Source organism: Falco peregrinus, chromosome 3, assembly GCF_023634155.1.
Source record: "Falco peregrinus isolate bFalPer1 chromosome 3, bFalPer1.pri, whole genome shotgun sequence".
Lineage (NCBI taxonomy): Eukaryota > Metazoa > Chordata > Aves > Falconiformes > Falconidae > Falco > Falco peregrinus.
The window spans coordinates 84,257,193-85,410,625 of NC_073723.1; the positions used below are offsets into that span (position 1 = coordinate 84,257,193).

Below are 1,153,433 nucleotides of genomic sequence, written 5' to 3' on the forward strand. Positions count from 1 at the left end.
CAAATAAAAGGATAGTAAGAGCCAAACAAGGACTTTGGGTGGTTTGACCATGAGAACAGTAATGCAGTTTGACTGCAGTAATACTCTTCAGTGTTGTAGACTATCTCAGCTCTGTCAACTACAATTAACTGCAGTATTGTAAATTGACCGTAGTATTGTGTTGAGATTTTCCAATTGCAGATAAGTGAGTAGCCATTTGGATGGTCACTGAAGCAGTAGTATGTGCTTAAACCTGGTTCCTCTGATATGTCTGTTCATGATGATACAAAATATTGATATATGTAATTATCTTTGCCTTCCCTCCTTTCATCCAAATCTCCCACATTACTCAACAAAGTCCTCACAGTACGTCATGTTAACCTCTGAGGTGCACTGAGGTCCCAGGTGGGCTTCACACTATTAGCTACAGGACAACACTATGAAGTGGAACCACTCCTGAAACTGGAGGTTCATTGTAGAGCAATCTGTTGTTGTGGCTCAACCCCAGCCATCATTTCAGTACCACACAGCCATTTGCTCACTCCCCTCTTCCCCCACAGTGGTATGGGGAGGAGAGTTGGAAAAAGGTAAAACCCGTGGGCTGAGATAAGAATAGTTTAATAATTGAATTAAATTATAATAATGATTATAACAACAACAACAATAATAATAATGAAAAGGAAAAAGAGAGAAAGGAATAAAACACAAGAGAGACAAGTGATGCACAATACAATCGCTCATCACCCACTGACCAACGCCCAGTCAGTTCCCAAGCAGCAATCAGCAGTTCCCAGCCAGCTTCCCCCAGTTTATATACTGAGCATGATGTTCTGTGGTGTGGAACATCCCTTTGGCTAGTTCAGGTCAGCTTCATGGAGAAATGCTGCAAAGACAGCCCTGCTGGAAGCCTACCACTGCCACCACCCAGAGCTCCTTGGGGAATGAGCCCACTGGGATCCATGGAAAGTGGGATGGCACCCCTGCTGGTAAACAAAACAGGGGAAGAACAGAGGGTCACAGGTCACTGCCTGGTGGCTATCTGGACTGTTTAATTGCTAGCATGTTCCCCCACCCAGCCTTGGCCCATGCTGGCTGGTATTCCCTGAGATGCTGCTGGGACACAGTTCAGAGTTAGCAAGGGTCAGGGTCAGGAACTGTTCTAAAGTGGCATTATGGGTCAGGACACACTGTTTTGGGAAGGAAATGTTCAGTTGTATGTGTACCAGTTGTGCCATGACATTTGCCCTCAGGGCCAGAGCAGAGGGGATCTAGGTGATGCTGAGATTCAGGAATGAGAGAGTCATTACTGCACTTCAGTGGACAGCATGCTGACACTGTAGTGAGGGGTATGTCTATCCTTCATCTCGAGATCTGGTCTTACTTCTGGCCACCAGGTATAAGACAAGAGTTGAAAGGGACCTTACCAGTTGATTTCCAGGCAGGGAATGGTCTTGCAGCAGGGGAGAGTGCCTTCTAGCCCAAATCATGCTTCAAGGAGCCAGCCTCCCTGCTGTTTGTCCCACAACCCCTCACAATCTCTGTGTCCATCTAATGCAGCCCCAGGACATGATCCAACATGTAGCAGGGAGCAAGGACACCAGGAGATCTGTAGCAGTAGGAAAATATGTTGCAGTTACAGACTGGCTTACTGTCTTGAAAGCTGGCACCTTCAAACTGAGCTTCAACAGCAGTCATTTCTGAGGTTAACTTTTTAATGCTCTGATTTGCTACCTCTCCTGAAGTTGACGGACTAGCTTCAGATTGGCTTTCTAGTTTAAAAGAAAAAGTTTCTGTATAGCAACTCTGGACAGAGTTTCTGCAAATGAGAGTTGTTTGGCGACATGACTGTCTTTGTGAAGGGAATTTTTGACACTATTATTACTCCAGCAGAGAGATCTGGACTGTAAATTGTTTAGCATTGGTTGGTTGATCATCAGCTGATACGTTTTTCATTCTGCTCCCATTGTAAAACTTGGCAGCTTTGCAGTTTAAATGCCCTCTGCTAGATTTCTAATCTATGCTTTAATAGACCACAAAGTCTGGTTTTGGCCTCAGAGTATGGGTTAGGCAACTGTGGTTAGGTAACCAATGGTCAGGTGTCAGCGGACTACGTCTATCAGAAATCAAAGCTATCCAACACTGAGTTCATTTTTATTGCTTTTTTTCAAATGTGAGCAAACCTTCTTTGTACTCAGAGGCAATTTTATCATATTTTCAGTCCCTCACTGCACAAAAAAAATCCCTTTGAAAATAAGAAGAAAAGATTCCATAGTAGTTTTTTCTCTGAGATTAAAGATTAACAGTTCTACTACAGGAACTGTACCAGTTCCTACTTTTCTACCCTTAAACTGGGTGACATGGCTTTTACAGTTCAGAGGCAGTTTTGGCATCATGGAGGAAATTCCTTATGTATTTAATGAAAATTTATATTTTTAATTAGTAGTATTTTATGTTTTATATATCATTATTCTAGACCACTTCAGGAAATCCAAGTAAAATATAAGCATGTAAATATCTTTATTTTTGCAGGTAATATTATCAGAATGATAACAGGGTATGCAAATCACAATAATGTATTGGTGTTATAATGTCTATGCCTATTTCAGATGATGAGTTTAAAGTTTTTAATAAGTTGACCTGATGATCTTTTTAATCTGGAGAAAGCTGAATAGCAAACATACAGTGCTAACTTAAGAATATTAAATGGAGTTACAGTCTTGCCAGAAGCAAAATTCTACCAGAGTGACAAGAGGTTTTTACTACTGTACGTGTCCTACATTTTGTAAACAGTGAGAAAAAAATGCTATAATGACACTTGGTAAACTTAGCACCACTATACAAATGAAAATATAAAAGATAATGTATTGTTCTCTACAATTCTATGCAGTCTAATATATGCATGTTACCTTTTTGTTTTGAATCTGTCTGGTGATTAGCTCATCAATCCTCTTATAATTATTGCAAGAATTATCCCCTAATGGTGGTAAATTTGATGGCTGTTATGTGTGGATGTTATTTTCAGTCTTCTCAATGAAAACACAAGATGTTGTCCTAAGGATTTTGCAAACAGTAATTCAGATAAAAAAATCTTTTTAAATAAACACTGTGGATTGTTTAAATTTTAAAATTATTTAAATACTGTAGGTTTACCTGCTACAGTATCACAAATACTAGATCCTACAGAATATTTTTGTAATTAAAGGCTGAGTCTTTATGAAATAGTTAGCAACGTTTGACAGAAGTTGACAAAACCTGCAGACTCTTGATTTTGTATTCATCAGGTACTACTAAATCATGTTTCTGCTTTTAGAAGTCCTTTGAAATAAGCTTAGCTTTTACACTTTGGCTTATTTTTGCTAGATAAGGAGGACCAGAGCTTCAGCTTGTTAAAATTGTTGAAGAACTGCAAAAGCCAGTAAAGAACTGATGTTTTATCTCAGTTGAACCTGTCCAAGATTTGTATCAGAAGTTTTCAAAGTACTGCTCTATACTACTTCTGGTTTTCATGTATGTCCTCTCCATGTAAAGTCATCATCATATATACACAATGTAGCCTAATTTTACACCTAGTTTTTACTATTTTGGAGAACACACTGAAACTACAAGTTGGTTTTTCTCCAGTATTTTGTTGTAATTTAATGGGAAGTCTTGCCTTCTGCTATAGGACAGCTTCAGGTGACAAGCAAGTCCAACTAGCCTGGGCACAACACCCTGCTAGTATAGGCTTCATTGCAGCTGGCATGGCAGCGGGCAGTAAGGTGCCAAGCCAAACACTGACATTCTCAAAACTGCTAATCTGTCTCCTGTTCATGGAACTATATCAGTTCCTCAGACCTGGAAGTTTCTTGAACTTCTCATGGTGTGTAAGTTTCTGTGGATGAGAACTCACACAGCTGCTCAGATACAGCTTGTTAGTCTTGTTGTGATGGACTGATAAAGACTCTTCAGGAAGGACTGGGTGGGAAGGCAAGAAGGAAGAGCTTCCCTTTATGTGAAAGGGCAGCTGGAGTGCATGGAGCTATGCCAATGGCTGGGTGATAAGCCAGTGACAGCTTATGGGTAAGGGTTAGTGGGCAGACCAACATGGGTGACATTACTGTGGGTGTCTCCTGTGGACTACCTGATCACGAAGAATAAGATGATGAGTCTTTCTTCAAACAACTGGAAGAAGCCTTGCATTCACAGGCCTTTGCCCTCTTGGGGTCTTTAACCACTCTGATTTCTGCTGGAGGGACAACCCAGCAGGCCACAAGCATTTCAGGAGGTTTTTGGACTTCATCGGTGACAACTTCCTGACACGGAAGATTGAGGAATCAACAAGAAGAGACACTCTGCTGGTCCTGATACTTATAAAAAAGGAAGGATTTGTAGAGGATATGAAGGTAAAGGGCAGCCTTGGTTGCAGTGACAAGCGAAGGAGGAGTTCAGGATCTTGTGAAGCAGGAGCAAGGCTGAAAGGCAGATTACAGCCCTGGGCTTCAGAAGAGCAGACTTCAGAAGAATCTCATGGATTACAGCCCCAGGGAGGAGTCCAAGACTGTTGATCACTGTTCAAGTATCACCTCCTCCAAGCTCAAGAATGATTTGCTTTGATGAGTAGGAAATCAAGCAAAAATAACAGGAGGTCCACAGATGCAATAGACAGACTAGGGAAAATGTAGGTCTGCTGCTGAACAGGGCTGGTGATCTAGTGACAGAGGGCATGTAAGAGTCCAAGGTACTCAATGCCATCTTTGCTTCAGACTTTACTGGTAAGATTTCTTTTCAGAAATCCCAGGCACCTGAGACCCATGGGAAAATCTGGAGCAAGAAAGACTTACGTTCAGTGGAGGAGGATCAGGTTAGGAAACATTTAAACAAACTGGACATACGTAAGTCCATGGGACCTGATAGAATGCAACTGTGAAGGCCGAGGGAGATGGACAATACCACTGGGAGGCCACTTTTGATTTTCTTTGAAAGGTCATGATGATAAGAAGAGGTTCCTAAGGACTGGAAGAAAGTAAATGTCTCTGCTGTCTTCGGGAAGGGTAAGACTTTTGATCCAGGGAACTACAGACCTGTCAGCCTCACCTCAATCCCTAGGAAGATAATAGAACAACTAATTCCCCAAAATATTTCTGGATGCCTGTAGGACAAGAAGCTTAAACAACCAGATAGCCTTCTGTGATGAGATGACCAGCTTGGTTTACCTCAGCCTTAGTAAGGCCTTTGGTAATGTATCCCCCAATATCCTTATAGACAAGCTCATGAAGTACAAATCAGGTGAGTAGACAGTGAGGTGTATTGAAAACTGACTGAACTCCTGAGCTGAAAGGGTTGTGATCAGTGGCACAAAGTCCTGCAGGAGGCCAGGCACTAGTGGTGTGTCCCAGAGGTCAGTACTGTTTAACCTCTTCATTACTGACCTGGATGATGGGACCGAGTGCACACTTGGCAAGTTTGCAGATAACATAAAATTGGGATGCATGGTTAATATTACAGAGGCCTGAACTGCCATTTAGAAGCACCTTGTCAGGCTACAAAAATAGGAAGAGACAAGTCTTATGGAGTCCAGCAAAGGAAAATCTCATGTCCTACACCTGGGGAGGGATAATCTCATGCACTAGTACAGACTAGGGGCCAACCATCTGGAAAGCAGCTTGGCAGGGAAGGACCTGGGTGTCCTGGTGGACAAGAAGTTGAACACAAACCAGCAATGTTCCTTTGAAGCAAAAAAAAAAAAAAAAATCCAATAGAACCTTGGGCTGCATTTGGAAGAACATTGCCAGCAGGTTGATGGAGGTGATCCTTTCCCTCTGCTCAGCACTGGTGACGCTACATCTGGGGTGCTGGGTGCACTTTTGGGCTCCCCAGTACAAGAAAGACACGAACTTACTGGGGCAAGAGTGAAGAGCCACAGAGATGACTAAGGGACTGGGGCATCTCTCCTATGAGGAGAGGGTGAGAGTACTGTTCAACCTAAAGAAGAGAAGGCTCAAGGGGGAATCTCATCAATGTTTATAAGATACCTGAAAGGAGGATGTAGACAAGATGGAGCCAAACTTTTCTCCATAGTGCTCAGTGACAGGGCAAGATGCAATGAGCCCAAACCAACACGCAGGAAATTCTACTTAAACCTAAGAAAAACACTTCTTTACTTTGAGGTTGAGTGAGCACTGGAGCAGGTAGTCCAGAGAGGTTGTGGAGTCTCCATCCATGGAGCTACCAAAAACTGACTGGACATGACCCTGAGCAACCTACTCTAGGTGACTCTGTTTTGAGCAGGGAATTTGGACTAAGCAATCTTCAGAGGTCCTTCCAGACTCGGTTGTTATCTGATTCTGTGGTTCTGCTTTATCTGTTTCCAAGGTGTGTTTTTCTATCTCACAGGGACACTACAAAAGATGATGAAGGCTATGAGGTGCTTAAACACACCAATAGTATGAGAAATTACCTGTAAACCCTAGTTTTGAAAATATAGTTTTCCCTGTAGTATGTTGAAGAAAGAAGAGGCTGGTGATGTCCTCCTTCATGCCTGAATACATTGCTCACTGAACCCTGTGCAGTTTCAGGTGTTTTAAGTACAGTCATTTGCTATTTGCTCAGTAACAGAGATACAGTTCAGGCTGTCCAGGCACATTTAAGAACTGTATCAGGAACTTCAAATGACATGGAGTCAGTGCAGTGAGTGCTATACTAAGTTTTCTATCCTTGTTGTCTGTCATGTTTTAGCAATCATTTCATAGACTGCACTGGCAAGATTAAATTCTTGCACAAATGGAATTTATTTATTTATTCAGTTATTTGATTAATTATTGTAAGATGAAAGAGACTTTGGTGTATATTCTAAGCAACACAATAGAAATATTCCATAATTTGAAAAAACTAATGTTAAGTTACGTTGTGTTATTGTTTTCCTGTCATGGCATATTTCATTATTGCCAAGCAGCATACATTTCTGTAATGCTGTGGCAGATTCTCAGTGGAATGGAGTTTTTATCTATCATGTTAATGAATGGTTTAATAATACAGTGAGAAAGACTACTCACATAAAATGCTTTAATGATGGATGTCAGAGCTGTTTCTAAATGGATTTGTTTTAACAAAGGCAACTGTGCTTCCTCAGGCATCTGTGGGATTGCAACTAATAAAGGAATGAACGTCATTAAATTGGTAATATCATGTGCCTACAGTTTTATTATCCTAACTTATTACGTTTTGCTAGATATTTTTGAAACATGAATTGTAAAAGACTCTGTTGCTTTTATCATTAGAGTTGAGGAACCTGCATTCATTGCAGTGTTCCCCACAGTGTATTCCCCTTGTAGCATGTATTTAAATATATCTAAGCCACACACATACAGAGGTTAGAAGACTGTCACTCTGTTTATTAGACTGATGTTCCCTGGGAATAATCAATAGCAAATGATGACACTATAAAAAATGCAATCACTGTTCTGTATTTGAGAGAGAGTGTTATAAGCTTTTGTTTTGCTCTGTTTGACTGGCAAGTCGTGGCTGCATTTTGAACCGAAGCTGGAAAAAGGGTCTACCAGGCAATTCAGATTATTATACTAAAGTACTAAGCACCAAACCTCTCAGTGTTTCTGTGAAGATATTATTAGAAAAGTTATGTGCATTTTTTTCTGATACTACCCACAGAAACAGGACAGGTGTGGAAAGGAGAAGTCATGAGTAAAAGTAGAAAAACAAGAACAGATTTAAGCATAGTACAGATTTCTTTACAATACTGAAACTCCTTAGGATTATAAAACAGCAATTCTTGTTGAATGTTTCCTGCTGTAGTGTTATACTAGTCTTTAAAATCATGTACAAACCAATTTTATATACAGTCAATACCTGAAAAATATCTAGCCTCTTAATTTGCTGGCTGAAGTAGAAAAAAAAGTTGTGAATTACGTTTATCTTGTATAAAAACATATTTACGTTTTGTATGTCCTGTGTGCATCCCAGGTAATGCACCTGGGAGCCAGTCTTTCCTCTATGCATGAAACTCTCGAGTATTTGAGCATAGCAAGCCTCAGATTAAATTATTCAGTCTCCCATTACTGTGGTTTTGCTGCATAGGAATGAAGCAGTTGCAAGATTGTATGAAATATATTTCAATTCAAGTCTGAAATCCTACTTCTGGCAGTGGCCACCACTTGACACATCAGAGGAGGGCAGCAAACAAACCAAAATCTAAACATGTAGGGGAGAAATTTAATCTTCACTTTTGCTAAGATCATTATTAGACCTGGAACAAGAGACATGAATGCCCATGTTCCTAACATTTATGTCCTGATTTTGTCCAAAGTGGGTCTTTGGAAACCTACTGCTGGTAGAAGAAATATCTAATGTAATATATACATACAATATATGTACACATATCAGGTAAAATACATATATATATGTATGTAAGTATATCAGGTAAAACACAACACCAACAAAATACTATACAATTTTAGTCAAGCATATTCTGAGAAATCTTCCACATTGTTAGCTTCATTGATTAAAATAACATTTAAAGGTCAATTGCAAATTGTTTTTAACGTATTCTTTTTCTGCAGTTTTTGCTGTGACAGCTGTACTCTAAGGCTACAAGTATCCAGGGGAACTAATGGCTACAAAAGTGACTGATAATATAATAATACAGTTTTATTTCCTAATGGTACTACTAAATTTAATTGTCACAATGTGCTTCCTGAAATCTTTGTGTCTTTAAGAAGTGGCTCTTCTTTCTTCACTTCTATAAGAAATACATAATTAGTCCTCATTATTACACAGAAGTATGATTTATCCTTTCTCCTACCACTCTAGAGAGCTGGAAAAATATGTTTACAAGCAGACCCACATAACTACTTGGACAGGGTTTAGGTATCTATGAGCAGCATTGCAGTCCTCAAAAACCTGTGCTCTGCTCATGCCAAATTCCCTCAAAGATTTTGTTTTTTTGTTTTTGTTTTTTAATATTGCTATTACACATGCACTTCTGCTTGTGAGCAAACTTAGAGGTGTCTCAGTCTTGACAGGGCAAAGCCTTTTGGAATCTGTTCGTGCATAAGCCCCATTAGCAGCCATTAGACAGGTACTTGGCCACGTATTTTCCAGAAGGATCCTGTCAGCAAGGCACTAAGTGCATTTAAGACTGGTTATCTGCTTGGAGGGCGGTGGTGGCTGCCCTTCTCCTCCATTTCCACTTGCTTCTCCTCAGCGGCTCTATGGCCAGTGCGCTAGCTCAGGCAATATAAATTTAAGTCCCTGCTTTTGCTTTGCAGAAGCTGGTTTTTATTATAATCCAGCTTTGGCAAGACATGCATTATACAATTTGTACCTTTTCTGTATTTAAAGCTTCTCAAAAAATGTCTAGTAATTGATTGAATAAATTGAGCCCTTCATCTTGGAAAATGGCAATTTTTAACAGATTTTATGACTTGCTAAGTTTGTTATTTCATGTATCCAGAAACCCTGAGGCTTCTGTCATCCAAACAAGTTCCCCGAAAGCAGGAATTATTCCCACTTTACTATGCTAATCTACAAATGCGTTTTTTCTTGGGAAGGCCATTTTCCTTGACATTTCAAGCCTTGAGCTCCCAGCTAAAAATAACAACAGGCATTCCAAATGTGCCAGTCGTTTTTGCAAGGCAGCTTCTTAATAACAGACCAGCTGCAGGAGGTACAGATACATTCAGAGCAAGCCTTCCTGCATCTTCTATGGAAGAATGGGAATGGAAGCCAAGAGGAATGTGCAAAGCATGAGGAAGGAGCAAGGCCCTAAAACAGGCCTGTAGGGGAGAGATGTGGTATAAACCAAAAGCCCCTGGAGACAAAGGAAAGGAGGTCAGCTGGTGGCAGACAAAGAAGGAACCAGTACTAGCATAATGGTTGCTGCTTGCTGACTGGGAGGTCATCAGACAAAGTGGTCTGGTGGCAAGTTCATAAGAAACACATGGAGGCAATTTCTCATACATCATATAGCTCACCTTCCAAGCACCTTTCCTTCAGATGGTGTGAATGCTGGAAGCTTCTGTGAGTTATGGGTCAATGGGACAATTCTGGGGGGAAAAAATTTATTAACTGAAAGTTATTGAGTATAAGTCACCACATCTGGCTCAGGTGGTCCTTGAGTCATAAGCTGTGGAATGCTGGGAGAGAATTTGGGGAAACAGAGCACATTGTTGCAATCATTTGTAATAGGCGTATATGTGGAACCAAGAATTTATTGTTAGCCTAGTTAATGTTTTAACAGTCTACTTGTAAAAATTATGTAGTTAATATGAGAAAGCCTCATTAATAATGGAGTTAAAATTGTTCTACAAGAAAACTTATTGATACCTACCCCTTTTCTCTGGTGTTGTGTTCACCATTCTGATGTCCCTCTGGGTGCCAAAACAAAGACTTGAGTCTTCATTGAGATGAATGGTGGGAGTCAGAACAAGTCATCAGCATCCTCAGGTCTCAGCTGGGCACAGTGCAATGTCCATGTTGGGCGTGCCCATGTCTCCTCAGTCTTTGGGTCTGCTCTGGCTATTTTCATAAGTGTTCCTATCACAGCCTGCCTCCTTCTTCCTGCTTCCCAAGCAAAGTTTGAGAGCTGCACACTGCCCTCCGGCAGGGCATCCTCCCTGCAGGGCTGGGTGGGGTTTTTTTTGGCAGTGGCTATGTAAGGGTGCCAGCCCCTTGACCCAGGCACTCCCAGAGTGAAGCCAGTGTGAGGGGGAGGCCACAAGCATGTGGCCACCAGGCGATCGTTGCCATGGCTAAAACCAGCTCCTACCAAGTCAGAGCCAGACATGTCCTGAGAGCCTGCGCTGCCAGCTCTCCAGCAAGCCTCTGGCCTTGTGCCACTGATGGCAATTTACTGGGCTGCAATATGGTTGCCCTGTTTTCTCTTCTTCCTAAGTTTTGGTCAGTTTTTCCTAGTTTTGGTCATTGTCACAAAAATGTTACCGATTGTTGGACTTTGGGATCAACCTAGTACAACTGCTCATGTGCCAATGCAAGGCTTCTTCTGTTTAGGGCTGATTAGCTGAGGGAAGGGGTCATGAAGGGGAATTAGATTTCCAAAATTCACACTGGATCTTTCTGTTCCTCCATCCATAGCCAACAGTTGTTCTACAGGTCACTTCCAGAGTAATTTTTCTGTGGAATAATTATTTTGTTGCCTCAGAATGAAAACAAAATAAGTTTTCACTTCCTCTTTGGACAGAAAAGTTCAGAGATGCCTGTGCTACTAGATTTAAGCCCCCATAATCCAAGGGAAATGATTAGCGACCATAGGACACAAGTCTATGGGCCTAGATGGGATCCACCCAAGGGTACTGAGGGAGCTGGTGGAAGAGCTTGTCAAGCCACTCTCCATCATATATCAGCAGTCCTGGCTAACCTAGGAGGTCCCAGTTGGCTGGAGATCAGCAAATGTGACGCCCATCTACAAGAAGGGCAGGAAGGAAGATCCAGGGAACTACAGGCCTGTCAGCCTGACCCTGGTGCCAGGGAAGGGTATGGAGCAGATCATCCCAAGCACTGTCATGTGGCATGTGCAGGACAACCAGGTGATCAAGCTTAGCCAGCATGGGTTTATGAAAGGCAGGTCCTGCTTGACGAACCTGATCTCCTTCTGTGGCAAGATGACCCACCTAGTGGATGAGGGAAAGGCTGTGGATGTTGTCTACCTGGACCTTAGTAAAGCCTTTGACACCATCTCCCACAGCATTCTCCTGGAGAAACTGGTTGCTCATGGCTTGGACAGGTGTATTCATCACTGGGTAAGAAGCTGGTTGGACAGCCAAGCCCAAGGAGTGGTGGTGAATGGAGATACATGCAGCTGGCAGCCGGTCACAAGTGGTGTTCCCCAGGGCTCAGAACTGGGGCTCACTCTGTTTAATATCTTTATCAATGATCTGGATGAGGGGATGGAGTGACTGCACCCTCAGGAAGTTTTCAGATGACACTGAGTTGGTGGGAGTGTTGACTGCTTGAGGGCAGGAGGCTCTGCAGAGGGATCTGGACAGGCTGGACCGATGGGCTGAGAACAATGGTATGAGGTTCAACAAGGAGAAGTGCCGGGTCCTGCACCTGGATCACAACAACCCCATGCAATGCTACAGGCTTGGGGAAGGGAGGCTGGAAAGCTGCCTGGGGGAAAAGACCCTGGGGGTGCTGGCTGACAGCTGGCTGAACATGAGCCAGCAGTGTGCCCAGGTGGCCAAGAAGGCCAACAGTGTCCTGGCTTGTATCAGAAATAGCGTGGCAAGGAGGACTAGAGAAGAGATTGTCCCCCTGTGCTTGGCACTGCTGAGGCTGCACCTCAAATACTGTGTTTGGTTTTGGGACCCTCACTACAAGAGGGACATTGAGGTTCTGGAGTGTGTCCAGGGAAGGGCAATGAAGCTGGTGAAGGGTCTAGAGAAAAGTCTTATGAGGAGCAGCTGAGGGAACTGGGGTTGTTTAGCCTGGAGAAGAGGAGGCTCAGGGGGGACCATATTGCACTCTGCAACTACCTGAAAGGAGGTGAGGTTGTAGTGAGGTGGGTGTTGGTCTCTTCTCCCACGTAACAAGGATAGGACAAGAGGAAAGGGCCTCCAGCTGTGCTAGGGGTGATTTAGATTGGATATTAGAAGAAACTTCTTCACTGAAAGGGTTGTCAAGCTTTGGAACAGGCTGCCCAGGGAGGTGGTTGTCACTGTCCCTGGAGGTATTTAAAAGACAAGTAGATGTAGCACTTAGGGACATGGTTTACTGGTGGACTTGGAAGTGCTAGGTTAACGGTTGGACTTGATGAACTTAAAAGTCTTTTCCAATCTAAATGATTCTATGATTCTTCTGCAAAGCCTTGAGCCAGCTCTGTCTCAGGGTAGAAATGTGGGATTCATATTATATCTTTACTCAATTTTCATCTTACTCAAGCAAATTCCCTCAGAAATCAATGGAGTAAAAGCTTTTGAGCTTGAAATAGTTGCAATAAAAATACTGGTTAATAAATAAGCCTCCAGGACATCCACAGTGCTTTCAAAAAAGATGAGTCTTTCCTCATTATATTAAACTTGCAGAAATATTATCTCTAATGCAGAAGGCCATATGTCAAAACAAGACTACAACCTGACACTAAGCCAAGGTACAAAACTTTACAAATAAAACTTTCAGAACACACAATTTTGATTGTGCAAGAATTGACAAAAGTAGAGAAGATAGGAAAGGGCCATCAGCCTCCTCCAATATGCAGGGCGAGTCACCAGACCATGGTGAAAGATGCTCCTGCCAGAGTTCATTTAGAATTGGCAGCGCTCCAATTTTGCTCCAGTTTTGCTGTCTTTTGTCTTTACACAATCAGCACACTATGTCAAACACTCCAAGTGTGAAGAGGTCTATAGCCACATGTACACTGCTCTTCCAGGAGGGCTCCCAGGCTTCTGAGCCATGAAAACATGATTCTGCCTTGATAATATGATTTAACCTCAGTAGTTTGCTACATTTTCCTCCATTTTTTGCTAGTTTTCTTTCAAATCAATTTTAAATTAAAAACAAGAAAAAGGAAAGACTCAACTTTTTAGTTATTCCTGGACTGTTTGGCTAGAGTTATGCTGTCTGACCCAGATCAGTAATCACATCTGACAACTTCAAGTGAAGGTTTATGCTTGACTAAGGGAAAATAAAATAAAAGTATAGAAAGGATTTATTTGCAAAATGGTCATTATTCTTCATTACCTTACATAGAGGTGTCACAGAGATAGACTGCATACAAGACACTGAAGGGTACTAAAAAGACCACAAAGTGTTTATTTATAGACAGCTGAAATATTTCCCAGAGGCCTAACTTCACTGCAGCACCCTTTTTATCACAGTGTAAATGGACTCTGATTTTAAAGGCAGAAGCTAGCCCCCAATATACATTTAAGTGATCTTCATCGCTTCTCACAGCAGAAAATTCCTCTTCTTTTTTTTTTTTTTTAACCTCTTTTTTTTAACAGGATGCAAATATCTTTCTATTTCAGCACACAGCATGGACAGAAAAAAGGCTCAGGGGCAGGTGTGTGCCTGGCAGAAAGGACAGAGAATTGCTTTAGTGTTTGAAATTGTGCCCTATATTTAACAGTACTGAGTGAACCTCAGCAGTGAATTTTCTTAAGAGTGAAACTCACAATCTGTCTAGATAATTTCCCAGCCTGTAAAGGATGGAGAGAAATCAAAGTACAATTCCAAGGGGTCTTTAATTTTTTTTTCTTACAGTTAATGTGTAAACTTTGCACAAAAGCACTCCAACAAGCGTGCATTTCACTAACTACAGGACACGGGAATACTACTGTTGCTATTGCTACTACTATTCCAAGTGCTTTTAACTGTAGACAAATGAAAATAGTAATCCATACCTCCCATTGGGTTAGTTTTGCACTAAGGTGTAGTGTTCAGGTTAAGGATAAGTTTGATACATATCTCTGAATAAATGTCTTCCTTACTGTTTTGAAACAACAAACACATTTGTTTTTCTTATAATGTGACCTTTACAATTGCTGAAGGCTGCATATATTTTTTATTTTTCTTTAAAGCCATTTTAAGGTTTTCCAGTAATTATTTGTTGTTTATATAAACAATAAAGTTCAAAACCCATTCCTTAATTCCAATACATCTGCATACAACTGGTTTTAGAGCTAGTCTGAAACTTTGTGAAATTTCTTGCTCTGCCTATTCAACATGGCAAGAACCAGCTACTTTTACCAGGCACTCTGCTAGCTAACTGGAAAAGCAGTTCCTACATTAAAAAGCAGTCAAGATTTTTTTCTTCTTTTGAGGTTATTTATAAAATCATTTATTTTTCAATCACATGCAGGCACTCAGGTTAGAGTGAGGCTTTACTTTGTGGGAAGGCTTATGAAGCAGAAGTACATCCTATATACTAAAAATATTTCTAGCCCAATGCTCCAGCCACATTGGGATTTATGTTTCTACTTTGACAGGGTCCTAATGTCAAGCACATGGAGTGCTTGAAGGACCGGACCAAACTAAGGTAAGAGCCAAGAATAAGCACAAAGATCAATAGAGAAGTGGGGAAGACAGGCAGTACAAAAATATAAGCATGTGGTAAGAGAAAACATCTGTGAGAAGTGAGATGGTTGCTTTTTTGTTTTAGTTTAATTGAAAAGTACCAGATGAAACCTATGGAAAATGTTACAACTAGCAGAAATAAAAAATTACTAATGGAAGGCATATTTCTGTTATGGGTTTCATCAAAAGTTGCTACAAATACTTGGCCTTCCTCTAACATAATTCATACTTTTAGGTTCTAGGGTCTTGACAGACACACAAAGCAAATCACAAGCACACTGAAGCTTTACTCTTTCAGGAGACATTTTGCAAAACAGACAACATTGGAGATGCCCCAGCTAAACAACGTCCAATTCAATAAATGCAGCATGCTCCATTATTTGATGTAGTCTAGCTTGAAATAAACGACGTCCAGATTCTCAATTGTTAAAAAAAAAAATAAAATAAACCCAGAACAATTCCAGCAGGAGAAGAAGACTGTGTTGATAATGCCACAATTCTGCTTACCTATGTTAGAGAAAAATGAATTCAAGCTGGAACTGATGCTGGAAAGCAGGTCTATTAAAATGACAAAGAGAGGTTAAAATACAGAAGACTATTCAAAGAGCCTTGTTAGGAAAAAGAGTGTGGATGTTGCCTAAAAATCATCAGGTGCAGGATATGATACCAGGAGGGAAGAACTATTTAAATTATAGGACACGTAGGAGAGGTATTCACTGGAGCACTCAACCAGGATTCAAAAGACTCGGCTTCAAGTGCATCCCCATTGACATGTGGATATTGACCTGCAGTTTCTTTCTACCCAAGCAGGTAGCAAAATCAGTAGGTTAGAGGCATGTTTATTCTCTCTGTCGTAGTTTCACATGAAGTGGAAGTAAGAGAAGAAATGGAGTGTGCCCCAGAGTCCTTTACACCAGAATGCTGCAGCCTGGTGTCTTCCAAATTATTGCACTCCCCAATATATGAATGCTCCAGCTTCTTCCCAAGAACAAGGTGGGGAAAGGTTGCTGTAGCAAAATATATCCTTTTACAGAGACTTCATCTCCAATGCAATACAACACACTTTGCTTTGGTAAGGCTTGCACTTTTGGGATTTCTGGAGCCAGATGGTTAAAACATTTTCCTTCATAGGAGTTATATCAAGAGAGAGCTGAACCAGAAGCTCCCACTTCAGTAACTGAGCTGTCACATGCAATATATGTCAGTCCTCTTTTTTTCTGTGAGATGCTGCCTTTGGCACCTGACCCTGGGAGAGGATGCAGGAGCCTGAAGGGAGCCAGGCACCTTCCTTTTCATTAGGGTAAGGCATCCAGGCTCTAAAGAGGGCAAAATGTAAGACAGACATCTCAGCTATTTTTTCCTTTTTGGTTAGGTAAGCTAGCTGCCTGGCAGAGCCAGCCAGCTGGCTTGTGTGGATCCCTTAGGCATGTATCCCTCTGTCTCCAAGGATTATACAGAGAACCTAAGCCTGAAGAAACTTCTGTATTCTAGTTCATTGGTGACTTCATGACACCAAATTAAGAGTATTGAGGAGACAAACTTGTGACAGATGTTAGTCAAATTGCTTCATGCTCTACTGGAAGGTCGTCAGTTGACAAAGAGTGTAGGCTGGTTTAAAAATTTCTGGATGCTGATGGTAGAGATCCTGTAAGACTACTTTGGTTTAACGGAGGTTCTTGCTTACATAAATCTAGCTAGAAACCTTGCAGTCCAGTTGATGTTGTACAGAACACATCTTCATTCTCTTTTACAAACTATCTTATACTTTCATACATATATACATACCCTGTAAATTCAATGCATGATTTTTAGCGCACCAGGGTTCAGATGACTAAAGGCCAAGATCTTCTGATCTCAGTATAAGCTTTTCATTGTTTTGTCACAACAAACTTGTTAGTCTAAAAAGCAGACACTGAAGACAGTGCCACTAGCTTTGCCTTGATGCTTTTTTCCTCATGTCCCATTTTCCCAAAACACACAGCAAAGTTATAAAAAATTGAAAACTAGAACTGTTAATGAGTCTCAGCCAACATGACAGTTTTTTCTTTTTATTCTGTGCATCAAAGAACCATGCTGCTTTTTTTTTTTTTTTCCCCAGTGTAGCACAGTTCCTTAAGGCATCTAATCATAACAATGTTGTCTGCAGTCAAGGAAAGAAAGTGAAATGTTTAGCTCAATCTAAGTCAAAACCTATTGAAAAACCCCTGTCAAGAATATAATCTATGCTGCACTCCTTGACCATGCTTGCTTTCTGAGTAGCCTGCCTGTAGCTTGCAGCTAGATCTCAGAATTCCCAGAAGATGGCTACTGGAACTGGTGAGCAGCTGAAAAGAGCATCAAAGGTAAAATTACTAAAACTGTAGTTTAAATGATGTGTGAAAAACTGAAATAAAAAAAGGTAATTAACTTTGAGACTGTTGCCAGAGCAAAGGCAGCATGAGTGCTACAGATTATTCAAAATTGGGGGATTTAGTTTTGTTCCTAAAATAGTATGCAGATTACCTTTTGAATGTCTTCTTTTTACAGTCTTGTTTGTGAGTAATCCCATGAACAGCTGTTTAGCCCAACACTTTGAGCAAAAAGCCCAAATGACTGACCTGATGTAACCTCTTTCCAACCACTGCCCCTCATCTAGACTGCGTTCAGAGACTGACACTACTCTACAAGGGCTGGAGTTAATTAATAGACTATTTTCCCTCCCAGTTTTTAGGATTCGACTGAAAAAATACCAGTGAACAGCCAAGCTGCAGGCAAAAGTAATAAAGGCCTGGCTACATAAAAACACAAATAGGAAGTAATTTGTTATGCCGAGATGTGCAAGACTGCATCACAAATTAAACACAAAGGATTTTATTATGTCATATTTCACATGTGTTTGATTCTTACTGTCATAAACATGCTTAAAACCACTGGATGTTCCAATTTTGTCCTTACGGATAAGCCCATCTTCTGAACGTTGGATTCTTTTAGCACATTGGCTGTTTGTAGCTGCAAGTGTACCCTTCAGTCTGCACCTTTACACAGACAACTCTCTAAATTAGAACTGGGCATGGGTTTTACAAGTGGTTTCTAGGAAAAGGAGAACATTGCCTAATTTGAATTTTGGTTTCCCATGAGTTGATGTTCTTGGTGTTATTACAATTGAGGCTTCACAAATGTACAACACAAAATTTTACTTCAGCATTTCAGAGCACAGCCTCATGTCTGGCTCCTCTTGTGCACTGTTGCTTAATTGCCAAATCTGTAGTAACCTTTTTTTGCTATGGTCAGACATATGTGCCTTATTTCTATGCACTAATGACAGAGTTACAATAAATTAGGTTCTAGTATTTTGGGGGGAAAGTAGGCATTTTTTATCTCATAAAATCTTGAAGTATTCAGGAAAAGGCTCACAGGACACTGGAAGGAAACCTTTCTCCTTTGTGGAGCCTCATGTGGAAATCAACATCTTTCTTAGTCAATGTGTTTAACCCCTGCATTTTGGATCACAAAGGCCGACTAAGAGAACGGTTTGGTGCAATTTTGAAGCAAATCCCATTTCCATTTATCAGCTTTTGGTAATTTCTCAGTATGTATAGAAACTAGATCTACTTGAAGAAAACTCAAACTCTTCTCAAAACTCTTCTTCAAAAATCACTTTAACATTTAAATGGGGCATTAAGTTCTGAACTACTGGGTGGGATGCATCCAATTTTCCAGCATAACATTTTTTCTTTACAAAGTTTTGAACAACATATATATTAAAAGCACTTGGGCCAGGGGATGAGGCTAAATTTAATCTGAATTAGATTTCCTGTCAGGGAGCAGCAAGAGCAGGCTGCTCCACAAGGGAAGGTGAGTGAGGGCTGAGGATGATGGTGGGGCAAGCAGGGGAAGCATCCTCAAGGATCGGGGGGTAGAGCAATGCACCTGAGCAAGAAGAGCAGAGCAGTAACCAGGCTTAGCTGACAGTGATCATCAAATGTTGGCAGTGGTGAAGCAAATCTGAGGTCACATCAGCAAGGTAGGATCAGGATCAGCAGGATACACAGCTGGGCACAGGCACACCTACCGTGTAGCTCAGGCAAGGAGCAAGGGCCTAAACTGAAATACAGGTCCTGAGCACAGGGTGCAGGCTCCAGACAAGGCTTCTCGCAGCATAGCTGTTTTCATAGATGAATAATGCAAGGTTTTGTTGCTGCACTGTGTTAGAGGTGATCCTGAACACAAGACACTAAACACTGTTTTGTGAGGGAAGATGTTGCAGATCTTGTTGGTGCGCTCATGGCCAGTTTAACCCTGGACCTGCAGGTTCCTCCAAACAGGAGGAGACTCTATAAGCTTTGCAAACTGAGCAAGAGCTGGAGTTAGTGAGCTGTGAGATAGTGAAGCAAAGAAGATTTACAGGTAATTTTATATTCTGTCCTTTATTCTTCTGTCACATTTGAGGAACTCTCTCCTGAATCTTCCTCTCTGTTGCTGTTTTGCTCTCTGACCATCCAGATGTTTGTTGCATCTTGCCAGAAACCTATAGGTGTTTCATTAAGTAGGTCATGTCTGGGGGTTTAACCTTTTCTCATGTGGGGAAAGACCCCATGTAGGTTCAGGGAGCTTTTCCCAAGCAGTCTAGGTTGCTGCTTTGGGCCAACAGGAGTGAAGACTTTCCAAAGAAATGGAAGGACATGCTTGGTATTGTCTGCAGAAAAAGAGAGAGCCCTTGCTGAGTCTTCTGTGCCATGAAAAGAATTTCTGCATCAGCCAGGATTTGCCTGAGCATCAGTCTGAGATTAGCTGAGGCTCAAGTTAACTTTGTTCAAAACTTGGCCTGTCCCACAGAAATTCAACCGTTGTTTCCCAGAATCTTTTACAGGACATAGACCCATGTTAAATACTCCCATCACGGTCGCAGGACCAGACTGATTTTGCCCTATTATTTATTTTGTTGTGAAATATCACATAATTCCAATCCAAGCAGTGTATTTATGCTAATAAACTGAAATCAAGAGGTGTTTTTTCTTTTTCTTTTTTTAAATCATCATGTAGAATCATTAGCAGGTAAGATCATTCTGCTGTATGTCACCAACATTTGAGCTGATTTGATCTTTTCCTTTCCACCATGGTAAAGTTGGCGTTCCGGGTGCATGCCACCACACTCTTCTCACAAAACGCCGGTGAAGTTAATTCCAAAGCAACTCCACCGACTCCAGTGGAACTGGGAAGCGTCCAGTGCCTTTGAAAATCAAGCTTCTTATTTAAAGACTTAACTCCAGGCATGCAAGTCTCAGTAAAGCTTATCTTTCAGTGCTGAAATCAGAGGATGATAAAGGGGTACAGAAGAGAAGCACAGAATGATACAGTGTGGAGGCCTGGCAGCTTTTAGGCACACAAAGAAAAAAGAGGAAAGAACTATGAATCAGGCTTTGAAAAAGGTTTGGGGGAATTATTTGAAAGCCACAGCCTCTCTTTCAGACAAGATGTCCCAGCTAGATTTCAAAATACAAATACCCTAAATTCTTAAGGTTTGAAGTCCTTGTTATAAGGAAGTGTTCCCAGTATTCTAAGTCAATCTGAATGTCTTGGGCAAGGGAGCGCCAAGCAATTTGATTTGAATTTCCAGTTCTCACTTAGGATAAAGCTAGTTGTACAAAACCCAACAGTGTCAGAGGTGTTTAAATGAGGCAATCTGATGAACAAAAATATAAAATCTTTTAATATGGGTGAAATTTTCAACTTAAAGGCTGCTGTGTATATATGTAGTAAAGAACAGAGAGGATGATGAATAAGAGCAGAATTAATTCTGGTTTTACTGTCCAAGTCAAGCTGGTGAATTTGAGAGCTGTTCTACTGTTTGTATTATTACCACATGCCATCATTAGATTCACTGATGTCAGATCTAACATCAAATCCAGGCTTCTAAAAAGAAGCAAGTTTAACTTTTAGTTTATTTATGATACAGTTAATGGCTTTTGAAGTGTGTCAATCCTGCCATGAAGGTAAACGGAGTACGAATACACAGACTGAGACAGATGCTCCCTGGTAAGTAGACCCTTTTGAGATGGACCTGCCAAATGTTGATCATCTTAGCAGTGGAAGGTGTATGTGGTCACTCAGTAGACTTCAACAAGTATTTTGTAAAGTGACAGCTCCCTCAGAATCTCCCTCACCTTCTGCATATGATTGTACTCGGGTCTTAGTCCTTGCTGCATGATCTGGTTTTTATATCTGGGAAGTCAATTCACTTCTGTCCCGTGGCAGGTGTAGGCTGCCAGTAGTGTAGTGTGATTTCCCCTGATGTGCAAAGGCTGACACACTAATGACATCCCACTTACTAATGCTGCAAGGACTGGGAAATAATTATTCTGGGTTTGCAGTGATTTGACCTTCTGTCCTACTCTTCTCTCTGAGCGAGTGTGTGATTTCAAGGAACAGCTCCATTTGTGCTGAAGGCTCAATCCATGAAACAGGTTCCTGAATTAGCCAGGCTAAGAAAGAGCAGATGAAAGGTGAGTGAATGGAACAGAACAGTTGTGAAATCCTTCTTTTCCTCCATTGATCTAATGACAGGTAATGACTTCCCAGTCTGTTCCATAGCCATTTGGCAGAGCTAATATGATGGCATATTTTTAGTTAATCAGTAATTATTCTATTAATATAAACTGCAGTTTGTGAAATGTAGGGAAAAAGCTCAATGTGTTAATGTGTTAAACAAATCTGCTAAAGCATTCCATGTGTTTGAAGCATCAATTATTTCCTTGTTTACTAGACATAGTAGTCTCAGGCTAGTCCTGAAAACCAAAAGTAATAGCATAGACTGATGTGGTTTACATAGGGTAGCAATGCACATGATATAACTAAATCCTTACGCTAAATACACAATGTCCTAGTAACATCCATGACTAGTGCAAAAAAACCACCCAAAAAGTGTCTTACCAGAGAAGGAACTACAGAATAATTACTAAAAAGTTTTGTCCCCAGCATCTAAATGTTTTTTTTGTTTTCAGCCCTGCTTGATTATTAAGAAAATCTAAGTAGATGTTTGTTAATTCATTAATATGTAAATTATATTATTTTGTGACATATCATTAGTTTAGATATTTAATACAGTGTACATGCATGAGGTTGAAGGCAAAGACACATTTACACCAGAAGAAGAAATCAGATATTAAAAGTTTCCAGAATCATTCCCATGCATCAAAATCATAAAAGGGTGAAGCTGAAGTGCTCTGTAATCTAGAGGAATTTATTTTATACCTAAAGTCATACCTTAAAAGAGTATTATTTTATAGTGACAAACTTTTCTGGTAAGAATTCTTCTGTGTCAATAGTTTGACATAGGAGATAACGGCTAGTTCAACAGCACTGGTGCTGACTCTGCTTGCCTTATTTGAGATGAAATAAGTCACTGAGGCCTGACCAAGCCTGCCTGTGCTCTCAGGACTCCAAAGGACGAAAGATGCTATTTGGCTGGAGTAGCCCCTGGCATTTAAAATTTTTGCAATCAACAAAGGCTGCTGCTGCTGCCAAAAAGATTACTTTCCATAGCCTCGCTAATGCCTGGGAGCCTGTGTAGAACAATCTCCATCCTGCAGCACACACACAAGTCGTGACTACAATAACCCAGAGAAACCCTCTAGCACCCATGACTTAGTGAAATCTTGTTTCAAGCTAATCTGCAACCAGAATGTGATCATCATCTTCGCTCTCAGCTGCCCTGTTTCTGATAGAGAGTGCCAGGGACCAGAAGTGCACATCTGAGGCAGCTTCAGGCCAATGTGCAAAATTCTCTCCTACAGAAAATCCCTGTAATGAGAATTTAGTGACTTGCTGAACTTTCTGCTTGGAGGGATATTATCCATGTTTCCTCTTGTAAGAATTAAATCCTCCCTTTTGAAACTCTAAAGCCTCTATAATGCAGTAATCATCACGGCTGTAAGTGATAGTGACAGATGGCCTCAGATTCTATGACCCTAAAAAGTAATATATTCAAGGGTACCAGTGAGCAGGTCTTCTTAAATGTAAGGCTTAGAAAGCAATAGTTTGCCATTGAGTTTGTTGGTCTATTTGCTGTAGTTTCCAGAGGTCTCAAAATGGAAATTCCCATTTAAAAATGTCTTCTTAAAGAGTAAATTCTACCTGATCATAATTGAAGATTTGTCTTGCTGTTGCAGAAACTGCAGTATTTGAGGAGGCTGTGCACAGCACAGGGTCTTCTAAGCATATCAGTCTGCAGGACTGAAGCTTTTCTGAGCTACCACTGAAGGGAAAGATTTGAACAGCTGTGCAAATAGTATCAGCAAGATCTGGTGTGCTGTGCTAAGGTACTGAAGTTTTAATCTTGTGCTCATTGCTTAGGGGCCACATTTTTAGACAATCACTGAGCTGCCTGGATTTTGCCTTGCTGCACAAATCTTTGCTCACAGACTCCTGGGAGTCCTCTTGGAGAAAAACCTTGCCCAGCAAAAAGCTGTCTTGTTGCAATTTAACAGTGACTTTATGTCCTTGTGGCTACGGCTTTATTTAGTATACATTCATAGCTAAAGATCTCAAAGTAGCTTAAAAGTAAAAAAATAAATAAACCTAACAGAATGTGAGGATCATGAAATTAGAAAAACCCTGTGAAAACAAAGGAAATTTTTAAAACTCTTCTGCGACTAAACTCCCACCTCCCCCTTTTTGTGTGTGTGTCAAGCTATCAAGCACAAAAAAGATTTACATGTGGTTTGTCATCTTCCTAACCCCTCTCCTCTCCTAACTTCTCAAAAATCAACAGCACAGAAGATATGCAAGTATATCGCACCCATGTTCCTAACACACCCTTTTGGGGTATGACAGGTTCCATAAAGATGCTGTAAAATCAGCCTTAATTAGATAAAGTCCCATGGTGTGTATGGCCCTAGGCAGTCATCTGCCTTCTGATTGAAGCTGTGGGGAAGCTGAATGGTCACTGGACTGGGAGGGGAGGAGAAGGCTGCCTATTTTGCCTATGCTTAGCCCTAAAATGCCATGCTGGTTGCTGCTGCCATGCCAGGGATAGCAGGCTCTCCATGAGATGGGGACCCTGGCTCCTCCCAGCAGTCATGGTTGCAACACCCCTGCTTCCTGCTCCCAGGCAGCCCTATGAGTAGCGAGTTCAGCTCTGCAGGACTTTTTTTTTTAATGACAAGGGATTGGTGTTGGTCTGTCATCCTTGGGTGAGAAAATTTTGATTTTGCATAAATTTCCTGTGCCTTGAGCCAGCTTTGCTTATGCACGTCACAGCTGGAGTGTGATGATGCAGATATTTAGGATTCAGAAGATATCTAATTCATAAATAAAATATCAGCTATACAGATCAAGTAATGCTTCTCTATGAAGTATTTCAGATTGCCTGAAACAAGCTCAAAGGAAATTTATGTCACCTGTGGTGCATGCCATAATCCCCTTCAACTACAGGGGTGTATATCCTCATGATCAGAGTTTTCTGGAGGGAACTTCAGCTTGCTGAGGGTTGTGAGCCTTCCAGAGCTTCATTAACCAACCTCCCTGCAATTCATACTCATATGCCAGCCATCACCAGCAGTAGCATTGTGAAATGGAGAAATCAGACAGGGGACATTGGAAAGTAGAGTGTTGCCCAAAATACTTAAAGGGGATTGGTTGGTATGGGGCGATGAAAATATAGGAGTTGAGGTGTCATGACTACTACAATGACACCTTATATCACACAGAGCACAGAGATGGCACTGTTGGACCTCTCCTTGTGGTCAGGACATCAAAAGGACAGTTAAAAGCTGAAGTCAGGTTGTACCATAAACTAAAAGACCAAACATTTTCAAACAAAGAAAATTCAGGATGAGAATGAACAGAACTAAAAGGACTTTTTAACAATTTTTCGTTATACCACCATGCTGTTGCATGGCAAGTCCCTTCTTACAGGCTTACTACTTGCTAACTTCTAGTTGTAACAAGACCAATGCCATCTCCTCTGGCTCTGTAGCAAACATCCTCTTGCTGTTACCTGTCCACCTGCTGCTTGCTTTTCTCAGCAGTTTCCTTGGCTGTTCTGCAGGCTCCTTGCTGCCTGGCTGCCTGCTCCCTGCCTCCCTTCAACTGGGCCCATCCTGATCACTGATGCTTCCCTTGGCCTCGCTTAGTGGCTCCCAGGGAAAAGAGTCTTCTGCTCCATCCACAGGTTTCTCCTGACTCAAGATTGCACAGCTGGGGCAAGGCTGTGGGATAAGATAATGTGCGTTACATAGTAAACCACAAACACAGCAGGAGTCAACTGCCAAAGCTACTTACTTCTTTCAGTTATCATCTCTCCATTGTTTTTGTGGGTCTGTGTGCAAGAAACAGCACACATTTATAATCACAGTGTCTGTTAGAAATACTGGTTCTACAAAAAAAAGCTATGGAGACTTCACTCACAGAATAATCGTGTAACAAATAAACAAGCATACTGTACATGAGCACCTAGAAGATACTGAGGTGAGGTGGCACATCCAACATCGACTTCTCAATCTGTTTTTGCCAGATTTACTGATCTTGTGTACATGTAGAAAGCATCAAATTTCATATACCTTGACTTTAGAAAGACATTGCCTTCCTTTACAGTCTCTAAGAAAGTTAAAGAAACATGGACTGCTATATGAATTGATTTGATATAGGGGAAACACTGACTAGAAAATGAGACACTGTTGTAACAACAATTCGCTGTTAAAATGGGAGATATGTCAAGCACCAACCCACTAAGGGGTGATCTGCATACGGTGTTTTTATAACATTTTAATGAATAATCTGGATCAGGAAGTTTGGGAACAGAAAGCGGGACAGTGGAAGCAATGGAAGAGAAAGTATGACTACTGATTCTGCAGGTAAGTGTCAAACTCGGAAGGACTTCAGAGAGCAAGCTTAGGATTCCAGATACTTTTGATGAATTGAAGGAATAATCTGGAAAAAAGACAGATTACCAATCAGTAATGATGAGTAACACACTTAGGCGGGAACAGTCCTTTATGTAAACAGATGAGCAGCAAGAAAACATTCTGCAGGGAAAAAAGTTAGATTTTGTAGTGAAGAACCTAACTCAGCAGTGTCATGTTATTGCTAAAAAAAAAAAAAAAAAAAAGCACTAAAAAAGCACTAAACCCACTATACTGAAAGATATTTTCTATTTTATATATATCTATATATAGGTAGAGAAATAAGGGATTATAGCTTAAAAGACTAAATTCCACTGCAGTCAGCATTGCCAGGGTCTCAGCAGGAGGAGTATGCCCACTTTTGGTGACATGTTTTAAAAAGGGTGTGCAAAAAAGCATTGCAAACAAAACAATGAGAGCACTATAAAACACCACCTACAGGGAAAAGTTAAGTCAGTTGAGGTTATTTAATCTAGAGAGGAAAATGTCAAGGAGAGGTGTAATAACAGTCTTCAGATGTGTAAAGGTGTCGCTTCTAAAAGCAAGTGAATAAGCTCTTCTCTGTGTCCGTAATAGGCAGGGGATAAAGTAATAGGTTTAAAGTCAGGAGGAAAGATTCAGGTTAGACATCTGGATATCAGACATACTACATGTTCCCACAGAAAGAAGAAAATTTAAGTCAATCGAGGGTGATTTATCTCAGCAAGGGGACTGCACATAATGGGGACTCAGGGAATGATCAAAACTTTCCTGACAATTACTGAATTTGATGCTACTCTAATGATGCCAGGGAATGAAAGAAATGGAGGAAATAATACAAGTTGTGATGTGGAGAGCCAAAAGGTTTTGGAGTACAGTGTAAATAACATTGCAAAAGAAAGATTAAAGAGAAGAAGTAGGAGGCAGTAGGTAAGAGGAAGCAGTGGGGAATAAATTAAAGTGGTGACAGGAAAGTAAGGACGCACCTGGAAGATAAAAAGGTGAGGATGGGGGTGAGAAAGAGAGGACCTGTCCTGGAAGATCCAGTCCTAGTTGGACCCCTTTAGAAGTCTAGATGTTTCCAGACCACACTGCTTTCCAGATACTTCCACAAAGTTCTCTGCATGGTTCTGTGTTCAGGAAATGACCATGAAACCAATTGGCATCTTCTTCCTTGTTTTCTCACAGCAGTTCGCTGCACAGCCCCAAGATTACTCAGTCACTGTTCTCAGAGATCAACACTTTGGCAAACCCAGCTTTTTCTGTACTTGGATTTTAGTACCAATATACTAATTACTCTGGGAAGTTTAATAATGAGCATCATATAGGAATTCTCCAGCAGGAAGTTAGGGGATAAAGTACGTTTCTCCATGGCACTGTTCCACTGGCTCATCCCTTCTTTTATTCCTGCAGGCTCTGTCTTTACTCATCCTATACTTCCCAAAAGCTTCATCAGGGGAATCAAGGATGCTATAGGAAACAGTGCAGTTTGATGCATCCCACCTACACACCACCTTCTCCTCTTGCTTTGGGCACTGCATAGCAATTAGGAGCTGGACAGCCAAATAATACTTCTGAGGGTCTGGCAGTAACATGCTGTTATCTTTTACTGCTACTGTAGTATGAATACAAAATAATAACCATAAACTGGCAGAGTACAGTTAACACTTGAAGCAAGAATCTATATAAATAGCACAGAGATGGTAGCCCCTTTTGCACAGGCAGTTACATGCTCCCACTTTTTCTGTGGGAACAGAAGAGAATCACCAACCATGATGATTTATTTGTGCAATGCTATTGTCAGTGGCAAAATGACAGGGAGGAGAACAATCAAACAGCATGCAAGAGGGAAAAATGTCTGAGCAATTTGCTTCCCATGGTACAAAGTGTAGTGTTGCATCTTTGGACTGCCAAATATTTTAACTGCTGAGATCACACAGAGGAGGCATTTAGAGTTTATTGCAAAAAAACCCAAGTTCTTAAAAATATGTTTCCCCATTAATGTTTTCAGGCACATGTCTGCTACTCATTGATCAGCTAATTCTCTGCAGGTGCATTGTCTTGGAAGTAAAACTTTTCCCCTCCTCAGCAACACTGTTTAATGTGATGAACAGTGTTGTCATGATGAGCTTCAATAATTTTCCCCTCGCCAATAATTCATTAAATTACAGAGAGACTAGAGGAACTTTATGGAGTTAGAAAGAGGCCCCAGCAAATCCTTCCATGAGAAAAGGAACCAAGCACTCTGGTGCTTTATTGCCAAGGAAAGGGGTAAGATGACTGTGACACCAATTTCAAGAAGTCACGAGTCCAGACCTGCTAAGGTTATTGAGAGTGGGAGAATGTTACTATAAGCCAACTTTTTTCACTATCAGGAAAAAATGTATACATAAAAAATACAGGTTTTATGAAGCCCTGTTCCTCATGCATTTTTTTGCTTTTAGGGAATGTTTTCTAGCTGTATGATCATTAACATGAGTATACTTTTTCAGTACAGGTTGTTTACCTTGGTAGCAAAATTCAGAGAAAAAGACCCTGGTAATGGACATTAAGATCTGTCAGGCTGAAGAGAAAGTCATGAACACAAGCAAAGCAAAGTAAAAAGGTCAAACTAATAGCAAACAAATAGTCTCCAAATCTTGTATGCAATAACGCTCTCAGAAGCTGAACACAGAGCTTCTGTCATTCTGCCCTTCTTGGCCCGTTGTATCGTCACTTTTAAGACTACCTCCTAATCACAAGGGAAGGAAAAATGAAACTGGACAACCCTGAAGTCCCAGTAACCATACAGTGCCTCTCCTCACATCCTGGACTGACACAGTAGAGCATTCTTAGTGTACAAAGATGTGCTAATGAGCTTATTTTCTCCCCCGCCTCAGAGATTAAAGACAGCTTTCCTGAAAGGGAGTTGCTGTTAGAAGCTACTATTGAAGTAAAGCAGCAGCAGGCAGCAGGTTGGCATCATTTCTGGATTTCTCCAAGACCAGAGGAAATTGTTTTCTTCTTTTGAACTGTAGATAAAGTTCTGCATTTGAAAACAAAATTAAGAAGTCTTACAATACAAATCTACCCTCCTGCTTTCCCTTCATTTAACAGGTTCTCTCCCCTTTCTTTTCCCTGCTAGCGAAAATACACTGCTTCATAAGATTTTCTGACACAGGGATCATGAAATCTCAGCTCTCAGTCTTCCTCCACTTTTTCAGTGGGAATTTTCGAAAAAAGATGAAAGCACTAGAAATCATTTGTTAGATGTCCCAGGGTATTTCCTCCATGTCAGAAACTGGACAGACAGGAGAACAAAATGTATCTTGGTTTCAACAGTGTCTTCATTAACAGAAAGACTACCTAACACTGTTTTTTCTTCTTTCTTGTTGTCTTAGTGATGGTTGTGTTTACTTTATACAAATTTAGCAATCCTTAAAAAGAAAGCTAGTTTTCTACCCTTCTCAGAAATGGAGAACCATGTTTCACAACTGGAGGAAACCAAGCTACTCAAGGATCATTGCCATCGCTAGAAAAAGCAGCTTTTGAAATCCCCCAGCACACTACTTTTCATTTAATCAGGTTTTTATTGAGAAGACTGTTCATGGAGGAATACATTTGAAATAACAGTCCATCAGGCACAATATTCTTGCAAGGGTAGCTAAAGTGAGCTACCCTGCATACCTAGCTATTTAAAGATTGGAAGCTGTGCAGTATTGCAGGATTGGTACTGGACAAGAGTGCAGTGCTTCTATGTGCCAACGTGAAGAGAAAAACAGGGGACGGACACGGTGACCTCGGGTGCTGTGCTGTCGTTTGTGGTAGTACTGAGCTAGACCTTAGGAGAATAGCATTTATCTAATAGCTCATCTTTCCTGGGCAGACAGCTTCCAAGGACTCCTCTCCTTCATTTCTCCTGGGTATAATACAAGCTGGTGACAAGGATGTGCCCTCAGTCTGGCTTCACCATCTGTGTGGTGCACACTGGGGCCTGCAGTTCCTGTGACTGGATCAGGATGTTTGAAATTATATACTTGCAGTTGATGACAAAGAGCTTTCTGAAGCATGAAGGTATGCATTACTTATGTACTGCCTTGGAGCAGCTTGCACTCTCCATGCTCCTCTTTAGGGAAGAAAAATGGCACATTGACCCCATGGTGTTAAAGATCTAAACCAAATGGTCTACCTAATTGAATACCTTTGGCCACCCCAGGCAAAGATCAGTCAGTCAAAAGAACAGAGCGCAGATTTTTTCAGGGAACTGATCATCATGTGCCTGTCTGGAAACAGAGCAGATGCCATGTGACAAGAATACCTTGGAATAAAAACAGCGGCAAACACAGGTCGGAGGGCAACCTGTGAAAATTTGCAAAGGTAACACATGTGGAGCTGAAAGACAGCAAATCTAAAACACACCCAAAAAATAGTTTTACAACTGCAGTACATCTTCATTTACTGCAACATCTGGCAAAAACCCCTGGAAATACTGCGGAAACAGCAGGTGTTGTGCTCAGGTTTGCTGCAGAGTCCAACCTGGAGTACATGAAGTTACTGCAGTAGATGTGCTTGTGCTGAGCAGGACTAGGCTGCTACAGATGGAAGGAGGTGTATTGTTAAGGTATGTCAGGGTGGCTCCAGATCACTAAACTAATGTTGGAGTTGACTCAGTCATTTCTGTATGTATTTGAATCCATTATCCCACAGTACTTCTTGAGTTTATCACTTTTTTAACCTATATTATGTGGTTGGTTGCCTGCATGCAAATATGTCTTTTGATACATGCTATGTAGATGCTGAATCCTGTATAATGCATAGTTGTACTGCTGTGCTAGGCAGATATTTGCTTGTTGCAATTAACATGCAAATAGCAATGGGTGCACTGTTTAATACTACCAAAAACCATTAAAATGCAAACTGTGGTTTCAGTTATTACAGGAGACAGTACTGTGAAAGTGCTTGATTGTGCAGTTTGCTAAAAAGGTTAAAATTCAACATAATGTGGCTTTCATATGAAAAAAAATAATCCTGATTTTGTGTAGGAGAGATTATTCCACAAAAGCTAAAAAGAAATCACTCAAGTTGTTTTCTGGTTGGGTGGGTTTGTTTAGTTTTTCCTACTTAGGTTTCACTAGGAAGTCTTTTCATTAATTTAGGAGAATCAAATAAAGCCGTGGTGCTGACAGCCTTTCACTATCCAGGATGGTCAGGGGCCTTCAGTTAGAGTGAGTTGGGCTTATGTAGTCTGGAAGGGAGGAAAGTGAGGGGTCATGCAATATCTGCCAACTTCAGGGGAAGTCACGAAGGTGGAGGAGCCAAACTGTCCATAACATTTGCAGATGATACAGTGATGTGCAAAGGACACCAGCTGTGTCTTGGGAGGTTCAGGTGGGACTTGAGGAAAAGCTTCTTTATTAAGAGGTCGGTGCAGCACAGGAGCAGCTTACCTGGGAACGTGGAAAATGTTGAAGGTTTTCAAGAACTGGCCTGCCAAAGCTGTGGCTGACCTGATATTGTACTGGTGATACTTTTTCTTTGAGTGGCTTGTTAGACTAGATAGCCTTTAGTGGTCATTTCCCACCAGCATGACTATGATTCTTTAATCTGCTCACAAGCTTGCAGTACTAATGAGAGTTTTGGTACCATCAGCAATCACAAAGCCATTCCAGATCATCTATCCACATGAGCTATAATGACAATATTAATTTCCCAGAAGAACTGTATTACATTTTTCCTGATGAGGAACAGCTCAAGCAGTTAACTTTTCAATTTTACCTTCTACTTTATGTACTTTAGGCATAGGATCTCCAAAATAAGGGTACTTTCCTGAAATAAGTATGTATACAGCAACATTTCTGCATTCCCCAAACAGAAAAGTTAATATAGGCCTCCTGAGGATTGTTGTTACATTGAACAAGATTGCCTAAACACTGTTTTTTTTTGCATAATGATAACATTCAGCAGTGCCAAAACATCTTTCACTACTGTATCTGTTGCTACGCATAGTAAGAGTGAGTCATTGCCATAATGAGTGGGCAGCCAAAGAATAGAAGAAAGGGAGTATATATAGGGGAAAACAGATAGGGAGATGTGTTGTGATTCACCAAACATTGCTTAGGATGGGGAAAGATGAGCCATTAAATAAATGCTATTCTCCTAAGGTCTAGCTCAGTACTACCACAAAATAACTGTTAAAAATGGTGGGGTTTTTTTCTCCCAATAATGAATAGAGTGGAGTTTTCAGAAAATCATATCCTTCAGGCTCCTAGGGAAAACAGACACTTTCATAATGCTTTTGATGAAGTATCCTGGGTGTCTGCCCCTGCTGCTTGCTGCACAGGCAGAGAAGTTCTAACAGATTGTTTCAGAAAAAACTGGAGGCAAGTTTTTGTGATAATTTTATTTCATTCACTGCCTTTGAGAGTATATACATATTGCCCAAGGCAGAGGCACAACTCAGTGGCAAGTTACTGAAGTCACAATTCATGTTTGTGTATTCTAACAGCAGAGTCATGCCTGACTCATTCATAAGGGAGGGAGAAACAATATCACCAGCAAACAAACTTATGGATGTAAAGCTATGGCTTGCAAGTGTACAAACTCAGGAAAGAGTCCCCAGTGAGTCCTGAGCTGGTTTGTTTCTTGGGTTTGGCTGATCCGACAGATTTTTCTTGTGCTGTTCTGTAGTTTCTGTAAGCCAAGGGTGAACACCAAGGCAAGACATCTCAAATATTTTCTTCTTTAGTAATTCCAGATTCTGTTCAAAGCCCACCTCTGCTTCTGCATATCAAGATGAAGTGCTGCCTACAAGGCACTTAAGTAAGTGCACTTCAGCTACCAGTAGCAGGTACATTACAAAAACAAAACCAACCATTCCACACAGCTGGAAAACAGCATAGCCAAAGCTTTTTGGAAAGTAGGAAGATGTTGGTGTGGATACTGTAATAATATGCAGAATCATATGTTCTCACATCTTCACAGTTACAGAGAAGTTTCTGCAAAGCTTAATGAGAGTATGGGAATTTCTGTTTTTCTGTAATGTGAAGCAGAGCAGGTTTATAAAATGCATGTGCCCTGAAGCCCTTGTTGAGCTCATTAATTCCTCTGAGATAACATACTATGTATGCCTAACCTTGCAAAAGGAGTGATCTAGGGGGGTTTCAAAAGTGACTGGACAAAATCATGGTAGAAACAGCCTGTTCACAGCTACTAGCTATAGAGATACCAGTTCTGGTTCAGGAAGTCCCTAGAGGGATGGCAATTTACTGGAGGCTATTTACACCCAGAATCTTGTTATTGGCAAAAGGGAACAGAATTTATCAGGAGCCCTATTAATGTTTTAGCAGTCTAACAATCCAAATTACTACTGCATTTACAGTAACATGCACTCTGAATCAAAACAGAGAAACCTCATTAGTAATAGTTAAAATTGTTTTACAAGATTTATTGATATCTCCTCCTTTTCTGTGATGCTTTGAAGGACCTTCCAAGGTCCTTCTCAGTCCTAAGGTCAAGGACCTAAGTCTCCCTCATGAAAAAAGGAGTGGCATGGCAACAAGTCATCGGTGTCCCAAAGTCTTCCCTGTGGGCAGTGTGATGACTATGGCAGAGGTCCCATTCTCCTCAGCTATGAGTCTCTTTGGGGACATTTTTATATAACCTTTTATCACAGCCTACCTCTTTCTCCCTGCTTGCCAGGCAAAGTTTGGGAGGTGTACGGCTCCCATACCCTGGAGAGGCTGTTTGTCCTACAGTGACTACACGGAGATGCCAGCCTCCTGCTCTGGGCACTCCCAGAGCAAAGAACATGCAAAGGTTCAACAGGCACGTGGCCACAAGGTAATTGCTGCCACAGCTGAAGTGTGTGATCTTTTACTTGTTATTGTCAAAGGTTGTATTTACAGGGCTACAGTGAGGAGAAAACTAAGAGAATATTGCCCTTGTTGGATGTTACCTCACCTTATGGACTATGTACATTTGTTCTTGGCAGCTGCTGAACTAAGGATTCGGGACTAGGCAAGTGACCCAAGGCAGTCCTCTTTACGTCTCTCTAAATACAGATGGAGCCAAGAGCCAGTGTCCTGTGATCTATACATGATGCCAGTGCCTCTTGGGTTTCTGTACATATAAAACAACCACATAAACCCCACATCTTTAACAGGGAAGAATTCTGGTTTCTGCTTCCTTTTGTCTGAGGGTCTGACAAAAATGCTAGTGGTGGATCTGAAGGAAGAAGGACAATATTAGTGAGATGTGTGAGAGTTTGCAGAGCTGAAGGCGTTTTGTGACAGGGCAAGGAGTAGGAGCATGATATGATGCTGAACATGCAATAAGAGGCCAAGGAGGGTGAGGTTAGCACAGGAGCACTGGATAGGGAATATGGAATTGCTGAGATTGTAATGATTCCTCATGTAACCATATCAAGAGGAAATCCACTACAGATTTTAGTAAAGTCATTCATGTATGCCTGATTGACTTATCATAGAGATCCTGTTTGGATACCCAACAGTTTACCTCTCTCAGCTGAAGCTATAAATGCAAACTCTAAACAAGCTATGAAATTTATAACCTGAAAAAATAGGTTACACTGTATCCAGAGTCATCCTTTTGCACCTACTGAAGCCTAGGTTTTATATAGCAGGATAAAGCATTTCAGTGTGGACATAAAAGTGATGGCTTTTCTTCATTATTTTCATCTTTCCTGTACTAATTGTAGTGCACTTTTAAAGTATACATTTTAGAAGGTGATGACAATGCTTGTTGGGAAACTCAAATCTTCTTAACATCTGTCTCCTTTCTCTTGCTATGACGATGCTACGGTTGTGGCAGAATGCCTTTGTCCTGCTCCTTAAACAAGTGCAATCCTTTCCTTCTGAAGTTCGGGCACTGAGTAGTTACTACTCATAACTTTTCTTACCAAGTCTTTTCTCCATAGAGCATGATTTTCACGTTGCACTTTTCCTATTCTACAATGCATCCATATGTCCAGGGATACCCCATCATGGGAATGAACTGGAGTAGCTCCGGTGACATCAGTGATTCAAATTTTGTAAATCTGTATTAATCTGACCCATACTGACTTTTTGATACATTGTGTATTAAAATTGTGTGTTGAATCCAAACATTTATTTTCACAAATCAAAATAAGAAACTTCAGTCTGAATGCTTTTTTAGAATATGCTTTTTCGGAACATGTTATTAGGAACTTGTTGAAGCTATTGATCTAAAAAAAGGGTAGGGTGATAGGTCTGCAGTTTTATATACTGCATGTTGGCTTCATAAACCAATTGATCTAAACAATCTGCTTCACGCTGAAGCATAACTCTTTCAGTGTTAACTCTTACTTTACCTTTGTTATTAAATTACTTTCTAAATGAGATATGCCTGATTAAATTATTTTAAAGACCAAACAAACAGCTCAAAATTTGATTAATTTGCTATTCATGAGTCACACTGTAGTCAGAAGAGGCTTTGTTTAGCAGTAAATTGATATTAAACAATGCAAATTCAGGTTCAGTCAGTACCACCAAGAACCCAATAGAGAATATGCCTTCCTTAAATACTTTGACTGACAAAGAATAAACGATCATGTTTATTAGTTTCATCTGGCTTGTACTTTAAAAAAGTTTGGAATATTTACTCTGAATTCATTTTGGTTGCCGAGGTGCAAAACTTGTAATCAATAGAAGGAGGCACATACACCTGGTCATGTAAACTGTCCCCTCATTCTTTTTTGCAGAAAGAAGATTACTACAGTGAAATTACATTGATGTATATTATCATGAGAGAAGGGTCAGGCCTTGACATTCATGAGGTTAATGAGACACAGCAGTTAAGACTGTCATCTGTCATGGGTTTTTTCTTGCCCCCCCCCCCGCCCCCAAATCTTAGTTTTAAAGCCTCAGCTCCTGGAATCATGAGACTATACTGAGGTTTTACCTTTTTTTTTTTTTAAGAGAAGTTTAAAAGTCTTGGAGACTGCTGGACATCAAGGGTTACCTGTTGTGTGACATGTTTGTAGCTGACACTATAAACAATGACCCAGACAAACAACCTCTTGACCCTTCCTGATAGAGGAAAGGAGAACCAGCTCACACATCTGCCTCCACTCAGTGATGCTTTCCAAGCTCATTTGGATGCCTTCTTTGTCAGGTGTTTGCCATAAATTTGTCCTTTTCTTCCTATGTGAATTTAGCAATTTTGGGTTTTAAATGTCTATATCTAGCATAAGTATTGTCCTTTATTTTATTAACTCCATAGGGTGAGATAGAAGGTCATTATTAACGACTACACCGACACTGGATATTACTGAACATAGTAAAGCAATTTATACTTTATTGGCCTAAAAGACAGATCCTTTAAGGACAGCTCCCTTCATAGTTAACAGAAAAGAAAATAGGCACCTCCAGAAGTCAATTAATCCAATACTAAAATGAATCCCTCTTTATTACAGAGGAAGCCTAAATAGCTAGCTTAAACTAGATGCCTCTTAAATGGCTACAGTTTGATGGGATGTGTCTCACCCTTGTGTCTGAGGAAGAAAAAAGAGCTGCAGCCTCCACAGACTGAAATTCAATGTGGTGCATAATATTCTTAATGGGGAATACTTGAAAATTTGTCACTGATAACTCATCCAGAATTGCAACAACAGGTCGCTGAATTGCTATTTATAGCAAAGCTTATTACCATTTATCCTACTCAGGTTGAGTGACCTTGGAATTTTTGCTCATCAGACCCTTGAAATTTCATTTATTGCCTAGTCTCTGGCAAGGAAAGGAGTGCAGCTACATGCTCTGATTGTTAATGTGAACAGCAGAAGCACTATTTTCTACAGCTCTCTAGCTTTTCACTTTGGCTTTTTTAATGGCAAGGTGTTAACTGACAGTCCCACTTCCTAAAGAATGGAGGATCTACCGAGTTTCAACCTAGCACAGCTCCTGTTCCCTGGCCCCCGCCCCCTTTTTTAATTCTTTTTGTCTCTTTCCATTGCAGGCACCATGAACATAGCTTTCAAGGCAGGGTGTCACAACCCAGATTACAGGTATGAAGATCCAGAAAACAAACCCATGTACGGTACAGAAAGCTCCCTTCATTCTGATCAGATAAGCATAACTTCTCCTCTATTCCAGGGAGACCAACTTTTGTTGTTGTTTTCTGCCCAGTGCAGAAGACACTTTTTTTGTAAAATGATGTATAAAATTTCCTCACATGGTGGAAAATTGGGTTCCCAGGCAGATGCACATGTAGATAAACAGGTCGACACAGTGGTACAAGCTAAGGTGACAGGGCATTCTGGCTCTTGTTGGCTGTGACTGGCATGACCTTGCAGCTGCAATGACACCCTTCCTGTGAATGCGTTCTGTGCACAACTGCCTGTAGTTTTTAAACTAGAAACACACATATGAGTAGCCCTGCCAGTGAACCACCAGTAACATCAGTGGGCTAGAAATTTTTTAGCTTGAAGTTTCCCTATTTTGAGGCAGGTTTTCAATTGAAGAAATTTAGCATTCTTTGGTCATAAATGGCTATATTGTCAACACCTCAGTGCACGGGACAAAGTTCTTCAAGCTGATTTCCTATTTATAGCTGATATCCAAGTGGTCCTATCATTTTTCTCCAGAACTGCAGCACGCAGCTGCAGAATATCCCATTTGTTCTTTTCAGACTGCAACCACTTTGCAAGGGGCCACTCAATGTCCCAGCTTAGCTCTTTCACCCACAGCCTTGGGTGGAAGTGCAAGTTGACACTAACTTCAAGTAGATATTCAACTCCTTTCTGTATGTAGACAACAATGACTATTCAAGCCAAGATTGCTGCTTGAAGTGAGGCAAGGCTATTAAGCCAGCAAGCACATAGCTGCCCCACACCAATGTGGTAAATCCTCCAGTCTGTCCCAGACCCACTTCCTATTTTCTGCAAATTGTCTTTGTCATTGGCTACTGGTTGCCTGCAACTATCAATGCCTTTTGCTGGAGGAGGTAAATCTAAGAGAGAAAGTTCTCTTTATGTGCTCTTAGGTAATTCATGATGAAACCCAGTAAAGCAGACGTGAAGGTTATCCCAAAAAACCTCCACTTCATTTAGTTGCCACAGCTTGCAATGGCACTGGAGATGTAGAAGGATTTGATTGCAACTGCTGCCAGGAAGGATTTAGTGCTTGTGATTAACACTTGGGTCTGAAAGCTAGGCTTTACATCCAAAGAAGCAGCCTCAGTTCCTAGAAGTGACTACACTTGCCAGCAGCCTGTGAAGCTTCCTTGAGGAAGCACTAAAAAAGCAGGACACAAAAAAGCATTGTTTGTTCCCTGAGTTCAATGATCCATTTTAAATGTACGTGTCTTGACTGCTGAGCAAAGCAGTCACTTCTGGGAACAAAACTGAAGAGGCTGCATTTGGCTATTGTTTTTCACAAAGCTTTCTCCAGGACCCTCAGCAGAAGACCCAGATGTTCAGCAAAATAAGAAGGAACCCTCAATATGCTTCCCACCTGGCTCTTGGGCATGTCAGCCTGAATCCTCTCAAATACTCTAGAGAGGTTATCTGAAACCCATGCTTGCTGTGAAAGGCCACCATGGTCTTACTGCTCTGTGCTACAGCTCTGATGTCAGGGTACCTGAAAGGACAGCCCTGCACAGGCTCCCTGCAGGCAGGCCACGCACCACATTGTCCCCCACTCAGAGAAGAGGAATCTTTCCATCTTCTGGTGTCTCCCATCTCTGAAGTCAGTCCTGTTAATACCACCAAAATGTATTTCCCTTCCCAGGACTACTAGTGGCATGGAAGTGGTGTTAATATGTAAATTTGCTCTCTTCTCTGTCTTCACGCAAGACTACAGGTTAGCACACCAGAGGCTTACAAGCAATACTGAGATTTTAATTTTACAGAGCATTTAGTCTTTTTCAGCTCACACATCACTCATTTAATTCCTCAAAATTTTCACTTTGCTTCTTCCCTCTTCTGCCATTTGGAATAGGTAGTGTTAAAGCAAGATAAATTCCTGTTATTTTCAGATCAGCTCTCTACACTTTCCTTCAATGTTTTAAATGGTATCCATTGCTTTGTCTTAAGCACTTTGTAATATGCAGTCTCTGTGGGCTCCGCAAATTTTCTGTAACATCTACTGAAAGGTAAACTACTCAAAGTGCAGCATAATCTTTCCAAGCCCAACTCCTTCATTTTTATAAATCATATATAAAGATAATCAAATGGCATGCCACATGGGGTCTATTCTTAACCTAATCAGGCAGTTTCAAATTTGAAGCACGTTATTCCAACAGCAGCTTATAGGTAGTTTCTCATCATTAAAATAGATATTCTGGTTGCTGTGGCACATTATGCTGTCCACATTCTCTGTTTTGTGGCTCAATGGAGAAATCCTGACTCCAGGCACTTCTTTCCTCTCCTGTACAGTTTAAGAAGGTGTCTGTCAGCTGCTTGTAGGCTGTATTCAGAGAATCAAATCTTCAGATGTTTGAGCTGCTCTGTGTTCAGAGGGAAGTCCTCCTGCTTACCAGCTCTCAGGAGATCCATCCAGGACCTGGGTAGGTTACTTCATACTTACAAGTGTAATCAACCAGGTAAAAAAGATTTCTGTACCTCTGGATGTTATTCAGATATGTCTATTTCATTCCTTTGATCATTATTTTGAAGAATTAGATTGTTTCCAAAACCCTGCAGTTATCTTCTGCATCTGCGAATGTGTTTCACAACAACTTCAAACACCCAGTCATGTTGGGAAAAAATTGTAACCTCACACTGCTCTGTTTTCCAATGTACTGTATTGAATGACAGCTTTTAATTTTTGAGTGAGAGCCCAGATTCTTGATCTTTAAAGAGTCAGGACTCATGATTTGATATGAAAGAAAACCCCTACTGTAGGGCGATTTTATAAACCTACTAGGCAATTTGTATTCTGTCTACTGTAGCAGAGGTGCACAGTATACCCTTGTCCCTCTTGCATGACAGAAAACATGCACCAAGTTACTTAAATATGTGAATACATAAAAACATTTATTTGCTTTTCTCCCTACTCCTTTCAAAGTACACTTCGAGTGTACTGTTTGTACACAGCTCCTAGTAAATCATTCTAATCAGAAAAGGTCTATGCATCATTTGGTGTTCACCAGCCCAGCATGACACTGGAGTTGTAAATGTATAAACACGCGCAGCTTCTTGACTGCTGCCGCTGCATGTAAGAGCCACTTGACAGCAGCAGTGGGAGACGTACAGGTCCTCTTTTGCAGATGCACAGGACTCTCACCTGGACGTAAGGGGAATAACCTTTACATTTACAGCAGTACAGAACTTACTGTGGGTCCATGGCACATATATATGCACATGAGACAGTACATTACAGCATCTTCTAGATCATGTCTAATTTCCCTTTCTCACTAGCCAGGTTATTTGCTTGGTCACTGAAGCTACAGACCAGTATGTGGTTATAGTTTTGAAATTCAATTTCCAAACAAGATAATCATGCTACAAGCAGATATGGAAGACAAAAAAACAAAAGTATATAAAAGGAAACCCAAGGGGTGGGACTAGGTTGGTTTTTTTTCTTAATGATTACCTGTGTTCTGTTCTTTTCTACTTTGCATTAGTGATAAAAGATAGGTATTTTCTTGCAAAACTGAAGTTATTCAGAAAGCGTTATTCATTTGGTTTAACTGCATGTTTGACACTATTATAGCTGGATGTTTAGGACTGTGTATCAAGCAGTAAAATTTACTATGAAGAACAGTATAGGCATAACTCAAACATTAACAAGCAAAAGGGGATACGCTTGAGAGCCATATTAGTCACATCTTGAATCTACATTGCCAAATCTTGCTCTTGGCTTTGGTCTCCTTCACAGCATTATGGGGCTAAATATTATGTGCACTGCTGAAAGCCATTTTTTATTTTTTATTCATTTGTTTTTCTCAGGAGCAGAGAAAGGTGATGTCTTTCTAACAAGTAGGTCTGCAACCACAGAGAACTTTAAAGAGAAAATATGCTGAATGTCACCCATGCAGAATTCTTAACAGTAATGACATTAGGTTACTAGTACCCTGCACAAACATTCCCATATAAGCAATCTGTCCAGAGACCACAAAACAATGACACTTCACTTGAAAGTATATCTGAAGCTGTACCCTTTCAACTGCAAATATGTTAATCATTATTCAGGAAGACAGATTAGACTTAATGTCAGTAAACTTACAGACTAACTTAACTAGTTTCCCTGTCTACCAATCTGTTGCTCCATATGTCCAAATGTACAGCAAAGTGCCTCAAGAGACAGCAACATATTTTGTGCTCCGAGACATCCATCACACCTGGGGCTGGGCTCTGCCTCCTGAAACACTTGCAACTGCATTCCCCATAGGTGACATCCAAAACCTGCTTACCAGAGTTATTCACCTACTTTGGCTGACAGGAAAACGTGGAGTGGTAGCCCAAGGTCTTACAAATTGCAAGCCTTCCCTTGAAGCCAGTTGTAGAGGAATGAAGGCAGTGGGTTGATTAGTATTGTTAATATAGGGTTTATTTCTCTGTCCACATCTGATTGTTCTAGCAAATCTATGATCAATCTCCATGCTGTTAATGAAGCTGTGGCAATTTTGTCTCTCCGAGGCAGCCTCAAAAAGTACCTTTCCAATACTTTGCCATGTCTGAACGCTGAAAACCTTTTTCACTGTAACTGGAAAATCATACTTTTTACACCACACTAGTAGAATTCTCACTGCCATTTTGTCATATTTTACACCTCTTTTTTCAAATATATCCATAAGCATTGCAAATATAGAATTTACCTCCCTGTCCACATTTAATGGTTCTAGTAGGTCTAAAGACTAATCTCCATGTTGTTAGTGATGTTGTTACAGTTTTATCACCCCTCAAGGCAGCCTCAAAAAGAAATTTTCCAGCATTTTGCCATATCTGAACACTGGGGACATTTTTCAGCATAACTAGCACATTATTTACTTTGCACCATCCTAGCAAAGTTCTTATTGCCTTCTTGTTATACTTTACACTTCTTTTTTCAAATAGATCTATAAGCATTGTTAAAGTGGAATTTTTTTCTTCTGTACCCATATCAATTAGTCCCATCTACATTGGGTACCAAAAGTTGCAATTTGAGTCAAGATGGACAACAAATACTGCAATAAACCCATATAAATTAGTTATTCAGCTCACCTCTCAGTGTCCATTATGGGTCACAGGTTCTCCCACTTGTCTCAGCTACAATGGGCACCAGTTGTTGTAGTCAGAGCCCAACTCAGCCAGTCTCACACAGGGCACCAATTGTTGCAGCACAAACAAACTAGTAGGCTGCAACAAGGCTTTTACCATTGGTCAGATTCTACTGTCTGTGCTGTTTCTCCTTCCTCCAGAGACCAGACCAGACCAGACCAGACCAGACCAGACCAGACCAGACCAGACCAGACCAGACCAGACCAGACCAGACCAGACCAGACCAGACCAGACCAGACCAGACCAGACCAGACCAGACCAGACCAGACCAGACCAGACCAGACCAGACCAGACCAGACCAGACCAGACCAGACCAGACCAGACCAGACCAGACCAGACCAGACCAGACCAGACCAGACCACCTCTCCTACAATCCTCAGGGCTATTTAACCACTTAGCAGGAACGAGCTACAGCTGCACATCATCCATGTCAATCAACCCACTGCTGTCGAGGCAAGGACATAGCTGCATGTTATCAGTTCTGATCAACCCACGGCCTTCATTCCTCTACAGCCAGGCCGTTACCAGACAGGTGATGGAAGGTACACAGCCCAGTATCTAGCCTAGGCAAGCTATTAGAAAGCTGGAGAGGGACTTTTTACAAGGGCATGTAGCAATAGGGCAAGGGCTTTAATCTGAAAGAGGGTAGATTTAGATTATATACAAGGAAGAAATTTTTCACTGTGAGGGTGGTGAGGCACTGAAACAGTTTGCCAAGAGAAGCTGTGGATGCCCCATCCCTGGAAGTGTTCAAGGCCAGGCTGGACGGGGCTTTGAGCAACCTGGTCTAGTGGAAGGTGTCCCTGCCTATGGCAGGGGGGGTGGAACTAGATGATCTTTAAGGTCCCTTCCAACCCAAACCATTCTATGGTTCTATTATCTAATGGTACAGGAGCTGTTGCACTGTCAACAACCATCATATGCAATGCCTTGGTTTATTCTCTAAGAATGAAAATTGATAAATGTGCAGAAGAGCACTGAGACACAGCAGTGCCATTTCCCTTGCTTTTTCATGGCACTGAATGAAAGTCTAGAAGAGTAACTTCCTTGGAAGCAAATAGAAGAGATGTGGTTACATGCCTCCACAGAGCTGCTGGTTTGTGCGTCTGTTTGGTCTATGGCTGGGAGGCCTATCCTTGACTCGATACAGATCATGTTTTGCTTCTTCCCCAGAAAACTGATTAAACCACAAAAAAACCCCAGCTTCCTAAAATCATCTAAAGTATCAATGAGCACACCTTTTGTCCCTGTAATAGGGCAGGCAGCCTTTCTTCTTTAAGAAATAGTAGGGCTTAAGGCCAATCCTCAGTATGCTCCATGATGTGACCCCTTTAATGCAACAGGTATTTAAAGGTGCCACAGGCAAGCTGGGGAAGGAAGACCAACTCCTAATCAAAGAGCAGCCCCAAATCAAAAGAAAAGTCAAGCTGGTAACTCATTTTAGAGGGCTGTTTTTTTGGTAGTTGCTGTTTAGGGGGAGCGAGGCTATCAGTTTTGTCTCCACTTAGAGAATCTGTGCAAAAGAGCAGCTGATAAAAGGAAATCAAGTTTTGGAAAAAATCTTGTGATGTAGGGACACTATCAGAGAAAGGCTTTTCCTCACTAGAGTTTGTAAGATGACTCAAACTAGAAAGTTGTGTTGATATTCTGGATGCTGTTTCAGTATTAGCAAGAAATGGATGTCAGGGAGCCTGCAAATGGATGAAGTTCGACCATTGTCCAGATATCTTCAGGACTGTATTTGGCTAAATATGATGTGTGGGGCATGAACCTAATCCTCTTGAATAAAACAGCCTTTGGTCTTTTCATCTGTGTACTTGGCTGAACTGCCCTCCTCACAGCTTTTTCTACGGAGGTAGACGGAAAATATCTCTTGCTCAGCACCTATTGCAAGATTGTAATCGAAAAGAAAACTTTGCATATATTTTTTAATATTTTATAAGATGTATATCATTAATATATAGTTAGACAATATTATATATATGAATGCCAAGTAATATTCATGTAGATATGTAATATACAATATGCAATACACATATATGTGATATTATATATATATATATATAAAAGGAATTACAAAGCTTTACAGAAGAACAAAAAACCCAGACACCTTTGATTTGCTTTTCAGGTAATCTTTTATCTGTGCTTTCAGTGCTTTCAACCAACTTTGGAAAACAATAATTAAAGTTCACTGCAGATCATGATTGCCAAGACTGAAATGAATTCTTCCTTTGTCCTGACAATATTCTCTGTGCTCTTGTAATGCCTTTTCACTTCGATCTTCCAAAAATGGCTGTGACTCTTTAGGCCTTCACAATGTTTCTCACTTGTTTAGATAAAAAATTGTTGCTAGGCACACTTTTTATTATTTTTTTGAGTCACTCTTGCATAGTCCTATTCTCTCTTGATATACACAGTATAGCTGGGACAGGCAGGAGCTTCTTTGGGGCAATATTTATTGAAACATACTCATAGTCTTCATGCATCTGTTCCAGCACCTGAGTGTTTGAAAGGGTAAGTGCTGTGATAAGTGGCACAGTGTTTGTAAGAAGATCTAGCATGTACATAAACACTTCTCTGGACAAAGAACAAGGTAGAAATACATGGACATGTATGCAGCTGGTCCCCAGAGACCTGGTCGAGGTCTTGATTTGTTTGGAAGAGAAATGGAAATGAGTAAGACAGTACAGTATATTGTTCCATGTTTTAGAAATGCTTGTGAAGAACTTCAAACTCTACAAAGAAATGTCATTTGGTAACACCCAAAGAATACAATACTCCATTTTTTCTGGATATGCTGAAGTTTCTTCAAAGACTGGGAATAATTTTGAACTATAAAATGAAGAAGCTACTTAAGGCATACTTGGTATGTCAAACCACGTAGTTTCTGTACCAAATGAAATTTCTGATTGGGAAGTTAGACTATACAAAGAAAAATCAAGAGTGCAATATAAAAAATATTTCTGAAATGCCACATGTCTTGCTCTCCTTACCTTGAGCAGCCCAATCAGACTTTATTACTTCGCTTCAAAAGGAACAGAAGTAAAACAGAAGCAGTTGGCTTGAGAAGGGCAACAGGAGGTCAGAATGCTGGAGCTGCTACTGTGTGAAGGGAACTGCAAATGACCTGGTTATTAGCAGAAAGATTATTAACAGAAGATATGGTAAGGGATCATAATATGTTGTTGCAACTCAGAACAGACAGCTACACATGAGGAAAGAGATCTTGGAGCCATTGGTGACTGTTTTCCAAAATAACTGACCTGCTGTGCAAAAGCAGCCAGAAAAGCCGATGAGGCTCTGGGCATCATTGGGAACACCACATGTCAAGAACATGGTGATACAAGAGAAGATACTGAGAAGAGAAACTGCAGCTATCAAAAGGATGCAGGGGTTGCTTCATAAGGGGTGACTAAAGAGGCTGTGGCTCTTCAGTGAGTAGAGGAGGAGACAGATGGGGAATACAACTGGGGTTTACAAAATCACAAAGGCAGCAGATGAAGCAAGTGCAGAACTGGGTTGTTAACCAGATCCCATGAGGTGCTGGTGCTGGGGATGCTCAAAGAAACTAGTAGGATGTTGGTTTAAAACAGAGAAATGAAAGCACCTCTCTGGGCTGTGGGTGGTGAACATCTGGGGTTTGCTGCTGTGGGATGTTGTGGAGGCAGACACTGTCAGCAGGTCCAAAGGGAAGAGGAGAACAGTCAAATTCAGAGTCTGCAGGTCCACCCACATGTGTTAAAGGGAACATGCAAGGCTGTGTACCCTCTAAGATCTCTTACAGAGTCCCAAATGCTGGAGGAGTGTGAGGAGGGTAGGCTGCAGACAGTAGCAGTCATGCCACCTCTAAGTAGACTGTTATTCTGAACCCATCAGGCATTTCATACATTGTTAATACAAAATATAGTAAAAGGGTAATTGGGACATCTCATTACCAGCAGCCTAAAAAGTATAGGCAAGTGGACACTTTATTTATTCCATAATCAGCGAAATTTAAAAAAAAATAGACATTGTTTTGCATATTCCAAATTCATGGAAATCATTGTGAATGATATGGAGTTAAGAAGGTCATCCAGCCCAGACATGAGCCTATCCACTGATTAGGGTAACACCAAGAGGAGTATTTGTCAGCTAATCCCTGAAGACAGGGAGAGATTCTTTCTGTGTATAATTTTATTTGTTAATCACAGTATGACTTGGGTTGGTCTGTTTGTTTTCTGGCACAGTTGTTCTCTTGCCCATGTGGAAGAAGGGAATTAATTCACAGTGTATTGCTGCCACTTTCTACAAGGGCAACAACTTTAAAGGGCAGGTGGTGGAAGGTAACTTCCATAAATGCAAATGTATTTACTTCTGCTTCCTTAACTGTGGCAATTATGAATTCAGGAAAAGTTGCTGTGTTCAGTTCCTTCAATACACAGAATTTGGCTCACAAAAGAAAGCTGATGGAATTCATTAAGCAGGTATATTTTTAAGCTTCCTTCATATAAATGTTCTCTTGAATCTGTATCTTGGCAATGGTCACGTCTGCCAACTTTCGTTCTTTCTTGTTATTGTCTGCCACTGTATGGAGTTGGTTTTCTTTTGCTTTTATGTTAGAGCAGCTTGAGGACTCATACTGCCAGAGCTGAGCTCCATGCTACTGAGAGAAAATGAGCCATGAGCAGTAAAATCTCCAGTGGCACAAGAGAAGTTCTCAGTCTAATGGTTGGAAAACATTTTATATTTGCAAAACAGGAGTGAAACCCCAGGTTGTGAAAATGTGCATGGTTTTATATGAATACACTAATTTTTACAACTTTTTACCCTGAAGGAAACCCCAGGCTTTTGACAGTGAAAATAATAGAAGTTATAGAGGGTTATTGCTATTTCCTCTCTGATTCTAGGTTGCATCTACTCTCATATTTAACAAGATAAAGTAAGTTCTAAGATGACATTTCTAACCACTACATTAAAGAGACTTTTTCTTTTAAACTTTCAGTTTCTAGTTTAATAAAGTTTTGAAGATTTAGACATGTTTTGCTGTTCTGATTTTCCTCCACTCCATGACCCTCTTATTAAACATGGATATTATATTATGAGAGGCTCTTGATGTGGGGCTTTAGTTGCAAAGAGCCACTCCTAGTGCTGAATATCTAAAAACAAATGACTGAAAACTCACCTACAGTATTACTTCCATGTGAAGTCACAATGATAAGAAATGTTTTACTGGAACTTTATGTTACAATCCTACTTTCCTACCCTAGTCAACACTCAAAATTCCTGGGCAATCTGACATGGTTTTGTGTCAGTTCATACGTAGATAATGGAAGAAGAGAGTCCGAACCTCCTTCTGGCTTTTTATAAATGAAGGTACTTTAGATTACAGGATATACCAAGCCTGCAACACTTGTTTTGTGGTGTCATGTCAGCGTGCATCCCCTTTGCAGGACGTGGCTGACAGGAGTAAGGGCCCAGTTCAAATTTCAGAAGTCACTAATAAAACATTGGTTTGCATTCCTATCCAGAAACTGGGGAAATGAAATTAAACCAGCAGTTCCTCAATGACCTACCTAATCTTCCTCACTTGTGACAAATGAATTAACTGGCATAAAAAAAAAAAGAACACAGCATAAAGGAAGGATAGGAAAAATATGCCCACAGATAGATCCATGGAGCATGTCTAATTTTAATGTATCTGCTTTATTAATCTCTTCTCTCCATCAGATGTCAAGAGGAGAGGCCGTTCTACTTTTTTAGGCATCAGCCACTTCAAGATCCCATGCTACCACAGAATCCATCTGCTTTGACAAGAAAGGGGACTGTAGCTGCAAATGTAGAGAAGAGCAGCTGTAGCACCTTTTTTTAAATGGCAACAAATGGGGTTTCTCTGGGAGGGGTGCAGCAGTGCAGCATTTTTATTTGTGACATACTGCAAAAAGTTTGTCCTGCTGGGAAATAAAAGGGGACAAAAACTAAATAAAAAGCTCATGTTTTTAAAATAAAGAGACAGGAATTTTTCCTGCAAGTCCTTCTGTATATTTGCAGCAGCAAAGAAATTATGTAGCAGTGATAGTAGTGGCCCCAGCAGCACAGGAGCAAGTGCTAAACACATCTGGCCCTGGTAGTGGTGGGTCACTCCTCTGTGTAATAGGTACAACTGAAACACTTCAGGCAGTTCTGTCACAGCTCTTCTCTGTCAAACCTCTCCAGTGATTACTGAACTTGGTGCACAGCTGGCGGGGGTAACCCATGGCAAAAAGCCCATCTAGAGAAACAGCCTGGAAAACATAAAGAAGCACTTTAAATCTCCAGGAAAGCTGGATCTCTCCAGAAGCCTGGAGGACACCTGTGAGACTGAAAGCAGACCCTTGTCTGCAGACAGCAGGTGCCAACATGGATGACATAGAAGGTGCCTTAAATTTTTAATTTTGATGTTTTTACTAGTTTTCCGTTAACTGCAAATCTGTTCTACAGATATGTGAATGGTATTGTCTGTGTTTACAGGGAGCACCGAAGACAGTAAAAACAAAATAATTTGTGACTGACTTAAGGATGAGGAACATATTCTGCAATGTTGGCAATAAAACCAAACAGCAAAAAAAGAAGTTTATCTTGGCATCCTAGTTACTGTCATCACCCAAGAAAAGCAAGAGATCATACTGGTAGCATAGGTGGTTAGGGGTTCAGCCCACATGCAGATGAGAGAGTCAAGTCAGACAAATCCATTCTGCAAAGTCACAAGCAATGTCACCTCCAAATTCCAGAAAAGGGGAGCAAAGGTGGCTGGTTTTGCCTTGATGAGATCTTAGCAACAGCTGCAGTTTTGAAATTAGAAGTCCAGGACCCACTGATGTCAGAGCAGAGACCATGCAGTTCACAAGAGGTGACTGCACAGATTGGTCATCCAGCTCCAGGTAATGCAAACTATGTAAGGATTTTTATTTTACAGTGTGACAATTTTTTATCTTTAACTGCTGTGACTGGATTTGTTTCTGAGACAAAAGGAGAAGGTTTTGTCATGAGCCAGTTGGAATAGGTCACTGAGTTCTGGAGATGCTCACGATCTGAGTGCAATGCTGTGAAAGAGAGCTAGTGCACTCCTTAGTTACCCTTCAATGACAGCACAAGGGCGGGGGTGGAGGATGGGCTGAATGTGCACGAAAGAAAGGCTGGAGACCACCAGATATGTTTCTTGGAAGCAGTGCTGATCAGAGACACTTAGCAAGGACATGTAAATTGAAGTCTAATAGGACAAAGGCCCTTCAGCATTTCCCACCTTATGCTCAGAACCGCATGTGACAGGGCTCCAGATGGTGTACAAATGTGAAGAGGATTTGCCTGGACCTTTTCCTGCAGTGAATTCCCCAAGCAGCTTTTAAACTCAGAAAAGCCCAGGCTCATTACAATACAAAACTCCACTGCTGACGTCTGTGGATGGCGACAGCATAAAGGTGTTGATGGGGTGCAGCACCAGAAAGGGTGGAGCCAAGGAGGTAGAGAAAAGTAAAGATCCATCAGGAACAGTGAGTATTCAACCAAATTTGTGTTGTTTTTTTTCAAGCACCTATAAGATTTCATTAACTGTCATTAAATTGAGTTGGAAATATTCCCCCAACTACTTCTCAATGTCTCAATAGTAGGGTTGATTTTTAATTTTTTTTTTTAAGAGAAAAGTTTCTTGTTTTAATTAAGCTCAAAATGTTGGCTTCATGGCTGGTCTTCAACTCCTCCCTTCCTGCCATACTGCCTTTCTAAAGAGAACTTCCTCTAAGCAGCCTTCATTTCCACATTGTAAGACTGTGGTAATTATAGTTGGAGCTTTGCTGATTTTGTGGAAATCTTATGAGTGAAGTCATAATAATAGAGCTTAGTGTTTCAGCCTCTTGCTTTTATTTGCACAATTACTGGCTTGATAAAAGAAACAGATTTTGAATATGTGATGGCTGTAGATACTTAAAAAATTCTCTCCAAGTTATTTCCTTAGTCAAGTGCCCAGCACAGTCCCTTATTTAAGGATCACAGTGACATCGTGAGTAGGAAGTCCAGGGATATGGTGACAAGTAGGTACCATTGAGCTTGCATGATAAAGCACATGCTGTCATCAATTTAGTTATTAGGCCCCAGCTGTGGCTAAACTCATGCATTTGCATATTGTTATCACTTTTTGTGAGTTCAAATTTGCCTTTAGTGGTTTTTTTTTAAAGGATCTGCCTTCTCTATTCTATTCAGTAGTGATTCAGACAAGGTGACGTAAGTTGTGAATTTCAAAACTATAAAATTCAGTGTTATTAATAAAAGCACAGACTTAAAGGTCTTTAGAAACAATGTCTTCAGCTTCTATGAGAAGTGCAATCTCAGAAAGAGAAATCCCTCCCAGGCAAATTAGGCATCTGTCAATGCAGCTGTCTGCATAGGCTGTTTAAAGCAAAATGCTTTGATGGTGTAGGTAATAAACTGGTGCTGGAAGTGGTACAGTGAGAGCAAAAGAAAAGGTGGATATGTTTGCAATAAAAGCCAGATGATGGGAGAGCCAAACAAGCGTGGAGCGAGTTGAAGTCTGGCTGAGCGGTGTACCAGGTGTTAATGGGCTCCAGCGATCAAAGTGACTTTTGAACAAAAAGGCATGGAAAAGTCAGGCCAGGATAGGGATGGCCGCCTGCTTAACTTCCACCTTAAACATCAGCTGATGTGGAAAGGAAGACAATGAGAGATCGGCTTGGGTTCGGTATGGGAACAGGAATTCAAAATTAATATGTTTTAATTTCCAGTAATGATATCCAAGGATATATAATGGTGTTTAAATACGAGAGTCTGTAGACTAGACTTGTTCGTCTGGGTTGATAAGAGGGTTAATGGTGGGAGGCAAAGGCAATTTATCAGCGTATCTTCTAAAACCTGTTTATTTCACATAGGAATTCATTTCAGACTTGAAAGTCTTAGAGTCCTTATGGCTAAATAAAATAACTCAGCGCAACAAGTGAAGTATGCAAATGATTTTATGACAATTGTAGCGCTTTCCCTTTCAGCAAGTTATTTGCCAACAGGCTATGAATTTTGAATTTGTTCCAAAACCAATTTCAACATAATTTTAGCATAATTTTCGTCAGCTTGCCATGATGAGTATTAATTGTTTATTTTCACCATATGAATATTCATTCAGATTTGCAATGATATTATCTCTACTTATTTGGCAACAATCATATAAGCAAATAGTTCATTGAATACATGTAATTTTTAAATACATCTTTGGTCTGAAGTCTACCAAGAACGTTGCAGCACTGAGAAAGTTTTCCATCCAGACGCTCTCAAAAATATTTGTGTTAGTGCATTTGATGTTTGGGTTTTGATAAATCTTCACAAAACCATTACCCTCAGCTTGCCCCTCAGTGCTACGGCACAGACTTCACTCACAGCTTTGCATAGCTGCTGAAATTTGAACTACTGATTTAATAATTTATTCATAGACTGAATAACCTATGCTATACATAATTTAAGATTTGGTAAACCATCTTGTGTTGCCTATAGGCATGGCTGTGTTAAATCTTACATGCTTATGCAAGATGCAAGTTTTTAACTAAAGCTCTTAAAGGCAAGGTTGGCAAGGGGATTTCAAGATAATATAGCATAATGAGGATTATGTGTTGATTGTATTTAATGCTAATGATTTTGATTTAATGATAGAAAAAACCAAAAATTAAAATGGATTTTCAAATGGAAATGCATTTCAGAAACAAGAACTTTTCAGTTTTCCATTGCCTGCTCTTTTCTTACTATACTTACATATTTCGTTATATATTTTAAACAAGGGAAAAACGAACTTAAAGTACACTTGTGTGTAATACTTTTTCTGCTACCTTCACAATTTTTTTTTTATGTCTCCCAAGCCCACAATGTAATCATAAGGTAATGGTGAGGCTTTTCTTCTGACTTTGAACTAATAATGACACAAAGAGACTGAGTCTCATGGTAGGCTTTTCAAGAAGATTTTCTATCTGAAAATAGTCTTGATAAAAAGATAGTAAAAGTGATCCACAGATACAGTAGGGGGCTACTTGGTTTCAAGCATTTCTTTGATAAAATTTTCAGACAGTATATTGTGGTTCATTCTAGAACTATTTTCCAGTTTACAGTTCCCACAATTGTTTCAGTAGAATAAAACCTGGGAACCAAATAAAAATATAAGGAACAGTAAAACTTTTTCATCTTGGGTTATATTCAGTGTTTGGCAGACTGAGAAATTTATCATGCAACTGGAATAACAATTTTCTATTTTCATAAAAGTTCCATGTGTGATAAGGTATTTCTAAACCCGATCATTTTGGATGTGAAACAAATGCATACAATTACTGTTTTATATATCTTTGGTTCACTTTGTTGACCATTTGGTAAAAGGAAAAATCATTAAGCCTTATGGCCATGTTCATTGTTATACTCTGCAGATAAAAAGGGGCAATAAGCATGGCTTGACTACCTGTTTAACATGATTCACCTTTTACTTGGATTAATGGAGCATATTGCTTAATCTCCTGCTCAGTATCCCACTTTATTCTGAAAGCAGGTGCTCAAAGTATGCAATGGGTCTGGAAATGACAATCAGACATCTGCTATGTGTGGAAATGAATGTGTGTGTTTGTGTCTAAATATTGCATATATAAACATGCACATGTACATATACAAATGTGTATGCATATATGCATGTATCTGTGTGCACACGCATGTAGAAACAAATATGCATGTATATTCTAGATCTTCCAAATTAACAGTCTGCTTAAGAGTTTTCTCTGATTTCACTAATATTTCCATGTGGTTTTTTTGTTTTGAAAATAAGCAAGCAATTTCCCATCTGAACCTCTCCCAATCACATTATCTTGCCAGACAAAACACAATTTCTCTTCTTTATTTTCCATTTCATGGTTTTTCTCAAAGAAACATCTCCATCTCCTTCTCCAAAATCATAGGGCTCTGACAGCTGTCTCCTCTGAACTGATTTTTTAATTTTTTTTTTCCCTTCTGGAAATAACAGCACTCCTGGCAGCTCAACACCCTGTACTGCAGCTGCTTTGTAGTTTTAAATTCTTCTCCACTCTCCACCTCCATTAGTCACATTCTCTTCCCTGTGGTGGATCTCTCTAAGTTTATCTTGAGCACCATGATGAATTGACCCTTTGCTGGTTAATGATGTACTCACAGAGTCAATTCATAAAACTAAGTTAGGTATTTATTAAGAGCAATGATGGAGAGGTGCAATTGGACCTGCCTTCTAGCAATGTGTACACAGACTTCAAATCATGCCCTCCTCAGACTTGGACTCTCCAATTCCCAAGAAGCTCAGTAGTTGATTTGAAAAATAGCTTGTAAGGGCTTGGATTTCTCATAGTTATTGTACTGCCAGTATATCACTGTCATATCTGTATGGCGCTATTATAAAGCCACTTGTGTAGCAATATGTATTTAATATTTTGCAACAGGGCAATTGGCCTTAGGATAGCATCTCAAAAGCATTATTTTGACCTGTGCAATTAGCATGGCACTTGCAATATGATCTTCTAGCTAATTAGCTTTGCTAGAAATCCCATCAATGCTACTCCTTCCAATAAAGAAAATGCCTTGGAGGGAAATATTTTGTCGGCTTTGCAACAGCATTAGTGAACATTTGGACAATATTTAATGTATTGTTGTATGTGAAAGAAATATGTCTTGGAGAAATTGATTGTAAAACCTGTGGCCTCCCACTTCTCTACTGACAGGTGCAAGCTCAATAACGAAAAGCACAACTGCATTGCTGAACTTAATTTAGCCAACAACGTCTGGGCTTGTGTATGGAGCAGTAGCAATGCCCAAATTCTTCCCTTCAAAGATAAAAGGAAAAACCCCATCCATTTGAAGAGGCCAGAGGCAATTCACTCAGGGTGGTCAGCAAGTGACTTCTCCCAGCTCTCCCACATGATTGTACCAAAAGAGGCAGGAAGCTGACAGCCAGCTCAGATGGGTATGTCAATTACAAACCACAGTTGTTTTTTTCTGGAAATACAAATTGTTCTCTTTTACATAGTAGTTAATTCTTCAAAGCTCAGAGGGGTTAGTGAGATCTATTTCTGTGCAAATCATATGAGACTTTTGCAATGTGCTGAAAAATATTTAACTACAAAAGATAGCTGAGGGCTCTATCTTCTCACAATGATCCCAGATTCTCCAGAACTTCATTGACTTATTTACTGTCAAGAAGTGTTTGAACAGTTTTGAGTGTAGGGTTGAAACTACAGATGGTAATTGCTGTGGTTTGAGTGTGATACCTTGCCATAATCAGGATTTTTAAATTGTGGAGCGTAACCGAGCAAGAGAAACCGAGGCTGGGTACCTTGTCAGGCAAAGGCATTTCCTGATGTGCCTTGCTTCCCAGCTCTTCTTATTGCTCCCCACATGGGTTGTTCAGCAACTCATTGTGGATTTCCCCTGCCTTTGTGTATGGTTCTTGTTTTGGAAGGGCACCAGGATGCTGAAGCATCTTCCTGCTGTTAAACAGGGATGTGACCCTGGGGAGCTGGACTGGGGCATACCACAGGGTTGGCAGGTTAGACTGAGTGCTGTGACAATCGTTTTCTCATTCTAGTATTGATCTTTGCAATCTTGATGATCCAAATTTCTGTCTGTGATGTTATTATGAATCTGTAGATAATATGCATTAAGATCTAATTGGATTAAATCATTAACAACATCAGAAGCGTGCTAAGCCAGCTGCTGAAATAAATATTTATGTACCAAATATGCATACAAGCACACACAAATTATGAATACGTATAATGTAACAATATGAATGACAATTAAAACAATGTAATAGCACTTTTAAAAGTTCTATTCTTAATTTTATTTTCCCTTTATCTCTGAATGTCAGCTTTAGCTTGGGCTTTCAATGTTTTGGCTTTGCTTATTTCAAAAAACCTGTGACTTTGTTGTAATGTTAAGAGTTGGGTCTGTTTTGATTTGGGGTTGGTTTTTTTCATTAGAAAGAAAACTTTGCTTTGAAAGTGATGTTATTATTTGCAGATTCCAAGCCAGGTGCTGTAAATAAACATCAAGGTGATATGATAGAAAATGGAAATAAAAACTGAGAAAGCATGAACTGTTCTCAGAACTAGAAAATAAGTCTTTTAAATATTTGAAAGTGGGGTGGTTTTTTTGTGAGGAACAGTAAACAAAGTTGTACATCTGTATGTTGGTTGTATAGCCAAGTTTAGGACTGACATTATGAGGAACTTGCCTATTGGTTTGAAATGTAAAAGCCTAATAACTGAAAGTCAGAAATTCATGTGTTTGTGTTCATATTATAACCAAAAAGCATCAGGTTTAAGTCATCATTTATCCCTTATAAAACTCTGAAATGGTTAAGTGTCACCCAGTCAGGCGTCAAGATGCAATGAACCCTCAGGCTGCACAAGAGACCAGACCACAACCTCTCTGCTGAGGCAGAGATTCCTGTAATGGAACACGTTGAGTGGTGCTATACAACACTTACCCAAATCTTACCAGGAAACAACCATCTTTGGGTGGCTGGGGAGAATCAGTTTCCTTTCCTGCAAGTTCCTTATGGCTTTGGTTCAGGTTGTTGCCAAGTTTTCTGGTTTTCAGTTGGGAGAGAATTTTTTTTCCTGTCCTAGCCAGCAAAAGCAACATTCACCATGTCCCTGTTTAATGTGTCTGTGACTTCTCTGCAAGTGTTTTCAGAACTGAAGGTACTTCTGATTTTGGCTGTCACTCATAACAGGTGGACCAAAGGTCAGACCTACGCAAAGCACATCATCTGTAGGAGATGGGGACGGGCAGTGTGTAGGTGCAACATATCTCCTCGGCGATGAAACAAGAAGTGAAGGTTCAGTCAGATGGACCTCTCCTGATAGCCTGAAAACAGTGTCAGTTGCTAGACCCAGAAGGGGCCACTTCCCTGGAAATGGAGGTCTTAGCAGGATGCATTGCACGGCTCTCTCAACGCCTTTTGATTATCAAAAAGAGAAAAAGAAAAGCCTGAAATGGAGACCAGGCTACAATGCAATGTTTCCATACTGAAATAGTATCCTCCATGAGAAGACATTGCTCGCCTTATCAGATGTTTTATGTCAGAGGTGCTGATCTCTAAGCATGGTGGGCTCTCTTGGAAAAGTCAGCAGACCCTTACCTGAGCAAGGTCATCTCTGTAAGACGCAGAAAACAGGAATGTCCCTTGGCCCAGACTAGACTAGACTCAGTGAATAATTTGAAGTGAAATATTTTCTTAATCTCAGCATAAAATATTCTCATCCTGTGGTCAAATGTGTGAGATGCTCGAAATGTCAAATGAGAACTACTTGCACCAAGAGGATGTCAGAGAAAGGACTGCTTGGTAGACCTGAGAGCTATGAAAGTCCCATGGAGAAATTACAAGCTGCTTTACTGAGCAGTGTCTAATATTACAAACGAAGTAACATAAAAGCAACACAGGACAACCCCACCACCCTGACACACACCCAGCTGAGCTGCAGCGTCTGGGTTGTCCCACGCCAGGTTTCCGTTGCCATCTCACCTCATGCTCGCTGGCAGTTGGAACAACATTGTGAAACAGGAATGTCAGGCAAAGGTTCTCGAGGTTTTAAATATCATGCCTGGCATTTGGGCTCCAGGGAGTGAATATAATCAGATCAACTTAAGGGGGAAAAAATAGTTTTAAGCAGAAATTCCACTGAATTTCCTGGAAGTGATGGAGGAAAGGAAACTGTGGGCTGTGTTCACCTTCAGGGTACAGAGGCACATTTTGCATCTCAAAAGCCAAGCCAGAAGTTAGGACTCTGAACCTTGAAAGAGCATACAGCCCTGTGCAGCTTAACACCTACAAACAGTCCCACTGGGCCGTGGGTCTCTTCAGGTGGGCAGTGGTACTCACAGGCAGAAATACCTGCAGGATCAGTGATCAGTGGCAGTCTCAGATGTGGCATCCATAATCCCATTTCTCAGGCCTCATTCTAACCACCAGAAGGCAGGCTGAAAGTGAGCAAGCCTGCTGTCCTTATACAGTGAATTGTGCTCTTAGTCACTGTGAAAATATTTAAATCATAATAAAAATAAAAACATATTTACACAGCTTTTTTTTTTTTTTTTTTCTCTCTGAAATGCGTCTTCTTTCATTTTTTCCTCACTGACCCTGAAAGCTATTTCATTTTCATATTTCACCAGGCCACCTCACCCTTTTGGAGAGAAATAAGTGTTCTCAATTGGGAAGGCCTGGGAAGTTCCTATTCACTGACTAAAGCTGGAAAAGGTCAGCCTTGACTTTGGTTCTTTAAAAATTAAGTTCTTACACATTTCTGTTGTTGTTAAAATATTCTAAGGATGCCTCCAAAATCTCCTAAAAGTGAAACTAACATCTGGTGCAGGAACATCCATGCCAACATTTAGCCTCATGGCAATGCATAATTTAGCCTGAATTTCACCTCAAAATGAAAAGGCAGAGGGGACAGCAGTGATTCAAGACCTTTCAGGTTATGCTTACCTGTCAGGTTTCTTTCTATCATCTGCCAACTAATTAAGGTAACCTTGTCAAAGAATTAAATTAACACTCAAGTGAAATGACAGAGCTTTAGATGTCCTGGTTAGAGGTTATCCAGTTTCTCTGTTCTTGGCTGCAAGTGGCCATTGCACACATGCTTTCTGCTGCCCCACTGAAATTATTTTCCATTGCAACATGAGACATTGCAAAGATGATTAATCTTTCCTCTTCTGCAGAAAGCCATTTTTTTTCTCTGCTTTCTTGGTGAATTTTGTGCACAGTAGCCAGAAAAACAAGGGTTGCACAGTCAAAGGATTTTGGGTAGTAAAAACACAACATAGTGAGTCAGGATATGTTGCCCAGTTTCTCTGGCTTTACTACAAACATACTGTGCAGCCATCAGCTGCTTGGTAGAAGATATATTTCATGAAAAAAGATCAGGGACAAATTTTTAAAAAGGAACTCATGTTTGCTAATGAGATCTGAGAAAAAAATCTGCCCATGAAAATTATATTCGAAGCTTTAAAGTGATAAGCATTTTATAATTGTTAGGTTTACCTTTTTGCTTTGCATTGCCTTGATTCTTCATCCATGTAATAGTGTTTTGCTGCTTACAGACGTCTGGGGTAAAGGAATTCATTGCCGTCTAGAGTACCAGCACAACCTCAGTAAAACCATGGAGACAAACCCACCGGGTGGGCAAGAACGTATCCTATTGCGTAGATGTAACCTTCATTTTCCAGTTGATACTAACACCAACTCTGAGATCTGTGATCTATTAAATGTAAATGGGATAGGCTAGGTACTATATGTAAGTTTTCTGCAAAAAGCCCCCCATACTAATACAGGAGCTGAATTGGATAATAAAGTAGACTTGTTTATGAAAAACTCAAGTAAAAAAGTCTGTTGAGTTGAAAATACAGGGACAATCAATTGAACAGTGAAAATATGACAAGCGAAAGAGGAAGCCAAAGAAGCAGTGTCAGCTAAAAGTGGAGTTTGCAGTGAATTTTATAGCTCTTCAAGGAGGGGAAGACTCAAGACACAGGAAAAAAAAAATCATTTGCAAGCTTATCCAGGCAAGATACAAATTATAAGGAATATGAACACACACTTGCTTATGTTAGAGGTGAATAAGGTATATTGGAAATGAATGCTGAATTAATTAGCAGTGCTTGAAGTGATTATTTTGCAAGAGTACCACATGAAGAGAATGCAAGAGAGGAATTAAATCATGTAAATCCAACTGGGATGAGATTGGCTGTATTTAAAGGAGCAAGTCATAAAAGCAGGTAGCAATATGAAAGTGAGGAAAGACTCTTGAAGAAGTGACTTGTTATGGAAGGCATGTTTGATTGCTTTCCTAAGTCTGAGGAAGTACTAAACCAATGTTGTAAAAGCTTTGCAGAGTATATGCTTAAATGTGAAGAAGTATTAGGACCAGCATAAATAATCCAAGTGAAATGGTGTTGCAGAATATGAAGCCTTGGCATAGATTACTGGAAGCATCTGTAGAGAGACAGATGTTTAGATGTGTTAGACGGTTTCATGGTAGGAAAGAGTGAAAAACTTGCTGTATGTATTTTCTTGGAAACTTAGAGGAAAAAAAACCCCAAAGCTACAGGAATGGCCTTTGTAGAAATGGAAAAGGCACACGCTTATGTCATGAGAACAAGCAAGTTGGTTTGGAGAACTTTGTATGTGCCACCTCTGCCGATAAAGGTGCTCAAAAGTGAGAAAATATGCAGACAGCTACCACAGAACATGCTGTTACTTAATCAGGTGCAAAAGCTTGTGATGGCATATTAGCTAAAGGTTATCGATGGCAACATTTTATGTGGGCATGAGTTAGGCTGATTGTTGGTAAGACTTACTGAGGTGTAAGTACAGCTCAGATTGACTCTATTCTTTAAAGATAGTCTCAGCATGCGAAATCAGTATGGTTCAGTTTCTGAAAATGATGCTGTTTAGTTGATCAGATGGTTGGCTGCTCTGTGAAAGAAAAAAAAGGAAGGGATAGGGGCTTTTGTTCAGGTTGTTCCAGTGAAAAGCAAAGGGAAGGAAAAAACCCAGTCTGAACTTTGGGTGGCATATATGCACCTCAGGGCTGTATTAATAGGATAGTCCTAAAACAACAGTGGAAGAGACAATTGTGGGAGAGGCCACAGCCCTCGCCTTCAGACAGGATTTAGCTGCAAGTAAATTTGTAGGAGATAGCTGGCTACAGACATGGTAAAGAAACCTGCAAATGTTGCTAACTCCAACTAAGGAAAACTGTATGACAGAAGAGCTTTCATGATTTTTACCTCTTCTCTAAAATGCCTGTCATTATCAAAAAATTACTGTACCCTTCGGGAATACAAAACACAGGAGAAAATTATCTGGCTTCTCAAACACAGGCAAATAACCTGTATTATAGATGTGTTCAGTTTCCTCATCTTTTTTATAGGAAAAACACAGTCTGTACATATGCAAAGCCTATGTATAGACAGACAGTACAGCTTCTCTTTCGTTTTCACACCAACCTTTGGCAGCAGCCAAAGAGCTTTGTTCCAACACCTTCAACGGTCAAGTTTACCACCACAGCAATCTGATTATGACCCTCCGTCAGGCTGCATGTTAAAGCCTTTGTAAAGGGTGTCATATTGTCCACTTTAGCACTTTTGCTGCTAGGCAAAGGGGGCTGAAAGCTGGGTGTAAAAGCTGGACTTTCCAAATGTGGAGTCCACAGCATTTACGGAATCCTTGACTCATCCTGCATACTGCCACCAAATAGTGGCTTTGGGATGCTCATTTCTTTGTGATGTGGTTTTGTGTGTGTGTAATCTATGCCCTCCCAGCTCAGCTCTAGAGATACAGCATGGTATTTAAGTGTTAGGTATTCTCTTGGTGATTTTCTTTTACAGACATCTGTTGGAAGATAAAAGCCTTTCAAACAGAACTCCCTCTTCAAGCTGTTAACCCTGTGACTAGCTACTGCCTTGTTAGTCTCTAGTAAGTTATATATTATTTTGGTTTCTGTAATTATTTTCTCTAACATTAATCTAGCTTACAGTTATCATCAAAAGCCATGGATTTTGCTCACATGTTTTTTCTGCAAGAAGAAACAATTCTTTAATATGCAAATCAGAGCAGCAACATTGGATGAATTTAGTCAGCATGCCCCTGAAGGAAAGAAAGGCTTTTATGAAAAACTCAAGGTTACAGTTATGCGATGAAAAAGCTACTTAAGTCTTTAGAACAGATAAGGGGGAAGATCGTTTCTTCATGAAAAAAAAAATATTCTTGTGGAAGATATTTACAAAAACTGGGAGCTAAATTAGTAGGAGGGTTGATATGCAGAAACTGAACTAACTGTAATTTTGAAAAATAATGATGCAGCCTTATCTTTCTTACTTTGTTGGACAAATTGCACATTCAAACTTTAGTCAACATAGTAAAACAACCTGTCTTCATAGACCCATTGCAGGAATCCATCTGGAAAATACCTTGACTAAAGAAGTCTTCCTTGCTAACAGGAGGTAGAATCAGTGAATACAACTTACTTCATTTACATTGCTATAAAGGGATTGTGGACCGTAAGCTTTGAAGCCTGACCTAGGATACTGCTATACAGGATCTTCATACTCTGAGATGCAGAGCCAGGCAAGGAAGATTTTTCTGAGTGTGGTTTCTCTTCGGGACTGAAGAGCAATATTGACTTACTGAAATTTATACAAACTCTCTTTAACAAGTCCTTGTGCATGTCCTTTTCAAAAAGCACATACCTAGCTGAAACACTCAATTAAAATGGATGTTCGTCCTAATTCAGACCCTATTCTTCCAGCCCACATCACGTCTGGGGAGTTCAAAACAAGAGATGCTCCCTGCAACACAAAATGTTTATTGACTGTGATTGATTGGATGAGCAAGTGAATACTGGAACCAGGCTTTAACCAGGAATGAAGAGCTCTAAACACCCTCTGATGTAAATCCAGTGTTAGGATCTCATTTTCACTTTTATAAAGACAATTAAGACAGTTTTAGAAAGAACAGAGCTCCAGTGTTTATTGAACTTTATGAATTGATCATGCTTCATCCTTGATGCTTCCTGAAAGCAATAAAAAGCCAGTTATGCATTATTTGATTATCACTGTAAGGCATAAATGTCTTCAGTGAATTAATAGAAAATGCAGATAAATATTTTGTTTCCTGAAAGGTCAATACAATTTGTATCGTACTACTTAGCTCTATCAACATTAAGGAAATCAAGTAAGTAAATAACGCAAATCAGTTATGAAACACATAAAAATAACATTCATCATCCTTTCAGGTGACAATAACAACAGCATAAAGAGCACAAAGAAGAAAATTAGTATTTGGTCTCATCTATCAACACTGAATTCTGTCTATATTTTAAAGCATCTGTCCTAATCAGAGTCAGCTTCAGCAGGGGTCCTCTTACTCTGCTTTTAGAAGACTGAGGTCAAGAAGAAGGGCTGAATATAGCAAAATATCCACCTGATCAGATACGATACCTTCAATTGTCTTGCGGAGATGCCCTCATCTGGACAGAGCCTTCAACAGGGCTTCTGCTCCACAGGGTACTGAGTCCTTTCCAATCATATTCCAGCATGAAGGAATGCCTTGTGGCATTTTCGTCTCCTGAAAGCTTTGGATTTTAATGAAGTTTGACCCTGCATTATTGGATGTGCCCAAGGAATTTTTGATTTCCAGCAAAGTAAGCCGAAAACAAAGCTGAGCAGCTCTGTGGCTCTGGCAGCTGAGAACTGACTGAAACAATATCTTATTAAAATAATCTTTGAAGTCCTTACCTATAAGCACACAGCCACCGGTGTATTGGGGGAAACAGGTCCCCTTCTGGTGAGGTTTCATGCTGGGATGGGCACAGATGCTCTGCTGTTTTACAGGTGTTGGGTACTGTCTGTGCTGCACAGCAACCACTTGACAATTCTTGACATAAATTTAGCAAGATCTTACACATATGAGGAACAGGCACACGTTGAGAGCTAAGCTAATTTTCCTTCTCTGAGCTTGCCAGGCCTGAGAAATGTTGGACAGGAGCTGCTTCTGTCCAGGGCATCCCTCCAGTGGGGGAAAAAAACATATCCCCCTGACATATCTGCTGTTAACCAGGTTAACATGCAGTCCCTGTTAGTCCCCTCAGGCTGATGGGGCTGTGGGTGCATCCATGCTCTGTAATGCCTGTCCGCTTGGCCTTGGATGCAGGTCATGCCCTCCCTTCTTTGCTTATCACATGTTGTTCATGCCTTAATCCACAACTGTGTAATTTGTTATAGTTTATCCCTCACATATCTGGATGAATATTTTTGCTTGTGCTGACTGCTGACACCACACGAATGTGCAAGGCTAAGCAAAACCTCAGCTAAGACATATAAATATTAAGATGGCCGAAGAGATAGGTAACAAAGCTGCTGTTACAATAGTTTCTAGGATGATTTTTGCAAATACTGCTAAAATGGGTTCAAGAACAGACAAATCCAGACAAGGCCTGACGCTTAATACATTCTGTTATTGTTATAAAGCTGAAAACTTATCATTGATACAAACGCGTAATTTCAGTTGTTGTGGTTGTTGTTGTTGTTGTTCTTCTTCTTCTTCTTCTTCTTCTTATTATTATTCCTAGTCAGCCTTGCTGACCTTGGCCTGTCTCTGTCCGGGTGTCTGAGCTCAGTGAAGCCTTGGTTCCCCCACAGCTCTCTTTAGGTCTTTTGCTTCTGCCAGGGCCACCCACTTGCACGATGGGACATGTTTCTGTCCTGCCACCACCCAGATGTGGCCACTCACTGGGACCGCACCAGAGGACAAACTGATACAAAGCCCTTGTCAGTCCCGTCTCCTCCAGGGCAGAAAGAGTGGCTGGTGCCCCCCATCCTGAGCAAAGGCACCAAAACCATGCAGAGACCTGCACGTCCAGCTGAGCAGGTGGCTGTACAGAGCTGTGCAAAGACCTGACAGACTCAGTGCACCTCTGCCTCTCCTGTAGGCATGCTGCCTTTCATCCCTTTCTGTGATTCGGGGAGCTGTCTTTCCAAAGAGCACTTTAAATGCTCTCAGGACCTTTGCCTTGCAAGTCTCTTCCATTATGTCAAACTGGTTTGACTTCATTGAGCCTCAGTTAACTTCAGTTCCTGGTGGCAGTATTTCTTACTTTGCGTATTGACCCAGGTACATAGCTGGCCAAGTCTGCAAAGGACTTGGTTGCCAGTAACAGGAGCAGTGGGTACAAAAAAGGGAGGTTGCTAATGAAACACTAGCTTCAGCACCCTTCAGATGCATGTGAAAAAAATTAAGCTGAAAACGTTTGCATTCAATAAGCTAAATTTCTCTCATTGCCTCAAAATATTTTACTGAAAGGGAGAAAAATGAGAACCTAACAAGGAGATGAACACAGCATCTAACTGTGCCCCACTGTGCTCTGCCGGCTGCTCCAGCCAGCCCTGCCAGCTGTGTCTGTTACTCCACCTTGCCACAAAACTGATACATTGCTTAATTCCTACAGAGTCCTTTTGCATAGAAGACGGTCCTAGAACAGCTTCTTCACTTCACAGTTGATGCCAGAAGTCACAAGCAAAAAAAAAGACGTGATCAGTGTTTTCCTGGTTTTGGACTATAACTTCGGCACCACGGGACTGGCTGCTGTTTTATCTTACAGCAATTCCTCACCCCTGGCACCTAACTGGCCTGGCCATCCATGCACCTACAGCTACAAACCCTTCTCTGCTTTATAGCCTGCTCTTTTTCAGCAGAAACACCCCCCAGGCACAGTGAAATGACAAGTGCCAGCAGTCCCTGTTACAGGCCAGCCCGTTGATCACTCCACATATTTTTTTCTCCTCTCCACCAGATCTTCATGGAGTATTTCTCTCTTTTTTAGCTCCTTTTCATCTCTGGAATAATTTTGCAGAGAAGATTGCTCACTTTTAGGCATCAGCCACTAGATCTGTCCAAATGGCACAGAAGAGCAAGGAGTACCTGGTACATCGTAGTTAGTAGTGTCTGAATTACCCGGTGCTTCCAGTGAATTTTTCTATGCTGAAATTGAGCCAGTGTTCCTGCTGTACAAAAAATTCCTCCTCTATTACCTTTTAGCCAAAACCACCTAAGGAAACTACACTGGAGCCAGCACACAAGAAAACGAGAGCTAAGACATCATTAAACAGTTTTAGATGTTGCTAGTTCCAGGCAGCAACCTATTTCAAATGGTGGGCTGGGGGGGTCACATCCCCTTTTTGCTCTGCCAGCCCTCCCTGTGTGGGGAGGATGGAGGTCTTGGAGGAAGGATCAGGAGTTTGGTTGTGGCAAGACACACACCTGCTGTTATGCTCTCCAAATATATCTGTCCGCTGAGATTCCATGAAAACAGTCGGCCCCACTGTGGGGCTCCGTCGGTGCCGTGACAGATGGCCTCGTGAGAGCTGGTGAGTAAGTGCCATCAGCAAGGCACAGAGTAAATACCTGGAAGTAAAAGAGTCCCAGTCTTTCTGCAATAATTCATGATTTCTGGACATGGTATTGGAAACACAATAAAAGAGTATACAGTTAATTTCCCACTTTTTACCTCCCTTAGCAGGTCAGGCTTACCTGTGACTGACATTGTTCTGGTTTATAAAACTGCTTTTATTTTTAAAATCAAAGTTAATACAGCAGACAAACATCACACTTAAAATGTGGCGTGGCAGAGACAAGATGAACGACAGCCATTATTTGTCAAGAAAGAAGCTCCAAAATCTTCCTGTCTTTTTAAGAACAGTTTAATCTTAATTTAGCTGATTTGCAGTGTCATTAATTAACTACATATGATATACACAGCTACCCTGATAGATCTGGAATTTCACAGTCTGTTAGAGTACATAATTTACATTTACATCACAGTGTTGTTAAACAAAATCATTATCCTAACACATATGCATCAAATTTTAGGAAGTCAAAACAACTTCTCTCCAACTGCATTTTTCAATTATATATATTAACATAACTTTTTTTTTTTACTTAGTCAAAATATATTCCACAGATAGTTACAGCAAAATGTCATTGCCCTAAACCCTAATTATCGAAGGTAAAAAAAAAAACAGTGGAAAAAGCCCAAACCACAGACCTGAGCTGTGGGAAGCGTAGTTTTCACTTTCCCCTGTGTTAACAACTGTGGCTTTACATTCCCTTCTTACTAAGTTAAAAGACATTATAGATGCCTGTATGCTGGCAGGGAGCCGTCCTCCTTGGTGGGGACTGTGCAGCCAGCTGTGGGCAGTGCCCCCCCACCCAGGGGTCTGCGCCCCCTGCTCAGGCACCTCTTCGCCCAGACCTGAGCCTGGCTCAGTGGTGCGAGCTGCTGCCCGTGCTTTAATGCATCAGCAAACCAGGCATATTTAACGTTTCCATTTTTTTTATTATTATTATTATTTTAAAACGAGAAAAACACAAATTTTGTTCAGGACACACAATTTTCAGTTTCCACTAACTGAGATTTCTTTTGTCTCCATCACAGATAACCTGTGACTGCAAGAGCAGAATGAGTGGCTGACATGCAAGTGGTGGCTCTGCACCTGGGTTTTGATAATCGGAGTGGACCATAACAACTGCTTTACATTATTAAAAAGGAATCAGAGGGGAAAAAACCCCAACCAAACAGGAAGCCTCTTACTGAATGTAAAGCAGAAAACTGACGTGGAAGGCCCCTGGCTGAGCTGCAGCAGGGACGTCAGGCAGCGGTGCCCAGTTGGTGCTGAGCTCCCCGAACCTGCAGCACCTGCAGCGCTCCCCCCGCCAGCGCTCGCACCTCAGCTTCAGCACTTGTACCCCACCAGGGACAAAGACAGCTCCACCTGCATGTGCCCACTCTTGCTGTCCCACAGCCCCCAGCCCGTGGTGGCCCCCCAGGCTGCCCCACACGCTGGCACAGTTTGCCTTGCTTGTCCCCACAGCTGAGGGCACCCCGAAGCCGGTGGGTCTTTTCTGAGCAGCTTTTGCACTGTTCACTCTCGGCTGAGTGCTGGTGTGTATGTGTAACAGGAGGCTGTTACTTCAAAAGGACCAGATGCTTTTTTTGTTTTCTTTGCTGTGATGGTGAGCCTGTCGTGGTAGCCAGGTTATAAGAAGTGATGTTTGTCCCATTTTGTAATGTGGCTGTAATTTTGCGTATTTCGATTTGCTTAATGCTGCTACATTAATAGTGGCTACATGCCACTACATGAGCGGCTGCCTTGTTCACATCCAAGACTTTAGGCAGAAACAACACAAAAACATTGTTCAAATACTACATATAATGCAAATTCTCCTCCCCTCCTGCCACCCCTACAAAAAGCAAACCCCAGGGTAGCTTAGAGGAAAAGGTTGTGTTTGATTTTGGGTTTTTTTTTGAGGGAAAGGGCGCAAGTGTTTTTTTAAAGGGACATATATTTGCTATGGGAGATATTAGGCTTAATACAGTAGATGCTTTTTTTTTTTTTTTTCTCCTTTTCTGTCAGTTGATGTCAAACAGAGGTAACAACGGATTGTCTGTGTACACAGTAGCCCCAATCCTCTGCCATACATTTTCTCTTCAGTCTTGATGTGCTATTGTTTTGACATGTTTAGTCATCAACATTTACTGGCTATGTAACATTCATGTAGAATAAGTACATTATGTAAAAAGCAACCCCATAGACACTGGTCTATGTATAAATGAGAAGGTTGATGTGAATTAATTTTAATTAGATTTGCAAAAGAAAAAAAAAGTAAATGAGCAAACCACTGCTATTTTGCTTTCCTAGATTTAGTGGCAAGCTTCAGATTCTGCCTGTCTGGAAAGGCAAGGTATTTCAGTGTCTGAAACTACTCATCTGGCTACTGAAATTAACTGCAAGAATCAGCCACTGCAAGTACTTCCTACCTATGTCTGTACTGGGTCTGGCTGAGCCCCACAGCAGCCCCCATAGCACTGTGCTGGTATGGGTAGGGAGAAGGGTGTTGGTAACACACCAGCGCTTTGGCTGCTGCTGAGCAGCGCTGGCACAGCGCCAAGGCTGTTGTAGTCAGAGTCTGACTCAGCCTCACACAGGGCACCAATTGTTGCAGAACAAACAAACTAGTCAGCTGCAACAAGGCTTTGCCATTGATCAGACTCTACTGTCCATGCTGTTTCTCCTTCCTCCCAATGCCAGACCACACTGCCGCTCCTCAGGGCTATTTAACCACTTAGCAGGAACGAGCTACAGCTGCACATCATCCATGTCAATCAACCCACTGCTGTCGAGGCAAGGCCACAGCTGCATGTTATCAGTGCTGATCAACCCACGGCCTTCACTCCTCTACACAAGGCTGTGTCCATTCTCCCCCCACCTCAGTAGGCTGCGGGTGGGTGAGATCTTGGGAGGGGACAGAGCCAGGACAGCTGACCCAAAGTGACCAAAGGGATATTCCATACCGTAGGATGTCTGCTCAGATACAAAAGCTAAGAGAAAGGAGGGGTGGGGGGGACCATTCATTATTTTCATTTGTCTTCCAGAGCAACCACTATGCAATACTGAAGCCCTGCTTCCCAGGAAGTGGCCAAACATCGCCTGCTGATGGGAAGTAGAGAATAACATCTTCTGCTTTCCTTTGCTTCCACACAAGCAACTTTTGCTGTTGCTTCGTTCAACTGCCTTTATCTTGACCCGCAAGGTTTTTTTTTCTATCTTATTTTCTCCCCTCCTCCACCCCATCCTGCTGAAGAGGGGAGTGATCGAGCGGCTTGGTGGGCACCTGGCATTCAGCCAAAGTCAACCCACTACAATGTCACTCTCCTAAAGCAGTAAAAATAAAATTTCAGAGAGCCAAAGGCTATATAGTATATTTTCACAGACAGATACTAGCAAATAACTTCGTTTTTTTCCCCACCTTTTAGCTATCAGGTTGCAGCCTTTGGCGTGGTAGCAAGAGTGGCCTCGGTGTGCCCATCCTGTGAGGAGGCGGCACCTATTCTTCACCTGTTCTCGGTTTAGGCTTGACCTATAACTTGGTGAAGCTGATGGAAGTCTTTCCAGGGACTTCTGTGGGCTTTAAAACCAGGTGTAAGCTAAAGGTTTATACTTTGCAAGAGTTTAGCATATGCTTTCTTCAGGAAAAGAAGTACCAATGCCTACAGAGGAAGAAAACTGCTTTTACAATTGTATTAAAAATACCAAAGTGAGTTCTATTGGGAAATAGGTTTAAGAATAATGCATTGGCATGGTGTGTGGCTGGAGCACTGCGCCTGGCTAGCACCAGGACACGTGCATGTGCCTTGCCGGGCTTGCCGAGGATTGTGGTGTGCTGATCTTTTGAATGATGTGGCCCAGTCAAGATGGTGTAAAACCCAGGGTGGGTGTTGGGGAAAAAGAACTTGACGTGCTTGTGTTAGATGGAGCTGTTTGGCTTGGCCATCAGAAGACTGGAGCAAGAATTAGGAGCAAGTGCTGCAAGAATTAGGAGCAAGAATTAGGATCAAGATGTGATTGATAGTCACTGCTTCTCTCACTTGTTTTTTAGCATAGCCTGGAAGGTGGAGATGCCCCCCTCTCTACAGCTATCAGCCACAGGCTTCAGTCCCCGTGCCTGGGAATGAAAGTCAGATCTCCAACTTTCAGCCTAAATGTCTACAACTGGCTTTAGGCCACTATTTATAAACTGGGTGGTCCCCTGGAGAAGAGCAGGACTGCATATTTCTTCAGCAGATGATGGTGCGCATCTGGCCACCAGGGAATATGTTGGGCTTCAAGTTGCAAGTGGCTGGAGCTGCTTCTCAGCAAGCCCAGCCCAGGCCCCGGCAGCGTGCAGTGTGAGTGGCTGCTCACACACACCTGCACGGGGTATTGCCCAGCTGACAGCAAAGGGTCTTTGCCAGCCTCTGTAAATGAGGGTCTGTAAATGAGTCCTCGATGGGGCTGTCCCTGCCCGTACCATACCCACGTACCTGCTGGGGAGAACACACTCTGCTGTTGATAGTGGTGGGGCAAGGGGGGAGGTTAGCAAAATGTTGCCTCTGCTTTAGCTGCCTAATTAATGTCTTTTCGACCTAAAATCTTAGACCTAGTCTTAAAAGTCTTTGATCAAGAGCCTTATTCCTCTCCTCTCTCCTTCAGAGCAGTAAGCAGTTACTGTCCTCATGCCCAGCATCTGCTGGCTGAATCTGCAAGTGCTCAACGGTGACCTGTCATTTCCCCCTGCTGCTCCCCCCACACACCTCTAGCATCGTGCTTTGTGTACATCATGTTGCTGCCATTAAATATCCAGCACGTTAGCTCATTATTAATATTTGATGATCTTAGTGCTTAAAATCTCTCATTGGGTCCATTCCACTGCTAGTAATTATGGGTGTGTATCTGTCTTCACTCACAGGCTCCAAGTTTCTGTATTTTTAGGGCCCTTGTTTGTTGTTCCCCCCTCCCCTTTGGACTGCTGTCTCCATCCTCCCACTCTCACCACTCCCTGTGATACATACAAGCACTAACACTAAACTCAGAGCTCTTTCTGCCAGCTGGGAGGAGAGGATGAGTAACGGGAACGGAGGAGTTGAGAAAGCCTCCCTTGCAGCGCACTGGCTTGCGCAGCCTGTGCTGTGCCAAGGTATAAAAAAAGTAAGTCAGCATTTCTGATTCGACTTGCAAGTCTCCCTGGCAAGATGCTCCTGCAGGCTAACGCAGCCCAGCCCCAGGAAACAATCACTCCCGAGCCCTTACGTGCACTGCGCATCGGGGCTCCCAGCAACACACCAGTAAATTAATGGCTCGCTCTTTGTTTCTTGGCCGTGGTCTACGTAACATTGGGGCCAAGACTGTGTTTTTTTACAGCAGTTTCCTATCCAGTGGCACCAGCCTTGAGCTTTTTAGTTTATTGTACAGGTGTAGATAAACTATCTCTCTGCAAGCCGCGGCAGCAGAGCTCTTGCAGCCATCATTAGGGGTGAACCGGGTGGTCTCAAAAATACGTTCCCCCTTTGCTTGCTGTTGCAGAGCAGGTTGCACTGCTAAACCTGGTGGAGCGGGAGGGGGGAGTGAATGACTCGAGAGCTGAAAATTTGCTATCTAATATTTAAAATCAAGGGTTTGTTTGCTGTGAGAAGCTAGGCATCGATCTATGGAGTCAGCTTCTGAGTTTAAACATATTGCACTATGACCAGCGATTCTCCACAATACAGTAGGATTTATTAATAGAAAATATGTCAATATGAGTTTGTCTTTGTACATGTCGGCAACATGTACAGTGAAACACATTTTTTTCTCAATCTATATTGTTATAGTTCTTTTGTGTTATCTGACATAACCATTTATATTTTGGGCTTAAATATGTTATTTGTCAAAATGTACTTTCAGTGTTAATACACCTTTAAAATCATAGTTTATCTTTTAAATATTGAATTAATATTATTTTTTTCTCAAATCAATATTGCTCATGTTAGTGCAAATTTGTTAATCTTGAGATAGGTTAACCATTCCTTCCAGACCATAAACAGCATTTAATAAAACAGTGAAATTTATATAGCTCTACACAGCTGAACAAGATTCTAATACGAAGCTTGTTAAAAAAAATCCGACATTTTACAGTACATCAATTGCATTTTATACATTTTTTCGAACAGTTTTGTTTCTTCTCTATTTCTGTGTGTGATCTAGTACAAGAATGGAGGGAACAGCAATAGGTAACGATACTTTCCTCAATATTAAAAAGAATGCATCATGTATATCTTGCTCAGTATGGCAGCAGTGTTGGATTCCCAAGCCTGGAAAAGAAGCCAGGTAATTCAACACCTTCCCAAAACTCAGTACAGCAAAAGTGAACGTTATCAGTCGGAGCACTTGCCACTACAGAAGAACGGAAACAAAACACAAAGTATAGACAAAAGGTATTTTATGCCACTTCATCGATCCAGAATCTCTCAGTTGCGCAATGGTCAACATTTGACTCCAAGTAATTCCTAAGAGGAGCTGAAAGGGGGCAACGTGGGCATTTCAGTGGTTTGAAGAATGGAAATAAATCCAAATTACAATAACCTCCTGTCCTAAGAACTTCAAACACAATGACGGATCCCCTCGGCCTGTTGGCAATCCTGCGCTTGGAGAACTGCACCAGCCTGGTGGTTATCAGGCAGTCAGGAAGAACTTCAAGTTGAGAGTGACATTCTTCATTAAAAAAAAGTTTTTATACTGAAAATGTGCTTTGTTCAAAAGAGCACTGCAAATGTCACTTATCTTATTAAAATCAATGTAATAAATAAAATATAAACAACCTGTGTCCAAAACTATGAATAATATTTTTATCTACCTCACTATACATCTGGCCCACTGTGCCCCTCCCACCCACCCTTTCTTAAATTTTTTAAAAATTTTTTTGCATGCGATTTTTTTCCCCGTTTACTACAAAGAGCAGATAAGGTTACATATCGTACACTGGGAAAAGCTGCCAAAAAGATTAGACTATAGTCCTAGATTACCAATAAACCAATTCTACATCACAATACCTGCCTGCATGAACTACTTGGGCTGTGTCCTATAGAGCAGGTGATGACTTGCGAGAGACTTCTCCCTCTGCGAACAGCCAAAAGTGTGCCAGGTGATGTCAAGACTATTACAATGACTAATCACAGAAATGTTTGCAACCTAAACCAAATTCCTTAATTGTAATTTAAGCAATTTACAACTACTCCATTTGTGGTGGGTCTTATGCTGTGAAAACCGTATGCTGAACTGTTGCCTGAATCAAAGAAATGAAGAAATAGCAGATTCTTTTTTTGACTTCCAGAATCCCAAGAGCTAAGATGAATATGCCAGCTCTTCTGGCCTCCTAGCCTAACGTCCTTTTCTTTTTTTTTTTTTTTTTAATTAAAAATAAATTATCTGTCCCTTACATTTTTTTTTTTTTTTTTTAGGTTTTACTTTAAATGCACAGAAATGGTCAGTATCATTCATATTTGAGGAATGTGTCCTGGGTTTTCTTTTTGGTATGCGTTAAAATAAATGATTGTCCTAATGGTTCAGGAGTTGGACCCTTCTGTAGCCTGAAGAGTTTGGAGACTCCAGACTTAAGTCTGTTGGGTCTTTGTTTTCCATTCCCTCAGGGAGATGGCAAGATCAGACTCTGCCTTCCTTGAGCAGCTGCTGGTTGGTGGCTGGAGAGTAATGGAATTTCCTCAAGAGAAGATCAAGAGATGCTATTTTCAAGGAAATGGCACCTAAGGGTGAAGGAGTCAATGAAAAATCCAATAACCCCTTCCTTTGTGAGTATGTGGCCTAACAATTTTGAATTGCTATCAGTGGTTAAAAAAGTGAGTAAGAGAAAGCACATACTGGAGTTTCCACTGTTGAAAAAAAAACTTAAAATGAAACAAAAATTGAAGCCTTAACAAAGAAAACATTGGATGAAAAGAAGTCTTACGCCACACAAACACACACACTCAAACACACGCACACAGAATACTATGCATACATGGACACACACAAGTAAGAATGTGTATTTGTATGGTAGGTTCTTGGAAATAGACATTCTTAGCAAATATGGATGACAGATCAATTGTAATTTATTTTCTTTTAACACTGTATCATCATAAAGAAAACTGGTATAAATGAAAAAAATCTATTTCAAATATCTACATCTAAAATTTTAGGCAGTGAAAAAGCACTTTGTTGACAAGGAGTGTGGAATGATGAATGTTAATTGTCAGAAACTGCTGAATGCCTTTTTTTTTTTTAGTTGCCACAAACAAATTCACATATCAGAACAAACAATACTGCTAAATATTCCTTTTTGTGGTATTTTTTTGGGTTTTTTTTTTTGTTAAAACGCACCGGGGAAAAGAAAACAAAAAACTGGAAATTCATACATCTTTCAAAATTTGAAATTGAAGCAATATTTAGAACCATAGATGAAGAAACACTGTGGCATTGGTGTAATATACACAATGCACTTTTTTTTTTTTTATCTGTAATGTACATCAAATACTTTACAACAATGCATTAACAAAAGGCAAGAAACATCTTGCTGTACAGAGGAAACCCCAAATGCAACTTGAAGCCTAGATTCACAATGAATGAGGATATTAAACAAACTGTGAGACGCTGTTCCCCATAAAGTATGTACGTTGCTCAGTTACTTGTGCTTAACTCTTAACCCACATCCACTCATATTCTCCCTCCTTCCTTCAGCCACATTCAATATACAGCACTGAACTTTAGACTCTACAGGCCAACAGTAAAGTTGCCCCACACTGTAAAATATATATATGTATATATATTTCTTTCTAATTACTCCCAGGTTTAGCTTTCATATCTTTCAGCCTTCTAAAAAAAATCTCTTTAATTTTTTCCACACTGGTTATCTGGGCCTTCCTATGGAACAGGCTTTAACAAACTAAATTTGCAGGAAAAAAAATGTCTTGTGGTATGCATGCACATGCACAGTTCCTGGAGCTTTTGTATCTGCCCAAGTCTCAAACCCAGGAGTCGGGAGAGGCTGGATAGTGGCTTGTTTCATAGTTAAGTTCACTATAGGGACGAGCAGCTGAATAGAAGTCGACGTAGTTGCCAGTTGACTTTAGTCCCAGGTGCATGTTGTATTCACTTGCAGGTGGACGATGATGCACTTGGTCCTCAAAGAAGGACTCATCATAGTTTCTTGTTGAATTCTGAAATGGCTGATATGGTTCATAATCTTTTCTGCTGGGCTCCTGTGGAACTGGCTGTGTTGAAACCTGAAAGACAGTAATAACCACAGCTTGTTAGATACCGTTCGTTGTGGGCAAGAGGATGGAAGAAGGAGTAAATCTGACTTGTATTTATGTTGCTGGAAATATAATGTTGTGCATTACCTTAACATATGCTCAAGATATTGCTCGGTGGTGAATTAATTCTGCAGGTTTGCCTTGTCATTCTATTTCTTTAAATTTATTTATTCAATATTATTATTAAATATATTTATTATTTAATATTACTGCTGCTAAAGATGCTGGTTTACTTCAAAAGTAGGTCAAGCAGTGTAGTTTACAGTTCCTTTCATTAACTATAATCTGTGTATAACTTTCTGACTATTTTGCAGATATATAATGCAAACATTGGTGGCCAAAACTCAGCCTTGAAGAATTTGAACGGAAGCGATACACACTCCAAGGACACTAAATATTTTGCAGCTGCCTTTGACACAAGCGAGATTTAGGGTGACACCACATCCTTAAGAATCATTTATAGTCTTCAAGGCCCTGACATGAAAAATTTTCAAGCTAAGTGCCCTGAAATGTGTCCTTCTGGTACTGTTAAGCAGAATCATCTTCTTAACCACCTCCTCGACACTTCATGCTGGCAATCTTGTGTCGTTGCTACATTCCAGCAAGCTGCCTTGAAGCTGAAATACTTATGATATACAGAAAAAAAATCTCGGTGGTCCCCGAGTTTAATGTTGCCACAAAGTCTTTTTTCAGGCAGCCCAAGCAAGTCTCTGTTTTTATAGTTGGGACTTAATTAAAATCTGAAATTTATAAACAAGTGCTAAGTATCTTAGTGGAACACTGCCTTTCACTTCATGCCACCTCAGTAAGTTTGGGCAGACTTTGTGACTGCAAAATGATACAGCCTTTCAGTGGTCAAATGGTCATCACTGGGAATCCTGATGGTCAGACACCAGTGTCAGAAAACTTTGCAGATCCTGCTGACTCTACCAGAGCTAGTACGGCTCCTTTAAGAAGAGGACAGTTGCACTGCTATGGCCTAAACTCTGGTATTCTTTCAAAGCATGTCCGTACTAAGACTCTATGCATAGAGTGAAAAAGGCTGTCTATGCCTACCTACTGCCTTTAAAAATCCCACAAATGATGTTGCAAGACTGTGCCCAATATTAGAACTGCACAAGGGAGCATAACTACTCTAGTTTTTATTCCTAGTGCTGCTACCAACGTGTACAGGACATTCAGCCCCTCATTTCCTTCCACATATTCAAACACAAGTGTTTAATTTTGGACACAGGAGAAAAATTTTATATGAAATGACCTATTCATATGCCCAAAAGGTGGAGATGGTAATTTTTTTAGTAGAAAATACGAGAATGAAGTACCATTTCTGGGTTCTTTTTAGCTAAAACGAGTCTTTCTGATATGTCAATCACAAACCTGGCATTTAATTGAGAAAGCAAGTGGGAAAAGGTGGAAAATTGGTTTTGTTTTGCTCCCCTCCCCATTTGTTTTCTTTTTGCTCAAACTCTCAGCCACAAAATCAAATTAGTTGATTCATGACTGCAGTTAGAGTGCACCTGCTATTACACCACCTCATACCCTTATCTTCTTTAAATACTGTATTAATTAAAAAAAGCTTAATCTCTCTAAATGCAATAAAAGCAGAAACACCTTCATGCACTGAACTGGCTCACACAAAGAAAGAATATGGAGCACCACAGGAAATACTGGATACTTAAAAAAACAATAAAGAGAAATGTTGGCACAGAATATCAGAAACTCTTTTCACCTTAAGTCTGTGGATTAAAACTGAAATATCAGTCTCTTAAGATTGAAATTCCAGGTAATCTAGTGAAAATTTTCAGAGAAAAAATATTTTTTATCAATTTTATTAAACATTCATTTACCTGTCTGATACTAGTGGTACTTCTCAAAGCTCTCTTTAAATGTTTTTGGCCTCATTTCTCTAGTTGAAAAAAGCTGCCACTTTGGCGTATTACATAGGGAAGTTTAAATATTAAGGAGTTGTGGTAATTAAGGATAAAGTAGCATTACACATAATGATGAAACAAAAGTCTATGGCTGCAGAAAAATGTCCGTTTCCTGGGAGCCGAAGAAATACCTTGGCAGTACCAGCCATGTGAATGCCATACACGTCAGTAATGCAACCGCCCTTTTTCTGAGTGCATTAGCTTGGCACACAAGCTGCCAGTTCCATTTTTGTAATGCTCACCTTATCCAGGTGCACTTACTGCTTCTGGCTTTCAGAAACAGGACATTTTACAAATCCCAAAGCTCCAGACTGAATGGCTTGGATGTACATGCATGGGAAGTGGCCTTGCCAGTGAAATGCTAGCTTTTGTCTTGCCCATGCCCCAGTGCATACTTTAAAAACCAAACAAAAAGTCTTGTTGCAGTCATGCTAAATGGCAAATCAGAGAGCTTTAGCTACACGTAAGTACGGAGTGCACATCCCTGCAAGAGATACAGGAGGTTCTTTCTCCAGGCCTGTTCCAATCTTGAGTTTTTGCTAGGATGCCTTAGCACGTGAGCCATGTGGTATCAGCAGTAGCGCTGAATTTTATGATGGCTATACTCAAGTAATGAGATGTGCCTGCCCTGCACCAAATTCACTGACATGGGATATCATGAGATACCAGAGCCAGCAGAATTGAACATCAGCTTGGCTTTTGTAGCCTGTGCCACACGTATCTAGAATTTCAAAGGCATTCAAGTCTCAAGCCCCTCTTGATTTCAGTGTGAGTTAGTGGCTTAAAAACCTTGGATAATTATTGCTCATATGCTGTCATAACCTGTTGGACATTTTTGAAACTTGGGCTGAAATTAGCATAAAGATTATAGCTTGTTTGAAGCCAGTACTAGCATTTGTGCAAGCGGGTGACTCAGTTCCTCTGATGTAGATTTATCAATCGGTACTTTGCTTTATTTCCATATAAGATGTTACAGTGGTCTTTTGCCACCTGAAACAGTAACATTTTAGCCTCTGTACTTACCTGGTTATGTTTGATTTCTTCAGCAGGTGCACCATACGAATTCCTGTACAAAGTTGAGATTCCAGTGTTCTGAGCTGGAGAGAGATAAAAAGGAAGGAAAAAGCAGATTTACCAAACACACCTCTTTGGCCTCAAAGTGAATTAAGTCATTAAATATATTATACAACATCTCTTTCCCACACAGAAAAATCCTTAAAAGCATCTGCAGACTTCTGTTTTCTCTTCCTCCCGCTAAACAGTCACAATCTTTGCTTTGCTGTACATGCATGTACATGGTATACACTTACTAATTGTAACAGACACTGTGTCATGTTTATACCGATCTTGTGCACTTCACGTATAAATCAACAAAGTAATTTCATATACAGCTAGCATTCAGTAATGTATTTCAGGTTATATATGTGATTTATGTCACACATACACTAAAAGGTAACAGTTGAGATTAAGAAACATTTCAGTCTTTTCACTTCAGTTGTATATGTGGCTTATTTATACTACAGTGCTTTTGCTATATCGTGAATTATTCATGGGAAAAGTGATTAAATGCAACTGAAAAATGAGTTATGCAGAAAATTAATATGTAGTTATACCGAAGAGGTCTGGCCAAGATGGTCTCAAATCCATGAACTGCTGTTACATTCCTCTTGGATGTCCTGCTACTAATATGCATGGACAAAACTGAGCTATGAGTTCAAAACCAGAAGTAATTCCAAAGACAAGGATAACATCACACAGTTTTGCAAAAATTTATTTCCCACCCTCCCCCAGAAAACCACATAAAAAGCTAGGATTCTCCCTACAAAGCTGACTTCACTGATCACTTTGATCTGACTATCTAGCTAAGCTTAGTTTGTTGGTAGAACTCAAAAGACTCATATTTCAGAGAATATGAGGGTAGTATTTTGTGTGGCTGCTGCACACTGTTCTTACTGGGTATGCATTATTAACTTTCCAGGCGTTATAACCAATGAATTGATGCTGTCATGAGGACTCTCATTATAAAAGCATGTGCCTGAAAATAAAATTTGAGTAGCTGTTAATCACAGACAGCAGTGGAATTGAAACATGTTGCTAATGTGACTTCTCTCAGGTCTCTGTGTAATGGTATAAAACCTGGAGGCACCAAGAGTTGCTTTTAAATACCTTCACAACTCAGAACCTTTGAGGGTGAGGACTGACCATCACAGCTGAAACCCAACATGGGATCCATGTTAGTCACCTCACTAAGAAGAACCACAGTTACTTTAGAAGTAACCACTTTTTCTTCCTTTGGCAACCTGCTAGCATGGACCCCAGCATGTACAACTGCCTCTGTCTTTCCCCCTGCCAGCACACCCTCTCTGGAGAAAGGAATGGTATCGTCTTCAGTCGAAGTTGACTGTAATATGCCACTTCTGATTCATATCTGTCATGGGTTCCATGGTTAGGGTATAGTTTTTGTCAGTTTGGTGCACTGCTCCTTGTTGCTGATTTACAGATCTCCAGCGGGTTCTTGAAACAGGATAAAGACAGGACCTTTATAGTGGGGTGATGAGCCCTAACCGCTGGAAGATTTTTCACTTCATAACCATTAGAGCATAAGGGTGAAAAAAACTCTTGTTTTTTTGAAAAGCTGGATGCAGTTACATTATGCAGTGCATAATCCTGTGTAGGAAATGGGGAAGAGCTCTGGAGGCCTCCAAGGAGTACAGCAGGATCCTTTTCTTGAAGGTGGGAAGAACATAAAATCCAGTAACAGATGCTGGTTGGTCTTCTCCAGTGGTAGGTATTCTTAATTCCACCTGTGTGCTAATAGGTGGTAACAGATGGAAATGATGACTGCTTGAATAGTTAGTTCCTCTTTGGTCATAGATGGTGGTGCTAAAGGGTTGATCTGCCGAAGTTCTCTGTTCAGGCTGCGTTTTGCCACCTAACTTGAGTGACGTCTGAGACAACTGTTATTTCAGCATTTTTTGTATTCCAGCTGCATCCTCTGTTACAGTGTTTGCAAATCTCCCTCCTGATAACAGCCTTTGGTATTAGAGGAGTCCGCATCAGCATTGCTATTTATGGTGCATCTTATGATGGCATGACTCTCAGTAGTACAACTGCCAGATCTTTCCTTGACACCATCTTTTTTATGCTGCTTTTCTGAGTTTTTGCTTGTCCCACGAAGTGCTAGAAGAAGTTGGGTTATACAACTTCCTCTTCGCAAGATCTAAAGATACCCAGAGTTAGTGTTTCAGCCACCCATTTTGTGAAGTGCTACTTCTTGAAAAAAATGAAACTGACATTCAATGTGTTGGACTCTCATAAACAGAGGAAGAACTTCTTGTAACCATTTTGTTTTCATGTACATAAACGGCAAGATAAGCAGGGTTGAAGTTTCATGCATGCAAGCTATTAGTCAGATATGACTGAACATATTCAGTCCAGACAGGACAATAATGTTCATGGTTACTTGACATCAAGAATAGAAGACTGGTATAAGGTGCGACATCTGAGAGTTTTATGAAGAATCTGATGAAAAACAGCAAACTGGGCACGTGCTAATTTGTATGTTGTTCCTTCAGGCGACTGGAGAGACTTCAGGAAGGGTCAAGGCCTTTCCATCTTTTTACAGGTATATAAAAAGGTGCAGTATATATGTGCTACTAATAGCCACGACTATTCTAAAACCAGAAATAGTCCAGAGCTGGTGCGTGGCTGTCCAATGCACTAATGTGGCATTTGCCCTGATGTTCTCAGAATTGTCACATGGCAGATTGAAGACTTGCAGTCTCCCAGATCACATATTCTGTGATAGAAAATGGATAATACCAGCTTATGAAAACAGCTGCAAGGTCTGCATTGCTGATTTCACTGCAGTGAGATGGATACAAATTCACAAGTTTAAAATGAAAAAAAAAAAAAAGTACTATTCTTTTCTTAATGTAATAAAAATGATGACACATCAAATGCTTGGAAATGGATGCCAGGAGTTCAAGAACAAGAATTCTTGGCTTAGTTGCTGGTAGGCCGAGGTAATTCTGTCACTGAAGGAAACGTAAGTCAAGCGATGTAGCTGCTAGCCTGCAGCCCTGCTCCAGTATCTGCTTCTGAGCACACAGGCAGCATCCCTGGGAACTCCATTCCCGCTCTGCCGTGCTTCAGTGAGCAGTTGACTCTTGCTGTCCAAAAGCAGAGGGTAAATATAAATGAAAGAAGGGAGAGAATGAGCTAGATGAACAGACAGATATTGTGTGGTTTGTATCTGATTCTTCCTCCTCATATTGTACACGTACAATCATGGTAAAATTATCGAACAGAGAGAGAGAGGTTAATGAAACAATTTTCTTTTTTAAAACATGGCAAGATGAGGGAAAGGGGTAGAAGAAGTAAGAGATGGGAGATTTTCCAGGAGCTACACTTCCTTACAGAAATGTAAGAAATGTAGCTGCAGATGAAATGATTTGAGGAGTGATAGGTGTGGTTGTGTTGTGTGTATTTTATGCTGTATCTAAACACTAGTACATTAGTACTGAAGAGGTACTTTTTACTAGGCAAGATTGTGAAGGTTCCAAAATGAACACTATGATCAACCTGCAGTGCTTTGTGGTTGCATTGCATAAAGAACATTACAGAAAAAATACCTTCCTTTCTCCCCTGTTTGGTTTTCAAGGTGATACTGGTTTAAAAAAAAATACAAAAAACATAGTTTCTCATAGCAGTTTTCTGCAAAGCTGACAACAGCTTTGAAAATTATGTCACTCAGTGGTTTATGTGACAAAGGTATCACCCACCAAAGCTGTTCCCATATATCCCAGTCGCTTGATTCATGGTTTAATATTCAGCTTCACTTCTTGTAAGTACTTATTCTGAACACATTTACAGACACTTTGAAATAACAAGGTGCTACCCTTTTGCCCCCAGAAACACAGACTGATAGTAAGAAAGGAAAGCTCAGCCGGACAGGTAGTCATCCTCAACCAGTATTGCATAACCTGCCTGTTCTTGCTATGAGCAGCAGGACTCCATTTCCTACATTTTACTTCAAGACAGTAAAGGCAAATGCTTCTGTGCCTCACAAATCTCAGCTAGCAGAGATCATTACCTGTCCCTATCACTGCCACCTTCCGCATGGTGAAAGATGAGGTAAGGGCATGAGAAGAGATTACAGCCTGTTATGGTTTCTTAAAGTAATAACAATTCAAGTAGCGTGAGCATCTGCAGCTATTGTAACAGATGATGGTGGCTGTTTGTGTTCTGAATGCGCAGAGACTTGCAAGTAAGTTTAAGTAAAAAAAGTATAGACGATTGACTCTTTACAACCAAAAGAAAATAAATTAATCAGAAGGTGTTTCTGCTGGTGGAAGTGAAGATACAGGCTGCAGACTGTGATGCGCATATTAGTTCAGTGAGGGAACTAACAAAGCAAAAAAACACTTCAGAGCAGGAGTTCCACGATAGTATACAGTAACCTTAACTTTCCTGTTCTGAAGGAAAACACCATGGCATAAATAATGTTATCACATGCACTTATAGGTCCTGGGTTTTTTTAAACAAATATAACAAAATTTAATCTTAAATATATACTTTAGGTGGTAAAATTTTATTATTGGTTATTATTTTCTACAAAGAAGATGGACAGTAAATATAAAAAGCATCATAAACCTGTGAAGAGGGCAATGAGAACTTTGATATTGTTCCTCTATTTTTTAGCTGTCCTTGCAAAATCAATATCAGTTATCATGCTGTTTACTTCATAGTTTCTCTATTTTTCCCAGAGGTTGCCTGACAACTCCCCACAACAGCAAGAAGCCAACACTTCTACTTGGAAAATCCATCACAAAACCTTCATTTCAGTCCCAGCCAAGAGGTCATAAAATTTTGGAACTATAAGCTGAGAAGAGTTTTGGAGAAGAGCATGGAGACAGTCATGGATAAATTAGGACTACAGCTGTGGCTCTACATTCTGTGTAAATCCGTAAATCAGAGAAAGCTTTGTGTAATACATCAGCTTGGCACAAAATACAAGAGCAGCTCAAAATATGTATACGCCAGGTGGAACCTGAAAAAACATTTATCTGAGTCCTGTAGGCTCTGTGGATGTATTAGCTGCAATGCACTGTCTGATGCAGAAAATGAAATACAGGCATTGCCATGAACTTGCTACACAAACTTGTATTAGACCATCCAGATAAAGCCCAAACTTCTCACAATTAAAATCACAAATACTGATTTTATATTGTTCTTTAATGGAATGTTTATTATTTAATGAGAACAAATATGTTACAAAAATTTCATGTTGAATGTTGACAAGCAAGACTCCTTCAGTCACTTTCTTTTGCTCTGAAAATAGTGCTTATTTTGAGCTTAGACCAAATGAGCAGAGATTTGGTGATCTGTAAGAAAGAGAAAGTGATTTATTAATTCCACATTCATTTGTACAATGGTTGTGTAACATTGTAAAATATTATTACAATTTTCAACTTGGTTTTCATTTTGATTGTTTTCACTGAGCTCAGTAGGTGGAAAAACAATCAATAGCTGACCACAATGCTGCGAGTTTCAAGTTTCCTTGCTAAAAGCCCACCCAAAAGATCAGTAAGAACAGACAAAATACAAGCAGATATTAAAGGAAAACATGATGCAATAATCAAAGTGGAGCAAAGGTTCCTGGGGAAGTAAAAATCTCACCCCCCAAACATTATATTGAAAGGGAAATAGGAATAGCAGAAGAAAAACACTACAGTAAAAGACAAAATGAAAATGGTTGTGGAAATGAAACCCCCAATTTTTTAACATGTGGAGAGAGACAAGACTATCTGCAAGGAGACATAGATTTTCCACATGGAAACACTTTTTTTGGGGTGAAACTTCTGATATAATCTGGTAGCCTAAATTTGCAGACACAACTAGAACAAAATACTAATGTTTCTGCTTTTCCAGCCCACTGCTTTTACTCCCGAGATTCCCTCTTCATGGATCCTTGACAAAGTGCTGAAAACAATGCAGTCCTGTCCCTCACAATTACACAAGTAAGGACTACTGAAGTGTTTCAGAGAAACACCTTGGGCAGTGACTATGAAACATTCAAAATATTACAGATAGATAAAATGCAGTACCTTAACTGAATCTGCTGCAATCTCACGTAGTACACTGCAGATGACATTCAGGACACTCCTCATTTCTGTGGTTTCCAAACGTTCTTGACTTTATTCCTCTTCTTCAGATTTTCACTTTCAGACTAATTAATGTTCAATATTCCATTTCCACACAAATTCAAAGTCTGGCCTTTAGGTTTTGATTACACAATAGTGTATAACACAGTAGGTGCTGCATGAGAATCACCATATCCTGAATACAGTCTTGAAAGCTAGTATGGATGCCCTGATGCTGAGTCAGCATGTTCCTGGTGTCCCCAGTGAGCTGAGGGCCACAAAGACAACCCATTCTGGCATCCTCTGAGCAAGACATCTACAGAGGGCCTGCGAGAAGGTAACAGGCATTCAGAAAGTGCAGATTGACTGCTCACTTGTGATTTTTTGCTTGCCCTGAGGCAGCATTTGGAGAAGAGGACACCATGGTGCTCAGCACTATATAAATGCAACAAAAAGTTCAATAAGGTTTATATAAGCCTGTGCAATGGTGATGGAGGCCAACATGTATTTTGCAACACAATTAATGAAGAGGTGCAGTACTGGGCAAAGCACTCAACATTTTGTAATTACTGAAATGCTAACAGGTTAATGAGCTCACCAGGGGCCTTCAGTAAAGCCTGCAATAGATGCTATAACATACACAGTGAAAACTGTTGCATTTAAATCAGCTCAGCTGAGAAAGCAACATGGATAGACTTCACAACCAGGTAAAAAATGTTCTAGGAATGGCTGATGTGCAAAATAAGCTAACCAGTCCTGGAAAGCCATTCCCTGCAAAAAACAGATGTTAGAGATCACTGCACATGCTCAACCATTGATATGCTTGCAGAAACACCACTAGTTATTTCCAAGTGATCTATCAGCTTTGCTCTGAAATGAACACAAATGTAAAATTAAAAATAAATGTCCAATTGGTTTTAGAGCCTTTCTTCTGTGAAGAAACATGGCCTTCACAAATCATTTTCACATAGCATTGTATTCATTAAGTATTTCTTCAGCTGTATTTCTCAATTTGGCTAAGACTTTGGCATCAACCAAAGCAGGTCGACTCTTTCCTATAATAAAGTAAACCCAGGCAAGCTTATAAAATCAGCAGTCTATCACAGCTGATTTTTACATATGCTATGCACGCATAATCTCACCTGTCATGGTGTCTTTCCTAGAAGTATGTTCTCCCTTATTTCCATGGTAAGTGGCATTTGTTCCAGTTGATTCATAGTCTGTTTTTCTTTCTTTTAGGCTGATCATTTCCCGAGGTGAGGCTGGGGCACTTGCTAGATCACAAAAATGGATTTATTTTTTCTCGCCACATATGACTGAATGTAGTGCTTAACTCTAGAGTAGACATTTTAGTAAAGTTTACATTTGTAAGCATACTAACATTAAGCTGTTTGATGAAACTACCACATTAGGGAGGGAAAGAAAAGGTGCTTTTTTTTCAGGTACAGGACAAATGTATTCATGGGACAATCAACTCTAAACAGAATTTTCTCTCTGAACGCTTTACTTTTCTCACTCCCACCCAACATCTAAGATGATCACTATGAAAAGGTACAATAATAATAAATCTTTTTCCCCTTTGGCATTTCAATTTCTTTAACTTGTCAAAACTTTCTGGTATAGGCACTTCCATTTTTTTTCTCAAAAGGGTTCATTTATTTCTGTTGTAAAGATCATTAACTTTCAATGTGTGGAAAACCCCCTATGAAATGGTTTCTTACTTCCCCTGTTGAAAATAAACAATTCAATTAAATGATTCTACTGGAGATGGAAAGAAAAGAAAGGTCTTTTTCACAGAAAACATAGCAAAGAATGCCTAACACTTAAAGGTAACTCAAATAATTTCTCTGTCTTTAAATGAACAACTGCCATTAAAACAACAGCTGCTACTTTAAGGTATTATTAAAAGTAAATCCTTCATCACCTATACTTGTGATATGGCTAAAAGGAAGAAAGTGCGAGGTGACTAGGAGGAGAACTCCGTTTGCACTTGATTCTCACGCACTGGAGAATGTGAAGGTGATCACTGGCACTGATCATGAAGACTTAGAGCTTGTGATGCTTAGGAAAAGGAGAAAAACAGAGGTAAAAATAATGGCTTTCACATAAACTGGCTTCAATATATTTAGGTGTTGGTAGATACGATGCATTTTTCCTGTTGTGGAGGGTAGGGGAAGGAGCACAAGGTGAGTGGTAGAACACCCCACAACCTTGTGAAGCCACAGTGGTACAAAAATAACTAAAGTGCTGGTGCTTACTTCCACACCCTCCCCTGCCTCCACCTCAATATCTGATATGTCAAAAGAGCCTCAAAAGCAGCAACGTCCTTGCTTAAAAAGAAGAAAAAAGATTTTAAAAACTGTAACACAAGCTCACTTATGAAGCTTTATCATAAGTTATATATTTCAACATCTCTAAACTATGTTACATTTTTTTAGTTAAGAAGTAGAGAAGTCCTTGTACTTAACTAATGAGTAAGGAATCACAAGTGATGTTGAATTCTGCTTAGATTGGTTCTGCCAGCCCTGGTCTCTGAATTTACAGAGAAAATGTGGGACAGATGGTTTTTCTTTTGAAGCCATTAGAATTGGTGATTGCTTTTAAATTGCTTGTCAATAGTGACGTAATTCTAAAGCTGATAATCCAGCAGATATAAGGAAACATGACATTAAATTACCAAATCAGCTAATGGCAAATTGAGTATAATAGGGAAGAAAACAGAATACAAACCCTGAAAAAGTTGCTAACACAAGGATGCATGTTGTTTCACATACTCTGGTAATGCTTTTAAGCACTCTGGTGTTTTGAACAGAATTGACTGATAAAGACAAAACTATCTCTCTGTTCCCTGTGGGAATTCTCTCTCTTCCCATGTGAGAACAACTGCTCTCCAATAAGTGTTAAAATCCAGAAGCATCTTCTTTCAGAGTTTTTACTGGAGGCAGACATAAAATCATTGGTTGACATTAGGCTGGAAATTGCCATCAAGATTTTCTGCTCTTATCCTTAAAGGACACTGAAAAGGCGGCAGAGCTTTCTACGCTAGTTTAAGCATCTTATCACCAAGTCCTAGGGATGGATGGGACACTGAAGTTCATTTACTTCAACTCTTTACCTCAAGGTAGGATCTCGTATACCAAAATAATTTGTGACAGATTTTAATCTAAAACTAAAGATCTCTAATGACACAGATCACATAACTGCTTCTAGCAGTCTGTTCCAGTGCTTTGTTTCCCTACTGTTAGAAAATGTTCCCTGATGTCTAGCCTGACTCCTTGCTGCTCATTATTTCCATTTGTCTGCTATGAAAGTAGAGAAACTTCATGCCACTCCTCTTTACAGCTGGCTGTTAGGTGCTTCAATACTGGGTGCATACTTTCTCCCACTGCCCCCATCTTGTGTCTCTCTTATTTGACTTCAACAATTACAGCCCTTTCAGTGTGTCCTCATATCCTGATTTCTCCATCTCCCGATTCATGTGTGCAACTGACAAAAAAAAATAAATCCCTAAATCATTTCTAAAGAACTATTGTCTAGCTAGATATTCTCATTATAATTTATTTGTAAAGGATTGGATCTTTTTTTCCCTTTGGACAGTATCTCAAATTTCTCAGGATCGCTCTGACTTCCAATAATGCCCTTCAAGGTACATGAGTTTCTCTGAGCTTTATGTCGCCCGCAAAGTAATAGGCATCCTTTGTATATTCAACTGGGTCATTAATAAAACCACTGAAGAGTACCGGGTTGAAGGCAAACCTCCAAGCAAAGCATTCTTCCATTTTGGCAATAAGCAATACCCCTTCTTTGTGAATGTTTTGCAGTCAGTTTTGTATGTACTACATGACATCTCCTGTACTGTTTGCTAGTTTGCCCTATCTTGCATATAATGATCTTCTGTGAAAGTCTTACTGATTACAGCAGATTTTATTTACTGACTGTTCTTTCCACAGAGCACTTTAACTATGTTGTAGCAGGAATTCAGGTGGATTTTGTAAGAAAAAATCATATCAAACCAACATTTAGATTTGATATGGATACTACCAGACAGACAGTAATTTATACGACTATGCAGAAATAGACACTCCTAGACTTACGCAGTATCTTGTCTTCCTACTATCTTTGAGGTCCTCAGATTGTATTTATTTGTTCCAACAATTTTCTGGAATGAGGTTGAGCTGACTAGTCTGTAATTATATGGGCTTCTCTTCCTTCAGAAACAGCAACTGTTATTTGTCCTTTTTCAGTCTAGTGCTAACTCGTTATGACAGTAAGATTTAATCCAACATTTCTTTAAGTATCTTCTTTAAACAACAGAGTAACAGAGGTGAGGAGATAGTTCTGGCAAGAGACAGAACTAAGATCTCAGGGCCAGACATTTCAAGTGCCTTGCACTTACAGTCAAAATGAGCATTTGGGGAACAAAAAAAAGAAAGGTAGAAGAGCCCTTCATGGACTTGTGCAGTGACACGTTTGAAAACTGAATAGCAGCTCTCACTGCAGTTCTGGCTACATTTTAAAATTTCCTCAGTGGTTGTTCTGCAGGACTAAGATTCATCATCTATATAATTAACAAAATTTATTAAAAAAAATACAACTGTGGCACAACACTGATTGCAATAATCAGTTGGCAATTTCAATCCTAAACTCTTGGTGTACCTATGGAATGACAACGTTTGACTGAACAAGTAGTAAAAAATACATTGAAAGGCTGACTGATTTACTCTGTTTATCTTAGAAGACTTTCACTGGGAATGGTTTTATCTAACCAAGGCACGTTCTACCTTAGAATAAGCTGAGGGGGAAAATATCCAGATTTCTGAACAGAAAAATTAATTAACACTGTGGCATAAGTTGTGATACTTACATAAATTCATTGTAGGGACCATACAGAATTAATGATAACTGGTGTAAATATGTCATCAATGTTACATGAAGACCTGTAGTCAATCTTTTGTGAAACTTACATATGCATGTGTATGCACACATATAGCATCGGAATAAAAGCTGACAAAAAATGATGTGGATCCTTCAGCTTCTGCTAAGTGCGCAGAGTAGTCATAAACAACATAGCTGTTTTCAAGACTAGCAAAGTGAGTAACAGAATTTCCTTGTGCTATTAATGGACGCCACTGCCCTAAGACCTAGTCAGGTAATTCCAATCAGGAAAACACTGCATGAGAATTCATAACAAAGAGTTATGGAATATTCTTTTTGCTGTAAAACTTCACAAGGTCTTAATAAAAAAATAATTCCTTTTTTGAACAGGTAATTCATAGAAGAGTAAATAATGTATTTTTTGCCCTTCCACCATTGTTAACAACAAGTTCAGATGTCAGTGATATTGTTTAAAGAAGGAAAATAACACTGATGGGTTATCTCTGTCTTTACTTCAGTCCTGAAAACCTGGTCTTACCTGAGCGGTTGTTAGGAGACATGCGCACGGGAGAGATGGAGGGCGTGCGTGATGAAGAGTATGGTCTTTGCCGATCCCTTTCTATTGTTGAAGATGAGGCTACAAAGTGATACTGTGACCATCCATCCTGCAACATCAGACATTATGACAGCAGTCAGTGAAAATGCCATACAGTTCCTCATTTTAAGTACCAAGTTTTTTCCTCTTTTCACTACATATACAAAAATAGGCTACTAGCTTTTTCCTGCCACTGGGTGGCAAATACTCTTAGCAGTGCAGGGTACCATGTGGTGAGTGCAGTGACACACCAGGAGAAAAATTAAAATGCAGAAGTTCTTTATGGTAACACATTCCAGAAAGACTCAAGTTACGAAAACACTGAATGACTTTTTAGTCTATTTGTTTAACAGTTCTATCTTTTCCCATGCCTCTGTTTTTACACTGCCAATGGCATTCTGGCTATGAAAATATTCCAAATCACAAGACTGCCTGTTTTCATGGTGCAAATCAGTTTTTTTCTTTAAGTCATTTCTATCTTACAAGGAAATTTTGGATTAAGTAGACGGTGAAGCTCCAAGATTATCAAAGTTATTGCTACTATTTGGGTATCTATCATCTAATTATATTAACTGCCCACTTGTTCACATGTAAGGGAAAAGAATCAATGCATTTTCCTTGTTGCATTTTTCTCCAAGATGTATAGAAAATAATTCTGTTCCTTCTACTTAAACATGTGGCCATGGTGATGTACTTTTAAAAAAAGAAACTAAGTAGTACAAACACTAGGAACAGTTGGTTCAGCAATAAAACCCATCAGTTTAAATCATTCATGTTTTGTGCCTGTACCGTAATATAATGCAATAAAAAAAAATTAATGTACTTTACATATCTAAAAGGATATTAAAAATAGTTTGAAAGTATCATGACAGAATAAATTTGCTTTTGCTAGTGCTCTTATTAAATGACAGTACTTCAAATGTCTTCAAGCATTGATAGCTTTTATCTGTCTTTATCACTGCTTATGTTAAATCTAAACCAGTAACACTGAGTTTTCCAAATCTTGCACTGAAGGCATAAGATTTCTGTTGAGCTCAGTGGAAATCAAGTCAAGCACCTGACATGTGCTAAACAAAATTTTTGAAATGAAAGGCTGAATAAAAATAAAGACAATAAAATATTACCAAAAAGCAGCTGGAATTTTCCTCTTGCTTACACAAAAATAATACTCCATTGGAGTAGTAAAGAATATTCCCACCCCTACCTCAGGCTGCTCCAGACATCCAACCCCGAATACCTTCCCCCGCCCCATCCTCTGCCTTTGCCCAAGGCATCTCTGTGACTGTTCCCTCCACAGAGACCATGGGCACCTGGGTCTCGGAACTGCAAGAGAAAATGGCTTGAAAATCCCCCTTCCACTAAACTTTTAGGAAAGAGAACTCAGCGAGAGTGTGGCACAGCATGAGGAAAGAAGATACTCATACCTGATATAGAGGGAAATGTTGTAAGTAAATCAAGACAGACAAAGGTGACACCTAAGTACAGACTCTGAATGCCTGTACTCCTTACATAACGTGTTTGTATAAACATGCGTGTATCTCAGTTGTAATGTCAAAGGGAAAAAAAAAAAGGAAGAGTGAAGCCTGGGCCATGGCTTTCACAGCAGTCATGCCCTTCCCTGGAGGCTATAGTGAGTGTTTGTCCACAGAGGTCACTCCTGTTTAGGGCACTGAACTGCACCTCGTATTTCATGACAGTCATATAAGAAAATATAAGGAAGAAACCCAGTTAATTAATAAAAAATACTAAGGGTAACTTGAAAAAAGAAACAGTTAATCTTTAATACTACTTGCTTAAAGCAAAATTTTCTATATCCAATCTTTCATTTCCCACAAGCAGCTTCTACACGAGTTGTGTCCTCCAACCTAGCGCAAGGAACAATGAGAATGCAAACAAAAACATCTGTAAGGCCCTAAATTCTTAAATCAAATTTGAAATTATTAGAAAATTTCAATAAATATACATATATATAATACGTCTATCTATAAAAATGCATACATATTTTGAAGAACAAATAATTTATAGCTTTAATTATAATGAATAGCTTAAGTAAAATAATCTTATCCAAGCATCAAGATTATAAATAACATAATTAGCATTGTTTTCACATGTTCTGTTAAGAATAACTTTCATGGTGGTTTCATACAAAAATGAAGCAGCATACATGTGAGAAGCCCAAGCCTTTATCCTCCTAAGAAAAATGGTTCCCTTCTTCCTTCTTCCCTGGGGTCAGAAGTTCTTACCAGAAAGGTGATTCTATAATTCACTCTGTTATAGTTTCCTGATCATTTATTTTCTTCTAAACAGACCAATGAAGAGAAAGATACCAAGACTCTAGATCTGATAACAGGAGAAGGAACAGACTATTACTGTCTTCCTGCAAAAGAAGGAGACATCAGCCACACTCACATAGTGCAAGGCAGAAATGCTTCCAGCTTTGTGGATCTCGATACATCCATGCCAGATGCACTCTCCTTTTGCACTCTTGCTTTCCTCAATCCCTGGCAAGTGGGTCAGAACAAAGTGACCTGAATCTTTCCCCAAACTCTTCTTCCTGTTGTCTGTTCCATCTGTATTGTTTACATTAACACCTGGACCCTGGTTCTGATGGGAAGCGGAGGAAATAAATACCTGTTATCTGCACAGTCCCATGGACTCTACAGGAACAGCATGTGGCACCAACTTTGTTTTTCAGAATATCAACAGGTACTTTGACAACGTTGCTTCCTCAGAAAAAGTACTGCAAGGCGGTTCAACAGTGAGGGAGCAAAATCCAGCTGTAGTTGGGATGCTGGCAATAGCACTCCTCTGTGCGGCAGATGTTCCTCCTCCTCCTCCCTGCAAATCCTCATTTTTCTCTCTGCCAAGAGTGCCTATAATGAGGTCTTCAAATGAGGCTCAAGTTTGCAAGCCCAATCAGCTCAATAAAACAAGTCAGGCAAACAACAAACTCTAACAGAAGTATCGCGGTGACTTGGTATTGCTTTTGACTAAACAAGGTGCATTGCTATCACTGTACAACAACCATCATGGTGTTTTTAACAGCATTATGGGAAACTCCCAGACATCATAGTATCTCAAAACCCTAAAACTTTTAAGTCATCTATTTTTAGATCTCTTCTGCCACAAGGAAGAAGCTTCTTTCCTTGGAAAGGTAAACAGTTTGTAACAAATTTATTAAAACTATCCCCATCAACAATTCCAAAAGCTATTAGCGTTAAATATTGAAACTAATTTTTAAGAGCCTAAAGGGAGCATTTTCAATTTAATGCCGAGATAAATACCACCTGACGTGATGGCTGCTTTCATTAGTTTGTTTCAGCTCTAGTGCCTGTAATGAAATTTAATTAAATTGATTTTGGTACTTAAAGGTACAGTATATGCAGTGTCCTGCAGAGAATAAAGCTAACTCAAAAGCAAAGTATGTGAGACTGCATTTCAGAAACAAATTTACCAGCCACAAACGTGACCTAGGAGAGGAAGAGTAAGACAAAAAGATCTGACAAATTGGAAAGAAATTCAATGCAGTTCGGTAATAGAATGGATGCATTTGTTAAATGGCAGCAATTAATTAATAGGTAGCAACTGCACACTACAGGAAGGCAACCAGAGTACAGAACCAGTATGTCCTTACTGTTTCTTCCTGGGTATCTTCTGCTGGACATTTCTCTACATTTTGACTATAAATGAATATATATATATATATATATTTTTCTTTCTCAATTATATTCCATGAAATTCAAATGTTAACGTTTGATTGGCACTGCCATGTTTCTGATGGTACGTCCTTGGGAAAGCTGCAGGGATTACATTTGGGGCGCGAGTTGGATAACCACTGTAGAAAACAAAAGTGATACTGTAGTCTCATTGGCCACCTTTTACTGGGCTAAAGGAGCAAACAGGTCCTTTGTCTCCCTGCTCAACTTTGAAGTAGTTTTGAAAATAAAGCATTTTCTTCAAGCCCATGGGAAATCTTTTCAGGGTGAATAAATTTACTGTGCCAAACACACACTGCATAGGTACCTTATGAAAAAATACTTTGGGTTTTCCACCATATTCTTTTTGTGTTTAAAATGTAGGGAAAATGAGAAAGGAGTTTTCTATTGCGTTTTAAGATTTTCAAATTCTCAGAATTCTAGAATTCTCTGGTAGCTGAGTTCTTGACGATAGGAGATGATTTGTGGAGGTGGGTGACATCAGACACGCTGTTTTCTCACTTGTAGTACAGTAACACTATGAAAACTGAATGAAATTAAGCCCTGACGGGAACTGACACCATGATGACACAACGGGGAAGAGCACCTGCCTGAAGAATGCACAGATGAGAGAGGAAAGAGAGGGGAACAAGGAATGGGTGGTGGTCAGGGATGGACCACCAGCATCGCCAGCCTTGATGCCGTGCCTAGCCTGGATGACCTCATGGCATCCACTCAGAAAAAAAACATCAGCTCATGTGCCAATAGCCATGCAGCAAAAATAAAAACAAGCCCTATCCTCTGACTGATTATGCTGATCAGCTGCTAAATAGCCAATGACTTAAAAAAGCACTGAGTGGTTTAGAAAAAGTATACATTGGCTGCATGCAGATCAGTATCTTTCTGATGCCCTAATATTGTTAGGAAGAAAGAGAGCAACTTCTTGGAAGCAGAGAAATCCCCTTAGGGAAAAGAAACAAGAATGATGCAATAAATCCAATAATGAAATAGCTAAAACCTCAGAAGCGACAGGGAATGTTTTGTCCTGTCTTCCCCAGGTTTACAAACTCTCCAGCATGCTACTTGCTTTAGGCTTGATCCTCTTGTGACTATTATTAATAGACATTTTTCCAAATGATTTGAGGAATACAGGACCAGACTTGTTTTGTCATCCCACTTCCTTATCTATAAGCCAGCATTTTACTGGTTCCAGGATATTAACTGCAGTAATAACTGCTCCTGTAATGGTAATAAGCTGTAGAAACGTGAAGTTTTGATAGGCAACCGCTTGCAGGAAATCAGTAACTAGACCCACCACGGTGTTAGAGGTAGGTGATACAGCAACAAGGCCAAGTGCCTGTAAGTATGTAATGCTGCATCTACTTGCTTTGAAACTCAGCCAGACATTGCTCTGAGTTGCTGGTGTTGCTTCTTTCGCAAGCAAAGCACTGCTGTCAGGTTAAATGAAACATTCTGACTGGTGTGCACCAGTGTGACACTGCCTAGAGTAAAAGATAAATCTGATGTGAATTAAGTCAAGGCTCATCAGACTTACACAGGTCTAAGCAATTCTTCACTGGGAATTTGTTGTCACGACACTAATAAGACATAACAGAAATTAGAACTGGATCAAATTATCTACATACATTGACATATGAAAGTTATGTGCATGACTCGACTGTGGTGAGAAATCTAAAATGATAACAAGGTTGGGGTGATCCCCATATTTATTTCAAAATGTTCCTAAACGGGATTTTTGAAATAATGTGGATTAAATGTTCACCAATCACCACACTTATTACACTTTACAACCTGGCTTCATATTAGTTTATTTTAATAAAAGAGAAAGAATAAATACACTTCCCAGTGCTTCTCAACAGAGATAACCAAGACTGACTTCTCTCCTCCTGCCATCCCCATTGCAGCGGAGGGTAACCACCCCCCCCCATCACACCTGAATACTGAGTGTGCTAGCAGGACTGCTCCCTGCATGCCGCTGAAGGAGCTGACAAGGAAATGTCAGCTGCTGAAGAAGAGACGGAGACACGGCTGTTCTCTAAAACAGCCCCTGCCTTTGTACTTGAGGTGTGTTTACTTTGGAAAGGGATTTCAACTAAATTCTTGCAACTGTGGCAACTCTAGAAATAATTTTTGAAAACCAAACCAACCAGTTTTAGATAAGTAATCTAATTTAAACATAAAGGCGTTCTTTCATTTTTTCACTGAATTGACAGTGCCAAATCCTTTTATCAGTAAATGATTCCTAAAAGGATTGTTCTTTCTGGATTTGCTTGCGTTGTTTCCAGGAAAACTCAAAACCGGCAGAGAATTCCTGGGCATTGATCTGCTTTATGATGTATTCTGAATAAATCTACTTCACTGACGGTTTCTTCTCTCCCATCAGCTAAGCTACAAACAATTATAAGCAGTATATTGACATTTTTACTCCTAGAATTTTGTCTTTTGCTTCCAAAGTGATAACTCAAGATCTGCTGTTGAAGAGAAGAGATTGAGCCTGTAAGACTGGCGTTCTCCCAGTTTACACATTAGTGGCTGCTATTTCAGCTAAATCCTTCAACTAATTCTGCGTTAAGTCTGCTAGTGGAAATCTGGAGTAATTTCAGTGGCTTCAGAAGATGAAGGCCTGCTGACTCCAACTGTTCTGTTTCCCCTCCTCTCCCAAAGATTTCTGAGCCAGGCCCTCAAAATCAACAGATACAAAGTGAAGACATGGAGCATTGAAGCTCATCTTAATTTGAGGATTTTAGTATTCATGTTTATCGTTTTATTTCTACAGCTTATGAAAGCCAGAATATCACTTAAAACAGAGAAATTATTCAGGTTTGGGCGATTTAAAAATAGTATTATGATTTGGATAAAAGTGCAGGAGTTGCTTACAGCACAACCACTTAGCTGAAGTGGTTAAAGAAAAATACAGTTTGCTTCCCAAGCCTTATGATGGTGATGGCAGTTACTGTTTACAGGTTATGTCGGGAGTATGACATACTGCTGCTGTGCAAGCCTGGGAGGAAGGTCACTCGCTCCTCCTTTGCACAGACATAACAGAGGGAAGAGGACGGAGACCCTGCTGAGAGCACCACGGTAGCAGTGCCATCACTTGAGCCAAGGCAAAGAGCAGTGGTGGCTGGCCGGGGCAGGGAAGGACGAAGCCAGCAGGGCAGCAGAGCTGACACTGGAGCAGCCGCCTCTCCCAGGGGCTCTTGGCTCCCTGCCCCAGTGCCTGATGCTGGAGGCTTCCCTTGCTGCTCCCTGGCCAGCACAGCTGTGTAATACACACACGCACTGCTTTAGCCTCCTTTCTTATGATGCACAGTGGGCTTGATCTCAGTACTTCTCCCCTTTTTACTCTCAATTTCCATGTACAAATGGCTTTTAAGTGACCACTTCTGCATCCCGGACACAGCAGAAGTTCACTTGCTTAAGAAGCTGAAAGAGAAATATGTATTTAGGGCAGCATGAGGCTTAAAGAAGGGCTCCTAGTTATTAACTGCAGCAAAACTGTCTGGCAGTGGATGAGGATTATTAAATTCTCTGCAGGGTCTTTAAAGTGACATTTTCAGAATCAGTGGTTAAACTCATTCTTTTTGAAATTAGACGCATATCTCCCAGCTTCCATCTCAGCTTCTGTGAAAGCAAAGCCATTATTCTCCTATTGTCAGTGTTCCACCTCAAAATCATTTGGAATATTTTCTACCCCTATTTTTTTCTTGTCATTGCAGAGCCTGAGGTTCTATATTCTCCTGAGAGTTTCACCCAATTTTTTTCTTTCAAAATACCACAGACGGCCTTGGCTAGTTTTCTCTTTTTCAAATGCTTTTTTTTGGGTCTAGTGTTATCTTCTAATAACGTATCTTCTACCGTAATTTTACATCTCATCCCTTGATTTTAGCTATGAAGAGACACATGAAAAGTGAGAGATATGTTAATTACTTGCCAAATCTACTCAAGTAAGAAAAAGTTAGGTAACTATCCCTGGTTGTTTTATACAGTGCAACTCTGGGACGTTTCAGGAAATCACTGAGGCATTGCTTTACCTATCCATAATTAATTATTGATTTTCTGTTGTGCAAGTTGCAAAGATGACAAGACCTAATCTGATGAATAAAACAGCTATAGGAAAAGGGAATTGTATGTGAGGCAAAGCATGAAGGACAAGACTTCAGATACGGCAGAGTTCATTATTCATTTTGCTGAGGTTATATGCAGCTAAATAATAAACCTTTCAAAACACTGCAATAAAATGAAATAAATTCATTTTTCAAAGCATCACTTTGCCTCTTAAACAGTAATAAAATAGTTTTAATATATTTTAGAGGAACTGAAGGCAGTATTTGGCCCTTCAGCTAGAATTTCTGTTCTCCTGTTTTTCCCTGCATAAGGTATATAAGCTATAACTTAAATTGTTAGAATCCCACAGAACTATTTTTGCTTGTATCTTGTATGCACAAACCCCCTTGGATCCAAGAAAGTGTTTACAGTATTTTTTTACTTCTATTGTAATTTTAATTCCAGTAATGCAATTTTACCTATCTGAACGTGTTATACCCTAGAAATGGAAACTCCCATTCTTGGCCACAAAATCTCAGGGGCAGGACAAACACTACTTTATGCTCAGGAGCAGTTTCTTAAGCCTACTGTCCTTACAAAGACTAGAAGCTAATCAACACCTCATTCTTAATTTTCATGCATTAACCTGTAAAACCAACCAACTACAACTCTTCTATTATACCTGTGAACATGAAATATGAAAAAAATCATTATCAGAATAAAATCTGCACCATTATTTCTTATGTTGAAGAACCTGGCAGGACGGATGATAATGACTGTGATCAAGAGCTATTTGGACTGTGCTTCCTGAAGAGTGGCACTGTGGCTGAAAACTGGGGATTGTTTTATTCAAATGTGTAGCTGCCTGACAACAAGGAATCAGCACCCCTTTGGAAAAATCACTAGACACACTACCGGTGTCCTTGGTTTTAGGTCAAAAGATCTTGCATAAATAGACTTAAAACTACAGAGTCAGAGATCCAACTGATTATGGCTAAGCTGCATGAGTTTGAAAGATACACTGCTTTGAACACGTAGTTTACCAACACACTGAGGCATTAATAATGAGAAATGCATATTCTTTTTTCCTGAAATACCTTAAAGAGTTTTTGATTTGGTAAAGAAATACTTTAGTATTGTTAACTCAAACAGAAAGACGCTATTGGACCGAAACCGACAACTCCCATTTTAGAGAAATTACAACTTTCTCTAAAAGCACTTGGCAAAATTAAAAGTAACAAAACCAACTTAGGAACTGCCAGAGAAACTTTTCATTTCTACTTACTGCAGGAAGAAGAAGCCATAGCTCTTTTATCAAGACGAACTGTATCAGCTAATAAATGAAGTAAAAAAATTCAAACAAAGCCCACATGCTGCAAAAGAGACTCCTTTCAAAATACAAGGTTTCTTTCTTTGAGTCTGAAACAGCAGATTTCAGGCCATTTTTTAATTCTGTTAGCAGTTTCACGAAGAGAAGATGGAAGAATTGAGGAGGACTTCCCATCATTTTCCCCCCACCCATTTATTAGATCATGTAGAACATCAAAGATCCGAAAGTAAGATATTGATGCACCAGCTTAATATTTCATTGAACTTCGATGGATTTTACATGTACTGGCCATGTTAAACAAACACTTTTAACCTTCTTATAGGACCCAGAAGAACAAGGATGATGATAGCATAAATACAGCAACACAGAGGACCATCAGCAGAAGATGCCCAGTATTACCATCAGACCATCATAGCTACACTATTTACCTCTGAAAAGAAAATATGCTTTGATTGCTATAGTAATAAATTTAATATGATTTCCATCCCCTCTGGGCTGCTTGCATATGCTATTACTACTAGTAAAATTTCTGCTGACCTATTAATTTGCAAAACCATAAGCAGCCATCCAAGGCACCCATTCAAGTTTGTCGGGAGAAACTGAGTTTCTCACCAATACTACATATGTGCTTTTATCTGTGTCTGAACCTAGATATGCAAACACCAGGCATAGAAGTTTATTAAAAATGACATTTTGTTCTGAGGGGTAGAAATAATGTCCCTTTAATGAATTTTGGAGAAAAGGACTGAAATGAATTAAAAATGGTTTCTCCTAGCACTCATCTTTAAAAGACTTTGGCAAGTCTTTAGAAAGACTTTCGGATTCTTTTCAGTATTGTATATCTGAATCCACCTAAACTTTGTTTGCCATTAATTAATGTTATTTATATTTGTTTTAAAATATTTAATACATTATTTAAGTGGACTAAAAATGTTCCCAGTCCCAAAACACATGCAGATAATTTTCTTAGATATTTACTTTGTATCCAGGTATTAAAATCCAATCTTATTCTGAGGAACTGTATATTTAAGAAGAAAAATTCTGTAGGTATGACCTTCCACTTACGCATAACCCTCCATATTCTGCATGCCTACTCGTACCTCTACCCTAAGGGTATTTCAGAAACTTCAGTTATACAATTCCCTTCAGAAAGAAGGCTCTAAGTCAAAGATACTGACTCCTGGGCTGCATTTTAAATTTTCTTTTCTTCAGAGAAGTTCAAAGGGTGGAGAACTTTAGAGACAGACTTTACACAACTATGAGATTAAATTTCTCTCTTCTAAATCTGTACTAAGTAACCTTAAAATGGGCTTGGGTTTTCAAGTAAAAAATACCTAGTCGTTCCCACATAAGTCAGCTGGAGCTTACCATGAAACTTGCCATCAGTGCTGAGGATGCTTTAGCATCACATATTTGTATGCCTCATTCTAGAGAATTGTTTGGACAAACTCTGATATTTCATGTAATTGTTTAGCACCTCTTGGGTCTACTAGGTTTTGGACGAGAATGGTGCAGCTTCCACGCACTTCTTAGTGAAAATTTAGAAGAATTACTGCTGACTTGTACAACACTGAATGTTAAAGGACAGCACTGTTATGCCTTTAAGGCCCTCAAGGGGAAAGCAACAGGCATAGCTGCAGATACTTTCTAAGCTCATAGCTAAAACCATTAAGGTTTATCCCTTTACATATTGCCAAGCTTTCTTTGTTCAGAAATGAAGCTTCAAGGCAGCATCTTCTACATCCATGCTGTGTTGTAAGTTTTACATACACACATCTCTATTTGTGTATACATATACGCACATATAGATATTTGCCAGCAAAAATGCAAATATGTTGTCACACAGACATATAAATATTTGCAAGGGTGCATATTTATACAATGGACAAGCTAGGAAAATCGGAACATGATCTACCCGACTGCACAAGTAAAATGATAAGCATTAAAATAAAATCAAAATAACATTGTTTGACTCTAGTATTTTTTAACAGTTTAGATATAAATTTTGTCTATTTTCTAAATTGTTCTTTTTAAAAACTAGGCAAATTGTTTAGAATGATGATACAGCTAGGTGAAGACACAATATATTTGTGTTATGCCAAATGCTGAGATTTTTTTTGTTTCTCCCTCTCTTACTCTTTTCAGTTTATACCCCATTTATTCCATGTGTGAATACTTCTGAAAACTTCTGCATATGCCGAAGTTTTTACCTATATAGTTCAGCTCAATTTATTAGCACAATTTCCTCTTTAGGCTTCATGATTTTGCTTATGATATGTAAATTCCTACTGTACAGACAAACAGGGTATTATTTAAGCAGGCAACCGGCAATAAGAAAGCCACAAATGTTAAAATTTACTTGATAAAGTTTTGAATATTATTAAAAATACAACAGCTGGGAAGGCATACACGATCAAAAGAGGAAGTAAGGTAAATGACAAGTTTATACTATACAATCATGCTACCTAGCACTAATTATGTTGAAAAATGTAGCACCAATGTAAAAAGAAAAGAAAATTCCAGTCTAATGTATCATTCCTCACTGAAGAGGTTTTGTGTCTCTAAGAAAGGATGTGAAAAGATCAACAGATTATTCTTTGGTCTGCAGCTACTACCTGTTATTTCCTGCAGAACAGAAAATATGCCTTTGATTTAATGAAGAAATACTTCATATTTGCATGTCCACTGGGAAAGGCAAACCTATTTTACATGAACACCAGAAACTAATATACAGCATAAAATGTAGAATTAATAATAATACAAAACACACAGAAAAATCTGTAACACCAACTTTTTCTCCAGTACTGAAACCAATGACAAATTCATGATTAAGTATTTAAAAAGATTGCCATTTGATAAAAAGCCACATTTAAAATGCTCATTTAAATGTGAATAACATGTTTTTAGGCAAGAAAGACTGAAATAGGGAAAAAAAAAAGGAAGTATATATTTGAAGACTATAATTTTTTTGCTATATTGGTTATGGAATCTGTATCTTCTAAAATTAGTCAGATGATGCTTTAAAAAGGCTTGAGTATGTTAATTCCACAGAAAACTTGCACATTTCCTTTATTTAAAATCAATTTAGGAATTTGGTTAATTCCTGATTAACAGAAAGTAATGTCATATATCAGACGATGAAATGCTGGGCATTTTAAATATCATGCTCCTGTCAGCTAAAGATTAAAAGGATTTACCCTAACCTTGAAAGATATTCATGTCTAAAGTATTTAAATGAGATCTTCTCTGATGTCTTCTTTCTTCTGGGCAAACTTAGTAGAAAAAAAAAACAAAACAAAAGAAAGAAACAGCATAGCTACTATGACCTGTGTGATCAGCAAAAACACATTCTTAGTTTCTCTAAATATTTTATCAGAAAAATAGACAAACATATGTATACATAAAGGTTTCTCCATGGACTTACTTGAATGTTGTGCCTATATAGAAGGTATTTTGTTTTTCCAGTAGTGCCATGGAGTCACATTTTATTATGAAAAAAATATTAAGAGGAAAACAAAAGACTATGCTTGCTTAAGGAAACTGAATTTGAGTACCTAAAATCAAATAGTGCCTCTAATAAATCATGCCCAGTTGTGCTAATTCTCATCAACTCTACTTATGTATGAGAGAAATCTTTGTTGTTCTTAGTAATAGATTTTGAAAATTAGCATTTTAAGAATTTAATTGACTCATGGAAAAACTGATTATTCAATAGGTATTCTAGTTTACCTGGGATCCTATTACTGAAATACACAGCTATTGCTTTTATCTTAGAGATGCCATCAGGCCAGAAAAGAAAGCAAAGAGCTTGATAAATTTAATCTGCCTTTCAACACAGTGCTTATCAATAACTGCCTTTCTGTTTAAAAGGTTGAGACAACAAAAAAAGAGATTACAGAAATGGTAAAAAGCTTTTCAGGGAACTGAGTGTAATGCACTTGCTTCCCTCCCTGATATATGCTGTCCTCAGAGCAAAACTTTGCACACCTTCCTCACGTGGCTGAAATGCGTAAGGCTGCTTTCCTAAGTGAAGCAAGATGCTTTCCACCTAGAACCAACAGGCTTTAGGAAATTATATTGTGTAATTTAAAGATATATTCTCTAGTAAGGTTTTGTTACTTTTGATTTGAACACCTCCTGTAGAACTCTTTTGGGTACAAATCTCATATGCATGAAACAACAATTCAACACTGGTCAGCTGACAGCCAGAATACCTGGGTTGGGGAATAGATTCTGGTTTCTTGGCTCTGGGAGAGAGTATGCTGAGCGTGCCATGACCCAGAGTGGTGGGTTGGTGAAAATCCTCTGTCATCAGTCACACTGAAGCTTGGGGCCGCCCACTGCCACAAATCAATCAATCAGTCAATTATTTATTAATCAGGTATTTGCAGTTTCATAGCTAATATAAAAATGGGCCCTAGACAATGCCTTCTCTATAATGATAATCTAGCTTTATATTACAGTGGTGGGGTTTACCTTAAATGAATCCATCCTTTTTCTAAAAGGGTGACATACTAACCTGAAAAAGACCTTGGCAATTGTACAGAAATAAATTAAGCCCTGATGAAAGATCAGCACTGCAAAAGACATATGCTCATTAATGATCTGAGCACATGATTAGTTCCTTCAAGTCAAGCCACTTTTTTGAGGAACTATTATGTTCTGGATTTGGAATTCAGATCCTTAATGTAGGGTTTAAAGTTCTGCACGGACCTTTTCACTCGATAAATTTAACCTAAACCAGCATCTTTTTGGGGGACATCTGACTGATGATCACCTTACCAGACGAAAACCAAGTTAGGTGTTCCAAGTCTACATGACAGCATGATGTAATTAACATTTCTAAAGGGTGAGTAAGTGTATTTTACTTTAGGAAGCACTTTAGATTCTGAAACTCCTTGACTAGGGTTTGGAAGTTTACTGCTGGCAATTTTCATGGAACATTTAGCCATAAAGGACTTTCTCATAGGGTCATCACTTTATTATTCTGTAAGTCAGATGAAAATAGAGTCCTCTTCTAGATCCAGACTGGCTTAACTGCTTCTAAGGCTTTGGGCAATTCTAAATATCTTTTCCAGCCAATGACAGACAAGGCCATCTTCAGAGTGACTACCCTGAATTCATTAAATGCCTATCACAATAGTATCCCTATTGTAAATGGCACACTACACACTGAAGGATGACTGACTTTAACAGCCTGCCTGCTTTCAAATAATTGGGTTGTATTTTTACTCATATAGTAGGTGAATAGGATTAACATTTCTATTACTCCATGCAGAACAGAAATGTATTATAATAAATGGGAGAGAAAAATAATTTCTACAAATTCATTGCGATCTCTACTTACATCCTAGAAGACAGAATAAGTGTAAACATAATCATAGACTGTAAACAGATTTCACTGGAGCCTAAGTGGTTAGGCAAAGCAAGGCAATTAATAGAAAACATATTCTTTCTGACAGTTCCTCCAGCTCTTTGATATTACACACATTTAATGCTAATTGAAGCTTGTTTTTAGCTAATAAATTTTCTTTCTGTTAAGCTCATTTAGGACAACCCTTTTGCTCAAATTTCCTCATGTAATTTAACAAGCTATGTGTGTTTAAGAGTAGTTGGTTATTTTCTTGAATATTGAGATAGATAGGAGTTTACCAGGTAACAGAAATCTCTCTTACAGAACATCTGTATTTTCCAAGGTGTCCCCAAATCTTCAACCACTTAATACCCTAGACACTGGACTGGCGCCCAGTGTTCCTGACATGGAAGAAGGTGTCTTTAAAGAATCACCATATTAGAACCTTTCATCTTGCTTGGGTGGCTAAACATAAATGGGACAGGACCTCTTTCTGGAGACTGCAAGCAGCACTTAATTCTCCTTCTGACAGTACAGATTACCAAGATATTTGAAGATGAGGGGTGCACCATGAGTCTGAAGCACACGGACAAGAGGAATAGCTCCTCTACCTGGTTTTTCATAAGTGCTGGGCCACTGACCCACCCATGGAGCTATGGATCATGTGACCATTAAGCACTTTTGAAAATCAGATTTCAAGTATTTTGGAACAGACTTATGAAAACAGAGGCGGTTAAATGACCATTTATGAAAATGTACGTCTTATTTGTAGAGAAAAAAAGTTTGAAAATGACATGACATTAAAGTCACTCTTTAGGAAACTATTTAATCTAATGATGAAAAACTGAGAAGATAACTCCTTTTTTACTTGCTAAGCTTTAGCAGTATTTAGAAATCAATCACACTAAGTAACCTAAACACTGTTTATATGGGACTGAACATAATGTTGTTTTCCTTTTGTGGGATTTTTTTTTTTCCAGATTAGATTTCTGTTTCACTGAGCAGTATTTTCTGTGAAGCATTCTGTGATGAAGGACCTGCCAGTTAAACTTCTGGGATGGCTGGCAACTCCTTCAACTCAAGACTAAATTAATTGCTTCCTCTTGGCCCATCGAGGTGTTTTTGGGGTTGTTCCCCCCCCCCCCCCCCCCCCCTATAATTTTAGGACTGGAAACATTTATGCGTTTTAGAACTTTGTCCTGTTGGACCATGTTAGGATAGTGCCAGACTAACCATAGCAGGGAGTGACATCCTCTTTTTACCCCCAAAGCACAAGCCCAACAGGGATGGTAAACACTGTCACCTCACTCACAGATCTGAATGCTGACTATTTACTTCCTGTGCCTTTTCCATGCCAGCCCAGTCTATCAAGTCTATGTGTCCCACTGAAGCCACAACACAGCTATGAACTGGAAATCCTAGTACACTGGACAGAACCTGTCAGTGGAGCATACAGGGTGTGACATAGCTCTGCAAACACAATGCATAAGGTATTGTGGACTTACAGAGCTTTCCAAGTGGAAATTGAGACAACAAAGCCAATGTCTCCTTCTCCTTGAGCTTGCAGCTCAGGCTGTGGGAAGTTAGAAACCTATCCATCATTCTCCTGAGCCAGAAAAGCTACAGTCTCCACCTCAGCATGCTTTTCAGAGAATAAAATCCTATTTGAGAAGAGAGACCAACAGTTCAAAGAGTGCAACTCCTCTTGTATCAGCTATCAATAAATGGGCACAATGCTCCTGCTCCAGCAAACTGAACAAAAGTAACACAGAAACCTTTATCCTTATTTTTGACAGGACCTTAGGATTCCTAGGACGCATTGGATGCTGCAGATTAGTTAGCCTGTGTCTCCAGTAAAGTTCAACAGGCTGCAAAAGTTCCAGCTCTTGCTTTTGGGGCCTTACAGAAAAGACCTATGAAATCAATAGGGCCTTCTCATTGCTTTCATTGGGAGCAGGATCAGCCCACTGCAGAGAAGTCCCCGGGCAGCACAACTCTAAGCTCTGGACTGGCTCAGCTACATTGCTGGCAGAGCTTGTTCTGTCCACTTGCTCTGCCTTTCTGTTTAAACAGCATACGGGCTAGCTTGAAACTCTTTTTTCCAGAAACCTATCTCTAGCTTAACCTGGTTTACTAGATTTAATCTTCCATGCCTCCTATCTCACTGACTTGTGGAATAATTTTGCATTTTGTCAGGATAAAAAAGATGGATAAGACTTGAAAATTTTGTGTTGTCAAAAGATACTGTTTGTATTCTTAGCCAGATACACTATGACCTTGACACAGGGTATATTACTTGATTTGGTCAATGAAATTAACAGAGTTGTTGCAGTTGCTGCTGCAGTTTTTGGCTTTGAATGGCCCAGAGAAAGAGGCAACGTCTGTCAGACACTGAGCGGCACAACGAAATTTGTGTACGCTACTATCCTTCTTAACATGCTGAAGCTGACACCCTGAAATCTGTTAAATTTGGGCTATTTTTTATGCAACAGCTGATTTTGACAGTGTCCTTGGAGGCTCCTTCATTTAGTTTTCACTATGTAGGCATATTAATGTTACAGCTTTGGTTAAAGCTGAGAAGCTTGCTCACCCATGATGGGATTGGAGCTTGCACGAAGCAATGCACATACCCTGCTTGGGGCAGCCCTGCTACTGGCAGCCAGTGGAGGACTAGTTTCTGACTCCTGCACTTCACAGCCAGGAGTTTATCAGGGAGTGCTGCAAGTGGGAAATTGGTGCCTGTGCACTTCTTGGCTTTTGGTCCTTCACAGGTGAGACAAGTCATTAGGTGACCACATCAATCCCTAACTCTGGATGGGCTTTCTGTCAGTGCAGCTGATACTCTGCCAGCGATGGGATGATTCCTGTAATATTGAGCAAAATCAGAAAAGTTAAAGAGGTTTTCATGTTTTTGCTGATGCAGTCATATTTGGACTAAATATATGACTACTGCTGTATCAGCACTAAACGTATGTTGCCTTCTTTCCCCATTAATACAAAGAAAAATTATTCTATTCTTTGTACCTCTCCTTCCTGTACTGCACGCATATGGCTCTAAAATATACCACAATTCAAACTATTTGGTTATACTGTTTGTCAAACAGTAAGAAAAGTGCTGCTGCTTTTCCTTAAATGTGATGTGATGCTTGTAATTTCTTTGTATTACAATACAAAATCGTGCCTCTCTGTAGGCCACCGATTCTTTGAAAGTAATTGTATAGATATTTCTGTACATAGGAAGAAATTGCTGATGATAATACAATGGGATTTACCTGCACTTCAAAAAAGGCTGTGCAAGTGCGAGATCCTGCAAAGTGCTGATCATACTATATTGTCAACTGTATGTTCACTCATTTTTACTAGCATGTGTGTTTTAATGGAACAAAATAAAGATTGCATTGAGTATTAGTATAATGAAAACTGTTCTAATTTTCCTATCACAAAAACATTATTTTCCCAACAGTAGTGAAACTCAGGCAGCCAGCATAAGTCTGCTATTACAGGCAAGTTTAATAAATACTATGACTTTATAAAGATAACTGTATGTCTTTTAACAAACGGGAGTATTTTAAATTCATTATCTGAACATTTTGATTAAAAGAAACCATATTTATACAAGGTTTAACACCATATGTAATGGCATGTAATGAGTACACAAATACATAGCTGAGACTGACCTTAATGTTAACATTTTGTGAAGTCTGTAGGAATTAGCCAATACAGAGATTAATGAAATGCTTCTTGAGAATACAGACAATCTGTCTGCTGTGAGTGTCCTGGAAGCTACCTCAGAGGCTAGCCTGCCCTATTTTCCACACCACATCTATTGGTGGCAGCAGAAAATGTTCTTGTAAGCATGCAAGGTACTTAGTACCTAAGTATGCTTAATATGTAAGTATGTTACCAGGCATTCACATTGGCAGCCAACAGAATGCCCTTTAAGTAACAGTATAATCAGAAGCCATACAGCATATAGATTACCTCATGCATGAAGCAACCCCAGAAACTGCTCTTCTATCACAGCATATATATACAGACAGAAGGTTGAAAATGAGCCAGACATTGTAAGAACCTCTACATGATTATGGTGCAATAAATTTCAGCCTCTACAGTGCAGCCACCCACATGTACAGAAGTCAGGCTATGCACACTTCCAGTGCATTACTGCCTTGTGTCAAGAAAAGCCTGCTCTACCTCATGTTTGTTCCCACCTCTTAATGGGGCAGTTGAGTACCAGGTCATTACTTGGAACATCTTTGCACATGGCATCCCTAGGCCTGCCAAGGATGACTGAAAATACTGGAAGTGAACAATGGGAGAGACTCAATAATCATCTTCCTTATTCCTCACACTTTACACAAGCAGGGCTGAGGCATGCAAAAGAACAACAGCATTTCAAACAGAAGCTTCTGCCAGTTTGAGATTTGCTGCGTAATTTCATGTAACTAAGTTCTTTTCTTGTGCAAAATGCATACAACACAGACTATGCCACTGTGAACTTTCCCTACTTCACTGTTCTTGTGCCTCAGCCTTAACTAGGACCTGAACTTTTGTGCCACATGAAGTCTTAGCTCTCTTTGCTAAGGTTACAAATACAAGTATCAATTAGATAAGCTGTCAAATCCCATGTAACAAGAAGACCTTTGAGAACTAATTTGCAGGCTGATACTCAAATGGGATGTAATTCAGTTTGGAAATATTCAACAAGAATTACTTTAAATGCTGTAATTTACTAATTAGACACTTTAGAAGATATATAGGATGTTGTTTCACAGGATCGTATTACAGTATTGCAATTCATTTTTAAGAGGCCCGTGGGATTGGTATGGTACTACAGATTCCATACACTCTGAAAACCAAGTATATGATGCTACTGTCTTCCAGCTCATCGGAAGTGAAGCTATCAAGTTTCAGCCCAGCTCCACATGTAATTGGTCACTAAGCACCACTACTTCAGACACTCTTGTTCACAATCTCATGAGGAAATTTGGGAGGGCTGAAGGGCTGGAAATCTGATAATCTTGTCAGGACAGGGTGGGGTGGTCTAAAAAGGAAAGGTGCAGTGGGAGAGCTTGCATAGGTATCTTTATGGACAGAGGACTTCACTCTCCAGGGCTGTCGGATCCAGCACTTTTTGTATTAATTATTTTGAAAATCAAATGCACATACCCTTTTCACCACCACATGTATTTTCAAAAGATGAGGGAAAAAACTCAAAGCTCCAAATATCTGAAACTTTAACCTCTATGTAAACTTCCAATCACATAAATGTTTTGGTCTAAAATCTCTCAGCCCCCAGATTCGGATAACTGTATGAAAGATGATAAATCTAGAAAAAAAACAAGCCTTACCTTCTTGTAGAGACTTCTCAGGTCTCTGTACTGCCACATGCTATTGAGGACCTGAGATGCCGCTTTCACCACTTTTGGCGAATGCCTGTTACATACATATATTCAAAAAGGAGAGAGAGAGAGAGAGAAAGAGTGAGAAAGAGACTGTTAAGTACAAGACTTCATTCATCCCAAGTTTCAAATGCATTGCTATGGATTTAAACCCAAAATTAGTGTGTTTCAAATGTACCATAAGATCTTTGGTTGGCATCTTGGAGACCAATCTGTTTTTCAGCAAGGGCAATACATGTTACTCCTATAGTAGTAATTATTCAGTGAATGGCAAAACGTGCGTTCCTCAGCACACTGACAGTAAGGACGCACGGCAAGAGCACAGTAAGAGGAATGGGAGAGGTAGCAGTTGGCAAAATTGTTGCAGACCCTCTTCTTACTCTATAAGCTGCCAACCTTCAACTCTTGATGGTGTGCTCAATGTATTAAGTTCCTCTTAGCAGTGGCCAAAAGAAACACTCTAGATGGGTGATGAGCACTGTTTTTGAAGTGCAGAGCCAAGATGCAGAAATACAACTGATTATAAAAAGTCATGACAAATTTCATCAGGAATCCAAATTAGGACCTGTATCTTGTTCACACCATTACCCTTTAATGATGGCAATACAATGTTATGTTGAAAACCATATGTAACTTCACATGGACTTTCTCTTCAGAAAGGTTTTGAAAGAAGCTCTAAACTACTGTTAGAATTAGTTGGAGTCACATACTCCTCTTGGCATAGGTAACTTACAAAAAAGTCTAAAAAAAAAGATATTAGAGTATTCAGCTCAGTCATGAAGGGTCAAATAAAAAAGGACTGGGAAAATAACCCAGCCCGCTGAAGAAGCATACGCTGTGCTGTACCAAATAAAGCAGTAGAGCGCTAGAAAACCTTGCAACGGCCAAAGTCTGGGGTGAGGATTGATGGAGTTCAGGGCAGTCACTGAGGTGATTCATGTTTTACTCAGAAAAGGCACATGCATTGCAAAACCAAGGAGAAACCAGAAAACCAGCAGCATATGCTACTGGTTTGGGCAAGAAGTCTCAGGGGTCAGGCTTTGGTGCATCCTGTGACTTCTGTGAAGGAATGCTGGTAGGCTGACACTCAAGCTGGTAAAGCGATGTTCATGACACTACTGATTGAAATAAAATACAGTATTTTCCTAGTAAGTTATTTGGTGGGGTTTTTCCCTCTCTTCCATTTCTTACCCAGACTACAGCAGTAGGGGGGTAATTAGTGAATAAATCAGAATTTGTTAAACCCTTTCAACTATAATTGTTTTTATTATACTCCCAGCTGTACTGGCTAGTGGGGTGCTGGCAGCGTGGAGTAACCAGGAAAATAACTGCCAAACATACTATGAGTACTAAGGAGAAACAGGAACTATATGAAACTATGAAACCAATATGGGCTTGGCCAATATGACCTTCTGAACACCAGTTCTCTCATGCTGTCATACAGGGAAAGCGCTCAAGCCCTGGGAATGTTCCAAAGGCTAGCAGGGCCAGCCCCACACTCCTGGCACTGATACATACCAGGATGTACAGTCAGCCTAGTATCCTGCACTTGTAGAAGCAGTCGCTTCATACTGGACAAGATAAATTCATACTGAAGTGGTTTACTGTATTAAAGTGAGCGTGCCAGAATTTCCTATCAGTCCAATAACCAGCAATTCAGATTTTTAAACAATGGATTGCCTGTAAGAAACCAAACCAAGTAATAGTGCACAGTACTAAAATTCCTGAAAGCTTTAAAACGGAATTTTCACTTAAGGTGGGCACTTGTAGCACTGTGAGTCGACAGGTTTTCTTGTTCTAGAACTGTGTAACCTGTAACAATTAATAGCACAGGACAACTCAAAGTACTTGAGAGGAGGGATATGCATCATGATTTGGGAGGGCAATTTGGAATTACTCAATACTATCTAGCCTAAATACTTTCATTCAATATAGATAGGTCTTTCACAGTTACGAGGGTTACATAGACAGTGAAATATACCCTCAGATCCTCATAAAACTGCCCATGAAACTCTGAAAATTCTAAACTCAACAGGTATTAAAAATCTCTACCAGATAATGAAAAGGTAGACAAATGCATTATTCTGAGGAAAGACACATTCAACTTAAAGAGAAATGGATATGAATCTGCTTGCAATATCAGTACATTTGACCTAGAAAATACAAATGAAATTTTTAAATAGATTTAATAATAATAAAATGCAAATGTAAATAAATTAGCAGAGTATGGGGAGCTCCCACAACTGGAATCACATACTTTGTTACGCTACTACTTTTTATCCCTTACAATTAGAATGTGAGAATGTTTCAATAATGAATTTGGTATGAAAAATAAAAGGGTGATAATAGAGGAAAGGAAATGTGATTAAATTATATTGGCAACGCTCCGATCACATAGGCGAGCATAAGTTCTCATACCAAATGTAGGGTGCATAAATCTTTCCTTCAAGTTGTGGCCTGGCTTTGTGGGGCTCTTTTAGAGCTCTGGTGCTGCAGTAGGCTGTGTGATGACAGCTTCGAGCAGGTGGACTGATGGGTTTTGTACACTACAGTGAAGGCTTTTTGTTTTCAAACTGCCATAGTCCCATTGCACTATACTTCTGCAGGTTGACAAATATGAGAACCAGGCTATCTGTTTTAGGCAAAAGAAGGATAAAGAGTGAACTCTTCATGAAGAGTGTGTACATAGGAAAACAGACAAGTTGAAACCATAGCTGCTCTGAAAATGTCAACAGTTGTGTGTAAGATTTCTGCATGTTTCTGTGCCTCAGAAAGTAGTCTGCAGGTATCCTAACGCTCTCTGAGAAACAAGGTGATAGGAAAATCCATGGATTTACTTTTCTACTATGCCCCACCTTACCAGCAAGCTGGCGGCAGGGAAAAGGGTGCTGTGAAGAGGGACAATGACTTTACATTCTTCATTCCCAGAGCAAGCGGACCAGTATCAGAACTGTGGTGATGTCCCTTTCTTTCACAGGATCCTTCCACCCGCATGTCACCCTTTCTGCAGGGTGCAATCCAACAACTCTGCTCCCTAATGTTTATCAGGATCTTTTGGAAGCGCTTAGAGGTAAGCAGTTACTGTAGATAATTACTCTCCCTTTAACTGCACATGCAGTGCACTCCACGCACTGCTGATGGAATGTCAAAAATAAACACAGCAGAGACTTTTGCTATCAGTATTGTCTTGTTTCTTGTCACCTTTCACACCGGGCATATGATTTCTGATGAAACTAAAGAATTCAACTCATGATTGCACAGAGGAGGCAAACACATTCAGGACTAGTAATAACTACTGGAGATGTTAAAAAGGTGCAAGGTGATTTGCAAAACATACTTGTCTCCTTTACTCTTAGATATGCCAACCAGTTTCTCAATGCCGCCTGCGTCTCGTAAGGCCTTGGCATTCTCCATGTTTTTAGTGATGACTTCATGCAGAGTGCAGCAAATGGCAGTAACGGTGTCATCTGACATGGCCTTGCTTGCTGAGCTGTTGCTGTTGTTAGCGCCTGGCAGTCGGTGGACCAGATCCCTCATGGCATACTTGCCTTTGTTGGAAGAAAATGAAGGGAGAATTCAGAAGATATAGCAATAAAGGGTGATGGAGAAGTACAGGGAAAACATGCAAGACTATTAGCACCATTCGCATCATCGCATGTAATCTAATTGGCTACTGATAGTATCCTGGAGCAAGCCACATTTATACGATTGCACTTCAAGCCTTTCACACATTAGGGACTCTGATATCTTTCCATGCTACATCAGTTGGAGACTTTGGATAAGGTTACATCATGCCATTAGGTGAATGAAACGATGACAGTAAAGGCCAAGTATATGTGTAAAGATAACCTGAATACCACAACTTACAGAACGTGGCAAGTCCTCATCTCCCACCACACAACTCATAACTTGTTACAATAAATAGAATGTGCATCAGTTGTTAAAAACACTACAGTGAATGCAAAGCCAATGACGCTGTTATTTGTGAAGAAGTCTTCTCTGAAGGACCAGTTTCACTGTACGAGGTTAATTCCATAATACATGCAGTAATTTAATTGGGTCTGTTAGTGTTTCTTAAATTTTATTGCTCTGAGGGGACACCATCTTTTCCACACATCCTCAGTTATATGTGTAGTACTAAGGAGAAAGGGAGCCTTCTTGACATCTATTCCTGTCTGATGTTTAGTAAAGAATTACTTTATACAACACTAACCTCCAGAACTTAAAATATACTAAAAGGAAAGGGGCTATGAATTTTTAAAATGGTCACATTGAACTGAAGACATAAAAAAGAAATTCTGTTGATTATGGTTGGACTTTATTATCTTAAAGGTGTTTTTTAACCTAAATCTCTGAGTATTTGGATGTGTGTGTGTGTATATATATATATGTATATATAATAAATGTAAATGTAAATATATATATATGCAGGGCAGGGTTAGCACCGGCACAGATAAACAAGAAGCCTCACACCAGTTCTAGAGGGTCATTATTATGGCAAAGTGGCTGTTCAGACCTTCAATGCAATAAAGACAAGATCAGAGGGGACAAGGGCCTAATGAAGTTCTTGCTGAGGTCAGTGAAACAACTCTGAACCACCTTCAGTGCAGCTGTGCTAGCAATTTGCATACAGCAATCACCGTAAGTGTATCATGCAGGATGAAAAGGACAGGAAAATTGGGAAAAGTAAATATAATTAGTAAACTAATCTACATCACATTTTATGAATGAAATAATCAGGTATGATTATTGTATATAATATGATAATTTAATCAGTTTTTTGATAACTTACTAAAGTTCTGATCAATTTGTATTTACAAGTACTTGTTAAAAATCTTATTTCTGAACTCATAAATTCAGTTGCGTGTGTCGACATTTGAAAGCAGAGGTAAAAGGAAAACCACATATTTTAAGTATCAGATGTTAAACTATTTTTATTTTCCACAATTTTGCCTGCTGTGGTAGAAACACAGACAGTCATTTGGAACAGAATATTCATAATACAGATAAAATTAAAATTGTTGTACAGAAATGTTAAAGGTTATCAAACAGATTTTGTGGTAATGTGAGTCTTAGAAACTACCCACTCTGTATCATATAAAAACATTCCTGATTATATAAAAAGCACAACATTACCAAAAAAATGTGTGCAGCAGGATTTGAATCTTACCACTGTGCTGCAGTACAAATACAAATCTTGTTCTCAAACATTTTTATTTCATTGCACTTAATATTTCATTGGTCATTTCCGTTATTAACTTTTCAGCAATATTAATATCCGATATCATACAGATGTTAACACCACTTTCTTTTTCAGAAATGGTTGGTTTGAGCGAACTGAAAATCTTTTTTTCCCCTGCACATCTATGAAACACTGTTCAAGAACAGCCTGAAATGCTATTTACATCTGGATCTGTTTGTTTTACGTAACATGAACACATTAAAAGTTGCTTATCACTTACAGTGACTCTACTTCAGTCTGTAGCATATAGCAAATTAGGCTTGTGTATCAATAAAATACAATAAGCCATGATTTGCTGTAGCTTTTACTCTTCCAATGTCATGTCTGCCACTGGTCAGGAGTAAGTACAAGTAGATAAATCAGATCAATGAGTCCTTCTGATTTACTCTGTACACACATCCAGAACAGACCAGTATTCCTTTTTCCTTTTGTACCTCACTTAAAAGTGCAATGGAGCATCTCACCATCTCAGCCCTCTGGAAGAACCAGAAGACAGTGATCATTCCATCAGCTGCCAAAGACTCTGTCACTTAGCACCGGGTATAAGGCAATCTGGATGGCTGCCCCAGGCAGATTTCTTTCCTGGAACTAGCCTAGTATTCCAGACAATAGTATTTGTAGCAGTACACACCCCCAGACACACAAGATGCTTCTTACAATAAAGAAAGGCTTTGGAACTATCAGGAAAAGCTCAGTAGGAGAACGAAACTAAACACAACTGACCATGGTATAAGCATTCTGGACATGTTAATGCTCAACAATTCTAACATTTCTGCTGTGCATACCCTTAAGTTAGGCATGAGAAAATCAAACTAGTATTAGATACTTCCAAACAATAAACCAGACTTTCGATAGATAATGTGTAACAGTGGGACAGTACAGCATCCCTTATTCTGAGCAGCTGTAGTAATTCCAGCTCAATACTACTACACCATTCTTAATCAGTTGCATATTTAAATTAAATATTCTGAGCGGTTTTGGTGTTTTTTTTATTTTTTTTTTTTTTTTTCCCCAAAGAATTGCATCAGACTTAGCCTTTGGATAGAAACTGTCAGAAGACTCACAGTGCACATTTTGTAGACCTAAAATCTAGTCAGCATATTGCAGCTGTGGCAACTGTGCAAACTGGTGTCCAGTTTGGAGACCCTCCCTAGCAGAACCTGTCATGACAATGCCAGGCCCCTAGTCCTACCAAGTGCTGCCTGTGGGGGACACAGGCTTCCTCCTCCCTGCCATCAGCAAAAGTCAGAACTGCCACCTCCAACAAAGCTCATCACACATGCAGGTAAAGCAGCTGACTGCAGACGGGGATCACGACTCAATGTGTCCTTCTGGATGGCACACCAGCAGGATGAAGAGGGGAGTGGCTGGGCTCTAATGTTGATCTAAGCCACTGTTTACACGGTTTTAAAATCTATTAACAAGTGAACTGTTAACATATTTTGTGTAGCTTTAGTACTTTGAACACTTTGTTAGCTATTTTAAAATATATTTGGGATGAGAAACCCCACTGCTTTAGCCATAAAAAATGTATCATTAATTTAATTTAATTCAAAATGTATTGACTTATATCAAAAAAGCAGTAAACTTGCTTTAATACAGAGTTAAGTCATGAAGTTAGAAGTTAAGGACTATTATTTATACTGCAGAAAACATTCCACAGTAACTTGACTGCATTCTAAATGTGTTTCCTAAACCTATACATATAGTTAGTTAATAACTGTACTACATTATTAGCAAAAAAAAATTAGTTCTCAGTTAACTTCTCTTATCTCAGTTATGTTCCTGCTGTGTTACAAGACATGAAGGACAGAAGAGTTACGATTTCTAGCATTACCTATAGAAGAAACCTTGCTCTGGTTTAGAGTGGTGTAAGTGTCGAGTAATACCAATAAAAGCACAAGTACTGCTACATCTGCCCAACACAGCTGACAACATATATAATCCTTGACTTCTGCATTGGTGTATCTTACAATCTACAGAGTGCTTGCATTTACAATTATTTTTCAACATTAAGAACCTCTTCTGAAAGCAGACTGAAACGTATAATGGAAACTAGTCTTGTAATGTCAGCAAAGTTTTATCTAGCACTACTAGTAGGAAGGCTGGGGAACTCAACTTGCAGCTCAAGAAGTGAGAACTGATGCGGGTCCTGGGAAGAGAGAGGGATGTGTGTGAGAATTATATTAAAAATAAATAGCAGTGTTAATTTTCATTAGGGTTCATACAGAACTGCTTTGATCTACAAAGAAATTTATTTTTTTATTTGAGCAACATTACACACTGTAAGACCCAAAATCGATTTGATGCTTTTAAAGGTGATTTACATAATATAACATAATAAACGTAACCACCAGCTTGACAAAGAAAAAAGGAATCATATTTATTTGTTCTATTTTGCTCATCAAGGAAGAAAGACATTACCTAGCCATAATTTGGGGGCAGTGTCAAAAGAAAGGGCTTGTCCTGTAGGTGTTCGGGACAGCATTTTTCTGACACTCTACATTTATAAGTTATTTTTCTAAGATAGGACTGCCATGTCTCTTATATTGAGAGCAGGATTTGCCTATCACCGTACACTAAATCCTTGACTGTAAGGTGATAACATTAGCTTACTAAACATTTCAGCAATGCAGATTTAATATCCTTTCCTTTGCACGGTAAGGTGTTGTTAGCACCTTAGTACGTGCCTCTGTTACTGAATTCAGGAAGCTTTTTCCTTCATAGGATCAAACTGATAGCTGTCCTAAGATTCTGCCTTCAGACCAAAACAGCAAATTACTCTTCTGGTAGATTTAACAGAAGCAAAATCATCACAGATAAGGTTCCACTTCCAGAAATACTTCTCTACTACTGCCTTGAGATAAATTCACGGCTGTTGTAACTCCATTGACTTCATTTCCATTTTCACTCATCTCTAAAAAATTACTTTGACACATTGGCACATTTATTAAATAGTTGTGACATGGTTCCTAGTTTGAGAGAACCAGACTAGGAAAATTAACCTACTGAAAACATGAGAAACTTCACACAGTAGAGCTTGCTCTAGTAAAAGTAATACATCACCATTTTTCCACCCTCAAAGACACCCATTAATTCACATTGTGTAGTTAGATTTTACAAAAATAGCAAAATGCCATCATGTTTTGCTTAAATGCTAGAGATATCCTATTCCAGAACAACTGGTGTCTGTATGTCACAATATATGTAATTTCTGTTCTAACATGTGCACTCCACTTAAATTTCCAGACATAGGTGGTTTTGTGCATATTCATCATCCTTGTGTTTTTAATACCATTCAACTTCAGTATTTCACAGTCTTTATGGAAAGAATATTTCTGGGACAGCTTTTATTATTTCTTTCAATCATTACTTAATAAATGTGCCAAAACTGTGTACTTAAATCAGATGTAAGAAATTTTGATCATGAGTCAGTATATTCAACTGATAGTCTAATAAATTAGAGTGTAATCATCACATGACAGCAGCGGAAAAAATACTACTATTGTATTTGATAAATAGTTCATTTGCGCACCCTGCCTTCTCTTGTCAGATAAATGTTGTTTTAAAGTGATAATCACTATTGGCACTAGTATAGCATCTGAAAGTGCCCCTCATGGTCCAGCCGTTTCTGTTCCAGAGGAACCTTGTCCCTTCTCTGAACAGTGGAAATCTAGTACGTACTGAGGCGCAATAGGGGGTACAACAGCCCACAAAAAAATGACTGTGCTTAGGATGTGGACTCGGACTGCCTAGACAGTACAAGGTATTTTGTAAGCATCAGAGCAGCAGTGAATCCCATGTGATTTAAGAGGGTAAAGCTTTGCTAGTTTCCATAGTGAGATTTTCTCCTGCCACCGAAACACCTGAAGGAGAAAAACTACCCTGAATTTTAAAGGCGAAATAGGTTAAGATGTAAGAAATGCTGTCAGACCGGGTCATAGAGCCAAATGTGTATTTTTTTATGGGACAGAGGAGGAAGCAAACTCAAGATGAAGCAGGGTAACATCACAACTACTGGGCCAGCAGCAAAGGCAGTGGATGGAAGGAGACAAAATGTGTTTTTGAAAGCAAGAAAGGCTGCAGTACTGAGGTTGAGAGACACTTGTCCCTGTGAATAGATGATTACTCCACAGACTTCAGGGAGCACCAGGAAAGGTGTGACTCAAGAAAAGAAAAAATCTGCCTGATGTGGCAATGTTTGCTTATAAAGAAGGAGCCCTATTTCAGAAGACAGAGCAGCACAAACTGAAATAAGGGTCATTAGCCACAACGTGTAATGCCTTCTCAGCTGAGCACTGAACGTCATGATGCTTCCAGACAGACTTTCCACCACAACCACAGAGCCAGTGACTTTGCTATCCACCTCGCTCCGTAATATAGTCCCTAGCATTGCTGACTGCAGCATACATTGCATATGAAGGAACTGTAAGTCACAACAGTTTGTATACAGCAACCCCCTGTCCCCTTTGGTCACTTCTGGTTTGACATGACTTAAGCTGTTGACTGAGCAAATTTATGAAGCTCAAAGGCAGTGGCTACTGTCAAACCCACATGGTCTGCCCAGTCCTAGCTAATGGTCTGTGATGTTGCTCATCACAACAGATCACCTCCTTGTTGCTAAGACCACCCTGCATAAAGTATTACTCTAAGAGTAACGTGGGAAAAATCCAGAGCTTTAGCACTGAAAAGCATGGGCCCCACCACTTCTAGCAAGCTAGAGAACAAATGATTTTGGATTAGGTTGGGATTTAGGTGTAAAAGGAAAGACAAAACCATTTTTAGGCGTAGGGGGCATTTCATGTGTCCACATATGGGGGCTAATGCAGTTTCAAATTCCCTTAAATACCTGAGGTATCTGCACAGAGTTAGTAGACCTATGGAAGATGCACAGCCTTCTGGAAAGGCAGATGGAGACAACGTAGCACACCCTATGGTCTTTAATGTTTAATGCTTATCTTTAGTTTCATGGGGAGGAGAACTGGGAAAAAGGTAAAACTCAAGGGCTGATATAAGCACAATTTAGTAATTGAAATAATAACAACAACAACTGTCATGAAGAGGAGGGAGTAGAAGGAGGGAGAAGGGGAGAGGAATAATATCTAAAGGAAGGGAAAAAGAAGGGAAACCCCTCCCGCCAAGTGATGCACAATACAATTGCTCACCCCCTGCTGACTGATGCCCATCCAGTCCTCGAGCAGCAATTGCTAGGCCCTGGCCAGCTCCCCCCAGTTTATATATTCAGCATGACGTCATATGGTATGGAATATCCCTTTGGCTTGTTCGGGTCACCTGTTCTGGCTGTGTCCCCTCCCAATTTCTTGTGCCCCTCCTGCCCTCTCGCTGGCAGGGCTTGAGAAACTGAAAAGTTCTTGACTTAGTAGAAACACGACCTAGCAACAACTAAAAATCATATGTTATCAGCATTATTCTCACACCAAATCCAAAACACACTGCTGCACCAGCTACTAAGAAGAACATTAAATCTATCCCAGCTGAAACTAGGACAGCACCTGAATCTCATTCTCAATGATTGGCCAAAATCGTTTTTTAGGTCCCCAAGTCCTTTTACTTCTTATGTTAGGGATGCACACAAACATTTGTAATCTCTGGAACTTCTGAGTAAATGCATATGAAGACATTCAGTACATAATGTTAATTGACTATAGTACTGCAATTATCCCTATCCAAAGAATTATCATTTCAGTTCAATCATTTGTAAGTGAATGAGTGATGAGTTAAGTTAGACTGGTCTGAGTGAGCACTTCAAAACTCGTGGGCTGGAGCCACTACTTTCGTTGCTGCCAATTAAGTTGGGATAATGAGCGCTTTGAGCTAGAGAGTAATGCCAGACTTCACCTCCTTGCAGGTTTATGTGAATTTAAATGTTAAGACTCTGTGGAGATAAATGATTTTTGGAGAAGACAAAGTATAAAAACCGTTACACACACATGCCCTCCTATGCCCCCAAGCACCCAAGTGCACATTGCTCATGGCTGCTGAAACAGAACAAAAGACCAGGTGGAGGTCTCAGATTCCCTCTTACTCTCAGAAACCTGATGCACACTTTTCATTTTTCCACCACCTTTGATGGCAGGCAGCAAGATTTCAAGATAGCAGATTGGTATTCAGTATGGACCATGGCAAAGAAGAACAGTATCTTCCCTGATGCATTGTATGTGATGTTCCATTCATTGGTTTTCTTTTTTTTAAAGTCTTCTTTATCAAGAATAAATTCAGGTCTAGGTAGTGTAGCATATAAAGCCCTACAGGGAGCAGGAATAGTCATCTTTTGCAGTTTCAGGGAAAAAACCTCAAACTTTCATAGAAGGATGAAAATACCTGAACCATCAATATCTGTGTTGGTGACGTCAATTGAGATTTGCTTGTAAAAGAATCAAATATCTAAAAGAGTAACCAATATAGAAGCTTTTATATTTTTAAAAGGATTAAAGATGCTGGTTCTATATTTTGCAAGAGAAAGGTATAGCATAAGGAGAACCAGGAATGGCAAAGGGCACAGCCACAACAGGGAGGGAAGAGCATGCCTGTATGCTTCTATAGTAGGTACAGAAGCTAGCAGCATTGGGCAAAGACAAAAGAGAAATATTTTGGTATTTTCACCCTGAATATGCCATGGGAAATCACAACAGGCTGCAATGCAGTCACCACTTTTCAGCAAATTGCTTTCTCATATCCATGATCCCTCAGTTTTTCTTTCCTGCAGCAGCATTTTAACCCAGCCACCTTCCTCCTTCAGCTTCTCTGCTTCCAGAAACAGATATCCATTTCACTATTTCCTGCCTCCCTCTGGCTTTTCTTGCTTTCACCTCACCTTCTCAGGGCTGCCTCCTCTCCCCTCTATTATATGACTAGTTATTTTTGCTTCCTTGAGCCGTACCCCCTCAGTCCTTTGGGTCTTAACAGCTAAGATTTCATGTGCATTCGCCACCTCTTGTATATCTGATATTTAAGTGTGTATCTCTGCATCTGCCTTTCCTGCCAAGCTTTTCCACTCTCTCCTCATGTTGGTTTAAACACCTTCAGTTTGATGCTCAGATAGATCCTTCTTGTCACACCCCTGCATGCCCATGCCCCCCCTGCCCCAGGCTTCTGCTCTTTAATGTTCTGAACTAAAGTACATTTTAGCTAGCTTACAAGCATAGATTTTAGACTTGAAAACACCAGTGTGTTTAAAAGCTGTTGCTCTTGTACTACTCTTGTTATTTATCTTGTATACCTCAATTCCATAGACAACTATCTATTTAATCTACTGTTACTCCCAATACTGATTTTACTCCTCTCTCAATGGAATACCTTCATATTCTGCATTTCTCTTACACAGCAAGACTGCAGATATTCAGGGTTTATATTAGCAGTTGTCTTAAAACCTAGAGATTAAAGGACTTCCAGGGCTCTCTAACTGGCCATAACCTGGTAATTCATACAGCATATCTGTCCCAATGTGCTTTAGAGGCTAAATCCATGACTACATTTTGCATGCAGAAGCACTTCAGCTGGCTCCATTGGTGCTAATGCCAAGACTAGAGCAACATATTGAGACCCTGCTGTTCATCTCTACCTCTTCCATCTTTGTTGCTGTCTTTTTGGCAATGGTCATGGGATGCATGCTGCCACTGAAAAATGGATTTCTGGAGAAACTAGCTGTCCTTTGGGCGTATAGATTTTTGCAGCAAAACAGCCAGAAAATTAGTACAGAAATGGATTTATGGGTACCATGGCCAAATGGAATTTCTGTTTACTAACCGCATGTCTAACCCAGCATAGTGGATGGCTTCTATTTTGAATGTTAATCCATGTATCAGCTGAGCAATCTCTATCCCTTCTCTCTCATGCTGGACAGTCAAACCAACCATCAAACACAGGCAGCCCAACTCAGAGTGCCTTTTCTGGCCTGCAAACTGGTTTTGGAAGCTGAATTTGGTAGGAGGTGTAAGCATTAATTTGTTCACTGTCTCACCCACACTGGACTATAAAAATAAGTCAATAAAAGTCCAGCTTGACCTGCCTAATTATCTGTTGACCTGATATACCAAACAACTACTGGCTCCACAGAAGCGAAAAATATCCACCATTAATCTTCCATTTGTCAAAGGTAAACTGTCACAAACCCACAGATATTACTGCTCTTCTGTTGTTCCCCCTCCCCTGGCCAGAGAAAAGGATTTGCGTGGTGGCTTTGGCTGTCTCCCTTGCAGTCTGAGCTTTGGTAGGTTGGTTGGGAACAAAAAAAGATTCAGGCTTGATTGTTCTTGAATCCAAGGAAGCTGATCTTGCATGCTTGGGTTTTATATCCATAATGGATGGAGTCCATGTGGGCAAACAATCAAATAATTTCCTTTTTAATTCATTTTGTTTACATTTCCTGCCAGGTATACAAACTGGAAAAGGCATAGAAAGGAGTTGTTAGCCTACCTATTGACCCAGGTAGTGCAAATATATCTAATTAATCAGCTCCTTTACACACCAACAGATTTATTTCTCATTTAGACTGCACTGTCATCTTTCCTTTCATCTTTCCATTAGCCCAAGGTAAGAAAGATTCTGCAAAGGGAAGAGATTCCTCAGTTTAATTGCTGCAGGCTAAATTTTCTGATTACTTGAGCTGGTTTTAGTCCCTTGCTATCCTTTTCCCTGCTCCCTGCAGAGAACAGAGCTTTTGGAAAGCTGAATTTTTTAAAAAAACATAGTCGTTTAATTAATGTTATGATTAATCAGTGTTTCTAAAGTGCTTTGAAGAGGAAAAGTGCTATGTGAGAGTTGAGTGGGATTTTAGTTTTATCTGTATTATTTTCTGAGATAGGATAATATTTTGTTAATAGTCTGATTCAAGGGACTTTAAATTAGGCCATAATGAAGAAATAAGAATGTAATCTATTTTTTGAAAAATAAGTTTAGGCTTCAAGATCTATGCCCTGATCCAACATGCAATGAAATTAAAGAGCCTGTCTACTAGTGTCAAAAGGTATTAAATTGGATGCATAAAGAAGTAGCTTTTTTTTTCTCCTTTGGTTTTCACTTTGTGTCCAAAACAGAATGAGATCCTGAGGAGACCGATGTAGCGAGTGAATTCCAACTAGACATTACCCTGCTTTAACTGTCCATGAAGTAATTACTATTTATTTGCTATTATTTTTCTTCTTCATTTGTGCTATGCTATTGCTGCAAATGAAGCAATAATAAACAAATTTGTCCCTATTGTATGGTCTGAAAGACTGATTATTTTTGCATGCTTTTACAAAAAGTTACGAGAACATCATGGTGAAACATACAAAAATTTTTATGTTTGGAGATGTACATGAAAATATTAAGAGAAATAAAACAAAAATGGATCCTCATGGTATATTCTGCTATTAAAGATTAAATACAATGCCTTGATGTAAATGTGTTAATAAATATAAATCTTGGTAAAGTGACAGTGTCTTTTGAAAAAAACTCTTCCAACAAATATCAAAACTACTCCAAGTCATACTGTGATGTTCATATATTCTTTAATTACTGCAATGGTGAAACATTTCTTAAGTCATTACCATGAAAACTCTACATGGAGCAGTTAAGATAATTAATTTGTACATGATGGCAAAACAACAATACTGAGGATACGTATCAGTATTTCAATTGCTTTATGGTGCACCATACAATTAAATCATTTATATCTGGTAACAAAATCCTGGTTAGTATCTAAGGCTCATTGAAACCATACAATACCTTTACAGATGTCAATGGGAGAAGGACAGAAGGGAAAAGAAAAAGAACAGGTAAAAGAACAGCAACAGAAAAAGTGCTGTTTAAAAATATTTTTAAAAACTTCAAAGACAATTTATCCTAGAAAGGGTAAAAGCGTAATACAGTATTTGCTTTTTTTCCTGCAATTTAGAATTGTTAGTAAAGACCTCATAAAGACACAGTATCTATCTGCTGAATTGCTAATGCATCCGTGTAACTAAGACCATACAAAGGTCTGCCATAGTAATGAAGCCATAGGTACATGTACTAGAAATGGGGTCTCTCACAATGGTCATGCAGAAAGTGCACACGTAGTCAGTTTTACTAGATATTTTTTACAAGCCAATCCATTTTGCAAATACTAATGTGACTCAGTTTAATTCCTGTTCATGACAGAGTGCTTTGTGTTCTTAGCAACACAGTCATTGGAAAAGAGCAAATTATATTGTAATTTTATATTTTACTTCACCTGAAGCTACCACAATTTAAGGTCTGAATACAGCAGGTATGCCAGCAAGAATATGGTGCAGAGTGAAAATAAGCTTTGTGTTCTCATGGGAAGGGCAGAAATGCATCCGATAACCTTCCTTAATTAATGTATACTGTATGCTTTGACTACAACATGACTAGCTTTTACATTTCTCATAAAAATCTTCCTCAGTTCTTCTTAGCTGTCATTGTTAGCTGTGTTTAAAGAAATTGTGAAAAATGAATCCTGGATCAAGAGTACAGATCTGCTAGGGCATAGTTCTGTTTGTGCTTCCTCGGGAGGTGGGAGTCAAAGGATTTACAATGTGACTTGGTTTTGGGTTGTGTTACTGTTGTTCCTTTCAAGGTAACAGCTGCAGGTGGCATCTTCAGGCTAGTAGCTAATCAGGTCTTTTCTCTGGTGGTCCTCAAAGAAACCTTGCCTCCAGACATCCATTTGAGCTTGCTCAGTGCCACTAAATCATTGTTTTTTTAAACTGAGTCACAGCTGCCTACCTACATCTGAGTAACATACAGAGGGAGGCTTCTCAGGACTGCACACTCACTGAATTTCCTTCTCCTACCTCCATGGGCATGTAGTTGCCCACATGGCAAGAGTCAGAAAGTCTACATATTAGATATACTAGCCTTGATTTCCTTCCTAGAGATCAAGTTGGACAGAGATATTTCTAAGGCAACATCCATAACTTCTTAGATCCTTTGAGTTCATCACTCTCAGACCTCTGCAAGTGTTGGCTGATCTCTGCTACTACCAAAGAGAGGGTGAGAATTGGGCAAGTCTTCTGAAAGTCTTGAGGAAAAGAATAATCTGCCAGAGCAGCTGGCTCCCTGGTTCCACATGCCCTATTCTAAATGGTTGGAGTGCTCTGAAAGAATAGGGTGGAACCAAGAGTGGAAATTTTACATCTACTCAGCAGTTTTGCTACTTCCTCGTGACAGGGTGGAATATAAACCGCACTCTGCATTGCAGGGTAAAGATGGGAGATCAGGTTTTAAGTGCTAGAAAGGATTTCACTTAACAACAAGAAAACAACAAAGCTGAAAAATAAATGCTCTCAGTCAAACAGAACAGCTGAACGGTCAGATACAATGCTGACCTCCTAACCAGAGGAGATTCACAGAACAATATTCCCAAAGGTAAACTATTTCTTGATAGACTGCTCCACTGAATTTGAAGAATATCATGTTTCTTTTGTGAGAGCAACCATTGTTGTCAGTGTCACCTTGAAAATTTTTGCACACAAATATATGACTTTGCATATACTCATGCTAATAGAAGCATTTTCCTCTAATTAAAATTAGTACTCTGATTATTTGCTAGAATAATCCTGAGTTATGAAATCCAAATAATGTATAAAACATATCACATTAAGAGCATCCTGAGTAGCACACAATCTAAGATTCTGTAACTTTTCTCCTGAGAGTAGTAAGTAATGAGGCAATTTATTTTCCTCATGTTGCACATTAGATCTACCAAACAGCAGGTGAACTCTGAACACCACCACTGCAAATTCTTTTGGTACACAGAGCTGAATTTACTGCCTGATGCTGCAAAATCTGTAAACTTGGACTAGGAGCTTTTTTATCTTAGGGCTGCAGCGAATTTCTCAGAATTTTGAGAAGAAAAGGAAATTCAGAGCCTGTGTCTTCAATAAAATGCAGGACAGCCATAAACTCATAGGGTCATTCACTGATAAATTAAAAGACTAAGTTCTCTATGTTAGAAAGATTAGCTCACCTCTCCTCCTGTTTTCCAAAGGGCTAAGTGTATAAAACTGATGTGGAAACATGCATGAATAAGGTGCCTAGCTTAGGCATGCTTGACCATCAACACTGGTATTTCTGGTAGCAAAAATGAAACAAAAAATGATGCAGATAACTTCCTTATGAATCACTGAACACTTGAGGTTGTCAGGATCCTCTAGAGATCATCTAATCCAATGCTTCTGCTCGAAGTAGGGTCAGCTTGGTATCTTCTTATATTTGGATGGAATTTCCTGTATTACAATTAGTGCCCATGACTCCCTGTCCTGACACTGGGCATCGCTAAGAAGAGTCTGGCTCTGTCCTCTTTACACCCTCCCATCAGGCATTTAGATACATGGAAAAGATCCCCCTGAGCCTCCTCTCCTCTAGGCTGAACAGCCCCTGCTCTCTCAGCCTCTCCTCACAGGAGGTATAACCCAGTCCCACAATCATCCTTGAGGCCCTTCACTGGACTTGCTCCAATATGTCCATGTCTCTCTTGTATGAGGGAGCCCAGAACTGGACCCAGTACTCCAGGAGCAGCCTCACCATTGGTAAGTAGAGAGGGATGTTCACCTCCATCGATCTGCTGGCAACACTCACAATGCAGCCCTGTCAGGGCTACTCGCTCATTTTGCTGCTGTGGCATGCTGCTGACTCATGGATTTTTAAAAATTTTCTTGGCAATTGAAATGATGGCGAAGCAGTTAGTGCAGTGAATGTGAGACCACATTTTTTAAGCCCTTACTCTAACTCTGACCACTAACCCTAAGCCCTTGTAACGTGACCCCTAACCATTATCCCACCACCCTTCTCTCATCCTTTAACAGCAAGCCCTAGCACAAAGCCAAAGACAACCCGCCCACCTCTTTATTTTATCCCCACCCTAAACCCTTGCTCTGGTTGGCAGCCTTAAATTACTGTCCCTAACGCCAGCCCTGGCCCTCACTGCCACTCCCAACTCAGCCACCAACCCACACCCTAACTGCTTACCATGAAGCCTTCAGAGAACACCCAGTCCTCACCCAAAGCCCTTCCCCAACTCCCAACCCTAATCCCTCCTCCTGGAAGGCGAGCTCAGCCCCCTCGCCCTCACCCTGTGCAGATGCTCAAAACCTAAGCCCCATCCCACCTTCCTGGCCCTGCGCGTTCTCCCCCTCTCCCAACCCAGCCCTCAGCCTGTGCCCAGGAGGGGCCGAGGCCACTGAGGCAGAGAGGGGGCGCCAGGGCAGCAGGCAGGCATTTGTGAGGTGGCAGCTGATTGGCCAGGGCAGCAGGCAGGCATTTGTGAGGTGGCAGCTGATTGGCCAGGGCAGCGGGCCAGCACTGCAGGGTGCTGGAGCGCCTTGGCAGGCAGCTGGGGGAGGCACATGGCGGGGGCCTGGGGTGCAGGAGGCCGGCCTGCTTCAGCATGTGAATAGGCAGGAGCTAGAGCCTGGCACATGAGGGCACAAAGGCTTGTGAGAGAACTGGGCCAACCAAGGAAGAGTGATTTTGCAGCTGTAAGGGGGATTCAGATGATGGAGTATCAATTGTGAGACCACATTTGTTAAGGCTTTGCACTAACTGAGCACTAACCCTCAGCCTGGCTCCTCAGTCCTGCCTCCGCCTCCAGCCCCCAGCCCCGACCCCAACCCCACACAAATACCTGACCCCAGTATCACAAACACAAAGTCCGAGCCCATAACAAAACCCAATAATGAATAATCTGGTAAAAGAAAAAAATAAATCGCCACAAGAAGTATCTATGATTGTCAAAAAAGAAACCACCTTTTTTTGGCATGATCTTGCTCTCATAAAGCCAAGCTGAGGCACTGAGGTAAGGCTTAATTTATCACTGTCTCAAGCAAACGTTAGTCTTCACTTTGTCAAAAAATTACAGATTTTGCTCCCGTTAGCCACAGTGTTTCTGCAGCACAAGCTGGTTCCCAGCTCATTTGACTTAGCAGAAACACCCAATTAAAATTCCTGCCTATGAATCAAATCCAGTGTCAAGCAGCTGGATGGATCTGATGCAATGCAATAGCAAATGCCACTGGTCTTCCCTTTGACTGTTATATTAAACACTCTTTATAAATGGCATCACTAAACTCAATAGATCTTAAAGATCATAGCCCTACCCTTAAAAAAAAACAACAACATTCCACTCAGATAAATGAAACTTTTGTGAAAAAAAATAAGGGAAGGAGACAGAATATTAGTATTGGCGCATCTGCTTTTCAGTGAGATGCAGTTCCTTTCAACACAAGCTTCTTATGCAATATAATCAGCAATAGAGAAATATTTGCAGTCATGTTGTATGACATTTATAGGAGACAAACCATACCAAAAAGGTTCTTCAAAAATCATTAATATAAAGCATGCTCTTATCAATTGATATTCTACTGGATATTTCTTAGCTTCCAGATATATTGACATGCATATTTTTATCTTTGCAAATGTCTGAAATATATCCTCAGCACATATTTATTTCAAATATTAAAAGTAAACATCCTGCAGAATATCTTGGAACCTGGCCCACTTCTGAGTTGTGAAATCCTCTTCTGAAAACAAATTAAAGAAGATAAATCTGTCATTTATGTGCAAGTTCTCTTTGTCCTGGAATTATTTTTCCTTTCACAGACTGAGTCAGATAATGCTCTCCTTATAATTCATAGAAGTATTTGGATTTAGATACACATGAAGAAATGTTTGTATTAATATCAACTAAATTTCATAATTACATGAATATAGACGCAGGATAACTGAGATTGGAAAGGATGTCTGGAGTCTGTCTAGACCAACCTCCCTGCCCAAAGCAAATGGAAAAACATCACAAGAAACTGTTTTAAAACATATATGTATTATATCTGATCAACTAGTAACGGATGGCACATACAGTCCCTTTGCTGCTCTCCTACCAAAAAGGCTACTGTTCATAATGAAATAAATATTTAAATGACATTAATATGTCTTTTCATGTTTGCACATGCATGTTTAGTCTCTTCTTCCAGTACAATTTTTAAACAGAATTTTACCTGCATACAGACCACAACAGACTATCATTTATACCATTAATAACACAATGGACTATCACTCTGTGATACGAATATATTCTGGGATATGAAGGCAGCAAGAGTATCCAAGTGGAAAAATGAGCTAACATAGCAGAAAATATGTATTCATTGATAGAACAGGAATGGAAATTAAGATGGTTTCTATGTATTGGTACATGCATATACTACTATGCAGCTGCACATGCCTTTAAACCCCACATCTTTCTTCAACATGAACCACTAGTCCGTTAGGATTTTACATCATTCCATGCTTTAGCTACCCCAAACCCCTATGCTGCTTTTGTTGTTGTTGTTGTTGTTGCAGCAGTTGAAACTTGATGCTACTTTTCAGACATTTTGTAATTTGGGAGAAAAATGGGCATAAGTGTACGTCCCTGGGAGGAATACAGTGCTAGAGCAGCTGCAGTTTACTCTCACGATGTTAGCCTTTATCCTTGCAGACACGCAGCCTGCAGGGAGGAAGAACAATACAGAAAGAACTCAGAAATGAAAAGCAGGCTATTCAAAATCATGACAGCAGTAGCATGGAGTCACTTACAAGGTTTCAAGAGGAGGTTGTTTTTTTTTTTGGTAACCTATTGATACTTTGTACCTATTAAAATGCAAATGTGCCAGTAAAATATGGCATATTTGTGCATTTTATGGTTAAAAGAAAACACCCTGTAGCAGAAGGTCTATAGAGGAAAGCTTGTGAATCTCTCTTATCCTGACATCAGTAAAGGCTACAAGACTAGTCTCACATAACACTCATGAGAAAGCTAACAGGAACTGCTGCAAATAGGGTGAAAAATGTTTGGATGGTGCTACTCAGAACAGTTACCAATGGTTCATCATTGAAACAGAAGCATGTATCAAATGAATTCTGTAGAAAATTTTTGATATAAGTTCTGCAGACAATCTTCTATCCTGGTCTATATTCATCCAGTGTCATGGTCAGTGGTATGGATGGTGAAAACTGGAAGGACAGGGGCTGAATTTGAGGACTGGTTTAGAATTCAGTTTTCTTGATTTAGGAGGGTTGAATTCATTAAAGGCAAATGGATAATATCCCAGGCAGGAGATGATTATCTGCAGAAACACAGAATGAAGAACAACCTATTGAGCAATAATTCTGCAGACAAGGATCAGGAAGCCCGAGTGGATCACAAGAAGGGATGTGTTACAGGATGGGTTGCTGTGAGGAAGACAGTTATACAGGAGTATATTAACTATTATTCCTGGCAGAACATATAGATAATATGTTCCTCTGTGTAAAGCTTATGGAGGAATACCACAACAAGTCTGACTGCTGAACTTCAGGAAAGATAAGGACCAAACAGAGTAAGTCCAAATGAAACTAAAAAGAATAACTAGGAAGACAGAGTAAACAGACTGCTATCTCAGCTTCAATGACATATTCAACTTCTCCAACTATACCACTTCAATCTGCAAGCAAGGTATACTGCTTTCTTCTTTGTGGTACTGTACTGCAGTAGCATCATTCTTACTGACTGTCTTCATGAATAACTAGATATATGGCAGAGAAGGCATCTATTGGAGGCTGCAGATCATCACAACGAGACAGAAAAAGCAGGGTCTCTGAACATATGAGGTCTTCATATGGTCTACTTAAAGAACTGCAATAAAGAAAATTGGGAGTCAAGCACCCAAAATCAGTAGAACTTAAAGAAATGGTCCAGCTGGTATTTTTTATGGTTTGTGATTCTATACTTGCAAGATTCTCTATTGGACTTTGAAATTGAGTGGTTCAATTTATTAGTAAGGTCCATCTTAGTTTCACATAATTTATTCAGCCAGCTAACAATATTTGTATGTGGTCAATTAGGACTAAGACTTGGGTTGCTCCAACGATATAGTTTGGATCCTCAGGAAGAAACTTGTTCTGTCAGGTTTTGGGATCACTATATGGCAGGCGCAGCTCTAGGGGCTTCAGGAATTTTAGTCCATGAGGCCCACACATCACCAAGGGGCTAAGAAGCCTTTCACCTTTTTCTTTGTCCAAAGACAGAAGTATACTGTTGTCTCTGCAGACTCTGAAATAGATTTGCTCTGTCCTTCTGGAATGTCCCCTTGTGGTATAAAAATATTAACTACAGTTTCTATGGAGTTCAATACACCACCTTTGCTGTTAATTACACTTCTTGTTGTGGCTGCAACAGTGTGTCCATCATCTTCCTTCTCATCCTTGAGTGCTGAAGGTCTTACAGGAATAGCATTAGGCACATTATTAACATTATTTGGTTGATATTTGGCTCATTGAACCTGTGCTCTGAAGGTATCCATTCCACTGTTGAACTCAGGTGACTGCCATGAGCTGTGTGCTTTCAAAATTGGTCGGCAAGAATTGGGTGATTTTGATGGCCATTCCAATATCTGTTGAACTTGATTTTTCAGGACTTGTTTGGGTTTAGGACTTTCAAACTTACACTTAAAGGGCTTGCAGCACTCGTGTAAGGTTTTATTGTAAAACAGCTGTTAAGACAGAGTGACTGTTGTCTGAATCTGTTCCTTTAATGGAGCCTTTGTCAGGGAAGCTTTTCTGAGGATAAAAAGTGGACTGCATAGTGTCCTCTTGAGATGATCTGTAAATTGCTGGCTTATTGTGAGGTGGAGGGTCGGACACTGAGTTAACTTAAGAAAGTGCAGGCTTGTGATGGGCTGGGATAGACAGGACAGGACTATTTACTGAGGTTGTGTATACTGTATTGAAGGAGTAGGAGGAGTTGTAACTTGAGGGATTAGCTCATAGCACTTTTCACCAACAGGCCTATCCATTGATTCAGCATCAGTTGTTTTCCCCTTAGATTAATTGGTAAAATTCAGATAATTCTGCAAATGTCTTGGTTTCATGGGCTCAGAATGATGGCTAGCAGGAACTTGCGTAGAGAGCTTATTTTCAGATCTCCTGCAATCGAAGTATGACAGCTGCTTTTGATAGTACTCTTCATCTTCTTCAGGATCATGATCATTTGAGACCTTCACTTGAGGTCTCTGTGGTTCAGGGGCCCTGCAAATACACTTCTTAGATGAAGTACCCTTTAAGCTTGTGAATGAGTGTAACACACTGGTTGGAAGATAAGGTAACATGATCTTGCAAAAGCAATAAACCACTTAACTTCCTGGTATTTGGAAAAAAGGAAAAAAAAAAGACATTCAAGAAAGAAGTGAGATGAGAGAAATGGCAGCTTCAGCAACCTGAGTCACCAGATCCAGGTCTCTAAATCTGTCTTCCTCACATTTAAAACTGCACAATTCCCCAAGTCCATATGACTATCATCTTTCTTTTCTTACTCTCCCTGTTGTCTGTTCCTTTTCTTTCAGAATCTGGAGAAGCAGAAAGCAGAGACACCTGAGCTCCTTCTACTCCTCTTCATAATCCAGGAAATATTCTTCCTCTTTGTTATCAGCCTTCAGGTGATTTAGCAATCCTGGCTTCTGGGTCAGCTGCTGCCATTGCCAGATGGAGCCACAGGGCTCCTCCTAATTGCAGTGTCTTACTGCCAGGATAATACGTACTGATCTCTTAAGTTTTAAGTAGATTTTAAAATAAAAAGGGTAAAAAAAAGACAGCATTTGATATCCATAAGAATGTGAAATAGTTATAACAAAGCTAATCTTTGACTCTTAATCAATTTTTGTCTTGTTTGAAGCTTAAACTAAAGGTGCAGGGTTGGTTTTTTTTTTTTTTCTTTTTCTCTTTTTAATAACTTTGCCTCAGCTTTGAAGTTTTTGTAAGCTGAGGACAGCTTATCAGAAACATCCCTGTAAATGAAAGATGCTTAAATAGGGCTACAAGTGAAGGAGATGAATTTCAGTCTCCCAAGGAAGAGGCTGAGCTCTTCAGTATAAGGCATATACATATTCAGTCCCAAGGCAGAAGAATGGATTTAACTACAGTGGATAATTCATAAAAATCCATCCTCAGAGCCCCTTTTCAAAGGCTTTGCTTGTAATGTACTCGGTATCTTGGATTGTTCGTGGCTGACAACAGAGGAGAAGACATGTTCTTTTCTTTGTGGCTTGATTTAGACATTGCAGTATAATACTGTACAACAGAGGATAACACCTTTAAATGCTGAAGATTTAATACCTATATAGGGAAATCATACACACTGGTATCATCATATTCCAAAGAAGCCTGCTTTTGTCTGGCTGAAGAATGCAGCTTACCTGTTTTGTTTTTCTAATTTTCTAGTAAAGATGTGAAGGAATTAAAACACTTTTTTGGGGTATTTTGGTTTTTTTTTGGGGGGGGGGAAGAAATGGGAAGAGAGGGTTTGTAGTTAAGTAATAATTTACAGTGGTGCAATAATACTATGGTAGGACTCACAGTGGCTGAATTCCAACAAAATAAAACAACTTTCAGGGTGCAGGCAGACACCCAGTATGCAAATGTGGAAATTTACCAGATAATGACATTTTGAGCTCACAAGCACTACTGGGCCAAGTCAGAGATTGCCACCCCTCCATTCAGCGCATTGTGTGGCTTGAGTTCATTCTGTTTAACAGAAGTTCATCTGTAAAAGGAAAAGAGTAATATTTTGCTCACCCAGCTCATTTTGACCGGTAAGTCAGGCAGTGGTGACTCACATAAGTGGTTTGACTGTAGAAGTGATGTGTTAATGAGAGGCTGGAGGGAGCCTGGCAGCAGGAATATCTTCTGCCATGGACTGCCTCAGGGTGAGTTACCATGTGAGGGAACTGTAATTTCCTAAAGATGCTAACTCTATCCACTGAGAAGCTACAATTTTAGAGTGAAAATAGAAATTCCACTATTAAAAAAGGAACCGTTTTATATAATATGTTTAAAAAAGAATTTATTTCTGTTAAATAGATGTAGTGGGGGAAGTGCAACATTTTCAAAGGACCAAAGTGACTTCATTGGCATCCAACTCTATTTTTCAGAATAAACTATTCATCCATATAAAACAGTCTACTTAAAGACTATGTAATGACCAAAAATAGAAATTCAGTTCTTAAATCACCATCAAGCACCTAAAGATTCTACCCAGATGTTATTAGCATGGTAAAAAACAGCTGTACTTTCACTTTCCCTGCTCTCAAACTTAACTAATCGATTTAAAGTAGACTTCACCTGTGTTTGACAGTGTTATGATGATTAGCAACTATGCAGCCTATGCACTCCACCTTAATACTGCTTTGTTACTCTGAGTTGAACCTTGCTTCTCAGGTATTTGATGGAAAAATTCCTTTTAGCTTTCATGAGAATAAGCTGATTAATTAAGGAAGATATTATTCTAGTTTTCACAACTGTATGCCATAACATGCATTTTTAAAATGAATGCAGTACCTTTCTATATGCATGTGTACTCCCCAACACAGCTTCACTTCCTCTGTGGTGCAGATAAAAGGTCGGATTAAATCCTACATACATACATACATACATACATATCTATTTCTTGTGCATTTTTTGATATATATATGTAAAGATTAAGTTAAAGAGACTCAATGTCAATTTGATATGGGGATAATTTTGCAGATGATATACAGAGGTGAAGAAAGTTAGAAAAAAGGAGAGAACGGAAATGCATGTGGACACCAGATGTTTGTGATTACATTTCTTACAGTGACAAATTTTTTCCATGTATCTGCAATACTTTAAAATTCATGTTACTGCTTTATAATTGAATTATATATCAGATCAGGTCAGAATCAATTAGTCTACATGTGATTACTAAGATTAGTTTAATAACAGGCATCACAACTGAACACTAGGGAAACTACATGTATACGTTTCCACTGATTTTAAAGTAACTGATTCTAAAGAAAAAGTTAAAGATATTCCACAGTATTTCCCTTTTAAAAACTGCAAGTACAGTGCTTTAGTAAAAATGCAACATTTTGAGCTATTACTTTAATTCCCTCTCTGGTAAATAAAGCAAACTTCTATGTCTAAGTGAATTTAGTGGCAATTATCCTCTTACGGTCGTGATTGCACAATAAGATGATTTGACCCTGGTTCTTATATATTGTCACACTGAAACTGTGCTTTAAAATTTAGTGAAACCTGTCCTGAAGTAACTTAAGTATATGCAATGATGTCACTGAGATTAAACACATTTAAAAAATGTTTATCCACTTCTAATTACTGAGTTTACTCTGCATGGCTTGAAACAACAAACATGTCAGCTTACCCACTTCTTACTCACCATAAACTTACTGAGATCTTGGCTAGATAAGTGGATGATATGGTGGGTGGAAAACTGGCTGTACTGCTGGGCTCAAAAGGTGGTGATCGCTGGTACAAAATCCAACTGGCAAATGGTTACCAGTGGTGTCCCACAGGTGTTTAACATCTTTATTAACAATCTCAATAATAGGATAGAAAGCATTCTCACAAAGACTGTGGACAATATGATGTTGAAAAGAGAAGTCAGTACACTGGAGGGTAGGACTGCTATTCAGATGGACAGCTGCACAGGAACTTCAAGTTCAACAAAGGCAAATGTAAAGTGCCGCAATTAAGATGAAATAACCCCCTGCCCCAGCACAAGGCTGGAGGACAACCAGTTGGAAAGCAGGTGTTCAAAACCACTCCAAAACCTGGCAGTGCTGATAGACAAGTCGGTCATGAATCCACAATGTGTCCTTGCAGCAACGGCAGCCAACCACATCCTGGGCTGTACTGGGGTAAGGGTCCAGCCAATGAATCACAGAAATGATTCTTCCTCTAGACTCAAATGATTCTGCCTCCAGACTGCATCTGGAGTATCACGCCCAGCTTTGCTCTCCCTAAGGTCAAAGACATAGCAAGTCTTTGTGCAAGAAGTACAAGAAAGACACTGCAATACTGGAACAATCCCAGTGGACGGGGGCTTGGAACACATGGCCATATATGAATTGCATTTTCTGGGCCTTAAGAGAAGGTTAAGGAGAGATCTTACTGTTGTCTACAACTACTTAATGGGATGGTGTAGAGAAGATGGAGTCAGACTCATCTTAAAGAGCTCCACAGCCTAAGAAAAAGAAGAGACACAAGTTGGGACATAGGAAATTCCAACTGATAAAAGGAAGAGAATTTTTACTATGAGGGTAGACAAACAGTACAACAGGTTGCCCAGGGAGGTTAAGGAACCTCCATCCCTTCATCAACTGCACAAGGTCCTGAGCAACCTGCTCTTACTGGACCTCCCTTGAGCAGGATGTTTGACTAGCTGACCTCTAGAGATCCCTTCCAAGCCCAACGGATTCAGTAAGACCAAATTCTGTCTTTTGTTGAACTGGCAGACTGAAGCTTTCCCTACAAACTTCAAAAGTGAGTTTAATTTTCAAATGCATTTTAAGTTACCCAGCTAACTTCATTTTCTAGCCTTACATGGACTAAAAGTAGGCAAACTGGCACAAGATCATCTAGTACCCACATTAATTTCTTAGTATATGTATCCCAGACTGTCAGCAATTACTTAACAGCTAAGACTACCCACAACGACAAGTAACTTTTGAATTTTATTGGTGATTCCTTCCCTGTGCATTCATTGGGGTTTATAAAGCACTAGCACCAAGGTAGATTTTATTTCCATTTCTTTCTGTAGGGTAGGGCTCCACAATATACTGAAAATTCTCAAATGATCGCTTTGGGGGTGGTTTTCTGATTAAGTTTGTTCAAAATCTTCATTCTGGAGTACAGGAGGGATAGTATCTAAAATACCAATTATCTAGTTCCTTTGAGAAAAAGAAATACCTTCAATTGTAAGTTTTAATAAAATGCTGTATTCTTTAGTCTTAACCTGATCTTTCAATCTGCACTAGGCATATTACATTTTTACACAAAAAACATGGGTTTAAGCAGTAATGCATATAAATACTTTCTTAGATCAATTCCCGAAGTCTGATCTATCATTATAATGTATTATACATTATGCATCTATAAAATTGCTAACTCTAGGGGGTAGTCATTATATCTTTTTCATGTTAGCACAATCTCTTGTATAATGCAGCCACAAGAGGAAGCAAAAGGAAAATGAAAAACATAATAATACTAAAGATTGTATCAGTAATACCAGATTTCAAATCATTTCATAGAGATGCCATGGAGAGATCAATGGGGCTTTGATCTGATTCCAAGGGTTCTCTAGGCTTTCCTTGGGAGGAAAACTAAATTTCTTTATTTTTGTTTAATTGAGCCCATTGAGATACTAAGTACCAGAATCACATTCTTACTGTATGGAATTATGATAATAAGGCCCCTCAGCAAATTGATTATTTCTTCACTTATCTCAGATGATAAGAATTTGTTACCCTTTTAATATTTTGTAACTGCATATTACAAAACTGCTGCTATTCAATCCCAGCAGTTATAAGCATGAAACAGCCGATATGGATTTTTTTTTTAAAATTGCTTGTTAAGTAGGGGTGCAAAAGAAGAACCATAGAAATGAGCAGAAAGCTAACACATAGTGACAGTGCTTCCAGTCAGTCCCAGATAGTGCCTTTTTGGAGACAATATATGCTTGTAAAGTTACAATATTCATGAGGAAACACAAGAATTCATTTGTAAAGGGTGCAGCAGAAGGGTATTTGAAGTTTTAATAACGTTGTCTGAAACAAGAGCCTTTAACAATAAAACCCATAATAAATGATGGAAACAACTAGTGTATGTAAAAACTTAGTTTTTACAAGCAAGCAAATGCTACATCAAAGTACTTCATGAAGAACAACTATTCTGTAAGAAAACGCATCTGAAGATGCCAATGCAGAAACCAACAAGTATGAGACTGAGTTCCCTTTTTATAACTGTCAAAGACTAAATTAACACTAGTATCACCCGTATTTTGGCATAGAATGCATTTAACTAAATAAAGAAATGAAATCACCATCTGTGTATACTGGGGCAACTGCTAAAAATGAGAGATGTTGTATAAGCACCTGATGGTCAGGAATGGAAAGAAAAACTAAATTCAACTTAACTGCAATGAGCTAGAATGTCAGTTGTAAGAATCCAGACATTCGTACCATTTCCTATTCCTGCATTCTTTGTACACTGAATCTGTATCTTTTACCTTTGTCATATTTTTATCCTGGAAAATGAGACATTTTATGGTGCAAGTATTTATCTAATGGATGATGACAAACATCAGTATTACCTATCTACAGGTATTTTACTTCTGTGTTAGCCTACATCTTGTCAGTACAGTCCTCCCATGCAGGGGCACAGAAATCTTTTATGTTCCTGCAATCTGAGTTTCCTACCAGTGTCACCTTTGTGAAGAGTGTTTGGGTTTTGTCCTTAACATTCTTCCTTTTTAAGCAACAACCACTCTGAAACATGCAGAAGACATGTTTAGGGACGCTGAAATAGAAATCCGTCTCAAAAGCCACATGTGGGGAGAGGGACATTGTGTATCACCACTTCACCTGTGAATATCTAACTTGGGAACTAGGATTGCACAAGATTTTGCAAAAACTGCTACACTAATTTAGAGAGTGCAAGGATGTAGATGCACAGAGAAAATTACTATTAATGACTGGAAGCAATCCATAAATAGCTTAGATGTAATTGACACCCATTCATCCTTTTTTTTTTAATTAAAAAAAAAAAATTAAAATAAAATTGCCATTTCTTAGCTCCACCTCCAAAATCCTTTGCAACTACAGTGCCCCAGCACCACTCCAGGCTCTTCACATGCGAGAAGAAAAGGATGTTACTTTATCAAATGCTAATTCACCTGCCATGTTCTACTCTCTTTCACTGACATGTGTCATGTATAGGATAGGAGTTCTAGTTTCTTCAAAGAGAAGTGCTTTCAGTAAAAAATGCCATATATGTAATTTCTGTCATTTGAAAATCACTTAAGTTGATAAGGATTTCAGGAGAAAAGGTAATTTTGCATCTTACATAGAATAAAACTAGCTCACTGTTACATGAATTGAAGCAGATACAGAACAGGCTGGAAACATCTGTTTTGATACACTTATCTGTTAATGTAAGGCTGTCACAAAACTTGGATTTTCAGAACTGCTTTGCAGATTTAGGATAATTCCTCCTGGATTTAAAAGTACTTTTAAAATTACTTTGGCAGTTTGTGACATCTAAATTTCTACCTTTGTATGTTTTATGGAATATATGACTGAATTATATGCACTTTTTAGATCAGAACTCTGAATTTTTCAAAAGAAAAGTAGCATTTCTCAGCATGAACAAACTGAGAAACAGAGATGAAAATTAATAATGAATTGTTTGAAATGTCAATCTTTGGAGTGAGAAAAGTGGATATGGTTACAGTTTAATTGCTTTCTACCTTGTGCAGAACAACAGAACCAAACAAATTGTTTGTCTCAAACAAAATGTAAGGTGCAACTTGGAGCACCTTCTTATGTGCAAAATGCACATCAATGAAGTGAAAACACGCATCTGTTGGCTGCTTGTTGCTTTTTGGTGGTATTGTTTTTGGCAGTCACACTGAATCTAGGCTTTCCTGGGCAACCGCCACAAGATTTTGTTACTTTTATGACTTGCACTCAGAATTTAATCTTCAGTAATACTGAATTTGAATACAAACTTATAAAACCTATAATAAAGACTTTAAGGATTACAAACCTTAAAATATTATACGTCATCATTTAAAATTATCATTTTCATCTAGATAAGCTGTAATGTTGCAATACTGAAGATGATTCTCTTGGAACTCTGGCATTTAAATAGAAATACAGGCACTTTCCAGGCACTTCTCCATTGACTATTCTGCTATGAGGAATACCTGCCTGAGGTCTGGGTTATGGTTAGTATTTGTGAGGTATCTTGATCTCATTTTATGGAGATGAAATGCTGTGTGACTCTTTGAATTGGCATTACTATGAAAAATAGATCTGTGAAAGTGGTATACTTCATTGTCCTAGATCTGAGCCTGTACACAGTTATTTCTGTTGGTTTTAGTAACAATGAAAAATTGTAGTGCTTTTTCACTAATTGCCTTTGCAAAGTTTACCAAATTATTAAAGAGGAGCAGGACGGTGCTTATTCTGCATTACCAGAACAACTTCTGATGTGGTATTACTTGCTTATCTTCAGTCACCCAAAAGTTAGCCTTTGAGTCTCTGCTACTTCTCTAGGTTCTCACAGGACCCTTTCCACCACACGATGATATCACCTTTAGGTGATAGAGGTTAAGTGGGTCGAACATATAGAGTTGCCATTTTTTCTCTACTGTCCACAGCCTACCCAACTAGCTGAAACACCATTTTTTTAGATAGTTCACAGTAGAGAAAAATCCCTTCAAATCCAGACATACTTAGGCAACAGGGAAGTTCAGATGTAATAGACTTATCTAGTCTTGTAAATGCTTGATCTTGACTTTGATACTAAAAATGAGAATTCAGTTTTACCACCCTGTTTTTCCCCCTAAATCCCTTCACTTGAGAATGTTATTTAATAAGAAATGACTGAGGAAAGAAGCCTTCCCTAACCTCTGTAACTACCAGGTCTTCTTGTCAGAAATATAGTTGAAATTAACTGGAGCAAAAGTCAATGCACAAGTGGCTGAAAGAACATGAAAAGTCAAAATCTCCTTGACACACAGCTTTTACACTATAGTGGGAAAAATATTTAACATTTAAACTACTACCAGATTGAATTCTCAGCTCATTTATGTATACAACACTAGAAACCAGGGATTCTGGACTTTGCTGTATAGGTGTTATAAAACATCAAAATTTAATTAGGCATTCACCACCTTAAACTAACATCTTTCTCTTCACTGATACAGCGTAAGGAGCACCAGCTATTAATGCATAACCATACCTTCCATTTCATAAATCAACTTCTTGATGACAGCCTCTTCTTATTCATGTATCTGTTTATTGTAATATAGGTTTTGCACAGCTCAACTATTAAATACTAAAAATGAAGTGCAATAAAAACTGACACAAATTAAAGAAACTGCAGCATCTAATCTGTCTTCACCTTCTTCTGAACAAATGTCTATAATTCCTGATTAATGCTTTCTGACATCTTGTGCATTGCAAATTTATGTCAATTTAACATTTCAGTGACTAAGATAGTTTATAAGTCAATTAAACATTCAATAAAAAAAATACTATCTCTCAGATCCTTGCAGATGTTACATGTGAGAAATTCAGGGGTGCTCACAGTTAAAAAGATAAAACTGCATGTAGACATTCTAAGTGGAATGAAAGTTGCACATTTGATTTAACAATCTCCCAACCCATCCCCATATTCTCTATCAATGTACATTACTAGGAGTTAGATTTTCTTACTGCTGCTGTTCTTGTAACTACAAAACTGAACAGTGTTTTTACTTGGATTTATTACTAATACTGAAACAAAGTTACAGTCTTACGATATGGCCATCTTCTAAGACAGGAGAACCCCATGTAGTTAGTTATGCTCCAGAAGAATGACATTCTACTGTGAGAATACAAATACTTGTTTTGATGTATTTTCAACCTAACAGCTGAAATAAAATCTTTCCAAATGAGAATCAGTATCACACTTTGAAATGACATACCTGACCCTGCTTTGAGTGCAAGGCTGGGCAAGATGACCTCCTGAGCTTCCTTACAACCTCAATTATTCTCATGTTTATCAATTCATTAGAGTTGTGAACTCCTGATACATAATTCAATCAAACTTTCTCAAGTTTAGCAATAAAACTTTGAAACAAACACCAGTTATTTCAAGCACTCGAATCGACTCCCATTGCTCATGAGATGGCAAGGCATACACTCAGTGGCAGTTTACACATTGCCAAGAATTTTTTCACTCAACAATGGTGAGACAATAATACAGGGTGAGATCCATTTTATCATGTTAGATAAAACACATCACTTTCTGGGAGTCTCTCTCTCTCCCAGCCAACTATAAGGGAGTCTAATACAAGTATTTTATATTGGACAATGAACTTTGAGACACCCAGCAGGATTAAGCAGGTTCCAACGCACATTAACAAACAATTGAATTGATACGCTATCCTTGAATTTTGTGCATATTTTCTAGCTGCATTACCAACAGATGAGTAGTGAATTGAGAATAATTCAGTACTGACACCCTGCAGCCCCCAACTCAGGAACAATTATTAAAAAATGACCCTGTTTCAGCACTTTACTCAAAACCTTGTGAAGGTAGCAGAAATTGTACCACTAACTTCACTGATCTGAATCATGCTTTTACAGTAATGGCCACAAAAAAGGATGTCTGAGGTATTGCAACACTTCAGGTTATGCCATCAAACTCCCTAGAATCTAGAGCCCTGAACAGACACATGGATCCTCTACACATTTTATGGGAAGGAATACTTAAGGACATATCTTCTATACAGGACAGGAAGTCAACAAAAACCTTCAGGTGGAATTGTCATTTTCTTTTTTCAAGGGTGAATGATGTAAATACTTCCAGTCTCTAAGAATATCTTTCATTTGAGCACAGAAGTACAGGCCAAAAGAAAAAATGATGCTCTTGTATTACCAGTACAATACTTCTCTAAATCAACACTGACCCAGAACAGCATTAGAAACCACTGTCAGGGTAAGAGAAAACTGACAGAAACACCTGAAGCACAAAACTGCATTGAAATTTTACAAATTTTACCTCCAGCTCTGCATTCACTCCAAAGCCTGTACCGTGTGGACTTATCACTAAGTGGTATGAGAAGGCAAATCCTATATTGTACATATTCTGCTGTATGTGAATAGTGAGAAATTTCTCATCTGGGGCAGCCTGAAAAATCAGCTTAATTCTTCTGAAAGACCACCTATTGCACTTCAAAAAGCCACAATAATTGTCTTTTAAAATCAAAGGTAAACACTGTGCATACACAAGAACAATGCAAATGCAAATTTTGGGGACAGAAATTCGTCTTTTAAAAATTTCACTGACAAAGTCTGTATCTGCTTGTGTAGGTAGAATAACAAGTCACATAGTTTTTTTCAATTAACTGTACATTTAATATTCTTTTTTTGTTAAAGAGGTCATGGATGGCAGCAGAGAGGAAAACTGCTGGCTGTGTTTCAGATAAAAGAAAGATGAAGCTGATTTGTTTCCAGGACTGAATGGGGAATCTTGGTTTAAAAAGCCTTCTCTCATGTAGTTTGGGGAGAGGAATAGCAAGAAGGGAGGCTGCTGCACTGGTGCTGGCTGGGAGACTCTACGGAGGAAAAGAGAGTTTGTCTAAAGTAGGACACAGGGTCCATAGTGCAGGCTCAGGTGACCCACAGAAAGCTTCCTAGAAGCCCAGAGGACTGTGTGGAAGGTGTCTGAATCAGAAAGCCACTGAAGGTTGCTGGAGCATACTGCAAGGAAAGAATTCATCTTGCAGAGATGGTGTTTACAGGACACAGGTTTATTTTTAAGCATTTCTGCCATGCCCAGCTGATCCAAGTTTCTGCTATTTAAAGAAAATAAAGCTTATTCTAAGTTGGCAATTTTCTGACATCATTCCAATGAAGTATGGCTTTAAAGAATAAAAGTCTGCAGGTGCGCTTACTGTAGGGAAGGTGGTGGGACAGCTCTGGCGTGAGGCACCAGTCTGACTGGCATCCTGCCGTGGCACTGCCAGAAGCAGCAGGTCTGCAAGGTAATGCTTAAGTTAAAAATTACATTCCTGGAGGAGGAAGAATAATGCCATATCCTCAGATTAAGTCCTCTATGTAGTGCTGAGGGATGCAGAAGGGTGGGTTTGTTATTCTCCTTCCCCTTCCTCCCCTCCCTTTTTTTTTCATGAGATGGAAAGATGAAGGAATATGAGGATGACATAACTGCACAGAGGTCATCAGCAAAGCTCTTGGAGGACCTGTGGGACAAATGTGATTTTCTTCTATCTAGTGAACCATCAAAAGTAAAAAATATGTGCTTTTTGGCTAACTCAGAAGCATCTAGTGGGGTTGCAGGGAGAAGCTAATGGCCCCAAGGAGAAGCTTAGCAGAGACAGAACCTGCTTCAAGGAATAAAATGCAGACTTCCAAAATGCTTACAGAGCATGTGACAAGAAGCAGGAAGATGCTGGGGTACCAGAGGGACACAGGGGCAATATGCAGACTGCTGGAACCAAAGAAGAACGAAACAGGCAATATCAGTAGTAGGTCTTTTCCAGACACACAGCACCACTTCCCCCAGCTGTGGCAGTACTGGGAGAGAGAAAAGGCTGATAAACCTTCCCATGGGGTGCACTGTTGGGAAGCAACGTAGAGTGGGTGCTATTACATGCAGACGAGGGTTCTGAAAGGCAAGTGGAACATGAATGTGGTCTGACCATGACCAGGAACACATCTGGGTGGCATGCCTGAGGAGGGAAAACCACGTGCTGGTGACAGTACTACGTAGGCCAGGTTCACCATTTCTTTGAGTGCAGTTTAGTTTTGAGATGGAGAAAGATGAGCATGCCTGCTGTTTCAGCCTGGGGACACAGGGCACAATGCAAAAGTGATGGAGAAGAAGAAAAAAGAGGGTCCTTTTAAGGACATGGACCATGCCTGAAATCAAATCCAGGAAGAAGACCTCCCTATAAATAAAGAAAATGCTGTTATGGGGATGGCTCAGATAAATTGTAAGAGAAGCTTGGCACCAGCCTTTAGCAATATATCAACACACTTGATTTGTGTGAAAAACAAAACATATTGGTCAACCCAATGAAGTCTAGAAAGAAACCTCTGGCCATTTAGGAACGGAGTCTTTTTGTTTGTTTTGTAGTTCGGTACAGGTGAGTGGATTTTAGCAAGCTTTCTGATATATTTGCCAGATGCCTCAACACTGATTTATGGGCTGCTTGGCAGCAGCAGTAAGAAATACTTCATTCTCTGGCACATATCAGTAAAATTTTTGTCAGCCAGGAATGGAATCACAGCACCACTGAAAAGAAAGCTTTATAGATGCATTAAAAAAATCCAACCAACTCAATTCTACTTACGTAATTTTACTATACACACAATTGGAAAATTCACCTTTAAAAAAGGTTATATTAAGGGGGAAATTCCAGTTTGTGAGATAGAGTTTGTCACCACAAGAATATGATGCACCAACAAAAACTGCAAAGAGGAAAGATAAACAGAATGTTGATTCCGCTTAGGCCGAAAGATGTTTGAGTGACTAACCTGAAGAAGCCCCTTTTGAGTCCTCCTTTCCGTGACAAGAGCTAAGACATCACAGAATGTATGGAACAGCAGCGTTCACAAAAATAGACAACCTACAACATGAGTTGAACTTCTTCACTAACTCAAGTGTTTAGCATTTCTGAAAATCAGCTCTATATGCCCTGTTCACTAATAAATACTCAGGAACAAGTGAAATAATGACCATTGTTATGTTTCTTTGAAGTTCAATAATGAAAGCTGAAGAAATGAACATATAAAGATCACAGCTAAAATGGCTCAGGAATTATAGTCATAACTTCCCTGTCATATTGGCATGTTTAGACTGTTTTTAAACTGCAGCAAATGTGTATTGCAGTTATGAAGTACAATTCCCCAGATTCACCCCATGAATAACTTAAATCTGAGCAGCACTGTACAGCTATTACAAGTTGGCTACATAAATACATTTATTAGGTAATTATTTTCAATAGATTTTTTCCACCTTTTTATACCACATGTTCTTCAATAATTTAATAAAATATTAAAATGCTGGGGTTGTGCAAGCTTATTATCTATAATTGGCCCAGTATTTTGAACGGCACATCACAGTAAGACAGCTCCATTTCACAAGTATAGTCTTACTTTCCTAAATGAAATGTGCAGATATGAGAAGGAAAAAAACCTTTCAATTAAAAAATAATAATCAGAGCACAGAAAATGCAACCATATATAGTCTAATTCATGGCATTACAAACAATGTTTATATTCTGTAAATTCAACTGTACGGAGTTTTTTGTGATGTCAATAAATAGAGAGAAGAGATTATAGAAGATAACTCAGTATGAATGTGGTCTGTGAACCCTGTAGAGGAAGTTCTACAAATAAAGGAATAAGATAGACTATGACATGCTGTAGACAGAATGTGGGGGTGGAATCATGAGTGGAAAAAAAAAGGTGTTATTAATCCAGATTTGATGGCCTGATACACTTGTTTCAGCAGTAATTTCTACTTTAAAATTCCTAGAAAACAACAAAAAAACCCCACTAAGAACACATATGCAGCATCGTGCTTCCTGAAAGCTGAATGCAGTACATAGAACAAAATTAATTTCATGCCAATTTCACCAACTATAACACAAGCCAAAGCTGCAAGAAGCACACTAGTCTTGCAGGTAAAGCATCAGTCTTGTGTTCAATCCCTGGGCAATCACAGTAGGTTTACACTATTCACCAACCTCTACCTCTATTTGCTTTACAACATTTTGTTAATGAAGTCTCTTTAGTTCATAAAATACATGAGACGAGCAATTGTCTTGTTTTAAGGACTTGCAGAGCATTCCTGCAATGAAGCACTAACCCTGAGATAGCACTGGATACAAATAATCAAATACGACCAAGGTATCTACCTGTGGAATTCTGTAATTAAAAGCAGAGAAGTATGCTGTGATGCTAACAAATTAACAAGTAAGCAAAAATGAATAAAAAATATGCTCTTAATGTACAGCAGAAGCAGAAATAATTTTGTCATGACTGTTGAAATAGTTCAAAATCAAGGAAATGATTGTTTTAAAAGGTAGAAGATGCAAGATTTTCATGATCCACAGTGTCTGGATAAACGTCAACTAAAACAACTACAAACCCCAAGATGTGTGCTTACCATACCATCAGAATTAAGGGGCAACACTGATTCATGTAAACTATTGTCCTCTTCCTTAACTGCATACGTTTGTGAATCAAGCATCTCCCAGTTCTCTTTCTGGAGCTACCAATCTGCCCAGTAAATTCCTGGAACCATCTTAAAGTCCTTATGATTTGTCCCTTCATGACCCCAAGATTACTTGCAATAGATAACCTGAGGATCTGGAGTGGCTGCTCTTAGATCCTCGATCTGGAAGACGCAAGTGTTCCTGCTGGCCTAGGAATGAAGTGCTAAAGCAGACCAAAGCCATTGCTTTTCTTTTGGAGATTACAGTATGACAGATATGAAACACTGCATGATATTTAATTAATTTAACAATTCCTTGCAATAAAGCATTAAGCTGTCACATAAAATCTGAATATGACACATCAGAGAAAGAATTAAAGAAATTGTGCTAGAAATGTAAGAATAATTGTTTTCATTGTGCTCATTCTGCTGCAAACTGGAAAAAAAACCCAAACCCACACAACAGATAGATTGTTTGGAAAGAACATACCTATTAACTCCTTATTTCTGACATCTAAGGCCATGTTTCGTAAAGCTGTAGCAACTGCACATACCACCCGGTCATTGTCTATTCGAAGCAATTCCACCAGGATTGGCAATCCTTTTTCTTTGCGGACAGCAGCACGGATGTACACTGACCACTGTAAAAACACAAGGGAGACCATGAAGAAGAAAGTGAGAAATCCTCTACAGAAAACAAGGCATCTGAGGTTATAACAGATACAGAGTAAGGGATAACAGAAGTGAGAGGATGCAAACTCAAATAAGGGGAAATAATTGCATTTATAATGCTAGGCAACCAATTGATTTGGAAATCTGCACTCATTTTTTATGGTGGCAGAGAAATTAGATGATGAATTGCCTTTACTCTTAGGACACCTGGTTACATTTTTACAGCCCAAGTCTGCAGATGACTTTTTTGCATCAGCATTTCCTATGCAACATCTAATAATACTTGTTCACTGCTAAAACAACTAAAATTATATTACAAAATATGTATTACAAAACATGTTCAATAGGTCTAAGTATTTCTTTGTTATTACCTTAAGAACTATTCAGTCTAAAGACATGAAAATGCTGTTACAACTTCTCTTCTGAATGTCAACTTGTTCAGAAGGAAAAATGAGGACAATTATATATCTGTTTTTGACAACTGCAGAGGTCCTAACCAGACAACTATTGTACATCGAGGAGTTAGAGATTCACATAGGAACTGACCTGAGGGAGGTGCTGGCCTGCACTGCTGTGCTGCATGTACCATGTGGCTGCAGGATAAACCCAGCTGCTGACTGTACTGGAGAAGCCTGTAGGCATCTCCCACTTGGCAGCTGGGCATGACACTACTGGCATGCCCTTGTCTTTATCTCAAAGTGAAACAGCATGTTCTCATGTGAACAAAGTAGAAATGATGAATAGGGTTGTTTACTTCTAAGAAAATACTCTAAGACTATCATTCCAGTGAACCTCTCCATGGATGAGATCTGCGCAGCATGCCATGACTAGGAGGTCCATCCAATGCTGCACAGCTTGGGCTTCCCTGAAGGAATGAAAGATTAACTATACTATCCTCTTCCATTCCACTGTCAGCTCCAGAAGTTGGAAAAAATGTAAACAAAACTGAACTGTGACCTTGTGATTTTAAAATCTATGAGTATTGCCAAATTCGAGATGTTTGGACACCTGCAGGATGTGCAGGTCTTCTCAGGACAGCCCATTTCAAAACAAGCCATCCACTATCCTTACTACATCCCGAACTCTTCTCTGGATCTTTCATAAAGTTCATATTCATGCTCCTCATACTGACAGCTGAAATAAATTTATTGAACCAGAGCTGCTCTCTTCTTTCAGTGCTATGGCATGGATGCTTATCCTGCCATTGTACCTGGAAGGTGAAGACAAAGTTCTGGAAGCCCTTAGCCTTTGAAATATTTCAAATATTTCAGAAACTAGGACGATAAGCCTTAGGATTTTCAGATCAGGATGACCCTTCTCTTTTGAAAAATCTTCCTTACAGAATAGTTCTATCATGCCTTAAAGAACAGTTACATTGCAATAGTGTTCCTCCACAAACAGAGAGTAAAAAAAAATCCCATGAAAATAAAGCATTAGAAAAAGGTAAGCACATTCACTGTCAGCAGACCATGCTCAACCTCTGTGTACCACTTGTACTTACCACAGCTGAAGCACTCACTTTAAAAGCCAGCATCTGTTTATACTATAGACAGGTGCCCCGAATGGCAAAAGCCAGAATGGAGACAGTCAAGGGCTGAAATGTTGCAATATCTGAAGTGCAAATACATTCCAGGTGATGTCGTTCAGGGGAAATTGGCCAAAAGGAAAAGAAATCGGCATTTAAAGAATATTATTTTACTATTTTCCCTCTGTAGTAACTATGCTAACAAAAGCCAGCTGGCTGGACTTTGCTGTAGATGAAACTGGTAACACGATAAGCTTTCAAGTCAGGTAAATGGGTCACGGGGTTCTCAGAATCACTGAGCACAGTAACGTAGCATGTCTAAAACACAGATGTGCCATGATTTTCTGCAGCAAAGCAAATAGCTCTTAGGTGAGAGAAGTGGTAGCAGGATTCTTGACAGATCTTAATTCTATACTTTGCCCTCCAGTCTCTTCTCCAGAAGCAGCGTATAGGATGATCATCAGATAAAAAAACTGAAATACATCTTAAGGATCAGTAAGTTTGCTGAAAAAATACTTTCTTTCCCATACCTTGACTTCAGTGCTATGAAAGTACTAAATTAATCATTCTAAGCTTCCTGTTTTAATAACGTGTATTTACCCGCTAGTGAAACACGCTCTCACCTGCAGCTGGGTGTACCCAAAGCAATAGCTCTTTGCACATAAAAACTCCCATTGATGTATTTTCTACACGTCCCCCAGGGGAGGCCTCCACTGTGTCTGCTGTGATTATAAGGTGACTGCCGGAGTTCATGGTAAGCACTGAGACCACTTTGAGAAAGGGGTGAGCCTGTCTGGTTGAGGTGAGAGTTCAAGCTAGCACACAGTATATGGAAAGATGCTGATGTTCATTGCAAAAGTACATCATAGATGTAGTGCCTCCAATATGGATTGCATGGGGAATCAGTGGGGGTGTTTATTTAAAAAAAAACCCAACACCTTATGTGCATCTATTCAATATCAGAAAGAATCTAAAATGATCTTGTAGATTATTCATTCTGTTATAAAACACTCCATATTAGAACCTCAGTAAACAGTTTGCCTTTCATTTTTTTTAGTCAGCTAACAAGGGAAAACACAAGCACTTGTTTTAAGAAACCCAGGTTTAGAAAAGACTTCTTGGGTGTAGTGTTTCCATCATCCATTCAAAAAAAAAAAAGTTTGAAAGAAACAAATTAAAAAATGTTCTTTTTTTGATCCTGGGGAGAGTAGAAGATGATGTAGGAGAAACACTGAACGAATTCAGCATGAAAAAAAGAGAAAATATAAAACTCCTTACTGAATATATGACACGCGAGCTTTCAGCATCTGTAACGAAGAAATTAATTTTCACTGCATATAAAAAATACAGCTCCAAAGTTTTCATAGGGGAAGAATACAGATATAATGTTTTACAGATACACATATGCACACACATACATAAAACAATGGGAGAAAGGCAGAAAACTGGGTATGAAACTGCTCCTCTCCCCAGTGCATTCCTCCCCTCACAGCTCTCTTTTTCCAGAGGATGGCATCTGCTTTGGGAAAAGTTCACAGACTCCTCAATGTGTGATTTGCTATCATTTCATCTGCGTTTTCAAGTCATGCACCTTAGGCAGAAACACAGAAATGTCTATTAATTGTTTCAACAGTCTCTGGAGAACTTTTCATGTGGCAAGGGGTAAGAACTGTATACGTCTCTTTCCTTAAGCTGCCAATTAGAAAAAGTCTCTGCAAGCAATTACGCTGTGTGGATTTCAGGAACGCTGAAATTGAGATGCTTCAAAATGTCTATTTTATTCTTGAAGAGAATGGAAAAATTGATTTGCTCTTGCGTATACCGATGATCCTTTTGTTTGCCTAAAGCCATTGTGAAACGCGCCTGCATTTCCACATTGCAGGTCAATTGCTAATATGAGCTCACTGAAGTATAAAAGAGAAGAGATGAAAAATCATAAAAAAAGAAGAGACAAAGGGTTTGCTGCCTATCAGTAGGTAAATGAGGCACTCTGCCAATATACTTAATCATCCTGTTACTCCACAACTCTGTGGTAGTGTCAACGATCAAATAACTGTTCAGTTTGTAAAGAGCAAGGGCTCCTATGGGAACAGCAAATACTTTAGAGGGAATAAGGAGAAAAAAAATACAATAAAATCATTACTATTGTATCAGATTGCGGCTAAATTATCAGAGACAAACCTAGGAGCCACAATCTGTCATGAATACTTTTTACAGATAATTGAATTTGGGGGGCATAACTACTATACCTCACTTTGAAGGTACCTAGTGCATCTCTGTGTCCACTTTCATTAGTAGCTCCCTTTTTATTTTTGTCATAGTAATTAAGCAGAAAAATAGAGTAAACTGGAAAATTATTTTTTAGTTTGTCATGGTTATTGTTATGAAGGACCCTTTCCAGAGCTGAATGCCTCTAGGGATTAAGATTACATTAGGCTGAAACCCAACAAAAGAGTAATTAATCTAGATGAAACCTTTTTTTTTCCCAAAAAAATAAAAAGCCTTTAAGGCAGCTAAGTCCTTTTAATGTTTCATATTGTTTTCTTTATTCTTCTATGAAGCAGCATCACATGAAACAAAAACAAAGAAAGAAGACATTTCCAGCACAAAATGAAAAAGTAAAAACCCTATCAAAATAAACCCATAAAAAAATCACCATGAAATACCAACAATTGTATTCACTTGGTATTTTGAATGCATTCACTTTTCTGCCATTGACAACACTGTTATTAGAGTACCTCCAAAATATTTCACCATCACATACTTCAGTTTTGACTAGAATTTGCTTTGTATTGGTACAGTTCAAGACTGTGACTCAAAGACTATTGAGATACTGAATAGTAAAAGAAATTGCTGAGATATAAACTACAAAATGAAAGCCAAATCAGGGCAGCAAGCATGACAAAGCAAACTAACTTATGAACAGAACCAGGAAGATCAGAGACTTGGAATTTCCAAAGGGAAGCTTAGAAAGGGGCTGTCTGCCAGCAGCAGTGGAACAATAGACCATGGAAGAGAACTGCATGTTGAGTAATCAAGGATCAATGAGTAATCAAAGATCACTCTTCCTCTTTGATCATACTCAATGTGATACATGTGTCAGGAAAAAAAGAGAGTATTTTTACATTTTTACATTTCACTTGGAAAATTACAGGTCTATTTTACTCAAGTAACGCTGCTGGGATCCCTGAGAACTCACCACCTGACTGAGAGAAAGGCTCTGAAATCTTTATTAATTTTTTGCAGTTTCTGAAGAGAGTGAGCACTTCCCGGGGACTTTCTGCTCCCTAACTGCAGTGTGTTGTTCTCAGAAATGATCCCATCTGGTAGGCCACCAGTAAGTTCTCCACATCTTTGTGCTTGGACAAGAGAAAAGTGTTAATAGGTTACTGTTCTCTTGCTCCATGACCTTAGCCAAGCTTGAAGAGACAAGAAAAAATCTGGTGGGCAAAGATATACAGGTAAATAAATAAGTAAGAAAAAACTAAAATGGTGTTGACAGAAGGTATCTTAAATGTTTGCGAAAGGTAATGTTTGGAAGGAACTGCCCTTGCACCTCATCATTCTTGGTTCTGCAGTACAAGTATATACTGTGTATTCAAAATGATCTGAGAGCCGTTATAATGACTTTTCCGAATACTGTACCTAGTATCATTAAAGGCAGGCTTTGAGACCAAAGTGACACATCTCATGAGAAGCAAACTCATTTAGTAGGAGATCACTTTGAGCATGAATACACCATGAGCTACCATGCTCCCATTCCACAAATGGATGTCCACTCTAACCTCCTCAAGATGTCTGTGATATGGGTGTCTGCAGCAGCAGGTGTCACTTCTTGAATGTTGTCCTGTCCCTTTAATGTTGTCTTCCTTCCTATCAAGTCAATATGTTTCCCTGTATTAATTGATCTTGACTCATCTATGGGGGGTGGGGGGTGAGTGGAGGAGGAGAGGGAATCCCACCCAGGTAAGAATATCTGACAGAAGAAAGCATTGGTTATTTAAAAAGTTTGCCTTTGTTGATTATGTGAGGTGTTACAAACAGACTTCTCCATTTTATCACATAAGGATTCATAATATTAACATTTTGGAGAAAATGAATATAAACCTTTTCACTGTAATCCAAAAAACTTTGTCCTGGAACAGATTGATGAAACTCCAAAGTGTTAATATGGAAATAACTAGAGTCATCAGAAAGTCTGGCAAGGAACCCACAATATGTCCTTGCCTGATAAATTGAGGAAGATTGATAACATAGATGTCTGCTGCATTAAACAATAATTACTCATTATCTGCAAGTATCTGGATGGTAAGGCGCTTGAAACTCTTTTCATACTACTCTTTGAAGTTGCTGCACTGACCTTGTGACTGAATCAGTCCCTTTTATGTTTTCAGTTTCCTTATCTAGTAAGTTACTTAATGAAGCTCTTGCTCCCATGAGAGTCAGATTTCTTTAGGATGGAATTAAGAAAATAAATGTAGTTGCTTGCCTCAGGACAAAGACTGAGATTGCATCTAGCTACCTCAAGAGATCAGGCCATGACCCATAAACCCCATTCACATGGGTAATGTACCTGTTGGGGATTGAAGGCAGGGACATTCAGTTGTCTAACTAAAGAGCCTTATCATCCCCTGCTGAATATGATCAAACATTGAAGGAAAAGGAAAGGAGGTAGAAAGAGCTAGCCAAGGAATGCTATGGCCTCACGTGATTGCAGGCCTTAAATAGAGCAGCACTTGTTCCTGATGGAAAGGAGCCCAAGGAGAAGTAAGGAGGGGGGTCAGCAGAACTGCTACCTTGGACATCCAGAGGGCTGACTTTGGCTTGTTCAGGAAACTGGCTGACAGAGCCCCTTGGGAGGCAGCCCTGTAGGGCAAAGGAGTCCATGAAGGCTGGACATTCTTCAACAAGGAAATCTTAAAGGCACTGGAACAGGTCAACCCCATAAGCCAAAAGATAAGCTGGCATGCAAGAAGATCAGCCTGGCTGAACAGAGAGCTATGGCTGGAACTGGGGGGGGGGGGGGGGGGGGGGGAAGAGAGTTTATGACCTTTGGGCAGGCAACTCAGGGGAACTACAAGGGTGTTGTGAGGTTATGCAGGAGGAGGAAAATTAGAAGGGGCAAAGCCCAACTAGAAATTAGTCCGGCTACTGCCATAAAAGACTATAAAAAAATGTTTCTTTTAAATACATTGTCAATGAAAGGAGAGCTAAAGAGAATCCCCATATTGTATTGGATGCAGGAGAAACATACCGACAAAGGATTAAAAAAGGCTGAAGTACTTAATGCCTTCTTTGTCTCAAAGTTAGTAGTAACACCAGTTGTTCTCATGGCACCCAGGCCCCTGAGCGCGAAGATGAGGACAGGGAGCAGCATGAAGCTCCCATAATTCAAGGGGAAATGGTGAGCGACCTGCTACACCACTTAAGCACACACAAGTCTATGGGGCCAGATGGGATCCACCCAAGGGTACTGAGGGAGCTGGCAGAGCAGCTCACCAAGCCACTCTCCATCATTTATCAGCAGTCCTGGCTAACCTAGGAGGTCCCAGTTGGCTGGAGGTCAGCAAATGTGATGCCCATCTACAAGAAGGGCAGGAAGGAGGATCCAGGGAACTACAGGCCTGTCAGCCTGACCCTGGTGCCAGGGAAGGGTATGGAGCAGATCAACCTGAGCACTGTCATGTGGCATGTGCAGGACAACCAGGTGATCAAGCTCAGCCAGCATGGGTTTATGAAAGGCAGGTCCTGCTTGATGAACCTGATCTCCTTCTGTGGCAAGATGACCCACCTTGTGGATGAGGGAAAGGCTGTGGATGTTGTCTACCTGGACCTTAGTAAAGCCTTTGACACCATCTCCCACAGCATTCTCCTGGAGAAAGTGGCTGCTCATGGCTTGGACGTGGTATGTTGTTCAATCGGTAAAAGTACAGCTTCATGGCCGGACCTAAAGAGTGGTGGTGAATGGAGTAACATGCAGCCAGTGACTCGTCACAAGTGGTGTTCCCCAGGGCTCAGTATTGGGGCCAGTTTTGTTTAATATCTTAATCAATGATCTGGATGAGGGGATGGAGTGCACCCTCACTAACTTTGCAGATGACACCAAGTTGTGGGGGGAGTGTTGATCTGCTGGAGGGCAGGAGGCTCTGCAGAGGGATCTGGACAGGCTGGACTGATGGGCTGAGAACAATGGTATGAGGTTCAACAAGGAGAAGTGCCAGGTCCTGCCCCTGGGTCACAACAACCCCATGCAATGCTACAGGCTTGGGGCAGAGTGGCTGCAAAGCTGCCTGGAGGCAAAGGCCCTGGGGGTGCTGGCTGACAGCTGGCTGAACATGAGCCAGCAGTGTGCCCAGGTGGCCAAGAAGGCCAACAGTGTCCTGGCTTGTATCAGAAATAGCGTGGCAAGGAGGACTAGAGAAGAGATTGTCCCCCTGTACTGGGCACTGGTGAGGCTGCACCTCAAATACTGTGTTTGGTTTTGGGCCCCTCACTGCAAGAGGGACGTAGAGGTGCTGGAGTGTGTCCAGAGATGGGCAATGAAGCTGGTGAAGGGTCTGGGGCACAAGTCTTGTGAGGAGCGGCTGAGGGAACTGGGGTTGTTTAGCCTGGAGAAGAGGAGGCTCAGGGGGGACCTTAATGCTCTCCAGAGCTCCCTGAAAGGAGGCTGTGGGCAGGTGGAGGTTGGCCTCTTCTCCCAGGTAATGACAGGATGAGAGCAAATGGCCTCAAGTTGTGCCAGGGGAGGTTTAGATTGGATATTATGAAAAATTTCTTCATATAAATGGTTGTCAAGCATTGGAGCAGGCTGCCCAGGGAGGTGGTTGAGTGACCATCCCTGGAGGTATTTAAAAAATGACTAGATGTGCACTTAGGGACATGGTTTAGTGGTGGACTTGGCAGTGTCAGGTTAACAGCTGGACTTGATCTTAAGGGTCTTTTGTAACTTAAACAATTCTATGATTCCATGAACAGACACCTGGGAAAATTAAGCTGGCCATCCTGTCATTAAAGCAGATGAGGTAAGTTTGTAAAGCCTGAAAACTATCTGTGACAGAAGACTGGGCACCCAGAAGGGAGCAACCAAGGCCCAGAGACCCCGTGCTACCTGTTCTAATGTAAGCCATTGAGTTGCCAACAGAAACATAGTAAGGTTTTGTTTCTTGGTTTTAAAAGGTATGTACCAGCTATATAAGTTATGATAGTATTTTAAAACAAAACAGGGCCATATGAATGAAGAAATTATTTTTAAGGGTTTGAGAAAACTAAGGAAATCCTACTTGTGGTGCCAACACTATGTTTTTAACTGCATGTAATAGCAAAGACAATACTGGAGGACCAGAGGCAATGGGAACAAACACACACAGGAGGTTTGCAGAACATCAGGAAATGCTTTTTCACTGCGAGGGTGACCAAGCACTGGCACAGTTCGCCCAGAGAGGTTCTGGAGTCTCCATCCTTGGAGACAGTCAAAAAAACATCTAGACATGGTTCTGGGCAACTGGCATTACAGAAATGTCTCTGGCAGATAAACAGACATCAGCCTAAACTTAGCTGTTAGAGACATAAAGACAGACAGTAATATACAGATACCACAGTATCTCCTTTCTTCCTGAGAGGCAAATTTTGTTCAGAAGGGACATAACCTTGGATTCTTGACATCATTAACTCTAGGACATTTTGCATATAACTTTTTACATGCTCAGTATATTTGATGTATTAATAGCCTATTGAACAAGGTGAAAACTAAAAAGAACTCACCACTTTTATTCCCACCATCTAAGGAAAAATACTGATGCCAGACTACATATAAAAAGGTCTGTGCAGATTTCCTTTTACACTATGAGTCCTGTAATTTTATACCTTGTAATTTTTTTATTCCAAGGTATTAAAGTAAATAATGGTATGAGGTTGCAGAAAAGACTTCAGGTTTGACGTGTTACAGTGAAAGAAATTTCTTAATAAGCAGGGAAATATCTTTGGAATACAGCTGAGTGAGTCAGTAGACCTATTTTTATTTGTGCATTTTGGACAAACTTGATTAAACCCAAATTAAGTGGCAAAGAAAACCTAACAGGGCTCCCAGTGAAAGCTGATACCTAATGGTAAGCAAAGAGTCTCCACTGCTTCCAAAGGCATGTCTCAAGGCTTATTCCCTCAGGGAAAACTCCAGGTAAGCTTGATGAGGAATGTATTTGCCTAGATTTTTATTTGATATTACTAAGTAGCTTTAAAATAGAAGTTAATAATAAGTATAATTAGAAAAAGTCTACTTTTGAGAAAAAAATGTATCTCAGAGTGGCAATGAAAGAAAGCAAAACCAAAATCAATAGCCATTGTTTTTTACACATTGCTTCTTCTGCCTGTAGGCAGTTTTGGATATGGTGAAATAACCCACGTTACGATTTGATGGGAGAAAATATTTTGGGAAGCAATGACTCCACTGAAACAGAAACCCACCCAGCCCCAGGTAGCAGCTGAATTCTGCAGAATGGGGCAGGTGTGTGCACATACAGTGCTGACAACCCGACCTGCAGGCTGTCAGGCTGCATGTGTACTTGGAGTGCATACTGCCAATGGCCAGCAGCCCCGTCAGGAGGGGGACGTGCAGTGACCAACTGCTAGCATCACAGGCCACTGTGTAGAGCAGCCGTCAGACCTCAAACAAGGTGGTATCCTGGAAGCAACGTGGAAAACTGTCACATCTCCCCCAAAGGCTTACATATTACATACATTATATATAATGCTGTCTCCATATATATTGTTCCAGAAAGGCCATTCATATTTTCCACTGCATTGCATGCATCAAGTAAGGACATGAATAAAAATGAGAAAACCGAAGACACATGTACTTTTCCATGAAAGAAACAGGCCTGCTTCCTTCAGATTCCAATACCACTGTCCTCCCTATGTAACATCTTAGCGCAGAAGAGCGACATGAATGAACCTCCATATAAACCTGAAACAGCCTCTTCCAAAATGAGTTCTGCTTTGTAGATAAGCTGTCAATCTTTTCTTCAGAACCAGAATATACAGCAAATACAGAATATACAGCAAAGTCATAGATCACATAGACATGATCTATCCCGGCTTAAAGTTTTGCACTGAAAATCCCCTTCCACATTTCTCAGATCAGAATCCTGTTTTAATGGTAAACTTTCACTTGGACCTGTTAATGTGTTTGTCACCAATACACTCCATTTTTGATTTGTTATAGATTGTCTTGGTTCTAATAATAATTGCACAGACCAAATGTTGTATTAGTCATTGTAAAAAAAAAAAAAAAAAAAGGTTTATTTTGCAGATGGGTAATTGGGTAATATATGGTAAGACTTTGGTCCAGACTGTTTTATCTTGACGTAGCAAATAGATATGTATGACAAACTTTTTACTTTTTTGTTAGTATCTGGCTTTAGAAGGAATTCCTGCAACTGAAACAGTGCTAAAAATGTCCTACAGATTAAGATTTATTATATGCATGTGTTGATTTTATGTGTGTTTATCAATGAGAAACTATATTCCCTGAAATAATTAAAACTTTCAGCCTCTCACAGCTGTTAATCCTTAAAGCTATGTCCTGCTGCTTTCTTTTTGTGTTTGGAATTTTCAAAAGCAGTCTAGAGAATTTAGACACATATCATCTGTTAATTCTAGTGGCAGACATTTATCTAAATCCCCTAGACTATTTTTTATTTTTTTTAAAATTATTCAGGGTTCCTTTTATCTGCTCACTTTCTGTTCATAATGGCACTGGCTAAGCACTGCCTGTGTTAAAAGTGTTACCTCATGGTCATCAAAGAGGATTAAAAGGCTTTATATCAGAGGAACCAAAAGGATGAAACAGCTAGGAAAGAATTACTCTGAACTTCACCATATTTTTTTTTTCCAGCAGGGGCCGTACCTTTGAAAGTAGGTGAGCATGCCTGGTGCCTTGGCTGCCTCATATATTCTGGGATTTTTCTGGCAGTAAAATAATGCTAATTGGGGAAAACCCCCACAATTGCTTTTGTTATTAATAGCAATATTATTTATTTTCATGTAGTTTGTTCTTTTTCTTTTTCAGTCCATCATAGAAGTTCTTCTTGAAATACTTTAAGTGGAAAAAAAAAATAAATTCCCATTCTTTATACTATTTCTTGGAGGAGCTAAAAAAATGAACATGTCTTTTAGGAACAGCCTCTTCTTTTAAGAGTTTTCTACCTTTTATTTCAGTCATTTTATATCCAGAAGACTGCAGCAGTGGAAAAGAGGTCAAAAGGTGGAAACATCAATGCTTATGTAATCCCCAAAGAGGATTATTCCCCTCACAAAAATGGCTAGTATGACATGTGAAATTAAGGATATTCATTCCGTGTCTGCACATCACTTGTAATGAAATTGGTGAATCTTTAGAAAAATAGAGGAACACAAGAACAACTGAGCTTTTCCAGTGGTATCAGCACAGAAAGTATTAAAGTTCAAATCAGTTTTTCTAATGTGGCACTTGCCAAAGAGCTCTGCGGAGCCTTCCTGCCCCTCCCTGTATACTTCTGCCAACTAAAAAATGACAGGTATACAGCTTTATTAGAAATGGGAGAAGGGGCATCACTTGGATTTTAGCACTCTATTGGTCCTGGCAAATATGCACACATTGTTTTCTCATTTGGACCAGGGCTACACCAATTCCCAGAGGCACAAAATACATTTATCATGTTTCTGTGCCAGGATTACACAATCTGATGTGGTCCGCAATACAAGAACAAAAGAAGTATAATGATTTTCGAGCACAGCGTATACATAGCACTTTGCAGGAAAAAAAATCACTGGACAGATACTTGGTTACTCATTTCATATGTCACTCTGAGCGTAACAGTCAAAGGCTAGTAAGTCTGGAGGAACACAGGGTTGAAAAAACCCCATGTGTCTCTGAAGATCTAGTGAATGTGCCAACTCAACTTCCACTAAAACTTTACAAGGGAAAATACCAAATTTATTAGCATCAGGGCTAACATTTCAAAATTAATGTCTAATTAAATTGGTATATACATATCATATACCAATGCCCAGCTGCTTCAAAGCAAACAGGATACCTTCTGAGACATAACTTTGGTAACTGCATTTTGCCATACGTGTGTGTTTTCATAGTAAATGAGAAGAATTCCCACTGAAAGTTAACTTAAAATCAATGCATTACATTTATACAATAGGGTTAGAGAGTTAGTACTTTCACCCCATCAAACTAGTTTAACATCAGGAAAGCAAAGAAGGAATTGCCCTAAAAAGTATACCAGGGTCAACTGTTATCTTGGATTTTACTGATTTGTTCTAAATATAGGAATATTTTCAAAATCTAATAAATGAGTTCTTAATTTTTTCCTCAGTTCACTGCAAATGATACAAGAGAGAAAAATGGATCTTTTGTATATAATTGAAAAGCAGGATTAGCTGGAATAAAGTGCCTTGATTGAGCATTTCCTTGCTCATTGTACACATTTAATCATATCATTGTCTTATTTTAATAATGTCTTATTTAAAAAAAAAAAAAAGTAGATGGTAAGATTACTGGTGTTGGTGTCACATCATTTATATTTTGCTCTACTCTTGCCTGGCACTCTTAAAAGACAGAATGCCAACCAGTTTCTGCAGTGACAAAACAATATGGTTTCATTTGATTGTCACCGGTGGTATTCTTGGCTTATTTTTCATAGCTCTGTCACCCAGATTCACAAAGAAGCTGCTTCTCCTCATTTGGATATTGGTTTTCAGTGGCAATTTTTCATACTTGACTTGACCATGTGATTTTCTCTGTTGTATGCTGACTTTTGCTACGATATCACTATCTGTATCAATTCAGTGGACTTAAAATACCACCTTCAATTTGTCTGCCAATAATTGTGTGAAAACAGAAGGTTATTCCGCTACCAGGAGCATTCAGATACATTTATATCACCAATTTACTGTCATCTGTAGGGGGGGTTCTGAACTGAAAAAGGAAGACGGTATCAGGTTAATACTCCTACCTTCCAACTCCCAGCAGCCAAGTTCTGCAGTGCCCCTGCTGCCCCCTCCAGCGTGTCTGGATTTGAGCACTCAGAAAGAAGTGTGAGGTAGGGTTTGACTATTGAAGGGTGCCACAGCATCTGGATTCCTTTGGGTGGTTCTGCACAGTCTGGGAGAGGTCCTACGCCATCCCACTGTTGGAAAGAGCAAATCAGATTGTTAGCAAGGAACAGTGAAATACTTAAGAATTGCCTCAGCTGAAGCTGTAACATCTATGTGTGTGTGTGCGCGAAGGCATCTGCCCACAAGCAGCCATTCTCAATTTTAGCTTATCATGTGATTCTTCATAGAGAAACCAAATTTCCTACTCAACACTCCTTATAAAAGAGCTAGAGCACTGGCAGATATCACAGGGTTTTAGCTAGTTGACATAAAAACACTTTTCACTGCATTTATTTTTTTGGGTGGGAACAGAAGCCCAGTGATGTGAACGTATCTTAAAGAGGCAAATCTAGAACTTGCACGGGAAGAAGAGATTTTCCTTTTTCACATCCTACTCACTTCTCTGCATTCTCTCTCTTCTCATAAGGGAAAAATGAACAACATGAAACACTGTTGTGGAAAACTAAATCATTCAATGCCATGAGCCCTCCAGCCCCTGAAAGGCCCAAGTGTGACAAGTCTTCCTCAACTGCACAACTTCTGGCTTCTCACCATGAGAGTGCTGGAGGCCTCGGCCATATACCAGCCAGCTGTACGGTCTGAGACTCTGATGTAGTTGGTAGAAACACCTGTCACAAAACAGACTCTTGCTCTCATCACGTAAAGAGTTTTGCCATGAAAATAACCATAGTCTGATATCCAAAATGGGCAATATTAAAACCTGGACAACAAGCAGGTTATTGCACAAAATCATTTTTACCAGAAAGAGAAACTTTATGCCAGGAAAATAGGGATCCACCTCTCCAGTGGCATGCACAATGCTCACACTCAAGCATGAAACATATTAAAAGAAGAAAATTCCAGGACATTTTTTTTTCTTATTTAAACAAAAGTGAGATGCGGAATGCACTTTTAATGACATCTTAAATGTGATTTCTATCTATGTATGTAATGTATATTTTGGTTTGCTTTGAACAGATAAAGGGATTTAGAAAATTCATAGCCTTCATACCACTGTTAGGAAGAAGCCCTGGCTTTTTAAGAAAATCTCTTTTCTAACACCTCTGACATGTCCCGACTGCATGACATGGTACAAAGTAAAACTTTTAACGCCTTGGGTTAGAGCTTACTGTGATTATATAGATAAAAAATATGTATCAAAACATTAAACATCTACTAGAAATAAAAAGATAGTGCAAGTCAAATTAACTCCTTGTTTAGATCTGCAACAGTTAATTCAATTAGTTATGAGTCAAACACAACAATACCTGCACTGGAAAAGACCTTTTCAGGAAATGTCAATCATAATTTTATTTAAGCTAACTCTAAAAATTTACATGCAGTTTAAGGGACAATCAATCAAGTCTTATCTAATAACAACTAACAGAACTTTAGGTTTTGCTAGATTACTACCATTGAGAACTCAAACCAACATTTTTTTGTAAATAAAAGCAGAACAAACACCAAAGTGGAACGATAGTGGGACCATTTAATACACATGAACAGTTACTGAAAACCAGAAAGCTGCTCGGATGTGAAATTTACTGCATTGGACAAAAGTTACCATAGTTTAAAAGAACTGGCACAGCAATACCCAGTGGTGGTTAAGAAACTACAGGAAAATTGCCTTCTGGAGAAACAAACTCTTTACATGACACCATTACAGGGCTGTGCCTTTGAATGTTTTAATACATTTCTGCCTTTAAACCAATAGGTTGATGTCACTATATGCGACTCAGTTCTCCTTTTTTCTCCATATAAATCACCATCCTTGTCAGAAATGCCTTCTTGTCAGCTCATAAAATATACATTAACACCTGCTTCTTATTTTAACTCTTGGAATCCAATCATTCGTGCTTTTGGAATTTTTTGGAAAACAAATCAGAAACACATCTGACAGGTCAAACCTAACCTCACACCAGATTTAGGCTCTGTATCTTACTTAATGAACAACCTGTGATGTCCAAGGGTATAAATTCAGGTCTTCACTCATCTTGTTCCAGTTTGCATGAATTATGGATGCATTATGCAACTGCGTAGTGTCTGCACAAGGTATTCACTGTATTATTTCAGGGATAAAGTACATATAATGTATCAAATGTATCAGATCTACCCAATACTTTTTCTGTCATATAACTTTTTTTTTTTTTTTAAATTTCAGTATCTAACACTCTTCGAAGCCCAAGGACTACTGAAAATCAGCTGATACAAATAGAGCCATATATATGTTCATGCTGTGCTGGTACATATAAAGCACTACAAATGACACTTGCAGATAAATTAATATTTAATGTGGTTTTGCCTTTCTGTCCAGTAAGGAGAAAACATTTTTTAAAATTGTGAGACAAATTACTGCCTTTCCCTGCCATTCTTGCAACTCACTTTTAGCACAACTGCATTAATTTATCACCAACTCTGCAGGAAGACCTTTTTCTCAAGACACAGCGATGCCTCAGGGTCCTTGTAAGCGTGATGGAAGTCTTTGGTACCGCAAATGCATATGCAGTGAAGGCACAATAAATCCAGTGACATTGGATAATGACCTGCACTATTCTTCAGACGTGGTGTGTGTGTCCAGGGCACCTGAGCAGCATGCACAGGGAGAGTGTCACCACCAACTATACGTAACATACGTGCTGTCTCTATGGTAGCCTCTTCAATGTTGTGCGATAGTGACAGAACTGTAGCCAGTTTCTAGGAGGTAGAGGGCGCAAGCAACCATGCCCTGTCACATACTCCTTGTTTCAGTTCCTCTCTGGTCCTGCATGCCTGACCTCAGCTAACCCTTCACTGTAGGACTTAATGGCTTCTGGCGTCTTCTGCATAGTTGAAACCAATGCCTGCAGCTGTACAGTCCAACTGCTGCAGGGCACGCAGGATTGATACAGGTCAGAAAAGATGCTCTTGCAAAGGAGCTGATCTTCACCTATTGATTTTATATTTCATAAATATAAACATCAATTACCTGAGCAAAAAAAGTACTTTCCCCCACACAATATGTCCATTTTCTCAAATGGTGGCTGAGGCATGACAGAAGCTGCTTTGCAGTTCACATTGCTCAATATCAATGAACCAAGGCAGCATGCTAAACAACTCTACCCAGGGAATTACTGGAAAGATTACTGTATTGTTGCAGACCATGGAGAATGATCAGTAAGGTCTATTTGAGACAGGCTGTGGAGGTAGTAGGAGCCTCTGAAAAAGAGGATGACTCCATGCAATTACTCTTCCTAGCTTATGCTAAGGAGGATAAAAAAGTCGCAAACAAATACTCCTTCCAGGCTTGCCTCCTTCAGCTGAAATTACCCACATATATTATGGTTGAAGCTGACAAACTGTTATGTGGGTGAGATACAAATCTCTCATTTCCTGAAACTGGTGCAAAAAACAGGGATGAAAGTCAAGAAGAATAAAAAGCCAAATATAAAGATCCTTAAGAACAACAGACTTTTGAGAGTAAGAATACTCTTACAAAGTTTCCAAAGTTCTCACATTACTAAGGAACTCAGAGGAGAAAAATGCCACCCATCAAGATGCTCCCCTGTGCCACACAACAGATATCTACTGCCTTCTTTCTCATTTCTTCACTTCTTATAGTGTGACTGTACTGAATAGCAGGGAAAGCTTCAACTCAGTAAGAGGTATTTTAGTTTTTGTACTAACAACCTCAGGTTGGTGGGGTTTGTTATAAGGAGTATCATATGACAATGGGCTTTCCTGTGGTAACAAAACAACAGTGTTTTCTTTTTATTTATTAAATACGAGTACTTCCCTTTCTCTAGGATGTGCAAAATACCACTACCATAAAAAAAGAAAAATCAGGAAAAAACTCAAACAAAACCCAGCAATGACTAAAACCTTCTTGATCTCTCTCCAATGACCCTAGACATTTGAGGTAGTCTGATAATGCTGTAGCGATGCTCTTTACAGCAGCACTGACAAAATTTGTATCAGCAACTAAACAGGGATCACCAAAAGCACTTTTGAAATGCTGAAGACTTTTAAACTAACAGACCCTTAAGAGGACAACGATTTCTCAGCCTGCATATCTTAGTGGCTGTGGCAGTCTATGGCAGCTGTCCCTAGGCATGTCAGTCCAACAACCTCTTTTGGAAGCCTTTGTGCAAGAGGTGCATTGGCAATGTTGTCAAGAGCAGAAATCTAACATTAAGCAACAACAACAAAAAAAATCATCAAAATCACAGAGCTTGCTTTAAGGGGTGATGGGAAGACATGCAGCCGATACATTGGAGGCAGGAATGCCACTGTTTACATCAAGTCAAATTTCAGTTTAGACATCCAGACCTAAAGAAAGCTGGTGAATATAGTGAAGGTGTCTACTGACACAGCGACTAGAGGAGTAGGGTGGGAGAGGGCAGAGCTGCTGTGGTCCAGCACATGGAGTCCCAACAAAACTGGGCAATTACTGGATATAGTTTATTGCATAAGTAACAGTAACCTCCCCAGTTTGTTGCAACAACGTTTACCATTTGGGGAAATATGTTTGGAATGCTTTCAGAATGTTCCAAGGTTTTGAATCTTTATTATTAATCTGAGTTATGAACCTAAATTATACTTCAGATTATATATTACATTCTGAAAATACTTATCAATGGCTTTATGCAAATTTTTACTATTATTATACTTAGTTAAGAAAAATAATTTCATTTTATTTATGCATTTTGCCTTCACTTTAAACCACACCTCTCCCAAATAAAACAGGATTAATTCAATCCAGGGCAAGGGTCCTTGGCATCTAACTATATCTGCTTCTCTACACTCCTCTCTACTCCACAGGAAACTGAAGCTAACGGGCTTTGCACTACATTCCACAAATCAACAAATACAAATTATATTTAATAACCCTGTAGTTTTGACTTTGAAAACAACTTGGTCATACATGATACTGTGCAAGACAAGAAAGCAACAAGTGGAAGTAATATCCTTCCTGTGCCAAATGTACTGGCAACACAGCCTTTCAACCCTAATCTCAGTTAGGATTATTAGCTAAATGAGGAGCAACCTCAATTTCTCTGTTTCTGTGCTTATTAATTTGGTATCACTCGGTACTGATAAAATAGTGGTCTTGCCACATGAAAAAGCATATCTGACAGATTATTTTTTTATTCTTTTTGAAATATTACTGCCTTAAACCTGCTATTTTACCTGGATAGAACAATTTGCAGCCCATTTAGCAAGCATGCTAAAGAGGTGTGCCAGTCAATTCATAATGATATATAACTTGAAACGTTGCTGTTATACCTTAAAGGTCCTGACAGAAAGTGAAAGGAAAGGTCAGGCTCATTTCAAAAGTGTCACTTCCAACCAAAAATCAGATTTTGGGCTAGATTCTGGGTTGACAAGAATGATCACAGATGGGGAACTCACGAGGACTGCAAAGCCTAAAAGTCAGCTCATTTCTTCTCAGTGAAGAAAGGAAAATAAACTAAATATTGCCATGTGTATATAACAGGCTGCATAGCAAGAAATAAAATAAGGATTAATGACAACTCCCTGATTCTTTCACTGAAATTGGACCATACACCTTATTTACTCTAACTGCTTTTTGTCATAAGCTTTGTTTCTTGTACAGCTCAAAGAATAAATCTGTTGGCAGCAGTGAACATGCCAACATCAGGGATAAAATTTTCAGCAATGGAAAAAAATAGTTTCCATCTGAAGAGTGGCATGATACAAGGCAGAGAGGTCAATGTTAACAATGTCCTAGTTGGAGACAAAGACCTCACCAGCTGGAGGGCTTTGTGGGGTGAGGGCTCAGTAGCAGCTGATCACAGGTAAGCAGCAGATCACAGGTGAGCAGCAGATCACAGGTAAGCAGCAGAGAGGATATAACAATGGTGACAGCAGGGAATTACAGCCCTTGGGGTCTCGGAAATAGTCAGGCGAGTCTCACTTTTCTCGAGGCCTTCACAGAAGTTTTGTTTTCTGTTTTTCCATAGGTAATACCAATGCTATACCTAGCTTTTATTGCACATCTTTGGAAGTTTTGAGTCTCTTCCAGCATTACACTTGTATGACAAAGCATACACCTCAGGAACCTGTCTGAGCTCTGGTAAACTGCCGAAGAGAAGAATGACCGTGGGTTCTTTTAACACCAACCACCTTTATTCTGAAATGAGAAGAACACTTGTTTCCTGTGATCCTAAGGGAACTCTTTAAGTAAAGTCATTTGAAAAATGTCATTAGACTTAACTATGACCTGAACAGAGAAATGTCTCTTATTTGACTTCAAGATGTAGAGAAATTGCCATTGGTATAGACAACTGACGTCATTAATGAAAAAATATATTCCAATTGGTTCTTAAAAGGCCTTTCAAAGGAAACCACATTTTATATTACCACTCAGGTCTCTTCTCCTCCTCAAGTAACTTATGTGTAACTACAACTGAAATATAATGTACAGAAATAGGGATAATTGTTTCCTAAATCATCAACCAATGAAAATAATTACTACTTTCTTTACAGAGAAAACCAATGAGAAAGTGACTTTAATGTTATAGAAGGTTTCTCCTGTTTTACAGTTTAAGAAAAAAACCTCCCTTAGCTCCGTATGGGATTTTTTTTTTTAAAATACAAAACTGCAACTTCATCAACATCCACCATCTAAAATGCTACATCTGGTATTACCTGTCCAATTACAGTAGTTTTGCTACTGTAATTAGCTTTTAGATAAGTAGAAAACTTAATTTTTTTTAAACTTTATTTAAAGATTAAAGACAACCCCATAAATGCCCACAGTGGTCACTTCAGAAGGAGTTCAAGAAAATACATACCTGAGAAACTGAGTAAAGGACTGAAGAAGTATTTTCCTTTTAAAAGGAAAATTTCGTAACTGCATTCACTAAAATCTGAATGTTTTTTTCCCTGACACTGTTTGGTAAACCTTATCTTCTGAGGAAGACTGAAACAGTCCATTTTATTATATGAGAACTCCATGCACTGTCAAAAGAAGAACAATACCTATGCCCTCAACACATATTTCCTGGGTACATAAAACCAGCAGGCTGCAGAAATGGGAATTACTCCCCCGTAGTGAGGAGTTGCAGCTCCAGGGATGTGTCTGTGCCCTGCGCTTCACATGACCGGCAAGGCATAACTCTCCAAATATTAAAGGAATCACACAGGTTAATGACTGGAGTTTTAATACGGGGCTGAACTCCACTTTGTGTATATGTAAGTGACAGTAATAATGAGCCCAAAGAAATATTTGTTTTTACATTTGTGAAGAACTTTTCTGACAGAAAACTAGGTTTGTATGGTCTAGCGTGAACGATCTGTTAAAAGCAGCCTGAAGCTTAATGCCCTCTTCATGGGCATCTGGGTAACTGAATACTCCTGTTTCTTTCTCTTCTTCCATTTCTTTGAGGTTTCCTTCCACAGGTTCCAAATCCATGGTGTGCAGCGCTTTCAGTGTTTTAGATGCTGTACATCACTGCATCTTTTGAAGACTGCATAGGTATGCCCTCGTTATTTACATCTAAAACACTGTCCATCATGAGTGTGATCTTCAGAATGATATTACAAGATATTTCAAAGCATAAAAGCTTTGCTGCTGAGGCACATAAAGGAATGAGCACTTTAAAAATAGCATCCTGAAGAGAGCACAAGATCTGTTCTGAGGGGCAGAACAAGCAGCAGGTAACAGCTTAAGCATTGCAATTGAAAAGAGATTATGAAAGAAAGTCATTACTTGGAAAAATTTAAAATTCTTGCAGAAAAACAATGGGATTACTGTAAAAGAATATGTATATGTGCAATAGGGCAGCAGTCAGCACATAGGGAGACAACGTATAGTGAAACGACATGTGAAAGTGTTCTGTAGAAAGTGTTGATGAGCATAGTTTAGCTGGGTCAACTCTTAACTTGAGGAACACAAGGTGATCCTCTTGTTAGAGATTCTTGCCTGGAAAAAAACAATCTCAACAAACCACAAAAGAATTTAGATTTTTCTTGATGCCCACAGGAACAGTAACCTGAGCATTCTGGACTGCAACACAGACTAGAAGAAGAAAATCATCTGGGTTCCCAGTTACTCCTGCTTTTCAGAGATGCGAATCTACTGGGGTCCTGAAAAACAGGACAATGACAAAGTCAAAGAAGGAATAAGTGTTATTTTTTTCATTTTACATAATTGGACTGGGTGGTTTCCAGAAAGCCAACTGAAAATACTTGCATAGTAATTTTTGCAAAATAACTCGACAAAAAATTACCTTTATCTTTACCCCAGTTTGAGCCAGGGATCAAGCTCTACGCTATTAATAAAAAGGCACAGTTACATGAAAAATATTCTGGTTTTCTTTTCCATTTATGAGGGTAACTTAGGAGACCTGTTTCCAGCATGGTGATCTTGATGACAGATCTCAGATACATTTTTTAGTAGCACTCTAGTTAACTTGGTAACATATTTTACAAAGTTAAGTATGTTCAACCATAGTCAAGGATCATGGGGTGAGATTAGCATAGTCTGCAGAAGGCTCACAAGGCTCCCTTAAACTGCTCAACTGAATAATAGCCACAGGTGAGAACTGGTATATGGCAAGATGGGGAAGGCTGTCCAGATTTAAAGGAAATGAGATGAAAGAAGAAAAAAATAATTAGAAAAAATATATTTCTAACGTTTATAAGGCAAAATGGTCCAGTGCACCACAAAATTAGTTCTGGAAAGAGTAAATTTATTCCTTTGCCACAGAACAGCCCACTGAACATAAACCTGAAAATATGTGCATAGTTTTACTTTTCTTTGTATTTTAAAAATTACATTAAAATCTTCCATTAAACAAACACAAGTGGATCTGAAAAGACTTTTCATGCTGCATGCTGATAATGAACGCTCACAGAATCAGACAAAAGGCTATCTAGAGCAGGCAGAAACAAGTATATTGTAAAGGAAATCAGCCAAAAGAGATTAGTCCTTTGGCCTGGAGGAAGAGAAAAATCTTTTATAGGGAACCTTTAAAAAGTACAAAGAAGTCTAACAGGAACTTTGAAACACTCAGTGGTACAGAGTTACAAGTATGAACCTGAGATCCAGAAATCACAGAAGGCATATAAAGGGAAGAGTTAAAAAAGACTTTATATAGTGTGTGTGCATGCACGTGTTGGTAAACAGAGCACCAGAAGGGAAAGGTTAGTTGCAGTATGACCCATTCATATCCAGACATGCTATTTTTGTTCCTGCACTTTGAGTAACTGCAAGTGCAATGTGTGGGAACTGTTAATTCAGGAACAGGGATGATGACTGCTTTTTGGGGTAAAATCAGTTTGCTTTGGCACTTTTTATCTCACTGTAGCCTAATAAAGGAAACCAAACAAGAGGCCATAATAAATTCAAGTTATCTGATGACTAGCGTTTAACTAGAAGAGTATGTGAAATGAAAATCTTACTAGTCATGAGCACTGTGTTTTTCAGCACCGGAATGTTAGCTTGTTAATATTCCTGTAACTTTTCCACATCAATACAACCTACCTTTATGAATTCAGGAATACTTTCAATAGTGGTTTACACAATTTACTCAAATACCCTGTGCATCTAATTGCTTACTTAAATGCATATTTTCTTTGAGCAATCCAAAACAGAAATAAATGGCAAAAGAAAAGCCAAGTCTAGAAAGAGCTGGAGAACTACCTACAGCCAGCACAGGTCATTTGAACAAGTTCATGAATCAGTAGCCATTCTCATTGCTATTTAGCATATGTACTGATACAACATCATCTTTCCCATAATATCATTATCAGCGTTCCAGAAATTTTAAGTTGTTAATGGGAAAACAAGGAGATAAATACACTTTGAAAGTCAACCCACTTAAACAAAAACCTGTAGCACCTCAAATAACTCGAGGAAACTTTTTTTTTGTACTTCTTGTAAAAATTAAGCATTGTACTTCTCAATCTTTACTTGGTAATGATGTTAAATATATCAAAACATGCATGCTTTTTTAAAAATTCACTCATATTGCTTGATTCAGACCTGTATGGTTTTCTCTTACCATGCAGAGCCAGAGAACAAGACTAACTTTGAAAAAGTAAGTATACAAATAGAGGTCTGATGTTTGCTTCCAGCAAGGCCTCTCTACACACACGTGGCTGTGTGGGAGTACAGTGTAAACTACACGCAGGATTACATCTGAATGTTGACCTACACTTTTCATTACAAATGGCTTCATTTAATAGCCTGAGCATTTTACAGTTTTTATGGCGTTCACAGTGTACCCATGACTAGTTTCCTGGTGCACCACAGGATGTGCAACTTTTGTTACTCCACAGCTATATTCAGTTTTAAGTTCTCAGCTAATTAACAAAGGCAACTGTTGTATATTATGCATCATGCACTTTATTTCTAATACATTGCATTAATTATTAATATTTTAAATGATGGGCACTTCAACTATTTGCAATGCAGCTGCAAGTAACTTTCATTACCTGATCTTGTGATTTCTTTTTCTTCTTCTTCTTCCCCCAGCACCCTGAACTCTCTGCGTCTTTTCCATTGGCATCACCACAGAGTAATCCATCAAGTTCATCTGTTCCCATCTGCTGTCCCTGAGATGTTTCTGCAGCTAGCCTGTACGAGAGGTTCCTCAGAATGCACACACAGTTTTCAACGGTCTGAAAAGCATGAAAAAAAAAAAAAAAACCAACAAAAAAACCCCCCAAAACCCCAGAAAAAAGTTAAATTCTTCCCTTGCTTAGTCTGTATACAAAGCAGAAAAAGTATCATTGATCTTCGCACACACATTTTCTCAGCACATACATTTTCTCAGCACAGTTCTTATCTGCTCATTTCTGAGTACTCCCCAAGTAATTGTAGCTTAAGAGATTTAGAAATTGTTATGGAAAGAAATCAGTAGTCTGGACAGTATTTTTCTGGGTGTTTTCTTATTGTAATTTTTAATTTAATCCTGGAGCCCCATGTAAAACAGAAGCTGTGGTAAAAAGTGATCAAGAGAACATGAACACACAGAGAATGTCAGCGAACTCCCACCTCAGTGAATAGAAAATGCTACAAACAGAAAATGGCAATAGGTTCCGGGTCTGATTTGTATTTTCTTTTTTAAACCAGAAATAAGCTTTTTCTGGCATAAGGTCTATGTAAATTACCAGAAAAAATGGGATCCAAGTTCCATTTCCCAAGTATTTGTACCATGAACAGATGATGTTTCTCAAGTCCCAGAAGTAAGACTAGAAATCTTAAGAGTCTTGCTGCTTTTACTGCTTCTAGCCAGGCTGCAGATACCTTGTGGGCAGCCTTTCCCTTTCATCTGTTCCCCTAAATAGGTTGTGCCTTCTGTAGAAGATGCTGGAAGGAATCCAGAAATGGAGTGAGACCCAGTGGAGGAAAATTCACTGGTAATTCAACATAATTTCTGCAAGTCTAAAAGAAGTTCAGTTTAGACTTACTTGAAGCCTACTCATTTAGCTGGTTCAATTTGGTTTGACTGTCCCTAATAAGAAGGATATGAGCTTAATCTTCTGGAGGCAGGGAAAGCACAGTTAAAAAAGCCAGTCTGTATCTATCTGTATTTATTTCAACTGTTCCTAATGCTCCATGGAGATGAAAAGTGATAGTCACCACATCCCAGCTCTGCTGCTCCATTAACCCAGAATGGAATGACTGTGAGGCTTTCGGCTCTATCTTACTCTGACATATTCACCAGTGAGGCAAACAGATGGGGCTTCATTTACTTTCATATACCACATGAGTTTACGCCAGGTATGCAGTTGGCACACAGTTTTTGCGATGACATTAAGTTTCAGAGATGATACTGAACTCAGACTCATCTACACAGGAATATTTATTTATCTTTTAACATAGATGAAATTTCACAATACACTTGTACTAATTTGACATCTCCAGCTAATTACATACACACATGTACAGTAATATATATCTGGGTGTGCAGAAAGTGTCCGTAGTGCACCTTTCATATCTGAAAGCTTTACAGACTTCATAGTGGCCATCAATTTTTTAAGAAGTTTGTCTCCTATTTTACTTTTCTTTAACATTTCCATATGTGAATTCTATTCAGTCTCACTAATAGTTACTTCTGCACAGCCATAGCAAGCTGAAATTGAAGCTTGCGTTTGTGGATTGGGGTTTTACATTTTAACTCCCCTTTTTACATATAATTGTTTTTGGACTTGAAAGTCTCATGTTGAAAACAGCTAAGCAGAGCCCATTGTGAGGATGTTACTTCACACTAAAAACTGTTAAGCAAACTTCCAAGGCTCAAATGCAACTGACACCTTCTTCACTAAGGTGAACTCTCACAAGCCAAGAAAGCTGGCTCTAGTCATGCATCTGGATAGACTTCACTCCTTCTTGACTTGTACCTTTGAACTTCAGGGGTCCTTCTATTCCTCAATTCTTTTTCAGTTTCATCGTAAGAGAGCTAAATATGACTTCACTAGCCTTTCTACTTTAATAGATCAAATTAAAACTGTGAACAGAAATTTCATCAGGTAACTATGTTTAAGTCACTCATTTTTAACATTTTAACTTGAATTAGCATAGCTTTTTATCACACATTTATAAGAAACATTGCTGTTAAAATGCTTGTAATGCTGCTAAGATTTATGCACTCAACTTCACCAACACAAAATGACTACTAACAACTCTGCAGGTCCCCATCGTCTTTCCGAGTCTGCAAAAGCAGGGACATGTTTTTCAGTACTTCAGTTTTTAGTCACTAGCATTATTACAAAATTATCTAATAGGAAAATTGTCATGGCATTTGGAAAACAACACTTGTAACATCAAAAAAGAAAATCAATTTTTTGTTATCATAGCACTATTTTTTGAAACTAGATTAAGAAATGATGTAGTTATTTAAATATTAAATGTTATTAAAATTATACTCTACTTTCAGGTAAAGATGCAAGGCAAGAGGCTACACCATGGTGTTTTGTATATAGCTGCACAACTGCTTTGTCATACAGTTAGAAATCTGTTAGACAGGAGCTTCAGACTATTAAGGTACAAAGAAGATTTCTTCTCATTTCTTCAGTTTTTCCTTCATTTATGACTTAGCCTGCATTTTTTCCAACTCATACCAGCTACAAATTAGAGTATAAACAGAAGAGTCTACATTAAAAGAATAGGCAAAACAGGGATCATAACTATGCTCCTTATTTAGCCTTTTCAACAGTAAAACAATCCTGAAACAAGTTGGATCATCTACAAAGAGACTGCTGAAAAAGCAGCAGCTGAGCTCAGATTGGCTATAAACTGACTACCTTCCTCATCCTCCTCTATCCATCTCCTGGTCTGCTCCAAAGAGGCCCAACTTCTCCTTTCTGGTAGGCAAGCTGAATCAGGGAGCTTTTAAACAGTCCCCTGTTCAGCTCTTCCGAAGCTAATGAAGCTAAAAATGCTCCCGTATTTGGGGGCTGCTCTGCAGGAGGTGGCAGAGAGGGGTGGGAGTTAGCTGGCTGCAGACATCAGCTGAGTTTTGCCCTGAACCCTGCTGCAAGTGTGGTGTTTAGTGTGTGGGCAGGCCTCCTCTAATCCTTCTATTAATGAAAAACTGATCATAGACTAATGGGTTGTGAGCTTTGCTGGGCATTTTGCCCCCCCCCCCCTTTTTTTTTTTCTCCTTTAAAAAGGCAAAACATGCTGCTAGCTCAGCACCCCATGCTACAAACCTCTCATAATTCCTCTCTCCTCTCCCGAATTCATAGGCAAATTTCACATATTTGGTTCAGGCTAACGACCGGAGAGTTCTTGAGATTATCCCTCTCCAATCTATAAACCCACAGAGGTCCACAGACAACCACCTGTGAGGGATCATCTGGAAATATAAACCCAGGGGGCTTTAAAACTTGACGTAAAAGGTTGTTCTCCTGTGATTCTTAGGGGTTTGCAAATGGACCAAGGTTGCCCTAGAGCAGCAACTAATTAATTTAGCACCATATACTGAAAGCAAAAGGTATTTGAAACTAGCCTTATTCTTCTTTGGTATACGGTGAAGTATTACAAACCTTCAATTTCTAAATGCGGGACGTCTTTTTAATTAGGCAGTGCCTTTCACCTTTGCAGAAGCATGTTCATATCCTAGTACTTTAGAGGAGTGAAGCTGAGAAAGAAGTGCACCTTAAAACAGTTATTATTGAAAGTATTCATTGATCCTTTTCAATGAGCAAACACTGTTGGTTGTATTGCAAACCTGCCGATTAATCGCCCAGAATTTTTGCTTGTTTGTCTGTTTGCCTTGTAAGCCTACCTCGCTGTTATGAGCTCAGTCTCATACTGGGTACTGACAATCAATTTCAAGGTAAATCTGGCAGAGCAAGGTAAGGAACTTGACATGGAATATGACATATTTGCTCTTCTTAAACCAGTATCATATTTTCTCCTTTAGTAATTCAAATGAGAGGATGACATGCTTACCTGTGCAGACTACATAGGCCAACACAAGTGCAATACTTAATGCACAAAAATACACAGCTCAACAGAAGGAAAAGAAAAAGGAAGAGATGGGCTGAATTATGTTTTGCTAAGGCATCCCTCACAACACATTTTTTAAAAACTCCTGTCACTTTACAGTCCTGATGCACCCTGAATACCTGGATTTCTTGATCCTGAAAAGACAAAAACGACAAACCTTACTATCAATTTCACTGCTCCCCAGAGCAGACTGGATCACGTACAGCAATGCGTCTGTCAGGCCATCACACTCCCTCATTCTTCTGCGGGCCTCCTCTCCAGCAGAGCTGACATTCCTGCAAGGCAACAGCAAGAGTCACCACCTCCCCTCCAGAAACCTTCTCGCAATTAACATACAGATAAAACAACGGTTTTCTTTTCTCCTTTCATCAGTTCAGAGCTGTGAATAATGAAGACAGCTGTGAGTGAGCTCAGGAAATGTAACACAGAGTGGAACAAATGGAAGTCATCAGGTCCACCGCAGGAAGGGGCTGAGAGGCCAAGCAGCATGTGCCCGCCGGAGCTGGGAGACTCTCAGCCTACTAAAATTTGGAGCAGCTGATCATTTCTCCATTTTTATTTTTTTTTTAAGTAGGTTTTATAGCAGTGAGCAAGCGTTTTTAAAATGTGCATATGTACCTATAAATCAGACTTTAAAAAGTCTAGAGGTTCTGCCAAAGAAATCTCCTACGATTTAAAGAGCCCAGTAGTTAGGGCTCTTAACCTGAGGAAAAAATATTATCAAAGCATAACATAAAAAACAGGGTTTCCCTTTCTCTCTCATTTTTGAGAGAACATTAATGCCGCAATCTTCTCTTTATGTTGTTACTCACAAGTTGTTTTGCATTGCAAAATTTAAAACCTTAGCTTTTTACAATTGTGTTCCTCAGACAGGGCCAGAGGGCCTTCTTAATGCATTTATAAAACCGGAATTAAAACAAAATCTACTGCATAACATTGTATGTCATAAAGTTCAAAATATTGATATATGAAGAAACTAATATGTATGAATGAGCATACATAAATAGAACCTATACTTGCTAACATCAAGTCTCCCTGAGAAAAACTGCATTCAAATTTGCATAGCATTTTTGATTTGGAAATGGGTGAATTAGCAATCTCAGGATAAGGGCAAAACTTTTCACATAGTTTTCCTTGGTAGGGGAAGACAATCCTCTGCTGAGATGGCTCATTTGTAGCTCCTCTCTCCCCACTACTAAAGTTTATACAAAGGAAGAACAGAAGAGAGCACACAGCCCTGCATACTTAATGCTGATGTATGGAAATGAAAGCGAGAGCATTAGCCCTTTGGTTTGGAAAGGAGGCAAGGCACTTTCTTCCTCTTCCACCATTTTCAATTGTCTTTGCATTAAAGATGGAAAAAGAATGAGAATCCTGGAGGGGTGGGGGTGGGGAATGAATTTTAGATGGAGGAAGGTGAGACGATTTAAGGATAGTTTTCCTTTCAGTTCTGTCTTTGCTTCTACCTACTTCATCCTGTTCAGCCTCCCCATCATCTAGGGGGGGCGGAAAAAAACAACAAAACATTTTCCTTCTCCTAAAGCACCGAAGAGTTTTCCTCATCAAACAATCTTGAAACTGGACAATCTCCCAGCCCCTACAGTGCAGGTTCCTAATTGATTCTGCTCCCTAAACACACACGACTTTCCATCTATACTCTGTATACTACAGTTGTGCTCTCTCGCCCACAAGCTGCCCCAATTAATTCAATATTGTTCCCTTCACCTCTGCAGACATCCCTACAAAAAAACCATGCAGCTCAGGAGCACTAGAATGAATTCCTGTATCTCCCTAGCACACAAATTCATGCTTTCCGTCTCCTTGGGACTCGCCAGTTCACCCCACAGTACACATCAGAAGTGTGCCCTTCACAACGGCTTGCAAGTTTTGTGTTGTCTTGCTCTTCTGGCCCCCGAACTCCATACCTCTTCCCCCTCTCTCTGCTGCTGTAAGAGCAACACATGAGGAGGTCTCCTCCAGTTCATGGGGAAACCTTCTTCTGTCATCTAGGAACTGGGGTCTGGAGCGCATCAACTGGAAAAAGTCTTCCACTGTCTCTCCCTCTGAAGTAATGGAAAACTTTTGACTTCCCTTTGGGTGACAGAAATTAGAAGGTAAAATTATAGAGCATGGTCTTCCCAAAACAGTGCCTGTGCCCTGTATTTACAGGGCTGGGGACCCTGCCTAAAGTGTATTTTGAGTAGACTGCCCCCTTATTGAAGGCAACAGCTCCACCTGAAATTCCAGAAGGGCAGCACACCTAGGAAAAGCAGAGTCATGGATCTGAAAAGTGCATTGCAGGGTGGGCTGTGAGGGCAAGTGGGATTAATGGACTTCTTTTATCTGAAATTCTACTCTTCTACCCTCCAGAAAGATAGAGAGAGAGCTGCATCTAGCCCTAAAAGAATAACTGCACAAATTTCAATAGAAGGATGCTGTGGAAGTGTTCTCCCTTTTAAACAGAACTAGATTTAACAGTCTGTACTAACATAATGTGTCCAGGCTTCTTCATTTTCTGCAGTTACATGTACTGAGTGCAAGGTTTCAAAATATATAGACTTAGACACTGGTAGAAACAGAGATGTATATTCTCCCTGATTTTTTATTTAAGGTGATTTCTCCGTCTCTCTAGCATGGCTAAATGCACGTCACCTTGACTCTCCAGAGCCTGCAGACTGGCAGACTCTCAGCTCCTCTCCAAGTTCACCAGAAACTCCTGCTCACCAAGACAGCAATGCAGACAACCTTACAGTCCCTGAGCTGTGAGCTGTCTGCCTCACGCATTTCCAGCCAAAGAATATGAGGCCTTTATACAAAGTAATACAGACACACTAGGGGCACATCTTGCACAGACAATGCATTCTTTGCCCTGTGTGGAGGAGCTGTCAAGTTCAGTTCTTCTGTTCATCATCCTTCCCCATTATGCTCCAGTTGCTTTTGTAATCAAGAAGTGGATATACTGAATTCCCATGACTGCTTTTCCCGTTCTTTTAAAAGTCTCTGTAGTTTCTGCACTGACTCATAGCTACTGCAGCCCTCCCCAGCTTCGGTGTATTTATTTACATGGGAAATAGCTTCAAAACCAAAACAAATCCAAACCTTGCAGCAACATTTCAGCTGAAATAATAATTTGATTATTTAAAAAGAAATGCATCCCATTTCACCTCTGTTGAGGAGATCATTGTTAACTGAGATCTTTCACAGAAGATCTCTAATATCACCATGTTCAGGCTATGTAATTCTGTGAAAGAGAAGCAAATTCCAAAGTTATGTGATGAGCTGTTAAAGAAAACATGCTGTCATCTTAATTTTGTTACTTCTCATTGTCAACTTGAACATGCTGTAGCTGTCAGTGTGACAGAAGTAAGGCACAGTTTGTCACTTGTGAATGTACAGGTCAGTGTGCAAACCTTAAACTCGAGCATTAGTATTATCTACTGTTGGCAAAACGTCCCACTAAGTAAGTATGTATTTCTCCACTGTCAGTCTCCAAACAGATGAAACCACATTTTATGAAATGTGGAGATACAATCCACAGGTTTTCAGGAAAAAAACCAAAACCAAAACAACTTTTCTGTTGTAAAGGCAGCCCAGCAAAACTTTGAATCATCTGGTAAATTTTAATTCTTTGTGGAAGCTCTACTCACAGGGTGTATGTGAGGTGTAGGCTGACATTTTGAATCTAATTAACTTCAGAGGGAATCCAGTCCACACACGGATACCAAGAATACAGAGTGCTGAAGAATAACTCTCAGTTTAGTCAGAAGATCCCACTCAGACCTCCAAAAACCAGCTAACGTAAACAGCTTCTTCTCAAGAGAGGAACACGAAGGGCAGATGGGCATAACAAGAGCTCAGACCACGGCTCATCAAACTGCTATTTTATGAACAAATGGCAGGCTGATTTTGCTAATAATCTAGGAATGGAAAGAGAACTACAATAATCCAGCTTCAGTTTTATGGGAAGATGTATCACAGCTATCATGTCATCACCTGGTAACTAACAGGAGGCATGCTCCTCCAAACACACATAAGAAATGTCAATCCCTTGCTCTATGGATATGAAGCATGTGGCATAAAGGAATGTGCTGTGCAACACATACCTGACTCCTGTCAGCTCTGGCACTTACCTTACTTACTCAGTATAATTGGTGGGATCTGAGGTAGAAGAAGATGGGTGGTGCCACGTAATTTCTTACTCCTTTAGGGTCATTTTCCATGTGCTCATACAAACAGTGGTAGATTTTGAGCAATATCCTTATGACTATAGGATAACTAAGTTTACCTGCCTTATCCAGGGGAGAAACATTGAATTCTAGGGAAAGATCATCTAGAAAGCCAGTGTGCTGACAGACATGCCCTCTGGATGTGGGAATATTTAGCAAACTATTAATGTTACTCCCAGTGGCAGTTCTACAAGTCTCAAAGACAGAATTACAGTATCTACAGAAGCAAGTGCCCTCCTTGGGAGTGCTGAGGTCACATCAAGCAGTATGGCCATTCCTGTACCAACTACAGGTCTGCCTGCAGAGTGCAGTTCTCTCTGTAGTCACCTAGGATAATTATCGAGAACAAATAATCTGTATTTAGCAAAGATGAAACTGAGATGAGTCTTTCTCAAAACCCCATGACACAAAGAGAAAGCATGTTTAATTATCTAGTATAAGTAACATTTTTGCTAGGGACTGATGTGATATAAGAAAGGACAGACACAGGAAGGACAATATCCTAGACCAGGTAGTATGCAGAAGTTATCTTTGGTATGAAACTTCTGATGTGTCCAAAGCATACCTTTATTTCAAAACGTTTGTGTAAGAGGGACTAATCCCAACAGCCTCTATCTTCTTCATCCCTCTGCTTGTTATAATGGCCACAAAAAAAGAGAGATTTTTCACAGACAGCAGGTACAGTTTATATAAACCAAGAATTCAAAAAACTCCATTAAAGTTGTAGGACTTACGTTTACATTTCCCTGAGGATACCTAGCAAGGGAAAAGCCCTCAGGAGAATAATGAATAACTGAATTGCAACTGATGCACTGAACACTCATCTTCAAAACACACACATATATATGAAAAACCCAAATCCTTGCCATTGGCCTCCTCTATATGTGCTCTCTTATATGCTGCCTATTATTATTTGTCCGACTGACTAGGCCTTCTCCTTCAGGGACAGGGCCTTGTCTCAGTGGCAAGCTGGCATCCACAGTCCCATCACAGGCTGCAGACAATGGTGATGGTACTGTAAGCTGGTGTGCAATGTAGCAGATGATCATGTAAGATTATCTACTACATTTTCTGTGTACTTCCAGCTGTTTCTATAAGCATTCAAGCTCACTGCTGCAAGGGTCTAATACAGTAACACAGACAGCAAAAAGAAGCAACCAGCACCATGCACATACCCAGCAAGTGTGCTCACAGTCATCAGCAGTCCTTTGGCAACTATACAATTTTAAGGTCTTTTTATAATGGAGTGGACCGTGAGTCACATTGGCTTATCTGGAAGTATTCAGTGCAGCCATTGGACGTACAGAAAATAGACGAGCTGTAGTAGTTATGGTTGCTACTGTAACTTTTAGACAAATCCTAATTTTTTTATCATTATTTGTACACTAAGACTTTTTATAATCATCCCTTAGTGTTGAAAACTAAACGAGCGGATAAGAGTAGGTATTTGCCTGACAACATAAAAGTTGAAACAAAGCAGTGAGACAAAAAATAAACAAACATGAGATGTTTCATATTCATTGTCAGGAGTTTCTAAGTGTTAGACTTTTAGTGACTACAAACTCAGCTTGTTGTTTGGAAGTAATCATAAATTAAACCAGATTTTTCAGCAACTGCTGCAGATCCTCTTTGCAATTTTGCCTGATTTGAATGACAGTTCAATGCAGTATTAGCAAGATTTGCAAGATTTCTTCTTGATATATGTTCTTAGTACCAGTTATTGCCTTCTTTATGTATAAATTGGTCTTCACAGGAGTAATAATTTATCAGTCCTGCATGTGGATTAAGAATAACACAGCTTTTGGGGCAAATTCTATCTTATTAACTAGAACAGCTCAACTGTAAAGAAGCAAGACTATTTTATATCAACAAGGAATTTGGTGGCAAATCTTTATCTCTCAGGTATTCATTTAACTTTAAAAGCATACTTTGTACTTAGAGAAACATCTGACAGTGTAATGTGGATAGAGTCTTGGTTATTAACCTTTCCATCAAATGCTATGACAATGTGATTTAGCTTTCATTATTCAGCCATACCTTTCATTTTCAAAACATCAGAGCAATTAGCCTACCAAGTCAAGCACTCAACAGGTAGCTTTTACTGCTGTGCTTCTGCATGTCCAATCCTTAGGGTAAATACACTATTTTTAATGACTGCTCTGTGTGATCTGTGAAGCAATTGACTTCTAACATAATTTTTAGCTATTGTGATCTATTTTGAGGCGATAAGTGGTTGAAAAGAACATAAGCTGCAATAAATATCATAAAAGAAACTGTCTCCCTAAAAAAACAAATGAAACCAAACAAAATTTTATGGCATAAAGTATTTTTAGTAAGGGTTCATGGTATAATCAACCATTGTCTTATATAAAAGACACAAAAATAATTCTAACGCCACTCCTCCCCTTTTGCTATGCGTTTTAATTTGAACTGCAACTTCCATTTAAATACAGTGCACAGAACCATATACAGTGTGTTCAGAAAATGTTTTCTTCCCTTGAGAAGAAGCTGCTATGGTGCAGACTCTGAAGGTCATAATGGGAACAGTTTAAAGATGTCAATGTGAAGACATTTTTCTCACCTTAGAGTTGTACCATTGCCAAATGGAGCTCTATGTACGCTGAAGACCTGCTGCAGACAAGTGAGGTGTGGTGTGATACGGTCACCTCCGCCAGCAGCCACGTACCGTACTGCTGCTCACTCTTGCTCAGGGACCGAAGCAAACCCAGAGATGAGGCAAAGCAAACTTCTATTTTCAGCAGTCTTTCCTTTTTCCCCCTTATCTGAGGGAGCACAGTAAACTGGGCAATCCTAAGGCATTCGAACGGCTGCCTTTTCCACTAAAAAGCACAAGGTTGTATGAATTTAAATAAGAAGTATCAAGTATACTTCAACCATGAATCCTGCTTCAACATACACTGTACTCAGTCAATAGCACTTTGCACATCTTAGGAGGCCAACATTTGAATCTCTAATGGCAGCATCTGAACTGTTCACTGTTACCTAACTGTGCCATAACCATGGTATACAGCCTCTCACTTTAAACTCCTTTGGTCCTTTAGGACTGGAAGAATGTAAAACCAACAGCATGTTGAAAAATGTGATAAACTATAAATAATAGCAATAAAATACAGAAATAGTGGACATAGGATATGGTAGGGGGGTTCAAAAGGGCTGATTCACAATGCTGCTTTTGTACTTTGAAGATGAAATGCATAAGCAATAAGCACATTAGATAAGGGACAGATTGATTTGTAGTATTTATTTCACTTTTCAAAAGACTTTTGACAAGATCTCTAACAAACGTACTTTAATAAGAATAAGCAACCATGGGAAGATGCACGAGTAATTGTTAACATATAGGACATAAATGGCTAGTTCCTACAGTGGAGAGTAGTCACCAGTGGAGTGATTTATTCATAACCTATCAGAAACAGCTGATGAACAATGAAATGAAAAGTTTACTGAAGATTCTACGTTATTCAGAGTAGTAAGTTAAGTGGTAACAGGGAAGTACTGCAGGAGTTTAAAATTAATGTACATAAATGTAGTGACGTACATGAAAAAAAATATCTCATCTATTCCTGATTGTATTTACAGTATGTTGGGCTCAGAACTGATCACTGAAACCTTGGAATCATCACAGCCATCCATTAAGAGATAGCTTGATACTCAACAGCAGCCAGATGAGCAAAATGGACATAAGGCATATAACGCAAAAATATAAAGTAAACTAAAACAGAGTATGCCACTGTACGCACTGTCCTTATTGTGGTGTGCAATTCTGACCAACTTAACACAAACGCTGGTACAACCACATTGTTCCCTGCACCTGAACTGACTGTTCCAGCATTGGCTCAGGCACTTCTGACCTACAGATTTGCTTGCCCCAGGATACTGCAGCTTTTAACGTTTTCATGGACGCAAGAGCAACAGAACAAATCCATGGCGAAGGATGCCACTGAGGCTGGTAAATGCAGGTATCGTGCCAGCACCCAGAGGACTGCATGGCCTGCAGGAGCGTACCCTGAGGAAGCATTACTGATCTAACTTCTTCCCTGGTTACCCACGCTGGTCACTGTGTGAACTCAAAAATAATGTATCAGAAGCTTCTGCATTGTAAAGTTGCCTCTCCTCTTTTCTGCGTTTTCCTGCTCAGATTGTTATCTCATTTAGAACAAAGTCATTGATCAGACATAAATGGTTATCAATTAACCTCATTCTACCTCTTATTTATCAGATTATTTTCTTCAAATGCTTACAAACTGCTCTGTTTCGATGTTCTTAATTGCCTTCCTCTACATTACCTGTTCAAGCAGTTTCTAAAGTATTAAAATTCAGGTTATTTGTTCAACATTTCTATGTATACTTTTCTCCTCTACTAAAAGATGAAGTCTGTACTTGTCCTGTCTAGCACTGTGGGAAAGCCTCTGTCTTCCAAGAGCTGCATTAGCCAAAATATTTCCACAAGAAAAAAAAAAAAAAACACTCCACTTTTCATTTTTTGTAGGCTATATTCTCAGGAAAAACTCGGCATTACAACTGCATTCATAAGCACACCTAAAAAGAAGCAGGCAAAATGCTTTAGAGTTCAGAATAAGCACCAACGGAATATAGACTGCCTGTAAAAGACAGTAATTTACTAAGTGTTTACAAATATTATTTTGACTGTATTTATCAGCACGTTTTACACTACTGAGAGCACATTATGAAATCCTCTGAATGTAATTTCTCTAATACGATTTTCATTTTGTAAAGAAAAATCACTCTCGTTCAGCCAAAATTTTAACACACACAAGAGCTGGGGAAGAAGATTTTCTTTCATACCTGAAGCTTTGGAAAAGTAATTTAGCCAACTTCATGTTGTGTGTGAAATTTCTTGCCATCCTCTGGTATATATGACCTTGTTTTAGCTTAAGAAAAACTAGTGTTAACAAATGAGAACAGAAACTCTTGGTTTTGACAGTACTTTCCCCTGTGACTTATTCCCAATGTAGCTCATGTGCTTTTCAGATGAGCCTCTTTTCTATACGCTCAGAAATATTTTGAATGACTGAGCTGATTATGATAAAAGTTCAACTTCAGAATCCAACATGGGGCCAAAATGCATTCCTGACCTAGTTCGATGTTCTACCTGAAATTGTTTAGTCCTAGCAGGAACATCCTAGCTACAGAAGATATAGTTGTCCCTGGAGTAACAGAAAAGGACTAAACAGTTAAAAATAAGCATGATGCTTTTCGCAAACTGAGCAGTTTGCTTATTTAATAAAATTCCCAAAATATAAAATCTGTGGAAAAGTTTCACAAGTATAGTTTTTGGAATCAGGAAAAAACTGCCATCAAAACCCGCAGAAAACAGACTTTGGGTTATGCTTTTTTGAAGTTTATTTGTTAAGTATCTTGCTTTCTTAAAGGACCAGTTTGTGATCTTTTCTTCCCTCTGACAAGAAATTATGAACCCAAGAAGTTCTGAGAGTTTGTACTCTCTGGAGTCATTGTCTGCTCCATTTTAATAAGGCACTTAGAAATGGGTCTCCAACACGCTCAGAAGTCTTTGCTGAAAGAATACGGCTGTGCTACCCTACAGAAGGAAAAGGGAAAGTGACCTGAAGCTCAGTGTCTGTATTTAAACTTTCTCAGTCAATTGACTGTCTTGTATTCCAGTGAGTCTCAACTGTTGTCCATTCATTCTCTTAACTGTTCATTATAAAAGAAAAGTGTGTTTTAATTAGTAAATTATAGCTCCCTATCTTGCTGATGTTATTACTTGGGTCTCCTTTTTGGTTCATATGTACAAATGAAACATGAAGGAGTCAATCTCCCACACAAAACAGGCAGCTTAAATATCCACTGAATAGTCTGTTACGTAGGAAGAAAGTCCATATGCCAAATAGATGCATTGGCTGTGTATTTGAAGGACCTCCTAAAGTTTTAGTCACATGAATTCAGTTGAGGACAACCAAGCCTGTGCAGTAAAAAGCCCTGTGGCACCACTGTCAAATTCCTTCTAAAAGATGATGCAAAAAGACGTATCTGAGACTTAGGTATAAAACCAGTTATCTTACAGTAAACTGGGTGGACAATTACATTCCCAAATAAGTAGACGCTTTGAAATGATGACAAGATAAAATGATACCTCCTCCTAGCTTGAGGATATACCAATGTGAGCGCGTGCCTATGCAAACATGAAAGCTGTGTCTTAAGAAAAAAGAAAAATAGAACTTATTTCATAGATATTAACTCAGAATAGCATTTGTTTGTGAAAGCAAACTACTTTAAAACTTGGGACAGGATTTCACGACACTGTCGCTTTGGTTTCTTACTCTGTGTTAGACAAGCATTCTACTTGGGCTAAGTGACAATTCAGATGTGACTTTCCAGCTGTACAAGTATGAAAATAAATAATTGCGTTCTGGGTTCCATTTTGACAAAAAAAAATATCTATTTTTTATGTTCTAATTTTCACTTTTGCATTTGTTATGCTGATTTTTAAATTTACATTGTTCTCACTAAGCCAAAACAAAGAGTTTTGATTCAGGTATTATAATATATTGCATATTCCTCTCACACACTTCAGTAGGCACCTAAGCTCAGTAAGTCTGTTTGCATGTGCCCTTGAGTTTGAAACATTTACAAGTATTACTAGTAATGCACTTTCTCTCAGGTCTTATTAAATCAAAATACTGGAAAGTTATACAGTTCTTTTGCTTTGGTTTTAGAATCAAGTGAAAAAAGATAATCACCCAAATCAGACCATAAACAATGTAAATAGTTATATTGAGCAGAGTTAACAGTCTGAAAATCCTATGAATAAAGATGAGGTTCCAGAAAAAAATATATGACTTGTAATAAGCAATCTTATCAACGTGGAGGAACAAACAAACAGGATCATGATTGTTTAAGTCAAATGATTCCCCTAACCTACAAAGCAATCTCCCTGTCACATCTGAGTTCCAAGTGCCTTCCTGCATCTAATTTACAGTCTTGAAAAAACATTATCAGTGCAGAGCCTTGAGAAGAAGGGATGGTAAAACAGCTTTGGTTGTTGACTAATCAAATGAGCACAATTAATTATAACACCAATCGGTTCATTACATTATTAGGTTCATCTCATTCATCAGCTACTTACAAATTTTTATACCGAGGGTAAGAAGTCACAAAGCAGAACACTCATTAGAATATCAGAAAGTATTAAACACTACTCTTGAATGAAATAAATTAAGTTGCAGCATATCATAGAGAAGTAGTCAAATGCTTTTCAACTGTGTGTATACTGGTACTCTCAGTGAACTGACTGCTATGGACATTTGTGTGGCTAGAGTCTCTCTCCAAACTTGAGAGGCCTCTTTCTTGTCTACCAAACTGAAAATCCTTAGAAATGCTGTCTTATCTCTCATTTCTCCCCGTTCCTAATCTAGACTAGTTACTAGTGTATTAGTTTTATCTTTTGTTTTATGGTCTATATTACCGGCACTTCACAGTTTTCAGTTAGGCATCTCAAAATTCATTTATTATTTGCTTATGTTATTTCTTTCTAGTCACATAATTCATTATACGACACTGTTCCTGTGAAATTGCATTTTACTATTTCTAGAACAATCTCTCCCCTCAATTTTCTTCTTATTATGCTTTAGCTCCATTAAAAACATCAAGGTATCTATGCTGCTTCCCACTCACAATGTTATGATTTTTAAAGCTAAATACCTGTAAAAAAATCTCATTATCATAAATTGCCTAATTGTAAAAAAAACCCAAACCAACAACATAATGTGATGCATAATAAATTATAATTCGTATGCTTTGGCTAAATGTGCCTTCAGCATAAGAAATAAATATTTATGTTCACGTCCTATTTTCATGACCGTTAACCTGAAATTGCCAGAGTGTGTATCCTACCTCATATTATGTCACTTCATCATATCTCCAAGCGGCTTTATGTGCATACTGAGAGATGATGAAAGAACTGACCCTCTAGCGTGCCCTTCAGCCTAATGAGTCATTGTGCATCATTGCTGCTTGAAATAACCTGTAAAAAAAGAAGGGAATCACTCTACTACAACCCTACTTATCTCCACCTAGTCCATGCCATATAAAACGATGAACAAACACTCTCTGCTACTAGCACTATTGTCAATGCTCTCTGCCCCTTTAGTGTATACCCCAGGGGTGGTGTCTGACAACTCGGCTCTCCTGCCGAAACGAACGTCTTGCAAAACCCTACGCTGCCCTGTCTCAGTGCCTGACTCTGCTGTATGTCACAGTGATTGCTTAGGGGACAGAGACTGTTTACTGTCCAAGATTTCATTTTTCCCTTTTCATTTTAAGACATACCCTTTGAGTCAATTCACTTGTTCCTGTTAAACTAAACACCAAATTCAAACTTCCCATTGGTGCCTCAAGATGCTCATGAAACTCTTGCATGAATAGCAGGCTCTCTTCTTCTACTTTGTCATTTATTTTGCCAAGAAATGCACTATTATGCTTCCCATCTGCAAATGTATACATTATGTTACTGTATTTACTTCATCCTGATTCTTTGTATAAATTGAACTAAAGCACTTGTATGCAGTGAAAGAAGAGGACAAACAACGCCCCCACCCCTGCCCCTTTCCTCCCTGCAGAAAACTGACTTTGCAGGAGCTGTGGGTATCTGAGTAAAGGCTTCTGCAGAATCATTGTGTTCTTTATCCCATAATAATTTTTATGCATCCTGTTTCTATCAAATCTCACCTTACATAAGGGTTTTACTATACATTCTTTGGGCCAAGGGGCAAAGTGCATTTGTTTTAAAAACCCGTATCAAAGAAAGAGTTGGGGAAGAATTATGGAAACTGAACAACCGAAGTTGAGAACTGGTTTCAAGTATAAAGTTACTGATGCTGTGGCAACCTTCACTCCCAATCTCTTGATAATTATTCCTAAATTAAGGTATTTCTGCAGCTGTGATTATTCATTAGTTGACAAATAAGCATCCCCTGAGTGACAGATACTCAGCACCATCCAACCTGCTCCCTTGTGAACTGCTGTTACAACACACCCAGGGTACAAACTTCACCTCAACACAGTGCTTTGACTGCAGCGGTGTTATGCCTGGCAAGTTTAATACTTTGTATGCTTTGTGCGCCAGTCAGAGACCAAATTAGCTAAAAGATAATTACGGCTTATGAAGGTGTCTGTTCTTTTATGAATAAACACTCATTGTAATTTTTTAATTATTATTTTACCATTCTCAGTTAATTGTCAGTTACTCAACAACATAGCTTCCTCTGGTATAGTGCAAACCCAGTTCCCAGAACTACAGTAAAATTTCCTGTATTAGGTATAAAAGTGAAAATTATTTAACACAGCTTTTGGAGGTTCAGTGCTTATTTCCCAGCACAAAGATTATTTCCATTGCCAAATCTTGCTGAAATAAATATGCTAATATCAAATACTAGTGGATTATTATTTTTTCTTCCTGAACAGGTGGCTCTGGTAAAACGACACTCCATCAAGATGGTAACTGCATGAATCAAGTATCGTAACGTTCCAGTTCCTTGTGCTTGAGTTATCTTTCTGCTTAGAGCAGGGGGGATACAGAAGGCTCATGTGACTGTAACGATAAACTACCTGTCTGTTTTGTATGAGATGATTCATTTACAGACACTGCACTAAGAAAGTCAGAATGACCCTGCAATTTATTAATTATGATTAAAGTTGTTCCTACCACTTCTGTATTTTTTTATTTACCTATTTTTTTACATACCTACCTACTCACCTGCCAGCTTTACATACCAGGCTATGGCCCAGGACCCCTCAGCAGCAGAGCCTCGAGCCCTGTCCCTGTGCCAGTGATGCTGCAGCAGTGCTGGACCCCAGCCCAGTTTCTGGCTTGTTGTTTAGATTTCCTGCCTCGGCCTTGGACCTGGCTTGATCCCCTGCTGTCATCTGATGCTCCCTGGAGTGCCAACAGGACCCACGGATTTCCCTCCAGCTCTGCTCCCCTGGACTGAGCCCCCTGTGAAGTCATTGCCTGTCCATGTCGCAGCCACCCTCACCTTCCATCTTGCGGAGCCTGGGGAGCAGCCCTGCTCCTATTGCTCCCTGACCCAATTCGTTAGTTAGCTGACTCTCAGGTTTGCAACACTGGTCTCGATATTCCTTCTCTTTCCACCCCTAAAGCCACTGAAGACTGAGCAGCACTTTTGGTTAAAGGTCTATTATTCTGAATGCCCTAATACTTGTGTACTTAACTGGACTAGGCTCAACTTCATTGACCTCCACAACTGTGAAGTATATGGTCTCCATCTGAGATCCCCTGAATCTCAGCTCCTCAATAAACCTAAAGCTATAACTATGTCATGTTTAAAATCAGCTGTTCATGTAATTTTATGTATGCACAGACTGGAAGGTCACATCAGTTTCCTGTTTTCCTCTTCATCCTGTGGATTTTGTCATATGGGATCTTACAACACTGAGGGCCCTACACCCTCTCATACCATGTGGACTACAGGTACTGGAGGGGCCTCAGCCGAGGCTCAGCCTCTCTTCTCTACTGGCATCAGGATCAGATGATGACTTGGGCTTTGCTGGGTACAAGCACCTCTCCCTGCATCCTCAGAGACTGGCAGCAGGTAAATGTCCCTCTGAGCACAGTCCTGGGAGCAGACTTCTTCGCTGTGTGAAACCACACCAATGTTTAGATGAAGACAAGAGCCATACACCTGCCTCCAGAAACACCCACTGGCACCAATGGGTGCTGCCTAACACCCCAGGAATACGCAGGCATTGTATGGAAACCTCTACTGGAGGAAGTTTATAGAAAAGTTATTTGCATTTCATATGCAGTATTTATCCTACACTAACCTCCTCTGGGAACACATGGTGTACTCTGACCAGTGTTCACAGGGAGAACTACTGAGAAACAACTGTTCTGCAGTTCTTTGCTTTCTGCCCTTCCATTCGTAGGCAAGTGTCTCTAAGACAAAACTCTTGGTTACAACACTCAAGCTGTAACGCAGATTCAGCTTCAATTTAATCTTTAAGCCTACTTCTCACCAGCCTTATCTGCACTCTTACCATTTTACCTAAATGTTGCCCTCAACGTCATGGCATTAAGCCATGCAACACCACTGTCATGAATGTCATCTGCTTTCTGAGAATCTCCATGGATAGCAGCACCCTGGCAGAGGGAAAACACGAACCTCAGTGTTGTTTACCCACACCTCTGCCAGCCAGTAGTCCTGCTGTGACGGCTGCAGCCAAAGCCACTTGAATACATGCAGGTGAATTCTGGAATCTCAGTCCACACAGGAAATGTTTTCTCAGAACATGCTGAATTACACCAAGCTGTTTAACATTTATAACTCAGACAGCAAAACGTCATACACCTGCCTTTACTATTTGCTATAGCCTCTTGCAGTAATAATTTTGTGACGTTCAGTATGCCTCCCTCCCACTTCCCCCAAATTAAAGTGGTTTAGACTACTTAGGTCTTCACTTTACACATTTATAACCCAAACTCCACTTCAGGAGTGGCATTACAACCTGCCCCAGAAGACAGGCAGCCTGTCATACTGTAAACTTATTTTAGAAATCTACTCTGTTAACTGAACAAAGCATGACAGCCAAAAAACACCGTGGTGCTGGAAAAGTTGATTGCTACTATTAATAACCAGAAAGAACAGCAGTAACAAGCATAAACCATAAAACTACTTCAAAGATCAAGTGCAACCATCTTTGTTTATTTAGCCCAATGATGAAATCACTCTGAAATAAAAAGCAAAGAGTTCTGGAATTATTGCAGTATACAAGTTCAGAGATCTCCAGAAATATATGGAGGCATCAATGAGATTGAAAAATAACACCTAAATGTTCCAAAGTTATATTATTAGTTAGGAAAGTTAATTAATGAAAAATCCACTGGCTTTCCCCTATCTCCATTCCTTCAAAAACTATATTATTAATATTTTGCATAGAATGTTGAAGTTTGACCCCAATTTTGAGGGGATTTGACTGAATTTACAGACTTTCAAGTGGCACTTTAGACACTGTGCATGTAATGGTCAATATTTTTTATCTGAATACAATTTCATCTTGAAGTAAAAAATTATGCACAGCAGCTTACTACTGCAATTCTGAGATTGCTTATTTAAATAAACATCGTGTTATGTATGTCCAATATTGTAACTATGCATTTCAATTTAAAATCCCATCAAAATCCCACTTACTAATTCACAGAACTTTATTTACTTCATAAGCTATTGTATGACTTAGTTTTAACGAAAAGTAATACAAACCAAATGAACACATTAACCTACACTACTGTAATACAAAAAAAATATTTCAAATACAAATCTTTCTCTAGCTATTTGGCTGATGTTTGAAGGTAATCACACTTGCAATTGCTAATCAGTTCATCATTATGAATTATAAAATACTTCACAGAACAGTATGATTAGAAACTCAAGCACTGAAAACTTAAGTTAATACCCAAATTAAGATGGCCTCTGCAACTGCAATTCAGTCTTCTTTTACAGAATGATCATCATGCATTGTCTACACCATCACTTTTCACCCCCGCAGGACTCATGCCACATCCACTGCACAGGATGGACTTAGCTGGTGGGAATCAGTTACCCTGCAGAAGGGGCTGTTCCCCTTTACACTGCTTGCCTCTGTCCACAAGTACTCCACGACCAGAGCAGGGGAAGAGAAATAATGGCCCTGAGACAGGGAAGGAGGCAATAAAATTTTGTTCTTCTTGAGATTTTGTTTCAGAGCTTGCAATTCCTGTATTCCTTGCTTTCCAGGGACATGAAACTCTGGAGTTACTGACAGAATCTCAGAAATACTGGTTGGAAAGAACGCATGGGAAGTCAACCAGATCCAGGCTGCTGCCTGAGGAATGACTATCATCAACACAAGACCAGGTCAGTGTTTTGTTAGAGAGCCCTGAAGACATCAAAGGATGAACATCCCACCACCTCTCTGCTCCAGTGTTGCACTACCTCCCTGATAAAGCATAACTCCTAATTTGAACCTTTTAAGCTGAAACTTGTGACCTCTTCCCTACACCCTCTCCAGATTCTGAGCATCTCTGTTGAACTGGGTGGGCCCAAAAACAGACACAGTATTGCAGAGGTGGCCCAACCAGTACCAAATAAAGTGAGAAAATCTTCCATGGACCTGCTGGCCACAGATGTATCCCAGTCTACCACACGCATGATGAGAACATGTTGTTGTCTCATGTTTGGCTTTGTGTAATCTATAAACTCCAGCTCCTTTTCAAAAGGAATGCTGCTCAGCCAGAGAGTTGCTAGCCTGTACTGACAAAACGCTCAATAAAGTGACAGTATATTGCATCAGTGCTCTCCCTTCATGCACATGGCCAAAGACTTTATCACAGAAGGCAACTGTACTCATTAAGCATGATTTACCACTGGTAAATCTATGCTGACTGTTCCTCCTTCACATGTTTGGCAATGCATTCCAAAACCTCATGCTCCGTGGTTTTTCCAGGTGTTCTCGTTTCAGCTGGGATACAGTTAATTTTCTTCTTAGCAGCTGGTGCAGTGCTGTGGTTTGGATTTGGTGTGAGAACAGCCTTGGTAGCACACTGATGGTTTTGGTTGTTGCTGGGTGATGTTTATACTAAGTCAAGGACTTTTCTGTTCCTTGGGCCCTGCCAGCGAGAGGGCTGGAGGGGCACGAGAAATTGGGAGGGGACACAGATGGGACAGGTGACCTCAACCAGCCAAAGACATATTCCATACCATGTGATGTTGGTATGTGATGAAGAAGAAGGAAGTTGGGGACATTTGGCATTATGGTGTTTGTATGCCCAAGGAACCATTAGGCATGATGGAGCCCTGCTCTCCTGGGGGTGGCTGAACGCCTGCCTGCTGATGGGGAGTGGTGAATGAATTCCTTGTTTTGTTTTGCTTGCATGTGTGGATTTTGCTTTACGTATTAAACTGTCTTTATCTCAAACCACAAGTTTTCTAACTTTTACTCTTCCAATTCGCCTCCCCATCCCACTCTGGGGAGAGTAAGTGAGCAGCTGTGTGGTGGTTAGTTGCTGGCCAGGGTTAAACCACATCAAACTCTGGGTTTGAGGTAAAGATGGTCCCCAGACTGTCCTTTTTGTTCTCCTCAACGACAGATTAATTTTTAGCTTTCCTCTAGCTCTCAGACACTTCCCCCAAACACCAGCATGATAGGTGATTCACAACTGTATTGACCAGCTTCTCTTGCAGCACCTTTGGGTAAATCCCATCCAGTTTCATGGATCTGAATATATAAGTTTTCTCCAGATAGTCCTTAATCTACTGCTTGCCCATTGCTGGTTTCTCCTTCCCCTTCCTAAAACATGCTTAAAGGTACACGAGTCTAGAAGTTGGATTTGCCTGGTAAGACTGAGGTACAAAAGGTGTTGAGTTCTTCAGTTTTTTTCCCATTTGTCCATCACTAATTTGTCTTCTCCATACATCAAGGGACTTGCATTCCCCTCAACTAACTTTGGCTTTGAGAAGAATCCCCTGCTGTGATCCTTTATGTCTCTAGTTAGCTCCAGCTGGGCTTTGATCCTCTTCATTTCATCCCCAAGTGCAGAACCAAGGCTTTTCATACTCCATTGTTCTGGTCTCCTCTCCCTGGTGCTTCATGAAGCTTTCTGTTTACTTGAATGAGCCTTCTGCCATAATGTTCTATAGAACAGCGTGGTTTGTTCCTATGTTCTCAGTGATTTATTTTTTTTTACATGCAGTGAGCACCCTTACCCTGTGAAGCAGCTCCACAGAGGATTCAAAATCCATTGAATTTGTGACTGCCATGGGTACACTGGTGCTGCTATCAGGAGGAATGATCAAAGCATAGGCAGGTATGGTGAACAACCAAATTTAAAAAGGAAAGTATGACACTACACTTGAGAATAACGATCTAAATGTATAGTCCAGGCCCACAGGAGGTTTATATCAAATGCAACAGTCCATACTGCTGGCTGAACATGCTGATGCAAAGCTGCTGCAGGTACATCTACCCAGTGCTGCAAGTCAGCCTTCCAGTTTGTACTGGATCTGGCTGAGGTCTATATGAACCCTCGTAGTGCTTTGTACTGGTAGCTAGAAAGGTGGTGATAACACACCAGTGTTTTGGCTACTGCTGAGCAGCGCTCACAGCACCAGGGCTGTCTCTTGAACCTTCCCCCCTGCACTTGTAGGCTGGGGGTGGGCAAGATCTTGTGAGGGGACACAGCCAGGACCAAAGAGGTACTCCATACCATATGATGTCTGCTCAGATACAAAAGCTAAGCTTTCTGGAGAAGGAAGGCTGGGGGACGACGACACTCATTATTTACGATGTTTGTCTTCTGGAGCAAGCACTACTTGTTGACTTCCAACAAGTGAAGAAGCACACCTGCTTCCTGGGAGGTGGCCTAACATTGAATGCTAATGGGAAACAGAAAATAAAATCTTTTGCCTTCCTTTGCTTCCACACACATGGCTTTTGCTTCATTCAACTGCCTTTATCTTGACCCACAAGGGTTTTTTTCCATCTTATCCCCCCACCCTTCTGCCGAGGAGGGGAGCGATAGAGCGGTTTGGTGGGCACCTGGTGTCCAGCCAAGGTCAACCCACCACACAGTTTGACCGCTGACATCATTCCTGTTTCCTGCCCGAGTATCACGGACTGACAACAGCAGTATTACTTTGACTGAGACTGAGTTGTGCTGAGGCCATAAAATTCATTTCACACAAACTATGAAAAGAGCAGAGCAAACTCCAAACTGGCATCTGCTGGAAACCCTTCTGATTCTCACTGCAGATTCTGAGGATGAAAAAGTATTTATTGTTGATAAGATCTGTTAAACATTTATTTTTTACTGCACACACGAACTTCACAAAATAAACAGCACAAGGACAGACCTCCAACAGAGAGGAGTAAATGTGAAATGACTAAGCAGGAAAGGAATGAATAAGCTTAGATGCCTGCCAGGAGTCACATTCCCAAAACCGCTCCATGTCTGCACCAAGGAAAACTCCAGCTGTTCAGAAGTCATTGTAAACATGATCAATCTCCTTCTTTCTTTCTTTCCACAAGAACAAAAAAGAAGGAAAGAAAATGTACTGTTGGTATTACTGGGAACCACGAAGAAAACTGTTGATAGTTTCACTATTACCTTCATAATACATTCCTGCACTTGATTTAAGAAGGGGAGCCATTAGGTTAGCAGGGCTTATAAGGAGCAATGGTAGTCAATTATTTTTAATGTGTGGCAGCTACCTCTAAGGTTTTTGGTAGATGAAGGCCAGTACATGACAGTTATCAAAGTATTAAATATATTACAGTTCCTGCATATTTGATTTTACCTATTATGTCTGATAATACCAGACATGGTTTGCATCAGCATCCCCCAAACTCTCTGTGTACTAACTCTAAAATAACGTGAATGCCCTTATACAAAGTATGAGATATTTACTTTGCTAAAGCATGATCAATTAAAATTCTCACATACTTGTAGAAGAGGAAACAAAAATCCTATCTAGGGATTACAATAGTTTAACTTTGTAAACTCTAAATCTTTATAGAGTTTACAGTATAAAGATAATTTACAATAACGATCTACCCAAGCCCCTGAAAAATGGCTTACTACATAACACATCTACCAGCAATAAAACATAATGATAGGGCTCATGCTATGAAAAACTAACATTTGTTTACATAAATTAGCCCCCATTTAGTAATTACACTGTATGTCTGCCATAAGGTCAAGAAAAATGTAACCCTGGCAGAAGCAATACTGTATGCATTATAGTCTAGACAGAGATATGTTGGAAAATTATGCGGGATAATAAATCAGGTTACGCATTCCATGTGTTTCATGATATGTGGAGCCACGATTCTAGAATAAAATGTTTGTCCTAATTCAGTCACTTTCCACTTTCTTAAAAGAAATACTACCAACTGCTGTTAATCAGGCCAAGGAGTACCGAATAAAGGAAGTGTATAGCTGTATAAACAGAGAGAAACACCCACACAAATGCACACACGTCTTTCTTTGCGGCTTATTAGCAAGAAATTATATATTTTCATGATAGATAATAATTATATCAAAGTATTTAAAGTACCTATATATTTGGAGGAGTAAATGGTAAAAGAAACTGATTATTTACAGGTCATTTGTGTATACACAAATGTGACATACAGCAGTAGTATGCCTCTAAACAACCACTACTTCATTTAGGTGCCTAGCAAAACAAGCAAGCTAGGACAAGTAATAAATTGCTTTTATAACCAAAGGAAGCTGACTGATTTCCCTAAACTCCTACAAGGTGGAGATGCTGCCTACTTAACTTTGGATACCTCAGTTTTCTTGATCAAAACCCACACAAAAACCCCCTCTCAATAATAGCAATTAAAAAAAAATATTCTGAGAAATCTGATGTTAATTTTGTGCTCAAAGACACAGTTAACTTTTCTACAATCTCATTGAAGGCAAAACCAAAATTACCAGGCCTCTCAAAAGTAAAGCCAAAACAAAACAAAAAAAACCTGAACACATTGTTCCTGTAAAAGCAATTAAAAATTCCCACATTATTCCTGTAAATCACGTAAAATTTCAGTTCAGTAAAAGGCATCATTCATGTGAATTTCTCTCTCTCTCTCTCATTTCAGCATTCCAGTGCAGCTACGCTCCAGCTGATATTGCTGGTGGACCTGTTGTCCTCAGTAACCTCTGCAACCTAGTGACAGGGAAGAGTGACATGATGTGAGCGAAGGAGGACTATACTGTGTTAAAGACAGATAATGTCTAGCACAGAAGACATCATCCTAGTTACATCACTGTCCTTCATGTGACGTTAAATGAAGCTGCACCTTCCTTCATAAATTTGTCCCATTTGATCCTTTTCTTGTTCACAGCAAATATTCATACAAACTCGGAAATGTTTGTTTCCGCCACTTGGTCATGCTTGTAGGTGAATGTAAACAGAACCATTACTCTCTGCTGTGCTCCCTTTATCACATGATCTATAAAAAGGATGACCTCCCACCCCATCCATCCAGTTTGTTAACTAAATACAAGATCTCCATTGTTTCTGTGAGGTTATGAAACTTAAAACACTTCTGAGGCACAAGCTGTGCCCACAGCCGGGCAGCCTTAGCTCTACTCGTTGACTGCAAGTGCTCACCTGAGCAGCCTGGAATGTAACCAGACTGTGAGCACAAGCAGCTAACTGTAACACATAAGTAACTAGCTAAAGTACAAACAATATTGTGCATTTTCTTGTATTTGCACAGATTAGAAGACACTCCTTTGCATAAAGTCTGGCAACCAAAGACAGCAGGTATCAATCAAAATCAATTTGACCAGTCTACTGAAAAATGTCCTCAACATGGATTAATTACAGAAAGTGAACATAGGGAATTAAATGGTATCATTTAAAAAATAAAATATTTTATTTTCTATTTTATTATGTAATTTTACTTCATTAGGGAATAATTATAATAAAAAAACAACCAACACAAAACACCCACATTTGTATATGGACATTATTTACATGGTCCCCTTTCATGACCACCTCCTTTGAAACACTCTCCAAGTAGTGTACTTCTGTGCATAGTAAATCAGACATTAAGATGGATGAATGACAGCAGGGGAAGAGGAGGAGTTATTTCACAATGTTACTGTCCTTCAAGAGAAAGCGCTGAAGCTGTAACCAACTAACTATAATAAATGAGTACCTGTCAAAAAGAAATGAGCTGTGAAAGTAAAAAAGCTACACTAGGACGAACACTTCAGAAGTACTTTGTCACGGAAATCCTCTGTATGCAGTGTGCAATCCTAGATAAAATACTATCAGGCAGATGTTAAATGTTTTCATAACAGTACATGCAGATGCATTTAAAATACAGGACTATTACTGTATTTTTTAAAAAAGAATGTGTTCTTTCTTTCCAAAGGAAACTTTCTCAACAGTAGTAACTTGAAAATACAAAGCTAATTTAGGGAAGGAAACAGAAAAATACTCCAAAGCCCACAAGCCCCTATCATCTTTGTTTAACTAATTTTTAAAGAGGAAAGCCTTCCATCCTGCCTGCCATATCACAGAGAAACCTAGCCCAGACTTTGCTGGCAGAAAACAGGAAAATCGTCTCATCCAGTTCTGTTGTTGCCTTGCTGAGGCAGTGTCCACAAGGCTGTGTGCGTATCAGTGAGAAGCTATAGCTGGAAATCAGCATCACCTTGCCCTAGCTTTGAACCCTCTCATTCCAATGTGTGAGTGTCTGCATAACGTCCAGAGATATATTCAAACTGGATAAACCTGATGAAACTTAATTAGTGATGTGCATCACATGCCTTTTACTTTAGTATTTACAAAAGTCTCAATTTACCCCCAAATTAGGTGTCCACTTTGCTATTCCTCTCAAGAACGGGGGAAATCCATTTGATTGCAAGTGATGGGGTTCATCTTTCTTTCTCAAAGTATTCTTACTAGATTGTCCTCTCCACTCAAGGAAGAATCTTAAAAAGCAATAAAACTCTTCTGTGGAAATGTTTAGTGACAATAAGAACACAAGCTCAACACTCACTGGGCAAAGTTTCACAAAAGATGATATCCAGAAATACCTGCTGCTTTTCAGTCTTCAGCTCAGACATTGTGAATGGACTGTAAACTACGGAGGCTTGGCAGTCTGCAGTCTGTTTCATCACACCTCCAAGAGCTGTATTTTTATTTATTTACTTACTTCATCAGGAGGCTTCCTGGGAAAATATTTCCAAAACAGATAAAAGTAACAAACTTTGTAAGTGTGGTTCCTGGGGACTTGCAGATCTTAGGGCTTCGACGCTGAGGGTATTACTGAAGACCGCCTCTTATGAGCTATCAGTAGCTCACCAACTTGCAGGAATGTGGAATGCCATCAAAGCCTTCCTGCAGGAAGACTTGAGCATGGGCTCAACTTGAGCTGCTGGCATTAATTTCTCTTGTGTTTGAAATGATCTGGTTCACATGCACAAAACTTTCTGAAAGAGGGTGATAAAATGTTTTACTCTGTGATGTTGGCTGGCTTATCCAGAAGGATGAAGCAAGCTCAGCGTACTTCAAACAGATATCCCTGCTGAAAATCCTTAGACTGAGCAAAAAGACCAAATGATCTTCTCCCTCCTAGTGGAAGTTTCTTCAGATTTGAAGCAGTCTATCATAAGATAATGAGGGAAAGCTGCAGAAGTATGCCTTGGCTTTCCTTCACTGTGCAGAGCTGTGAGTTTTCACATGTTCCTTTTTCATATTGCCTGGTGATGCTAACAGTTTTAAGAGGAGAAGAGCTAGTTAATATAAGAATCATGCAATGAGCACCACAGAAGCTGAACCTTACTGAGTATTATTTTATTATCTGTGATGGAATTGAGTGGGCATACAGACCCTGGATGATTACGTCTCTCATCTTCCTTGGGTAAATAAAACATCATCCTCTATCATCAGTCACCATGACCATGAGAAGTGCTACAGAACTGTCACAATCAGTTTTCCTCTCATGCTGAGACAAATAATATTATCTGTGGAGCCGGAGTATACCAGCTTTTCTAAGTACCCATTCAAAAAGGACTATCCAGGATTTTGGATAGTCAGCAAAGCAACAGCAGACATACACTCCGGTTCCCACCGACACCTGTGGCCCTTGTGATTCCTCCCAATGGGCCCAGACAGTTGAGACAGAATTGGCTCCATCTCGTCAGCTTCCCATGCAGTAACAGCACGGACATGCTGACACCTTCTAAAATACATGTGGTGCCACTTAGGCTTTGAGACTCTTCCCAGAAAGAAAATAGCTGTGTCACTGTGATACCCAGCTCTGTAGCTGGCCAGCAAGAAGGAGGCCTGTTATAGTCAGCTGGACTGGGAGTCAGCTCAAATCAAGTCAGCAGGACACCAAGATTCAGATCATACTTTATTACAGTGTCTGCCAAGCTAACACTCACTACTGCATAAATGAAAACTGTTCTGAGATGAATAAAACTCCAAAGAATCTAAGCCCTTTCACAAAGCAAACAATTTCACTTTCTTCAGAGCATCCACATCCACGCAGCTTAACGCTCTGACAGAAGGAAATGTAAATTAACACTACCTAACCATGCAAATATGAGCAGACTTTAATTTTCACATTAGGCACTAGTTAACAGCAGGCATTCAACCTGAAAGGAATTAAAACCACCAAAAGTTGGGAACAGTCAGTCATTCAAAACATACCTGAGATATTCAACACATCCCTAATCCAAGGGTAGGGAACACCATAAGCCATTAAGCCTAAGAGGCAGCAGTTGATGGTTTTGTCATTGTTGCTGAGCCTAAGAATACCGTAAGATGAAAGCATAGGTACCGAGGCACATTCATTCTTTTCATATGTGTGTGCATAATTTCCAGCAACAGTAAATTAGTAAACTACAGGAAGAACACACTTCTGCCATTGCAACAAGTAAATATTTGTAACTGTATGACACCCAGTTAAGTTGCTTTTTTGTTCCCTAAAAACTCACATATAATCATGTTAAAAAGAATAAAAGATCCTAGTTGAAGAATAGAAACTAAATGTCACCTAGGTCCTAAATTACCAGACTCTGACATACAGGTCCAATATTTCTAATTTGTATGCAAACATGAAGCCCCACTGAAATATGAATGAGTTTCCTTGTTTGCCCAGGGATCATTTAAATAATATTTTCAAGATGGATGTTGACAGATCATTTTTTGGCTATCTCAGGGAAAAATCAATACAGTGGGAGTTCCTTCTGCATTTGAAAGCAGATTTAGGCAGAGCAGCCCAGTGTCTCTCATCAGATAAAATGATGGAGGAGAGCGGTATGCCACCGAGGCTTTTTATATGTTTTTAAGTATATAACAGCAAAAAGTGTCTGGAATTATGCTGCACTATTTTTCAGACTAAAGAAGAATACAAAAGGCATTCCATAACTTCACTTTAAAACAAAATTTCTGCTGGAGATTTTTATCAACTTGAGCGCAGAATGAGTTTCCAGAGCCATGTGGAATTTGTAGCATCAATTTGATAGGCTTAAGTAATGCTTTTACCAGAAATGCTGAAAAAGCATTAAGCTTCAGAGAGCTATTTGAATACCACTGCTATAATTAATACAGTATGACCTTGTATAAACCTTATAAATTTGTTCATGAATATGCAAAGTGGGAGTAACTGCACTGTGAAGAGAAAGTGGGGTGGTTAAGTATCTGACACAGCTACACGTTTAATTCTGTTGGTACTTTTCCCTTGAGTATCTTCTGAATAAAAACATTACAGCAGCAATCAGAGGACACTGATCTAGTCACACTAAAGTCTCCCTCTCCCCCAGAACCTTTACATTAATTTTTATTTCAGATAAATTTCTGAATGATCACAGCATTCAGTAAAAAACTCTCTCATATCTTGCAGAATATCACCTCCAAAACCTTATGCTTAACTAGGATGCAATCCTTGTGGCATCTAAGATTGGTTTGTGACTTTTTTCTAGACTTTCAGGTCTTTTTTCTAGGTCGTTTCATGTACTTGAAAAGGCGCAAAATACATTTTGCACAGCCTACTGACTCTTACTCATGTTCTGTGATTTTTTCCATTTTTGTTTGTGGTTAGAAGACTAGGAACATGGCTGTGAACATTTACACATGAGATAATGAAAGTTTTAGGCCTTTTAAAAATACATTTTGCACAGTTCGGGGCCATGAAAGCAGCCTGTCTGAAAGTTTTGAATTGGGGTGCCTGAAATTTGATGCTTAAACTCATTATTAACAACATCAAAACTACAAATCATTTTCAGAGCTGGTAAGTCATCTATAGTCTAGAAATAAGGAAAGCCTCTAAAACCCAGGCTCTTACACAGACATCTACTCATTGATTAAAATGCCTGCCATTAGATAAATGCACCTTAGAGCTTACTCCTTTCTATATTGTTTTAAAAGACAAGAAACAGCAGTTCAGCTCATTTTCGCTCTCGTGAACTATGCTCCTGCCTGGTACTCTAAGAAGAATTATCTAACTTATTAAAGAGTTTTTCAAAATTCATTGTGTACAAGTAATAAAGAACCTCTAAGCTAATACATATAAAAGTAAGCAATATGCCATTCAGCTTTAACCTGGAAAGACAAGATGTAGAAGTTGTGATCAAGATACCTTCATTTATATAAAACCGGAAATTATCTGGTAGTCATTTGTACAGTAGATGTCAGGAATCCTTCTCAGTTTCTTCAAAATAATGGAGAGTTGGCATTAGCCCCTCAGTTCCTCTACAGCTTGTCATTCTTGAGACCCAGGTGCATAAATGATATAATTTCAGTAAGAGTTTAAGTTTTAATGAAAAGGGATTGAACTTCACAATCAGTCATTAAAACTAAACTTTTCCTTAGCTTCTTGACAAGGCTTACCTCTGCACTTACTTCAAACTCCAGGTCCATGAGAAAAATCCAAGCTGAGGAAAGCTCTCAGGAGAGCATGCATTTGTTTAACAATGGACACAGTATAGCCAGTATAACCTTGGAGTTTAGGAACTCTGGTTCGACATCCTATTTGTGACCAAATGAGGTTTAACACATGGAGGGCAACTCTACAGACTACATAAAATATAACGTGTTTCACCACAATGCCTTCACAGAATGTAGCTAGATAATTGGCATCGAGTCTGCGAATCTGATGGTCCTTCAATGTTAATTACACCAGCTTTGTAATTCTAATAGCTCAAAATGTATTAAAAACACAAGAACAGGGGTGATTACCCCTTTACCCAGGATAAGACTGTATTTAAACAGGCTAAGGGAAAGAAAAATTGCACGCTTGGATGGGGACAGCTTCCTCTCTATAAGTGGATAACCCTGCCTCAGTATCCCTCTAGGTAGTTGTCTCTCTCCCACACCTCTTGTTTGCTGGAACCACTTGTACTAAAAGTCCCTCCCTTGAGCAGGCTGCCAGTGGAAATACAAAATTAACAGGAGTTTTAAGTTTGGATTCTGACAGGCTTCTTAATGGAGCATGGGCCTTCTGTTATCTAATGCACAATATTGCAAGGTCAGCCTGAGAAGTGCTCCTGTGCTCTAAAAACAGCAAGGGAAATACTGAGATGGTTAGCAAGTCCCCATATCCACTACAGCATACCCAGGGATGGAGAAAATGTGACTGTTCTATTGACTGGAGCAGAATCATAAAGTCAGCAGCAAAGGTCCTGGTCCTTCTGTAAGGAGTCAGCTCTGTTTATACCCAACAGAAGATATTCAGAGCTTGCACCAGTCAGTAAAGACAGAAACATATTTTTAGCTTCAATTATCAGCCTTGTCAGATCTGTATGTATATACATACACACACATATACACATGCACATATGTACATGTAGCAGTTCAGTTTCTTAAAAAAAAACGTTTTGCATATATCTAAGATGTTTCTACATACAGATGTATGTTTCTTTAGAAACTAAACAGATGATGAATAATACAGTCTGTGCTATTTATTTTATGTTGCTCCCAGATCTTCTTTTGTCAGTATGCAGCAGAATATTATATTCAAAACAGATTATAGATATTCCTAAGAACAGGAATCAACAGACTGGGTACTTAGAAGAGAACTGGAAGAGAAATAAAATGGTGGGATAAATGCATTAGCTGTAAACGTCTGTGAAACAATCAATCATTCAGAAAACAGTTAAAAGCATTTGATATTCAGGCTTCACAGTTAACTCGAATTGTTTTAACAAGGTGATTTGATCCTGCCAAATGTTGATCTGTCCAGTAAATACTACTGGGTCAGTTACATTTAATTCATGTTTTAAAAGAATGAATTTTCCTCTTTGCTTTTCTGCTCTGAGAGCTTGCTACATAATTTTTAAAGTTGAAAAATTATGCATGGTATTGTGTGAAGGTTTTGACAAGTATGAAAGTATAAAGTATGAAAATTTGAAATGTATGGGACTTTATAAACAAAAACTACTTGAATTACTCTCCCATACAATTTCTAATCCACTAATGGGGGGAAGATAAATATTTTAATACATCTTTGATTCTTACAATTGCCCCTGTATCTTCAGCGTTCGATGAAAAATTAAATAGAACATGGAAGAAGGAAAAAGACAGCATTTTATGATTTTGCATCTAAACCCAGATTAGAATCTTAAAAGAGTAAATTTTTAAAATTCTTTCAAGTCTTCAGATTAAATTCTATTAACTTAAATTCATCAGAAATTCATAGAAAAAAACAAGTTTCCAGACTGTACATCAGGACAAAAACTCTTGGAAAGATTTTTTTTTCTGGTATTTTTTCACATCGTCTTTGGACAGAGATCTAGTTTTCTGAAACATAAGATTGACACTTCAGGTTAAGGCAACATTATGCAGTATGTGTCTCCCGCTGACTTTAAAATTTCAGATTAGGGATTGTAAACCCTCTACCCCTCCCCCAAGCAACTGTGATTCCAAATTCAGTTTTCATCTGACTTTTGCTAGTAAGACTAACCGAAACTATAAACCAAAGATACAGTATTTCCTTATCAAAAATAAAGCAGTCACAGCTGAAATCCAAAAGGAAAAAAAGAAGTAAAACCTTCACAGATCTTAATGAGGTAAGGTACTAGCATCTCAGTGGGGCGGCAAGTAAATTGGGTGATTGCTCCAACACATCACAGTGAGGTCTGGCAATTTATGAAAGATGAATATTAAGAATAAATTTTTAAGTGATAGGTATAATGCTGTATTTAGCACTTTGAATTATCCAAACCATTTCAAAGTATTCAAGTTATGTAAAATTAATTAGTACAATATTGTATTAAAGCTAATTTCTTTTTTCAAATCAGAAAAGTATGCAAAGTGTACTTTGTAAACAACATCTTTAAGGGAAAAAGAAAATAACAGGAAAAGAAGGTCTGGTATTGCTGCTGTCTTTCATATGTATGGTTTCATACTGATTTCAGCTGGATTACTGTGTGACTGGAATTGCAGCCTTAAGAATGTGGTTAAGCACGATAATGAATAAGCAGTTAAATGTACTAAAAATTGTAGTTAATAAGCAACTTTTTAATTGAAAAAGCATAAGAAAGTCTCATCTAGAAACTGAAAATTTATTTAAAGTTTTCTGCGGTGAATGCACCAGAAAACCAAAGGCACAGAAGTCTGAAAGGAAACCCGCAAATCCTCCTGGCATATTTGCTAGCATTAAACTTTATGTAATAGAAACTACGTCTCCAAAATCTGTCAGCAGTACAGGTTCAGAAACATTTGTCAAGTATTCTGAACACCACTTCTTTTCCTATAATACAGAGTATTGTCACTGATAATCCTGATGCGACTGAATTTTAACCAGTGCCTCTTCAAAAACCAGCTCTAGCAAAACGAGAAAAAGAAAACAGCAGAGGACAATCAAACCAGAACCTTCAAAGAAATTCTATGATGGACCTTCCATTTGCCAGATAAACACAGCACTAGCTCAGCCAGAAACCACGTAACATCTTGATTTAAATTACCTCCCTTGCCCAATGAGATCTTGAAATGGAAATATGAGGCTTGTAACTAGTTACAAGTGGAAAGCATGAAAGCTTTTTAGTTTACTGGGGGTGGTGGGTATTTAAGGAATGCTAGCTGAAGTACTGCTTGCACAGAGCATGCACTACTCCATCCATCTCCAGAGCTTTCTAATCTTTTCTTTCTGACATTTGCTGTTCCCTCCAGCCTACAGCCCCATTACCTGACATGAATTCAATGCAATAATCCAGTTACCATCTCAGAGGTCAACTGACACTTTTCTCTCTTCCACAAACTTAAAACTTGACATTTTGTTCAGAGAGAGATACTTTCAACAGCAACTGGGGAAAGGTAAACAAGAAAGTTCTGGGTGGTGTGAAGCAAGAGTAAGTTCAACCCCCTCCAACATTCTGGCTCTGCCAAAGAGCATCCAGACTACGTGGGATGAAATTATTTAAAGAAGATGGGTGAAAGCCAAATAAATACCTGAAATTGTTAGAGAGGACAGAAAGATGCATCTGGGATATAGGGAGGGTCTGATATCAGAAAGATATTAAAAAGCTGTACTATGGCTGAAGGGCCTGGGTTTAGAAGGAAGACCAACCTGCTCAGGACACCTGTTTGAGCTGCTGTCACAGCTACCTGGGAAGCATTCAGGAGTTACAATATGCACAGTCTTTTGCAGGCAGATATGAGCTTATTTTGCACAAGCTGACCAGAAGCCATTCTGCTATGACAGCATCCCATCAAGCAGTTTGGTAGTAAGCCTTGCTGCAAAGCAACAGATCAGGCAACATACCATTTTCATGTGGCCCCAAGTCCTCAGGCTGACCCAAAGTGCAGGCTACAGTAAGCTCACAATCAGTTTGCAAATGGGTGCGTGCGCGCACGCGCGCGTGCACACACACACACACACGCAAAAAAAAAAAAAAGGAAAGGTTAAAAAAAAAAAAAGAAAGATTTCAAGACCAATGTGCAATGAATCCATCAACTACGAGAACTGAGGTTTGCAGGATCAGGGATGGATATCATTCCCTGAGAAGCAGTTTGGAACAATTAACAGGAAGATAAAGCTTAAAATGTGGGGAGACTAGCACTGGACATGCCCATTCAGAGAAGGGGCACCATAAAGCCCCACATTTATAATGGACACTTCTTCCAGAGGCAGCTCTTTAACTAAGACAGGTTAAACACTGGAAGTGTGAGACGTATAACATGGTACAGGTCTTTATGAAATGACTTCTGTCACAGTGATTTCAGCAACTTCTTTTCTAGTGATTTGAATGCAATGCAACATAATTATACTACCAAACTCTTCAAAAATCAATCCAGCTCTGGTACAAACACCTAGCTTCAGTCACATATCCCAAAATAGCTGGTGTTCACATATACATACCTGCATTTAAGCTCGATACAAGTATATTTGCAATACGGAAGTTATTAACTTCTTTCTTTCTCTTCCAATTACATATAAACCATCAATAGTAATTAATACTTTTTCACTTAAACTTTTCAAATATTAGTTCTGAAAGTCAGACATTCCATTTGATGAAATAGCACAAAGACAGAAAGGTGCTTGCTATGGATATGTAAAAAATATTTGTTTTACTTTGCTTCCTATCGAAGTTTTTTTTTATTTTGCTCTTTGATGGATATCTGCTTTGGATGCAGCAAATAACACAGATTGTATTACTGATACATACTATTCACCTAACAAATTTCCTATGATGTATGTATGTAAAAATATTAACTAACCAATTTTCATGTCTCTTGAGAAAGACTACAGAATCTCCAATATACAAGAAAAAAAGAAAAAAATGCAATGCTTGAAAAAACTTGCCTAATATGTTAAAATATTTCAAAAACATGATATGCGTTGGAATTCAGAAATTGCTGTGACTCAATCCTTTTGTAAGGTTTTGTCAGAACTGAAACTTCTTACTCATCCTATTTTCATTCTTACATCTACAGTGATTTTTAGAAACAGGCATATCATATTGGACATATTTATATAAGTGCACTTTGGTGTTTCATATGCAAGTTTGGCATACAAATATAAACATAAATAAATACCATACTTGTCAAGTATCTATTTAAGTATCCTAGTTGAATAATGTTAAATTGGTTGGTCTCTTATTGAAATCCGTTTCTCATCTTCACGGAGCAGAAAAAAAACCTACTTTATATATTTATTGTAACTCCAGCAATGGCATCTGGAACCTGTAAGGCATGTTACTTTTTGTGAGCATCTTCATTACTTTTTGTGCTGATTAAATTGGGTGTAATAGCGAGAACATACTGACTTCACTAAGCAACTGGGAGATGGGACAAATCTACAAGGAGAAGAATATCTGTAATATACAAGCTTGGATGAAAAGACTGATCAAAGCTGCTAAGAGAAGAAAATATAGAAAAGCCACGGCAGCGCTTCCAGACATTGTTTTTTGAATGGCCTTGTTTTCTAATTAGTTTCCAAGTTTACAGCACTGAAAGTCATCATCTTTGCTGACAAACAAACCAATTATTTACTTCACAGAAGCCTAAGAATGAGAAATATCAATTCAAGCCAAAGCAAGATGATTAAGACAAAACAAATGTGTTGCAGTACTCACCTTAGGCACCCAGTGGCATTGCGCAGCACCTGTGATGAATGGAGTTGTATTTTATGATCATCCTGGAGTGGAGAGTTTTCCCATCCAGAGTGAGGGATGATCACTGCATTGGTCAACACTGCAAGGGCATCCTGGATGATTGGCATTTTCAGTGCATCACAGGAGGATAGATTCCAGAGAACTCCTACAAAAAAAGCGAAGGACTAATTATTAACACTCCTGCAATGAAGACTGAATAGTTTTTATTTAAAAAAAAAAAACCAACACATTTCACAGCGTTGGTGTTCTTAATAAAGGTGTTTCTGTCAAGAAAAAAACCCACTGTGTTGTAAATGGGGCTAAACAATACCTGCATGCTTTTGCAGTGGGAATACAGCTCTGAATACACAACAAGTTGTCACAGGAACACTGGAAATTTCTCAGAGCTAAGCCTAAAAACTGAGCAGCTGGTTATGACCTAGGCCTATTTAGGCTATGAAGCACACATGGAATGATGAAGTATTACATGCATATTTTTAGGGCTTAAGACTTCAGATTTCTTACTTCTAAATAATAATAATAATAATAAAAAACAATAGCAGAAAATAGTTTCTCATTTATGCTAAGACTATCACTGTTGATAGATATGCACTGAGAGTACAAAACATCAACTCTGTGATCTTCAATGTAATGAAAGTAACTGTCTAGGCTCGTTTATACTACAAGGAAAAAGACTTCCCTCGCAACCTGATACAGTAGTATGGTATTATCCTGGACTCCAGCAAGTAATTTTCTATTTTGTCAATACTTTACTACACAGAGTTACAGAATACTACTGGTTTTGCACAGAAACAACCAGCTTAATGGTGCAACTCACAAGAAGATTTACTAGAATTAAAAAAACCCCAACCCTTCTGTGAAAATTCCCAATGTGCCAAAGAAATGGAATAGCAATCAAGAGCCTAAGCTTTCTGAGCACAGCTGCAAGGATCAGGGCCACTAGAGACGTGCCACACAGAACACAGGCAAGAAGTTGCTGGGGGCAAGAGACTCTGCTTTTCATTCCCTTGTATATATTTACATATTTGTTGGAAAAACACATTTGATTTTTGTGCTGTGCCAAAAGCCTGGTGCTGCCGGGCAGCTACTAGTGCTGGAGGAAGCCAAAGGGCAATACGCTGGTTTGAAGCAGCAGTGGTTTTTATTTTAGCCCAGTGTCCTCCCAGGAGCAGCTGGAAGAGCAAGCCTGCCTCGTCCTCGTCCTCCCCTTGCCAACATACACCCAACCCTACTCCTTCCTACTTTCCTTCCCATAGTGACAGTAGCCCAGCGGACCCACACCTAACCTTGAGTGGCAAAACTGAGTTTTGCCTTTACGGCTATCATGCCTTGAATCAACACAGAGAAAGATTATCATCATTGTATACGCGAGGTTACAAATAGGAACATTACACTATGAAATTCCAAAGTGAGTGGTGGTGGGAGGAAACTGCTAAAGACCTTACAAACAGACTCAGACATTTATAAACGTAAGCAGCAAGAACACCACTTGCTCAAGGCTTTCTTTAGCGTTCTGTGTTTTGAAGGACAGGTGTAATGAACAGGAATTAACGTACATCTTTGGGTTTCCCTTCAAAATTAATTACCTCTATAGGGAGACTGTTTCAGTCATCCAATTTCATGTTTTAATTATTTTATATGGAAGTGTATGCGAAGACAGTTATGCAGCTTAATGTAAAAGATTTTCTTAGCATACTAATAAAAACCCCCAACAAAATCTTAAAATATTCTGTATGTAGTAAACAGGCAGAAACTGACAGACTTCAGCTACAGACAAAAAAAAAAAAAGGCCGAAATAAGAATACTCTTCATTTTTTCATTTAAGAATTGCTGCTTGAAAGGGGAAAAACTGTTTGAATTCTGTTCCGAATGCCTTTATGTAAAGCAATAGCATATTTAAAGGAATAAGGGCCATAAAGATATTTATACTTGCTTTTCTATGACCTATTCTCAATAAGCTTTATTGGCACATTTACTTTTCCTGAAATACCTAGTATTTTGCTGGTTTCAGTCAGTACAAACAATGTGGTTGCCACTGTTTTAACATTTATCTAGACAGGTGTAAATTATGTGTGTGGTATAGAAATAGAGAATCAGAATGCCAGCCTTTCCCCCTTCAAGGTCGGATTTAGTTCTTATGCACCACAATGTGTTGCTTCTTTGTGAAGAAGTCCTGTTTTAGAAATGAAGCAGAAAAGAGTGCTTTGATGGCAACAAAACAGTACTTTGGGCCTCAAGAACTAGTCATAAACCGGAAAAGCAGAAAAAAATTCAAAAGAAGCAAACACAAGAAACCTGCCTAAGCAACATGCTTAAAAATGTGTGTCTACACTATTTTCTATTTACTCTAGGTCCTTGCTAATTAAGAGTAAATTCACATAAATATCACAATAACTTGGTGTTCAGCAATAGTTGAGAGACCCAGAAATAATCTTTTAGCCCTTTTTCTCTATTTAAAATCCACTTGACACTGTACATGAGCTTTTGCTCTATGAACTGCCATAGTAACAGGCAAGCTCCAAATCCAAATAAAAACCTACGCATTTACCCAAAAGCCAAGAAGTGTGATCTAGTTTCACTAACTGGAAATTAAATTTTCATAGTAAGAGGATGAAGGGATTACTGGACTACATTAGCTGCTCTACATTCTCCTAAAATGACTATAAGTCAAGGCAGAATCAAGCAAAAGAGCACTGCTCAGTAGGCCTGACACAGCCTTCAAATTTTTTGCAACTCGCATACAGTTTAAGATGTAAGATAATCTTCTTCTGTGCTAGAACAATGTATTTTATATAATTGTAAGTCTTTGAGTACTAGCAACCACCTTAATGAAAAAAAAAACATTCTGAAAAATTATAATTTATTCTCACAAGTAGTGGGAGTCTGCTACTTGCTGAGGTTGGTATTTTAAGTGCCTCCTTGTACCCTTCCTTAATTAAGGATTTGCAATCATGAAAGGGCATTGGCAATTCACTTTCCATTACTTTCACTAAATGACGACCCAGAGCTAGATTTATGTGGGGTCTAAGAAGATGATCCATTGCCTTGACTTTGCAAGAGAAAGTGATAAGAAAATAAATCTTTTACTTGAGGCACCTTCCATTATGGGGCATCTTCTTCTCCATATGACTCTGAACATACTTTTCAAGCACATATGCATTACATGCCCTTTAAGATTATCGTAAGGATCTTGTCACTGAGATCATCTGCCACCTTACTCTGAAAGCCCTGACTGTACTGGGTCTCTGAGCACAATAAACAAGTCTGGAATAGCCTCAAGAGGTGCTTTGGCTGCCCCCTAAATCACTTGTGTGTCATCAGCTGCCCACAGGAAGGGGAGGGACCTGACTCGGCATACCAGTGATTCCTCACAAACAGTAGGACCCATGCTGTTGTGTACGTACTAGAATAGAGCTGTTAACCCAACAAATAAAATAGTCCAACTCAACAGTTCAGCATCCACAGACTGACCATTAGATCAGTGCTGAACATCTCATATCCAGTCACTAGCGCTCATAGTATCTTATCTCCTCCTTGCTTTTAAGGTTGTAAGGCATTCAGAGTAGGCGTTCTGTCTTCCCATTTGCAGATCACTTTAGATTGTGTTGGATGCTTCATAGAAAGAGAAAAATAGCTATGCCAGACTGATCATGTCTATTTGCAGGTTGAAGTTTTTCATCCTTACATATAACGAACTGAAGCAAACAGAAGAAAGCATCTTGCAATCCCATTCTGCATTCAAAACTAAGGAGAAACTGGTACTGAAAGCATTCAGCTGGTTCCAGTTGGAAGATGGATTTTGTGTCTGAGTACCAACTAGCAGTCTTGCAGACATCAGACAAAGGACTGGGGAGTCTACAGGAGTGCTCACTATGGAGATATTGCTGTATCAAGCTACATCTTCTGGAGTAATTTATCAGAGGGCATGCATCTACTATGTTCAAAATGTTATTTAACACACCAAATGAAAATCATCTATTATAAGAAGGCCTTTCACAAGCAAAGACAATCAGATTTAAAAACTGGCTATAAATTTTGAAAAAGGTTATAATCAACCTTTTCAAAGACATAACTGTACAGATACAGTTCATAAGGAAAACTACACACAGATCTTAATTAAGGCAACTTAAATTTGTTGCCACTGGAGGAGGGAACTGAGAGAACCAAGAACCAGGAAAACTTTATCTTTCTCTTAGCCAAAGTCCAGAAGACTGAAGACAAGACCAAGTCTTTTAAAAACACAGTCCAGGCTGATGAGAAGTTACTGCAGACAGAGCTTGTCCACAATACTTTCAGCTTAGAAACAGCACTCCGTTTTACATAAATTAATTTAAGCTATTGCAATAGGTTCTGTACCACTTACCCTAAAGAAGCAAAGTATTTAAAAATTTGGAGGGACTCAATTTAATGGAGCAGTCTGAGACAAAAACCCATCATCTCTGAATCAGGCTGGAGCTGAAACTCATCCTGATTAAACTCTTCAGTGCATTTTTTAACCAGTGTTTTACTTAGAACTAGTACTCACATATGTGCATCTATAGCCATATATAACTAAAGACCAGATGAGCCACATGCTATCCTTACTCCATTCCAAGTTAAGAAAATAGAGATCAAACACTTCCATGCAAAAATATCACCCTAGCAAGAGAGCGTGTGCAAAATCAGGAAAGTGTTAACAATTATTCAGTGCATGACTTTAATGCTACCACAAAATATTACTTTATACATATAAACAAGCCCCTCTGTGATCTAAGAATTATTTACTTTAAAGACAAAAAAGAGAGGGGGGGAAAAGTAAACATCTGTAGTGAAGAACAAGAAAGAATTTGAAAAACGGAGGATGTTAGCTAAATGCTTACAAACAGGTAACAAAACATGGCCTTGGGAGAAGGAACAGATACCATAAATATGTCAAGCTGGGCCACAACAAGATAAGCTCAAGGAGAACCAAATAATTAATGAGACTAAATAAAAAAATACTGGAAGTATGTGCGAACTATCCTAAGATCCACCACCACTCAAAGATGCACCTTTGAGTAAAGAGAACCCCCTACTAACAAAGCCCCCTCCCCACATAACATGCCTAGTGAAAAAACCCACACTGTACCTTTAAATGGAGATGAGGCTTGTATCAACAAATGAGAATTAATTGTGATTAAACGTAATTGTAAATAATTGTTACAAGTGTATAGAAATTTTTACTAGGTGTGCTAGCTTTGTGGATTTAGCACCCGGCACCCATTTCTGCACAGACATGCCATAAACAAATACCTCCACTTTGTGCATGGATCGGCTCTTGCGCACTGGGTGAAGAACCCAGATTCGGGATAACATTAGAACAACTTAAGACTACAAATATAAAAGGAAAACAAGAAACTGGAAAAGGCAGCTTTGCTAAAAAGCACTGCCCCTGCCACACTACCACTGTGTATTTTATCTTTTCATTTTGCTGCAAAAGATGTACTTTGCGAAATAAATTATACGTTAAAAAGGATTGTAAGTAAAGAAGTATTATTGGGAGAAGCAAGACTTTGGTTTTTCTGAATTTGGTATGTTTAAGTCGACCTTAAAGTTATACTAAGATTTTTCTCATTTAATATTCTTTATAAAAATTTAAAAGCCTTCCAACTCATCTAGGCTTTTAATTTCCATCTTAATTTAATAGTTTGGTCATGGACTGATGCAGAATGTCATTTGGTAGTGCTGGGAGACCGCATCCAAGGAAGAGCTAACAGCGTTGGCAGGTTGTTTGGTTTATACACTGAAGGTGCACACATGGGTACTAGAGGGAGTTTCCCTCATGAACATGACAATTAAGAATGCAATCTGAGAGCTAAATACCCTGCACAGAAGACAAACACAAGGGATCTTTTGCTGGAGTCTGCAGGAAAAGCATCTTCTACCCCACGCTGTCAAGTGCTAGAAAAGTGATTTCTGGCTCTTCCTTCGGCTTTGCCCCCTGGCGCCCCCGTCGGTGCAGCGCCGCCCTGCAGGGCTGGACCCGCGCCCTGGCAGCAGGGTCTGCGCTCCCCACGCGCTGCAGCAGCTCTGCTGGAAAGATGCTGGATACCAACCCCAACACGCCTTAATACAAAGCACGGTAAGATTTCACAGCCCGCTCACCGTCAAGGGGAGGAACTGGTCCTGGTAACAGACTTCCTATAGGAAACAACCAGTGGCTGATTCGAATTCTGGCACCTGAGCAATTCGCAGTTCATAAGACAGCTCCTTAAAAGTACACTATAAAAATAAGTTTAAAATTGGCATAACAGAGGAAGAAGTTTCACCAGTTTTCTTGAAATAATTTTATCTGGTTACTGAATGAATACTTATGTGCACCTTTCTTGTAATTCACTTATTTACATGCACAGAGGTGGTTTTCTATCTGTGTGTAAGATGACCCATGAAAAGTTCAAATTGAGAAAGACTGGGTTTCAGTAAATGTCTTAAGCAGCCAGGGGCTTCGGGAACAGTACGTGAAGTTGTAGCCAGATGGTTTTTTTTCCCTTTGCAACCACTCATAGCCTTACAGAGCAAAAACTTCCATAGAAAATAAAGATTATTGGGTTTTGTGTTTTTGTTTTTTTTTAAAATTAAAAACAAACACAGCTTGATCATGATACATACAAGCACAAGACTATATAGAAGTAATATAAACATTTCCTATGAAAAACTAACTTTCTTTCTCAATTACTGCTCTTTTCATTCCAAAATTACATCTAGGATTTTATTAAAACAAAATGGAGGGACGAATTTTAATATTGTTTGCAAATAAATTCTGTCCAAATGCTATTGCTTTAATTGAAATGTCTGTATTCTTCTCACAGGACTGAATTTTGACCTAACATTGCTGCTCTCTTTCTGCTGTACAGTTTAAAATAACATGTAACTGTGGAAGGGAAGAACTGTCGGACAAGAAGTTTAGACATTTATTAACTTTAATGTTAGACAGTAGAGGAATTAGTAGAAGGAATTACTGGGGAAAGAACAGTGGTTCCTGCTTAACTTGTTTTCCTAACTGATCCTAAGTGATGAAACTGGTCCCATCAAACACAGAAGCCAAACTAAAAGCAATTAATTCTAAGTGAAACACAGAAAAAAAAATCAACTGCTTTCAAACAAAATTTCATCCCAACATGTGACTAATGACAATACCATTCCCAATTAAATACTTTGTTAGAAAACAAGGAAATCAAACAAGGATGCATATATAAATGCAAAGATTATTATTTTTTTTTAATGCTTACACATCTGTTTTACTGAAGAATTTCTTCTCACACGCAAGACCAAAATATATGTTTGGTAAGACACCCTAATACAGAGAACAAAAATGTTATATTTAAAACTGAACATCAAGTTACAGGTTTAAGTACCAAACACCTTTCTCACAAGAACCAGTTAGGAAGTTAGTCCTGTCTATTGTTGCATATACCTACATGATGAAAGGCTCATTGTACAGTTGGGGGGGGGGGGGGGGGGGGGGGAAAGAGGATACACTTATTTACCAACCAAATCTTAAAACTGTTATCTAAGATAGAGACAGCACTGAAAGTAAGATTATTGTGGAAGGAAGAAGGGAGGTTGGCCTCTGAACCTAAAAATAAGAAAAAAATAGTGGCCAAAGTGAAAAAAATAATTTCATCACAAAACAAAAAGCTTTCAGCATATCCTCAAACTTTCATTTTGCAATCAAAATAGCGAAACATTTAGATGTTTCTAAACAGAAACTATTTTCAAAATAAATGTTGACGATTTTGTTTTGCAAGAGGCAAACATTTCAAACTATAAAGTGGTTTTAAACTGCAAGTGTTTTAATACTCCATTTTTCAGTCAGAGGCATTAAAATCACATGTCCAGCTGAATTTTTCCAAAGGACTACTACTTGCTGAAAAAGTTCAATACAGTTGTTATGTCAAGCCACATGCTGCAACAGATGTCCTCTATTTATCCCTCTAGACTGCATTGTTTGATATTTCCTCTTAAACTTAGATTTGACCAAAGTAAAAAAAAAAAAAAATATAAGAATAATTTCTGTAGCATATTAACAAGCAAACTAGGAAATTGGTTTCATTGCCATATGAATCAAAGCAACTGGAATTAATTTTCCACAGAAGAAGTATGTCGCTGGCTGTACAAGGGAAAAAACAGTTATTTCTCATTTAGACTTGGAAGTTGATGTGGTTCATACATGGGAGTGATTCCACTGCCAGAGAGAAAAAGAGAGCAAAAAGGGACTACCTTGAGTTTTGTGCTGGCACTGAGTGTGGTAAATTCAGGACAAGTGAATGGGAATTTGCCTGGGAAGCAGGGAGGAGGCAGGCTGTGATGGGAAAATTGATGAAAACTTCCTCAAGCAGCCCCTAAGAGAAAAGAGGGACGTCCCTGCCACAAGCATCGCTCTGCTCCAGCTAAGACCTCAACTCCCCAGTGACTTGTTCAGGCTTTCCCCTAGTCACCTCCAGGGAAAGAGGCACTGTGAACACGAGGAAGGTTTTGTATTGCTATTTTACCAGTATGTTCCCTTTTACCTGTAACAATTCTTGGAATGTAACAACCTTACACAATAAATCAGTGCCCCAGCCAGTTGTTACCATAGCAGGCAGAAGATTTTAGAAAGCATCTATTTAAAAACCTCTCCTTATCTAACCGGGAGCTTCAGGGGGTGAAGTAGTTAATCTGGTAATTCACAAAAAAGTTAGAATGTATCTTCATGAACACAGCAAATCCTATTAGTGAGTTTTCCCATTTTCAGAGCCAAAATAGTGACAGCATATTGAAAAAGGGGACAAAGACTGTTCTGTAATTAGACAGTAAATTGTAATACATTTTGTGTAAAATAATTCAGTTGAACTGTCAATATTGTCTGCGTAAGTGTTATTTGGTAAGACAGTATAATTTCTGAAGCAAAATTACACAATTTATTAAATTACTTCTAGATTTGCCGTGACATATGAGCTATAAATAGGACGTGTTTTGAATGGCTCCAGAATTCCCTGAAGACACTGTAGCCTACAGGCTGGAAATCAGTTTCCCAACAACGTGTAGGTATAAGCTGTACAGCCTTTTACCTTCCCGATTTGCAAGGAAAATGGGTACGAAGATTTGGTGTCTCAGTAAGTGACTGCACAATGGGTTCATTGGAAGAGTTTATAAAATGCTAATTAATTTCTGCTCTGAATTTGTTTGGAAATCACTTCCACATTTCAAGAAATGATGACGATGTTTTTTGTAGGTGATGATAAAACCTAAAATTTAATTTTACCAGACTGTAGTATCATACTGTAATGTCCAATGGTGTTCCTCCTTACATGGCTGTGCCTTGTTATAACACATCCACTGACTGTGAAATGTCAGCTTATTAGTCTGGAGAAGGACAAATAGGTTTTTTTATTATTTTTTTTTTAATTTAAAGTATTTTCTAAAAATTATGATGATGCAATAATGATTTTGAAGACTCTCTATAAAACCTTACATTAACTGATTACTGGGGTCGAAAAGCAGAGCAGCCCTGTAGCTCACTAACCATGCCACTGCCATTGCTAGTAACAGGCCAGAGGGTTTATACGACTTCAGTGAGACCTCCAAAGCTGAGTTGCTTGAAGTTGTTTTGGGGCACTTGGACCTTTAGCTTGATTAACTCTAGCAACTGCTTCTGCAGACCAGGTGGCTTCATTTGCTTTTGTTTAGCTTTGCATAATGGTGTGCCATAAGCCTAATTTTATTAAGGCAGCAGTAACAGGTAGTTTTTCTGCATTACATGAATCCTTGGACTCCTTTTTTCCCTCTAACATGATCTTAACTGTAACAGCAAGGAACCATAAACTATTCTGTGCAAAGTTTGAGGTGTGAGACGCAAAGCATGTTTCTACTGCCATCTGAAACGTGCAGTAGATTTGACAGAGAGTCTGGCATTTTGTATGAAATTCTCACTGGTTCACAAAACTCGGGGCAGAGGTTGAAGAATCCTTGCTTGAAAGTATCTGAAGTAATGGGAGGGAGTCAAACTTACGCAACTTCTAGGAAATATAAAGGCTTTTGTACTTGAAGAAAGAAATACTAAAGAAATCCTAATATGTAATCCCGCATTCAGTCATTGGCTTCAATCCAGGGTAAACAGATACAAATTTCCAGCACACAAATAATTTTGTTGGTGTTGAAAGTAGTGTTATTTCAAAAAAATAATTAGAAGTAAATTAGTCCAAAAGATTGAATCAACTCTTAAAACTGATCATGTTTGGATATTGTATTTGCAATTACATCCATATAAAGAATGTGTAGGAAAGATTTATTACAGCTGGTACCCTTCACACCTCCCTTTTGAATGAAAAGCGTTTAAAACATACAAGCAAATCTTAGTGCCTAAGCAAGCAGATTTGAAAGCTGTGAATCTTATCCTATTTTTAAATAATAGCATTTAAAAAATAATTAAGCTTAAAGTCTTTAAGTCACCTGTCTCTGTGCTTGGGAAGTTCCTCAAAGCATTTGTTTAAAGTTACTGCAGAAAATCTGCCTATCTGCAGAGGAGAAACTAAGCAAGAACGTCTTTTCTTGCCAAAATAAAAACAAGCCCTTCTGAAAGCTGTGTTTTGTTCTAGCAGCTATCTCCACACTTAACCTCCCTAATTTCCTTAACTTGACAGGACATTGCGATTGGGTGTTGGAGGCAGAGGAGAAACTAATTCACAGAGCTGCATCTTAAGAGGCGTTTGTACACTTTCTGCATTTATCCCATGCCTCCATTTTCTTTAACTAGATGAGAGTTACGAGCCTCAAATGATACTTGGCAGTCTTACTCTCTTAGTTAAGCTTATACTGAACCAAATGTATGTCAACCTTGTCGCAGCAGTTACACCATCATGAGAATTTAAGCACATAGATGGCTCTTCACATTGTCTGTTTGAAAAATTTGTGATATCCAGGATATGCCAAAAAAAAAAAAAAAAAAAAAAAAAAAAGGATATAGTAGAGATTTTAAGAATTACATCTAGGTGAAATACTGTAAGAATGCAACTCATGGGAGAGTTTGATTCTTTACTTAAGTCTGTGTGAAGTAACCTCAGAGTGCGATAAACCATCCTTTACTCATTTTCAAATCAAATTTCTGAAGAGCAATAGGGTTACAAATAGTTGCCACCTCTAAATGAATGTTTATATCACAATAAAATTTCACATCTGTGTTTACACACTCCAGTAACTAAGCTAATGTCAAGGGCACTTTCGCAGAAAATTATTAAATTGATAAATTGCTTCAAGATCCAAAGCACTAGTCAGTCTTCTGCCATAATATTGTTAAATATGATTTACTATACAAAAGAGTCACAAGTGTAATACTTAACAAAGTCCATTTAGAAAATAACATCACAAATAGGAAACAACTTCACGTGTGTGGTGTTGACTTTGGGAAGCCCCAACAGAAGAATTGCCATTGTACTAGGAAGTTAAAAATTCTAAAGAAGTGGTCAGAATTACTTTAATAAAAATAGAGCATAATAAATCTTCCACTGAAGTAAGCCAAAAGGTCCATTTAAATAGAATACTCCCTTAAACCTGCTTTACACATCACTGCAGGGTTGCTCACTTGCAATTATGCTGATTAGCAAAGACATATGCAAGGCTCAAAGGGACCTTCTATAGTGTCTTGACCAACCTGCCAACAATTTATGCACATACTAATAAGGAGTATGCAATCAAAAGGAGGTTTAAACTGCAGCCATTACCTCAAACCAGATAGATACAAGGGCTACAACATATAATTGCTTTCAGTAACACTGACAGACTATCAATAAGGTTATAAATACTGCATTATATATGTGAAATCTACTAAAAACAGAACACAACATAACAATGTTGCATAACATGGGGTGACAACAGAGGACCAACCAAGCCAAAACACAAACTGGCCACAGCTCAAATTAAAGACAACAGTAATTAATATTGGAATCCAAAATCTGGAAAGTAAATGAAAAATTTTTCCTGCCCAACCTGACAATGGGCCAAATACACTTGGAAAACTAGTGCCTCTTTGAAAGGAACCTACATACAAAACATCTTACAATTTTTTTTTTCAGGAATGGAACAGATGCTTTTTGATTCAGTGAATAGAAAAGTGAATTAAATATACAAAGTCCATGTCTATCTATCTAAATATAGTGTATATGTATAGCATTAGACTGTTTATGCTTTTGAAACTATTTTGTTTTGTAAATGTGGTAATTTCCATAATTTATTTATTTTCAGTAGACAATAGTTAAATCTCTGACACCTTAATGTCAACTAAAATAAGCAGCAGGCTGGTTGCCAGCACAGGAAGAAACAATTTCCCATGTCATTATTTATAGCTATATTTTTTTATCATCATGTGCCTTCTGAAAGTGGATCATCCCCTTTTACCTTTCAATCAAATATGGTATATACAGTTTGAAAACGGGTGATACAGTCATATAAGGGGCCTCTTTAAACAGAGTTATTTCTAATTCAGCTAGGTTATTGTTCACAGGTAGAAACTGTGCTTTTAGCTGTAATGGATTTTGTTTGTCAAAATGAGAAGAACAGCAGTTCAAATCATTTTGTCTGAGACAGGTACCGAGGTACCAGATGGAGCTGATAGCACAGGGAGCAAGCACAGGTTGGAGCTAGCAACAGCTGCTTATCTCACCTTCTTCACAAGGCATCAACAGGATTCCTGTGTTATCTTTGCTAACACTACACATTTTTCATGCCTCTCTTTTTTTTTATTATTTATTTTTCCCAATAGCAAAACAAATAGAAAGAATGCTAAAATAGAATTTTGTGGAAGAGTTCATAATTAACTTGGGAAAGGCAAGAGAATCACAAATCAGCTACTCATTGTCATTATTAACAAGGGAAAACATTTTTTTCTACCATCTGCAGGATCTGTGCTAATTTTGTACTGTGTTCTGGTCTATTTATATTTATTAGGAAAGTGTTAACATTTAATTATTTTAAAATAGAAGGCTTTTATTTTTTTCCCATTAACAGGAGCTACTGTGGAAATTAGTGGCACAGCGCTGGGGTGAAGATGGCTACATTAAGTACAGTGCATCCAGCTCATGCCAATTTCTTTTCATTTACAGACCTACATGAAACCAGGTATCGTAATACAGGTTCTCCTTGAGTTTCTGGAAATTACCAGAGGTTGTTGGCCATGCTAAAATCTGTATTTCTATCAGAGTATTCCACTTCTGCATAAATGTATACATTCATTGCTATACCTCTGTTTATCCAGCTTCTTCTAGTAAGAAACAGCGACTGTGGAAGTGTTTCTGGAAGAGTACACTTTCAGTACATTACGAAGTATTTCCTGGACATTAACACTATCTAATTTTGCAACAGCCAGGCAGCAGACTTCCCTCATGGCTTCTACATGGAAACCTGCACTGAAATCATTTGCTCCAAGTGAGAAAGCCTTGAAGCACTATCACTTTGCAACGAGGTTCAGTTTGCTCAATAAAAAAATTGAGCATGTTAAGGTTTTCCAGCATTAGGCCAAGACCTCTGCTGCTGAGGAGAAAGACAAGATAATGAAGAAGTGAAAAACTCCATTTTGGAGAGATTATGGCAGAAAGAAATCTCTGAAAAGAGGAAAACCCACAAATGCATCGAAGGCAATCCTGACAAGCAAGGAGCTATAGACAGGGCTAGAAAGCTGGTCTGCAGGTAAAAAAAAACTTCCAAAACCAGTCTTGAGATATTTCCTTAGAGAGAAGCAACAAGAAGGAAGAAAATGTGTGTGTTTTGAGGAAGAAACTAACATCGTAACTTCCACTCTGGCAGGCAGCGCTTCACGGTACTTGGGGCAGGTGACGCTAAGGTTCAGACATATTGAGCTGCTAAAAACCTGCCCTGCCCATATTTCTTCCCTCACAGCCAAGTGCCTACTCAAGAGTGATTTCACACCTTCATCTTGCCAGATTTCTGGACAGGTTGTTTAGACTTGATAGGCTCAGTTCCCCATCTTTACAACCATGATAATGACACTTTCCCACCTAAGAGAAGCACTCTGAGGACAAATGCTGGAGGAGTATTTAGAGGCAGTGATGACACAGCCTGTATGACTTCCTAAGGCAGGAACTTTGTTCCTTCTCTGAAAGTAACAAACAAGAACAGCTCTTATGTAAACAGGCTGCACAATGAACAGGAGATGGAAAGGCTCAAGGCTAAAACACACACTTGCTATTACTTTCTCTGTACTTCCTTGAGGCTACAGTGGCACTACTGAAACAATTATCTTTCTGCCACCTGAAAACAGGAAGGCTAGCAGAAAGCAGGAGGAACTTCATTTATTTTCCCTTGTGCCCACCACCAAGCCAAATTTTCATCACTGAGGCAGCTGCTGCAGGAGCCATCTTTCCTTCCCCAGAAAGGACAGAGGGAAGGAATTTAGCTGGGAAAGCTGTCACACTATAACACTTTACAAAAAAACAAACGAGAACTGATTCAGAAGCATGATTCCAGCCTGTTTTCTAAGAGATACAAGATGAGAGAAGCAGCAATGAGCCTTGCTTTGGAAAGGAGCTTAGCATTTTCAAAGCAAAGGCCTATGATTTCATTCCAAAAGGCTCAAACCCTGGGCAGGGCAAGCAGTGGCCTTCCGGGATCTACTGGCTATTAAAAAACCCAAAACAACAATACAAAACCAGGCCTAGGAATAAAATCTTGAAATACCACCGACTTTGACTCCATTCCTCAGGGTCACCATGTTGCGCTGCTCCCCCTTCACAGATGTCCAGCATTCCTGATGCTCACCATTCCTGGGAGGTGCACCTACCCATACAAAGGCTGGCTACTGCCTGCCATCGCTGGTCAGGACCTGCTCATCTCAGCAGTAACAGCTTGAAGGCATGCTAGCATCCTCCCCCTTTCTTTCTGTTGGGATTCAGGAAAATTTAACAACATACTGTGCAATGGAAGGAATGTAAACTGTAGCCTAGTATCTTTTATTTAAATGACCTAATGACATTATGTGCCCTGTCTACAGACAGCAAGAGAAGTGCCACTGTGACTGCTGAGGTATACTGCTGATGTTCATTAGCAGTTTGCCACTTACTACTCAGAATAAATAGGCAGAATGTTCCCTGGAGCCAGGACACAAGACAACATAACCGAGAGACAAACAAGTATGTTGAATCTGAAGCGGTGGTTACACTTTATTAGATCTGTCAGTAATTCTGTCACTCTGCAGGAGGCACCATCCGAGCTCATGTAACGCAGTATCTCCGCCCCATTAATCCTGACTAACAAGTATGAGATGATAGGTGTTGTAACTAAGAAACAAAATTAAATATAAATATCTACATTTAATAAACACCGTGTAGTTTATTCAGACACCCTCAAGGAAGGAACCTGGAGTCAACCAAAGGACAATAATCTTATAAACTGCATCCTAAATGAGGCCTGACCCACAAGGGTAAGTAATTTCTGCAGAAGCATAGATGTAACGTGTACTCTGATGCTTCTATGACAGAAATGAGAAATTTTCTTACATAATTTAGTAGGAAAATCATAATGGAAATACAGGCATTGTAAAACAGGATAATGAAAAGATCGTAAGTTTTTTTTATTTGTAGCAATAAATTAATCACCACATTGATATTAGAAATCAAATAAAATTGAAATCAGAAAGTGAAAAATTTGGAAAAAATATCTAGCTTCTGTTTTGCATTTTAAACAGGATAGCTTAGGGGAAACACGGGAGAAAAAAATCTCCAAACATTCCAAGCTGGCGTTGTTTGACAGCAATTCTGTATTTCTGAACATCTTTCCCCACCTTGGATTTCATTACGAAAAAGTCCAAACAATCTCAAAAAGATCAGATTATACTATATAAAGAAATACTCTACCACTACATGCATATCTAACATACATCACACAGCATGCTACCAAATTTAAAAAAAAAGGCTTCAGAAGATGACATTGTCCATCTTTTCCATTTTCCTATCAGAACCACAAGAAAGGTACAAAACCCCTCAAACAAATTCTCCCTGTCAATATACCAGATATAAAAGAAATGAGTAACAGTTTCTAAGAAAATTGAGTAAAACCTGACTTCTGCAGGTGCAGCCCTACAACAGACAGGAGGGAGAGCAGTGGATTCCCCCCACAACTTATCTGTGTATGGAGCACATCTCCTGCAAGAATATTCACAGCTAACCAAGAACAAAGTGACCAGCAACTGTCAGTGGAAACCATGCCTACATCTGTAAACTGCCTGCATGATACTGATAAAAGCTATTCATACATTACATATATCCAAAGGGCTTGAAAATGTTTTGTTATGGCGAAGAAGATGGTAATAAGTTACTGATGAAGCAAGTGGCATGCAGCACAGAACTGTGCTTGCAGGGCCTATACAGAGTTTGAACAAAAAACAGCGAAAGATTCAAACCTGTGACCAGTTCTCTAATTTCCAAATCTGTAGTCTTGCGGAGTAACCGTACTAATGCTGGGATACCACCACAGTTTTTCAGAGCGATTTTGTTGTCATCATTTGCCTTCCCATATACCAAGTTTCTCAAAGCTCCACAGGCACTACGGTGGACTTCTGTCATCCGATGGTCCAATAGGTCCACCAGTAATTGTATTCCGCCTTGTCGTCTTATCTGAAACAAGCCAAAGTGATAATCATAAAATTAGGGAATGAACACTGGTACTATAGATGCTATGCAATGCAATTAAGTTGTGGTTTATGTAAGCTATGCACTAGCAAAGGTATGCTGATAGCTCCACAAAGGTGTTATATTACACTACTTTGATGCCTTGTTTTATTTTTTTCAGTGTCAACATAACTGAATAATGACAAACCTGAACCTCTGTAAGAACAGCCAGAAGTTAGTCAAGAATGTTGCCTCATCAAGGTTTCTCAAGGTTTAGCAAGGTTTGCCTTGGCAAGGATTTCTCCTGCACTGGAGAAACATCACCTGCTTTGGAGTGTAACATATCACAAGGTAGAGGAAAAACCACAAGACTACGGCAAACAAGCAAAAAAACCCCATGTAATGTAACAAAAATTGTAGGAGTCCCACCTTTTAAATTTAATTACTGGGAATATGGGCAGCTACTGTAGTCTTTGCAAGGATGTTATATCAAAAAAAAAAAAAAAAAAGAAATGGGAAAAGCAAAGATGAAAAGGAGGAAGTCAGCACAAACATAAAGACAAGGATAATGGATAAATAATGAAAAGCTTGTTCTGTTATGACTGAGGGAGACCCTTAAGTGATGCAGAACAGAAGTCTTACTCATTCCTAAGGCAGCCTGCAAAATAAATTTCTAATGCAGTATCTTACATTAAATATCATTCTAGAAAAAGCACAAAAATCTTTGAGCCAAATGATCAAGAAGTTCAAGAATGCCAAGAACAACTTATAAAATTTGTTTGCAAATACCCACCTTTGTTGTTCTCTGGCACTATTTGCTCCTCAAACAGTAAACAGTAATCAGTAACTATACTGATTCATGCCTAACATCCAAAGAGCACAATGCTTCAGCTTCAAGTAAGTTATATAGACATTTCTGTCAAAAAGTTTCTCCATGTGTGTTATCAGCTAAGGTGCTAAGACATTTGGCTAAGGTTGACCAGACATTTTAGCTGGCCACTTTACCAACTATTGTAAAATTTTGCATAAGACAATAAAACAGATACAAATAGAGTGTTTTCAAAACTGAAGGGAAAGGAGAAAAACTAATCTTAGAATAAACATTTATGATGAAAAAGTTTCCAATTCTTTGTGAAGCTGTTCTTGCATAGGCATTCATTCTTAAGGCTCTTTGCAGAGAAGAGGCTTGGGACTAGGAAATGGTTAAACAAAGCATACTTAAATTTATTAGAAATTCATGCTTATTAACTTCAAATATTTAGGAACAATCAATGTATGGCATTTCACGAACCTAACATAAGCTTCAATAAGGCTAAGTGCCGGGTCCTGCCCCTGGGTCACAACAACCCCATGCAATGCTACAGGCCTGGGGAAGAGCAGCTGGAAAGCTGCCTGGAGGCAAAGGCCCTGGGGGTGCTGGCTGACAGCCGGCTGAACATGAGCCAGCAGTGTGTCCAGGTGGCCAAGAAGGCCAACAGAGTCCTGGCTGGTATCAGCAACAGTGTGGCCAGCAGGACAGGGGAAGGGATCATCCCCCTGTATTCAGTGCTGCTGAGGCTGCACCTCAAATACTGTGTTCAGTTTTGGGCCCCTCACTGCAAGAGGGGTGTAGAGGTGCTGGAGCGTGTCCAGAGATGGGCAATGAAGCTGGTGAAGGGTCTGGGGCACAAGTCTTGTGAGGAGCGGCTGAGGGAACTGGGGTTGTTCAGCCTGGAGAAGAGGAGGCTGAGGGGGGACCTTACTGCTCTCCAGAGCTACCTGAAAGGAGGCTGTCGGCAGGTGGGGGTAGGCCTCTTCTCCCAGACAACAAGCCATAAGACAAGAGGAAACGGCCTCAAGTTATGCCAGGGGAGGTTTAGATTGGATATTAGTAAAAAATTCTTTACTGAAAGGGTGGTCAAGCATTGGAACAGGCTGCCCAGGGAGGTGGTGGAATCACCATCCCTGGAGGTGTTTAAAAGATGTGCAGATGTGGTGCTCAGGGACATGCTTTAGTAGGCCCTGGTAGTGTTACGTTTGCAGTTGGACTTGATGATCTTAAAGGTCTTTTCCAACCTAAATGATTCTATGATTCACTGCAAATAAAGACTGAGAAAGGATTCAGCCTTTAAGGTTCCAAAACCAAGCTATACAAAATTACTCACTGATAAAACAAAAATTCTCTCTTTCTTCTGCTGGTTTATCTGGCATATTCCTGTTTTTGTAATAACAGCAAGAACCAGCAATAGAGCATTTCTGTAATTAAAAAGTGTACATGCCGAGATGTTACAGTATTAAAGTTTTCATGTTACACAGTTACAACACAGCTTTGGGCTAAATGCAGAGTGGTAGTGTTTAAAGATAAACTATTTTCCCTGAAATAGGCATTATATCAGTATATCACATCCAACTTTCTAAGCAATATGCAGGTCACCTGGAAGACTACAGCAACCAACACCACATGGAGTGTGCAGAGAGATAAATGGACATTAGTAAAACATATCAACTTCAGACAGAAAAGTTCATTAATCTTTTTGAGAGTCCATGCTTCTGCTGCTTAAAGAAACTGTGACATTCTTCAGTTTAAAAACCAGAAAAACAGACCAAAGAGAAAAGGTGTTGCAATACATCTCCCTGGTCAAAACTTCATCCGTGTGAACAAGGTGACTTGCAACGAAATCATTTGCTCCTTTCCAAGCCTGGAAAAAAATTTACCAAGTTTATCTGGAAGGGGTGGGGGTGGGGTGGGGGTGTGAGGTTTGTCTGCTTGCTTGTTTTTATAATCCATCACCATTTAATCTTCAAATTAAAATACGTTTGTTTCCCCTTACAACCAGATATTCAAGACTAAGCATACTACATGAAGAGCCACCTACGCGACAAAATAGATGACATTTACTGAAACAAGACTAGGAACAAAAACTTGCCCATCATTTCTACAAAAGGTGAATCAACCAGTGAGCTTCACACTTCAACCTCTGAAAAGAAACAAGATCCGACAGAAGAAAGAACATGTTTAAAAAATACACAAATTGTTCTGGTGTGATGAGTAATATCAGGAACAACAGAATGAAAACATGCCTGCTGATCTTTGTGAATTATATTTTTAAAGCACAATATGCTGAATGAATATTTTAATTGCTTCACTGCTAAAAAAAGATTGAGAAAAAATATTAACTTTGTAGCAAAAATCATTCTGTGTACTACAATTAACATGAAGACTCAAAGGGCCCTGCCTCTATTCAGAGTTCAGGGGCACACTGTGCCTGTGCTGTTTTCTCCACTCTCCCTCTAGGACACAGCCAACAGGCATCTCATACTCCTCAGAAGTTTTTCTTGTGGATGCTCTCAGGTGACAGTGTTTGCTATCTTCCACTCATGTCTAAGAGAAAATGTGTGGTATTGCCACATTCAGCCTGTCCTGAATTAGTCCTGAGCTGCACCTTCCCTTTTCAGTCACGGTATCTGACAGCACAGTAGTATTCAGCTCATGCAGCTCCTCCTCCCCCAGGAGCCCAAAGTCAGCAGGCAGACTGAAGTGATTCAAAGATACTAAAAGCAAGAACATTAAAAATTAATCTAAAATGCATTTCTGACAGAAAAAAATGGGTAATACAGCAGAAATGAAATGGATGTTACATAACACTTTACCTAATTTGACAAAATTTTTTAACTTCTACCGAAGAAAGTACCTATCCTTACCTGGGAAAGGCAAGACTTATTTTGCAATCTTTCTTTGAATTTCCAGGCTCAGATACTTGGCAAACTGTCATGCAGGCAGAGGTGAAGCTGATTCTTCACAACTGGGAGCTCAGTTTCTGATGCTGTTCTTTTTCTGGACTGCTGTCTTGCTTTGTTTTTGTTTTTCTAACATCCCATTATCCACCAGAAGTCTCACTCCACCTTTGTGTTTCCATCACATATCTATATAGCTGTTTAATACTATATTCTCCAGCAGGTTTAACTATGCCTGACAAATGGTGAGACTGTGATGGATCTTAGCAGAATCTATTTACATTTATGGAAACTGAGGCAAAGGAAAGAAAACTGTTTGTTCAAGTCCTTTATGGAGTTAATAGCCGCAGCCTGGAGGTCAATTCTGACCTAGTAAGTCTCCTGGGGCAGATCTCAGCTGAGCTAAGTTGTCACAGCTCCAGTGAGTTCAGCAGCACTATTGCCAAACATCTTTGCCAAGAATACTGGGATGGGCGCATAAGCAGCAATTTGCACCAATGGGGCATCAAATCCCACTCTCCCAAAGGACTTTCAACAGATACTTCTGTCTCTCTTCTGACTATGAAGAGAACATTTCTTAATGTAATATTTATTGGCAGCTCAGTGGCTGCTGCCTTGCTGCTTCTAGGAGAAAAAGAAAACAATACACTGGAGTCTGCATGCCTACTACAAGGAAACAAACAGCATAGTACCAAGTTGTCAGGACATAAAGGAGACCAACTCTATTCTCACACAGACCAGTCCCAGAGTAGCCACTTCTGAAGTCAAAAGAATGACCTTCAACTCTGCAGCACAACAGTTAGCCCAGTCATAACATAAAAGTTTATTCTTCCTGTCTTGAACATTCCTTTTTTACTCCATCTCTTCTAAAAATAAAATAAATAGAAATTAATAATAATAAAAAAGGATCAGACTAGAAGTATAAAAATGCTGGGTGTGTTGCGATGTTTCTCATGACTAATCCATGGACATGTTAATTTCTGAATGTTCTTTCCTTTTTTTCCCTCACTAGAAATATTTTGTTGACGTCTTCAGAAGATGCTGTTAGAGAGCTGTTAACTAAATAAAACAGGCTGCATTCTTTCACACATGGCATTATGGAGTGTACAGCAAATCCCATCAGGACCAGGAATCCCAGCATGCATCAGCCTGAATTCATTTGTTTGAGCCTTCCTAATGAATTAGGAATCTATGCTGTGTAAACCTACGCCAATCAAAGTAAAAACTGAAAGAACAGAGATTACATGAATTTTGCCATGAATTTTTTTCCATCAAAGTATGCACAGAGCTGCTTTTGTCTGATGAACCCTCTTTTCTTCTTCCATGAAATTTTTAAGCTGTTTTTTTTAATGTTGGCCCTCCACCGTTAATATTGCAGCCTACTTGCTGGTCAGAAGCACTTGCTCTGGTTAAGTCCCATGATGCCATGACGCAGACAGACAGGACAGGAAAAGGCACTGGACTTTCTGGTCCACAGACCTGCAACAGTGTCTTCGTGTCAGCTTGATGCCAGAGTCTTCTCCTCTGCCACTGTTAGGATGTTAGGTCTTGCATGACATCTGGGAATGTATCTGTATCCACACGATGCAGATAGAAGGTGAATTTGGACTCGAGAAGGGGTTCAGACCAGCGCTGGAGGCAGCGAAGATGTTAAGTATGTTCCTAATAAGGACAGCCTGGATGTCTCATGCCAACAGCCTTTGAGAGATGTAATTTATCAGTTTAAAGGCTGACCTTTGATTCGATGGTGTTTACCAGAACAAATTTTCCGTATCAGTGGACTGTTACTACCAGGAGTTACACGTGACCAGCCTGAACCATACGCATTGGTAAAACAAGTCAATAATACATTGATGGTGTCTGAAAGAATATATATATACACTTGATTAATGAATGATTTTAGCACATGAATTATTTGACAGCTTGCTTTTCTGATCTGATACAAGAGATTGGATGGATGTGTGGAAGGAAAAGAAATATAGGATATTAAGGGTATGTAGATACGTGAAATGTAAGGACACCTTTGTTGTAAGGACATCTGATCATTGGCTGTCCCATATAAAGAGACGAGACAGGAAAAGTAATAAACCACACTTAGGTATGCAAACCCTACAGAACAAGAGACAATACCAAAGACAAGGTCTGTGAAGTCACTGGTTGATGGGCTACTGGAGGGAGCCACTCACAGGGTTGCAGATGTTCAGCCTGAGCTTTGTTAAGTGGTAAGGAGGGTGGGGCATGACAAAGTTCTCACAGGTCCTATGGGGAACAGCATGTTTATAGGATGCTTTCAAGGGATTGTGGCAATGTGCAGAGCTTATGGGATGTTTAGAAGGGCAACGGTAGGAAAAGGGAGACAACCAAATGTTTGGGGAAGGAATAACATGAGAAAACACAGGGAAGGGTGTGATGAAAGGGGCTGGTCATGTATAAGTAAGTTGCACATCAGCATGGCTCTCCGGCCAAACCTTGTGCTTAATCACTGCAGTCTGTTTTATCTTTTTATTAAACCTAATACCTAACAATTTTCCTGGATGAAGATGGTCTACATTCTGGATTGGCATATTGCTAGTGAACCTTGAGCTAGAACACCTGATGAGCAGGACAGGAGATCTGCGAAAGAGCTGTCAGAGACACTGTAGATCTAGGGGACAGAGATAGGTGAGACCAGGGTCTGAGGATGTGCTACTAGGCAGACCAAAGGTCTGAGCCAGCTACCAGAGAGACTTCTTTGTGTCTGTGTGTATGTGAGATGAGACCTGCCAGCAAGCTTTGAGCCTGATTAGCTAGAGATTAAGGACCACGTATTGTTCTTTGTGTTTGCATGAGCGCTGCTTTGTGTGCATGGGGTGCCTGTGCAGGCACTATCCTCATGGTTGTGTTGATCTGTTGCGTGACCTAAGCTTCTTCAACATACATACCTAACAAAATGAATAGGGACGCTTTTATTTCCAGGATGTTCTGTATCTGATTAATTTCTTGTCCATTTATTTCATTGGTTTTGTAGATACGTAATTTAAGTTAGTATACGCTACACTAGAAATTTTAACTGGGTTGTATGTTCAGCCTTATCTCATGTTTACTGAAGGATAGAGAACAAGAGAAATCACCAGCTGCCTTGTTAAGCTAGTCTAACGGAGAAGTGCCCACCTTCTGATGCAATGCCATAACATGTCCTGCTCCATTTCCAAGCAGCAGTTAAGAGCTTGGTCCCAATCACTATGAAGACTACCGACACTAATCCCACAGATGGGAGGAGATGGTTCATGCAACATTAAAGCACCACTCTTATACAAAGGGTATCTGGAGTCAGAGGATCGGATACAGAGCACCATAAAAAAAAAACCAACAAACAATCCAGAGACCTCTCCCAGGGTATATTTAGCTCCCTTTGGGAAAGATGTCTGGATCTACAGCTCTTGGTATATTCTCCCTGCTTTGTTTTACACCGGTTAAATACAACCTTTACTATTTTTGAGACCACTCTGGTCAAAGGATACCTTCTGTGCTCTGAAAAGAACCAACAGAAGGAAAATTTATGAACATGGGATTTCTTAGGAAGGGGAAAAAAAAATTGTAAGTATTGTAGCAAAGACTGCAGCCTTCTTAATTTACCTTTTACTTTTCATGACAAATGCATGCCCAAGCTTGCACAAATCGTAACACAGCTTGAAACCAAATTATTGTCAGATGTAAGCAGTAACAGCATCACAGTCCATGACCTTAATTGACAAAGCATGCTACCTGTCACCGATTCAGCACAGACGCCACACTGTTCCTCCAGGCTCTGTTTAAAGTCTAACAATTGTATGTGAAAACCCAACTGACCTGGTTCCCTGGGGATGGGGAAGGTTTGCCTGAAAAGTGAGGATAACCAGAACTGTCAGACTGACCAGAATTCATGCTTTGACTTACAATCAAAAGTATTTTGTCACACTTAGAAGGACAGATAACTTTTCAAATGTGAACAAAATACAGGTGAGTGATCTTTTTTCATATCAAGGTATAAGTAAACTGGGCCTGGAATTTGGCTGTTGCTTACGGCTTTGCAACAGCAGAAGCAAAGTCAAAGCAAAGAGATGTTAGCTGTTGTGACTATTACTATATTTTTCAACTCAATTTTAAACAAAAATTATACTATTCCTCCCAGCAGCAAAGAAGAAAAGCAAAACCCTTTCTCTCAATCACTGCATAATGGAAATTGCCTCTTACATTCCTTGGAAAGCTGTAAAAATCTGAGCTAGAGCTACAAAAAGGAAGAAAAGTGAAGCTTGAAGTTTTAAACAGTTTAGCCAAAGACTGTTAGGTAATGAAGTATTCCAACACAGCCTAAAAATACTGCTGTGATAGAAACCAAAACACCCTCCCCTCTTCTATTTATACTCAGCAAGTGGGTATCCGAGATATTGTTCAAATTTTGCCAGTAGGTATAACTGGAACATCCTCTTCTGCATTTAATTCTGACTACCCTGCTGTACAAAGTAAAATATAATGGAAATAGAGAGGATGAAGAATAGGTGACAAAAACTGTTAGACTGACAGAGTGATAAAGTGTGTTTCTAAAATAACACAATCTCCTCTTCCCAATAAGACATTAATGCGTTCCACCATTAACAGCTCTCCAGTCCTAACTCAAAGGTTAATTCATTGTTAAATGCTGGCTTTCCAAATTTTTCTTAATAACCACTTTTGAGTAACTCTTCATCCAGAACACATAAAGGAACTCTAACAACAATCAAACCATTTTAGGCAACAGGGATATTAATTGTCATCTTAATTGACATAACACACTGCATCATCCACCACTTACTCTGTGGCATTTCCATTATTCAGAAAGCATGTTTCAATATATCAAAACACATGGAATTTTTTTAATGCCACTGTGTTACATATGGAAGAGAACAACTGACTTCTAGCACAGGTGATGGTATATATCCAATAAACCTCAAATTAAAATGGCAATTCAATTTTAATCTGCTTCTGGAAATTTTTAGTAATAATGAGTTTTAATTCTTGTAGATGCCAGCTTTCTAACTAGCAGAATAAGTGCTTATTATTTCACACACTAATGGATTCTGAACAATTCTGTTTCATGGGTTCAGGAAGGAGAAGCCGCAAGTGAGCAGAACCAAATGTCAAAAGCATTTTTAAACAGAGGCAGACAGCACAGTGTTTCTGAAACACTCTGGCTACAGCCACCCTGCTCCTCTCAGGCTCACTTTTTGGGCAGACCGGTGTGCCCATACAGACCAAGGACTACAGGAAAGTCCAAGAGGCCACTGCCCACACACAACTTGACCACACTGATTGGTTATACTCAGTATATATGAAATGGTTAAATTTCTGTATTTTTTCACTGCAATTTCAAATCCTCTCCATGAGACTTTTCTTATCCTTACCTTGTTTGCATTATTAAAATGACTTTCATCTAAGAGGAAAAAAATGAGTCTTTTTCAGAGAAGGGTTTGGAAGATGGGCAGTCTCATTGCTAACTGCTTTCAGAGGGCTGATTCCTAAAACTTAAAATAGATGTGAAGGGAAGAAGACAAATCTCTATCAAAACAGAATATGGGAATAGTATTCATTAGAATATGTCTCTTAATATAAATGTGCTGTTTCGAACTTTAATTCCTCTCCACTATTTCTTCTGACCTGTCTATGGAGCAGCAGGTAGACAATACAAAACTGTAAATTGCAAACATCGTGAGATTTATTACAGACAAATTTACCTGTAACATCATAGGGTAATTTAGTCTCATTAGCAAAGTAATTTGCTACAAGTTAAAAAAAGCTCTGAGAAATTTTAGCTTAAAATAAGAGTGGAATGTTATGCAAATTGCTGCATTAGCTCTGAAGTCTAATTTGTTTAAGGAAGTTAAATTGGGGTTTGGATATAGGTCCTGTTTAAGAATGGTTTTGTCATTAGGGCATACTAGATCAGACACAAAGGCAACAGAAAGCTGTGAACAGACATAATATAAGTAACTTAAGCCACTGGTACATATACAATGTTCTGGTTGAAGTTAAATAAAAATTGTCCCCTTTGTGCTACACTGCAGCACTTGCAGAAGGAGGCCGATCTTCTTTCTCCCTGTAGAAATCAGGCAGGTGGTCGGAGGAATGGTCTGTGACACGTGAGGATGCACAACACGGGGTCAGCACCCAGAAGCTTTTCTTCTGGGAGTGGATATTCTATTTTTGTTACTGAGTATACATTTGTTTCTCCTGCACCTCTTAAGTGACCTCTTTAGATCCTGGGATCTATGCGTGGGGTTAACAGAGACTTGAAAACATGTTCTGAACAGGAGGAGACTCAAAATCATGCTCTAAAATTGCCTTGAAAACATACAAATAAACGTGCCGCCTTCTCAGCCAGTAAGCCTTAATGTATTCTGAACTGTGATACATTTTGGTTTTCATGCTTGGAAGGAAGGGTATGTCCATTATAAATCAAGGTTTTAGCATGATTTTATTTTTTACTAAAAAAGTCTCTGGCTAGGTATGTGTTACCTATAATAGTACAGCAGTTTAACCTAACACTCTTAAAAAACATTACATTCATAGGCTGACACAAGCATTCTACTCTAAACATCAGGCATTAATGGGATCATCCAAATAACACTTCCAACTGCAGGCACAGAGCTGACCTAAAGTGCTTGTCTGACTGTGAAGGTATCAGAAAAGCGATTTTCAATCCCACTGTTAAAAGAGTATCTCCTAAAATGAACAGATCGGCATTGACCTGCATTAATCAAGCTTCTCAGCTTTTGAATCACTGGAGGTATAAACTAACACCGAGGAACACACACAAATCAGGAAAAATACACATAAGACAAAGCCCTTAGAAGGTATTGTAATTACTTAATCTCAATTCATAGTCTTTCCTTTTTGAAACAGTCAACAGAGGCCCAGTACTGAAGAACGTTCAGCAGTGTGCACTTCATAGGTAATGCCATGGCAATATTAATTTAGGATGCAAAAGACATCAGCATACTCAAGCACTGATCTAGTACTGTCTGAAGTTAAATTAAAAATTATGATGATTGAATAATTATGATTAAGGCCAAGGGTTTGGATCATTTACTTTCTGGTATTTAAAAAGAATTACGCATCTATGTGAGAATGAAGGATTACATTTATTAATGGGGGTGGGGGGAACAATCAACATATATACTATACCTAAGAACAGCCTGCTACTCCTATAACTAGGTTCCTAGTGAGGATAAACAAGGTGAAGAAAATTTTAAACAAAATTAATGTAAATAGAAAAAAGTTTTTTACACAAATGCAATAGGTAAGTACTTCAAATATTCTAGCAATAGCAGAAGACATCAACTTCTTGTTAGATGAAAATTTCTGAAGCTGTAGTTAACTATACTCAGTTAAGTGTATTATTAGTGGGATTTAGTCCATGTAAACACAAACATCATCTTGCAACAAGGTGGTCACCACAGAAAATTCCTTTTTTTAAAGTCATTTAAGCCCAAACAACAGAACAACTCTATCTGATGTTTCAGTTCTAATTCAATAAGACTGTTTTGATGCTTGCTGTAGCTGTCTCAGATAGTTGCCCCATAGAATAAACAACACATCATTCTCAGATTAAAAATACATTTATAATTTATTAGATCAAGCATCACACTGATGACCCTCTGTTCCCATGACATTCTCTACTGCAATTTAAAGAAGAGGTATTCTCTCCTTATAACTGATGTATTATCTTCCAAAGAATCTTTCAGTCACATAATAATTTTCTGTATTAAAGCTGAAGTATTTGGGCAGCCAGTTATTGCCTCAAAAGCTAATGAATGCATTCTCACAACATCCCTCTCTGGTAGTAAGATTTGCTAATAGAAACTAAGGCACATAAAATTAAATTATTTGCCTAACATCACAAAGGCAAGCTGTGACAAAGCTACAACTATGACCTGTAATTTGAGCTCCAGTGCAAAACTGCAGTGCAGGATCTTTCCTCCAACTCTCCATTTACATGAGTATTATAAATGGAGTAAAAGTCAGCACAAATAAGCCTGCCTCGTATCTAATGTACTTTGAAATACCCACAGTTCAATATACAAAATTAAATATATATCTGTAAAAGAGTATGTATTATAGTAAGTGTGTGCATACATATATATACTTTTCCTGGTTTGAATATTATTTTTTCCCCTTTGTGTAGCTCATGTTTGCTTTCTTCATCTTCTAAAATCCATTACTTTCTTCTGTTTTGTTTTTTTTCTAAATCACCTACATCTTTGAAATAGATGAGGACCAAAATCTCACGTGGTATCTAGGACACGTGGAACACAGACTTGCAGAAGGCCCCAGCAACCTTCTCCATTTCATTGCCTATTGCTTTCCTGACACTTAACCTTCCATTTGTTTGTTGACTGCCAATAAGCTTCAGATGACACTTTCCAAAAGCTCTACAGCATAAAACAAGAATTCTCTTTTTTCAATTAGCAGAATACAGAAAAAGCATACAGAAATTAGGAACAAGCAAAATGACCATAAAAAATAGTGCCACCTCACTGCTAATGGACTAACTTCTTACTACTTTATAAAGCTTGTGAGTCGCAGCAATTTTTCAGTTGCTCCTCAATACAAGACTAGCAAAGTAGCAGTTTAAAAAAACACCCAAACCCTCATCCAAAACCCCGTCATACCTTTGTGTGTGGGGTAAGGAGCGTGTCCCTTTCTTCAGGGCCTTGCTTGGTTAACCATGTGCATGCAATATGTCTAGTCAGGCAAACAGACAGATCCAGCAGTGCTGCTGACACCGGTGGGCTGCGTTCCCACCTGCTCTTCAGCAACCGTGGCAGCAGCAACAGCTGAAATGTAGGGGCTGATTTGGACCTATTGTATATATCATTTGCCATCTTGCATCAACTATTTCTTTATATATGTTAAATGAACCTTCTAGTGGGCATTACCATATCCCTACTTTTTATACAGGTGAGTACGCAGGCACAAATCAAATCTCTTTGCCAAACTAAAAACCGTGATTATATTCCAAGTAACTTTTCAAGCCGTATCTCACAGATCCATATCTGCCCAAACCAAGGTCTCAACAAGATACCAACCTTAGAAATGTCAGCTATTTATCAGGAAGCAGTACTTTCCCGGGATGAGGATAAAGACAGAATCTGGCCCACAACCAGTAAAAAACGTGCTAAACTTCAGATTTGCAAAATGGATTAATTTTTGTATCTTGTTTCTAATTGTCTTGTTTTTTATTTTATTCCTTCTGTGGTATGAGTCATACTCTTGGGTTACACCAGTGTAAACCCTAGAGAGCAGGTCTGACTTCAGTAGCATTGCTATAAGTTTACTCTGAGATTACATTTAGGACTCTGGTTCAAGTGACTTCTAATAGTTTTATGCAGTGGCTGGATAGACAGGTATGTATTTTAATTTTAGAGCCCCAGTTGTCCTTATGCCTCTACAAATCTGTGCCTTATGCTGGAACCATTCTCGGTAGCTTAGTAACAGCCACCTCTTTGTATTTTTAAACACATTTTGGAGATCATCTGATGGTCTTTACCTTAGAATTTTCGTTTGGCTTTGCCTTTTTATCAGGACTTCAATACACCGTATTGAAATAATTTTGCTGCCAACCTTTTTAGTTCAGATATGTTGAGAAAGCATCAAATTACAGTTATTGCTATCGATCTTAGGCTATTTTATTTCTATATATAGTGTGCAAAGTCTTATTGTGGCTTGCTGGATGATGAGAAAGGTAATAAAAAAATACGCTTTACAATAGGAAAGTAATCCTCTGCATTCACACATCAGCCGAATAAATCAGAGAAGCAATTGGCAGAAGAGTTATGAATAGGAAAAAAATCCATGGTACATACAGTAGAACATTATATTACTTGAAAAAGTTGCAAATATGTTTATTGCCCATTAAAATGTGGGAACATCGTATTAGTTCATGTCAAATGACGCTGTCTTTCAGTGTGTATTACCTTTCCTTCCCTAACATCTAATTTTTGTCAAATACAAAAGGTAAAGCTTTTACTAATGTTTTAATACAACCCTGTCATTTTGTCCTCAGACCAGCAAAGAGATACTCATGACACAGTGCGATGTTCTTCCTGCATCTGCTGCATGCCACAGGAAGTAGCAAGAAGGCATTCCTCTTGCACACATAATTCTATTTTTTTTCTCTCCTCCTAACTGCATGAAGCATTATCACCAGATGTTCACATCCGAATTTTCTGGCTAATTGAATTTATTGCCTGAAAGCCTCTTCTACGCAGTTACCCACTCACAGGCAAGCTCTGCCTGCCCAGAGCTGAAAAAGAAACCTTTAGCCAGTATTCTCATTTCCTGCGAGGTATGCTGTAGGAGCAAGTGCTAAACCCCGATAAACAGGAGGTCTAGACAGGCTTTGTTCAAGACCTCACTCACTCCCTTCAGCCCACAAGAAGACCAGTGCCAGGCCCCTAAATGGCAGCAGAACAGAGGTCAAACTCTGTATCCCAAAGGTGTTTGCAGACACTGCTAACAGTTTGCAGCAAGAGGATAGTCCAGGCAACAACAGCAAAGCTGCAATTATCCATATGAAGCACGGACAGTAGTTAGTAATTTTAAAAAAATTATTTTGGCTTGTTTTGGCTCTAAGTCATTGTTGCTGACTACTTATTAGTATCACAGAAAAATGTATCTTAAAGAGGAACTTCTGCAAAGAGCAGGCAAAACTTTTTCCATCTGGCTATTCCCTGGAGAGGGAGTAACTGGGCAGTGGGGAACGGATGGACATCAAATCAGTGTAAAGCGGTGTTTGGGGTAAAAATACCAATACACATTCCCAATATTAAGCCCACTATTCTGTAAAATAATCATGTTTTCAGTCACTTGTAAATTAATTCTGTTCAGTCTCTTTGCAAGATGAGGCACCCAGAATGAAAGTAATGAGGGACAGCCCTTACAAATGTTTTCAACCTGAAACTGCATGGGTGTTGATATTGATGGCTTGTTGCCATCTTATCACCCTTAAGAAGAATAAAAGAAAACAATCAAAGCAGAATAAAATTATAATCCCTGTTTTACAGTAGAGCCCATAGTCACGGAGGGCTAAAAATGGACCCAGGGCTTGAAACTTAGTCAAGTGATTTCAGTATAAACCCATTTTATTTCAGGTATATTCAGGTATCCAGCTTTTACTTAATCTGTTCATGAATTATGACATCTTCACATATTTACCCCATCTTTCTCTTCTCTCTCTGGCTATAATGAAACATAAATATGTAAATTTTTTTGTGTTGCTGCGTAAGAGTAGATTTTAGCTATAGGTGTGCTAGAGAAAGCTAAAATAAAAGATACTCAAAATTAATCAAATGAACTGTTCTTGTCATGGTTTGATTTTGTAATTATTATCATTTCCACAGCTGATCATGTCTCATTTAATAATTATAGGTCAGTTATTCTACACTTTGCAGTTATAGATATTACTTCTCATGTAAGATATATAGAGTACAACACAAATACTGCAACGATGTAGCCTGTGTTGGTTGAAAAACATTCTTCAAGTACCTCCAGTTCAAAAGTTCTTTGCAAAAAAAACCATTAGAAGTTAAATAACCTTTGAGAAGGAATTAAAAATCGGCATTCAACATGCTAAAGAATAAAAATATTGAACGTAATGGGAAAGAAGTAATCATAAAGCTATTTGCAGACTCTGTCTTACTGTGAAGAGTAAGACTCTGTGGTGCTCTTGACAATCGTGCATGAAGTTACAACTAACTTTCAGTGTAAAATCATACTCTTGAATGACAAGATACAAGGAATGGAATGTCTTCTTTGATGAAAAAGTATTCTCCAATGCAAACTAAGACAACTTACGAAAGAAAAAACAAAGGGTCACTTCCAAAATTATTTTGAGAATGAAATAAATTAAAAAAAAAAGAAGAAAGCATTTTGTATATGAATAAGTGACAGTAAAAACCCCCAACCTATACTGCAAAACAACACACTATTTGTTGTTTGACTTCTTAGAAAACAGACTAGATGCCTGTGAGAACTTGAAAGATTAAGTCCTGTAAAATCATCATTAATAAGGCTCTATAAAAATAAAACCCGTAAATTCTTACATAAAGACTTGTTTTTGGGTATGTCACTGGGTCCTGCTTCACTTCATTAAAATAATTTCTACCAGTAAAAACTACACAGAAAGAGTAGGGAAAGGGACTGTTTGACATTTACTTGTAAAGGCAATGGGGTGACAGCGTGATGCCCGGGGTGATGGGGTGATAAACCGAACCTTCCTGCGTGCAGTAATCTATGAAATCATAGGTAAGCAAATGTATGAACATCTAGGGGCTCATTTTGGGAATAAGGTGCAATCATCATTAAAGTTGTAAATTCCTTGTGAAACCATTCAGGCAAACATTTCTCAAAATGTGTGCTTTTCCCCATACAGATGTTTAGCCTAAGAAAACTATAGTTATCAACATACTAATAAAATGTTTATAACTGAACAGGGGAGTATACTTAGAAAGTATGTAGCTGCTGTTTGCATTAAAATGCACTCAGCAAATATTTTAGAGTCTCTGCAATTTTTACATTGCTTCTCAGTATCGCCTATGAGATACCTCTTTCATTCAAACTAAATACCATGACTATATCATGCTGCATACAGAGATTAAAGGAGTTTACATGAAGCCTTTAATGGAAAACTAACAGTATCATCACTGGACAAGCCAAATGCCAGGCTTTAACTGAAGAGATTTCAGAGGAAAAAGAGAGAAGAGGAAGGCTATGGGAAGGTGAATGCAAAATTATGATTCTTCTTCAAACACATAGGAAAAGAAGGATACTCTTGTTTTCTCTGGGACCCCTTATGAAAACGGGGGAACCTTGCATAACACTGAAGAAACAAAATCAAGATATTCTTCAAGGAAGATGAGAGCACCTTCAATCACCTTCTGGATCCTTCAAATGTTATAAACCAAAGAATTCTGTCAGTATTAGCCAGCAGGTCTAAAACAATATGGACTGTTTCTCCACCACCCCATACTAAGTGTAAGTATTCCCTGGGAGAAAGCCATGCTAGAAACAGGTACGCATGTACCCTTGACCATCATGCACGTGCCAGTACAACGGATGACATCAGAGTTACTACAACACTATAATGAAGGTAAACAAGAGGTTAATGTAGTCTATGCCTGCTGCCTAACAGGTGAAAGAGTGGTGGTACTGTGTTGAAAAGGTTATGGGCACACTTTGAAGAACTCAGAGAAGACGATGCAGAAACACCTTAAGTTTAATGACAAAATGAATGTGAATGATGGTTCCGAGCAAGTTGGGAAAATGTTTTCAGTGTGCAATCGGTCAGTTTTTAGAACTCCAGCAATAATGCCTGGACTGACACTTCTGAAGGCAGTGTATATATATATAGGAATGCTCTCCAAGATAAAGAGGAAACTGTCCGATGCACCAGTGTTTATTAAGGATGCCAGGGAAAGCTTCAGGCAGGACAGTTCAGGTTGCTGTTCTTTTGTTTAGCATCTTTGCATGATTTTCCTGCAAGGAGAACCTAAGTGTTGTGGCTTTGATGGTAAAAATTAATTTCCTAGATTGCAGCAAGGAGTCACTGGTGCAGAAAACCCCAAGTGACCTGTTGTACCTTTGCAGCTGATGGCAGGCTGCCATCTTCCATGAGCACAAAATGGTGTTGGCGTGTGAAACTGCACAACTCAACCCTTTTATATGGTGACCTCATACAATGGAGTAAGATGTCATTACAGGAAGAAAAATTGCTGTGGCAGAATGAATCCTGTGTTTAATAGAATGTGCTCTTTTAAAGAAATGTTCTCTGCTGTGTATTTTAAAATACTTCTCTTTTCCTATATCCCCTGTCTGTTCCTCCTTGGCATCCAGGACCGGCTGCTCTGGCTCTGCTGACAATCTCACCATTGTTAGTGTAAGAGCCCTCTCCCAAGGAGAAAATGCCATCTGAAAGGGCCTTCTTGTGCTCTTCTGCCTGATCAACTCTTCATTTGCCTTCAAATACCAGATCAAAACTTCTTCCCCCCTTTCCTTTTGCCTTTCAGTTGCATTCTCCACTGTCATCAATGAAAGAATAATTTATATTATGAATTGCTAATGTATTCTGAGGTTCTGAATTACAGAATTATTATGCCTAACTGTAATGGGCTGCCTGGCAATTTTTACCTTTAGCCTTCTGCCTCCCTGTGTCCCCTTTCAGATATATGAGATTTTCAGTGAGGATTGGTCACTGCTCAACAGGAGTCAAAAAATCTAACTATCAAACATTAGCAAAGATAATCCAATTTCTCCAACTCCATTCCAATGTCTGCTGTACCACCTACGCACCAAGCACAGGGACTAAAGGTAGAGAATGAGAAGCACTACTAACAGCAGATGTAGTGCATGCCTTGCAGTCAACAATACTTAAGGGGACTCAGAAGTAGCACTTGCAGAAAACTTTCAGGTAAGAGCAGTAGTTACAATTATACTTTTAAATAAAGACTAGCACTGAACAGCTTTTAGCAGCATACAAGCGGCAGTCAGTGTTTATCTCATTTACCTGTCACTGTACTGGTATGTTCAGGAGTGGAAAGAGCAAAAGAAAAATTTTATCAGAAATATAAAAGCTAACTCAGTCCAGAAGTTGGGGGTTTTTTTTGTGAAAAAGTAAATGACTTGTGATGTTTTAGTACCTGGCCTGGGACATCTTCACATAAACAGTTACTAACTTTGAAGGTCCTTTAAGTTAGAGAAGGGCATTTGCAGATCTCATTGCTACATAAAAGACTGCACAGGGCATTTATGCTCATGTAGCAATAAAGGTACATTTTGAGAGAAATTATCAAATTCAGAAGTGTGCATGTGATCAACACACGTTTTAGAAATAACACCTACCATAAAGAACATAGTCATGAAGGGAAAAAGATCTCTTGTTTCCCTAGCCATACATCAAACGTTTTTGACTGCACTTCTTTTTCATAGTTGTCTTCTGTAGAGTATTTCCACTTTATTTTCATGGGGGGAGCACAGGAAGCAAGGGGTAGCTTTCCACACTTCAGCCACAGACATTTAAAGCATTTTAGAAGAGAAAAATGTAATGGTAAAACCATAAAAGGTGTTAGGAAAATCAGAAGTGTATGATCATAGCTGCTATTTTCTATTTCTGTCTAAATTTTAGTTGACACTGTTCTATGCAAACCTTTGTCCTGCCAAGCAGATGAGGATAAATTTATTCAAATCCCACTAAACTCTTATGAAAGTAGGACAAGTTTACCGCTATACAACAACAAAACTCGAAGACTGAAAGCATGGTCAGGTTCAGAGGACAGATAATTCATCGACTTTTTGGTAGGCAATACAGCGCAAATAATGCTTAAAAGAATCAAAACATTATTTCAGGACAACTACTTCCAGAAGCTCTTGATAAAACAGCCATTAAATGCAGTGTGACAATTTGATGCTCACTAATGATAAAGGTAAATGAACATTATTTTTTTTCCTGTCAGGCAACTCCAGAGTTGAAACTTTAACAACTGCATTACTTTTCAAATTCAATGCAACCAGTAAATTAAATTGTTGCATAATATTATTACCTCTGTGTGTGTGTATGTTCAAGTGCATGTTGTACATAAACACTTAACCAATTATTTAGTGAATTCAATCTGCTTTTTCCTCTGTGCCTGACTGCTGTACAAAATTCCAGCAGTTTTCTTAACTTGCACATTCCTATGTTTGTCTTCCTCCAGGGTTTGAAAGACCACTATGTTTTCTTTCTTTAGTCCAAATCATTTGCTATGTTGAATCTAAGTATCTGGTAAAAGAGGAATCTTCTGTGCTTCAAAAGAATTGGAATTTTTCAGCTTTGTAATCTCAAACTTACACCTGGATGTGTCCTGGTGCTTCTTTTGCCTGCACCTTGTGTCCAAGCTGGAGTGTTTCCCTGCAAGTGAATGAAGCAGGACTATTGTGCTACTTTCCATGAAGAAGGAATTGGATATTAAATGTGGTCATTCTCAGATAGAGGAGAACCTGGCCACAGCACACAACTGCAACACAAATACTTTGCAGAAGAGTGAATTTTGGTATCAGTTCTTATTATTTAGGTGTTAGTTCAATTCATAATTCACACACACCCTTAACAGTCGCCATGTGAGTTGTCCCAGGCAGGTTTAACAGCACCACTCAAGTTCCTGTGGCTAGGCTCAACCCTAGGAGGAACCTCAGATATCTGCTGCAATATCCCCTTATCAAGAGGATTTTGAACTCCTCACACAAAAGGTTCCTCAAGAAATTCTTATTCAGTGGAAAGCTCAAGCAGACCCTAAGCACACTATCGAGCCCTTTGGGTGGATACTGATTCTAATGAACACAGAAACTGTTTAAGTGCTCTGCTGAATCATGGCCTAAACACAACAGGACTTACTAAATATTATAGGTTCATAGATAGATAGATAGATACAGAAAGAGATAAAACAGTTTGCTAATGTTGGATGCTTTAGTCTAAAAAGCTCCACAAAGCATTAGAAAAATGAACAATACATACCATTTTTTGCCTTTAGAAAAATCCACAGTACCAGAAGTTTGAAAGATGTTTAAAAGCAAATTCTCTGGTGGACTGTTTAAAAAAAATGTATTTTGGCTTGTTTCCAAACACAGTTTATGTATTATGGAGTGAGGAATATATCAAAGCCCTGAATAATAACACCTGAAGGGGAGAAATCCTCATGTTATCTGTTATCTTTTTTCAGAGAAGCTCAGAGCTGCCTAGTGCTCTACTGTTTTATACAGCTTCATCCTTCCAGCTTGTGAGTCTGAAGCTTACAAAGGCTGGTATCATACTGGGATGGGTTACATCAACAACAATCAGTCTTCTTTTCCCTAAATGGTTAGCAATAAAAATCAAACCATATTCTTCCCTCAAATGTGATAGCTACCTAAGGGCTCTCAATCTATGGCTAACAGGAGGCAGCACAGATTGTGCAACGAATAAATTGCTCTAATAATTTAACTGACTTTCTCAGAGATAAATCAATTCCTTTACTGAAAAACTAATTTGTGAATAAGGATGAGAAAAGAGTATGGGGAAAGCGTGCAGTTAAAATTTTCAGCGATACCTGTAACAGAGTTCTCTTTTCCAGTGCATGAACATTCTTCATTTTAACACTTCTGTAAGGATTTATTTTATTATTATTATTTCTAAGATGTTTGAGGTGATGTATTCAACTAGTGCAGTTCTGCCAGCGCCAGCAGACCAGATACTTATTTACTCACTGGGGGATTTCTTCTGCATGAAAAAGCCTAGAAGGGAAAGCTACAGCCAGACAGACCCACGAGAGGTATGTGCTGAGGGTGAAGAAAATGAAGCACTAGCAAGTGAGCATCACTGCACAGTTCTGACAAATAAGCAATAGCAGATCTTGATCTCAGTTTACCTTTACACGCCAGGCTAAAAGATGCCAGTACAGGCACAGATTTATGTACACACCACATGTCCCTGATTAGCAGTATCTCTGAGAGGGCCAGGGGAGGCAGCTGGGGCTGGTGACTGCTTCATGCATTCAGATTTAATTGACTCCTGTGTGTTTGTCACATCCTTCAGAGCTGCCTTCCTTCTGTTTCAACTTGTGCCAAAAGCTGAACTGGTCCCATTAACCACAGGGATCAAGCAAGCAAGAAGTACCGATCAGCTACAGGTACAGAACAGTCTATAGTGCTGCCTGAATTACATTTTAGATACAATTTGCACTGTATTTCAAGATCACAGACAAATGATCATAGTTCAAGCTGAAAACCCGGTGAAATTAAACTCTATTCACACAATTATACATTAAAGCAGGCTTTGATTCAGAATCTGTTTGCTTAATTTTCATCTTCTGAGATTGCACTTAGCATCCAAACGTCACTCTTTGAAAATCCTATAGAAATGCTCATACGTTTCAGTGAGATTAAGACTATGCCGCTATCTGTTTACTGAACTACTGTTACAGTGTTTAAATGGTATCCAATCAATAAAAATTCAAAACCAAACAAAAAATGAGTGATAATGTTATTTTATGCATTTTTAAAATTTCTCCAATGATAACAAATTACTTAAGTGAAAGCTTGAATAAAATGGATCCAGACATACACATGTGACTTCTCTTGTAACTCTTTTTCAAGTACATATTAATAATTGGTGTTGATAAATGGTAGACAGCATCAGTGCTGAGAAAGGGTTTGTAAATCTTACCTCCGCTTTTATTTTATTGTCTCCAAAACAGAGGTGTTGTAAGTAGGCTGCAGCATTGGACTGTACTGAGGGAAACTGATGCTGTAACATCTGTATAACTTCTGGAAGCTCTGGATCTCGCCATCCAAACTCTCTGTGTGAAAATAAGAAAGATTCATCAAAAATTCTGCTGTTAGTGGATAAATGTGGCAACAGCTGGGTCAAAAAGGATGACAGACATGTCCAAGTAAAATCTTGATTCTTTCCCCCCATTATTTTCACTGCAAACATCAAATAAAATAAAAAGCTATTTTTCATTTTAAACTGTACTTCTCTGAAAAAAAAGAAAAGAAAAGGTTATATCAAATGTAATTAGAGTACATAACTTTATGGAACTAGGTCTCTAACCGCTAAAGCTTCTTAAATTAAAATGGTTGTATGAAATCTTACTATAAGAAAGAAAATACATGCTCATATCATTATATTTTCCTATTAAAATATGGAGGTTAGAAGCAGAACCACAAATGGTTTGCTATGAAATGCTGGTTTGTCAAAAAGTCCTTTCTACTTACTGCAAGTTTGGTATAAATTGCTATCTTATTTAGAAAGTAATGGCTTATTTTGTCTTTTTGTTTACTTTTTTCCAGATAAGGTCTATGCTCAATGTAAAACTGTTACACAGTTCAGGCTCTGTTTGAGCAGGGGGTTGGACCAGGTGATCTCCAGAGGTCCCTTCCAACCTCAGCCCTTCTGTGATTTTGTAATGTTACAATTATACAGTAAACGCTTATATGTCAGGTTGCTTTTAAATATTCATTCACACTACTCAATCTAAAGCAGCTAGGCAAATACAAAACCTCAAACTTTGTACTTTAATCCTACAAAGCATGAAACACTATTAGCATCAAATGAAACAACTGAATACAAGTGTGTTGAACAAGTCCCAGCAGGTATTCCACAGCTTCCAGAACTGAACCTAAAATCAATCTGTCACTTCAGGTAATTTTTCCCTTTTGTGTTTAAGGGTAAAATCATTCATGAAAATGGCTTTGGACTTTGTGTCTCAAGCACCAGAGTTGCACACAGCCACTCTGCATGAGATATTTAATTCTCACATGCCTTTTCACTAAGAGCTATTTTTTTGTGCCATATAAATATTTTTCTCATTTTCCCTCTAATGCTACATGTACAAGGTAAGAAAGTCAAATTAGGGGAAAGAGGCGACTTGTGAAAAAGTCTATAGGTTCTCTGTTGCCGTTCACCTGGGAGTTCATCACCAAAAAAAAAACAACCCACAAGAGCTGTGGCAGAGTCCAGCTGTAATATTTGAAAAAATATTCCTGATCATTAGTTTCCATCTCAGATTACAGGGATTCTGCTGCACTGAGGCTGAGCATACATCACTGGGGGAATTCACAGTAGCTCTTCAGTCTGTCTCAAGTAAAATCAGGCATCTCACACTTTAAATACAATAGTTCTCCCAAGACATTTTGTTGAAACAACTCTCATCTGACAATAATAGTGAATTACTACAGAACAGAGGTACTGTCTGTTCTCTTCTCATATGAGATGTTTACCAGATTGAAAGTTGTCATTACAGTTGTATTTTTATGAAGATCAGAACATAAACAGGAGATATAAAAAAAAATACACTCAGAATTTAATCTATTTCTCTTCTGACAAAACAGATGTTAACTCATGAATATTACATTTCACATTAAGTGTTTAATACAAAGAAACCAGGAAGATGCAATAATAAACTATATATGGACTATTCCATTGAACCTTTAGATGATACAGACTATTGGGAAGCTTCTACAAGAGACCTTTTGCATATGTTTAGAAAGATCTTAACATTGAATTGATATTTTGAAAAGTCAGACAACATTGTAAGGGGTATCAGGGAAGACTAGAAACTTCAGCAGCTGAAGATGGCTAACACCACATTTTCTGTGTGTATCAGCTTACTATGACACTGTTAAAAGAAGCGATTCTTTGGTTAAGCACTTATTTCTATTTAAAAATGGGTAGTACAAACCCAGAAGCAAATCATAAATTGACACAGGCGACAGAAACAATGTTATTTGACATGTTAGCTTCCTCTTATATTTGATTTCTTACTGTTAACCATGGTAACACTTGTTAACAGGTTCTTCGAACATATTAGATCTGCCTCTCATATACATGGCTCTCAGCCACTCAAAGACATCTTCCAGAAAATTTTTAAAGATAAAATATGAAAACCCCAAACCCACCAACCTTATTGAGGAAAAATTAATTAGCCTACCTCCACTTCTAATTTATTCTTATTTTCAATCCTAGGTGCCAAGTGGAGGTGTTGGTATTTTGAAGAGGTTACAAAATACCAGAAGAAAACAGCTTGTATGACAAGACAATGAGGGGGAACATCTGAATGAGTTGTTTTATACTGAATAACTATACTTCAAAGTGTTGGCACTTCTACCACCAAATTCGCTGCCAAAGGAAATTTCCTCCTTCATAATATATGTATGGCTTGAACAGAAAACAAACAACCAAAAAGCCTGTTATGTGCAATAGTATACCATGGACCATGACGACCAGCTCAGGTTCTTCTTCCTCTTGCCCTGGAATACAGGCCAGAAGAAGTAGTGAAGGGGTAAAAAGAAAAGGTCCCTTCATCAAAGGTATGGTTAATTGTTCTGATGAACCTGCAGTCTTGACATGGTATTTACACATGAAAAAAAGGCTGTGCCTACTTTTCCCTTCTGATCTCCCAAAAGAAAAGTCAGCAAATAAGTGAGTACGAATACCTGTTGGAAATGGCTTTGTGCACTTTGGACTTTCAGTAGAAAATCGATTCAGAAAAGAAACCCTTAGCACCATATACTGAGTTGATGTCACCAGTTTTAGGAGAGATAATGAACAAAGCAGGAAAAAAAAAAGTTTAAAAATCTACTTCCAGTATGCACTGTCATTTCAAGCAGATGGTCTCTAAAATGATTATATTTTTAGTAGTTTCTAAATCAAATAGGGTAGCTATATAAAACAAACAAAAACTTCTGTCAACAGTTAAGGCTGCTTGAATAATTGTGATAATTTTAGTAGCCTTCATGACAAGAAGGACCAGTTTCCAGGGGTTTAAATTTTTCATTTATTTTATACAAGTCTCTTCTAGGTGGAAAAAAATAAGTGAGCTAGAGAAAAGAGAGGATTTTATTTGTTTTTAAAGAACTGCAAGCTTGCCACTCTATTAACATTTACTTGAAAAAAATATTTTTTTAAATTTGGTTTAACTATGAAAAGTTAGGAAGGCTGCTTAACAAAGACAACTGGCAAAGGTCTTGAGAAGAAAAAAAAATAATTCCTGAAGACAATGGTACAAAACTGTCTGGAACATTTTGCATAGATGTGGGGGAACTTTCAGGCCATGGCTCCAGGCATACCTGTATGACAAAAAATACATATTAAAATAGAGAGCCAAACAAAAAGTATGAGAAAAAACCACGAGTATGGATAGAGAATATGTTGCAGAAGTCAAGAGCTGGAATAAACTGGGTTGTACCCTGGAAAGGTAATTGAAATCAGATAGCAAAGTATCTTTTACTGCCTACCAGCAAAAAGCAGTAGTAGGGTCCGTACTTGATGAAGACATGGGTCAGATTAAAGGAAGAGAGAGGGATGATGGAAACCCAATCTACCTCCATTTCTGTGAAACTTCTGATATTGTGCTCCACGGAAATTAGGTAAACTGTCAACATACGAGGGTCCAACCCCTAGTGAAATTATAAAGTAGAATTGAGCAAAATTTGAAACTGTAGTGAATATCCTAAACAAATATAGCTAAGCCTGTGCTCTTTATTAACATCCCCCATGCTTACAAGATCCAAGCGAGGCAATATCCACACAGATGGTGAAACAAGTCGGAAGGCTGGAGTAAATCTGAGGAGGTGTGTGGCATGCAATTTTTGAGAATGCTAACAATGTATCTGTGTAGTTGATCCAAAAATGAAGAGTAAGCTAGATCTGTACATGCAGTATCTTCTGCTATTGTCTAAGTTTCCCTTGGAGTACTGACACTAAGCTGTTCAGGTCAGCTAAAGGCTTCTGGTGGTGGTGTGAGTTTTTCCACAAGACAATCACAGCTGTGCAAGAACACAGCTCTGGCTGGAAAGCATCATTTGCTGTGCACTTCAAGTATTTTGGCACGTTGTGAAAGTGCATTGTTTCTAGGAAGCACCCTCATCTGAGGAGACTGACCAAAGCATGCCAAGGCCTTCCACCTTCTTTCTTTGACGGTGCTCTAGGAATGTAGGTTTGATCTCATTTTGAAACCTGCAGATGGTTTTAGGTTGAAGTGGTGACTAAGGCAGATGTTCCATGGATTATAGCAGGCTACTGAGTTATATGTAAGTTAGCAATATGCATGCCTAGACTATCACAATAAGCTACATTTTATCTGTGAGCAACTTAAAAGAATCAACAAGGAGCCAGACATGAGACACAAATCTGAAGTGGAGCAGCAAAAGCAGTAACACCAAGAAATCCATGCTGACTGGAGTATAGCAAGTATGGCAACTCCTACTCCTGTCTCGTATCATGTACATCTCAGAAAGTAAAGGACATACAGACTTAAAAGCGATTGTTAATAACACAACTGAGTGCAGTGGCTATGAGGCTTAAAAGTGCTGCTGGATACAGTGTACTGCATCTAAATGTTTGCTTGAATTATGACTGAATTTTCTTCTGCTACTGCAAATACTGATGACATACAGAAAAAAAATTCCAAAGTTCCTCTATATCTGCACTGATTTTAAAAAGGCTACAGAGTAAGTTTTGAAAGCACAGGTCTCCAGTTGGTGACTAAGCATGACCACTTCTACAGAGCATTGGAGAAGCAGGTGTGATGGCTTTGGTCTACTCTCCATCCATTGGTCACAGTGAATCTCACGAGAGCTTGGGTTCTTAATTCTGAATCACATTATTAGAGCAGAACATTCACATCTGATCAAGCAGTTGGCACAGGAAAGCGCTGACACCCAGAGCTATTCCCGTCTCAGCAGCATTCCCCAAAGGCAGCACTGTGAAGACGCCCGCTGTAAAGAACCATATGCTTGACAAACACTGAACTACCACCAAGCATTTATCAAAGAAAAAGAATACAAATTTTTAGGTGTATTTATTACAAAACTGTATGTTTAAACCAGACTGGTCCATATGTGCCTACCTGTCTTCATACACATGCATATATAAGAGACAGTTTTAAGACTGGCAAAGGAGAGATTTTTGTATATGAAGTGGTATTCAAAGGCAAAGAAAATATAATCAGAGGTAAGCACAACCTTTCTTATAATTCTAACTCATAAGCATTGTCCGTTGCTAATGCCAATCTACCAGACTTTCTGCTGAACTTACGCCTACAGAGATATACCCTTCTGTTTGCGCTGCACTCCCCCACCCCAATTCAATAAACAAAGCCTGAAAATTCTCTTTTGTCTAGTTTCTGAAAGGAGAGCTGTGAGAATAGTTTTCTGGTAGTACTAGGAAAAAACAAACTACATGTAGCTCAGGATCAAACACAAGAACTATCAAAAGCCAAGAGAAGATCAAAGAAGGAACTACCTCCCATGTTGAAAGGGAGAAATTTACTTCTTTTACAAACATTTGGAAGGGAATATACCAGTACTACAGGAATATCTCTCCGAGGACTTTATCTTAGTACATTTAAAAAGAGCAAAGACAAGATGTTAAACTTAACTGGGGGGGGGGAAGAAAAAAACCCAAACCTTAAAGATAATCCAGACAAGTACTGTGATATAAAGAAGCCATCTAACAGCTTGTTCCTCATTTCCTTTCTGTGATTCTATGACAGCTGGTCAAACAAAATTGAACATACACTTATTACACTTAATTTATTGGGAGTTAAATTTGAAGTATTTGCAGAAAGTATTCCCCTTTTTCAAACATACTTCACCTGTCTGAATGATTTGCTGCAGTTTAAGAGAGGCAGAACTACTGTATTTGCTTTAAAATGTAACATATGAATATTGGGTACCTGTAAGCACACAATTTTAGGAAACAAAACAGATGTCAATCTCTGTTCCACTCACCTTGAAAAACAGACAAAACCCTTCACCACATTGTCCTCTCTAGTCAAACTTGGCCAAAGAAGTGTACAACAAAAAGCAACTGATCGTGTTCATCCTCAACCCCACAGTGATTTTGAACCACTTGCATCCACAATATAGTGCTTAAAACAAACCCCTTAAGGCAGCAATGAACCCTCATTAGCAGAGAGCTCCCTGTACTTCTGTTTTGTCATTTCAGGAAAGATAAACCAAACCAAGACTACTGGAAAAGTCAGGAACAAAATAATCTGTCATAGTTTAGGCTAAATTTGAAAACACCAGAAATAAGAACAGAGAAAAGGTGCCATACATGTTTCTTCTACAAATAAAAATGTAAGTTGTAATGAAAGAAAGAAATCCATCTATGTTACTGTTCATTCCAACCTGAAAACTGCATCCTGTGTGGGGTTGGATTGCTCTGTATGACTGATGCAAATGCGTCCAGGGTCACACAATCAAAGTAAATGTAAACATCTCACTAAACCTGCAGTTCTTGAATCTCACAAATCTTCACCGTTTCTTTCTCTAATGGAGTTCTTAACACCTTCTGAACAGCTGCTGTTGTTAGAGCAGCATGCTTGACTAAGGGCTTTGTAACATCAAAAAATGATTGCAACAAAGTCCTCACTGCGGGGTTGCTTAATTTTTAATACATGCACAACTGTAAACTTGATTCACAGGCAAAAAATTCTACAAGTCGTACAAATGGAACTGAAGAGGAAGCATTTCACTACAGAGTCGAATGACACTTGAGGTATGAGTGAAGTTTATTTCAGAGCTTGTCAGCACTTGAGCAGGCAAACATTACAGGCGTGTTTGGCCAATAGTTACAGATTTTCACTTGAGTAACATGCTGGATCTACTTACACAGGTATACTGTGACCTGCTAGTATACTCTGTGTTATGATATTATGTACCATTCCTGGACCCACTTTACCGGATCAATAATTTCACTGATGGAAATGGGCAACACTCTGTAATCTGGCAACGTATCATTTAAATATTTAAGTGTTTAATAAATGAGCAAACATTTGACTCCAATATGTAGTTTATTTTTAGTTAAGCATGTATATTACAGCTTCCCTAGATTTCAAATTTAGCACAACTGAACGTAAAACAGCTGTGCAAACACTTGGCAATCCTGCCAAAAACCTGGATGCTGCTCTTGGGTTATGAAATTTTCCTTGGTTTATGCTTCCATGTGGCCTAAACTAGAACCACCATGCAGTAGTGCTTACACAGATTCATAAAAAATGTGGTCTCTACAATGTATTTGTATCTGCTAATGTGGTGCAGAGGAGGATGTGCTGTGGCAGGTGCAGGGGATTCCTGCCCGGCTCTGCCAAGCAGCAATGGAGATGCTCTGTGTCCCAGGTCTAACGGAACCATAAACCTGAGCTCTCAGAGCTAATGCAGCACTTGAAAGGATTACCTCTTTGATACAGCAAAAGGCTAAAACCAACTTGTACAATGGCAAATCTAACCTCCTGAAGTTCTGCCTTTGTATCCTTCAAATATTCTCTCATAAGGTATATTTTTCCTGTTTTTACATTACTACCTGTGATCTAGCTTTTAAAAGAAGAAAACCATATGAAGTAAGCTTGTGAAGAGGCAAGTTGAGAACTACTTCAACATAATGAAAATGGTCTGGAGTTAAACCATCTGTAGATTTCTTGAACATTTTCATCTTAAGAGGAAAAGATTTTGAAGATGATACAGTTGAGAAAAGATTATCTAATGACACTGTCCCATGTGGTACTATTTACAGCTCTAGGCTACTGCTTCCAATACAGCATGATTATATTGGCAGGTATAAGCATCATCTGCTCAAGGTTACCATGAATTCATTTACAAATGTCTTTTTAATAGAGATATATTTATGAACCTTTATGAAATAATCTTTCACACTATTGGTACTGATCTATAAATATTTGATTCGGTTAATCCCAGTCAGGGAGCTTTTAAGAAAAAAGTTGCCTGTGCCCTGAGGTAGCTGGTATAATGTTATCTCCCCTCTAGACTGTGGGGTCGGGAGCAAAGAAAAATTAAGGTCTTTGGTGCTTTAGGATGTCTTTTGCCATTTATACTATAAAGTTTGTTTAGTGTTTTGCCATTTGGTGGGTTGTTTTTTTTTTTTTTGTTAGAAAGTGGTATTTCTCTTTCGGGGTGGTTGAGCTCAAACTGCCTTGAAAATCTTGTTTTATCTCTTCTTCTGCAGGCATTTGCATATACAGGGACTGCTTCTGCAAAGGTGAGTAAGAGGCAAATTAGGTAAGCTATCAAGATGTCTTTAAGCTGCCTAATTTATCTTCTTTCTCCCTGCAATGCATAACATTTTTTGACCCCCTACTACAAAAGGGCCTTACAGTAGCATAATACATTGCAGCTGTGAAAATATGCCAAGTTAACCCTTCCCTGAGGGACCAGCTTACACTTGCTTCTCTCCATCTACAGCAGTTCACACTTCACAGGGAAGATTTCAGAAGATTGTGAAATGTTGTTCACTGGCAGAACAGCTGCTGCAGATGTGGATGAGCTTTCCTCATAGATCAGAAAGGTGGAAATGTAGACAGGAGATTAACACAGTAGACGGACCCAAGGGATTCCAGCCTTAGCTTTGTCATTGACTTACTTTGTCAGACATAGTCATTTACTTTATTGCCTTTCTCCAAGGCTTGATAGATTCTTTGTCTTTGGAGACCTGTAAATCAAAACTGTCTCTTTTTCTAGAACTTGTGTTCCCATTCAGAGGTTCTTAAACCTTTCTGTATTTCAACAAAATAAAAAACAAAAAAAGAAAAAAAAGCTTCTGAGGTCCTGCTCCCATCTGGCCATGTAGAAATGTATGCTGTCTAAAGAACAAATGCTACTCCACAAAACCCTGATTTTCCTAGGAAAATGGAAGGGGCACTTTAGAGAGGAAGATATTTTATTCCCCCACATGCATCGTAACACCTAACCATTGCAGCCATAAAAAGAGAGAGCAAAAAAGCAGCAGGAACAATTTAGCGTTAGCCTAACAGCACCAATGTTAACAATTCAAACCACGCTCATCTGCAGGAGAGGAAGCTGGCACACACAATATGCCCTGGAAGTCTCAGAGCACCCATGTTATTTTTTGAAATAACCACCAGCACAAGAGCTCCTAAAAGGTTTTGGGGCACTCTGCCTCTCTCCAGTTGAAACTTTTAATGTCATGTTATTAAGCACAATGAATGTCATGATTAACGACATGACAACACATAGACTGTCTCTCCCCACTGCTCTCTTTGCTTGATCAAACTTCTGGCCCCAGCACATCTCCTGAGCTCCATGGCAGTCAGTAACAGGAGAACAGCTTCTACCCTTTTCCAGCAGAGATGACTGAAAGTCAAGCTTTTTCAGGTTTGGGAAAATAAAAAAGAAATTAAACTGCATATCTCCCTCCTATCTGCAAATAAAACGTCTGGGCATATTGCCACCTGGGTAACCTGCAGGCTGCCATGGCAAAGTAGGGACCACTACAACCTGTAGAAAACTGGGGATTTTCTGTGTGTGCAAACAGCAGACAATAGAAAATGCCAACAGTGCATACAGTTATCACAAGCTGCAGAAATACTTTTTACAGCTGGGGTAGGGCAAGGAAATGGTGCCCCTCAGAAAGTATTAGAATGCATTAACCCCAAATGTCTTGTGCTATTTTATTGCTTAGTGATTCCTCCATCAAGTGCACTATTGGCTTGCTTTTTGCTGCATAGCAGCAACTCTCATCCTCACACCTACATGCCCAGGGCATGGTTCTTACATATATAACACTTTGCAGCACTCCCTGTCTTCCTCAGCACAGTAAACCCTTCAGAGCAGACATTCTTTTGATATTTAAGCAGTGCATATTAAACAATAAAACTTAAAGTTGACTCAAAATATCATACACATTGATAAGCCACAGAAACTGGCCTGAAACACCACGTCTGGAAAGCCAAGAGAAAAACCCATATATATTTCAAACACTGCACTAAAAAACAACAAACTGTTCTCATCTTTTTTTTACAGCTAGACTTCTATTTAATGTTTTAGAGAAATAGATGAACTAATTCTGTTCATTAAAGTTGCAAGCTGTACAATGCTATAAATGCACTTGATCTTCTTGTCAAAGGGAAATACAGACTAATGGCTTTTCTTTGCTGCCTTTGAGTTTTCATTAAGCATGAAAAAAAAATGATCTCCTGCATGCTAGCTTCATGTGTCTCAATGTACAACCACTAAACCAATGTAGTAATGCAAGACATACTTGACATTCAGGAGACAGAAAGTTCATGGGATCAATAACGAAACAGTCAAATTGTTAAAAAATTGCTCAAATGGAAAGCTGTTGGATGGAAGGAAAAATATCCACCGGTAATGAGTGGTGACACTCAAATACTATTACTACTTTCCATCACATGCTTTTCATCTACGTCAAAGCACAGCAGAAATTCTAGAGAACTCTCCTAATGCAATACATAGATACCATCTTCTTCATGTCAGGCATGGGTAAAGTGAGACAGCGCTTACATGCCTCTCTCACAGGGGAAAAATAAAAAAAAATATGGCAAAAGTTGTAAGAGCCAATATTAAATCCTCAGCCTTAGCTTTTAACTCTCTGAACTAATACACTGATTCACTGTTAGCTAACTGCTAAAGGTCTTCAAGAATATAAAAGTGCACCAGATCTGGACAGTATTTCAGGGGAGCGCAGGACAAGAAGAGACCTTCAGGGCCATCAAAGCCAACTTCTGACTGCAAGTCTGCTATTTGGGATGTATGCTGCAGCATACGCTGCTCAAGCTGAAGATGGCCTTGTGTAGGGAAATGTTAATCAATCTCAGATTTTGTTGACCCTAACAACAGTTTCAGTTTATAAATGAGAAAAAAAAACCCCACCAAAACGTTTGTCCACATATCCATTCAGAAGGGGTGCTTTTTTGTTGTTTCTAACCTGGTATTTCAATCTTGTCCTATTCTACTCAAAGCACCAACAAACATAATACATCTCCCAGAGTACTAAAGCAGAAAAGAAGGCTGTACTTCTGCACTTGTAGGGTGACGTAAATGGAGAAAGGATGGTTTCTAGCTGGGTATCTAGCACGGTAACATCTCTGTTCTCTGTTTAGGCCACAGAATAACCCAGCCTCTCCACAATGACTCAAAAGTCAGCAGAAGCGTAACAAGCTCGTCAATAGACAGATACAACTAACAGAAAGTACCACCAGTATTCTACAACACCAGGGAAATCGACAACCCTCAAACTGCTGTGTCAGCAACAAAACCAGACCTAGAACAGCTTGTCTTACCTAAGAAAATACTGCAGAAGCTGAACCTGGGGAAAATTATCTTACATGGACTATACTCAAGAGTCTAGTGCAGAAGTAGGCTGTAGAGTTTATATAAATGGAAAATAGACATCTCATATGTATATTTGATAGTTTTACCTTAGTAAAATACAACTCTCAGAAAAACATCCTTTGAACATGGAAAACCAGGTCCTCACTTAGTTGCCATCCCATCAGGGTACAACTGGGATGTGACTTTTATATCCTTGACAAGAAGAATGAGGCTGCGAACTGTTCTGCACAGCACTTTTACAGAAATGTTTCCAGCTGAACTGTGAAACACTGTACATATCTAATAAATCCACTGCAGAAAATAATCACACTATTGATTCAGGCCAATTGCCCTTATTAATGAAAGAAAGAAATACTGCCAAGGATCTGTCATTTAGAAATCAGGATCAGTATCTTAAAGAGCTCTTTGAAACTTGAATATATTAAAGGAAAATTTATGCTTCAATCTATCAACAATATTTCCTCAGCCTGTGGAAGTACAGCTACCTACAGAAGAAAGATGAGTTACTGGTATAGTACCAAGTTGTTATTGTATGGTACTTATTTCCATGCAACATATTCTGGGTGGGATTTTTCACCTGATATACTGAATTCCAGTGCCCACTACCTTTGCTGATCCAAAAATTTAGCTGGCGTGTGACACCTTGCAACATATTCTGCTAACTGGAAGAAGTACAGACTGTGAACTCCACCTTTCCCTTTTTCACCTCAGAGCCAATTCCTTTTCAGACTCTGGGTAACCTTCCCCCCCCCTAGATTTCCTTACTTAAGTTGAAAGGACAACGCCACTCCTTCAGACTTTGAAACTGTCCTCGTATGTGCTCAGCTGACAGCACTGACTCCAGCTATAAAAACCTCCAATATTTACATCCTGTAGCTCTAAATGGAATAATTGCCTCAGACTTCAGCGACAGAGCTGAGATCATGGTTACATACAACCAAGGAACTGGTATCATAATTGTTCATAAAACAGATTTCTGATATGTCTGATACATTTCTGAATTCTGATACATTAAAATTAGTTTAAACTGTGATTAAAGACTTAAGTATTTATTCTGCAGCATGCACAAGTCAGGTAAGCATGTACCCTATGAGTATTTGAACTTTTGAGTAGACTATCTCTTAAGAAATTAGATTTTGCTCTAAAATGCTCCCCCAAATGAATAGCAGGTTCATTTGCTAGATTGATGAAAACTGTAATGACAAGTCGTTCCAGTCATCTCTATCAACCCTCATTCACAGACACTGAACCCATTCTGATAACTGTTTATTTCCTTCCCTCTTCTCCCCTGCGATACACTCAGATCAAGGGCTGGACAGCATAACCTGCTTTACAGAAGACATGAGCATGCTTGCACAGAGCAGACAAGAGCTCTCTGTCTAGGCTGGCAATCAACCATCTCTCACACAAGACACAGAAGCAACCCTTGATTCCCCCCTCCCCCTGCCCCCTTCCCTTTCCTTTTTCAATAGCCACCGATGTCTGCAAGCAGAAAAAAATGTTTTTTTACACATCCTTAATTTTATATTTTTGGTTATTTTAGAAAAATCTGTATGGTTTTGAAATTTGTATTTCAAATTGCTGCTGCAAATTTCAAAGTCAAGTTCAAACACAACAAAGTCCATAGATTTTCAGTATGTTGTTCTCACAAGAGCAGGCTGGGAGTGAGAAGTCTTGAGATTTTTTTAGGTCTGTGTCAATACTTGTTGTTCATAAGTTTTTTTCTAATGGCAAATACAAATTCACATAAGAGCCAGTGTTCTTGATACAACTTGATAAAAATGAAACTGATATCCAGTTTCATTAAAACTGTGGAAAAGCCATGGAACTGTTCTGCAAGATAGGATATTGTATCTGGTGTTATTTATTTATTTATTAGTGGAGAAATCACTATATAAGCCATTGAAATGGTTTTTCTCCATTTAATAATAATATCTCCCTCTCTACACGTTTTCATTTGAGCGTAAAGAAAGGTGATCCATGAGCAAAGCTCTGTAGGCAACACTGCAGATGAAGTTCAGAGCACACCACACTTTCAGGCTGAGACTGCACTTTTTAACCACTGCTTTATACTGGAGTCTCTTTCGCTCCAAAAGCAATGGAAGAAATACTAAGCTCAGAGATGGCTTATGAAGAATTTCTATATATCAATTTACATGCACAAATCAAATGACTATATTAGCTTTTCCCAGAAGCGGATACTAATTTACATTGAGGAGAATATACTGCAGCCTTCTTTTCACACTCATGAATATCTGAGATGTACAGCAAACATGGATATTTTTGTAACATACAAAATTATATGTTTGTTGGCAAACTCCTCAAGGCTTTCAGTCTATCAGATGGGGGTCACGTAATTCTGCGTTCTTTGGTTTTCAGTACGGTACTGCTGCTATGCACCTGCAATGTTCTAAGTGGTATTTAGTGTATGTGTCTGGTGTGTAAGTACTTAGTTCTTTCCTCCCCTAAAACAAACTAAACATTAATTTAAACTTGCTGATGAACATAAAAAATAAAGTTAGATATGAACAGCAAATAGCCTCTACCTTCTTCTACTACATAATGAGAATTGAAAATATTTTACCCTTTGTAGAGAGCAGAGGACACCCTGATGTTGTAATCACTCTACCATGAACTATAGATACGTAACTGTCAAATTGGCAACCATACATTTTACTTGTACAATATATATTTTAAGTAGAAATAAAGGTAAGTGCGTTAATTAGCTAATTGGGCCCATTGTAATTTCAGAATAGGAAAACTGAGAAAAAAATCAGCAAAACAACAATTACAGAGTTTCAGAGTATGTTTCCCATTGGCTTTGCAATACACACATTTCTCAAGCTTTTGTGTAACTGATTATATCCTTTTTTTTAACTTCTACGAGTAAACAGCAAAACTAATTAGCTGCACACTATTAAGTTAATGCACATTTATCTACAACAATTCAATTCTGACTGTGAAATAATCTTTCTAGCCCATAATTACACTCCAGCTTAATTAGCTTAATTTCCGCAGCACATTCTTTAATAAAGAAGCTGACATAAGGGTTGGTCTTAAATACCAAGGATATTCTAGACAAGTAGAAAAAGGGAGACAGGCAGAGCTGCATTAAACACCTATTACATTATGAAGATAGTACATGTAAAACAGAATACAAACTCAATACTGTCTGAACTATGACAAGCATCTGAAGATGCTTTCACAGAAGATAAGCAAAACACTTAAAGGGCTTGAGAGGTCCCTCTGCCACTTCACTAGAAGTGGTCCCACATCCTTCGCAGCTCCTTCATCCCAGCATCACATCTCATCCCCCTCACCAAGGGAAGCCAGCAGATTACTCATTATCCTATTCAGTGTATTAGTTTCCTTCAAAAACAAAACGTGTTTGGTCTTGCATCTCTTACATTAATTTAAGTGCGAGCAGTCAGTTCCTACTGAAGAGAGCCACTGTAGGTGAAAAGACAGATTGGTCTACAGGCTCATTTAGTCTTCAGTTTGCTGGTGAGAATTTAGCAATGACAATCCCAGTCAGTAGCAACTGGGCCTCTTACGGACACTATTCCTCAGTACTCAGGCTGACAACACCAAACCAGTTTTCTATGGGCCAATGTGGACAACATGTATGTGGAGGTATTGGACAACGGCACCTGAGTGCTGCTGTGCTTGATGTGAACAAGGAGTTTTGCAGGAAAGGCTCTGCTTCCCCTCACTAACCCTCTGGCTCATCTTGCTCTTCTGCTGCCTAAGCCCGCAATGCGCTGGGTGTCAGCATACATCAGATTTATATGTCTGGGCTATGAAATGTAACCTCCACCGTAACACAAACAGCCACAAGTCTCTCCGGAGAGTGAAGAGCTAAAATGAAAAAAAAATACTTACTTGTGTCTTCCTCTAACTGTTTCTAAATAATGGTAGTTTAAAATGAACTGTTACCTGAAGTGCTCTTGAGTTCTGTGAAGGATTCTGCCTAAATATATGCTGTTGGTGATGATGTCCTTGCACTCTTGCACAGTTACGAATGGTGTAAGTACAATTTGACCTATGTAGGATTACCATTTATTGTTTGAGACAATGAAAGACACTGAGCAAGTTTTTCAAAATCACCAGGGTGATTTAAAGCTGGAGTCCTATTTTCATGTAACCTCATAAAGGATTTTAATTTAATCAGGTTTCCAAAATGCCTAAGACTCTCCTGAAAATGTAGAGTTCAGCTTTTAAATCACACAGACACTTTTAATAACTTTACTTGCTGTAATTAACTTTTTATTTTGAGGTTAGTGCTATTAAGCAAGACCAGGACCAAAACGATCTTTGCATACTAATCAGTCACTGACTCCTGGCTGCTGAAACGTAACATGTGAGATGTCCTAAAAATTGAACATAAATTCAGAGGAATAGGACTTGATAAATCAGTTCTTGGAGAAAAATAAATGGGCAATACCTATTCCAACTTACTGCTTTCTCAGGAATATGTACAACTAGGCAAACTCTGCTTGATTAGAAATTAAGATAAGGAAATACATCATAAATGAGGTTATAAAATAACTTTTATTTTTATTCAGACATATGAATGATGCATCGACTACTGTCTCCAGACTATATAAACACAGCCAGTTCAAGATGTTTCAAAAGCACAAGGAAAACTGAAGAAGATGCCCCAGGAAGCTGTTCTACTGCTCATTCTGCTCATTCATTACATCAGAAATGATGTAATCCCATTTTGAGGCAGCCCTTGCTTGGCAGAAGTGAAGAAAGAGGCAGCAAGGCTGTGGCTAACTAGTTCTGCACCTGCAAAACCTGCTTGGCCTTCCAGCCCAGCCCAGGGTGCCTAGGAGGATGCTCCTGGGACAGGCATCTTACTGCCTATTCTGAACCAGCACCAGCCAGGTCTGCTTAGGACCACAGTTTTGCAGCTCCCATCAGTTTGCAACACAAAGCCAACAGCAGCTGAGCCCTTTGTTTAAAGCCACCCCTTCGAACTGCAGTTAAACCATCGCACAGAATTACAAGTCAGCTTGTCGGAAGTCAAGTAATAAACTTTTCTAGAAGGTTAACTTTTCGTGTTATAGTTCAGACCAGAATCCACAGGCAATAAAAACAATCATCATTTCCAACAGACTTTTAATTACCTCTGCTAATAAAATTTCACTTTATCTACCTGTTTAAAATTAGGTTATCTAAAAAGATACTAAGGTAGCTGAGATTATCAAAAGATGATAATGATTTTGGCTGCTGAACTACAGCTGCCTGCCTGTGAGTCTGTCTTTGTCAAACTGTACACCCAAAATTAGTGGACCTAACACTACTAGCCAATTTTGAAAGTCTTGGCCTGCTATGCTTGTCTTGTTCTTTCTCCTTGACAGTTATTTAGCTCTGCCAATTTTTCTTTCCAGAGAATCAGAGCACTGAGAAGAAAAGAAAGAAATTCAGCTTCAGCCTTCAGTCCTGCAGCTTTGAGTCAGAAGATAAAGAGTTATGGCTTGAAGACATGAGATAAAAGCAAAGCAATATACCCACAGCCACAAACTCAATGAATTAAACTAAGAAAAAAACCCCTGTAGGTCAGGCAGAGATCATGCAGAGTAAGCACAGCAAGAGACAAGGCAATGGGAGACATAAATGTAGTTATCTTTTCCATGTCATTTCATCTCTCTATACATCTGTTTTGGTACGTATTAAAAAAGGCCCTTCTGAAAGGCTCTTTGGAAAGATTTTTGAGAGCTTGCTGCAAAAATCACTAACTCCAGGGCAAAATGTTATTACCAGCATTGCCACAGAGGTGCAGAGTAGTCACCAAGACTTGGATCATTTTAAAGAGGGTGAAGATCTAAGACAAAAAGAACCATCAGGAGGCAGATTATTGACCACAATTTGTCAAGCAAGCATTGCGCAAAGGAAAATGAGAGAAGCTTTGTAAAAGGCAGTTTGTTTCACTTGCCTAAAGAGCGTTTTTCATTTACATTGTCAGGTGTTTTTCTCTGGCCTAAAAATTGAATTTCCTTGGAATAGGTTCCTTGTATCCCAGTACTGAGGACTGATGCTGACTGGAGAATATACACACAATACGTATCTAAAGAAAGAAAGAGAGGCTTAAAAAAATTCCCCAGCTTATTAAAAATAAACCCAGAGTATGCAGCTGCAAGAATGGTCAGTCACAAGTAGTCACTGAGGATAGTACTTAATAGCATGACATCTTAAGTCAGCATTTTACCTGTTCTGTTACCAAGTTGTTAATAAAACACGCGAATGCCCCTCACAGCTGAACAGTTGGGGAGGTTTCACGACTGTTTTAGCAAGTAGACTTGCTCTAGTTTTCTGGTGTGATAATGAAATGACTCATCAATACTGAGATGTCAAAAGGAAGACTCATCTGCCTAAAAAGTGGGTTTTACTTTACATACTCTCAACAGCAATTTTATGACAAATCTGGAATGGGTCCGGGATGTGCAAACAGTATATCTGAGTATTTCTGTGACACCACTCACCACCAGACTTGCCAGTACCTATCAGCCTTTATCACCATCTATTTAGCTGTCTCAATTGTTTACCAACTGGTAAATGTCTAAAACTACTCCTACCATCTTCCACAAAAACAGTTTCACCATCCAGTATAACCAGGTAAGAAGCTTACATTTCTGGAGAACGCTGCTAGCCTTGCCTTGGCACTGATTTCTTTCTGGGTCAACAAGGGCTAACATTTAAACTGTCAAAATTTTAGTTATCAACATGATGGCTCAGCACTAGATTTACTTTTCAGACATTTTAATTTTTATATTGAAGCCACATACTTATATGTCATGTTTTATTCTATTCTAAATGATAACAAAATTACATTATCAAAATTCTTTTTAATAGAAATTAATTGCTACATTTTTTATTAATTGCAGTTTATGTGTTAAAAGTTTGACACTGCATTTTGTCCAATGTACTTTTTTTCATAAATGGTATCTACAACTGTAGAAGGCACAGCATCACACTCTCAGGGGCCTGCTTCATGAGGAAAGTACAATGTAAATGAGGGAAAACCAGGAACATGGTATGTACTTTTCTGTTATCGTGGAGAAGACTTTTGAGAGCTGGAGATCAAATACGCTGCGTGACTATTTCATGAGTAATTAACTGATGCTGGAAGGAGGACACCAGTTTGGCAGAAGTGCTCTGGGGTATCGATCTAGAGGTAACACTAAACCAGAAAATAGGTAACTGAACTAATCAAGCCATTTTCGATCTTCTTTTATTCACAGTTCTGGTAAGTAATCATTAGGAAGGCATTTATTACCACATTAAACCTGCTCCTATGTCTTCCCAAGACTATATTTGGTTGACTGTAAAACTCATGAGCCAAACAACGCTTTCCTAACTTTTAAAGAGTTTATTGACATACTGCAGGCTTACATTCTCTGCCTTCTATGCATTTTAGAGGAAGGGTTTTAAAGGAAGAACTGCTCAAAAAGGCATGTTGTGAGTGAGGTAAAGTCATGAGCCCCGCACATTTAAAACTTGCCCACTGCCTGTTTCTTTGGTGGGTAGCCAAAAGCCCATGGATCTCCAGGTACGACTGGACTAATTGACAGGCAGTTCCCTACGCATCGAAGTGTTAAATCAAAGAATTATACCATAGTTTACTGTGATGATTTGGCATAAACAGTCCAAAGCCCTGTTTGAACTCAGGAGAAGGCAACACTCAAATTACCTTTCATGACTACCTCATGCCATGTGAACCCCAGAGAAGAGAAGTCAGCCAGGAGCCTGTCCAAGCTGATGAATGTTCCTCTGGAAGGAAACCTGCATCTGCCCACCCAGACCGTGACTGGATCAGGGATGTCCAGCCCTTAGGGACGCACTGACTGAAGCAGCTGCTGAAATGATCAGAGCAGTTTTAGGCAATCCCACTTTGTAGAGATAACAGCTCATGAAATTTTAAAGAGTAATGAAGTTACTCATTAAAAAAAAAAATAAAATAAGGCATGGCATCCACCACTATATAACACCAAAGCTGCAGAATGTCACATTCCTCCCTCTATTCTAAAACCTTCAGAGGTTTTCTACAGTCATGTAAAAATCTTGAGGCATTTTTAATGTTTGTAATGAAATCCCAGAAGTTAAAAATGCATGAGAATTCAAACACTTACCAGAGCTGTAATGGAGGTAGAGTACTAAGCAGTAATTAGGAATATTTTCATGTGATCTGTTTTGAATCAGATTGCATAAGGATGTAAAGGCTCACTATTGCTGAAACTCAGATGGAGCACCAGAAGTGAGTAAGACCATCCAGCACACAACTGAGTGACAATGACAATGATACAGCTTAAAAACCTTTGTGCTTCTCTGTGAGATATGAAATTCATTTGGCAGTGCTGGAAGCTAAGGACTAGTCAAAGGACTACACAGAAAAATTATTTGCTTTCTGTGAATACTTGTTTAAGGCATATTCAGTGCAAGCTGGCCTTCAAGGATCTGTTGATAACTGAATTCCAGTTTCAAAGGTGGACATAGACATGGTAAGCAGACAAAAACCCCCAGCTATTCTCCTTTCCCCAAAAGAAAACAGAACAAAACCCCCTATATAAATATCTGTTCTGTGAAAGTTGTCCTACCACTCGTAGATGAAAAAACATGGAAAAGGTAACAATACATTTATGCAAAGTGTTACCAGATTTTAACTCTGTAAGATCCAATGAGAGAAGTAGCCATTAGCTGTAGAACACCGCAGTCCTGGGACAGCTTTCTGAACCATACAGGCAGAGAATGTCAGGGCTGTACCAGCAGCTTCTAAGACACAAGAAAGTGGTGCCATAAAACATCCCCAGGGAGGACTGAAATGTGCAGTCAGGCTGGAAAATGTGTGCTACACTAAGTTTTCTTCAGTTAAGCACCAGGATTTCTGCATTTCCCCATGACCTTCCACTCCAGTTTTTAGTCTTTAAACAGAATACTCACTTTCTAGATCGATGTTCTGCTCCTTTAAATAGTGATCGAACTTAGTAACATATACAGAAAACCTTACAAGTTACAGATACTTTATTACTTTCTTTCTAAAATCTTTCCACGCACATTGAAACTGACAATTAATAGTGCTAAAATTTGTGGAAATATCAGTATACTAGAAGATAATGAGGTGCAACTGTCTAGTCAGGCACAGAAATAGGGAAAAAAATACCGCACCACACGCTTTAGCACTAATTAGCTTTAGAAAAGCACAAACCTGTACACTGGAGTTTAAGCAAAGGAAGAACAAAACCAAAACATGTCTTTCTGCACCATTCAACTGGACCCTGAAGATCTAAAGTTTTTCTAACATATATTTAACATGCCTTTTCTAGTTTATGGGGAAAATAGTTTTGAAAACATTTATTTTAGTTTATATATGACACCGACATTCAGACACTTCTCATATTTTTAAGCTAATTCAAGGACAGAGAGTTCACTGAAGTGGATAAAAAACTAGCATCTAATAAAACAACCTTTCAGTTTTCAAACACAGTAGTTAAAAATACATCTTTACAACAGGAAGGAGGTCAAGATGACACTACCATTGCATGGAGGAGCCATGTCCTTACAAAGCACTCTAACATGGGCTGTTGACAGCGAGGAACAAGAGAGCTGTGTCCTTCTTCACAGAACAACTGAGTTAATGAGAGCCAGTTTTTGGAAGGATATCACAGCTTTGCATTTGCAGTATTTATTAGAGAGTATTCTGAATCTGGAATTATATCAACTATCTGTCATTGATATAGCATGTCCTTATATTAGATTTCGTTTTTCATTGATAAAACAGGAGAGTAAGTATATGCCATTAACACCTCCATATCCATATTTTTCTTTCCGACTGTACATACGTGGCTGTGTCCACAAATTCAAATCAGGTTTAAGACACTTGCATAGGCAACTATTTAGCTCAAATGTTTTTTACCCCTGACTATATACGAAACAAAACTGCAAACATTTACAGTTCCTGGTAATAGAAGTCTGCCCGTTAAATTTTTGTTTTCTTTCTCATTTAATAGAACTAATATATAAAATCATACAATTAATGCTTTAGTTCTTAAGAAAAAAAAAGTAAGATTTTAAACCCCATTGTTTTTATTTGAATCTGTGCAATACAGATAGCATCAGTCAGTCACAGTATGGTGACCACTGAACTCGGCAGATTTTAACCTTCTGACATTTTACCGTGTATTTTTATTAATGGAACTTCAGTCCAACTGTCTGGCTATACAGCTCTTCCACCACCCAGTGCCAAGGAAAATTTGGGATAAACGTATCACACTAAACCCCACAGTAGAGTAGCTACTGGCATTTTGGCTCAATGGGGAAACACTTGTATTTTAACTGCCAGAGATACTCAACTCTGAGCACACACCATTTGTGTGCAATGACATTCTGTTAGCAAACTGCACTACTGAGCAATCCCAACTTTATTAGATTCTTAAATCCTAATTTGTTTCAGGTTGACATGACATAGTATGTTTCGGCTCCTGCTGTTAATGATACTGTTGCAATGAAGAAAAAACGCCCATCTGCATCTTCCCACACAGTCAATGACACTGAGAATCTGTGTGCTAATGGATTTTTTTGCTTCTCCAGAGTATGAAGACATTAAAATTTATCTATACCACAAACAGCATGAAAGAGTATTTAGATTTTCTAGTAGGTTTTTTTTTTTGGTAGTGTTTTATTGTACAAATAGACACTTTACCTAGACAATTACGTTTTTCTAAAATCTTCAGTCTTATCCTACATTTTCAAATGCTGAACAGTGCTGTGGATCACGTAACTGGGTCACTGTATTTGTTTATAAATCCAATGTTTTAAGTTAGAGTGGTACTGTTGAGTCAGTATGGAAAATGGCATTGGTCATGGAGAACCATCAGATGACCATGGAGATGTCATCTGACAGGCTATTTGGGGCACACTTAACATCATTTAGGACTCAAAAAGCAAAAGCTCAGATCACAGATGTAAGGACTAACACTCCCATGGAAAAAGGATAGCGTGTGGTGAATCTGGATAATTCAATAAAATAGGTCTATCTTAAGAGTGGAACAAATCTCTAGTAAGAAAATATGGCTTACTGGTGGGTTAGATTTTAAGAAGACTTTGTCTAGTATTGCATAGGGACTAAAACCTTTTACTCCACCAGAAATTAAGCCCCATAGTTTTGACAAGAGCAGCAGCAGAAGAACGGGCACCCTCTGATTCTCTTGATGTATGACATAAAAATACCTTTTGTCTTTTGTATCTAAAAATAATACGGAATCTATACATTAATCCACTGCTTATTCTACTCATAAATGGAAATATTAACCTATATTATGTTCAGAACGATGAAATGATTGTCATCAAGGTTTTTGGCCAGAAGATCTCTGTTATTTCAACAAAACCAAGACCTCTGACAACTTATTTATTGGGAGTTTTCAGCAGGGAGGTCTGATGAAGAGAAACAGACCTGCAACAGGGAGATGGTACTGACAAACTCAGGAGGCAATTCAGGCCTTACTCTCTGAAATGCTAAGGAATTTACTAAGCTAAATCAAAGCAGTCAAAAATGCCATGTTGAGTAATATGTTACAAACTTGGGGTCTGGCTAATGGTTCATCTCAGCCACTCTGTCCAAGTACCCCCTCCTTTTTGTTGTTGTTGTTATTGATCACTGAACAGCCATTTGAACAGAGCGACCTTTTACCACCACAAGAACCCTCGTTCATGCCTGGTATCCACTTAAAATGCACCACTGTGAATAGGAAGTCATGTTTTTTTCCACATACATCACTTCATTTTTACCCAAAACAAATTTCCTCTGAATATGGTGTGACATCACAATATTTTTCTTCACAAGCACATTTATCCTCTCATATTACATTATAGTAATACGTGAGCTCATCAGTTCTGTTCTTGATTGCCATCTCTACTAGTTTGATACAAACGTGATACAGCTCTGAGCTGCCTAGACCTAGTTTGAAGCCTATTTAGGAAACAGCCATCCCCTGAGACATTTTATGGGGGCCAAAAGAGGAATGCTACAGCCTTCAGTTTGGCTATTTTGTTTCTGAGTGCTCTTAGTACTCTTAGATGAACATTATTCTAGTCCTGGCAATCTGTCATTCCTAGTTTAGTACTTGTTCCCCCAGTTTTGTCACCGATACCACACTGAGATAGATCCTATGATAAGTTCATTTCCCCTTCCCTCAAAAAGGAGAAGGATGGGAAGTGAAAACTTTTCACTTGCTTTTCAGATGTTTTAATGGAAATTGCTGTGTTGGCAGGGAAATTCTGAAGAAAGAAATGTTCTTCTAGTGTAACAAACACTGTGATTCACAGGTTGAATTGACTGTTGGCACAGTCCGCGTAAGCAATTCAATATTGAGGGCATTTTCACTGAATCACTTTATCACACTCTTCTCCATCCTATGACCTTGCCATTTCTAAACTTGCCTACCTTTATTTCAGGATGACAGACTCTAGAAACTTGTATAATCTTAACTGATGACAAGTGATGTTTTCCCAGGTAAAGAGCTGGCCATGGATTGAGAACTGGCATATACGTCTATGCCATTAAGAACTGGGGGAGTCAGACCTGATGCAGTGCAGGCTAAGGGAGCAACTAAATTAACAGCTAGCACTGACACTGCTTAATGTTTCTCAAAGCTGCATGGCCACATGGCAAATCATCTCTTAAGCACCAAAGGAAAGCTGGAAATTTTCTTTGTAAATCTGATCATATGAATGAATGGGAAACCCAGAAGCTTTATGGACCAAGATCATCCTCTCAGTCTTTGTCATGAGAATAGGAGTAAACCAAGAGACTGAGACAGATGCTACAGGTAGACTTGGAAATGTTTATCCTGTATTAGGGATAATATGATGTAAAACATCGTACCAGGCTCACTGAATCTAGCAGGTTTAGTGCATTACGTGGTGGACAACCCCTAAAACCTGTTTGTTATTAAAAAATAAAAATGTATTTTAGTAAAGGTTAGGACTTCCTATTATGTCAGAATTACAAGTTATCTTTCATAAAAATACATTTATTACGGATTTTAAGTTTTACAAATAAAAATTCTCATTTCCTATTATGTTCTATCTCCTCCACAAATGACAAACCACTTTGACATATGAATCAGTCTCACATTTACTCACTAGACAGATTCACTTTGTGATTAATGATGTTTAAATGTTACACTCACATTCTTCCTACTTCTAAAAATTTCCTAATTGTTGCAGTTGCAGAAAATCTTTAAAAAAAAATCAGCATCAGAGAAGACATCTCTGGTTGGAATTTCATTGACAATTTGAGAAATACTTTGTATCCACTGGATGATGGGCTCAGATTAGGGAACTGATTTCCAGATTTGTGAACACTGGTTTCATTTATGGCTCAGTGCATATCAAGGGAAGAAAGATCAAGTCTAAAGTGATGTTTCAAGAATAAAATTTATCAAAATTTTTAGATGCAAAATTTGAAATCAAATCCAAGGTTAATGGTCGGACATTAATAACTTTTTAGTTCTAAACACTGTGAATCAGAAATTCCTTACTAGTCCTATTTTGTGCTTCTTCACATAAAATTTGTAAATTTTATAGGGGAGCGGAAAAAATATGTGTGTGATTGAAGCACTCTCAGCATTCCAAGTTCTGTCTCCTCAAGGAATTATGCAGATGAAGATCACGTTCAGCCTATAAGTCTTGGCAAACCTTGCTGTCTTAATAAGAAGCAGATTCTTTCTGGACAGCAGGTATAATTCATATTAACAACACAATGATAAAAAAAGAGCTAGCTAAAAGAACACAAGCAAAAGACTAAACATTATGGTAGTTTCTGGAACAACTTATTAAAAGAAAAAAGAAAAGTATCTGATTTTTAGAGGAGCTACACTCTCAGTATTGAACTGCGCAAGCATGCAGCACTACTGGAATGTAATTCCCTTCTAACGTATTGCTCATCTCTGTTCACTAATAGCTCACTTCTAATACATTGAACTTTGGCTTTGTTTTTCCTCCTTTGTTTTCTTCCTTGAAAAAATGTCATAAACTGCTTTGTGGAAGTAAAATTATGGAAGTAATTCCAATTATATATATTAATATTAATTTTAAGTTAATGAGAAACTTCATAAATTTCTTTTTAACAGTAACAAAGGTTTATGCAATCTGCTTCTCCATTATTTTCAGATTTTGCAATTTGCTTCTTCAATGAAGAGTAAAAATTTGATTTAGATAAACACAATTATTTACATTCTTTCCGCAAATGTTTCTCAGATGAACTGGAAAATAATTACACTCTGGATACCCAAAGGAATAACAAAATTCTTGCAAACAGCAATCCACACAAAAGATTTTAATTAGCTTTTGCTTTCCTGTGTTAAATTTAATGCACAGAGGGTGCCTGTCCATCTTCTAATTCTGAAGAATATTTTCTTGCATTTTACCCTGTTCAGCTTTGAAGTAATACATTTTTTTGCACTTGACCACAGAAGTCTTGCAAATTCCTGTAGCTCATACCTCTAAAAATACATGATTTGCAATCCACTATCATTCTTCATCATTACTTCACATTCTTCTTCAAACACATCAATTTCTATGTAAAAATAAGTATTTCATGTACTGACTCTACCATTTCTTTTATATTTATCTTTCCTTCTCCTGAGGTACTGCAAGGAAGGCTTCCAAACAAGAATAGTGTATGGCTTTCATTGCCATGCTTCCTTACTCCCTCTTCCACTTTGTTAATAAGGACCTCTCGTTTAAAATGATCAGATATAGATATTTTTTTCAAAAAAGTATTTTACCACAACCTATAACAAAAGCTTTAATAATCATGTCTAAATTAAAGCCTTTCAACAAGCTCTTGGAGTAGATGACAACACTCAAACTGAGAATATGTGAATTAATTTGAGTCACATTTCATGAGGCGCAGTATGAAATGCAAAACTAAACCCTAACAGATTTCATATAAATATATAAAACCTCCAGCATACTACTAAAATATTAAAATTGCCAGACAGAGAATTTGGAGTCTAGGAAACACCAAAATTGCAGATCTGCAATCAGCTTTCTGTAGTACAAACAAACATCAAGACAATCGCAATGAAACTGGTCACAGAAGATTTATGATTTCTGGAAATTTATAATTGAGTTCTGAGATAGTTCTTTAGGAAAATATCCTGGCTACAAATGAATAAATATAGCAAGATAAAATAGGGGTAAGTAAATGAATCAATGCTTTAAGTCTTGTATATTGGAAAAACTCATGTCATTTACACATCTATATGTCAAAGTCTGTTCTGCTGGAACACTGTTGAATCATTCAGTGTTCAGCAGCTACGTATCCTTCCTCACGCAAAACTCATTCTGACGTGAAATATCTTTGAAAACACAAGTAATCTATTCTGAGTAGAAGAAAACTGCATAATGTACTATTATAATATAACCAAACACAGATACATAGTCACGGTAATGGAAAACAAAATATGGCAGTGAAAGCTCAGGAAGAGTTTCTTTGAAATACCTGAAGGACCATAACAGCTACTCACAGCTCAGGATGCTTCAAACCAATTATAGAATTAACCCACAGAGGAGGGAATAATTTAGTTATAGTATACTATTCCTGGTGTAACAGGGTAAGAACGCACATGCATTTTGCTTATGTGTGTAGAGGATGATGGTCTTTTGCTCCATTAGTTCTAAGTGGTTAAAGCTATTCAGTCCAGCAAGGACAAGGTCACAGCTTCTGAGAGTAATAAACTGTCCACACAAAAAGCTAATACGGTCCAGTAAACAACCTGGTGCTGTTAACACCTTCTTTAAGAATCCTGGTCTCAGAGTTCAGGGAAGATCATGAAAAGTTCCTAGGGAGAAAATTCAATGTCCCAAAGTAGGTGGACCCACCCAAACCTTTCCAACTCCAAGAATACCCTCAAAAATGGGATAACTGTCCATCAATGCACATATTATGGATGAGGGCTGCAAGACTGCCTCAGGTTGTGACCTGACTCTCCCTTAAGTGCGACTGATTCCTGATCAGACGACATAGCTGGTTTTGGTGTGATTTTCTTAAACTAGAGAGGATGTGATCTAGCTGGGTTTTTTACTTTGTGTATTTTATTATTGATGCTTAAAGACAAGAAAGTCCCCAATACAATTCCCTCCAGCAAACTGCTTGTTTAAATGGAATCATAATTCTGTTTTGACCACAGCATATTGTTTAGTACTCCTCCTATTTTCAAAAAACAGAATCTAGGTATTTTCCCAGAAATTTAAAATACGTTAGGTGAATATATTACGTAGTGCAACATAAAATATTTACATATTTTTCATTTGTCCCTCTTGCATCAACAAAAATTCAGTCTTATCTCAGAATTTTGTGAGTAAGATCAAGGACACAAACTCACTCAGGAAAGCACTGGGGGTGGCAGGAAGGAGGGAGGGAAGGAAGATGCAGCTGAAAATACAAAACTAGAAGCAGGGCAAGAAGCCCTTGCTGGAGGCAAGGCTAGTCCTAGCATAGAGTGAGAAGAGCTGTTGGAAATAAAAGATAAATGGAAGTTTCGATCCAGGGGGAATTTGGCAACATCTGGAAGTTTGCCAGTCAAGTGAGTCGCTGCGATACAGAAACCATCTTAAAGCACAAAATACACATCCAGATAGAAAAACAAAGGCAGAGCTCCAGTAAGAAGGCATCTGTTGCACATCCCATGTACAAGCACCCACCCCCTAGTAAAGCTGCCTGGATGCACCATGATGCAGACAGTCTCTGGGAGCTTTTCTGAGGGGCCTGGACTGAAGGAACTCAAAGAAACACAGTCCATGGTTCATGGGTAGCACTTTTAGAGACACTGATGAGCAGTCTGGTCTCTACAAGTAGAAACCAAGTCCTCGGAGAAAGAGGGTGATCAGACTGGTAGAGGAGACATTCAAGAACATCGTAAAACAGTATCAAGTCCAGACTAGCATCCATGACATTATGTGGCAGGAGGGCATAGTACTAACCACTGATGGGGAAATGACTGCAGTACTGAAGCCTTTCTATCCAAAGATGGCCATGCACCCTTCTGTTCTGGGAACAGGGCCCATGAGGAAGGGAAGAGGTGGGCTGTAACAGTGGGATTGGCACCTAGGAACCAGAGGCTGGGTGAATTTGCAAGACCACACATTCGCTTGCTGGATGCAAAGGTCATATGAAGGTGTTCTGGTTTCAGCTGGGTTGGACTTAATTATTTTCTTAGGAGCTAGTGCAGTGCTGTGTTTTGGCTTTGATGTGAGACTTCTCAGTTCCTCAGGCCTTGCTAGCAAAGAGGCTGGAGAGACACAAGGAATTGGGAGGGGACACAGCCAGGACAGTTGACCCAAACTGGCCAAAGAGGTATTCTATACCATGGGACATCATGCTTGGTATATATAGCTGGAGGGTTGGCCAGGGTGGGCAGGTCATTGCTCAGGGACTGGCTGGGCATTGGTCAGCGGGTGCTGAGCAGTTGCATTGTGCACCACCTGTTCCTTTCTTCCTTTCCCTCTGGATTTTGTTCTTTCCCTTCCCCTTTTCATTGTAACTGTTATTGTCATCATTGTTACTATTGTTCTTTCATTTTCATTCTGTTTCAACTATTAAATTGTTCTTATCTCAACCCTTGAGTTTTACATTCTTTTCCAACTCTCCTCCCCATCCCTTTGGGTGAGGGGGAGTGAGTGAGCGGCTGCGTGGCACTTATTAGGGTTAAACCATGACAGAAGGGCACAAAGTTTCTGGATCACTAGGTAAGAAGCACTGGGTTTGAGAAGTCTGCAACTCTGCTCTCCATGGATACCAGTAGTACAGGGAAAAGGCAAGAGAAAGGTTCAGAGAGAAAATCTAGGACCCTGTAAGAGAAGCTGAAGACAAGGTCTTCCATGTATTAATGTACTTGTATACCACACAGGACTGTTATCAGACAGAAAATCAAAGATGCTTGGCTAAAAAGTGAAGTTTCATATTCATTATGGAGTGGAGACTTTTGTATGAATGATTAGATGCTGGGAACAAGAAGCCTGTACTGGAGGGATGGAGCTCATTTGAACGTTAATGGAATCAACCTGTTGTACTTCAAATCCAGAAGGTCATGAATGAGCTTCTTATTGATATGTGGGGGCTGGGGTGAGGAGGGGTAGAAGATGGTGGCTGCGGAATAGCACATGGTGTAGGATGAATCTTCTACTATGGATAAAGACAAAGAAACAGTAAAATTTCTGCTTAAGGAGTCCATAATAGAAGGTGCAACTGTTGATTCTTATGGCATGCAAGCTCTTATTTGAACTCTTGCAACAAGACCCATTCCATAAGTGACCAGAATGTAGTATGCTTCAACATCCCCATATAAAAAAAGAAGGCCAGAATATCCTCCATAGTTTTGCTCAACTTCAGAGAATGGAACTACAGAATGAAAAGACTGTCTTATAAAAGAAGGGTAGATAAGATACTTAACACAGTGTGAATGCTCCCTTAGGACACCATAAAGAAAGCACTATGGTACTGTGAATCACCTATCAAAAGGAGCCTGAAGAAAGAAGCTAAAAAAGATGAGAAAAGTTAATTTTCAAGTAGTGCTTCCGAGGTCTTTGAAACTAGTTCATCTAAAAAGCACACTAGAGAAGTTGGAGAATGAAGGAAAATTCAAGAGTGAGCTTACACCATCAGCTCCAGATAGGCACAGTGAAATGATGTAATTCTACCTACAGGCAGATGAAACAGTAAAATCTGTCCCAAGTATGGTGTAGTGAAGGGGAATTCAGAAGGCATCTAAAGCACTGATTGCATCACATCCATGAGATGACTCATAATGGAAGAACCATTTAAATAGAGCTGAAGGATAACAGCAATATAGTATTTAAATTGTTTTGCAGTGTGCAAAGTCAATTGGAATCTATGAATGGAAAGCTTTAGCAATTTTTGTGCATTTCTCCTTTTGTTCCAAGAGCTGAAAGTACTTTATAAACATCAATTTACTGAGATGGATGAAATGTTATGGTTTTAAGAATGAAGTGACGTCTGAACTGCGACTCAACAGTTACCTAACACAGTTCCCAAAGGCTCAGAAACAGCACAACGTTATTTCAGTGTAAGGCTAGAACAGACTTTGGACCCAGCTAACAATCTCACAGAAGGAACAAATAAAGCCAGAGACCAGTAATGGCTAAAAAGAGTTAGGGCTTTGGATTTTCTCTCTCTCTGCTGGTATCCCCATACCACCACGCTGGGCTCAGAAGCTGACTCAAAAGGCAAAGCTACCTTCACCTATTGCATTCCCAGCACCATTCTTAGAAGGATTGTATATGAACATGCATCTGGCACATGTCTGCAAAAGTGGTAAAATCTGAAGAGATGGAAGCACAAGGTGGTAGGAAGAGAAAGCAAGACTACAAGTTGAAGGGACAGTCACATTAAGAACTCTTTGTTGAACTAATCACCATTTTCTAATGTTTGTTGCTTAAAGATATACAAAGAACAATAACAAATACCAGACAGTGATTAATGAATACTTGGGGATTTGCTACCACAGCAGCACTTGTCAAATCTTTACAAACAAATTATTTGCAAAAGCTAAAGATTATGAAACCTTCAGAAGAAAGTACTGCTGAAAAAAAAAAAAAAAAAAAAAAAAACAACACAAGGGGAAAAGGACAAATGGGAGAAAAGAATTGCAAGAAACTCTAAATAAGCTAGCTAAGGAGTTAGCCTCTTGGTGCTTTTCCCGTTAAGAGATTTTGCATGAGATGCATGATCCTTAACAGTTCAGTAGTCAAAATGTCTCATTACTCAACAGTCTTATGGCCAAAAATCAGTACCTAAATCCATCTGAAACTGTTTAAAAAAAGAGTTTGAGATAAACTAGTGACTGCAAGCAGTAAAATGAGATCACTGGCACACATTAACCACTGAATACAATTTAGAAATAGGGAGGCTGAAATAAATGTCTGCTGGCCAACATGCACAACTATGAACAATTGCAGTATTTTAGCTACCTTTTCACCCCTATAGTAACTACTTTTTATTGAAATCATAACCATGTACTTTGTGAAACTCAAACTGATGCTTCCAAAATACAGGTTATACATTAATCCCATCTGAATGCCTTTTCTGTAACTTCTATTCAAAAGAGGCCCCAAATCCTCTTAATTACTGAACAAGTCATTTAACTTTTATGATTACAACTGGGTGACCAGTTGAAATGCCAGACAAACTACTGAGTCATTTTTGTGGATTTCCAGCACTGATGCTACCTTTATCAAGCTGATATTCACGAACATGAATTCAAAATGAGAGAAAAGAGATCAAGATCATTAAATGCCATGTTGAAACGTGAAATCTCATGTACTGCAGCTGAGTTAATTTGCCTAATATCTGGAACCCTCAATATGGAGCTGGCACACATTTCTGAAGTACATAAGCTTATTTGATTTAAATTATTTTGACCTATTTGATACGGTTGCCCTTGATCTTCTGTTTTTAGTCTACTTTAATGAAGTATGTAGAAATAAACTATACATATCTAAACAACTAAATCCAAGCTCTATTTTCAAGACTTTCTACATATATTGTATCTTAATACGTTTTTGTTTTCACCCTAAGTGAATCACAACACAGAAATCTGGGAAGGAATTTTAACTTGGGTCATTGCTTGAACTCTCATTATTTCTTTCCAGCTGAATCAAGACTGGTGTGATACTATGTCCAACTACTGCAAATGTGGAGAGGAGAGACTCTCCCTGGAGAGTAACTTCAGGGAAAATAACAAGACACAAAAATTCACTCATAACAATACTAGAGAGAACACTGGGTCCTGATATTCCTTGGATTGTTTCGAATTTTTCATCCTAAAAGGCAAAAATCTTACCTATACTTTAACATTTTCATAGTGACTGAGCAGTTTTGGCTTGAGGTATCATTGCATTTTGAGAGACAACTACGGAGATTACAGAAAAAATCAAAATATGAAACAGAAAACTAGCACATATCAGTCAAATTTCATAATCTGACTGGAGAAAAGGAATTTTTTAAAGCTAACCTCAAAAACTGTAAAACCAACCAAGAGAAATCCCAAGATTATCTGGATTATATTTCAGAATAAAGAGGATTACCCTCATTAACAAATGCCCATGAAGCTTACCTTTTAAATAATTATTTGCCTATTGTTATACCTATATCAATTTCTTTCACTGCTTTACTATGGTGCTGGATTCTTTAAGTACATTTTCCATTTTGTTAATATATTACCCCACTCAAATAAAACACAGCAAGGTGTTTTAAAATGCCGAGCAACAATTCCTCCACAGCAGTTCCATGATTCCAAGTCTTACAAAAATCATGTGCAGTGAAAATGAAAACATATTTATTATTAAATCTGTAATCCAAAGGTGTAGGTATCCGCTCCTGAATCTGTAATTGTATACATTGTGAATTAAACTAATTCAAGTGTATGACTGTTATTTTAGAGCAATTCCTATAGGAAGTAACTCATAGAAATGCTATGTTACATATGCTATGTAAAAAGCTGTCCAGCTTACTGTTCAATGACTGTTTCTTTAAAAAAAAAAATTCAGAAGAAATTGCAGCAGGAACACAGCATGCAATGACTGTTAAACTTTCCTGCAGGATTCATTTAAAATAGAAAAACAATCTGGTACCAACAATAGCATTATATCTTAATTTTCTGAATTTGTATTTATTATTACTATTAATTTAACATTTAATGAATAAATACTTATTAAATATTAAGCTAACAGTTGCTAAATGCTAAGAAGCACTTTTTCAATAGATATTAGAGAAGCAAAGTTTTAAGATGCTACAGGGAATAAACCAGCCAGATATACTAGCAAATATCAAGCAAATGTCAAGCATAACCCCAAATGCAGCAGAGAGGTCACTCTTAAATTATTCTCCATTTTTTATATCTACTGACTGTTTGAGCAGAAGTTTTAAAAGAAATAGATGAAAACACAGGTGAGTAACACAGATCACAGAGCTTAAGGTCTGCACATATTCTGCTGGGTCAATGATTTATTTTTCTTTTTGTTTATTTTTTGGAAAGATAAAAACTTAAACCACTATTCCACAAATAATGGAAATAGTAAGGAAAAAAGGCATATTATTAGGAAGAAAGATACCTGTTGCTGAAATACAGAATTTCCCAGGCAGCAGACATAAGGGAAATTTTGGTCTCTGTCTATCCCCCAGATTCACTCCCCACAGTGTTGGCAGGCAAGTACTTGATGCCTGAGACTATCACTGCAAGAAACACACTTGGCATTTTGTGCTGCTGTAAAACAACTTCAGTTACACTGCTAGCTAGCTTGGTGCGGATGAGCTGCTGCATGACTTATCTTTCTGTTTTGCTGTTAACTGCTGTTAAGGTTTTTAAACATGTTCAGATGCCATTTTCACAACGAAAAATAGCCAAATTCAATACTGCCTGTAACTTCTGTTCTGCTTAAGATTTCAAGATACTTTAACCATGTCCCTAACTTTCCAAAGTGTCCTTACAGCGGTGGCAGATTAAGCCATATGCTGGTTTTCTTATTTCGCTGTGAAGTTTTAACACAGCCCTTTATCTGATTTGTTTAAGTGCAGAGGAACTGATTACTGACATTACAAATCACTAAAACCAGAAAGTTTACGTTCACTCAAAACTGTCATGGAGTCTAGAAGGCTTCCTTAAATCCCAGTTTGACCTGTTTTCCCCCTCCGCAAAACGGCCAACACATAACTTTGCAGCAAAGGGCAGTTCCTTCTCCCCTCATCCATGAGTAGATGTGGTGGTGCATTTCGCTCCCTCCTCCGGGCTGCTCTACATCCTCACAATCCCCATTAGGCCTTGGGGTTCGTGTAAGGAGTTGGGTAGTTAAGCACCCCTTGACAGTACCAACAACTCCTGCACGGCTAAGGTGGGGAACGGCACTGTCCCTACCAGGAACTCCTGGTGCCTGGCCAAGGTAGGGAATGAGAGTGCAGTTAATCCCTGACAGCCCTGAAACATTTCCTGACTTGGTTCACAGCCCAAGTGACATTAGACATAATCCGCTGACTGAAGACATCTCCCATTAGACATAAACTGTCAACCAAGCCTGAGACTAAGACTGGGTCTAGCTGCACCTAAGCTGTATTGAGAGTTTAGAAAGCAAGGGAGTCCACTCTGAACCTCATGACTCAACAGGAGGATTTCCCTTACCCTCTTACACCTTTGATCTCTATAAATCACTTCTAACCCTATTCTGACTTGATTTTAATTTGATTCACCTTTGTGTATTCAATTAATGTAATAAATAAAAAAGCAGACCTTGCCATCGAATTCTGTGAAGTTGCATTTCTACAAATTCATATTAAACCTATTTCACTCATATCTTTGATGGCTACTTTTTCCTTTAAGCAACGTGACCTAAACCACTCATTTTGCAACAGCAGATGGCTCTGAAACGTAGTTCTCCACGCTCCCATCCTGCAGACGGAAACAAGGAATCCCAAGAGTCTCTTCCAGTACCCCTATTTCCTACATGACTGTCTATCTTTAAATAAATAAATCTGGCTCATTTCCCCTTAATTACATTACTTTGTAATTTCCAAGTCAAATACTATTTTGTGGTTTGATTCTTTTTTTTAAATAAATAAAAAAAAACCAACTGTGCCAAATCACGTCCTCTGTCCTGACTGGTAACTACAAGAATCTTCAATATATAAGATTCCAACTATGCAAAACAAAACATAAAATTAAAGTTAGCATATGTTTGCATTCTTTCCAAATTAATAATGAAGACGGAGTGGGACTGTTCCCAGCGTCAAGCTCCTGGCACCATATGCTTTGCTGTCTATCCCTACATCACTGTCTCATCTTTTATTCTTTAAACAGTGTTTAGCATTTTTTCCCCCCCTATGAGATCAAGTTTTTATTTCAGCTACTGTGAATTCATGACAGACAGCATCAAAGGCTACACAGACACACAAAGGCTACATCTCCCCTATCTAATTTCTTTCAGACAGGCCATATTTTTCTCATTTTTCTCAGGTTTGAAAAGTATCATTGAAAGATTCTTCAATTTTTCAGTATATGAATGTTACAGGCATGAATTTTTCACAAAGAAGTAAAGCATGGATGAGATTCAGTTGTCACTGGAAACCTGGTTCAAGCTCCTCAGAAAATTCCAGACATATATCCTTATTAATATTAATTTCCTTGTAAAACTAATTTAAACAAGGAGAATTAAGGCTAATCAACTGATTTATTGTTGGCATTTTATTCTCAGCTTTTGTCATGGGACAACAGTTGCTACAACCAGAAAAAAACCCCAAGCCCTCATGTTTTAATAACTGAATAGACCACAAGCCAAGATTATTTCTGTTAGTGCAACAGGTATAAAGCTTGAGGAATTCACCACTGAGCTCCAGTGTGACAAGGATGGGTACAGGAGATGGAAGTGAGGACAGGCTATGGCAAGAGGAGTGCAGAAATACTGCCTGGACATGCATGGGTGCCATTGAGAAAGCTAAAGATGAGCTTGAGTTGAGATGTGCAAGCAATGTCAAACGTCCTAAGAACAGCTCCTATTGCTGCACTAACAGGAAAAGGATGACCAAGGAAAATGCAAGGTCATTTCTAAATCAGTAATCACAGGCACAGACAAGGTTAGAGGTACCCAATGCCTTCTTCATCTTAGTCTTCACCAGCAAGCTCTCCCAGGGTTTTATGTCTGGAGCAGGGGTTCAAAGAAGAGAGAAACTATCAGCAGCACAGGAGGATCAATTCAAAGATTACTTGACGAATTTAAATGCATACAAGCCCATGGGACTAGAGAGGATGCATATGATGGTGCTGAGAGAGCTTGCTAATTACAACGAAAGGCTGCTCTTTGTCATGGCATGGAGATTGGCCAGATTCCTCAATACTTGGAGAAAAGAAAATATTACACTGGTATTTTAAAAATGGCAAGATGACAAATCAGGGTAGTACGGGCTAGTAAGCTGTTCTTTGGCACCTAGAAAATCATGGAGTAAGTTGTCTTGAAAGCCACTCCTAGGCACACAAATTAGAAGTACTTTATTGGGAATAATGAGCCAAGGGTAATCGTGTTTGCAAACAATGTTACCTTCTGTAATGAAATACCTAGATCTGCGGATGAAAAGAGCCATCAATATCAGCCACCTTGATTTTAGCACGGCTTTGACATGATGTCCCACAGCATCCTTGTATCCAAGCTGAGAGGTTATTTAGCTAAGTGTACTTAATTTGTACTCGACCTGAAAGATTGTAACAAAGTGGAACTTCTCAGGGGTTTATTCTGGGACTACTCTCATCAGTATGTTTATTAAAGACACACAAGAGAAAAAAAAATGCACCCTCATCAAATTTGTGGACAACATCAAACTGGGGAAGAGCAGTCATAGAAACACAGAAAACTAACTTGGAGAGAACCTCAGGAAGTCAGTTAGTCCATGCCCCACTCAAAGAAGGTCTAGTTAGACTAGGCTCCACCGGACCTTATCTAGCTGAGTTTTGGGTATCTCCAAGGATGGAGATTTCACAAATTCTGTGGATCTGTTTCAATATTGTAACTGCATGACAGAAACACATCTTTGTATTTAATCCAAAATTCCTGTCTTCCAACTAGTGCCTGCTGTCTCTTATGCTATCTGGCTGAAACTCTGAAAGACGCATGGACAAACTTGAGGGCAGGTGTGCCACCCAGAGGGACCTGGACAGAGTGGAGGAATGGGCCAGCAGGAATTTTATGACGTACAAAATGGAGAAATGCAAAGTCCTGCTTCTAGGAATAAACACCTGCAATGGTACAGGCTGGGAAATAACTGTCTGAGGAGCAGCTCTGTGGAGAGGGACCAGAGGCTCCTGGTGGATGGCAAACTGAGCACGAGCCTGCAGCATGCCCTGGCAGCAATTAAGCCTAACAACATCCTGGGCTGTACTAACAGGAGTGTAGCCAGTACGTCAAGAGGAGGGATTGCGCTCATCGGACTGCATTTGGAATGTTGCATCCCAGTTTTGGCCACAACCATATAAGATGTTCATAAACCAGGAGGAGCTCAGTAGAGGGCCACTACCACTTACCACAAGGTAAACAGGTGGCATAGTGTATAAGGAGAGGCTGAGGAACCTTTAACTTGAAGAACAGACGACTCAGGATGGGCACTGGACTGAACAGCAACCTTACTTCACCAAAGAGAAGGTTATACAGAAAGTTGACCTTAGGCTCTTTACTGAGGTCCATGGCTGAAGGATAAAAGATTGGTCAAAAATTAAAATCAGGGTTGCTCTGACTTGGCATAAAGAAAAAAAATATGTTCAATATTAGGAGAATAAAGTACTGTAAGAAGTTGCCTAAGGAAGCTGCAGAATCCCCATTCTTGGAGGTTTACAAGGCACACCTAGACAAAGCCCTGGGCAACCTGGTCTAAATTTGCTGTTGACCTTATACTGAGAAGCTAGTTGCATTAGGACCCCCGAGGGGTTCCAGAGGGAAAAATTCCACAATTCTAACTAGCTCATTTCAAGAAAGCACTAAGCTCATAATTAAAACCGAAGAAAAAAAACCCAAAACAAAACACAACAAAAAAATACCAGTGGCATAACCGTCTTCTATTTGGCCTCTATAAAGTTCTTCTGGTTAGTCAGAGTTGACACTGCATTATCAAACAGTCTTAGTGCTCATATACTGCCGAGTTATTAGAACAGTACTATGTTGTTTCCACTTTAATGATTCAAGACTTTAATAATGTTTACTCTATGATATATAATGCCGATTCTTTCTATGATTGCACGTAATTTCTACAGCAACATGCAAGTGAAAAATTTAGCTCTTCATCCTTTAGAGGTAAATATGGTGGGGAAAATGTAATTTTCCTGCCTAACAACAGAAAAAAAAAATGACTTAAAATGTTACTATTTTTCATTTCAGAGAGAGCGAGAGACAGAGAGAGACAGAGAGATGGAGAGAGAGAATCTGGGTTTGATCCCTTCCTTTAACATGCCCTTAGGATTCATACACTAGATTTATTCTGCAGTGTTCTCATAAATATAAGATGATTAACAGGTGGCTAATATCTACCAGAATCTACAAGTAGCAGGGAAAAAGCCCAAGCCCTCTATGAGGAAAGAAATGCATTTTGATACTGAGTCCATAGCATACACCAGCTTTTGAAACTTGCTGTGATTTGGCCCTACAATCATACTAAGCTTGCATTGTAGTCAATTAAATATAAATAAAAATAAGACACCCCTTACCAAGGAAAACCACGTACTGTGATCCTAGAGGAAGGTAATACAACTCTAGCTGAAACTGCAGAAAGGTTTATTGTATCTTTGTTTGAAGCTCTGATCACAGCTGCTGGGACTTATCTTGAGTCAAACACACAAGAATCATTTGGGTTGGACAACAAAAACCTATTGGGTTAGCTTCTACAAGATTCAACACTACAGCAAGTAGTTAGTAATGCTGGCAGAAATGTTTTGCTTGTTATTTTGCTCAGAGACCACACAGTATCAGACTCAGCATTACTTGTTCCACAGTCATGTTCTTTGTATTTCTTCAAGGAAAACTGTGAGCAACATACCCAGACTGAACGTATTCTTTCATAGATGTTAAATTAAACTCCTAATACTTCCTAAAAATTAAATTAGAAGATGCAACTAAGTGAATACTATGTTGTGAAATAACTCTCATATAACCTATTAGGTACACACACTCAGAATGGGCCCTCAAACAGACTGGTCATGGGTACATGAGACTAACAAATCCTGATAAAAACTGCAGTGAAATAAAGACATCTGTAACAGTGCGTTAAATCTCAGATAACCATAACTCTGTGGAATCTTAGTGAAGACTTTGCTTTTTTCAACTGATGTTAATGCCTGCACAGAATGGAATTTACCTTTCATTCTCAAAAATGACAGCTGATTCTCCAACTTTTGTGGTCATCCTGTGGTCCCTGTGACAGGTGTTAGGGTGGCAGGCCTGCGTGGTGAAGTTCTCACTAAAATACAGGGGAAAAAACTGTCTCTGGTCTTCCATACATGATCTAGAAGAACCAAGTCTATGGACTACAAGGTAACTTAGAAACCAGATCTAGTCACATCTTGCATGTTTTCCTGTCCCTAATACCCTGAAGCACACTGCAATATTGTGTCTTGCACTGAACACCCATTCTAGACTCCTAATAATTCTTAACCATCTAGAAAGCAGCTGTGATTCTTGAAATTAAACACTGGTCTCCATACCCTAACCAACAAATGAGCATAGGCCGTGACGCTGCTGCTGACAATTACCTATCAGCTCAAGTGCTAGAGCACAGAGTTGTATATCCAAGTCGTCCACGCACCGGTGGCAACTCCTGTCAAGGGACATTATGACTCCCTATGACAGAAGTCCTCCCCTCCCCCACCAACATTAAAGATAAACCTTTTAAAAAGATAGCACCAAAAATTACTTCACTGAAAAGTATGCCATAGCCTGTATGCAAACAACCAGATGGAGAAAGGAGGCAACTTTCATTTGCATAATGACTTTAACTGGAAATGCATTGCAAACATGGCATTAACAGCATGTGATATATCATTGTTACTATAGTGGCATCCCCAAATAGCACTGATGGGATCTAGGCCTCGTTATAAGATGTACTCTATAAATGTATATGCAAAGACATAAACCATACTTTAAAAAACCTTTCATCTATTACAGAATATCATCTGCCCCAACTGACTACAACACAAGGAAAGAGAACAGATGGTTCAGATGGCAACTGTAAACAAATTTTACAGATAGCTAAACTGCTCCTAATTATATCAGTTTTGAGATCTCCTGTCACAGCTTCACAATTTATAGTATGTAGCCCCCTTAACCTCCCTATAATAATAACTACAGACTCCCTGCTTCTAGTCCGACACTTCCTCTATTAACTAGTTTTTCCTTGCTCCCTTCTAATCTTCCAGAATGCATGAAAAAGGATTTCCCTTAGCTACTGCCTGAATTAGGAAAAGACCAGACAAAATAGCAGCTCAAGTAAAATTCACAGCAGTGATCAGGTAATGTTTCTCTGCGGTCTTGCCTAAATATTTCCTCCTTGTGCAATAGTACCTGATTGAGTCTTGACTAGCCTCACAAACAGCCAAGGAACTGGGGCCTCAGGTCACTGACTCAGTCTCCTGCCATGGACAATGATGGCAGGAGAGCACCTCAGTGTTGCTGTCTTCCTCTCGCCTCACGTGGGTATCATTGTTCCCCACCCCTACACCCCAACCCTATTTAATGGGCAATTAGTGGTCAGTTATGATAAACTATTTAAGCTGTTATTAATTGTTTCTCATTACAGAAGAAAGTCTAAAGCCAATTACTATCTTGTAGAGCAAAAAAAAGGATCTTCTGTTACTTTCAAGGGACATTTCTAGGTAGCGACTGTCAGTAACATGCTGAAAAGCAACAGCCGAATTTAAGAGCTTGAGTTTTTTCTTAGCTTTCAGAAGACTGTGTGTCTAAGAACTACGTCATTTATCATTACCGTAACTGGGAGTTTTATGCTTTTTCCCCCAGAAGAAAACGAACATGCATGATAACAGGAAGCACATACGTGGGTCTAGGTTGGAAACACACTCTTTCTGTTCACAAAGCAAACAAGTACATAAAAGCATAAGTTACCTGCAAAAAGAGAAATACCACATACACCTTAGGTCCAGATGCTGTCCTGAAACAAGATCATGCTGAGCTCATTTACTGTCATACCTATCCAAAGCCTACAGCTGGGTTTGGTTACGAATCTTCAGTCCAGTTTAACAATGGAAGTTTTTGTTTTACTTGTCACTGTGAAAGTGTATGTAGTTTAAATCATATTTTTCATTCTGAAACGTTTCACAAAGTGTTTGTTTGCATTAAGTCCAAGTTATTGTCATACTACCTTTAATTTCATTTTCAGTACTGTGTTCTAGCAGTATTTTTAAACTGAGATGTTACATTGATGGATGTATTCAACACTTGACTACTTGCAAGACACAGAAATGTAAGAAACCCAGCCTAAATGAAACAGACATCAGGGAAAAAGTGCTCAACAACCTTTAATCAAGCAAAACAATAAATAATAATAATAATAAAAAAACACACAAAAAAGCAGTTCATATACACCAGCACTCGTGTTAGGCTTACTTCTTAGCAGCTGTACTAAGAATTCTATACACCTGAATAGAGTTTAAAACTAGTAATCTTATTAAATTTCATCAAAGCCTTACTAACTGAAGGAATCATTTTTCTTCCATGGGAAGCATTGAAATGTATCAGATTTGACCCCACTTCAGGGACTATTTGTCTTCCCATGCCAGCTCTTCTATCCAAGGACAATGATAAACAATAATGAGCATGGTTCAGATTGTAGCAAGGTGAATATAAAGTCATCTGAAATTTAAACTGGTTTAAGCTGCAGCTAATTAGAAAACCAACAGATACAAACAGGGAATACAGAAAGCATTTAAAGAGTACTAGAAGATGAGGGATGATGATCCAGCGAGGAACAGTATGCTTTCATGAAGAACAAACAACTATGCAGGGACAAAAGGACAGCCATCAACAGTCAAAGCCTGAGCTCTTGGCACATTTGCCCACTGCTTGATACGGCATGTAGTCCCTAGCTTTCCACTTTGTTCTCCTTTTAAGAGAATCTGCCCTGCCTTTGAGTACTTCGTGTAAGAATATAAAATATAGCAGAGGCCTTTCATTATGGAACAGTAAGTTAGTAACTACTCTCTAGCAACAGATTGTAATATCCACAACTAACTGGTCTGTATTTCACATCATCAACAATACTCTCTCTCCTAGACTCACTAAAAGCTTTTATTAAAATATCTCAAATTCTATTTTATATATACATAGATATGTGGTGTGTGTATATATACATATACACACACATGCACACACACACACACAAACTCATTCACAATCTTTTCTGAAATGTATCAGTCCAGTCAAATCGATGACAAGGATGACTGCAGTCATCCTTGGATGAGTGTGTAAGCAAACTCATTAGATAATTTAGGTTGGAAGTGTCATCAGAAGACCATCCAGTTCCACTTCTTGTTCCAAGCAGGGTAAGCTTCAGACCAGGTTGCCCAGGGTTTAAACTTGACGTGTCTTAAAAATCTCCAAGGATGGAAACTGCAGCACCTCTCTGGGCAACCTCTTCCACTGCTTGATTCTGCTTGTGGTAAAGTTTTTCCTATATCAGGTCTGTACCTCTCTGATTTCAGTCTCTGCCTCATTCTTGTCCTTCAGCCATGTGTTCCCTGTGAATACTCTTCCCAACAACATCCTCTTAGGCACTGGAAAGCCATCATTAGATCCCCCCAAAGCCTCCTCAGTAAGCCCTGTTCTCTCATCCTTTGCTCATAGGATGCATGTTTTGGCCCCCTGCCCATCTTCAGTGCCCCCTCCACAGAGCTCCAGTTTGTGATGTCTCTCCTGTATCAGGTGGGGTGGTGTGCAAAGCTGGGCATAGAATGTGGCCAAACAAGTCCTGGGTAGAGGGGGATTATCACTTCCCCTGATGTCCTGGCTGTGCTTTTGTTAACACAGCCTGTGGCACTGCTGGTCGCCCCTGCAGCCAGGGCACACTTGTTGGCTCATGCTCAGCTTGTGTCTGCCGAGGCCCCACGTCCACTGCTGCAGAGCTGACCCCAGCCAGGCAGGCACCTGCCTGAGTCACAGCCTGGCCTTATTCCTTGCCAGATGCAGGACTTGGCATCTGCCCTCCTTGAATTTCCTAAGGTTCCCCTGCTGGACCATTCCTACAGCCTAAGTCTCTCTGGAAGGCAGCTCTGCCCACAATGGTATCAACAGGTCAGCCTAATGTGGTGTCATCTGCAAATCTGAGTACAGTGGTCTCTGTTGCTTCATCAGATTACTGATAAAGACATTAAGTAGGGCAGGTCCCAGGATATCCCACTTGCTACTGGCCTTCAGGTATAGTATGTCCTTTAATGACTACCCTCTGAGCCTGACCACAAAACCAAAATGGGTCTCATCCCATCCAGACCATAGTGTCCTAACACGGATAAAAGGATACTGTGGGAGACACAGTGTGAAAACCTTGCTAAAGTCAAAGTAAAATGACATGCGCTGCTATTCTCCATTCCTCAACGCTAGTCTGTTTATCAGACAAGCCAATTGGGCTGGTCAGTCGTGATTTACCCCAAGTAAATCTGCGCTGACTGCTTCCAGTCATCTTTTCCTTCACAGGCCCATAACTTATACCGGAAAGACCCACTACACCAGACAGGTTACTTTACAATCCCATTTCATTAACTCCATGGGCACACAATTTTAAAAACTCCTAATAATAATAAAAAAAATGTAATATTCTAGTGTCAGTGGATGTTCTGCGTGGCAAATACTCACCCCAAAACCAATCCACTGTCACTGATAATAACTTATTTCTCAAGTTTCTGAAGCTTTCTAAGTAACACAAAATTCTTCTTAAAATAGGCAGGCAGTATAAGAATGTATCCTACAGACAGAAAATAGGCCTAGAAGTTCTCTGAATTTATTAAAATGCCAAGTAAATATATGAAAAGAAAGTACTTGTCCTTTATTTATTTACAGAAGGTAAACACAACGTAATAATCCCCACATATCACATAACAATCCAAAAAAGGCTGGAATTCTAATCCTCTGATTTTTGTCAGTGTTTTGTTTATAAATATATATTCAACAAATAGATTGCAGTAATGGAAATACTAGGACATGTCATTGCCTTGGACTTTTCATGTGACTCAGCATCAACATTAAGTAATACTGAGCTTTGAAATTCAGTCCATAATTAATGTTATCAAAAAAATTTAGTGTTCAGATAAGCCCCTTCCCTATTGTGCCCAGATAAACAGTACGGTTCTATTCATCTGTTGAAGACTGGTTAGAGTCAGACCAACTTAATAAACTCTGTCAGGCAGTGACATAAAACCACAGGAACTGAAACTCCAAGCCCAGACAGGATAGGTGCACGGTTAGGACTACACTCCCAGTCTCCAGCCAGAAGGGTGACAACAACTGTGACAAGCACAAGAAAAACAAGAAATCCTGAGGAGGCAAAACCCACACTCCTAACAGATGTACATTTAGACCACTGAAAGGGGGATGGAGATGCTAACATTAATTTCTACACATTGGCAAAGTTATTGCATGGAAGAACTAGTCTTTGCTAATCCATGTGGGGAGTGTATTGTTTGCAGTGATCCTCACTTGTGCAAAGGCCTAGTCCACAACATCACAGTCAATAAACCATCTATCAAGAAATCATAAAGTATACACAGATCAATTATCTTTCCAGGAGCAAAATCCCAAAGAAATCACTATGGTTGTGTTTGATTTCAAGACAAGGAATCACATTAGTAGGAAGCAGCTTGCTAAAAAGAGGTTAAGAAGAACAGCTAATGGTGTTTCTACCATCTGTCAAGATTTAGCGCTGTTTAATACACTATACTGAAGTTTGAGACACACGAATATAAACTAAAAATAAGTTATCATGGCTAAACAGCAGGGAAAAGGGCATAATTAGAGATTAGGAAACCAGTCTTCAGAAAACTTTGAATTGTGTTTAAATGTGGAAAAGAAAATATAATGAACTAACAGGTTGAACGTAGAAAATAAGGCAGGTCAAAACAACAGGCAAACCAGTACCTCAAGAAACACTTTCAGAAGGTATAAAAGCCAATGATAAATCCTTTTTCAAGCACACAACAAGAGTTGAAAACACTCCTGAGGAGCATATGACCAAAGCACAAGGTATAAAAATAATGTTCATAAAGATGAAGGCGAAAGCAAAGGAAGTGCACATATTTACTATTTCTGTGCTCAATGTGGGAAAGTTCAACAAGCCCTTTCTAAGGAACTCACTAAGAAAACAGTCTCAAATTCAATGCCACAGAAAAGGGGGATGGAACAAACCGGATGAAACAAAGAACAACAAAAGTGCCAGGTCCAGCTGTTCAAGGAGTTAGTCAAAAGGATCCCCTTTGAAACTGGAACCAGGAACCAGGCAGCCGAGCAGAACTGGCAGATCTTTAAGTACGCTTTCAATAAAGCACAAGAGCTCTCAATCCCTAGTAAGAAATCAGGAAAGGAAGGCAAGAGACTGACATGGATGAGCTGAGATCTGCTGGTCAAACCAAAGGGCAAGAAGAAAATGCAAAGGCAGCAGAACCAGGGACAGATATCCTGGGAAAAGTATAGGGATGTTGCCCAGTTATGTAGGGATGGGGTCAGGAAGGCCAAGGTGCAGCTGAAGCTGAACTTGGCAAGGGATGCAAAGAATAGTAAGACGGGCTTCTATAGGTCGGTCAGACAGAAAAGTAAGGTCAGAGGAAGTGTACCCCCCCCCCCAACAAACACAAATGGCAAACTGGTAACAATGAATGAGGAAAAGGCTAAGATAGTCAAAAACATTTTTGCGTCATTCTTTACTGGTAAACTCTCTTCCCTTACCTTGGATGGATTGCAAGACAAGGACTGGGGGAGAAAAGTCCCCCCCAGTGTAAAAGATCAGGATCGTGACTACCTGAGGAACCTGAACATACCTAAGTCTATGGGGACCTGACGAGATGCATCCCAGAGTCCTGAAAGAACTGGCTCATGTAGTTGCAAAGCCATTCTCCATGATATTTGAAAAGTCATGACAGTCAGGTGAAGTCTCTAGTGTCTGTCTGCAAAAAGGGAAACGTTACACACATTTTTAAAAAGGGTAGGAAAAGAGGACCCTGGGCTCTAGTGAACCATCAACCTCACCTCTGTGCCTGGGTAGACTGTGGAACAGATCCTCCTTGAAACTATGCTAAGGCATGTGGTGAACAGGGAGGTGATTCGAGGTAGTTAGCATGGCCTCACCAAGGACAAGTCTTGCCTGACCAATATAGTGGCCTTCTGTGATGGAATGACTACACCACTGGACAAGGGAAGAGCTATGGCTATCTGGACTTCTGCAAGGTCTTTCACGTGGTCCCCCCACAATATCCTTCCATCTAATTTAGCAAAATACGGATTTGATAGATGGGCTGTTCAGTGGACGAGGAACTAGTCTGAGGGATGCATCCAGGAGGTAGTGGTCAATGGCTCAATGTTCAGAATGAGATCAGTGACAAGTGCTGTCCCTCAAGGGTCTGTATTGGGCCCAGTACTGTTTAATGTCTTCACCAATAACAGACTGTGGGATCGAGTGCACCCTCAAAAAGTCTGCAGATTACACCAACCCGAGTGGTGTGGTTGACACACCTGAGGGACAGGACATCATCCAGAGGGATCTGAACAAGCTCGAGACGTGGGCCCACGTGAACCTCATGAAGTTCAAGACAAGGCCAGGCCCTGCACCTACGTCGGGCCAACCCCTGGTATCAGTACAGGCTGGGGGATGAATGGGTTGAGAGCGGCCCTGCAGAGAAGGACCTGGGGGAACTGGTGGGTGAAGAGCTGCACGTGAGCTGACAGTGTGCGCTCGCAGCCCAGGCGGCCAGCCCTCTCTGGGGCTGCACCACAAGGAGCGTGGCCAGCAGGTCCAGGGAGGTGGTTCTGCCCCTCGGCTCTGCTCTGGTGAGGCACCACCCCCACCCTGGAGTGCTGCCTCCAGCTCTGGGGCCCCCAGCACAGCAATGACATGGACCTGTCGGCGCGGGTCCAGACAAGGGCCACAAAAATGATCAGAGGGATGGAACACTTCTGCAAAGAAAGCCTGAGCGAGTTGGGGCTGTTCAGCCTGGATAACAGAAGGCTCTGGGGAGACTTTATTGTGGCCTTGCTTTACTTAAAGCAGACTTGTCAGAGAGATGGGGACACACCTTTTGGCAGGGTCTGTTGCGATAGGACGAGGGGTAATGGCAGTAATCTGAAAGAGGGTAGATTGGACTAGATAAAATGAAAGGAATTTTTTATGAGGGTGGTAAACCACTGGCACAGGTTGCCCAGAGAGGTGGTAGATGCCCCATCCCTGGAAACATCCAAGGTCAGGTTTACAGGACTGTGAGTAACCTGATCTAGTTGAAGATGGCCCTGCTCATTGCAGAGGGTTGGACTAGATGATCTTTGGAGGTCTCTTCCAACCCAAACTATTCTAAGATGGCATGTGCCCCAAAGAAAGCAAAAGAATGCAAGAGTGAAATGAGAACTACTAGCCGGAGCGTGGAACCTCCCACTTAAAAATGTATGTGTATTAAGTAACTGGGAGGCAAATAAAAGTAATGCTAATTAAAAAAGAACAATTTTGCAGGGTTTATGTGGGGAACCACAGGCCTGTAAAATGCTGGCCAAAATTTTAGAATGTATTCTAAAAAATTGAATTAGTGAACACATGCAAGCATACAAGCCACTGGAATCTTGTGGAGAACCAAGGAATGCATTGTTTTTCCAGAAGAGCAAAAAACTTGGGTTATAACAGAGTTCTAAGAAAGTATCAGCTCAATACTCTGAAGCATCTGTGAAATTAATATGAATGTGATTATTACGAAAACAACAAAAGACAATGGAGTCATCATAATTTTCTTAACATACCTATTGATGGTACACTTGTACCTTGAATGCTGTGCATAGTTCTAATCTCCCTCTCACAAATATAATGAAGCAAGCCTTATTAAAAATAGAGAAGGTTGACAGGGAGCACTAGAAGTCAAGGAAGAGCTTCCATAGTATATATTACTAAATACATTAGGAATGTCTCAACCTGGAAAAGAAATGAGCTACAGGATGTGTGGTAGAGATCTACAGAATTATGAGTGGCACTGAAAAGGGGAATATGGATCTATTTTTTATAGCTGTGTTCAGTACAAGAGTTAAGGGATGTCAAATGAAACCATCAAATGTTAAGTTTTCAAAGAAATCTTCACACAAGGTGCATATAAGCTGAAAACCTCCTTGCCACATGATGGATGCTAAAGCTTACATGTGTTCAAAGAGAGATTAGGCACGTTCAGGAATGACAAGTCCATAAAGGACTGCTAAGTGTAAAGCTATCAGGTTCTTGACTTGTGATACTTGGTGGGGACTGCAAAAGCATTCTGTCACAACAACAGGCTTGCTGTCCTCTTCCCCAGGTGTCTTAACGTTGGCCTCTGTCAGAGAGGATACAGGGCTCAACAGACCTTTGATCTAACTTAGAATTGTAATTCTGATGGTACGCTCCTTTGTCTTTCAGAATGCTACAAGTGTAAAGACTATTCAAAATCTCAGACAGAAGTCAACAGCAATTTGAGAGGAACGGGGAAGAAAAGAAAATATCTGTCTTGCATGTTTAACAGTGGTCTAAAAAGCATAATGGAAGCAGCCACTGTGTAACAGATGGACATGTATCTGCTTTAAGAATACTGCTTTGGGTGCTGCTGTTCCACACCAGTTTTTCTTATCATCTCAGCTGCCCTTGCACCCTATGATAAAGGCAAATCATGCAGTACATGCACATCTGAAACATAATGAAGACAATCTTCATTAAATAAAAAAGGATGCATAAAATATCTACAATGGAAAACAATTACGGAAGTTAGTACAATATTCACTTGTGCACTTTTTACATGTAGTTTGATTAGCAGTATCTTGTCTTAAAAAGGGTCTCTAAGCTTCTCTCACGGCTCTTAACAGGCAACTGATTTTAACATCATCAGCATTAATAAATTCAAAGCCTTGGAAAGAATGTTGATGGTCTTGTTTGGCTATAGCTATAACTTTTACCAGTCAAAACAAGTGTCTGTAGGAAGACATTCACAGTGAAAGGTGAAAAAGGAACAACAACATGTAATGTACCATTTTTTAAAGCAAAAGTTATTAATGCAAATTTTTGTGTGGTTAAAACAATTATTATCCAAAAAAAAATGGTCTGCATCAAGCCAAGGGCTAATTTTTAAAAGTGTCCATGGTACATGATTACATCTACTGTGAACACTACTGTGAACACTGATCACAGTAACTGTCCAAGATTCTTACTTCTAAGAATCCACCTTCATAGTCCTTGCAAACATCTTGAGCAATTTAGTCTTATTCTTAAACACCATATAGTTGGGTCACATCCTCTTTATCTTCTCCCTCTAAGGGGAAAGAAGTCCTAAACCAGTTTTCCCTTCTCGCTTCACTGAGGGACTAGTCTACAGCACACATACCCCATGCAAACTTCACAACCAGACACAGCATACACACATCAAGCATGGTGGTGCATGTCAGCAAATCCTTCTGAAGAGAAACAAGCTTAATACCTCAAGAATAGCTTCCTCCATACAAGCTTATGCTGCTTTCAGGATTGCTTCTTCCTCATTTATCCCTATATCAATAGCATCATGCCTGTAAGTGTAAATAAGCTGCCTGTAAGTGTAAATAGCATATCTGTCTGTCTCCAATCTTTGAAGACCGTTGTATGGTCAAGACCTTAAAAAGATTCTGCATCTCTGTTGTTTTTGCATGATAGGACACTGTAGGTCTCATTGCAATTTACTCTAAGCATCGTTACGTAAAAAAGATTGAAAATAATTTCTTGCAGGACTACTGAGGATGCTGCTTTAGGAAATTATGAATCCTTAAATTGTATCTGACTGCAAATGTCCAGATTATGCATATTGACATTCATTATCAACAACTACCATCTTTATAGGAAAAACAAAGAAATTGCTAATGGTGTGGTCTGATGAGAATATACAAATAACATTCTATCAGGCCCTTGGCATCAGCTGACCCTCTTAGGAGTGTGCCAGCACGAGATGCTAAAGCCTCTTCATCATCTTGATCAATCTCTTAAGCAAGCTCTGCATTCCTTGCCTTTTACTTACATATGCATTTGTGTGCACGCACACATATAAATGAGAAAAGGAGAACTAGGGCTCTGAACATATTCCTAGTAGCTGATCCGTAACATTTCTATCAGCTAAGTGGAGATCTCTAGAAAGGTAAACTAGTATTTCCTGTCACCTCTCTAAAGATGAATAATAAAACCAAAGGTATAGTAGATTTAGTGCAGAAAATAGGCTGAGACACCTTTGCAGAACTGTTACCCCTTAAGTTCAAAAGTTGGGCATTTAGCCACCTAAGGTAGCTGATAACATGACCTTGTCTCAGACAGACTTATTAGCCTGCACGGACAGGTGAATCTCTTACACATTGCTGAATAATTTTCTCTTCCATCAGTAATGTCGTACCCTCACTAAGCTATAAAAGCGCAGGAACATCTGCGTGGGTGTGTGTGTGTGTTTTATAGTTCAACTATCACTGTGGAAAACCAGACCCGAAGAAAATACATCAGCTTCCAAGTACTCATTTCTTTCATTTTTCTTCGTTCTTACCAGTCTTTAACAAATCTAGGCTTCAGCAAGTTGCAAACATCCAACATTTCTTGACCAGGCTTTTCCCTTTACTGACAGCTGCATTTCTTACAGCAGGTGGACTCCCAGGGACAAGGACTGTTTTGGACTTTGAAAAAAAGATCTTATCATGCCATTATTCCACTCTTTGTATTTTCTCTGGCTAAATCTTCTGAATATCTTTAGGATAGTTGCAATTTGAGAGACACAAACATCCCAGAATGTTTGGCATATGGAACTATGTTTTAAAACCAAAGTGGTCACTTCTGTCAAGGAAATTAAGATATATTTGCAGAAGGAAGTAATATTTTAGGGTAGATGCTTTACCACACTTTTCTTGCCTCCTCCCTCCTCCAAACCTTTAAGATCTCAGGAAATTAGACTCTTTTTTAATAATCCATTTTATTTTCTAGGAGTTTGTCAGCATCCTCAGATTGTGTGCTTTTCATCATCTGATAGAGAATCAGAGAATATAGAGTAAAATTCTATCCTGAAAGTCCTTCAGAGAAGCATCTTCCAGGAAGGTGTCATGTTCTTTACCACTCTATCACTGACTACATATGAATTTTGGCTAGGAGTCTCCTGCACCCCTCGCAGCCACCCACCCCTCCAAAAAAAAAAATAAAAAAAATTGTGATGTACTTGAAAAGATGTTCTGACTCTGGCCTGAGAAAATAGCTGGTCAGTGATGACTCTGCATCACTAAGTTCTAAGCTGAGAGACACTGGCTAAACAGCAGTTATCTTGGGAGATTTAAACAGCAGTGAAGTAATGATGAACCCTCAACATCATCTTCCCTGAGCAGAATGAAGGTAAACAAGATGAGAAGTGATTGTAGCAAAGCTTTTCTACTTCATATTCTGAATCCTCACAGAACGGCTCTTTTGATTGATCCATTAACCAGTCTTTATAGCCACTGGTCAAGCAGGAAAGAGAGGTTGTGCTAGAACAGGAGTGTCATAGCAGCCAGCCTGAAGCAACTGCACAGCCACACTTGTTCTTTCTCAGTGAAGAACAACCTTCGTAAAAGGTCCACATTAGGCACCCAAATTCAAGTATGGATGTCAAATCATTATGTCAGTCAAAGCTGAGTGGCAGGCAGTGTAGCAGACGTATATCAATTGTGACTAAGGATGTCCAACCCCACCAGTGTAGCTCAGAGCCCTCAGGTCATTTGGACCTTACTGGCTCCCCATACAAATGAACCAGGTGGTGCTGACTTAGGGCCAGTTTCACTTGCATCAGGGCTGACCTCCCTCTGCTGATTCTGTCAGAGTAATGCTTCTGGCTGCAGCACTGTACCCTTTTCCTCTCCTTACAGCAAAATGGCTTCTGTGGCCAGGATCACACTGTTATTAAATGATGCAACCAAGACAGGCATTCTAGACATTAAACTGTGAAGAACAGTATTAGAAAAACTGAAGTAATCTTAAAAACCATTCCCTGGTAATATCTTGTAATAAACAGACAGCAGGCCACACAGCTAACAAGATTCCTAATCATTATCAGTCTAAAAATTTGAAGATTAATTTCTTTCCAGGTTGTATAATGTAACAAAAATAATTAACATTTTGGAAGCTTATAAACTACTTTAACCTATATAAAGTACAAAATGCTCAGAATCGACACAAGCCGTTTTCCCTTTTGGGTTTTATATAAGCAAAGTCTGTGAGCAGGACACAAAAGAACGCTGTGGATTGAGGGTGTAAAAGAGACAGATGATGAGGAAGACCCCTAGGGAAGTTGATGTTAATACAGATCTTGCACTGTACTCCAGAATATCACAGTGTTAGAAAAAATAAGTACATTGTTTTATCATCTAAAAGCCCAGATGGCCACAAAGGAACAGTTGTTCAAGATAAACTCTAGTATCCCACAGGATTTGCAGTTTAATAATATGAAGCCAATTATAAATCTGAAGAAGCAAGCCAACACTTTTTTGATCTGAAGTCTAGTTCATTTTTTCCTATGTATGGAGAGAGATATATATGGATACCAGAAGAAATTAGCATGCTACATCTTTCATGGATAATTTTCAATGTGCTAAATGACAAACATGTAAGTGTTATTGTGGCTAATATTCAAATGAGATGATATTCCCATCCTCTATAGCAAATGTTTTTAAACATCAGAACTTGTAACAGGAATGTAATTAAACCTGTTCATTTTTATTTATTATTTAATTCAAACTGCAGTGTTCAGCCTTTTCACTCTTAGAAATTTTTTTAGTAGCAATAGGCTACCTGCATGTCTGCATTTAACCTGTGGCCAAAATGACAGTATATAGCATGAAACAAATAGGTTGATTGTGGAAACTGGGGAACAAGATTTCATATGCAGTACAGTTGCTTTTTCACCAGATGATCTTATAATCATGCATGGCTGAACAATGCAACTTGAATTTGGAAGGCTATTTACAACTCATACGAAAGACAGTATCGTTATTCCCACACTGCTATGGGGACATAAAACAGGTATTTAACTACCATAAAGCCCAGATGCCCTTTATAATCAAACTCTTTCAAGCCATCTAAAAACAAAAAACAAACAAAAAAACACCCCAAAAAACCCAACACAGAAAAACTCAAGCAAAAACCTTTGAGAAGGCACTTTCAAAAAAATGAAAATAAATCACAAACAAAATACTCCAGGTCAACCCCTTATCTCACACATCTCAAAACACTGTTAACAATTACAGGATGAGTTCATTCTGAGACATCTTTCTTAGTAAAGTTCTGTACATGATCCAGAAATATGAAGTAATATCACTTCCTACCTGTTACAAGTTAAGATAGTATTACCTCGACAAATTTCCAAGGAATTTTCCAATTAGCAGATAAGGGGATTAAGGAGAATAGGCAAGTATCACTGGGTCTGAAGCAAACAGTGACAGTAAAACATAAATGGATCATGGCTTTCCAAGCATGGCTGTAGAACAACTAGCAAAAACACATTAAAAGGATCATGTAAGAAATATGACTTATCTCAAAGTCAATACTGCAATCTGTATCAAAAATCAGTATTTATAAAAATCAGAAAGGCAGTGTTTCATTTCATGGGCAAGGCTGAAACAGGAAAATACATAAACAAGCACTATTACATAGTAAATCATGACTGTTTTTTACAGGCCAATCTGTATCAATATATGCTGGGGCTGCACAGCAGCGCACTGGTCATCCTGTGACATAACACAGGCAAAATTCTGTACTAGACAGTAGAAATGAAAGAAGAGTGGTGCTACATGCCTTTTTTATCCTCCCTTTTCCTTCTCTGTAATTCCCTTCCTTCACATCCCTTCTTGGACTTCTAGGTTCAGTCTGTTTCTGTGATACACACACATGCACATACATACCCACATGCATACATGTATCCCTTCCCTTAGTATGATCAGTCATCTGCTGAAGACAATGGAAAATAAGGTTGGTAAAATTTGCAGAATCAGAATCAATCCATGCTAGAAATAACATACTCTGTAAACACAGTCATGCATTCAAATACTGTCCTCTGGAAGTCCCAGACGGGTATCTTTCTTTCGCATACAGTAAACAGATTTCTCTGACAATCTATGACAGCTTTTGTAGGAAAATGCAGTAATTTCAGAGTATGCGCAAGCTACAGTTTATGCTGACAATTCAAACTAGCCTTCAGCTATAGCTGCCTCACCTACCCACAAAACAGCAACTGATAGCCTCAATTTTTGGATTGCTATGCAGAACAATCGTGGTTCTGCACATTGTTCTCAGAACACAGGCTGCCTGGCTCAGGTTTGCTGTTCTATTATTTATGCTGCCTGCACAACAGTAACAATACTGTACGCTTACCTTTAGTGAAAAGTGGCATCATCTTCAACACTAGGAATATAGAGGGGTTGAAAACTTCCATTCTGTTTTATGTCTGTGGACCAGCAAATATTAGAGCATTTCTTGTGAATCAGATACTATACCTTCTGTTACAGATGAGTTATGATCAAGTGTTCAAATACAACAGGTAAATTTTGTAAATAAAATTAAGATCCCTTGTCACAAGATGTCTGAAATACTCATGGCATTTATACAATCTAATCTCCTTTAGAAATGCTGGGTAAATTAACTTCATTTAAATACATTTCTATGACCACATAAAGTCAGTAATTTCCAGCCAATACAGGTTGCTCTGATAGGGACTTACTAGCAAAAGCATCTACACTTCAGCAATACATAAACTAAAATAAACTATGTAGCTTATTCTTAGCTCTGCTATCCTGAGTACTCATGATACTCACAAAACCTTTACATCAGTACAACCACCTTGATATCAAAATAATTACTTATGTAAGTGACTGCAAGCAAGGATAAACTTCTCCTTCAAAGACATCTCAGACATGGTTTGTTACTGCATCACTGCAGGAATCCCATCCTAATCAGGTTCCATGGAAATGAAATAACTGACTGCCAGAAACTGCTAAGGATTTGGGTGTTTTCCCCAGTTTTGCCTATTAAGTTTTGTTTACTAGACTGGAAACAAAACTTTGGCAAACAGTCATTGGATGAAATTTTTTGTCAAGTTAGAGCTACTACTTCACAGAAAAGTGTAAACTGTAATCAAAACAAACAGCAAAGTCGAAATCATACAGTAAATCAGCATGTGAAGAAATCTGTCCTATGTGAAAACATTTAGAAACCTCCTCTTCTCAGCGTTTTATAATCCAGATACTCTCTACGGTCAAATTCCATTAAACAAAAACTTTACTTATGTATTGGAAAGCACAGCTTAATATTTTAGAATGCAAAGATTGAAATGCAATTGTACGACTCCTCCTTTAGTCATTAAAAGCAGTAGAAGGCCACATTCCTTACTGAATGCATCTATGTGCTTCTTCGACCATATAAAAATAAAAAGACAAGACATAGAACAAACTGAAATTTGTTTGAAATAATTTAGAATATTTAAATTGTTTTGTAAATTCAGAATGAAAATGCAAAGACAATTCACCTCAGAACATGTTAAAATAACCTTAACACAGCAAACATTCAGGAATGCCATATTTGAATAATGCATGGTTTTGTATTATATTCAGCTTTACCAATCTGTTGCAGTGAGAACCCTCGGACTCCTTGGCAAGTGCTCTTCCATGGGGAAAGGCATACTTCATCCCTTTTTCTTGGTTTTGTTTAAGCACAGCATTCTTCTGCAGGACTTCCAAAGTTACTGAGCCTGTCAGCTTGATATAACTGAAAGCAAGTAATGGCAAGATCCAGCTTTCAGGTCAGTCTTAATTCTCAAAATATTCTTTAGCTTTCCATGACAGAAGATTCCTGATCCCTGCTTTTTTCTCCCTTCCCCCCAGATGGCATTCCATATGGCATACCAGAAACTGCATGTCTCTTCAGTTTTGCTCCAGTCTTACTACAATTTGTGGAGTAGACAGGGGGAGGAAAGGAGGCAAAAAAAGGCATCCTCTCCTACGCACACCCAACTAGCTCAAAGACCAAGTAACCTAATGTGAAAAAAAATATTTCCTACCTATAAAACAAACACCAATCATGTTATAATCAGGTTTTGCACACCTTTTAGTCATCAGTATGCCTACGCTCCCTAAACTCCAAGGTGAAGTGAGGATAAAGGATATTTTTTAATTACATAATATATATCCAGTAACTTTGACAAATGAAATCCAGACATTGTTTCCCAGAAGTCTGATACACACAAAGGGCTTCCACCATTAACTAATCGAAAAATAATTTCTCAACAGCAGCTCCCTGTCAACACTCACAGCTTCTTCTATCAACTCCAACAGGGCTGTTAGACCTACTCCTGAAAACTTCAGGCTGTGCCAGTTAGAAAACTGCCAGAAAGGAAACTTCAAGTAATAAATAAGGTGGGGACCATCTACTGATAGAGCATAGGCGTATTGTGTGTCGTATAGCAAGGAATACGCCCCCCTTAGCAAGCATGTGCCCCTCTTCCACTACCAAATTTAAGTTTTAATTTGCCCTATGAGTTATTCTGAATGATGAGGTATTAAAACCTTAAACTTCATATCCGAAGTATCATCATACTGCCTCTTCACCATTCCTTGCATGTAAGCAAGAGTTCAGCTTCACTGTCCTAGCTAGGCACGGCACTTAACACAAACCTAATGAAATTCTGCTCTGAATTCCTCCCCTTTCAGTAGAGTAGTACTTATCCCAAGAAAAATAATTTTATATTCTGCTTTGTGAGGGGGTAAAAAACGTATGCTCATGAAGCAAGGGGACAGAATTCCCACTCTAAGCAGAGAATGCTTTAGAGTTGTGAACGATGGCTGATGAGATGGCTGCACACCCTGGCACACAGCACGTTAATCGAGGCTCTAGAAATTATAAGAACAGGGAAATAAAGGCTGACAGCAATTCCAAGGAAGCATTATCTGGCAGGACACCTGTATGCTACAGTTCCCCTAAATGTCAGATAGAAAATTCCACATCCTGCAGGCCATACTTCAAATCTGAAGGATTCAGAAGCCTAAGAGCCAGGAATACCTCGTAGGATGAAAACAGAAGGTAGTAAATTTACAACTAGGAATATTGCTCTTGGAGTTCACATGCAAGTCTACTTTACTGTAAGTCTTAAGCATTTTTTCTGCTTTTCTTTCAACAAATACAGAAGAAACATTTCCATGTCAATCTTCTGGCCATTTTAATTCATACTAGTTTTATATCTGTCACTCTCCTATGTATTTTTAGTTACTTGTTAAAGATCACTCAACTACGTCTAAAGTGTCAAACAGCAGAACATGACAGGAAGAACATATCTATTCTAAGGACTTCAGAGACCAAAGTCTTTGGTTTGCAGGTGAGGTAACTCAAGAGGGGTATTCTTCGCTTGACTCTTACTAGCTTTGTATTATTGCAGGGGTTTTGAGATTTCCCAGCATTACCAAAAAACCACAGAAAATTTTCTTTTATTACTTCCCCTCATTTCTTGAGCTTCCATGAAGAGTAATCTTCCTTAATAGGCTATAAAACTTAATTTGCCGTTAAGCATGTTGGGAGCCTGCTTCCTACCCAAAAGAAGGAAGCACCTTCTTACGTGATGCAACATGCAATCATTTTACATTATTCCACAACTCCTCAGAAAAAGAGATTTTAACTCTAAATAGTAAAATTAAACCCTAGTCAGGGATAATTGTCCTTACGAAGAAAAAAGCAGTTCTGTGCAATTCAAATATAAAAACAATGCCAAAATGAAACAACACCGTATCAGCCAGTGACTAAATTTCATTTGAAAGATAGTAACTTTGCTGTCCTATACAGCAAACTGCTGGTTTCACAAGGAAGGACCTGGTTACATGTATGTGAAATACATAATATAAAAAATATGTATTTAATACAAAAAGCTGTATTACACTTTAAAATGTAATACACTCTGAAGTATAAATACTATTTGAAGTTTAGACATGTTTGGGTCTTATTCACAGGTCTTCCATGGACAGCAACCTCTCCTAGCAAGCAAATTAGCAAGGACTAAACCAAAACTTACTTACTTCCTCACCTCTTTTGAACTGAAAAGCTACTTTCTTTTTCATCATAAACTCAGTCATGAAACAAAGCACAAGAACTTCAGTCTTACACATTGGCTCTTCTGGGGCAGAGCTTCCAAATATCACACCCCTAGTAACATGTCAGGTTTTCTTAGACATACCAGATGACAAAAACCAATTCAGAAGAGTCCTTGTCACTTCAGAATTACACTTATCACATATTTTGGTTCTTCATATAATAGGCATGCAAAAGTAATTTGCTGCAGCGTCAGTTTGGTTGATCACTAAATTTGATTTGTGTTAGTGTACACAGTGTCCGAGGTAAAGTACTAAGCTACAAGAACTCAATAATGTGGAACGAGGGCAAAACCCCTAGACTTCTGTAAATACTCAGGTTACTTCTATTTGTTTTATAAAATGCATCCCATACTTACTCCGTATTTGAAGCCATGGAAAAAACATTAAATTCTCTGAAACTTGCTTGTTACTAAAATACTGAAAATGAACTTGTCCACTCATTGAGATGCTTGTCAGCAGAAGGTACCACAGTTTCCATTTTATAATCAAGCAAATCCCAATGGTATCAATAAAACTAACTGCTGTAAATTGAATTTGGGTATGTAAAATACACAGTTCCTGAGCTGATAATGTCAAAGCAGACAGATACTTCGCGCTGACCAGTACAAAGACCGTACAAGGATACAGGCAATGACTCTACCTGAAGTAGGCCATACACTCCTTCTAAAGAGGACACTGGAAAGACCATGTCCTTTGAACATGAGGCCTTAGTGTGAAAACTGCCAGAGAGACTGCGGTCTACATCAGGCAAAGTGTTTATCACCATTTACACAATTAATTTCAGCAACAGCCAACTGTATTGCCAAGGACAATCCACTCACACTGTACCTGTCCTACTGTTTCTTATAAAACAAAGTCATCTGACACACCTCTGAACAAAAATCACACCCTGCTCCTGTGCCCCATATCCCCACCTACATGTACATGCTGACAGCATGTAGCTCCGTGCCATGTACATGTAGAATCCATAATCCATCTATGTATACATATTATATATAAATTTTTGTGTATATTTATAGTTTGTATTTATACTATATACACAAAGATTGAAGTTCCTACAAACCGCATAAAGGTTGTAGGCTGGGTAGAGGCAGGAGGTCTTCCAGTGTCCCGTTACTGAAAATCCCATGCTCTGCACTTTTGCTTTCCATGACATTCTGTGGCCAACACATGTTCAGAATAGAAGCCCTACTTAATACTATATACATACACATATACACAAACATATATTTATATGTGTACACAGTAAGTTACGGCTTTGCAAATGTTAAGTGTGGAGTGGTAAAGAAAACCAATTTATTCTTCCAAGTTAGTTAACTATACTTAATACTTTAGCATTTAGATTGTTAGCCTATTTGAAAGACGTGTTTTTTTTAATTCCAGCAACCAAGCTTTCACAGCAGTTTTGATTTTTACAAGGTGACAGCATGAGATTGTTGACTATAGCTGGCTACATTTTCCACACAGCTTTCATAGATGTCCAAGGTCCTTCAGACTTCTGCCCCGTGCTGCACCCTCTGAAATGCTCTTTTAACACCAACCTTGAAAACATATTTGTTCATGTCTTCCAAAAAGATTTTTACAATTTTCACATAGCATTCTTCATACAGACTTTCACAGCTGACCTATTCAGAAAGAAACTATCCCCTTCCTTAATCCTTGGGTTTTCTACTTAGACACGCTTACTAAAGTAACAGTGAAACACAACAACATTAAAAGCAGTCTGGGGATACCAGTAATTATTTGTTTTGAAGAATAAAAGCTTTTAGCTGATTCAGAAAAGTAAACATATTGACATAATAAAATAATTTGACTACTTTTGTTTTTAACCCTGCCTTCCTTTCTATTTTATCTTGTTTGTCGCCAGTCCACCTTTCTGCATTTCATTTCAAACACAAGATTTCTGGAACAAAGACATGCAATTTTATGCAACGTAGCATAAAATTATTGTAGCATGTACAGCAAAATTAAATCAATGGACCACTTACATTTACATACTAGCAAGATGTGCAGAAACAGCAGCACAAATCCATGTTTTTACCTGTGTTTTCCATATTAAAAAGGAATGCAGGCCAGTAATTCACCAAGAACTTTTCATAGCCTCCATTCCACCTTGCACCTTCCCATGGGAATTACATCATTATCACTATCACATGTGTATATTGAAAGAAATACATAAATATTCACAGTAGTCTCCTTTTCAGTGGGATCCTAAGAGTATTTAGGATAATTTAGTATTACAAAGCCTAAATTTTACAGGGGTTTGGGGAGAATGAGGAAGCAAATGTTCTTTCCCAAAAATGTTCCTTCCCTGAGGTAAAAGAAATGAAGTCAGAAATCGTATTTTTTACAATACTACAACACTCAGCTAAAAGCAGCCATTTCTCTTCCCTCTGAGCCTTCTAAGCACTCAATCAGTCTTTGAATTCCATGAAAAATCAAAAGCTACATTTACTCTATTTAGTTTCCATTCTTCATTCTGGCTTTTATTTCAAAAAAGCATTATTATTTTTCTGAAGTTACTAACCAAAACCAAATGCCAGCACAGGAAAACTACTACTTGCTCTAATATAAGTTTATTTGCTTTTCGCTTTTACCACTGAGAAATAAGTTCAAGCTTCAGTCTTACTAGAAAAATCTAAACCATGCTTCACTATAGGTTTAATTAAAATTTTAAAGCTGGATCCATGACATCCAGTTTGAAACAAAATCCTTACTCTACAGAGATCTTGGCAGCAGAAAATGCTTCTCTTGTTACATTGACATCTTAACATTTGAGTGGTAAGTTATTTTAATAGACAGTTATTATCCAAGAAATGTTATTTTCTTGTTTGAATCAAGAGGTTTTATCTGTCTGAAAGTAGGAAAAAACCCACAAAACTGCTTCCAACTGTTGTGAACAGGCTAAGAGACTCAGATGTTGCAGATAACAGAGGTAGGGGGAAACTACAAGAGCATTTTAGAGGAAATAGACTGAGAAAGTTTTCTCTGCATATTTTTCATTGCAGATTTGTGAAATTGGCAACAGCCTATTAAACGTTTCCCCCCCTACACAAGCAGTTTCACAAAGTGGAGAAAAACGTATTAGTAAAACGACAGTTTCTGCCTATATTGAGAATAAATGTTGAACCTCAAAGTACCATCACTGAATTTCTGAAATTCACTAGTTTCCCTATTATTCTAATAAAATGTCAGACGCAAGTTTCACCTTAATTTTCTTACGAAAACTAACAGGGCTCCGAAAATCAAAATCTGCCTCTTAACCACTGTTGATTAAGACTCACTGTCAAATTTCCATTTAGAAGTTTCTTTGCATTGTTGCATTTACTCCATCCAAAGTTATGTTACAAAGTAAACAGAATATACTTTTTGAAAAGACTGCAAGATTTACCATATATTATTATATTCAGCACAAATGGAAGCACCAAGAGCTTAGCTTTCCCAAGAACCCTGCAATACCAAGGAACTAAATCAACACCATGTGCAGAGAATTCTTTTTCCAAAGAGTTTTAAAATGTTAGAGAAGAGTGCTCATAAATAGTTTATTTTAAAATGTTTCTGAAAACTTTTTTGTGCATTTCATTACCTTTCAGGCTACGCTGAAATTATCAAGACAAGTGTGACAGGCTACCTTCATTATTCTGCATGTCTCAGCTGTCACCTACCAGCACCATCATTCCTCCGCCGTTCATTCTATTCTTAATTGTACAGAGGCAATATAAATAATGCTTTGAAATAAATCCTAGAGAAAGATTGAGGCATAGATTATTTTTCTGATATTTTCCCTCCATAAACACTCTTGTGAAGGAAAACAGCTCCAACAGTTCTTCCCTTCACCCTTCCAAAACACGTTGGTTTTTTTTTCCTTTTAGCAGTAAAGTGCAGACTTCTCATCACAGGTTCTTGAAAAACAGTTGAAAAGCTGATGACTTTTATCCCATTCTTACTGCTCATTAAAAAAAACAACAAAAAAATACCCCCCAAAACCACAACAGAAACGCCTCAGTGAAACAGAGTGAAACTTAGTCATGTTTAACATGACTGAAAAGTAAAATCTAAGCCAAACTGATTTTATTTATAAGTAACAAGGGGACAGAAGATGTAAGTTCAGTATCAGACAGCATTATGTCAATGAATATGTAACAGAACAAGAATAAGGATTCTGCATTCACATTTCAAATTATTCTGAGAAGCTGTTTGCTTTATTATTATGAGGCAAGTCTGGCCTAGGAATAAACCTGCTGGGGATTAGGAACTATTAGGCTCGGTTTCACTGTACCCATGTGTACAAGTGATACAATTACATGCATATAGGGGGTTATAAACAGGGTCCTCAATGAAAGTATTTCCACTTAGCTGACTTGCAAAATGAATCAGTGATAACCCATAACTGGAAAGGAAAAGGTGGAGAGGTGCTCAGCGTGCATTTTGAGATATCAGCTCTTTAGTTTCTCCGTGAAAGCCACACACACACATTTGTTGACAAGGAGATTTCATTTAAGAAGTTCCCCCTGTGAAAACGCAGCCCCCTGCTTCCTATACAGCATAACCAAACTGCTTGAAAGTGTCTCTTTGCAGACTCAAGAACTGGACCCCCATTTTTACTGAAATAATGTATATAACCTTACATACTTCAGAAGGAAGGTTTTGTGCAGCACTTCTCTGTTGTTATTGTTGGGTGGTGGTGGTGGCGTTTTTTTGGTGGGTTGGTGTTTTTTGTTTTTTTTTTTTAATTCCCAGGAAGGGACATTCTGGTGTGCAAATCGTGCAGAAGCAGAAAGGTAACAGATGGTTGCTGGAGCTGTGCCACAGAAAATGCAGCCACTGACAGGATCTGTTATCCCTTAGCAGCTGCAGATAAAACCTTTACAGTTTAGGATAAAATTTCATTAAAAAATGTAGCTGCTGACAAATGGAAAAAAAAATTCCACTAGAGAACACTATTCAAAGAAGATTTCACCCCACAGAGAAGATTTTATGTATTTAAAAGAATTCCTGCATATATGAAGGAAAAAGTACTGTCTAAACGGGGGTTCTGTGATTTGGCTACCCACGGCAAACTCCATTCTCAACAAGGATGGTAAAGCCACCAGAGAAATCAAACCCCCTTATCCCGCTTTTTTCTTCAGAAAAAAGCTATCTAACACCAAAACATCTAAAGGATTCTCTATGTGACAACCTGTGTGCTGCCAGAGCTTTAGAAGACATTTGGCAACTACTCCCAATGCAGAGGAATGTCAATCCTTCCCTATTAAAAGCTACTGGAAGGAATCATAGAGCTATACAGAAAACTCAAAAAGGCATGAAATGGCTAACCCCTTACAAAAGCCAATTTCTTGCAGGAAAACAACCCCAAAACACGTCCATTTTAAGGCCATTCAAGGCCATAAATTTAGGTATAATGATAAGAACACCTATGTAATTACAGGATCACATCACCAAACAACAGAGGCCGCTTCTGTCCGTGAATTACTGGACACAAATTAAGACTGTCTAAAACAGTTAAATATTTTATGTCCTCAACTAAAGTAAACTTTATTAAAAGCAAAATATCTGTTGTGAGTAGGCTCAGATACCCTGACCCTCTGCAAGCAGATGACTAACCATGCACTCGTGTTCCAGAGATACGCAGTTCCAAGTATCAAACCAGAAAGTGGACAGCAGCAATATAATTTGGCCAACAGTAAAGTATCAACTCCACAGAAATACAAAAAAATGTAGGTTGCTCCAGGTTCACGCTCTGCCCAGAGCCCTAAGCCGTCCTGGGCTTCACTGACATGGTTCCCTCAGGTCCTCTTTGCAACACAGCATCAGCTCCAGCCCCTGCAGCTGGTGAGTGAGGCTGACCCACCCTGTCACCACCCACATCCAGCAATGCCTGACTGCAAGCATGGCAATGCTCTGCCGTTAATCCAAGGGGCATGGGATCAGCAGGTCTCCAGTTAGCACCGTATCCCCACACAGTCAGTCCCATGGGCAGGTCCCCTCCAAGTAGCATGCTCTCCAATGGGCACTATGGTCACAGGCTGCCCCCGTGTCACCTTGTGGACGAGCAAAAGTAGCATGGTAATTTTCTACCGACATCAGTGCCTTGCTAGTGGGAAAATCCCAGGTCATGAACATTATACCTAACATCTTAAACGTCATCTTGGGCCTTAGGCCAGAGGAATCCACCCCTGGAACACTTTCCTGATTCTTTCTTGAGACATGTTAAGAAATAAAATAGGAATTTATACCTCCCCCGCCCCCATTGTTCTGACCCCCGTGATTTAAGGCAATTTCTTTACCAGAAATTGTTTCATAAGTGAAGGTCACGCGATATTCTGCACTTGAAACATTTACAAAGAAAGAACAGGAGAACCTCATACTGCAAAACTGTTGTTCAAATAACCTTGCTGATTTTTGGAGGCATAGGTAAGTGCCAGGTCGGAATTACATAGGTGTTTCCATGAGGAGGTAGCCAGGACTATAGAACTGCTAACACTGTGTTAGTCTGCAGTGGTTTGAGAGAAGTTACCAAGCATGAGTATTTTAAGGACAAAGAAACTGCATAAAAAGCAGTTATAGGAAATTTAGTTTCTGAACCTTTCCAGGACTGCCAGGACTGCCAAGAGGAGGGATCACTGCCCATAGTAATAACAAGAGCTGGAACAAGTGAGGCCAATTAGCACAGCTTCTGAGAGGGTAACGCAGAAACATGACACAATGCTAAGGTGGTAATGGAGTTATATTTACTAAGAAACTGTGTTACACTTCAGTTGTCAGCATTCATTCCTCCCGCTTCCACCAACACCCCCCCCCCCCCATAACTTTTCTTTAGCTTTATCAGCAACCAGAGCTACACATTCAAACAAAGTTTTTATATTAGAGATGCTCAAATTCAGGTAGGCAGAAGGAAAAACATAGCATTGGCTTAAAAAATTTTAAGCAGTGGCTTAAAAAACCCAACCAACCAACGAGTAAAATGAATGAATATTTCACAGCAAGTCTAGAAACTAGAAGTTTCCCCGGCAACAATGGCTGTAGGATTTCTATGGGATTGGTGGTGGCTTTTGCTTCCTAGGAAACAAAAAATGCTAAGAACTGTGATGCATCTCTGAACCTCACTTGTTCATCAAGCTCCTGGAGTGGGGCAGTGAGGGGGGTGAGACAAAGATCTAACCGAAGGCGGTGGAGATCACCAGAGAAATGGTGATGCACCGGAGAAAGAAAGGCTAGGGGCTTGACTTCACATCAGGCTCCGATCCTGAGTGAGCTGGCAGAGATCAGTTTATTCCCATCTAACATAGTATACATCGAGTGAGCTAGGGTTCTTGCAGTCAGGCTCTTAATTTATAAATGCTATGAAGTTCTGCTAGAAACTAATAAAAGTTGTGAATGATTCTTTCCCTTCATCATTTTTAGCTCAACTCTAAGCTAGAAACATTATTTCATCAAACTCCTGGTGTTATCTCTTACAGAAATTTCCTGCACTCTTAATGATGTATTTTGTACAAGGGCTATAAAATTAGCTAGCTTTTGTTTCCTGCCTATAAAATAGTTATGCAATAGCACATTAAGGTCCAGCTTCAGAAACTAACAACCTCTGCACAGCAATTTATGTCTCAGTGTTGAGGATGATTTTCAGTTGCTTTTTTTAATGCAAAAATTTGAGACTATGTGTCCTGATCTTAGCAAGCTTCTTCAAAATTTTCCCTGTTCATCTTCTTCACCTAACACACTTCCCTCCCCTCCCTCCCATCACGTTTCCCATGGAAGTAAGATAATGTTATCCTTGTAACTTCAAAGCACCTTACAAATGTAACTTACTCTCCACATTCCCGTCAACAGTAACATCATTATTATCTATTTACCTGATGAGATGTCCAAGAGCTACTACTGAGAAGCTTCTTACGTGGTTTATCTTGCCAGGAGATTGTAACAGCTTACATGAGCCCAGTAAAGCCTGAAAGTATGGTTCTTTCCATGTTTTTAATGTCTGGTTGGAAAAATATATTTACAACATTTTCTGGCTCTTACAGCCTGTAATCACAGAAAGGCACCACGCAGATTTTGCATCTGTCAAAGTCTGCAAATGAGCCACAGGATACTGAGTAAATGTGTGGCAAACAAAGGCAGAAACTGCACTGAGACGTATACTCACCATTAGAAGCTCAGTTAAGCCATTCAAGAACCAGGAATAAGTTACAGACAGCGTGAGCATGAGGCACACTGTACACCTGCTACTTCCTGGATGAATGAAACCATTAAAAAATGCAAGAGATTAAGAAAGAAACAGTGGAATGAGCTTTGTTGCTGCTGTTCTTCAAGTGGCAGATGTGATGGGTTTGTGTGGTAAGGTTTGATAGGGGCTACAGGGGTGGCTTCTGTGAGAAGCTGCTAGAAGCTTCTCCTATGTTTGGAAGCGCAAACGTTAGCCAGCTCCAAGATGGACTGGTCACTGGGCAAGGCTGAACCTATCAGCAACAGTGGTAGTGCCTCTGGGTTAACATATTTAAGAAGTGAGGGGAAAACCTGCACAACAAATTGCAGTGGAAGAGAGGAGTGAGAATATGTGAGCAACAGCCCTGCAGACACCCAGGTCAGAGCAGAAGGAGGGCAGGAGGGGCTCCAGGCACTGGAGCTGAGATCCCCCTGCAGCCTGTGGTGAAGACCACGGTGAGGCAGGTTGTGCCCCTGCAGCCCATGGAGGTACATCTGCAAGCCCTGTTCTGTCTCATTCAAACCAGGAATACGAACTTCAGTCTTCTACCTCTTGGGTTAGAGAGTTATGCCAGAGACCCACCAACACCACCAAGAGTCCTCTGGGTTCTGAAAACCCAAGCCCACATTTCAGCACTGACCACAGCAGTGCTGCACAGTGTTGCCAGCAGCTATACTGTAGTCACAGCAAGACCTTCTAGCCCACCAGAAGTTCTTTTCTGAAGGTGACAACCCTTCCCAAATAGGCTACCAGGCATGTTCCGACCAAGGTGTCCAACCTCTCACACATGCAGGTTTACACTGTTACACTGATACCTCCTTACACTTTTAAGTGCCTGCTGGCTATTAGAGAAAGGAAACTCCCTAGCTCATTTCTTGCAAACAAAGCATGTTTTGGGGGGAAAAAAAAGAGGGAAGGAGAGGAAGGCAGCAGGAAAAGAGAAAAAAAAAAAGATTAGTTTTGAAACTTAAATTTCATACAAAATGTTCTGATCTAAATTATTTCTTTTCATAGGTGAAAAGAAAGCCAATTTAAAAGTTTAGAAGATAGACAGACAGCACCGTCATCTTCTGTTTAGGAGGAAATTAAGTCCAGCAGAGGTAATGAAATGGAAAGTTGACTCTGAAAGCACCGAACAGAGCAGAAAGGTCTCAAAATATTACAGTTAAATCATGAAATACCTGGAAAACTCTTTCCCTATGCTGACTTATACCCAGACAGTTCTAACTACAAGATAGTTTTAAAAAGTCTGTTTTCTTGTAAAGTTGCAACAGGATTCTACTGCTATAGTGATTTTGGTTGTTTTTTTTTGTTTGTTTGTTTTGGTTTTGTCGTCTTTTAAAAAAAAAAAAATAAACAAGAGCGTAATCATTATTGTGGTCTGCTCTATAATGAAGAAGGGACCTTCTACAGCTTTATTCACCAAATTACCGCATTTCTTAAGAAATAGTTTTAAAGGTTAACAAACATATCTTGGGAAAGGGCATGCCATAAAGGAAAATTGTAAATGTAGATCAATATAATTCAATGCAATATGAAACTGGACATTTGAACTCTGAAATTCATTTGGGTAGGCCTAATGGAATGTATTCCACATAATTCTTGCTGTTAATTCAGCTTCTTGCCAGCTTCTTTGAAGGAGACGATGTGTGTATACTGGCATGTAAACAAAAGCAGGTAGGAAGAGAAGTCACACAACAATGAATGAAATGTTGACACAACCTATCAAACCAGACACAGCAAGCCCATAAAAAAGCAAAACCAAGTTTTGTTACTGCAAAACTTCATTCTTATGTATTTAATTGAATGATGTGAAAATTATGTATTTTTCATCTGTTATGCAGCAAGTGATTTATCAGTGGTGCGACATGGACATTGTTTCTTTGTAGGTTAAAAAAACTTAAAAATTAAGTAATTTACACACATTTGTCAAGTTTGTATTTTGGAGCAAAAACTGGAAGGCGCACAGACTGAACACTGGATACTAGCACTGCTATTTCTAAAGCTCCCCAGTTCCCCTAAAGCATAGGAACAGACAAATCTTTGATAATTCTTTGGTGCCAAGAGACAGATTAATCTTTCTTAAATGAAAGTAGGCTGGAAAATATCACACGAATACATATTTCTGATACTTTAAAATACTCACATCTTCTCTCATTCACAGTTCAGTAGGAACCAAAGGCAAGACAGTAATTAGAAAATAAATATTGTATTCTTTCCCTCCTTCTCTCCCTATGCCACTTTGTCATATAAGAGATTATGGCATGAAGCAGTTGATATCACAGCTGTACTGCATATTTCTCTTCCTTTTTTGATATGAAGTAAACATAAAAGAATGCTCTGAAAAATCAATCTGTAAATTATATTTGATAGCCAACTTTCCTGTTTTCCATATGTGGAACTTAAGCATTATTTCTGACAGGCAATAAGGAGTTTATTTCCTTTTAAATAGCAAAGCCTCAACTTCTCCACCAGTATAGATGTGCAGAGTTTTTACTACCTGTTATATGAGCTCCTATCAGCTAACAGTCTACATGTATAAATTAAAAATTATCCTTCACCAAAAAATGGGTAATAAATATCTTGATACTTCTTAAAAATAGTTTGTCCTAAACTGCATTTTATGAAAGTTGGATGACGCAGAACAGATGTTGAGCTAAAATTTCATTTGCCAAATGTCAGCTCAGAACATATATGTAAAACTGGAGTATTAGTAATCCAAACTACACAGTGAAAACAATGGAAAAAATTGTCAACTACATCAGCGCCTGCCAACCATCTTTCTGGGACTTCAGATGGAAATTCCGCATGAACTGAAGAATCCAGAAAATAATGTTCAGTTTTAGGAACTCTAATTGCTTATTAGGATGAGTACATTCTCTTCTGGGTATGTATTTCTTACATTGAGCCGACTGACATATAGCAAACACTAATCAAAAGCCTGCAATTAGTATCCTTTTATCTTGCAGATTTTCCTCTGTCAGTGAGCCTTTGTCTGGACCTCTGGTTGGATAGGTAGGCTCATTATCTGAAAATGTTGCCTGCCATTCCCCTTCATGATTCATGTCACTCACAGAAAACGCCAACTAATCAGAGCAGCAAAAGGTATCTAAGGAAATTCAGAACTTACTAACTGGCAAAGTCCATCCACTTAACAACGTGTTTATTTTTTGCTTGCTGTGTAAAGTATAAACTTTGAGGAATACAGTTAAACTTAACACAGCCATTGAAAGTCTTTCTTGTATTTAGGCCATGTTTTCCTTTTACTAACTAAAGACAGTACTTCTAATTATATGTCCCATGTGCTACCCCAAATAATTTCTGTCTTTCCATTATAATTTTTCAAGCATCTGGAAGTCTTCTGTCCCCTCCTTTCCACACTTGTCATTTATCCACATTTTTGTAATCTATGCATAGAAAGCATCATATTAAAGGTCACCTCATTGGTTTTGTTGCTTTTCTCCGAACTCCTTCCAATTTTTCAGTCTTTCCAATCGCTGAATGATCAGCAACTGCTGTAGGCCACAGATTCAAAAGCCAGCCTGTCTAGGTGGACTACAGCTTATGAGGACTAAGGCATAACATGATTATGTGTGCTTCTGACATTTCTTTGGAAGATTTATTCAAACCAACAAGTGAGGGCAGCAATACTAGGTCCGAGACATCACACACAATCCATGGATCAAATCAGTGAGATCAAGTGTAATGCAAACCTCTTTTATAAAAAAGTTATTTCATGCAAAATCCCAATCCATCTAATAGTAATTGGCAATAGTCTTTAATGATGCCTTCTAAAAGAGTTTAGGAAGTTCAATTTATACCTGAATGCCTGCACTCCTACTTTACCTAAGGAATGCACAAGTGGTATCACAAGAGGAGAAAGAACCAAAAAGCAAGACAATGAAGAATTGCAAGAGGAAATCTTCTTTTACAAGCATATATCCTATATATTAACTGACTAACAGTTGTGAAGTGATACAGAGCAACTAGACAGAGATAACCTCTTCTTAAGAAGATATTATGTCTAGGACTTGTAGAGATACTGTAAATTTGTCTTTCCTGCCTATAGGGAATAGTGCCTTAAACATCATCATGCTTCCCCTAAGAACATTTCATATAGATCATAGTCATTTCTCCTCTGGTTTAGTGCACCCCTACTGTGATTTTCTTTAAGTTTGAATATGAGACAATTACAAATCAAAGCTCTTCTTCCTCCATGGGTTTTTGTATTCTGGTAAACAAAGAAATCAGAATACCAAGGCTTCAGAAAAAGACCTCTGGTTACTAATGTTTGCTCTGAGGCAGGGGGAAGAAGAGGAGAAATTAAATTTATATTTTCTCAGATTTCTGGAGGAAAAGCTAAGGTGGGGGGGAACGCTGAAGACAGACAGACGTTTTCTCAACAAGTAAAACTCCACAATGGCAGAAGTAGCTGCAAGAACTGATGTTTCTGTTGTGCCAGAAAATTTAGTTGCTGTTGTGTTCCTGGCTGGACAGACCAAGAGAACTGCTCTAATGCTAAACAAGTAGGGAGATCAGCTTGTGAATATTTGGCTTTTAATGCAAGGAAAGAAATCTTTTCAAATTGTAACTTAAACACCTCCAGCATTTTTGTTGGGGGCAAAAATCTCAGCTCTCCTATCATTAAATTACACATATCAAAACTAACTAAATCACACCATCTGCCATAGAAAAGCTTTGTATAAATTAACACTTTTAACAAGTTTAAACTTAAGTTACTAAAAAGACTTGTTTTCTTTTCCATCAGAAAACTGAACAAAATCACCAAGTGCATGAGGATTACAGTTAGCATTACCGTTGCTGTTATCATGGAAGTCAGATCATTTGCTACAAATGCTTGGGGTATGCATGCCTACAAAGTTTCCTCCTTGCACCTTCCCTAGGTCTATGAGGATGGTCACATCTCGCAGCAACATTAAAAGTTGTGCTATATATTTTAAAAGCATGCACAGTAACAACCATTTCTGCAAAGCTGTAATACATATATTCTGTTACCACGTACTGGCATCAGAAGCTTGCACAACACACAGGGTGAAGCATAAGACTGATTACGTGTTGCTTCACATTGCTCAGTCTCATTTCCCAGCACCAGAATATCCTTTTCTGCAGCTTTTATGAATATGAACTGCAGACAAACCAAGAACTGTTAACAACTTCTGCCCAAGCAGCGACTTGAAAATTCAGTTCACAATGGTTAGAGCCATACCACTCCTCCATTTTCAGAGAAAATTACTTTTTGTAAGTTTTTGAGGGCTGGTGCTACTGAAAACAAGCTAAACACACATTCCAGACCACACTGATCATTTCATTTCACAGAAAAGCTCATGAGAGCCTTCCTAGGTAAAGCATTAAGACAAACTGTTATGAAAACAAAATCTTTCATGTAGAATCACAGGTTATTTTTGGTTTTGTTTTTTGATATTCAACAGCAGAAACATACAAACCAAACTGCAATTAGAAACCTCTGCATGACCAAGAAATAGTAGACAATGAAGGTTTCACCCACCTGGGATCTTTCTGAATGCTATCAATGGAAGGTGACCTAGCCAAGGTCCCTTCAGGTGGGATGGCTGGCCCAGATTTGCTGTATGGTGATTCAACAGAAGGACAATACTGCAGCTGTCGGTAGGGGTCTGCGTAATTGGAGGCTGGGCCGGCTGCATAGCTGGCCCTCTGGAAGGTCGCTGTTGCGTTCTGTGTGCCGTGTTGACTGCCTGTGCGCTGTAAGGGTACGGAGTCGACACCAGGGGAAGATGGGGCTACGACAGGAAAGTAGGGACAAAGTAAAAAATTGAGGACCTGTTCACAGAAATGGTTAACCAGGTCTAGGCAGAGGAAAAGAAAAAAAACACCAAAAAACAAAAACACACATATAAAACAGGGGTTAAAAAGAATGAGAAAAAAACAAACAAACAAACAACATTGTCATTTTCAAAACCACTGAGGTAAATAACCATCAAATGAATTTCTAAATGATATGCTACTTCTGGACTAAAAGACCTTTACACCAGTTAAACAGACTGTAGCAGTGCTTCTCACTTTAGGTTTTAACTGCACTAACCTGAAATGAAACAAAAGTGCAGAAGCAGCATGCAAATAGCCAAGCTAAGATTCACAACCACCACCGAGTGAGGCTTTTGTGGTCCTTACAGTGGTGGAAGTCAGTCAGATTCACCAGCAGAAGGAGGGTCAAACCAAGCTCAAGAGTCCAAATTGAGATGCATGGCTCTATGGCAGAAGAAACAGACAGCCATAGCCATCCCGAGTTTGTAGTCCTGGTATCCATGAAGCAGGTAAAACCAGACACCTGCTACTGAGAGTCACTGCGTATGCTTTGTTAACCAGTCTTCTGCAAATTTCACCTTAACACTTAGGAAACTGCTACTGCTAACTCAGTCTGAAAAAGAGCTAGGCACAAGGTGATCATGTAGATGTCTTACTGCATGCCAGCAACAGGTGTGCTCACACGCCACAGCTCAAGATCAGTGCATTACCAGTTTTGAGCAGCTTAACCGATAGATTTAAACTGACTTAATGCATTTGCCACTCAAAAATCTTACTTATCTCTCCTGTAGCCCATTATTTTTCTGTTACAGCATCATGCACTGGAGACCTAGTCTGATTCTTATAAAACATGCAACATTTTTGAACCGAAGTCCAGTAATAGCAAATGGGTTACCACTGTAAGGACTAGAGGACGAACATCCCCATGATCTTTGGCCTGGAAACAAATACATATTAAATGCTGGCTCTGCTCAGAAGGAAATTTGGACTGTTTGTAGTGGCATGTGAACTCACGATGGCTCTCATTTCCCCCTGTCCCAAGATACCAAGAGTACTTTTGCCAACAGGAGTGAGCCCAGGTCCAGGACTATTTTTAGCTTGGGCAAAATCATATGCTAAACTGTAGGCAAAACTGCATACAAAGAGACGAGTTTTCGTAACAGATTTCCCAATCATTTCACATCAACATGCACATTTACATTTTAAGAAAATAAGTATTTAATATCTTACAGGTCCATGAAAGAAACTTTGTTTTATGTAAAAGTGTCAGCAAATTAAATACAGTAAGCTTTAAAAACAATTACAGCAGTTTTGTCTGACCTAGTACTTATCAAAATGTGTATCATATCTTTGCCTTATTTTTAATTCTTACTCATGGTTCTTAAGTATATTATTTTACAGTAACAAGTATCGCAACTTTCTGACAAACATAGATAAGAGGGATCACCCACTTATCTATTGCCCCATCCCTAGAAGTGTTCAGGCCAGGCGGGATGGGGCTTTGAGTGACCTGGTCTAGTGGCAGGTGTCCCTGCCCATGGCAGGGGGGTTGGAACAAGGTGGTCTTTAGGGTCCCTTCCAACCCAAACCAGTCTATGATTATGCTCACTTACATATATGGCAACATTTTACAAGTACTGCTTTTGTTTAATTGCTAGTATATATTTCCTTATGAAATGAGTAATAGGACACATACAGAACTTTTCATAAAACTGCATCAGTTAAAATGCAATAACAATATCAGCACACTGAAACATCCCATGCACAAATCATGCTAAATTCAGTATTGGGAAGACACATTGAAAACAACACATTTTAACAGAAAATACACACAGTTCAAAACCAAAACTTGATGCCTTGTGAAAAAAGATTAAAAAAACAAGTTAGAGAAAATACTGGAAATATTTTCAAGTGAAAAAATCAAAAATATAATTGTATACTGACATACAATACTCTTATGTGTTGTCACTTCCTAGAACATGCCGCTAGCTTTTGACATATTATATGGGGAATTGCAAAAAGCCCTACAGCACTAATACTGCTGAAAACAAGAACTTAATTGTCATGTAGTTTGCTTTGCAAAATACTCCATGCTATTTCCCTTCCCCTCCTTTGAAAGACAGTTCAGTGGAAATCGTGTTTGCTTTTAAATTTTTTAAACTTTTCTATTTTCTCCTTTATCTTGTTATCAAAATAGGTATTTATATGAACTGAAACTAGCTGTCATCTTAACACCTACAAGCTTTTTGAGTCACTGATTAATTTCTCAAATTATCCTCCTAGCAGACTGTTACTTCCTTTTGAATTTTATCACAATGAACACAGAAGTGCCATGGACCGAATATGAGAATGAGACAAATAATGATTTAGTTTAAACATGTGCAACTAAGCTTCATTGGCTGGTGTTACCCAAATCAGTTAAAAAAAAAAAAAAAAAACAAAACCCCAAAACACCTAAAACAAAACAAAACAAAAAAAAACAAACCAAAACAAAAACCAACCAGAAATCCCAAACACCTCACACTTTAGAATGACTTCTACATCTAACTTGACTACACTACCTTCAGGGACTGTAAAAGGGTTAAGCTTTAGCAGACACTTTTACATGAATGATTTCATGCAAGACTGAAGCAAAGCCATATCCTCCCAATACGCTACTCTTGCTTAAACAAATCCTTTTGTCAGCCACACTTACTGGGCGAAGTGTGGCTCTTTAGGCTATGGCAAACCTTCTGTCTACTGAGATCTCCCTTCTGTTTAGCTATTAAAACAATAAAGCCATAGTAATTATGCCTACTAAAATTAATAAATTTAGAAGTCCATTTGCCTCACTCAGCAACAGTAAATCTTCAGTGATGCACAAGGGCATCCAGAAGGCACACACCTGGAGTGGACCAGAAAGTGTTCATGTAAGAACCATGTTTGCAGATTGTCATGCTTTTTTTTTTAAAAAAAATTTTTTATTTTATTTTTATTTTTTATTCTATTTTTTAAAATTTATTTTTATTTTTTTAAATTGAAGACACTTACGCCTTTCTCTAACTTTCGCATTTGACTCTCCTCTCAAATCCGAGCCAGCTACACCTTGATCAGAATCAGCTTAGCATGGGTAAGAAGCAATACTACTTTGACAAGGATTCGGGGTTTGCCCCAGAAAGAGAAGAGATGGGCAGGAAGGAGTTGTAGCAGAAATGCTGTTTCTGGAGAAGTAGGTTGCCTCCCCTTGCCCCCAGAACCAGCCACCAGCCTAGCCTTCCTGGGATCTGGCTTGATTAAACAGGATCATGGTCAAGTCATGCTGTTGCCCTGGGTCTACAGCAGACCCTATTCTGCCTCTGCATAAAGGTAAAACCGAAAGTCATAACCAGATGGTAAAGAAGCAGGTATAGTTTTGTGGACACCTTGACACCTTGTTGATTTAACAAGAAGCTTGGAGGTAAAGGTGTCCACAAAACTATACCTGCTTCTGGTCTTCAGAAGTTCCAAAACTGATACGGAGATCAAGATTAAAATCAAAATAACAAAAGGCCTCAAAACCTTACTTACCCTGTATCCTGCTTTACCCAAGTGACCACCCACTGAAAGCGCTGGTTTTAATAGTGACTGCTGCCCCCACTTCTTAAACACTTGTATTCATTCAGTGGTTCACGTCAGATAAATAAAGTCTCTCAAGTTCTGTTCCGCTCCTTTTGCACTGCTCAGCCTACCTACCGCTCCCTTCCCAGGCCTGCTCAGCACAGTGGCCGTGCAGAGGCACCTGGAAGGGTCCTGGCATAGGGCTGCCCTTCCCAAGCGCCCGCTCCACACACACACGAGGGGCAGGTACGGACTGCAACCTGCAAGGCTGAGGCTGGCTCACACCGGCGGCAGGGTCACAGCACCCACTCTCCTGCAGCTAGCACTGAGTATAGCAAATAACATGCTTACCAGTAGGCCAATACATTTCTATATATTCATTAAGTTTTAAACGACAGTGTAAGAACCATATGCTTGAAGAGGAGAATTTAAATTTCGAGTTAAGAAAAAGATTTTACTGAGAACTTCCAAAGTGGAGATTTCACACCGTGCAAACGAAGAACTATAGTCTCGGTGAAGAGATTTCGGTTTGTCACCGAAAGATTTAAGAGCTTGTTTTAATTTGGCATGCCATTAATACCTTAAAAACACCATATCTACCAACACTTCACTACTGCAGCACCAGAATTGCATCCCCCAGGAAAATGGAGTGTCTGGTGTACCACACAGACATATACTATGTTCTTACAACTCTTTTCCAAAGAGAAAGAAAAACCCCTGTTAAATGTAACGAAAACCCTCCAGAGACCTGATGTATGCCCTGATTATGGTTCTTTTGATTGCAGAAATAGCATATAGAAAAGCCAGCCTTCATGATTTTCTACAGCTTTTGCACAGTATCAACAAAGATACAGCAACTTTTAAATTATTGCTGAAAATTTAGGTGTATCACTAAATACAGTTACAGGCTCATAATGAGATACTCAACTTCAAAATTCACTTTCAGGTTTTCTACCTTGTCTTCAAAATTTTGACACCTCTAGAAACAACTAACGGAACCCAAAAAAGCAAGAACACCTTGATTTAGGTGGGGATACTATTGCACCATGCCTAAGTATCTTAGGTAGACCAAATCCACATAAAAACTGCTAAGAAGTTCAGACTCTGTAGAAGTCAGAGGGCATTTTGCCCTGTTAACATACAAAGGATTAGACCTTCAGAAAGGATAAACTCATTTGCAAGACTTATCTTGCTACACCTTGCTGAAAATTACTAATTTTACAAGGTAATGCTGCCGTTTGGTTTGTGGATATTACCTTGTAAAATTTTACTCTTATTATTCCGTATCAGGAATTCAGTTCCTGTGCTAACCTTCTTCTTGTGCCTTTCATACAGATTTCACAATTCTGTACTTTTTTTCCCCTGCTTTCTTTTTTTGCTTCACTGATTTGCACCTGCAGTCGACTGTTACGTGAAAGTTGAAAACTGGATCCCAGTAATATGTCTTATCAGTGAAAGGAATGTCCACCATCCCTCCATGAGTTCATAAATGATACAAATGCAGTGCATTCTGTTGGTAGCAAATACATAGGAAGATTTATAAATCAGATACTTTTCCTATCCAATACACCATAAAAATAACACAGTGCATTCTCTGTCAATTAGGAAACAGAATTCATCAAATCTGGGGGATACAAACACTTTTTATCTCTAAATATAAAGTGTGTTTTAGACCACGCACCAGCTTTTTTACAATAGAAATTTAACAAAATCTACTATAATCAAGCTAGGAGCCAATCAGCAATCCAAAGCAACAAGCACATGCAGTCAAGTTTAACACTGTTCAGGATGTACGATAATACATATATAACACGTTTGCTTAGTGGTTACTTTTAGCAGCACTTTTCTACATTGGAAGTGTAAGATATTAGAGAAATATTTTCAGGTTCCCCCACCATATATTTACTGAAAGAGGAAAAAACTCCCAATTATAATTGATATTAATAACTACCTCTAAGGTAGTTAAGACTTTATGAAGGTGCTATCATATCCTCTGCTCAAAGTACACAGGCACAAGGAATTTCATACTTTAAACATGCAAACTGAGAGCAGAACAAACAAACAAAAAAAGCCCAAACCCAAAACCACTAAAGGATTTCAAGACACAAGGCTCCAATTCAGACTTAAAATACTCAGGACCTTATGCAAATATCAAGACCACAACTTCTGTGGAGCTTGACAACTTTGTTACACAACTTCTTGTAGTCAAAATGGGAAAACCAGTCAAAAACTACTGCAACTTTCTATTGCTCGTTTTCCATCTTCTTCTCCCTCACTTCTCCACACTCTTTTATTTTGTCCTATTTAGCTGCCAATCTTGCAATCAAAACTCCAGTCTTCAAATCCTCAGCCAGAGAGAAAGAAAAAGAACCTGTAAGCGAATCTTCCCTTGCATCCTCACAGGATGGGCTCTTCTCAATTCAGCCAGCTTTTGCTCTCAATGTATCAGCTTTTTAGGGCTCCCAGGATTGCATGAAACTTCACACAGTCAACTGGAACAGCCTCATTCTCTCTATTACCTCCTTGTCCTCTCCTGCTCTCAGGGATTTCTAGTTATGCTTCAAAGACTCAGCTAGCCTTGTTCCCCTACTTCTTCCTGCTGGCTCCAGTTTTCTCCATATGCTCATATTTTGTGTTTATCAGGGGAAATACAAACTCTTTCCCTTCACAGCTAGCTCCAGCATGCCCAGCACCTTCAACAGCCAGGCACGGCAAATAGCCTGTCTCCCTGCTGTACCAGGTATGCCTTTTTATGGGAATACAACATGCCGTACATGGCAAATGCAAGCAAGCAAAAGAAACAGATACTGAACAGCATGGTATTCAGCAAAAAAAGTGTCTCTTCCACCCACAAACACGTGAGTCACAATTTCCTCAGGTACTAGTTATACGTGGCTGTCACAACTACTTGTAATTAGTGTGTCTACGTGCTGTAGCAAGCACGTATTCAGTAGTATTTTTATTATCAAATGTTTCCATGACATGGTAAGGAAGAAGCCTTTTTTATCAAGGCAACATTCATGTCTCTTGCAGATGGCATCACAGGGGATTTATGTTGTTCAAACCTTCCCAGGCCAACTTCAAAGCCAGAGGTAGCTGTTTGCTGCTAAGCTATTACTTCTACAGCAAATACTCAGTGAATCTCCAAACTGGTTAAAACAAGTTAATTCCCACCACTGGCAGCTGCAGAATACTAAGCCTAATGAAGATCATAAGCATAGTCAAAGTAACAAATTATTACCCATCTGCTATTGGATCCTTTCAAAAAATCTTAAAATCAACTCTTGACCACCTCTGTATTTACATGCCACTGTTTTGTGGGAGAACTACTCCTTGCTTCATAGAAGTCACCTGTCACTTGTGCTTTGCATACTGTTGTGTTCAATAAATCCTCATCCAATGCAAAAAGTGACAATCTTTGAAGACTGAAAAACTGAAGTCACTATTACACTGATGTATCTTTTAATTTTGATTTTTTAAGTGTTCTTTAGATCTGACACTAACTGTTATAATAAGGCTGAACATTCCTTTGCTTAGAAATTTATTATTTTTTCCATAATGCAGAAAGAATTGCTGAAATAAAATACTGCTTCCTTGGTTTCTGTGCTACTTCTCTGTTTACAGAGTACCTGGTATCTGGTCACTTTGAAGGCTCCTTTTGTCTATGTTGTTCCACTTCAGTTTGCACATTCTTACACTGTCTGTGTCTTGGTTTCCTTGTCATGCTTATTTTTTGGTTTGAAATACGTACCTTTTTTTCCTTTTATTGAACAGTTCCATTGGGGGAAGACATATAACTGCCATTGCTTAGCCTGTAGCATATGGAATAATGTTCTTAATCACCAATTTAGACTCAGCATTTCTTTACTAGTAATTATTTATGGGTTCAAGTATGTGATTAGCTGGTACCACCTAGTTCCATTAGGGTTAGCAACGGAAGGAAATACATACCTTATGAATTAAGTTATCTATAAGGATTTTTGTACTTCTAAAGAAAATTTTAATGAAGAAATAGGTACACAAGTAATTCAGTGAGCAGCAATGGTGACAGAGTCTGTATCTCAGAAATTTGTATTTCAGTTACACAGATACGGAGCCTGATATGAAAGAATTCTGATCAAAGTTTATTTGCAGCTGTGCTTGATGCAACTTCAGTGAAACCCAAAGTCAACACTTGAATACAACCTCTTCCACAGCCAGGTCTGTTGCAAGGCTTCACTGCTGTGCCCAGCCTCACACTCCCAGACCCACACCCTTCTCAAATGCTACATACATCCCTCCAGTTGTCCTCCACCACCAGGTTCCAAAGTTACAGGGTGTCCATCACAGTAACACAGCCTGTAAGTCAAAAGTGTATATAGCTAAAGCATCATTTTGAAATTCATGTGGTCTGAGGGGACACCAAGGTTTTATGCAGACATTAGGATTCCCCTAGCAACCACATACATTCAATTATTTCAGATTCCCAACTCTCTGACTCGAGACAGGAGTGACTGACTTCCTTCTTCGCAACCAAACAAGGCAGAAGCCGTATTTTTCAAGTTCATATTATTAAAAAAGTATATTAAAAATATAATACTCCTGTCCATCTCTGGGAACTAACTGCATTTTACCTCTGCCAGATTTTAATTTCCACTTGTATATCCAACTTCCATTCTTAGACTCAGTTTCTAACACGTTTCAGTGATGCTCCTTTGCACAAAATAAAAATGATGCATCAACATAAGGTGATAACTGGATGCCAGCTTTGGCTGCCAAAGGTGTTATGCCAAGCTCTTTGCTCTGATTGTCTCTTGTCTCTCTGAGTTGCATTCCTCAGTTTTGGGAGAACATGCAGTTTAATTCATTTGTTACATGAGCATTTAAACAGAGAAAGTAACAACTGCAAGGCCCTTAAAAGCAACTGCTCTTTCAGAATCTGAGATACTAAAATTCATCTGCCAGTTTCCTCAGAGGAGATAAAATTCAACCCTGAGCAACAGCACTATACAAGACATACACATCACTTTCCTCCTCTTTGTAGTACTACATGGTTTGATATTGTGCACATGGGACATAATGACCGTAATGATTATAAATCCCAATCACAGCAAAACCACACAGACCATACTACTGCACATCAACTAGCCTATTGAAACTAAATTTCTGTTTTCATTCCAAATTCACCTTCTCTTGAAATCCCTGTTAAAAGTTTCCTGTCCAGCTAGCTGACATAAAACAGAACACATGGATGGAAGTCACTATTATTATTAAAAAAGGTATAATTATGAGAAGTAACAGATGAACAGCCTGCCCTGCATCATGCTACAGCCTTCAAGCACACAGATGTCTTCTCCTTCAAATACTGACTTCTCCCTATTTAATACGCTATGATTCCAAGTAACAAAATGGGTGCTTACTAGTATTTTTTAAAACACCTTACTGAGCTTCAGCTATGTTAATTAGTAGTTTCCACTCTGAAGTAGAGTTATTTTACTATTGTTAACCACATTTGTATTGCAGTGCCAGATCATGTGATATGTACACCTTAATCATTAACTTAAACTTCTGCAAATGATAGTCTGAAACTTGCTGGACCCATTATAGTAAAAACTAACATCTTTGAAAACTTGCTGTACTTGTAACCCTACACGTAAGCTGCTGAAATTATGATAGAGAAAAAGACTGCATCTAAAAGAAGACAGTCTTTTATACAGATCTATAAAATAAATATTACAGCTTGAGTTAAAAAAAAAAAGGGGGGAGCCTGGTGATTTATTAAAAGAGTGTCTTTAAATACAATGCTGCAGAAAGAATGATCCTCTAAAAGCATTATTGTCTTGAAGACATCACTGGGTAGTTACCTCAGGTACAGCATTGTGGTTTTGTTCAGCAAAGACTACAAGGAGGAGATTTATGAAAGGTGTCTGAACTGCTTCTTATTTCATGAATGACAACCTTGTATCCCTACCCAACACTGAAGTAAATAAAAAAGAATGGACATAGTCCTGCATCACTAAAGTCTAATGTGACGAGGCTTTAACCTGAGACTACACCTGTACTGTAAATAGATCATAAATAGTTTCTGGCACAGAGTAGACAAGTGTATTTTCTCAATAGTGTCAGGTGAGATTTACAGGGTATGCTTCCCTGACCAATGTTTTATAATCACACTTCTCCCTCAATAGATGGCAAAAGTCAAGGGACATCCAAGAAGCATTCAGACACACTCTAGGTCACCCTTCTATTCAAAAAGGAGAATTAGAAAATACATAGGACAAACCACAAGCATCTGGAGGTATCCTATTCATGGGACAGAGGAAGGAGACTGGATACTGACCATTTTGAAAGGTTTCTATTCTGAGCAGCACTGAAATCTTGGCTGTCTTCAAATGGGTACAATTCCTCTGTGGAGCCCAGCCACAATACTTTGCACCTATAAATATCTTATTTGGAGAAATTCTTCTCCACTATAAGGGACATTACAGATTACAAAGCTGGTTCTACAGGGTTTTCACATCCTGCCACTTCTCTCCCTTTCTCATTGCTCTTGTCCACAGCTTTACAGTGACCACTGGGTAACAATGAAGTTCAAAACAATGTAATTTATTAGACTCTGCCCAAAAATTTAATAGGAATGATTTTTTTTTTAAAAAAAATAATTTCCCCCCTCCCCTCAGAGAGGATGCCACTGTACCTGGAAAAAGAATTACCTAAAAACATATACTCAAGAATGTAACACAGATAAGGCTATACCAGACACCTCGGATCTCTTGAATGAAATGGGATTATGACTTTGCATTGCTTTGAGGCAATTTGTTATTCACTATGCAGATCACTAAGGTATTTTGTGCTCCATCTACTTTGTACTGAAGATTTGTTCCCCACTTGTGTCCTATAATTCTCTCTCCCAAAGCAATCTTATCAAGTGGATGTCAGTTAGCAATACAGGTCTATTATCACAACATTACCAAACTGATAGAGATGCAGTGGTAGGAATATTTTTTCTTTTTAATTTCCCTGAAAACATTATGTCCTATAGTCAAAACTCCATGCTGTGTGATTTACCAGCATGATCCTCAATTAATCTGCAGCTGTGGCATCACAGTATGCCCCTGCACAGCACAACAGCTTGTGACAAAACAAAAAATAAAACAAACAAACCTGTCCCTCAACCAGAAAAAAACCCCATCGCTTAAGCAGAAAGAAGTGTTGTTTTGTATTTGTAACCTACCTGTTGTACTTTAGGACTGAACAAAAACTAAATAAAGATTTGAGAAGCAATATCATGGAAAAAGGGCTTAATCCAAATGGGGAAAATTTAAGATAATTTTTCTGTTGCTCCTCCTTTGTGCCTGCAGTTACAATGCCTGCAGTGACAACTTCAAAGCCAAATTAAGTAAAATATATTTGAAACTAAGGTTTCCTTTCTCCTTTCAAATGAAGTATCTGTAATCCAGGAAGTAGCATGTAACAGGTAGCTTTTCATTAATAGCCAGATGTTGCTCTGGAACTGAACTATATCAATGGACTCATTGATGCTCACTGTAAGAATCTGAACACGCCTACCTGCATGTATAGAGGGACAACAAAGAATGATTTTCCCTCTCTCTTAAAATTTCTTTTACTCATTAATCTGAAGTCTATGGAATTACAAGTGATACATATGGTTAACTAAATCTAGTTCCATGCCAAGCAATACTAACACAACCTGAGAAAGGATAAGATAGCTGTGGGGCAGCTGGGATATAAACTGCCCTGTGGAACCTGCCACTGGCAACATACAAGGCTCAAACATCAGAGTCTGGCTCCCAAAGCTGAAGTTATGGTTGCATGCCTTGCAAGTATAGAAAGCTATGAACTAAGCCCTATATACGGGATTCATCATGACATTACAATTGGAGTCCTATAATGTCTTTTTTACATAATCTTATTTCAACATAAAAATGTTGTGTTAGTATTCTAAATTTTTTTCAGCATGTTGAAGTTACAAACAATTTCAGTGATTTGAAATGGCTAAAGAGAGTAAGTTATGAAGGGACTGCTTGCTATAAAGTATTGTAATAACTCTATCAAAATAATCTCTCATTTTGTAAATGACTATCAAAGGAATATCTCTCACAGCAAAGTTTAAAACCCCCGATGTTCTCATATCTGTTTCAGATATCATCTGAATACCAAGTGCAAGGCCATGCATACGGGCCAGGCCAACCCCTGGTATCAGTACAGGCTGGGGGATGAATGGGTTGAGAGTGGCCCTGCAGAGAAGGACCTGGGGGAACTGGTGGGTGAAGAGCTGCACGTGAGCTGACAGTGTGCGCTCGCAGCCCAGGCGGCCAGCCCTCTCTGGGGCTGCACCACAAGGAGCGTGGCCAGCAGGTCCAGGGGGGTGGTTCTGCCCCTCGGCTCTGCTCTGGTGAGGCACCACCCCCACCCTGGAGTGCTGCCTCCAGCTCTGGGGCCCCCAGCACAGCAATGACATGGACCTGTCGGCGTGGGTCCAGACAAGGGCCACAAAAATGATCAGAGGGATGGAACACTTCTGCAAAGAAAGCCTGAGCGAGTTGGGGCTGTTCAGCCTGGATAACAGAAGGCTCTGGGGAGACTTTATTGTGGCCTTGCTTTACTTAAAGCAGACTTGTCAGAGAGATGGGGACACACCTTTTGGCAGGGTCTGTTGCGATAGGACGAGGGGTAATGGCAGTAATCTGAAAGAGGGTAGATTGGACTAGATAAAATGAAAGGAATTTTTTATGAGGGTGGTAAACCACCGGCACAGGTTGCCCAGAGAGGTGGTAGATGCCCCATCCCTGGAAACATCCAAGGTCAGGTTTACAGGACTGTGAGTAACCTGATCTAGTTGAAGATGGCCCTGCTCATTGCAGAGGGTTGGACTAGATGATCTTTGGAGGTCCCTTCCAACCCAAACTATTCTATCATTCTGTTATGAACTACTTCATAACCACCAAAAAAGAAAAAACCTTAAAAGGTTAAAGGTTTAAGGTAAAAACCTAAAAAATGGTTATAGAACAGGTCATCTGTAAAAGGAGACACAGAAAAACATTATCAGTTTTTGACGTTGCATGACTGCAATAAAACAGGCTTAACAATTCTTCAAAGAAGAATAAATCACTCTATAGGATATGGACATCTAACTTTTTTATATGACCTGTTTTTCAAATATTGGAAAATTGCTTCACAACATGAAAAAAGCTTCACCTTGAAGGAATGACTTCTAAAAATATCAAACATATGCAATAATTTATTACATATGAAGACAAATATTTACGGTCTTGTGAAGATGATAGACTTCAGCTCAATTCATGCATCCTTTGTAGCCTCATGCTCCTTTTATAAGGGACAACAAAAGGCGCTAAAAGACATGACAAATGTTGAGAATCAAAGAAGGCCTGAGCTGGACCAGCACAAAAAACATGCAGCAAATTAAGTACTTGTGTATTTGGAAGCAGCATTAAGCAGTCCATGCCACACCCCTTCTCTGTTCTTGCTGAAAAAACCCTCAATTTAAAAAAAAATAATACTTGCACCTACTCTGCAGTTACTGTTCCCACAGACCACTGGCTCCCTTGCTGGCAAGGCAGAGCCGACTGGCAGCAGCACAGTACTCACTCCCAGAGCAAGGTGGGTCTCTGCCCCACCATGCCAGCAGCAGAGGGAAGGCAGACCAGAGGCACGGTGTTGGCAGCTGGCGCAGCTTTCCAGCAGCAACTCCACCGTGCCGGACTTCTGTCTACCAGGGCAACGAGATGAGATGGAAGCTCAAGTGGGTTGGGTGTGTGGCTGCCTTTCCTACAAGGAGGGAGTCCCCAGGGAGGGGATGTGAATGGCATGTGAACCTGGCACTGAGAGTGGGAGGCAACCGGACACCAAAGAGCTGGGACTGCTGTGCTTTGCTTGTCCAATGTAAATGAGAGAAGGCCACAGCTATCTGAGCACCCAAAAGCCATAAAACTAGCAACATCTTTTCCCTGCAAAAACCACCAAACTTAAACAAACCAACAGTGCAATCAATTTTGTATGGGCTGTTCCTGTCTGGGGTGGCAGAAAAAGGGGGTTTTGCTTCTCCCTCTTGTGCCTCTCCTATAGGTCCTGAACAGAGACCTAACTCTCATATCACAGGCACCTTGTAAGATGGAACAAGGAGGCAGAAGACAGGAATGGCCCAGCCATGTCATGAGAAAGCCAGCACAGCTCTATGATAAGACAAGACATGTCAGTTTTCCTTGTAAATCTTGCCTTCAGACACTGCTTAACCTCCAGGACAGCAAAAGCCTAGGCCAAATGCAGGGGCAAAGCAGCAAACACAAGCACAGTCCCCTGGGTCCTCTTCCCATCCCTACAGCAGCGCACTAATCCGTGCAGAAAGACCGGACTACAGGAGCAAATGCTGCCCCTACCCCACTAAAGCAAGACACACTTTTAACAGGAGAAAGATAACGTTAGAAATAACCAGGAGCAGGGATCCACACAAGGCACCCCTCGGTGCAGGCTCCTTTCCTTCAGCAGATGAAGAACCAGGCAGGTGCAGGAAGGAAGGTGGAGAACAGGAGGACAGCATTTGTCCAGAAACACAACAGTAATTCTCACCTCCAGCAGTTCTTCCTGAGCTGCATCAGAGGACAATGTAATACAGTTTCTCCCTGCCGCTGGCAAGCACCTGAACACAACCACGGCCTAGAGCAACGGGTAACTCTTCCCTCTGAAAAGGAGGCCCCTTGACTCTCCACGGCTCTCCTGACAGCACTTGCCCTCCACACAGAAACCCAGGGCGCAAAACCCCATGTTACTAGTTTGCACCTGCCATCATGAATTTCACAGGCCTCCTCTCTTCCATCAACACTGTCCACCACGGCAGCCAGGAGGCAGTGCAGCCTGCGTAACAGACAGCTTCAGAGGCAGTGGTGCGCTGGTGGAACCACCCAAACATCAGCAGAAGGAACCTCGGGGAGACCTGGCCTTAAGGAGCAGAGGCCATCAGAGAAGCTGAAGGGCAGCCTGGTAACCACCTTAATACACATAGGCATTGGGCAGCCTTGAAAGTAGCACAAGAAGTGCTGGAGGATTGCCCCTGCCCCACACGTGCTCCCCCATGGATAACCCGTTGCAAGGGCATGCTTGGTAGACCCTTCAAGTCCTGCACTAGGCCACTCTTCAGAGGCAATGCAAACTTTGATGGCTTATCCTCTCACTATTTAACCTCCTTTCAGTAAATCTTTCATTCCAGGGTCCTCTTTTTAATTTCAGCAATATCAACCACCGACCCTACTCTTCCTAACTTTCCCTGTCTCTCTGGGAAGCACAGAAGAGTTCTCACAATGCCCTGCGTGCCCTGTCTTCATCAAGGAGACACTTCAGCTCTGTGCACCCAACACTCAAAACTAATACCAACTGGTCATGTAACTATACAAAGCTGCTGGACTTCCCATGATTGAGCTGCGTCACAAGGCCTTCTCCACGGTGACCTTTGGGGGTCAGAGGCAGAGACAGTCCTAAGCCTGTGCATTCCAGCCAATCCTTTAGCTTTCTTCAAGGCCATCAAGGTTCCCCTGGTACCAGCAGGATGCGTATGTCCTTCACATTGCTGAGGAGGCCAGGTTCACTCCTCTGGTGTAATTGATGGTTCATCCTTGCCACTTGTGTGAGGTTAGGGACAAAGACTCTCACCCACAGCCCCTTGAAACCAAGGAATGCTCTTAATGTGTGAGCACTGTGCAGGTGTTGAGGTCTAAATACCCATAGATCACAACAGTCACCAGTGCTTTTAAGCAGCAGCACTTATTTATGTGACAAAGCCTCGGTTTGTAGTGAGTTCAGAATAAGCACAGACCTCCCACTTACCACCCCTCCTGCCCAGACTGCTGGGGACAGCACTCTCGCAAGGCTTTTAATAACTCTATCCAGAAATCACATCGTTTTTACAGAAGAGGGCTCATCTCTTTCACTGAGAAACCACAACAAAAGCAAGCGGCATTAAGAGCTTCCAGACAGTGTGTTGCCAGCATCCAGAGGGTGATGGCAACCGGTCCCGCAGACCCCACTGCCGCAAAAGCCATGCTCCCCTGCTGCAGGTCGGCAATGACAGCCCAGCACACAAGCAGCACATCTGCTTTCTCCTCAAGGCAGCTACAGAAATCCCAGGCTCGCAAAACAGCAAGATTTTACTTAGACTTATTTCATGTTTAACGTTAATTAAATGCCAATAACTAAGGACTAAATCCCTAGTCTAAACTTTTAACTGCAAATAAGCAAATGATCACTGATTCTGTCCCCTGCTCTGGCTCTGCGACCCCTCCCTCCTCTTCAAGTAATAGCCCTCTTCAAATTCCAGTGGTGTCCATGTAAACATCCCATCAAATAAGCTTATCTCTGCTATTAACAACTTAGGATTTAAATTAATAATGCATGGCCTTTAGGTTTATAAGGGAAGTAATGCACCTGCCTTGACAAAAGTTATTGCTGTATTTACAGCCCAACTAAATAACAAGTTGTAAGCTGCTATTCAGTAAGTAAATGAATTCATTATTTATACCATGTCAGAGTACTTCCTCTAAACATATCTTTTGTGGATCCCCATTTCAAAAGTAGAATTTCACATTTACTGCTACTTTCAGTGCAAACATTTGGGCTTGTACTTTTTATAGGAGAGAAGGCATTACCCTTTCAAGACCAAAAGGGATTGTTAAGTAAAAGCTACTGATCAAAAAAGCCTATGCACCTACTGCAGTCAAGTTTGAAAGATTATTTTTAGCTTAGACAGCATGACAGTAACACACCCGGTCATAATTTAAATCACAATGTGATGAATAATTCATCCTGCCCCTATCTAAAGTTATGCTAGTAAGGGAGATGTTCAGTAAGCTCCTAATATTTTCTACCTTCTGCAATACGTGGCCTTTAGTGCAGAGGTATCGGCATGCATTTCATTCACAAGTAGAATACAAGGAAAACAAAAAAAGTTTAGAAATAAAAAAAGAAACATCCCCAAAACAGTGAGTAAATAGAACAAACTTAAAGTAATTTACCCCGTAGAGAAATTCTAGCTTATTGAATTCAGCTCAGTAAAAGTTTATTCATCTAGAGGATTGTCCTGGCTTCAGCTGGGATGGAGTTGATTTCCTTCTTAGTAGCTAGCACAGTGCTGTGTTTTGGCTGTGATGTAAGAACAATGTTGGTAGGACACTGATGGCTGTGGTTGGTGCTGGGTGATGTCTATACTAAGTCAAGGATTTTTCAGTTCCTCGAGAGGGCTGGAGGGGCACGGGAAACTGGGAGGGGACACAGCCGGGACAGGTGAGCCCAACTATCCAAAGAGGCATTCCATACCATATGAGGTCATGCTGAGTATATAAACTGGGGCAAGAAGGAGGAAGGTGGGGACATTTGGCATTATGGCGTTTGTCTTCCCGACTAACCGTTACGTGTGATGGAGCCCTGCTGTCCTTCGATGGCTGAACACCTGCCTGCCCATGGGAAGTGGGGAATGAATTCCTTGTTTTGCTTTGCTTGCATGCGCAGCTTTTGCTTTACCTATTAAATTGTTCTTATCTCAAGCCATGAGTTTTACACTCCTTTCCGATTCTCCCCCCCATCCCTCCGGGTGAGCGGGAGTGAGCAAGCGGCTGTGTGGGGCTTGGTTGCCGGCCAAGGTTAAACCATGACAGTCCTTTTTGACACCCAACGTGGGGCTCGAAGGGTTTGAGATAACAGATTTGATTGGAATGTGCTAGTTTGAATTTATAGCCGTTATTGCTGTTTAGCTATTAAGGGGCAGGTTTCTGTGCTTACCATGGGGCTTGCCTGCCTTACTGTATATATACTGTATACCAGTGCTCGTTAGTGGCTGCTTCTTGCTTTCACTGCTGGCTGTACTGCTTATCATCTCACTGTGCTGTGCCCCGGAACGTTCTGGTAACAACCGTGGTGATGCACTGGGGCTGGCAAGTGGCCATGGCATCGCTGCTGTTTCTGTGCTGCTGTACTGGACAGGCTGGAGCTCCAGTGTGAACTCGAGTCAAAGGGACTGTGACCTGTGGATGAGCCCACGTGGGAGCTGGACACCCCAAAGCCCCTGTAGCCGTGACTAAGTCCATGCCTGAGCAGGTATAACTCACAGTGTTTGTCGTCATGGTTATGTCTGTGCTGCAGCAGGCATTCCTCTGGAGGAATTGTGGCCCAAGGACAAGTCCGTGTTGGAGAAGGTACGCCTCGAAGCATCTGTGGCTGTGGGTAAGTCTGTGCTGCAGTAGGTACACCCTGAAGCATCAGTGGCTGTGCACAAGGTCATGCTGGAGTACCTCAAAGTGTGTGGCAGCGGAGAAGCCCACGACAGAGCAGGTACAGCCCTGAAGAGATTGTGGCCAGGGATAAGGCCATGCTGGAGATGATTTACTTCTGAAGGGACTGTGGCTGTGGGTGAGGCCACGCTGCAGCAGGTCTATGGTGATGGCCCATGGGTAAGGCCATGTTGGAACAGGTGCACCTCAAAGTGGTTGTGGCTGTGCCGCAGCAGGTATACCCTGGAGAAACTGTGGCTCGTAGCTGAGGCTCCACTTGGAGCAGGCTGCAGTCTGTGGCTAAGTCCAAGCCAGACCAGGGGCAAGGGGAGGAGTTAATTACAGCGTTAAACCCTACAGGGTTGTCCGAAGGGTCCAGGGGTGGAGATTGTAATGGATATACCTTTAAATTGTGACCCATGAATTGAGTTTCATGTTACAGGAATGACTGTAGCAGCAACCATCTGAATCATCAGAGGCCAAGCCTGACAACAAGCAGTGCAAGTGTAGCAGTGACCTGACCTGAGCTGGCTTTGATGGCTGATAACCCCATACAACAAACAACCTCTCTTCTCCTGAGTGACCACCATAAGAGATCATGTTCATGGACTAAATGAACTCAATGGACATTTTGTGGACATTTTATAGACATTTTTACAGGGGTGGTGCATAGACTAGGGGAATGATGTCCGTGTATTATACCAAAGAACGGGAAGGGGGACGATGGTTAACGAGGGTGTATTGGAAAGTGTAGCATGATGTAAGTGGTATGGAATAAGGGGTAGATACTGTCCTGGTTTCAGCTGGGATACAGTTAATTCACTTCTTAGTAGCTAGTACAGTGCTGTGTTTTGGCTCTGATGTAAGAACAATGTTGGTAGGACACTGATGGCTGTGGTTGGTGCTGGGTGATGTCTATACTAAGTCAAGGATTTTTCAGTTCCTCGGGCCCTGCCAGTGAGAGGGCTGGAGGGGCACGGGAAATTGGGAGGGGACACAGCCGGGACAGGTGAGCCCAACTATCCAAAGGGATATTCCATACCCTGTGATGTCATGCTGAGTGTATAGGCTGGGGGAAGGAGGAGGAAGGTGGGGACATTTGGCATCATGGTGTTTGTCTTCCCAAGTAACTGTTACGTGTGATGTAGCCCTGCTGTCCTGGGGATGGCCGAACACCTGCCTGACCATGGGAAGTGGGGAATGAATTCCTTGCTTTGCTTGCGTGTGTGACTTTTGCTTTTCCTTTTAAATTGTTCTTATCTCCACCCTTGAGTTTTACACTCCTTTCAGATTCTCCCCCCCATCCCTCTGGGCGAGGGGGAGTGAGCAAGAGGCTGCGTAGGGCTTGGTTGCTGGCTGAGGTTAAACCATAACAAGGATGAAAAACTGAGCGGGCTTTATTCTTAGTTGTGTAAACATTCCTGAATGTAGTAAGTATTTAAGAGCTAACAAAAAACAAAGAGGTAGATATCTACATTTAAAAAAAAAAAAAAAGTTTTCATTTGGTAAAGTCACTTAATCTTGCAAATTAAATGAAATTTTCAGATTCACGAAGAATGTTCGCTTTAGAAAAAAGCGACAAGAAACAACACAAAAATAAATGCTTTGCAAGTACAACTAGCATAATTTTTGTTTCTAATGGGCAATGTTAGCTGCAGAGAAAAATATCCATGCTTTGGACAAAGGCCTTAGACTAGGTTTGCCTTTCCTTTTTTCTTTTTCATCAGATGTTTAAAAGCATGCAAAATCTTCATGACTCCATTTACTGTTGTAATGGGCAAAAGAATGTGAACTATGGTCTATAAAGGAGCACACTGAAGTTTTAAAGCTCCCCTCCCCACCGCCAACCCCAGGTGAGACTCATGCATACGTAAGATACAAGCCATGAACCCTTGGCATGTATCTTCAAGGAGTACACAGTAATCTACAATCCCTCGTATTTTATACAAAATAATCAAGAGAAATAGCTAGTCAGTCCTCCAATAAAAAAACAATGTAACACATCCCAAAGAAGAGATAAAATGTTACATGTGCCAAATATCAGTTCAACTCCTTCCCCTCCTTTCTGCTAATCTGAGTAAAACTGCATGGTCTTCATGAGAAGGGGTATGTTCCTACAGGCCTTTATGGTAGAGGCAGAAGGAGTCCGAGAGCTGATCCAATCCGGCCCAAAATTCCCTCTGAGCACTGAGAGCTCTTCAGCCTGGTTGTGTGAAAGGCTGACAGCATCCACAGCTAACAGCTATTGATGGAGCAACAGAATAATTGGCCTGGCATGCATCCACTTGCTTTTATTTCCCCTGACCCTGATGATATAGGTGGAGGGGGAAAGCAAGGGATGATCAACGCAACACAAAGCTGGACTGATGGGGTTGTTCCTCAGAACGAGCCTAAAGTAATGTTCAATCCATATCCCAAACAGCAAGACAAAATTCACCTTCACAGAGCCCGTTTCTGCTACCCAAACCAGTGTATTTTTTTAAGCTTTTTCTCCTCCTTTCTAAAAACCCATCTTCAGGTATTACCCACTAACATCCTGAGTCCTGGTTTCATTCCCTGTAATTGTGATCTATGTTGACAGGGTCTCCTTCCTTACGGAGGTGTTGGGAAGATGACAGTCACAAGACAGTCTGCTACTTCAGCACAGAGAACCAAGGGATGTTTTGCAAGCAAAACAAGAAACCCTCTTCAGGGCATGACTGGGAAAGAGAGCACTGCATAGAAAGTAAGACCCAGCCACATGTGGAACATGAGGCTTAAAATTCAGTATAAATAGTTGCTTCAATCACTATCGCTGCTTCCACTGCTCAGTGATTCAGGCAGAGATCTTTTCCCTTTCATGCAAAGAATAGTAATCTTTTCTCATATACACCAAAACATACACCATGGTAGCTCCTTTAACAGGAAGGAAGTGCTGTAATGGCGTTCTTCAAAAAGTACAAAGCTGTTACAGGTATTTAGCTACAGAACTCTGAAAAAAGTTTTAAAGTATTTTCTTCTGTACTCTGAACACCCACAACTTGCATAAAGCCATAGAAATCTTTAGACATGCAAAACCTGACACTTTGCCCTTGGAGAAGTGGTTCTAGAAATAAAAAAGATAAGTTTTAAAAGAAAGCAAAGTATCTTGCTCCAAGAAGTACACAACTTTTTCTTGAAGAAAATGGGAGTGATCTGAAAATGGACATAATCTTCCACCTTTAATCAATACAGCAAAGATAAAACACACGAAACCCTTATAATTCCTAAGACAAGTTCTTTCTACATCTGCTTTAGGCTATTTTGGCTGTAGCATTTATGTACTCTAATTATTTTGTGCATTAAATACCATAAATATCCCTGTTGATTTGTGATCTATTTGTGGGTTCCAACATACAGCTGTATTTCATTTGGTGAGATGATGTTCTGCAAGCAGGACTTGTACACCAATGCATTTCATGGACAATTTTTATTATTTATGGATAGACCAGTGATGCTAACAGCTTTTCTCTATGCCATAGTTCACCTTTATGTCTGCATACCTACACCTAAGTGTACCTCTGTAGGAGAGAGGAAGAGCATTTATGTATGATTCACTTGGAAAGCAAGTGAATAATCCTTTAGCTTCATGTGGAAGAAACTTTGCAGTCCTTTTGCAACACACAAAATACCTTTGCAAACAAAAAAACCCTACCAATTTCTTCAGAGACAACAGATTTTTCTCAAAGAAAATACACAAGATTAATAAAAATATTCTCTCTCCCCTTAGTAAGCACCTTCCCCAAATTAGATTAGCTTACTGTACATATAGCACAACATTAAGTATTTATCCATTTCATGTGTGCCTTTGAGGTTCTATCAATAGCTGCCATCTGCACAAGGTATTTTGTTTGACTGGCATGCACATAATAAATTTTGTTTGGCACATCAGAAAAAGGAAAACTAGGGCTGAAGAATAAAGTATATCTCATAAATAAAACAATCATGCAAGTTACATCCACCTACCTGTACTAGTGCGGTATGTGCCTGTGTGTGCTGGTTGCAGAGGGTCCCCTTGACTCTGGCTGAGACTCCTCATAGGGGGCTTCTGATAAACTCTGTCTTCGTAAATAGGATCTATATGGTGTTCTGGAGACTGCAGTGCCCTTAACTCGGAGCCAAGGTGGCTGTGCTGGCTGCTGTAAGATGCCCGAGACCCAGCTGCAAATAGATTTATAAGAGACATTTAAGAGAGAAGAAAAAAAAATGACAAACACAGGATATGACTTCATTAAGTTTACTTGAAAGTAGCACGTAAACACAAAAAAAAACCCCAAACAAAACAAAGAAATTAATCTCTTCAACATACAAATAGAAAGAGCATGCAAGGGCAGCAACAGCCTCAGTTAATCACTTCAGTTGTAGCATCCAGCTGCCTGCACCTACTTCAAAACCTCACTTCTTCCAAGGGAAGTACATATTTTGGAGAGATAGGTATCATGATATCATCTCTTTCTTAAACAGAGACCAAAAAAACCCCAACCCATCTCAAAAAAACCCCCTCACAAACACCTGTGATCCAGAAATGACCTAGACCAAAGGGGTTCACAGAAGAATGAGGAATGGGGGAGAAGAAAGGAGCTGCAGTCAGAACTAGCTCCACACGTTATGCTCATATCTTCAGATCTAGAAATGAATTAAGCTAAAGCTGATGAATAGATGTAGCTATATGAAGGCTTATCTCTTTGGTGCTTCACTGAAGTACAATATAATGGTTGTGCCTTATCAACATTTTGTCCTCAACAATTTTTAAAAAATCATATTGTTAAGACATCTACAACTTAAATATCCTCTGATGATTAAACACGCCTCCTGCAAAAATCTATTTTAAGGATATAGGGTTTGGGCTTTCTTTTGGTAAATAGCAAGATCAACTGGGAGTGTATTCAAACACTTTCTTATTCTACTATTAAAATGTTATTTTCAATTATGAAATTTAAAAAAAATACAATAGACACTTGTGTATTTCCAGCTGAATTCACTTGAATCCCTTAGTCACTTAAGCACTTCAGTGCTGTGGTCTGTTAGCAAGATTCCCAAGGAGAGGCACAGGAAAGCTATATAAACATTACACATTTTGCAGGCAAGAACAAAGCAAGTATTCAAGCAACACTTGACAAAGGTTAGGTCTGTATCACAAAGTGGTAACATGCTATTTAAATGTTTAGAAAAGCAATCAAAAGAGACAACTACTACAACTCTTGTTGATACTCCTGTGAGGTTAAAAAAATGGATGTAAGCAATGTTCTACTAGCTTAGCTTGTCCCGCTCAGACCAAAAAGCTCTACCACATTCATTGTGTCAGCACGGGATTTGTTGCACAAACAAACACTAAATATTTTTAAAATTTAAAGCACAGATATAAAGTAATGCACGATAGTAACAGGATTGAAATGAGAAAGAGACGCAGACAAAATGTTACTTAATCTTTAATACAAATTGTCTGGAGGAAACTAATAATTTATTCCACTTCTTCCTAATCAGCTTCTGCCATAGATGTGTTTTCTTCTGATTTTTTCAATGTACATGCATGTTTTCAGGGCAATACCCTATTTGCATATTTTTCCCTTCAAACATTTTTCAGAGTGACTTTCCATTAGCACACCACTGAAAGTAATTCTGTTGTTCCCCTTACTAGAAAGTCTGCCAAGAATCCCAAAGACATATTTTATCTGTAACTACTGCAATTATCCAGGAAGTTGATACTAATATTGCACAATTAAATTTTTCATAGTCCACATTTTCAAAATGCTCTTTAACCCTGCACCTTTTGAGACTGATTCTTGGACCAGCTCCACCGAAGTCTAGTATCCTTCAGAGTGGACTAAAATACAGCCTGTTACGATTAAGTTCACATTTCACTGTGTACTTGGTTCAATCTGTATTCAGAGGAAGAAATACAGAAAAATTGAGGGCAATATTTTGGAGGTTCAACAGTGCATCAACCAACCAGACTTGTCACAGAAGAAAGAATTACACCCCCTTCTGTAAGCACTAAAATTCTTTTGTCCATTTACATATTAACATTGCTTTGGAACAACAGATTTTCTTCTTAATCCTGCTTCCAGTGAGCTGAAAGATTTTTTCCCCATTGAATTTGTTGGCAGTATGACCCAAATTTTAACCTGTTCTCACACAGTTATACTAGTCTTCTGGTGAGGTGGGCTTAATTCAACCTCCTTCATACTCTGCCAATAGTTCTGAATCTTTAAGTGCTAATACTAGCCTAATACTAACTGGAAGTTTAATATTAGTTTATTGTGCTAATATTAAACAGAGATTTATTTGCATACTGCACATGTAATTAATACTGTAATACTACTATACTAAACAGTAAACGTATATAACCAGAGAAACTTCTTGATCAAAACACATTACACAGTTCAAGCAAACAAGACAAGGAAGATGTGATAGACAATAAAAGAAAACCAATATAACTTGCCAGGAAAACAGTTAAGTGGCAATTTAGAAGTAACTTGGAAGCCACCTGAACAACACGATTATGGGCAAGCACCCCCAAAAAAGGTTCAAGAATTAAAACTATCAGGAAGTAACTGCCACTATTCCTGTAACATTTCAAGAAAACAAAGATTTCAACAGGTAATTAAAATAGTTTCATTTTAAAACATAAATGCTTTCAAATATCAGAAATTGTGGACATCAGAACATGAATATAGTCTTTCAAGCACATCTCAATAACCTTTAGTTTCAAGCAAAACCGATTCTTTTCTACAGACATCAAAATGCAATTTTACTACGCTATTTCCAAATTATCAGTTATCCATGTTTAAACACAAAATACTACCACCCTTTAGAGTTCTTAAATCTAGTTTTTAAAAGAAAAATAAATCAGAAAGTTCATAAAAAGATGCACCACCACCATCATTGTTAACGTTTCCATTAAGTTGTTATTCCAGTTTTTGAAATACCAACTTCTGGTTTTGTTAAAATCTCTTTTCTATCACTCTTAAAATTCTTAAATGTATTAATTCATTCAAGTCTCAACTTAGAGGCAATAGGTTTTTATTGCATATTTTATTTATTAAAATCAACCAACCAATTGCTATTATACCAACAGTTATCTTTGTTGCCGCTGTTGTATCATATCTAGCAAAGCTCTCACAGAAAACTTTCAGAAAAAAACCTAACAATTACAGCTGAAGACAACAAAAGACTTGTAGGTTTTTATATCATTAAAAAAGAAAAAGGGGGAAGTGTGATGGTTTCATACAACTGCATGCTACTTCACCTACACACTCAGCCCCTCCACCATACTCTGCTGCTACTTTGGAAGACACTGGAAAGACAGTTAAGATAATTGATCAAAACAAAGACTGCACACTCAAAGAACTGATGCTGCTGGGAAAGAGAGAGGTGAAACAGACCTCCTGCCTGCATCTTGGGATAGCAGCAAACAGCTACATCCTTTACTACCTGAATCTGCAAGCTGATCTCTATCATTTGCTTAAAAAACCCCAAACCCAACTTGCATTAATGCAGTCTAAAGCTCACAGCGGTCATAAAAGCAAAAAGGTAAGAACTGAAAACCAGCAGTCAATATACTGTCAGGAAGCAATAAAACACTGGCTTACCAAGGCCCATTAGCATTCTCGCATTCAAGGAGGCTCACTGCCCTCAAATGTGGTTTCCTTAAACACAGAGGCACCATGGACACATGCTCATCTCAAACTGCCTTGGCCAAACTGTTCTCAACCAGCCACCATCCTTTCACCCCAGTAATAATTGTGCACTGCTCTGGGTTCCTTGAAACCAAAGCAGTGATGCGCATGAAGGCCGCACACAACTCTCCTACACATTCTGAAAACGGACTCATGTCCCTCCCCTGGCCAACAGCTCCCTAACAGCAATGCTATTTTTGCCTGGGGGAAATATAAGGCATCAAGCCCATTCAAAGACAGGTCTACATACAAGTTCAAAGAAAAGTCATGATTAAATTTAGAGTTCTACAAGCCATTAATTACAGATCATGTATTTAGCATCCGTGTACACACAGAACTCTTATGACCATGGCTGTGAAGGAGTGTGGGGTTTTTTTCCCTCCCTTCTAGACTGAAAAAAAAAACCAAAACCCAAACCCAAAAACACTGAGAAGAGCTAAACCATCAGGGGATGAAGAAACCACTTGATAATTAATTCCTTAAATAGTCCGATCTTTAGTCTGACCAAAGACTGAGAAATTATCTGCCTGCAATTCTGGAGACACAGCACAAAGTATGAAGAAGACTAAAAGGCTCTAAAATAGCTGTGAGAGGCATCAGAATGAAACAGACAAGTAAAACCAAATAATGTATCCTACTTTGATTTTTTGTTTGTTTGTTTAAAACCAGAAACTGACTAACTCTAAGAACAAAGTACACAGCAAAGAGCATTCTCTGTCTTCTGAAGTCTCCAATACTGAAACCTGATGCAAAGTGGAATGCCCTTTCTGCATCTCTGTGGAGCTTGTAAAAGTGGACTGTGCTCAGGCTGCAGCAGGGGTATCTCGTGAGTCCCCAGCCAGGTGAATCAGACTAGGGCAACCTAGAACCAGCCAGAAGATTTACCAGATGAAGATACCATATTCCTACAACCTTTGTTCTCCTCCCACATCCAAGAAGGGCAACAGAACTCAGGAAGAGTGCAGTCCTACCTAACTGGATCAAAAAGACAATCTCTACCATTGACAATTAAAACCCCCCACCCTTCTAGTTGAAGGTTTCTGTATTATTCAGGTATGTTCCTCACTAGTATAGGGAAATGGTTGTTTCCTAGGAAAATGTTCTTTTCTGACAGCCTCACTTTCCAGATGAAGAAAAATACTGTAATTAGACAAGTGTAACATGAGAAATACACAAAATAATCTCTAATTGCTCTTTAGAGCTTCTACAGGCTGTCACGGAAATCAATACAACACATCTGAATGGCACTGCTAATCTGACAGTTTAGGTCAATAAAGTAAACCACTATCGGCAGCATTTGTCACTTCAAGAAGCTAAAGACATTAAAACTATTGAAATGAATGGAAACACACAAGCATTTGCATATTGCATATGCTTTAATAAAGCCTGGACAGTTTTTGTTTGTGCCCCTTGTGAAAGCCTTTACAACCTTCATCCCACCTTGCTGCAGCCCTAAGGAGCGCTAAGAATTCATAACACTCTCTAAACATGTCTAATAGCAAGAACATACAGTATTGACCTCCTCTCCAGGATTTAAGAGCGCATTAGAAACATGAAATATGCAAGTGATCATCTCAACATGATGAAAAACATCCAGATTCGACCAGATAAACCATTCAGTCCTCATTTAGAAATCCTCCATCCCAAAATACATTCAAGTGTCCTGTTACAAATTTTCCTTATGCCTATGATACAGGAACACCATTAATGAGATACAAGCTGAGGATACAAGCTGAGGATGAAGTTCAATGACCATCCTACTACTTATTACTCATCAGAAATGTGTTTATGCCATTTAACTTAAATTGGTTGTAACCCCACACATTTCAACACACCGTGTATCTCTGGCTACTTGAGGCTCAAAGTACCAAACTCCGACTTGAACAGATATGACACACTGCACTCAAGATATCTGATTTTCTAACAAAGAGGACTGACTATCCACAGCTGGCTGTATAGATTTTTAATTTCAAATATAATGACAATATTGCTTATGTAATTTGCACTGAGGTTTTTCTTAGGTTACAATTTAAAAAAACTACCACAACAAAACCCAACCCCACATAACAGTAAAATTGTAATAAGACCATCAGTGAGATAAGAGACTGCAGGCACAGAAGCCAAAAGAGAATCACAGGAATTTTGTAGCTTTGGTATGTTGCATGCTTTTCAAAGGACTGAAAGAACTTTTTGATTTAGATGATGCATCAGGGCTGAAATCCCTTTCTGACATGAGTTTCTTCTAAATGCTTGCCCTGAAATGCTACTGTCCTTAAAAAACCCAAACAAACAAAGAAAAATTATACAGTAGATCAGGTCATAGCTTCACTGTAATGCTGAAAAAGCAACATGTGAGAAAGGGTAAGAATAGCAGGATTTTTACTCTGAATTCATATGTAACGTCACCTATTTTACAGACACTAACCTAGTTTACATAGTAAATAAGTTGATGTGAACCCAAGTACAGAATTAGAAGTGAACAGGGGGGAGGAGAAAAGTCAAACACTCATAGCGTTTTGGTATTGACCTTTTTTTGCCAGAAATTTATGCAGAAAAATCTCCAAAATGCTTGTCTGAATACATGCATCTTCCACTCACAACATTGGAAAAGGACAGTATGATCTACAATGTTACAATAAATAAACACAATAAAACTAATAAAATGGGAATATACCAGCACCGTGTGATGAAAAGTACGATACCACAGAGAAGAGAACATACCTAACTCAAGTACTGAAAGCAAATACAAATTTGAGACATGACAGATGGTTAAATTAACCAGTAAGACATGACAGGCCATATGGCAGTACCAGCTAATACACACCTTGGGTATGTCAGCGCTTGTCCCTAGCATACCAATGATTTGCATTCCTTAGAACCAAAACACAGTGTGAAGTGAATTCATTTTAATTGGGTTTAGACTTTTCTTAAGCACAGGTTTCTCACGTGTTTAGATTTTACACACACAGAGTATCAATTAAGGTTTTTCTTTCTCCAAATACTGAAATTAAAGATAAACTAACAGAAGTTCAGAATTAAACTAATTTTTGTCTTTATATGCTTTTTCCATTCTCTCTACACTATTCTGTCTGTGACTTGAGACTATTTGTACAAATAAAAAAAAAAGAAATAATGCCATCACTGAATTGACTGATTACACATGATACCTTTCACCTTATGTCAAACTCCGGATATTCAGAAAAAACATGAATGTGGTACTTTGGCATCCCCAGTCCACATTATAGGAGGTCACCACAAAACAAGTATGTGCTATAACATATGAGCCCCCAGATCGGAAAGAACAGACTTGCCTCAACTGTCGGTATCTTAAGACTGCCTTTCCTCAGGTTTTCTACTTAAAAGATTAAAGTGTAATATGAGGCATGGCCTGGAGTGTTTCATGTAAACCATCACTGTACTGTCAAACATATTAGCAGCATCACTGTCAGGATACAGTCAACGTTCAGCAGTAAGGCTCACACTGTGGAATTTCGCAGACATAATTTGACCATTAACCAGATTAAGTATCTTAGGAAAGTCTCCTCAAAACAGATTGGCTTTGGCTGCTTAAGCAACACTGCAAAACCAGCCTCTGACCTAGGGTTAGCACTTTTCATATCACTGCTAAAAATAAAGGCAGGGGGTCAAAGAAAGGAAAAAAGATTACACTTTTTAAAACGTAATAAGCAGGTCTAAATAAACTTTAAAAATCATTTGGTACTTCTTATGAGACACAGTAAACTTTTATCTGGATAATTTTTTATTCCATTTGAACTTTTTTAAATCAAATATTGAAATTAAATACACTCCTAAGTAAATTTAAAAGACATAAAGCTATTTTTTTTTCTTAGGTTGCCTATGTTTACTTTTTAATCATGCAATATAAATTTACTGCAAAGTATTGAATCAGCTATCTTAATTCTACAAGTCTAGGAAAACCAGAACCCCCTCCCCCATCATAAATTTGTGTTTCCTCACAAGCACTTTTTTTTCCTGCTATCGTCCTCATTCTGTTGAAAAGCATTCACCTACTTAAAATATTTTCTAAAAAATGAATTGTTAGTGGAAGAAGAGAAGTGTAACTGGGAGAAAAGAAATAAGAGGCAAAGTTAGCCAGGAAGAAACAGCAGATTAAATGTGACAGACAAGTTCAGGGAGATAATTCCCACTTCATTTCTGATATAGGGAACTGTCACTGAAGAAAAAACAATAAATAAAAACTCCCCCAAATCAACCACTACCACACAGTGACAACAACTTGCCTCCAGCAAGGCAGAAAATGATAGGTAATTTTTTAAAAAAACCAACCCCCCCCCAACAACAAACCCAAACTATTAATTGAATTATTGTATTAGGTGCTCCCCCTCTTCTCTTAAGCATTGCCTCTTCCCTTCCCCTCAATCCTGCCAATTTTACAAAAAAGGGGAAAGTCCTATGCACAAATGTGAACAGATATTGCTATCCAGCAATACAAACCACTGTTTTTAACCTTCCTGCTCACTAACTGCATTGACTGAGGGCTGAGTGCTTCAGCAATAGGATGATGTTACTAAGCAACAATGCCAAGCAGCCCTGTGTATGCTGTTTGGAATAGTTCACCACAGCTTCACGACAAGTGAAAACATCAAGCCTTTGTAGCAGAAGAGATCTTCTTCAAAGTTTTGCTAAATACATTTATTTTAGAAAAGTTAAAAAATTTATTATTTCAAATTTTGAATTATAAAAGCTCGTGTTGCACCATGCACTCTATCCTAAAGCAGCAATACATTCAGCTCAACAAGTAAAGGAACAGAAATACTAGTGTAATTGGTGAGATGTGCCCCAAAAGTAAATATCCAGGAAAAAAACCAAAACAAAACTCTGCGGGATATTTTGCAAGACTCTACAGCTAACACTTCTCTGACAAGGGCTGCAAATCAAAAGGAAGAAGTGTCTTTAATTCCCCAAAGCTGGGTCTTCCTTCCTTCTCAAGGCACAAGGCCCCACCCAAGGCAGACTCAGGGACCTAGTTTCTGCCTGGTAAGCAGCAGTGTCGACTAAACATCCAAAACCCCAATGATCTTTATAGGGCTAGAGACCACTTCCAGCAGCACGAGTGACTTGCTAAGAAGCATTGCTGCCTCCAACGAATCAGGTACTAGTGCACTGATGCTTACCAGTGAAAACATAATTTTCTGATCATGTTCAACACTGTGGGAAAGCACAGCATCTAAAAAGCCCAGCAGCTCACAACCCTTGCCCCAAACCAAGCATCGACTCAATCAACCTTAAATGGAGCAAGTTCTCACAGCAGCTCTGGTGTAAAAGGAAGAGGAAAGCATTTCCACATCAACTCCTCCCTGCACATGGAACAGAAAGAGTATCTGGAGCTTAAATCCAACTAGAAGTGAAAGTCTCAAGACTGGCACAGGAAATTCATTAAGGAACGTGCATTGCAGAATAGCGGTGCCCGAAGGGAAAAACAGTCAGTGTGTGACAGTGTGGGAAAGGTAACACCAGAAAATAAAACTCACTTGGGTAATGAAATGTTAAGTTTGTCCAACTATAGTACTCCTCAACTGGCTTTTGCTGGGCAATCTGAATTTTTTATGTAATCACACTATCATTCCTGGGAGTTCAGAGTTCCAGCCGGTGGTTTCCCAGCTAACAGGGAAAATGCAAATATATAGTTCTAATGAATCCTGACTATGCATGCATCCTTTTAAGAAGTATTAATTTATGATGAATATTGTACATACTTCTTTTGCAAACCTATGTTCCAGTCTCTGACACAAGCGGCTGAAATCTAAGAAACCACATCTGGGGTTTGCTGACAGAAGAGTGTTTGCAACTTATCTTTTGTAATTCCTTTTACAATGAGATTGCACATTATTAGACATGTGAACAATATTAACTTTTGAAGATTTTATCTGTAACACTTTGTACTCAAACTTGCATTTCACTGAGAGAATGGAGAAAAGCATCAGATAGCATTTGTTCTTTTACGTAAAGTCATCTTCGTTAGAATATTAAATGCTTTCTCCTCCCAGTAAGTGTTTCCTTGCAATCCCTGGTTTCTAGAAATTACCAAGACCCGACATGTAAGTCTGTGACATTCCAGGGGAAAAAATGTGGTTCATTATCTTTGCCTTTCTTTCAATGCCACATTTAAGAAAGGGAAGATCTCTTTGGATATTCTCTAACACAGTATATTACTCATCAAGTTTCTATTATCCATTTGAGAATCACTGCATTTAAAATGAAAGAGTGAAAACACGGACCTTTTATTAAAGGTATACATACTCAATTTGAATACAATCTAATTGCAGAATAGAGTTACGCATGTAAAAAAGTTTAGAGCAGCAATTATCCACATTGACAGTTACGTTCATTAGATTATCATAGCATTATTCAAGCTGGTTCTAGGTTGTTAATCGCTTATTAAAATCATTATAATATCTAAAGCGATTCTAACAGGCTTGCTCTAAATAAAAGAAAGAAAAGAAATGCTGAATGTAGAGACAAAGAGGAATACTGTTAATACCATGATCATGAGGAGCTTAAGGACCTAAGCAAAGTTTATCCTGTAACCCATAAAATAAGTTTTCTTTTTTAATTCAGTACGCTTACTAATATAACAATAATAGTAAGCATTTAGTACCCAATTTAAAAAAACTCATGAAAATAGCTTATGTAAATCCTTCCTCAACAACCAGAAAGCGAAAAAAGGAAATAGATAACTACTGATTTTTTTCCAGGAACTGATTTAAAGGAGATGGGGGGGGGTGGGGGTAAGAGAGAGAAGAAGAAAAAAAAACCAAAAAAGACAAGAAAAGAAACAACACTAACACAACAGACTTTGTGATGTGCCACTAATCTCAAAAATTCATATTATCCCTGAAAAGCACAGCGAGGAAAGGACCACAAGCTGAAAGAGTCCTGTCACTCCAGCAGAGTTCACAGCAACGACAAATGGTGCAAGAGAGAAATGGTGACAGAAGGTCATTAGCAAAAGTAAAAGGAGACCTAACAAGAAATATAAGAAATGTGTTCACAGCAGTTTGTAATAAACCACTGGAAGAGTTCAGCTTTGAGAAGGGCTTCAACAGTTAATTAGTTGATGAACAGTTAATTAAAAACAGTCAATTAGAAGGATCAGATGCATGTTAGTCCAAAGGTGACAAACACTTGAGGGATTCTGAACTGTCCCACAATTAGCTCCTGGTTTTCCATAAATGCAAACTGACAACACTTCCATGTCAAATCGATGCCTGACCTGTGTAGCCAACACCTCCATGATCACATGGCTGGCTGAAGACACTTGCATCAAGTTTTGCCTGATGTTACAAAGGCAGTCTGAAACCTACTGCAGACTGAGAAAAGCAGTGACATGCAAGCCATCACGATCTTGATAAACTTCAGACAAAAAGAGATTCTTGGCTAAGACAGTTAATCATTGAATTCCCAGACTCACAAGATAGGATCTTAAGCAGGGCAGAACACGAAGTGGATCACTTTGGAGAAGACTGCTCAGTGATGCTCAGCATTAGCTCCAGATCCTTGCCAAAACCAGCTTGAAGTGGGACACAGACAAGGATGACATGAGCTAGACGGGAACTCCAAATTCAGACAGAAAGTTATGCAAAATTTTGATGAATAAACCTTGAAAACTTTGAAGCTTAGTTAGAGACCAGACAATATGGAATCATGGCTCAAGGGTCACTCTGACAGGGCTACCAGTCTCAATTCTTTGAGGGAAAACTGAAGAACTAATGTTCACAGAGAACCTCCAGCCAAACACATCACAGCTGGTTAGTCAAGGCCCTAAAACCAAAGCCTGCTGGTGAAAACAAATCACTCTTATGATACCTTTTGCCCTCACTCCCTCCTTGGTCAGATGCTACTATCCTAAAAGGTGCCAAAGACTCCACATTGATTTTGTCTTTGAAAAAAGACTGGCAAATTGCTTCATCAAATTACTTATTCTTACCAGGATTTAGCAGTCTTGATGCATAACCTCCACCTACTGATAGCAGCTACGTAAGCTATCAGCCTTTCCTGTGTTAAGAAAAAGAGGGAAACACACTAAGTCAGGTCTACGCACAACAGGCTTCTACATTTCTTGACCACCCAGGCAAATCGTTTGAGAAGAGAAGAGGGCTGGAAAGAGTCTCTCTTACCCACAGAGGGTCACAGTTCTATACAGTTCCCCTGACGAAGTCCTAACCCTATGTAACACTCCCAATTTTCCTTGTTATGTGATTAGACCATGAAATATTCTATTATGTTCCTAATATAGGTAGCTGAGACATACTGCAGTCAAAAAGGTCACCCAGGTCTTTTCCTACTCTTGTTTTCAGCCAAAGGTTCCTAATTTGTAACTAGCTATTAGGTGCATTATTAGCTTGGTTCCAATTCTATTCTTTCTCTCTGATCTGCAGAACCGTTTCTATACAGGATTTATCGTCCTCTCTTCAGAAAATGGCTCTTAACATTCTGATATCAAAAAGTTTCCCTGGCATATTCCAGGGTTTAGTACCAAGATAATAAAATGAAAAAAGTATTTTTCAAGTGGCCAAAAGAGTTCTCCTTGTGGGGCTTTATTAGTAGCATCCTTTCTTTCCATTAATTTGATTTATTAAATGACAAACTGACAATGCTCCTTTGCACAGGTCCTTGCCCAGCTATGCTCTCACAAGAATATCCATCTTCTCTAGCTTAACTAAACACTTCGTAAGTGGCACTACAGAAAATGGGTGCTCTGACAGAGCCCTGACAGGGAATAGAAAGACATCAGATATAACCTAAGAAAAGGTCAGTAAGCAGGTTATTCCAGTACAATCTGGTTTTGGTGAACTCATGTTGCAAATTATCCCATTAACCATTTATCACCTTCATGTCCTGTATTATGCTTTCTATCAGTTTCTGTTGCAACGTCCACCAAAGCACTGTGATTAGCTGGTCTGCAATTTTTCTTTTACTTGGTTCTCTCTTTCTTCAGGGCATAGTAAACCCAAACACACAAAAGCCTGTCATCTCCCTCGACCCCCTGACCCCCCAAATATCTGAAAAAGTCCAACTCACCCTCCTTTGCAGATCATGCTCGCAGGACTTTGATATCAAGCCTGTGAAGAGCTTATGGCACCTTTTGGTGAGCAAATGTAAACACAATTGCATCTCTGCTGAACTGGAATGCTCAGGGAAGGTGTGGGTGTGGGAAGGACCCCATGGAGAGGAGGCCTTTTGGTCTCTAGTCACAATAAATCTGCCCCAGTATCAGAGGGCCACAGCTCCTTTTCCACCCTTGCTTTCTTCACAGGCAACACTCTTTAAACCCAGGGAGAGCTTTAGTCCTACGATCAAAAGGTTTTACTGCCGGACAGCAGCACAGCTGGCAATCTGATAAAAGGGATGGTTCGCACCTGGGTTGGAGGGGGAGGGCAAGGGGCCATAAGGCAAGATACAGACATGACACCATGGAAGAGATAAATATAGAAAAGTGTATGCAACAACTTCCGCAGAAAAGTGAGGGCTGACTGAGATTTAAGACTACTTGTATTCAAACTGATACAGCAATTTTCTATTCTTCACTTACACACTACAAGTTGCAACTTGATGTACTTATTAAAAATCTATGTCATTCAACTGGCAGTTTCATATGTCATACCTTATAAGATTAGTCATCAGTTGGTCCTTCTCATTTCAGCATATTGAATTCTGACTTTTGCTTATACCCACTTAGGATAATATACAGTTCCATGAATTCATTATCATTAGACAGTATCTCTCTGCCCTCTATAATACCACCTTCAAAAAACCAAAAAGTATTCTGTCTGTTGTGGGTCCATACCTAGGTCATCTTCAAGTTTGACCCTACAGTTACAGAAAAAAATGCCTCATTTATCTCCCATGATTGGTCACAGCAAATTTGGTCCAGTGTAGTTTCTGGCAGCTACCACTGATGGCCAATGTTTTTCAACTGTGAGCACTTTGCATCTCAGCATGGGTAACCATGGACACCTCCCCACCCAAGTTTTAGCCTTAAATAAAGGGAGCCTTCTTCAGCTCCCCAGTTCACAATCTTCTTCCTGCCACAGTTAATCACTTTACTGATGATCAGAGGCACCTGCACTGCTTTAAAGCTGGTGTGTGCACATAACCACCAAAAAGCTATCTGATATCCCAGCAAATTAATACTTATGTTATTGATGAGCTGTGTACTGACTTTCTAGATCTCGGCTACTCCACCTACTGCAAAAAGTTTGCGTGCCATAGCAACTGGAAGGGATGAAGTTTTCAACCACAGCAGAAATAAGTGCATATTATCACTTCTCTTAAACACCTGAAGACCATGAGGGACTGTCACCATTTATTGAGGGTTTAATGACAAACATTTCCAGGCCTTGCAACAGGGTTTTAGACCCTGAGGAAGCTACAGCTTCCACATGTGCCTTCTTTGCCCAGTAAATGATCAACACACACAGTCATCCCAATTTAGATCATATACCAACAAGCAAATCAGAAATGTGATTGAAGGGGACTTTCCTATTGCCCAATACTCCCTATCCCATACAATAGCATTCTCTTCTACACTGAACAAGCAAGTTCAAGGCCAAAGACATTTGGGAGGACTCAGAATCATGCTCCCGGCCCCTGAAAAGGACAAGTACATGAAGACACCATGCAGAGCTGAGGGCACAAGGCATGGTAACAGGCATGGACAACACTCAGCCTCACTAGCATGCCCTCAAGACCCAAAAGTTCATGAGGCCCTAGCCTCTCCCTGTAATCTCACCAAAAGTAACTAAAGTTACTAAAGTTACTAAAAGTAACGTTTAGTAAAGTTACTAAAAGTAACACAAATCTAGGTAAGCAAGACAAGGCTGTATGAACTGGGAATGCCAACACTGACTAATGTATTTCCATTGCTCCAAACAAAAGTTCCAAGAAGTTAGGTTCCCAAAACACTGCTCTTCATGCATTTCATTATCCAAGGAAAACTGATGGAAAAATTCCAGCTCCATGGATTAAACACCTTTCTGCTATGAACACTGACTCTTCTCTGCTAGCTTTTTGCCAGCTTTGGTTCCTTTTTGTGCTTCTTTTCATCAGGTATTTAAGCACAGATTTTCTAAACGCTGTTCTGATGCTGAAGAAATTCCTTCCAGTGGCTTGCATGCTTCCATTCAAATCCTCCCCTTTTAGGTACACTGCTAAAGTTCAGGACCAGAGGCCAGAAACTGCAGGCCAGGTTGTGGTTAGAAGCAACAGCACAGACTTCAGTACTGACCAGTCACCTTAAAGCCCAGAAACAGCCACTGCCACTCACATTTCCCACAGCCGTTCAGTTGAAGTACTTGCAGCTTCATACCAATGGATTCTATTTTCAGCAGTGTTGCAGACTGGTTTTCTGTGCCTTAGAGCTTGCTATTTTGCAATATTGTTTGACTTCACACCCCTCTGAAAGACCATTGGGAGGAGCAGTCAAATATCAAGAATAGGAAGCAAAGGGGAAGGTTATGGTCAGTATGAGAACAGGACCCGTGTTTAGATGTATTTGTAGCATTTGCTCACACAGTAAGTCAAAGCTCAAGTTCATTAGTTCAAAGACAGAGCCTACATGAGGCCTCCATATCTGGCAAATTAATGTCACGTACGCTAGATTTGAAAGATGTAGGAACAAAAATAATGGCAGTAAGACATTTCAAAGATACCCATCTTATTTCTTTTGCTTTACTGCTGTAGACTGTCCATTTTGGATACCTTCTCCAAATTGAAACTGAGCACTATTGTAAATGTTTCAGTTGTAACAATTAATAAGATCATTACCGGTGGAAGGAATAGGTAGAAGTAGAAGAAGCGACAAAGAAAAGCAAAGTGAACACTGAGTTTTGTATTTTTATCACCTCCAAGACCAACTTGAGCACTTTTAACCTCCAGGTTACAATGCAGAAACAAATAACTTTGTTTCTTTCAGACAAGAAAATAAAACAGAAGATTTTGAGACATGCAATAGTATTTCAGATACTTATCAGAGACTTATAACTTGTTCTCTTTCGGATACAATCTCAAAACAAACAGGAGTGGAAGGAGAAAAAAAAAATATCCTGGGACTGCACCGTCTGTCCCAGAACAAAAAAGGATTACCAATGTTCTCATATGTAAAAGGTCTGACAGCAGTTAAAAGAATTTCCTAGCTAATAAAAACAATACTTAGAAGAAATCTATAGAGAACCATTTTGGTTAAAATTAATGAAGTAATTTTGTTTTCCCTATAAAAGAAATAACTCACAAGATCCTGTAAAAACACAAGAAAAGTAGTTAAGGGAAACAAGTGAGTATCCTTTTTGTTATGATCGATCACATCTATAGTCCAAGTCCAACGTCAAAATATCCAAAGATTTTCCTTCCTTACCTGTCCAAACAAGTACAATGGCACATCACACCTAGACTGTTTTATTAGCTCAGCCCTGTGTCTCAGGTGGGGATTTTAAGGTACAGAGAAATTTTATTTCTGGGATGATTTAGATCCACTTTGGCTGTGGATTAACATGTTGATTGCACCTTCCTTATCTATAATGTCCTGCCCAAAACCTGAATGATGATGCATGTGGTGAAGTCTTGCCTGCATTTGCAAATGGTGCAAATTTGGGTTTAATGTAGTCCAAAAAGAGTATTTTACTTGCATAGAGCTTAAATCCCCCAAAGAGGCTAATTTAAATTGGGTTAGCAGTAACACTGATTTTAATACTAACTCTGCTGAAAGTTTTTTCTCCCCCATGTAAAAGTTTGAAAGACGGGTTTGCATGCATGTCTGCTCACAAGCAGTAATGCAGCTATTCTAGCACACCTACATAGTGCAGTGTGATTTACCAGAGAATTGTAACACTTAACTAAATATTTTTTTGTAAAGATGACAATGAACTAGTAATAAAGAAATCTCAATCCATGCTAGTAGCAACATTTATCAGATATCCCATAAACAGCTACGTAAACTGATCTGCTCTATGCCCGTATGATTGCACACCAAAATGCTAAAACATGTCAACACTCATGATCAAACAGCAGTCCTGCCATAAATCTCATCAGGAAAGCAGAGTTCAACATGTCACATGCAATGAAAAGCATACAGAAGGAGAAAGGGCAAAGGAAGGTCCCCCGCAAAGAGGGAGAAGAGCGAGACAAGACAGATGAAGGAGCAGAAGGAACCAGTTAAGACCTTGATGAACTCTGAAATCTTTGCCCAATTAAGAGTGCAAAGCATATTTTATATAAACAAGTGCTATTAATACCACACATGCATACAAACAGTGCTACCTCAGAAAGGACAAATTCCCTTTCGTTTTGATTTTACAAGGACCTGAAAGATGACTGTGTTTGCAAACATGAGGCTGAGCACTGAAGTTTTCAGCTGTGGCATCAGGGCTGTCTGAGGGATACTGCAGCTCCTGTTTCTGTGGAACATGCCACTACTGCATGAAGAATAGCTGCATAACATTCTTTCCACTTAATATTATACAAAGTGATGCACACCAACACTCATTATTTAAACCTAACCTTTTAGTACAGTTGATGGAGCATGATGCAGTCTTCAAATATATTTATTTTCTTTTCAGTTTTTTGTAATAATGCATAAAATGACCTGCCATTGTCTTACATGTCCCTAGTCTTCCCTAAGCCTGATGAAGAGGCCGGAGTGGCTCTGCAACACCAGGGCTGCTACACCATCACATAACCTGAGGCACAAACTACATCAACACCACCATTTCACTGCCTCCTCTCCCTTTGCTCCTAAATCTGCCCGATTCTGGCCAGCAGGAGAGGCTTCAGAGGACCTTGAACAGTGGGCACCTGTGTGACTGACCTGCCTCCTGAAAAGCTTTTCCCATGTTTCTGCTGCTTGCTGTCTTACATACTCCTCATTCCAGGTGAAATGCACTGCTTTGGTGAGTTTGGCTCTCAGCAGCACTCCACAGCTCAACCCAGGTGCGGAAGCTGCAAGAAGGTAATTACAAACTGTGCTTTCTGGACTCAGACTGCTGCTTGGACAGTTGAGTATGCTTTAGAGCAGTGCGGATTGGAAAACTACTTCCAAAGCTGTCACTGCAGATCATAGCAATGAAGTAGCTAGACTAAGAATAAACACAGAAAGTGTACACTCACAAAAACCACTATATACACGTACACACACACACAGTTGGCAGTGGTAACAGTTCAAGTATAACTAGACTAAAACCAATTTCTGAAGACGTTTCTAAGGTTACTTGGTTAAAACTGAGTCACTGCATGCTGTTGCATGTCTTACTTAAAATTCAGGATGCAGTCTAAGAGTTGCCATTATTCTAATTTCAAGATGTTTCATAATCGAGTTCATGGGAAATTAATATAAATAATACCATCACTTCAATTAAGTCTAACACAGATTCAGTGTTGGGCAATCTAGGTTTGTATTGTACCTTTACAATTACAATTTCAAAGAAAAAAAATATCATATCTGAAGGTCTTCTCTTTTAAACATCTAACCCTGGTACTGACGCCATTCAGTTTGTTTAGCACACTGACACCCAGTAGTATTCATGAATTAGCTCCATTACAAATTTCTAATGTCATGCAAAATAATTAAAACAAATGCATTATTTGTGTCCCTGGTAATTAATACAAATATATTTTTTTTTCCCCAGATATAAAAAAGGATTATTTTGAGTAACATCATCCCTGTGATGACACATACATACCAATTCAACTTCACATTAATCACAGTAGGCAGACCATCTATCAGTGCAATGTGACAACTATTCTCCACTCCTACTCCTCCTGTCTCTCTCTCTCTCTCTCTCTTAAAAAAAATCTTTGGATGTTCTGAAGAAGAAGCAAAAATCTCATTTATTGAACATTAGCTTTTCAACATACATCATAGCTTGCTCTCCTCAATGAGTTTGATTTCTAACAGAATGATTAGAAAACTTCTGCAATAATATAATATACTTGCAGCTCAAATACCAAACCTGTTCTGAGCAAAAAAAGCCTATAAAAAAAATAATTATGAGTATCCGTAACATTTGATCCTGGCTAACTCTAAAGCAAACATTAGTTTTAAGCCTCTGTGTAGTCCATTGAATTTAGTGAATCCAGTGGAAGTCTAGAAGATTAGTCAGACTCTTACCAGGGCTAGCAAATGTGTAACTCCGGATCCTGTGGATGCCATTGAGGAATATGTTACAGAAAGGTAATGGAAAATAAAAGGTGGGAGTACACAATCGGAAACTTTGCAAAAGAATAGGTCATGTGATACAGCTCCTTTCAAGAACTACCTGAAAGGCATGTCAACACTGTGGAAGAAAAAAAAAAAGGCAATTTCCTAACATACTGTTGCTTTCATTTTGATTACTCTGTTTTTAAGTAGCAATACTATCTCTGCATGTCTGTCACCTAGTACTTCTTCAAGTTACAGGATTTTCCATTTATTATAAAATAAGACAGTGAGATTTTTTTTGCATATCTTAAGATCCCTAAGCAAATCCCTATGAGATACCATAACTGGGAAGCTCTTTATGTTTGTTCTGATTGGCACAACATTTGGAAAAGTTAGTATTGCTTTTCCAATTCTTACAAATGTAATAGCAAGTTTAAATGAACAATCACTATTCCCCTTCCATACTAAAATCAACACAAAAATACACCAGTCATTTCCTAAATGCATGTTTTTACGAGTTCTTCCTTCACCTGAACCATAAATCAGTGACAAGTAACTCCTCACAGTGTGTCCTGAAAAGAGGCAGTGAAGGAAGTACCTACATTATGCAAGACGCAGAAGAAGTCTTATCAAAAGCTTTTATTTAAAAGCAATCCAAGAAAATGAATGCCAGTTTTTTAACTTTTATTCAAATCAAAGTAGAAAACCCCATTAGAAATGCCTGTACAACCACTATTGGCTAACAAGTCCAAAAAAGTCCACATGCACATTGCAACTTGGGTCTAGTACAGGACAAACAGCTTCTCTAATGCTGTAGCACTTCAGAGTCATTGTAATAGGCCTTAAGCCCTACAGAACAAGCTTTGACTAAGCTATCAGCACAGGTTTAATGCTGCAATGCTATAAAAGATGCCTTCTTCAAAAACAAAAACCCCAGTAAAATACAAATTCCAATGCTAAAAGTACGTAAAGAGAGATATGGACTGTGCTTCCTAGAAACTTCCCGAAGCAAAGACTTCTATCCCAGAACAAAGGTAAAGAAAAATCAAGGAAATACTGGCAGTTCATACCCACAGGTGTCCAAGTTTTAGATTGAATTATCCTTCAATGCTGACAGTTCCCTCCATGCCTATTTAGGCCCAAGCAACTCTTGCTATAGGATTAAGTTGCAAAACTCCCAAAACCATGAAGTCTATGGCAATTCTAGGTTTCGACTTTACAAAGGCAGTATTTAATACCTGTGGCCAACAGTGCGTTGGACTTGAGTGGAGAGAAGCTGTACTAACATAATTGCTAATAAACCACTTTGTAATTTGAGAGTGAATATTTGACAATAGGATTGATACGTGTCCCTTGATCTCAATTTTAGCATCATTTAGTGATACCATCTCTTTATACATTCTGAACTTCAATAACAGTGTTACATAAACTAAAAAGGTTTTCAAATTCCCACCCTTTAAATAGGGGAAAAAACCCCAAACCATCAAAGAGTTCTTACGAGGAGATAAACTAGTACTGTATTTTTTTTATCAGTGAATTTAATCTGTATGTTTAGACACACTGGAATTATATAGGATGCCAAGAACTGATGGAGTAGAGGGGGAGGGGAGATGGGTGAGAGGAGAAAGGGGGATGAGGAGAGGTTTTAGCTCCAGTAAGAAACTTGTGTACCTGCCTGATAAACACAGCCAAACCTCTTTATGTATCCTATTTATCTTCAAATCTATTTATGTCACACAAGAGAACATATGAGCATAGCAGCTGTTACTATAGCAATGAAACTGGAAATTTTGAGAACACTAAAACCCACCCCTGAAGGATCCTCAGTTTAGCAGAGAGATGGTTTAGAGAACAGTGCACCCGTATCTCACTTCTAGGATCTGTTCAAAGTCTTCGGTTACAGAGGCATTAAATCAGCTGGAACAGCCGATTCCCCGAAGAGCACTCGGAGCCAAATAACCGCTACCTATTACTCGGCACAACTTGGTACACCGGGAGTTGCTGCTAAGTAACCTCAAACTTGTCAAATACCCCAGGAAGCGCCTGTAAATCCGGGGGAAAGCGATTCTCTGCAAAAGGCTCACAGTTTCTGATCGCGGCAGAGAAGGCATTCACCATAGTAACATACTCCCCCCCACCTCCCCGATCCGTGGGTAAGAGCAGGGAGCTCTGCGCCCAGCGCTGCCAGCCCCGCACCCTCCCGACACGGCGCGCACCTGCCCGGCACCGGGAGAAGTAACGCACTTTGCTGAAGAAGCAGGCGGGCGGCCCGCCGCTCCCACTCACCGGAACGGCAACCACGATCCCCCCAAACCGGCTCGGTCAAACGCCCCCCGCTCCTTCCCCTTGCCGGCCCGCAGCCCCGTCGCCCGGTCCCGGGAGGCGCGGCGGCTGGCGGGGCGCTGCCGCCCGGGGCCGGCGGGGCCGCGTTGCCCCTCCCTCGCCCCCCGCCACCTGTTCCCCTCCGCGGCCGCGGCGGCACCGCGCGTCCCCCCCCCCCCCCCTCCCCGCTGCCGCGGACCCTGGGCGCTGCCGACCGCGATTTACCTGCGAGGGAGCCGGGTCTCTGCAGGGTGGCGGTGGCGTACAGCTCCTGGGAGTGCTTGCTGTACTGATCGGCAGCGTGAACCAGCCGCTTGGTAGGCGACAGGGTGGCGTAAGTGCCGATGGTGGAGCTTAACTGGTGGATAGGAGAGGAGGAAATGTTAGACTGGACGGTGGGCGGGGAGGTCACTCGGATGGGGGACGGCGACAGTCCCGCCGAGGAGACGACGATGTTGATGGGCGAGCTGGTGCTGTAGGACTTGGCCAGGCGGCTGGGGGACTGCTTCGGGGAGGAGAGGCGCTGCGCGGTGGCGTAGGCGGCGCCCTCGGCGGCGGAGCCGGCCCGCGGCAGCTTGGTGGGGGAGCCGCCGGGCTGGGCGGGCAGCGGGGAGCTCACCCGCTGCGCCGGCAGCGTGGAGCTGGCGTAGTAGAGCGCGGCGGCGTGCTGGGGCTCGGGCAGGTGGAAGGCGCTGCCGTGGCTGGGCGCGAAGGGCTCCCGCGGCTGCGGGGCGGCGGGCGGCGGCGGCGGCTCCGGGCCGCCCGGGTGGGCGCCGCGGCCCCCCGGGCCCTGCTGCGGGAAGGAAAGGCAGAGGCGTCAGCGGGGTGGGGGGGCGGCGGCGGGGGTCGTCCGGCTCCCCCGGGCTGCTCGGGGCGGGGCGAGGGGGCTCGCTCGCCGCCCCCCCCCCCCCCCAGCCGCACGCAGCCCCCTGTTTGACCTTAAACCAGGCCGGCACCCAGCGCCCGGGGGATTAAGGGACGCGTTAATCTGCTAAAGCATTTCCAGCCTTTGAGGGAAAACCGGCCGCCGGCTGCGGCCGAGCGGCGTCTGAACTCCTCCGCACGGCTGCGGCGGGCACACGCCGCCCCGGTGTCTCTGGCTCCGAAATGCGTTGGCGTACCTGCCCTTAACCAGGCGTAGGGCAGCCCGAGTTCGAGTAACCGGGTAAATACGCCTTCCCCCCGCCCGCGCCCGCACTGTCGTCCCGCGTACATCAGAAAGGAGCAGCTGAAGCCACCGGGAAGGGCTCCAGTCGGGGCTCGTCGCCCACAGAGGAGCAGCCCGGTGCCCGTACGAGGAGCGGCACCGCGCAGGACACCCCCCCACCCCCCCGGCGGCAGAACCGCGGCGCTCGCCTCAGCGCCGGCCGGGCCCGGGGCAGCCTCGCGCGGGCCGTGTCCCGCCGCCGGCAGGGCGGGCGGCCGCCTCGCGCCTCCGTAGGCGTTGCGAAGGGGCGGGAGGGCGCGGCGGGAGCTGCCGGCGCGGGGCTCCCCTGGGGCTCGGTGATTGCGGGACTGGGCCGGGGGCGGCCGACGCTCCTCGGCAGGTGCTGCCTGTTGGAGACTCCAGCGACGTGCCCGAGCCGCTTCTGGGGCAGCGGAGCGTGGAGCTCGCCCTGGGGCGCGGGCTGCCTCCCCGTTTTACCGAGGATCCCGGGCTCAGGAGATCTCGGTGAATCTGGTGATAACTGAATCCTCCGACACCTGCGCCCCGCGGTGAGCGAGAGCCCGGCGCGCCGCTGGAAGACGCGCTATCCTTTCGGATACGTTATATTATTTTTTTTTCCTGGTTATGCAGGAGATTTATTTGAAACCTGAGGGAGCGCTCCGGCTCCCGGGAGCTGGCGGTGCAGCTTGGTCCGTCTGACCAGTGCTTCGCCCAAATACACACACACACCCCGCAGCCACTGATTTCCTTAGCAAGAAAAGCCTTTAAAATGCGAATAATGAGTTTTGTGACCCGATTCAAAGCGGTGTGCTGAGTGCCAACAGCGGCGTTGTTTCACATTTAAATAGCGACGTGGGTTTTTAGTAGCCTCCTACATGAAAAAAAGAAGTAAACAAAAAGCACCATGTTCCCGGTGTGAAACGATTTACTTTCACTAGGATACCCAATAAAGGATTTGGTTGGGAACAAGATAAAATAACTAATCAGAGCAAAGAATAAATGAGGTTCAAAATGCATGAAATGCACTTCTTCCTATGTTGGCCCATGGCAATTTTTCTGTCCTTTTTTTTTTTTTTTTTTACTTTTTGAGCTCTGCCCCTCAAATGCTTTGCATCTGAGGGAAGAATATGTGTTTTTCTAGGCATGGACAAGATGCAAGGCTCTGAAAGAGCTGCTCCTGGTGCTTTGCTCCCAGTTAGTAGCATGGAAGCTACCAGCACTCCCAGCATTCAGGTGTCTCCAGGGAGCACTGCCCGACCCAACCCTCTGTGGCTTCGGGAGGTTTTGTGCCTGAAGAGCAATGGCCTTATAGGTAAATGTAATGTAAACTGTTCCCTCCAGCTATTCTGCATGCTAGGTTCTGGGTGGACAAGAGGATAAGAGCTGAAAGTAGCTAGCTTGGTGTTGAGTTGGACTGTCCTGATAGCGACTGTGAGTTACAAACACCATGGCATCAAGTACAAGCCTTGAAATTTTCACAAACAGCCAAAATGTTCAAGGTCCTCATCTGAAAGACTCCTAACAAAAACCAGGAAGGCAAACTCTGGGAACATCAATGAACTTTTCAAAGCTACTTTCATGCTGAGCTACTTACCGTCTCTGCTTTAAACTGGAAAGAAGGGCTAATCTGCAACTGACTGTCCAATAATGCGTTTGAAGGGAGTAGAGTTTTCATTTTTCCGGGTTTAAACTGTATGGTAACACTTATAAAAGAAAAACAGGCTGGCAAGATTTAAGACAACATGGACAGAGCAAGTTTTGCACATGGTTGTTTGAACCAGCTATGTCATCAATTGATATTTGTTAATAATTTTTTCTTTTGGGACTGTCAAGTGGCATAATAGCATACTTTGTAATATTCAACATTGTTCCAAAATAGTCTTCTGTAATGTTACCAGTGTCTTCAGCAACACACTGCTAATGCACTGGTAACTTAGGCAGTTTGTCATTAATCATAAGGGTTTTAGGCAAGCACTGTCTTCATGTATACAAAATTTCGTTTTCTCATCTATTTCTACACTGTTTTATGTGTCAAGGATTTAGAGTAATTACTTTTAAGTAAACCAGTATTATCCCATATTCCTAATAAATCTCTATAAAGCTACAGGCATTCTGCAAGTACTAATTAAAAAAACAAGTAAGTCCCACTTCACAATTGGCTGTTATAGGGAAGAAGGTGTAGTGGTGGGACACAAGAAATAAATAATTAATAATGCAGCATACAGCACTTCTTAAAAAGCTAAGCATTTGCTCTGTGTGAAGGAGAGAACTTTTGGATGAACAGATTGCAATGAAAACATTAGCATGCCATATTTTCTAGGATGTGACTAATCTCAGACCTGTCTTAAATTTACTGTGAGGTTCTTAAGGTTTTTCAAAGAGCCAAGTATGCAATCACATTCTCCACTTAAGCTTTCAGAGGCAAAATGCATTTTAGTTTCCCCCTCTGTTTCTCCTGTCTGTTGTTTAAGAGAACCATACAGACATGTCACTGTTCATCCTCCAATGTGATGTTATACTTCACATGGAAGAATGAAATACAACGGTATTTCCCCCTTATTTTATCATTTATCCATTATTGTTGTCAACCTGATAGTGAAACTGTGTTTAAACTAATAAATTGAGATCAAATTTTCTTCCCAGTTGTTATATCCTTCTGTATCTATCGATTTCGTAGATGTGAATAAAAGCTACAACCCTATAAATACCTGTTCTAAGACCAAGAGATTTAATTTTTTGGTATCCCAAAGAAAAGAAGACTGATTTGCTTATTTGGATTCAATAAATCAGATCTGTTATATATCCTTTTTAACAGCAGAAATGTGTGAAAAAAACCACGAGAACATTAATATAGTTATGAAAATACTTTTTTCTCATTTAATCTTTAATTCCTTACTGTATAGACAAAATGAGATCTGCACAATCTGCAGAGCTCTATACAGAAAATTACTGAGGTGTCCAGTTAGGTTATGGTAGACTATAGAACAATGTAACTGTTGCTTGCTTGCTATAATTCATGCATTTAATGCACTACATTTCAGGACATCAGCATTTTTGGGGTGTTTTGTTTTGGTTTGTTTGTTGGTTGTTTTTTTTTTTAATAATTCCATTTGAAAATTTAAATCAGAACTTTAACCGAAAAAGATTAAATATAAGACTGCAATACAAGATTTCTTTTTTATGAAGTGGAATTGTGAGGGGCAAATAACTATTGAATTATTTATTCTGCCAGATGTTTTTCATGGATAAGGAATTATAAAATCCTTGATGGCTAGAGAGCTTAAGCAAAACTTTGGGGTCAGCTGCTAATTACTGAAACATCAGCACACTGATTATTGGAGATCGCTCCAAGAGGGAAAAAACTCTGAGTAAGACCAGCAAAACCAGAATAGAAAACGCCTCAGAGAACAACAAGATGACCATTGTGAATATATTAGCAGGTGCAGTAGATCTATTTGACATATCTAAAATCCCTTCAAACTATTTTCTTTTTAGGAATGCCAAAACGTAACAGCAAAACCTGGTACGTTCTGTACATCTATGCTTCATAATTCACAGGTGCTAAGGAACTGACCTTCTGTCAGTGCAACTGCCTGAGCCTTAGAAACAGAACTAAGAACAGAAAAAGCTTCATAGTAATTTCCTGGGAATGAGATAATCATAGAATTTCCAGGAAATGGTGGAAAATTTGGATCATGATACCAGTTACCCTTAAGAAATGACAACTTCCCCTCAAGAACCTGTCTACTCCTCTGACAGATAATAGAAAAACTGAAAAGTCGTGATAAATTTGAGTAAATCTGCATGCCCATCTTAGGTCTGGATGAACTTGTATTCACAAGCGTTTTTAGTTTAGCATTAAATGCCAGCACCAGTTTTCCGTACATTTTGCTCTCTGGAACTTTCAGGGATCACTTGGCCCTTGAATTCTGAAACAGGGTCTCTGATGAGTATGTTGCAGTACACTGTTGCCTGTAAGAAGACCCTTTCTCTTGATTCGAGTGAGGATTTTCCAATTGGATGCTGAAGTGGTGCAGAAGCCATCCCTCCAGGCTGCTTTGGCTTCTTGCATATTGGTGAGTGTTAGGCAGCAGACTTGATCATCCTTACTAGGGTTTTTAAGAGACATGGGTGGTTAGGCAGCAGACTTGATCATCCTTGGCAGAGTTCTAGAGAGACACAGGTGGCCTTTTAAGGGTCCAGCTCTGTTTCACAATCTCAGTGATGCTCTGTGCTCTTTCAGTGACTGCAAGACTCGCCAGCCAATTGAGAGCTATTTTTTTTCTGTCAGCTCAAAAGACCATACGGCTTCACTCAAAGTATGACTCTGCTCTGGTTCTGATGCCTCTATCAATACTCTTCTACAGAGGGCAGAAGAGCATATGGAAAATGCTTAACAGTCTCCAGCCTTCAGGATGCAGACTTCAGTCCTTGGGGAGCACCTGTGGGTGGGTCTTTCTTCTGCAGGACTGCTTTGCTGTCATTTTTAAGTTCCTGACCTAACTAGGAAGATGCTGCCCTATGCTCAAATGCAATTATATAACAGATGCCAGACTATACGACTGGATCCCTCAAATGTGGCTTATTCCATCTCTTTCTCCTGATTTTATCACAAAGGTAATGGCTATACTGTGTTTGCAAAATCCAGCTCAATGCTATTAGGAAAACTTGTCAGCATACCTGACCCTAATCTAAATGGTCATATGTATAGATGAAGGTAGGTACCACCATCATAGTCTATATGTATGCACAGAATTGTGAGAGATCCTTTCACAGTGTTCAGAGATGGTCAGTCTCTGATTTTAAAGCAGCAATGAAAGCTGCAATCATTACCTATTGTAGCATCAAACCAGCATTATGCAGATCAGTTCCTCACTACCGTAGGTGTTATACTAGTGAATTGTTCTCTGTGAGTATCTTTGTAAGAGTAACGTGTCTTAAGATTTCATCTGCTTCCTTTAATGACAGAAAGATTCTCATGTTCATATTTGGAATCCAGTTTTAAAAACATCATCATCGGCCATGTCCTACCAGAAGTGAGGTAGGTTAGCCTATCACCCTTGTGGCACAGGTGACTGATGGTGAGAGGAGCCATGAGTTTAACTGAAAATGCCAGTATACAGTTTTTGCTTGACAACTGAATACTTTCTGGTACTCATTTGCTAATGTTCTAAATAGGGCTAGTGAGGTGTGGTGGTCTGATGAACGACAAACTCATGACTTGTTTATAGGAAAAAGGAGACAAGTTAGAAAATTAACTGTTAAAGGATTTTTAAAGACTTTTAAAAATTATTATTACCTTTATTTTCCATCTGCTTTTTATTTTTAAGGGTTTTCAAATTCTCTGCCAGCTTGTTCAGTCCAGAAACTTCAGGAGCATAGGGTAATACACAGCAGGGGTTTACCGCTGTTGCTACCTCAGCCTCTGAAAAGACTGCAGCATCACCAGAAGCTATAAAAGTCCTCATACAGAAATGTAAACTACTTTCACTTCCTTTCCGCTCCCCTTGCAAATAATTGACAGTACATGTGGAAACCACTATTAGTAGTACATGCTATGCATCTTATTCTTATGATAGCTACAATGTAAGCTGACCATTCTCAAGGTGACAGTAAACCAAATCAATCATTGTCAAAATAGAAGATTCACTTCTGAGCAACTATCTACAAAATCTGCTACTTTTTGTAGTAAGAGCCACTACTGACTCTTCACAACTAACCTTAATCAATTAATACAGGATATATCAGGATCTGGACACCAAGAAGCTGTTTTCAGTGAGGAAACAGAGTAATTCCCAGAGGAGCAGTTGTTACGAAGAAATCCTATTCCAGTAGCATTTAGAAGATAAAAGTTTCATGTTCTCAAGTACTCAAAGCAGTGGAAAAACTCTATGATCTATAATGAAGCCCTCCAAACTGACAAAAATGTTAGATTGCACTTCGCAGCACTATACAGGAAGCCCCAAGACTAATTAGTTTCTCTTTTTTATACAATTGCTTTTTCAGAAATTGCTCTTGCTGCCACAGCTGGCCTTGGGACTATTTACATGTTTTTTCCACCCATTTGGGCTATCATTCATGTTCAGAGACAGCTATATTCCTTGCACAGAAATACCAAAGAAAATTATCACAATCTGAGCATTTTTGACTCCTGAGGCTTATTTTAATTATAATAGGGATTGCAAAACAATTCTGAAGATTGACTTTTTTCTCCTTAATTGTGGGCTCAGCAATGGTCATATTCCAAACTTTTTAATTTTAAGTTTTGACTCTTCCTCTTCTTGCTTACCTCGTTTAAAACCTCCTTTATATGCATTTTATGGTATCAATTCATAGTTTACATGGTAATTTGTTAATATTTTCAAGATGTATTTTAATTGAACTGAAGCTGTCAAGCATCCTTTGCAGGATGGTGGTGTGAAAAATTATTATGTTCAATGAGTTCTTTCCTGCAGGAACATCTACCATACAATCTGGAGGCACATAGGAAGAAAACCTATCTTCTGCCCTCTCATACCAAGAGAAAAAAAAAAGAGGAAAGGTTGGCTTACTAACTTACTAGTTACCTTTCTGAAGGTAACCAGTTCTCTGCAGTAGATGGGTAGATGGTTCATGAGAGCTCTTCAGATCTAAGCAATGGCTTTTCAGTGTGATCTCAATGAAAGAAATCTAATCATTATTTTTCCCCTTTCCATAAATTCATCATTTTCTGTCAATGAGTATGAAAAAAATTATATTGAATATCACTACATCTAATCCCTAGACAATTGCACACTTTCCCTTCCTGACTTTTTTTGTTGTTGTTCTTTCTCCTTCACCTCTCATTTCTTCTTTGTTTTTGTTTCTGTTGCTGTCATAACCTGTTCCTTTTCTTCCATCATATCACTTTTTCTAGCCTCCTTGAAGAATGCATCACACCCTTTCAGGCTAACACTGAGGGTATGATGCTCTTCACAAAGCGCAAATCTGCCCAGGCTTCAACTGCCTATTATAGCCTCCTTTTTCTTTCTAGAAATCTGGAACCCTGCTCTCCTGCTTGCTTCAATCCCAAAGAACATCAGGGAAGTCCTCTTTGGTAAACACAGAAAAACCCTGAGGACTTACCACTATGCAGGCTCATTTTAAAGCCTTTATAGAAGAAAAACTGATACCTATCCAATTTTAAATTAAATTTAACTGTGCTTTATTTCATTTTTCTGTCTTAGAGGATAGGGAGCTTTTCTGAGCAACCTGAGAGGACAGAATATTGTATGTCTCTCAGTATCCCACAGACTGTGCAATGACTATATAACACTTGAAATCTCTTAGCAATTTAAGGCTTTGAAATTTAAATACTGCTTAGTTCTACAGAATCCTGAATTACAAAGTGTCCCAGTGTCACGCTGAGATGGACTGCTTTGCTGGGGCAGTTAACATCTAAACAGAGAAAATAACCTGAGCTGACCAACAAAACCCAGTCAAGACTTTGATTATGTACAGAAGAGTGAACTCTTCTAGAAATTTTTGTCTAAACTGAAGCTTAAACATCCCAGTGAGAGGCTTTGATGTCACACTGAAAAGGACAGAAGGTGAGAGGGTTACGTGTCAGAGCCGGGAGGAATCATTTAGACAGGAAGACGGATTTACAAAGCTTTAAAGAGCATCTGAAACAATCTTTCAAAATGTTTGAAATGTACAGGTGGCTGTCTGATAAGTTGCTTGTCTTGCAATATAGGGGGAAAAAAAGGCCAAAAATTATTCTTACACTCTTACACTTGGGATTAGGCCATGGCACCAGGCGATGCATGGTATCCCAAGCAGGTTTTGCATCTGGTGTCAGTCTGACTTTGGTTTTGTTTGCTGGCACTTCACTGCTTTCAGTTATACCTGATGCCAACGAAGAGAGATTCTAAACCTTAGTTACAGTTCCTAGTCAGTGCCACTTACAGAAATTTTCGTCCTTAAATGCCTAAGCATGTTGTCACCAAAATATATATACAAATGAGTAGTACAACTAGCATGTAAATCTCCTTTTTAATCAGGATTATTTTGTTACCGTGCAAGTCAACATACTTTAGATTTACAAAAATCAAGGTGGCAGCTCCCCTCTGCTGCAGATGCACTGAACGAGACAGAGAGTAAGGCAGACATTCACGTGCGGGCAGGCACCTAACAGGTCTGTTTCCTGGGAGCCACCCCACATGATTTCAAGTGTGAGAGACCCGTGCTGCTCAGAACACGTACCTGGCTGTAGCTCTGGATGGCACCTCTGGCCTGACTGCTGCGGGCTGGGAGCTGGGCAGCCGCTGTTTCGCCCAGGGCGAGGGTCTGGTTGCTGTGGTAGCTGGCTGAGTACTGGAAGGACCCTTCAGGTTTGGAATTGAGCTGGAGTGCACTCTGGGAAAGGAGGCTGGGTCCTGTGGGGACAGGATTTGAGGGCAGTCAGAAAGTCTCAGTGAAAGAGCATACCTGTATTATCTGTAGAGTGAGCCTTGAAATTATCAGATGTATGTGCTTTCAACTTTTCACAGTTTGGCTTTCCAGTAATAAAAATCACATACATTAAATTATTTCTTTAGCACTCAGTCATCATTATTATTGTATTCAAGCTACAGACTACATTGATTTCTTTGCAAAAAATGTATGGTTTTGACTGGTGAAGAATTTGTAAGCCTAAACAAAGCCAACCATACTATTTGATAAAATCTTGGTTTTCAGCTCAGAATACTTGATGAGTTTTCTTTTCTAAGGATAAGCCTTGTTTATTTCGCTTAATTATATCCAGTTGTTCTGCATGGTAAATGCTAACTTGTCCCTCCCTGGGCCCCCAGCACATTAGCTCTATTGATTACTGCCACTTTGTCCTGTACACACCATGATGTAATACTTCAGTGCGTGTAGGGATGGATGCCAGCCCTTAAAATATTAATAGCTTCTCTCATCATGTAGGACTCACCCTGAACTCAGTGAATCTTGGATGCCTGTTTTGTCAGCTGATCTTATCTTCCCCATCCCAGCACTCACCGTCAGGAAAGCAAAATGTGGGCAGCGAGCTTAAATTGGGGCTGGCAGACTGAAGTGCATATCAAGAGCATGAACAGTGACACTTTCCACAGTTACGAAGTTGTTCTTTGAAACCAAAACATGTTATAATATTAATTAGGTTCATGTACAAGTGATTTAGCTTATCATGTGTCCATAGCAAATTCCCCAATTTTTGACACAAGAGTAATTATCAGACAGGGACAGGCTCTTCCTACACTACATTGTCATGTGGTTTAGACATGACCTCCCATAACCACTTTTAATGGTGAACTCATTCTATCTCCACACACAAAGAGCTACATTAAAGAATGCCCACCTAATCCTTCCCTATGCCTTCATCAATTTTAGTCTCTTTTAATTTTCAGTAAACTAGCTTACTCTTCCATGGCGTCTGGGCCCAGCAAGCAAAATACAAGACTAGAGGGTTATGCTTTGGCCATTGAATGAATTACAAAGAAGTCTACCTTCAACCCAACAGCTATTATCTACAGCATATTCAGGAGCTTCATGGGGATGATAGGTTCCTCTTCTGGTTAGCACTAACAAGCTCATGAAAGCATAGAAGGTGACACAAGCCTTATGTGACGTGAAATGACTGCGTTGATTTTGCTCCCACAGAGCATGTGAAAAGTTCAGTTTTAAAAAGACTCACAATAGCAAAATTCCAATTTATTTCTTCAGAATAACTCCCAGTACATTCCTGATACAAAGGCCAAATGTTATGACCTTTAAGTCTTTGCTACGAGGATGTATAGCTGCTCCAAAAAAATTTCCACTTGAAAGTGTGCAAACAACCCCACCTCCAAATTAACATGGAGAATATTTTTTCCCCTAGCCTGTTTCTCAGAAATGGTAGAATCTTTATAACTGGTATTTTCCAAAAAACAACCTGAACTGTTCATATTACAAACAAACTTTGTAGGCTGTGGTCGTGGCTTAACCCTGGCCAGCTACTAAGCCCCACGCAGCCGCTCGCTCACTCCCCCCACAGTGGGATGGGGGAGAGGATTGGAAAAGTAAAAGTTAGAAAACTCATGGGTTGGGATAAAGACAGTTTAATAGGTAAAGCAAAAGCTGCACACGCAAGCAAAGCAAAGCAAGGAATTCATTCCCCACTTCCCATGGGCAGGCAGGTGTTCGGCCATCCCCAGGACAGCAGGGCTCCAGCACATGTAACGGTTACTCAGGAAGACGGCCATATGCCATATCCCGAATGTCACCTCCCTTCCTTCTTCTTCCCCCAGCTTATACATACTCAGCATGACATCGCACGGTATGCAATATCCCTTTGGATAGCTGGGGTCACCTGTCCCGGCTGTGTCCCCTCCCCATATCCCGTTCCCCTCCAGCCCTCTCGCTGGCAGGGCCCGAGGAACTGAAAAGTCCTTGATTTAGTATAAACATCACCCAGCAACAACCAAAACCATCAGTGTGCTACCAAGGCTGTTCTCACACCAAATCTAAACCACAGCACTGCACCAGCTAAGAAGAAAAAAATTAACTGTATCCCAGCTGAAACCAGGACGGCTATGTAAAGTGGAAGTGTTTGCATCTAAATGTAGACTGGAATTATGACACTATTTTACATATCAACACAATATATACTGCAAAGTCAATTGCATTCATCAGAATATTCCAGGTATAGGACAAATCTAGAAAGTAATTTCTGGTCCCTGCATTTTCCGTACAAGTACAGAAGGAAGCAGGGCTCTAGGTATGCTGTGAGGTTATTAAAAACCTATCACATGCATAGGACAGCTGAACTTAATCCTGCATGGGTGCTTGTCTTAAATCCAACATTTGGTAGCTTTCCGTTCCCTGACTGAAAATAGGGTTTACTAAGCATTTTCCCATTTTAGTGCTTTTTTTTGCAAATTTTGTTCTTTAATGAAAGAAATATTTTCACAGTGTTTTTTTTTTTTTTTTTTAAAGAGCATGAAGAATATACAGGCTTAGTTTTAAAATATATCTGTAGACTTTATTTAATATTTTGGATTTTTAATTTTCACTGAAAATTTGCCTGTGATCAAGTGACATGATTAAGTTCAGAAAAATCACAAAAGCATAACTTTCCCAGGAGGGGCAAAAGTTGCAGCAAGAAAGCAATTTTTGTGCATGAAGGTGTTTGTACTCATTCTGAAAGTAATTATGCCGTGACATTTCTAAAGCTTAAATAATGATTAAACTATCACATGCTAGTAACTCAATATGTTTCAATTTTCATTGCATCTGGCTTTCAAGTGTTCCTTTCATATTACTATGGCTCACTAGGGGATTTACATAGCCAGCTATAATCACATACATGGGTTCTCTGCACCATTTAGCCTAAACACTTCCATGCACTTTAAGAAACTTATCCAAACCATTAAAAAAAAAAAAAAAAAGAGTAGAAAGTTTGGAGCACATGGTTTTAAATTTATTAACTATTGTATAGCAGTTTTTATTTTGTACCTTAACAAGTAGTAACGATCAATTAAAACATATACATTTCAATAAAGTAATTACACCGTCATTTGAGAGAGACAGCCAGATATTTAAATTTTAAATAATCCCACATTTCTCAAGCAAACGTAGAATGCAGTTGTGGCTGCTTGCCTGTAAATAGTAACTCCGTCTAAACCAAGCATACAAATGCCATGAAACATTTGAGATCAATCAGCATGATCTTGGAAAAACTCAAGTTTGTTTTTCAGGATTTAGGGACTACAAGCAGTCCCATCTTGTTTGATATGGAAAAGATGGATCACTTTTCTCATTAACATTTTTGAGATTTCAATGTGAAGGCAAAATCAAACCTTCTGAAGACCCCTCAGCTCACCCAGAAGAGAACAAAGTGGTTTGTTTATGTACTTCTATATGCTGATAGCTCTTGACAACAAACTACTTTTTTTTCCTGGCAAAAATTTAAACTCTGCTGTGTTGGTATAAGAAAATGTTTGTGCAAATATTTTTCATTTGTTTTCAGAGAATTTAAGGCAGCTAGAAACTCTGTTTTCAGTTAGGCACTGCAAATCACTAGCTGACTGCTAGAACAATTCAGTCTTATTTGTTCCCTTAATGCTACATAATTAACTACCAATCCCCAATTTAAAATAAGCTTAAGAACAAACACTACCAGCTTCACAAGGGTTAATTTAGCAGATCCCAAGGATCTGTAGTATTGCTTTAAAAATTCATACTAAATTTTACTTCTCTTTGGGGCTATGGGGAAGATATAACTACCTGTTTTCCCCTATGTTTTTTCATCATCACATAAAAAAAATAACACCTATTTTCTTTGTGAAAGAATGTTAGTGTTGGAATATTCATACTGGATAGTACCAAATTTTCACTGCTTCAGTCAGTGCCACTTTCTTCCTATATTAAAATACTAGCAGATATTTGTGCAAATTCAGGAAGCTAAGTCAGAGCCATCAGACTGCAAGAGGTGCCACAGTGGACTAACTTCAAAAGATGGAGCAAGGTATTGTACTTAACTCTTCCATTTGTCTCCAGTTTGGACTGCAGACAATACCTTCCTCTTCCTCTCAACCCCAGGCTGGTGAAAGTCTCCCTGTCTTCCTCCCCCTGGCTGCTGTAACCTGGCTCAGTAAGGAGCTCAGGGTGTGCTTCTTGCTTGGGGGACAGCCATGGTGCGCTTAGGCTGGGGAAAGCTGCTGGAACATGGAGAAGATCAGGCAAGAAGAGAATGAAGGACATGCTTACATCAGGGAGCCACCCCACAACGAAACCTCAGAGGTGATGGGAGAGCACAGGACTTTCCTAGGAACCAGAGAATGGAAACAGGTGTTCCCTTTATGGTTTGCCATGCCTGCCAGCACCTGCGTCTGCAGAGACAAAAGCAGTCACCTGTTCAGACAGTATGGGGAGGAGGCAGGTTGTGAAGCTCTTTTAATTAATTACCCACCCCTCTTACTGGCAGTTACATTGACTTCTATATGGCTACTATTTTCGTTTCAAAAACCTAATAGTTTAAGTTATCTGGAGCACCTGAGGGTACCTGGCACACTTACTTCAAGCAAAGCAGGGAAGACAAGCAGATGAAGTGCAGGACTTGGCCCTGCTCCGAGTCCTACCACTGGAGAGAGCAGCACTGAAGCCTGCACTTGCTACCTTCCTGGCATGTTGCATTCAACAAAATAAGCATAGCCTGGCGTTACACGGAACAGGCGGATCCATGGCATTTACTACAGTATGGCAAAAAATGTGAACCAGTGAGTTATAGGATCCATCACAAGCCATAGAAGGACAGCTTCCACAGTATCTCTCTGCTTCTGTCAAGAGGGGGGTCAGGGAAGTTGGAGGCTTGGAACCAAACCCCAGGAGAAGCTGGGTGCTCAGCAGGCTGCTGTGATCCACAGACCCAGGTGCTATGATGCCCAAATTAAGCAGAGACAACATTACATTTAAAAATCGGGGGGGGGGAGAAAAAAAAAAAAAAGAAAAAAAAAAAGAAAAAGACTGATGTGCATCAGCACAGTACTGAATTTTGACTCAATGAATACTCATTAATACTGACTGGAGCTTCAGTAAAAGATGACCAAAAATAGGCATCATCACTGACAGCAGTTGAAAAGCCAGGGGCACTTGGTTAGGAACGAGAGCTGCCAAGTTAGCATGTTTTCGTTTTCTTCCCTTCCCCCAGGGGGTAGGGCCTTGTCTAGTGACCACAAAAGTAGCAAAGCTCACCTGAATTCTATCCCATAGTGGTCATAAGCAGAAGCCTATCTCACATAAGAAACTCGGTAGGAAATTGGGCTCCAAGGAGCTTACCAGGCTCAGAAGTTAAGCAGTCTTCTAAGTGGTGAGAGGCTGGACCTTACACTGATTAGAGATGGAGGGCAAGGAAACACATCCTATTAAATGTTGTTACTTGTAATATTACTAGATCATGAATTAGATTTTTTTAAAAAAAACCAAATAAATGATATAAAGTCTGATAAGATTTAAGTACAATCAGTATTTGTGATATGTATCTTTACCTACAGGGCAGCAAGTTAAGGTAGTAGGAATCTGTGGAATGTCTCCATTACAGACTCAAGAAAACTTTGTATTTTTTCTGTCTTATACTGTCGTGCCGTTGCTGGGTCACAAAGCAAAATAACCAGATGAATGTGGGATTCTTGTAAAGGACTCACAGAAAAAAAACCTGAAGAAATTGTTCCCCATGGGGATATCAATGATAGCCTACACCTAGCGTCCACCAGCCAAACGTCTGAAAAGTTATTCCTGTTTCCTAATCTTTAGACTGCAGTATCTCAAGGAATACTTCACAAATTGTAGCTTCACAATATGTAACAATTCAAGATGATGCTAATCAATAGTATGGTCAACCTTCAAAACAAACAAAACCAGGCTGAATTATGAAACAGGACTAATATATTACAGAATTTATCATGGAAGAAGTATTAAATAAAATATTATCTGCTAGTTGTTCAATTATAAAATAATTACCATATAATGACAATTTCCACATAATACTATATTATTACAAGATAAGGGCATGATTAATTCAGTATTCAAAATCTGTGCAATAATTACTTCTAATGGGCTAAAATAATTACACTACAAAGTGCAGAAACATATACCTAGTCAGCCCCCATGATGTGACTGCACACTTGGTTACTTAGCTTTTCATATGAAGTTCCCAACAGAAATATCATGCAAGTAAAAGGAGAAGTTTGGTTTGTTTGGTTTTTTTCTCTCCTTAAGATTTAAAGTCAGTTAGTTTACCAGGGCACATTTCCTTCTCCAAGTAAGTACTAAAGTGGAGCACTACTACTGTGTTACACATTTCCATTTGGTCAGTCATGTATTGCGATGCCAGTTGTAACTGACAGAGAAAATAGACTAAAATGTTTAGGAACGAACATTTAATTGTCTCCCATACCAATTATAAACAACACTTCACTCACCTTCGATCAATTGACAGAAGTAGTAATGATAAATTGTAGAGTAAGTGTAAATAAAGTGTGTTTAATTAGTGTGATTAATCACTTCACACATTCTTCAACCTGCTTTGCTCATTTGGGTAACAGTTGAAAGAAAGGACTAGCAAAACTAATTTAATGTCCTTTAAACATTCATTTACCGAGTTAATAGGTTGAGGTGCCTCACATCCCAGTGAGAGGAACCATCTCCAAACTGTTAGTATATGCCTAATTAAGGATTTCAAATACCAAAAAGTCATCACTTACTGTTTCTTCTGCCTCTCACGTCATTTAGTTTGAGCATGAAATATTGATTTCTACCCTATAACCTGGTATTTTCCTTAGTTCATTGAAGTGCGTGTACTCATGGTAAGCAGTTGCTAACTGCTTCTAAAACTCAGTTGTATTTGTTACCCTGTTTTGCAAAAGAAATGGATGATTAAGAGAGTGTAAAAAAAAAAAAAAAGGATGAGGTCAGAATATCTGCAAAGCGGTCACTCAATTTCTGAGGTTTCAACTGTATTTGGAATGCTGGGGGAATCCTGGAACTATACTGCAAGAATAATAAAACCAGGGATAGCTCTTGATGGTAACCTGCCAGTGTCCTTCCACAGTATTTGACAGTAAAGAAGAGGGAAGGATAGTTAAAAGACAAGGTAGAAGGACCTGTTCCTAGTGATGCTAAATTCTTTGGCATCTGGTACATCCTGTTTTCCAAGTTCTGCTCCCAGAATTCAGCTGCTGGGACCAGTAAAGAAGGAGTAAACTTCCCGTACAAAACAGAAGGGTAAGGAACATTTGTTTGCCTGTTTTAAGCCCCTGCATTCCAGTATGGCCTATTTTTGAGGTCATCTGAAACATTCTTTGAAGAAACTCTCCTGCTGAGGTGATTTAGGGTGGTTTTGGGAAGCTGAGTAATGTAAGTGAGGGGAAGGGAAGCCCTGGAAGTACCTCGGGGTGGCATGGAGCAGCCCCCTTGGCACTGAAGTTCAGACATCTCTCCCCTCTTCCCCATTTCCTAGTCTCTGAGGAAGGTGCAAAAAGTGCAGGCAGAAGCAGTGGAGGCGGGGGGCAATTGTGGGGGGAAACACTGGGAACTAGACGAGAGACCTTTGTGGCTATCAAAAAATGATGTTTTCTTAATTACAGGCAGAAAAAGGAAAGACTAAAGAAAGGCAAAACCTAAGATCTGCAGACAAAAATAAATCCTGTCAGCTACAACTGGTCAAACAGATTCCACAGAAAAAGGACGTTCAAGCCAACTGTTAGTCAGATCTCCAACAGAAGATAACAATCAGCTACAATAGAACTAGTAACAAGCCTTGCCCCCATTCTCCCTCCAAATCCAGGACTAGTACTAGAATTGTACTAGGAAAATATTTAAAGATCTACCTTCTAGGAGATAGTATTAAAGATACCAGTACTTTTATATTACAAGAAAAAATGCCACGGCTGCAATGTAACAAAGGTATTTTGTACCCTAGGAATGAAGAATGTTGGGAAAAAAGTGGTTGTTGGGGGGAAGGAAATACTAAAAATTAAGAAATAAGTGATAATAAATTATATGCTAAATCAGAAGCAGCTCCCTTGGTATGAAAAAAACTTATCTCTTTAGATGAGAAGCAGCAATTCTTAAATGAGCACACTGAAAACAAACTTGTTCTAGAAAAAGGGAGAGTAATTTAAATGCAATACCATGCTCTACCAGCATTAAGAAGGCTATGTTCTACCTAGAAATACAGAGAAGGGCTTCAGTGTTGCTATAGAACCTATTCTTAGGTACTGGAAAATAGGATTGGGTGCAATGCATTCAGAAATGTAGAATAAGTTCATTTTCATCCAAGAATTCTATAAATTATATATATCTGGAGAAAAGATGCAAAAACTAGGCTGAAACTATTATGTAAGGGAACAATACAAGGATATCCCTTCTAACTCTCTTTCTGACCTAATTATTATTGGAATGAAAGATGAAGAACACTTTATTTCAAGAGTAAGCAAACCGAGAATAGCAAATAGTTTCATTAGGTGCTGATAATATGCTTTTTACACAAAATACAAATTCTGCTGTTATTGTAAGAGATAAACAGAGGTGTTGGCTAGGATTTGAAATAATAAATCACTACTCCAAGGCATAACAAAGAAGCAGAAATGTCCACAAGAAGTTGTAGAAAAACATAAGTCCTGAAGTACATAGAAAAGAGTAAGGCCTGCATCCCAACTGGAAAGTAAATGGTTCTTTTTTGATTACTTATTTTTAATGGTCATATTGAAATCCCAGATTCAGGGCAGGGGGTATAGCACCAATGTCTAATTCAGAGAGGATGTCTGACACTACCAGGTTTCCAACTACTGCATAATGCTAATGAAGTGCCTCCAAAGAAGAGGGAACCCTGTGTGATTAAACTAGGACTGCAGAGCGGCAAATGGGATCTCCTCTTAGTGTTCAGTAGAATCATGTTTCAAAACTGGCACACGCAAAATATTGCCCAGTGGTTAAAATTCGCTGACTGTGCACTTCTGAGGGACAGGAAGAAACCCAGAGAGAAATAAGCAGTTCTTCAATAGCTGAGCTTAGTAAGTAAGTATTTAATGCGGAAGGATTTCTTTAGGGATAGATAGCTTTTATGGCAAAAATTTTTAGGCAATGGATTATAAAGATAACGGGATTTCCAGTGAGTTTACATAAAAGTCTTATGGAAGTTTGTAAATGTTGCAAATATGAAATACTATCAGACTCATAGAACAAGTAATGTAGCAAAGCCTAAGAAATCCTGACGTAATCGGCTGTCTTCAGGGTTATTTACTCAGATAGTCAACGTTTTGCTTTCTGTACTGTACCACACATAGCATTAATCCAGATGTTTGTATGAAATGTAATACAGCCAGATCTTCTGTTATAAGTAATTACTTGGTAATGTTTGAGTGTAGGGAAAAAAATCTGGAGTTCCATTACTAATGAGAGAATTACTGACAATTTTAAAGAACAAGACCTAAAGACATGCACTAAGCAACAATAGGTGTATACATACTTAAGCTCTGAATAAATAAGTTGCCCTTACATTCTTTTTTATTTTATTTTTAGTAGAAAAAGCTATCCTAAATTTAGATTAAAAGCAAGGATAACCTACTACTGCAATTTTTAAATGGCCCCAAGATGAAACAACTTCTTTTGTAGAAGATTAAACATATTTTATGAAATCACTTGCTAAACTCTGCAGATATCGAAATCAGATAGTCTCTGAAAGAGGTCATTTACCATTGGCAGTAAGGTTGACATGCTTTATAGGAGCAATATATAAAAACAACGTAGGAACAAGACGGGCAGGCAGCAAGGATAACGACTAAATTACATTTCTGCACTATGGAGGACACAAAGAGGAAAAATAATATCCACTAGGGATATCGAAGAATGATCTGGAGCTCTCTTGGCAGTAAAATTTCTGCTGGCACTTGTTACACCTCCGTGAGAAGCCTCTGCCAACAAAACCTTGCCAGTGGCCTAAGGTAAACATTATGTGAATTACATGAAGAAAATAAATCACTTCTTTCCACAAATGTCACAATTTGCTAATAGTGACCATGTTACTACTGTGAACGTCTGCAGGTGATATGCAGTACTAGGAGGGGCAGAAGTCACAAAACAATTCAGCGTAACAGAAGATTGGTACCTATTAAAAGATCAGGCTATAGAACCACAGGAGAACAGTGCTCGAACTGGGCTTCTGGATGGGATTAGATAAATCTCTGAATGTGACAACAAGAAGAAACTTACACAGAGGAGAAGGCACTGCATGCAGCAACACAGACAGCAAGCCCCAACTCAGAAGGAACTGTCATGATTCCATTTGCGAAACACTGAATTTTGGCATAAATAACTGTTAATTTTTAATTTGCGTTTTCATTATCAGACTCCCATTTTGCAAAGAATAACTACATTTAAAATTAAATGCATGCTTGGATAACTGAAGAAAAAGCCAAGTATATCAAGAACATACTTTGCATGATTTAATCTTAATTTTTTGGAAGTATTTTATATGTTGGAAGACCAACTGTGAATGTCAACTGTTCCTAGTCACCCTCTGTGCCTAGCATAGCCTAAAGCTGGTATTGATAGTATTAAACTAATGTGTTCCCTTTTTATTTCTAGCAAATAAAATCAGATGGTTATAGACATCACACAAACATGACTCATATTGAAGCTGAATGCATTATCAAAAATAAAAAAAATCAACAAATCTCTTCTGATAGACCTAAATTAGACTGTTAAAAAAACCCAATAATATTATGATTTTAAAAAGCACCTACTAGCTTTTGACTGTAAAGCACATAAAACTACTCACAGGTATATGGATCTAATACAAAAGTTATTAGTAGATCTACTGTGCTATTATGTTGTTCTATGAACTTGACTTCTAGCACAGAACAGATTTCCTCTTCTTGTGCAAAGTGGAACTCATTTTTTTCCTGACCTTTGACAGGCTTAAATCTTGAATCTTTTCTGTCAACAAATGAAAAAGGCTATCTGGTCTCTGAGGCAAGCCAGTTCAGAACATGAACTTCTGCCACTGCCTCAGAAGTTAATTAATAAGTAAGTCAAAAAGGTCAAAATTATTACAATCTTTTTCATCTGGCAAAAACTCCCCTGCCATAAAACAGAAAGTAGACCCTTTTGTTTCTGCTTTCTCTTTCTGTGTCCACAAACGTGCACTACTCTCAGCTCTCACGTTTTACTCAGAAAATGCGTTTCTCTATTTATAAAGCCAGAATGGAAAAACCTGAGGCAACTCCCTACTCTGTGTTATCACAGAAGTCACAAAAATCCTACTTCATTGAGAGCTATGTAAACTGCATGTACCACAAAGGAAATCAAAATCAAACCCATACCTGCCAAAATTTTCTGTTCCACATACATCATTTTACACAGGCTAACAAGCCAACTACCTCTTTTTCAAGGCTGTATCTACACACTGCTTATGCTCACAAGCTGGCACCGGCAGATCCCAGAATGATGCGGCTCTTGGCTCTTCTAACTGTGCCGAGCACACGGGTGCTGGCATGCCACTAAGGCATGAGTAGGGTGAGTGGTTTGTCAGTCTGTTGTGAGGATGTGGGTGCATTTGTTTCCTGGCCCATACTACAGACACAATATTTACTGATGTTCTTTTGCGTTGTAGGTTGGGATGCCAAAAGTCTTTCTTTGTTCTGCTCCTACAGATGCTGCCATAAGTCACTGTCATTTTCTAATGAGTTTCAGTAACTGCCTCCTGTGGTGGATGAAGGAACACCTGGTTGCCTGTGCAGGATTTGTTTGCCACAGCATTACAAGCTGATCACTACCTCCTTTCCACCTCTGATGCTGCTACTAATTGTTCCTGCTTTCCTGGTCTTGACTCACACCTTTCCGTTTCCCTCCCCTCCATGTATGTTTTACCTGCTGTTACTGCTCCTGTGTTAATTTGACATTCACATTTTGTACTACCAGTACTAAAGCCAGATTGTGAGGTGTTGCTTTCTTTAGGCAAGGATTTTAAGTCAGCTGCAGAGCATAAAATGACACCAGGTACCAAAGTTGGATTCATCTCAGGACAAGTAAGCTCAGAGTTATGAAGTAGTATCACGTTATCAGTATGGAATTTATATATAAAAGTACATTTCATCACATAGACATAACCAGAAATAGAGAAACTCCAAGGAACATGCTGCAGGTGATGGCACATGGAAACAAAAGATCAGCCTACAAGCTGCTGTACGGAAATGGAGGACAATTAGAAATCACATAGCTGTGATGTTGTCACTGTTACCCCTGGACTCCCAACGTGACACACCAATGAGCAATGCGGATTCGCTGGAAGTTACGTAAGCATGTAAAATGTGAGGATAGTAAGGCCACTTTTACACAGAAAACACATTCTGACTTTTTTTTTTTTTTGCCTCCAAGGATGACTCATCATCTGTTTTGAGGACAAGACACTGAGGCTTTATTTCATGATGTGTGATAACAGAAAAGATAAAGGAACTGGAAAAATAGAAGATCGAGCTAAAACAAGAAGGGAAACAACAGACATAAGGATATGGTAAGACAGTAATGGGTAGTTTATGGAAAGATGGGACAGCATAAAAAGGTGAGAGAGCACAGGAAAAGAGAGGGCTAGGGAGAGATGCTAAGATGGCATGTCTCTGGCTGGAGATTCCTTCCTGAGGAGAAGAAATTGCAAGAGGCAGCCTGTGCAGTCCAGGTCCAACAGTAGGGGCACATACTGGACCATCATGTTTTGAACATTACTTCTCCAGTGGCTTTTAGCACTTTCTCCCTGACAAGCCTGTAAATGCTCCCAGACACCCTATTGATCTACAGAAGGGCCACAGAAGAGCTGAGGTGATTGAAGTCCTGCACAGGAGGGTGCCACAGCAACCCCTTTGCCACCCCTGAGGAAGCAGAAGCTGCTTCCCTGAGTTGTCGTGGTTCCTTCAGCCTTCACCAGGCCTCCTGCTTGTAAACAACCACACATGAACTTGAAGACAGGCAGCGAACCGAAGCAGAATGAGATCAGCTGGACCCGAGTCACAGTCCCTAACACTCCACTTTCAAAAAGTCATGGTGGACCATGGCTGGTGAAGCAGACACCAAAGCCTGCCAGCAATCCCGGTGGTGAGAACCCATATGGTGGCTCCGCTCCTAAGTTTGACTCTTTGCAGTGGTCTCCTGCTGCCTGCATAAGGGAAGAGACTGAAAAGGGAAACTTCACTCATGTTCTTAAAGTGAGAAGACTGATACGGCAGCAACAAAGATGTGCCTGTTCTACCTGGCCTTTACCATCCTGATACCTGTGGTGAGAGCAAAGGTGATGCAGTAATGAATGACAGTGTTTGAGCTACATCTTTTCATCTGATGCTGTTCTCAGGACCTTTGAACTCTGCCTCTGACAGAGGATGAAGACAATGAAGTCCAAGCTCAGAATGCTCAGTGCTGATGGAGCATTTCCTGAGGCAGCACCAGCTGTAAACATTGATGCAGAGCTGCTGGCTGTTGGGTCAGTGCTAGAGCCTGCTTCATATTAACAAATCTTAATGTCTTAGTGGGGTTTAGCAATGAATCTAAAGAAACTCTGCATCGTCAGCTATTTTGTAAAGACATTAATTTCCTGCTGAGGACGGCTCCTCAAAGCAGGTCTTGGTCTTTGTTACCAGCCTGTGGCTATTACAATGTTAAATGACGTGATAATTATTTCATGCTCACACTTAGGGTGATTAGGGCCAGAAAGAGGAGGTGGATAAAGGAAACATCCTCATTTCTCAGAAATCTAAGTATTTCACAATTACTTCAAAAGACTGAAATTGACCCACAGTTGAGACAATTTCTGTATAACTTTCTCTGTGAGAACATACAACAAATAACTGTGAGATCATCCTTTAACAAAAGGTGTCCATCTTTCAGATTTACCCCATTACCAACTGGGCAAAGATGACTTCGAAACTCCGAAGTTTTGCAGCCAACATACTGAAAAGGCTTGTATTGGAAGAGATGGATGTAATAAGGAGAGGCATCCAAAATGCCCAACCATAAATGTTTACCCTAAATAATACTGACAGAGGTTTCATCTGTAAATCAAAATTTCCTCAGACCTCATACTCTGAGAGATTTATCTGGAGCTAAGAACTGTTGAGTCAGACAACTGCCAGGTTTGCATTAATGCAGCAGAAGAAAAGATGCTGTGACCCGTGTTACTCGCTTCTGCCACTCCTACTCCAAAGTCTCCAATCCTAAAATGAAAGAGGGGCACACATACTTCCTAGGTGTTTTTCAGTTCTGAAACATGCTCAAAGAGCACATGATTTTATTAGTGTGTGTGTGTGCTTACCAGGAGATCCCACAAGAACGCTTTGTGTGCACTAAGAATGACTCAGCTGGATCGCCCTGCCTCTTGGAGCAGATAATGAAATGGAAGTAACTTCATCTATCAACAAATTGTGAGGTCTACTGATGCCAAATTTCATCCCATTGAGCACGTCAGCCATCTGACAGGTGGCAATTTCACAAAGCAAGAGCTATGGGATGGGAAAAAAACACACATCCTTTTACACATTCATTGTATAAATAGTGCCTGTTTGTTTCAATCCATTTTCAATATCTATGAATAAAGCAGCTGATAAAGGATGAAATCCATAAAGGTTGAACAAGGAGTGCTCCTTCAAACTGGGACATCTGCTTTCACACTGAGTAAGGAGGACCTCTCTTATTGTAAAAAATTGCTGAAACAAAATGGAATTAAGAGAATAAGAGCTTAGCCCATCTTTTTAGCCTCAGAATTAGACAGGTTATTTAAGTGAAAACCACATCTGTCTAATACAACAGTTATATATAATTTCATGTGACAAAAATAATCGGTTCTTCTAACATAAATCATTCTTCAGAGGAAAAAATGTTGACACCTAAATGGCACTACTACCTATTTGTGCTGCATTTTGGACAAATAGTTTCAAGGGACTATAAGACTTAAGATACTGTGGGACTGAGTCCTCAGTGGTGAGCCACACTTTTTCTTCCCCAGAAGGACTAAGACATCCTTAACTGACTGTATTTCTGTCAACATGTAGCCTCAGTGAAGTGCACTCTGAAATCGTATTAGCCAAGAAACTTAATCTACATTATTTCTATTCCCTTATCAGTGTGCTGAATTCTGTAATTAATCCTCAGCACCAGGACAATAGGATCACAGAGATAAATAAAAATATATTCTCAAAATTTGGGAGGAAAAAATTGGAGTACTGGCAACGTTAGCTGGGGAAACTGCAATTGCAATGTAAAGCACTTATTTTTAAGTAAGTATTTATAATGTAGCATTTAAAAAATATCAGACAAATGGAAGACTGATCCAAGAGGTTTTCTGATCTGTGTCAACAAAACCTGTGGCTGCAGTCTGTGGTATTGATCTAGAGAGCAAAGAAGGAGGGCTGCCACATGACGTGATTAAGCAATTGAAAAACAGTGTTACAATTCTGTTTCAGTTAGAAACCTGAACACCAAAAGCTCCATAAATCTGACCCATAATCCTTTTAAGACGGGTCTTATGCTCATTTTGTGGAGACTGAAGCAAAGGAAATAGCATGAAAGATTTAAGTATAGATACCTTAAAATAGAATTAGAGACATCTGGATTAGGAGACGTTTGAGCCTGTGGTTTAAATTAGGAAGAAAGTGCCAATGGATTTGCTTGGTAATCTCAGCAGTCCGTCTAACCCTCATTTTGCTAATGCCATGACAGAGGGAGTAACCGTTGCCTGTCTCCACCACTGTAGCCTGTAAGGGTTCAGTGTAGTCTGTAAGGAAACGAGCTTCAGCTAATTATCTCGAGAAATGGTTTTGATGCAAGTATCATGGCATTCCTCTAATGTGGCATGCTAATGATTCACAGGGATAGGGGTACAGGGGAACTAGTGGGAGGGAAAGAAATACAGGACCAATATATTCCTCTTGTTCCACATTTATCTCACTCATACACTACCCATCTATAAAATATAAATTTACAAACGTTGGTAGGAAAAGGTAGTTTGGTCCTTAACGATTGCTCAGATGCCTCCAGTTTCTCCCTGTCACAGAGGATGGACATCTGGGGGCCCTCAGGCAGTTCACCCGGACCTTTCCCTCTTATCTGCAGGGCAGACTGTGACCTTTTGAAGCCTTAATGACAAAGGTCCTCAGCAATCACCTTTCCTCACTCAGTGTTGGATATCTGTGTTTACTCTCTTTTCTTTCCATGAAGCTTTCTACATTTTCAATTGTTCTTATGTGTAATGGAGTGGCCAGGGCAATGGGGAGTGGTGGTGGTGGTGGGGAGAAGGAAGCAACAACAAAAAAAGAGAGGTGTATTGACTAGGCAGTAAAAAGAATGAATCTGAAGTAGTGTGATTTTGAGACAGTGGTGCAGTAATGGGAAGGGAGGAAAACATCTGTTTCCTTCATCCCCCATCTTTCCAAGCTTTCTAATCTGCAATATTAATTTTTGTTCTCCACCATACATACTCAGCCCTCAAAAAAAATTTTTTTCATGTGTCTTTCCCCACTAAATTATTCAGTTTGCCATGAAAATACCTTTGTTCAGCAACAGTCACTATTCAGTACTCCTGTGTCTCATGTCTGCCTGAAACATCCCCAGTACTATCTCTGTCCTAAACTAAATTTTAGGTCCCCTGCATGTTTCCTTCCCCCAGTGATTTCAGGTCCTACACTTAACTGTGCACTCCTGTCCTTCTCCCATGACTCATCTCCAGTGTCTTACATGCAATTAACTTGGCTCTCACATATCTGGTCTTTCCCCTGATCCTATTTAAAGTGACAAGTTATTTATCTTCATTTGTGCAAAAGCCGTATTTTTGAGCTCCCATTAGAAAGACATAATGGTGAAGAGATTGTTTCAGAGAGGAGCAGCCAGCTCTGCAGTCAGCTCTAAGCTGCCACGCTGGGTGTTACAGTGATGTATACAGCAGAGAGAAGGACAGATCAAGTGCCCTCTCAGTGTCACTGAGGGACCAGGCTGGTCCCTAGGACTCCCCATAGCTAATGGTTACTGCCACTAGCAGCAGCCTGTATACCTGCCCACCCTTAGGGACTGAGGGTATCTGTGGGACCACCATCGTTCTGCTGGTGACATACCCACAAACACTTAGGACAGGACAAACTCCCATCTGACCCTCTGGCTCCACAGAAACTATGTTAGATCATGTTTGATGTAAACACTAGTGATGCAGTGGTGACAGATCTATAGTTACATAAAGAGAAACCACTGCAGCACAGGGAACTGGACCGCAGAGATACACGTTCAGGTCTCAACTGAGCTGCAGATTCTTGCATAATTCTAGTATTTTCCTTACTTTTTGCTTGTTCGCTTATAACTGAAAACACATGGTTTTGGGAAGTCAATTTACACTGAGTTGGAACAGAAGAAAGACATGGTACAGAAGCTCCCCTCAGATGTGTATAACCTTGTGCCAGGGTCAGCACCAGCACAGAACACTTGTAAGACAGCATGCAGCAGGTATGAATCTGCCTGTCTTTGTCTGATAAATACTTTAAAAACAGTGATCGCTCAGCTTGCGTTTTACAAATTTAATACAAGCTTATTTCTTCTTTTATTTGCTGATTCACATTCAGTAAGGATAATTAGTGAGCATTCCTATTAGCAATACAGAACCCCTCCTGTGTACGCCCCCTTTCATGTGACTCGTCCCATTACACTTTTTTTCATGGCTTTTATTTGCTACGAAAGGAATAGCACATGTGGAGTGATGTTTGGGATTTAGCATATTGTAATAGCCGCCTGCTATGTGACAACTTTTTAAAACTAATTCTGAGAAAAATCAGAGTGCATGAAACTGAATCATAAAGATTCTCACTACAGACACGCTAATCCTCTACAAAGGCAGAACTACTGATAGATTAACTTGTTAGACTAGATGTGCATAGTTCAGAAAAAGAAGCTGTGGTCATACCCTTGGGCGGGCTTTCACATGATGATTTTTAGAAAAAAAACGCCTCAACTAGATTAGAATTGCCATGGCAGTCTGGAAACACTCTCCTCAGAGTCAGCCTTGTTACTTAAAATAAAGCTATGCAGTCCAATTGCAGAAGTAAACATAACTAAAACTGTAAAGTTAAGAGCTCAGAAGTTAGGAAATGCCAGACCAAGTTGCCTTTTCTGAATCATCACTCTTCCTCTCCTTTCTTGTCTTATGGCCAATGCACCCAATCCAAAGCTAATCAGTGTTTTGTAGTTGCCTCATTTTTTACCGCATGACCTCAGGCCTTCATTGAAAAATGTCCAAGAAAAAGAAAAAAAAAAACCAAAAAAACATGCTGGTGGATTATTTAGTGACACTCAACGTTTATTTCAAATAATGATTTTATGACAAATAATGATTTTTAGAATACCTGTGAAGTGTGAGATTTATATAGATCTCATTTTCTATTTGAAGATTGAAGGAAATAAGATTGAAAGTGTCTATACAAATGCTGTGTGTGGGACACCTCAGAGTTTTAAACTTCCTCTTATATCATGCTTCATGTGTTTGAGCCTGTGCTTCCACAGTGTCTAGTTACAGTTGTTCTCAGCACACATGCGAACTAACTAGGCATGCCTAAAATTAAGTATCAGTAGAAGGTAATTTGACTGATTTCACAGCTACAACAACAGAACTTTAGGATGTGAAGAGGAGATACAATTAAATTCTAGAGTAAAGCTGAACTGTCAAATATGAGATTTTTGTTTTCGTTTACTGTGTGTGTTTTACTTATTGCTTAGAGAAGTCAAAAGTGCTCCAGATGAAACCCCCCATGTAGTATGCCATGCAAGCTGAGCCTTAGCTTTGGGTAAATGAGGCATGGACAGAAAATGTACAAAACAGGGCATGATAATAATTGTTTTATAATGCAGTCATAAGAAATTCAAATGATGTTGTCCAGACAGCCCTGACTTTGGTCTTTTGACTGCAAACACACTAACATTTTAACTGTCTGATGTGTTTGTGATATTTTACTCTAAATTGGAAAAAAACCCAAACTAAGAAGAAAATCCAGTATATGACATCCTAATTGCATTTATGAATGATTAGCAGAGCTGCAGCTGTTAGGTTTGGCATATATATATCTGAATTTTAATTAAAACCATAAATGGAAAATAGCAATCTAGTTTCATTATGAGGTGGGCCTGAAGCAGAGGAGTTTGGGGCACTGTGACAAAAGGCTTCTGAAATATTTCCTGACCGTGAAGATCAAGCTTGCAGCCCTACAGGGAAGCCTGTTCACTTGTGAGCACATGTACCTGCCTGTTCTCCCCAGACCTCTGTTTCTTAGGGACAGCAACTTTCCTGACTATCACTATTTCCTTTCTTGAATGTCATTCTCACCCTGTTGTTCCCTCTCTTTGCACCTAACTCCTGATCCCATGAACAAACCATCCAACCAAGCAAATTCAGCTTTCAACTTTATGACTGGACCTCCTGCTTCAACAAATCTCAGTTCCTCCCCAGCTGGTCCCACACACAATCCATCTCTATTGCTCCTCTTCTCCATCACTGTTTTCCATTTGCCCGTGTTCCTATTTCTCCTTCCTATCTACCTACATTCCTATTTATGTCTTATCTTTTTGTGAAACACCCCAGAAATCTTCTTTAGTACTGGTTTTTGTCACATACCTAGACTTCTCTCCAGCTAGTGTCTTCATCTTTCCCTAGCATTTTTTCTTAGTTTTCATCTCTTCAGCCAGTTTCTGCTGGTTTCCCATCCAAGCTAGCCCCTTCCTGCCCCCAATCTCCTCTACTGACATCTACTCAGTTTCATTTCCCTATTGAATCACATTTTGAAGGCGAACCTTATCATGCTAGTCATTTAATCTGTTTCTCCTCACCCCCAAATGAAGAAAAAAACAGGGTAAATTATAAGGGCTTACACTGTTTCACCATGCTTTCCCAACTTTGTTCAGACCAAGCAACGTCTGAACAGATGTTCATAACACAGACTGTTCAGATCAAGCAACATCTTAACAGAAGTGTTAGTGACATTGTTGGCCCAGAAATCTTGTACATATGAAAAGTGAAAAAAATTCTACTGTTCCAGGACTGTCAGCTGTGAATTTTACTGCAAATCTTAGTTTAAAATAATGACAAATGTTCTGACAAATTAAAATTCAGCATTCAACTTGCAATGCCTTCCTTTCATCACCTGATGACCACATTTCAGGTAATGACTTGTCACTGCTAGAGATGCTTTGTGGAAGATGGCTGTCACATCATCAGCCTTTCCAGATGAAGGGGAGATCATCTCCTTTGGTTTCTTGAAAGCTGAATTTGGGCAGCCACCTTGAAAGATGTGACTCAGTCAGAGAGTATTGGGCAGCAAGGGATTGAAAAAGACAAAAATGGCTCAAGTGAGCAGAGAGAAGGACATCTATGGGAATACTAAAGAAAATCAAAAAGCCAAGGCAGTTATCAGGAGCTGCAGTAGGAGTGAAGTGAAAGTGGGTATACTTTGTGACAAATGGGAACAGAGTATCTGATAGGAAACTAAGGGGGGAAAAAAGAAAATAGGGAATTAACCTGCTTTTTCAATATCCAGTGCTATACCTGAAGAACAGATCTGTTAACCTGTTGGAAAACTTTGTCTTAGTGTATTTGACTCATGAGCATTTGTAGACATCTGCTCTACAGATACTTGAGCAGCATGCCCCTCATTCACTTTTGCTGTTGCTTAGCCTTGATTCACTTCCCCTATGTCTGGTCCTAGCAGAGGATCTATCCACTCACCACACAGTTCTGCAAACAGAATGGCTTCTAAATGACTAACTAGTGAGCCAACCTTTGATTAAAGACTTCAGCTTTCTTGCTACAGCTGCCATTCTCTTTGTCATCTTTAAAAAGTTCACATAACTATTTTTGCCTATGCATACATTTGAAAATTTTAGTCTTAAGGAGTACCAGCTACCTGGCCAAGTGGTTACAAAGGGACATTAGAATTACCCACAGTCCCACACTACGTTTCATTTTAGTACTTTTGTATACTGAAAAACTGCTGTTTGAAAGTTACTTTTGTAGTGGTGATGCTGAAGTTTTGTGACATGACCTTGTGGTATAGTACAGCAATATTGAAAACACAAAATATTTTCTTGAAGATATATTCCACATTTGGTGTTTTTCCTCACAAACTAGCAGTGAGATTCTCTTTATTACAAATAAAACCAAAAATTAACTTGCAAAGGCAAGGAGGCAATTTGCCTGCTCACAACTACATTGTCTTCTGCCAACAAATAAAGAAAAAAACCGTGAGATATGCATTCAGTGTTAAAGCATGACACATCAAAAATATGTCTGTTTCTATAAAACATATTTATAGCAACTTACTTTCACTGGCTGAATAGTCCTGTGGATCCAGTATCCCTGATTCCTGCAGTGATCTAATACAGGAGTCCACCAGCTCCAGACCAGTGGTGAGCTCATCTTCTATATCCTTCTGACCATCTGTAATAAAATTAAGAACATAAAAATATAAAAGAAAGGCAAAAGGTAAACCCAGTTACATGTGACTAAACATTCACAGCTGATGAAGGAATGGAGAACATACCAAGATCACATATTCAGAGGCTGGACATACTGAAAATTATGCCACCCTTTGAAAGCACGGCCTTGGATTAATAAAAGCAAAATGAGGAAGTTCAGGTCCAGACTTAAAAAAAGTTAAGAGACACATTTAGTGATGCCCCCTCTCAAAACTCTATGTTAGTCTCAGCGTTGTTTTTGTCAACCCTAACAACTTTTGCCAAATTTTGCCAGTTTTTAAGTAGGGTTTTCACACACTAGGAATGAAAAAAAAAAAACCAACCCAAAACCCACCCTGCATAAAGAAAAATTGCTTTCCTTTCCATCTTCTTTAGGAAATACAATAATTCTGGGAGAGAATATATGCCATACATACATGTAGATAAGTACATTACCTTGTGTTTGCCAGTGAAACTGCTCTTCTGTTGAACTAAAAAGAGAAGGAAAAAAAGGGTCAATTTTTTATCAAATCAATATTCAGATCTAAATCAGTTCTGAAGGAATTGATTTAAGAATAAAGGAACTCACTTCAAAATAAATAATGTACTTAAAATATACCAAGTATTATTTTACATATTTTTTAATGAATAACTTGTACAACATTCATTCAGCAGGAGGGAAGTACCTTTACTTCCTAATTAAGTAATTTAAAACATACATATAGAAACTGTCCTCTTAGTCTTGATAGACAAATTACGCTATTTCACAGCAAAAACATAAACATTTTGCAACTTTTTTTGATCCATTTGTCAGATTTTCTGTTTTTATAAAGAAATTTGTAACAAGCTACATGTTGTTTGTAAGAGAAATTATGAGTATGAGTCTGATCTAATTCTACTGATCATTATGTGAATTTTTATATTATTCAAATGTGAAGCTAAGTTAATTCAATTGGCCTACATAAGAGAGTAAATTTAGATGTGTTTGTTCTATGTACAAGCACTTGAGCAATGGAATGTCTTAATTTTAAAGTAATGAGCATGCACACTAAAGGATGGGTTAGGTAGGGTTTTTTCCTATAAAATAAATTATATACTCGAATGATAAAATGAATTATATATTCAATTAGGCAATGAGTACACTTCCCTCCAAAGCCTGATCTGTTCATGCTTCAATACAGGTCTTTCTCACATCCAAGAATACAAAAAGGATTGAAGTTATGCAGTAGTAATAATTCTTTTGATAACAGTGAATTGATTATTACAGTCATGATTAAAACACTTTTCTGTACTTTTTCACAAGATATTTATAAGGGAGAACAAAATCATCTGTTGTATCCATTAGTACAGAAACCAAAGAAAAAATTTAACTTTTCAAACCACAAATTTATTTCTTTCTGATGTTGAGAATAAATGCTTTTTTAAACAACTAAATGGATTTTAAATCTTGATTTGTTTTCCCTTTTCCCAACAGATGCTGGATCTCCTATGTGAGTATAGCTCATAGTATCTAAGTTCTGAACAAGAATAATGTAAATCAAATTGAATGCTTCTTTTTGGAGGTTTCTTTTTACAGGAAAAGAATTTGGGTTAATTAGTTATCAGATTTGACAGTGTTAAAAAAAAAGGATAATTGCCTAATTTACATATAAATAGTTCTAAAAGGACAACTTCTAAGTTCTAGCTGGCATCAGAAGTGTTAACCTGACAAATTCAAATCTATACATCATCATCATCAGCTTCCAAATATGTACCATCTGTGGTTTATATTGACTCATTGTAGTGAGATTTCATAGATTAAGAAGCCAGCCCTTTGATGAGACATTCATCTAAAATGCTTGTATTCAAGTACATTGAAGTAAATAATATTGAAGATAAACGTAGCCAGAGTCTTCTAGCAAATAATAATGGCAAAATGCTAAACTGGAAGAAATTATTTTAATTTAAATTACTTTTTCAAATGGAGGTCTAGTGGGTGATGACTAGGGACTGTGGCTCTTTTATAAATATTACTTTTTCCAATTTGAAATAAATTTTGCCTGATTTTCAAAATCACTAAACAACTGCAGCTTCAGCTGACACAATGGGACTTGACAGTGATTATCCTTTCTGGAATCTGCATCATCACAACAAGCGATATATTAGTTTCTACTATACAGTCCCTCTTCCAGTATCCAGTTTTCTATGTGCAAGGTACCACCTCAAAAGACAGAAAAAAAATGTAGTATCTCTGGCGGCATTCTTGCTGGCAGAATGAATTACTAAATGTTGCTGGCAAGAACACACTGACGTAAAAGACCGTGCCACCCCATCCAAATCAGTGAGAAAAGAAAACCAAGTCTGTGCATAAAGCCTGAATTATCATTTCCAGGAATTCCAGCTTACCCCTTTTTAAGCAGTATATTTGTGTAAAATGTAGAAGTTATTGGAATAGTACAGACGGTATTAAATGAATCACTGGTGGCTGATTAGTGGTGATCCCTAATACCACTAGTCTGACTTCCATAGAAACATTTTAACGTATTCACCTTAAGAAATCTTAGATATGAAGGTCTAAAAAAGGATTCCAATAAATTTTGAATATATTTTGTCTTTTCCAGTTTTACAGTCAGGCTTCTTCTCACAACTAATGTAATGGTCTTTTAATAAATACTGTAACTTCTATAGTCAAAGTAACAGATCCACCATTAAAAATTTTATCCTAATGCTACCTTGTTATTCAAAATATGGAGTATGGGACTGCAGGGAAGTGGCTGAGTCACCATTCCTGGAGGATTTAAAAGGTATGCAGACATGGTGCTTTGTGACATGGTTTAGTGGTAGACTTGGAAGTGCTGGGTTTGCAGTTGGACTCAATGATTTTAAGGGTCTTTTCTAATTTAATTGACTCTGTGATTCTGTGTTAAAAGTGTATTTGCTCCTACAAGGATATCAATATATTCTGGAAGAGACAACGGTTTTCCCCAGTCTAAATTCATGGTCTTTAGCTTTTGAAGAGTCCAGTATAGTTGCACATTACAGTTGACATTTCTTGGTTACAAACTGATGCCTCAGTCTTGCAGATATAACACGTGAAGAGTTTCCTAGAATAATCTTATTATAATTTGACATTGTTTAAATTTAGATACCCTGTGTTTGTTTTGTGGGTTTTTTGTAACTTTTTTTTTTTTTTTTTTTAAATATTCTAAACTTTTTTTTTTTTTAAAATGAGCTTTTCCTGCTTTTGGCCTGAAAAAGATTCCTGACTGAAGCAACCTGACATGTCTGTGCAGGGAGCCTTTAGGCTGTCACACAACTGTGCCAAATCTGCTTGAGTGTGTGTGTGCGCTTTTTTTTAGTTTGGTTTTTTTTTTTTTTCCAGCTTCACAAAAGATCAGTACAACTGACTGTAAACTCACATCAAAAACATGAAAAGACACAAAAAAACTTAACAGAAGTATTCCCCCTAATAAATTTTTCAGCATGCTCAGCAAAATAAAGCTTTCTGCTTTATTGTTTTTTCTGAAGAAAAGGTTTAAAATTCATTATCAACCACTTTTCTGCATATTCCTATGGTTCATTATAGAAGGCTGCAAATTCTAGCAACTTCAGCTGAGGAACTGAGCAATAAAATACTTTGTTGAGAATTCTGAAGTATGGAAACCTGCAGCAACCAAGAGTTTGAGGAGGGCGTAGGGAGATTTTAACCAGAACTACATTAGTATAGTATTGGAAAATAGCAGCATAAAATACTAATAAGCTGAGAACTCAGGCAGGTGTAATTATTGCCCTCTTTAACCCAAACCCAGAAGAATAATTATGCTTTATTTGCCGTATTCTTCTCTCATTATTGGGAGTCACTGCATCCTATATCTACTTCAAAGGATTATAGTACAAATAAGATGACCATTCTACTTAATTCTATTCAAATCATATAAAGAATCAACTGAAAAAAAAACTTTGATTCTTCCACACTTATATTCTTCCACACACATATGTCTTTGGAAAATAGGATTTATTGACGGACAATCTTAGGGAAGCAGAATAACTTAAGAATGAGAAGATAACAATAAAAACCAAGCAAACAAAAACCCCAACCAAATAAAAGAAGAATATTGTCTCATGTTTAGTTATGCATGTTCATCTTGAAGCTAATAAACCCATCTTCTGTAAGGACGAACGACACTCTGTCTAAAACTTTATCTTTAATAATCACCTATACAAGGAAATATTCAAGTAAAAGTTGTTTTACCTCCCTAGGCAAATATCCACAGAGTGGTCATCTTGATTCCAGCTCAACTCACACGTTCCTATTTCTGCATGCATGGAATAAAAGCATTAAAGTAGCAAGAAACCTTCTATATGTGGCCTTGCATGCTATGAGGATGAAAGGCAAATGAGCACAGCCTGCTGCAGGGAGTTTGTTTTGGGGAACATCATGTGAATAGAGCACCTGGGGAGTTCTACCTGTCTGTGCACAGCATGGAAATATCAGAAGCACAAAATGATGCAAAAACGCTGAGTTTCTATGGTCAGCAAGGGGTGTCTGTTACCAGCAGTCTGTTTACATCAAGTTTATTCCTTTTCAGGCATGGATAGAAAAATCACAGTGAGCTACAGTATGTCTATAAACAAGCAAGAAATCAGGTCTTTGGGAGCCTTCATTATTTTTTCCTGTATATCAAGTAAAGCTAAACAGTAAGTGGGTGTCCTCTTTAAAGACGGACTTCACAGGAACCCATCATGACAGGATGGGCTCTGCGGACACAACGGTAATGTCCTACAACAGGCAGCACCAGCAGAACAAGGTAACCTATGTATGACCGTCAAACACCTCTCCCCACAATGTACGGCAGTCAAAAGCAGTTTTGGTGGTGTACAAGTGAATGCTAAACATGACGCCAAAATACTGCTTTCCTGGACCACGCTCATGAGCCATGCTCCTATAAAAGTAACCAGAACCCTCACGGGAGGTAACCCAGAGGTGGGAAAGGCTGTTGAGCACTTTGGCAGAAGAAAAACTGCCCGAGACATCCTCAAACGGCGTTGTCATAGGGCCCATACAACCACCCAAGGATTCACGTTCAAAGCAGGTGCTGGGGAGCAGCTGAACAGAAGTCAGGAGTGTGCCCATGGCCCTGGCGGGAGGGACAACAGTGGGGCAAAGGCAACTTGCATCAACCCTCCAGCCCAACACACATGGTGCACACTACCTGGTCACAGCAGTACTTGCAGAATCGCTTGGGTTTATTTTTAGACATTATATGGCCTAATGTGAGACCTGACTCCCTGCAGATGAATGCCTCTCGATAAGCTTCTGAACCATCCCATGCAAGGAGGAGGTTCAGTGCACTGTACACACTTCTCCTAAGATATTTTTTATTATGCAGCCTGTGGAAGTTAATTTTTCTTATCCTGTGCACCAATCTACATGAGTGCAGATGCACATCGGGCTATATGATTTGGTTGTTGGAAGTCCTGTGCCTTACTGCTCCTCGGAAGAACACCGTAGTGAAGAAACCCAGTTATTGTCAGGAAGGGACGTAGGTCTTCTTTCATTCATGCTTTCTGGCACACCTCTTGGATTTATCACAGAACCTGCGTACAGGCTGCCAGGGCAAATTCACACTTTTGTCTGCCTTTGATTATCCAAGAAATGTTTGTGTGCCTCTTCATGTAAAGTCATTCAGTTTACAGTTTTCACTCATTTCTGGAGAAAGTGCTATAGCTATTTGCTACAGAAAAAGATTTCTTTTTATTGTTTTCTAAAGCAATTAATGAAATTGTATCTAACACTACTACAGAGCAGCTATGAAAGGATTTTTACTAAGAGCTGTATCAGCACATGATCTTTTCAATTATTTCTGCAATGGAGCCACATAAACATTGCTGTATATAATTACAGGCAGATACTGTCTCACTGATTTTTAAATTGCTATTCTGGTTATGGAAGGTGGAAGAAAAACAATTCAGAAGCATTTCTCAAAAAGCAAGGAGGTTGAGAAACTATTATTCCATCTGAAGCAAAGGGGAAGAAAATTTTCAGTCAGCAGTACACTTCAGGGTATCTGCAAAATAGTAAACAATCTTTAGTATCAACTATATGAGGGGAATAAAAAAGACGTTTAAGAATAAATTTTACATTAAATAATCATGTGAAAAATTACCAATCCTTCAATAAATTACCATAGAAAAGATCAATCCACAAGTGCAATTTTTATTTTTTTGTTGCCCAATTTAAAATTATGCCAAAATCTCTGACTTTGGTAGTTACCCCTACAGATGTGACCCAGTAACCTCTCTCAAATATTTAATTGCACCCTATTAATCAGCTGTGGTATCAACTTGGCTACAATATCAAGCAGTGCTTTTGATATTCCAGCAAACCTATTCCAATCCCCTAAAATGATCCTGGAAAATAGAAAAAAACCCAACAAACCCAGAAAGAAAACACTTGCTACTTAGCTTGCAATACCAGACAGTTCCCTTTAGTTTCAGTTCTGCAGATAGTTACTGGTGTGACAGTGAAGACAGAGAATCCTTTCACAGCGGAAGCCTGTGAAGCTCTACTATTCTGAGGAAAAGGATTTACAGGGCAACACATGTGAATACTTGTTATATTTTATTTAACTTTTAACTTGGAAGCAATGACAGCATTAGGAAAACAAGTATGAGATGATTGCCCTATTCTCACTCTTCCCTCAGGGTCCATTTTCTGGCCCCTATGTACCCCAGACAGGATACTGGGCTAGGCAGACCCTAACTCTGAATCAATACAACCATTGTTTTATTCTTATTTAGAGAAGCTAAAATCAAATGAAATCACATCATTTTGCACTTTCCCTTCATTAATTAAGAAAAAGATGGATGGTTTGACAAAAAAAAAAAAAAAAAAAAAAAAAAAGAGGAATTAGCTCAGGGCTGGATTTCTGCTAAGGTAATAACGTTAATTCTTCCTGTTTGCTTCAAACCTGTTTTTATTTGAGGAAGGTGCTGTCTTACAAAACGGAACTACCTTAACAGGAGCACATTTAGAATGGAATGGAACGGAACAGAACAGAATAGAATTGAGTATTTCAATTGGAAGGGATCCACAAGGATCATCTAGTCCAACTGCCTCACCAATTCAGGGCTGAACAGAAGGTAAAGCATGTTATTAACAACACTGCCCAAATACCTCTTAAACACTGATAGGCTTGGGGCATCAACCACTTCTCTAGGAAGCCCATTTCAGTGTTTGACCACCCCCTTGGTAAAGAAATGCTTCCTAAGGTCAAGTCTGAACGTCCCCTGGCACAACGCTGAACCATTCCCATGAGATCTATCACTGGATCCCAAGGCGAAGAACTCAGCACCTCCCACCTCACGTCCCCTCCTCAGGGACCCGTAGAGAGCAATGAGGTCACCCCTCAGACTCCTTTACATTTTGAATTTTGCCGCTCCTTCACAGCGTAGCAGTTTAGACGGTAGTATACTATCATCTATCTTCAGTCCCTGTGGTGATATTTGGATCTGATCCAAACCAAACAAGCATGTAAAAATAGTATTTGGAAGGAACTTAAGTGCTCAAGAAATAAAGCAGAAATGGCAAATTAGAGGAATACAATAGTGGAGAGGTAGAATCAGCTCTGCCCTGAGGCAACGGAGCAGTCTGGTGCCTAAGGTGCAACGCAGACTATCAGTACCCGTAAAACTGTATTCTTCAAGCATGCTTAAGACAGCATTGCACAGAAATTATGGTAATGGTTGACTTGATTTAAAGAAAACACAACACCCTGAATGATGAGGTCAAATTTCTTCTTCCCCTCCTCCCTCTTACCCCAGCAGTTCAATTATTAAAGCACTAGTGCTCAGTGTGATAAAACTTGACATAATGCTGGTTTATTCACTTGTGAGAAATCAAAGCAATATTTAAGTTGAGTGTAACCGTCTGGCTATTCCCTATCTCCCTTTCCCCTCCATCCTGTATAGAAAATACCACAGTATTTTAGTTAAGGAACTCCATTATTAAAGATGCCACCACAGCTACCTTGTCTTTGCACCAAGTTTTAAAAGATGGCTTCAGAGAAAGGGTGCAAGACAGTAATACCCGCAATAGGAAGGACAGTTTCCCAGTGGAGTGGAAAAAGGTAGTGAAGACCCAGAAGTGAGACTGAATTTCATGTAAGGTACCTTAAACATCCTGCCCGACATTATGATATTGGATAAGAAACATTCAGCAAATTGAGATCAATTCTGTTCTGAGGCACATAGTTCCCTATGCATTGTATAAGCACTATAGGAACTCAACCCAAACCACGGACACATGGAATCACCTAAAAATAAGCATTATAACACACTTTTTCAGTACCTTTTTGGTTCTGGTCTTTGGTACATGACAGTAATTTGTAAAAAAAAAAATACGATGCAGTATAAATAAGTCAATAAAAATAAATATAACTAACTAACTAACTGGATGTCCTTTATGGAAACTCACTTTTGTACATGAAGGTACTGCAATGTTTCTTCCTGGGGCAGTTAACTGCTAGAGCAAGCAAAACCTCAGTAATAAGATTAAGCTCCGCATCTTCTCACTACAGACAAACTGCACGCGGACACCCCTTCTGCAGAAGGCTTAATCCTTAACATGCAGATCAGATCAAGTACCTCATGCTGACCATTGTTGTAGATAAATTATTCTAAGTATGACCACACTTTTATAAGCATATTTCAGCTACAATAACCATTCTGTGTTGTCCTTGATAACTAATAAGAAAGTGATTTTCTCTAGGTTTTGAGGGATAATTCATTTCGAGTTCAGTACTTCCTTAGTGAAACGATGCAGACAGAAGCCAGAGGGCCTCTACCTTGAGGAAAGCACGTTCCATGCAGGGAAGGCCCAACACACAGCCTGTCACTGTGTGACACTGCACATCCCAGCCCTTCCCAGCCCCTCTCCCCTACAGCCTCCTTCGTTAGCTTCATTCAGCTCCTTTCAAGAAACCTCTTCAGGGCTCTTCACCTTCCCCTCTTTCCATGTAAACAACTCCCCTTTTCTTTCCATTCTTTCTCCCCTCCTACAGAAGATAACACAGAGCCAGGATGTTTCTTCTTTTTACTTAGCTGATTATTTTCCTATTCCCTTTCCTGCAGCTTAGGCCTGTTTGGGCCTACTGTACCGACATCGTGGCAGGAAGTCCCCTGTAACTAACAAAGAATATTCTTAATATATGGTCTGAATTTTGACATTGAACAGACTGCACAGTAGTCATCTCTACCTTACATGGTGTCTTTTATTTCTGTATTCTCCACCAGATACGTGGACATAAACCATTGCCGTGAAACAGGAGCAGATTCTGCAGGGAGCAGGGAAGATTTTGTTGATACTTAAGGGAAGATTAAGTAAATGATAGGAGGTATACATTTAAAAAGCCAAATTTAACAGATGTGTTGAACAAATTATTTTCTGTTGAGATGGAGGAGGAATAATCATAGAATAATTTAGGTTAGAATGACCTCTAGGCATCATTTGATCTAGTCCCCACTTTGAGCTGGGCTAACTTCAAAGTACTGTACTGGACATAATATTGTAGCAAGGCATGCAGGAGACTCCTTCAGTATTCTGCTGTTCAGAGTTTTTGTTAATTCTCATTTTTTAAGAGAGAAAATACAAACTGATTGAAGATAAAGTTTAAAAAGTTTGGTGAGCTTAGATGAGAGAAGTAAAGTCTAAGAAAGGAATGCAACTGGCTTTTATACCTAGCAAGGCTAAACAATGAGACAGAAATAATCAGAGGAAGCATACAGGTGGGACAAGAACAAACTGCTTCAAACTGGTCACTGAAATTCTTGCTGGAAATTTAAAAAAGGTACTGAAACATCACGGAAGCAGCAATCCCCATCCAATCTGAGTTGATGTGGCAAAACCGTACCTGCTTTTAGAAGGCTGTTTGAGAAGTTTGTTAGAAAGAGCTGATGTTATTTTCATCTTTGAGAAACTGGACTACATCCCAGGATGTATTTGAAATAACCTTAATCTGCAATGTTGGCAATACGGTGATTGTTACGTAAAGCAGCATACACACAACTGCATACAATAATACCTCGTACAACCGAGCAACAGAGAAAATTTGTTCTAGAAGCAGGCAGTGCTAAAAATCATGTGTGAAAGAAATGATACATCTTAAATTTACATTTCAGTGGATGAATGTAAACACAGCAGAGATCTACTTTCTGACTTAAAAAGTTGGATGAATGTAAAGGCAATTTAGCCTATTAGGTGGATGATAAGCAGCTGGATCAACCCCTCAGCAACTGCTATTGATTTATGATTTTAACTACAGGAGTGAAAATTCTTATTTGTAAGCTGTCTGTTTGTATACAGAGTTGACAAATTATCCAAGTAACTAAAATGGCACATGGTAATAACAGCTATTTAGCTATATGGATAACCTTTAATCACACATTCATTATCGAAAATGACTAAAATTATATTAATGCAAGCTGACAAAAAATAAATGTAACCTTTAGACAGATTTGGAGCTTTGTGGTAAGCACACAGTCCTTCTACTCTGCCTTTTTCCACCACTAAGGCTCAGAGGGGAAAATGAGAATCAGTTCCCTAAGAAAATAATATTTGTTCCATTATTCATTGCCTACCAGTGACTAAAGATATAAACACAGGAGACACTATGCATGTAAAACCATTAAGTCAGAACGTTTGGTAAGGACAGATGCAAGAAATACATTATAATTTTATTTTTAAAAATAGTATGTAGACATTAAAGAAAATATTCTTAAAGAGTAAAAGGGTGTCTTTGTACAAGCTTGAAACAAATGGTCTTCTAGATATCACACTAGTAATACAGACAGCAATAATATTTTGAATCATCTTTATTCTTAGAAGAATATTACAATTTAAAATATGAAAGTTACTTAACAACAAAAAAAGTCCTTTAAAATTTTGTTTTTTCAACAGAAGGATGAAATCACCTTTCTACCTGAATTTAATCTACATCCAGAACATGAAGTTTCACAACACAGTTAATTACTGAATCTCTTCATCTTGGTATATGTACATAATCTACACATTTCAATAGCAAGTTAAAACCTTGCAAAAGAACTTTGGCAATGTGATTTCCTGATCCTGTGTCGGTCAATTTGTACTTTAAGGTCTGTAAGCCAGGTAAGCTGTGAAGGGCTGCACTAGTAGTAAGAATTAGATTGAAATTCAGATCAAATCAGAAGACAAGTGCTCAGTTGATCTTCGAAGTTCTACTCACGACTTCTTTCTTCCATTTGGGTTTTCCATAACCTATCTATTGCTAACTGTTTGCACATCAAAACAAGTACCAAATTCCTTGTCTGCACCTAATATCATGCAGATGATTCTGCTACAGCTGAATGGTCGATTTCTTTCCTGAACACCTTGTTGGACTTCAGCTCTCACTACTGTTTCGGGCAATCCCACTAATATTAATGTAAAACAAAAGCATGCCCCTGAGTTTCCATACTGTTGTTCCTTTAAGCTGCCAAAAAGATCATCTTTCTCTCGACAAATTGAGGAGACCAAAGCGGAGAGTAAATAGGACCAGTAGTGAAAGCTATTTTTTAATTATCACATTTTCTGATGCAAATCTGGCCCTAATATACTAGAGAAGGGACTTCACAAATATCACAGGTTCTCATGTTACATTAAAAAAAATAAATACATGAGGCTTAGCTTTATGCTTTTATCACTTGTAAAAATTTAAAAGACCAGTTAGTCTATCACTTATGGTAGCACTGAGGTCGTTATAGCAGAACCACTCAATAAAAGGATTCAACTGTTGAGATGTCTGGCTTAATAAAACCAAATTCTATCTATTGCAGTCCTCAAAGCATTTCAAATCAGAAAAGCTGTAACACTTTAAAATGTTAAGATAGGGCACTGATCTTCATTCTGCTAAAGGGGTCATCTAGGACTTCCTGGAAAGTCTGTATAATTATGCAGAAAAATTTTAAACTGTATTAGGTTAAATAAAAGCACTATTTTTTTTCTGCTGACTCTGCTGAAAAAGCAGACAAGGGAAATGAAACACAGATCTCAAGTAACTAGCTGAGCTTTACATTGGCAGATACAAATTTTTAAAAGCCCTTTGTTTTTGTGAAAAGGTTCCTGAACCATGAGAAAATTAAGTTCTTGGCCACCTACGCAAATGCCTCTCTAGGATGCATCAACATTGTTTGTTCAAAACAATTCATTAAAATTCTTTCTTCCCCATGGCTGGTAGATCCAGAATCCAGTTAGTTTTCACTACAGCTCATGCTAATAAGTAATAATTTTCTCTCCATGCCCACCCTGATCACATGTTCCATAATCAGAAATATTACAGATACACAAAATAAGTTACCAGCTTTGCATTTATTTTAGCTTTCTTTTATCTAATTACATGAAATAGAATTTTGAGGGGTTCTCAACTGAGTTATCCCATCATTTTGCTAACTCTGAAACTTCTTTCTCTTTAAATACCTTAATCTAGGTTTAACAGCTTATTGTAAAATGAAGAATGTTATATTAATTGTTCAGTTTATCTTGGAAATAATCCAATCAAAAAGCTCAGTCTGTTTTCACTGGCAAAACAGAGCAAATACGAAAAGACAGAAGACCTTCTCTCTCCTCCCCCCCCCCCCCCCCCCCCCCCCCCCATCCCCCGCCGAATATGAATCACATAAAATCTGTTTTGGACTTGACAAAATTAATTTCTCACAGTACAGAAATGCTAAAGGTCATAGTTGAAAACAATTAAGAAATCAATGTGTTTTGTGGCCATTTTGAGAAAGAACAGTATTTGCAAGTTCACTTAAAGGGCAGCCAGCATCAAAAGCAGGGAGACTTTTACTACCCATCGATGTAGCGCAACCCCCTGCTTAAAGCAGGGCTGACGAGCACTGGTGGAGAGGTATTACCAGTCAGTCATTAATTGCTAAAAAAACCTGTGTCCATATCTTAATGTTTTTCCATTTTAAAGAATATAATGAGAAAGGAAAAAGTCTGTAAAGAAAACGGGAAAAGATCCATAGATACAGAAAATTTTAAGAATCTCCAGTGGCCAAACAAGTTCAACAATTTTTTGTGTTGAACAATATAGTTCAACACAAAACTGTACAGGACAACTGTACACTTTCGATGACAATACAGGACAACTTCAGTTAGGATGGGACTGGAGTAAAAGCGATATATAGAGAGCCATAAATGGTATCTGCCCTGTTTTCATTAAGAATGATGTTCTACTGTGAGATCATGGTAAGGAAAAGTCAAAGAATACAGTATACTCTACATCTCATGATGAATTATATAATCTCCAGTCCAAAACTGAAATAACTATGATAATCATAGATCTTATTGATCTTTCAAGATGGGGATGGCACTTTCTAAGCAGACATTAAAAAGCATTGTACCTACTTCAGAAAGGGGGAAAGAAACTAAATCAAAGAAAGCTCAAGCTTAGACTGACTTTTAAAGTTAAAATTTTGCTAATTATTTGAATTGTAATGGTCAATAGGAAAAGAAATAAATGCACTTGCTTTTATTAAGGTTTAACACAGCACATAAAATGGTAAATTTCTGTCAAGGAGTAATAAAAGGAAATGTATAGTTAATACATCTGGAATTTCATCAGTAATTTAACCCATTATCTGATGACATTCCCAAGTTAACAGCTTTAAAAATAAAGTGAGGTACAGTAAAAGACTTGAACAGTGGGCATAAAAAAGGCCAGACAGGAGTCAGCCAGTGGTGTTACACTGAGGCTGAGTGAGAGGAAAATGATGAAGAAATACTCAAAAATCAGTCTTGGGGGAATATAGTTTTCCACAGGAGTGTGTAAGACAAATTCAGCCAGTCTGAAGATGAGCCAAGATCAGTACCTGAAATGTATTAAAACAGTCTTCTGATGCCACATAAGAGTGGACTTTTTGTTTGATAGGTTAATTCTAGCCTCATTTTACCATGGCTTAGAGTTATTTTTTTCAGGAAACTCAAGATGGAAAACTGTCTTCCTTCTTCTTGGACAAGTATATCCCTCCACCCCCCACCCCCACCCCCAATGGAAAAGGAGGAAATGGGTTTTGAACAGGTTGTTGAAAGAAAGCAGGAATTCTGAAAATACTTGACGGTCATCTACAAAATAGAACTTATAATAGCAATTCAACTTCTACTGCTCATAAATAGGTCTTTAATAAATTGCTTCAAAATGTACTGCCAATAATATAGATAGTCAAATGGAGAGACACTGAGGAAGCCAAGGTTTACTATTATTATCCCTACATGCATAAAAAAGTAAGTTAAAACATTATTTGGTCCAGTGTATTTATTAATTTTTTATGTAACAAGGAAACATTGTCTGTATTGAAAGAGGGAAAAGAGCATAGGACAGCAAAGAATAGACACAAAGCTATATTAGAAGCATAGCTATCTGTTTCCATAAGCATCACAATATATGCACAGGTTCGATCTGCACGTTGCAGCATATTTTCATCTTCCAAGATGACAAATACAAGTTAGTTTTAATTCCAGATTCCAGGCCTCAAGGAAAATAGATGCCTCTAGTCTCAGAGAAAGCAGCTCTTCATCTATACATATATATATGTATATACACATACAGGAACAGAGACAGAGCACTGACCCATTTAAGTACTTGATAATCATATGTCTTTGTATGAATCTTAATATTAAATCTAATGTTATACATATATATTTTTAAGAGCCTGGAAAAAAATGTGGCAATTACAAACATTCAAAAGATTTCCTAACATACTTACTTGCCAAAGCAAACATTTTAATTATCATTGTGTCAGTATCTTGTAGCTACTTATAAAGAGTTGTATATAAAAATAAATACTATTTGGCAAAATTCATGTGACGTTTAGGTCATGCACTCTTAATATTAGACAAAAGTTTTCTGTCCTATTTTTCCTTAAGTCACTGTTTTCACCATTGACAGATTAGATCTGAAAACATCTTCTTCTGCAGCACTGTGAGCTCGAAGCACCTTTAACGTTTCCATATTACAAGGAAAAACTGTGTCCTCAAGTCTCACGTGCACTACAAAGTCTGCTGTACAATAACAGATGCGCTTTCAAGAATTAATGTATAATTAAAACAAAACAAAAAACAAAACCCTCACAACAGCATGCACAAGAATAAAGGTACTGCTACATCAGAGACAGACCCCTCTGTGTGCCAGGCCAGTGCCAGGCAGTTGCAGAGCCCAGAGCTGGGGACACTGACAAGAGATGTCCCCAGCATGCCTGCCAGCACCCTTACCTGCCTTGTTACCAGGGCAGGCTGACTGGCGCTGGGGGGAATCCATGCACAGGAGTGAGCATATCATCAGTACTAGGAGAGAAGGATCAAGAAGGATTTCCCCATAAACCTACATGAGGAAAACCCTGCTACAGCAGATGGTGTTTGTAAAAATGGTAGCTTGACTGCCTAGCTCGTTCCTGTCCACCTCAACTCAAAACAGGAGGGTCTTCTGACAGAACTGCAATTTTGCTGGGAACTGCACCCATACTAGAAGTGCAATCTTTCTGGAAACCTTTATTATGAGTTCTTTTTTTGTTTTTTTTTTTTTTTTTTTAATTGGATTGTTTCCTTTCTTTACAATTATTATTATCTCCTCCTCCCATCTTCTGCCTATTAGAAAAAGCATTAACAGAACCTGTGACAAAACCAAGCATGCTTTAATCCCAAACACTATTTATCCAGTGAATAAATACAACTATCCCAAATAATTCATGAATCTTTTCATGTCTTCCCAAGCAGTTCAGATTTTACTCAGACCAGTAGGACTTTAAGAAGGTAGATTGCTATGCAAATGAGGTTGTCCATATGACATGACATTAAAAATGGTGATTTGTTAAGTAGCTTGATTCCGAATAAACAAAGCAGGTATGTTTTGAGCATGTCAGTACTTACGTTAGACAGAAATTTAACTTCTTCAGATTTAGAGCCAATGCAGCTTGGAAAAAACAGGTGGCTTGGTCTGGCTCAGCATTACTGCTAGTGTCCTCCTAACTGGGAGGTTATATGTAAGAAGCCTGGCTGCATTAAAAATCCAGTCTGAAGTTGCATTTCAGACAGGAAAAAGAGAAGGAAAATATAACCTCTGTTTTCACTTCTGAACTGTGAAAATATAACCTGGAATCACTGGCACAGCAGATGCAGCAGCTCATGATACCACTTTCTCAGGGTTGAACTACAGTTAGGAAGGCATTTGAAATGAAAGGATTGTTTCAATTTCCTCTTCAGCAAAGGGCAACAAGACATACATTGAAAGCAGATGCTGAAAAGAAACTGCAACTCAACTACAAGCCTGCCTTCACTGCAGTTCACTCTACAGAGCTCTGACACAAGGTATGCATGTGACAGACAGGGCAAACTTTCTCATGACTGCAGAACAACCTGCCAAGAACAAATGGGGCATTACCTAAAGTGTAGGGCCATCTGACAGAAGATGGCCTCCTTCTCCTTTTTCCTTCAAGCCCTTTGTGAGTTTATATTAGTGCAAAGAATAACCTAAGACCTCTGTAAAAAAAAAAAAAAAAAAAAAAAAAAAGATAAAAATTCCTTGTCAAGTCTATTACTCGCTGCAGGGCACTAGGCACAGTTATTGTGCATGGCAAGTATGACTTCGTGGGGGCTGTTGACCGCACACTTATTCTGCAGTTTTCACTTTTTTTCCACAGGGCTCAAGCTTATCTGTTTGCACAAATGAATTTGTGACATCTGCCCTATTATTTTATGAAAGTATTGACCACTTGAAAATGAATCTGTGGAGAGCCATGCCCTACCACGATGGGAATTATACCTGCCCTGAATTCACTTTTCTGTATGTCCATAACCCTGATTGCCCGGATCCTATTTTGCATCGTACCTGCCCCTTGCAGGAACCCTCCAGTTTCCACTGTCAGATTTCATATTGCTCCACTGCAGTATAAATTACCTGGGTCTGCATGTTAACTTACTGTATCAGAAGAAAACCAAAATCACACATTATGCAAACATCTTTCAAAGATCTTTTTGCAGCGTACATGGTTACTTGCCATCTAACCACCTCTGTTTTATGTGGGAAAAGGGTCACTACATAGCAGAGGGAATTAATTATGATATGGCTTTATTGCATGGCCCTGCTGACAGCATTTCGTGGAGATATATGGAAGTATGCAACTGATTTGTGTTTATACATACACCTACTACACAGCGAAGTAAGTTTGAATCAAACAAAGGCGGAACTATGGAGAAGATCCACAAAAGCTATTTTGATGTTCTCATAAAGATGTGCTTCTGGGGAGTATGAAGGTCTAACAAGTCACCATCGGGGAAATGGATTGGGTCCCTCTTCTCCACCAGCAGCCCAGCAGAAGTGTCCTAGATTCTCTGCGGTAGCATTTTGTCACAGCTCACAGCAGAGCGCTGTACCAGACAACTGCAACAGCAGGCTTCTCTGTCAGCAAGGTGGAGCCACCAGCCAAGGGTGACCACAGCACAGACACTGCAAATACTCTCCTGAGCCTAGCGCACTGAACCCAATGCATTTCCATTTCCTTCCTGTTCAGTGACAAACTGAATGTGGGTAAAATGCTCTTGGAGCGCCAAACAAAAGCGACCTCCTTACCAGTACGAACTCCTCTCAACTTCTTGGGCAAATAGACTAGCAAGGTCAGCACATCTTGTTGGTCCCGTTTGTGCCATGTGTACCAGCAGCGAGTCTACTCGACAGCCATACTCTGTGGCTATGGAAGTCATGGGGTACTAGACACAAGACAAAACTACTATCCCTACGAATTGGCCAAATCTATGTAGCAAGTTCTACACATATTTACAGAAGGAAAAATATTTGAATAAATCTGTATGACTAGAATACAGCCCAATCAGTAGTTAAAAGAGGTGTTTATTTGGGTTTTTTTAATCTATTTTATTTCTGAAGCTACCATCACTCCACATATGACAGTGTGAATAATTTTTTAAATTAGTTTAACTTTATAAATATTCGTCATAAACATTTTTTTCTCTCTTTCTCTGACTTCCAGGTTTAAAATCTAGTCTACCATTTTATCAATTTCCAGCTTTAAGGTTGTGAGTAATAATTTGATTTTTATACAAATGGATTACTGGATCCACAGCTGTCAGTACAATTACGGCCAAGACCTTTGTAGCCTGAATCAAACAACAGAAACATTTAAATAGAGCCTACTTAAATGAATAACCAATGAATGAATATTTTTCACAAAAATAACTTCTCTCCAAGAAGATGGTTATTTAATAGGCTTTTATTGTCCATTAAGGATGAACTCTGATATTGTGAACTAGTATATATAGACAGATGTAGTGTACAGTTTAAGCACAGAAGCAGTAATTTCAGGATGGAAGTATTTCCTACAACTTCTCTAAAGCAATGGGTATAAAAACATTTAAACAGAATGAACTACATACTTCACTTCAGAATCAAATACAAATACTAGTAAATTTAAGAGGGGTTACATGTGTGAAGTACAAGGGGCATACAGTGAAAACCAGAACCACATGCTAGAGGATATTTCCTTTTCAGTGAGCCAGACCCCAAATTAATAAATTTGGTGCTCAAAACAAAGTCACAATAAGGCCTTGCATCTAAAAATCCTACATTTATGTAAGTATTCATAACTAGTCTCACCTAAGTTTCCAAGCCCAATATCCTTTACATCCAAACTGCTGTTCCGAACCCCTTGTCAGATTATAGGAAATTAAGAAGTGCTATTCAGTTTTTAAGTGCAGCACATCTGTCCCCTAACATCCATCCCCTCTCTTCATCAATTTAAGGGAAAGGCAGCTGGATAAGAGTACCACATGGATTAGTATCAGCGTGGAGATGAGAATTTTGACCATCATAATTTAATTATGAAGATGACGGGACAGAGTACAGCCTCAGCAACTGTGTAGATAATGAAAAATTGTGAGAAGTGTTTGAGACACCAGAGGCTTGTGCTGCCATTCAGAAAGACCTCAACAGACTGAATAAATGGGCTGACAGATAACACATGAAGTTCAACGAGGGGTGCGCCATGCCCAGTACTTGGGGAGGTACAACCCCATGCATCAGCACAGGCTGGAGTCTAACCAGCTAGAAAGCAGCTTTGCAGAGAAGGACCTGGCGGTCCTGTTGGGTAATAAGCGGCACACAAGCCAACAGTTTGCCGTTGCAGTAAAAGGTGGCCAACAGCACCCTGGGCTGCATTAGGAAAACCATTGCCATTGAGCCGAGGGAGGTGATGCTTCCCCTCTGCTCAGCACAGGTGAGGCCACATCTGGTGCACTGTGTCCCATTCTGGGCTCCCCAGGACATAAGACACAGAAACATACTGGAGTGAGTCCTGTGAAGGGCCACAAAGATGACAATTGCACTGGAGCCTCTGCCATGCAAGGGAAGGCTGAGAGAGCTGGGAAGCTTCAAGAAAGGCTTCAAGAAGGGAAATCTTAGGGGGATCTTATCAATGTGTATAAATACCTGAGGGGAGGGAGCATAGAAGATGGAGCCAGGCCTTTTAGTGGTAGCAAGTGAGAGGACAAGAGGCAATAAGCACAAATTAGAGTAGAAGAAAACCCACTCAAACATGAGGAAAACATCTTTTGCAGTTAGTACACTAGAACAGTTTGGTCAGAGGTTGTGGAGGCCACATCTTCTAACCACACTGGACACAACCTTGAGCAACTTGCTCTAGCTGACCCTGCTTTGAGCTGGGAAGATGCAGCAGACACCCCCAGAGGTGCCTTGCAACCTTAACCATTCAGTGATTTTACATCAGAACTCTGAAAGATGGAGCATATAGGGATGTCTAAGTGATTTGCAAACACTCGTGTTTTTTTAAAGAAACAGAGATATAGTGAAAATGCTTTCTAGATTACCTGATTACCCTAAAGCAATGTTACCAAGACTAGATAAATTCTGAAACAGAATTTAAACCCAGGTATGGTGAATAATGCAAACCAAAAGAGAATCAATTAATAAAAAATCAACCTAAAAGATCATCGTCTTCAACCTTTACATGCAACTTTGCAGCCATGCGCAACACAGAGAAACTATGAAACTACATTCTGCACTTAATCACTGCAGCAACTGTACAAAAGTTGAGCTTAGCTAACCAGCTTCCTATTAGGCACAAAGTGGACTTGAAAACTAAAAATTAGACATCGGCATGTGTTGTCCTTTCTGTAAATTTCACAACTTCAGCTCTCCTCCGGATGCACTGCAAGTAAAAGCTGAAGTGGAGCTGAAAGGTACTGGATTCATAGTTAAACTTATCCTAACAAGACTGTCCTTGTCTGTAGTGGTCTGACTCTCAAGCCTAGGTCTGATTCAGTTCTCAGCTCCCCAGCACATACCCCTCCACATGCAGTGAAGAAGCAGGGTTCCCCATTACTTGTTCCAACCGTCTGCAAAGTTTTTAAATTCTGCCTGTCCCATTCTCCACTCGCTGAAGGTGAAGTGCTATTTGTCCCTGCCAACATATGTATGTAGCTATATGTCATAAGGAGTTAATGTACAAAACTGCACTTGCCATTAGAATACAGGGATGTTACCAGCAGGACAGAATTCTGACTACTTCACAACTGTGTTTTGATCTAGTACTGAGGTTGCATCCAAGGAAAAAAATGTCATACAAGTTGTCATTATAAAACTTTCTGAAGAATCTCACTTTGCTATAAATACAATGGTATATCTTCTTTTTAAATAATACTAATATCGTGAATAAATTACTCTAATAATTATTAACCACTGATAAGTATAAAGTTTTGTATCTATATTTTATTCACTTGTTGATAAGCCACTCATCCAAATTTGTCTTATTTATGCAAAGCTACATGTTCAAAAAACCACAAATTTTCTTATTTTCCATCTTCTCTACTGTATTTTTCCACAATAAAGTCCCATGCCTTCTGCCTGCTGCCTTGCTGTTTGCTATTACAATCAGAGACCTAATTAAGGAGACTTTGTATCATTAGTTTTCAAATTAAAAATATTTGGAAGACAACATACACAATTTTTTCAGAAGACAGAAAGTGATGTTCACATTTCCAAAATAAAATCCATCCCCAAGCAAATCTTAAAAAGAACCTGAACAGCACCACAATGGCCTGGGACTCGGATTCTTCTGAGTTTCAGAAGTCAAAAGGGTGATTGCCCCATCATCTAATGGCCAGCTGGAAGAAAGGGAGATTTGATTTCAAACTAAGAAGATATCCTGAAAATAAGAAATGTTTGCAGCTTCAAAAAAAATTTGCCAGCATATATCAACTTAGCTGGATCATAAGCAAGCATCGGAAATACCATTTCTATTTTCAGAACATCATGCATTCAGGATGAAAGCTGGGTTCCTCCCACATCTAAATTGCTCAGTAAATCTTGTATTTCAAGAACAGTCTTATGATAAATGTCAATTTTGTGCTAACTGCATTCTGCAATCACTTAAATTGAGACGTGTACAAAAAACAGATAAGGAAGACTCGTTAAACTAAAGATGCACCTTGGCCAAGCAAGAAAAACATCTAAGCCGTGAGCTACAGGTACTGTTCAGCACAGACTGAGCTGGGAAAAGGTATTTTTGCACACCCTTGATATGTATCAGGAAGGAAGTATTTCATAGAAGTGGAACATTTAAACATGAAGCTATGTGATACCACAAAATAATTACAGTTAGAACTTGGGAAAAAATTAATAGACAGATGGTCTCCACTTTCCACTCTAAAAAGTTAAAAAAAAACCAAACCAACAAACTAATCTCTACACAGCAAACTATCTTTAAATTCCAGATTTTTGTGATGTATTAAAGAATAATCTGTTCAAATCAGATATACACAGAAGACAAAAATCTTGTTGAAATTTTCGGCAAACACTGATTTAAGTTAAAAAAATCATTATCTGACACTTGTACAATTAGGTATCTTTTCGTCCATGAAAAGCATGGCACCAGCACTCCCTTCTTAGCAAAACAGTAGTTGATACTAAAGAGCATCTTTTGTATCTGAGTTATGTCAGTATAGAAAACAAAAATAATTACAACTCTGCGACAAACTTGCTTATCATTGAAAACAATCAAAAATCTCAGAACTGAGAAAATACCTACCACGATTATTCCTTTCCTAAAACTACTTGATTTTTTATAGCTATGTTCTTCTAGTGCACTCAGCAGGGCACAGGCAGATGATAGGATAAGGATCTCATTTTATTGTCTATATTTGAATCCAAATTGGAAAGGCTGCCTCCTCAGGTAGCTGGTCTGTGGATTAGAATTGAGTGGGTAGTTTATAGTTCAATTTCTTCACAGACAAAAATAATAACAATTAAAGAAAGATACCTTGTTTATCAGTCTTAGTTCAGCAGAAGGCAGGCCTGGAGATGTTCTCTGTCTCTATTAGAAGATATCCTAGAATATATTCCTGAAAATAAGCAAGCCTACCAAATAGCACCTGAATATTCAGAGCTTTTTAGTCCTTCCTGTACTCAATATCCTCTTTATGAGGTCAATATATTTCTTTTACTTCTGGATATCTGTGATGTATTAAGAAAAATCAGAGGCAATTAGAGCAAATACTATGTATGGAAATTACCAGCTTTGCAGCTGAATCAAATAACAAAGGCTGAATCAAATAACAAAGGCTGAAATCTAAGTGAATATATAATAAGTATTGCTGGTAGAAAGGCATCTATCAGAAGTCAGGCTAAAGCTACTGAAGATGCAAATATTGAGTTCCTCTCGCTTGCAAAATATTGTGAAATCATTATGACTGTGCATGCACAGCTGTACATAAATGTTTAGTAATGATGCTGGCAATACTGCAAGAAAAAAAACAATAAGGATGGAGTAAGAGCTGCCAGAGTTAACTCAACAGAAAAAAAGGCTTTTTCTGCAGAGATCTATAGATACTGAATATACAACTGGTTATGGAATTTTTAATCTTTTTTTACAGTATCTGAAAGCATTTTACAGCATAGTCATTATAAGGAGTGCAAAGAGATTTTTGGCTAAACAATTCAAACTGTGTAGTCAGGGTGAGAATAAATTCACATAGTTTGAAGGAATTTTTTAAAATGAAAAAAATAGGGGAATTCTTTTGGATAACATTACTTACTATTCAGTGTTTCTTAACCTCAGTTTCTTAACTGCAAAAATCTGTACCATATTCATTAGATGAAACTATCACATTGTATTTGCTCCACAGAACTCACATGTCTCCTTGGGTGTCATTTCCTGGATTAAAAGATTAAGCTAAGAAATTTATATTGGAATTAAATGTTACAACAGGCAACTTTGGACACAGTACAAATCCTGAACTCCCCTATCAGCTAGAGATAACAAACTCCTAGGAGAAGTAATGAGCCAGACTCTGTGGTGGATCAAAATTTTGGAGGCAAGAAGCTAAGCTCTGCCAGTGTTCGTGTTTCCTTAAAGCTAAGGAATGGTGAGATATATTATCACTCTATGTCTCATTCACAGAAGTCAGTAAATTGGCATTTAAAAGAAACTACATTCTGTTTTACAAAAGCAAAAGGCCATTTGTTGAACAGTTAACAGTAAGCACATACTGTAGGGTAGAAGTTATGTTGTTTAGATGAAAAGCCTGTTTTCTCCTGAAAAATCTTGATTATTATATCCTTTTTAAGTTACTTAATGTGAGTACCATATAACTTAATCAAGATAATCACCACTGAGTATTGCAAAGCGCTGTGATACCGTATCGTTCTTCCCTTATAAGCACATTCACCAGGAAAAATACAAGTGACCACATGTAGAGTTCCCACAAATGTGAACGTTATTCCTGTGCAAATTCTTCAATTTTCATATTGTATTTTTGCTAGAGCTACAACATTGACACTAGCATTATCCACATGCTCCCAGTTCCTTAAGTATTTTGGACTATTTCACATAAACAGAAAGAATGGCCATCCTGTCAAATCGGCAAAATCATGATCCTATTTTTTTGATAATGGAAGAAAAAATCTCATTGAAAAAGGAAAACCGAAAGGGCTTGGCTTTATTATAAATTACTGTAATAACTGTTCCTCTCAATGTCAAATACAGTATCACTTAACAGACTTGGCAAAAATATGCAAATCTTTGTATTTACTGTTTGGGGGGATGATGCACTCTATCAGCAGCCTTCCAGAGAAGTCTCTGTACCCTTTAATCTGTAGATTTTATACCGTGTGGTAATCCAAGCCATATGGCTCCTACCTGCATCTCCTCAGCTGAACTCCTGAACAGGGCTGTCAAGTGAGGAGAACCTGCTTAGATCTGTGACCCCTTCACAACTGATCCTCAAGTATAACTCAAGTCAACCAGCGAACAGTATTACAGTAGATTGTAGGAATTGCTGAACTTGCTGCTGTGTCCCTTTGTCAAGCATGGTATAGGAAGTATGGTCTCCTAACAATATGTCTCGTGGTTTAAAAAAAAAAAAAAAAAAAGAAAAAGAAAAAGGAAAGCTGGCCATCTTTCCCCTCAGAACTTCAGAACTGGATACTGTCACCAACGTTTTGAACATCATGCACTCCTGCAGGCGTATCACAAGCTATGGAAACAGGTTTGTCTTAACTGAAAAAGCAATCTTGACACTACTCGGATTTGAGTGTAAGAATCTAATACATTATACAGTCCTAACTATTAATTTGAATAATGAAAAGATTGGATTTTTTAAATGAAAACAGTAAAATTTAATACGGGAAAATCTTTATTAAGAGGTTAATTTATTCCAGGATCTTTTTAAAAGAATGGTGCATTATTTGCAATGGATAGATATGCAACAGCTTACAAAGCTATAGCACGTGAAGGGCAGTCACAGTAATTCCAATACTGGTTCATTTGCCTGTGATCTCAAATGCTGATTACAAAACCCTGCTGTCTCAATGAATTTCAAAAACTTTCAAGGTTAATTTCTTACATGGTTTACACTTAGAAAATGCTAAGATTGAAAATTAAATTTAAACCATACAATCTAATTAGTAACTTATATTTAAGCCTGTATCCTGCTAAGACACTTAACAATTGTAAACATAATGACTGCAAGTTTAATTAGAAAATACAACTTCAACAAAAATTATATCCCAACGCATGCTCCATCCATATATACTTGGAATCTAAAATGAAGAACAAGTTATTGGTACAACTCAATACTCTTAAGCTTCTTACTGCCTCATCAGGCTTTAGACTATGTAGCGACTTTGTTCACATCACTTGTAGTCCAGCTATTAGACCATCTCTTGGTTTAAACTGCAAATGGCTTTAGCAAGTTCAGGAAGGGGGGGTGGGTTTGGGGAGTGGGGGAGAAGATACTATTCTAAGCATAAATTCTGAAATAAATCATGCCTGACTGTTAAAGGCTTATACAACAAGAGCCAAGAGAAAAAAAAAAAAAAAAAAAAAGATGTCTGTGTTTCCCTCACAGTGAGAACACAGATCAAATCTAGAGAAAAGATTTTTGTAATTTTTGCTTTAGTCTACCTTATTATTCTTCCATTTGCTGAAACTATTGATGGGTCAATTACAATATTTCCTGTTTGCATTGATCAAAATAGAGCTGATCCTGAATGTCAGTCAATAAGACTTTACCAAGAACAGGTATTATCAAACTAATTTGATTGCCCTTTTAGTTCTGAAGTTGCATTTCTTAAAAATAATGGTAGATACAGTTTCCACAATGCATTTTGATTTATATTTTCAGTTAAGAGTAGGACTGGGCAGAATCAAATCACATGTAGAAAAATGGCTGACATCTTCAGTAGCAAATGCGCACAGTTTGTGGGATAGCTAACATTACTTTCATTGACGAGCTGGAACTCGGCATTATAATGACTTTATAAAGCTTGCTGATTACTGAAACTGGGAAAATTATTAGATATGAGGGGAAAGTAGAAAGACTGAGTGTGATTACTTTCCTAGGTATGTGTTTCATTACAGCCAAAAGAAAAATAATTAAGTGTTAGGGAATTCTGCTCTTTCCTGAAGAATGGAGAATGCATCTTGGAAAAACTGTGACAGAGGATTGTAGGTGTCATGGTTAAGCATCTAGCTAGTTGAGAGTGTTGTGCCGTGGCAGAAAGAAATAATATAAAATCCCTGGATGTAAAAGGAGAATAAAAAATACTGGAGAAAATTCTGTTTTGTTAGAAGACTTTCAGAAATATTCCTGATACTTAAATATTGCTTAGAGAGATGAAATTCAGAAGGGGTCATAGAAAGAACTGAAGAAGCAGGTGAAGAATAATACAAATTAAACTGATGAAAATGACTCTGTATGACTTGAATGATTAAAATACTTAGTTTTATCAGTTAATCAAGAAGATTGAGAGGTTGTCTGATTACAATATATATGAAACTATTTCTCCAGTCAAGGCACTAGGGTTTTTGTCTAGCACAGGAAGCCTAACAGGAGAGCATTACAATAGCAAACTCTTCCTTTGAAAATCTGACATAAATATTCATGAAGGTTGCTAACCACTAGAGCTACAAACTACCAAGGTCACTAACAGACTCTCCATCCGTTAATGCCTATAAATCAAGAGTTTGCATTTCTCTGAAAATTATGTTGAGGTAAACATGTTACCCAAATACATATAGGCTGACTGAAATTAAATTACTTAAGGTAAGTGAGAGGTCAGCTCTGTACACTTAAAGGGCCATTTCTGTCCATGAAACTTTTAGAGGCTGCACTCAAGTATCTGCACATCAGAGAAAACAGAGTCTATCCATGCACAGAATTTAGTGATTATGCTGAAAACCAGAAAACCAAAGGCAAAGGTCAGATACAACTTTTGCCACTGATACACAGCAAGTAGGTTCTTAAACTTCAGTAAGTAGATTCTTAAACTTAAGCCTAGACTTCACATTCGAGTTCTCTGCTGTATCTCCTCCACCCCACCAGAATTCTGCCCCATTTGAAAATCCAACAGCCTAGGAGTCTTTGGGACTGACTAATTGCATAAGAAAGGGAATTAGTTTGTGCAGCACAGTGCCCAAGTACTGCGCGAATGCCCAGTCAAGCTAGACCTAGTTTATAAAAAGGTCATTTTCTGCTCTATAAAGTATCAAAGTAATATGAGAATGGATGAAGGAGGAGGGAAGAGGTGAGATAGAAAAAGGGGCACCATTAAGTGGCTTTTCTTATCTCACATAGAGTTTCTCCCAGCTCTCATTAATAACCTTTTCTCTAACCATCAGAGAAAGCTTTCAGTTTTATTCAGTGACCACAACAGAGTAGAAGTCATGTAACTTTCACAGCCCTCACACAAATACGGCAGATACCTGAGCTGACAAGATAATCTGAAAATTAGACTTAGAACCTTTGCAAACAGTTTGTCCTATGCCTCTGCAAAGAGTCTTACACAAACATTTTTAAAGGACTAAAGTGCAACAATGCATATGTTGGAATCATTTAAGTCTTGTATGTATTTGCGTAAGAGGTTTAGACTATTTACATCAAGTTTTCTTAATTCTCAGCTAGAAACAGAATGAATTAATCTTCTTAGCTGCCATACAAAATTATGAATTAATGGGAAATCAGGAAATAACGAGCAAATAATGTGCTAAAATTCATAGCTGCAGATTGTCTATTCTGTATTTCTAATTTCACTTAAAGCATTATTACAATCACAAACACCTACGTATGCTCTTCCATGTAGCTCATGAAATTGGCTGGATGATTACAAAGACTTAAAGATGAAGTGCACTACAACGGATTATTCTAACACTTGATTGGTTTCAGATAGCTGCAGGGCTTTGACAGCTGATACTTGGCAGATGTGCTTCCATTTTAATACTGTTTGTCTCCAAGTGATCTACTTCAAGGCATTTGGTCTTTTATTTGGAATGTGTGATTGTCTTCTGTAGGATCAGGCTAACCATATGTAACCACTAGACCGAATGCACTGAACTAGAACTGTTAACTGTACAAAAACCGTAGACTTAGCTTGTAAAACCTTAAAAACAGTATTCATAAGGATAATTGATCTGATGACATCTGGCTTGATTGCTAAGGCTTAATATTTTACAGGCTCTGATTTTCTTTTTCATTCTAGAGAATTGTACTGTCACATGAGCATTCTTCTCTGTGATGTTCTTTCTGTGACAGGAACTACTAACTTTCTGGTTTGCTCTCTTCTTTTAGAAAACCCTAGGGGGAGAAGAAAATTACCACTCCTCATAATCCTTATACTCGCTCTGGATCTGCTCTCTTGAGCAACTAAAATGTCTTGGTTAATTTATTCTTTCAGCTCATGCAAAGCCAGGTATACTTGTGGGTAATGGGCACAGCTCTATGCTGTCCTGGACTTGAGTAAAAGATGTGTTTCTCTTAAGTGAAAATTACCTTTCTTTTTCCAAGGGTAATGTAGAGGGTTTGTGTGGCAAAGTTTTGGAAGTGAGGTGGCCAAAGGGGTGGCTTCTGTGAGAAGCTGCTAGAAGCTTCCCCTATGTCCGACAGAGCCAATGCCAGCCAGCTCCAAGACTGACCCGCCGCTGGCCGAGTCTGAGTCCATCAGTGATGGTGGTAGAGCCTCTGGGATAATGCATTTAAGAAGAGGGAAAAAAAAAAAATAATATCTGTTCAACAGCAACTGCAGCCAGAGAGAGGAGTGAGAGTACGTGACAGCAACAGCCCTGCAGACACCCAGGTCAGAGCAGAAGGAGGGCAGGAGGGGCTCCAGGCACCGGAGCCGAGATCCCCCTGCAGCCCGTGGTGAAGCCCACGGTGAGGCAGGCTGTGCCCCTGCAGTCCGTGAAGGTCCACGGTGGAGCAGATATCCACCTGCAGCCCATGGAGGACCCCACACCAGGGCCAAAGGGATGCAGCCAAAGAAGGCTGTGACCCCGTGGGATGCCCACGCTGGAGCAGGCTCCTGGCAGAATCTGTGACCCAGTGGAAGGCCTGCACTGGAGCAGTTCATGAAGAACTGCAGCCTGTGGGAAGGACTCATGTTGGAGAAGTTCAAAGAGGACTGCTTCCCGTGGGAGGGACCCTACTTTGCAGCAAGGGAAGAGTGTGAGGAGTCTGCCCCAGGGGAGGAAGGGGACACAGAGACAACATGTGATGAACTGACCGCAAGCCCCGCTCCACATCCCTCTGTGCCAGCCGGTGGCAGGAGGTTGAGAAGTCAGCTGTAAAGTTAAGCCTGGAAGAAGAGAGGAGTGAGGGGAAGGTGTTTTTAAGATTTGTTTTTATTTCTCTTATCCTACTCTGATTTGATTGATAATAAATTAAACTAATTTCCCTGAGTCAAGCCTGTTTTGTGCCCATGGCGGTAACTGGTGAGTGATCTTCCTGTCCTTACTTTGTACCAGGAGCCTTACATTGTATTTTCTCTCCCCTGCCCAGCTGAGGAGGTGAGTAATAAAGCAGCTTTAGCTCACCACAGCCACAAGTGTCACTTGGAGAATACTCTCAAAAGAGAAGTACTCGAGTCTGACATTTGTGTCTTGCCACCAGCAGACCAGCAGTGATAGGTAAGACAGATCACACCCACAGGTCCACCGCTGATGATTAAAAGAAAAAATACAAACCTTTTGAGCAGAAAACTGTTACTTTTCAAAAAGTCAACTTTTGATAGATTAAAAGTGGTTAAAATCCTAACAACTATTTTAGGATATGAATATGTTGCAGAGGAGAACTAAAACCAATTCTGTAAGAGGCACCATCCTGAGATGAGAAGACTCCCTTTACTTGGAGGCCCCCTGGATGGAGGCTAGAAACTTCCACCTGACTGTGCCACACTTGCTGAACAACCCTCAGAGGGGCGGTAACTTCTAACAATTATGCAGATGGCATTCTCATCTTCCAACAAAAAAGATGCCCTGTTTTCTTTTACCTAGGATAAGAGCAATGACAATTAAGACATCTTTAGATTTATATTAATATATTTGTTTACCCCCCAAAAATGTCACTTTCAGCAAACATGGGGTTGGCCATAAGGGGTGTGTGTGTGTGTGTGTGTGTGTGTGTGTGTGGAGAAAGCTTTACATTTTAAATGGTGATGTCTCAGTCCTTGAAACCACAGTACAGAAACAGTCCTGGAAGCACACAGATGGGAATACAGGTACCTCCACAGCTGTCAGAATAACATTCCGCGACCTCTTTCCACTCTAATGAATCTCGCATTCTTTTTACAGCAGAACACCCGTCACAGGAAGTATAAAAATAAATCTCAGCAAAAATAATTTGTATTTCTGGTCATTAGAAAACTTTCCTAGCAGACTGGGCAAATGAATTTAACTTGGCCCTCATACATTTTCTTTACCTCAAGCACTGAGCACCTTTGCTGGTGGCCTTTTGGAGATGGGTGGAAGATATCTGGTATATTTTTTGATATACAGGAAAATATTTAGGCCAGCACGCCTCAGGCAGACAGAACTGACCTCCTGAATCTTGCAGTGATAGACTTAAATGTGACTAGATGTGTACAGCTGTGTTTTAATATGGTGTGAATTCAGGTGATGCCCCATTCAGTATGCTGACTGTTTCAGATCACACTGAGAAGCTCTTAACTTCGTGTGGTCGAGCTCACAGCCATAGTAAATTAAAGGCAAGCTACGTCCATAGTAACCAGCACTTAAACTCTTTGGGACTCAGCGCACTCAAGAAAAACTCCAGGCATAACCAAGGACAGTCAGCAGATGTCTGAGAGAGGTATCTATGCATCTATCTGTTCAAACCGCAAATGCCAGAGATGAGCTTACAGAACATTACATACACAAAATTAAAGGTATCAACATGAACATGAGTTGCAATCAAATGTAAACTCACTAAAAGCTCTGAATCTTTCCATGGTTGTCAAAAAGATAGGTTATCATTATTATGGCCTTAAAAACACTTGGCTACATGGCTTCCGTATAGCAACTTATCGTGAGTTGGACTTACACTATTTTTGTTGAGTCCGAGAATTACAAAGAATCTGTTTTAATATCCTTCAAACATTTCACGACAGCTCTTGAAGACAAAACGCCATTTTTTCTGAGCTAAAATTCCATTCATCACCAAAGATTTTATCAAAGCTGTAGGATTTGACCCTCGGCTAATAGATGTCAGGAGAGATATGTGCACAAATTTTCAACACAGGAAAACAAGTCAGGTAAAGTCCATGACAGCTAGGCAGAACTAAATAAACAGATCATCCCTTAGAGGTATTTCGAGAAGCAAAATGGAAAAAACCGAAAACTTATTTTGCTTTATACGACAAGTTATTCAACAATACGTTTACCTTCATGACCACTATACAATCATAACCCATATATTTTGTCTCAATCCTGTGTGTTCTACTCTGTGACACTGGTTCTTGCATCAACTGTTTATTGTTTTTAGCTTCTATGTGAATGCAGTGTTTAGACCTAAGAAGACGACCAGCCATCTGATTTATGTTAAAGGAAAATTCAGTGAGAGCCAGTACATTTGCCTTGATTATTCCAAAACAGTATTTTGGTATTATTCTATATATTTCGGATAACACATTCCTTTTCTATCTAAAATTCCTTTAGAGGTGGACCCTATACCCTTGATTTTCTACTGAAGTAGCAATGTTACTTTAGATTTAAAACCTTAGAAACTTTGGCAATCATAAGACTAAAAATCTTTTTTCTTTCTAAAGCATACATGCATAAATAAGATGCACTGGGATTTTAGCCTTCAGTACACAAATATCCAAAGGTCCTGCACTTTAAATACAGGATTAAAAAGTGCTCTGAACTTTCAATGCAGTTGTGATTACAGATGGTTGAATGTATATAATGAATGTTTGATTCCTCTTTATTGCTTTATACTATGCATTCACTTGGTACTTAAATTATATTATTTCTGCAAAAAGATGCTTCATCATATTACCACAATCTGAAGTAATACAAACCTTAAAACAATTACTAATGCTGTTGTTACTTCTATATTTGTGATAAAAATTAAAAGTTGCTAAATAAGTGTTCTCTTAGATAAGCAAGTAGGAGAGTTAAGATTATGAACCAGTGCTTACCTAGATAAGTATTAAAATTAACTTATGCTAAGACTCAGTTGCTCTGGTTAAAGATAGCATTTTTTAAAATCGGTAACTTCCAAGTGACTTGGCAGAGGAAATGTTTGGGCTTTTTTTTTGTTTTGGTAATGAGAAACAATACCCAGCTGTGGGTGATTTTTAACTGCAGATGATGACAACTCACTTCAAAGGATCCACTTTATGATTTTTTGTATGTATGTTCTGGTGGGGGGTAAATTTGACCTATGACTTAAAGAGTAAAAATACTCAAAAGCATATTGTACCCTCTATCTCCAAGACGACCTTGAGATTTTCTTTCCCACAAACTTTCTTACAGTCCTCCCTATCTCGAAAACTTTAGATCTCAGTCGTAGCCCAATGTTCATAATTCATTTAAAACTTCTGTACCAAATCTTTCCAGAATTAAGACCACAAAACCAACGTAGTCATTTTACTAGTTTTCTTTGTATTTAAACACTCTAATTTTTATGGGATGTAATTGTACCGTCTTCCTTCTCAGCAATTTAAAAAGATGACTGATGTAAGAGAATGGTCTGATACAGTACTGTACATAGAAGATGGGACTTCTTACATCCTTTTCAACACCTGAAAAATGCAACTTCCTACACAATAAAATAATAAGAAAATATTTTAAGTGATTTTTAAGTTAAAATTAAGTTATTATAGTGCATTGAGAAACAAGTATTTTTTGTCCAATAATTTCTGGGGTTTTAGATACAGCTTTATTTATAGCACCATGGAGCAGTATTGTTGAAACTGGATCGCATTAATATTCAAATAACGCTGCCTTGATTCACCTCAGTAAATGGGTTCTCATCTTACCACACTACAAAAGAGAAGGAGTTAAAAAAAACCCAAAACACCAAACACCAAAATGTCTCTAACTATTAGTGTTCTCAGAAAGAAAGACCACAGGAAGTTTTATTGGTATTTATCAGCAAGGCTTTTGTTCCTGTCCTTCTAACAGGACACTAGCCTAGCATTTTTGTATCTTCTCTGAAAGTCATTGTTCCCCTCAAAATACTTTGATCGTTTATTCAGTCATCACCTGCTGTTCTTGGACTTAAGAAGTAGAAAATAAGACCTGATAGGGCATCTTTTTGGCTCTAATGGGATAACATCCAGGCACAGCAGATCTACATCTCTAGTTTCTTGGCTTATTTGAAGACATTTCCTTGAATAGGTGACAACTGTACCTAAAGCCTAGTACAACATTTGTATTAGAGAAGCAAAGTAACTTCTAACCAGAAAAACATTTGGCAGCATAGATTTTGTAATGTTTGCTATGCTATGGTCTTTTCTACTAACAGAAGGGACATCTACAGGCATAAACATGAATACGCAGTGTTCAGTCTTAACCACTTTGATTCTTTCTGGAATGCAGATTCCTATCCCAGATGTAAAAATACTAGTACTTGTAAAAGGCAAAATTAGGAACCATAAACAGTTTCCTATATACATTTTACTGACATATGTCAATGCTTACCTCAGGAAGTGAAAGAATGCCATTTACTTCAGCAAAGCAGTGTTGGCAAACCTTAAAACAGTAAGTTCTGGTGTTGTAGCGTAACCGTTTTCCCCCTTCTTCTTTTCCAAACTATTACCTATTCTCACAGATAATTAGCCTGACAGCTCTATCACAGTATTAATATGAGTTGCAGCCTGGGAAATAATAGTAAGGAAAAGAACACAAGCTGAGAATGCAACAAACCCGCAAGAAGCGTGGCTTGGAGAGTAACTGTTGGAAGCATATGTATGAAACATGAGGCCACAGGCGCTAGCTTACAGTCAGTGAAATTCAGCTCACATTTAAGCTCCAGACAAGATGACATCGATTTGAAACACATGTTCATAATTGCAGAGGGAGGGGAAAAAAAGAGCAATGGGGTTCTACAGCTTTTTTAAGCCATTATTGAGATTAAGACTGTATTCTGCTACTTAATACTCCTGCTAACTGTACAGCCAAGCTGGAAGAGTATTGGGTAGAAGAAGAAAATGATTTGTGGAGATATCTTACTGTTATTATGTACAAAATGATGTACCTGGCTAAGTAAAATGTACCACCTAAGTATGGAAAGCAGAAGTATTTCAAGAAGCTTAAGAAATCATTTCCAAAGTGAGGGAATATGCCATGCAATCATTTATTAGGGTGAGAGACATGAAGATTCATACCGAAGACCAGCAGATCAGCTTTCATGACCACTTTGACCTAAACCTCATCCTCCAAACCATTCAGATTCTACTGCAATGTCTATTTTTCTACATTCAAGAAAGGCATGCTTTGAGAGGAGAGGTAATTTATTAGAACAGCCATTCCAGATGGCACACAAGCCCCTTTTTTGAACCCGACACAACCACCACCCCTTCTTATTCACAAACATTTTATGTTCCTGGTCACACTCCCAGTAAATGAATGTTAAAATTGCCAAGAGAATTTCAGCTGCTGACTGGGTGACAGACAGAACTTTCAGATCAGAATGTAAGTATACTAGAGATCTTAGATGGTCTTCACATTATTTGACATTTCAGCCCTTAGAACTGGACTTAAATAGTAAAATCCTAAGGAAAATAATTCAAGGAAAGATCTCCAATCTTCCATTAGCTCTTTTAGATTGAAAATAAAACTGTTTAAAGCAAATGCAGATTATGAATGCGGGAGTTTCCATGCTAATTGATTTGGAAGAGGTATTAATGCTAGTCAGCAAATCAAGTTTTAAAACTATGTCACACTTGGATATGTAAAAGCCAGTGAAAAAACCCAAGAACTTACTGCAAATCATTCAAGCCCCAGAACTAATTCTGAAGTAGGTTGAGGATGAAATGCATTAATCTTCAGGGAAGCTAGAGGGGGTAAATGCACTCCACTTGTTTACTGAAATAAGAATACTTGTCTGTAATTTTCTGACACAGTAACATTTTATTTTGGGAACTAAGGGCATCACTAACCATGATTAAAATCACAGATCATCAATGATTGATACATCACTGATCATGACTGCAACTATTATAAACTGTGATATATTTGCTAAAAGGGAAAAAGTATGAATAGCAAGTCCATGTATGATTCTTTCACCTATGGCAAATAACTTACAGAATAAAAAGAGGAGGAGCATTTGTTGCTCAGTTTACAAACAGGTTTGAGACATTGAAATACAATACTCTGAGGAAGTGACTAGTAATCATAACAGGTCATCTGGTAAACAATTCTACTACTAAATGGATTGAGGTTAATTACTTCACTCAAATCAACACATTATATTACTTGTATCAGTAACTATTACAATCAGTAGGATTTCCCACATATACCACTCCTTTAAAAGAGTTGCTTTAAAATGTTTCTTTCACTGTTTGCATATAAATTACATTAAGGAGAGAACATCTCTTTTCACTGTATAACAATTTGCAGATATTGAAACTTGCAGGATAGACTAATAGTTTTATTGCAGAGGCAATGGTATTTTCTGAATTCTCATTAATTATTTCAGTTCTTACAGTTTTCTCTCAATGATTTTAAAGCATTTCTATGCATCTCTCCCCTTTCTGTAAACCTATTGTTTCCTCTATCTTCATTTTACATAAATTTCTTGCTAAAAAAAGAATAAATTTGATTTTTTAATTTTTTTATATTTAAAAATATTTAGATTTATAAATAAATCTAATATATTAGATTTATTTATTTTTTTATATTTTACCAACCTTTTAACCCTAGGACTAATCAGCCTTTTGGGTAACACTCACACCTGTGGCCAGATACAGATGAACTTTCCCTAGTAAAGGTAAATTGGATTATGGATTACCCAATCTCATTTGGGAGAAACCCATTTTATTTCCACAGTGAAGAGATAAAGAACGCCTCCCTGAACCCTACTCCTACAGTTCAATCACATCAAATCAAAAAGTGGAAATCACACCATCAGAAAATTAAGTCACCTAAAGCAATATGGGGTCAATAAGTAGCTTCCTTTTGAGACACTAAAACCAGCTATGCGAGGTTTGCTTGATTTTGTTTTCCCATTCTGTCCTTTTTTTCAGAGCAGCAAGAAAACCGAAACTGTGCAGTGAGACAAGCAGCATTACATCTTGTAACTTCACACTAGTACATGCACCAGCAAGGCAGGGCGTTTGGTCAGATGGCCTAAGGATGCTCTCTGAGAAAAGTGTGGTTACAGGCCGCAGCCTTCCAAGTTTTGGGAAAATATGCAGAGGCCTTCACATCCAGCTAAGGCCTCACACCTTTGACCAGCCAATTCCCTAGGTGGGTGGTAGCATTTCGCTATTCATCTTCAGTCTGCCCTAGACATGGCTTACATCTTTACATGGACATACAATATGTATTACAAATAAATCAGCAGCCTATCAGTTAGTCCTGTAAAACTCTTCATTTCTGCCTTGGGTTGCACGTCCATTCCAAGCTCTCCCCTCAGAACTTTCCTGTTATGCAAACCACAAATATAAATTACTGAACCAACACAACTTTATGCAGATCAGCATTTCCCGCATCCCTCAGTGAAGCCTGAAGATGAATGCAATGCAGGAGAACCCCTGGCAGCTGTTTTCTCACTTTGAAGGTAAAGTAAGGAGAAAAAATAGCTTAGGAGTTTCAGATTAAAAGATAATGGTGTATTTGCAGAATTGGTTGCTTGTGGATGAACTTCTTACACAGTGGTCGACATTTTTTTTCTTACAGTAAGGAGATCAATTATATGAGATTGTTAAAAATCACCCACAGCTGGGTATTGTTTCTCATTACCAAAGCATATGCGATGGCTAGAGATATATGAACATCTCTTTTATATTATACAACTGAGATCTACATAACTTGATGCTGACTGCTACATATTAGTAAGATATGTGCATGTAAGTGTGTAACTTTGTGGTTTCAAGGCCTATGATGATATTCTGCAAGTCACATTCAGTGACAAATATGCCAGGAAAACACAGGTAGATACAAGAACCTACATTGAATTGATTTTTCTCCTTGCTAAGGCTTCATAGCTGAATCAGAGTAAATGTAAGACATCACACCCCACACGTTTAGTTCCAAGCTATTGAGACAAAGCTTTTTGTAAGGTAGGAAGAAGTAGACAGAACTACATAAAAGCTTTAATGTGGTGGAGATGTGCTTCCTCCTGTTAACTTTCCCCTTTCCTCACAAAAGTGTATGGAACAAACTGTAATAGTTTCATGGTTTTTCTTGGTGAAACCTGCAGAATCTGAACAAGGTATGCAAATGAGACTGCTAATAAACAAGTTAACTGTTTATTTAGCTTGCTGTTTATTTAGACACCCAAGTAATGGACCCGTGAGCTTATAAGAATGGGTCAGAATGTTAAGGATCTGTAGGAATTGCTTTGTCAGCATCTTCCTTTCCTGAAATAATTTTTTTATAACTAATAGAGACTCTGGCATAGTCATGCAGAAATCCTAGCCTGCAACTTGCCATGCCTGTGCCAGAATCCTGCTCTGTTTCAAGGAACTGAGAACTGAATCCTGTGTTAGGATCCAGATTGCCCGCTTCTAAGGTCAGACCTTACAGCTGTAGTGAGCAACAGCAACATTTATTGAAGTATCGCTAATGGTGAATCCAAGAAACTGTGCACCCAACCAACTTTACCCACTTCAAGATCAAGAAAAAAGCAGGTGTAAGACCAGGGCCCTAAATGGGTCTTTCTTGATGTAAGATATTGGCCCCTGAACCCAGCGTACATCAGCTCAGTACTAGAGGCCTCGACTTTCTTTCATGAAGTCAGTGACAAAATTTACCAAAATACACAACAGTCTATCAAAAGATAATCATAGCACGCCTTTTTCTTTTGTATTCTTTAAGACTTTGTGACTTCTGTGTTTTTCTCTCAATTCCTTCCCTTTAATCATGGAAGCTATTTAACTTAGTTAAATGGAGTTTGTGATTACAAATTAGCAGTATCTGATAGTATAGCATAGTTATTTGCTATGCAATTCAAACGTTAAGTTTTTATGGGACATCACTGAAGAAAGTGTACATATACCAGCAAACAAAATGATACACATTTATTGACTCAAATATATACTTCTGTACTTCATATCATATATTATTTTCACTTCATAGTCTTAGTATAATTTACATTTAAATTCTTAACCTTGTCCTGCAAAAAGCCCTAGAGCTGCAGAAGAGAGGATGCTGACTTGTTCCAACTAAAGCAACAAATTAAATTGACTAAAAGCAAAAGGTACACTCCAGGAGTAAAAAGCTGCCTGCAAGAAAAGTGAAGATCATATATTTAGGGCTCTTTTTATTCACTCACTGAGACTGGACTACTAAGATTTACGTTTTGTAAATGAATTGCACCACAACTATTCAAGTTTCTGGGTAAGTAGCTCTAAAGAGTTTAAATAACTGATGAAATCTTTCCAACTTATAATTGCTCCTCATAAAGGTGACATACTTTTTTCTGAACTTGCAGTGAGGGAATATGAACCAGAAATTACACTGATTATGTAGAAGACATTTGAGAACTTGACTTTTATAAAAAAAAAAAAAAAAAAAAGTGTGCACTATGGTTGATTTAACACATAAGTTTATGTTTAAAGATGTTAGTACGTTTTTTATATTTTTATTTATTTGTTTATTTATTTTTAGGCGATGCCTGGCCAAAAATGGCAAAGAGTGCCCGAGACACAGAAGGAAAGTGTAGCAATTCCACACGCATCTATTAAGCTTTTTCCTCTCAAATGGCATAGTCCTGAAGGAGTGAAGAACACAGCACAACTGGATTAATAAAATTTTAGTGTCTTACATTTAAATAACTTACACTGAATTTACGTATTGGATAAATGTATTTTCTGCTAATTTCAGCATTAGTTTATGTTGAAGTTTCTTTAGTCTAATGACATTTGAAAGCAGTAAGTTTTTTTCTTAGAGAAATTTGAAGCGGGAAAGGGATAAAACCAGGCTTGCTATAGGTAAGCCTGTTTGAAGGATGGTATGCTAGTGAGATCCTTCAGACTGCCATTTCAGTGGAGGTGGGGGATGGAGATCCATGCAGCAGCAAAGACACCAGAGTTACTGAAGTGTTAAGAAACCACAGAAGTGCCTGAGAATGGTCATTTAGGAATTAGGGCTTATGTCCCCAAAAAGCTGGCAGGCTCAACAGCCCAACTGAAGAGCACCAATGTACACAGGATGGGCAACGAACCGGAGGAAGCCACTGTGCAGTAGGAAAGTTGTGAGGTAGTTGCCATCATGGAAACATGGTGGGATGACTCACACAACTGCAGGGCTGCAATGGATGGCTGTAAACTCTGCAGAGGGATAGGCAAGGAAGGAAAAGCAGTGGGGTAGCTCTGTATGTTAGGTAATCTTTTGCTTGTCTAGAGCTTAATGGTGGTGATGATAGGGTTGAGTGTTTATAGGTAAGTATGCGGGAAAAGACCAACAAGGTAGATACCATACTGAGAATCTATTACAGACCACCCCACCAGGATGAAGAGGCAGGCGAAGTATTCTGTAAGTGGCTGGGAGAAGTCTCACAGTCACTAGCCCTTTTTCTCATGGGGGACTTCAACCAACCAGCTGTCTGCTGGAAATACAATAAAGCAGCGAGGAAAAAGCTTGGGAGGTTCCCGGGATGTGTGGAAGGTAATTTCCTGACACAGCTGGTCAGTGAGCCAGCCAGGGAAGGCACCTACTGGACCTGTTGTTTGTGAACAGAGAAGGACTAGTGAGTGATGTGATGCTTGGAGGCTGCCAAGGTGATCACAAAATGATACCAGTTTTCAGTTCTTGGAGAGGTAAGGAGGGGGGTCAGCAGAAGTGTTACCTTGGACATCCAGAGGGCTGACTTTGTCCTGTTAAGGAGACTAGCTGACAGAGTTCCTTGTCAGACAGTCCTGAAGGGCAAAGGACTCCAGGAAGGCTGGACGTTCTTCAACAACGGAAACTTAAAGGCACTGGAACAGGTCATCCCCATGTCCTGAAAGACAAACTGGCGAGGAAGAAGACCAGCCTGGCCGAAAAGAAAGCTGTGGCTGGAACTCAGGAGAAAAAAGTTTATGACCTTTGGTAGAAGGGGCAGGCCACTGAGGAGAACTAAAAGGATGCCATAAGGTTATGCGGGGAGAAAATTATAAGGGCCAAAGCCCAACTAGAACTTAGTCTGGATACTGCCATAAAAAGACAATAAAAAATGTTTTTATAGATACATCAGCAATGGAAGGACAGCTAAGGAGAATCCCCATCCATTATTGGATGTGGGGGGAAATGTAGTGAAAAAGGATGCATGAAAGGCTGAGGTACTTAATGCCTCCATGGCTTCAGAGTCTTTAATAGTAAGACCAGTTGTTCTCCATGTACCCAGCCCCCTAAGCTGGAGGACAGGGAGCAGCATGAAGCCCCAGTAAGTCAAGGGGAAATGGTGAGTGACCTGCCACACCACTTAAGCACACACAAGTCTATGGGGCCAGATAGGATCCACCCAAAGGTATTGATGGAGCTGATGAAAGAGAGCTCACCAAGCCACTCTCCATCATTTATCAGCAGTCCTGGCTAACCTAGGAGGTCCCAGTTGGCTGGAGATCAGCAAATGTGACGCCCATCTACAAGAAGGGCAGGAAGGAGGATCCATGGAACTACAGGCCTGTCAGCCTGACCCTGGTGCCAGGGAAGGGTATGGAGCAGATCATCCCGAGCACTGTCATGTGGCATGTGCAGGACAACCAGGTGATCAAGCTTAGCCAGCATGGGTTTATGAAAGGCAGGTCCTGCTTGATGAACCTGATCTCCTTCTGTGACAAGATGACCTGCCTAGTGGATGACAGAAAGGCTGTGGATGTTTTCTATGTAGCCTTTGACACTGTTTCCCACAGCATTCTCCTGGAGAAACTGGCTGCTCATGGCTTGGACAGGTGTGCTGGTCACCGGGTAAAAAGTGGCTGGATGGCGGAGCCCAAGGAGTGATGGTGAAGGGAGATACATGCAGCTGGCAGCCGGTCACAAGTGGTGTTCCCCAGGGCTCAGAACTGGGGCTCACTCTGTTTAATATCTTTATCGATGACCTGGATGAGGGGATTGAGTGCAACATCATAAAGTTTGCAGATGACACCAAGTTGGGGGGAGTGTTGATCTGCTTGAGGGCAAGAAGTCTCTGCAGAGGGATCTGGACAGGCTGGACCGATGGTCAGAGGGCAATTTTATGGCCTTCAACAAGGAAAATTGCCAGGTCCTGCACTTGGGTCACAACAACCCCAAGCAACACTACAGGCTTGGGGAAAAGGCCCTGGGGGTGCTGGCTGACAGCTGGCTGAACACGAGCCAGCAGTGTGCCCAGGTGGCCAAGAAGGCCAACAGCACCCTGGCTGGTATCTGAAACAGTGTGGCCAGCAGGACAAGGGAAGGGATTGTCCCCCTGTACTGGGCACTGGTGAGGCTGCACCTCAAATACTGCGTTCAGTTTTGGGCCACTCACTGCAAGGAAGACAGTGAAGTGCTGGAGAGTGTCCAGAGAAGGGCAGTGAAGCTGGTGAAGGGCCTGGAGCACAAGTCTTATGAGAAGCAGCTGAGGGAACTGGGGCTGTTTAGCCTGGAGAAGAGGAGGCCAAGGGGAAAGCTTATTGCTCTCTACAGCTCCCTAAAAGGAGGTTGTAGGTAGGTGGGGGTAGGTCTTTTCTGCCAGGTAAGAAGGACAGGACAACAGAAAACAGCTTCAAGTTATGCCTGGGGAGGTTTAGGTTGGATATGGGGAAAAATTTCTTCACTGAAAAGGTGATCAAACATTGGAACAGGCTGCCCAGGGACAAGGTGGAATCACCAGCCCTGGAGGTATTTAAAAGATGTGTAGATGTGGCAATTAGGGACATGGTTTAGTGGTAGACTTGGCAGTGCTAGGTTAATGGCTGGATTTGATGGTCTTAAGGTCTTTTCCAACCTAAATGATTGTATTCTATTTTATTCTGTGAAATTGCCTGAGTTTATTATGATTTGACATTTACATCACAGTCATAGCCTGCAGCTTCAGCCAAGATCAAATCCCCACTGTTCATGCACATAAAAATGTATGGTCTCTGCTCCAGAGAATTTAAATCTGAGGTCACCTGCTAAACCAGCTACAGAAAACCAGAGAATCTAAATAACAAATTTTCAACATAGCCATTCAGAGAACTGCAACCCTGAGGTTATTGTTACTGACACAAAAAAGCCTGAAGGAGGATTTTTGTTCCCCACAGTGAAACTACTTCTTGTATGCAGCCCACATAATCTGGGTAAACATTCTTTCTAAGATGGAAACCAAACAACATAGATTTGTTGTGTGGCCTAATGTTTGAATATAGTAGTTTTTCTTGTGCGTAAACGTCACGCTATGATTCAGACCACTGAGAAAGGGTCATTAATTTAGAATTCAATTTATTTTACTTGCACAGGAAAGGTTTGCATTACCGATTTGCTGGAGTTTTATTATGTTTGCTGTGATGAAGGCATACTTCTTAGAAAGATAGATTTTGATTTTCCATTTTAAAAATGCAGGACTTGTTGAGGTCTGGATTTGGGCCTGTCTTTTGACTGTGAAATACACCTTAACCTGATTGTTAATTCACCAAGACTGTACAAATTTTGAAGGGCTGTCTGCAAGCCAAAGTCCTTGATACTTAATACTTCTGTATTAATTGCTTTTAGTCCCTTCCTAAGATCCCTTATTTCCAATCTCCTACCCTACAATATACCCACATATATTAAAAAAAAAAAAATGAATATGTATCAATAAATGTATATCAAATATGCAGCTGTCAATATTTAGTCCTTTAAAGTTCTTTTACCTTGTCTAAAACCCACTGCTTGATGTAATTGTTCAACCCGCCAGTAAGCAGTAAACACTCTACATCCAAAATTCAATTCTGTCCTACTTGGGAGGCTCACACAGTGGGATGCTGATGAGGTTTCACAACTCTCCTTCATTCTGTCTCAGGTGCATAGATGTCCTTTGCAAGAAATTATCTGGTGCTAGATAAAACACCTCCAGGCACTAATAGCATTACAAAGGCAGTACTTTCTCAATCAGCATAGCAGCAATTGCTGGTGACCCAACCTGTTCCAATTCTGCAGCAACTGAAGTAAGACCCATTCTTTCTTATCTGAGATCTCCTTAAGCATGTTAATGAAAGATTTTGCCATCTGAAAGACTTTTTAAAACAAAATCTGTTGAATCTATTGCTTCTTTCTTTGGAAGCATATCCTATATAGAGGTTCTCTACAGTATCTATTTTCAGCTGTTTTCTTCAAGACTGTTAAACTGACTCTATATACAGTATTTTGTTCTATACTCAGCATGTTCTTTACATGTGGAATGACAGTGGGCCTTTTTTATAATTGTACTAATATTTTGTAATTTATTTGAAAGCCACTTCTCTGAATACTTAGGAAGCTCAAAAGACTTGTTTTTTTAAGGCTGGAATTTTCTTTCTAAATCTCTCCTTTTGACTAATTGCTTTCATATGCTGTATTTGACATTCCTTCATCACTTTATACCGGACAGAGGAAAATGAAAAAGGTACTTAATTTGCTCAAATACAATTTTGTAGGGGGTTATAATTTTTTTTGGGGGGGAAGGAGTATGAATATTAAACACTAATAAGTTGAGCCTAAAAGCCTAAAAACTTTACACCGTAGTACTTATAATGTGAATTTACTTACTAGAATTTCCTTTTTCTTCATCTGCAAATAAGTTTGCAAATTTTCTGTTTAAAAGAATGCTTTCTTATTAATCAGAGTCTGAGTTAAATTCTTGAATTAACTTTTACTGTTACACTTGGAATGCTTTTTGCTATGCTATTTAAATCCCTTTATTACATGTCTGCACATCATTGTTGTGAAGGACTTTATTGGTTTGTTGGACATACTTCAAGTCACGTTGAAGATTATCCAGGATTTTGTTTCACTGGTTGTTTTTCCACCAGTGAACATGAACTATTTTGTTGTACCTTTCACCAACCTTGATTTGATCAGTTTTATGCTCTCAGGTCTTTGTTTCCAGTAATTTGCCAATTAAGTTGCTCAGATACATCCTTATTTATTAAAAGTGGCTGCATTTTCTGCTTAGTTAGCAATAGTGGATGAACCTATTATGAATACATAATGAATTAATATAGTGAATGAGGCCTTAACTATTATTATAATTTTCTCTAATTTGGTTTCTCTCAAGACCTGCATTACTCATAGTGGAATCCTTTGAACTCTGAAGGTTATGGAGAAAGTGAGATGCCACTTTCAAGTTAGTGAAGCTATGAAAAGCTTTTAGGCTTCATGGTGAATTTAAAATCCAGTATTACCATCACAAAGCTGTATGGTCTGAATACATTTCATAGACACCCACTAACAATGAATGTCTCTGTCCCTGGCCTAGCCTGTAGGCAGGCCTATTAACCCTCCTTCAGGTAAACATCTTCCAATCTTCTCCCATTTGTCTGCATCTGTGAAAGTCTGTTGGACTGTGAGGTCCTTCAAAAGGTTCAAAATCTCCAGAAACTTCTACGTCATTAATGACAGCACCCTCCCACTCATGAAAGAGGGAAGGGAAATGCCAAGAGAAAAGTGAAGGAAAAGACAGCATCTCTTCAGTCCCATTGCAAACAATTATTTTTTTTGCAAATGTTGGCTTTTTTGAATGCAGAAAACTCAGGTGGCAGTCAATAAGGAAACAAGAGTTGCTCATTTCAATCAGTCTCCCTACTGTCATCCCTGTGATTTTATTCCACTGGACTGCTGACACACACCCACAGCAGTGTGAACCCAAGGTGATCCTACTTAAGTGTTGCCACTTACCAATATTGATTGCATAACAAAGCCTTTTGCTTCATTTTCTGCTTCTCTTTGAAATTATATCTAAGGTCTACTAGCATTTTATTGTAACGCCTGTAATATCTACTTGCAGCTTTGTTTTTTCCTCTTCTTTTTCCTGCTAATAAAGTCTTCTGCTATCACCTTTGGTCAATTCATTAGCTGCCCAGACACGTCAGGACCACAAGAGGCCTTGCTGTCCCTGCCCACCCCCTCAGGGCACCTGCCCACGGCCCACGGCCCAGGGCCCCACCGCAGCCCCCCGGAGCCACCAGCTCCTGCCCCAGTGACCCCACAGCGGGGCTGGTCTCCAGCTGCCCACAGCCCTCCCTGCCCAGCCATGGCCCCCGCTGAGCCGTGCCCGTAGCCGGGCCCACCCGTGGGCCCATGTCCCAGCCTGGCCTCGGCCTGGCCCCATCCCCAGGGAGGTGCCCGGGGCCGGGGGTGCCCTGGTGCCCCTCTACTGCCCTGCTTGATCCAGCAACCTGGAAGTTTGACAGCAACCCTAACCCATCACATTTTTGCTGTCATCAGTGCAAAGCCAAGCCGGCAACAAGAAGCTCACAGGCAATAGTTTGTGTCAATGAAAATATCGGTAACGCTGTATGGCACAGACACTAGCAAACAGTTATTTAAAAAACAACGCACAGATTACTAATTGAGATGTTTTGCCTTGGGTAAGACTCACACAGAGACCCAGGCCTGGTACAGAGGATGGGCAGTGGCCTGTCTGTGCTGCTGGGGAACCCCCCAGGAGTTCTGCTGGGCTCTGACCCTGGCCCACCCTGGCCCTGGGAGCTCCGTCCTGCCTTAGCTCTGCACTGGAAACCTCCTGGTGTGACCATTTCTCCACCTGAAGAAGTGGCTTCCACTGACTATTTAAAATTGTCAATATGCAGTTTGGAAGATTTGACCATCAGAGCTGCCTGGTGACAGCTATTCCCACAGCTGCTGCAAAGAGAAATGCAGAAATAACACGATCATAATTCTCACCATGGCTAGTAATTTGGATTATCTATTTTCTGTGTAAAAACTAAGTGCTTATTTTAAAATAATGATCTATTCCACTCAGCAGCACTGCTGTAAGACCAAGTCAGGTGCGTACCAAAAGATCAGTAACGCCAGAAACATGCACATTTTCTTATGACTATACTGATTTCTTAGCAGAGACATGGCAAGGTATTTTGTCAAATAATGCCGAAAAACAAAGTTCAGGCCCATGAAGTTTCACCTTTTTTTTCTGAATGTTTATCTGTACACAGATATCCAATTCCCACAATGTCACTCAGAAAGAGAAGTTTTATGTAGTCTATCTTGGCAAGAGTGAAGGCTCTAAAAAATTAATCACAACCCCCAAAATTCAACGATCAAGCAGCATATTAGATATTTTTCCTGCAAGAATGCAGTAAGAGGTGATGTGAATGTCAGTTTGCTAGAAATGGATGTTGCTTCTAGGAGGGTCAAGCTAAATTTTCTTGCTTTTCAACATGACCAAATTTGTAATGAGAAATTTAGAAACTGCAGCCACATGCATATATACTTGCATTCTTTAAATATAAAACAAATATAAATAGAAAAGAAAAAAAAAAAGCTCACATTTCTATTTAAAATAGCAAACCTCACTGTATCACAAACTATTTCATTTAATATTCAAACACTTCATTTGTAGTTTGATTTACTTCATTTTCTATCACCCTTTGCATGTCTACTACTTGTTAAAAAAAATCCCTCAAAAAATAAAGTATGAAAACAAAATATGCTTTTTTTTTTTTAAATCTTTGTATATGCATAGTGATATGAAGTGACCATTACAGTGTAAGAAGCAAAGTGATTTTATACAGCCTGTGGACAATTAATAAAAATGCTAACAATCTCTCAACAATGTTAACAATTCTTTTATGGCTACGTCCCCTTGGGGTTTTCTCTGGATTAAACTGAAGTGATTAATGTTCTTTTCAGAGAAGTAGAACGCATTTAAAACCATTGGTAAAGAAACCACTAGACATGGACAGTTCAGTGTCCTATATTCTAAACCACCTTGTCTGGAGAGGAAAAAAAATGTTTTCTGGAGTAAAAATGGACCAGAAATAATTGCAGGGCAGCAAAGCAAATGATGAAGTGAGATTGCTCAGTCACAGTGATGAAAGCAGACCTATGGCATTTAAATATTCACTGGGGTTCCTATGTCTGCTAGGCTTTTCCTGCTGTGGAGATGATATGGCATTATGCAAATTTGCAGTGGTAAAAGACAATTTCCATTACCAGAAAGGCTGCTAATTCTAATCAATCTTTTGTTAAAAAAGAGCTATTTACTGAACGGTAAAACTGCGTCCCAGGTATGAAGGGAAAAGTTCAACAGCATTGTTGACAGATGTACCACTTAGGGCTGATTGCGCACACAGAATATTAAAAGCAGTGCTGCCATCTCTTGGTTGTTTTGGGCTGTATGAACCGTACTGTATTTGACACACATAAAAAACCCAAAAACAAACCTGCAGAAATAATACTGTTCAGCAATGCCAAACTACAGGACATGAAAGGGTAACATTCGAGTATTTCAGTAGATGGGACTACCCATATTGTGCCTCCCTATCAGCTGTCAGGAGACATACAATGGTGGGGTTTCCCCCTCTCTCTTCTTGCCTTTGGGGTAATTTCACTTCCTGAAAAATGTTCACATTTGTAGTAGACAGAAGGGAAATGTCTCAGAGACCATTTAGGGTGTCATCTGTTAAATTCTAAGCCTAAAAGCATATGAGTCCTGCAGGGAAGATTCCTGCTGGGATTTTTTTTTTTTTTTTTTTTTAATCGGGAGGATATATATGTGTTTCACATTTGTATTTATATATATATATATATAAAATTATTTCTATATATACAAGAATGTATCAGTGAAATAGTTGCCCTGTTACACTGGAGGAATAAAAATAATTCAATCAATACCACACAGATGTTGGGTCCTGTCCATGTGGCAGAATCCTAAAGGCAAAACTTGCCAATGAACTGCCAGAATCAGAGCCCTGTCTTCTCTTTCCTTCTAGATTTCATCCCATCTTATATGCAGACAAGGGATTGCATTATATTTCCTTCATAGGAAAAATATAATAAAACATGGTGCAACAGAAACCTGCGTACTGTCTCTCTTACGTATTAACGCTCCTAATATTCTTAAAACAGATGTTTATTGCCATGGCCCTATTCACCTAAGCTTTTGCTTGGATATAAAGTTTGAAGACTCCTAGAATCATCCAGTCCAAATCACTTTTTAAGACACTTCACACAAACAGAAGTTGTGTATATGTAATACTTGTGTTGAGTATTTTTTTTCCCTATGACTCAGGCCTCTCATATCTCCTTAGTTGTAAATCTAAAACTTGAGTCACTCACTATTCTGTCATAAAAACCTAGTTAAAACCTTTTCAAGAGCAAATTCATTAGGCATACAAGTAATTTAAGTCACAAAATTCAAAAGCACTTTCTAAAAAACGTTTCTCATTCAGTTTTCATTTCTTCATTTAGATTGAAAATGATAGTCATGAAAGAAAAGAAAGATCTTTTGTTTTTCCAACTTCAACAATGAAATGAAGGTGCTTCATTAGCTATTTTGTTACCTTTGCAGGGTTCACCCTTGCTTATCATGAAACCTTATAGAAATTAAGGTGGCAAAGGACCTCTGGAGATCATTTAGCCCAACTCTCTGCTCAGAGCAGGTCCAATTAGATGAGGTTGCCCAGGGTTCTGTTCAGGTGAGGATTCAGTACCTCTGAGGACAGAGGTTCCACAACCAAACTGTGTACCTGTTCCCAAACCTGACTACTTCTGCAGTAAAAATAAAAGTCTCAATATTTTATCACAATTGTACTTTGTGTACATTGGCTTTCATTCTGTTGCTGCTGGCTCACGTCTCACTGTCCACCAGGCCCTCTGAGCTCCCTTCTATCCAGACAGCTCCAGCCTGTACTGTTGGATGGTGCTATTCCATTTCAGATGCAGGACTTAAACTGTGTGAAAAACGGAAAGACGTGCAGGACATAAAAGACAATTGTCACAAGTGTTTAAATGGAGTACAGAGTGGAATGGTACTAATGCAACATATTCTTTCCACTGAGTACCAACATACAGGGTTTTTTTTTACAGCAGTTATTTGGCAGTTCAGTTCCTTGTGACCTAGGGTGCAGGTGCAAGATGGGAGAGGCAACAGATTATCGATTATCTGATGTAGCTTGACACCCAAGTAAACAAATCACAATGTATAATACAACTCTGTCACATCACAGCTTACTACTGCTTTGTTTCTGCATGTATAACTCATGACTCTTCAGCTGCATTTAAATTTGGATATATGTGATGCAGGTAAGCACTCTGTGGTACTGGAGCCCCTCTGTATGTAGTAAGGGAAGAAAAAGAGAAAACAGAGAAGCCAAAACACAAGGGGCACCACCCACCCCACCCCTACCCTCCACGATTCAAAAAATTTAACATCTGTCATTGATCAAAGTAAGACATTCGCCTGTAGCTGCAAAAGCAGGCTAGGAATTAATATGTCAGGTACCACAGGAGTAGAAAAGAAATCCTCTGGTACTGAGCTGCATAGAAACAAAACTAAAAACTTCAGTTACACCATCCAAACTTAACAGATTAAAATTCTTAATATCAGGAAATCCTGTATTATATACCAATATTGATACAATCAAGAAATTCAGCAGGTGCACAAAATCAGTAATTTATTATTTTTCTTTCAAGATCCCAGGTTTTGTTTTGTTTTGTTTGGTTTTTTTATGTATGTGAATGTAAGCAAAGATTGCCTTTACATGAAGAAACTCATAAAACTGAATGGAGACACCCACCCACTCAGCTGAGGGTTTTGACCTGACATGTTCAAAATAAAAAAGGATTCTTAAGTCCAAAGTTTGCTTAACTATTTCAAACCTGAGAAGCTGCAATGGAATCAAGAACCGGTGGGATATACCATTCTGAACCTACTTCCCAAATACTACGGAACAAAATGTTCAATAATAAAAGCGTTAAGTAGTCTTTGATCAGTTTATATTGATCAGTCACAAACATGACAAGAGAAACAGATAAGCCGTGGGAGATGTAGTATTATGTTACGTTACCTACAGATTTTACTTCCAGGTGACCACTAAGAAGAATACATAATCAGCTTTTCTACTCAAATAAATATTGTTAGTTAAAAGAACAGTTTAAATTTATTTTAAAAGAAATCATGAGTAATGCTTTTAAAGATATTATATGCTTGTTGCAGTATTGTACCATATAATTCAAGCACCATTTGCCTTGCAAATTAGTGTTTCAAGTGACACCCATAGGGCACAGCCTTGCAGCAAGGAAGTTCACCAGATACAAAAGCTGTAACTGTTCAGCCTGGAGAAGGCTCAAGGGGAATCTTATTCATACATATAAATACCTGAAGGGAGAGTGCAAAGATTACTGAGCCAGGCTCTTTTCAGTGGTGCCCAGTGACAGGACCAGAGGCAATGGGCGCAAACTGAAACACAGGAGGTTCCCTCTGAATGCCAGGAAACACATTCTTACCATGGGGAGTTGACAATATGTAACCATCACAATATTTGAAGACGTTTTCCAAGCTATAAAGCATCATTTCTGTATGACAGTTACTTCTGTAGCTTTCCAGGGCATTATGTTCATTAGTTTCAATAACACTTGGGTCATAAATTAATCAGTTTTCTGCAGATGGACACTATGTTAACAAGAATGGCAATTAGTACAGTGGTTTATGTACTATTGACATTCCACAAGTATATCATCTATTTAACTATGATTTTTTATAATAATACCAGTCTCTGACAACACTTTTGCCTAGCATTGCTTTGGTTATAATATCTAACCCTGGTAGGTTTTCTGATGGAACCAACAATAACCTGGAACTAAGTTTTCTACTTACTTTTTGGTGAAACACCCCTACACGCATCAGTGCAGTGAAGTACTGCCAGTATTATGACTGATGGTCATAATATGGAATTACCAGAGTCCTATCTCTCTGTCACTTTCTTTACGAAATATGGCAGACAGTAGAATTTGCCCAGTTGCTCACCACCCATACAATGTTATATATATAGCACCTAAAATAATAATGATCCTTACTACATCTTTCTTGTCACTGAGACACTAGAAAGAAAAACATTCCAACATCACCAGTCCAGATATGTGAAAAAATAGAAATATATGATGCCCTGATGATATGTTTCTGCTAACAGGTTCACCTTCCCTGATAACCAACAGAGGCAATACTGAAACGTGCCATTGAACTCTTCAGAAAAGGTTTCTCAAAGCTTCACTCATGGAGGCCCATTTCATGGGTGGGACAGTGTGCCAAAGGGTAATGGAACATTCACCTGTGATTTAACACTTTAATGTGTTGTCTTGGTTTCGGTTTTTTATCAGTACCATCCCTAAAGGCTTCCCAGACTGCAATATGGGAACGCTTGATAGTTAGTATCTAATACTTTCACTGAATCTCATTTTTTTGTAATGTGTTATTGCTGGGGATTGTCTTCGGAATCATACCGATATTATTTCCTATTTTTGTTTAGAAAAAGAGGGACAGCCCCTGATTCAAGAGGCGTTTTCAGAAACTACATAATCACATTTATTTATATAAGAGAAACATCAAAACACAGTTTGAGGACAGAACTGTTGACTGGGAGAATAAAATGGAGTATCTCTTTTACTGCTGGTTTTATTCACAACGGTTACTACCTCACTGCTCTTTGCTAATATACATTCATGGTTTTCTCACCTTGTACTTAAACTAAGACTGCCTTAGACAATGTATAAAGTTCCATTGATGATGGTTTTGTCCTTTATAAGCTGAGAAGGAATATTGCTCTTCCTAAATAACGATGTCAGTAGTTTTAAGTTTAAAGGTTTAAAGACAGCAGTACTTTTATCATCCACGAAGTGGACAATGATAATGGCTTAGCTATTGAAATGATTAACACACAGCAGAGAAGACAGAGAATGTTATCCTCATGAAGGCTTCCTTAGTGCAGCTGATTTCTCACCTTAAATTCACAAAATGTCCTATTTTAGAAACTCGGCATGGCTTCCGGGATTCAGCCTAGCTCTTTGCTATTCTCCACACGCAGGCTCTGGAACTTCTGCATCCATCAGTGTCACGACTCCAATGAAGCCAGGAAGTATCAGTACTTCCTGTCTTTTAATCACAAGTTTCCTTAAAAACAAACCAGTAGGTGTGGAAACTTCTACAGAGAAAGAAAATCCATCAAAATTTTGCCACTTTTTTTCACATCACCATTACAAGGCTAATACAGAGTGGTACATTTTGGACTATTTAACCCTACCACCTTCACTACGCTTCTCAAAACTGAGTTCCCCAGCTATAACAAAGACAAAAAAATGAGATATGTTCCTAGAAATTCCAAGATGGAAGAATCTGTTAGAAAAAGATGACATTTCCAGCATTAACCCATTGTAATGCACTTTTTGAGGTCAATTTACTTTCCTAGAACATCTGGGAGGCATGTTTCACAGTTAGGAGCCTTTTACACACAACTTCCACAGGCTCACCACTTTTCAGGACGAGTTTTAAGCTTAAGAGTTTATGTTGTCCACAGCCGCGATAAGGATAAAAGCAAACTTTCTAACTAATAGCTACCAGTCCTCTTTGATAGTGGCACCGTGGTGTACTTTTTCCTAGGGCCTTGTTTGAAAAAAGATCTGAGCCTGTCTCAGGCAAGGTTGTTAACTGGAAGACAAAGAAGAAAACCTACAAGGAGGGAACTGAAAACATTTTCAGGAATGCAGATGAGGCCCATTTTACTTCAATATGTGCCTCCATCCTCCAGGACAGAGAGAAGTGTTTGACATGGATATGGCAATGATTTTAATTTTCAATATTTTTGCTCTACATCTGTCTTATCCTACTTCCTTACAGTGCTAACATAGGATGTGCATTCTCAGGAAAATATGTGGCCAGATATATGGAGCTTAAATTATAATTGTGTTGTGGCTGGGTATCAGGGCTCTGTCTGTGTGCGCACCTGGGACTTGGTGGGGGCGGGGGGAGGAAGTGCCAGGCAAACACAACTGAGAGTCTGGACTGATTTGAGCCAGTGGACTGACCGATCTCCAAGCTGGCTGTTTTTTAACAAACACGCTGTCCATGAGTGCCTGTACAACAAGTAAATCCAGCTGATCAGATACTCTGGAATCACGAAGGAACATTTCTCAGTTAGGGAGAATAGTGTAAACAGCTGTTTTTTCTTCCCTGCCTCACCTTCCTGGAAAGGAGAAAGGCATTTAGATTAATTAATGGAGATGTTTTAGTATTTTCAACCAGTATGGTTTGCCTTGCCTCAACTTACTGCTACACCCTGTATAGAAAACAAGTATTTCTCAGGTGAAGTCAGCCCAGAGTACTGCTGAGAAAGCTCTCTGACTATCCAGTAAGACCCCAAAGCATCACATGGAGGTGACCTTTTCACTTACCAGAAGGAAAGAGGACAATTAAAAGACACATCACAATCACATGAACAGGTAGGTTTTGACAAAGTCACAGCCCACTGCTTAAAAGCTGTGTTTATCTAAGATTTCAGCTCTCTGTAAGTCCAAAGCAGACTGACATCCTTAAATGTAAACGGGGAGTCAAGGTAGTACCAAGAACAATTGTTTTTCACTGAGGAAACGGAAAGTGGGCCAGGCACTTCAGGTACAAGAAACACACAGCAAGAGGCTGTCTGAGCAGAAGCTAAGGATCTACTGAAAGAGTCTGAAACTATCATTTCCTTAAAAGAGACGGTTCTGTCAAGGTTATACTAGCTGAAAGATGAGACCTAAACCAGTATGTAATTCAAAACACTGCAAGTAATAGATTTACAAATTTACTCCAGGAGTAGTAGTAGAACTAATGCTGTTTGACATGTCAGATCTATCACCAGACTGACCACATAATCAATGGAGAAATTAAATCCTGACATAACTATTAACTGGAAGAGGTTAAAAGAATCTCCAGACCAGTACGCTTTCCTAGATGTAACTAAAGCCGTGTTTGTAACATTATTAGGCACCAACCTATGCAGAGGAAAGTTCTCATAACAGATCCTCATTTACAGCATTCTCCGCTGTGCCGGGAGCTATTACATCTTGCATGTCTTTAACAGGTATTGTAATCACATCCATCTTCATTTTTTTCTAAAGCTCTGAAGGGCACATATATAATTATCTATAGTGGACCTACAATGAAGCAGCTTTAAAAAAAAAAACCCAACATTTCCATTTCTATTTCTAAAAAACCCCATTTTTCTTATTAAATTCATGAGTAGCAACTTCATTCTTTACTACTTACACATCATCCTGGTTTGTGTGAGATGCTTCTACCATTCATTAGATGCCAATCAACCTTGGGATAACAACCACCTCAGAAATAACTTCAGTGAATGAAATTATGTTTAGTAATACATGAAAGACCTAGACAGTTCTGATGAGAGAGTATACAGCTTAACAGAGGTCCAGGGATGGGGAATTGCATTACTGCTTGCATCAGCCTAAATGATCCTACAGCAACCATCTCACATTGACACAGCTTGAAGATTTAGGCACTGTGTAGCAAAGAGCCAGTTTTATCACAGCCCATCCACTATCAACTGTTTGCAAAAGATAAGAATTCATTTGCATTTTTAATGGTGGTTCAATGTCTTGACTTTTTTTGCAGATGCTACATTGACAAATACAAATTATAGCTGCAAACGTTCACTTCTGTAGGCTTACTACATATATTTTGGGGATGTATTACTTCAGTAAAGATCAAGCACTTGTATGGCACCAATTGACACAGGTGAGTAATTACGCTGTATTTAAACTTGTATTAATTCTTTGATGGAGTATTTTAATATATCCTACAACCTTCTGGGTCAGAAGATTACAAGGTTTATTTGCATTCCAAGTCCACCCTTTCAGTAGCAGAGATCACTAAAAAGGGTTGTCAACTGATATCCACAACATAGAAATTAATCTTCTCTATCACTTCTTTTCCCCCTTGTTCTGTCTTCATCAGGAAAACATGCATGGAAGACTGCAACAGTCCACATTCATTTGCTAAATCACCTAGTTATTAATGACAGCCATTGGGCAGACTTTTATAGGGCAATCTGTTTTCTTCAGTTTTAACAGCTACCCATCATTTGACCAAATGCCCCTGTTGAAAAAAATGTAATAAAATAAATATATCACACTTTATATATAGTCTTAATATATCACAAAAAGGCATTCCAAGATACTGTGAATGTCCTATGCACTACATATTTGCCTTTAATGTCTCATACATAATTATCAGAATACTACCTTCTTACTACAAAGGTACCTTAAAAAAGTGATGCAAATCTCCTGAGAGGCTAAGCTGAGATGAAGAAGAATTAGCAAACATAAGGGACTTCAGAGTTGTTTTATGGCAATATAAGCATTTATTTCTGATACATTTCCAGGAACGTACACGGAGTTTATGCGATTGCTTAAGTCTGTACTCATAGTTCTATATACCCTGAATTAAACACTAGTCACTCACTTTCAAGATGTCAACTTCTTACACTGTGTGACTATAGAACATTAACCATCCCTGCTCAAATCTCAATTGATTAACAAGGCAGCACCTCTGTTGAAGGATTTGTTAAGGCATGGCAGATAAAGACAGTTATCTAAACTCCATGCTGACACACACAATACACAACTTCACTGAAGGATCTGCATTTAAATCAGCTGAACGCCTTGTATCATCATATACATTTTACAGCAGCTATTTCAAAAGTGCAACAGTAAATTTCTGGAGGAGCTTCCATGGAAAACAACAGCAGCAGAAGAGGGAGGCTGTGCAGCACTCATTCCACGTGGTTAACTTATTTACAACTCCATTATACGCTACAGTGTGTTCCACTGTACTGACGGTTTCATATAATGCTCACTTACACTAATGCTTCAGGCTGAGTGGTGCAGTTGTCATGCCTGCGGGACAGGATGCCATGCAGAGGGACCCGGACAAGCTCGAGACATGGGTCCATGTGAACCTCATGATGTTCAAGGCAAGGCCAGGTTCTACACACGGGTTGGGACAACCCCTGGTATCAATAGCAGCTGAGGGATTGAAAGATTGAGAGCGGCCCTGCAGAGAAGGACCTGGGGGAACTGGTGGGTGAAGAGCTGCACGTGAGCTGACAGTGTGCGCTCGCAGCCCAGGCGGCCAGCCCTCTCTGGGGCTGCACCACAAGGAGCGTGGCCAGCAGGTCCAGGGAGGTGGTTCTGCCCCTGGGCTCTGCTCTGGTGAGACACCACCCCCACCCTGGAGTGCTGCCCCCAGCACAGCAATGACATGGACCTGTCGGCGTGGGTCCAGACAAGGGCCACAAAAATGATCAGAGGGATGGAACACTTCTGCAAAGAAAGCCTGAGCGAGTTGGGGCTGTTCAGCCTGGATAACAGAAGGCTCTGGGGAGACTTTATTGTGGCCTTGCTTTACTTAAAGCGGACTTGTCAGAGAGATGGGGACACAACTTTTGGCAGGGTCTGCTGTGATAGCACAAGGGACAATGGTGTTAATCTGAAAGAGGGTAGATTTGGACTAGAGAAAAGAAAAAAAACTTATGAGGGTGGTGAAACACTGGCACAGGTTGCCCGGAGAGGTGATAGATGTCCCATCCCTGAAAACATCCAAGGTCAGGTTGGACTTGCTTATTGCAGGGGGGTTGGACTAGATGATCTTTGGAGAACCCTTCCAACGAAAACCTTCTATGATTCTATTATAATGAAAATAACAGTGGGATGTGACTTGTGAAATATAAGAAACTTTCACAAGATGTGTCTGAAAATATAGGCATATATCAGGATGCAGGACTTTATTACAGCATAAAACTTCCCTCAGTATTACCTACTGTATTATTAAACACAATATGGAAAGCAGTGTTTCATAATAAAACTATACATAATATATATAATGATAATAAAACTTATAAATATATGTTTGATACTAAAACAGTGCTATTGCAGAAACCTGTAGGTAAACGGAAAACTTGGTAATCTCTAGTTAGGCTAATTAATATGTGTCCATCAGGAGTGGATAAAAACAAATATGTATCTGTTGGGCTGTATATTTAGTATTTGCTAACATATTTGTTTAGCAAACAACATGTGTTTCCTTAGACTTCTATCTCCTAATTTCTAGATTTTTCCTCAGAAATTAAATTTTTGTCTTGTTTGAAATCCTTTCCTCCTACTATATAATTTTATCATTTATTATGATTTTATTTGTATTCTCAGGCATTTATGTTTTACATTAAGAACTTCATATTGTACAACTATTTTTAGTTGTTTTCTCATGAGAGAATTATTTGCGACGAAGATGATACATCAAATTCTCTAGCTATGAAAGAGGCTCAAAGTAATTAGGTCTGTAACTCTTCTCTAAAACCAAAAGGAATTGATAACCTTATCAAGACTTCTTTGAAATTCTTAATCAGAAGATTAATGTATTCATTTTTTAGATTTTTATTTTACATAATGTACTTTGTATATTCAATTTTAGTTCTTGTTCAAAATACCTATAATCTTTTTCCCCATATTTTTAAAACTCCCTTTTCTATTTTACATCATTTTCACTTTGTGCTTCCCCATATTTTTTATGTTCACCCCACAATTCCATTTCATTTAGGTACAAGACACAGTGGCAAGTGTGGATTAAACTTGTGTATGCAGCATGTGTGTGCCTGTGTGAGCCAGAGAATATGTTCATGTCTTTTAGCGTAACTGAGAAAAGCCTTTCTCTGGCTCAGTGCCCTCAGCTCTACAAAAAATGAAATCACAAACTAAGTCTCTGTCCTTCTATACCTTGCCAGCAATGATTAGACAGATATCTTATTGCTGTAATGAAAAATGTTTCATCCATGGACATTCCCCCTCACTGTGCAAAGGAAGAAGAAAAAAAGCCAGGTATTACCCAGGCTGACACTGAAGTACAGACTTGGAATTGCAAAATTAAATAAAATTGCAAAGTTCAATCCAAATTCTGAATACCAGTGAAGCAAACTAGATGCTGTAAGCATTTTTTCCACTCCTACACTAAGTCCCCCCCAAACCCTTTAGACATTTGTCCTGGTAATTGATCTACTTTTGCTTGCTTTTTATCAGCAATGCACTTTATTTTTTTTTTTTTTTTAATTCATTGAATCTGAAGAATTTTTTCTATTGCTATATTTGGCATCCCTCCAGACTGATGTTAAATAATGATGACAGCAAATGTCCACAATATAGTACACATTCTTGTATGTATCAGAAATTTTTATCTGTAAACTACTCACAGTAGACTACAGACTGTGTAAATTTAATCTGAGTCACTGTGGCAATAATAACTCCTTATTTTTGTGAAAGTATTTCAGCACAACATTTGAGCTATTTCAAAAATGTAATCAAAGAACTCTCAATGTTTGCTGTCAATATCTTGTGCTTTTAGTAAATTATAGATGTAGGTATGCATGTCCAATTACCTGATTTGACAGACAACAAAACTGCACATAGTTCGGGTATCCCAGCGCCCCTCCAGGGCAGTGAGGACGGCTGCCTTCTTTTGGAGGCAATCAGAACAGTACTGCTGAAGCCTCTACCTCCACCACTTAGTTAACTAATAGGTTTAAATGGCATTGGTCACTCAAGGAGTTTTTTCAGTTCACTTTCCTCCCTTTGACCTCTTATTGTTCATTGCCTGTTTTAATTTTGTAAGCAGATTTTTGATAGCCAACCTTAAGACTGCACATCTTTCCACATTCAAACGCAAGTATTGTACACACGCACTAACTAAATACGTTGACAGGACAGGGTAAAATTTGACATTTGGGAAAGTAGGAACTGCTACTAAATCAAATGTTTAGAGTGGCATAAAATTCTGACTTTAATAGAAGGAATAAATCACTAGTGTATATTCTCATATTTAATTGTGTGCACTGCAGCACAGCATCTGCATACAAACTAGAATTTTGCTAGAAAACCAGGCACAATTTTCAGTAAACACAAGCAGTTAGAAATTTAAAACTCACTTATGGAGGAAGGACTTGTACACAAACTGCAACCATTACAAAGCTGGTAGAAATGAAGTTTCCCAAGTAGTTCTTCAGTTGTCTTGATTGAGACGCACCCAATAGCAGATGTATGGAAGACAAGTCTCACTCTCAGACAGACGTAAGTCATGAACATCTATTTAAGTCTCCAAGAATTTAACATTCCTTAAAACAATTTCATCATCTTTCTTGTCACATTATCTTCCTCTACTTCATGATGTAATATTTCAGAATTTCAACTGAGATATAAAATAGATGTCTACTGTTTACTTATATTTCACTCATTTAGGTCCTCTAGAAGAAGAGCAAATTCTTTACCGAGACGCTGATAAAAAAATGGAAAGGAAAAATTAATGAAGTAACAGGATAATAAACAGCTTCAACCACTTTCCTCATGTGCTTCTTTTTGGTTGTACAAATTTTGAGATAGCTTAAGGGTCCACATTGGGTAACCATTTTTGTATGTTACTGGCAGCATGTCCTTCAGATCCACAAAAGGAACACGTTTGTTATGCTGCAAGGTGTGTGTTTTCCAATAAAAATCCTGCCACTCTGGGGCTTCATGCTGAGCACTCACACATCAGTGATGAAGTTTTGATTAACTGATCCATGATAGGGTTCCTAAGGAGGTCAAGCTAACCCCCTGTCTGATGGATTTACTTGAAGGCCATAAACCCAATGGCCATCAACACATTTAATGTCAGTATTTCAGTGTTTTGGAACAGTGTCCCATATTCACTGCTGTCAGACATAGCTATAACTTCAGTGAAATCCAGACATCCATGAAATTTTCAGTGGCTAATTTGTTACCTTAACAGACAAAGTGCCTGTTGAAACATGACTGAGATTTGTAATGTCCACCATTAATGACATTTACAAGCCAGCAAAACTACAAAATAGGATTACACAGTAAATAACATCACAAAAACTAAATATTGCTCATGGCAGTGGAACCTCTGTGTACAGAGAATAATGACAAAATGAAGTCAAACAGTCATGCCTGAAATTTACTATGCCTAATTTCTCAGAAACATAAGGTTTTCCTTTTTTCTCCTTGATATAAACCCATTGCTCCCATTAGGGTCCACACTCACACTTCACACTTCACTCTTCCCCGCTCTTGGGAACCCAAAGTCAGAAAGTGTTCTTGAATTAGGCATTATCTCAAAAAAAAATAATTTTAAACCCATCATTCCTAAATTTGTGACAGTTCTGGAAGTCATTACTGGCAAATAAATTGGCTATACCCCTTGAGGCATGTGGGCTGAAGACCATGATTTTGTCAGCTGTAGCCTCAAGAGTGATGATTGAAAGTTTCAACTTTTTTTTGGTTGTAACTGCAGGGTTAAACCAGGAAAATTCCAGTGTAGAAATGGCACTCAAAGACAGGCCTAACTTAAACCAAATGCTATTAGCTCTTATCTTGAATCAAGGACTTACCGTTTTCTCTCTTGAATTACAGAAAGAATTAAAATCAAGTCCTTTTGTTGCATCTACAGTTCTGAAATGTTTGGTAATTACTGGTTGTAAAAGTAAAATGAAAAGCAGTTAATCTTTAAAGAAATAAAAGTTTGTCAAAATTAAAGGCATTCTCCATACATAATGATTTCTATTTCTCTTTCTTCTTTGTGGAAGCACCTCAAGTTGTGTGCCTTTGGAAATTATTCCAACTCATTTCATCGTATCACTGTCATGCTAAAGAAACAGTTATAGGAAGCATCATTTTATAGTTTTTCAGATGTTACATTGTACCCGTTCTCAGCTGTAGTCCTGCCAAACCTCAACATATAATTGGAGCAGTCACCAAGAAATGTTACAGCTATTTGTTCAAACATGAAATACAGACCTACACTACTATCCCAACATAGATTCTTTTGAACTAGAATTTTTTTATAAACTCCTTTTTTTCTCCTCAAGTCAGAAAAATTACTACAAGCAATAAGCATTATCTACAACGTGCCATCACATCCCTTGTTATCTCTCAAGCTGATATTCAGTTCAAAGGTATTTTCCTAATGTCATAGCGTAATAGAATGATTTGGGTTGGAATGGACCTTTACACATCAACTAGTTTCAACTAGGTGATAACAAGGTGGGCTAGATGTCCAAACTGATGAGAATTAATCTTGGCATAATTAAATAGATGGATATTTTCACAGGCTTAAAGGGAAAATAAATTAAAGAAATAATAAAGCCAGAAAAAAAAGTAAAATTAGAATTTTTCAAAAGCTGAGAAAAGTCTACCATCTTTTCCTTGTAATTTTGCCTGCTCATTTCTTTACCTAAATGAGGTATTTTTTTCTCTTCTCTTTCTTAGTTTTCATCTTTATGCTTTTTCTTTTGCCACATACATAAGTTCCGATCCTGCTGCAAAACCAAGCTATATCAACATATATGCCAAGATGAAGTGGTCATCTTGTGCAGATATGGTCAAACACAAGCCAGCCTGATTATTATTTATTTTTTTCCTCTCTTCATAAAGGTGAAATGCTGCAGATTATATACAATAGCCTCCCTGAACCTGTACTGGCATGGAAGAAAACATCAGCACTGGAATTAAAATGGCAAGTGATACTTTTTGAACTGTTGTCATGGGGTGCCAAAACACTCACACATTAGTTACTTTTAATGGGGAACTTTTCTTATGTGTCTGTAAACACTGATATCTTTTCCTCTGAAAGACAGCTCAGAATCCCACTGCAAGATGATGAATCCAACCGATTTCCTGGATGTTTACAGTAGCACACTGCTCAATAAAAATCTAATGTTTCCCAAGAGCTTTGAACCTACTGCATGTTCAGAGTGCTTTTGAAAAGCTTTGGCCCTTACTATACAACCCATGTGCAGTACAGACTAGACTTCATGTACTGTGGACATAGTGTGTGACCTCCTCTTGATGAAAAGACTGATACTGCTAAACACAGGCTAAGTCACTGAAGCACAAAAACAACTGAAATGTGCATTTTGTAAGGAGCAGCAATAACACATGCACAGTTTCCCAAATAAATGCACAATTCTTTCTAATCATCAAGTCAAAGAGGATATGCAAAAAAAGTGAAGGTAAAAAGTGTTGCAAAAAGAGTAGCAAATTTGAATTCTTCAAGCCTATCATTCAGGTACTTGGTGAAACATTTTTTCTCTCCTTTGAATTGCACTATGCCTTGACTTTTGCTTTAATTTCCACACTGGACTTTAACATCTTTGAATCTTACGCAAGTCTGCAAGCTAATACAGGGTTAGCAATGAGTATTAAAGAGACATTATCATGGATAATGATCTGTTCAAATAGGAGCAGCATCAAGTAAGTTTATTGCATCTTTCCAAATCTCCAAATCTGGTCACTAAAGTGCAAACATGCAAATCAAGAACTATTTGCCAATGGGTTTCAATCTCTTCCAGAGAATGCTGTCACCTTAGAAGACAAAGTGGCTGGTTTTGGAAAAGACCTGGTTTGTTAATACAGCAGGGCAAGGAGAGAAAACTGGGTAGTAGTGGCCCAGAAATCCAAGGTATGTGTAGAGTGGGGGAAAGCTTAATTTCTTCTGGATATTTTGTATCTCGTTTTTTCCTGGTCTAGTTTCAGAAATCACTTCACAAAATCTAAGCTCAAACTTGTAAAATACATTGATGTCTTCAGGGAGTAGACTGGAATCCTAGTTTCTATTTGGCCACTTTAAAAGATACAGATATAGCATAAAATTTAGAGTTATTTGTTAATTAAAAATATCAAATAGCTGTTAAAAAAGGGAAACAAAACTTTCAACATATAATTTCTAGACTCACTTCAACTATGTAGCTATATGGGATTTCTCTTCAACTCAAGAAACCTTTTCTCTTGTACCTTGTTTTGGAATGAGCTGGCATTACCTTCATTTCAGCAAGGCATTGTAAACTAAATGTAAAAAGAGGCCATTGATTTTTACCCTGTTTTTAGTGTCTACTCTTTTGCTCAAGGTTTTACCCATGTAAAAGCCTTACTTTAGCAAAGCAAAGAAAAAAAATTTGGGAAATTTCAAAGATAAATTAATATCCACACTTTTCTTACAGTTTTCTACTTAGCTTTGATCTGCTTTCTTTGCCCATCCTTCTGTACTTACGACGTTCAGCTGAACCTTCTTTTTAAGGAAAATTAAGCCCATGCAATTCTGTGTTTTGCTTTGTCTCCTAGTATTATCAAGGGTAATGGCAACCTATGTAGCCCTGGAAATTCTATAGTTTAAACATCACTGATAGGAATCACAAAATATTTTGTTAAGAGTTAGGAAAAATAAATAAGTGAAGTGTTTTCTTTAAACAGCAACCCAAATAGGGCACTGAATCAATTACTAGGTTGAACAGCTGAACAATTGCTTGTTAGAATATGTATGGAACTGATCAAATCAGTCAGTTACTACCATGATCTAGACACCCAATCTGTGAAAACAGAAGAAAGCAAACATACAGGGAGTCCAGGTGTACAGTGCAGTTTAAAAACAGATGCTTAAAATTAATACTGTGGTAAATATTAAATTTTTGCTTCATCAGTTTACCACCACTTTATTTCTTTTGATATGCAGTAACATTTAAACATTATCATGTCCATGTCAGAACTCACAAGAAACTTTTAAGCACTTTAACTTCTGTGTTACAAACATTTGGGGGGTGGAAGGGGTATTGGCAAGGAGCAGGACAGTGGAAAAAACTTAGGATTAAAGGGCTTGTATTATATTTTTTTTTAAAGTCTATTTGAATATGAAGTTTTTTAGCAGTAGATAATAATTTTCTCTACTTATTTAAGGATTTCTAAAGTTGAAAGAGCATTGCCAAACTAATCATATGAAAATGTGCAAACTGGGGATACTGACAATCACTTTGCTCACAGGCAAACTGTAAAATAATAGGGGGAAAGAACTGAGCCAACCTAAAAGGATATGCAACTTTAAGTATTTCTGCTTGACAAGTATTTGACAAATTCACCTTACTCAACTTGTGAAGAAGTAAAAAAGATTCAAAACATAATGTCAGCGTCAGCTTTTTAATGAAAAACCCATCAAGCCACAGTCCCGCAGCCATTCAGCCTGCTTCTGCTTGATCTGGTGAGATGCTCTGGAAAGTCAACTGAGCAACCATTTAGCACAGGGCCCATTTTCTTGCTTCCCTGCAATAGCAAGTTTCTGTATCACACAGACCCTTATTAGCAGATGTGTAACACCATGGAGAGGGCAGCCACTGAGAAAAGCTTTTGGGATTGCTTTGAGGCACTGAGGAAAATTTCCCCTAATCCTGCGCTGAGAATTAGGATTTTTCCTCCCCCGTTCACTGTCTCTGGAGAAGCAGTGTGAAGTTACACAAAAACCTACGTAGCTTGCTCAAACGAAGAAACAGCAGCCTTGTAAAGTGCCAGTTACCAGCAAATCCGTATCACGAGTAGTATTAAAGTGTTCTTCTCTTTGACTGTCTAGCGCTAACAGTAGGCCTTTAAATTCAAGAATAATTAAGGCTTCAGCTTGTTATTCCTGAAGTCAAGGGCAGCTTTGTTTTGCCTCAGCCTGAACTGTGATTTAGCAATTACTGGAATGCAACAAGCAGCTGCACGCTAAGTTATTCAGTGACTGTTGGGGAAAACTATCGTCATATACCCCTGTGAGGCTTGAACTCTCAGGGGTACACGGAGCCCCCCGAAGGGGCCAGGCTGGCCAGGTAGTGGGGCTGCAGCTGAGCGTTGGAGGCTGTGCCTCCCTGCCAGGACACCCAGGGATGCCACTGAAAGACAGGCTGCGCGGTGGGGCAGATGGCCATGGCAGGACGTGAGGTGTGGGGGGAGGAGGGGGAGTCAGAGGGACCCTGGTGCAGCCAGGCATCGGGGTGGATGCAGAGGAAACGCAGCAAGCCATGTCAGTGGGAAGAAATGTTCATCGTTCCCTACAGCTCCAGGTCACTAGCTGGCATAAAGGAAGGCCAGAAGGACTAATTCACTGTACCATGACACAGTGGGAACCACTTTTATTTCTATGCTGTTTTTCCTAGTCACATGGAATTTTCTGTACTTAAAAGATAAGCATTTTAGCTTCTTTTTTCCTTTTTTCTTTTTTCTTTTTTTTCTCCTCTTCTGCATTTAAAAGACTTTTTGGATTTCTTCAGGGAGCTTATTTTAAGGAAGAATATTAAGCATATTCAACTCACTCACGATCTTGTCACAAACCTCCTAAGAAGTACATCTTCTAACAGCAAGATAACTTCAGTAAAACGAAAGTTCTGTTCTGATGCATGGTTTTCAAACCAACTACCACATACTTTTTGGCTTAATGCCTTTTCCTCTAGGAAGCTGCAAATGCAAAGATAGAGTGGTTGTTTCTTACAAAACAGAAGTTGGAGTACTAGGGTGGTATCATCTCGTTGCCAGAAAGACTTTATCCCGTATATACATGTCAGATCCATTATCCTTGACAAAAAGCTACTACTTGTATGAATCATTTGTGTGTCCTAACACTTTCTGATTTTGTAAGTTTTCTTTCAAAAAATAATTGAGGCTGCACATCCCTTAACAACTCTTAAACTGCTAAAGCACCATTTTCACAAAGTCAACAAAATGTTCTGTATTAACGGCAATAATCCTGGAATTTGGCAGCATTGCTTGAATGCACTCACCATTTCAAAATAAAACTTTCCAAGTGTACTTAAGTGGAACAGTTAAAAAAACACACAAGCAGCAAAAATGTTTTAACTTGGCATGCAAATCACGTACCACTTCGAATGAGTACCTAGACAACAATTCTACAGCTACAAATAGGTTTTCTTCATGCCCTGTTTTGGCCTTTGGGAAAAAAAAAGGCCAATTTTTATTCCTGACAAGTATGTATTAACATAAGTATCAAAGTAAATTGTACTACATAAATACTTGAAATTATTTTCTTTACTATGAAATAACCTCCAGTTTTTCCTGCTCACTCCTTCCCAGTGCATCATTAATCTAGTCAGAAAGTAAATAGATAAAAACAAGTAAACAAAAATTTATGAGACTTTAATTGTAGGTCTTCACTGAACATACAGACAGTTTTGATTTAAAGGGCTTTGTGTTTTTACTGAACTGCTTTGTGCTCTGTGGTGCTTTTAGCTGTTTCTCCTTTCCTTTCTTCATGACAAATCTGCTGTTACAGTAAATAGATCCCAACGCTTGCCAGAGTTCCCGTTGATCACAGAAGTTTAACACTGTCCCATGACATTATCAGAATAATGGAAATCTCTCATTAAGGTAATTATTTAATTGCAGAGAAACAAAAGCAGAGAAAATAAGAAAAAACCCCAAGCCTTAATAGCAGCTGGTGCCTTTTGCTGGGGTGAACGCCAAAGAAACTTTGAAGTGGGAAAATACCCCAGCAGTTCCCTGCAGACTCCCTGCCGAATGTCCCCATTATGTACAAAAAGCTTTGCACAGGCCCTACATAAAACACTGCCTTGATTGGAGTAATGAGGTCCGCAAAAACACGACGCTAAATGTCTACTCTGTTACATCCTGAGGGCAAGTCACACTTGTCAGCAAGTGCCAGAAGAGATAATCATTCCACTTCTGAAAGTCTGCCTGCTGAGGTATGCCCAGGACCCCAAAAACCTTCAGGAAGGAGAGCCGAGAGCATAAGCCCATCAGGGCAGATAAGCCCATCCAGCAGGGAAAAACTACCCCATGCTTCCCAGCCACAGAAATGGGAAGCCCTTCCCAATGCTAGTGTGCAGAAGGAAAGGCACGGGAGGTGCAGCTGTCCCACAGCACTGCCAGGCATCGCAGTTACCTCGCTCTGCTCTACATGCCCACAAGACACTACCTTGGAAAATCTTCCTGCAGAGTTTTTGCTGCTCCACAAAATTTACTACTACAGCACTGGACTTGGAGGGCTAGTCCTAAAAAATCAAGCTGTAAGGAGCCTTCATTTATCCATTTGGTATTTTGTTTCAGGCCACATGAATGGATGATGTCACTTGTGCTAATTCTAAGGTCAGCACCTGTAAATACTGACTACCACATCCAGTAAATTCAGTATTTGGTGTCCCATTAATGGTTTACAGATTTATTTAATTATTTATTTTTGTTGGAGGTATGTGGAGTGTAAATAAGGACATGGGAGGAGTTCCTATCCCAACCTGAGCTTTCATGGGTTGACTCCTTAAGTCAGAAAAGTGATTTAACAGAGGCACCCCACAGAGACCACCTGGCTTGTCTTCTACCATTCCCCACCTACTGCCTTTCCCATGGCAGAAGGGGGAGGGGTGGTCCACGGATAGTGATTTTCTGTAAGAAGGAAAGATATCCCTTTGCTGATAAAAGCACATCCAGGAGCCTGAAGATCTTGAAAATATTTCCTTTAGATTTGCTCTGTAGCAGGAATAGGCTACTCTGCCTACAGGACTTGAAAGAAAACAGCAGTCTCTACAACAGTTTCATGCCTGCCTTGTCACTAATTGATATGTACGGTCTGCCTCCGAGATCGTACACAGCAGAGATTTAGTGTCATAGACCTGTGGACCAACACCATGGATAAGCAGGAAGATACTTGTCCTATATCGTTGATTTAAATGTTTTAACTTCTTGCCCACTTCGTGTGGTACGGAAGATATCCCAGCAGACTGTCTTTGGAGGTGTATCAGAAATGTTCTTCCTTTTTTAAACATTAGTAAAAAGACCATATTTTCTAACCACCATTGTATAGGACACAGAAATTGAGACCTCGCAGCGACTGTCGGGACTGCAATGCACTCTAGTCCCGCTTTGTGCGGCAAAGGCCAGTTCTGTGATGCCTTGTCCCACCTTAAAGAGCTTTTCAAGAGAAAGCTGGAAGAAGACTCAGTGGCTGCCCTATCCTTTGTGCAGGTTTGGGGTTTAGTTTGGTTTGGTTATAGGTGGGCTTTTTTGAGCTGAGGTTGTCATGCTTGTCCCTGATCTGAGCGATGCTGCAGCTGCACTGCACATGCCTGCACCTGGCTATGCAGCCCGCTGACCCAGACCCAGACCCAGGCTAACTTCCCAGTTTGACCTGGGAACTGCCTCATCACTGTGACCTTGCCCAGTGATCACTGGATTCTGGCTGACCCGGGTTACTGTCCCTGGGTCTGCCTTGACCGCGACTCGCCGACTTGTGTTCCTGGCTTCACCTCAGACCTGCCTCATCACCACGAACTTGTATGACCTCTTCACTGAACCTCCTGTGATCTCTTCTCTGAATCTCATTCCTGTCTCCAGACCTGCCCTGCTTGTGTCCTGTGGGACGGGGCCCCGGCTGGTGCATCCCCTGCTCTGCCGGGCTTGTCAGCACACTCTGCCCCCCGCTCCCCACGCCTGAGGGCCAGACGTCCCTCGCTGGGGCCAACAGCAACGCTGGGACGGGGAGTACCAACCGGATACCCACAAACTAAAGGTCTGGCACCGTGTTAGAGCCCTGCCGAGTTGGAAAGAGAATCCAAGAGCATCCTGTTAAGTGGTAAGAAATACTATTTTGTACTCAAACACTGTAGCCTTTGTAAGGGATGCTGGCAGAGCAGCAAAGTAAAACCTCTCGAACAGTCATTTCTAAAGCAGAATTTATACTCCTTCAGCTTGACACTGAGCAAAAAAGAGCCTCAGCTCCCCGCAACTGTTTGTGGTGTGGGATGATTGCACATGACAGGAACAGACTGCCAATGTGCTGATGAGCCTGATCACAGAGGAAGTCTTCTGGGGATCAAATTTTATTTCTGGGCCGGTTAAAACAGCAATTGAACATAACCAGTGAATTACAGTATTGAATAATAATCAAAAGCAAAGTCACATACACAAGAAAACCGTACAAGATTTCATCCATCCTGAGTGAAATTTAATGTTAACAAGAAAATACACTAATTTTCACAACAAACAAGTGATATGTTGTAACACAGCATAAAGAGATGAAGATAGTCTCCAAAATCCTGTTCCATTCAATCAAAATATTCAGAGCACTTTAGATTTCTAATAAACAGTTTTGTCAAATAGAGTCATCTAGAGGCAGTGTGGTCCTGATCATTGACTGAGTGTGAGAACACTCAGTGCTGCATAGATTCTAACGTTTACTGTAGATTATAACCCCTGTCTTGACACTGGCATTTGACAAGTGAACAATTTGACAAATTTGCATTTTCTGATTCTGAGATGCCAATTTTAAAGTTGCCCTATGCAAGATAACACAATATATTCTTCTCTGCCTTCTGTTAGTTCACAACTTAAAATAACACCGTACATCAAATCCCGGTACTTGATGTAGGCATCAAAACTTATGTCCTACAATGATGGTAGGAATGCACAAGTTCTTAGAACCATGGCTTGTGAAAAGAAGAAGGGTAAAATTGGAGAAAATATGGGCCAAAATTGTCTGTTATGCTTTTCCACTGAAACATATTTGAGCTCATTAGATACATCTTTTAGCCTACTCTGGATACATGAAACCAGTCAGAGCCATGGGTACAGAGCCCTGCAGACAGCTGCTGAGCTGAGTTTGTGAAATGCTTCTATCATTGCCCTCACAGAACGGTCTGTGGCTCCTCCACTGCCACCGTACATAATGGCAAGCATAACATAGCACAGAGAAGCCCAGCCTTGCTGAGAGTGGTGTTTCTATGGTCAGGGGAGAAATGAGAAGGCTCAGCTAGCTCAGAACAATGGCACAGCAGTCACCCAGGAAAGGTGGCCCCTTGGCCCCCAAAATGCAAGCAATTCAAGTGCTCAGGCAGCAGGTCAGCAAAAGGGAATGCCTTCAAACATTGCCACAATAGATTTTGAGTTATAATTTAAAAATTTTCCCTCCCCTTTAGCTTTCGCGGTCCCTTCCCTTAATCTCGACATTTCAATTACAGCTCAACAGGAACATTTTTTCTGCAATTTCAGAGCTGAATTAGCCTGGCTGAGCTTTCCATGCCCAGAGCAAAAAGACCTAGACAGGGCAAGAGCCAGTATGTGCAAGGTAGATGTTCTCTTTGGAGAGTTAAGTATTGAGTTAGAGCAGTCATCCCTGAATCACTTACTCTGCCACAATAAGCATACTTGAGATTAATCAGGCCATGAAAAGAAAGCTGTATATACACTAGGATTTCTTCCCAAAAGGTACAGCAGTGACCTTCTACAAAAAAAAAAAAAAAAAAAAAAAAAAAGAACAAAATAAAAAATATTAATGAAGCCTCTCCATCAGTGACCCTTACATTACTTGGTATTTTCACACAGAACCTGTACGTGTAGGTACTGAGTGGTATTTTTGGAGCTCAATACCCTGACAAGTTAAATTGATGATTGGGTTGACAAATTAATCTTTTCTGAAAGATAACCAAATGCATCTAAGTTAAGTACTTGCTTTACTGTACTGATAACAAACAAAATTATTATTATTACTTTTACCAGTCATTTAATACAGTGGAACCAAGATCCCTGCACTATGGCCTCAACATAAAACTCTCATTATGAATACATGTTTTGGCTTCATTCTCACCTATAATTTTTGCTGACAGATTCTTCAACTCCTAGAAAGGAAACAGCAGGAGGCTATAGTCACATAATGAATACCAAATTCAACTGTCTTAAGTATACCCAAAATACAGCAGAAGCACAGGTGAAATACCAGTTTTCATTACATTATAGCTTACAGGTGCCTTAACGGGACTAAACAAAATCTATTACTGCAAAGGAAGAGGAGCCGAGAGGTCTGTGTGCTTTCTGAGATGTATATATAAGATGATTAGCAACTAATTTTTGAGAATATCTAACATAATACAACCCATTTATTATTTTTTATATTTAATTTCTTAATACCTTAAACTGCATAATAATTTTGAACCATTCATAAAGCTGATCCACCCTGTTTACAGAATGACACAAATGTTTGTAGAAAAATACCACCTGACCATGTCATTAAGGACTGTGACTTGGAAAATACTGTTTACCTTGAACACGGGTGCTACCTACTGCACAACTGACTCCATAGATATGGCATCATGCTGAGATCCATGCAGATCAACAGCCTGATGGGGCTCTCTAAATCAGCTCTGCAATCTTCTGAATTAATAGAATAGTTGATACGCTCTGCCTGTATCGAAGGCAGACATATTTTCCCAGGAGACACTTGCTGACAGCAAGGAACAGGAATGTGCAGGATCAGTCCTGGACTTCACTCCAGTCTGGGAGGACACTTGTTCCTTCTCCACAAGGCTGGTCTACCTTTTCTCCAAGTCTGATCTCTGCTTTATAGTGCCAAGCCATTTTTCCCAGTCCTACCTCCTCTCCAGCTCTGACTTTTTAATCCACAAGTACTCCGTACACTTAACTGACTCTGGTGTTCATGGGGAGTGTCAGACCCCATCTCCCTGCACAGCAACGTTCAGGGTCACTTCTGAGCATTTTCTTCCAGTTTGATTGTAATTCTAGCATCTCTGTCTTTCCCTTCTGTCTTTCTAACATAACTATGCAACTATGATTTTTGCTGTCACCAGCACAAGGCCAGAGGTTTGGTGGGCAGCTGGCAGTGCAGGCTCAGTGGGAGCTGGTTTTAGCGATCGCCTGGTGGCCACGTGCCTGTGGCCTCTCTGCATTGGCTTTGCTTTGGGAATGGCTGGGGCAGGGGCTGGAACCCCTGACTGGTCACTGTGGGGCAAACAGCCCCCCTGGGGTAGCCGGGCTTGGGGCGGGGGGGGCCAGCGTGTGGCTCCCAAAGTTGTGTTGTAAGCAGGGAGAAGGAGGCAGGTTGTGGTAAGACACTACACAAAAATATCCACAGACAGCCAAGAGAAAGGGACCCTCACCATGAACCACCCCTAGAGCAAAGACCTCAGGCTGCTGGAAACACTGTCCCCTCTTTGTTCTTCAGCAAGACTGATGCTGTCAGCCCCAGGACCCAGAAGAACATTGGAAAAATACACATAGCAGCACACTGAAGGGGCAGCTACTAGAAAGCTTCTCTTCTACACGAATTTAAAAGATATTTTAAATGAGTTTTTTCTTATTTAGTTTATTTGGACTTTTAGACAATTAAAATATTAATTTGGCTAAAAAGGAGTTTCTGTTTGTATATATGTATACATATGTATATGGCGTGTTCCCTTTTGGTGACAAGATTTTGAGTCTAATATTCATCATTTTGTGGTGAAACAGGTTTTCCCTATCTTTAATCTCATCTGTCTGCCCACTTCCTTTGGCTCCCATCCACCTATACTAGTTCCTTTTATAATCTCAAGTTACTTTTTTCCTAAGATTTGGTACACAGTTGGCTTTCTGTGTTTGCTCAACCAGTCCTACCTTACCCTCTCTTACTCTTAAATTACCCTCCTTACCTTGCTACTACATTCCCGAGCCCCTACTGTTAAACATTTGTTTACATTCCTCTGTCTCCTCCTCATTTCTAGTTTTAGTCTGTTAAGTTCCTAGCATCCCCTTTTCCCACAGAATAGTAACAAAACTCAAGAAGAACCAGATGAACACAAGTAGGAGAGGTCTGGAAGCTTGTGATTTCCACACAGAGCAGAAGCATCTGAAAGCCAAGAAAAGGGTCAGGCTGCATCCACCCTCGCCACATTCATTAAGGGGATGCAATGAGGAGGGGGGTTCTCCTGCCCCTTTGGAGAGGCTGTAGCTATCAGTCTGGAGATTCACTAGTTCAGGAAAAACACAGATTGACTTGTTTGCCCAGGTGAGAAAGAGAAAGGACTTAGGAATACATCAATCTTGTCTCAAAAGGTTTTAGAAGATGAAATTTACCTATATTTAAAACCGGGTTTTCTCACTGTACCTCCTCTTCCTATCTGAACTGTAATTAATGCACATTCCTTTCCCCCACCTAAGCCAGATGCTACACTTATGTACACTTAACCCTTGCTGCAGTCCCAAGCCCATGACATCCAAAGGGGCTAGGTTTGTGTGACTGAGAGTTTTGCTCTTTTCAACTTCAAAGAAAAATAAAAAATACGGCAGAGAAAGAAAATTTTCAGGAGCAAATTTTGTTTTGTGAAAAAAGATGTAGAATGGAAGATCTGGAACAGAGAAGGCTGTCATTATTTGAACTACTACGCTGAAACTGATTTATACTGGCCATTATTGTAACAGACCAGGATGCGGCCTTGAGGATCTACACCCACACTTCCTCTTTTTTCTGTTTGGAAAAGGTGTGCAGAGGCGTAACAGCTGTCCCTTTCTTCCCTGTTCCTTTATGACCCTCCAAGTGGCCTGAGATTCAGCGCTTGTTGGTGAATATCAGGTGTCAGCCCATCAGTCCTCAGGAGAAAAAAAACCAAACCACATGTTACACTGAGCAGCTAACGCAGTTGAGAACACACTTTCAGATAATGTTGTTCTGCACTTGGATACTCTTCTTTGAAAGGTAACTCTTGAGAGACAGGACAAAGTGTAGAAGTTTTTGAAAATGTGAGTCTAGAAGTCACGAGAAACAAGGAAGAACATATATTCTGGAATATACATAGATTTACTGACAAAGTAATTGTATTCATTCATGTCATGATAAAATGGCTTCAATAAAAATAACTAGGTAGCTGCAGTACTTGTATGCAGTACATTAACATTTACAGATACACACTCTGATGTGACATTTCTACAATGAAGCAAGAAACCCTGGGATCTCATAACATGGCTTCGTATCGAGAAGCAGCCAAATTTCAGAAAAAAACAACCAGAAAGCAGCAGGTTTAAAGCACTGAAATTGCCTACCTAAGGAGAATGTTAACGATGATAATGATTTATACTGCACTGCAGAACATGTATAATTCTATGCTGACTAAATTAATAAAAGAAATATTTGGCTCAGTTTTAATTTTTCAGACTTAGCTGTTTTTGGGTTTTTTTTCAAAAAGCTTAGGGAAAAAAAATGCTAATATGCAGAGAGAGACTCCAAAGCAAGGTGAATAGTAGCTTTGGGAGTGAAGCAGGGAGCATTCTTGGGACTAAAAATGTTCTATGTCAATACTGTATCCATATACACACACAAAGGCAGGAAAAAAGGAATCATCCACATAGGTTCAGACGCCCAGCTACTCTTTCCATTTCCCTGTTTCTGGAAAATGGCAAAGCAGTGGCGAGGTGCTCACTGCCTGGTCAGTGACAGCAGTTGGGTTCCAGTGCCCACTCTGCACAAAAGGGAGAAAGGTGCAGAAAGGTGTGTTTCTTCTTGGACTATTCTTGATTTGTTCTACCACGTTTATGATGCTTTTTCAGTTGGATGAAACTCAGAAGTGCAACCAGAAGAGGCCCTTAGTGTCCCCCAACCCCGACACTATGAGGACAGACATGTTCTTTGGGGATCCTAGGCAGAATGATGACGGCTCCAGGGGTCAGGAGCAGTGGGTACGTGTCACAAATAGACACGGGTCATCCTTGATGTTCGCAAAATTTAGTGTGCAATAACATGCTATGTATGCAAATTATCTGTAAATGATGACCACATAAGGGGATATTTTTTTTTTTTTTTTGTAATTCAAAAATACAATGCCTCTAAAGCTTATTCTAGCACAATCCTCAAGCATTCTTCAAAAGTACTGCCTTGGTATTTCCTCTGTAAAGCTCCCTCACGCAAACTAATATACTTCAATACAACCTGTCACAACATTGCTGGACATATTCACATGGATATTTTCCCCTGGAGAAAAATCATTTCAGTTTCATGAATGGAAGTATCAGAGCAGTCAAGGTTTCAGAAGCCAGACTTGTTTATCATATTTCACTTTCCTAAAGCATGTTTAATATAATGGAGATAACAAACATCAAGTACATTAAGCTGTCAAAGCATTTAGTTATAGCCATTTGACACAACCCAGTACTAAACTGGACTGTCCTAGCTACAAGCTCTCAACAACCGCAGGACAGAAGTACGGCCAAAGGATCTTCCTTGGTATTTGCTTCTTTCTTTTATGCTCTAACAGTGTGTTAGATGCATTGTACTGTTGAACATGATACATAAACATTATCTGCTATTTTTGCTAGAAGTGTGTGTGGTTAGCTATCTTTCCTGGCTGCTGCACTCGGATTTAGAGCAATTATACTGAGAGAGGAGGAAGGGCTTCCAGGGTGAGGCAGAGAGGGAGAAATGCAGAGGGGAGAGGCTCTGCTCAGAGCAGAAAGACCTCAGCCAGACTGCTGAGAAATCTCGGGGGGTACACACGACCCAAACCCTTAGGAGCCAAGAATGTTTGTATAGTATTTATTCAACCCCGAAGAATCTGTGAAAGCTGCTAGTACACAAGCAGAAAGTAGTAACTTACATGAATACAAAGGGCAGACTTGACTTTAGAACTTTTTTAATAGACCTATACACCAGCACTGAGACTTCCCAATTTCCAGAACTAACATGCTCTAATTAGATAACCTTATTTCTAACAAAATGCATATTTAGGGAATAGAATACTCTCCTGCCTTTTGGTATGTTATTTTAAAGTGAGGTGAGAGCAGTTACAGCAGGAGGCTCAGATTCAGTCACAGACTGAGCAGTGTTTTAATATGGTATTTTAAATAGGTTTCTTTTTTCCTCAGAAAAAAAGACAAAGGGATTGGAAAGAAAGCAGAGAATGTGAGTTTTGTAAAGTATAAGTAGAAAAATAAAATGTAGAATTTCTAGTTTTATCATCTGATAAGGACAGACAGACGAGACCAAAACTGGTAAGAGAATCAACATCATACTAAAATTGGTCTAAAGATTTTGGAATGACCAAAAAAAGAAACTTAGTGGTGCCTTTGCTACTGTATCTGCCTATGAGTATCATACTGGGATGTAACAGCTGTGACTTTCTGAAATGCCACCATTCTTCTGAGAAGACTGACAAATAAAATGAGGACAGCCAAACACACATCCAGTGTTTCACTGTTTGTCGGGAGAGACCTCCACAAGACATGTGAAAAAGTTTATTATCCACTGCAAAAAAACCCCGAACGATTCTGGGAATTCCACCACATTTTTTAAACAGTGAATCCTCAGCTGTGTGAATTCTCAACCAGCAGCGACAGTGATAATCTTCTCTGAATAAACCTACATGCTTCGCCTTCAGGGTGTAGTTTCATACTATACTTAATTCAATTTAACAGCAGGCAGAGGCCAGAGGGGGTAGACCAGACCTGCTTTCTCCTTGCTTTTCTGCCTCTTCCCTTGTGTTAAATTTAGCAATTGTGCAACTCTATAGCAACTCCATCAGCTTGCTGATCTGAGGGAAAACTCGCAGATTTTCATGAGTTAGCTTTCCCTCCAAGCAGGGAAGATTTACCATGGTAAGTCAAACTCAGAAGAGGAAGCAGAAGGAGAACACAAAAAGTGATGAGAGAATGAGAGGGCTATTGCTCCTTTCAGTGGCAGCCATTAGCCCAAACTAAGCATTATATGAACTCATGTCCTAAGGCTGTATCTATGTTACTCTTTCAGTCTGAAGCAGCAGCATGATTTTGAAGTGAATCCATGAAGTAATGGCCCTACTGAATGTTAGCTCAGTTTGAAGAATAGCTACAGTGCATCCAAACTAGATTCTTTTAGAAGGAAACGTGGCTGAAAACATTGTTCCAGCTGAAAACTACACCCAATACTAAACATCCATATGCCATCCAAAAGGCTCTTGAAAGGTTTAAGAGCTCAGAGCTACTCTGTAGTGCTTCTCATACTACACTGCAATGTATGAGATGACCAGGTGCTGCGCTGTCTTCATGAAGATGAAAGTCCTGGTCTTTACAGGCCCTAAACAACCACCACTCTCTGGGAGTAGCAAAATAGACATGTCTCTATTACAGAGATGCTGAGATCATTTTTACATGGGAACAAAGCACTGAGCTTTCCATTCATTAGGATATCAGCATCCTCAGACCCAAGATCACTAAATATTACAGTCCTCAAGAAGAGTGAACTTCCCCACATTGCTGAACCCCACAGAAGACCCTTGTGAAGAAATATTCAGAGACCCATCTTTGGTCTCCTACATACCTCACACTGCACTGTGCCAAGGCTGCTCATTTCAGCCAAGGAATTAAGCAGAGCCGGGTGGTGGTAGAAGAGTCTTATCAACAGTTCCCAAGACGGTGAAGCAATCAGGGCCAGGATCCATTTATGGGCTTCAGTCATGAGCATCGGGAAATACGGCTGGGGACAGGACTGAAAGCAAGCTATAATGCATATCCAAGAGGCCCACCCAGGAGACAAGCTACCTGTAACATATGTCCAAGGTCCACTCAGGCAACAAGGTGTCCTGGTTTCAGCTGGGATACAGTTAATTTTCTTCTTAGTAGCTGCTGCAGGCCTGTGGTTTGTATTTGGTGTGAGAACAACCTTGATGGCACACGGATGGTTTTGGTTGTTGCTGGGTGATGTTCATACCAAGTCAAGGACTTTTCAGTTCCTTGGGCCCTGCCAGCGAGAGGGCTGGAGGGGCACGGGAAATGGGGAGGGGACACAGCCGGGACAGGTGACCCCAACTGGCCAAAGGGATATTCCATATCATATGACGTCATGCTGAGTATACAAACTGGGGGAAAAAGAAGGAAGGGGGGAGACAACATCTGGCATTATGGCATTTGTCTTCCCGAGTAACCATTACGTGTGATGGAGCCCTGCTGTCCTGGGATGGCTGAACACCTGCCTGCCCATGGGAAGTGGGGAATGAATTCCTTGTTTTGCTTTGCTTGCATGTGTGGCTTTTGCTTTTCCTATTAAATTGTTCTTATCTCAACCCGTGAGTTTTACATTCCTTTCCAATCCTCCTCCCCATCCCACTCCGGGTGGGGGGGAGTGAGCGAGCGGCTGTGTGGGGCTTGGTTGCTGGCCAGGGTTAAGCCACGACACAGGGCTGGAGACAAGGCTGCCCACAAGGGACAGTCAATGTTCATCCAGGAGACAGGACTGGAAATAGGTACACCTACAAAACGGCACTGCGCCCTCAGGACGCTGATATTCAGTCTCAGTGTCATACATTTTTCAGCTTAATGAACTGAAAAGACAGAGATGGGAAGTTTTCTAGAAACTTGAGCACTGCTAGTGCACAATCCTTCAAAACTATCTTGCAGGTGGGGGCAAGGATACCCACACTCTTCACATTACCATTGGCCCCTGAATGCCTTACTGATACTATGCTGACAGCAGACAAAGAACTATCATAGGTAACGTAAGTTGCTCTAAACAGGGAAATGAAATGGAAATGACATTAAAGATACTGGTCTACAGCCATGTAGTGTTAACGCAGTCGTTTCAAGCAGCACAACCTGCCTATGCATTTATAGAGCAACACAAGCAAACACAAAAGCAAGTTCTGTGTCACTGTCACACTCACAGCCAGTCTGCAAGCACAGTCATCTTGCACAAAGTTCACAGAGAACAAATATATTGTCACCTGGCTGCAACACTTGGTAAAAAATGACAACACTATATATCAGGGAATCAGTATACATCTTCTTCAGGTGAAGCACTGGAAGACATTCAGAAAGGCTTTTCAGGTCTAATTATTTCAGACAACACTTAAACAGTCCCCAATAAATACTTCCTGGCCTTTTCATTTTGATATAGGTCTCCTTTAAACGTACTCTCTAAAAATGTCTGTCAAAGCCTCATATTTACAGTCAATAGCTTCCACCAAAAAGTCATCTTTCCTTAACACCATTTACATTTTATTACACAGTTATCCTGCATACAAGGGAGCAATGATTGGTGCCTTGCAACAGTACAGTAACTGTCACTGGTATTTCTCCATCATTATACAAAAAAAAGCATAACTTAAAATTTTCAACAGCAAAACACAGATTAAAAAAATTAAAAATCCATAAGTGAAATCAGAACCAAAAAGAAGAGCTGGTGTTCTTAGCACCGTAGCACTAAACTTAGTTTAGTTTGAAGTTAGGAGAAACTGTAATACTTTCAAGATGATAAACACCAGTTTAACACTTAGGAACAGTTGCAGAGATCCACAAAACCACAGAAACAAGGGGTATAATCAGAACCTGTGGACCCAGGATTGTTTCCTAACTGTTGAGACTGCAACAGACTACCACTTACAATGAGATATAAGCGTGCACTATGACTCTGCACACCTTGGTTTCCACTTCAAAGAAACTAGGCTAAACCAGCAGTGATGGAGCTACAACCAGACACCCAGAACTCCATGTCTGGACAACTGGTGGAGAAGTGCAATGAGACACAATAACCCTGCAGAGAAAATACAGCCAGTCACTACAGAAACCTTTAAGTGGCTGACCACTCTGTTCCCCAAATCAAGGGTATCATATCAGCTTGCAGCCTGCCGGTAGTGTCTGTGTGTTCGGACTCTGCAGGGCTGAAACTCAAATTTTCTTTCTAAACTGCCACATGACAGGATTTCCTGAACAGAGTATTCTAAATGTCTACACTCAAAATGTTAGTAATTAAAAACAATGAGTTCTACAACAACAACAACAACAACAACAATAATTTTATTTTAATAATAATTTATTTTAATTTTTATTTATTATTATTAAATAAAAAAGTGTAGATTGTATTTTTTAATCAAGAAGACAGCTTTGACTGTAGTTGAGCACTACCTTCAATAGTTATGAATTATTTGGAACACTTGAGCTTCTAGCTTCTTAGTTACCACATGTTCAAAATCTCAGGGGAAATCTGGAAATCACTGAAGGACTCACAATACCATTTTGAAGAAACACCTGATATTATTTTCATTAATTAAAAGCACTATTTTGATTCTGGGAAAAATAAAAAAGCAGCAATTTCTATAAATTTTATTTCCTGTAGTAATTATTCTACAGTTTACGAACTTAGCAGAAATTATAAAAAAATCATATGCTGCAACACTGAAACAAATTTAATTTGAACAGCAAGACATCTCTCTTCTTATAGTACTAGTCTGAAATCCCTATGGTTGCTATAACTTCTAATAATGTAGTGAGTTTGTTGATGTTCAAAATCCTGATTTTCCCTATATTTCTTTTCTAAACATCAGCACTCTTTAAAAAACCTAATGCAGTTGAAACTGCAATTTGAAGGCATTTTGAACTGAGTTCAAAATGTAAGCAATGCCATTTTAGAGGCTATATTTCCCATAAGAGTCTGTTTGACCGCATGTATTTGAATCTTTTTTTCTTAGTGTTAATAGTTTTACCACCTGATGCTACCAAAAGGCCATCAAGATGACAGTGGAAAAGATAAAAAAAGTCGCACTGACTGCACATAATGTGCTGTCCAATAAATAAAGAAACTTTATTCTGTATTTATTGCTCCTTCCCTCTCTCCTCATTTCTTTCGTTGGAAGCTTTCAGCTCAAAGAGAATGAGCTAAGATTTTTCGAGCAGTAGTTGATGGTGAATCTTTCCCATCAGGCTTCACACTATCATATTGCAAACCCACAGACCTAAAAGATACTACTTTTAGAGAGTCTCCAATTTAAAAATAAAGGAGGTATCACAGTGTGACAATCTTGGCAGAGCAGTGATGCCACTGCAGAGAACGCATGCCTTGGCAGACCTGAATGCTTCATTCAGCCTCTGAAATCGTCTGTCCTCCGTGCAAATACAGCTCCCCCTCCTCCTCCCTGCTTCCCTTCCATGTGGGACCATCTAACGAAAGAACTGAAAGAAAGAAATCAACTTGTCTCCATGGAGTAGAGCTTATAGGTCGGATCCTTTTAAAAAGCAGCATGTCAATTCAACAAAGTAAAACTTCAGTATTTATCTCTGTACAAACTGTGTTATGAAAGTTTATTTTTCATTTCATTCAATTTAATTTCATTCAATATCTTTCCATTATATATTTTTCATATATAAAAAAATATTATTTCACCTTTCTGATATAAAAATGATCCAACAGAAAATTACCTTGCATTTCTGCTTTGAAACTCTTCGAAATTATTCCTGCAGATTTTCAAGGGGCTGAAGTTCAAAACCTGAGAACTTGTAATCTAATACAGATCATTTAAATTTAGTTGTGATTTTACTGGTCTTTTCAAAGTCTCTGCATTCTCTTGCAATTCCATCCTACAAGAAGGACCAATGTCAAACCAACACTGTAAGGTGGGGTTTTTTTGAGATTAACCTCTAACCATGCCACGGATAGTATCAAAATAGATACTGCCAAGCTTGTGAAAATCAATATAGAAGTAAATCTACAGAATGTACTTCTAACCAGACATTTAGTATCTTTATTTCCATATTTTTTTTCCATAAGGATGATGCAACAGCTCCACTAGCAGTTTAAACAAGCAAAATCAAAGGTCATTTTCCAAGTTCTTTACCCAAGCAATACCTTTGAAATTAATGAGAGGTCACTGAATTCAAGAGCAGATGCAGGATTTGTATCTTCCATTAAAAGGCCTCCTGCCTGCTTACAAGTCACATTACAAAGTACTGAGATTTGGCTGCAACTAAACATCAGTTGAAATGGATTTAGTGATTTAATTTTTTTAATAGAGTACTTGCAAACTTTAGCAACATCGGTGCAATACTTTCAGACTGAACAATTCAAAGGACCCTAAGGGAGGAAGGCAAGCACATTTCCTTGAAACAGATAAAATGTCAGCTGCAGTAAGTGCTTGTGTTTGCATAAAAGATTATATTTATAGCTATTATCAAGAAATTTAGCATGTAATATTTCTGACAAACCTCAATGGAAGTACTTTATTCACTCAGACTGTGAGCATCTATGAAAGTGTTATCATCTTTTCCAAACTTTACTGCCTGTAGTCTTGCAGCCTCAGATCCTGACCCAGGAACCATTACTGAACTGGGTATGTTAGCAAAAGACATAGGAGACTATGTACATATTTTTCATCATTATGAAATGACGATAAAGCAAAGAATGACATACCTCCAAAAGCCAAAAGAGAAAGTCAGAAGGGGATTCTGGTTTAACTGAAGACAGTAAATTGGAAAGTCATGTATCTACTCCTAGATCAGCTAAGAACCAGAGATGACCAACAGAGAAAAAAAAATATCTCTGTCCTTTTAGACACATCTTTATTTTTCAGAGAGGGTTAATTGGTAAGGAATTTCAGCTATTAAGACTTCAGGGTCCTTCAGTCTTGAAACTCATGAATATGACATCATTCCAGTAAAATAAATTATTTACCTCATCAGACATTCCAGAGTGGCAGAATCATTGAACCATATGGAATAGATCACTGTTCATCAAAAGACCTACACCTTTCTAGTATCAACAAAAGAGAGAAGGAGGGAGAGAAGGAACAGCCAGAAATATGACAAGAAGCTAAATCAGAAATGAAATTCTAAGAAAAATATGGAAGTAGTAGAAAACATTAGATTGCAAGGACGCCAGAAAATGATATTAAGAATATCAAGTCATGGTTTTATACCCCCAAAAAGTGTGTAGCAGATATAATTCTTCCTTGTTTACATCACCAACTATGTAGAATAAGAAACAAAATGGCAGCTCAGAACGAAAGCACATGGATGCCTGCTGGTGGTCTGTAATGCAAGAATACGTCAACACGACTGGCCTGTGCAGCACTGGGCCAGGAAGGTCCTGCTCGACCCAAGGTCATTTCAGTTACTGTCTTGGTATAACCAGCCCTGATCCAGCCACCAATCTGCCCTGTGTTAGATTGCACCCTGCATCACAATGAACAGCAAATGCTTCTCCTCCCTTCTTTGATGAAAGATACTCAGTTATATTTCACAACCTAAATGCAAGCCGCTTGAACTCTGAACAGCAAAACAGTAACATCAAAACAACTTATTCCTGTGATTAATTTGCATAAAACAGCAAAACAAACCTTTTAAATCTTACCTTAATCACTGGATTAGGTTAAGACTATTTAGCATTACTACTGCTTCACATCACTTAATATAGCTTTAAACTTTAACAGGATAAAGTAAAAAACAAAAACCAAGAAACAGTAGATCCAAAAATTTCTACCTCAGGCTGGTTACACTCTTAATTAATGATGTGCTGCTGTTAAAATACTCAGGATAAATGCAGTACTGTTTTTCACTAAGTCAGCAGTAATGCAGAAAGCTGTACATTAACCATAATATCTTTTTAAATGAGTAGCCACAATTATGTCTCTTCACTGTGTATATCCTGCATTATTTTCAAAAATTCAGATCATCCATAGCCTACATTTTCAGCAAATGCTTTAAATAATCAGAACCTGACAAGGTTATATTATGCATGATAACAGAGCTTTCTTTAACTTTTACTCATCAATGAATAAAAGCCATGCTTATTTAAACATCATTGATGTTAGGAGGTTCATGTCACATATTCTCTTAATAATATGAACGAGGGCATTTACTGTAATTACATCAATAACCCTTTCTCTTGTTTGGGTCCTCTTTTTAAGCTGAATATAAACTGTCATACAAATTCATTGCAAAGGAATAAAGCAATGTATTATCACTGCCTCACTGCAGAAACAGAGATTAATCTTGAAACAGTTGTGAATTCCTGAGCCACTAAACAAAATACATTTAGAGGCATTAACATATTTTATTTTTATTTTGTTCTTTTCTCTGCGATATGGATCAGTAAAGACAAAAGCTAACTGGTTTAAGTGGAAACCTATACAAAAATTAAAGCAGAAGGCATGAAAAAAGAGTTTTGGTTGATTCTTCATTTCAAAGGTGCTAAAATGAAGATTTTATTAGCAAAGCTGGTTGTAGCGATGTTTACATGGATTAAAAAAACAGTTCAGAATCAGAACAAAAGTGAGTTGTAGTACAATCAGATGCTTATAGTGGTAAGGAGGTTAAACCACAACATTTTGCTGTTTCTATAATTTCTGATTAGAGCCAAAAATAAAGATTCAGGGAAGGTGAAGGCCTTGAAAAGTCTTCAACTTCAAACGTAAATGCTAATGCCTTCTTAATGATAGCACTAACTGAAAACACTGGGAAAAGTGAAGTCAAGAGGAAAGGCAGGGAGAAGAGGTAGATGACAGAAGAATACCCAGTAACAAAAGCATTACTCTTTTGACATCTAACTTCCAAGTATTTTTTTTTTTGAAATAAGAAAAAAAATCTAGGAAACATAAATACGGAAGCTGTTTCAGACCAATGCTTTTTTTTTTTATTTTAATGCATAAGCTACACCTCCCTTTTCAAGAGCAGATTTATAAACACCATTATGTGTGGATAAGCTATCTTTTGCTCATTTCTGCAACAGGATTAACATGGACTGGACAGGGAAAATTAGAAAGCTTTGCAAAAGCTTTTCATATATGAAGTCACTTTATGTCCTGACGTTTACATATCGCTAGGAAGGAAAATGCATTCTATTGTGATGTAACATATTCAGCAGACTAGGATAGGAAGTGGAAATGATGATTACTTGGAATTATTAATAGGGTCTTCTGTTCTCATCAGCAACTTGCAATGATTATTTTATCCTTACAGCTACACTTACCAATTTGCATACACTGTATTTCATTGAGAAATTATTTGGCCATGAACTTCCAAAGATCTGCCAGAGCTTTCTGTTAATCAGCTAGAAGGGGAAAATTGGATAGCTGAACTACAAAGCACTGATCATAATTGGATCAGTCATCTAAGTATAATAAAGAAAATTCTTTTAAGGTTCTGTATCTACTAGTCTAGCTTTTTGACTAAAAGTGACTCAATATAGACTAATGCTTCCAGATCAATGTTGTTGTAATGCTGTTATTGCATCAGGTTGAACTGGTTGTAATGGGTTTAGATTAAAATACTAACTTAGACACTGATTTTTAGAATAAACAGATTTCATAATGAGTAATGTAGAAGTAAAAAGTTATACTTAACTGCATTACACCACCCCATCTATGTATGTCTCAGCATATATAGTAACGTAGTAACCCTCAACATCAGGGTAAGGTCATGTAAATACTGGGAGTTAAATCCCAGGTACATCATAAACTTATTGTGAGGATAACTCTGTGTGTATTATTCAGTAAAGCCATAAACCTGAGCCAAAAATTAAGGATTAATGATTGTGTCTGTTTTACACTAGCAGACCAGGGGAAAAAACGGTAGTGATAGAAGGAATCTATCTTCTTAGGAAGATAGAAGGAAAAAAGAAGGGAAACTATAACTTTGGTGTGACTGTTGGTGCTGCATTCTCTACGTGGTGCCCAATATTGTGAAAAGAAGACTGCAGCCTTCAGATGGCCTAGGTGAGGGGGGAACTCCCACCTGCCAGATCTATCCTTCCCTCACGGCCCTACACCTTCCTTGCTTTCAGCCAGCAAAGGTATCTTGCCACGACTGCTTGACTCCTTTCATGCAGGGCCTGAGGTAGAACACACTTGCTTCCACCAGGTTTCAATCAGACAGCTCCACAGAAAAGTTACTACCACTATGAGATCAGTAGTCCACCATACCAGAAGTGTCCAAAGCAGAGTGTTCACGTGCCAGGCGTTGTGCAAGACAAGTCACTGGACTGCAGGAACAAAGTAATTTTTGACCATTAATACATAAAACAAACAAACAAAAAGTGTTAAGTTATTCCAATTTTATCTCATCCCTTTGTAAATACCCGTTTTTGTTTATGTTTTATAAGGTTCATAATATATTACTACAGTAGTGCATGTATATAATCTTTAAATATATGCATATATTGCAGGTCCATGCTCAAAAATGTTTTACTGATAGGGGTGCACGATCCAAAAAGTTTGGAAATCACTGCTCTAATCCAGAACCTGCTACCAAGTCAGTCCTCTTGAAACTGATGTCTGATTTTGGGGGGGCACATGCCATTGCTGTGAAGCTAGCTGAAGCTTCCACTGTAGCTAGAACATTTCTACCAAATATTGGGGACCTATAATTCTTTCTTTTTTCTGATGACCTTTAAAGAAAATATTTTTATCTAAGTGAAAAATATTCCTTTCATGGTAGTCACTGGCTCCTGTTAGCCATTCATGAATACAGTAAAGATCAGTAGCTATATTGGGAACCTTGAAAGTAACTTTCACAGGATATTTGAAATTAGGCAAACTTCACACTGTACTCGGTTTGATGTTAATCCTATTGCAGCTATATTCACAGCCATCTGTGTGATATCATTTGTGATGCTTTTCAAAATAAAATGCCGAAGGAAGATTTAAATTAAAACAATACAACTAGTCAATGTTGATCTAGTTGCTTCAAGATAACAGAGTGGACAAAAATGCAAAAGTTGTACTATATCTTCCTTCTCTATACCCGGTGAGGTGTGGATATTGCCCTATAGAGGGTGATGTAGAGGGCTGGTGCACAAGAGTCTTGTATTTTAAAAAAAATCTTTCTTTGTGCAAATGAGCACTGTGGAGGAACAAGGTGAAAATAAAAAGGGTAGAGGAAAGCCAGAAGGAGGCAGAATATTTATTCATGATTAGCAGTAACTGAGACCACATCTACTATGATCTGAAAGCACAAGGGATTTAAAAGCCTCTTCAAGTTTAACGTATTAAAATCTATAAAATCTTCCTTAACTGCTGAAATGGCAACATGCCTAGAGAGCATATTACGTTAGCCGTTCAAAGCACATCGCTATCCAGTTCTGAGATGCCTGTGGAACCAGAACTGTATTCATTTACAACATTCCAGGAATTCAACTGTATATATTAGTAACTCTTCCCATGCACTTTTGATATTCGATATACTTGAGTACCAAGGAATTCATAGCTCAGATTCTACTACAGAACAATCACAGTTGTAGCAGCACCATTAAGATGTTTCTGTCAGTCCTTCAAAAGTATACAGTGAACACAAAAGAAAATCAACGCCAATCCCTGTGTAAATTATCACATATGAACAAGAAGGCATTACCTAATAGTTAAGAGTAATAGCACTGGCAATTCACTGAAGGGAGAAAGACTGGGTAAAAACCTAACCCATGTTTTTTCAAAGTGAATTGGTAAGTCTTAAATTTCCTGTATCAAACACTACGGCTAAATACAACAAAATTACATTTTTTTCATCAAGACAGATCATGGCAAGACACAGGATCCACTTTCTATGTGACAGCAGAAATTACTGCTGTTGAAAGGCGTGTATTTTTGAAAGCTATGACCGATGAGTCTATAACTTCTACCAACGCACTTTTGTTGAAAAGCTCCAGTCACTTAAAAAGATTGCATTGGAAAACAACTATGCTTTTATTAAAATCAAGAACCCAACAAAGCCAGCTTAATGCAAAAGTAACTTAGTCATTTGCTAGGGACAGATAAAATAGCCTGGATGAGGTTTTGGCAGGAAGTGTTAGTAACTGTTCCCATACCTGCACTTGGTGAAAGGTGATCATGACTTCCCGAAGCAAGGAAGTGTGGAGAGCAGGAGGTAAGGGCTTTATTTTGGCAGATTGCAGTGTTTAGTGAGTTAGGTGGAAGATAAATATAGTCAATGGAGAAAAAAAGGTATCAAAACAGAAGATGTTCAAGACGGAAGTCAAGGTCATCTACACAAGCTCAGATGGTGAGAAGCAGAAGGTAGCGGTGGTGAAGGGAGAGAAAATACTATGCCTGAATGCAGTTATTTCTTTGAAACTCAACACAAAATTTAATTTATTTCCTCAAGAACAGCAGCAAGATAGGCTTTGCCTTCATCTTTGGGGAAAAAAAAAATAAATAAAATATGGTTTGTCTGGATTTCTGGGAAGCCTTCAGCTGGCTCTATTTTGATGTACTCCTTGTACAAACGCATTGTTACACAACTTCTGCTTCATGACAGTTTCATTTCTAAACTGCTCTGGGAATAAATCATGTTTTTTCTGGAGGGATGCTGTTGTCTACAGGACTAATGGAGTTTCATAACGTGAAAAATCTGCATCAGGAAAAGAGCTAGGTATCTGCCAAAGGCAATCCAGCAGAATCGTATCAACTTCTTCTGCCTATTTCTGTTGTTGTAAAGATTTGTTTGATGCCCTGTTCAGGTATTTTCTACTTCTCATTTCTCTGTACAGGGTTCCAGATATGCAGGGATCCTAACAACCAGATCAGCAACAGACATACAGGTGTAATGACTACTTATAGCAGCAAATTAAGCCAGTAAGATCTCTTCAGCAATTAGTCCTAAATTTCTCACATTGTGTAGCCAGGATAAATGGGTGTTTTTAACCTTTGTCTTTGGTCCTCCAACTGTAAGCAGGACATGATGTGGTTCCAACTCCTCTGCCTCATTCTCCTGCACTTCTCTAGAGTCTGGTCCTGTTACATTTTCCTCATACTGCTCCATCCCACTCTCCATTTTTCAGACTCTCTGATTTTGGTGTGTAGCCATTAAATATAAATCTTCACTTTATAGACTGAATCGGGGTTCTTCCATGTGTCTCACCCATGTTCCAAACAAAGATTCCTCCTCCCCAACTTTTCCTCCCATACATGCATGTAACTAGGACGCTAAACGCATGTGGAGGTCTGCTTCTTGGCCTCTTGCCATTGGACTCAGAAGGACCCCTCCTTACTCCGACAACACAGAGGGAATGATGGAATAACACCAAAAGGTCTTCCCTCCCAGCTCCAGTATTCTGCCCCATCATACACCGAATTAGGTTTACAGCAACAAGCACTATAGGAAAACAGGGATTTATCTCTGTAACTGTGCAAAGGTACGTTTAGTTCCTCTGTTAATAGCAAGGCCTTCTGGTGCAAATCCGTAACAACAACAACGATGATGATGATAGCCGAAATTTTCTTCTAAACCCCAGTATCTGCATCTTGAGAAGGAAATATTCAACCTGGAAGGTTCATCTTCATGAAATAAGGAACAACTGAAAACTCGGTTTAATACAAACCAGCAGGCAACATTAATGACAGACGCAACTACAGTCTCTGTAGTTTTGATTACTCACAACTGACCCCTTGAAGCACCTTGGGTATCTTACTTCTCTTTCAGCATTTGATTCAATTGCCCATGGCTATTAAATACTGCTACCATGTTACAGAGTTTGTTCTCAGCTGTAAAGTAGCTGTTTGTAAGATACCACAAAAAAGGTATCTAGTATTTTTGACCCACAAGCAGTAGGCACTAAAAATGAACTTTCCTGGGCAAGTTTTATCAAACTTTCCTGCAAACACTCTACATTCCAGAACTTTATAATAACAAGGCGCTTTCCCTCAGCATTATCATCAATCTTCTCTTCCTTCAAACCTATCCAAAACAATTTCAACATCCGATAAGTAAGGATGGGGACAAAAAGAATGGTGTCAAATTATTGAAGCAGAGCCGAGCAAGGTATCATAAAAAGGAGAGCTAGAAGGGCTGTAGAGAAATAGTCTTGTCACTTGTGTCCCATTCTTGATAGATATTCTACATGTCCTTAAGCTTCAAATGACAGTTTTTACAGCCTCCTTAGGCAATCCATTACAGTGCTTATCCATCCTTAATGGTAAACCATATTGCTCTAATTTTTCAACAAATGCCTTGTCAAAAAGTAGTCTGAAAACAGAACCTCACTCTGTAAGACATCACCAGGTTTTGCATTAACAACAATGTATTTCCTAAGAGCAGTATTTCAAATTAGTGCAATACTCAAGTGTCAGGCTTACAATAACACATTTAAATTGCGAATGTAAAAACTGGAAAGATTTTTCAGATATCTTAGCACCATCCTGGAAGTGCACTAAGGTAGACAGTACACTACTAAGTACAGTCTTCATTGGCTGACATATGTAAGTTGGTATGCAAAGTATCTGATGTTTTTTCTCTTGTCACCATTCTGCTTTTTTGTGGGCTGGTTGGTTTGTGTTTTGGTTTTTTTTCTTCCTGTTATTAGTGAAACAAGAAACAATGAAAGGCTTGAGCTAACTAAGAGAGAATCTAAGTGATACAGGCTGAAAGTCTTATCTGAGACTGCCAGATAAGACCCTTTCTTAGGGCACTAGAGAGAAAAATATCTATATCTGTATCGTCATAGCTTCTCTGCGGTAGCTTTTGATGAGATTAAAATAAAATCTGATACCTTAATTTAATAAATATGCCAGTGTTATGAGTTTGGCAATGCTGAACATTACTGTGTTACTGCTCTCATGGAGGTGACATCTCAGGAGGGTACTTGGCAAACAGGGAAAGAGGGAGAGCATCTGTGGTGGGGGTGTTTTAAAAGTCTTGTTGGAGTTGGTGCCTTCAGAGACAGATCTATCTGGGAACTATATGATCCATAATACTATTGTAAAAGATATGGATGTGCTGTGAAAATAAGAAAATTACACCAGACCTGTTTGCTTGGACATTTGCTGGAAATTTGCCTTTCAGCAACAGAAGCTTATCTGCTGCAAAACTGTGAAACCAGTTAGTTCAGTCCAGAAGATCAGCAGGACTAACTTGTTTTCTTGACATGCCTTGTTGTGGAGAACCAGCACAAAGACCCCACAAATGTTATATTACTCAAAATACAAAAGAGTTGTACAACCTTTTACTTTATCTCATTTTCCTGCTTTTGTACCAACTTCTCTCAATATATTTTTAACCGTTTCCCTAAATACTGACTGGACATTCATACAGTGAGTACAGACAGGCTCAAGCTTAATCTTGTATCAGGCTGCTCTGAATGATCAGATCACAAGTCTGATATTTTAATCCAATAAACTGTCAATCTGCAGAATATTAGTAACATAACTAATTACATTTTTAGTATTAATTGTACCAAATGTTCCAACCACAGTTTATTTCATTGAATGAACATTTTCTTCAAATTTTCCTTTTTTTGATAGCGGTCCTAATTTATTGACCAAGTCTAATACGATACAGAGTTCATCACCCTTCAGGTCTCTGCATCTCATAGCCAAAATATTAAGAGGTGGCGAGTACAAGGTGAAACAGAAGTATTGAAAACACCAGCCACAGTATTTCCCCGATCACTTTTTCTTACTTATAAAACATATTCCCTGACTCGAACAATCTTACATGTGACAGTGCACATGAAGCCAAAGACATCAACTGTCAAGGTCAAACTGGCATAGAGAAGTAGGTTTGGTATGCTATAATACTTGTCACAACAAGCAGAATATGTCCACTCCACTTCTTGACAACTTACTGCATTTCACACAATTTATTTCCAAGCAAAGACTACGGAGTGCCTAAATGCTGTGTTTAGGCATGTAAACCAGTAGTCTGATTTTCAGAAGTACTGAGCTTCAGCTAGTATCTAGCAGACATGCATTAGCACGGTGTCCAATCACTCATCAGCTAGCAACCCAACATCTAAAAAATCACCAACAATTTTGTGGTAGGTAAGCAGATTGTTGGAGAAGATTAATAATATGGGGGAGAATCCCTAAATGACTTAGCTAAGCTGTAGACTGAAAACTGACACGGGAAATAAAAACCCACCTCAATAAAGTGACCAAGCATTCAAACCACATTGTTCATTCTTAGTTGTGGTCTGAAAAAAGCTCCTTCAGTTTCTTTCCTTCTAAGATTATCCAAATGAACTCCTCAAGGATTCCGAATGTAAAGAAAAATACCATCTCTTCAACTTTTCCCAAGAAAATATATCTCTCTTTGTTTTGGTTTTTTAAGGTTTGGGAGTTTTTAATATATGCCTTTTATTGATAGCAAAAAAAAAAACTTTTTAATTTATGCCTTTTAGAGATAGGAAAAAAACCCTCAAATAATGCAAAGACTTCAAAGAAAACATTATAGAATAACAAACAGTTGCACATTTCCCCACCATTTTGATGTAATTAAATGTTTCCTTCCAGATCATTTCATTCTTATACTGGCTTAGTAGCATTATATCCAAAGATGCATAATTATCCAAAGAAATTCTTCCTAGTAAAGAAAATTTGGAGTTTTTTCCTCTCTACTACCTTGAAATCTGTAACATGTTTTTATCAGCATATTCTGTTTTACCACATGCCAAATAATGCATTATAAGCTTTATACAAGATCTGGAAATATATCAGATAGTACCGTGCTTAGCATGGACAAAACATTCCTCATCAACGTAGCTAGATTTGAGTTAGTCTAAAACATCATTGTATGCATGGCTCACCTTTCATTTTAGTTTTCCTACTCAAGACCCGACATCAATTTTGTACCTGCTCGTTTTTTTTTTTAATGCAACTGCCATCAAATAAGACACAGTACAGACATGAATCAAGTGACACAAATTAATACCAACAGACCCAATGCAACATTTTCCCCCTGCTCACCCTGGGTTGAGGCATTCTAAGGGATAATGATGTTCAGTATTGGTTCCACCAACATTAGCACTGTCCTTCAAAGTAACAGTGCATCTTTGAAGTAAACCTCCTACTTTTATCCACTCACCAAGCTTTAGTTTGCATCATGAAGTGGTCTTGTGGCACGCCAACTGAACTGTTTTCTCAGACTAACCTGGAAGAGGGTCTCTAGGAGCCTAGCTTTACTTTAACAACTAATGGCAGGCCAATCCATGGGACCAAACTAAAATCTGTTATAAATCCCCTCAAAATGCTTACAATATGGATGCTGTGTTCACAGAACCATGTTTCCTTCTGCTGAGCCCCAAGAACTGTGCTGTTCACCTACTAATGCAGACACAGCTATAAGCTGAGGAGGTTTGAATAAAAAAAAAATATAAAAAATAAAAATAAAAAAAGAACAGTCAAATGAGAAATCAGGGAAAGGACACTTCTATCTACTTCTGAATTATTCTTCACATTTACCAACACAGTGTTTCATGGATTCTATATAATACTTCTGAGAAAGAGGGAAATTACATATGCTGTACTTACATCTTTCTGCTATCAGCAGACATGAAGCTCTAAGGTAAAATTTTATGACTGAAGACAGCATGTTTATTATGGATTGGGAGGAGGGCTGGACACGACACTTGTTAAGCTCCTGTTCACTAAGAAAAGACTTTCTATTATGTTCTTGACTACAAAAGAGAAAGTACAATACTGAGATTTTTTTTTTTTGGTCACATATTCACAACTAAAGAAGGAAATTCCCTGTGAATAGATTCTGCCCTTAAAATGTACTGCTTTTCAACATTTCTTTATTGTTAGAGGACCCCAAACTAGACAGGATTGTAGGATGGATGTACATAGATCTTTTCCAAGGACAACTGAAAGGCTTCTACACAACTCTTATTTTCCCCACACACAATTTTCTTAAGAGTAGAAAATAGAAATTTAACACTTATTCAGAAAAAGAAAAAAAACCACACACCACCTCCTCCTTCAGACAACTAAAGGTTTATATTCCACTTTTCTTTAGCCCATGTGTCTTCACAGCTGGGTCTGGCTTTGTCACTTGGTCTTACCCAAATGAAGAATGACTTGAGATGATGCAAATCTATACAGTCACACTCAGCCCTTAGAAATTTCATGCCATTTTACTCCAGTTTACTCAGAGATTCGGCTGACTGCTTCCTCACGTTCACTGCAGACTGTGCATGAACTCATAATCTTGCTGGTCTGCATACAAACTGGGGATTTCCTGCTTTTGATTGTAATTCCTTTGCCTGCTGTACCCTGAATTCTCTGACATCTACCCTCCTTGACCAAGTTACATCACTCTTTGGGAGTGGAGCAATCTCTGCATCTTTTTAAAGGGTTCCACTGACCTGGTCACTTATAGCAACATAAAGTCATGTGAAATAGTGTGTGTGTGTGGGGGGGGGGAACAGCAACAACAACAAAAAAAACCCAACCAAACCCAAAAACAAACCACAAAATGCTGTCTTACCACAGCTAAATATTCAGACTTTCAGAATTTGAGAGAGGTTTTCAGGAACTCACATTCTCAAAAACCTGCCTGCTTTTATTGCCGTTTTGTATTTTATTTCAGATAAACTTCTTAATTAATTCTGTTGACAAAAGTTCATCCAAGCATGACTTGTTAAGCTTTAGACAATCCACAATGAAGATGAGCAACAGTGTGACAAAACTTTAAGCTTATTCAGCTTCTGAATTACTGATCAAACACACATTCTAGAATGAGATGAATCTCTGAGATACAGCATTTGCTGTCAAAAGTTTAGTCAAAATCTTCTCTGTTCACTGGTGAAATGCCCATCTTCTTAAAGATCACCACTTTAAAAATCTTACTACATTTCTTGAATATAGCCACTATTAATATCATGCTATTGACTTATGTTTAAAAACACAATTAAAAAAAAAATTACAGCCTGCATTTTCATACATAATGATAAAATATTGATCCTTTTTATTTCTTCTCTGAAATAATTGAGCATTTTTTATTTTTAAAAGTTAAATTTAAAATTTACATTTAATTAAATGGGGTTGGGGTGTATGTGTGTATTTTTGTTTTAAATTTAGAAGCTTCCCAGTAGCCCGTGGCAACATCATCATAAGCAAAGCAATGTGAAAAAGTTAAACACGTTAAACTGGAAACATGTTGAGTTGATGGAGAACCTCAATGCAGGACAAACAGATTGCCAGTAGTGACAGTGTATAAATTTTACTTGAAAGCTATGTTATTTTCTAAATGTCACTGTTGCTAAAACTCTTTGCATACAAATGACTGTTCTGCTCTCATAATAGAAATGTATCCTTTTCTTTTGGCTTGTATTTTGCTCTAGGAGTCCACAATAACTAGATATTTTTTCAATGTTGTTTTTCTTAGTACCTACCTTCACAAGCAAAACCAAATCAAATGTTCATTAGATTAGATAAGATTTTTTTTCTGAAATACTTGAAGAATTTGATTTAAAAAATACAGGTAGAATTCTAATAAAACTATTTTGCTAGGATTTCTGTGGAAATAATAATTAAAAGCACAGAAAAACCGGTGGGAAGGGGAAGTCATGTTTTTAGTATCTCCAAGGACGGAAACTCTACCACCTCTCAGTGCAATCTGTTTCAGTGTTTAATCAAACTCAAGGTGAAAAAATTTTTTCCTTACATCTGGTCAGAATTTCCCATGTCCCAAGCTGTATCTGTCTTATTCTACCCACAACTCACCTCCGAGAACAGTCTCAGAGCTCTGTCTGCTCTACGTCCTCCCACTACCTGGTTATAGACAGAAGAAAGACCCTTCCTTGATCCTTCTCTTTTATAACTAAAACCCCTTGTTCCCTCAGTCTCTTCTCGTAATACCACGTGCTCTCCAACCTTCCTGGCAGCCCTGCACTGAACTTGCTCCAGCACGCTAATGTTTTTCTTGTACTGGAGAGCCTCAAACTAGATACAGTACTGAAGATGTAGCCTCGTGAGTTCCAAACAGAAGGAGGAATCACTTGCCTGGATCTGCTGGCTGCACTTTTGCTACTGCAGCCCAGGATGCAGCCGCCCACTTTTGCTGCAGAACACACTGCTGACTCATTTTCAGCTTGTTGTTGAAAAGGTCCTACAGGTCTTCATCTTTAAAGCTGTTCTCTACCTAGAAAGCCCCGTCTGTGCTGTCACATGTGATTATTCCATTGTAGATGCAGGAATTTGCATTTGCTTTTGTTTATGAATTCCAACTTCATAAGGCTCCACTCAGCCCATTTCTCCAGCCTGTGCAGGTCTGGGCTTCTGGTAGTCTCACCTTTACTAGGCTACTGGATTTGTCAACCCCTAATATTAAATATCTATAAAGACTATTATATATACTTCTACAATAAGTAGCCTAAATTAGATCTAAGACCCACAGCTGTACAGGGAAACTTTATAACTGCAAATTTATTTACTTCACCAACTGAGTGGAAATTGTCTACCTATGTCACAGTGTATTTCATCTGTTTCTTCAGTGTTCTTGAAATGAAGGATCTTACAGGTTTATCAGTTAGACTTGCTGGACATTTTTTCAGGGAATTTGAAAAAATTGTATCCTCCCAAGTAAAACACCAGTTTCCCCAGTAATAAAGTGTGAATAACATGCATCTCCAGGAGAGAGAACTACTTTGAAAAAAACATATACAAAGCAGGTAAGCTTTCCATGCCATTCAGTAAATTAGATTATATTTTTGCTACCTGTAAAATACAGAGATTTTGGCATGTTACTTAGGACACTCATGCAGAAATATCACTCTTTTCAGGAGACTTTCAATAGCAAATGGCAAATCACTTCTACTAATTTCAGGGGGGGGCTGAAATTCAGTTGAGAAAAATGTTATTGCCTGACCAATTTACAAACTATATGTTCAAAAGAAAAAGAGCAGGCTATGCTTGAGCTACATTGCTGAGTTCAAGCAGTAAGGCTCCATCCAAAAATACATAAACAGACATCAATTGTTCACATAAAACTGTAATGAAGAATGTGAAACAGAAACTTATTTTGAAATTTTATGGGTTTACTAATAAGTACATACTTATTAGTAATAAAGAATCTTTAACGAAGTCCAAAGGACATTTGCTTGTGTAAAGACACAGATTCCATATATGTTACATGTATATGCATGCAACCTAATTTTTTGCTTGCTCAGTCTTTCCATTCTGTGGCACTATTTAGTTTTAATTCTTTCAAAAGAAAAAACGAAAACATGTAGCTGAGTCTTCAAAGTGCCTCAGAGATTTTGTTTTCATCTCTGGAATAAAAAAAACACTCTCACTTTCATCAGCCTGTTTTGGGGAACTACATGATATCATCATGGGAAATTCAGAAATTGGAAATACATTAATATGTGTTTTAATTTATCAGAAGCTGAAGATCTCAAAAATATGCAGGCATCTGGTGACCCTTCATAGAAAAGGGAGTGACAGACTGATGGATCTGGCTCAGTAGGCATAAGCACTTCAGCCAGAGCCATGGAGTAGTATAGAACATGACGGCTCCTTATGCAATGTGTGATGAAATTCTAATAGTCAGCAGGCTGAGTAATGAACTGCTCAGAGTCTGCCAACAGGGAAACACCGTGGCATGGAAGCCTTCCCTCAGCTTTGCCCTACTTTATCAGAAGCCATTGATTCCCTCTTTGATTCACAGCCAAGAACCTGCTCCTGAAGAGAAGGCACTCAAGTCCCTGTGGTACAATTCCTAGTGAATGTAGTTCCCTAAACGTCTAAAACATGACTAAGGATCAAGGATATCACAAAGCAAATTTAATTCAGATATTTTGATGGGGCCCAGCCGTGACATAGGTAAGCACAGAAACGATGAACACTACTAAAGCTGCGGTGTTTCCTCGCACGCCCAAAACCAATTCTTAAAGGTCATCAAATGGTCCTGCAGAAGAACTGAGCATTTGTGTCCCTTCAGTTGAGCAAGATGTGTCACAACCAGAGCTTTGGACAGAGCAGTCAGTTCTGGTTAACCCAATCTCTTTTGAACAAACTAGTGTATCTACAGACAAGCTACAGTACAGAGATACCACTTTGTATCACAGAAACCACAAATGCCCGATTCCTTCCTGGCTACTTAGACCTCTATCTCACCAGGCTTGATCAATATGAGCTATGGAGCTATACCAGTAATTCCCATTATGGATCTAGGCTCATAATTCTGTGCAGTTGCATCATGCTATGCAAATTCACCTCACATTATTTTCTGGATACTGATTTCTGTGACAACAAAAGGTTATACAGCAAGCCCTTAAGGACTGAAAATTGAGCCACGTGGAGCCCCATGGTACAGCTGGATAGACAACTCCTTATGGCCCAAGCATCAAATATGTAAGATGAGCACAGAAAGGAGAATTGACGCCAGAAGTAACAGCCCTTTAGCACTTTCCTAAAAATCCAGTTTCAAGGGCACAATCTTAAGACATATAGGAAGACTCCATGAAACTACTATCCCAAGGAGGTAAAGCTGAGATCAATTTTCCTGGTATCTCCACAGTTAAGAGCACTATAAGTACTTGTTAGGTATATCTGCAGTTGTTAGACCAAGGTATGACAGAAAACACCACTGTAAGCTGTTTTAGCCTAAAACTGCAAATACAGACAGCTGCTCCATGTACTAGCTTTAGACACCTGGGCACTAACAGGCATAAGTAACATATTAACAGGAAAAAAAACACTTAGATATTTTGAGTGAATTATTTTAAAGCAAAAAAAACCCACAACAAAACCTAAATGTCCCAATATTAAAATATGCTGATTACAATCAGTCCAGTTTGATTATTCCTTGATAAGGAAAAGCATCTGAATAATAAACTTAGGTGTCATCAGAGGATGGTGACATCACTGAAGGATGTATATTCACTTGTACTGGAGACTTACAGTAGGATTTCACTTTGAATAATGGCAGTATTTAAAATAAATTCAATTGATTTAAAGATTGTTTTAAAAAGCTCTTTACCAATAAAAGCTTATTAATAACAGCTCTAAGTTCTGATTTTAGTTTGCACTCTGCCAGAAAAGCATGCTTAAAACAATTAATTTATCATTCAGTAGCTGAATAAAGATTGCAAAATCTTCCGATTAGCCCATATCAGTAAGAAGCTCACTTTTAAAGCATTTATTATTGGCCACAAAATTACTTCCTTTGTTTTAAAGCAGGTATGTCTAAAAAGTTTAGCTTCACAGGGGGTCATATCTATGAAAAAAAGCAGTTTTAAGGAAGCCTCTTCTGCCCCCACAGACTCCAAAAGACTTTAAGAACTTAGATACTTTTCTTAACACGTATTATTCCACTACATGATTCTTTATCATCCAAGTGTTTGTCTCACTATACTATGTCAAAGGAATGGTCTCAAATCTGGATGAGCACTGGAAAGTCAGCACACCAGCCAGACTGGTATTTGACTTCACTTAATATTGATGTTAGTTCTACCCCTTTCCATAATTTTAAAATATTTTTAACACTAACAGAAAAATAAAGCTCATTTAATAGGTATGGGAGAAACAATGCCCAAACACAAACAATATTAGATTATGATTAATTTTCTTTTTAAATCCCTTGCCAAGTCTAAGAACTGCTATCTAATTGTAAGCTTTCGATGTTATCTTCTGGACGACAGTATTTCATGTATTTTCAAAAATGTTTTTAATTGAAATGCTGGAACTCTTTAAATCTCACATGTAAAATATTTCTGGGACAAATTACATGTCAAACATTTGCATGAAATCTCCTCAGTGATTCTAGGTACTAGTTTATTCCATAGAGAGATTAGTACTCAAAATATTAAAATTCTCAAATAACTAAGGTCTCTTAAGAAAATGCTGAGGGACCTTGATACCATTGATGATTTAGAAGTATAACTTTACCAATAGGAAAGAAGTTCGCCAGGAAAACACATCCTTCCAAATAAGAAATTTCCCAACCTCGGTATCACTGGCTGGAATAATCCTAAAATAACTGTATTATTCAAACATAGCTGAGAATTATTCAAACACAGTTCAAATAGCATTTTTGAAATGCAGTCATACCATACCTAAAAATCAAAGTGCTGGGGGAGTGCACTTGTGCAAGTACAGTACTGTACTGCCAGATATTACCTACTCTGTGCTTAAATAATTCTAAATAATACAGTTTCTCTAACGTTAATATAAGTCTAGTTGGTCGGGAAGATTATATAGAATACATTAAGATTTTACCTTATGTGTTTATTTATTCAAAATGTTCATAATTAAGTAAACTTCATGTCCAGCTTCTGATGAACTACTCAAGACTCTTCTGACTTCTGCCATATTAATTGAACTGTTACATTCAGTACCTTTGTTGCATCTTTGGCATTCTATTGAATAAATATTTCCTACTTATCATGGAAAACAATAATTTAATTGAAATGTAGTCAGAATTGCTGAAACTATGGAATAGTTTCTTCCAGTAGTAATAGATTTGGGTTTTTACTTCATTTTTTTTTATTTAGTTTTTCTACTAGTATCACACAAAACTTGGTAATAAGTTTGGTATATCACACTTAACCTTATGTATTCAAAAGGTATCACACATTTCCACTGATAAAAACAAAAGATATGTCTATGCAACATATTTTTGTCTACATCTTTGAGACTCAAGTACTATCATCTTTCATTTATTAGGTTCATCAGAGAAAACAAAGAATCTAATATCAAGAAGCTTAGAACTACAAAATCTTTACTTTCACCAAACTGACCAAGAGATCAGCTTCCTTTTGTTACAATGTCTGAAATAATCTCGCCACCATCCAATCAGGGTACCAGTATAGTTTTTAAATTGAAGAAAGCCAATGTTAAAAAAAAAAAAAAAGTGTGACTCATATCTTGATAATTACATTTTGGTATCACATCATCAGCTTTAAGTAATTATCTCTAAAGTTTTTAATACCTTGAATGATGAAATTATGATAAAACAGGTTCACAAAACTTATCAATACATCTCTGCAAATATGATCTAAAAGAGCTCTGGCAAAAATTACAGCTGTATTGGTAGTAGAAAAAGGAGTTTTGCTGTTAATCTATTCAGAGAACATCGAATCATTGAATTCCAAATGTGACTACTATTTTGCTGGAAAAACCAGATACCAAACTCATAAAATTAAGCCTCTTCTTGAAAACTGTATTTATAAAAAGCAGATCAAAATGCAAAGTTTCAAACTCTACTAACACCTCATGCTCCCTGGTGTAGAATTCTTTTACGAAGAGATGATCAACCTTGTTCTCAGTGCTAATTCATAACAGTGACAAAATTCATTACATTACAAAGAAATTAGCAATTAGTGTATTACCTAATGCTGCTCATGCTTCCAGTTTCTGATCCAAGCTTACATCTCTCCAGCTGGCTAGCTACAATCTGACGTTCAGCCTCAAGTTCTCGAGTCAGTCTCTCAAACTGCAGTTCCTGAAAAAAATAAATTAAACCATTTGTTTTGACTTCTCTTGAGATTAAGAAGGAATTTCGGTACATAAAATTGTGATTTTTGCAAGAACTGTTAAAATGGTATCTTACAGGAAAGTTTTTCTTTATATCTTTTTAAACACATTCACAGTTCAAATACTTGTGGTAATGCCTACTTGTTCCTTCATTCACTCTAATGATATATGTGATAGAATGAGCCACTTTATCAGGAATGGGATTTCCAAATACACTAAACAATTTAGGCCTACATCAAAACCATTCATCGTTTGTGTAGGCCTCCTCACAGCATACAATACAAATGTGTTCTTAGCAAGCTGATGAGAACAATTTGTGTCACTCAAAATAAGACACAAAGTTCAACAGATGATCATGTGGTGACAAAAGCTTTTGTACTCAAAAGGACAACCATCATAGTACACAGCAGTAAAATATACTAAATTGAAGGTGTGTTGTTATGGACTGAACACACAAATTTCTATATTTAATGATGCACATATGGACAACAGCTGTATTAAAAATCCTACCACTAACTGAATGTATTTTCTATTATTCTGCCAAGGAAGCCAAACCAGTCCCACCAGCTAAGATTTATCCACAGATCTTATAAACATACTTCTAAATAGTTTTTGGTTTTATACTCAAAAAGATTTTTTTTTTTTAATTAAAAGAAGGAAAAAAAAAAAAAAAGAGAAGCAAAACCAATACAAGTATTCTCACTATTCCTTAAAGATCTACATTTCCGACATATGGTAGCAATAGTTTTATGAAATACAAAATGAAACACAGGGAATTATGTATGTTGTAAATTTGCCAGTTGTTGCTGCCCTTTCATTTTGGTCATAGTTACATTAAGTCATTTTCACAGGTAAATAGGAATAGCTCTCTTGCCCCTTCTCCTTGGGTTTGTTGAAGGCTGAAGTAGAAATATCTTGAAAATTCAGTTGTTAAATTACTTCTGTGTCCACATAAATGCAAATATTACCTCTTTCCTCCTCTTTTACTTTCAAAAAAGGTCTCCCCATAAGGCAGAGAGGTATGGGAAAGGGTACCTTGAATAACTCCACAGCAATGTCTTGCCTAGCAGAAAAGCAGCACTGGAAATTACTTGGGTCATGACTTAAATCCACCAAGTGCTACTGAAGAACTTTGTTTTTAAGAGAAAGGAAGAAATGGTAGGGGTAGAGAGAAGGATTCAAGCCTTCATCCTATCTGATACCCAAGACCTCTGACCAAGAAGCTAAGGGTAAATAGAGGCATTAAACTTTTCACACCTCTGAAAGGAGACAAACCATAACTGAAATGGAAGGAGGAAAGGGCTGGTGATTGTTCTGCCTAATTCAGCTGGATCACCCCTCTTTGTTTCCCTTGTTATTGGCTGGAGTAACTTCTGTCCTGCACTACAAGTTACCTTGCATTACAGGTTACCTACAGCACAAAATAGCCAGTGTGTTCTTAAAAGGCTGCTGACTATTTGACAAAGTCCTTAATTCTGTTCATCATACCAAGCAAGACTATCTAGAGTACGAGAATACCATAAAGAGTCAGACTGCTGTAAAGAACAAAACATCACTGCTCATTGAATGATAATAGGGCATTAGTAATCATAGTTAATAATATTCTCTGCACATTTTTGTAGTACTCAGAAATGTCTTTTTTATTGTTGTTTGTAGATAGGACTATTAAACATCACCTAATAATTATCATCTATTTCAGATATGCCTACTTCACGGACAGGATTTGTCTCTTGCCTTGTAGAATCAATTGTCTGTGAAGTTGAACAGACTGTTGATCAACTTTCCAAGAGCTATTATACAAATCTTGTCCTTGCTTGCAGAAAATAATACCAATATTACTAAAGTTTTGAACACCATGAAATCGAAGTGCCGCAGTATTTGCTATGCTACTGTGCTTACATCAAAACATGTAAGCACTGAGAAAATTGGATAGCATAGAATACAAAACAAAATCAAGCAGATCATTAAGTTTACTTTCAAAATAAAAGCATAAGCTTTAACAACTATTCTGTTCCACTACATTACTTGATTATATCATGACAATGATATCAACGCACATTTTGATGTTTGGTACATTTTCATCCAGCCAGCTTCACTTCTCACCATCCCAGGTGAGGCAGGCCAGATGTGCCCTTTGCCACAGCCTAGCAGAGGGCACTTCTTTTACCTGCCTAGTTGAGAAGATGGAGCTATCCTCACGACGTTACTATGAGAATGTAAGAATCAAGGACTCGGGAGCTAATGCTCCTGACTGCCCAGGCTGTCATTTGCCTTTTCACAGCCAGACAAGTGTAGCTCGTTGTGTCCTTTTACTCTAGGTGTGCAAATAACCCCTCTCCAGCTCCCTTTTGCCTATGCTATCCCAAGTCAACTAAATATAGAAATGCCCTTAAACCTAAGTAAATACTATTCTGCCTCTTTGTCTGGATTGTGTATCTTCTCATATATTTTCTATGCTTCATATTCCTTCAGTTAATCACTCTGGTTGACTACTTTCCAGACACTTCTCCCTTTTCCCAACTAACAACCTTATGTCATGATTACTTTGCCTATAGAACATTTTTTGCTCATGATTCTAGTCTCCAGAAGACACTTTACTCTTGAGACTGTCACTTATCATTCTTTCCTACTTATTCCTTTCTGTTCTCTTCTGCATTGCATCTTTCATTTCCTAGCATACTTTGTGACTCATCTTCCACTAATGTCTTTCAGTCCTACTATACAAATTGCTACCTAGCAAATGCCCTAAAATGATCAGTTTAAGCTGCCTCTCTCTCTCTTTCCCTAATTAGTCCCTTATTGAGGGAACTCTGCTCTTCTTAAGATGTACAAATTAATGTTCTCTGGTTTCACTGTGAATACTTAAGTCCTGCCCTGCAGAGACGACTGGAAAAGGACAGTTGTGTGTATGTTCCTCCTCAAGCAAGAAGCAGAGATGTGCTGGATCACTTAAGAGAAAAATAATCTTGGGCTTCTAACGCATGAAAATGGCTAGAATAGGTCAACAGTTAACTACATTATGAGTTTGATTTAATTGCTATTTCTTAGTTGTCTTCTGCAGGTGCCATCAGAAATTAGGGAAGGAAGGGAGGAGATGAAAGGTAGGGAGGTGGGATATGTGAAGGGGCAAGGCCAAACAATTATTACCTCAGAATTATCCTCTACATTAAATTTAAGAAACAACGGTGTTAGGTATTCCCTCATGTGTTAACAAAGGTGCAGGCCCACAGGGCTGCCTTTAGAATGAAAGAAGAATTCATCTAAGAGTCAGGACAGTCTGCTACCCTCCTGTATCAAGAATCCCTGGTAGAAAACAAACTAATAAGCTTTTTTCTCTTTGTTCAGGAAGCAGTGAGAATTACTAATATTTGAATAAATCCATATGTTTAGATTTCAAGCAGCTGCCACAGAGCAAGACAGAAACTAGAAATAGTATTTCCTTACATTTTATAAAAATAACCACTGAACCTGATTCTGTCATTTGTCTTATTTGTTCTGTTTACCAGTTCATTTTCACCAGTTCATGCCATGTTGTTATCTTCACAACCGTCTATTATTTATCTGAATCAAGCTAATCAGAATATCAAAACTAAAATCAAATTCCTATCCACTGATTATGCAAATGTATTGTTGAGACAATTTCAGAATGAAGAACTGCAACATCAAAATTAATTTAAGTAATGACACATCAAGTGCAGCTTCATGAACTGTCCTACAAAGGGCAATGATGCTAGACCCAAGTGCACATCCAAAGGCACTGGGAAGTGAAAAGCCCAGTCTGGCAATCCTTAGCACTTAACACCATAAAGGGTATGGGATTGGGAAGCCAACAGGAAGATTAGAGAGACAAGAGCAATCCAGAGAAATCACTCAGGAGAACAGCTGGCAAAGGGAGCAACTTCATGATAAAGACAATTTATCAAATTGTTTTGAAAATTTATCTTTAAAAGTGGTATTTGTCCACTAACATGAGGTCTTTTAGTAAAAAATATTCATTATTCCATGGATGGAAATTGGACGTTTTGGGTTTTTTCTCAGTATGGGTTTTATCTACCCTCTGCAGCCACCAAAACTTCAAGCATTAAATAAGACCTGAGTCAAGTCATATGTTTCACAGTGGTCCAGAAACTGAATACGCCTGATAGAGATCTTCACAGCCTTCAGACAGGTTAAGAACTCCTGATTTCAGAGCACACCAAGAGGGTATTCGGTTATTTTCATGTTTTGTATCTGCTAGGTGGTTTTTATTGACCCATTTGAATGTTGGGAGAGGTAAAACAGCTCAAAAGAAATTTGGCTGATACTCAGAGCTGACCTCACTTTACTCTGTTCTTTACAATCTTAAAGTAATCCCTCGGTCCTTTCCTAGAGAGACATGTGTTGATGCTAAGCAAAAGACACAGCAAAATCAGTAGACAGCAAAAAGCAGCTGATACAAAAAAAAAGTAAAAAAAAAAAATATCTAAATTTAGGCTGAATAGCCTTGTGGATTTATTGAATTCCCAAGAATCTTAAGGTCATAACATTAAAGAGGAAAAACATATAGCTTTTGACTATAAATATACTATACAAAACAAACTGGTGCACTGATGATCATTTGAATCGTCAAGTACAGACAAATAACAGCACTGAGGTAAGGCTGGGAATCCCTAGTGAGATGAATAGAGAAAGCCTGATTACAGCTACACAAATAAATAATCTCCTGGATTGAAATCTTTCATAGGAGTATCTCAGAAACCACAGAACTTCCTGAAATACACAGGCTGTAGAATGTACAATATTGGCTCTATCTTGTTGTAACCTATTATATGAGAAAAACCGCACCTCAATTAATGTCACAAGTAGTATGTGTATATTGCTAAGCAGATCCTATGGTATCATGCGAAATTCCATATACTGCACATCTATAAACTCCAAGTAAATGTCATTATTTAGGGTGGTGTTCACAACAAATTATTGTTAATCTGTTGTACCAGACACGCATGAGCAGTTAAAATTGGGGCACACACTTCCTGAAGAAAACAGCAAAATCTATGGTAGTTTAATTTGGCAGAAATCTAGGGACAGGTTTGGACACAAACCAGACCTGATAGACCATCCTGTAAGTAGAAGGAAAACAGAATGTCGGTTTCAAACAGGATGAAAACATCATAGCAATGCTCCTATCCATCTGACACTGAATATTGTTCAGAAGCTTCAAAACTGGGCTTTAGAATGTAACATTTGCTTCTTCCAGCTTCTCTACTTTCTTTGTTGGACTGTGTTTTCAGTTGTTCTTATCCTTTTTCACTGGATTGTTTCACTCTTCCCTTTCACTGAATAACATGGGGGTGAGAGAAAGAGCTCACAACAAGGTAATAATCAGATAAGCACAGAGGTTGCAACTTCAGAAAGTCAGCAGTGGGTATGTTGTTGCAAAATCTTAATGAAGGCAAAAAAAACCCCTTAAGTCTGAAAAAAACCAGACTTAATAGCCACAATTTTGCCTACATGCAACAGCAAGTTTGCAGGTAACATCAGCCTGAAGGAATCAATTCATACATTGGAGGGCAGGACTACCATTCAGAGGAACCTTGACAAGTTGAAGGAACACGCCAAAGATAGTGTCATGAAGTTCAAGAAAGAAAAATGATAAATCCTGCATGGAGGATGGAGTCCCACATAACAACACAGCACCTCCACAGAAAGGACCCACGGTCTGGTGAATGATGATTACCTGTGACTCCGCAGTGCATTCCTGTGGTGATGATGCCCAACCACTTATTTCACTGCACTAGCAAGAGAGCTTCTAGCAGAACAAGGAAGTAATTATTCCCTTTTATTTGGTACTCCTGAAGCTGCATTTTGAGTACAGTGCCTGGTTTTGGACCGCCAGGACAAGAGACATGACAAGATTTTGAAGTAAGGCCACCAGAGGCCCACAAAGATGGTGAGGAGATTGATGCACACACATTATACAAGAAGAAGCTGAAGGTATTTGATTTGTTTAGTGTGGAGATGAGAAGGACTAGGGAGGATTTAATTGCAGCCTTTTTAATGGGGAATTATAGTGAAGACATCACCAGGCTCTTGGCAGAGGTATAGAGCAAAGAGACAAAGGCAAGAAGTCACAAGTTGCAATGAGGTAAATTCTGACTGGATATAAGGAAAAAACCCACAAACAAACAACAGCAACAAAAAAAAACACCCAAGTCCCAAAAGCAAACACAGCAAGGGTGGTTAAACACTGAAACAGGCTGCCCAGGTAGGTTGTAGAATCTCCATTCTTCAAGATTTTGAAAGTCAACTTACATCTGATCTAACAACAGAGCTAGACCTGCTTGGAGTAGACCTCCAGAGGTTTCTTAATCTAGTTTTTCCATGGCCCTAGAACTGATGAGCTCTGGAAATTTTTCCAAGTCTTATGGTAATCTGCATTATGGATTAGAGATCAGAGGCTATCAAACTCTCTTGACGATCATCAAGGTTACATGAAGACACATCTGACTTGATGTAAGCGCTAATATTTTATCAGCTGGAACCTGTGTTTCTCTAGCTTACTCCCTCACCTGATCTGAGGGTTTTAGCAAACCCATGCTTCTTTACGTGAGATTAGCATGGCATCTGGGCTATTATGCATATGGGTTATTTACAAGGTAAAGAACTAGTCTGGTTGATTACAATGTTTAAAAATAAATTATTCTGTCTTTTTCGTGTAAGATTACTTGAAAGAAGTCCCTTTCATGCCTTTAACAATTTTAATAGAAATCAGACCCTATTTTTTTTTTTCTATTTTTAGGACCCTGATACAAATGAGGTCACAATTGCATTCAGTTGCATGTTTCAGCTCTCCAGGCACAATGCCCTGTTCCTCTGTGAGTTACAGACAAGCCTTGCTCTCTGAAGGCACACTGCCCAATTGCCTGGACTTCTGTTCCTAGGGAAATTGTATTATTTCTTCTCCAGCACAATCACCAAAGTTATTTAAATTATCTCCATTTTTCTGTTACAAATTGCCTGGTCCTTTTTTATCCCATTTTTTCTTCTCGCTGTTTTGTATTCAGCTTTAGTCTTTTAGCTCATTCCTTTCTTTTTTTTCTTCTCACTAGTTTTTGCATCCCTTGCCAACACGCCTAATGGTTTATCACCCACCATGATCACTGTGCTATTCCTCCCATGCAAACTATTTCAGTCCCCTAAGTAATAAAGCGTAAGTAAAAGCCTTGGAGTGTTAAGACAGGATCCGAATTACTAAGAGTCTTCTAAATCTCATACTTCTGTTTCTCCATCTTCTGCAGAAGGAATTTAAGATAAATTGATTTCCTAACTCGCTCGCTTTGACTTGCTTTAAGGATTACTGTTGTTAATTGTAAACCTCAATGTAGGAGCAAACCAAAACCTCAGAGATGGTGGATCTTCTCGAAGGAGAGTGAGAAAAACAGAGCGGGAGTTTAGTAACAGACCCTGACTCTTCAGTGTTACACTGGACCAAGCTTCTAATTCTCATTTTGTCCATGCAGAAAGATTTCTTTCAGTTGTCCCAGCGCAAAGATTTACTACATCTAAGTGGAAAGGAAAAGGGTAATTCCATTTACATTAGCAGTTTTTGGAGGCTGACTTTGCATGTTTGGCAAATCTAATATAACAGACAGAACTGTGCCTTTTACCTTGATTTTCCAATATATATCTGTAGGGTAGTTTTGTTCTGAGAACAGCAATACAGTCCTTTTGCAGCTGGAAAATGCTTTATTACTATGTAAAAAAAATTTGCATGGTTTAAACACGTGAAAAGCCAAGAAAGTGAGACAAAATGGTTTCAAAAAGTGAAACTTCTAAAAATATTGTAGACATCAAAGCACTAAGAAAACATTTTTCTCATTCTGACAACACACTCGGTTTCCAGTCTCCCTTTCTCCTCTGATCTGATCTGTGGTCTGATGGGCATTATGCCAAGATGCTACCAATAGCTACAGAAGTGTCAGAATACACACCAACATATGTGCATACCAGTAACACACAACACTTTTTGTGCAGTCTATCTACATGCTTAGATATCTAAAGTCTTCTCCAGCATTTTATTCACAGGGTTCTCCAGTTCCCTATTTATACATCTTTAAACTAGTTCTCCCTTACAGAGTTTTCAAGATGCACATCATCCTAGGCATTGCGTAAAGATGGAGAGCCAGCATTATAAATCATTGCCTTAACACTAATTCAGAATGGTCTAATGGATTAGACATCTCCTTCCTTCTTCTTCTGCTTCCATTGGAGAAATTAACTCTGGTGAACAATTTTCTCTTTTGATTTTCCTTGCCTCGTAAGACAGACTGACTTCTCAATCCATACGTAGAATGTCAGTGCAGCACATCCAAGAATAGACTCCATAATTTACAATTATCCTTGAATCTCTGAATTAATTGGGATATTAGATCTGAATATTTCCATGAGCATCTATATAAAGAGCTAGTCATTAGCATGATAGTAAAGGATTCAAAAGTTATCTAACAAAACAAATTGGGCTTATTTTTCTTAGGGTAACCTACTGCATGCAAATCAATACCTATAGGATTTTGGGTCTTCTTGTCTTACAGCTAACAACACAGAAGCTTGATCTTTTGCATACTTGCAAGACTCAGTTTGCTATACTAACTGAATGTGGATGCCCTTTCAAATAAATAGAGGATTACAACAATACTGTAAGGAACAAACATAGAGATGTTTCTGAACAAAAAAAGGGTAGCAGACACTACATGATTAGTCAAATAATTCACTTATTTGCAGTAATATTGTTACAGAAAAAAAACAAAGAACAAAAAACAAAAGCCAAGTTTTCAAACGGCTAAAAAAATTTGAACTCAGGAACTGCAAACCCTCGAGATTAGCACATTTTCTCTCACAGATGATTCTGTGGCAGTAGCAGTTAACTTTAATAGACCAAACTGTGCTTTTGAATCTTTACTCTTTTATTACACCTTTTATTACAAAGAAGACAACTAGTAAAATAATTAAGCAATTCATTCCTTTTCTGGCTACCCTGCAGAAATACCAGATTAATGAAATTCCCAACAGATTCTTATTGTTCCTTATGAAAGAGAAAAGCAATTAGTAATGAAAATGTTATTTTTAAGAAGTATCATTATGATCTTACTATCCTAATTTCTAGCTCATCTTTTGAACAAAGTAAAAAGGTTTTCATAATGAAATTACAGTCTAAAAATTACCTGTTTGAAAACAAATAGGTGAGGAACATGCAGTTCAGGATAACATTTTTAGTACAGTCAAAGATAGGGAAACAGCTTAGAACTAATTCAAATTAACAATCTCATTGAATAAAAAGAACTTGCATGGGTTGACACAGTATGGAGTCGGCAGTACTGGCTGTCCATCAGGACCAAGACATATTTTGAAAGAAGGGTACAAAATGCTATAGTTTTGGGAGTCTTCAATTACCCCTGTAGTTTGTACAGTCAAAAAACGTGACCAGGAAAACATGGCACAGACTGAATTTTGGACACTATCATAGGCAGCTGCTTCAGATGCCCACAAGAAAAGATGCAATTCTTGACTTGGTCTCAGGTAATGCACAAAAGCTGGTTTGACATCTTGCAGCTGAGAAGCCACTCTGATTATTCTGTGCTCAGATCCAACATCCTTATAGAAGTCAGAAAACCTGCCAGTTATAAACTACATAAAAAGAGAAAATATGTAATAAAAAATCAAAAAGTTTGTTTCAAGCTAAGTGTCAACTCCTCCTAGGCAGTATGGAAACTACTTGATGCCCCATATTGGAAGCACAGAGCCAATGCAGTGTATCAAGCAAAGCCTAAGACATATCAAAAAGAAGTTAGCACAGTTGAGCAGGAGGGCAAAGGAAGTCATTGGAAACAAAAATGTTCTTTCTGAAAGCTGAAATCATCTTCAAATGAAGAAATTCAAAGACCATAAATGCTGACAGGTTAAATATAAAAACACAAGACAGCACAATATGGTTCTATAGGGACGAACAGTCGAAGTTTCCAAAGCAAACAAAAAAAATCTTTCTTCAAATGCATCAGGAGCAAGAAGCTGCCTGGAGAGTCTACAGAGCCCCTGGGTGATCAGGATATAAAAAGGCTCATTGAAGAGAAACTAAATGAATCCTTTAGAACAGTTTTTTACTATTTCATGGGAAAATCCCATGCTAAGAACTCACTGAGCTAGTCTTATCACAGAATCTGCCTGAAATTGAAGTGACTGTAGAACAGGTCATGAAACAAACTGACAGAATAAACAGTAACAAATTGGAAGATCATACAGTATTCACTCAAGAGTTCTGCAGGGACTAAAAAATACATAGCTTAAAACAGATGTAATACCCGAGAACCGAAAGAAATTGAATGCAATGTCAGTTCCCAAGGAGATCTGTAAGACTACAGAGCAGGAAGCCAGACAGTCGTATCAGGCAAATTAGTTGAGCCTACAACATGAATGCAATTAGTGTACACCAACATAAACATAAACTACTTATCCAGAAGGTTTCTGTATGGATAAGTACTTTCTTAAATAGGAGGTCAAGACTAGAAATAAGTGGTAAATTCTTACAGCTGAAGGTGTCCACCAGTGACTTGTCTTGTGTTCCACAGAGTTCAATACATAAACAAACTACTAGAAACAAGGAGTGAACAACAGCGTGCCCACATCTGGCAACAACACAAAATCATGCAGAACAGTAACGCTGAAGGGCAACAACAGAGAATTTCAGAAGGGTGTTTTCACAGCCTGAAAAAGCATACAAAGTGGGAGACGAAATTCCATGCAGATAAACAGAATGTGACCCTCATGGAGCCAAATCGATCCTAACTTCACATGCCCTTCAACAGCCTGCCAGTGCTTCCACTGAGTTGCATACTTTTTCCCAGAAACATAAGGGTGACTGGTCTGTAGTTTCATGGATCTACCTTTCTGCCCTTTTTGTAGATGTCTGTATATTGCTCTCTTCCAGATATATGGGATTGCCCCTTACTTCCATGACCCTTCAAAGATGTTAAGTATTAGTTTTTTAATGATACCAGACAACTCTCAGCACCTTCAGCCACATCCTATCAGGTCACACAGGAGTTGTACTTGTCCAATTTGTACAGATGGTCCCTCACTTGATCCTCTTCTATCAGTAGTTTGCCATTTGTTTCATCATCGCTGCTTGACATACAAGTTTTGGGGCCCAACGTTACCTGGAAGACAGGCTGAGTGCCTCAGTCTTTCCTGTCCCATTTTTTTGAAGATGCTGGCCCTATTCAGCAATGGGCTAACATCTTTCTTGTACTTGTGCTTCCTGCTAACATACCTGCAGAAACTTTTATGTTATTCCTGCTATCTCTTGCTAGTTAGAGCTCCAGCTGAACTTTCGCCTAATTGCATCTCTGCACACTGAAGCAGTATTTCTATATTCCTCTTTGGGAGTTTACACCCGTCTGCAATGCTCTAGTGCACCTCATCTCATTTGAGCTCTCTTAGTAGCTCAGTGTTTTTCCAAATTATTTGTTTTTATGTCTTTCCAATGACACCGTAACTGTGACTGCACAAAAAACTTCACTATTTCTGTTTTCTTCCCCAGAGCGCAAGGGCTGGTGCACAGGCATTTGAGATGATGAGCCACTGCTCCTTGTCTCTCAGGGGAGGGTGGTAGCTGGTAGCCTCACCTACAGCTCTGCTCCACACATGCTTTCACCTTGCCCCCTCCAGCCTTAATTGCCTTCACCCTGATAAAACCTCATTTAAAGTCCAATTCGCCAGTCTATTGGTAAAGGCTTCCTTGTACTTCTTTAAAAAGTGGATCCCTTAACTCTGAAGATCACAGTCCCTTGATCATGCAGAAGGACTGTCAGTGACACCAGCTACACAGCCAGGTGTTGACCTAGACAATGTGCCTGTTTCTGTCTGCACCCTTCCCTGGCAATACTAAGGAGAAAACAACCTTAGCTCCTTTTTCCTTAACTTTAACCCCAAAGACTCTGCAGTCCTGGTTAATTTTTTCCCAATCACACTTTGCAGTATCATTGGTGTCCACATGGAAGAGTAGCAAGTCCTTGGAACCGATGAGTCTTGGCTGTGTACCTATGAAGGATTTCAGCTGTATTTTGACTTCAGGCAAGCAGCAAACTTTACATGACTGTGTCAGGTCAGCAGATGCATACCCTCAGTTTGCCACCAAAGAAGTCTCTGCTGTTAACCCTCAGTACTTTTTTTTCCCCTGACAGTTGAGACCTCTTGATCTGTTGGCCTGGTTGTTTCTTCCCAGGTAATGTGTTGATTCTTCCAGTCTGTTCCCAGGAGCCCATAACTGTTCTTCAGCTGAATGTTTCCAGATGAGGGAAGAGCTGCTGTCTTACTGCCACAGTCACAAGCTTCCAGGGTGCCTTGTTCTGTGCACTGCTATTCCTTCCCTGTTTAAGCTTGCCTCTGGGCTTCCCTTGTCCGTACACCAAGGCCTTGGCCCTCGCCCCTGCAGCACTGCCGCTTGACATCCTATTAGTTTCCTGCTCACTCCACCTGCTGCAGCACAACCTGCGGAGCTCTGCCTGCAGGTCCTATGCCTGCCAGCTTTGGCAGTCCCCATCCTGCCCACCCCAGCCAGGAGTACCAGGCCCTCCCCACTGTCCCTCAACCAAATGGCCACATCCCCCCACAGGAGCTCTGGCTGGTCAATGTTTCTGCATCCCAGGAACAGCCTTATGTGCTGCCACAGGAGTGTCGTGTCACTACCATTTGATCACCAGCTTTTTTACCAAGACACGAACACCAACAGTCTTATGCCACTGAACAAATTCGCGGTGCGCTAGCATCTTGAAAATCGTGTGAAGTCCAGCTCTTCCCATGTCTGAAATGATGTAGCAGAAGTGGAGAGAGAGAAAAAAGGGCTATGAAGATAATTACAGGTATGAAATGGATTCTGTAGAAGGAACAATGAAATCAGGAATCTTCAGTTTGGAAAGGAGAGAGCTTAAGGAGGACACTGCAGAGATCTACAAAATCCCGCATGGCATATTCGCTGGCTCTTCCAATACAAGAAGTCAGAACATATCAAATGAAGCAAATAAGAGCCAGACTTGAAAACAGATGAAAAAAGATGGCTCTTTATGTAACAGGCATGCTTCTGATGGTTACTAATCACTTAACTTCAATGGGTTACGGAAATCTGAAAACAGGTGGCTTTTGAGTATTAGGAGACAGTATCATTTACGCTTGTCCTGTTCTTACTCTTCCTTCAGCATATACTTATAGTCACTGGTGAAGGCAAGTTGTCCAACTTCCAAGTTCTCTTTAATGAAACATACATTTATGGCCACAAACCAGAAAAACAGAAACCAGAAAACACAATTAATCAGTTTGTTGGTGGGGTTTTTTTGTTTGTGTGGGTTTTTTTTTTGTGGGGTTTTTTTGGTGGTTTTTTTTTTATTATTATTATTATTTAAAACCAGATTTTCATCCATAAAACATCCAGTTTGGGAATCTGGGCTATTCTTCCAATAAAACACAAAACAGTCTTGCTATTGAATCCTCAAACAAACAAACAAAAGGACTCCTTGATTTCCACTACTCATTCTAAGTAAAACAGTGAATGGAACAAAAGAATTAAACGTACTGGACTAGATACGTGGTTATGGCTCTGGGAGATCAAACACATAATCAACACTTGTTGCACTCCAAAATTACAAAGCCTCACTAAAATAATCATGTTGCTTCCGCAATTACAGGACCGATTTCAGTTCAAAGACTAGTCGTCACTAAAATGCTGTTCAGGAAACTGTCAATAAATTAAAATGGACAGAAGCATCTCTACAGGGATGTTCCTTACAGGAGAGATAGTGGAGTTACTGCTGTGATACAATTACACAATAAAAGCACCATAGGATTCATTGTTACTGTCATTGAATCAGGGGAATGACAAAAAGAGAAAGGGAGGGAGGGAGTGAAAATAATAAATTAATCAACTTGTTCTGTAACTGTAATCAGGATATCTCATTGACATTACTGTGGAAGTCATCTGAAATTCAAGCCTTTACTACAGCAAAACACTGCGGCCAAAATTGTATCTATCCCCATGTGATAAATACAGGAACCTTCTATTACTGTTAATAACTCTAACGATTTTGTCCAAGATGTGCATTTGTACGTGCCTGGTCACTAAAGTCCCCAACCCCCAGTGCAGAACAAGCAGGTAGGAGTTGCAACTCCTTTTTCAGAACAGATCAGTTCATGATATCACAGTATTGAAAAGGAAACGCAAAGTAAATAAAAACCAGCCAGCACATACTGAATTTTAAATTTAGTCCTTTAAGCAAATTTAATGGCAGAAATAGGGTTCAAATTGATTTCCAACCATGGCTTCTGAGCTGTGATTTAAAGCCATATCTGTTCTTCCCCCTGCCCCCCATCTTAAATCAGACATCTCTCCCCACAGTGGGAACTTGGACTGGCTAAAACGCAGGCTCTCTCCTCCCCACACCTGGCAGCCACTGAATGCCACACACATTCCCCCTTCTTCAAATGCAGGCACTGTTTCCATAGCAGCGCCAGCCAACCCACTCCAAAATGGTCAGGGAGGGAGGGAGGCAAGAAGAACCACTGCCCCAGAAAAGCTCCCTCTCACCTCCCTGGACAAGGCACTGTGAGGCATCAGGAGCAGAAGCGAGCTGACTACACGGCCTGTGAGGGATGGAAGGACCAGGCAGCACCATGCAGCACAGAAACCTCCTTTGTGTCTGGTGAGAGCTGCTGTGATCCACACTGGCTGGAGTGCCCAGTTGTGCAGGTAAGCAGAAAGGTGCAGGTCTGTGATGGCCAGCAAGTGCTTGGCTCTCCCCTCCTCCCAGGGTCTCAGAGCACATTGCCTGCGATTCTCTGTCAGATGCATTTCTGGCTGCTCCCTGGTAAAGGAGATGTGGAGATGTACACCTGCCATGAATTGAAACAGCACGAGGGGACCTCATTTTTACTTCACAAATCACCAACACCAAACCTGTGGGTACCAAAGTCTTAACTGGATTTTTTAGCATCTCAGGACCACGTGTGTGTTGGGATTATTTTGTTACAGCTGTACGATTCCCACAGCTCAATGTCTCAGACACAGAAAGGAGATGAAATGTGACACTCCTGAGTGATTGTGGCTAGATGAAACAATGAGAGTTTGGAATTGCAATCCATGCTTGCACACCACACCAAAGACATGAAATTACTCGGCCACTTCCAACCCCCAACCTGCTCACAAACTGCAATGCGATCTACCAGCACCACACATAGGCTCGAACCATGCATGGCATGCGTCTGTACAGGATCACGGATGGGCTGAAGTTGGAAGGGACCTCTGGAGCTCATCTGGTCTAAACCCCTCGTTCAAGCAGGGCCACCTACAGCTGGTTGTCCAGGACCATGTCCAGACAGCTTCTGAATATCTCCATGGATGGAGGTGTCACAACCCCTTTGGGTAACCTGTGCCAGTGCTTGGTCACCCTCACAGTGAAAAAGCATTTCCTGATATTCAAGGGGAACCTCCTGTGTTTCAGTTTGTGCCCACTACTTCTGGTCCTGTCACTGGGCACCACGGAAAAGAGCCTGGCCCCCTCTTCTCTTCAAGTGTTTAGATAGGTTAATAAGATCACCTCGAGCCATCTCTTCTCCAGGCTGAACAGTCCCAGCTCTCTCAGCCTCTCTAGTCCCTTCATCAGCTTCGTGGCCCTTCACTGGGCACCCTCCAATGCATCCATATCTATATGGAACTGAGATGCCCTGAATTGGACCCAGGTGTGCTCCAGATGTTCCAGGTGTGGAATCACCAGTACTGACCAGAAGGGAAGGATCACCTCCCCTGACCTGCTGGTAACACTCCTCCCAAGGCAGCCCAGGATACCGGTGGCCGCCTTTGCCACAAGGGCATGTTTCTGGCTCCTGTTCAATTTGGCATCCACTAGGACCCCCAGGTTCTTTTCTGCAAAGCTGCTTGCCACCTGGGCGGCCCCCAGCATGTTCTGGTGCATGGGATTAGGGGGCATACCCCTGTCTGCAACTAGCATTACCAAGGTTATTGAGGCAAACACGTCATCCCTGAAGCATAAAAATTTTACTAGACAGTTGCCATGCACACAGTATTAGGTAACTTCCCGAGCCATTAGAATTACTCTCCCCCTTAGAATACCACTGCAGTGAAAGTGAGAATTTCTCAAGTGTTCTGACCAGTGTGAAAGGTATAATTTACTCCTTGCGTGCCTGAAGACTAGGAATGTCCATTTATATGAAAAGTTATATGGGAGAATATAATTTTCTGAATTGATCATGGATGCTTCATCTTGTTGAATCTTGCAAGATTCATTGCTGTCGGTTCACAGACACTCTCCAATTTCAGTAACAGCCTGTCCCATGCAAAACACTAACTCTCCCTACTCTGTTTGAGAAGCTACATTAGATATAGCCCCGAGAAGCCTCTTTGCTGAGTAAGCCTGGCTCTTTTGATTCAAACCTTTCGAGGAGAGTCTCAGCAGACTGGAATACACAAGTAACAGCAACAATTGCAATGCTAAAGAAAGTCTACTTAATTTTCTGGGCCTGTTTTGTTGTCTATTCCTTGTGTGGTTTAGATTATCCAACCACTTGACAAGCAAAATGTGACATCAAACTGATTACTTAGCAAGTGCTGGAAACTTCAAATTTCCTCTTTGGCTTAAAAAACAAGAGAACATATTTAGTGTAGGAAAGTCAGATTTTTAAGCCAAATTTCACCTAAAGTTAAGTTTTCTTATTTTTGTCTTACATTCCCAATCCTACAGCTTGATTTCTATTGGGTAAGGACCGGGTTTTGATATTACATGCCTGGCAAAGTGTGTATCATTTCCAAAAGCAGTCACTGGAATTAGAATGAAAGAAATGATTTAATGAGATGCACCAACTGTAGTCACTCTATTTCATTTCCTCCAACAAGTGACTGCATTGACCAAGAGAGACGTTTCTCTGGCTCATGTCCATGGCAGAGCAAAGTCAGAAAAAGAAAGACAGAGAGAAAGAAATACAGCATTCCCTCCTTTGAATACATTCGTTAAAAGTGGGCAGAGACCTTTCAATAATTTTTGGGATTTCTTTGACAGCATCATTGGAATTTGAAGTGTCTCTAACCACTTTTGACATTATTTTTTTGGAAAAGATAACCTCTCCACAACAGTGCAATACCACTTAATGTGGATTTTTAAAATCTAACCCTTATAAAACTTCAGATCCATTCCCTTTAAGCAGCTTTGTATCTCCACACTGCAAACAGTTTCTACCTTTTGTTCTTCCAGTTTGTGTTTGACACAGGAGAGAGGTAGGGAACCCTTTCAGACTCAGTACTACCACAAGCATAAGGCACTGTCTCTACAGCCGAGAGGCAGCCTGGAAAATTAAAACCAACCCTAATGCTGTTATGAAGTTTGGCAGCTTGATTATTGTCAGGACTGGACAGAGGGGAGCATAACCTCCTGGAGTTGTGCTGAAGCGGATACCAATTATTTTTTCTTCCCCAGGATTTTAATTGCCTTCCCTGAATTTAGAGAGCACATCTCCCAACCGAGTGAAACAGGCACTGTACCTGCTAGTCAGTTTACAGACAGTTTTATACACATCACTGCTACCTCGCTCATCTGTCTGTATCTTGGGAGGAGAGGATGACAAGTATCGCCGTAGCAACTGAGTAGACATGGCTCTGGATACAGGACTTAAGGCAAATAACTTGCAACTATGTTTTGCCTAAAAAAAGCCCAACCAAAAACAAAACCCCAAAACAGTTAGAATCTCTACTAAAATGGAGGCTACAATATTATTTAAAGTGAAACAAACCTGAGCCTGAGAAGCAATCATGTGAGAAATAACACTGAAAATAATGGTTAAAACAACAAGAACTACATGACCTAAATTATAATTTTAAACATATAGAAATGGGAAAGATTTGGATAACTCTGATACCATGACATTGTAACTACTGAAAATGTTAACTTTTTAATGACAACCACTATATGCAAATGATCTAATTACAAACGTCAACACACAATGCCTTGTTGAAAAACAGGGGGAATTGTTTTGAGCAGCTTAAGAAGAAGAAAAAATTGCACTTTGAAAATATTACTGTGTATATGGAATAATGAGGCCTTATAATAGATGCTGGATCTTATTTACTAAAATTTTGCAGTTTGATTCAGATGTTAATTTCATGCTGCATTAAATGAATAACAGATAAAACCCCAAAATTACAGTTTGATACATTTTTTAATTAATCTTGCAAAGCACTGAATCTAAATTTGCAAGCAGTGATGATTTAGAATTTTAAAGAGTTCTAGTAGTGGAAATGAAGAGAGAAGAGACTGGAACAGATAACAGACAGGGGATGCTCTATCCATATCTGCATACTGACAACAGTACCTTCTGACTACAGGACAGCTGGATTCACCACCAGTTTCTTTCATGCATATATGGACCTGAAGAACAACGACTCACAATTTAACAATCTGACTAAATATTTTTAATTATTGATGTATTTTAATATTCTATTGATCAAGTTTAGCCCACGTTCCATTTCAGAATTGACTGTACTCCAGGGACACACAGTAGAAAACCAAATGCAAAAATCATTCAGTTCAATAAATCTAGAGACATTTTGTATTTTTTTTAAGGGTGAAGTTTGAAAAGTGTGTAATGTATCTTCTTTCTGTCTGGGAAGGTCTGAAGTCTCACTGTGGTTTTGACATGTAGCAGGTTATTCTTGCAAAGCAATTCATCCCGCTGTAGACAAACCTAACACTCAAATATGTTTTGAAAGAAAGATTTTTATTTTTTTTAAAAAAAAGTAATTCTGCAGCTAAGACACTGCAAAACATGGCTGCTATAACAGGTGAACCATTTTGTAGGATTAGCAGCCTACAATAAAATCCTTCTCTGTAACAAACCACAACGTGAAAGTAGATAAACTCCATTAGAGTGAATTTAAGTACATGTAACCATGTAGACAGAATAAGCCAAACATCTGCCCATGTTTTTTTTCTGTACTTTGTTGATGTTGCTGTCATCTGGACACATTACCCACATGTCCCCTGAAACCATGCATTGCAATTTCCATCAGCTGGTATTACACCTGCTGAAGAGGGCAGAACCGATCGATTACAGCTTCTCCTGCTGTTGAGCTCAGCCAACAAGCTGTTCATGAATCCTGCAGATGTTTTGGTAAACCGGGCCAAACTGATTTTTTAAAAAAAAAAAAAAATCAGTTTCCTACCCAATTAAAAAAAAAATAAATAAAAGCTACTGGTTTTCCAGTTACACTGTGCCTTACTGATGTATGTTTCAAAACTTCAACTGAGATGAGCATGAGGTAAATGACAAAAATCATAATGAATAATAATTCCGTAATATATATAGAAAATATATTATGTCATGACAGAAAGGTGTCCTGAAGCAAAAAGGACAGTGCTAGCAAACAATAATGATGGGGCTCCCATCCGCAGGAACGTTTTCAATCCCTTCACAATGTACAGATTTTATTTTTCCAAATTTCTTTCCAAGGTATATTGTTTTTTAGATGACATAGCATGTTTTTGGTTTGTTTGATTGGTTTGGGTTTTTTTGCTAAACCTACGCTGTCATTCAAAAAAAAAATTAATCAGAAAAAGCAAAGTCCCAGGTCTGACTGTCTCAAATCTGCATTTAATTTCTCCTACCAGATAACCAAATGACTAATTATTCTTTTAAGGCATTCCATGAATATTAAAAATACAAGTTTAAGGGAAGGAAAGAGAGAAACTTGCATAAGTAGGTTGTGTTTAGAGCTTGGAGAACCTGCTTACATCCAAATAGGATTTCCACTGATTTTATGAGCAGCATTTCTGTTTTTCAAGAGCCAGCATTAATTAAAACTTAGGTTCAGTTTGTTTCCCATCATAGAAATGTAAATACAGGGCCAGGAGGCCCTGGCAGGACAAAAGGTTTAACCATAAAGACTTTTAGGGTTTGTCCAAATGGATATCCAGAGTCTGTTTGGAGATCACAGCCTATCAGGCAGTTTCTTTGCATGCTCTATCTTGCAGCCATGCCACAGCCACCCCTATGGTACAACCTATTAACAGAAGTTAATTCTAGAAACCAACATTTGGACACCTTGCCTTTACATCAAGCTCCTTTCCATTTTGAGGCAGTATAACACTGATGCCAAAGAACTAAAAGTAAGAACAGGAAACAGGGAAGATCATTGCTGCCAACCATTCTGAGCTGAAGCCGTACAGTAGCCTCATGATTTCTGAGCACACTACAGAAAGAAGCAGGGTAAAGGCATACTGACATTCAAATAATGTCATAGGAGATTTTAAGGACTCAAAACATCAATTGGTAACAGCCCACTAGTAGTGGAATTCAATAATATCTGAAATACGAAAAAACAAATCATGTTTTGTGTGAAAAAAGCTCAGAAATCAGAAATATACAAAACCCACTTTAATTTGCATGCATATATAGACAAATAAAGCCTCAGTCATTTAGGTGAATGCAGGTACTATTTGTGTATGTGCTTCTGTTCAGGAGCAAGTGAGTCCACTTATCTCAAATATTGCATTTACCACAGCTACATGTGCAATTTCTAAGCACTTCAATAACTAAAAAAAGAACATCGAATTTAGGTAGAAAACTTCTGCTTTTAGATGAGCTCAAGCAATTCCTAATGAAAAACATTCCATATGGTGCGATACGTAGTATCAGATAAAGAGAATGACACCCCTAAGTTGGAGCAGCCTTTGAGAACTTGGCAAGCCTTGTCCATAGCAGGACAGGATGGCAACACTGCAGAAGTTTAAGAGAAGAGAAAGCTGAGCAAAACTGCCTGAATCATTGCCACACTTGGTTACTCCCAATGCAACAAACTTTATTCCTGGGAAAAAAAACCCAAAAAACAAACAAACAAAAAAAAACCCCAACCCACCACACCAAAATGACAGCAAAATCAAAGAAACATTATGTTTCTGAAAGCTGCACAAGCCACAGAAGACAACTCTCAGACTCAGGAGACCCAATGGAAGTAAGGCCACCCTGCAGCCTACCAGAACAGCCACCCTCCCAACTGCCTGAGACTTGCTCAATGGTCTCATCAAGCATGGAAACAATTTAAATATGAGAGAACACTTCAACCACCTCAGCGTGATTTAAGACGGCTGCCCTAAGGATAGGTTTGTGCTTGTATGGTATAGTGGACACATATCCCTGACTCGACTTGCTGTCTTTTGTTATGGATTATGATAACGACTGACCATTTCCTTGTCAGTCCTGTATTTTTGAACCAAAACACGGGCTGCATATACCCAAATGCTTGAGAACAAATGCAAAAATCTGTACAGCATCCTCTTCAGCATGCCCTCCTGGTATCCTTAGAATGCTTTTACTGACCTGTAACTTACATATGCTACGCTGGAGGCAGCCACTCAGCACTCCAAGGGCTAGATCTAGCCTGCAAGGTAATCTCACCTGGCTTCCAGAAGTGCTGGCCGCTTAGCAGACTAACAAAACCTGTCAAGTTGCTTCTGCATTTGTCATTTCTAGAAAGGTGAAGAAGTGCAAACCCAAGTCAGGGAGGTCAAGATTTTTTTAGCTCAGATGCTGCACCGTACAAACTCGCTCACTAGTCTGGTACCTGAACATCCAGGTAGTAACAGAGATGGCCCCAAGTTGCACTATAAACCGACCATTCCTGTCCTCTGCTGTTGTGAGCACTTGCAAGTGATAGGTGGCTGCTTTGTAACTTACTTGTCTACATACTGTAACTACAGCTTATGGTCTAAAACATGTACAATTTGCTACTATTTAAAACAATAAGCATCTTATCTTATGAAGCACTACCGTTTCTGTCTTAATGCATGCATCTACAGGAAAATGGATGACAAAGGAGCCATAGCCGAAGTTATTCCAACTGTTTTTCCTCAAACATCACCAAGCACATTCACATGACTGAGATGCGTTGTGTCTTTCCAGACGGTATAAATATATATTTGTATACTTGGCAGACTTTTGGTGTTTCCAAAAGATTAGAACAGGTGACATTTTCTGCAAAGAGAGAAATTCACACATGTAACAGATGTGCTCTGAAGTAGCACTGTTGTGTTTGTACGCAAGTTATCATGTGTATAAACTGACGATTTAAAAAAAAAAAAAATCCTGCTATGACAGGCTAAAGACGACAGCCTAAAGATACAAGTTTCAGGAAAATGTTATCACAAGAGCTTATCCATGAAAGCAAATCCTGTAACTTTTAAGGAATGTTTTCCAGTAATCCTCCAAATAGTTCATTGTCATAGCCCAGAGGAAAAAGATTAACTTTTCCCCATTCTGTTGACCTACTTCATTTCAGTGGAACCTACTACTGAGATGTATCCAAAGACACTGGATAGGTGCTTTGGGTCTCATTAAACGTGTGATGGATCTGTAAGCCTTCCTGATTACATCTTTCCTTAAGACTGTCTACGCTCTGTTAAAATAAGAACAGCCTTCTCCTTTGGTTGGAAGTATCAGCATCTGAGCTAGATGTCCAAATGAAAAACGTGCCCCCAGCATCTTTTAAGAATTTGTGTGTCATTTTCACCTTCCCCTTCCCTCCCTCACTGAAGTTGTGACTTTGCTTTAGGATTCTAGCACAGAGCTACAGCTACAAAGCAAATGAAGTTCTGGCATACACAGTCAAATGAAAGGGATAGTTTGGCACCTCAGAACATATGAACACACGTCTAATTTACATCTAATTTAAATCCTCAGCATACCAAAGTTATTTAGAATATATGCCAGTCAGCTCCTACAACACTAGAAACAAATTATTTATTATGTGCTATGCAGGTTCATTATATTGATTTAAAACTAATTTTAAGACATACTTTAAATTATTATTAAACAGTGAAAATAACACAGATTGTCAAAGGTACTGTGAAAATAACAGTTTTTTAGGAATGTTGTGTAAAACATCACTCTTCAAAGACAGGCAACTTGTGCAATGAACACTGGGAGAGCACACAGATCCAGCATGTTCTAGATAAAGTTCCTATTTAAATGCAGAGCTAATGTTGATATTCTTTATGTAATTCTGCACTGTATGTATATATACATGGACTTTTAAACAATTGCAGAAGCTTACTTAAGAGGGACAGTAACACTTGAAAAATCTGTTTACAGGAACACTACAAAAAAGTAAATTTTATTGGTGGTAAATATTTGTTAGCAATAAAGTACATAGCATAGCTAGTGCAACTGCAAAATTATAGCTGAAAAGCTAACAGAGTAGTAGTTACTTCATCTACATAACAAAACTAGAGCACCAGTCTTTAAAAGGCCCTAAACCCATGGATTGTCAGCACAACAGTGAATACAGCTATCCGTACTGATGGGACATCGGAGGTATACCCTCATCTCCCCTAAAAAAGGACAAGAGAAATAGCTAAAGCCAAAGTCCTAAGACAAAAATGAATGAGAAATCTATATACTCTATTACGTTATTGCTGAAGAAAATTCCCAACCTCTGTAACTACAGCTTCAATACAGTTCATATTTTGGCAGTGAATACACAGTCTCTCTTACAGAAGCTCTATAATTTCCAATGAAAATTACACAGCACTGGTACACCGAAGCATATAGGCTTAAAGTGAACTGAGGCAGAAAAGAATTAAGAAGGAAGTAAGATTAATGCAAGGGTTACTCAATACTCATACGTAGTATTAATCTTGTATGAAAACAATTATATTAAAATAAAACTGCTCTAAATTATTTTCTGTATGTTTGTTCAATTAATAGTTTTGGGAAAGCAAGCTATTCATCTCATCCTAGCACCACTATATTATTTACTGGGAATTACTTTTTAGGCACCCGTGCCTGGTAAAAATTAAACCAAAAATATTTCGGTGTGTGAAGCTTTACGAATGTCAAGCACTTGCCCTTCCAGTCCAATATCTTATCTTATGACTGTTTAGAAGGGAACAAATATAACCAGGATGCTATACAATTATTTATGAAAGCTCAAGGGCTTTTGCAGTTTATATTTTTTTTCCCTCTTTTAATTACATCATTCTGAGTTAATAATTTAAAACACAATTCAAGCAGATAAAGCTAGTGACATTTCAGCTCCTCCATAGAATATGCCTGTATGTGGCTTGGTTTACTATGTCTGAAGTTACTTAAAGTAGTTGTGTAACTATTTCAGCAAAAGAACACCACCACCTATGAATTCTGGAAGCTCTGGTAAGTCTCTTCCACAACTACAAAATGTACCATAAAACAACCCAGCACATACCTCCTCTAAGTAAGCCAAGTTCCACTAAATTCAGTAGATTGTGGTATCTCATTTTAAACCATCTCATAACTTGTTCCAGCTTTTACTGAATATCATTGATTCAACTAGAAAAAGAAAAAAATTCTAAAATAATAGAGACAAATCACTAAAAATAATTCCTCTGACTCAGCAGCCACAAACTTTCCTCCCTAATGGCGCTGAATTTCCTATGAGAACTGAGGACCAGTTCTCTCCCCAGCTAATGGCTGGAGCTGGGCTGACAGTATTTTGAAGGACTCAGGAATAAGTCTTTACCCTTGTGACTGACTAACAGTTAGGGGGGGAAATTATTCAAAAAGAGTCATAGCCTAGGAATATAGGGCTGTACACACATAATGGCTTTGAATGTCAGGGTAAGACAGACAATGAAAAATAGCAGAGCCACTGCGCAGGGCGGGCTAGAGAAAAGGAGCACAGCCCAGGCACAAAGATGAGAACTTGTTCCACACAAAGCGGACGTTAAAGCCATTCCCATGCTTGACTCAGCCTGAAATTTGGCTATTAAATCTTTAGCACAACCAAAGCCATTTGGGAGAATCAGCTGTGGAGCCAAAAGAAATCTAATCCGAAATCAGGGCAAGGCGGATGCATAACACTGTAACCATGAAGAAAAGAAAAAGAAAAAAGACGACAAAAATATCAGTGTTTGTTGGTTGTTGTTTTTTGTTTGTTTAAAATCTCTGCTAGCAGATTTTTTATTTTAATTCTTTGTTTTTATTTATTTACAATCATCTCTAGTAGAAGAAAAAATTTCAAGGTTTTACAATTTAGAGGTTTCTAGCAACAGGCTGAATTTTCTATTGTTTAAAGGCCAGTTTGTGAGAACTAACAGTTTCAACAGCCTAAAAGGTAAAAGCATTAGAAGGTTCATGCTAAACTGGGCCCAGTAATAAAATACTGACCCTTCTGAAGATAAGCCATTAAAATAACAGGAAAAAAACCTGCAAGTGTTTATCACCTCTTCACTTTTAAGTTATCTACATTTTAGTCAACAGCACCCCTCTGATATTATCAATGATGGATTAATCTTAATCCTCTATGCATGAGAATTTATATCAGGTTTGTTTTGGCATGTCCCTTTCGCATGTTCAAAAAATCTGGCACTTAAGGGAAGTTGAAAGAGTTGGAAACACAGAAAAGAAAAGCCAGTACTGGACCAAGTCAGCTCACATAAAAAAATCAAAATAGAACTTTTACTGTAGAAATAAGTTTTAAAAATAAATTCACTCAAAAAAAGAAAAAAAAAAAAAAAAAAGGACTGAAAGGTCAAGCAGCAGAGGCTAACTCAACCATATTAGACTTCAGATTCACGACCAATCCCAATTGTGCGGTGGTTTCACAAAATAGAAATGAGCCACTGCACAACCAAGCCCATAATGAAGATGCTGGAACTTCCTGCTTAGTCTGCTAGGACATGCTGCAGGCTAGGCAAACAGTCTACCTTTTTCTCACCACAGCAGCCAACATCATCTTTGAGCCACTGTTCATGCAAGTCTAGCAAGAAATGGGTACGTGTTTCTAGCTGAAATAGCCCTGTGCATACGCCAGAATGACAGCGAGACTGTATATACATAAGGCAAAGGCATCTGCCCTCAGTTTTCAAATGAACTATTTGCTACCACTCCAGGTGTAGATATCCTTACACAACACTTGTACAACCCTAAAAGAATGGTAATAATGAGTATTAATTTGTTTATTAAACAATCAAAATATCTTAACATATAGTGCACACATACTAAGTGATAATACTATTCAGAAGAATGCAAGCTTTCCTTTAAACAGAAATTAGCTGTATTCATCACTACCAGGAAAACTGAGGCCACAACTAGAAAAAAGACCCCAAACACAATGACATCTGCCTGAGTGCCTGTTCGTCACCGAATGATTTAATGTTATAACTCGACAGTTCAAAAAGATACTGTTTCTCTGCCTATAGTTTTAGCAGAAACTGTCAAGAAATGCTTACTGCGTTTGTAAAACTCAGTAAGAGTTTTAAAGCCTTTCCTAACCCCGGAGGGAGCAGTCTCCCTACGCAGCTTGTCTGACAGCTTCTACAGCTCTGAAAGTTTTCTGGCTTCAACATGTTTCTAGTCCACTAAGAATAAAACTTTTAGAATTGGTCTAAATACAAATTATACACAACTGTTATAATTCCCAGGTAATATACTAAATAAATAGGCATTTTTCTTACGAACTCCAAAGGTCTGATTTGTTCCACCACACTGCCACAAAATCAAGGACCTCTGCTGAATAACTCTGCCATACACACTGTTATTAGAAGGTGTTAGACACAGGGTGTGTTAAGGACAGCCTTACTTCAATGGACATATCCTTGTGTTTCCAACTACTTTTTCTTCCAGGTTCTTCAAACTGCACAATTTCGTAGTACTCCAGATTGACAGAGATGTGTTTCATGTATTCACGGCTGGGAGGACTAAGTCCCTGCTTTGTCAAGTTAGCTTTTTCAAAAGCCAATTCATAGAATAGTTGTTCCAAGAATGTCATAAAAAGGTCTTGACCTCTGGCAGAAACTATTTGTAACAGCATGAATCCCATGCTAAAAGTTTTCTGAGAGGATCTCCCTGGATGTCAAAAAGAACTATTTTAAATCTTTCATTATTTCTACTAAAATAAATAAATAAAACCAAGAAACACACACACCCCGACACCACCACCACTCAAAAAAACCCCCACAATACCTGCTTTCATATACCAGACTTAAATGTAAGGATAGTAGCTTCCATCAAATGCCTTCTCCACTCTGCCACCTGAATGGCCTGCCCAGTGCCAGCATTTCAAATCTAGAGCATGCAGTTAAATCAGGGCTTACAATTTTCTGTTACCTCTGCCTTTACTCATAGGTTAAAACCAGTCCTTAATAAGTACCGATACATGTACAACAGTTTGTATACATGTGTATTTGTATACATGCACACGCACAAATGTAGTATGTGTTAGTATCACCCATTGTATGGAAGGCCGCTTAAAACACGAAGAGAATTTCTACTTTAAGTATCATGGTACAGAAACAGGTGTGTCAAGACTTTCTGCTTTAGTAGGTTATTGGGATGACTTTTTACCAGTGACAGAAAGCTGCTTTACCATATTATTCTGTCAGTCACTTTAGGATTCAACAGCTAGAAGACTGAATATGTGCTTTGGTTGTTTGGGTTTTTTTTTCAGAAAAAGTAGAAGAAAGAATAAATTTTACCTTCTGCTTACAATTACTTCAGTGAAAGAATGCCTAAGCTACTGAACATTACTAGTTAGTATATAAACAACTATTACCCGTTTAACAAAATCACTGAAGTAATTCCAACTTTGCCTTGAACTTCCAAAAAGCAAGATGTACACGTATGGTCGAATTAGTTCAGTTACTCAGAAGTCACTGGAGTAATACCAAAGATAGATTTGGCCCATTATCTACCTGCACAGCACAAATGAATAATGCAAATTTGTATGCAAAGGACCATGAAGTATCTTGGCTTAGCAGTGCATTTAAAATGTATCACTAACTTTCAGCTTCTTGAAATATTTATCAACCACAGGAGGTTCCACCCAGAGCACACTCTATTAGGGACTCACTGATTTTTATTTTTTTTTCTACACCTGACTCAGAGGACTTTGAAAAACGAGACTGGAATTAACTGCTAAAACAACTTCAGATACTGTTCTGTCACCACAGGCTTCATGAGCCTCTTCCTAACTGTTTGTAAGTCTCTTCCATGTTCCTCCCACAGCCAAGACTAATTGGGGTCTTTACACAGCCCACCTCGAAGGGGATAAGAGGAAGGTAAGAAATTTCTGGACACTTGACTTCAGAAGCCAGTAAAATTAAATTGCATGCCATTAGAAAGCTACAGAAAGAATCCTCATTAACAAGCATGCTTTAAGACACCACAGTCACCTCAAAAGTATCACATAACAAGCTAAGCTGTCCTATTAAAATCAGTCTCATGGTACACGCTAGTTAACATGATTAGTTGGATCAACTAGGAACAAGCTTGAATCAATCACACAAAGCATTTAAACTACTGAGTGCCAGCCAAACATTAGTTTTACTAAACTCTGTTTTTAAAATAAAATTAGTTCCTAACCTTGAAGTAATTAAAGCAGTTTTATTGGTCTGTTAAAGGCCAGAACATCTGAAGTAAGATTTTTTTTTTTCATCCTAAATACTCTGGAATAAACAAACAAAAAAACAACAAACCCAAACTATAAAAAAGCCTTTAGTTTAAGATTGAGCAGTTAAACTGGTTTCATCTAGAAAATCTTTTGTTTCCAATTTTCACTAATAAAAACTAACAGTTATGGTTATATCAGAAGGTAATTCCCTGATTCATTATGCACTTCAGGAGGGTACATGCTTATTCATCTAACTGACAAATGCAATCACCTAGTAAACAGTATTAATCCACAATACATATTCCTGCGGTGTCTTGAGTCAGGAATAAATAAAACCTATCTGCTCTAAAACCCTTCCTCCCCCCCTCCCCCCCCCCCCCCCTTATTTTTTTTAGGAAGTACTAGACACAGAGGGTGTGCGTGTGTGTTTTACATTTTAGATATTTCACTTTAATTCAAACAAGTAAATAAAATGTTACTTTAACAGGCATACAGATCTGTTTTGGAAAACACTGTTGGGACTTTTACACATAACTGACCTCCACATTAATTTATTTAATCCCTTGAACAGTCGGTCACATTTCCATGGGACCTGAGCAGCACCGGATGAAACTAGAAGGTCATAACCATGCATCACTTTCACTAATCTTCTATAATGAATTTCAAATTAGCTGAACCATTACGAAAAAAAAAAAAAAATCTACCTGAAAAGCTTAGTAAAGACTTAAATGTTAAACATAGGCAAAACCCATTCTCACCTATTGAAGATTCTACTCTAAAAAAAATACCACTACAGTTGAATACATAGTATTTCTCAAGAACACTTTCTAGGGTAAAAGTACAAAGCAACAGGTCTGGAAGCTCAAAGCATGCATCTACAAAAATACATTTTTGCACAAGGAAGATGAGCCTGGTAAATTATTTTATCTCAGTGGAATTAGTAATTTCCTTAAATCTTTGCTTTAGGCAATCTGAAACAAGAAGTAACAACAATGAGATAAAATGTTGCTGAATAAGGACGTAAAGCATTTTGGGAAAACAAGACACTTTCACTGAAAAGTAACATTTACCTTCTTGCTTTTAATGGACTTTAAAGTATCCATTTCTCTCCCTCTTTCTGAGCCGAGAACTCCGTTTAAAAACAAAACCACACGCACACACACACACAAACCCAAACAAAAAGACCCAACACCAAGACCTACCAGGCACAAGGCAGACAGCCTTCCACAGGGACTTCAGAACCCAGCATCGCACTCACTGCCCATATGCCCTCGTGCACGCAGATTTAAAGCATCTTGAGGTCCAAAAATATTTCCAAAGCCATTCAGAAGCGGCGTTTAAAAGAAGTTACACACCTTTTCACCAAAGCTCTCATTTAACCTCAAACAAAGTACAAAGCAGCCCCCAACAAGTGATCCATCTTTAACTCTTTTACCTTTGTTGCTCACTTGTAAATTAATCCCCTTAATCACTTCAGCACTGGCTCTGGGGAGTCCTCAAAGCTGAGCTGACTCGCTCTCCTCTCCGGAGCAGCAGCTCAGGCAGGGCTGGTCACTTTTTTATTATTATTATTATTATTATTATTATTTTCCTCCCTCCTTGTACCACTTACGAAAAGAAACTTGCAAAAAACATTAGCCTGCGAAGGCTGCCGGCCATTCCGAACGCTGGGAAAGGCAGCAGCCGGGACACCAGCACCCGTCCCCTCCGCCGCTGCCCTGCCTCCCAGGCGCGGGGGCAGACGGCGGGGCCGGGGGCGGGCAGGGCCGGGGGTGGGGGTGGGGGGGGACGCAGCGGCGGCGGGGCCGGGGGGCGGGCAGGGCCGGTGGGGGGGGGGGCGCGGCGGCGGCGGCGGCGGGGCCGGGGGCGGGCAGCTGCCGCTGGCCCAGCGGGGCAGGCCGGGCGGGGCAGGCGCGCTCCGCCGGGCACAAAGGTCTCCATGGCAACGGCGGGCCGAGCCCCCCATCGCCCTCATTCAGCAACACCTCATCGCCGGCCCCGCCCACCCCCGCCACCCCGCGCTGCACGCGCGCTGGCTGGGACCGCCCCCCCACCACCACCACCCCGAAAATAAAACCAAAAAAAACCACAAAAAAAGACCAAAAAAACCCCACCCAAACCAAACCACTCTCAGTGATCGCGACAAGGGTGGCAGGGGAACACCCCCGCAGACGCGGGGCCGCGACCCCGCCTCACAGCACCAGCAACAACGGCCGTTCAAACGCAGGCCGGGCGGCATTGGCACCGAGCCCGGCAGATGCCGCCCCCCTGCCCCTGGCCCAGCCAGGCATTTCCAGCGTTTTCTCTTTCTTTTTTTTTCTTTTTTTTTTTTTTTTTTTTTCCTTCCAGAGTGCAGATCAATCTTCATACATGTCCGTATTTATTTAGGTTGATCTAACTGAGAGTAGAAGTCGATATGCTACAGCAGAATCTCAGCACAGCATAACTTCACGCTGAATTAATTAAAGCTCACAATCTTCAGCTTATCAGTCTCCTATACAAAACATTGCAATTTGGGGTATAGTTGGTTTTGTAAAAAAATATTTTTCTTTTAAACTTCTGCTTTGCAGCCTGTATGACCTGAAGCTCTGACACTTGTTTTAAATACACAGGCATCTAGAAATTAAAACTTAACAGATGCTCACATTTTTGGAGGTGCGTACAGCAGTAAAGGGCAAGGTTACAGCTGAGGGCTAAGTGCCTGGCCTGGCCTCCAGCAGGGACAACCCCAAGGCTCCACCACACGTTCCATGTTAACTTTGCCTACAGGGTCACCTCCAGGGTTACCTCCGCTGAACGCTGCCAGGCTCCTTGCACACCCTGAAGTCTCAGAGGTCTTGGGTCTAGGATCAAGATGCCAAAGGTGGAAATGAGGCTCAAGCAATATTCACGACAAATTCTTACAGACCCCTGCAAGGCCCCCGTAGATGTAATTATGCCTGTTGAAGAACGCTATTGCTCTTTGGTGCAGTCCAAATGTTTAAGTAATTCAATTATTCTGCTGAAGTCTGGAAGACTTGCTTCTGAGGATTTCTTGCTAAAATGCCTTACTCATTCCGTGCATTTCAGATGCGCAACACCTCTGTGATCGCTACACCAGAGGAAAACAACTGTTTATTTTGTATACAAAGATTCTGCCAGGAAAAATAGCCTTCCCTTTTACCTAAGTAAGACCTTCATATGCAAACATTTCATGTGAATAAACTGTCAGCTTAGGCTCTCCAAAATAAGCCCTTCCCTAATCGAAGTTTTTAATGAAACTAAACGTGATTGTTACACCCATTTTAATTTAAAAAAAAAAAAAAAAAAAAATCACAGCACACAGCCTTCATTATTTGCTGCTAACATTCAGGCAAAAGGCTGAAGGCCTGGACTGAAGGTGTGCATTTCAGCCTTTTCTTTAAATTCCATATTCAGTCCAGATTTTGAAGAAATGTCTCCTTTCTGCTTCTTACAAAGAGCCGCCCCCTTTTCTGAACCATCATGACCACGTACCTAACACCCACTATCATTAATATTTACCATTAATGATTGGGGCTTGTAAAATTTCAGTGCACATTTCAGTAGTCTTCTCTCGAAATGTCACAGTGAAGCTGAGGTCAGTTTTTCTTGATTTGATAGGACACAGTATACACACTGCAGAACAAAGAACGACATTTCAGGGTCTGAAGGGAAAAAAAAACACCGACTCAGCTCCTACCAACCTTCCCTGGGTTTATCCACGCTCTCTGGGGCAGACAAAAGCACAGGGGTTGCCCTCAAATCCACCCCGAAAGGGGACAGAGGGAAGAACCAGGAAGCACAGGTTCAAAGGTTTAGCATTAGAAACCTACACTAAACATCTGCTGAGGCCAATGCAATAATAATAATAATAATTTTCAAAAGGATGCAATCGGCTGCTTCACCCAGAAACTTTTCTAAGGGTAAATCCGACAGGTAAATATATTTCTAAAATTTCAAGAAAGTAAAATGTTGCTGGGGGCAATAGATAGAAAATTATAATGTAAAGCTTTCAGTTCCTGAATGGCAAACCTACTAGATTCCTTGAAACTCTGCCAAGCTGTGTCATTTAAGGAAAGCAATGCAAAAATTTATTGTTATTCTCCATGACTGCCTAGGATGTAGAAGGAAGAGTGTTTATGATAAATTAAAGGTCACAAATAAATGGCAATTTAATAGAAATAAATCTACTCCACATGAAATAGTATCTCCAAGGGGTAATTAATTACACAGCAGTCTGAGTGTGTTCTCCTTTACTGAAATATTGTGAACGGCCATCCTGTTTCATTTCAGTGTGTTAATATGCATCGCCATCTCAGGAAAGTTGTATTGAAAAAGTAAGAAAACAGGCACTATGAAGTTATAGATATTGCAGCAGTGCACAACACACTCAATTTTGCAGTATATTTAATAGAGAAATTTAACCTCACGATAAAATTCAAAGGGATTTCGTTCTCATTGCCAAGATCAATGACTGGTATTAAAATGGATTCCCACATATTCATGAAATAGTTGTTCAATAATTTGACATTTGTACAGATTGCTATGTTTATATAAAGGGACCCTACCTTATAAAACTGATTGATGAAAGTGGAAGAAAACTATTTTCATCCCAAACCCATACACTCTTCCTGTCGTTTGAGCATGTACTTTTTCTGAATCGAAAAAATTCCTATACACTTTGAATTGATCAAATCCTGTTTGACTTACTATAAGCTAAAGCTGTGCAAACTTTGAGAGTTTGGACAGGGAGAAGTAGAAGGGAATCCTAAAATGTATTTTAGGCTTTCCAGTAATACCTACTCAGGGAAAATTGCCTTTAAATTGGTACACTGAGAAAGGTTAGGTGAAGAATTTTTCTATTGCTTATGCAGCACATGAATGCTATATCTGAACCACAATTCTGTGTATGTATGCTAACAGCCACCACCTCACTTTAATCTACATAAATGCGCATTCCCATCCTTGTCACACTGGTCCTTCAAGGATCAAGAGTGTAGCAACACTAAGTAGATTCTTTGTAATTTGAATGAAAAACATCAATACTGAAATCTGTGCTTTTCAGAAGAGATAAATGTGTAAACATTTCACGGCAGCTTTATTAAGGTCAGAGTTAAGGGTTAACTTGTGCTCTCCTCAATGTGTATAGTGTGCCAACAGGATGCATGAACAGGACAAGTTGCTGTGCAAAGCAGAAATAAGATTATTTTATTTAAAGTCACACAAATATTTACTGGATTAATTTGGTAGTGGTTTCTATACTGGGTTGTGTTTTCCTCCTACTAAATCTTTTCTAGGGCACATTTAGCTGTTCCTTTGCTTGAAAATCTATGCATACTCAGACAGAGATTACTCCAGAATCTTTCCCTTTTCTCTACTAACATTTCATGGTTTGTGACATTAAAGTCACCACGAAATAGTACTGCAAAACCTCAGATGATTTTCAGAAGCTCAGGCCTGTGTCACAGTCTTTTACTGTGTTTTACTCATGCTTCAGCCTTGACTTGGTAACACCGTGGGGAAGACCACTCTAGAAGAACAAGTATGGGTTTTGTGTGATACTGTGGCTCTGCAGATCCCTCCAGTTTCTCTTCCATGACATATTCAGCTCAGGCAAACAGTGTAAACAGGGAATTTTGTTCTTGCATAATGAATGAAGAAAGCTCTTCTCCCCATCTGAACAGACAGTAGTATATACCACTTTCCTCCACCAACTTTTGCTCTTTATGTTCCGCAACACTAATGAAGAGCAGAATTCTTTTAAAAAACAAACAAACAAACAAAAAACAAACCACAAAAAAACCCACCTATTACAGGCCACAGAGTCTTTAAGACTTACTTTGTTTCATTGTGGGTGGGAATAACCAACTCAGTAACATTAAGAAAGAAGACAACATAGCCAAGCACTTGAGTATTTGCTAACCAGCTTTGTTAGAAGAGCTACCAAGACATATCCTACCATATTTCATCATACCTCTAAGTATTTCTGAATGTTTTTCAACACCTAGCAAGAATTTCGCAAAATGTGAGCCACTTTTAAGTCAGACAGTAGAAAAAACAATTTTAGGAGGATTGGACACTTCCATGACTTCCTGGAAACCAGAAGTAAAACACACTCTGATTCTAGTAGGAACTGACTTAGGTCACTAGAATTACCATGGAGAGCTAACGCTTGTGGACGTACTGTACTTAAATCTCAACTAATTGAGTTAATAGTGGTTTCTCCCTGCTACAAAAGGATTTTCTGGACACACTGTTCAGAAAATGTTTGAAAATGAAGATTTGCAATTTAAAAAGTTCATTGGGAGTTTCTTACCAGATTTCTAAGAGATACACAGTTTAATTTAATTGTATCTCATGACTTCTGTTTTAAAAGTCTGGTTACCCCTCACAACAATCAAATCTAGAAGGGTGATCTGCTGGGGCAGTGTGATAAAGCCAAACACTGAAAATACAGGTGAATTCAGGGGTATGGTGTGGGGTGGGGGTGGGGGGTAAGATATTGCCTTTTGCCAAAATCTACATTTATAAACAAAACAGCTTTTCTCATTTCAGCTGTTTTCCCACTGCGGAGCTTGTGCTTGTAGTACCTGAGAGTTTTCTTCTATTCCTTTTTTTGTGCTGATTGTTTTAAAAGCAGTGTGAAACATCCTACAACAGTTTTGCTTTGAGATAGGTACACTAACATGTCCATTTGCAATATGAAAACACTTTCCCAACTACGTTCAGCCAGCTTCAATTTCAGAACTGGTAATCTAGAGGCAAATATGTTTTCTCATTCCTAGACTGACAAGCAGTTCCTTTTATAGGGTTGCTAAATACCTCTCATACTGATGGAAATGACCACCAAACCCTTAAAGGAGAGTTACATTAGTGGAAATGGCAAGCACTTGCCACAATGAAACCTGCAGGTGTCTGACAATGACGGAGCTATGGGAAGACTGGTAAAATGCACAGATGTTAGAATCACTTAATATGACACATTTTAGCTTTATTCTTGGTAATGTACTTGGCTTCCACCTAATTTCTGACTACCTGTGATTTTTAGATTATACAGAATAGTTACTTCTGCTGTTTTACATATTTTCAAGTATTAGTGGAAAGTAAAGAGGATATTTTGTGCTGCCAGCCTTGGGGACTTGTATCTCCTATTGTCCTTTCCTAGCTGAAGTTAGAATTACTCTTTTAAATTTTTCCCTTGTCCCTGTACAAAAGAGACTGTTCATGCACTCACTTCTCACCCTCCTATGAATGCTAAAAAAATAGAAGAAATCCATTCTGGATAAACTCTGCAAACGTCAGTGGAAACTCTACCTAACAGGCATGCTGAAGGTACTCCCAGATTCGCAGAGAACATGGGTGTCTGCAACATCACCTGGTCTGTGCATGCAGAGCCTTGCAACAGAAAGCAGTTCTGAGCACTGTATTAAAGAAAGAGAGGTAGCATGGGTAAAAAAAGGGCAAAAAACCTCCCAAAGTAGGCTATTTCAAATCGTGAAAACTGCTTATTTCTTTCTGTTCTTGATGTCAACAGCCTGCCGGTCACACTGGCAATACAGAATCATGGAAAACCAAATTAATGACATGTTCGGTTGTATACAATCTTCAGAGGCCTGAGTAACGTGTGCAATTTTCTCTTCAAATGTAGGATTTTTCCAGTTAAAAATTATTCTTCAAATAAAGGAAACCTCAAAGTTGCTTTATTTAATACCAAAGTAAGTCCAAGTGAAAAAACGGTATATCAGAAAAAAGATTTAAATCAATACTGCAACTAATAAATGGAATGTGAAAATGTGTTATTACAGCTGTGTACTCCATTGCTGGTGTAGCGATCAGTGACAGAAATAATTCACCACCACAACACAAAACGATGTCTGTAACCCAGTTTCACTTGCTACATCTTGTATGATGTATACAAATGTCAGGCAAAGTTCAACATCTGTGACGCTGAAGCTTTGTAATAGTCAAACATTATGATGGGTTTTCTATCAAACTAAAAAGAGTTCAAGAACCAAAGGGGTACTTTGAATCCACAGAACAAGCACACACACTGTTGTGTGTCATACCCAGTCTTACACAGTGTCACTTCTTCAGCCTCCGAGTCACTTTTAACAAGTAGAATGCTTTTTAAGTCCGACTTTCTGTCACAAGGCAAAGAAGAAACATATCCTTTTATCTGAAAATTCATCTCTGACCAGGAATAAAGACTTACTGGTCACAACAAGTTATTTTTCTTCTTTCTGAATATAAAAATACTCTACTGGTCTGGTAACGTGAGGCTGCTACCTGTTCCCCAAAAGATCTTGAAGTTATGCTTTTCACTAAAAAGCATGATGCGATACAGAGGATGAGAGCAAATGTTATACTTTGTATGGAAAACAAAGATTTGGGTTTTCAAGCAGACCAGAATATAAACAGGTCAGGTGCTAGTAACCAAAATAAAAACGTAACAGAAATCCATACAAGGAGTGAAGAATATTGACAAACACACTTTTCACTAGAAAAGACATTTTGCATCAATTTTTTAATTAAGAAAATCAATCAGAAGTCAAGATATACTGAAAGCAGCATCAGGAAGCGGCAGAAGTTAAGCTCAACAGAGAGAAGCTGTGCAATCAATTCGACCTTTTGTCAAGACACTGTACCAGCTCTGCAGAAATGGGATATTAAGCAAATAGCCATAAAACAGGTTGAATTATTTAGCAAGGGTGGGACTTCTAAATCATCCTAGGCTACGACCTACCTGTGTCAGCGAATCCAGCAGCACTGGAAAAAACAGTCTCCCAGGATGCAGCCGTGGTTTGATGGGAGGGCAAAAATAAGGAGAAGCCCTTCAGGAAACCCAAAGTCTGTGTCTCATTCAATTAGCAAGCAGATGTAACTAAAATTTTATAGCAAAAATAAAAGTGTAAGGGAGTAAAAAAAAAAAAAAAGCTGTTTCAGGCTTCTCTTTTTGATAGTTTCAAAACTCCACTTCTTGAAAATAGCTGTATGCTGCTGATTTATTTTTTTTCATGTATATTTAAAATGGACATTAGGAAATCACTGGGCATAGACATAACGTTAATAACTTCTCTTTTTTCATGCAAAATTTCCTTGATAGCTTGGCATATAGTTAATCACATTCTTAAACTGAGTGCACCCCAACACAGTGGACCTAATTTTTCAATCTGTCAGCCAGAATTTGTCATTAGCAAACTTTACAAAACAGATTAGATTTTTTTCTCAGGCTTGTGACTTGGCAATGGGCTGAAGAAAATGTGTATTTCCATCAAGATTAATAAGTAATTATTAGTTGAGATTAACCTGTTATATAGATTTAATGGATTTTTGTATTGGCTGGGGAAGTTCTCAGAATAAATTGACAAATGATTACCACAAATGAACACAAGGTAACCTGATTGGAAGGAGTCATGGAGGATGATGGAGAAAAGGAGAACAGATAAAAAGCAGGGAGTGAATCTCATGTTCAGAAAGATATCTGAGGCATTGATACTAACAGAAAAGAGAGAGGCACTTGTTAATGGCTGCACCCACCATTCCTTTTGGGGTGACAGGCACATTAACCTTCACTTGTTACAGCAATAATACCAGGTGCAAAATAAATCTATTTCAGAGAATTCTTTGAGACAATCATGACTGCTTGGCTACTGGATTTTAGTTTAGGCTTTTAATCAGATAAAGGCAGAGGTGGTGGTTTGGTTTTTTTTCCTCCAAACAGCACACAGTGAACCTGTTTCATAAGTTTTATTAAGAATATAATGGTTTTGTAGAACAAGAAGATATGGAAGTATGATCATATGCTTTCAGGGCAAATATTTAAGGCCTCAAATTCCATTTGTAGAACATTTTTTGAAAAATATTTACTGCAAAAAACCAAGGAACACTGTTATGCACTCCTGAGAGAAAGCAACTTGGACAGTGATTAACAGACCAATTAAGTGACTTAAACTTCTGCTAACATGCCCTACTCAATCATGCATTCACTCTAATAACTTACCGATGCCACATTTAGATAACATCCTTTCCACACTGTGTCTTCACTCTGCAGCTCCATCTTTTTCCTCATCTCTCCTCAATCTCTCTCTTTATGTTTTCCTTCCCTTTCACTTTTCTTACCTCCCATTCTTTAGGCTAAGTCCAGTTCCCTGAAGAAACAACAAAAAAATCCCAGCAATCCTCTGCAAGCACATTATTCTCTCTACTGGCATGTTGTTTCTCTGCCTGTCCCTCATGCAAACCCAACAAGATTTGGGGGAGAAAAACCACCTACTGACTTTCCTCTACATACTATAGGAGACATCGTTGCTAGTTGCTAATGCTGTAGTAAGCACAAATGGCAGCAGTATATTTTTTTAAAAAAATCCAACTTGCTTTCTAATTGCCTCTTTACATTTCAAAATATGGAACAGGGCAGTTAGCACCCCAAAAAAACCCATGCCCCCAAAGCACCAAACAACTCAATTCAGACTGATAGCCAGACCTCCCATTTCCCACGCAACAGCAACAGGCTGTAGTGCCAGACCTTCATGGCCCACCAGCAACTCCTACCTGCACCCTTGCCCATGGGCTCAGCAGCTCTAATTTCAGCTCTGTCTGGGGCACCAGTGCTGGCCCCAGCAATGGTCAGGGAGCAGCAAGCCCAGGGCTGCACTAGGAGGAGGGAGAGGGTGCCTACTGCATGGGCAGGGCAGTGTCCTCCCCAAGCAGGGTGCAGCCCTACAGCAATCTCTTTCATTTTTGAAAGGTGACAATACATATCCCTGCCTACATTATCCTTCACCCCACCATTACCTGCCCCGTCAGCCATGAGTAACTCTGATCTAGTGGATAATTATTTCTCTGTGCACAGAGTGCTCCACCACACTATTTTCTTCTCCCTCTTCACAAATTTCCAGAGATTTTGATCATTGCCTTTTCCCATGGAGAGATGCAAATTTATTGTCTCTTTTCTTTTTTTGGCAACACATTTTGCAAGAGTTTCTGCTTGTGCCCTGACCCATGCTGAGCTGTCTGTCAGCCTTTACACCTTGCCTGTGAGTGCTAAATTCAAAATCTGTTACCAAGCTTTCTGAGTAGCAGCGCTCACGTGACATGTTTATAGCTACCAGTAAACCAAGCTGATATACTGTGTAGAAAACATGAGTGGAAACCATCTAATGATAACAAAGAGACTGTTCAGTCTAAGAACTTACTTTGATATTTAAGACCACATTATCTCTATAAGCCGGAGGACGTGAAGTTACATTATGTTGACCCACATAAGAGCTCAAACTCACCTACACTCAAAATATCTGCTGGGAGTGTTCAAGGAAAGGTAGCAATGCATTTCCCAGGGTGTCTTACTAGACTAAGAAAGCTAACCCTCCTAATGAGAACCTTTTCTGGCTGTATACATTTATCAAAAGAATGGCTAAAATCTTCCCTAACTCATCCCTCTTGAAGCATCTTTAAAATACCTGGAAACAGCCATACCTCAGGGAAGATCGTCTCTTTCACTTGGCCTCCAGGGGAAAAGGGTTGGCTTTTGGGTGTGTTCATAAAACAGTCCATAGGGCATCATTACTATAAATGAAGTGGCCTCCAAGCTTTGCTAGTGGCAGCAGAATTTCTCTCAACTAGGAAGTTACAGACACTACAGCTGAGGGTATGACAGAGAACAGGAGCTCACTGCATGAAGAAAAACAATTATATCTTCCTAAAACAATCCCAAGACATATTCTGCAGGAATTAGATGCCTGCTGCACATTTCTTAAAAAACAACCAAACCCCAAAATAAAACAACAACAACTACAACAGAAAACCCACATAAACTGGTACATGCCATTTTTATTCCACTTATGGACCAGGCTGCATTCCCTGTGACCTAGGGAGAGCAATTCTGCTCTCACTCACATGCGGACATATCCCATATATGTCAGCTGTTTTGGAGAAGAAAAGAGGAACTGATTCTGACAGACCCACACGTTTTAGCATGCAACCTGGCCTTATTTTAACAATAAAAATCAATGCAAATAAACTTTTAAACTCAGAATAAATGATAATGGAAAGAAGTTACACTTGCACATTTTGAAAGGTCTGAAACAGGTAAATGTTTATGCAATGCTGGTATGCATGCATAGCTGCCATATGCATTCTTAGAGCAGAAAGGGTTGCGCCCACTTAAATTACCTTTTCCACACTTGAAATCTTTATGCACTAGGTAGGTAAAGATTAATCCATCTTAGAACTTCCAGAATATTATAGCACTTATAGCTGTATGTAGTACAGCTTTCTAGAAGGTAATATATGACAACCACCTCAAAATACCATGTTCTTCGAGACTGCATTAATACAGCAAGATGTACCAAAAGAATCATCAAAAAGTTGTGGGTTTTTAATGGAAAGATTTTTCTCATACTGTGTAAAACAAGCAGACTTCTCAAGCATCTGGAATTTCAAGCAGATGTAAATAAGTGATAATCACAACTGATAATGATGTCCATGTTTCTGCTCCTTCATGTTACCGAAGACAACGAGAGAATGAGGAATAGTTCAGTTAAAAGTCTTTTGCCAGATGTTTAGCAGTAAGTAGTGGAATAAAGTCAGTCTGGCGATTAATTCACACTACTTCATAAGCCTAAAACATATTACTTAGCCTGTGGGAACATAATTGAAAGCAGTAAGGAGAGCATAGAGCCCAGCAAGGCTATTTCCCCAGCTCCCATAGCCTGTGGAATATTTGCTGTCAGCATTGCTGCAAGAAACCACAAGCAAGGGGTGTTGGAGGTGTGCTTGTTGCCTTGCTCGTGGCTAGTCTTTCACTGAGCAGGATGACAACTTGGAAACACCGTCTTAGGTGTCAGCTATATTCCTTAAACCATTCATCAATTCAGAAGCATCATCCTTTTTTGGGGTTCATCATGAGCTCTTAAACATTTTGGGAACCTGAAATCAAAGACTGTGGAACATCATGGAAAAAAACATGAATGAGTAAATCTCGGTCAATGATAAGGGGCAATGACTTTTCTAGGATTTTTGTCTCCTCATGACAGCTGGCAGTATGAACTGAAGGGGCAGGTAAAGAGGTAGGCAGTGTTTAGTACCGAGCACAAGGCCAGCTGCAGAAAGTCCTTGCTTCCTTTGGTTTTCCTGGCTCTCCACGAGAGCAATTTTTCATATTCTGCCTTTTCCAGTTTCTTTCCCCTGTCCCTCACCACTTTTGCTGTTTCTATTAGTGTGTGTCTCTAATTATTTTCCTGCACACTAAAGTTAAGGGCAACTATGCTTTCCCTTCTCTTAAATGTAAAATAGTATAAAGTTCCTATGGAAGACTGGAGAGCTATCATGAAGTATTTCTTCTTTTTAATTAAGATAAATACTTCACAAACCAATTAAATTTTATGGCACCTAAAAATGCCAGGTAATTTTCCAATTCAAGATTTTGCATAAAACAACCATACTACTGAGTGCCTAATTAAGGAAAAATTGCTATGGCAATGGCAAAGAATTTTTATTTATGGCCCATACATTTTGTCATCTGCCGCTATATCACTGGAGATAGAAGCCTCAAATACCTTCAGAATTTCTTTTGCAACAAATATGGTTTGATTCAGCTAAGTCAAACACCCAAGAGAACAAAAGCTCATAGAAAATAATGTGTGCCATATGTGTCACATTTTTCTCAATGTGAAGATATTTTTAATTCGATGAACCTACTATGATTAAACGCATAAAGTACATGCTAGCCATACCGAGCAATTAAGTGTCAGTAAGGAGCTCTGTTTAAAAGTTAACAGTATTACATGGCCTTGTAATATATATGCACTTATATATTTAGAGAAAATGTATCTGACTATAAATCAAAATACAATGATTCTTTTCTGGAAAAATACACTTTAGAAATGGGAATAAGTTCATAAGACCATTTCCATATATAAAAAACCCAATACTTTTTTTGTTGAGAACTGAAACAGGCAGGAGTCATACTTCTGAGCTAAAGGAAATCCTGGATTATAAAAATTGTATATTATGTGAAGATAAAAGTAACAATAATAAGAACCGTGTATCATCTTGGAGCATAATTAAGAAGAATACATGGAATGCACACAAGATATTTTAAAGTACAAGACTGAACAATGTCACTTCTTTTCAATTCTACCATTATTTTATATTTTTTTAACTAAGTATGTGAAAAAACCAGACACAGTATACAGTACTTTATGTAAGATAGTTGCAATATGACAGAAGTTAGGACTAAACTGTTGTGTAGAACATAGGGGGAAATCACTTTTTGCTACTCTGTTATTCAAAATAATTCTTTAATCTCCAAACACAAAACCCCCATGGTGCCAACAGCCACTATAGGTACTCAAAGGTTAACCTATAGTTTCAACGTTTCAGGGCTCCAGTCGATATTACTAGTGCTGGTCACATGTATCTGTACAGTTCAACAGTTAGGTATCATGGCTAGAATGAGTTACACTTTCCCTTACAGTTACATTAAAAGTTAAAACTTTCATTCTTTCAATGAGAAGGAATTTGGAATGAAATTGTAAAAGGCCAGTTAAGAAAAATAAAGCAAATAATACCATTAAAGTAGTAGACTATTGTCGCAACGGAGGGAAGACACAGTCACTCAATATGAGTGATCAGCAGACTTCGTTTATTGTACCTTACAGTCACCTTTTATGCCTTCTTATAATTAGCTCATACATATTACAAAAGTTAAGCTCATTATTGGTTAGTTGCCTAAATACCAAGCCCGCCCCTAGTTTCTCTTCTGTAGTTATCTGTTCCCACCTGCAACATTCTTTTCCCACCGAAATCTTCCTGTTACTGTGTAACAAGAACAGCCAAAGACAGTGTATTTTTGCTTTACTTCAGATAAGCTGAGAGCGATGTGCATTTTTGTCCAGCCAGCTGGACTATGTCTATGTGAACTTTTTCAGCTAGCCAGTTATCCACAGACTATGTTTTCAACTTGGATAAACTCGATCAAAATAATTATGGCACAGCACACATTTTCAAAATGGCTGAGATACAAAGAATAGTACTATGAGAGTATGGCACATGCCACGTCAGGCTGTGTCTGTTCAAAGAAAGACCATTTAATTTTTTAAAGAAAGTTACATGGCTTTAGCACCGTAATAGCCTTATGTATTGTATGTTCTGCATCAGCACTCAACCAAAATGGCACTGCCTTGCATTGAATTTTAAACTTATTTTATGGAAGGTTTTTAAAGCCACCAAACCAGAAAATCTGATGTTTGATAAAGGAACAAAGCTTTCCTAGAGCATTAAACCCACCGATGGTAGGTATTTGAGACAGTCTTGGAAAGAAGTATGGCAAAAAATAAAAACCACTTATGTATCTGTCTCTTGCATAGAAAACTTCATTGCTTGAAGTCCAATCACATGAAATAAATAGTAAGAAAGGAGAAGTTTATCTGTATGATGAAAACAGTATTCAAGCCAACATCAAAAGATAAATACTCTGAAGGCAATATTTCCTGAAAAAATGAAGCTTTCCTTTCTTTCACCCTTCCTTTCTCATGGCCTGACCTCAACAACCTTGTTGTTGTTGAGAGTGCTTTCTCACTTTCTCAAAAACAAACACTAAAATACAGCTTCTCCGTATTTACAGGATCAGATGAAGCACTTGGAAAAACTACAGCAGACATGCAATTTTGAAAATTTGCAACACACAAATTGAAATATTGGTACCCCCATCTTATCCTCTTTTTTATTTCAGAGGCTCTTTCAACCTCTGGTGTGCAATCTATACACACGAATGTTAGTCTGAGAAGGTGAGCTCCAGGTATGAGGGCTTTGGCACATGGCCATTCACCACGCTACAGGTTTTGCACAATGTTTGCTGTTCAAGTTATGAATGAAAGTAAAGACTGAGGTCACAGTAAAGGACAAAGGTAACTGCAACAATCTTAAGAAGTTCTGTGAATTATTCTCACAAGCACATACTTCTAAATTCTTATGATTTCCACATAGTAAAAATCATTTTCGTAAGAAAGAGTGAAGCCATGATAATTCCTATGCTGAATGAGGGCCTCTGGCCTCTGTCGGGGGAATAGACAGACATAATTGTGTTATTATTATTTCATTATTACTTCTTGCATCATTCACTTAGCACTGCACTACACAGGGGTTAGCGATACTAACATCTGCAATTGAAAAACAACTTCAGTCCCACCTTTTGAAAGAATGATAGCAGAAAGATTACTTTCAGGATAAATATGTAACTTCAGACCAAGCAGATCTTTTCATTTTTATGAGGGCTTACATCAGTGATGTGCAATATTTTTCAGTCTTTACATTTTTTCATCCATTAATTTTTGTACTGTCATACTGTGCTTATTATTTCAGAACTCAACATTTAAAGATAAATTTTAAAATGAAAATGGTTACAGTTATCTTGCAAAGTTTTGTTTATTTCACACATCATATTGCCTTAATACTACTTTTTTCCACATTACCTGAGACGTAACTGGGAAACTTGTGTAATATGAGATCTCCATCTATGCACTAACCTCCAGAGCCCTGCTGTAGTCTCAGTCTGACTTCTCTTTACATTGAATGTAATGCCATGTTATGTTGACTTATGAAGATGAATAATGCTGCAGGGCAGACTCCTTTCTGCAGTTTCTACTGACAGTTTTTTTCTTGGTTATTGTATTTGGAGTTGAAGATGGAAAGTAACATAACATTATTAATGATGCTGATGCTTCCAATTGGCATTGCAAGCTTTACGACTGGGGATACTGAGCCAATTTGGACAAAAAGATTGACAGCAAAAATATAGCAATGCATATAGTAATCACAGACACCAAGGGCCATGCTGCCTCAAAGGCTGGTGCTGCTTCCCAGCATGTCCGAGAGCATTTCATTGCACAGAGTGGGGCAAGAAAGCCATAAAGAAACATTATGGCACTAGCACCAACCCTGATGTAACACAGTACCCCTTTATTTTCCCCCAGAAAGGTTTTGCTACTGTACCAGGAGAACCAGGATACAGCTGGGGGAAAGGAAGAGCATCTGGGACAATGTTACAGCCCTGTATCTTCTGTAGCTGCATACATAGGAGTTGAGAGCCTTGAGATGTTATGTTCGCTGCTGGCAGCAGATATTCTCTCCAGAATGTCAAAAGACCAAGAGGCTAGAAAGACAAAAAATTAGCCAAAGGCCATCTAGGCCAAATGTCTCCTGGATCCAGCCCCCGATTTCTACATTCAGCTGAAGTCAGATCAAAGATTTAGATTATTTCCAATAGGTATTAATAAAATACTGTAACACTACAAAAATATTCAGAAAATTGTTGCGTATTGCTTCTCTTCAAGCACAAATATCCTGGATTCTAAAGCCATTACTTTTCCTGCACAGCTCCTGTAGTATTTATTCTTGGTGCCATCTATAGATAGTCTTTACTGTAAAAAAGTTAGTCCAGCAAGACAGTGAAAGGCATTATGATCACAGATATTTTTTTTCTAATACAGACACTGTTGGGCTCTTATTAAGCAGAATTAAAATTGCAGTTGTTATTAAGTTACACCCAAGTATGATTTACCTAAACTCAAGACTTCAACTCGTCTTATTTCTTTTCATTTTTATAATTCACTCAAATAGTCATTGAACATTGTTATAATTAAAACTGTAATCTGAGCAGAAAGTCAAGACACAAGACCCAATCTAAAATAGCTATGAAATTTGAAAAACAGTTTCTTCAGTCAGCATACTGTAAAGATGCAGTATTTTGTACAGGCATGGTTAGGCTGATACGAAGGAATAGATACTTTGAAGTTGTACCAAGAAGAACAGGAAAACAAAACCTTCTAATCCCCGCTTCCAAAACTCCTACACAGAAAAAAAATCCTCTTCTTCAGGAAAATGAAGAGAAAAGAAATGCTTTATTAATAGGCCATGAAGAAAGGAGCACAGTAAAACAACTTTAATATATGCAATATTATGTATTGTGTCTCTTGCACACATGTACCATCACGATAACTTAGCTGCTTTATAATGGGGGAGAGACAAGAAAGTTGTTATTGAAGTCTAAATGAAAAACCTCTATTTGCCATAATATTTGCCATTAGAAAAAAAAAGAATGGATTCATGTGCATGTGGGGTATACCAGATTTCAATTTGTTTTATGAAATCAAAAAGCATTACATGTAGAACTAATACCAATTCCATGACATTTCTCCATATTCAGTTCTAGATCATGCTTGCGTTTGGCTCTCAGCTGAGCCAGAGTATTTCCCAAACAATTCTTTTTAGTTTTAAGTTTTAGAAATTACTTGTTTTAAATTATTACTTAGAAAAAACAGTGCAAAGTGCTTTAGCTATGGTATATAGGGCCTACATGAGAAGGAAGAGCTCTTCAGTTGATAGTTCATCTAGGTTCAGCTGAAGAAAAGCAAAACAAATTCAGAAATAAAAACCATGCCTTTAACAATACAGGAAATAATACACTAGAATAACTTCCCAGCATTGTACTGGATTATGCATCAATTCCTATTTTCAGATCGACTGTCTTTCAAAAATGATGCAATAAATCAGCCGCTGCTTTTGAGAAAAACACTAGGATTGTTGGCTGAAATCTTATGTCTTACAAAATGCACCATGGATTATCAGAATGGCCCCCTTTATCCTTACAATCTACTAAAACAAAATCTGAATGGGTAACAGCAGAAACATCAAATGAAGGCAGACGTTTATAATCATAAATACAAGTGGGTAGGAGGACTAAGCAGACAGAAAAGCTTTTTTTACCTCACTTTACACCTTTAGAAGAAGGGGTATCACCCTTAGGATGTGAGTATACTCAATTATGGTATGTGTTCTGAAAGGCACTGATGTAAATAGTAAGGTTTTCATGGAAATGTGTTATCAATTGCATTCAGCCACAAATCATTTAAGATGTGATAGAACTAGAAAGAGAAAGCAAACAAGAAAAAAAAAATTGTGTGTGTGGATGTTAACGTTAATACAAAAAGAAAAACTTAACTGATGCGTTCTTTCATATCATAGCCAACAATAAATACCTTTAACGTCTCTTCATTAGAATTGTAACATCTTTGCCAAAGACAGGCAAAGGTGTAAGACATTTTGTTTCCAAATACGGTATAGTGTACACAGTGAATTCTTACAGTTTATATGGTGAACTGTACGACAAGCCTCTACCAACATTTTCATGGCTTCATCAATCCCTGTCAGGTAACGTCCTCTGGCATCCTTCCTATTTACCATCTTTTCCCTGTTTTATATGTACCCCGGAGTCCAGATTATTTAATTAGCCAATAAACACTAGCAGGGAAAGGTTTGCCTATTGCTCCTTTTGACTGTTCAATTGCATGTTATAAACTGATTACTTGTTGCCCAGTGATGCAAACTGATTACCTGATTTAAAGCCCTTAATTAAATAGCCACTCATTAAACCCACAGTTAAATAGAACATGTGATATTTCGTAATTAAAACAAATTGTTGGACAGAATATCTTTTAATTCAATAGATTTATATGATCGCTTAACAGTATATTAAGGGTGAATACAAAAGCAGCACTGTGACTGAGGAGAAAAAGGGATATACCGTATGCTCGAATGGGAAGTAAATATGTAACAACCAATAGCAAGCTGTTATTTATAACAGCTATTAGCATTTTATATCACTTTTAAACTACCTCACTGTTAACTCACTCACTAGGCCCAGTTTCTAATACCTGTATGTGTATGGTGTGTTTCCCATGAGGTGACTTCTGCTCTCTAAATAGAGTATTTGTCTGGGGCTGCCACCTACTATAATTAGAATAAACCAATCCAGATTCTCCTTGTCACAATATAAACAAACACAAAATCATTCCAATTCAACATTGAAGTATTTGATTTTTTTTCCCTTCCTTGATAAACCAGTTTCCTTCCTAGTGTTTTTCCAACATCACCATTTGCTTTTTTAGCTCCAGCGCTGCTTCCTTTCTTTCTCCTCCTGACTAGCAGCACAGATCTTTCCAGTTCCATCCTTGTCACTCAGCCACTGTGATTCTCCATCCTGAACTACTCCATTCCCTTATCCCTAGCTATCTGACGCCAGTCAGGTCATGCTGCTTTTTCAGACAGGCAGCTAGCTCTTTTTATGTCCTCCCAGGACAGTACATGGACCAGTGGGACTAGACTTAAGAGGAGAGACGGAAGGGAGGTGATTTTTCTCACAGCAGGGTAAAAGGTAAGATAAAAACAGCTTACACAACTCAATACAACAGGAAAAATACCACTATGAAATATCTGGTTACCTTTGCCCAGGATAAATATTAAAAACAACAGCCTCTTTTCAAGGGGAAGAAAAAAGTTATCTTTAAATCACAAGTTTTTTGCTGGTTTATTCTTCAATAGCCCCTTTGCTGCCCTGTTGTACATAGGTAGATTTTAACCCTCTTACAGAATAAATGTGGATCAGGAGTAAGAATTCTGCCAGTTTTCACAGCTGAAGACAGAAAGAAAAAGAAGAGGAAGAAAGTATAACACCTTTCCTCTTCACACTTAAAATCCTCATATTGTAGAGAATAATGACCCAAGAAACTGAAGTATGTTTCAGGTGAATATTTTTTTTTGAGGGCCAAGACCAAAAAAATAAATCTGAATGCAGTATGCCCAACATGTCTTCTGTATAATACAGAGTACTTGTGTTTTTTTAAATTAAAAGCAGACAAATAATTTCCTGGTTGGAAGCTTCTGAATAATGGCACTTTCCTTTATTTTTGAGCTCCTCTGACTTTTTTTTCTTCTGTCAGTTAAAAATAACTTGATAAAAATAACTGTATAAAGAATAACTTCATAAAATGCTTATAGTTTAATCCTCTAATGAGAATTAGCACAGAGTACCAATTTTATTAAAGTGCATTTAAAATCTTACCTACTTGCTGCTAAAAACTGAGTTATCTTAAAGTCAAGTAAGTGTCAAATTAAATCTCACTTTTATCTTTCAACAGAAGGCTCATGAAGATCTGAAGAGCTGTAAGATTAAGGCAGCATAACTAATAACTAATACAAAAGAAAAATCACATTTGATTTTATTTTCAGGGTACAGTGCTCTATGCACACCATGGAATTGGACTCACATCTTGACCAAAAGTTTTAAGCTCCATTAGCACAGCTGCCTATGCCAGGGCTACAGCCATGACCATGAAAATACAGATCTGAGTAAAGCCACAACCCTATTTGTTATGTGACAGCACCGATTAAATGTTTTTCGCCACTTCTGTAAAAATGAAGGCAATTCACGGACAAACAGTCATGCAGAAAGAGCCCCAGCCAAGAACCCAGTATTTTAAAATAATATTACTAGAATATACTACGCATAATCCATCTTCGCTACTGATAACTACCATTAAGTTGCAGGCATAGTACAACTCCAAACTTAATCAGTCATCATGAAACCTAGTCTTTTCTCACTGTTAACTACAAACATCAGCTGAAAGCCTTTTATTTACAATCTTCCCAAGCAACCTTTCAGCCCCGCTGTTTTACTGATCAAGGAGATACAAATCTGCAGCAATGAGAAATTTGGCTGCCTAGGTATCAGATCTGATGTGAAGTGAGGAGGTTTGTACTCATTTCAGGGGTCCATGTATCTGTTTCTAAGCCATAGTACTTATTTCCACACAAGAAGTGTTCTGAGAATATCCCAGTTTTGCTGGTAATGGCATATATTATTTAATACTCCTGAAATTGTGGCCTGTGATAAATTTAAAAACAACAAAAAAGTCCATTTCTCAAATTAATTTATTCTTGTGTAAGTGCTATGGTAAAAAATGAGTATTTTCCATTAGATAAAAACATAGTCCAGCAGCAATCACTACAGTTCTTGTAACTCCCTCCCCTTTTTTCCCCCAGGAAAAACTGCATGAAGAACCAAGCCAAATGGTAAATGCCGTAGTTGCCAGACCAGACCTGCCCTGACTGACTCCCTGTTCCTTCACTGTACTCCCCACTTTGATCACCCTATGGTTTTTTCCTTTATACCATCATCTTTCTCCCTCTCAGTGCGTCTCTCCATCCAACTACTTCCCCACGCAAATACAATAGGATCATGGAACTTACACAACGCTACTACTATTACTCGTTTGGTGCACCCTTCACGCTATATACGCTTTAACTGAGTGGCCAACAAACGGTTCAGGATGGGATGGGAACTCTTGACTACCTTCTGTCTGCCCAGTACCTAGCATGACAATGTCCATCCTCGATTGCCTGATCAATGTAATGAAGTTTAAGATTACAATTCATGTGGGGTTAAATGTTCTCTGTTACGGTAATATCTGAGTATCTAACCATTTTTTATGTATTTCTTCTTACATACCCCATTAAGTAGGGAAGTGTGGAGAACTGGGAAACAGAGAAATTAAGTGCCATAAAGCAGTAACAAAACAAAACAAAATAATCACATAAGCATCTAGTAGCTACTGCCTTGTCAATTGTGTCTCAGCACCAAAATCCATGAGAATCACTGCCTCTTCTCTCAGGATGAAATTCAACCTCTGTATCACCACTATCCTTTTAAGTGCTCCCATTGGTCTCGCTTTTGATGCCATAGCATCTAAAACTCTAAATACAGTATAGTGTATCAGTAACCACTCTGCCTCCAGCTATTTCAATAACTGTCACAACAAATATGGAGAGCAGCTGAATTGACCTACATAACTACTCACTCATACAGTTACTTTATTTTCACAGCATTGCCACAATGGGTTAGCTTGCTGTATTTTGAATCTTTATTTTGTTGAAATAATGACAATCTTTGCATTGGATTTTCATGCATATGCATGTGAAAAAAAAACAGCCTTTGTTATCAACAAACGTTTTTAAAAATCTACAGTGCTTTCAGTTTCTGTTCTCCTGAGAGTCTGAAATATGAGTTGCTATTCACATCTGAGGTATCCCTCTCACTGGGTGCAAGTGAAAAATTGCTAATATTTGAGTGCATTAATAAAGATAATTATATTATTTATTAAGAGTATATAGTAACCAACTAAAAGTTACTTAAGTTGCCATAAATTTGCCATCATAAAAGAATGATCAGAGTATTTTCATAATATATTAAGAAAAAAATGCCTACAGCATGAAAAAATATCACAAACATCTTTAATGATAACATTGATCTGTTTTCTTCTAGGGACCTGATTTTGAGAGACATACAAGGCTGAAAGTCCAAGACTACAGGCTGGAGCGGGGTTTCTTGTTAAGGTACAAAATGAAATGGTATTATTTCAGTACCAGAAATATTCAACAAAAAACTGTCCAATCTATTTTTAGAAAACAGCATGTATTAAACCCCTGGATTTTGCTTTCCAGAATCTGACCTTTCAAAATCCAAAACGGACTAAAAATGACAGCAATACAGATTATGAGATACTTCTTTCAGAGATGATAAACCAGATTTGTGATTAAGTTTCAGTTACATTCTACCTAAATTACAATGTAGTATATTTATATGACTAATTCATGAACACCAGTAGAATTTTTTTGTGGTCCAAAAAATTTGAGTTCCTGTAATGGGAACTGATAACATACTTTGTTGCTTAAGAAGGAGCGCCACCATCTTCCCTGCTAGATGAACTTGCAACAGAAAGCAGCTGAGAAACACAGCAGAACTGAAGAATGACTTAAAAACTAACCCCCACTCCCCCATCTGCACATACAGATCCTCAGAAAATGCTTCCTTTGCACATAAAAAAATAAAATAAATAAATGCTGTTCAAAGCTCTTAAATAAAATAACTCTATCAGAAATTGTTTGGGTCCTTTTCTTTGCCCCCATTCACCAAACCATAGGAAACAAATTGTTTTAGATGTACTGCTGAACCCTACTAATCCATCCTTTGCAAAAAGTATTTGCTTTTGTATGGTAAGCAAAATGTGTAAATTTGTGTCCTAGAATAGCTAAGCCTCTGGCCTCGTAGGGTGACAGTGGGTCATGAAGGGGTGAAAAACTTGTCTTCACCAAGCGGACCTGCATTTTGACAGTCTGCTGACCATCACCTAAGCTTGTTATATTATTTCAGGATTTCTTACATAACACAGCATAAAAGATGAGCAATCAGCAAGAACTGACTGGAGCAATTTAGCAAACTATTTAAATAACAGACTTTTTAAACGCTCCCAATAAAATTTATCAATCCTGTGTGACTTCATAGCAAAAGCTACAGAACTATAACAGAGACATTGATATTGAAAGTAACAGGACATACTAGGAGTGGGTAACTGTCCAAGCCAGCACATCCTAGCATGGCTGCAAAGGATGACAACACCAATTAAAGGGATCACTCTGTGCACTCTATTAGATAATTATCCAGATAAGGTCAAGGCTCACATTCTCCTCAAGTGCTTTGATAATGGTTTATTACAGCAGCCCATTTCAAGTTACATTAGGCTGACAGCTGGTATATGGAATACATTTCAGCACAGCTGCAAGGAAACAATCGGGAGGTTAATGGGGAGCCCAGCAGTCAGAAAGGCAGGCTTCTCCTCTCCCCGCTTCCTCCGCAAGGGCTCAGAAAGCAGCACATCAGGCTGCGCTTTCTGTGCCACCCCAACAGGATATGCACCCCAGTGTGCATTACTTCTGTGGTCACAGGAGACCTGGGCATTGAACTGACAGCTTCTGCATCCATGGGGTTTCTGCTGATGGACTTTGAAGATGAAATGTCTCTTGCGGCTTTAGAGTCCACCCCTGGGATTCTTGTTATTTGCACAAGCCCTGCACAGATATCACAGTCAAGCCCTACATATTAAAGCTATTTAATAATTTTAATGAAGTCCTCTTTTCATCTATACTTTATTTATAAACCTGACTCTTCTGAAGCATATTGTAATAATTAAAAACTACTAAAACATTGTTGTTATATATATAATTTTAAAATTACCCAATGCATATATGCACTTGTAAAGCCCTAGCTAAAATACAGAACTTAATAAAAGAATGTACTACTTTCTTCCACTGATTTCAATGAACTTTGAATTATGCCTGCTGGCACTCTGCCCTTCAAACACCTGCTGTAGCTGCAGACTCTTATTTATTTGATATTAAGAGTTTATTTATGGACGAAGTCTTCAGAGAAGGCACATTATGACTTCCCTATATAATTAAAGCCCTTCTTAATTTTTTGTAATATTCTGAGAAGCCAAGATAACCAAAGTTAGCTTCTTAAATCCACACTTTAAGCAGCTGTTTAAGTGAACTCATTTAGAACAAAGAAAACAAAACCAAAAAACTGTGCACATTTCCTCTTGACTTCAGTGACAGCTGCTAAATACTCAGAACAGAAAATCAAGTCGCACATTCAGCTGCCTTACTTTGATTTAATTCATCATACCGTGGTTCAGAAATCATGGTCAGATAAGATTTTAAATCAAAATTTCAAATTTAAGCTTCATAGGTTTTTCACCTCCCAGGATTCCACTTCTTAGATTAGAAAATGAATTTGGCTTTCTGACATCAGTGAGATTGCCTCAAATAAAAAAACAGATTGTGCTCTCTTGTGTCTTAGGTTTAACACTGGCCTATTAACTCTACTCTTTGAAACCCTTTCTAAATGTCAACTAATTAATCCTTACAACACAGTGGGAAGTAAATACTACGTTTTACAACTCAGAGAAGCAACAGCCACACCTGCAAAAAGAAGTCTTTAACAGCAGGCATGAAAGCTCAGAAGTTCTGTCCTCAATCCACATCAGTAGATCTGGGCATCCTACTGCACTGTGCACACTGGCCCTGTAGGCTGTCCTGCTCAATCGTTTATCAAGAGCAGAAAGTAAGTGGTGGCAGTGCACATGCATCAACAGTCTTGCTGTTACTGCATAATCTTTTGATTACACCACTCTGTCAAGTGACTAAAATAGCTATCTTGAGACAGCACGCTATCTTGCAGCACACTTTTTGAGGTCTCATAGTAATTCCCTTTGTAACAAGAAAATTACTCTCTACCTCCAGCGAAAGGACACTACCAGAAAAGGTGCGCCAATGAAAGAGCTGGTTTCAAATAGTTTCATCAGTCAGCCTTTTCCTCCTGTTGAGAATTTGTGACAGATCATGACTGTTTGTTAGTTCACAGTATGCTTTATGATTTTGCTCGTGTGCTTAGAATGTCAGCTGCCTAAATTGTGCTGATCGTAAAATGAGTAAACATTTCATGGGGTCCAAGAAGCTAAGATGCCTGGATACACCAGACAGAGGCCCTAACCATGCATGGCACGCATCTTCACAGAATTGCAAAATGGCTGAGATTGGGAGGAACATCTGGAGGCCATCAGGTCCTCCCCCCCTGCTCAAGCAGGGCCACTTACAGCAGGTTGCCCAGGAACTGTGTCCAGACAGCTTCTGAGTATCTCCAAGCATGAATACTCCACAACCTCTCTGGACAACCTGTGCCAGTGCTTGGTCACCCACACAGTGAAGAAGTGTTTCCTAATGTTCAAGAGGAACCTCCTGTGTTTCAGTTTGTGCCCATTGCCTCTGGTCCTGTCACTGGGCACCACTGAAAAGAGCCCGGCTCCCTCTTCTCTGCATCCTCCTTTCAGGTATCAGTATACATTGGTGAGATTCCCCCAAACGATCTCTTCTTGAGGTTGAACAGTCCCAGGTTTCCCAGCCTCTAGTCTTATGAGAGATGTTCCAGCTCCTTAATTGCCTTGGTGGCCCTCCTCTGGACTCTCTCCAGTATGTCCATGTCTGCCTTGTAGTAGGGAGCCCAGAACTGGACCCAGTGCTCCGGATGTGGTCTCACCAGTGCTGAGGGGAACGATCACCTCCCTTGACTTGCTGGCAACATTTAGCCTAATGCAGCCCATGACCTCAATCAACTTAGTCCACCAGAACTTCCAGATCCTTTATTTGGCATGATACGAGTGCATTTGGAGAAGTGTCAGTGATATACCACACCAAAATTCAGTCCAGCCTGTCATGATGATGGATGTTTAGAAAAATATGTGAAAAGCTCTCCGCAAACAAAAATGCATTCAGCACTTGTTGGGGTTTATCTGTATTGATGAGACATTTCAATGGCTTAAATCTTTCTTAACAACTTTTTTCCCCGAAACTGCCTATCTGTAGAAGGTATTTTCCAGTATTATTTTTTTCAGACAAGTGAAATTTGAGTTTGTGAGTATAGAAAGCATTACTAAGATATTTAAGTCTAGCAAAGACATAGTATGTGTTCATCCTTTGTCACGCAATATTTCAGCAAGTATCAGTACACAAAAGTAGAGTTTAAAGTATACACATTTAGAGTGAAAGCAGCATGGTGAGAGTTTGACAAATGCATATGTATCAAGCAGCAACATTTTTTTCTTGAAGCTTAAGACACCTTGCCCATAGCAGGTCTGGGGTTTTTTTATTACTTTCTCCCTTTATATTTGCGAGTTTTAAGCAATAATTCACTACATAGTTTAACAACAGTTTGATACTTAATTAGAAAGCAAGAATACAAAGCTAAGTCCTTCAAGTGTTGAGTAATAAACCCAGCAGCTGTACCAATGAGGCAACATTTTGAAGATCTGACTGTACCAAAAGAGCAAAGTATGCTATCTATGAATAAACTTTTTGAAAATATTTAGACAACTTCCGTCTGGGATTTTATATATTAAATATTTTATTCTTACAATGGTGAAAGAGTGTGAAAGCAAGTGTTTAGTGTTTAGAATAATCCAAACCAAAAACTTTTGAAGTACCTTTTAGACCAAAGGACTTCTGCTCTTCAGGGTCTCCCATCTCCCTCCTCACTCTTCTCACAATGTCAAGCACGACACACTGATATTACAGGGATTCTCCTTATAAATCATGCCTGCCCTCCCACCACATATGCACAAGACGAAACGCCTGTAAGTACAACTGCTCCCTACTCCAACCAAGACACTTTAATACAAATGGTGTACAGCAAGCCAGCTTGCCTTTCAGACTTACATCTTACTCTATGTCTCACTCATATCTTACTTTATTTCTACAGAAATTTTTTACAAAGATACTGTTATTCAGCTTCCTTACACTCCTTTCGGGGAAAAATAGTACAAAATATATTTTTTCTCATACTTAATTAGCTTAATGCAACAGACCTTTATCCTTATAGGAATTCAACATATTCCAAAGTGTTGGAAATGATCCAAATTTTGATCTGTAAAACGTTAACAGTAATGATCAACACTACACATATAAAACATCTAGTGAGAAACAAAGCCTAAGTTTGTATTACGCAGTAATGATAGGGTTGAAAATCCTGTTAAAAACCACTGGTATTTCACTGTTAAAGTAAAAATTAATGAAAAATATATTAGCCAGTATACTTAAAACAGCATGATTATTCTCACTCCAAATCTTCTGCAAAAGTTAGACTCATCAGGACACAGTCACATAATGACATACGATGAAAATGTGAAAAAAGCAATTAAACAAATGAAAGAATGAAACTGGATTAGGCTAGGACATGAGTAAATATTAGCTTACTTGCTTTGGATAGACAAAATGTAACTTGAAGACACTGTTGCTCAGAAATACAGAAAGGTAATATGATTTCTCTTATTTTTCTCCTGGTAAGGACCAATTGTTTATTTGCTTGTATTTTAGAAGACAGAATTACAGGCATCCAATGTTAAGTGGACAGAAGATGAGAGCGAAGTTGTTTATAATTACTAACAGAACAAATCTATTTCATATTGAAATAAATTATCTAACATTACAGAAAACATTATGTTCAATACTGTTGCTGATTATTATATCCTCATACTATGTAGTTATGTTGGCAACATTAAGGTTTACATTTCCCATCTTCTTTCTACTCATTGGCTGAAATAGTTGCTATTGTAGCACACAATAAACCTGCCTTTGTCTTGGGATGGTCTTAGGTACAAAAAAATCCCTATTTACATCATGAAAAAAGGTCACTGTGTATCCCACTTCCGTGGCATACTGCAGGAGAAATAAAATCTGGTTATAAAGCTAGACTGTAAGACTGATTTTTAGACAGGAGTCGAAAGAGAGAAGGTCAACTTAACAGATACCAGTTCCTATGTATAGCAACTAATCTGGCTGCTAAAAGCGAGCAAAAAAACAAACAAAAAAATCACTAAATGTTGGAACTGACTGTCCTCCCATCAGATTATTCTATCAAAGTGAAGACCTCATCATCTTAGATGGAAATTGGAGGAATGCATCAGCAAGAAGTATCAGAGACTACTCTTACAAGAATTTTGATCCTACCTCAGAAAGGAGTGAAATCCATTGAAGTCAATTAAATTTTTCATTCAAAACAGTCAAACATACAGGAAATTAGTTACCTAAAAAAAAAAGTAGCTACAAAAATATTGTGAATTGTTTTTGCCATACTAAATTATAAAAAGTATATCCTATTTATCAGGTACATTTTAATTCAAGGAAAAAATTTGCATCCAAGTAGATGGCCCTAGGTTAAAATGTTCCAACAAATATTTTTTCATCTATAGAGTTGCCTACAGTTCAAACGTGCTGTAAGGGTTAACACTGTTATCAGTACCTATGGCATTTCCTCATTGTAAGTGCACAAAATAGTGAATATTGGTTGAAGTGGTAATAATTACAAATTTGAATGAACTTTTAAAGTGGTTCCATTGCATAGAGTGTTGAAATGTTACAGCAACTAGAACTTTTTTTCCACCAGATTCATTCAGGAAAAATTCCAAGCAATGCTGAAGTAGCTCTTGGGAAATAATTACTAAAATAGTAAATGGAGTTCATAATCAACACAGATGCTAACTTAATGAAGTACAGTTTCCTCCTGAATAGATGGTATGTCATGTCACCCTAGCTAACCTACAGGTCACTTGAAATCCTTGAAATCCTGTCTTGAGAAACTGAAAGAAACTGCTACAGGAATGCTGGCTTAAGATCACATTCCTGTTGGAAATGCTTTGATTTGGAGAAGCTGCAGCTACTCATCTCTGCAATTTATCCTCAGAACAATGAAGGACCTGGAGGTAAGAGGAATGAAAGGGAGGAAGAGTTCTAGTCATGATAGTATCATGATAGCTATGACAGAAATAACTTCAATAACTAGTTTCATCAATTTAAAAAAAAAACCTCAAATGTTCTAAACAATTTGGGCCTATTCTGTAGGCTAAAGCTGTAGGCAGATCACATTTGCCATCTATGAGAAAAACTGGAACTTTTGGATCCATTTTGTGGTTTATTTAAAATCTATTTTGTTACAAATCAACAGATTGCCATATTGTTTAAAATCTGTAGTGGAATTTTTTTGTTACCATCCAAATACAGCTTGGATGCTGCCTTTCAGCATACTGCAGAGAGTTTTGAAATTCTTAACATACCCAAAAAAGGGGAGCCCAAAGTGCCAAGGCAAAAAAACCCACATTTGAAAGCTAGGTTGCAGTAACTGATTCAACAGAACTGGGAGGGCTGGGGGGTGTCAACCAGGCTGAAAGTTCATCCTTCTCCAGTTAAGAAGGGTCCTGACAGGCAAACCCAGGTTGCGTTAGAAATCTGCTCCAGTGCCAGCCCTTCTCTATCTCGGCTACATGCCACCATCTATGTCCCCAGCTGCTGCAGCTAGACATGCATTAGTGGGGCAGTTACATTCAATATGTTGTTAGCGCATTTAATGTTTCAGCAGCTCACAGGTCTAAAGCAAGCCTACTGCTTCTCTCTGGGGTTGTGCTCACCCTTTTGATGTTCCTCTGTCTCCTAAGGTTAACAGTTTCAGTCTTCTTCCAGCTGAGTGGAGGGAGAGACACACAAGTTATGAGCATCCTGAGGTACTTGCTGAGAGCAGTACAATGTTCACAGTGGGGGTCTCTTCTTCCCGAGTCTTGGGGTTCTGCTTGGGGCTGTTACAAATCTCCTTGCCACATCCTGCCTCCTTCTCCCTGCTTCCCAGGCAAAGTTTGGGAACCACACGCTACCCTGTCCCAGCCCTGTTATACTGGAGGGGCTGTTTGTCCCACAGTTCACTAGGTAGGGGTGCCAGCCCCTGCCCTGGGCGCTCCCAGAGCAAAGCCAACGTGGAGAGGCCACAGGCACGTGGCCACCAGACGACTGCTGCCACAGCTAAAACAAGCTCCCACCAAGGCCGCACCGGCATGTCCTGAGCCCCTGCACCATCAGGTCAGCACTGTCGCCTTCTGCTAATGCCAAAATCATAGTTACTGGATTACAGGGTGGGAGGAATGACGGTGAATTCAGCTCCTGCAGAGTCTGCTTTTGGCCTATTTAGCCAAAACAAAACTTTAAAGCGTGTGCAATATAGGATCAGTCAAAGGCAGGAAAATAATCAGTCTGATTAGTGTTTTTAATTTTAAGAGAATGGCTGGCAGAAAGGGAAAGACTGCTCCCACAGCACCTTGGCTGTTGCACCAAGTTCTCAATATAGACAAGGATACAACAGCTGGTTACAAACAGACTATTTTTTGAGGAGAAGCCCAACAGACTGCCTAGGAAGACCGCCTGATGGGGCTTGCAGAATCCAGAGCTAAGTGCAGATAACAGGGTGCACAATGGGTTGGGTTTTTTCTGGCCAGAAGCATAGGACTACAAAGGCACATTTCTGCATCGGCAGCTCTTCCAGTGGCAGCTCTGCCAACACCCCTTCTCAGTGGAGTCAACAAGAGGTGCTTAGATGGAGACTGCAGCTGCTACGGGGGAAGTTCCAGCATGCAAAGGCCGCTAAGGCCCTGGCAGATGATTCTCAAGACAAAGGTCACAAAGAACATGCTTTATCCTACAAGACAGCATAAAGGATGGCTGACAGTGACAGACCCTGGACACCCATTCTGTGGTTTGGGGGGGCTGCACCCACATCCTGCAGCATGCTTGGCTCAGGGGGCCAAAAGCAGTCAACCAGCTACTGCTGGGGATAGATCTCAGAGTCTGGTTTGGCTGCTAGATACAATCAGCTTCACTAGTCTTGATAGTGGCATAAAGGACGATGACTCCGGTCAACATGTTCTCCATAATTCCTTGGCACAGTAAAAACACAGTGATATTCAGGTTATGAGACCTGTTTCAGTGGGTGTCCAACCCAGCTTGGGTGACTGATGACCATACACAAACTACCAACATACGCTCTTTTAGAAACAGTTTAATTTAGTCTGTCTTAACCCAGGCAAAAAGTTCTTTGCTTAAGGGACTCTATCTTCCTCTTCTGAGATGAAGAGAAATTGCTTTTAAAGTACTTTATTCTCCTGCTTCTAGCAGATGTAACTGCCAGCTCTGAACTCAAAGACAAATAAGGGGAGCAATGGCAAAGGATAGTGAGTTGCCTTGAAAAAGCTAACTGGCTTCCAGGTGCCAGGCACTAACAGGGCTTAACAGCCCTGACCAGCCTCACCTGGGGTCTTCACCCATAGGCTGTGTTCAGGGACTCCACTTAAACTCAAACTGGGGCCTTCAGGCCTCAATCCCTAGTCCTGCCTGGACTGCTAGCGAGACCTGTTACTGTCACCACTCTGCTGGCTGGGCTCAGGCACCGTGGGGTTGCACCCTGGGTGAGGGCACTGTTGCAGTCACCCCTGGCTTGTTAACCCTCAGGGAGCAGCTCTGCTCCTGCTGCTCCCTGACACCAGAGCTCACCTGTGACAGCCAGCCTTCAGCCTAGTAAAGGACATTCTGGCCTTGGTGCTATTTGAGAGAATGTTTCAGACCTGAAACATTGTGATAGGCTAAAGCTTTTGGCGGCCTTTGTAGCTAATGCATGGAAGCTCAGCCTAGGTGAAGAACTGAAGTGACAACTGACCATTCAGGGACATTCTGGTGAAATACATTGACTTAAAAAAAAAAATATAACAGCTCATGTTGGGAATAAATTGATACATTTTCCCTTTCAATTAGTACAGAATCATTAAAAGAAAAGCAGCAGCAAGAGTATGCAACAGTACAGTATTTACAGAGACCACTGTGGGTCTTTGTAACTAAGTCACTTCCTTCTGCATCTATTTATGTAACCCATCAAGCTACCCAAGCTGGACAGTTCGTATTTGGGGACCATTTGCATATTTTTAAATTATTTTGGACACACAGCTTGATTAAGATAGGACTGAAAGCAAGTAAGCTTGATCTACTGACCCAGGAGGCAGGCGTTTTTCCACTCAAAGCTAAATTTGACTGTGATGTCTCCATTTTTCTGATTCCTTATTTACTGAGGCTCACCCAAAATCCTTGCAGACAGGAGTGTAAAGCAGCACGTTCAAAGACTATATAATCTATAGTTGTGATTTAAACGACAACATTTTCATATACGAGTTTTCAGATTGCTATATAGGTCAGCATGTAGATGTTGAGGTCCCCATGTAATCCCCCTTTACATCTAAAGGGATAAAGGACAGACAGAACAGGCTGGGAGAGAAGTGGCTCATAAATGGGATTCAGGTGACAAGGCAGGTTGGGATGGGAAACATAAAGCTTCCATAAAGGAAAGTGACCTTTGAAGTCTCTTGAATATCCATGAAATGGGTATTATAAAAATTTTCACATATACAAACACATTTTTTCCTGTTTTTAAAGATCAGGTATCAGGTAATCTAGAAATCTAAAGTTTGCTAGGAAGTTAAAATATAAGTTCATAATGAAAATGAAGGGATAGTTCCACGGAGGTTTTAGTTTCTTTTAAAATTTAGGTAATTAGGGCTCCATAAGGCTGTTAGCCCTTGTAGCAGTAAGCTCACCCATCCTGACCCTGCTTCTGTGACTTGAACTGTCACCCTGAGCTTACTCCAGGCCAGGTTGGTAACAACTGACTTACTGTTTATAAACCAAGAACAATCAACCCAAGGGGCTTTGAGCAGGTTGCCTTCTAGTTCCTGATGTTGTTTTCCTGGTCATGGCCAACTTTGCGAAGATGCTCAGTGCACATGGTATAGCCAAAGCACAATCAGTACCTAGCAGTGATTTTGATTTGTGCCCAGCAGATCTTAAGCTTTAAGAGAAACAGGTTAAAGTCTTAGGGAACCTGGCAAAAAGGTTTCTCTTTCCCCTACAGTTTCTACTGAGACTGGGGAATATTTCCCAACCATGGCAGGACATCTGTACCTAAGCATTATTATGACTGGACTTTTTATATTGCAAGATGTACCTTAGCTGTTGCTTTTTGTGTTCATGCCATCCTTTTGCAGAACCTTGGGATCTGTATGGGTCAGCCACAGTTCCAGGTAACAACAATTCAATAATGTTTAATTGGGTTTTTGTTTGATTTTTTGAGTGTGTGTTTGAGGGATTTTGGTGGGGTTATTTGGGATTTTTTAAAATTTGCTCCAGTATAAACTTGGCCAACTGAATTCTAGCAAGACAATCCTGTTATATAAAAACACATACTACGATATAAAGACAAGATACAATAGTCTGTAAAACTCATAGGAAATTTGGCTCATTTCTTCTTTGTCATAGTGCAGAACTAATAAAATAAGAGGGGTTAAACCTTGCCATTTAAACTTTCTCTTTTCTTTAAGAGAAAATCAGAAATGAAAAATACCATACAGTTGGAAGAATAAGTGTTTTGCTTTGGACCCTGCTCTCCACAATAGGAAAATCTTAATTAATAGCTAAATCAAGAGATGAATCAATGATAAACAATGAAAATAACCAGATTAATAGGATATGAAGGTCTGGCAGGTTTTGCCAAACCAGAAACGGGATACACATAAAGTACCATTTCACCTAGAATGTATCCTATTGTGGGTTTACCTGGTTTCTTTCACTCTTTCAAATATGGATATAATTTTTGGTTGGAACAAAATGTCTGCACTGAAAACTATCCAAAAAAGTCCTGCTGGTTTCATGAAACTTTAATTGCAGCAGTAATTGCAAAGGTTTATCTTATTTGAAAAGACTATTTTACTTATCTGTTAATGCAAGAATTAGGAAGTTCATCCTAAATTGCTGTAATACGTATTACTTACCTATGAATTAAATCTGGGAATAAAGAGCAAAAAATATGAAAATAACTGTAGCTTAATCCAGCCCTTTGAAATGGTGAATGAAAACGTGAGGGCTTTTTAACAAACTTATGCCAGGATAAAATGGCACCTTTACATTCAGCTTTCTGAACTGGTAGAAGGATTATTCATGTTCATTTAAGAATAGACTCTGTTATCATCATTTATAAAGGTAACTGCTTTTCTGGGAAGGAAGTCCAAGCCTCTGCTAAAGCTTTAATGTGGAGTAAGGTGTAAGACACTGTGAATAAAGACGGTAGGAATTGGCACAAAGTCAGCATTTTCATCTCCTTTTGTGAGAAGCCAGATTTCATTTACCATATAAATTTTCAACCGCCTTTTTAAGATGGTTATAAATTCATCACAATTATTTTTCTTTAAAAAGCAATTGCAGCTGAACATTAACAACTGCAATAAAACTAATTTTAATTTAAGCAGAAATGACCTTTGTTAACACTTCTCAGTAAATCCTTTACAAAACCACAGTTCCACTACAGAACACCTGTTCTGGGAAACCTAATGACCTCCTATCGCAATAAGAAATTAACCTGATAGGCAGAAATTTGGGATCAAGTTTCAGGACAGAATTATTCCTCATTGTTCTAACTGAAGTTTTTCAAGGATGTAATCTAATAATCAAACACATTTGATGATATAAATTCCTTAGAAGTTTTCATTAATATTCACTCATTACATTTGAAGCATTCAGGTAGAGAACTACAAGGACACTCAATTTGTAAGTGATCAGAGAGGAAAGAAGTTTTATTTGTGCCACACTTCGACCAGAGCAGAGAGTCTTAAATTGCATCAAATACATTAGCTCAAATTAACCCCTGCTGCTGCAGGAAATTCTATCAGCCACTCGTGAGACGGCATCCCTGTATTTACCAAAATGAGCTGCTGCTAGACTGATGGCTTCCGATTGAACAAGATAGCGACTGCAATGGGGGGTGGGGAGTGGGGGTGCATAATCACAAATAATTACTGCTCTTTTAGCATTACCTTGAAAGCTGAGAGGGGGGAAATAGGAATCTTTGTTCAATTTCAGCACTGGCAAAATATTTTTCACTCAAATGTCTTCTACTTCAGTCTCCTTCAGAAAAGGTGGTTGGTACTCACCATTTCTGACACGCATTCAGTCATATACAAGAGATTCTGTTTAAAAGGCTTATAATTCAGTGTTAGGTTGCAGTCCAGGATATTGAAACTCTTAAATCATGGAAATACTTCACCACATATCAGGTGAGAAAGTATTACTTTCACCATTTTCTTCTTAGGTAAGAAGACCTAAATAACTCATGAAATGCTGAATCCTAGCTTGGTGTCTTAACTTCCTATATTATATATTAGCTTGTGCATTATTTCACTCTCTCCAACCAGAAGAAAGAAGCAAAAGTGTATGTCTACACATGTACAAAAATGAGTTCACTGTGTCAGCTGCCACCGCTCAAGCACTGCAGTTTCTCAAAAACTGAAATAAGAATGACCCTACACAGGTTTTATTCCTCCTAGTTGTGGTCAGTTTATTTACTGGTGCATCTGCACTGCCCCACAAAAATCCAGTAAGATGACAGACTGTACAGATACATTATCACTGAAGGGAAAAACCTGCTTGGACCAGCAACACTTGGACCATTTCCTCCACCAGAAAAATTATTAAGTTATCCTTGCTAGAAGATGTCAAGAGCTGCACTATATATTTATCAGAACAAAACCACAAGCTGCTAGCCAGAAAACCAGCCTCCTTGTTCTAAACTAATAGGGAAATAAAGGGAAATAAATGCTGGTCTCTTCTGAACTCAGGTTTGTATTGCTGAACCTCACAGTGGAACTGAAGAGGAGGGAAGAATTTAATTTGCTTTTGCAATGCTTTGTTCAGAGAAACTCTACAAGCATTAGACAGCCTGCCTCTATTCCTTTAGTCTTCATTGCAGCAAAGCATTTAAACACACAGTTAGTTTCAATTGGCTTTATTGGGATTTAAGGGTATGTTAAAGTGCTTCCAATTGTATTCTGAATTGGCATCTCAATGATTAACAGACCAAGAATATTGTCTGTTGCCATTACTGGGAACCCAAAGGGATTTCAGACAATAGAGCGGTCTGTCAAGAGATGAGAAACTGCTTCACAACAGACTGGAAGAGTTTTCATGCAAGGCTTTTTAACTCCATTGCTTTTAGAGTGGATCATATGTACTAGGGAATCAACACACACGGCGGTGTTTCCACAGGCTTCTGAAATACCTTTTATGATATAATTATTTTGAAAATCAAATTAGAAAATGTGTTATTGGAAACATTCACTAACTTTATCATCCTCCAAGTTAATTACTTCCATGCTCCTGCAATTTACCAGATCCTGTAAAAAAGAAAAATCACTAGATTTGTGTTTCAAAAACATGTATTTTATAATTACAAGTAACAGCTGAGATGATTCTAACTGAAAGGGATCTGAGAAAGACTTCTTATGTGAAGACAGGAAGGGACTTGACATCTTGCAACTTTCTCTTACCAGGAAGGAAACAGTCCTCCCAGCCCACACTGAAACCTTTTTAAGGAAACAGAGAAATAAAAATAGAAATTATGTGATTATTTTTTTTTAATTTAAAGAAATTAAAATATAACCATGAGGGAATACTATTTCAAGTAAGGACTAGTCAAGTGTATGGCTCAAGGCCAGCTAACAGTATGAAACTTAAAACTGTTATTATTAACCAAAAGTGTTTGAAAAGGGATTTAAGAAATAAATTCCATATTCCAGGTTTACAAGATACTCCAATTAAATGTTGGGGAAAATTACATAGTATTTTTAATTCATTCTTATTGACCAGCAAAAAATTCTTCAAGAACAACAGCTAATTAATGCATTACAGAAGTAGTCAGTCTGTTCATAACCTGGGAAGTGTCATTAAATTGGTAAGTCAAGACTACTAAATCTTAATACCCTTGTAGTGACTTTTCATGTAAGACTACCCAGTATTGCAGTGGATGGTCCAAAGCAGTCCTGTCTTTGATCCTTATTCCTATATCAGATTTGGCTTATTTCTAAAAACATTAACTTTTAGACATTACTGCAACCTCCACCTGCAACACTAGGTCCTGCCAGGTGTAAAATTAGAATCTGTATTTCCAGGGTCAGCACATAAGGCTCAGATTCAAGAAAGCACTTAAGTAAATGGTTTACTTCTAGCATGAGCTCAAAAGCTTTGCTGCAATTCTTAATGGGCTCTGGAGCAGATTTTAAAAATATCTTCTTTACTAAATGAAAAAAAGCCCACCATGTGGACATTAGCTAGCAGAAAATGAAGTGCCCCTGTGGAGCGAAAACTGCTTATATATTAAACTCAGCAGGGAAACTCTCAAGTTCCTTGGCTTGCTGGTACATTTCTCACTTTTTGCCAATAAACTCCATTCATTTGAAAAACGTGATAAAAATAGATCACCGTTCCTGAAATAAAACACATTAAACTGACTCCCATCACACAAGCCCTACGACAAGGCAAGCATTTAGGTAAATTTTGACAGACTTTTGGAATACTGTCCTTGGTCGCAAGAACCGCCCTATGCATGGGAAGTTACTGCAACAAATTATTTCTTCCTTACTAATGAAAAAGAAATCACTGATTCCAGTCATCTCAATATTTAGCAGCTGACAAAGTTCCACACACACCCCTCCCCCCATAAATAAAACTCAGCTATTTAAATATATACAAAGGTTGAAGTAAACACCAAAACTTTCCTTATTTAAATGCTGTCAGTGTTCTTGCATAACACATTTTCAATAAAAAGTGAAAGTTTTGAAAAGAAGGTTAGATCAATATAATTTTATTGAATGCGCCACTTGTCAATGCTCAAATAATGATGGCTTGCAAATGCATGGAACTTATCTGTTGGGGAGCTGACCAGGCCTCTGCTAAGGTAATGGTGTGCAATTGCAAGCTGGATCTTTACTTCACTTGAAGTAATAATAGAAAAAGGTGAAATAGACACAGTTCAGGGGCTTACCTTCATTCACACCTACAACTTTTATTCAATTGACTACCATGGGCATGCAAGCTTGTAATACTGGTTTTGCCTCTTAATTCTGAATCACTTCTTGCACATATGAATTGCACATCAATGTCCACTAACCTAAACAACCACTCACATCCAAGATGGTTCCACTCTTTCAAGCCATTGTCATCCTACCACCTTCTACTAAGCCCAGAGGCCCACTTCCATGTCAATATATGAAGGAGGCTTATAAGATAGAAACTTTTTAGAGGCCCCCAGTAATAGAAGAAAGGAAGGTTTTATATCAAAAGTGGACAGATTCAGATTAGATCTAAGGAAGAAATTCTTTACAAGAAGAGTGGTGAAATACTGGAACAAGTTGCCCAGAAAAGCTATGGATGCCCCATCACTGGAAGTGTTCAAGGCCAGGCTGGATGTGGCTTTGAGGAGCCTGGTCTAGTGAAAGATGTCCCTGGCCATGGCGGGGGGGGGGGGGGGGGGGAATAAATTATCTTTAGAGGTTCCTTCCAACTGAAACCAGTCTATGATTCTAAGATTCCATTGCTGTCTCCAAGGTACAGGACCGTAGGTTCTACACAAATGAAGGTTTTGACAGCCAATTCATCATGTGAGGAAGGCTAGCCATTTTGGCCTTGAAATACTTTATTTTCTACTAATGGAAAAAAGAGGATATTGTACTTTTGTCTAGTTAATTACTGTTGTGTGGGTTTTTAAAACTGACTTTTAGATCTGATCAGTTTTTCCCATTTCTGTGTGTATCATGAAACGATGCCGAAACCAACTGAGTATTGTCTAGTCATCACTTTTTTATTTCCTCATTTTTTAAAGCATGGGGTCAGTATCAGTTGTACCTGTTCATACTAACCTTATTTTTAGGTTCAAACTAACCATAGTTTTGGTTCTCCCTTTGCTGGTAAAGCAATAAAATCCAATCAAATTCTTTCCTAACAAACATATTTGGAAATAAATATTGTAATTACACTTTTCTGGAATACAGCAAAATAATTTTGTTTCCTACCTCAGGCAGTTATTGAGCTAATAATTTTCTGAAATCAAAATTGGGACTATGAAAAAGTCAGCTTCCTTTCTAATAATCCTTAAGATTTTCCCTATTAAAAAATATTAAATGCTATTATTTTCCAAGGGCTCCCTAGAGGCAAATTGTCTTCTAGATTTCAAGAAGACTTTATTTCGTAACACAAAGATGATATAACTCAATAAAATCTTCCTTCTACACTCTCATTTTTTATTTAAACAGACATACCCCACCAAGCAGCCTCCAAAAATTGACTGGAGAAGGCAGCCTGACTGAGGTTTTCCAGCTCACCAATTTCACTGCTAAAACTCATCAAGTCTAACCATTTCCCTTATTTATAAAGAAAGAAAAAATCACCTCACTTTTTACTGCTTCATCCTTGAAGAGAGCTTTACTGTTGAAGCTTTAGTGTCTCAGTCACACGGGCTGCCATCAGCAACCCATGTAGCAAACAACAATAAAATGAAATCACCCACAGAGGTCATTCCTTTTGTCCTGTGATAATATGAAGAATCAGAGAACTAGCAATGAATTCCAGAACTTTAACAACTGGAATAAATTGTGAAGTACAAACCAGAATGAATATAGGATGTGACATTCATTTCACATGAGTCAATGCACAGAGGTGCAGTCTGAAATCTGCAAAGATATCTTCCTGGTTTTACTGAGGAAAAATGACAATGGAAGGGGATGACAGGGTTTTATGTGCATCTTTTCCACTGAGGAAAAAATCACAAAAATCGTTTTTTTAAGTTCTAAGAGGCGTGTGAATTAAATACCATCTGATGGAAAGCACTGCAAATTTGTCACTGAAAACCAGCGGCTAGCCCAAAGCTTCCGATTGTTCCACTTTATCCCTCCCTCCATTCCTCCCTCCCTTCCCACCTCTTCCTTTTCTTTGCTTTTCTTTTCCCACCTCCCTCCTTGCTTCCTTTCTTTCCCTTTCCCTGCCTTTTCCATTTTGTGAAAACAAAACCGACAAGCCAAACCAAATCCCCAACCCCCTATCATAAACCTTGTTACACAGCTAATTCTTGAAACAGTCTTGTGATGACTCAAGCTAGATGATTACAACACAAATAATTATTTAACAGCACTGTATTTTGATTGGAAAAAAGCTTCAGTCAAGCCTGACTCATCAAAACAGTGATGTGACTGAAAATTTTCATTCATAGAGTTTATCGCTATAACTTAAGATAAATACTAGCATTGCTTATATGACAGCTCAGAACTCAACATTAACAAAACATACAAAAGGTCAAACTGTCGGAGCCCTCTATAATGATCCCTTAATGGCTCAACTTCAAGGACTCAAGCATGACTGTCACTTTCAGCTTTTTAGACTAATATATAAAGCAGTAAGCACAACAGATTTTGTGGGTTCAGTAACTACAGCACCTTCAAGGATTTCAAGTTGCTTCCTCAAAACATAACCTCACATCTGTTTTTCTTTTTTTCAGACACCTATAACTGACACCTTTGATTCATGCCTGTTGAGGAAATGCACAACTCTCTATCTGTGCATTCTGTTGTCAATTTGTAATTGTAAGAATGTTAAATCTGAGTTGCCCAGGGAAAAATCCATAGCAAACCAGCCTCGAAACAAGGGAGCACAGTATATAAACAGTCATAATTCTAACATATTTCTGAGTAGTTCTATTTTTTACACAGATTCCCTCCCTCCCCAATAATGTTTTATGGCTTTCAATACCTTTATTTATTAATTCAGTTCCTGCATTAAATAAGCCAGGATATTAGGATATTTATATGGCATATAGGTGTAAAAAATCATGCCGTGTTTAGCCTGTTACATATTGCAGTAAAATAACATTTTGCAGATAATAATCTCTCTCGTGACAGAACACATTGCAAAGACAGAGACATAATTTAAGTTGGACAGATAAAGATTTTACAAAAGTTATGACCTTAAGTATCCATGAAAATATCTGAAGCTTGAAGGACAAATTATGTCTTTATTTATTCTGCTAAATCCAATGTTAACAACAACCGACATCAACATGAAATCAAGCTTCTAAAAAACAAACAAACAAAAAACCCACTTCAGTTTACACATTTCTATCTCCTACTCATCCTGTGCTGACATAATAGCAGCAATGAAATAACACCAGTTTTACTATATGAGTTCAAGAGGCTTCAATTCAAATCAGAATTTGAGTTTCCCAGATTCAATTTAAAGATATGAAAGAGCGTCTTTTTCTTCCAGATGCTGCACTCCAAGGGAACAAAGTCTATGGACTCATTGAAAGGGACAATGACAAGGGAGGTACAACATTTCAGAAGATTTAAGCAGAATAGTTATTAACCAGAAAAATGCTAAAAATACTGCTTTCTTTCTGCCAGGCCTGGACTTCAGAGTGGAAGAGGATGACAATGCAATATCCAACAGTTTTTCTTTGGAAATAAGAAACAGTAGCATTTTCTTTTTCTAGTGAAAGTGGTTACATCACATTACCATTAATGCAAAGTATACAGGAATAACAGGAGAGAAATAGTAATCAGAAAATGTGTCACTGACTTTGTGAAAACAACACTTACCATTTTTTCTGAAACACAAAAAAGCATGTTCTCAGCAGTGATTGGATGGCTTTCTAACTTTAGAAATTTTAATACTATGTACTGTAAAACCTGCACTGTATTATCTTTTGAAACAGAAGTGTTACATTCCATTTCAAAAATCAGCAGTAGCTGAATTGATTTTCGTACCTTTCCACAGAATCACAGAAAAGCTCAGGTTGGCAGGGACCTCTGGAGGTCACCTGGTCCAACCCCCAGCTCAAGCAGGGTCACCTAGTGCCAGTTGCCCAGGACCACAATCTTTTAGTATCTCCAAAGTGGGAGACTCCACAACCGCTGAGCCAGTGCTCAGTCACCCTCACAACACTAAAGTGGTTTCCTCCCTGCAATAGTGTTAGATATAAATTAAGCATGGTAAGTATCAGATTCAAGGAACATTTTCAAAAAATGCTTATAGGAGACAAGGTCATAAAACAGCCCTCCTTACCAATTTTAGCATCTACTACTGTTACAGTTAACAGAATGCTACTGTAAAGGTGAGTTTTCCAGAATGAAATAAATCCTATGCTTTTCACCTAAATTTTTATGTCTCCACATGATACCTGAATGAATAAATCAAGATTTTTTAGAAAATTCTTACACATCTCATTACCAGCCACATTTGAGAATGAACCAAAATTATCACAGAAAATTCTGAGATTCTTATAGCAAAGTTCCACTCTCCTCATCTGAAAGCCTTTCTTACTCAAGTGGACTACGTGACACCAAGAGCAATTAGCGTGATACTTCCACACTAATTATTCCCCCTTCCAGCAGAGAAGACAGAAAAATACTTTCTGCCTTTCCTAATTCTACCTTCCTATCCTGTTAAGCTTCCCTTGGGCCATTCTAATGAAGAAAACCTTATACTCCCTCACAAATAACATACATGTGTCCAGGAAAGTGAAGGAGAAGGAAACCAAACCCCAACTCCCCATACCATACAACTAGGTAGCTTCCTGAAAAATTCAACTTCATTAAGTCCTATAAGGGAAAGACATCACAAACTACAAAAAAAATCTTTCTGGAAGAAACAAAATGGTTCCTTTTATGTTTGTCAGATCTAACCATGATAATTCTTCTAAACAATTTGTACAATTTTTTTCCCTTTGAAATGAAAATTGTCTTACAGGTAATGCTACTACATAAATGACATTAGTCAGAAATGCAGTAATAGAAGCCCTACTCCCAACACTTTAACCAGTAACTCAAATAAGCTCTATTATTTGCAATTTCTAATGAAGAAAAATGATGACTGATCGTAGGAAGGAGAAATACATCAGCAAGAGACATTGGCAAAGACCTAGTACATCATCTTATATTCTGTCTCTTACAAGCTCTGTTACCTGAACAAAACAAACTTCTGAAGAAAGTAGTGACAGGAGCAGTAACAGAATAAACTAGTGATGGCAAGGCACACGGCTGTGCAAAGAGAAAAGATGTGCTGCCTCTCATTCAGAATCGGGAAGAGGCATCCTGTCCAGCTAATGAACCGGCCCTGCCTAATACCAGATCAACAAATCTCTGGCACAGCAAAACATCGTATTTATGTGGTTTGTGCCCATTTACACTAGTCAATCACATAATCCCATTTAGGTCTCCAAAGACTCTATACACTCCTGAACATCATCAGTATTTCACCCATCTGCATGAAATAGCTAAGAAACACCTATGTCCTCAGTGCTGATCTATGCACAGAACTGCAATTACTGTCGGTAGCCTCCTTAGTTTCAGTAAGAGAAGCCTGTGTAGGGGATGTGACGGTTCTAGCTCTATAGATGTCAGCATGTTGCCACATACTGAAAGGTATTTTCTCATTTACTTTTGGAAAACTTTCCCATCTATAAATAGCTGAAGGATACATCAAAATGCTATTATCAAGATTGCAAAGCAACTCATTCAAAATTAAGAATTATCACCAAAATATGTTCAATTAATTGCAACAGTTCTTTCTTTAACAAGGGAAATCCTGCTTATTTCACAGTATGGGTTAGGCATATCCTGGGGATATCTAAAAGTTCTGCAGTCAGTGAAACTATTTTCTTCCTTATTTTTTGAGGAAGTTATAATTTACAGTCCTGTCCTTTAGTCTTAATGCATGAATAGACAGAATAGCTAGGTAGTTCAGGCAGTCAAATGCTATACTAGACTAATTTAGATCTTTACAAATGTAAAGCTTTTCACAGAGTCATCACAAGTTGTGTGTTCCATACTGCTTCATCTTAAATAAAAGTAAGTTGTGCTTTGAACCAACAAAATACTGTAAAAAGTAAGTATAATAAAAGCTCATGTTCTAGGAACCTAAGACTGATAATACAAAATAAAGACACCTTTGATTGTAATTGCTCAGTGCCTTAGTTCCCCACCACTGAAAGACGGAACTTATATTCTTCCATTGTAGTACAGCGTGTGCTATTGGAAACTGTCATGGAAAAGCCAATGAGGAAACTAAAAAAGTCTATCCCAAACCACAAGTCATGAGGTAATAATTAATAGGACCCAAGGCCGAATGAAGGTAAAGCAAATTACTGAATAGCCAAATGAATACTAAACACTTAATACATTAGAGAAGGCAAATGCTGTGTAAAATTGTGATGTGATCATGTAACAGGAGATTATCTGAGTGTGAACATCAATAAATTCCTGACAAATCTTAATCCTAATGACTCAAGTTTTGAGCAACTGATTTAATAACCTTGAGTTACTTCTGCTCTCTTTCTTCAACCCCTTTAAAATTTAGCAGTATCCTATTTGGTCCTATTACCCAAGTTTCATAAAACAGAATGCCCAGGGGAATGTAATTCAACTTCTCCAAAACACACAAAGTTCTCATTTCCTTGCTTTCAAATAATTTTCTACCAGCATCTGCATTTACCTTCTACTCCAGAGTTCTTTGTGTAGGCATTTATCTCTGTTGTGAAAGCCTGTCAAATTCTTTTCGAAATGCAAGGATGCTACAATCTAAATTTTCCTTATCTTTCTTAACACTAATACCTTCAAGGAACTCAAACAGATTAGTTCAGCATGATCTCTTCTGCTTGAATTCATGCCGGATGTTCTTTATCAAACTGTTTTACTAGGTGTTATTCTGCCACATCTTCAAAATAGCTTTCCAAACATTTTCTAAAAATAGGAGCTTTAGGGTATTGTTTCCTCATTTTTCTTTCCCTTCAGACAACTATTGTACCATCTAAGAAACCTCAAGCATTGTATCAAATAATTAATTCATCTTCATAACATCAAGAGAGAGTTGAGCGGGGTTATTTTCAACTTTATATACTTCGCAGATTATGTATATATTTAATTAAGACTACATTTATTTTCACTGTACTGCATCTCAGGTCTGTGCACAGAATTTCTGTACTCATTTCTTTGATCTTTTGCTAGCACCATATAGTTTCAGGTAGTAAGCAAGCTGGCCCACGTTCTCAACAGATACCCAAGTCCTTTGGCACAGTTTCTCTATGTGCACTTTTTAAGCAGTCAAGGCTATTTCAGTTAGTGTTAGAATGGAAAAGAAAATGAGAGGGACCCATACTCAGATCACCTCTCAGTGCCCGAGAATTTTGCAACTCTTCCCCTGAGCTGTGTTTCACTACAATTATACAGGGCTGTCAACAATTTTTAGCTATTTCTAGCAATAATTTCAATGCAAGAAAACTACCCTGAGATACATCTCACCAGACAGAGGAGCGCACTAGCCTTAAACTGCACCCAAGCAGAGAAGGCAGGGCAAGTAGCACGGACAGCTGACAGAAGTAAGACTACAGATCTTAGAAGAGAGTGAGCGCATATGGAAAGTCAAACCACTGCAACAGGTTTGGTTGCTTTATGAACTACTATAGTTCTGGTTTTTGTCATAAATGGTGTGGCTATTTCCCATGTGATTTTAGCCCCTCACCTCTCAAAACCAATACTTACTTGCAATAAATCCATAAATAACAAAATTTTCCATAAATAAGAAACGACCTCACACCTCGTCTTTAGCCTTAATAACACACATTTAGGCCTCTTTATGGGGTGGCTAGTTTCTTTTTTTATCAGCCCCCCCTTCCAATTAGAATATCTACATTTCATCGTTTCTGCTATCAGATTACTGGTTCTCTATTTCATTCTTTACGCTTATTCTATAACATTAATACTAAATAACAGTGTTCAACCACTTTACTTACTTCTTTGCATTTAGAAGTTCTCAGTGTGTTCTTAATTCTACTAAGTCACAATTATTTCTGTTACTTTCTCAGATATTTTAGGTTCTCAATACAACTTCCAAGTATGGATAACTCGGTATTTTTCAGTATCTCTTTACCTTCCAATACAGATTTTTCAGATGCTACTGAGTTTTCCTCACCTTATTCCATGTTCTTTCAAAGTCTGTTTTTCTCAAGTCAAATATTTTCCTACTACTGCTTACAGAACCTATTTTTGGTATATTATATTATAGGTGCTGTCCCAGATAACTGTATTTCTTTATCATACTTAACTCAGAGCCAGTAATTTCTGATGCGCAGTGTAGCTTTTGACTTAATTCTGTGTTCAGTATCTGTGCTCCCCTGTATATGACTCTGTCAGAGAATTCTGCCAGCTGTGATCAGTACAGAGTCAGGACAGGACATTCATTGGCGTCACTGGAGGTGATTCTCACACCAAATTGCAAAGTGTGCTTATTCTCCCCTCACACATCATCCTTCTCCCTCTACTCTAGCTTGTTTTTCTTTGCACCATTCCCTTTGCACACTCCCAACACTTTCTAGTCCCTTCTTACCTATTTTAAACTGAGAAAACAGTCTTTCCAGCTCTGACGTTGTGCTCAAGAGGATGCTACCCAGCATCCAACTCTGCAGTACACTGTAAGTCAGAGTCCCATCCTGGGGTTCACTCTGGACACCCTGCGGTGAGGCAGAAGAGGCTGACAGTGCCCTCGCATGGCCTCTTGGGCAGCATATTCTTGGGACCAGCTAGACCCCGCTGTGTGCACTGAGAAGCTCCTGCTAAGCTGTTGTGCTTATGAGGTCATTTGTGGGAACACAGTGAACAAGAGCTGCTTGTCTTTGTCCTTATTCTGTGTTTAGCTGTCACAAATAATTTTTTGTGCCAACTGTTCAGTGTTGGAAAACACTGTTCTTTTTTCTGCGCTTGCTTCCTGCCAGATTTTCCCATTACCCTTATAATTATCTACTTAAATGAATCTTTTACCACCAAGGTATAATGGACTAGTTTAAATGGGTAAGTCATCACACAATCCAATGATGGAAAGGGTTAAAGCCTGATTTTATAACACCTATAGTTACATTTGTTGATGATTACAGTCATAAATTGTAATACGAAAAAAGAACTACAAGAACCTCATAATAGTGTCTAATCCCTAGGAATGGAAGTATTACATTATTTTCCAATCAACTTTAAATACCTAAGTCAAATTAATCTATCCTGGGCAACCAGCCTGAATATAATAAAGTGTGTCACTTGCAGGAAGAACAGGCCTTCTGGTCTTATTCTTTATCCCTCTGTTTGGAAAGCAACTATAACAGCAACGGATTCTTTCCATTGCTTACCTTTTTTCAAAAACTCATATATATGTACATATATATATATGTACACATATAGCCAGTGTCACCTTCCCATACACACACTAGACATACTTTCTTTACCAATTTTATATGATGACACAGGCTTAATAACATCAACGTAATGTTTTCTTCAAACAGATCTCTTAAAGACTTCTTCCTGGGTTGGCAAGTAGCAAACAGCTGAGCTCATCAAGTTTATGATCTAGGGCAAAATCCAAAATGAGATCTCCACTGGGGACAGGCTGATTAAAGGAACAATCTTGTCCTCTGATTTCAATGGCAATCATCAGTCCTCAGTTCAGTAGGAGTGTCAAAAGTGTTAAACAGCCTCCCTATCTGAAGTGTAGATGATATTCCCTTCAGTTCTTTGTTATAGTTTCTCTTCTATTGTGTAATTTTAAGTACCTGAATTTCCAAAGGAAAAACCCAAACAAAAACCAAATCTGCAATAACATATGTTAATAAAGATGAAAAAAATGGTCTAGAGTCTATTAAATATTATATTTCATATATTTCATATGAGGGGTAAGATTACAAAAAGCATTTTTTTTTAAAAAAAAGGGGAAAATGCATCCTTGATTTGCCTTCCTTTTAAAGCCTCGCAATCATTTTGTGTGGACAGAAACACCCTGACAATCAGACAATTTTGTGTAAAAATCAGAGTTAAAACGTCATTCTTACTAAGATTTATTGTTCCTCTTGTAATTTATCACATTCCAAATATAAACTTCCTAATGTACTCACTGGCTCAAAACCAAATCATGCTTATTTATTTGTCTTGTACAGACATGTTTGGATTTGGTTGAATCCCTGCCACAGTTTGTGAATTATGCATGTAAAAAGCAAAAAATTCCTGTACCACATATACACACACACACACACAAAAAAGAACAAAACCCAAACAAAAATATCCTACACATCAGGCTTATCACTTTTCTACCATTTCCTGTGGAATTAAAAGATAAGATTTTCAGTTCTGTCTCAGCCAAGATTGCCAATTCAGCTTGTAAAATCTAAAAACAAACTCATGTATTTGAAGTTCTAAAGAACTACTTAAATTGTCCTTTTTAATGTTCGCTCTTAGGCATTCTACATCTTTCAAACACCTTGATACATAAATATTGATTGTGGTATACAAAGGATGCTTTTTTTTCATACTTATGGTTCTTTGATTTAAATAAAAATGAAATTAAGTCACTAAGTTTTAAAACTCTTTTTCTGTTTTGTTTTTTTTTTTTTTTAATATCCTTCAAAAGAGTTCACATCCTTTGATCGGTAACCATTAAGACATATTTCATTTTCACTTTAAAATATCTAAATATGGATACAACTACTATATACACAAATGAAAAAGGAAGAGTTTACATAGTGAGGAGGTTGGGGACAAATTAAAGGCAATAAATATATGGCTTAAAACCTAAATGAGTAATTCTTTCCATTTTTAGGAAGAACAACTGTTTCCAAAGGAGTGAAAGGAAGATGTCAAGTGCAATGGGGATACAGAAATAGTGATGTCCACATCAGGACCAAGAAAAAAAAAAAAAAAAAAAAAAAGGAAAATGTTACTCAATGACAAGTAGCAGCAAGTGTACCAAGTAACTGTAAACACATCATAACTAGGCTTCAGAAGGGGAAAAAGACTTTACAGAGTAGAGATACATTGAACACACCTGTTCATGATGAAGACCATGAGGTATTTCCACACAGTGCTTTTGGTCCCTTGCCTTTTGTACAGGTAAGAGCCCCTTAGCTGCGGCTCGGTATCCCTTCACCCAAACTGCCAGGGTACTGCTTTCTAGAGCCTCTGTGGCAGTATTTTTCACTGCTGTTCTCATGCAATCGCCCTTGTGCTGTTACTGCCATGGCCTTGCACCTACAAAACCCAACAGTGTTGTTACGGTGGTTCTCCAGGGAAGCAACTGGTCATTCCTTCCTTCCCCTCTTTTCCTAGTCCATCATTGTAGCTCTTGGTTTACATTTGGGCAAACAATATATGCATGCAGAGAGCTTAATATCCAAGCAGTGTGTGGCACCTTCGGCTGATAAAAGTGTGCTCCAGCCAGCGTTAACATCATATGCAGCTGTGAGTCTGAGCTGGTCCTGAGGAAAACTACATAGCTGCTGTGGGAAAAATACTATGGGGGAAAGCACCTTCTGCACTAGAGAGGGCACACAGGGAAGGATGCTCTTTTGGGGTCCCCCAGCCCCTCTCCTCCCAGCTGGCCACTGTTGGAGTTTGCCCTTTCTCTCTCATTTCCTCTCTTCTCCTCTTTTCTTTTTTCCATTTTTCCCCAAAAGTAACTTCCACCATTAGAATCTGCATGGACCACAGCCACAGATCCCTGCTAGTAAAGCTTCACTTGTAACCTTCTCTCAACATTTTTTGTCTAACAGCCTGGTTATCTGCCCCAGCAGAAGACAGGCACTTGGAACTCAGGGAGACTCTGCCACTCTTTGTGTCCCTTCTAAGCAAGTCTCAAGATTACCAAGCACCTTCTTTCCTAGTGCTCCTCACTCCTCATTTTCTTAACCACCCACAGAAATAATTTTGTCCAGAAAAGCGTTTGAACCAAAAGCCAAGTAGACTCAAACATTATTTTGCTAAAATACCAATGTGAGACTTCCAATACACTGTTTGGTGCATTCAGTGTATTTTGCACTTATCCTGTAATTTCAACTCACAGTCCCTTATTATTTATACCTAAAATTCACAAGACAATTTACCAGTCCCATTTGAATCACTACAAAACAACTGTGGTAGATGTTAAGTCCTCATTTCCTTTCTAATCTGAATGTGTTGCCACAGTGAGAAACTGTTTTCTAGACCTTTGGTGATTCTCATTCTCTAAATATTCTTAAGGTTATCAGCATCTTTCTTGAACACACATAAGAACTAGTTCGTATACTCCTGTAGAATTGAATTAAAAACAAAGGCACTGTTAAAATAACCACTCCAACTAAATACTCTCGCTGGGCTTCAGTCACACCAGGAACTTGTGTGTCACATGTCCCATCATGGCTTCCAATCATTTCCACAAGAAAGCTGACTATTTTAAAGTATGGTCTGAAATCCTTGTATACACAATATACAAAGATATATCTATATAGTGATACAGATACATATGATGTATGGCTTGTTCTTTGTCTGTTCTGAAATAAAACTGATTAACCTGTCTATAAATTCACCAGTATGACTTTACCAACAATAAGTCCTTTTCAATTGCAGTATTCATCCTTAAGGTACTTGCAAATATCTTAACCAATAAGTTTATTCTGTCATCTGAGAAACTGCCAAAAAAAAGTTACAAAAAGAAGAGCCAAAGCTTTTTGCTGTCCACTACACATCAAAGCATTTGGTAACGTTTCTCTAAGAATTTTGATATTCGCCAAATATCTGGGGTTTAATTTATTTAATGCATGCCATTTTGATTTCCTAGTACAGAGGTAATTATCAATTACAGTGTATTAGGAAAGCCTGTTCTACCATTGCTGTCACCTTTACCAATCCAATTTGAATCTTAAAAAATTAAAAATACAATCATCTTGCTTCTAAAATTCCTGATTAAATAGCAGTGACACTATCTCCTCTTTCAATTGTCAAGTAGTAGTAATTATAACAATAAAACCCCCTGTTAATCAAAGTAACTTTTTGACTGTGAACAAGCTGTGTATCAACTCCTCTTATCCTTAAAAAGACACTTTTTTGTTGCCTTAACTTAGCTAACTACCCTTCTGTTTACAGCTCTTACCACCTATTAAGTTTTGTAAACTTATCTAATTCCCTAATTGCATTTACAACCAATAGCTTGAACTTTTCATCTCTTTGGATGTGTGTACATACACACATAAATATGTATGTATTTTTAAACTGCCTTCAGATTGCACTTTTCTTGCTGCTGTTCTTTTCTACCCCAGTTTCTTTCTAACCAGCATTATTTCCTAGATATCTTGAAAATTAATTGCTTCCCAATTATTGTTTCCTCTACTTGTTTAAATACTTTACTCCAGGTAACGTGCTATAAAATGGTTTTCACTGCCTTAAAATCCACTATTTAGAAACAGCAGCTACCATTCCTAGTCACATACGATTTTAGTCCATTTCAATGCAATAATTAATAATCAAATATTTTATGCAGATGAATTCATTAACCTTTATTTAACAGGTCAGACGCAGAAAGGATCTCTGAATCATTAACTTAAGCTTAAAAAGTAACCTCTCCACACCTACGATCTGAGAGCTCTGGGCATACTCTCACTTCCTTTTGCTAGTCAGTATTTGCTATGGCAATGTGGTTTTTTCAGTTGTGATTTTCTGAGCTACTTGTAATCCTGGAAGATGATCATAGATAAAAGAAACCTTAAAACCTATCTCACTCACTGACATTTCAAGTCTTTGCATTTCTTTTGTGTTTCTCGCTCATCTTGATAGGCCTTTTTCATTTCTGCTCTTAGCTAGCTTCACAACATGCTGTTCTTTTTTGTGCCATGGAATACTGATATATCCCATCACATAGGTAAGCAGGTTTTTACTGTCCCAAATTATTCACAAATATAAGAAAAAAGAATGGCATAATTGGGACCTTCTATTTTAATAAACATAGGCTGATACAAAACTCATCCCTATTTCAAGGGAAATCTGCCATTAAAAGTAAAACTAGTCCAGCTTAAAGTTAATTACTTTGACAAGTAATATGTGGGGTCACAAATACCAAATGTAGAACAGATCTTGTAAAATGAGCTGTCTGAAACATTAATATGAAAGGTGTATCACAGGGAAGAGATTTTCAAAGTGTTACAGTCAATGGCAAATCACCCGCACAACTCTAAGTAAAAGAACCCCAACAAACTGAGTTAATTTTTTATTTTATTTTTAAGTAGGGGGTGTGTGAAGCATTCAACAAACTTATAGTCTTGCTGAGAACACCATGATGGATATTATGAAATCGATATTTTAAGGAGTACTGCAATACGAACAATAAGAAATAAATCATGACAGAAGAGATGAAGATGTTTCTTAGAAAACTATTTCTGCTGTAGGGTGTTGCAGCCAAAATACAAAACTGACCTGTTATTCCACATGTGACAAATAAAAATTATTAGAACTATTTCACTTCACCTTTACCACTGAAGAGAACAAAACACCTGAGGTGGCTTTTGTGCTTTTCTCAAACACAGAGATAAAATACTACAACTCTGGTGTACTTCACTTCAATTGATTAGGGTCATCATTCTTCAAGCTCTGCAGCCTTGGAATAAGTGTGCTTATTCTGAATTTCTGTAGCTGAAATACTGTAAAAGTCTTCCAATTCTGTGCCTAGCTTGAGAAAAGAGAGGGGGAAGCTAAAATATGTTTGAGGAACTTTAGTTTTATTCCTATCTTCTGAAGGGATTTGAGATGAAAAACAGTTAGAAAACACAGTGTGGGATGAAAGAAGATCAATGAAGGCTGAATAAAGATATAATTGATTGACATTATAAGCTGTAGTAAAATAGAGGTCAATTAAATGAATGAATTGCTTATTACAGTAATATTAAGCATTTATTTAACACTTATCTGAAAAGTGCTTTGCTAACAATTAATCTGTACAAGGAAAAAGCATAAAACAAATTACACTGACTGGGAGACAGCAAGGTTATGAAGGCCAGAAAGTTGGTTTAATTCCATTTTTTTCTTCAGAGTTTATTTTAAAGCAGCATTTGTTCCACCGTATTAAAAAATGAGTTACCTTAAAATAGGAGGTCAAGGAGTGAGAATTGGCCATGGCTCAACAAGTCTGAACTATTATCGTGGTTTAAAACACTGTCTCTTGATGACAAGCTTACACACAGCTGACACTGTTGTCTTTAACGAAATGGAGAATTTCAAATGTCAAAAAAAAGATGTCAGATATAAATAAAGTAACCTTTTAGGTTTGCAAAGAAATATTTCATGTCTGTGCAGTAAACTGTAAAGAAAAAGAAGAAAAATCTATGTAAATGTAGACTTCTAGCCATGCATATTTTGATCTGAGCCTGTGATTCAAATGCAATTTAAAGCTGTGTAAACCCATTAAACCGCTTAAATTGCTGGAAAGAATATAGCGAATGCAAGAGTAAGGGAAATAAAAGCAAAACAAGGGTGTTGTAGTCAAAAACAAGAACATGTATTTAAGAAAAATAGTATCTGGAAAAACTAATTAAAGACAGATGATTTGTGTTTGTTTCTGTTGTTTTATTAGTTCACAACAAAGGTAATTTCTCCATTCTGTTAGTAGAATACAAGCATACAAGCAAAATATGCTTTTTGGCCTTCTTTTATTATTATTTTTTAAAAGAGGCTGTGAATGTATTAGCAATCCCATTTGGGCAAACTGCATCTCAAACCAAATCCTCTGATTCGCTCTTACTGCATTTCCTATGTGCTTGTTCAGTTCTCAGAGCATTTTTGTAAACAAAATAGATTTCAGAGAAGTAAATTAGAAGTACTGCACCAAAGTGCTGTACAACTTTGATGGGGATAATTGGATCTGAACTCACATGGAGCTGACATCACCACATGTAACTTCAGCACCACTAAAAGTTCTTAAACCACAGCAAATATCAGGATATTCCTCCATCACAAAAAGTGATTGCCAGTGGCTGAGAGTCCTCAACTCGTTCTTCAACACTTCTGTTGCTTCTTCAGTCACACCCCCTTCTGGTCTAAAAAACTTTCTCTTATTGCAATCGCCCCTTCCTAAAGTTTTTGTTACTATAACTTATTATTCCTTTTTACTTTCAACTCTCTTCTGTCCTATTAATCAACAGCTACCTCTTCTCGCTCTTGGAAAAACTTGTGTGACTTGGTGCCCCAACAATATGATACTACTTATCAATCTTAACCTCTCTGAGAAGCTGCAAGTTTCTTGGGCAGTAGCTCAGCTTGGTGACAACACCAGCAGGTTTCTAACTTATGACTGCAGTCTGGTATGAGAGGACTGCTTCATTAAACCAAACAAGATTATACCAGTTTTCTTGAAAACCAGTAACAATAATCATAATTTGAGGTCACTGAGGCAGATTTTAATCTATAAAAAAAGAGGCTTCAGATAGGAGCACATGACTGACCCATCCAGCGTATTTGGAGCACATCCCTGAGCTCTGCAGGTTGTTTGAACTCAAACTGCCAGGCTTGCCATGTGGTAGAATCTGAACAGTCCACACCATCCATCACTGAAATATTACTCCTGCATGCCTTCCCTATATGTTTATCCTTGGGGACAATGTGGGGCAACTGGCTGACACAGAAAGCACAGACCAAAATATGTCAATGGATCAACATGAGCTGGGAAGGCACGGTCACTCGATATCCCTTCAATCCTGCATTGTGCTGTATGCACCAGGCACCTGGCCACTAACTGCTCCATGTGCAGAAATACTTTCTAGAACAGAAGCTGCTCCTCTGTGAGGACTCTTCAGACCACAAGTATGACCCTTTGCATGCTGACGATCCATCATAAGGTGGGAGAAGCATAGTCACTCACAGGAGAGACAGGTGATACCTCCTGAGAGTTGGATACAGTGTGGGAAATAGGATGGAAGCTCTGCTCTCACTGGAAGATGGGGAGAAAAAGACTTCCTTGCTGAGAGGGTTCTTTTCCGGAGGCCTGATGAGCTGGTTCTGCCCTTGGTTTAACCCTTATCAAGAAGTTGCCCTCCCTCTCATTCTCAAGCTGTGGCCACTACTTTCACTTCCTTTTTCAAGTCTCCTCTTTCCATTCTCTCTCACAGCGCCTACTTGGAGATCTGCTAGCAAGCAAAGCCTCACCTCCTTGCTCCTGAACAGTGACTGCTGCTTCGCAATTCTTTAGTTCCCTTTCCACTCCCTCCTCCTTTCATCGGGTAGTGACTGGCACAGCTCCCAGCTAGCAACTGGCTAGCTCGATCTTCTACTGCTACATTAAAAGTTTAAGCAAAGAAAATACAGGACTGTGGTTGAATGGAGTTGGTAATTAAGTGCCAGTGGATACTGCTGAGGTTCCTGGGCCTCTGTTCTGAAAGGCAGGGTTGAAGAGGAGGAAGAATTACCAGCAGTGAATAATGCTCAGGTGAGGGATTACTTGTGAGAACTCTGCTTACCAACAGTCTGCAGGACCTGTTGCACCTCATCCAAGGCTGCTGAAAGAGCTGGCCAATGTCATAGCAAAGCCAGCCAGCCTCACTTCAGCCCAAGAGAAAATTATGGAGCAAGTCCTCTTGGAGCAAGTTTTTGGGACATGAAGGACAAGTGTCTGTTTGAGGAGGAGGCTGGAGTAAAATCGTCCTGAGGTGGCTTCCAACCAGAATATCATCTGAAATATTTACAGAGACTTGTGCCACCAGCAGTGTTTTCTATATATGAAGATAAAAAGGCATTGAAGCAAGTGTGCAGATAACAGAAGCATGACAATGAATAATCTAAAATAACAGGAAAATCTAAATACAGAAGACACACAGAGTGCACCAGTGACTACAATTCATAAAAGAAATGCCATGTGTAACCTCATTTTCTGCTATCTTATTAGAAATCTGCATAAACCAAATCACAACTAGAAAGAGCAGTGTGTTAGAAGGAATACTGCACATCTACATAATATTGGCAGGTAATACATATGTACTGTGAAGTAATGTAAAGCTTATGGAAAAAAAAACCCTCAAAACATATAGGGTTCTTTTCTTCTTAGAAAGATTACAAATGTCGGATATTGTTCCTCATAAACATAAAGAAACCTTTTCATGTTTAAATTTTCATTACTACAAATGATAGGCACTGAAAATTCTACATAGATGAAAACAGTGACTGTCATACAGAAACACAGAGCACTTGCATAAAGCTGATATAAAGAAGTCCTAAGACTTCTGGAGACTGTATGCCACTACTACTGTGTGTACAGATAGCTGAAATACAGGAACGGCAGTCTCCAGGGTAAAGACTGTGCATCACTGACAGTGGATTTCTGAAACGAAATGTGATTAATGATGCAAGGAGACCGGGGGTGGTGGTGGTGGGGAAATCCAGTAGATGCCAAACCCCTTTTTATGATATCCATGAGAAGAACATCCTACATGTAAGCAGGCCTCCCATTAACACTTTCACATGACATTTGAAATGTGATTACATAAAGATACAACTGAAAAGCTCTTTCCTTGTCCTTTCAACAACAGTGCTACTAACTCCTCCTCCATCTTTTTAGGTTCTCTCTGATACTACAGTCTGAAACAAGACAGAAACTGTTATACTCTTTAGAGAAAATCCTTCTTAAATCAACACATAAATGTACTTTAAGCATGCTTAAGTAGCGTGTATACTTTGTTCAGCAGCCCTACACAAGTTCATAAGCTTTTTATACTGTTACTAATAATTGTTGAAAACATGAACACTCCAAGATGCCAAAACAAGTTTCCTTCTGTGTTTCTTCTTCCATTTCATCTGACATTCTCCTGGTCATACTTTTTCCCATGTATATCAGACTTACTATTCTCCCTCTTGGTTTTGGTTTGGGGGTGGGGGTTCTTCTTCTTTTATGGACGGGGCTGGGGGGGTTGTACCTATTATCATGCCTCCCATTCTCTTATTCTGAAACCACTGCATTTTAAAAAATTCAGTTATCTTAAAAATACCTCCTTCTCCTTGGCAACAACCCTTCTTTTTTTTCCTTCCTTCAGTTGCTAAAATCAGAATTGTTTTGTTTGCCTTGACAAAGTTCACAAAATCTGGGGGGCCACCAAGGTATGGGTTTTTTGTAGGATTTTATGAAGTTGGGAACAGAGTGCCACTGAAACAATGGTTATTATAAGCTATTATGGCTACACAATGATTATAGTAATATTATTATTATTATTAAAACAGCAGAACAGAAAAGATTAGGTTTGGCTAAATATTAAAAATATTAATGCTCATATGAATTCTGTGTCCCCCTAGTAATTTTACAGAAGAAAAAAAGAGACAGCATGTAATAGCTCTATCACTCATTATACTTGTTGGAAACACAGTTGAGGCAGAATAACTTAAAACAGCAATACTGCAGATACTGTTACATATGAGAAAGAACATGCAAATTGGTCACGATCAAGCTAATCAAACATTTGCAGCAGGGAAAGTCTGAATTGAAAAGTGACATTTTACTTAATGGCAATAATAATTTAGTTGTAGAGTTACTTCTGCCTTTGGACTCTAGGGATGAATGAGATGACCTCATAGGTCTCCTCCAGCTCAATTTTTTAATGATTCTATGAAAAAAACCAAATTAAACAATGTGAAATGACAGATTATATTAATCTTTAAATGAACAACAGAAACAGTATCCAATTCTGTATGGAATTAGGTTCATACAGAAAAGACATACAAACTAAATACACCATGAAAGCTTATAATATTAAACCTTCGCCAACAGCAGCCTCCCTCTTACTAAAAGGAGCTACCGGCATTAGTGGTAATTCGTCTGGCTATAGAATTCCTAAATGAAGGATTAAAGAAAAGATAATAACCTTCTTTTGAGAGCAAGATATCATACTGCATCATCTTGCTTGGGTATTGCAAATGAGTGTTGATGTTGGGTTCCCTAAAGCAATTCAACAGAAATAATCAAGCCTAATGCTGTGGAAATGCAAGACACAAAAAGTTTGAAAAAAGACTCTAACCATCTGCAGCAGCTTGGGGGAACCATTTTGACTATGAGAAAAAAAAGCTAGAAGAATATGCTGCATTTTACATGAGTCATTTTCCACCATTTTAAAAAGCTTCTTCCATTTAAAGTCATTAGCCACAGCTAACATGCCATCCAATTGATCATCCTCTCCAAGTCGTCATGCCTTAAGTTGTTATTTTTGAGACAATGAAGTAAAACAAAAGGTTTTAATCTAGGGTAAAATATTAGTTACTCTGGTTGCAATGAAATAAAATACGTAAGTGCATACTATATGAATCTGTTTGGCTCAACATATTATGCACAAAGCAGAATTTGGTGCATAAACTTAATATTAAACTCAAACTGTGAAATCAAATGTGTGATTGAGTGTCATTTCTAAACAAAGAACAGAAAGAATACAAGCAGTCTTGTACTGCCAGATGTTGTTTAAAAAAAGTTTCAAAACACAATGAATTATTTAAAGGGAAAAAATTCGGGTGCACCTGCTAACATTGAACAGGACCCCGTAACTGAGCAAACTCGAGGGAATCTGGGACAAATTCCTCTACCAAGAGACACAAAACTGCACAAGCAGTCAGTCAATAAAAACCACTGAGTGATCAGGCTTTCTGCTGTTTTCTAACATAAAAGACATCCTGAAAAGCACCTTGGGGAGTTTGTTCTCCCACAGACGTTTTTCAAACGGGTAGTCAGACTGCTAAAAAGAAAACAAGTTTGAGTAATTCATTTCTACCCAAACTTTGAAATAAAAAGGATTAAAATTATAAGACCCAGTCATCAAAATACATTTTAAATGATGTGATATACCATGTTCCCAGCTAATTGCTTAGATGTTATCTTTTGTCAAAAATAGTTCTTTTCCTACTCAATTGTAAATTGGATACGATTAATTATACTTTCTGTTGTAATACCTATACATTGCTACATACTCATTTCATCCTTCTCATGATAAATGTGTTTGTGAAGTGCTTATCTATAGTGCAGTTAGATTAGAAATACAAAAGCATGCTACATGAGAATCTATCAAAAATTATAAAAAGGACAGAAATATATTTGGTCTGTTAGATAACTGAGCTAAATTGTAGCAAAGCTTGAGTTTCACATTTTTGTCCACATGAAGTTGCTCACATCATATGCTGAGATGCTGTATACATGGCTGTTATCCTTTGTGCATAATGTTAGCTTTACTGTAACTATTTATATGCTGTCTGGAATCCTTGGCATAGAAGTAGAAATTTGGAGAATGCCCTTAATGGGCCCTCAGTCTATGCTAACCCATCCTGAAAAGAGCTTCTTTTTCTCAGTTTCCTCCTGATTACCAGTGAGTCAAAAAAAAAAAAAAAAAAATGTTTAGTGTGCAAAACAGTAAGGCTGCCTTGCACACAACTAGCTCTGAACAGCTTGCTGGCCCCTGTGCAGGTAAATACCACAATACCGCAATTATTGTCCCTGCCTTCCCACTGTTTCTTAGTAATTCAACAACAGACCATCTGTAGCTCACTGCTGGTGAATCACCTCACATCTTAATGCATCATTTGAATTATTTTCATACTATGTAGTAGACATGATGTAAACACTACAAGCAAAATACTTAAGAGAGCTAGCTGGGTATGTGAATAGCTAGCTGCTCCTTACACTGCTAAAGGAAGGTTTATAAAATAATCTAAACCAATCCTATATAGCAGTAGTTTACCACAGAATGCTTCTACATAGCCATACATCCTAGTTGCTACTAATAAATTGATGGCAGTGAGATGATATTGCACTTCCTCTGCATTTCCAAAAAACCTGGTGATATAGGTATTTGCAGAGATGTCCTTGCAAGGGAAATATAAAACTCCTAATAGACAAGTAGCCAAGTTCCCAAAGCAGCCCATGGCTCTGATTCCTGTATCAGATGCCAAGCTTAAACCATCCAGTTAAAAGTACCATAACAGCGTACTATTTCTCTAGATAACATCCCTGGGGGGAAGAGTGGGAGAAGACCAGGGAGGAAAAAGCCCCACATAAAAAGCACACAACAACTGAAATACAGAATCCAAAATTTCTTTTCACAAACCTAAGATACTAGAACCAGAATTTAAAAGAGTCATCTCCAAACCATGGTAATATTCTCAAGAATCTGTAAACGTACTACAAAAAGCTGAATTTGTCTGGGCCTGCATGCAGCTTCCTTTCAAAAGCTGCTTGCAAATTTGTTCTGGACTCTTATTTAATGCTAGTTTTACACACGTATTTTCCACTCACAACAGCTACCACTCCTGCTCCAATATGCATTAGTGTAAAATGGTAACCTTGCCCTTTGGTCTTTTCTTTCAGGGAAATGTTTAAGAAGTTGGGGGCAACAGGCAACAGTTGCCATTCATGTGATTATGAACAAACATGAGAAAACAATAAATGAGAACCCCTCCAGTTAAAAATATATTTTTTTTCTTCAGAAAATACCAATAAAAAAATAAACCTTAACCTCAAAAGTAGCCAGCAACAAGAAGCTAATAAGGCTAGAGGTTGGAGTATTTAATTTCCTGCCTATTTCAAACCTATCAAGACAGGATTTCTGGCACATTAATTTCTTTAACCTGTTTTGCTGTTGGGCTTTTTGTTTTGCTTTAGGTTATTTGTGGGGGTTTTTGGGTTTTTTTTCAACAGTCCACATAAATAGCTGCAGAACAGTAAGAGCAGAAAGTGCACTGGATCCTCTTCCCCTTATAATAATATGTATTATTATACCAATGAAACACAAATGCCCAACGCACCTGCAGTAGTACTTTGGCAAGGCAGTATCAAGCAAGTGGAATATAACTTGGGAAGAGAGTAGGAGAAAAGACTATTTTGCTAGAGGCTCAAAATAATGTGTATCTTATCCTACTCTACCTTGCCAAACTCTGCAAACAGCTCTACATTCATACACGGCACCAGCTTCCTCTATCCTTAATTTCTGCTTTATTATTCTGTTCTTTTATGGGGTCACAATTCCTGCGTGATGCAGCAAATCCGAAGAAGTGTCCAGATGTTGTGAATTACCCTGAACACTCAATTTTGTATTCCATGTATCCCTTGTGTTTCCTCTTCTGTTGTCATGTGCTATAGGCATCAGCAAGAGAAAGCACTTTTGTCTGCCTCAGTTGCTCATCTTCACTTCCCCAGAGCAGAAAGCCTGCCATTCCTAGGCAACCTCAAACAAGTAACTGAAAAATCTCCAGGACCTGCTAGCCAGGGAACAGATTCAAGTGTAAAACCCCTGGGAACATAGGTGGAGAAAGCAATAGAGAGCTAGTGTCTCCCTCTCTTCGTGCATCTGCTAATAAACATCAGCTTTTTGTAATCCACAGAGGCGGTTAAGTAACAGAGGCAGGCCAAAGGGGGAAAGGCAGGCTGCGTAACGGTCACAACACTGCAGAGCAACTCCTGAAACAGAAGCAGTAACCAAAAGGACACCAAGCTCTGAAGAAGTTATGTGATATCAGGAAATAAAATTACTTCAGATCTGCTTTTAGAGGCTGTAGTGAATACTCACTGGGACACTGAAGCTTCCGAGAGTGGAAGACGTACTCACCAGCTGCCTGGTTTCAAAACAGTGCTCAGCTGGTGGCAGTCAATGGAACACAGAAGCTCCCACATTCATCTTCAGCTCAAGCAGCTTTCCCACACAAGCTGTGTATGCCACACACTTCCGCAGAGCAGCTTAGAAGAATGACAGTGATAGTATTTCCCAGCCACAGGGCTCAGGCCCGGCAAAAAGGAAAAAAAGTGATTCACCCTGAATTAGTGGTCACCTCATATACCACCAAGGCCTGATTTCCTGCTTGTGCAATGCAGCTAACGGGACGGAGCTTCCCTGCTTTTTTCAGAAACTGCTACAGAATTAGATGACAAACTAGTACTTTCTCTGCTTCAAGCTCCTGTAGCACTCTCTTTCCCTGAAACGATACTGAAGAGGAGTTTGGATCAGCCATTTGAAGTCACAGAACAGCAAACTGGGAAGCAAGGGCAGCTGTTGAGTTACCTTACCCAACAGTTCTTTCAACAATCTTTCATATTTTTTATCATATAAATCAATTTACACTTTTCAAATTGGTAATGTACCACATTCTTTTGAGATTTAAAAATCAAATTTTGTAGTTCAGCAGATTACAAGAAATCTGCATCATAGCAAAAGCAAAACAACCTTCTTTTGTGATTTGGCCACGCAGTTAAGATACACACACCTGAATTTACTGCTTATGATCTGTATGAAGCTGGGGGGAAAAAACACCGTTCTTAACCCTACTGACTTACTGTTCCATTGAGTCATGGAAGTGAAAGAAGTTTCCCATCAATTTTCAGAGTTCTAAAAAGTGATTCTTTTAACACAAAAAGATTCTCCAGCAGGAGTCAACATTTAACGGTGTGTAGGGTACAACCAGACATTTTTTGCTTTCAATTTGGCATAGTGAATAGACAAACCTGGCTCACAGCAACTCTTTCTTTAACTATGGAGCTCGATTGCTAGGAGTTTTTAGAAGCCCTGCTAAGGTGACACCAAAAATTGACAGTTATTTTAATGCAGAATTTATGAATTTGAATAAATTTTACCAGATCCAAGCCACTTTGTGGTTACACATATGTGGCTTGGCAGGTTTTATTTTTCTTTTGTTTTCTGAGTCATTTTATCAAGTCCTTCTCTTCTAAAGCTGAAATTTAAGCCACCTATAAAGTCACCCACCAAATCTTTTATTTGCATATTTAGAGAATTAACATTTTCAAAATTACATGATGTAATAAGATTTTAATAAATCTGTGATCCTGAGATATTTTGCCTCCCACTGTGATTTGACATCTTGCTTAGAGCTGATCTGAAAAGCTATGATTTTCTTTATTCTGAAGCATTTTATTACCTTGTTCTATCAGTCTACTTTATCATTTGTAATTGTATTCAGCTCTCCTGAACGTGTTAACATTCTTAGATGACACATGCTCCTTGTATCTTTATTAAAATTAACACACCCCATTTCTCACCTTGCTTCTGTGTCAGTTTTTGCAATAATCTTTGCACATAAAAGTCTTTGATAACTTCTCACAATGCCCCTATTTATGATTCCCATTGTACTTTAAAGGCCAAATGTGAACAGGTTGATGTATAACCTGTATTTTATTTGAAGTACTTATACTTGCAAGGCACAACTATATATTAAATACTATCTAAATGGTTAGGAAGTTAATTATACCTAAGACAATTGCTTAAGCAAATCATATAAGCCTAACAGGAACAGGAAGTTCAACACCTCGAACAACTGTGCCAACTGATGCTCAGAAAAGTTAAAGGCAATATTTAATCATTAATTTTGATGGACTGAGATTCAGGAAGACTTGCTGAGGCTGAGGTATGCAAAACCTGTAAGAAAGATGTGTAAAATATGAGGCATCTAAGCCATGTTCAAACAGTGCTAAGTCACCTGATCAGAACTAATACTGTTGAAAGACAGAGGAAAGCAATGACCAACAGACCTAGATTTGACAATTAATTCTATCAAACACCTCCGAGACCTAAACTAGTTGATGCTTTAAAAGACTGGAAGAGAACTAAAGACTATGAAAAACAGAACAAAAAACCAAGAATGCTACAGAAAGCTACCTACTTGAAGAACAGTGAGGTAAGAAACACCTAAACCAAAATATAATATTTCTTATTTTTAAAAAATATCAGCAAATTCTACCTACATAGGGCTTGGAAGAAAAATACAATAAATCATACACCACCTAAAAACATAGTAGTTTGCACTTCTGAGAACAGAATGCTATGATCTCTCTAAGAAGAAAATGTAAGGATAACATCAGATTATTTGAGTGCCAGAATTACAATACACCTTTCAAAAGAAAAGAGGAAAAAACCAATGTTCACTAAAAAACCTCACTGTTTCTTCACACTAAACGTTTTAATTTCAATGGAACAGATGAGGCAGGCTTCCTAAGGTAGTTTTTTCCATACTGTTCCAGGCTCTAGTCCAACAGCTATGTAAACCCTGTACACATTATAGAATAAAACAGGCTTCAGGGGGATACGAATGTTGCATTTTTCTATTAACATTATTTGCTAATTTATTAACTCCAAATTCTATGGATGATTGTTGGCACTTCAGTTTCTATTCTCCCTTAACTCCATGTTACAAACAAAATCAGTGTATGTTCCATAACACCTTAGTACGATGCCACTTACAAGGGCTACAAAAAAGGAGAACTGCAGCAATCTACTCTATCAGAAGACTTCAGGTATGCCCCACAGACCTCTGTTTTTTATTATAGTGGTTAAACATAACTTTTAATTTCACAAAGTGTTTCATTGGACTACTGCTAGGCAATAACTGAGAAAATATAAAGAGCCCTATACAATAAACCGTTCTGTCCATACACTGGGTGGCTAGAGCAATGTTTTTGTTCATTTACTGGCTGGTCGGTTTTAAGACACAGAATGGGCAAGAGCAACCCCTTTTTCTAACAGGAGAAACGTGCCATGGTTACGCTGAACATGGGCACCTATAACTCAGTCAAGTCATTCTCTACAGAAGCCTCCTCCGAGCTTCTGTTTGAAGCTTGTCATCTGCCTTCCAGCACGGTCAGATAAAGGGAAGTTTATCTATGGGAAGCAGCTGTACAGTGAGAATGGGATGTTGCCATTTAACTAGTTCTGGAACCAAAAATAATACCGTTAAAAATTTAAAGCTATTGGGATTATTACTACAGAAGTCATGACAAAGAGAAAAATTATGAAGAAATCTAGTTGAAATCAGTCCTATGTAAGATGCAGAGAGCTGGCAAAATGGGAAAAATCACCAAGCATAAAAACAACAGAGAAAAACTTCAGTTTATTCTCTTGTTCTTCTTGAACTCCTTAATTTTTCTCCCTCTAAAACAGAACACCATTTTAATTCTAGCTAAGAAATCTTTAGCAAAGTTTGTGTATACAAGCAAAAAAAAAAAATCTAATGCCTATCATGTGATCTTAGACATGCGATTTTAGAAGGTTGCTTCCCATCCCCCAAGAAAACCTAAGCAGTTGAATTTCCTTCATAAATAGTTCTTCTGTTGTACAGACAATAAATTCTATAGTGAGAGCTAGCTGTACCTCAAAAAATGCATCAGTGGCTTCAATTACATGAGGCAGACAAAATTTAAGAAACTTAAGTATGGAATCAAGAAATTAATACTATTTTTAACTTGGAAAAGATTGCCTATTCCAGTGGCCTTGACTTCTTCTTGTCATGACAAGCTGAAACACTTTAACTGAAGAGGATGGGATTTCTTTCAGAATAAATGCACATTCTCCCATACAATCCCAGAAATGAAGAGAATACTTTAGACTTTCCTGAAGCCTATACTACACATAATGAATCCCTGAAAGTCAAGCAAAACCAGACACAAGTCCTATAGGTTGTAGGTGTTGGGTTTGGTTTTTTGGGGGGTTTATTTTTTTTTTCTGGTTCCATCTTTCTTCATGAATTTAGCATCATCAAATGAGAATCAAACTGTTGGCTTATTAAGCATAAATTCTGACACTAAAAATCAACATGTAGCTTTGGTTCATTAGTTTACAAAATACACAAATTATGGGGATGTACACCACATGTCCTAGTTATTCAAGTAGAAAGAAAATTGTATTTCCTTCCTGAAACAGGTTTCAAAATTTATTTTGTTTATTATGCTGTGCCTTAGGATACTAGTCTTTTTAATACACAACCAATTTGACAAGGACAGAGTTCAAGTGATAATTAGATTCTCTTTTATTGATTTTTGCCTGGTAAGTAACCAACCTAATCTTGTTACATTCTGCCCCAACTTTGAGCCCTTTCACTATTAACTACTCCAGACACATATTTGAATTGTGTAGTGGCAGAAGTAAACATGACTCATATTCTGTAAATTAGTATAACAATTCAGTCAGTCCAATACCTATGCTGAAACAATTGCTCTTAGAGTGCATACCTTTTGCTGGTACACAAGAAAGGGGACCTGTATTGAAGAGCGTTCAGGAAGCTCTTGGGACAAAACCATTCTTTCTTTCCACTGCCTTTTCATATGTACTTTTTAAAAGAAGATTCACATTACACACAAACTCTTAGGATACCCACATACTCCACAAACAGAATGAAAAATTTACCAAGATTATATGTTGCAATATTTGGTAATATACACAGCTTACACAGTAAAGATTGGCCTCTTCCTACTTAAGACTTGATTGCACTCTGTAAATGTTGGGCAGAAGGAAAGATAAGCTACTGACAGCTACTAAACTCTGTTGCACAGGATTCAAACTGATAGATTAAAGGAACAAAAATCCCATGTTTTTAGCACTAGCATCCCACATAGAAGGATGCAGCTTCAGTTTATACAAGGGGATGGTTGCACAGACATGTGACTGCCACATGAGCAAGAAGAGCATCTGCTGTACCAACCACTGTCCACAAAAGGCAAAGTCACCTTAGCCCGTGTGGTAAGTCTGTATCTGTCTCACACCTGTCACGTCATGCTCTTTTTCTTAGGATGATACTGCAATTTAAATTCAACAGATTACATTAGTTTATCATGAAATACAAATCTATCATAATCTTAAGCATCATAAGTTACCAAAAAAAAGGAAGAGGCAACAATTTTCTGAAATCACACAGATATCTTCTGAATCTGCTTAAGCAGCCAAAAAAGCTGGCCTCTGGCATGCTTCATTAAGTTGAAAAGCCTCTCAGGAAAACAGTATACACCATGATTACATCATTACAGGCAAAAAACAACAACAACAAATCACAACATATAAAAGCAGAAGAATTAAGACACCTTTATGCAAACTCCCAAAGTTAAAAGATTTGTATCTTTTCAAACCTATGGCATTGAGAAACCATTTCTAATGTAAGTGAACAAAGCAATGGAAATTAGTTTTTTGGTCAAGCTTTAAAACTACTCCTGTTACAGTTTACTGGCAGAAATTATGAATCTTTAGAAAAACAGGAAGGATATGAATTTAACTAGGGAGAACAGATCAAAACAATTTCTGATCTGAGATGTACAAATAATTTAAAAATCATTCCGAGGCAGCAAAATAAAACACAGATGCTCGACTACACTGAATCTTACACATCTAGATACTCTAAGGCCAGAACATGGTATAGCATCAACTCTAGGTGGTCTTAAGTACAGTATTACCAACATTAGTTGATAAAATGAAATCTAAATAATATTGAGTAGGTATTCAGTGTAATTTCTAGACAAATTCACTAACAAAGCAACAAGATTACAAGACTAACCAAAATAAAAAAAAAGACAGATACATGATTTCATTTCTGGAGTTAGTTAAACATGTCTTTTACAAATAAAAAGCCCTAAATAACCCTGGTGTTTTCATTACAGCCAAGATGCATATAAGAACTCCTGGCAACTAGATAATATGAAACTACTTTAAATCTTTAACACAAAGACAGGTAAGACAACTGTCTAAAAAATAATCCCTACAAAATATCTAGTATAATCACCACTGGACATACTATTCTATCTACACACATATCCACTATTTACTTCACATAACCTCCATTTTGAAGCTCTTTATATGAAGAAAATGTATCACATGCAAAGGAAGCAAAGGAGCATTCTAATTCTCAGCATCCTTAGGTATCAATGTCTCAAACTTTAAAGACAGAATGTTTTAGGAGTAAAACAGATGTGTCATTTAAACTTTCTGTCTGAGAACATGGGCCTCCCTTTTTGGCCACAAAACCAAATCCTCTTTGGTGGAGTTAAATAATGAGTTAAATTAATCCATATTAAAATATAAAATAAAAAATCCTGACCATTGAGGAAAAAAAAAAACAGTACAGGAGAATAATACTTTCTCTTCATTAGTCCTTATCTTGTTTCCCCACACTATGAACTCTGTCAGTCAGTGCTATAGAGGTAGGTTTTACTCTCTAATCCCTTTTTACTCTAAACAATTATTCAATGCCACTCTGAGACACATATTTTATATCCTCTTTTCCCACAGAGGGTCAAAACATAGTTGTTAAGATCCAAGATCAAGCTGCTACCCACAATAAAGCAGCAGAAGCATTTACTTAGTATACTGTCATGAATGACTATATTACATCTTTTACAGAGGGGTAAAGACAGTGCTCTTTGCCAGATTTAAATGACTGGATTCCAAAATTACATTTAACATCTTCAACACAAAATTTTATGTTGTATCTTTTTAAGAACCAATTTAACTCCTCTGTGAATACTTTCAAAAATGTCTGCTGGTTTTACGTAGTTTAGACCCGGTCTAATTTGCAATGTATTGCTATGGAGATACTTGATAACTGGAATCTCTGTCTAATTACTGTCAAAATAAAAAAACTGCATGGGTGTGTTTGGTTTTTTTTAATCAATCACATGTTTTTGTTAGTTTTTACCACTCTTCAACATGTAAACTAGAAAATCAATATATAAAGTATAGTTGTAGCTCCTTTTTATTAACAACTGATTTCCTTTATCAGAAGACTCAGCAACGGGGCAGAGAATCAGAAACTAGAAGAGGAGCTAGGAAATATCCTACAAGAGACACTTAGTTGGCTATTGATTCTGAAAGAAGCACAGGTCAGTGTGGGATTTGAACAGTATGTTTTATCAGAACATGACTGTAGCCACATAACAAGCACGACATATGGAAAGAATAAATATTACCTTCATCCAGAATTTTCAGAGCTTTATGCCTTAATTTAGGTTTGTCGATCCTTACTCATTCACCAAATACGTAGGTTGATTTTAAAATATGGAGCACGTGCAGTATCCACTGATATCAATACTATCAGAAGGTTCACTAACCAAAACCAATACCTTTTTCTTATATGCAAATATTTTAGTATCTACACAGTGGCTCAGGACTTCAGAAACCAGGTTTGTAAATTCCTTGTTTTCCTTCAGTTTCTGCACAACAGTATGTTCTCAGTTACATGAATACTTCATTTTGCTTTTACTCACATAGTTACATTATTTTGAATATCCAAGCTATTTATGACTATTATGGATAAGGGTTGTTTCCTCATTAGCAAAGCAAATGAGGAATACTTACAAAATAAAAGCAAATAACCCCTCATCCAAGTCTCGCTTATATGCAGACTAAACAGCAAGTTTTAGTGAAAATATGTAAAAACAAATCCAAAATATGAATGTGGGTGTGTTAAGAGAAAAATGCCAAATTTACAAGCCAACATTATACTTCATGTATTGGGAATTTAAAAGGGAAAGCTGTGAGGCCAGACCTGCACTCTGCATTCCCACAATCTAACAATTACCAATAGCCATGAATAAACCTTAAAATGCATCAGGAAAATAAATCCAGCGTCTTTTTTTACTTCAACAATAGGAATAGTTTCCTCAGCCTTTTTAATGGCACAGAGCTTGACAGCACAGAGCTGAAGTGGTCTCGTTTCTCCACAATTTGACAGAGTTCAATTGTCAATTGAACTTAAGGTATTCCACAACTGACACATAGCTGATACTTGCACTTCATGAATATTGGCATATGCGCTGCAGCTGTAATATTGATATGACTAAATACTAGAGGGGAGTATCAATACCAAGGATCTATCTACACACTTACCTGCTTCTAACCCCACTCCTCCAAGTCATTCCCATATAAAACACTTTCTGTGTGCTTATACCTGAGGTTACCAGGTTTTATTTATAAAAATAGACTGTGACATCCACTTGGCTGCTCAGCAGTGTAGCTGTTCGGGGCTACCAGCAGTGACACCCAGGATTTTCAAACCAGTTGGTACCATGCTATCGCTCCTCAGGTCCTCCTTTTATTTGAATTAACACCTATGTGGCGTTTGAGAGGCACACCGGAACAAGCTCTTTGCCTTTTATTTCACAATACCTATTCTATTGCTGCAGTACTCTGGTCATATGCCCCAAACACTGCTTGCAATGCCTTTAATATTTTAAGGTAAATTTTTAACTAACCTTCTGTGAGCTAAGCTTGATTTAGCACCCAGTGCCGGTGCTTCAATATCCAATTACCAGGAACTGCATTCTCAAATACCTGCCCTTGCTATCTCTAGATTAAAAACTGCAGTTAGGTTTCAAAATCTGTCTTTAAAGCATAAAGCAGAATACCTTTTAAGATCTATGGAAGATGATTACTTACCAAAATGTTCTCAGTTATGCAACAACCAACTTCTAAGTCTGACATAAGCTTTGCTATATAAAAATAGATATATTCCTGCATTCAAATATATTCTGTCTTGAAGATTTCAGTGAAACGGAAGTGTGCATTCAGAAAGCAGATGTGATAAAGCAATTAAGGTTGTGTGGGTGTTGGTGATAGGGCTGTTAAGGTTACATGGGTGCCCTAAGTGTACATTTTCATATCACAATATGGTTCGCCTAATTTTAGAAAAGACAAAAACAGCTGAAACTTCATGTATCTAAATAAAGCACATATCCTGCCATATGTAATGGGCTTTGATTTGATTTACTAAATATTTTTTCTAAATTACTACATTACTACATGAATCCCCTAAAGCTATAAATTCTGGAATATCCAGTATCACTTATTGTCATCTGTACTTCATTAACAAATAAACAACATATTGGCTCTGTTGTGAGTGGGTAGTAACAAGACACTGTTAAAAGAAAACATTTGATCATTATGCGGATTATAATTGTAATCATATTAAATACCACAAGACTAATTAAACATCACTTAGATTATTATAATAAATATTTGGAACAAAATAAGTGGTCATTCTTTAAGATAAATGTGTTACTACAATGGTAGGTAGAGACAATACATGTAAGTTACTACAACTACAAATTAACATAACTGATATTTTTCAGTGTTTTTCCTTTTTATCTGTATGTAAGATCTAGTGATCATGCAATATATAAAGGACGTGTGAAGTAGTTTCAAATTGTAGAAAAAATTAATCTTTCAACATTTTCTATATAGGTTTTCCAGTTTGCTAATATAGTTCTCCTTCTGAGACACCTTTCCTTTTTAAGTAAAATTTCCCAATCTATGTCAATACCTGAAGCATTTTAGTCCATGAGATTTTTAACTCAAGAAATTGTATTTAAAAAACTCATTTGCTCTCAAGACCTCAGCCTCCCTGTCCATCAGTACAAAACACATACATAGAACTCCTGAAAACAGAATCCAAAGAAAAACATATTTTTCTCCAAGATAATTATCAATAGTAAGATCCAAAAATAATAGAACCATGACTCTGAATAATTTTATTACTGACTGGAAAGCTAAAGGCACTAGTCAAATGCAGCTTTGTTGTATTCCATATATAAATAAATAAAGTGAGCTAAATTACAGTCACATCAGTGATGCTGAGCATAAATGATAAGAGAAAGCAAACGTTTCACATTGCACATATTGCATTTTTCATTTAGAAGCATTTAATAACATTTTTTCACACAGTAACTGTTACATAGAAACTGGCAAGATAAAGTCCATCTAAAAGTCAAAGTTGCACACATGAAAGCACAAGCTGCAACTGCTTCTAGTTTATATGCAGATTCCCAGTTTTCACACACATGCAGTAAGCATTCACATAACTAAAGCTAAATATTTGTGGAATAAAACTCCCTCCTCTGTCAGGAGATGGAAGCAGAGACAAGCTGCAAAGGAGGAGCTCGAAACCATTGCCTAGACATGCAGCGATGGTATTACAAAAGGTCAAGATACAAGAGGTAAGATTTGCAACAGAAATTGAATACAACAAAAAGACCACTACTAGTAAAATTGGAACAAGGAAAATGTGGGACCACAGTTGAATAGGGTGGGTGGTTTAATGACAGCAGATATAGATACACACTGAGATGCATGATGCCTCCTCTGCCTCACCCTGGAGGTGAACCAACAAGATCTTCCAGGCCTCTGTGCCCAAAGGCAGGGCTTGGAAAGGTGAGGAAATAGTAGCAGAGAAGGGGGATCACATCAGTGACTACATGAGAGAAAGGTCTTGACCCACACGTGGGACATGATGGGCTTCACCCAAGCATGTTGAGAGCCATCTGATATCCAGATCTAGGATACCTGGATAGTGGATTGCAAGCTCATGGGAAAGACAAAGAGTGGGTACAACTCTTGGTTTTGTGCTCATCAGAGGGTGGGGGAAAGGAGTGCCTCAGACCTACAGTGTACTTGAGCCCTTTTCATTTCTGCTTCAAAGGACTTGGATCTGATAGCCCTGTCCTCCAAAGGCACTGGTTCCTTGTCCACGTACTGGAAAGGTGAGCTCCTCCCTTTGTCCTTCCACATTTGAGGGAACACAGCCCTGCCACACTGTAGATGTGAGTGATCTTTAGATTAATCCCTGCTCCTCTGTGAGCAGAGCATGAGAGGCCTGCTGAGGGGCACTCTGGGTGGAGACTGGGATGAAGCAGGGAAAACAGGCGTGACCAGTACCTGAGACAGGTGTCCCCAGCACTGGGAACAGAGATGTACAATCACAGAGCTGAATAAGCCTTTGCACTTTCTAGATCTCCAGATAAGGAATTCTCATCCATCTGAGAACCTGTTGTGCTTCTGTCTTTAGTAGAATCAAGATTAAATTTAAGGTAAGTCTTCTGAAACTTGCATGCTTAATAATGTTCAAAAGGCTTGTGTCAGTAATCCAGATTGGGAAGGGGGGTAGTGAAGGGAGGGAAGGAAGAAAGGAGGAAAAGAGACTGTAAAATGATTTATTTATTTTTTTTACTTATTCATTGGTTTATTGGGTTTGGAGGGTTGTGTTGTTTTGCTTTGGTTGAAGGTTTAAACAAAGGCTCTCACAATATTCTAATTACTAGATACATATTTTAGACACTAACGTGATACAGGTACTTTAAGGAATGAGCATTCAACAAAGAACTATGGCCTACAAACCAGTGGGATGTAACCATATTCAGATTTGCATTTAGGCTCTACTCCCTGTTTTCCCATGTGACTAAGACTTCAGCATCTCCCCTTCCCTTTTTTTACTTTGTTTACCATATTACAGTCACAGTCCTCTGCAGATCTACTAAAGTGCAAATGGTCAGAGAGATGAATAAATCCTAAATGTTGGCTGTGAGTGAACAGCTGAAGACATGGTAAATGGGAAAGCATAATTTAACATCATGTGAGCTAAATGACAAACTAGTTTTTGCTGTCTACATGACATGTTGTGATACACACAGAGCAAAAAAGACACAAAAGAGAAAGAGGACACTATTTCAAGTATTATCAGCTTCTAAAATTACTTCAAAATGTTGTGGGTGAAAGTTAAAAGTGATGGCCTGTATGTGTGAAAGGGATGAGGGATTAGGGAGTAGAGCAAAGTAGTTAATCAGCTTAAATTTAAGAGCTATATGATATGCTTAAAATCACTTTTCCCCACAGATGCCTAAGCTGTTAAGGCTGAAATCAAAACTGTGATGTCATTCAACCAGTCTCATTAAGTAGTTAGGCTGAAAAAATTAAGCTTCAGCCACGCCCACAGCAGTGCAGAGAAGTGAGAAGTCCTTTATAATTGTGTATTGATGAAATCATGGTGAGAGCACTGCCACAGCCCCTGGCTGCAATCCTCAGATCTGCCCTGTCATGCTCATGGCCTCCTGAAAAAATACTTGCATTACATTTTATGTTAATCCAAGATACATGGTCAAAGTATACTTAAATTTGTTCAATGCTATCTATTGTCTTTGCAAACAAAATTCAATTGCTCATATACTCAGAAATCTGGCATTCTAGCTACCTATTTGACAGCCAGCACTGTTCCCCTTCTCAAATCTGCTTCCAAACCTACACATTTTTACTAAAAAGCTACACTGAATTAATGACTGAAACACCCAGCCTATTCTGTATAAAAAATATAACCTGCTTACACTTAGTTTTTTTCAGCCTACACAATGCCTCCCATGTATACATGCCACCCACCACAGTATTTGTACTTATCTAGCTTTACCCTTAAGGACCTCATTCAACTTTCAACTCACTGCTAACGATCTCTAAGGAAAAGGCCACCTATGTCTGAATTGGAAAAAAATAATTTGAGAGAAAACTGTGTACATTTGTTTGTTGGGGTTTTGCTTTATTCCAACTTCAGCAAAATAGAGGTACTATCTATATAGCATTCCTGACACACACACACACACACACACACCCCAAAAAAAAAGTGAAATAATGTTTAAAATTAAGTAAACATGAGTAAGGGAAAGAGCCCAGCTTTTCTAGATATAAACCAAATTGTGAGAGTCTGCGAGTTGTGTTTTAAATCCTTGCAAGAGGTAAGTGCTGAGATTATTTCATTCAGAGAAAACCTTCTAATGTGTAGGATACTATATAATTATGATGGGACAATTTTATATAGCAAACTTTCAATAGTTTAGCAGAAAAAAAATTGTCAATATTTAATGAATATAATTTCACTAATAACCATTAACTTTTGCTTTTCTCCATGTGTTTCTAGAAAACTGAGTATCAATGAATAAATTAATTTTGTATCCATTATAGGTCTAACTACTTGAGTCTAACTTCTTTTACAATAAAGTACTTGTGAATGGAACAGGTCAGACTTTCTGGAACCACAAGTCATAGTTCAATATTGCACAGGTATTTTAGGTTCACCTGTTTTTCACAAAAACTATTTCAGCAATCTTTCCCTTACATACAAATCAATATAATAGTTAAAGAGTTAATATCTCATAAAATAGTGTTTTAAAAAGAAAAGCCCAGAGTTATTACACCAGTTTTCTTTATGTGATGATAACTATTCAAAGGTCTAAGCAGTCTATGAAACAAGGAATTTTTAAACAAAAGCTTTATCTTTTTAGTGCTGTAGTTAAAAAAAAAAGGCATCTCTCTTCTGTAATTTGAAATAACGAGGTTTGGTGGGGCTTGGTTTTTTGGTTTTTTTCATTTTTAAAAGAAGCTTAAAAATTAATGATCTCAAGTTGAGCCAGGGACTGAAATAATTTCAACCCCCTGAAAAGCACTTGAGGAAGTTACAAGCATTTAAAAATCTATGAGCTATGTAATGAAAACTGCATTTCAACATGGCATTTCCTTATTAGCACTACCTTGCACAGGCCTTCAAAAACCATTTAAGTATCATCTGAGCTTTGTATCTGTAACCTACAGACATGCAAATCTTCCTCTGCTTCCCAGCAACACATCACGAACAAGGAGACACACAGGTGAGATTTGCAGCTGTATTTTTTTTGCAGATATGAACATGCTTAATTGTTAAAACTGCACAAAGAGTAAGCATCCTACTGACTAATCTGTTTTCCATGGGCAGATTTAACTGTGTCCATCAGCACACAGCACTAAGATAAGCAACTCTAACAGAGATAGCTGAGAACCAGGAACAAGGTGTCAACTTTCCTGAGGGCCATTCTACAAAGCCCATCCCTGCTCCAGCACGGTTAACACTGAAACAGAGCCAGAAAGGTGGCTTATACCCAAGCTGAGCTTTAATTAACAAGTCAGGTTATTTGAATCATGAACCCAAAATTTGTGTCCATGGAGATTTACCAGAACAGTCTTGCTGCATATACAGGGGAGCAATTAAGCTGAAAAGCCATGGGCAAGTAAGTAAACTATTCTGGTTCCCAGAACACTGTAGCGCTTAACACATGTAAGTTATGTAGGAGTCACCTCAGAATTAGCCAACATCTATGCTGTCTGGTTGAACCTAATCCATGCTATACATTGGCTGTCCTACTCCTGTGCAGTCACTGGGAGGGGTGTGTGTGTGTGTGGTGTGTATGCTTAAGTTCCCTGGTGTCTAATTCTACAGGTGTTCCAGGGACAGCTGCATTTCCAAGGGTACCCTGACATAGGATAGTCCCATCGCATCTCAGGTAACAGGAGGCTGACTGTATTACGGAAAACTGCACGCTCCAAAATATGTTTATTGAAGAGGAAGTATAAAAGCAGAAAAGGCAGACAATGTACCTAGGTTAAAATTCATACGTCTTTACTACCAGAGTAAAGAACTATTTTTTTCCAGAAGTTACAGTAACAGAGAACAGCTACAGGTGTTGGAAGACATCAGTCATGCTTTTGTATTTGCAAGTGGCTATTACCTTGAGTTAATAGTAATTTGAAAAAGATTCATATGAGTAAGAGAATCTGAAAAATGTGAAGTCTGCCAACATAGTAAGTAGACTACATAGTGAAGAAGTACTTACCTAAAGTACATTATATTTGAAATATAATATGACATGGGTTTTCAGACAGGGATGAATTAAGTGGAAAACAGCATTAAACATCTGTTGTGAACTTTCAGTGTTTACTCTGCAGGGGTTAGTACACACAGGATCAACACATTAATTACGAATGAGGCGATAGTGAGTATTTCACATCCTCTGAGCCTCAGTTACCTGCAGAGCTAACTGCGGCTGGGGAAACCAAAACTGTAAATTGAATCATCCATCAAATCAAAATATCAACTTGCCTGTAAAATGTGAGTTGTATTACAAGAAAACTATCTCTATAATCAGTTCTAATTATGACATGGCTATAGACTTCAGCTGGAAGTATTTTTCACTTTATTCCTTATGCTGTCATCAGAAATAGTATGTAACAAAACCACGGTATTAAATGATTCATTCTTACACACTCATCGTTTTTACTAGACATGGTTTTAGTGCTTAAAGGAACGTTAGACAGACTTCTATACAACTTGATGCATATTCCTGACTCAGAAGGAGCCAACAGTAAGCTTTAGAATTTCAGAACTACTGGATAGCAAAGAAAAAAACCCAACAAAAAAAACAAAACCAAGCGCACAAAACCCCAATACCACAGAAAATCATTATGATATTTTTTTACAATAAGAGAGACTACATTTTCCATCTGTTTCTCCCCTCTCTCAGAAATTTTCGATTCAGTTATTTTTGTAATGACTTCTTTAAGCAAAGGAAGTCTTTATACCTCAATGTAATCTTTACTGACTGTGATGATATGATGGATCATCAAGGCTCTCTGATGTTTTCACACATTTTAATAGGTATTAGTTCAGATCAAAATGGGTATCCACTCAGCTTTCAGCGTAACTTAATGCTGCACTAGGGTCTCTCAAAGTCATTTGTGTATGCCCCTTTATAGGACTATTTTAGTAATTAAGGAGTACTGCACCACAGCGTGTATTTCTGGTGACAGCTCTTCTATTCATTTACTAGCACAGAGCTGGAATCTGTTTAAAAACACTGGAGTGTTCAGTAACATTTGGGCACTCCTCTACCTCAGCCAGAATCCTATACTACTTGCTACCACTATCAAGCACCACCCTTCTAGGTACTTGGGTCACTGTGGTAAAACCATCTAGCACAACACAAATTGGTTTTAAGCTGAACCAAGCTGACTGATTTTAAGGAGAATTGAAACACTTAAATTTCAGTAATACTCAAAAAGCCTCCTTCTACTGTGCTTGAAGTTGCACAGATCTATCATTTCCCCATAAACCATGCTAAACAGCATTGGCAAAAATTACTGTTGCCCATTTTCAGCTTGCTTAATTGTTTTCTAGCCTATCTTAAGCAGGTGCCATGTAATTTTTATTTTCTGTCCAGGTAAAATTCTGCCATTTGTGCCATAGCGCTCAAGTTTTGAGATTTCTGCACAAACACAGCAGCATGCTGAAAAGTAAGTTAAAAAACTGTACCTGTGCTGACCTGTCAGCATTTCTAATAAGACTGTTATATAAATTTAGCTTTGACAGCAAGTTAAATATTAGTTTAATTGCAAATTACACTCTAAATCAGATTTTTACTAGGGGCAATGAATGTTTGCTATTGAGTGATGGTTTAATTTATTTCTAACAGGAGCTTAAAAGACTTCTCTTGCAATTGTAACTCGAAACAAAGTGGAACAGACTGAATATCCTTTGTAGATATAAGTTTAAAGGGAATTTTGGGCATTATAAAAATGCCAATGCAAAAACTTACACTGACTCAGGTTGTGAAATGCAGAGATTAGAAGTACCTTTTGAACTTTTTTAATCACTAAACGAAAAAAAATAAGGTGATCGAGCAGAAACAGCATTTGAGAGACTGCATTTATATTTTGTTTTAAATAACTCTGTGAATATTGTAAAAAATTTCTGAGTCACTTAATAGTTTGAGACCACTCCTCCCTTTTGCCACACACTGCTACTAGTAGTGTTAAAAAAGACTGGATTCCCCAAAACATTCAAATATGACTGCTAAATGCTTAACATGGCTAGTTTCAAGATGTCCCACCACTCTTGGACATTAGATCATTTATATACACACCCAAACATGAATTTGGTAGGCCAATATTAAGCTTAAAAGAGGGGGAAAAGACCAAAACAATACACACACAGACACACAAATTTGGCCTCAAAAAAAAGGAATACTACTAAAATTAACAGACTCTATAATAAAGGGAGTGGAAGCAATAATGCCTCATTCTTATGGCCTCCAAAAGCCAAAAATATCTTTCATGTACCCACCACTGCTCACTGCTTCCGAGTGCAACACTCTGCATCACAGACTGCACTTTAACAACTTACAAGACTGGGATAGCACTTTGACTATGCAATAAGGAGTGTTACTTACTGCCTTTTTCAAGCAGTGCTGCCACTGCCACTGTTCCCACGTTACAAAGATTTAGGTCAGTGATTAAAAAAGGGGGGGGGAGGCAAGGAGGGGAAGGTATTCTTTTGCCCACTGCACTGTAGATGATGTCTATTAAAAGCACTACAAAGTATAATAGAAAGACTTGAAAACAACTTAAAATAACAGTGGCTCCAGCAGCTGTTTTATCTTTCTTTCCCTGAACATTCTGAGAAAGCTTCTGCAAGCAATCACAGTAATTCTGCCTTATTTTTCCACTGAAATGAGTGGAAGTCAAGAAATTGTAGAAATACTTAATTCTTAAACTTAGATAAGGCTTTGCTCAGAGTTTTTTGAAACCAAACTAGGAATTATTTCTCATTCTGAGCTTAATTATTTTATTGTGAAATTATTTCAAACAGGAAAGAATAAGTGTTCTTCCTGACAAAGATTTGGTAATGCTTTGTGTTTTACTACTCATACTGTTACCTGAAATAAAAGCTGATTTTATCCTTTGTGTTTATTCTACAGAAATCAAACTTTTTACTTCATTAACACTTGTACAATCTATTTGTATTTTGGCTCTTAAATGAACCAAAACTGATTTACCTATACCTCAACAATACTCAATCTATACTTCAAAGAAATAATTTCAGTAACGTTAAACATACACATTAACAGATTCAACATATAGTATCTGCTGTTTATTTGGTATACAAATAAGCATAAATACAGACAGTTAATCCTAATTAATGTTTGAGCAAAATTAGCTATGCTCAGACAACTTTATACGCTATTTCTTAGTTTAAGATTCTGTAATGAACCCTGAAGAGTTATTCCCTCTGTAAATTGGAATTCTTTCTGGAGAATTCTGAAAAATTCTCAAGAATATTAAGAAATCTTACTGTTCCTAAAGGGATGCAGCAATTTTTTCACATACTTGGTCCCCACCTACTACAAAAGGTAGGTAAATATGGAAGCCTTCAGACATTTGGTGTTACATATCCTGAAAGCTCTGGCTTCTTTGTTCTCTGTTAATTACAAGAAGATCTCATTTTTCATAAAAAAAGACATGCCTATGTTTATGTGGAAGCATGAAAATGTGGATTCCTATGTTCAAAATCTGAAAGACTAAATAAAAACAATCCAAAATAAAATACAAAGATTTTTGTTGGCCTTTGTAGGAAGTCACATGCTTGGTACTGAAAATCCTGTATGAGTGAAGCTGACTCTCTCCCCCACGACACAGAAGAAGAAATCCTTACAGTCTTGTTTCTGTAGGTACCACTACAGTGACAGAAGGCAACAGGCTGTCTTGCTTCTCTCTCCTACACTAAACAGCTTTGTAGGCATCAGAAGCAGAAGTTTGTCTTTTTATGAGCTACTATATAACCTATCAGTGCGACTGAAAACAGTCACTTTTCTGATTAAGTTTAAAGAAATACTGTAGAACTCCAATTTTCATATCCTTTCTGCTTGCTTTCACAGCATTCTGCTTGATGTAGTATAACCTTGATACAAAAGTGTTTCTTGCAACGGAAGACTAGCTCATCTGTTTCCGTATGTGAATCACAACGTAAAATATACTACTTTCAGCACATGCATAAAAGTGGTATGTGTGAACTTTGAAAAAAACAAACCATGCAAATCCCTTACAGATCCAGAGGCATATTTTAAGCGCTTACTAATACTGAGAAGTCCAAGTCAAAGTATTTCAGTGCTTCTTATTCTCCAGACAGCCAGCTACATATTGATCTCCCCAGATGTACAATGGTTGTTCCTTACAGGTCAGCCAAAGAAGAGATGGTGCTATATATTATATTGCATAAAGAGGAAACACAACAATTAGTGTTAACATCAAGTCAGCAACCCATGTGCACCATCTTCCTTCCTCTTCCCAGGTAGCTTGTAAGAGGAAATCAAGTACGTGCTGTTTTCAGCATTAAACAATTTACTGTCATACGGTGTACTAGCAACAGCGAGAGAACATGGGATAAGCCAACAGTTGAGGACTGCACCAGGCATTCACAGAGAAATCGAAGCATCAACCATATCTCACTCAAGGACTTGAAACAAAGAGTGAAATTCCAAATAAAAAAGAAAAAAGGGCACAGCAATATTTTTCCCCTCTTGAGACAAAAGCACATTGTGTAAACTTCCATTGTATTCCATTATATATTCTTTTTATTTCTATACTCATGTAGGAACAAATTTACCCTACTCTCCAACCAAGTGAATACAACACCCTTTTTCCTACAGTGGAATAATTTTTCATTCTAACAAAACAAACAAACAAGGATTGTTTTCAGCAACTGAAAGCTTTCACCCTATTAAAATTTGACAGGTACAAGGAAAGCATTTTTTAAAACTGTTGACAGGTTTACTTAGAGGGTACACAGGCACATCAGAAAAGAACATAAAAAAATGACAATCAGATCAGGAAAATATGATTTGAATTTTCATGTTTTACTAAGAGCAAAGATAAAATATTTAGATGTTATCTCAAAATGCCTCTTTTGTTTATTACTGTTTGCTTGTTTCACTGAAACTGATACTAAGCAGATGAAGTATAAATACATATGAAACCAAAATAACCCGTAACAAAATACTGAAAAGATTTGGATGGCAGATACTGTTCCTCCCATCCTCCTGTTCACTTCCAAAACCTGCCATTAACAGAAGCAAGAGGGGAAAAGAATAAAGGCTGTTCAAGTTGTGAAGTGTTTTTTTTTAAAGTACTAAGGAAACAAAACTTAAAACTTCATTACCTTGAGAAGACCAAAAAGCAAAAAATAAATTGTTACAGAACCTTTTCTTTACAAATAAATTCACAAACGATCATGTCAGATTTGATCCTTAGTAACATTCTGGGAAGTCTAAAGCAAAAACACCAAATACATATTCAAAAACTGTATTATAGTTCTGTTTTGTCTGAAATCTATATAAATGGTGCCGAAGGAAGAAAGCCACAGGGACTGAACTCAGTTCTATTGCTTGCTAACACCTGTTCTAGGTACTGTTACCATGGTTCACATAACTTCATGTGTATGCTCATAAAATTGTTTTCCTACTTTTTAGTTTTATCAGATTAAAACAAGTAAATTTGTTTTAGTAAGCGTAAGACTAGAAAAGAAGCCTATTAGGTAGAAGTACAATCAGTGCATTATTAATGTATTATTTTAATGTCCATAGAGATGTGTGATGCTGTCATAGCCCAGCAACAGTGGTTTGAATAGTTACAATTTTGCAGTAAAAGAAAACCCGTAGCTAAGGAATAAAGTTCTTAAATTTACAAATACAACTGAAGTACTTTTAAAGTTAAATATTATTTAATACCCTACAGACGCAACACCCCAGGAAATGCTGAAAGTATAATTTTATCTTTTAAAGCAGGGGTCCTCAAACTGTTTAACCAGGGGGCCCGGCGCGCGGATGAAGTGGCAGGCAGCCATCTGCGGCTGCTTGGTTTCCCCCCCCAACCCCCGGCGGGAGTGGGTGGGGGGTTGTCTCTAAATACCGGGGGCCAGATTGAGAACCTTGGGGGGCTGTATCCAGCCCGCGGGCCGTAGTTTGAGTTTGAGGACCCCTGTTTTACAGACTTCACAATGTCTTTCTGACAGATAAAACCGTTTATAAAACTTTGAAACTTTTTTTGAATGAAGGCAAAACATGATGTACTGTTTTGAACAGCACATCCCTTCAGCTGTTCTACTGCCAAACAGTCTTTTGTTACCTTCAACCTAGGATGGCTCTGCACTAAAAGCCCCTGATGTCCTTTTGTGCCTACACAGACTATACAGCCCTTCTGGACTATATAAGCTGAACGTAACTGTACTTAATGGAGTCCCATAACTTCCTTTAATATACTCACTGTTTCATGTCTCTATCAGCTGTTTGCAAAGCCTAACATACACTGTGATTTTGTGACTGTGTTGGAGTGACAAGACGGAAATGCAAGCCAGTACAGATAGGCTGCATGCGTGAAAGCATACGCTGTCTTTTGAGCTGTCACAAGCAATTCCATTCTCAATACCACTGCCACCTGTTGTAACACTACCTTGATCTGTGCTGCTTAAGTCAACTTGCACCACTGCTAAAAATCTCAGGGCAGATCAGCTTGAAATCTTCAGGCACAGTTTTTGCGAACTTACGAAGTAGGAACCCCAGAAAATTTACTTACTAAAAAAAAAAACCAAACAAATAACACAGAGATCACAGATGGATAGGTTTCTTTCTAAAACAAAATGTTAGTAGTTGCCTGCACTAAACATGAATTACAAGCAGCAGTTGAACAGGTACAACCCTGCTAAAGGTCCTTTCACTCCAGTCCTTACACCTTCTGTAATACTGTGGAACTTAACTGCAGAGTATAAAGGGGCTCATTCTGGAAGCTTAAATTATATATTTCTATGTACACAAAAATAAATGGTTTTATTGTGATAGCCAATACAAATTTTCAGCCCCAGCTATTTCTTCCACAATTACACAAGCTCAACTAAAGTGCATTAAGATACACTTCTGTTACAGTGAGATAACTTAAATAACAACAAAGCTCTCTGCATGCTAGTTCAATTTTTAAGACAGTGGCAGCCTACACTTCTTACTGACTGCAGAGGACAAGGAATGCTCAAGCATCTGTGAAAAAAGATACTACCTTTTTCCAATTTTTTTCCCAGGTATTGTTTTTAAAGTTCCTAGTGCAAAATGGTTCAGTTTTGAGAAAATCACTTGTATATTGGTTCTGGCAAAGCTCCTGAGATCTATAATCAAGCCCATTTTTTCCTGTTTGCGTATTACTGCAAGTAAGGATGATGATGCAGTTCAGACTCCTATCACTGCAGCTGTGCAGCTCCTTTTATTTCATTTGGCTTACAGTGGTAACTAATAAAATTCAATGAGCTTGTAAAGGAGAAAGGGAAGACAGAACGCAAACATTCAGAACTCTGAAAAATCAGACAGCAGATGCCTGAGAACAAAAGGGATTTTGCTCACTCTTCCACAACACTACCAGGGATAAAATAACCTTGCAGTTTTCACTAAATGCATCAAATTCTGAAATACATTTAGTAAGGTACGTGAAAACAATTTCACCTCCACATTAAATAAACAAATATAACTTCTTTCATATCAGTAGACTGGCTATATTTATAATATTTACTGTGTATATTATACGTGTAAAGGAATTGGGTTGTAAGTGGTCTAGAATTGCTTTTGCAAAGTGATTACATAACATTAAAATCTTAGCAGTATTCATCATTGACTCACTTTAGAATATTCCTCTGAAATATTTCCTTGTTGTGAAATGCTGGTGAGTTGGGAGCTAGATGTTACCTTGAAAGACAATGGGGGTGGGGGGCTGGGGGCTGGGGGTGATGGTGATGGGAAGAAGGGAAGAGTAGAGTATTTCAATAGGGCCAAAAGATTTCATCTTGGGAATATCTGGAAAATAAAAGTAGTACTTTGGTTTTGGAAAAAAAACAAACCAAACAGGTTTTTGCACAATTCTATTTGGAACCTCTCAATATAGAGAACAAGATTGTACAGAGTTTAATTCTATTTCACTTTTTCACAAGACAGGAAAACTAGCCTTGTTACTCAGTGACAAGTAATCCTCAAAACATTAGCAGAGCCTACACATCACACCACTTTCTGTAAGTCCTCAGTTGTACACTACCTAATGTTCTACTGATACACAGTTATTTTAATAACAAACTCCTGAAGTACAATAAATTTATAACATTTCCATTTTAAAATTATTAATCTGGATGCTTAACTAATCATTTGCTTTCAGATATTTCTCTTTAGCTTTCAGATGTTCCCTTATAGCTATTGGGGGGGGGGGGTTGTGGTGTGTGTGACAACACACACCTATAAACCACACTTAAAAAAAGAAAAAAAAAAATACCTTGAAAGACATAAAAACAAAAGTACTTGTTACCAAGAGAAAAACAGTGCTCATTCTCAAAACTCTGCTGAGGCATTACATTTCTTGGTTTAGTTTTTTGTTGTTTTTTTTTCAGTAGCAGACCAGCTTTTACACATTCTCCTGGCTTTTTAGTCTTTTAAAATATATAAAGAATAGTTCCAAATTCTCCCCAAAACTAACAGATACAGATGTCTTAACCTTGAAACAAACCCATCTTAAGCATAAATTATGTGAAAAAATAGACAAAACCCCTCTGAAAGCCAAACAACATACTTTAGGTATATGAGTTATCAATGTAAAATATTTACAAACAAGTTATTTGCTGTATTTAAAATTATGTACATACAAAGGCCTATTTCCTATTCATGCAGGAAAGTAAGTTCCAATAGTAGAAAAAAAATAATAAAAAATAAAAATAATAATAAAAAAAGATGTAAAAAGTCATAGGATTTGGAAATTACATTCCATGTTTGGAAATTTGTATTCTAACATACAAGGATTCATTTTTTGTAATTAACTTTAACATCATTTGAATCCCAGTCTTCAAAGCTGACTCTTCAAAATCAAAATCCCGATTCAATTCAAATCTCTAAGCCCTCTGACTTGCAAGTAACTCATATGAATAACTTCATTAGTAGTAATACAATACTCAAGTGAGTATAGTTAGTCATGGCCAAGGCTGTGCAGGATTAGACCCCTTTCCTGATTATATTTACACAGAAACAGGTTGAGAATTTAACCTCTAGCTTCTCAAATGAATGCAGCTGCTTATTCAACAGCTATATTAGGCTGTCTGTTCTCCACATCCTCTGCGGTATACGTGAGAAAGGACTTCCCAGATACACAACTATAGCAAGGGCATGACAATGGGCTAAGACAAAGAACTGAATAACTCTTCCTTGTCCGAGAGGTAAGATCATTTTGTATTTACCATAAGCAGACAACTAGATGAGCTTTATGACCTCCTTTCGTACCATATAATTTTGTCCCATTACATTTTCTAACATCCCTGTAGCTGGAAACCTTAATACCTTTCACAACAGAGAATGCTGAATACAGTTTGGTCCACTGCGACAACTATGGGGCATGGAGAAAAGGTAGGGTTTAGGGAATTGAAACACAGGCGATAGAAACGTAACACGATGAATTCTCACACCTGAGGCTGAACTATGGAAAGATGAAAGGTCAAGAAGAGACAGGTACAGTACCAAGTTTTAAATTTCTTTAATTTCTTTACTTTTGAAACTGCAAGTACTCAAAAAACATGGAGAATTCATCTGATCACATGAAGCCAGCTCAGGTCTTACCTGGCATATTAACAAGCTCAGTATTAGCCTTTCCAGACACTGGCTGGCTGCCAAGCCACTGAGAGAGTGCTACACCTGTATTATCTGTGCTGTTCCATTACACAGGTGTACAGATAAAGAAGCCTAGTTTAGAACAACTTACTTCTAGAGATTGTGTTAACTTACTATGAAAGTGTCAGAGATAGAAGATTAAGTTACTCTAATTCAAAAATTGCATGATAGCATCCAGAGTCCCCAGAAACAGGAAAGGATTTTATGATGTTGGGTACAAAAACGCAAACGGGAAAAAAATAAGCTTTTTACTCAATACACTTTTATTCTACAATAAATTAAATCTCACTTCATAAACAAAATTAAGACACACATGATAACTGGGTAGCAATTCTTACAGCACTGAACTATGGCTTCATTAGGGTTAAAATTAACAAGTGCAGCAATAACCAACACATCATAACTAACAAGCTGTAAAAACCTAACCCCGATACAAAATTCTTCCTTTAACAAGCTCCAAATCTTTATTCAACTATTTCAAAATATGTTTAGAACAGCACAACCTACTGAAAAAATAACACAACAGCCTATGACATCTGTAGCCAAATCTAGGCAGTATGTAAAACAGAAAGCACATTAGTTTGTGTGGTAAGCAAGAAAACTGCTGCAAAACTCCTCTGAACAGCCAAAATTATATACATTCACTGAAGACCATACAGCTTCACAAGCATATGAAAGTTCAGAACATACCCTTTTTACTGGCAGTGATGTAACAGAAGTAATTGGAGAAAGTACACTTTAACTGCAAAGAGACTGCTGTAGAAAACGCTGGTATGCTACCTTAGCCAATACAAGCTGCAACAGGTTTTGCAGAAAACGTCAGTATTACTACATCTCCCTTCTGGGCACTGCCTAAATACATTGGACTCAATAGGGTACAGTACAGAACTGAAAGAAAATACCCACTAAAAGTAGCACAAAAGCTAAATCAGTACTGTTGAATAACACCTCAATAAACTACAAAATGCCCACCAAAAGCTGTTAAAGTATGGATTTTCTTTAAAGCACTAAGCATTTCTTAGGATTTAACCTGGAAGGAAGGAGGGAGGGAACAGGTATTGGTATAAGGCTACTGTAAAAATAGTCAGATCATGTAGACAGGAACAGGCCACAATCCCACTTGTGTTGCATGAAATCCTCATCCTGCATTGTGACACCGGAATTTCCTCTAAATAACCTTTAAAAGAACATGAACCGTCTCTGACTTTAACAACCATCCATTTTCATGACAACCACTTCAGTACTGTAGAGATAACAATCAATGCACTATACCCTAAAATTCATTATTGCAACTATTAAATTGTATTTCTCCCTTAGCTCTAGAGAGAGACGAACAAACACCAGGAAATAACTTGCTGAATCTGAGGATTAACCCAAAGAACAGTCTCCTGCACACCGATCATGCATTCAAAATGTGTTGACTCTTCTCTGTGCCACTGAGATGAATCAGTCAAAGACAGCCAGCTTACTGCAGCAGCGTGAACAGTCACTTGGTTTCCTTTATTGGGAAGAACTGCCCTGATTTCCAGTCTATATATTTATATGCTACACACAGACTATGAGGTGATTAATTTTCCTGCTGAAGGCATAATTGGCTTGCCTGGCCTTATTTGATGTGACCTGAGGTCCAAGTCACATGGGGAGATGCAAAGTGTCTATGAATTAGTTCTGAATCCTCTGAAGGGAAGGTTCAGCCCTCACGAGATAGGAATCTTCACCATATTTAAGTGTGTAACATGTTTTTTATACCTTTTTTACTCTCCTCCAGGTATTCAAATCTGATACAAGCAACCGAAAGAAGAAGAAAAAAAAAAAAAAAAAGCACTCTACCACCCTGAAGGGACCTATACTGGCTCTCTTCATGTATATATACATGCAAACTGCCTGAAATATAGGTAAATGTTACTATTCCCAATTCTAAGAAATAGGAGGTGAAGGGATTATGAAGAGAATGGCGCAATCTTATAAAGGCTGACCAAAAGGATATGAAATCTAAATGTGAGGTTACCTTCACACTTTTGGATTATTAAATTAAAGAAAACTTCTTTCCATGTGTTGCTCTCCTGTAAATATTAAGGTCTGGTATAGTTTGAAAAGTAACAGCTTGGTCTCTAAAACCTGCTTAGAAAGTGAAATCTTTATGTAAAAATAGAGGATATTTATATATATATATAAAATACATATAAAATAGAGGATATCTCAAGGGGAAAAAAAGTAAATCTTACTAAAATCTTCCATTATCCCATTCCGTGTTAGCTAGTTTTCCCCTTCATGCATTAGTCCTGTTGGGTGATCTGTTATTTCAGCCCTTACCACTATCAGCTATCCTCAGTTTCTTGTTTTTTAAAGCATTAAAAGCTAAGTAACAAATTGGGGGAATTTTTAAGCCACACTATCCTCCCTCAAAATGTATTTTCCATGGTCTACATGCAAAGCATAAAATATAATTTGAGCAAAACTGTGCATTATCATCAAATTACTATAGAATCATCACAGAACCACAGAAAATTTGGCTGGAGGTCACCTAGTCTCATCTGTCACTAAAAATATGGTAATTTCCAACACCAGATCTTGATTTTTGTAGTTGACTGGAAAAGATCAAACTCACAGCCTTTCTGGTCACCTCTTCCATTACTACAGTATACTCTTCATAAAAAAGCTTTCCTGTGTCCAGTCTGAACTCCCCAAGCTGTGATTTATGGCTATTGCCCCTTGGTAAACTGTAACCCACTGCTTCAGAGAAGTTTTGTGTCATGATCTTTGTCACTCCTTTGAAGCTGTTGTGGGCTAACCTAAGATCACCCCCTTAGCCTCCTCTTCACCAGACCCTGCTCCCTAAAAAACCCAGCTCTCCAGCTATTCCAATCACATCATGAGGTCTAGCCCTCTGACCAGTTTAGTATCCCCCCCATTAGACTATTTCCAGTTTCTCAACATCCCCTCTGTACTCAAGGTTATGAAAATGACACACAGTTGTCCAAGAAGCAGCTTCACCAGCCTCAAGCAGGGGTGCTAACAGCTTCCTTCAGTCTGCTAGTCATGCTCCTTGTTCCTTCTAATGTAGCCCAGAACACGTCAGTTTTGTCTGCCCTGAAAGCACACCAATGGCTCATATTCAGCTTGACATTCTTAATATCAGCAGGACTTTGACTCAGCCAGGTGCTTCCCAGCCTGGACTGATGCATGGTGTTATTCCACTTCAGATGCAGAATTTCAGTCTGCTCTTTCTTAAATATATGAGTTTCCTGTTGGCTCAGTCCTCATTTGTTCAAGGTCTCAAGATGCTTTAAGACTGAAGCTCTCTTTGGCTTTCCAAGCACCACCCTAAATGAGTAACATTCACAGATTTGCTGAGGGTGCATTCTGTTCAATTCTGTCATCCAAGTCATTGCAGAATTGATACCATGAATACCAGAATCAACCCTTTAAGTATTCCATTTCTTACTGTCTGGTAACCGGTCAAGCTGTTGATTACTACGCTTTCAGCACTGTAGTCCAGCCAATTTTCAGTTCACTCAATACCCAGCCCATGTTTCTCTGCTTACCATCAACAACAGTGTGGGACATGGCATCAACAGTCTTAATAAAGTTAGTTATACCATATCTCATCCTAGAAGGCAATCAGATTAGCAAAACGCTAACTGCCCTTCAGAAATCTGCGTTGACCCTTCCTGTTTACCTTCTTGCCCTTCACATGTCTAGAAGCAAGTGCCGAGACAATATGTTCCATTATTATTCTGGGGAGTGACCTTAACTTGACACAGCCTGTAGATTCCTGGACCATTCTCCTTTTCTTTCATAAAGACTAGTATAAGGTTAGCTCCCTTCTAGTTCTCAGGACTTTCCTCAATTACTATGTTTTTCTTGGACAATCCTTGCAATCCTATCACCCGAACGAGCTCTCTTCAGTCTTGGCAAAGAACCCCAAGACACAGAATACATCCACTTCCCTTAAGCAGCCCTTAACCTGTGGCTCCTCCATGTTACTGTTCCTTGTCTTGCAACAGCTAAAAAACCATGGGAAATTTCTTCCTTTCCTGTCTTGTCCACCATTAGATTGCATCCAGCATTCATCCATGGACCCACATGTCCCTGAGTTCCCTTACGGTATTACTTGAAGAATCCTTTCATGTTACTTTATGTCCCTGAGTTCAGCTCAAATACGCTTTGGCCTTCCTGATTTCAATTTGTCTTTTCCAAATATAATGAAAGAGAAATTAAAGTTACCATATAAAGCTGCAGCACAATTACATTCAACTTCTAGATCAGAACATACATAAGGTTAGAAATCAAATTATATTATGGCACTGCATGTTGAAACTTTGATCCAGCAGGGAATGCAGATGACAAATTTCTGAAAAGTCTCAGGAAGCTTTGCAGAAAAAGAAACAGAAACATGAGGTTTTCCCTACTATAAAATAACTAATATGCCATAATAAAGAATAGAGATGCTGCTGATCTTTTCAATTCACTTATTAAAGTGAACGGAATTGAAGTAAGCTTTTTTGTACTATGCTTTTCAGTAATGAATAGAAACATTTTAAAATTTGCACGGTATTGTATTATCTAAACCAATTAATCTTGAACTCCAGGGGAAAAAGGCAGTATTAGACCACAACTTCAAAGGACACATTGACTCCATAATTTGATTACTCTTTCAAGAACGCACTGAGAAAACAAACGCTAACAATAAACACACTCAACTAGGAAGACCGTCAAAAATACTCAAATTAAAATCAGCATTATTTTAAGTAACTTGTGCATCTTTGTCAATGTTAATACAATCCTTTTCAATGTTAACCTGAAGATTCACACTTTCCTTTAGTCAGTTCACTCATCTGTCACTTACCACAACCACTGATAAAAGGAAGAACCTCTATGCCTGTTTCTCCCTTTTCAAGTAGTGCTGATTATTAATGCAGATTAGGGATCAAAAAAAACCAACTGAAAAAACATTGTTTGACAAAATAGAAATCTTCACAAATATCTAAAATACTGAACAGAAGAGCTTCAAATTTATATGCTTTCATTAAAAGACTTTATTTCTCTGTATGCATAAATGTGCACTGCTATACTAAAAGGAGCCATTGACTGCATTCATACAGGCATGAACTATGCAAAAAGTGCAGGTACAGCAATAATGCCCATGTATATCAGCGGCGCAAGGTTCATGAAACAACAACTGGGTGTTTGTTTTTTTAAAAAATAGTCTACCAAATGAACCAGAAAAACATTAACACCTATTATCTATCATACGACATCTTCACACCAGGGAAGGCCTGCAATGACAAGGAGTATATGCTATTAAAACAACTAACACTGAAAAAATTAACAGGTCAAACATTCAGATGCATGTTAGACCCACAGAAAACTTGCATAATTTTCCCCTTTAATAGTTGGCCTTATAAAAGACATCAACTATGCATGTAAATCTTGCATTGTAAGTACAGACTAACAGCCTACCTTGTTAAATAAAAGTCAAGAAAAAATCATCAAGGGACGCTATATACCATTCAAAATTACAGTAAGAAACCATTAAGTAGCTCTCTGCATGACAGATAAACTGAGAGGGAGTAGATACAGTTGTCAACACAAGAAAATCCAAAGCTACACTGCATGTGGTGGGGAAAACTGAGAAGAGTAAGATTCACGAGTCTCATCAAAGATGAAAAGGGGAGGGAACACACTGTTTTCCGTTCAGACTAATCTGATCACAACCAGACAGATTTCTTTCAATCCTTTTCTTTCCAATGCATAAAGAAAACACAACTAGACATGGTCTTTGCAACCAAAGTGCAGTAAAACTACCTGACAGCAGCAGTGCTTGCTCTCTCTTACACAGAAACAATCTAGCAAGGTTTTAAGTACTGGACTATTTATCGTGTCAAATTAGGGAATACAGCTGCGTATTGTCCACATACCACTGCTGCAGGAAACTCTTTTATTTGTATATGTATTTTTACACCTTTGTGGAATAAACTGTAGTTCACTTCCTAAAATTAAATAAAAAGCACTTAGTGGCCATACCAGCCTTTAAATATTCACCTATTACTAAAGAAATAAGTATATTTACTTGAGTCATTAGCTTAGTTCTTCTGCATTTAGGCAGGCGTTACTGTGGCATATGCTATCAATGAATTTATATTTCTGTGTCTGACAGCAAATGTGGCATGTAAAAGTACAGCACCAGTAGCAACGCTGATTCAGTCTCAGCAAACAGGCATTGTGACAAACCTCAGTTTGAGTGGCTATCAAATTTATTATGGACAACTGTCCATTTTCTACAGTCCATCATCCAGGCTCAGCATGAAAAACCTCTAAAGGAGATGCTGCTGCTGCATACGAGCTGTGGGATGCTTACAAATCTTTATAGACCGCAGTGAGAAGTCACTGTTACGTGCACTTTTTACAATGCTTTTCAGTCCCAATATGCATCTCGCTGGTACATCCAGTCCTACTTTCAGCAACAGAGGCGCTTACCTAGTGTTATACCTGGTTTTGTAATACATTTGTTGTGCAAACAGGAAGGGCACAGGATGACACTACACTGTTAATTTAATCTCAATAATTTATTCACCATTTAAATAAGGTTTTAAAGCCGACTAGAAACTGTGAAAGCAGGCACAAAATGTTGGTTATTTTACAGGTGCAGCAGCATACATAGTGATCAAAGGTTTCAGAAAGGTGCCAATGTACACGTTGCCACCGGAACTGCACCTAACTCCCTTTTTGTAGCTGTACAGGAAACACAGCCTACCATAGGTTTTTCCATGCCTGAAAACCTTTAGCCAGTACAGCATCTTGGAGCTGTACCAGAAGGCTGCCTGTCACTGTGGCAAGAATGCATACTGTTTGGTTGGTCCCTGCCACAATTTGTGGTAAACTAGCAAACAAAACCCTAATCCAAAGAATCATCTATTTTCACAGCACAGGTACCTGAAAACATATAGTAAGAGGAACAATATCATCTATTTTCCGTGACCTGAACAAACAGAACAGCATAAACTGTGTTGGAACAGGTATTCATGCAAAATGAATGCTTTTTGAAAATGCACTGCTTTTTGAAATAAAAATAAAGTTTAAAAAAATTAAAAAAAAAAAAAAGGTAGTTTAAAGGGTCCATTTTCCTCTCCAGACAAAATTAATAATCCTATGTTAATTCGGAATTATTCCATTCTGGAATGTCAAAGTTCTGAAGATAACAATTCATGAAAAATTATTATGCTACCGATTGACAGAAGTATGCAGTAAATCTTCCATTTCATTGAACCTAGTACAAAACTGAGAATTTTCAAGTGAATCTGCTGACTTACTATAAAGAATCAAGCCTATTTATAGTATCAGATGCACTTACTCTCAAGTGCTCTGTCAACAAAAGCTTCAAATAATGACCTAGATAGACAATGCAGCAGACAAGGAGGGGTGTAACTACATACAAGAAAGACAGAATGAAAGGGAGTGGGGGCTGGAATCCTCAACTGCTTTGGAAAAAAGAAAATAGTTTTTTCAGGGATACCAGTTGTAAGACTGAAGCACAGATGTACTTCAGTAAATAGCACTAAAAATATAAACAGTATTTTACCATGATGTGTTGCCATGCTGAAGACAGGGGGAAAAAAAAAAAAAACCCAAAACCCAAACATTTACCAGTTTCAAGGCAGCATACAGTACAATTCTTAAATATACATATTTACATCCAGACTCAGAAGACCGTGAAACACATAGAAGTGAACAGATAATTTTTTTTTCCATTCGGCTTTAATTTTTTTTTCACTGAAAATATTGCTGAAAAATGCTTAGCAATGTGAACATAAATGAAAAGACTTCCTAGATGAAGAGGCTAGTAATGCTATACAAAAGTCTTGATTTAAACTTTAATTACACAGTCAAGCATATAATTGCACTGTGTTACTGTTGGGATAGATGGATAATCATGACCATGGGATAACACTGCAACATGAATTACAGGTTAGAGTGACAGAGGATCACACTAACCAGCAAAACGTCATTCCAGATTAATCAGATCATTATATTGGAGGGTGCTAGATACCCAAGGAAGGAAAGCTCAACACAGACAGGCACTAGTTGTGCCTAAGAGATGGGACTGTCTGAAAAATATAAAGAATAATGCTTTATGAGAACTCAAGGAAAAAAAAGTGGCAACTGAGGGAACAGAGATGGAATTTGAGTACAGCTCACATTTTGAAACAACTAAGGAGACAGACTACAAGCAGCTATTTGCTATATGACGATCCAGACTGAAGAAATAGAGTGAATACTAATAGAAACAGAAATATTACTTTGTATGCTGTCAAGTAGAAAACCAGTGAGGGTTTTTCACTTACAAAAGCTGGTGTTACAAGTTATCATCACCCAAAAAGGTAAATTTCTGCACATGAGAAAACAAGATTTCATACCACATGATGTAAAATAAAGGGACAAAGGGCTGATTAAAGATACCCCCAACTCACCCTACCCCCCAACACATGCACTTACACACCCACAATGAAGAAATGCTCTGAAAAGAAAGAGGCTACATGACCTGAAGGCTCAGGGGAGAATAATGACATGATTGATCACAACTGTTGAAAAGGAAGCCAAACTCTTCTCAATGCCAAAGAAAACCCAAGGGTGCCTTTGTTTTAGAGAAACTGACTATATCAGCAAAGTATTTCAACCGTTTGCATAACTATCTGTCCCTGAATGAAAGGAATGCAGACCCAGAGCAAAAAAACCCAACTAGTTTTAGGGGTGCTACTGGTTAAAATAACGTAACTTCTATACGTATTGGATCTGCTTATAATTGTGATCCTGTAAGTCTAATCAAGAGTATTTTTCACTCATGTAACTGTAATAGGTATTTAGCTTATTGGTTTATGCTTTTCTGCAGTGCCCAGTCATTCCCTCAGCGAGTGGCTTTGCCTGCTGTGATTCCACGTACATTACTGACTGAAGAAGCCGCAATGCAACAGCAGACTCCAGGCAAGTGGGCTGAGCTGAGGTACACCTCCTGGGAGAGGAGCCTCACTCCACAGCAGTTGCTAACCTCCACCTCCAGGCACACTGGACAGGTTACTCTATTGGACTCAGAAAGTGATGGAGGAAGGAATGTGTTCCCCATCGTGGAGGTTGCTGGATAGCTTCATATTAATTATATGAAGCACTTAATGAACCCAGTAATGGCTCAGCTTTGTACCAAGTCTGCAAGACCTCAGGACTAAGCCCCGCCAGGCTTTCTCTGTCTGAACTTTTTGATCTACATGCAGTTTTGTTTTACTTGGTTAAGCTGTAGCAGCAATTTTGTAATTGAGTAGGTGCCTATGGCTAATTTCTTATGACTACAGTTTATATAGATAGAAGTATCAAGCAGTCATTCTGTGTAGAGTGAGGTATTTAATGCCACTAACAGGATGAGCTACAGGCTTGTCATGAGAGCAGTGGCCTTCAGAAGTAAAGGCAGAGCAGTACAAAAGCAGGGCAGTACATGTGTGAAGCAAGAAGAGATGGGCCATCACTGGAGACCCCACAGCTATGAACAACTCAGCCAGATCAGCATGGGGAGTGTGCATGTGGTTAAGCCCAATATAAAAAATCAAACAACAAACAGAAGAGCTCTTAAGAGAGCTGTGGGCTTCAGCTTACTTCAACAAACACACTCCTTTCTGGTGACCGGGGGATGCTCAGTGTCATGATGGTGGGCATATTCTAGATAATGAGATTCACATTTATATTGTCAATCATATACTGCAATTGGTATACTCAACTAACTGTAATTTCTAATTAAATTGTGATTTGAGTGCATTGTTGTGTTACTGAGCTAAATCAAAATCCCTTGTAACTGCAAGCAACGTCAAATTAATTAAACTTCGTACTGTATATTAAGTCCTTCACATGTGCAATATCTAGAAGAACACGGTCAAAGAGTATTGCATTATGACAGGGTCTCAAGAGCAGAAAAAGGTAACATTATAGAAACAATTTCAAAATTTAGGCTGCTATCATCTCACCATATCTACCCCTTAAATAAAAAAAAATCCCAAGTTTCTCATTAGAGGCAACTATAGAATAAGTTTGTGTCACCAGAAATTTCACAGATAAATACTTCATTTTCACCACAAAGGAGGAAAAAAGGAGAAGTTCATGCTACACATTGCTAAAATCAATTTATTGTGTAATTCTAAACTGGTTTAGTGTTATCATAATTACATAACTCACAGCCAAAGTCAAGCTTATTTGGGTAGTAATGTACCTTAATTAAGTTTAAACTTAGCTTAGCATTTGCTGGGTTCTACTTTTCTTATTTGGGGTAAACAGAATTGTAACAGATTTTATTAAAGCGTAACATGCAGAGCGTTCAACTACCCATTAAGTAGCTTTTTCTAGAAATAGAAAAGAATTGACTTACTCACAGAAAGATACAGTTCCGTTCAGTAGCAAACGCATCAGTAGTAGAAAATGCCATCATGTGAGAAAACACACAGAAACAGATAGGAAAACATAATAGAAGCATTCAGTTTTTCAAACTGACATAAAAGGAACAAAAATGGCTAAAACAAGGACAAAAATTAAATATCCTGCAAAAATCCCTTTCAAAACTCAACTTTTAAGAGCAAGCTGCATGGGAAGTACTGTCAAGACAAGTTAAAGGAGAAGGGTCACTGTGGAATCTGGAGATTGCTCTTACTGTTATTCCTTCATTTCCAGAGAAGACAGAAGAAATAAAAACAATTACTAACTGAAGAGTTCACAGTTTAGTCTTCTAACAGCACTTTCTTTTCTCTGCAGAAGTATGATGGTTTTGAAAGCCATGGGCCTCACCGCCTCATATATTTTCTATGCAAATAAAAATTACTATTGATGGATATTGCTTAATTCAAACATAGAAATAGAAAAATACTGAAAACGTAAGATTGCTAAATCTCATAAAGTGTACAGAAACATGATTTGTGACTTCCTTTTAGACAAGTAGGGCAGAGCTGGGGGAGACACACGCAAAATCTCTGCTCCCCTGTGCATTTAAAAAGGGATGTTATGTTGACCTCTGAATCATTCCAAATGCCACAAAAAAGTTGCCTAAACCCATGGCATGAACTGTATTTTTACAGCAGCAGTGCTGAAAAGCCCAGTCCTTGAAAACTAACTGGCAAATGGATCCACCAAAACCCAAAACAACACACTCAACCTTCCATAACACAAAGCTGCCACCTTCCCTTTTTGGATGGTTATTTTCAACTCAGCATCCCAGCAGCATTCCCCATGTGGCTGCCTAAGTCCACATTTGTCAGTACAACAGAGGGGAGCTGTCTCGGTACAGGAAAAAGCACATCTTGACCAGCCACTTCAAACTCTTTTAAGTTAATTTAGATCTCCATCTCAAGTGACTTTAAGGGGAGATCAAGAATCTATTCCACTATGCTGGTTAAAAGATGTGGGTTGAGGTGTAAAAATATTTTACATTTTAAAAAGCCCTAGTGAACAAGACCAGAGAAAAAGAAATCAACAATGTTAAAATGTTACAATTGTAAAATGTTAAAATGCTATAATTTTAATCTACTAAAATTTAAATTCAATTGAACTTGAGATCAGTATTACTACCTTCTTAGGGTACCTTTATTCCAAGTTTCAAATTCTTCCACTACTGGCAAAAAATCCAAGAAGGCAAAAGTGCTTGTGGATCAGCAAAAGTGTGTTCATATATTGGCTGCATGATAAGAAAGGATATTTTGCCTTTCTTTGTGATGGCCTTAAATTAGCATCAGATTGGGCTGTCACTAAGTGACATTCTACTCAGCTTCTCTGAAATTCTTGGCTTTGAACAACTAATTTTTCAACATTATTTTAAGTCAAAATAGCATCATATTTAACTCTAATTTTAATCTGATAATTGTTATTTTCTTCCCTCTCTGCAAAGATGGTTTTGCTGGGAGGATATTTTCACTCAATACTCTTTTATCAGACTAAATGGTCACATAAACCTTTCCACTCGCAGCTCACTTCAAACAATCCCATAACTACATAGTTTGGATTACCACCACATTCTCTTATCAGTGAAGTAATTTTTAGTTTCTCCATACTGCATCAACTATGGTTATGCATATTTCACATGGCTTACAGGATACAGGGTTCTGAATATGAATCACTTTTCCAGGTCTTCATTCTTGTCAGCTGCCATTTACTGAGGAGCACAACATGAATACATTCACGACTGCTGCACAGAGCTGGGTGAAACCAGTCCCAACTATATCAAGGATGCTATAGAGCAGAATGCATAGTAATTACACTACATGATTTCCTTCTCCACCAACCTCTGCCATGACGCTCTTCAAAACTTCTCCACAGAACTCCCCATTTGCAGTAGTAGAAGCATACATCTCAAAAACAACCCCCATCAACTGGAGGACGTACCTGGGAAGCACTACCTGTACTCACAAAGCTTCGTATTTCAATAGTATGTCGGTCCATCCAGCAACTTTTAAGTATGGCATCCACTGTACAGACTGTACTACTCAATACGTATCATACAGGTAAGTCTAGTTCTTATCTAAAATCAATATATTAATGAAAATAAAAGATGGCAAAAAGGAAGAGGAATATCTCCCGGGAATACTTTAAAAACTTAAGTGGAAACAAGGGAGTCCTGTAACTAAGGAAGTGAATATATTGACATGGTACTTAGATGATGAAAGAAAGAGATATTGATTTAATATAATTAGCATGGTTCTGAAATACAGCTGGTAAAGCTTTTACAGGCAAAGATAGAGCCTGATGTTTGAAGGGAAGCAAAACATGAATGTATCATAACTGAACCTATTTAGAAAAGCTACAGAATACTTAGGGTTACTAATTACTGGTTCCTGTAAGGCAAGAATGAGATTTTACTTTGGTGAATATCACATATTACAATATGGGATGCATTATATTAGGAAACACAGCTGCAAAAGTCATTCCGTGGTCAGACTTGGGGTCTAATACCTGGATAACTGTATGAAATGTGACAACCTGCTAGTCAGACTAGATGATTCCACAAGTTTCTTCTGGCCTTAAAAAATAGTCGGAATTGAAACACCCATATAGATAGTGACTTTGTTCTAAGACTTCAATCATGAGATAAAGACATGGGAAAAGTAATCTAGCACAGCCAAGAAAAGAAATTAAATCTTTCAACTTCTACAGCCATTTCTATCTGCAGTTTTACTTACATATACATATATAAGATGTGCATGATACATGTAACAGTTTCCAAAGAGTACCAACACCTAACATACAAGTTCACTTAAGTCATGTATATTTTCCTTATTTAATACTGATGTACAATACAATGCTGAGTCATTATTACCCTGTATGTGTTTTTAAGTCTAATTTTAACCATAATTTCTTGACAAACTAGTAGCTTTCTAATGGGAAAATTGGTGAATATTTAAAAGTAACAAGTCTTAAAAAGCTGGGATGTTTTTAACTCTGAAGATGACACTTCTATTCTTGTTTTAGCAAAAAAAACCACACCAAAAAAACCCCAGAAAACAAAACAAAGAAACAAAAAAAAAAAACAAAACCAAAAATTGTTATCAGCAACTATCTCAAAGCCAAAGACTTCTGTTTTCTCTGCAATCAGAACTATGAGTTAAAGAACCTATTAATTAGTCACTTATTTAAACAGCGTGAGAAATATTCCATAAGTCTTAGAGCCTAAGCTTTTTTTTCTGGAGAGAGGGGGTAAATGAAGACAGGCATCTGGAAACAAGTATCTTTATTTGAAATAAGTAGATTTAAAAAGGATTCAAAAGAAATATTAAACATTATGCAACTTGGTCTTTGCATATGTTTTCTGAAAGGGAAAGGATATTGTAAAAGGCTACTGAAAGGCTTTTGAAAAACAGGCTACTACTAAGATGGCAAAGGGAACTAGAGTCACAAAGAAACTAAAACAAATATCTGTTTTTTCTGAGTTGAATATAATTGTCGGTGCTTCAAGATGGAACTCACTCTTAGGAAATTATTTTTTCTTACATTCTCCAAGTGTTTTTATTAAACAAATCTGACACAACAAGCTTCTGCTAGGTCACTGTCACATTCCTTCTCAGCTTCCAAGGGAGAAGTTTCTGTATGCCAGGAACTGAAGTACACATATGAGTATGTATGAACCACATCTATCTGCAGACTTCCACGAAAAGCGTCAGCTTTAATACTTATTTACTCAAAAGGTCCTCCAGGAGCTATTTCTACCTTCAAAATGTCATTAGTAATAGCTCTTTTCCCAGGAATTTTTTAACACCAAGTGGGGTCAGAAGTGTCTTGCACGTGTGGAAATCCCCACTGAGAAACATACCGTGCTTTTTGCAGAGGAAATAGTTGTATCTATCACATATGTTCTCACAAATCATAGTCCTGATCTCTCACTTTGTTGAAGATTTTTTCCCGTATTTACACATACAAAAGCATATAACAAATCAAAACCAGAAATGGCATTAGGTTTTCCAAAACCTATGAAGCATGTGTTTGCCAGTATATCGTAAGGAAGAAAAGATCCTCTTCATACAGACATTTTATCACGTTTTGTTCAGCACAGACAACTGAAACTATTTGTCTGATAGTTTAACATTGCTTGATAGTTTCTCTTTGAAGAACTTGATTCTGATTGTCTAAAAACAAACAAACAGCACACACACACCCACCCCAACAATTTCTGTGAAAGTGAAAGCTATTAACCATTCTTCCTCTTCATGAGGACAGCTTGAACATACCTAAGCCAAAGCTCACTGCCTGGCATCTCACGATCTATTAGACATACACTGTACAATTCTGACATTCCCTTCAGCACTGCCTGCTGACCTTAAGAAAGTTTGCAGCAAGGGAAAAAATATGGTTTCATATTCTTTAACCATCAGATCTTCTCAATTGCATCTTAGAAGTCTGAAACCCAAAAGTGATTCAGCACACTTGTCCATAGGTAAAACACAAATTAAATGGCTTATAAATTAAAGCAAGGAGTTTAGGATTGGAGTTTCCTAAAATCAGCCTATCTCCTCAACAACAAAATACAGACTTCCTATTTTGACAGAAGTCCTCACCTCGAAAAGCACATGGCTAAATCATCTGATCCAGTTATTACCAGCATGAATGTCACTTTACATTTGACATATCAAGCACAATTTTTTCGACCCAATAAATTTTCTCAACCCAATAAATCTGTTCCTCAAAATGGCACAGCATAGGGATATGTGTTCTTCAAACTAAGCACAACAAACCTTCAGATTTTCTGAAAAAAATGTTTCACATAGGAAAATTAAGTAGAGCAAATAAATACAACATCTCTAACTTCTCTGTGTCTTTCATGTATCCTGCCTTCTTCACAGACTGCAAACACCTATCACAGACATCAATATCATAAATTCCACCACTTAATCTGTTGCAGTCACTCAAGGACACTATTCCAGTTATTTCATGAGAAGTAAAACATGAAGTTGCCACAAGTGTTCCAAGAGAATTAAAAAAGGGAACTTTATTTAAAGTTAAGCATCAGCACAGGTGAAGAAAATGTAACATATTTAATTCATCAAAACATACCTTAATTATGAACTCAATAATCTTTTCCTTAGTTAGTAGTACTTTTGAATAATTGTCTGTGTTCGTATTTCCGAAACTCTAAGTATATTTTGGTCTACAGTCAAAGGGCACACAAAGCAACATCACATACCAGGCAGTAAAGTAATTAGTACTTTCTTCTAAAAAAGCAGAGGACTACCCATCTGAACAGTTAGAAATTTACTTCATTTACTCCCCTAATGCAGAATCAGTGTAGTGCATTTCATCTGCCTGAAGCACAGGATGGTGGCAATACCTAGAATTCTTCCAACAGAACATTAAATAATGGAATTCTGTCAAAATACAAAATACTGTGGGGAACAGAAAAATCCCAAAAGTAGGTTTGGAGGGGTTTTGTGGGTTTTTTTTTTGTTTTGGGGGGGGTTTTGGTGGGTTTTTTGGGTTTTTGTGTGTGTGTGTGTGTGTGTTTTTTCTTTCTTTCAAATCTTTACTAGAAAATAAGTAAAAGAATATTGGAGTTACATGGTTTTCCCAGTAGTGACTGCGGCTGAACATAAATGTGTGCCATTAAGCCAAATTTACTGAAGTCACCATACAGTCTGAGGAACGCATTCAGATTAAAAAAAAAACAAAACAAAACAGTCTCATTTTTTATCTTAGTACAGTTTTCCAGCTTCAAGACAAGCTTCAAGCTGACTAGAGATCACCTATCAAGAAAGAAGTTTACTTAACAGGATACCTGTGAAATTTTGGTACCTTAAACCACAATATTTAAAGAGATTATCTTCTCTAGTCAGCAGTACCTTACGTTATCTGGCTAGGCTGTTCTTGGTAATAAGGGAATGCAGAACTCCTTTGTTACAGGTTCCTTTTCGCTGTAGTTCACAGGAATCAGAAATGACTTTGCTAATACTTTACCACTTAAGATCCTTTTCATCTAGTGCATTCAGCACTGATCCCCTCTAGTACTCAATTCACTGATTTACAGGGGTGGGAGGTTCAGTTGCAAACTACATAACCAGATATGAATTAGTAATATCTTTACAAAACCCAACAACAGAGAACACTATTCAGTATCGTGTTTCAGATTCTAACAGGCAGAGCAGCGTATCTTCTACCTCTGTAATTTCCCTGCACACTTTTTCAACATCAGAAGTCAAAAGCTAAGGCAGGTATTTTTCTTCACAATAGTACAGTAACACAGGCTAAAACACTGGTACATGCCCAAGTAATAAGACTGTCCTGGAAGAGAAACAAACACCTAAACCATGGCTAAATCAAATACAACAACATGCCATAAATCTTAAGACAAAACTCCATGTTACAACTTTTCTTTCTTGCACTCCTCTTAAGAACCAGAAAATAGGACAAACCTTCAACACCAAAATAGAGAACTGGTACATTTCAAGAAGAAAAAATGAAGAGCAAGGTCATAATTTTTATAAAAGCCCAATGATTCAACAGCTATTACTCCAATGGTGTTAGATATCATAAGATAAATTAATGTATAATTTTAATAAAAAAGCACTGAATGTCTTAGGCATGGAAAGATCACTATAATTGGAGAAATAATTTAGACACATTCAGCAAGGAGAAAGCAGACTAAAAGCAGCTATTTTTTGACGTCTCTCTTTGGAATACCTGCTGCTGCTGGTGAGCCAAACAGCGTAACAATGAAAACCAGTTGTTTGCATGAACTGCAATATTAACCATCTCCTGTTGTACAAACAGGCACTAAGCAAAAATTTAGATACTTGGTCCACAAAAATTTACATTAAGATGTCCAAACCTGACTTGTTAGAATTGAGCAGAGTATCACACTAAAGATCTTTCTTTCAAAAATTTCTAATACCTTTGGTTTTAATCATCCAAGGCTTATAGTCTCTGTCCCTACCCAATTTTGCCCTAAAAGAATCAAGTTTTATACAAAAAAAAAATGTATATGTTAAATTTTAATTTTCTTTTAAATCCTTTTAACTAAAAAGTCTAGGATAACATCTTATCTACAACTATTAATTTGTCTATAGTTCTTATATGCCATGCCTATGTGCTATAACTCCACGTGCAAATTGACAACAAGGAGAGATGCCTGAAAACCCCCATTCACAGCACAGAGTGAAAGTGGAGAATAAAATGAACAATTTGATTAAATTATGTTAAATTTATTTTAGGACAGAACACAGAAGTATACTGACATGAAGAAATATTTACAATTCTTTGCAATATGCATCTATGAACAAAATGATTCAGATACCAGCTATGAAACCTTTCTGAAAAAAAGAACTAAATCATATTACTGTTTTCTAGCCTGCAGATGCAGCGCTTGCATACCTGTTCTTTAACTGAAGCTAGAATGGCAGAGGTTGTCTCAGTTTCAGAGCCATCGCCATTGGATGTGTTCAACACGGGACTAAGGGAACTTGTCTTGTCAGAAGACGAGGGCTGGTCTGGAACAGGCATATTTTCTGCAGTATTGGAAAAACAAAAGAGTGATTTTGTTATTAGAAACCTGATACTTATCAGACATCATATGCATGTAAGAATAAAAATACTAATGTTAAGGAAAAAATTGTAGAACATGCTTCTGTTCAATAATATAGAATTACTGTATCACTTATTTAAAACTAAAACTAGTTCTAATTTAATTATAAAAGAAAATATTAAATGATCTCCCAGAGTTACTCCAAAATATTCACCACAGTACATTTAGAGAGGATTCATATAATTTACAGCTGTGATTTTTGTATACTACTCCAGTGGTAGCATCCAACATGAAATTACAATGTCATGAAAGTAATGAATCATGAAATGCTTTGCAAACAGAAAATGAACAAATGATACATGAGAGAAACATAAAACATCTAATGTTGACTTTCTAACGTGTGATTATTTAGTATGTACTATATTGTAAGCCTAGGTAATTAAATTGAACTTTCATCCAGTCTAGAAGGTGATTTTGAAAACATTTTATCAGAGTATTTTTGAGAAAAACAGTACAGAAGTTAAGTCATTTTTAGAGATCTGTTAAAAAAAAAAAAGGATTCTTAGCACTTAAAGGCATTTCTAGTATTCTTTTTTAGAGAGCAAAACAGCGGTGAGACTGGAAAGATTTATCTTTCTGACAGCTGAGCTACAGTGTACCATCTCTTTTTAAATGTCACCATAGGTACAGCTCTGCAGGCAAGTTGTGCCACATTCCAGAAGAAAGGGAGCGGAGAGGCAGCTTGCATAGTTATGTGCAGGCGAGTTATGAATTAGGATAAGAACACATTTAGGTGGGTGCTGGCCAGAATTACTCTGTGTAACTGAACTGGCCCACAGGCTGGCAGCTGGACAGGCCTCCTGAAGAGCAACGGGGATATTCAGAGGGATATCATCAGAGGGATCCTACATGCACAGCACTTGCCATTCACATCAATGGCAGAACGCCTGCCTTGGCTCTATTCTACTTTTCAAAGCACAGATCTTATAAAATACAGCTTCTTCTTGCAGAAATAAGAAGCCCGAAGCGTTGAAAAGGGAACTTGGTAAAAGGAAATATAAAATTCAATACCCACAGCAAGCATGCCTGCACCAGTCTGCCATGGAAATTAGGGCTCTAAAAGAAGGGGAGATGACATTCTATAATGCTTTGGCTCTGAAGCCACAGTGCTGCCCAAGAACACTCATTCAGCCCAGCTGGGTAGCCTGTGCCAAAAGCTTTCTGAAACTGAGGACACTGGCATACGTAAGACAAAACCACAAAAATACAGATTATTCATTAAAAAGTCAATTATTTCTCATAAGAGAAATCTCCCTACATCTCAGGCTAGATTAGTTTATATACTAAATAATGAGATTACATATAATTTTAATTAATGAAGCTACATCTTTTCATATGGCTCACTTTTTGTAAGTAAATCACTGGAAGTGGCAAATACCAAAACTTTTGCTCCAGTAATGTCCTTGCTCCAGTCACGTACACTATTTGAAGTTAAACTTTAAAAACTCAGATGATATACCTGTCTTCCTCTACCACAAGTACACTGTACAAAACTTCTCTATGAGTACAATACCTCAATCTAAAAGGACTTCTGAATTGTATTTTCTAATTTTCTGCAACAAAGGAACCAGCTTAACAAGTTACCTAGTTTGTGGCATACAATTAAAGTTGCTACTCTCTTGTAAAGTACCACAGAAAAGACATGTACACACATACATAAACATGCTTATTCTATTACCTTACTTTCAAACAATCTAATTATTTTTCTCTTTACTAAATTATTAACTCCAGTATCACAATAGAAAGCAAAGTAATTTCTTTTTTTGTATTGCAATTTACCTGCAAAAATACAAACGGCCTAACAGTTAATTTTGTAGAGCTATATTTGCAGAAAACATCGAAGTGCAACAATCCCTGCTATCAACTCCATAGCTTATGAAATCCAGCTGAAATTTGTGCACAGGAACGAGAAAGACCACAGATTCAGGAATATGGGTAAGGACACACGAAGCAGTCCTACCATGCTTACAGACACTCTGGGAGGTGGAGAGCCGTACTTCCCAGTCGGGCTGGCTCACCAGGGACACACGTGGAACTACAACTGCACTGGGATAGGAAGAAATACCACAGTTGTGAATGAGATGCCTGCTAAGCAATTTCAGACACACTGGCTGAAAGTAGCTCCCCTGCTGCAGGATCGCTTTATCTGCAGTTGCAAAGAAGCCTCCTGGAAAAAGCCCCTTTGCCTGCTTAGCTCACCCTCATACTCCTCCAGGGCTGCCTGACCCTGGCAGGGAGACTCTACTGAATCAGCTGTTTCATAAATACTAGTCCAAGGAGGTAAACCCCAGCAAACTAAACAAGACTATGAGTCAAGAACTTGGTCTTGCTCCCAGCTCTGCGAGTAACTGTCATTTGACATCCATTTAAATTTTCCTCTTCACCTGACAAATTAAGATGACTTACCTGCTCACCCCATCCCCAGCACCCTACCACAGAACACAGTTACTGGGCCTGACTGGGAAGACACAAATGCCACCTGGAATGCCTCTTGCTGCAATCCAGGAGACCCTCATTTCCATAGTGCACCTTGCTGTATCAGGTAAAATCAGCAGGGGTTTGATAAGTGTGCATGTCTGGGAGTGGGGTTGCTGCAGAGCTCACCTGTGTTGGAGGACCTCAAGTCTAACATGTAATGAGAAGATGGGACACCAGGATGGGTCCAGATGCCTTCTCTGCATGTTCATTTAATTGGCTATCTTATTTATTTCTGAATACCAAAATCAGTAATTTAAAGCTTACATTAATTGACAACGTATCTTAGTAAGTGAAATTCTCAGGCTCAAATACTAGTTTTGGCCTGTGACTAAGAACAAATCCAAATGAGGCCCACCGAAGCATGGTGGTTTTCTGTTCCGATTAGGTTTTCAGGAAGATGGGGGAAATGAGCCTGCCTGAGTTGCTGGAAAAAAAAATTATCTGCTACACAAAATGCTTGCCCTAGCACAAACACTCCAAAATATTTAAAGTGTATTTGAAAGGGACAGCAAGGCCACATGGTCAATGGGGAAGCTGCTTTATGATCGAAACTAAGCTACTGTTAAGACACCACCAATTTCTGTGTGTTCAAAACCATTACATCGCTGCCATACAGGCAGCAACTGCCTTTTGTTATTCTGAACTTCTCTGGGGACTGTATTCAACTTCATCAAATTTTAATTTTTAGGCTCTAAGTTTTTGTAAACTTTGTTTCCACCAAAGAACACCTCAAAAACTGCTTTAGTAATCTAGAATTTTGCAAGCATCAGTTTACATGAAAAAAAAAATCATCAGATTACACAACCAAGTGCTGCAATAAACTGCACTTTTGTCAAATAGGCTCAAAATCTGAACAGAAAAGTAGCTAGTATTCTACAACCACCACATGTTTCCAGGATTTGGGTTTTTCTAAAAAATACATATCTTAAAAGGGGGCTGGGGGGAGAGGTAAAAAAAGGCACATTGCATATCCTCTTCATCTAGAAACAGAGAAATCACAAGGAATGTCTCTGACTTTAAAAGTAATGTTTTGTGCATCTATATGTTATGTATACATTATTTTATATAATGTATCGATTATATATTATATATAGATATATATGTATATATAATATATAATATCATATATATTGTGCATAAATAAATAAGGTATTTATTTATTTATAGATAATGAGATAGATAACGATCTATCTCATTAGTTTACTACTACAATTGTTCAAAGGGGAAAGATTGCAGCCAATTGCACTTAGTAAGCTATCATCCATCACTGAATCTATAGCATGATGTTATCCAGCTGAGCTGTTACCATTATATATTTTAACACTTTTTCATTACACAAATTCATATGAGAAATACCATATAGAAAGGAAGCATAGAATGCGTTTTCAAAAGCTACAGAGAAGCTACTGTACCAAAGGTAGTTGTATAAAATATATATATATATGAATCAGCAACAGTGTTTCAACAGCAAACACCAACACAGCAAAGGCCTGTGTTTGCACTAGTCCATCTGCTCAGAGATGGACTTGTAATTTAGCTCAGACTTCAGTACAAGAAATCGGACAGACTCAGGTTTTAATGAGACTTAAAGCTGCCAGTACTGTAGAATTACAGAAAATATGTCTGAAATAGGCCTCCAAGGCCATAGGCCACTACAAAATCTCTAGATAAGGCAGATTTTTTTCCCTAAGTCATTCTGGATATTTAATACACATAACCAGTCCCTTACAGCTCCCCTCACCACAGCTTCCCTTGGCCGCCTCCCTCTGTTCCGGGCACCACTGGCCTTACTGGTAACAAACTTGCTTCAGTGTTTAATGTAATACACGTACGCTTAGTGTTCCCTGTACTACCCAGCATGGACACAAAAACCTAATTCCAACGGTTTTCTTCAGAAAAACATTCTCCCACATGATGTTGACCACTGTACCTTTCCTTCTGCTCTGGCTTCTCTCCTCCGGAAAAGCTACCCCAAATTCTTCCCATTTTTCCCCACATAATAAGCTGGCTGATAGCTTTTTAACCCTCACTCCTGAGAGCTTAGCACTCAAACTGAAAGGAAAACTAAAGCAAATAGAAGAAAAAAAATAAGAATTAAGCAGTTTAACAGAGTACACCATAGCTGAGCAACTATAGCACAGAAGTACATCAGCTGCATTTAATTTCCACAACAGCAACAATATTTCCTAACTGTCATAAAAATACAGATGAGATTCTCCAAGTCAGAGCATACACATGCTCCTGAGAGAATCAAATTAAAATCTTAGATGATCATAGATAGATGAACAGGAAAAATACTACCAGCCTTTTGGGAACATACTGGGAAGTCAGATATAAATCATTCATGAATTCCCATACTCCACAGCATTGGCAAAATTCTATCTCAAGTTTGACAGCACGCACACACACACCCCCCCCCCCTTTTTTTTCCCCCGTGTCTTTCTAAGAGCATCCAAAAACTTTATTTCACTTTAACGAAAGAAAAAACCACATAACCAACCCTATAAACCCAAACAAAACCACCCTCTCCCCATGGACCGGGTGCAGGCACTGGCAGCAGCGGCAGCCCCTGTGAGGCAGTGTCAGGGCTGCCCCGCGCCGGGCACAGCCGGTTCCAGCCGGTTCCAGGCGGCTCCACCGGCCCCAGCGCAGGGCACAGCTGAGCCCCGCAGCCACGGCCGGGCGCCTCGGGGAAAGCCGGGCTGAGAAAGGGCAAAACGGTGCCCGGCAGCCAGGGCTGAGGGCAACGGGGTGAGAAACAGCCCGGCCAGCCCCGAGGGGGGAGCGGGAGGGGGGCAGGGGGCTCCGGGCACCCCCGCACAGATGCCCCCGCGGGCCCAGGGCATACCCCGGCGGGGCCGGTGGTTCCCTGCAGCCCCTGGGAAGGGCCCAGCTGGAGCTGGGAAAAGTGTGAGGCGGAAGGAGCGGCAGAGAGGAGCTGTATGGACTGACCACTGCTTCCCATTCCCATCCCTCGCATCACCCAGGGGGAAGGAGGCAGCGGCTTTGGGAGTGAAGGGAGGACACTGAGCCTGGGGGAAAAAAGTGGAGGTGTGGGGAAGTTATTTTAGCTTTTCTCTGTTTTTCACAGTCCAACTCAATCGGCAGTAAATTAAGTGTATTTTCCTCAGGTCGACTCTGTTTTCCCAGTAACTGGTCAGTGACCTCCATGTCTTCATCTAGACCCGGGAGCTTCTGCATCTTACCTTCTCCCCTGTCCTGTTGAAGAGGGGCTGGGTAGGATCTGCCAGCCCGACCAGGTCAACCCACCCACCCCCCACCAGCTGCTTTTGACTTTAACAAGAAAGGTAGACAGAAATGGCCTGGGTTTTTCTTTTCTTTTTTTTTTTTTTTCTCTTTTTTCTCCTTTTTTTTTTTTTTTGTTTTTGTGTGTGTGTGTAGGTTTTGTTGTTGGTTTTTTGTTCATTTGTTTCAGTCTTGTGACAACATGGATTCCTGAATAGATGGATACAATCTATGGTTGTATACACTATACAGCTATAATCTGCAACTACCACGGTCACCATCTCATGAGCCAATGAAAGCCTCATCACATTAAGATTCCTGTTAAATCACTATTAAGTACAGTGGTGGAAGTATTTAAAAAAATTGGACAAAATCAGAAGCAGAAAAAAACCTCAACAATATATAGCTATGGAAAACCAGTATGATAAACATTATACAAATAAGGCCAAGCTATGTAACTGAATACCAGTTTATTGTCTGGAGTACAGATGGGCAGACGCTGCTCAGTGAGGAACTGAATCCAAAGAAACTCAATAGTTTACATGGGTACACTGGTTACTTTAACTCTCCATCAAAATAATCTGAGCAACGCTTCTTTATGCTTTGCTGTCTACCTATTATAGTTCCATAATCGACTACCAGGCATTCATCTCAATCCGTACAACTAATTTCAACAAAAACTTCTTGTTTTGCTTTTTGTTGTTGGCTTTGTTTTGAAACTTTTTAGCCTTTATCACTTTGTGTGAATTAAGTTTTTTAAAGAAATTTGAATAAAATCAGTTGACAGAATTAAAAATTATTGACTTTTGGAAAAGCAGGTTAAAAATAACTTTTGCCATGGAACTAGTCACCAAAAACTTAAAATCTGACCTGAGTCCTACTGGAAGCATTACTCCTAAGATAAACAGGCCAGAGAGGGTCAGTGGGTTGGTTCTTGACTCTGAAGGTAAGTAAAAAATAAGCTACCCTTCCTTATAGCAGGATTTCATGCCTTCTCTGAAGCAATACAATCAACTTGGCTAGTTCCAAGGTCAAATTGCAAATGGCTGTTCAGGCTGAACTCAGGCACAGAGGTACATACCCAACAAATACACAGAGGTGCCTTCTACACCATACATAAATCCTTAGGTAAAACAAAATAATGATGTCATTTCTAAACGCACATGAAAATGGCAATGTCAGATGTTATGGTTTCACTTGAAAGCTTAATTTTGCACACACACTTTGATTTTAATCATACTGGGAAAGCACTTTACTAAGCAGGAAACTAAGGAGGTATAGCTATGAAGACATCCCTGGTAAAAGCATTTTGGTGGCATAGTTCGCCAGTGACATGTTGCCACTCTTTCTCAGATGGGGCGGCTACACCTGCCTTTCAACGATCTTAACTCTCCTCCTCCTCCTCCACATCAGAAATGCTACGCTACATTCACTGCATCCATGTAGAGCATTGAAAAAAAACTAGAACTGAAAAAGTAGCAGCATCAACTGTAAACTGAGCATTTCATTCCTTTTCCAACTTAAACAGCATTGTTTTAATAAGTTATTTTATAATGTACACTTAAAGAAAAAGGGAGTATTGCTTACAGGGGCAGACTTCTATTTTTAAATATTAGATTGATATTCTTTTTAAAGTCACTTCGTTAATGCTGTTTACATAGTCTAATGTTACATCACCTTTTCACGGGTAGAAAGTGTAGACAGGTTAAAAAACCTGAAACAAACAAAACAGCTCTTCAACAGCTGGAAATCTATGGTAAAACCCAAGTTACTCACTACAGTGGCAACTGCATCAAATCAGTGAAATCAGAAAATCCAAATATGTTTCTTTAATAAAAAGATACTGCAGTAAGGAATATGTACTCCCCAGTGGGTCTTTCTTGTACAATGAACCATTTATCAGTGAGAGCATTCATTATAAAAGTGTAAGTTATGCTGTCTTACTGCACAGCAATCAAATGTGGCTTATTACTGAGCTAGTCTGGAGAACCATGAATAACACTTAAGTAGCCTTGGATAAGAACCAATCACTTAAAATAATCCAATATGCAATTATGTATCTAGAAATGCTTCCTTTCCTCTACCTTAGATATGCTGTATAGAGATTACAGTATGACTACCATTTAATAATAAGAATTGTATTGTTCATATTAAAGTTTCTCTTACTTTCTTTGCTATTGTTTCAAAATGATGGGGATTTACTGTAAAATGAAAATACTGGAGCACATTATTTTTTTTACCTAAAACTGCATGTTTATGGCTACACTTAAATTTACTGTTTATGATTTCAGTAACTCATATCAAGATTTCAGAAGCAAGGAGTAATACTGATCCTGTTTCTAGCTGGTTTTAATTAAAAAATAAATATATTAAATACTCCAACATTCTTCATGATAGTAACTGTATGACTGCCTTAGGAAACTTCTGTTTCTCCCTGCATATGTGAACAACAGTTGTTATTTGAAACCCTACAGTCGTGAATAGCTCTTACATACTAGCTTTGGATAACTGTGGCAAGGAAAAGAAAAAAAAGAAAAAAAAAAAAAGGTTTCGCATCTAAAATCATGAAAACCACCAGCTTTCATGCTGTTCACAGAGTCATTCTGATAAACTAAGAAGTCAGTGGGTGTAAGTTAGGACAACATAGAATACAATAGCCCTGGCCATTCTTGCAAATTATTACCTGTATCACAAGTCATACTTGGTGCAGATATGGAAGGAAAAAATAGCCCAAATAATAATTCTCATTATTACATATTGTAAAGCCAATCTAGACCAACCAAAATGTTTACAGTAGTGTTTTGGAATAAAATCTAAAACAGAAGTAGTAGAAATTGGCACTGCTTGAGGATTTACGTATGCAAGGAAAAAGAACCTATTGTATTCCCTTACTAATACCAGACTGTGGAGGTGATGGAAGGCTGAGACAGCAGGATACATATCTACTAACGTATTAAAACTATTCTGCAATGAAGCTGAATCCTTCAGCTGTTCAACAGTGAAACAGGGTAGGAAGACTGTGAAGATGGGCCTTTTGCACACATAACCACTGAAATTATAGATTTCCTCTACTGTCCTATCTTTGCTGACAGGTTGATACAATTTGTGGCTGGGTAAGTATTCTTAAAAATAGGTTGATAATCCATTGCATCAACAGAAAGATAAGAAAATCTGCCAGACCCTGCCAAATACCTCAAAGACGAAATGTCTTAAGATTGCCCAAGTAGTTATCACAACATCCTAAAGCACATATCTCCTAGGTTGAAATTACTAGATGGGAAAAGAGATTAATTAAAGGAGACATGATATCTTTAAAGACCTTTGCAAAGGCTTAAGCTCCGTTAGGGACCAGGGATATGAGGGATCAAGGCAGCAGTCTTCTTATTCTATCTAACCCATCACAGGGGCTTTCCAAAGAGCAAGGGTTCTAGTTTCTTGCTAGGATTGTTCATTGTTCATAGACCCATCCAATTCCCTGTTCACCAAGACAGGCGAGCTTGTCTCTCCTCTTTTGTGACGTCAAGCATTGCATTCTCCGTTATTCAACCATACTATTTGGGTATTAAGCCTCTTAAGTGGATGAAAAAGAATCCTCTAGTTTCAAATTTTAGGTAAAGTTGAGGTTCAGGTTCAGTAAATCATGAAATTTCCGTGTTTTGTTTTGTTGTTTTTTTTCCTACTGCTCTTTGCAGAAGTGTGGTGGAAAATATAAAAGATCCCAACTATCACAGTAAAGGACAAAGACAAGCAAATTCTAAAACCTGACTGAAGAGTAGCTATATTGGCAAACTTCCCCCAACACTTTACTCGACTTATCCTACCTTGAAGTCATACAGATAACATGTAATACCTAACCTGGAAACCACAATTGCTGGCATATATGCAGCCAGTATATATGAAACTTTCTGTTCCTTCCTCTTCCACAGATGCCTGACTCAAAAAGGCATTTCCTGAAACAATACAAAGACTACAGCTCAACAGGAAAAAAAGTTTCTTCCTCAGGGACTCTCTACTCTTGCCCTGAGTCTGATTAAAACATCCCTATTTTCCTACTCTCCAAAGGGGAAACAAAATTAAGGGGGTTATACACACAGTAGCCAGTATGAGGTCTCTGCAGGCTGCATCAAATACTTTCCTACCACTACCTACATTAACCAGTGCCAGAGTGCTGGAAGCTGTATGAAACCTGAAGTCTTGCCTAGAGCTTAAGGCATCTGCAATGCTTCCAAACTTTTTAGTTCAAGATGATCCTGTTAAGTACTGTTTTGTTTAAGTAATATGCCATAAGACAAGGCAGTTTTGCTTTTTTCTGTAATACTTAAAATTTCAAATACTTTGAACTACTACAGAGCCTTCCTCCTTAAAATCAAACAAAAAAAATCCTAAAACATTCCCAATTATTTTAGCACTATAACTCTGATGTTATGACATTATGAGAGAGAAGTTACGGCACTTGGCCCAAAGGGCTTTGAAAAAAAAGATGAGCGAAAGATGGCCCAATTGTAGATATCTTGGTTTATTTTCTCTCAGACTTGAGTCAGCACCACTCCTGAGTACACAAATATTTAAAGATCAGACCCAAACCACAAAGACAGTGAGTTCTATGTCAGCCAACTGCCCCCATCCCCTTTATCTGTCAATATATTGTAGCAATTGAGTAAGTGATTAATCAGGACCTGTAAACCACAAGCTAGCTTGAAAGATGTTGCTACTTCATTGGTACTGAAACCACCTACCTAAACTGTAAGAATTTACCCTGAACAGCTAGCATGCACCATCTGAGAACTGAGCAACCTCCTATAATTCTAATGAAAATATTTCACAGTTGGAGTCAACAACACAATCACAAAGAGAAACCAGCACAAAACCTCACACTTCTGTCAATATTTTAGAGATCTCAGCGTGAGGATTTACAATAATTGATTTCAGTTTTTCTGAAAAGTCTATTCATAAATCAAGCAAAATTGTTCCATTCATGGAATACAATAAAAGAACAGTTTGCTGGTGTTACCGAGGGAACGGGGGTTCTTATTTCAGTGACAATGCCAATATCCTCAAGCACACAGCAAAATGCATATCTGTAAGCAAAAGCCAGAAACACTCCTACAGTGAATTCTTGAAGTCTTGTATGACCTAGATAGCATAGGAGTAGATGGTACTGACCAAGGAAACTACAGGCCCCTCAGCTTCACCTCCATCCCTGGGAAGGTGATAGAACGCCTCATCCTGGAGGTCATCTCTAAGTATGTGGAGGAAAAGAAGGTCATCAGGAACAGTCAACATGGATGCACCAAGGGGAAGTCATACACGACCAACCTGATAGCCTTCTATAATGGAATGACTGTCTGGGTAGATGAGGGGAGAGCGGTGGATGTTGTCTGCCTTGACCTCAGCGAGGCTTTTGTCTCTGTCTGTCACAATATCCTCACAGGTAAGTTCAGGCAGTTTGGGTTACAGGAGTGTACAGTGAGGTGGATTGAGAACTGGCTGAATGGCAGAGCTCAGAGGGTTGTGATCAGTGGCACAGGGTCTAGCTGGAGACCTGTAGCTAGCAGGGTCCCCAGGGGTCAGTACTCGGTCCAGTCCTGTTCAACTTTTTCAGCAATGACCTGGGTGAAGGGACAGGGTGTGCCCCCAGCAAGTTTGCTGATGATGCAAAACTGGGAGGAATGGCTGACACACCAGCAGGCTGCACTGCCATTCAGCCAGACCTGGGCAGGCTGGAGAGTGTGGTGGAGAGGAACCTCATGAAGCTCCAAAAAGGCAAGTGTAGGGTCCCGCACCAAGAGAGGAACAACCCCATACACCAGTACATGCTGCGGGTTGGCCTGCTGGAAGGCAGCTCTGCAGAGAAGGACCTGGGAATTTTGGGGGACAGCAAGTTGCCCATGATCCAGCAGTGCTCCCTGGGATGCATTAGGAAAAGCATGGCCAGCGGGTCGAGGGAGGTGATCCTTCTCCTCTGCTACAAAATGATTAGGGGACTGGAACATCTCCCTTATGAGGAAAGGCTGAGAGAGCTGGGCCTGTGTAGCCTGGAGAAGACTGAGAGGGGATCTCATCAATGTTTACAAATATCTCAAGGGTGAATGTCAAGAGGATGGAGCCAGACTCTTTTCACTAGTGACCAGTGATGGGACAAGGGGCAATAGGTACAAATTGAACCACAAGAAGTTCCTTCTTTATATGAGGAAGAACTTTGTTACTTCGAGGGAGACAGAGCACTGGAACAGGCTGCCCAGAGAGGCTGTGGAGTCTCCTTCTCTGGAGACATTCAAAACCTGTCTGGACACGACACTGTGCAACCTGCTCTAGGTGACCCTGCTTTAGCAGCGGGGTTGGACTAGATGATCTCCAGAGGTCCCTTCCAACCATGACCATCCTGTGATTCTCTGTAACATAATAATGGTGTGTTTCGTTTGGGTTTTATTCATTGGTCATTTATTAACTGGGAGTAACTTGAAAATTTAAGTGATGTTATGTTCTGGGTCTGGTTGGGATAGAGTTAATTTTCCTTATAGAAGCTCAAATAGTGGTGCTGTGGTTTAGGTTTGTGATCAAAACAGTGTTTCAGATACTGCTGAATGGTACTTGCACAGCATCAAGGCCACCTCTGTTTCTCACTGTGCCCCTCAGCAAGGTTGGGAAAAACCACAGCTGGGACAGCTGATCCCAGCTGACCACAGAGATGCTCCATACCATATGACATCATGCTCAGCCATAAAAGTGAGCGTCAGTTTCTCCAAAGTAGCTGTTGCTTGGGGACTGGCTGGACATCAGTGTTCTGGTGGTAACTGAGTGCTTTTGCATAATTTCTTACTTTTTCTTTCACTTATTAAATTGTCTTTATCTTGACCCACTAGAGCTTATTTCCCCTCAATTTTGCCTGTCCAATTCTCTCCCCTGTCCTGCTGTGGGGATTTCACAAGCAAGTGGGTGGGGGGGTAGCTGCTGGCCAGGGTCAACCCACCACACGCCACGATGAAGCAATTCCCTACCAAAAGTAATAAGAGAAAAAAAAAAAGTTTGTAATGCAAGAGATGAGGTCAATGGCACCAACACCTAAGGACACATGTTTGTTACAAAGAACAGAAATAGCAAAGCAAAAGCACAGCCCTTTTGATTCTGAGGCAAGTAATCCACTATGTGCTAAAATAGGCTGTTTATTACTACTGCTTTAAATTTAAATTGCAGGGTGATTCATGCTGACTACTCTTAATGTCTCCCATGGCTCTGAACCTGAAGGAGGATAGACAGTTTTGGTATTGGTGTAATCTCAGGACTAATCTACTTCCTCACTAATTCCTCCAGTTAAGGAGCTTACTTATATATCATACTGAATTGCACAGATTCTCTTTGCCTCACATCTCACTTTTACCAGAACCCAGACAGCAGGATGCATATGTCCAAGCCTCATACAACACTGTACAACGTACCTCCAGACTAATCTACAGAGACACAGTGTCTAGCAGTTAGGGCTCCACTAGCCAACCAAGAAAGCAGTCACTCTGGGACTCCTCTCATGGGTGTATCCCTCAAACAGAATGCTGACAGAAGAGCATGAAGTCTCCTCACTTATTTACTACACGCTGAAGTAGGGACCTGCTGGAGTAAGGATGTCTTCTCCTTTAAATGGCTGGATTCACCTCCCCCAGCCTGAGATGAGCATGACAATCAAATGTTTCCTAAGCATTTTCCTGGAGAGCCAAGGTGCGTCTGCAGATAGACGGACTGCAGTGCTTATCTCTCTCTTTCCACATACAGTATCCTGCTGATGTGATACTGGCAGAGCTGCCTGGTGGGCAGGCAGAGGACTGAGCAGTACTCCTAATAGAAACTGTGGCTGCTTGTCTGCTCACTCCTTTTGATATGGGCTTATGAATACATCCCAGACCCCACAAAAAGCACCAAATCCCACATCAGATTCCTGTGTGATAAAATGAGCTCAGGATCCATAGTTTTAAAGGTGAAGCTGGGAAGTTATACTCTCCTTTCTCCTCCATAAGTGCATCATTTTACATTTATCCACATAATTTTTTATCGCCCAGTATTCTGGGGGTTTGGCTTAATAAACTCCTTACAGTATTTTGAGACCCTAATGCGTCCCCACAGAGAATGCTGTGGTATGAGAAGCTCCCTGAACATACTTCATGGTCAAGAAAGGTGAAAAAAAAAACCTTAGTCTTTCTTTAATTTCTGTAGCAGTTAGCATGAACTATGTCTAGACAGGATAGCTGTTAGCATAAGGGGTAAATGTTAACCAGTTCTTTACTGTGGCAAAAGCAGATGAAATACAGTCAACCAGCCACCCTGAAGAACAAAATACTTTATGTGTGTTAAAAGATAGCCCAACTATGCAAACAGCCCATTGATCATCAAACAGTGCAAACATCCAGAAGTTTCTGGAACAAACAGATTGTGAGCAGCAACAGCAGCAACTGCAGATCAGAAAAGATCACCATTTAAAAGGACTAATCACAAACATGGTACTCCCTGCCCAGTCCTGTACTTAGACCTGGACCAAATCATCTCTCCCATGGAACAGCAAAATCATGTAATTTTTAAAACTGCATATATGTGTGATGAAAGTCTTTAGGTATCCAAATCCATTTAGTCTCCATACTGTCATTTGGTTTTAAATGGCAACAATCTCTAACTGTCCCTATTCATTACTAACCCTGCAGTATCACTGCCAAGCTTCTTGCTCCAGACAAGTTTTATTAACTTTTTATGCCTTTTCTTGCTTCCTAAGCCATTTCTGATGTTCTTATTATGTTTTTATATTTATCCTGCCAAAGTACAAAATTATTTCTCTCTCTTACATGGGAACTCCGCCTCAGCAGTTGATTATGCTGGATACCCATGGACAGCTTTCTTCTGCTTTCTGGCAGTACTCAGTTGTTCACCACTCCAAGTCATGTCCTTCAAGTATACTCAGTGCCTCCTACAAAGAATTAGTCTTGCTATTGACCACTTCTGGCTTCCTTGAGAAATGTTCTTCCCACACCACCATCTACAGTTGAGCCTAGTCTGGTAGATACTTCGACTCTGCCAATTCCACCATCAGTGAAAAAACTAGAATACAACAAGCTGGCTAGTACCTGCTTTCCTGGTGATAAGCTTTGATCATATAGACTTTTAAAATTGAGGGGTTTACTGCTGCCAATGTACTGCTTCTAACATCATATCTGTACAGCTCTTTGCATTTAACACGCTTGGTATAATAAGTCCAGTTCACTTTCTCCCTCGTTCTCACCTATCAGTAGGTTAATAAACAGTCATATCTGAGCAGTGGTGAGTGAAGGTATTTTAGTTAAGGTCTATAAGAAAAATGATTTTTTGTTTATATAAATATAAATGTATATAAATTTTATTTTTCTATCATTACAATAAACTTGTACTATAAGAAAAATATATATCTTTTGGATCAGAAGATACAAGAAATGTTCATTGGAAAGCAGTGGTAAGTATAATGCTATGAAGTCTGAGAGAAGACAAAGTAACATGTTATCCACGCAGTTTTGCTTTAGGATATGCATGGACTTTGTACCAATGCCATGGTTTTCTTTGTGTACATGACTGTTCAGAAAACTGTAACTACTAAAATAGTAACAAGAGAAATATATAGCTGATATTACAAGTTTACAGAGGCACAAAGGATGCTAAGTAAACATGAAAAATAGACAACTTCTGTTACCAACAAGTCAAACAAAAAAATAAACTAGTCACATGAAATGGTGCATTTGTAAGGATCAGTCTAGTTTTTCCACAAAATTCAATAGTATTCCTGACACTGTGTGCATCTGAGATGCCATAAAACTTTCTCTAAGTAATTTATATGCCATACCTGGTTACCTTAAAGTGGGGACATAAAAAGTATTACTGTACCAGCCAACCCAACACTCTCTGAGAAAAGAAAATGCTACTGTTTCATTTTTACAGAGTGCAGATGCACAAAAAGACAAAGTATCTCACCTAAGATACAACAGAAACCTTTTAAAGCAGACCAAAGTTGAATCCAGCTCTCCCAAGAGTCAAACTTTTTTGACCTTTATGACAGCATGTACAGTTTAATGGAGAAAACCAAACAGATATTACATCAGTATGATCCTAGCTATTTTTCTAAACTGTATACAGAGGAATATTTTATGTGGTACTGAGCATGGAATCTGGTTTTTCATAGAAATAACTACTGAAAGAAATGTCTACTGACACATCAACTAATGAAGTGCATTAAAAACCCAGCAGAGTAGCAAACTGTGTCTACATCTCTGCCTGCCAGAAAGCAGAGGCAGAAGTCCTGGCATTAATGCATAATTTTTTGGAAAGTATATTTAACGTGCATGAACCAAGTTTGAAAGTTTGGATTTAACTGAAATACATTAAAATCAACAATGACAATCAGTATGACAACTCTTCTAAACACGTTTGGTTGAAAACCTATAGCCACATGTTGTGGAATGAACTGAGCAATTTACAGTAAATGACATAAAATAAGAGGTTATCTGTCTACTTATATGCTGTGTCTTGTGACTTAGAGAGAAAATGTCATTTGCATTTTCTTTTCAGTTTGTCTGAAAGTTAGGAAATTACTAATCCCTTCACATAGTTGTTCAACTGAAGCCAGTAATCCCTTCCCATGGTTGTTCAACTGAACCAATGTACCTACACAGCACACATCATCTATTTTAATTTCTTCCTAGCCAAAATGATATTAACCAGGAGATAGCTAACTGATGGGAAAGAATAAAAATATGCATGTTTAAGTTGTGTAAGACTGTAATTAGTCTTAATAGTTTCAATCTTCACTCTGTCACACTAAAAGGGTATCAATTTACAGTGTTATCTTTATACACATATGTTGAGCACATTCTTAAAATATATCTGATAGGAACACATCACTTGCAAGGCATAATAAGCTGGCTATATTAAGTCTTTCTTCTTCCTGTTTTCAATACATCAAGCTGGATAATCTGTTAAATGACAGAAAAAATTGCTGGGAGAAAAATACAGATAAACCTAAACCTTTGCATAACTCCCTCTGAGCCAACTGTTTTAAGGGTCATTTAAGAATTTCTGCCCTCCTTCACTACAAGCTTGGAACTTCTCATCCTCTGATCCTTCCACATAAGGGACTTTGAAACTTTGTTTCAGGAAACTAATTAATCTGGAAGGTACAAAATAAAATTAATGTGCTAATACTTAGAAAGACTACAAAGTGTACGTATGACCAAAAAGTGCAACAGAGCATATAACATCTTAAATATCCACAGAAACACTCAGAGCAGCATCAGAAATAGCAGAGAGAGGTTTGTAACTACAGGCAATAGACGGTCACAACATGTGAGGCAGGAAGTGCAGAAAACTTTCACTCCAATATTTTTACTGCTAAGCGATGAAAGACGGGAAGCAGTCTAACATAAGGATTCTGCTGTTGCTTAAGAAGAAAACCTACAACATTTTTTCCAAACACAAGCTGAATAGACTTCAGTGTGATGGAGAGTGAGGCTGATTTGAACTGTATTTGTGAAGAATGTACATCATGTCCTGCCTATCCACAGCCATTTTGCTACAAGACCACAAGTGACCTACAAGACCTCACCTGGCATCAACAGATTAGTCAAGTGATTCTTAAAACAATGAAGTACCATAGGAACTCACCTAAAGGAACAGTCCCACTGCACTATCTGAAGCTCAATCAAACTTCTTATTTCAATGCCAGGGATGTGTTGCCTCAAGAGCACAAACCTTCCTAGAAAGGAGATAGTAGACCCTTTTTTCAGTGAGGATAAACAACTGAACTAACATGGCAACATTACACTGACCTTTAATTGTGATTACTTTTATATTGCACCTACAGGTATACCAGGCAAGTGAACCTGAAATAATTTTCTTTAAAAGCCTAAAACTAGGGCCTTCTTTTACAATATTGTAATACCACTATCTTTTTCTTAGGGGACTGCTTGACACAACTTACTAAGAACATATGGCAGAACACAACTTGGTTTCTAAACAGGCCCATTACAAAATGGTATGCTCGGATATCAGAAACAACAATGAAGTTGCAGTGGCAACTAAGCATAAGAAGCAAGTCAGCTCTCCCCCCTCAGTACTGTACCTTGGCTTTACACCAGCTAGGTGCACAGAACTCAAAATTACCTGTGACTTAACTGTACTTAAATCTTACTATACACTGTGTAACTCTGTTTTCCTAAATCAAAGTTATGAGCAGTAACGGAAAAGAAATCAACATATTCAATTCAGTACATATCCTCCAGCATCCACTTCTGCCATCTATTGTAGCCCTGCAAAGACAGACTAATCTCCCCAACTCCCCTGCTTTTTTTTCAACAATGTCTCATGGATTGACTACTTCCGTAGCATTGTATCCCGGTCTCCAAGCAGTGCAACTTCTTTTCACCATTCTTTCTTTTCAGATTATTATTTTCAAATAAGAACTATCATGCAAGTCTTTGACAGAATTAACAGCAAATTACTGCGATGTTTAAGTACTTAAAATTGCCTCACTGGAGCAGTATAACAACTGCTATCCCCAGTTTTCATTGCAAGGTCATTTTAAGATGCCACTGAATTCCTTTGCACTGTCAAGTGGCTGGAACAGCAACAACATCCACTCAAAGCAGGTAATATTTCACTGCACATGCAAAAGACATGCACACAATTGCTTAAAGTTACACAAATTTTCCAGTATCTGTTTTGGCTGTCTACATTACCTAGTTTTAACAACCTAAATACACACTATAAAAATATATTCACAGGATGCTCTCATCTACTTATATCTACAGCATCTAAATTGTATTTATTATTTTACTTACAAGCTTGTCCCGTCAAGTTACACATCATAACAGAAAATCCAGTTTCTTTATATTAAAAAAGTTTGCACAAGTTAAGCAAATGGTGCATTCAGGGATGTACTGCCAGAGACACATCACATGATATCATGGAAGCAGCCAAGGACATGAGCAGGAGGCCAAGAAGGAAAGTGCCGCTCCTCCCTCTGCCTCCCCTTCCCTCTCCCAGCCTGGACCCAGGTGAGAGGTGCCACCTCCTGCAATGGAGCCAGTGCTGAGGGGGAGGTGCACAGGGCAGAGCTGAGCCATCCCAGCTTGTAGGAAAACAGTCAGCAAGAGCGTGGAGTCAGGTTTGCTGGAAGCAGGTTTTGAAAACAGCTCTGGTGGTATTCACTTATTTCATGATGTAAATACTGGTGAGGAAATTTCACAATTATTTCTCTTTTAGTTACAGGCCGAGCTAGCAGTGCTTAGCACTTCCCATTATAAGATCCTATTTTGATCCACTTATGCTTTTCACAAGCTCACTGTTTGGGCTGAAATACTCCATCCAAGCAGCTGGCTCATAATTAAGCACACGCACACATACACACACACCAGTCTTAAACAGTTCAGACATTTCCAAGAACTGTATTTCTGGAAAGTATCTTTTCCTCTCTTCATGATAAAAAAGTCTCTCAGAAAAGTGGAATCTCTGCAAGTGCTTATGTTCTACAGGGCACAGCAGCAAGATTATTGCATTATAGGAGCACCTAGAGCCTTCAGCTGTAACTGAGGATCCACTGGCTTAAAAACTGTAAAAATTAAGAAAAGACAAAAATATCACAAAAACATAATACACAGATCTCTACTGAATTCAATATGCTCCACCAAACAAGCACAGAATTTAACATATGTAATTATTTTCTGACTACAAAATAAATTATTCAAAGGCATTATTCGTAAGTTATTTGATAAGAGGTTTGGGGCTTGTTAGTCCAAACACGCACAGGAAAAAGAAATTCAACTGGAAGTTTACTAGCCTGCAATAAAGCCAGCTAGGAGAAGCAAAGCCAGCTAGGAGAAGCAGTGGATATTCATGGCTCTGAAACCCCTTCATACATTTTACAGTGACTTAAAGCTGAGGCAGTTTGAACTTTATGATCTCATTATGGCCACTACTTAATGAAGATTGCTTTCCCCCTCACCCTTCACTTCCAAAAAAAAAAAAAAAAAACCCCAAAAAACCAACAACAACAACAAAAACCCGAACAAACAAACCACCACAATCTGAAATCACTAAAGAAGCATTTAAAATAGGCAGCTAATCATTAATTGTTTTATGATCTGCAAACATCTGCAAGATTTACTGAATGAAAATATTACACACAAAGACTGTACAAGGCTAGAAATAGCGATTCATTATCCATTTCCTTTATTAATTTGCTAGAGAAGTTTGAATATACAATCCCAAAAGAACAGTTATTCTAATGAATCCTCTCAACACTCATATGCTGTTGCCCACCAAAGATAGATCTTAACACCATGGACAGTCGTTTCCTCTCCTGTAACTTAAATCATTGGATACATCTTATATATGGAGCTGATCCAGGTTCAGCTACAACGAGCCAGCTTTAGTTTCATTGCTCAGCTACATCCTGTCTTTGAATGCTGAAGCATTACCATCACCTTCAGCCCTATCACTTCAGTTCGAGCTGGGCTTTTAGAGGTACCTACCAATTACAAGAATCTTCTATTAAGTATGCTCAACTCCACCACCAGAAAAAAGAACTTGCTTTCAATTACTTTCTCTAAGAAAAGAAAGTTGTAATACTTCAGACTTCATCCCATTTAATCCGGAATGGATACAAACTCATATATGTGACATGTCCTGAAGAGGACTCACATATTGCCAAGGGAGAAGAAAAGAGACAAGTATCTAACATCAATCTGTTGGGTCTAGATAGTAACCAAGAAAAAGAAGCAAAAGAAAAGGAAATTCCAGAACACATTTGAAGACTTCTCACACACGTCACTTCTGCAGTTTCCAGAGTCTCCCAATGATACCTACCTTGCTTAAATGTATCTCTGGCCCATGTAGTAGAGTTATTGTATGTGGATGAGCCTGAGTTTCCTACTATTGATTAGAAAACAAAAGGCAGATGTAAGCTTAATGAAGTATGAGCACTTCCTGCAAAAATTTAGCTCTCAATATACTGGAAGAATCCTGTGGCATAAGATGAGATGTTGCTTCGCTGTCTTTTCTTGACAATTCTGAGGTTGCCAATAGACTCCAGTACTGAAGTAAGAAGGGAAGTAATGTCTCCTGTGAGAGATCCAGAGAAGATGAAACACACACAAAATATCCCAACCCAAAACCCAAGCAGCACCACTCCACCACCACCTGCAAACAACCCACTGTGTATCTAGAAAAGGAGAGAGACCTATGTCATTGACTTCGTGTTTCCCACAAGTCATCACACCAGGTATGTATCTGCTCTTCAGGCTCCAGCTGGGATATGTTCCAAAATGCTATGAAGAAATGAAAATATGCATCAGCTACCAACAGCCCTGAGATAGGTTTAAGGAATTTAAGATTAACTTTTTTTTAGCTGAGGTCTCTTCTATTCATCCAAAGTGTTTCAGTGACGTTTGGCAAGGGAAACACAATACGGAGTAAGTGGGGATGTAGAGATTCACAAAACGAGCATATAAAACTAGTTGTCTAATAAGAGCTAGCTGTCTATAGTCTCCTCCTAGTTATTAGGGTAAAATAGGTGCTCCTGCAGAGTGATTAATTCTATCACAAGACAAGCCTCTAAGGCAGAACGGATGACTCATGTTTAGGAAAAGGAGGAATCATCTCGATTACCTGTAGCAAGTGCCTAGACCACTATTTTAAACTCTATGACTACCTTTTCAGAGAGCTAAAATTAGGTAAGATGAATTGCATCTGAGATGCAGAATAAATATACCAACAAACAAGCTCATCAGGGAAATGCTATATAATGAAAAGGTTATTCAAAACTTCTTCTGGAAAGATGAGTATAAATATGCCCATGAAAACATCCAAGCTTTTCCTATACCTTTCCTGTTTCATACACAGAATTAAGTATCACTGGAGATTTTTTCATACGTTATTTTCAGCAGAAATGTATGTGCATGCAAATTCAGTACAAAAATAATTATGCAAAGTATGTGGCATTTATGATAGAGTTGATTGCTTTTTTTCCTTTAGAAAAGGAGATGATATAATACTCCTCAAGCACAGGCGAGCAAGATTTATTCCAAACTAGAATCCCTTATAAAAGTGACATTATTTTTACCTCTTCTGTAGTTATGTCTATGTATTAAAATGTAAGAACTCAATCAAGTGAGTGCTGAATGACAATATCTATTCTCCACACTATAATTATTTTTAAATGTTTTTAGCTAAAAGTTGGATATTAATAAACATGCAAGAAGGTGGTTATTAATAAATATGCAAGTGTAAAATGAACAATGATTATACCAAATTATTCAGGTCAGAAGGGACTTCAGTGGGCATTCTTATCCAATATCCTGATCAAAGCAGATCACGATAATCCGCTTCACCCAGATGATCAACCTTCAAGACTAGGTTGTTCAGGGTTTTGTCCAGTTGGCTCTTGAAACATCTAAGAATGAAGATACTACAGCCTGTCCAGGCAATCTCTTCCACTGCTTAGTTACACTTACAGTTAATTTTTTCTCCCCCTTTAAGTCAAGTCAAAATATCTCCGTTAGTGAGTCCACCTCCAGCCATGCCTCAGCAGAAGAGCCTGCCTCCGTTTGTCTTGGTAACTACCTCACAGATACAAAAAGGTGGCTACCAGGTCCCCCTAGGCCACCTCTTTTTCAGCCCAGTTTCTCATCCTCTCTTCACAGAGCAACCGCTCTTGTCACTGACAAGCCTGGAGGCCCTCTGCTGAGTTTGCCCAGGTTTATCAATATCCTTCCTGTACTGGAAGGTGTTGGTGTGTCCAACATTGGGGTGTCCCCCAAACCTGTGCATGGTAGTCTAGGCACAGTCTAACAAGCGCTGAGTAGAGGTGAATAAACTTTTCCCTCTATCTACTGGCTGTGCTCCTATTAACTCAGCCCAGGACGCTGTCAGCTGCCAAGGCACCCTGCCAGCTCATGCTCAGGTCGCTGTCTACCGTGACCTTCAGGTCTGCTCCAGCAGAGCTGCTCCCCAGCCAGAAAGTGACCAGGATGTTCCAATGGCAGGATTTTGTCCATCCCAGGCTCAAGGTTAAGTTACTTGCCTGATTTCACAAGGTTACTGTCAGCCCTCTCTTCAAGTCTGTGTAGGCTCTTCTGACTGGCAGCCAGGCCTCAGAATGCTTTGACTGCACCTCACAGTTTGTTGTCATCCACAGACAAGTGCCTTGCATCTCCTCCTCCTTGTCACTGATGAAGAATTAAACAAGACAAGGGCACAGGATACACCACTGGTCTGACAGCCCCGCCAGTTTTTCATCCATCTGGTAGAGCACTCATTTGGGATGTAATGTCCAAACCTGGATACAGGGATGCCGCAACAGCCTGTGCCAAAGTCCTAAAGTCCTTCATTGAAAGTTATTTTATAAACTAGAGAGATATTACATAGGATAGAAGGTCTGTAAGCAACTGGTTACATATGAGAGAACAAACAAAAATAAAGAGAGAGTAAGTGCTTCCTACAGTGACCATGGACAGATTCCCAAAGACAGCTGGGTTGCAAGCTGGGGTGTTTAACATATTCATACTGCTCATACCCTTTTCTGGACTGCAGGCATGATTAAAGTTGCTAAAGTTTGATAAATTGAAAGTATTACAAAAAATGGTCAGTTAGGGAGAACTGCAGAGGACCTTACAAGACTGAATGACTGGGCAATAAACAGCAATAGTTTGCCTGCATCTTGAATATGGTGAACAGCTCTGGTTCTTCTTCGTTAAGAGGATACGGAAGAATTGGAAAGGCAGAGAAGGGCAACAGACTCAACCACGTAAGGAACAAGGACACATGCCAGAGCTCTTTGGTCCAGAAAATACACAGCTGAGGGGGTGAATGAGAAAACTCAAAAACCCTGGGTCGCACAGGCAGGGTGAACTTGAACAAACAGGGACAGCAGACGAAGTAAGCGAGTGCCAAGTTCCACACAGACAAAAGGAAGGGGCTCTTTGTACATCACTGAGCTGTTGAAGTCCTTGTGAAACGATCCTGCGGTTGCTAAACATGAACATGGTTTCAGCTGAAGTTTCAGGTGAGAAAAATTCACCGAGATTACTAAATAAACACACAGAACCACAACCATTTCTGAGGCTGGTACTGTGCTAAAAAGATAGGTCATGTGCACTTGCCTTGTTCAGATCTTCCTTTCAGATCAAGTGTCTTTCACAATTGTTAGGGGCAGGACAGTCAGATCCAGTACAGCAGCTCTGATTTTTTTTTTTATGTTGACTTCTCACAATACTCAACTAAAAAAGTAACTACACTAAAGGTAACCATGGGTGTTCTACTGCTGTTTGAGAGGCCTTTGGGTTATCCTGCCTGGACTCCAGGTGGCACTCCAGAGGGAGTCTCCTGTAGATCCTGTATCCTACCTGCTATGATGGAACTGCAAAAACTAGGGCTGTCTCAAATGGCATTTGGCACCTACGTCAAGATAACTGAACTGAGCCCTCCATTCTGAGAACACAGTGAAACAGAAGAAAAAAAGGCATATAAAGACCTTAATACAGGGAAAGTTTACATATTTTACATGGAAAACCTTTGTTTTCACAGTGCACACATAAATCAGAGAAAATGTGTTACAGCAGAGCTTACTATGGGAACACAATATTTATTTTTCCTCCATACTTGGGGATATGGAACGGACTTTAGCGCATAACCAAAGGATCAGTGCAACCCCTCAGCAGCTGCAAGTTACGTGAGATTTAAGCAGTGTACTATGGAAAGCTGCAAAGGCTCAAAATCAGATCTTCTTAACCATATGGAGAAAAGCCACACGAGCTCATGAACAGAAGTCAAATTGAACAACGTGAGTATGAAAACAGAAAAAGTAACCTTGATACTGGCAAGCATGTTGACAACTTCAGGACTATGCCAGTGATAAATTGATCTGTTGGGAGCAAAGAGACAAAACTATTTCTACAAAAGGAAATTCAGACTTCTATCCCTCCTTTCTTAAAGGGTCTGACAGGGAATTTGAATATAATTTTTAAAGATCCCACACATTTATACAGTTTTCTAGATTAATAATTTAGAATTGCTTTTTATATAAACCATGTTGCTTAAACAAAATAAGAACATCTCTAAATTCAAGAATACCTGGAAAAATGCTACTTCAATATTGTGCTGCATTTCCTGTTACTTTAGTAAACACCTGTAACTTAAAAAGAATCATGTAAGACTTTCACTCTATCATTTTGTTAAAACAAGTTGTTTTCTCACTTTCCTATTTAGGTGTGTGGTATAGCTAGCATATAGGAGTAGATCCATGATCTAGTAACAAATGCTAGGTGTTCCAAGTACACAAAAACAAAGTAAAAAAGGTTCCCAAACACTCCATGACTCAAGAATTTCAGAAATGGTGAGAAATTCAAGAATATTCAGAAAATACTCAGAATTAATGGCAGGAGGCAATGGAGCATGACCAGAGGATATTCAGGGTCAATCAAAAGTTCTCTTCAGAAGGGCTGGTGTTCAGGAGTTACAAGGCAAAATGCCATTAGTCTGTCACATTGAACAAGCACATCAACGGGAACAATCGCACATTATTAAGCTCTGTTTGAGCTGGTGGAAGTGAACCGAGCTCCTTCTGTACAACAAATCCTTTACATAACTTTCTGTTCAATATTTTATTTTTGTGTTCAGGTGTGATTGCTTTTGGAGACACGTACTGCAGAATTATGTATATCATTTTTTACCAAAAAAAATAGGATAATCTTCGACATTAGGACTGAGTATCTTGAAGCTAAGGTCCAAAACAAGAAATCTGCAACAAAAAAGAAATGTAAATAACATTCATAATACTTATTATTCTACTTTTACATTGCACATTCAGAGTAAGTGAAGTTATACATACACAGAGTACAAACAAAAAACCTGATTGTACCATGTTATTGAGAACACAGACTTAAATTGATAGTTCTAATGTCAAAGGTTTCCTCAGAACGGAGGTTTTATCTGACTACTTATGTGAAAAATTTTCATGATAAAAATAACTCTCTGAGCACAAAGGTAATTAAGCACACATAACTTCCACAACAGACTGTAGAAAAACAGATTCCTCGTCATTTCTCTTTAAAACTCCAGCTGCATTACAAAGCTTCTGCCTATCTGAGATAGCCTATACCCAGTATGGAAGAAGGCACCGTGTTCACTGAGCAAGAAAACAGTTCCGCCTACAGCCAGTGACCCTGTGGCAGAGGAATCTGTGGGAACCTTGAACAAGACAGAAAGAGAGGTCCAGCAGGATCAAAGTGGTGCACAATCTGCTGTCTGCTCTGTTCTGTCCTACGCATACATTCATCAGCATCTGCCAACCAATAAACAATGGACAGCTAGATCCAAACTGCTGGACTGAAAATAAAAGACCACTCTGTTATCAGAGCTTTGATTTATTCCATTTAATATGAAGTTCTCCTCCTGCCAACATGTCAGACATCTTGGTATAAGAAAAAAAAAAATATATCAAAGAGAGGTGATACTGCAATGATTTACACAGCTATGAAATTGGTACTGCATGAACTCTCTCTTCCAGAACTAGATTTCTCACTCATGAACAGTTCAAAGTATGAAAACAGGTACACCAAAAACCGCATACCGACGATGATGTGTAACAAAGCTGAGTAGATGCAATGAAGCCTTATTACACAGCTAATTACAAGTACCTATGTAAATGTTTTGTAATGCATTTAAAGATATGCAGTATTATTATTTTTCTTGATCAAATACAATTTGCAATGCAACACCACTACGTGCTGCTTCAAAACACTTCCTCTTTTTTTTTTTTTTTTTTTTTTTGAGGGGGAGGTGTGACTTTGTTACGAAAAAAGAAAACACAACCCACTCATTTAACCATGCTTATTATTTGCTTACTGGCATTGACAGGGCTTCCTTATCCTTTGCAGCTACGAGCCTTGAGATCAGCTAGTTGGGCAGACTACACTGAACAGTAAAGAGAATTTCAGCAAAGCACACATAAAAATTGGTATACTGGAAAAAAGACGAGTGATTTTGGAATGTCTTCTCTAATACCGACGTCCAAAAGCAACACAAAGCAGTTATCTTAGAAAAATATAACCACCACAATGTGCTGCAAATTGTGCAACAGTCTTCTAAAGGAAGATTCTTCCCCAGATATCAGATTTTACTGTAAAGCTTATTATACACTTTTGTTTTAAATGGTGAATTATGTGTCTCTGTGAACTGACAATGCACCACACAAGTTTAGAAACCCTTCATATACTTAAAAATAAATAAATAAATGAAAAAATTCCTCTGACAGTAAATGTGTACCTGTATGGAAGAGCAGTTTTTCCAGTCCAGGTAGAGAGAGGTTCTGTTACGTGCAGAGTTAAGATTTCTACAAATATTATCTGAACTTTACACCTCGTATTTTTGCACTGATGCCAAACTGTGCATTACATTTAATAGCATGTAATGATGTAGAAAATATTGATGTTCACAGCCATAAGAATAAACCTTATCTCCAATATGAATAACAGCAACTAGTTCCGAAGGAAACATGTCAGGAAATCAGTGTTATTAGAGATCAAGAAAAACAGTACATAGCTCAGTTGAAAAGAACTAACATGTAATTAGCAGAGATCAGGAGAATAGCTAATGAAGTCTAGGATGTCGACACTTACAATCTAATTTCTTCATCAGATGTTAAGACAAAAACATTATTGGGCAGAAACGCATACCCTTCTGTATGCTGCAACTGTACATCAGGAGCCTAAAGGAAGTGCTTACAAAGTCAATTTTTTGTGAAAATCCATCAGTCCAGAGATGGTAAAACTGTAAAGGAGCCCACCTGGGAAGTTTGTCAAGTCTGCTTGGAAACCATACGCTAAATAAACCTTTTACTGAAGTAATGCAGGACTTATTACCGCCGTGAGGTGACATGTGTTTAGTGTGGTCAACAGACTGTCACAAGAAAAAGAGAAATAATGAAATTACTAGTGACAACAGCCAGTCATTCTGAAAGTTGCTAATAAGGCCAGGCAGAGAGCAGGGATGATTAGACCAATAAACAACACAGGATTTCCAACAGAGGTGACACACAGAGGCCCAGAAAAGTGCCTTCCTACTGAAGAGAGCTGAAGCAGGACACTGTTGAGGAATACAGCTCATGAAAACAATTTCTAGGCTGTTGGCCAAGAGACTGAAAGACAAATCAGGGAAGGAACAGGAAGGCAAAGATGACGACCTTGGCACACTGGTTCATATCCTTTCACTGCAAAGGAAAAGTTACAAGTTGGAGAAAACCACTGAAGAACAGGGATTTCCCTTGTGTCTCTCCAACAGTGAGTAAGATGCAGTTTCACAAAAGCTTTGGGATCTACTTTGATTCTAAAATGTTCATGATGATGAGCATTTTCTAAGGAAAATGCTGAGCTGTGGTATGCTGGGAAGACATCCATCATCTTTATTCAACATGCAGTGAGAACCTCACTTATGTTTACTAAAAGCATGCTAGTTTTCACACGTTCATCTTCAAGAAACATTTAATCTTTGAAGTATCTTCTCAATGAAAGTACTTATCAGCTGCAAAGTCTAGTGCAAAGTCACATCCAGTGACAGCAAGACATTTGTCCTGGTTTCAATGGTTAAACCACGACAACATAAAAATTACTTCTAAAAAACAATTCACACATTTTGTACTCACCCCCAGAAATAAAGTTTCAGCATGATTAAAATCAATTCAGACAGCCTGTCTCATTTTTCTCCTATGAAACTCAAAGGCAAGTACTATACCGTTCATGTGGCTGGGAATGGCACAAGCAAATTACAAAACCATTCCTAGTTTGACTTTTAAGAATTTTTTTCCAAAACATTTCACTGGCGTTACATGTAACTCTATGATGGTTCTTTGCCTGTGGGTGGCTTTAAAATTCCTTTGGCACTACTCTCTTATCCTTTGTCTGTAAGTGGGTAAAAGAATATATGCTACCCATGTTCTATGTTAACTATGGACACTTTTTATAGGCTAACAGCTTTCTTATTTCCCTTGGCATAAACTTCATCCATGAGCTCTATTTCAAGAAAAACAGAGACTGAATCCTACTTATCTTAAAATCCACTTGAGCGTTGCTTATAGGTGCAAGCATAAACAACCATTTCAGGAAGGTAAAAATGCATTAAAAAATAAACTTCAGAATCGATCCGCGATGTGGATCTCCATATATCCAAGTACTGTCCCTGACATTTAAAGGGCAATGTCTCACATCCAATGGATAGCAGTGCTCCCTTTCAGACGCATATGAAAAAGGGCAGAGGGGAAGGAAAGGAAAAGAAAAAAAAAGATCATCCTTTGGACATAATCTCAAGAGAAACAAAATAAATTCAGAGATTTTGCATTCATTTTCTACTGTGTAACTACAAGTCTCTTTACTCCCCTTGTCCAAACTCCAATGAATATTATGTTTTGATTTCTGCATAATTTCTTATTTCTATGCAAATTCTCAAATAATCAGATACATAATTTGGTTCTCTGATGTACAAGATGTTCTGTTTCCAACAAAACCCCAAAATTTGCTTCACTAAGCTAGTCTGAACAAATTTGTTTTTCAGCTTTTACAAAACTGTCTATGAATTTATTCTATGAGATTAGAAATCCTGTACTCAGTTCATAACAGCCTACACCAGTTCTGCTAAAGGATAAAAATCTCATGAAATTACAGGTAAAAGATAAAAATGCTAGCACATGATAATACTACATCCAGAACTGATTTTTAATAATGCTGAATTTAAGACTCTGCCCAAGTAATCTGAACTGCATGTCAGAAGTACACATACACTTGCAAATTAAAAAAAAAAAAAAGGCCCTAACTTCTGCTGAAGAGTTCTCTTCTGTCTTCCTCTTGCATTTTTGCTGACTTCATGTTCTTATGAAGAAGCGGCACTGACACTACCTCCCTCCTCTCTTTTTGAACTCCTCTGCTCTCCTCCTGCCTTAGCCCCACACCTGCTGCAGCAGGAGCCCACCCAACCGGTGGCACAGAGCTGGGATGATGCACTGCAGCCAGACGTTCCCGTTGACCACACAGCAGGTACCTACCAACCTCCATTTCTCAGGGTGGCTTAGGCTGCCGATTTAACACAGTAATGATGACGGCGCTGTAACTCAAAGCACGGTGAGGCAGGCATCTGACAAGCTGAAGTATGCTGACATCAAGAGAGTAACCTGAAGCACTGGTTAACTTTGACATCTACAAGTCCACGGTGAGGATTGCCTCCGAACAACACGAGGTTGTGACACTTCAGGCAGATAAAGTAATACTTTTCTTTAAGATGATGTGAAAACAACACTTACACTAGGTGCTGATTTTACCATTCACTTGCAGAGTAAATTTTACCACAGCTTTTCTACAACAGCTGTGGATAGATGGAATTGTAGTTGTAGAAATACCAAAAAAAAAAAAAAAAACCCCAAACCAAAACCAAACCAAACCAAATACTGAAATCTACACTATGAAGCAGAAATAAAGAAAAATATTCCTGAATATTCCTGCCCTAAAGTTCAAAAGAATCCATTGAAAATCCAGTACCCAAACAGAACAGATCTCAAGTGAAAACTGGGGAAGGAAAAACAAGAGGGGGAAAAGCTAACAAAATTATGGAACATCAAAAGATTGGTCATGTGTATTGCATCCAACTGAGGCAAATGATGGACCCACACATGAATTAGAACAAGGTCTCTTTTCTGCCAATGAAAAACACACCTTAAGGTCATGCACAGAATTCTAACAAACAAAAGGCAAACATAATCAGATTTTATGCCATCTTAAGAGTAATTTGCTTTATGTAAATTTCTGCACCCACGTGAGGAGAGATGTAGCTACAAACACTGGACAAAAATAGATCTGACCACAAGAGCAGCCAGACTGGGTTCTTGAAGCTGCCTGTCACTTGGATGCTACACGAACGTGCAAGACTTATGACACATTTTCTCCACAGAAATTTGCAACAACAGAAACTAGCACCAGAGCAGCATTTAAAAACAAAACAAAAAAATCCCCCAGTAGTCAGGTTTCCTTTCTCAAGAAAGCAATGGCTAGGCTCTGTACTGCTGTGTCAGCTCGGTAACATCTGCCACCAGAGCCCATACAGTGTACACAGTTCATGAGCTGTTAAAATATAGTTACACACTGGACTACATGGACAGTGCTACAGAGGCATCTCGTTCCAGTAACATTAAAATGTCAGTGGACATACTGAAAGTTTACCTTCAGTTTATCTTTGTCCAGTTTACCTTCTTCCAATAGATAGGCTCAACAGAGATGAAGAAACTAATCTCCGTAGTGACATGAAGTAGAAGGAAGGGTGATGTAGGTGTTCTGGGATGATGGCTGTCAGTAATGGAACAGGAGGAAAAACACCCCTATAATCTAAAGTGATTAATGGAAGGTAGCACTAGCAACGTTTTTTAAACTAACTCTACTGAGGTGAATCAATGAGGACCCTAACTGATGTGGATACTTTCCATCAATTTCTGACTGGTAATAGAGCAAAAGGAGTATTCTATTACAGAGGATGTTGAGTTAAACTCATCAGTTCTAATGAAGAAACTCCAGATTTACAAAGGCACCAGTGAAGGCAGAAGGAAGGAATTTAAAACCCAGATTCTGAATTCAAAAAGCTCGATCCTGACCCAGAAGTGTGTACAGACTGGCATATGCACATCCATCCCTTTCAAAAGGTGGAAAAAAAAAGAAAAAAGAAAAAAAAAAAAAGTACTGAGTAGTATTCTTTAAATTTCATATATTCTATTGGTTTAAATGTCATCCAAGTCTTTTTCAAGCTTGCACAAAAAAGAGTAACTGTTGTAGGACATGCACTGCAATGCAAAATAAATGGAGGCATCTTAGGAAACTGCCACTCCGAGACAATTCTTTTCAGTGAGAACCATGATTCTGGCTTTTCACCTAGCATTTATTTTCAGAACATAAAAACATAAACAAACCAGGCAGATGCAGTTTCTTTTGTCTCCCTTTAGACAGGATATGGTGGCACAAGCAGTGAACCAAAACAGAACTGTTCCCCTGGCTTTGCCACCTATGCTGACATTTACAGTATGCATATGCAGTACTATTAAGGTAAAAAAATCACACATGCATCATTAATTCATAAAAGCATCACTGTAAAAAAAAAAAAAAAAAAAAGTGTGGAAAAAAGATGGAAATCGTTCCAAAGCATTTTATGATCCCAGTCTGATTATAATTTGGAAGTGATGCCCCAACCCACCCCCTCCAATTCTACTTCAGTTATACAGTAAATCCACAGTATTTCAACCAACCAAATCAGTCTGACAAGAAACAGACATCCCTCTCTGTAATTATTTCCACAGAATCTGAGTAACTTTGAGGAAAAAAAAAAATATTTGAATGTTGGGGCACCTATTGTTAACAACTATTTGGGGAGAAAATCTCAGGCGCACTTTTTTCTTCTGTTTTGATCAGAGAGGGAAGTTCTCAGCTATATAAATGCTGGTACAGCAGGAACCTAGTGTAAAGCCCAGTGTGGTCACCATCCACAATGTGCGACAGGCTTTGCTTAATGTTCAGGCTTCACTTGGCTTTCTATTATTTTCTTACATTACTTTGTCTGCAAACATTCATTCTTCAACTACCCAATTCCACGGTTATGTTCAGCAATACCACCAGGATGGCTTGCTAAGAGGAAGGACTTCATTATGACTTAGAGCATAATGTTTTGATCCTGTTTCACTTTTCCGCCAGCAAAAATAATGCAGATCATAGGACTTCATTCTGATCGCGGCCATAGTTGCTATGCTTAATATCACCAATGAATTAGAAACAAGTCATTAGCTTATATACTTTAGAAAATATATATATTTATAATATACTATTAACTGGTTGTTTTCTCCTTCCAGGCTTTTAACAATATAAATTAAAAAGTTACATTAGCTCTGCATTTCTTTACAATAAGCACTTACTTCAAATAATTATTATTTTTAAAAAGAAAAGATTACTTATTGATATTACTCCAATTTATCATTTGGTAAATGTATCTTTATTTTTAAAATTATATAAAATACTTAAATTCAAATAAATGCAGACTTAAATTATGTGTGACTGTAGATTTTGCAGCTATAATTATTTTAAAAAGGAAATTAAACTTGGTGCCGTTTATATGCCTATTTCGTTCACTCTTTGAGAGAAAAAAAGCATTCTCCAAAGTCATTGTGCATGCAAAAATTTCTCTAACATTGTTATAATGAACACCTCGAACACCTCCCCTGTGAAGAAAGGCCGAGGGAGTTGGTGTATTTCAGCCTGGAGAAGAGAAAGCTCCAGGAAAATCTTACTGCAGCCTTTCCATATATAAAGGGGACTTATAAGAAAAGAGGGAGAGAGACTTTTTACCACATCCTGTAGTGACAGGACAAGGAGCAACCGGTTTTAATCTGGAAGAGGGTAGAATTAGATTGGACAGAAGGAAGAAATTCTTTACAACGAGGGTGGGAGACACTGGAACAGGTTGCCACCCAGAGAAGATGTAGATGGTCCATCCCTGCAGTGCTCAAGGTCGGGTTGGATGGGGCTCTGACCAACCTGATCTGGTGGAAGATGTCCCTGTCCATAGCGGGGTCTTGGACTACATGATCTTTAAAGGTCCCTTCCAACCCAAACCAGGCTATGATTCTATGACAACATGACCCTGTTCCTTCTCTGAGCTAGAACCTTGGCTGTGCAAGAAACCCAAATTATGGACCAGCAGCTTTTCACAGGGGCTAGTATTTTTTCTAGTTTTGTATTTCATGTGCGTGAACATAAGAATGAGTGTATACGCACACAGACACACATACACTTTTAAGTGCAGACTAACTCTGACAACCTAATTAGTTCTGACCTTAGCTCTCCAACCTTTGACTCTGAGAGCCCTCTAAGGGGAATACCCCTGCATCTTGCCTCCTTTCTCCTAGTGTCTCCCAGGAGGAAAAAAAAAATAAAAATAAAGTGACAAACCCCTGAACATGCACCCCTCAACCCACAATGATTTCTAGGTTCGATCAATACCTTTAGGTAGCAGATGAGCACTCCAAACTTTGTCTCCTCTAGTAATTTTTTCTTAAAATTGGAAATTAAGCAGCCTGTGCTTTGGAAACAGACACATCTGAAACTCACTTTCTTACTCCTGCTCCTGTGTTTTAGTTGAGGCAAGGTATGGAAAGAAGGCAGCTGTAACTGCTCTTCTTGGCACCTACACAGGAGATGAATACAATTTTTATCACTATACAAAGCTATCAATTGCTGGTGATGGCTCTCTGCCACCTCCCATTATTTGGTCTTTGCAGTACTCCAATGGAAGTACTTTATATTCTGAATAAGCCAAATCTAGAATGCAGTCTTTTAGGACTAGCTACAACTTGCTCGAACCAAATGCGAAATGAATGCCATGCTAAGCCACATGGTCACCGAACAGTACTAGGAAAGCATCAACAGAAGAACAAAGTTTTCCAATTTGATGCATTTACAAGCCCTTGAATTGCCAAGGAAAAAGAAAAAATATAAATAGGTAACAAAAGAAAGAGAAACAAGAAGAAGAAAATTTATTGCTTTCCAAAACATAAAGGAGGCAAAAGGATGTAGTACATCTAGAGGGACTATTTAAAGTCTGAGGGTTTCTTATGATGCTGGTACTAAGTCGGGGGGCATGTGAGGGAAACTTGTCTCAGGTATTTCAGATTTTTTAAAAAAGGAAGATACTGGGGGGGTTCAGCCTTTTTTTTCTTTTCTTTTTTTTTTCCCCCTTCTTTTTTCTTTTTTTTTTTAAAAAAAAAAAAGAAAAGAAAATAAAAGAAAACACTTGCCATGCAAACCTTCCCCCCACTCTTTTGGAAAAGGGAAAGCATGAGTCATTCAGGAACTGTGACTTCCAAACTGAGTGGTATTTATGAGTTTTCTTTATTTACTTTTCGAGGGAAGTGACCCCTCACAAGGTCTAGTGCTTTCCTGCCGATAGCCTAAACCTCAGCCAGCTTAGTGACATAAGATTCTACTGGACAGCTCTCCTTGGTGCATCCTATGAAACATGTAGGGATGATTGCACCAACAGCACTCGGAGCCTCGTTCCTCTGCATCACAGGGAATGCAATGACAATGCAAATTATCAAGTATGACGCAACTAGTAAAGATAAGCAGACAAAAAAAATACACTGACAACAGACTGAAAGAAGCAGTCTTAACCAGCCCAACACACCACATTCTGCCATGTGTAGAACGCTATCATCTGCAGCACAAGAATCCTTGGAGACATCAGTGATGATAAGAAAATAAAATTTAAAAAAATATATAAAAATCAATCCGTAAGAGCAAGTCACATTATGTAAGTTGCTCCCAAGAACTGTCTGGACAGTCAGAAAAATTACAGAAAAAGGAGTACAGAATATCACCCCTAAAATTTCAGACAGCAAGAATGTTTGGGTTTTTTTCTGAGATGCCTTATATGAGGGTGAAGCAAATGAAGATGCAGAAGAGAAACAGGAAGGAGTGTAAGCAGTAGTTCACCTGATAGCAGCACTTCACAACAAAATTATGCTTGAAAATATACTATAATGTTCAAGGCCAGGTTTGATGGGGCTTTGAGCAGCCTGGTCTGGCAGAAGGCATCCCTGCTCATGGCAGGGGGTTGGAACCAGATGGTCTTTAAGATCCCTTCCAACCAAAACCATTCTAAGATTCTATGATCTCTTCAGCCTATACGGGAGGGGAAGGAAGGCACTCAGAGCTAAATTACATGCAGAAGAACACTGAATTTTGCCAACCCTTTTCAAGACAGTCAATTAAGAGAACAGAAGGATTTTTTCCCCTTAGGAAAAGCATCATTCTTTTCCCAGTTTGGAAACAAGTAGTTCTCCATAAATAAGACTTCTGAATGCTTTAGATGCACATTATATATACAAAACCATATAAAATAATTAAATGAACAGCTAAAACACAGGCTGTCAGTTGATCTTGCTCAATAATACTACCATATTTTAATATCTTACCAAAGTTCTCACCAGTAGTTTTGTCAGTGATGCTCTTAAAAGTAAACTCAGTAATAAACTTGACCACATTCACAGAAAGGTAGCAGGTGTAAAAAAGGCTTACAGCAGATGAGATTCTCTCTAAACACATTTTCCCAAAGAAAAATGTGTTAACAGAGGTCCTTGTAATAAAAGAATTTCAAAAATTTCTATCACAGTTCCAAAAAAATGGAGGTGTCTCACAACTGTTTCTGCCTAAAGGTCAAATTTTTGGCTCCAACAAGACTTCTCTTTTTCTAAGGCGCAACCTTTCCCCAGGTTTAAAGCACGCTGAAAACATTCACTGTTTCAGATGCCTTTCTAAGCTTGCCACTCCTACACTCAAAAGTCCTTTACTATCATCACAGCATTAATACCACACAAACCATACTGATTGCTGATTTATACTATGCTACTTCCTTCAGACGAGGTAACGATATTGCACAGGCAGGGCTGACCATAAGGCTATGTATGTTGTCATTCTAACATCTATGTCATTCAGACTTCTATTATGATACTGAAAACAGTATTTAGCACAAGTGAGCTGCATATTATATAGTCCTTAGTCAAGATCAATTATTTTTTGTACTGTTTTGTCTTCATTTTCACTATTTGTTCATAATATCTCATATACATCAGTAAGTTTAAAGCTATTTTATCAGAGGCTCAAAAAATAATACTGGATATTGATACATATTGAAGCACTTCATTGCAAATTATTCCAAGCACACATTAAAGACACGCAAAAACAAAGGCTGTTCAAATATATTCTTTGTTCGGTGACTATACTTGTCTCAAAAGTGAATGATCAATAAAAGGAAAGTCAAGACCTTGACAACAAAAAATCCACATCATAACACCAGATCAACTGTCATTGAACCCACCTTGCATACATTCATTCATTCAAAATCATGCCTGCCTAACTTTTTGACTTTACATTTTTGGCATCTTCCTCTACTCTTGCTCATGAGAATGTCAGTCAACATTACCGCAGCTCTGCCAAAGTGAACACTGAGGTTATGCATTAGACTGTGACTCAGAGAAACACACAACAAATTATGATGTTGAAGGCATAAGCAGGGGGAGCAAAAGCAAGGTACAGGGGTTTTGGAATACAGAGGCTAAGCTGAGGCAGGCCAGGAGTTGCAAGGAGTGCTTTGATGAGGGCTGCTCTACCAGCCAATCTTGATAAGCAAAGAAAATAAGCAAAAAAGGCAAAAGAAAGCAACATACTATGGCTTCTCTGAGGCAAACCTCAAAGCAAGAAAATTCACATTGTACCTGCTTTGTCTTACAAGGCCTAGGGCTCTTTTCTTCTTTCCAGCTAAGGCAACATGCTGCAGGGCAGCCTCCCAGTTTCTGTGGGACCAAATCTTGTAGGCTCTGCAGAAGGAAAAACCTTTCCTCTCTCAACAGCACTGATATCTTCCACTGAGGATGTAACACTTTTGCCTGAGTAAGACCTACCGAGCTCCACAAGATGTAACCATCAACAGAGGGAAACTGGCAACTTCTCCCAAAAGACGGGTGGGGCATTGTATAACAACCACCAAAAACATATCCAAGCCCATCTAAGCTGAACATAGGATAAAGTTCGGACACCTAATTCAAACGTGTCCCGTTTACTGAGAGAGCACAACATTGATAATGATCTTTGATTTTTTTTTATCTTAATGTCAAGGAATTTAAGTTCTGCTTATCATGGACTATTTACAGCCTCCTTAAGTACATGAGCACCAGCTATGCTGGTTTTTAATCTAAATTATATATGTTGTGTAATAAATAACTCAGGTGCTATTCATGAAGATAACATTTCTATCACAAAATGAAGAAATAGCAATACTATTTGAAGTCAACTTAGTAAAGCAGCTATCACTGCCATAGAGACTACCAGTTTTGTTCCTACAGAGGGTATTTAAGGAAAATTAGTCCAGACTTCTATCCACATATTATATTAATGTATAAAATTTTACATTCAGAAATGTTTTTAAAGGATTTGGAATATTGATAACAAACAGCCAAATTAACAATAAAAAGCATTGCCCAAGCGTAATGAAAGCTTAGGAAATATAAGATACTGATTCACTGCTTTTGAAAGCTTCCACATACTGCTTTTTACACCTGAATTTTTTTGCTCTGCTCGCTAAAGCCGAATCTGTCTCCTCTGCTTTGGGAAGGAAGGCAGTAGATGAAAAATGAAGCATCACTCCATCCTTGGCAAGTACTCTTTGAGGCCCCTGAACTTCCAGCATTCATGATTGTTAAGAATGTCTGACAGAGGTTTGTTGTGTGGAATGATAAAATGTTGACAGGAAAATTAATTTGCTCACCCTAGATCTATACATACTCTTTTTAAGCGACAAAATGTGAAGGCTGTACAGTATCTGTAAGTTGCAGATGGAATTTATTTTTTTAGTACACACACAAGTCAGTGAAACATGACTTCTGATGTTCTAGCCTAGGACTTTGCTGTAAAACTGTATCATGCTATCTATAACATGGTATGCGTGGGAGGTAAAAGACATCTCGTGTTTTATGCTGTGCCGCTGCTCTGACAGCTGGCAATGCACATTCTATGTGAAATACCCACTGCTGGGCAGTCAACGATACTGCAAATTGCCTGGATGCAATGTCTTTTGGAAGACCGATGGTCTACCCTTCTCCAACCCAGCCACCCAAAGGTTTCAATGCGTTCCAAGCGTTGTATCTTCTGCAGCCAGGAAAATGGAATTCTTGGCAGCTGATAGATATCTCTGGGATCTGCAACTGGCAGAAATTAATTCAAGAGCAATGTTGGCTATATTTGGAATGAATTACAAGACTTCTCTTCACCGGGTTTCCTTCTGACTACAGATAATGACATCTTGCAGTGACATTCACTGCCCAGATGCTATTCATGTCCTGAACTTTCAAGTTGTAAGCAATGTGGGCCAGTGTCTTGATTTTCTCTTTTAAGAAGCATTAACACCTCAAATACATACTACTGAGAGATACACACAAATTGTGGGGTGATCCTTTTTATTTTCATTTTATAATGAACTCATTTTATAAACACATCCAATACTGATCACCTTATGAAATATTAACTTTTATGTGATGTCTCCAAAGATCCAGTTATCTACTTACATTTTAAATCATAAATTGAAAAGGGTTGGAAGCATGGCCACTTCCAGAAAACTTGCTTGCCTAAAGTAAATATTGCTTCCAAGGAAACACTTTTTTTTTTTTTTTTTGTAAGACAATGCCATTCTTAAAAAAAACAGCAACCCAACCAAAAATAAAGAAACAAACCCCAAACCAAACACCCCTCCACCCCACCCCAAAACCACACCAAAGACAAAGACAGCTAAACTGGATGGTAAACTACTTTTATCTTTTTCTGGTTTTGAGTAAGCCAAGATGAATAAAGTAGTTATTTGTAACTTTTGTTTAAAAGGAGACAGAGATTTAAAAAAACTCAGGGTACCCTTCAAAACTTAATTTTACACAGCAATATCATCCAGCAAAACCTCATAGAAATCAAACATCTACTATATCTTGTCAAACATCATTCTTTTGAAACAGAGAGCAATGATGCGGCAGACTAGGGTCCTGTAAAATAATTCATACATACATCATTCTTACATAGTGACCTGGAAAACTTTTTACACTTTTTTTTTGAAGTTTACTTGAAACTGCATGAAGGATATCTCTGCAAACACTTAAGTGAACTAACAGGAAATAAAGCTGTATTGCTAGGAAGACAATCCTTGCCTTGCAATCCTTGCCTTAAAATGTCTTATCTATAACACAGACAGAGCCTTAAAGGTATTTTAAGACACATGATATAGAGAACTACTCCCCCATCCCCTTAACTCAAATTTATCAGATCATGAAATCACTGGAAGTAATCCAGTAATTTTCTTTCAACCAAGACTGTCAGTTCTGTACCACTGTATTTCAAACAGTACTTTGTGATGCATATTAATTATGAAGTATAATCACAGAGGTATATAAACCACAAGCTAGCAGCTTTTCATCAGACCTCTGACCTTCATGAAATACGCCAATCCTGCACCACCATTCTGTTTTCTTCCCGGCTGCCAGCAGATGTAATTTCTTATGGAAGACACATATTTTTATGGTAAATTTTTTGCTACATTTACACTGCATTTTGAGCATGACTCTGAACCTACACATGTACCCAAATTCTCCGATCATGTACACATTGTCAACACAAGGTTGCACTGCACAGGGTACAAAATGGTCGCTCCTGGGTCTGGCAACCACACAACTTCAGTCCATGCTCTTTAATCATGAAGGGAAAAGACATTAGCTCTCCCAAGTAACCATCATCTTAACATGCTTACCCTTACTGTAAAAATAAGCACCTTCCACACTCATGAAGAAATAATTTATTGGATCAATATACACGTCAGCTGTGACCTGACATTTGTTCTTGAAAAATGCCTCATACTCTAATGACATTTACCTGGCAGCACCATTAGCTATAGCATCATCTTCTCAAACAGAAATGTTTAGTTGCTACAACTTTCTATTTCACTGTTTAGCATTTTAAAGAAAGAAAATTAGCAGTCGCAAAGAGTACATCTTACTTCTTATCCTTGGAATTTAAGTGTTTACTAAGGTGGTTTTTTTTTAATTTAGATGGAGATGGCTATAAGACTGCAATAGCTAAAATGACATCAGAATTTAACTGAGAGGGCCGTCAAAGGAAAAAGAATGGGAGAAGAGATGTCATGTTAGCCAAAATCAGATTTTTATGTTTTTACAGGACTCTGGTTTACAGGGCTCTCTGTAATGTCACTGCAAGGAGGATTCTGCCCAAAGATGACAAAGACATAATCCATAAGGCAAAGAATGTTACACCAATCTCCAAATTTCTATCCACTTTATTTATATAGTTTTAACCAGGGAGTACTATGTGGATTATACTAATTCTGCATCACAAACCCAAAGTATGCATTTCTTTACCACTCCTAAAGGAAGCAGAACAGGAAAAGGACAAGAAGATGATATGTCTGAGATGCCAATAATTGTGACTCCTGTAGTGAGTTGCATGACATTGCAAGATTTCACATGTAGTTAGCGATACACTTAATTAGAACTCTTGAGTATGGACAGTGCTTTATTACAATACAGCTTTGAAGGTGGAAAAAAAAAAAAACCCAAAAAAAAAACCAACAAAGGAGACCGATTTTTTCATTCCCCTCATAGAAACAAATCTCTCAAGGTCTCCAAGAATTGTCTACTTGATATCTGCAGTGATATCAGGAGATCAAGCAATTCCAATTACATAAGATAAAAAGTAGAATAAATGCAAAACCACAATAAACCCATGATTACTTCTACTAAGAAAAGCTTGTATTATTTAAAGGTCTGCCATGAAAACAACAAATATTTTCTGCCCTTTATGCTGATCTCAGAGAAAACACAACTAATTAGTGCATTAAAAACACTGTTGATGAAGTTCATAATTTAATTTTCCTCATTTAATTACATAACAATAAGGTGTCATATCCACAGGTTTACAGATCACAAATTTGCTACAAGCTGCAATTACTGTTTTTCAACATCAAGACACACACTTAGACTGCATCTGCAATAAAATGTCATTATAGCACATACAAAAAGGTAGGATTATTTATTTTTTTTACTTGAACAAACCTAACCAGTTCATGTATCAATAAACAGAGAAGGACTCAGAAACTCAAGAGTACATCTTGGTGATCAGACTTTGCATTAAGTATCAAATTACCGTTCAGTGAATTTTTCTTTGGGGCCTATTTCAAACCACATTAGGTTTCTACCTATAACATTTTAAAAAGAGATCAAATTTATTACAGGAACAAAAGAAAAAAAATAATGTGCTGAAAAAAATATTGGAAAAGCTACTGAAAGAAATCAAAGGTAACTGCTGCCAGATTTCAAATGAGTATTTTTAGGAAGTCTGGGCAGGGGAGGGGAAGAGTTTGGCAGGTAGACAAAGGCCATTTTCCCCTCCAGCTTTCAAATGAGCAATAAACTGAAAGCTATTCACTTCCATCTCTCACTTAACATAGCCACAGTCAAAGCAATGATTTCTTTGCTCAGATGAAGTGCCCCTTAAGCATGCCCTAGATTTGCAATGAATTCAGTATGATTTTAGCTATACAGCTCCCACTGACTTAAATGGAAAATGCATGACAAAAGGACCAAGCAATTTTATACAGAACTTCTGGAAACGATCGCTATACTCATAAGTCAGGTTTTGGAAACCTTAAGGCATCTTTTTTTCCAGTTCATACCACCAGCAAATCATAACACATGGCATTTTAATTTAAGTACATGCGTATAAAAAATTACAGTAACTCTACTTCAACTACAATAAAATACACCCATTTACATGATTAAATAAGATGGGATACTTCCACTCACTAGCCGATTAGTTTGCTCAATTTATTACATAATGTTAGACCTGGACCAAAATTAGCATCCCCTTTTATGTTTCATTATATGGAAATACACAATAAAAATTAAGTACATATAACACAGCGCTTGTTTCTTGCATAGATCCCAAGAGAGCAGCTTTCAAATCCAACATGAACAGCTAACACCATACTTGAATGCTTCTGTGTTAGTTTCTTTGCCTGTTTATGCTTCTCAGAAAAAGGAACTGTAATTACTTCAGCAAAAATATGGAAGTTTTAAATAAAGGTAAAGGACAAAAAAAGTGGGTTTTGGTTTGTTTAAGTAACACATGTACGCAAAAGATTTGAAATATATAATACCATCAGTTTGGTACTGTTCAGCTAAAATTGTAGAGGACCTCGTCAGATGAGAAGAACCAATGAAGTCAAACTACATGTATGAATGAGGGCAGTATAATCAGTCAGCTAAAGTGGATCCTTTATTACAATTTTTATACTTTTGCATAAGGTCAAATACTAACTTAGAATATTAATATCTGAAGAATTATTCACATTAAATACTAAATTTATTTTCAAAGATATTATATCAGTGGAAGACACTTGATAACAAGTCTTTATTGTTGAAGCATTAAGAAGTCTTAAACTTCTCCTAAGTTGCTTCTCTTTTACAAAGTTTCCCATCAGAAATGGAAAATGCTTTAAGACAGAGAGCAAATCATTAACCAGAGACAAAGAATAATTTTTCATAACTACTGCATATAGTTTTGCATCCAATATTATTTTGTCTAGCTTTTAGTAGCAGTTAAGACTTAAGATAACTACAAGGGAAATCAATGGGAAATGAAACAACAGAAAACTAAGATGCCACATATCTGCAGGTCAGCACCTGAGTCTTGCTGGCATTGCATCACTCTTACTTTTGAATCTCCAAGAGCAGAAAATCCTAAGAGAACTGTACACCTAATGTTTAAAAAGGAAGTAATGGGAATGTTACTTTCATCTTTTAGAAGACAGAACAACGTAATAAGAAGTATTCCTTCTTTTTCATGGCTTCAGTTTTGTAGTTATAATACACAGCTTGCTCCTGGAAACACTAGTAAGTGTAAAAATACAATCATTAAGACAGAAAATGGATGACTAAAGGGAAAGCATATGTATTTGCCATGCAAGGGTTTAATTTAAAAAAACTGGACACATAGATGTAAATACACCCTACACATTACATACATGTTTATATGCATATAAATACGCATACATGTGTGCATATTTATTTTAGAACCCTCATTACATAGTAATCCATACCCTGTGACCCTTACCTGACATAGACTCATGGGAGTCCTTCATTGCAGGCTGCTTCTTCCTGTGGCGTGAGCAAATGCAACTAGGTATAGATTAGTAAATGCAAAGGTGCAAAGGTCTTCGCATTTCACAATTCCACAGCAAGAAGGAGGCTGCGGGAAAGGACTGCCAGGAGTCTCGTCACTTGCAGATCAGGGAGCCATCTCATCTGAGCAACTACAGCTTAAGATGATGGTGGTTTGGGCAACTGCAGTATTGGTGTCCCAGATCTCACAAGTACCTTGTCAGGTGGCAGTCTGCTCTTGTGAAGCTGCAGGACCACACTTGAATTCCTCAAGAAGAAAAGCAAGTCCCCAAAAACAGCTGGGAGGCAATGGTTATTGGCGGCTACAAATCTCCTTGAATCAACACGCTAGCACGTTTACTCTCCTCTTGCATCTGCTTTCATGATTAAGACACTGTGAAAACTTTAGAGATACTGGTCTTAAAAATAAGAGCTGTGCAAGTTTTCAAAAGGCATGAGGGCGCAGGTTCTCTGCTAGAACCAAAGAGATGGGGAGAACACTGCAAGCGTGCTTTTCTCAGCATGGCAATGGAAAATAAACAGCTTTCAGTAGCAAAATATCAGTGAATTACAGAGTTAAGACCCATGCCTATGAAGTCTTTCTCCTGTGGCATTTCTTTTCTCTGGCTGCTAGACCCATCTGGATGAATAAATTGCATGTTCTTTGGAAGAAAAAGTGAGTTGGCATTCCAGGCTTTCATATTCCAAATATCCTATGGTAGACTGGGTCACTCTGCTTCCACGTCATTCTCTAATCATACCGTAGCCCAGTTTTCCACCTACAGCTAGGACTTCATGCTCCTTCCTAGAGAGCAGTGAAGCTGATGAAATCTCTTCCTAAAGGGATCAGCTCAAGCGAAACTAAATGGAAGCCTAAATAAGAGCTCACCCTTCACCTGCATTAACAACTCCCCATCGTCAGTCTGTCTGAATCTGTTCATGGGAATCTGCTTCACACAGAACACTGAATCCAAATGAGCCTAAATTCTGAAAAAACATGGAAAGAGTCCAAAATAACTTTTGCACTTCTTAAACTACACAGATTTCTAATTTTTGCACATTTTCTGACCAGAATAACAGTGCCCATTGGCTCCATCTAGGAACCACACAGTGCAGGTTGTATTTTAAACACAGCTGAATGCTCAAAACACGGCTGATGCTGGCAAAGCAAACAGCACATTCTGTGTGCCAGTGCTAGGGAGGGTTAAATTGTTGCATCCAGTTGTTTGTATCACTTCATTGGGTTTTACTGTGGCTGTAACCAACGCGTATCTTCTCTTTACAGTGAATAATAATAAAAAAAATAAAAAAAAAAAAAGAGAGAGAGGGATAAGATGCTGCTTAAATACAACCAGCCTGCAAATTCAGAGAGGGAAAACGCCAAGACAACATAGAAAAGTGAAGGGGAAGAAAAGAAAAGTCCCTTGAGTCATCTCTTCCTAAAGCACCATGCTGAAGCGAATGTTAGAAAAAGTGTTTAGGGTGGGTTTCTTTGGTTTTCTTTTCTAAATCAATGTAGGGCTTATCAGAGTCACACTTGGATTTGAACTGTTAGCCCTTCCCTTAGTCCCTAGCTCAATTTAGTGGTGTTGGAAACTAACAAGGCCAACTGCTTAGACCCCAGATTACCAAAGACATAAAAGAAATGCCTCAAAAGCGAAGCTCTGCAGATAGCACAAGCGGTGAGCAGAAACAGATGAAAGCTGGTTTATCCCTGGTAGGAACAGGGAGGGAACTGGCCAGGGATAAGGCATATTGGCGGGACTGCTTAACAAAGATAACACTGGCTGTGCTCCCTCTCCAGAGAAAAACAAACCAAATCAAAGAAACAAAACAATGTACTTCCAGGACACATCCTCTGTACTGCACTTCTCAGATGACTAAAGGCAAATGGAAAAGTAATTTCAAAAGAAATTAAGGAGACAGCTTTAACTTTGGTTCCTTCATAAACTTCACAGAGACCACAGGCAATTTGAAATACATGAACTTCAGGGTAAAATGCTTGCTTAGTGCCCACCTTGCCATCACCCCCTAGCACTGGTAGTTTCCCATTACCATTATTTAAAATAAGTAAATAATAATAAAAAAAAAGTCACAATGGTGGAGTGCAGCTCCTGCTCCTGTGAGTGTTGTGTTGTAAAAACCTAGTGGCCATTGATTAGTCATCCCCACACACAACCATATGCTGCAAATTTTAAAACATGGTGTAATTAAAAAGACTACATTAAAATGTTCACATATGGTGCTGCAGATTTACTTCTGAGAAAGAGTCAACAGTTTTCAACCACTTGGTTTTAAACAGCCTCCCAACATTACATTTTCTCCTCTTCCTTTAAAAGATGCACCCCCCAGAGTCATACAATTATCTCAAATGTCTTTAGACCTCTGCTTCTGGATGAAAGCCTGAAACTATAAACTTGACTATGTTTAAACAAAAAACAAATTAAAAAAAGAACCTAAACCAAAGCACAACATCACATAAAGCCAATATGTGTCATTTGATTCTTTCAGGACGATAATAACAATATTTTAGCATCCAAAGAAAGAACCTGAAAACTTTCTATTTTCTAATTGTCCCAAATGCTAGCTTCCATCTAGCTAACTGCAGTCACAACATGCATGATTTTTCTAAGCTATCAAGTACTGCATTTAAACAATTTTCCCCAAAAAATTAAAACCATTTTGTTGTTTTCAGACCCCAAAAATGTTTAAGGGGAGATGAGTCATTCAACTGATTATTTTTTTATTATTATTATTAATTTGGAGAGCTATTTTAGAACACAACTAGTATTTTTATATTTCAGAAGGGTTCAGTAGAAGCCATTGGCTTTAATTAAATAAACTGGAATATTCAATTACATTATGGTTTATAAACAGAATTTAAGGTCCTGCTGAAGGAACTCTGACATCCTTTTCTCATCTCCTAGTTTCTTAATGACACCTTAATGAAGCTTAGAGTTAGGACTAGTTCTGTTTAATTAAAACAAACATGGCTTGAAAGGGAATTGGATTAAGAATAAGGAAGGTCATATGACTGGGACCTACAAGACCTGGGTCCTATCACTGTCCTTTTAAATTCACCTGGGGGAGTATTTTTTTCCTCTTCTTCCCTCCATTTCCCTGTATGTAAATCTGGAAATTAAAGGAAGAAGAAAAGATACTGACCTCTGTCACAAAGTGTCTGAATGCTAAAAATACTTTGTGGTGGTTTTTTTGTTGGTTTTTTTTTTTTTTTTTAATGGTAAAGCCACAGGCGTTTCAGATAATAGGGGTCAGAATGGATTTTAGATGCATCAATTCACACATCAAGCTCCTTACATATGCATTAACATATGAACATTTAAATCTGTGTTAGCAACAAGCATAGTGCAAGGTTGAGGTCACATCAAAGTCCAAAGTTGTTCTAAAAATTTTAAAGAAGCTCTTCTCATTTCTAGCAGAGACCATGTTCTATGCCACAACTTGCACTATGCATACCAGTCAAATGCAACTTATTTCCTCTGCAAAGAATTTTTCTTCAATACAAATACTTTTTATAATTGGAAGTGCAGATGACATTTTCCAGAATGTGCAGGAATAAAAACAACTGGCTTTCTTCTCTCTTTTTAATGGATAAAGTCCCCTGAAAACAGTGCTTTGTTTACAATAACAATATTAAACATTACGAGAGAATACAAATGGATAAATGCAATACAACACATCAACTCTATTGTCACATAAAAAATCCTCTAACTGGAGAGTAACTGCACTGAAATCAACAGTAAACTATTCTACTGAAGTCATCTAGTGCAGAGGTCCAAATCCCTGCCTATTTTTAATTTAAAAATCAAGATACAAGGGAGAATTTAAATAATAAATATCCTATTTATTAATGAAGAAGGCAAAACAGTCTGGAGTGATAAACCTAATCATTAAAGCCACTACAGTGCTAAGAATGATCATCCTCCAGACAATGTGTTCTGTTCTCCTTGCTGTATACAACAACCACAGATCTTGATTCAGATGTGGAAATGGTGCTTTTGGCAAAAACCTAAGATTTGCACCTTATGAAATCTGACCAAAGTTTGTTTTTAAGCTCCTGAAATCTTACCAGCTGTTTGAAACTGAATTTGAGTATCGTACTTCAAAACAGTGTTTCACTGTCTGGTAAGATCTAGTAAGTCCACTGAAATCTTCATAGTATTGAATGATGGTATAGGCAAGAAACTTATATTATCAAGTTCTGTAAATTATATTATGTAACATTATTATAACTATTCACTTTAGTCAAAACCCATGTCTGAGTATATACAATGCATCTTTGCCACTAATTCAGATGAAAAAGCCTGTTACATGCAAGGGAGGCATTGCACAGGCAATTTTGAGCTTCATGTCTTAAGAATTACAGCACAAGAGCATTGAAATTTTAAACTTAAAAGCCTTTATACTTACTCTTTAAGGTCACCTTCACAAAAATAGCACAATGGACTTGGTTCAATCTATATCATTTTTCTGTTAAGGTTCTGAATTGATTCCATGATCATATAAAAACAAGCTCAATACACAATTAGAACTAACTGTCGCCCTTGCCACTGAAATGCACAAAGCAATTTAGGGGGGGGGGGGGGGAAAGAAAAAAATATTTTTTCTTTTCTGAGATTCACTTTTTAAAAAGGTATTTTCCATAGTAAGTGACATTTCTCAGCATAATTCTGAGAACTAATAAGATCAGTTTCAAGAAAATGCCAAAACATTGCCCCAGGCAATGTTCTGAAAATTACACTTAACATTGCATTCAATTCAAAAGAAATAAATTAATTTTTCTAATGAATGCTTCTCTGTATATTAAAAATGAGCATATTTGCCATTTAATATAAATATGATTTCAATTACAATCAGCTTTACTGTCTTGAATATCTTCAATGTGATAACCAGTAACTTTGATTCTACTGTCTCACATAACAGCTGAACAACAAACATATTTCCGATACTGTTGCATTATAAAAAAAAAAAACAGAACAAAAAAACCCCACCACAAAACAATGGCATTTTCCTTGATAGACAGTTGGCCCGAATTACTTTTCCTGTGAACATATATATTTTCTGCAAATTCTGCACTGCACTTCTGAAGGACAGGAATAGGGACAAAACCACGTATTTCGAGCTCACTAAATAAGCTAGAGACCTCAAGAGGCAATGGAGCAGAGCAGATACAGCAACCCAAAAAAAATTTTTACTTTCCCCTTAGAAATCAGCATGGCTGTAACGGCAGTGAGAGAGGCTCCTGCATGAATCTAACAGAATGAAAGTGATCCCTCTACCATCTCACATCACCATAAAATAGAGGAACATGGTCTATATAAATGTAAAAAAAAAATATAAAAATCGTCAGAAAACAATACTGACTAGTTGTCAATGGTAACTATCACAAAAGAAGTATATTGTGAAGTGCAATCCCCAACCCCATCTGCTATTACTCCCAACACCTAGACAACCAAATGTAGTTATTAAACCTGTAGCTTGTGGTGAGTGCAAGCACAACAAAAATGGTGTTAGAACCCAACATGGTGGGGAGGGAAAATAAGGGACTGGATCAGATCCCATACAGACAACTGCTGGGTGCCAGATTGACAGAGAACTAATTTCACAATAATGAACAAGCAACAGAAGAGGAGATGGGAGCCCTGCAGAGAAAGGTCAAGTAGCTACCAGGTGAGCCTGCCTCAAATTCACATGGTTGTAAAAATGCCACACTGACACCTACAGACAGCAGCATGGCTACCTCATTTGCCTCTGTGTCGTAAACTGTCAACTGGAAAGATGAGCATCACCAACAGCCTCACCTTGTCTCCCTCTCTAGCAGATCAGGATGAAGGTCCATGAGTGGGAAACACATTGCGCATCCCCTCCAGTCACTGGCCTGAGATACTCAGTCTGCCCAGTAATTTGCTTCTGAACAGCCAGTCTCCAGCGGCTTCATGCATAGACACCCCCAACCCTCCCACAACCCCACTGTCTCTCTGGTGGTTGTCCTGGACTCTCTGGTCACTCCAGTAGCTGACTCCTTCAGGTCCTCAGCACACACATACCTGGCTCCCAAGGAACCTACTCACCAGCTACAACCACCTTGAAATGCCCTTCCCTTGCCACTCATCATGTGCCCCATAGCCCTGGGCAGTGACCCCACACGAACTCCAAGGGATGCTCCAGAGAGCTGCTCCTACAGCAATGAGGGCCAACCCCAGGCCATGGGGCCAACTGGGCAGCCCTGGGATGGGCCACAGCAGAGGATCCTTTCACTGAGATACTGGGACTCCCTGCCTGCTGTCATGCCTCTCTGCTCCTTCATGCACGTGGGGTTGTGTTTTGTGTCAGGTAACTTCATATTTTGAAAGGCAAAGTCAACAGATAAAAAAGCTTAAGCAATGCATATGAAAAAGTGAAGCATGGAAAATAACACGGAAATAACCTTGAAACACTGAAATAAGTAACTTGTAAATAATTCAGGTAGAAACACAAGAGTATAGAGAGCAGAGGACTTAGTGACAAAACCCACTAACTCATACTTGGAAAGGTATTTAAGTCTTGTAATTCACTGGTATGAAGTATTCAACTTTTATAACCCAGTGGGTGGTAAAAAAAAAAAGTAGTTGTACTTAATACTGTATTTAACAGTTTATAAATATCTAATATATTGTTTCTTTCAGTAAGCCACTCTACTGAACTAGGTTTAAAATGTTTTTTTCAAGTTCATATTTTCCAGGTATCAAAGGTACTCTCCCCTCAGTTCCCAGTCCACCCCATTCCAGACTAAAGTACTGGTTGCTCACACGTATTTGGTTTCTGTCTAGGTTTTTTGTTTGATTTTGTTGTTTTAAAAATAAATTAAAAAAAAAGAGAGTGCAAGCATTGCTCAGAGGTATGTGGGTTATTCCAACAGCACATCCACTTGCTCACTTTTTCAGGGGCTCTAAAATACAGGTCCATTATATTTTCAAAGAAAAACGAGAATGGAGAAAAGAAGAACAAGACAGCTGCTAGGCTGTAGCTTTCCACCTTTGCATTCACGACTGCATTCACTACCCACAGGAATCTGCTGTAACAGAATGAAGAAGACTGAAGGTATTATTATGCCACAATCCAGCACTTACAAAGGCAGCCAATTAATTTCCAAATACAGACTTTACTCATTTACCCTTCCCTAGCACCAGAATCCTGAAAGTTTCAGTCCACTCAGTTTTAAACACCTGAAGTGTTTAAAAAGTTAAAATACTTCTCAAGTCACCAAAGATAATGACCATTACATGACGTTCAGTTGGTGGAATCTCACGTCGATCTCCCTCATTAATGTGCTTAAAAAAAATAAATTAAAATTATTCTCCTGTTTTGCAAGAAACTTGAAAGTCCTTTCCCACAACTGTTAGGGAAGTCCAGACAAGGCTTCTGAGACGCACGGTACTGTATCAAAACCTACAGCTTTTAGAACAAATGTAAGGACCATTCAAATCTATGGCACTTAAACTCTTTATAATGTGCAACAGAAAACTCTCAAACATCAAATATTTTCTCATTTCACCAATGAAAACACTATTCAAATTGCAAATTTCAAGACATTGTTTTCCCTTCATTTCTAAAGGACAGCACATCAGACATCATACCAGACATTTCTAACAAAGTGAGGAAACAGCTTGCTACCTTGAGAAGCTAAGTGTAACACACAGCTGCTAAAGTATCATCACCTACTTGATTGATCTCACTGTTTCAGGTAGCAAAATACTCTGAAAAGCCCCAGGTATGTAGGAATTGTACTAAAAATAGAAAGCCCTTACAAAGCATAGACACAAAGTGGCAAAAGTGAAGCCTGAGCAAAGACTTAAGACTAGGCATCAAGATGTCTATAGCAGGTTTTATTAATTCCCCAATAACTAAGAACAACTATGGTAATTTCATCTATTCAGAAACATGAAGTGGTTTGTCAGCAAACACAGATGTACCTTTACACTCACAAAGTATACAAGCACTTAAGAGTTAACAGGATGGAGCAAGTCAAGGGGCTAAGGTACCACCCTGTGCAGAGTGGCAGCTGGCATCTCCCATACCATCAGGGGACAAGAAAGCAGAGCAACTCTTTCAGGTTATGGGGATTCCTCCTGAGACCACCCCTCCTACTCACAAAATTTTCCCAGCGCCCCCAACAGTTGTTGGGGTGGAGGGGAAATCAATGTGCCCTTTTTCCCTCTTGTCACTTCATACCCTACTACACCAGGCCTACCACAGACACTATACTAAAAGTAGTAATAACTGCACTACAAATAAGGCAACAGTGATTGACAGAAACAAAAAGCAAAAACTCACAACCAAACCCCTGGGAATTCTTCATTGCCTATGCAGATGGCCTTAGGTATGTAAATAGAAGAACGAGAAAGCCATTTCTTTTAAAGAACTCTTATGCCTATTGCCGTACTTGCCAAGGGAGATGAAGCAAAGTTTTACACTGTTCTAAATATTCTATAGCCTGGGTTCCAGCTGCTCTCCTGTTACAAGAGAAATGCTTAGTGTTAGACTGGGTGGCTAATAAAAGTAAACTGTGAGCACTGCACACAAGCAAAACTAAACAAGAGTTGCTAAAAAAAAAGTAATTAAAGATCTCAGAAAGTAACTCTATGCTTATCAAGACTGAGCTTATTGGTTTTTCAGGCCTTTCCTCCTCTCTTGGCTTTCTGGACAGCACTCTGCAGCAAGTTCTTTGAGATCAGTACATCTCTTCTTAATATCTAGAAATCTATCACCTTCCTCTAAATGTATCTCAATTCCTACTTGTTTCAAGTACAGGACACATTTTTCCACCAGAGAACTGCAAAGACACACCTTGACCTCTGACCACATAACCCATCCTTTCACAAGCTGGGAATCAACAAACTCCCTACATTTTTGCCTGATGAATATCAGTATTTCAGGGCCACCAAACTTTCCTGACATCAGATGACAACTACAAAACCCTAACCATTCAGGGATGAAAGGTTTCCTGCACTGTCTTCTTTCTTCGGCTTTCCCACATTCCTCTTTCTTGTGTCCTGCTCCCACTTCAGCTATCTTTGTAGAAGTTGCAACTGATTAAGAGAGCGCTGCATGTGCTACCACACAATTACTTCATTTTCAGTAGCAGCAGGTGACCTTGTCTGACTTTCACAGAATCAAAGGCTAAATGAGGTTGGAAGGGACCTCAAAAAGTCATGCAAGCCAACCTCCTGCTCAAAGAAGGGTCTGCTGTGAAATCAGACTAGGTTGCTCAGGGCTTTATCCGTCAGGGTCTTGGAAACTCCAAAGGATGGAGGCTGCTCAACTTCTCTGGGCAACCTGATTCACTGCCTGACTGTTCTCATGGTAAATTTCTTTTTTGCCAGAAACAACATTTTCCTAAACTGTGTAAATGATTCTGGATTTGTTGTTTGTGGTGACAGTTGCATGATGATAGTTATTCTTCTCAGACAAGAACGTGAACCCGTAAGTTCTCTACAGAAATCTTCTTTGGCATGTTTTATTTTAGTTGGTTTCAAACGGTGTTTGTTTTAACCTTTGGTATTTAAGATAAACCTCTTTTGGTGACCAAATTCAATGTCATGTTTATAAACTCTTGTTGGAAAAACTAAGCTATCACTATCACAAGATTATTTTATAGAAGTTTTAAAAACGCCAAATGTAAGGCAAGTTGGAAGACAGAGATATAGTTTAATAATGCTTTACCACATGGATTCCACTGCACCAGCCACCATCCTACAAACAAGCCTGCAAAACAGTGTTTAATGTACCAGCTCACCAAGAACCTCCAACATCAGTTTAAACCGACCAAAGGCTGGAAAGTAATCAGATAAAGCTGAAATTGCTACAGCTTTGGAGACAGGGGAAACACTTGGAAAACACCATCATAAAAAATTGTGTCTCACACTTGGAACCACCTGGACTGATAATACCCGACAGCAAAAAATCTCTTAGGGGCGAAAGGACACGCAGCAAAATAATGCACGCAGTTCGAGAAGAGGACTGCCCTTTAATTAACACAAGCCTGTTGGTCTGTGAGTTATGCGAATGCTTCATTGCTGCCAGCCATATACAAAAAAAAAACATCATGTGTCTCCAACGGGACCTGAATAATCCAAAATACACTCGCTCATCTTCTTTGCTAAAAATACATCATTTCAGTGTCTATCTGCTAAATTGTGCACCTAAATGAAAAATGAAGTAAACAAGAACAAACCTTAAGAGCCAAATCCTCCTTTTTTAAAACAGGGGTTTCCTTAGTTTATCTAGTGCAACTAGTAAAAAAAAAATCTGAAAGTATTAAATCATTTACTTCGAGTAATTTATTAACAAAGACAAACAAAACAATTGTCTACAAAAAGACTAGAATAAATATTTCAAAAAAAACCCATCAGTATGAAAACATTTGTTACTGCATTTATTACTCTCTTCCCTCATTCTTTCTAGCCAGGTCAACTGTCACTATCAGGCTCTGGCAGTAATCTCCTCACATTAATTAATTGCTGAAAATGTGTCTAATGCCTTAAGAAAAAAGGTCAATGAATGATCAACACCTGAAAAAACTTACACATTCATTAGCAAAAAAAAGTGAAGGGAAAAAGGCACTCCTGAGTTGTTTGGGAGATGCAGAGATTTCAGCACAGACTACAAATTAGCAACAACATGATGAAAGTCATCTCTGATTTCAAACACAAAATTTAAGGGACTAAGGTTAGGGGAATACATACTGTCATCATTTTCTCCATAAAGTGTATACGAAAATATATGCTCAGAATGCATGCTTCAACCATAGCTTCATCTAGCCCTTAGAATAAGCAGCAAAACTATGCAAGACCTTAATACCATCACTTTCCACTATGAATGTTTACCAAAACAGTGGTTCCTTTGATTTAAAAAGGTTGTTCAGGAAAGCTAAGATACACTCAGAAATATGAATCAAAACTGATGATTTGGAATGAGAACATATGTATCTGACAGTCTATAAATACTCTGAAAAAAACCAAAGTATTTGAAATTTCATTGTTTGAAATTGCATTATGCATCCGGTTATGAATAGGTATACTCCCTCATCTGTGGAAACAGATTGTCCTTCAGAATTATGTAGCAACTATGTTATCTGTCTCATTTATAACTACAGAAAATGGGAAAAACAGCCTTAAAGGGCTTTTGCGCATTTTTTTTTTTTTTTTTTTTTTTTTTTTATTTAACACACCAGGTCAGGATACAGAACGGGACCCAGGTTTGGAACTCTGACAGTTTAAATTACTGGATTAAAGTTTACGTCCATAATTTGATTTCAGTGTCATTTAGTAATTGAATGTCCTCCAGAGTATGGATACATGGACTTTTTAAAACAACTTTATTATACTTAGACCTAAACCCCTTACAAAGAGGGGATGGATTACTTTTCAAACTTAGCAAATGTGAATACAGTAACTTCTATTTGCATAGCAGTCCCAGTTTACAAATAAAAATTATAAAAAACTCACTGTACTACTTTACTAAAAGATGTATTTATTTAAACCTTACAGACATAAGCAGTCAAATATATGCAGGACTAAGCTACAATACAGGCAGGGGGGAGTGTGCCTGATCTACAGAAGAATTTAAATACCTAAAATTATTGGCATAGGAAGAATGATGTATAACATTAATCCCCCCAAAGACAGGGCAGATAGTTGAACATATTCTCATAGTAAAGGCTGCCTGCCTTCACATCCTGAGGTAATCCTGAATGTAGATCTAAATCCCTACCTGCAATTGTAATGCAAAGCAATCTCAGTGCAGCATACCTGTTCTATATGATAGATCAATCAATAAAACCCAAAAATAGTTGTATAAATTGATATGCACACGTTAAAAAGCCACTTAGAATTCTTCCCTGAAGAGCAGATTTAATTTTACTGTGCAAGTGAAATTACTGAGAACTGCTCTTAACATATTAAGTAGGCTGAATAGAAAGAATAACCCCTGCATATGCTCTATTGATAAAATAATTAGAGTAATTATGTGTCTATCAAGATAACATTTTATATTAAATAAGGAACAGAATACAGAAGTACAATTTTCCTGAGCTGAAAGCAGTAGTAATGTTGGTGCTCTTCTCTAAGAGGACACGCCTTCACCTCCAATGAAACGTTGTGAAAGTGGATCTAGAAAGTCACTGTGGTACACACTAAATGGAGATAAAACTACCAGGCATACACAGATGTGAAATTTTCTGTTTAATGGGAAAGACCACAGATAAAACCTTGAACTAAAATGACAGTGAAAAGACAGTTAATAAACCCAAAGCCAAACACATGCTGAAGGTGTTAAGTACTGACAGTACAGAGAAGGTGCACTGAAAGAGAGCCACAGGAACACTTCTAGGCTGAACAAAAAAGCCTTATACTTCATAAATCAATTATCAATGACCTAGACTTGATCTCCATAAATACATGGGAACTGATAAAGAAGACAAATACTACCTTCATCTGCTAGATTAAGAGGTGGACCTCAAGAATAGCTAGATTGATACTCTGAATCCATTTCAAGCTTTTAACAAAGAGGCTAATCATCCACAGCAGAAATTTAACAAGGTTGTTTATTCATCAGAGGACATCCTGTCCAGCTTTCAAGATAAAATAATTTCTAAATCAGAATTTCTCAGAGTCTTACAGTGAATGACAACTACATGAACTGGGTTGAGATCCCCGCTTCCTGAAACTGCTTCCTGCAAAAAGTTTTTTCCAGTTTTTTACTTTATTGTTGCACTTCAAAAAAGGAGAGGTAAAAAAAAATAAGTAAGAAAAAAGAAGAGTGAAAAAAAAAAACCCCAAAACCAACAACCTGGGCTGCAGAATGTCTCAGACTTCATGCTTCATTTACAGATTTTTAGAATAATCTGCATTCTGGGAAAAACCCCAAGACAAGGACTAAGTGATGCTATGCCTAAACCTACAAGAATTTGGGTGTCTGCAGTGCTCTTGGAGGAATTACAAAGTCAGCGTCCAACTCTTCTCAGGCAGAACTCTGAATTCACAGGCAAAATAAATGCATCTAAGTAGAGGCTGACACTATTACTCAAGCTCAAGTTATTTTTCCCCCGATACATGTGAAATAATTTTTGGTTTAATAAAAAAAAATGGTAAAGTTCCATCTTTTGTAATGAGCATTAATATCAGAATTATAGAAAACAAACAAACAAAGAAAAACCACAAAGGAAAATAAAGTGAAATGGTTACGTTTAAGTCTATTTTAATCTATCTCTATATATACCATATGCTGTGCAATCCCATAAGATTAAGTTCAGAGGAGTTCAGACAAGATCCAAACTGGTGATTAGATGAGGTTAAGGAAAAATAAGAGGCTAAAATGTACGCATTTTAGAGGCTTTGGGTTCAGGCGGTTTCTTGTTGCTGCTTTTGAGATTGCTTGTTTGTTTTTTAAAGCAAACATATCTGCACTTGTTTCATCCTTACCCACTGCTTGAATGAACAGAACAATCAATTACCCTAAGAACAAGTATTTTGGGATTATGTACCTATGCAAACAGACATTAAAATAATTTTTGCACCAGAGAAAGCAGATAATGGAAAAGCATTATATCCTACCAGATAGGATATAATAACAGAAGGCAGCCTGTGCAACTAGTATTGGGTCTTTTTTAAGCAGGAAACCCTGATTCAGTGCAGGTGTTTCAGATATTTACTGATTTAGAACAGAGTCTTTGAATAATAATGCAATTTACATTTTATTTCTTCTGAGTAATTACAGTGTTCTACTCTGTTTAGCTCGATTTGACTTCATCAAGTGCAACAACAAACAAGAAATGTCTGCCTCAGAGACTGGGGAAAACATTTGCTTGGTTGGTTATTTGTTTTAAGGAAAAAAGGAGTACCTAGTAACATTTTCATTTCTTTCAACCATAAATTCTAAGTAAAACCATCTGCAAGGTGCCAGGCAACATTCCAAGGAATTCCCTAAAGTACTAATCATTGTATTTGTCTTGTACCTGTTGATTCATCAGCAATTCTGAACATTTAGAACAGATCACATCTAGATCAAGGTATCTGTGCTTGTGGTCTAGCCTGTTCATTAATTTTAACAGTAAGTGGGAAAGTCCTAGGCCACCCCCATGAACATTTAACTTCTGAGACTCTGTCAGACCATGGGTAGATGGTTGAAACCACCACACAAGTCAGCCAGGATTTTTCATAAACCCTGCAAAAAATCCAAACAAGAATCCTGAACATCCCATGCGCTTCTCCAAGGATCTCATTCTAGGAGGGCTTTGACAACATCCAAAAATCAGGTTTACCTGCTCCCCTTCCCCCACCTGTTACCTCAACCCAGACTCTCCGCTGGGTGAAACCTGACTTCATTTATTTTCTGCTGACAATCTTTATACTTTTTTTTTCCCACCTGTAAATGTTAGCTAATTACAGCTGTGAGGCTTTCATATTATGTCATCTCAGTTAAGGATAACAAAGTTCCAGACACCTTTGTCTGATGCTTATTGTGCTCTGTATCATCCTTTCACTGCTAATATTACACTTTAATTATTCACATTCAGTGCATCCAGTCTGTCCTGGTTGCAGCTCGGGTGGAGTTTATCTTCTTAGGAGCTAGTGCAGTGCTGTGTTTTGGCTTTGATGTGAGACTTCTGAGTTCCTAAGGCGTTGCTAGCAAAGAGACTGGAGGGGCACAAGGAATTGCAAAGGGAGACAGCCAGGACAGCTGACCCGAACTGCCCAAAGAGGTATTCTATACCATGGGACATCATGCTCGCTGTATAAACTGGGGGGAGGGGGGTTGGCCAGGACGGGCAGATCATTGCTTGAGGACTGGCTGGGCATCAGTCAGCGGGTGCTGAGCAGCTGCGTTGTGCACCATGTGTTCCTTTCTTCCTTTCCCTCTGGATTTTATTCCTCCTCCCCCCCCCCCCCCCCCCTTATAACTGTTATTGTCATCATTGTTATTACTGTTCTGTCATTTTTATTCCATTTGGATTATTAAATTGTTCTTATCTCAACCCTTGAGTTTTACAGTCCTTTCATACTCTCCTCCCCATCCCTCTGGGAGAGGGGGGAGTGAGCGAGCGGCTGCGTGGTACTTAACTACCAGTAGGATCATTATGCTGCTGACACCGTGAAATGGCAGATACTCCCCAAAATACATATCCCACATCTGTGTGTATGCACTTATAACAACTAAGAATGAATTCTTTTTCTAACAAAATTTTCCTCTTTTTTTTAGAGTTGAAACCACAATTGGTTTCAGCTGAGGGGTGAAGTAGGAGAGAAAGGGAAAAAAGAAATCCACCCCCTTTCGTATTAAGGTTTGCGAACATCATCCTGGAATTAAAACTAGACTAAGCATGAATAATATTCATCCTATTACTGCAAACAATTGATGGAAGCACTGATTCAAGACATGTAATACAGCATTTTACCCTTATAAACAGGTGTCTGATTTAGCATTGGAACTTGTCAGCAATGGGCATGGGTAGTAAAGTTTTGAAACTAAGTCCACAGTGCAACAGGAGAGTAAGAAGGGAAGAAAACTGTACAAAATTATGTTTGCTGTATCAGCAACGTACAATTCAAATTTGAATCTTCCTCTCATAAAAACGAAGTCTGGAAGATTTTATCTTTAATACAGATTCATTCCTGTCATTTTGTAATTACTCTTCAAGCTGTCTTTATGCTTCTAAGTTCCTTGAATTGTCATTAGCTAGAAATAAAGAATGAACTTATTTCCACCATCCCCATCCCCAATTCTTTTAAGAACCTTTGCTCCCTCTTTCAATGAGACTTCTCAAAGCACTGAAGCCCTGTCCTGACAACTGCTGTAAGATTTGCAAAGTCATCCTTCTAAAAATGGAGTCCCTATTCCTTTTTCAGAGCTAGAAAGCCTTCAACACTGCATTGTCTAACATGCTATTCTTTCCCTTCTGTTATTCATTACCGATTTGGCTGATATTGCAATATCTTGTCCCCTTTGCTCTTGATTTGTTTGGTCTGGTTCCTCCTTTTCATAAAGGAAATCGTATTTTCTGTTCCATCATGGCAATGCTGCAATAGAACAGAGTTTTCTTTTGGTACTATGATGCGATAATTTTAATATTTTTGTTACCATAGTAAAGTTCTCAACTGACAGATTTTAAGAAAATTAATAAAGGAACAGTTGTGCCGCTAATTCAGTCAGCTCTTCTCAAAAAACCCCAAAATAATGTTCAGGTGAACTTTTGGCTACTCAGAAGTATGATTAGCTGGGACACAGAATCACAGAACGGTTAACGTTGGCAGGGACCTCTGGAGGTCACCTGCTCAAGCAGGACAACCTAGAGCTGGCTGCTGAGAACCAGGGACAGATGGCTTTTGAGTATTTGCAAGGATGGAGACTGCACAACCTCTCTAGGCAACCTGTGCCACTGCTTGGTCACCCTCACAGTAAAGAAAATGTTTTGTGATATTCAGAGAGAACCTCCTGTACTTCAGTTTGTGCCCAGTGCCTCTGGTCCTGTCACTGGGCACCAACTGCAACAAGCCTGGCTCCCTCTTCTTTTGTAAGCTCCTTTAAGGTATCTATATACATTGATAAGATCCTCCCTGAGCCTTTGCTTTCTGAGGCTGAACAGTCCCAGCTCTCTCAGCCTTTCCTCATCAGAGAGGTGCTCCAGTCCCTTCATCACCTTCATGACTCTTCACAAGACACCCTCCATACCTGTAAGGAACCGAGAAGCCCAGAGCAGGACTTAGTGCTCCAGGTGTGGCCTCACCGACACTGAGCAGAGAAGGAACACCTCCTGTGACCTGCTGGTAACACTGAGCAGAGAAGGAACCTCCTGTGACCTGCTGGTAACACTGCTCCCGCGGCAGCCCAGGACGCCATTTGCTGCCTCTGTGTCACAGGCACGTGCTGGCTCATGGTCAACTTCGTGTCCACCAGAACCCCAGGCCCTTTTCTACAAAGCAGCTTTCCAGCCGGGTGACCCCCCAGCAAGCATGTTCTGGGGCCTGGGATTGCCTTTCCCACTTGTGGGTTTTGTAGCCAGAAGACATTTCTAATGCCAGATGACAGCTTTTCCAAAACATGACACGAGTTAACTGGAGTGGTTTTCAGGCAATAACTATGGAGCGGTGAAGCACGGCTTAAGACCATAACTTAACTTCTCAGCTTCTTTTATAGTTCAGCAAGTCCAGCTTCATTTTCACATAATAAATGGGCTACCTAGAGCCACACAAACTTGATAGCCCTGCCTGTGCACTCCTGATTGATTTGTATCTCTCCTCCTTGCCCTTGCTGCTTTCCGTCTGACTACTTGCATCCTTCTAGCTGCATTCACACTTACACACAAGGTAACGTAAAACTGGAAGAATTCTTCTAGACCCAACAGTTGGAGAGGGAAATGTTACTACTATGAAGCAGGATGTAAAAAATACAGACATGCCACTAAACCCACAAACACAATCTGTGGAGAATGCACCAGTGTTCAAAGCAGAGCAGCTTTCCACTTCCCCAAGAGAACTCACAGGATTTGTCACAGCAGATCATATTGCTCCTCTGTGAAATCTGGCATGCAGCCTCCAGCACTGGCCAATACCTGATGCTACACAGAAAGTGAGCAGCAGCATATTGCACCTGGCTAATCTTGAGAGATTTGCTCTTTAATTGCTAAGCAGAGCAGAAAAGAAATACACTGGAGTTCCTCTTGGGCTATGTAAGTCATTTTGCTTATGTTTAAATTTAGCAACACAGACACCTTCAGGTGACACTGTATTAAATGCAGTCAATTAGAATTAGCTTCTTGCATTTAGCTGATAGAGCCAATTTAGATAAATGTTGAAGTAGCTACGAATTATATAGCCATGTGTCTCACAGTTACTGATGCAACATACCTAGTCACTACATGAAAAGGTTATGTTAAGGGGTTTGTATCCTATATTCTTCCTGTAGGCAAGAGGAAAGGTGCATTCCATGGGCACAAAAGCCTGTTAAAACAGTGATCTGGGCTTGTATAAAATTACTGTCCTTAACAATAAGGAGGTTAATCTCCTTTGAAAACTCTGGAATATCCCCATGGAACAGCGTGCCACAAACAACAACAACAACAAGATCATTAGGGGTTATCATATCTGGTTCTGCAAAATTTTTCTCACCTGTATATTGCTGCCTTCCCCTCCCTCCCAAACCCCCACCTTGCCCTCAGTCTTTCTTATCTCCTGTTTCTGGCTCTCCCAGAGAAAACTCACAACAGATAAATTTCCACAGAAAGTATCACTCACTGTATCCTGAAATAATACTCAGGCAGTGATAAGAAACAATGAGGACAGAGGAGCCACATCCTTGTAGTGAATGGTTACAACAACTATCTTTGACAACACGATATGAAAGTCATTTATTCAACCCAACACCAACATAATGATTCCATGGAAAAAAAATGAGAACCCTTCATAAATTACTTCTTATGACTAAATTATGCCACATTCAGCTCACATTTTTCTCAAGTTATCTCATTTGCTTTACAGATTGATGATGGTCTTCATGCCCAAGCCTCCATATTCTACAGAATAAACATTTTCAACCTACTCATCAATCTGTCACATTCCTCACGTTTTATGACCCTCTTCAATTTAGTCAAACTACTTTTGTTGGCAGAGCAAGATACAGTGCAATTGGATTTCTCACCATCTGAGATAAACAAGATGGACTTCATCCTTCCTTTCTCAATTCTTTCAAGCAGTTTTGTACAGATATGATACTGCTTATAGTCTTGGTAGGCTGGGGTTTTTTTATAAGGCTAATTTTGGTAATTTTTAAATGGACAAAGATTAAATTTGAAACCAGAAGAAAACAATTAAGACTTAACACATTTTCCAGTCACTCCTACTAAGTATTTCCTGTTACAATTAGCCTTTCACCATAAACAAATCCACTGGGGACACCTGCAGCCTAGCAACTCAGGTCCTTAGACTCGGAAAAACAAAACCAAAAGGTCTTCTAATAACTGACTTTAGTTTTTTGAAATTGGCTTCAGAAGAGGCTACCAGCAAGGAGAAGACTGAGCATCCCTACTAGCTTAGGGCAATGTTATCTCACTGTGATTTTCCCCAGCAAGGTAGGGGCAGACAGTATGTGCCCAAATAAAGAGGGATTACTATTTAGCATTGGTGGTTTTATTATCATTGCCATTAACATTTTCTTAGCTGTCGAACTACTGCCTACTTTTTCCATCAAATGTTTCTAAAAAAGCCATTTATTGTTTGGTGTATTAGACATGTAGCAAACACACTGTCCAGCTCTTTCAGATGTTTGTAATCAACAGAGTACTTGATACCCAGCCCATTACAGAAAAAAAGAGCTACCTATCTTGCTTACAAAACCTCTCATTTGCAAATGCTTTTATCTACTAAAAGTGGCACTGAGATATCAAGCTACTTGACTGCACAGAGGAAAACTGAAGAAGTTGCCAGGAACCTCTCACTCATCCTCTCCAATATGGGGAATTCCAAAGGAGGGTATGGTCCTAAGCCAAATCAGAACATTTCCCATAACCTGGAACAGCCTTAGCTAGGTCATACGTACGGCTCTGGGTTTTCTTAACCTTTAAGTGAAGAAGTTGAAAAGTTTCATATTCAGTACATCTAGTGAAATATGAATTACATGTAAAAATTAAGCCAAACTAGCTGGAAATTACAATGCAACTGGTAAAAGCTAATCCTCACATCTTCACAGGTCTGAAGATTTCTCCACAGAAATAATACCCTGTATTCTTCACCTTGATAAATTGAGTAGCAGTGCCATATAAGCAAAGATAACTAACTAGCCTTTCCAAGTTCATGTCCACCCAACTTAATCTTAATTTGCATATGTTTAAATGTACAAGACTAGAAACTCAGTAGAATAGTCTAATGACTAAAGGTTTACTTGTGTGTGCAATGGGGTTTTTTTGTTTGGTGTTTTTTGTTTTTTTTTTTTTTTTTTTGTCTGATGCAAATCATGGAGTATCTCAAGTAAGAAGGGAACCGCATGTATCATTGAGTCCAGCTCCCTCCCTGCTCCTCACAGGACTGCCTAACACTGAACCATACAACTAAGAGCATTATCCAGATGCTCCTTGAACTCTGATAACCTTAGTGCTGTGAGCACTCACCCTGGAGAGCCTGTTCCAGTGACCACCCAAGTGAAGAACCTTTTCCTAATGTCCAAACTGAACTTCCCCTGATATAGCTCAGATACTATAAGCTGATATGAGTAGACAAAATCTTATGCCTCTATAAAATCCAGAAGCCTGGTCTGAAAGTTCAGTCCTATATGGTCTTCTGTCATCAGATAGAAATGTACAGACTATCTGTCAGGAGTCTATAAAACACCATAGTTTGTATACTAACAATTAAAAACTCCAAAACACTAACGTTTCAAACCAGTGCTCGACATGGCTCAGCATCAACAGGATCTGGAAGATTACAGCTGTACAGTGCTGAATTTCCCCTTCTCCTACACTCCTCCTGACCAAAAAAAGACAGACAACCCCATTTCAACATTTCCAGCAAACTCCACTCCCCACCATCATTGTTCTGCTTCCCATTTTTTATATGGCCATCCCCATCTCCTTAAACTACTGTTGTCAGTTTGGCTGTCAGTGTTGATCATGTCATACACCCTAGAAATGGGTGCATTCAAAAAGGATGAAAAAAACAACATTAAAAAGGCAGGATACTGAAAGGAAAGGACTGTATTACCTTCTAGAAAACAGAGTATCGAGTGTCAATGTTCAAAAATTGCCTCTGTAGCTGTAGCAATTCAGACCCCAAGTAACCCTTGTTTGGAAGTTCAGGGGATCACATTTTGTGTGCATCAGTTGAACTCCAGTAGGATCAGCACTAATAACCAGATGAGAAGCGAATGTTATCTTGCCTCTGCAGTGGAAAGCCACCAAAGTACAGCACTTTTCAAAAGATGTTCACTTTTCAGATTAAAAAAAGTTACTCAAGGCTTGAGGCTAATTTCTTTAACACTTGGGGGAGGGTGGGGGGCTGGGGGTGTCTGTGTGTGTGTGTGTAGAAAAATCTGATCATAGTTACACAAAAGAAAATGAGAAGAAAAACTTTCTTTATATATATCAATTATTTTACCCATTCTACTGAACTACATACTCAAATTTGTACAGACTCCTACACAGCTTTCAGGAGGTTTATTTACTTTCTGGTTGCACACTTCATCATATTCATTTCTTCGTATATAAGGACAAAGTATACTGACAGAGATCCCAAAATAATGGTCTCCATCCTAACTGCTCGTGCCATCAGAAGAGATAAGTACACCATACTTGAGCAGCTCTGCAATTGCACAGCTATCAAGGAACTGTCAGCGCTGCACAAGCAGCAGAAGCTGCAAAGCCACCCTAAATTGAACCAAGGGCTGAACAGGTCTCCGATTCAGATGAGTAACACTGCAGTTTCTGTATTGCTCCTCATCACCCTGCTGGAGTTCTCAGCCTTGGAGGCACTCTGTTCAGGGTAAGTGGCTGCCAGCCTTCCTCTCCTCCTGTTGCAAAAGTAACTACGGGGCACGTTCTGAGTGAACGGGCTTCGACACCGTGCATGGGCAGCTTCTCAAACAACTGCTTCTTAATTCTGCTGCCTAGTTCAAACCATCAGTCTTAACCTTCGCCTTTCACTTCCAAGCTCCCACACTGTTTAATTCCTCTTGCATCTTTTCCCATAGTAGAAGAATTTCTAATATTCTGTGTCAGTGTTATTCAGCAATTCAACAGCTCCTTAAAAAGCTAATTTAGGATTAAACACCCGTTCTGTCAAATGTTATATAACTTTTCCTATTTAAAGGCAGTATCAGTGCGAAGTAATTTATGATTTCAGATTATCAACACTTCAGAACAATGTCTTCATCATTAAATTCCACACTCATAAGCTTTCTTGATCTCCTTAATAAACTTGCTACAGATAACTTGGGAGTTCTCGTCTGGGTGGTAGTGGAAGCGAATCTGGTTTCATCATCTTATATGCACTGCCTTATGTAACTGTTTAGAGGTGTTCCCCACATCAGTACTGATGGCACCAAAACATTCAAAATTTGACTGTAGAGGGTCTGACAACAGTGCTGCTATTCACTGAACAGAGCCCAGGGGCCAAATAGTAAAAAGGAAAATGTAACCACTTTTTTTATTCTTTTTGAGTAAACAAAACTTAAGCAAGTTCTCCATAAAAGCATGGACCAATGCTCTGCCATCAGCTTCCATGCTAACCTCAGTTAACTATCTTGCTAGATATAAGTCATAGTGGCAAACCACATGCATCAAGGTCTGTACCCTAAACCAAATCTATTTCACTATCATGACATATGTGGACACTTCCTAAATCAAATCAGGCCACGTTCATGCTGATGTCCCTTACCACCACAGTTATTTCCACTGGCTGACAGAACTGAAAAACAAACTCCCCCCTGCCGCAGCAGCAGTTACGCGGACAGAGTTGCCAGTTTGCCAGCATAACTCATTCCACAAAGAAATATGAAATTGAATTTCAGTCTACAATAGATACCCCAGCAAGGTTCCACTGCCAAAGACGCATCACAAAGCTTCTTCAGTTTAGGCATACCCTTAGAAGCCATTTTAGGAAAGAAATCACAACTTGGCCTTAGAAATAGACGTTGATAGTTATACTCAAGCCCCTTAGAAACACCGTACTAAAAAAGAACCAGCTTCTTCTAAAGGCAGCAGTACACGCATCTTGTTCAACCTCTTTCTAAAAAAGCCTTTTCAGTAGAGCTAGGATGCTGACCCTTGTGATATAAATATGCAAAATCATCCACCCACTGAGAAGTCTTAAGGAAGGTTGATAAGAACTTCTGATTTCAATAAGCTCCCCCTGAAAGGAAGGTCACACCGAAGGCTAAATGGTATCTTCTGATACATATGCTCAAACTTAATAGTATCTGCAAATGTTTGTGCTGCAAGCCTACACGGAAATATTTTGAGTTTGCCTCATGCCAAAAATAAATAACTGTTTCTACTCTATGTAAAAATAAAGTAATAAATAATTACATACAGAATATCTTTTGTGCTGGCAATATATATGTCCCTGCCTTCTCCCCTCTCCTTCTTCCTCTGAGGATCAAGGTACCAACTTTTGAAACTCAGTAGGGGTTTTTTGGAGTGGCTGGGCTTTTTAGTTTTGCTAGTTGGTTGGGGATTTTGTTTGCTTTTAATAGTGTCTCATTCAAATGAATTTTGCAAATAGCAGAGGCAATCCATTGTCACATAGCAAAAATGTTTTACTTTATTTTGGATAACCTGTTCCAGCCTCATGCTTGCAGTGTGGTGGGGAGGTGCAGGGGAAGAAGAAAGGAAAGGAAGAAGGTTGAAACACAGGCTGAAAAGTAGGCTGTACCAGTAACACCAATGATCTAGGAATAAGCAACATCACATATTCTGATAAAACAATGTTTACATTACAGTTTTAGAATTCAGAGGAGTTTCTGATACTACACAGGAGCAAGCTGATGAAAATTATTCACATAAGAGTAACCTGTCAAATATGTAAGTTTTATGCATAATAAAGGCACATGCAAAGTAGGCAAAGACTCAGAGTTTCTTAAAATACCGTATTTTAAAGGCATTTAAAAGAGTTATTCTGATAACTAGTGTGAGGTTCTGACTGGGAAAGAATATTCCAACTCATTTGCTCTCACAATTAATGCAACATTTCATTCAAAAGTTTTGGTTGTCTGGGGTCACTTTTTTTCTTTTAATTGAAGCATTTAGGCCCCAACCCCTCTGTCCATCCCCAATACTATCCATTACCTTAATCAGTTCCAGGTTTTAATCCCTGAAAAATAACTACCATTCATGGCCTTCTATTACTGAGCCTTAATTTTTCTTCCTTTGACTAACTAATGGGTTGCAAATATATGTTGCATAGCTACACTTGTATACACTGTCAAAAAAACTCCAAAGATACAGAAGATTTTTTTTTTTTCTTTTTCCCCGTGATGTTGTTTACAAGCTTTACAAAGGTATAGTATTAGAACAAACTGACTGGAAGGATGCAGACACCCTTTGCAGATTTAGGATAATCTGGTTTTTTTAAGATTCTTGGCAAAAAGGGGGGGAAATGGACTTGATTCTGTCTGCGTGCTACAGAAGACCATTTTTACAGGCCTTGGGGGTGGGGAGTAGCTGTAAAGAACTTTGAAGACTTCAGTTAAGACCCTGAGATTTTAATTTTGAGTTTTAAAGAATATTTAAGATTTTCTCACTCTGTCTTTTCTGTTTGTTTAAACAGATTTATCTAAACTGAAGATCTGTTGAGTGCTAGTTAGCTAAGGCAATTATTCAGCCTGCATAAAGTAGGGCAAATACTCCTTAGGTAAGTCTAATTTGGAACATAAACTTGGAAGTTTTTAATTTACAAATTTATGGGCTTATTTGTGGTGAACCAATTAAATAAAGGTCCTATATCCTCTTTTCAAAGAGCAGTACTTCCAAGTCAGAATGATAAAGCAATCTGGGATGGGAGCTAATTAGGTTCAGCATCTAAAAAATGCTTGAGTTCCTTCCAAAGGAGAAAATCCAGCTGTTTTCTTCATCAGAAAATAGGTCAGGAATCTATAGGCCATATGTACTAAATGTCTGCTGTAACATATTCGAGCTTTTTACACTTTAATAACTGTAAAGTTGCATGGGGAAGGACACCCAGGTATTGGTTGTCAAACCTGTTGCCTAGTCCAAATAAAAGCTGAAAAAAGCCAAACTCCATACAGGGATTTCTTTGTTTAAGCTTCAACTACACATTAATCTTTCCAACACATAGAAGATGTGGCCTGAGCTTGCATTGGTCACTCATGACTAACAACTCCATGGGCACTGCAACACATGCCTGGAGCACCACATAGACAAGCAAGCCTCAGGAGATCTTGCTGTTGGCTCGTACAGTTGACCGGTAGTCTATTATCGACACAGGCTTAAGTGATCTACTTCTCTACTTGCTGACTGTGTCATTGTACACTGACTGTTATGCCCTGAGATTTATCCCAGCTCACAGACAAAAAGCTATCACCAAAAGCCATGTCACTGCTGTGCTCACCAAGTGACACATCCATAGAAGAAATGACTCGTTATCAATAAAATGCTGCATTTCCTTGAGAAATGTCACTTCAACTGTATGTCTACCTCAGAACTGAGCATAACTTCCGAAAGGGTATGTAAAGACTGCTCAAATGGATTAAAAATGGCAACACAACTTTATAGGTCTCAAGCCTGGAACCAGTAGTTCAGTCTGACACTATCTGTAGGCTCAAGAGCCCCCCACATGGGCCCTGGGCTACAGCTGAGAAAGACAACCCTTGTGCAAAAGGGATAAAGTGGTCACTTACTTGAAAACTCTGAAATTACAAGACAGTTTTGCAGGGAGGATAGAGGATAGAGGCACAGAGCAATAGCAGCACAACCACCTCATTATGCAAGGATTAGTGATTATACAACATTGAGTAGTGCTTTTGTTAATCAGCCAGAGATACATCACTGTATCAGGCAGCTCCACAGCAACATACCATGACACCTCTCACGTTCTCATTTTCACAGCCTTGTTAAAGGGGGAGGGGAAATGGTTTTCAGCTGGGCCCTTTCCAAATAAAATCTGAAAATTAACAGAGTAGAGCTGACACAGAGACTTATGCAGGCTTTTTAAAGACAGTTTGTATAAAAGTTATCAGGCAAAAACTGCTTCAGATATTTTGATGAGACATGGAGACTGAAAGAAAGATGACTACAGTATTAGGAGGTGGGGGGAAATCAATACAGTCTGCTTACAGTAACCTTTACATAAAACATCTCTGATTAAGGACAGTGTCTAATTTTCATACTTCAGATGGGCAGACTTTATTTTCCCCAGCAGTGCAACTGATGGGGGGCTGGGGGGCTAGGGGTGTGTGGTGAAGGTGTTGTGCACAGAAAGCTTTAACAGGGTTTTCACAAGGCTCGAAAATTTCCTAAAGTACATTATTCTAACAATTTAGAGCTCTAAACTGCTGCATCAAGTTTGCTACACAAGGTTAAGTTAACAAGCATTTGGAAAAAAAATTGTTAAAAACTGCACTACACTTGGTTAGGGGAATAAAGCTTAGATCCAGATTTGGTTCTACTTTCTTCAAAAAATTTAGACTGAAGTTCTTCATATATTTCTCTCAAAGAAGAAATATTAGTCAATATTAAGTCACAGCACTAAGAAACCTGCAAGAGTTTTCCTCTATCCCATTTGTACAGAGCTGCAATTAAAGACTTATTTAAGCAAAAGATCTTATTAATGGGTTGTTACTCTCTATAAAATCTATTTCAGTTCAGTAGCCCTGATTAAATCCCAATTTATAAGACTGGAAAGAGGCCAAAATAGGAAATCAGTATAACTCCTTAACAACATAGATTTTTTTTTTCTTTTTTAAGAGAGCAGTTCTGAAATAGATTATAAAGCCTTCTAATGAAAATCAATGGCATTTTGAAGTCAAAAGCTTAAAGCACAATCAAAGATTTAAAATTCCAAAAATGGCAACATGTGCTTCAAACTTTGATTTTCTCTTGTGTGCCAAAATTGGCCTGGATGGTTCATAAGCTTAAAGGAAAAAAAAAGTGACTCTTTGAAATGCTGCTATCTGGCCTAGACTAACAAATGGTCTTCATAAGCCCGCACATGGAATGCTAAGTAATGTCTTCTGATAGACTACCTACCACTGATGTGAAGTCCTGTTTCCTTCGCACCTGCCTTCAGCATCCTCTCCCCGAGCACCTCCTCTCCTCGGCTGCACAGTGCCCACGGGGTGCCCCACCACATCCTTCCTCCTTGCAGCTGCAACCCTGGCAATGGGCGTCAGCCGCCCGTGGGCAGCTTCACAACCCTGGCCCTGGCACCTCACCAGGGAACACTTTAAATGGGTCATGGGTCTGCTTTAGTTGTAACCGCAAATATTGATAATGGTCAGGAGAGGCTCAGCAGGGTTATTTCCTATAGCTGGACACTAACTCTGCAGTGACCTATTTTCTACAGCTTAACAGAAGCTTCCTTTGCTACAGCTTAATACTGACTCTTGCCATGACGCGCTCTAACCATACTGTGCTGAAGGTCTAAGTGAAATAACCAGTTCTTGTGCAACTGCCCTGTGAGCCATTTAGAAAAGGAGCAGCTGAACAGACTGCAAATACATAAACCAGCCACAAACAGACCTGAGACCAAGAGGGAAGCCTCCCCTTCATGCAGATGGTATCATACCACCCCCAGAGAAGAACCAAGGATGCCAACCCTCCCCTGCCTCACTGTCCTCAAGGAAGACTAACACCACTGACCTCAGGACCCAGGGGGGTGTTCCATGGTGGAGCATGACACAAAAGGGATCAGTGCAAGGATGTTTATGAACAATGTTAAGCATATTGTTAATGAGGGGTTTTGAGTCCAAGATTAATTGGACTAATAATACCACATTATGTGACACTTCTTGATTAGACTGCTACAACTTCAATTAGATTAACAATAAATTCTTGGCTTCACACAAAGGTGTGTTCTTTGACCTACAAACTATATGAGGTATAGTGCAATACTTAAGACCATGACTGCCTAGCTTCTGCTTTCCATATTCACGAAGACCACATAGCCCTGTACCTTCCCAACAGTGCTCAGCTCTCCTGTTCTCCTTCCAAAGTGGCAGAGTAACTGGTACAGTATCACGAGTCTTCTCCTTGCACCTCCTCCCTGTCTGTCAGCCAGAAAAACCAACAACCACCAAAACCAACAAACACACACCACCTCCACCACCACCCATTTTTCCATCCACAGCTAGCATCTGTCTCTGATCCCAAGGTGCTGCCCAACAAGACTTTACCAGGCAAAGAAGAGATGCACACTGCATGGATGCAGTCAAATGTAATATAGGGGTGCAGTGCGTGTAGACAGTGTAGATGCTTTTTTTCATACATTCACTGCACTGAAAATGTATGAGCTTGCCTGCTTTGGATAAACATCCTAACTTCATGAGTTCTCATAATTCTGAATGAATGAACACTGAAATGAACACCAGATACTAGTAACATATAAAGCAGATTAACTTTCAAGAACCACCTTTACCTCAGTATCAGGAACTTTATGCAGAGTGCAGCACCTAGCATCCTTCGGAGTTTCTTTTATAGAATTACAAATTTAAGAGATGAAGTAAACTGTGATAGCTCAGGAACATCATTCCTTCCTGTATCATAGCAGACCAGTAACATTAGGGTATCAGCCTGACACATAAGTAGTTCTTAATCTCTATCAAATCTCCCACCTACAGAAACAGCTAACATCTTTTACCTTTGTATCACAGATTGAATTCATATGAATGTACAGGGCTGTTCTGCAGGTAATTTACACCGCTGTGTCATCAAGGAGAAAGTTCAGTTTTCAGCTGTTTCAGACAAGCTCATTGCCACCACCCCCAATTTTACACAGGGCAGTAACACACAGACAAATTCAAAATTAGTATTTTTTTAGGGAAATATTTGCACAGCATCAAGTAGGACCCTAAGAATTGAGTCACTTCTCATATAATTTTAGAAATAATCTACATTTTAATGTGTTTTAAATCATCAGAGAACTGTCCCCCTACACTCTTTCAGTTATTATTTGTAACCAGAGATGGATACATCGTTTTCATTCCCTGCAACAGAAGGCCCACTCTGAGAGTTCTTCCAGACTCACTAAAAGACAGATGTTAACCTCTAAATACCTATAAATACTCTTCAGCCAAACCATACCAACGCCAGATAGCACACCACATGAAATTTCACCCTCCCAAGATAATAATTTGTATTTCCTTAAGTAGGAGCTTATGAAAGAGGTGACAAAATCCTGAAGCACTTTCAACAGATAACAAACACCCTTACACCAAGTTCAAATAATCAAGACAATTCCCAGGAGAGGAAGGGGCAGCAGAATGAGCTGGAGAATGAACACCACTGAGATCATGAAAGCTTGCAGTAGCACCAGCTACAGAAAGGAAATAAAAGGAACAAGACAGAGTCAATGAAGTCCTAGATATGGGTCAAATGTTTCATCCCTAGTTTTTCTCACTTCACTACCCCCCTCTTCTTTTTTCCTCCCAGTACCTTCCCAAGTGCAACTAATGAGGATGAGCAGTACACGTCTTGTTCACTACAGGCGAGTTCGGTTTCCAGCTCAGACTTTCCATCCGAGATCTCCCTTTTGGTTAATCACATGGACATAATAAAACCAAGTTCATTTGGGCAAGGAGGATTTTAGTCATGGTACAAGCTTAATTCAGGAGAAGCAGCGGAAGCATTATCAATTTTAAACAGTACAGGAAATCACAGAAACATTTAGGTTGGAAAAGATCATCAAGTCCAACCATTAACCCCGGACTGCAAAGTCTACCACTAAACCTTGTCGCTAAGCACCACCTTCTACACATTTTTTAAACACCTCCAGGAATGGTGATTCCACCACCTTCCTGGGCAGGCTGTTCCCCTACTTGACCGTATAGTCAATAGTCATACAAAAGTTGAGGAAACTGCAATACTGCTTCCCCTCCCCCAATCTCTTCAATAGCATTGTCTAAAGCCTATGGTTTCTCCCCATTTAATTTACAAGCTTTATCCTTCTTTACTGTTACAGCAGATTAAAAAGCCTACATGAGAGAAGGGGGAAAAAAAAAACCACACAAAGATAATCGTATACTATGGCATACAATGAAACTAACTGAAGCCCAGGCTGCTTAGATTTTTCTGTTTAAATACATCCTTTGTCTTTAAGGAGCAATGAAAAGCCTTTTCCTTAGACATAGTTTGAGGCAGACTGGATCCTCCTTGTTTTATTTTAAGATGACACCCTGTGGCAGAGCCTCTGCCCTGTTTCCCCCCACCCCCCACCCCCAATCCTGACCTTTATTTCCTTAACAATGCTCAAGTGATAAAAGTGATAACCAGTGGCAGCAGTAATGGCTGTGTCTGGTCCTGACAGCTGATTTGGGGGAGACAGATAACCACGTGATAGCCAAGGGCTAATTTGAACAATACACCCACCTAACAGTGCTGGTCAAGGTCCAACTCAAACCAAATCTGAAAGAAACTGACTTCTGTAGTCGGTGTGCAAATATGACTATGAGTAAATTATCTTACACCCTAAGTAGTGGGCAGCCCAGGGCCCGTTGTGCTCTCCTGTGTGGCACGGGCTGCACACCAGGATCTCCCCTTGAGCAGGGATGCTTCTCAAGGTTACTCCTCAAGGCTGAGAGATTCCTTGCTGCAACAGATTCTCAGCAAGTGATTAATAGCATGCTGAACTTTGAAATCTTAGCTAAGTGGTATAAAAGCTTGATTGTGCATATATAATCAATCCTTTAGATATAAACTGTTGACCAAGTCTGAAACAAAGTCTGGATCTAGCCACACATAAACTCCCCTCAGAGAAGTTCAGAATGCAATGGCATCCTTTCTGAATCTCATGACTTAACGGGAGGGTCTCCCTGGCAGTTTTGTCTGACCCTGTCCTCTGCACAGTAAATAATCAAGCAGGCCTTGCCATCAAATCTTGATAAGCCACTGTCCTATTTACTATCAAACTTTGTTACATCTCTGTTTTATACCAAAAAACACATTGCTGCTGCTTTCTTACGAGTGAAGTGTGTCAGTCCATCCATGACACACCCTAAGTACAAATTCTAATTCTTTAACATAAATCTATCACTATGGTGTGGGTCTAGCAGCCTCCTCGATGCCACTTCTGCAAGAACAGCTCCAGGAGACAAGCCCCTGTATCAGCTGTCCCCTACATATAAGCAGCAGTGACAGCCCTCTCTGTTGACATCATTCTTGGTGAAAAGGTTTAAAGAGAGTAACATAACAACGTGACAACAGTTGTTTCCTGGCCATGCTGCCAAATCTCCTAGGGGAAAGGGCAAGCTCTGAAATTTAGGGACTATTTGCATTCCCAGTGCTCCTTTGTATTTTTATTTCTGGCAACAGACATGCACAATACATTCACATATTTAACGAAGGAGTAGCATGAAATAGTGATTAATACTGTGGTGACCTTATGTTGTGAACTTCAGCAGAGTTTTTCTCTTTTCATCCCCAATTCTGTCTGTTTCTTAATCCCAGCTGTAACAAGGTAATAATTCTTACTCTTAATTTCACCCAGTCAATAATTACCAGGGATCCTACAGTGAATAATTTCTTTTAAGGAAGGAAGGAAATATTTTTAAAAAATAAAATCACACATATTTCACAAAACAGAGTAATGAGGGGAAAAAACCCTGATCCCACTGTCTATTATCCGGAGGATATTTATCCATCTAAAGCAAGAAGAAAATGTAACGAGGTCTGCAGCATATTATACCATGATCCTGCTCACACTACTGCAGCAGATCTCTTCCCTTAGGGCACGCAGTTATGGGCAGCGGTACAAGGTGCTGACACTCCAACACCATGCTCCAGAAACCCTTCACTCTTCCAAACCCTGAATCTCTTCATTAACAGGTTTCACTTCCATTGTTTGTTCGAGTTTTTTCTTCCTTACAACAGCAACAGAAGTGGATACTTAAACAAAATAGCAAAAGGCAGGCAGAAATGATGTATTTTTATCTTGGTAATGACAGCTGCAGTAATATCTTATAAGAGAAACAGAGGATATGCATACAAAAACAGTGTATTCATATAGAAGATAATCCTTCGTTTTTTCTACAGAGAAAGTAAATATATCTACCTAAAACTTTGGAGCTCACATTCCATATAGTACCGTATTAACCACAAAGCTGAGCAATTTCAGTGTTGTGTATCTGTTTTCAGCAAAGCTACAGGTAGAGGTACAGTCTGTTTACTTCTCATGACAGACCAACCATTTGTTTCTTAGTCTCGATGTGCCTGCATGCATAAAACTAACATTTACAAAAAATATTCTAAAAGCAAATGGTTTCCCCTTTAGCTCTCTATTTCTTTCCCCTCCCACCCTCACCTCAAGCACATACTGCCAGCCACAAGAAACGTGCCGAATACCACTTCAATGGTCCATCTCATAAAAAATGCACAGTCTCTGCATGCACATCTCTTCTGGAGAAGAATATTTCCCAGAACCAAAGAATACAGAAGAATGGGATGCTCCTAGGGCATTTTTCCCAAAAAAATTCTCAACCAGTTAGAATGACACAGAGCCATCATTCATATTCGTATTTTCTCAGAAATGTAACCTGCTTTAGGTCAAGGAAAAAGCAAAACATTCAGGAAACTCAGTTTTATTGGACTAAAATATTTGATAGTTAATAGTTTGGGATTCTTTCTCTCATCTGTCTTCTTATTAGCAATATCCCTCTTGCTCATGAAATAGGTTACTATATTAAATGGAATTTCTCATAAATGCCTAACCTGCCAGTTCTGCAGCACTGTTTTTTTCTCTATAATTACATTTCACAGAGAAAATGCTTTATTTTACAGTTTAATTTTTATTATAGTGGCAATGGGGAAATATTAATTATATAGTCATGTTGCAGCTACGAAGGTTAAGCTTTTCCATTCTTTCACAGGCAAATGTTCTCTTTTCCAGGTGGAGAAAACACTTTTGAACTGTTTTACAAACTGGTATTACTAGAACAAATAGCTCCACAATGGCTTGAAAAGAAGAAAAGCAATAGTTCCACAGTCATTGTGCAGCTTTCCTTGGGCACTGGGAAGTTTGAGTCAGTTCCAAAAATAAAAAAAGGTACTGAAGGATTCCTGAAACTAGATACTTGCTCGGAAAGGTATAACTTTTTTTCTAGCTATACAATCTATTCCCCCTTCTTACTGTCTCACCATGCCACCTGTCAAACAGACTAAAAAACCCCAGCTAAACCACACAATATGTTTCGTCATACCTGTGTGTTAACAGACAGCCCAGACTATCAATTTCTGATTAAGGCACGAGCCCCACAGCAGTGTATGTTACATGCATAAAAATGCAAGACCTAAGGAAATCTCATGATCATTATGCAGGTACTAGAAACAATTGAAGAACAAAAGTAATAGCTGACAGAAGAACAAGAAATTTGTCAAATGTTTAGTGAAGGAAAACAGACAAGACAATGAGAAGTGAATTAGGTTCTGAATATGAATTTCCAAGATTTTTCTCTATAATACTCTTGAAAGATTTATTCCTGCAAGTCTTTCTCACATCAGCACCCCTACTGATTCTTTTTAATGTCTCACTTAATAAAACCAATTCCTCAAACTTGGTTTAACCAAGTCAGAAACAAAGAAACATCAGGAAAAATTGCCAAGAGAAACAAAGATAGGATGAGGGAAACTCACTGTATGCAAGTGAACAACAGGCAAGTGAAGGGAACTAATAAATTTAACAACATATATGTATCTGTTCCTTGATATTAGAAAAAATAGATACTTGTGCCACATAGCTAGAGAGCTACGCTGATGCCACTGCTTAGTGGTGGTTAGCCCTATCAGGATATATCTTATCACTGTAACAGAAAAGTTGCCATCAAGATCAAGAATAAAAGTTACAGAAAAAAGACATCAACTTCCAGTTCTCTGTTACAACAAGATGATGGTTGTGCAGTCTTGAAGTATACCTCTAATGATGTTTCTGCAATAGGTTCTATAAGTCACTGTTTTCACAGTCATATTTGACATCAAGAAGGAAGCTGAAAAATAAATAGAAGCCCTGATATGACAGCAGCTTCCATATGAGGTCAACCATTAATATTCTCATGTGCAGGGCTTTGAAGTGTCAGAAAGTTACAGAATGACATATGACCATGTTTAGCACTGAGTATTTTCTGTAATATTTTTTTTTACCTCACGGTTGTATATACCCTAAACTGCATTGGAAGGGGCAAAACAAGTGAAATAATATGATCTAGAAAGCTGTTCCACCTCCATCACCTTCATTTGCATATCTTTTAGGGTTCCTTTTGCAAAACACCTCTAAACAGAACAAGCTACTAGTAGAAGTTTTGACACAGGCATGCAAGTAGCACACAGGGTCTTCCTCTCCTTGTGACTGACATATCCACTATGCTACAAAAATCCAGCCCACAACACCTCTTCAAAACACCTCATCTTTCCTTTGCCCTGCAGAAAGCCTCAGAGAACCAGTTCTCAGTATCATACAATTATTACAGTAGACCCTGCAAAATGGACACAACCAATCACCTGAAGTATTACGATCATCTTACAAATTAATAAATTAATTTTGAACACAAACAGGTCTTCTCAAGAGTCCTCTGGCACCTACTTTCTAAATGCAAACCAGAAAGTTTGCAAAACCAAAAAGAACTAGGAAGTGTTCCAATACCTGGTATTTACCTTCTCTCATGCACATCTTTCCAGAAATTTGCATTTTATTTTATCTTTTTAAAAAAAAAAAAGTGTCACAGGCTTCCAAAATGAAAATTTTCTTCCAGCATAACTGTGACTTTGCCTATGTTATTGAAACTTCTCACATTTTTGATAATCAGCATGTACAGAAATATTACACCGACTTATTAACATTGTCCCTAACAACCACTTCACTGTGCCTTTCCCTGCATTCTGGAATGGCACTTGCATTATTTAGGACTACTTTAACAGAATTTAATAGACACTGACAACACAACCACATTTGCTTCAGTTAGAAGTCACCTTTCTGTGATAAGTGATGTCATTTTTGATCCTCACTAATAAACTATATTGAAGATAATTTAGTGGCAGATACATTCGAATATCTCCTGTTTAAATCAACCTGTTAACGTACCAGCAACACTCAAGGGCCTGGTAGCTATTATGCCATTTTAGCCTATGTTCATACCATGAACTGGTTCATAAGAATTAGTCACTAAGCACATCTTCGTCTAACATTAGCTGTCTGTCTGAAACATCTCATCAACTCTATTACTGAGACAATTTCAGTACCCCCCGAAATGTTTTAAAACAAGCATTTGATCATTCAACAGGAACAGACTTCATATGTGAAAGATGACATTGTTCAGAATACTTCATTTTCTTTCTCAAAATGGTTTCACAGTACTCCCACAATTCCCATTACACCATTCCACAATGCTAGATATTAAATTTTGTATTTTTTACTGTTAGTGGGCTTTTTTGTGTTGTTTTTTTTAAAAAACAAAAACAATTCTAATTATTGCATACAAATAAAATAATGATCATCTAGTTTAACCACGTATAATTACGTGTAGATGTTAGGGACCACCACAAATGACTTAGTGCACAGAAACTGACACTAAAACAGAGAACTGTGGATGTGTGGTGTTTTGACCCTGGATGAGTGCCAGGTGCCCACCAAAGCCACTCTGACACTCCCCTCCTCTACTAGACAGGGGAGAAAAAATACAACGAAAGGCTCCTGTGTCGAGATAAGGACAGGGAGATCACTCAGCAATGACCGTCATGGGCAGAACAGACTTGACTGGGGGAGAATCAGTTTAATTTGAAAATTAATCAGAAAATCAGAAAAAACACCTTCCCCCCCAACCCTCCCTTCTTCCCAGCCTTAACTTAATCCCCAGTTTCTCTCTCTCCTCCCCCTGAGCGGTGCAGGGGGACTGGGAATGGGGGGTAGCAGTCAGTTCATCACACGTCATCTCTGCTGCTCCTTCCTCCTCACACTCTTGCCTCCTCTGGCGTGGGGTCCCTCCCGTGGGAGACAGTCCTCCATGAACTTCTCCAACATGAGACCTTCCCACAGGCTGCAGTTCTTCACACACTGCTCCAGCGTGGGTCCCCCGCAGGGTCACAAGTCCTGCCAGCAAACCTCCTCTGGCGTGGGCTGCCCATGGGGGTCACAGCCTCCTCCAGGCATCCACCTGCTCCAGCATGAGTCCTCCACAATCTGCTCCACCACGGGCTGCAGGGGCACAGCCTACCTCACTATAGCCTCCACCATGGGCTGCAGGGCAACCTCTGCACTGGCACCTGGAGCACCTCCTCCCCCTTCTGCACTGACCCTGGTGTCTGCAGGGCTGTTGCTCTCACACAGCCTCACTCCTCTCTTTTGCTGCAGTTTTTTTGCACAGATTTTCCCCACACTCCCATAAATATATTATCCCAGAGGCGCTCCCACTGTCGCTGATGGGCTTGGCCTTGGCCAGCGGTAGGCCCATCTCGGAGCCAGCCAGCACTGGCTCTGTTGGGTGTGGAGGAAAGCATCCAGCATCTTCTCACAGAAGCCACCCCTGTAGCCCCCCAGCTACCAAAACCTTGCCATGCAAACCCACTACAATATGGTATGGAAACCTCCAATAAGAGAGACAGATGAAAGTAATCTAAAGTCTTGAACATATTTTCTATATAATGCAATTGCATTAAGGATGCTAAAATTAGAAATGAGTAGAATGTTTGCCAGTTGATTATTCACAGCTGAACACATACTCTGAGTTTATAGCTTTGTGAAACAACATGTTTATACAAGTTTTTGGGTTTTTTTAAAAAATAAAAGCTATTACAACATACCTTATACCCTTCAACCTTTCATTTCACTGCAAGTGTTCTCAAGTAGAAAGCATAAAGTGAACACAATCGAGTAACTGTATTTAGGTGCTTTTAAGTATACATAAAAATCAAATTTTGTTAGTTTTGAACTCTGTGATCCAGTAATAGGCATAACCCTTTGTCACTGACTAGATTTATGGGTTTTAAATGTATGACTAAGTATGTAAGAGCAAAACCAGCTGAACAAAGGAATGTATTTTCTTAACTGCATCACGTCTTTGGTTTTACAGTACACATCACATTAACACTTGGAAGATATACGTGCCTATCTCTTTTGCTTATAATATAATTTCATATTGCTTTTTGTCATGCCATGTAAAGACTGTACTAACAATAGCTTTGAGGATAATTTAAAACTTCTGTATTTATTTGTCTGCCAATGCCAATGTTGAAATCTGGAAATCCTTTTGATTAAGTATGTTTTGTAAGGTTAGCAATCTTGTTAAGACTTCCAAGCTTTCTAAAATATGGTCTCCAAGTGTTTAAGTGCACAAAGCTGACCAACGAGTAAAGCCATCAATTAAATAGTAGGCATATATGCATATCCTTTCTGGGTTCTCCATATATAGACCAATGCAAAGGATGCAGCATGCATATGCAGCCACAGGCATAATATGGTGACTACCAACATTAGTTTCAGCACTGAAGGGAAGATGAGAACCTTATGGCAAACACCAACAAAGAGTACACCAAAACACAGCCTCTCTTCACTTGGAAAACTTCTTATGGAATATAAGCCCCGTTTCAAGTTTTCATTTTATAAAAAAATGCTCCTGGCAGATGTAGTCAGGCCCATTTTCACTGTCCTTTCTGTCCCACCCACGTGCTTTCAAAAGGCAGCTGCTGGATGCTATACCCACAAGCAGATTTAATACACGTTGAATCAGAAGTGGAAAAAAGTGCATAAAGCTCTGGAAATTCATTAGTATTTCTGGAGTTCTGCTCCTACATCTCAGGCAGTCATCACATATTTTCTATTAACACAAATTTATTCAAATATGAAGAAGCTGTTACAGCAGTTCTCTATCTGCGGTTCTTGAAACATGTTGTGATGATTAAGAAATCCCACACACATTGAGAAAAAGTTACAGTGAATAAATTTGTTACAATACCCTCATACCCTATGCTCACTTGCAGTATTCAAAGCTGATTATGTTGAATCACATCCTCATGATTCTGTACTGGATATTTTCTACAGGCTATTAAATACTGTCACCAACCACAAGGGACAAAAGTTTGCCAATTTAAAAAGCTCACTTTCTTGGCATTTGGACTTCAGTTGCCTACTCAGACTGCCCAGTAATGGATTGGATCTTGAATGTTATTGAATGTGATTAAATGCTGAATATTTTGTATGCAGGCATTCCCTCGTGCTTAATGCGTTGTTCAAAGGATGAAGTAGCGCAAGTATAATGCCAATCTGAAATAGTTTCCTTCTGACCTTATTACATCAAAGTATCATAAAATTACTGAGCTAAGTAACTCTACATATATGATATGCCCCTACTGACATCTTCAAAGGAATTTTCTTTTTTTTTTCTTAACCAGAGAAAAATAACCTTACAACAGGATGCAAATTCCGTGGAAAAGATCCAATGATAAAACACTTTTTTGCCAGAAGGAATGCTGAGCTACTGTTAAACATCAACAAAACCCGCAGCAAGGTGGAAACTGCCTCTGTGCCCTCTTCCAGTAAGAAAATGTCATTTTGATTTCATGCCTTTATAATCATTCCAGGCTCTCAGATCATCAGTATTAACTGATCATCAATCAGTTGTCAGATTGTGACAGCATGTAATTTTAAAGGTTTGCAAGTTTGGCAAATTCTGAACTGATACAATCCACATTTAGGTACTGACTATTTCCTGAACCACGACATGGCAGTTCTAATAGGTAGTGTCCTCTGTCTCCAGTACTCATCAAAACCACATGTTTTCTCTCATACACTCTTCCCAGCTATATGGCAGAATCCTGTTGAACAGCTCTCAGTGGTGTTTTTTTTTTCTTCCATATTTTTTTTCCAAACTCTTATGTAAAAAAAAAACAACCCACAAAACACACCACACATGAGGATTATTGGATTATTTATCTAATTATTTTTAAACGGACAGCTGCAGCTAGCAGTTCCACTCAACTACCTTTATTACGGGAGAAACATTGCTTTCTGTTTTCCACCTGTTTTTTGAATACTGTGGCCATGTTTGCCTGGAACATGGAAGGGAGATAAGAGCTTCCAGTTCACATCCTCCATATTTCCTGGGATTTATCTTATGCTCATTCAGCTGTCCCTTCTCTAGGATGTATATCCCAACCAACCACCAGCCCTCACAGGAAAGCTGTCCCATACTCCTGATAATTATTTGCACTTTCTGCACTTTCTTCATCACTGCCATACTTTTGGATCACTGCATAATTCGGTGGTCAGGGTGAAGAGTCCTTCAGAAACCTGAAACTGGCCTCTTCAAAACTATTTGACATCTTTTCCTTGATCAGCTACCAGGAACTATCTTCTGTAAGCCATGATCTTTGACAGTAAGCATTCTGCTTCCCAGGATCTTCCCTGGTTCATAGAATTGCTGTACAGATCATGTAGGAAGGGACTTAGGTGGTCATCTACTCCAACCTGCAGAGAACAGAATCAACTCTGAATTCAGACCAGGCTGCTCAAGGCTTTGCCAGGCAAGACTTGAAAACCAAGGACAGATTCCACAACCTTGCTAGGCAACCTCTTCCAATGCCTGATTATCCTCACAGTGAATGGATATTTCTCCTTAAGTCTGAGCCTCTTACCTCATGCACGTTGTTTCTCATCTTCCAGCCAAGCACCTTAGTGAATAGCCTAGCTCTGCTTTCCTGATTACGTCCCTTGTCTGTACCAGAAGGCTGTCATCAGGTTCCCCCCCCTTATAAAGCATCTTCTCCAGCCTGAACAAGCTCCATTCCCTCAGCTTCTCCTCAAAGGACATAACGCTTCAGCCTCCCAATGTTTCAGTGGCCCTCCACCGAATATATTCCAGCCACTCTATCAAAGTCTGTGCTGGACTGGGCTGGGGGCAGGTGGGGAAGTGGTGCCCAGACATGGACACAATATTCCAGGCATGCTCTGATGAGTGCCGACACCAAGGGGAACGCTTCCATCAGCATCCTACCTAACATAGCCCAAGACACTGTTAGCTTTCACAGCTGCCAGGGGACACTCCAAGACCTTATTTTAGCCTAGTGAACTTGCAACAAGTTTGCTCATCTCTTGCTCACCTCTGATGAGAAGTTTGACATAGTTCTGTGGAAAGGTGCTGCGTTTTTTCTTACATATTGGTAATCCTTGAATAGACTTTCTAGATGCTACCAGATTATCACTTACTATTGCAAAAAATAAATTAAAACTCCTTATCTTTATGGATTAAAATTTAAGGAAGGGAACATTTAAGGAAGGAACAACATTAAGCAGGGAAACGTGTAAGTGACTTTCTCATGTCCAGCTTCCATAACCATGCCTGCAGTAGAGGAGGGCTCAACTTGATGATTAGGGACAGAGGGAAAAATCACAGGCATAAAAAAAATAAACCAAACCCAAAACCTTCCTCACCACAGAACAGCCCTCCTTGTTTTTCCATAAGTGATGGAGAAGTAATTCTACGGTTCGTGAGACTGAGAAAAATGAAACTGTAGAAATTTGATTCTGGCTTTGACAGATATTTGATTGGGGAGATTACAGGCTCTAAAATGTTTGGAATAGAGATTTTACTTGAGCATTGCCTATGTTTAGGGAATACAATTGCCAGACAGATAGCAAACAGTGAGGAAGAAGAAAATCTCAGCTAAATAGAATAATAATTTCAACAGCAAAGATGCTTGTCTTAAAATTTGTCAAAAATGCAATTGTTCGCTGTAGTCTGACATGTTAGAGGCTAGGTTATTTTGCTTGAACTGTTCTTGACAGATTTTAATGTTAATTGGTCTGGGGAAGATGCCAGGCAACCTAAAACATTTGCCACAAAACAAACATTAAGGAAATACGGCTCAGGGTAAGGAGTCTCACAATTCTCTTAAAACTGCAAAGAACAAGCACCATTTTCTACAAGGAATGACAGAGGAAGCTGAAGGAAAAAAAATAATTAAGTGGCAAGTAACAAGCAACTCTGTCACAGGATTTACTTCCTGTACATTAAGCAGCAATAAAACATTAATTTCACTATAGTAAAAATGCTGACTATTAACTCCAGCAAGGTATCAGCAGAAATACAAAATAGTTGCAGTCAGCAGGATTTTTTCTGTGCAGGAATTACCATGTATGGCTAGCCAAAACCAAACAAACAAACAAAAAAAAAAAAACCAAGAAGGGAAAAGCAATGGAAACCAAGTTATGAAGCCCTCAAGGGCTCGTTCCCCACACCATGGCTGTGAATACTAAGCTAGCACATCTGAACCACAGCCCATCAGCGTTTGTGTTGGGGTCTCGCTATGTCACTGTGCCTTGACACTATCAACAGACCTGCAGCAACAACAGTATGTTTGACCAAGTCAGGGCCACATTTCTAACAGAAGGGACCTTTGAACAACATCTGTATGCTGCACAGCTTCCCACGTTGGTTGTGAAGCCAGCAGCATCTCATACTCCTCAGGGCACGCTCAACCAACACTCTGCAACTCCAGCAAAACCCCTTCTCACGCAAGACAAGTACTTAGTGAAAGCACTCAGCACCACCACGAGAAATGGAGGGTGGCAGTCTGAATCACCGAGTACTCTGGATGCCCAATTATTGTTAATTTTCATTCGAACTGTGTGCACCTGTCTATTTAACAGACTCACAAACTAATGAAAAGTTGAAAAAACATCTTTGAATACAGCTGCACAGTGGTGGAGGTTAGTCACAGAGATCTTCCTGTCTGGACAGAGACTTGCCTCCCAGACCTGTTCAGGACACATGAGCACAGACAGTCTGCGGCGCACTCTTTGTGTCATGCAAAATTTTAGTTTCACACAGTCTTTCCATTTGCTCTTCTGTCTGCTCCTAGAGACAAGCAAGAATCCACCCTTCTCTTCCTTCAGAATGAAGGGGCAAAATACTTCTGTAGCCATAACAGATGCCAAAAAAAAAAAATGAAAAAAGAAATGGAGCAGAGGAGAATGTCAGTCTTCGTTGTACTTTAGAGTAATAGCTAAACTAAATCTGGTTCTCGAATGAGGAATCAATATACTGGTGTTAAGAAGATTCTGGCCAAAAAAAGAAAGAGAATCTCATCTGTGTGATGTCCAGGAGCGTGGGGGAAAAAAAATTGGTGCAAACTATTTAACCCTTCAGAAAGGATTTTAACCCTTCAGAAAGCATTTCTGGAATTACCCAAGAGACAGCTCCTTCAGACAGGTCCCTCTGACCAGGCTGGGAACTCAATCCATTGCCCACGACATTCTTAATGCTCTGCTTGTGCAATGCATGAAAACCCAGTCATTCTTTAACATATATGAGAGCATCCCTGAACTAGAAAGACACAAGCCTGAAAGAAACAAGGCTGACTCTGGAAGGGCAGGCGGGCAGCTGCGGTTTCATCCTTGCATACACAGAGACTGCAGACCAAGAGAGAATCACTCCCCGCCCTCAGCAAAGTGACCTGAGACCTTTCAGGGCTTTTTAAGGAGCCGTTGTAAGAAATACAGCACCGTATTTGAGACTGCTATAACAAACCTAAAAAAAAAAAATAAAAAATTAATACAAGTAGCACCCTAAAGAGAAAAGCTCTATTCGCTTTAAAAAAATAGCTATCGAAAAATTTCTAAAACCAAGTATTTTGGCAGGTGAAATCTGATTATGGTACTAAAATTCACATAAATCTCCTAAGCTAGGAAAAATACAAAGCCAATACTTTATTGTACGTATTGACAAACACGATTTTATAAAATTAATATTTTACACTGTCAGTTCAATGCAGGTGCTTTTTTTGGTCTCCTTTTTATGGTCACTTATATTCAAAGATATGCATGCTAAACTCTTTGTTTCCAATCTCCCCCGAATTAGCAGCACAAGAACACTCTCAGTATTCATATACTTCCACAACAGAAATATGAACTTAATGTTTCTATCCAAGATTCAGTCCAGAGATGCTCTTCTCAGCCAGCTATTTCTGCCAGCCTTGGTTTTCACTAAGGAAAATGTTTATTGCAAGTACAGTTGGTCCACACCACTCTCTACGATTGAGTTTGACTGCCACATGGGATCAGCAATGCCCTAAATGACAGTGGTATTACACATCCTTCTAAAAAAGCCTGTACTCGAAGCAAGAGAACACCACTACAATGCTGACTGACTGCAATTAATAGCATGTATACTACATATTTTTACTCCATCCCGATTTCTGGCACTCGCCAAGAAGAGTAACATATTCTTAGCTGCCTTGGCGTGGTAACAGCAGATTCCCTCCCACTTAGCATCCACGAAGCTCAAGGAAATATTTGGCTTCTATGACAGAACAGCTCCTAGTATGTCCCTTGTACAGGGCAAATAGATGCTTTGCCTAGCAGTGGTTTTGGTTGTGGTGTTTTTGTTGGTGTTGTTTTAGGGTGTTGTTTTGTTTGGGGTTTTTTTAGTGGTGTTTTGGTGTTTGGTGAGATTTCTTGTGGTTTTTTGGTTTGGTTTGTTTGTTGTTGGTTTTTGGTTTGTTGTGTTTTTTTGGTTGGTGGTTTGTTTGTGGTTCTTTTTTTTTTGTTGTTGGGGGGGGTGGGTGGGTGTTCTTTTTGTTTTTAAACTTCTATGTTTTTCAAGCGGGGACCTAACAGCTATAGCAACCACTTCTCCACCCCCATTAGCGCTGACTGGTCCATGGATTTAAATCCTCTTATGTGGGATATGACCATGTCTGCATAAATCTCTTGTGCTTTGAGATTCCACATTCCCTGTCTTGGATAGAGGCTCCATAATTGGTCAGTGGGGAATTCAAGAGCAAAGTAAGTTTCAAAGAATCACGTCACAAGAAATATTACTGTAATAGGACTACTGTATAGGATAAATTTTTTGATAGGGCTCTGAGGTTTCTTCAGCACCAGGCAAGTACATTATTTAACGAACCATGTTGATATACCTTAAGTTCAGTACCTTAGTAATTGAGACACCCTGCTCCATTAAGAACCAGTTCAAAGCCCCATTGAAGCCAGGTTCAATGACTCTAATTAGCCTGAAGTCAGCAACACTAAGTAACACCAAAGCTATACTACTTCAAGGAACACGTATCATTCATAGAGGCAGCCATGCCTTTCCATTATATGGTATCACATCATTTTTAAACAGAAGAATTTTGTAGAGTTAAGACCTTGATAAATTACATTTTATCAATTATTTCAAAACAGCCAAATGGAGGAATTAGAATAAGAGGATTCTTAGCATTTGTTGTTTATTTTGGACAGTAAAAGATAACTGCTTTTTTTTTTTTTTTTTTTTTTTAGTATCAACTGTGTTTCAAGCAATTTTCAAACATTTGAACACTTTCAAAATAAAACGACCTAAAATTTGCCAAATATCCAGTGTCAGAGAAAAAGATTATGTGCAAAAAGATTTGAGAGATTATTAAAGCCCATGACACTCATAGCATTAAAAGAGCCCAAACAGAGCTCAATGTTTTGCAATAAGGCATTAAAGAACAAGTGGAAAAAAATCCAATACCACATAGCAACAGAGATGCTACTACAGCTTTCCACCTCTGCAAACACATCAGATATTCAGAGCTTTCTAACACCACTTAACAAAACAGGTAATCTAGGAGAAAAGTATAGCACTAACAAAGAAAACCTGAAGAGTTTCACATAAACTCCCACAGCCACCTGGTACACCCAAACTCAGCAGCCAAGGGCCCAGAGGATGAATAAAAGCTCCGGATCCAGAAAACAGCATTAGCAAAGCAGGATCTGTGCAACATACGGCTACTGCTCAGTCTTCAGCAGTAAACCCTAGAGTATACCAAATAAAGATGAAAAACATACGGAAGAATCACAAGCAAGTTAAAGATATCAGTGCCTGTGCCCATAAACACGCAACCATCATGAACATACAGAATTTATACATTATAAACATAAAAAAGCCAGCATTTATTTTAAGTAGTGCTTAACATACAGCTTTGCCCCAATTAAAAAGGCCAAGGCTGTTCTTGTCTGGCCAAAGCAAGGACTAGAACTACATTCCTGTTTGTGGAGAAACGTTCTCCAAAATCCGAAACTATTTTATATTTGTCAACATTTTGATGTATCTGGGCTTTAATGTTACACCTCTAGCAAAAGTAATTACAATAACGAAAACAGAAATGCTTAGTTAAACTAGATTAAATTCAATAATTAACACATTGTCAGACATATCATGTACAAAGCTGAAGTCTGGATGCACAGGATGTTTTCCACAAGATCTGGAACTCATACTGCACATAATTTTTAAGCATCAGTAAGTCATTTTTCTCATCTTCAGGTTTTTTCTCTGTACCATTCAGTGCAGAGCACCAGACACCTGCTTATGGAAAAGTTTCTCCATTCTGGATTGAATACAGCTCCACATTCTCCTCAGCACTTCCTTCACATCTAAGGCCATTTGTGCCCACCACAGCTCCCCTCCCTCTGCTGAAATAATGTTATGCCATCTGTACAGACTGGGAGCTTAGTCAAGTTCAGCTGCATTAAAGGAACCACAGGCTGAAGGCGTATACTCTTCTTTTCAGGGGGAGCAAGCAAAATTGTGAAACTCTTGAGTTTGGAAGTGTCTAAACCAAGTTCCGAAATACACAGTAATTTTCTGAAGGAAACTAGAGTACTTGTGTAAGCATATACTGGGGCAATGGTTTTTTTTCTATCTAAGCATCTACTTGGACAATGGTTTTTTTCTACCTGATCTGTAAAGTTTCTGAACTGCTGAAAATTAAAAAGCTTTTGATTTTGCTTTTGAAGTAAGACGTTTTTCTAAACCTCTGAGGAAATAAGCCTTTGTCGCTGCTAAAATATGGGGAAAAGATAACATTGCATCAGTAGCTGGGTGTTATAAAGCACAGATCAATACTGTTTCAGTACCATACGCATATTAAACATTTCTTCTATTGACAGCCATATTTTATAATTGTTTGATAGTCACATTTCACTGTTATTTGTACACTTACCTCAAGCCCAGTTTGTGAATTTATAATTTCTGCTATGTAAACATTTCAGGCAAAAAAACCTGTGCTCATGACGAAACACTGGAACACTGACTTATTCTTTGTACTAGTATCCTAGTCACTACTTTGGATCTTCATTTTCAAATTAATTTATTAAACATATTTATATTACAGAAAGATCATGTTTTTCAGAGATAAAAATATAAAAAAGCTTAGAATCTTTATCCTGCAATAGCCTCCAAAGAAAAACAGAAACAAGATTCACAAACAGCAAAATCTTTATCTTAAATTATTATGGAAACGTTTTGGCAGTGATCACATTAAAAGAATATTCCAGTCGTTTGAGGTGCAATATATTGGTTTTACGCTAAAGGAAGCTCAATTTTCAGGAAAAAAAAAAAATTCCAACATCATACAAAATAAGAGTTAGGAGGGACACTGGTCTTATTCAACTAGTAGTGAAAAGTATGTCATTAGTGTGGTCATCAACAAAAAGTACTTAGTCAATGGAATTAAGCTTTTCTGGTCTACTTTGAAAGAAAGTAATTTCAGCCTTTATAACAACAAAGAAATAGATTGACAATTCTGGGCTATCCCTGGATGTCACCAGCAGATTGGCCACTACCCTAGAAAAGCTTTTAGTGAATCAAATCAAGAAGGAAAAAAAAAAAAAAAAAAAAAAAAAAAAGTTAAAAGGATAAAAGAGGGAGGGAAGGCCGGAGGAAGGAAGGAAGGAAGGAAGGCAGGAAGGAAAAAGAAAGGGGGAAAGGGGGAAAGGGGGAAAGACAAGCAAAGAAGCAGCAGAAATGCAACCAATACAGATGGTATATGTTTTGTTTCCATGGTATGGTTTTAAATACAATCTGATTTGTTAATACTCTTACAGGATTGCAAAAGCTCACTAGTCATCCACTTTATTAATTTATTTAAAGTTATTTTAACTCTGTAACGTGAGTCCTCATAGTATAGGAACAACTGGCAGGAAACCATCAGAACAGTAAAATTTTCTGTTCAAATGAAAAATGACAAATTGACATAACACTAGCTCTGCTTTGTTTTCCCACATCCTCCTTCAAGACCTAACCAAAACAGCACATAGCTGCTTTCAGAATCCTGGTAGAATAATGAATAATTATCCTGGATAGAGTAACTTTCTTAAATGCTGTAGGAAATGGTATTTAAAAACAATGTAAAAAAATACGATGCTCATTTGTGGCAACAAAATAGGAATACCTGAAAGAACAGACAATAAAAGTAAGTAAAAGCTTAGACTTCATAAGGTTGTCAGTGTGGTAATGGTTCACTTCCTTTTTAATCTTTAAATCTTCATAATAAATATATTATTGGATGGATTATCCATAGTATCTTTCAGGCAACTGAATTCATCCAGCATCACTAGGATGTAGTTCCAATAGAATCACTGCAAAAGATCTTTCTCCTCAGGAAAATTTCAAGTCTATGCCCCTGCAGCTAAAAGAACAGATGACTAGACTCAGACTAATAAATGATCAGTTTACTGCTGGTGAAAATACATTTAACACTTTCAGGAAATTATCTGAAATCAAATTTTCAAGTTAACTTCCTCACATCAAATCAACATCAATTCATATAAACAACAGAAAATTTTTCCACTGCCTGTTCGCTTCAATAAGTTCTACTGATTTGGACTGATCTATGATGCCAAACAATATTCTGCCTAGGTACAGCAAGCCTTACACAGGCATCCCAGTGCATCACGTTTCCCAATACTATCACTGTGTTACAGCGTCCAATGTCTCAGATTTCTTCACTATGCCAACATGTACATGCACGGTACGTACTTCAGCAGTTTTGGGGTACAGTGCATACACCATACCTTTCAACTCTGAGCTGCACAATAGAAAGGGATGTGTAACTCCTCACCTAAAGGCTATAAAGTCTTTACAACCACTTAAGGAAAACAAACTCAGTAAGAACCATGGCACTGCCACAGCCCCTGTGCAGACCTATGAAACTTCTGCTACAACATGTCCATGATATAACCAATCAACTATATCTTGTTTTGGCAGAATAAAGCATCTTCACACAGGCTAGAGCATGTAGACAAGAGAACCTTATGAGAGCTCAAGTTCAAGAATAAGTAAAAAATGATAAATTTAGAAAGACTTCCCAGAGTTCAACAGCAAGCAGTGATAGAGGAAAGCATTCTCCATGCATGAAAAGTAGCTCGTTTTACAGGGAGTACAATGGAAGGGATTTATTTTTTTTCTTATTAATTCACCCAACCCATGGCAGGAGACTGAAAAAAACAGAGCAAGAAATTAACAGTTATACAGTCAGGAGACCACAGATGACTGTGAAACACACAACATTGTTCATCATTTACCTCCAGTCTTAATTTTTAAAGCAGTACGTAGCTATGCAAACAAAAAAACATTGGAGTCCTGTTAATCCCACAAGCTATCCAAAGCTTTTTTCAAAACTTACCAGGAAGACACAGCAAAACCTCCTCCTTTCTTCATTTAAAACAAAACCATGAACAACTCTGTTGTTGCTTTGACCTTATACCTACTGCATAAGGGTCTCCTGGAGGAAGACACACACCACTAAGACCCCTGCCTCCACACACCCCATCCAAGTCCATCAAGCAGTGCCGCCCACACAAGCAGCACTCCTGGACCAAAGCACTGAAGAAGCGTAACAATATCTTGGTGATGGAGCTTCTCTGTTTGTGCTTTTTTAAGTGTTTTTCCAGTACTTAACCACTCACAGATGGGATATTTGCAAAGAACATATGCAACGCCCCACAGAGACCCCATAAGACTCCCACAAACTTTAGTTACGTCAGGAGAAATGCATGCAAGGGTTCACTGCTGAGCAGATGCTGATTGCTGCCTGTATTTAGGAAATGTTGCTATCTGATTGCAGTGTTACTGTAGCAAATCTCACCAGAGGAAGGTGATGTTGTTTTAAAACAAAGCTGTTCTCACTCCCTCTCACTCTCATTCCCAAATACTCACCAACACACAGAGGTCTGAGCAGCCTGCCCCAGCAGTGAGGCTGCAGAGTCAGTGTGTTTCTGGCAGCCATCCAGGGCACCCCATGATGATTTGGGAGCCAAGGGACTCCCACGATGAACCCTCCTCCTGTCAGGATGGCAGCCACAGGCAGCTCTGCGTGGCTTTTTACAGCCTTCAGGAGACAGTGATCAATGCTTCCATCCTGAGGGTCATCAGGGTTTGAGCACTGTCCTTTGCTTCTCCACCCAGGCCTCACGAAAAACTGCATTTAGACCTGTACATTCCTATAGCCCCTTTCCTGCAATGTGTTCCTCCTGGTGCTTCCACACCCATACATTCCTAACCAGGTCACCTTTAAGACTGCTACTGCAATCCTCTACACATGCAATAGGAGCGACTGGATCCCACTGATTTATTCCAGCTACATCTCAGTCCACTGCTAGTACAGGAGACTATGGAAGGAGTCTTCTGAAAAATAAAATCAATTCTGGGCGAGCATGCAACAAACAGCCTTTTACCAAATTTTGTTCCTAATCCCTTTGTACTTAGCAGACACTCTAAAGTATAAGGACACATTTTCTGTTTTAATCCCATCTAAGGAAACATTGAAACATTTTCTTGTACTTACAGTTTTTAAGACCTGGTAATCTTTTTGCCCTCTAAATCTTTTTTTTTTTTTTTTTTAACACAAGTTTATCACCATTTACTTAAGCCTCATATAAATAAGTTAATCAGCCTTTTCTATAAGAAGAGATATGACTTAACAACATTTTAATGTTCATTATTTTGTTCCAGAGAGATATCAGCCAGGCATAAAAGAGTACAGACTTCCACAATCCCGCGCACACAAAGCTGACTCCTACTGCAGTCACTGCTTGTAGCACACTTACACTTCACTACTTTTGCTTCCCATCTCACATTAGGGGAGTAGCAGGCCAAATGCAGAACACTGGAGGAAGCAGCAGTGTTATAATAAAAGTTTTATCAACATCTGCAAATATACAATTCCTAGCTACGTAGGTATTTTGGTTTGCTTGAGTCTTTTCCAAGCATTCCTTGATATAAATCAGAATCAGCCTTCCAGCTGAACTGGTTTCTTGTGCAGCTCACTGCTGCATTTATTCATTAGCTTTAGTGAAGCCCTAGGCACGGTGACAGCATGAATAATATACAAAGTTTAGCCCAACATGCTCAAGAAATACCGCAGTTTATTAAAAAAAGTAAATGGAGAGGTAGGGTTCCCCCCCCCCCCCCCCCCTTTTTTAAAGAAACTTGTACAATCTTGAATGACAGGACAAGCAAGCTCCTTATTTTTCCCTAGATGTGTGCATATTTGGCCATAAATCAGCTAAAATATGCATGGTGTGTTCTACTCAAACACTCCCATAAAACTGCATACACTTTTATTGGTTTAGATATAGAGAAATAAACTACTTGAATCTTAGTTCTAAAGTTTATTCATTCTCTGATCTCCAATAATTTTGCTCATAACTCATAAAGGGGAGAGCAGGTCACACAAACCCTGTCAAAACGTAATTGGAAGCAACGGCCTGAATTCATTAGTCCTATAAACTCTGAATTTAATGCTACAAGACAACATAAGCAGTAACAAGTATTCTTATCAAGCTTAAACATCTCTAATTTTTTCAGCCAAATATCTTTTATGTGTAGCATGGCTTAGCCTCTACACTAGATAAAAAGAATCCTGACCTATAATACCTTCTCTACGCCCTCCCCTGCTTCACATAGAACAGTCTAATACTTTTCAGCAAAGTTCAGGTTGCATGGTCATTCCAGTAGTATTCATTTTGTGAATTCAGGGGTAGGACATTTTTGGGGGTGGAAGGAGGGCTTTCGAGTGTACTACCATTTAACAGTTATTGACAGGAGAAAAAAAAAAAAGCTGGCAGCCTGTTTCATCTTCTCACTCATGACTCAATAATAAAAATCAAAGCAGGCACAATCTTTCACTATAATCAAAAACCTTACATAAAAGGTTCTGGATAGCTATAAAAAAATAGACCATTTACTTTTTCCTTTTCTTTCATTAATAAATAGAAAGGAGAAAATATTTTGTACACAGATCATGTAACATATCAATTAATTCACAGGAATTAGTATTTGCTTTATGACTTACGTTCATTGTAAAACTACCCTTAAAAAATCACAACATAATTTTTGCTAATTATATTGTGCTATTCCTTTAGTCACAATTGTGTGAAATTCGATTTAAGAAGTGCACAGTGGGGTTAAGGACTCAGCAAAATAGTTAAGAGTCCTGATGACCCCTGTATCACACTGTTTCACATGTTTATTTACCACAAGATCTCACTGGGCACAGAGATCACTGGAAATAAGCGGTATTTTTTTCCCAGGTTTACAACGGAAACAGCATACAACCAATGCACATACCAGTTGATGTAGCTGGTCATTGAATCAGCTATTTCAAAAGACATTTTAGCATTTTTATGCTAGGTTTTAAACAGCTGAATGTTATATGACCATCTCGATATCCAGACTGCTTTTTCCCCATAATGTATAATGTATTTTTCTATTTTTTTTACATATTTACAGAGTAAATAGCAACACCCACAATTAAACTGAAGTGCCTGAGATCATTAGGCAGTATATACACAGTAACTCCTCCATTAGCTCTCTTTCACTTGAACAATGAAAGATTATTTACAGATGCTGAGAATCATCAGCAGCCACTCTTCTCTTACCATAAACTGGTACCACAAAAAGAAATGTACAATTGTAAACAGAAAAAAAAGGAAGAGGGAAAGACAGATAAAACATTGAAGAAACTGGAAAGAATGTAGCAGAGAAAAACAAACAAACAAACAGACAATCCACACAACTAAAACACCCAGTAAGAACAGAATTAAATATATCATTTCACAGCAGATTAAGAAGTTTGTACCTTACTCAGCCTCCTAATATCTTGTCTGAGGCAATCCAGCACTACTAGTAAGCATTTAGCAAGGACCTAGCGGTCATGACTACCCTATACTCAAGTTCCTTCTGAAAAACAGTATTTCTTCTGGGATGGGAAATGGAAAAAACTTCCCCAGAATCAGACAGGACCATACAGTTTGCTGCCACAGCAGCTAAACCCAGCAGTAAGAGCTCTCCTTGCCAGGGCACACCTGACCAGAACAGTTCCACAAAGTCCTCCTCTTTTATCCCTGACTACACTCATCACTTACCTCTTTTTGATGAAGGAAGTATCCTTCCTCCTAGTAAAACCTGACACTTTCTTAATGTAAAAGTCATCCAGGCTTCTTTGGGGACCTTCTAAGAAGGGACAGTCCAGGGAGATGTATGTCAAAAGCTCTGGTCACCTCAGAGCTACATGGTCAGTGCAGTCACATTGCTTTAACTCCACACATTTTCCTTACTACTGTCATCCTACATGCACAAACGGCAAGGCAAACACATCTGGGTTCACTGCAGGTAGCAGCATACTCACAGCAGGTAGGATTTACTTCAGGTATGCCAGAATCGCAGGATCACACACAGAGACAACTTCCACCATCAGTGAGAACCTGGTACGCTCCAGCTAGCAAAATGTTTCCATCTTATACTTGAGCACCCTTGGAACAGAACACGCAAGGGGAAAGCCGGTCACAGAAGCCAGAGTACTTCCAAAACCTGGCAGTAATCTGCTACACCAGACGGGTAATTCACAGATGATGACACCAACTCAGAGGAAAACTCACTTTATCACATCCTGAAGAAAGCACAGACCGCTGAGACTTGGGGGGGGGTGGGGAACGACGAAGAAAAAAGGTACATTCTCTTCTGCTAAAACACATCGGTGTTTTGTTTGCACTGTGATAAAAATGCAAAGAATCCAGTTTATGCCAAATATCTACCTCCTTCAACATGATATAAAAAAAAAATCAGTAATATGAGGACACCTTTCCTACACTGAAACACAGCTCAGACAAAAGGCCCAGCACAGCGCCTGCACTTCACATAAGCCCTCGTAAAGCCTTCAAAATATTAGCATGTTAGAATCTACACAATCCACAGATTTTCTGCTGAACATATGAAAAGGGCGTATTTCACAGCTACAGCAGAAACTCGAGCTCCTCACATCAGCAAAAAGCCGAGCAAAACACAGAAATGCAGAGCTGCCCTTTGCTTGCTGACTCCGGCTAAGGCGCCTGACTGCACTGATGGACCACGTAACAAGCCTGCTGCTGCCTTATGGCCCCTTGCTTCACCTTCTTAAAAATTGTTTCCAAAAAATACCTTAAGGAGTTATTTGCAGCACAGTGCCTCTGCTTGGCCAATAATTATTTACTATAACGCTAAAGTAGGATTTAATTTTTAGAGCAGGAGAAAATCTGGATCTCAGTGAAATGTCACACTGAAGAGAGAAGCACAGAATAGACCAATGTTTCAAAAGGGTTTTTTCCACCATGTTAAAAATCATATAATACATAAAATGCAATGCCTCTGCTATTTAAACAAAATGTTTCGTTTAACTTCTTTATTTGTCAGAATTTCAGAAACTCCGCATCTGCAAAGTTTGCTCCTCAAACAAATTTCCATTCCTCTTCAGCACTTGTGATACTCAAGATTACTAAAATATATGTTAATATCTGGCAAAGATTATTTCAGTTTATGAAAGATTGAAGGCTGAGAATGAGTGAGTTTATTTAAAGATATACTTGAAAATTTATACTGACATGTGAACCGGAGTTTAGTCTGTGCACACCAAAATAGCTTGGCTCCATCACCTAGACACCTGAGAAATCACAGACTTCTAAAAAACAGCAGGCAGATGGAGTAACTTCCATTTTCCAAAACAGAGCTGTAAAAGGTTATTAAAGCTCTGTAGTAGCATGCAACTTCATGTTCTTCCTCAAACTTCAAGATAAATATGACATTAAATGAAAGGACACCTTTTAATTCAGCATTTAGGAACTAATTCTGACTAATTTTAACTGACTTCTGAACAGCGTCTGAACTAGATGCAAATGACAAATAGTTGGCGTTCATCTGCAAGTGTTGTTCCTGCATCATAGATACACTCATCTGAGATTGAATAAATACGCTCCATCTCCTCATAAAGTGGAAGCAGCTGTGATAACTGATTTTTGGCAACTTCAGTCCCCATCTACTTGTAGGTACCAGAAGCAGCCTCAATCTCATATAAAACTAATTAACCCGATAAAACTACACCATAGCAAAAACAAATGCCAGCTTCATCAGTGAGAGCAAATACCTAACTCTTACACTGCATTTCCACAGCAATTTTGAAAGCATTTTATAGAAGGTGGTAAGCAGATGTGTCTGTACATCCCAGATCTGCACATGGATCTTTCACCCCACCTTTTTCATGTCATTGCAAAGGCAGGTAATCTGGGCTCTGGCCAATAGACCATGATGTTAAAATAAGGAAGAACTAATTATGGCGGGAGCATCAGAGCTCAGCAGATCTCATAGTAATGAAAATAAGATTCCATCTTTATGCAGCACTGCAGAATGGGAAGTTTATGTATTTTCTTCCATAATTTCATGCTAAGCAGGAGAATTTTCTGCTTTCTTGACAGGAGAGCACACTGCGATAGAGCCCTCGGAACAGGCAGGAGGAGGCAAGCGCTGTAATGGCATCATTACCCTACATTGCAGCCCACAGTGGGAAACAAATCCTTTTCATGCCACTCTCTTGCCCTCTGTAGTTCAGGTATTTGAGAAAAATGGGGTTGAATAGATCCTGGTTCATGAGGGATAAAAAACTAAGTATCTTTTTCAGAGGGTCTGAAAGAGACTACATCTTGAAATACCTGAAGATAATGAATTTTTGGTCAATCAGCACAGAGCACTTCAAAAGCATGTTAAAAATGAGGAAGCCACCGTACACCGAGACATACAGTAACAGCAGCAAAAGTCCTGCTGAGACTTTTTCTTTTGTACCCTTCCTCCCACCAAGGAGGGAAACATGCTGCAAGTAAAAGCCTTAAGATCAGGACATGGATGCAACAAGGAAACTATAAAAAAGAGTGTGGGAAGCTGGAAAAGGAAGACCTTTCCTAAACCAGCAGCAGCAGTTCTGGTGGTTGCATACAGAAGAGACCACAGAGCCCCACAAGTTGTCCAGGGTGGAGAAGCAACAGCTGGAGTTTCTCCAAGAAGACAAAAAAGGCTGCACCCTTTCCCAGTAACTGACTTGAGAAGGACAGCAACCAGGTTTCCTTTCCCGTGGACCATCAATAGCACATATCCTCACTACTTAAAAAAGCAACATCCATAGGAACGTTTAAATTAAGCAATGTGGCTCATTCACAGGACTTTTTCTTGACTCAAGCCCCTACTTGGTCTGGGATTGTCACCAGCACCACCACCACAAGCCGTAGTTCTCCTGGTAGGCATCAGACAAAACACTTACACTGATCAGACTGCACAGCACAAAGAGGTTCCTAAATTTATATTTTACTTTGCTAATTACCAAGGGGTAGAGCCTCCCAAAGCAAGACAAGCTGCCTGACAGTTTTCCTGTGCCAAATTATTAATGAATAATAATAATAATAATAAATCCTACCACATCATATAATAGTAAACCTAAGCTTTCTAATGCAAAGTGCCGTAATGCTGTCCCAAGCTGAATTAATCTCCACCGTTACACACGGGCTTATTAAACCACAGTAGAGTGAAAACAAAAAGACCGTATTATTATCACTCGGCACCGCCACTGAGAGCCCAGCGGGGAGCCAGGACACCTTGCATGAACCACACTTATTTCACAGCACTGCTGTTGGCAAGACCCTGTGAAGAGCATCCGAAACAAGCGGTGCAGTTATTCATGAGCTAAATGGATGCCAGAAATGCCAAGTCGAGGATAAAGGGAAAACAAAAGAAATTTGCTCCTCTCTTTTCCTCTGACAGAACTGGTAGGTGGAAAAGACAGATCTGTTACTCTCCGTTCTGATGTCTGCATCGGCATGGAGGTTTTGGCCAAACCAGGAAATGGCTTCTGCTCTCAAACTCAACATAAAATTAGGCTTGAAAACACAGAATAGCCCTCTCAACTGCCAGAAGAGGGAAGGGAGCTAAGGACTTTTCCTGCACTTCCACAGATCGATATGCATATCCTCTAACCACCAAAAAACAGCAGCAGTATGAAATGCACCAAAGCCATTGTACAGGAGAAATCCTTACAGCGTACACATAGTGAAGAGACTTTCTGTAACAATGACCTAGACAGATATTAAACTAGCAGGTGTTTAACACGCATCTGGGAGACAGACAATGCACTATTAATCTCAAAGAAAAATAATGCAGCATGATAACGTGACATCTGGCCATGCACAGTAAAAACACTGTAAAACATTTATTCTTCCATATTTTCTAAGCAAGCAATGAATCTTCTAATTATTCACAAAGCCAGGTTCAAAAGATGACAATGAAAACATTTGAAACATCTGGGAGAGCTTGTATTTTATGCTTAGTGAAAAAGGATGTCAGTGCTTGTGGATCTGATTCTGTCCATGTTTATCAAGTCTTCCCCTTGAAGTCACTGGCTATCTGTGCACAGGAGAGGGCACATTTGTGTAAGCAGGATCCTAAAAGTGAAAATAAAGTTCAAACAATGTAATTTCAAATCATGTTTGAATCTGGCTTTGTTCTTTTGTTCTCCTCTGGAGCATTTCTGTAGCCTTTTTGCGAGTTATTTACCTGTTCTTAAACCATTCAAAAGAAGAAGTGGTCTTAATACGTCTCTTAAAAAAAATAAATCATAAGATGTAATATCACTTTGCAACTGCACACAGCAAGTGCCTATGTGGAATTAGGTGTCTCTGGGCACCAAGAACAGAAGCATTAATTATTCTGAAGACAGAAGCAGTGTTTCTTCAACTAAGCTAAAAAAACAACCAACCAAAACCAAACCAAACAAACTTCACACAAAGAATACCCTCCCAAACCCCCACCCTAATAAAACTAAAATGCCTTTCTGAACTAGTCTGAACTCCACTAATAGCCAAATATATTAATGGGTGTTTATTTAGAACTAACAACTGAGTTATTTAAACAACCTTCAACAGAATTGAAATTATTTTTATAGTCTCTAATGTGCTTCTTGCTGAACTTTCTACTGTATTTCTGAATGCTGACAAAATGCTGCTTATTGTTTTCAGTAAGTCAAAATATCCCACCAGTTTTTTTTTAAAAAAATCTCACACCCTCATAAGCATATTTTTTTTTAAGATTCTTATTTTATCTGCACAAAATTGTTAGACATACTATTTCACTCTGAGGTAAAGCTAGTCTTAAAACACTAGCAGGTCCACTACCTCCTCTGTTAAAGTCAAAGTGAATTTTAATAGATTTACCACAAGGAAGGGTGCAAAAAGCAAACTGGACTGAATCTTGTCCTGATTACTTCAGCTTGGGGATGTTTGAAGGCCCCTTACGTAATGCTCTTCTATTTCACCTGACATTGCAATTGTTTTCTCAAGCATGATTTGTACAAATCAAGAAAGCATCTTCAGTTCCCCTTTCTCAAAGCCTTATCTTCAGCACAGCAGCTTCCCTCCCAGAGTGACAGCTCTAGACCCAGACTGAGGCGCAGAGCTGGTTCTTGCACCTTTCAGAAGACACAACTCATCCAGACCACACAGCCCAACAGCAGCATAAAACCCACATCTCTCTTGACAAAATCCAAACTGGCTCAAGGAAAGCTACACACCACTTAAATGACTTCACAATTAACCTACTACTTAAGAGAGAAGCTTTGATACTTTAGCCAAAGCCCTCAAAGAATAATTCAAGAGGCAACAGAGAGAACAGAGCTTGACTTTTTGGCTAGCAGGCAACTGCTCAAGGTCCACCAGCACGGAGCCCTTCAGAAAAGAGTGGATACTACTTTAAGATTTCGAGACTTCACTTCTGCCTAGAGCAAGCAGGAGACCACAGTCATAATTTGCTCCAAATTATCTGAAACAAGTATTTGGGTGCGTATGTTACTACCACTAAAAAAAAAAATAAATATCCACAGATAAGGAGTCTATTTTAAGAGGCTAACAGTTTGACAACCCAAACAGAGTAAGTACAGGACTGTGTTAGCATACCCTGAAAGAAAAGGGTCCTATGAAACAAATGCACTTGAGTAACCAAAATACAAATGAAAGCAATGCCGTGCCACATCTTTCTGGGCAAACAGGGAGTACTCACACACCAATACACTGTCTGCAACATGGAAGAAGTAGTCCAGAGTAAAAACCAATTCTGAACTTTATTCTTGTGATAAATAGCCCAATGTACTTTTTAAAACCCCAGAAGTACTGCCTTTAAGCCAGGCTTCTAATTAGCCACAAATATTTGAAGTATGCAGCTGTTAAAACACCAAGTTTAAAAATAAGCACAAGAATCATTTTCTACTTGCACGTGCACATCTCTTTCAATTAGTTATGAGATGCTCTATTTCTGAACTCGTAGTTCACTGAAGAGCTGTCACTACTGTAATTGAGGAAAAAATACTGAAGCCTCATTATTATCTGATCCATTTCAATTTACAAGTGTAAATGATTAAAAACCACAAAAAAAGTGACAGTTTTGGTCATCACGTTCTTAGAAGAATTACATTGTTCAAAACTACTTACCATCACATAACAAATCATTTCTGTATCATTTAAAGGTGCTTAGGTTACATCAGTCATTACTCTTCAGAGAAAACATAATCATTAATTGTCATTGTATTTTGGGGGAAAGTAATGCATACTGGTTTGGAATGAGCTGGGCAGAGGCACTCAGAGGGCCCACGCATTCCCTTTATTTGCAATGCAATAAAGTGCAACACTACAAGTTACAAAACTATGTTGATTGACAAGTTCCCCGTTATTCATAACAGGTACTATAATTTCTCAAGAAACTTTTCTAACCACTGTAATTTTACACAAAGGCCCACAAATGTTTCCTTTTACAAGGTATTTACTGAAGTAAATCACAAAAAAGTTACCTTGTCAAAGGAAACGTTTGTGGGGAATTTAGTAAAATTGTCTCCACCTATAGTGATAAGCCACTATAAACACTGCATATGTATTTCATTATACTATAAACATCTCATTGTCATATACTAATTAAATAATATACTATAAAACAAATACTAAGTAAATAAATAAAATTCATATAAACTGAGTTCACTACTACAGTCATAATTCAAGTTCTTTGATTTCAATCCCAATGTCAAAACCCTTTAAAAAAAAAAAAAAAAACAAACCAGCAGCAACCAACCAACAAAACACCCACAAACAAAACACAGAAGCCTCACAAGTATTTCCCACGCACACACACCAACCAAAGTTTATAATTCCAGGACCTTCTTCGCCACCTTGGAGATTTAGACTGTTCTTCCTCACACGCAGGTAACTGACACCATGACACAGTTACCCCATAGCAAGACAACATGTTTAAGTACACACACACACGCGCAACAATAAAAAAAAAAAACAAACTCACAAGATTCATTCTTGAAAAGCAACAAAATCATCACAGGTGGCTATCAATATTGGGAAATGGACCAGAAGGTAGATACAAAATATTACCTATTAATCAACACTACCAAGAGTAGACTGCCAGCATAAAGGGATGTAACACTAGAAATTCATGATGAAGAGAGAACTATCACTCACTATTACTAATAAATCTATCTCTGTGTAACAAAATCGATACAACTTACCCTAAATATAATTCCTCGAGTAATAAAACTCCAGTGGTACACTATACAAGACACATCAAGGTTTTGAAAAGAGAAACTTTAAAACACAGGAATGAAGGTTTAATGAAAGATTTCTAGGTGTTCAGAAACCAAAAGCTATTCACTCACTAGACTGTGATACCTGGATTTTATAAAAGTTGTCTGTAGTTTTTACTGCAATCGTAAGAAGTGATCTTTATTTCTTAAGTAAGGGATCTGCAGAAGAACAAACTAGAAATATCAGTCCCTTTCCCCCTCCTCTTTAAAACATGAACAGATGCTCTCTTGCTCTTCACAACATGGTCAAGACATTTGAAATTAATAAAGTTTAATTAGCACAACTGAGAAGCCTAAATTAAGTTTCAGATGTGCCAGTCAAATAAATCGTCATAGCTGCAGAAGAGACATGCTTACTCTTAAATTACAAACCCAAGTATCACCACACTTAAGGCTGTTGAAAACCACAGTGTTCTACATAGCTGTCCAAGCCTATACTGTACTAATGCATGGAAGAGCTTAAGCCTCATTAGGCTAGTTGTTTATATTATTATTAACACACTAAGTGGCACGTATCATTTTCAGTATTTGGATATTCAGGTATTGCCAAGTACTGAAATACTTACTAAGTCTGTATTGATTGTAGAGTCAGGTTTAGGAACAAATTCTAAAGTTACCACGAAAGGAAAGCATGATACAGAGTAATGCTCATACTAAGGTGCAGAAGTGCTTACACCAGTATCTGAACAGAATGGCATCATTTTAAGGCTACCTCACCATACTAGTTGAGTTATTTTAGAAAGTCATCACAAGCATTTATTACAATAAAAGTAAATTGACAATAAGCTCAATTTCCTATGTTACTCAGGCTTAACTGGTTTGTGTGTTACATCATATGCACATCATGAAGAAATTCATCTCTGTAGCTTAGCACACAACCATAGCAGAGACAAAACTAACTCCAGCTTCAGCATATTTTGTTACCAGCTACACTTCTTCAGTTTTCCTTCTAAAAACCCCCACTCTTACTACATTCATTATGCAATAAGTCAATTAAACAAAATTTGGAAGACATTTATTACCATTAAAATTCTAAAACATTTCAAAACAAATCGACAAACAAACAAAAGATCAAAATAGGGCATCATCAAAAGCATACTTCCAGTACCTTTTACTCTATATTAGCAAGGATTCTATTTAAGCTGAACTCTCCCCTATACTCTTAAGAAGTGGATAGAAGCAAAATCCTAGAAACAACCAGAAAAGGCAATCAAATGCTATAACTTGCCTTCTGGTGCTAGCTTTGAGGAATATTTTAGAGAGCAAGATGGAATTCTGATAGTTTAGGAATTTCAGATGGAGAAAGGACCAAGTCCTTAGGTCTGCACATAAGATTTTGTTTGCAATTTTAAATTCTGTAAGATTCTTACATTCCAGCATCATGAAATGAAAAAACAATTAATCCAGGGTTTACTGCACCTATAAACATATGATTCTCTTGGAATTATCCCAGAACCAGTGGTAATATAAGTAATGCCATCAGTAATGTAACCAGTGGTATTACCTGGTATTACCACTGATGATTTAGTGTAGAAACAAATGAGCTTCAAGTATATTTTTCAAAAGGAAGGACAGAATACACAATCAGTACACTAAACAATAGTGAGCAACTGAGAACAATTTAAATAATCTGAAATGCATTAGTTCAGTAATTAATTAATTAGTAAGGCCAGAAAACACTATCATTTGATCTAATATCCACAGTAGAATAGTTTACCAATCTGACTATTCATGTATTTTAAATACATATATACATAGCATTCAATAAATATACTACTACTGCCATTTGATAGCTTTATTTCCATGGTGAACTACAACCAGTATTAAACATCTAAACGCATTCTAAAATCAATGTGTTTAATATCAGCCACCAACTCCAACTCTCATTGTTTTATTTGCTACAAAATTAAAAAGCCCTCCCACCAGAAATCACTTCCCTGTGAGGTACTGGCGGACTGCAATCAATTTACTGGTAAAAGAAGATAATTTAAGCTTCTTTATCATCTTCTGCAGGTGTTTTTTCTAGATCGTGATTCAGTCTAAGGCCTTTCTCAATACACTTGCAGCACCTCAGCTGATTGCACTGAAGGGTAAGGACCCTTAATTTTTTGGGTTTTTTGTTTTTTTTTTTTTTTTTTTGAGGATCATTCAACTAACTTTTAGTCCAATGCATACGATATGATATTTGGGGGGATAGATTCATCCCTCCTCCCTTTTTCTTAATCCCCAAGTTTTGCTCTTTTGTACAAATGACATCAGATTTTCTCTGCACTCTCATGATTAGCTTCATAAATAAAACTACCTTATTTTTTTAGCAAAACCAATTGATTCCATCAGTTCCATCCATTAGTCTTCTCATTCTAACAAGCCTATATTTTATAGGGACAACCTTTTCTCTTTAACTAGCCTTCTCCCACCATTTTCATGATGTGTCCTCAACACTATTCAAAATGGTCATCTCCAGTTAAGAATATATCCTGATATTTTTTTAAGAGAAGTTTTTTTCAGGTGCTTTATTTTGCAATGTTCTTAAAGTCCACTTTAGATATGTCATGTAATTAATCTATATTATTATTATATAAGTACAATTTCTGTAGACTAAATACTGATCTTTATGATAAACCACTATAAATGCCCTGTTAATACATACAAATTATGAAATACCTTAGGAGTTTATATAATTTGGGCCAAATCCCACTGGTTTTACTCATGTAAATAGTCCCACTGATGTCAACGGAGTTTTGAGAGTAAATACGAACAGGATTTGACTATGTTGACCAGACTACAAAGATTTACCAGACCTTGAGAGGTGGAAGAAATGCTCCTAGGTCATATACAAACTCCCCAAACAATTTTATCTTATAACTGAAGCTTCCAAATACCAACAAAACCCTCAAGAACCTTCGTCCCTGACTGTTAATCTGTGTTGATGACTCTTATTTTGACATACCATCTTATTTTTGAAGATATACTTCATTAATATCTATAACCACTTTAAGGTTGTGCACAAGGCTGTCATTAAGAAGAATTCCTAGGAATATTCTGAACTAAAATATATCCAGGTATTTTTGGCACACCTATACAGAGAGAGATAACAGACAAAGCAAATTTTGTGTCTCTAACAAGGTGCACCAGGAGCAATTACTAGCCTACTGCTTCTTCTAGTGTCCTGTTCACCACTAGTTGTGGCTAATTGGCAGTGACGTTGCTCAATATATAGTCCAGCTGGCAATATTTTGTCATGTTCTGCATGTTTAGCTGCTATTAAGCAGTGTTTCTTAAAAAACATCTGGTCTAGTTTTTCTTAAACTGCAGTTACATGTCAAGAAGTCAATTAGGAATGACTATTTAGAGAACCTGTTCCTGGAGCTTCAACCCTGTACCTGTCTTGACTACTGAACACTTCCCCTCCCCCTCTGTTGTGTTTTCGTTTTGTGGTTTTTTTCTTCCTTTAAACGTAGTGTGCGCCTGAAGCTTGCTGGGGCTTTTGAAAACCTAGCAACAGTGAAGGGCACAAAGTTGGGCACGATTAAGAGTTACAAAGGAATGTGAAAATCTCTTAATTTGTAGACATCTGGACCTTGCTGTTATAGGAAGCCTTGGTGAAAACAACTATTTATCTTAGTGTATGCTCTGTGTGGCTTTAGAAACATCATGTATTCTTTGTGTTTGGGCAAATTATGAATAAAGATTAAGTATGTTTAAAAAAAAAAAAACCACATCCAAAACCAGTCCTGTCAATCACACAGTGCCTAGTATCAAAAAAAAAACCCTACAAAAAAAGACATCATCACAGAGTAGAAAGACTTCAAAACCAAAATTAAAGGAGCAAGCATTTTAAGGCATCTGAATTACTGAAAGCACTAAGAGCTTTCAGGAGCTGAACTCTGACCTGCACTTCTGAAGTTGGTAGCACAGGACCCAACAGCTTCTTTAAACAAAACCAGGTTTTGGCACCCTCTAGAGGTTTTGCTCCCACAAAGAAACAACTCGGAAGACAGATCATTATAATTATCATAAAACTTGGGAGAGCTTACAACCCAGAACTCAAGCCCGTAACCAGTGCAGACTGGTACAAAAAGGCTTATGCAAGAATGCAAAAATAATACATTAGAGGATCAGTTCTGGTTCATTCTGTGTGATCAGACTGTTCACCTCATTCAATTAGTCTAGGACTTCAGGAAGAACACATAACAATTAATACTCCTCTGTCAAAAGACAGGGAATCTAGTTTCCACCACATAACTTTGGAGCTTTATAAAATTTAATATGTCACTTAGTTTATGAGATATTAAACTTAACCTGAAGACAGCTAGCAAAATATTAGATCAACTATCTATGCAACACATTGTAAAACAATATTCCAAACTTTTAGTGTCACACATATTATTTTCTTTATGAAGTGGGATTTAAATTTTATTCATGTTCTCTGAATAAAAGCAGTATTAATTATCCAATTTTCCATCATTTGCCCAGCTACTTCCCACCAAACCCTGTCCACATAAAATAGGAAGGGAAAAGAACTTTCTATTACAAAACTACCTTTCTGACTTTTTGATCGAATCCGTGTCAGATGCAACTTCCTATATTACGAGATGTGGAACTACCTGTTCAGATCTCAGTAGGTCTTGCTTTCCAGATCCAAGACAAATGTGCTCAAACATTAATCATTAATTTTCCACCGTCACCCTGTAAGTCTGAGAATATAGTGTTTCAAGCAGTCGTGCAGATTTACACCACTTCCTCAAAACAAAGTAGAAAAGAATAGCTCATTTTAGATGCTTCATTATGAAAGAAGAAAAAAATAAAAAAAACGTTATACAATCTGAATATTAAAGAGGCATTTCCCATTATCAGTGATAACACAGAAATGTAAATTTCAACTGTGAGATGTTTATTTTTAGGATAGTTTGAAATTGCAAGCCATTAATCCACAGCTTTCCAACTCAGAGACCCTTAGAATTTTGCTGCAAACATCTCTCCTGGGCTCTGTTGAGAAAGTAAATTAAAAAATTAAAAAAAAAAAAACCCAAGGATCAGGGTGTCCAGGGTATCCCAGGAGCAACTGTAAAAAGGGAGCACACTGCATATACTTCTCCAGTTCCACTATCAAGTAATTTGAGGCACACACATCACTTTATTCAAAGTAGACTCCCATGTCAGTGACTGGTGAAATTAAATGAAGGCCAATCGCTAGCAAAATCCTACAGCATCTGCTTTGGAGGAAACTGTAATGAGACTCTTGAAATACCCTGATGATGGCTCCTCAGGGATCCAGCTCTAGCTACTGTGAATTTTTCATTTCAGGAGACTAGTTCTTCAATGTAGAAGAGTTGGTCTCGGGCCAGGCGGAATGGTGCTACACAGACACCCTTACTGCAGGCATATGGGCCCTACTAGAAACCATGAAAAGCTCTGAGCTCCTTTAAGTCCTGTTATGTCTGAGTTTTCAGGCAGCATCAGAACATTCATTTGCCATCTGCCTGCCAAGAAACTTCTCCTGCAAGTTGGACAAGCCGCAGTAACCAACGCAACTGACATCCTTGGGATGATCACCACATCCAACGTTCAATCTGAAGACCACACACAGACTGCCATTTGCAGAGAGACCAGCTTGTCAGCGGGAACACATCAGGCCCATACCCAAGACTCTTCCCTGGTCCCAGACAGCTACCCTTCCCAGTTTAAACCTCTGTTCCTCATTTGATATTAAGTAACAAACTTAAAACATACCATAGCCCACTAATACCTGAACTTCTTTGAAACAAGGCAGATGCCGAGCAGAAGTCAAAGAACAGCTGCAAATTCTCTAGAAATGCAGCAGACCTGTGCACAGCTCTCCTGATGTGGCCTTATCGGTGCTGCACAGAAGGGAGGAGTCGCTTCCCTCCACCTCATGGTGACGTTTTCCTTAATGCAGTCCAGGAAGCCGCTGGGTCTTCCCTGCCATGAGAGCACACTGCTGGCTCATGCTCAACTTGTCCACCAGGAACCCCACATCCTTCTCTTCAAAGCTGCTTTCCAGCCAGGTGGCCCCAGCATGTACCGGTGCAAGAGGTTATTCCAACCCAGCTGCAGGACTTGGCATTTTGCCTTTCAGCTTCACAAGGTTCCTGTCAGCTCTTTTCTCCTGTTAACCTGTTAACATGGGTCTGAATAGCAGCACAATCCTCTGGGAAACCAGCCATTCCTCAGTTTTGTATCATCTGCGAACTTGCTGAGCATAGCTCTGTCCCACCACCCAGAACATGAACAAGGATGTTAAACACTACAGGTCACAGCAGTGACCCCTGAGCTACACTGTCAGTGCCTGGCCTCCTGGACTTCATGCTGCTGACCACAGGCCTCTGAGCCTAGCAGTTCAGCAGATTTCAGCCCACGTCACTGTCCATTTATCCAATCCATACTTCAAGAGCTTGTCTACGAGTATGTTATGGGAGACTACCAAAATTCTCCCAACAGGTCATAATGACACTCACTGCTCTCCCTTCATCCACCATAGTCACTCATTGTAGAAGGCTATCGGGCTGGTAAAGTCTGTCTTAGCCTTCATAAATCAATACCGACTACTCCCAATCACCTTCCTCTCCTTCATATGTTTGGAAATTATTTCCAGGAGAACTTGCTCCACCCACCTTCCCAGGGACTGGCCTGTAGTTCCTTCTTGAAGGCAGGAATGACATTTGCTTTCCAGCAGTCCTCAAGAACCTCCCCGGACTGCCATGACCTTCCAAAGATAATTATTAGAGACTTTAAATCTCCTACAACTAGTACAACAGTACAATTTTTAATGCAGCTGACGGGCAGATGCCATGGTGAAGTGGATCAGTACAAACTCCTCCGCTCTCCAGTGAGGGAACATACCACTGCCTACCAGGTAATGCTGAAGCCGCAGCCAGCAGATCGTTAGCATCTGATCAGATACATTCTTGCATCTGTAACAGAGTCCACACAGGAAGAGAAGGAAAAGCCCTACTGGAACCATCCAGAGACAGCCTGGTTGTCACAGACCCGTGATGAGATCCACAGAATTTCCCGTTACCGTGGCCAGAGAGTGAGCTCTGGTTCTCCCTCACTCAGAGCAGCCTGTACCCTGACTCAGCAAAGAGCCATGTCCAAAACAAGCAGCTAGTGGCTAAGATTACAGGTGATGAAGCCTCTTAGAGCAAAGCTCATGAGAGCAGGAGACTGGCTGTGATGTCAGGGAAGGGTGCTCAACTGTGCAACACTGCTGGAAGAAGAAAAACAATAAAATAAAAAAAACTATTCAAAGTCTAACCATCCTCTGAGCACAAAAAAAAATATCTCTACCATGGATACAGGAGATAATGTACTCTGCCATATCCACACATACCAGTAAACAAACTTATCTCCTAGAAACTATGGCTTTTAAACGGAATTTTCCCTTCAGATTGTATCTGTAGGAAATACCATTGTCATTCACCTTGTATTTACTCTTTTGAGGTGGAAATGGTTTGTTAACTCCACAAGACTTGCTGATTGTAATCTGACAACCTAGAGGAACAATGGATAAGAAAAATAAAGATATGCTTTGAGCAGCTCCTAGAATGGAAATGTACAAAAACCTAAGGAGTAATTGCCTTGCGTACATGCATTTAGGATAGCGATATTTTGAATAATTAGAGGGCAGATATTCTAAAATTCACTGTACATTTCAATAGAACATATTTGATATCAATGCTGACTACAAGTATATAAATGGATCACAGTTGTGAAAATTTCATTTCTCCAATAATTAAAAAGTTTGCTGAGCAAAGATAATTTATTATCTTAACTGAAATATCAGCAGCTAAAAAAGCTACAACTAATGTCTCATGGAATTTTTTAAGTTTAACAGATTTTATTTTTCAAATTAATATTGCATTAAATGTAATTTTGATTGTGTATTATATTACTAACTGTAAATTATCCCAGAACAATAAATACAATCCATAACATGCCTCAAAACATCATTATACATTCTTGCCACTGAAGTCATTAATTGTATTTCTTCAGATATTTCACTGCATTTTAAACACATGAAGTGATAAATGCAACTTCTACCTAATTTAAAAAGTGTAAAGAAAAGTCTATGGCTACCTTCTGATCCACTGAGTCAAAGCTTAGGGTGCTCAGCCACCTTGGCCCCTTCCCCTTTTGTTTCTTTTGTGTTTCGTTTGCTTTACAAAATGAGTGTCAAGAAGAATTATGTCAGAAAAGGTAACTTTGGAGAAATCATCATAAAAGCTCAGAGATATTTTTAGGACAAACAAAAATTAGAGTAGTATTCAATGTTTTGTGAAAGTGAGATAAAATTGCTGATTGTCCAAATATTCTAGGGCTTACCTATGCTAATTATTTTGCTGAAATAATCTTGAACTACTTCAACATCAATTTGATCCCTATTTGAAGACAACCTATGTAAATTGTAAATACAAACATTTGTCCCTCATATTCCTGCTCTGAGACTGTTCACTTCTTACTTGAAACCAAAAAAAAAGGATTAGAAAGAAATTTTATATATATTAAAAAAATGAAATAAAGAAAAACAAGGCTTGAACACAAACTGCCTGTCCAGTTCTCTCTCCTAGTACATGATGAAACAATAGCAACAGAGACTTGCTTACAAATAAGTTTAATACCATTCCTAATACACTCTGTGTTAATACAGTAGTATTAATGCTGTAGTAAGGGACTAGCAGCAGAATACTCACTGGTACTTTGTATAGCTTCATTATTCTTGCAAAAGCAAGTTCTGGTTTCGTTCTTTAAATGTCTCATGAAGAAGGGACCTAGTACAGTTTACCCTTCCCCCCAACCAAATGACTCCCTTCTTACTTATTTTCATTTTTTTGAAGAAGGGACAAAAGCTCAGAAATTACATTTTCTGTTTTGGAAAAAAGCCTCTTGCATAACCTAAAACATGTTGTTACCTGCTTGGGAGAATGTCATATGAAGACAAAGAAAAGTTAGTTTTATGCCACCTGTGCACGGACAGCAACATAACAGGAGACAAGTATTTGCTTAAGCAACATGGAAAGGGCTACACCATATAGGAGACAGGGTACATAAGCAACTAGTATCCTATTTTCATGCTTGTACCTGACCTGTTTTCAACCTCTCTAGGCATATTTTCCCTCAGCAGTTGTGTTAGCCAGGTTTTTGAACTTTTCAGCACAAGGACCACCTGTGAGTATGTTTTGGACAGCACAGGTTCAACAGGGTTGTGATCTAAGTCCAGTTGTCAAAACACTGATTTAGTACAAAGTGAAGAGCCACCATTAAGTTTGATTGCTTAGATGATTGATAAATTAACATTACAGTCTGCTACTCCATCTGCACTCTTGCATATGGCCTTTCATACATGGTACAGTTAATGAATCTACAGCCCACAATTTTCTAAACACACCCTGTGAGGGAGCTGGTTATACGGCACTACACAGGCAGAGTGCTGAAGCATAATCCTGACCGTGGTTCTTGTGTTTGTTATGGCTTGTAAAAGGTCACAGATTAATTCAGAGGTGTTGAGCTCACTCCGTATTTCAAGGTGGGAAATACTGGGATATTTACCACTAGCTTCAAGGTCCTGTCTTAACTTATGTCTGAGGTCCAGTTTTGTAACAAAATTAGCCTACTGAAATTCAGTATCAGTCAGCGAATACACTTCCACTCAAACACGGAGAAGTTTGGTGTCATATAAGGAGAACAATAAGAAAGTCTGAAACAAAAGCTTCAAACAGGACAACTGAAGGAGTTTCCTGGGGCTTCCACCAGAAGCTAGCCCGCATCTAGTGCTAGCAGCTACAGCCCCTTGACAACCCGTTTTTGCTCCATAAAACTATTTCAGCTGTAAAGCAGTATCATAAACTGCAGAGAGATGCAATATATAATGCATGCACACTTGTCAACAAATGACAGAACTCACATCCTGTCAGAGAGCAGGAGAGATCCCAGATATTTAAAATATTTTTTTTTAAAAAAGAAAAAAGGCAGCAACAGAAATCATGAGGCCACGGAAACTTCCATTATATTCTATTTAAGCCATTAATGACCATTTCAAGACAACTGAACAAAAAAGTTTACAAAAGAGGAAGCCTGACTAACAGAAGTAAATAATTAAGGGAGAGGCAGTACTGCTTTTTATGTCTCTTACCTTTTGGCTAATATTTGAATGTCATATTTAGGAATTATTAAAAACTCCACATGTATCTTCAAACTTCAAAAGTTTTGGATATATAAATGCTCAGACCTTAAATTGCAAGTCTCTTTCTATTCTTCTCTTCTACACATACATGAAAAAGGTGAAGATTAAAACATCAGAAACATTACACAATGTTCTATAAATTCATTCAGCAAGGTAAGTCACCTTTTTGAAACAGTTCTGAAATGATTCATGTGCAAAAAAGAAAAAGCTTTGTGCTAGCCTTCCTTTCTTCAACTGCTCCTGTGAAATGCAGATGTATAGCTGTGCTTCAGAAATACACTTTATATCTAAAACCTGGTATTGTGAAATAAATCACAAGTCTCTAACCCTTTCACATAAACTACTATAAGTTCCACATTGAAGGGAATGGAATACAAAACTAGAATTATTTTAGCTATCCTCAAACTCCGTTGAGGGAGTAGAGGATTTATCGCAGTTATGTTGCCTCCTTTAGCTGATCCAAAACCAAACATACATCTCAACTCACACCATTCCAATAGGCAAGGTTCCTGATGAATTACACAGGCAAGCTGAGGTGCTGTAGCTACCACTTATTGCTGAGTTTGATTTCCCTTTTGAATTGGAGCAGCCAGTGAAAGCCCATACCACACTTCCATGTAGACATTTCTACCTTTAAATATGTTTCCCCAACTTAATACAGACCCTGAAGCATGTCCCTCTCTCCTATACCATCTGCTTTAGCAGTTGTACCGTAACTCTCCTCAAAGTACTGCAGTCTTCTTGTTTCACTGTAAGAAAACAGGTATTTTTGCTCTGGAAAAAAGAACTTCATCTACACTGAGTTTCAGGTGGCTACCATACCTCCTAGCAAGAAGGGGGGAAAATTCCAGAGTTCAAATTATCCCTTTGTCATTTTACAACTCTTACTCAAGTAACAATATACTACATACTAATATGTGCATTCTACAAACATACAGAAGAATGGGTATTTCTAATTGTGTTCCTAGTATTCAACGCCTGCACTTCTACACTCAGATGAACAGAAACAGTTGAACGTAAAGTCCAATAGCTTCTTTCAGACCTGAAGACTAGGTCACATCATTAAAATGTCAAACTCATTAACCCTATTTTCAGTGTTAACACCAAAATAGTTTCTTTATAGGGTGACAGCATCCTCATGTGTACAACACATCTACCAGCCCATGGTTTTGCTAGACAGGTAAGTAAGCATGAGCGAAGAGTGGAATCAAAAAAGCACAAATTAGTATCACCTTGAATGTGCACAGGGGAGGAAATCTGGCACCTACTTCTCCGGACACAAACAGCTCAAGACACTATATATAGTAAGGATTCACCTGGAACCTTATAGTCCACTGTGTAGGACTAATTAATTTCAGAAAATGGATCAACAAGTAAAACAGAAATACTTTTAACTCTGTAACCTCAACAGCAATCACTTTCCCTTCCCATTCTTCCTCTGATTTCAATCTTAAGGACTGCTTCACTTTTCCACTTGCCCCATTCCTCCCGGCCAACTCAGCTTTTTCATACCAACCACTTGTTCTCTTTTGTTAAGCAAAAATATGACTATATTGCATAGCTACAAATTAGACACTCCTAAATAAAACCACATGACAAAAAAACCCTTCATTTCTGGCCACCTGCCAATACTACCTAGTTATTAAATCCAAAGTAGAACCAAAAGACCATATTTAAATAAAGACTTACTAGAAAAAGTATTTGAAAAACATGCATACTTAAATGTTATGATGAGAATATTAAGCCCTTCAAAAATCAGGGGTCCTTACTTCTTTATTACAGTCCTGGTATTTTACTGCAGGCATGGCCAATACTTATAAGTGAATTTAAAACTAGCGGAAGGGGGAGAAATAATTGCTTCACTCTCAAGAACACATATTTCCATAAGCTTAATTACTTGGTTTAGCGGTCAACATGACTGTCTACAGAGCAGTACCATTTATTGACAAGTATACCACAGTATCAGGTAAACAAATGCTATACTTGCTGAACTATACTGTTGTACAGGTCAGGAAGGATGTGTCTCTAAGATCAGTGAGCTAAGAAAACTAGCATTCTGATTTTTTCCTTCTCTTTCCTTCTACTCCATCATTTTTTCCCCCACCAGGAACTCATATATTGATCAAATCTGGAAAATAATTATTTAATGTAGTATGGCAAAACTTAGAGACTTAAAGTATAAAAATCATAAACTACTACTGAGATGATTAATCCTACCTGCCTTACAATAACACTGTAATACCTGTAGTTTTCTTTAAAAGAAAAAAAACAAACCCAAACAACAATAAAGAACAACCAAAAAAACCCACAGCTGTATTATGACAATCATTAGACCGCAGAATTTTTGAAGAGTCAAGTAAAAGAAGGTTAAATTGTGAGAAAAAATTCTTTTATTATTTTTTATGGGGTTTAGATGTACTAAGGTATATCACATAAAGCACAGGTCTCCTGTTGAATCACCTGGATTTCTGTTAACAAATTCAAGAAGAGTATAATTGGGTTTTGCCTGGGGGAAAATACGAAATTACATTGCTTTTGAGATTAATATACAAGTTAGGTAACACACATGCAAGAGAGGAATTTTAACATTTGACACAGGTGCAACTAATTCCATACTGCTTATAGCATACGAGTTGAATATATTCACACATGCATTTCTTCAACAGGTTCAAACTGTGTTTTGCTTATTGTATCTTTGCAAGATGTTCTGTTACAACAGATACACATTTGTAAATAAAACACTCCTGAAAATGTATTTCTAAAAGTATTTTACTTCATCATTATACTGGCTCAACTACCTACGTTAAATGACTGAAGTAGCATCTTTCCTATTCACAGACAATACAGCAATTGTGCCTTCCAGCCTGTCTCCACCTTCCTCCCCCATCCTTTCTGTGGTTTGGTATCAACAGTTTCACAGATCTCTTTCTCTGCTTTGAACACTAGATACACAGTAAAAAAACAACAATAACAAAACAAAACCAGAAACCAACCAAAAAGCAAAAGCAATTTATATTGCAGGGTCTTTGGCTCCTTGACAAACATCGCTGCTCCAAGTCTGTTCTGTCAACAGATCACCAGCAATCTGTCATTCGGGGACCTGAAATATTGTCATCACCACTGATCAAAAGCCAAGTAGCTCCTTGCTGGATATTTTTCGAGGGGAGACCATGCTGAGAGAGTCTCAGACAGAGCGATCCATCAGCAATGTCAGCCTGAGGACTCCAGTGGGCAGAGCAATGCTGTAGAGGAAACCCCCACTCCCCCCTTGCCAGCCAGTTCTTGTTTGAGTAAACATATATATAGGGATTTCACATACAAACAGAAAAATCAAGTTCTTTGAATTGACCTTGCCCAGCAGGCTTCCCAGTGAAATGGCACCAGCACGTTCAAGAGGTCAGACAGAGATGCCACATCTCAAAAATGCAAGATGTCCCAAAGTCCTAAAAGTAGGTCAAGTTTATGTGACACTCAGCTGGTATTATTATCGCATGTTCCTCAAATCCTCATGTTGCACTTGCTAAAAATAATAATAATAAAAAAATATTTTGAAAATCAAACTAAATTGCTTTACTTAATCTAACTGTTCAAAGTTTTACCTATTCCAAGCTAAACTGAAGGCATAAAACATGATCAAACTCTAGAGTTTTGTTTTTACCACTCAAAAGCAGATGCCTTCTCTGCTCAGTTTGAGTCTTTTTATACTAATACACATGAAATAGAGAAAATATTTATTACTTGCTACCAAAAATTCACATCTCTTCAAACAGACCGGGAACAACAACAACAAAAAAAACCAGCAAGACCTATACATGCATGTACCTCCCAGACTTAGATACCAAAATTAAGAATTACAAAGCTGATTAATCTTGGCTGCTTTTTAATTAAAGGTATTTGCAGAGAGGGAACATTTAAGACAATTGATCAAAACTCAACCTCAAAAAGGCAAAGAGATGTAAAGTTTTACACCATACCTTTGCATTCCATCCACATAAAATAAATGCTGCACAGACCTACGCTACATAAGGTGGCACAGAATATAAGGAAATGTTTGTTCCTTTCTGAAATGAGGAGTATTATCCATCCTTGGAGTGCTCATTATGACAGTCAGCATTGAGAATTAAGCATGTGGGATCCCAGTGGAAACACTCAGAGGCTAACAAACTTCCCTAATTTGACCAGAAATGTGTGCTTTGGAATTGTTGTTATTGAAAAAAACCATGTAATGACACATATTAAAAAGACCTATTTACCTGAAAGTATTAAAAAAGTGTTTAACAGAATAGTGCATTAGGCTTCCCAGATACACTATGGCTTCAGTTCAATGCTCCCATTTATATGAAAAATTTTATTTATATGAAAATTTGTATCATCAATCTGTTTCTAATGCCAGTTCTTAAAACTTGCAATTCTAAATTCACTCTTTGATTAGACATGCATGTTTCTAATTAAGCTCAACCTGTCCATCCTTCTTCAGAGAGATTAAAGTCAGACTCGCTCAAGACCCTTGAGGCTTTGCGCAATAAAAATTTATTTGTTCTTGGTAAAGACAATAGAAGTCAGAAGTGGAAGGAAAGTAAGTGCAATAAGCTTGTCAGAAACACTTTCAACGAAAAATACATACTTGTGAACCTAAAAAATATTTAAGGGACCATATTTACACAGGAGAAAAAGAGGACATGATGCTGCATACCTCATGTGCATTCAACTATTAGATGCTGCATGTCTTCAGTAAAATAAAAGCATGTGCAGTAGTTAATCCTTACTGAGGTCTATGCCAGATGATGAACATTATTTTTCCCAGAATGAACTTCACCTTCTGAAAACCACATAGACACAGCTGAAAGGCATCTGGGAATCCCCAAGCAGGACTTCCAACCCTATTACTCAAAATCCTTCTGTTGGGCATTAATGCCATTAATGTGGCTCAATGACAGAAATCAAGAAAGCAGAAGCCAACGGTCTTCTGCTGTTTTAACTGTACTGATAATTTTGAGAATGCATTAGGCCTTCTGTATTATTGACATTTACAAAGAAGAGATGTACTATCATACTTGCAAGTTTTCTCCTCTACCACCCAATAACATACGCTAGCACCAGAGTGGAAACCCGCATATAAAAATCACATTATTCTTGTAACTCAAGCTTCAAAACCATCTGCAATAAAAATAGCATGAAATATGCAATTCATCAATTACTGTCAACCTCCTTCATTAAAGCACAAACTTTTAAAAAATATCCAAAGCTTTTCTGTTCTATGCACTACATTTCCAAGCACACTAGGTCAGATAAGGTTAGGCACTGAACTGAAGGTTCAGGTTACCATCTTATATGATGATCAAGGATACAGGAACATCATCAGAAATATTCATAGTGTCAAATATGACTAATAATTTTGCAAAAAATTGACAACATACTCATAGACTGACCTCGATTTTGATTTGTAAGAATTCACAAGATGATGCTAAATACTGTGTGGATAATCTACACCCCTCAGGAGCCCAGCTCCCACTGCCTGTGAGACCTAAGCTTCTAGATCGCACAGAACACCACTTTCAGAAGCATCACACCATTCAGCAATGAGATGATGCCACTAGGTGTGTTCAAAAGCTGTCCTGAAGCTGAGTAGTTACTCAAGAAATATAAGTGAGAAAGAGGGGGCGTTAAAAATGCCTTCAGGTATCTGCTTATTTAAAGAACAAGACAACAAGGTTTGCCCTGGCAGGCTTTCCATGTCTAACCCTGAGCCATTTCCACTGCTGAAAATCCTTAAGCTGTTGTTTCCTTAGATAAATATTCTCTGACCTAGCTTTCTGCCTTCTCACTCTGCTTTTCACTGAGTATGAGCACTCCATATCCCATGCCATGCCACTTTTCATGCCAAAAATGAGTGTGAAAAGGCTTTTTGCCTTCCCATATGCCAGACAGGTAAAGCAACAGTCAACATCTTGGCAAGAAGAAAGATTATTTTTAAACAAGCAAATTTGACTGGGACAACAACAGCCTGCTTTCAAAGAAACACGATTAAGACCCAGCCAAGTACAACATTAGGAGAAAACACCATAATGTCAGGACTTGATATGACCCATGTAATAGTGTATGTCATCTTCAGAGAAGTTAAGACTCTTCCCTCAGATAAATCTAAAATAATGTAAATATTTTTAAAAACAAGCAAACACACAGAGCACCTGTAAATCAGCTAGCCTACCAGAAATACACACTCCTGAGTTTCAGTATTTTGGTGGAAAACTATGAACAAGAACCATAGGGTTCATGTGCTGTTTTCAACATCCAGTGCATATTTCCTTGCTTTTTGGATATCCAGCTTCAAAACTTGTAGTACTCTCTTGGGAAGCAGGAATTAAAATACAATAAATTCTTTGAAATTCATTGTCTGGAGTCTTGAGTCACCCCTGAGACTCCTGCCAGTCACCCTTCCAAACTGCTTGCTGGTTGTCACGGAAGGGATATACCTTTACAGCATGCACATGACAGGTTTCAGTAATCCCAGTGGTCCTAAGAGGCACAGCAATTTTCTATCACCACACTGAAACTTATTTCTAATTATTTCCCCAAACATCTTAGTAATTTAAAATAATCTCATATAAATGAATATATTAAGACTAAAGTCTCATCCAGTGGGTTTAAAACTATTAAGAACCCCATCAGAATCCCTATTTACACTACCTGCCTAATTTCGTTTGGCTCCCTTCAAAAATTCAGCCTTAAGTAGTATTTTTGTGTTACTTAGTTGAACAATAATTGACTGTGTTAGGGCAAAAGAATGCACCTATCAGTGAAAAAAAAAAAAAAAAGAGTAAGTTTATGTTACACTAAACAGACAAATGGAAGTATGGAAGTGTTACTGTCAGTTTCCAAGAGTAGTTTTCCTGACCAAAAGGAAATTGCTGTAGTGTGAATATTTTGGGGAGATTAAGAAATCAATTACAAACTTGGCAAGGAAAAAAAATGGAGCGGAGGGATTGAAGAAAAGGTAGAAGAAATGGGGAAAACGCAAAATCTTCTAGAGAACCTTTTATGAGAAGCCCCATTCACTCTCAGATGTTCTTGATTTTGGATGTTACTACTTAGACTGCATATTTGTGGCTTCTCAAAACATATGACAACAAGTGAAAAATAATGGTTTGTTGTACAGCAGAACTATTTGGGCTAATGCAATAAACCACAATAAAATGTAAAATCAAACACGGTTATTTTATATACGCATTAAAAAAAAGTTACAAACTTTCTGGTAGGTCTGAGAAGTACAAAGTTTTAAAGTTTCATTAGAAGCCTGTTTTTTCCCAGAACTTCAATGTAATAGGCAGTGGCTAAAAGGACAAGATAATGCATACTTTTCCCATGCTTTATGTCTCCTGAAGTTACTGCTTATTACTACAACTGAATTTTGTAAAGATTGGGAGCCAGTAGGATGCACCAGAAGTTAGCATGCCAAGGGCCATTTAAACAAATATTAAATACTTGCTCTCATAGATAACAAGATGTTTTTCCATTCCTTAATTTTACACTAAACTGGCTACTAACACAAGAAAAAAAAAACCCCAAAAAATATTAACACGGCTATCAGCTTACATACAAAGATACCGTCTTTCCTTTTTAATTTTGTTGAACTTAAATTTTGCCTAGCATACTGGACAGGTGAGATACATGCCAGAGAATCTGGCCAAGAGATCTGATTTTACAACCTACTCATGACACCAAGTCAACACATCCCAAAGGGATAGAAGAAATTTTTTCACTGTGTCATGCACTTTCAGACCTATTTCCAAGTGAGCCCAGATAGGAAGAGCCACTAGTCAAACCGTTGGGTGGTTCTGCATTGCATGAGCAGAGGATTGCATCGCTCTCCTGAATGGAGACTTCCTACTGACATAAGAGAAATAACTTCTACTATCATGCCCCCATCTAAAAAACAAAACAAACAAACAAAAAAAAACCCCAAACCAAAAAAAAACCCCACACAAATAATGTTTTTGCAGGTGTAATGGCTTCTGTCAAGAATAAACTATCAATCTCTGATTTAAAAGCAAATGCGTTTAAGTCCCAGTTGAATCCATTTAAAAAATAAACACATCATATTTAAAAATGTTGCCTCCATTAAAGTTTGTTTACTTGTACGTTATTAATAATTAGACTACTAAATTTAATATTGTGCAGTTAAATAAGCATCCAAAACTCATCCTGCAGTAAGACCTTACTGAGACCTTCAAAGGGGAGAAACAATCAATTTCATTTTTGTCAGACCTCAGCTGTAACTTGAAATATCAAACTCTTCATGACTTACAAGCGCAATCAATAAGCATCAAAACCACAGATCCTTATTTAAGTGAAGAGTACTGTAATAATGTATTTTCCTTATCTTGCTGATACTCCTGGAAACAGTTGCTTCTAGGAATTGTTGAAATATATGTTTGAAATCCTAAAAAAGACATACTGGAATTTCCACAAGCGATAGGCTCTAAAAATCATATCACACTGAACCATGAAATAGAAAATGTATCTGAAGTTTAGTGCAAAATTTAACACTCATGAGTTCTGCTGATTCTGTTATCTGCTCCATCTGCGTGCCAACCTAGAGCCCTACCTAAAAAGGTATTTCTTAAAACCTTAAAATAAGCTGCTCCAGCACTTTCTTTGTAGTGTAAGTTGATTTTACATGTCTTGAGAAACAAATACGTAACACCGAACCACAGCCATTAAACTGATACAATCCATCAGCAAAGGTAAATTATGCTAATCCGAATTATGCAAACACCTTTTTTTTTTTTTTAGTTGCTACTATTTCTATGTTGTGCAGCTGTCTGTCGGAGTTCATTATATGAGAATGAAATTCATCTAGTAGCATTACTCGGGGGAAAAAATCACGGCACAAGTCACAAGCTTGCGTCACTAATGAGCTATTTATTATTTTTAACATCCGTTAAGGTACCTAGCAAACAGAACTTGAGCACCGTAGCTGGAGTTCCCTCCCAAAAGCATCTTTCTTGCAATCCACAAGAAGTCATGCAACTGGAATTCACAAATAAATACTTTGCTTCCTACCAGCAGCTTTGAGGGGCATTTCAATCAGTACATACACGCAGCACAGCCCGCTACTCCTTTTATTCCCCCCCCAAGCCTCTCTTATGTAACAGACTGCAAAAACCATCTCTTAACAACGTGATCAAGATGTGATCTCCTGTTTCGGTACTACAACATTCAACATAATCACATTCAACACAATCCCGAGCCATTAATCAACTTCTTACTAATGAGGATGATCTATCGCAAGTTCCCTGCAGTTCTGCTGGATGCAGACTGATAGTCAAGGCTCCCAAAGGGTCAAGTCATTCACAGGCTGACAAGAGACAGCTTCACCAACTTGGCTCACAATTAGTCTTACAAGGGTATTTGATCATTGCAGAATGCCTGAGTTTTGCTTATATATTACAGCCTTCCTAGGTGGTCTGGGTTTCGAGTGGGGGCACGTCTCCAGATAACCTGTGTAAAGGTAAATAGGCTCACAAAACCCCTAAAGCCGCTTGCACCTCCAAGGCCCACAAAAGCAGGGCATGCAGCAGCTTGTTCTGGAGACCTGCACCTATACAACCCCCTCACGCCATGTCATTTATACACCCACCAACTAACTGGGCTGTCTGAAAAATACCAACCCACCCTACATGAGTTAGATAATTCATTTTTTAAGGCAGGATGAATACATCCTTAAACACAGGATGAGAAGGATACTTTCCCCTCTCCTGATTTTGCAGAAGCCCACAACAGACTTACATAAACTCCCCATAATTCCGGGTAGTCCTCTCGCCATCTCAAGGTACCTAAGCCTTGACGTACCATATGGAGAGGTTTGCTACGAACCACTGCTCAGGCCAACTCACTGTTTTCACTTTACATACAGACTACCGATACAGAGTGTGAAAATGAACCTCTAACAGGAAGTTTTCCACTTTATCTTGTTTTTGCCAACAAAAAGGCATACATGTTTTAAGGGGCACAAATACCAGTTACTGCAGCCAATAAAGTTAACAGCTAGGTGTTTAATGCAGGGGCCTACTCGTTTCTAAATATTTTCTGCAAGTTTTGGATATTTTTATATAATGCATAGGGTTAATTATGACACCCTGAATCCGAACAAAGCACACCCTGCCACTTAAAGTATGAGAAAGAAAATGTCTGTGTAGAAGATGCTGTATTCCAGTTTTTCACGTATTCATACCTCCAATCCCTCCAGGGGAAATTTAACATGGTTTCTAAAATGATCTCTCTTCAGGGTTTTTATATTTTTCCCCACGATCCCCTGCCAGATGAATCTGTGTATTACATGTACCGACGGCGCTGCTGCACCTCCTCTGTGGCGACTTGATTCAGCTGAAGCTATGCTTTGACCGATCGATGCAAGCACATTACACACCAGAATAAGAGTAAGGTAAGGGTAAAGGAAGGAAAAGCATCTTTCCTTTCAGCCATTAAATATAGATCAACGAAACATCACAGTGCACAGCGCGGCTCCCCTCCCCACCCCCCTCCGCCCGCTCCTCGAGCGCAGGATTTCGCAGACGGCGGCTTCAAAGGAAGACACCCCCCGGCCGCGCACACATACACACGCACACACATGCACACACACACACGCCGCAGCAGCCGCCGCTCGGAACCGCCCCAGGGCCCGGGTCACCGCACCGGCACCTCCCGCGGACTGCGCGCAGGGCCGGGCGCTGCCCCCGCCCGCGGGCCCCCGCGCTCGCTCTTCTTCCTCCACCGCCTCCTCCTCCTACCCGGCCCATGACTTCACTGCTGTAACGAGTACACCCGTGCAGGGCGGCGGGAGACACGGTGCCGCGGATGCCCTACATAAGCAACGACTAACGTAGAAAGAAAAGAGGAAAGAGACGCGGGGGGGGGGGGCGGGGGCGCGCGAGGAAGAAACAAGGGAAAATAACGCGCTCCGCTACCTCGCTCCGCCGAAGGCACAACCGCAGCTCCCAGCAGCCCAGCCCAGCCCCGCTGCCTCACCGAGGGGAGCAGCGCAGGAGCCCGCACCAAGAAGAAATATCACGCAAGCAGGAAGGAGGGGGCGGGGGGGGAACCTGGCACCATTACGGTGCCTGTCGTACTCACCGATCGGCGCCGATTCAGGCTGCTTTCTCCCAAACATGTACCAAAACCCAACAGCAAATCCTCAGTCCACTAGGCAAGGATGTACAGAGAGGGGAGGGGGGGGGGGCGACCGACGGCCCCGGGCTTCACCGCAAGGTCCTGACCTTGCCCAGCTGCAGCATCTTCGGCTTGCCCCCCCCCCGGGCGTGCGTGTGCGCCCGTGTGTCCCCGTGTCCGTGCGAGCGCGCCGATCCGGGCCGAAGGGGCTCCGCCGCAGGACAGCTGCCCGCTGGCTGCCGGGGCGAGGCGGGCTCGGCATCCACCGCCCCGCCGCTCGGGCGAGGTGCGGGGCCGCTGCGGCGGCGGCAGCGGCTGGGGCAGGCTGCGCGGCGGCGCCGTAGCGCAGCGCGCCTGGCGGGCGCACCGGCCGCGGGATGTGGCCGAAGGAGACACAGCCGCCGCCGCCGCCGCAGCATCTGCCGCTGCCGCGCTCCCTCCCGCCCTGCCTCCCTCCCTCCCTCCCTCCCCGCCTGCCTCCGCCCCTCCCTCCCCGTCCCCTCCCCAGCAGGAGCCCGCCCGCCGCGGCCGAGCAGCCGGCGCTGGGGGAAGGGGGGCGGGCAGCCCCCCTCCCGCTGAGGCGCCGCCGCCTGCGCCGGGCGGGGCCGGGACGGGCCCCCAGTCCTCGCTCCGAGCGGAGCCGCGGCCTCGCCGCAGAGGGGCGCGTCCCCCTGTCCCCGCGGCCCGGAGCTCCCCGCGGCCGGGGGGGCCCGGCTCGCCGGGGAAGGGGGCGGCAGGGCGGCGGGCCGCGGGCGCAGGTGTGGGGCGCTGCCCGGGGCGTAGCGGGGAGCGGCCCCTCGGCGGTGACAGCGGCTCCCGCCGCCTGGGGCTGGGGGACCGAAACTTCAGGTGTGCCAGCCAGAGCGCGAAAAGCAACAGGGAAGCAAGAGCTTGTTCCCCTGCTCGTTTCTGCCTTGGTTCTCGCTCCCCACCTTTGGGGAAGCCAGGTGGAAAACGTACCGTGTTTTCAGAAGTCTTCTTGCGAGCGGAGGGGGTAAGGAATGTGGAAGTCATGTTTGCTGCTGTGCACGCTTAACCCTTTACGGAGGAAACTTGTGTAAAATGCAATTACAGCACTCACCTGAAAGTTGTCATTCCATCGGTCCCTTTAAGTTGCTGGCGGAGTTCTGGTATCTGCGGAAAAACACCGAATTTTTGTTTGTTTGTTTTATTTTGGTTGGGGTTTTCTGTTGCCCGGGGTGATTACTGCTAGTTCACGCTCGCAGCGACCTGGGTACCACCGTAGCAGGCAGGATCAGCCCTCAGGGCAACGCCTACAGCCCGTTATTTGCCCGCCTGAGCCCCCGGCCCCGGCACCTGCTCGGCGGGGAGCGAAGCCGCGGCCTCTCCGGGGGCGCGTGGCGGCCGGCGGCTCCCGCGGGGACGGGCGCGGGGCTTCGATGCCGCCATCCCGCCGGGCAGCCCCGCCGCCTCGCTCCGCCTCGCCGCCCCGCCGCCGCGCAGCGGGCTTTGAGCACGGCGCCGGCGCTCGCCCAGCGGCGGGGAGCGCGGGGCAGCTGTACCTGCCGCCCGAGGGCGCGGCGTGGGGAGCGGCGCGGCCGGCCCAGCCGCCGGGCTGCAGAGCGACTCGCGGCTGCCACCTGTCGCTTGGCGTTCTCGCAGCTTCCCCGAACGCTCCTGGAAGCGGGAGGTTCGCCTCGCCGGGGGCTGGGGAGGTCACCCCGCTTCCCTTCATAGCATTGCTCGCGCTGTGTCCGGCGCCAGGAACACTTGTCTTCTGCCCGTGGTGTCTTTCTTGTTTTGTTTTGTTTCTGTTTTATTTCACCATATGACTTGTTTTCATTTTACCTTTGCCCTTTACCCGGGGAATGATTAACAGCAGCGTTTTCTGCGCACTGCCTTGAGGCCAGCTCATTTATCAGCTATCTGTAGGCTCACAATAAGCGTGCTTGTGTTTGTCTACTTAGAGATGCACCATAGGAACAGAAGAGAAAATTAGTATTCAGGGGAGCCTACTTAAGCAATTCAAGAAGCTGTAACAGTAAATAGTTGAACAAACCTGTAGTAATTAAGATTTTGTCCATCTGAATCTTCTCCTCATCTAATGAAAGAGGAGAAGCTGATTCCTCTGTCTTTGTCCAAACTCATAACTGCAGGACTGGGTCTGCCCTGACCATCTGAAGCTGGAAAAATCAGCAGCTGGAAGTATAAAAACTGCCTGCACGGTAGCATAGCTCACAGTTTGATGATTAGGACCCTATCCTGGGAAGCAGACTGGTCTTCCAGTCTGAAACTCCTAATCTGACATGTAACTCAGCTCTCGTGTATCTTGACAGATGTTCTTATTTCCGAAGTATTGCAGAGTAAGGAGAGACCCACCAACAGCTGCCCTTTCAGAGGGAGAGAGAAAAGAAAAAAGCAGCTCATCACCTGCATCTGGAGGAAGAACATAATGTCTGTTAAGCGAGAGACACTGGGCTTGTGATTCCCAGCCTGAGAAAGGCATCTAATCCTGAACTGAAAGTGGTGTATTATCCAGTAGATACCTAGAGTCACTATCTTACTGTTAAACCTCAAGATGTACTTGATGATAAAATTACTGGGAGTCACAGCATCTTAGATCCACCACAGCATCATGTGATCCACCTTCTGCAGCCCAACCTCTTCTTCAGAGCTGAAAGGTCTTTCTGTCAATACAGGGAGAGGAGACAGAAGGGCTAGAAACAGGCTGTGTCCCGGGCGTGCCCTCCTTCATTCCCCTTGAAATATAGCCGTGTAATACGGGCATTTCACGGCCCTGAGAACTGTACACGTCTGGCCTAACTGGAGGATGAGCAGAGTGTGCTAGTGAAGGATGCACCTAAGATGCCCGATTCTCCCCACACTGTAAAGGTTACCAAACTACCTATGCCACTGTGTAAGTACTAGTCTGGAAGCTGCTGGCCTTGAAGTTAAATATAGAAGAAATAGAGGTGTATAGCAACGTGAATCCTCTGTAGGGCAAGTAAGGGCTGGAGACAGAAGGGGTTTGGAGGAATCAGGGAGGTGTCTGAAGCCATCTGTTTTTCTCTCACAAGATTTTTGCTTTTTCCCATCACTGTCTTGTGTGACAGGGCATTCATCTTAAGACATCGAAGGTTTCACAGAGCTACTCCTTCTCCTACTGTTTATCTCCCCTGATTCTCCCTGCATCACCTTTTCAATGTTCCCTGATGCCAGGAGAGGTCACAGAAGAGGCCAGGACTGAGCCCTGCTTACGGATATGGAGAAGGAATGGGACAAGGGAACTAAACCAGATTTCCAGAAATAGCTTTTTGCTCCTGTTGCTGTTGTCACAGAGGAAGGATAAGGCAGAGCAGTGAGCGGTAAGAAGGTAAAAAGGAGCGGGACCATGTTCTGGAAGGGGTGCTCCCTCTGCAGTAGGTAGTCTGCCTGATTCTTTCTCATTGACTAATCCTGTTGTTTTGACAAGCCAAAAGCATAGATAGGTGGAGGCTGTTTTCTTTTTCGGTCTGTCCCAGCCTTCTCAGATACAGGCAGTCTGTTACCTTAGGCTTGCTTGGTCTGTGCCTGAGAGTGGTGTACCTACCCTGACCCTTGGTTAACTTCCTTGAGGGTTTGTTCAGTTTGGGTTTTTTTTTTTCTTGAAAAAGATGGGGAAAAAAAATGAAAAGGGAATTATTATAATATCAAGGCAAATATTTTCAAGCACAGGAATGGTAAAAGCATCTTTGCCATTTGTATTTTCCTGTAAGATTTACAAACGTTCTGGAGGCCTTATTTTCTATTTTGTCAAAACAATGACAAGCAAAAAAATTAGAAAATAAAAAATGTACTAACATGAACAGATTGAAATCCAATAATAGAATTTTCTGATTATTTGTTTTTTAAGTGACTATATTATAAAGACCACCGACAACAAATTGTTTAAGCTGAGGCTCCAGGGTTGCATGTTATTATAGCTAGTTGCCAGTGATTCTTTTTCTGTCCTGTTAACTAGAAATATAACTTTTTACTTTGTGGAAGGCTTTGTCTTCAGGTAAAAGATGAAGCTAGCAGTGGAGGAACACAGGGAAAAGTCCATTGGACAGCAGTTAGACAAGGCATCAAAACATGGGATACCTAGACACAAGTATTAGTTGTGGCTGCATGTTCTGTCTCAACAGAAACCATATTTAACTTTGGTTTAATCCTTTTTGGAATGGAGTTTAGGGGCTTGTTTCCTGAATTTCTGGACAGAAAATAAAACATTTTCTGCCTGGTTTGACTTTCTTACTTTTAGATTATGTTTAAAATTAATGTATACTTCCTATGAAGATCGTAGAGATCCTCTGTCATGGTCAGGGTCCAGCACCCTCCTTTGTCACATTGAAGTCAATAGGAACTTTCCATACGAAGAACGTAACCAAAATAAAACTAGGTCTATGAAACACACTAATGTTTCAGGCAAACTTTAGCATGTCTGGAATAAAATCAGGAAAACATGTTTTCTGCCCTTTTCAATAAACTGGAAAATCAGCTAAACATAGTTATTTTTCCAAGTTTAGAGCAATACTTTAATGAAACTAAAGTGGGAATGAATTTAAATAACTCATTCAAATGTCTTTTCTCTTATTTGACTATGATGTTATCTTTAATAAGTCAAGTCAACATTGAATTATAGTAATATTATTTGTATTTTCCACTTTTCCTACACTGTTACATAATATTCTATACAACATTGCGTACCTAACAGCAAAGTACATGTAAATCCTGGGATGGGGATGGTTTTCTATGCAACAAAGATAAAATGACAAGAGAAGGTTTGCACGATTGTACTTACATAAGCTCATGTCCTGATCTCATGGAAATATTTCTTTAGCAGTAGCATCTTAAAGAAATATAAGGTATTTTCTATTCTGAGGCACAGCTTTATTTTGACTCACTCTGGTTGTGGGTAAATTACTGTTGAAGTAAGCTTGATTGGCAATAGGAAGATACAATTGATTTTGTGGTACCTACAGATTTTGTAAATGAATCTATATTTGCTTTGGGAGAGTTGGATTGTATGTCCTGGAAGACAACTCTCAATTCTCTAGGACCTGATTCAGATTTTCTTATTCTCAGCTTCATCCATAGATGATCAGATAGGCAGTTATGAATAAAATATCTCTGAAATAGCTGGGTTAAAACCTTTTTTGAACCTGCATAACTTTAAAAAAATCATTTTAAGAATTATTATTTAGCTGATCTGACAACTGGCATTAGTTTCCTAACCGGTTTGGCATTTTCAGGAAGTTGGATTTTCACATAAAATGCTATAAAAAGGTAAAAATTCAGTTGAATTCAATTGTGTCAGTCACAAACAATCATCACTTTTATTCAAGGTATGGTAAGGCGACTGCAATACTTAGTACTAGAACTTTATCTAAGTATTCCTGATTAATGAGCCAGTTGGAGTTTTACACAACTCCAAGGAAAAACATAATGAAAATACTAAGATAGTGAGAGGGAGTTTGGCTGATTAAACACATCTGATTTAAAGAGGGTTTGGGGTTTTGATGTGTTTTGGGGGGGTTGATTGGGGTTTTTTTTAAGTTTTTGGTATGTTGTATAATTTAATGTAATGTAAAAGTTGTTCTTTTTAGCATCCAGTAAAAGACAGGTTGCTGTTAAAGATTCGTATCCTATACAAGCACAGGCTACACAAAGAGCTGAATGTTCTGAAACAATTTATAAACCCTAATCCCATGAAAAAAAGTAATCTCAATCTATCTTCATGTGACCCAGATTTATGAGCAGTGCAATGTCAACTCGGCTGCAAATTACAATCCTGTTTTAACAGTTCAAAACACATTTATCCCTATTAGTGTCAATGGAAATACCAAGCCATTCTCAAAACGTATCCCTTAATACATTTAGAGCTGCAAAAGCATTTAGGATTAAGGTATAACACTTACAAAACTGTATTTTACCTTTTAGTTTCTTTTTCCTTTCCACCATACTTGTGTATTGAGTAAGTCCATCTCAATGATAAAGACCATCTTGCAAAAGACCAAGTAGAAATCTTGCCATAGATTAAGAAAATGATGCTGTTTGAACAACAGTGAAACCTTGTTATACTGATTGTCCTTTTATGTAATCCAATTACGTGCGAGTTTTACTTCATATTTTTCCACAGTGTAAAAGACTGTCAGAGTTCAACGAACCAGTAGTTTGAGCATCTGGTGATATCTCATATTGCATAAGACTGAGATGCCACCTACCCTGAAAGCAAAATTAATGACTTGGCGTATCTTGCAATTATGGAGTGCTGGCTCATTTTCTAATCTATTCTCTATTACATTTAGGAAAGATGATGCTAAATTTACTTGACTGTTATACTCCATGAACATCACATTCCAAAAGTCACACGCTTCTCCTTTTTTCCAGCCAGCATGGATTTAAGTTCCTGGAGACTGTTGATCTGTTTTTCCAGCGCTCAGGAGACTAACGTCTCATCTGACACCTGTTCAGATCCTTTTTCTCAGGTTCATTTGATAGTTACACTAGCAACTGTTGTGAAAACCCAAACCACTGAAACTCCATGGATATACAACGGTTAGCAAGGACTCCTTGCAAGAATTTTCCTGCTCTTCAAAGCTTTTTCTTAGTCTTCTTATGTGGCAGGTACATTAATGTTTTAGTGTACAGGAGAACACTTTGTAATATTCCTTGCATCCATACCTGGAATTTTTTGAGCGTACTCCTGATGTGTTCAAAGTGGTTCCCCCACCAGTGGCACCAAGGCTGAAGTCACAGTCAGGTGATGTCTAGACAGCACTGTTTGCAGTGTAGACCCAAGGTCCTCCCGCATGCCTTGTGCAGGCTGAGGCCCAGCAACTACTGTGAACTTTAGTGCTGAAATGGATGTAACGTGGACATAGAGCCCTGTAACCTTAATAGATCTCAGCAAACTGAACCCCAGTTTTCTCCTCTTTGCACTGTGCTGGTGAGTAATGTAGATTCCCTGTTGGAACAAGGGCATTTCCTGGCCAAGTGGGCCAAGGACCAAAACTACTTCATTTCCTTTCTCTTCTCAACTGAACTCTTCTGTACCTCACAGTTGTGAAGAAGATGTCTGATTGTCTCATGCTTTGACCTGACAATTCCCTCTGTCAGGTCCCAGAAGTAGTTTGTCTCAAAAAACATTTGACTGTGTCAGATCACCTGGGTCATGCATATCATGCATGGTGACCAGTCTTACGATTTTTTTCTTATAGGCTGTCCTTCATAATTGGGTATCTCTAGTCCTATACATGATTTGTACTGGAGAGAGATGTGTTTATCATCATCCCATAGATTTTTCAGTAGTAATTTTTCTTCTATGAACTAAGCTGTTTAGAAAGAATAGTTTTCAGGAATGAAGGATCATCAAGTGCTGCAGTTTAAATGGGCATTCACCAAAGGGTAGAGTGAATGAGTGTGCAATGGATAGTTACAATGCTGAATTTTTCTTATGAAAGTTTTCAACATCACAGTTTTTCACCTGGGAAGTTAGATTTTCAGGTTGATGTTGTAAAAATGGAAAAAATGAAAAAGAAAAATAATGAGTGAAACAGCCTTTAAACAATTAGAAATTGCCCAGCTTGATACCTTTTTCAAGGGCTGTCACTGTCCTTCTGTGTTCTTTGTGATACTTTTCAGCACAACTTTTAAATGTGTCAAGAAAATATGTGGAGCACATGGGGCAGGATGTGTTTTCCCTCACTTCCCATTCTGCTCCTGCTCTTTCGGTGTTACGGTAACAGCTGTTGAAGGAAAAACTGAATTTCTTACCCTATGCTTTCCAGCAGCAGAAGTAACTTTCTTTTTGTCTAATCCTGTTACTTAAACCTCTGTATTACTGCACACCTGATCTCCCTTGTGTTATTTTTAACTCAGTGGAAAACAGAAAGATATGTTTTATCGGCACCACCTGCTTAAATTAAAAAGGGAAAGATAACTGAGTTTGATATTCTCTTACCTTCCATGAAAAAAAAAAGAAAAAAGAAAAAAAGGAAGTAATAAGCTGTAACGTAGGACAAAGTACTAAGAGGGAAATCAGAAGATGTTTCTAAATCCTAATGTAAAGATTTCCTCTTTTTTTCCAATTAAGGACTTAGTGAAATCGTATTTATATTAAACCTATTTAGGTAGTGATTTTGTCTGGCTTTTGGAATTCCTACAACTTCTACTGTTGCCATATGCTGTGAGAAGAGCTGTAGGTGTTCGAAAGTAGCATACCAAGTCCCGACATCAGTCCTTTTGGAGAGATGTTAGAAGTATCCTGTGAGAGCCCTGATAAACTCAATAGCAAGAATACTTTTAAAGTGGTAAAACATTTTAAATGAGTTACAAAAAATCTTTGACACTTTCTGTGTCAGCTGTGTCCCTAAAATAAGTTACTATTGTCACATACAGAGTTCAGATGGCAAATCTTTTCCTTTATTACTCTAGGATATCTATTTAGAAAATCGTATTAGGTTCAGTGACCTTTGGTTATGTTTATGTTATTTTGTGATGCCTGGGAGATTTTTTAGCTGTTATAAAGCAGCATAGTACTGTGCTTTTGGAAGTCTGAACATGTTCTGTAGAAGGATACTGGTGAGCAACTATCCATCTTTGGATTCTTTTTTCTTGTTGTTTATTCCAATTACAAGGTTGTTGCCAATTAAACCTAGTACTTCAAGCAGTTATCTGACACATTGTAGAATCAGATATTCATACTCTTAATATGAATTTTAAGTTTAGAATGGACTTTCACTTTGTAAAGTTGGCTCTCTGTTTCTTGTAAAAAAAAACTATTATGCAACAAGACCAAAATTTGGGGCATCTCATCTTGCTGCCATGTCATTTTAGTAGTCCATAGTATCTAGAAAGAAAAACTTTTTAAAAGCTACAATTTTTGTTTTCATACACAGAGCTCAAAAAAAGGAAGGATGTATCTTTATAGAATACAATGTGTGTTTATAAGTATTAAAATGGTGAGCTTTGATTCAAACAATCTTTCGTTTAGGTTCCATGTGTGAAAGTAATGGTCAGTGTATTACAGTGAAGAGAAATACTTTGATCTGTACAGGGCATTTTATCAGTGGTTGTTTAGTGACTTGTTCTTCAGGTATTTTCTTCAGGTTGTATTAGTCTAAGAAATGTGATCTGGAACTTTATCTCAGGATTGTTACAATGATAGCATTAACAGACCATCAGTATGTTCCATTAAATACATATATATATATATATAAAGGCAGTCATTAGAAGAGATGATTGAGGGTAGGATGGTTTGTTATGGGTCTTCACTGAGGCAGGACATGTCCATAACTTCCATACAACTGGTTTCTACTTTTTCACTAATAAAAGGGGGATATCACATATACTAAGGGACTAGACTAAGGTCTTTGAATGGGTGACAACATATAAGCAAGGTACAAAAAATTCCTGAATACTACTGGTATACTCCAAAGCAGGCAAGTACAAGCAGCCACCACAATGTCAACTGCAGCGAAAGGCAGGCTGCACTGGCGATGGCTGTTAAGCTGGTAGGCTTCTCTTCTCCCACTGGTTTGTCAGCTGGTCACAGCTTTCCCTCTTATGAGTAATTGGCAAAGAAGCATGAGGATATGGGAGAGGTGAAGTAGCCAGCCATACACTGCAAATTGCTGTATTCTGTTGTGGAGAATGACCCAAATGACGTACTCCTGACCACTTCTCTGTCAGACCAGCACAGGCAGTGGAAGTTCATTAGTCTTCCGGAGCAATGGGAAAGTTTCACAGCACTCTCCAGACTAGCTGGCTGTAATAAGGTCTTTTACCATCTCATGCCAGCATACTCTTCATGCAGTCCCTCTGCTGCCTTGCCCTCACCTCATCCAAAGCATGTGTCCTCTCTCCTCTTGCTTCTTCCTCAGCTGCTCCCTCTTCCTTGGCTGCCCAACCACTTAACAGAACCAGCCACAGCTGCACCTTATCTACATCGGCCAACCCGCTGCCCCTGAAGCCAGCCCACAGCTGTATATTATCAATGATAATTAACCCAGCTTCATTCCTCTACAGGAAAGGCTCTTTCACTTACTGTGCCACAGGTGCCTCCTTTGCTCTTGATTTTCTGTCTCTGTAGATGTCATCACTCAATTTCTTTTCACTGTTATTGTCTACCATAGCCAGCTCTGTCATCTTTCAAATTTCTTCCCTTTGTGCTACTGAGCTCTCTACAGCCATGTTGCTACTTTCAGGTCAGATTTCATTTCCAGTAGCCTATTGACTCTAAATCATACTCCCTTATCCTAAAAGACTTATTCTTAGGGAACCTGTTTTCCTTCACTGTCCATCATCCATTCCTATTTTTCTTAAGCAGATGTAGGAAACTGTGATTACTTAGTTAGCAATACATTTAGACTGTTTCCCTTGAAGCATTTAGTCCATTATCTGTACTTAATCTTCAGTGGCTTAATGGAAAGATGGTGTATAATTAAAAAGTGAGAATACAAGAAGATTATACATCTAGCAATTCAAAACTGCTGCTTCTTCCCCTTCCTCCCCATCATTCTTAAACAGAAGTTATAGTATTATTATTACTTGAGGAATTTTGGGATATGTGTGAAGGGTTGCCAAATTTAGTGGAGTTTAAAGCCCAAAAGATTTCTGTTCCCCTGTCTGTTTTCTGGTGTTCCTGTCAGTAGGATCATTTGTTAACAAGTCTTAGCATGCATTCCCAATAGACACATAGGCACAGCACACACACAGCGGGCCACACAAGTGGGCAAACTGTGCACCCACATGAACATCAACAGCACTCACGCAGAAATGAACAACACAGTGCAGTCCTGTTCCCCTTCTCCAGATGATCAGCTCACTAGTGGACATTCATACAACTTTGCTTGCCATTCACAGTCACTCCTAAATTCATGGCTTCCTAGATCAAACAGGTCTGCCCAGGATCCATTTAACCCATCTCCAGGTCTGACCTTGTGTCTTTCCAGATTCTGGACTATTCCAACTTGCCAGCTAGTCCAGTTTGAAGTGTGTTGGTGTCATCTCTACACAGAGAGCAAGGTCATACTGAAAAGAGTGAGGAACAGGGCTCAACGAGATAGGACAGACTGCAGTGATCAGGTATGGAGCTCAGCTTTACAAGGGTATATTGACCCTTTCCCTGCCTTTGGTTCTTTCACCTAAACATCCTCTAGAAAGTTTCACCCGTTCCCATAAACCCCTTAAAGACTCTGAGAATAAATTTGCTTTTTCCTGTGAGACCCATGATACTTTTGTCCCCCCTCTTTCAAAAAGCTGTTGGAACCTCTCCAAGGCCTTGAGTGATTCATTCAGTTGTCGTCCATCAATCTGTGAACCGAGAGATCTTGTCTTCGATACTGTCTCTGTTATCTCTTGTTCCTTAGGGTTTGTGTATCTAGGTGGGACTTATTACTTTTTCAGCTTCTTTTTGTTTTTCAGCAATATTCTCAAGAAATGCCCTTACATTACAGGTGTCTACATATCCTTTACATTCCGCACAGTTTTTACCTTCCATGTGTCCTTACAGTACTTATTAATATTCTGCCATGTTTGAGCAACTAGCGCTTGTATGCTTTGTGCTCAAGAAGACTGATCTACACCCCCCACAAAAAAAAAAAAGAGCCAAATCTCTTTGTTAGAGGCATTTATTAACAAGATTCTAAGAACAGCATTACCAAATGTTCTTCTAAGCAATACAGTGTGCTTTTTTGCAGACTTTGAAGAGAGCAACAGCTACAGAAAATTGCTTTGATTTTTACACGATATTTTGCTGGCAGAAGAAATACACTGATATTAAAAACACCTCTGGTAACAACAAATAACTAGCCACTTGGATTATATCATGATTTAACGTGAAAACTCAGGAACAACTCCAATCCTGTGGGCTTTCAAAATACCCAGTAATCTTCAGATCTTTTAGTGCTGCTTTGACAGCTTTTCTACAACAGCAACCGAGAGGGTCTGTGTATTCTGCACAGAACTCCTAGTATTCAGCAAAAAAAAAAAAAAAAAAGGCAAGCCAGAATATTTTAGCTGCAATACTTTACATTTCCCAGAGTACCTTCTTGAGCTGTTTCTTAGCAATTTCACTGCAGTAGTGCCTTATGTGATAAGAAGACATGAGACTTCATTTCACATGATGTTCTTCAGCTGTGAATCTGAAATTATTGAAAAACTCAGTTTTCAATAATTATTTTCTCATACAGAAAGAGGATTCTTGATGAACACAAACTGTTATGTGAGGGAAAAAACCCGAAGCACCTAAACAATTTGTCTCAGTTTTGATTGATTAAAATTTTTTTATCTGCTGTAGAAAGCCTGCCAAGATATTCCATAGACCACAACCCCTTCCCAGAGGCAGCTTACCCTTCTCTGCTGGGTCTCCATGTGAAACAAGCCAGACCTATTCCCTCACCTTCAGGCAATCAAAAGTTTGAATGAACTATGAATATGAAGGATGACTTTGACCTAGAGCTCAAAGCAGTCAAAGCATGGGGAGGTGGGATTTAAGCCATTTTTTTTCTTTCCAAGAATTACATCAGAAAGCAAAAATTTTCCTAAATACAGGAAAACACATAGATGAATAAAATGGTTTCTGAATGAAATGGCATAGACTTTTACAGCCTACAAACCTTAAAAACTCCTGTGGAAAGGACCAGTACTGCATCTTAAACAGCACAATACAAAAAAGACATATCTTTCTAGAAATTGGTGATGATTTTATTCACTGCAGATTCCTAAGACTCCACATATTAAAGTAACTTCCCTCTAAAGTCCAGCCCCACATGCTGAAACAGCCAGCCAATATAAAGGTCAAGATATCCACCAGGTCTACCACAGCTCCACATTGTAAAAACCCAGGAAAGGAATGGCTGCTTCTGGACGCAGTATTTTAAACAGTATGCATCTCTTGCTCAGGTCCAAAATCCTAGTAAAAAAGCATTTTTTTCCAGATAACTTTTTTTCTGCCATTATTTTTCCATAAAATAGATCTCATCCTTCACTCAAGTGTATCTAAAGCCATTAAATACACCAAATTAGATCTTATCTTGCCTAAAATATTCAGTGTGTACATAGCTGCTATTAAATTTTCTTCTCCTTTCCTGGTACAAGAACAGGCATAGATAATGTGTGGACAATGTGGACACATGGATGGCGTAGAAGTGTACTTGCTGTCTTTCAGAAATGATCACTTGAAGGTAACCTTTTTATGTTCACATTGTTTATCTCTTCCCATAGGACCGATTTCTAACAGTTTGCTTTTCACCTTTCACTTGCACAACTGCACACTGCATTTCTCACCCCTGAATTTCTTGTTTTGTCGGATCATTTCTGCAATTTGTCAAAGTCATTTTGAATTCTAACGTTATGTTTCAACCTACTTGCAGCCTCACCTGGTTTTCCATCATCTGTGCACTTAATAAACTTGCTTTTTACTTTAGTATCAAATTAATAAATGACAAGATTTCAGTAAAACCAGATTCTGAGCAGACATCTTCTACTGCGGGCAGTCATTCTTTGATAGCTACCCTTCTGGTAAGTTTTCCAACACGGTTTACACCCACGCTCTAGCAGATTTTATCCATATAATCCTGTAATAAATTTTGTCTAGATCATGTCTCCCAAACTTGCTTATTAGAGTATCATACGGGACATCACTGGAAGTTTCACCATTTTCATGATATGAAACCTCTTTCTGTGTTTCCATTCTATCCTCAAGTCTCATTACCCCACTGCAGAATAAAATTATATTGATTTGACACATTTAATTTTTTACAAATCCACATTAGCTGCTATTAATCCTGTAATCTTTCAGCCCCTTCTCTGCTTGCATATGGTTTAGTTACTTGTATCAAGGTTACTCAGGGTCCACAATGAAGCTCTAAAATCCCCATTAAATCCTCCAGCTTGCTTCCTTTTACCATTCTTAGGATTAGCCTGCATTTAGGCTGCTTCTCGTCCCTATGAATTTTCAAAAATAACTCCTAGTGGATGTGTTTATTTCAGCCAGTTCCATAAATATTTTAGAATGAAATTTATCAGGGCCAGCTGATCTCCAAACAATTATCTTACCTAAATGTATTCGTACCTGTTTTCCCCTTGCTCTAGACTGAGATCTTATCCCACTGATGTGAAGTAATCAATTGGTGAAGCCAGAGCTGACAGACAGGGGATTGCGGGGAGGCAGGATTCAAAAAGGGCACAAAATGCATGGGTTTTCTTAGCTGTTAGTAGTTTCCTTCTCTGTTAGGTAATGAGCTGGATTTTTTTTTCTACTTTTATGCTGGCATGCTCTGCATTTGTTATTGTGACATGTCTTGTTGGTTTCATGCTTCCACATGCTTGCCTATGTTTTTTTTTTTATTCATCTTCAGCAATCTGATTTAGTCTTCACTTCCTGAATTCTTCTTTTGTTTGAAGTAACTGAAGAATTCATTAGTTAAATAGATCGCTTCTTATCCTTCTGCACTGCACTGTGTGCAAATATGACTCTGGCTTAGAAGTCATGTGTAACATGGCATTCTTTCAGAATAGGTGATGCTACACAGAAGCAGATGAGATGGATACAAATTTAACAGAGGGAGATATATAGATATATAATAAAATACAGAGGTAGTTAGCTTTCTCAAAATCAGCTGTACATCTTGTTTACATAGCATGCAGAGGCATTTGAATTATTGGAGTTTATCAAGTAAATATTTTAAGATTAATACAATAACCTTGTCTAGGAGAGAATTACTGCTTTTTTTGTCTCTCACCTATTTGTATGAAGTCTGTTTTATAACCCTACAACTAATTCATTAAATGTTTTGCAAACAGTGCTAATACTAGTCAATTATACTAGCTAGCATTTGACAAGACCTAGAAATGCCTTACAGATTACCAACTGAGTCACTACATGAACAGGAATTTACAGATATGAAGAATGCTGGCATTTCCATTTATAAGTGTTTCTGACTGTTTTTGTTTTGATTACTTACACACACATGCACATAAGCGGGACTTATCAGCTTATTGTGGCTTGAAAGTTGACTCAGGCTGGCAACTGATGCATCTACTGCAGATCAGCTGTTCCTTCATTAGAATCTGTCACTATGGCCTGTAAGAATTATTATAATTAACATTGCAGAATTCGTATTGCTGGACAAGGGTGGATCCCCTTATGCTGAAAGCATTTAATAGCCTCAGTATTTACATCATAAATGACATCTGGCAAGGCACAGTGTCTTGGTCCTTTGTAATTAATAATCTTTTCTGTTAATTTGGGAGAAAAGATAATCATTCACTCTATGAAAAAATGATCTAACAAAGAGTATGCAAGGAAAATAAAAGATCTTCATTTTGCTCTGTCATGCATGCAAACAGTGAACAACAAAGGAATGTCTGTATTACATGCCTCAGGCTGTGAACTATTGGCACATTTAATCTGAGAAGAAAGGCTTTGAGGGTCCATCTGACCTCCCATTCTTCTTCTGTGATTTGGTCAGAATAGAGAACTCATCAAACCTCCTTGTCCTGAGGCCCACAGTGAAACTCCCATAGCACTACAGCACCTGCTTGCAGCCAACAATTTGTTTACCGCATCTTTAGTCTCAAGACCTTTTATAGCCTTTTTTTTTTTTTTTCCTATTGGATTCTCCTCTGATGTGCCAGATTCAGAGGTGCAGTTGCTCTTGTGCAGAGAAATTCCTTACCATGAAAGGAAAACATGCCTTTGCACAAAATGTGGCTCTGTCACTCCAGCCCTTACTTTGTGTTGCTTTCCCCATGCTGAGAAGAACATAAGGTACCTTTATTTTACTGAAGGTTGAATATGTATTTCAAATTCACAGAGCCTAGCTTTATAGTGTGTCATGCTCCCACAGGCACTGACTGAGAATAAAATGGGCTAGATTTAATTTCTAGTGTTTCTTACTCATATACTCAAATAATCTGCAGGGGAAACTAGTCACTAGCTAGTCACCACTCTGCTTTTGGAAAGCACAGCAGAGGTGGTGCTCCAGGCTGGCATTTGTAGCAGCTACGTGTCTGCTACGCTTCTTTCTGCTCTGCCAGAAGCTATCAGTACCACAAGGCAGAAAAGGGTGAGCCAAGGAAGGGTGGAAATTTTCCATCACCTTAGCAGGTGTGTGTGCATTTTGGAAACCTCTTCTGTCCTCTTGGTGGTGAAGGTCTCTTAAAACCACAGGGGCCAAAATTGTTTCTTCCTGCCACATGCCCATGCAAGTACACGTACATCTGACGGGCCAGTAAGGAAGACATAGGGGAACATGTTCACTACTGTAGGGGATGGCTTTGCCCTATTATTTCAATGGCAAGATAGGGACCTGGGAATCCTTCACCTCACACCTGTGTATGAAAGGAGGAGGGATGTGGTTCTAAAAATGCACCTCATTTAGGCAGGTTAAAAGTTTCTGACCCCAGCTCTTCCCCTTCAAAGGTCCTGGAAAGTACATTTGCTCCTCCACTTCTGGAGCCAGGGCTGCCCAAGTCTCATCTACTGGCAGACAATAACAGTAGGCATGAATCAAAGCAGGAAGCAATGAGCAGGGCTCAAAGGTGGGGACAGAGCACCCCAAAATGACTGGGGAGTATCCAGCACTCTGAACAACAGGTCAATGTCCCCAGCATCTCAGAGACCTGAGCCACCCATGTCATATGAGCACTCTCGCTGTAACTGGAAGAAGGTAAATGAGTGGGCAGCGGAAGGGCTGGGATGGAAATATGGGCCATAAGTGCTCTTGACAAAATCAAGCAGTGAGGAGTATGTAGCCTGCATAAGAGCTGCTATCACCTCTGCTGTAGGACCTTTTCCCCCTCTTGTCTGCCAGATTTTTGATGCAGAGGCAGGACTTGCTTCTGACTGCATTAGAACTGAAATTTTTGTGCTGTAAAGGTACAGTCAGGTATCATTTTGGACACCATTTGGCAGCACTTAGAAAACAAATAAGGTTTTTAAATCTAGACACTAAATGAAGCTAGTATTATTTTCAAAGAGGAAAATGCTGAAAGGTTTCATTTTATGTTTGAAAACCATCTTATCAGAATGTGCCAGTGGTTAATTTTCCAAACATTTTATGTGTGTAACACAAAGGGACAATAAAAAATCAGGAAAGGTAAAAACAATCATAGATTGGTAGATAGACCATATGGTGAGGGCAGACCTTGAAGAATGATAAAGTCATCATCTTCTGGCCTTTAATGTTCATTTGTTTTCCTCTTTGTTTGTAATGTGCCCTGTGGCAGCATTATAAATCTTCTTCCTGTGTAATAACTCTCACTACTTCTTTTCTTGCAATTACAAAAGGTGGTTTATGTTTATGTGCCATTCCAGACAACACAGATCCTATCTAATGTCTATCTGGAGCAGTAAAAAGATTGAGTGTATCAGTGCCTCATATAGTGTGATACATAAAATTAAACATTAATAAAGGCTTTTGACAATCTCCATCTGCTTGATCTTCACACTTCTCCCTCTGCTTTTTTAAGACAGAAAGTCTTGAAAATTTTCAGCATTTCCTTTAATTCATCTAAGTCTGCCAATTTTTTGTGTGGATCAGAAGATTTCAATTTATGAGTGAGTTAGTCCTGTGACCAGAGCAGAGAACAGTGTTTTTGTTGGCATCATGAGTGTTACTTTTGTGTCTCTGCAAAACATGCAGAAAATATCTTGGAGCACTTCTGAATCTTAGGATAAGTTGCTGCAAAGAGTTGACTGTAGGGTCATGGAAAGCCGTGGAAAGTGAGATTACATATACTGAGATGTAGGAGGAAAAAGATTGAGAAGCTCTTGAATAGAATATCCAGTTATAAGGCTCCACTTGAGCTGAAAATAGAATTACCATTTCACTGTTACAAGCATAAAGTATCTGTGCAGTTTTTCTTGATGCAGTTTGTTGAATGTCCATCTGAGCAGCTAAAGCACAGCAACTGCAGAACTTGATCACAAGAGCTCTCTCTTCACAGGTGTAACCTTCTCTGACATAAATTAGATCAAGAAAATTTAACGTATCCATCTAAATTGACATTTACGTCTCTATATTTAGACCCCTGACTTAACAACTGCATTTCATAATTATTCTGCCCCCTTTTCAAAACTAAAATCATAATTTAAAAGGTTAAAAACCCAACCAACCAAACAAAACCCAACAGAAAATAGGAATTATGAATCCTTAGGCTGAAAATGATCACATTTTCCTCAGTTCAAGTTCTTGCCTGTCTTCAATATGTTACTGGTTGCTTTCCTGGTAAGCACAAGCATTAGGCTGCAGTTTCATGCTTTCAGTGAGTTTAATATAGAGGAAATAGATTTAAGATTCATACAGGAGAAAAAATATTAAGACTATATATTTTGATATGTGAGGAAATGGCCTTGCAATTAAATACAACTCAAGAATTTTCATATAAAACAGTGAAATCCTTGAAATAATTCAACCCTTGGTTTGCATTAGTTCTATTTTATATAAGTAATTATTTTCTTCCATTTGCTAAAAAATAGTATTAATCTTATTCTTGGAAAGAGGAAAAAATTATGAAAAAACAGTAATCCAAGCTTGTTCATGTCATGTTATGAGTAACAGTTTAGTTCCTTAGCCTAGGTCAAACTTTTATTCTTCATGAGGATGTAATCTCATGTAATCTCATGACCCACAGAGATGAAAACTCCCTTAAATGATTGTACTCTACTGGGCTTTTGTCAATACATGTCACAAAGAAAGTTTTCTTACATCTTTTATAGATCCTAATTCTGACATATGTTAGCAAGGGGGAATGTATTTTTAAGAAGAAATAACGTAAGTCTTAGAAAGTGACTCTATCTGTAGAATAAATGTATTCTGAATTCTTTTTCATTTAATCAAATTGTTTCCTGACCACAGCACTTCTTAAGAGTATGAAAGCCAAGTAGTACTAAAACAAGCATCTGTCTGCTATTTATGAATGAAGATCAAGCAGACAATTTTATTTTTGTTAATTTCCTTAAGGAAAAACTGCTTCCCTAAAACTGCAGCCTAAGGCTGTGTCAACAAAACACTTAACAGAACACTTACTAGTGGCCTGTGGGTTGATGTCAGTGCAGAGAGCAGGTTTTGCTAGCAAGGAAGCTATGGGTATTTCTGTAATTCCAAAAAGGAGCCCTAGACCTAGGAGCTGAAGGCTCTAGAGGTCAAAGGAAAATGATAGGTGTCTAACAGAACGTTTCTACCACCACACCAGTTATGAATGCTGGTTCATAAACAGGTACAGGCAGTAGGACCAGGTAACCTATTCACATTTCCTAGACTGGAAAAGCCTCATTACCATTCTGCAACAATGATATCCCCTGGAAAGTTCCTTAGGAACTTCCTGAAGTAGCTCTGAGGTAATCTTTTTCTGAATCAGTCCAGAAGGAAATGTTCAAAGAATTCTCATAGCAGTTTCACTGGTGTTCATATCACAGTTGGCTCAAATAGGAGGTTTTCAAGACTTGGTTGGGCAAAACTCGAGCAGCCTGGTCTGCATTGAACACTGATCCTGCTTTGAGAAGTAGGTTGGGGGTAAGCAGTCTCCCAAGGTCCTCTCCTGACTGGATAAACTTATCACTGTGGCCTCAATCTGATTTTTAAAATGTTATTTATAACCAAAAACCTAAGCAAAATATGATAAAGTATTCCATTACTTATGAATTAAAATCTGTTTTAGGATCCTGAAGCATTATCTGCTTTTGACATATCAGCATAGTTCAGAAGTGGTTCTGGACCAGATGCGGCTTACAGGATGCTTGTGGGTGATTGCTGCTCACCTAGAGAAGAGAGAGTAACAACTGTTCAAAAAAATCAGTGCCACCTAAATATCCAGATACTTCCATATGTGTTTGATCGCTCCTTCCTCTGTATAGCAGTCTTTCTCTCTTTTTTATATCTACTAAGTAAGATGTTTTCTGTTCAGAAGCAGTGCTTCCATATATTCTGCTAGGTCAAATTTCATTTCCATGTACTTCTACTTTATGATCACTGAAATTCTTTTATTCTTTAATGACTGAAAAGAGATTGGGTAATTGTCATTCTACCTTAGAAACCGCATTACATGAAATTTTCTTTAAATTCTAGCTCTGTATATCTTCTCGCATATCTATTAGGACAAAAGCTTTACAGTAAAATGGTGGTTAAAAAAAAAAAGGTGGAAACATATGTTCTCATAATCCTGACAAAAAGGTATTGTTCAAACTTGGATTTTTTTCTTTTTATGCACAATTTTGATTATAATGTTAAAAGATGTAGATTCAGTGGGGGTGGGGTGGAGGAACAGGGAAGTTAAAAATCAAGGATATTTAATGAGGCAATGTGCTAAACCATGAGATAGTATTCTGCTGTTGAAGCTACCATCCTTTTTCTATGCGTACGCTGGGGACAATCGAATTGTAATTTTTTCCTTGTTGAGTAATTAATGTGTGCTAGTACCTTTATTAACCCACAAGGAATTTGCATCGTAACCAAATCATTTCTCCAAAAGACAATGAAACTTCATGTGCACTTTATTCTCCCCACTGCTTTTGTCCATCACCCACCTGGATATTCCTCACTAACGTGAAGTGGTAGAGAAGGATCTTCTTGCATTGTCTGGGCAGGCTCTTCAGTGAGAGTAAATGCATGTGACAGCACACCAAAGGGTCACTGCTCCTGTCATCCTGGTGACACTTCTACCATCATGCTTTAGTTTAGGACTCACAAGTGACCTTCACCTGCCCAATCCACTCATCATTGTTGTTTATTCCCTTCTCATCTCTGTAGATCTCATATTCCATGACTCTTAAAAAAGACCTCATACTCATATTCTTCCTTCCATGCCTTTCCCAACAGGTGGCACAGGGTAACTCTGGTCGTTTTCCTTAGCCTTCCTCAGACTAAACAAAGAGCCTCTCCAATGTTTTTCTCCCATTTCCTTGTCATCCTTAATTCCAGCGTTTGTCAGAGGGTCCTATTTATACTGCCAGTTACAAAAGTGCTTAGAATATGAGTACTCCTCATTTATCTGGAATCTATCTGAAATTATTCACAAACTGATAGGCATAAACAGATGTGTGTGTGCATGGTTGTGCATGCATACATGTCTGTGTATTATAGGTATAAACAAAGGAGAGTTCGTGTTCTTATGGGAACAGTAGTGCTTCAAAGGTCTTAAAACTGGAGAAAACAGAAATATCAACTATTTTCCTGAGCAAAATAAAAATGTCCTTTCTATTTATGAATGATACTTTTTTGTGTAGAAACCTTACCTGCAACAAGAAAGCCCCTCTCGTGCTAACTGCAAGTCTCCTCTTTCTTCTTTTTAAAACTAAAACCAAGGCTAAGAACAAAACCAGTAACTATCAAACAAGAGTTTTTCTAGGTGGATGGTTTCTGTCAGCTCCCTCTGTACCTTTTCCAGACTAAGACAGCCTTTGTAGCAACTTCTGAAAGCATAATCTGAATTGTTGTACAAACACTGCATAAATCCCTTCTGTGTTTAACCAGTTGGTTGCCACTTTACCTTTTTTCTGAACCATGATGATTTGACCATTATAACATTCATTTCAGCCAGATGGATAAAAGTTTGAGGATACCTATCCATGAATGAGTATATTCATATAGCACCATCATGCGAGTGCACTGCTGAATCAAAGATCAGAATCCTTGTGGAAAATCAGTATGTTGTTTCATTTGAACTGAAGTATCACCTTTGCTTCCATTTATGTAAACTTCAGTGCTCTTTGGAGATTACTTTGCATGATGTTTTTTACAGAATATAATGAAAAATAAATTGCAATTGGATACACATTTTTAGAAACCAAAATCTTGTTGAAGAATTTTATATATAGGAAATAATACTGACAATAAACTTCAGGTATGAGAGTGGTTGCTCATCCTGCATAGAATGATTTTTCTTATTTTGAGTCTACTTAGATCATTTAACACCATCATAACTTACAAGTGTCAGGTACAGAAGAACAATAGTTTGAAAATCATGAATTCAGAGTTAATATCAAGCATTTAATAAGGCATTTAGTTCTCGCAGCTGAAGAATATATTACATTTTGAACATTAGAGGCTGAAAAAAAAAAGTGAGATCATTTCAGTCGAACAACTTTCACAATGATTTAGAAACATTAAGAAATGAACGATTCATGGGCAGTTGATACTTGCATTTTACAGTAATACGTCCTTTCAGGAATATGAAACCTAATTGCCTCATAACATCAGTTTAAAATACCAGCAACTAAATACATCATACTGTCAGCTGGTAAGGAAATACTGCATATCCAGCTTGTTGAAGGTTCATTAATCAGTAAATATCAATGATGTTTCACTGTGATGAATGACAGCTAGGCAACAGGCCAACTGAACCCCCTCCAACCATAAAGCAAGTTATCATAAAGCCAATATGTTTTTTAAATCCTTGTTAATACAGGTTTTAAGTAGTTGTATCATCAAAGGAGGAGACAAACTGTATATTCATATAGTAAAGAGAACTATGCATTGATATATACAGCTATGTGATATTATATTGGGTGATGTAAAAATTACCTGGTGATGCATCTGACTCAAAACTCTTAAACTTTAGCTGCTAAAATATAATTAAATTATTAAGTTGAGTCATATGCCCTGCAATGAATTCTGTCTAAAATAAAGCATAAGAATAAATGGCTGAATGAGGTAAGAAGTAAGAGTGTGGGCAAGACTGTGGGAAGTGCATGACAATGCAAAAGGAAGGTGAAATAACCTGAATCATGTATTCATTAGGCAGTGGGGAACATGTCTGAGGAACAGAGATTTGTAAATAATTCATGGAGAAATTGCCTAAGAGTTAACAAGATCATATGATTTCAGAATAATTTCACTTAGGTCTGCATTTGTGCTGCAGTCCTACTACGTATGAAAGGAAGAGGCATTTTCCATACACCATGGTAACCTTTTACAGTGAGAAACTGGAAATTTCCTTTAGAATTTTCTAAATTCTAGAAATTGCTTTTCAGACATGATCAGTAAGCTCTTTACTGTTTTGCACTATTCATATAAAGGTAGGTATACAATGCATAGTTCTCCATAAACCCCCACCTGTTTGTCAGACTAAAATATGTCTTAAGCTATCATAAGGCTATTTAAAGAGAACTTAAATTTCAGTTACATTCTACATAAGTAGCCATGGGGAAGCATAGTGTCCGTGGCTCACTTACAGCAAAATGTGGTTATTCTGAGCAGCATTCATTAGTCAGCAGCAGCTGTATTCTGGTAAGGAAAGCGAGGGCAAAAACTTTTCCAGGAATGGACAAATGTAGATTGGACAACAGCTGCTGCAGTGTGAACAGTGTCCTTTGTCTCTGTGGTCTGATGACCTCTTATTTCTCAGCCAAGTCTTTGCTAGTTCCTCGGACCTTCTGCCACAGCTCATGAAGGGTGATTTGTTCAGTGGCATGATTTAGCAGATTTGGAGTCACATTGGATTGCTCAGTTATACTTGAACTTCTATGTAACGGCCTTTGTTCCAAAAGTATAAATAAGCCTAGTGAATTATCAATATTCCTATGGCAATTCCGTTGTAACAGTGTGTCAGATGGTGAATAGGTTTTATGTAGAGATGTTTGTACTTAGGTACCCTTTCACAGAAACTAGGAAATACGTGTTAAACTAAGAAATATCTATTAAAAAAAAAAAAAAAAAGAGAGAGAGACAGAATCAAACCTGACTACAAAAGTGAAAGCTATGGCCAAAAAGAATCAAAGACTTTTTTTGTGTATAGAACCTACTAGTTAAAATATAATATGTTGTCATAGGGACATACGATTTAGGGAAAAAAAGGCTATTTCTGTTTTTCAGTTCTTTGCAAGATGGTATTTTTCCTTTTTTTTTTTTTCTCATGATTTATAGCATTCAAGGCTGGAGCTCATTCACAGTAGATTCTATCACCAAAGTCCTTCCCCTGGATCCTGGGAATTAATATAGATAACAGAGAAGGAAAGCCTCACATTAATCAAGAAGGAGGGTTTGCTGACTTTATAATGAGTTAATGTGCTAACATCCTTAGGGAGGTGAGTCCAGGGCTCACAAACAAAAGCCAAAGTCTTTGGAGCGACAACTAGTTATTTGCCTTCCTAATGTTGGACTCCATGTCCACCTATTTCTTTCAAACTGCCTTTTTGAAGATGATCAAAGAGGCAATGATTAAGGGCAGATGTTGAACAGGCTATGCTTCCTACACAAGCGTTTTGGTACATTCATTTCCACGCTGCTTTTTTTCACCAGAGGTGGCTTTAGTGCAGTCCTTTCGTGGTATCCACAGGCTGATGTTATTTGTTCTTAGATTATTTTTTCTCTCTTTTCTCTCTCCTTTGTAGTTTTCCTCCATAGTATAAGTTATTAACAGTTGTCAGAACATTTTATAAACTTTCATTGACTTTGCAGCACTTGAGCTTACAAGTGGGAGAGACCTCTTGAGCCTCAGTTATTAGTCGTCAGAAATAGATCCGTTATTTTCTCAGTGTAAAGCTGATTCAATACTACAGTTAACAAAATTGAGAAAAATGAAAGCACTTGCTGCTACATCACTGGGCTTGACATTTCTAAATAATCTTAGAGTTTCCCTTGTCATTTCCACTGTCACTCAAAGGTCCAGGCTCTGGGAAGTTTAGTCAGGAAATTACTCCACCATGCAGGTGACAACATAGAGCAAGTAAGGGTCAAATCTGGACCAAAAGGAGCTTCTCATAAACATTAAGATTGTTGGTGATCTTTGTGGTATTGCATAGATATTAAACAATATTATATTTCATGAACCTAAGCTACTGTGTTTGCTGATGACTAAACTCTTGAGTTATAAAAAAGACTTTAGTGAAACTCTGAAATACTGCCTGGCACTGGAAGTTCGCTAGGACTTAGCTAGATACTGGCCTCATCTCTTTTTGAAACAGAACTGATTTGGTAATGTACTCAGCACATTGCTTCTATAGGAAACCCTAGAGCACAGACGAGGTGTTTAAAGATGCTTACTACAGATGGTGTGGCAATCAGCCAAGATACAAAGAGGGAGGGAACCCAGCTATTATTTCTGTGGTACTTGATCTTGAAGTCTAGAAAGGAAAAACATAGAGAAAAGTAATTTTAAAAAATCAGCAGGAGCCTTGCCTGACTAAGGCCTGCACTGTTAGGCTCATAATTGCATAAACTGTTAATTAAATAAGACAACTAGTGACAACAGACTGACAGGAGCTAAGCAGAAGTAAAGAGCAGCTGCTTTCTGGGACTCTGCCGTACGTAGTCTTCATCCCACTCCAGGGGCAACTTTCCATAATTCCCTTTCTGTTGCGACGGAGGGAAGACACAGTCACTCAATATGAGTGATCAGCAGACTTCGTTTATTGTCTCTTACAGTCACCTTTTATGCCTTCTTATAATTAGCTCATACATATTACAAAAGTTAAGCTCATTATTGGTTAGTTGCCTAAATACCAAGCCCGCCCCTAGTTTCCCTTCTGTAGTTTTCTGTTCCCACCTGCAACATTCTTTTCCCACCGAAATCTTCCTGTTACTGTGTAACAAGGACAGCCAAAGACAGTGTATTTTGCTTTACTTCAGATAAGCTGAGAGCGATGTGCATTTTTGTCCAGCCAGCTGGACTATGTCTATGAGACCTTTTTCAGCTAGCCAGTTATCCACACCTTTCTTCACTGCTGAATGCGGGCTTAAACCAATAGCTCACAATTCTTCCCTGGTCTGGCTTGGCTAATTCCTGAGATAAAGAAGAACAAATCTTTTTGTTCCCTGAGGAACCAGCTTTGCTGTGCCGGAGAAGTAAACAGATATTCAGGTAGGAGACGGGGTGACAAGGACAAGGATACAGAAGACTTTTTCCAGCAGAAAAGAGGAAGAAGAAAATGGACACAGATAGGGACAGGAATCAAAAAGAAAGGGACGTTCTGTCAGAGAGACTGTAAGAGAAACCTGAAAGTGAAATACTTGGGAAATATAAGGGCCTGTGGCAAACATCACAAATCTGGTAAGTTTTTGCTAGTGGGGACTGCTGTTACAGTACTGGCAGTCCTAAAGCCAAAGCAGAATCAGGGAATGGAAAAATGAATTGCCTGCCAGACACACTAAGAATAAGAAAGGTGAATCTAAGGTGAAAAAAATGGGTGGAAAAAAAGGATTCTGATGAAAACAAAGAAAAATCTACAAATTGCTGTTATTGAGGACAAATATTCAGACTGAAATGTCTCAAGCATAGCTCAACTAGATTTTAAAATGAGCAGAGGACCTGAATTAATATATTAGTCGAATTAATTTCAGGAGAGGATTGCAAAAAATTAGTACCACAGCAACAACATAGAAATACTCTATAGATTCCAACAATGCAAATCTGTGGTTCTTCATGTTATAAATGCTACAAGTATTTATATTTGTGTACTTACCAGATTTTTAATTTTACAGATATGGATAGTAGAAAAAATTATTAGTAAGAATAGCACTGTCATTTCTCTTTGGGACAGCTGGAAGATTTTGTCATTAAAGAGTGATACAATATCAAGAAATAAAGCTATTCCAGAAGGCTGATAAGTACTAAGTATACAGTCCAATACCTTGAGATTTTTCAGCTTAAATTAAAAGGACAGATAAACAAACAGGGCACTAAATAATGTTTTCTAGTTCAAAATCATGTATTTGATGTATATAAAGGAATTCAGAGAGGTCATACTGAAAAGGTTCACGTGTCAAAGGCTCTGGAATGATGTGAAGGTACACAGAGTACTTGGAGCTTGTTGCCAAGCGCAAGGGAAATTCTATAGGGGAAAGTTCTAGATTTAGCTGGATAACTAGACAGCTGAAACAGGATCTGAAAAAAAACTGGAAACTTGTAAGGATGAAAAAAAGAGAAAAGACTGATCATCAAGGAATCTTATCAGGGAGATCAGAAAATTAAGAAAGAAGATGATAATTAATCGAAGTCAAGCTCGCTCTGATCAGTGATGAAGAGGTCAAAATAACTACAGGTGTGGCTCAAGCCTAAATTAGCACTCTGCTTCTGTTTGCAGAAAATGGGACATTGCAGGTTACGTAGCAGGAGTAAGATGGCTATGAGAACAACGGTGTGGAAATGAAAACTGAGACCTCTGAAATTAAAGGAAAAGTTGTGGAGGTCAGTACCTCCTCATCAGGTGCCCCCTCAGTGCAATAAGTGGACAACCTGGTGGGATGGATTACCTCCAGTTTTTAGATTTCTGACTACTGGAACATAGGAAAGTGTGCAAATGAGTCTGGTAGCAATGATTTTTACTGAAAGTCTGATGTTGTATGTCATAAAAAATAGTTCATGAAACAGTAACTTTTCAGAAGGGAAAAGTTATCTAGGCAGTTGAAGATAAATTACTTTGACCTCTGCAGTGTGAAAAACTTGGAATATATTGTCAAAGAAAAAGCAATTAGGACTAGAGAGGCAAATAGAAATTGGTATAAAATGCAAGAACAAGAAGGTCTTGCTAGTAAGGACTGATAAAATAATTTTCTTCTGTAAATGAAAGGTTCATGAAAAGGAAATGATGGTGGAGAATAAAAGTTTGAGTTCATCAAGATGGGTTACAAGTTATTGGTGTGACGTGGCCCAGAGAAAGGAAATGCAATTAAAAATATCAGAAGAATTTTCAGGAGAGTAAGAAGTGTTAATACAGGACCCTAGAAAATTACCATGACGAGTACTACATCATCCATATTCAAGAAAATGGGGTTTGTATTAAGAGGAGTACAGAGACTGCTCTAAGAAAGGGCAGAATTTTCTGCAAACAATGACTAACAGAATATGGTTTAATAGTCCTACTAAACAAAGTCTGGATGATACACACTTGATCCCTCTGTGAGAGACCTTCACTTCACTCTCTGCTTTTCTAGAGCAAAAACTGTGGAGGAGTTTCTAAAGCCAAAAGATAATATTGGTACAAGAAAAAAAAAAAAAAAAAAAGCTGTATGCTGTGCGTAAGTGAGTTTAAGCAGGAGCTAAGAAGATATTCTTTAACAAAATGAAACTCTGAATCATATTTTCAGGAGGAAGTGGGGTGAGAAAACTCAACAGTTTTCAGAATAGGTTGTGGCTGCTTTATTAAACTATTCAACCCAGCTGCTTGGCATAGTTGAAGACTTGTGATTTTTTTCCTCTTGGTATTTTTATGACCTGCTTTTTATTGTAGCAACAAATCATTGGTTCAGATTACTACCCGATTCAAATGGCCACATATGGCCAGGTATTGTCTGCAATATTCATCCTTTTCATCTTACCGGTAGCATTCATTTATTTGTCCCTAGCAGAGATGTAAAGTTTCTATCTGAAAGATGTGATATTGGCCACTGCTAGATCTAGGGTCCTGGATGGTCTAGATAAATTTGAAATGATTATTCCCATGCTTCTCTACTCTAAATTTTAAAAGAAAACATTTCTTTGAACAAGGGAGGAACATAAGCCTTCTGATCGTCGCAAATATTAGACCCTCTGCTAATTGATTCATAAAAAATTCAAATACCTATTTTTATTCCACTTGTCAAATATAGTGAAAATGCACTGAAATGTTCATTGACCACGTAAGATTAAATAGATTCCTGTTATATTTTAGTAAGTGAATTGAGAAAGTATAATAAAAGTTGAGTTCTTATAGGTCATAGTTTAGCGACAAGAAGTAATTAACAAAACATCACCAGCAATGTATGTGTATTAAACTGACTATACCTATATGTAAATATACTGATTGAGATAAGCATGTAGGCTAGTTCTTTTGCGGAAGTTTGCCATCAGCACACATTTATCTTAGAAATCCTGACACTCATAGAAAGATGTCTTCAAGTGGCAACTAGATTCTTATGAAGCCTTTTTTCTAAGCAGCAATAAAGACTGACTTTTGTGTCAGTGGCAGCATGAGAAAGATGCATTCCTTGCTCAAAAAATGAAATGAAAAATACTATAGCTGGGCTTAATGCCTTCCATTCCCCAAAAGACACTTTCAGTCATTTCAAAAATCCCAGTGATGCTGTATCCTATCAAAGAGTGAAAATGAGTTCATAAGCCAAGCTTGACATAATGCACTTCTTATTGCAGCCTGTATACATGGTGGAGAGAAGTATTTTAGATGCAGTCTGTCTGTCTTTTTGTTTTGACAACTAAGCATTTGGAGCCTTAGCATCGGATGACTGAGCTTCTGTCTTGTTCCTCAAAGGTCATTGGAAGGAGACAGCAAGGTCTGTAAAAAGCTCCAGCACTAACAGGTTAGTGACTGTGTGCTGAGGAAGAAAGCCCCAGGAGCAGTATCCCTTTGTCAGTGGTAAGCACATATATGCACACAATATTTATGTATGCACAGATGTACATCGACAGTATACCTACATATACATATATACATACATATACTCACACATATATGTACTGCATATGCCATTCAGGCAGAGACAGAGGATCATGTAAAGGTGACCCAGAACACCAGAACACCCACTGAAAAAACATGCTCTGACAGCTGTGATACCACGCAGGGTCTGAGGCAGCCACCTCTTGGAGCTGTTTCTGAGGCATCTGAAGGCACTGGGATGCACTAGCTATTTTTTAAGCATGCCTGCAGAACCCTTATATGCCACTTCTTTCTTTCTGAGTTTTTGTTTGCTCAGGCCAAGACCCGAGTCATAATTCTAAATGTTGAGGCAGGCAGGATTAGTTATATGCATTTTTTTGAGAGCTTTCAAGCTAAAAACAAACAAAAAAAGAAAGCTCTAGAAAGCTTTGTTTGCTCCAGGTGCTATCTAGTCACCTAGGTGTCAGTCTGCCTACCCCTGCTGCAGATATTTACAGGGTAAATTAAAATCTGAATTACATTATGGTAAAGAATAATATTGCTTAAAAAAATGAGTGAAAATATATACCTATTTCCCCCTTTTTTCCTTGTAATTAATTTAGATCCATCCTGAGGACAACTTTCTTACAAAAATCTTACATTTTCTTTTTCTTCCTGATTAGTGAAAAAAGCTTTAAAGAAAAATAAGCCAAAATTGTTTTAAAATCAGCAGAAATTTTAAGTAAACTTCTGAAAAGTGTATAGACTGTACTGTGGTTTGAATAATTTGTTTGATACATACTTTTTTCCTTCATACCTAGTTTATTATTTATTTTATGTACTTGAGTGAAAAAGAAATATCAGCCACTCTTCAGTAAAACAAAACAGACCTCGTGGGTGTATATATTTTTAGACCTGAAAGAAGTTAAGTCATCTGAGACTTGCACTGGTTTTTACAAGATACATTGGATCTCCAATCTGTTGTTGCCCTGGGACATAAATTCATGTAGTGATGAACTTCAGGAAAGCTTTCAGTTCTTTCAAGATGGCTGAGGCTGAGTCCCATCAGAAACCTCCTGGTCTGTGGTGTGGAGATACATGGGAACATACTCTGCGGTAAACAGGCAGAAGTGTTTGTAGTGTCTGTCAACTACAGCAGCTTTTGCACTGCTCAGTGGGATTTTTTTTGTGTGGCTGTGTGGCTGTGTCCCTATCTGACTTTCTGGACTAGCTAAGGGGTGTGTGTGTTACACCTTTTAGGGAAAAAAAGCTGTATTTCAGTGCCTTCAGTAGCTTCTTTTTACCATCTCCATAGATGTGTCTTAATGCTAGTCTGATCTGTAGAACTGCAGTTTTCAAAATCTCTGTTTTGACATAATAGTTGTTAATATTAGAATGGGCTCTGTGCTACTTTATATCCACTTACATTCTACTGTGGCTCATTTTTTTTTTACTGTATCACTTACTGAGGTGGCTAATTTTAATTTAAGACATTTATCCAAAACAAAGTATGGCATAAAAAAAAACCCCAAACCAGAGAGACATATTTATAAACAAATTATATAATGTTTGCAATGCACTTGAAAAGTGGTTTGCTTAATCAGCACTGCGTAGTAGCAACTTGAAATAATTAAATCATAAATAACTAGGAATTCTTATAATTCTGCTTCACATTATATAGCTTGGCAAATTGTCAAAAAACATGACTGATTCCAGTTCTTCACCAGAGCATGGCATCTGCCGTTCAGCAGGAAGTAAAGTTGCTTCTATTTTTCACCAACAGGTGGTACTCTGAATTTCTGTATTCCTTAAAAAATTCATATTGCAATATGGATTTAATTAATGTGGAACTTGTTCTTAGGCAGACTACTTAGGAAGTAAATTCTTCTGTTAGTAACTTTACATGAATTTGTACTTTCTAGTGAAAAAAAAAATATTCCAGAAACAAAGATTTGGTCTGAAGACAGCCTGTGGTTTACTAGATTAATTAAAGATGAATATCTATCTAAAGAAGTGAGATTAAAAGTAGTTGGGTTGTTTGGCTTAGCAGAACAGAGTCTGAAGGGAATTTTGACTGTATAAGAAATATAAAGATAAATTTCAGGAGAGAAAAATAGCCACAGAAATGCAAATTTTGTTATAAGAATAAATTTTAAACACTTTTATTATTATCCAAAGGTTTATGCTCAAAAATAATCTTCCAAAATAGTGTAAGAATAACAAAGAATCTTAATTGTTTTAAGACAGAAGATGAAAAATGTATGGAAAAGGTGGCAGAAGATGAGAATTTTTAAAGTTTTAAACAGAACCTCTGCCTATCTGACGTATTGATATCTTCAAAGAGATTTGAAAGGAGACTGTTCTTTGTATGTGCTATAGGTGGACAGTTGTATTAATTTGCCTGTTGCCAATGAAGCCTGTTTTGTGGGGTTTTTTTTTCCTTCCATGCATAATATTGTTTCATTTTTTTCAGTCTTTTCCTGTGGCCAATATAGTTATTGGCATTGGTTAGTGATCTCAGTATTATTAGAAGATTCTTTATATGTTTCTTTGAACTACTGTTTTCTGTGAAACTTTCTGAAATTAATTATTTCATTACATAGCTGCTATGGTACTAGAGGGGGACTGATTACTGAGGTGGTTGTTTCCAATTGTGCTTAAAATGTCAGACAAGGCTTAGGCAGGTGCCAAAGCTTGATACAGGTCACAAATTTGTGTAACTCATGAGTCACACTTGTAAAACTGCACAGCTTTATTTTATAACTGCAAAAGAACTGGTGCTCTTATAAATGTTTCATTGATAACAGTGGGGAATAATTAGAAATATTTATTTAATAGGCTTCTCAGTATCTTGTAAGAAAAGTTATATGCCTAATACTCCAAAGTTTTCCAGTATTACAGTTTTATGATATCATATGAATAAAAATGCTTTTATTGCACAGTATAGATCACTTCTCTAGTACAAAGTATAACACTAGAGAAAAACAAACAAGTCACTGAAAAATTTGAACAACAATTTCTAGAATAAATGCACAGTCTGACAAAAAGTTGGTGGTGGTGTTTAAAATTGTTTCCCCTATTCCGCAGTGTTTAGGTGTATATACCAGTTGCTTCACAGGTCAATCTTTCAGCCCCTTCTTTCATTATCCTGAGCAATTTATGGCAATGTACAAGAGCATGAAATAGACTGCCCCTTATAAATTGTGATCTCAGGCTAAAAAGTAAGGTTTAAACAAAACATTAAGAGTTATGTTTTTCTTTCCTTATTTTGATTTCCATTTTTTTACTTAGTTGAGGCTATTTACCTTTAAGTTTATTACAACTCAGTCTCAAATACTTACAAAATCCTGGCTTTGCAATGGCCAGAGGTATCTAATTTAGCTCCTGAAAAGAACATTAAAGTAGTTAGACTCAGTATGCGCTCATTAATCTAGCTAATCTGTCAGTGCTAATACTATACTCGGGTCTCTTTCTCCCTATATTTTTATTTCCGTTACCAGTGCTTCCCTCCTAAATTCTTTCTGCTGCTTTCTGATTCCTCCAACTCCTTTCTCTTCCTGCTGCTCTGTTTATACTCACATAAATCCATTGACTTATTTGACCCCTGCTTTGTTCCACTGTCTCCAGCATAGTCCCAACATGTTTTGATCTTCCTTCACAAGCTCCTTGAATTCATCAGTTTTCAGTTTGCATCCAGCATGAATCTGGTGCTCGCAACAAACATATGTGAAAGCAGTAAAATGGAATGAACACTTCATTATTTTGCCACTCTTCAAGTAAAAAAATCTAGCAGTGTTGTCATCACTGAAATTTTATAATTGACTCATCTGAAGTATGAGAGGCTGAATGGTAATGTTGTTCTCCTTTAGGATGCACGTTTCATGGTACATTAATCTTGTGGGTCCTTGAGAACTCCAGCCTGTACCTAAGGAGGGGTAAAATTTAATTATCCAGCAGCCAAAAATATTTTTAGCAGAAATGAAGGATACAAAAGGAAAGGTTATGTAATTCATTATAGCTTTTTTTTTTTTTTAACAAGAAAGATCTTATTTCTAATGGATAGTCAGAGAGAATTCAACCAACAAAATTCTACCACCATGTAGTAATTTATATAACTAATAATTAAGTTACGACCAAACAAAGATACAATAGAATACAGAAAATTACAATATATTGTAAACTGTCATAAGTCAAATATACATGAAATATATACATAAGTATATATGAAATCTAAAGCATATGCATATAGTGAAAACCGGGACCTAATAAAATAATTTTACATAACGCTAATATAAAGCAGGGAGTGAAATTGATCGTATAATTAAAAGAAAACTATGCCAGCCAGAGAAGAAAAGAGATGAGATAGGAAATAAATTGTTCAACTTGCTGGAAATACGATACAGAGGAATTGTGAGCTTTTTCAGTTTTCAGTTGCGTCTTTCATTTTTCAAAATAAGGTGTTCAAATCAGTTCAGTTTGTCAAAGATATTTTCATATACTTAAGCTTAATGAAGTTTACATGAACAAAACAAGAACCATGTTTATCTTCTTTATATGTTTTATTCTTTGCGTGTATAGCTGCATAGTCATTGATAATATGTAACATAAAAGTTTGTAAATTACTCTGGAGTTATTCCTGGATAACTCAAATATTTGAAAAGTAGAATGAATTAAAAATAAGCTCCACATTTGGGAAGGGAGTAAATTTTCTCTTCCTTTTCCTTTTTAAGAATAATCTTTGGCATTAATCCTGCTACCATTCAGCTGGGATTGCCATAAATCACATGTATGTCACTGCAGATGCTCAGCTACCAGCTTGTATAAAATAGCTGTATAAATGAGAATACCAACCCTGCCATTCAACCTAGCAATCTGAAGCCTTTTATTCTGTGTATGTTTGCCTAGTCTTCAACTAATACATCCAAATGAAAAAAAAAACTCAAAGGCCACTGTATACTGAAACTTGTGACTCCTGCTTGTCTGCTGTGTCTGTAAATCACCTCTTGCTTTTGCATTTCACAGTACCCTAGTGCCTAGAGCACTGCAGGATAGGGTCCATTTAAAGAATTAAAAAATATTTTCTTCTGTTCTCCTGTTTTCAAAGAGGGAAAAGGGCTTCTGAAGTAGGACAAAGGCAGAAAGAAGAATGAGCAGCACGGACAAAAAAAGGTGAAAAAAAAGTTATAAAAACAGGGTTAGGAAATGTGGGGAAAAAAGTGTGGTTAAGCACTGTGCATGACTGGTTGTAAATAACCTGCAAGCAGTTTAGGAAGAATCTGTTACCTTATGCAGGTGGTGTCCAGCCATCTCACGCAACAGAACAGGCTAACCTCTTGAAATATGGAACGTCCTTTCAGATGAAATTACAAATGATGAGCTAGTCTCTGTCCTTTCCATGAAAGATTTTTCGTTGGACCTTGAAATAAGAATCCTGGCCATCACCTTGATATACATCCTGCGCTGTGGAGGATGGAGGGGAACGGTGGTGGAGGGAGCTGAGGCTGACAAGCAGATGAACAGGTGAGAACGATGTGGGAGTGATTCACTGACAGCCCAGTTCTCTGCAGGGCATTTGGGCAACACACCCTCCGGTCCCCCCCTCCCGGCTCCCCAGTGCTCACAGCCACCACTGGCCAAACAAAAGCACCATTGTGCATTTCATGGGGCAGGCTGGATGGCTCCCCTGTGAAGCAAGGAGGACACTGCATATGTTTTATAATCTCAGTAGTGGTGCCACATTAAATCCTCAATGACTTTCTTTTTAAAGGTTAAGAATAATCAGTTGGCAGGTGATCAGAGTTAGGGCTTACAGCCAAAAGTTTTAGAACTGGTAGTATAATCATTTGGATTTGTTGAATGGATTTTTTTGTACCTGTTTTCTCCCATAAGCAACAGGGGAGTTAGTTATTCAGGTACCTGAAGTTAGGTTCCTGTGCAATTTTAGCACAGCTATCCTGTTTAGCTTCCAGTTGCCATGCCAGAAGAAAAACAGGCCCTATGCTTACCCCTGTCTGTCTTGTATATATTTCTTGGATTGCTATGTTTAAGCACCTAAGTAGCCCCTCATTACCTATGTCTGGGATAGGCCGAGATCATTTGTCAAATCCCATGGCCCTTTGTCAAACAAAACATGGATTTATTCAATGTTAATTTTGTTTACTTCAAGAATCACTGTTGCTATGAGCAGATTGCTTTTACCAAAATATTGGGTACTACAGCTCCTTCACAAAACCCTGTATACAAACCCAAGGGTACCCATTTCACCCTGAGGTGACATCCAACATGGTTAGTCTGCTGTGAAATAAGGAAGGCCAATATCATTTACAGGTCATGTAAATCTGAGGCTCAGCAGTTCCTTCCACAATGAAATATGCCGGACTAGATTTACTGCTCCAGTGGGGTACGTCTGCAATGTTCCGCTGGTGCAAAATAATCTACTACAACTGTTATATCTGCAGATAAGCTAGAATGGGAGATCCTCAGCTTGCCCAGTGACAGGAACTGCAGGCTGCTTTCCCGCTTGCCTGTTGTAACATTCTTTTATGAATACTTTAGGGTTTACAGAATTAAACAAACCTTTTGGCTGTCTCCTCTCAGGCACTGTCCCTTGTGCTTCTGCCACACAGTGCAGCGTGAGGCTGGAAGTGGAGATCTGTCACCTTAGCTTCCTTCCTCTGCCAAGTCCCAAGTGATGCAGAGCGTGTGTCCACAGATTTTTTGACTATTCAGGGCATTGCTATTCAAAGCAAGCCAGCTCTCTGACCCGGCTAAAGACACAGCATGAATAAGATGAGCAACATGGCTTAGAGTATTCTTTTGCTGCCAGCTCTCATTTCTTAATGAGGTTTTAATTTTCTGAAGAGTTTGATTTTCTTTCTCTCTAAGATCTTTCCCTGTTCAGAAAGAGCAGCTTTCCCCTTCAAGAGTTGTATTTTTTGCAGATCTCTCTGCTTCTTTATTCTATAGACGCTGCCAAATTTGGCTTTCAAGACATTGATCAATGCAATAATTCAACAGAATTTTGTCATATCAGCACTTGCTTACTGACATTTCATAATTTCTTCATTCAGAAATTCACAATCTAATCAGTGTGTTTGCTGTGCAGAAGTAATAAAAATGTCTATCTTTTCAATTTTATTCTTGGAAGTACTGGCTCCAAGTTGTTACCTTTTCCAAGTCATAATGCTTAGTTGAGTCCAACCAGTTTCAAGGCATTATCAGAGAAGAAGAATACACATCTGATGGAATTACGACTTGGTGGCAAGTAATAGACAAGGACAAATCTATAGGCGATACATATCCATTTACATTGTGAAATGAAAAATAGCCGTAAGAGGTAGTTTCCAATCTCATAATGTTTTTTCAGCTCAAAACCTGCAATGAGGTGATTTACTGTGAAATCAGACTCATGCTCTGCAGATCATAGGATTTTAGATCCTGAAGCTTATTAATGCTAATGCAACATTTTTCATTTACTTAGTGCGCTTTCAATGAACCCAGAAGCATCAGTTCAACAAATTGCTTAGGCCCATGCTTCATTCTGATCAGACCCAAGGAATGTGGCTTCCCCTGCATGATAGGACTATATATGTGGAAAGCAAGCCCATGCTTCTGTGCTTTGCTACTTAAAAGTAAAGATATACTCAGCTGGTCACCTAGCAAAGCTGCTTTTCCTTTGGGAGTTACACAAACATGGCTTCTCAATGCTGGACAGAATATGTGCAGAGGTTGTTAATGCTGCTCAGAGACATTATTTGTACCCTGGGAAATTTTCACCTGAGATGTACTATACAGCAGCTCATCTTTTAGCTTCAGTCCTTTCCTACCCTCCTGTAATTCCCACAGACTGGCTAAAACCTGACACAGCTGCAAGTTGGTTGTGAGAAGCTGTGGTTTCATGGAGAATGAAACATAAGAGTTACCCCTGCCAAGTTTCACCAGCTTTAGCTTTACTTTGCCAGAAAAAAAAAAAAAAAAAAAAAAAAGGAAAAAGAAAAAAGAAAAGGGAAGAACCTAATCCTCTGTTTGTAAAATAAAGCTAAATACAACATTGGCAAAACGACTTGAAAACATGTACTTTTTAAAAGACCTGTTTCCATTAGGTGACACTCATGCCATTTAAGAATGTGCTTTTTTATTCAGCACCTAAAGGTAAGCAGGCCACAGGGCATGACTGAAAAGCCTGCTGCTCTCACTGCATCTGCCAGTTCAGGAGAAGGCAGCACATAAAAGGATAGTGGTCACAGGAAGGTTTAGTGCAAACCTGAACAGCTGTTAAAGAAATTGTTTTATTTCAGAAATACTTTTGTAAGGATCCCAAGCAGTATTATTATATGAATCAAACAATTAAAGAGTAAAACTCCTTAACATGGTAGCATAAATAGTGCTTGCAGGGTAAAATGAACAAACAAAATTCTTCAGAGGCATTTTTTCTATGTCAAATTGTCACTGGTTACTAGAATTAGGGATGCTCAGAAGTTAATCTTTGCAGAGAGGTGTTTTGAGTTCTAAGTATGACAACATATGATGGAACAATATTTTAGATACTAGGTATTAAATAACTGTACAGGTAGAGTACAGGTAACAGTACAGACATGGCTGACAATGCTATTGCAAGCTGACAAGCTCCTACGGACCTTAATGAAAAATCAATTCAATCACATTTGAGAAATAAGAGTTAAAGAACAAGCTAATTTTCTTCTTCCATTTGCTACTCACTAATTAGGTTGTGATTTACATAATTTCCTCAATATTTATTTGAATGCTTTTGTTTGATGTTATTTGTAAATATTCAATATTATAACTTGAAGATGGACTGGTTTTCCATACCTTTGTCTAATTCTGTATTTCTGTTTCTGGCACGCATACCTAACTCTTCTTTTATAATTTTCTTGTAATGACACTTACATAAGTGAAAATTTACTTTTCCAGAGTAAGTCAAGATACACAATTAAAATCAGTATTTGGATGTGTTCCTGAAAAATAATAATTTGCTAAATGTTTGTGAAGAATTAACATAGTGTGATGTGAAAGGAGTCAAAGTTATCATCAACAAAAGTATTCCAAAAAACATTCAAAAAGGGGATTAGGCAATTATTTCTTCCTGGCCTTATGACAGGGATATAAAATGATGTTTTCTGGAAAGGTAACATCTCATTTCCAGAGACCAAAATCAAAATCTGATATCCCAGACATCTTTTCTATTTGTAAAGGTATTGGCTCTCCTCCATTGCCTATAACCTTTCCTGAAAACTTATGCCCCGATCCTAATCGAAATCATAATACATTAGCATACTTACCTATTTTATACTTAGTATGCTAAAGGGATGTAATTAGTGCCTTTCATTAGCCTCATTCCTTGATTACAAATCTGAAAATAATTCTGTTTAATCACTTTGGACAAATACAACATAATTGTGATCCTGCACATTACTTTTAATGTGTTGCTGTAATTCCTTTGAGACATCACCCTTATTTGTCCTGCATACAGATACAGAAGAAGAGGAAATTTTTTATTTGAGAAAAAAAGAAGCTGAAAAGGGCTTCTAATACAAGTGTTAATGCCCAAGAACACTCAGAACTTTTGCTCTGGAACCAGGGATGCTGTTATGTTCTATAAAGGTCTTATTGTGCAGTCAAATATGCTAGAATAGGGCTTTCTATAACATCATGTGGGGGTAGCCATCTGATTTAAGACCTCTTCCATCAGATATTCTCCTACCTCCTCATGTTAATCTGAAACTCCGGAATGTTGATCCGGGGCTAGAAGTCCTACAGCTGGGTTTTAAAATGAACCAAGAATCTCATGGAGGGACAAGGAATGTAAAAATCTGTGAAAGGCCTAAATACCAAAGTTGATGAAGTTGAAAGTAATGGTTAAGAGTACTATGCCTGCATTTGAATGATAAATAGCATGTATTTTTTGATTTGATTTTAAAATGTCTGGAATCATAAAAACTACTCAGTTTGATCCATGAAGTTTCCTTTCTTTGCTTCCAGAAGCAAAACAATGTCCCTGCTTTTCCAATGGAGAGGAGAAAAAGCAATTTCCCATTCAATGCATTTAAAGACATGGGAATACAAAGAAGGAAAAAAAGACACTTGATTACTTTGGAGTAATCAGACAAAAAAAAAAAAAAAAAAAAAAAAAGTCATAGCCAAAGTATTGCAGGGGCTCTACTCTTATGAAAAAAGCAAAACAGCAGTAGGAAACAGAAAAGAATCTCAGCTTCTATCAGCTAGAAAGAAACCTAGATGACAAGAAAAAAATAGTTTGTTTCATAGCGTCTTAAATACAAGGTTTTGAGGATCCCCCAGGTATCAGAATATTATATATAGTTTCAAAAATTTTCATTTACTTCTTAATTTTTGTGGGATTCATTTTTTCAGTAGTAAAAATGTAAGGTTTTTCTTATTTTTACATTTTTCATGCCCTTATTTTGTAAACACACAAAGGATCTACCTAAGAGGAAATCCTATTCACAGTTCTGCAGCTAGGCAGGACACCTTTCTTTCTATCCCTATTTATCTGTCTTTGTGTTTTATTGTTTTGTAAGGAGAATGTGTTTTGTCACATTCATGAATTGCAGATCAGTTTCCCATGAACTGGCAGAACTGATAGCAGTAGTTTTTCTTCTCAGCAGTCCATAATTCCACTTCTTTCTCGTTGCTTGTCTTTTGTGTTTCCCTCTTATCTATTTCTTTCTCCCCATAGATGGGCAAACCTACCTGGAATACTAGACGGCAATTACATTCTGCAGGTGATTTCTGCAAATTGGTTACTTTTCAAGCACTTATAAGCAAAATTATTTTAGCTGAGAGTAGATCAACCTAAGAAAAGGAAGAAGAAATTTTATGTGGTTTACATGGTTGAATATACAGGCTCCAGTTTAGAAATTGTCAATATTGTTTACATATGTTAGGTAACGTTCATCAACCTTATTCCTTAACACTGTTTTTAATAATTCCCATTATCTCAAAGCATATTTTTATAGCTAGGGTTTTCTTTTTATTCTAGTGGTCCTATGCATTTTTTATATTAATTTAGCCATCTTCTTTTTCTTCATTTTTAGCTGCAATAAAACATAACAAGCAAATTTTAGAAATGCTCAATGTAAATCAGTCATTGATAAATCTGAGAAATTATACAAAAATAAGTAGTTTGGGAAATCTCATTATCTACGAAGTAACTGTGTGTTTCATCCTAAAGAACCAAGGAGTTGTTGTATCACAAACTAATACAATTGTCACTTTACAGATCAAGGAGTTATAGAATGGTGGAATTGGTTGGGTTGGAAGGGACCTCTAAAGATCATCTAGCCCAAACACACTGCCATGGGCAGAGGCATTTCTATTAGATGAAGTGGCTCAAAGCCTTGTTGTACCTGACCTTAAGCACTTCCAATCATGGGGCATCCACAACTTCTCTGGGCAACCTGTTTCAGTGTCTCATCACACTTACTGCAAATAATTTCCTCCTTGAATCCTCTTTCAATTTAAAACCATTGCCCATTGCCCTATCATTACTGGCCTTCATAAAAGGTCTCTATCTTTCTTATATACCCCATTTATATAATGAAAGACTGCAGTGAGGTCTCCATGGAGCCTTCTCTTCTCCAGGCTGAACAACTCTCTCAGCCTTTCTTCATAGGAGAGCTGTTCCAGCCCTCTGATTATTTTTGTGGCACTCCTCTTAGACGAGCTTTAACTGGTTCATGGCTTTGTTGTACTGGGGATCCCAAAGCAGGATGCAGTACTCCAGGTGGAATCTCATGAAAGGACAGTAGAGGGGGAGAACCACCTTTCCTAACCTGCTGGCTTCACTTCTTTTGATGCAGCCCAGGATACAGTTGGCTTTCTGGGCTGCAAGTGCACATTGTTGGCTCATACCCAATTTTTAATCCATCAGTGTCCTAAAGTCCTTCTCCACAAGGCTGCTTTCAATTCATTCAACCCACAGCCTGTATCAATATTGGGGATTGGCCTGACTCAGGTGCAGGACCTTGTACTTGAACTAGTTGAACTTCATGAGGTTCACACAGGCCCACTTCTCAAGCCTGTCAAGGTCCCTCTGGATGGCATCCCTTCCTTGAAATACATCAGCTGCACCTCTCAGCTTGATGTCATCTCCAAACTTGCTGATACGGTAATCAATCCCACTATTTATGTAATTGATGAAGATATTAAATAGTACTGGACCCAGTACAGACCCTTGAGGGACATGACTCATTACTAGTTTCCACTTGGACATTGAGCTGATCACTGTGACTCTTTGGACATGGCCATCCAGCCAATTCTTTATCCATCAAACCCATACCTTTCCAATTTATCAACAAGAATGTTGTGGGGGACCATACCAAAGGCCTTACTGAAGACCAGGTAGATGACATCTGTAGCTCTTCCCTTGTCCACTGATGCAGTCACTCCATCATAGAAGGCTACTAGATTACTCAGCTAATTCCCTCAAGACCTCGGGATGCATCTCATCTGGTCACATGGACTTATGTATGTATGTTCAAGTTTCTCAGGTGGTCTTAAACCTGATCTTCTCCCATGATGGAGTGACTTCATTTCCCAGTCCCTAATTTGAAGTTCAGGGGCTTGAGAGGTGGGAGAAGAGAGTTTACCACTGAAAACTAAAGCAAAAATATTGAGTACCTCAGTATTCTCCATGTTGATTTTTACCGGTTCTCCTGTCTTATTTATGAGGACAGGTACATTTTCTTTACTCTTCCTTTTCTGGCCAATGTATGTATAGAAATCCTTATTATTCTTTGCATCCTTTGCCAAATTCAGCTCCAGCTGTGCCATAGCTTCCTGATCCCATCTCTATGCATCTGGGCAGTTTCCTTACATTCTTCTCAGGAAACCTGTCCTTGGTTCCACTGCCTGTGAATTTCCTTCTTATACTTCATTTTGACCAGAAGATCCTTACTCAGCCATGCTGATGTCATGCTGTCCTTTCCTGATTTCTTACACACAGGAACTGAGAGCTCTCGTGCTCTAAGAAAAATATTCTCAGGTATCTGCCAGCTCTGTTCAGCTCCTGTATCCCTGAGGGCAGTTTTCCAGGGGATCCCATCCAATAACTCCTTAAAAAAACTGAAAGTTTTCTCTCCTAAAATTCAGGTTCCTGACTCTACTCTTCAGCTGGCCCATATCCTTCAAGACTGTGAATTCCACCAGTACATGATCACTGCGCTCGAGGCTGACACCAGTCTTGACTTCTTTAATTAGTTGATCAGTATTCTGAAGTTTGTTACTTGCAATGCCTAAAATAATCATAAGACAATTATAAGAAAATAGTAGAAGTTCAGAGCAACTTAAATAAGCATGTACTTGCAAGATTTTGCCAACAACATTAGTCAACTGAAATATCAATATATACATATTAGAAAAAACTAATGTTTGACTGAAATTTTAAGGCAGCAAAAGTACTAGGGCACCCCTTATTTCTAAAGCCATCAATTAACTTAATAATTTTCTTTAATATCTGAGACCGATCAATAAGTTGTCCCATATTTACTAACTTGTTTGGAGAAAATGAACTTACATGACTTAAAATGAATAATATTGCACTTCTATAGTTTAAACTTCTCTTTTAAAATTTCCAGTATTTTCCCTAGCTCAGGCTTTTTTTCATGGTGTCTTCTGAATTTGACATATATCTGAGCTGAGTATGACATTCACAAAACTGACAAACTAGTCAAACTGAAAGACATTTTTTTAAAAAGCTGATTATGTTGGGAAAAGGAAAGCCTGAGGGCCTTCAGTATATTTCCATTACATTTCAGGAAATTCCTTTAAATTAGACATTGATAGTTTAATTCAAGTGTTCCAAACTATAACTGATATATTTTGTAGGTGAAGAGAGACAGACAGAGAGAGGAAGGGTTAACTGAGATAAAGTTATTCTTTTCAGCTATTTTTGTTGTATGTTTATTTTGTCTTAAGTGAATTTTTCAAGTGTCATCTTTCATAACTGTGAATTTTGTAAAAGCTGCAATCCAAATTATTTGACTAGTATAAGGCCAATAAAAGTACCAACATTTCTTCATATTAAATACAAGGCAACTAACTTTATTTTTTTTAATTGCAATACCTTCTAACTGTGGTACAAGCTTGATAAGGTATCTGGAGTACTGGCATGGCAGTCAGATTGTTCTGGTCTAAAAATCTTCAAGAGATGCATAAATCTTGTTAATTTTAGTGGCAATTAAAAATGCTCACACTTTGAACTACATGCATGGACTGCGTGTCTTTCCTACAGAAGAAGAACCAGAGTGTATTGTTACATTTAGAAAAAACATGTGAGGAGGCAATTAGCATTTGTTTGAATGATACCTGCATCACTGAAGAAAGAGACAGGAAAGTTTAAAAAAGGAACTAGAAAGCACCAAAAAAAACTTTGCTACTACAGCCACCTTGCTACCTGAAACAGCAAAAAATACCTTCAACCAGTTATATAGATAATGTAGATAAAATATTGAAAGGGCATCATAAAATAGGAAATTCCCAAAATCTTATTATGAAGAGAGGTTCTACTTGCACTATCAGTCTCCTAAACAAAAAAATGTGATGACCTGATACAAAAGGGGAAATAATGTTCATCTGAGGATTTTTTCCTAGTAAGACTTTGCTTTCATGTCATTTTATTTTTTCTGTAGTGCTGCCCAGCCTTGATGGAGTTGTGACCGTGAGCATGACAACAGCTTGGATGCTGTATGTGGTCCCCTTCCCAGAGGGCCTCTTCTAGCACCACTGTTGTTGCAGATACATCTGTTCCTCACGCTTACTTGACTTGCCTGAAACCCGTAGCTTTTTCAGATTACCTACACAGGTAGGCATCTTTTCTCTCTTCCCTCCGCCCCCCCCCCCTTCTTTTTCCCCCCCTTTTTTGTCATAGAAGAATTTGCACATAATACTGCATAGCTGTTCCCAACTGCCTGTGTGTTCTCTACTCAGAGGTTAAGCAGCACAGAAGGCTTTCTGCAAATTCTCTGAACTAAAGTTATTCTAAAAGAATTTACCACACATCTTTTTTAGACAGAAAAATATGAACAAACAACATTTTCCATGAACTCATATTGAATGAAGTGTCATGTGGGGGAGGAAATATGTAGAAAGGAGAGATTTTGGCTTTAGGTAGTGTTTTTTATTTTATGATATGTGTTAGATACTTTTACTGTTGGCTGGCCTGGCTTCATAAAACAGTTGCAATATATTTTTTGAAAAAGATCATTAAAAGCTGCAGTAGCTTAACGATGATTGAGACATTGTTTCTAGATCTTTACAATAGAAAATGATATCAAGTGGTCTATCCACATGTAAAATAAAATTTAAATTATAACATTACATCAGAAGTTTTCATAGCTAGGTTTGATTTAAAAGAACTGAAATCATATGTTTCAGACTAGTCACTTCTGTCCAAAACCTGAAAATCAAGGAATGTACACCTGTAGACTTAAAGGTGCAGGGTTTATTTTAACTGAAGTGGTCTTTTGGAGTTCTCAAAGGGTTCCATTCTGTTTCTTAAATGGATTAATGACTTTAATTTTGCATTTAACTTTGATAGATTTCATTTATCAAAACATTAATTAAAGCACACTTAAGGTAATAAAGTGGACTTCTGCTTTGGTACATTCATCCACCATTTATGGTGATGATACATCATGAATGTATATCATGAATATACATTCATGACCACTAGTCAGTCACAAGTATGAAGGGCTTTTGCATTTTTCACAGCCATTGCTCATATATTGTCCCAAATACCTTATTAACATTGACAGACTTTTCCACCTCACTGCTCAGCTTCTTTACAAGATCATTAATTACTAAATTAAAAGCTACCTAGTCAAGTGCAAATCTCTGAGGGATTCTTCTGATAATCTTCTTCCCCTGTGAAAACTAACTATTTCTGCCACTTGTTTTCTATCTGTTAATGAAAATTTGTTTATCCATTTTAGTCCCCTTTTCCACAGTCGTCCTCACCTCTTTAAGAGCTTTTGGTAGAAGACATTGTTCAATGCCTTTTCAAAGTCAAGGTGCACTGTATCAGCCTGCTTGCTCCAGTCTGGAGGCTTACTGACAACTTCAGAGAACTGTGTATTTGTGAGGTGCTATTCCTTTGCAAAAGCCATGTTGCTCTCCCTAATTGTTCATTTTTATGAACCAGAATGGTTCATATTTATACAGGAGCACAATAATTCTATTTTTCAGCCAGTTTCAACTAATTAACCTGCTGGACATGTTGAGCTACTGGTCAGTCCTTGGATTCTCCTGCAGTCTTCTGAAATAATTGGTGTCACGTGTGTCAGTCCTCTACCTCCACACTGTTTCTGAGAGAGGTTTGTGATTTACTCATTTCATCTTCAAGTCTCCCTAGAGCCTGAAGATAAATATCAATTGGTCTTGCAAATTTTTTACTCTTAATTTTATCTGTTTCTTCAATAACTAACTTCTGCTGACAGTTGGGCATATCCTTTAATGTGTCTATAGCTAAAAAAAAGGTTCAGCTCAGAAATCTCCCTGAACATATCCATGTTGAGCAGGGATATAAACAAGTAATTTTTCTTCTCAGCTGTGGCCTCCTTTCCTCTGCATGCTCTTTTCATGCTTTGATCAATTTCTTCATGCTACAGAGTCCCTAGCAGGCTTCTTTCTCATCTGTTTGAAAATAGATTTACTTGGGTTTGTGATACCGACAGATAGTTTCTCAAACTCTTTTTTTGGTGCTGCCATTTTGTGGTTTTACTTATAACCAACTTCTTAGTGGTTCTTACTCCTTCTATTATCCAAATTTCAATACAATTTAAGGCTTTTAAAGGATTTCCCTTTCTAATAATACCTCTTAGTCTGTTGATTTTTCTCAGGTCTTTGCTAGTGGGTTGTATTCCTTTACATATTTGAGAAACCATATGGGGGTATTAGATACCCACTCTGCCACTGGGAATGATTAATCTCTTCAACCTTTTTCTAACATCCTTTCTCATTTATCTGTGATTTTTCTTTTTAAAATCAATATTTTAAAATAAAAGACCTTTTGATTTAGTAGCTTCAGGATTTTGGAATCCAAATATGCTATGGTTATTGATTACACAGTGACTTGTAATGATATCACTTGAACCCATTGCTTCAGATTGGTCTGGGCCAAACCTAAAAAAAAATTGTCATTGACAGTGTCTGGATATTTAATCTCAAAATCATACACAGATGTGATGTTCACCCAGGTGACCAGGGAGCACTTTATTCTCATCTGTTGCATTTCCTTTCAGATTCCAAACTCTTCAATGTTGTGAGGCCACTGTCAATGTCTTTGTCAGGTCAGGAAATATATTCCCAAGAGTTGGTGGCTGTTTTTTTCTAATACGATCCTGGTATAATTGACCAGATAGATTTTGCATTCAGTATGGAGAAGACAGTTTGACTTGTTTGGTTCTTTGCAACTTTGCAAAGTACAAATCTAAGAAAAATACACAATAATAAACTAGATATTCCACCTTTCTGATCACATAAATCTTTGCAGTAGTTTTTCCGGGCTGTATTCAAGTGAGTTATACTGGTTTAATTGATTTCAAACTCTCTCAAGTCAATATCAGTGCAATATAGAATTGAATTTCGGTTAATGTTTTAAACGTATCCTAGAATGCCCTTGATTCCTTCAACAACAGACAAAAACCACCAAAGAAGGAAAATTATAGAAGATTCTTTCTAAGGCTTGGACAGGTTTGGTCCAGTAACTACCAATAAAGGTTCTTTAAAATGTGAAATACAAATCACAAAACCAGGCTTATTTCCAAGGTGATAACATAAAGCATTACATTTATATGTATTATATGTTGAAAGAGTTCTAAAGTGAAAAGCAAACTGCCTATCTCCGATAAATCTGCTACTTGTAATGCTATTTGTAATGTTATTTGTAAATACCTGTATTTGTATTGACCTAATATCCTGAAAGTCCTAATTTAGTAAAGCTCTCCATCCTCTTCCTCTAACTTGCATCTTGAGACCTGTAGTGCTCCAGGCAGATCATCCTTACAGGAAAAAGAAGATGAGGCTGACTTTCATGCTGGATGCCTGTATTAACTTGCCTGACCCCTTCAGCCTGAAGCACCCCCAACAAGTGAACACCCTACTACATTTTGGGTCCAGAGGGGCCAGTCCCTCTGCTCTTGGTTGGCTGTGCAACACAGCTACCTCCTCACTCAGCTGGGAGTAAGATTGCCCAAGAAGAGCCAGCTTCACCTTTGCCAGTTTCATATGGGAACGTTCTCTGTACTGGTGGTATATAGTAGATTATTTAAACGGCTGCTGCAGTGTAGGTGTCTGTCATTGGATAAGACAGTGAGAGCTGAGCAAGGAAGTGGCTATAGGTTTTTAAAATGTGAAGACCAAGTTAAGAAAAGCTCTCAGGTATCTCCTTCACTAAGGCAGAGTCACAAGCTTGTTTTCCAAGGACTTCCCTGATTGCTGTGTTAAACCTAAAACCTAGCACCATGCAGTGATCTTTTGGGGGACAATAGGTATAGACAATCACATCTATCTTCCTGAGTGAGGATTCAGATGACTACAGGCTGCTATTAAAATTTTACTTAGTGAAGCTGTTGTAGATTAACTTTCTTCCAGTTGTCTTGTCTATTCAGTTTACATGAGATCTAACTGAATACCACTGGTCAAACACCTTTTAATGTTAGCCAGCAACAGATTAAAAGGTATTGCTCTATCTACCACTCTTCTGCAACTCTGACATTGTTCAACACCTCCTGAACAACAACTTAAAAAAACAAAACCAAAGAAAAAAAACCAAACAAACAACACCCTTCCAAACTGAAGACGGCTATCCATGAAAAAATAATTTGAGCATTACTTTTCTCCAACAAGCACAGTCCAATAACATGGAAGTGTCAGAGGTATAAAAACAGGATTGAAATTTAAGAAAGAATGTAGAAGCACACTGCATCATGTCTGCAACACTGCTGTGCTTAAGCTCACATTGAACCAGAACAAGAGGTAATCATGTAACATCCAGAGAGAAGATAAAAAAATGGGATCACACTGCTATTGGTTAATATGTTCATCATATATATGGTCATCCTGTCCCCATCTCATTCCCTAACTTTCATTCTGAGAGGATGATCAGCATTGTAAGAGATGCTGTCTTTTTACAGGAATGAGCTTCTTTTGGAGGCATGATAAATGTTGTTTATATCTATCATCAGAATGCATAGACTTAGCACAGTTATTGTGAATTCAGTCCACAGTAGATTTAAGCAGATCTCCAATAAAGTTGAAAATATGACCATGGATCCTTGTACCCAGATTCTATCTGATCCCAGGGAGTAAAAGTCTTTAAATAGAAATAATAAATCTTAACATCATAGAATCATTTAGGTTGGAAAAGAGCTTTCAGATCATCGAGCCATCCAATTACTTAGGCTATATGGTTGTAGTATACTAAAATTATGATTTCTAGTCCTGAAAATAAGCAAGGATGTTACTAATTTGAAGTTTACATCTGTTATAATCACTATATTTGAGTTGGTGAGGGAGTTTTTGAGTTGAAGTAAGAACAGGTAGTGAAATAAAAGAGACTTAGATCATTAGAGCTTGTTTACTTCAAGTTCAACAGTCTATTAACATTTATCAGGGTCTATACATTCACTATAATGACAGAACTCTCCCAGTTTAATACTTCATGACTTGTACAGTTCCTGTACTTCACACCTTCCTGTTTTCACAGTATCCATGCTCCCATACCTTTCTAAAAGGTAGGTCATGACTTTACTAAATGCAGACTGATACGAGATACAACCATTTTGAGCTCTTTTAGTTAAAATGATTCTGCTGTTACTTTGTGTTTTCTTAAATAAATCTATGCTTCAAGTGCCCTCTTTTTTTTTTTTTTTTTTCCCTCCACAAGTATTTGAAAGCATTTCAATGATGTTTACACCTTTTTTTCACAGTGGAATGTAGTGTGACCATGCATATTCTAGAAGACTCTTCCAGACACCTTTTTAAAGTAAATAGCATTCAGGCCTAGATGTTAGTACTGGTTGTCTCTAATCCAAAGGAAGTTACAGTCACTTCATTAATTTGAAAATATGTTCAGACACTCACTTGGATGACACTGAAGGTTTCTGGCTTAATGATCAAAGTAATGTACAAAGACATTATTCATGCATCTTCAGAAAGAAAGGCATTGTTCAACTACTTTAAAATATTTACCACACATGGTAAATTAGTGTTTTCCTTTTACCTATCTTTCATAAAAAATTGCACTTAAATCCAAGGTTTCCCTTGTTCAGGCAAAACTTGTAATTTTTTTTATTTTGCTGTTACTCACAACACACCATCTCCTATTTAATAACAAAAGGACTACAACCAGCCTAGTAAAATGGAAGAGAAACAATCAGTCTTGGCATAAGGAGTGTCTAGTTTTTGTACCATTTTACAGGAAATTTCCTCAATGGCTTAAGCCGCAGGTTTCCATTGTATCAAAACTAGTTTTGTTTATTAATTTAGGCCTCTGCAAAACTTTCAGCTGCCCCAGCTTCCTTAACTTTTGTTGAGTGGTACAGAGGTACAAATACAGTATTGACAGCATCTTTTACCTTCCTCTTGAAAAGTTAATAAATCCATTGCTGTTGTAGAGTGAACACTTTTCTTGTTTACACTTCCAGCTGTGTTTTTCTTCATTCACTGGTTTCAGATGAATAATCTTTCAGTTTTTTTTTTTCTGTGAAGTTTACAGGGAATTTACAATTCTCAAAGGACAGCTGTTAGAATAATATCAGATACCCTATTACAATCCTTTTCTTCCTAACTTTTAAGGTATACGGTTTGTACCTGAGATTTTGTTTTTGTTGGTCTTTTGGTTTTCGGCTTTTATTTATCTATTTATGTATTTATTTATTTCACCACTTGATGCTGATTGCTTCAGGGCCCAGAGGGAGTCAAGCCAGTTTGTGTGAGATGAACTTGACAGTTTTTCTCAGTTTGCTCTTAAAGTGTAGAAAATGGTGGGTGAGATGAGGTGCTGCACTGACAGGCACAGACTCTCTGGAGTTGCATGAACCTATAGTGCCTCAGCAGAGAGCTGCAAATTCCTCCAACAATAGGCTAAAAGCACATGTGTATACTCTGGGCTGTAATTAGAAGAATAAAGTAGAATTGCAGCATTTCATGTCATCTCTACAGGCATTTTGTACAGGCAATGCTTATTATTATTTCTTGATATTTGTTCACATCAGCTCTTGTAGGGGAGCAACACTAAAGTTTGGGAGTGGCTATGAAAATAGAAATTCACTGCAGAGGCAAGAAAGATTTCTTTTCTTCTTTTGAATTATGTTTTATCTTTCATCCCTTCTTCCTCTGAAGCATCAGATATTGTTCACCTACGAATGCAAGGAACCCCAGAGAAGACAGCATTGGTGTTCAGATGGCATTCAGCAAACCCAATAGCCCCAAGTGTCAGCTGTGCTGTTCTTGCTCTTACACTGCTTTGCAGGGAACCTGAATTGGATGGACATGAGAACAGAACCACACTACTCAGTGACAAATAAAGTTAATTTTATTTAATAAGGTATAAAAGGCAATTAATAAGTTCTGTTCTAAGATTTCTGTTCCACAGCACTCACAGACTTCTCACTCACGATAATGAAGGCCCTCCAGTCCCTCTCTGACCATGACCACAGGTCTGGGGGAGCATGACACCACTCTAACTTCTCAAAGTGCCTAAGGCTGCTGGCAGCCTGACCCCTGGGCATAGCATCTCCAACTTGGACTCAGTCTTCTTCACTGTGTTGGACATATATATGTATAGAGTTCCCCTCACCTCCCCAGAGGCTGTTGTTTTCCCTATTTATTGCTTTCTAAAATAGATTAGATAAGCTGCTAATCGTGTAGCCCAAGCCAATTTCTTTCAGTTTCCCTATACTGAAGGCCAGCTGGCATTTTCTACCTGGATTTCTATCACATTCTGGTCTCCTGCCCCCAGGTATGTTACAAGGCTGTAAATTTGGCAGCAGCAATATAAGGAAGTTTATCCATCCTTTTTTATATTCCACTGTATACTGGATTAATATAGTCAGTCAGAGCCGTGAAGATATAGTTAAGATCTCATTTACCTGAGCAGATGCTGAGTTTGGGGTGAGAAAGGACTTTTCTTCCAGGTCAGACTGGCTGAGACACTGGGCTTTTTTTCATGTTCCCTTGCAGTACTGAGCAACGGTTGTTGCCCAAGACCATCATCGAAGCCTAGGTTTCTCTAAATGCTTTCTCCCAGAGCATCAGACAAGAGTGTCCTCTTGCTTTCCCTCCTCTTAACACAGTCTCTGATCACCTCTTTGGTTTGTGACATGGTTTTCTGCACTGCTTAGACTAAGGAAAGAAAAGGGATTTTTTTTTTCCCATATTTTTGAAAAATATCTGACTTAAAGGATCCCAAAGAGCCAGAGGATATGGGGCAGAAAGTTGCCAGGGCCCTGGGGTAGGAAAGTTTGGCCCATTGCTCATGAAAGCACGCTAATCCCACAGTACAGTTATTTGCTTATCCAACTGAAAACAGTTAATTGGGAAAAAAAATGGGTTTTGCAGAGATGACAACTCCTCTGATGGTAAAATATGGCAAATAACCCTGTTAAAAATCAATATGGCCAAGCTATTAAACCCCAAACTATATTTCTTATTTAAATATTTTTTTTATTATAGAAGGCTTCTCCCTTGACTATACCGTCACTTAAAATATCACTGCAATACAGGAAAAATATGGTTTTTCTATACTATTGATTGTGCTCCGCATGAGTATAAATGGTGTCACCAGATGGAAGGCAGATCAATAGGTCAGAACTTACTGATGATATAAAAATTCCTCCAGGTTTCAAGATAAATACATCAAGTCTTTCAACTATGGTTATAAAAAACTGCCCATTTTCTTTTTACAAGTTGTCTTAAAGAACTAGAAAACAGTTACTTACCTTGCAGTCTATTCTGCTTTGGCAGTTTTATTGTCTTTTTTCTGGCATGCCATGGAAGGAGTATATATTTTCAGCATGAAATGGTTTAAGATATGAAAACACTAAGCTCTGAATAGTCTTTCATCAAAAAGAAAATCTCAGACCCAAGGTCTTTTAAGAGAAACAAAGCACTGAGATGCCATTGGACCAAATGGATGCATACAAACAAAAGATGATTTTTTTTATATATATATATATATATACATACACATATATAAATAAAGACACACAGCCCCCACCTTCCCATCCCCTCCTGGCTCTGGCATGAAAAATAGCTCTACTGCAAGTATGGGATCTTGTCTCTTATTTGCACTTAGTAGCAAACTCACTCAAAAATTCTAGCTGAACTGTTGAATGCAGGAATACAGACAACGACTGCAATCAGGAAAGCCAATGTAATGAATATTAAGGAGTGGCTTCAGACATAGGGTCAGCTGAGCTATATTGCATTGCTTTTAGATTTTGTTCAGAGAGGATCATTATCACAGAATCACAGAACCATAGCATCATGGAATCATAGAATCATAGAATAATAGAAAGGTTGGTGTTGGAAGGGACCTTAAAGAGCACCTAGTTCTAATGCCCCTGCCATGGGCAGGGACACCTGCCACTAGACCAGGTTGCTCAAAGCCCCATCCAGCCTGGCCTTGAACACTTCCAGGGGTGAGGTGTCTGCAACTACTCTGCATAACTTCTTCAAGTGCCTCAGCACTCTCACAGCAAATAATTTCTTCCTAATATCTAATTGAAATCTGCCCTCTTTCAGTTTAAAGCCACTCCCCCTTGTCCTATCACTACATGTCCTTGTGAAAAGTCCCTCTCCAGCTTTCTTGTAGGCTCCCTTTAGGTACTTGAAAGCCACTATAAGGCCCAGAGCGTTCCTGTCTCCAGGCTGAACAACCCCAACTCTCTCAGCCTGTCTTCAGGGAGAGGTATTCCAGCCCTCTGATCACCTTTGTGGCCCTCTTTTAGATTCGTTCCAACAGGTCCACATCTTTGAATGCAGTACTCCAAGTGGGGTCTCACAAGAGCAGAGAAGAGGGGGTAAATCACCTCCCCTTACCTGCCGCTCAAGCTTCTTCTAATGCAGTGCAGGATACAGTTGGCTTTCTGGGCTGCAAGTGCACAATGCTGGGTCATGTTGAGCTTGTCATCCACTAACTTTTTTTATTATTATTATCACGATAAATAAGCCTTCTCCACTGATGTTAAAAAACTTTGTTCAGTATTTCAGCTTTCTGCTTGATATGAGAGAGACTAAAGCACCGCAAGATGATAAGAGAAGAACATTTGAATCGTACATTATTCTAGGGTACAGCTGCAATGCCAATGTACCAGGGTCTTCATTAGTAGGTAGAAAATTTTCTTTTGAACTAATGTACATGCACCAGGAATAAAGAGATGAGAAAAAAATTACAAAGTAAAAAGAATAAGTAAGAATGGCCAATGTTATTTTAACTAAATGGACAACCCAATTAACTAAAACATCCCCTTTTTTCCCTCACCACTGTCCTCACAGCTTATCTCTTCTGCGCTTGGCAATTGCAGGACAAGACAAAATAGGTCATAAAACTCAAGCATGTACAACTTCTATTGATGACAATAGAAGTCTATCCATAAGCATAAAGAACAACAAAATATGACCCTTTTTGTAGCTGATGGCCAAGCCACTGAAAAATACAAGACAGAAAACTCAAATACCATTACTCAGTATTTAATCAAAAACACTTTGTTCAGTTAAGCTGCACTGATCTTGGCCCTAATTGCACCCAATTTGTAATAATGCCAGCAATGGAGTCAGCATCACAGCTTAGCTTCAAACTTCCAGCGTGGGCTTCTTTTCTCTGACAAAAACAACACTAGGCAAATCCACAGTTGGGTGAGTTATCACAGGCTTTTCTTTCTTTTCACATAGGAAATAATTTAATTGGACTAAGAATTTGGAAATTTCCAGAAAGGTAACTTGCTTCTTTTGAATGCTGCATGTATTATAACCTATTCATAATTTCATTGGAACGGGTTATTTTTACAGGCAAATCTTCTGCCTCTAGATAAGTGCCAGTCTGTTTACTGAAAATAAAAATTGGAATGCAGCAAAGATGGATTTTAAAATTTGAAGTTGTTGAAGTAAGCCACTTCAGAATATGAATAAATATCATTTGAGGAGTGTAGTTTACTTTTATAGCTTTTTGCATTCTATTAAATGACCAAAAAGGTCTCAGCTTTTTCTGGTGTACTTCAGAATCAAGTATTTCCTTGATTCTCAGAAAGCGGCATCATAAAATAATTACAGGTGACTTGTAAATGAGGAGCAATGAAACTGGTGAAGGGTCTAGAGAGCAAGTCCTGTAAGGAGTGGCTGAGGGAACTGGGGTTTAGTCTGGGGAAAAGGAGGCTCAGGGGAGACCTTATCGCTCTTTACAGCTACCTGAAAGGAGATTGTAGTGAGGTGGATGTCAATTTCTTTTCTCAAGTAACAAGTGATAGGATGAGAGGAAACGGCCTCAAGTTGTACCAGAAGAGATTTAGATTGGAAATTAGGAAAAATTTCTTCATGAAAAGGGTTATCAAGCATTGGAGCAGGCTGCCCAGGGAAGTGGTTGAGGTCCCATCCCTGGACGTATTTAAAAGACATGTAGATGTGGCTGTTAGGGACATGGTTTTGTGTTGGGCTTCGCAGTGCTAGGTTAATGGCAGACTTGATGATCTTAAAGATCTTTTCCAACCTAAATGATTCTATGGTTCTGTGATTCCGTAACTGTGCTATGAGAGCTTTCCTGTAAGAGTTCAGTTCTTCTGGATTGAACTTTACCTATACAGCTTATAAGGGCTCATCATATTCCCAGCTGAGTTAATAGGTGTTGTTTACAGACCTTGGTGAAGACAAGCCTAAATGAATATTGAGCTCTTTGTTGTGTCTTGCCTTTTTTTTTTTTTTTCCAGCTACAGTCAGTTGGTACCACGTATTCCACAATAAAAATTGTTAAACAGCCATTTGGAATGAGTGACATGCAGCAATTTTACAGGTAGTCAGGCAAGAATAACAGTTATAACCATTACATACCTTAGGAGTATAGCACTGTAATTATGGGAGCTTTCTTAGCAACTCTGAAAGTCTACTGGGTGTTATAATAATGAGATTTTATTTTTATCCTGGTTTCCTAAGAAGAAAAGTTTTATGCAATTACGTTGTCCGTGTTCATTTATCTGTCAGTCAGTTGGTCAGTCTCCCCAACAACTTTTGAATCCAGTATCCAATTTCAACCAAGTTTGAAAGCACAGCTGAGGACTCAAAGCTATTAAGTTCCTACAGTCTTAATGAAAATAAACTGTTGCATGGCAGCTGAAGGTTCAGATTAGTGTTCCCTTGAGTGAAAGATCACATTCTGAGTACAAGAGGTTTGTGTGACAACTAGCCAGTTAACATGTTTGTACAAATCAGCTGTAAAGTCTGCCACAGCACTGGCTGGCCAGATCAAATTATTTCAGTAAGTGAAAGAGAATATAGAGCCATCTGACACCAAGCCACAAAACCTGCCCCCTTAAAAAAAGAAGAAAAGAAAAAGAAAAAAAAAAAAGAATCTGCTTAATTTTCTTTGTCCTTGTTCTGGATTCTAACACAGAATTCCCATTGCTTTCCTTGGAAATTTTTTTTATGGATTGATATCACGCTATTGATGAATCTGCAGCAGTATTTTATCTCATTTAAAACTACTTTAAAAAATTACTGCTTTATGCAGTCAGCTTTTTATTCACTAATTAATTCTCACAGTATGCTTATGAAACAGCTACATGTTATTATCCATGTTTCTCAGAAATTGAATTCCAGTACATCAGGTTGAATCTATGTTGAAGAGCAAAGACCAGTGTTGTTCTGATCTTTGTCAAAAAGGAAAAAAGGCACTTCACAAACTTGCTGTCCACCACATAGATATGTTTGATAGTTCTAGTATGACATTCATATCAACATTTTCCATATTTTTAAATAAATTAGCAATTTTTTATCCATAGGAAAACTTGGTCACCAATTACAACTCATGGAATTTTCTTCTTTTCTCATTGATTGCAGATTAATTTAATATGTAATTACAGTATCATAAGGAATGTTGTGATCTAGGATCATCACAGAAATAAAGGAAATCAGAGAAATAGTTGGAGACCATTAACGATTAACTACACTGCTAGCCATAATCTGGTAATGCTGTGTTTAATGTTTGACAGTGTGAAAGAGCCTGGAAAAAATGGCACATGATAGAAGTACTTTTGGTGATTTGGTCCTGAAGAATCAGTTTACAAGCATCTGCTTTAAAATTCTGCCTTGAATTTAACTACAGAAATACTCACCAAGCATTAAGCATCAAATTCCCTTCCTTCATGATGAAAGAAGTGGTTTAGGTCAGGTCGCTTACAGAATCACCACCAAAGAGTTTGGGTGAAATAGGTTTAATACAAATTTGTGGAAATGCAACTGCACAAGATTTTATGGCAAGATTCACTCTGTTACTTATTACATGGAGTAAATGCACAGAGATAAATCAAGTTGAAATAGAGTCAGAATAGAGCTGGAAATAGTTTATAAAGATCAAAGGTGTAAGACGGTAAAGGAGATCCATCAAATCATGAGGTTTAGAGTGGACCCTCTTGGTTTTTACACTTTCACAGAATTTAGATGTGGCTAGATCCAGTCTTAGTCTCAGACTTGGCCAGTGGTGTACATCTAATGGGAGAGATACAGACAGAAGAGTAAAGGATAAGGGACACTCTTCCGCTGAGTCACGAGGTTCAGAGGAAACCCCCTTGCTTTCTAAATTGTCAGAGTTTAGGTGTGGCTGGATCTATTCTTAGTCTCGGACTTGGACAACAGATTAGATCTAGAGGAATGTAAAAAGGGGGAGAATTCTACTGCTGAGCCATGAGGTTCAGAATAGACTCCCTTGCTTTCTGAACTCTCACAGTTTAGGTGCGTCTAGGTCCAATCTTAGTCTCAGACTTGGACAATGGTTTGTATCTAAAGGGCGGGGGGGGGGGGCGGGGCGGGGCGAGAGAATTTGTTTACAATTCAAGATTATCCATAGGACTTTAACAGCAAAGCAAATCAATAAAATTTCTTTTAAATCACAAAAATAACCTAACCACTTCAACCTTGCAATGCATATTGTAACAAAGGCATACCTGTTAAAAGTTCTCCTCAAGTTCAGTGAATAATTACATCTATTACCTCCTGCATTCCTCAGCAGGTGAAGGGTTGAGCCTCAAGGAGCAAGGGTATCAGCCCAGGCCCCATCATTGGATTTCTATGATGGTCCCCCTAATCTCACAGACTTGGTGGTTTGTGAGCTTTCAGTGGTGTCCTGCTCTGAGGGATATGCTGGTCACAGACTGCTGTGGTCCACAAGAGCTCAAAGGGTCTCACTTTAGGACCGCTGTTTATAAGGCTGCATGATGATTGGCTTTAGCCATCTGTAAGTTTCCATCTTGGCTGCAGCCTGAGTTGGTAATTTTTCAAAAATGTCAAGAACAATGGTATTGTTCCACTCACATTGCCACTCGTACTGTGATCCAGGCATGAATGTTCCAGGATCATCAGGGAATAACTCATTGTCTCCATTCTTGTTCCCTGCTTCAACCAGTCAATGGGAATTCTGGTACAGACAGTGCCATTCTCTGCCTTAGTGTTGAGGCTGCGTTGGCAACTCTCAGAGTTGTGGAATAGTCTGGAGAATGAGAAGTGCACCACCACACACTTTCAATTCAAAATGTTCTCCTGGCAGTGTTTTGTGGCAAGGAGTTCTTTCAGTGAATGACACACAGCAGTACCAGACAAGCTGCCCCTTTTTGTCTCCTATAAGAAATGGCAAAGGGATTTACCGTTTTTCTGTGTTTTCTTCTCTCTGGTATTCATTGTTTTGTTTGATACTATAATACTTTTTCTTTCCTCTGCTCAAACAAACAGACATATTTCAGAAAACCTTCTTTTGTGCTTTTTCACTGCTTCTGCTGATTCACATTGACTTTTACTGAGCCTACTCCTTATGTGCTGCTTCCCTTTTTGATTAAGATGAGCAGAACTGAGCACTGTCCTGCAGCTGAGCTGTGTAACTGGTACCCAGTTCTCTTTCCTGAAGAGGTTCGCCTGACCAGTGGCACATACCCTGTAGTATGCCCAAGCAGTTTGTCTTAACCCTTGCAGTATGCATTGCTTTGTACTTTTTAACATTATTTTCGCTTGGCAAATGCTGCACAATCTCGTCTTTACCTATCTGCCCTGAAAACCTTTACAATGTGTTGTACTGCTGCAGGCTCAAAACCTTTTTAATCATTTGAGATCTGATCCTTTTCTGCTTATATTCTGTTCTAAATCATTAATTACTGCACTGAATTCTTCTAATGCTGGCTTGAAAACTTGTGGCTTTCCACAGATAGAAAATACTAAAAATGTTTCACATTTCTTTTGTTTTTTCCACACAATTTATGCACCTAGTTATTTGATAATTACAGCTAATTATGCAAATTAGTTATCACAAAATTACATTAAATCAACATTACATTTAGGGGCAAGGCTGTAGCTGTGGGATGGAACAATGGATAACTCTGCAGCTGTATGCTGGACCTCACTACCATTGCAAGGCTACAGAAGCTCCATTTCTATCCTGCGGTGAAGTGCAGTAGGCAAAAGAAGTTGCAGTACTGTACTGACCGCATGTACCAGCTGACATTCACAGCCATTGCCTCTGTAGCCTTTAGTCCTGTTTAGCTGCACCTTGATGGGAGCAGCGGGAGTATCCGGAAGGTCCTGTCTTGTACGCCTAGTAGACTTATGACCTTGTAATTTCTTTGAAGTATAAAAAAGTGGTATGAACTCTTCTTCCTCCTACTGGGCTTAATCACAATTCAATTATTTGAATTTATATTGATAAAACTTGAGCTACGTTTCCAGGGCAACCATAATGATCAGAACATTGTAATGTGGTATACAAACACTGTTTGGTTTGGTAACTTAAAATGGGATGAAGCCAAGTAAAGAGCATAGAGTCAGTCGGTTACACTCACAAATTTAGAGTTGGATACATCTTGCTGACTTACACTCCAAATCTTCCTGGTGCTTAAGACTGCCTTTGCATCTCACTGGGAAAGGCAGGACCCCTCAAAGAATGATTCATTTCTCTCTAAAGTAGCTTAGATCTGATATATGAAGTTAAGCAAGATCCATCCTCAAAAATTCTTCATTCCATCGATAAATAACCTATTTTTACAGTGTCATATCCTTTGGCCTCTAAATGATAATGCTCCCTTACATTTATGTCCCTGGATTTGGATTCTGTTCTAAGATCCATGGCTAATAACATGCAAAGAAATATCATTTTCCCTTCTACTCAATTACCATAAAGGAAAAAGCAGGAAAATAATGTGAGGAAGAGGGTAATTGCTATACTTGAATGCAGAGCAACATAGGATCCCAGTGGGATCCTATATGAGAATAATTATCCCAAATGTTAAGTGAGTATATTAACATAATATATAAATATTCAAATTTACATTTTAAAGATGTGATCTTCTTTAACTCTTGTCATCTCAGTTTTACATGCAAGTGGCTTAGACTGGAGGAGTTTGTCAAAGCCATAGTGACTTTGTCTAATTTGGGGATGCAAACACCTCTGTTACTTGCCCTTTCCAACTCATCTTAGTTAAATCTGAGAACTACATTTATGGCTTCTTTTAGCATAAATACAGTCAAGAGAAATGACATTCACAGTTTTATGTATAATTTCTCATCTTTTTGTGTCAACTGAAATTCCTTTTATGTTGCTCTTCTCTCTGCATGCCCTCTGTATTCATATTTCTCAATGTATGCCCTTTTATCAACAAACCCTCCTATATTTACACGTCAGCTTTTTGTTACCAATGTTGTACTATGCTCCTTAGAAACTTATATTCGCTTTAAGCATAGACATCTATAAAAAACACTTGGCACCTCCTTCAAATGTCTGTGGATGGTCAAGGTCAGCACCTTTCTTTGGTTTTTCTATGTTAGTTATATTTATAACCAGTAGAAGGTCTGAACTTTCTTGACTTCATTTGAAAAATTGGGAGGTTTCATTAAAAGTAATTAACACCTACTTTTTGAAAGAATTATTGTTCCCTTGGCTGTCCTTTCCTTTCTTAGTGGTTTGTTGTTCCCGTACCCACCCCCACCCCCCACCCCCCTCCACCCCCCGCCCCAGCCCTAGGAATGCTTCTTGTAAGTATTATTTCTCATGGCAAAACAAGAGATGTTTCAGGGTTCTTAGCACAGAACTTGTGAGTCCTGAGATGTTAACTAGTGTCACCATTATGGAGATTAGGCTTCATCAACATATTTGCTCAGAACTTTCTTGACTTATCAAAGAGGAGAAAGAAAAATGTGGAAACTGATTGACACAGTTCATCATAAATCTTTATATCAATAAGTTGAGAATTCAAAAGAGATGACAAAATAATTAAAGGGATTAGAAAAGATGAATTATGAATATTTTGAAGAAATTAATTCAGTATAGACATGGTGGAAAAAAGTTCTATTCTAGTTGTCTAATACATTTGAAAACCTAATGACAATAAGTTTGAAAAATCTATTGACAATAGTGGAAGAGAATGGGAATGCTAATTGGCAACAGCATGCTGTGTGAAAATGTTGAGGCATCAAACTTTTTTACTTTTTTTTCTGAAGTAACCTTTTTTCTCACTCATTGTTCCATCTGATACATAGAAAGTACTCTAGATCTTCTAATATTCCCTTGTTAAGTCCTCCTAGAAAATCTTAATGAGTGGTTCAGCTGGGGTAATTTCTTGACTCCAACAGTGCATACAGTTGTTTCAGAAACAGTTCTAAATCACCACGATTTAGAAAGATTAACTTCTGGAGACTATTTGCTTGTAGGAAGGTATCAAACAATACAAATGACAAGCAATAAAAGAAAATACTGTGAAATTATACACCTCTACTCACGATCAATCCCCAGTGAAGGGTCATGCCAGCTGAATGCTGTCTTATGCTCTTCAGTGAAACGCAAATTAACACACTCTCTAGACTTTCACTGTGCATCTTTATATCATACATTTCCATGTAGGAGAATATTTTTGTCATAAATCTTGTTAATTCTGCTGGTGGCACATCTTAGCCTTGCAAAAAACTTTCCTTTTGAAGGACTGGTAAATGAGATAACATATATAGGAATGGACATGGAAGAGGAAGATAAAACTGTATTTTACAGCTTGTTCACCGAGACATCCAAAGAACACTTGAAAAAACAGATTTACACATATATGTATTTAGCTTACCAGCAGAAAAAGAAGAGTTGGCACATCAGTCCTGGAAAAGTGTCTGACAGAAGTTTTTATTTTTAAAAGATTACATAAATATTTTTCTTAAAAATAAGCTAAGGAAAAAAAGAAAAAAGGCAATCAATTCCTCAGCCAGCAGCCCAACAAAACCAACCCAAAATGATAAGCATAATTGAAGTTTTTATCAAACTCTGAGGACTGATATGTGGATATTTTGCACCTGTGTTCCAAGTAAAGAAAGTCTTTACAAAGGAAAGATACGGAACTTGCATTTTATATTCCTGTGAGGCTTAAATTTTGTTGCTTTATAAAAAAGGTTCTTGTTATGAAAACCTAGAAACATGAGAAAATGTTGAAGCAGATTGATTACTACTGTGAAGGATTGCATTCTGATTCAGGCAGCAATCCTGAAAATATATGCATGTCCCTTGGTCATGTAGTTAGAACAGCATTTGGAAATGTTTCAGCTTTTGCATATGGTGGAGGTAGCACCATTAGTTTTACTATGTTCTGCTTTATTATTTCATGCTGTTACAAAGAAACCCTTTTAAAATATACTGGATGCATAGGAACTTCAGCTGTTTTCTAATTTTCTCATGATAAACCTTAAGTAAATATATAGGGATGAAAAAGTAAATGTAAAATAATAGCTACAAATAAACATTTTCATGCATTAATTGGATCTCTGTAATAGTCTTCTCCAGTACATGCAGTAAAGGCATCAACCAATATTTGACAGAACTGTCTGTGTATTACGTGCACTATGCTGTGTGCTCACGCACATTCTCTTGGATGAATTCTGTGAAGGTAAATCCAATATTATTTAAATTTTATTACTTGTAGGATGGGAGAGGAGAAAGACTTACAGGGTATGTGTAGTCTTTGAAGCACAGCTAACTGCAGGAGAGCATGCACAAAGTTAGCTAAAGTCAGCTTGCTTGCAAAGAAATTAAATAATTGCTCAGAGAATTATACCTTATTTCTGAAGTTAATTAATTGATAGTGTGTCATCCAGATCATCATGAAACTGTATAACACTGCTGAAAACCGAATTATTAATTTCATATGCAGATAACCATAAAGGACTCTGTGGAAAAGGTACTTAGTGTCAGCACTGAAAGCCAGGGTATTATGTTTAAGTAAAAATATTCCTCATGTCAGAAACCACGTCATGTCCCTGTCCCTGATGTTGCTATTCTGAGAACAGATTATTGCATTTTACCTTCACCTGTTCATAAGCATTTTGCTGTTCTGACATCTAGTCCTGGAGAAGGACAGCCACGCTCTGCTGACCTCAGGCTAGACACCGGCTGCGTTAGTCCTGCTTTGGTCTAACTGTGTGACTTACAGTGTTTTCAGAGCAGATGAAAAGAAGCCAAGCTTCATTGGGCCATTTTGCTGGAAAAAACACACCTAAAAATCTAATTTACCTTGATGGTTGCTTTCATTAGTGGACGGTCAAGACAATTATTTTTTTTTAAGCGTTCGCCTAGGCTGTAGTTTAGAGGGCTCAACTTTTTATAAATTTTAGAATTTGTAAGCTTGTATTTTCAACACACCTCCATAAGACCAATTCTTGTATGGTTTAACTTCATCTTCACATTTCTGGTTAACGTATTGTAATGCATTTTTTCCCTCTAAATGCTTTTTTTTTTTTTTTTTTTTTTTTTTTTTTGGTGTACTACAATATATCTTCTCTAGTCACCCTGACCAGCGTGACATTTGGAGAAACCTTTAGCAGACTATCAAGGGAGAAATGCTTCATGTCTTTTCCTCTTAATACTTCCATTAGGCAGAAGAGGAGGAGACTGCATGGAATATGAAATATTAGAGTTCATCTTTAAATCCATGCATCTGGTGAATGTGTAGACTACTGTAAAATCGACCAGTGCTTCCAAGGAGCCCTCCTGAAAGTAAGGCATCAATGCAAATGTCCTGATAGGGATTCCCTTACATCTACTACTAGCTGTACAGAACCAGACCAAAAGGCACCCTGACTCCGTAGCCTTTTTTGGACAGTGGTCAGTAGAGGAGGCTTGAGAAAGAGTGTAAAAGCAGAGCTATCCTACAATGATAGTTCCCCAGCATATCATCCTAGACCAAACAGTCTGAAACTCAATAAAGCTGCTGAGTCTTAAAAACTTCGTGAAGTCCGAAAAATTTTCATTGTGTTTGGACTGCAAAGTACCAGAACAGAACGAGAAGACTGGTTTTCATGTATAATTTCATGTGATTCTCCTGTCCTCCTGCTCTGAGGTCTCTAGGGGTTGATTCAGTGTTAATATAATTTTATCTACAGCAGTGCATTCATCTGAAAGAGCCCCAAGGCCATAGGATAGCACCCCTTGCCCATATCTTGTTCCAGGCTTTTAATCACATATTTCCTGTAGTCAGACTGGAAGTGTTCTGGGAAATTTTGAGAAAGGTACTGGTGCCATGAAGCCCAGAAGGGGTGCTGACAAGGTGAGACTAGGAGGCTTCAGCTGGACATTCCCCTCCTAGCAAGCAAATGCATCTGGATCCCCTTGGTCCACCTGAGGGTAAAAGCAGGTTCCCCATCCTTTGTATGGTCACAACAACAGTTCTGTTCTACTGTCCTGCCCCAGATGTGATAATCAAGCACCAAGACCACCTGACTGGTTCATCTAGATAGCTCCAACCACATACTTGGTTGCTGCTTTCTATTCCTTTTTTCCTTTTCTAGGTTCTTCCTTTCTACCACTGTCCCTTACCAAATAAACAACCCATCCCTAGTTACTTTTCATTACATTAGTCCCTGTTCTGGTACATCTGTACCCTAATTTTGTATTTCTGATACTGGTAACCAGGTGATCTTGGGCCTATGTGATATTGCTGACATGATTTCCTAGGTTTCCTAGGCCTTGCAAGGTTCCCCTCCCCAAAGGTCTCCCTTAGTCACCTCCCATGAAGTTTGGCCGTTTCTTGCTTATCTACTCCTGACCCACCAGTAAAATTCAGACATGCCCTCATTGCACTTTCATAGCTTTTGTTAGGTCCATATACACCCATCTTATTACATCCAGGAGTTTCTCTTGTTCGGTAGTTTTCCAAACCCATTCAGCTAGCTTAACCCCAGGCCAAGACCTGGACAGTCATCAGCCTGCAGCCCCAGCAAAGTGGGGATAGCCTGAATGACAAAAAATAGTCAGCAGAAGAGGGTATCTTTTGATACACACAGAACATCAGACCGAGTTTCAGAAAACTTGCTTAAGAAGGATGCAAATACCTGTTTTAACAAGTATGGCAATATATTTTTAGACCCTATCCTTGTTTTAAAAGAATCTCATTTGTACTATGCTCACGAGAACAATCCCCACTGATGGGATAAACAGCCTACAGAGGAATGATGCAGATGTCCTTGCTTACTGAAAGGTGAGGATAAAAGCAATGTGCTCCATTGCTTTATTCATGATGCATCACTGCCTTCACGAATAATAGTCTATGTGATTTAGTAATTAAATATCCTTTACTACTTCCCACCTTGTGTAATCAGATTTGGTTTTAGGACTATAGTGCTCAGGAAGACCTCCTGACCCATCAAATCCACCCAGCATGATTACAGACAGCCTTTTAATAAATATCTCATCTAGAAAGGGCCACACTGACATACCCTGCATCACAAAGCACTTTGGTGCCTTAGAAATTAAGATCTTTAGTGTAAAAGATCACAAAAGGAGGAGGGCAGGAACAATCAAGTGTATCAGCAATCCCCATGACACTAGAATGGCAGATAACTTTTTTTAGGTGAATATGCTCTGATGAGCCTGGGTAACAGATGACACATGATGATACAGAGAAAGATAAAAATAACTTGGTCAACACAACAGTAAAAAATACAATCTCATCAGAATGATGAGCATTTCCATCAATTTTGTATCTATGTAGGTGACTGCACAATGGTATAATAATACTGTGGAAAGTTATAGTATGTGCTCAAAAATTCAGAAGTAAAATTGTGTGAGGATTTTTAACTTACAAATTCTTTTCTTTTAAATTTACTACATGATCATTTCACTGTTTCTTTTAGGTTTTACTTTTTCTTTAAAATTATGAAGTTCGGCTTTCTGTTGAAGGACATCAAACTCTTTAGTCCTCAGATATGGTATATTTATAAAGGTAAAAATTATTTCAGAAATCCTAACCCTTGTAGGGAAACATTGCAAACATTATTTGACAATATATTTGTGTTTTCAAAAGGAATCCAGGAGTTAGTTATTTGCAGTGTTTTTGAAGTACGTATAAAATATGGACACCAGCTAAACTATAAAAATATTATGTATTAAATTTTTCTAAATTTCTCTCACCTCTTCATAAAAACAATTTTTATTGGAAGCAATAGTTATGTTGTCATTATGCTTATAGAAGAGTTATATTTGTATCAGTATGTCAGGCATATAGTGGAGGACAGTAGATGGTAACATCATAAAAAGAGCATGAGAAAGGGGTATAGCTTTCTAAGAAATATGTTCTTTTTGATTGGATTTCAATGGTGCTTTGTTGCCTGCACATATCAGTTCAGGTTTATAAAGCAGTTGCTTTGCTCTAGATTGTAACTTAAAAGCACAAAGCAACAATTATTAATAATTAGGTTAATATAAATCATTAAATATAAATTGTTAGTTTCAGTAGTGTTTATTAAAATTACAAAACACCTTTCCAAATACTTATACATATCAGATCATTTCTTATCACAGTAGAAATACAATTCCTCCAAGTGGATTGTTAGGACCAGGAACTTTTCAATACTCAAAACCAGCAATGCAGTTTCTTAATAGTTTTGCAATAGATAGACAATAAATGTTAACCATAAGGAAGAGGATTATGGTATATTAATGTATAATGGTATTATATACTGTATATTGTTTAATGTTCCTTCAAGTAGATGCTTCTCTGGGCATTTCAGAGACTATCTCGCCACATCTCACTTTAATTATACATTTTAATTACTCTGAAGAGTTTTCAATTAAATATATTTTGTGTAAAAAATTATTCAGCTCCCAATTTTCTCATATAAGTATTCTGCAACTGTTTTCACCATTGTTTATCCTTATCTTGCAAATATTTACTTAGGCATGGGACCAACTGTATAGTGTCTGTTTCCTGAGTTTGCTGCTGAGGTTTTCTTCTCTTTTGGAATAGACTTCTAATGCTTTTTTTTGCTATTTAACTTTAAATATTTTCAAATAACTCATTTAAGAATGACAGATGAATATCCTATTTATCTTTGAAATTATATAAAATAAATTATGAAAAATATTGTACATAATTACTTGTAGTATTATTTGGTTGGCATCACTTTAATTTGAAATCCAGACCTATCATCTGCCTTTAGGAAAAGAAAAATTAAATGTTTAGTTCTGTGAGTTCATAGAATATATCCAAGTCTCTCACAAGTTTTCTGCAAAATATCTTAAGAAGCAAAATAAGAAGTATTCTACTGTACAGGTTTCCTCTCAGCCCAAAAAGGTGGGTTGAAATATCTGCAAATCCATGCAGTCACAGCTGATACATTGTTAAAGAAAAAAATCAGAAGAATAAGCTAAAGAAATCTTAGTTGTGAATTTGAAGGTCAAGTTCATTACATCTGATGTAGCTTTAGAAACATACCAAACCTACCCATCCTGTTCAATCACAGTCTTCCAAATCTTTAATAACAAAAGCATGTAAAAGTCACCAAAAATTATATTCAGAAGTGTCTGTGTTCTCTAAATCATGATTGTCTTTTAGCCATGGCAAAGTTTCTCGTAGACAGTCACACCTTGAGCATGATTCTGTGAGAATAATGACACCAGAAAGTGTAAGGGTTTATTTCTACATAGACATATTGGAAACTGGCAGTACAAACTGGCAATTGTTGCAAGGAATGACAAATTTTCTCAAGGGTCAGAAATCAGATAGTGAAGGTTTCCTGCAAATTGTGACTGGATCAAGGGTTAGTTTATGCCTCCCAGCACAAGTTATATGCAGTACAAATATTTAGATTCCAGAGAACTATTTAGCTTAATTTCATCTTTTGAGGTATGCTTTTCAAGAACATCGTATCTTTGGTGTTTTAGGAAAAACAACAGCCATATGTAGGAAAAGACTATGTAGATATAGATGGTATATAGATACATTACTTAGTTATTTTGAGAAAGAAAGAAAGAAAACGTTATTTGGTAACAGTCAAACTTCTAAAAAATCAAAAAAAAAAGTTTCAACAAAAAAGATTCAGTCACTGAATATTTGTATTTTTCTAAAAACAAGGCTGTGTGAATTATGAAAAGCAAGGAATGCATGTGAAATCTCATTTATTTTTAGGGGGTTTGTCTGCTTATATTTACTTGCAATTAAAGTTTGATACCAAAATATAACATAAGACATCACAGTAAGAAGAAAAACTGGACAATTAGCCCTGCTAGAAGCATCTGTTCTCTCTGATCACACGATACAGTTTCATTTCAGTTATAAATTTGGCCAACTTTAAATGCTTATGATTACAACATAAACAACCCAGACATCTCCATAACAAGTTTTAGTTTTGGTAGGTTTGATCAAACTTTCACCACAAATAGAAAGAATGTGAAAATACTGCAACTTGCTCTTTCTAAATTATTTTCATTCAAATCACCAACATTTTTGAGAAGTGGACCAGGAAGCAAGGGATCACAGAAGCGTACTTCATCTAGTATTAAAGAGGCAAATAACAAATGAACTCACTACTGTCATTTTATACAACTTGTATTACTATATGCTCTTGGTCCTTGATGAGGGTGTCTCTACAGACCTCTGCAAGTGTGGAATCCCAGTTACAACAGCCTATAGAGCATCAATTCCTTTTTAAGGTATTATTTAATGTAACTCTGATAATTCCTATGGCATCATATTAGCAAGATCTTTCTTAGTATGAAGAAAAACTTGAATTATTTCCCTCTCCCATCAAACCTTTTTGTCTCTCTGTCCAGATGTGAAACATTTTCAATATATCTTCTTTCTTGTCAAAATTCCATTCAGATCAAAAGAAGCTTTGGGAAAGTAAGAAGCCATATGAAGAGATGGTCTGTTTTCTCCTTTGATAAAGTTGTTTCTTAGCAGCAGTGAGCAAAAAGAAAGGATGAGAGGGTAGTAAAGTAAATGTATGAATGAGAAAGCCTGAACAGAAAAGACTATAGCGAATTCCCTTTTTTTAACAAAAGGAATTCTCTCAGAGGTGCATTTTAACTCAGCTATACAAATACACAGGCTTGAGAGCCAGAAAGCAGCAGACCAACACATACAATTTGAGCATCAACAGAGACTACATTGGCCACAGAAAGGTGTCATTTAGAATACAAAGTAAGATGAGTTCTGTCTCACTTAGTGAGCCTGTTTTAGGTCCAAAATACTATGTGTGTGCATAGCATTTTTGCTCACAATCTGTAAAAAGTTGGGAATTTTAACTTCACTAAAAATGTCAGGCTGTAATCCATACCTGGTTGTATTATCAAATACATTCAAAAACAGAGCAGAGAGAGGCATGAGGAAAACCCTCCCAGCTAATGATATGAAAAGCTGCTGGCCATATGATTATAGGATAACTCAGATGATTGGAAAGGACCTCAGAAGATTTCCAGTACAAGCCCCTGCTCCAAGCAGGTTCAGCTGTGGTATCAGACTAGGCTACTCACAGCTTTTCGAGTTAGGTCTTGAAAGCATTTAGCTCTTGAAAGCGTTCAACGGTGGAGAGTGCATAGCCTCTCTGGGCAACCTGTTCCAGTCCTTGAAATTTTTTTCTGTTGTTTCAGGCTGGACCCTCTCTAGTTTCTGCTGTGTCCATGGTCTTGTGTTCTCCCATCACGTGCTGCTGTAAAATGACTGACTGTAGAGGTATCTAGGAGAATGAGCAAAGAATGGTGCATCGCCAAAAAAAGATACGTGATGCTTTCATGCTATATCTTGGCTAACAACTGAAAGACATTTTCTTTTTCTTGGTAGTCTGAGCTTACTTTGAAAATTTCTGTTCAGGACTGAGCAAAGAAACCATCTGCCACAAGTACACTCAAAACAAAACATCTGCACAAAAGCAGTTATTTTAAGACGTCTCTATATATTCTTTTGGAAGGCGAGTTGTAGGTTGTCCAAGGCTAGAAAGGTACAAACCTAAGTTATTTTCTTTCATAAAATGTGCTAACTTTATTAAGAAGTGCATTAAAGCTATATTAATTTTAAATTTTTGTTAGAAAGGACTTGATTAATAGGCACAGATAGTGCTTCTAAAGATTCTAGAGATTCTAAAACTCTTCAAGCTGATGCTCTGCAGTGGCTCTAACTTTTTCTTCTTTTCTTCTGGGGTTTATAAGTTTGCAAGAAATGTTGTGCCAAGCAAAACTTGGTGGAGATTCAGTTAATTCTTTTACCTGTGAGGAGAGAAGCACCATTCATTGGATCCAGTGAGGAACTTGCCTTTCTTGACCCTACCCAGCAGATCAGACTCTGACGTAATTATTCCTTTTGGATTTTACTCTCCTGTCCAGTTTGGATCTCCAAAAGCATTCATAACTTCTACTGCATTTGGCTTTTGCATGTTTTCAGTGCTATGGAGTGTGGAAGTGAACTGAGGACAGATTCCATTTGAGATTAGCCCTGCATGGACTGTCAGGAAGCAGCCAGTGTGAGGTTGCTCTGCAAGAAAATACAAAAGTGACAGCAGGGCAGGCAGAGGCAGGCTCCTCATGAACAAGGGGTACGGTCCCATAGTGCCTAAGCATGGTGAACAGAGCAGGTCTGATGGTAGTAACTGGTTTCAGCCACGGTCCAGCGACCAGCAGACATGTCTGTAGTGACAAAACAGGTCCAAGGTCAAGCCAGAACATTAAGAAGATTGGTGGTACAGTGCAACACTCACGCTCTGGAGATCAGGCAGGGACTAAGGCAGAGGGTCAGACATCACATGCAGCTCTTGGGCCATGGGGTGACAGTGTACCGGGGTGGAGTCCCCAGATGAGGCTGGTCGTGGTAACTGGAGCCTGTGGATGTGCTTACGGACCAGCAATTGACAAGGAATGTTTGATAATTACGTCACAATCTTTGTTACTAGTAGCTCATATACTTCATAAAAGATTCTTCTAAAAAAGTATTTTCGTAGTTTGCTTATAGGAATTTCATGCCATATGGTTCCATCAAAATATTACTGAAATGAAGTTAATCATATTTGCCGTTCCTTCTGTTCAAGTAAGCCAGTTATTCCTGCAAAGGAGGACATTGAGTCTCATCAAATTAATGCCTGACATTTATTATACTCTCATCTTTTACATATGAGCACCCCAATTACTTAATTAATGCTAATATCTTTGAAAGTTTGAAGCAAAATAGTCTCATACTTCCATTTTTATTTCCCCTGTTTGAAATATAGGTGCTGTGCTGCAGACCTCTGCCTCGAGGTCAGGCCTATCTTCCTGTAACTCCTGAAATTAAACAGTAAAAATGTTTCTTTAACTGCCTCTTAAACACCTTACAGAAAACCCTGAAATCTGACCTGAAATCTGACTGATTTATCTAACTGCTTATTAAGCTATTCTTTCCCTGTTCTGTCACTGTTTCTATTCCCTTGTCACTACTAATTGTTTAAAATATTGGGTTGTGAATATTCTTCTTTATGTGAACAGTGAAGCAAAAAAAAAAGGCATTAAACTTTTTAAGAAAAAAAGTATTGGCCCTTATCATTGTGGGAAAAAAACCAATACCTCATCGCTCTAATGAAAAGCTATCTATAATTCTGATTGATATCTTCTGACAAAGGTTCTTAAATTAGAAACAATTCCCTCTTGGTCCAAAGTAACACCACATGAAGCATTACCGAATGAGATTTTAGCTTTACTATATTAATGAAATCAGTAGGTATATAAATTTTTAAATAAGTAACTTATACTGGTTTAAAGATGATCAAAAATAGTACCTGTTATATTTTCAATATACTATTAATTTTTCCAGTGTTTCCAGTAAGACACAATTCCTCCTGCTTTTATTGCAAATATATAAATCAGATGCAGGGACCTAATCTTTTGAAGAACTCCAAAGTAATCAAAACAAAAGGTGTTTGTAATGAGCTCTGAAATAAAACTGAAAATGTATCCTCATCCCTGGGAAGTGTGAATGGAAGAAAGTAGAAATCAAAACATTATTAACTGGGACTAAAGGACAGCGTACATATAATCTGCATGCAAGTTAACACTGAACAGATGGAAAATGCAACACAGACTGAGATGTCTCCAAAACAACATAGAAGAGTTTGCATATGGCCATACTTAGACACAACTAAAATCACACACTGTCTCACTATAATATTAAGGGTTAATCAACTTAGTTAACAGTACTCCACTGTATACTATACAGCTTGCATTAAACCAGAGTAGTAATTTTCCATGTGAAATAAACTATCAGAATTGTACATAAAGCTAATTTTATTACTTCCCACTTATTCTTATGCATTAGCTAAATAAATATACATATTAAGGAAAATGGTATAGCTAATAAGACATCTACAGGAAACAAATAAAACGTGCTCTACTCTGTGAACAATATTTAAAAGGATATCAGTTTCATAATGTGATCATTAAAAGAATAAAAGTCAAAAAGCAACATTTTGATGATACCAGGGGTTTTGTGGCTTAGAATTCCCAAGGTAATCTTTCAGTGGTTGCTTCAACAGAAGCATACACTGCAAATTAATTTTCAGCCTCTAGAAAAAGGGCAGAAACAGAGAAAGAAGAAAACCATTCTATTCTGAAACACCCTCTACAAATACATCCCGTTTTCTGACGGTTGCTGTACATCACTGAGGGTGTGGCAAAATTTAGATGTTCCAGAGCTACTCTCCTCCACATCTTTCATGGCTGGTATAAAAATGGCTAGTTGCCAAGGTAATGTAAATTTCATGGAGATATCTAGTCTGACTTCCTTCTTTCTTTTTCATCATAGGAAAATGTAATTTGGGCCACAGAAAGAATATATATAAAAAAAATCCTTCTTTATCTTAGAGTAAGTCCTGTTATCTAAGAATATGTGATTTTTTGAAAATGTAAAATAAACACACTTTCAGTTTATAAGAGAGTACAATTTCCTTTCTCGTAGTGGAAAGGAGCACATCCAGTCGACCCTCTTACATATGACAATCTTTATTAGTTTTATTTTTCTAGTCAAGACCTAATTTACTGGGCCCTAAAGCTATAGATGCTCATGAAGCCCTCTCTATTTTGTTGGGTAGGCTGTGAACAAACAATTTTTTTCTGTGTGATTCTCTAACATAATTTCAACTAAAATAGTTTCAAGACTCAGCAAGCAAGCAAACTGTCTCAACAGAAAACCAAGTCCATAATTCTAACACAAACAGTTGCAGATTTGGATAAATAGACATGTAAGCAGTTATCAGAGCACTCCCAATAATACATTTTTAATACTCTAAAAATAGATTGCAGAAAGGAATCAACATAGTCCCTCAGGCTATAAAAAGCTTCAAGTGACTTTTATCTTACATCCTGTTAGACTATTAAAAATTTGCAATTGTAACTATATTAATATTTCAAGGCTTCTCACCTTACACAAACCCTCAAACACGTCGATACATGAGGAAAATACATAATAATCATAAAGAAGAGTGAAAATGTTAAATTCTCTCTGTGACTTTCTGATCATCTATTTTTTGTAGTCTATTTTTAAATAGAGAAATAGTTATGATTTTATGGCATTTTTTACAGCGTTTAAGTATGGAAGACACAATGTAAAATCTGTTGATGTGAATTTAGTGCAAACATTAGCAAGATAGGTAAGCATTTAAAACTTATCAGCATTGCTTGGATGGTTTTATGTTTGTGAAATAATTTTGGAAGTATCAGTGGAGGTATGAGGTAATATGACAAATATGCTGTTCTTAATTCTGTGCAAGGATGTGACAAATTGGGTAACAAGATGAGCCACACTTAAAACCTGATATTCTGTGTGTGACATCAATAATTTTGAAGTCTTGTACATATCAAGCTATCCTTGTCACTGCTCAAAGTTTCTCCCATGTAGTGAGTGCTGCAATACACAACATGCTACGCAGACAAGTAATTCTTCATTGTCACTAATGTCTTAACACTCTCCTAGACTGTCAGAAATGAATAGGAATCCAATGTCAGCTAAAATTAGTGTTTCCTGATGGCTTGGAGGAGAGGGAAAGTGCAAAAGATTAGTCCTGTCTCTGCAAATGGAATGAAAATCTGATGTTAACTCAACTGCTGGAGCCAAATTCCTTTAATTCAGAAGAAACATATTTGACTACAGTAAAATCCAAAGTCAGGGATGTCTTTAGTTCTGAACCCCAAGAGAAAGAAATTGCATATATGAAGGGGCAGATTTTTTGAATGGTTGAGGTTTTCTTTACATATCCAAATGAATGATCAGATTGCAGAACAGACTAGTACATCAGGTGCTAAATTATTTTGAAAAATCTGACATGGTGGTCTTAATGGGTGCTGAGTAGTAGGAAAATTGACTGTATTTAACTGTCTGAAAGTTTTGCTGAGCTTTTAAAAAATCTGCTTCGGCCGTGAGCCTTTAACAGTCTGGAAACAAAGCACTGTTTGATCCATATTGCACTTTGTCCCTGAATTAAAAACGTAACAAATGTTTGTATAAAAGCTAAATTATTTATCCCTCTTTTAAGAATATTTTAAAATACAGATGAGGTTCTTGTGAAGAGCAAATAGACATTCCTAAAGAAAATAGCTTACTGAAAAAAAACCCTAATTCAAATAAATTAAAAATAAATGTGAAAATCAAACATTTTCAAATCCCACAAGAACTTATCATATTGAATTGACAGTTTGCCTTATACTTGACAGTTGTGTACAGGAATAAAAGGGACTTCCATTCACTTTTAACCATGTGGAAGATGTGAGAAGTACAGTGTAAAGTATAGCTAGAATGACTTTGCAATTTAAAAAACAATAAGTGAAAATTTAGTATATTTGGAGTGACGGCTTAATGCAAATCAGAGCAGCGCCACTGTTATTACCACCAAACACTCAGATAAAACAGAATATGCCTTTGGCACCATTGATTTCTTGTCTTTCTTACAGTTCTTGGCTATCCAAATCTCATACTGGTTGCACTGAGAATTTTAAGTTTGTAGAGAGTATGTCTTTATCCAATTTGTAATCTTATTAAATTCTGATTCTGCTGGCATACGAGAGAAAATACAGTAACATAAATATTTACTGTTTAAGTATATTAGAAAATAAGCTTTTTATCGAAGGTGCATACAAAACAAACCATACATTTTTTCTTGTATGTTTATTAAAACACTAGTTGTTTCTTACGCAAAACAGCAGCATAAACCTAACTACATAAATAAAAATCTGTATAGAAAGAGAGGAAGTTAAAGGTAAAATGTTGAATTTCTTCACAAGATGTTTTCCAGAATTAATGAATTTAAGAAGAAAATTTTGCATTGTTTAATCCTGTATGTAATCTCTAAGCTAAAGATGGAAAACCAAGGTGGCCCTCTTTTCTTCCGAGCGAATTTAAACTTATAACCTCTTTATAATGGTACTGTTGCTGCTGTAGTAACAACATAAGGATACGGGCAAGGCAAAGCTCACAAGCAGCAGTGACGCTTCATTTGTTACGTTCACTGTTATAGCCAGAGAAAATCAGACAAGGGTTCAGGCAAACAAATCCTTCTTCAGGTCAGTGAAAAGAAGAAAAAAACATAAAAATGAAAAGCAAATTTGGAAAAACCAATTGGAATTTAATTAGGTATATATCAGACTATTTCTGAAAGATAAGGCAGCTGGTACCTGTGAAGTGGAAAATATTTTTTTTGGGGGGTGACATCTGTTTCTGAAAGAATCCATTTCTGAGAGCTGATAATGCATCAACCTCCTAGGGGAAGGAGAGACACAAGTAGTTTATGGCCTTTACAACATAGAGAAGAGCAGGGAGGAGGGAAAGATCGCAACATATCATAAAACTCTTATCTATAATCTAGTTTTAGACATTAAGTGAAACTATGGAACTTAACACTTGAGGGACAAGTTTGTACAGCAGAAGGCTGCCAACTATATGGTCCTAATTACTAATATTTTTTAATGACTTGTTGTTCTTAAATCCTGGTCTACTTTCACATTTCATAATGAAACTACTGATTGTAGGACATTCCATATTAGGTACCTATAATCCAGGTAGACCTTGAGTCTTAATGCAAAGGACTTTCAGAAAAAATCATTGACAAAATCCTTCATAAAAGGCTTTTAAAGATAAAGAAATGTGTGAAAGGATTAAAAGTACCAGTATGTCCAACAATTATTTATAGAGTAGAAAACAGGAAATTAAATGAAGTATTCAGCCCTCAGAACAAACGGTGGTCAGCAGTGGAGTTCTGCAGGGAATTGTGCTAGTTAGTATAATCTTAAATACCCATGAAGAGAGCAAGCAGTAAGGTACAAAAATCTGTTAATAATACCAGGTTATTCAGGACATGAAATGCAAAGGTTGTTTGTAAAATTGCAGGAGGGAAATTGAGAGGCAACATGATGTCAGCTGAAACTCCGTAGATGCATATAAAGGAAAGCGGTGTGAAAGTGTAAATGGGAAGCTGAAATACTGGGGCATACACTAATTTCTCACTAAATGGCCATATGCCTCCTTCCCAAGGCAGAGACATATCCTCAGTGAGTTTTGGGATTGGGAGCCCTGATGAATGACCATGGAGAGGTCCCTCTTGCCAAGAGGGAGACCAACTCCTAGGCTTTGCCAGAATGGCCATGCTGAGGAGTCAATGGGATGATTGTTTTGGGGGAAGGTGTCCCCACAATATCAGACACATGTCTTTATTAGTAATTGTGTGTGTTCATTTGGGTGCATATTGGTTGCCCAGTTTCACTAGCTACTATGGTAGTATGATGGCACCTAGTACACCAGATGAAGCATATTAAGTGACTTTTAGTCCAAAACTGCCCAGTAATATAATTTGAAGTGGGTAGAAAAGAATACTGGAAAAAAGCAAATGATAACGTGCCATTAAAATCAGGGTCTTAGTAACTTTTAAAGTTCCTGTTGGGTAAAAAAGTAGACAAATTCTTGTGATTAGCAATATGTCTTCTGATATGTACTGTCATTGTGGTGGGTTGACCCTGGCCAGCAGCTCAGTTGTTGGCTTATTCCCTGCTCAGTGGGATGGGGAAAAAGAATTGAAAGAGCAAAAGCAAGAAAAGTTGTGGATCAAGATAAAAAACAGTTTAGTAGGTGAAGCAAAGCTCATATGCAAGCAAAGCAGAATATGGAATTTATTCGCTCCTTCCCATTGGCAGGCAGGTGTTCAGCCATCTCCAAGAAAGCAGGCTTCATCATGTGACAGTTACTTGGGAAAACAAATTCCAAAGTCCCTTGCTCCTTTCTCCCAGCTATTATTGCTGAGCATGATATTGTATGGTATGGAGATTCCCTTTGTTAAGATCAGGTCAGCTGGCCCAGCCATGTCCACTCCCCATTTTTTGCACACCCCCAGCCTGCTTGCTAAGGGGACAGAGTGGGAAAAAGAGAAATCCTCAATATTGTGTTAGCACTGCTCAGCAACAGGCAACACGCTGCTGTGTTATCACCACTAGGTTCATCACAAATCCAACCCAGACCCAGCAGAGCCAGTAAAAACAGTGAGTACAAGATAATGAATAATAATCAGAAGCCTATTTTTAAAGATGCTTTTACTAAAAATATTATAAAGTAATTTTTGAGGAAAGTACCATGGAATAAACTCCTTTGTATTACAGTTTGGAAGGTAACAAAGGGACCTAACAGTGAAGTTCTAATCTTCATGAACTCCTTTCCATTTTCTTTTCTGGTTCTGCACACAGTGATGGTTCTTGAATGTTCTTTGTTGCCACACAGAAGGAGGAAATAAACTGTCCCTGTTTCACTGTAAAGAAGATGCAGAAAATAGTATGGACCTTTAATTGCAGGATGACACAGGATTTTGATTAGATGTAAAGAAAACTTTAAAGTTAACTGTACTTAAAGATTGCAATGATAGTCATTGAACACTTTTCTCAGACAATTTGCCAAATTTTTAAGGTAGGGATGGACAATCATCTGTTAAAAAGAGATGGTATGATTGTGCCGGCCCTAGGTCATTTGCTCTTTCCTCTGTGCTCTTAGATTCACTTGTTATTGTTCATGATTTTACTACTAATGCTCTACAGGACTGCTTCTCCCCGTAGTTCAGATAAAGAACTGTCACTGCCGGGAGGTAAAACCAAGACAAACACACCAAAAAAAAAAGAAAAAAGATTTCCACTATCTTTGAAGTACATAGTTAAAAAATAGAATAAATAATCCAACACAAAGCTGCCTAAGTTTGACACATGTTATTTCACTGTATTTCATGCTGTTTACTTTTAGGTTTTTATTCCTACATTTCGTGTTCCATGTTACTTCAAATAGCTGTCATTTTCCTTTTGTGCCATATTTCCAAGGTCTATCAGTGGTTTAATTTATCCATTGAGAAGATAACAAGTGAGCTTTTTCAGATCACAACAGTAATGTAAACACACTTTCTTGACTTTCAAATAGGTGTTTGATTTGCAAGTGTCAAGAAAAAGGTAAAAAGATCACAAACAGTGTAATCCTTGCAATGGGAGGTCATGAACAATGTGTTCAATAAATCAATACGAATGCATTTGTGAGTAATTAAGGTCTGGAACCTTGGTTTCCTTAGTCTGTTTTCCAGTGCTATGTTGACAGATGTAAAGTTGAGTATAACAATGACATGGCTATGTCAACTGGTCAGTTCTACTAAGGTTCATAAAGAATTTCAGAGGCATCTACTCACATCAAAACAGAAACTGCTAAAGTATGACATTAGCTGTAACAGTGCAGTATGCTGTATATTTTTTTAAGTACGAGGTTGAAGACCTTAGCTGGAGTAACAGAAAAGTGTTAATAGATTATTACTTCACTTGTCACCTTTTAAATTTCTCTTCTCCTGTGCTGAAATCCTTTACTAACCCATGCTCTTGACATATGTTTCCTTTTTGCTGCCCGGTGGAGATACTATCTCTATATCCAAGAAGCAGGGGCAAAACAGAATACAGAGCAGCAGAGAGGAGGAAACAGTTATTACCGCTGCAGCTTTTTGAGCAGACCAGAGGTACAGCAGTTGTCATGGGACAGCAAGGGTGCACAGAAAATGCATTCAAGATCACGTGAGGCTGCTTGCAAACTGTCCAACCATGGTTTCAGGATGCTGAGGGTACACATTTTGGTACTGACTGGTACAAATGTCATTGATGCTTTGGAAGTCTCTTTCCCAACAGAGGTCCATGGGAGAGGTACTGCTGTCCAGGTGTGGGGCTGTAGGGAACACCTGGTGCTGGTAACCTCTCATGTGGGAGATGTGCTTTGACTGAAGCACTGAGTCACTCACTGAAGGAACTGAAGAGGTGAGCAGGCTGTGTGTCGTTGTGGAGAATGAAGAGGAGATTGACTGGGTCTTCAGAAAACTGGCAGAGATGACAGCCTGAGCCATACAAAGCAACAAAGGAGTAAGTCAGAGGCCATGGTCAAACAAGCAGTGGAGGTACACTCTCAAGATGGAGAAAGCTGGAATCTTCTGACTTATGGCTCCTGCTTCACCTGCAGATCTGCATCTTCAGAACAGATACTGGTAAGGACAAGCAAGACCCATCAGAAGATGCATCTGATCCAGCTTAGGCAGCCCAGTGTCCATATGAAAAGGAAAATGTGAAATGTATTTATAGGAGAGTCTCTGCTGTGGTGGATGGAAGGACCTCTGCTGATCTGACCTGAGAGCTCAGGAGGTTTGTTACTTGCCGAGGCCAAGATCTGGAATGGCCTGCCTTTGGAGTCTTTCCCTTTGCTTCTCCTAAGTGTGGGAAACAATGATGTTGCGAGGGGTAACTTGGAGCATACCAAGAGTGATTACAGAGCTCTGGGGGCAAGGTGAAAGGGTGCTAAAGGGGAGGAAGGCGGTGTCTTCTCAGTCCTCACAGTGAGGAGGAAATGCTTGGGCAGAAGTGGAGTTGTCAGAGCAAGACCTTGCTGAATGCCATGTGTTGCAAATAGGACTTCAGCTTCTTGTGATGATGGGACCCTGTTTGAAAAGCAAGGACTACTGAGCTGTGCTAGGTTAGATCTGATCAAAGGGGCAAGACTACTTTTACAAACAGGCTTGCTAAACTAGTGAGGAGGGCTTTAATGTAGATTGAGGGAGGGTTACCATAACTTGAAGAGTAGTGAGGACCCAAGGGGCAGAGCAGATATGTCCAGGGGAGACCATGCTAGAAGAGGCTTTCATACTCCCACTGTGAAAGCAGCATGACTTAAAAGATCATCATAAATGCCTCTACACAGGATGGGGAACAAACAAGAGGAAGTAGAGATGTGTGTGGAGCTGTGGAGTTTTGACTTCATTGCGATTATAGAAGCATGGTAGGATAGCTCTCATGGTTGGAGTACTACAAAGGGGAATACAGGTTTTTCAAGCAAGATAGGGTGGAAAGCAAGGGAGAGGTGTGCAAAAGGATTTTGACTTTGCTCTGTGCAAAGGATTGACTTGCATACATGGAACATATACTGGAACAAGTGAAGAAGCAGTAGAGAGCTTGTGTGTAAAGAGCAGAGAACAGACCAGGAAAGTTATGCTGTAGTAAGTGTCTGCTACAGACCTCCTGACCAAGAAGAGAAGGTAAGTGAAGCCTTTTATAAGCAGGTGGAGAAAGCCTCACAATCATAGGTCTTGATACTCATGAGTCACTTTAACCACCCCAATATTTTCTGGAAGAGCAATACAGCAGAGTGCAAGAAACGTAGATTTCTGGAATGTACAGAAGACAGTTTTTGATGTAGATAATCAGTGAACCAGAAAACAAATACTTTGTTGGAGTAGTTACCCACAAACAAGGAATAACTGGCTGAAGACATTAGCATTGAGGACAACCTTGGCTGCAGTGGCTGTGAGACTATGAAGTTTAAGATACAGAGAGAAGTAAGTAACGCATACAGCTGAATTACAGCCTTGGACTTGAGAAAAGCAGATGTTCACCTCTTCATGGGCCTGCTTAGTAAGATCCCCTGGGGAAACCTGCCTGGAGGTCAAAGGTCCCAGGAAAGCTATGACAGCTTCCTCAGAGGAGGCTTCAGGGAATGCTTCAATGACAGCCTTTTTAGAGTGCAAGAATGGTCCATTCCAATCAGCAGAAGGTTGAGCAAGCACAGAAGGCAGCCATCATGGATGAACATGAAACTAACTGAATCTAACTGAATCAGACACAAAAAGGAAATACATAGAGGGTGGAAGCAGAGACAGCCTGCTTACAAGGAATAAAAAAAGGTATCACCTGCACATGTAGTAATGCAGCTAAAAAAGCTAAAGCTCAGCTGGAGTTGAAAACAGTGAGGGAGGTGAAGGACAACAAGATATTATTTTGTATAAACATTTGTAGTTTAAAGGAAGGCTAAGAAGGAATTGTTCAATGGGGTAGGGGACCAGGGGACCTAGTGACTAGGGATATGGAGTACATATTCTTTGCCTCAGGTTTCACTGGTAATGAGATACCATTTGAGTTAAGATGGGCCAAAAATATTGCAATAAACCCATATCAATTAGTTGTCAACAGCTCACCTCTCACAGTGTCCATTATAGGTCACAGGTTCTCCCACTTGTCTCAGCTACAATGGGCACCAGTTGTTGTAGTCAGAGTCCAACTCAGTCAGCCTCACACAGAGCACCAATTGTTGCAGCACAAACTAGCCAGCTGCAACAAGGCTTTTTACTGTTGCTCAGATTCTACAATCTGAGCTATATCTCCTTCCCCAAGAAATCAGACCACACTGCTCCACCCAACCACCTCTTCCCCAATCCTCAGGGCTATTTAACCACTTAGCAGGAACGAGCTACAGCTGCACATCATCCATGTCAATCAACCCACTGCTGTCGAGGCAAGGACATAGCTGCATGTTAGTGCTGATCAACTCACTGCCTTCATTCTTCTACAGTATTTAACTGTAGAAGCAATTACTTATTATTTTATATTTATTACTTATTATTATTATATGGTTATATACTGTATATAAACTGTATATAAACTATACAGTTTACCAGTGAAATATTAACATATTTACTCAGGCATCCCAGATCCTTGAACCCACTAGCAGGGTCCATACAAGTGAAGCAGAACTCATAGTAGAGGAAGAGTCTGGGATCACTTAAGCCAGCTAGAAATTCAAGAGTCCTTGAAACTGGATGGGGTGCCTGCCACGGTGCTGAAAGGGCTGGCTGATAGCATTGCAAGGGTGCTCTCTATCACCTTCTCATGGTCATGACAGTTGAGAGAAGTGCTTAGTGACTGGAAAAAGGCAAGTGTCATGCCCATCTTAAAGACAGGCAAGCAGGAAGGTCCAGTTAGAAGGCTGATAAGCCTCACCTCAGTCCCTGGGAAGATTATGGAGCAAGTCCTCTTAGAAGCCGTTTCCAAATATGTGAAGGACCAGAGTGTGATTAGCATCAGCAAGCACAGGTTTACGAAGGGCAAATCATGCTTGAACAGCCTTGTGGCTTTTTGTGATAAGATGCCTAGTATGACTGACAAAAGGATGGTAGTGGATGTTGTATACTTTGATTCTATTTAGCAAAGCCTTTGACACAGTCTCGTATAGTGTCCTTGTCACCAAACTGGCGAGATATGGGGTGGCTTGGTTAGATGGTTAGATGGGTAGAAAATAGGCTGAGAACTGCCAGTCTCAAACTATGATCATTGCCAAGTCCATCTGATGGCCAGTAACTAGTGGCATCATCAGGGATTAATAAGGGGACCAACACTGTTTAAAATCACTGGTAAAGCCTGAATGATGGGACAAAGTGCATTTGCAGCAAATTTATGGATGGCACCAAACTGTGGGGAGTCGTAACTATGCTGGAGAACACAGAGACCTGGGAAGCCTGGAGAAATGGCCTGATAAAAATCTCATGCAGTGCAGTGAAAGCAAATGCAATCTTACATCCAGAGTGGAATAATCCCATGCAACAGTACAAGCTGGGGGCCAACTAGCAAGCAGCTCTGCACAAAAGGATCTGAGGGCTGTGTTGAATAACAAGATGAACATGAATCAGCAATGCACCCTTGCAGAAAAAGACCAGCCACTCCTGAGCTGTATTAGTAAGAGTGTAGCTAGCAGATCCAGGAAAGTGGTGCCTCCACTATATTCAGCATCTATCAAACTATATCTGGAGTTCTGTGTCTAGTTTTCGGCTCACCAGTACAAGGAAGACACTGACATCCTAAAGTGAATCCCGTGTGGGCCACCAAGATGGTTAGGGGGTTGGAGCACATGATGCATGAGGGCAGGCTGACAAAATAGTGGTTTTTCCTCCTGGAGATGAGAAGGCTGAGGTCTAAAGACCTTAGTGCTGTCTAAAGCTACTTGTGAGGATACAGAGAAAATGAAGGGAGACTCTTCTCAGACAGTGATAGGGCATGAGGAAACAGGCACAAGTTGGAACGTGGAAAATTCTGATTAGATACAAGGATTATTTTTTGTTTTCCACAAGGTGGGTAGGATGAAGGAACAGGCTGTCCAGGGAGGCTGCCGTAACTGTCACTGGAGTTGTTCAAGAGTCAACTAGACATGGCCTTGACCAACATGATCTAAATGAGACTTGCTTTGAGCAGTGGGTTTGGTGAGACTGCTCTCTGGGCCTCCCTTCCAACCAAGATAATTGCATGATTCTACAGTCCTATGAAAAGCAGATGAAAGCAAGAAACTCTCTTCAGTTGCCTTTTATAGGGGAAGAAGTAACATATAACAAAAGCACAAAAAGAAGAGAATGGAACAGTGTAAGTGAAATAGGCAGTAAGGTTAGTACCAGGCGGGAGTTGTTAACTGATGGTCTTCCCATACTTTGCATTGCATGTGATGGATATAATTCAAGGCACTTGGACCTACAGGGAAATATTTAAGCCGTGGACTGGTTTCTTGCAAAATGGCAGTATAAAGCAGGATTTAACATTCCAGATGACTGGGAGGTGGTAATGTGCTACTTCTTAAATAAAAGTGCACTGCAGAAAGAGCGAGCTCCATGGGAAAATGAGAGAATGTAAATACCTGTCAGGTATCATGATTCTAACATTTCATCCTTGCTTAAGCTTAAATGGTATCCTGATTTGGCTTTCAGTTTCAAGCAATTTTTGTTGCTTCATTGTTTTAGCTTTGCTTGTATTTTTCTCATGCTTTTGTATTTTAAAGAAGGAATAAATACAGAATTCAATTACAAAATTGGCATCCTAAGTATTCAGTTCCAATTATCTAAAGTCTGATCTTCTTCAGTAAGGAACAATATTTTTCCTTAGCTTTTGCTCTGCAAGTTTGTTCTGGAACCTCAGCATCAAGTCCTACCTTTTCTTGAACCTTAAACCTTGTCAGTGATTTAAAGAAGCTGTTCCTCCATTTACTCTGTGACCATTGAATGCATTTGCAGAATAAGTGGTTCTGTCCATTACTGGAATTTACTAAGATATTCCCTTGATGCAAAGAGGGAGCTGAATTCATCTCACCACCTCTCAGCCTCAAGGTATAAGAGTCAACAGATAAGAGGTCTGTCAGTCTGGCTAGCTATTCATTTTACACATAGTTTTTCACATTGTGCTACAGTGTTGAAAAGCACTCATCAGGGCTAATGCAAACAAACAGCCAGCAGTGAGAACAGCAAAAAATGGATGAGTAGCTATCCCAGGTCAGACCAAGCATTTTTCTAGCCAAATAGTCTATCTCCATCAGTCATCAGAAACAGATGACAAGGAAAAAAAGCTAAAACCAAGATAGGCACATAGTACAACTTCCCCTCAGCGCAGAAACTGCTGAAGACAGTGTGTGAGTCAGGGACTTCTTGAGCCAAAGCCAGAACTTTAATTGGTAAGCTTTAGCAAGGAGTAAACAATATTAAAAACCTATCCTGCTTTCATCAGAGGACTCAGAGAGACCTGGTGCAGTGATCCTTCACATGACAGCCTGTTTAGTCAGACAAACAACTACAATGTAATTAAGAAAAGTTAGAACTAGTGTAAAAGTCATAATTTTTTACAAAAAGGAAACTTTCACTTCTTCCTGAGATGTTTTTGTTGAATTATTGAAATATATATGAAGCTGAACACCTGACTAATTTGTCTAGTGCTAAAACGTCAGTGAAACTTGTTTGCAGGTAGGACCCTAAATAGACAATCCCTTTCATTTAATTACAGAGAATTATGACTTTTATACCATTAAGCTTTCTACATAATGAAGGTCCCTTTCTTATTTGCTTTCTTCCTTTAAAGGTATTTCTGTCTTGGTTTTTCTTTGACTCTTCTTCCTTTCTCATATATGTTGTGGTTATTCAGAAAAAAGAGTAAAAATAGATTTTGTAACAGAATAAAAATAAATTCTGTAGGGTGTTTACAAACACAGAGCAAATCTAAGGAACTCGCTACCAGTTGGCAAATGTGTTCTCAGTGCCAGCCAAGGAATATTTCAAACACTTTCACAGTGCAAGTCAAATTGTTCAGCTTGTTCTGATAACACTGCCAGTTGGTTTTTTTTTGGATTTTAAGTCTGAGTGTAAATGCTACTTTGTGGTACCTTTTGCTGATTGATTGCAGGTTACCACAAGACTCTTATTTTTGTCTTTGTGTAAGGTTTCTGTTCTAGAAAGCTGTGCACTGAAAATCTTAAGTTTCTCACACTATTGTTACAGGCTATTTTGCCCATCCTGAAGATTAGGTTAGTTCTTTAAGCTTAAATGGCTCAGCACCAGTTGCTCACCAAGCCAGTCTTCCCCCGCTCCAGGTTTTAAGGGGAAAGAAAAAAAGGGAAAAGATTCCAAAGTTACTGTGGATGGCAAGTTTGTTTTCAGACTGGTAGTGTAACTTCCCTGTTGTTTCTAATCACTGCACTGTCACCAGAATCGTCTGTTGTAATGGGCTTAGTCAAAACAGTGCATGCTTCCCTGGCGTTACTCAGTTACCCTCTCTCGGCTTGCCCTCACCATCGTACATGTGGCCACTGAATATGTTGTTTAAGACTGCTGCTTTGTTCCAACTGGACAGGTTTCTAGAAGTTGAAATTGGTTTTTGAAAGTCTCTATTTCAGTATTACATTTTCTTCTTCTCATACGTTTACACTGGTAAAGTGTATTCCATATTGACTTCATTCTATAAATTGTATGCATTGATGTTCCTGTTTTAGAATTTATACCAACTTGTTTTATATTTGCCACTGAGTTAAAAAAAATATTTTACTCAGTTTTGATTTAGACATTAATTTAAACTTATGATTTAGCTAGCACATGTAATAGCTTTAGAAGTCTGGAAATATATTTATATATATACAATAGATTTATTAATCCTACATCATATTTTATAATCCTCCCCTAGGCTTATAAATCTTACCTTCTATATGTAATTCCTATGATTAATTTACAAATCATCCCAATAAATCCTAAATTAAAATGAATAGATTTGTAAATCCTTTCTTTGTAAGTATGGAACAAGTAGATGATTTGTAAGTGAGGTCTTCAAAGCTTGACAGTTACAATTAAATCTGTATCCGGTCTTATTCATCTTTCTTCTCTGCCTTCCCAACTTTGCCTGTAAATCCTGATCATCTGTGTCTTTCATGAAATTAAGCTTTATTTAAACAAGACAGATATTCTGTAAGCCTTCACATGCTTCAATTGACTTAACCACATCACTGTAATCACACCAGCTTCAAGACCTCCGAACCTGAAATGTACTGAAGAAAACGGATTGAACCAGAGACCCACGCAGGATGTTTCAGGAAGTGGTGCTGGGAATTTAGTTGACAGCATTTTCTTTGGAAAAACAGCAACTGCAGCATGCTCCATCATGATGTTTGATTATTCAATGACATTCCAGGATTCTTTTTAATGGCTCCTCAGAGTATTATTCCTCAAAAACTTAAGAGCTTTTGTGCCAGCAATTCTGGCTTTACAGACAGTTAAAACTCGCTTTATTTCTAAACTCAAAAGCAAGTGTCTTACTTCTGCTGTAAGTTACAAAGTAGATGAGAAACAGGGAAGACAGTCTCTGTTCATGCCTCTGAAAGCCTCAAATGTATTATCCATATTACTTTAATACGTTCTTTGGGTCCATACACTTGTATAATATTGCCTGAGCACGTAGAAAATCCCCCAGTATGCAACTAACAGACCTGCACAGCTCCAAACCAAATGAAACAAGTTTATTTGAAAACCCTGTCTGTTTTTTTTTAATATGTATTTTAAATATGTATTAAGTGGCAAAGACCCCTTTCTTATTTTGTCAACATTTTTGCAGTCAAGGTTGTGTTTGAGTCTTTCAGCTTGTCATGCAGGGAGTGGGGAACATTAATATTTCAATGGTTCTCTTAAATCCTCCTTCCAGCCAATATAACAAATGTGGTTGCTAAACAACTTCTCCCAAGAAGGGTTGTCCATTACATTTTTCTCTACAAGTGCATAGCATTATTAAGCATTTTAAGACTTTCATTCAGCCCTTACTCCCCTCAAAATTCAACCAATACCCTGCCCATCCCACATCCAAGTCTCACCTTCACCTTTTGTAAACGGCTCCTTGTAGTACCACTGCCGGACTGCAGGGAGACGGGTGAAATTCCACTTTTTCTTCTTGCAAGGCCACACACACCTATAGTCTGCCCCACACAGATCCCTATATATCCCCTCATATGGTTTTCTTGCCTGCATCCCTGATTTCTGAGACTCTGTGAGAAGCAATGTGAGGAGCTGAAGGAGGCAGGGTAGTAGCTAACGTTCTGGAGAAAAAGAGTTTAGTGGGTTAAGGACTTCCCTTGCAGAAATGAAAGACTATGAGAAAGGTGTAACTTCTGTTTATTAACTTCTTTTGAGGGAGAGGTAAATTTCAGTTCAGAAATGCCTGTATTTGTGCTTGTACGTGAATTCATGTGTAGGAGGTATGTCAGGGAAGTCTGCAGAGTGCCTCCACTTGAAGAACCTCCCCAGTCTGAAGTCCATTACCTATTAAGCCAAAGTAATTAATTTTTCAATATTTGACAGTAACAATTTGACTAAAAACTATTCTAGAAACTTCAGCTGGCTACAGAAGGATGAGGAAGTCTAAATACCAGTGTCTTGAAAATTAAGCATACAAAAAGATGATTTCACTCCTGCCTTAACCAACAGGTAGCTTTGAAGTCTTCTGGGTATCTCCATAATTCCTAATTTCTCAATAATGAGCAATAGAAACCTTAATTTTCAGACTGAGAATTCAGGTAAAGCAAATGGACATCTCTAAACTCGTACTGCAAGGACTGTCCGGCACTTTGGGAAAAGAAACAATTGAGGGCTGTTCCCTCCTGCCTCGCCTTTTACATTTAGATGTAGTCACTTTATTTCAGCAACAAGCTGCTGGTTCACCAGAGGTAGATCATGGACAAAGTTTCAATCAGAAGTGAGTTTTGAATAGGTGATGCCCTCACCCATTCTGATACCTGGCAATGCAAAATAACTCTGTTGCTAGCTATACTTTCAAAGGCAAAGATGTGTGTATTATTTCTTTACATATATGCAAACACATGTTGCAAGTACACATATTATATATTTATGTTAGTATGGGTTTTGTATGTATTTATGTATGTGTGTATATATACACATAATAACACTAATAGTATAGATTGTATTATACTGTACTAATATATATATAATAGTATGCACATATATGAAAATATATATACTTATGCATGCCTATACATACTATTGCATACTGAAACTTGATTCTCCCACAACATTAGAGAGAGGCTATTATCTATTCATTGGTAACACTGGCTAGTCTTAACAGCTCATCAGGGAGATAGTATTTTCTCTGGGTCTTCATATGTTGAATACAAATGAGAGGAATGGCTAGACAATATGTTTTACCCAAATTGTACTGCTCTGTATTCTCCCTTGCCTTTCCTAATCAGTTTCGAATCTCCTGTATGACTTCTTAATTATACAGCTACACATTTCTATCCTCTCTCATACCTTCTCTTCCTCTTCTTGCTAAGCTGCCTTCAAAGACACTTGTGATGGGGGTGTTCTTTGTAAGTCTGCCTGTCTCTTTGCAGTCTGCAAGTAGGGATGGAATGAAGCTTTACCAGTAAGCCAGCTTCCCTGCAAAGGGGTTGGCAAAACCATGTCCAAAAAAAGGAAATAGAAAATGAAATCCTAGAGCTACAAACATAAGATTAAATCTATTTAAATGTTTTTGAAAGATAGAAGCAGCTAAAATAGAAACCAAGAACTAGGTTTAAAAGCTTGCCTGGAATTTCAGTAAAAAGCCTGTATTAGCCACAAGGAAAGAATTGCAGGCCAGAAGAAGAGTAATGGGTTCAAAGAAAAGAACACTTCGTTTCTTTTTACATAAAACAGAAAGAAAATATTTTATAGTCCACTTTTCCTAACAATGCCAAAGAAAAGCTAAAAGAATAGATAAATTGAAGTATCGTGTAAAAATAAGTATTATTTTTTCAATACTTAATTACTTATCTAACACCGACTGTCAACCACTGATGGCTACCTTAACATCTTGGCAATAGATAAGGGACAATATTTTTATTATGGTATAATTATAGCTCCAGACTAAACACAAGAAGTGCTGGATTTCTTATAGCACAATTCTCCCATCTTTTTTCTATCGTTTTGGTTAACACATTTGCAACTAGAAAAGCCTAAAAGCTTGGCCTGAACAAAGATGGCATATTTATCATTGTGTCTGAAATTTTGTAGTAACGGTTTGCCAGATCTTTTGGGTGCCATTGCATTTACAAATGGTGCCCCAATTCAATGGCAAAAAGCTAAATTCATTTGAATCCTGTGAAGTACATTATTTCTAATACTGCATGGTTTGCGCCAAAAGCATCCCAACCTTAACCTCTGTCCCCCAGAGCTACCAAAGCCACAGACATTGGCCCAGTTCAATTTTAAAATGAAATTACTGTTACTGTAACCACAACTCATAGTTTATTTTAAGGCTCTATGTCCCTGTCCTTGTTACTAAACTTTGTATTTTTTATAATTGTTTCAATTTGGCCTATAATATTAATGGTGAAGTGGGACAGCCTAATTTCTCATATTCTAATGATTTTGTATCTGCTTTGACAGCGGACAGATATGCACTTTGCTAAGAGAAAAGATAATACATAAACCCCCCCAGTCTGTTATGGAAAAGAATAAAACTGACAGAAGAATATTTTTACAATACAATTGAAAATCTAGCCCTCTTTCTCCATCTTCTAGCTCTCAGTATTATGCTTTTATACAAAATCAGGAATTAAAAAATGATATCAACCATCCTAAACTTTTTTTTTTTTTTTATTTTCAGTCTGGCAAATATTAGTGCAGTAGAAGTAAGCTCTGCACTAAGCATTACAGAAAACAATATTTGAAAACATTCCAAGGAAATGAAAGACATTCATTAGCCTATACAATTTATAGACACAAGTTCAAAAGTTCATTGTAAACAGTAGCAAACAAGGAGTAGTTAAATAAACACTTGCAAAACCCCATATTTTTAAATTAAACCGGGTGGAAAATAAGCAGGAAATAATTAATTTGCTAGAAACAGAAAGCAGATTGGAATTCTTCAGGGTTTTTTTTGAGGAGAGTGGGAGCACCGTTGGCAGCAATAGGAGTTTGCTGACATTGTTTTGATACAATGAGGAACTGAACTCAGCTGCTGTTGCCTGTTCCACAATAATGTGTAGCTCTGAGGCAACTATCAGGGCCCTGGGATCAACCTCCCTCCTGTGGGTTTGGCTGCTGGAGCTTAGGGCCAGCAAAAAGGCAGTGCAGCTGAGGGCTGCCCTCTTCCTGATCATCTCCGGGGAGAGTGTTTCCAACCTTATTGTGCTTCCCAGATGCTCCTGACCTGTTCCCAGGGAGGTGCCTGATGTGAGGAGTTGGAGCTGCCTGTGGTGCCCCCCACGGCCTGCATTGCTCTTTGACTGGGATGGAGGGATGGGATGGTGGGACAGATCCTGACCATGCCCCTGCCAGGGGAGCCCCTGGCCCATACAACACTCTGACATGCTCCTGCTCTTGTGTAGCATTACTTCATGACCTTGGGTAAAACTGCTACACACTTTAAAGGGAAGAGAGGTTAAAGCTAAAAGTAAACAAAGGTTATGTCTTAATAGAAACCACTGTTGTGTGTGAAGGAATTTCCATCTTTTGTACCAATCATTTGAAACAGGCTTCCTTCAATTAAATGTATATCCTCGTTAAAGTGTCAGACATTATCTTCCCCAAAATGAATAAACTGCTTAATACCTCTATACAGGCAAAATTCTGATCTTTGCAAAAAATTTCACTTGCAGGTACTGCTCTGCTTCTCTGGGATGCTCGATCAGAAATGTGCTGGGGGAACCAAGAGAGAGAGATCTGGGGAGAGGGTTAACACAACCAGAAACAAAGCAATGAAGCCTTCCCTGAAACCTGGAATGAGGCCATGAAGCTCCTGAACCATTTGGTTTCTCCTGCACTCTTTTTAACAGCCTCTTTCTGAATACTTGTATGAAGAAAGGAAAAGTGCATTGAGAACCATATGGAGCCTGCATTTCCCCAGCCATTTTCAGCTCAGTTAGGCACTTTATCTGCTTAGTCCTTTCGTATCTCATTAATCTCAATCCATTCCTAAATCAGCTTCCACCCTGCTCGCTGCTAGAGCAGTCTTACCACTTTTATGTTGGCTGCTCTCGATACCCTCTATAAATACTTCTGCGTTTTGTGTTCTCCATGTTGATTGTTGGCTTGTTTTCTGTATGTATCTACTAATGTCAGTGAAGCAAAAGAAAGGTGTTTAAAGAAGCAAACTGAGATGGTAGTTCCCTGTTGCTTTCCTCAGAAACTAAAATATTCTGCTTGTCTTACTGAGCAGCAGGGCAGACTAGACATATTTTCAGGTGGAGAACCTTTGATAACAAAGAAAAGGTGTCACACTATATTTATAGAAATTTACATACACTGAAGTGAAAACTGTCATTTTGTTGTGGCACAAAACCCTAACACTGTCTTTATGAATCCTTCTGTCACAGGCAGGAGTTTGTATTACTTCAGAATATTATTAATAAATTCAAATTTAAACTGCCCAGTAATAAATCACAATTCTTAAAAGTCTCAGGAGTATTTGCAATTATCTTTCAAATCAAGCAGACCTTCAGACTACTTTACACCACTGCTTAGCTTACAAAATTGAGTGTCCCATAAAAAATATAGCACTTCAGCATTTCATTCAACCGTGAATCCATGAGACACAATTGTAGTGTATATTTATATTCTCATATAAAAATAAAATGGAGAATCCATTCAGTGCTTTAATGCTCCAGTCACAAATGAATAAAAGAGGAATAAAAGTAACTAGAGAGCAAAACACTAAACTCACCTCGTTTTCTCAGGAAGGCAGTTTCCTAAAAATGGGAACATATAGATAAACAAGAATGATTACTATTACACCTACAGCTATGCTGGACATCATGTACCAGTCTCTGTCTAGGAAGTTTAAAGTCCTGGCACTAGCCAAGGAACTGTGGTTTAAATGATTTGTCAAGTATTAAACCACAAAGACCAAATGAGTGGAAAGACTTCACTTTATTCCATTCTTACTGCTGAGGTGGCAGCAAGCCGTGAAGCAACCTGACTGGCTGAATCTAAGGTTTTGTTATTTTAAATAGGAAAATAGTTTGGTCACGTTCTAATTACCTCCTTTTAATATACCCAGAGATGGCACTTTCCTTTCCTATGATGATTCTTTAATTCCTGCCATTTCTTAAAAAAACCCAGAAAACTGGTCTATTTGTCACCAAAAAAAAAAAAATAAAAAAAAATCCCAACACAGATCCATCCCTGTTCCTACTGTTGCCGGCAATGATGTGGACAAAACAGAAATCTGTAAAATGAGCTTGGCTGTGGCATGCTATTATAGTAATAAATGTGATGTAAGTGAGAGTCCTTTATCCTTCAACTTCATTTGTAGTAAAAATGCTTCTAAGAAATAGTTAAGGGAGACATAAATCAACATGATTCTAAACTATACCTATGAAAAACTTCTAATCAGCTTAAAAAAACCCCCACACTAAAATAATCCTTATCAGCCAACCTGTTTGTTAAACTCATTTGTTAGATTGTGTACCTTGGTGAATTACCTGTGGATTCCTCAGGAAAGTTCTGTTTATTCTTCTGGTTTATCTCATTTAGAGTATTAAAAGAAAGAAAAAAAACCACTCAGCAAACAAAGACAGAACTTACAAAAAGTTTAGAGTTCTCCAGCTAGCAAAGATGCTACAGCTATTGTAGTTGAAAGGCTTGTTAAATAACAGACCCAAATGTTTACTTGAGCTTTTGCTTTATATAGCCAACACGATTAGAAAAATAAAATCCAAGACTATCTTAATCATGTCACACGCGGTTACTTGGTTTGCATTTGTTTTTCCTTCCATTCGAACATTAATTACTCCAGAGAAAATGTAGCTTCCAGTACAAGGTAGAACAGTTCAATTATTTAATAGCATTGCTGATACTGACACAAGGACCAGAAGATATAATTTTTTGTATTTCTTTAAATTATTACCTAACCTTGATAGAACTGTGTGTATTAGAGTTCAAACAGAGAATAAATTTTGATTGTCAAGTGCATTTAATTTGAATCTTGATTTGAAGCTCTGAGGTGGGTTTTTTTCTTGGATTTTTGGTGAATACATCAGAAAAAGTTGCTGTGATGGAGAGAAGGAAGGAGGGTTTTTTCAATTTGTTTTTGAATTTTGGTTATATAGTATTTTCAGGGACCTAGCAAGACAGTTCCACAATTGTCTTGAGCAATGCCTTACTATGACAAAAACAAATGTTTCTTTTAAAAAACAATTCTGTTAAAGCCTATGAAACCCATGAATACTCAGTATCCCTGTTTTCACCAAAATTTATGCAAATAATTGTCAAGTAATTAAGAGTAACTATGCAATAAAACTTTCATATTTTATAAATTGGACAAAAGCAATCACTGAATATTGGATACTGTTGATATTCAGGTCATTTATAGCTGTATACATGAAAAAGAAAAGAAACTCATAGGATTATTTTGCACTGTCAACACACTACCAGGACTATTTTTTGACACAGCATATATTGCAGAATCATGGAAGGACTGAGGCTGGAAGGGACCTCTGGGGGTCATCTGGTCCAACCGTCTTGCTAAACAGGGCCACCTAGAGATGGTTGCCCTGGATCATGTTCAGGCAGCTTTTGAATTTCTCTGAAGATGGAGATGTCACAAACTGTCTGGGCAACCTGTGTCAGTGCTTGGTCGCCCCCACAGTGAAAAATTGTTTCCTAATGTTCAAGTGGAACCTCCTGTGTTTCAGTTTGTGCTCATTGCCTCTGGTCCTGTCACTGGGCACCACTGAAAACAGCCTGGCACCCTCTTCTTTACATCCTCCTTTCAGGTATTTATATACACTGATGAGATTCCCCTGAGCCTTCTCTTCTCTAGGCCTTACTCATAGTAGAGATGCTCCGATCCCTTCATTATCTTTGTGACTCTTCACTGATCTCTTTCTAGTAGCTCCTTAGCTCTCTTGCACTGGGGAACCCAGAACTGGCCACATTGTTATTCAGGGCATACGTCATAGAAATCATACAAAAAAATTAATTTGGAAGGGATTATTCAAGTTTGAAAAGCAGGACTAGCTTCAGAACTAGATTAGTTTGCTCAGGACCTTGTCCAATGTAGTTTTGAAAATCTCTAAGGACAGAGATTTCACAGCCTCTGCAGTTCATTTGTTTCAGTGCTTGACCACTACATTTGTTTGTTAAGAAAATTTTCCTTGTGTTCAATTGGAATTCCTTTGTTGCAGCCTACGAATATGGCCTCTCATCTTTTCATTGTGTAGTTCTGAGATTATCTTGGGTCCCTCTTTTGCATAACTCCCCCCTTAATGCCTGGCTGCAGTTAGATACTCCCAATTCTTCTCTTGTCCATGTTCAGTAAACCCAATTCCCTCAGTATCTTTATATATCTGATGCTAGCCATTTATTGATACTTCAATGGACTCTTTCCAGTCTGTTACTCAATACTTTATACTTAATATTAATATTAATATCCTTAATACTTTAATCATTTCATTTTGGCATTACATTATGTTAGGCCTGAGCTTGGATAAATTGTATATTGTATAAATGGATAAATTCTATCAACGCTTTCTTCTTGAGTTTTGCACCAGTTTGAGGAATGTCAGTCTCCAAGTAATGAAAAATATGGCACAGGTTGACGACTGGTCTGAACTCAAAATTTGAACCTTACAAGCAGTATGGATGTAACCAGTTCACGCTGTCTGGCCCAGACCCGTATCTGTGCAGAGCTAACAAATCACAGCAGGCTTAGTAAGACCAGCTGTGGGGACTGTCTTTTGAGATTCTGGGTGTAAAGAGAAAAGCAAAAATAGTACATGAGATCACCTCCACCACACTATTTAAAAAAAATATTTAGACAGCAGGTCATTAGTTGTCCAACTAAGAAAAATGCATTCAGAAAGGTATCTGCTAAGGTTTTTTCAGCTAGAGTTCTATAAATGTCTGATATCTGAAGATGCTATTGTAATTGCAGGTGATAACACTACCTGCAGAAAAGATAGCATAGTTCTTTCCCTGATAAGACATTGTTTACAGTGGGTTACAACATGGCTGAACTCAAGGTTTTAGGGTTAACATTTTTATTTCATGTGCTTCCCTCTGCCTTTTATTTTTATGTATTTGCTTTCATTAAATTCCTGAGATTCCTGCAGCTGAGCAAAGCAAGGAAGTATGCAATTCTATAGGAGTAATTTCCAAGAAGAAAAGTATGCTATCCTCAGCTGTTTTGTTACCAGACTAAACCTCAGCCTCAGGTCTTACACTGCTTCATGAAATGTTATCAAGTTGTAGGACTCTTGCAAGACCTAGTTTCCTCAAACCTTGAAGAACTTCTTAGTGTTTGGCAACTAAATTTTTATGCAACCCCATCTGCAATGGGAATGTGCTCTATGCCTTTCTAACTAGTATTGATGACAAGGTGTTATTTAAACTTCCTGACTTTCACTGAAAAAAGTTGATATATATTAAAAAAGACGCACTTCTTAGGACAAAAGGGCTGAACAAGTGATTCAGTCTTTTGGTATGTTTTGAGTTCTGTAAATACAGGACAAACTTTTCCTTCTGACAAAAAAAAAAATGTGATATTTCTTGCAGGGTCTACTGAGACTTAAGCATTTCCATGGGTATTTGCTTAGCGGTTGTAGCTATCCTTTCTGAAGGAAATGACTCACTATGTTTGCCACATTTCGCACAGTTATGGTACAGTCAGAAACTTCTATCAGCTGATTACCTTCCTCAAATAAAGTAGATATTCTTTGTGTTCATTTACCTTGAATGGTAAAAAAGAAATCCGTGATAAAGAACATTGGAGCTTCTACCTCATATTTAAACAAAGATATAACATATTCACCTCATATTTGGCAGTAATCAGTGGACAGGAACAAACTGCTAAAAGGTAGTTTTGAAGTAAAATTTCAGATGCACTAAGATTATAATAAAATATTGCTTAAAGATAAGAAGTAGTTGTTTTTTGTGATAAAAGGAAAGTTCATTACCATACCAGCTACTACTGCTGGTTTTCAAGTCTCACATGGCCTAGTCAAAGCTTCAGTAGATAGTGGCATTTTGCTCCTTAACCTAGACAAAATTAAACCCACAAAACAAAACAGAATAAAATCAATCATAATTAAAAAAATGCAGATTTGGTCCATCTCCCAGTAAGGATAATCCCCAAGATTAAATCCAATCCAATATTTCCTAAACTGAAATAAACAGGTATCTTGAGAAGCAAGATCTTTTTGGCATACCTCCTTCAACTTTCACAACACACTGTGTTTCTGTAAACTGGGCTGATAAAGTCTGGGGACTTGACAAGTTTTTGCTACCTCACTGACAGGCTTTGTCATTATTCCTTTATGGATAATGTCCTGAAAAAACATGGATACTACCTAGTTAAATGGAGATGGAATCATACAGTTCTGTGGTTTGATAGAAGAAATTAATAGTCTGGTCAACTATTAAGGTCCAAAAAAGTATGTGAACCTGTTTGTGATAACATTATTCACAACACTGGTACCAGAAATATTTTATTCTTTTTTAAAAAAACTTAAATTATAAAAGCACAATCAAGTGAAAATTAGCTGTCATTTCTGCTTTATACAGTGACAAAAAGCATATTCCTTAGCCACAAAATAATCATTCTGTTTGGATCTGGTTCCAATTTGCTGTATGACATGGTGGATTTGTTTCCTGTTAAAGTGTGCAATACCTTACAGGATTCTTGGTACTGAATTCATAGTAATTTTTAGATCTCTTAGATCATTAGAATGCAATATATGCTATTATTAATTTTAATTTCTTATTACAGTACTGAAATAGCATTGAATAAGCATTCGCTAGCAATGTTTTCTAGTTTTAGCCAAGATTTACATTCATTGCCTAAATAAAACTCCAATCCCTGTATACAGAACAGAAACCAGCTGCTAGTTCAGAAATGACTGTTACAAGAAATGCTAATTTTTGGTTAAATTGCAAGGGGTGATTTCACTTATAAATAGGGGAATTCAGAAAGTTAACATTAACAAAAGCTAGCAAAATGAAATTTGTAAGAGTGGGTGGATGGCGTACTGTAGTACAGAAGCTCTATTTATTTGTGAATTATTTAAATGCAGAATAATTGAATTGGAACAGCTTACCAAAAACCTGAATAAATTCCCATTTTTCTATATTCCTGGATTTGAGTAATCAATACCGAATGTGACAAATGCTATAGGATCATAGAATAGCACAAGGCTACTGTGTTAGGGCTATAAATGATACACAGGGAGCTAGGAATTCAGTCAGAAGCAAGCCCAAAAAGAAGCTGGTGAACTAAGGGATGGTGAACTAAAGAGTCTGGGAAAGGTTAGGAGCCAGTAGGATCACAATCTTATGGTGAAACTATGCAAGTGAAAAGTGTTTAAAGTGCCACTGTCCAAATCTTCCCCCTACTAGAAGGAATACTTGAAATAGTTAGACCTAGTCAGAGACAAAGATAAGGAATTAAGACTTAAAACTCACAAAACTGGCAGTCATGGCCTGAAGAAATGTTGTTTGCAAATGACTAGCCGGGTACTGTAGCAAGTATAAGAAGCACCAGGGGCAGTGTCTTGGTTCATTTGAATCTTTCAAATTTACAGGACAATACACTCTGTAAATTAAACTTTACTGTATGAACTCATTAGGAAGGAAAACAAATACACACATCAAATATGGGCTCTGTCTCCTTTGTACAGGGAGTCTAATGAGAATTCACTCATTCATCACCTCAGTAATTCACGACTCACAAGTTCTCTAATTTGTAACTCATGCACCAACAAGCAGAACCCTTACCTTGCAAAGGATGGGAGAGCTCGTTCTTCCTCCATCTCAGAGCCGGTGTCTCCTGAATCGCATGGGGAAGCACCAAACCTCCAACAGTCCAGCTGCTCTTGGATCCACTTCAAAATCCTTTTGGGCAAACTGATGTGTTTATACCTCCCAGCTTGGAAGTTTGGTCTATGCCATTTCCATAAATTAATGGATACTGAAGAAACTTTGGGCAATTGATATGCAAGGATCCAAAAGACAATGGCTGCAGGAGGCAGCAAGCAGCAGGTGATAACAGCTGCATAATGACCTTTATCCCTCCCTGTCCATCCCGTTCTGTCCTGTCTACATCTTCCTCTTGTGCTGACCTAATGACGCTGCTCCCAGCATACATCAGGCCTTAGCATGAGCTGTGTGTTAGGCCAGAACCTGGGCAGGAGTTGAGCGAACAGTCACAGGGAAGACATTTAGATTTGTATTTCCTTTGGGATAAAAATGGACGACTCCTAAGCAAGACAGGCATTTATACCTCTTTTTCATTATAATGCTGCTGTCCTGAGTAAACTGCCTTTCTTGGTGAGGGCTAACAGATTATTAATTGAACTTACCACTCTTCTGGCAAAGGAAGAGTGCAAATACCAATCTGAAGTCACATCTGTTGAAACAATTACAGAACACTGCAAGAGAAAAATAAACCAGACAATTCCTTCTTTTCTCCGGCTAAGGCTGACCCCAGCTACAGAGCAAAATGTAACTCCAACTCAGAACCAGAAAGCCCATTACAACCTTTTTTTTTTTTTTTTTTTACATTTCTATGTTATTGCATCATAGTGCTCTGGGTTTTTCTGATGAATGCTGATGAAAGCAGCACATGTAGTCATCAGCCTTTCTGGCTGTCAGACTCCAGGGAGCTACCCAGGGCATCCCTGCTCTGCACCTGCACCCCAAAGACTGTTTCAATGTGTGGAGCTTGGTTGGAAGAAATCAGACAAGTATTTTTTTTCACAAAGTAGGCTTTCAATTTGTGCATTTTAGCCACAGCTTTAACTTAACTTAAAGTATTTGACTAATTGCAAAAACAACTAAATACTCCTGCCATGAAAAAGATCCTGCAGCCAAGTAACGTAACTATGGACAAGCAGGCCCAGCTCTGCAGACAGAGTCTAAGCAACAGCAGCTTAAGAGGGATCTTGTCCAGTAAACAATAATTACTATGTCATCTGCTGTATTATAGAGTATGTTACAGTACCAATGTCTGTCCTTACTTTTGAGGCTTGATGGCATGACAAATCAGATCTCAACATTGTCTATCTGCTGGCTGAATAATGGAGCATTAATGTCTAATATGTCCTTAACGCACGTTCTACCTCTTTCATCCAAATTTCAGTGAAGTGCTTTCTCTAGGAAGTCCCATTTTTTTCTCTAGTAAATTGCCCAGAACATGTACCATTTTCATTACTTGCATTACTAGCAATGGCAGTACTTTGCAGTATTGGTACTCTGTAGTAATCTCCAGTGACCATGATTGCTAATCTTTGAATTTTCAAATTTTTTCAATATGTTTACATTTCAGGTGTGCAGACGCTGTGAGGACTGGGGAGTTGTAGTATATATATTTTCTAAAAATTTCCTCTCCTGTTACAGTAAATCTTTACATATATATATTACACTCTGTTAATTTTTGTCATCCTAACTGGTCCTACATGTCAGTTCACCTAGGCTAGGTTCAAACTGAATACAAATCTATCAACAGAGGATGTTTTAACAAAATACCAGACATAAGTAATTCATTAGTATTCTCCTCATTCTAACCGAATGAGCATGCTGGTAATCTTTTGCCCCCTAAAGGGCCTCCTAAAAAGCCACCTACACACATTCAGAAGTGATTCCTACATGTTGTCTAGCAACCGATTTTAACATTTATTTGAACTTAGAAATTTGATGGTGGTAGAAGTTTGAGGAAAAAAATATGAAATATTTTGGAAAGCATAGTCCTGTTTTTTTCAGAAATTCAAAAGACTTCTCACAAAGTTCCTTAATAGCCCACCCCATCCTGAACCTAGTAAAAATTCCGGAATGTGGTTATATGACTAAGTAAAAAATGGGAAAAAAGTTGCAAAGCCCCAATTCACAAAAAAACCAGCTTATGCTTCACTACATTGCCAGGAGGTGGGGGGTGGGGGAGTGGGGGTGGGGTGGGGGGGTGGAGAGCAGAGAGCCAGGGGGAAGCAGGGAGGCAATAATTAACTATTCTCTTGTCTGGTTTCATTATTTAAAAGAAGTTGCTTAAAACAGCCTTTTGTAGATAAAGCCTGAAAAAGAACCCAGTCCATACAATCCACCAAACAGTAGCACTACTAGTGGAACACTAGAAGATAAAATACATTAAAATTAAAGTTTCACATTTTTGGCAGTACATGCTAGTTGTGGGTAGCAAAGGTTATTTTGGTGTGTGGTGTGGTGAGGAAACCAGCTGACTCAAAGAAATTTCATTTTGGGAGCAAGAAGAAAAAAATTGGGTTGAAGAGAGAATAAGATAGGACAGGACACAAGAAGAAGCTAAGAAGAATTTTGAGAACAAACCGAGTAGAAAATAACAAATTCAAGAGGAAGATACAGACATGCAGTAGGTGTGGAAGAAAAGTATTACTATATAGAGTGGTGCTGAAAATAAGGCAAGAGGCTGGGATTTGGGTAGCTTGATCTTATTCCTTCCTGTTCCATAGCGGAGTTTTTATCCATTCAGGCTGTGCATGCCACCGATATAGGTATTCTAGGCCTCATACATAACTCATTTAGTTGTTAAAGCCACTGTCTATGTACCCTTCTGCAGTAATCTTTTGCGGTACAGTCTGAAAAGAAAAAGGGATGCCTTTGGATAATGCAGGGCTCAAAAGCAGAATGCCAGTCCATGAAGCGAAAGCACAAGATAGGAAAAGGAATTTGATGGAAAAACACAAAAAGAGGAACAGAAAATAGAGTGATAAGAAGAGAAAGAACATTGGCAAGCAAAGATACTAAGAAGTAATATTAAAGTTATGAAATACTAAAAATACTCTTCCAACTAATGATCGGCTTCCAGGAAGTCAACAAGAGATATTGATTGTTGAGAAGAAATAAAAGCTGTTATAAAACATTTGCATTTGTGAGGTGAAGGAGGTGTCATTTCCAAAGCAATGCTTTTGTCATCTATCGATATACAGAGAACTTCTTTAGACAGAAAAGCCAGACCAGGAAAAAGTTTGAATTTCATGTGCAGGCAGGATGCAGAACAGGATTTGCACATAACCCCTGTGTCTCCTTTGCTTTAGCATAAGCACAGAATTTGTGCCAGCTTATCCTAAGCTTTTTTTTTGTGTCAATTAAATACACATCTTATTTAATTGTTGGGTTTAGTTATTAAAGCATTTAAACAGGGTAGCTGAAAGAAAGATATGCTAACTGCATCTAATTTGTCTCACAGGGATAGCAGATCCTTTATTCAGACGTTGATGTATATGGTGGGTATATAGGTAACATTACAGTCAAATCTATTTATTTAAGCTCTCACTGAAAGCCTTGTGAAATAAGCATTTTGACCAGATCCTCTGTTTTTAGGAAATGAATGTGTTTCATAAAAATGCCTTGTTGTTTATGAACTGAACACAGGTGTTATTCTTTTCCTTTAGGGATCCTGGAGAACAGCAGTTATACAATACTGCAACATTTATTTGTATGGAACAAACCAAATTAACCTTATCCATTCAGCTTCTGGAAGACAAAATAAGTAGCTCTCATTTAAAGCAACTTGAAATTATAAAACTTTAAAATATATATATAAGTGCATATATACGCCCAGACAGATCCCACACAGATTTTACTCATAAAGACTATTGCATGAAGACTCAGAAACTGTCACGGCCTGACAGTTTAAGGAAAGAAACCACCATGAGCTGACCCTAACACCCTGTCCCTGCCCTTGCTCTGTCCATATCTTTGCTGAAGGGGCTGAAGATAAACTGCAGCGGTAACAAGGGTGGGAGGAGAGGATTCAAGAGTGAAGGAGTAAAGATGAGCCTGGGAAACAGGGAAGGAAAGGTGTTGTTTAAATGTTGGCCTTTTTGCTTCCCACTACTCATTTATATATTTATATTTAATTAGTAATTAAATATTACTTTATTTGGCAATAAATTAAGTTAATTTTCCCTGAATTGAGTCTGTTTTGCCCACGATGGCAACTGGTAAGCAATCTTCCGGGCTTTATCTTGACCCATAATCTCTCTCATTCCTGTTCTTCCAATTTTTGTTTTATGTTCCACTGGGAGTGAATGAACAGCTGGGTGGGTGTTTGGCTGTCAGCTGGGCCAAATCTACCAGGCTAGTAAATCTCAGGAAGGTTAGATAGCCTTTTTTGTAGAATAAATACTGAAACTCCAAGAAGCTTTCATGGCACCCAGCTTTCACACAAATAATTTATGAAAAACATTCTAACTATGTTAATTCTTTTTGTGTAAAATGTTCTCAGTCTCAGATGCTTTAAGGAGAGATTCTGATATGTGTGTTTGACAAAAAGAATGAGACAGGTCTAGGTAGCCTCTGAGACAGGAATGAGAAAGTTAAACCTCCCGTCTGGTATTTTTAAATGGCTAACAATATGCTCTTTTTCATCCTGGTCACTGAATTATGGTACACTTATTATGATGTAGTGTTTCATGTCTTTGTGTCTAGAGTAATCTATCTTTTTTTAAGGGACACTGTGAAGGACAATGCTTTGACAAGTACACCTGTGCCAGTGACTGAATTAAAAATGAAGGTACACAGCAGATCTAAGCTACCCTGCCCTGGGCCATGCCCAAATAACATCACTAGCCTCATGGCTGGCTACATGCCGATTGTCCAACAGATTCATCCTGGGATTTCTTGAGCCTCTCATTGCTGCCAGTCTGTGGGCAACATTGGGTGCTAAGAGACAGGCAGAGCACACAGGCTGCTGCCACTGCTGCCACTGCTCCCACAGCACACTGGCCTGGCGGAATGACTAGCTCTGGAGCCTGAGGCTATGTGGCAACAGCAGGAAAGACCTGATCAATCAGCACCTGCAGGACCTGGCCTTGCTTCCCTGGGTGTGGGAGCATAGCTGAGACCTTGCAAAGGAGGTCAGAGGTACTCACTATTGATTTAGTTCATTATCTCTCCACTCCTGCAGTAACAAAAAGCTTCTGTCTGCAATAATCCTAACAGGCTGCTTACTTTATTCCTGGAGGGGTTTAATTCTTGTGTTTTACTGCACTGTACAAAAAAACCCCACAACTTCAGAGAGCACAATTGAAAAAAAAATTTGTTTCAATATTCTTACAGTTTGCTTTTAATAAGCAGTGTACTTACTGTGGCACTCAGCTATTCAGAACCCTTGGTAGCTCTCAGTTATTTAGAAATCACAGTTATCCAAGCAGGAAAGGAAGGAAAGATGTACTCCATACTTGATTTTCTCTTCACTTTGTTTTGCAAAACACTTAATAGGTGCAGGGAATCCCAGTCCTTTCAATAACAGGGAGATGCAGCTTGTACAATGGCTCACAAATTTTTTAGGTTTAAGGCTTTTAAGGCTGAGCGCCCATTATTCTGTACTGTGTTATACCTTTCCTGCCTCTACAAAACAGGTTTGAAATTCCCAAAAAAATAAAATCATTAAAAATATTCATATTTTCCATGTACCGATCTGGCATTTGCTGGGACAGACGTTTGCCTTCACAGTACACAACACACTAAGACATGCAAAAATAAGTGCAGAGATTGCTTTACTAGTTCCCAGTGCTTCCTATTTTCCAAGGCTTGAATGGAATTACAGACCAATGCTAATACCATTCAGGATGATTAATCTCTCTTTCCAAACATATCACACCCTGCTTTTCAACAGGAAAACATTGCTCTGTGGCAACTTTCCTACGGCTGATGCTTTATGACATGAATGTGCTAGAAGTGCAATGGAGAGAGTTCACACTCCAGGACCTGCACTGCTTCCTTCAGTTTTAATTGAGTATGTAAGTTTCACGCTAGTGGCCACACTGGTTACCAGCCATTGAAGCTCTGTTACCTAGCGTGTTTTAACTGTTAGCAGACCAAACAGGCTTGGTTGAATTTAACGTTTGATTTTAGAGTGCATTTTTATGTATTAAATACATGCATTGTGAAGGTATTCCATATCTGAGAGCAGGTGTGATTTTTCTCCTTTTTCACAGATGTAGATCTGAAGTTCCTTTGCCACATGGGATATCATTGAAGGCTGACTTCAAGCATCCAAATATCTAAAAAGCAGAAGACATTCTTCTTTTGGAATTTTCTTGCAAAGCATAATAAAGTTTCTGATCGGCTTTATGCCATGAAAAATAGTATCTTTATGGAAAAAAGAAGCACAAGGGAATACGGCACTTCAAGCCCAGAGGGTTGTAATCATCAGCAGAGTCTAGCTGGAGACCTGTAGCTAGCAGGGTTCCCCAGGGGTCAGTACTGGGTCCAGTCCTGTTCAATTTTTTCAGCAATGACCTGGGTGAAGGGACAGGGTGTGCCCCCAGCAAGTTTGCTGATGATGCAAAACTGGGAGGAATGGCTGACACACCAGCAGGCTGCACTGCCATTCAGCCAGACCTGGGCAGGCTGGAGAGTTGGGCGGAGAGGAACCTTATGAAGCTCCACAAAGGCAAGTGTAGGGTCCTGCACCTGGGGAGGAACAACCCCATGTACCAGTACAGGTTAGCAGCTGACCTGCTGGGAGGAAGATCTGTGGAGGACTTGGTAGTTCTGGTTGTCCGCAAGTTGCCCATGAGCCAGCAGTGTGCCCTGGTGACCAAGAAGGCCAAGGGGATCCTGGGGTGCATTAGGAGGAGTGTGGCCAGCAGGTTGAGGGAGGTGATCCTCCCCTTCTGCTCTGCCCTGGTGAGGCTGCCTGGGGAGTGCTGTGTCCAGTTCTAGGCTCCTCAGTTCAAAAGAGACAGGGAACTGCTGGGGACGGTCCAGCTGAGGGCTACAGAGATGGTTAGGGGACTGGATCATCTCCCTTATGAGGAAAGGCTGAGAGAGCTGGGCCTGTTTAGCCTGGAGAAGAAAAGAACGAGAGCGGATCTCATCACTGTCTGCAAATGGCTTAAGGGTGAATGTCAAGAGGATGGGGCCAGACTCTTTTCACTAGTGCCCAGCAAGGGGACAAGGGGCAATGGGCACAAACTGAACCACAAGAAGTTCCTTCTGAACATGAGGAAGAACTTCTTTTCTTTAAGGGTGACACAGCACTGGAACAGGCTGCCCAGAGAGGCTGTGGAGTCTCTCTGGAGACATTCGAAACCTGTCTGGACACGACTCTGTGCAACCTGTTCTAGGAGAGCCTGCTTTAGCAGGGGGGTTGGACAGGTTGGACTAGATGATGTCCAGAGGTCCGTTCCATCTCCAACCATTCTGTGATTCTGTGATTCTGTGATTCTGTGATTCTGTGATTCGGTGATAGCTAAAGAAGTCAGAAATTAGAGTAATAATATATTAATTCAAAGAGGAGAATTCAGAGATTAATACCAAATCTATGAAGAGAAAATATTTAGTATGGGGTAATAAAAAACTAATGTATGAATACAGGTAAAATGTAGATGCACATTATTGTAAAAATGGAATTTGGTGGAAAGCAGTAATGCAGTTAGAGCAGCTGGGAAAACAGAAGAGCATCCTGTTCTCATCTTTAGGTAAAAAATGTGAGACACTGAGGATTTTCAAGATGTCAGAATGATTGATTTCACTCCAAATTAAGTCAGCTGAAGCTGGTCCATTTAACTACAGCATTAAGTTGCTTGCTTATACAAATCTTTTTAACTGCAGCCTGATATTTTCAAATTTTCTGGCAAATAAAAAATAACGAGAGAAGATGAAATGTATACTATAGAGCGGTGGAAAATAAAGCAAAGAGAAAAAATATTTAGAAGAAATGGCAAAGTAATTGACTCACTGAGTAAATGAAAGCAGACAGCAAATCAGCAAAACCTAATTAAATATCCCTACAGTTAAGCTGTAGGAAAAAATGAGAAAAAAAATAATAAAAGGATTAAATCAGGTTTAACTATTCAAATATATATATATATACATATAAATAAACAGCAAGACTAATGTTAAAACTTGCTTCTCCCACATCTTGTCTTCTCCATCAGCATTTGCTGAAGGTAGGGGTTTATAATGCTGTCCTGTGCTTTTTTAGAGAAGAAATCAAAAACTGCACAGATAAAAATCACATTCTGATGGATGCATTATGTGCTGAGAGAATGTGATGACTTATGCTTGTACCTGTCATTATCTTGATGCACTGCATCTTTAGTAGTGAGAAAACTCTTCTTTACTATGAAATCAAATATATTCCTAGGAAAATAATGAAGTCAGAGAGGCAGAAATTGAAAATAGAGTCTAACTTGCACATATTATGTAAAACATGAACTAGTAGCTAAGCTATACTCAAATACAAACGTTTTCAGCAGCTATGATTTTCAGATCTTTAAGGGGCATGCTCAGAATCAAGTATAGTCTTCAGTTTTTGTCCTAGGCCCACAGAACAAGTTTCTGATTTGAAAATTATTTCAAGCTCCACCCACAAAATCTAGTTTTTCTTCACATGCATCTATATAAAATATTAGTCTAAAAACCTGTCATTATATTAAAAAGAGCAAAGAACACTTCACACTATTAAGCATTGCCTCTCATTTTTGTTACATTCCTCTTTGTAGGAGTTCATTATAGAATAAAACTGTCCTTGTCACAGTAAGTCCTGAGGAGTTCAAAGCTATACTGCTCCATAACTATTAAGATCAGGCCTCTAACTGCAGCCTGACTTCAGCATTTAGGAACTGATGGCTAAAAGTTAAGACTTGTTCATGCCTAGCATTTAACATATAGTGAATCCTAACAATTAATAAACACAAGAGTTCACTGAATAGAACAACAACAAAAAAATTATCTAGTCTGTGTACTACTAAAGATAGCCTTATTTTCTTAAGTATATGGAAATGGCTATAGCACACTGAAGATAAGACACCTCATTGTAACTCAGAACATATGACTAGACACCTCATATTTTATACAACTCTGCACAAAGGCCTTCTGTCACCACTGAAGTGAAAATTTATATCCAGAATAGGTCTTTTCTCCAAAAATATCATTGTATATATTCAATGCTTTACTATTTAGACCCTGCTCATTTCCTACAGGGTTAAGTAAATATTGGTTTACTCCGTGCTGCAGTAAACATTGGTTTACAGGGCATTGAGTCTAGGCTGCCTTATCCCAAAACATGAGTGATGGTGAGCAGAGAATGTAATCGATCATGTAAGGGTGAACTGAAATGTTTTTATGAATTTTTAGAGGTAATTGCTATTATTCTATATTATAATAATTATTCTGAATAAATTCTAAATCTAAATAAAATATTATTCTATGTTATCATAATTACTATACTAATGCTATTATTATAGTAAGACTATCATTTATACAGAACAGGTTTCTCCATTTCTCGTGGCTAATTTTCAGAATGGCAGCAAAGTGTATAACTAAGCCCACTACAGAACATCTCCTAACAGCTCTGGGGCTTATTTCCCCTCTGTTACTCGGAGTACCAGATAAAACAGTCACAGAAGCAAGAAAAGCCAGCCAAGTAAATTAAGATAAATCAAAAGACTGTTAATAAAATGATAAATTAAATTATCACTGACGATTGATATAAAGCTAAACTACAACATCTTAGTAGGACAATGTATTAACTTCTCTTTCATTTGAGAAGAACAAAAACTTCAACGAAAATGGCATGTTTTTCTCTGTGGAGACTGTTGCCATAATCCATGGAAACAGTGTTGCATTTCTGATAGTTGCTTGTTATTATAGTGTTGGAAAAAAGGAGTTTCCCTGTTTGATTGTTTTATGGACAGAAATTAAGCTTATTAAGAATATTTGACAGAAAATGTTATGCCACAATCAAGTTATTTGAAGCTTGGCAATCTGTCTTTACTAATAATTCCAACTTAACTTTCAGAGATGTTTGTCATGAATGACTGAAAATAATAATTTGTTTTCAACTATCTTTTTGTGCAAAATAGGTAAATAAATTCCAGGCAAGTCATCATTCAGAGGTTCATTTAATGATCGCTAGAAAGAGTTGGAGATTGGGAGAGCATTTCTGTTATTTCTTCATTTCCGCCAAACTCTAAATATATTTTCAAGATTTCTGGAAATGCTGCCTTTGTCTGCCTGACCACAATGGCATTTTGAAGCACATCCAGTACCAGAGTGTTATCTCAATATCCTGAGATGTAAAGGCCTTAGAAATAGTTTCCTACTTCTTGAAACTATTTTTACATAGTAACCCAAAATCAACAAACCCAACTGCATTTTTTAAATGCTGCATATTGTACAGGTATAAGGAAAAGATGCTGGCAAATGAAAATATGGCTATTTTTTTAAAATGCCAATGTTTTTTTCACATTCTGGTTTTAAATTAATATCCAATCCATGTTTGCATGTTGAGGTTTATGATGCAATTCAATAAATAGCAAAGATCTTTATTACTGGTATCAATATTAAGACTGAAATATTCAAATCATCACCCCAGTTCAGTTACTTCCTTTGCAGGAAGGTGCTGACCATTCAGGAAAACACAAATCTAGTTTAAAATTTGCAGTTCAACAACAACAGAAGTGTACAAAAACTGTGTGCAGAAGAGTATGTACTTACAGGATTAGTAGCATGAGCATGCCATTTGAAAAACCTTGCACAGACTAATTTTTTCCTAATCATATCTAAGTTCTTTTGCCTCTAATTATTGCACAAAAAATAATGCCAATTTGTATTTTAAATATAAGGCAGAAAGGAATGGTTTGTTTCATTGAAGAGATTTATGTAGCTGAGAGTTTTGATATGACAATTGTTTCTATGACTGGGTTCACAAAACGTGAAATGTTTATCTGTGGAAAACAGAGACATACATTTAAAAGAAAAAGAAATGCTTTACTAAAAGAAAATAGTATTCCTTTCAGAAATGCTGAAAATTAATCCAAACCCTTGTGGTTTGTTTTTTTATTATCCTTTGTTTCCTTCAGGAAAGATGGCTATCATAAAACATTATCACTGTTCTCTTTAGCTTTATCTTACAGACATCCTTCTGTGAGGACAAAAGATCAAAAACCCGTATGTGAAGATGCATGTAAGTATTGAGGTCAGGAGAAGATTTTGCTGTCTGGGTAAAAGCAGTTTGAGAGGAAGGTTAACAAGGGTGAAGGAATATGCAGGGTATGTTGCAAGGAGCTCTTCCCTCATGCAGCATTTCTGTGATTCATGAATGACTTCACTGATACGTTTTTATTCAGTCTGAAGCCTATTCTAATTTCGCAAGCAAGTGAGGTGGTCAGGTAAGCTCTGTAACCCAGGACAGGTTGGCTTGCAACACACTCTGCTAATGACCTCTTCCAAGCCTGGCTCAGCTTTTCCTCTTCCCTAGACCCTCACTCTGCTTATTCCAGCAGAAAAGGGCTATCACATCCAAAACAATTCTCCCTAAATTAAGTAGTTCTATGTAACTAAACAATCACTAGAAAATGACAAGGAATGATCTATGTATTAGTACTTAAAATTAATTAGTATTTTTGAGGTTTAAACATAGCTTCTGGCTGCTAGAAATTATCATCAGTTCAGATCCTATATAGAGAAATATTTTAATCCAAGCAATAGCAAAGTTTGGGTAGATATGATGTTTTAGGAGACTGTGAGAATAATAACAAAGGATAGAAAAGATTATCCTTGCTGTTGACTCTCCACTTAAAAAGAAAGATTAGAAAGATCTACCAGAAACAAAAAATTACTTCAAAGGTTACTTGTTTGAAATAGATGTCTGATATAGTACCTTGTGTAGAAAAACCCATATCTCTATCTGTTCAGAGGAAATAACATGCTGAGTCTATTGAAAATGAACAAAGCCAATCTTAAAAAAAAAAGGAAATGAAGAGTCTTACTTGCTCATATTAAAAGGCAGAAAAACAGAATCTATGCTATTGTTGATTTGGGGTTAATAAAAGCAGGGAATGACTGCAAAAAAACCACTATTAAGAACTGCTTCATTTGAGGATATTTTTTGGCCTTGCAAAAAATCTTAAAAGATCCCTAAATCTAGATTATCAATGTTAAAATCTGAATGCTTTTGTAGTGCTAGAGGGTCTCAAGAATTAACTTTAAAACAAGTTATTTCATGATGATCTGGCTGTAGCACAACATAGGGTTTTCACACAGGCTGAGAAGAAAGAAGAAATCTGAAAGAATTCTAAACACACTTGCCTCAAAGGGACCTCAGGAGGTCCACCCAGTCTGTCCTATATGAAAGAAAATACATACAGCGGAACCCATATCCTGAAAGCTGTTTAGCTACCTCCTTTTTACAAAAATCTTCAGTGAAAAAGATTTCATAAACTCCACAAGAATAAATTTTTCCTGTTTATAATTAGCCTTGCAGGCAGAAAACTTTTCTTAACAAATGATCACCTACGATAATTACACTTTACGAGGCCTCTCACTAAACAAATTAACCAACCAACAAACACAGAGAAGGACTGACTGGCCATTTTTATTAAGCTTGTCTTCTAGGGGAAAACTGTGTTCTTTTTTAGTGTCTTTTTTTTTCTGGAACTGGTAAAACTTACTCTTTTGACTCAGTCTTTACAGGCCAGTATACCAAATAGCTTACTCCACTTAGTCTCTTTTTAGTTCCCTCTGCTGTCAGTCTCTACATTCTTACCAACCTAGACAAAGTATTTTGGCAAGGTTTCAGTATTGACAAGTAGAGCAAACCAACTATTCAGCACTGTAACAATTATTCTGTTAATACTTTCTGGAAGTCCAAGTGTAATTTCCCCCCCATCTTTTCTTCTCATGTTGATCTAACAGTTGGGTATATGGGGCAGTGCAGTCTGCACATTCTCCAGTTTCATCTCCACATGTCCCAAGTGTCTGACAAGATCTTGAAGAAAATATGAAGAAAGATAAATAATAAATGTGTTTGTGGATAAAATATCTTTAAAATTTACAGTTACTGTTCTCCTTTGAATGCTTGTCTGTGTATGGATTCACAGCATGGGTGATTTTTCCTCCCCTTTTTTATTTTTTTTTATTTTAAGAAGCATTCTTTGGAAAAGATATTAATGGAGACACTACTCAGCAAGGCACCTGCAATAATATTGGCTCTGGTGAAACATACTTTGATCAATGAAGGAAGATCCACATGGGCATAAGATATTTTAACACAGCCCCTGATCCAGTTTCTCTTTGTGCAGAGATCTCTAACTATTGATCCAAACTGCCACTGAGGTTTTTAGGTCACCTCCTTTGCAGTGGGAAGCAATTCCTGCTATTTAATACCTGTAATCAGGCACAAACCCTTTGCTGACAAAGGAAGAGTAGACTACATACTGTCTACCAAAGCAGAGGTTTATATGAAAAAAAAATCCAGATCTGGGCAGTGGAGAGGCTGTAGGTTATTGCTCAGTTGTTGCCTACATCAGATGGCTAAGCGATCTTTGGATGGCTGGGCTTTATGGGACTCTTTCCTTACAGCCTTTTCTTGATGCATTTCAGGCAAATCTCAAGAATGTTGCTTGTGCTCCTTAATTAAGAAACTTCCCTGCATTACAAGTACATGCACTAATCCTCTTTAGTAAGCTATATTCTGCCCTATTGAGCTTATCTGGAAAATTCATGGAATATACTATTGGACATAAATTGTAATCTTATCACTCAGCCCAAACAGCATGAGAAAAAACTCAGTCTTATTTCTGTTCTGAAAAAAACCCCAGTGTCTTAAGTTGCTTTCTCACTTCACACAAGTTCAGTTTTGGCACAAGCCTTTTCAGTGTCAGACACTCAAAAAATAAGTTAGAAATTTATTGCAATGAAACTGAAGATCGAGCCTATCAGAAAAAAAAACACCTCAGAAATCTAAAACTAAGGGGGAAAAAAAAGTCTGGATTCCATCAGACTTTGATTAGTACCAAGTCAGTTATTTCACCTTAAGTAGAACCCGAGATAAATTGTGGCAGAGGCCTTATCCATAAAGGAAACAATGTAAGAGGGATTGTTTACCACTGTGTGAATCTCCTGCTTCCTATCAGAAAAAACAGCCTCTAGAAAAAACTGTCTTCACAGGCAGGAAGGGTAATGAACAATTTCCAATTGTGTAGAGCATCAGGTTTAATTCCGTGGAGAAATAAGGTTTCCTGTTAGCAGGAATAGCTTCACAAATCTCTAATAATCCATTAAGAATAGCAATGAAATGAAATGGAGAGGAAAGACAGGAGAAGGAAATGGCTGACACAGGAAAAAGATTTTAAGACTCTTACCCCAAACTTAATTTTAGCACCTGAAGGCAGATGTCTGTGGCAATCACTGGGCAACACCAGTTAATAGGTATTAATAAAACCAGTGGTAGTGATCTTCCCCCTAGCTGGTCCAGGGGCCAGCTATTGCAGTTAGGATTTAGAGGATCTAAACTGGTATTGTGGCCTGGTTTATGGCACCAAGGACAGAACCTCTGGAAATCATGGTGGCGTGTTATCATCAACAGAGTAAAGAACTGAATCAAATCTATAGTTACGCAGCTCTGCCTCTGAGCCAAATTGACCATTTTCGTTGGCAGCCAAGATCCTTGCAAGAAAAACCCCTGTGCTCTGTAACAATTGTTGCAGCTGTAAGAAACTGCACTTGCTCTATTTATTGTCTTTTCAGAAAAACAGAGACAGGTAACAACTACATTATGTTGTTCTCTCTTCAGTGCAAAACAGACACTAAAATCAAACAGGTCCATGCTTGTAATTGCTCTCACTACAATATTTATAGCTAACAACTAATTTGGATCTTACTCTGCAGTGGTTAAGAAGGGATGGATCTCACACCCGAAAACTCCAGTCTTCCAGGGCCTTTCTCCAGCCTCTTACTGCCCTGTGGCCTTTTTACTTACCTGTGCTGTTACGAAAGCGGTAAAGGCCAGGTGTAAAAAGAAACATACATTCTGCCTGCAAAAGGTGTAATACTTCCTGCTCACTCTTCCTGCTATTCTGGGAGTCTGGGTTTGTTAGATGCTGAACGCTAGATTCTTAACCACTTTGTTAACAAAGAGGATTATTTTACCTCCAATAAAAAAGTGAAGGACAGCCATGTCAGTGAGTTGGCTCTGTAACTTACTCTCTTTCCTAAGGTTGGAGTTGTCTTTGAGTAATTTTGCAAAGCTTGGAACTGTTTCTTTCCAGATAATGGGCACTGAGTTTTCAACCCCGTGTGGTGCTAGTAAACAGCACAAACAGTCCCTTTCTAGGGGGAAAGTATAAAAACTGGAAACCTGTCAAATAGTACCCACATATGTCTGGTTTCTATTCTACAATTAGAGGCCAGAGCCCAGATGTGGCTGTATTGTGACAGTGGAAGGGTGAGGTTTTTCCACATGAACCTGTCTCAGCCAAACAGCATTTTGCCTTGAAATCTGCCTTCCTTGAGGTCACAAACAACAACAGCAAATGTACTTGCCTTTGCAGTGGGAGAGGAACTCTAACAGACTCTAAAGACAGCTTTCTTGCTAGACACAACTCTGGAAAGGAGGGTGAGCTTCTACAACTCAGAAAAACATAGCAGGAGTCAATGAACTTGGTGTCTTGTACTGGAGGGGTGAGCTTTTGATAGCTCAGAATCAACAAAGGAATAAGATTTTCATTTAGGCTTCCCACTTTTGATTTTTCTAAAGGAGTCACCATCACAGCAGCTTGGGTTGTCACTGGGGTCATTGGCAGAGTCATCTTCCTCATTGGCAGGGATGTGTTCTTGCTCTTTGCATTGATGGAGGTCCCCAAGTGCAGAAATTTGCAGAGCTCACTGCCAGCTGCAGAGCATACTGTTCTGTCTTTGATGGATTGTCTGATGCTTCATTTCTAGCAAAGTACTTGTTGCTTTTCATTTATTTTTGTCTTCTGAATATCAGATGTATTTTGAATTATTATCTTGTTCTTTGAACTAGTGATTCCTCTTAGACTGGCATTTTCTGCAAATGTTACAAACATATGCTTGATCCTTTCTTTCAATCCATTAATGAAAATACCAATTAGAATTTGGCCCGAGCCAGATCCCTATAGGTATCCATCTGAAATATCTTCTCAGCTCATCAGCGAACGATTACTTTCTACTGTAAGAGTACACACTGCTTTGGGAATTTGACTTACGGCCATAGTATCTAACCTGATCTTCCTAATGTTACAAACGTCACGTGGGCTAGTGGCAGAAAGCTTACTGAGCTCAAAATATATCACAAGTATTGCTTCAACCTTATCTTCTACCTATCTTCTAGTTATATTGTCAAAAAGGATTTGCAATGATCAGAAACAGTGTATGTTCTTTACTGTTGTCATTCAGTTGCTTATGAATTGATTACTCAATGACTTGAGAGGGGAAGTTGAAGCAATAAATCTATAATTCATGATCTACAGTTTCCCTTGGGAGGGTAAACTTCCTGAAAAATCACACCCTAACCATTTCTTCAAGAATAATTGTGAGATGGTCTCAATTACTTATCAGGTTCTCCAGGATGAATTTTACATTCTCTGCACATTTGAACTTTTCAACTTACCCTATCCAAAGTCACCCTCCATACATTTTGTAGGACTGTGCCCTACATACTGTTTTCCAATAAATAATTAAGTACTTAGTCCCACATTGCTGTCATCTGGTTGCTGCTGTTGCCTGTTCAAAAATTTCATCTACAGTTTCTTTTTCATAAGGACATTTCTTTTGTTCTTTCTCCTTTTATTTTAACCCAAAGAAATGCAACAAATTTGCCTCTCACCTCTTTTTCAGCTTCAGAGAGTGACTTCAAAGCATTCTTGATCTACAGTGTAGTATTGGTTTCCTTTTTTCCTGTACATGTTTCCTGTATAAACTATTTCTCTTTTACCAGTCTTCCAATTCTATTGATTTGTTTCACCAGCTTTCTGTGATCTTGATTAACCAAGTTTTTTGGTTGTAAAGCAAGATTTAAGATCCTTTCTCTTCAGTTTCTGTGCTGTTTTAAGTTAATGTGTAAGTTATGCGTTCAAACTGACTCTTCTTGGTTTAAAGAAGGCAGAAGGAAACATCTTTATACCTCAATACAAGATCAATGTAATGTAATAAGCCCTATCTCCTCCATGGGGCTGCATGATCAATAATACTGAGATGTAACATTAGGAAACTTCACATGACCAAGCTACCTTTATTGAACGTTCACACTAAGAAGGCGCTCACCTTCTCCTTGGGGGCGATATTTCAGGCTGGCAGATGGCCAGATGTTTGTCTTCTAGAAGGGTGATCATGAAAACTGCTATCATTGCCTTTAGATGGTGATTTTGAATGCCTTAGTATGGTGGGTTGACCTTGGTTGGATGCCAGCTACCCACCAAAAGTGGTTCTGCCACTGTCCCTCCTCAGTTGGACAGAGGAGAGAAAATATAACAAAAAGCTTGTGGGCTGGGATAAGGACAGGGAAAGATCATTCACCAGTTACTATCATGGGCAAAACAGACTTGACTTGGGGAAATCAGTTTAATTTACTACCTATGAAAGATTAGGACAGTGAGAAATAAAACCAAAACTTAAAAACACCTTTCCCCTGCCTGTCCTTTCTTCCTGGGATAACTTTACCTCCCGGTTTTGTCTACCTCGTCCCCACAGTGGTGCAGGTGGAAGGGGAATGACAATTTGGGTCAGTTCATCACATGTTGTTTCTGCTGCTCCTTCCTCCTCAGTTGGAGAACTCCTTGTCATGTTGTGAATGAGTCTGATGTGTGGCCAGGGAATGAAAAGACCGCCTGTTGAGTCGTGAGGTTTGGAAAGGATCCCCTTGCTTTCAAAACTCCTTCTCAGAGAGGAGTCTAGGTGTGGCTACAACTGATTCTAGTCTCAGACTAGGTCAACACTTTAAGTCTAAAGGATAGGGCCACACATCAGAGTCTATGTTTGCCTGTCAGAGCCCTCTCAAGGACTTCCACTGAAACAGTTTTGCAAAATTGAAAAAAATGGATGATTTATTAAGGTAACAAATATAACAAATTCAGAATTGCCACTGATAAATGCACTTACTGCAAACATTGAGCTTGAGTTCAGTGCTTTTGTTAAAAGTACTTTCCCTGGTGGTATCCAACACAGTTAGAGGTGCAAGTCTTACCAAAAAGGTGTCCCTGCTTGGGGAGGAGAGAGGTCCAAGCCCATTGACTCATCCAGTGGTTGGAGTTCTCATCCTCAAAACAGAGAATTCTAAATGCTAGATTTATACTCACGGGGAGTTGGGACTAAGTCAATTATTGTGTGTTGATTGGCCTTTAGCAGGGATTGACAGTTCTAGAAGGTCAGTGGGGCCTGATGGTTCAGTATGAGGCAGGGGATTTTGTGCAGATTTATGGGGGTCTTCCTGGATTTTACTGAAGCAACACTGGGCTGTGAGGCATGAGGCCTCCACCTCACCCCAGGCATCACTCAAGTTGTGCTCATTGTTAGACTGCATCTGTTACCTGTTTTGTGAGCGAAGCATGTTACCCAAGTCAAATCCCCAAATCCACATCAAGTTGAATACTTCCATCACAACCAGATGTATCTAAAATGTGGGGCAGTGATGGGGGTGGGGGTGTGTTGGCACACCACCACAATCCTCACACTCTTCCCCTGCTCCAGCATGGGAACCCTCCCATAGGAAGCAGTCCTCCAAGAATTTATCCAATATGAGTCCTTCCTATGCACTGCAATTCTTCACAAATTGCTCCAGTGTGGGTCCCCTATGGGGTCACAAGACCTGCCGCAAATCTGCTCCAGCGTGGGCTCCTGTCTCCACAGGGTCACAGGTCCTTCCAGGAACCTGCTCCAGTGCAGGTTTCCCACAGGGTCACAGCCTCCTCCAGGCATCCACCTGCTCTAGTGTAGGATCCTCTGCAGGCTGTAGGTGGATATCTGCTCCGTGGACCTCCATGGGCTGCAGGGGGAAAAGCCTGCCTCACCATAGTCTTATCCATGAGCTGTAGGGGAATCTCTGCTCCAGCATCTGGACCACCTCCTCCCCTTGCTTCTTCACTGACCTTTGTGTCTGCAGCATTGTTTCTTTCACATATTCTCACTCCTCTCTCCCACTGCAGTTGTGCAGTTTGTTGTTTTTCTGCCCCCCCCCCTCCTTAAATACATTATCTTAGAGGTGCTATCACCATTACTGATGGGCACAGTCTTGATCAGCAGCAGATCCATCTCGAAGCCAGGTGGCATTGGCTTTATTTGACATAGGGGAAGCTTCTAGCAGCACCTCACAGAAGCCACCCCTGTAAGTCCTCCACTACCAAAACCTTGCCAGGCAAACCCAATGCCGGCTTTAGGGAAATGTCATTATTAGGTGTTCCTTCACTTTTCAGACTCAGAATGGTATGATAATTTTGGAGCAGCAGGGAGAGGACATTATGAGTAAGTTCTTGTAGATCTGATAGTTTCACTGTAGTACTCTTGGGCCAGCTGACCTCTACCATCTTGTTTACTAATTCCTGCTGATATCATTCTTCTCATTGAAATGATCTGCTCCAACAGTTCAGTGTAGCTTCCTGAGAGAATCCTAGTGCAAACCTTTTTTAAACATCTGGTATGTCCTACCTGAATTCCTTCTGTTGGCTAGTTCACCAAAACCTGACAAAGTTCACATTAGTTTCCTTGAGCATGGTATTCACTCAGCCAGTAACAATGCTGGAAATACTTTCATTATACTCAAAATCCTGTTACAGTCAAAAGGGAACATGTCACACATATGAAGCCATGGATTCATTGATAGACTAATCGATAGTCTAATCAAAATATCTCAAACATTTATCATTAGGCCAGTTAACAGCACTGCTGACATGTATAGTCCAAATTAATATGGCAAACCCTCATTAAGACGTTTATCCCTAAAACAGTTACAAAAGAAAATCTCCAAATAGCTACTCCTTTGGTATTGTGTTTACACTTGCAACGTCCTAGTGGGTACTAACATCAATAGTGACCACTTTCCTCAAAGAGAGAAACCATGGGTGACACAGTGAGCAGTTGTCATCCCAAATTCTTCACCACAGGGCACACAATGTTTATAGGTGGGATCCCTTCCTCTTCAGCCTCAAAGTCAACTAGGAGATACTTTTATGTATTGTCTTTTCACAGTGTCCTTCTTCCTCACTGCTTCCCAGGAAAATTAGAGCCACATACTATACTTTCTACAGTGCAGTTGCTCTAGAGGAACTGTTTGTCCCCCAGTGACTACATGTACCCCTGCAGTGGCTACTCTTCCTCCAGCCCTCAGCCTCAGGCACCCTGAGTGAAGCCAATGCAGGGACACCAAAGGCATGTGGACACCAGGCAATTGCTGCTATGGCTAAAACCAGCTCCTGCCATCACAGGCAGACAAGTCTTGAGACCCTGCACTGTCTGCTCAGAACCAAGCTTCTGCTTATAAGTAATGATAAAGACTTATTTAATAGGCTTTTTATTATTCATCGCAGTCTGCCAATAGAGATTCTGATCAGAGCACTGGAAATTTGCTTTACTGTTTTTAATCTGCTAAAAGTTATCCAGACAACTCCTACTTCAGCCCATCAGGAAGGAGTGTGCTTCAACTTAAATGTCACATCTAATATGTTCTATCTTTAACATAGTTTTGATGCTTTCATTGAGTACTGGTGTTTATAATGATGGATCTCATTCTGCTGCCCTTACCTATATGCCTAAGTCAAAACTTAAAGATACAAATGAAATCCAAACTGGTGGTGAGTCTAAGGAAAGATACATTTGTAAGATGTTTGTAAGATCAGGATCAAATTTTACCAAGGAGCTAATAACTTCAAATGTACAGGTGTAATCTTGTGGTCATCTAAAAATGACACAATTATTGAAGTCTTTAGTACAATACTATGAATCAGTGAGTGCCCTTAACCCTCCTACTAAAATAATGAGGGCTAAGTGTATTAAACATTTTACTGTATCAGGTCTTTAACCCTTTGTTTTGGTGATTTCACAGGCTGTGGGTTTTTTGAGAGATTCTACTACATTTTTAAACTTTTATAAAATATGAGTTTGAAAGTTTTATTTGCAATTGAAGGTGATGACTCAGGATGCAGAAATCTGTGTATAACTCAGTTAAAACTCAAAATATGATTTGTAAGTCCCTAACTTCTGAAGGATTGGCACCAGAATACACCTATCACAGATGAAACTCCGCTTTTAAATGTCCAAGCCTGCAACTGTGATGCTAGTATTGTGCTTGTTTCAAGCATATTACATATCAGGGTGTTGTGTCATCACTGTGGGAACATGGATCCCGATTTGAAATTCTCTGTACTGTACATAGCAATTTTAAGAACTCCTTTGACCTCTGAGATTCTTGTAGCATACCTCATACCATAAATCTAAATGAAGTGATATAATTTCTTTTATGCCTAAATGGAACATAACTTTAAAACTTTACAGTGGCAGTCTTTGGTGCCAGAACAGAAGCAGAAAAACTAGTGTGCCTCAACCAGATGGAGTTATCCATCAAATTGTTTAAATATTTATACTGAAATACATGTAAGATCAGCGTGTATTTTAGAAAACAGTAGTTAGGCAGTGCAGTTTTCATTTAAGAGCTGTGAAAGGCAGAGGTTCAGGTTTATGATTTCTCTTTGACTAATGAGTTGTTTTCATATCATGCGGCTTTTCTGAGTTGCATACTCTTGAAAAAAAACCCCCAACAACCTTGAAAGATGAATATACCTCTACCAATACTCTCATACATTTCAAGCTGATTCTTTTCAGGTCTCACTTTCAAGAAGTTTTACTCAGGTAAACAGCAGTTAAGGTTATTCGTAACTGTCTGCAAGATCAAGGTTTGATAAGACTGTGTGTGAATCCTAGCCTCCCCTGTGGCAAAGGCACATATCCCTCTTTATAGCAAAAGCAATTTTTAAAAAAAATCATCTTAGATGGAGTAAAGAAACTCACATGTAAACCATGGTTTAGATACGATACCCAAACCCACCTCTCCCCAGATGTGCTTCGGCTTGCTTTGAAAGTTTACTGTATTGGTTTTTCTAATTCTGCACAATGCTTGGGATGGTTTGCTACCTCCTCTCCCTTCTCAACCACATGGAAAAGCAAACAGAGGCCCAGTGAGGCATGCACAATGAGTTGAACCACAGCAGTTTTGGCACAAGCCCACATGAAGATTTAAATAATAGCATCATAGGATCATTTAGGTCAGAAAAGACCTTTGAGATCATCAGGTCCAACCATTAACCCAGGACGGCCAAGTCCACCTCTGAACCAATGTCCTAAGCACCATATCTATGCAGTTTTTAAACACTTCCAGGGATGGTGATTCCACCACCTCCTTTGGCAGCCCATTCCAATGCTTGACCACTCTTTCAGTGAGGATTTTTTTCCTAATATCCAGCCTAAACCTCCCCTGGTGCAACTTCAGGCCATTTCTACTTGTTGCCTGTTGCTCATTGTCTGGCAGAAGAGACCTACCCCCAACTGCCTACAATCTCCTTTCAGGTAGTTGTAGAGAGCAATAAGGTCCCTGAAGAGCCTCCTCTACTCCAGACTAAACAGCCCCAGTTCCCTCAGCCTCTCCTCACAAGACTTGTGGTCCAGACCCTTCACCAGCTTCATTGTCCATCTCTGGACATGCTCTGGCACCTCAGTGTCCCTCTTGCAGTGAGGGACCCAAAACTGAACATAGTATTTGAGGCGTGGTCTCACCAGTGCCAAGTACAGGGGGACAATCACTTCCCTTGTCCTGCTGGCCACACTGTTTCTGATACAAGCCAGGGTGCTGTTGACATTTTTGGCCATCTGGGCACACTGCTGGCTCATGTTCAGCCAGCTGTGAACCAGCACCCCCAGGTCCTTTTCCTCCAGGCAGCTTTCCAGCTGCTCTTCCCAAAGCCTGTAGCATTGCATGGGGTTGTTGCAGCCAGCAGTTCTCCTTGTGGAACTTCATAGAACTGGCCTCAGCCCATTGATCCAGTCCATCCAGATCCCTCTGAGGAGCCATCCTACCCTCAAGCAGATCAACATTCCCCACCAACTTGGTGTCACCTGCAAACTTACTGTCAGTGCACTGAATCCCCTCATCCAGATCATTGATAATGATACTAAACAGGACTGGCCCCAGCACTGACCCTGGGGAACACCACTTGTGACTGGCCACCAACTGGATGCAACTCCATTCACTGTCACTCCTTAGGTCTGGCCATCCAGCCAGCTTTTAACCCAGCATAGAGTACACTTGCCCAAGCCATGAGCAGCCAGTTTCTCCAGGAGAATGCTGTGGGAGATGGTGTCAAAGGCTTTACTAAGGTCCAGATAGACACCATCCACAGCCTTTCCCTCATCCACTAGGTGCGACACCTTGTCACAGAAGGAAGTCAAGTTAGTCAAGCAGGACCTGCCTTTCATAAACCCATGCTGGCTGGGCCTGATCCCCTGGCTGTCCTGCATGGGCTGTGTGATGGCACTCAGGGTGATCTCCTCCAGAACCTTCCCTGGCACTGATGTCAGGCTGACAAGCCTGTAGTTCCCCAGCTCCTCCTTCCTGCCCTTCTTGTAGATGGATATCATATTGTCTAACCTCTAGTCTTCTGGGAGGTCTCCAGCTTGCCAGGACCATTGATAAATGATGGAGAGCATCTCAGCCAGCTCCCTCAGTACCCTTGGGTGGATCCCACCTGGCCCATAAACTTGTGCACATCTAAGTGGAGCAGCAGATCACTATTAATTTCCTCCTGGACTGTAGGGACTTCATCCTGCTCCTCATCCCTGTCTTCCTGCTCAGGGGGCTGAGTACCCAGGGGGAAGCTGGTCTTACTATTAAAGACTGAGGTAAAGAAAACATTAAATAGCTCAGCATTTTCTTCATCCTTTGTGGCAATGTTCCCCGCCACATCCAATGAAGGATGGAGAATATCCTTGGCTTTCCTTTTGTTTCTAAGGTGTTTGTAAAAACAATTCTTGTTTTATGGCAGCAGCCAGCTGGATCTCAAGCTGGAATTTTATCTTTCTGATTTCCTCCCTGTATAACTTTGCAACATCCTTATAGTCCTCCAGAATTTCCTGCCCCTTCTTCCAAAGGTGTTAAAATTCTCCTTTTTCCCCTTAGTTAAAGCCAAAGGTCTCTGTTCAGCCAGGCTGGTCTTCTTCCCTGCTGGCTTGTATTTTGGCACACGGGGACAGCCTGCTCCTTTTCCCACTAGATTTCATTGCAACAATGCCTTTTAAAAATGCTCAAGAAAATACCATCATGGCTATAGCACTTGCCCTAGGGCTCATGTTACCTGAGTTGGAACAAGTTTGAGCTCACACTTCCCAAGACAAGTTGCTGTGGTTCTGGAGAGCTCTAAACGGTCAGGCTGCTTCACAATAGCAGCTGTGCTACTACTGGGGAAAGTGCATGAAAGACTTTTCAAGATTCATGGCATCAGGCAGAATAATGGTCATGAGAGCCTGCATCTGTAATCTAGTAATGAAGCAGCTGCTTTTGCAATTTTCATTAAGTAGTTCCTGAATAAAAATGAAAGTAAATTAGGGAACGCTCCTGAGATACATGAGCTGATATCTGATTTGAATCCTGGGTGGTTCATAAGCGGGAGTGTACTAACAGTGCTATGAAGGATAGGCAGAGGTAATCAGCCTTTCTTTGGATGCTTTTTAAGAAAAAAATGTTAATACTCTTCAGTTATGTTTTCCAGGTTAGGAGCTTTAACACCACTGTGTTCTAAATTCCACCCTAGGATTTAAGCGTAAGGTGCTACATCTCATAGTTTGCAAGAGTATGGAAGTTTTTCTTTGGAAATGATATTATGTTTGTACCAAATATTACCAAACAGCTCTGTATCCTATGCATAAATTACCTTATTATGGAATAATGGCACAATACATTATTGCTATTAACATGAACCAGCAGTAAGCCCAGGTGGCCAAAAAGGCCAACAATATCCTGGCTTGTATCCAAAACAGTGTGGTCAGCGGTATAAAGGAAGTTATTTCCCCCTGTACTTGGCACTGGTGAGGCCGCACCTCGAACACTGCATTCAGTTTTGGACCTCTCACTACAAGAAAGACATTGAGGTGCTGGAGTGTGTCCAGAGAAGGGCAACAGAGCTGGCTGAAGGGTCCGGAGCACAACTTGATATGTTTATGGAAGTATTTATATACATACAAATATGTGTGTGTGTGTGTGATATATATATATGTATATGGTATATATAAGCGCACACATATATGTATCTCAGCTAAAAAAAATCATGATGTAACTGTTTGTGAGTGGCAAATCAGGCCAGCCTTCAACTGTAAAAATAAACTTTTTCTCAATTTGTTCATTAGTAACACATTTATTGATGGTCAGATTTTAATATTAATCATCACTAATACACATGGAAAATTCTTTGCCTTTTGACAGTCACATTCTAAATTAACTGTGAGTATATAATACCATGAGGCAGACGCCATATAGTTGGTACTGACGGGTACAGTCTTGTGTGGTTCTTAATTGCGGAGATCCCACTGATCAGGCTTGAGAGTTCGTGAACATGAGAAGTCAGAACTGAAGTGAGCGTGTCTTCCTTCGGTTCCTCCAGTTCTCCAGTTGTTACTTGTGCTTGATGTGTTTATCTTAGTGTCCTCCCACCAAAAGAGGAAGGGGGTCTTCCTTTACTCCCATACTGTTTATCAGGTTCTCTTTGTCTTGCCAGTCATCCCTGTGTATTTGGAAGGATGTCCCTTGTGCTTATCTTGTTCTGTGTCTGGCGGTTTTAGTTGTCTGGATGCCTTTTATGTGCAACTAGGCCTAGCTTTTTTTGCCTCTTAGGTGGTTATGTTACTCACATATTTAAGTAAAATTGTATCTGGCTATGCCATCAAAGTGTTATAAATACATACAACTGTTAATGATTCCATTTAATAGTTTAACAGTTATAGTTAATTATATCTTGATTAGTCCATTTATAATTTACCGGTGTCACAGGCCTCTGCTTTGGCTACATCTTATTTGTTTTCAGTTTGCTGTGAAAAAAACATGGCACAAATCTTTCAGAATGAGAGAGCTTTTATGGAGGGAGACCTTTGCCTTCTGATTGTCTGCGGAGATGACTCAGACTCTTTTACCCAGTGAGCCTGCCACTGGTGTGGAGACCAGTGATGCGTGGCATTCTTCAGGGATTGGTATTAGGACCAGCACTGTTCAAAACCTTTGTCAGCAACATGGATACCGGGATTGGGAGCACCTTCAGCAAGTTTACCACCAACACCAGTTTGTATGGTGCAGGGAACACAATGGAGGGAAGGGATGGCATCCGGAAGGACCTTGACAGGCTTGAGGAGTGGGTCCTCCTCACACTCATGAAGTTCAACAAGGCCAAGTGTAAGGTCCTGCACATGCGTCAGGGCAATCCCAAGCACAGTTATAGGCTGGGCAGAGAATGGACTGAGAGCAGCCCTGAGGAGAAAGAATTGAGGATATCGGTGGATGAGAAACTCAACATGACACAGCAATGTGCACTTGCAGCCCAGAAAGCCAACTGTATCCTAAACTACATCAGAAGAAGCTTGAACAGCAGGTTGAGGGAGGTGATTTACCTCCTCTACTCTGCTCTCATGAGACCCCTCCTGGAGTACTGCATTCAGCTCTGGGGTCCCCAACATAAAAAGATGTGGACCTGTTGGAACGAATCTAAAAGAGGGCCACAAAGATGATCAGAGGGCTGGAATACCTCTCCCTGAAGACAGGCTGAGAGAGTTGGGGTTGTTCAGCCTGGAGACAGGAACGCTCTGGGCCTTATAGTGGCTTTCAAGTACCTAAAGGGAGCCTACAAGAAAGCTGGAGAGGGACTTTTCACAAGGACATGTAGTGATAGGACAAGGGGGAGTGGCTTTAAACTGAAAGAGGGCAGATTTCAATTAGATATTAGGAAGAAATTATTTGCTGTGAGAGTGCTGAGGCACTGGAAGAAGTTATGCAGAGCAGCTGTAGATCCCCCATCCCTGGAAGTGTTCAGGCCAGGCTGGATGGGGCTTTGAGCAACCTGGTCTAGTGGCAGGTGTCCCTGCCCATGGCAGAGGGATTGGACTAGACGCTCTTTAAAGTCCATTCCAACACAAACCATTCTATGATTTTATGAAAACAGCTTTGCTTTTGCTGTCATTAGTTACAGTGTGACACTCAAAGACAAAGATGCCATTTCCCCTACACTAAGTGATTGTTTCACTGCCTGTATGGAAGGAAGTATTAATTTCTCACCAGGATCAGCATGTTGGATATTAATGCCTCTAATGCTGAAGTGGTTTACTTCTTTCTTTAATCAAACACCCATGAGAAAACATAATTATATAGTACAAGTCTGAATGGCAAATTAATCAAACCTATTTAAAATTCTTATTTTGCAATTGGAATATTGCCTGCTCTAGTGTAAAAGCATTTTGCCAAGTACTTAAGGTGCTCAAAATTTACAGACCAGGAAGCACGGGCATTTTCTTGGCAAATGTTCTCTGGGTCTGCTTCAGCTATGCTTTTCTTAACTGTCACTCCAGAGTAACAGTGCTTTAATTGTTCTCAAAGTGTGTATTTTGCTACCAGAGGAGAAGAAATGCAGTCAGTTATTTCTTGGCCCATATGTATTTCTTACTGACAGGTTCTGAGTTGTTAAATTGTGAATAGTGAAGTTGTTAAAGTAGTGAATAGTGAAGCTTATTGTAAGCAATGACTTGGTAAAAATTGAGAAGTAAACAAAAGTTTGCTTCAGTTTTATAAACAGTTACTCAGTAAGAACCAGGAAAGCAATCTATTTCATAAATATTACCCAGTTATTCAAGTGCAGCTTTCTTACACATCACTGTGATCATGGCACACAGACTACCTAAGGAAAAAGCTGTTGCTGAGCCATTGATCATGTGTATGTTATGTTAACCCAAAAGCATTTATATGGACTTTACCTAGTTTGCTGCAACAGAAATTCTACTTTGGGAAAGAATGAGTGCCTCTGAGGAGACTTTTAAACATGAGCCCTGAATGACATTTTTGCCAAAGCAAACCAAGTGAATGCCCATGAAGTAATTCAGCCTGGGAACAACCCACTATCCAGTTCTTCCCTGACCCTGTGTTAAGGTGGGAAAGTGAGTGTGTCTGCCCCAGAGAGGAATTAGCTTGCCTTGAGGTTGTGGCCATATTTTTAAATTCTCAACAGTTAAAAGCTGACTTGGACATCTACCCATCGCTGCCTGCAGAGTGAGACAGCAGGTGTCTACTCTCTTCTCCTTTCCCTCTCCCTCTGTCCCTCATCGCACTCAGTGTTTAGGCTAAAAGAGAGAATCTATTGACCACAAAACTTTTCAGAAGACTTGCTACAGTCATCCTCTTTATTTTGGTATTGCTCTTTTTCTTGGTTTTTCTGTGCACAAGGACAGACAGAAGAAATTAATAGCAAATCCCACGTAAATGAACATTAATTTGAATGAACATTATTCATGCTTTCATTACACTGTAAGAAAATAATACAAATTGAGAATATGAAATCTGTTATGTAAAGTGGTTTGTTTAATCAGCCCTTACAGAGATACCTCAGATTTTTTTCTGCTTTTAGCTCTATCTGTGGAGAAAAAATGACAGAAAATGCTTGGAAAGTGTGCATTAGTAATTTTATTTTATTAAAAACATATATCATTTAACAGGGGCCAGCAACTTGCAAAGGCTAACACCAGAGCACTGAAAAATTAGAGCAATTAGTAAGCTAATAATATTTAAAATGAAAATTTGGATGAAAAATATCCTTAACATTCCTCTGCAAAACAAGATTTGGACAATATGATTTCTATAAGTCTCAAGCAAAGAGTTTCTGGAAATGAGTATTTCACATAAATGAGCTTCATACAGATGCATGAAGTTAGATTGAACTCGACAGGTACCCTATTGCATTACAAATCTTGTATCTCATGCTGGGTTGGAAGAAAAGATGGGACATGGACAACATACATTAACTTTTCCCAGAAAAGCAGAATCTTCACCAGTTATTTCAAGAAAAAAAAAAAAAGTCAACAAGGAAAGACATCCATAACTTTCCCAAATGACTAGATGCTCCATAGTTACTCACCATAGAGCTCAGGAGTTCAGCAGGGAGGGGGGCCATGTGGAAATGTCACCTGCACATAAACATTCTCAATTATTTGGAGACAGGGTGTTTCTTTAGTTTTGGCAATTAAAAAAAAAAAAAAAAAAAGAGAGAGAGAGAAAGATAGAGAGAGCATAACAATCCCTCAGATCAAATGACACTCATCTAGTTTAAATCCTTACCAGTTCTACAAAAAAACAATGATAACAGAAATTATACTTCCAGTAATACATTCACAGGGACATGCTCACTGTACCTTTGATAATCAAACATCAAACATGAGTTTTTCAGTTAGTCTTCAGCACACATGCACAACCAGTCACACACTAACAAGGGATCTTTTGAATTGAGGCAGATACAAAGCACAAACAGCACAGGACCTCCATGAGGCAATAAAAACACCTATTCACTCATGTGATGGTGAAAATTTAATGACCAGCACAGACTATCTGGAAACTCACAGAAACACAACAATTACAGAAATAATTCAAAGAGTACAGCATTTTAGAAAGTGGTAAGAAAATCAATCAAAGAGAAAAACACACATGTAATTATTGCAAAACATTGCTGGCCCTTTTGAAAGAAAGTGGTACGTTGGAAGAAATCAATAAATTACACTTTCTACTGCATTAGCAACAAAGCCTAAACCAACTGAAATATGAACTGGAATCAACTCCTATCACTAGTGTCCAGCTTCACAAAAATTGACATTATGTGCTATGGAGAATGACTTGCATGAAAGATGGTATCTGTAGACATTAACAGAAAGCTGAACTCCAAAAAGTTAGTAAGATAGCTAAGCTTCCCCCCCCAATATATGTCTATTTTCTCAAGCCAGGAAATTCTGAAGTGCTTCTGGACTGAAAAAATATTTATAAATCATTTTATGATTGGAGTGACTAGTGACAGAATGATCATTACATTATATCAAGGCCCAAAAATGGCAATCGTCCTTGCTTGTAAGATGTCAAGAATAGGAAGAAAACCACATTCACCTCTGCAGTGATGGACACTCTTCCACAGAGCTATGGGGACTTACTCCTGTTTTATCAGGGGTAAGAAACAACGTTAAAAACTGCGAGACTTAGAAAAAATTCAGAATCTCTGTTCAGATGGGTTGTGCCTTGTCCTGCTGTCATAGGTCAAAACATATGACCAAGATGTGAAAAGAGTTCTGTAAAGAAACATGTGCCTTATCACTTCCTCATTTTGTGATCCTCTTCTAGAACACCTGAATGGGAAACAGCAATATCACCCCTGTATACTCTCTGCCACCTTGCTTAATTGTGTACTCATTTCAGTAAGACAGCTATGCTTCACAGGCTTGCTGCAGTTCTACAACAAAGAAAACAAGTCACTTTAAACTTTGCTCTCTAACCTCCATTTTTTTCTACTCAACTATAACATACAGTGTTCGGCAAAAATAATTTTGCCTAGAGTGAAAACTGATGGAACAGGACAGCAAACCTTTTGTGCAGTGCTTGCAAATCTGGCACAGTGCCTAGCTTTTCTTTCTGCACTACATTTGTCACTGCAAAGACATATACTGCTGAGGTGAAACAAAACTAGGTCTCCTTATCACCTTTTGCAATCTCGTTGAAATAAACACAATACCTTCCACAAAAGTTAGATTAATTCTTTTAGTCAGGCAGCACAATGTAATATTCATGTAATGAAAACTATCTTAGTCTACTCATCAAATATATAACTGTGGTAGGGAAATAGACTTTTAATTATTTACATAACACCGAAGACATTAATTTGTGTCTTTCATTTACCTATTATACTCTACTAATGAATAAAAGACTAAATTGAATACCTCATTCTCTAATTGCAATTAAAAAGAAAGGAAGTCATCACTCAGGGATACTACCAGAATTAACCTTCATCTTCGGTTAAACACTTGCAGTACAAATACTCTTACTTGAAGGAGCTGGACAGCTCAGAAACATTCATTCTCTTTACCAGAAAAGCTTTTGAGTTACAAATAAGCAAATGTACATGTTTATCTCAGGTTCTGCTAACAAGTTAAATTGAGAACTTGTAGGTCTCTCACATTTTACTACTATGTTTCTTTTCTATTTCTTCAGTCAACAGCAAAGGGTAATAAATACACTGACGTTACACACAGGGAGGCTCACACAAAATTGGCTTTAACCTAAAAGAGAAATTTATTTTTAAATTTTAAAAAATCTATTTGTATATTTAATAAAGTATTGTTAAAATAACAGAAGCAAAAGTAGTTGTTTTTGTGGGTTTTTTGTTTTTTGGGGTTTTTTTTGTTGTTGTTTTTCTAGATGTGTTTCAGCTCATATTCCAACCCCTACACAGTTCATCTTGTTCTTAGTCTAGCTTACTACACAGTAAAGGTCCTGGGTGTCATGGTTTGGATTTATATTCAAAGCAAAAGCTCTAATCGCTCAAATTATGAGTAAACCAAGGGACTGCTACTATCCACCTTCTATTTTGAATCAGTTTATGCAAAGAAATGTCTTAGGGCCAATTAAGATCAGAGGAAGACCTGTGGCATCCATTAATTTAAATCACTTACCGCATCAATTACAAGAGGTGCCTGGGAGTAGGGAGCAAGGCTGAGGCTCTCTCCCTAAGTGAACACTTTAACAGGTAAGATACATTATAATGTAGGGGTTTGGCTTTCCCGAGCATGAACTTCTCATCTCTGCCTGGTTTGATGAGTGAGATTCTTCGCCCTGCTGTGGTAGAGCAGAGCTCTAGCAGAAGTGGAGGAGATGCCTGGTGCAGGCTGCTGCCCACGCACCCGCTCCAGCAGCGGGAGGGAGGGGGGAGGCACGCTGCTGAAATGGAGTTAGAGCTTGATGAAGAGGGATGACAGTGAGACCTCTTCTATTAGCTCAGCACTGACACACGCTGACTTCAAGTGCTCACAGAACTGTTTTGAAGTATGTCAAAACGGTTTTATGGGGCTTGAGTTTTTGTCATCTGCTCGGCTAAGGTTTTGACATTGCTGCGCTAGTCAAAATACTGTTTCCCAGTAACACATATTCCTTGTTGTTTTTTTCAAGTGATCTGCTTTGGTTTATGTGGTTGCTTTTCAGTTTTGACATATTTTTTATTTGTTTCTTTTTAACCGCCAATGCTTATTGCTTAATGTATAGCACTTGATAATATACTTAACAAATTTAACCTGTCTGGCAATGTATCTTCCTTTATCCACTACTGTGTCTTTCACATTCAAAGATGAGCCATGATTGGAGGTTTAATCCCCTAGAAATCAATCGGTTTATTATCAGACACAATACATTTGAGAGTGATGCAGCATCCTAAAGCAAGAAAGCTTCTCAAAATTTCATTCTTTTCCTATTAGCAAGTATCTTGAACTCTCACATGTTTTCTCTACACCATAACCTCCACATTGCATATATTGAGTTTGCGTTCAGGACATGCTTCAGGCTGGAATATGGACTGGCATCAAGTTAATATAAACAAATTACAGTTTCAGTGGATTCAGAATTTCTCCAAGTGAATGAAAAGATTCCTGCTGATATACAGCAAACTAATAATTGCCCCCACAACTTACAGGTTAGATCTTTATTCCGACAAAAATGTAGCATAATGTCTACTGATGTCCAAATGAACAAGTTTTCTAACTCTCAGTGAAGCTTTAATGCTTTCATGCAAGATAAAATCCACATATTTTTTGATTCCAAACTAGAATTCTGGAGGTTTTGACTGTAGACTTTGTAAGAACAATTTGAAATTAACAAATTGCATAGCACTCCTTTAGTCATCCTTACAGACAATAAGGAAAATAGAAGTATTTATGATTCATCAAAGGCAGAGCACAACCCAGCACTTAACAATGACAGCAAGAGCTTTAATCTTTCCATTCTGTGTTTCTCTATCACCTGCTGTCTGCTTGAGTGCAAAATTACATACGTGACACATAACATCAACAGGAATAAGTGACAAAAGCAATTTGAAAGAAAAAAGATTGCAGTGATAATCTTAATTTTAGCATTTTAATAATTGATTGTTTAAAGGATATAGATAAGCCAGTACTGTAGCTTACTTTTCACCAATGGGCTTCATCATATTTGAACTCTGATGCTAAAATCTAATCTAATATCCCTAACCTGGAAAGAGTGCATTATCAGCAATATTTTTGCAGACCTGTACCTTACATGCATATTACAGTTTGAAGAATATAAATCATGTGATAAGATAAACAATTTCTTTGAACAAATGATTTCGCACATTCAGTCACCCAGGATCTATACTTATTATCTGGAAAATACTCAATTTTATTTCCTTTTTTTTGCATTTCTGGCTATGCCATGATCTTTTTTAGTTACACTTTAAACAGGGGATGTGGAATAAATCTGCAACATTTGAAGCTCTGCAGGAACAAAGAATGAAGACTGCTGCACTGAATAGTGAAATGAGATTACTGTATGGTCAGAATGATATATTTCAGACCCAGTTCTGAATGTCATCACACCTTTAGATTGTGACATAATTTGTATTTTGGAATGAGGGCATTCCTTTGTTTTGAGGAGTGGGCATGTTAGTGAGTAAATAAGAATAAGATCCATCAAACCAAAACTACTCTTTCTAAGCTAAAGCAGAGTATTTAGTTTTCTGTGGAGATGTAGTGACTGTTACAGTGCTTCTTACAGAAGCAGCCTGATGGGAGCCTTGCCTCTTCTTAAGAACTAATATGTCTGAGACTAAGAAATTCCATCCTCAGTTTATATCTTTTTTTTTTTTTTTTTAATTGTCAGTTTGTTCTTTAAGAATCTAAGTATGCAGGGAACCTTGGGAAGGGAGTAACAGTGACAGAGAAGGAAGATATTTGTGCTTCTAAACAGCTAGAGGATCAGAAGGGCAACAGAACTGGCTTGGGTCGCTATCATACCAGACTTTACATGGAAAGGACAAGGAAAGGTACTGGAAACTTAGTTTGCACTGATATATCTTGGACTTAAAGAGCCGTGACACCCTTACACCCTAACATCAGAAGACTGGGGTCAAATGGGAATGAACAGCAAGGGCTGTACACATAGGACAGGTGTCCCATCAAGGCACAAAGACAGGCCATAACAAGCCATTTGTTGTGCTTCCCAGTGTTTTCAGAAACTCCCAGAACAAAAAAAGAAAAGGTCAGCTGCGCAATTCAGTTTTGTTTTGTAGGAGCAGAGACTGCTACAGCATCCTCTCTTAGACTGCAAAATCATGTGAAATGGATGCACAATATCCTAAGCAAAAACTTGATGCAGGGACCTTTCCAATTCTTCAAGTGTTCAAAACTAAATCTCCCAGTATGCTATTATAGTATGTTTAAAAAAAGTCCTTTAGTCCAAAAGTATCCCTAATATGTACTGTTCCAAGGAGTTTAATATAGCTTGCTGAGAATTAAAACACATCTAAAGGTAAAGGGTGCCTTTAAAGATACTCAGTTTTTCTGTCTGTCGGCATACATTGTCTAATAGGTAATACAAAGGGTCACACATGATCAATATGTCCTGGAAAGACATTGCTACTGGTCTGTTGACAGAGCTGAAGTTTGCATTTAATCTTGGAATTCAATCACAGAATACTGACTCTAAAATTAAATCTCTGATAGTGTATATATAAAATACTTATCATATTAAGATTAATTTTAATTTTTTAGTGACTATCAGCCATATTTTAGTTAGGCCCTGTAAGAAAGATATGGCCTGTTGTTGAAACACTTTTTTGTGAATGATAATACCTGAACACTCTCTAGTGAACTCATGTGAAACTTGTTACACATAGTTGTGTAATGAAGCAATTAAAAAAAAAGTTCATTCAAAAGAGGAAAGAGATAAATACTTATTGGGAAAAATCAATTTTTTGTAAAAAACTATGTTTTTTTTCTGGAAAGAAAGAATTCTGAAAATGGTTGGGGTTTTTTTCATTTTTGTTAAACTATTCTGAATAACTATATAACAACTCTGAATAACGATATATTAATACATATACATATGCTAACATGCAGTAAAAATTTAAGTTATTGACTAACTATTCTGAATAGCTTAGTTAATTAAGATGGCATAATAAACAGTTAAGGATGAGATTTTTAAATGTTAAAATGTTTCCCAAAGGGCTTTTGCCTATTATTGTTGCACTTTCCTACAAAACCATTCAAAAAGAACTTGTAAAATGTTTGGATGACCAGTGATGATTTTTTGACTAAAAGAAAACCTTTCACTCCTTTCCAGATAAATTTAATTCACTTCTCATGTGCTAGCTACAGCTGACAGCTGGATTTTTTTGAGTTGGTTTTGGTGGGGGTGTTTTTGGAAAAGGAGTAGGGGGTATATAACTTTATTTTATAAAAACAGTGAACAGTAAATTCTTAATACATGATAAAGGATTATTCTTGGTTCCTTTGTTTTAGCTTATATTTTGCACTTTCATTTTAATGTAGAAAATGTCATAGGGACAAGAAAAGTCTCTTCAAAAGTTGATGTATAAAGCCTCAAGTAACAACTGCCTGGCAGTTTACAGCAATGTAAGTTGGAACTAGTGCAATGTCATGCTCAGTTTTTCCTCTTTCTGCCCCATATGTTCCCATTCCCGTCACTATACATTGCCTTTCTCTCCATTATACTAATACTTGTAATTACAAGATCAAAGCTGTGCAGGGATTTTGTTTTATTAAAAAAAATATTTTTTTCCAGGTAGTTTTAGTTGCATTGCTTGAACTGGTTCATCTCCTGAACATACGGCAGAGAGGACAGGATTTTATACCACATTTCTGAGAAAAACATTTTATCTGCTGTGAAACAGCATCCTAAATTTAGTCAGCTGCAACAATTTTTTGAGCACAGTATGTTGAACTTCTCTTAGTAATGCCCATATACCAGCTCAAAATTACACAGGAAGCTTGCTGCACATAAACTTTTGCTGATAAATACAGTACAGCGTAAATTCCATTCAATATTCATACACTTATAAGAGTCATTGATGATATCACCAAAATATGTGTCCCTTTCAGGCAGTTAAAGCAAGCAGTATATACTTACACTCATTCTGTATAGCATGGTTCATGCATTCTAATGTTACAATAGTCATACAAAAGTTTGAGAAGCTTTTAAACCTAATTCCTACTTAAGACTTTCACAGCAGTATGAAGTGCTCTGTAAATGATGTTTCTTAAAACTAGATTCCTATGGTAATTGTTCTAAGTTGTTACACCAAAACAGTTTTAATCTACTTTCCTTTGTATAATGAACATTTAAGGGTTAATATTAGTGAAATAGAAGTTCAATAATCAATACATATATGTGTACAATTTGTATATGTGTATGTATAAGATTTATATATATATTAAAATTCAAATTATTTTGACATATGTTTCACCTCAACATGTGTTTATATTGCTTCAAATAAGCAGCTCAAATTTTAAGTCCTTTCAAAAAAAGTGTGTCCTGCTAGCATTAAATTTATTTCTTTTGGAAATTCTAGAATTTATGTATTGAAAATTCCTTTAATTACAGAAATCCCTTTAACATTCTCCACCACAAAAATTCAGACCCTGAGAGATCCAAAAAAGTACAAACCTCATTCCTATAGAATATTTTACCAGCTAAACCACAATTTTTTCTTAGGTGTTCCTCATCAAGCTCTGCTTGCATTATTTCTTGTAACAGGAATACCTAAATAATACTTGTAAAGGAAGCCTGTAAAAAACACCTATGGATAAAAAAATTCCATGTTATGAAAATCTGAAAATTGTTATTATTTATCTAAGGCAAGTAGACACAGTGACAATATTCTTATGTTTTATTGTTTGATTTTGCACTCAATTTTTTCCATAAAGTAATAAAATAGAAAAGCCAACAAATAGTTTAATGATATAAATAATTGGAAAAAAAAAGTACAAAGTAGTTAGAAAGATGAAAAATAACCTTAATTTTAAATTCAATGTTTCAACACTGTTTAAACTTGTTCCTCATATTTCTTTTGAAATTCAGTTACAATAAAATTAGTCTGAGTGAGGGAAGAAGGAAGGATAGCTTGAGTAAACTACAACAGGCCTTTATTGAGGCCTTTTTATCTTCACCCATCTTCTGTACTTCTTTTGGCACAGTTCAATTGGATTACTCACTTCCTCCTGAATTCGCCTTGTAAAGAAACAAGTTAATTCTTGGCTAACCCTCCTGCTTGGCAGGTTTAGCAGGTTTTCCAGACCACTTTACTGCCTTTTTCCAGCCCCCTTCTATCAGAACAAAATGAATCCTGTGCTGTGGCACTCATCTTCTTTACTCTACAGTTCATTTATTAATTTCGTATTTGAAAGGTGAAATGAAATAAGCGGTGACTTTGATAAAGACAGGGCTTCCAGGAGTAAGCCTGAATTCAGCTAGATCATTGTCTTTAAACAACACTGAGGAAAATCATGAAGTCATACTATACTTCAATTTTTTTTTTGTTTCTTCCAAACTTGATGCAGTCCTAAAAACATCTCTGTAACCAATATTTAAATTGTTTTATTGTATTATTTACCTAATAACTCCAGTTTTCTGCCCCCCCCCCCCAAAAAAAAAAAAAAAAAAAAAAGTGACATAGCTGATATCCTGGTATGTCTAATAAACACAGAAGATATTTTTGCCTTTCCCAGTAACATGAGCTGAGCTAATAAAAGGTACTATTTTTCTCCAGAAATTTGGTTGTATTCAACACTAATAATTAAAACACATAGCTGCAGAAGAAGAAACACTTATATTGAGGTTTTTCTAACATATGTATATGTATTTATATCATTCTTCTGATTATATACTTAAAATTAACTGTTCTGTGCAGTAACAGTTACATAATTCAAATGCTCAGGTGACTGTTTCTTAATAATCACCATCTGAGGTCTGTAATATTATGGAAATCCATGCAATTAATGTTTTTAAAGGTGTACCAGATTTAAAATCATGTTTGTTAATAACCCAGTTTCATTCCAACTGCCTTTCATGTATTGCAAGTATGATTAATATTTCTGCCCACTAGAAAGACTTCTCATTCATTGCAATAAATTTGAAATGCAAAGATTCAGTTATACAGGAAGACAGGATGAAGAATTTCACCATAGTGGTAAATACTCTCAAATCATGGATTTTGAATATTGAAGTTTCTGTATTGCATACACATCGGTTTGGACTGTGGAACACGCTATATTGTTTCCCTGCGGAACTGGTTATTCAGTTACAATGACTTCTGCTTGCTACCAAACCACATCAGAAAAATTTGTCAATGATAGTAGTACGTAAAGCCATGTGTTAAAACATCAGCTGCTATAAAGAGAAAACTGATGGCTGCCCAGCCAATGGCACATAGTGTTGTAAGTAGCTTTATTGGGTTTCAAAGCTTTAAAACACTCTAGGAAAACCCCTTCACTGAATAGGAGATCTTGCAGCTGTTCTTCTGACAAACCCGCATTAATTCAGGAGAAGTAAGCTTGAGTAAAAGCAAATAAGGTCTGGAAAATCCTGCATATCTGGCACTTACAAAATCTTACTTTCTTGCATCAAAGTTTAAAAAAGAAAACCAAACCAAATGTTTGAAAACAATTAAGATAATTTATTTTCTTTTTACATAGATGTATGTACTGGAATTCCTCTCACCTTTGTCTTATTGTGGTGTGAATGAAACACAGATTGTAGATGAATGTCTCAAACATTTCCACTTAAGTGTTAAGATATTTCTAATTTTATGGTTATTTCACTATAACTTATGTTAGATGAGTTTTCCGAAGTCTGCAGTCATCCTTCCAATAAACAAACATCTACTATGTCACTGAAACTGAAAATTGCAATCCTCTTAGTCTGAACTGCAGGTACTATGAGATAAGACAGCCACTTGCCAACCATTGTCAGACTAAGTCTCTATTTTTACAGAAACTTAAAAGCAGACATTTGCTACTGGCAAGGTACTGGGTTTTCACTATAACAAATATCCAGGGCCTTACATCGAGAATGGCAGAGTACTATAAAAGGTAATTCTGTCGCTGTGTGTTACTGATAACCCAGCTGCCATGGTTTCTGGATGAGTATCAAAACTCTTGGAAATCCTGCATTGTTTTGTCATTGTTTTGGCTTGACAGCTGCGATAGTGTCTGTACCAGGTTGAAACAGCCCTTTTTCCAGATTTTCAAATATATTCCAGGCTCTTATCTGAAAGAAAGCCGCTTCTCTGCTGTATGGATGTGAAATGGTTTAGATGGGAACACTCAGGGAACGTGGGAGACTCAGGGGAGTCGTGACTTGAAGAGGTACTTCACACACGTTCATACAGACATTAAATATGCAGAAGGCTGAATGTCATCAAAACAGGTAGTGCCAAATCTGCTCGATGTCACTGCCAGAGCCTCCTGCCAGCACTAGCGTTTTCAGTACATCTCTGTGCTCTGGTCTGTTTGGAATGAAGTTTGAAAACAGCTACGGTATTTCCTTCTTCTGAACAGTTTTGAAATACGTCAGCTTGAAAGTCCACTTCTTGATTTTTTTATAGTAGCTGGCCCTTTGTAACAACTGTGGGTACAGAGGGCTCTGTTCAGCTAAATAAAAATAGCACAATAAAACCCACTGAAGCAATTTTCTTTCTCTTCTTATTTTTTTAAAGCCATTTCAGTCCTATCACTCTCATATGTTGTTGAAGCCCCAAGAACACAGTCGGCTCACAACTCTTTCAAGGGGCGTTGTTTTGTGTTACAACATTAGACATTTGCTGAGAGTTTGATTTCACAGAGACACCATAGATCGCCTAGTCAAACTTACACCCATTGCCAGTCACACATCAGCGTCTCTACTGTGTTGTCCATTTACTTCTGTCATTGAAGAGTTGTACTGACGTGTCTTTTCCAGCAGAAAGGCTATCCCCTCCATACAGTCTCCACAGACTACTACATGAATAATTCTTTGCAACAGTTAAATATCAGTGATTCTGCCTAAATCCTTTATGTGCAGATCTCAGTGAATGCTGTTCTTCACTAAATAGATTTTTTTTTTTTTTAGGCAATCCTCTTAGCCAAGTGTGTTTCCTCATTTTACTATTTTTAAAAAACCCAAGAATATTTTAACTATATGTTATGGTATGGGAAATCTGCTACTTACCATAAATTACAGTACCAATGACCTCATTCTACACTGGTGAATTGTCAAGTTTTATTGCAATAATTCTGTAAATTTTTTGAGAAATCCTGATTGTTCTTTTTGAAATTTCTGTATCTCTGAAAAATGTATCTTCACTTATAAAATGATCTGCTCTGGAGTCTCTTCTGTTTTATTTTTGATAATTTTATTTCATATCTTTGATTCTCCTGTATCTTTTGTGTGATATTACAATCTTGGTTATTTGGATTAGCATTTTCCAACTTCAGCTGGGACATTGGAAAGTGCAATGAGCAATGGCACCTGAGTTACTCAGGGTATCTTACTACCTGATGACCCATATTGCACATGTCACATGCTAGGGAAGAAAGTTACACAAACCCCAACTTTCTGGTCATATTAAAAAAAATAATAAATCATGTATAAGAGGATGCCCTGGTTTAAGTACCACTCTCCACAGACTATAATGAACTAACAGCCTGCAAAGTCCAGTCCGCCTTTGCTACTTGAGCCCTGCAATCTTTTCTTCCAAAATTTCTTTTAAACTAGCAGACCCAAGCTTCAAAAAGCTATAAATACTCAGGTCTCACATGCTGGGAAACAACTGTTTCAGTATTTGGTCCTGCAGTGCATTTTGTTACTCCTTACAGCTGCTACTCAAGAAAAAGATGTTGTAATCCCAGTCCTAGGAGCACAGAAGGATAACCTGGCGACTGGAATAAATTTGAATTTTGGTCTCATTATGCTGGAAGAAGAGTTGCTACCTGGAGGATTTCCCAGTAGGAACACATGGAGCACCATGGTTGAGTCACTTCTGACAGAAGCATAGAATAGTGCTGTTTCAGGAAAATGAATGCTAGTTGAATGAAGGTCAAGGACAACAATCAGTGGCCAGGAAAAGTTTGTCTAATGTACTTTTATTGTATTGAGGTCACCCAAGACCTCATCTGAAAAGACATCTGTGTACAATACATTGCCCACAAATGTACTAGGTATTGTGACGTAAATGAAGACTTTCTGGGCCAGCACTGAAATCTGGGGTCAATCACAATAAAGTGGACAGGGGACCACATTCCAGGGACAGTACAGTGATTTTTCACACGTCCCTTCCCTGGCTACTTGACGATGCTTGTCAGAGCAACCTAATATATCACAACTTGTTCCTTACTAGCTCAGAGGAAACGTGGCAAAAATTTTCTGCTACTGCTTCTAGAGAAAATGAGTAAGAAGTGGCCCTTAGAAGAAATCTGTGCCCAGCTATGGATGCATACACCCAGCTCTCTTACCATTACTGACATCTTACAGACCTCATGGTGCTACAACAAAAAAGAGCCATGTAGAGTGCAAGATGCTGCCAGAATGACAGATCTCACCTCTCCCACACACTACAGAGAGCAATGCGGTTGTAAAATTATTCTCTTAGGTGTAAAATTTCCATTTCACCATGCAAAGATGAGTCTCAGCCACAGGCCACATCATGGACCTAGTACTGTGTAGGGCATACCAGCTGCCCGCCTGGTCAGCATCCCACAGGCCAACAAGCATTTGACCTCCAGCCATAATAACAGTGGGATGTTCATATCCAGGCTTGTCTGGTGCTCTTTCAGATGACACTTACGGTTTGCACAGCAAAATCAGAAGCAGTGACCTAAGAGACAATGAGTAAAATTATCTGGGAAGACTCAGTAACAGCAGCAAGGTAAAGTTTCCAGAGCATCCATTTTCTGTAATGATCCCTGGTGTAATGACATAACAAGGTATACAAATGGATAACTGGAGAACAATGTAAGGAGACTACCATTATGTGATTGGAATGCCCATCATCATTAAGTTGTGTGTAGAAATGTACGCAATTTAGCAATGATCAGTTCAGCCCACCAGCTTGCTTTGAAACGCAAAGGAAAACTGAAGCGTAAAAATATCCTACAGTAATAATGGTCTATTTCTCATCCTAATTTCCAGTGGCTGTTAGCAACTTCAAAAGATGTTGCAACCAACTTTGTCGCCAAGATAAAGGTCAGGAACCACCAGTCTAGATTTCCAGTTGTAAATTTCCTTTATTTTGTGCATTTATTGAATATTCCCTATACAATGCATTTCACACAATTAACATCATGTATTCCACTTTCACACTTTATCTAAAAATAAATGAATAAATAAACAAATCACCGAAGGCACAATTCATTTCTTAAATACATTCCCAGCTGGAATTCCAAATGGCATTTTGCTCTTGGCTCTGTAGGGGCTCATCCCTATTATATCTACCACTAGAGACTTAGCAGGTACTTTGGAAATGGTTAGGGTGGAGTGGGGATAAGGAATACATTTTTAGGTGTATTTTCACTCAAGCCAAAATATTTCCTTTTGATTCTAACATTTTATTGTGAAAGGAATATTTTCTGCTAATCATCACTGCACCACAGACTGAGATCATACTTATTCTCTCCAGGCCTGGCCTTCCCACAGACCTGCTGTCCCCGTGTCAGCCTCTCCACATCGATGACTTTCCATGGGCCTAGGCATACAGCCGAACAGAAGCAAGAAGCCCTTAGGGAGTGAGAACACTATAGATCAGGAGGGGGTGTAGAGTCACACAGTTGCTCCCTGTGGCTCACTGACTATCCTTGAAAAAGTAAAACACCTCTTAAAAGTTTAAACTTTGCCATCTGCTGGAGCACTACTGGATTTTTTCAGGAGAGTAATTCATAGTAGAAAATGACCTTCTATCTTTAAAACACAGTGCAAGTCATTTGGTAGAGTTAAAAACAGTTGCCATCAAGAAACCAGCTGATCTTTCAGTTGATGTCTAAATCACTGCTTCTCTACAGTACGCTCAGAAATGTTACTGTTTGGCAGAATGGAAAAGCATAAAGATTTTAACTGCTAATTGCTGTCTTATCTGGAATTGGGTAATTGGGGGTGGGGGGAAGAAAGAAAGAGAACAAAAAACTTGGTATCAAACATCTAACCTAGTTTACTTATGATTGCATGAATATATGCTTACTCCAATAATTTTTTACTCATAAAAATAAGTAGAAGTGTACCTCATAACTTGTACCAAATATCACTGTAGGGAAATGAAGTAATCTGCTAATGAACACAATACTATAAACAGTGTTTGGATGAGGAGAAATTGTCTCCATGCATGTTCTTTATTCTAATTTAAGGTAGCAAAGCAGTGTCATCTGCAGACTTGCTCTGGGCGCACTCTGCCCCATCATCCATATCATTAATTAAGATGTTGAACAGGATTGGGCCCAGTGCTGACCCCAGGGTAACACCATTAGATACAACTACATTTTGTTCCACTGATTATCACCCTCTGGACCCAGCGATACAGCCAGTCTTCAATCCACCTCACTTTCTACTCATGCAACCCATGTTTCATCAGCTTCTTTATGGCAGACAGTATTGAAAGTGTTACTGAAGTCTAGGTAGACAATATCCACTACTTTTCTACCAAGCCAGTCATTTTATCATAGAAGTTTATCAAGGTGGTAAAGCATGACTTCCTATTGGTAAATCCATGCTGAGTACTCTTGATGACCTTTGTGTCTTTCATGTGCCTGGAAATGGTTTTCAGTTATTGTTATTAGTTATTAGTTGCTCCATTGCATTCCCAGGGGTCAAGGTGAAGTTGACCAGCTTGTAGTTCCCTGTGTCCTCCTTGCCCATCTTGAAGATAGGAATGACATTTTCTTTCCTCCAGTCCTCAGGCATGTCTCCCTGTCACCACAATCACTCAAAGATTATGGACAGTGGTCTCATAACAACTTTAGCCAGCTCCCTCAGCCCTCATGGGTGCATCCCATCAGGGCCTATGGACTTATATACATTCAGTTTGTTTAAGCATTCTCTGACCTAATCTTTCACCAAGGGTAGGTCCTCTTAGTCCTAGCCTGGTCTCCAGGGCAAAATCCTGTCTTTCTCTTTCTTATTTAGAGAATTCATGTAGAAAGAGAGAATTGCCATGCATGTTGAACTCAAAGGTTTGTTTGGCTGTGGTTTTATGCATTTCACATGAAGTGATCCATATATCTCTCCTTTGGTCCCACACAATGCAAATGCTATTATCGACATAGCTGTACTTAGGAGCACTACAGTTACTCTGGTAAAACAGATTGAAACAACGTCTCATTCTAATAAAGAAGCAAGAACTGTGTGAATTAATCAGATCGTTTCACAAGACTGCATACGTGTTGTTCTTAACTTATGTATACATTAGGCAAAGACATCTGTACTAGGTTGATAATGTACGTATAAGCTAGGGAAAGTTAAAAGTACCGTGAGTTACTTTTAAGATGTCATATGCTTAAGGGTCATTATTTCAGCAGAGTGAGACAGAACTTATAGATGGCTCAGACAGTGAAGAACAAATGGAAATAACTGTTGGTCAGTACTACCTCAGTGTGTAAAACATTTGGAACTGCTTCTAGCTGAAGTAAGAGTAGCAGTGCAAAGCTTCACTAGCTTGCAACATCGCTGCCATGTCTGTACATCACTGAGCTCTGAGACAGTGTCCTGCTGCCAGATACCCTCACTGCAAAATAATGTGCTCTGCTTCAGCGTGGGTAAACTTGTAGGGAGCCAAGCAATATACAAAGCCACTGTTTGGTGGACTAATATTCTGATAGCTCAAGGCTCCATTTCCACAGTGTCTCTTTACCTATCATGTAGTTTGATGCTAAAACAGTTTCCCATAGTTCATCAAGTTTTTTTTTTCTTGCTGCCATTTAGCTGTCAAAACCCCATGGATCCTACGCAGATCCATCAAATGCTTATCTCAGCCTTTACAGAGATACTCCACAGAGACCAAATAGATGAGGTAAGGAAATAGGTTAGCTCTGCAATTTTTAATTATCTTCCCCTTCTCCTATGCTTTCAATCCCTGTTTTACCTAAATTCTTACATTGTTCACACTGTCTCCCTCTGGAAGCTTTCCTGTATTTAACTTGGCAATGTAGCTTGCACTACCTTTTCTCACCAGAGTTTGAAAAGGTCTCTTATGTTCTTTCATTGTCTAGGCATTATGGTGAAATTTAGCTTTTTTTCCCCAGAAGATCTTAGTGTTCCTGCTGGATTTTGAGTGTGGATGGAGAGGGAGAGAGAGAAGCTCAGAATAGAGCCGTTTTTACTTTGTAGTCTTAACTGGAAGGAGCAAGCCTGTGAAAAGAAGTCAGAGAAGCTCTGGAAATTACTCAGCAGTTGTCCCTCCCCCATTTGAAGATTATACCATATATGAATAAATAAGAAGCTGTGTAACATGATAGACTATGAAATTAATATTTGAAAAATACTAATTTCAGTTGCATAACATCTTTTATATACCCCTAAATTAATTTTGATTTTCATTTGGCTCTGAAATTTTTGACTGTGTTTTAGGAAGGTATGTGTGCAGATAGGTTTGCAGTAGAGAACGAAAATATTTTCTGTGTTGCTTTAATCTCTTTTTTAATTTTTTTTTGTATTTTTTTAATGTGGGTAATGCAACATACCCAAGAAAATTCCCAAAAGACAGGAATTCTTGAACATCCTTTGGCTTTCTTTAGCAAGAAATAACTAGCTGATTCTGCACTTTAAAAAGTTGCAGTTAGACATGACAATTGTTCAGATGGTATTGAAGAAAAAAAATTAAACAACTTTAATTTGTGAATTTTTCTTAAAAAAGTGTGGAACTCAAAATGCCAAGAACCACACTGAAATCCCAACACAGGGTTTAGGCCAAACAGTCCTGGTTTGCAGCCCTACTTTGTGACTTTCATCAGCAGAGAGTTGGATTATATGACCTCCTGAAGTCCCTTCGGGCATGTATTATTCTGTGGTTTTAATCATTACCTTTGAGAAGATGCTGATTCAGAAAAAGCTGGTTGCTCCAGCTCCAGTGAGAGACCCCCATATGATAAGGAATAAGCTCATAGCTGTATTTTCACTGAATCAACAAACAATTTCAGAAAAAATCAAACATTGTGGATTTCTCTGAACTGATACAGAATTCAGACAGTGTTAAATTAAAAGTTAAAGAAGATTGGTGCTTGTGGTGACATAGTTTGTAGCTGCATTTTTGTTAAACTTCTGTGAAAGTATCAGAAAATAGTAGAACTTCCATAGAAACTGAAGATGAACCAGGAACAGGAATCTCAAAACATTTTCTACCCCAAAGTATTCAAGAGTCACAAAAGTTATAGCAGTGAAAAAGAGAAAACTACTCATTTTTTGTTACCTCTCCAAGGAAGAGCTGGAGAAAATCAAGCCTGAGTGCAGAGGAAAAATTCTTTGCTGTGTAAAAAATGCTGGTATCTGTGAACTGGATAAAAGCTGTTCTTACATTATGACATGCTTTTTTTCAGACAGAAAATCTGTGTCCTCACCACACAACTTCTGTGCATGTTACTTTCTTGCCATGTAGGGGTAATACTAGTTTCTTAGTTGATCTCTTTATTTACCAGATGTTTCTTTTTTGCCTCTAAATTGTCATAGCTCTAGCACGTAATGAATATAAAATACAACTTTCATTTTGGCAGGAAATGCATTGAAAATAAAACTGTCAATAAAGGAAAATAGAAACAACAAGAGGGCATATGTTATGCATTATGGTAAAACAAGAAATCACAGCATATATTTTTCAGGTTGCTCTTTCCTGGGATATGGTATATATAAGGCTCGCTCAGTACTGGCAAGATGCAAGAACTCCACACTGAGCTGTTTGTCCATAATCATCCAAAAGCTGCCTGAGACTCTGAGAAGGAAACCACAAAAAGTACAATATAACCCACCCACCCCTAATTTTTACTCTTCTTTAATTTAGTGTTGCACAACATCAAGAAGATGTTGAATTTCCATCAAACATCTCTTGATCAGGCTGTTCACTGTTGAATTTACTAGCTCTGGCCGTTACTGGGGAGCTTCATGTAGCTGATGGTGGCATTTGTTCTAAAAACTTACTGATGTACAGTAACTGACCTTTAAAAAAGATTTTTAACTGGAGCAAGGAAGCTCTTCAAAGACAGTAAAACATTTTATTTTTCTTCTTATACATTATTAATTAATAATCTGAATGTATTAATTAGTTTATTACTTGAAAAAATCAGAGACTTTATAAGGAATTGTAGGTCCCTGAAATCTTTGTATCACTGATATTTATAATTAGTGAAAGGACTGAGTTTTTCTTTTGACTTGTGATCAGTCCTCAAGCATTTAGACAATATTTAGACACATCAGCTTGGAAAGAATGAAAAAAAGTTAGAGGGAGGAAGTTTATAATTTTAGTGTAGCCTTCTATGAAAGTATGCATTTTTAGAAATTTTTTTTCAAGTTCTGAAAAATATTGAGTGCAATTTGTCACCAAAAAGTCATGAAAGATAGTTATATCTCTGAAGAACATACATAGATTAAAATTGTGGCTTAAGGGAAATCTATAGAAAAATCATCATTACTTCAGCAGAAATGAGGACTCTGGTAATTATTCTAAACATCATACAGATGCAAGGAAATATTTGGAAAGAACGTTCCATGTTGCTGAAAAGCTAAAAATTTTAGGCCAAGAAAATAAAAACCAAATACAGTCAAAGAAGGTGGGTACAGCAAAAGAAATATGTAGTATTTTTTAAGAGGCATAGATTATCCATGGCTTGCAAAAAGTAAACTAGGAGATTTCTATATTGAATTACAAAGCCTTCACTATTTAAAAATTGTAAATTATGAACTTTTCAGTCACATGATCCAATGCAAAGAATGAAAGGGGTGTTTTTAAACAATTCTGACCTCAGGTACTTGGAAAATAAATAATTGTATTGGGTGCAGGTGTCAAGGTTTTGGTAGTGGTGAGGGGCTGCAGAAGCAGCCACAGTGAAGGGTGAGGGAAGAAGTGTGAGAAACAGCCCTGTGAGTCCCGAAGGGAGAGCAGGAGGAGGGGAAGAGTTGCTCCAGGAACCCCAACAGAGATGTCCCTGCCATGCCAGCAGAGACCCTGGTGAAGCAGGTTTTCCCCTGCAGCCACAGGAGAGGCCCATGGTGGAGTGGGATCCACACTGCAGCCCCTGGAGAACGCCTCTGCACAGGTGGATTTTTCCTGAAGGAGCACGTCCTGTGGACAGCCTACATTGGAGCCGGTTTGTCCTAAAAGATTGCAGCCAGTGAGAAGTATTGTGATTCTCACATCAAAGGTCTAAGTAGCACATCCTGGTTTTGTCAGAGTTTATGAAATGAGAAAACATATAACTCAGTTATCCTTTTGATATGATTTAATAGCTACTGTTATCCAATGGTTTAAGGACCATCTAAGCAGAAAGTGAATAATTATTCTTTACTCACTTTCTCTATATTGTTTATGATTTTATGATATCGCTGTTTTCTGCCATTTAGACAAAAACATTGCAACTGATTTAGTTTCTTTGTGGAAAGCACTGTATACTTCTGATCCTCCTTGTATCTTCTCTGTGGTCCTGGACAATGGAGACGTTGGGCCATCAAGAACTGCAAGCAGTACACAAGGTGTGGTAGCAATGAATTTATATGGATACATCTATCTTTTGTTTTGTTCTCTGTAATGATTTTGAACACCCTGTGAGTAGTGAGGCTGTCCCAAATCTGGGTTCTGCACCCAGTGTACAATAAGCCAATCGACACACAGGCCAAGGTATTTGTTTTATTGCAGTTTTGCTGAACTGTGTGCTAAGCATCTAACATAGCCAGCCCACCTTTTAGGAAACATGCAATGCTTTTTATACAAAACAGTAACAAAACGAAGTTATATTGAAATAGCTGATCAGTGACTTGTATAGAAGCTCATTCGTGCATTTTCTGTCTATATTACTATGCTAAGGTGGTCCTACATTTTTACGTAAAATCTCCTAGAGGTGTGTTTTTTGGTATTATAATCGCCTAAGGTAAGCAAGGGTTATAACTTTGTTCTATCAGCTACTACTAACTTATAGTTTAGTGTTATGTCCTATTGCGGCTCCTTTTGAGACAACACTTGGCCACTAAGTGAGTACTAGCAGCATCTTATTTCTAAGGACTTTCTGTCTCCATGTTCCCATTGTTATGGTTTTCAGGACAGACCATCATAATTATTCATTTCATACTCTTAATCCCTTATGGCATCAAGATGATATCCACAAAAGAGTGATATCCACAATTAATGATTACCCTTCCTAAGCAGCAGTAGATACTTTTGAACCATAATGGTCTGTGCACAGTGTTGTCTCTGCTCCCATGTTTTATTTTTCTTATGTGGATATAGAAGTTCATGTGCAATTATTATTCAGCATCAGAAGATCTTGATGCAGGTCTTCAGAGTCAGTTTTAGTCTGGACTTTCATAAGGGTCATTTTTTCACTGCAAATTTCATAACCTTGTTACACACCCTCTTTATCAAGCACTTAAGAATATCTTAACTACACAGCTTCCCCCTGCTCCCTTACTGTCATTGTCCCTCCATGAGGCCACCTTCCCTACTTAGCCAGTGCAACATCTTTTCTAAACAGAAAAGTATTTACTGCCCTACCGAATGCCCGTGGGATTATTCCTTGAAAACTGTCAATTACTTGCTCTGAGCCACTCTGATAAAACAGTGAAATAGCTGCCTTATCAAGGCTACAGGTTTTGGCCTGCACTTCTTCAAGACGGTAAGAAATTCTTCTGCATACATCAGTATTCCAAATATGCAAGATATAACACTTTTATGAAACAGTTTAATTTTTTCAGAACCTGTTTAATCATTCTTAGGAAAGTGTAGATATTATTAAACTTTTTGGATACACTGGTGATATAGATAATTAAGAGAAACACAACACTATTTTTTGCTCATATCTTAAGGGGAAACCCTAACACCATTGCTATTAGAATACAAAAATAAACTAACAGAATTAAAACAAACTTAAGCACATACGGAAATGAATGAAATGCTCTACTGATATTAACTGGGTAACCTGTTAATAACATGGGTAAACCTGCCAGGCTAACTACAGTTGCAATATATGAAACATTTAAAGTAAAACCACAGTTACTCATCTATTGGACTGTGATTATGCAGTGAAAGGATGTGAGTTAACAGCTCCCCTTCTTACAAGATTGTATCTGTCAGTTTAAAACCCACACTCTGAAATTCACTGAACACCAGCTAGTCTCCAGGAATTCCCCTTCAAAGGAAACCTAGGAATGTCTTTAAATCCCCAAAACCCCCAAGACATTGCTACATTTCTTTCCAGGTACAACCAAAGAATTGCAAGAAGAATCTGTACTGTAGAATCTCTTTATACAGCAGAAAAAGCTTCACTTTTTTTTTTTTTTTTTTTTTTTTTTAAGGATAAATATTAATAGTAGCATATTCTGAACTACTTAATAAAGTTATTTCTATATTGTGCTGTTACAATTAATGTCATGCGGTATCCCTTAGTTCAATGAAGTAGCATTCAGTAGAGGACTAAAAAAATCTTTCCCTCTCTCTTTCTTTTCCTCCTCTCTTTAATCTCAGGGATGAACTTGACCACAAAATGCAATGTTTGTCCTATAGTGAAGCAGATTTACTTTTAAGAAAATGAGGCTTTCCACAGATTCAGATTCACAGAAACCTTTCACTTTCGAGACAATTCTGGATCAAAACATTTTCCTGACTATGTTGCTCATAATTTACATCAGTGTCTTAGCAAAGAAAAGATTTCCATTCCCATTATCAATTCCCAAAGCCAGATACTCTTTTTATCTTCCCTGGTATGCCCTTTGTCTGAATATCCATAACAAAATAACTGTATTAATAATTTATGTAAATAACTTAATAGCTAGAAAAATTAAATAGATAGAGGGAACATCTAGCAAGAATGATTAATTCAAAAGATAATATGAAGTACAGCAAACTGAAGTTCAGATGTTTCAAATCTGAATGCCTGACAGAATAATTTGGACTCCACATGAATGGCACATGCTTTGGTGACTCATGCTGTAAGGAGATATTACAGTTATGGTAATTTGGCTCATGGTGAGAATCCATGGATTCAAGCTGTTAATTAAAAAAAGTACACTTCAGTAATCTTCAAGATCAAGTACTTACAAGTGGATTTCTGCAGATGTGCTTCCAAAATAACTGAAGAATGCTGCACATGGAGTTGTCTAGGTACCTACAAAAATAAATATCTGGTCAAGTTGTTTAAGTTATTTAAGGAGCAAAAGAGAAACACATTGATATTTTACAGTAAAAAAATAATCTCAGGCGCCTTTCTGCATAACAGAGCAACAATGCCAACTATAGGAGCTCAGAATTCTAATTGTAAATTATTTTTTCTCATTGCAGTTTTAGGAAATAGCTGTTAGTAAATTTCATTTTCCAAAATAAATGCTGTAAATTCTTTCTAGCTTTAAAGATATCTTTTCTATCAAAATATATTCATTCATATTTACCAGATGACTGGGACTAAGAGGCGTAACTGAACATGTATATGATTTAGTGAAATCTGTTCAGGAATATTTTTACAGATTTATTGAATCACAGTTTGGAAAATCAAAACTGTTGAATTAGTTGGAAAAAAAATCTCACATTAGTAGCATGTTAAAAAAACAATGTATATCCCACCCTTGGGACAGAATGGTAGTAGGAAAGATAAATGCAAGATTCTGAATTGTTCATCTAAATGCATCCATTTTCAAGTCCTTTTGTAGATAAAAAATGGCATCACACAGTACATATTGGTTTTGACTGAATCTCCAGAAATGGTGAAATAACATTCCACTTGTAAATCACCTCTTTTAATCACTCCCTAAAATTCAATGGGGGAGGTTAAAATTCCTTTTGGTTATCTGCATTCTGAACAGGCAGATAGTCATATAATCTCAGGTGCTGTAGCATTGCCAGTGACATGATGATAAAATAAATCAATCTGCCCTCTTTGCTAGGCAGAAAATATGCCCATTGAGCAAGTGACTTTCAGTTCTAATTGTCAGCCTTAATGAGTAAAACTTTATAGATATGCTCATCCGTATACTAAGAGAATAAGGGGGGAAAAGTTTAGACTTAAAACCAGGAATGGAATTTTTTTAATTTTTTTTTTTAATCATGAAAAATGAGAATATTTATTTTTTTATTTTAACCAGAATGGAAAGTATTGCATGAAGATCTTCTGGTATTTCCATCTCACATAAGTTAGAGGGTATTGAAATTTGCTGAGAAAAGTTTGATTGTGAACTATTGGCAGGCTAAACCCTTCAAAAGAAATTTGAATATTTTCTGATTTTCTGCTCACTCTGCAAGAACGCCTGGCTACACATTGAATCTTCTTGTTTTCTCAAGGTTACCATGCTCCAGGAAGAAATTTTCTTTTCCTTCCTGTAAACAGGAATTCTGATTCCTGCATGTATCAGAATTCCCGAGAAACGCCAGTACTTTGAATTAATCTCTTCTGGAAGATAATTAATCACTTCCAAAATCTATCTGGAATCAACAGTAATGCTGTCTTTGTGGGGAAAAAAAATGCCATGATATTCTGTGAAATTTGTACATGGGGTCCTAAAGACAATGTTTCAAAACTGCTGGTGGTAAAATATAGCCTTTTGCTCCTTAACCTGCATCATGAAGCACTTTAGTAAACGGCAAATGTGGGGAATGACACCTACGATGGTGTTCAAATGATATGATACCTCTGGTTTTGGTGACCAGGACTGCTTTTGGTAAATTTAAACTTTCATCCTTAAGTAGTCTGGATTGTTTGAGCCAAGGTCATTGGTAAATGCTTAATAGATTACTTTAGTCAGTAGGTAAGGAGCTCATAGTGGAGCAATTCACAGCTCTGATTTCCACTGGAATAGGCACTTCAGGACAACGTCTGTCAGCAAAATGTTCTACTACTTGTACTGGTGAGCAGAGTACTACATTTCTAAAATTTTATCAGATCTCTTTGTCTTTACAGGTTAACTATTTCCTAGTAACATTTTTTTTTTCATTGCAATGACAATAGGCATGCTTTTTCCAAGACATTTGATGTCCTTCCAGACAAGCACTCCAAACACAATATCCTTTGACAGATTTACTTATTCCAAGAAATAATGATGTAAGTTTGTTTAACATTTAATTTAGCAACTTAAATTAGTAGAATCATAGAATCATGAGATGGTTTTGGTTGGAAGGGATCTTAAAGGTCATCTAGTTTGGGCAGTAAAATTTCTGTTTAAGGAAACACTTTGTAGAGGAATGAAGCTGGGTTAATTAACATTGATAATATACAGCTGTGGTTGGCTTCAGGGGCAGCAGGCTGGCTGATGTAGATAAGGTGCAGCTGTGACTGCATCTGTTAAGTGGTTGGGCAGTCAAGGAAGAGAGAGCAGCCGAGGAAGAGAGGAGGAAGAAGCAGAGAGAACACACACCTTGGGTGAGGAGAGTATGAGGGGGCAGCAGAGGGACTGGCATGAAGAGTATGTTGGTATGAGGTAGTAAAAAGACCTTGTTGTAGCTTGATAGTTTGAAGAGGGCTGCAACAACACTTGACACTCTTTTTCCCAGTACTCATGAAAGCACAAACTGAAAATAACTGATAGGGCTTAACAGAAGAGAAGTGTTGACATGGATTCTTAAAAAAAACCAAGGAAACAAGAAATACTGAACATGTTAGTTTATTATACCAATATTTGCACTGGATTGCACATGTGTAACATGCCCAGAGAAATACTCTATTTTAGCTGTTTATGTCTCTGAGCTTTGTGATCAGCTAATCATAAATCCTGGTAAAAAGTACAACACCCAAAACTGAAATGTCAAAACAAATCTAATAATTCTTCAAATTCAGTAATTTGGTTCCTTGACATTTTCCTTCTGGCTCCAAAATAAATGAAATGTAGCTTTTTTTTTCATAAACCATTTTCATTCATTTCCATGTCACGGAAGCCTGGGTAACTGCTCCCACAATTAATGCTGAATGAATTTGCAACAGAAATTACTTGTTCTAAATGTAGAGAATAACTGCTAATGTCCCACTCTTTAATGCCTACAGCAATCACTTGTAACTCCTGTTTACCACTTTGAGTTCTAAATCAGTGTGCATTTAAGCAAAGGTTGCTAGGTTTCTCACATAGGCTAACCCTCATGGGTTTACTTTCTGCTGATCTTACTGAGTCAGAAAATCTTGTTGATTAAAGTACCACAAAATAAGTTTGGGTCTTATTCAAAGTATCTTCCTTGACTTTTAAATTATTTGTAATTATTTTAACGGCTTCATTTTGAGCACACTGGTGTCGTTACCAGTAAAAGCTTGGAAGTTTTGTGGAGACTTAGTGGTTTCTTAGCAGAACTACTTTTGCAGCCCCCAGGTTAAGCTAGCCAGAAGCTTCTCAGCTGACCAGCATTTACACATTGCACTGGTAATACCACTGCAGTGTGCTGCAGCCACTTGCAGGCTTCTTGAGAAGTATTTGCTTGTGAGTGCAGAACATTACTCCATAACCACTCCTATGCTCAAGAACAGAAGTATCTGGATAATGATTCCATGGGATGGTCAGAAGCTTCAGCTAAAACAGGGGTCCTCAAACTTTTTAAACAGGGAGCTGGCACGTGGATGAAGTGGCAGGCAGCCATCTACGGCTGCTTGGTTTCCCCCCCCAACCACTGGTGGGGCAGGAGGGGTCTGTAAATACCGGGGGCCAGATTGAGGACCCTGGGGGGCCGTATCGCCCATGGGCCGTAGTTTGAGGACCCCTGGGCTAAAAGATAGTAAAGGGATGAAGAAAATGGCAAAAGGAAGAGAGTTACACCTCTATGAAAATCTAGCAATGCAAGTACTGAACTACTGATTTTACATATGGGATCTAGAAGCTCATCCCATTATAAAGGGATCATTCTTACTTACGGGTGTGAGTGTGTGTGTGAGGGGGTAGTAAGACAGAGGGAGGAGAGGAAGATGGGAGAAAGCTGTCTAATAAATCTTACTAGTTAGGTTCCTCAGTCCCAACTTTTGTATAAGTCTAAGAATGCTGCATGGAAAATTATGACAAACTTAAGCCTGCAGGGAGGTGCCAACGTAAGTCTCTGGCAGCGGCAGTTACGAGTGTAGTAGGTTTTATTGTCTATGTAATAACCGAACAGAAGGGAAGGGAGAGCAGTAAGTGTGGGCACGATATGCTTGAGCAGTGGGTTTAGTCAGTACACGATACACAGATGCCTATCCTGGAATGTCAAATTATTGGGGATCTAGTTCAATTCAGCCTTTTTTGTTTTGATCTTTTTTTTTTTTTCCCTTTTCCAAAGCAGAATGCATCTTTCTTTCCAATATAATCCATTTGTTTCACACACATTCAAAGCCTTTTTCAAAGATTCATAATCAAGAAACAAATCATAAATTAAGTGAAGCAAAATATCAGCTTACTGGCATATAAAATTGGAAAACAGGTAACTTATGTTCTGCTTTATCCTTGAAAGGACAGAAGTAATGGTGATTTACATACTTAATTTTTTATAAATCAATGTTACAGAGTTTTCTATTCTAGTGGTTCTCACCTGCTGCAGCCATATTCTCTGTGCAAAGTGATGAAGTGATGTTAGTGGTGAAAAATGTGGATGAAGTGACAAAAATAGAGAAGGTAGATCATATTAATGGCTCAGTAAAATTGTGTGCATTCTGAAGTTGCGTTGTACTTCATGTTCTCTCTCCCTGGCCATTGTCTTGCAATCCTGACTCAGTTAAAATTTTTGTCAGTATATGTATCTCCTGGCAACTGATTCTGTGCCTTTATTTCTCGAAAATCTGTTAGCTTTTCCCTGATTTTCTTAGGAAGGGCAGAGATTTAGCTACTGTAATCTAAATTTCATTTATTCTGAATTACAGATTCCAAATAATTAACAAAATGGAAGAAATTACACTGTGAAGTTTAGCTGTTTCTTTTATGTTGCAGGCATCCTGATCCTGAAGTTCTGTTCAGTCTGACTGCTTTTGCTGCCACTTTCTAAATGGCTATATTCTAAAATAAAATGCAATCTCATCAGATTTCCTCTGTTAATAATTTACTTTAATTGTTTGATGTGAACTGAGAATTCGAAGAGCTTCAGCTACATGCCCTAAATTGTCTGGGGCCCAAAGACCATTATCAGAGCACGTCACATAAAAACCTAGATTATAATTTAAAAAAAATGTAGGTATTTGATATTCAAGACTATATCTGTGTCTCCAGTCCTATATGGATATGATACTGCTTCAGAAATAGCTGTGATAATAAATTTCTGATAACACTGGGAAGACACTTCATTTCAGTACAAAGTTCAACATGTAACACTGATTTGCCAGAAATAAACTTTCTTTCAAGGGGGGTACCAACAAAAATGCACTGTAATGACTTGAATTTTGCTAATAATACTATTAATTTTAAAATTATTTAAAATAATTAAAAAATACTATAATTTTAAAATTATAAAAGTTAAAAATTTTTAATCTGCAGGACTGATATTTAAACATAAACACAGAGGATACATATATATGTACACACACATACATGTTGTATCATACGAGATATATGCAAGATACACACCATACCTGTGTACATATATATCTCATGTGCTTATCATCTTGAACATATATTATACCGAATGCATATGATATGTATAAAGTAAATACTACTTGTAAAAATATTTTTCTTCTGAATTTAAAAAAAAGCATCAGGATTCAATTTTTTTATAAAACAAAAAAATCCATACATGTAAAAACATTTATTTATTTTATGTGTTTTCCTGTCTTGTTTGGGTTTTTATGACTATAATTTAAGATCATGACTGGTAATTATTTTTGTAATCAGAGTAATAGATATTGTAATAAATGTAAATGTTAATTGGAGGTTAATATTGCAATTGATATTCTCATTGCTTTGCTATCTTGTAGCTTGTTTTCTTCTTAGTCATTCTAATTGATCATTTATGATAGCCACTGTAAAAGAACTGCAATCAAAAAAGTTAATGCAAATAAAAGGGCAATTAAAACCAATTTCCCATGACAATATATATTAATACATATGAATATATAATTATGTAGATACATAATACATTTAGCATTATTTCCTCTCCTCAAATGCAGAATAAGTGAGAATTTACTTAAAGGCATGTAAGACCCTCCACATTATTCATACTTTCTGCACAGAACATTTTAAAGAAAATCATGAAAAAAAATATTAAAGAAAAGCCATGACTCACTGCTTGTGATGACTGTCTCACCCATCAGTGAGGCTGAAAGCTGGTCTCTCCATTTCAGAATGCCAAACTAGGCAGATCAAGGCCCTTGAATGCCCCAGGAACCTGATCTAAGCTGTCCTGCTCTGAGTGGTTGGAGGGACCAGATGACGTCTAGATGTCCCTGGTAACCCTAACTCACCCAGGACTCTATCCTGTGGCTCTCCTTGCTGAGGTGGAGACTGAGCAAAGCCTAGCAAGATCTTCAGAACTAGTAAAATAAACTACTTGTAATGACGAGAGGCAAGTCTCCATAGAAGTACCATCTTTGTCAGTGCTATGCTGACAAAATACAAGCAGCCTGTCTCCCTCATTCAGATGTACTGAAAAGAAGTGACTCTGCTATGCAGTGTTAACGCATCAGCTCTTTTGCTTTAAGAATAGCAGCTGGCATGCCAAATTCACATAACCATTTTTTCTCAACAGGAAGTCATCACAAGGTCACACTATACAATATATATATCACAAGGTCACATTAACAATATATAATAAATGTTTAGTGGTAGACTCAGCAGTACTAGGTTAGCCGTTGGACTTGATGATCTTAGAGGTCTTTTACAACCTAAAAGATTCTGTGATTCACTGAGACACAAAAGTGCATGGGAAGGAGTACAGTCCAAACCTCTTCATACATAGGAGTATATTCACATACATGTGAATTTTGGCTTTGCAGTGCAAGCAGCTAAGGAAAAGGTCGATGAGGGGATGGGTGCACTTTTCTGTTTCCAGATACTGACCAGTAACAGCAAGCCTTTTTTATGTCTCCTCCCAAACACACCCAAAGAAAAGTCACCAGTATCAGCCACTTCCAGAATAAAACCCCTACATTGCATAACACCCTGTGCGCTGGAGAGAAAGGGAAGGAAGGGGAGAAGCTTTTAAAGTAGAGTGAAGTTCATCTAGTGGGGCCAAGACCATTATCAGGAGCATATGCAGGAAGAGCATTTTGCTGAAGAATAGGGTTTTTCTGGTGCAGCTGTTCCTGAAGCAAGAAAGAATTTGGAACTGACATCTTCTGTGGCAGGTGTTTGCCCCATGACCCTTTTCCAGAACCTTTTCCATTTGCAAGACCTGTGGTGGTAGTATGCCCAAGTAAAAACTTCCTCGTGTCTTGATTCTGGTAAAGACCACATCGAGAAGGCTGCACTGGAGCTCACCTCCCCAGGGCTACAGTGCTGCAGTCTCCATGGCTGGGACCAGAAATGTGGCCAGGGTCTGGAGAATGGGTGGCTGTAACTTTGTTAATGATAAATTATGTTTTGATTGTTTGCATGACTTTATAAGTAAATATTGTGTTGTCCCTGGTCCTTTTTTTAACAAGTAGAATCTGAAATTGATGAATATTTCAGCATATGGTTGTGCAGTTCATCAGTCCCAGTGTTAATATTTTATATTGAAAAGGGAGGCAGGGCTGAATCTCAACTCAAAAGGGCATTGTAGAATGGAAAGTGCTATCTACCGTAGCTCTCACTCTTCCTAGGAAAGGAATTCATGGTTTGTTCTAGACTCCTGGCCTCTGCAGAGTATGTAGTACCCTGAGATAAAGGCCAGATTTCAGGAAACAACATGACACTGGGAGGACTGTTTTTACAGGGGTAAACTGTACGTGTGTAAAAAACAGGCACATGGTCAGCCAGAAGGCTGGATGGAAGAGTGAAAGAGAGCAAGGAGTAGTCTAACACGCTTCCTGAGCAAGGAGAGAAAAGTAGGAAGTAGAGCAGATTTATTTGTTTTATTTTTTGGGCCAGACAGTTTAGCTACTACAGGAGTTGAGAAGCCTCTGCTGAGCTCAGTGTGTGGCACGCTGTGAGCCGTGGGTGGATGTGACCGGAGCCAGGCTGCGCTCAGCTGTGCCAGAGAGCCGACTCCTGCAGGGAAAGCTGCAGCGGCTTCCATGCACAGCAGCTGTGCTGAAGGTGTTGGAGGATGCAATGCTTTTCCAGTACACTGGCATGTGGCAAGTCCCACAGGCTTCTCCATCTTCTAGCCAGCTGGCCCAGCATAGTCATGACTCTGCAAGACTCCAGTGCTAAAGGAAGGGGACACACCAGCCGCCAGAGGGTCACTGGTGTCTCCAGCAATATTGAGCTGCACTCGGCTCCATCCTTTGCGGGAGTGGGGAGGGGATGCCACCAAACTCCAGTAGGACCTGGCTGGCAGTTACGGACAGTGAAGCACATATAAATTTCTTCTGTATACTCACCCTTCTGTGGGATGGACACTCCCTGTAAAGCAACAAAGTTTTCCACCCAGTGGAAAAATGGCTTGGATTCATAACAGATCCCAGAAACGCAACTCAGATGGTGGTAACACTTTTCAGTTGCAGAAGCAGCAGAAGCAACAGCACCTTGCTATCCCAACAGAAGCTAAACAGAGGCTGCAGCCAGAAAATGACATGACAAAAAGGATTTCTCATATTCTTTGAAATCATGGTAATGTATTTCATGGACTTATCATCTCACTTTTTAAGTTCCCCCCAGATAGATACAAACAAAAAATATAGGGGAATGAAATGGACGGATTAATCTTTCACCTCAGAAATAGTGAACTTCAATCCTTTGTTTCATTAAAAATAATGTCAGTTCAATGCTCTTATCCCTGTCTCTTTCACATATTTTATGTTTATAAGGAAAAATTTATGTATGCTTTTAAATTAAGGCAGTTGGGTACTGCAGTGCCGAACTGAAATGTAAATCAGAGCTGCGGAGGTGCATCTGTCTCCATACCTGCATCTGTTGTAATAACAAACATGGTAGCTGAATTCCACTTGAAAACTTTAATCTTTGCATGGTCTTTAACTGTGTGGCTAGGAGGTCAGTCATGATTTTTTTTAAGTATCTCCCATTGCTCATCTTGATCACAACAAGGCTTCATCAATACATAGAAAGGAATATCCAGGTACCAAATGGAGTAGCAGATTTTCTTTTTCTAGCAGACAATGAAAAAAATAACTGTAAAAATCAAATGAATCAGTTCTTAGCCTTATGGTTGAATCAATTTCACAGGGATAGGAAGGGCTTTGCTTGTCTTGGGAATATCCAGAGAAAACAATTTCAAAAAACACAACTAGGACAAAAGTCTTAGAGAAAATAGTATTTACACATAATTATTTTTTTTCTTCCTGCATATTTTGGAAGGCTTATTATCATGTTCTGAGTTAGAGATTCAGGCTGAATAAAATATTTCTTATACTGAAAGACTGATGTATTTTTCTGTAATTGACCAGCTGGCCTTTCTCAAAGTTTTCAGTAAATAACATAATGCACTGCTATTTTCATTGCTATGAAACAAGTACTGGAAAGTTATACAAACACTGGCATTCAGTAATAGCTAAACTAGGACTTTACTCTTGTATTGATATATTATATATAATATATCCTATAATAATAATATATTTTGCAATTTATTCTTAGACTGCAGTATAGTGCCATTTCTTGGACATATGTTGAAGAACTAGAAAGTTAGGCAGGAAAAGATGCGTCTTTGTTAAGGTGAGAACAGATGACAGATAATTTTCAAGATTAGCAATTCTGAGGAAATTGTGTGAGAAGAAATATACTAATATTGAATTAATTTAAGATGCTTAAGATTTCAAAGTTATGTCAAGATCTGTGCTGCTTCATAAATTAAAAGTATGTAATTATACCTCAACCTTATTTCATAGAAATATTCCAAGAAGCAAGATATTGTCAGAGAAAAATCAAATTATCAGGTACATGAGCTCCCATCTAGGAAGCAACAGATAGACATTAAATATCTCAATGAAATATAATTAGCAGATGCTTATGAAAAAAGCTCTGAATGAACTTGTAATTCTGATCCCGTTAAAGTGAATAGAGCTTTGCCATTGACCTTTGTATGGGCTATTTTTCCCCTAAAAGTGAGTCACAGAAATAATTTAGGAACCTCATATGAAGATCTATAGGGGGAAAAAGGCTTATAATTTGCTAATAGACCATTTAAAATAAAATCTCTTTATTTGTTAAGGAAAATAATTAATTGCATCTCACTTGCATTTCAAGTTAGGTTACCTTTTTAAAAGTTTCACCTGTTCACTGAAATTTTCTTTCAAATATCTCTCTTCTGTGCTGCCTGTCATCAAGGTACTTGCCACATATTTGAGTTTTGAGAATCCCGTAGACACAGAATTGTTTTTAAAGCTCCTATCTCATTTCCACATTATATTGCATCTGTCTAGCATGCTGAGAGGAGGGAAGCGACATTTTCATGTAGCTTAAAGGAAAACTGTTCTCATTTCATGAAGTCCAGCTTTCTAAAAGTTCACACATTAAGAATCATTTGTCATCTGAGCTACAGAATGATTTTTATTTTTTTTTAAAGTGTAGTATCAGTTAACATTACTGAATGGGCATTTTGTAGGGAAGTAATCTGTGCAGTGTATCTCCATGCAAGAAACTACACAACATTTTCCAGCATTATTTTTCTTATGACTTTAACAGAAGCAAAAAGCAATAGCCCCCCTAAGCATTTTTTTCCCAGGAAAGTTTATTGCATAATAATTGGTTGCGAAGTTTCTGTGTTCCTCTGAAGCAGTACTCTAGAAAATGTGCGGGACTGAACCGCTGCTGGATACCATTTAGACTCACCTCATACGTCTGTATGTGAACACTGAATAGTCCTCTCTAAACTTTCTTAAGAAAAGATCTGGATCAAGCCTACAACATTACACACACCCCCCATTTTTTGTACCGCATAAAGAAGTGAGTCAACACTATAGAAAACCTCTGGCAAATGTTTTTTGAGTGGTGATGATGCAATGAAGTTTTTGAAAAAGCTAAGGTTTGAGTGATTTAACTGCAATTTAATTTAGGGTATTCTGAAGTCTGATTTTATATGGTCTATACGTGGCTTTACACCATATTTGTCATCTTGCTCTCTTTTTGGTTCTCATGCATGAGCCTTATGAACATTTTGATTCATCTGATTTAAAGCAAGATGTAAAAAAAATACAGAAAAACTAAAAAACACACCCCATTTGATAGGTCAAATTTCCTGAAAAAAAGCCTATGAGACATATATATATGGAGTTTTATTTTGGAGCATTACTGCTACTGAGAATATTGAAGATATATTATCTGGAAAAAATAATGTGATTTCACAGGGACATGCACAGATTTCTGGTTCTCTTTAATCTGTCTGGAGAACAAGTATAGCTTTTAAAATAAGAATTTAGATAGACATTAAAGGTCTGTGATTTAAAAACTTTGACCTTAATTAATTAGGGGTTTTTGTCCAGAAGCATAAATTCAGGAAGACATAGGAAAGAATTCTAGAAAGAAGGATTAACAAGATAATGTCTTTGAGAGGAAAAGTTATTAGCAGGATGAAGAGGCTGAGAAAAGGACTGGCTTAATATAACGGGGATCTGTGGAAAGGAAGTGAAAGTTATAGATAAAAGTGTGATCTGTGATAGGGTCATGTGGATGAAAGAAGCAAAACCATCAACACTGAATGGCAAGATGCAGACAGAAGAAATACCAGATTAGAAATTAGTTAGGAGACAGGACCTACTAGAAGTTTCACCTGGAGCGCAAAGGGATAAACTGAGGAGCGATTCTGGCATGTCATAATTTATCCCTGGACTCTACAAATCTACTCTGTCCATTGAAGACTGATTTTATTCTTATATTTCTGTGAACAAACATTCAAAAATGTTTGGCAAAATATTCCAAACATTTGTTTGTAAATAACCAACAACACTTTTTCATTTAATTCAGTGATAATGCTTTTTGCCCTCTTTTCAAATAGTTCACGAACCTCCTTCCACATTTTTATGGAAGACTGCTCTATGTTAGAATGTTACTGCTTTGAACACTACTCTGCTTTATCAGTCATGGTCAGCATTTTTAGAAATCAGTGTCTCCAGAAAGTATCCTGAATTGATATTTAGCCTGAAGGATTTTCAAAAAATCCTGACTCCTTCGCAACTGCCTTCAATGACAAACTCCTTGCAATCAAGAAAACAGACAGTAGCACAATTTTGAAAGAGAGGAATTCATTTAGATATCAGGAACCTAAATACTAGTTTTAGAATTGCTGTTTGAAAATAAAAATATTTTATATGTATATATAGGCACACACATATATGCATATACCTATGTTACATTTTCAATTAGTATGCTTGATAATTGTTACAAAGGTGTAAGTTCTATTCGTATATTTAAATCTAAACTATGATACATGCGAAACAGGCAAGAACTATCTGATGATCTGATTTTTCTGGTTAATAGGAATAATACTTCAAATGAAAAGGGACGTAATTTTTTCATCCATATTTTGGGCACCTCCATTCATCACAAGTGCTGCTATCACATATGCGTGACTGCTGCACATAAAGTTAGTAAACTGTTTTCAAGGCATGGTACTTTATAGATGTGAATCGAAAATTTTTAAGATCAGACAGAAATCATTCTGTTTTCACAAATAAACTACCTGTTGGAAGCCTGCAGATGAAGGGGTAACGCTAAGGCCAGGCTGCAGATGAGCCAGCCAATACAGTCAAGTGACACCTCACTACTGGTGGATCAGAAATGCGTAGTGGCTCAGAGACAGCAACCAATACTTTAGAGGTACTATTTTGAGTTAAATTATAATTTAATGGAATTTAAACAGTACTGGAAAGGTATGATGGTAGCTGGTGGAATTGACAGTATATGTTTACTATGTCTTCTGTCCAGTCAGAATTGAGTGACTAGTACCAGACAAAATGCAGTTTCTTGAAAGTATTTATGTCGGTATACGTAATTTTATATAAACTTTTTTTGTGTGTGTGTGTATATATATATATACCAAAGTGTATACTTTTGCTAGGGGAACTTTAAACGGGCTTTTACCTGTCCTGTGCCTTTGCACTTCTCAGAAACTATTAATGGTATTGCATTTCAGTCAGCTATCTGTATTCTCTCTGCTGAAGTTTCAGAACATGCCTCAAGTATTTTACAAAAACAAGATTTTGAGGGATAAAGCATTCCTGTGATACTTGACTGAGCTTTGGCACTGAGTTTTATGGAAGAGCTGAAAATATATTTGACAGATTTCATCTTCATATCTGGTATCTACATCGACAGTATGTTTGGTGTCTGGAATCTCTGTTTCCTTGGTATTCTGTAGCATGCTGAACAGAAAGAAAGACAATAGAAGGCTGACCTCCCCCTACTCCTGTTCTGATGATGCTTATGTGAAAGGCCTAGGACCCTCAGTTTAAACCAGATACATTCAGTGTATTCGCTAATGCAAGTCTCTAAACAATTCTGAGAATAATTGTTGCATGGACTATGATATTAAGTTCAAAATTGAGTGAATTCATCTGTGTTTCTCTTCCAGAGGTGGTTTTAATTAGTTGATGAACAAAGCACAGTGAAAATTATTCACAGTCAAGGTCTTAACACTATCTGTTAAACATATGGAACCTTCCTGCTCATTTACTTGCCACTTTACTGACAATTCAATCATGTAATGGAAAATTGTAGGCAATAGAGAAAACCTTGCAAGTACATCTCAAACCTCACATGGTTTGTCTTTTACTACACATATTTAAACCAGCAGCTACTTACTACAAAATGACAGTATCCAAAATATAATCCTGATTTTAGTGTAAAATTGTCAACATTGGAAACACAATATTTTTTTCTGCTTTTTGGCTGCTGCTTGGTTATGCACCTTCTGGATTTCAGTATAGAATTAAATTGAGATTAAAACTGAGCATGGCATTGTTCTTCAAAAATTGTAACCTGTGTGTCCACTTGAGGAAAATTTACGTCTCTTCTGAATTTTTATATTCTTCCCCTTAGTTCAGCACATGGACTGAAGGAAGCAAAAACCTGCAGGGACAAGTGGTGGTAAACTAACAAATCTTATAAGGTACAACTAGAATAAGAGTTTTAAAAAAATGTTGATCATTGAAAGCAAGTGAAAGATATTCTTAGATTTCTAGATTTCTTCAGAGTCAAAACCAGCACAAAATACATCAGTTGTTAGGTAAAAGAATCATTCAGAATCAGAGTAGAATCAAAAAGAATCAGTCAAAATATCATATTGAAACTGAGAGTTATTCTAACATTTTAGGTTTTTGTATGACACCATGATAAGGCAAGCACATTTAGCAGTCAGGCAACCCACTATGACACTGCAATCCCATACACCCAGCTAAGTCCTTTCATAATACTGATTAAACACCTTAAAAGCAGATTTGTGGCCCTTTCTCTCTGATCTGAGAGATTTTTGAGAACTTCTTTATTCTGTTCTAATAGTCAAGCATCTTGCAATATCTGTGCTAATTTAATTATAGGCAGTCCCTTCCCCTGTTTGTGCCAGCACTGATACTTAGCTTTAACAGCTCCTCTCTTCTAAGAGCTTCCCTTATGATATATTCCAAGGCAGTAATCATACCTCTTTCCAACCTTTGTTTTGCATACAAACAAGCTGTGCTTTTCTACTAGAATCCTCTCGAAGTACAGACTCTTCATTCCCCTGATGTTCCTCATTGCCCTTCTGTTTACCTCTTCCTATTTTGGTAATTTTTTCTTGAATACGACTGTCTAGAACTTTACAGTTTTCCAGATGAGTTTAGAGTAGGACCTTAGAGAATGGCACTAATACTTCCTTACTTGTCTTGGAAATGTTTTGCCTGGAGCATCTTAGGATTAGATTTGCCTTCTTCACAGATGCATCACATTATTTCAGGAATTTGATTCCACTGAAAGGAACAATGAAATTAAAATGACATTCAAATAAGCTCATTCCCACCCTGTTGCTATGTTCACTCAGTAAACAGAGTACATTTCTTACAGATATCTTTCCTTCATTATGTATCAGATTCCATATTTTTGTCATAAAAATAGACTTTTCAGTTTAACAGTTTTATTTTCCCCAATAGATCTAACATGATGATCCTCCATATGTGAAACTCAAATGTGGTTTAAACAAAAACATTTAGAAAGCATAGAATAAATTTTTATGTAGCCAATTCAGTCTGTTCCAAAGCATTATGTAGAATATGTCACCTCGCTGGAAAGTACAGTTTTCAGAAACATATTGCAAATTACTTTAGGTAGATAAGAACATATTGAAAAACCAAGGGAGTTTTCAACTGATCAACATTATTATAAGAAACAATAAGAATAGGAGGTGAGTACCTCCTTTGCAAGTATATAAATAAGTACCCTATATATATTTTAAAGTTATATCAAAAATATGAAAATAAATGTTGAACTGTATTAACATCTCAAAGCGCATGCTTATCTATCAAAATTCAGTAAAACTCCACTAATTTGGAGTGAAACAGTACAGAAATAACTCCTCATAATAAAACCGGAGAACAAAAAAGACATTTAAATTCAAACTACATGACAAAAGGCGTAACTACTTGCTGAAAGGCCAATGTTTCTTCTCAATGTTTGTTGTAAAAAGCACCCAAAACAACCCAAAACCAAACCCCACACTTCTCTCCCGCCAGATTGTAAAAGAAACTCCTAGTAAAAAATACAATTAAAATAGGACAAATTTATTTTAATGTCAAACAAATATATTAGCTTGTATAAGAATGTGTGATATATGTGTATAAGAATGGGACAGAGGAATCCGAAAGAATACTAGGACTGGAGATTAAATGAGAGGGAAAAGTAACTGCTGCACCAGCCTTTCCCAGAAGAAGGACTGCTTTTAGTCCGTAGTGTGTCCTCCTCCTGAAATACTCTGCTTTCTGACAATTTTATTACAGCATATTATGATTAAAAGACTTCTTATGAAAATAATAATGGCAATAAAATATAATTAGTTTGATAGAAAAGAAATTAAACTCTAAGTAAGTAAATGCACAGTTTTATACATTAATTGATGGGTCAATAATTTCTCCTTCAACAGATTACTGAAGACAGTACTGAATGAATGCAATGCATCAGACTATTCAAATTTTATTGGAACATTAGAGTATCACCTTGCTGATTTGACTGAGACCAGTTTGTGTCATTATATCATTATATCATGAAAACACAGAAATCTTGTTGACAGTTCAATACGAAATGTAATGATATAGGGCAGTGGACTGAGATGGAAGACTAACAGAGGCTGAATGGATTATTTTTTCCTTCTGGGTTTATCAAATAAATAAAATTCGATAGAAGGCAGAAAAGTTTGAATTATGATTAAAATTCATAAAACAAGAGAGCTAGTCATAAGGAGAAAGAAAAAAAAAAAGGAAACATACTTGCGGGGGAGATAGTAATACTAAAAAAACCAAGAGGGTGGCAATGGTCAAGGGGTGAAGTACATCATATATTTAAACTGAAATCTCGCAGCAACATACTTTGATAGAATGATAGGAGGAATGTAGAAAATGGAAAAAAGAAACTGGAAATCAACATATATGATATATGTGATATATGAAATTATGTTTAGGTATTTTCATCGTGGGACACCCCAGCTCATGGTAACACGTGTGAAACCTGTAAGCACCATAAAAGATGGATAAAAATCTACAAGAGAAGGGTAGTTCACCTTTCCTATACATCGTAAAAAGAAATCACAACCCCTAAAAAATCTACACTGATTGTGGTGTAAAAGTCGATTGCTTATGCACAGAGTTTTAGATTTAATATACTTAGTGGCATTTTATTCTACCTTTAAATTACATTTTAAATTCTTCCAGCAACTCTCTCTACATTCTGCTTCTTGACGGTAAATATAAATCTGGTGCTTGATCCAACGCCAAACTCTCAGTAGTTCCAAAAGTAGAGAATCAAGCTCCCAGGTTTCTCATCTGTAATTGTTACTTTCACCCCTGTTTAAGAACTTGTCCAAGTGAGCTGGTTGTACTTTATCTGCAGTTCCCTTCAAGTCAGAGACTAATAAAAATAGAATGCAAGGTAGGACTGCATTTTAATGTATCATTTTACGTTAAGTAAAATAAAAAATATGATTGTAAATTATATAACTCCTCAGTGAAGTGCCTACCCCAAATGCTAATTGTTATTAGTTAGATTTTGAGGTTAAATAAATCCTTACCACAGCTTTTTCTGTTGGACTGTAGGATGGTGGAAGGCCCATGATTTAAAGAAACTCAAGCAAGACCAATAAATTAGAGAATATTGTATGGAATAAACCTACACTGGAAAAAAGGACAAACTAAAGTTAGTGCTGAATGATATCCCAGCTGCAGGGAGTCAGTGGCAAAGTTCTTTCATTGCCATCTTCATGAACATCTTTCATAAAATTTCCAATATTCTATAAACAAATGCAACACCTGCCCCCCAACAACAACCCCAATACAACCCAACCAAAGCAACCTACTCTTTCTAGGTATGCATAGAAGCTCAGTCAATAGCAGAATTCTACAAGATTGATTTAATTGAATTTTGAAATTAATGTTGAAAATTTCCAGACAAGAAGTTTTGGTATGGCTATTAACTCTAATTTTTTGAATAAACATGTTTAGTTAAGTTTTTTATTCTGTACACTTTATTATTTTCCAAGAATTTGTTTTAGTGTAGTTCTTTAGTAAATCTTTTGGTTCCTCGACCTCAAGTTGATTTGAACCCAGTGTCAAAAGAATGTCAAGATCAATATGGGAAAAAAAAAATAAAAGCTCAATTACTTCTTATTAACTCACTGGATGTCCTTTTTCACCTGAATCACCGAAGAACAGTGTTTGTACCCTGCTCCCAATCTAGATATGATATGTTTAGCATTTTCACCTCCATTATATACAACAGCATGTGTCTGTGTAACTTAAAGTAGCTTTTATTTTCCTTGCACTGGCAACACAAGAAGCAGAGATGAAGAAAGTGAGCAGAATGACTACTGAAAGTTTGAAGAATTTGTACTACAAATCATCCCCACCCTACTAGTAAAGCAGCTATGCTTGCAATGCTTTCAGTCCTGTGTATCTCATTATTATAATCCCTTGCTATTACATAAGATTTCTGGTATTGAATCAAGACTTACTGTAGGAAAAAAATGGAATATGAGAAACAGAAAAGCAATGTTAAAAAAATGCACCAAATTTGTGACAAATCGACCTCCGTATTGCACATAAGGAGACAAATCCAAGTGAGACAAATCCATAAGAATATCTTTACTGTCTGTTTTAAAATAAGAGTATAATCTTTAAAAAAGGACAGTTTGAGGCTATCTGATGATATTGTAAGATTAAAGATCTGAATGGTGTAAATTAAGTAAGGCTTATTAACACCAGTGGAATATTTGGCTACACCCTTCTTTTTTTTTTTATCTTGGATATTTCATACATTCCTCATATAATTAAGTTAAAATGAACTGAACTCTCTGAGTCACTGAGAAACTTCTATTTACTGTTCTGTAAAAAACTCAATCAAAAAAAGCCCAGTTATGGGGCTAGGCATATAAACCACTTGTAGTGGGTACCTGCATAACCAAGGAAACATCTTTACATCTGCCTTACATTCAGAGTTCTGTATGTCATTAATCTCTTTTCTAAGAAAGAAGATCCTGTTCTGGTGTGGTGTTGTGGTTTAACCCTGGCTGGCAACCAAGCACCATGCAGCTGCTCACTCACTGCCCCCCACCCGGAGGGGTGGGGAGGAGAATTGGAAAGGAATGTAAAACTCAAGGGTTGAGATAAGAACAATTTAATAGGTAAAGCAAAAGCCGTGCATGCAAGCAAAGCAAAACAGGGAATTCATTTACCACTTCCCATGGGCAGGCAGGTGTTTGGCCACCACCAGGACAGCAGGGCTCCATCATGAGTAACGGTTACTTGGGCAGACAAACGCCATAATGCCAAATGTCCCAACCTTCCTTCTTCCCCCAGTTTATATACTCAGCATGACCTCATATGGTATGGAATGCCTCTTTGGATAGCTGGGGTCACCTGTCCCGGCTGTGTCCCCTCCCAATTTCCCGTGCCCCTCCAGCCCTCTGCTGGCAGGGCCCAGGAAACCAAAAAGTCCTTGATTTAGTATAAATATCACCCAGCAACAACTGAAAGCATCAGTGTTCTATCAACATTGCTCTCACATCAGAGCCAAAACACAGCACTGTACTAACTACTAGGAAGAAAATTAACTCTATCCCAGCTGAAACCAGGACACGTGGACAACTAAAATGCCCTTTCTTGCCATCACCCATTCAGCCTGCAGCCCCACTGCAGAATCTGCCAGCGCAAGCACTTTGTCAGCGTAAGTACTCTCCCACTGGGAGATGCTTTGAGTTACACACAGATAACAGGCAGTGCTGAACAATGTAAATTCATAACACACTTCAGCAGGCTCCATCGCAATGGGTCACACCAATGATTCATCTACCTCAGAATCTTCCTTCCCGGTGTACCCATCAGCCAGCTCCTTGGGCTCTTTTCAGGGAGCAGAGGGTGCAGCTGGGGTGTGTCTGTTTTTCAGGTTATCTTTTGGGTTCCTTATTCTTCCACTTTTGAGCCTTTGACCTTCAGTTCATTCTGTGCCTCCCATTGATCCTCCCCTCCCGCCCCCTGCCCCCCCCCCCCCCCCCCCCCCCCCCCGCCCCAATCTGTTGTCTTGAACACTCTCCCCTCCGGATATCTTTTATTAACCTAATTCTCAGGCAGGGCTCTTAAGCTCTACAGAGATGTATCTTCCTTCCATCTTCAAGAGAAAAAAAGTGGAGTAGATATGTGCTAATAGTTAGGAAAGAGTAAATCAGGGCAAGAATACAAGATACTTCCTTTTAATACTTTCCAACCTTTTAAATGTCATGAACTCAGGGCCCTGGTAGGGTTTCTCTTCCCAGGAACCAGTCTTTAGAACTAATATAATCTTCTTATTGTCACAGCCACCTCTGGAAAGGTTGCTAAATGTTGCATGAAGGCTTACCTCTTTGCTTGTTTTAAATTGACTCCTAATAGCTTCCTTAATTTGATTTTAAAGGGTAAGTGACAGCAGAAGGCCCCTTTATGCCATTGCTTTCAGCTTTTTAAAAAAGTAATATCATTATCACTTCCTTCTCCCCAAACAAGACCAGTTTTAGTTAGCACTACTTTAATAATAATAAAATTGGTTAAATGCAACATTTTGCCTCATCTCCTAGCTTGATTCTTTTTTTTTTTTTTATAAATAACATTTCAATTTGGAGTACTGTGGCACGTTGCCCAGTTACGCCTCTGATTCATGGTGCTAGACTGGCATAAAAGAAAAGTCAGTTTTGAGTCAATCAGACATCAATCAAGAAAAAGCTGTATTTCTTCTGTTCAACATTATTTCTAGATTGATTATCACCAGGGGTGATATGGGCTGATACTCTGCTTTCCTCAGTTATAATTGTCTTGCACATTTACCTGTATAATGTTAGTCTATTATAAACTCTCAGATTTAAATCTTCAAAAGAAATATTTTTTCTTAAACCAGAAAATAAAGTATGAAATATTTCTCTATTGAAATGTACTACTGGTACTGTTAAATATAGGTACTACTAAAATTTAATAGTGATATTACTTTTATTTAAATTTCTTGAAAAAATTCCATCTTAAATCTGGGATACCTAGATTTGGTTATTGTCGAAGTTGTGATACTACTATTCAAAGTGTTCTTCATAGCAGAATGCAAGCAATTACCATTAAGGAAATAATCAAGTTAGTACTTTTCTGTTTAATGGAAACTGATTTTTCACAACTCTTCTGAATAGAAAAAGCTCAGCTCACAAACATATTGCAGGAACTACTGTGTGAGAAATTTCATGATGCTTTTGGCTGGATCAGGTGAAACTCCCTGAACTGCTGTGCTGCTTAACCCTTATTCAGCTGGCCCCCAATTCTGTGAGACGTCTCCACATACACGATCTATTCCTAATAATTTGCTTAAACAATGTACAAAACATCTCCTAACTGCTTTACTGCACAGAGACTTTTCTATGTAACCATTTTTGCACTTGTAGAACAATTTTCACTAATATTCACAAGTTTCTTACCTATGTACAATGGTAATTGCTGCATCAGCAACTCTCTGGGAATCTCTGGGTGGGATGTGTCTCTCTGGGATGGCCAGATTCTCTACCCAGGATGTTAATTGACACACTGAAACGTACTGATTGGTTTAGGTACAGCAGGAGTTTCCTGGTGAGGATCTCCAGGGCAGTCAGAGGGGCTGTGGCAACCACTCAAGTACATAATTATGAAGGTGGCTATGAGTTCAGTCAGTCACTTGGTCTGAAGTTGATCCACTGTCCCAAATTAGTCCATTGCCTCATCTATGCAGATGAACAACTGGGAATTTATTAATTGAGGAGTTAATGACTTAATTGTACCAGATGTGGACACAAGCACAGCCCTGACACAGCTATACTATGATTACAACTATAGGACAAATTTTAATTTCATTCTTAAATCTCATTTGCAACTTAAATTCCAATGCTGTTGCCGCAAGACTAAACCAAAATGTGTGACTGCATCACTGCATGCATATGTGCTTACTGTATATGGCATCTGGCCTCCTGGTTTGATTACAGTTATGATCTACACAGACCATTAGGAAACTTCCCACACCTGCCACATGTTACAGCAATGCAGATATATCTGTTGAAGTAGCATGTCTTTTGAGACCTACAACTAATGAGCTATAAAAAACGTGAACAGGGAGAAATACAAAAGGTCAGAATGGTCAGAGTATTTTCTCCACAGTTAATAGCTCCTAATAATCCCGCTGAGTTTAATTCTGCACTTACACCATAAACAAGTAGGAGCTTTAGGACAGACTTTTATTTACACCGTTAGCTTCCATCAGTATTAGCTCTGTATGTCAGAGAGGGTTTCAAATGCCTCGAGCTGAATGATGGCGACAGTAGGGTTGGGTGTTTATGGGTAAGAATCAGGGGAAGGGCCAGCGAGGCAGATATCCTGGTGGGAGTCTGTTATAGACCACCCAGCCAGGATGAAGAGGCAGATAAAATATTCTACAAGCAACTGGGAAGTCTCAAGATCACTAACCCTTGTTCTTGTGGGGAGCTTCAAACTACCAGATGTCCACTGGAAATACAACACAGCAGAGAGGAAACAGCCTAGGAGGTTCCTGGAGTGTGTGAAAGAGCTTCCTTACACAGCTGGTCAGAGAGCCAGACAGGGAGATTCCCCAGGGGACCTGCTGTTTGCAAACAGGGAAGGACTGGTGGGAGATGGAGTGGTCAAAGGACATCTTGAGCATAGTGATAACGAGACGTTAAGAGTTTTTTATTCTCAGAGAAGTACGGAGGGTGATCAACAGAACTGCTACCTTGAACTTCCAGAGGGCTGACTTTGGCATGTTTAAGAGCCTGGTTGACAGAGTCCATTGGGAGATAGATCTGAAGGGCCAAGGGGCCCAGGAAGGCTGGACATTCTTCAAGAAGGTGGTTTTAAAGGCACAGGAGCAGGCTGTCCCCATGTGCTAAAAGATGAGCTGGTGGGGAACAAGACAGTTCTGGCTGAACAGAGACCTTTGGCTTGAACTAAAGGAAAAAAAAAAAGGAGAATTTTGCCACCCTTGTAAGAAGGGGTAGGCAGTTCTGGAGGACTATAAGCATGACACAAGGTTATACAGGGAGAAAATTGGAAAGATAGGTGGGGTAGGTCTGTTCTTTCAGATAACAAGCAACAGAAAAAGAGGAAACGGCCTCAAGTTGCACCAGGGAAGGTTTAGATTGGATATTAGGAAAAATTTCTTCACTGAAAGGGTGGTGAAGTGCTGGAACAGGCTGCCCAGGGAAGCTGTTGAGTCCCCATTCGTGGAGGTGTTTAAAAAACGCATAGTTGAGGTGCTTAGGGACATGGTTTAGTGATGGACTTGGCAGTCCTGGGTTAACAGTTGGATTTGATGATCACAAAGGTCTTTTCCAACCTAAATAATTCTATGATTGTATCAGTCTATGAAAATAATTTTAAGAGTAATGAAAATCAGGCAACTTAACATAACTGGCAGTTCTTCAACCTTCTTCATTGCCCAACAAAATCTCTTTAAACTGCATATTGAATCAAGCAGTCCAGCAAAGACCTTGGCTGAAAATAACTTATTGTTATAACTTATTATCTTAAAAGAAATAAGGTTTGCTCATACTGAGTCCAGTTCTTAAAAACTGTTCTGTTGTATCAACCACTGAATTTTCTTATACTAAATGGACTATTAAATCCCATCTAATGTAGTCAAAAGTGGAAATCAGGATGTGCTTGGCATGTATTAAATACTTGCTATAGTCACACATACATATCCTCATGCACACACACATGTAACAGTCTACTTTGACTGATAATTTCCATTCATGTTCTCTTTTGCCAGTTTCAGAATAGATGCCTAACTGTGGAGATCATGAAGCTTAATAATAGCACAGAACAAAAATGTAGGTGAAAGTGATTCTGACCAAGGACTGTACTTTTAATTCTCTTTATTGGTATACCTGTATCTAAGGGCTGTCTTTCACTTTAAACTTAAGAAGTGAAAAGATCATGTCAGAACACTGGTGAATATTTGACACTGTAGTGGTTTTGTATAAGCGTATGGCAGTTAAAATAAAATTCTCAGGTTGTAAGGTTTTCACCCAAGCAGTGCATTTGGTGTCAGTGTCTGACATCAGTTTCTATGTTGCTTTAAAAATAGGTATGGAAAGTTACCCATGGAGTAATTTATTTCAGAAATTGCACAGTCCATGCATAATGCTCTGGGGTTAAACCACAACATGCTCCCACTCTAATTTTATACCTGATGGTCATTCCTGTCTCCTGCAGTCTTTTCACAGAGTTTGGGTTCCAATCAGTAAAGCAAAGTAATTTAACAGTGTGTTCTGTCTGCTTTTGCCCGCACCACAAAGCAATTAAGAGCTTCCATATATGAAAAGCAAATAAACTAACCCTGTCTGTCATTTTACTCTCCACTTCAGATGTAAAGAAGAAAAAAATGAAAACTCTTTCAGAGATTTGCATTTTTACTATCATTATAAAATATAGTGATAATGGTTGAATCCTAGCACAGTCACAGTAAAGTGAGCCATGTATGCAACTGCCATGAGTGAAAGGCTTGGGAGAAAAGACCAAATCATCCACACGTTTTCACAGATCGGCTTTGGTTTAAATGCTTGTCCCTTCTTTAAGGTTTGTTCTTTTTCTACCACATAAATAGAGACCAGGCCTTAACAGCTGTGTCAAGATAGCTACAGTACATGTATGAAGTATGAAATTTGAGTATCTGGGAGGTGTAGAATCAGGGAAGTGTTTTTCTAACCTATGCTGCATTCTTCCTGCTGCAGGATAGGATTTGGTTCTCGGAAGGAAAGTAGTTCAGGCAGGGATTTTGACTTACAGTTGTCTACATTGCCTTTCAGCCGTCAGTTCGGCTCCCATTCATTCGCTTTTAGCAGTTTTTCGCAGCTGGATGTCACCTTTACTGCCCTGAACAGCTTAACAGAATCAGCAGCTTCTGTCATTTCAGTATTCACCTCCTTTTTCCAGAATGCACGAGTGTGTTGAGTGCCAAAGAACCCAGCATCGATATCTATGGAGCTTCTGCAGTGAACTGTCTTCCGCTCCAAGGATGGCTGTTCATTTACTCCTGTCTTCTGTTTCCTATGGTTTTGATTAGTCTTTACCATTAATACTACTTTCCCTGTTTAGTTTTCTTAAAAATCTTTGGTGAGGTACATAAGTAAAAGCACTCTGCACATCCAAAGTAATGGCAGTCCGATCTCCTTTATCTAAATTCATGTTAACCTTTGCAAAGAATTCCAGTAGGTTTGTGATATCTCATATTTATCCATATGTCCCTTAATTCCAGTCTTTATTCATCCACTGTTCCCCTGGAGCTCTTCTTTGAAAATTGGCATTGTTTTAACCACTTTCCAGTCCTCTGACACCAAGTCAGTTTTCTACACACCATAGTTTGTAGTTTGGCTATTTCACACTCGAGTGCCCTCAGAACTCTGGGGCAGAAGCCATCTGTTCCTGGTGATTTGTTATTGCTCACATCGTCTCCTTGATCCATAACCTTTTCTGCCAATACTTCAATTTTAGACAAAGCCTCTGACACATACTCTGAAAAGAGGGGTCCCTGTTTCTATACTTCAAACTCCTCCATAGTTAACACTGATGGGAAAAAAAAAAAAAGTTATAACCTTTGTCTAGTTCTATTACCTCTGCAGATTTTCTGGAAAGCTTCCTCTTTCTGTTGTGTGGGAAAAAATGTGTAGTGTCAGTTTTTGAACCTTTCCAAGTAGTTCTTCAGATGTTTTTTTGATCCATCTTGCTGTACTTTTACACTGTGCCCACTGGGGTTTATAATACTGTCTTGGACACTAAATTTTTGGAAAAATACCTTCTTAATTTATTAGCTTCCTTTACATCGCTACTGAGCTATTTCTCTGTCATTTCTCAAATCTTTATTGACAGGTGGTATGCTTTTGCCTTGTGCCTCCAATATGGTTTCCAAGCTGCTTTCAAATATTTTTCTGTTTTGACTGCTCCTGCTAGTTTCCTCATTTTCATGTGGTTCCCCTTTTGAAAACTGTATACAGTTATGCTGGATTTCTCTTTTTGTTAACTTCATGAAGTAGTCATGATGCGTAGCTAAAATTTCAGCCTTAGCATCATGCTTCAGTGCCACTTTTCTCCAAACTGTAGCAAGGTAAGTTAAACTCTGTACTGATACTGTGCTTCCTATTCTCATTGCCTCTTTGACTTACTCAGCATATTATTGGCACTGCTACCATGTTAGAAAGAAATGACACATATCCATTTTCTTAAGATTTTTGGGTGCGTCTGAGGTAGCAAAAGATAGAACTGAAAAATCAGGAAACAGGAACCTTGGAATAGTCTGTTCAGTTCAGTGGCATCTCTCTGCATATATATCATGTTGTTTCTTAATGACTCATTTTCACATGTGGACTTATTACTAAACAAAACCTAGAACAAACTAATGTCTTTTCTCTCCTTATACAGTGAATGTAATCTCTCTCACCCTGTCTCCTTACTAGCTGTATGCCCCTGCATGAGCATCCACTCTTTCCCTGTACCACACTCTTTTCACACATGATTCTTCTTCCTCTGCCTCCATCTCATTTTCTTTCCAGCTTTATTGCAGGTGTTATGCAACTATAAATTCAACATAAAGGAGTAGTTAGATGCTATGGCTGTAATTTGCTGTTGTTCAAACCAAAGTGCAGAGATGTAAAAGATTAAATAAGTGCAAAGCCCTTGTGCTGAATAAATCTGAACGCTTCATAATCCTGAGGCAATGAGTTAATATTTATCACTGCAATATTATACGGCAATATTATACTGATAGGTCATACTGCACTATTGCCTTCCATTTTCAGTGCTCTTCTTCCGTGTTCAGAGACTTTCATATAATCTCTTTGTTAGTGAAAAGCTAAGTAGCTATGAATATATGATCCTGCATAACTGCAAAATGTAATATGTAAAATAAAAAAAAATATTGCATATAATATCCCCCTCACATTTTTCCAAAACAAATGCATGGTCCAAATTAAAGCAATCTGAATCTTTTCCTCTCCTCATTTATTTACATTTACTCCATACCCAGCAGACTTCTCAAACACTATTTCCAAATATGTCTTTTGAAGTTGATAATATTGTACACAATGTAAACTCTCAGTCTATAGTGCTAAGGCAAATATTAACTACCAACAAGAATGATACCCCATGCTCCAGACGCAAACTACCTCCTAGTGTAAATAGCAGATGTTGTCCATCTGTCCCGGGAAGACTGCCATCTACAAACCTCAGTTCCATTCATTCAGCTTTAGAAATGGAGTGAAAGTCCTGGATTGTCAAATCCACTCTCAACAGTTGCAAGCAACAATGGTGGAGAAGTTTAGTTTATGGTAACACATGTAAAGGCAGCTGCATACAGCACAGGCTGCCAAAGGCTTCTTATTATCTTGCAACACATCTAAGAACTATAGCAGTAGGTCAAAATATACTGGCCATAAGAAGGGAAAAGTACAGATCAAGATCCTCATCAATACCTTACATTCCTTTGACTTGCTAAATTAGGCTGCACTTTCTTTCTTTTTCTTTTTTTCAATAGAAAAAGCACACAAACGATTTCAGCTGGATCTGCCCTTACAGTTCTAAGAATACGAGGGAGACACAAATATAGGAAAGGTGAAGGCTGAGGATGGTTTTAATAAAGGCTGTTAGACAATGCTGAAAAGCAAACTATTTGCTACAGTGATGAACAAAATCTTTTCGGGTCATCCTGTCAGTCTGACCTAGGCTAAAAATGCCCCCCTGGTCTCTAACTGGTTTCATAGAATGGTAGCTACATCATAAAATCCTAGCATTAAAATTTTAGGGAATAATTGCTTCCCATGCTTACAGCAAACATTGAAAATTACCCTTGCAAAGTCCACCACTCCAGATCTACCATCTTTCAAAGGGGGTAGCATCTGTTCTGTCTAGCCTCAACTACCAAGAGCCAGGAAAAACTGGGAGATTGTGTCATTGTGTGTGGGAATAACTGGCTGGAGAAGATTATGGAAGTTGGGCAGTGTGCTGCTGAAAGAAACATAACATGAAACTATAGTCTCTGTCAGCAGAGGAAGACAGTGAATGGTTTTACTGGTGGTTGGAGTATGATTTGATGGTGAAACAGCACATTTGAGTAGAACCTCTGGGTGACCCCTGAGAAGAAGCCAGAAACAGTTTGTAAAGCCAGCATGCTTCAGCAATGAATGCTATTATCTGACGTGCACAGCCTGCAGTGCCGGGCATTTGTGAAAAGAAAATCCCCATGAATCAAGAAGGAGACATTCTATAACATGATTTTGGCTTAGTGGGAATAAAGAGCCTTTTTTTGTTTAATTGTCTCACTTTTATCTTAATGTATATTTCTAAATTTGATTATTATTTTGGATTTGGTGCATTAATACATTCATTTGTATTTTGCTTTGATTCACTTGATTTAAGGGTGATTTTCAAGATCAGTGGTTAATATCAAGACATTTGTCACAGAGGGATATGTGAAGCAAACCTGGGGTATTTGAACAGCCTTACAAGTGCCCCACTCTCCACCATGTTTTTCCAATGAATCTGAAGAAATCCTATGGTCTAGAATAATTTAATATTGTAGGAATCAGAAGTAGTATTTTCTGGTGACCACCAATGCCCATGTAGGAAGGTAACATGCAGTAGAGCTGACGGGACCCCACATGTGTTAGCAAGATACATTAAAATAATACTTGAGAGATATTAATTTTTCTAGGGCCCTTGGACATCACCTAACTGCTCAATTTTATATCACATTTCTAGTACTTCTGAATCAAGAGATAAGAATACAAAAATCAAGTTATGCATCAAGGGAGAGAAATAATTCCTGTCTGGTCTCAAAAGACAAGTCATTGCCTGTGGTTGCAATATTTATTCATTTTTTAATTAATTTTATGACTTCTGTGCTTTTTTTCCACAGATGCTCAATCAGCTTTGCTAGTCTGAATACTTAAAGTCCTGGGAGCTTGAGTTTTCTGAGAATAACTTTGAAGTCCTTAGAGATAGTGCAAAGTTAACACACAATAGAAAAATATAATTTTTCCTTTTTCCTCCCCTTCTTTTTTTAATGAGAAGGAGGTGTTATTCTTTCTTCTGACAGATGGCAAATGATTAGCATGCTGTGGATATATCTTCAGAATGGCCACATTAACTGGCTTTCCTAATAGGACAAACCACAAGTTCTATTTTTTTACCCCTTCAGTCTAAGAATTAAGTTCATACTGAGCTTCCATTAGTTCATACAATTTTCTTCCTGCAAGCAGTATTTTTATTAAAAATGGCTCCTCTAGCTTAAATTTCTTTTCCTTATGAAAGCATTTTAATAGTTGGCTTTCTGAATTCACTTGCCCTTTATTATTGCTTTCCAAACATCCCAAAGTCCCTTTTCAGTATATCAACCTCATGACTGCTATTAAATTTCAAACACATTTCCCCAAGATCTGGCCTTCAGCTAATGCATTTACAACTTCTATCTTTTGATAGCAAAAGGCAGGAGGTAAGCAGGAGTAGAAATTGCTGTAGCAGAATTGGCCTGTACCCCAGCTCTTGTACAGTCTTGTCTGTTACGGTGGGTATTAGTTGAGAGTGAAAAAATTGAGTCAAACAGCTAGCAGTCCAGTGTTTTAGTACAAGACAATTTTTCATTACCTTAGTGATCACTTCTTCATATAATGTGACTGATTATTTAAACATAGATTTGCAAGAGTGGTGCAACCAGCACTAAATATTAAAAACAAAGTTCTATTTACTTGCTGTGTTCTTGTATCTTAATAAGCAACTGGTATTCACAGAAGAAAATATTTCCAAAAGGATTTATCACCTAGAAAAACTACACAGTTTTTTTCCTTATGTCTAATGTAAGTTACTTTCTGTTCATGTAAACAAACTTTGAAAAGAAAATCTGCATTTCTGCGGGAACTGTGAAATCATCAATAATCACTGGTAAGGAAGATGGCAACTCCCTAGTTTAACTTTCAGTCCCTGTCTATTGCCTTTCAAGGCAGAGGCATCTGATTAGAGCTGTTTGGCAAGCAGAATGAACTCTTGCTTAGCAGCTTAGGGCTACTCTTGCAAGGGAGAAAAGGGTACTGCAATGACCCCAGCAGCTCTCCCATTCTCTCCACTCGCTTCCACCCTAGGGAGATGTTACTCCTGCTCTCCCTGCAGTGCAGGGCCTTGGGGAAAGGGAAGGGAGACATTGCTTATTTGTCCTTCTGGTCCCTCCAGAAGGGAGTGGAGAATATTAGGAGCAAAGGAAAAAGGTCAGGCGAGGCAGAGTGTATCACTCTGGGATTGTGGGGCAGATGTAGAATGAAACCCAGGAAAGGACTGAGGCAGGTATGAGGCAGCAAAACCAATCCTTCAGCTGGGAATAGCTGGATATGGGAATGGTGTGAGCTGCTGCAGAACCAAAGTTTTAAGTCTTCTTAGGTAGGATGGAATAAAAATGATTATCAAACATTAATGTCTGGGTGAGAATGGAGAATATTAAAGGAAAAATGAGGAAGACTAAAACCCAGAACGTAAACTGTGCGAGAATTTGCAGTATTGCGGTCCAGTGACAGGAGATTGATTAATTTTTCATCTCTCAAGAAGGGGCTTCTTCTGTCTTACCTACTGCATTATTGAAGTTTACAAACCTGTAACTAATGAAAATAATTTATGAAGTTTTAATGGAAAGAGTAAGGATTTGTGAATGAAAAACCAATACTAAAATAAACATTATTCTAAAACAATCTTGTAAAAGACTGAAAAGATGCAGCATAACCCTTTCCCAGTACAACTAGGTCTTCAGAACAAAGTACAAATATATAATACAGCAAATGCAAAATACAAGCCAGGCACACACTTCAGGTATGCAATAATTATTCGCCTATCTTCTTTTGTGTAAATCTGTGATAGGTTAGCTTTGGCAGTCTGCCAGATGCCCACCAAGTTGCTCTTTCACCCCCTACTCAGCAGGACAGAGAGAGTGAATAAATGAAAAAGCTCATGGGTTAAGATAAGGATAAAGAGATCACTCATCAACTACTGTCATGGGCAAAACAAACTGGACTTGGGGAAAATTAATCTATTACCAATCAAAAATAGAGTAGGAAAACAAAAGTACAAATACCTTCCCCCCAGACCCATCTTCCCAAGCTCACCTCCACTCCTGCCTCTTCTACCTGCTTCTCCCCGGCCTTGAAGTGGCTTCGGCATATCCACCTGCTACAGCATGGTCTCTCCACTGGATGCAGTGGGGTATCTTTGACTTGGTCTCTCTTGAGCTGCAGGGAAATACCTACTCCACCATGGTCTGTGCAGGAGATGCAGGGGATCTCTGCTTTGGTACCTGGACCACTTCCTCTCCTTCCTCTTTCTCTCACCATGTTGCTGCAGCGCTGTTTCATGTTTTTCTCATCGCTCTCACAGCTGCTGGGCAGCATTTTTTACCCTTTCTTAAATACGTTATCACAGAGGCTCCACCAGAATTGCTGATGGGCTCAGCTTTTGGCCAGTGGTGGGTCTGTTTTGGATCTAGCTGGAATTGGCTGTTTCTGACCTGGTGGCAGCCCCTGGTCTTTTCTCATAAAAGCCATACCAGCATCGCCCCTCGCCCAACTGAAACCTTCCCATACAAACCCAATACAAAATCTGAACTCCACTTCTAGTTTATTGGTTTTAGTCCGAGTAAAATGCAGTTACTCCAAATACCAGGCACTCTAAGTTTGCTTTTCTTTCTCAATCAAATTGAAGAACAAAATGCTTTAAGAAGAACCAAACCGCTTCTTTTTACTCAGTTTGCTCAGAATATAGCATAATACAATTCTACAGAAGCTTGCACATGCAAAAATGGAAAGTACCAGATGCTAAATGCGGGTCCCTTTAAAAAACTCAACCAAACAATGAAGAAGTTGAAACAAAAGAATCCTGTGTCTTCCAGTAAATATTCACTGTCTTCCAGTGAGTGGATTTTGGTGAATCCATTCTTTATCTATAACAATGGGAATGTTCAAAAGGAGCTTAAGAAAGTTTACATTTATTGGAATTTCTCTGTCTCTTGTTCTGAAAGCTTCACTGGAAAAAAAAAATGACATCATAAAATGATAGAATGATAGAATAGTTTGGGTTAGAAGGGACCCAAGATCATCTAGTTTTAAAAATGTAAAGATAGTCTAGTTCAACACCCCTGCTGGGGCCAAGGATCATCTGTAAGATCAAGTTTCTCAAAGCCCCATCCAGCCTGACCTTGAACTCTTCCAGGGTTGAGGCTTCCACAACCTGTTCCAGTGTCTCACCACCCTCATCCTAAAGAATTTCTTCCTTATGTCCAATCTAAATCTACACTATTCCAGTTTAAAACCACTGCCCCTTGTCCTGTCACCACAGGCCCTGGTAAAATGTCTCTCTACACCTTTCTTATAAGCCCCCCTTTATATCCTGAAAGGCCACAATAAGATATCCCTAGAGCTTTCTCTTCTCCAGACTGAAGAACCCCAACTCCCTCAGCCTGTCTTTGTAGGAGAGGTGTTCCAGCCTTCTGATAGTTTTCATGATCATTTGTCAAATCCTAATGAAGGTAACAAATGCAACAAAGTATGTTTAGCTTGTGGATTAAAAATATAGATATAATAAGTCCTCAAACATATATAAAAGATTGCTTCGTTGTTTGGGTTTTTTTGCTTCCCATGAAACTCAAATTCTGATACTCTTTGTTTCTTTATTTCTTTAAAAACATCTTTTGCAGTTTTATCATTCTGAATTATGACTACTAGAATGTAAATGCCTGGACACCTTTACAGCCCAGGCTTTTATCTGTTTACTTTTGCTTAACTGTGGAATTATATATTACTTTTCATCTGTTAAATTATTATAAGTAGGCCTCTAAACTAATTTTTAAAATTTGTTTACAAGTATTTTAAAATTTATAGCTTATCCTAAAAAGGAAACTAGTGGAGATTGAGACATCAAAAGCAAAAAGCTCTTTCATTGTACAATTTCTTTGCCATATCTGCTGTATCTCTTACACTGACTTGTTCTATTTGTTAATGGGAGAGCATAAGCCACAGAAGTCTGAAGCAGTTTCTGTTTTGCTTTGCTGTGAATGCTTTAGTAGGATTGGTTCTACCATATATTGTCAATTTTGGTTCAAAGTGATATTCATGAAAGAAAGGGTTTTAGTATTGCAACAGAAGTGTAGAGCTGAAAAAGGTAACAGCCAAGTTCAGCTCTTCTGCTTAGACAAGTAGGAGCTTTGCCTTCCCTGTGGTACTTTACTGCTAGGACAAGAAAATCATAAATCCTGTCTAACTTTTGCATCACAAATAGGTCTAACTGGACTGGAAGTAAGTAACAATGAAGAAAATTGCAAATTGTTATCTGATGAGAATCAGGGAGGAAAAGTCAAACTTTTAATATGTATTTTAGTAATATGCCTCTAAAAAGGGGTGCAAAAGATTTTTTTCCTTATAAACTAAGTATTCCAACATTTTCAATATAGAAAAGAAATGTTTCTGAACAAGCAGTTTTATTAATTGGCACAAAATTCTTTAAATAAATTTCATTTTTCTGTCCTGGCATTGATTTCAAGAACTCAGTGCTCCTAACTGTCCCTCGTAGCTAGATCATATATTCATAACATAACATGAGAACCAAAGCATCTGAGTGCTTCTACATTCCATGTAGGAAGAATTGAGTTAAAATGGTGAACTAACTTGAGATGGTGTGTTCCAGATCAGCTCAGTAAAATTTTTTATTTCATGCATGTTTAACTCAAAGCAGAAAATTTAACTCCTTGTTAGTTTTGCGTTTTTTTTTTTTTTTTTTTTCTTAAATAAAGGCTTTATATCACCAGATTTCAATTATCCATGTAAAATTGTCCCAGAAAAAAATTTTCCATCAATGTGAATTTTAATTGATTCATTTTGGGGTTTTTTTGTTTGTCTGTTTTTGGGTTTGTTTTTTTTTCTAATAGTGAGAAGAAAAAAAATCGATGCAAATACCAGCTGGTGGAAATATCATAGTTACTTAGATTCACGTTTCACTTTCCCAATAAAGCTGATTGCCTCTTTTCTCTAGACAGAAGAAAACAGCCTAATTTCTAACCTACATCTTCAGTTCTGTTTGCATTAGGATCTAAGGCTGCTTATTACCTGGCGGTGGAAAACCCACATAAAGTATTAAAAAATAAGAGTATCCATTCTACAGATAAAAACATGTAGTTCCTTGCTGAATGACATTATAATTAGGAAAAAAAATCTTTTTCTTGATGCTTTCACAGCAGAGAGGAAATTACTGAACAGATTTCAAAACAAGAAGACACAGCTAGAATTGCTTACTAACTGGTTATTGGTGTAACCTGTAGTATGGCTCTATTTTTTGATAGACTCACTGGAATTACTCTGACTGTGAGAAAAAACAAGAAGAAAGGGACTCTGAAGTAAAAGTGTATATAGTAGATCCTGCTTTTACATTCCGATTTATTTATCATGCATCATAATTGCAATTTTGCATGAGATGTGTTTGCTGTGTGTCTTCAGGATACGCTGCTTCCCTAACTGTGAAGCACAACCTTGATGAAGTTCTAGGAAATAAAAGGCAAAATATCTGAAACTAGAAATCTCTAAGTATTTTTATTTAATTTACCTCTGTCATTTAGCAGCAATTAGTAGTTATTTCATTGCTTCTTTGTAAGGAGAATGTTTATTAGCAGTTATCAGTTGCTTGAGTTACATGAGACAAAGATAGACAGGTTATGTAAACAGAACAAAAAAGCTAGAAAGAAAATACAAAATAAACCCCCCAAAATTAATGCAAAAAAATTTGGTTACAAAGATGGACTTGAAAAATTAGGTATAAAAAAGCCCAGTGAAATATACAAATCTGCTGTAATGATACCCTTTGTTCTTCAGGATAAAATTTCAATACTTTAGTCAAAAAGTTAACATCACCTGAGGCACCCAGTTATAGTATACAGGTCTCTGAGGAAATCCCAAGTGTGACATATAATAGTATCTTTCAAGAAGACAGCCATTTGCATTAAACATTTTTCCTCATTTGAAAGAGATAAAGCATCATTATTAAAGGAACAGATGATACATTTCAAGCCTTTCTCTCCTGTGGATTCTGCTAGCTCTGACATGGAAAGAAAAATCTTTTAAAACAGCTGCACTATATCTCCCCCTCCCAAAAGCAAGTAGTTGATATTGTAATAATGCTTAGGTACTTCAATGTGGCTATGATACAGGCCCACAGACCTTCATCAAATCTGAACTGGAATTTAGTATGGACTAGGAACACTAATATTTACATAATAAATTGCTCCATGCCAAGAGAAAGCAGTGTTCTTTCTTACCAGAATGCAAACAGCAAACTGTCTTGCCACAACTATTACTGAGACAGCCGTGATTTTAACAGAAGATATGTATTGGTTCATTTATGATATTTGACAAAATGCCTGTTAAAATGCAAAATGTTTAGTATTGTTTGTGTATTAATTATGCTAATAGGATACAGTAATTTGCTCCTCACTCAGAACTCCAGCTAATCGCAGCCGGAACACACATGGAAAATTTCCTAGATGCTCTTTTCCCAGTAGATGATCAATTGCTTGAAATGATACTAAAAGAATGAAGATAAAGAGCACAGGCATAATGCCTTCTCTGCTCTCTGGTGAGCACTTGCATCAGTACAGGTGCATGAACTTCATCAGGTACTTACCCGATCCTCACATCAGTGGCCCAAGCAAAGAGATGTTACCCGGTGTTTGAAAGCTACCCCTCCCTGCTAGTGCGACTTACTATCAGCCTGCGCTCAGACAGGTAGTATTTTGAACAGATATTCCTTTACTGGCAAGGGGCTGCTGCAGAAATAACTGGGATTGCAACTGAGACGTGGTCAGAACTGAAGCAGTTTATTCCTTTAGCTGTGGGAAAGAGCACAGGGCAGTGGATCCAGACCCTGCCAGCGCCAGCTCTGCCCACACGGGCCAGTGGCAGAGCTTGTGTACCTTCAGGTTACACAACCCATTCTTCACCAAAATTGTGTCAGATATAGATGGTATGGTAAATAACAATAGCGACTGAAGTCTTTCAGATACTGAGGCTCTAGACTGTGCATCCTTTTATGAATAATCTTGAATATAACTCCTTTGTTAGTTATATCATGTTAACTGACAATTAGCTGCAAATGTTTATCAGCTAGTGAGGCTTGCAAAGGTCTAGCTAACTAACTAACTAACCAACTAACTAACTAACTAACACTAAGGGCTTTGCTTCCACAGGACATTTCCTGGAAATGAGAAGCACAACCCAAAAATGTGTATGCCATGGAAAGAACCAAGCTAATTTACATCAGTATCTGGGTTTTGGTACAGTCTCATTTCATTGATTGAGTGCCAAACATTTAGACAGGGAAATAATCAGTGATGGTTCTGTGATTTCATTCTATTGTATAATTAATTGACGTCTTAGGGCATCAACATTCTTAGATACATGACTAGTTACAATTTTATGTCAAAATCCCAAATGAATTCATGAGTAACACTCGTGCACTAAAACTGTTGTTCTCTCTCTATATATATGCAAGCACATGAGTCACATCGATATACTGTTGAGGATCAGAACATGAATTTGGAAGACAGAGGACAGTTTACCGCAGGATATGTAAGGATGCTCTTTATTCTTCCTTTTCTATTTCTAGCCTTAGAAAAGCAACAGATAGAGGGAAGATGGAAATAAATGACAGAAAGCAGATTTCACCAGCAGTGCAGAAGTAGACATTTGTTCATGCCTAGGAGCATAATGAATTAGTTGAAACAAAACCTAGTTAATTTTCCTTACCAAAGAAAAATAAAACCAGTGTTTGAAAAGTTCATGTCCATTGTACGTTAAAAAGTTATTTCTAAACTTCTAATTCTCATAACAGTTCATGTCTGTACTCTCAGGGAACAAAAAACTGGAGAAGAAAATGAGATCCAGTGGTTAAATCAGGAATAATTTTTATAGATACATATAAACTCCATTATATAATTTAAAATGTACAGTGATTTCAATGAAAACTTTTCTCAGAGAGATAAACATCTCTGCTTTCCAACAAGTATCTGATTCCAGAAGAGGAGCAATAGGTCCTTCCTTTTGTCACTGATTTTTAAAACACTAACAGGCCAGATTAATTGACAGATTTCATCATATATTTATGACCACTTCTTGTAGGTTTTTTGAAGGAGGAAGAACATATAGAGGAATTTTTTGGATTACTATCTTTTTAAAACAAGGCAGGTTTCTTTCCCTAAGGCTCCCATTTTGAGAGTAAAGGGTGAATTAAGAAATGAATGCAGTGTTTTCTTCAATTAGTGTTTTGAGATACTGTGCTAGGAATGTTTATACAGCATCAAATATATTATTTAAAGATATTTTTCAAATATATCCAAAGTTTTTCTTTGGGGACAAAGAAATTCCCTGAAATATTTGAAGACCCTCAGGTAGCCTGTAATCTAAATAAGGGAGTAAAACATAATGATGAAATATATTTCAGGATTGTTCAAGTGTTACCCAAAGAATGTGAACACATAAAACATTTTTTTTTTTTAAATTAAAAAACAACAGTAAATAAAATGGCTTTCTTTTAAAGAAAGTCACTAGCAACAAGGATTGTAACATCCCTGGGAAGCTTTCAATTCATGGTCAAATTTCAGTTCAGATGAAAAAAACATTTCTTAAGTGAATCTCATTGTCCCCATTTGGTGTACTTTGGTCTCAAGTGAGCAAACTCACACTTTTTGCAACATTTTGGTTGTAACAATGGGAAGATGTTCTCCAGGAGCATACCAACTCTTCTGCAGTACCCATCCGCTCTTTTGCACCACATGACTTGATAAACTAAATGTAATTTGAGAGTCCCATGGCTCTGAAAACAGGAAGGATTTGTATGAAGTCATGCACAGATCCTTTCCCTGGCAGTGTTGCAAAGGTGCAGGAATATTGCACCTCTGCACCATGAAGCAGGACAGTTCCTCCCACTTGTCTTGTTTCTCACCTCTTCAGATTTTGTTCAATAGTTTTCATGAGGATTTCGGGTGGGTTGGTGAGGGAAAAGGAAATTCAGTTATGCACTTAAGGGAGGACAAGAAATTGAAAATTTGTATTCTTTTTTTGCCCCTAACTTTCCAAAAGATACAACATACAATAAAGTAGTCACAGAGTTGGGAGAAGGAAATTTAGGTAAATACCTGGCAAGCAGAGAACTTTATGGTTTTTTTTACTGTGGTTGGCAAGCATTTGGGAACAACTTGACAAAAGAATTTGCCAATCCAATACAAAAGTGCAGATAAATGCTAGCAGAGCTTATTTGACGTTAATAAATGTGCATGAGACCTCACATCTACACCTTGGTATGAGGCATTAACTACCCCAAAATTAAGCAGAATGAGCTTTTCTGTCCATCTTCTCTCCAGAGGCAAACTGTAACTAAGTAAGCTTAAAAAGAAAGATCTGCTGCATGCCGTGTGATGAAGGCTGAGCCACGGCTGTGTCTTCAGCAGCTGGATCAGAGTTCTTCCACAGACAGACATGTCACCAGGGAATTCTCTCTTTTCAGAACATGGATGTGGGTTGTAAATCACAGCTCAACCTTTGTTTTTAAAAAGAAAAGAAAAAAAAAAAAAAAAGAGGTGGATTTCTGTGATGTTGTTTATTAAGGGAAAGCCCCCTGCACAGCACTGTCCCCCTCACTGAAACTACTCACAGCTTGCCCCGTGTTTGTCTTTAGGCAGAAGAGTTGACTGAAGTGCTATTTTACACCAGAAATTAATCCTTCTGTGTGCCTTTCTCTATTAGGTAATGCCACGCCAAGGCTTAAATGCTAGCTAGAGTCGTGTGTCTGCACATACACAAAAAGGGTGTGTGGAAGCCCTTTGGGGAATGTATTTTCTACAGTGACAAGCACTTATATAGGCATAAAATTGGTTAAGCGCGTTAATAACATAACTTGGAATATACTGTGAAACAAAAGATGTCTCTGTGAACTGACTGGAAAAAACAGTGGAGCAGAGCAGACCTGTAATCATCGCAGCTCACACCACACACCGCTGATCGTCGCTATGGCAACGGATGGTGTTTCATGACATCACTGAAATCAAGGGAGGATAAGCAACAAGGGCGAACAGATACCAAACAATTTCTGAAAAGAATTTGTTTGAATATATACATTGAGCTAACACAATGTCATGCAAACCAAAGGGTAAAGGAAGCAGAAAGAGTGCCAGATGCATGTACAGCAATTTGCAGTGAATAAATCGGCTTTGTTGTAACCTTACAATTTTACCATGGAAATTGCATTTCTGTTGAACATCTTTAGTCTTTGATATTTTTCAGGAATGTGATACGGGTGATCTGTAAAACAAGCTATCCAGGGCAGCTGAAAAAAAGAGCAAAGGCTTTTATGGTTTTGCTCCAGGATTACGCTATTTACTTATTTGTTTCACACTAGGAATGTCTACAGCATTACCAAAGGGGTGAAAAAACTAAGTGTGAGTTATGTTTTTACAGTGGAAGACATATCTTATGTGAGTAGAGAACAAGAAAAGAAGCAGTGTGAGGAAATGGGAGTCAAAACACTGATAATGAGACTGTTAGGAGTCAGCTGGCATGAAAGCTCGCTACTACCTAAGTGATGAGCACCATGATCTTACAAAATATAGCTTCATTGAAGTCTAAGTGTTTTCATTGATTTCCAATGGTTTTGTACCTTCCTAAAAAAGTGAGTGCTTTGACCTCCAAGATATGCAAGAAACAAAACCTAGGAACTGATCCAAACCGCAGATTTCCCATGTTACTGGTACCTTTTTGCTGTGCTGTAAGTCTAAAACATATGAGTGAGCCTAGAAATATAATTTAAGGGGGTACTTGTTTTCAAGTTTGTTTCCTAATCCACCTTCTTTATTGCAGATTGCTAATTGGTAGCTTTTTTTCATTTACATCTACATTTTTGCATTGCTGTTTGCTTTCACATTTTTGCATGCTTTTGCACAAATTATGTAAAAAGAGTGATCAATTATCAATAAAAAGAAGAGTAAAATAAAAACCAACCCAACAAGTAATTGAGATAAAAAAGTGTAACATACCATAGGATGCTGAGTGTGAAAAGATTATCTTCAGTCACCAGCATTCCCTTGAAGGATGACATAAAGGTGACTATTACCTCATATGGATTTACTTGAATTTGGCCATGTATTATTTTCTGTATCACGATTGCTTCTATAACCTTCTCCCATAATACAAAATCTAGGCGTGCAATTAACCCATGGCAAAAATTAATCAAATCAAAAGAAATATAAAAGAAGACAGGTGATTAAGAAGTTTTAAAATGTGCTTGGATTTTTGTATGAATAACAAAAATTATTCAGTAGTTATGGATACATTAAAATTTCAAAACTTACTGAAGAAAAATGTACACTTTTTCAACAGGTACTCAGGTTCTTAAGCGTTCTTTTTAAACACTTACTTGGATATATATGATCTAAATTAAATTTTTATAACTGTTACAGGAAAAGTGCTAACTGTATGCATAAAAATCACAGAATATATGATTTCCAAGGGGTAAGAATTTAGAAATAATGGTCAGCCTTTTTAAATTAAGCTTCCTTAGGAGAGCAGGATTGGCATTACAGAGGGAGTAGATTTGAATGAGGCTGACAATATTAGCATACAATGACATGTTAATATGATGTCATTCTTCTTTTCGTAGCTAGTTGAACTGATCATTTTCCTTTTAAATAATACAGTGATTAAAAAAATAATTCAAGGTATTAATTTTATTGTTCCATAGTTTAAAATGAAATTAAACCATGGCATTAGAGATGAAATAATTTTGTTTGCTATTAGAAGAAAAATAAAAGGAGGTTCTGAGTATGCTTAAAATAATTACAATATAAATGTTTATGACTATGAGTCAAGCTTGAAAAGTTTTACTTATTATAAATTTTCAAAAATCATGTAATAGAGACATCATCTATTTTAATAATAATATTTAAGACTGATATATTGTGCTTTCACTTCAGAACACTCACAAAATTAACCAAGTAAATACAGTTTAGTTCATGCATTTGACACTTTTTAAGGAGCTGAAAAACCCTTTTTAATTAAATTGACATGTGCAAACCCTTTTCTCCATGTGTCCCAGCTTTAGTTCTAAAGACCAGTCTTTACAGACAGAAGATGTAAAGCTGAAAATGCAAAACCATGTTACAAATTATATTTAAAAAATAAGGACCACCATCCCAACAGACACTCAAGGAGACTTATTTGCTTTATTTTAAGGGAGAAAAAAAATCAAAGGTTGTGCGATTTCACTGTCAAGTCTATTCAAGAGCAAAACAATTTATTTCCTCAATGTTTTCTCTGATTGCTCCATAACAGGACACCAGCAGGCAGTGTTTTCTTGCTGCTCCTTTATGCAGTTTCTGACTGTGTATGTCAGTAAGCTATCAGTTACATTTCTAGGAAACCTCTAAGAAGTAAACCTGTTATGCCTAGTTATGTACTGATATCATAAGTGCAAAGTATACAATAGTAAAAACCATAGTGATGGACTTTAATTAGGATTTCAGTAATAACAAACTGCTTATTAAGAAGAAATTACTAATATTACAGGAGCGACATGAAGAACTATGGCTACTGGTTTAGTGATGTACTGGTAGACCCTAGAACAGTGTAGAGCTCTCTAGTATGCATAGCACATACTAGTCTTGCAACAAATAGTCCTACTGACTAGACTGTCCCAGTTCATATGGTTAACACTTACTTAGAAGGAATTAATCTCTACTCTGGGAAAACCTCACAGGGGCAGCTTCTGAACGTTCAGCCCACATCTCCACAGCGCTCAGAGTGATGCCTACACAGTGCTGAAACTCACTGAAAAGAATGTAAGCAAAGTTGCTTAGCAGCTTGCAGTAATGAACTGTGAATTTGCGGTAGTCTTTATATGCTTTGACTTCTAAAGAAAAAGAAAAACAAATTTAAAAGGTGTTAAGGTTATATGTTTGGAATGAGTCCCTTAAAGTATCGTGAAATATCATTTTTATTTTTTTTTTCCAAAAATTTGTGTTTCCCTAAGGAGAAAAGCTGTAATTATTAAATTAAGGAGCTAAAAATCCCTCTATGTTAAAAGAACCTTACAAGGAAATTACCTGTAAAGAGTGTCAGTTCTTACTTTTGGATGTGTTTTTTAAAATGTGTTTTGAGTTCCAAGTATATAAATCAAGATATTACATAATAGTACTAGCCTTTTTTTTTTTTTTTTTTTTTTTTTTTTTTTTTTTTTTAATCTACTGATTAAAAAATAGCCTGGTCTACTGGCCAGAGCCCTTAAAGATTGCAAATGTCTTTTTTTTATAAAACCAAAAAATCGAAAGAACAGTAAATATTCAACAATGTGACTTAGATATTGTATTTTTTTCCTTTGAGATTCGTTACACACAGTGTTTCAAAAAGATGAACAGTAGTCTCCATAAAGCCAGTTTATTCTATTTGGTCAGCATGAAAATATTGTTCGTTAAAATGCAGAGTACATAGAAGGATTCTAAATGCTCTTAAGTTGAGCAGTTTTATTCTGTCACATAAGAGGTGGTTAATTATCAATTAGAACACAAAAGGCAACTAGATAACTACGTTGCAAAATGTCTTGATCCCTATTATTGTTTTCCTGCTATTCAGCTCTTAATGCTTTTTAAATGTCCCATCTGTCCTGACAATTTATAACAGAGGCTTTTAGGATCCAAACTGAGATACACAAGCCAATCTGATGATAAATTTTTAACATGGAAATATGTTAGGGTTAGGACTTTTGGGCCAGACAAGTAATGGGAAAGCTCCTAAAAATTTTGGGAGGCCTTTTCTAGAAACAAAAAGATGAGCTTTTTGTTTGCTTGTTTCTTTTAGTTTATTACTTATAAATCATATTTAGTCCAAATTAATCTTAAATTTCAAGTGCAAGCAGTGATGCTTCTAAGCCAGGAGAACTGAAATGAATTTAAATATCATTAAACCCAATGTACACAGAACCCTAGCAGGATTTTGAAAACAGATATTTAAATGTAAGATTAGATTGGTAAGTACCCAAAGGAGCCTCCTAGAAGACCTTTCTTCAAGTGCTCTCTTCAAGTTTTGTAAAAAGATTTCAAAAGGGCAGTGATTTAAGGATAGATACATATATTTATAGAAATTAATCCAGTGTAAACAGAAAAGAAACAGAAAAATACATCTTTTCGGATTTTTCAGAATGGAAATCATAGTCTGATCGCTAATCTGGCACAACTAGCCTTAGGAATAAGGTGAATTATCATTAACTATACAGATTACCCAGTAGACTACAATTTAATATACTTACAAAGATAAGATTATGCATTAATTGTATTACAGCTGTGTCTTTTTCATGATTTAAGACAAACGCCTGCAACCACCTCTGATCAGTTAGATGTTTGTGGGACAGCTTTGTAAATCTTAGTGTGTTGCATTATTTTTTTTCAATGCACAAGCATATATGTTCATGGTTTATCTACAATACAAGCTATATAGAAACAATGCTTCATCTGATTAAATAAATGGTATTTCTATGTAAAAAGAGTTTCAATAGACAAAAAATACTGCAGGCTGTCACTTGACTATGTTTTCAACTGAAATATTTTAATGTGGTTGCTCATAACAGATATTTTGTGAGGCACAGGACAGACCTATGGCATCAAAACACTCGGAAGGATGAAGTTGCACCTGATAATTTCAGCGAGAGTTTTGTCTAAGGCAGTTACTTGGAGAGGTGACAATACTGTTGAGTTTTTCATGTGGAAGGGATACATTTCATTGGTAACTGGACCAAAATCACAAACTCATTCCATCATGGTCACTACCTACAAAAGAGACTTACAAGTAAGTGATCAGGCCTGGGATTGCCTAAACAACATTTAGGCAGAAGATCTGTACTCGTTATCAATATAGTGTGTTTTTAATCTCTGTGAACAGGAAACTATACTTGAAACATGAAAAGCTTCCTGTAAGGAGCTTCTGGGGAAAAATATAGTAGTGGCCACATGAGATCTTAGAAGTGTTTTTTAGAAGTAGGCTGATTGCTTTTGAAGAATATGCACAAGTCCAGCATCTTGTGCCTCTGACAGGGTTTCCCTAGGGTGTGGATCTTTTATTTGTAATACTAATTTAAAGCAATTTGAACACTTTAAAGATCCAAATCTGAATCTAATGTAAACCAGCATTCTTACTATTTCATGTCACACAAAACCTCCAAAAGAAAAAAAACCAAACAAACACAGAACCCCCGCCCACCTTGCAGAAGCTAAACTTCTCATTTTTCCATTGTGCTTATGCTAAAACTAAAGTCTTAACCCTTCCGAAAAGGGTTGCAAAATCTTGTGTTTATGCTCATTATGAATAGCAGTGATATTTGTACTTACAAATGTCTCTGTGTAGTAGTACACAGCAAGGACGCAGCGTGCTGCAGACTGACAGCATCTAAGTGGGGGAAGTTGAGACTTCAGTAATGGCATAGTAATTTGCTTGCTTTTACTGCTGCCTCATTCTTGTCACCCCATGCTGTGTTTTCACATTTTGTACACACTCGTAAGAGAGATTGTCTTTTATGGTATGTCTGTACAGTGGCCAAGAAAATGAGATTGTGACAGGTACCTCTGGATACAATCCCCATGCAAGTTATAGAGCATCATGCCCACTAATCTGAAAGCACAGGTTTTACTTGATCAATGTGCTAAAAACATTTCTAAATGGCAATTAACATATTGGAAGTGTCAGGCAAAAGATGGAGATCAGCCACATCAAAGCTTTTGGTGTGCCATAACAAAGTTTTGCAGGTTCTGTACATGTAAAATGATGCCACAAAAAGAGATTGTCTTAAGGAGGAGAGAGCTGCAGAGGACACTCCAAGGAACAACTGCAGTTTCATAAGACAAATTCAGATAAGGTACCTCTGTTTGTAAGTACCCTGGAGGGCTCGCATTCCTAGGTATGTCTCTATGAAGGTGAGATCTTTCTCTTTCCTGCCTTTCCACAGAAGGAAATGGAGGAGGCAGGAGGACCACGGTCCAGCAAGACTGCTTCTTGGGTGCATAAAACACCATGACGCTCATACCCACTGCAGTGTTAACTCACATGTGAAATTAAGCACAATGTACAGGATTAGATGCAACCAATGAACCAAAAATGCTAAGTTTCTGTACGTCAGCAAATGGCTAGGAGCTATGCCTTTAGGGCTGAAAGATTTGCATTTCTGGGGAAGCAGAAATTAATTTTATCAGATGCGTTGTGTTTGAACCTACTCTGTGTCTCATACTGGCTCATAACTGACTAATTTATCCCACATGCTGTTGGAAACAGATTTTAATTGTATTGAAATGTGCTTAGTAAATGGGACCATGAGTTTATCTAACGAAGTGTCCATATTCACATCTGCAGGTGCAAGCTACCTTCATTTTTATTGTAGGGTACGAATGTAAGAAAACTTAACAGTATGTTGAAGATTGATGTGTTTCACTAGACAAAGAATGGCCTCACAGGCTTATGAAATCTTTCAAAAACTGATTTAGAATAAGAAAGAAATAACTGTTCTTGAGCACTCCTAATCAAAATCAGTACCAAGTGTTTAGCTGTTAACTCCAAAATCCTGTGTTTGATGCACTATCAGACAGAAAGCTGAATCAATTTTTATTATCGTCTGTGTATTAATGGCTTCCCTACTGATTTTTAACTTAATATTTACTCATCTGTCTGCCTAAATATAAATTCATTGAAAGGCACATTGATTTAATTGTAAAAACAAGTAGATGTACGAGCTGTTAATCCACCTTCTGTGACTTTTCCTGCCTTGTTTAAGAGCCATATGTTCCGCGGAACCCAATGCAAAGCAGACATACAAATGCCTTCCCTTCTCTAAAAGAATGAGTTGTTTTATGTTTGGTGACAATAATCTACATTTGAAGGAGTTTTTCACTGGAAGTCCTAAGTTTAACTATGTAAGTATAATAACATACTGCACAAAGGTATAGTTAGTACGTACTTACATAGAATAGCTATAAAAGTATAACATAATTATTTAAGTAAGTCCAGTATCCCCCTTTCCCTCTAACAAGGTGACATCGCTTGGGATAGTACTTTATGAAATCATGAATGATACAAGGATTATTTATTTAAAAGTAATATCTAAATATCTATAATGAAAACTAAAAAATAATTTGAAAAACAAAGGCTGTTAATCAACCTTTATAAACAGTTAAGAACACATGGCCTTGGGAGAAGTAATAGACACCATAAATTCAAGCTAAGAAATAACAAGATAAGCTGAAGGAGAACCACAGGGTTAATAAGACCAAACAGAAAATTACTTGTACTGTGTGTGAACTGTACTAATTAACATACTAAATTATCCACCCTCAAGCAAAGAAAGCCCCCTACTAAAAAAGCCCCCTTCTCACAGAACAGTGGCAGTGAAAAGAAAGAACACTGTACATTTAAATGGAGAGGAGACTTGTGAGAATCAATGAAGTGAACTGAACGTAATTGTAAACAATTGTCCAAAGTGCATAAAATGTTTTACCATGTGTTAACTGGCGTGCCAGCACCCAGCTCTACTCAGACACAAAACAAATATCTTGACTCCGTGTGTTGATCGGCTCTTGCACACTGGGTGACAAACCTAGATTTGGGATAACAATGAGCTTTCTGTCTCCTCTATTTCCATCTGGAAAACCCAGAAGATCACATCAGGTAGGTGAAGTTAAAGGATATAGGAAATAGGGGTCTAAAACTGTACCCTAAAATTCCCGCTCATCTACTGTATAGTTTTTGCCATAGGCAAAACCACAAGCAAATCCTTCCATGGTTCAGTGGAAGCCAGTTTTTAGGCTTTGTTGAAAATTTATACATATACGTTGCCATGGGTTACATTATCTCGGTGTATTTATGTCTATTTGCTTAATGTAGAAGAAGTGTGCTTCTACTACATGGGTGGACTAGCTGTACGCTTTGGTTACAGAACACACTCATAAATACACAACTTTCCAAAACACAGCATTATAATAATAAAATAATATGGGACAAAAGCCTTCTGGTTTCTTTAATCCTGAATGTGTGAGTCCAGGAAAAAAATCACACACAACATAATGAAAGCTGCAATGTAAGCTCCCTGAAAATTTACCCAAGTGCTAAAAATGTGCTTGGCCAAAAGATATTCTGTTATTTCTTTCTAGATTGGAAAAGATAGTTTATTATTTTTGCTTTTATTTTATTGACATTGGAATTTCAGTCCAATAGTTACATGAAAACTAATATCAGGACATGAAATTTATTTAGGAAACTAAAAATTACGAGTAATATTTGCTGACTTTGTCAAAAAAATAAGCCCTAAACAATCTTATGCCTCATTTTGAAAGCTAAAAGTGGTTTTAGGAAGCTAGTATCTAGGCACAGGGTTCTGAAACATGGCACCTACAATAATATTTTACTATAGAGATAATGCAGGTTGCCAAATTACAGTACAAAGTCAAAGGATATTCAGGGTATGTGATTCATCTATGAGTCCATTAAAAACATACGAACTCTTCCTTGCAGTCTCACTTAGTTTAACCAGAAAAAACAGCAAAGTGATGTCTAAAAGGGTGGGAAATGTGCAGAACACCTTGGGAGACTGCACACATTCTTGTAATTGAGCTTGTTCACACAAAAGACAAAATATCGATCCTTGAGTGCAGAGTAGGGGAGCCCAGGAATGAGTATTCAGCAAACTGTGTCTGGAGTGCAACAGAGATTGTTGAAACAGGCAGCAGAAACACAGTCAAATTATAGAGGTGATGAAAAAAAATAATAAAAATTTACCTGGAGACTTTAAAGGAGAATCAAAGGGGTTTGTTGCAATAAAAAAAAATAAATATCAAAATATATTTGCAGATATTCTTGACTATGAGCAAGCTTGAAAGAAAATTGGTGGTCGTATTCGTGTTTCAATTCATTCTGTTTCATCAATTTGCGAAACTGCGATTTTTAGCTACTGTTCAAATACAAAAGGATTTTAAAGCTTTTGGTCTAACAATAAGAGTCTACTCAGACCCATCTATAACTTAGGCCAACTCAGGGTCTTGTCACACAGAGACAGCACAGAAAGTTACCATGCAACAGAGCCAAGTTCGAGCTGTCTGTTTGGGTGGCTGCAATAAACAAAATCAAACAAGTGACCTCTTCCCTTCCTCTGCTCTACAACAAATGTCAAAACACAAAATAAGTATTCCCACTAAAATCTGTTTTGGCATCTAGTGAGCATGACAAATTATATCCTATGACCTAGAAATGTAAGTTGCCAGCCATTCTGGAGATGTAACAAAATCTTTCTAATTACTAGCATGACAATATGTACAATTAATTTTCAATTTAATTGACAGATTTTAACACTCAAAGTGCTGATTGTGATCCAGATTATGTAGCCTCCTCCTGCAACCTGCAGGGAACAGAATTTGAACTACTAATTTCATTATGAAATCCTTAATTTCTGATTTAGTTCCAACAAATGTTTTAGAAAAATACCTTGATTGAGAACAAGGAAACAACTACTGCATTGCTGGGTCATTTGTTTCCATGTTTAATTTTTCTCACTGTTACACTTCACAATTTAGAATGACGTGAGGCAAGAATTAGTGTGCTAGCAGAAGGAAAATTCACATAGCTGTTTTCATCCTTCTTTACATATAAATGTATTGCTACACCATGTGTGGTCTACAGCTTGTGTAAGTCAGATAATAATATGAAAAGTATGTAGCTGAAGTGCAAAACACTCACACACACACAATAAATAAATAAATTCACTGTTAGGCAAAGTTCATAGAGTTCATAGTCATGATATACTAACCTTCGTTGGAGACCACCCTAGTTATTAGTAGCCTCACTGATGGAGAGCTTTGCGAAGAAGCACCCAGAAGTAATTTCTGTCCATAAGCTCATGGGGGACCTAATACAGCTTACTTCCAAAGGTGAAAAATTTAAATATAACTAAATTTATACTGAAAGAGGATGAAATTACAGGCTATTATAGGTGGTTAGTAGATAAGTTATTTACACTGCTTGAAAAATCTTGCCTTATTCTTATGTAACGTCAGAAACGACATAGATGAGTCACAAAGCCCATCCTATATCAGTGAAATATACTCCTAACTAAAAGTGTAGATGAGGCAGAACCTCACTGGAGTGTCATGGCCGTGAGTTCACTGCCATATCTGACTGTCCCATCAGGCTGGGAGTGCTGCTGACTGGCAGAGAGCTCCTGGTGCACCAGGCACAACATGGCACACACTGGGGGAGAGGAGTGGCAGGAGAGAGACACCACCTCTGGTCAGAAATGGCTGACCTCCCTTCCTTCATTGTGTCCATGTTCTTTTACCAAGTAAGAGACTCTTCAGGCTGGAGACCACTACCATTGTGGAGGTCGTGGATAATTATGCCACATTTCAGTGTTAATGGTCTTTCTTGGTACATTATAGCCCTGTTTTCCTCCACTCTTGGCCTTGCCACAGCTGAAAAAAATGAAATAAAAAAGGGCACTTGCATTACTGGTACAAAAGCAGACTTAGCTGTTGCTTCACCTTCCCAAATATTTCTGTCTTTCCCTGTGTGCTCCTCCAGAAGTGAAAATTGTGCTTGTATTTTTGAAAAATTACCAACCAGCCCTCTTGGTCCCTTCCTCCTACCAGCCTTAAAAAAAAAATAAATAAAAAAATAAAAAAAAAAAAGGAAGAAAGGTAGCAAAACAAAACCACAAGACAGAGGAGTGGCTTTATGCCCTGCTAAAGGCAGCTCACTCCACAGTCCCAGACACTCACTTGCTGCCTCTGGGCCCTTCTCACAGCAGTACCTACTGCTGGCCAGGTCACTGCCCTTACTTTCCAGTATTCACTATTGCATTAGCTGCATTGTAGGAGGCCTTGTAAATACAAGGAAATGTTCAAGGGGACACGATTCATGTCCTTTCCTGGTAACGACTGCAAAGGAACATTGTTACTACAATACAAGACTTCGTTAATAGTACACATGCACATATCTTCACCATGTGGAACAAGTCACTCCCTACTTGACCCTTACACAAAAGCTACACAGCCTTCAAACTTCTGCATGGGTATGTGATGAACAAGACACTATAGAAAATTTCTCGGTATGTGGGTGGACAATACTGTATTTGAATTAAACCAGATCGCTCCTCTTCAGGATTAGCTATGATATTTTTCCTTTGTCAGCAAGCAACCTTCCCATTTATTTGCAAGCTAAATTCTGAAAGGTATCCTGCCCTTCTTTTCAAAGACTTTGGTGGCAGTTAAAATTCAGTGGGAGTAATAATTCACCCATAGGACAGGAGGGAACCCACTAGCCAAGGTAAACAAATCTTCTCCGAGTCATGTGTACAATATTTCCAAATTTCTTTTTCATGTCATCTAAATACAGGATTAGGGGTGAAAGAAGAAGAAACAGCTAAAATGGTGCAGGAAATACAGATACCATTACTGGGCCAGACTCTTTTTATGTGTAAAACAGGTTAGTGCCAAACAGTCAAAGAAGCTCTACCGTTTTGCAACAAATGAATGTCTCACTTTATTCTAGGTTAGGAGCAAGGTCATTAATATCTTTTCAGGTTTATATTTGAAATCAGACAGATATTTTAAAAAGCTTATTATCTGTGAAAACCCTGGTGACATCTTTCTGTACATGCTGTACCATTAATGTACAATTCCAACAGGCTGTCTGTGCATCAGGATGAGTGATAATCAAAGGCAGATGTCAGTAAGGGACAACTCAACATTTCCAAGTGTATAAGAGAGAATATAAAGCCAAAATGTTTCTTTCTTTCTTCAAAAATGTACAATGCTTGTATGATCACAGGTCTTGTATAGTGGTTAAATAACAAAAGCAAATCAAACTTTTACAGTTGCATTTCTGAAAGCAAGAGCAGGAAAGCTGATACGGTTCCTTTTGATCCTGAGTATCATAAGAGAGAGGGGTAAAGAACTTCTGCAACTTCAGTTAGCACAGTGTCTTTCCTTGAAGCCTTGCGTTTAAATATATCTAGCAATCTGACCCAGACTTCTCACCTTTCTCCACAGAAGAAATCGGTGCTGAAAAATCCTGAACTGAGAAAGACTGTATTTAATATCTGTTACAATGGTGTTTCACAGATCTTCCACAGTAATTAAGCACCTAACTACCCTTAAACATCTGTGGCTGAAAAGCTTGAGAATAATGTAACCAGAAAAAGACCCTGAAGTAATCAGATAATAGCAGGAACAAAACACAGACTGAAGGTATTCACATATTCATGAATGTGAACAAATTACTCCAGCACAATCCAGTGCAGGGCACCCTGCTTCAGAGCTGGAAGCTTGGCAAGAAATAAACAGCTTCGCTAATTTATGTCCTTCAGACACCTTCTCTGTACTAGGTGAATTCAACACAGTCCAATTTCTTGAAACACAGAACTAAACCTTACAAAACTAATTTGCAACGAGTTGTAAGCTAGCTAGTAAAATGTTAACAGTACTCATCATAGAGGTGCTCTGCCTATACAGTTCCTTTGCAGTTTTCTTTTGTAAGAATAAAACTCTTGGTCTGTGCAGCCGGGGTGCTGCACCTCAACTCTAACATGTGAACAACTTGTCACAGCCTTCAGCCATATAACGCAACAGACAACATTTCATGGTACTCTGTACAATTCATGCTTCACTTCTCCTGTGGCTTCTTCTCCTGTTGTGCTACTGCTCACTTTTAATGTTTACCCCCAGAACTTTCTCACTTTTCCATAGCCATCTACTATCTTTGGTCTTTTCTATATCTTATTGATGCAATTCTTTGTTCCAGTGAATTTCCACTCTGCTTTTCAGGGCCATCTAGATCTTTCCGTTTCTCCATCACCCCCTAGTTTTTTTATTTTTTTTAAAGTGGAATCAGTTCTTTCTATTCTCACTTGATCTACTGATGTTCTATTCTGCCCTTTTCTTCTAAAATTTTGTTCTTATATTTATAATATAGTTATTCTTTAGCTTTGCTTTACTCTGACCCAATAGTTTGGAGCACTTAAGAGCTCAGACTTTGTCTCAGGGATATAACATGCAGTTGTCACCATGACAATTTGTACACAAGCAATTCTCAGTAATTTTTTTTGGGGGGGTTCAAAATTAGAATGAGGACAGACAGATGTACAGCATTTTTATTCTATGATGACGGAACAAAGTATAAGGTATGTCTTCTTTCCTTTGAATCTATCAACTTCTTTGAGAAGAACACACAGACTAGCATGCCTGCATTTCAAAAATGCTTCTTTTGCCTTGTGGAAAAGGGTATCCTCATCTTATTGAGGTAAGCTGATAGCTGTAATTTTCAAGACAAGTTTCAGCAAGTTGCATACAAAATTCTCAATGCACTCTGTTGAAAGTACACTTCTAAGTATGCCCCATATAAATATCATACATCTATTGCCAAAAAGCAGATGGGTAGTAAACTGAAGCACAAAGCATCTGTGCTCTGGGCAGCATATTCAGTTCTAAATAAAGTTTTTATTTTATCATAATGTTAGAAAATAAATATGAAAAGGTGAACCTGTATGCTACCGTTATATTAGTAGCTGTGTCTTACAGCTGTCAATAAAAAGATTACTAGAGTTGAAACTGAAGCCAAGATATTTAATGTAGGTAGCGTTGGAATATTTAAAGCAATTATATGATTGAAACAGAAAAGATGTCATTTATCTCAAACTACTAAATTAATGACTGTTGCATTGTAATCCTAATATCAATAAAGTAAATACCAGTTTTATCACAATAGCAAAAGTTAGTAATTCATGACACATTGGGAAGAATAAATTTTAGAAAATGTTTTTGTTTTGGACAAATGCATTATTATTTAGGATGCAAGAAAATAATTTAATAGGGAAGAGAACAAAGGTAACTTTATATTTCTTTGTTAAATCAAGTTAGCAGTTATTTACAATAAAATAAATCCTGGAATACTGTACCAAGAGATTTGCAGCTTGCCTATTAGACACAATAAAAGAACATAATTTGTCCTTCAAGCTAGAAAATAAAACTGGTACCAGGGGGCATCTCAGACTGAACTATAGTCACCTGCTTTCATCATCAGCTTCCTTTTCTGAATAAATAAATAGTAAGCATTTTTTAAAAATATTATTACTTAAGTTAGCTCCCTGCCAGAATAATTCATAAATCAGAGTAGAGTACTAGAAGTAATGAATTCTGATTCAAGGTAAATTATCTTCATGTCTTTGACTCCTGATTGAACAGACTGGCTTATTTGGGTTGGGGGTACAGATGATACCAACTTCCCCTAAATTTCCTGGAGAATGTAAAATGTACAGTCCAAACTCTGTAAATCAAGAGAGAGATGAGGTGTGTATGCAGTGATCAAGCTGGACAAGCATATGATGCAACAATCAAATGTTAACTGATGCCTAGTGAATCCAGTATGTTTCTAACCTGAAAAATGCCCAATGGTTAATGCTGTTAGGGTTGCTTTAACACTGCAACAGGGAAGTACTAACAGTATTACATGGGAATTTGTTGATGTTACCTCATAATCTTAGAATAAAAATGATTTTTCTGGTTATGGTAATTAAAATTCTATTTATACTATAATTAAGCATTACAGATTAGAGTAGGTACTCTTCCTGCTGGATTAAATGAAACATTAAAACATTAAATACTGCAAGTCGCAATGATTGAATTCCACTTCTTCCGCAGCCTCAAGTGTTAAATGTTAAATGCTGGCATCAAAGGGAAACAAACCAACCAACCAACTTAAGGTACAATTGTAAATGTTAATGTTATAATAGCAAGAAATGGATATGGATGGGCTGCATTTCCAGGGCTGCAGCATGAGAAAGATGAAGGCGAGAAGAAGGTATAGGCTGAAGTGGTGAACTGAGATTACTGGAACTGATTCAGGAGATAATTCAGATAAAAGCAACTTCATGTACTTCTGTATCAGAACTGTTAACTGGATATATATTGATTAGGTTAAATCCTACAAAATTACAGACTTAATTACTAGAAGGAGATTTCACTTAGATTGTCGAGGAAGTTATATGAAATGACACATAATGTCAATGTGGAAGTCTGAGTCGACTTACAATGAAGATTTCAGTGCCCTAATTGGTTATACTGAAATAAAACCATAAAAAATACTGGCTTGACTTCCACCCATATTGGAGCTGAACACATCATTCTGACTTAGATGGAGTGACAGAAAATGGTGTAGATTGAGTTTAATCCATTCCTGTGCACTTAACACAGTATTTTAGCTTAAGCCATAGTTAATAGTTAATCAATCAAGTTAGTTAAATCAATTCAGTCCAAGTTATGCTGCTTCTAACCGCAGAGCTAGCTTTTCGGTACTTGCTTCAGGATCTCTGATCTGTATCATGCTGTACAATATAAGCATGCTTTTGACTGTTACGAAAGTTAGGTGGCAGGGAAGAAGAGGGCTTAAGAAGCTAAGTTTCCAACTTCTTGCTCATCTCTGTTTCTTAAGTATATAAAATGTAAGAAATTCAGGATTAAATAGAGAACAGTTCACAAGGTATGTAACATCACACTGATAATTTTTTTAAGTACCCATCAACTTAATCAATAGGTATGTTTCATTAATTAGTTAGCCAGACTTAGCCAGAGATGGCTTACTACACCTAGCAACAAGTGTGGCAACAATAATGTCCAATGGCAGCTTCCTGAGCAAAGGCCTGCCATTTCTAAATCAATTAAAACAAAAAGAACTTACCTGCCAACTCTACAGTTTGTGAGTAGACAACGGTCTGTCTAGAAAGACAAAGTCTGAAAGAGACTTTGAATGATGCAATATTACAGCTTAAGTTGTTTGTTTTCCAAACCTCATAAGAGTATTTTTGTTTTGTGGTTTTCATTTCTTGCTAAGCCTGGCAAAGTTTTATATTTAATTTAAAAAAAGAAGAGAATACTTGTTAAACTTAACACTTCCAAACCTCTGCTAAATGCTTCAGACATGTTGCTGATCAAAAGAACACAACAATGAAAAAGTCCTTTCAAACAATACAATATGGTGGGGGTTTTTTTGTAGTTGTTTAGCATTGTTTTGTTTTGTTTTTAATTTTAATTTTCTGACATTTTTATTTCTTTGTAACTGGTATCTGGGGAATATGGCTAGGGTGACATCAGGTAAATGATCAGATTTTGTCTGACTGAAAAGCTGACACACATTTAGCACTTCTAACAATATGGAAACCAAACCAATTCTAACAGTACAGTGACAGAAAATAATAAGAAACACATTAGCAATTCTTAACTTGGATATAGACCTTGCTATGTACTAGGACGTTCTCACACTCTTCAACAATTTCTTTAAGTGACAGTCTAACAAGTCTTCCAAGTTCATACAGAACTCAAGTCTTCTGAATAGGCCAATGGATGCCAATATGACCAGTTACATATTTAAATCTATAGATAAAAGTTGACATAGTTTTGGGATTATTGCAGTAACTGCTTTGTAATCAGTGCAATGCCTCTTCAATAGATGCTGTTCTCAAAACTGTCACAACTGTCAAAGTCATGCTTGCCAAAGAATCAAAATTTCGAGGAAAGACTAGAAACACATTTCTAAAAATTCAATGCAGTGAATGTCTATTTTTTATGAAATAGAACTCTGCAGGAAAATCATGGAAAAATCTAAACAGACATCAAAGTGTTATGATTGAAGGACAAAGTATTGCAGGCAGATAACATCACACTTTGTGGAAAGAACTTTGTCACAGTTAGTTTCATGTGAAGTAAAGAAAAGGTTTCCATTGAAGCTCCACAGAGACTTCCATTTAAGGAAGGGCTTCTCATCAGGCAGTAATTCAGTCCTAATGTCAAAAGCACCCATACAAGTTCCTCTGCAGAAACCTGAAAACTTATATAATAAATCAACTGTCAAACATTTTACCCCATGAATATTTGAAACGGTGTCACAACTTTTTAAAATTTTCTATTATGACAAAAAGATCAGAGAACACAAAATCCTGAAATGCTAGCTTCAGGATTTTTTTTTTTTTTTTTCATTTCTAGGAAGTTTACTGCACCCCTGTGAAATCTTGAAATTTTATACAGATAGAATTTCTGTCAATTTGGGGAGTGCACACCAACTTTTCTTTTTCCTTTCTTTTTATTTTACTTTGCAGTGCATTTATTTATGTTTAATGCATCAGTTTAAATTTCTTTCTTCCCCTTTGCTGAAAAAATAAAACAAGCAGATCTTGAAAATCACAGAAAAACAAAATCCAAAACAGTTTACAGATTACACTAAGGAAGAATATCCTAAAGCACAAAGGTTCAAAAATAAGAAAAAATGAAAAATACTGAGACTTTGACTTCAAAGAGATGAAATGTATCGTTATTAAAAATTTTCTATCCTACAGACAGCTCACATAACTGCTCTGGGTATGTAGATCAAGATATAACCAGGAAAGCTGCTCAGTGTCTCTAGAAATCCTGATAAGAGGTTCAGAGCCTTTGCACATGACATGGGGAACCTGCCCTTCACAAAGAGCATATTTAATGGTTCACCACTAAATGAATTAAACCGAGCACAGTGGTCTGTGCCCACTCTTGGCATACATTAAGGCAGCCACAGCAAAGTACAGGGGGATAAGATGTTTTGTCAATATCATGAGACATAATAGCACAATTTTTAAAATATGTGTCAACTGAAAACCAAAATTATATTGCAGCAGTAACAAGGCCATTGCAGAGAATACATTTCAGAAAGTAGAGCCAGTTAAGTGAAAATTTATGAGAGCAATAACTGCCTCAACAACAAAGCTGTACTTTTATGAGCATGCTTGAACTGTTCTGCTTTAAATGCTAAGTGAGCCTGATTAACGTAGATAAACAAAAATGCGTGTGTTCAATACAACTCATCCTCAGCACAGTAAAACATTTCAGAGGGCATAGCTACGACAGCATGAACTTTGCTAAAACTGAGAGAACTTTAACTTTTTCCAGAAGCTGAGCTTCCCCAGCTATGACAAGTATGTATACAGCAGCAGCACTTAATTTTATTCCATCCTTCTGACTGTACTGCTTTTTTTTCCTATTCAAAAGGAAACACACGGCTGTGGATTGCTCTGGTCTTTTGACGAGTACAGCCCAGCAGCCTGCTGGTTTCAGTTTCCTACTAAAAATGGGTCTGTGAAAACTGCAAATCATCTATGTTGCACGACCAAAAAAATACTAGTTCAGATATTGGCATCTTTGTCTTCATTTGTTAACCGTTTTCCTCACCTAACCAACATCACTTTGAGTTGTCAGGGATTAGTTTTGCTCCTTGCCTCTTTCTAAACCTCAGATACACTAAAATAAGGGTGGCAGTTCTGGTGGATTGCTAAAATAAATTAAGACTGTGTTGCCATCCTTTTAGAAACTTTTTCACCCATGCCTGTTTCCAACTTTTATACGTAAATATTCATCATAACATGAAATGTCAAACCCTGAGGGACAAAAAATAAGAAAGCCTTCTAATGCTATCAAGTGCACGATATCTGTCCTCTGGTGACTGTGCAGAGCACCCATGCGGAAGGCATGTAGGCTGCTTGTGCTGTTTTCACATTCCAGATCCTCTAAATTAGGACTGCAGTCTTCATCCTCAGATCAGCTATCAGTAGTCAGCAAGGCAAATTACTTCAGGAGGTTTACTTGGATTTAACTCATGCTTAACGAGATTTAACTTAAAATTGTAGACTTCAGAGAACGTATAGCCTTTCCTCCTTTATTAGCCCACTGGTTTGAAAGATAATGATGAGGTAATGGCTCAGCTCCTCCATCCCCAGGGTAGACAGCCGCTGAACATCAGCCAGCAGTGTGCCCAGGTGGCCAAGAAGGCCAAGAGCATCCTGACTTGTATCAAAAAAAGTGTGGCCAGCAGGACCAGGGCAGCGATTGCCCCCCGTACTGGGCACTGGTGAGGCTGCACCTCAAATACCATGTTCAGGTTTGGGCCCCTCACTGCAAGAGGGAATAGGGGTGCTGGAGTGTGTCCAGGGTAGGGCAATGGAGCTGCTGGAGGGTCTAGAGTGCAAATCTTAGGAGAAGCAGCTGAAAGAACTAGGGTTGTTTAGTGTGGAGGAGACTCAGAGGAGACACTGCTCTCCACATCTACCTGAAAGGAGGTTGTACTGTGGTGAGCGTTGCTTTCTTTTCCCAAGTAGCAAGTGGTAGATCAAGAGGAAACAGTCTCAGGTTCTGCCAGGGGAGGTTTAGATTGGGTGTAAGGAAAAATTTCTTCATGGGAAGTGTTGTCAAACATTGGAACAGGCCACCCAGAGAAGTGGTTGAGTCACTGTCCCTGGAGGTATTTTAAAAACATGTAGACATGGCACTTAGGGACATGGTTTAGTGGTGAACTTGGCAGTGTTAGATTTGCAGTTGGACTTGATGATCTTAAAGGTCTTTTCTCCAACCTAAATGATTCTATGATTCTAAGTCTGGTGCATTGTTAAAGTAAACACTCTGACCTGGCTGTGGCCAGGCTCCACTGGTGAGCACACAAATCAAGGGCAGGCTCTGGCCTTTCCCAGCTCATGTGCACTTATAAAAAGCCTGACAGCTGATTGAGAATATTTTTCATTCAAGAATACAATGATGGCAGTTCTCTCAGAAGTGTTTGTGTCATTAAGTACTTTCATTCTTCTCTCTTCAATGTTTTGTTAACACTGCAGGCTCGACCCTACAACCCTTGCTCACTCAAAACTCCCACAATCTTTAATCAAAGAGACTAGTGTCTAGAAGATGGGGCTGTATAGTAGTAAAATCTGTTCACAGATCTGCCATTTCTAGACGTCCTTGAAGAATACCCAGCTCACTTGAACTTGGCATGTGAAAAAGCAGTATCTGGTATATGTCAAGGACCTCAGTATGGTCTATTTTTTTGCCCAAGGTAAAGACAGGCATTCAATACGTCAAGTACTATTTTAACACTTTGCCTTAGGAAATCCTCAGCTTTTCCAAGAGGCACCTGGAATATACATTTTATACATTGCAAGACAAACAGATACAGACACAATTAATCATTGGAATGGTAAGATTTACCATGATTATTACTACTAAATATTCAAAGAATAATCACTTATTGGCAGTTTTTAATTTAGAGCACCACATGACACTGAAGAGGAATTTATTAAGGTTTCTAAGTGATTTTGAGACAGCTTTTATCAGAAAAATACCAAGAAAGAATAGTAAAAAAAGTTGACTAATGAAAAAAACCCACAAAACCTCCCAAGGAAATTAGCTTAATTTACAAGAAAAAATATATTATGTTGAAATTTAGCTGAGGCACAACTGGGGAAAAAAAATCTTTCTAGTTATTAATAGGACTTTTTTTAAAAGGAGTTATTAAAATGAAAGTTATGGCTTCAGATTAAGGAATGGATATAATCTTTGTTGGAAAAATGAAAAAACCCAACCTGTGACATAGAAGAAACAGATTAGCCTGAAACAAATTGACAAACATCTGAAATAGAATTCTGGAGGAAACTGCTGCAACTTTCATTTCCTTTTATGAAAAAGGATTATACAACCAGATTCCTAATTCCGAATCAAACTTTCCAAGAGAGTGTAAATTAGTATGGTCATTATTTCCAGATATACATCATCAACTACCTATATTGTCATTACAGGCAGAGAGTTAAGAGCACATGTTGTGGTTTAACCTCACCCAACTAAGAACCACGCAGCTGCTTGCTCCCTCTCCCTTGGTGGGAGGGGGAGGAGAATTGGGAAAAAGGTAAAACTCATGGGTTGAGAGAAGAACAATTCAATAACTGAAATAAAATGAAATATAACAGGAATAATAATAATTACAACAACATTAATTGTAACGAAAATAAGAGAGAGGGAGAGAGAAATAAAATCTAAAAGGAAAAAAACCACAAGTGATGCACAATACAATTTCTCACCACCTGCTGACTGATATCCAGCCAGTCCCCAGGCAGCAGTCAGCAGCTCCTGGACAACTTCCCCCAGTTTATATACTGATCATTAATTTATGTGGTATGGAATATCCGTTTGGCTAGTTTGGGTCACCTGTCCTGTCTCTGCTCCCTCCCAGTTCCTTGTGCCCCTCCATCTTTCTTGCTGGCAAGGCCTAAGAAACTAAAAAGTCCTTGACTTAGTATAAAAATTACCTAGGAACAACCAAAAATGTCAGTTATCACCACTATTCTCATTCTAAATCTGAAACACAGCACTGTTCCAGCTACTAGGAAGAAAATTGACTCTATCCCAGCTGAAACCAGATACGTCAAGCCACACTTTCTAATACACCATCACCATCCCTGTCTTTTGAAATAAGCACACAGATATTATTCTGTTAGTCTATGGATCATCCATCTAAAAGTCCGCTGAGTTCATGTAGTCCATGACTTTGGGCTACACCTTCCATAACAGTGTTTCAGGACATGAAAGATGGTGTGAGGTGTTGGATTGTTGCATATTAAAGCCACTTCTGATTCTAGTACTGTTGTGCTGGTCTGCTTTCATCAGAGTTCATTCTTTGTTAATAAGGCAGCTGGGGGCAAGTCAGGTTCAGACCTTCAAATCCAGAATGGCAGAAATTGGTGCTGCAAGCATATAAAAGTGACAAGATACAGTGTTGTATAGCAATTGACATCATACAATCTGATTCATTGGCTATTTCCACCCAAAATAAAATCCCCTTGAGGTACACATCAGGCTTCCCCATCCTCCCACATTACCCACAAAGTACACCCTTGTCCTTCAGCAAAAGCAATCCCACAAATAGGTTTTGCCTTTGCCTGAGGCAGGAATAACGCAGACTGTTTTCCCAAGCTTATTTCTAATGTGCACTACAGGAACTTTACCCTGCAGTGTGCACCTGCTATATTCTCCCTTTTGAGCTGAAGGACAGTTACTGTTAATAGCTGAGATGTGGATCTGTACAGGTAGGGAGCAGGATCTATCCTCTTTGAGTTGCTGGACCAGTTCTACCAGACAGCCAAGACAACAGAGGTAGAGATGTTGTCTCCATATTCCCAGAGCTGGCAAGCCACTTCATCCACTGTTGTTGGTGCTTTGTCTCTCCAGCTCATTAGTGCCAATGAGTTGGTATATGATGATGATGGACTCTGTACAAATTTCTGTCACATGGGTTGTATGCATAGGACTTTATCTGGATCTGTGGGTAACTGCATATTGTTTGGGTCATGATAAATCATCTCTTTCACGGCTAATTCCCTCATGTACCGGATATCTCTCTCTATTGCAGTCCACTTGCTTGGGCAACAGGTAATATCCTCCTTGAAGGGATACCTTTCCTTCATGCTTGTGAGTTGCCCCTAGAGGCTGAAGGCTTGTGTCCCTCTTCCAATTACCTTGTCAATGTCCCCTTCCCTAGAAAGTGTTCCCAGCTGCTTGGCTTCCTGACCCTGTAATTCCAAACTATTAGCCCCATTATCCCAGCATCAAAGCAGCCAAGTGATAATGTGCTCACTTGGATGACAGCTAAAATCTTTTCGCATATCCCACACCTCAGGGATAGGGATTAAGTGGTTACCTTTTGTTTTGCCTCTTCCTCTTGTTCCTGTGATGGCCCTGCTTCATCTTTTACTGAATGAGCTGTCTTCCATGTCCATTTCTTCTTGTGTATACAGGTAACTGATACTGATACAGGCTGGTCCTCTGGTTCAGCTGCAGTGCCTGTCATGGAGCCTGGAGTAGCTGCACCATCTGTCAATGGGGTTGGAGTAGCTGCAGTGTCTGTCCCTTTGCCATCAGATACAGAGACCTTCTCTTCCCCTTGAGGATACTGAATAGTGCTGAACAGGGCTCAGTGGGCATGGGCTAGACCCCAGCACTTTGCAGTAATTTGCGCCTCTCTGGATTTTCCAGGGTGACAGCATGCTTCTTCCACATATTTTACTAGTTTCCAGATTCTGCACTTGTTCAGGGGTGAAGTTCCAAAACACTGGAGGTGCCAATGTCCTAGGTACTTCCCCATACTATCCCACACACCCTGCCACTCATAACTATCCAATGTCAAGTTAGATCTCTGGGTGGTATTCTTAAATATTTATTCAACCTTAAGCAAGACTTGGAACACTCTCAGCATTCCTATCAATAGGATCATGCTGGTTTGAACATCCCAAGGACATTTGAAATTTTTAAAGTTCTCAAATGAACATGGTGGGGAAGGGCAAGATGTGGATGGATGTCTCCTCCACAGATTGGCTCTCCAAGGAGAAAAGGCAAAAGAGGTAATTATTAATAGTTCCCATTAGATGACCCCCAAAGTACAGAGGTGGCAGGAATGCTGAGTGCACAGAACAGTTTAATTTCATGACCAGAGAGTCTATCATATCAGAAGCCAGCACTATATAGTACAACACAAAGATAACTTTGGCCCAGGCCCCAAGTACAAAAACCAGCACCTCAGGGAACACGTACCGCCAGTAAAGTACATAACGCAACCCTGAGATCATTGGCAGCAACTCTGAGAGCAAAGGGATCAACACTGTGGCCAGTAATTATTAAAACAATATAATGAATACTTAAAACAAATTTGTTTTAACACACTTTAGTCAGATGTCTTGTTATCTCAACCCTTCATGCTCCACATTGGGCACCAAAAAGGACTTTCGTGGTTTAACCTCAGCTGGCAACTACGAACCACGCAGCTGCTTGCTCACTCTCCCCCTCCCCTGCCGTCATGGGGAGGAGAATGGAGAAAAAGGTAGAACTCGTGGGTTGAGATAAGAGCAATTTAGTAACTGAAATTAAATGAAATATAATAACAATAACAACAACAATTTTACCAGCTGCTGGAAAGAAAACTAACTCTATCCCAGCAAAAACCAGGATAGCACCTACAAGGAAATATGTTAGATTTTATTTCATGCACTCAGTCTGGTGACAGACTCAACTGAGGTCAACAAGAGTTCTTTCATTCATCCTAGGAAAAATTTGTTTTAATTAAAATGGGTTTTTAGAAGAGAATCAAAGTCACTGCTCCTGTGATATAAATATGAATAAAACACAGAAAGACACAAAAACTGACAGTGGAGTAAATCCTACTGATTAGTTACCATTTCTCTTTGGTTCTCTACAGCTGGAATAACAGCAACAGCTCTTGTCTCAAAAGTGAGGATAACTATCAATTGACTCACAGTGCTTTGAAAATGTAAATATAGGGAAATAAACTGTAAAAGAAACAGGTGATTTTTTCACCATTGCCTAGGAAATTATCCCTGTCACGTGAAAAAAAACCAAAAAAAACCAAAACACCAAACCAAAATGGGTCCTTTTCACTAAGCAATTGCACATACATTCAGCGTCTACTGGGTAAATGCAGAGATGGAGGAAGAAGAAGAATTTGAGGAATTTGGGGAATCTGGGAAAATATTCTTATAAATATTATCCTTTTGTTTTTCTGTGTGCCTGATGGCAAAGCTGTTCTACATGGTAAGAATCATTATTCTTTCCTGTATTCAAGTTTCATATCATCCAGAACACAATCAAGACAGATCTTATAGACTGAAAAAATAGTAAGAAATTTCTTAAGGAGGCATCAACTGAAAGTTATGAAGAAAGAGAAAAAGTGTAGGGCAGGTCTTATGCAAGAACAGACTAAAATAATAATCAGATGATAATGTCTTGGGGGAAAAAAAAAAAAGTAAAGCTTTCTGAAATGTATCTAAAGTCCATACTTTAGAAAATACTGCTCTGAAACCATGCATACTGACAATAAGTTTTCTAATGGAACCTGTTCCTTCCCTTAAAATGTATTGGAAATTCAAACTTGATTCTTTACTCCAACAAATGATTTTATGGAGAATATTTTCATCAGTTTATGGTTTCTTACTGTTGTCTTCCTTTTCCTATCTCAAGAAATTCCCTTTATATACAAGAAAATGATCCTGCTCAAGCAGAAATCATATGGACTGGTATTGTCAAATGTGTCAAACAAATTTAATTGTTTTTCTTCTCACAGTGTATTCTTACCCAGCATTTCTTGCACACTACTGGGATGCTAATTTTTTCTTCCACTTCAGCAATGCAGAACCTTTACTGCCAATTTAAAAAATTTCTTTCTAAGAAGCACCCTTGCTTTTGCTAACATTACGTTCCTGGGTTTGTGGAAAGCTCTCTGTAAACTTCTAAATAAATGGACAACCAATTTGGCATCTACAGTGAAAATCCTTCTTAAAACTCAGTTTTGCTACAGAGATACTCCACAGAAGTACACAGCTGGTGTCTCATGATTGCTCATTCTTTGAACATTCATGAATGTCTTTGTTGCTTTATGTTTTCTGTTTTTCTTTTTAAACGTGTATGGTTTAAAGTAAAGAAAAACCCACCTTTTTCACACCTAGCATAGCTGCAAACAACTTGTGATGAGGACTCCTACAGCAGTAACAAATAATACTAAATGATATCCTTGAATCCAAACATCAATATACAAGTAGAGTGAGTTTATTTCATGCCTGCAAGGTAGATACTTTCAGTTCCACTGAGAGCGTATGTTGGAAGATTCTAAAATAATAACAATTTTTTAAAAAAATGTTGAACAGCACAGGGTTTCACTTGTATACAGTTGCTTTTGCTCTCCTTGCCACAGGACAATTGAGAAGACACTCCTTTCCAGTGATGCACTGAATAATGCGCAAAATGCTCTGAGATGAAAGGTGCTATATAAATTCAAAAGCATTATGAAGGATTAATGCTACAGTACTTTTTAAAAGCAAAATGCTGTTACCCCTTGTCAATTGGCATATGTCATTCAAATTAACCCAGCATCTAGCTTTTCATGTTGCTTCTGGTCTGCTGTTGGAATATTACAGTTCCTGAGAGCTGACTGCTTGTTGAAAAACTGTAAATGAGGTCTTGTATTTCATTCATTTACCCTAAATGTACCCACAAAATTCCTGACAAATACTGCTGTACAACCTCTTCCCAAAGGTCTTGAATGATGGAGAATTCACAGTCTCTACAGCCATGGCTTTATTTTCTATCCCATCTTATTTCCTCTGTTATTTCCTATTCTGTAAACTGAACTGTGCTTGCTGCAATATAAAGCTATGGTTTGTGCTCCTAATGAAGTCTGTTAAGTAGCCACAAATACTAAGTAGACAACTTGGGTGATACCACTACATTTCTGTCTCCAGCTTGCTGCTATTAAGAGTACTTGAAAGCATTCAGCAAAGGAATTAAGTACTCTGGGATCCTGTCTTCAAATTAAGGTTAGTTTTAAAAGTTATCAATCTCCTGTATAAATAATAACAGGATTTTCAGAGTCTGGAGACCTATCTCTCTGTGATTCTTGTTTGCCAAAGGTGAAGACTGCCTTTCTATTGCTTGTTGGAACAAGTGGCGACATTTGTTGGTTTACAGAGTTGCCACACTCAAGAGAAATATCATATTGTTCTCAAATGACCTTAAAACACAACTGGCACTCATCAGTGAATATAATATATCTGGACGTGACATGCTTTACTCATGCATTAAGAACACACGCAGTAAGAAAACATCCAAACTGGTGGATCTTGCACCTGGTTCCTGATGAGCCCAGGCGTACCTATAACACCTAGCAACTGGTGCTTGAGACGAATGGCCACTGACTTACCCTTCCTAGCTGTTCCCCAGCCGCCTCTTGCCTGGTGCTGCCCAGCTGTGAGCCCAACATCCCTTTGCTTGCCCACGCAGCAGGAAAGCAGCTGGCACCGCTGGATCCTGCTCTGTGCTGAGCAGCAGCCCAGAGGTGCCAGTCAGGGGCACAAGGGAGCCTTCCAGGGCTGTTTCCACCCTGCACATGTACAGGGTTATCAGGATCGCATCCAGGTTCCATTCAAATCCAGAACTGATTGCCCTTCAGTAACAGCAAACCAAAGGCTTTAGAAAAGGGTAAGGAGGGAGATGAGGAGGGGAGGAAAGAGACCACACATCTTTTGCTGATAAATTTGTAGATGTTTGAAGATCTTGGAAAGATTTACAAGCTTCAGATGGTACTTCAGGGAAAAACATTTTTTTGCTTTTCTATTTTTATTAGAAGAATGCTTTGTTATTTGTGATATGATACCATGTGTGGCAGAAAATGCTGAAGGTTTAACTGTAGGGAATCTTCTTCCCTTCTAGTTATTTTTAAATATCAATACATATTTTATGTCCCATATCAGTTATTAAAACTTTTCAAACCTCTTTTAAATTAACAGGCATGTAAGTTATCCAGTTGATTTATTTTTTTTTTTAATTTTTTTAATTTTAACTTTTCTTTTGGCAGTGAAAAACCTCCCGAAATTAAAAGATTCAGATTGGGAGGGTTAAATTGTCTTTAATCAGTAAGGCTAAAAAAAAAAAAAAAAAAAAAAAATTAATATCCCAAAATTGAGATACTACTTCTATTAGGGAAATTCAGATGACAACACTGAAAAGTTACTTAAGTTTATGTTGTAGACAGACAGCTTGTGAAGATAAATGTGGATACTGAGAAAGCAAAAAAAAAAAAAAAAAGTCAAAAATATAATTATTTCTTACAGGAATGCTCTGATTCCTCAAAAAGTAATCTTGAGAGATCATAAAAAAATACTAATCTATGTGACATGTTTAATTAGCATTTTTAATTCATAGTTAGCTAAATAGTGCATATGTGTATGTCTGTGTGTATGTATAAAAAATACTCAGTTATACTGTTATTACTAGTTATGCTATTACTGATGTAACTAAAATTTAAACATTCACAAATGGAACATTAACAGAGAGAAATCAAATGCTTAATAGGCAGGAAATCAGTGTGTCAGTGTCCAATATTCTCTGATCAGTTTGTGTAGATATTCCATGAGTGGAGGGTGTAACGTTTAGTATCACACTTACTTGTCTGAAGACAGTTGATGTTACATGGCATTTCTGATTTAGCAGACTGATAGAAACTATACTGAAAACATAATACAAATGTAAGTTATACTTAAAAAAACCCAGCAATTGCAGTGTATGGTTCAATAATAATACCAATGTGGTCCAAATTAATGTTCTCTATACTATGCTCACCATGATGATGCTGGGTTGCTGGGAAGGAAAACATGGGTTTAAGTCAGCTCGTGCCCATCGCTCTCTTTTACATACTTCTGTTAGGTTTTTAGGTTTTATACTCTATGTTGGGCTGAGCTATGTATATTCACTTCCCCCATACTGATCTGGCTAACTCAAGGAGACATTGAGTCCTTTAATAAAGTCTGAGAGAAACATTTACACCACCAGTTGATCCACTGAACTGTTAATAGCCTTTTATCTAAAATGAAGGCCGCCCTCTTGTCCCCTGTGTTGAGATACAGTCACCTGCATAACAGCTGTGGTCAGTCACAACCTGCATTATTCCCTGAGTTCCATGGGCTCATCCTTTTAACCCATCTCTTCTGAGCCTTCTTCCATTGTAAGGATTTATTGGTCAGTGACATAGTGACATAAAGAATCCTATTTACTAATAATATTTTTGACTCTGTGAATCAAACAACCCGTTTCCCATATGTATTGTTGCTTCTAAACTAAATATTTTTGGCTTACAGAAAAGGAAGCAGTTGATCAAATGGTTTAGGGTAAAAATTAGGAAGACTCTGAGGAAAGACGATTGACATCACATAAACTGCTTTGTCATGTTTGCATTAAAACCTCATTTAAATGATAAGCTGGTCTAGAACTTTACCTTTATTTTATCTATTCCAGAAAAGATTTTTTCCCCACTACTGTTTACATAACAGTCATGTTACTAAGAGCCAAATCCTAAGGTTTTCATGTACTTTTTGGAAAGGATTGGCTATGAAAACTCTATAAAAGCTGAGAGACACATTTTGCTTTCTGTGAATGGTAACTTATACATTAGAAATATCACCAGTCCTGATAAAAGTACCTTGAACATTCACAAAAAGTGGATTTTATCCTTGTACAGAAAGTCAGTATTAGAACCAATGTACTATACTGCAAGCCTGTTTAATTCCAAGGCTCTAAGGATAATGTCTATATGACTATTGTAGAATATTAAAGGTCAACTCAATCTAGTATTCCCTTTATGAAAAAAAGGTTTTCCTCTCTCATTCACCACACATGGATTTTTCAAACAATGCTTTGTCTTTCTTATTCCTTAGCTACCTTAGGTATTCATCCCATAAATCCTAACAGACAGAAATCAATGCTCATGTCTCAGTTTTGAAACTGGAGCTTTCATGTTCAGGACACGGACAAATAATTTGTTGCATTGTTTATATCACCTGAAATGCCTAAATGCAGACGTGCAAAAACTTAAGTGCATAAAACACATGCAAGTATTGATTAGAAGTACATTAAGGGTGAAAAACTTAGAAGACAAGTTCAGTCTGGAGAGTGTAATTTCTCAACTATTAGGTAGTGCCAGAATTGATTTATGCTGTTCTATACTCTTGTACTTGATAAATATACAGTCAATGTATGCATAAGTTCAGTCCAGATATAACTAAAACATATTTAAAATACCTTGAATAAATTTGCTTTACTTCTTTTGTTCCCACAGTTCAGCAGTTGCTTTGGCTGCATGCATCTCTTCTTACCCCCACCCCCAAATTTACGTCACCATGTCAGATCTGAGACAAAGAAAGTGAGAAGCATATCTAAATACATGGATGTCAAGGGAGTGATTTACCTAGCAACAGTAACTATGTGAAAGTTTTTCAGAAATGTCTCCCTGTGCATGTGATGGTACCTTAATGGCTTGGATTTCAGAGGACTGAAGAAATGGATGGGAGGATTCTAGCCAAGCAAAGCACCAAATGACATGCAATGCACATACATTTTGGGAAATAGAATGCCATCAGTGCACAAAGGAATTTATGCATATCCTTTCCATTAATACTGTAAGGATTTTTGTTTATATATCCATAGTTAGAAGAACATTATTTTACTCTGTGCTACATTACATATAAGAAATATGTGAACAGAGGAAACGTGTTAGGATAAATGTTTCTCGATTGTAATAGCCATAATTTTTTAAAAGCAAACTACCACACAGAGAATTGTCTGAAGTGTTACAACAATAACCCTGAGACAAAGGAGAGGCCAGAAGCTGAGATGGCACTGTGATATGTAACTATCTGCTACTGTGTCAGTAAGGGATACTTCTGACAAGTGAACCAGGGGATCAAACCCTGATGTATACAGTGAACAGCTTTGTCTTGGGCAACAACATTTGATAGATCTTACTGAAAGAAAACTGTGTTCACATCAGTTCAGCATAGCAACAGGTGAGCACGGGTTAAAATAATGTAAATCCAGAATAATCCAACCGAGGATTTAATCAAAGTCACTGTACATAAGGATCCAGACTATTTGATTTCAATGTACAATCTGAAGCAGAATTTCCAGGTGAGATCATAGCTGTCCAAAAAACCATACCTTTGCTTTTCCACCCTATCTCCCCTCTCCCCACAGACATTTGCCCTTGATTCCTGTAAATTCAATGTCTTTCAAAAAGATAGTGTAACATGAGTCATTAGACCTTTGTCTTAGATTCCCTGTAGTGAGTCCCCAATGAAGACTAGAAAGGTTAAACTTAGAAAAATGTGCTTTGATTATAGAAAAGTAATTAACTTTTAAAAAAGAGAAAGTTCAAATCAGATCAGACTGAACAGAAATAAAGAAGAGTTTACAGCTAACCCTGTCCATGATGGTTTTGCTTCCAGGTGTGATTTTAGGCAACTTAGTAGTTTTCCAAACTGTAGCAAATCTAGCATATTCCAGATGCGTCCTTCAGTCATCTCTTGTAGGGGAATGAAGGCAGTGGGTTGATTGACATTGGTAATATGCAGCTTTGGCCTTGCTACGGAGGCAGTGGGTTGGTTGATATGGACAATGTGCAGCTGTAGCTTTTTCCCACTAAGTGGTTGAATAGCCCTGAGGAGTGTGGAAAGGGAGGCTGGATGGAGGAGGAGCCCAGAGAAGGAAGAACCTGGATGTAGCAGAGACAAGAAGCAGTGTGGTCTGGCCTCTGGAGGATGGAAAACCAGCATGGATAGTAGAATATGACCCATGGTAAAGCCTTTTTGCAGCTTGCTAGTGTTGCATGTGCTGCGACAATTGGTGCCGTGTATGTGGCTCAAACTGATTTGGACTCAAACTGTGACAATCTCTAAGGGCTATCAGGCTACTTGCTGCTTCTCTGAGGAGGATCCTCCTTCTTTTCTTACCCTGCTGCATACTGCTGGTCCTAAAACTTTTGCTCTCAATGAACAAACTCAGCTGATCCCCAGGGACTGTCCCTGTCCTTCAGGACTCCCCCTCTGACCCAATCTTCCATAAACTCACAACTGGGGACAAACTGCACAAAACAGAGTTAATCAGAGGAGTGATAATAGCCATGTTTTCTTTGCTCCTTCTTCTAACATATCATTTACTTCTCCCAGTATTCCTTCTGTGTTTTCCTTTTCTATAGTTTTCTTCTTCAACCTGGCTTATCAAAACCATTCCTACATCTCTGCCTTTCCCATGCTGTCTCTCTTCAAATTGGTGTCTTTTGCACACAGTTTAACTTTCCTTCTTCCCTAACAATGACTTTGACTACTCATCTTTTTCCCTTCCTAACTCTTCATATCTGAAAAGGTATTACCAACACAATTCTTCTACTTCAACCAGTTGCTTCTTTTGGGCTGTTTGATTTGGAATAATCCCTTCTTTCTCCTTCAGTTCATCTTCCCACATCAGCAGCCACCTCCTCTTTCTTTCCAGTCTCTTCCACTGATCTTGAAAAGGAGAGACCATTGCAACATTAAAATGGTGGTATCTGGACAGACAGATATGATTCCACTCTTAATTTTACGAGTGGTGGGACAATGCATCTTTCTCAAAGTTTTCACATGCATTCACTACAGATTAAAGGAATCTCAGAGAAAGTGGTCAACACCATGTAGCAGGAAGCACTATGAACCAAAAAAATCCTGAGCACCAAAATAAAAGCATTTTACCTAAATTCAACAGAACTCATTCAGTCAGGAAGAATCTACTGAGAGATCCAGTAGCCTTGCTACTCTATTCAGTTCTTTCTGCAGAAACATTTGCAATTATGTGTTTTAAAGCACTCCAGGGTTTTACTTTCCAGAGAATTGGTAACTTTTAAAATTTTGCTGTAGCTAAGGTGCTGTCATTTCTGTTACTTGGACATTGACTTATCTTCTTTCCTTGTCCACTCCCAAATATTTTGCTTATTTAGTTCTATTATATATGCAGCTAGAACCAGCCACATACTTGCTACCATCATTTTTTTCATTGGTAAGAGCAGTAAGTGGGCATAGATCAGGTCTGCATTACATAAGAAGAGATCTGTGAACAGTCTTAGTGTATTCTCACCTTAGCACTACATAGCTGTACTGTCTTTTTCCAGTTTCTGCTATCATACTAAGGTATTAAGGTACATAGTTCTCACTCTATAGCAGGCAGACCACATATACCCACTTCATTTGCCTGGATAGTTCATCTCATCTGACCAGCTGCACAGATTAAGTACTAGTTTGACATGGGTGTTGGGCTGGTATCTGAATAACACCTCCTTCTCTGCTGCTTCTCACACAAGACTAAATAAATCCCTGCTTTTCTCTATATCTAAATGAAGAAAATCACAGATAATCTTCACTGTTGTCTGTTTAACTGAGAAGTGCCTTGACTGGAGGTCAGTGAGGTCGTCTTATGTTCTATAAAGCAGGGTAGAAACAAAAAGGTCCATGAAAAAAATTTCAAAAATGTACCATCTTTAGAGTTAGATAGTACCATTTTCCCTGCTAGCAAAGGATTCACTTGTTAGTAAATACTGATCTTTTGGGAAAGCACACACATGTAATGCCTGCTTTCCTTACAGTGAGGAAGGCAGAAGGAGAGGCAGCCACCGTTCCTATGAGCTTGGTTCTTCCATTGTTTAGACAAGGTTCTTGCTCTGGTAGAGAAAGATTCTAATTTCAAACTGCCACCAGTGCAGAAAACGGTGGTCACTGATGACATGCGTCTCCACTGAACTGTGTGTTCACAGGTAGCGTGAAAAGTCAGTTTTCATGCAGTCCCAGATCGTGAGACATGGTACATGATTTTTACAAAGGCTAATGGGAAAATCATTTATGCAATAGCGTTTCTAGACTATGGTTTAGAGACCATGAATGATGGTATCCTCTATTGTCCATAGACATCCTTATAACAGCACAAATGTTAGCTTCAAAAAAAATAATTTGCAAAAGTTGTTAGTTAAAAAAATCAGCTACAGATGTCATTCTTCAAAGATTTTTCTTCATTATCAGTGTATGCTAGCTCTGCATTTCATTTAACTTTAATTTATTTGTTAGCTATTGGAAAGAAATGTATAGACTGTTATATTCCCTTTCATGTAACTATCCCTCAATTTATAATAAAAATTCCAATGTACATCAAAAAATACAACCTGTTCTAGAAATTTGTTGTGACAGATTTAAAGTGTATGAAATTTTACAGTATTTGTAAAACTCTTAAATTTATGTTATTTCATTTCCAGTAAAATTTTTTTTATTTCCAAAGTACAGTGAGTGTACTATATATCCCATCAATACTGCACAGGCTATGTTTACAGAAGTATCTGGGCAAACAACAGAGCATACACCCTTATAAAGAGAACCATTTTTTTGAACTGTCATAGCATTTATGACACAAATGTGTTGCATTGCCTAATGGCTCTTTTCATGATTGGTTACCAACGTTATATACACATTTGTGTGATTTAGTAGAGTTTAATGTTTGTTGGTAGCTTTTAATAATTACACTTTTCAAGAAAAATTATTTTTTGTTCAGTGGTTAAAATGAGGCCTTCATGTATTTTCTATCAAATCTATTATGCAAGCTTATCTTTTAAAAGTACATTACAGATGTGCTCCCTGATTGAGATCTGTCACATTTCCAGGTTAGAAACCTCAAAACCCAGTAGAGGGGGTTAAGATCCACCCACTACTGCACAGAAAAAAAACCAACTGTTTGCTAAGATTTAACTGCTGCCATAGGAGTCATCTACGACTTCAGCAGTAGTAATTGATGCATTTTGAGAAGTTACCCCCTCCTTTAAGAGGAATTGTGCTAAGGGTGTTTTGCTTATAGTGGGTTACTGTGTTGTAATGTAATATGAGTAACAACATAGGATTTTTATGTATGTATCAGTGCTTTTTACTACCATGACACAGCTGGTTTGAAAAACATTTGTATATTACTTATAAGAATGAAGTTTACTGCTGTACATATGGAAAGATCTGAATGGCAACTTTTGACCTAATTCTTACACGGACTGGTAAACATAATTACAAGAATTTATCTTTTTTCGTGGTGCATGCATTCCTCTGTGGTGCTTACAGTCCTCCAGCAGTCCTATTTATATTAAGGCTTTCATACAGTCAGCCTCATTGCTGAACAGTTTTTTAAAGTTCAAATACTTTGGATGATACCTACAGTATTATTCTGGAAATCTATCTAATAAAAACAATTGTCTGTGGAGATAACTTCTTGACACTATGACAATTACTTAATTGCAACAATCTTTTTTCCCAACATGATGTGCCATTTAAATGATTTTACTGAATTAAATTGTGAATAACAGGAGTGGGAAGGCTACCCTCTGTACCTCCATGTTCAGATTTCTGAATGAAAAGTAATAATGTTCAAACCTGCATGAAATATATTGCACAGTATGTGAAACTGACAGATACATTTTTCTGTCTTCCCTAATGGATTATGAAGTAGTTGATTTTTTCCCAGAATATTTCCTCGCTATTTTTTCAGCACAGAAAAAACATTCATCCATACTCCCAGTAGCTCTGCATGAATTATCAATACAGAAATCATCAGCTGCGTTGAATATGAGACATGGAAGTTATAGTTCTGTAAACTTTATGAAACACTAAGTAGCTAAAAAGTCCTACCTTTTAAACTGAAATTAATGGAAAAAGCACAATCTACTTGATAATATAGGACTGGCACCCCCCATGTTTCAGCTGTGAGATGACTGTTTCAGTGCAGAGGGTTAATAAACCTGACTGACAGTGCAGCAGAGAGAAGCCCTTGAAGCTGGCACAGCCAACTACTGGAGGATTGGTGTTGGAACATGACTTGGATAAATGGAGTTGAAGAAAAAGAAAACAAAAATCACTTTGTTGATCAGCTCATCGCTGCCAGTCTGAACTGCTGCAAACAACATGAAAACAAAGCTCTGAAAGGTTGCTTCCAGTAAGCAGCTCAGGCATTGCGGCTGCTCGGGCCCTTAATAAGGAAAGTATTTTTCTCCAGAAATACTCCCATTTTATATGATTTGCTGTAATACTGGGGAAGTGCTGCACTTAAGGTATACAGAGACAAAAGTAATTTCTACATTACAAAGTAAAAATATGACTAAGAAAACTACAAAAATTGAGAGTTTTGGCTGCAAAGCAATGAAGAGGTGTTTCCTGCTTCTGTATTTCAGGTAAGAGACAGTGCGGGCTAGTACATGCAGCCATAAGAAAACACACAGGCCTGATTCTTCTAAAGTACCAGAGTAATAAAGTATCATTATTCTAGAAAAGTCTGAGATCAAAAGCCAAAATAAGCTAGGAAAGTCTGTACCTTCAGGGGGTGCTCAGTATGTAGAATGCTTATGGTTGATGTGGTCAGAAGAGAAAGCAAAGGTAGCTGCATGCAAATACCTTAAATACGCGGTATATGTGGTATTAGAGTACAAATAACTCAGCTGAATTCTTGTGTATGTTGACATTCTGGCAACTGTCATCTGCAATGATTACTGTCAAAACCTGAAAACAATTTGATAATTAGATTCAAACAAACCAAAACCGGGATTTCACTCATACTTTCTGTTTAAATGATCACTAAACTATTTTTTTCAGTAAAGAAGAACATATTGATGCATTTTAAACACCTTTTGGTTTTGTGCTCTGACTATTTATCAAGTGAGCTACAACTTCAAGGTGCTTTGCATTCACATAGAGTCCTTTAAATTATGCCATTAAGTTACTATGCCTTTGTAGTAAGTTAATCAGTATACTAAAAGGAATCTTTGCCACATTCTGCAGGAAGCTTGCAGAATTTGGCAGCTGCTGCTGTGTCTTCAAGGCAGTGCCAGAGTAAGAGGGCAATGTAAAGACTATACCTTAAGCCATAAACAGCATTATTTTGCATGTAGTTTCACTGGTGAGGATTCTGGTAAAAAAATAGTATCTTAATATCTGTTATGTTTTAGTGGTTGAACTACACAGTGTTATACACTTTCTAGGAAATAATGGACTGTCACTGAGGTCAAGTTATGTCACAGCTAACATGTTCACATAAGATATAGCAAGCATGAATGCTGACTGTAGTTCCTGCTTGTAGTCACTACTTCAAAGACTATACAGAGTTTTGACTTCATTAGTATTATAATCTGTTTTGATCTGGTGAGATTCCTATCACCGGAGGAAGGAATAAGTTAATACACTTTAATGTTACTTTGCTGCTATTGCCAACAGGAGGATCTTCAAAGCATTCCTTCTTCAGGCTGCAGTACATTCAAACACCTGAAGTGAAGCAGAGATATGAGTTGGTGTTCAATCTTTAATGAAAAACTTTGATGTCTCGGTCTTCTGCTGTCCTGATGAATTTCACAGGAAGATGTCTGAGGTTCAGTTCATATACAAAGCACTCGGCTATTATGAGGAAGAAAAGTATGATCTGCTCATATGGGTTACATGATGAATGTGCAAATTTATTTTCAACTACCTTACTCTCTTGCAGTAACAGTCTGGGTTGCACCTGTATGCTATATAGCTCTTGAATTTCATTACTTCTTAAAGTCTGTCTCTTTACAAATCAGTCACTACAGAATTGTAACTCTACTGGGTATTTCTGGAAAATAGGCTTCCAGCTGTATGGTCCCCTCAAAAAACAATACAGCAGAAAATCTTGTATGTATCTATGTTACAAAGGATATAACATCATGGATGTATCTTATATTACACTGACATTGGCAACTTTTGCATGATCCACAAAGCTGCAGAACTCCCAGAGAGTGGAGAAGTTTCTGAAAATTCACAGAAAATACTAGTAGAGTTGTTTCTTTTTGCCCTTCACCAGTTCTAGTCATCTGGTCAATTCCTCATGTTTCCATCCCCACCCATGTAAAGCAACATCTTCATAGATAATTTGGCTAATATTTCAAATTTCTAAATACCCTTAACTCTTATAGAGTCTTTCTTTCCATTTCATTGACTAAGCAAATTACACAAAAAAGCTTCCTTACAGCCACAATATTAATTGGTGCATAGCAGTGCAGCAAGGCAGTTTGGACGATCACTTCTTTTTAAAAAAAAAAAAGCAACCAGTTTAACTTACTAAAATTTAGTGGAAGTACCTTTTGTGCACTGTAGTAATGAAACTACTAACATTTTTTTTAAAAAAAGAACAGGGTCGAGTCACAAGCTTTCACTAAGCACATGCCTCCTTGGATCAGGGGTTGGTTCAATCTTTGGCTTCGAAAGCATCCAAACAAAAACACACTAAGGTATTAGGATTCCATCATCTAGTCAACATCCTGCACAATGCAGATAGGGTTGCTGTGGACCCACAATCATTTTCTTTCTGGATATGTCATAAAATTCTATTTCTCAAGCAGAAGAAAGGAGAAATTTTTTGTAATGACTGTCTTGAGAAGTTGTTCCCTGCTTGCTCCAGATTTTGTAACAACTTGGTGGATATTTTTTAGAAAAAAACTGAGGTATTATTATTAGATTCCCCACAATAGATTGTCTTTGATTACCACACATGATGACTATATGTCTATTTTCAGAGGGGAGGATGAGCAATCCATGGTATATGCTGTGACTTTTGCAGGTAGTGTCAGAGAACAGCAGGAATCAACTACTCCAGAAGTGATGGCAAGCCAGTAGCTGAGTGACAGCAAGGCAGGAGGGGCAGCACCCTCAAAGATAAAGGGCAGAGTCCCACAGTCCTCCAAAAAAAAAAAAGCAAGTCCAGAGACTGGGTTCAGCTGACGGTTCATATCATTTTCTTTCCACAGGTCAGGAGCAGCAAGATATATGGGTGACCACAGGCAAAGCTGTAAGATGGCTCTGGCAAAGACATGTTGAGTTAAAAGCACTTGTGCAAGGAAGAGTAGGATGCTAAAAAGGCTTCTCAGCCTTTTCTCTCCAAGCTCTTTTCCCAGCACTCTGACCCTGGGTCCTGCAGCTGCACCAGGTCAGAGCTGGCCTTGAGCACAGGCAGCCAAACCCCAGTGAGGGAGTGATAGAAAACTCAGGGCTCTGATGCATTATTAGCAATGTTAAGTTTTGCAAGTGTATGCTACACCTGGTGTGAACATTTACTACTGGCTTTTATAAACTGAAGAAATTAATAATGTGTAGAATTAGTTTTATCTCCAGCATGCAGATGCAGAAGTTGGACACCGCAAAAGAAATCCTAAACTCAACAGCAGTCTGACCTCAATGAGTGAGGCCAGGATTTCATCCACAGAAGTCAAATGAGTTTCCTAAGATCACAAAAGGGGCTTCAAGTCCCTCTTTTTTTGTATGAAAGGAGTTCTCATGGCAGTTAATAGGCTTGCATTACCTTTTTTTTTTTTTCAAAAAAAAAAAAGCTCATTTTATATTTGTAGCAAAAACAAGGATGAAAATACGTCTTTACCTGAGGTTTACAATTTAGTTCTAAAACTGTACTTGCTTCTAAAATGCATCCTTTATAACACAATGCTTTTCACTTTCCTTTGCTTGATTGGACTGCAGCCTGAGAATGTAGTATGTACTGAGTGTGTGCATGTGCTGGTTTTAGCTAGGATAGTTAATTTTCTTCATAGTAGCTAGTACCAGGCTATGTTTTGGATGTGCTGAAATCAATGTTGATAATACAGAGATGTTTTTGTTACTGTTGGGCACTGCTTAGGCAGCATCTAGACCTTTTCTGCTTCTCACCCCACCCCACCAGCAAGCAGGCTGGAGGTGCAGAAGAGGTTGGGAGGGGACACAGCTGGGACACCTGACCCCAAATGACCAAAGGGATATTCCTTACCATATCAGGTCATGCTCAGCAATATAAAGCTAGTGGAAGAAGGTGTAAGGGGGGACATTCAGAGTGATGACATTTGTCTTCCCAAGTAACTGTTACGGGTGATGGAGCCCTGCTTCCTGGAGATGGCTGAATACCTGCCTGCAGATGGCAAACAGTGAATGAATTCTTTGCTCTGCTTTGCTTGTGTACACAGCTTTAGCTTTAACTATTAAACTGTTTTTACCTCAGCCCACGAGTTTCCTCACTTTTACTCTTCCAGTTCTCTCTCCCATCCCACCAACGGTGAGTGAGCAAGCAGCTGTGTGGTGTTTAGTTGCTGGCTGGGGTTAAAACATGACAGCATAAACCCAATGATTTCACAACTTCTGCAGTCTTGACCAAAATGATAACTCTTTTACTTTCCTATGCTTTGCCACTGTCCCCTTTTTTGCTGTTAATAAGAGAACAATGCAATATATTAATATCATGTTATAACATGCAACTAATTACAAAACCTTTGTATTTTATTAAATACATATTTGTTTGATTTTATAAATTCTCCCAATGTTACTTTCTTCTTTCTCTTTCTGTTTTGAAATATGGATTTGTTCCAGTTACAGACATACGAAAGCAGGTTTGAAATCTCCAGAAAAAGTAGGTTATGGACTGCTTTCCTTCTAAGTAAAAACAGGTAAGATACAGAATGTAAGATTTTACTAAAAATGCCTTTTGGATTTAATTTCCTGTTTGCCTTTCTCTCTTGCCTTATATTCATATATACATACACCCTTGTGCATATAAATGCACACACATATAAAATACTGATTTTTTTTTTTTGCATAGGACTGAGGTTTGTCTTGACTTCTGTAGTTAAAAAAGTCAAAATATGTAACAAAATGAAGATCACATAACCCTGTTAAAACTCCTGTTTCACAAGACTAAACCTAAATACTACTTTGCTTAAGCTTACCCTCATTTTAGCTTTAAATTATTTTAGTTAAGGCCCAAAGCATTTCTTTTCCAAAAGTGTAAGAAATTTTGCTTTTTTTCCCTATATTTTTTCTCAGCAGCTTTACTCTTGATTGTATTTCCTGTTTACTCATTTATTCCCACAATTTCTCTAGAATTTGCCTCTTGTGTACTTCCATTTCTTTCACAGAATCATAGAATGGTTTGGGTTGATAGGGACATCTTTCACTAGATCAGGTTGCTCAAAGCTCTATCCAACCTGACATTGAACCCTTCCAGGGATGGGACATGCACAACTTCTCTGGCCAACCTCTTCCAGTGTCTAATGACCCTCATAGTAAAAAAATTCTTCCTTATATCTAATTTAAAATTACCCTCTTTCAGTTTAAAATCATTATCCCTCATCCTGTCACTACAAACCTTGGTAAAAAGTCTTTCTCCACCTTTCTTATAAGCTTCCTTTATGTACTGAAAGGCTGCAATAGCATCCCCCTGGAGCCTTCTCTTTTCCAGGCCAAACAACTCCAGCTCTCTCAGCCTTTCCTCATAGGCGAGATGTTCCAGCCCCCTGATCGTTTTCGTGGCCCTCCTCTGGACCAGCTCTAACAGGTAGATATCTTTCTTGTTCCAGTGGCCTCACAGCTGGATGCAGTACTCCTGATGGGGCCTCACAAGAGAAGCAGGTGGGGTCTCACCAGAGCAGAGCAGAGGGGCAGAATGACTTTGATCAACCTGCTGGCCATGCTTGTTTTGATGCAGCCCAGGATGCAATTTGCTTTCTGGGTTGCAAGTGCACATTGCCAGCTCATGTCCAGTTTTTCATCCACCCGTATCCCCAAGTCCTTCTCCAAAGAGCTGCTCTCAATCTGTTCAACCTGCAGATTGTGTTGATGTTGAGGATTGCCCTGACTCGGGTGCAGGTCTTTGTACTTGGATTGTTGAATTTCATGAGTTCACATGGGCCCATTCCTCAGGCTGTCAAGGCCTTTCCTTCAAGCCTACCAGCTGCACCACTCAGCTTGGTGTCATGTGCACACTTCCTCAGGTTGTACTCAATCCACTGCCTAGGTAACTGATGAAGTTATTAAAGAGTGTTGCCCCCAGTACGGACCCTTGAGGGACACCTTTCACTCTTGATAGTGAACACTCAAACTTTTAATAAGATGTTTCATAAATTCCCACATTTTCTAGGTGGTCTGGGCTTGATGGGCTGCTACCATAAACTGATGCAACAGCATATGGTGTCAAGGTTTGTGAACAGTCACTGTAATTATTGAGTTAACCAGAGAAAGTTTTTTACTTTAAATAGTTCCTACCTTTGTGTGTATTCATACCCACATCAGGCCACAAACTAACCCTGCTGTAAAGTTATTTAGAATAGAAACAAAATGCTGTTTTCAATGTTTTTAATTTATTTTTTTATTCCATAGATGACATATAATTTCTGAGACATAACCTTCCTGTTTCCATAGAATCTGTTGTTCTGTTTATTTTTTCCTGGAAGTAAATAAGGCAAAATGTTAGTTGGAAATGAAGTACCTTAAGATCAGGAAAGTGAAAATATAAAGATAAGCATATCTGGTAAAGGACTTCACAGAAATCACAGAGAAACAACTGAATCAATAGAATTTGCTAGCATGTAGATCAAACAGGGAAATAAACCTTGATAAGAAGAGAATAAAATTAATATTAAACTAGCTCTTTATCTGGTCACATAGTGTAACATTGCAGATTAAAAATGGGTGTCAAAAATGAAATTTACTGTTCTATGCTTTTGCTGATTTGGCGTTATGTAATGGTAATTCAGCATCTCTCCATGATGTACACCTCCAGCCTCCTCACGAAAATAAAAATGGAAAGAATCAGATCCCATTATCATTAATGGACTGGAGAAGGTTAAAAAGGGAAGAAGATAAAAGAAGGCCAGCTGTCTACACTGCAAATTAAAATCACCTCACAACCAGGTCAGGACACAGCAGCAACTTAATCAAATTCTATACAGTTCATGTTTGTAGTATTGACAGATCCCAATTGTAATGAAATACTATTTGTTCCCTGGTGTTGAATGTTTCTGTTGTAATGACTATAGTGATTTAAGCCAACTGAGCTTATAATTCACTTTCTTGGCTAAGACTGAAAAGTTAGAAGTGAAAGCAGTAGAAGAGAGGTGGAAAAGAGTGTAAGCCTGGAAAAGAGTGTAAGCCTAGGTGGGGTGCAAACAAAGATGTTGAAAAGTCCTTTAAATCTTTTCTCCACTTCTAGAAAAAACTGTCAGTTCAGCACTGGATTGTTAGCCAAAGGTACCTGAAAACTGCAATGCAAACTAAAAAAGGCACATTACTGATCACATTACCATCTCTTGAAAACGAATAATATTTGTTAATATTAATACCATTAATATTCACAGGTTTTTAGTTATATAGTCACTGCAGACTTGGATCATTGCAAAATGTGTCTCTTGTCTATTTCTTTGACTCTTGGACTCCAATATGAACTCTGGTTATTTGAACAGGGGAGGTATTTTAATAGTCACTTAGTCATCACTATGATGCTCCAGCAGCAATGCTAGAAAAGCTAGTCAGTAACATCATTCGGTGTCTTTTTAAAGCTGATTAGATGTTAAAAAGGAAAGAAATATAATAGTGTTGTTGAGCACAAAAGAGCAAAATCTTTCCTGAACCTTTGTAAAATGCTTTCCTACACACACAAGTATAATCTTATAATTTGACTTTCTAGAGGAATTTTTTCTGTTTCATGTACTTTCTCAAGAACTCTGTCTTAGATTTTTGCTGCTTTAGAGATTTTTATCTGAATCATAAAAGCTAGTAAAATTAAACAATTTTATAAGTTTACAGTGTCAGTTCCTACATGATCAGAGCTTCAGCAGCCTCCTGGGGAAAAAAAAATTCCCTACATAATGGCAGTCATGTTAATGGCAAAGATATGAGATGAACTACCATGAAATGGTAGATTGTAGTTTAATCTGCCATTGATTTACTAAGGGCTAAGAAAAAATAATTTTTAACATAATGCCACCATTTATCTAGAGCAAAAAATGTCCTATTTGGTCATTCTCACCAAATTACCTGCCTAAAATGAAATTTAATATATTTTGGTCAATCAATGTTAAGTGCAATCATGAAATACCTTACAACCTGATTGGATCTTTGTGATGTCAGTAACTATTTGCAGTGCATAGTGCCAAGTTTCTCAAACAAATAGAGCTGAAATAAAGTGGAAACCTGATACTTTGAAACTGATGTCACTACTCTCCAACCTTTACATAAGAAAAAATCCTAATGTTTGAAATCTATTAATATTTTAAGACAATTTTAATATTTTTAGATTGTGTAATTCAGCATATGACATTTATAACACAGGAAAAGTCAGAATACAGTCAATGCATTTTTAGCTGTTCCTAGATCAGATACCGTGATTTTCCATTAGTGAGTAGTGTGCAAGATCAGCGGTGACAATAAACAACAGCCCAAACTTGATGATTGTATGAGAACATCTTTCTGTTTCCTGTGAAATGCCTAAAAAAATATAGAAAATGCTACCACTTACAACTCCCCCCACCCCCCACCCATTTTGAACTTTGTTAGAAATAAAACTTAATGTGAACTATTAAAACCTTACAACTTTTTTTTATCCAGAAAATTTCCCTGTCAAAGTTCAGTTGCATATCTTGGTGAGGAAGCCAATTATTTATGAAAATATTATCCTTCTTGGTTCATATGTCACCATTCAATATTTTCAATGTTAAAAATTTTGCTTCGTATTCAAACATGCAGCATTTAAATTGGTTCAGATGAAAACTGAAAAAAAATATTGGTTTGGTATTTGTGCTTTATTGTCCCTCTTTTCGTTTTTTAATTTTTTTCTTTCTATATTTCCCATTTGTAAAGAAGATAGCTGGGGAAGAAATCTGGAAAACAATGGAAAACTCAAGACTGGAAAAGAACTCTTCTTTTGTGCTCACTTACATTCCTTAGTGACATTCACAATTTCAGTGAAAAAGGAAAAGAAAGGAAGAAGTGAAGAAAAAACAACAGAGAAAACAAATCCAAATGCAAACAGAAAGGGCAAGAGGAGGCAACCTTAATCATTGAATTGTGAGTTATCTGAGCATTACCGATTATTTTTTCCATCTCAGCAAACTATTTTAAAACAATAAAAAAGCAAAGAACGTAGGTGTTTACTATATGACAATGATAAAAAATGATGGAAGAATTACTTGCTTCTAAAAGTGAACAAATTTTATGACAATAAATGTTAACAGTCATGCCCCCCCCTCCCTTTTTGATTCACTATAACATTTCTAATAAGATCTTTTTCCAGTTCCTTCCTGCTTGTCTATTTGCTGCAGTTCTAGAATGTAAAGGTAGATTTTTAAGAAAAAAAAATACAAAGGGAAACAATATGTTGCCAAGCCACAGTAAAGCTTAAAGAAAGAAGATTAATTTAAAAAGTAAAAAGTTTTCAGAGAAAAATTTTAACTGTGTTCCCTGAGTTTTGGATACAAATTGAAAGATGTCACAGGAGTTCGCATTATCTTTGTTCAGGGCAGAGATCATCTGAGACAAGAAAAGTCACCATACAATAAAAAAAATATTAAAAATCATAACTAAACACAAATATCATAAATATTGATTACAAATTTAATTAAAGTGATTATAAATAAATTTATAAAGTTCAATACAGGAGACACTGAAGAAAAGAAAGAATCAGGAACAGAGGAATAAGAAGTCTGAGGCAGGGGGAGACAAAAAAGCAACAAAATTATATAAGAATTAAAAAAGAAAGTATTAGGTCCTAAGATTAAAGAAATAGGAACTCATGCTGTAAAAGAAAGCACAGAAGTGGGGAAAAAAAGGCCAACAAACCAACCAACCAAAAAGCCTTGATTCACAGCTATAGAGTGTTTCTTCATATGTTGCACATACAATACCACTGAGATTAGAACCATCTCCCGGTAATCGGACTTGGACCTAAAGTGCATAGGTATAGTCTCTGGACAGTATCCATGACTTTCACTACCCTTTAGAGCATGAAAACGTTTTCTCATGCAGTTCATGAAAAAACTCTTTGGAATGTATATTTACAATCAGAAAGAAATCACTCAGGAGCATTGATTTATAACACCAGTCTCACAGTTCTTATAGCCAGGTATAAAGTCCTGACAGAGGCAGCCATTTAAATTTTCCTTTGAAAACAGGTTATCATCTTGCATGCCTTCTGCTACTACTTTGTCTGTATTTAGAGATATGATATGTACTTCTGTGAAATTTAATAGATTTACACCTCTGTGGCAGAATAAAAAGTAGATATTATGGTTTCCTTTGGCTAATATTTTTTACGTACACAAAAAAGTTCCAGATTATCATGTTAACAATTGACTTTGTGTATTATTCCTCCCCAGCCTGTACTGTCTCTGGAGGAGGAAGGTACTTATTTGTGGGTGCAAAGTCTTGGCACACCTGTAGGTGCAAAGTCAGGGAGGAGAGCTATGCTGTCATGCAGTCGAGGAAAGTATGTTGTCACATAGTTTAGGGAGGGCCACACTTGACATAGCAGCAGTGGTTTGTGTTCCCCAGAGATTTCCTGTATGCATATACAGAATAAAGTTTGTTTCTATCTGTGTTGTTCTTACTGTATGATCGCAATCTTAACCCTTGGCCCTGTGAAGGCATCAGAGCAAAAAGAGCTACAAGAGCAGTTGCTCCTCAAGTCCTCAGAGAAAACATGACAAAAGCAGCTGGATTTTGTGTAGCAGTTAACATTTGTAACATTTTAATACAATCTGGACTGAAGTGTAAGATGAATCTTTTTATACTGTTTTTGCTCTTTAAGATGAACAAACTTGGAAAAATGTAAATGAGTAATACTGAGTGACAGTTATTCACAAAGGAGATACAGGACAAACTGACGTTATATTCTTGCTTTGTGCATCACCCTGAGATTCTCTTGTTATCTGTAAAACAGCATTTATGCTGTGAACTTGCATATTATAACCTATGACATTATTTTATTTTTTAATGACAAATTGCTCTGAACTAAAAGCAAGGCAAGTTTCAGGGTCACAGAAGAGTTACTCAAGAGTAGGAATTCTAAAGGCTCAAACCAAGAGAGATTTTGAATCAAACATTATTATACTGAAAATTCTTTACTTGTTTTTAGCTGATATTATAACTTGATGTGTGGGGCAACCAGGATGATTTCTGGATATATGGTGCTAGCACTGCTGTGTATGTATGTCTCACATGCCATGGCTTGTCTAACATGCAGATCTTCAGGTGATGACTGCCTGGCACAAATTAGGTCTCTGTTTTCTTTTTATTTTTTAGTTTGTGTGTCTTATGTATGTTGTTTTTCCTGCTTCCATAGGGAAATATGCATGATGGTTCAGCAGAATCCAATTCAAAATCTCCACTTTATACTAGCACTTAGTATTGATAAGGTCTGTTTCAGGGACCTTTCACATTTCTCCACTAATTGGGAATAGTCTGTATGTGATTCATGCAGCTGTATTTCACACTGCTGTTTAAATAGAATGCTGTGTGGGAAGAAGTGAGTGAAAAGTTACATAAATGAAGGCAAGAACTGAATTCTGTCTAAAATTTGTTCTAGGCACCCTAAGTGGCCAGCTGGGTGCAGCAGACTGGGCAGTGACTGACTCACAGAGCTCCTTGTTCAAACAGTTTCCAGCAAGTTGAAGCTGGGAATTGGCCGTTATCTTCTCTCAGCAGCTTCACAAATTTGCACTAAGTCTTCACTTTGAGATACTTTAAAAGGTTTCAGAACTATTTTTTGTTCTTACCTTGTCTTTCTGTCTTGTCTTTTCTATGCTTATTTCATTCTCCTGGCTTTCAGATCAGGCAATCTTGCAACAACCTGGATCCTATTTGAAATAAGTGAATGTATTTCAGCTGTAGCCCCATCACAGAACAAAATATATGGCAGCTGACTTGTCACTGAATTGGCCTGAAAAAGTAGAGCTCTGAGGAAGTAGTTAAAAATCTGCTTCATGTGCTGTTGAGAGTCTGCACACTACCAAGAGCTCAGTGAAGCACATTTCTGTTGCACTTACTGCAGCCCTTTCTAACATTTTCATTATTACTGCATGGGTTCTTCAGGTGGGTGGGAATGAATAGATAGCTGGAAACCAAGAATTTTTCCTGTTTTCAAACTGTCTCCTCATCTTTTCTGAGAAGTCTTCCAATATAACAGAACTGGAGCAATATCTAGGAAAGGACCTCTGTACCCACTCTTGTAACAGAATTCAGGGTAGTACATACTCATGGACCCTACCTTGCTCTCTCTGAACTTGTGTGATTTTTGTTGCTATGTGTTGGAAACAGATATGTACTTGTTACTATCGAACTTCAGAGACTTCCAAATCTTAACAGACACTCCCCTCCACACTCAAACTGAATGTGCTTAAAACATTGACATTGTCTTTCTTACTCTTGTGGGAGTTCATTGAAACAATAAATTTGCACTTCTATTGTCCTATTAGACTTATAGATGTCTTTCACAAGAAGACAGAGTCCAAGGCCATGAAAAAGCTTCAGACTGAGGAATGAAACCAGGAGAAGCATGCTGTCAGTCTTCCAGGCTGAGATAATATGCTTCTAGAATACAAGTGATGCTATCAGAGAAATGTATCTTTGACAGATAAGTGTCTCAGTTTTCTCTATACTTCATTTTATGGATGACAGTCTATCATCATGAGGTACAGAGGGAAGTATATATAATGAAATGTCTGGAGTCTGGACAGCGTTGATTTGCTGAACATTCTTTTGTGATGTTTCTTATGAAAGCAAATGGGTTTTAGAGTTGGCAACAATAAGATAAAATGACAAAAAAAATACTGTCTTAGGGTGATATAACCACGTTAACTCAGTGCCCTTAACAAAAAGTACCATAGACCTTCAAAGCAAATGTCTTTGAACGAGGAGTAGCAGACTGTAAGAAAACAAGATTGTAGATTTATTCTTTCATAAACAGCACCATTCTGTAGATATACACTGAACTATAAAGTATAAAAATAACATGCTCTCTTCTTTTTTTCAAGATGGATGAAGTTTGAACCTCTTTTTGTTGTATCTGCTCTCTTGCACTAAATACAGCACTGGGACACATCAGGTTTTCAGATGGACCATTAATTCTTACCAATATTGACAAAAACATGTTTGACTCTTAAGGAAATTCAGTGTTTAAGCCTACTAACTTTTTGCTTTTTTCTTTTTTTGATGGTGGATTCTCCCCCTATTTTTTGTCTGTTTGTTTAGTTTTGTATTATTTTCTACACTCCTTTTTGAAACCTGGACACCCTACTTGCAGCCCTTATAGACTCCAGGAGTTTCTGTGGTTGCCCAGAGCTAGTGAATATCTTATAAAATAATTTTGGAATTGGAATTAGATTTTAGCCTTGTTCTTACTGTAAGGTGATATAGGTTGTCTTGGAGGGGGAGTGTAAAGAAAAAGAGTATAGAAGAGAGTAGAGGAAAAAACCTTTCTTGCCAAGCAAGCAGTGTCACAGTTAAAATCACTTGATAAATCATTTTTTTTCTTTTTCTTTTCTTCCCCAAACAATCTGAAAACAGAGACAATTGATTGCACTTAAGAACAAAAGCAATAACCAGACTTTGCTCTTTTCTTTCCTGTTTCTTCATCAACTTTATGAGATTGAGTCTCCTAGGTTCATTCCCACCAAAGAATAAAACCTCTCACCGTCTCTTCTCCTTCTGCCTAGCAGCTTAAGTCAGACAGCTGAGAATTATGGCCCTGGTCAGAGACCCAGCATATGTGCCTGGTTTTCTTGTAAACTCAAACAAACCATTCCATTGGCTTCTTTGAAAGGGCCCATATACCCCTTTATTTTATGACCAATACATCTAGATATTTTGTGATTTCTATGAAATCACGTAATCAGTTTTTACTTACGCTATGTTGGCTGATGCTCACGTACTTAATAATAATTTGTATTGACTAAATGCTGATAATTGGCTCAACATAAGTGATTTTAGAGAATACGAAAAAACCTGCTTAGGCCTTACTGGCCTTCAGTCTAAAGAAGATGGACTGGTCCCCAGACTCCTATATCCTTTACTCCCCTTATTTATTTCTGTTTACAAAGTTAATATTTGTCTTCCTAGAAGTTGCTATTTCCAATGTTGCATGCCTTCTTACTTTTACATAAGTTTTGAGCTCTCTTCAGACTACACTAATACTTTGTGTAGGCTTTACTCATCCTGCAATGGATTCTAATTTTCTTCTGGGTTTCTTGTCTTAGCAGAGCTTTTCAGGTCTGCATTACAGTTATGTTTGGCAGCCTGCATCTTATTTACAGGTACTGCTGCCATCAATAACTCAAGGAACTTTGCCCGTCAGACTAAGATTAAGGCAAGTAATTACATTTGTTTATGTATTAAATGATAACAATTAGAAAAATCAATCAAAACCATATGATTGTAATTATTCTGACACCAAAACTCATAAACCAGTGGATTTCCACTGTGCCTGTGTTTTTATGTTCATAACTGTAGGGCACAAGCTGTTCTCTCCTTGAAGTGACACAGGTGAATTCCTTTAAACTGTGCTCATTTCAAGTTTCCCATCCATAGACTTCTGAACACTTTCAGAGAGAATGACTGCTAAAGGTAATAGAGGTTCCACAGGCTGAACAATAGCTCAAAACTGTTTTGACATGAGTGAAGGGATTATGGTCTCAGCAAGCTTTTCCTTCTCATTCACCAGCTTGACCCTCCCCAGCTGCAAGCCCTTATCTGACCTCTGATGACAAGGCTCACTGGTCTGACAGGCATTGCCTGCTCTGGATTAACATCTGCACGATGACACTCATAATCATAATGTGGAGGAAGGCATAAAATTCACGTTTGTTTTCGGCATCGTCTTTTTTTAAATTTTATAGTCATTAGTTCCTACTATGAGTCCTCAAAGGAAGGAAGGTACATTTACCTCCCAAAACAGTCCCTCCCCTGCATTATCTAATTTACCACCCAAACTGTCTCTAAATGGTTAGCCTTAAGTTTATATAAAAAAAGCTTGACAGAAAAGGTCACAGGCTACAGCTGGAGTAGGTAAAGGATTTTAATATTTGGTAGGAATTCCTGAAAAGAAGATAGCAGGCATGAACAGGTCTTCTCTGGAAATTACTACAATACCTCAAAATTTCTTGGTGTTGTTTTATATCATGTCAGCTATGTCTGTGCCTTATTAATGTCCCATTCTTACTAAGTTTCCACTAACATAAAATAACAAGACATTACATGCATCTAGACTATTCCCTCTACACAAAGACACATGTACTAGCATATTTCATCTTATTATAGTCAAGCCTTCTGAGCAGTTGCAAAATCTTCACTGACTAGCAGACATGGTTACTGCAAATCACATTTTCTTCTTTTGCCCAGCTCTTCACAGTATCAGTGATGCTACTTAGTACAGGAAATACTGTAAAAAATAATGGCAATTAAGCAAAAAAGCCTCAAAATTTATAACCAGCAATGTTGCTCACAGTCTTAGTGGTATCTAATGAGATGCAGTGTGGATAGGAGCCATCCACACTCTGATACTTCTGGGAAGAATAACCACAAAATCCACTTTAAAGTTGCACCTTTTGTTTGTTTTGTGGAGAGACAAAAGAAGGGCTAACCAGAGTTTGCTCACCTCTGCTCCTGTGTTGAAGATACTAATTTCTGCTGTGAGGCCACCTCTGTGACATTCACAGTAAATTGATTAGTTGTGTCACTTCTTACAGTGTGTCCTCTGTGTCGTGTCTCTAAGAAAAGTTGTTGCAGTCAAACACAATTTATCACCTGTGCAATGTACAACACCACGTATGCCGTGGGAGGGCAGTAATGAACAGCACGTCCTTTTGAATAGAAAGGTGGCTGCCAACAAACGGGCTCTTGAGTAAGAGACATTTTCCTTCACTGAGTTTTTCTGGGCATCCATTACCCTCCTAGTGTCTAAGTTCATATGCAGGTATTAGAATTTCCTAGAAATTTTCAAATGGAAAATGTGGTTGCACTTCTAGTTTTCATGTCAAAAAGGGATAAAATGCAAAACTTTGGCTTCTCCTGCGGAGTGGGAAGTCTGCTGCTCATCAGCTCTGATTGCTAGACTGCCTCTCCAAATATCCCTAGAGGAGGTGTGAGTGGGTGATGTATGTCTTAAGTTTTTTCTCATTTTTCCACACAAAGGGAATAAAACCTCTTTCCCCTCAGGAATTTTTAATCACTGGACTTGCATGGAACTGTCAGTCTTTGAAAGAAAACTGTATTTTCTGTTTACTGAACTGAGTTACCGATAATACATAAACAAAGTATTCTGAGGAAATAAGCAGTCTCACTGCTGTATTATTTATACTGTAAAAGGAATTATAATATATTGTACTTATTTCCAAACAAAAATTCAGTTTACAATTTTATCTTTCATTGTAATTTCCCACTGGGTCCCAATGGTTCACCACACATGCATGTCAGAATTTAGTCTCCATTGACAATCAATTTAAGAGAGTATTTGAGAAAGCACATGTCTTGAGCTATTGCACAGTGTGGTTGCAGGAAAGGGAAGCAGGAAAAAGAAGACATGCAGTCCACATTTACACTGATAAGTTAAATTCAGGAACGTCCTCTGTCACTGATGTCACTGACATGGAACAGACTATTGCAGAGGGCTGGAACATGTGCCCTGTGAGGAAAAGGTGAGGGAACTGGGCTTGTACTTGAGGGGACCTGCCAATAGCATTCTAACTCCTACAAGGAAGTTTTTGAGAAGATATAGCCAAACTCTTTACTGAGGTGCATGGCTGAAGGACAAGAAGCAATGGTTTTAAATTATGACATGGCAGGTTCCAGGTAGGTACAAGGGAAAAATTGCTCAGTACAATAAAGAACTGGAGCTGGCTGCCCCAAAAGATCATATAAACTCCAGCTTCAGAGGTTTCCAAGACCCAACTGGACAAAACCCTAAGCAACTTGATCTGAGTTGCACGTGGAACTTGTGAGAGTGAAGTTGGACTAGATGGCTTCACAAGATCTCTTTCGTAGGGTGTTTTCACAGTCTAACCTTGGAAAATGGCCTGGATAACAGCATCTGTTAGGGTAAAAACATGAGGCTATTTAATGTGTGTGCTGAGTTGAATATGCAAAACTAGAGAGCATTTGCCCACAGCTCATTGTACTAAAAAAAAGACAACTGTCACCCCCAATTGATCATGTAAAAGGGGAAGACAGACATCAGCTGGAGAAAGAATAACCAATGTTATTCTTGTCCTCAGTTAGAAAGCCTTTTGAAATGAAGCAGGAGTCACTCTGAGACATATAAAAGAAGCATGAGAAGTTGTAACATGTAGATAGAGATCTTGGAGTAGACACAGCAGCAGTAAAAACCTGGTTTGATACTGCTAGAAATCATCCCATTGGCATCACACCTCTGCCTGGGCCAGACAGAGCAGCCTGGTCAGATGCCACAAGCTGCCTGCTCTCTGGCCAGGGAGCAACAGTACAGGCTACCACAAGCAGGGACCCACACCTCCTGGGGTGCACACGAGCTCATGGGTGCAGCCCCACCAGCTGCAGGGAGCAACACAGGGCCCCACAAGGTGATAACACCCACAACTCCTGCAGGATATAGGCACAAGTAGGGGAGCCTGCACCCCCAGACAGTGCAGGGGGTACTTGTAACCCACATGTGCTGTTAGGGAGGGGTTGTGTGTGTAATACTGTGTGTATGATTGTGATTAGAACTCCTTGGGTTTAGTTATAGAGACATATTAAAAAAAATGGTATGGATTTATTAACGATTTGTGTGTTCTGCTTTATCTGCTATATTAACAATATTCTTCCTGCATGTATAGTTCACTGATTGCTAGTTAATTACATGTCATTAGCAAATTAATAAACCATTTCAAACCTGCTCTTGGTTTAAACTAAGAAAAATTAATAGTTTTTCTCTGTGACACTTTCTAACATGAATGATTCCATGATTTTATCTTGTGATAATATTTTAATTGTCAAGGGAATTCTCTGGGAGGGCAGTAGACAGCACAGGCCATATTCATGCCTATAGACATTTCTGTGAGTGCTTGAATTCACCAGTACAGAAGTAGCTAATTTCTTGCTCCATGCACCCAGCATCATGCCAAAATACTAACATCCAAGTTTCAAGGGGACCAGATTTTCCAGAGCTGTCTCCTGTACACTTTTAAAAGTGCAGTACTCAGTGCATTGATTTTTTTGGAACACAACTCATCTGCAAGCATCCAATATGTGGAACAATCTAACCTATTAAAACTTTCTGAATATTTAACCCACTTTTCTTAGACACTGGAACTGTGTAATCTTCTAACTGTTTTGGGATAACTGAAAAGGCAGAAGGAAACAAAGGTGGAATTGTAGCCTCACAGCATTGTGATCTTCCCTAAAAATTCTTAGGAACAAGCCTACCATTTTTCCTTAAGGAATCTTCTGTTGTTCTTCCTTCCTGTTTTCCAAGACACAATATAGCCCTTAGTATACAGTCAAACTGAGATTATATTCTTACCCCCTCATAAGAATCTGCATAACTTTTGGTTGTAAGAGCAGATACTGCTGTGAGTAACTGAAGATATTCAATCTTGCATAAGGGCTGCTATGCTCATTTGTCTTTACATGGGAAAAAGAGGAGTTGTGTTAAAATCTGAATTCACAAAGTGCAAACTGCAGATCATGCTGTTGTTCAAACATCATTAGACTTCTCACCTTTATATAGTCTGCCAGAGGCTATATTTTAGACCTGTCAACAGGGCTAAGAATCATAGCCAACATAGGAAAAGGTTTAAATTCCTGGCAGTATTGGATGTTGCTGGAGCCAAATGATTAATGGAGAAATGAGAAGATTAAGAAATGGACTCTTTGGAAAAAAGAGATGAAAGTCTGGGTCAGGGCAAATGTACAAAAGTAAAATGAAAGAATCATTTAGGAAAGAAATTACCCTGTATGTTATAGTGGGAGCTCATCTTTACACAGACAGGGTCTCCACAAGCCCTTATAGGTAGTTTCTCTACCTTTCTTTCTTCTGCATTCTTCCTCTTTATTCTCTTTGACCTTCTGTTCTCTTACAGCACCATATAAATAAATGCTTGAAGTTAAAGCTAATTCCCATAGAAGAGATGTAAAAGTCTCTAAGAAGGCAATTAAAAAGATTGGCTGATGCAGAAATGTATTATTTTAGTATGACCGCTATACTTTATCAACTAGCTCAACAGTAAAGAAGATAATCTGATTAGATCTAGTATTTAAGAAAATGTATGCATTAAAAGAAAAAAAAATCAGTCTTGCACCAGATACTGTGGAAATCAAAAGTAAATACAGAAAGCCAAAACACAGGTCTGTACAGCATTAGCTCCCACATCTTTAACCCATTGAGACCACTAGACAGTTTCTGGACAGCATCACTGGAAAGTAAAAAATGTAAAGAGGACTGAGAAGCTGAAGTAAAGTTGAAAGTAATAAGGAGAAAACTGGAGGTGGTTATTTAATACTTGCTTTAGAACCCTAAGCAATGCTTTGGAAGGTCAGTGCAATCAGGCTGCAAGAAAAGACATGCAAGGTAAGCAGAAGAATCTGTTGCTGTATCATAGTACACGAACATAAAAGTCCAAATGCTTGTTATCTTGCCATTTTGCATCTGAAAAAGAGGATGGAACTCCAGAGCCAACTATGTGAAAAATTCAAAAACTGCTTCTGCCTGAAAATTGGTTTGAGCTAACCTCTAATTTTACTACCAAAAAATGGTTTACTTTTCAGAGTACATCCCTGAAGTTTCCTCTTCTTTCTTCTATTTGTAATAAATTGTCTTTATGATTATGAATATAGATGCTTCTAGTTCTGGCAGTTATTTTTCTAATAAGTCTCACTGGGCATGGTTTGCTGTGTTCTTTGTGGGACATAGTTATTTGGTTACATTTCTAAAATTTATTTGTTAAAATGACAGGCTACTCACCTTTACTGATATATCATTGAAATGTTTTCCCTCTTGTTCTTATCAACTTGCCCATCAAAACTGAGTAACTGTTCCTGGAATTAAAAGCTTCAGGGAAATAGTTCTTGCGGTGAATGGACCATAAAATCTCATTCTGCTGCTGGGACTAAAAAACATCTGACTTTTTCTTTCAATGCAATTAAAAAAAAAAAATACATCAGAAGATTTTTCTTCAGTAAAACAGTTTCCATTTTAGGAATATCATTTTGCAAAGATAACCTCTGAGAAAAATCTAGACTATTTCCTTATAGGTTCAAGTTATTAACATGGAATGCTATTAGCAGCTATTTGACTGCATCAGGCAAATCTTCAATGATCTTGCAGAATGCTTGGATATCACCAAATCTGATTCCTCTCCAAGAAAAAAAATCTGCAACAGTGTTTTGTTGAACTCCTCCCACAATCATAGAGTCTCAGATAGTAATTTAAAAGTTAATGTATTGAGTTTGTTTTCAGTTTTACATAATTGAAGGAATATTTTTTTATTAACTGGGAATGACCATTTTCACTTTTATTGTTTAAATATACCACAACAGATGAGACAGTGATATTGTTTATGGCTGTGCTAAGATGGTAGTCAGCCAAATGTATTTTCTTTTCATGGGAATCTGTTTATATATAAAGGATCTTCTAATCATATGCAAAAAAATCTGGATCTAGCTCTGCAACACTGATTTGTGTATCACTTAAGATAGAAGAAAAGCTTTTGCTGCCTTATGTGTGTAGGAACATCACTCAGTTCAATCACCACATTGTCACCTTTAAAGACCAATTTGTTACTTTCACTTTTATTGTTAAAACTACTGGCATCAGGAAAAAAATAATTTTATAGAGTCTGCTATCTAGAATAAGTAACTACTATAAAGCTCACCTTCTTTATGTTTTCTGCATGGATAATTCTGTGGTCCTGTTATACATTATATCATGGCTTTTGGCATTGACAGCTCCAAAGTATAGGTTTTAAGAGAAGTTGGATGAGACCTTTAGGCAACTTCTATACTTCTCTTTTTATTCCTCATTCACTTCTTGCTACCATAAGAATAATTACCTTAAGTAATGTCAAGCTCTTTGAACAAATGCATGTAAAAAGCATAAACGTCACAGCACATCATATTCTTTTATAATATTATGCCTAAAATGCTTCAATTTTGACTGCAGGTAGTGATATATTGACACTGCAAGGACAAATTAATCCTGTCTGCTCTTCATAAAAAGCAGGTAGTTGGAATATGCAAACAAAACTGAAGCAAGTTAAACTTAACTTCCAATGTTAGATCCTTACAGTCTTTGAAGAAGTGTGCACCTAAGTTTTATGAGTTTTCCTGTGTCCTGGCGTGGGACTCCATATTACAGTATCAAAGAAAAAAATTCCACATTGGCTGGTTTGGCTTTTTTCTGAGTGGAAAAATAAACTTTAAAATATCATGATTGTAAATAATATGATCTGTCTTTTGTCCTCTTATCTGTGACTAATCTTTCCTTAATAAGGGCTTTTTATAAAACCAAATGGGCATATTTTTGTTTTCCTTTGCTACATATGAAAGAATAAAAAATAAAACAATTTTGACTGATAATATTTCCAGGTAAGACATAGATTATTTCATGCAGCTTACTCTGTCTGGTCTGTTTTCTATAAAGATTTTGTGTGTTTTTCTATCTGTCTGCCTCCAGTAAAAGAAGAGCCTATGAGGATGATTCAAATAATAAAAAATTAGTAATGTGGATCAAAAGCCTGAACACTGCTGTACAAAATGATCTGTAAGCACCTATGTAGCTTTCCACAGTTGCAGAATTTCAGTCAGAATTCCAATTGCAGAGAGCCCTTTAGGGATCTGAAAGTAAATGAATTTTTCTTTATATCTGCTTCTTTCTTTCCTTGGCAAGCACTCTCATTGACAGAAGACAGCTCCTTCTTAAGGCAAATTAAATAACAGCAGCTGACAATGTACGATTCATGCAACCTGGGGTCTTTCAGTGGTTCTGAGAGGCTCTGTCTACATGAACAGAGTGATGCTTTTGGGTAGAGGGTGTATCAGCACATGGTCTTTGTCACACATTAAGCGCATCATGGTTGGCATATAATATTCCCATATTAATAAATCCAGGAACTTTCCCCTTTCTATCCCCACAGTAGCCTACTGGCAAATATTACTCATGTTCCTTTAAGAACAGAATGCATCAAACATATACAAAGTATATGAAAAGTAATAGAATTATTGAAGGAATGAAAAACTCTGAAGTCTACACATATAGAAGGAAGGTAATATGCATTTGATGCAAAGAATAAAAGATTACCAATTATTAAGAAAATAAATGGCTTTTATTGATGAAATTTATAGAAGACATTTTTGTAAACAACAGTTCTATGACATAACAGACATAAATAAGAATATTTTATGAAGGAAATAAAGAAATAATTTTTTCATTGAATTTTACTGTTAGTGCTGTTATAGCATATAGGATGTTTTCTCCATCATAAACAGTAGAATGTTAGATATTTTATATAATATATTGTTCTAAAGAGACAGTTATATTTCCACATCTGTAGCTAACTTGGAAAGCTAACAACTGTTGGAATAGCTTCAGGAATATTTTTCTTAAGATGTATTTTAGGGCGTTTTCTTAAAACTTTTTTTTTTTATTATTCTAACATGAATCCTGCTATGTACAGAGTATGTAAAGATAAAAGTTGAAGTACAAATGCAGAAGAGCTTACCTTACTTCTAAGTTCCTTATCTGAAGTTCTTTGTGCCTCTGAAAGTCTTTTGCTGTTAAATTCACTTTACTTACAACACAATAGGAAGGAATCTTTCTATACAGAGATTAAAATGGCCTAACATTAAATCATAAACATTCATTGATAAATTATAATGCTAGTGTTGAAGTGGTTTAACAATACAAAGAAGGCAAAATTTATGGGCAAAATGTCACCTCATCAGCTACAGCATTTCTTCTCAGGCATGGGATTTGTCTGTTTATTCACAACTCACCATCGTACATACATACATGAACAATCCAAAGAGCAGTCACTTAAAAGATAGTTGTCAAATACACAAATAATGTAAGAATGCCGGGAAGCAGCAGGCTAGTCACAGGTTATTGCAGAAGCTGAGGGAGAAGCCCTGTGAATTATTTGCTGAGCTCTATTTCTGGGCAGCAGTGAATCAACTTGACTACCACAGGGTGGCATTATCAAAGAGGAGTTACATTAACATCTAGTTTATGACTTAAGTCAAACTGTTAAGTCAAAATTCCTCCTTCCCCTGAGAAAAGAAGGATGGTAAATTTCTGGTAGTTTACAGCTGCAGTAAATCAGGATAATCCTTGAATTTATTCAGTGGTACTGACCAAGAAGATGGAAAGTCAGGCCATAACTATGCCTAGTGCCAGCACCTTGCCAGAGATTCCATCTAAAGGGTGAGTGGCAGGCAGAAAGACAGACTTATTCATGTGCACTTGAACAACAAAAATGTGATAGGGCTTGTTTAGTTAACTGACTGGTTGCCAAATGAAATTCAAGTCCAGTCCTCACCATCTAGCCCTTTTTGGCACTTTGTCATTGGCAAAATGAATAGCAGTCCCAACCATGAGCTTGCAATATAATCAGCTTTATTTTAAAAATCACTAAACAAATGTTTCCATCCTATAGCTGCCTGAGTTTTAAAGCAGTTTGTGAAAACTGAGTTGCAAATACTGCTTCATTTTCTTGTATTCAAAAGATAATTTATGCATTCTTATTTCATACATGAATTTTTGCAGTTGATCTACTCTTCTGCATTCTAACCAGATGAATCCCAAAGGGATATACATGAAGAAAATGTTTCTTAAAACTGAAAAATAAAGAGCATATTTTTTTCTGGTCAGCAAAATTATGTTTTGATATGAACATGAAAAAAGCAAGAGTTCTTTTAAGAAAACGTGTACTACTATTTGCTGACATTTTGTCAGGTACATAATAAATGTTATCTTGAGGAAAACCAGATAAATCTACAAACATTTCAAGAGAGAGCAGTGTAAGTACAAAAACCAACAATAGATCAACAAAAACCTAATTACCATGATGGCAAACATACTGTATAAAGTAAGGATAGCTGTCAATATCCCTAAAGTGGAAAGGTCACTTTGCAATTACAATAGCTTCACTTATCTTCCTTTTGTCTGAAGCTGTCAGCAGAAGATAAATGCCTACATCCACCCTAATCACAACATGAGTTTTATCATGTGATGACATGCTTGCCAAACCCAATCATTTAAGTCTTGTCTAGGTAGAGAAACTGAAGAAAAATGACCTGGTTTAACTTTTATATGACTTAAGCAATGACAAACCTTTGCATAGAAAGGTAATTTAGGACTGAAATGTCAGTAATTTTGTCTAACATTCTTATTTCCAGTCTAAAGGAAACTGAATCATACCACTGAATGAAGTTATGCAAACATACACATTTAGCTAGTTTGCTCTGAAGCTGAACCTTGAGTCAATTTGGATTCAGTGCGCCTCTAATAAACAAGGTCTTAGTTACTTTAATTAAATACCACAAAGTACAAGAACTATTAACATGCAAGAGGCCTAATTCTACTTCCATGTCACTGAGTGGCAGAGCTTCAGTCAAATGTAATAGTTCCATATATTTGTTCTATTTCCAAAGTCAAAGAGACAGGTCTCTGTTGTATCATGGAAACAGAAGACAGCAGTTGAAACTAGAAAGGCACGTATCACAAGCTTTTGTAAAAGAAGCTTTCAGACTTCAAGTTTTTGCAGAACTGCAGGCCAAGATAGATCAGTAGGAATGTCATCTATGATGTGACTATGAAACAGTTACAAATGAATTATTATTTTTTTTTCTTCATGGCCTACCAAGTGTCCAGAATGAATGTCACCACTCTTTTTAAGAATGTGTTGTGCTGTCTCCAAAATTATGAGAACCTAGATGGCTTGTGTGAAGCCCCAGACTGATATGCTTAAATGGCTTCCATTGGTGGAGCTGGCAGGTACCTTTGCCTGATGATGCAGTGAACATTTTTCAAAAAGCATTGGTAGTCTTCAGAATGAAAGGCCTTTCTGCTGTACCCTACACTCACTTAAAACATAGCTATGTCACTAGCCTACTCCAGCTACTGAAACAGAGATAAAATACATTGACATGGGAGGATGTGGTGGGTTGACCTTGGCTGGCTGCCAGGTGTCCACTAAGCTGCTCTCTCACTTCCCCCTCCTCAGCAGGACAGGGGGAGAAAATAAGATGAAAAACCCATGGGCCAAGATAAAGTCAGTTGATAAAGAAAAGCAAAGGCCAAGTGCAGAAGAAAAGAAAAGTAAAAAAGGTTTATTCTCTACTTCACGTCAGCAGGCAATGTCCAGCCAATTCCTTGGATGTAGGGCCTCAGTAACTGTAGTGGTTGTTTTGGAAGACAAATGTCTTAATAACAAATGTCTTCCCTCTTCCTCCTTTCCCTTACCTTTTATTGCTGAGCATGACATCATATGGTAGGAAATATCCCTTTGGTCAGTTTGGGTTAGCTCTCCTGGCTATGTTCTCTCCCAGCCTTTTGCCCACTACCAGCCTTGGTGCTTTGTGGTGTTGGAGAGATAGACAGCCTTGATGCTGTGTAAGCACTGCTCAGCAGTAGCCAACACGTTGGTGTGTTATCACCACCATTTTAGCTACAAATAGAAAGCACATCACTGTGAAGGCTGCTATGGGAAGTTATCTCCATCCCAGCCAGATCCAATACAGATGAATGGGCAAACCAGAACTATGGTCATTGGGAACACAGAGAAAGCTATTAATAAGTTGTTCCTCCACTTTGCACACCAAGAGCAGCATGCCAGTATGAAAGGAAAAAAGATTCAAACTAGAGTGAATTTTATGAAGCCGTGAAGTTATGAGATGTTAAGAGAAGTGTGATTTCTAGTAAATAATACTTCTGCAATAAAGAAGCACCCCTAGACTGTGTATAAGAATATGAAACAAAGTGTGGTTTTCCCTGCTAGGGAACTGAAGAACATAATAGGCAGTAACTTCTAAAAAAGTTTCCTACAGTTTTGAAGACTCCAGAAGAAAAGCAAGGCATTTTGCCCTCACCAAATCCAAATAGACAAGTTATTATGAGCACATCAGTATGGTTGGCACTGAAGGAATTTTCAAAGAAAACATAAATGTTTGCAGGAAACAACAGTTTCCTCCTATTTGAAGACATTCCTCTTTGTTTCTCTATAATTCTTGAAATTACCCAGCACAAGCTGTCCAAGACAGTATATAATATCGCATTAAACATTTCTTTTTAAAAGATGTTCTCTCAATGATCCATCTTACACACAATGAAAAATTCTTGTGAAAAACATATCTATGCCACACAAAATTAAAAAAAAATGCTTTTTGAATAGCAAGCTCCATAACTCCCATTCTTCTGAATATCTGGATATCTGGGCCTGTTTTCATCTTGAGGTAAGAACAATATCTGGTAGCCTTTGGCTTCCTGGGAATATTTTCACATAGGTTCCCTCCATCTGAGGTAACTTCTACTATGAAATGAACTTTTACAAAATAGAGAATGTGTTACCTTAACTCTAGAGGCAGAGAAGAACTACTGCTTGCTACCACTACAGAGCATAGCAAGTGAGATTTAATGACAGGAAACCATGAGACTTTTCGTTTCTATTTCTGTTGCTTCTGGGTAATCTGATTTTCCTTCTGGATAGGTGAGATCTGTAGATTCCACTATTCAGTAGAAGAATATTCACAGCTAGACACTGCTGTATTTTCCTGTTTTTTTGACAGAATATTTGTTAGTAGCACCCTGTTAGTGGAATTTTTAGCATTGAGAGTAAAAATAAAATCATCCTTTATTCATGAATCTCTCTAACAATGTTGATTATTTACATTATTTTGGTCATCTTGTTTATTATTTTCTGTATATTATTTCCTCCATCTTTCCTTGGATTCTGAAGTATGGAGAAAATTTCTGCCAGAAGAAAAGCAATGTCACTTCTTAAAATTAATCAATGAAAATTTAAATTAAAAAGCAAAGGATTGGATAGTAGATTTCCATGTGACCACCATAGATATACTGTCAGCATTCTTCTGATTTTTCTGTTCTTTGATAAAGGAATTCTTTCTCAGCTTTCACGTAGTTGTGAGAATGTGCTAATATTAGAAGTACAAAACAGCAAATAAGTGGAGATTATCTTTCCTTCAAGTAAAGATTGACCTGATTAAATCTACATTTCCAAGGCCTGTTTTAACTTCTGGTACTAGAAGGAAACGTCTAGTTTACTACATCTCTCCTTTACCATTCTGAGAACTCTACTATTAAGATTTACTGCCCTCCCCCCTCCCCTCCCCCCCCCCCCCCTCAGTAATTCACATACCTGTAATAAGCATACTGTGGAAGAATTAAAAGCATGTTTCATCCATTTGACAAGGTATTTAAATTGCAGACTTTATACTAGCTTACAAAGTAAGCTTATTTGCTCTATTTGGGCTCAGAAAACAATAATTGCTTCATTTAGGTATTCATTTTAAATCCAGGTAGAGAGCTGATTTTTTGATGTGAATGGTTAGAGAAATATCCAAGCCTACCATTTCAGCTTTCTATTCAGAAAGTCCTACACAGTTCCCAAACTGCTGTTTCACATCTACTTTTTCAGTGATCATGAAAAGCACCAAAAAGATGTTAAATCCTATTTTATGGGAAATAAGTTACACATCCTCCATTTTGCTTATTCTGCTTTTCTCTCCATTCACTGTGGAAGTCAACAATGCATCTATTTCTAATTCTTTGTCAAAAGAAGAGAGGAAAATGCAGAAGCCATAGGCCGGACTACCTGAAAGGTGTTGAAAGTACGCCTCTGTGAAAGAGTATGATCTATAAGAATAATTTGGGGTTTATTTGTTTGCTTGCTTCAAATAATACTTATTTTTCACTTAGATAGTAATTGGGTTTGATCTTAAACTTTAACCAAAATCTTGAGTCCTGCAGTTTATTTCAGTTAGAAACAAAATTTATTAATGAAGTCAAGTATCTCAGATGTGATCACAATTTATAAACAATGAACAGTGGGATCTGAATAACAGAGAAATCAAAAGATGTGTTGTTTTGGGTTTTTTTTTCTCGTTTCTCAGGGGTCTACACAAAATAGGTCCTCAAACCCTTTCACTGCTCCTAAGGCACTCAAGCATGTCTGATTGGAGGCTTTGGACAAAAGCTGCACATTCATTTTTTTGTTCATAAGCAGAAGTAATTTGGTCCAGACTGATGAGTGCATGTGGCAGGGGAGTATATGGGTAAAAACCAACAGCTTAATTTACACAGAATGTTTTGAGAGACCTGCAGACTCCAAGTTACTGAATCTGTGCTGGTTTAGCTCATTCCTCGATGCATTCCTTCTTTATACCTGCTTTATAAAGAATTTGTCATCCCCCACACACAGAGAAATAATAGGAGTATTTCTGGTCCTTGTTGTCAGAGGCACATAGCCTTAAAAGAAGCATCTCTTGGCTTTAAAGTCAGTTAATTTTCAATCCTAATTGACTCTTTTTGGCTGTGGAAGGAGCTTTTCACTGACTTGTCTCATTTGGAGCAAACAGAAGGGCCTGCAGATGTGGTAAAGCTCCTAATGCGGACAAGCTTACAACTTGTGGAAGAGGCTATGGGGCAGGTGGAGAGGACACAAGCCACTCATTTGGACTGTAACTGAATCTTTCAGGGCATAATCTGACACGAACATCAAAATGAGTGTTCGAATTGAAGACAGTCTCCTTCAAAACTAAACACAGCTCTTAGAACATGGCTGGAAATTAAATGGGCCCATTTAAGGTCCTCAGAAAAATCTTTTGCCAGAGGGAAGGCACCTGCTGCTGAGGGAAATGTAATTCACTCAAGTTTTTTTTCTGTACCCTTGCTGGCTGCTGGAGACTGACAAATCTGGATCCATGCACAAAATGCAGGGAAACTGAAGCAGACATGGAAATGTGTCTAAGGACCTCAGCAGGGAGAGGTATGGCCTTTTTCCAGCCACATTTTACCACAAGCTTTATCTAATTTGCTATTCACAGTCACCCTTGAAGTAGGTTTTGAATGTTAGCTTTTCTTCCTTTCCTCTGAGTGTATATAGCTCAGATTAGCTCAGATATTGCTTCTGATCCCTGCAATGCCCAGTATGGTCAGTCATCTTTTCAAATAAAATCTTAACCTTTAATTCCTGGTGATGTGAAGAGAGACAAAATTTTGGTTTTGTTTGTTTTTAAGATGAACAATAAAAATGTTATTTTGATAATGATTTATTATAAAATTAGCTATTACCTCTACCTTTAACAAGGTAGAAACAATCAAGGTGTTTCAAACAGAAAAATGCAGAATCTTTGATCTTTCCTACATTTAGGTTCTTTGCTCACAGGGGCAAGTCCATAGCTCTCCAATGTTGGCTATCTAATCTAGACAGCACTCTAAATAAAAACAGGAGCTATACATACTGTATCTCAAAATCTGTCCTGTAGCAAGCCACAGCTGAAGTAAACTACTGCCTGTTCTTTAGAAGACAGAAGAAGATAAATTAACACATTATGTAAGGCATGTTGTATTTAGAGCTATTACTTAAAAATTGAGCATAACGCTAATACAGAGGCTGTTATATACAGTCTAGCACCCCTTCTATCAGAGGTAGGGTGCATTGTCATCTCAATCAATCCTAAAATCATTCACTTGGAAAAGAAGAGTTGTTTCTTGTTTTGTTTTAGCCGAGTTTGTCTAATGCAACAGATAAATATAGAAGAGTGTATGTGCATGCATGAGAAAGAATAGAAAAAGAAACAGAAAAAAAATTACTAATCAGGTCGATAAATATGCATGCAGAAAGAATAAAGATTGATTGTACTAAAGCAAAGTATGTATTGGATTTTGGAAATCCTTCGTTATCTTTGCTGACAGTGGCAGCAAACATTCCTGATATCCCTAAAAATAAATTAAGTGGTCTGGAAAATACAGAGTAGTAAAAATTGTCCTGGTAGTGTGCTTAACTCCTTAATGTACAACTATGAACATAATGTGCCACTGTGCTCTATCTGATATATGAATTTGGCTAGCTAGCTAGCTGAACAGTGAAAAAAGTCTTTGTTTCCCATTTCAAGCACATTGATCTCTCATGAATGGAATAAAACTTTGTGCAGAAAAGAAGTTGTTTAAAAAACAATTATTGTGCACTTCTTTTGTAATAGGCAGAATAACCTTTACAGCATCCTATGATTCATTAGTGAATATGTCAAGAACCTGTAAATAACACTTGAAGCTTGCTTTTTGTTCTCTTAATTAAACTAACAGTGAAAGTCTTATCTCTTGAGGCATATGCTGCTGCCCTGAATATTTTAAGCAATATTTCATTTCTTGCAGTTGTTTTCACTTTAAACATGACAGTGAATTAAACAAGTAATAATGTTCTGTTCAAACTCAAAATTACCAGATTAAACATCTTTAATATAACTAATTTGTTTGATCTACAACCCAGGATCAAGCCTTTCTGATTTTTATAGAGCAGAGGTTGTTTTATAGTAATGGATACATGCAGTTCTATCTACAGTTGTTTAGTAGCTCCAGCTACACGGTAAAATGAGCATTTGGCCCTCTTTGAAATAATGAAGTTGCAGTTACATTTTGATCTAAATGTCAACATCTCTTTTTCCCTAAACAGAGGCTTCTACAACTCCATGATTTAAGATAAGCCCTTAGTTAGAGTTTCACTTACATCCAAATATGTTAAGACCGTTATTTCACCACATGACAAAAGGTGATGAAACCTTTTCAGCCATTGTATAAACCAAAATTAATTTTGTAAGCTTGTTCTGTATTTCAGAAACATATAGATTAAGGCTTAGGGAGCAGCAACAAGAGTTTCCATTGCCTTTACACTCTGTTACCTGGTTTGATTGTGTAATGTAGTCAGAAGATGCCAAAGGTAAGGGTTAATTGGAAAAATAAATGCTGCCCTTTCACATTGCTTTGCTCCAAACACATTACAAATACAGCAACAGTATTTTCTACCAGAAGGTGCCTTTGGCACCAACTGGACTGTTCCTCCAGCAGCAGTAAATCAGCCACTATTTACCTGTTTTGTTTTCAGTTGCAAAATACCTTTGTGTCTAGGATGGAATTCCTCTCTACTTCTCTGTTTGCATGGCAAAAGATTACCATATTCTTGGCTAAGTTCTTTTGTTACCTTTAAGTCAAATATTGGACATGTTACCCACCCCGAACGCTTTATATAAAAATCTCTTATAGTCATCTTAGGAAGACTTTTGTTGCTGTTTTGTATTTCAAAAGTCAGAGATGTAATTCTATTAATCGTCATGTGACTAATCATCATAAGCCATGCAAACATGATTAGTAGTATGTAGGATTCCTCCTTGCATTCCTCCATTTACTTCCACCTGCCATTCCTGATCCCAACATATTCTCCCTCATTTATGGATGAAGTATTTTAAAATTCCAATTTTCAAATGTTTTGTCTATACACAAGATAAGAAGGGAAACTGAGGAAGATTTTCCCAACTGAATCTATCTCCTGAATCCTTGCAGTATCAGATGGATTATCTATTTTTTTAACTGACTTGAAAATTCCAACTTCAGCATTCTGACTGTATTCAAAAGCTCATTTGAGGAAGCGGGAAGACATCAAACAGGTATCAGGACCTTGGGTAAAGTCCTTGGTAGGTGGTAATCTTACTTTCTTCTTAGTAATAAACTCATTTGTGCCTATCCATAAACGTTACACTTAAACCAGTGACTACTCTGGTAAAGGGATCAGATCATGACTTAAATCCTTAACCTACCCGTCTGTACACAGATTACTTTGCCATAAGAAAGTAAGGAGCTACTTTAAATCTCATAGCTTCCCTGAAATGGCCACAGTGTGCCCCATGGTGGTCAGGAGCAGTCAAATCACTTCTGCAAATAATCATTTAGGGTCAGATTTTGCTGTGCCCTGCTTAAAGGTCCAATGCCTACCTTGCATCCTCACCACACAAGCAGAAATATGGTTTCTTTGTCCAAATTTGTCCCTATTTAATCGTGACAGTAACAAGACCATTTCCTTTAATGTTTCCTAAAGAAGCTAACAATTTTTTCACTTTTGCTTTTTTTTTCCACATCAATTGTTTGTTAACTTAGCTACCCAGTTTATCATGAAAATACAATAAAATAAGAAAAATGTTTCAAAATATTTAGTTTGAGTTTAGACAAACAACTACCAACAACACACAATAATAGTAGACTAAAAGGGAAGGTCAAAGCAGTCTATAATGTGAAAATTTTGATGTCACAACTTTTCATAAAAGAGGAAAAGAATATAATGATAGATGTTATTAAGACATTTTTGAAGAGCATGAGGCACTGAAACAGGTTGACCAGAGCAGCTGCGGATGCTGCATCCCTGGAAGTATTCAAGACCAGGCTGGATGGGGTTTTGAGCAACCTGCTCTAGTGGAAGGTGTCCCTGCCCATGGCAGGGGATTGGAACAAGGTGATCTTTAAGGTCCCTTCTGACCCAAAACATTCTGTGATTCTGTGATTCTATAATCACATGCTTTGAAATAATCTGTCCTGACCATACAGCTAAGCTATTGTTACCCAGCAAATTACAAGAGACAGGAGAGTAGGCAATAATTTTTGCCAAAATTTGAAACCTGAATTTCTTCTGATTTGTGAAATGTTTACAAATTCTAATTGGAAAATATTTTGTGTAATGATGACAAAAGAATCATACATCTATTGTTTGATTACGTCTTGGTCATTTTCATGATGCCCATGCTTTGTAAGCATTATAGAGTTCATTTTCACAATGCTTCTGCACAGTGAAAGAGCCTTATTTCAGTTTCACAGGCTGAAGGAGGAGCCTACAACTTTCAGGCTGGAGGAGTTGAGTTTTGGAAATGTATCTTGTACTTTCCAATGAGGAAGACAAGACTTGGCATTTTAGTACTTGTTAGCTAGAAAATCCTATCACATTTACCCTGGAAGAGCAAAGGTCTGAAGTGATAGTAATTAATGACTTGAAAATCACAGTGCATTAAACAGTTTTAAAGTTATTATGTTTTTTTAAAGATGTCACGGGGATTTTTTTTGCACCTGTTTAGGGAACAATCTGATAGGCACCAATGCCAATAGTTGATTCACACATGTGAATCCCTGTTTCTCCCTTCCAAGGTGTAAAATAGGTCTCTGCCAGTGCAGTTTCTAGATGCTGGAGACCTGTGAAATGCTGCATGTAGAATCGTATCTCTGCATTTGAGATGTATATGGGAGTAATACTTGGGAGTCCAAGCATCATGGAACAGTTTTTCTCCAGGACAGTATGAAAGCAGAAGTCTGGAAACTGAACTTCTAGAGTTTCAGTCAGTGAATTTACTATGGAAATTTGGACAAGTAATCTAATAGATCAGTTCCTATTTCCTTACCTGTAAGGATACATATGCACTTTGTAAAAACAAAAGAAAACAAAATTAAAACAAAACTGATAAAGAGCAATTGATATAGAAAACCTATGTAGGGTAGCCTATATGGACAACTACAGGCAAAGGGCAACTAAGAAAACATATCCTCATTTACCTAAATATAGAAGATACAGCCCAAGTGTTCCATGTCCCAAAGAACCTTAAAAACCCAAAACCCAACACCAAAAAAAACCAAAAAACCCCACCGAATATAAAAAAAAGGTTCTTGTTCACCAGTAATTCCTCTAGCTTTTTCTAGTTTATTTGTAAAAAAAAGTAAAATTTACAATTGTATTTACATACTACAAGAACAAACTGAAAAATAAAACCCATAAGAAAAGAGTGCTTTTTCCTGGTTTCTATATGTATGCAGTAGAAGCGTAAGAAAGTTAAATGTGAAATACATTCAGTTTAAATCCCATTGTCACTTAATTTATTGTCTGTGTTCACCATCACAGCAAGACTTGCAGAAGCTTGTGTGGGCATCAGTACCAAGTATTATAACACAAATTTGTTTTATAATTTACAGTAGTACATTAGAATCTTTATTTATAGTCTGATTTTCAGTGACTTAAGTGAACCCTAGTATCTGCATTTTGACTTCTTCATGGGTACATTCTATGCATCTGTTTTACATCTAGAAGTGTTATTTAGGTTTTCATTGCCTCTAATTCATTAACCTTGTGCATCTCTTTCAAATCATACTCATTGGAACTATGTCTCTTTTTCAGCATTTTTGATACTGCCATCAGTGAATAACAGTTGTGAAAAAAACCCACAAAAGAATATGTGTATCTTTCAATCCATATATAGAATTATAGATACGTACATTACTGTCTCATAGATGGGAAATGTGATGCATTCCCTGTGGTCATCAGCCTTCTCGTGACAGCTGTTAAACAGTAGTAAGCTTTTGGAACAGTAGAAAAGCTTTGGATGCTTCTGAAACCCTGGTTATGCCGCAGTAGGTAACCATTCATCCTTTGCGGATGATACTGACCCCCTGCCTGGCAAAGATGAAGCCCGTTGTTTTTTTGGGAAATGTTTAGGCTTCTCTATAACACTGACACATTGTCTCATGCTGTTTCTCTTGCTGCCTGGCTGATCTTGAGCCTGGGATAATTGGTAGAGAGGTCACAGACTTGCAGAGGAAAATGAAACCTCTATCTCCATGGTCCTAGATAAGCATTATTTGATGGCAAAGGAGTTACTAAGCTGATGTATTACATGCTATACCTAAACAGATATTGCCATTACTGTATCATTTTAATACAGCAGTCTGTACAGCAGAGGAGGCGAAGAATGAGCTATAAAACATTTAAAGAACTTTCACTTGATGAAAGCAGGAGTATATCTGGCAATGACCATATTTCGCCTCTAGATACCTACATCTATCAAGGACAAGACAAGTTATAGGACAAGGATGCAAAAGAAAGTGAAGCAAGTGAAGCAAACCTAATTAGCAGTAATAGGATATTAAATCTATGCTGTATCACTGACTCCTTGTATCCATCTAAAGGTGATTACTGGGGATTACTCCAGTTCAATCAAGTATTGTCTAGTCTATAGAACCTTTCAAAATCTGCAGTACATTGAAGTACTTTTTATTAACATTAATTAGGTATTAAAAGTATCACCTGATGTAACAAATGCTGTAGTTACTTGGGAAAAAAGGAAATACAGACAGATAAGGCTTTTAGATAAAAATCTCACTTTTGTCCTTGTTTCCTTAAATGACTGAAGTCAACAGGACTATTTCCTTCATTTATCCATGAAAGTTTATGATACCTTCCCATGATACAGCTTCAAGCCTGTATTACCTTTAAAACATGCTGCAAATGATGATTAAATTACATATTTTTGAGAAAGTAGTGATTTTGTTTTCTAGCTGCATTATTCTAGTAGCCAAAACCCATTACCAGCTGAGTATTTGTGAGTACAGCTAGGAACAGAGCTAGAAAGACATAACACATGACAAGAAATTAAAATGGAGTGGTTGCGGTTCTTTGTAATTGTCCACTTTCTGAAAATTAGAAAGCCATAACAAATTGTTGACTTTTAAAAATGAAAAATAAGAAAAGTGGGTATACTTCTTAGTAGTCATATGCTGAAATCTAAAAACAGAGGTACATATAGCATGATACAAACAAACAAAGCAAGCCCCCAAGAACAAGAATTTGAACATTAAATCCCAGGTAAGAAGCATACCTTAAGAACCACTTTTGTGCAATAACGGATCCAAGAATATGGTGAAAATATTTTTACAGGTTTTTTTAAATTTTTTAAGCTACAAGGAATCAGGAATATGAAAAATGAAATTATCTGAAAAGTAGAGTTTTGTCTTGGAAAAAATAAGATTCTCACCTTAATTATATACCTGTTCCAATTCACACTGTGACAACCTTCTGAATGTTATCATAGCTGCCTTTCAAAAGAAAAAAGCACAGGATCATCTCTAATGTTTGGATGTTGGTTTTGGCTAACAGTATACAATCAAAGATTCCCCTGTGTCATGTATATGGACAACATATCTCAGAGACACAATTTTGAAATATTGTTGTGAAATAAGCAATCATCTTTTACTTAGTCATACAAAACTCCATCTTTGGTGATTCAGGCAGTGACCTAGATCACAGGATGCTATGCACATATCTGCAAAAGAGCTGTAAATCAGCTTAAAGATCTTGCAGTTTGACATCTTAAGTAACAGCAAATCATGACTTCTCTGTAATATAAAGCATGTTGGCACCAATAAGAGAAGATAATAGTTTATTGTCAAGAAACAGAAATGACCTATGAATTCCTGATTTCATAAAAACTCTTGATGTCCATGTGACACTCTTTGTAAAGCTTAGAATATGTTTTCTAAGCAAAAAATATTAGATCCTTCATATTTTATGAGAGTAATCTTGTGACAGAAAAAAAACCCCAGTATGATTTTTCATGAGAAAATTAGGCATGTTTCAATGAGAAAACTACATTTTGATTTATCAAAATACAATATTTAATTTATAAAATTAAATACAAACAGTAAATATAAACAGTATTTATTCTAGGTGTCATTACTTCATATAGTTTATGCCTTATTTTCTCTTTTTGTCAACGTAGATTTCTATAATACATTGTTTTACCTTGTGCTTGGTAGATTATTGAAGATTCCATCCTCAAAGAAGAAAGATAATATTAGCTGATTGAATCATAATTACCTGCAGTACTCTGGGCAGTTGCAATTCAACATCAAATTCTCTATTAAATAATGTCTCCCCGTTTCAAAATGAGTATTTCAAACTTTGTTCCACAAAATGACCTTCAGCTTTTCAATCAATTAGTTTGGTAGGCTTTAAAAATTTTATTTATTTCTGTTTAAAGCATGCAGTAGTTCCAAACAATTCCATATATTTCCACTAGGCAGGGAGGAAAAAATTCCAACAAGCCCATGCTATCATTTTGCACTACAGATATTAGTGGGGACAATAATATGCACCCAGAGAGGTTAACAGCCAAGCAGTGAGCAGTACCTGTGCTGATCTAGTCAGCTCTGACAGCTTCATAAGCAGGAACAAACAGCTGGGAGGCTGAGCAGGTCCTGATGGAAATGTTATAGTCACCATAGGAAAAGTATTACAGGAGGAATCGCTGCATCAGAGACACACAGAGAAGGATGTTTGGGTATCCCCGCTGCTTCTTTCCATGACTGGCCACTGAGAAGACTTTTCCCTTTTTTTTCTCTCTTTCTTTCTCCTTTCCTCTTTCTCTCTTCTTTCTTTCCACCCTAAAGCAGCTTTCACCACTAGAATGGCTGCTTGCTGTCAGCTACACACCACAGTAATAAATCTCTGTGCATTTGAACACGTCTCAACATCCTTTCTGTAACTCTGTGTACCTCTGGAGCAGGTGCACTACCTTCTCTGCCAGCTTTGCTTCAAAATTATGAGAACATCAGAAACAGCTTGCACTATATCTGGTTGGGATGTAGTTAATTTTCGTTATAGTACCTTGTATGGTTCTGTGTTTTGGATTTTGAGAGCTGTGTGGGGTTTAGCTGCCTACTGGGATTAGACCACAACACTGATAAAAGTCTTAGGTGATCATCATGTTGTTATACTTTAAAGTAAGTCCTGACAGATTTATAACTTCCATCACCACAGTGAGAAAACTGAAAAAGAACTGAGGCACAAATATCTGCAAATGCTAAATATATATATTTAAAAAAAAAATAAAAAAAAAAAAAACAACAGAGAAGGATTGAACTGAGAAGAAATGAAAGAAAAAAATAGATTTCATCCTGTGTTCTACAAATCCACCAGGAGCTATAGACAAAATGAAGCATTCTTATGGTATTAGTATGGCATTAGATGGCTTGACAGTAAACTCACACAATCTATGAAGTTTCTATGCATAATATAGTCACAATATTTCAACCTTGTTAAAAAAATTTCCGGAAAAAGCCATCTTCTTCCAATATCAGCTCCAAAGCAAAATTACAACATATTTTCATATAAAATTAAGGGCTGTAAATGAGAAAGCACTATCTCTTCGAAAATCTTTCAAAGATTAAATTGGAAAACAAACAATAATTAATAAACTCTTGCTGACTTTAAGAACTTTTCTTCAGCAGAGGAATAGTTTCTGTTTAGTTAATCTCAGAAGAGACATTTCCATAAAACAAGGAATTGGTTTTGTTATACAGGATAGCAGAGCTATTTTTTTTTTTAAAAAAAAGGAAGAATACCCTAGAAATAAGATTTTTTTGACATGAATATAAAGCAATCCTAAGCCCTGTTAGAGCACAGCAGAAACTGTGTTTATGTATGTCTTCTTACGTATATCTGAAATGACCCTGCTGAAATACTTCAAGGCTAATAAAATAACCCCCTAGTTTATTAATATCAAATATTTGACAGCTCAGATCTCCCACTCTCATTTTATTTTTTAAGGTCAGACCAAAACTTCATTAATATGACCACACAAAATAGGAAAGGAAAGCAAAGTGCTCTCTCACTGTCTGATGTGAAATACCTTATTGTTGTTATTACAAGTGCTGTAAATAGGAAAGGGCATTGTGAATGCTAGGGGAGAAAGTATTCCTTCTTTATGGCACAGATATACACAGATCTTTTTTGATATATATATTCCTCTAGTCTTTGGTGTGTTTTTTTCTTACAAATAAGGATTTTTGTACCGTAAGTTGTACTAACTCTGTAAATAGACTGATGGGATTTTTCTGGAGCGAAATGTAACCTGAGTGAAGAAATTCTCAGTAAAGAGGGAAAGTAAAATTTTTATTGTTACTATTTAATATATAATCTATTTTAAGATACAATAAAGGAAGACTTAATTTGTTATTCTTGTCTGAGCTTCCTTTTAAGTCAGAGCAGTACAGGTCAAATAATTCTGTGTCTAAAACATTGGTTTTATAAATAATTTTGCTTGGTTTAAAAGCAATTTCTAAAAATCCATCCATACATACAACAGTTCTGCATCAGTCTATACAGGATCTGATCTGTCCTCATTGGACCGGATTACTTTAAATCACACTTGATTTGCTGCCAAGTGGGTAGGAAAAAAATCCCTAGACTGAAAGTTTCTATTAACTGCTTGAAAATACCATCTCTGTACAAATCTAATTATGGATTAGATTTTATCCCTCTACACTCACAGATCAGCAGGATCAATATCTACTGCCTTTATTGTATTTTGGACATAACTAGGAGTATTTATAACAGTTTTATAAAGATAACATCTTCATGTACTGCGATATCTAAATGTATCACCCTCCACAGTGTAGGTTTAGTTTTTCTATTGTGAGAATCACTCAGTCTCATCTATATCAGCAGCAAACTCAGGCAGGAAATCTCTGCTGCATTTCCCACACCCAATGGTTTGAGAATTGCAAAGCAATCCCCACAAAACCTTCAGTTGCTTAAATATATATTAAGTGTATGTACATAAACTGCTGCCACTCACGTATAAGAACAATAACCTGAGAGATTGATTCAATGTGTAAAAACAAGGGATATGTGTGAGTGTATTATGAAGAGATACTTCTGGCTTTGTTAGGCGAATACAAAATTATTTTTCTTTCAAAATATGTTATATATTTTAATATGATTTCCATAATTCTCAACAATTCTGTCTGTATTCCAAAACCTCCTGCTGCTGCTCAAGATAAAGGTAAGCTTCCAGCTTTATTTTTCCTTTATTTAAATAAAACAGAAAACAAAGCCAGCCTCCTCTGTGGGCAGGGAGGACAGAAAATGAATCCCTTCTTTCTAGTCAGCTGCTTGTTTTCCGTAAGCCGAAGAAATATTTTTCTGTACATTTCATAATGTGTTCTTTCTTGTAATTGTAAGTGTACCTTCACAGAACTTAAACTTCACTATTTTTGTTGTTTTGCAATGTATTTGCTTGCATAACAGATCATGACACTTCTGCTGTGATTTTCAGGTTCCTTGTGTTTGTTTATACATGCATCTAGGTGAAAACTTACCTGCTGTATTGAGGTTCTTCAACCCTTGAAACCTAACCTGCATGATGAAGTCTCTGGACACGTATTATGTTAAAAAAGGCTCTGCCAAAGCATTCTAGGTGCTTTTCCTGGAGTAACATTCAAATTCTTACTTTACTTTAAAAGCTTACCTTCAGTTTCTGCCATTTGCAGCCAAGCTACTGAGATAATATGAATATTGATTTTTTATAATTTTTGTATATCAGTAAAAAAGGCTATGGTAATAACCAGGTAACATCAGTGTCAAAGAATAGAAAGTAGGATCAGGATGATTCTGCTTCTTTAGAAGAATTTGGAAAACTCACTGTATGTAGGGCAATGTACCAGAAATGTGAAATGCTATCAGGTGAACAGCAAGCTGCTGTCTGCTACAATGTGAAAAAACACCTAAAATGATACTCAAATTTCTCTTCACAGGCAAATGTGTTTTAAGTGAAAATTAACCTGAAAATTGCTAATTGCACTAGTAGGAACAGGGGTTTGACTATTTGGAATTTGTATAGATGCTTATCTCTATCGGAAACCAAACTACTATGAGTAAGGGTTATTGGTAACAAAACAGAACAAAAAAAGCCCTAAACCTCAACTCTGGATGCACTCAGTTTGGTTATGATGGATGTAATGGCAAGGAATTTTGAAATAATATAACCACAGTTATGCTATAGAAAGTAAAAAAGCTAAGAATTTATGCTACTAGTCTTGATCAGTAGTTCATTTTTAATGTCAGTTTCCTCTCATCTCACTTAAACGGTGACTGCTAGCTTGATTAAAAAAGAAAGAAAAAGAAATTATTTTGTTTTTTCACTGTCAAAGCAAGAATGGCAACTTTTTTTATTTTTTCTGACAAGCTGTCTTTCTCCTCCTGAAAGGACAAAAAATTAAATGATCAATCAGTTTCATCTTTATTTAAAAGTGAGCTTTGACATTGTACAAACCAGCCACATATTCCCACCTGTGACCCTGAAATTACACAAAAGAAAAATGAAACCTAATGAAAAATTTTCTTTCTTTTTTTTTTTTTTTTTTAAGGTTGCCTCTTCATGTCTTGTGGGCTGGTGTTTATCCATTTGCTATAGCTCTGTGGGATATTCCCTTGAGTATTAACTAGCCTTGGACCCAACAAACATCCTAATTTGTATTTATTTCTGGGTAACTAACTGTACCTTCCTCAGTTAATCTTGTTCAGCTGCAGGTGTAGCACAAAACAAAGAAATCCTTGTGCAGCTTTAATATTCATGTCCTACAGGAAAGCAGATACTTTTCTATTAACATTACCAATAAAACAAAAATTACTGTCTATTGTACTTTGTATTGAAATGGAATGATTACAGTTTCCATCAATCTCTGTTATCTCTAACTAGGGGCATGAGTACTCCTACTCTTTTTCATCACAAACTCAAATGAGTTCACCTATGCTATGCCTTGTCAATAATCTGTTTGATTTTGTACTGAAAGGGAAGCCGTAGCCTGATATGTTTAGTTACAGTCAAGTGGAATTCCATTTGTTTCTCATCACCTCTCAGCTAGTAAATTGAGATTGATAGCTGGCATCTTGGTTTAGCTCATGGCCGTTATCATCCAGAAATCGATATGGCATTCAGAAAAACATTGCAGTTTGGCTTCTGGGAGACATTCCAGACTTATTTAGAAGATAGAGTGTAGATACAGCCAGGACAACTGGCACTTCAGTTGATGGTTGATTTAAGGTTCACTGGTGGAAAGAAGAATCAGCTCTGAGAACACAGTGATGGAAAGCTGGGAAGAACAACATCTAGTGAAGTTATTTCCAACTTTGGAGTATAAAGCATTATCCGGGCATATGCTTGCATTCATATGTACTGTCAAATCACATTTTAATAAAGCCTACTTTACTAGTAAAAAAAAATATTCAATGGTTATTTCCTTAGAGTCTTTTCATGTGAAGAGAACATACCTTTTCTAAGTTCCTTTCATTTTTTCTTTCACCGAGAAGTTCACAGTAGCACACTTCTCTGTCTTTTTACTATTCACTGTATCCTTTACTAAATAATTCTAAGGGAGTCTAGAATCTACAAATGCCTTTATTTCACTCCAAATAAATTTTGCTGGGAAACAATAACCAGACTGGTGTTTTAATGTGCTCACCTTGTTAGAAGCTTTCTGTTGTTTACAGTAATTGCTTTCTCTTGTTGCAAGACAGCCTTTGTTGAGAGTTAATAAATCGTGTTAAAAAGCAAACTGATCATAATAGGCATAGTTTGACAGTTGTTTGCCTTCTGAAAATTCTCCTCAATACATTTTAATTACATGTTTAAGTTAATATTTATATGATTTAACACAAAACTAAGTTAATGGTTATTTACATCTGGTGCAGGAAAGTATTTTTTGCAGACTGATTCTACCCTTTGTTATTTATTGAGGACCAACCTTGACAAGGAGGTTTGGATAGGCCTGATATCATCTTGAATGAGAATTGCTGCCAGGCAACCCATCATTCCTCTCCAGGGTGAGTGAGATGCTTCAATATTATGAGTGCTCTGCTGGCTGCTGTGAACAGGTTACAACTAAATATATCCATTGGATATTTGTACATATGACAGGTAGCATCTGGGACCTTCAAGGAATGAAAAAAATACCATGGACGGAGAGATGTGGTAGCAAAGGAAAAACTCTTTTGCAGTTCTGGGGACTACATATGGCCCATGAGGTCACAAATCTTAAGAATTAATTTCTGTCTTATGGTAATAGGTGCAGATTTGCCAAAGTATGAGTTACAAATAGTAGCAGATGTCATAGTTAAAACTGAAAACATGCATTTTTTCAATTCTTAGTTCTAACTTATTGACATAAAAGCAAATTAGTGCTAAATAAAGTGAAGAATGGTGTCAATTACAAAAAATTGAAAGGTAATATTGCAATGCAAAAAAAAAAAAAAAAAAGTTGAGAACATTATTTGCAAGCTAATTTTGATGTAAACAATTAACAGACCATGTGCCCAATGTGTCCTACATATATTGATCAGTATGAATGAATATGCTAAGTGCACAAGCAATTGATGTAAGTAGATTTCTAATTTAAATTAGAAAATTTATAATATAGTAAATTAGTATACATTTTATTTGATGCTGAAACTAAAAGATAACCAGATGGTAGCTTATGATTCACTATATGCCAGTATGCAAACTCATCCAGACACAAAATCAACTTAACAACCCCTATGTCTTCCCTACTCTGAAAGAAGAAATGGAGAAAGAACTACAGCAAAAAAGTCATGGATTATTCATTTTATTGCTAGCACCTCCTTCTGAAAAGATGGCATACATATATGTATAACACAGTCCATTTGTAGCTCAGAGGACGTAGCTCTTGAGAGCAAAGCAGCTGAACTGGAAAGGTTCACTCACAGTAAGTTTAAGAACATCCTTGAGCAGATTATTCTCAAAGCAAACAATCTCCTGTGCTGAGAAAAACAGCAAAGCTTCACAGACATTTTCAGGAACATCACACAGCAGAATCGTATTCAAGATAGCAGTCGCATCTTCTGGGAGGAGGACACTGAACTGAAGAAAGGGCAAATAATCCTTTTGGGAGACATCAGTGTTCCTTTCCTCATTAGAAGATGACAATTTAACCTCTTGCACAGGGGATGTCTCCTTGGAATCAGAAACTCAACTTGGAAAGAAGTACTTTAGTGGTAGAAGATGCCATTTCAACCAAACTGACAGCCTTTCATCCCAGACAACATGTGTAGTGATTTGTCTGTTGATTATAAAAGTGTCTGATTGCATAAGGAATCTGGATCCACCCTAGAAAGTTCTGGAGAGAAGCCAGCAATCACAATTTACCTGGATACTACTGACAGAGAACAGCAAGAAAAAGAATTTGAAGCCAAATTCAGACACTTTGGAAGAAAAATGACAGCTAGTGCAAGACCGAAGGGTAGAAGAAACTTAGTGTCTGGTTTAGAAGGTGCAAGAAGTAAGAACTTGGGTTCATCAGAAACAAGGAACATTGCGGATGAAAGAGCACCTCTACAGAAGAAATAGGTTTTAGCTCAGTGATAGGAGAACCAGGTTTCTTATGCCTGAAATAAATAACAAAATGTTGAGTTATGGAAGAAGATGTGCTACTCATGCAGAGGAATTAGGAATGACGGAGCACTTTTCATATAGGATGTGAAGGCAAAACCAAAGCATCAGTACTTATGCTTCTGAATCAAAGTTGGAAGTTTAAAAAAAATCGTGTGGATGATCTGTTTAGTCTAGCACTAAATAAAGACACATATAATAGGATGCTGAATATTTGTCTGATTAGTTGGAGACTAAAACTGGATTACAAAATATGCAGAACTAATGCTGAAGTTCAGTATATATGAAAAACTACCTCAGAATGTAACAAAATCTGAATAGATTGGAATTCTCAGGTGGGAAGATCTCAGACAGGAAGAGTATAATTTTTGATCTATTTTCCTGATACCACAAGATGGTGACACTGATTGTGATCTGCTTACAGAGATTACAGGCATGAAACACAGTGGTCAGGGGACACATGACTCCATCTAGACTAGGCAGATGTCATCTCAGGCTCTAATGCAAAGACTATGTTTTCATGCATTATCAATGTCTAGCAGCTGGCTGGAGGCTTCACAGGAAAACATGCAGTCTTTCAGTTAGCCCTGAGCAGAATGCAGGATGTACTTTGGTATGTTAGAGTGTCTCCTCAACTGTAACAGCAATTATAATGTATGTAAATGAGCTGTGTCTTTTAAAAGGGGCACTGCATAAAGATTAGGAAATTGTCAAAGAGCTGCAAGGGCCAGCTAAGACACTTAAATGTCTGCAAGTGGAAAGGCTTAACACAGGATGAAAGGAACATGAAAAGGCTAAGTGATAGGGTAAGGTAAGTTATTGGAAGCAAGGAGACATCTTGGAAAAACCTAAAATTGTTTCCAAATGAAGGAAGTAGCAAAGCTCAAGTCTTGCAGAAAGGGCATAATAAACAAATAAATGAAGGTTAAAAGTTTGAGGAATGTCTAAACAAAAGGAATAAAAAACAACAAACCCTCCTCCAAACACATCAAAGATCAGAAAGGCTGCCAGAGAATATGCAGGAAGAATGGATAATCAGGATGTAAAAAAGCATCGCAGAGAAGCTACATCCATTCTTAGCAATGATATCCACTGTGGAAAAAGCATTGGAGTTTCTAATGCCAAAATCAGTTCTTAGAGTCTTTTTAAACTTGAAATGATTGCTTGGGTGAAGTCAGGAAGCAAAGAGATAAGAAATTAAGAAATATTTGGCCAGTAATGAGTGGTATTTGCCCAAGAGTTTAAAGGAACAATTTAGGTGAAATAGCCAAATTATGAATGAAGAACGTAACATCTTACTTAAAACTGCCTCGGAGTGTGGCAAATATGATGTAATCTTTTAAATGTATTCCAAGGGAAATCTCAGCAACTACATGCTTTCAATTTTGTCCTGTATTGGACAAATAAGTAGAAAACATAAGAAAAAGAAATAATGGATACCTAGATAAAAATAACCTACTGGAGGGGAGGAAGAGTGAGCATGGCATTAGCAAAAAGAGGTCCTGCTCTGCAAACATTTGGGACTTCTCTGAAGGGGATGGGAAGTCCATGAGAATGGGTGATCTGGTTATTATGCTCTTGTATTTCTAATCCAAAGAGAAATCCAAGGGTCTTTGGATTCAAAGGCTTTTATGAAAACTCAGTAACTATGGAATAAAGAGGAAGATCTTGCACAGATTAAAAAAGGTGACTGAACAGTCAGATGTTGAATAATAATAAAGAATCAGTACTCAGTAGAGGGAAGTAATCAGTGGACTCCTGAAAGGAGTTTTCATAATTTTCTTTGAAATCCTGATAAATTTTTCAGAAAGAATATCTAGCCACCCCTGTAAGCTTCTAAGTGGAACCATTTCAAAAATAGTAAGAATATTTCTGAACTCTACCACATGTAACTAAGACTTGTGACAGGTGATTGAAGTAAGCGTTTAGATCAGGGGTCCTCAAACTATGGCCCGTGGGGCTGGCTGCCTGCCACTTCATCCGTGCACTGGCCCCCTGTTTAAAAAGTTTGAGGACCCCTGATTTAGATAATCATCTGGCTTTGGATGTCTGTTTTGGCATGACCTCTGTCAGCAGTGCTTGTATTTTTGTTTGGCAAATAAAACTTATACATCTCATGTATTGATTAAAGACTTGAATCACAAAAAACTTGCTCTTCATTTTGCCAATGACCAAGGTAATATCCCCAAATCACTATTTGTGTATTGCAAGTTGTGATCTGAAGGATGTTTTTATCTATTCAATTTCATATTAATTTGATACATGTAGTAAAACTCACCTTTTTAAATGCAAATTACCCAGCATGTACTAGCTGATATTTTCAATACAACTTTAACTGAATGACTACTGTTTTGATGGTGGCATAGCATATTGCTGCATGTCCTTATACCATTAGAGTATTACAAGTCCAGAAAATCGTATACAGTCCTTTGAAAAGCTGAGGTTTTTAGGAGGCCTGTTATGTTACTGAAGAATAACTATGTCTGTAACAACTTCATGCAGAAGCTCTCACATTTTGTTAGAATCAATGCTGTAGGAAGGAGGAAAACAAAAGTGTTATCTGTATGGAGGTATCACAAACATACCTCCTTTCATGCTTTCATTTAGCTAACAGGAGAATTTGACTTCAAGTGTGGGACAGCCCTTTGCCCTGCCCCATTTCTTTACTTCCCAGGTGAGGATGCCAGTCCAGTATTCACCCCACTGTACTGACAAAACATGTATTTTCAACAGCTTTTCCCTACTTTCCATTTCACATCTTTAGGTAAATCTTTAGGTTTTGGCTCTTATGAAGCATTTCACGCAATATAGACACTGACATCCACCACAGAAAAAAGTTACTGTTAATGATTTACTTTTTCTGTCTGTGAAGGACAGTGTCAGAATATTTACAGTAGAGTTACTTCTGACAGTATCAGAAATACAATTAAATATTGTAATGGGTAAATCAATGCATTAATTAAAGAAAATACATGTCTTTGAACATATATTTCAGGTAGGTATTTTTTATTTCTTCAATGTGTGCAGGTGCTATGAAACACTTATTATATACCCAACGTCTGTCTTGATTTGACGAAAAATATTATCCCTTATTAAAATGCAACTATATTCAGTGTAGGAAAAAGGTCTGTTTTACTTCACCTACTTTATGACAGTACTGGTGGTCTTCCTCTGTCATCTTGATGTAATTACATACAAAATTTTTTTGACAAACAAAAAGTTCTTGAATGGTAGAACTATCATGTTCTTCTACCTGCAGGAAGTGTTGTCTCCCTAGCTGGGCCCTGTTCTAAAGGTTTTGAGTGAGCGATACGCCTATTTGTTTTGTTTCAAACCTAGCTTTTGCTACGCTAACTTATGCAGCACAGTGACTTGCATACATAAAGTATTTTAATTGTTCCCTGCTATTAAATAGCTCGACCTCATTCACTTGCAGGGGTATTGAGATTTGTCCAGTTTTACTTTTCCTCATCACTGAACTCCAATTTTCAGTTCTGCCCAAATTTGCTATCATCTTTTAAAAACTTTTTTTTTCTAAATGAACATGGAAATCATGGTGTCCAGTGTCCTCAACTTAGAAGTCACCAAAATGTTCATGTAGCTGTAAATTGTGAAGCATATACCTCAAGGAGCTGAGCAAAGGCGAAACTGTGGGCATAGTTACCAGGCATGAAAAACTGAGATAATGCTATGTGTGGATGATACCACACTACTCCAGGGGTACAACTGATTTCCAGGTTGACTCAGTCATACTAATTTACCCCATAATTCTGGGACAAACACAGTTATACTACTGGTTGTGTAGCATCACTATGAGAGTTGCTCTCAAACCAACTGGGTTGCATGCACCTCTAACCAGTTGTTCTGTTCCCTAGGATATTGCTATTATCTTGCTCTATTTATAGACTGTACCTATCGGCTATTCAAGATATGCCTCTTGTCAAATTGTGAACATACCTTTATAGTAGTATATGGTATATTTTTTGTTTGTTTATTTAGGTAACTGAATCTGGTTTTGGAAAGTCTCATTTGTGGAAATAAAATTGTAGTTTACAATTATCCAAACATTTCTGATCACAGGAATCAACAACAGTAAAGGCTGATACAATTAATGGATAGCAGTCCAAATTAAAATCAGGAATGTAACTTCCACCTTAATTTGTTGTATAATCACCAAAGAAAAAAACCAAAGGGTTTCATAACCAAAGCTAGTTGCCTAAGCAATCTAATGATAAATGTTTCTTTGGTAATTAAAAATGCTTTGTAGGGTAAGAAAATGAATTCAAATATTTTTGAGAAATGTCATGAATTTTATACTAATTTACAGTTCTGTTCCACACAAATCTGATTCTTCATTGATTCTGTATGAAATCTATGTACATCAGCAATAGAAAGGAATGTAGCTGAATAATTACAGATGTGCTGGCACACTGGAGTCCAACAAGTAACCAAAGACAACATATACTTAGCGGAGATACAATTACATGGAAGATAATTTCATGTGAAATGTTTGCCATTTCTTTCTTACACAGTATTAACTTTGTTCTGTATCCTACAACAATAGCATTGTCAAGCATCTAAGTTCTTCTCCTTTGTTTTAGAGAAAAAAAAAAAAATAGACCAGTCAGTAACTGTAAAGATTATGATGGGGTCGTACCTAAACTTTATATACTTTTTTAAAAAACAGACTTTCAGCAGATGCTTTTTCACTCCTTTCAGATTTTTTACATGAGGTTTCTATGTGCCTGCTACTAGAAGTAGCTTCTAGTTGTGCATTTTACAAGACTATGAAAAATACATGTTTTGGTTCCTTGTTTTCTTACAATTCTGTGTGAACAACATGGTTTAGGCCATTTTCTTCTCATGATGGATTTATGCCTTGTTCTGTTTCTGCAGCTGAAGAATAGTAGGGCTGAAAATTACTGAGTTTATTTGCAAAGTTGCAGTAATCTGACATAATGTTAAACTTCATAGTGTTTGAGAAAAATTTTCTTTCTTCTAATAAAAATCTTTTTCCTGGAATGTGCTGCATTAGATGTTTCTAAGTAAGCAGCATATTACGAGAAAGAGTTCAGACAATTGTGTACCTCAGGTTAAAATTCATTCATGACTGCTCTGGGTTATGTAGCATTTGCCTAGCTAACTAGTCCCTACTGACTAAACAGACAGATTCTGCATACTTACATATTTGATTATCATAGAATTAATTTTGAAGTAAATATCTATTAAAATTATAAATCGCTTTAATAAGCTAATAGTTTAATATTTTACAAATCTGCAAATTCTTTCTTTGCTAAAATTAGCATGAAATCTGGTATATATTGAAGTCTGTCTGGGACATTGTTTTTCTGTAAAAGCCAGCTGCTTCTCTTTACATGTTACAAACAAACCACAGCAAGCTCTCCAGCTGTTTTTTTTTGTTGTTGTTTATGCCAGGTATTGCTGTCATGGCCACTAATCCTAATATATCTTTCTAATTTGAATGTAAAATATCACTCCTTAATGATGTGACAAGAATGATTTGATTTATTTGCATTTTATTGTAAGTATTTTGATGGAACCCGATTCCCGATCAAAGCTGATGTTCTCAATAGATAATTGGAAAATCTACTCAGGACAGTATTAATTTCCTAAGTGAGGTTCCATACATCAAAGAGAAATGCAAATCATAGTTACATGTGTGATATAAATTCTATAAGCCATGGATATAAGTATATGACAGTTTGAATTCCTTTTGCCGTATTCTGATGCCATTTAATAATGCTCTCAGACTTAAATATGTCATTAAGAAATGGGAACTTGTTGTTTTAGCATAACTAGACTAAGTCTACAAATTCATAAATCATATACATTTTTTTAAAAGTGTGTTTGTGCATACTGCATTGATGACTGAATGTGTAAATACTTTTTATATCCAGGTTTTAGACTTAATTCTCTATAAAAGCATAATTCTTATGTGTATGGAAACTAACTTCTCCCATAGAGATTCAATGACAGAAGAGCCAAATATCATAGGTGAGTAGTATTGTTTTACATTGGTTTAGTAATTTGAAGTCACAGGGCTATTTAACATGCGGAGACGTGATTGGTAAAGTAAAACTCACACACTTGTTTAATGGTATAGTGAGGAAAAAGTGTTTTCCACTTTGATATTGTCTCCTACTAGTGTCAATATTAAAAAAAATATATTTTAGTACAAGTTCAAATCTGAGTAGGATGTTAATAAATGAAGTCAACTATGGGACTTTAATGAAGAAATTTTATTCTTCATTAAAATGAATAGCTCTCACACTCTCACTTTATTCATTTCACATCCAACATCCCCATCCAATTTGTGGAAGCCACAATGTGAAGTATGCCACTTGAGAACTGAGCTTAATGACTAACATTCTTTGGTTGCATAAAATGACAAGAAAAATGTGAACAATCACACTGACAAGTGCCCTTTTTAGAACATTTAAGAAAAAGTCTGTAGCACAGAAAAGGCCGAACATGAAGATAGGTTGCATAATACTGGTTTGTTCAGTTTTCTGTTTGAAAGTACAAACTCACGGTGATGAAATCTCAGTCTCTCTCTCTCTCTCTCTCACACACACACACACACACTCCCCTCCTTAGCTTTCAAGAAGGGTTGAACAACTTTAATATTGTGACCAGTTATTTAGCATTATTGTAGTTTTTTACTGTTTCATGACCTTTTTTCAAAACCATAAATGCAAATATCTTTAAAGGCTTCACTATATTGAAGACACAGACAGAGTAACTAATGGGGTTTTTTAGACTACTACAAATCTAAATGTCTAAAAAGTAGTAATAGTGCTTGCAAATAACTCATATTTAGTTCATAAAAACAAATTCTACTTCCTATCCTATTTAGTCTTCAAGGTTATCTAAATCAAAACCCTATAATCAGCTGGGTTACACTACACAGATATTTGTCCCATCTGTTCTGAAAAATGCTCCAGAGATAGCTCACTGTGGTGTTTTTCCTTCCCCAGAGCTTTTTGTGGTATCTTAGTATGTCTGCATATATGAGGATATGCACAAATTGTAGTAAACTATCATTTTCCTTAAAACAATTTTTCACACATTGATAGGCATGCTAAACCTGTTGTAGTTCATATTTGCTAAATATCTGATACCTCTTCTTTGGATACTTTTCTACTCACTTATTTTTAAGGAGTGTTTAAAAGAAGATAAAAGGCTGGTAAATTCTTTTACTTTAACACAAGGAAATGTTATCAGTGACAAGTTAACAACATTTCATAATTTCATAACAGATAATTATGACAACTCTTTTGGTGGCTTTTATTTTCTATTTCACTGCAATTCAATCCATTTAACTGTTTCTATGCTTTATTATACTCTATTAGAGGATCTGGTATTCTGTATTTCTATTCCTTGTTTTTATATGCTTCATGCCCCAAATAGAACAATTACTTACAGAGTTCACGATTTGAAGGTGTTAAATTTCACTAACAGATGATAAAGACTATAGATACTCTACATGCCCCAGTCAAATATACTGCAAAACTTAAGGATAAATATATGTAATATTTTGTATGAGGAAGACTGTATAATGCTGAGCTACTAGAATAATTTTGCTATATTCCAAGCCTAAGCTTGACGGTTTTGTTTCAAATATCTGTACAAAAGGATGAAGACATAATCAGTCTAGATTAGTGACTTAGTCATTAAATCTTAGTTTGCAAAATGTTCAAATATTTAATTAAAATGTAAATTTAAGAATACTTAAATACAGTCTTTAAGATTTCAACACATTCCCTAAAATAATGTTTCCCAAATATTTGAAAAAATATTATGATCTGTCCAATTAAATTTAGAGTAGAAATAATTTTCCAAAACAATTTTGGTTAATTTTATTTATTTCTCTAAAGTAGCATTTTATTAGGCCATTCCAGTGTTATTACTACCCATATAAAAACATAAAAAGTTATAATGTTGATTAATTTTAGATATTTTGACTCTAGTGCTTCTAGTACCATCTAATAATTTTTATTTTCCACATATTAATACAGATTAGTACTATTTTTCATTTAGTTTAAGGTTTTGTTGAATAGCAAACACCATACAATGTAATATCTGTTTTACAATGGACAGAACCAGGGTATTTTCCAATACTTTTCTTGCAAAGAATTTTCTGGCTGGCTGGGTGACACTGCAAACGTCAGCCTGTCCTCTCACACTAAAGAGTAGTGAACCCTACTGTGTTTATTCTCCTCCACAAGAAAGGGCACGGTAATGATCCAATCCAGATGTAAGGGGGATGTTAAGTAAGAATTAAAGGCTTTCCAAACAGAAGTCTTTGCTATAAACCCCAGCCCTATAGCAAATAGAAAATGTTGGCTAAGCATATTACTATTGTAATATTGCACACTTAAACATGTCATGGGGTTGAAATGATGTAAGCTCAGCTACCCAAGAATATTTATGTTCTTTAGCAATATTTTTCCTGAATGTTTTCACCATTATTAGTCTGTTTGCTAAATGAAATTTCTGATGAGGCTGAAAGTTTATTTCTAGTCATATGGGAGTGCAAGCTGCTTTTATCAATTTTGAAAAAGAGCTGAAGGATTTTAGGCACACCTAGAATCTAAACAATTTAATTTTGGTGAAGGCTTAAGGGAATGAGAAGGCAAATCTTGAATCTCTGATGTACCCTCCAATCTTATAATTTTCCCCCTTATTATTTTATCATTCACTCCTCTCCAGCTCCTATTACCTGCCATCTTTTCAAATAATCCACATTCTTATTTTTTTTATAAAGTCACAGGAGTAGTAGTTTGAAGGGAATTTTGGAGGTCATTAAGTCCATTCTCCAACCCAAAAAGGGTCTACACTAATGTTGCATCAGGTCAGAGGTCACACATGTCTTTGTCTAGCTGAGTATTAAAACCCACCAAGGACAGAGAATTTGCAACATCTCTGGGTAACCTGTTTTGGTACTGCATTATCCTTCTGGTGAAAGAGATTGCCTACTGGTTAAACTGAAGGTCTTTTGAGGCTGTCATTGTCTACATGATTTTCTTCTGCCAGACAATACTTCATACTTCTTTCTCCTTAGACTCTACTTCCTTTCACCTATGACAAGATCATCTTTCCATCTCAGAACTGTCTCTGTTATGCCTTAGTGTATCCATTTACGGCTGTGGATGTGAAAGTTTTCCACTATTCTGGCATATTTCAGTAATTCTTTAATGATCTACCCTGAAAGTCAAAAAGACAAATTCTACCTCTAATTCTGAAGATAAAAGTAAGTTCTATGAAGTTTTTTCAGTAATGCAGATCTATGAGGAGTTCTCTATTTATCCCCATACAAGAAAATTCTTGATTTCCGGATCAAGTAAGTAAATTGCATTGTTTTAGAAATCTCTATTACCATAGCTTACTTCAGGCAAAGACATTCCTTGTTATAGTATTACAAGGAAGGATTTTTTTCACAAGAATTTGTGACCTTCTAGAGGCCAATGCTTCATACCTACAAGTACAAGATACATTTCTGCAGGTGTTTTTCCTGTAGGTTAGGTGTGTATGAATAGATACTTTAATGCACTTGAGATACTTTACTGCTTTTATTTCTATCAGACACCAAGAAAAAAGATTTCAATGATGCTAGATTTCTTCTTTTTCATGACTCAGGAATGCTATTATTTCTCCAGAACTTTCTTGGCCCTGATGCATGTGCTATTCATGGTTGTATGCTTCATTGTTTTTGTCAGACAATACATGATCAAGGTTTCTCCAGGTTAAACCTGTCATTTCACTGCACAGACGAATAGACTTTTTTAGTGCAGAACTGTCCTATACTCTTTCCTCTATTAAGAGTTTTTACCATCAAGAGAACCATATTGTTCATTTGAATCTTTCAGTACTGAGCTGAAAACGTCAGGGGTTCCAGCTCCAGGTCTGAGAGTACTTTCTTATAGTGAAGCTACTCCTGCATTAGTCTCAGAAGGACATCTATTTTCCATTCCTCAGCTGCTTCTGTTCCTTTCCTTGTCACTGAGTAATTTCCTGGTTCATTAAAAAAAAAAAGCATAGCTGCTATAACAGGAAAAGCCCACAGGACAACCTTAACAACAGTATTAGTTAAATGTTCAGAAAGAACCTGCAAATTTAAGACAGAACATGAATTGATATCTAGAAGGTGAATGAGCCATTGGTATTTGGAGTAAAATAGTGGTAATTTGACATTAGATATGGTATATGGTTACCAAGACTATACCTATAATGCAAATTATGCATTAATGCATAACTTTTAGTTAATGAATATTTTAAAATAAAGATCAGTTTCACAAACACTGCATTTTAAAAACATACTATTGAATATATTGAAATATATTAGCTGTGACTATAAAACTGCTGAAATGAAAATGTGTGAGAAAATTTTTTTTTAAAACCTTTGTATTCATAAAATGTACACATTAATCTCAAGCACCATCATAGCATCTGAATCTGGAATGTGAACAAGTGAAACAACTGTGGGGTCAGTACTCTTCCAAGAAGTGTATTGAATTTGCAGTATGAATACAAACACTTTGGAGAGACAGAGATTTAGAAACAAAACCTACAAAAATATTTAGGGTTATACACTCCTACAGTTCAATAGGATTTTTAACTTCTTTGGAAATTTTCTCATGCAAATAGGCAAAATATGCTCCCTTAATTTGATTAGAGACTTGTTCTGCAGGCTTTGAAAATTTGCAACAATACTTGATTAAAAGTTAGACTTGTTTTTTTCATTTGGAGACTTCCTCTATCATTGCAGATTTTTGATTTCTCTTCTTTTAACAGCTATCTTGAGATCTGAAATGGTTTCAAACACTAAATTACTAGAAATATGTATTTCTGAATGTTAACAATAAAGTAAAAAAAAATTCTGCTCACAAGAAATTACTGGCAATGAAAATATAAAAATTAACTGCCTTTGTAGCATTTTTCCTAGAATCAATTTGAATTCTCACTTGCAGCAATAAATGTGGGTTATTTTTCAAAATAAGGTATTTTTTTATAAAAGTAAAATATCCTCAAAGCACTATAGTCAGAGGGAACTGAAAATGATTTCAACATTGCACTTAATTTTTTTCAATAAAAATGGACTTGACACAAAGTTTATAGAAATATATTATGAATAAGTTTGGAAAGAACCCCTGAAGATCATGTAGTTGAAACTTGTGCTCTGAGCAGGGCTAACTTTAAAGTTGCTCCGGTTCTTAGGGCCTTGTCTTGTTTAGTTTTTAGTAGTCAAAGGAATAAAGATTTCACAAGCCCATTAGTCCCTTCCAGCTTCAACAATCCTGTGATTCTATAAATTTCAAGTAAACTCAGACATTTTTAATGAAAAATCAAGAGATTAATTCTATTGTAGGCAAAGAGTCCATGCATTTTAGAGACTGCTTTTCTGCTCTTTTCAAACTGTTGGTGTTAGAGACTTGTGAAGAATTTTTATATTTGGCTGTCTATGTTCATAACCAAATTAAAGTACCTATATAGCTATCTATATTTATTACTGAATTTTGATTTAGATATTATTAATTATATTTTTATTTCTACATATTAGTGAAGTACAGAGATTCTGTTTCTTTAAGAAACTTTTGTCCTGGAGCATAAAAAGGAGAATTAAGATTTCATCTTCTGGAAGAGAAAGACTTCTTCAACTCCTTCAGTTTTATGGCAATCACACTAAGGAGAGATCCAGAGACGTGTACATACTTATTTTAGGTTTAATGATAGGAGGACAGAAAAATTCCAGTTTAAGTCACTTCCTGGACTTTACTTTTTTCCTCCATCTTACAATCACAAAATAATTCAGGTTTGAGGGCCCATGAAGAGGTCACCTAGTCTTCTTCATTGAAGTAATATTTTTATTGAACCATACAATTTCATGACAAGATATTGTTGTTTTTCTACAGTATTTTTTAATCCATTGGGTAAGAAAGATCAGCCTTCTCAGCTTTCTCTCTGATAGTTATGCTCAAGAGAGGTTTGTAAATCATTAAAGCCTATTCATGTACAAAAAGTTGTCAGTCAGCAGTCTGCTGAGGGTACTAGCAAAAACTGATACACATGACTATTGCAGGTTGTGGACAAGAAACAATGTGGTCCTTAAATTAGTACAGCATTTCCATTTAATTGTAAAACATAGCTTTTTAAAATAAGGAAATTTTAGATTTACATTTTTAATGTATTCTGCCATGCTTCTGAAAACAGCAGCATGTGGATTGTTCCAGCAAATAAGAAAAATACAATGATGAAAATCAGGATCTCTAACAAATTTTTGTATTGTGTTTGAACTGCTGAAACAACAAGCAGCCACTATCATAAAGTCTACCTTACTGAAAAAAGGAGTTTCTCACTTCAGCCTAATCTCCACAGAAAGTTTCAATTCATACATTCTGGTACAGTGGTGTATATATACAGAAGTGTTTGCACTGGAAAAATGAAAAGGCCAGATGTTACTGTTGTATTGCTATTTCATTTTATTTGCTTTCATTCCCATCCAAAATGGGAGGACACAATGTAATAAGCTTTAAATCTTTTAAAAATCTTCTTTTTTAAGAATCTAAAAAAAAAAGATTTTTAAAAAATAATCTTCAGAAACTCAGAGCATTTCATTGAAGTCCCCTTTGGCTTCCTCATACATACTGTATTATAGCAAAATTTGACTACTGATGAACTGTTAGACCAAATTTTACATCATTATCAGCATATCCTATTACAATAGAACACCTCATCAAAAACAGTAGCAGAAGCTGTTTTTTGTACTGTGAAACAACATCTTCTACCTTGGAAGAGCTCATATTTGTAATGAATCCTATCACAAATAAAGGTACCAATACCATTGCTTACATAATTGTCTAGTAATAGATTTGTAGTGATGGGTAAGGTGCCCATAGTGGCAAGGTTTTGGTGAGTGTTCATGAAGTAGAAGTCCTAGTGCCTCTCTATTGCCCACCAAGTGCCACAGAAATAACACCTCTGCCCTTTGTGGTTGTCATGGTTTAACCTCAGCTTGCAGCTAAGCCTCACACAGCAGCTCATTCACAGACCCCTGGTGGGATGGATGAGAGAACTGTAAAGGTACAAAAGATTAAACTTGCGGTTTGAGATAAAGACAGTTTAACAGGTAAAGCTAAAGCTGTGCACACAAGCAAAATAAACCAAGGAATTAATTCACTACTTCCTATCAGTAGGCAGGTGTTCAGCAACCTCCAGGAAAGCAGGGCTCCATCACACTTAACAGTTACTCGGGAAGAAAAACATCATCTCTCCAAATGTTCACCCCTTCTTCTTCTCTCAGCTTTATATTGCTGAGCATGATGGCACATGGTATGGAATATCCCTTTGGTTGGTTTGGGTCAGCTGTCCCAGCTTTTATCCTCTCCCAGCTTCTTGTGCACCCCCAGACTACTCACTGGTGGGTGGTGTGCAAAGCAAAAAAGTCCTTAACTCTGTGTAAGCACACTTCAGCAATATTGAAATCATCTCTGTATCATCAACACTGTTTCTGGCACAAATCCAGAACATGGCCTTATACTAGCTACTATGAGAAAATGAACTCTATCCCAGCCAAAACCAGGACAATGGTGTGTCTTGAGAACATCAAATGTACATGATTTCTTCTTTGAATAAAAGTTCTTAAAAATGCCTCAATACCATGTTATACAACAGGCTTGTAACAATATTAAAAATGTAAAAAAGCAAGCAATACAGAAAATCACAGATAAGGAAGAAGAGACAGTACATTCTCAAGAGTGCCACCATGTGATCTTGCTGTCCTGAGGCAGGGGCCACGTACGCTCCAAATTGAGTATATATGTATGTCAGAATTGTGCACTTAGAGGAAATATTTATTGAGTTTTGAAGATTTGCTTTAACCATGTGGTTTTAATGACATTTTCTTGTATATTTAAATATTCAGGTGAATTGATCTCTAACCACTGTGGCTGACTGGACAGAACACAGACACATGGCATATTAGGTGTCTAGAATATGAGAAATGAGGAGTTCTCCTGGGATCACCTCATCAAAGTAGATTATTGACTCAGTTTTCACCTGATGTCAAAGCAGAAGATTCCCAAGACAAATTATTCAGTTCATCTAGCTGGCTAGACTGGCTTCACAGAATACTTGTGTAAGTGCTCCAGTTCAGCACCCTGGGGATGACAGCAGGGCAGAAATCTTCATGATATTTCTGCGGCAGATGGAAGGAGAAAGATCAGATAGATGATACTGCTTTGTTGAAGATCAGATAGATGATACTGCTTTGTTGTTCATAGTGCATTGTAGTTCTAAATAAATGTAATCCATCTTATTCCATAATGTAACTGCAACTATGGGAATATAGGAATTCTTGTCCTAAGGGGTGTCCTGGTGTTCTCTCAGGGTAACTTTTGGTTCATTTTATAAAGTGTTTTTTCTTGCAAAGTGAAGCCAGGAACAAAAACCTTCACAGTCTCATTAATTTCTTTAAAGTTTCTCTATCAAAGAAGAAGGATCTAATCTAGTCTAGAAAATGTTGAGCTAGCAAATTAAGTTCTCTAACTTCAAGCAAAACCACTCATTAAAGATGTAAGATACCAGACTAAAACACTACCATTTTTTTTAATATAAACTTAGCTGAGGAGGGTTTGTGCCTACAATAGCCTGCCTTGCACAGAAAAGCTGAAGAAGCAGGTTGTAAACCTTTCGTACCTTGAGAATAATGATCACCATTGTACTTTAGAAGTCGACCAGTCACTAAGGAACACTGAAAATGATCCAAATGTCTTAAAAATCCACAACGATGTAGGGGTGTGCCAAAGAGTCAAGAAAGAATCTGATCGATGTGTGGACCCAACCACACATTGGCCACATATATTACCATAGAGAGAGCATTGAAGCAGATCAAAACTATCTTGGTCAGGTGATCAGCAATAAACAAAGCCTGAAACTTAATGGGCTGAAAAGGGATTTTTAACATGGAGCAAATGGAGCAATGGCAGGAAAATGAAGTCCCAAAGACTCTCCTTCCCTAACCTGAGATACAAATTTACCAACAGAAGTCAGATAGCTCAACTGGATACTTTAGGCTAGCTAAAGTAATCACTCTTCATTTGAAATAGATAAAACAAGTACTTATAAATCCTTCAAGAGAATGGATTTTCAAGTTAACCAAATTAATTGTCACATGTATTATTGGTGGAAGAAAGGGATCGCTATGTATTTGTAAATGGTGTAGGCTGCTTATGATCCTTTGAGGTAAACACCTGTGCCTTGAGACCAAGGTTACTGACTTGAAGGAGTTCAGGGGAATGTAAATATATATTAAACACATGTTTGTGCACGTCACTGATCAATCATTCCTTTAAGGAAGGATGCTAACTTCTTCAAAATTATTCCAGTGTTGTGTCCAGCCCAAAACTATGTATCAAAGATGCAGCTCAGAAAGAAAGGATTACAGTGAAATGGAAGAAGCAGCTTGTTATGTTACACAAACCATTCATCAGGCAAACAGACTTGAGAAAAGACTACATAGTGATTTTCCTAAAAAATACAGAAGTGGCAGACCTTCCAAGGTGTCTGAACAGGCTTTAGAAATCATGTTAGGATGAGCTGATGGTTACCGGCTGCATAGATGCCTAGAGTATAGGAAAGAGAAAGGTTCTCAACAAAATGGGTTTGTTAGGTTTAAAATTGGAGACCAAAAAAACCCATATCAGACATACAAAAAACGTTCCAGACCTAGTCATATAGCCAGTAGGGAGGCAGAAATGCAAGTTTTAATTTTTTCATTGAGAACATGATTGTATTGGGTCAGGCTGGAATGGAGTTAACTTTTCCCATAGCAGACCTTATAGTGCTGTGCTTTATATTTGTAGCTAAAATAGTGATAACACACCAACATTTATGTTTTGGCTACTGCTGAGCAGCCCTTACATAACATCAAGGCTCTTTAACCCACTCCCCTTCTCACCAAAGGCCAGTAGGCTGGTGGTGGGCAAGAGGCTGGGAGGGGGCACAGCCAGGGCAGCTGACCCAAACTGACAAAAAGGATGTTCTGCACCATACGATGTCATGCTTAGCAATAGAGGCTATGAGGAAGAAGGAGGAGGGGGCCATTCCCCTTATTAAGGTGTTTGTTTTCTGAAGCAACCACTACAGGTACTGAGGCCCTACTTCCCAGGAAGTGGCTGGACATTGCCTGCTGATGGGAAATAAAAGAATAATTTTTGTCAACCCATCACAATGGTGTATGAAGATATATTGAGATTAATCTTGTGAGGGTACTTTTGGAACAAAACAATTTGCAAAGATGGAACAAACTCAGAACTGTAAGAAATCCGAGTTTCTGGTGTTTGAAAATAAGAAGATTGGAAACAAGTCTTCAAGCTAAAAAGTGGGAGAAAGCCAATGCATGTAGAAAGGTGCAACCACACAGAGTAAAGTCACAGGCTGAGGAAAGACCAAAGCATAGCAACAGTCAAATGGTAAAGGAAAAAAACAGGCCCAACAAAATACCATGTAAAGAGAATGCAGAACAAAAGAACAATTTGTTGATATGAACAAACCCATGAGAAGGCTATTAAATGGAAGAAATTGTTTGGAAAACTTCACTATCCTAATAGACATGTGTTGCACCTGGTAGAAGACAGGGAGTAAACAAGACAGTGCTAGATTGCAACATAAACGATACATGGGAAACAAAACAGGCCATGAAGGTGGTGGTATACAGCTGTATGTTGAAATGCATAGACAAATCAAGTTAAAAAGCAAATTTTTTCCACAAGTGACATGAAATCCCTGTTGATTAGAAGTCCAGACCTAGATGAAGTAAAAAAAAAAAAAAACCACCAAACAATTTTGAGATAATATTACTGTCTCCCTGACCACAAAAGAAACAATGACAGCAACATATAAAAGAGATCAGAGATGCTTCAGGATTAGGACATGCAACAGAAATAGCAGGCTTCACTTACCTTATTTAAACTAGGGAAAGATTATAGGGTACCCACAATAGAAAAGGTAGTTTTCTGTTTGGTCTTCACCAGTACAAAGAATTTGGTTTTAAATGCTGATGCCTGAGGCCAATTCAGCAACAGTGACTGATTTTTCTAATTCAATATTCTTTGAGGAGCAACAAAAGATAACATTCACCACAGCTGCAGTCAATTTTGAGAAGGTGACCAACATAAAAATCAACAAACTTCTTGAGAAGAAGGTAAATTACATGTAAGTCTTTGTAGACAGCATGCAGGTCACTTGAGAACCACACTGGAAGCACAAAGTATATGTGTACAAAGTATCAGGAAAGATTTTTGAGGGCAGACCAATATTAGCACAGCTAAACACCCTAGTAAAGAGAGTTACTAGAAGTGGTATTGTATCCTTCAAAGAAATGGAATTGTGCTCAAATAAAAGCCAGAGAGTGAATCAAAAAACCTAGGAAGGTAAAAGTGATAAGGCAGCAAAGCACACCAAGAGATTATTTTACTGAACAACTAGTGAAAGATACAAAAGATGATAACTAACCTTTCTTCAAAAACACACAGAGGAGAAAGTCTTCAGGGATAAAGGCTGACTGAGACAGAAGATCATACAGTTCATGACTGGTGATTTATTCACCAGCTTTCCTACATCCTGAACAAAAGGTACATTGTAGAGGAATGAAGTCAGTGGGTTGATTAGCATTGATAATATGGATGATATGGATGATGTGCAGCTGTAGCTCGTTCCTGCTAAGTAGTTAAATAGCCCATAGGATGGTAGGAGAAATGGTTGGATGGAGGAGGAGTGGTTTGGTCTGACCTCTGGAGGAGAGAGAAACAGCATGGACCGTAGAATCTGACCAACGGTAAAAGCCTTGTTGCAGTTGGCTAGTTTGTTTGTGCTGCAACAGTATACACCAGCTTTTCTTCAAAATCTGGACTCAAATCAGGGTTTAGAATTTCCACTGATGAGTAAGGAGATGCTGGCAGCCATGCTCTTTTCTTCTTACTCCTGCATTTATGTTCCTCACACAGTAAGGAGGTACAGTTCTTAAAAATATATCCTCAGATAACTTCCACAACCCTGCTTCTGGGTATCTTTGTTTTTACAATTACATCAGCCCCATAAAGCTCTTTTTTTCAAGTATTAGGTGAATGTACCTGTTATTAGTCTCCTCTTCTTTCTCTTACACACCTGCCTTGGGACAGCTTAGGTATTAACCTAGTTATCCCAGCCCTGTTTTCACATCTCTTTATGGCTAGCTAGCCATCTCTACTGGCTACCTAACAAGGTTTAACAGTTGTTCTCCTGCCTCGTGTCACTGAAGACATTTTCACCAGGCTGCTTCTTAGTTACCCACAACAGCTTAGGACTCTGTTCTTAGTCTTACTCTGGGCTCTTGTATCTCAACTGCCACTAATGCTTTCTGAGATTTTTATTTTTTTTTTTGTATAATACATAAGCCATGACCTTTTCTTTTCACATATATAGCTTGAACTTGTTCATAGGCTCATTTTGCACCTGACTTTCTACAGCATGGCCTTGACAATTTCAATCTTTCTCTTCTATTTAAAATGTGGCAACAAAGACTGTTTTCTTAGTTGGATTTAGACTTTTCATCCCTCTCTTGTCCTCTTCCACTTCCTGGCTACTTTGCACTAGAGTCAAATAAACTGCTTATTTTTACTATTGCTATCCTTCATCTATCGTATGTCATATATTGTCTCTGCTTTTGTATGAAGAGTGTGACTTTGGACATCAATTATCTCATGAAGCCAATATTCAACCTCTAAATAGGTTGTGGTTTTATGGGAGGTTTTTTTTGTTGTAGTTTGATTGCTTTTTTAAAAAAATCTTCATGCCTTTGCTAACATATTTTTGCACCTTTGAGAAATTGTATTGGATTTATGTGGCAAGGTTTTGATAGCAGGAGAGGGAGGGCAGCAGCGGCAGCCCCTGTGAGGCAGTGTCAGGGCTGCCCCGTGCCGGGCACAGCCGGTTCCAGCCAGCTCCACCGGCCCCAGCGCAGGGCACAGCTGAGCCCCGCAGCCACGGCCGGGCGCCTCGGGGAAAGCCGGGCTGAGAAAGGGCAAAACGGTGCCCGGCAGCCAGGGCTGAGGGCAACGGGGTGAGAAACAGCCCGGCCAGCCCCGAGGGGGGAGCGGGAGGGGGGCAGGGGGCTCCGGGCACCCCCGCACAGATGTCCCTGCAACCCGCGGAGAGACCCCGGTGGGGTGGGTGTTTTCCTGCAGCCCCAAAAGGACCACATCAGAGCAGGTATGCACCCTGCAGCCTGTGAAGAACCCCACATCACAGCAGGTGGACATGCCTTGAAGGAAACTGCAGCCCATGGGAAGGCCCCACAATGGAGCAGAGAAAAGTGTGAGAAGGAGGGAGCCGCAGAGAGGAGCTGTTATGGACTGACTGCAGCCCCCCATTCCCCCAGGCTGCTCACTGAGGAGGAGGCAGAGGAGCTGGGGATGATGGAGCAAACCTGAGCCTGGGCAGAAAGGGCGCATGGTGGGGGGAAGGTGGTTCAGGTTTTGTCTTCAATTCTCATGGTCCAACTCTATTTTTAGTTGGTTAAGTTATCTGAATTTTCCCCAAGTTGTGTCTGTTTGGCCTGTGATGGTAAGTGGTCAGTGATCTTTACTTCAAGCCAGGAGCTTCTGCATCTTATTTTCTTCCCTGCCCTGTTGAGGAGGGGCAGTGAGAGAGCGTCTGGGTAGGGTCTTGCTGCCAGATTATGTCAACCCATTGCATAAGTTCCATATAAGTATTTACAAACTTCTCTACCATCCATCTTCCTAAAAACCTTTCCTTCATACACTACTTTGCTGTGGATTTTTTATAAAACCCATTATAATCATTAGTTTGATAATGTGTGAAAGAAATGGTCATGTTGATTATTAAAGTTTTATGTAATATTATGTACCATTGTCTCTTTTGTGTGTAGACTATACACCTTTAAAAGCCTTGGGGGCAGGGATCACTTTATTGTGTGCAATTATACAGTATACATCTACAGTATTGATTCATGAATAGGGTCCCTTAAGGATACTTGCACAGATTAGTATTCTGGGCAACTAAACGCAACACACTTTGCTTTACGTCCCCTTATTTTGCATCACTTCTACTTTAAATGTTAATGTTTTAAATACAAATTTAAGACTTGAATGTTTCATTCCTTTGTATACTCTACAAAAGTCCTATCTTAAAATTGCCAGAATATTAGGCACTTAACACTACAAATTCTGTACAATGTAAAATAAACAGGAGGATAGAGTAGGTGGCCACTGGAGGTCCCTTACAACCCGAATTATTGTATGATCCTAAGAAGCAAAAATCTCTCAAATCGTTATTGACAGGAAATTTTATGCTGTTATGACCAAACTACTGAAATGAGTAAAGACTTTGCAGAATAGGTCAGCAATCTGACTCTAATTCCAAACAAAAAAAACTAGGATTGGAAAATTGACATGTAAGAAATCATATTTTATAGATGCATTTGGAGTCCTCCAAGAAAAACACCAAAACCAAATGAATTAATCACATACAGTACTACCATGATACTCAATGAATAATTGTTAACTATTCGCTGGCTCTCCTTCAAATATTTTCCAGCTATTTCCAAATCATATGTGCATGCGCTTGCACACACACACATGCACCCACAGAGAGGTCTTGGGAGCCAATTTTTTTTCATCTTTTCCTAATTCTTTGATATATGTTGTGTATTTTTCAGTAACCTTGGGAAATTTTGTCTAAAATATTTTGGTTGCATGTTACTTAGATGTAAAGTTTGAATAGCTTTGTGGTGTCTATTACCTCCTTTTTTTCCTGAAAATACCCTAGAAAATGAGCTTACTAAGAAAAATGTTCCTAAACCAGCAAATTTTAAAAGGAAGGAAGAAAAGGTAATTCTGCACATAAAGACAGCATTTTCACAATAGAATCTAAGTTACTTTCATCCAATCAGGAAGCAGAAGAAATTCTATGTGATTTATAATTGCCACATCAAGAATCAAGTTATACTGAGTATAAATTGAATTAACTGTTTTTGAATGCTGTGCAGACCTGCAAGTGACAACACAATGTATTCTGGAACTGACTGAAATAGCAAATAAATTTGAGAATGGTAAAAAACAGTGCATTTACTCTTTCTTGATTTTGATGAATCTTAGATGGGACAAGTGATTTATAAATTTATAAATCACTTGTTCTTTGATTATTAGGAAACAATATGGAATTGCCACTTTAAGGAAACCAAGCTGGTAACTGCTGAAAAATGACAATTGTAGCAAGTATCGTTGATGTTGAAGAGTACAAGCAGCAGCAGTGACAAACTGGGAGAAACACCAAACTAGCCAAACAGCTTGTAAGCTTACCAAGACAGCCAGCCAGCTTGCACCATTTCTTGCAGCAGTTCTAATAATAATAAGTAACTTATTTTGAGACATGAAATTCTCTCCTATAACCATGCTGCACATGGTTTACGTGGCATGCATCATAATCATGACTGGTCAAATCTGGCTGAAAGGCCTCCTAGCCAAACCTTTAGAAAGGGGAGGAAGAGAAGACATCAAGGTTTTAACAATGATGTCCTAGCATGAGTATTTTCTGCATACTGTGAAAGAAGACTAATACCGTCTTTTGTGGAAAGAAGGGAATATCTAGTCTCCTTATACCTTCAGAAATGAATAAGTATTATCTAATGGGTGTTTGTTCTTAACTCATGAATATTACTCAGCCCTTGTCTGTCCACACTGGGTAGGTGGCACAGAAAATGCCTGGTATCAGATGTCTATAACTATGAGCCATACTGTTTAGAGCATCATCAGAGACACAGTCAGAAGAACGGTTTATAGAATATAAAATCCTTCTATATGGCTTTATGATTGAAAGCTGGGTAGCTTCCTTAAATCTTAGAGAAAGTGAGAAACACATAATTGCTAGATCATATTAGCAGAACATTCTGGGCACTCAATTGGTTTTCATTGTACTGCTTTAAAAAAACATGCCATTCAGCTACTGAAATTTCTTCTGCCTTTCATAGTTATTTTTGTAATTAGAAAGTTTCCTGCTTTGTCTAGAGTGAGTGACATTATCTTAAAGTATCAGATGAGGTCTTCCAGTAATTGAAACCTATGGGATGATGGCAGCTATCAGCACTTAAAAATCTGGACCTATATTTTCTTGTAGCTTCTGTTCTGTGTACATACCACACACAGACACAGGCACACATTTTGAAACCATGTAGAAACTTTCGTATTTTGTTAGCTTGCAGGGAGAATTGTTCTAGCTTTTATCATTAAGGGTACAAAAAAATTTAACATTCAATCATTTCATATTAATAGGAGTTTTTCTCTTAGGGCAGAAATAATTCTGTGTGGTACCTCCCGGAAGCTAAATAAGACAATTTCAGCCTCTTGGGAGGTGATACAACAGCTTCACAGAAGAAGCCTTTCTACTGACTTTCATTTAATTCCCAGGAGGTATTTAATTTTCTCATAAAGATTTCATCATTATTTTTTTCTTTTTGTTCCGAGCAAACATTTTCCCCTTCAGCTGCAATAAAAAGGATCTGAACTCAAAGAGCTTACTTTTCAAAAAACATATGACATGCCTTTTTCCTTTCTAGGAGCAGACTTCTGATTATCTGAATGATGAACTAACACTGATGAATGAATGGGAAGAATTAAATGTGTGTTTCTGCAGGACTCAATGAAAAAGGAAATTCTGAAAGATAAATATATGGATAAGAAAAAATCCAATTTACAACTTAGCTTATCTGCTGTGACACTTAACACTCCACAGATTAGAGTACTACCTGAAGAAAAATCAAATCGAAAATGAAAGCAGAATAGTTACAATTTATCTTTTCAGAATTCAAAAGAATGTAAAGTCCTTCATAGACACATTAATGACATTCTGAAGGAAGCAGGAGAGGGAAGGAAAAAACCCACATCCGTGAACTCTACCAGAAAGATGCAGGAACAAGCTTGCAGGAAGAAAGTTAGAACATGGATCTCACAAGTAGAGATACTGAAGGAAGATAAAATAAAGACTGATAAATTAAGAAATGCTTTTTTTTTTTTTAAATTTGGAAATATGTTTTTGGTTAGAAAATTGAGATTTTCTTAAAATGAAACAGCTCACAGGTCTCTAATTTTGACCACTTTGAAAAGAAAACCTGTAATTTTGAAGAGTATTTTGCATTCAAAATTTCAAGGTATTTGTTTTGGTTTTTGTTGTTGTTGTTGTTGTTGTTTTTAAAGCACAAAATTAAACAAGGGCTAGAACAGAGACAGCAAAATTACTTTAACATTATTTTTTGGTCCCGACTTTCTCTTTGGCCATTTCTAAAGTTTTTCATAACTAATACAGAATTAAACTGTTAGGGAAGGTAGCAAACTTGGAAAAACATGTATTCTTTTCTGGAGTTTTATGTCTCACAAATCTCAAGTATTAACTGCAGATGGACTGTATTCCATCTAATGATTGAAATAAAGGGGAAGATGTGAAACTTTAGCAGAATATTCTGAGGAACTGGAACTTTACTGGGAGTTACAAATGGTCTCTGTAGGCAATATTTTCCATCATTTTGCTAAAGAAGCAATGAACAAATATAAGCATGGGCCAATGAATAAGCAATAATTTTTTGCATCAAAGAATTTTGAAGAGAACATTTCAATATGCAGAAGATGTCTTAAGTACTACATGAGTTTTACATGCAAGAACTGCTGCCTTCAGATATCGGCACTTCTTCGGGACTAGGATGTCCAAGAAGTGAGAAATGCCTTGAGTGCCTATACTGTGTAATTAGTTTATGGTACAGCTTGGTACTTAGTCAACTAAATAAGTGTCACATGGACTAAATTTTTGTTGATGCTGTGGTTAAAGGGGAAAAGATTTTTTATTATTTTGCAAATCTCATTTTGCAATCCATTAAAGACTCCATAGTGCAGAGAAGTTCCACATACGTACAGATTGTCATACCAGAAAATCTATACCAGATAGTTCCTGTGAAATTCTTTCTTTGGATAAGCAGTTAACTGCTGTGTTCCTTTGGTCACTTATTAAAACCTGTCCTGAGAGAGGTAGACTCACTTCTGCATGTGTTCTAAGGCTGATTATTTGGGGATTATAGGAGAGAGATTTTTTTGGTGTAGAATAGGGAAAATAAATGCCTGAGGTTGGTCACTTAAAGACGACAAAGCTCATGGTGGGAAGTACAAGGTGTGTGAGCTCGTGTATAGAGGGAAGGAAAGAGCCAGAAGAGAAATCAAATCTATTAAGGACAGGTGATGGGACACAGTGGCATAACAGCAGAAAACTGAAGATATACTCACTTAAAGGGGCACAATTTATATATGTAACTTCTGGTTTTGAAGGTCAGTAATAAATCCTGAAATGCAGTTCAAGTGATAGGTCTTGTACCAAACACTATGGACCTGATTAAGCAAAGCATTTCATTTTAAGCATTGAGATGATCTCTTTGTAACCATTGTATGACTAAGACTAGGTTTTGATACCAAGTGTGAATGAAAGAAAACCCAATAAAACCACAAAAAAAAAAAAAAAAAAAAGGAGGGACAGGAGGAACAAAGCATGAAGAATGTGAAACCTACTTTATAAAATATAAATATTAAGTATTTTTTTATATTTTAATTCATATAGATAATCATATCCCAACAACTGTTGACTTCAGTAAAACAGGAGCAGCAGTGGACTGGATAAATAGTTCTGTATTTAATTTTTACCCCTTCCAGACTGGCAACTTTATACCCAATAGTAGTAATTAGCAGAAAGACTTCTACCACAGAAGTCATAAAACCATTTTCTGGGATTAACAATAGTAAGAGATCTAAAAGCATAAAAGATCTTAATAAAAATTAACTGAATTGGAAGAACAAATGTGCTTCAAGATAGATTTTGAACATTTGCAGAAAATATTGCTGTGGAGGAAAAAAAATATTTTATAGGTAGGAATTTAAAAGAAATTCTTTTCAAGGAAATAAGTCTAACTTTGTTTTTTAAACAATAGTTTTCTTAAATCACTATCTCAAAAATTGCTTTTTTCCTAAATTGTGAATGTGCAAGATTTCATTCTTTTTCTGTTAGTTGTCCTGTTCATCAGAAATTTTATTTTTAACTTAATTTGTTGGTATTTTCTGAGGAAATTTGTTGAGATTTCCTGGTTTTAGAAGATTTTCAAATGTGATCTGAATCTAAAGCTAGGTGTTGAATCTCTTCTAATATGGCTTAACAAAGTTAAATTTTAAAAAGATGTCAATTGTTTACTCATAAAAGTCCCTACATCAGGAAGTTTCTGTATGAACATGTAGACATCTTTCATTACATCCTTCATTAGCAAAAGCTGCATGAGCTACCCTTCCTCTTCCACACCAACTTGTCCTACCAAATTTATATCCCATTCTTCATTTCTCAAGAAACAATGTTAACATAATATTTTAGGTTTTCTTGCATTGTGAAGATAGTAGTCTGTAGAGAAAAGTGTTTTTGCATTCTCTGTTTTTTTATTTTGAGGTAAAAGACAAGAAAAATTAACGCAGCTAAGATGAAGAATAAGAATGCACATACTCTAGAACTGCTGTAAATGTTCTTTAGGAAGAATGCCTGAGCTGAGCAAAATATATCCAGATGGAGAAAGTTACATGCAGGTGTGCAACTAGCCACCAGTTCAGGCTCATGAGAAGTTGTGAAGCAGAACTGCAAGGATGGAGGGCCTGCTAGGCAATCTCAGATAAATGATTAATTATGATGTTCATGATAGATATGGCTTAAAAGAGACTGTAAGTTTAATTCTTATTAGAGCTTTAGGCACTCTTTGAGATCTTCTCCCGAATCACAACCTGCCTTTGTTTCTTAGGCAAATGTCTTTTCTTGACCTGTGCAGAATACCTACAGAGAGCTAATGGCAAGCCATACAAAATTATATTGGAAACAGATATCAGGCTGTAGAAAGTTTGGTATGAAACATTCTGCAGAATATCTATTAATCTTATACTGTCTTAAAAAAAAAAGAAAAAGAAAAAGAATTAAAAAAAAAAAAGAAAGAAATGGAAAAGGAGAAATTACTGGTGTTGAAAAAATTACTAAAAGACTTACCAAATAAAAATATCTTAAGCTTCAAAACGGTTGTATAGTTTTTCATTAGCTCTGGAAATGATGATCCTAGTTGCTACCACTGATAATAGTATTTTGTTGTATAATTGATATTTGATCAAATCTAGCTATTAACTAACTCAGAAAACACTATGATTTGAATTTTTTTCATGTATGTGCTTGAGACAAACTGTATAAACTGAAACTAAAATATTTAAATAACTTTTTTTTTTTTAATTCAGCTTCTGCTTAACATTTTGATGTTAGGCAACTTAACAGACATGGAGGATATTGTAACTCAGCTTTCTGCAATTTGACAGTCCATTTTCTAAAACAAGAATGCTAGATTCCACAACTGTATTCCCTTTAGTAGATTCTAGCATCCGTAAGATATGGATGGCTGCACACTTGCACAATTGTTCGGCAGTATTTTTTCACCAAATTTCAAATGATAATTTATGACTAAGAGAGGAAGTATTTCCAATCCATATTTATTTCATGCCTGCAATTTCTGATTCAAAATAGTCCTAACAACATTTTTGGTTCTTATGACTTAGTTTATTTAGACATTTTCTACCCTTTGAAGTCAGAACGAAATGAAAGCAAAACCATATTGGTAAAAAATACCAATTCTTACTCAAAATTAACAAAGCTATTTCCCTCTCCACTTAAAGAAAAAGAAAGTATTTGAGGAAAACATAATCAATGATTCTAACCTGGGGAATTTGAAAATCCTGACTTATCTGTGACATGAGGCATGGGTTAAACTGCTGGTGTTGAGCAAGGATTATCTACCAAACTTTGCCCTTCTACCAGGTAAACTGAAGGTCTACTTTTCTTCAAAGAGAAGTTCAGCAGAGGAAAGCTCAGAAACTCAATCTATCTGAATTGCTTCTCAGGATAACTTAATAATTGGAAGAAATGTTTTTCATCTTTGCCTATTAAATTACTGCCAGCTTCTTGGTATTTGGGGAATAGCTGGTTTATAAATGCCCAAAACAGAGTAATGAACACTTACACAAAAGTTGCATACTTTTATATAATAATGAACTACTGGCCTTTTCCTTTCTTCAATATAGGTACCGAGCATCCAGGTTTAACATGAACTCTAAAGAAGCACTTCCTTGTTTCCTTCATCCATCCTTACTTTCCTGTGATGAAAATCCTTTTTGTCACAATACAGAAATTTTCTGTAATTTATTCCCTCCATTGAAAGTATCAGTTCTAACCACAATAGTGACTTACAAATCCATCAAAATGCAGAAACAAAAAAGGAATGCAAAAGATATTTCAACCCCCACCGAGATTAAGTGTGACTTAGTAGTGAGGAGGAAAACTCTGTGTCTTCTGGTTTGTTAGAGTTTTACTACCTAAATCTATTTCCAGGAAGGTTTTAAACATGGGCATTAGGCACAGCCAATTTTTAAGTTTTAACCAACATACAACATATTGATTAAAAAGCCCCATGGTTTCTAATTCCTGAAAATAGACATAGTGGCTGAGTCACCATCCCTGGAGGTATATAAAAGGCTTGTGGATGTGACACTTAGGAACATGGCTTACTGGTGAGCTTGGTGGTGTCAGGTTAATGGTTGGATGATCTTAAAGGTCTTTTCCAACCTCAATGATTCTATGATTCTATACACTCACCTGTATATAGTTTTATTTTGCAAGAAACAATTTCTGAATATGTGCAAGTAGCTTTTAAATAAGACAGCTAGTCAAAATAATAACCACATGTCCCTACTTGTATTAATGGTCACATATCCCTACTAGCCACTAGTAACAGGTTGATTTTATTAGCAGGCAAAAGCTGTTGGGAGACCTGCTTCTGCTAGAATAAAATGAATGGCTTCTGACTTCAATATAGTTGAACTAATAAGTAACTAAGAGTCTAGCCTTTTATTTCACACACAAAAATAAAAAAAATCCAAGTGTAACTACTCAGCATGAACAGGCTGTATCATTGGGTACTCATTAGAGAGATAAAAGCTAGAATCATTCTACATGGAGTATATTTAAACTACAGAAGTCAACTGATGTAAGATTGTTTTATACACATAAAGGAAAATAAATTTTACTTAAATGTTAATTACTGAAAAATTAATTGTTCAGCATGTAGGATAATAAATTGTTATTTTAACAAAATCTCTATGGATGAATATAGTTTAGACAAATTCCTTCCCCTTAGACAAATAGTAGATATAATAACCCATTAAACGTATTTGTGATAAATTAGTACAAGAAAGAGGAAACTAATAATTTTCTAATAGCTTATCATACACTGAACTTACATTACATTTAAAACTATAAGCATTGAGTTTAAAAAGGAAATATTTAAAGTTGCTAAGCAACAGTGGCTTTGTTTATCATATTGTTTTTTAAATGAACACAGTGAAAGGGGAAAACAGAAGAAACAAACATGCAATAATACAACTTATTTCACAGCAAACATAAAAAAACCAACTTTTGCTTACAGAACATAAGTTAAACTTTTTTGACAACTTGATCTATGGTCCAATGGACTTTCTCTCAATGCGTTGTTATTTTGACTTGGCTTTCTAAAATTGTCAGTAAAAGGATACAGCTAAGTAAGAAATAAGAAACTACAGAAAAGGTTTATTATTGATCAGAATTTCTGAACAATGTTCAAACTAAAAGATAATTTTATATCTGAATTTGGACACAGGCTGATAGAAACATATAATTTTAATTTACAGTAAAAAATACTTTACATATAGAGTTGATTGTCCAAATGTGCTTATTTCATCTCTCTTTAAAACATTTTTCCTTCTTCTTACAAAACAAATGAAATGGATGAAATCTTCACTGACTCCAAACTGCTCAAGTTACAAAAAGCCAAGTTAGTGACTGTGTGTTGAGGGACTGCATAGAGCTCTCCAGTTGCAGAGCAGCACAGCCTCAGTGGAGGTATAGCTTCTTTCCCAAACATCTCCAGGCAACTGCTGAAGCTTAGCTGTTCTCCCTCTGAAACACTTTCTTCTTGTGCCAAATCCCTTGCAGTGAGTGGGGAGAAGGGATGTGGACCCACACACTCTGTGCAAAGGAGTGTCCCATCCTTATGTTGATTCTCAGCTGGAGAGGTGCCACCAGAGCCAGTCTTCCTTGGTGGTTGAAAGCTGAACAGGAACTGCCTAATATCTCTGTCCTACCACTAACTTCTACTTTCCTGTTTATTTCATAGTTTTGTCTCAAAATACATATGATTCTTTTTCACAGCTTTCAGCTTTTTCTTCACTGTAAGTAAATAAAGTCAAGAGTTCTTGTGTTCTGGAAAATGAGACAGAACATCAGCCAGGAAAGGTGACTAGCCATCTTCTAATGTGTCTGAACACAGTCACTGGGGCTGGCATGTATATGCTGCTGAAGTGGATGAGGCCTCATTCCACCCGAAAAAAGCACTGCAGCTTCAATATATGATTCAAAGTGTCTGTTTGACCTTTCATTGCTACCTCAAATGGTATACAACAGTTTTTTTCCAGGGTAATTTAATGAATCCCCTTAATGTGTGGTAAAATTCTCGGTGTTTCATGAAGATTTCCAGATCTTGGAGAAGAGATTTCTTTGCTTCAATTTTTCCTCCTATTTCCAAATACAGTTGACTTTTACCTCGGTTACTATAAATGATACCATATATATATATATAAAAAGCCCATATATATAAACATGGACATACACATGGGCAGTGGGAACGCTGGTACTTTGTTTTAGCTCACATTCCCCAGATAATTTCATTCTAGGTGGCCTGGTGCAGTCCTTCAAGTTAAGCTTCCAAAATCATCCCAAGCTTTTAGGGTTTATATGAAATATGAAAAAGGCAAACATCACAATGAGACTTTTTCCTTTTAAACAAACAAAGAAATCTTTTCCACGTGTTTTATAATGCCCTATATAATTTTTTGAAGAAAAAGAAATCCAAAAGAACAATTAAGGCTGACATTCCAGTTATCTTTAGCTAGCCACAACTACCACTTTAGTGTTTGGGGTTTTTTTCTGTATGTCAGTTAAATAAATGAAAACAAACCTTTGATCACACAACAGAACATTCAAATTTACAATTTTAAAGGTATTAATGAAGTACTTTTTAAGTTAACTGTTATACTGCTAAGATAACAAAACTACACATCTGGCTTTAGATTTTTTTTTATCTCATAAGAATATATATCCAAATATTTTTTGAAGAAAATGGTGATTCCTTGGGTCATACATTTTTGGGCCTCTGGAATAAATAGTCCATTTTGATGTCATGGTTGGGTACTGGGAAAATAGCACAGCCAGCCCAGCAGATATTTCTGAAGATAATCAGTGACTGTCACAAGAAAATACAACATGTACACTAAATAAAAGAAATTCAATTTAAGAATGCTTCTCTGAAAATGGGGAAATACATTTGCAACCTAGTTTTTAGGCTTCCTTATAAAAATGGGCTGAGTATTTGGCAATGGTTTCGAAAATACAGAAAAGTAATAATTTTAGATCAATGTTCTCTGGGAAGATGCACAGTGGATTCAAATATGCAAGAAATATAAAACTCTGGTTCTGAAGTACGGTACTGATCTGTGAATCAGACTGTCCCAGTCTTTGATGCACGTTAATGGATAGCAAGATGAGAAGACTTTGTAGAAGCAGGTCCGTAATTTTGAGCTTGGCTGTTTAAGAGGTGTAGTGAATTTTAAATCCTTGTCTCACAGTATATTAAGAGCATGTTTTATAAACCCACATTTTGGGAACTATAAAGATGACATGATCCTATAAAATACCAGGTGAAATTAGATCTGAGCTCTTACAGATCCCAGTGGCATTCAGGAACTGTTCCTAAAACTTTAAAGGCACAGTTTAGTAAGTGCTATCAGAAAAACACTACAAGTTCCTTATTTTAGTAATGATGTTCAAAATCACTGCTAAAAAAAGCCCCCCCCCAAAAAAATTAAAATCCACCTGCACCCTAAAAATAGGACTTTCAAACAGAAGAATCTGATAAAGTTATAAAGTGTGTTTATTTCACAGAACATTTGTATTGAGTTCTTAATTAGTTATGTTATTAACCTATGAGCAAACTACAAATTTGAGGGCAAGCAAGCGTTAGGAAATGATAAATGGGAAGTGCTTTCAAAGCAATCTTATTTATGGATTAAGGATGTACAAAGTTCTATTTCCATAAACACCGTGGGAAGCTGTCAGCAAGGACACTCATCTTTACTCACAACTAGAAACATCTTTCTAATTAGTGTGGAGCCACAGGTACTATCAGTTAATTTCCCTTTTGTTGTTATAACGACATTCTTGACTTTTTTCTTGTTCTCTATGTGTGTTTTTTTTGCATAAAAAAGAAGTATTCTCCTCCACCTTGTTGAAAACCATGACGGGCAAATCAACTCACCCGCTCCGCAAATTTTCACTCATTCTTGAGTAGTCTGATGTATTACATGGGTTGGGAAGTGATATGCAGCTTTGTCCTTTTTACAGGCCTCTTCCTTTTCAGCTGAACAAAACCTTAAAAGTAATAGCAATACCTGCCATTTAATACCACTTTAAAAAGCTAGAAAATATTTTGTTGAGGGAAAATGTTTAAGCCTATCCTTGCTATTCAAAATAGTTCCCAAATTCTATGGAAAGGACACAATATAGATGATGTCAAGGAATATGTCTCTGTTCACCCAGCACTGTTCAAACAGTTCAAACTGTTACAGAGGCATACTGTGACGTGAATAATTTTGGACTTGAAAAGATTTCACATTTGGTGGGTTTGAAAGCTACTACACAAAGCAATAGAAAGATTTCTACATACTTCTTATTCCCTTAGATGGATATTTAAGCTTGAGATGACTTGAATTCCATGTGTTCTGATGTAAAGTACTTAAACTACGTATTTTTACAAAAAATGTGTTCAATTTAAAATCCTGAAGAAGGAACCACAGATTCTAGTATGCACTGGTGTTTCCAACAGGATGGTATAGTGCAACTAGCTCAGACCTTGTAAATGACAGTCATATGCCAGTGGCTTATCTGTTATTATGTTTTTTATTTTACTCCTCAAAGGCCAGATGAGACAGACAAGTCCTAAAAAAATGTCCTGAAAGTTGCTAGCCTATGACAGCATAGACGAAGACAAAAGAGATTCCTGAACACTAGATATTATCACCTTGATATATCAAAGAATTTATTATCAGTGTCTCACTAACTGGTATTGTAGCAGTGCAACATGTGTAGACAATTATCTTTGAAATTCATAACTTGTCTGCATTCAAATCAGTAACTTCAGTATGATACTGTAAAATTACTATACACTTACTGGATAAGTATGACTACAGTTTTAACTGAAATCAAGAATTCCTATGATTTTGGTTATAATTTTCACATATTATTTAAATAAGCTCAGCTATTAAAGGAAATCAAAGCTGTAGGAACTGTTTCTAAATCTTAAGCAAGAAATTTTAAAAAGTTTAAAGGTTAACAATCTTAAAGTGAAGACTAGTAACCTTTAGCATGGTGAAAACATGGAATATTCACCATCTAGAAATACAGATAAAAGATTAAAGGAGGAAGTTATTTTTCTGTTTTCATAAACTTAGACGTACACTGATTCACAGCTAGGACTCTTAGATATCATCATCATCATCATCATCATCATCATCATCATCATCATTGCACTTATTATATAATCTATTTTACTAATTATAAGAGCTTGAGGGTAGACATTTTATACTTTCTTACAGCTTTTTTGATATCCCCTTCATGCCTTTATGGTAAGTAACACCAGATAATTGATCTATGCTTTCTACCTCACTTATGAATTTCTAGACCCCTTTATCAGGAAATTTATAGACCCTTCTCAGTTAAGCTGAATGGTTTTATTTAATTCTTTACACACACACCTTCAGCCATACCTCTTAACTTGTCCTGAACTTTCTCCAGTTCTAATATATCCATTTTAAGATGACAGACTAGTTCAGAAACTGCATACAGCACTCAAAAAGGCAGCTGCATCATGGATTTGTACAACAATATAGCATTGTTCTTATATTCTCTATTTTTTTCCTACTAAATTTTAGAATTTGATTTGCTTTTTTATGACTAATTCTCATCAAGTGACATCACTGAGCTGAATTTTCAAGAAACTGCCTGTCATAACCTGTCCTTTACAAAAACTCTTAAGTTAGTACCCATTGTTTTATTTGTGAAGCTGGATTGTTTTTACCCAGTGTAAGGTCCTTTACATTTATGTGCAGTAAATTTCACCTGCCACTTTAATGCTCAGTCTTGTAAAGTCTTCCTGCAGTTCTTGACAGTCAGACTTTCTTTACTATCCTGAATAACTTAGCATTTTTAAAAAAAACTTATCTCACTGTTCAGTTCTCTTTTATGAGCTTTACTGTTTAATGGCACAGGTACCTACAGATCTCTGTGGGTCTTCATTCATGATGGGAACTGACCTTTTCCTCTTCTTTCTATCTCCTGTCACTTAACCAATTTTTAATTTGATGTAATTCTATTTTTTAATCCTTCCCTCTCTTACTCCAGCTATCAAGTTTTCTTGAAAGCCTTTGGTAAGACACTTCGTTAAAAAAATATTTGGTAAATTCAATTAAGCTATATTTGAGAGATTTTTCTTATCTACATGCCTGTTGACTCCTCCAAAGAACTTTAATGTAATTAAATTTTGGAAAAATATATAAAGTTTAAGGAGGCTATCAAGAGTATCACTTTTACATTAAATCACAATTTATAGAGAATTATACACTATTTTCAGCAGTATCTTTTACTTGTAGCTGCTAAAACATAAATTATGGTCAGATAAAAAGTGAAGGAGCTTCATTTCATTGGACTTCTGGATGTTGTTGTTTTTTTTAAAAAATATTTCGTTTTTGTTTCTTTTTTTTCCTAAAAAACTGAGACCTTATTGAGACTGCCAGACAATTCTGAAATAGGAAGAAACTGAAAAGTTATCCAATCAAAATTTAAAACCAGAAGAGGAACCAGTAAAAAGAACCATGTATTCAAGACCCTTGGAAACATATATACATTTCCACTAGGTGACAAAGAAAGAACATCTTATCAGACACTGTTGAGTAATATTGTTGTAAGTACAAATCATCAAATCTCATAAAGTTTCTGCATATTTCCAATGTTTTATCCAAGAACATTTACCTCACATCTTCAACTGTTACCTGTATAACAGAGTAAAAAGAAAAGTGATATCTGTGTAATAGAGACTAGAAGGAGCAAGAACACATTCTCTCTTTTTTTAGTTTACTAACAACTAAAATGATTTCATAAACTGAGTATTAGGTATATTGTACTTTCCAAATGGATACGAGGAGACTAGCCTTTCAGTACATGTTCCATAGATGACTTTTTGTCTATTTCTTTTAAAATATGTAGTAGTACATTAAAAAATATATTACGTTTTTAGTAAATGAGAACTGCAGTTTTAGGCGCAGCCACACATATCAAGTAAATCAGACTTTGTATTGAAGAATTTTATATTATAAAAACATACAACTTTAAAACCATTCAGAAATGAAAGGGGAAATATGGAAAGCTATGGAAATATGGGATTCTTCAGCAGTGCTAATCAGTAAAGATTTTTTTCACATTGCTGAAAATTTTACAAAATAAGTATTCAATAACTTGTATTGCGTACATTGCTTCAATGTTAGCAGGAGAGCTAGATGAAAACAAAAATACTTTAACTCATGTTTTGTTGCAGAAAGTGTTATAATTTTTTCTCCCTGAGTTTTCAAGTATTAACAGTTTGGTTTTATATGCAATTTGAAGGCAAGAATCTTTGCTTCATAAAGTTTTAAGAAAATAGAAGAGACTATGCAGAGATTAATGTTCACAGTTTTTTAAGGCAGAGCTAACTCTGGAGAAAGACGGTTGGTATGTCTGCTAGAAATTATAGGTGGGTGAGCAGCCAGTAGTATATAGAAACTTGTGATAACACTGTAGAGTTAAATACATACTTGTGTGCGTAGAGCAGATATTCAAAGTTTTAAGGCATGGAGACAAAATTGTCTTTTTCTTTCTCCTATCTTTTCCTTATCATAGGTTGGGAGGGTAAGGCAAAGGAGCTTAAAATAAAAGAGTCTTGATGATGAATGAAATATTTTAATGGGGATCTTAGCAGGTTGAAGAAAGAGGATGAATCTAAAATTTCAGAGAAGTGTTCAAATGTATTATTATATGAAAAGATTCACTGATCTTTGCTTTATGTAGGACCAGCACAAATGGAGTCAAAGTTAAATCAACTTTATATGATAACTGCAAACAGTTCTACAGAGCATTCAACCAACTTCACCCTTTTTTTTAAACCATTAGAAATATCCTAAGTATATGTGAAAATGATCTACACTCTCTTTCTCCTTAATCTGGTTAAAATAAACAAGTGAGTGGACCTCTTGGCATACAATATGTGGATTTTTTTTTTTTTTCCCCCAAAGATTTTTTCAGGCTATCTCCAAAGAAACTTTAGTAACAAGCAGATACCCATAAAGAACTTTGTGCCAGCTTATGGTTCCTTGTTTTACTCCCAAAGTCTAAGAGAAAAATGTTGACATTAGATTCCCTTTCATTACAAACATCACTTCTTAGAAAAAATATGTTACCATTAAATTCCTTACACTGAGTTTAGCCAGCATATGGAGCTGTATGAACTATACTTTCTATTCATGCATTTTGTGCCTCTTTAATCAGCCATGGTTTTGCTGCCCAGCACAGTTCATCCTTCATTACCAGGATGAATATAACATAAAGCAAACAAACTTTTCTACTTTATAATTTTTGTTGGCAGCATTGAACATTTACATACATAGAATATTAGCACAAGGGATACAAAGTCATTATATACTAATGCTTTGCAAAGTGGAAAGACAATATCTTCAGCATCACTCTGCACTGCATTTCAAATGGCACATTTCAGGCAATTTATGCTAATTTCCATCATTTACAGAACATAATGATACAAATCAGTTAGAATTCAGCACAACAGCCTTTAAGTGTTCAGAACTATGGAGAACACGGTAATGGCCTCATTAACTGTAAGCTGAGAATCGAATTTCCATTTCTAGGCAAAACTGTTATTGCTCTACTCGTGATCCACAACACTTTTCCTGTTTAATAGGTTATAACAGCCACTGGTCAGCTCTGTTTCTTTCCCTTAGCGACCTCACTGAGCCCACCCAAAGCAATAAAGAAAGATCAATTGTACTGATCTTACCTGAGGTGACCTTATTGTCTTCTTTCTAGCTGGTATTAGCTTGACAAAGAAGGGCAATATCTAAGTTCACTTCATATGCTTAGAAGCCTTAAGTATATACAGAGTTCATAGTCCAGGCCTTTGATATATTGAAAGGAGTTGGCAATAGCACAGCAAATGTTTGCCTTTCAATTTGACATTACAGTGAGAAGGATAATAAACACTGCGTTCATAAGAATAAGTATAGCTAAAGCAAGCAAAAAGCCATCATTTCTCAAGTACATGAATGCTGGGAGGTATTAGGAGAAAAGGTCAACTGACTGTCCAAAGCCTATCAAAAAAGCTAGTTACATCAAACAGTACAGCTAAGATATGTCCTGGATCAACAACTTTTTTTCCTTCCTTCTCCTCCTCAAAAAATGTTATGAGTAGTTTTGACTAGAAAATTGAAAAGGACAATGACAAGTTTAATAGACCCAAATTTGTTCCAGGTTATATATACTTAAGCATATTATTGTCATCCCATCACACTGGTAGGGTGCTATACAGTTACTGATCCATAACTGCAGGTGTATCTCAATTATGTAAATCCCTCAACTTTTATTTGCTAAGGAAATTAATTTACATAATGACTGTACACTTCATACTCAGTAACTATAAAACTATTTTTCAAAGATCTGTCTATCAGTAGTTAATATTCTATGACTACACAGATTTCTGTTGTGGCTGCTACAGACTTAAAAGCATAACTGAACCTACATTAATTATTGAAATACAATGATCAATCATTTTAAATGTAGACACCTTTGTATCTGCCTGCATGAGGAACATAACAAATACGCAACAGAATTATAGCAATGGTTTATCTGATATGTTGTATTATAGCAATCAGCACTGGTGTAATAGTACAGCTAGAAGAGTACCAAACAAAAAAACAAACAAACAATCTCCCAGTTTCTTAAATAAGCAAATTCTGAACTACTATCTGTATACGAGATAGGAAAATGGAGAAAATACATAAGGTACCCAAAGAGGCTAAAAGTAAATTTTAGTAAACTTCAAGTACTACTGTACTGTAGAAATTAAAGGTATTGCAGTGTAGTAGAACTGAAATATCCTCCAGTAATTCTTTAGCAGATCATTTTCCCTAAGCAGAAGTCAATAAGCCACCAAAGGTGCAGTGCCACAGGAGCTTACAGACTTATCAATATATAAATTCAACACTGAAAATGTACAGGGGTTAAAAACCTGCATGCACTGGGAGCTATTTAGACACTACCACTATCAAATAGTACTGTTTTACCCAAATTGCATTACATTTGTTCATGAGCAGTGTAAACAATGCCCATAATATGAATAATGTTATAAATAAAAAATGTTCACTTATCTTGTTACCAGCTGAAAAAACTCCAGGGAGGTACAACCCTACTACTCCTAGCGCATACATTCTTTTTCTTAACTGCTTTTCATTAAATCACTTTTAGACAAACAGAAACCCTTACTGGACTTATATCTGCCATGTATGCTTTTGGTATCCCCAGTGAGCTGTGGCAAAGTCTTCTACAGTTTAGCTCCATGTTCTGTAAAAAAATATGATTTCTGATTTTGTCTAGGACCTACATTAGCTACATTCAGATGACATTATATATTTCTTGTGCTGGAACAGAAAGTGAACATTTTTCTATTCGGGTTCCTACAGCCTCTCATGATCTTACAGGTGTCGGTACTGACCCTCTAGCATGACCTCACTGCAAACTGCTTTCAACATAAAGACTATTTATTTTCAACTGGTTTCCTTTCTTTTAACTTTAGACTTTATCTGTTTAATATGCTGTATATATCCACTAACTCTACACTTTATTTTCTTTTTTACTGTTTTGTTCAGTAAATACATGAGCCTTGTTGAGGTATTCACTATCCAGATAGCTCCAGGAATGCGTTGAAAATTAAAGTAGGTTGCCAATACCTGTTTCTATGGTTTTTATCTTAGTTATTATATTATTTTTCTTTACTTAATAGAAGTGAAGATCTGTTAACTTATGGCAACAGAGAGAAATTTAAGATTGTTTGTCATTCATTGTCTGTACAAACATACTCCAGGATCATCTTTTTAACACCTGGGAGAAAGAAACAGGAATATTAAGTCAATTTTACCAATGAGGTAATGAAGGCAGAATATATTTATGTCTTAATATGGCCATAAATTAAATAAATTATGCAAAAAAGGATAATGTATTAGGAAATCAGGAATGACAGATTCTAGAAGTAAATATTTGTTCTGTCTCTGAGGACCTTCCAGTTGATAGTTTTCAAGTCAATCTGCTATGACTTCTTTGCAAATATTTAGTTAAATCCTTCCCATTGATTGTTTATGATCCGAGATTTCTTGGCTAGCTTTATTTTGCATACAAATTGTTATTTTAGACTATTACTGATCTAGGAAAAATGCTATTATTGTTTCAAATAGTCTGCTGTGAAGTTTGTATCACCTTTGAGTTACCAGATTCAACTATATTAATTAGAAGGACAGGAAGAGCTATAAAATAGCACATAAATATATTTTTGAGAGGAAAGGATGCAAAATAAGAATTCAGTTTCAAAAGATAACTGCTATTCAAAGCCTTCTTAGTGCATTTATGGCTTACCAGTTTTGTAGAACCATACATGGCATCTAGAATATGGGTTTTTTTTTAATCTTCAGCAGGATCTAAATATTGAGATAAATGCAAAAGTAAAATTTGTAGGAAAGCATAATTCACAAAGTAATCATTACAGTATCAAAACTGACATTACAAAACCAGTATCTTCCCCCATGCAATAGTTTATAGAAACTAAAAAAAATTCACTCTTTTTTTCCCCTTGTCTGAATTGTATGGGTGGGCAAATTAACTATCAGAAAAATGAAGGCTGAATGAGTAGCAAACACAAAATGTTATATTTGACATGTTTAAAATTTTCTTGCCTCAATTTAGAAATATAAGAGGATTAAACCATACTCTCAGTAATACAATGAAAGATAAAATGCATTTTATTACTTTCATGAACCTTGTTTTTCCTGTAAATGCGTAAAAGTCACATTAAGGGAACCACACTGACTAATCAAAGACTTTATGTGAAAAAACAGGAATGACGGATTTGAGAGGTACTAACTTTGGTTGTTATCATTATCTGCTTTTGGATACAAGTTGCTACCAGCTGAACCATTTGGGAGTAATGAATGAATTTCTACATACATTTTCAATTTAAACTGAAAAACTTGAAATTTGCATTCAATAGCCAAAATGTTAGCGTAGTCTTTCAGCTTGATGCCTGCACTTCATACCCAAACAAATAGAAAAAGTAAGCACAGGACAAAGAACTGGAAAGAAATGTCTCTTTATAAAGACTAGTATTATTCTTTTGCAGTCTAGACAGTATTAAGTACAAAGAGCTCACAGGGCAGAGCACTAGCCTGTGGGAGGAAGAAAACTGCAATCTTTGTTCTTAGATCTTTTCTTATTCTTACCATTTGCACCACAGCTAAGTCTAAGCAAAAAGCAAGTATGTTACAAGTAGGAAACTCAGTGGTAAAAGATTTTGGCATACATTACTCACTAGGATGGGAAAGAGAAACAGCTATGACTGACAGTTACAGAACTTCAAAAATAAAAGCTTTCCAAATGTTAATGATATTCCTTTGTTAAATAATCATGTAAATTAATGCATTAGATATGAATTAAACTGATATCCTTCTCTAGTGTTGTTTTTAGCGAGGCATCATTGCCTATAGAAACAAGTTCTTGCTCTTAACATTCTCAAAATGATGCCTTAAAACATGCTTAATCTGTGTCTAACGGAACAAGTTGATTTATTATGACCTGAAGTAGTAGCCAATAGAAAGCTCATGAGGGGAAAAAAAAAAGGAAAATCCTTTACTTTCTTGGCCAGTAAAAAAATAAAGAGCAACAAAAATCTTTCTAATTTGTCCATAAGGCATTGCCAAAGTTTTCAATTGTATCTGAAGTCAACATTTGGTATTAGTGTTGAAGTCTTACTTCTAGTGTGACCTAATAATGTGAACAATCATATTATTAAAAAAAAAAAAAAGGGGAAAGACATTTGCTCTTACAGCATGACACTTCCCTCTGCCTAAAGTTCATTTCTAAGTCTCTCACGCTGACTGCTTTAATGGCATGTATTAATGTTACAGTTGTGGCTGAAAAAAAGGTAAACCAATATGAAAGGTGAATTTCTTTAAGCTGGGGTTGGGGGTGGGGAATAAGCATCACTTACAGCAGCAAAGACTTGGGGTTTTCTACTGCCTTCTGAAACATCTGATCTGGTGAATGGAATGGGACATGTGTGAAACTGCAAAACTGAACTTTAGGAGAGGGCCCAACTTCTGAGGTGATAAAGGACAGAAACGGAAGGACAGAGAAAATTTGGGGGGGGGCATGATTGCTGATCCAAAAAGAGTGTTGTAGAAAGTGCTCCAGCTTAAAAAGATTCCCTTTGCAGCTCTACAACAAAAATTCAAAAATGTCCTCTGCCTTGCAGAAACAAAGTAATAAAACACCGTCGAAAACAAGCCTAAATAAATGTTAAATTTCAGGCGAGAAAAGGCACACCATCTGTTACTACGTACAAACAACAGTATTATTAGATTATACATAATGTATCGCCACAGAAGATATGGCTGCCTTTGGATTATTAGGTTAGGAGGCCTACAGAAAGACTCTATAAGCAGGAAAAAAGAATTACTTTTACAAGTTAAAGTACAATCAGAAAACAACCTTACTGAGATGCAAACAAGAACAAGACAGGTCTGTGCCATAGAAAGTCATGAGCAGCAAGGGAATGACATACTTGGTTATGATTTAAGGACAACATGTACAGATAGCAAAACTGTGAAGCTGGTAACTTCAGTCTTCAGTGCATCAGTCAGTGCCCCTTGGGATATGTACAGCGAATCAGACATAAATGATGGATGTAGTAAATAATAGTCCCTGGAACCGCTCTGACAGAGTCTTCTATGAATAGTTCATCTTTGGACGTGGTTTTATAAGGCAGAGAAAGGAGATTAATCCTAATTGATGCAGCAGGCATAAAGGATTTAAATATGATTAAAAAGAAATAAATCTGGCAATCTAAACATCAGAAAAAAATCATGTACCTACTAGAAGAATATATAATTTGATAAATGTTAAATGAAAAGCCAGTTTATTTTATGTCACTAGAAGAGAAAAAACAACAACTTTAGAAATATAGTAAAGGAGTAGCAATGCTGTGTTTCTAGAAAAAGGCTTCATGAGCCTGAGTGTGTCTGGTAACAGAAAATGTCAGTACTGTGGGATGTTGCTAGTTTGTGTGTGTGTGTAAATGTGTGTATAAGAAAGCTCAATACTGAGTTACTCTAAGCTACATCGAATCTGGCACAGCTAAGAACTCAGGCATTTAGGCAACACAGAGAATTTTGCCATATGTTCTCTGCCCCTTGTGCATGTTTTATATACTTGGATGATATGACATTAATTTTTGTCTAATACTGTATAATGTGTCACGCAAACAGAACTATCTCTCCTCATGAAATAAGGCTGTAGTTACAGATAGTATTTTGCTTACATTATACCGCTGCACTGATGCAACTGTACACAACTGCAAGATGACTGTGCACCTTCTCTAAGGGTAAGGCTACCTTTTGTTGTTCTAGTGTAACTGAGCAAAAAGTACCCCAGCTTCAAAGCTCACACACTTGCCATTTTTGACAAAGCGCAGCTGTTAACACAAATTTTGTCCATTTTATCTCTCAGAGGAGATGGACTGACATTTTGCAGGGGATCATGGGGAATTACCAAAGAAATTACCTTAGTGTATTCAGCTATTTTTGAAACCATAAACGTTTACGTGGTCCTTAGCCTGCCTCTTTTGAAACCATTTTGCAACAACTAGATCCAAGTGTAACTGGCCCTGCTGCTGCCAGCTACACTTTGAGAGTGTGAAATATCTGCATCACTTGAAATTGCAGATAAAAATTGGTCTGAGAACAAACTGCTAGAATTGCAGAGCTACAGTTTAGGCAAGATATTTTGTATTTGAAAAAAATAAGACCCAAGATTTTAATATGAACAACGTGGTATGTCACTATAGAGAGAGAAGAATTGAACAAGTTTCAACTCCTACAAAAAAATTATCATTAGCAACTCAATGTGATAGGCTATTTGACACCAGGCACAAGAAGTTCCTTGGAAGACATAATGAGCTTCAGAGCAGTTTATGCAATTTCCTTGTCAAGACATCAATCCAAGCACTTTATTAGGAGAGAAAGGTCATTATTTTGCCATGTGTATGTCCATGGCTCTCTCCCATTTGGAGGACCTTGTAGCATTCTTGTCTTTTATCCTCAGAAAACAGATAATACTGGAAATTATTCAGAGAAGGGTCAAGGATGATCAAAGGTCTCAAATTAATTTCTTATCAAGCACTTCTATACATACGTGTGTGTTTGTATTGTTTGTTTCTAAACCTTGAAAGAGAGAAAAACAAGAGCGGAAAGAGGAAGAGGATAGAGATTTGTAAAGTCATGAGCAGCATGGAAAAGGTAATTAGGAAATACATTTCATTCTCCTCCAGTACAGATGATGACAACAACCATTAAAGAGAGGAGGTGACAAGTTCAAAACAATCACATGAAGGTGGTTTTCCTCGCACATTGTAATTAAACTGAGGAATTCTTTACTGCAAGTTGCTATGATTTCATTAATCAATTGGACAAATTCATGGAACAAGAGTACACTGTAAAAACCACTAATATTTATATGAGTAAAACCAAAGATATCATTTATAATGCATGGAATTTCCACATTTTCAATCTTTTCAGCCTGGAAAATCCTGAGAATGCATCACTGTAGGTTTACACTGTTTCATCATCTTCTCTAGGCTTCTATTTTTGGCCACAAAATAGTGGGTTAAGAAGACTTCTTGCTTTCATAAAATATAGCCGTCCTTATAGTCTTACTTTCTCTCACCTATACAGGCTGTGAATGTCCCTTGACTTCCTTCAATAAGAAAGGTAGAAAGTAAAAACAGAAGGGAGCTTTCTTTTACACTATGTTGTTTAGATCACTGTTGTTTCTTTCAGCTAATACTTGGAAATCCAGGTGTGTCATCGTTTCCAAGACTTATGGGGAATGGATAACATCACTTTTAAGAATTTACAAGATTTATTTCTTTAAGATGGATTGCAGTGCAATCCAATTATATCTCTGTTATATAACATACTTGCGTTCATGGTATTTGAAAAAGAATTTATTTTTATACTGGACAATTTACATATTGTTGATTTATTGTGCTCAGTAGTGTGTATAATTTCCATTTATTCCGAAACTTTAAACTTTTATCTTGTGCTTTCAGTGTGTTTACTGAATTTTCAATGGATTTTATAGGTAGATGTAGATACTGCATGTCAAGATTACCAGGTTCATTTTGTAAGATTGTTTCTTACAGAACAAGAAACATTTTTGCATAGAATGCCATAAAAGTAAATGTTCCACAATTATATATTCTTGCAATGCCTTGCTTTAAAACATTAAAAAATATATCTGAAGGCTCTTTTACCTTTTATGTATTTCCAGATAATGATGGTTTTCTACCAACTTCAAAAGAAAACAGGGACATCATTAGGATGTGTAATACCATCTTTCTTTAATAGGTCAGGTTCATTTATAGCATTGCACATGGAATCATAGAATCTTTTAGGTTGGAAAAGACTTTTAAGATCATTGAGTCCAACAGTTAACCTAGCACTGCCACTAAACACCACATCTACATGTCTTTTAAATACTTTCAGGGATGGTGACTCAACCACGTCCCTGGGCAGCCTGTTCCAATGCTTGACTACCCTTTTCCATGAAACAATTTTTGTTAATATCCTGTCTAAACCTCCCCTGGCACAACCTGAGGCCCTTTCCTCTTGTTCTATCAGATTTTACTTGACACCCACCTCCCTACAACATCCTTTCAGGGAGCTGTAAAGAGCAGTAAGGTCTCCCCTGAGCCTCCTTTTCTCCAGGCTAAACAACCCCAGTTCCCTCAGCCATTTCTCATAAGACTTGCTCTCTAGACCCTTCACCAGCTTCATTGTCGATACACATAAAAATATATTTCACTGAACAAAAAGAAATTTTTAAGAAGAGTTTACCCCAGAGGGTGCTAGTTGGCTTCAATAGAAGTCCCAATGTGGCACGCACACTATGGTAGTAGATTTGGAAGTCCTACAGAGCAGAGCTATTCATAAACCATACATGAGGATATGTATTCAAATATACCCAAAAGGTGTGAACATTTTCAAAACGGAATCTTTACCTCTGCTTATAAATTATTTGCAGATAGACATTCTTTATCTCTTTTTCAATTTTAAGTGCATTTTTTACAAGTTTTAAACTCTGGTTCATTTTTTAGCTATAGAATATTTCCTATTTGCTATTTTAAATTACTATTACCTAATAATAAGTTCTGCTTTAGAAGAATTTCATAATAATAATTTTAAAATATATTGTGTAGATAATAAAAGACTTCCCCAAATTTTTTCTAAAACCAGTAAAAAGCTCATGAATTTGCAAGTAATATCTTCATTCCCCTCCCCCCCCCAATACTCTTGTAAGTACACAGTGACTTAGCCAAATATTTGTAAACTGAGATATTAAAAAGATAATATATATCAATAAAACATACTGGCTTCTTTTTTTCACTGAACTATTATGAATGTGGTTTTTTTTTTCTTCTTGGTATTTAACCTGCTTTTACAGTTTTAACAACACAGCTACTGCAAAGCACATTTTCCTGTATTTTTTAGTTGATAAAGCAAATCTTTTGCTAAGGCTGTTATCGTTTTTCTCATATATCTGAATCTTACCTTAGGAAAACAAAAACCAAAACCAGCCCTGCGACACCACATTGCTGGGGAAAATAAGCACACTTCTGCTTGTGTTTTCCCACATGCATGGTTTCAATTTTTCCTTCTAGTCATTTCTTTTCAGCGAATCCTTTTCTTTTTCCTGTAACCCTGATTGCTAATGAAAAACCAATAAATAGAAAAAATTAAGAAATTGTATTAGACAATTCAGTATTGCTATTCATGAAAACCTTAACATGAAAAGTGACTAGAACAAATAGGGTTTGGTGAAGTAATGCCCTATACGATTGGATCGTTCTGCGTTTCATAGAAAATAAACACTCCACAGAAAGTTGACACCATGTAACTTATAGGGTAATGTATCCAAAAGGAGGTATCTGAGCAACAATAATGCGATCCTGATGTTTCACAAAAATTGCATATGTCCTGCTTAAAGATTTGATATGTATTTCAATATAAATAAATGCACAGGGTCATCAAATGAAAGTACAATGGAATATATAACAGGGAGAATGCAGAGTTCTTTTCAGGGCTATAGCTACAAGCAGCTAGTGGGGAGCAGCTAGCACTCATGAAGGTCTGAGCATTTGGTGGCCTATACTGAAATCATATTTCATGAGAAACTGTTGAAACATTGTTCTCTTTGGCTACATACAAACGACTTAGCTTCTCAATGAAAATATGACAAGAAGCAAAAGGAAGTTTGGGGCTTTTTATTTGGTAGGAAAAAGAAGTTTGAAAGTATGTTTAAACCCAGCAATTTCTTACAAGTTCAAGATTACCCTTAGAGTTAAGTTACTTAGAACTTTTGGTATTATTCCCCAAGTAACATGGCATATATAAGTTAGATGCCTCCATTGCCACATTAGATTCACCACTCTGAACGGCCAGTTGTACCCTAGATACCCTGTTTGGCTAAATCTCAACTGTTTGGCAATACTGCTCCAGTTTAATGAATTTCACGGGTGTGTTTCAGGAGTTCTGTACCTATTGCAAGTACAAAAGCAGAAGCAGAAGTCTGATCTCATGCGGAAGACAAAGGAGAGCTGCTTGAATTTTAAGTTCAGAGGGGAAAAAAATATTGCATTCACAGGTCCCACACCAAGACCTTTCTTCAACATCAAAGGAAAATATTTTCAAATCATATATTTATATATGTTTCATACCATCCCTAGGGCACTGGTGAAAAAGGTGACGTACAGTGGATAGTAACAGTAAAAAAGTCATGCAGGACACAACATTTTTACTTAATGCTGAATCAGTAAAACTATTCAGCAGTCTAACTAAAAATCATTTAGAACCAAAGCACAAATTCTTATTTGTAAAATTTTTTCTGTAAATAAAGAAAAAATGTCTGTGACATCATATAAAGAGCAGGAGAACTGTTTTAGTCTGAGCTGAACTTTTCCCCATTGCTACTTAGTGCAATTGCACACTTTCAGTACCAAAACCCTCTCTTATTCCACATCCAGGTGGAACCACGACTCCTAAAATTTAAGGAATAAAGAAGGAGTAGGAGGGGAGCTCATGCAGCTACTAGCTCTTCAAAACCAGCCACTAACCTGGTATGTAAAAGAAGTACAAAGTTATACTGTAGAAGAAGATGAAGGCTCAGAAAACCTTTTTATTCCAGCTTTGGACCACTAGAAACATTCTTCTTAGTTCCTCATTACAATGAAGTCTTAAGGAGGGCCTCACACACTGAGTGGCCAAGTTCCCAGAGAGTAAATTTATATTAGGTGAGAAATCAGGACCTAAGACAAATCACATAATTACCTTCAAGTCCCCTCCCAATTCTTTGCAAATGTCCCTTTGAGCAGGTGACTAACTGTCTTAAGTGTTGAATCCTCACAACCTTAAACAAAAATCAATTGAAGCTCAGTGTTCTAAGGAAGTAGAATACTTTCCCTTCATGACTGTTGGTTCTAAATTGCTTAAGACAGATTGACAATGCAAAGCAGACGAGCCTCCTGCTGTTTGTGATTTTTTGTAGTTTTGTTTTTGTTTTTTTAGGTGAATAATTCATAGCAGGTTGCTAATTTTTCATCTTGTTCACATAAAATATAATTATTACAGATATGGAAAAGACACCTGTGTGTATATGTTTTTGCATCCTTTACATTTTCTCACAAATGTACAGGAAGTCTGCTTTTTTCATGTATCTTTGGGTACTTTAAAGGCAATCTGAGCTGACAGACAGAGCAGAACCACAGACCTATACTTCCAGCTCCCTTTTCCAGTTGTACAAAATAGTCTTCGAAGCAAAGAAGGAAAATGACTGTTGACAGAATGTATTTCATGCTGCAGTTAGCCATAAGATGAGAAATATGCCTATGAGAAGACAAACTTTTATGCCTTCAGCTTTCCTGCGTTTGAAGAAAGACTGGTGTCTTGTTCTTCCTTGATTTGCATCTCAGTGAGCCTTTAAAGACTAGCTTTCCTAACATCTGTAAATACAGGACATTCTTGGATGCTCTAAGAGGCATAACAAAGTACTATGCAAACTGAAAACTGAGTATGACAGTGGACTACCACCATGGACTCTTTCCTTCTGCTTGGTTCAGGAATGTCAGCAAGATTATTTTTTTTTACATCAAGACCCTTAGTTCATACAATGTTTTAAAAAGGTAATCTTGTAATAAAGGACAGGTGCAGTTCTGATGGGATTATCAGCATATGGTTTGAGTTCTGCTGTGGCATAAGATCACATGATGGGGCAAAGAAGTAAGAGGTCTAGATTTATGTATGTTAATAACATCTCTCTGAGTCTTCTCAGTAAATCAACACTACTGCTATATCTGTGCTAGCTTGATTAGACCAGCATGGGCATGCCAAGTTCTAATATAACACCATTATTTTCTTTGAGATATATCCCGTATTATATGTAAGAAGTTATATTTACCCTATTGATTTTGGCTAGTGCTAAAAGAAACTTTTTGTTTCTTCTCTTTAAATTTGTAAGGTAAGTCTCCATGTGCACTTACTTCTTCACAGATCAAAGCACATATTTAAAAATCCCTCATAAGTCCATCATAAATATTTCAATTTTTACTATTATTTTTACTATTAATGACATGAATTGCACTCACCACAGTTGTAATCTACATAGATTTATCAGATGATCAGTGATGCTGCCTAGCATATTGAAGAAACCTGTACTGTCTGTCCTTTGCCAAAAACCCAGATATGTTAGATTCAACCTGATGTTAAATACTTTGTGAAAGATTAAGAACTCCACTTCTTAGTGTTCTCAGAAAGTTTGTATTCCTTCATTTTTGGTAAAGTTAAAAACTGACCACCAGTTACCAGTATTATTAATTATGTTATTAACAGTAACATAACTCATTCTTTCTCTCCCTACTCTCTCTTTATTCTGAGTGAGCTCCCCAGATGTTCTGGCTGCATGCAGATGCACAATATAACAGTTATGGCAGTGTCCTATAGAAATCTATACTTAATAGCTAACAGCATTTAAAAAAAAAAAAAAAAAAAAGGTTGTTTAAACTCTTGAGAGTGAATTATTTTGTGACCTCAAAACCCATCAATATAACTGACCAATCAGGCTAAGAATGTTGAAGCTTATGTAACAAGACTTTAGATTGATTTCTAAATTCTGAGAACAACATACTTTATTATCTCTGGTGTTGTCTGGACTGCTCCACACAACTACAATAACAACCTAATTCATCACTATGTCACTACAGTGTTATGCCTCTTTAACTCCAGCGGTTTCAATGAGTTACTGTGATAAATCAGGACCCCAAAGAGCACAAGTGTAAGATACCATAAATGTCCATCTGTTGGACCAAATCACACCCTCTGCAAAACAAGAACAGCTGCTGAATACAGAAAATTATCTTAAAATCTTTACACACTGTACTGAGTTGACTGCCATTAAGCCATGCAGCAAAGCAGAGCAAGGCCTTGCAAAGACTTCTGCTGGTACTGTGTTATTCTGGAATTGGAAAAATGTAACAGATCCTAGGAAGAACTGGCAAGTAGCAGAGCAGAGAAGAAATGAAAAGGCTTGAGTACCCTGCTCTAAGACACTAATCTGCACTGATGTAGAGTGAAAGAGAAGCACAATTAAAAAAAAAAAAATGTAAACAGACTAAAACCATTATGCATCATCATTTTGTTTCTTGAAAGTATTAAACAAGCTGCAGCATAAATTAAAATACCTTAGAAATGTCACGAAGAAGTGAAAAGTTATCTTTTTAAAGCTATGCAGTGGACACTCAGTAATGTGGGAAACATACGCAAATATGTAAGGGGATGTAGTAAAGCATATGAATCTTCAGAGTAAATTCAAGGTTTTATTAGAGATGGTTGTTTACAGAATACTCCAGTCACATATAGACACATGTTCATATGTTCATTTTTCTTTAAAAAGTTCTGCTGGTAAGCAGGTCAAACACAATCACTTAAAACGGCGAAAGTCTTTTGGAACACTGACTTCCACTAGAATTTTAAAAACTAATATAAAAGCATAGCATTAAGCAATATATAAAGCAGAAACACATTTCTTTATTTATTTCTGTCTTCATGTGATGTCAACCTTTTAGTGTGGCACATAACGATTTTTTACAGGTCCAACCTTCCTAAAGAAATAGCTATTAAAACTTCTATATTAATTTTGGATTTTAGTAATACATAAAAGTAAGCAAAGTCTCATATGAGGTAAGTATGGTCAAAAACTATAGACCAAAATAACAACTGGCTATATATTAATAGGATTTCTGTAATAAATGTTCTCTCTTCATTATTATGTCTTAAAATACCCACTTTATTGAGCCTGTCATTAAATTAGGAACACTACTTGTATCTGTATAAAAACCTTAAAAAAAATTAAAATTACCTGAAAAAGAAAATTGACTATAACATCTGGATGTTTTTCATATCTCTTCTTCTGCACATAGACACAAAAAATTCATGAGCTATGACATCTTAGCTTATCTCAGCATTTTCATCTCAGCTCCCTCCAACATTTCACACCAATGCAGTGAAGGAGGAATGTAGAAAAAATCACTTATACCAGAGGCTCCTATTAAAGGTCAGGGACAAAGAACCATGGAGAAGTTAAATATTACAAAATGTAGACCACTGATCAGATCTGTAACAGAAACACTATTAGGAACTAGTCGCACTTACATGGTCCATCCAGAGCATCAGACACTCACAGAAAACTGAAACCGGCTTTTTCAACTAACAACTGAATTCAAAATTTGAGATAAACACAAGTCCTGCAAACAATAGCTTTACAACAAAAGTTAATGAGATCAGAAGTATTTCAGTCAGGACCTATTATATTAAGCTCCACTCATTCTTCAGGTTTATTGAGACTTGTCGTGATCTGCACTCTGTATTTTACCAGAAAGTGTGAGAAAAAAATAAATCAACTTAGAAGCCCACATATTTAATAGCTACAGCAATGCACTCCCAATGGTGCCATCACAAACAGCCTTTGTGCAACCAAAGGTCAGGCTGATGATAGGAAAAGAATCACATGCCTGGATTTTCATGGCAGGAGTGTCTTTGGGGCTGGAAAACAGAAGACTACAACATTTCTTCCTTTATTGCCCTATTTATTGTTCAGTCTTCAGACAAGAATATCCTCAGGTTTTGCCTTACTTTTCTGGGATTTACCACAATCTTTCATGGACCACATGGGGACTGTTAGTCTATCATTCTGGAGTATCAGAAAATGCCAAGGTTGGTCAGGTTCCTGAATTTGTCCTTCCAGGGTATAAATTCTGTGTGTACAAAGGAAGACCTTTGCATTCAAGTTTTTAAAAGTCTGTGACAATAAAAGATGACCAAATAACTTGTAATTATTCTTATGAGATGTTTTTAGATGGAATTTTCAAGGTGGCTGTTGGTTCTTTTTAAATACATTTTGCTTGATTAAGTGGTATACGGTCTCTGATTTAGTAAAATAACATCTTCCCTTTTCTTATCAGATTACACTTAGCATTAAAAAATAAGAGATATTTTATGTAAAAAGAAATCAATTGACTGCAAGCAGAAAAATAAGTACAGTTTAAGAGACATTTCAAGGCAATATTTTATTTTAAAAAAGACCCATGTCCTTGGATAAGAAAATCAGTACTTGAAATTAGGATTAACTTCCAATAATTAGAGTACCTGTTTCTTCAATCTACATAAACTGTCAGAGTAGTGTCAAGATAATCTATTGTTATATCTGGTCCTTGTAAAGTTAGCAAGAACATTCCGGAGGGACATAAGTTTTCACAGAATTATTTCTTTCCTGTCATCTGTATGGAATAATTGGGTTACTACATTCTTTAAAATCACTTAGAATAAATAAAAAATTCACCAGTCCTCCATGTTTTCCTGTTCTTCTGTCAGAGAGCCTTCTGCTGCATAGTGGATATAGCTACAAGACTTTGAATGACAGAGAATGAATAAATTTGCAGAAGTATATATCAAAAAGTGATAGGAGATACTTACCCTTTTTTCAGAAAGTAGCACCATGCATTCATACTTATCTGTGAGTAGCCTCTGTTTCAACAGTATTGTGGACTTGGCCTGTGATTTTTTCAGAATCTTATTTGTTAACTGCTACCCCCAATATTCATCAAAAGAACCCCAACTTCTGAGCTAAAATTTTTGAAACTCTTAAATAGTCTCTCAAAGCCTTCATGACTCTACATAGTGCCCAAAGCCATGTAACTCTCCTTTGCTGGGTTGTGTTTGTTTGGGAAACTTCTATTGTTCATAGAGGCTCATGAAATTAGGAAATACATAACTTCAATGTAGAATGAGAAACCTCTAGAGAGAAAGGAAACTTTGAAGAAGGAAAAGAAATACTTTCATAAGTTCTTGCTTGTTTGGTTGGTTGGTTGGTTTTGACTAAGTTAATTTCCTGAGATGACTTTTCTTTCTTTTTCAGACAGGGCATCTGCACTGACATTTACATGAGGAACAAAAAGAAGGAGGGAATTAATTGTTGTTTGCTTGACCATCAGTCTCAGAATTGTTGACTGAGAAATAAAATATTTTGACATTTTACGTGAGGAATTTTCCTCATGAGGAAGCTGTCCTGTTAAGACCCAGTAGTTTGCTATTCCTCAGTGGAAAGGTAAACCATATAACAAAAAAAACAACCCAACAAACAAACAAAAAAAAAGGCCAACAACAAAATATAATAAAAACACAAACGAATAATAATAAAAAAACAACCACAAACCAGAAGTATATAAGTTGTATTAAAAACAAAGTTTTAGCAGCACATTCCTACTCTCCTCATCAATCTCTCCTTTAACATTTTGTGACAGGAACAACAAAAATTAGAAGGAAAGAGTAAGACAACAGTTGCACCTGCTGCAATGATCAACGTTTCCTTAATAATGCACATTCCTTTTTATATCAAAATCAAATATTGCCATTGGCACTACTAATATTCTGTGATTTCTTTCCTTTTGTGAAGGCTTAAACTCCATATAATAGAGTTGATTTCCTTCTCATTTCTTCTGGTTCGTCCTATTTTATCTTCACAGATTTCTGAAAAATGACTGTATATCTACTGAAATTGTAAGGAGAAGCAATTCATAGCTTTGTTCTCAAAAAATATGGAAAAAAGAAAGCAGAAATGCTTCTTTAGGTCACATGGAGAAAATAAAGCCTGTATGCATGAGAGGTGGGGGGCAGGAGAAAAAGAAAAGTCATATCTTCTTCTTTGAGATGAAAACATGACGTTTTTAGAGCATCCATAGATAAAGCCTTATTTTTCTGAAAGAATGTGAGTTACAGGACTATTTGCAGACCTAAATACTAATTGTTTTTCAAGCTATGAGCCTAATTACAAAATATTATGTAAGTGAAGTTATCCTGTCAAATTACCTATTGAAGGGGTAAACAGCATCTCCGATTACTTCTTAGAATGTAATGTACCTTGACTATATTCTGGCATAGCTATTTCTGTTAGATACATATTTCTGGCTTTAAGCCCCTTGAAACAGTGTAGGACCTTTTGTTTTGATGAGGATCATTTAATGACAGAATAATATTTAATTACTTCATCTTATTTATATTGTTGGTCTACAAGGCAAAGTATACAATAATCAGATATTGAAAAATATGTTTCTTTTCATTTTTAAAGATGCTACTATTTTTCTTATCTATGTAACTAAAAAATTGCATTGATATCATGCTTTCTGTGTGTTAGATGTGTATTTACTTCTATCATGACACTACAGCATTCTAAGGAACAAGGAAGTAGCCAGTCTCCAGAGTGTTACACCCACAATAATTAGCTGTAATAACTGACCACTAAGAGAAACAACAATAATCTCATATGACACTTTCATCCCTGGTATTATGTTATGGGTAGGCAGTTATCCTCAGCTAGGTTTGTCATAAGCAAACCTTGATTAATGTAAAGGCTTTGCATGGAAAATAAGAAAGAGTAACATGAAAACATTTTCACATCAAGGCTTTATTTGTCATGTAATTTTAGAAACTGGTAAGATTTCAATGTTTCTTGGCATATTTACAGAAACATATATGCAAATTCCAACAGTTCAGATTTATCAACAAGGAAAATTCAAATTCTGTTAAGTTATATAACTGAAAATCCAGATTCCTTGAAACTGTTTAATTCTACAATAAATCCAAGATAGTTTGCAAAACCTGTCTTTCATTGGATCTGATGTTGAAAGTTTCACATTAGTTTCTTTTTCTCCCCTCTTTGTTTTACACTTCAACTTTTTAACTGGTTCTGTAGCCACTTAACAAATATAGTATTAATATATATGCTAAATCTGAGAGAATACATTAAAAAGTATTCCTATGTATTAGACACCACTGATGCATCTGACATGAGATTATTTACAGTACAATGTAGACTGAATTTTAATGCTATGAAAAAATATTGTGCTGCTGTAATCAGAAACTGTGGACCACAAGTGGTAATGATAATTATGGTGGGTGTCTGTAAGTCACTGTTAATTACTTTGCTGCTTACCTACGTAATTTAACCTTCATGTGACAAAGCCACCATGCTCCAAGAATAGGCAGCACAGGAGGAAGTGACACTTTTTATTACATTCTATGATTAAGACCTTTGTCAAGTGGGAATTCATCTGCAATTTTCCCAGTCATTTCGCTTAGGTGATCCATTAGCCAGAAAAAGCCTGCTGAAATGCTGTTGTACAACCTGTGAGCATAATATATTCAACACAAAGATTGCAACTAACATTGTGCAGTTTAGTAGAGGTTGTACTAACCATGGCTAGAAAGAACATCATTAATATTCAGCCACAGGCTGTAAACATTTGCTGGTCAGCCACAAGGACTGGGCACAGTAGGTTTGGCATAGGAAACCTTAGGGCTGTTTCAAGGACTTCAAGCCTGAGACAGGACACGGGCTGAAGCTGACCAGACTTTTCAATACAATCTCATCCAAGTTCCAATAATTTCCGTAATGAAATGCTCTTTGACATACCCTTGATTTATTCAATAGCAGGCTGCTTCCTTCCACATGTCAAGCTTTCTTGTAACCAAATACGAACAGATGTTCCAGAGAGGACAAGGCAGAAGATGAGTCTGTAAGGCTGCATTTGGGTATGTCTTCATCAAATAGATCAGGGCTTTGCTAAAACAGAGGTCCTTGTGTGCTCCACTCTGTTTAATCTTCACCTCCTCTCCCCTTAGAACAGCCAGCCAGCCCTGTTCTATGATACATTAAAAAAAAAAAAAAAAAAAAAAAAAATGTAGCTGGTAATGGAGCAGAAAACTGAAGATACAAAGATACAATCTCTAGAATCTGTTCCTATCCTCCATTTTCCACCTAGCACAACAACTAATCTTTAGTGCCCAAAACTGCAAGCCTTAGTAAATTTAGGCAGTCTTCATGAAAATAGTTGGAATGTAACAGACAACTTGAACCAAAGGAAATATTAATCATTAAGAACAGTTATATAGAAATAAGTCTTAAGAGTAATACAAAAATTTCATATACTCAGTTTATCTCCTTTGGTACTTTAAGCACCTTCATGTTCCACAAAACCAAAAGACATAAAGCTTGCATTGCATTCCCATGAAAACCCAAGTCATCTAAATTCCCTCCTCCTCAATGAAAAAAATTATTATAATACGTCAAGATTATTTTTCCCATTCTGTACTTACAAAATATTTCAAGAGGTTTATCTTAACTCTTCTGTCCATACACCTAAAATAGTAATTCCTTGCAATTAGTATGAGTTTCTGATCACTCTAACCTCTTTCATTTCTTTCTAAACCAGAACCATTGACTATAACATTTACTTTTGTGTGTGGGGTATGTGTGTGTGTGTGAGAGATTAAAAATGGCAAAAGACTAAAACTAAAACCACTACCACTAAAGAAACTCCCGCTTCTTTTCCAAATGGTTTGATAAACTAAAATATCATGGTTTTCTTGGGTGCTTTGAGAAACTGAACCTTGCTTCCCCTAAATGTCAATCCCTCCAACTATATTTAATCAGTGAAGTTGTTGAACAGCAGGTAAAGAATGGAGTATGTATGTTCTAGCCTATTGAACCGCTCATGAAAATGTTTTGTATATTTATGCTACTCTTAACTATTACACAAGGGCAGTTAAACTACAGTACTAACAAACAGGTTGTGGAAAGAAAATTAACACGGACACTTCAGTACTTTCAAGACATTGTTTCATTTTTTTTACTTTCCAACAGGACTAGTAAGTTTTAATAACTTCTCTTAAACCTCTGTGCAGTTTCAGTAGTTGTAGCATGTACTGTAAGATAGTTATGAAGAGCAGTATTACACGTTGTGGACAAGCTGGACATGCTTCCTAAGCTGTGGCATAACTAGCAGACTTGAACTCTGACTTTTTTTATGGAGAAGCTACAGAAGTTACTATGGCAATAGGCTTCTGTATCACATTGTGGTAGCTTCAGTTTCTTTCTTCTCAAGAGTACATCTGAAATGTTACTATGTTTCTATCCTTCCATGTTTTTGTGTGTTATAGCTAACATGCCTGTATCAGTAAATTCTATATGAATTTTAAAAAAATCCACATCATGTACCACAGGATGTGAAAACCCTGTTCTTGAACACTTATTGCAAATATGGAAGTAACTGGGGGCAGCAGAGCTTTACAATTATTGTTATGCTGAAAGACATTGATCTGTATGAAATGATAGTTGTTTAGATAGAGTTAGGAAATATGGGTATTGCAAAGCTTTATTTATTTATTTTTTTAATTTGTGTGTAACAGCCTCCCGTAGTTTGCAAAGCACACTGTAAAGCATTAAAACAATAACGTTTGCTAAACACAAAGTTACCAGGACACAACTTGTTATTTAGCAAGATTTCTACAGGGTGAAGAAGAGCTATGATATGAAGTGTTCTTTCAGAAGCATTGAGCAGTTTGTTGTCGGTTGATACTTAAAGAAAGGAGCAGAAGGTGAACAATTGCATGAGAAATTTTATTCTTTTATTCTGCTTCTAGTGCAGATTTTCAGTGTTCAAGGGCTTTCCAAATGTGATTGACTGCTAACTGAATTCAGAATCTTCATTACAGTCCTGGTTTGTGTATACTTGGCAGTTGTCATCCAAGTTCTCAATTCACATTCTTTACTCATCTTCTATAATGTCAGGGAAAATAAGTAGTCTGTTTTTTTCACCTCTCAAATTCTTCTGAATGACTTTCTTAGAGTTGACTAATAAACTGGGGCTAGCTATATCCAAAGATATTCCTCTGCTCTCCTCCCCCTTTGATCACTGAAGTGTTTTCAAACACTGTAAATTATTTATTGCTTATCTATTGCTTCCTTGGGCTTTCACGGTCTGTGCTCCAGTGATTTTCCTGTTACTTCTGTTGTACTTCAGTAGCTTTTGCCATATTCTTCCAGCAAAACCCCAAAATTTCATTTACATTTTCTTCTCTCCATCCCACTCATCCAGAGCTTTATGTACTGCCATGCCTTAGATGCCTTAGGTCAGATTAAGTAACACTCACCCTTGGCATATCCAGTTTCTTTTACAGTTAAATTTGTAGTTGTTTCTGGTTTCTTTTGGGTATTGTAACTGTAGATTTTAATAAAACTTCCTATTTGCTGTAACATTAGTTCTCTGCTTTTCCACTTAATTTACCTGTGAAGTGGACATTTTTGCAAATGATGCTTATGTGCAAGTTAGTCTTAGATGTTGATGTTCTTCCTCAATCAGCATCCATAATTTTCTATTTATTCCTACCGATAGCATTTTGGGATCTTATGTAGACTCTTCAGCACAAATTATTTCATTCAGTCTGTTTGTTGAAAACTTGTGTCACTTGCTATGACCACTGTGTGTATATATTTCACGATCCTTTGGTATCTTCAGAGTATCCTTTAAACACTGTGCTGTACTTGATCGCATTTCTTCCTTTAGTCCCTTCCTGAATTAGCTACCTGTTTTGCTGAATGTACATAAAACGTTCGTATTTATATGTATAAACATACCTTTGTAAGCAGAACAAGTTTTCTCTTCTACATATTCACCCACAGAATGGTTTCTCTTTTTTCATTTACCATATATTGCTGTCCTCTTAGTAGGTTTTACATCCTTTCCCTCTCAGAAACAAACAAGATATATATCAGTTACAACTTTAAAAAAGTGAATAGATAACTAAGATTAGGTATAACATGAAATCCTTTAAATGCAATAAACTTTGCTTTTCCTGACAGCTGCCCTACTTATCTTTGTAGTCAGGTTACATGTAATACCTAATTTCAAACTGAAAATAAAATAAAATAAAAAATAAATGAAAAAAACAAAGGCACAAATTAAAAACTTGAATATCAACTCCCATCATACTTTATGTATGACAAGGACATTTTTTCTGTCACTGTGGTTTTAACTTCCCATTGTTGAAGTAAATTGGATTATGGCCATTGATTCACCTGGAATAGACTCTGAGTCACTTTAAGGCAATGGCTGAGATAAAAGATTTATGCACTGTGTCAGATGAATTCTCTTTAAAGAAGATAAACAGCAGTACACATTTTATTAATAGCTGTTATCGGAAGCTAATGTTAAGGTGATAATGTAATTAGTAGTGTTGGGAAATGTGAAACTTCACATACCGCACATTGATGTTTCTTCTCAGGAAATCCTTGATGCTTAATGTTTCTGTCAGACGTGGTAACATGCCTGTATATTTCATCTGACAGAAACAGCAATTCTGCATAAGCAGCTCTGGAAAACAAGTAAACTGTGAAAAAAAGACAGCCAAATATTTTTAACAGTGCTCATAAAGCAAATCCATTCTGTCAAGGAGCTGTAACACTCAGTGTGCAGGCAGTCTATACTCACTTGAGGCAAACCCAAGGTATGGATACAGAGAAACAGATAATACGCTGAAAGGGTTCACACTCATTTCCAAAGACTACTGAATTTCAAAGTTCTCTGTGGAACACACAGAAGTTATTTAATGCTGCAGCTGCTGCTAGGCACTATATTGTATTAATCTCTTTACCACAGGAAAAATAAAATATTGTCTTAACCACTTTCCACGAGGTAGACTATGTGCTGTCATAGTCTGTATAGCTACAGATGTTCAGCAGCCTTCAGAGAAGTGGAAGGCTTAGGTGTGAGGCAGAATCTGGTTATACCTAGCAGAAATAAAAGCCTTGCATCAGTGCAGCAAACATAATTTTTTGACTTGGTGTTTACACATAAAGCCATTGGGCAACTATTTTCTAACCCACTTCCCACTAACTGTGAAGGCCAAGACTTAAAAGGATGCTGATGGACGCAAGTGATGTATTACTGAAATAATGGGAGGTTACACACATTCCCTTATAGTGCACATAAAATTGCTGAAGGCAAATCCTTTGAGCCCCTAAGAACAGTCTGTCTGCAACAGAATTTTAGATTTTGCAGAAACTCCAACATTTGCTTTACACTGTGAAGACCATTCACTAGTATTCCAAGAGCACATGGTCACAGAAAGGACAATACTATTCTTTTACCCCAGAAAGACAGAGGGGGAAAACAGAATTCCCAAGAAGTTAGAACAGGCATTGTTGCAGTCTTGGAAGTATTCAAGCAAGTCTCTGACACCTATATAGGAGCAAAGGGACTCTTTGAGAAAGAGAATTTCAGTGTGTAGCAACATTCAGAAAGTCAAGTGAAACTAAAAATGCTAATAGAGTTGTTAAGTGAGTTAGTTATGAACTTGTATCTAGTAAGGTTAGAGTTTGTAACACCTCAACCGACATATGAAGCTATTATAAAATACATGTTTAACAGAGACTACATCCATAGGCAGAATCCTTGTATTGATTGATTACTTACATTGAATTAATGACTCAGATAGACAGCTATGGAACTTCAAGAGAACCCAATGTAAGACATCAGGCAGTGACCAGAACTGGACATCCAATACCACAGAAGAGATTACAGCACAAGATAAACTAAGGAAAAGCTATACATCTCTGTCAAGATGAAAAAGGAAAAAGAAATTAGCCCATTTCTAGAAAGCAAGCAATTTATAGCTACACTCAGGAGACTGACTATCAGAACATTGGAAGCTAATAACACAAGCGGAAGAATGAGGAATTGGCTCCTTTAAGTAAGCATCTGTTGAAAGAGTTGGAGAAGCCTTTCGTAGGCATTCCTTCCTTCTCCTGCAGTCACCATGCAGAACTGTTGTCCCGTAATTGGATGGGCTTGTTATGCAATGGCAACTCACACACCGATTTGTGGTATTTCTATTCCTTTATTCTAGTTTGCACGAAGTGGAGAACTACGTAGAAACCTACAAATGCCTAGCTACTTGCTTGTCAAAATTTTACACTATTTATACAGTTCAGCAAGCAAAGACATCAGCTTTTATTAGTTACAATTTAGCTAACTCCTTCGGTACTTAGCAATCAGCTTGTTTGTCAAGTAATTCTCTTGATTCTCATGTCAGTTAGTTCCCATGATCACTCAGTCTCAACTTCTTTGGGTCTGGGGGGTTTCTTGAGTCAGTGGTCAATGAGTTGGTGGTTGTGATCTCCCCCTGCTGGAACTACCTTTCCCTTAGTTAGTGCCTCTTGTGGTAAATTTCCAGTGAGCTCATTCATCTTGTGGTGGTACTTTCCTTGTTTGAACAAAGAACTTGCTGGTGCTTAATGAAGTGCTTAGCAGGACTTAGAAAAAACCTTATATCTTGAATTAACCATTAGCAATTCATTTGTTCTGATTGTCCTAAAGTCAAAACTCTAACAATACATTTGATTTTATTAATCAGTCCCTTAATCATTTGATGTCAGAACCTCACCAGGAAAGATGTGCCTAGTTAGCTAAATCCTTCCTCCACAAATACAAATTTAGTCAGATATTTGAAATCCAGCTATGCTAAAGTTGCACACAGAAAGCAAAGCATCAAAAATGCAAATAGGCAGTTGAACACTTTATATGGAAGAATTGTTTCAGACCAAGGAAGCAAAGAACAGAACTATCTCTGAAGAAAAAAATTATTCTTGGTTTGACATTTTCTATATTATTTTTTCTTCATTGCTGAGTATATAAACTTGTGTCTTGCCTTTTCCTCTCCTAATGCAGAACATTGTACTGAACAGGCCAGCTCTCGTTTCTATAGATCTCATAAACTCAGGTAGATGCAGGAATAAGTAGGCTTAATATATATGTATTTTAAACAAGGTCAGTTCCACTTTTTTTTTTTTTTTTATTTGATCACCTAATAGGACATGTAAAGGACCTAATTTTGTACTCTTTAGTTAGAGATAAACCAGCAGGTATTATGAATGCTGATGTAGGTGAATATTCTAAGCTGTTTGAAGTGACATTAAATTATGAAGCACTCATTATGGAGATAATTATCACAATGATTTCTTTATGGGAGAAACTCAAGAGATATTTCACTTTTCCTTTCATATTTTCAGATGTAAATATACATGCCACTATCATGGTTAGTCAGCATGCTCTAACTGGAGCAATTTCTAAAACCAGTAACAGAATAAATCTTATTGTTAACTCACACACTTTCTCTGGGGGTTAACCAGTAAAGAGTCTATGCTTCGTTTTAAGGAATGGGCTTGCATATTTGTGGTTTGTTATAAAATCACAGCTTGCTGATAATATCTTTAATTTTGCTTGGGACACCTTTAAAAGCTATAAACTCGTATCCCAAAATAAAGGAATCAAGAAGCATTCTTAACAGCCTTAGAGCAGAGACTATCTTACCAGTTTGTGACACACCTAGACAAACCTTATGGGTGCAAGCCTAAAATTTTCTCAATTACTGATCGTCTTATTTAGTTTGATAGTTCTGGTAACTGATCTGGGACGCCTCTAGGGGGAAAGATGCCAGGCTACATGGGCCTAGCAGTCAGGTTCTGTTGCAACTAACCTTACGTTTCAATGTCAGTACAGCAGAAAATACTGGTGCACAAAATTTAACACACAGAATAAAGACTGCTTACAGCTCAAAACCCCAGCATGCTTGGGTCAGAAGTTTAGAATATATCAGCTTCATATGCATTCAGAAGGATGTTAGACACCCATATTACCAGCTAACCTTTGCTATGAAAACATAAAGTGACAGTGTAACCACAAAGATTGACTTAATGAAAATTTCCTTTGCTTATGTCCTTTTCTTTTGTCACAGTTTGCTTTTCCATGCCTTTTGTACTGATATCTAAAGCTCACAAACTTTGTTCACATTATCATGTGATAATTTTTAATTATCTTAAAATATGTCTTTATTAAATGACATTTGTATAGTTTTATCACCAATATGAACATAATCTACTATGTCTGATTTTATTATTCCATTTTCCATCATTTCCACATTTTCCCAAGGTACCACAGTCAATGTCACCTGAAGCATCTAAGCAGAGGTATCTGCCAGTGCCTTTGCTTCCCAGCATGACTGCAATTAACAGTAGCACTGGGTGAGAGTGGGAGACTACCTCCTGTACCCAAGAGGATGCTCTTCACAGCATATCAGCACACTGTCTTATGAACCATATGACTCACTGCTCTGTGACAGCTGTATTCTCAAACCGTGACAGATGCTTGCTAAGATATCTTGAGAACTGAATTTGCATCTTCTTACTGGAAATACTGAAAATGATGCATTTCTTCCCAGCTGAGAAAGTCAAAAGAAGTTTCTGTGTAGTCTCTTTTACCATGGTTCTGCTAAAAAGTCTGAATTGGACTTAATAGAGAGGAATTTAATAACCTAGGTATGCTGTCATCATGACCTAGCCGTGTCTGATACATGATTGAAGTAGTGTAAGCATATGCCAGTCTAGGCTATTGTAGGGTAATTTTTAACCAGGTTAAGAATATCTTAAAGGCTTGTCTCACAGCTTCAGTATCACTTCCAAAGTCCCTCCAACTGCCACTTCTTTGTTATTTCCAGACACACCAAAACAGTACAAGATGAGAGGTAATGTGAAGCTCCCACAGCACTCTGAGGAAGACAGGTATTCAAAATCACTCCTGACAATGGAGTGGCTGAGACAGAAACGGTAGCCTCAAAAAACATTGCTGTGTATTAATGGGAACCATTTTTTGAAAGCACAATAAGAAATTAAGAAGAGTCATGACTGATCAATCAAAGCTGGTGTTTTTATACTTAATAATGCTTGATGTATTTTTCTGCCTTAAATCATCTGTCCATCTTTTAATATCTGCAATATCCCATTGACACAATTCTGATGTTTAAACATCCCATTTTAGGAACAGCAGCCTCTAACTTTTTTTGAACTTGTTGCCTGCTGTCTTTATTTGTTTACACTGCTTACTGGATCACAAGACATAGTGGATAATCTTAACTAACAATTGTTTTACTTTATGCATATCCTTTAAAATCACTGTGTGATAAGAACAGTGATTTCCAAAGTCCTATGTACAGTGAAGTATTTTGTTGTAAGTATATAGAAGAGTTTTTGCCTCAGAGGATATAGTGTATTTGGTCAAAAAAATCAGTATGTCAAATATTCAAAATGTTGAAGTTGATGTTACCCTGGACATTGTATCACATGACATACTATTTTTTCTAATTTCCCATGATAGAAATGGCTGCATTTTCTCTCATAAACAACATCCAGGGAAATCAAGATGGTCCATTTTTAAACAAGAAATAACACACTAGTAAACATATTTCATTTATAAGAAGTAAACTTTTTGATATGAAATGACAGTGAATTCTAAAAAGAGGTTTCGACAGCAAATACAATTTAGGATACATTGACAATAGTTTCAGTCTAGGTAGTAATTTTTCCTTCCTTTCAAAAACATATCAAACAAAATGAAACCAAATCAAACCAAACCTGAGTTTAAATATTTGGATATAAAAATTAAAGGGCAGATGCAACCCTAAAAGCAGCAGATTTGGTGATTCCAATCTATGCGTTAGGGCAATATGTTATCTATTAGACAGCTCAACACTTTGCAGGGACAAAGGGTGTAAGAGAAAACCTAATTCAACAGCGGGAACAAGGTGGGATCCTCAGCAGCTGATTTACTGATTCTTACTGCCTATTGCCCTAAAATATGTTCTAGAAACACTTAGATATTGTAACCCCGTATTTGTGTTCTACTTGATTGGAGCATGAACATCACTTGAGTTTCCTTCCAAACATTTAATGCCCTAGAGCAATAGTTTTCAGAGCATGAGCCCTGGATAACAGAAGTCTGTTGTGAGTGACAAGGACCTCTGCCCTGTCCAGCAGAATTCTCATTTCGAGACAGGAGAAAATATTTTTTAGTAGAGAAAATGAGCAGTCTCAAGGGACACTCCTTTTTCTGGAGAAGAGAGAGTGATGATGTTAGATGAGAATTTGCAGAAGAGCAGCAGGAATTAAGCAAGATTGCCCAGACTTCTCAGTCATCTGTTGGAAAGCAGTGTCTCTTAGAAATACAGTTAATTAATAACAGATTTCTTGGTACAATAACAACAAAACCTCCTGAGAATTGGTGATACAAAAAGGACAACAAGCAAGTTTAACAAAATTTAGGTTTTGGTTGCTAGCCACATATTAATTCCCCTTGGAAACAAGATAGGAGACCTGGATGGTTGCATTGTTTAAAAATCTAATATCCTCATGCTTCATACACTGCAAAGGCCTTCTTTCTTTATCATTCATCATAATACAGAACACTTCAGCTAGTAAAACTTTTCTTTTGTCGTGAAAGCATTGTTTACTTCTCCTCCTTGCCTTTTTCCAGACACCCTAGATTTAACTGGGCTGAAAAAGTCTGGAACCTCTGAGGGATCAGTATCTCATCTGTATTACCTTTTTGATCTCTTTCTTTCAGTATTAACTAAATGTGATGCAGTGGGAGATAACATGCAATTAGAGAAACCAGCAAACTGTTTCTGAGCCTACAGATGATTTCTCCGTATCACTTCCTTTCACTCCTTGTGTACCTTTTGTATTAAACATGCAAAGTTAGCACAAGACTTTGTAAGTGAAATTTCACCATCACAATTGCAAATAAATACAACACTTAAGAAGTATGAAAATAATTTTAAATACTTTAATTATAAGAATGCCTCAAGGAGTTATAAATCAAATTTACACACTAAAATTCCACAAAAAATGAGCACTTTACTACTTTAAGTACACACTGAAAATCACAAACTATCTTATTTAGGTGTTGTATGATGGAGCTAATTCTTTTTAGAGGAAAACTCATCATTCTGCTCTTTCCAAAAAATTCTAACTTTCATATTAGAAGTTTTTTTTTAAAAAAAGTCAGTTGTGTGGGCATGTCAAAAGCTTCAACACAAATTTCCATGTTCTAGTTTTTGACTGACTCATTTGACCAGTTTAGTTCTGCATACTGAAGCCCTCATCACTAATGCTAGTCTATGGAATTTCCAGTTAATGGAAATTCTCTGTGTATATTAAAAATGAAGTTGTATTAACTAGACCTTTGTAATTTAAATAGCAACATGTGAGGCAATGAAAACTTAATAGCAAATGGAGCTCAATGAACCACAGAAAAGAAAGTATAACTGAAAACTCAAAAATAGATGACAGTATAAGATGATGTCACACTGAACAATAAATGCTGTGTGATCCCCTCCTTAAATTTGATGATAGGAAAATAAAAACGTATAGAAGAGAACAGCAGAGCATGTTGTGCTCTTAATTAATGTAATATTGTCATGGTCCATGTGCAGAAAAAGTGAAGGTCCCAAACTGCTTCAAAGAGTGACATTTAAGTTGGGCACAAACAAATCCACAGCACTGGTATGCATATTGCATATGTTCATACACATAGCTGAAAGCCAGGTGAATTCATCCCCTTGGAAGGCTACTCTGAGCTGGTACTAGGTAACTGCTGAGAAAATGACTAGGTGGACTAAAAATATAAAAAAAACCCAAAAAACAAAACCCAAAACAAGGAAACTCCATAGTTAATCTTCCTGGTAAACTGTTAAGAGAAAACATACTGGACTGAGCAGTGTCCAATCACTATTTAGTATCAACTAAAACAATTTATAGAAACAATGATCTTTGGTTTTGCGAATGCAAAAATTTCTTTTACTTAGAATTTATGTCTAAACCAGCAACTCTTTCTATATTATAGTCCTAAATAGTTATTTGCAGCGTAAGCAAATGAACGCAGTCAAGCCTAGCAAGGGTGAAAAAACACAGCAGAATCTTCTTTGCTGTTTGAAAGCAGTAGTAGGTTTAACACACTAAGATATATTCCAAGTACTGCTCTTGGTAATGTAGAATTAACACCTGTTGGTTTTGACAGAAAATGTACATGCAAAATAAAAAACCACTTTCAGTTAGCTGTGCCTTTCAGGTCTGTGTTTGATTGCCTTTAGGACAGAGAGCAGGGTTATCTCTCATCTCATACACCAGCCATAGTGCTGCTTCCAGCAATGAAACGTTTCAACCTTCAGGAGAGAAATCCTTCAGTAAAACAGCCTTGTTAAGTGCTCTTGGTAATATTGTGAACAGGATTGTTACTGACTGCCCCATATGACATTGCAATTCTGGCACTGAAGAATAATTTACCATGAAATAAATTACTTCTACTCCTACCCAGGATAGGGTAGAGATCTGTAGTAGTTGCCCTTGAGCAAAAGGGCAAAAAAGAAAAAGGGCATTTGATCTTAATAATGCCTTGCTAATTCTCATTAATGAGTGGGATATCCTTTGTGAATTATAACAAGAATAATGAAATGAAAGAAAATTGTATTGATAAAAAGCAATTAGAATAAATCCCAAAGAAGGCCAACTCATGAGAATATGGAGGTTGGTTTAAGCTTGAGTTGTTAGAGCAATCATATACACATTTTAAATTACTACACTTTTTTTTCCTAGGTTCTAGATTTGCAGATGGCATGAGATAGTTAATGAGGTCATACTCTATTCTTTTTTTAATTCTTATTTGAAATTTCTGTAGCTGCAGCAGTGTTTTAAATGCTTTGAAAAACTACTATGATTTTTTTTATAAATAGCTGATACTGGAAGAATTAAAGACTTTCCAGAAAGCTATTTGGAATTACTTCTGAAGGAATTAAACACTGGGCAAATAGAAAAGTAATTTTTAGCCACATTCCAAGCTGCTGCGGTTTGCGCCTGCACTTGTAACAAATATCTACAGCAATACTTTATTATTACAGTTCATGTTTCTGTAAAATTTCATTAAACATTTTCCTAATAACCATGAATAAATATTAAATTACATAAAATGCCACCCCAATATTAGAACATAAATAAAAAAAGGTTATGTGATAACAAGTGAGAGATGGCCAAGTGTACAAGAAACAAGAATAGCTAGAACTGTGGTGCAAAAACCTCTGTCAAACTCATTTGTAAGAACCTGAAGTACTACTCGTTTTTTATTCTCCAGAGTTGAACTGGGCTATTTTGTGGTTTAGCATTGGCAGTCAGCTGAGCCCCACAAAACCTCTTGGTCACTTCCCTCCAGTAAGATGGAGAATAGAATTGGAAGACTAAAAGTGAGAAAACTTATGGGTTCAGATAAAGGCAGTATGTCTATGTCTATATCTAGGTAAAGGTAAAGGTAAAGGGAAAGGGAAAGGGAAAGGGAAAGCGAAAGGTGAAGGTGAAGCTGTGCACTCAAGCAAAATAAAATAAGGAATTCATTCACTACTTCCCATTGGCAGGCAGGTGTTCAGCCATTTCCACAAAAGCTGGGCCCCATTGCACATAATGATTACTTGGAAAGACAAACACCATCACTCCAAATGTCCGCGCATTTCATTCTTCTTTCCCAAATTTCTGTTGCTGAGCATGGCATCACAAAGGGATACCCCTTTGGTCAGTTGGGGTCAGCTGCCCTGTCTATGCCACTTCCAGACACCTGCCCCCCACCCCCAGCCTACGTACCAGGGGGAGCAGAGTGAGAAACAAAGAAGGCCTTGATGCTATATCATACAGTACAATAATATATAAGAAATAGCAAATATTACAATTATAACAAATCTGAAAAAAAGTATATGCACAAAACTATGTTACTCAAAAAAAAATTCCTATATTCTTAACCTTACCCTTTCCTTATCCTAGATTTTAGTTTTAATCTCTTCTCTTGCTATTATAAGTCTAATATCAAATTAGTATTGTTCTAGCCATGCTAAAAATAAAGCCTGGCAAATGTTTAATTTAATATTGCTGAAATATTATATTCATTTTTTTTAAAGTTGTCATTTAAACCCAAAATAAATCTATTTTGGAACTGGTCTAAATTGCGAAAGAATTTGCATTACACTTCTGTCTGATGAAGTCAGTGGCGTTTTTTTGAGCAGCCAGAAATTTCAGCTATTCACTTAGGCATCTCTCAGTCAAAGGGACTTCACAAAATAGTGGAAGTCACATGTGATAGTGTACTCTTGGTAAATATCCATGTATGTCACATTAGCTTGCCCTCCTTGTGAGGTTATGCAGTTTTGTTGAAACTTAATGAAAGAAGAATAAGATCAGGCAGTTTACATCAGTTAGGGCAGACAAAATATACACAGATGACTTAGTTGGCAGGAATTTATTTATCAAGAAATGCTAACATAATGTCTTTAAGTCATTCCAGTCTAGCAATTCAATTCTCAAAGATTATGCTGATGCCTGCCTGATCACAGTCTGTAATGCAGTGAACAAGAGAATCCAAGGTTACTTCCAGATCACACTTGGATGGAGATATACTGTATTTAATGGTTATGAAGAAATAAATCGATTAAAATGTTGAAAGTGGTATTTGTAAAATGCTGGTCAATCTATTCCAAAGAAACTTTGAAGCTATTGTAAATGACAAAGAAGGGTAGAAAATAAAAGCGTCATGGTATTAGACTTTGCAAATAAACAAATCACATTTCATTTGATTTTAAAGCTAAGTAGTTTAGGAGATCTTCAGTGGTAGAATTCAGTGGTACTTCTTAGGTATAAATTATTTGGAAACGTCTAATTAAATTGTTGTATTTGCACTGTTTTTCTTGTGTTTATAACATTAATATTTTAGATAAGACAGTTTTCAAGTCACATTTATATGGTTTGGCAAATAAGGCCTGTATGTTTTCTTTAGATTATTTTAATAATGGATTATGCCCATGGAGAAAAAAGGAGCTTCAGAAAAATAATCATTGAAAGGCTTCAAATTCCAAATCTTAGCTGAGTTCTGTGTAGCTGTATTATACAGAACAATATTAATCAGCTGAGGATAGATTTATGGGCTATTTATTTGTACCTCAGCACATATCCATAACATCCTGGTTGATATTTTAAAAAGAGATTTCAAGAGTTAATAGCATTTCGAATTTGATTATACTGCCATTTAGCTTATCACAATGTTAGGTTAAAATCCTCTTACTGCTGTTTACATTATATGTATAACTATACAAAAAAACCAACAAAACAAACTGAGGGTGGGGGGGAAAGGAATTGTTTGGTTTATTATTATTAGAATTGTGAGTAGTTTACTCCTAAAAGGTCCAGTCAGAACTGCTATTCCAACTACTGATGCAGAGGGATAGAACAAAGTTGTTCATGTCATCTTTGAAAGATCAGGCCAATTTTCTTAAAAAGAAGAAAGTCTGAATAATTTGAGGGGAAGAGACAAAAGGAAGGTGTATAGAGCAAGACAGCTTGTGAGTACAAAGAGTAGTGATGCTGGTAGAGGATGAGATGGGAACCGGCATGTTATGCAGACTATCATAAGTCTACCAATTTCTTCCTCACTCAACCAGTTCCTGTATTGAAGGCACCTAAGTGAAACCCTTTGGTCATTTATAGCAAAAAGAAGTTCAGGCAAGCGTCCCCAGTTCTTCACCTCATTTACGTCTGCTGTAGCAATCACAAGTCTAGTGCAGTCTTGATTTACTACTGATTCCTCCCCCGATCAGTATAGTTTAATAATTTTACTGTCAGGTAATCTGCTTTTCACCTCTCTAAATAATTCTCCGGTTCCTTTTGAAGCTACATCCCCTGAAAAATTGATCCCGCAGTACCAGGTTTGACATTCAGTGCTATAATTCCCAACTGCTTGCCAAGTCACTTCCTGCCAAGTTATATCCATTGACTGTCTGCCCGAAGTCTTCACAGCAATCCTGTCTCTAACTAAAGCCATCCTAGCTCCCTGTTTAATTACTTGCTGCAGGAGCAGTGTGTGCTTGCTTACAAGGGTCTTTCTCCATATTGCAATGCTTTTAACTAAGGTCTTAATCTTTTCTTATGATGTCAGCCAAAAAAGTCCGATTTCTAACAGCTACGAGTTATAGAATGTTTTTTACGTTGAAGCCAGAAACATGGTCACCACCAAGAGTCTGTTTGGAAGCCAACAGCACACCAACTTCCTGCTCTGCAGAGAAACACCATTAACAGTAGCAGGACTCTGACAGCAACGCCTGTGTGCTAAATTTTAATTTATTGAATGCAGCACTGAATAGCCACATCAATGTATTGGATCACATAAACACAGAGTTTTGAAAGGTTTCTCAAGGTCTGCATAACCATGCTTTCTTGAAGAAAGCATGGATTTACTCAAAAGTCAAAAGAGAGTTCCCCCATGTTTCATTTTATGTAAAATCTTAAGTAAATTCCTGTTTTAGGCTGCCTATGAGTCTATTCAGAAACCATGAGCAACTTATTAACAATGGATTTTGGTTGTTTTATCCATTCTATTGCACCCTATTAAATCTAGAAGGTAATGAATAATTTTGGCTGCAGTACTTCAGAAACCAGGTAAAATAACCCATTTAATTTCCTTTCTTAGATTTCCCTGCAGGCAAATCATATTCAGGCTGGAATATTGAAGTCCCCGTGTAAGTTGGTGCCTGAAGATGTTTTCTGAGGGCTTGGTATGTTGGTTTGGGGGATTGTGAGTTCTAATACAGATAATTTCCAATACATTGTCCAAATATATTAGTTACATTGGCTAAAAGAAAACCTAAACCTTTATCTTCATGTGACAATTTTCTCACTCTTTTCGCATTTCAACTGCTATATAATTTGACTATGAAGATAATCTGATTAGAAGGTGTGTTGATAGTGAGAAGTCCTTAGCAGCCACTTGTGTAGCAGCCATTATGAGAAGACTCCATGAAAAAAACCCAGCCCAAACCAACATACAAGCCCATCCTACACCTTTCTCAGTAGATTGTCAATAATTTTTAGATGTTGGGATTATTTGAATGGTTGACTTTAGCTGTCAACAATGGGATCAGCACAGCAGCACAAAATCTCTGTTGCAGCACATGTAATTAATCCTATGAATAAAATTATATCATATCGCACTACAGAGTTTACACTATTTTCTGAATGTGTAAAATAACTATTATTGTCATTGCTGAACTGTGTTGAATTGCCAAGATCTATGACATATTCATATAGTGTATATATATGTGTATAAATATAAACAGATATGTAAAGGCATGCAAAAATTCACCTTCTTGTTAAGATGCCCAGTGGCTTGATATAGCTGGCCTCCTGTCAACTGCCAGATGAAATACAATGCAAATGATAGAAATTTAAGTGAGTATGTTTTGACAGATTAAAGGGTAGGAGTGTATTTTCCAGGGCCTAAAGATTATATTAAGGGGTTTATCACTGGAAATGCGTAGAAGATTAATAAGAATCAAAATGAATAATCAGAATGCATATATTATATAATATTATCCAAAACCTAATTTTTTGTTACTTTAAATTGTGAAATTATAACAAAACCGTTTGCAGTTGTCCTGTTGCTACACGCCTTATTAAAAACACTGTTCCCAGTTTCTTCTAAGCCCCCTTTAAGTATCAAAAGACCACAATAAGATCCTCCCTGAGCCTTCTCTTCCCCAGGCTAAACAACCCCAGCTCTCTCTGCCTTTCCTCACAAGGGAGGTGTTCCATTGCTCTGATCATGTTTGTGGCCCTCCTCTGGACCCGCTCCAACAAGTCCACAGTCCTCCTTTCTTTAGAGTGTTGCTTCATTGGCGCAGAGCGAACACCAAGAAGACTCAAGGAAGTTCTAACTGAAGCCTCAAGCTGAAGAGATATCTTGTTCTTCACAAATATGCCCATTCTTCATAGTATTCTTCCTGTATACCATTATTCAGACTTAGATTTTTATGAGCCCTTAGAATGGACTAATAGATACCATCAAATACCAATAACTGAAACTGCAGACACAGACTTCTAGTTTCTTCTGAGGTTTTATGGAAGCAAGTACTCAGATAATGTAAATATTTGTACATTTATGTTGCACAATTTCATAACAGAAGTAGTAAGGCTTTTATGGATGCAGCATGAATGAAATACATGTGTTTAAGCATCATAAGGAGCCGTAGATAAAAGGTTTAAACAGGTGGCCTGCGCTGGAAAGAAAAGGGCACCTTTCCCCAGACATTGTTCCCATGGGTAGTGCTGAGGAAGAGATTGCTTATGTCAAGATGAAAAGGCCTGCGTTCTGAAAAGGTCACAGCGCAGACAACTTCCCAGCTGAAGACCACTACCCTCACACAAGGAAGATAGCAACTAGGCTGCTACATATGGTACACATCATTCCTTGTTTCTGTTTGCTCAAAAGAAGGACAGACTTACGGAAACATATTTTAATGATGTACCCACAAATGAGGAAAAACATACAACAGGCACCAACTTAGCCAAAGATTTATAAAAGCAGAAATCAGCAAGGTTCTCATGTATAACATCTGGTGACTCCTAAGGGTTGCAAAAGAATTGTCTAGAAACTTTTCTTTCATCTCCTATCAAGAAGAACTTGTGAGAACTTGATGGCATGGGTCTCATTGCACATAAGTGGTCCTAGTCAGAGTGTGTGAGTAAGAGAGTGTAAATGCATAAAATCTATTTTCTTAAAGTTTGTAAATAAATACCCAGGGTTGAGTTTTACTTCACTAATTTCCTTATCATGCCATTGTACTGCAGTGCCGTATTATCAGCCTAAGAGGTCATATATTTAAAGACAGTATTGATTGAAATTATTATACTGTATTTCTCATGGTTATTCTCACAATGAATGAAAGATGTTGTTGCAAGACTATGTAAAAAAACCCCTTACTTAAAACAAATACTACACAGGCAATTCAGTAATTTTCTTGCCATAGCTTTAACCATTTAATTATTTATGTTTATTGCAAATGTCCTTTGGTCACCTGGAACTTTTGAAGTTCACAAGTAAATATTTCACATTTGATTGATTTTTTTTCAAGTAAAAAGTTGCTACTTATTTCTGTCTGTGCAACTGTGTCTTCCAGAAATCAAATTTCTTCACTCTAGCTTTGATGCAGCTGTACTCAGTTCAGCACTCAGGTGCACAAATGTTAGCAAGAGAACAGCACAATGGACAGAGGTAGATTCTCACTTCTGTAATTCCCCTGAAAGGCAGTAATCACAGTTGACTTTCTTAGTAGGATGTGACAGAAGTTCAACGAAAATAAAGATACTGCTGCTTTAGGAAGTTCTCAGGGTTTGGAGACCCGATAGCCACCTTAGTTCTTGAAGAAGGCTAATACTAGTATCTAGACAGCATCATTTCAAAATCATCCATAGGCAAAGCAAAAGAAGTCAACAATTGTTTTGCCTCTATCCTTCTTTAATGAACACCTGAAAACTACTTTATGCTACAGAGAATATGTAATAATATGGTAAACTTATATATATAAAAGCTAATAGTCAATCAAACAATAAAATATTATGTATTTATCAAGTATACCACCACATAAGGTAAAGTCAGTAAAACCCACCTGTCAGTTTTGTGTGTGAGCACTGTCACATGCACACTTCTTGCTATAAGGGAAAATGGTTGGCATAAGAGCCAGGTCAAAGTTCATTGCTGATAGGTGCTCTTATATTCCTGTTTAATTTTTTTTTTGTTTCTCACTTAAATATAGAACAGAAATAAAAATGTCCCAGCTTTTAAGTGTCCAAAATCTCAAAAAATACAGAAAAAAAAATTGATTTTAACATAAGTTTGTGCGAAATGGTTGTTCACATTACCTAAGAGGTATTCACAAATGACAAACATCAGAAGTAAACTGACTAGTTTGTGAATGAGTTTCTAACTAGGGTTTCATGTTTAAATTATTTAATGCTTAATCTTTCTGGGTACAAATCATGAAATGACAAACTAGATTAATAAACAGTCTGTTAATAAACAGTCTGTTCTTTTAAGTTTAGTAACCAGAAACTGTTTTTCTGCTTAAGAAAACCAGGCTTCTATAGCTCAATAGATCATCCCTTCAACAAGGACAGAACCAGGGTTCAGAAAGGCAGGACAGGAAGAGCTGGAGAACTGGTCCAAGAAAGCAGCTCAAACTATGTAGGGACAAATGTAGTGTTCCACATAATCAGGAATCATAACCTCCAGCCTCAGTCAGGACAAAATTCTTGGAATATTAGAGCATGAAGATAAAACAGTGCTGTGGGTAGAAATACCTTTCCCCCACTTTGGGTCTGATGAAGTCTCACCTGCTTTTAACTTTGGAAAAATCTTTAAAATAGAGAAAAAGGAGCAAATTATTCCCAAGCTCCATTGAAGAAAATAGTAATGATTTTGTAAGAGTTTAAAAAGAAAAATAAAACCACAACCAGAATACAGGATGAATTTTCAGTTAACTGGACAACTTCAGTTGCAAGATAGCTGTTTTATTTGCTTAAAACAAAACAACTTCTGCCTTAGGAATAATTTATAGTGATTAAAAAATCCCTATCCCTGCATTTTTGTTGTCTTCCTTATTTTAAAAGTATTTTTTTCTCAGTTAGAGTAAACAATGGATAGAAGAATTAATTCATATAAAAAGCCTTGCCCTGACATAATCTAAAAATGCTAAATGAACAACATTTTTTTAAAAATCACTTCTCAGGGTGATAAACCTGAACACTTGAGACTATCAGACACATTAGTGTTTCTCTATCTTATATTACATTTCAAATAAATCAATACTTAGCCATAGTTATGGTTCTCACCAGAGCATTACAGGTCTGTTCTCTGGTAGATTCTTGCAAACTTTCAATTAAAATGGAAACTGTAGAATTTCCTAAAATATTTTGGAACTATTTGTAGAAAGTTTTTCTTAAACACACAGCTTGGGATTCTACATTGCAAGTAGGGAGTTAGGAGATTTTGTTTAAAGCTTAAAAAGACATGTCATGTAACCAAAAATATATGCATGTCTTTGCAAGTAGTTTTAAAAACAATTTTTTATCTGTGTAAACACCATTGTGCAGATAAATTTCTGTTAGGCAATATGAGGTGTTGCATAAACTCAAATGAAATAGCAGATTCATAACTACTTAGAAACAAACTATTTAAAAATAAAAAAAAAATTCAATTGCAAACACTGAGAATATATATTCCTGGTATAGTAAGAACATTTATCATCGATAAAACCATTCTTGCACCACCTTACAACTTTTATGCATAAGGTTTTACCTGAAATAATCTTTTCATTAAAGTTAAAGATATTTTTTAAAATACAATAGAAAAATGCATGTATAGAGCTTATAATACACACATATAGGCATTTTCCAGAGAATACAATTTGTCTCAGCTGTTCCTGTTTATTACCAAGTCAACCAAAAGTGCAATAGCAAGGTGTAGAGGCAGTAATACAAAAACATCTGAATCTATTTATCATATAATAAGTGGATGAAATGGATCTTTGTGCTGTAGAACATGCTTTGAGCAGCCATAAAAACAACCTCCCCCCACCCAATTAATTTACTATTTTTGTTCTGAAGGATGTCATGAAATCTCAAATTCCTGTTCCAGATGTCCTGGGAGAACACTAAGACTAGGATTCTTTCCAAGGTAAAAATTAAGAATTAGGCAAGAGCTATGCCTAATTCAAGAGTGGCTTATATTTTCTGAAATTTTGGAGCAAGGTTATATGTATGCATGACCCCACCATCTCAGTAGAGGTTCAGCAACTTATGAACTGCATTACTCTCAAAAACTTATGGGCAGAAAAGAAATATACCTTGTATGTAGCCAAGACTTTATTGTTAGTACAACTGACAATCTAATAAAGGAATCATTACTAGTCCAGAAATAAGTATTACTAACCATCAAACTAAAGGAAATTTTGAGTTGGTTCTGTCTTCATAGACTTTTTTGCTGTCACTGGATATAGCCTTTGGCTTCTGTGCAGAAAGAATTTAGTGCTTTCAGGAACAAGCAAAGACATGGCAAGAGAAAGCAAAATGCAATGGAAAAATACTTTGCAAAGAGAAAGCTAGGCAAAGCTCATTCCTCCTCACACAATTTTCTTTTCTTGTACTATAATAATAAACTTGGACTTTTGTATGAGTCCCTTCTTCAGATAGTGCACCCGGTGACCTTCTGTGAGAAGGCAGACATGTTAGAAGGTTAGTTTACATAGACTCCACAATTTAGAATTCTGTTCAGGCTGAGGACAATATATTTTTTTTTTAGGATGGAACATAGCTTCATTTTTCAAAAAAATTGGGGGATTTCAGGAAATCTATTAAAAAATACCTCTTATTTGGGCTCTTTCACTGTGAGAAACTAACGGTAGTTTTGTTACTTACTTGTATGGACCTTCTTGTGCCAAAGGATCGTCTTCGTTATGTAATGGGGACAGTGCAAATACTCAGATCGAGGGCAAAGAGATGTCCTGGATTAGGCATCTAGAATATTTGAAACATAACCACTGAACCCACACCCATAAAACAGATATAAAAATGAAGACTTCCACAAAACATAATTCATCCTTCTGAACATTTAAGCTGATTTACAATAAAGACACAAACTTTCCTTTTAAGAGTACTATTATTTTCTTTATTTTAAACTATTTGTTTTGATCAAAGTACATTACTAATAACAGTTTCTAAAACTATACCTGATGCACAAGAAACTTAAATTGTTCAAAATTTTTTTAGAAAGCATACTCAGCAATGACACCGATTAAAGCAAAAACAGTCATTAAAAATGCAATATATATATATATGTAACAACACATTAATTTTAATGGCTTAAATGACGTAAAGGTAAAGCTATAAATAATATAAATAGTTAAAACTGATAATTTACTATGATTTATTTGGATATTATTAAAGTTACCTTTTAGATAATTTTCTTTTAATGGGCACAGAAATTTTCAATTTACTTCTCCTCCCCTCTAGTCAGCTGTAACAAGTGTTTCTTTTGTTTTTGAAAGACTTACAACTATAAAGGATCATAGGACAATGCATGTTGGAAGAGACTTCAGGAGGTCTGCAGTCCAACTTTCTGATCAAAGCAGAGGTCAGATTGTCTTACTCAGGGTTTATCCCATTGTGTCGTAAAAACCTTCAAGGATGGGGAATGCACAACCACTGGGCAACCTGCTCCTTTGCTTGACTGTTCTCAGAGCACAAAAGGTTTTCCTTCCATCCAGTGTGAAACTTTTCTCTCACTTCAGCTCATATTCCTTGTTTCTTGTCCTCCCACCATTTACTCTTCTGGTTTACCATTTGTAGGTCTTTGTAGGCTGCTGTTAGGTTGCCCTGAACTCTTCTCCAGGACTTGTCCCTCAACCTCTCCTCACAGGTTATGTGCTCCAGCCCCTGCAAAAACAGTGGCCTTTGATGGACTCATTTTAGTTAATGGATGTCCTTCCTGAAATGAAGGGGGAGAGCAACTGGCCACAGTAGCTAGGTGTGGTGTCACAAGCACCAGGCTGATAGGCTTAATCTCTTCCCAGGCTTTGCTCCTGTGAATATTGCCCTGGATACTGTTGGCCACCTATGCAGTCAGTGCTCTTTCCAGAGCCCTAGGAAACATAGATTCAGTTCTTATATCTAAGTATTTACAATGTGCAAGTAACCACACATACACAAGTAACACTGAAGATACAGCGCCTAATACTTTCCCTTACTTTCTAGCATATTAAAACCAGAGGGTTCAATATAAATATTCTTAATATTATAAAATTTATTAAAATCAGAGGCATTAATAGGCAGATAAGCACTGAATATCAGAAAGAAGACTTCACACTAGGAAGTTACCAGCTCTGTTGAAACAAGAAGCATGGGACTGTCTGTCAAGACACTTGTTGAGGGTTACATGAAGTAAATGAAAAGCAGACTTAGTTGCATCACAGTGGAGAAGCCATGCTGCTACAAGGAAGTATTTTCTCTCTAGAAGGGCCTATTGATGCCTGTAGTGCAGAGCTGGAACCTCTCCGCCACTTTGTAACCCCTCATGCTACTTGTGGTTGGTTATGGGATCGCTGCCTAGGTACGCAAATCTAACAGATGGTGATTTTAAGTTAGAAATCACTTGGTACTTGCTTTGTAAATGTGAGAGGCTGGTGCACAAGCAAAAAGCAGGAAAGAGGTTGTATTGAAAGGCAAGGAGAGGCACTAACAAACATGAGTGAAATTTAACCAGTGTTATTAAACCATCTTTGCACTCAACAGGAAAATTGAGACAAAACCCCACAGAAGCTGGAAGCAGAGAATTAGATTGAAGATGAAAACAATGAAGACTCACAGTCTTCAAAAGGTTGTAAGTATCGCTTAGAACTTGCAGTGCTAATAGTCATCAATGGATCCAAAAAGTTTTGGTGGTATTAGGTAAGGACCTACACATGTGACTTTTAAAGCTCAAATTCAAAGCAAATTGCACACGTCATGGTTATTGAGAGGGATTCCCAATAAGTCTGGAAGAAAGAAAGCATCAATCCTATTTTCAGGAAGTTGAAGAAGGAGAACTGTGGGGAACTAGAGCCTTGTCAGTCTTCATGTTTATATTTGAGAATGTGATGGAGCAAATCTTTCTGGACACCATTTCCAAACACGTGAAGGACAAGAATGTGATCAGGAGTCAGCCACATGCTTTTACCAAGATGAAATCATGCTTAATCAGCCTGATATGACTGACTTGGTGGATGAGGGCAGAGCAGTAGTTGTTTATCTCATTATAATAAGGCTTTCGACACCATCTCCTGTAACATCCTCTCAGAAAAATTGACAAAGTAGAGGCTAGATGAAATGGACTGAAAACTGGCTGAACTCTTGGAGTCCAGCTGGAGACCAGCCACTAGTGGTGCACTGCAGGGGCTGATACACAGAGTCCAAAACCTTTTAACATCTTTGTCAATGACCTAGAGAGCGGGACAAAGTGTACACCCAACAAGTTTGCAGCTTGTCAAAGCTGAAAGGAGTGACTGATACAGCAGAGGGTTGCACTGTCATTCAGAGGTGCCTTGACAGGTTGGAGAATTGGGCAGGGAGGAATCTCATTAAGTTAAATGCAGGGAAATGCCAAGTCCTGCATGTGGGCAGGAATCACCTCAGCCACCAATATACAATGGGACCTACACAACTGAGATCTTAAGTTCAGTCTATCCTTATTCAATACCATCCAGCAAAGTCGTTGTTGTATTTCTCTGTAAGTAATAATACGTAACAAAAAGGTCACTAAATTTAAGTTTAATTTAAATTTAAGACGAATTTCAAAGGCCAAGTTGAACTTTCAAAGCTGAAAATCTATTTGTATGCAGCACAGTTAGAAGTTAGGCTTGGTGATCAAAAAAAAACCCCCAAAAACCAAAAAAGACACACTCATTTTCCATTGAAACAACATCACTAAAATTAACGTTATTTAGAAGATCCTATAGCTAGTTCCCAGCTGGTATCAGTGATGATGCCACTGGCATGCCCTTGTCTTTGCCCTTATGTTTTCATAAAAACAACCTTGTCTTTGCCCTTATGTTTTCATAAAAACAACCTCTTGAAAAAAATCCTAAAAAGCTCTAAAGATCTCAATAGCCACAAGTCTCACCATGCATGAACAGGAATTTTGCCCAGGGATCCAGAAAGAATCACCACCACCTGGTGCAAAACTATAAATACAACTGCTAAGCCTATGTTAAAACCAGTATAAAGCTTTCCTTTACCTTTATTCTGTATCCAGCACTCCCTCCAGGGCCCAATCCCAGAATGCTACACCAGTAATGTCTTCCAACATGAGCTTTGCTACATCACGATGAGACAGTAACTTCAGTCACAACTAAATTTCTAGTGCCGCATGACCTTGCTATGACAGCAAAGCTCAGAATTGCAACTCATGCTATTATTCAAGAATAGGTCCCAGTGTGCATGTTTTAAAAGAAACAGATTCCTCACAGCATCTTGCTATTTCTTTATGTACATATCTAGTACCTTTTTGTATTCACACAAAATCTCATTTACCTACATGAGAAGTAATATCATTCTTAGTTCTGTATTTTATTGACACCTAGGGGTCTTCTAGACAATTTTTCTAGACATTTTCTAGATTTTTTTCCCAAGTAATTTCTGTATATCTAGCTAAACCATTCTTAGCAAAGTGTAACACTTCCAAAGAGAAAAAAAAACGAACAATCACCACCACGCTCAGTTTTTTTTTTCCAGATTACTAGAGAGTAAACAGTTCAATGAATTTATAGATTGTTTAAGCCTAAACATACCTATAATGCTATAAGAATAGCACCAACTGAATGAGTCATACAAACAAAGAATTAAAGTATGGGAAACAATAAATGCTCAAGAAAAGCACACATACAGGAAAAAAAACCCCAACAAACCAACAAAACTAACAACTCAAACCCCCAAAACAACACCCAAACCCAAACATTCATCCATTTGGTTTTGAAAGGGCAAACTTCAGGCATGGAGCATTTCTTATAGATAAAGAGCTTTCAGGAAACTATGAAAGCTCCAGTAGAGAATATTTTTAGAATTTTGTTTGTTTGTGGTTTTTTACAGTCTAGAAAGAACCTCTTTACATGTTCCTACTGGTTCAAATATTGTGGCAGGCCAGAGCAAGAAACCTGTGAGCAGTAGGATGGATCTCAAGGATAGAATTCCAGCTCTGATTATGCTATTTGATTCTCACAGATATTGTGAGACCCCTGTAGGTCATATTTAATGCTTATGTCTCTGTTGCTTACCCTTATGAACTTTTAATTTGGAGATTTTTATCTGATTCCAGACTGAGCAGTTTTATTTCACTACAAAATCCTAATGTTAAGTTGGTATTGAAAAGATTACATAGAATGAGAGAATTTACCTTTCTATTCTTTTTTTTTTCTTTATTAGCTTGTTTCATATAGATTAAATAACCTGCCATTGTTAATTTCTTTTGGCTTTGTTAGTTAGGTTATGCTATTATTAAAGAGAATCAACAGTAATTATGGAACATTTTAGCAAACAGAAAGCAGGATAAGAAGGTTTAGGTTTATAATGTTATTAGTGGCACTGATGGTGGAAGTAATGAATGGTTTATGGATTCAGACAATCCAATAAAACTCATAAGACTAACAGTTACAAAATTGTAAAGCAAATGGTTTCTTTGTCTGCCTTTTCATTGTCTGCCTTAAAGATGTTTTATATTAAGGGATATAATATTGGTATGTAACCTGTAAGTTATCTGTAGACGAAACAGATTGAACAAGACATATAGGACTTCAGATCACACCAGCAAAATCTATACTGTAATTTTTTTCTCAACCAAAGTTTTCAAGTATCAATTGCAAAAAAATAGAAGAGGATTGTTAAAAAAGTAAGTACACAACAAAAGACCCTGAATTTTGAGGGCTAAAAGATCTGAGGAACCTTGAAAAAACCCTAACCTTCACTAATGGATTTCTGCCACAATTATATTCAATTATATATAAAATTATTGTTTCTTTTACTTAGCTATGATGAAACTCAAATCATATTCTAAGGGAGCACAGCATACACCCACAATTCTCTGATCTACTATTGCTTTGCCATGTACTTGGATAACTTTACACGATGGTAGAATTTAGGGTGAGGTAGGCAGAAAACCAGAACCACATCACTCATTAACATGAAATCCAAGTCTTATTTACTAAGCAGGACAGATATAGAGGGGTGAATAGCAATTTAACATATACATACACACGTACACACACGTGTGTGCACGTGTGCACACACACACACACACACACACACACTATGGAGCATGTACACACTATTTAAGGTCTCCTCCAGTCTGGTTGTGACCACCGCCAGGAACGTGGTGGTGGAGGACACTCCCTGCAGCTAGCTGAGGTGCCTGAGCCCTAGCAAGTGGCTTGGCCTCTATGTGTGGCCGTTCCACCTTGGGCTTAGCCTTCTGTATGGCTTCAGCTGTTTGTGGACATATCCTCTCCTGAGAGGCTATTTGCTGCTTTCTGGCTTAGATGGTCCCACAAGCTACCAGTAGCTGCCTTCATTAAATCACCCCAGGCTGAATTCCAGCCAGTTAGCACCATTTCCTGGGTCACTCATGTTAGAGAGACATAAAACTATAATTCTTGCTTTCTTTCTTACTCATACCTAAAATATTAGAGTAGGGCAGACGTAATCAAGGGGTATGTGACACTTCTCCCCTTAAAAATTATCTATGCTTTCCTTGTTTTCCCAGCACATACCTAATAACACAGAGCTGGGTAGCATAGTCAAGATCTCATTTTATCTGAGATATACTTTTGGGAAGGCTTCACCCTATGACATTTTAAATACTAGGTCACTCTCACATTCACACACACACAATTTTTTCATGACTGGAAGAATATACGTGTTTTTGCAATAGCTTCATCTGTTTTCAAATAATTTTTTGTGATGTAATTTATGAAATTTTAAGGTCTATATACCATGTACTATGTGTAATTGCTTAGATGATTAAATATTTAATTATCCTGCATGACATCAAGAGCTTCAATGGTTTAATGGAATTACACCGATATATGTATAGTCATAGTTTGAACAATGATTTTTTAAGATAATTACTTTTTTGAAATAGTCATTTATCTTTCTTCTGAATTAGACCAATATATTATTCATTTTACCTAGGTTGGTATTAAAATGTACCAAAGTATCCAGCTAGCATCCTCTCAGTTTTGCTTTGAGGTTTGTTGGGGTTTTTTTCCCCCCCTTCCTTTTTCCTTCCAGTGAATTGATCTTATTCAGAGCCCACGCTGTCCACACTCATGTGAAGGACTACTAAGCTTGAATTATATATCGTTTATTATATCGTGTGACATTCCTGTGATGGAAATTGACATTATTGTCCCCTGTTTTATTTTTAAACAACAGAAAGTTTTTAAACAGCTTCTGCATGCTTTTATCAGTACAAGTTACAGAATACAGAGGTTCCCTGAAATTTGTTCTGTTAAGACTGTGAACATTTCCTCTATTTTTTTTCTGTTGTTCTATAGTTATCATGAACCTCAAAACCTTCCAGTTGTCTGTTGTTTTTTGTTTTGGTTTGGTTTGCTTTTTTTTCTCTGTCTTTTTCAGATTCTTAATGTAAAAGGTCAAGCCTCAGTGAAGTATTGGAATTACTAGAAGAGATACTTTTCTGGACTGCAATATTTTATTAGAAAACAAATTTCTGAAAAATTTATGCAACTAAAAAAATGCAAGAGTCAGCAACTGGGTCCTGACAGCTGTAGCACAGTAAACTAAACACTTCAGTACTTAGTTATGTTGGATGTACTACATCTCATTGATTTAATTTAGGGAAGTCAGATTTCACCAGGGAAAGAAAAATTCTCTTATATTTAATAATATGGATTAGTAAAGAATAATCACTTCCAAAAGGATTTGTTCGGAAATTCCCAAGCTTACTAGTTAAGAACCAAGAACAATTCACCTCTTGACATTCTTTCCTTTGATTGAAAATTTCAACTTCTTGAAAATTATACTAAGCTGTAATTTCGTGATTGTTTGCAGTTGAGACATTCACTCCGACTGTGCGAACTTTGTGTACATATCTACCATGCCACTGAATACCAGCTTTAAATATTTAACCACGGACAAATCATCTACTTTTAAATACTACTGCAATATTTCAGAGGAAAATAGTGGATCAATTACAAACTGCTATCCTATTTCCATTTCATGCTATCATGATACAGAATTGTTTCATTTTCAGTGGTATCTAAAGCTGTTCCAGTTCATGTGTTTTATAATATGGGATTTGAGACTTGCATAAATCCTGCATGTTACCAAATTTAATAGATTTAGCTAATTAATTCTCCTTTTCTCAATAAAAATATTATTAATTCCTTTTTAATTGTGAAATACTTTGTCCTTGCACATTCTGCTGATACATTTTTTGTTTTAAATACTGTGTTGTTGCCATGACAACCACATTATTGACATCGAGCTTGTGCATCAAGATGGTTGACTACTGACTACCTTTCACTTTGTAAGACACTGTCTCTGGCAGCTTATAGAAGTCTAATTTAGTCTGATCAAACTGAACAGACACAGAAGTTTTATCATGTACTGTACATACTGTACACTGTCCATCACATCATACTGGGGGGCAGTACTCAGATGCTGTGTCCTTCCTTCCCATTAAACGAATAGAGGGGAAATGTTGAGAACCAGCCACCTTGAGCTAACACCTTTCAGAGTGAAAACAAAGGTGGCTGTGTGTAAAACACCTGTGTGCTACCAAAGACAAGGATCGGTCAGAATTCAAGGGGTTGCTGTACCTCCTGACACAGCCTCAGCCTGCCTTAATGCTTTTTAGCTCCCAGGAGCTGATCCTGCTACTTCAGCCTTCACTTGCTTTGTAATCCAAGATTGAGACTGTGTGGTGTTTGCTGTGTAAGTTTACTCACATTGCAATATACTGACAGGTGTGATCGCTCTCACATCCTCTAGAAGGAGAACCTTTAGGTGTGGTTTGATGCTTGACTGATCCTGTCTGATCTTGCAAGATTTCCTGTGTCTGTGCAGTGTCACCTACAGGTTGTATCGAGCAGCCACACTGGCTAGAGGACAGACGGAAGTTACTGTAAATCACTAAGACCTGTTACTTTATACCTTTTGAAGAAAAAGAACCTAAGCGGTTTTTTTCTGCAGGAGACTCAAAGAGAATTTTGCTCTGCTATACCTGTCTGTTAGCCTACTTTCTTCCTACAGTGAAACATAATGCTCCATTAAAACACCCCCCCCCCCCCAAAAAAAAAAAAAACAAAACACCAAAACAACCAAACAACCAAAACAAAACAAAAACCAAAAAACAAAACGAAACCAAAAAAACCCCACCCCACCATGTCTGGAGCTTCTACTTCATCCCAGGACTGAGAATTACAATATTCCCTTCCTCCCAGTTCCTTTGATTATATACCTCTGTTTCACATGAATAGTCAAAGTTATTGTTAGCCTGTTCAATCAAACAGCCTTCATTCTACTTCCTCACTGCCTTAGGCAGTAGGTCTCCAATATTTCTCAATTCTGAATAATAACATTTCAATTACAACATCTCAGATAGAACAGAGGGAGCTACAAAGCAACAACTAAAGTTAATTTCTTTTTCAGTAACAATCATCAATCATTTTTTTTTAAAAAAAAGTCACATTAACAAAGTGTTCAAATATTTGATATGTACAAATTGATTTCCAGGGAAAAAAACTGCATTAGAAGCAATATTTTTTTAATCCTTCAAAGGCCTGATATCAAAATATTTTTCTCTTCTTTAAGAAAAACTAATATTTCTATCTTTGAGTTCCAATGTTTGCCTCATAATCTCATTTAACTGCTTAAATTGCCACCTGATGTATGCTGCATGTAAACAAAGAACACTAAACTGCTAAGGAGAAAGGCCCACACCTCATCTCTAACATTGGGGTACACTTTGATAGAAAGAAAGCGCTTGCTCAGAAGGTGACCAGACACACTGTAAAGGATATCTGCAGAGTTTCAGCTTCTATCAAGTTGCAAACCAGGTGCTTCTGAGGTCTGCCCACAAAACAGACCACAATGGGTATGGGCTCATGCAAAACTGTTTCTCCTGCATGCTGACCTTGTGTAAGGAATGCTTCCTGAACATTTGGAATACCCATAAATGTTGAGGGCAACATTCCTACAGTGTACGACTTTGTTAATTACCTAATACTTTAAAATGACTGTTCTTACTGTAGTGCTATCTCAAAAGTTGTCCCCTTTCTTCTCTTCTTCAACATCTCGACATTTGTAATCTTTAGAAAATTAGGATTTTCACTTGTGTATGCAAAAGCTATGGTTACATGGGAAAAGACTGCTGTGGAAACCATGCTTTGCTAGTATGTGTGAACTTGTCTTTTCAGGTATCCTGCATCTCTAATGAAACAAAAGGAACGTTCCTGTGACTTTTCCCAGTCAACACACAAGCAGTTGGGGGTCAGAAAGTCCATAGAAGGTAGGATTATGACAAATGGTAGAGACACCATTTGTATGACTGGTGCATGTCCATGATGTCAGCAAGGCCAAGCAAACCTAGTGTGAAGACATTGCACAACCCCAGCCACACAAGGATTTTTAAAATGGGCACACTGGTAAACCCATCAAAAATACATAGTCCTTCCCTCTCTCTCAGCAGAATTCCTACAGGAACTGAAGGGTCTTCCAGTCCCACATCCTGAAGGCTGGTATTCGACTGTTGGGGAAGGATCACACATACCATGGTTGGTTCTGCCTGAAACTTGTAGCCATTCAATCAGCAACTACAAGATCTGTGTTTAGATAAGGACCTGTGGTCCTGTAGCATCTCATTGCAGTGTCTGCCCTGCTGATTTTGAAGTAAACTCTGAGGTACAGGGTGGACATCAGCATGCTTAGTGCCGTGGAAAACATCTTTTACCTGGAGTACCTTAGACAACTGCATGAGAATGCAGGCAAACTATTTCAAAAGCAGGATTCACAGCAGGGTTGGTTCCTTTAGCTCATGTACATCTTGCCTAACTTTACTGCTCCCATCTAGTTCAAATCTTTTCCATCAAAATATTCATGAGCATTGCAGCAACATTCCATCAGCCATACCCCAAAGCAGGTTTTAAAAATAGATCTGGATTCTCTCCCATGCTTTACATGGCACCAACACATTCCCTTGCTGTACCTTAGTTCATTTGATGTTAAAAAAAAAAAAACAAACACAAAACAAACAACAAAAAACACCGGAAGAAGCAGACAAACCAACCAACCTATAAATCTATAATGGGCAGTCCTTCTAGCCCCTGTCGTATAATATGGACCCTTTGCTCCTAACCATCCATCTCTCTCAACTGACACTCCATCTACTTGTAATACAGTCCACCTGACAGGTAGCAATGAGGTGTAACATTCATTCTACTAAATCAGAGCAGCCTCCTAGCTGTTCTAGACCTTTCCTGCAGCTGGTCTCCACCAGTATTCTCACACACAGATTTTCTGGATGAACTCTGGCACCCACCACCACACTCAGCTGAAGAGTTTCTAGATCCCGCTGTTGTGAGCTGTCTGTACTGTACACTTGCAGCTTGTAGATGCTGAGTCAGACTTTGTTTGCACCTTTATCTGAAGTGTCTTAAGTGCTGTTTCTCCTCTATATGATGCAGACAGGTATTCTTATAAACTGTTCGCTTTCCTGTCATTGTGTTGCAAGGGCTTTAGGAAATGTCCCTGTCTTTCCAGTTTATCACAGTGACCTCTAGTGTGTGACACTGCGACCCAACACACCCAATCACAACATACTTAATCACAACACCTAAATCTCCTCTTCCATTTAAATGAGTGCAACTATGTGCCCCACTTTATTCTCCAGGCAAAGGAAATCGTAACAACAATGGGAATTTTCCATTATTACACTTCAAGAGATGTCATGGACTTCGGGAAGAGATAGGAGGAAAGCAGAATGCTGGAAGAGACTACAGTATGTACTGCCTATCCTTTTCTCTTACTACTTATCTTCTCAGCAGTGTGGCTGTTCTCCTCCAGGTAGAGGAAGGCATCCAAATCTGTGTATAGAGTAAATTCAGTACAAGTAAGGAGAGAGATCCATCACGAGCTGCATCCAGTCTGCTGATGGCCAGTCTCCTCACGGGCTGCAGCTGCCCTGTGCTTTCCTTGAACTTCAGGTTGCTTTACCCTGAAGCATCACCCTGCTGTGAGAATGAGAGGCTGCTCTGCACCCCTAAGGGGTGAAAATACATAGCGTGAACCTCTAAGTGCCTGTCTAGTGCAACTGCAGCGCAGCACAACGGCACAAAGGAGTGCATGGAGCTACAGTACATGGAGTTATGATGCCTGCTTGGATATTGTTGGGGGGCAGAAACAGATCCTGGAGACATCTTAACTAAAGACCTGCTGAACTGTAGATGGGAATTGTTTGGGAAGATTGGTGATGAGCATGGGCCAGACTGATAAAAGTAGAATTTCTAACAACCTACTTACATAGATAAACTTGTTCTATTTATGGGGAGTGTTCTCAGGTAATGTAATTGACTAACAGAGCTGTAGCTCTGAGGTATGCACAGAGACAGAGGTGATTAAACTAGGACTTTGTTTTTTTCTCAGCTGTGCTAGGTTTATGCTGGTAAGTCACAACTTCTGTCTCTTTGTGAAATGGGTACAGAAATTATGTACTGCAACAAAGATTTACCCAGAAAGAAGATCTATGGGGAAAAAAATACTAATGTAACCATACCACTGTATTTATAGCTCCCTCTCATGGTACCTATTCAAAAACAAGCATCTACAGGGAGAATTAAAGCAACGTAACTATAGCAGTAAAAACTATGCCAGTAAATTTTCCATGAAGACAAAGCCTAAAGGATTCATATTCCAATAGAAATGTGTAAAGGCTGCAATATTCTCATGACCTATGATTCCTGAGAAATTGCATCTGTGATCCTAAGTGTAACCACATTGTATTTGTTTCTAAGTTTGGTTGTACTATTCAGCTTGTTAATTCATAACACATGATTTTCTCAAAGATATTTTTATGCATCATGGCCCGTAATTTTTAGGTCGTAGATTAAAAAACCAATAACAAACACATGCTTTCTTAAGTCAGGTCTTTGGTTTTTGTTATCTGAGAGGTTCAAAGTAAAATTTATTAAGGTTGTTTGGAATGGGTAAGGGAGATAGGGGAAGAAGAATTAGAACAGGAGCGTTTCATAGTTTAACCCCAGCTGGCAACTAAGAACCATGCAACTGCTTGCTCACTCCCCCAGTGGGATGGGGAGGAGATTCAGAAGAGGGTAAAACCTGTGAGTTGAGATAAGAACAGTTTAATAATTGAAATAAAGTAAAAACAAATAATAAAAAGAATAACAACAACAATAATAATTGTAATGAAGAGGAAAGGGGGAGAGAGAAATAAAATCCAAAGGGACAACCCCCACCCCCCTGCAAAATACCCACATGATGCAAAATACAATTGCTCACCACCCCATGACCAATGCCCTACCAGTCCCCACACAGCAATAACTGGTCCTGGCCAACTCCCCCTAGGTCATATACTGAACATGATATTCTGTGGTATGGAATATCCCTTTGGCTAGTTCAGGTCAGCTGTCCTGGCTTTGTCCCCTCCCAGCTTCTTGTCCACCTGCTCACTGGCAGAACATGGAAAACTTGAAAAGTCCTTGATTTAGAGTGAGCACTACTTAGAAACAACTAAAACATCAGTGTGTTACCAACATTATTCTCATACTAAATCAAAAACACAGCACTGTACCAGCTACTAAGAAAAAAAAGGTAACTGTATCCTAGTCAAAACCAGGACAGAGGGAAAAAAGTGCTAGCAGTTTTACAGATATGTTTCCAAGTTGAAAGATTTGTGCATAATGACATTTAAGTCACTTCAGTGTCAGTATTTTACAACATAAAAAGAAATAGAAGTTGGTTGAGGAGAAAGAGGTGTCCTTAAGCGGTCATGAAAGATTTTTTCTGAAGTCTCCTATCTTGCCAATATTTATTTGGGTTCCCATATGCAGCATTTGTACTTACCACAAACATGCTTGCAAATAAATTTGATTGAACTAAATGTTCATCTATAAGCAAACAAAAGAGGTCATGAATACGAATGAAATTATATGGTAGAATCTATTTATAACTATAGTTACCAGACAGCTTTCACTGCAGTATACTTAGTAATTAGGTGGATGTTTACCCCTATTATATACAATCAGACAGCAGGCTATGGAGAGAAATCTAGATAATGAAGGTCCTCATTCTTCCACCCCTACTGATACTTACTTCAAAGGAAAGCAGTCAAATAAAGCTTTAATATATATCATCCACAAGTACAGGAAAAAAGATTCCAAAGCAAATAATGGTTCCAAATAGTATTTTGTGAAAGATTTATGTTACTCTTCATTGGTTAACAGTAGAACAAAGAAATAATTCCATATTTGCAGGTGAGCATCCTTTCACACATCACTCAGAGAAAAAAGAGGCCGCTTAGGTACTGAACAGAACACACAATTTCAAAGTTCCTACATTTGATCACAAGGAACTACAACTCCAAGCTGCAGGTGATAAAATACAAGGAACAAGGCTTTCCTGCACTATGATCAAGATGTTTAAGCACTGTACAAATATTTCACAATAATAATCTTCACAGGAAATCACAACAGGAAAAGGAGTGACATTCTGACAGATGAAAGAGAATTGTGAGGAATGAGTTCAGAGATGCCAGTGCTGATTGAGTAAGCCCAGCTGCTGCCTTCTAGATTAGTCATCTATACAACTGTCTCAATATGTTGATTGTTAGATTGCCAAGTTACGACTCCAGTGAACTAAACTCTTTTCCTTTGCAGGAGAGGCACATAATTGGAGATAAGAATAAAATCAGTGCACTATGCCATTTAAATTAAATTTTAACAACAAACAATCATTCTGTTGTTGAAATATTTTCCCTCATTAGGAAATTCCATCCAGGAATAAGGGCTTCTCCTCTGAAAAAGGTGGCAGAATCAATAGCCCAGCTGAAGTGCATCTACACCAATGCATGCAGCGTGGGGAAAGAAACAGGAGGAACAGGAAGCAGGAAAAATATGGCATAGTGATATGGAATCACGGAAATATGGTGGGATGACTCACACAACTGGAGTGCTGCAATGGATGGCTATAAACTCTGCAGAAGAGATAAGCAGGGAAGGAGAGGTGGTGGGGTAGCTCTGTATGTTAGGCACAGTTTTGATTGTCTAGAGCTTAATGATGGTGACAGTAGGGTTGAGTGTTTATGGGTAAGAATCAGAGGGAGGGACAACAAGGCAGATATCCTGGTGGGAGTCTGTTATAGACCACTCAGCCAGGACGAAGAGGCAGACAAACTATTCTGTAAGCAGCTGGGAGAAGTCTCACAGTCAGTAGCCCTTGTTCTTGTGGAGGATTTCCACTTCCCAAATGTCTGCTGGAAATACAATATAGCAGAGAAGAAACAGCCTAGGAGGTTCCTGGAGTGTGTGGAAGACAGCTTCCTGACACAGATGGTGAGTGAACCAACTACAGTAGACACCCCACTGGGACTGTGGTTTGTGAATAGAGAAGGACTTGTGAGTGAGATGATGGCTGAATGCCATTTTGGGCATAGTGGTCATGAAATGACAAGATTTTTTGATTTTTGGAGAAGGAAGGAAGGAGGGGGGTCAGCAGAACTGCTACCTTGGACATCCAGAGGTCTGACTATGGCTTGTTTGGGAAACTGGTTGACAGAGTCCCTCAGGAGACAGTCCTGAAAGGCAAAGGAGTCCAGGAAGGATGGACGTTCTTCAAGAAGGAAATCTTAAAGATGCAGGAGCAGGCCATCCCCATGGGCCAAAAGATAAGCCAGCAGGGAAGAAGACCAGCCTGGCTGAGTGGAGAGCTATGGCTGAAACTCAGGAAAAAAATGAGACTTTGTGACCTTTGGAAGAAGGGGCAGGCCACTCAGGAGGACTACAAGGATGTCATTTGCTTATTCAGGAGAAAAAATAGACAGGCTAAAGTCCAACTAGAACTTTAACCTGGCTATTGCCATAAAAGATAATAAAAAATGTTTCTATAAATACATTGTCAATGAAAGGAGAGCCAAGGAAAATCTGCATCCTTTATTGGATGTGGGGGGAAACACAGTGACAAAGGATGAGGAAAAGGCTGAAGTATTTAATGCCATGTTTGCCTCACTCTTTAATAGTAAGACCAGTTTTTCTCCGGATACCCAGCACCCTGAGCTGGAAGACAGGGACAGGGAGCAGACTGAAGCCCCCATCACTCAAGGGGAAGTGGTTAGGGGCCTCCTACACCACTTAGGCACACACAAGTCTAATGGGCCAGGTGGGATCCACCCAAAGGTACTGAGGGAGCTGGCAGAAGTGCTCACCAAGCCACTCTCCATCATGTATCGACAGTCCCGGCTAACCAGGGAGGTCCCAGAAGACTGGAGGTCAGCAAATGTGATGCCCATCTACAAGAAGGGCAAGAAGGAGGAGCTGGGGAACTACAGGCCTGTCAGCCTGACCGCAGTGCTGGGGAAGGTGATGGAGCAGATCATCCTGAGTGTCATCACATAACATGTGCAGGACAGTCAGGGCATCAGGCCCAGTCAACATGTGTTTATGAAAGGCAGGTCCTGCTTGACAAACCTGATCTTCTTCTGTGACAAGATGACCCGCCTAGTGGATGAGGGAAAGGCTGTGGATGTTGTCTACCTGGACCTTAGTGAAGCCTTTGACACCATCTCCCACAGCATTCTCCTGGAGAAACTGGCTGCTCGTGGCTTGGACAGATATACTCTATGCTGGGCTAAAAGCTGGCTGGGTGGCCGGACCCAAAGAGTGGTATTAAATGGAGTTACATCCAGTTGGTGGCCAGTCACAAGTGGTGTTCCCCAGGGCTCGGTATTGAGACCAGTTCTTTTTAATATTTTTATCAATGATATGGATGAGGGGATTGAGTGCAACCTCAGAAAGTTGCAGTTGTAGAGACTCTGCAACCAGCTCTGCAACTCAGACCAACAACCTCCTGCAGTTGTAGACAACACCAAGCTGAGCATCAGCGTTAATCTGCTTGAGGGCAGGAGGGTCTGCAGAGAGATCTGGACAGGCTGGATTGATGGGCCAAGGCCAATTGTATGAGGTTCAACAAGGGGAAGTGCCAGGTCACAACAACCCCACACAACGCTACAGACCTGGGGAAGGGAGGCTGGAAAGCTGCCTGGAGGAAAATGCCCTGGGGATGTTGACTGACAGCTGGATGAACATGAGCCAGCAGTGTGCCCAGGTGGCCAAGAAGGCCAACAGCATCCTGGCTGGTATCAGAAACAGTGTGGCCAGCAGGAATTCTCACCCCTCCTCCATGCTCTCCCCCCCCCACCCCCACCCCCACCCCCGCTCTTCCACTAAGCTTTGTGTGTAGTGTAATAATTCAGACTATGTAAGAGACCTCAGAGAACAGAATACTGAAATAAATGTAATGATCACCTTTTTTCATAGCTGTAGGATTCACTTGTTAGGTTATACATACACAGAAGTTAGGTTTCACAACCCCTTTCAGCATGTTTCCTGCTGACTGTGCTGGCGAAGGGGCTCCCCCAAAGTGCTGCAGCTGAGTCCCTGCAGGTACCACAGCCACAGGCTGGCTGTGCTGCCTGCTCCGCCTGCTTGCTGCAGGGCGTTCCAAGGAGAGCAGGAAAGGCAAAGGGCAAGGGAACCATGGGTAATGGAGATGTGAAAAAAAAAATATTTAAGGTAAATTTTAAACACAGGTTGCTGTAAATAGTGAAACTATATGTTTGATATGATAGTTTAGATGAACATTTTATACTGGAAGAGAAATTCAAGTGCTGAAAATAGAAATATGTTAGCTCTATACTGGATGGAGAAAGAGACTTCAAAGTTTTCCACTCACTCTTTGTTGTGCAATTAACCAGAAATTAAGCTTTTGCTCCTGCTAAGGCAAGGCTTCTATACACCATCAGATTAATAAATAGGGATTTCTTTCTGAAGGCACCTTATTTTGAAGTTCACATATTGACTCTCGTATGGCTGAATTTCACAGATCACAGATTGGACACAGTAATTTCCCATCGTGCAAGTCATCGTACCACTGAAAAAATGGCCTTTCCTTTGTTAATGAGTCTTCAAATTAATCTCTTGATACTATTTTTGCCATAGTCTATCATTTAAATATGCTGCTTTAATTTATACTATTAATGGGAGATCAGTAAAATCAGAAGGTAAAGCAATGCTCCAGATGTCTAGCAGTCAGCAGACATTAACACCTGTATGCAATGGATAGATATCATGTATTGTATTAGCTTCAGCTTTTAGCTGCAAAATTGTAATTACTTTGGTATGAGATACAAGAATGCATCAGTGATAACATATTGTGAGAACTGACATTACACAGATGGATACTAAATGATATGTCCCAGGTAGATACCACTTGAAAGTCACAACAGCTCCTTTCTCAGTGAGCAATACAATTGTTTTTCAAAACTTAGAAAATGGAGTTTTGTTGTAGAACTAATGCAAATAGTTATAATACAGCTCAAGGATAAAAAACATTATGAGCTCAGCTGAAAGAGATCTTATTCACTACTTTAACAAATATGTCAGTGCTTTGTTCCATCACTGTTAAATGCATCCGCTATCCTTAATTATTATGAAGATGGGAAAAAACTTTCTTATCAAAGTCTTCAACGTCCCAGATTCTATCTCAGATCACTAATAAATGCTTTACATTATATACTTTCCTTCTTTTTCACAATGTGTAATAAAATGTATCTTTTCAAATGTGTATATGTGGGCATATATATATATATATATATATACACACACTTAAACAGTGGCTGTCCTTTATGATTGTGTTTCGGTATCATTTGTGCAAGATAAAAAAAAGAAAAAAATATCACATGGCCATTGAGAAACTGCAAGAAGTAAATTTATCTCCCAAAGTAAAGGTATGATTGAAAGGCAAATGATTCTGTTTGCAGCTTATTGTATTCAGGAAGTGGATAAGCACACATGTAAATGACACATAAATATAAAACTTGTGATGCTTTAGACAGCAGATGGACACATTAAGCAGACAGCATTATTTTTAAAAGCAGATGATGGAAGCATTTTTACCTGACAAAACTGCTTCAAGAAAGTAAATATACACTTTATTTCAGACAGTTTTGAAGTAAAAACATAATTAAAACTTACAGCTTTTGATGCATGGTAGTCTCTTCTGTCTCTTTTATAATAAAACCTGTTTTGGCACTTCTACAGATATACTTCATTGGTCACAAAACTGCACAATTTAGCTGCTTTTATTACATAAGTAAACATGGAAGCTTGAAGTCTCTACTCAAATGCAAGCTGAAATGTCTGAGTATTACTAAAAAGAAAGAAAAAGGGTGAAATTAGCATTAGATCAATCATAATATTTGATATCATAGCTGATAACTGATATCATAAACGTACTTAAACAGGACTTGCAAAGGATATTGAGAAGTCCGGTTGAGTTATAGCAACACTGCAATACAAACTTATAGTATCTTTCACAAAGAATCTCTAGGTACTCTTCAACTTGGCACAATTCAAAATGCCTTTAAGTAAAATTTTTCTTAGCCATTCTGTTTTGAAATAGCTTTCTGAAAGGTGGGAAGACAAAGCCTTTTGAATAAAAGGATGTTGAACAGCAAATTTTGCTAAAAATTCTAACTCCAAGGCATCCATAGACCCCAAGCAGTGAAATAGATGTTTCCTTTAAAAACAGTTAATTAATAAGCTGAAGATATAGTAAATTAAATACCTGTAAGAAAGCAGCACCATTTAATAAAGAATCAATGAAAATGGAAAAATATAAATTCTAAGAAAAGTGCCGCGCAGAGTGTCAGCCTTGGTTCCCAAGAACATAATGATGGCTGAAAATATAACACTGAACTGCAGTAAGAAACACCTGGATTGATGTAACTGCTAAAGAACCCTCAGTTTTCTTGCTCTCCATTTATTTCCACAATCTGTCTGTACGTGATGCAGAATAGCAAATAAACCTTTATTTGCAAGTCTCCTAAGCTTATCAACCTGTGAGCAGTGGTCAGAATCAATGAGGACGTCACCCATCAGATCGTTTCTTCATCCCATTAGTGCTCAGTCTTTGTTGCTCTCAGGTCTTTGTACCTTCCAGCCACGTTCAGCACATTTCTACATTGGTATTGAGGTGAAATATTACCCTGTTCTGCTTCAGTTATTATCACAGTACCACCTCTCTTGAGAGGTGTCTCATCCAGAGGAGGTAAAAGGTAGAAAGATCGGTCTGTCCTCCATAATTTTCAGTTCAAGTGTTTCTACATACAATCTCTGCACTAGCAGTGCCTTGATAACAGAGTATGGGAAGCTGAATAACATAATGCCTTTCTTCATTTTAAAGAAGACCAGAAGAAATTCGGCGATTCATAGGCTGTTAATCCTGGTATTAGCACTTGATAGAAAACACACTGGAAAATAAAATTAGCAGCCATGTAAAAATAACAGCGTGGGAAGGAGCCAACATTGTTTTTTGAGAGGAAAATACTGCCTCAGGTCCCACTAGAATTTTATAACATAGAGAGTCATGTAAGGAAAGTTGGTTGGGTTGACATTGCCTACACAGATATAAAATCAAGTAAAAGTAGTATGTCTGTCTTTCTGTAAAGAAATGAAATGGATCCAAAATCATGAATACCTGTAATAAGAGAAGGTTTTATACAGAAAAATAATTCAGTGCTTTTTGAGCACATAAGAAATGCAGATTTGTAAATTTTTCATGTCTCTCTCTTCCTATTTTGTTTGTAGTTGGATGCAAGTCAGAATTAAGTAAGGGAAACAAAGGTGTGAAGGATAACACACTCGCATTTCTCAGCCTTCAGGTTGAATACCAGAACGAAGCTGCTGAGATTTCATTATTATACAAATTAACTCTAGTTTCTCAAAAGCATCCTTTTATGCATGGACCAACACACTACAATGTGATGTTTCTAATGGGGAAAAAAAAAAAGTGCAGAATATTTTTGAAGATTAAATGTTACATCTTTGAGGCCATTTCTAACAACACAAGGAAACAATGGGCACAGTTCTCGTTTTGCTTTCATTTCAAAGGTCAGAAAAATAAGATATTTTTGGCTAACTTGGAAACAATGAAATCAAAGTTCAGAAGACATGCATAACATCTTTGGAGACTGCTACGAATTTCTGGCAAGCGCTGCTGTCCAGCTCTACTTTCATAAATGAATGAATAGCATTGTTTTGCAATGGTTATCAAATGCTGCAGAATTAAAAGAGTAAAGGTGTACAATGGCCTTCAAAAGTGCTCTAAAGCACATTCTAAAGAAAGACCTTTTTGTGAAATCAGCAATATGTTTATAGGGAATCATTAGCAGAAAAAAAGGGAAAATTTGCTTTATTCCAAAAAGAAGTGGGATTATCAGTAGCATTAAAAACAGAAAAAAAAATATCTAGAAAACTCAAAGATTCAGTTAGAAAAAAAGTAGATGAAAACAGCTTAGGCTCCTGCGGAGCATTTTCTGACACAAAGGTTGAATTTATTTTAAGTTTGTAAATTTAAGCTGGCAACAACCCAGTAAGAAAAAGCAGATAAGGAAAGAAGGCTTTCAACAGGAGACTCAAGATGAGCCCCTCAGAAATGCTTGTCAAATACTGAGGCACAAGAAGACCTTTTACCCTAATGGTGAAGGAACAGACAACAAAAAAAGTCCAGCTTTTAATCTTGTATGGAGAACATAAACTAAGCGAATACAGGGTTGTTAGGCTCTGAAAAATAAGAATCTCTTTCCTATAGAATCTTTATAGGAATGCAAACATTGAGTTTAGAATCATGGAATCATTTAGGTTGGAAAGGACCTTTAAGATCATCCAGTCCAAATCTTAACCTAGCACTGCCAAGTCCACCACTAAACCCTGTCCCTAAGTGTCGCATCTACACATCTTTTAAATACCTCCAGGGATGGTGACTCAGCTGCTTCCTTGGTTTTTGTGGGTTCAAATCTACAAAGCAGAATCTGTAGGGACAAAATTCTATCAAGGACTTTATTGTGTTGTTTAAAGGAAAGGTTTAAAAAATATTTACAGCCCTTACCAGGACAAGTACCTACAGATGCTCATATCAAAATAGTCTTCCTCGATTGTAATTTTTGCACCACTAAGAAAAAGCTGAATAGTCATTTATAATAGAATGATCCAATGATCACTGGAGAACATCACTAGTGATTTCACTGAAAAGGGAAAGATTTGTGGTTGTGAGATACTTTTCAGTCAGTCTCATAGAACTTCTGTTTTTGAAGCAGTAGAAAATCAAAGGTGTGTTTGTCTTCATAGAAGTTGCAGTGCTAGGCAGTGAGGTTTAAAACAGCTACAGTTTGAAAAGGATTTCTTGTTCATTCTCAGAGAAAACCAGATAAACAATTTTAGTCAGAGCAGTTTTGAAGAGATCAGCATAATCACCAGCATTTCTGGAGTGGTGTACAAGATATTTCCTAAAGAACTAAGTACTGCTGAAAAAAATATCTAACCAGGGTGCCAGAATAATTGCTACTAGTTATACCACTTTTCATTAATTGCCAGTATTATAAATGTTATAATATACAAACCACAGGAAATAAAATCCCAGCTCTGAAGAGCTTGCAGCCTTGAAGCAAGCCACCCTGCTGCAAACAAGTAATAAACAAACATAAAAATAGATATTAAGACTCTGTGTGTGTATATATATATATATATATATATATATATATACATAGGAAAGAAGGCCCCCATGCTCGTAGTGGTTTTTTTCTATTTGCTGTATATCTACCCTGAGGCTTCTGAAATATAGTATGCACATACTCTGAAAGATAGATTCCATCTTCAACAACTTAACAATCAAAAAGTATTTTGTGCAGTTCCTCAGCATCCTTCATCATGAGGCTAAATATGACTGACTATTTTCTATAGACTAAACAATATGGATGTTAACCTAATTTTAATTTCGTGTGACAAAGTTGACAGCATGATGTAGAAATAAGATGATGCACAAGTATAAACCCTCATAAAAATTCAGTAGCTAGAAGAAACAAAGCATGCTGCATCAGCAAGTTTCTGCTGAGATGAGAGCATCTTTGTCTGTCCACTTCCCATTTACACAGTCTTCTACTTATGAGTCATAGTTAAACCTTACTGTGGAAAAAGAAAAGAAGAAAAAATAAAGAGGAATTACTTTGAAAGAGTTCAACTGTATCCAGGTTTATTCTTGTTAAGCATGAGCACAGTCATACTCAGCTTTGCTGACTTGAAAATAGGAAGTTTCTTCCCCCTAATACCACAGCTAAATCCCACTCTACCTATCTCATTCTATTCCCAAACACATTAAAAAACAAAAATTAAACATGAAACTGGAAAATTAGGAATAAAGGTAAATCTAAAACTGGAGAATCCATAAGGATGGACACTTCTACTTTTGTTGTGGTGTAAGAGTTTGAAATTTTATTATCTGCTCAACAGTTTTAGAGGCAGTAAGGACCATAGACATCACATCTTCGTAAACTGTTGTTAACTGTCAATCCATAAACATGTTCTGCTGTCTTGAATGTAGACAAAGTGTAGGAAAAAAGCCAATACACCTTCTGATATCACATATGCAATATACTACAAGAGTGAAAAGTTATGACTACACAAGCAAATTTTGGTCTTCATACACTATATGAAGCATGTACTACATTAAAAAAAAAATATTAGTCTGAGCTATCTGCAGCCTCATGCTGTTGGAAGGAACAGACAGAAAACTGGAGAACAGGAATAATCCATCATTATCCTTAAATTCTATTTCTAGCCAACATTCTATTTCTAGCCAACAGCATGGTACCAGTTCCACTTGTTAGCAGACACTAAAGAGCTGAATGGAGAGTGGAAGGACAATCTTCCCCACAGTTCCTAAGGTCTTAAACTGAGAAAATATATTGGAAAAAAACCCTTCTCTCAGCAGTTACCACTAACAGTCGACAGAAATCTTTATTTTCATTATTTTCTTTAATGTTAGGCTATTTTACATGGATCATGCAAAATATGGCAGAGAACTAGAAAAGAATGGAGGAAAGAAGAAATAGTTGGGTTTTGGTAAAATTCGGTGAGAAAAAAGCCTGATAGGAAAGGTGTGTAAAAGTATGAGATTTTGAGATTACAGCTTGATGTTAGTTGCACTGAAAAATTTAGAAGGAGCAAATGTGAATGGAAGAAAAAAGGAAAAAAAATTCTACTTAAAATCTGTAAAGTTTAAATTCTTTGAAAATTCAGGCATTGCTCCCCCCCCCCCCCCGCCCCCATTTAGATTTGTGAGTATATATTACTATCTTAAAATTATCTTCCTGATAAAAATCAAAATGCTGAATTGAAAGATGTCTTAGGAACTCTGCTAACATGTGCAGTAGATCTGATGAGTTTGCACTTATTGATTTGGATCAAGGATCCCAATAGATTGAAAGCTAGTTATGCATACCATGTTTTATGGATTAACTGCACTTCACAGGTCTTATTTACCTTACCTTTTTGCCATTATTTGGCATTATTTGATAGAAACCATCTATGGGGGTGAACAAGACAGAATTTTTTAATTGTCTGTAAAACATTATAATATCAAGATGTATTTTCTATGAAATTATTGATGTAACAAAAATAAAAGCTTTATTTCTTCATTTATCTGAAAATACATATCACTAATACTTCTGATATGCAGACTAGATATTAAGCAATAAGATTAATTTGTTAAACACACATATTAAAGAAAATACAAACAAAATATCTACTATGAGGTATGTCCTCATAGTAAAATTGTCAGAAAACACTGAAATGATGTTCAAAAAGCTCTCAAACTCACTGGAAGTATAAGAATTAATTAGAAGAGGGACAGACATGTATTTGCTGGGAAGTACAGATACCTATTTCCTTCTATCCACATGAAAATATGATTTACACTATTTCACTAAGAACCAGTTCTTCTCTTAAGTACCAAGGTGAAAAAATATGAAAGGTCATTTCTCACATCAGTATTTATGGTCAGATTTCTCCATAGGACAAGCTATAAGATATTCTTGCAAAAAATAGGTGTATTTTTTCCTTTGCTGTTAGTTGTTCAGATTATTATATGCATATAATTGTCAATAGCAAATATATCCCTGAAATCAAGTACTTTGAATAATTTCTTACCAAATTGATTTAAAATCAAAGTATTTCCTTTATGATTTTGTTCAGGTTAAATTTACAATACTATTTCTATGGGTTAAAACCCAGCTTGTAGAATTAAAGTTTGGAAACTTAACAGTTACAAACAAAATGTACAACTTCAGGATGTCATTCATAGAATATGGTGTTAGACTGAATTGAAAGCTACCTAATCTTGAAGTCACTTCCAAATAGATTAAAGCACATGATTTTTAACATAATTTAAATGTTAAAACAAACAATTTTTAGCATGTATAGGGACCAGAGTTTGAATTTAATTTCAAAATAGTATTTTTTAATAATTCACCTTTCATGTCACAAACTTTTCATAACCAATAAATCCCATCTTCGTTTATGTCAATCAGCTTATGTTTTAGTATTCGAACAGCCTCAGAAAAAGACCACAGTAACTGAACAAGAACTGATTGTGGATCCCACATCCTTCGGCATAACATGTCACAATTTCTAAAAGTGGCTTCTACTCAGGTGACCTCAATTACAAATAGAAATATTACTATTATAAATTAAAGTAACTTAATTGTCTAAATCTGTAACTTCAATTTTGTTGTCTCAGTAACTACCAAACCAGCTTTGTCATTTAAGTGCTCCGTTTTAAGTGGTAATTTTTTATGCCAGTGTATGGAGAATGGCTCATTTCCTACTGTGAGTCCTTACAATGACTGGAGTTATACCTGTGTTTTATCATTAATCCCAAACTCTGATTTCCATGAATAGTTTGTAACACTTACGTGATTTTACCAGAAAAACTTCATACATATACTTAGCATGACTTAAAAGCGTTCAAAACAGATGGTATTTAACTGAATGCATATTTCTAAGCTGTCACTACATGACTGACTCTATAGCCTCCATATTTCACTAGACACATCATTTATGCAATTCTGGTTTTATTTCTGAATTGTGATAGCTCTGTTAGAGATGTATGAAGCTGATCCAGGATGAATCCAGAGATGAGCTGGCAGGAAATAAATTTATGTAATCAGGAATTACTTGATTTTTGTTATGTATTTGACTTGTAATTGATTGCTAAATTTCCCCTGTTGAGTCCCATCTTCACCTCTCACATACAGTATGGATTGACATGACAACTTCTTGCCAGGATACTACTGGAAGTCTAATGCTAGCTTGTTGGGAAAAAGAATGTCAACTTTTCCAGCATTTTTTAATGAAGAAACAATTTCTTTGTGAAATTATGAATCCAAAAGAGATTAAGTAAACCAGAGATTTTTGATGTTCACATTGTGCCGTACATTTGTAAGTGTCTAAATTTGATTTTAAGCTAGATATCCCTTTAAAAAATCTTTATTTAGTCAGTATTGGAGAAGTACGTTTTTAATCTTGGATTTTTTCTTAAGGTGTACCCTTCATGTGACACCACAGTGATACTCTACACTGTTGCTGGTCAAAACCAATTCTACTTCAATCAGAAAAAGAAAACAGAAGGTAGGGAGAATACCTGCAGTTACTGTCTTACTTGTAAAATTAAGATTAAACTTCTTTCTTGTCCTAGATGCCTCCCCTTTCAAAACAAAAATGCACATTTGCCTTGCTGTAAGGTCCATTATACATGCATCGTACAACACTTCATACTTATTCCATCATAAAGGATTTCCTGTATTCCTTTGATAAAATAGCAGGGGAAAAAAAAAAAAGAAAAAAAATGTTATAGACTTACACAGAGTGATAGTTGGAACAGTGCCTGTTTCTGTTACACTGTAATAGAGCTCTGATCAAAGGTATCTGTTAGAAAGAGAAAGAAGTAAAATTTCATATATAGTTTTTGGAATTGGGCCCTTACCAAGTCCACATCTTCATATCAAATATCAGAATGGTCAGGCTGAAGTCCTAACGCGGACAATCAAAAGTTATTTGCTGTCAGAGACCCTATCTGCAGTATGATGCTGGTCATTTTTTTTTTTAAATTGAGACTTTTAAGATAGAGAAACAAAATACCTCTAAACAAAGAAGTGAAAGTTGAAAAACTTTTTACATCAAACTGCTAAGTAATTCCTGACCATTCCAGTTAAACTGTGTTTTCTTGTGTGTCTAGGGTGGGTTACAATGACAGGACTTAAAAAACACAAACAGAAAGGCCTGTGATGAGCTACACAGTAGCAAGTACTGGCAGTGGCAATAACTCCATAATGTCTGTTTTGGCATCCTTTGGAGTTAACAGAAGTGATTTTGACAGTGCCATATGCTCAGGAATGAAGGAACTCTCAGGGGATAACAGGTGACACTCACTCTTTCTCTGGAAAAGTTCATTCTTGAGAACTATTCAGGAAGGCAGTTGCCAAAAGGCTTTTCTGGAGTATCTGAAAAAGTTAGATTTTTGCAGGCAAACAAAACAGAGTGGGGAGCTTTAGGTAAGCTATATATGAGGTTTTAGAATTCTCCTTGAGGGTCTTTTAATTTGCTATACCTATGTTTCAGAAAGACTGTGAGGTCGCTACAGAACATTTTGTTAGAGTTCTTAAAAGAGGGCACTTTGGTTTGTTAAACCTAAGTACAGTAAACCTCCTGGGCCTTAGTCTAAGGTATGAATTATGTTGAATCTAACACCTTAATTATTAAGAGAAAGGGATGATTTAGCAATTATCCAGATGAACAACTGCACCAGAAATTATTTTAAGTGATGCTAATATACTGGCATCCTGTAAGACACAGTCATAATAACATCCAAAAAATACTTTAGATTCATTTTCACATTTGAGTCAGAGCTGCAAATGAAACACATTTCAGTATGCATGGGGAAACTTGAATCATTGAGTCAATATTCTCATTTTATTTCCTCTTGCAAGAGAAACAGACAAATCTTTTGTGAAAAAGATAGCAACACTTTCATATTTTTAAATGTAGAACACTGAGAGTACAATGCATGAGCAGTTGTATTTGTATTAGCGCATTACTTGGTTTACAGTAGATTCTGTAAGATGTAATTAAGTTTCAGGAAAAAAATCACTTTTGACTTTATGGGACAAAGTATCCAGCTCTAACTCAGACTTTACAAAAGGTTAAGCCACTTGAAGTTGAACATTTCAAGTCTCAATAAGAATTCTATTTTTGAGCAGGACCAAAACGGTTATTTTCTGTTTTTCAAGATTTAGACACTGCAAAATTCTGAAATAAATAAAAAAAAAAGTTACGTTAAGTTTTGTTGATTTTTTGTGTTTTTCTACATTATAGAGCAGGTTCTATCATCATAGCTACTAGAGAATGCAACCTGTATTTATAATAAATATAACAACAGGAATGTATGAAAAGGACTTTCCTTTTTTTTTTTGGAAAAAAACAAATAACAATCTTTATTAGGTAAAGAAAATGCAACTGATAAACTATCAGGAACTTGAGAAAATACTTGGCCATAAAGTGATAAAGTATGAGAAAACACTGAAGGAACAGTAGAAAGATAATGTCACTATCATCAAGATTAGGCAACAGTGAACAAAGCTTCTCACCTGAAATAAGATGTTTTCTAGTTCAGAATCCCACTCTTTTTTGTCTAAAATAAATATTTTAGCTTCTGCTACATACACATTCAAATACTGTTCTGTGTTCCTACCCAAAGTTGACTTAGGATCTGAGAAACTTGACTTCCATCAGAATGTCTTTCCCCAAAAGGTTTCAGGTAATCTTGTCTGAGCAATGTTCAAAGGACATCCTGACCAGCTCTTGTAGCTGAAATTGCTGAGTTACCTGAAAAACTCACTTTGACAGTGACAATTTATCACAGCAGAACAGTTGAATTAAAAAATATGGAGAAAACTGATTTAATTGAACACTAACAACTGATCAAAAATGCTGTATTTATAAATGAACAGTCAAAATATGGGCTCATAATGCAAAATCAACCTATAATCACCATATGAATTCAAGTAAATTTCCTGTCAAATGCATTGTTTAGTTACACATGAATTCTTCCAGTAAAAAACACCCACAAACCTGTTCATTTTTCTGACATAAAGTAGGCTGTGAACAAACTAAAAGGGTTTATGAACAGAGGCTATCATATTTTCACATGCTTGACACTGGATTTTATTTATGCTATTTTACATTTTTTTAAAAAAAAATACCTGTGGATTAACTAAAAAACCCTGTAACTAAAATGTTAAGATTTACCATCTCTCCACCTTAAAATATTCTGAAAAAGTTGTTGCAATGCTACATTAGCAGCTTCCATATAATTTCCATTTTCAGTAACTACATTACATATTTCTGATCTCTGAGGTAATAGGTTCATTTCTGTAATACACTGCTGGGAAAGTGTGATCTATTATCCTACCTACTTTTCAATTTTCAGAAACCATAGCTTCCTTTTACATAGTTACATATTGATTATAAGGGTGTGATTTGACAAAGTAAGCTTAGAACTGCACATTTAATATTTGCTGTTTTGTTTGTACAAGTAGGCTTAAAGCATCTTCATATGCATTCATGTGAGAACTTTTTGTGTCACTATTTGCACATGCAATTCAGAAACTGCTATCTCAATTATATATCTTTTCTGGCAGGCCAGTCTATTGTAAATAGATGTATTGATACATTTATCTTCAAGATCTTTTATACTAATACTTATTGTAAAGGTTATACTATCTCAGACTATAACTGTGAACAAATGGAGGAGTTTGATGGCACTTCTGAAAAATCCAAAGAAAGGTAAGAAGCCATTCAAGTGCATGTGTTTGCACAACAGATAGTTGAAGCTTGCTGAGTCATTCTTAGGCACCATTTCATGAAAAAGAATGATTTTCCTTCTTTCACATTCAAATATGTCAGTTGTTTAGGAACTCAGTCATCCAGAACTGAACACCACAACTAAGTATTCTGTTTGTAGCGTTTTTTGAGGGTTAATCATAGTCTCCACATAGAGGTGTTTATAATGAAATATGTACTGCATTAAAATCCAAGAAGTAGAAAAATAATGCAGTCTACCAAGTGAGAACATGTTATTTAAAAAATATCACTCTTACGTTATATCTGCATTTTTGGATGCCTACTGCTGCTTATATAATTTTAAGAGGAGATGCAGAATCACTTGCACTAAATCAATAATGATTTTGGAGTATTTCACCTCTTCCTGTGCAAGCTATTGAATAGTTAGGACACAAGCCAGGTAGAACTGCATTCTTTTGCAGTCTGACAAACCCAGCTCATTCCCAAGAGCCAGGCTCAGCAACAGCAAGACAGGAGATCTTAGATGTAAGCAACATATATTGCTTACTCTTCTTAGGACTCGAAATCCTGACCCTGGCACTTCTCTGTCAGTGAATTGTCCACTGAAATGACATCTGAGTCCCTGCAGGGACTGGCAGTGGGAAAAAAATGACTGAGATTTTACTTCATATGTTGTCAGAAAGTTGGAGAAATAGGGTGAGCTTAGCACAGGACTAGAACTACATTCAACAGCTATTCAGCCCATTAGCTATCTCAGATATATCCCAGTTTATAGTCTGGCCACTTCGTTCTAATTTTCTTCATGATGAAAACTTTACTTCTGCTTCCTTGCTAGTTTCTGAATTTAAGACTTCTGACGAAGGAAGTGCTGTTTCTTTAAAAGAGGCATGAGAAATATGTAAGTCCATATGCTTGACGATGAAGTGGCAGACAGAAGCAGTGCATGAAACCCAGAATCAACAACAAAAAAAAAGACTACAAACTGTGTGGAGTAAAAAAAGAGTGAACAACAGGAAACTCCTGCAGAGCTGCTGCCATTTTCTGTACATGAGTCTGGAATATTATAGTCTTTCTGGGGAAAAAAATAAAGGGTCTGCCATAAGCTAGTTTGCTGTACAGTTGAAAAGGCCAAGATAACCAAACAGGAAGCATCATGAAATTTATTGGCGATCTATCAATGAGAGCACACACCAGCAAAAACACTTGAGCAATAGCACTGGCAGTTGCCTGCTGAGAGTGAATTCTGCTAACAGAACAGTTGGCTTGGAAAGAGAGAAGGAGGAAAAATAACTTCAGGGGCTGGAAGCCAACCATCTCTTTCTTAGAATCAATCTCACTGAGAGTCACAGTACGTCGGCGTACTGGGAGACACCACAGAAAATGAGATAACTTGAGCAGCAACAGAAAGACTTTGGAAATTGCTCTTCAACAGGCAAGCTAAAAGTGCAACAAAGTGTAGTGAAATATGGACAAATTTTCTCTCCTGGAAATGCAGCCCATATATAAGCCAAAGCCAAAAGAGTTGCCAGTTTTCAAAATTATTGAAGAATTTAATTTTAACCACTAAGGTTTTATGGTTTCAACTGGAATCATAGAATCACCGAATCATTTAGGTTGGAAAGGACTTTTAAGATCATCATGTCCAACCATTAAACTATAGTTAATTGTAGTTAATAATAGTTAATTATTTATTTTTTCACTAGAAATTCTGAGATCCTTTCTTCATTATATATTTGAAGATAACTGAAGGAAGTTAAGCCTAACCATCTGTAAATAACTAAAACTAACAATAAATTATTAATCAAATCAAGTTTCTAGGGATGAGAGGAAGTTTACCTGTACTAGGATGCAGATGAGAAAGAAGTTGGGGGTCAGTATCCGAAACCAACTAATGACTATTGTGTTTGGTGTCGATGCGATACCAGAAAATAGGCATGTATATTTGTCCTGTTTAGGAGTATTCTTTAGCTTTGTAATATACAGGTTATAGAATGGAAGACCATATTTTGCACTGAAACATCCTGGTGAGTTACCAAGAAGAGGAGAGTTTAACCTTCAGTGAGACTAGATGTCTATCAGCTGTTCATATATGGGGATGATCCTTACTCTGGAAAAGACACTTTTACACTTAAAGAAATGAAGCATATTTTTGCCTTTATCTGTGTCTGTTACAAATTCCAGTAGGTGTAAAGACTACTTAGGATGTTATAAACAAGTATTTCATTGCATTTTGCTTCATCTTGGCTCAAGGTAAAGTGAGGCAAAGAGCTGGTAACAGCAAAGCCCATGACACGGCCAATCAACCAACTCAAACATCTTACTGTGTATTTTAGTTCCACAGTACATCGCCTACTCTATCAAAAAAGATACACTATGGACCCTTGCTTGAGTTGTATAGCCCAGAAAGTGTACTAGAACAGGATGAATTTCCCTCACATTCTGATATGCACTGATGGCTGCATGTTTGAATTCTGAAGCTCACAGGAAGTGTGCTGCAGTGGGGAAAAAAAGTGATAAATGAATGCACACATCAATCTGAGAAAAGAAAAAATGGTGTGCTTACAAAAAACATATATTTTCTGTATCAACTGTTCATGGGCTAAGCTTCTCTTGGACCTACCAAAAAGGTATTAAAAACACTACACCATGGATATTATCCTTGAAAAGAACATGTAGTCACATTGGAATGAAGTCAGGAATCTCTTTTCTATTAGTTCTAAGGGGACACTTGAAAAATTTCACTCTATTTTTTTCTGACTAGTGAAAATTGAGTATTTTCATTCAGCGTTTTCCTGGGTACTATAACCTTTTTTTATATATTGTGGGCTTAGAATATCAATCTTACTATTTTAAACCACATGGAAAAATTATGACAGAAGGAATTACTACCACTGATCACTACCACATAGTCAATGGATTTTTTATTATTATTATTACTGTACTATGGTTTGTAAATGAATGCACTTTCTCCTGGTTTGACCTCTGCTAGATGCATGTCACTTGGGCTTGGAAAAAAATCAAAGATGTTTTCTAATGTTGGACTGGACAAACAGGAGGGGAAGGAAAAGTAGTCCAGAGAGAGGGGCAAATTATTAAATAAGACAATTTAAAGAGCAAGTCTAGTTTAATTAGTTTTATTGTCTTATTAAAACAATAAATATCTCTCTTAAGTGAATACTACACAGACATGATTAATTTGTTGTCACCCTAGATGTTAACATTCCGTGAACAGTACCAGTTTATGCCACTCATTCCCCCAGGATTAGATTTCATTATGCTTCTTCATAGCAGCTAGTGAGCTACTACACATGAAGATTAAATTATTGTAATAAGACCACAAGAATAACCAAAATGAGTGAACATGGCAGAATTTGACTTCTGACAATCATGGTGATATTTTAATCCAGGACTTAAACATTTTCCTCTGCTTGCATTCCATCCCCTTGCAGACTCAGATATCCACTACCATCTTTCAATAGCAGTCTACCTTCCACTTGCTTTAATATAAAAGGTGAAGGACAACAAAAAGAGCTTTTTAAAATATGTTAACAGCAAAAGAAGGATCAGACATAACATTGGCCTATTACTTGATGAGGTTGGTTACCTCACAAATATGGACAAAGACAAAGTGGAGACATTTAACCTTCTTTACCTTTGTTTTCAACTCTGATGATGAACCCCGGGACCCCTGGAGCCCTTTGTTGGAAGCCTGTGACTGGGGGGAAGATAAACTCCCAGCCAACTCTGAAGTTCTTGGAGACTTGTTGCTCCAGCTGGATGCACATAAGTTTGTGGGACCTGATGGGATTCATCTCACGGTACTGAAAGAGGTGGCCAATATTATCACTGAACCTGTCTCCATTATTTTTCAACAGTCTTTGGAATCTGGAGAGGTTCCAGTGGACTGGAAGCTAGCAAATGCTGTCCCAGTTTTCAAGAAGGTAAGAAGGAAGACCCTGGTAATTGCAGGCCTGTCAGTCTCACTTCAGTGCCTGGTAAAATTATGGAGAAGGTGATTCTAAGACTTACTGAAAAACACTTTAGAGACAATGAAGTCATTGGTCATAGTCAGCACAGGTTCATGAGGGGAAAACCCTGTTTAACTAACTTAATTTCCTTTTACGACAAGGTCACCCATCTGGTCGAGCAGGGAAGTCAGTAGATGTACAGGTGTTTTTTTGTATTTTAGCAAAGGTTTTGCTACTGTATCTCACAGTATCCTCCTGGGGGGCCATGGAGGGGGAGGTGTTGATCCCTTCTCTCTGTTGACCAGAGATAGGAAATGGTATGAAGCTGCATCAAGAAAAGTTCAAATTGGGCATTAGGAAAAGGTTCTTCACTGAGAGGGTGGTGAGTCACCAGAACAGGCTCCCCAGGGAGTTGGTCATGGCACCAAGCTTGTCAGAGTTTGAGTGTCTGGGTGATGCTCTTAGTCATATGGTTTAGTTTTAGCTAGTCCTGAGAGGAGCAGGGAGTTGGACTCAATGATCCTTATGAATACCTTTCAACTCAAGATATTCTATAATTCCACAATTCACCTAAAATAAATATAGTAGACAAATACTGGAAAATGTAGGCAAAAGAAAAAAATCAGGGTGAAAGAGCAGTACAGCTCTTACATGAATACATGACTGGAATTCTGGTATGGCAGCAATTTCCACAGTAAAGAATTTTTTACAATTATTTTAGCAAAGCAGCCATCTGCTCTGGGTAGCAGTTAACTGTAGTTCAAACTTAAATGAGTTTCCTCAGTGCATGTGTGAAATCTTTGACTCATGCAACAATTTCTTTAGTCCCCATACACATGAAAGGCTCTCATTCATACTAGCCCAGGTATAAGCAATGGACAGTGGCAAACTTGATCTTGCTTGTTGAGTGTTCTCAGTAGATCTCACTGCTCCTTTTTATAGTTTTATACATTTAGCTCCCACCAACAGAGGTACTGTGAGCATGTTTACTGTTGCTCTCCTTTTCTTTCCTTTTACAGATACACAAAATGGGTCTGCTATATGTTTTATTCCTTTTTGGTGCATTTGGTATTTATGCAGTGCTTCCTTCTTGATAGGGAGTAACTCAATTTATAGTCGCTAGGGCTGTGACTCCAGGCAGTATATTCTGGGCTTTTTTTGCAGATATTGTTTTGCTTTCTTTGCACTCAGTTATTCTGTCTTTTTTTCATGTCCAGTATTACCTCTTTCCAGATTTATAATAGCATCTATGTCCTGAAATAGCTAGCTTTTAAGCTTACAGTAGTCTGTTCCCAAACTGGTTTGCCTCTCTCTTCTTAACACTATCCTTTCTTTATTAATAGGTATTAATACATTGACTTCTGTTTCAGTTTATTACCCATACTAGTTGACAAAAGGTTTGACAAAAAATCTGGGTTTGCCTGTGAACTTTCTCAGCAGTACTAAGCTATTTTTCACCAGCAGCTTTGGGTCTTTCATATCCAAGTTGAGTATTTCTTCATCTATGGAACAGTATTCTAAGCTTTCAAGCATACTGGAATAAGTGGGACTTTATACCCAAGTCACACTGCTAATACAGCAGCATGACTAAGCTCTTTTATGGGAGGTAGAGGTGGCCTAATAGCTCACAGCTGTCAAAATGCAGAAATCTTCCTCACACTTCTCCCCCTCACCTTGAACCACATTCTGCATATTTCTGCCCTTCTGTAAGCTGCTTTAATATCTCAACAGAAAACAGTTGAGATAATTTTTCCCCTACATAGCAGTATATGACCATGGCCATGAAAGGGTATAGGATACGCAGGAACTGGCACAAAGTACAGTAGAAATACAGGGCTGTTGCTGGAGAAATGCTAACTGGAACACCTCATTTAGCAGCAGTGAATTGTTAGATTACCTGTCTATAGTTTATGGAAGTGTATCCTCTGTCAAGTGAACTTTTTTTATCAAGGAAATGCACCTAAGATCATCTTTCTGTAGCAAGATAGCATACAGAATCTGTTCTATAAATGACGCATTACCTCACTGGATGTGTGACAGGGCTGATCCACCCACATGGCCTTGAAACCCACAAAACCTTCACAGGACCAAGAACAACAAAACATATTTTCCCTTCCACAACCTAGCATTGATATGTATCAGCAAACCCTGCATCAACAGAGGTCACCGTCATACCAAGGGACGTTACTAATAGCATGGGAAGAAAACCTGACCCTTATAGGTAGGTGTGCAGTCAGGTTGGCCACCTTAATGGATCCCAGACATGATGAGTTCAGTCTGCCCTTTCCTATACACAGCTGGATACATTGTTTTCCCATGCTTCTATTCTGTTAATTTTAGTTATTTATTTTTACAAATATATTATCAATAACAGTGAGAATATTTCTCCAAAGAACGACATTTTAGCACATTTCTTAGTCTGAATATCCAGCTGTGCATATATGTCTGTTCAAAAGTGTCTACACATGCATGTTTGGCTTCCTGACACAGTCTTAGCACCCTCCCACCCCCCCATTATTGTCAAGAAAATGGTCCTGAGATTTTCTGACTACAGTTAGGCAGCATCCTGTTCTGTTCTCTGGGTACCTCATTCTACAAAATTCATGCACATCATGTGTCTTACACTAGTGTTTTAATTTCAATCATTTTTCTACTGTGAATACTGAATCTGTAAGCTGAGAGGGCACTTAATCAAGAGGTCTGTTACCACTTCAACCTGACAAGAAGTGCAAAAGGGCAAGTGTTACATCTTGACAACTGTCAATGACATTAACAGATTTGAAAGTTGAATAGCAAGGTAACCTCTGTACTCCTAAAGTTACATGGTTAACTGCAACGATGAACCTTTGTTAAAAAGCTCTGATCTTCTCATAACATTTCCAGTTTGTTTTTTCTAGTGTAAAGGCGGTTTTGGTTTCCCCACTTAAAGAGTTGTGTCACAGAAAAATCAGACATCCAACGTGAATTAAAGGATAAGTTTCAACACATCAACCAGGTTAATTAGTGCCTATGTTTGATACTAATTAGCTGATCATTTCTCCAGTTTGATCTTTCCTCTTTTTCAGTCAGTAAATACCTGGTATCAACTTGGACTTACTCCTACAGTGATGTACTTCACTATGTTATTGAACAATCTGTTGGTTTTACCTTGAGTACTCAACAGTGGAGAAAAATATTTTCTTTCACAATATTTTCCCCATACCACTTTTAGATGAAACTTAAAATTTGCTTAGGGTTTTTGTAAAAAAAAATACATCTAATACAATACAGAGAGAATGTTCCACCTCATAAAGTCTAACAGCCTAAATAGTTAAAGGACTACTCCACTTGCAAGCCCTGGCAGTCCAGCTGAAAGAACCATCCTGAAGTCCTAGATTCAGCTGTCAGTGTAGAAATCAGAAACCAGCTTTCTAAATCTCTCAGTGTGAATTCTTATATATTCATTTTGTATTATGTTTACATGAGAAAAAGCTGAGACCCTTTCAAAAAGGGATTGTAGAAATTAATCCATCTTCATGAAGTTCTGATACTGAAAAACTAGCAATGGCAAGCATATCAAGAAAATGACAGACTGGAACTAAACAGAACTTCCATGTTTTTCTCCTCTATATACAAAAACTATGAATGAAAGCATGTTATACTTCAGGAGAATTTAATCTCTGTGAAGTGAGGTTATTCTTAACATAAGAACGTGATAGTGTTAGAAATAAATGTACATTAAAAATATTTGTAAATAAACATTAAGAAGTGATTGTTTCCATTCCCCCCATTTATTGATTTGAACAAAGACTTTGTTCTCACCTTCTTGCCCTTCAAGAAAACAAATTATGACCTTTCAATTTAATTTTTTTCTCTGAACTTTTATGAATGTACTAATTGCTTATAACCATAAGAAACCTCTTTATTCCCACTGTAGTTTGATTCCTGTGTGCAGTGTCTTGAAATTAATACTGTGTTTAGAGTAAGTTGTCAATCACCTCTATCATACAAATAAAGTTCTGTCTTTTATTATATTTCTATTATTCCAGTTCTTTCAGTCAAGTCTAAACCTATATAACAGAGGTATTTGTCTGATCTGACCTCTCTGTTCAGTTAATTGGTTGTGGGGTTTTTCCAGCATTTGATTCAAAGCATAAGGTGCTTTGTTTTATGATATAGTATGATATGATAAGAAGGCATAAAAATCCCCATTTATGCATATTGTCTAATGACATTTTCTTTTCTTTCCCAGTCTTTCAAAATGTATGAAGAAGACAAAGCTGCTGCTGACTGTCTCCATGGAGACACCATGACAGTATCACGAGAAAACATTTTTATTTCAGTACCTAATGGATTTGCCTCCAGAGCAAAACCACTCAATAAGGAAAGTGCCAGGAATAGAAAAGCCATTCATTACAGTGTGCAGCTCATTGTGATCTGCATTGGCTTGGTCTGTGATAAGTGATTTAGTACAGTGTTTAGAAATGTTGGGGAAATAGATTTTTTTCAGATTTGTTTACTTGGCTGGATTCAGGGCTTATTTAAGTTCACAGTCTGGTTTAAATGACACAGAAGAACAGCCTATTTCTCTCAATATAGGAAAATTAATATTTTGCTTGGCTCTGGAAATAAAGTTGCTTAAAAAAAAATAAAGCTATTTATTTGAGGAGGCATTCTGTATAATTTAACTGATAACTGTCAGAAGGCTTCTTTGATTAAGAAAGTAGAAGTAGGAATATGAGATGACTGCTTGCAAGACTACCACTCTAAGCTAGAGTTTGCATGTGAAGCCAAGTCTATCCACAAACATATATCAGAGCTGCAATTTACATTCTGAAAGGTAGAGGCAATACAGTCTTAACATTTTTCACTACTTTAAATACATAGATACTTAAAAGAAGTTCATCACCTCTAGATGTCTTCCCTATTAAATATTTTTAATTCCCCTCCAAGGTGGAGTTATATAGTGCATATTATTATACAGTGGAGTTTTATGGTACATGTTAAACAAGTAAATTCATCATATGAACAGAAAAAAAAAAGACCAAACCAAAACAAAACATACCCCTTTCAAGATAATTTAGGCATCTTAATCCAAAACTGATTTAGTAAGCATACATGTGATTTGGAAACTTTTAACTTCTCACAATGTTCTGATTTACTTCTGCATTTTTTAAAGCGTGTAAAAAGGATTTTAACTCCCTGCATGCATTTTAAGTCTTAAGACATATCAATTCACTGTTGCAAGGAATTTCAGGTAAAAAGACATTTCAGACTAGTATTTCTGTAGTTATAATGTCATCGAGCAACAATACCATCTGAATGATCTGTAGCTTTCCTGGTTTTAAACTAAATAGAAAGTGATTCTGAAACAGTATATTAACTCTTATTCTATTGTTACCACTGAGTTTACATATCACTCTCTTCACTTCGATTCCCTCTCACGGATATGAACAGATTTCTAGAAACCTTTTGCTAAAAAATAAACCTACCCATGCACCATCATCAATTTAGAAGCACTGAGAGGACTTCTTTACATCAAGTTCCACTCCTTTTCATAATACTGTAAAGAAAATCAGGTTTGGTGAAGACACCTCATCTGGCATCTCAAAGACAGAGGAAAAAATCCTCTCCCCACTTTTCCAAATGTTTTAGAATAAAGATGGTTTACAACATCTAAAAAAAATTAAACCAGAGCACTGAGCACCCCAACCAGGTTTCCAGTAACACTGAACTATTTGTTAAGTCACCAAAAAAAAAAAAAAAAGAAAGAAAAAAAGAAAAAAGAAAAAAGAGAAAAGAAAAAGGAAAAAAGAAAAAGGAAAAAAGAAAAAAGAAAAAAGAAAAAAGAAAAAAGAAAAAAGAAAAAAGAAAAAAGAAAAAAAAAAACCCAGTGTGATTGCTTGTCATTGTATTATGATAACACTGGTAGACCTGACTGCTCGTAGTACAATTTTAAAGTAGTACCATTTATTTTCACAGGGTAAAGCCTCACAATTTGATGTGAGATGGTAGTAGAAGAAATAGGCTTGAAGAATTAGGTAGAAGCTTCAGTTTCTGCTGGGAGAAGGGAAGAATTAAATTAAATATACTCCTGTTTCTTGTGGTATAAGATATATACTTTTTAATGTATATATATATATATATATATACATATATATATATAAAATAGATATATATAAGCTACAGAATTACAGAATTATTTGGTTAGCTGGGTACAAGTATAACACTACTATTAGATTAATCCAGACCTGCTTGAGCAAATCATAATAAACTAACAATCCTACTGTTTTTGTGTTTCAAACTAATTGCTTGGATTCTGAAATTTCAAGGGACTAAAGTGCATTTGTAAGAGTTTTGGGACTGGACAAGAACAAAAATAAGCTAAGGGTACATACTAGTACACTTAAAGGAGTAAAAAAGAACCAAAAAAAATTGGATAGGAACATGATAAATACTACCCACTTAAAAAAATATTTAATTTTGCTTCATTGCATTAACCTAATACTTTAGTCATATGACAAATTAAAAGATAAATGGGTGAAAAAAGGTACTAATAGCTGACTGAAAAAACATTGTGACAGTTCCATGTTTATCCTAAATAGAGAAAAGAATGCAGAAGTTTTGAAGGTCTACTTGAGAGGAATTATGCAGCTTATTTTTGCTCACCTTTACTGTATTGCAACGTGAAGCAAAAGAAGACACTTCAATAAATCAAGATTGAACTTGTTATAATGGCAAAACCAGGATCATTTGACCTTGTATTTTGCTTAATTTAGAAATAAACAAACAAAAAATATTTATTTCTTTTTATAAACACACCAGAGCAGTGGACATTAACACATAAATAAATATCTTTCTTCTCTGTCTCTTTCCATAAGCTGTTTATCAGCATAGAAGCATCAGAAACTCAGATTCTTTTCTTTTTCATCACGTGTAACCTTTTTGGATACTAACTGCCAGTAAGGAGAGAATCTGAGTTTCCAAAAGTATCCAAAAAATACTATGCAATATATGCAGGGTTTACTCCTTTTATCCACACATAAATGTAGAGATGTGGTCTAAAGTCTAGACTCAAGAGATGTAAAAGACGTCAAAACATTTGATGGTAATGCTAATGGCTGTCTTACAAACAGTGTTTTGGATTGGAAAATGGAGCAGCAGCAGCCTCATCTCCATTGGGCTATAGTGGATTTGGTCCCTCTTAACGTTCATTAAAGATTTGTCTGCGTATCAAACAAAATTTGCTTGCAAAATTGTTTACTTTTGTCTTAACTGAGACAAAAGTTTATTGCAGGTGATACTACCACTTAGAACTACAGGGCTGTTGCCAAGATACCTATAGTCTATATTCTTATATGTCATCTATGGATATACACCCCTTCAACCACCAAAAGCAGACTTTTATGTTCCCATTGGTTAACTCTAGCAAATACATGAGTTAAGCTAAAGCAGTCTGGTATACCATCTGGTGTGAACTACTTTATTAAATTCTTCCAGTTTATATATACCACTTTGTCTGTTTCATTAGTCCTATTACACATACAAAATTACAGAACATGGCTTTGAGGTACAAGCGACGAGCTGGGCAATAACATTACCACTTCAAGCTAAAAATAACAAGAAGCTATTATTGTCATCTCCCACAGCTCTTTGTGATACTCTTTTTTAAATGAAAAGCCACCAACAAGTTGCACTTCAGGTCTGTCAGAAGAGCATCATCCCTATCAATTTATGCCAAAGGCCAAATAGGCATACTCATCTGAGGAATACAAAACAAAATGCAGCACTGTATTGCATTAAAGAGATACCTTTGTTGTTCAAGTCACTTAGAAATGCAACTATTTTATTTTCTCACAGTAGCTCAGACCATGAGCTTCTGTTATGTCTGTTTTCCATGAAGTTGTCAAGTCCATGACAGAGTATTTAATGACAATTTTTCATATTGAAACTTCATAACTAATTTATCTATTCAGGGACTTACCTTCAGGAATTGACACTTTTTGAATTAGTTTTCTACATTCTTTTGTCTGTATGTCTTTAATTTAAAAATACCTTTGATTTTTCTTGGGTGAGGAAATCTACAGTTCTGAAGTGATAGTACAACAGAACATTATATAATGGAGAGTGTAAAACATAAATTTCATAAGAATTTACAAACATTTAGGAGATAAAAAAGAGCAGTACTGATACTGGAAGAACACTTAGCTGTAACACTGCATAAGTTAAATGATGCAGTGACATTTGAAAAATACAGTCTCCAACTGTATAACATGTTCCCCAATATTCTGTACTATGTAGTGAAAATATAAACCAAATATGAGGAAAATGTCTTTATTAGACAAGAGAACAATTTTGTAAAATTCCCTAAGGAAGATGTTAGGCATTTACCAGAGCAAACTGAAAAGTTGTATCTAAAGATTTGTGATTATATTATATAGAGTAAAAGGTATCAGTATTCCTCTATTCCTCACCAAAACCAAATCCAATAAAATTCATGTTAGCATCTGCTCCAGCATTCAGGTTTTTAATAATAAATCTGGCTTATAAATGTTATCTCAAAGTTCTGAAGGAAAAAAAAAAAGTGAGAAAAGAAGGAACTATTTCCCACTCTAAGTTCCAAATTTCTTTTTAAGAGAGTCGAGTTAGATTAAGTTTGACTAGTGTTACTAGCTTGGTAAATTTAGTGGCAAAGACACAGGCAGGTTTGTTGCTTATTTGGCATAATCCTAATATGTGCATTACAACAAAGTGTTAGCAGAGGTAGGTATTCCAGTGGCAATGCACTGGCATAACACTATGTGAACCCTAACACTATAATAACAGAAAGCTTGCAGATTTTTTTATTCCTTTTTAAACAGTAATCTAATTATTAAATGATGATCCTGATCTGGATGCTTATTTACATAGCTATCACATGACATCAGGCCATTTTGTGCTGAATAAATATCTCCCTTATTACTTCTACCTCTATGTCTTACTTGGCAGGACTGTTCATTTTCCACCATTCTATCAACAGTTTTAATATATTTTTTTTTGTAGATAGTTTATCTATTGCGGGATTTTTAGATAGGACCTATTCTGAGTGGTGCTTTAGCAAAGATGCTATACCAATATACATAGCAATCAGTGTTCCTGCCAAGGCCTACAGTACATAATTTATGTGGAGGTCAGACTGTTACAACTTTATTCAAACTAGCTGGGTTTCCAGATCTTGTGGAACTTGTACTTACAAGTACTGACCTGAAATTTTCCTTCTGAATAAATCCACAAAACTGAATAAATTTCAGTCCTCAGTAAAGCAGCAGTGATCATTCTTCACCTTTATATTTTTGATTTTCAGTGAACAGGTGATCCTGGTTATGTACACTTCTTTATAAGCAAAATAATACAGAAACAGCTCTGAATGAACTATATTAAAAAGTCTCTCTAAGAAAACAAATCCTTAACCACTTTTTCATCAGGTAGTCTGTAAAGTTCTGCCCAGGACTGTCTGATTAGGAAGGAAGGTAAATGACATTAATTCCCTCTGCTATCTTCCTGAAGGCCAAAGCGCACGTAGCTCCTCATGCCAGCATTGGATTTACTATCATGTTCTCTTGTACTAGCTATTCAGGAGTCCAGTCAGTATAATCCTCCTCCCACCCAACTTAACAGTTTCTTAATGCTTTCAGATGGAAAACAACAAAACCATCTTTCATCAATAACATGGTTTCTGAAAGATGATGTAAGAAACTTGAAATTAGTGAATCAGATTGTTCAGACATTTCCTGGCAAATTAGTTATTTTGTTTAGATCTTTGTTCTTTCTGGAAAAAGCTAAGAGCTGAGAAAAAAGACAGCTGTGATCTGGAAAATCTGTAATGGGAGTATAAAAGATGATTGGCCAGTTTGTCCTTCATAATTATCAATGGTTAAATTAAGGTTAATAATATGTCCAGAAGAGTTCTTTGGGAAATTTGGTATCTTTCCAAGCACTTTATTTGTCTAGAAAACCATGCTTTGTTGTTAAAAGTGCTAGTCAGACTTTTTGTAGATTATTCTCCAAAGACATTCATCTTCCATATAAACAAAACATGCAATCTTACCAGGATGAGATAACATTTTTTTTTTTCAAAATAGCAACTAAAATAAATACATGAAGCACAACTATAAGAAACTCTATGTGCCAAGAATACATTTCCCTTATATCCAATGAAATGTAATAGAAAACTCAAGCAAGATGAAAAAATTAAACAAGCCCAAAATCTAAGGGACATGCAGGTTTTTCATTCCCCTGGAAGCAAAAAAATATGTTTTTAAATAAATGACAAAATTTATTTCCCTTCCAGTTCATTCTGGAAGTTTAGAAAACTCTTTCCTTTTTCTACAGCACTATTATTTTTAGGGCAAAAATTGGTTGCAGTAGGACTGAAAATCCAAAAGTAGGCAAGAAAAAATATAGCTTAGAACAGTAAAATAAATTTTCAAGAAAGAGATCGCTGTCCTACAAATTTTACAAATAAGTCAGATGAATGAGTTAGTTCTTTTTTCCAGTTTTTTTTAATGTCTTCATTATTTCACCTTCTTTCTTTGCCCTGCAAACACAGATAATAGAAGAGAACCAGGCTTTTAGTCTATAAGCTATACTTACTTTATGTACAGCTGGTTTTCTAAAATCTGAGCTTTTTCACATGACTGCCCCCTTTTATCCCCTTATCCCTCTATTTCCCCACATTTGTTACTCTCCAAAGCACCTTGATCCCTCCCTTTTCTTGCCTTTGGTGTCGTGTCCGTCCGTCCCCCCCCCCCCCCCCCTCCTAAATATCCCATAAGTCTTCTGCAACCTGGAAACATTCTTACCCTTCATCCCATATATATAGTCCTATACCCTAGCCAATGACTCCTCTCAGTCTGTTGGGCACTCACAACAGCCTCTTCCATTGACTCAGGAGGATGGGATTTGTGCCCAGGTGGTGGGACTGGTGTTCCTCCAGGGACAGCCCTGGGAGGAGCCAGGACAGCATGCCCATTGCTCTGGGTGAATGGCGTTTCCCCACCTACCACTGTGTCTATGTGCTCTTTTGTGGGTCTGGAAACGGGCCTTTGATTGAGTGATGGCTTCTGTGGTGGGCCTGGGAGGGGGTAGAGCAGGGGATTATTTGGATTCCCCACCTGTCACTACTGCTCGCTGCTCCTTTGGGTGTATGGAAACAAGCTTTTTATTTCTGATAATTGATAAAAAGGCCTATGTGAATGTATGTCTGCATAGCTTTTCATCCTACAATGCTCATAAAACAAATTATTCTCCAAATTATTTTGCTTTATTATAATTATGTGGTTAAAAGTATCAGAAAGATTTGAGAATCTTGGTGTAAATTGGTACCTTTAGGGGCTCTTTTGAAATAACAGTTCAGATTATTCTCTATGGAAATTATTTTTACATTGAAAATGTACACTATGCACACTATGTAAACGTTTCTCTGTCCTCAGTGTAAACTGCTTACGTGTGAGGTCATGAAGTTATGCATATATAGCAGTGGCTGAAGTGATGATGCTGAAATCATCACTTCATTTTTGTTCTCTAGATTAAAGCAGTTAAATGCCTTTTTTCAATGCTTGGGGTATGCTTGTAGGAATTATAATAATGGCAAAGAAATGAAATATTTATGAAGCCAATACTGAATAATCTTGCCCAGACTTATTTCTCTAACTTTGGGTATCCATAGGTGACTTTTACATATTATTTTGTTGTTCTGTGTTGAGAAAAACTGTGGCTTCAGTGAGAATGTTTTGAAAAAACATTGGATATACTACTCACAAAAGCCTTATAGGAAAGTATACTGTAGATTTGTTCAGGTGGGAAATAAAGTCAGCCCAGTAAATTGAATTTCAGACTGATTTTCAAGGGCAATCACACTGTTATGTTTGAAACCTGGAAGTATTGAGAACTTCGACAAAGTGGGAGCTACACACCTAAATACATGTAACATTTTGTCAGGAACATGGAATGGTTCCCACACACTTCAGTGGGGTTAGCTAATATATAAATTCTGTTATATCTATCTGTACCTTTTATGTGCTCAGCCTAGATTTAGCTTTTTAACTTTAGACACAGATATTAGGGGAAAAAAAAAAAACATTTTATGTTCTCAAATAGTCTAAAATTACCAGTCAGAAGATGAGTTGTCTGAAAAGAAGGTTTTGGTCCAACAGAAATAGTTCATTCTAGAAAAAGCTCATGCTAGCCTGAAGATTTCTGTGAAGAAAAACTGCCCAGCATCTATAATGAAACTGAATCTCTCTCTTTCTCTAGATAAACAGATGTGGGATTAGAATTGTGGAGTCCTATTCTGTTCTAAATGTAACTTAATGAGTTGCGATTTGAGCATCTTTATTAACAATTCTGTCACTTCAGATCTCCCTTTCCTTGGACTGTATTACAGGTGTTAAAAAAAGAAGTGTTCCATTTTGAGTAGAAGAAAAAATGTGCATTGAACCAACACAAACTTTGGGTTTCATCCTCATCCTTCATCTATCTATCCCTCAGAACATATTGTTTAGCATTTTTTAAGGCAAATCACTCTATCACCCAAGAACATTTCTACAGTGCTAGTCTATATGAATTGTCAGATATAGAAACAAGGGAGTAAATTCAAGATGATTAATAAGATTTTTTAAAATAATTTTTAAGTTGGGCAGGCTAAACATCACAGATTACTTCCAGAATATATCTACAAATAGCACAGTAGAAAAAACCCTCATTTTTTGATGTACAGATTACCAACATTTCATCAGAAACTAGTAATATCCAATCAAACTGTTAGTACACTTTTCCAGAACACTTTTCCAGAGCAGTCATTTATCCAAAACAGTTTGCATGTAAAGAAGAGAGAAGTGGGAGGAAGGATGGTGGGCAGAGAAAGCATACAAGCACATTTCCGTAAGAATTCAACTCAAGTTAAACAGTAACCAGTAACTTCCTAAGAACATGTCAGACTTCCTAGACAGGGAAAAGCAAAAAATCCTACTGCAATACTCAAGTACTTCTTGTAGTTGTATAGTAATTCTGCAAGGCAATGCTACGGATCCAAGACAACAAACTTCTGACCTTTAAATACAGCAATTCAGTTCTGTTCCAAGGCTTTTCTGCATGTGTGTGTGCATGCATGCGTGAGAGAGAGAAATTGTGTGCATATGCAGGGAGCACTCAAGAGAAATCTGAAAGGATGTATTTAAAAGGTGCTCTTTAGCTACTGGATGCTTTACCTTCCAGATGCTAGGAAATTTGAACACTGTAACTATTTTTATTTTTAGAAGTTAGTAAAACCTCAATATCTCTTTCTTTTTTCTTTTCTTTTTTTTTTTTTTTTTGAATGCTTTTTTTACACTGTTGTTCAATTAGACTCCATCTTGGATGGAGAGGCAAATATATAGTTTATCAGCCACTGCTGTATTAATGTGCAGGGGAGGAGATAGATGTTATCACTTTGTCAAGTAATACTTGAAAAACAGTTATTCCTACAACAGAAAGAATGTATGACCTTGATAATATGTATTTCGGTCACTCCGTTATCTCTCCAGCTGAGATAAAGGATAAGGTCAGTAAATCAGACCATCACTGTTTACCACTCAAAGAACGGGGATCTGCACAATTCTCTTTCTCCTGTCTTTACTACTGGGAATGTCAGTAACTACATGAATTCAAGGCACTTTTTAAAAGCCTATGTTTTTAAGGCTAATACCAACATGTTTTCAAAAATACCTTTTGCTCATTCTAAAGCACAATATTAACTTAATCACTATGCTAAGACAAACAAAAAACCCAAACACACAAACACCGAAAAGACATGTTTGCAAAACTGATAAAAAGGACCCAAACTTCTCAGGGTTTTCCAACACACACAAGTATGTTTTTTGATATACATCAGAAGTCAGATCTGTACCACCTAAATAATTGATGGATATGTCATTAAACTAGATGTTTAGTCCATATAATACTCTTCAGCATACATACTGTAAGCAGAAAGAGTGTCATTGATTTGATTAAAGCTAAGTAAAGAATTGCATTCAATATGAATAAAGACAGAAATCATAATTATACAAGGTCAGGTTTCACCATGCTTAGCAATTTTAGTAGTGAATTGTCCTTATTCAAGACTAATTAATTCTAAAAGGTAAAGGTTGGAAACATGACCCAGAAAGCTAGTTCTTTGAAATACAGACTTTGCTACCAGAATAATAGATTTAATCTCAGGTTCTGAATATTAAATTTATTCAGATAGATTCATGTACAACTCTCCTGACTTTTTAAATTAAGAAACTATATACCTTTGTGTGTTTAGACGTGTGGGTAATCCAAATTAAATAGATAAACACAATGATAGCCATGTGATCACTATGTCAACGCAAAAGAAAAAAAAATATCTAGGATGGACATAGGCAGTAAAGAGGAATGGAAATATGCAATAAGGAAGTTAAGATGTGCAAACACAGAATGATATATTTTCCAAAATATTTCTGGCTTTGGTTACATTACAAGAATTGCAGTTCTCCAGCATTACATTTTCAACTATGAATGGATTTTTCCAGAGACAGAATATCCTGCTTTTCCTGCCTGTATGCAAAAATATTCTTTCAAACTCAGCTTTACACTGAAAACCTGTTTTGTTACTAAATGTGTGACTGACTGGCATTATTGAAAGCTAAGCCTGGGCAGCCAGCTATTGACTTGAAATTTCAGGGAAAGAAGTAGAGATGGGAGAGAGACCTGTATTTTTCTTACAATTGAAAGAAGATTGAGAAGACTTCATTCAAAACCTAGGGTATTTTTTTTTTGGCTGATGGAGATTTCTTTGCAGCCTTAATTTGTAATTTAGCTATTATAAATATGCTTTATATGAACATGTAAATAAGAATATATCAACCATTTCTGTGTTCCTGTTGCCTAAACTCATAGAAAAGATAATAAATGAAGCAAGAAGACATCCAATACATTGGGTGCACTAACTATGTATCATACTCTTTAAGACATGTAAGTCTGTAATAACTTTTAGATATATCATATATTTCCCATAAAGTTAGAGCTAAGTCAGTTCTGCTAAAAGAATGTAACTACTAGTCATTTAGGCTACTGAAATTGAAGCCTAAGATGTAAAAGCTTTTTGCAAATGATAATAATAAAGCTGATACAAACAATGTGTGCTTGCATGCTAAGCTATCAGAGCATGCCAATTTTACTCAGTCACTGGGCAGTAAAAGAGCAGATAAAATTTAACGCACGTGCCACAGATGGATTGTGGGCCCACCATTACAACTCAAACAGACTTGAAGTTATGTGGCCTGTTGTTCATTTTTTATCAAGAATTCCCAACACAGCCAACAAAATCCAGGAATTAATAGGAAAGATACACAGAATCATAGAATCACAGAATGGTTTGTGTTGGAAGACACCTTAAAGGTCACCTAGTTCCAACCCCCCTGCCATGGGCAGGGACACCTTCCACCAGACCAGGTTGTTCAAAGCCCCGTCCAGCCTGGCCTGAACACTTCCAGGGATGGGGCATCCACAGCTTCTCTGGGCAAGCTGGTCCAGTGCCTCACCACCCTCACAGTGAAGAATTCCTTCCTAATATTTATCAGAATCTACCTTCTTTCAGCTTAAAGCCACTCCCCTTGTCCTGTCACTACATGCCCTTGTAAAAAGTCCCTCTTCAGTTTTCTTGCAGGCCCCTGGAAGGGTGCTATAAGTTATCCTCAGAGCCTTCTCTTCTCCAGGGTCTTGGTTTAACACCAGCTGGTAATTAAGTGCCAGCAGCTGCTCACTCACTCCCCCCCTCACCCAAAGGGGTGGGAAGGAGAATCAGAAAGGAATGTAAAACTCAAACTTTGAGAAATGAACAATTTAATAATTGAAATAAAATAAAAATGAAAGAACAAAAATAATAATAACACTAACGGTTATAATGAAAAGGAGGGAGAGGAGGAAAGGAATGAAATCCAAAGGGAAGGGAGAAAAGAAAACAAGTGATCCACAACATAGCTGCTCACCACCTGAGTGATGCCCAGCCAGTCCCTGAGCAATGATCTGCAGGCCCCAGCCACCTCTCCCCCAGTTTATATACAAGCATGACGTCTCATAGTATGGAATACCTCTTTGGCTAGTTTGGGGCAGCTGTTCTGGCTGTGTCCCCTCCCAGTTTCTTGTGCCCCTCCAGCTCTCTCACTGGCAGGACCCAAGAAACTGAAAAGTCCTTGACTTAGTATAAACATTACCCAGTGTGCGATTAACATTTTTCTCACACCAAATCAAAACCACATCACTGCACCAGTTACTAAGAGGCAAATTAACTGTATCCCAGCTGAAGCAGGACATCCAGCCTGAATAATCACAACTCTATCAGCCTGTCTTCACAGGAGAGATGCTCCAGCCCTCTGATCCTCTTCATGGCCCTCCTCTGGACCACTCCAACACAGAACAAAAGAAAACCTCTCTGATTTTGCATAAGCCCATGCAATGTTAGCATCTGGATTTTGTGCAGTTTGGGTTGACATCACAGAAAGAATGCAGTAGAACTAGTAGATTCAGTAGAATTAGTAGAAATTAGGAAAAAGTCTATGAGAAATATCAAGTATATTAAATGCCTTCTGCTATAAGAACAACAGAATAGACTGTAATCATTCATCTTGGAAAAGATATAACTGAGGAAATAAGAAAGGTGCCTACTTGTTCATAGGCAGCATAGAGATGAACTGGGGTCAATTTTTATCTTGTCCTAGGAGGCTGAGGTGCTTTTATCCTGTAGACTGAAAAGCAAGGAACACTTACTGTGCAAGGAAAAGCAAACTTCTGCTAAACTGAAATAAAAGAGAACTTTACAAAGTGTAAATTAGCTTAGCCAAAATCATCTGAAAAATAAAATAGTTTTTACCTGAAGTCAAAGAATACCCAAGATGTGCTGCAAGTAACCATATCCTTTTAAATATAATTACAAACCTTAGTATTGTATTGCCAATCTAATAATAATAAATCAGAGAAAGGAAAGAAAAGCAGAACTTTTGCCAATACCTAACAAGTCTAAAAGCACATTGTTTCATTGTAAATAAAATGTGTCTTTACTAAGTTCTGTGAGTTTATGGAGTCTTTTCATTTGAAATCATCTTCCCTTCTGTTTTATATCATGATGTTTCCTCATACTGAACTTGCCATTAAAGTTGGATATGGAATAGAGAGAAAAAGCGATCTGGAAATTTATTTTTAAGTTTTAAAACTTTGCATTTTTTTAAGATGGTATTTTCAGACCACTTTAAATTGAGCTGGCTGGAAAGTACTCCTTAGTCTAATCTTGTTATCAACCACTGACATGAAATAGTTGTGTTAGAAATAGCTTATTTTTCTTTTTAGATTTTCTATCAATGATACAGGTTTTTATTCAAAAGGGAAACAAACAGCCTCCTAAGAAAATAGTTGAAAATAACTGATACTCAGTATTTTCTAATAGACTTCACGCAGTATGCAATATTCTGAATGCAGTTTTAGTTTTCAAACTATAAAAAGTGAGACTTTGCTATGAATAATTTAAGATTGTCTATAAGCTATATATCTATAGTGATCCTTATTTAGCATGTCTGAAGTAGCTTCTTATTCAGCAATTTTAGTGAAGGAAGAAAACCCCACTATTGTAATTCAAGTGGCAAAGAAAATGTCTGGAGGCAAAAAAGTGTCCAAAGTTGATTTGGTCAAAATATAAGGGCTAAAAGTAGAGTTAGAAAACAGAACTATTTCCAGGTTTCAAGATATAAAATAGGTGAAAACTATTCTTAAGTTTTATTTTTAATTTCAAGATAACTTTAAGTTTTTAGACAATACTGTGGTCTGTTACTGACAGCTATGCTGGAACTAACTTCTCAGCTTTTTTCCTGTGCTCTTCATGCTCAAAATATTATCTTTCATAGCTTTTCCCATGTTGAAAAGATTATGTTAAATTATACAGTAGACAAAAGGAATTTATTACTTTTTTTTTTGTATTTTTTTATTTTTTTATTTTTTTATGAAGCTTACACACAAAGGAAAAAAAGACCTTTACTGAACCGGGTTATTTTGAGAAACACCTCTTTGCATAATTAAAAAAAGTTACTGATCAAAAATATAATACCTTCTATTCATTAGTTCTGCTAGGCAGAAAGAAGATAGTTTAAATCAGCAGTCAGAATCTCTAAAGCTATATATTTATTATACATATTATATATTATTAACTCATTGACACATATTTATAATAATATACATATCTATTCTAAAGTGACATCTTTATTAAAAAGAAGCATATATGCATATTTATGTATATCTATGTGTGTGTCTATTCATGCATATGCCCTTAACACCTTGAAGCTTTTTTCTGCACTTCTATGAGACTTGGAAAAAAAACAAACCTAACTTCTTCCAGTTTTCTGAAGGAAGGAGTTATGGAAGTACAGGACAGTTTTTGATTCCACTTAAGTTCTGCATTTGAAAGGATAAACATGTCAGCAGACCTTCAGAGATCCTGAAGCTTGGTGTCTATTTCATCTGAACAGCTTCACACAGATTTGTACTGTGATGACAGACAGGTCCAATGCTAGACAGAAAAGCTGAAAATGTTAGATTTGGGCAGACAACCCACTGATGGAAATACAGATTATATAACAGAAAGCATTCAGACAAACCTGGCTAATTATGCAGTCAGCTTGATCTTCCGTGCTGCTCAGAAGTACCTCTTCAGCAGGATAGCTCCAGTCAAGAAAACTGTCTAGCATCCATTCCATGAGTGGAACACAAATACTACAGGACAAGAAATATCAGTATTTTCTATTACCCTTTAAGCAAAGTGCACCTATATTGAGTTAACTGTATTTCTGAAGCAACCTGTGGAGACAGTGCTGACCCTCTATTCATGGTTTAGTAACTCTGTGCTGTTGGGGTCACATACAGGACAGCAGGTGAAGTAGGTGAACTGCTGATAATTATTGCTTAGGCACTAACAGGAAAATGTTTCCAGAGAAGGTAGATAAAGGACTAATTAAAGACTTTACCATAACAACATAATTTTCATCTCTCATTGTGCTAAATTTTTTCCTGATCTTGTCTAAAGTACTATGTAAGAATGTCAAGGCAAGAAAGGTCATGCTGTGATGAAGATCCGTGTCTAAAAGAAAAGAAAGCCAACGAAAAAAATTGTAAAACTGTTTCCAGAGGGAGGAGTAAATACAGTTGCCTTATGTCCCCTCACAGCAGAACATGGCAAAGAGTGCACCTCCAGTTCAGAAAAGTCAGTTGGATGGAAGGAGTCTGGTCTGAAAGAGGCAGATCTAAAATTCAGCAGTCATGAAATGAGGCAGGCGACTGCTCATACATATCATAAAGGGTATCTGTGTTTTGCCTTCATAGCCATATCCTCAAGAGGTAGAGATGTCCAGAGAGGATATTTCTGTCTGCATCTTGTCATTCTACCAGACAGGATTGCACAGTTCCAAACATCAGCAGGATAAGGGGTACAAAAGAACACAATACTATACAGGCAGAAACATGCTCAGGCACCAAGTTCAAGCGCCATGAAGTACCAAATTGACATGTTAGAATGTAAAGAAAAGCTCAGGAAACAACATCACATTTGCCAGTGTAACATATAATCTATAGACAGTACAGAATGCACCTTGTTATCAATGAGACTAATGAAAAAGGAAAAGAAACCCAACATGTTTGCAGAGCATGCCTCAAATAAAAGCAAGTGAAACATGTCAGATACTGCCCAGCGATGGGTGTTTGCTGTAATCTCACAAGTCAAGAATTTGACTCTGTCATGAAATGGAGATGGTAAAGATGATTCCTCAAGGTAATCTTTCTATGAAGATAACAGCTCTTGGTGTACCTACTTGCAGGAATTCTTGCAAAGACCCAGAGTTTGTTAAAAAAAAACAAAACAAAACAAAACAAAACAAAAAACAACCCACAACAAAATACAAAACCATCAAAAAATGCAAGAAAACAACATGTAATTTATTGTGATCTTTGCATAGGGTAATGCTTACATCGGCTATGATATCTCTCAAATTAAATGATCAGTCCCTGTTCAGATGGCAACCAGATAGCTGCTCCTGGCAATAGCATAGTCAAGTGGATCAGACCAGATTCCCCCAAAACTGCCATTCTTCTGAATTCTAATATGCAGCTGGCCCACAGTCCTCTGGGACAATGCTGGCACATGCATGGTTTGTTGCTATTTTATCTATTCCCCTTAAATTGTGTATAAAACTTCTCTTAGTCATGTACAAAAGAAATGGTCTTAGAAGATTATTCCTGCATCTGCATTAACAGTCTGTACTGACTACTTACACAATTCTTATCTATGCACTATTTGGTCAATTCTGCAGCAGGAATTTGCTGGGATAGTCAAGTCGTTGACCCAGGATAGTGATCAATAGAATGAGGTATATAAATAATGACTATTAATTGGTCAGGGCATGGCAAGAGCTTCCTGGTAACCTCTGAAATTGAAATTTCAGCCTGGAGAGCTCCTGCAACAGTTCATAAATGCTTTTTTGTAAAGCTAGTTAAGAGTTCAACCAGTCCCCTTGTTTGAAGTCAGTCCATTATGTTACATGACCCCATTGCCTCATATACCTGAAGAACAGCTGGGAAATACATGGACCACCCAGTGAAATGAAGTGTGCTGGGTGCTACACAATTGTTAGTATAGGACAACCTTGATTCTTACCTTTCTATCACACTTAAAGACATAAAGTCTCTAACTCTTGCAACAGGCTGCTGACGTTGTTATTGTTTCCGTAGTCCTTTCAAACAGTTTTCAAGCCCTTCCCATTTTAGGTTAGATAACACAACACAGCAGATTAAAAACTATCAGGAAAACTCTCTCCAAGACAGTAAAGTCTTCTTGCATGCAGGGTACCTGAAATGGAATTTTGTTCTTCATATTACACACTTTGAAAGGTCACTTCAGTATACAACCGCTGAAAGAGAGATTAAGTATCAATAGAATGCTATTATTTGCAGCTATATATTTAAACTCAACAGGGCTGCTGAGAAAAATGAAATGGCATTACACACATCCTTCTTAGGATGTCCTACACCTAACCATGGAGTGAGAAGCTTTGTGAGCAGTTAAGAGGAAAGCTTCTCTGGTTCCAGTTCCTCAAAAGTAAGTATATCTGTATTGTTAATGTATGCACAAAGCAATATTTAAACACATTAGAATGGTAATGGGTAAATAAAAGTTCTACCTCATTGAAACAAGAAAACTTACATTAAGGATAGAGAACTTTCTTGTTGTAGGTACTGAATGTCAGGTTCAGAGCCTTTTCACAGGATGGGTCTTAGGCTTTGCAAAGAGTTTAGCTTTTGAGTTCTAGCAGTATCCCTCTGAAACTTTCCTTATCCAAGTGTCTTGAATATCTGCTGAATCATATTTTGTCCTCTCTAGATTATTTTTTTTCATGTCAATATGATCTCAGCTTCCTTGCTTATGACTTGGGGAAATCCCCCAAATAAAAACTTTTCATCTCCTTTCATGAAAACATTTTTTTTTTTTTTGATTTAACTTTGTTACTATTCAAAAAGGATGTTTCATCATTCTGTTATAAAGAGTTCTTATGAATGATACTCCTTAAATGAGACTTACTCTAACCAACTAAATATCTCTCCTACTAGTACACCAACAAACATTCAGCAGTATTGAAAATGTTGGTTGTTATCAGCGTTGTTTTAGTCATAGATCCAAAACTTGGCACCATAAAGATTAACTCCATCCCAGCACGAGCCAGTATAGATATCAAAGACTTGTCACCGCAGAGCTCATGTCTGAATATCTGCAATCTGAATATTCAAAAGGCTAACTCAGTAATTAAAAGTTTATGGTTTTGCCTTAGTTTCTTTCCATGTGGAATTTATTCTGAAAGTTTATAGAAATTGGGTCAGTAATTACTTATGAATTTATTAATCCAAGAAATTGTATTAGTTACCATTACGAAATCAATCAGTTAAAGATTTTGTTTTGTTTTGTTTTGTTTGACCTCCAGCTGCATTGGAACTTTGAGTTGAGATTTAAGTCCTCCTCAGAATATACTAGTAATCAGAAATCATGAGCATGGCATGATTAGTAGGTAACAAAGGTCATAGAACCTACATAATTATGTATGTGGTAAATATAAAGAACTGTCCTGACCTTTAAAAATGCCACTCCCTTTACACAATCTTACCATTTCTTAAAGAAACTACTCAAAAGTCAGACAACTTTTCTGAAGCATGTTGTGCAGCTAACAAAACTATTCTATAGAACTTTAGAATCATAGGATCACAGAATCATTTAGTCTGGAAAAGACCTTTAAGATCACCAAGTTCAACCATTAACCCAAGACTGTCAAGTCCATCACTAAACCATGTCCCTAAGCACCACACCTACGCACTTTGTAAACACTTCCAGGGATGATGATTCTACCACCTCCTTTGGCAGCCCATTCCAATGCTTGACCACTCTTTCAGTGAGGATTTTTTTTCCTAATATCCAGCCTAAACCTCCCCTGGTGCAACTTGAGGCCATTTCTACTTGTTGCCTGTTGCTTGTTGTCTGGGAGAAGAGACCTACCCCCACCTGCTTACAACCTCCTTTCAGGGAGCTATAGAGAGCAATAAGGTCTCCCCTGAGCCTCCTTTTTATCCAGGCTAAACAGCCCCAGTTCCCTCAGCCTCTCCTCACAAGACTTGTGGTCCAGACCCTTCACCAGCTTCATTGCCCTTCTCTGGGCATGCTCCAGCACCTCAATGCCTTTCTTGCAGTGAGGGGCCCAAAATTGAACACAGTATACGAGGTGCAGCCTCATCAGTACCAAGTACAGGGGGACAATCACTTCCCTTGTCCTGCTGGCCACACTGTTTCTGATACAAGCCAGGATGCTGTTGGCCTTCTTGGCCACCTGGGCACACTGCTGGCTCATGTTCATCCAGCTGTGAACCAACACCCCCAGGTCCTTTGCTTCCAGGCAGCTTTCCAGCCACTCTTCTCCAAGCCTGTAGCGCTGCAAGGGGTTGTTGTGACCCAAGGGCAGGACTTAGCACTTAGCCTTGTTGAACCTCATACATACAGTTGGCCTCAGCCTGTCCAGATCCCTCTGCAGAGCCTTTCTATGCTCAAGGAGGTCAGCACTCCCACCCAACTCGTTTTCATCTGCAAGTTTACTGAGGGTGCACTGAATCCCCTCATCCAGATTGTCAGTAAGGATATTAAACAGAACTGGCCCCAGTACTGAGCCCTGGGGAACACCACTTGTGACTGCCCAGCAACTGGATTTAACTCCATTCACCACCACTCTTTGGGCCTGGTAACCTAGTCAGTTTTTTATGCAGCAAAGTGTACACCCATTCAAGCCATGAGCCTTTTCTTCAAGAAAATGCTGTGGGAGACACTGTCAAAAGCTTTACTAAAGTCTAGGTGGATGACAGCCACAGACTTTCCCTCATCCACTAGGCAAGTTTCTAAAGCAACTTTCCTGCTTTACAGTTTTGATTCAAGTCTTTGATGATGAAAGTAGTTCCCTTCCCTAGACTGCAAACACAAATTTTTTAAAAAAACAAACAACCAACACCAAAACAGCAAAACCCAACTCTCCTAGTAAAATCTCTGTACAGAAATCAGAATATTTATGAGTGGTTTAAAGCTGCATATAATTTCTATTTTGACCCTATCTGTTGAGGAGACAAAGACGTCATTCATTAGCTCTTGTGAGAAAAAGCCTAAAGTTATTACACAGTTTCATATAATTTGCAAAACCTCTTGGAATCAGCAGGAACTAAGTCAGACAACTCTTCAATATTAGGTAACTTCCCTTCTATTTTTCTTACTTGGCAGAACAGAAGAAAAGTTGGGACCTTGAAATTCCCACCTTCACAAGCATCTATAAATTCTATGTAAAATTTATATTAAATCCTGGAAATTGTCATTGTATGTCCATGCCATGTAATATTTTAAAGATGTTTATGTACAAAATTTCACCAGAATAACCTACTACTCAGTTTAGCATATCTTTCTCTCTCCCCCAGTCATTTACTGATTTTGCTTTAGACATACCTCCAAAGAAATGGAACTGTTTTAATAGTTGACTAGACCACACTTCAGTGAGTATTTTGTTTGAGAAGACTGTTTCACTATATGCTTGGAAAATATAATGCGGTTTTTTTTCCTTTTTTTTGCTTCCAGTCATTCTCAAATTAAAAAATTTGAAACAATAGATTTACTCAAAGGTTTCTAGGGGTAATGGCTCACATCTCCTCACACCATCCCATGCTGCGCATAGTGCAATTTTTTCACAGAGATACTCAGCTACACATTCTGACACCTTCCCTTCCCTCTTCTTTGTGCTCCACTATCAGATTTCAGCTGCAGTTTTCTCAAAAAAATTGCCATACAGGTGCATGTTCTTTTTAAAATTGTGGAAATACAAATCCCATATGTTGAATTCTAGGTAATCTATTGCTCTTGAGCATAAAAGACACAAGAACTGTAATTCTTAATTAAGGTAATATACCCCACCAAACTGAGGCAGTTTATGGCACCAAAAGTCCACTTTCCCTGGTTCAGGAAGGAGTCTTTGTATGGTTCATCGTCACATGAAAGGGGTGGGGGTGGGGGGAGATTTATAAAATCGTGACAAATTAAGGTTTGTGATTGCCAGTGGTAAAGACTGTCTGCAAAAACAACCTTGAAGTGATATGCAACCAAACTACATACAACCAAACTATAATCACTAATCACAGCTAGCATATATAGCTATGGAATTTAGGAATTTAGGAATAAATCCAGGAATTTAGACATCAGTTCCCCCATCTTTGGATTTATTTCAGTCCAAGACTAGTCCGTTTCCATCCCATTTAGGTGGAGCTTGAGTGACTCTAGTCATACGTGCTGTTGTTACTGACTGGTATC

At 38.3% G+C, this 1,153,433-nt stretch overlaps 1 protein-coding gene and 1 long non-coding RNA gene across 10 annotated transcripts; both read right to left on the minus strand.

Moving 5' to 3' along the window:
• Window positions 1-73,087: 73,087 nt before the first annotated feature.
• Window positions 73,088-752,391, minus strand: CTNND2 (catenin delta 2). Of its 9 annotated transcripts, none has more exons than XM_055800247.1 (23): window positions 751,926-752,391; window positions 627,404-627,537; window positions 494,307-494,419; window positions 394,448-394,482; window positions 393,858-393,974; window positions 372,236-372,408; window positions 363,070-363,637; window positions 341,638-341,832; window positions 319,527-319,845; window positions 247,445-247,577; window positions 225,297-225,510; window positions 208,853-209,036; window positions 175,689-175,806; window positions 171,508-171,693; window positions 160,926-161,099; window positions 147,220-147,370; window positions 112,041-112,251; window positions 108,653-108,737; window positions 102,163-102,288; window positions 88,799-88,925; window positions 84,528-84,659; window positions 77,264-77,337; window positions 73,088-74,279 (listed from the first exon to the last, which is right to left on the minus strand). In XM_055800247.1, exons 1-23 carry the CDS (start codon window positions 751,960-751,962, stop codon window positions 74,019-74,021), a joined length of 3,867 nt encoding a protein of 1,288 aa, XP_055656222.1. In that variant the 5' UTR covers window positions 751,963-752,391; the 3' UTR covers window positions 73,088-74,018. The 9 variants fall into 9 exon arrangements, with proteins under 9 accessions (XP_055656222.1, XP_055656228.1, XP_055656223.1 ...); XM_055800253.1 differs by having other exon boundaries at window positions 363,070-363,202; window positions 751,926-752,390; XM_055800248.1 differs by having other exon boundaries at window positions 319,527-319,779; window positions 751,926-752,390.
• Window positions 82,460-84,519, minus strand: LOC114010274 (uncharacterized). Its single transcript, XR_003551651.2, has 2 exons — window positions 83,350-84,519; window positions 82,460-82,626 (listed from the first exon to the last, which is right to left on the minus strand). It is a non-coding gene; the product is annotated as an uncharacterized LOC114010274 (long non-coding RNA).
• Window positions 752,392-1,153,433: the final 401,042 nt, after the last annotated feature.

Coding starts and splice junctions, on each gene's coding strand:
- CTNND2 (XM_055800247.1), bottom strand. CDS start 751,962: ATGTTTGGGAGAAAGCAGCCTGAATCGGCGCCGATCG. Junction 494,420..627,403: donor TAGCTTCAGTTAAAGAACAG/GTATGCAAGCGC, acceptor TATTTTTTTCAG/GAACTGCAGTTTGAGAGACT. Junction 74,280..77,263: donor AAGAAATCAAACATAACCAG/GTAAGTACAGAG, acceptor ACTGTCTTTCAG/GTTTCAACACAGCCAGTTCC.